Source organism: Homo sapiens, chromosome 2, assembly GCF_000001405.40.
Source record: "Homo sapiens chromosome 2, GRCh38.p14 Primary Assembly".
Classification (NCBI taxonomy): domain Eukaryota; kingdom Metazoa; phylum Chordata; class Mammalia; order Primates; family Hominidae; genus Homo; species Homo sapiens.
The window spans coordinates 172,248,879-173,402,311 of NC_000002.12; the positions used below are offsets into that span (position 1 = coordinate 172,248,879).

Here is a 1,153,433-nt window from a genome sequence, read left to right on the forward strand (position 1 = left end):
TGGGACTCACCCCAATAGCCTCAGCCGGCTCTAGCTTTAGTGGGTGCTGAGATGGTCTGCCCTGAGCAGTGAAAAATGTCAGGGGAGTGAGCAACAACAAAAGCCTGCATCCTTTCTCTCACTCCATCCTGGAGTTGAGAATGACTGCAGAATGAGCAACTATCCAGGATACAGGATATACTTGTCAAAGTGAGAAAGGTACCTACAGGCCATTTGGAATGACTCATGAGATTCCTACCTGATAAAGGAATGTCTCAGCCCTTCCTGGATATGTATTAGGGGATGCTTAACTCTAGAAAACCCTCCTCAAATGCCACAGATGGCAAACTCCAGGCTGTGTGTGTTTTCCAAGTAGGGAAAACCAAGGATATAGAAGGCGAGCTGCATTCTAAAATGATACTGAGACACATGTTTTCAAGTGCAGATTCTGGATTAAAATGGTATTAAATGAAATAAGCAGGAGGCTATTGGCTTGAGGCTGAGTCTGTACTTTGAGTCTTTAATTAACAAACTGCAACCTAGTTTAGTAAGTAAACAAATTGGAAGTCTAATAGGAGCATAACAGTGGAGTCTCAGCCAATCACAAGCAGCCATGCTTTAGCCAATCACAGGAAGCTGATTGATCAGACCATGTCCAAACAAGACAAATGCTGAGATGTAACCAATAAAGCTCTTTCTGTCCTTTACTTCCTGTTCTGTTTATAAATACTGCCCACACTGCAGAGTGAATTTCTCTGAATCTCTTCTAGTTAAGTGCTGCCCAATTCATGAATCATTCTTTGCTTCCAAAAACTGTTAAATTTAATTTATCAAAAGCTTTTCTTTTAAAAATGTCTGTTGGCCGGGCGCAGTGGCTCGTGCCTGTAATCTCAGCAGTTTGGGAGGCTGAGGTGGGCGGATCATGAGGTCAGGAGATCAAGACCATCCTGGCCAACATGGTGAAACCCCGTCTCTACTAAAAATACAAAAAAATTAGCCACATGTGGTGGCACACACCTGTAGTCCCAAATACTCAGGAGGCTGAGGCAGGAGAATTGCTTGAACCTGGGAGGTGGAGGCTGCAGTGAGCTGAGATCATGCCACTGCACTGCAGCCTGGTGACAGAGTGAGACTCTGTCTCAACAACAACAACAACAACAACAACAAAAAGCTGTTGACTCTGGGGAGACTGTTCTTAGAGTGTGGCCACTTGCCTGCTCTTCCTGAAACTCCATGACTGATGATTCTTTTCATGGCCCCTCCTTGGCTGGAAGCTCTGGGCCCCTGATGAGTAACCATAAGTCACATTTCCATAGCAGTTTGTGGTTCTGGAAGCACTTTCTCATATTTACTGGGCAGTGTTAAGTGCAGATAATGGAGATCACTTAAGTAGTTTAAGCAGAAAAGGACTGATATAAGGAATTAGGTACTTACAACATGGCTGGAAGGGCTGGAGGAGGCTTCAGCATGGACCTCCAGGATGATTCCCACAGCTGTGTTCCAGAACTGGCCTGCCATTACAGCATCTGCCTATGCCACAATCAGGAAGCCACTGCCAGAAATGTTGGGTCCAAGAATGCATTACCTTTGTTTTGAGTTGGAGATCAGTGCTGTTGGCTCCATAGCCATGTGACTGTAGCTCTGATCTATACTAGCAGAATGCATACTTCATCCCTGCCCCTCTCCCTTCTCAGCTATCTACATTTCAGCCCTGTTCAAGGATATTTGATTGGTAGAACCCAAACCACCTAGGAGACGTAGTTGCAAGGGAGTATGGAAACTAGGTTTTAGCTTACTAGTCTCTTCGGTACAGGAAGGTACACTAGAAAGTTGGAATAGACATACATTCTGCATCTGCCATCCCATATACCTCATTTAATATTTGCAGAAAATCTAGAGAGTGACAGGAGAGGTGTTAGCCTCATTCAGCACATGAATAAACAGGGGAGTAATGAGGCTAGAAGAGAATGGCAGGGAGACAGAAAGACCCGGACTGTTGCTTTGAGCAAATAATATTCGTGTTGGGGGTTGAAGAGTATTAGGGGTTAAACTAGATGAAGGGCTGAGCAGGAACGATATTCTAGGCAGGAGGAATGCATGCGCGTAAAGGTGCTGAGACTGGAGGGAACATGATACAATCACGGAACTGAAAGACAAAGGGGGCGTGACTGTAGAGGGGGCAAAGTGGCTGCAAAATGAGGCTAGAGAAGCACCAGAGACAGACAGGCAAGCACCAGAGAGAGACAGGCAAGCACCAGAGAGAGAAAGGCAAGCCCCATTAAGAATTTCGTCTTTTTCCTAGAGCAATGGGAAGGCATTCAAAGGTTTATAGATGGGAAAGGTGTGTGGGACTTGATCATGTTTGCACTACAGGGTCACTGGCTGTTCTGTGTCTCCTGACTCCATGCATGTACTCACCATAGTCCACAATTTGACACCAAACGGTCACTCTCCTGTATTACTAAAGTGGTTTCATTTTTGCATCATTCCCACTTCTTTACTCCAAGCAACAGGAGGAAAAAACAACAGCAAGAGGTCTACAAATCTGGGAAGGTATAAATAGGAGTTTTTGCATTTGTATAAATAAAAGCCTCTGAAGGAAACCATTAATTTCCTCTGTAGCTGCTTTGGAATGTTAGTGAGGGCATTTGGTGCGAACTGTTTGAAAATGCTTCTACATATTGTTCTGTGGGTGGAGATCAACGAGGTATGGAAATGAATCAGCAAGCAAGGCCTCTAATGGTGCTTCTGGTCCTGCAAAAATTGACTGGTTGCTGGGCTGCCTCAGCTCCCCACCGTGAGGGACAGGTACTGTTTCAGCTTGGTGGAGTGGCTTCTCTCCTCTTGCCAGTCAGCAACCCAGGGGCTTGGGAACATATGGTTGAGGCCTGTTTCAAAGAGATCAAAAATCAAAAATTTTAAAAACCTCTCAGATGTACAACTGTACTCCAAAAAGGTCGCACCTTTATAAAGGAATCTGCCCCTGAGAGTCTCAGGACTCAGCTTCCTCCTGAAGCTAGCCAACTCTGCTAGCACCTTCTTCACCACGTATGAACACAGTGTATGAACACGGTATCCGGCACAGTTTCACCTAGCTGGAGACCTAGGCTCTGAGTCCTAGCTTCCTAACCAGGCTGTGAGCGCTCTGAAGGAAGGGCTCACTCCATTTATATCTTCATATTCATTAAACACCTAGGTCAGTGGATTCATAGTCTGAGCTCAGAATATTCACTAATCCCGAGACTGTTGGCTTTCTGTGGTCATGGTTGCCATTGGGTGGGGCGTCCATGGACCCCAGGCTAAGCACTTTGCTTAGGCTAAGTTCCCAACAGTGCTGCTCAGCAGTGGACCTCTTTCTGATTCTCTCAAGCCTATACACTGAGGGGTTGTCCACACTGCCTCTGAGAGCAGTGGGCAGGCAAAGGAAGTGTGCTTTGTGAGGTCACCCGTGGGGACAGTGAGTGCAAGCAGCTGCAGTCCTCATGGGCCGCCAGCCTCCCGCTTCCTGCAGAGGCGCCCAGAGCTGGAGCTGGTCTGCGCATGCACTTGGAGGCACGGTATGAACAACCGCAGAAATGCCGGCCAACTACGCCAGTTCCCAGAGCCCAGCGTTCTCCTCTCTCCTCTTTCATTGGTTTCCCAGGAAAGCTGCTGAGGGCGGGAACCCCAGATGCACAGTTTGGCTCATAAGCGGGCTGCCTTTCACAGCCACCACTACCCACCCGGGGAGAGCACTGGATTGTGGCAAACGGGACCTCTTTGTGTGAGCAACCAAGGTGTGTTGGGTTTGGTGCTCCAAGGCAAACTTCTTTGCTCAATTGAAACAGCCCCTGGTCATCTCTGCTTCTCCATCTATAGCCACCCCGTGAGAATAAAAACTCCAGAGAGTCCTTTCTATTTACATTTAGGGAATTCTAAAAGAAAGGTACAAGAAGCCAAAGGATTATCCGTGTTTGTCCTTAGAAAAAGAGGTAACAATGCAATTTTTAAAACCCTAAAAGATTAATGAAATAAAACATTACAGATAGATACAGCAGTCAAATGCAAAGAAACAGAGAATAGTGGTTACCAGGGGCTGGGGGAGAGGGGAATGGAGAGCTATTGTTTAATGAATATGAACTTTGAGTTTGGGAAGATGAAAAATTTCTGAAGAGGGATAGTGGCGATGTTTGCACAGCAGTGTGAATGGACTTAATGTTGCTGAACTATACACTTAAAAACGGTTAAAATAGTAAATTGTATGTTGTGTATATTTTGCCATAATAAAAATTTTTCAGAAACCATTATGAACAGAGCATTGTCTCAATGAGGAGACACTAAGCTTGTTGACTTTTATCTTGGGTGCTCTCTGTGTATGTGTATTTATATTAAAAGTAACCAGTTTCCTGAAAACACAAAACCCATTCCTGGCCAACAGGCTCTTTTCCTGTGCTTTTGTGCATTCTGAAGCTGTCTTCATAATGTGTTGGTCAGGAAGTGGGTGACTCATGGGGCCTTTATGACAGACCCTTGAGTCACACACACACACACACACACATACACACAGACACACGTGAGTCACCCCTACAGGCTTCTAGGACAGGCAGCGATTTAGATGCCAGAGTGATGTGCCTGGGGCATGGCGGGAGGCAGCCTGGCGCCCATTGCCAGGCACATTCCTGGGAGCCTCTCCCATGGTTTAGTAATAAATGGAAGCTGTGGCCACAGCTCCCAACTCCAGGCCCAGCAATAGCTGTTTCTCTGACTTTTAAGGACAACCCAAATGGTGGCAGGAGGGGAGAGCAGTTGGTATTGGAAACGCCCAGTGGCCGCTGGGCTGCTGTGAGTGGCGCCTGTTTTGGCGATGTGAGTGGCGCTGGGTGTAGGCCTCTGAATCTGCCGGTGCGTGGTGGCAAGAGCAGGTCAATCACAGGGTGATCTTACGTCTTCCCGGGGGTCGTGAATCGGGTTGGGAGCCACTCAGTTATATAAACAAATGGAGGACTGATCTAGACCTTAGGAGACCTGGTTTAGACTTTGATCTGCCACTAGCTTGTTTTGTTACCATGGTAAATCACATAAACTCTCTGGCCTTGGGTTCCTTGTCTTTAAAGTGAGGGAGTTGGATTAGATCAGGATTGGCTGGCACACAGCTCCTGTGCCACCCGTCCCTCCAGTTCCTGAGGCAACAATGTTCACTGCCCTCTGAGCCCACATGGCAGCTCCTGGTCCTTCTTAGATGGCCTTCTCTTTCTATTCTGTTAATTGGAGTTAGCATCTGAAATGACACCTATTTGCTATCCTGAAAGCTGATATGCTGGTTCTCAACTTTGCCTATAAATTAGAATCACTGGAGAGCTTTTAGCAAATACAGGTGTCTGAATCCTACCCATATGGATTCTGATTTAATTATTCTGGGATGAGACCCAGGCATTGATAAATTTTAAAAGCTCTCTAGGGGATTCCAGTGTGTAGCCAGGAATGAGGGTCACTGGACGAGATGACCACTACAGGGGCCTAACAGTCAGTCACTTTGTGATCAGCTGTTGGCATGAAGATGACAGGAATGATTGGGCTGGTTGAGCCGAGCTCTGCTGGCAAGAACATTAGGGGATCAGGAGACTTGGTTCTCATTTCTAGTTTGCATTCCTAATTTGCTTGTGATTTTGGGTGAGTTATTTATTCTTTTTAGCTTTAGTTCCCACATGTATAAACTGGGAGTAATAATCTCTTGAGCTTCCTACCTCACCATATTCTTAAGAGGAAGAAAGAAATGTTAATAGATGTATAAGAGAAAAGTGCTACAGAAAGTGCTACGTAAATTATTCCATTTTTATAACCCACATACCCCAAAATACTCTTCTAAAATTTGAAATAAAAAATTTTGAATCCATCCCTTGTGGGGAATTATGAAGATTCAGTGAGGTGGCATATACAACAGTCCCTAGCCTGGTAGGTGTGCAAGCAATGCTTGTTTGAATGAACATTTTGATGGAGGTTACTGAAACACCAAATCACAGAGTTCTGTGTGCCTTCAAAGGAAGAGGAAGCTCATTTCTGTGGCTGTTTTGTTAGAACTGGTCCTTTATTTGAGTTTTCTAAAGTAAAAATTATGCATGTAATGCCTGAAATATTCTCAGTATGAAATATTCCGGCTGGGAACAGTGGCTCATGCCTGTAGTCCCAGCACTTTGGGAGGCTGAGGCAGGCAGATCTCCTGAGCTCAGGAGTTCAAGACCAGCCTGGGCAATATGGCCAAACCCTGTTTCTACAAAAAATTAGCTGGGTGTGATGGTGCACACCTGTAGTCCCAGCTACTCAGGAGGCTGAGGTGGAAAGATTGCTTGAGCTGCCTGGGAGGTGGATATTGCAGTGAGCCACGATTGCACTGCTGTACTGCAGCCTGGGCAACAGAGTGAGACCCTGTCTCCAAAAAAAAAAAAAAAAAAAAATCAAATGATAAATAAAAAGAGCAAAATTTGAAAGCCCTCTTAACCTCCTCCACCCCACCACTCCCCTCTCCAGAAGCAATCACTGATGGTGATTGAATTGTATCTGTTCAAGCTCTATATATTTACAATACACACACACACCCATATTAAATTTTTTTTAAGAAATGGGGTCATATATGTTATTCTGCAATTTGCTTAACAATATGTTTTAGGGCTCTTTCCATGATCTCTGGCAAGTTACTTAACCCTTCACATGCCTTAATCTCCTCATCTGTAAATGGGGATAATAATATAAGATCATTATAAAGATTGTATTAGTTAATATTTGTAAAGTGCTTAAAATAGTGACTACCACTGTTCCATGGTTAAGCTCACAATAACTCTTATAGAAATTTTCTTCCCCTAAATAAATGTCTATTAGATAACAATTTAAAAATAAAAATTTCTGTATTTTCATTTGTGCTGGACTTAGATCTGATTGCAAAAAATACCATCAAGTCGAAATTTGGTAAAGAGGTTGTTTTGAAAGTAGGTAGATAGGTTACTGACCTTTCATATTTCACATAATGAATGATGGACCCAAGAGCATCCCTAGAGACCTTCATTCAACTTCTGCAGCTCGGTTTCTCTGCTGGAAAGTGAGGTATGATATTATCCACTAGGCAAGAGGTGCCAGGGGGAACTGGACTCAAAGTGGTGACCAGCTCACGGTGGGCAGCTGATGACGCCACAAAGCATTGGCCTGCACGGCTGAGGAGCATTAGGTCGTGACCTTGTTTCCAACCTCTCTCCGGGTTTTCTGAGGGAAGGTACAAAAGAGGTGAAAGTGTTGGCATTTTGCCTCTAGGAAGAATTTTGATTAAGGATAAACATATTCCAAGATGCTGTGAAGTTGAAGTCACATGAATGCTAAGTGATTTCTTGGCATCAGAAATCAATCTCTTTCATGTCAGTCCTAAAAAAATAAACACTTTTACCTTCTTTGGTACCAGGAATAGCCAGAGAGGCTTCAGCTATTACAGCAAAAGCTTTTAAAATAATTACTTCTAGAATACGATAATATTAGTGATTAGCTTTGTGTGAAAATTGAAGAGATAAGTAGTTAAATACTAGGAATAATAAATCTTGGAAGTGTCATTGTGTAATAAGTTTGCCCTTTAAAAGTATCACTTTTCAATGATTTTGTTCATAGTGAATCTTTCAGAAAAAAGTCTTCACTGAATCCTTTTTCTATGATTAAGGTGAGTTCTTAAAGTGATCTTTGATTTTCATACATTAGAGTCAGATTCCTTCAAAACAAAATTTTTTTTTAAATGGTAATTGCACTCTCATTTACGTCAGTCCTAAAATAGTGCTTAAATAGTACCTTTCTATGTTCTGGCCACTGTGCATGCACAATCTTATTAACTCTGCAAATAGCCCTATGGAGTGAGTATCACTATTACCACCCCATACTAGAGACGGAGAAACTGAGGCTTAAAGAGGTTAAGAAAGCCAGATCTGCCTATTTGGGAACAAAAATTTCTAACTGGTTGTTCCATAAGCCAGATAATTATGTCAATGAGATAAATTACTGCAAGGGTCTGGATTTGCCACACGTCAGATTAACCCCCTGAATCATCAGTTATGTATAGTAAAAAGTGTGTGTAAAAAAGTGAAGGATAAATGGGGTGGGAGGAATGGAAATCTGGTAGACCTTATAAAATACAACTGTACTGGAAAAGCTGCTTCTCCAAGTGACTTGCTTTTCCCGGGGCACAGATTGGCTCAAAGAGGGTGGAGGCAGCTGGCAGCTTCTCTTGGCAGACCAACAGGGCTGGCTGTGGGGAGGCCCCTGGGAAGAGCAAATCCCTGTCTGCTGGGAATGTTGGTTTTGTAATTAAATTAAGGGTAAGGGAAACTATACTGAAAATTCTGCTTGGTGGCTCAGAATTTGAACTTCACTGCTTCTGTTTGTTGTTGCTGTAGCTAGTATAATAAAAATTCAGAATTTTTCTTTTCTCTCTTTTTTTTTGAGACTGGAGTCTCGCTCTGTCGCCCAGGCTGGAGTGCAGTGGCGCGATCTTGGCTCACTGCAAGCTCTGCCTCCCGGGTTCACGCCATTCTCCTGCCTCAGCCTCCCGAGTAGCAGGGACTACAGGCACCTGCCACCATGCCCAGCTAATTTCTTTTTGTATTTTTAGTGGAGATGGGGTTTCACCATGTTAGCCAGGATGGTCTTGATCTCCTGACCTCGTGATCCGCCCGCCTCGGCCTCCCAAAGTGTCTTTTTTCTTTTTAAGGACAGTTATGAGGTAGAAATTCAAAAAAGTCCATATAAGCTGGGCATGGTGGCTTACGCCTGTGGTCCCAGCACTTTGAGAGGCCAAGGTGGGTGGATCACTTGAGGTCAGGAGTTCGAGACCAGCCTGGCCAACATGGTGAAACCCTGTCACTACTAAAAATACAAAAACTAGCCAGGCATGGTGGTATGTGCCTGCAATCCCAGCTACTCTGGAGGCTGAGGCAAGAGAATCACTTGAACCCAGGAGGTGGAGGTTGCAGTGAGCCGAGATCACGCCACTGCACTCCAGCCTGGGCAACAGAGCGAGACTGCATCTTAGAAAAACAAACAAACAAACAAACAAAAACTAAAGAAGTCTACATTTGCTTTAACTCTCTCCCCCACCTTCCACAATTATACACAAGAGTTAGTTGTAGACATGCTAAAACTTTACCCCTTCAGCATATATCTCCTAAAAGCAAGTCATTTTCCTGTCATCTCTTACAATATAACATTGATGATTGATAGAATGCCGTTATCCAATATATGGCACACATTGAAATTTCCCAGTTGTCCCAATAATGTTTTTTATAGAATTTTAAAACAATTTCTGATCCAGGATCCAATCAAGGTCATGCATTGCAGTTATTTTTAGGTCTCTTTAGCTTCCTTTAATCTGGAACATTTCTTGACATTTTTTTTTCATTCTTGATGTCACTGACGTTTTTGAAGTGTCCAAGTGAGTTGCTTTATAGCATGTCTCTCAATTTGGATTCAACAGACTGTTTTCTTTTTTTGAGACAGAGTCTCGCTCTGTCGCCCAGGCTGGAGTGCAGTGGCGCAATCTCCACTCACTGCAAGCTCCACCCCTCCGGGTTCACGCCATTCTCCTGCCTCAGCCTCCCGAGTAGGTGGGACTACAGGGGCCCACCACCATGCCTGGCTAATTTTTTTGTATTTTTAGTAGAGACGGGGTTTCACTGTGTTAGCCAGAATGGTCTCGATCTCCTGATCTCGTGATCTGCCCACCTCGGCCTCCCAAAGTGCTGGGATTACAGGCGTGAGCCACCGCACCCAGCCTCAACAGACGGTTTTCTAATTTTAAATTCATGAGACTCAGTTGAGACAGTCAAGTGACCTAGCTGGCATTTTTTATATACGTGTTATTTACATGCAAATATAAATGTAGAATGATACACTATAAAATTCATGTAAGTACATGATAAGAACATTTAAATGATTTAAAAAGTACAAAGTAACAAGAGAAGTTCCTTTGTCAATGGTGACAACATTAACAGGTTTTTGTGTTCTATCCTGAAACACATTTATGTATATACCAGCCATATCCCTCTCCATGTTTAACAAAAGGAGGCGGGCAATAAAAGGCACAGACGCTGTGGTCCAGTAAAGGGCCATTCCCAGGGCGGAATGAACCTTGTAGTTTTTCCTGGCTTGATGAGCATCGCATGTGACTGCTTTCCATCCCCGTTGTGAGAAGCCTTCGTGAGCTTGTATTGAGACAGCAACCTTTTGCTGACTAATACCAACCAAGGGCAGTATACTTGATATTACCTAGTCAAATATAACCCTTATGGGGTTGATTGGAGAAAACTGGTGGTCAATTAACTCTGAGAAGCATTTAACGAAGTACAAGATTATAAGCTGAACTCAGGAATGGCAGCCTTTGCTAAAAGTAAGGGTTAGGATGGTTTCCTTTTTTTTTTTTTTTCCAAAAAAACCTCAGGCTCTCTTTAAAAATATGATAAAATTCATGACATAAAATTTACCATCAGAGACATTTAGTACATTCTCAATGGTGTGCAACCATCAGTGTGATCTAGTTCCAAAATATTTTCATCGCCCCAAAAGGAAACCTTGTATCTGTTAGCAGTCACTCTGATTTCTCTCTCCCGTCAGTCCTTGTTAACCAGGAATCTGCTTCTATCTCTATGGATTTGCCAATTTGGCATTTCACAGAATCATACAATATGTGGCCTTCTGTGACTTGAAAACACATAATGTTTTCAAGCTTCATCTATGTTGTTGCGTGTATCAGCACTTCATTCCTTTTCCTGGCTGAATAGTGTGGCTAAATGTGGCATGGATAACCACCTTGTAAAATCCATTCATCAGTCGATGGCCTATTTCTAAATATTGCTGTAAACCTTGGATTGAAGGGAGCCTCCTGCATAGGAGTTTTAAAATCACAAAATCATGAACTGTCAACAGTCTCCTTAGGTCAGCAGTTAAGTATGCCAAAAAATAAATTGTTTAAAAATCATCAGGTCCCTGCTACTAACAGCCGATAGTGCTCTGAAAGGTAAAAGGCAGAAGGACTTGTCCAGAATGTAGAGGCTTTAGGATCTGTGACAATAGTGATCTGTCTTCTTACACCACTAACCTCCTCTGCAGCCCCTCTTGGGTGATAGGCCCTGAGACATCCAAGCTGCTGAAATAATCCCGAGTCTTGAGTCAGATGGAGCAGAATGGTCGCTCCTCACAGGGCAGCTTAGGGAAGGGGCAGCCACAGGCACCTCAGGTGATGCTGGTTCCCTCGTTACTGCAGATATGTGCTTCCCTTTTCTGTGTATCATTAGAAAAAAACCCAGAAAACATCCTCATCTTTGAACAAAAGATTTAAGAATTTCTCTTGTGAATAAGATATTGCTGGCTGCTTACTTCAACCTAGATCTTTACTGTGGTTGTGTGTGTCTAGAATCATCTAGACAGGGATTAGCAAGAAACTCTTTAAGAATTCATGTGCTGGCTAATGATGGAAAATCCCGGGATTTAAAAGGAGCAGGGGAAAAACCGCCTGACTTGCTTTCTAGACAGATGCAAAATCTTCACCTTCCCTAAACGTCTTGAGTCCCATCGTGGGGCAGGGAGTGAAGGAAGGCCAAGCCCTAAGAGCAGGAAGATATGTCAAATTGCTGAGACCTTGGTGGCCCTGAGCATTGTTTAAGAGAAGAAGCCTGACAAAGAATAATCGATTGCCCCCTCTTCCTCCCCAGCTTGTCTCAGCTTTTCCATACTTAGCATTTTAAAGACTTGAACAAGAAAGGAGAGCCTGCAGGGAGCCGAAATCAGTGTAGCTGGCCTTTCATATCCTCAGGTTCTGCATCCCTGGATTCAACTAACCGAGGATTGAAAATATTCGAAAAAGAGAATTGTGTCTGTATTGAACTGTACAGACTTTTTTCCTTGTCATTATTTCCCAAACAATATACTACAACTATTTACAGAGCATTGACATTGTAATAGGTATTATAAGTAATCTAGAGATGATTTAAAGTATACAAGAGGATGTCTGTAGGTTATATGCAAATATTACACCATTTTATAGAGGGAACTTGAGCATCCTTGAATTTTGGTGTCTGAGGTTGCGGGTCCAGGAAACAATCAGACAGTGAGGGAGGACTGTCTAGGCAACAAGAAAAAGGGCATCCTGAAAGGGGGCCTAAGGCCCGCTTTCTGTACTTTTGATGGTGTAAATCTGATGCTCTGGAGAGATTGTTTTTTGTTTCCCCAGCCAACTGTGCCCTCCTCACCCATGTCCTTTTCTCTCTTTTGTCATTTATCCACCCATTCTTTTCTTTTCAAGTCCTTCTCAAAATCCTGACAGTTACATCCCTCCTTGGCTAAGACATTCACTAGCAGGTGGGGCTTTCTTCCTTCTCCATGGACCACAGCTGCCCATGACCAATACATCAAGTTCTGTATCCGTTGTCTTTCCAAAGCCTCTAGGTCAAGGCCAGCTAGTGCAGAAGGAGGAAAATACTTTCTGGTTACCTGTCTTTAGCTTTAAAGGTTCTGGAATATTAAAAACAATCAGCACAGGCTTTTCTACAGCATGTTTTTGAGACCCACTTGAGAATTTGGGTGGGGTTCGAAGAAACCAAATGTCTGGCCTATCCCAGGGGATATTAGTCACCCAAATGATGTTTCAGGATATAAAAACATATTAGACAAGTTCATACATGGGAGTAAGTGTCAGAATGGCCACTCCTTGTTGAAGCTTGAGGTTTTAAAATTCTGATCTACTTTCTCAAAGAGTTTGTTTGTTTTAAAACTAAAAAGGCCAATGGAGAATAATTCTGGGAACTTTTTGAACATAATTTTTTTACTAAGGTGTAATAACAATTGAGAAAAAGGGAAGGGGAGTGCAAGAAAGAGGTAGGCATGTCAAATATAGGTATAGACCCCAAACATCATCTCTGCATTAACTTGTGTACCATCTGCAGTTGGATGGCTGGGTTGGACTCTGGTCTTTGTATGTCAGGAGAGACTGAGAAAAATTTTAGAGAAAGACAAGCCTGGAGCCAAAGGGGCCATGGGGCTTTGGTATATACAAAAGGGGTTGCATTAGTATAATCTCAAGTTCTGAAAAGTTGGGCCGCTTCACAGAGTAAATTGCTGGACTTATTAAAGGCTATGAAGCAAATCAGTTACCCCAAAGGCCCTGGAAAAGTTGACAGGCTCCTAGTCACCAAATTCAGGAAGACTCAAGCAAGAAAGTCCTTGAGTCCTGATGGGACTAGATTCAGCCAATTAGAAAAAAAGTTTCTGTGTATAGAGACTGCTCAAATGTAAACAAAAAGATCCCAAATAATTGTGCAGGTTGGACAAGGAGACATTCTAAAAGAAAAAGTGGCTTTTATTTAAAAAAAAAAAAAAGGAATAAAGCTTATATTCTTCCAAGTCAGCATTGAGAGATGATTCCAGCAGCTAATGTTCCCATTCCTCTGGAGTTGTACCATCCATTATGGAAGCCATTAGCCATACGTAGTTACTGAGCACTCCAAATTGATGTGCATTGCGAGTATAATATACACACTGGATTTCAAAGACTTACCATGAAAAAAAGAATGTAAAATGTCTCATCAATAATTTTTTCATGTGGATTTGTTAAAGTAACATTTTAGAAATATTGGGTTAAAACTATACTAAGATTAATTTCACCCCTTAAGTTATTTTAACATGGCTACTTACATGTAAAACTTACTTATGTGGCTTATGTTATATTCTTATTGAACAGCATTGCTTTAGAGTCCTTTGTTAATAAACACTCATAGTCATGCTTAAGGGGAATGCTTCTCCTTTGTTAACATCAACACAAGCATGTGTAGTATGGGCCTACAGCGTGTCTAGAATGCCTGAAAGTTGATTTACTGAAGGTCAGGGTCATGCCACTAGGGCAGAAACACAGAGGGTCTTGTTGATGAAAGCGATGGATTTTAACCTTTCTGGAGCTGCTTTAATTATGACCCAGCTCCCCTCACTTGCAGGGTTCTAGAAGTAGTAGGTATCTAATAGTAGCATTGGGTTCTATCATTTACAGCACGTAGAACAGAGTCCATAGTAGACACTTTATAAGCACTCACTGTTACACTTTTCTCTGTAAAAATTAAACTCTATATAAATGGGTTTCCCTGACACTAATAGAATTCTCCATGAGTGTTTTTGCCCCAGTTTTTAAATGTAGGGAACAATGGCCCCTACTTTGCCTATCTATAAGCTGTCAGGGCCTGCTATTGACTGGGTCTGGTGCTTGAACCAATGCTGGAATGCAGATGCTCTTTCTAGGGAGTAAGGTTTGGACACAGTCTGTGGTTCCCTATGCCACTCGCTGGGTGGCTAGGATTGATCTTATTTCTGGGGCACCTACTTAAGCATTTGATGTAGTCTCCTTGTCTTACTTCCCTCATGTCCTCTCTGAGACCCTTGTCCTTTTTTGCTCTGGACATCTTGGGTCATGGTGTTCATCATGCTTTGGATCCCCCTTTAGCTGAAATGCCACCCCACCAATCACATGGCCCCTGCTCAATAAATGTGGCCACGTCCAATGGCAATTAATTTAAAATAATACAGAAATTTGGTTTTTAGCCAGCTATTAGCAACTAGGTACTGTGGATCTCAACCGTTCAGCTACTATTAAGATCATCCAGATCAGTGGCTCTGAATGAGAGAGAAACTTTGTAATGACGTGGGTGCATCTTCAAAGGACCCATTCTTAGAAAACCTGGGACCCATTCTTAGAAATCCTGATTTCATGGGTCTGGGATGCTACCTTGGGATCTGTACTTTTAAAAAGATCCCAAAGGCCGGGTGTGGTGCCTCATACATATAATCCCAGCACTTTGGGAATCTAAAGTGGGAGGATTACTTGAGCCCAGGAGTTCAAGACTAGCCTGGGAAACATGATGAAACCGTGTCTCTGCTAAAAATACAAAAAATTAGCTGGGTGTGGTATTGCATCCCTGTAGTCCCAGCTACTCGGGAGGCTGAGGTAGGAGGATCACTTGAGCCTGGGAAGCAAAGGTTGCAGTGAGCTGAGATAGCATCACTGCATACCAGCATGGGTGACAGATGTGACCATATCTCAACAACAACAACAACAACAAAAATCTCCCAATATGACTCAGGTGAATGCACTTGATTAAGAATTACAAGTGAGATAACAATGGGAATACATATTTTCTATCATTTTGGGTGTTTAAAATAATTTTTGGTGTGAAGATTAGATGGCTAATATTTTAGTTCAAACTTCATAGCATAACCATTTGTAGATTTTATAAATTAGCATACTCCCTGGCACATAGCAAGCAATAACTAAAAGATTGCTGAATTGATGACTGTCTTAGTCCATTTGCACTGCTGTAACAAAATGCCTGAGACTGGGCAATTTATAAAGAACAGAAATTTATTTCTCACATTTCTGGAGACTGGGAAGTCCGAGATCAGAACAGCAATGAATTTGGTGTCTGGTGAGGATCTTCTTACTGAGTCCTCCCGTAGTAGAAGAGTGGAAGAGCAAAAAGTGGCCTAAGCTAGTTCCATTCAACCCTTTATAAGGCACTAATCCATTCATGAGCCCTCACTGAAGCGGCATCATTGTCTGGGGTAAATACCTGTGGTTCATCGTCTCGTGCAGAGAAGGTTAACAACATGGACATACACACATGGAGTGAGTTAAAGAGTAGAAAGTTTAATAGGCAGAAGAAAGGAGAGAGGAGACTAGCTTTCTTGTGAAAGAGAGCCGTCTGATAGGGAAACATGGCAGACTGCAGCAGATATTATAGGCAAGGTTGAGATGCAGTGTCTGATTTACGTAGGGCCCACAGATTGGTTCAACCCGGTGTCACGTTTATTTATTATTATTTTTTAAAATTATACTTGAAGTTCTAGGGTACATATGCACAATGTGCAGGTTTGTTACATAGGTATACATGTGCCATGTTGGTTTGCTGCATCCATCAACTCATCATTTACATTAGGTATTTCTCCTAACGCTCTCCCTCCCCCAACCCCCTACTCCCCAACAGGCCCTGGTGTGTGATGTTCCCCTTCCTGTGTCCAAGTGTTCTCGTTGTTCAATTCCCACTTATGAGTGAGAACATGTGGTGTTTGATTTTCTGTTCTTGTGTTAGTTTGCTGAGAATGATGGTTTCCAGCTTCACCCATGTCCCTATAAAGGACATGAACTCATCCTTTTTTATGGCTGCATAGTATTCCATGGTATATATGTGCCACATTTTCTTAATCCAGTCTATCATTGATGGGCATTTGGGTTGGTTCCAAGTCTTTGCTATTGTGAATAGTGCTGCAGTAAACATATATGTGCATGTGTCTTTAGAGTAGCATGATTTATAATCCTTTGGGTATATACCCAGTAATGGGATTGCTGGGTCAGATGGTATTTCTAATTCTAGATCCTTGAGGAATTGCCACACTGTCTTCCACAATGGTTGAAATAATTTACAATCCTAACAGTGTAAAAGTGTTCCTGTTTCTCCACATCCTCTCCAGCATCTGTTGTTTCCTGACTTTTTAATGATCGCCATTCTAACTGGTGTGAGATGGTATCTCATTGTGGTTCTGATTTGCATTTCTCTGATGACCAGTGATGATGGGCATTTTTTCATGTGTCTGTTGGCTGCATAAATGTCTTCTTTTGAGAAGTGTCTGTTCATATCCTTTGCCCACTTTTTGATGGGGTTGTTTGTTTTTTTCTTGTAAATTTGTTTAACTTCTTTGCAGATTCTGCATATTAGCCCTTTGTCAGATGGGTAGATTGCAAAAATTTTCTCCCATTCTCTGGTTGCCTGCTCACTCTGATGCTAGTTTCTTTTGCTGTGCAGAAGCTCTTTAGTTTAATTAAATCCCATTTGTCAATTTTGGCTTTAGTTGCCGTTGCTTTTGGTGTTTTAGTCATGAAGCCTTTGCCCATGCTTATGTCCTGAATGGTATTGCTTAGGTTTTCTTCTAGGGTTTTTATGGTTTTAGGGCTAACATTTAAGTCTTTGATCCATCTTGGATTAATTTTTGTATAAGGTGTAAGGAAGGGATCCAGTTTCAGCTTTCTACATATGGCTAGCCAGTTTTCCTAGCACCATTTATTAAATAGGGAATTCTTTCCCATTGTTGTTTTTGTCAGGTTTGTCAAAGATCAGATGGTTGTAGATGTGTGGTGTTATTTCTGAGGCCTCTGTTCTGTTCCATTGGTCTATATCTCTGTTTTGGTACCAGTACCATGCTGTTTTGGTTACTGTAACCTTGTAGTATAGTTTGAAGTCAGGTAGCGTAACGCCTCCAGCTTTGTTCTTTTTGCTTAGGATTGTCTTGGCAATGCAGGCTCTTTTTTGGTTCCATATGAACTTTAAAGTAGTTTTTTCCAATTTTGTGAAGAAAGTCATTGGTAGCTTGATGGGGATGGCATTGAATCTATAAATTGCCTTGGGAAAGTATGGCCATTTTCACAATATTGATTCTTCCTATCCATGAGCATGGAATGTTCTTCCATTTGTTTGCATCCTCTTTTATTTCGTTGAGCAGTGGTTTGTAGTTCTCTTTGAAGAGGTCCTTCACATCCCTTGTAAGTTGCATTCCTAGGTATTTTATTCTCTTTGTAGCAATTGTGAATGGGAGTTCACTCATGATTTGGCTCTCTGTTTGTCTGTTATTGGTGTATAGGAATGCTTGTGATTTTTGCACATTGATTTTGTATCTTGAGACTTTGCTGAAGTTGCTTATCAGCTTAAGGAGACGTTGGGCTGAGAGGATGGGGTTTTCTAAATATACAATCATGTCATCTGCAAACAGGAACAATTTGGCTACCTCTTTTCCTAATCAAATACCCTTTATTTCTTTCTCTTGCCTGATTGCCCTGGCCAGAACTTCCAACACTATGTTGAATAGGAGTGGTGAGAGAGGGCATCCTTGTCTTGTGCTGGTTTTCAAAGGGAATGCTTCCAGTTTTTGCCCATTCAGTATGATATTGGCTGCGGGTTTATCATAGATAGCTTTTATTATTTTGAAATACGTTCCATCAATACCTAGTTTATTGAGAGTTTTTAGCATGAAGGGCTGTTGAATTTTGTCGAAGGCCTTTTCTGCATCTATTGAGATGATCATGTGTTTTTTGTCATTGGTTCTGTTTATGTGATGGATTATGTTTATTGATTTGTATATGTTGAACCAGCCTTGCATCCCAGGGATGAAGCCAACTTGATCATGGTGGATAAGCTTTTTGATGTGCTGCTGGATTCGGTTTGCCAGTATTTTATTGAGGATTTTTGCATCAATGTTCATCAGGGATATTGGTCTAAAATTCTCTTTTTTTGTTGTGTCTCTGCCAGGCTTTGGTATCAGGATGTTGCTGGCCTCATAAAATGAGTTAGGGAGGATTCCCTCTTTTTCTGTTGATTGGAATAGTTTCAGAAGGAATGGTGCCAGCTCCTCTTTGTACCTCTGGTAGAATTCGGCTGTGAACCCATCTTGTCCTGGACTTTTTTTGGTTGGTAGGCTATTAATTATTGCCTCAATTTCAGAGCCTGTTATTAGTCTATTCAGAGATTCAACTTCTTCCTGGCTTAGTCTTGGGGGGTGTATGTGTCCAGGCATTTATCCATTTCTTCTAGATGTTCTAGTTTATTTGCGTGGAGGTGTTTATAGTATTCTCTGATAGTAGTTTGTATTTCTGTGGGATTGGTGGTGATATCACCTTTATCATTTTTTATTGTGTCTATTTGATTCTTCTCTTTTTTCTCCTTTATTAATCTTGCTAGTGGTCTATCAATTTTGTTGATCTTTTCAAAAAATCAGCTTCTGGATTCATTGATTTTTTTGAAGGGTTTTTTGTGTCTCTATCTCCTTCAGTTCTGCTCTGATCTTAGTTATTTCTTGCCTTCTGCTAGCTTCTGAATGTGTTTGCTCTGGCTTCTCTAGTTCTTTTAATTGAGATGTTAGGGTGTCAATTTTAGATCTTACCTGCTTTCTCTTGTGGGCATTTAGTGCTATAAATTTCCCTCTAACCACTGCTTTAAATGTGTCCCAGAGATTCTGGTATGTTGTGTCTTTGTTCTCATTGGTTTCAAGAAAACGTCTTTATTTCTGCCTTCATTTTATTATGTACCCAGTAGTCATTCAGGAGCAGGTTGTTCAGTTTCCAGGTACTTGTGTGGTTTTGAGTGAGTTTCTTAATCCTGAGTTCTAATTTGATTGCACTGTGGTCTGAGGGACAGTTTGTTGTGATTTCTGTTCCTTTACATTTGCTGAGGAGTGCTTTACTTCCAATTATGTGGTCAGTTTTAGAATAAGTGTGATGTGGTGCTGAGAAGAATGAATATTCTGTTGATTTGGGGTGGAGAGTTCTGTAGATGTCTATTAGGTCCGCTTGGTGCAGAGCTGAGTTCAAGTCCTGGATATTCTTGTTAACCTTGTTTCTCATTGATCTAATATTAACAGTGGGGTGTTAAAGTCTCCCATTATCATTGTGTGGGAGTCTAAGTCTCTTTTTGTAGGTCTCTAAGGACTTGCTTTATGCATCTGGGTGCTCCTGTATTGGGTGCATATATATTTAGGATAGTTAGCTCTTCTTGTTGAATTGATCCCTTTACCATTATGTAATGGCCTTTGTCTCTTTTGATCTTTGTTGGTTTAAAGTCTGTTTTATCAGAGACTAGGATTGCAACCCCTGCTTTTTTTTGCTTTCCATTTGTTTGATAGATCTTCCTGCATTCCTTTATTTTGAGCCTATGTGTATTTCTGCACATGAGATGGGTCTCCTGAGTATAGCACATTGATGGGTCTTGACTCTTTATCCAATTTGCCAGTCTGTGTCTTTTAATGGGGGCATTTAGCCCATTTACATTTAAGGTTAATATTGTTATGTTTGAATTTGATCCTGTCATTATGATGTTAGCTGGTTATTTTGCCCATTAATTAATGCAGTTTCTTAATAGTATTGATGTTCTTTACCATTTGGCATGTTTTTGCAGTGGCTGGTACTGGTTTTTCCCTTCCATGTTTAGTGCTTCCTTCAGGAGCTCTTGTAAGGCAGGCCTGGTGGTGACAAAATCTCTCAGCATTTGCTTGTCTGTAAAGGATTTTATTTCTCCTTCACTTATGAAGCTTAGTTTGGCTGGATATGAAATTCTGGGTTGAAAATTCTTTCCTTTCAGAACGTTGAATATTGGCCCCCACTCTCTTCTGGCTTGTGGGGTTACTGCTGGGAGATCTGCTGTTAGTCTGATGGGCTTCCCTTTTTAGGCAACCTGACCTTTCTGGCTGCCCTTAACATTTTTTCCTTCATCTCAACTTTGGTCAATCTGACAATTATGTGTCTTGGAGTTGCTCTTCTTGAGGAGTGTCTTTGTGGTGTTCTCTGTATTACCTGGATTTGAATGTTGGCCTGCCTTGCTAGGTTGGGGAAGTTCTCCTGGATAATACCCTGAAGAGTGTTTTCCAACTTGATTCCATTCTCCCCATCACTTTCAGGTACACCAATCAAATGTAGATTTGGTATTTTCACATAGTCCCATATTTCTTGGAGGCTTTGTTTATTTCTTTTTACTCTTTTTTTCTCTAATCTTGTCCTCTGACTTTATTTCATTAATTTGATCTTCAATCACTGATATCCTTTCTTCCATTTGATCAAATCAGCTATTGAAGCTTGTGCATGTGTCACGAAGTTCTCGTGCCATAGTTTTCAGCTCCATCAGGTCATTTAAGGTCTTCTTTACACTGTTTATTCTAGTTAGCCATTCATCTAACCTTTTTTGAAGATTTTTAGCTTCCTTGTTATGGGTTAAAATATGCTCCTTTAGCTCGGAGAAGTTTGTTATTACTGACCTCTGAAGCCTATTTCTGTCAACTCGTCATTTTCTGTCCAGCTTTGTTCTGTTGCTGGCGAGGAGCTGCAATCCTTTGGAAGAGAAGAGGCGTTCTGGTTTTTATAATTTTCAGCTTTTCTGCTCTGGCTTCTCCCCATCTTTGTGATTTTATCTACCTTTGGTCTTTGATGATAGTGACCTACAGATGGGGTTTTGGTGTGGCTGTCCTTTTTGTTGGTGTTGATGCTGTTCCTTTCTGTTAGTTTTCCTTCTAACAGTCAGGACTTTCAGCTGCAGGTCTGTTGGAGTTTGCTGGAGGTCCACTCCAGACCCTGTTTGCCTGGGTATCACCAGTGGAGGCTGCAGAATTGCAAATATTGCAGATCAGCAAATATTGCAGAACAGCAAATATTGCTGCCTGATTCTTCCTCTGGAAGCTTCATTCCAGAGGGGCACCCACCTGTATTAGGTGTCTGTCGGCCCCTACTGGGAGGTGTCTCCCAGTTAGGCTACATGGGGGTCAGGGACCCACTTGAGGAGGCAGTCTGTCCATTCTCAGAGCTCAAACACCTGTGCTGGGAGAACCACTGCTCTTTTCAGAGCTGTCAGACAGGGACGTTTAAGTCTGCAGAAGTTGTCTGCTGCCTTTTGTTCAGCTGTGCCCTGCCCACAGAAGTGGAGTCTATAGAGGCTGTAGGCCTTGCTGAGCTGTGGCGGGCTCTGCCGAGTTTGAGCTTCCTGGCCACTTTGTTTACCTACTCAAGCCTCAGCAGTGGTGGATGCCCCTCCCCCCACCAGGCTGCAGCCTCACAGGTTGATCTCAGAGTGCTGCACTAGCAGTGAGCAAGGCTCCGTGGATGTGGGACTTGCCAAGCCAGGCACGGGAGAGAATCTCCTGGTCTGCTGGTTGCTAAGACCATGGGAAAAGCCCAGTATTTGTGGGAGTGTACCAATTTTCCAGGTGTAGTCTGTCACGGCTTCCCTTGACTAGGAAAGGGAAATCCCCCAACCCCTGTGCTTCCCGGGTGAGGTGACGCCCCACACTGCTTCTGCTTGCCCTCCGTGGGCTGCACCCACTGTCCAACCAGTCTCAGTGAGATGAACCAGTTACCTCAGTTGGAAATGCAGAAATCACTCATCTTCTGTGTTGATCATGCTGGGAGCTGCAGACCTGAGCTGCTCCTATTCAGCCATCTGGGAATGTTTATATATGGAGCAGGGAAGGCCGGTCATCCCCACCCTAATCTTATGATGCAAATGGGCTTTCCACTTGGCTGGTGCCACCTTGTCTGCTCCTTACTGTACATGTGGCTGGCAAAGAGAAGTTAGAGCCACCATTTTGATCATGCCTAGTCCCAGATAGCATTTTTCTTCTATTGGCACAACCACGGGCATTCACTTGTGCAAGCTTCCAGTTTCCTTGTTTATGTCTACAGCTCAATTTTACAGGCTGCTCTTTGTTAGAAAAGAAAATGATTTGGGGGCACTTTTCATTAAAAGGAAAACCTTACTGAGGACTTCCTTACCCTCACTATCTGCCTAAATAATTTCTTTTTAACTCCTATATCATGATGACTTAATCACTTCCCAGAAGCCCTTCTCTTAACACCACCAAATGGGGATTACATTTCCACCCAAGAATTTTGGGGCAGATTCAAACAATAGCAATAAATGTGAATATCAAGTACATATTTGTAGAGAAAATATTTTTAAAATGTATTTTATAAAGTGTTTTTCAAGATACCTTTTTAAGATTTATTTTTAATTTTTATAGATTTAGTGAGTATAATGGCAGATTTCTTTTTTTTCTTTTTTCTTTTTTTTTTTTTTTTCCCTGAGACAGAGTCTCGCTCTGTTGCCCAGGCTGGAGTGCAGTGGCGCGATCTTGGCTCACTGCAAACTCCTCCTCCCGGGTTGCAGTGATTCTCCTGCCTCAGCGTCCAGAGTACCTGGGACTACAGGCGTATGCCACCATGCCCAGCAATTTTTGTATTTTTAGTAGAGACGGGGTTTCACCGTGTTAGCCAGGATGATCTCCTGACCTTGTGATCTGCCCGCCTTGGCCTCCCAAAGTGCTGGGATTACAGGCCTGAGCCACCGCACCCAGCTAGATTTCTTACATGTGCAGATTTCTTACATTTCTCCTGCCCTCCTCCTTTTTGGAGTCTCCAGTGTCTATTATTCCACTCATGTGGAATAATAATACATGTGCAGGATGTGTAGGTTTGTTACATAGGTAAACGTGTGCCATGGTGGTTTGTGCACCTATCAACCCATCACCTAGGTATTAAGCACCCTGCATGCATTAGCTGTTTATCCTGATGCTCCCTCTCCCCCAACCCCTGATAGGCCCCAGTATGTGGTGTTTCCCTCCCTGTGTCCATATGTTCTCATTGTTTAGCTCTCACTTATAAGTGAGAATATGAGTATATACCACATTTTTAAAATTCGGTCCTCCATTGGTGGATACTTAGATTGATTCCATATCTTTACTATTGTGAATAGTGCTGTGATAAACATACAAGTGCAGAATCTTTTTGATATAATGATATTTCCCCCTTTGGGTATATACCCAGTATTGGGATTGCTGAATAGAATAGTGGTTCTATTTTTAGTTCTTTGAGAAGTCTCCGTACTGTTTTACATAAAGGTTGTACTAATTTACATTCCCACAAAGAGAGTAAAAGTTCCTATTTCTCTGCATCTTTACCAACATCTGTTGTTTTTTCAACTTCTTAATGATAGTCATTCTGACTGGTGTAATATGGTATCTTATTGTGGTTTTAATTTGCATTTCTCTGATGATTAGCGATGTTGAGCATTTCTTCATGTTTGTTGGCTGCTTATATGCCTTCTTTTGAAAAATGTTCATGTCCTCTGCCCACCTTTTAGTGGTGCTATTTGTTTTTTCTTGTTGAGTTCCTTGTAGATTCTGGATATTAGCCCTTTGTTGGATGCATAGTTTGCAAATATTTTTTCCCATTTTGTAGGTTGTCTGTTTATTCTGCTGATTGCTTCTTTTGCTGTGCGGAAGCTTTTTAATTTAATTAAGTCTCATTTGCCTATTTTTGTTTTTGTTGTGTTTGCTTTTGAGGACTTAGTCATAAATTCTTTGCCTAGAGCCAATGTCCAGAAGAGTTTTTCCTAAGCTTTTGTCTGGGAATTTTAGTTTTGGGCCTTAAATTCTTCTAGAGTTAATTTTTGTCTATGGTGAGAGGTATGGGTCCGGTTTCATTCTTCTGCATATGGCTATCCAATCTTCCTAGCAACATCTGTTGAATAGGGTGTCCTTTTTCCAGTGTATATTTTTGTTGACTTTGTCGAAGATCAGTTGGTTGTAGGTATGTGGCTTTATTTCTGGGTTCTCTGTTCTGTTCCATTGATCTATGTGTCTATTCTTATACCAGTACCATGCTGTTTTGGTTACTATAACCTTGTAATATAATTTGAAATCAGGTAATTTGATGCCTCCAGCTTTACTCCTTTTTCTTAGGATTGCTTAGGAGCTATTTGAGTTCTTTTTTGTTTCCATATGAATATGAGGATTCCTTTTTCTTTCTTTTTTTTTTTTTTTGAGACGGAGTCTCACTCTCTTGCCCAGGCTGGAGTGTAGTGGTGCAATCTCAGCTCACTGCAAGCTCAGCCTCCCGAGTTCATGCCATTCTCCTGCCTCAGCCTCCTGAGTAGCTGGGACTACAGGCGCCCACCACCACGCCCAGCTAATTCTTTTTGTATTTTTAGTAGAGACGGGGTTTCACCATGTTAGCCAGGATGGTCTCAATCTCCTGACCTCGTGATCTGCCTGTCTCGGCCTCCCAAAGTGCTGGGATTACAGGCGTGAGCCACCGCGCCCGGCTGAGGATTCTTTTTTCTAATTCTGTGAAAAATGATGTTGGTAATTTGTTAGGGATTGCATTGAATCTGTAGATTGCTTTGGACAGTATGGTCACTTTAACAATGATTTCAAGATATCTTTAGCTTTAAAAATGTATTAAGCATGATAACTATAGTTAATAATAATGAATTGTATTTTTCAAAATTGCTAAGACAGTAGATTTTAAATGTTCCCACCATAAAAAAATGCTAAGCAGATGAGGTGATGGAGATGCTAATTAGTTTGATTTACTCATTCCATAATGTATACATATATCAAAACATTGCATTGTACCCCATGAATATATATATAATTTGTCAATTAAAAATAAAAATTTAAATATGTATTGAATGTTTCCATCAAATTTCATATGCCTTAAATAAAGGAGAACTGTGCCTCTGAAGAGTCTGGCAGGTGGCCCCTTGGAGGAGGCCAGCTTCAGAGCTGTCTCCTCAAAGAAGACGTGGATGGGGTAGTTCATTTGTTTTTGAACACAGAATGGATACAGCTGTAGGAGGGGCCTTTATCAACAACCAGTCCCACTCTGCAGCAGTTAATTGCCACTTCCTGTCTAGAGAGTGCAGCACAATAGACTGAGCCCATCTGCTGTTTGCATCCCCCATGCCACCCACATGGGCATTAAGGTGGTGGAGGTCTAACAAGAAAGACTGATAGCGAGTCTGCCAGTGGGAGACTGGTCCATGGGTCTCTGTTAGCCCCAGGAATGGTTTCCACAGGTCAGGCTGACCTTCTGTGGCTGCCCTGCAAAGGGCCACACCTGTGCCTGCAAATACAGCTGCTGGCGTCTTCACATGGCTCAGCTCCCTGACCTGTAAACCTCTAACCGGAATGTTCTTTGGTGGTTAGGTCTGATGTTTCTGTTACAGGAAAAGGTTCCCGATCCAGACCCCAAGAGAGGGTTCTTGGATCTTGTGCAAGAGAGAATTCAGGGCGAGTCTGCAGTGCAAAGGGAAAGCAAGTTTATTAAGAAAGTAAAAGAATAAAAGAATGGCTATTCCATAGACATAGCAGCCTCGAGAGCTGCTGGTTGCCCATTTTTATGGTTATTTCTTGATGATATGCTACACAAGGGATGGATTATTCATGCCTCCCCTATTTAGACCACATAGGGCTCCTGACGTTGCTATGGCATTTTTTAAACTGTCATGGCGCTGGTGGGAGTGTAACAGTGAGGCTGCCCAGAGGTCACTCTCGTCACTATTTTGGTTTTGGTGGGTTTTGGCCAGCTCCTTAACTGCAACCTGTTTTATCAGCAAGGTCTTCATGACCTGTACTTTGTGCTGACCTCCTATCTCATCCTGTGACTTAGAATGCCTTAACCACCTGGGAATGCAGCCCAGTAGGTGTCAGCCTCACTTTACCCAGCTCCTATTAAAGATGGAGTTGTTCTGGTTCACATGCCTCTGACATTTCCACAGGCTGCTTTGTGTAGACTTTTAAAGAAAAAACAACCCACAAACCTATCTAAAAACAGTTGAACTGATGCAAGTTCTAAAAATGACTGAAAAATAAGCTTTATGGGGTAGGAGCCCTGTCCAAAGCAGTGCTTTCAGGGGCCATGTGGGAAATCCACACCCACGCAGTTAGCTAGTTGCATCTCTTTACCCACATTAGATGGCGATTTTAATTTGTTTTTAACTTAGCAAGAATTTGTTCAGTGATGATTCACTTTCACCAGCCTCCATGTCAGAGAAGGAAGACAGGTCATGTTCTCAAATTGTCCTTCCTTTTCACTCCTTCATAAAAATCCTGTTGTCCCCTTCCCTTTCTTCCTTGCTCAGCCATGTCCTCGCTCCCTCCCAAGCCTTCAGGAGTCTTTGTATCTGCAGAGAAATGGGGAGCTCAAATTAGTTAGGCAGGTCAAAAGAGGCAGAAAGAGGAACAGGGGTGGGCAGAGTTTCCACAAGTGGCTTTGCACGTCCCTGAGCTGCACCTTGCACCAGCAATCCCCTACCTATGCTTCACTAGCAATGACAGCGGGTCAGTGCAAAATAATCCAGGAACCACAGGCTGCCTGGGGGCTGCTGCTGCCTCTTGCTCAAATGAACATTATTCTCTGCTGGGAGCGGCGAGTCTACAAGCATGGGTGAAAACATCATGTCTCGGATTCAGAATCTGAGAAGGAGCAAGAAAGGAAGTCATCACAGACACAGAAATATCGGGAACCTGAACGAACTTATGTAGTGGACATTGGAGCATTCTTTCTTTTGGTGCTGGCATTCCCAGTGTTAGAAGGGACAGTATTCAGCCAACACATATTTATCAGGTAGTAGCTATGTGTCAGGCTTCTGTGCTAGCTGCTGAGGTGCTGTGAGTGACAGTCCTGCTTTCACAAAGCTCATAGTTGAGAGCAGTAGTCTCCAAACATTAGTCATTTTACATCCCTATAGGAAAAACATTGAGCTGAACTACTCTGTTTTTTATTTATAAATTATGTAATATATTGCTATGTTATGCACATCAAGTAAAATGATTTGTGTACATTACAAAATGAACAGGCAAAATAAATTAATCCAGAGGAGTTACAAATGTATATATCTATATAAGTTTCTAATATTTTCTTCTCACCTTCCAATAACTTATTTTACACAAGTTCTGGGATGCAGGCACCCACTGTAGAGATGACAGATGGTATTAAGAGTGTGATCTAGTGTGAGATTTTCTGGGTTCTGATGTTGGCTCCAGCCCATACTTTTTGTGTGGCCTAGGATTTGTTTCTTAAGTGCTCGGTCTAAGTTTCTCCATGTGTAAAATAGGTTTTATAATAATACTTTCGTTAGGGTTTTAGTGAAGATGGAATGAGGTGATCCATGTAAAGTGCTTAGAAGTCTTCCTGGCATTTGGAAAGAGTGCAATAAATGTTATTATTTTGATTATTACAGTCTCTTCAGAGAGAAAATCACTAACCAACTAAGTATTTAATTTCAACTGTGATGAGTACCAAGCAGGGCTAGTCTAGGATGCCAGGAGGGTGTATTGGGAAGACTTAACCCAGTCAGTTTTGAGCTGTGTTTGGAGTTCAGGAGGGAGCCAGGGTTGGAGCAGGGGCAGAACATTCCCAGCTGAGAAACAGCACCTGCGAAGGCTGAGGCAGGAGAGAACTTAACTCCTTGGGGGAGAAGACGAGGGCCCAGTAAGAGGGGAAGAACACTAACAGGTCCAATAGGAGAAGCAGGCTGGCTGGAGACCATGCAGGTCTTCGTGGGCATTGTATCCATCAAGGATCTGTTACCAAAACCAAAACCCATTTGCAGTCGTTTCAGCAGAAAAAGGAGTTTATTAGAGGATATGAAGATACTTTCAAAATTTCTAGAGGGCCAGAAAGTCAGGCTTGTAGGCCAGCAGGTCAGAACAAGGCTCAAACCAACCACACCCTGGGAGTGAGTCAGAAAGGGTCTCTGCAGCTGCCTCCAAGTCTAGACCCCCTCAGCACAGCTCATGCCATTGTTGCCCCTAGGATCTGGACACACTACTGCCACCCTTTCTAGCAAATGGATTCTGCACAGTTGGCTTGCTCATGGCCTCAATTCCAAATGAAGCTGTTTGTTAGACTATCTGATTGGCAGAGCCTGGGTCACATGGTGAGGTCTAGCTGCAAGGGAATCAGGGAAAGTCAGTTTTCTGGTTTCAGCTGTGGGGAGGTAAGAACCTCTAGGGTGGGAAAGTCCCCAAATATGGGAATGATGTCAAGCATTTTGGGCTTAACTGCTTTCACATCATCACATGGTCTGCTGTGGTCAGGAAGGCTGGAGAGGGGCAGAGAGGGGCAATCATCTTTGTAGAAATAAAAAAGAATAAACAAGCCTCAAATAACCAAACCCCAAACCCAACCATTTGGGAAATTAAGAAATGCTACCTCTTGAAAACTTTGTCCATTTATTTGCAATAAGTCTAACAAACCCTCTCAAGAGGTGGTGCTCAAGGGAGCTGTGCAGTGGGTTTGGATGAATGTGCAACCAACGCTGAACAAACATCCCTATTAAAGGGCGTGTTGTTCCAGGTTACAGTTTCTCTCAAGCTAAGGGCAGATCCTTTCTCTCAAAGACACAAACTGGAAAGCCCTGACTCAGGTGCCCAAATTAGGTTTGTGGGGTGGTGGGTCAAGGATTGGAAGGACCCAACAGGACAGAAGTATGAGATGGAAGCATTTTGGCATATCCAGAGGGAGATGGGTTAAGGAAGCAAGATGAAGGTCGGGCAGAGAAGCTGCTTTCTTAAGAAAAAGCTGACCGGGCACAGTGGCTCATGCCTGTAATCCCAGCACTTTGGGAGGCCGAGGTGGGCGGATCCCCTGAGGTCAAGAGTTTGAGACCAGCCTGACCAACATGGAGAAACCTTGTCTCTACTAAAAATACAAAATTAGTAGGGCGTGGTGGTGTATGCCTGTAATCCCAGCTACTTGGGAGGCTGAGGCAAGAGAATTGCTTGAACCTGGGAGGTGGAGGTTGCGGTGAGCTGAGACTGCGCCATTGCACTCCAGCCTGGGCAACAAGAGCAAAATTCTGTCTCAGGAAAAAAAAAAAAAAAAAAAAAAGAAAAAGCTGCATTTTTTCTTAAAGCAACTCCTAATGAGATCATGATTTTCATTGATACAAGAAGCTGGTTGAGTTGGCAGAGCGTTTTTTTGTATTAATGGAAACAAATTACAGCTTAATTCAGATAATAAATAATGCACTTCTAAACACAAAGCAAAATGTATTAAACAAATGGCTGTGGAATAGAAGGTCAAAATGAAACTGTGGTAAGGTGATTTCTCTGCAGCTCAATATTTTCTGTTTATAGTCTGACTTGGAGCCAAAAATAGGATTCTCATTCAGTTGTATTATTAAAAATAAAACGATCTAGTAAGTTAAAAATGGAAGTCTGATGAATCCTCTAGTATTATGTATATAATATAGGCATGTCAAGAGAGAAAATATTAACTAATTATTTTAATGATTTAATAAAAACCAGAATTTCTTAACTGATTATCTAGCAAGTTAAAAACATTGCACACCACTTAAACGTAACAAACTTTTTCTTATCCACATACCTACACACGCACCACCTGACATCACTTGACTATGTTTTTGGTATCAGCCTCCCTCTGAGACTTGTACTAATTTTATTTCAGTGCTTTTCTTCTACAACGGTGGTTCTTAAACTTTTGGGGAGCTCATAAATCCCTTTAGTATTTGACTGTCTCCCTTAAGAATTGCAGTCTCATCTTACTCCTGCAACAAATTTCAAGCAGTTTCGTGGACCGCCAATTAAACTTCTGCCTTAAACCTCAGCTTTCTCCCCATAAATCATGGCAAAGGGAGACAGGGAGCTCAGGCTGGTGTCGGTGATGACATCTGCAAGGATGGAAAGTCCCCACTGGGACTGCTTGTATGTAGTCCCCTGAAATACTGGATTCAGTGGTGCCAGCTTAATGGCCAGGAGAAGTTTTGTACCAGGAACTAACCGATTAGCGTTTTTTTTTTTTTTTTTTTTTTTTTGAAACAGGGTCTGGTTCTGTCATCCATGCTGGAGTACAGTGTACAGTCTTGGCTCACTGCAGCTTTGGCCCCCTGGGCTCAAGCGATCCTCCCACCTCAGCCTCCCGACTAGCTGGGACTGCAGGCATGCGCCACCAAGCCCAGCTAATTTTTGTATTTTTTGCAGAGACAAGATTTGCCACATTGTCCAGGCTGGTCTCAAATGCCTAAGCTCAAGCGATCTACCCACCTCGGCCTCCCAAAGTGCTGGGATTATAGGCCTGAGCCACTGCACTGGCCTGATTAGTTTTTAATAACTATAGTGTGCTAGGTAGAATGGAGGTGGAAATGGCTACAGCACTGCTGCCTTCTGGTTGCCTGGGACCGTCTGTGTCTGCCCCACCTCCATAACAAAACAGACCCTGCCAGCACCACTACAACGCCTTCCCCCCAGGAATCCTGCGGTGTTAGTGCTTTTGAAATATACATTCTTGTTAAGTTCTTAATGATGAAGAATAGCTTCCTCATTGAGTTTCTACTTCTAAGTATACATATACATTTTGAGAGGAAGGAGCTTTTATGTTTTAACTCAAAGGGTGTCTAATGGCAAAGTCCTCTCTGATTGGTCTGGGCACGGGGGACAGCAATTGGGAGCAGAGTTTGGGGATGGGTCCTTTCTAAAATCCCTAAAACTCCTGAACAGAAGATAGTCATTTAATTGCAAAATTACACATAAGGATGAAAATGAAATACCTTTTTGGAGGATTAACAGGAAATATAAATTTCTGTAAGGAGGTAGTGGAAGTTCTTTTCCAAAGAGGTGTTGTGGTAAGGCTTCAAGGTTTCAGATAAAAAGTCTGGTTCTAATCCTGATTCTGCATTCTACTAATTCAGTGGAGATAGAGGAACTTTAGGGCTCCTCAAAAAGTTCAGGCCTCACTTTGTGGCTTTAAGTTTTGAATATTGCCAATGTAGCCATGGCAGTAATTTTGGGAAAATTTCCAACTTCCTGAGCCCAGTTTCCTCATCTGTAAAATGACACACCTGCCTCCCAGTGTTGTTATGTGGAATTAAGGAAATAATACCTGCTATGTATTTAATCAGGTCTAAGGTTCTTATTTCCACCCATACATTAGAAAGGTCTCTGATATTGGGATGGCATCCAGGGGTCTAGACAACCCCAGTTTTATGGGGCCTGAACTCTATATTATTCAGGGACCTTTATAAAAAAGAGAAAATAATACGTGCAAAATTAGGTAAGAACATGAATATTTGTTTAAATGGGAAAATCACAACAAACCACAAATTTTAAAAAGGTGATATAAATCACAAACAACATAAAATACCATAATATTTGTAAAAATTAACTGCCTGGCCCACTTCTGTTATACTTCTTTGCCCTGCATTTTTGGAGGGGAGTGGGCTGTATGACAATGAATTCGTTATGTCTGTTTTCTATAGAGAGAATAGACAGTTCAGTCTTCCTTCTCAATGGTTGACGAAAATTTATTTTTTACTATCAACAGTAAAATGTGTGTTTTCCAGCTTCACAACTGTTTTTGGTAATGTCATATAAATCTTGAGAGTTTTTTTTGTCAAATTTGGGGAAAACCTCTATGAAGTTTCTTTCCTATATGAACTATGAGATTTGGGAAAATTTTCCACAGACCAAATTCTGGCTCACACACTTCACACCTTGTTTATTTTCTGCTGCCCAGGCCATATGCTGCTGGCGAGTGTGGTGGGATGTATTTATATTGGATACAGCCTGGAGCCCTGCACTGGAGCTTCTTACTGCCAGGAGAGCTAGTGTGGTGGAGGGGAGAAGCGGTGAAGCCATTTCTATCCCAGCATGCCCAGCAGTAAGTTAACTGCACAGACCACATACAAACGTCCCACTGAACCCAGACTAAATGTATCCCCAGCTCAACTTCCCCTTTAATAGGATCCCCAAGTTGCCCATAGCCACTCCAGTGCCACCCACATAAGGGGAAGTGTGACAGAGGGGAAGTCAGAGTGGAAAGAGACAGTGGTCTAATTGATTGCAGTTAAAATATCTTTTGCAAATTTTACAAAAATATATGGCCACGTGAACACACTGCTGGCCCCTCTCCAAGAACATTGGAAGGGCCCATGCAAATGAAGGGCCCTGAGGCTGAAACTCTCTTAGCTTCCCAGTAAATACACCCTGGATGGCATCTTTCAATTAATCGGCAGTAGGTTTGCTTTCCTGCTGGGCGTGTTACAGTTGGTGGCAACTTAGATTTGGTATCATATATGTAAAGCACCCCATATGGTGCCTGGCACACACTGGAGGCTCACTAAGTGTTCCTTCCTCCCTTCCCTTAGTGAAAAATCAGCAAACAGAGCTCCATCCCTGGCAGGGGACTATGTCCTTCAAGTGTGTTATTGAAGAATCAGCCTTGTAGAAGTTGATATTCCATTAGTTTGCCTATAAAATTTTTAAATTGCAGTTTTTGAATTTATGGATCTTAGTTCAAGGTCAATAAAAAGTGATTGATGGGTAACCAGCGTGTGCCCAGGGACAGAAGATGTCCTCCTGTTGCTTTGTCAGTGGTCGATGATAATGTACTCGTTTCCAGCCAACCCCTAAAAAGGCAAACCCATCGCTAAGAAACAGAAGAAAAAAGAACAAAATGGACTACACTGTATTAAAGACACCTGAGTTCTGTAGAGGAGAGTTTTCCCAGAATCAGCCCAACACTGCCCTATCACCTACCTGAAGGGCATGTGCCAGACAGTCTGAGCTCATCAGATTCAGGACATGAGGAAAGTTATCTTGGTTTTCCTTTCTACTCTCCCTTCTTCCCTTCACTCTTTCCTTTCCTCCATCTTGTCCACATTTTCTAGACTGCTTACTGTCACTTTCTGAAACAAGAAAAAGATTCCACTTTTCATTGCTTATTAATGCTAAATGACTACCCATTCCCTCGAAGCTATTAATATATATATAAAGAAGTAGGGCATGGAGTGCTGAAATGCAACTGTGTGTCACTTAACAATGTAGATATGTTCTATGAAGTGCATTGTCAGGCGATTTCTTTGTGCAAACATCATAGAGTGTACTTGCATAGCTCTAGATGGTACTGCCTACTATACACCTGGGCTGTGTGGTATAGCCTATTGCTCCTAGGCTATAAAACTGTACAGCATGTTACTGTACTGAATATACCATAGGCAGTTGTAACACAATGATCAGTATTTGTGTATCTAAACATAGAGAAGGTTATGGTATAAAAGATAAAAAATGATATACTTGTAAGGACACTTACCATAAGTGGAGCTTACAGGACTGGAAGTTGCTCTGGGTGAGTCAGTGAGTAAGTGGTGAGTGATTGTGAGGGCCTGGGACATTACTGTACATTACTGTAGACTTTATAAACACAGCACACTCAGGCTACACTAAATTCATTTTACTTTTTTTGAGACAGTCTCACTCTGTCATTCAGGCTGGAGTGCAGTGGCATGATCTTCGCTCACTGCAACCTCTGCCTCCTGGGTTCAAGTGATTCTCCTGCCTCAGCCTCCCTAGTAGCTGGGCTTACAGTTGCCCACCACCATGCCTGGCTAATTTTTGTATTTTTAGTAGAAATGAGCTTTCACCATGTTGGCCAGGCTGGTCTCAAACTCTTGACCTCAAGTGATCCGCCTGCCTTGGCCTCCCAAAGTGCTGGGATTAGAGGCGTGAGCCACTGTGCCTGGCTTAAATTTATTTTAAAACTCTTCTTTCTTCAATAATAAATTAACCTTAGCTTACTGTAACTTTTTCACTTTATAAGCTTTTTAATGTTTTTAACTTCTTTTGGAATAACACTTAGCTTTAAACACAAAGGCATTATACAGCTATGCAAAAATATTTTCTTTATATCCTTATTCTATACATTTTTTTCATTAAATTTTATTATTATTATTTTTACTTTTAAACTTTTTTGTTAAAAACTAAGACAACTACACACACATTAGCCCGGGCTTAATCATCGGGGTCAGGATCATCAATATGTCATCAGGGGATAGGAATTTTCCAGCTCTATTCTAATCCTATGGCATCACCATCATACATGCAGTCTGTTGTTGCCTGATGTCACTGTGTGGCACATGACTGCAGGGGGTGTGGGAAGCCCATTTCTGAGTCAGTTAGAAGGCATATATATTTTCTTCCTTTGCCGTCACTTTACGTTTGTAATTCTGAGGCTCTCTACACGGTTCACTTGGGACTGTATGTTAAGGCTGCTGTTAACTATAAAACAGGTTAAACTGTATTTCAGAGTAGGCATAATTAATGAGGGTGTTATTTCAGGAACAATGATAGGGATTGTGAATAGTCAAGATTCATTCTAGAATGAGCAAGAAATTTGCTGGAAAAAAGAGGTGTAATGAAAAAGGAAGCTTCTTTCTATTTCTGATGAGGAGCTTGGTATGTCTGTAGTTTGATTTTGTAACAATTGTTTTCCCTGAAGTAATTTGGATGCTGCATTAGTCTGATTATTATGATTTCCTGTTTAGAACCCAGATACCTTCTCGATATGTCCCCAATAGCATATTTCTGGAAATGACTTCAACCAATTACATTAGCTCTCATTCCCTTGGTTTCTATGTGGTTGACCAGACAGGAATCAGGCTGCCTGAGTGTGCAATCCAGATAGCAAGAGGCAGTCGGTAGAGAGAGTGTGAAATTGCCCTGAGATACTGTGTGGTCTGCAGGCGGGTCCAAGTGAAGGAATGTGATGCAGCTGAGGCCTCGGGGGTGGGGCCGGGGGGCATATTTTTGATGTCTGAAATATCTTGACCAACTGGCCTTTCAGGGATAATTTTGATGACCATGTTTCATCTGGTGCCGAGTCTACTTCTGGTGCTTGACTCATGAAGGTATCAGTGATGACAAGGATAATGAAATTTATCTTCAAACCTACTCCCCTTAAATGTAGTAGATGTAAGCACTGGGACAAATCTGAAAAGAGTCTTCAGCATCTCCTTAAGGTTACTACTATTATGGATAATAGTGCTGTATCATTTACAAAACCATAGCCATATTGTGCAGCAGGTATTATTATTCCTGTTTTACAGATGTGTAAACTGAGGCACAGAGAGGTTCAGGGATATACTAATGTTGCCTACCGAGTGAGCAGTGGAGGTGGGATTTGACCCCAGTTGCCTGAATCCAAATCATCCCGTTCCCATCTTCTCCCCTAATGATGTCATGCCCCATGCTGCATCGGTGGAGGGGTTTTATGGGAGAGTGACAGGAGCCTTCAGCTCCTTCTGTGGTACCCCTTGCACTCTGTGAATCCACCAAGGGAGGAGAACACTCCAAGACTGCCCCAAAGGGGTATGTGCCCTCGCCTGCGCAGATGCTGGCTGTCAGAGGACTGAGGAATTTCCCCAGGGGGAGATTTTCCCAACCACTACATTAACCTGTTCAAAGATCCTGTCCAGCTCTGCAAGATTAGCTGAGATCTGAGGCATTTAGCATGGAAAGAACACATTCTTCTAAAGAGTCATTTCAGCCATTCTACCTATGCACATCTGAGTTTAAAAAAGGAGAGAAAGAGGGCAAACCTACTTCAAAGTGGCCTATTTGGCAGTTGACCATTGGAAGGCTAATGATAATGACAAAAACTGAAAACAGGAGGCACTCTCTTATGGTGTCTTGTCCTCTAGATATGCATAAGATATGCAAAGGCACTGTGGAACTCGATGAAACACTCAGCCTGCAAGAGTGCAGTGGGGAACAAAATACTCAGAAAGTAGAGACTGTTTTATTTATGGGATGGGGTCTCACTTTGTTCCCCAGGCTGGAGTGCAGCGGTGCAATCATAGCTCACTGTAGCCTTGAACTCCTGGGCTCAAGTGATTCTCCTACACCAGCCTCCTGAGTAGCTAGGACTACAGTGCATACCACCATGGCCACTAATTTTTTAATAAATATTTTGTAGAGACAGGGTCCTGCTCTATTGTCTAGACTGGCTTCAAACTCCTGGCCTCAAGCGATCCTCCTGCCTCAGCTTGGTTGCTGAGGCAACAGGGGCACGACACTGGTCTTGGCCAACATTTTAAACTTTATTTGGCAAAACCAATTCTTTTGCTACTTCCCTACTGCACTCAGGATGGGGACACAGGAGCTGGGAGAAATTTCACCAAGAAAGAAGTGGTTATGTACAGCACAGACAATAGGCTGGCAGGTTTCATTTCCCCCCAGTCCTATAAAAGAAAGCATGTAACTTGAAACCAGTTTAATGAAGTAACTCCAGGATTCCAGTAGCTGGTTACTCTGGGCCAGAAAGCCTGGAACCACCAAGATTCCTAAGGATGTGGTGGACAGGGGCTGGGCACCCACGAGGCTGCAGCAGCTGTCAGCCATTATCCCTAAAATAATGCTCTTCCAGGCCTGGGAGCACAGAGGCCTTTGAGAAGGTCAGTGAGTGCGGCTGCCAGTCACAGCTTCAGTGGCTTTGCACAGCTGGGCTCCATTCTGGAATCTGGAATCCTCAGTGCAAACTGTCAGGGCTACGTGTCTGTGCTGGGCCTGCTGAGAGGCAAAATGAGTCCTTTGGGATTTGAAATCTAGCAGTTTTGGATTAGGTGAGACTAAGAGTTCTCTGGATTTAGCTGAGTCCAAGGTGCTTATTTGTGGGCAAGAAGTTCTCCCTTCCAGTGAATGAAACCTGTGCAGTGCCCCTATCCTGCTCTTCCACAGGGGCACAAAAGGCTGCTGGCACAACATGCTGTTGGTGTGGGTGAGGTCGGGTAGTTTGGAGTCAGATCAGCCTGGTTTCAAATCCTGCTGTCCCTCCACTTCTGTGATCTCTGCAAATTACTTGTTTTGCACTATTGTTTCTTTCCTTCCTTCCTTTTGATCTCCGCAAATCACTTAACTTTTTTTTGAACTACTGTTTGGTTTAGTTTCCTTCCTTCCTTCCTTGCTCTCTCTCTCTCATTCTCTCGCTCTCGCTCTGTCTCTCTCTCTCTCGTCTCACTCTTCACCCAGGCTGGAGCGCAGTGGCATGATCTTGGTTCACTGCAACCTCCTCCTCCCAGGTTCAAGCGATTCTTATGCCTCAGCTGCCCCTCCAACACAACGGCTGGTTAATTTTTGTATTTCAGTAGAGACGGGGTTTGACCATGTTGGCCAGGCTGGTCTGGAAATCCCAACCTCAAGTGATCTGCCCGCCTCAGCCTCCCAAAGTGCTGGAATTACAGGCGTGAGCGACCGCACCCGGCTGATCAGGTTTATATTCTGTAAATGGGATGCCTTCTAATTATTTCTTGTAAACTGTGGAATGACTGAACTGATCTTAACATTTCAGTTAACCAACGCAACAAGTAATGCAGCTGTGTGATTTTGAGACAAGTTACTTAGCCCCTCTGTGCCTCAGTTTCCTTATCTGTTCATAAAACAAGTATATTAGACTAGAGATTATTTTCATTCCTAAATTTTGTGATGTTATAGGGCTGTTCCTGAGTGAAATTTCACAGAGGAAAGGATGTACCTCTCAATGGCTGCCATAGCTCATATTGTGGCTTTTATGTTTGAAAAGAGACTTTCATTTTGGAAGGTGGGCGTGGTGGTTGTGATGTCCTGCAGTTTGAAGGAACAAGGCTAACAATCAGAGGGCCTGAATTAGGTACTGGCTCCACTATTTAGTGGCCGGAAAACCTTACAGGCAGAATCATTCCCTGGAAATAAAGCTCCCCTGGATACTATCTGTTCTGTATGAGCATCTGTTCCTCTCCCATGAAATGGACATAACTGTCAGTACCTTATCTGTTGACTTCCCAAGGTGGAGTGAGAATCACATTAAATCATTTACTCAGTCAGCTTGCACTATGCAGAAGATTTTTGGCATTTTGGTGGTATAAACCATAGGTGTGCATATAGCTCAAAAGATTCTATGCTGTGATTCTAATGAACTCTCAAACTCTTTAGATCCCAATTTTACACTGGAGCAGTGACCGTGCTTCTTGGCTGATCTCTTGGCTCTCCCTCTCCTCCATGTCCTTCCTCTACCTTCTAAAGGACGAACTGTTCATGGCTTAATAGCAACCACAGTCTACAATTTATATTCCAGAACTTTTCTCGCTTGCTAAGAAATAACTTCCATTGTTTCTATAACAAGGGAAGTAAGCAAATGACTTGAGGGGCACAGAGGTGAGTTCTGAGTTAAGTATAGGCCTGCCAGGAGTTGGCTTTCCATGAGCAAAACCCAAATTTTCATTCAGATAGAGTATTAGCTCAGAAATCAGAACACCTACTGATCCTCAGTAGGCAACATGAATTAGGCATAAATAAATAAATAAATAGGCTGATTTATTGTTCCTTGACAATGTGGTTTAATTTTTAAATCAAAAGGAAATAATGACTATTTCAAACTAAATGTATGGACTCTTCCTGTTTTTTCCCTCTGATATAAAATTCCATAGGTCTTACTCATTCTTTTTTTTTGTTTAATTTAGCATCCAACCTTTATTTTTATTTTTTTGCTTTAGAACCTTTTTTTTCATGTATACTTTAAGTTTTAGGGTACATGTATACAGGTCTTACTCATTCTTATTGGTGATCCAATTTGAAGTACCAATAGATTAAATGATTTTCCTAAACTGGTGAGTGTCTCTCACAAAATCCATCAGAGCTGGGGCCTGATCCCTGGGCTCTGTTCCTAATGACCATCCTACATGTCTCTATAAATAGACCATTATCAAATGGTTTTTACCGAGCTTGGATTGGATGACAATCATGACTCTCAATTTTCCTTCCTTCCCTCTCATCTGATTTTAAATTATCTCTGACAGTCAGGATGTGATAAATCTACTGTGTTCAGAGTTCGGAGTTCTGAACACAATTTTCCAACATAAGGAAGGCTAGAAATACATATTTGAGACAAAACATGGAAATCCTACCAACTGCTGGTGAATTCCCTTTGAGTTTCTCTCTTCCCTTTCAGGAAATGTTCCTTGGGTCTCCTGTCCTTGTTAGCACCAGCTTCTCCGGTCTGGTTCCAAATCATCACCTTGGCAACATCACTTCCCACGGTCCACAAAGCTTTGGACAGCCAGTCTCTATTTTGCCTTTATCGCCTATATGTTGGCCAGTAGGGTAGAGAAGTCCATGACCTTGCTCATCCCAGCTTTGTTTTGTCCAAACTCTTTTGTGCAAAGAGGAAAACCAGGATTTTAAATCATGCACTGGGCTGTGCTGACACGGTGCCCAGCAAAATAAATCACAACCCCTTTATTTTAGAGCAGCTGGAAATGGACACTTTTAATGGACAGGGGAGTCTGGCCAAAACAGGACTGGGATGAGACAGGATCATCATTTTAGAATGCTGATTTTGCAGGGAGAATGTCACTTCTCTGTTTTTATACATCCTGAGTTTTCTTCCCTTATAGGCAGCTGCTGAGCTGAAGGTGTTTCTGCAGCAAGCGTCCCACTCTCATCTGCATGCTGACTACACAGACTGGGCAAAGTCTGTATCTTTCCAGTCTGTGTGCACACAGGCTAATTTGTCATTAGCTCTGCAAAAGTCATGAGAGGAGGTTTAATTTAATAAATTAAAATATAATCCCCAAACACAAGTTTATAACCAACACTTTCATGTGCATTGAGCAAGGCTTTTTCACTTAGTTGTAAAGGGGAAAAGAACTAACACTTACACTGAGGGCCCACTAAGTCTCACAACATTGTGAGACAGGTACTATTTTGTCCCAACACCTAGCTCCTCTGGGCATTGTGCCAAATGGTGGTGGTGACGATGGGTGTTGATACTGGCAAGCAGCAGGAAAGGGGTTTCAGAGACTGCTTGCCACTGAGTCATCCTGGGAGTCATCTCTGGATAAATGGGTATGACCAACAGCACTGTGATGGTCAAGGGTACCAGCATGACACCTGTATAACTCCATCAAATTATGTTGGACTCAATTTTGTGCCTACCTTGAGGGATAATGTTGATTCAATCACTCATATCTTGCAGTTACACTATGATTTTTTTTTTTTTTTTGAGACAGAATCTTGCTCTGTTGCCAGGCTGGAGTGCAGTGGCGCGATCACGGCTCAGTGCAACCTCCACCTCCTGGGTTCAAGGGATTCCCCTGCCTCAGCCTCCCGAGTAGCTGGGACTACAGGCGCACGCCAACATGCCTGGCTAATTTTTTGTGTTTTAGTAGAGATGGGGTTTCACCACGTTGGCCAGGATGGTCTCAATCTCCTGACCTGGTGATCCGCCCACCTCGGCCTCCTAAAGTGCTGAGATTACAGGTGTGAGCCATCACACCCGGCCAACACCATGATTTTTAAAATAAGACCAAGTTTCGATGTCTCTGAGGGTATCAGATGCATCAAAGGGGCTTGGACACTTGAGTATGGATGCACCCATGAAACCTGACTGTCCATTTTGTCTGGCTGATAACAGCTTAGGGGTGGGAGAAAAAAATCATCCTCTGCAGGAAAGATCTACACCCAAGAGGCAGCAAGGTATAGCAGTTATAAGCACAGATTTGGGGTATAGAATTTGGATTCAGATTGAGATTTATCATCCAAATTCTCTTACTTATTTCATGTGTGACATTAGGTGAGTTATTTAACCTCTTGATGCCTCACTTTCTTCAGCTATGAAATGGAGATGATATATATAGTGCTTATCTTCCATAGGAGTTACAAATATTAAATGAATTAATATATATAAAGCATTTAAAGCAGTGCCTGGGCAGCCAGTCTCTATTTTTCCTTTATTGGCTATATGTTAGCCAATAGGGTACAGAAGTCCATGACCCTACTCATTACAGCTTTGTTTTGTCCAAACTCTTATGCAAAGAGGATAACCAGGAGTTTAAATTATGTGCTGGGTTGTGCTGGCATAGTACCCAGCAAAATAAATCACAACTCCTTTATTTTAGAGCAGCTGGAAATGGACACCTTTAATGGACTGGGGAGTCCATTTAGCAATGTCAATATGTATTTGCTATTATTGTTGTTGTGACACTGGTATCAGTTTACTGGGGCTCCCATAACAAAGTACCACAGACTAGGTGGCTTAAATAATATAAATTTGTTTTTGCACAGTTTTGAAGACCAGGCATCCAAGATCAACGTGTCAATAGGGTTGGTTCCTTTAAAGGTCCACAAGAGAAGGATGTGTTCCAGGCCTTTCTCCTTGGCTTGAAGATGACCATCTTTCCCTGTCTTTTCATATCATCTTTCTTCTGCATGCCATCGGTGTCCAAATTTCCTCTTCTTATAAGGACACCAGTCATATTGGATTTGGGCTCACTCTTGAAGACCCTATCTTCAAAAAGGTCACATTTTGAGGTACTAAGGTTTAAGACCCCAATGTATGAATCTTTGGGGGACATAATTCTGCCTGTAATAGTGCCTAAGCAAGGCTTTTGGTGAAACTCACTTTCAGAGTAGATTTTGTTCTTACAGTGTTGCCTGTTTTTTCCTTTTTTGAGTAATCATTGTAAATTTTCTGCCTTTCTCATATTATCTCCTACTTTTAAACTATTTTAAAAAATCTAAATAAGTATCTTGGTCAAAGTTCTATAGATGCTGAGCTGGGTGTGGTTTTGGCATCTGTAGTCCCAGTTACTTGGGAGGCTGAGGTGGGAGGATCTCTTGAGCCCAGGAGTCCAAGAACAGCCTGGGCAACATAGTGAGAGCTTATCTCTTAAAAAGAAAACAAACATTCTATGGATGCTGAATAGAATGGATTCAATGGTATCTTCCCCAAAGGAAAAAATCCATGAAATGGATTTTTTTTTTTTTACCATTCAAATGGTAACCTAATACCTAAATTTAGGAGCAGTGTCATTTTAATACATTTAAACTTTTTTTGTTGGATCCAGCTTTATTATGTTATTATTGATAACAACCATAAGTAATCACTTTTTCAATGGATTTCTTAACTAATTCAGTTAAAAAATGCTATGTCACTCCAGTCACTAAATGTTGGTGGCCTGCATGATTCATTACCTGTGTTTGTGAGCAGGGACTGGTCAGGTCTGGCGAGTACTAGGAGAATTCACTTGGGGTTTGACTGGTCCACAGATTAGCCACTCAGGCTGTGTGTGTTAGGTAAGAGTTTTTGAGTGGCAAATATCAGAAATCAACTTCAGTTAGCTTAAGCAGAAAAAGGACTATATTGGGAGGATACTGGGAAATCTCACTGAATCCCAGGAATCACTAAAGTCCCAGGCCCCCAGGAGGCTGAGGACCAGGGTAGGAGTTTTGGGCGTTTATCGGGTCTCTTCCATTTGTCCCTCCAGCTCCACTCTCTTTCTTTCTCTCCTGCTCGGTGCTCCTATGGACTGTATTGATGGACGTTATGAACTGTAGCAATAGGCTCCTATGCGCTTTGACTTCTGGTTGTGTTTGGGCAGTGATGTATTTTGTCAGGAGATCAGAGGAAGAAAGGGGAGTGAGGCCAACAGTTCATCTCCTACCTTGGCTCCTACCTTGGGTAATGCCTTGGGCTAGTCAAGTCCCTTGGCCAGTAGTCACAGGTTGTCTGCAGATGGCCTTCTGGGCATGACTTTCTCCTTCCAAGCTCTAGTAACCACTCCTGTGTTTTATCCCTTTGGCCCTAGATGTGGTAACAGCTCTGCTTTTCCCACCCCCAGGGTACTGTACTATCCCTTGAGGTTTCTCTACACCTTGACTAGTTCTATGCTGGGCTATGTTGGAGCTTGAAGCAAAAGGAAGTATCAGTGATATGGTTTGGATCAGTGTCCCCACCCAAATCTCATGTTCAATTGTAATCCCAAGTGTTGGAGGTGGGGCCTGGTGGGAGGTGATTTGGTCATGGGGGCGGAGTTCTCATGAATGGGTTAGCACCGTCCCCTCACTGCCGTTCTCATGACAGTGAGTGGGTGAGTTATGAGATCTGGTTGTTTAAAAGTGTATAGCACCTCCCCTCTCTTTTCCTCCTGCACTCGTCCTGTGAAGTGCGTCGCTCTCCCTTCACCTTCCGCCATGACTGAAAGTTCCCTGAGGCCTCCCAAGAAGTTGAACAGAGGCCAGCCTCATGCTTCCTGTACAGCCCACAGAACTGTGAGCCAATTAAACCTCTTTTCTTTATAAATTATCGTCTCAAGTATTTCTTTATAGCAATGTGAGAATAGACAAGTACAATGAGTAATACTAATCCTTTGTTTAAAATGTTAATATTTTGTTCATCATAGATTTTTTTACAGTAATTTTGACTTTAAAAAATTATTACATTGAAATATTATTTATCTTGATTACTAAAATTTTTGGTGTCCCCTTAAAATTTTTTACCTTGCGGCAATTGCACACTCACTTTACTATAGTCCCAGACTGGCACTGCACTTTTGTAAATCATCCCTTTATAAAACCCTCCTGTCCTGTGAGCTATGATCACACCACTGCACTCCAGGCTTGGCAACAAAGCGAGACCTCACCTCTAAAAAAACTAAACAAAAACGCTCCTCTCTGAGCAAGCAATTTGTTTACTGATAGGACTCTGATAGATATAAATGTCTTCTCTCAAAAGCATAGATTGTAAATCATTGGCCCTTAGGCAATATTTTATCAAGAGACATAATTTATTTGGGCTGTACAGTTTTGAAATTTAGTTGATCACTTTTAAAAGTCAGAGACCTTCATATAAAAATCTAGATTTCTGGTTTCTCTTGAAAAAAGAAAAAATCAGACAACATGGCAACACAGATTCCTTTCCTGCATGGCAACAACTGGCAGGAGCTGAGTAGCAGCTTCTTTGGCCTAAGCATGTCTCTCCAAATGGACATAGTCCCCACCACTCCCTATTACCTCCCCACAACACTGAGACTTACTGTTAGTCAACATTTTTTTTTTAATCACAGTGGTGCTGTTTATTATTATTATTATTATTATTATGCCTGGCGTGCTTGCCTAGCTGACTCCTATAGGCTGCTGAGTTTGAGACACTTGCTCTAGTTCTTTGCTGTTATTAGGACTCCACTCCCAACCTCTGCAACTTCCAGCTCAAGTTCTACCTTCCCAGGATGATGAATCAGATTGGCTCAACTTGAGGCAGATATCCATTTCAGCACCAAGCAACAAACCCAGGGGCCAGGATCTTGTGTGAGCACCTGCTAGGGGCCCACCCTTGATAGTGGAGAGTGGGGATTCCAGAAGAGAGGAACTGTATCTGTAGGACATAGGAGAGGGACCTACCACACTGCAGTGCTGGCTCTTGAACCAAAGTGTAAAAGTGTATTTAATCTTGAATTGTTCAGAGTAAATACCAGATAATGTCCCATTCAGCAGATTCTGCAGATTAAATGCTTCCAAGTGCAAAAATGGTAAAAATGAATGCAATTTAAAATGTATTCTTTCTGTAAGCAACATCTGTAAGAAGGGAGTAGGGATGTATTCACAAGCCACAGTCTGGTCCTCGAAAAGTCCATGTAAGACAGATCTATTGTGGTCTAGTTTGAAGCTGATGGTCTAATATGGCTCTTGCACATCTGCCATACCCAGGCTAAAGATGGTCAGTGTGTGGACCCATGAATCTATCTCTTGCCTGGCTCATTGCGGACATTGCTAATATGCTGCAGAACTCCTTACTACTAAGCTTCAGGATCCTTCTCAACACAGTTTTCCAGGCCACCAGTACTGAGCAGGTGGCACATGAAATGAAACCCATTTGCCACCCCTGCCTGAGAGGCTTCTGGGGTGACTTATCATGGAGCTTCCTTGAGCTACTGGAGCCAGCATTTTATTGCATATGTGAAAATTGGGATGGAGACTGTTTTGCTGAGCAGATTAGAAGCAGCTCCCCCTCAAGTCCTCAAGATAACTCCCCCACTGTGATCTTGTTACAAACCCAAGGGGCCTGCTCTAAATCCTTTCCCCTGAGACGCCTCAATCGGACACAGGATGACTTCTTGTTTAGTTCTAAGGCAGGGAAGCGATCTCTTGGGCCAGAGTTGGGAAGGCATGCGAACAACCACAGGCCTCTGGAGTCAGATGGCCCCTAAGGGGACTTTTCAGAGGGTCCAGAAAGCAGTTATTCCTGAGTCCTGAGCAGGGGCCAGCCAAGGAAACACCATCGGCAAAGGCTGTTTTCTTCATTCCCAGTTCCCCAGGCCTCCATCCATGGCAGCGCAGTGGCTGACTGACCTGGCAGGCTTCCAGACACCAATATTGCAAAACTGGTTATAAAGCCAAGCCTGATCTCTTTATGCCTTCCCTCCTCTCGACTCCCTGCTTCCTGATAGTTTAGTAAATAATCAAATTTAGATGGATTTTGTTTGAATGAGGAACCTCAGAATTAAACGTTTGCTCCCCCTTAGGGCTTTCGTGTGGGAAGATGTCCTATTATTTAGGGGTCGCCTCTTGACTTCATCAATTCCCTCTCATGTCAGCTGCTCCATACCCTCTGCTTTGAGAAAGAGCCTGGAACAGACATGAGGAGACCTGAGCTGCCTCTACCAGGCTGGGTGCCCTGTGCAAGCCCCTGGCCTCTCCAGCACTCAGGCATCTCATCTTTAAAATGGAGGGGTGCAGATTGCTGGTAACTAAGTTCCCTTTCAGCTCTCAAGGTTATTCTAAGCTCTGACCCTCTCCATCACTTAAATGTAAGGATGAACAATACTGAGACTTCTTGTGTGCTTGGAAGGGCACTAGGAGTTTTACATACATTCTTTCACTTAGTTCTTACAGAAAAAAAATGAACCAGTTACTTCACGTTATGCCCATGTATCAGGTAGTATTTGGTGCAGCTGCTTACACAGAATGCCCTGAACAATATTAGCTTAGATAAGATAGAAGGGTTTTTTTTTTCTCCCCAACTGGAGGCTTTTTATTTAAAAAGAAAAAAAAAATAGAGTTTTTCTCCTATGTGAAAAACAAAACGTCTGGAGGTGGGCCCGGCCACTGTTGTTTCGGTGGCTCCACAGTGTCATCAAGACGTCTACCTTTCTCCGTCACCATTCTTGGCATGTAACTTCAAGGTTACTTCTTGGTCCAAGATAGCAGCAGTAGCTGCAGTCATCACATCTCTGTTTCAGGTAGCAGAAAGCAGGAAGGGATAGTAAAAGGGTCATCTTCTTTTGCTCGTAGAAATCTCAATACTTCTGCTTACATTTCATTGGTCAGAACTCACATGTTATGTATTCATATCTAGCTGCAAAGAGAGGCTGGGAAATGCAGTCTTATTGTTTCCCAGTCACAATGTAACACAGGTAAATATTTGAGTTCTGTCATAAGACAAAAAATGAGAGTATAGAGAGTATATATTAGAGTAGATACCACCAGTTTCTTCACATTACCTTTGACCAATGAGGAAGCAGGGTACACAGAGTTTAAAAAACTAGCCCTTTACTTTTATTTATTTTTTATTTCAACAGCTTTTGGGGAACAGGTGGTTTTGGGTAACATGGCTAAGTTCTTTAGTGGTGATTTCTGAGATTTTGGTGCACTCATCACCCAAGCAGTGTACACTGTACCCAATATGTAGTCTTTTAATCACTCACTCCCCTCCCCGCACCCTGAGTCCCTGAAGTCCATTGTATCATTCTTTTGCCTTTGCATCCTCATAGCTTAGCTCCCACTTAGAAATGAGAACATATGATATTTGGTTTTCCATTCCTCAGTTACTTCACTTAGAATAATAGTCTCCAGCTCCATCCAGGTTGCAGCAAATGCCATTATTTGGTTCTGTTTTATGGCTGAGTAGTATTCCATGGTGTATGTATACCACATTTTCTTTATCCACTCACTGACAACCAGCCTTTTAGAGATATGCTTGGTGGCTGAGGCAGGTGTGGCCCCGGGCAGCCTGCATCCAGAGCCTGTGCTCTTACATGTTGTGCCATTTGTCCTCCCTGGCGTTCCCTTGCTGCTGCTTTTCCCTTCTTATCAGAAGCTTCATGCAGTCTCCTTGGCTCTAAATTTAGTTCTCCCTCTCTATCAGGAAAGCCTTATTGAGGCTTCATGTTCAACCACCTCCAAAAGGCAGGAAAATTGAGCAGGACTACGAGCCCACAGTGTGACTGACCTTCAGCCAGGGTCCTCCTGTCACCTGCGGAAGGTACAGTACACCTGTGGAGTCTCCTCTGGCCCCCAGGCTCAGTCCTCATTCCAGATATCCTTGGTCCCTCCCCAGTTCCTCATCCCTTAGTTCCCTCCATGGTGTTCCCAAAAACTGCACAGTGCTCTCAATTCTGGTCCTGGCCACATCCTGGAATAAATTGTTGCCTCTCTTCTTGAGGTGTTCTTATTTGAGAAGATGAAGGGATAATTTTTCTGACTAAAATTTTAGGTGGCAGGGTTTCCCCCGCTTTTTGTAAGTTGAGAATGCTTCTCAAATTAAGCCCTTAAAATCACATTACAAAGGACTCCTAGTCAGGTTGGTTTGTCATTAACGCTACTGCCAGGAGCTGTCTCTTCCTGTCAATTCAGTGTGGTCTAAGAGCTAGACACGCAGAATGTGTTAGGGAACTGGCAGCATCTGCATTACCTGGGAGTTACTAGGAATGTAGGATCTCAGCACCCCACACCGGGCTCCCTCCCTCCCACCTCCTCCTGGACCTACTGAACCAGAATCTGCAGTTTAACAGGGTCCCCAGGTGATTTTTATATACATCACAGGCTTGCAAAATACCCAGAAAATCTGGGCGGTTGGATTTCTAATGAGTCATTATGAACTAAAAAAATTCACCTAAGAGTATGCATATTAAATTCATTGTTTGTTTTAGAAGAAACTGAATTGAGAAAAAGAGAGCAAATAAAAATTAGGTACTGAAATTTAAAAATTGCTGTTTATGGTACAGCCTTGGTCCTCATGATCTTTCCAGTGTATTATGCAAATGTCAGCAGTTCATTGACTGATTGATATATTAGGATGCAGAACCAGAAGAGAGTAGATAGAAATTCTCATGCTTACATTTCACCTTAAGATTCCCTTGTAAAATTGCTCAAATCAGTGCACTTAAGTCTCCAAATGGCTTTTGCAAACCAGATAAGCTTGGCATTTGGGGTTCACGTAATTGGCCAGTTTTGCTAGGAGACTTCCAAAAGCACCGTTGTCTAAACAACTATTTTAGTTTAAGGATACAATCTAGATTTAAAAGCCAACATGTGACTCACTTTAAGATTGTTAAAAGCTCAGAGGACAGAGCTGTTGTACTTGCGAACTTGTTATTTTTGTATCCTATCATGGATTTCAGACACCTGAGAGAACAAGAGAGCTATTTATTTCTATGAGCCCAGGCTTAAATTGTGGAGAGCCTCAGAGAATTTCATTTGACACTTTAAAAATACTTCCCCCACCCCAGATCCTTCATGAACTGAGAGGCTCATACGGAGGTTTTATACTTAGGCAGGCAGCAGGATGTAGTGGTTAAAAGCATGGGCTGTAGAATCTGACCATCTGGGTTTAAACCCAACTTTTATCAACTCTGCAAGGTGGGGAAACCGTCTCTAGGGCTGTCGTGATAATTGAGTGAATAAAGATTCACCCAGGTGGTGGCTGCCCTGTCGTAAGCACTGTGTAAGCATTTGCTGTTACTACATCTTCCTACAATACCTAAACGTCTGGCTCCCTCTTTCATTTTGTACATGAGGACATGGAGAAGGAGAGTTTCAAGGTCTGTCTGCTGCCTGGCCTGGCGGGGACCCTTCCTTGCCAGCACCCCCTGTTCTCCCAGGGCAGCTCTGTGCTGAGTCAGCACCCACCCAGCAGCTGTGTGGGAATTCTTTCCCTACCACTCCATTTCACACAAATGTCCTTGGGTCCCCAGGTAGGGCCAATGACAAGAACAGAATCTGAGGTTGATTCAGGTCCTGTTTGAACATTGACATCCCTCCTCCCCCTCTGCTTACCTGGAGCTATTTTCACCTTTTCACCCTGGGCGGGTGGTGTATGGTCTGGGATGTTGCTGGAAACCCAGCTGGTCTGTGACGTCTGAGAGACAAGGACGGCTACCTCAGCTGTCATTAACAGCAGAACACTTCTAATTGACTAGATTCAAAACTACTCCTTCCCCAGGGTTTTGATAATTCCTCCCACCAATTATAGCACTTTACTCAGATTAACTAATTAATCCTCACCATATACCCCAGAGACAAAATTAAAGATAATTCTTTCATAACTGTAAAGCACCTTTTATCTAAGGATTACTAACACTGATGCATTTGTCTCCCATGACAACATCACAAGTTTCAGAGATGACAAGGAAAATCTTCATTACCATTTCAAGAACTGGGAACAAAGAAAAATCCCGTTCCAGGACGCAAAGGAGGAGATGCGGGTAGCTGAACAGAAACTTTTGAAGATTACCATGGGAATACACCTGTGAACTTCCAGGTGGGGCTATGTCTGCATCGGGTCAGTTTTCTTTATGTTGTTTACAATTTCCAGGGATCATGTCCACGATAAAGAACAAGAGCTGGTTCACAGGCTACTGAAACATATGCCTGACTTCCTAAAGAACCTTCTGTTTTCTACTTGCCCACTCGTCTCCATCACGCTGTTGCCCTGTTGTCTCTATTTGCCAAAGTTCTGTTTGTGATCTAGATGAAATGAAGCTGATAGCCAAAAGCTACAGGAAGGAGAGAACCTGAAAAAGACATTATAAACTGAGAATCCTTAAAGAGGAGAGTGGGAGAGGCAGGGTGGAGAATGGGAGAGAGGAAGGGAAAGAAGTCAGTCTGTCAAAGTTCTGGAATCCTCATTTGGGGTAAACGAAGGGAAAAGAGGGGTCTGCGCTCTGTGGCCCAATATTAGGTTTGCTATGATTTCTTTGTAATTCCCTTGGCAGCAGATTAATTTTACTTGACTTGGCAGCATAGGCAACTGCTACTGAGCTGCAGCCAAGGCTGGGAACTATATCATTGTGCATTATACCATGGGTGCTTCATAAAGGGGGATCTCAAAAACACTCAGGGAGGCACAAATGGTCATTTTGGATACACTTCTTTCATTTGGCCAAGCAGTTGCATTTGTTCTAAGATTATTAGTGCAAACAACATGGCTGGGTGCTGGTAGTGATTTGCTGGTTTCTCTTCATGGCTGACAGCTATGACTGGAGCTCAGCACCCTGGACCTTCAGGATCTGGTGCTGGTGAGTTTGCTGCAGCCAACAAGCAGCTTGACAGGAGCTTTCTCCAGGCCTCTTGGGAATAGGAGTGTTAGAAGGAAAAGCTCTTGATCAACTTCAAATTAAAGAAAGAGAAGTGAACAAATAAGTAAAAATAAACTTTACACTTTCTAGGGATTTAAAATGGGATCGTAGGTCCATGATCTCATTTGAGCCTCATGACAAGCAGATGAGGCTGCACAGTGAATGAACGCCTCTTATTTTGCCAGCCCAGTATCCCTTTCTTTTGGATACTGACTTTTCCCCCATTGTGTTCTGGTGGGGCTGCCAGTCACAGGACAGTCCCACCTCTCGGATCCCTTCCCTCCCTGACCCGCAACGTTGGGCATATGGCTCCGGCTAGGCCACTGAATTCTTTTTGCTGGGGATTAGAATCTTAAGGAGAGATGCCCTGGGAGAGAAAGATGTTGGAGTTGTGTGTAGAGAATGTTCAGCTCTTCCTTCCATTCTGTGAGTTATTTTAGTTTCCTTCCAGTAAAATTGCCTGAGTTCATGTGGGCTCCTGTCTACCAAAGAAACCCAAATTATAAACACCCCTTAGTTTCCAATTGCCAGGTGTTAAGCCCAGGTCCTCTTATCCCAAGTCAGTGACTCTTCATGATACTAGGTAAATGCAAAGTCGCATGGGAAATTTAAGGAAGGAAAGAGAGAGAACTGAGAAGTTGAGCAATGCTAGCAGTGAAGCTTTTTTTTTTTTTTTAAAGAAGCCAAACATCTTTCCCAATGGCGTCATGTCAGGATTCATCCCTGGGAATGCAATTCATTTTTAATGGCAGTTGTGTGAGTTGGCATGTACCCAAGTTCGCCCACAGCCGACATGGTCAGGCCAAGCCTCTTTTTAGTTTTATTCTTGTTATGCTTTCGTAGGATGTGTGTTTGCTGGTAGGCTGATTCTTAAGTATATTTACCTACAAGTGTGTCTTTGTGTTTTCTCAACTCTGTTGATTTGGCAAACAATCAAAAGTAGCTGGTGCAGTTCAGATGGAGAGGGAGGGAGGTTGGTGGGTGTGGTTAGCAAAAATTTAGCAGCAGGTAAAATTTTGGCAGGCAGGAGAAATCTTTTCAGGTAGCATATATGCTAAAACATATGACTTTGCTTTTTACTGGTTCATATCAAATAAAATTCCAGATTCTGTGCTTATGAATATACATGAATTCTATGTTAAAGGCACAAGGCTCTCTCTCCCTTTTGAGGCTGTTCTGGTACTTTCTGCAGTGGCATGAAATTAAGTGTGGAAGATCTCTTTTGTGAGAGGGTTCTCTTCTAGGTAAAACTAAGAGGTACCAAACTGCTGAACTATTAGCCTATTTAGATCATTTCCAGCCGAGGACTTACATCCTAAAGGAAGTCAGAGGTAATCTTAAGGCTTTTGGAATTTCTCATACATGATGGTTGAATGATTGAGTGAATGAATAAATGGGATAAAGAGTGAGAGGAAGCCTAAAAGCCTAGAATGCTGGAACTAAAAGGGAACCTGGTGGTCACCCAATACAACCCTGCACTAGTTATTCATAGCTGCATAACAGGTCACTTCAAATTTCAGTAGCTCAAAACAACAATAATCATTTACTATTTCTCTCATGGTTTCTTTGGGTCAGGAGTTCAGAGCAACTTGGCTGGATAGTCCTGTGTCGGGGACTCTTATATGGTTGCAGTCATATGTCAGCTGGGCTGCGGTCATCTGAAGGCTTGACTGGGGCTGGGAGCTCTGATTCCCAGGTGGTTCACTCATATAGCTGACCAGTTGGCATGGGCTGTTGGTGGGAAGTTTCAGCTCCTCTCCATGTGGGCCTCTTCATAGGGCCTCTTCATAGAGCTGCGAGTGTCCTTCAGTGTGGCAGACAGCTTTCCCTTGGGCAAGTGATGCAAGAGAACAAGCCAGAAGCTGCAATGTCTTTTATGACCCAGTGTTGGATGTCACATACCATCACTTAAGCAGCCTTCTATTGTTCAGGCAGCCCTGGTATGATGCGGGAGGGAACTACACAGGGTGCGAACACCAAGCCAGGATCACCAGGACTATCTTGGAGGCTGACTACCACGATCCCTTCTCTTTCTTTTTCTTCCAGTTTTATTGAGGTATAATTAACAAACAAAATTGTGTCTATTTAAGGTGTACAATGTGATGACTTGATAAGTGTATATATTTTGAAATATATATTTTGAAATGATTACTACAGTCAAGTTAGTTAGCACATCTATCATTCACATAGTTATTATTTTTGCGTGCGTGGTGAGAACATTTAAGAGCAACTCTCTTAGCAAATTTCAAGTATACAATACAATATTATTAATTATAGTCACAATGCTGTACATGAGATCCCCAGAACATATTCATCTTATAACTGATAGTTTGTACCTTTTGACCAACATGTCCCCATTCCCCCTACCTTCTATGAGTTCTCCGTGAGTTTGACTCTTTTAGATTATAAATATAAATGAGATCATGCAATATTTGTCTTTCTCTGACTTATTTCACTTAGCATAATGCCTTCCATCTCATCCACGTTGTTACAAATGATAGGATTTCCTTCTTTTTTATGGCAGAATAATGTTTTCATGACATAAGTATATCATGGAACATAATATTTTAAGACAGATAAAAAGGATAAAGAGATAAAATAGACACATATATACTCACCACCCTGTTCAAGAAATAAAAGAGTATCAATTCTGTTGACACCCCCCCACAACACTCCATATACCTGCCCTGATTGCATCTCCCTCTTCCTCCATCCCTTTATCCTTAGGAAAATTCATGTTCTGAATTTTGTGTTTAGGCTGCTATGCATTCTTTTATACTTCCACTACAAGTTTATGTATCTCTAAATATATGTGGTGTTGTTTGGCATATTTTGAAACTTTCTGTATGGCATCATCCTGTATGATTCTTTTGCAACCTACTGTTTTTATTCAGAACTATATCTGTGATATCCATCTATGCTAATCTGTATAGCTCTAATGTGTTTTTTATTTATATTTTTATGTTTCAAAGACAAGGTCTCACTCTGTAGCCCAGGCTGGAGTGCAGCAGTGCAATCATAGCTCACTGAAGCCTCAAACTCCTAAGCTCAAGCAATCCTCCTTCGTCAGCCTCCCAAGTAGCTGGGACTACAAGCTAATTCATTTATTTTAATGACTATACAAGTGGTCCCCAACTTACAGTGGTTTGACTTAGGATATTTTAATTCAGGATGGTATGAAGGCAAAATATACATTCATTATGCTCCTCGACTTACGATGAAGTTACATCTAGTCAAACCCATCACAAATTGAGAATATCGTAAGTTGAAAATGCACTCTTATATTTTCAACCCAGTAATGGGTTTATCAAGATGTAATCCCATCATAAGTTGAGAAGCATCTGTATAGTATTTCATTGTATGAACAAATAATTTGTTTATCCATTCTCCAGCTGATGGACATTCAGGTTGCATATAATTGTTGTTGCAATTACACACAATAATTACTATAAGTGTTCTTTCTTGTAAGCTCTCCTTGTACCCTGGTACAAGAGTTTTTCTAGGGTATAGGTCTAAATGTGGAATGGATGGATCATATGATATGCACAGCTTCAGTTTTACTCAGTCGTGTCAGTTTGTTTTCCAAGATGGTTGCACTCATTTATACAACTACCAGTAGTGATGGAATTCCATTGCTCTTGATTCTAGTAATGTTAAACTAAAAATTTCATGCAAAGCTGATGGATATGAAATGGTATCTATTTATGGTTTTAATTTGCTTTTCCCTATTAATGAGGCTCAGCATTTTTTTCCCTCACATTTGGCCATTTGGGTTTCTTCTTCTGAGCAATTTTTGTTTATATATTTTGCAAATTTTTCTATTACAAATTTTTTTCTTATTCTTTTGAAAGAATTATTCATAGATCCTGGATACTACTTTTTGTCAGTTATATATGTTACCAACATTTTTTCCTGTTTGATGCTTGTCCTTTTTACTTTTTTGTTGTCTTTGTTGAGTAGAATTTTAAAGTTAATGCAATTAAATATATCAGTCTTTTCCTTTAGGGGTTGCTTACTATGGCAGAGACTACTGGTGTCCAGTCAAATTCACCCCTTCTTTCTTTTATAGTAGAGTGAAGCGGACTGTGCCTGTGGAGTACATCTGGAAGTAATGCGTGCAAAGTCTACCTCACTTGTATCAAAGGAAATCTGTTTCTAAATGTCCACTCTTTCTCCCTGCAGTGGCCTGAAATGGCAGCAACCAGAGAGCCTGGGAAACCTCACACTGAGGTGCTCAGAGCTGCCAGCCACCTGGATCTGCCACTACCTGCAACTGCTGGCCCGGAGGCCTTTGCTGAGCTGGGAGGGAGACGTAACTGCCTTTGTTTTTTCAGCTGATGAATTATGGGGTCTTTCAGTTATTGCAGCTTAGCCTACTGAGGTCACAAAGATATTTTCTGTTTTCTTCCAAGAATTTGAAGTTTTGCTTCTTACATTTGGGTCTTTAATCTGCCTGGAGTTGATTCTCATTATGGTCAAAAATTATACTTTTAAAAAATGGATTAACAACTGTTCCAGTACCCAATATTTTTCTTTTTTTCTCCCAGATGAATGAGGCCCATAGAGGTTAAGACACTTTATCAAGATCACACAGCTGGTTAGTGAATTATAGTTTGTATGGAGAGCTGGCATTTATAATATTCTTCCCCAAAGCCTTACAAAGCAGGAATTATCATTAGTATTTGATTTTACATAGAAGAAAACCAGTGCCATACTGACAAGGTAAGCAAGTCATCTCCATGCCCTGGCTCCTCCTGTTGTGCCCTTTTATTGTGTGACCATGCCATGGAGAGATAATTAAACTTAATCAAATCTAGTAAGTATTAAGCACCTCCCATATGCAAAGCTCTGTGATAAGTGCTGCAGGCACCCCAAGGTGAGTAAGGCACAGGGACACAGCCACTGATCCAGGGACTTTACAATCTGGTCAGAAGTAAGGCAGAGTCACTTAGGAGTTTGAGAGAGAAAAAGGAGCTGTGGGGTTTGGGATGTGTGTGTGAGGACACGTTCTGCTCAGGGGATGAGGAAAGTCCTTGTGATATTTGAGAGCCCATCAGGCAGTCTGGGGGAAGAGTTTCCTAGGGGCAAGGAACTGTTTGAACAAAAGCACACAGGCTGGGTTGGGCACAGTACTCCTGGCACTGTAATTACGCGTGTAATCCCAGTACTTTGGGAGGCCGAGGCGGGCGGATCACCTGCGGTCAGGAGTTCAAGACCAGCCTGGCCAACATGGTGAAACCCCGTCTCTACTAAAATACAAAAATTAGCTGGGTGTGGTGGCATCCGCCTGTAGTCCCAGCTACTTGGGAGGCTGAGGCAGGAGAATCACTTGAGCCCGGGAGGTGGAGGTTGCAGTGAACCAAGATCGCACCACTGCACTCCAGCCTGGGTGGCAAAACAAGACTCCATCTCAAAAAAAAGAAAAAAGAAAAAAAGAAAGGCACACAGGCTGGAAAGCCCAAGGCATGCTTAGGGTACAGGCAGGAGTTGAGTTTGATTGGAGTGAGGTTGGGTGAGGGGCTGTGGGAGGTGAAGCTGGACTGGACCCAGTTGCATCTACCATCCAGCTGTTTCTATGAAAGAGCAGTAATGGCGACCAGGCATGTGGGCACCTCAGGTTACAGGGATTGCAGGTAAAAAACTTGGGGGAGTCAGTAAAATCATTTTTGCTTTAATCACCTTTTAAAATGTTAGTACGAAGTCTATATCACTGTATTTGGGTAGGGTTTTTGAACTTTATAGAAACTTATATGAAAAGCAATTCAGGAAGTTGCAAAAGACATTATCATCTTAGGAGTCCTTTCCCAGAGCCACCATCACCTCTTGTGGAGCTGGCATTATATGTGTCCATTCACAGACCTTTAGAGACATGGCTACATCTCAAGCTTAGCATCAGTTCCTTCCAGCAGAATTTCATAGCTCTCTGAATTTCTCCACCATCTTGTGCTTATAAACTTTATAACTTGACTGGTACTCTTCAGAAAAAACCTTATTCATTGTTAGGTCCCCAAAGACTGTGTCCCCTGCCAGGCACAGAGCAGGTGCTCACACACATTTGGGGAATGAGTAGCAGATGTTGGGAGGGACTAAGGAATGAATTCCTCAATGCTGCATGTGGCGACTGCTGTGGAGCAGCTGTGCACAGGACAGGCAAGACAGGATGCCCATGTGACTGCCCTCTGCTGACATGGCAGGAGGCCAGAAAGAATTCCTGAAACTCGTTTGTTTGTTTGTTTGTTTGAGACGGAGTCTCACTTTGTTGCCCAGGCTGGAGTGCAATAGTGTGATCTTGGCTCACTGTAACCTCTGCCTCATGGGTTCAAGCGATTCTCCTGCCTCAGCCTCCTGAATAGCTGGGATTATAGGCGCTCACCACCATGCCCAGCTAATTTTTGTATTTTTAGTAGAGATGGGATTTCACCACGTTGGCCAGGCTGGTCTCGAACTCCTGACCTCAGGTGATTTGCCTGCCTTGGCCTCCCAAAGTGCTGGGATTACACCTGGAGCCACTGCGCCTGGCTGAGTTCCTGAAACTTGGCGTTAATTCAGATCCACACCCAGGTGATGTCACAGAGACTTGGCCTATACAACATAGAGGTTTATTTCTCTTTCACGTTGAAGTCCAAGGCAGTCTGCGGCTTGGCTTGCTAGAGTTGTGAGAGACCTAGGCTTCTTGTACTCTGTGGCTTCACCATCCTGGGGGGTGTCGCCTTACCCACAAACTGCTCCATCACATCCACATTCTAGGCAAAAAGAAGGGGGAGAGGAGGAAGGGAAGGACATGATCCTTGTAGTAAGAGCACATCTTGGAGGTGCACATATCCCTTCTGCTCACACCCTGTTAGCCAGAACCTAGTTGTGTGGTTACGCCTCACTGCAAAGGAAGATGGGAGATGTGTAGTTTTGTTCTGGATGGCCAGTATCAAGTAAATGATCCAAGTTATGGATTATTCCACGGAAAGGGAGAATAGATATCCGTGAACAACTTGCCATTCCTACCACAGGCTGATTTTATCTAATGTAGTTCAGATGCATGTACTCAAGTAGGCAGAGAGGCAGATAGTCTAGTCTGGTTGAATAGAAAGGATTTACTTGAACACATGTTTCAGTATTGGCTAAAAGCCACAGCCTGCAATGCACCAAAAGTAGCATTGTCTTCAAATACAAAGATCAGTAACTGTTCTTATTAGTTTGGTTTGGTCATTACGAATCTTCTAGCACCTCCCAAGAGTAAAGGGAATGGTCAGTTGCATAGGCTGGTGCATCACGACCTTAAGAGCAATAGTGACGTGAAGGAGGAGAAACAGCATTTCAGAACTGTGTAAGTGTATCATTGGACATATTGCTTTTTAAGTGATTGGTCCTCTCGTGACATTTTCTACTTAAGGGGGCACAGCACAACCAGTATTGGTAGTTGTCCACCAACTCTGGTCTCCTCTTCCTCTCGGGTACATGACTAGCTACAATTCCACATGGTGGAATTTCATGCGGCCATTAAAATTTTATGCTGTTGAAGAAAATGTATTGAAGTAGGGAAATGCTCACAATATAACAATAAGTGGAACACAGCAGAATACTCAGGGGCCTGCAGGCCTTCCATGATCTGAGTCTCCCCAGTCCCCAACTCTGACCCCATTTCCGACCACATTGCCCCTTATTCACTCCACTCCAGCCACCCTGGACTCCTGAATGTTTCTCCAACATGTCCAGTCTTTACAGCCCTGGGACTTTGCTCTTGCTCGTCCCCTCTGTCTGCAACAGTGCCCTGAGATACTGCATGGCTGCTCCTTCACTTTCTTCAGTCTCTGTTTGCATCTCACTTTATCAGCAAGATGGTCCCTAACTACTCCATATAAAGATAGTAATCTCGCCTCACCCGACCCGCTGTACCCCATGCTCCAGCCCTTTTACCCTGCCTTATTTTTCTCGATACTCTTTATCGCTGCCTGGCATATGACATACACTCATGTTTATTCATTTATCCTCTATCTTCCCATGAGGATTGCAGCTCCCTGAGGACAGGAACTTTGTTCATTTTTGTATCTGTAACACAAGGTAGGCCATCAATCAATATTGTGAGATAGATGGATAAGATATGTGACTATGATCAACAATAGTATAAGACTTTTGTACAAAAATCTCATTCAAACGAACGAGGAGGTGATATACCAAATGTTAACTGTGGTGGCTCTTGGATGGCTGGATTGTTGATGATTTTGATTTTTTCATTATACTTTTCTATAATTTTGAAACTTTTATGGTAAATATGTTACAATGAGAGAGAAATCAATATGTTGTTATTATTTTAAAATTCCATTATTTACAACAATCACTAATACCTGTGCGGTCAAATGTTCAAAATTGTAGAACAATTTTTTTTTTTTAAGAGAGAGTCTTGCACTGTCACACAGGCTGGAGTACAGTGATGTGATCAGAGCTCACTGCAGCCTCAGACTCCTGGCCTCAAGTGATCCTTCTGTCTTGGCCTCCTGAGTAGCTGGGACTATAGGTGTGCACCACTACATCCTGCTAATTTTTTATTTGTAATTTTTTACAGACAGGATCTCACTATGTTGCCCAGGCTGGTCTTGAATGCCTGGCCTCAACCAATCCTCCCAAAGTGCTGAGATTACAGGCGTGAGCCATCACACCCAGCTGCAATTCTATTTTTTTTTTTAGAAGTTCTCACTTTTTCCATTTGACAAATCTGGTGACTCTTCCACAGAGCTACATTTTATCAGCTACTGCCTCCTGGTATTTCCTTCCTCTGCCTGTTCCACTTCAACAAGCACCTCGAGGCTGCAGAATTTCTTTCTGGGCTCTACATCATTTACAAAAGAGGCTTATTACTCTCTGCATCTAGTGTGTTTGGCCCAGTGCCAGAGAGATCTGCCAAGCCTTCCTTCTCTTCCTCCTCTTCCCCAGCCCAGCCTCTTCCTGGAGTTCCTTCCTGGGACCTGCAGTGCCAAGTGCTGGGGGAGATGAGGGAGTGAGTGGCCTTTCAAGCCCCTCAGGCCTCCAAGGCAGAAGGTGAAGGTTACTTGCGGGGATTAGCTGAAAACAGAGGAGCCTGATTTGGGACAATGCATTAATTCCCTGAAGAGAGTTTATCACAGGAGCTACCTCCAAAAAGTCCCACCTGCATAGGGATCTGCAGCTAGCCCTGAGAGGAAAACATATCCCAGCAGCCATGCGAACTGAAAGAGTCTTTCCTTAAAAGGGAAGTGACTCTTGGCTCAAAACCTTAGGGCTCCCTTTATGGGTCCCCTCACATTTCTTCCTAGTGTGGAATACCCAGCCACACAAGGTGAACGAAGGGTTATCATTCAGAACAGACACTATTGTTTCACTTGCCACAGCACCTCATTTATTTAAAAATAATGATCTAAATACAAAGAGTAGCCATCCTCTTGAAAACCAGACACACATCCATAATGACCAGCGGGTGCACAGGCCTGGGCTTGAAGGAAGGAAATCATCAGAAACAACAGGATAATGCTCCTCCCTCAGGGCATGGGTAGTGGTGAGCATTTTCAAGGTGAGGTGGACGACATTCAATTATTATTTATAGACCCAGTGGGGAGGGCTTTGGGGCTGCTGGGAAGCCTGTGGCAGCCGGGAACAGCACGGGCTTTGTTTGAGCAAAGATACCTATGTCCTGGGTATTGGGATGGAGTACGCGCCCCAGGCCAGCAGCTCCAGTGCACGCCCAGGAGGAGGCTTCCTCTTGCTGGCCTCTTAAACATGGCTTGCAATAGCAATAGTTGTGCCTTCTTAGAATGTGCAGCAGTGTGCTTAGGAATCCTGGGTGTCTCTGAACCATAGCTGCCCAGAAAAGAACTTCAACATGCACCCTTTGTCCTAGGCCAATCTCTACTTCCATTTCAAAATCCACAGACCTCCGAATTGGGTCCCTCCTCTGCAGTCTGAACACAGTGGGTATGTCTTTATTTATCACCCTCCATATTGTATAAGAATGATTGGATCAGGTGTCTGTTTCCCTTACTAGAGAGCAGAGTCCTTAGAAGTAGGCACCTGATGTTAACTCATATTTGTAGATCCTGTGCCTGGCACACATAGGTGCTCAATTAATAGTTCATGAATCGATTTGTGGAGTCTGTCTTTGAAAAGCTCATTTTAAAACATTCCAAATGATGGTGATTCCTTAGAAAAGTTGCTTTCCTTTTTCTTTCCTTTTTTTTTTTGAGACAGAGTCTCACTCTGTCACCAGGCTGGAGTGCAGTGGCGTGATCTTGGCTCACTGCAAGCTCCACCTCCCAGGTTCACGCCATTCTCCTGCCTCAGCCTCCCGAGTAGCTGGGACCACAGGCGCCCACCACGGCGCCCAGCTAATTTTTTGTATTTTTAGTAGAGAGGGGGTTTCACCATGTTAGCCAGGATGGTCTCGATCTCCTGACCTCGTGATCCGCCTGCCTCAGCCTTCCAAAGTGCTGGGATTACAGGCGTGAGCCACTGCGTGCCTGGCTGTTTTCCTTTTTCTTTTGAGACAGTGTGTCACTCTGTTGCCTAAACTGGAGTGCAGTGGCGCAGTCATAGTTCATGGCAGCCTCAACTTTTCGGGCTCAAGTATCCTCCTACCATGCCTGGCTAATTTTTGTATTTTTTGTAGAGACAGGGTTTTGCCACGTTTCCCAGGCTGGTCTCAAACTCCTGAACTCAAGCGATCCACCTGCCTTGGCCTCCCAAAGTGCTGGGATTATAGGCATGAGCCACTGCCTCCAGCCTGGAAAAGTGTTTTATTTAGGGCAACATTCATGGGGCTATTTCTCAGGAACCATATCTACTTCTGAGTCTTTAAATGCTGAAGAGGGAGAGGATCTCTAGGTCATCAGGACCTCAGATGGGGTTTGTTAGTATTATTTGATACAATGATTATCACAATGGAAATTTCTTACGTCTTCAACACTTCACAATTTATTATTTATTTTTACTTATTTATTTGTTTATTTATTTTTGAGATAGAGTCTTGCTCTGTGGCCCAAGCTAGAGTGCCGTAGCCTGATCCTGGCTCACTGCAGCCTTGAACTCCTGGGCTCAAACAGATCCTCCCACCTCAGCCTCCCAAGTATCTGAGGCTATAGGTACACACCACCATGCCCTGCTAATTTTAAATTTTTTTTTTGTAGAAACAGGGTTTCTAAACATACAAAAATTAGCATGTTTCCCATGCTAATTTCAAACTCCTGGGCTCAAGTGATCTCCTGCTTTGGCCTCCCAAGTGCTGGGATTACAGGTATGAACCACCACGCCTGGCCTACTTGACAATTTCAAACCCTTTCAATTTTATTGTCACATATTATCGTGTGTACTTCTTATCTGTATGTCTGGGGAGACATATTTTTAAATCTTATAAAAATCAGATGACCTTGGCAAAATGTGGTGGCTCACAATTTTGGGAGGCCGAAGCTTGAGCCCAGGAGTTCAAGACCAGTCTGGGCACCATAGGGAGAACTCATCTCTATTTAAAAAAAGAAAAAGAAAAACGTGGGTGTGGTGGTATGCTCCTATAGTCCCAGCTGCTCAGGGAGCTGAGGCGAGATGATAGATTGAGCCCAGGACTTTGAGGCTGCAGTGAGCTATGATCGTGCCACTGTACTCTAGCCTGTGCGACAGAGTGAGACCCTGTCTCAAAAAGAAAAAAAAAATAGGCTTTGTGACTTGTCTGAAAGCCATATTTTTAGAATTAAGTACCATGTTGCATGTACTCGACACATTTATTGCATACCGACTATATGCTAGGCACTGTAGAAGGCACTGGAGATACAGAGATGGAAAATTATGATCCTTCTCATATTCAGTGCATCGATACAAAGTGATGAGGACTCTATTAAAGGTGTCATTAACAGCTCTGGGAGCAATAAGCAAGAGGGCTTGATAATGCCTGGAGAGATATGAGGGAGGTGTTAGACCAAGGTGATGGTAATGTGGATGAAGATGGGGATGGTGGTGATCTCATCAGCAATATACAGTGCTTACCAAGTGCCAGGCACTGTTCTGGGTGTTTGCACATATTAACTCACTTGATCCTCACAACCACCCTATGAGATAGGGGCTCTTAATATTTCCATTTTACAGATGAGGAAAAATGAGGCATGCAGAGAGTAGGTAAATTGCTCAAGATTGCACCAGCAAGTGGTAGACATTGTCTACTATTTCTTGAATTTCTGAAACTCAAGAGCAAAACAGCAATGATAATATTGGCAAAGAATGGGGTCATCTGCTGCCACCAAAACCCACTTTCCCTGGCCCCCTTTCTGAGGTGCAGCCCATTTATTTCTTGAGCCAATCCTTGAGTTTGGCAGGGCCCTTCCTGTCCACACGATGAACCTGGTTTGTGGCACTGGCCCCATGTATCCAAACGGTCCACCATGGACAGAGGGTCATGGTTAAGATCTGGGATTTCAAATCAGACAAACATGGGCTGGACTTCTGGTTCTGTCCATTCTCAGCTATATGATCTCTGAGCCTTAGCTTTACCATCTGTAAAATAGAGATAACAGCCATGTCTGTGCCTCTGTGGCCTTTCATGTCAGCAGCTTTTTGCCCACCCCACACCCCTCACACAAGACGAGGCCCTTGAACTAAACAGACACTGAAAGGAAGGCAGCCTGGAGGCCTGTGGAGCTCCCTGGCATGATTGGAGCCATTGTTCTGTCGCTGGGGAGGGCCTTCTGGAAGAGAGGGCAGAGGGCTGCAGCACCTTTGGTAGACATCTGCCTCAGAGATTTCTTCTGCCTTGCTGTTTGGAGACATAAGCTTTTCCTTCAGAGGGTGAAGTAAGTGGAGATGAAAGAAGCTACTTCATGGAAACAACAGTTGTGACTGGCAGGAGGGCTGGCAAGAGGCCTGGAAGTAGGCTCAGCCCAGGGTTGTGTCCCTGGGGTGCACCTCAGAGAACTTGGGCCAACAGCATGCTCTCTGTTTATTCAGGAGTTTCCTCACTGAACCCTCTGAGGAAACAGCTTTGTAAGGAAAGGGAAAACATATGGGTGAGACAAGGTACTCAGTGGCCCAATGGAGCCCAAGTGGCTGCCTACAAATTGGCTCCTACCTTGATACCGAGGGGGAGAGGATCCCTCCGGTTCCTGCCCTGCATGGGCTCAGGGCCAGTTGTATAGTGCCAGGCCCTTGTGAGTGGCTGGCCTATGGCCACTGCCTTCTGGGAGACCTGGTACCTTTAGGGAGGTCCATTTACTCTTCCAGGCCTTTCAGGCCCCTTCAGTCGTTTCTGAGAGGCATTAACTTGCCTGTTTGTAACAGAAATATCCATCTCTTCACTCACTTTGCTCCACCTCTTCTTCATCCTTGGTGGGAAGAGGTTTTAAAAGCATAAAAATATACCAAAATTATGCTGTGAAATGTTATAATATGAGCAGGCGAGACGTTTGTTTTTCTAATGAGGGCTTTACTTGGAAAAAAGAATTGGCTGGGCGTGGTGGCTTACACCTGTAATCCCAGCACTTTGGGAGGCCGAGGTGGGTGGATCGCCTGAGATCAGGAGTTTGAGACCAGCCTGGCCAACGTCGTAAAACCCCGTTTCTACTAAAAATACAAAAATTAGCCGGGCATGATGGAGAGTGCCTGTAATCTCAGCTCAGGAGGCTGAGGCAGGAGAATTGCTTGAACCCCGGAGGCAGAGATTGCAGTGAGCTGAGATCACGCCACTGCACTCCAGCTTGGGTGACAAGGCAAGACTTCGTCTCAAAAAAAAAAAAAAAAAATTTTATGCCACTTTCCCAGAACAAAGGGCAGACTTCAGGGACCTCATGGCTGTGAGGTCTTGGTGATGCTGGTGATGAGGTCGGTAGGCATGAACAAGGCTGAGGGTGAAAGGAGGGAGGGAGACTAAGGAAGCAAGACTTGCTCATATTCAGAGTTTGACCCCATATGGACTGCAGTAAGTCCATCCTTACTGGAAGTCCATACTTAATGGAAATTATTTTACCATCCTCTGGGCACTCAGCTACCTGTGATCAGCTACAGGAAACATTGGGTCCTTTCGGGAATTGGACTGTGGTGTCTAGGGGAGGATGGAACAACACGGTCTCTCTTGATTCAACAGCCCTGGTGTCTCCCACATGTCAGCAGCATGCTTCATGCGAGAAGAGACCAAGGAGCTGAGTGCCTCACGCTCTTGCTGAGGAGACAGTGTCCACAGTAACAGTCGCAGCGATTGAAGGGCGATAGAAGTGAGAGCCTCCCGTGGGGGTGGTCAAGAGAGGCTTTATAGAGAGGCAGGTCTTCCCCTGGCCTCAAAGAATGGCAGGACAGAAATGGAATGGGATGTAGTGCCCGGCCAGGGAGAGGATCTCCAGGGACACAGCTGCCTAGAGCTGGTTTTAAGTGTGGCTGTAGCAAGGTCTCTGAGGGAGAGCTTAACTCTGCCTTGAGATCCTTCTTTCACCATGGACTACTGGCCCTTGATCAATCAGTGCACACGACTGGACCCAGGACTCAAGGCTAAACTGAAGGGCCTGGGCCAGCCCGGGTTTTAGGGCCCAGGAGATTCTCTGGACTCTGGGCTTCTTGGCATCCTGTTATAGAAGCACCATTTATACATTTATATTGAAAAATAAGCGCGACGGAGGGAGATCTGATGCCCTCAACAAAGCTCAGAAAGACTTTTCTGGTTGAAGAAATAAGCATTGCACACACCACAAGTGCAAAGCCTTCTGCCCAGACCCTTTGCTGGAGAGCTGTGCCGAGCAGAGGGCAGGTGGTTGTGGTGCAGGCTGGGCTGCAATTGGCTGGGCTCAGCATGCAGCAGTGTTCCGAGAGTGTGGGTTCTGCTGGTGCCCAGATGGCTTCAGGGTGCCTGATAAACTTCTCTAGCTCTGATTTTCAGGTCTGCAACCCTCTTGCTGCCTCCTTCAAGGGCTTCCACCAGAGGCGACATAACGTGGCCTGGACTGTTCTACTCTGGGCCTCACCTCCCACTCCACCCACCTTGTTTATCTGACCTTCTTCCCACGGGAACATTAAACCTCCCAGAAATATTAATATGTTTGATTTTTTTCTCCTTTGTAGCTATTTAAAAAATGTTCTCCTTTTTGTTTTCTCCTTTAAGAATTTATAGGAAAGAAGGATCTTGGAATGGTTGGTGCAGATAATGAGAAAAGATTGGGAGCTTGTTACAATGTCATGAGATTGGGAAGAAGAAATACTTCTTTCCCTTTGTCATTACAGCCAGTGGAGAAACAGTTTACAGCCATTCCGAGAAATGTGAACAATGTGGAGGGATTTAGGTAGCTCAGTAGCAGGGTGCATCCTATACATACCTTATAAGGTATACTGTAGAAATCTTCACCAGAAGATTTTATAAATAATCAGGAATATCATTTTGAAATGAGAGAAATGTGCCAGTAATGGATATAACACTATTTTAGCTAGGATTTGCTATGATGCCTACAGTGTACATGGCAAAGTTGGTGTCAGAACTGAGAATACTCTGGTCTATAGGATCCAAGGGGAAGAATCCAAAGAGGAAGGATTTTTCACCAGTTGAACAGTGGTCCTTGGGTCCAGTGCTTGATTCTGCTTTAATAAGACCATTATTGCCACATTCTCCTACACTGTGGACTGTTTAGAATTTACAAAGTGTGCTTCTAAGAACACATTTAATGTGTGCTCTGATAACACATTATTCCATTTCTAGGTTTCTTTTTGAGATCTGAGCATGTTTAACTCAATTTCTTTGTGTAGGATCTGTGTTAAGGTCTTTGCATGTTTAGTAGAATTCTATTTCCAACTGCAAAAGTCTTTTTAGCAGAATCTTTTTTTTTTTTTGAGACGGAGTCTTGCTCTGTTGCCCAGGCTGGAGTGCAGTGGCGCGATCTTGGCTCACTGCAATCTCCGCCTCCCAGGTTCACACCATTCTCCTGCCTCAGCCTCCTAAGTAGCTGGGACTACAGGCGCCCGCCACCAAGCCTGGCTAATTTTTTTGTATTTTTAGTAGAGATGGGGTTTCACCATGTTAACCAGGATGGTCTCCATCTCCTGACCTTGTGATCTGCCCACCTCGGCCTCCCAAAGTGCTGGGATTACAGGCTTGAGCCACCGCACCCGGCAGCAGAATCTTTTCTTTGTCGCGAGGAGCCAAGATGGCCGAATAGGAACAGCTCCGGACTACAGCTCCCAGCGTGAGCGACGCAGAAGACGGGTGATTTCTGCATTTCCATCTGAGGTACCGGGTTCATCTCACTAGGGAGTGCCAGACAGTGGGCGCAGGTCAGTGTGTGCACGCACCGTGCGCGAGCCGAAGCAGGGCGAGGCATTGCCTCACCTGGGAAGCGCAAGGGGTCAGGGAGTTCCCTTTCCGAGTCAAAGAAAGGGGTGACGGACGCACCTGGAAAATCGGGTCACTCCCACCCGAATATTGCGCTTTTCAGACCGGCTTAAGAAACGGCGCACCACGAGACTATATCCCGCACCTGGCTCAGAGGGTCCTACGCCCACGGAGTCTCGCTGATTGCTAGCACAGCAGTCTGAGATCAAACTGCAAGGCGGCAGCGAGGCTGGGGGAGGGGCGCCCGCCATTGCCCAGGCTTGCTTAGGTAAACAAAGCAGCCGGGAAGCTCGAACTGGGTGGAGCCCACCACAGCTCAAGGAGGCCTGCCTGCCTCTGTAGGCTCCACCTCTGGGGGCAGGGCACAGACAAACAAAAAGACAGCAGTAACCTCTGCAGACTTAAGTGTCCCTGTCTGACAGCTTTGAAGAGAGCAGTGGTTCTCCCAGCACGCAGCTGGAGATCTGAGAACGGGCAGACTGCCTCCTCAAGTGGGTCCCTGACACCTGACCCCCGAGCAGCCTAACTGGGAGGCACCCCCCAGCAGGGGCACACTGACACCTCACACGGCAGGGTATTCCAACAGACCTGCACCTGAGGGTCCTGTCTGTTAGAAGGAAAACTAACAACCAGAAAGGACATCTACACCGAAAACCCATCTGTACATCACCATCATCAAAGACAAAAAGTAGATAAAACCACAAAGATGGGGAAAAAACAGAACAGAAAAACTGGAAACTCTAAAACGCAGAGCGCCTCTCCTCCTCCAAAGGAACGCAGTTCCTCACCAGCAACAGAACAAAGCTGGATGGAGAATGATTTTGACGAGCTGAGAGAAGAAGGCTTCAGACGATCAAATTACTCTGAGCTACGGGAGGACATTCAAACCAAAGGCAAAGAAGTCGAAAACTTTGAAAAAAATTTAGAAGAATGTATAACTAGAATAACCAATACAGAGAAGTGCTTAAAGGAGTTGATGGAGCTGAAAACCAAGGCTCGAGAACTACGTGAAGAATGCAGAAGCCTCAGGAGCCGATGCGATCAACTGGAAGAAAGGGTATCAGCAATGGAAGATGAAATGAATGAAATGAAGCGAGAAGGGAAGTTTAGAGAAAAAAGAATAAAAAGAAACGAGCAAAGCCTCCAAGAAATATGGGACTATGTGAAAAGACCAAATCTACGTCTGATTGGTGTACCTGAAAGTGATGTGGAGAATGGAACCAAGTTGGAAAACACTCTGCAGGATATTATCCAGGAGAACTTCCCCAATCTAGCAAGGCAGGCCAACGTTCAGATTCAGGAAATACAGAGAACGCCACAAAGATACTCCTCGAGAAGAGCAACTCCAAGACACATAATTGTCAGATTCACCAAAGTTGAAATGAAGGAAAAAATGTTAAGGGCAGCCAGAGAGAAAGGTCGGGTTACCCTCAAAGGAAAGCCCATCAGACTAACAGCGGATCTCTCGGCAGAAACCCTACAAGCCAGAAGAGAGTGGGGGCCAATATTCAACATTCTTAAAGAAAAGAATTTTCAACCCAGAATTTCATATCCAGCCAAACTAAGCTTCATAAGTGAAGGAGAAATAAAATACTTTATAGACAAGCAAATGCTGAGAGATTTTGTCACCACCAGGCCTGCCCTAAAAGAGCTCCTGAAGGAAGCGCTAAACATGGAAAGGAACAACCGGTACCAGCCGCTGCAAAATCATGCCAAAATGTAAAGACCATCGAGACTAGGAAGAAACTGCATCAACTAACGAGCAAAATCACCAGCTAACATCATAATGACAGGATCAAATTCACACATAACAATATTAACTTTAAATATAAATGGACTAAATGCTCCAATTAAAAGACACAGACTGGCAAGTTGGATAAAGAGTCAAGACCCATCAGTGTGCTGTATTCAGGAAACCCATCTCACGTGCAGAGACACACATAGGCTCAAAATAAAAGGATGGAGGAAGATCTACCAAGCCAATGGAAAACAAAAAAAGGCAGGGGTTGCAATCCTAGTCTCTGATAAAACAGACTTTAAACCAACAAAGATCAAAAGAGACAAAGAAGGCCATTACATAATGGTAAAGGGATCAATTCAACAAGAGGAGCTAACTATCCTAAATATTTATGCACCCAATACAGGAGCACCCAGATTCATAAAGCAAGTCCTGAGTGACCAACAAAGAGACTTAGACTCCCACACATTAATAATGGGAGACTTTAACACCCCACTGTCAACATTAGACAGATCAACGAGACAGAAAGTCAACAAGGATACCCAGGAATTGAACTCAGCTCTGCACCAAGCAGACCTAATAGACATCTACAGAACTCTCCACCCCAAATCAACAGAATATACATTTTTTTCAGCACCACACCACACCTATTCCAAAATTGACCACATAGTTGGAAGTAAAGCTCTCCTCAGCAAATGTAAAAGAACAGAAATTATAACAAACTATCTCTCAGACCACAGTGCAATCAAACTAGAACTCAGGATTAAGAATCTCACTCAAAGCCGCTCAACTACATGGAAACTGAACAACCTGCTCCTGAATGACTACTGGGTACATAACGAAATGAAGGCAGAAATAAAGATGTTCTTTGAAACCAACGAGAACAAAGACACCACATACCAGAATCTCTGGGACGCATTCAAAGCAGTGTGTAGAGGGAAATTTATAGCACTAAATGCCTACAAGAGAAAGCAGGAAAGATCCAAAATTGACACCCTAACATCACAATTAAAAGAACTAGAAAAGCAAGAGCAAACACATTCAAAAGCTAGCAGAAGGCAAGAAATAACTAAAATCAGAGCAGAACTGAAGGAAATAGAGACACAAAAAACCCTTCAAAAAATCAATGAATCCAGGAGCTGGTTTTTTGAAAAGATCAACAAAATTGATAGACCGCTAGCAAGACTAATAAAGAAGAAAAGAGAGAAGAATCAAATAGACACAATAAAAAATGATAAAGGGGATATCACCACCGATCCCACAGAAATACAAACTACCATCAGAGAATACTACAAACACCTCTAAGCAAATAAACTAGAAAATCTAGAAGAAATGGATACATTCCTCGACACATACACTCTCCCAAGACTAAACCAGGAAGAAGTTGAATCTCTGAATAGACCAATAACAGGCTCTGAAATTGTGGCAATAATCAATAGTTTACCAACCAAAAAGAGTCCAGGACCAGATGGATTCACAGCCGAATTCTACCAGAGGTACAAGGAGGAACTGGTACCATTCCTTCTGAAACTATTCCAATCAATAGAAAAAGAGGGAATCCTCCCTAACTCATTTTATGAGGCCAGCATCATTCTGATACCAAAGCCGGGCAGAGACACAACCAAAAAAGAGAATTTTAGACCAATATACTTGATGAACATTGATGCAAAAATCCTCAATAAAATACTGGCAAACCGAATCCAGCAGCACATCAAAAAGCTTATCCACCATGATCAAGTGGGCTTCATCCCTGGGATGCAAGGCTGGTTCAATATACGCAAATCAATAAATGTAATCCAGCATATAAACAGAGCCAAAGACAAAAACCACATGATTATCTCAATAGATGCAGAAAAAGCCTTTGACAAAATTCAACAACCCTTCATGCTAAAAACTCTCAATAAATTAGGTATTGATGGGACGTATTTCAAAATAATAAGAGCTATCTATGACAAACCCACAGCCAATATCATACTGAATGGGCAAAAACTGGAAGCATTCCCTTTGAAAACTGGCACAAGACAGGGATGCCCTCTCTCACCGCTCCTATTCAACATAGTGTTGGAAGTTCTGGCCAGGGCAATCAGGCAGGAGAAGGAAATAAAGGGTATTCAATTAGGAAAAGAGGAAGTCAAATTGTCCCTGTTTGCAGACGACATGATTGTTTATCTAGAAAACCCCATTGTCTCAGCCCAAAATCTCCTTAAGCTGATAAGCAACTTCAGCAAAGTCTCAGGATACAAAATCAATGTACAAAAATCACAAGCAGTCTTATACACCAACAACAGACAAACAGAGAGCCAAATCATGAGTGAACTCCCATTCACAATTGCTTCAAAGAGAATAAAATACCTAGGAATCCAACTTACAAGGGATGTGCAGGACCTCTTCAAGGAGAACTACAAACCACTGCTCAAGGAAATAAAAGAGGACACAAACAAATGGAAGAACATTCCATGCTCATGGGTAGGAAGAATCAATATCGTGAAAATGGCCATACTGCCCAAGGTAATTTACAGATTCAATGCCATCCCCATCAAGCTACCAATGACTTTCTTCACAGAATTGGAAAAAACTACTTTAAAGTTCATATGGAACCAAAAAAGAGCCCGCATCGCCAAGTCAATCCTAAGCCAAAAGAACAAAGCTGGAGGCATCACACTACCTGACTTCAAACTATACTACAAGGCTACAGTAACCAAAACAGCATGGTACTGGTACCAAAACAGAGATATAGATCAATGGAACAGAACAGAGCCCTCAGAAATAATGCCGCATATCTACAACTATCTGATCTTTGACAAACCTGAGAAAAACAAGCAATGGGGAAAGGATTCCCTATTTAATAAATGGTGCTGGGAAAACTGGCTAGCCATATGTAGAAAGCTGAAACTGGATCCCTTCCTTACACCTTATACAAAAATCAATTCAAGATGGATTAAAGATTTAAACGTTAGACCTCAAACCATAAAAACCCTAGAAGAAAACCTAGGCATTACCATTCAGGACATAGGCGTGGGCAAGGACTTCATGTCCAAAACACCAAAAGCAATGGCAACAAAAGCCAAAATTGACAAATGGGATCTAATTAAACTCAAGAGCTTCTGCACAGCAAAAGAAACTACCATCAGAGTGAACAGGCAACCTACAACATGGGAGAAAATTTTTGCAACCTACTCATCTGACAAAGGGCTAATATCCAGAATCTACAATTAACTCAAACAAATTTACAAGAAAAAAACAAACAACCCCATCAAAAAGTGGGCGAAGGACATGAACAGACACTTCTCAAAAGAAGACATTTATGCAGCCAAAAAACACATGAAGAAATGCTCATCATCACTGGCCATCAGAGAAATGCAAATCAAAACCACTATGAGATATCATCTCACACCAGTTAGAATGGCAATCATTAAAAAGTCAGGAAACAACAGGTGCTGGAGAGGATGTGGAGAAATAGGAACACTTTTACACTGTTGGTGGGACTGTAAACTAGTTCAACCATTGTGGAAGTCAGTGTGGCGATTCCTCAGGGATCTAGAACTAGAAATACCATTTGACCCAGCCATCCCATTACTGGGTATATACCCAAAGGACTATAAATCATGCTGCTATAAAGACACATGCACACGTATGTTTATTGCGGCACTATTCACAATAGAAAGACTTGGAACCAACCCAAATGTCCAACAATGATAGACTGGATTAAGAAAATGTGGCACATATACACCATGGAATACTATGCAGCCATAAAAAATGATGAGTTCATGTCCTTTGTAGGGACATGGATGAAATTGGAAACCATCATTCTCAGTAAACTATCGCAAGAACAAAAAACCAAACACCGCATATTCTCACTCATAGGTGGGAATTGAACAATGAGATCACATGGACACAGGAAGGGGAATATCACACTCTGGGGACTGTGGTGGGGTCGGGGGAGGGGGGAGGGATAGCATTGGGAGATATACCTAAGGCTAGATGACGAGTTAGTGGGTGCAGCGCACCAGCATGGCACATGTATACATATGTAACTAACCTGCACAATGTGCACATGTACCCTAAAACTTAGAGTATAATAAAAAAAAAAAAATTAAAAAAAAAAAATAATAAAAATAAAAATAAAAAAAAAATAAATAAAAAAAAAATAAAAAAAAATAAAAGAAAAAAAAAGAATCTTTTCTTTGTCTTCCTTTTATTTAAAAAAAATCAAAATGAAGCCTTTTCAGTGCAAAATTTTCAGAAAAATAGCTCTCTTTTCCATTGCAACATTGTGCTGAGAACATGCGTGTCTTGATTCTGCCTCTACTTTTCAACGCATGGCAGCTACCTTAGTTCAGGTTCTTATCGTCTCTTTCATTATTGTAATTACATGGCTACTTTTCTTACCTCCATTCTCATTCCCTTTCCTATCCATCAGCCACACTATTGTTAAATTGAACTTTGAAAGTACAGGTCTAAGAAAGTTGACGACACACAGCCAATGATGTGTAGAAGCAAGCAATCTCATAGATGTTGCGGGAATGAATTAGCGCAGCCTCTTCGAAAGGCAATGTAGTAATGTCTATCAAAGGTACAAGTATGGTCACCCTTTGACTCAAAGTTCCACTTCTAGGAAATTATTTTACAGATATTCTTGTACCTGAAAAGATGTACGTGTAAGGATGTTCATTACAGCATTGTTTATAATGACAAAATATTGGGAACAAGGTAAAGGACCATTGGTAGGAGCTATCCAACTTGGGAGTTGGATAATGGAATTTGTAAAGGCCATCTACTGGTTGCTACCCTAGTATTCATTCCCTCATGCCCCTCCTAAGTGTTGACTGGTGTTGACCCCACTCTTATCTCCGGGGGTGGACACCAACTGGTGGAAGCCACTCACTCAATCCATCATATTTCCCTGGCCACAGTAACTGTTTCATATATAATGACATGTTGTCTAAGTAGAATGAATCAGAATGGATATGAAATAGTTTTAGCCACATGGGTAAATCCTGGAGCTTCTGGGAGGCCTGAAGATGGAGATACTCATGGAAGCATAGCCTGCTGATGTCAAGCTGGGTGGCATGCTGACATTTGGTGAATTCCCTTTTGGTTTTGGTTTTAACTGGTGAGAAGTGAGTTGTCTTTCACAATAAAGACCCTACGTGCTAAAAAAAAAAAAAAAAAAAAAAAAAGCCAAGTGGCCGTGAAAGAAAATTAGGTGGATCTTCTTGTGTTCATGTGAATGATTTCCATGATACTTTATAAAATAAAGGTATTATACTATGAATATAGAATATATTCTCTTTTATATAAATAAAAAGCTGTGAAAATGGGTGAGTGCCTATGCGTACACGTGCATGTGTGTGATGTATATAAATGGCTTCAGCTAGCCTATGTAGTACCTTTGTTTTCTGTTTTGTTTTTTTTTTTTCTTTTCTTTTTTTGAGACAGAGTCTTGCTCACTCTGTCCCCCAGGCTGGAGTGCAGTGGTGCGATCTCGGCTAACTGCAACCTCCACCTCCCGGGTTCAAGCGATTCTCTTGTCTCAGGCTTCCAAGTACCTGGGACTATAGGCACCCATCACCACACCCAGCTTATTTTTGTATTTTTAGTAGAGATGGGGTTTCACCATGTTGGCCAGGCTGGTCTTGAACTTCTGACCTCAGGTGATCCGTCTGCCTCGGCTTCCCAAAATGCTGGGATTACAGGCTTGAGCCACCATGCCCAGCCACGTGTAGTACCTTTGAACAAATTAGGAAAAATGTCCTCTCTGGTATATGTAGCACCATGCCAGTGGCAAGCAAGTGTGCAATGGATTTTAACCTCCTCTAGTCTCCTTGACTGGTGGCCTCATGCAGTATGCAACCTGCACAATAGTATGCTGTGGTCATTTGTGTATAAATATATATGCCTGCCTATGATGCTTCTGGTTGGATATATGTAAAACTAGAAAGAAAGACTGCTTCTAGGAAGGGAAGACAGGGAGCTTGGTAGTAGGAGGTGGAAAGGAGGCTTATCTCCATACCCCATTTGGAGAGTGTTTAATGTTGTTACTATGTTCACAAACTGCTTTTCAAAACTAGTTTATTTAAATAAACAAAAGGAAAGCAAACGAAAAATGACAGGTTTGTTTTGTTTTGTTTTGTTTAAACCACAGGTTTGATCTCAGTTACTCCCTTACTTGAAGAAGGCTTCGATGATTCCTCATGGAGAAATCCCAGATACTTCTGCACATGATTCAGAGGTCCCTTACAACTGGCTTCAGCCTGCCTTCCAAGCCCTGTCTCTCGCCTCTCCCTTCCTTCACACTGTGCTTCAGCGAGGTAGGAATGCTTGTGATTCACCTTCCAGGTCAAGATGATTGGCCCCTCGGCCTTCACATATGCTGTTCCCTCTGCTGTTCCCCATGCTGCCCCCAGGGAGCTGCCCATCACCCGCCAGGACCTTCCTGCCCTGGGTGCACCCATAGTGCTTTGTGCCTTTCTCTTTCTTGCCACTTGCCACATTTTACTGTAGTTATTTGTTTATAATTACAAATATAAACCTGCTACTCTAGGAGTAAGCTCTTTGAGGGACCTGTGTCTCCCTGGACCTACGACAGTCAGTGCTTGTGACACTATGGGAATAGGCGCCTCATAGGTGTTCCATGAATGAATGGAGGTGGCTTCAGATTCCAGCTTTCTTTTTACTAAGCTGCTCTATCCCTTTCAGATTTCTTTTTTTTTTTTTACAGCTGCAAATTTTTATCTATTCTTTGCCTCTCTGCCCAGTAGCAATTAACCAGGTTGTAGCAGATCTAGAGTTTCCAGCTCAGCCCGGATTGTGTTTCCTTGCTCTTAGCAGCTCAGGGGAATCTTTTTTCACTTCACGAAGGATGCATCTGAGATTCAGAGCAGGTTCAGTGACCCTTTTATTAATTCTTTGTCTGCTCCGACACGCACAGTCTGTCATGAAGTATTCATCCAGTTCAGAAAATTGAAAAAGCCAGGGAGAAGAGAAAGAAAAGGGAATCTGTGAAAATAGAGTCAGTCACTTCAGCATCTATCCCACTCAGCAGTCTGCCCCCTTGGTGAGCCTCTTAACCTAGAGACTTGTTCATGAGCTATTCCCTTGGAGCCGTCTTTCCCTTTAAATAATAATCAGGCCCAGTAGAAACCTGCGATGAGTACATGAAATCAGCGAGGCTGAGACTTTCCAGGAAACAGACTCAGGGAGGCAATGGCTCACTCATTCACACAGAGGCAATGACCAGGCTTGCCCAGGGAGGACCGAACCACCCAGGGGCTGACCGTGGCCGGGAGCATCCTAGGTGATCAGGAAGACCTGATGGTGGTTGACTGGCTGATGGATAAGGAAAATGATGAGCCACTAAACCCATTTCTGGAGCAAGGATTGGTAGAGGGTGCTCGCTGTTGAGGTCTGGGGAAGATAAGGTGGCCAAGGAGTCAAACAGCAGGTTCAGGGCTGCTACTAACCTATATAGCGTCTTTGATTAAATCAGAAAAAAAGCAGCCCTCTGGGCTAAAAGGACCCCTAGAGCACAAGGCTTGCAAGTTGGAAGCACCTCTGTCCAAAGAAAGAAGGCTCATCACTCTGGGTAAACACAGCCCCATGTCGCCAGGCACCTAGATCCCGGCTCCCACTTGCCTTTTCAGTTGGTAGCCATTATATAGCACATCAACTGCACAACCATACCTGTGGCCTACAGGGTATCATAGCTCTGGGGGCATTTAGAAAGGAAAGGTGAGAGAAAAGTGAACTGATTATGGGTAGCAGATTATAACTACCATCGTTTAGGGTTGTTTATTTTTAAACTGTGGAACTCCCTATTAGAATCACCTAAGATACTTGACGGGTAAGAACGCATATTCCTGGGACTCACCTCAGACCAACTCGATCAGACTCTTTGAATGGTGAGGTCCAGCAATCTGGATTTTTAACCAGCCCCCTAGGTGCTTCTAGTGCCCACTAAAGCTTAAGAACTGCTGGTGTAGCAACTGTTCCATCAGAAGTCCTTGGGGCTGGGCATGGTGGCTCAGCCTGTAATCCCAGCACTTTGGGAGGCTGAGGCGGGTGGATCACCTGAGGTCAGGAGTTCAAGACCATCCTGGCCAACATGGTGAAACCCCGTCTCTACTAAAAATACAAAAATTAACCAGGCATGGTGGCGGGTGCCTGTAGTCTCAACTACTCAGGAGGCTGAGGCAGGAGAATCAAGGAGGTGGAGGTTGCAGTGAGCTGAGATCGCACCACTGCACTCCAGCCTGGGTGACACAGCAAGACTCCATCTAAAAAAAAAAAAAAAAAAATTCCTTGAGATCTGTCCATCTGGGAATCTAGAACTATCTGACTGGACTGAGAAAAAGCCATCCATCCATTCCCTGAGCTCTGCAGTGTCCGCTCCTCACATGTCCTTGAGGCATTTCCTGGAGGTTGCTTCTCTGGAGTTTGTGGCTGATGTAATTGTTTTTCCTGGCTCTACTGCTTTGCTATTTCTAAGAAACACCTTTAAAAGTAACAGCTTTTGGCCATGCATGGTGGCTCACGCGTGTAATCCCAGCACTTTGGGAGGCCAAGGCGGGCAGATCACGAGGTCAAGAGATTGAGACCATGCTGGCCAACATGGTGAAACCCCGTCTCTACTAAAAATACAAAAATTAGCCGGGTATGGTGGTATGTGCTTGCAATCCTAGCTACTCAGAAGGCTGAGGCAGGAGAATTGCTTGAACCTGGCAGGCAGAGGTTGCAGTGAGCCAACATCACGCCACTGCACTCCAGCCTGGATGACAGAGGGAGACTCTTGTCTCAAAAAAAAAAAAAAAAAAAAAAAGTAACAGCTTTCAGGATAAAAACTCTAGGAATCTTGAAACAGAGAGTAGTACGACTCATAATTCCACACTCACCCTTCCTTCTTTGGCTCCTCTCCTGTCTACTGGTCCTGTGATAGAGAATGTTTCAAGTTGATCCATTTTAAGGAAATTGCCTGGAGATGCTGCATTTTCATTTGGTTTCCAGCCTATATGAAAGTTAAGTTACATTTTGCTGAATTCCAAATGTCCAGTTTGCTTTGCTGAACTGGTTATTTATGCCATTTTGAGTAATGCTTGAAATATGAATGTGGGGCCAGGCTTTCATGCCTATAATTCCAGCACTTTGAGAGGTTGAGGAGGGCAGAGCCCTTGAGCCCAGGAGTTAGAGATCAACCTGGGCAAAAAATGCCATCTCTACAAAAAATACAAAAATTAGCCACATATGGTGGTGCATGCCTGTAATCTCAGCTACTCGGGAGGCTGAGGCCAAGGATTGCTTGAGCCTGGGAGGTGGAGGTTGCATTGAGCTGAGATTGCACCATTGCACTCCAGCCTGGATGACAGAGCAAGACCCTGTTTCTAAAAAATAAAAAATATTTAAAAAATAAAGAAATATGAATGTGATCAGCCCATGCCCAGCCATCTTTCTTTTATTTAGAGAGTTTTGCTGGATCAGTGAAATTTTAGCTGAAACCATAGTGCTTACAGCTTATGTTGCAGGCACCCACTGTTCTGGGCCACAGGTCAGTGCTTATATACCTCCCTCCCTTGGGGGATGAAGTCATTCATAGATGCTGTTCGCATTGTTGCTCTTGTGCCAAGCAAGGTACAAGATACACTAGTGTGAGAGGTTGAGCCCATGCCCTGACTTCAGGAAATTTCATCTCAGCCCTTGTTTTGCAATATGGTAGCCACCAGCCACATGTAACTATGGAGCACTTCTAATATGCTTAGTCCAAATGGAGATGTTCAGTAAAGGTAAAATACACACTGGATAATGAGGACCTAGTAGGGGGAAAAAGCATGTATAATATCTCATGAGCAATTGTTTTATATTACATGTTGAAATAATATTTTGGCTATACTAGATTAAATAAAATATATTATTAAAATTAATTTCAGGCCAGGTATGGTGGCTCACACCTGTAATCCCAGCACTTTGGGAGGCCGAGGTAGGCAGATCACCTGAGGTTGGGAGTTCGAGAGCAGCCTGACCAACATGGAGAAACCCTGTCTCTACTAAAAATACAAAATTAGCCAGGTGTGGTGGCGCATGCCTGTAATCCCAGCTACTCGGGAAGCTGAGGCAGGAGAATCCCTTGAACCAGGCAGGCGGAGGTTGCAGTGAGCCGAGGTCGCGCCATTGCACTCCAGCCTGGGCAACAAGAGCAAACTCCATCTCAAATAATAATAATAATAATAATAATTTCATCTGTTTTTTTCTTCTTTAATGAGACTACCAGAAAATTCAAAATTAATAGATGGCTGGCACTATATTACTATTAGACCATACTTGTCTAGAGGGTGAGAAAGATAAGTCCTTGATGGTCGTGAAGCAGTGTGATTACTGTTGGGACGGGGAAGGAGAGGGTGAGCTAGGAGCAGTTTGAAAGGGCCTTAACTGAGCTTTGGCAGCTAGGGAAAGGCTTCCGGGAGGAGATGATATCTACTTCAGATGATGAGTAGGAGTGAAGTGAAGAATGAGATGGTGAGGAGTGTAGGAGGCAGTGGGGCGCAGTGTGTTTGGGGAGCTTTAAGCAGTTCAGCATGGCTGTAGTGGAGTGTGGGGGAAGTGGGGAGAAATAGGCTGGAGGGGTGGGAGGGGCCAGGCCGTGCAGATGGGGGACTCTGTTTCTTTCTGCTGGGGCAAGCTATGACCTCCTTTTCCTGGAAATGGGATTGGAGTTGTTAGAGATGAATGGATATTTGGTTTCCTTTCCACCTGGCCTGGGCAACCGAGTTGGGGAAGAAATGCTCAGCAGTGCTGAGGGTGGGGAAAAGTGTTTAAATTTTTGCCCCTTTTTCCAAGGGTAGAACTGATGAGTTAGAGCAGTTCTTACCAATGAGATGAATTCTATCTTTATGAAAGTTGGAATCTTTGGAATATTCCAAATATATTAATATTTTGAATATCTTAGGTTAAATAAGATATTAAAATTAATTTCAAATTCAAATTAATTTTAAATTAATTTGATTTCATTAAAATCTGGAATATCCAGATTTTAGCCTATTTTATTGACAGAGGAGGTGTGATTTGCAATAACAATGCTCTTAAAAAGGATTACCATCATCATCATCACCATCATCATCTTCATCATCATCATCCTTTTGAAGCAAAAGAATCCAAAAGGAGTAACAGGGATGACATTTAAGGTTCAGAATTCTATAGGGATGGTACAGCCCGGGTCCTAAAGCAAGGATATTGTACTATTTTATCATCTTGTAGGGTGCAATGCATCCAGAAGATAAAGGCCAAAGATTATACATCAGAGAACCACCAGAATCTTTCTGTTCTTGCAGGGAGCATCTTTACTCACATGGCTATAGTCACCGAAATTCCAACCGAGTAATAAACTAAATGCCTGGGTGTGGGATGTTCAGAAGTTTCACTTCTTTGTGTGGTTTGGCTTTGCTCTTAACACACAGGAAAATTGTTAGCATCTGAGAGTTCACTTGTCTGGAAATGGTTAGTTTTCACATTGCCTTCTTTGCCTTGGGGTTTCTCTGGGGGAAGGTGGGAGGGCAGATTTTGTCCAGAGCAGTTTCCCACAGATGAATGTTCTTTGGCCCTGGAAGGCTCACAGCTGCATTACTTCTACCTAAGAAGAGGAGATTCTCCAAGGAAGGGGAAGTTTTTAGACGATTGTTCATTTATTCTTCCCATTTATTGAGCACTTACTATGTGCCAGGGCCTATACTAGTCACTGAGAATAGACAGATGAGTTAAAGGGGAGCCCTTACTCCACTGAGCTAATAATCAGGTCAGAGAGACTAACATAGAATGAAATAAGTTGGCTATGGTGTGGTTCAATGTTTTAGGAAAGTTATGCACAGCAAGCTCTGCAAACCCAAGGGAGGAAGACATTCAAATTCCATGTGGATGGGGGAGAAAGGGCAGGAGAGTCTTCACCTAGGAGGTAACATTTCAGCTGGGCCCTGAAATGTGAGCAGAAGAAGGTAGACACAGTGGGGAAGGCTACCCGAGGTGGTATGAAAGCACAGGGCTTGCTTGGGGAGTTGTGGGCCTGTGCATAAAGTGTTGAGGGATGAGACTGGACAGATAGGGGCTGGAAGAGCTGGGAAGAACCTGGAACGGCATCCCTATGGATGTGGGCTTCTTCCAGGAGACTTTTCAGTTGGCGGGTGACAAGATCCAGTCTGTTTTTGAAAGGACTCCAGCAGAGCTGAAGCCTAAATGGGAGGGGAAGGAATACTCAACAGTCTGGGGCCAGGTGAGCTGGAAAACCACACCTGTCTGCAGTTCCTTCCTCCTCTCTGGAAAATGTCCAGCAAGTCCCTTGGACCACCAGGCAAAGGTGAGCTTCTTAGAGTGGAATAACCTTCTAGCTCCTTAAACAGGTAGCCTATGGGGCACGTGTCATTGGGATTCACAGACAACTTACCCTTTGTCTGCTGATGACAGACTTTCCCTTTGTCCACACTCCATGGTTAGAAAGAGCCTTAGTCACCAAGTTGGATGGTTCATTGCATCCCACCATCCAGCCCACTGGGGCCAAAGTTGCCTGGCCGGGGCTTGGAGAGCCTGGTCCTTTCCTGGTGCCTGTGTCTTTAGGGCTGGCTGGGAGGCTGGACTGTCTCCACTGATGTGATGCTGGCCTTTATAACAACTGCGAAGTGGCAGAAACCTTCGTGAAACGTGAAGTTTCCGTTGGCCGCCTGCCACTGTTCCCACTGCACACTGACGCTCCACCCGAGGCAGGATGCCCTGCCCTGCGGAGTGGTTGGAAGTGATAAATACATTTGTTTTTGAATTAAAACCTTTCCTGGCATGGGGAGGAAATGCATCTGCAGCTGGCCTCGTCTCACTGCTCCCCAAGCCTCCCCAAGCAGGCTGCCATGCCAGCCTGCTCTCTGTGAGCCTGGCTTTTGCACTGGAGGCCTGGGTAATGATTACATTGGCTTACTGGAGCCCAATACTCCAAGGGCAGGGGCACTAGGATGAAAGGCCGTCGAAACAGCTTATCAACATCAAAGCTACCCTAATCACACCGCTCCAGTTATCAAAGCCCAGCCCAACCCTGCTCCTCATGTCCCTTATTATGGCAATATGCTCTGTTTATTTCCACCCTGTGAGTGGCAGGAAGTCAGATGGTCCCCAGATACCCCTCAGGAGGCTGGACACTTACCCAGCTGGTGAAGCAACATTTATTTCACTCTTCATCTGCTTAGCAAAGTTGAGCAATTGGGTGCCTTTTTAAGAGGTTTCTGTGAACTCCAAACCCCAGATGCAGCCATGATAGTAGGAGTGCCGATGGCAGGAGCAGGTGTGCCCAGGGAGATGGATGGGGTGGGTGAAACTAGGGCAGGCCTTCCCTGGCCGCTCCACAGGGCAACTGGCAGCCTGTATTGTGAGCACTCTTGTATGACACATCCATGGACAGGTGTTTGCTAAGCAACCTACATGTGCCAAGTACTATTGTCCATTTTGTGAGCGAGAAACTATAGTTTTAATTTAAGCTGCATTGTATGGTAATAATGAGGAAATTGTTTGGCTAGCCAATTCTGTTTGGTTGATACATACTGGCTAATTTCTGGGGAGACAGAAATTATGATATTAACAATCATTTGCTCTTTATTGTCCCAGCCTGGTAAGATATGTTATCCTTCGATGAAAAACACAACCCAAAAGTTTACCCTTAGTTGTCTGTTTAGGTATCACTTAAAGAGGGCTGAGGGCCATGGATTTGCTGAATTAACAAACAGTATAATATTGCAGTTAAGATAGTTCGGTCTGGAGACACACCAACTGGGTTCAGATCCTCCCAAAGCTGTGTGACTTTGGGCAAGTCACTCCACTTTCTCGAAGCTTGGTTTCTGCATCTGTAAAAGGGAGATACGAATATGACCAACCTCATTAGGTCATTGTGAGAATTAAAAGAAAGCCCAAGAAAAGGTACTGAATGACTATTCAGTAATATTGTTAAGTGCCTACTCTGTGCTAGGAGTAATAGAGGAGAATATAGTCCCTATCTGCAGGTGTTCCAAGTCTAGTGGGAAAAATAGATATTGACACAGGATGCTAAGCATGGAAATACAGGCATGTACAAAATCCCTTCCAACTTGAGTATCTAACTTCATGGAGAAATTGAGGAGGGATTTGCAGAGAAGGCAACCTTTAGCTAAACATTGAAGGGTGGTTAGGAGTTCACCAGATGCAAAAAGATCTGAAAGAAACTTCTGGACAGTGACAACAGCTTTTACAAAGGCAAAGATGCAGGAAAGAGCATGGCCCAATCTGGGAACTATAGGAACTGATAGAAGAGGAAAAATTTTTAAGGATAAAATTGTGATTTTTCATAGAATTATAAATTGTGTATCAAATATTTTATTTAACTCAATTCATGAGAAAACAAGTAAGATGTTAGAAATAGTTCAAAGAAAAATCCAAAGAACGCTCATATATAGGTGATCAGAAATGCTGAACAGAATTTAAAATAGATGCAAAAGTGGTCCATATCTACAGGGCAATAATTTACTGCATCTTGAGGGATGCATTTACACATTTAAGGCCAAAAATCATTTGCATCACTTTCACTAATTTATAACTTCTAGTAATAAAATATAAAATAGCACGGAACAAGGGAAATTGAAGACAGCCTAGTAGGGAGCATTGGACCGGACACCCAGGAATCTTTTCAATTTCACACTTCAAAGTCTTCCACGATTTTTCCTGACAGAGTGGATTCTTTTTATTGGAGAACCAGAGGGCAGGGTGGGGAGGGGATGAGAGGGAATTGAGGCCTGAACTGTGGGTGGGGACCAAATCACAAGGAGCCTCGCTGGCCATGCTGGGGAGTCTGAGTTTTATTCTGCAGCCCACAGTGTGAAGGATGGATGCGGTGGTGCTGAGGCTGGAAGACTGGGCCCAGGGGAGAAGTGAGGAGGTCCTGAACCAAGGTGGCAAGAATAGAGATGGAGGCATGGGGTTGAACTGGGTATGAAGCAAAGGGGATGTCCAGGGTGTCTTAGGTTTCAGGAGGAGAGGTACATGACCAGGTCATTTGAGGGGGCTCTAAGGAAGAGCTTTTCTTTATGTGCACCCCAAGGGTGATGTTTTCTTGGGAGGCCTTCATTGCATTTGTTAGAAATTTGGGAGAAGGAATTTTCTTATAGGTAGCTTTCCTGGAAAAGAATGTACATCTTGATTTTCTCTCTTGGTTTATCTAAATACTCTGATTTCCAAAATATACCAATTTCTATCCCAAATCCATTTGGATCTCTTGATTCAAATAAAGAGATTGGAATGTTTTCTCTAATTGCCCCTGTAAATACACACACACACACACGCACGCATGCACGCACCCACCGTATCCATTCTCCTCCCTTCTCTGTGACTTCCCCAAATGGTATCAGCTGGTTCCCTTGTCCTCTGTCCTGATTGGGTTTGGTGCCTGGAGAGTGGGATGAGAGACAGGTTAGAGTTGTATTTATTTCGCCAGCCTCTGCCTGCTTTGGTGTGGTGCTGGCACAGCTGTGGCGGTCTCTGACGACAGCTGTTGCTGGGCTTCAGGGCTCAAGTAGGCTCCACAACACCTTCTTTTCCATCTCCTCTCAGGCTTAGGGGTATGTTATGGGTGGAATTATGTCCCACCCAAATTCATATGTTGAAGTCCTAACCCCCAGTACCTCAGAATGTGATCTTATATGGAAACAGGGTCGTTGAAGATGTAGTTAGTTAAGATGAGGTCATTCTGGGGCAGGGTGGGCCCCAGTCTTTCCTTATGAGAAATGTTATGTTCCTGGTCTTTATATGCTTATCTGAGTTGTTTTGTATTGGAATTGTTGTTTACATAAACTTGGGAGTATTATTATAGAGAACAGTTTGCATTTTTTTTAGCCCACAACTACTGTAAATGGCAGCAGGCCAGAGCAAGAGATGGTAGTAGAAAACACACACACAACCCTACTGTTGCTTTCCAGGGTGGCAAAACTCTTGCACGTTAATGCCTACAGTCTGGGTGACTTCCTGGGCAAGCTAGGCCCTCATACTTCCATCTCCATATTGGGACCACATCTGTGTAGGGGCCTTCACCTTAAGCGCCAGGAAAAGCAATATTAGATCTAACTAGACACACTTGTCTGTCTCCAGCCTTAGCGTATTAGAAGGGCTTGTTGTATGCTGTGGAGTGTCGCATTCCAACGGCCACTGCAAGTTGAAGACACAAGTATCTCATTATCCCACAGCCCTTTTCTCTCTCCTTCATGCTAGTGTCTGAACAAAGGTTAGACTGTATTCTTTGGCTGGGTTTCCAGATTTCTCCTCTGACCAGTAGAGAATGAAAAGATCTCTTCTTAGCTTAGTAGTCTCATTTATTTTCTCCACTCAGGAAAAGACACATCACCAGTTAATATCAGAGGTGATAAAGTGACACTTGGGCAAGGTCATACAAATGGCAGATGTCCACACTGTTAATTTTCTCAGAGCTGAAATGCCACCATCTGTTCTTTTAAATGTGTGTGGCACTTCGTATTTAAAAGCCTGTTCAACATATCTCATTCTAGAACTTTCTGTCTACAGAATGTTGTGCCAAACAGGTGGGTCTGTGGTGGTAGGAGAATCCTCACAGCAGTACAATACAGCAGTACAATGAAGTTTACAATAGAAATTTCTTCCATATTTGGACTTAAGCCAGCTTTCCCAGCAGTTTTCAAAATAGTTCTAGTCATAAAAACTCTCTCAGCTATCAGAGTAACATTGATCCTGCCCCTGTTTACCAGGCAGCTTTGCCCTGGCCAAGGCATTCCCTGATATATTAATATAAATGTTATAATAACCAGGCAAATACTTTTTATTTTTACTTTTTATTTTTGGCAGATGATTCTGGCTTTCAATTTTGAAGAGTATAATAACACTCCATTTATTTATGTATATTTATTTTTGATAAATAATAAATTAATAAAAAAATATGTATTTATTTTTGAGACACGATCTCACTCTGTCATCCATACTGGAGTACAGTGGCACAGTCCTAGCTCAGTGCAATCTCAAAGCCCTGGGCTCAAGCAGTCTTCCAGTCTCAGCCTCCCAGAAACTGGGGCTCCAAGTATGTGTCACCATGTCCAGCTAATTTTTAAATTATTTTTTGTAGAGATGGGGTTCTCACCACATTGCCCTGGCTGGTCTTGAATTCCTGGGCTCAAGTGACCCTCCTACCTCAGCCTCCCAAAATGCTGGGATTACAGGCATGTGCCACCATGCCTGACCACAAAACTCTTTTTTATTCTGTGTGTGTGTGTGTGTGTGTGTGTGTGTGTGTGTGTGTGACAAAGTCTTATTCTGTCACCCAGGCTGGAGTGCAGTGGTGCAATCATGGCTCACTGCAGCCTTGAACTCCCGGACTCAAGTGATCCTCTTGCCTCAGCCTCCTGAGTAGCTGGGACCACAGGCGCATGCCATCATGCTGGACTAATTTTTTAACTTTTTGTAGAGATGGAGTTTCACCATGTTGCCCAGGCTGGTCTTGAACTCCTGGCCTCAAGCAATCCTCCTGCCTCAGCTTCCCAAAGATCTAGGATAACTGGCATGACTCACTGCATCTGACGCTAAAATTCCTTTTAAAAGGCAGTTGGTGCTATGTCCATTTGACATTTTGAAGATGGAATGACCAAAGTGTAGAAAACCCTGGTCTTTGAAAATGCAAGTGATTCTTCACTCAGCAAATAGATCCAGTCCCTCACAAACAAAAATTTCAGTGCAATCCAAACAAAAGTCAAATAGAAAAGTCAAAAGCATCCCCCTTTGCCCAGCCCTAACAGATCCCGTGTCCTGAGCACATGGCTCAGTTCTCATGGCTGTGGCTCAGCCACACCGGCCAAACCCAGCACCATTGGGGGTCCCTCCCCAGGCCCCATTTGCATGCCAGGGGAGAGACTGGCTTGTTCTGTGAAGACATTGTCTATTCAGGAGCTGAGGCTGTGCCCCTCTTCTGGTGGCTCCTGGATTTACCTCAGCCCAGTCTCGTGTGCACCAGGGGTGGAGGCAGCAGCAGGCTGCACCAGGCTCTTGCACCTTCTTCACATATTTACACAGTGGACTCATTCCTTGTGGCTGCCATGACAAATCACTACAAACTTGGTGGCTTAAAAACAACTGATGTTTCTTCTGTCACAGTTCTGGAGTCCAGATGTCCGAAATCAAGGTATTGGCAGGGTTGGTTCCTTCTGGAGGCTCTGAGGGAGAAAGCACCCCAGGCCTCTCTCCCAGATTCTGGTGTTTGCTGTCACCCCTTGGCCTTCTTTGGCTTGTAGATGCATCACTCTGATCCCTGCTTCTGCCCTCACACAGCCTTCTCCTCCACATGTATCTACAAATTTCCCTCTTATAAGAATACCGGTCACTGGACTAGAACCCACGCTAATCCAGTGTGATCTCAAATTCTCCTGATCACATGTGAAAGACCCCATTTCCAGACAAGGCATATTCACAGCTACCAGGAGTTAGGCTGTCAACATAACTTGCAAGGGGGACACAGTTACACCCAGTACACACATCACAGCCTTTCTAAACAGCCACAGCATTTTAGAATTGAAGAATAATTTCAAACGTGTCCAAGAGTCAAATCCTGCCTCCCCACCCTCCTGGGTTAGGTGCTGATTACATTCAATCTGTTTCCTTATCAGCAGGGTGTGGAGGACAGTAGTGCCTGCCCTGTGAGTTTATGTGAGGATTAGCTGGGGCAATACACATGAAACAGCGCCTGGCACAGAGCAAGCTGCAATGATGTTACATAATCTTCTAACAGTCTCCAGATAGGTGCAGTCAGCCTCACAGAAACCAGTCGGTGCTCCATAGGATCCTTGACAAGAAAAAAATGACTTTCATGCTGGTCTGGAAAACAGAATTAAGCTTTTGGGATCAAGAATAAGTGCTAGTCGGGACCAGGCACAGTGGCTGATGCCTGTAATCCCAGCACTTTGGGAGGCTGAGGCAGGCAGATCATGAGGTCAGGAGATCGAGACCATCCTGGCTAACACGGTGAAACTCCGTCTCTACTAAAAATACAAGAAAAATTAGCTGGGTGTGGTGGCAGGCGCCTGTAGTCCCAGCTAGCACAAAAGAAGCTGCTGGCTGCCCAACCAGTTTGTACTTTCCTTGTTAACAGGACCCCTGAGTAGTCCAAGATGCCTTTGCTAGCAGGGCTGGCTAGTGACATCCAAGCAGTAGGGATGGGGGCTTCCAAGACCACTCTTTAAAGGAAGCCTATTCATCTGACAGGGCCGTTTTACAACCAACCTACCACCACAATCCAGGGGTGTGTGTGTGTGTGTGTGTGTGAGCTTTCATCTAAACACAGGGCGGGTTGGTTAATCTTTGAAATCCCAATTAGGAGCCTATCTTCCAGGGCATGGTGAATACATTTGCAGGGCTCTGCTTGGAGTCCACTCTCCAGACATGGCTGAAGACCACCACTTGAATCTTCACATGGTCTGTTAATTAGCATAAGAGATTTTCATGGACAAAATGTGGGTTGGCTACAGATATTGTAAAGGTAAAGGCACCTCTCGCCCTGCATTAATGTGGTATTAGAATGAGATGGCCAGCTTAACCCCCTTTGCAGCGGTGTTGTGGAAGGGGCCTTAGTTGTGTTCTGTGCCCCAACAGATAGCAGAGGATTCAGTCACTAATGCCACTGGAATTTGAACTGACTCTGCTGCTGGAGCTTATATGTTTTTGTGCCTGCTTATTCATAAATGTTGGTATGTGTGGCAGAATTCTGAATGAAATCTGCCTTCATTTTCACACACCTCACAGTGAGGTCATTGGGGAGGGGAACTGTGGCTTTTATAGACCTCTAGCTATTGAAGATGGCCATTATCTGCCAAAAATGAACCTGACAGATGTGAATAGCCAAATTGACTTAGGTCAGTTGTCAGCAGCCTGGCCACCATGTTTGGATGGGCAACTGTCCCACAGTTGTGATTACTTAGAGCAGAAGGGGATATTGGTCTAAGCAGTGGCAATGGGTTCCTTCTCCTGCCAGTTTGGAATTCAGGCTGAGAAATAGGAGTCTCAGGCACTACTTACTGCTGAAGTGGAGGGAATGTAAGCCCACGAGTGATGAGGAGGACATGTGGGTGGCCAGGGAAGAAAGATGGTCTGCCGAGAGAAAAAGAGGGAGTGCACATGCAGGCAGGGATAGAGACCACGGGGCCCCACCAAGAGGGAGGGTGTGAGGGGCGGGAGTGAGGCTGCAGGGAGCTCCCGTGGCTCCTGCTGGCTTTCTGGTTCTAGGTTTTCAGCTCCTTGGGATCATCTGACTGGTCTTCCTGCCCTGAGGTTCCAGGATACACTCCTCTATCCTACAATAAATGACTCCCTGTTATTGATTAAGTCAGTTGTGCCCATCTGAACTCATTCAGGTGACCCTAATGAAGGCAGCACTAAGATCAGAGAGCAGAGGTCACTTGGGGCCAGTTTTGTCAGGTTTAAAGAAGTAAAGACTCTGAAGGTACACAACATAGTCAGCATCCAAGGTAGAAAACATGCACACCTATGGCTTGCTTCATGGGAGAATAAATTAGTGGAAATATGTTTACTAAAGAGAGTAGTTTTGATTATGTATTATATTAGAGTACATAGTTAAGTCATCTACTATGTAAGGTCCCAGCTTTCTTTTCTCTTGATGTAATTAGCTATTAGGTTTATGTTAAGCCTTATTGCTGTTTTGTTTTGCTTTTTAAATCCATCAGCATTTAAAGAAAAGAAAAAGCTGGGCTATAATGGAGAGAACACGAAAGATTAGGCTGTGTTGAGAACACCAGATTCTTACTAAACACCTACTCTGGGCAGCCTGGTATAGTGGAAAGCACTAATTCTGAGCTGAGAGGCCCACGTCAAGTTTTGGTTTAGTCTCTTCCTCAGAGTTCTCAGGCAAATAATTTCATCTTGTTTGGGCTTTTCTAGATTGTCTGTAAAACAAAGGGGCTGGAGTAGATATACTTTAAGATCTCCTGTAGCTCCTAAGGGCTATGATGTAGGATGTGCTGGGCATTATGCTATATTCAGTGGCCAACAGAAAAATGGGGACAATCCCAGGCCCTCATGGAGGTCAATGTTCAGCAGGTAAAATATGCATACAACCTTATTTAGTTTACAAAGAGGCAAAACACTACAGGAAAACATTTAACTTCCTCCAATAATTGTTGACTTAAAATACAAACTTAAATACCTTTGAAATTGGATGCTGAGAGGTTGATCATCTAAGTAAAGAAAGATCATCTAAAATAAAGGTAAGGCAAGGGCCCAAGAATACCTCCTCTTCACAGTTAGGGACCTTAGTTTTCCTTCTTTCTGTATTCCTAAAAATAAATAACCAGATAGAACTCTTTTACTTCCCCCCACCCCAAATCACCACATTTAACTTTTCAAATGGGAGAATCAGCCATTTAATGGAAAATCTGAATTTCGCATGGAGGATGAAACATAATAAAGGGAGAATTAAATCACAAGGCACCGAACAAGTATCTTCTGCCCCCTTACAGAGACTAGGCCCCTTTTTTGTAGAATTCATTTGAAAAATGGGGTAATGTGTGCCTACCCCACTTGCTTATTATCATGAACATTATCTTTAACACAATAGGCAATTTAATTCTGTTAATGATAATTTAATAATTTACAAAAAAAAATTTAATGCACAGGAGCCCTCCTTTATCCCCAATTTTTACATGAAGAAATGAGGCCCAGGGAGGTGAATCAGTTAACGTAAGGCCACACATTTGGTGCCTGGCAGATCCAAGGTTAGAACCATCCGCCTATATAAGCCCAGAAAATCCAGTGGACTCCATGGACTACAGGCAAGCAGATTTCTGGAGAGCACGTGTGAAATCTACATAGTGGGACAAAGCTTATGATTAAACATGGCAGACCTAAGCTTCTGCCTTCCAAAACCCCAACTAAAAATTCTAGTAGAGGAATAAAAAGGTACTAGTGCACAAAACCAGATACCAACTAAAAATTCTAGTAGAGGAATAAAAGGGTACCAGTGCACAAAACCAGATACCCTGGAAGAGGAGCTACACAGATTTTGAATTGGCTCCATGGTGTAGACAGATGGAAAGCAGGTGGAGGGGTGGTGATTGGTTTAGTCTTCAGAGGGCATTCCAAGGAGGAGTGTGCCATACCCACCCCTTTTCCTCCCAGCAGAACCTCAGAAAGGTTGAGGTTCTGGGGCACCAAGTGCTGCAGGAGGCAGGAAGGAGTTTGGCAACTGAATGCAGGGGGCTGCTTAGAAGTCTGGAATTAGATCCCTAAGTGTTCTCCCCGACTGGGCAACCACACAATTCCTCTCCCTCCCCTTCCTCTGCCACCTGCTTGCATAAGGCTGGAAGTTTTTCTCTAGAGATGTGGAACCAAAAAGGCTATGAACATAGCCACATTAGCACAGAGGAGGGCAGGAGTGAGGTTTGGAGCTGGTACTGGGGGAAAGTGAAAGTCAGCACTGACAATGATTGAATGGAGATGATGACCCCAGCTAGCCCCTGCCTCTTTCGCAGCCAGGCAGGCATCCTCTCCAGCCAGAGAGCAGGGATTCTGTCTGCCATGGGGGAACTGAGCTGCAGACAGAAGACCGACTAAAGTCCATTTGGGGCCCTACTCTGAAAAGGCTGCCTCAGTATTAGGTTTCTGTCAGTGAAATTCACCAGCTCACAAGCCTGCCCACGTGTCTCAAAGCAAACCCATGAATCAGAGTTTTGGATCTTCGTCTTCAATAAGAATGGGCATGCGAGGGCCACCTGATTCTGGAGGAAAGACTTCAACATAAAAGAGATCAAAATCATTCAAATGGGAAAAAATACTTAGGAGAAACAAACAATGAAAGGGAACAGAAGTAACCTTTATAAACATACAAAAACTTATTTGATATTGGTAGGGAGATAAGAGAGGGTGCTGTACCCGTGAATCCAGAACAGGATGCTTTAATTCAGAAATCATCAAAGGACAAGAAAGAAAGGTCTTAAAAGCCCTAAAAAAAAAAACACACACACACACACACACAACAACAACAACAACAAACTCCCAGAAAAATGAACAAATGAACAAAAAAACATGGACAACAGGGAAGACATGATAAGAAAATGAAAGGATTGGTCCTGGAGGGCTAACATTCACCTAAGAGGAATTCCAGAAAGACAAAATAAAGAAAATGAAAGTGAAAGAATGGGCAAAGAAATATTACCAGAATATTTCCTGTGGATTTGAAAAGATCCATGCCAGCTTATACCACTTTGGAATTTCAGAAACCGTGAATGAAGAGAAGACCGTAAACATTTCCCTAGACGGATAAAACAGGTTCTGTTCAGAGGAACAGAAAGTAGAAGGGCACAGGATTTCTCAGTAGCAACCCTGCACACCAGAAGGCAAAGGAAGTAAAATGATAGTGCACTCCTGTCCTCAGCATTGAGCAATTATCTAATAATGGAAACACAGAGGATAGATTTAACCAAAAATTATAATTTATCTATATCGAGAGAATAGAGGGAGGCAAAATATGGAGGAAAGTGTAAGAAAGAGTCTCCTAGCCTAATGGGAAGCTTATTGATGTCCCTACTGGATAACTCAATAGCAGCACAAGCATTTTATTTAGAAATTTGAAGGAGAATATAAGAAACAGCTGAAAGGGGACAGGTCAGGGGAGGAAAGCAGGAGACTGGCTTTGTCTGTTCCATGATAAGACTTGGACTTTCTAAATCACTTGCATGGACTACATGATAAGATCCCTGTAAGGACTTTGAAGAAAAGATTCCTTTTTTAAATTCCCTGATCTGATTGCTTCGACTTCTTGGAGGACGCAGACTGACCCTCGCTGTCTTACAACCTCTTCATTAATAGGGGATCTGGGTTCCCCTCTCTTGGGGGTATAGGACTTGTCTCTTGGAACAATGAGAAAAATAAGACTCCGCTGGGGCTTTATGCCTACGCTTACACAGGCAGATAAAATACATGAACTTTGTTCATTGTTCTCATGGGGATATTTACAGAGTTCTTTTCCCTCTTGCTGTTTATCTTTTGGCTGGGGTTCTAAGCGGAATGGACTCAGGTGGTGAGTAACGGCTGAATCTCATTGTTCCCCTCCCTTGGTGACACACCCTGAGCCTGTAACCCAGCAGCAGCTTTCGTGCCATGTCTACTGTCCCGTGGAGTAAAGCTAGTCTTGCCTTTGATGTCCTACTGGTTGTAAGGATTTTTTTTCTTTTTTTCTTTCTTTCTTTCTTTTTTTTTTTTTTTTTTTTTGAGACAGAGTCTCGCTCTGTTGCCCAGGCTGGAGTGCAGTGGTGCAATCTCGACTCACTGCAACCTCTGCTTCCTGGGTTCAAGCGATTCTCCTGCCTCAGCCTCCTGAGTAGCTGGGATTACAGGTACACGCCACCAAGCCCAGCTAATTTTTGTATTTTTAGTAGAGATGGGGTTTTACCATGTTGGTCGGGCTGATCTCGAACTCCTGACCTCGTGATCCACCCACCTCTGCCTCCCAGAGTGCTGAGATTACAGGCGTGAGCTAGTGCGCCTGGCTGATTTTTTTTTTCTTGACATTAACATGAACGTGGGTTTGTAAAAATCAATGCGGGACAAATATATTATGAAGAATGAGAGCTTAGGAGTTAAATGTAATGGAAATAAATCCTTGGAAAAGTTGGAGTGAATGAGTGGGGGAAGCTAGGTTAGGCAATGAACTACTGTGGTTCTCTACTGCTGTTTTGTTTTGGTTTGTGTTTTGGATTCTAAGCTATGAGAATCTTCCAATTTAGATTTTAATAGACCTCTTAGAAGTGCTATAGCTCAAGGAAAAGAAGGATATATTCTGCCGATTCTATCTCTTTGGAGTTTGTGTTCTCAAACCTACAAGCAGTGTCTCCTTCCTGTAAATCACAAATTCCTGCAATGCCTCATAAAAGGGTCATCTTCCTTGGACCTTTTATCTGGTGGGAGCTGTGTGCACCACTGAAGGGGAGGAAAGGAGGATGCTGCCAACAGTGATCAGTGACCTTCGGGAGAAGCAGAGGCCACGGACCTCCCAGCAAAGGAGTGGCCCTCTGCCAGGACACAGGGCTCCCTGCCTTCTGCCTCGGCTTCCTTCTCCTCCCCTTGGTGCTTCCTTTCTTTTCCCATTAGGGCTTGAAGTCCATTTTCACCTGATTAAGGGAAGGAGCCCTCACAGACTGCACCTCCCAGGAATGGCCTAGGCTCCACTCCATGAGCTCCCTCCCTCTCCCTCCTCTGCCACCACCTCCTCCTCCTCCTCCTCCTCCTCCTCCTCCTGCTCTTCCTCCTGCTCCTTCTCCTCTTTTTCCTCCTCCTTTTCTCTCTCTCTCTCTCCCCCTCCCTCCCCCTCCTTTTTATAAGATCTAATAAATACATTTTTCAGTTAACTGCTGAATCCTTTAAGGAAAATAGATGTGTACCTCTATAGTTTTGTTGAGACTAGGGGAGATGGGGAATTTATATTTCCTCAACATGTTTTATTTACAATCCTCCTGGTGCTTGAGAAGAAAAACACATGAAGACTGCCCTTGGATAAGATCTGTGCTGAGTTTAATCAAGTGCACTCCAGTCTAGCTCAGCCTTAAACCAGAGTGTGTGGGAGCAGAACTTGCGGTGAAAGCCACATTTGATTAAGAACACTCATTAACATTTGAAAAGCAAATCCGTGTCTCCACTGGGCTTCTACATGTCTGATTTCAAGAAGCTTATCCAGGCCCTGACTTTCTCTTCCAGAAGACCCCTCTCATGACTGTTTCTGCATCTGCCAACAAAATTAATCGCCCTCATCTCTTGCACACTGACAGTCTAGAAGATTCTAGAAGATGCTGGGTTTTTTTTGGTGTTTACCACAAACAAAAGGCCAATGCTTTCAGCAGCTGCCCAGCCAGAGGGGTTTCGGAGTAAGTTTCAACAAATCCAAGTTGAATTACAGGCCACCTTCTCTCTCTGGGGCTGCCCAGTCTTCTTATCAGTAACCTCAGCTTCTGAGGCCAAGTAGGGTATTTTACTTGTCAAAGTAAGTTTGCTTCCTTAAGAAAAAAGGAGAAACAACGCACCACTTTCTTACCTGATGGGAAAATAAATCTTCAGTTTGCAGTTTGGGGAAAATGGTATGGTATTTACATCTTACAGAGTTTTATGTTGCATTTACAGTATTGCTTACAGAATGCAAAAATTTTCTTGTTTCTTACTTAATGCAAAGAAACCAAGGACAAGAGAAGTTCCGTCCCATTCAGTTCATACAATAGTATTTCTTAAACATAACTGGCATCAGGATTACCTGGGATGCCCAGGCATCCTGATTCCATAGGACCCCATTTAGAGAAACACTGACCCTTGTAAGTGTCACAAAATTGGAAACGGCCTTGAAGCTCCTGGGTCCCACCCTTCATTCTACAGAGGGAAGACTAGTCCAGAAACCTGAAGAGGTTCTCCCAGGCTCCTATATCCCACACAACTCCTGCTGCTCACCAGAAGCAGAATCAGGCCCAGATTTTGGTCCTGGGCCCTCTAGGTGTCCTGCCCTGCCCAGCAGCCCTGGCTGTTCTGCAACCTCATTTATTTCCTGCTCTCTTCCTCTCGCCCCTGCCCCACAGTTGCTTCCTCCTCCCTGGTCCCTGTTCTTAGTCTAACCAGAACCCTTAACTTGGGTCTTTCCTTTTCTCTGATCTCCTGGCCCTGCCCATCTTACCATCCTTTCTTATGTTCTACAAATTTGCATGGCATTGAAGTGATGAGAGCCCTCTTTCTTCTACCTGGTGAACTCCTACTCATTCTCAAAACCGAACTCAACTTTTATTTTCTTTACATTTTTTTGAGACACTGTCAAACTCAGTTAATTTGTCCCCTCTCCTAAAATTTTATATGAAAATGGTATTTATCTAGACAGCACTGTATTTAATTAATTTTTGTTTGGCTTCTAGTGGCTTCTCCACTAGAGCATGAGCTCTTTGAAGGCAGGCACCCTACCCTAATAGATCACTCTATCGTTGTATTCCTCCATGACTAGCTATTCTGGTTAAGTATTGTTGTAGGGGGAAGAAAAACTCAAAACTTTAGTGTCCTAAAACAAAAAATATCATTTAATTGGTACATGAATCTACAATGTGGGCAGGGCTCAGCAGGGATGGCTCATCTGTGCTCCATGCAGTGTCAGCTGGGGCAGCTCCAATGGGGCTGAAGTATCTGCTTTCAAAATGTCTTACCCACCTGGCTGGCAAGTTTTTGCAAATTGTCAGTTTCTCTCTGTATGGGTTTCTTCACAGGGCAGCTTGGGCTTCCTCATACGATGGTGTCTGGGTTCTAAAAGTAAGAATCCCTGGAGAAAAGGCCAAATGTCTCAAACCTTTGCAGCACCAGAAAGAGCAGTAGCTCCTGAGGGATTCTAGATTAGATTTCTTGAATTTTCTCTTTTAGATAGTTATTTATTGTTTTCTCAATTGTTTTGGATATATGAAAGTTTTCATACAATTGGGAAAGAAATGGATTCAGAGAATCCCAAGATACATTCCCTTCTTATTCTGAGACACCAGTGTGTAGGCCCTAGGGATGAAAGGAAGACTTACTTTTAACAGTATTCCCTTTTGTACACTTCAGGTTTAGCACCATGTACAAATCATATACAAGTATCTATTTTTTTTATTATACTTTAAGTTCTAGGGTACGTGTGCACAACGTGCAGGTTTGTTATATATGTATACGTGTACCATGTTGGTGTGCTGCACCCGTTAACTTGTCATTTAGCATTAGATATATCTCCTAATGCTATCCCTCCCCCCTCCCCCCACCCCACAACAGGCCCCGGTGTGTGATGTTCTCCTTCCTGTGTCCATGTGTTCTCATTATTCAGTTCCCACCTATGAGTGAGAACATGTGGTGTTTGGTTTTTTTGTCCTTGCGATAGTTTGCTGAGAATGATGGTTTCCAGCTTCATCCATATCCCTACAAAGGACATGAACTGTGGCATAAGTATCTATTTTTTAAGTGTTTAAATTAGAAAATGAAATTTAAATAAAAATTGTACATAATGGGCATGATGGCTGCAACTTTCAAATGTTTCAGAAAGAATAGTAAATGTGTATGAAGATTATGTACCTATGTATACATATACACATACACAGAGAAAGAGAACGAGGCTGGTTGCAGTGGCTCATGACTGTAATCCCAACACTTTGGAATGCTGAAGCAGGTGGATTGCTTGAGCTCAGGAGTTGGAGACCAGCCTGGACAACATGGTGAAATGCCACCTTTACAAAAAGTATAAAAAATTAGCCAAGTGTGGTGGCGCATACCTGTAGTCCCAGCTACTCGGGGGGCTGAGGGCAGAAGGATCACTTGAGCCCAGGAGGTGAAGGCTGCATCGAGCTGAGACTGCACTACTGCACTCCAGCCTGGGTGACAAAGTGAGACCCTGTCTCAAAAAAAAAAAAAAGAAAAGAAAAAGAAATGAGAAAGCAAGTGGGCAAAATGTTAACGGTAGGTGAATCTGGGGAAAGGGTGCACATGTGTAGTTAGTGCTATTATTCTTTGTGCTTGCAAGTTTTCTGTAAGTTTGACATTTTCCAATAAAAAGTTTTCAAAAATCACGATAAAATGAAAGTGGGCCACAGCTGCTGGGCTACCAGCATAATGGCTTGTTTTGGGGAAGGAAGAGTGTTCTGAGCCATTCTCTTTGTTACTTGCTTGATACAAATTTAGGTTTTCATTCACAGACCCTTTTAAAATCATTTCCTGGAGCAAATTCTTTGATGAGTTTAACAATAACAATAATTAGAGAGAAAATCATGGTTAATGCAATAATTATCTCAAAATTGGCAGCATCAAGTTTAGCAGGTGACATCATGAACAGTTCTGTGAACTTTGAATGTGTTGAACTTTGTCTCCTTGGTTTTTAAATGGCAAATTCCTTAAGAGAGGAAAGGAAACTTACATTTACTTAGCATTTCCTAAGACAGGCACTGTGCAAAGGGTTCTAAGTAGATTATCTCATTTATTGCTCTCAAAACCCCATCAGACAGATGTTACCATTCCCGGTTTTACAATTCAGGAAATGGAGACTCATGCAGTGGTTGTCTCAATGCTGATGCTCTTGGCTGCAAGTAAGAAACTTCCATTTGACTAACTCAAACAGCAAGGGTGTTCATTATCTCACATGACACAAGTCTGGGAGCAAGAAGAAAGGATTGAGTACATGCCAGGGATTCTGCTAGCCCCAGCAATATGAAGATGAGTAAGACCTAGCTCCTGCTCATGGGGAACTCACATAGGGATAGAAAGGTAGGCAGATCCACAGTCTGTGGATTTGTTCATAGTTCACCATTAGCTGGTAGTCTATCTTTATTTTAATAGGCACATGTGATTCTTATTAAATGAACACATGGCTTACAGACAGCTATTAAATAAGTCATTGCTTTTTAAGAGAAATATTTATTTGTGCTTCAAACCAATGATGTATTTTTTCATCAAGATTAATAATATTTCTGTATATCTACATATGACTTTATTGGCTTGCATTTTGCATAATCTTACATCATCTTGCTTTTTTGGCCTTATTTGCAAACAGGGCAATTTTCTGGTCGTAAGAATCATGTTCGTGTTAGATCAAAAAAACAGTTTGAGTCATTTTAACACTTTTATTATGAGAAATATTTTTAAAATAAGTATTTCATCTATTTTATTGCAGATAATTCTTTCCTTTGCACAAAAACTGTTATTAGTCTCATGAAAAATAGATGTGTTTAGAACTAGCGCCATGATACATCACTGACATTCTTCAAAAGTTCACATCTGATATCCCATTCAAATTCTTGGTTTTTTTTCTCATAGTTTTCTACAAGCCTCTCTTTATTAGACTCCAGCTTTTGTTGTTTCCTACTTTTTCTTACACTTGTGTTGTAGAAAGCACATTGGATTAGCAACCAGGAGACTTTAATACTAGTTTTAGTTTAGTACAATTTGTTCTGCAGTTTGGCCTCAGCTTAATAAAACAAGACATTTGACCTGGGTCAGAGATGAAAAAAAAATTTTTTTCCTCCCTGCAGCTCTAACTCTGATAGGTAGTAACTGCCTGAATGACTTGTTTGCATTTCCAGGATAAATCCTATTTGGTCATAATGCATTGTCCTTCTTATATGTTATTGGATTCAATTTGCTAAAATTTTGTTCAGAATTCTTGAGTCTTATTTATGAAGAATATGGGTCTGTAGTTTTCTTGCAGTGTCTTTTTCTGGATTCTGTTATTGTACTAATTCTGGCCTCATGCAGTATTGGAAAGTATTCCTTTCTCTTTACTTTTCTGGGAGAGTTTGTGTAGAATTGGTATTGTTTTTTTCTTAAATGTTTGGTAAAATCCCCAAGTGAAGGAATTTGAGTCTGGAGCTTTCTTTGTGGGAAGATTTTAAACTACAAATTCAATTTATTTAACAGGGCTATTTAGGTTATCTGTTTCTTCTTGAGTAAGCTTTTTTAAGTGGGACTAGGGCAGTATTTGGTCTATGGTTAATGTCACCCAGTGCCAAGTGAAGGCCCTTTTGAGTAGTCTACCTGATACCCTGTGAGTTATGAGGTCTGGCTAGTGAGAACAGGCATTGTTCCCAGCCCTAGGTGAGCTCCCTGTACTCCTTATTCCTTAATTATTTCAGGTAATTCTTTCCTACTGTCAGGCAGTTTCTTCTCATTTATATCGAACAAATAGTCAACTGAATATTTAGGGGGATCCTCTGCAGATTTCCAGAGTCCTCTCTGCAGCTCTCTCCTCTCTGGTATTCCACCCTGTGAGCTCTAGCTACCTCGGCCTCCCCAGTTTCCTCTACTCAGAGAGACAGCTGACTCCATCTGGGTTTCTCCTCCTTGCACTGTGGCCTGGAAACTCTCTCAATGCAGTAAGCTGGGAAAATCTTAGGGCTCACCTCATCTGTTATCCCATCTTTCAGGGATCACTGCCTTTCATTGCCTGATGTCCAATGTCTTGAGAACTGTTGTTTCATATATTTTGTCTGATTTTTTCGTTGTTTGGAGTAGAAGAATAAGTTCGGTTTCTGATCCTCCATCTTGGTCTATAATGGATGTCTCCAGATTGGATAATTTTTACAAGTTCATTTAAAATTGTGATTCCAGACCTCCAAAATCACCTTCTTTGGGTGATTTTTAGATAGACTTTGGTTACTTAAATTCTGTTTTTAATTTTGTGTTTGACAGTTTCTTCATTCTAATATCTGCTGTCCTATAGATAGGTTTTGGCATTCTGCTTGCTTCAGAAAAATCCAAAGCACTTCCACCTGTCTCTGTGTGTCCCCTGGCATGGAGGAGGGCAGACATCCACCATGTTCCACAGGTGACCCTTCTGAGGCGAGAGGAGTATGTGATTTGTTCAAGGTAGAATATTTCAGTAGTAGCAGAATTCTAGAAATTGATTAAGGTACTTGACCCTTGGGTCAGAGAACTGAGCCGCCCTCTTTCTGCATAAAGTCACCTTTTGGGTACCCAGGACATTTTAATCTTGTTGGCATTCAGTCTGCAAATAAAGCTGACTCATAAGTATATCCATTAAACACATTTTAAAAAGAATACTTGGAAGTTTCCTATCCTGCTGATGTCTAAAATTTCAAAATCAACTAGTCATTTATTTGGGTAAAGCAATCCTCTTCTAAGCATTTCTTCCATAATCCAGTTGCATCTCAGGGAAATAATGTAAGTTAACATTCTATTTTAATTAACTACTTAGATTTTTTTTTCTCCTACAATAACAGGAACAGGTGAAAACCCTCATGTCAGTAAGCAGGGTATAAAAGGTGGGGAAAAGTGTCCGGAGATGGCTTTACCTGTGAGTCAGCTTTATTTGCACACTGAATGCCAACAAGATTAAAATGTCCTGGGCACTGAAAAGATGACTTTTTGCAGAAAGAGAGTGGCTCAGCTCTCTGACCCAAGGAGTAAATCACCTTAATCAATTTCTGGAATTCTGTTGTTACTGAAATGTTCTACTTGCACAAATCACATACTTCTCTGGCCTCAAAAGGGTCATCTATGAATCAGGGTGGATGTCTGCCATCCTCCGTGCCAGAGGACACACAGAGACAGGTGGAAGTGCTTTGGATTCTTCAGAAGCAAGATGCAGACACAAAATATGTGTAGGATGCATTGTCAGCTTTTTGCTCATGATTGGAACAAGGCTGCAGACTTAATTATCAAGTTTCATCCCTCTGTCAATGGATGAAGAGTCATCTTGGGGACAAGAACAAGATCTCATTTAGTTATCTAGGTATTTTAGATGACACTTGGTTTTTTAAGGAAGGGATGATTTTTGCATTCCTGTGGACTTCTTTCTGAAGTCAAGCTGAAATGAAGTCTCAGAATCCTCATGTCATTTTGTTTTCTAAACAAGTAAAGTGGAGGTCAATGGCTCCAGGGACCTTTGCCGCACAAAAAGAAACACCCGGCCAGGTGCAGGGGCTCACGCCTGTAATCCAAGCACTTTGGGAGACCGAGGCAGGTGGATCATCTGAGGCCAGGAGTTCGAGACCAGCTTGGCCAACATGGTGAAACCCTGTCTTTACTAAAAATACAAAAATTAGCTGGGCGTGGTGGCAGGTGCCTGTAATCCCAGCTACTCAGGAGGCTGAGGCAGGAGAATCGCTTGAACCTGGGTGGCGGAGGTTGCAATGAGCCGAGATGGTGCCATTCTACTCCAGCCTAGGCAACAAGAGTGAAACTCTGTCTTAAAAAATAAATAAATAAAAATAAAACAAATTTTAAAAAACACCCCATATTTGTGCTCCCAAAGTGGTCACTAAACTTTGAAATCCATCTCACAGGGTTTGGTGGGGTGGGAGTGGGGGGGAACTAAAATTCCATATGGAAAGGAGGTGGAAGGTGGTCCATGAGTCTCTGGTTTTAGGTATCCTTCATGGGCAATTATCCTGTCTACTATTGGGGCTTGATGAGGTAAGGTGAAGTCAGGGCAGAAGAAATGGACCCCTGCCTCCAAGAAATAATCTTAGTCATTAAGTTAGCATTTTCACAATCTTTTACCTTTTTTTGACAGAGATCTAGAAGACAAGACCCAGAGGACACAGGGAGCACAATTATTCCATACTGTAAGGCATAATTGAGTCAGACTCACATTGATGTACATCACTTTCGCTGGGGCACTTTTGTAAAACATCAGATTTCCAGCCACTACTCCAAGAGATTCTAATTCAGAAAGGCTGGGAGAGGGCCCTCAGTCTTCATTTTTAACAAAGACCCAGTGTTTCTGATGTCTACCTCACTTTTAGAAAGATTGACATAGGTCTTTTAAGCTACAGTCAGTGACTCTACTGGATGGTCCAAGTGTTTCCTAGGAGAGAAGCTTTTCAGGAAATGGGAGAACTGTAATCATTGAGGCACAAAAGAATAACTGAGGCTGGGCACAGTGGCTCACACCTTTAATCCCAGCACTTTGGGAGGCCAAGGCAGGCAGATCAGGAATTCGAGACCAGCCTGGCCAACGTGGTGAAACCCTGTTTCTACTAAAAATACAAAAATTAGCCAGGCGTGATGGCTCATGCCTGTAATCCCAGCTACTCTAGAGGCTGAGGCATGAAAATCACTCGAACCCTGAAGGCAGAGGTTGCAGTGAGCCGAGATCATGCCACTACACTCTAGCCTGGGCAACAGAGAGAGACTCTGTCTCAAAAAAATAATAATAAAATAAAAAGAATAACTGAAAAGATCCACTGGCAGGCAAACATGGAAGGTGATTCTGTAAAGAGAAGAGGGTGCTGGGACTCTCTGACGACCACAGCTTCCTCTTCTCCTGTGGTCCCTTGTCCTCAAGACTCAGGCGTGGGCCACTCCAGGCTCTGGGTGACACAGACAATGTTAAGATGGTGCAGGTGTCACAGAGAATCAGAATACCCTCTGTCTCAGTAGGAGGACTTGGAACTTGATCACGTTTATCCGCCAAACAAAAACAAGACCTGTGACTGAAGTCACCAGCGGCCAAACTTGTACAGCTGTCCCACAAAGAGAGGTGGCAGCAAGGGCAGCCAGAAAGTCATGGGAGAGCCCTGCCTGTGGATAATGAGCCAGGGTGAGGTCTGAGCTTGGCAACCTTTCTGCTGGGCACTCGTGAAGCCTGTTGGCAAAACCTCGTGTGCTGGAGCTGGGAGCTGGGCCAGGCTGGCCTGTTCTATTAGATTGGGAAACAAAGAAAAATCTAGCCAAGGCTAGAAGGTCTTACTTTGGCCTAGGGTCATTTTTTGGCGACCACACTAGGCCTTGGTTTCATATGGACACGGAGGGAGCTGTATTAGAAGGGAGCTCCCTGAGGGTCCTCCATGCCTTCTTGTTCTGCGATTGAATGAAATAAACAGGACAAAGTCCTTGGTGAACTGGAAGCTGCTCCTTATGTGCATATTTTTGGGTCCCCAACGTGATCTCAGGGCACCTTGCTATTCAATAGGCATCATACACTTCTTTGGACATGTGTTGGGAGGCAATGAGGGCAACCCTCAGAACATGCGGTAGCGTGAGTGGTGCGGTGTGTGAGTCTATGTGTGTCTCTGAATGTGTGTGTGATTGTGTGTGTTTCTAACCTAGTTTTGCTCATGAGGAGCTGCCAACAGGAAGAAGGAAGGATTATTTTGCCACAAGGAGAGCTTGAGTTATACAAAGAAATCCCTTTTTAATGCAGTTGCTGGATTTTGTTTCCAGGAATACAGGGCCTTACCCAGGCTTTGTAGCTCCTGCTCTAGTTCCTGCCACCCCCACCCCTGCTCACACACTCTTGTCACCCAGACAATTGGCCCTTGTCCCCTCAACAATTTTATTCATATGGATCCTCAAACAGGTTCCTTTCTCATGGCTCTTCCATGAAAATCTCTGAACCACACTTGAGACCCTCATCGGCCAGGAAGCCACTCAGGGCCTCTCTGGCTTCTCTTGCAGGCTCTGTTTGTTTCCGCATCATCTGAGGTGCAATGGTAAACTCTTCCCAAAGCAGTCTTGCCTCTTCTAGTGACTATTTGCTCAGGCTGCCGTCTCTTTTGCTTGCTGCTATCAAGAAGGGCCTTTAAAAATACTTTCTCCCAGGAAAGATGTGTCAGGCTGAGCCTGGCATCAGTGGAGTGGCTGTGGACTTTCTGGGGAGATGAGGTAGAGTGAGGAAGGGGAGAGGCGATGCTACTCAGGCCTTGTAAGGACCAGAGAGCAGAGAGGAGCAGAGCCTGAGGCAGAACAAGGGTAATGGATGGGCTTTGCAGGTCTGGGCAAATCAGTTTAATGTTGCTGTGGGTTTGTACTATCATCAGAGGTGTTATGAAGTCCAGCAATTTAAACATACTTGTTTTACGCTATCTTCCATAGCCAGAAATGGCTTATGGATTATTGACTGTTTTTGATTATCTACATCTGTTTTTATATGAACCGGGGCATGTTTATGCTCAGGTCCTCATCAAGACTATTTGGGATGTAACAGCAAATGTACCTGAGCCAGGGGAAGAAGAAAGGGGGAATGTCTCATAGGATACAAGGCTGTGTCACGATGGTAGGAATGTTGCCGAGGCCCCACAGGAGTCCAGAACCAGAAAGGACAGAGCATCCGTGGGCAGGGCAGCCATCTTCTCAGTCTCTGTGGATAGGGACACACGGGGTCTGGTGACTCTGTCTCTTGTTCTATTTGTCCTCCTTTTTCTTCAGAGATATAGATGGCCTACATTGCCTGGGTTTACAGGTGCTCTGAATCACAATTCGATTCTCAGGAGAGAGAATTTGGCTCAGCTTGGTTAGGTGTCCACTCCTGGTCCAACTGTCTCTGACAGAGCGGGGAATAGGTGATGATGTGTAAATATGGCCACTGGATGCCATAGCTGTGGGAGGAGGTAGTTCTCAGAGAAAGCAGGTCACTGTGGGCTGGAGAGATATCCCAGATGTGTCTATTATAGCTGTTCAAAAATACATGTAACCTCTGCATGCCTTTTTCTTTCTCTCTTAATACCCACATTAATAATTTGTTCAGTTGGTTTCTCCTCCATGCTGAAAGTTCCTGGAGGCCAGGGATTTGGTCTGTCCAGTGCTAGAAGCCAGCAGGTTGACTTATACAATGTTCTGCATCTTATGAGAGTTTGCAATAGAGAATATAAGCAGGATATTTAACATCTTTTCAAACTTATGCTTCACCAAGATTAGACACATCTTGTTCTGTTCTAAAATTTAGAATCGGTAGAATTTTAAAAGACTTGTGATTCACACAAGGATGAGACTTGTTCCTAGTCCAAAATTACAATAATATTGTAAGAGGCTTTCTCTGATACTAATCTAGGGGAAAAGGGCAGCTGTTACTAGTAAGAATGTTATGAGTTTCCCCATCTGGTGGCCAGGTTCAAGGACTTCACATAACGACCTGTACCTGGAGAAATTAAGTAATAAAGAAACTAGGAGACATGCTTTTGCGGGAATTGTTGGCAGAGCTGAGACACAAATGAGATCCTCTGCTCAGATCTTGTGCTCTGGCCCCTCGTGGGTATCAGTGCAGACAAGATTGTGTTGTGGGATGTTCCTCATAGACACAATGCCCTCATAGGCAAGAAAATCAACTTTGGGGCTGCTTGCTCTTGCAAACTGTGTGACCTTTCTAATACAATACAACCCCCAGGCAAAGAGAGTTCCATTTTAGAAAAAAGACCAAATTATCGCAGCAAGCAATATTATATCACTAAAGTTGACCAAAGTTATTTGACCTTAAATATTTGTTCCCTGTAACCACTTAAAGGAGCAAGATACTATAGAGGAATGAGTTAAGCTCCATATAGCTGAGAATACACTGATAAAGTTGTTGATGGCTTTTTTTTTTTTTGTCATTGGGTGGTTCTCTTGCAAAAGTTGTTGATGGCTATATATATATATATATATATATATATATATATATATATATATTTTGTCATTGGGTGGTCATCTTGCAGGTTGCTTCTGTCAAAAACCTTTGTGTTAAATTCTAATATTTGAGTTGTAGGCTTGGCTTATTGACCCTGTTCAAGAGAATAAATGCATATCAGTTCCACAGAAGGCAAATTTAGATTCAGACAGCCTTAGGTCAGATCACAGCCCCTGAACATAACTGTGTATAGCAAAAGGCTGATATCAAGCTCTGTGCTGATAAGGCAGGTATCTGTCTTGTCCCTAGCACTACTCCTGCATCTGGAACCCCTAGCACACTAACCCAAGGATATGCTGACATGTCTCACTCACTCCACTATCCAGCTCACCTAAGTGACCTCAGAGGTGTGTGCTGATCCTGGAGATGAGTCGTCGTCCCTGTCCCCCGCCTGTCCTGGAGGCACGCTGGAAAGCCACAAATAGGCCTTCGTAGCAGCAAGAGGCAGCAGAACAGCACCACTGCAATGTTGTCATCACTCTTGGTGTCTCAAGCTCCTTCCATACTCAGCCCCTCTCTTCAGGTTTGGGTCCTTCAAGCTGATTCTCAAGTGTGTCCCCAGTGATAAGAGCCAGAGGTGCTGCTGTCTTCATTGCAGCAATTTTAAGGCAAGTCAAGAGTGATTCAGGTTCTTTCTGTTGATAGAAGGTTGTGAGGAAGAGGTATGGCAGGCACTGTGAGGGGCTGACCTTGAGGGTATCTGGAGTAGGAATGTTGTATACAGCTTGTGTGCTCAGGAGCAGGCAAAGGGAAGATAAACAGAGATGAAGGTGTAGTTGGTCAGGGCACAGTGATCCTCCCTAACGACCTCCATCTCTTTAAACCCTATCATCAGCATCTTGAGGCAGGGAAGGGCTTGAAATGTCATACAGTCCAGTAACCTACCCGATACTGGTATGCTATCTATTCCATACCTGTAGTGGAATACTTCCAGGGGTGGGCAACTCAATAACTTCCATAGCAGTCTGTCTCTGGAGACGATAGCTAGAAAGTGCTACATGTCCAAAAGTAGGGGAATGGTTGAATGTGTAATGTCCATGTGGGATATTATGCAGCTGCTGAAAATAATATCTTCAAGGAATTTGAAAATGATATGTAAAGATACTATAAATGCTAAGTGAGAAAACCAGGAACTAAAACTATTTATAATACATAATTCCACATTTGTGAAAATTTGTGTATGGGTATATGTGCTTATAGAAACATATGTATATTTGCATTAGAAAGACTAAGCCAGGCTGGATGTGGTGGCTCATGCCCGTAATCCCAGCATTTTGGGAGGATGAGGCAGGAGGATCATTTGAGACCAGGAGTTGAAGACCAGCCTGGGCAAAAAAGCAAGACCCCACATTTACAAAAAATTAAAAAATTGGCCAGGCATCATGGCACGTGGCATTGGGAGGCTGAGGTGGGAGGATCACTGGAGCCCAAGAGTCTGAGGCTGCAGTGAGCTTTGGTCATGCCATTGCATTCCAGCCTGGGCAACACAGTGAGATCCTGTCTCAAAAAAAAAAAAAAAAGACTAAGCTAATCTGTGGGTTGAATCACAGGTAACTTTGTTGTGGTAGACACTGTTGGGGGCAACTGAAAAGCCATCTCCTTATCCTTGCTAATCTTCTATTGTATAGGCTGGAAAAGCAGATAGTTTTTTTCTAGCCTCTCTTGCAGCCAGAACTGGCCATATAACCCAGTGTGGCCAATGAAATATACAAGGACATCTGAGAAATTATTTTCTTTTCTTTTTTTCTTTTGAGACAGGATCCCATTGTTGCCCAGGCTGGAGTGCACTGGCCCAATCACAGCTTACTGCAACCTTGAAGTGTTAGACTCAAGTAATCCTTCCACCTTAGCCTCCCCGGTAGCTGGGACTACAGGCGCTCGCCACCACACTTGGTTAATTTTTGTATTGTGTGTAGAGACAAGTTTCTGCCATGTTGCCCAGGCTGGTCTTGAACTCCTGGGCTCAGGTGATCCACCCACCCTGGGCTCCCAAAGGGATAGGATTACAGGCATGAGCTGCTGCTTTGCCTGGCCCAGTTATTTTCTTTTCTGACAAAATGATAGCACCATTAAGGAAAAGGTCCTCTTTGCTACCTTGGCTACCCTCTCGCTGTCACCCTCCTCCCTCACTTTGAGTGCAGACTTGTGCTGTTAGAACTTCAGCAGCCATCTTGTGACCATGAGGCCACAGACAGAAGGATGAGGCCAACACTGAGGATGGTGGAGAAGAAGGTTGGAGAGCCTTAACCACAGGTTACTTCTAGGCTTCTTTTTAAGTGGCAAAAATTTTTCTTTGGTTAAGTCATTATTAATCAGGTTTTCTGTTACTTACAGTTAAATCAATACTAATGGGCACATCGGGTTTCTTCATTATACATTACTCCAATTTCTCCCTGAAGTATCCACTCACTGTCCTGAGTTCACTCCTCAGAGCCAGACATGACAAGCCCAGTCTTTCTCCATGCAGGAGAATTGTAGATGTTTATAGAGAATTCTTGAGTCACTCTGAAGCTTATTGATATGGTTTGGATGTTTGTCCCCTCCAAATCTCATGTTGACATGTGATCCCGAATGTTGGAGGTCATGGTGGAGCCTGGTGGGAGGTATTTGCTTCATGGGGGCGGATCCCTCATGAACAGCTTGGTGTGCCCTCCCAGTGGCAATGCCTTCCCTTCATGTGAGATTTGATTGTTAAAAAGAGTCTGGGATTTCCTCCTCTGTCTTGCTTTCTCCTCACCATGTGACACACCCGTTCCCTGTTTGCCTTTCACCATGATTGTAAGCTTCCTGAGGCCCTCACTCCAGAGGCAGATGCTGGTGCCATCCTTCTTGTACAGTCTGCAAAACTGCGAGCCAAAATAAATCTTCTTTCCTTATAAATTACCTGGTTTCACGTATCCCTTTTTAGCAATGCAAAATGGACTAATACTCTTGTCTTCTCCAGCTAAACAGCACTATTCCTACATTATGCAGTCCGGGGTTGTGTGAATCACGCTAGCCATTTATTCTCTGAATGCACTCTGGTTTGCATCCTTCTAACTGGACGGTAGGCAGACCTGAAGTTGATATTCCAGGGGTCTAACCAGGAAAAATGGAACTGATTACCTATTCCCTCCTTTGCATCTCATTTTTCTATCAGAACAGCTTCAAATTCAGCTTTTCAGGTGCCCTCATCTGAGTTAAACCCCTGACCCATTTTCATGTGTTTTGCATGGACAGTTTGTTTTATTTTGGTTTATTTATTTATTTTTCTCAAGTGCAGGACATTCCCTCATCCTTATTAAGTTTTCTCTTATTAAATTCAGGCTGGCATTCTAGCTTGTTGAGACTTTTGGGGATTGTAATTGGGTGTTTGCTGTTCCTTTCAGCTTCCTGTCCTCCACAAATCTGATAAGCATGCCTCCTCTGTCTTCATTTCAACTCCTTGATAACAAGTGCAACCCAGATGTCAGTTGACGTCACCCTGTCCTTTGAGATTTAAAATAAAATTAACTCGAGCCCCTGTCACACATCCTGTGGGAAGTCGGAGGCCTCCTCCCAAAGATCTTTGCAAAGCTTCAGGGCTTTCATGGCCACTTGTGGTTCCAAGGCCTCCTCCAGCTGGCCTTGGGCTCACACACACCCCACCTCTGGCTGCTCTCCTCTTCAGCCCATGCCAACCAGACTCTTTCCTTGATTTCTTTAAGGAAACTGCTCATATAAGACATGTGGGTGTGTGGTAGACTTCACTCAAGACGTGCAGATACAGGGTGCATTTGGAGTGAAGTCGTGGTTGCACAACATGTACTTACATTCAAGTTATTAGGTATCCTTTTTCTGTCCTGGAAAGCTCCTCAGTAATAACAGCACCAGGACCTTCTCCCTAGCTTCCTTTTTCCAGGTGCTCCTCAAAACTGCCCAGAAACCCAGATCCCAAGTTTTCCCATTAACAGCCCTTGCCCTGGTCAGGGTTTGGGGAGGAGAGCGGGCAATGGGAAACATAAGGGTAGACCCTGGGCAAATTTGTGAAGGAGTGTTTAAGATGCCCCCAGCCTTCCTTTTTAATTCAAGAGTAAATAGTAGATTGCATTTAACCCAACATAATCAAAATGTGAGAAAATATATTCCTGTTGTTTAAGCCAGCCAATCAGTGGTATTTCGTTATGGCAGTCCTAGTAAACTAATGTGACATGTGGTCAACATAAAATATATATATATATGTTAAGGAGTATAATGGGTTGAAATGTGGTCCTTCAAAAGTTGTGTCCATGTCCTAACCCCTGGAACCAGTGAATGTGACCTTATTTGGAAGAAGGGTCTTTGCAGATGTAATTAAATTTAGGATCTCAAGGTGACATCATCCTGGATTATCAGAGTGGGCCCTAAGTCCAATGACAAGTGTCCCTATAAGAGAAGAGGAGGAAATACAGAGACAGAGAGGTAAAGGCCAAGTGCAGACAGAGGCAGAGATGGGAATTATGCAGCCACAAGCCAGGGAATTCCTGGGGGCGTCCAAGAATTAGGAGGCTCTGTTAACATCTTGGTTTCAGACTTCTGGCCTCCAGAACTGGGAGAGAATAAGCTTTTATCATTTTAAATTACCGAATTTGTGGTTGTTGCAGCAGCCCTGGAAAACTAATATGAGGAGGGATTTTGTGTTCTTTGTTCATTCTTTGAAACGTGGTGCATATTTTTTATTTCTAGCACAGCTCAATTCAGAATAGCCGCATTTCATGCCAGTTTATTTGGGAAGTGATCCCAGGCAGTTGGAGTGAGGGAAGGGATGGAGTCATAGGGCAGGAGGCCAAGATGCACGGTCAAGTCTGCGCCAGCACACCCACCCCTCCCTCATGCAGTTCACTTTTATGTCCTTGTGCCCACAATGGCCAGCACCTTTCAGGTACAAGGGGGCTCCTGGGGCTGTCACTCAAGCTGGAGTTCCCTCCCAGGGTGGCAACCGTTTCATCCATGTGAAACTCAGAGCCACCTGTGCAGTCTCCCTCAGGGTGCTGGCTGGTGATCCGAGCTGAGCCCTGTGGCTGGGAGGCTGGGAAGTTTCCCCAACGATGTCCACATCCTGCCCTTCCCAAGATGGAGGATCCGTGTCCACATTCCCACCATTCTTTCCCTCCTGCATTAGTTTTCTAGGGCTGCCGTGACAAAACGCCACAAACTGGGTGGCTTAAACAACAGAAGGTTTTTACCTCACAGTGCTGCAGGCTGGAGGGTGAAGATCAAGGTGCAGGAGCATTGGTTCCTCCCAAGGGCTGTGCAGGAAGGATCTGCTCCACACCTCTCTCCTTCTCCCAGGGCCTCTTCACATTGTCTTCCCTCTATGGGTGTTGATCTCCGTGTCCAAATTCTACCACCACCTTTTTTTTTTTTTTTTTTTTGAGACAGAGTCTCATTCTGTTGCCCAGGCTGGAGTGCAGTGGTGCCATCTCGGCTCACTGCAAACTCTGCCTCCCGGGTTCAAGCGATTCTCCTGCCTCAGCCTCCCGAGTAGCTGGGACTACGGTCGCCCACCATCATGTGTGGCTAATTTTTTGTATTTTTGTTAGAGATGGGGTTTCACTGTGTTAGCCAGGATGGCCTCGCCTCGGTCTCCCAACCTTGTGATCTGCCTGCCTCGGCCTCCCAAAGTGCTGGGATTATAGGTGTGAGCCACTGCGCCCGGAGTAAATTCCCCCTTTTTATAAGGGCACCAGTCATATTGGATTAGGGCTCACTTTAATGACCTCATTGTAATTTGATGACATCTGTAAAGACCCTGTCTCCAAATAAGATCACATTCTAGGGAGCAGGGGTTAGGGCTTCAATATGTCTTTTTGTGGGGAACACAAATTCAACCTATAATACCTCCTTCTGGTTTCACCTCATTATCAGACCCAATGCCCCTGGGCTTTACCTGGAATCTGTGGTCTATTTATTTCTCTAAATCTCTATATTTAGTTTCCTCATTTGTAAAATAGGGGCCATCATATTTATTTTACAGTGTTGTAAGGGTTAAATGTGATAAAATATGAGGCCATGCTATACAATATGAGCTGGTGTTCTTGTTGCTTCCCACCACCACCCCCTGCCCTTCATACACCCTGACTAAGAGGTGGGACAAGGCTAGCTGGTTCCTGGAATCTGTCACCAGCACCGAAGTAGCCAAAACAGACAGTGTGACATAAATCTAAGATAAAATTGGATTTTTCTAAAGGGAATCCACCAAGGAATAAAGTTAGACTACCCAATATGCAAAACTATAGAAACAGATGAGTGTGTAGGATCCCTATAAAGATTTTAACATAGGAAGAATGAGTGCAGGTAGGCTTGGCTGGCATGTGGCTATAAAGTTTGCCCGGGGTTAGCCCATTCCCCTTGCTTCCATCTTGCCTGCCTCACTTCCCTAATCCCCTAGTGTGGGGTCATTGGCTGGTGCTCATGGCCAAGCTCAGTTCTCCAAATCCTGTGGCCTCATGCATAGCCCATCACCAAAGGGACTCAGCTTAGCATGGGTGCCCCAGCTCGCACTGTTCCCACATCCTCCCAGGGACCGGGGCCAGCCCCTCAGAAGTCTCATGGTTCAACTCAAGGGATTTCAACAGTGCCTGCTCTGTTATGCATCCACCTAGGATCTTTTCTTGAGTGGAAGGAGAAAGTAAAATCTTTTTTTTTTGGAGACAGAGTCTCGCCCTGTTGCCAGGCTGGAGTGCAATGGCGTGATCTCGGCTCACTGCAACCTCTGCCTCCTGGGTTCAAGCGATTCTCCTGCCTCAGCCTCCCAAGTAGCTGGGATTATAGGCATGTGCCACCACACCTGGCTAATTTTGTATTTTTAGTAGAGACATTGTTTCCTTCATGTTAGTCAGGCTGGTCTCGAACTCCCAACCTCAGGTGATCTACCTGCCTCAGCCTCCCAAAGTGCTGGGATTACAGGCATGAGCCACCACGCCCGGTCAATTAAGTCTCCATTTTAATCTTGTGTAACTGGGCCCATTCTCCTACCCTCACTAGCAATATGAAAGATTGGAGAGGAGAGGGGAGCACCTGATAAGGCCTTGTATGAGGAGGCGTCTCTGAAAGCCTTGGGTTGCTTTGCTGTCTTCCCTGAGCTGGGGTAGAGTAGAAAGAATTAGATGATGGGGGAATTTACTGCAGTATAAAAGCATAAACCTTTGGCCAACATGAAGATTTTCTTAATCTGATTAGGTGCCTGGCATTCAGAATCATTTAATGCCTATTGTACAAAATGAATAAAAATGTGCTGAACTTCAGCTGCTTAATAGAACAAATAAAATTATAATTTACTAGGCTAATACATCACAAGGAATGGGGCTGTTTCTCTTTGGGGAATCTAGAGACCTGTGATTCAGAGTTCTGAGTCGAAAGACTGATTTGAACACTGAAGAATCCATAACAACAGATAACAAACAGGTCAAAATCCAGCAAAGGGCGTGCTCACCCTTTCCCAAATTCCTCCTCTGTTCTGGTATTTACCATATCTGGAACAACGTCAGAACCCTAGTTCTGATGATATTTTTATAGGATTGACTGGAATGGCAATTACCCTAGAATATTTAACTTTTATTATCCCAGCAATTCCATCTAGAATATATAAAAAGGCAGGAGAAACTGCACTCAACTCCACCTTCCCATTGCTAATTTCCTTCCTTTCTAGTCAGTTAATAGGTCTCAAGAGGCTGTGTTAAGACAGTATGTTCAGAAGCTTTCAATTTTTTAAATTCTGTTTGAACATTTTCTACCCAATCTATAATATCGCTTCTCCAACAGAAAAGCAACAATTATAACATGGCTATGGCTTTTCTTTGAAAAGGAAAAAGAATGGGGTGGGAGCAAGGGTGGGGCAGAGAGGGGCACGTGGGCTTGAAACTAAGTGAAGACATGTGTGGCCAATACAGATTCGCAGAGAGGCAGCTGGGAATATGCTAATATCCCATCTCTCCTGTTCAGTGCCATCTAGCTCCTAGCGATGGGGAAGAGGCGGGAATGCCTGTCATTAATCTGCTGAAAACTACACCTCAAAGATCATCTTGAACTTGATGTTGATTGAGAATTGATATTAATTTTCCCAACTTATCTTTTGGAGAAGGAGCGTGGACAAATGAACTTGAGGCTATCTTTTTTTTTTTTTTTTTTTTGAGACAGAGTCTTGCTCTGTCACCCAGGCTGGAGTGCAATGGCATGATCTCTGCTCACTGCCACCTCCACCTCCCAGGTTCAAGCAATTCTCCTGCCTCAGCCTCCTGAGTAGCTGGGACTACAGGCGCCCACCACCATGCCCGGCTAATTTTTGTATTTTTAGTAGAGGCAGGGTATCACAATGTTGGCCAGGCTGGTCTCGAACTCCTGACCTCAGGTGATCCACCCGCCTCAGCCTCCCAAGGTGCTGGGATTACAGGCCTGAGCCACTGCACCCAGCTGAACCCAAGGATATCAATGGGTTTAAGCTATGGGCACCTGATTCCTGAGCACTGCACAAAGACACTGTCACAAAGACACTTAGGCAAAGACAAGTACTACTTCAACACTATGGATTTCACAACCATGGACAGCCACAGAAACCTGTTGTTTGAATGTTCATTGACTAAATACGTGTTAAGAATCCCCTAGCTGGTCAAACCTATTTGGGCTTTTTCTGCCTTCTTTGCTAAATTCAATATCCAAGGACATTTTCTACCACTCTCCCCCTTGTGTGCTCCAGCCGTAGTAGCATCCTCGCTGTTTCTTGAACACAACTAGGGTGGCTCCCACCCGGGGCTTCTATACTTGACAGTCCATCTATCCAGAAGCTCTCTCTCAGATAGCAATATATGGTTCCATCACCTCCTTAGGTCTTTGTTCAAATGTTATCATCACTGAGAGTTCCATCCTTCCCCAATTCTCTGACACCTCCATTCAGTCTGCTTGATCTTTCACTTATGTATTTATCATCTCTCTCTTTCTCCCCTAAAATGTGAGCTTCCTGAGGAGTCTTGGTTGTTCACTGCTATATCCGTCCTCATCCTAGATTGGTGCCAGGCTTAGGGTAGGCACTAAGTAAGTATTTATGCAATGACTAGATAAATGAATGAATGTCCTCCTGAAGCCGCTTTCCTTGTGAGGAATCACATATCTGCATATCATCTATACATTTTGAGGAAGTTAGCATCTAGGGCAACCATGTCCAACCCTTTGAAGGCAAGGATTTTTTGCTTATTTCTGTGGAGGAAATCACGAAAATTACGCACAGAGTCTTGCTCTGTCACCCAGGCTGGAGTGCAGTGGCACAATCTCAGCTCACTGCAACCTCTGCCTCTGGGGTTCAAGCAATTCTCCTGTTTCAGCCTCCCAAGTACTGGGACTGTAGGCACACGCCACCATGCCCAGCTAATTTTTGTATTTTTAATGGAGATGGGGTTTCACCATGTTGGCCAGACTGGTCTAAAACTCCTGAACTCAGGTAATCTGCCCACCTTGGCCTCCCAAAGTGCTGGGATTACAGGTGTGAGCTACCGCACCCAGCCAATTATTTTATTTATGTATTTATGTATTTATTTATTTATGCATGTCAGCTATTGTTAGTGTTAGCATATTTTATGTGTGGCCCAAGACAATTCTTCTGCTTCCAATGTGGTCCAGGAAAGCCAAAATGTTGGATACCCATGATCTAGGTCCTGTAATGTGCTTTTGTTATTTTCATAACTACGGCAAGCAACGCTTTTTTAAACACATATTTATTTCCAAGTGAAAGTAATAGAAAATAGGAAATTCATTTGATCAGTTAGCAAACTTTCACTGAATATTCACTCACTCTACAATAGATCCTATGGTAGGTCTAGGGATTCAAAAATTAATTAAGACGTAATTGTTGATTTCAAGGAATTTCTGGCGAGGCATGGTGGCTCATGCCTGTAATCCCAGCACTTTGGGAGACTGAGTCAGGAGGATTGTCTGAGCTCAGGAGTTTGAGACCAGCATGGGCAACATAGCAAGACCTCATCTCTACTAAAATAAAAAAATCGCTGGGTGTGGTGGCACATGCCTGTAGTCACAGCTACTTGGGAGGCTGAAGTGGGAGGATCACTTGAGCAGGGGAAGTTGATGATGCAGTGAGCCCTGATTGTGCCACTGCACTTCAGCCTGGGCGACAGCAAGACCCTATCTCAAAAACAAACAAGCATACAAAAAAAAAAAAAAAAAAAAAAAACAAGCAAAAAACTTCTACTAGGAAAAGAAAAACAAACCAAAGAAAGAACAAATAATATGTGCTATAGTGGAAACCATGTTACATTCCTCAGGGTAAAAGGCTAAGCAGCTTTAACAAACAGACCCAACAATTCTGTGGCTTAAAGAAACAATGAATTCATTTATCTTGCCTAACAGTGAGGGTGGGTAGGCAGGATGGCGTACACAGTCATTGAGGAATCCATATTGCTCCCCTTCCACCCAAAGACTTTGTCCTTCTCTGCATGACTGAGGTAGATTAGATTATTGCTCAAAAATAGTTATTTCCTCCCCTAAACCTCTATAAAAGATGTTTTGTGCTCCTCCTCTTGAATTTGGCCTCCACCATGTGACTTGCTTCGGCCAAGGCAAGGTTGGGAGCAAGTGTGGCTCAAGCAGAATTTTGACATGTGCCTGCACAGCTAGGCTCACCCTCTGCCATCCCTGCCATCACAGTAAGAAGTTGCCCTAGGTAGCTGCTGCCCCTTCAGCTTGGGTCTCAAAATGAACACTTGTGGAACAGATCAGAACTCAACCCCAGCAAGAGTCAGGCCCTGCCAGACCCATAGCTTGAAGCAAAGGCACTTAGCCAACTCTCCAAGAGAAGAAATGATTCTTGTTTTAAGCCTGGGTTTTAGGGTGGCTTGTTACCTAGTGCTAGCTCACTGATGCAATGGTGAGCACTGGGTTTCATAATACATCCATGTTCCAGCTCACAGGAAGGGGACAGAGAGCAGAAAAGCAATGCAGTGAGGTGGGAGTGGCACAAATCACATCTGCTCACGTTCCCCACACGGTCACACAGAGCTGCAAGCTGAGAGTGGGGGTGGTGTGGGAAAGTCAGTCTGTGGTAGGGTGGCCATGTATTTAGCTACTTCCCCATTGTTATGGAGAACAGGGAGAATGGATTATTTATTTATTTATTTATTTATTTATTTATTTATTTATTTTCTGAGACAGAGTCTTGCTCTGTTGCCAGGCTGGAGTGTAGTGGTGTGATCTTGGCTCACTGCAACCTCCATGTCCCGGGTTCAAGCAATTCTCCTGCCTCAGCCTCCCGAGTAGCTGGGACTACAGTTGCCCGCCACCACGCCCTGCTAATTTTTGTACTTTTAGTAGAGACGGGGTTTCACCATGTTGGCCAGGATGGTCTCGATCTCTTGACCTCATGATCCACTTGCCTCGGCCTCCCAAAGTGCTGGGATTACAGGCGTGAGCCACGGCGCCCGGCCAGGGAGAATGGATTTTAGGGGCTAGCTAGCAGTACGTGCTACATGCAAACAATGACCGAAATGGAGAGGTGAAAGGGACCATCAGAAGACATTTCTCAGAAAAACAAAATACTTTGGTTGAGGCCTGGGGGTGTGGAAAAGGCAGGGAGAAGCATTCCAGGCAGAAGAAGCAGTGCACACAAATGGGAAAAATACACGGGAAACTATGGCTTGATGAGGGGCGGTAAAGAGATTGATGTGATTGGAGTGGCATCGATGGTGCTGGAAGGAGAGCCGGTGTAAGCAGAGGCCTAGCATGATTAAGACATTTGGGCAGCTGAGAGGGCACATAGTTTGTTTTACTTGACTTTCTATCCTGATAGATCTTTATGATCGTTACATGGTCACAGAAAAAAATAGAACTGAGGCAAAAGTTTTATAATGTGCCAGAGCTGGTTGTGTGCACCTTCTCTGTTCTATCTGACTTGTTTTCTCCTAGGAAATGGGAGGTGGGCATGTGCTTCCACCTGGGTGCCCCCATGTCTTTGACATGGTCCTCACTCCTGCAGCTTCAGGAACCACAATGCACCTTTTCCAGCTTTCTGCATTGCCAATTCAAACTTCCACCTTCCTTTCTCCAAATGCTGTCTGGGAAGCACATACATTTTTCTCCCCACTTCTCTATCTCCTAACTTCCATGCAGAAACTAAACGAAGTCAGAAGATTACCCTAGACCAAGAAATGGAGATTATAATTTTCAACACCTTAATTGTTGAACTGTAGAAATGCTATAATGCAGCCTGGTATGTGGGGTTCATTATGTGGGAATCATGTCCTGGACAGGTGGATGGATGAACTCTCTAGTCCATTATTAGATATTAGCCCTGTCTCTCGATAAGTTCATTATGTTGTGCCTTGTCTGTTTTGGACTCTCTGTTTCTGCTTGCTTCCTTTCTCAGTCTTGGCTAACAGAAGCTGGAGCTCACATTTTATGTGGCTTCCTGGTCTTTATTCCTTTCAAGAGCTCTCCACAGGGCAGGGCTTTATAGAGATATGAAATGTATGTGGTGTCAGCAGAACCCAGTCCCAGATGTCCCAATGCTGGAAGACTTCTATCAGGCAGGTGCTGCGACGCGTCTGCTTCACTTAGGGCCTGATACGTTGCAGATGTCCTAACATTTGCAACCATCAGCATGAAGTCCAGATACTATCACTCAGGATTCCTAAACTCATCTTCTCAACACTTATAAAACTGCCCAATCTTCAGTATGCTAAGCCAGCGGCATTAAGCAAATGGGGAAAATAAAAGCTCCTTTTAAGCACATTATTTTCTACAAGAAAGCTATTTTCCATGTGAATTTTTGGAAAAGTTCCCCCTGACATAATGTGCCTGCAGCTATGCCAGGAAGAGGGAGTCGAGAAGCAGCCCTGCTGTCGGTGCCTTCTATAAGCGTTTTGGAAGAAACTCCTGGAATCTGGCTTTCAGATAACACAATGGGTTGGCTTCTTCTGATGATTCTTGGCGGCACCCGAGGAAGCAGAAGAAAGTGGGTTGCTTCTTGGGGGCTGATGGTGCAGCAGTGGGAACTCTAGTCCTTCCGGTCCTGGAGGTGTCCTAAGGGTCACCCGACAAATCCCTCTGCATAAGGAGGGAGGCAGCCCAAGGTGATTCCTCACCCCTCACTGATCACTCTGTGGCCCCTGAGAGCTGATTGGACTAGGAGAAGACCTGACAAAAGGGCCGCTGATCTATTGGCTGGCCCGTCAACAGAGTTCACCCAATGGGGATAAGGATAGAAACCACCTGGACCAATCAAAGCCCTTTCTCTCAGGATTTGACTGTAGTAAAGCATCCCGTAAAGCAAACAAACCTGAAGGAAAATAGGGACAGAGTGAGTGACTGTATCTCACACTGCTGGAGTCCTGGAGTAGGAACCCATGAACTCCCATCACTGAGCTGACAGAGAAATAACCCGGGGGCCAGAGCTGCATAACATTCTAGTCCAGGGCTCTAGCCAGAAAACAGGAAGGACGGCAAAAGCTCCTACAGCACTTGCTGTGTGCCAGGCACCGTTCTGAGCACTTTACCTATGTGATCTCATTTAATCCTCACAATAATTCTGTGAGGTAGGTGCTTTTTATCATTCTGTCTTTACGAGGAGGAAATTCCAAAGAAACTACCTATAGGCATGCCTCGTTTTACTACCTTTTGCTTTATTGTGCTTCACAGATGCTGTGTTTTTTGCAAATGGACGGTTTGGGCAACTCTTTGTGGAGCAAGTCTATCGGTGCCATTTTCCCAACAACATGGATTCACTTCATGTCTCTGAGTCACATTTTGGTAATTTTCTCAATATTTTGAACTTTTCATTATTATTATATCTATTATGGTGATCTGTGATCATGTCTTTGATGTTACTATGGTAATCGTTTGGGGGTGCCAAGACCTGTGACCATGTAAAATGGCAAACTTAATTGCTGAATGTTGTGTGAGTTTTCTGACTCCTCCATAAATAGGCTGTCCCCCCACCCCCACCCCCCCACCATATCTGTTCCTCTCCTCAGGCCTCCCTATTCCCTAATTAGCAATTAGGCTAATTAATAATCCTACAATGGCCTCTGAGTATCTGAGTGAAAAGAAGAGTCACATATCTCTCATTTTAAATCAAAAGCTAGAAATGATTACGCTTAGTGAGGAAGACATGTCAAAAGCTGAGAAGGCTAAAAGTTAGGCCTCTCACACTAAACAGTTAGCCAAGTTGTGAATGCAAAGGAAAAATTCTTGAGGGAAATTAAAAGGGCTACTTAAGCAAACAAACAAATGATAAGAAAGTGAAACAGGCTTATTGCTGATATGGAGAAAGTTTTTGTGGTCTGGGTAGAAGATCAAACCAGCCATAACATTCCCTTAGGCCGAAGCCTAATAATCCAGTGCAAGGCCCTAACTCTCTTCAATTCTTTGAAAGCTAAGAGAAGTGAGGAAGCTGCAGAAGAAAAGTTAGAAGGTAGCAAAGGGTGATTGACGAGGTTTAAGGAAAGAAGCCATTTCCATAACATAATAGTGCAAAGTGAAGCAGCAAGTGCTGATGTAGAAGCTGCAGCAAGTGATCCAGAAGATCTAGCTAAGATGAAGGTGGCTACACTAAACAATAGACTTTCAATGGCAAAAACTGCAATTACTTTTGTACCAGCCTAATAGAAGAAATTGCCTTTCACTGGAAGAAGATGCCATCTAGGACTTTCGTAGCCAACGAGAAGTCAATGCCTGGTTTCAAAGCTTCAAAAGACAGGCTGACTGTATAGCTAGGAGTTAATGCATCTGGGTACTTTAAGTTGAAGCCAATGCTCATTGCCATTCTGAAAATTTTTGAGCCCTTAAGAATTATGCTAAAACTCCTCTGCCTGTGCTCTACAAATGGAACAACAAAGCCTGATGACAGCACATCTGTTTAAAGCATGGTTAGCTGAATATTTTAAGCCCACTGTTGAGATCTACTGCTCAGAAAGAAAGATTCCTTTCAAAATATTACTGCTCACTGACACTTTACCTAGTCACCCAAGAGCTTAATGGGTATGTACAAGGAGATTAATGTTGTTTTAATGCCTGCTAACACAACATCCATTCCATGGACCGTGGATCAAGGAGTAAATTTGACTTATTACTCAAGAAATACATTTTGTAAGGCTATAGCTGTCATAGACATTTCTCTGATATATCTGGGCAAAGTAAATTAAAAACATTCTGGAGAGGATTTACAGTTCTAGATGCACTTAAGAGCATTCATGATGCATGGAAAGTCAAAATATCAGCATTAATAGGAGTTTGGAAGAAGTTGATTCCAACCCTGATAGATGGCTGAGGGGGGTTCAAGACTTCAGTGGAGAAAATAACTACAGATGTGGTAGAAATAGCAAGAGAATTTGAATTAGAAAGGGACCCTGAAGATGTGATGAAATCGCTGCAATCTCATGATAAAACTTTAACAAATGAAGAGTTGTTTCTTATGGATGAACAAAGAAAGTTGGTTTCTTGATATATAATCTATTCCTGGTGAAAATGCTGTGAATGCATTGTCGAGATGACAACAAAGGATTTAGAATATTACATAAACTTAGTTAACAAAATAGCTCCAGGGTTTGACAGAATTGATTCCAATTTTCAAAGAAGTTCTACTATGGGCAAAATGCTATCAAACACCATTGCATGCTACAGATAAATCTTTCATGGAAGGAAGCGTCAGTCAATGTGGCAAACTTCATTGTTATCTGATTTTAAGAAATTGCCACATCCACCCCAATTTTCAGCAACCACCACTCTGATCAGTCGGCAGCCATCAACATTGAGGTAAGACCCTCCACCAGCAAAAACATTATGATTCACTGAAGGCTCAGATGATTGTTAGCACTTCTTAGCAATAAAGTATTTTAAATTAAAATGTGTACGTTTTTTAGACAAAATGCTATTGCATACTTACTAGACTAGAGTATAATGTAAACAACTTTTTTTTGAGACAGGGTCTCGTTCTCTCACTCAGGCTGGAGTGTGGTGGCGTGATCTTGGTTCACTGCAACCTCTGCTTCCTGGGCTCATGCGATTCTCCTGCCTCAGCCTCCTGAGTAGTTACAACTACAGGTACGTGCCACCAGGCCTGGCTAATTTTTGTATTGTTTTTGTAGAGGCAGGGTTTTGCCATATTGCCCAGGCTGGTCTTGGACTCCTGGGCTCAACCAATCTGACTTACTTTTGTAAAATGCAATAAAATTAATGACCTGGGAAAATAAAATAGGTAAAACAGGTATATAAAGTACATTCCCAATTTTTAAATTATTAGATTCAATAAACATAAAATTACTTATTTGTTATATGTGTGAATTTGTTATATGTGTGAATTTGTTATATATGTATAATGTTATCAAGGTTTCTAAACTGCCACTTTCTGTACTTACCTTGCAGTAGACTGGTAACAAATATGTAAGCACTTGACAGATTTTTCTTGCCTGCTGCACAGAAAAGCCAATTCACTGAGACAGAAGTATTGCAGTAAAGAAAGAATGTAATAAATTCAAAGCTAGCCAGCTGGAAAGTTGGGAGCTTATTACTCAATCAGCCTCCCTGGGAACTCAGAGGCTAGGATTTTTATGAATAATTTGGTAGACAGAGGGCTGGGGAATGGGTTCTGCTCACTGATTGGGGATGAAATTATGAGCGTGGAAAATGGTCCTTGTATGCTGAATTAGCTTCTGGGTGGGAGCCACAGGACCATGGGAAAAATTTAGTTATCAGTCTCAGGTCCAGGTAAAGTCAGTCAGTCACAAAAAAGCAAAAATCTGAAAAACATCTCAAAAGACCAATCTTAGGTTCTACAATAGTGATGTTATCTATAGAGGCAATGGGGGAAGTCACAAATCTTGTGAATTCTGGCCACGTGACTCCTGAGCAGTAAGGGATTATAGAAAAGCAAGCTGGGAAACAATGGTTGGTTATTGTTTAACTATGCCTATATTTTAGCATAATTCAGGCATCTCTCATTAGCCTAATCTTGTGGCCTTTCATTACTCCTACAAAGGTGGTTTCAGTCCCTAAACAAGGAGGAAGTCAGTTTTAGGGAGGGACTATTATCATCCTTTCTTCAAAGTTAAACTATAAACTAAATTCTTCCCATGGCTAGCTTAGCCTATGCCCAGGAATGAACAAGGAGAGCCAGCCCTTGAGGCTAGCAGCAAGATTGAGTCAGCTATGCTGGATTTCTCTCACTGTCATAATCATTGCAAAGGTGGCTTCAAATAGATTTCAAAGACACTTTGGGTAGTATTGTGCTAGATAATATCAACCCTTTCTTTCAGTGTCAGTTAAGATATCACTTCCTCCCAGAGGTCTTCCTGACCACCCTTCCCCACCCCACATCTGAACTAGGTGGTCTCATAGAATCCTGTGTGTCCCCCTATCAGAACACGAATCAAACTGTGTTTGAAATGGGTCTGCCTTGCTGATTTGGGGGTGCTGCCATTGCCTCTAAGTGTGTCAACCTTTTGCAAACATTCAGGGCTCCAAAGTCAGTAGTCATCACAATCCCTTCTGTAAACCAGTTGGCCAAAGGAGGTAAGTCTGTATGTGAAGGAAGAAATGCTGTTTGTCATTAAATTTAAGATGTCTTAATACAAAAATTAGCTGGGCATGGTGGCGGATGCCTGTAATCCCAGCTACTCAGGAGGCTGAGGCAGGAAAATCGCTTGGACCCAGGAAGTGAAGGTTGCAGTGAGCCAAGACTGCACCATTGCACTCCAGCCTGGGCAACAAGAACGAAACTCAGTCTCAAAAAAAAAAAAAAAACCCAAAAAACCAAAAAAATCCCCCATGAATTGTAAAGTGCATCCCTAGTTCAGTAATGTGAAAATAACAATTTTAAGACATGGGTTTGGTGTGGTGGTTCAAGCCTATAATCTGAGCACTTTGGGAGGCCAAGGTGGGAGGATCCTTTGAGCCCAGGAGTTTGAGACCAGCCTGGGCAACATAGGGAGATCCTGCCTCTACAAAAAAATAATGAAAATAGCAACCAAACATAGTGATGTGAACCTATGGTCCCAACTACTTGGGAGGCTCAGTTGGGAGGATTACTTGAGCCTGGGAGTTCGAGGCTGCAGTGATTGTGCCACTGCACTCCAACCTGGGTGACAGAGTATTCCAGAGATGGTACAGTATGTGTGTCTTTGAATTGATAACATGTGGGTGTTAAAATCTCAATCATCTGTCTTTTGAGTAAAGTCTCAATTGTCTGTCGAAAGACGATTTTGTAGAAAAGGATAAAACATAAAGTAAAGTATATTTACATTTAAGATTATAAATACCTCTGCCAAAAGAGAGTATTTGTGGCTTCTTGTAATCCTTTGCAGATATTGTCACTAATCTCTCCTTCATTCCTCCAAATTATGTGTGTACTTGGTATTCTTATTTCCTCATCCCCATCTTATCCCTCAAGTAAGTAAAGCCCTGGATACCTGAGTTAGTTAGTTATCCAAGACTTTGCAGTGAGTGAGTCAGAGAGGAATGAAATTTCTGTTCTCCTTACCCCCAGGTAGCATTGCCTAGAGCCATGCTGGGAAGATCACTCTGTAAGACAAACCAGGAAACCTAATTAACAGGACAGGTCTGGTCCTGACTATACATTATTTTCATCTTCATATGGATGACTGATGAGGGGTGGCTATGACAGAGCTATCTGTATTGTCTGATCTGGGAAACTGTTTCTTTGAAAAGCTCATAAATTGACCTATTAAGACTATTATCTGTGTTCCAGAACTAAATAAAAGCCACAGCTGGAGACTCCAGTAATATGTAAACATGAATCTATATAAATTTGAATGTAAAATTGCCCAGAAATTTCTTGATGGACAAATTTTTATGTATGTTTTGCTTATCTATAACTGATCTCATAGCTTCCCTTGCTTACTGGGTATCATTATATAATAATTAGTGTGTTTATATGTGTTGAAGTATCTGCTAACTAGAATGATTTGGGATTTATCCAGCTTGATCCAAAAACAAATTTGGCCAGAGCTTTGATAATCCCTGCCTTCTAGGGATATCAATATATAAATAGTTCATATTAATATTTAGGAAGACAACAGACAAATGGCTGTTAAGAATGCCAAGACTTCCAGATAGACTAGTGATGCCAGAAATAACGAGTGGAATCTCAGGAGTGCAGAACATTTAGAAAATTATAGGTCTAGAAGATGTGTTATTTTCCTGATAGTAGAAAAACATGTTGCCGTAGAAACAATATTAAAGTGACCATTAGAGTCCCGAGCCTTCCCACAAACACTTGTGTAGCCTACGTTGAAGCTACCCTCTTATCCTGATAGTCCTAACCTGATTTCTGGCTGCTAGGACTCAGGGACTGGGAGGAGGAAGGAGGAGAAAGAAGGCGTTTGCCTTGCACCTTCTTTTCTTCATGTCTTTTTCTTCCTGGACCCCCCTCCAGGCAGCAGTGCTCACGAGCTGCTTTATCTAGACACTACCCAGGCTTGCTCCTTTTCCCCAAGGCCCCCAAGCATCTCAGTGACTTCCCTCCTTTTTGCCCAAATGAAACTCTTATTCCCTCTTGGCAACGGAAAGCAATCAGACTTAATTGATTGGCACCAATTTGTGTTTAACTGATTATTCCCTATATTCATCTATTCTCTAGGTCTGAATTTTAAAAAAATATTTTCCAAACTTTGTCCAATGGGTGGACTATAGGCAGGGAAACAGTAGTGAAAAATATTTAGTGTGTGTAGAAGGAGGATGATATTTAAACACATACTCATAAACACAACAAAGTATATGAGTTATGGTTTTCAGATGTCAAGCAACAGAAACAAATGCTAATTCAAATATAAAAGGCATGAACTTGATGGTTGTGGGGTGACTCACAGAATCAAAAGGAAAGTTGAACAATTAGGACAGACGGGAATCGTGAAGTTTGAGTGGAAGAGGAAGATGTGTTCTAAGCAGAACTGATGAGTGATATCTTACCAAATCAACTCCAACAGTCATTTTATCACTTGGCTAAACATTCAGATACCTGAATAGTCTCGCTTGGGTCAGAGACCTTCTGCTTAGCTGGGACTGGGCAAGGCACCTTGATTGATGGTCCCAACCAAGGGGAGAAGGTGGTTCACTAGGGTAAAACTAGGGTTCCATTCCTAGAAGAGTGGATAGACACTGGTTGGATGGCTCACTCTCTGCTAAGTGCTGTAGGTGCCAATCTCCTTGACCAGCTGTGCCTGGGATGGTGTCCGTGAGTTCAGTCTCCTACTCTCTACTTTTCACAGCTTCTACCCTTTTAGAACCCACAGCTGATCCAAATCAGTTCATACAACAGCTCTTACAAAACAGCAACACCGATAAAGTGCCTGGTTAGCTCGTCCTGCCCCCAGTCCCCACTGTACAGGTCCCTGGAAAGTCTGACTGCTTTGTGGGAGCTAAGGGCAATGGACTGGGTTGGTATCCAGGTTGCACTTTTTATTTTGGTCCTCTGGGCAGTGTTCCAGTTAAAATGAGAAAAACAGGATTAATTCTAGTGACGTTTCATCCCCTCATAGAAGTATGGAGTCCTTCCTTTGTGACTACCATGGATCTGGCCTCTTAGAATGTGGAAAAGCCCTTGCTTTGCCCAAGGTAGCCTTTCTAGCAGGTGGATCTCAGAATTACTGTATTAAAAAAAGTCTAATTAATGACCAACGGAAGGAACAGTGACACAGATTAATATTTAACCTGTTGGAAAGAGTAACTGTGTGTTTGGGGTTTAGTAACAGATCTGCAGCACAGGTTAACTCAGTCTCTGCCTCATCAGCACTCCTTAGGTCGCTCTGTTCCCTAGACCACAGTCTTTCCTTGACTTCATTCCCCACCCCTATTCCTCTATGAGGAACTCAGGAGGAAACATGGAAGCCAAGCCTCAAACTGAGACTCGCTAGCCAAAGGCAGAGCTGAGTTTAAGTTTAATATTTACTCAGCCAGGAAATACTCTAATTAAGCCTTGCTCTTTAAATCTTAAAGCTCCACCCTGGAAGGACAGAAATGAGCTCTCCCAAAGGGTTTCATCCTGGGGATGAGGAATCCTTTTTCCCCTACATCCAAATATTTCTGAGATGGGGTTAGGCAGGTCTTCTTTCCAAGTTCAAAAGGCATAACTAAGATTGTGGGTTGAATTTCCATGGGATACCCAGATGGCTTCCAGAAAAAGAGCTGGCTGTGTAGATCCCTAATTCCAGACAGCCAGAAAGGATTCACTGAATATCTGGAGCAAAAGGAGATTTTCAATGCAGGGAGGCAGTTTAGTATAAATATAGGAGCCGAAGTCAGATGTCCTGGGTCAAATCCTGGTCCCGCCACTATTTTCTGTGTGACCTTTGAGTGTGACTCATATCTCTAAGCCTTAGTTTCCTCATGGGGAAGTTGCAGTAACAGTATCTACCTCATTGGACTCTGGAGAGAATTAAACAAAATAGTCCATGTAAAGTGCTTAGTACATAATAAGTGCTTAAAGAATATCTGCTATAAGTTATTTGACCATTCATTCAAAAAAAATGACTTGTGCCTAAAATGTACCAAATAATGTGTAAGATAATGGTACATATAGAGATATAATGGTATGTATAAAACTCCTTTTTTCTGAAGAAGCTCACAGTTTAGTGGGGAAGCTAACATAGAAGTTATTCTTCTATGTTGTAATAATTGCGACAGAAAAGGTATATAAAAGTACTATTAACGTGCTTATTAGAGGAGAGAGAGTTCCTTCTATGAAGAATTTCAGGAAGGCTTCATGGTGACATTTAAGCTGTGTCTTTAAGAAAGTTTTAGAATTTTTCATGCCCAGAAAAGAGGATCAACTATTCCAGAAAGGAGGAACATCCTAAGCAGAAGCACAGCAATGAGAAAAATCTCAGTGTGTTTGGGAAGCAACAAAAAATTTGGCTGGAGTACCAGGGTGCAAGGTGGGTTTGGTAGGCAGTGGAGTTGGAAAGTCAAGGTTAAGGATGTCATGGGCCATGTTAAGATGTTTAGACTTTATTTTGCATGATCAGTGTTCCATTAAGGAAGATAATTTTACTGTGGCCATTATGGGAGTATTTACATCATGGGTATTGGCAAGCACTACAAACCTGGCCTTTTTATTCCACAGAGTTGGTTGTTAAACATTTACCAGCATACCACTGCATGTGCACACATGCGTGTAAATGTGCACGGACACACACAGACGTACACACACACACACACTGCCCCAGGATAGATTTCTTCAATTTTTAAAATACAGGTGGTGTCACCTTTACCGTATGTCTCAGCACAACATATCAAGGAAAACGCTGTCATGCATTGAAATATTGTAGTATGTGCATCATTCACAATTAGAGTTTCTTACCAAGATATTTATCTGTCTCCCTTTTGCAGTAAATAATGACATTACTAGACATACAGTACTTAGATTTCTCCCCAATCTCCCTTTAAGGAATTCCTTATTGTGAGGGGCCTCACCCAAATAAGAAACCTGTACCTACTTTCTTAGGTGTAGTGTTTTTTCCCTATTTTAAGACCACAGTTAAGAGCACTTCCGGCACAGAACCAGAAGTCTTGCCAATTTCCCAAGTCCTTGAAACAGTAATCACTCAGTAGCCAAGGATAAATTTACATTGGATGACTCTTTTGGCCTTTCTCACTAACAGAAATATATTTATTAATTCAGTGGCGTCACTGTAATATTATTTCCTTGCTTAGTACAATTAGGCCAAGTGTAAGCTTAAAATAGAATCAAATATTGAATACATACTGTTTTAAGGCTGATGTAATATCTTTCTTTTTGCAAGCTCCGATTGAACATGCATATTTAACAGACCAGCCATACGGTGTTGGTGGGGGTGGGGGCAGCCAATGCTTTAGACTTTTAATCTACTTAATGGGAGAAAGGTTAGACATAATTAAATATCTTTAAGCTTGAATCTTTCAGTGCAATAAGTAAATGAATTAAATCTATCCAGGGGATAAAATAGAAACATTTGTCAAGGTAGCAATTTGGAAAGCGTAAGTCTCCTTCTAGTCAAACTTAAAATGTCTTGGCATCTTGGCCAAATGCCTGAAAGATATGTATCAGCCTTAGCATATTCTTAATAATAGCACTCATAAAAAGAGAGCATGAAAAGATGAATTCCCTCTTCTTTGAGCCCCAGGATTTTCCTTTTTATGTTTTTGGTCTCCATATTATCCTATGAACTTGCTGGAAGAATGTTGGAGGTCCCAAAAGCAGCCACACCTTGAGTGGCAAAGGTGAGGCATTCAAACTCGGGCACCCTGAAGAATTTTCTACACCTGATAGATAGCTAAAATGCAGTATGGAGGACAGGCAAACATTGCTTTGAGAAGACTATATTTTCCTATAAGAAGAAAGTGCTTGGTTCCTGAAATGACTAGGTTTCCACTTGGGCAGTAGAGCAGAATTCCAGGAAGGTGCTCGCAAGCATGACATCCTGCTGCCTCAGATACTATCTAGAGCCACTGTCCCGAGATCCTGGTTCCAGCTCAATGTAGAATTCTCAGTGTTGGTGGAAGCTGACATCAGTCACTCCTCTCTGCTACTTTGCCTGAGAAGACTGTGGTCCAAACAGCTGCCTTTGCTAATGTAGCCTTGCATCCTGGCCCTACACTGTTCTGCCCTGCCTGTTGACTAGGAAATAATGCATCTACTTGCTAGCCAATAAAACAAACTAGGTACACAGGATTCCTTGCGGATAATTCCCTAAGATAGTACTATGTCTGCAGAGAGATCTGCACTGCTATGAGCAGTGATCAGAAGGCTAGAGGAAGGGAGGGAGTGATAGGGAAGAAGAGAGGGGGCTCAGTAACCAGGGCCCCACATAAAGGCAAATCACATGGTGTCATGTGAAAGTAGCAAGAATTTCCATTAGCTGCTCTGATGCCTCGCCTCTAATATCCCAGAGGTCCCCTGTAACCTAAAATTTTAATCTTGGCCATTTCTTTGCTTCTCAGAATTAGGAAATGGAGGACAGATGGTGACCAAGAGATCTTTCCCCACCTCCACTGCTTGCTCAAGCTCTTGGTCTCTCTCTCCTTCTCCCTCTCCCACACATGTACAAATGCACATACACATGACAGACCTACACTTGTGTGTGTGTGTGTGTGCGTGTGTGTATATATACACACACGCACACACATATATATATATATTTTTAGACTAAGTCTCGCTCTGTTGCCTAGGCTGGAGTGCAGTGGCGTGATCTTGGCTCACCACAACCTCTGCCTCCTGGGTTCAAGTGATTCTCCTGCCTCAGTCTCCTGAGTAGCTGGGACTACAGGCATGTACCACCATGCCCAACTAATTTTTGTATTTTTAGTAGAGATGGGGTTTCACTATGTTGGCCAGGCTGGTCTCGAACTCCTGACCTCATGATCTGCCTACCTCGTCCTCCCAAAGTGCTGGGATTACAGGCATGAGCCACCGCTCCCAGCTTGTGTATGTATTTGTATAAGTCCTGATATTAGAGTTTGTTTCTGATTATGTTTTGCATTTTAACAGATATTTTTCTGGATCTCTGCTTTAAGAACACTGTATTGTCCTTTCTAATGATGACCTATGTCTGTGATCTTTCATCTCCATGTTTATTTTGAGCCACTGTTTCTTGATGCTAAGTTTTTAACATTTTACATTTTCAATTCTATCAGTGTGCTCTACATAACAGAGCTTGTTTGGGCCAAATACCCATAAAGAGAGTGTTTGCTTAACAATACAGTAGATTCTGTGTTTCCCTATTGACTCACCTCAAGCCCTGGTGCATGGAATATCTTGGCCTCACGAGCTACCTGGTAACCATCAAAATCACCTTATTTGACTGGGGGTATGAGGAGTGGGGGAAGAAGAATATGGTATGTAAGCTGTGATGACCAAGCCAAGGCCTTCCCTGGGCTCAAACTATATAAGAGACAATTGTCCCAGAGGAAATGCAAGGGTATGCATTTACCATGAGGTCCAGAGGATGGAGAGGCAAGTTCCTGAGTGATGCAGGGGAGGGGCAGACAGAACTGCAGTTTGAAGGTGGTTACCCAACACCAGGGGTCTCCAGGTGGTTCCCCAGGTGGAAGCCAAAGGATGGCTGTTCCTTTCACCAGCTGGGGAGCCGAATGGCACTACTTTCTGCCCATTCCTGGATCAAGCGCTCCCTATGGCCAGTCCCCATGATGGCATTGTCTTTGAATCCCTGGACATCCTATTTCTGGAATGTCTGCCCAGTTTCCTATGGCCTTGAGCATTTTCTTCCCTGTGTTGTAGAGAGGTAACTCAACCCAGTCATCTATTGTACTTTTCCAGCATTGTCTGTGAAGTAACAGAGATGAAACTAAGAAATGTGTGTGGCTGACATGGTGCCAGAGGGTCTCCACAGCCATGCATGCCTTTGTCCAGACTAGTGGGCATTGCTAGGCCTGAGATACTCGTGAAGGTCCTTGTATTAGTCCATTCTTATGCTGCTGTAAGGACATAACCTGAGACTGGGTAATTTATAAAGGAAAGAGTTTTAATTGACTCGAAGTTCCACACAGCTGGGGAGGCCTCAGGAAACTTACAATCATGGTTGAAGAGGAAGCAAACATGTCCTTCTTCACAAGGCGGCAGGAGAGAGAAGAATGTGAGCCAAGTGAAGGGGGAAGCCCCTTATAAAACCATCAGACCGGCCAGGCGCGGTGGCTCATGCCTGTAATCCCAGCACTTTGGGAGGCCAAGGCGGGTGGATCACGAGGTCAGGAGATCGAGACAACCCTGGCTAACACAGTGAAACCCCATCTCTACTAAAAAAAAATACAGAAAATTAGCTGGGCGTGGTGGCGGGTGCTTGTATTCCCAGCTACTCGGGAGGCTGAGGCAGGAGAATGCCATGAATGCAGGAGGTGGAGCTTGCAGTGAGCCGAGATCACGCCACTGCACTCCAGCCTGGGCAACAGAGTGAGCCTCCGTCTCAAAAAAAAATAAATAAAACCATCAGATCTCGTGAGAACTTACTCATTATCATGAGAATAGCATGGGGGAAACTGTCACCATGATTCAATTACCTCCCACCAGGTCCCTCCCACCACATGTGGGGATTATGGGAACTACAAGATGAGATTTAAATGGGGACACAGCCAAACCATGTCAGTCCTCATGGATGGGATCCCCAAGAAACAAGCCAGGGATCTGAGCTGCTGAGAATTCAGACACAGGGATGAGCCCCCTCATCCTTGTTTTAACAAGCCCTGAGTTTGTTAAAAGTCTATGAGAAGCTGCTCATTTCCAACTGCAACTTTCACATATCCACTCATCCTTAAAAAAAGAGTAGATGAAACTCAAACTCAAAGAGCTGGGCTCTTTCATGCCAAAAGTTCCCCAAACCTGTGAAACCCTTCCATGCAGCTTTCTCCACTGGCAGGACTTTGCACTTGGAGGTGATGACCCTGAGCTTGCATCATTTGTGATTTCTATTTAAAGGCAAACCCCAGACAGAGAAATATTTGCCATAAATTGTTACAGCAACATGACATATGGCTTTTCTGCCACTAAGGTCACACTGCCATCGGCCTCTCACTTCCTCCTCAATTGCTTGTTCATTCCACAAGGTTTCCTCAATTTCAGCAATTCTTGTGGTGCAGATCTGCCTGCCCAGCCATTTATCACCAGTAATAACAAGGAGAGTTGTGATGTTTTACATCTCTACACAATGATCTGAGTCTTGGAAGGCTTCCCAAACCCCCTTGCCCCTCTGCCTGGCCAGGCAGGGCCTCTTTTCCTTTCTTAGTGTGACATATCAGCAGTTTAGATGCAGGGCTCTCCCGCTGGGTAGGAGCTTGTAGGTCACAGCGACATCCAACAGATTCATTAACATAGCAATCGCAGGAGAGAAAAGAAGCCCAGGCGATTCTGGTGAATGCTGAGCCTTGTTCTAAATTCTCATATAGAATCTCCATAGAACCAGGAAGGAGGGAGAGATCTGAGGCTCTGTTTTGCAAAAGAATTTCGGAGAGCCACCAGCTTGGAAATGAAGCTTATCAGGATGGAAAGAAAGCCACGCATTGCAAAGCCCTCCTGCAAACAAGCTCAGCTCTGGGGAGAAGGATATTAACTAAAATAACAGCACGTGGTAGTCAACAAGTTCCCTAGCTGTGCCTTCACTGAAGCAGGTGAAAGTATTTTAAAATGTTGAATGAAGTGGGGGGAGGGGAACCCAGATAAAGCCAAGAATTCCTTTACTCTCTGCCAGTGGTTCTGTGAATTATTCCGTTGGAATACTGTGCCTTCTCTCCAGCCCTGTGTTTCAGAATCAGGGGACCTTCCTGCAACCTACGGACATTTCCATAGATTTTGATGAACCTACCCTGGTGTCAGGGGTGGGCAGAAGGATGTGTTAATCAAAAACAAACTGAAAAAATGCATCTTTTGAGGAAGCAGGTCTGTGTGCCTTCATCCATCTGCATCTTGCCTGTGAGTGGCCTTCTAGACAGGCACCCATAGCTGGCTGACACAGTGGCCTATGAGTGTTTGCCTGTCAGGGATAACTCTGGGGTAGTCCACAGCCAACAGAAAGCCTCCACACTTAAGGAAGGTCTGAGCAGTGGGCCATCTTGAACTCATAACCACATTTAGGGAACAAAAGCTATGCATAGAGATTTAAGGAATTAAAAACTCAGAAAAAAAGAACAACAATGGGATTGAAATGAGAGGGGACTGCTTTTTGCTACTGTCAAAGGCATGTGAACCAGAGCAGCTCCATCTTGAATAGGAGCTGGGCAAAATGAGGCTGAGACCTACTGGGCTGAATTCCCAGACAGTTAAGACATTCTAAGTCACAGGATAAGACAGGAGGCAGCACAAGATACAGGTCATAAAGACCTTGCTGATAAAACAGGTTGCAGTAAAAAAGCTGGCTAAAACCCACCAAAACCAAGATGGCCACGAGAGTGACCTCTGGTGGTCCTCACTGCTACACTCCCACCATCACCATGACAGTTTACAAATGCCATGGCAACATCAAGAGGTTACCCTATATGGCCTAAAAAGGGGAGGCGTGAATAATCCACCCCTTGTTTAGCATAGCATCAAGAAATAACCATAAAAATAGGCGGCCTGGAGCGGTGGCTCACACCTATAATCCCAGCAGTTTGGGAGGTCGAGAAGGGGGGCGTTGATCATGAGGTCAACAGATCGAGACAATCCTGGCCAGCATGGTGAAACCCCATCTCTACTAAAAATACAAAAATTAGCCAGGTGTGGTGGCAGGTGGCCTGTAGTCCCAGCTACTGGGGAGGCTGAGGCAGGAGAATTGCTTGAACCCAGGAGGCGGAGGTTGCAGTGAGCTGAGATTGCACCACTGCACTCCAGCCTGGGCGACAGAGTGAGACTCCGTCTCAAAACAAAACAAAAATAGGCAACCAGGCTCACGCCTGTAATTCCAGCACTTTGGGAAGCCAAAGCGGGTGGATTGCCTGAGATCAGTAGTTCAAGACCAACCTGACTAACATGGTGAAACCCCATCTGTACCAAGAATACATAAATTAGCCAGGCATGGTGGGACACACCTGTAGTCCCAGCTACTGGGGAGGCTGAGGCAGGAGAATCGCTTCAACCTGGGAGGTGGAGGTTACAGTGAGCCGAGTTGGCACCACTGCACTCAGCCTGCACAACCCAGCGAGACTCCGTCTCAAAAAAAGAGAAAAAAACAGGCAACCAGCAGCCCTTGGGGCTGCTCTGTCTGTGGAGTAGTCATTCTTTTATTTCTTTACTTTCTTAATAAACTTGCTTTCACTTTACAGACTCACCCTGAATTCTTTCTTGCATGAGATCCAAGAACGCTCTCTTGGAGTTGGGATCAGGACCCCTTTCCTGTAATACTACAACTACTTTTTTGGCCACAAATTTCAGAAAACTTATATAACTGTTCTTTGGGTTTTTTTTTAAAACTTTTATTTTAGGTTCAACGGTACATGTGCAGGTTTGTCATATAGGTAAATTCATGTCATAGGAGTTTGTTGTACAGATCATTTTGTCACCCAGATACTAAGCCTAGTACTCAATAGTTATTTTTCTGATCTCTCCCTTTTCCCACCCTCTACCTTCTAGTAGGCCCCAGTGTGTATTGTTCCCCTCTATGTGTCCATGTGTTCTCATCATGTAGCTCCCACTTATAAGTGAGGACATGTGGTATTTGGTTTTCTGTTCCTGCGTTAGTTTGCTAAGGATGATGGCCTCCAGCTCCATCCATGTCCCTGCAAAGGACATGATCTCGTTCTTTTTTATGGCTACACAGTATTCCATGGCATATATGTACTATATTTTCTTTATCCAGTCTACCACTGACGGGCATTTAGGTTGATTCCATCTCTTTGCTATTGTGAATAGTGCCGCAATGAACATACATGTGCCTGTGTCTTTATAATAGAACTTTGTATATTCCTTTGAGTATATACCCAGTAATGGCATTGGGCCAGCCACTTCCTACAAAAAGAGTGTACTTTACAAGTACAATATTTGGAACTTAAAAAAAAAAACTAACAAACCAATGACCTTTTCTTAGTTTGTGACTGCATATAATCAAATACGCTAGTAAGTTGCATTTTTGCTTTCGAAGTCATCCTATTTCTCCCACTTTACGGTTTCTTTTGGTGGTGAGTTATTGTAAGGAAACTTGAATGATAGATGTGACTTGCTCTGTACTGGCTTTCCTTCCTTAGTACCGGCTGCTTCTTTTGATCAAAGAGCAAACCAGGGAGGAGCAGAGGAAGAAGGAGCAAAGGAGGACCAAATAGCTGCCCCTGGTCCCTCCCTCGGAAGCCCCGCCTCACATTAGTCACATCTCTTTACTCAGAAGGAAGAAGAGTTACCATTTGAGAAAATAAAAGAGCTTTTTTTTTTTTTTTTTTTTGAGACGGAGTCTCGCTCTGTCGCCCAGGCTGGAGTGCAGCGGCGCGATCTCCGCTCACTGCAAGCTCCGCCTTCCGGGTTCACGCCATTCTCCTGCCTCAGCCTCCCGAGTAGCTGGGACTACAGGCGCCCGCCACCTCGCCCGCCTAATTTTTTGTATTTTTAGTAGAGACGGGGTTTCACCGTGTTCGCCAGGACGGTCTTGATCTCCTGACCTCGTGATCCGCCCGCCTCGGCCTCCCAAAGTACTGGGATTACAGGCGTGAGCCACCATGCCCGGCCATAAAAGAACTTTTATCTGAGGAATGTGAGTCCTTTTAAATTATCAGGTTCAGAAAGATGTTGAAATGAGACAGCAATTACGTTCCACTACCCACTCTGAGCTATGTATTTATCTCCTGAAACTGCTTATTATTGCCACAAGTAACTATAAATTCACCTAATAGTACCACACCAGACACTAAACCCACACCCTATAGCTTAACAATCTATAGCCAATCAGTAATCAATGTCACTTCTATAAACCATGAGAATTCCTGACAATAGCTTTGTATCAGCCCACTCCCAGTCCCCGCTTTTGCCTTTAAAAATCCACTTGTAATCGTGTGTATATTGAGGGCAATTGAATCTATGCTCCCAAGTTGCAACCCTTAAGTTTGGCTCAAATAAACTGCTTATATTAATTTTGCCTCAGCTCCTTCCCTTTAGGTCGACATGTTTGTTAGTGGCTGAGAGTCGCTGTCTGCTCATGCTATTGATTTAGGTCCCTCTCGTGTCACAGCAAAGGGGGGAGTCGTGGGAGTGGGGAATCGGGGGCTGAGCAGGATGATTTGGTGTTTGAAAATGAACAAGTTGGGCTTTCTCTTGGAAGCACAGCAAGAATGGTACACACACAAGAATGGTACACAAGAATGGTACAGAGGGGTTGGGAAAGGGGAAGGCTCGGGGTCTGCAGCTGCTGAGGGCACAGGCATTCTTGCCACTGGGCCTCCCGAAGGGCCACCAAGCAGGGCTATTGTGTTGTACAACTCCAGGGTCCCCGTTCACCCTGGGGACTGTCCCGCTGGCATACTAGGTCTGTGGGTTCCCATCTGGCAGCCTGAAGGGGGAGAGGTGACAAGGACAGTGAAAGCCCACAACCCCGCCCCCACCCCACCTGCCTCCCTAGCTGGCTTCGACTCAGTCATGCAGCTGGCTGAGTGGCAAGGGCGAAAGTCTCTGAAGGCCGAGATGTGCCCATGTGGGAGGGACCCTCTTCATGGCTTTGCTGCATATTAAACATCTGCCATGTTATTCTATTTCCTGAATAGGGCCGATAACCAAAAGGCTCGTGAATGACGTTTGGAACTTGGCCTTCAAAACTGTACTTCATGCCTTACACATTGCCCCCTAGACATTTCTTTTATACTCTTGGTGATTCTTCATTTGGGCCAAGTCCATTCGTGTGATGACTGAGTTTATAGTGTGGGCTCTGGGGTAAAGGGCTGGTTCATCACACTCTGAGGGCCTGGAGATTCTCTCAGGTTGCCTCGAGTAACAGTAGATGTTGTAAAAACAGACACGGCAGAAAATGGGGATCCCACAAGAGCCCAGGATGGAGGACACCAGCTACCCACAGAAGAGAGAGTAGAGTTCAGGAGTTGGAATGATCTAAGTCTTCTCCAGGGCTTACTTTGTTGCTCCCTCACAGTGACAATTTTGTATCCCCACCATTATGGTGACTGAGCTCTTTTCGTCTTTTCTTGGCTTTTCCCAGCATCCGCCCAGTGCCTTGCATTGTGTTTCATCCCCTGTGCCTTTGCTCTGTGTCGGCGTGTTCAGCTGGCCCTTCACTCAGGGAGAGCCATGGCTTCTGCTTACTCATGGCTTTGGTTCATCTGTGGACTCTCGCTGCTCGTTGCCAATGAATCAGTGCTCTTATATGTTCAAACTCCACAACGACGGGCCTGGTTTAAACACCAACAATCTTCTGGATTTCATGCAAAGACACTCACCAGGGCTGGGCACAGTGCCTCATGCCTATAATCCCAGCACTTTGGGAGGCAGAGGTGGGCAGATCACAAGGTCAGGAGTTTGAGACCAGCCTGGCCAATATGGTGAAACCCCGTCTCTACTAAAAATACAAAAATTAGCCAGGCGTGGTGGCACATGCCTGTAATCCCAGCTACTAGGGAGGCTGAGGCAGGAGAATTGCTTGAACTTGGAAGGCGGAGGTTGTAGTGAGCCGAGATCACGCCACTGCCCTCCAGCCTGGGTGACAGAGTGAGACTCCGTCTCAAAAAAAATTAAATAAAGACACTCACCAGTCTGTACATTGCCTTCCTAGACCTGTCCCTTAGCAGGGGGGTGGGGGGGTCTTTTCCCTAGAAGAAGAGTGTGGGCTTGCAGCACTTGATGGTTCCCTCCAGTATACAAAGAAAAGTGTGAAAAGGGAGAAAATGAAATTTGCTACTATTCCACAAAACCCTGGACGCACCCCTGATGCCGAGGCGTCCTGGAAGCCTGCTCTTACAAAGGCCCCTATTACTCATGTGGCATTTCTACCAACAGAAGATTCTGCAGGTTGTTGGCCTGAAAGCAACGGCCAGCCATTATCTGCCTGCCATTTTGTAAAAAATAATAATAAAACCAAACCTTTGCTCAAGGCTGTGAATACTAAAATTTGCCAGAGAAAGTGGTGGGAGCTGCATTACTTAAATCTTTTCAAAATTGCCTGAATAAAGCACTTCCCTCAGATTTACACAAAAAATAGACTGGCGCTGACCCTGCGGGGCATCTATAAGATGATCTCAGAGGGATTTTTCCTGCATCTGATTTCTGTGAAGGAGAAAGGCTGGAGCTGAACCAATGAAACAAAGAAGTAAGTTCATATCCCCTCTCACCCCAAGCCCTTTAATCTCTAGTTGGGCTCCGATTCCAGATCGTTTCTACCAAAGAAGTTGTAAAAGCATCTACACATAATGTCATCCTAAAATATTGTAAGATCATCCTTTCAATTTTAAAGAGAGAACCATTTCAAATAGCCTTTCGTGCTTCCATTTCTTCTTCCATAATTACTACAAACGTTGTCATGAATGGACTCTGAATAAGTCTCCCAACTCCCTCCGGTGCCTCAAAATGCCCTCCACCTCACAGCAGTCAGAGACTAAGATATTCCCTTGCACAGCTTTTACGGCATGTGTTATTAAGTAAGGGTTGTTTGCTCTTTGAGATCCAAATAATCACATGGCAGCTTCTCAACCAACAGCTAGAATCCCCAAAAGTAACAGCAGAAAGAAATGGGCATCTTTTGCAGGAGGTGTAGCTTTGCTTTCTTTTCTTCTTCTTTCATTAATTCTTTCTTTAGAAAGCAGATAAGGAGGTATTATTTATTGAGAAGGAAGTGTGTGCATTAGCTACCATGGTAACTTATGTTACTATCAGCACTGTCCAGGCCAATTAAAGCCCTTTCATAATGTTCATTTTCTTTCTCTGGCCTGAGAAAGCCACTCAAGTCAGAGACAGATAAGTATCTTACAAGCACGAAGCATCAGGCTTCGTATGTCCCTCTATTGACTTTCCTGGAAATCTTACTGTGCACAATGGAGTTGCATTTTCTTCCAAGTCTCTGGGAGGACCCTAGGCCCTGGACTGTGTCCAGCTCTAGCTCTAGGCAGGGAGAGATCTTCTTATGTAGGGTTCGGTCTTGCCACTATGCTCTTCTGCTGTTGCCTCCCAGTCGCTCTGCAGTTAGATTCTATGGATTTCTTCTTTCCCAGGGCTCTTTGTTTAGGCCCAGGAACCTGCTATTATAATCTCTTTGGTGCTAAAACTGCTTGTCTGCTGAGATCTATCCGTTTATCCATCTACCCTTCCATCTATCCCTTCATTCATCCATCCATCCATCCATTTATTACCTACTACATACCAGGTGTTGTATTTGGGTCAGAGATACTGAGATGGATCGGACATTGTTTCTATCCTCAAGAAACTTACAGTTTAATAGGTGAGGCAGGCAAAAAAGCTGGTGATTTTATATATGAGCATATAAAATTAACATCATATGAAAAGTTTACAGTAAAACATTTTATTTTCACTTCTATGGTGCATACCCCGGGTTCTTCTCCCAAGTAAACTTAAGAAATGAATTGACATTCTCCCAGGGTTATGTGTACATGCATATACCCAAGGTATCTGAGTTGGGGTGGACATACAGTAGATGTCTTCTGGACATGGGGACTCTAATTGAAGTGGTGAGGGTACAGAGTCACTCTAGCAGAGACATTTTGGAGCTATGTCCCAGTTTTGGTGCCCTAGCAAACATGCTTTCATTCTTTCCAACTCCCATCCGCTCACCTGTGGATTAACCCTCCTAGGTTACCAGGATATCCATGATGCCTACCAATCCCTAGTTACCTGCTCATCATGAGACTTACTCTTTTCTTAGCCACGTCTTTGGAGATGATAGAAGGCACCCTAACATTTGCATTCCAGATTCTATGTATGTCACTTCCATTGCTTCTTCGGGAAGGTTTGACTCCATCCTTCACACTTTATCGACTATAATGGGTATTCATCATAATGTAAAATAATGGGCAGGAAGAAAGGCCACATTGGATTAAAAACATGGTTGTCCAACTTGGAGTAATGTAGCTGATGTGCCAGTGGCTTGCAGCCTGGATAAAATACACACTAATAGTGGATTTGTAGTGAATAAAAGTTTGCGTATGTTCTTCTGGTATGCACTGGACAGCCACGCTTATTAATAGTTGGTGGATTTCTGATTACTCAGTGTCCATGCCATACAAATTCAAAACTATATCAGCTAAAAGTGTTGATATAAATAAGTACTTCAATATAAATAAGTACTTCATGGGACAGCTTTGAATAAAGCATGCCTATATTTTATGTATTTTAATATAAGCAAGCATATATATTAGGCCTGGGATTTTAAAAGCATTTTCTGAGCCCCTTTAGCCTTTTCTTAAAGTTTCTCAGGGGTAACTTCCTTGGGTAAACAATGTGGCCAAGTAGGCAGGGCCTTGGTCACCCTCCTCCACTTTGTCAAAGCACCTGCTCTTTTGCGTTGGGTTCTGAGTAAGATTTCTTTTGAAGAAAGTGCTCCATTAATAAGAAAAGTGGTTGAAATGCTATGAAGGTTTTATATTAAATGGTACTGTGGCAGTATGTCTATGGAGACCATGGGGATTCTAGGGGAGGGGCGCCTAATTTAGTCTTGGGGGTGTGGCATGGATTAGCAAAGGCTTTCCATAAAAAGTGATTCCTGGCTGGGCGCAGTGGCTCATACCTGTAATCCCAGCACTTTGGGAGGCCAAGGCAGGAGGATCACCTGAGGTCAGGAGTTCAAGACCAACCTGACCAACATGGAGAAACCCCGTCTCTACTAAAAATACAAAATTAGCCAGGCGTGGTGGCACATGCCTGTAATTCCAGCTACTCGGGAGGCTGAGGCAGGAGAATTGCTTGAACTCGGGAGGCAGAGGTTGCAGTGAGCCGAGATCACGCCATTGCACTCCTGCCTGGGCAACAAGAGCGAGACTCCGTCTCAAAAAAAAAAAAAAAAAAAAAAAAAGGTGATTCCTGAGTGTGTGTAGAACAATTGTGTATCTTTCAGGCAGAGGTAGCAGCATGTGGAAAGCCCCGGAAACAAGGCAAAGAAAATTTAGCTCATTCAGAAAAGTGGCAAGTGGTTCAATATGGCTGGCAGGTTTGGTGAAGAGAAGCCTGAAGAAGCAAGCTGAGGTCAAGCCTACATTCCTGCCCACTCCACTCTGTCAGTTTCACATCCTTCAACCAGTGCTCTGGATCTGAGTGGTGCCTCCCAAACTCTGAACTTCAAACCCAATGCGGGTATCACATGTTTCTCCTGTCCTTTCTGCACTGCTGAACTTTGACCCCAACCACATGACCTAGCCTAAAAGACTGGACATTGGATCCTGACAGCTCACCTGTCCATTTGCTTTCCAGCAGTCTGCATATACTCATCAACTTTCCAGACTCCTGAGCCCTAGCAAGCCTGAGGCCTGATTTGTCTAAAGCAAGTGCTGAACTTCCACCAGAATTGAAAATGCCAAAAGTTTCATCCCCTTGTGTGCCATTGAGCACCACGATGGCTGCCAGCAAGGGAACTTTGGATCTTTACAAAGAGCTCAGTTCAAAGTCTTTAGAGAGCCGTCCTTTCTGGTGGAGAAATCATAAGTCCTATACTGCTTATTATGGTCTCCAAATTGTTGATTGTGACAAAGCAAGTTTTGTGTACAGGAAACAACGGCTTCCCTTCTCCTTTGGAGGATCTAAAAAAAATTGATCTTAGATAACAAGCCATAAATAATTACAGAAACACTCAGCCTTTGCCTTTTTTCTTTTAATCTCATAATGGTACTTTAGTAATAACATCAACACTACTATTTCTCTTCAGTTTTCACAGTGAAATAAAATAGCAAGAAAATGTAAATATTATAAATACTTGGTCCTTAAGACTTTGTGAGAAGACATTGTTATTGATTCATTGCTGGCTCCTAATTTGCTAATTATGCATCACTGAATGCAAATTTTCCCCCCAAGCAGAGAAAAAGACCATTTTACAGGATGTCACAGGGAACAGAAATTTCCCAGGTATAGGAAGTCCTTGGGTTAAAACTGTGTTTTTCAATGTGAACTATAGATTCAATGTTTAGTTTTAAATATCTAAACTTTAAGTTATCTCAAGCCATAAAGAAGTTAAAAGCCAAGCCACTCTCTCTAAACAGAGGTTGGACTTTCTAATCTGTTATTTTTTATGGGACAAAAGGAATGGCTATGCGGTATAAATGTTAAGCTGGCTTACCCTATGTAGCTTTTCTGTGGGAAGTTAGGAATAAAAATATGACCCAACAATGTGAGCAATAAATACTTGCCATGTAGTTAGTGATATTAGACATCCCCTGTTTGGAAATGTTCTGGGAAAAAAAGGAGGAGTCACTTTACTGTGAAGAATAAGACTACCATTAACGTGAGAAATAATTTCCTAGATTTGAAGTGAAAAATGGTTGATTTAATATTTAACATTGGTGTTATATAGATTTTTAATTTTTTGCTTTTTTGTTTTTTGAGATGAAGTCTCACTCTGTAGCCCAGGCTGGAGTGCAGTGGCGTGATCTCAGCTCACCGCAACCTCTGCCTCCCAGGCACAAGCGATTCTCCTGCCTCAGCCTCCAGAGTAGCGGGGATTACAGGTGCACAGCATTGCACTCGGCTAATTTTTTGTATATTTAGTAGAGATGAGGTTTCACCATGTTGGCCAGGCTGGTCTTGAACTCCCAACCTCAGGTAATCCACCCACTTCGGCCTCCCAAAGTGCTAGAATTACAGGCGTGAGCCACCTCGCCCGGCCTGATTTTTAATATTTTATAACCATGGCAATACATGATTATAACTTGGATATTATAATGCTATATAATATGCTGTGACTAAGGAAGCTCATTTTATAAAAATTATCAAGGTGGAAGCTTCATTTAATGCTCTAAAGCAGTTGTGTAATTGTCCCTTTTATTTAATTAAGCTTATTTGCCTCATAGTAGTAGATTTGATAGCATAAACACCATCTCTATGCCTCCCTATGATGCTTTTGTCATTCATTCATAACATCTGTTGAGCACCTACAAAGGACTAAGCCACTCTGTAAAGCAGGAGAAATCTATAAGTAGGCTGTTGTCTTTGCCCTCCAGAAGTAAAAGATAAGTGGAATGGGATGTCTGACGTGCTCTGACGTAAGTGTGAACAGGGTGCAGAGGAAAAACAAGGGGGTGGGGGTTGGGTCTAGATGGACAGGGGCCTGGTGTACAGCCCTACAATGCAAGATTGACACATAAAAGATGAGGAGGTGTCATGAAGAAGGCCCTGCACTGGGAATCAGATGGCTTGAGTTTGGCTCCTTGTCCAGCTGCTTACTAGGTTTAGATTAGGACTCTGGGCAATTCACTTCAACTCCATGAGTTTTCTCAGCTATAAAATGGAAGTAATAATGGCTCCTTGGCCATCTCACAGAATGGCAGTTTTAAGGTTTAAATGAGCTGGTGCATATGAACATCTTTTTAAAAAGATTTAAAAAGCTAAGCTATGATATTTGGTAGGCTAGGTGTATTAAATACTTTTTTGACTTACAATATTTTCACCTTACAATGAGTTTATCAGTTGAAAATGCATTTAATACACCTAACCTATTGCACATTATAGTTTAGGCTAGCCTACCTTAAACATGTTCAGGATACTTACATTAGCCTGTAATTGGGTGAAATCATCTAACACAAAGCCTATGTTAGAATAAAGTATTGAATTCCCGTGTAATTTATTGAACACTGTATATTTTGTTGAAATTGCAATGGTTTTGCACCATCATAAAGTTGAAATATTATAAGTTAAGCCATTACAAGTCAGAGACCATCTATATATATACACGTGCGTACATATATATACATATGTTTACTATATAAGATACATATATATTTATATTGTGGGCACTGGCGTCCTGTCCCAAGCACTGTGGCTCCTTTAGGACTTCATAATGAGAGAGGAAGATGAAGAATTTCGAGGGGACTCAGGAGAGATGGATAAGGAAGTAAAAAAAGAATAAAATGAGAAACCCAAGACACCATGTACAATAAACACAGGAAGGGCTCCAGGTGTTTCCTATCTCTACTACGAACCAAACAAGAAGAAATGGTTTTAAATCCCAGCACAAGAGATTTGGGTCAGGAATAAGGATGTTTTTTTTTTTTTCTCTAAAGAGCTGTTAAAACATTAAGATGGCCGGAAAAAAAAAATGTTCTGGTTTTCTCCTCTGGGAGCCTTTAAAAATAGGGAGAATGGGCAAGGCGCGTTGGCACACGCCTGTAATCCTAGCACTTTGGGAGGCCAAGGCGGGCAGAACACTTGAGGCCAGGAGTTCAAGACCAGACTGGACAACATGGCAAAACCCTGTCTCTACTAAAAATACAAAAATTAGCCGGGTGTGGTAGCGTGTGCCTGTAATCCCAGCTACTCAGGAGGCTGAGGCACAAGAATCACTTGAACCCCAGAGGTGGAGATTTCAGTGAGCCAAGATCACGCCACTGGGCGACAGAGCGAGACCCTGTCTAAAAAAAAAAAAAAAAAAAAGGAAGAATGGTGCTATCTTATGATGGGTCACTGTTCAGTGCTGAGTATATAAAACAGAGGTTAAGGACAAGAAATGCACAGAAAACACTTGGTACAACATTAAATTATTCCTTTGGGGGAGAACTGGAATCCTGAGAATCACATCAGGGCCCCACTCAGCCTTCTGGATGTGGTAGATGGGAAAGATATGCCTTCTCTTCTCTGGACCTCTGTGATTCTTTATTCTTTTGTATAATTTCAGATGTTTTATGTCATCTCTATACAGACTGAGGCCATGAAAGTCATTTGCTGCAGAATGAACTAAACATGCAACTGCTTTCTCTTAAGCATGTGAGCTGATTTCCATTCTTGGTGGGATTCTATTATTCCATCCCATTGCAACGTAGAGCACCGTACAGGCTTAGTGGACACTGGACTAACACAAGCCTATACGTTACAGCCTTTACTTCCATGCAGTCTAGTTCAGGGATTACTGGTATGTGGCTGGCTAGAAACCAGGAACTTTGGGACCTAATGAAAATTCTTAATTTGGCTGTTTTCTGGACTCTGTAAAGTGAATAAAGTGAACTAGAATCTTCAAAGCAGCCAGGTAAAGATGTAGTCCAAAGAGAAGGCAAGGGATAGACTGCATAACCAGCTCAAACATATCTTAAAGACATCATTTGCCCTGTTGGAATTGTTCTGGAATATTTTAGAACTGACACCGTGATTAAACCTGGCTTCCATTCCAACCACAGATGAGAGGCTACAAATGGGCAGAGGCCTACGGTGGGTTTGCCTGTTGTCTCTAGTGCTGCCATTGCTCCTGCCTCTGCCCTTCTTTGGCTGTGAGAGAAAGAATTCAGGGCCAGAGGATGCACCAATGGGTCCTCTCCTTTCCAGTTGTAATATTTGGTTCAGACTCGTTCTTGAAATGGCAATGTTCTTCCTTAAACATATTTCCCATGTGATCACACCATAGCTTGGAGCATGGGATGCTTTTTTCCACCCTCCATGATCAGGGAGTCTGCCTCTGTGTTTGTGTAGCCAGCAGAGAAAATGGCAGAAGTAAGAGGAAGTTTCTGTTGTAACTGTCTATTTTTAGTGGCTCATAAACTTCTCAATATTCCTTGGCCTGAAGCTACACATGCTTGGTCTCAGCCCAAAGGGAAGTTATTTTGGAAAGTTTGAGCAAAATCCTCTCCATTGCTGTTTGGGCTGGGTAAAGGAGACAGAAATAAATGGACTTTTGGAAAAACAGGTCTGTTACTCTGGGGCTGGTGTGGAACTGGCTGCTGGAATCCTACCTGGTGCGCCCTCCCCCAGGCTCCCGTTAGAGGAGGGTGCTGACTGAGGTCCTTTAATCGGCCGTCCTTCTAGCCACAGGAAAATGGCATCGCCACTGCTGCTGAGGCGAGTTCTGATAGCAGCGTGGTCAACAGGCTACACTGTGGCATGAAAGGAGAATGAACTGGATCCAAACTCAGGAAACCTGTGGTCTACACAGACAACTGGCTCTTACTAGTTGTGTGGCCTCAGACAGATCTATTCCCTTTCTCTAGGTTCAGTTGCCTCCTCTATAAAATGAAGTGGTTAGGCCAGTTCTCCAGCAGACACGTTCTAAAGTTCTAATTCTGATATGGAACAAGAGGATAGGAGTAGATTTCATCTTGGGATGAAAATACCCAAACAACTGGGGGGATATTCTCTTCATTCTTTGGAGGCAATGCTGGTCAGAAGCCACTGAGACCAAAAGTCAGGCTCTTCCTGAAGCCCACATGAGGGAGAATTTAAAAATTGAGGCTCTGGGTGGGGGGAGGGGGGAGGGATAGCTTTAGGAGATATACCTAATGCTAAATGATGAGTTAATGGGTGCAGCACACTAGCATGACAAATGTATACATATGTAACTAACCTGCACATTGTGCACATGTACCCTAAAACTTAAAGTATAATAATAATAATAAAAAAAGAAAAGAAAAATAAAAAATAAAAAAATAAAAATTGAGGCTCTCTCGTACAAACGCATAGGATTTCTTGTTTGTGGAGGGTAGAGATGCGGGAGAGAGCTAAACAAAGGCGATGATTTATAGGCGGTAATTCTGTGTCACTTCCCAGAAGTAAAGCTATTTATCCATCCAAGCAGATGAAAATAAAGCTCAATTCTCCTTCTTCCAAAAATGCAAAACCATTTGTTTATTTATTCATCTATTTCTTCTAACAATAATTATTGAGTGCCCACGAATTTTCACCTTTTCCTGTTTGAGTGGGAAAGCAAATGGACAGGGGAAGGGAAAGGTAAGGGAAAAATGGGTTGACACAGAAGATAGAGCTTGGGGTCTAGGGAGTACATTGAACTTGAAAATGGTATCCTCCAGGAAGGACCTAGAGCATCACTAAACTGAGTGGCCAGATGCCCAGATTATATATTTGTACTTCCCACGTGCTTCCAGGTTTCAGAGGCAAATCCCCCGACCCAGCTGACTATCAAGATGCTGGGCAGGATGCCATCACACCTACATCAGCCTTGTCACTTCCTTGCTCTGTCATTCATTCCCAGGGGAAGCTCTGAGTTCCCACATGTCCTCGGCCAGGAAGGTAGGTGTGGACACATCTGTGTGTATCACAGAGCATGGCTGATAAGCACCAGCTGCTGGACCCTATTTGGCCCAGAGAACCACATCCTCTTCCCTATCAGCTACTGCAGCAAAACCACAGACCTCATCCAGAGCCAGGTTTTGAGAAAGAGAAGAAGGAATGGTGTGGGGAGCTTGACTGGGTTTCTTGCCAACCAGGCTAGAATGACCTGGTGTTGGTACTGCTGCTGTCAGAAGCTGTAGAGGAGTGGCAGCATCCTTCTTCTGAGGCTTTAGCATGAAACCAAGAGAAAGGAATACCTCTACCTTCATCAACCTGAGAAAGCGATACCAGAGCATTAGAGTGGTCCTTCTCAGGCCTTCATGTGCATACAAATCACCTAGGGATCTTGTTAGAAGGCAAATGCTCAATCAGCAGGTCTGTGATGGCACCTGGGAGTTTCCATTTTTTAACAAACTTCTAGGCGATGCCCAGAGAGTTGGTCCATAGACCACACTTTGACTAGCAAGGATCTATGATAGTCTCCCCAGCACCCCTCCCCAGGGGTAGGAACACAATCGTGAATCAAGCTGGACCAATGAAAACCTCTCAACATGGGCCAAGGGGTGGGGACATGACCCCTGGAAGGCCAATCAGAGTTGTTTTTAGAGAAAAAATAGGTGGAGGGGTGGGTAGGGGATGGTCAATACAGACCTGAGAAGCAAAGCTCTATCCTCTAGCTGCTAAAGGGTAAGCCAGAGCCACTACTAGTAATGATTCCCATCTCAAGGAGAGAAGATGCAACAGATATGCAAGAAAAGGGGAACAGAGGAACAGAGAGGATCTTGACTGGTTCAATGTCCTGGTTCTAGTTGTCCCTAAGGACAGCTCCACCTTCTTGTGGTTTTCCTCTGTGAGTTTGCAAATTGTCCTTTGTTGCTTAAACCAGTGGTTCTCAACCTGACTGCCATTAGGATCTGATGTCAGGGTCTCTCACCTGGGGAACTGGATTCAATTGGTCTGGGTCTGGGATAGGACTTGGGCATAGGTAGGTTTTAAAGCTCCCCCGGTGATTTGAATGCACTGCCAAGATGGAGACCTGCTGAATTAAGCTCATTCAAGTTGGATATCCATCACAGCGACTGAGAGAGTCTAAAGTGGGTTCTCAGGAACCACTGATCTAGGAGAGCAGTCAGACTCAACAGGAAGGCTGGGACAGACTCCAAGAGCACAGCATCTACAGGGGGCCTGAAGAGAGGGAGGCTGTGGGCAATACTCCAGCTTTCAGTGACCTCTCTGCTCCCTAAACTCTGTGCTGAAAGATGCCCTCTCTGAATCATGTGTAGTGCTCAGTCTTATTTCGGTCTTTGTTTCCAAGGGGTTAGCTCTTGCTTCAGATCCTATGCTCCTTAAGGGCAGGGATGGTATTTGTTGCCTCTTTCCTTTCTTCTAAAGCACCAGCCTCTGTTCATTTACTGGCATTCTCACACAGGGGATAAATGGGCATCTGAGCCTGTGCCATCATTGGCTGGCCTCAGCTTTCCAACCTGTCTTCCCAACTTCCTCCTTGACTGTGAAGAACTCCTAAGGCTGCTGACTGTTTTCAGCATGGGTTTTGGAGGAGGGGAGCGGAGGCGGAGGTGAAGGCAGAGGTTCATCAAGTGCTTGTTTTATAGTTCAGACCCACATCTTAGTTCAGAGTGGATGGAACATGCCAGAAGTGGGAGATAAAGGGGTTTGTGAATTCCTTTGCCACTTAGGTTCAACAACTTGTTCTCTTGAAATAGAAATAGCTGCTAGCATTTTTTTAGTCCAAGTTCAGGCCCTTTTCTCAGAAATGCAGTTGCCTGTGGAAAACTGACACTCCCTAACGAGTCCTTAACAACTGTCAGCCCCAGAGCAATAGTAATGATTCTGCAGGCTTCTTGCTAAATTCCAGCGACGGTTTCTGCCAGGGCCTGGGAACAGATGTGCACTTGGAGCTCTTTGGGTGGTATCCTCTTCCCTTCCCTTGGGAGGACTTGCCCTGGGAGGCTTCCAGGCAGACCTTCCACAGCGGTGTGTGTGAGGAGTCCCAGGGAGTGGGTGTAGAGCTCTTGGGAGCCTCAGGGCACTTCTCCCTGAAATCAAAGAATCTTAAACACAATAGGGTCCTGAGCTGACAGTTAAACAGACATGTGCTTTGCCAAGAAAACACATACACACACCCCTGCACGCTCATTAACATGTAGAAAATCTTCCACAAATGTAAACACTGTCGTTCATTGCATGGATGAAGGCAAGAACATAACATACATAAGACAGCTTCCATCAAAGGTCCTCTAGGAGTCCAGAGCTTAGCTATGGTCTTCTAGAGTATTATGCTACTACCTTGCTGTGTGATTTGGGATAGTTCAGTTAATTTGTCTGGGCCTCAGATTTCTCATGACTAGATATCTGTGGTCCATTCTAGCAACAACATTTTTACAATCTGGCAAATTATTCTTTAACTAAGGTCAATAGTCTTCAAATAATAGATGTGGGAAACTAATTACAATTATTGGAATATTAGGGGACTATTTCCAAGTGACTTGATTCTGCACAGATGTCAATTCTTTTATTTTGTGGAGACTTGGCAGAAACAAAAGGCTAATTGGGAAGAAATTGTAGCCTCCTAGTTGTAGCCTTGGTGTATTAAATAGATCCCCTTTGGCTTAGTGAGATAGATAATTCATTTTTTCTAGCTCATTTGAGAATTTTTGTTGTGCTTTGTTTCTCTCTCCCTCCTTCTTCCCCCAGGCTCAATGACAGCCAGAGGTGACCTGTCCCAGCACACCTGGGAAGGACATGGGAATGGGGTGGGGGGAGTCCAGTCAAGTCAACAGCTGCTTACTGCACATGCTAAAAGGGCACTAGATAAATAGCAAGGGATACCTACCCAGAGAACTGCCCCTCCCAGGCCATTCTGGAGAACTTCCACCTCCCAGAGGTGGAATCCAGCCAGTACTTCCTAGCTGGCTCTGAAATCGGATGCATGGTTTTCAGTTCTCAGTAGGGGGAGTACATTTAATTTCATGTTCAGAGCCCGAGTTAATTTTTATTAGTATAATCAAATTATTGGTTAAGTAAATTTTCTTTCTTATAAGTAAAACTCCAAAGTCTTCTAAGATAACATGAAGTAATCCCATGATGCCCTAAATATGTAGAAGTAATAAAGCTTGTAGGTTCGTTTATCCATCCATAAGTATTTGTTAAATAATAAATGAATTAATAATTAGTTCTTAATTAACAGAATATATATATATTTCCTGTAACTTTCTTTGAACTTCACTATTTTTTAAAAAAATACCTTTAAATGAGAAAACATAAACCGGTGTTGTGTGTGGCACATAAATGTTAGCTATTTTAATTATTTTAGTGTAGATAATGAATGGAATGCTTCCCCATTCAATACAAATCTGAACCCATCCTTCTATAAGGAACCCACTCCCAAGATAACAGCTTTAACCCATTCAAGAGGGAAGAGCCCTCATGACCTAATCACCTCTAAAAGGTCCCACCTCTGGGCTGGGCGCGATGGCTCACGCCTGTAATCCCAAAACTTTAGGAGGCTGAGGCGGGCGGATCACAAGGTCGGGAGATTGAGACCATCCTGGCTAACATGGTGAAACCCCGTCTTTACTAAAAATACAAAAAATTAGCCAGGAGTGGTGGCAGGCGCCTGTAGTCCCAGCTACTCAGAAGGCTGAGGCAGGAGAATTGCTTGAACCTGGGAGGCAGAGGTTGCAGTGAGCCAAGATTGTGCCACTGCACTCCAGCCTGGGCGACAGAGTGAGACTCCATCTCAAAAAAAAAAAAAAAAAAAGGTCCCATCTCTGAATACTGTCACAATGGCAGCTAAATTTCAACAAGAGTGGGAGGAATCAAACATTCAAACCACACAGAAGGGAAATAGGACAGGTGGTGTGCATTTCATTACTGGTGTCTTCAGAAGCCCTGAGGGTATCTGGCTAATTCCATCAGGATTGAGAGGGTTTGATGTTGTTTTTAAGAACCCTGATGAACAAGGTCTCTTTACAGGGCAGGCACTCCCCTCACCATTTACCCAACCCCTCTCCCTACCTCAACAGTGAGGACAGGGCTTCATCACCCACACTAGCTTTCCTCCTTTCCCCAAGCGGGTGGCTGTCCATCTGCAGGGATTAGGCAAACTTTCTGGCTTTACGTTATCCTGGTGTCCCCAAACATGGGCACGAGAGCCACGTCCATTTTAAGGATTGTTTTGCTGTTTATGAACAGGAAGGCAGGTGACAACCCTTATAAGGTGCATAGAGCCGGGTGATGTGGCTGGGGATCAGGGTCCAAATTAGGGTGAGGCAAGTGAGGACAAGGCATGCAATTGCAGGGCTGGATCTGATCATGTCTTTGTTTAACATTTTGATATTTTGTTCATGCTGGAATTTTGCATTAAAATATTCTCTTGCTTTCTGATGTTTTTGGTACCCCCTTATATTTTGATGAAGTCAACAGTGTTTCAATCACCAGCACTGTCAGATTAGATTTAGTTGTTGAATTGGTGTTTTTTTTTAATGGTTTCAGAGCAGATCAAGGCCTTGGTATTTGTATAATACGATGATGCATCATTACTTCTGAGTTGCCACAGATAAATTAACAGTGCCTGGTGCAGGTTAGGAACTCAACAAGTGTAGGTTTCCTTTCTTCCACTCTCAAGGGGAGAAACGTCTCAAAGCTTGAGGGAATCTTCATCAGCTCAATGAATATGTCCAAGTGAAATGTGATAGGTGAGTAGGTCTCTGTGGATCTATTCCCCACTGCAATGGAAGGATTGTTTTTACTTCTGATGTAAGAAAACTGTTTGCCTGCCTGTGGCCTCCTATAGCACTTCATCTCTCCTGGATTACCACCCTTCCTCTGCTGGTGCATCTGCTCCAATGTCTGCCTCCCACAGGACTGTGAGTTTCTCTATGAAGGGATGTTGTCTTACCCTGTTTCTCCCTAGCAGTGCCCAGTCTAGACCTGCTCAATGAACGTTTATGAAGTGAAGGAATCAATTGGGTAGTATTTCTGACATATGCAAAATGTTTTTGGGAGACACCTTATTATGGTGCTTTTTTGCTGGCCTAAACTTTTTGTACCAGTAATTCTTTAACAAATCAGAACCAAATGCATTCTGTGAATGCTATCTAGCTCTCTCTTCCTATATTTCCATTTATGAGTGTTCAGTGTATGTAGGGTCTGGCCATTTAGGAAAGTCAGTTTTGGGCCAGAGTGCCTGTCACTTGAAACCATTATTTTAGTGATTGAAAGTTTTCTTCAATTAATCAGGACCTTTTGGGGTTCAAGTGACAGAATCCAACTCAAATTAGCTTAAGTAAAAGTGGGAATTAGCTCAAATACCAGAAAAGTCCAGGATGGATAGCTGCTCCAGGAGTCGAAATGATGTAATCAAGCTTCACCTCCCACCACTGGTGAAGATGGTTTCAAGCATTCTGGGGCTCACATGCAACCTGCTTAGCAACTCCCACTGAGGAAGAGCTTCTTCACATTAAGTCCACCAGGAAAGTCCTGGGAGAGGACTAAATCATATGCTCACGTGTGAACCCATCACTGGAACTAGAGGTAATGGGCCACCTTGAACAGGCCCAAGTCCTATTCCCACACCTGTGGCAGAGGAGAGGTAAGGGTTAGCTCCAGCTGAACTGTAGGGCCTGAGCCCCTCAAGAGAAAGGAGGTCTCCCTTACAGAAGAATAGGGTGGGTTCTGGGCAGGCAGAAACTACAAATGCCTTACATTTCTTGTTTGTTTTTGGAGACAGGGTCTTGCTCTGTCACCCAGGCTGGAGTGCAGCGGCATGATCTCGGCTCACTGAAACCTCCGCCTCCTGGGTTCCAGTGATTCTTGTACCTCAGCTGGGACTACAGGCACATGCCACCATGCCTGCCTAATATTTTTTATGTTTGGTAGAGACAGGGTTTCACCATGTTAGCCAGGCTGGTCTCGAACTCCTGACCTCAAGTGATCCACCTGCCTCGGCCTCCCAAAGTACTGGGATTACAGGCATGAGCCACTGCGCCCAGCTGCCTCCTACTTTCTTACATCAGACATTGTATTTGTTACATTTGCTTATTTTCCATTTAATTTTCATTTTTGCATTTTGTCTTATTAATGTATGTTCACTTAAGCCACTAAGTAGATTTATAATTAGAGCAGTTTTATAGTTTGACCTTAATCTTTTTTTCTCTGGGGGAAATTTTTTCAGGGCTGTTCTTTTATGTTTCCCTCTGTATTGATCTGCTTTTCTTGATTTGCCAGTCTCTCCCTTTTCATCCTTGGCTCAGTGGTTGATCTTCATTATCCAGGGTGGATCCTGGGCTTCTAGTTATTAACAGCAGTATCACGTGTGTGCTGTGTGCATACAGGCATGCATGGGTGGATGCGTGTGTGTGTGTTGTTTTGAATCTTGACCATCTTCAAATGTCACTTCTAATGACTTGAGTGAGCTGCCTTGTTCCACAAGGCCTGCTTCTGAGAACCCCCAGGTGCATGTGGTCTGGGTGCTCACTGGGGGTGTTTAGGGAAGGAATGCTGATTCTCTGTTCTCACACCACCAAGCATTTGCATTTACTGTTATCTCTCTCTAAAATGCCCTTGCCTGGTCTATTTCTACTTGTCCTTCAAGTGGCTAATCAGGCCTCACTTCCTCCAGGAAGCTCCTGGGCCATCCAGTCTGGGCTGGGAGAGGGTTTTTTCCTAATAAGACAGTGCAGCCATTTATAGAGTCAATTGTTTACTGCTGGAGTCATTTCCGATGGTGAGTTAAAGATCTTGAGTATTACCTATGGTTAGAGCCCCTCCTCTGAGTTCCACTGCATCCCATATATATCCCTATTTGCTCATTATCATGCTGTTTGGCATGCACCTGTTTGTTTATCTTGCTCTCCTAGTAACAGGTGAGCCCCTTGAAAATAGGGACTTTATTCCTAGTATCAGAGCTTAATAAGCCTAGGATAAATGTTTGGGGAGTAACCCACCGCCTCCACTCAGAGCCTCTTACTCTGCTGCAGTCCCTGCTGTTCCCAGCACACATCCATTACTGCATCATTGCTATTTGTTTGTGTGTCTCATTTTCCCCATTGCATTGTAAAGTTCCTTGTGCTAACCAAGTGGTCTTTATTCATTTCTGTTATCTGGCCCATAGTACAATGCCTGGCATATATAGAAGGTGCTAAATCAGTGTAGAAAAAATATTTTTAAACGTATGTCTCTTTAACTACTCAGAGTGGCAGATTATTATATACCTTTTTGTTTGTATCTTCTGGAGTGCTTGGCTTGTTTAATGTGACTTTTGTCAACACTTGGTTTAGATATTCCTTAAACGTCCTCGGGTACCAGACTGTTTAGTTGCACAACTAGACTTCTGTTACTCTTCATATTAGGAGGAGAATAAACTCAGAGACAATGAGCACAATCTGGGCATTTTGTCGGTCCCACAGTCCTATCATATCCTGGGATATGTCTTTATTAGGCACCTTGTGGAGAGTGCCCAAGCCTTTCAGTGAGCTGGGATTCTCAGACCTCAGACGGGTAATACAAGGGAATGGGGCTGGATTTGGGATCCATCAATGAGGGCAGTGGTAGGTCTGCATCAAGTCCACACTTGTAGGTGGAGAATCCAGAAGCGAGAAGAAGCCAGAGGGAGCCCTGAAAGGGGGTACTGGAAAGACTCCCAGAGACAATGGGATGCAGCAAGGGCCTTGTCGCTGCACACTCACGATTGAGTCTATGGGTGGAGAGGGATTGTCTGGGGCCATGAGTGAGCTCTGAAGTAAACAGAAGGAAGCTGGCTCTTGGCTACATGCAGTGGCAAGCCAGGGGGCCACCACAGACACGCCATGTGTGTCAGAGGATATGGATGGAGTAGGCGGAATACCCAAGACAAATGTACCCTGAACTGGTCTCAGCCAGGCTGTCTTTGGGGCCCAGGGTGGAGGCCATGCATGTAGAGACAGGCTGCAAGATAGGGGTTGTTGCTCTCTTCTGTGTTCTGAGCAGCCTGGATTCTGACAACAGTGCTCCTCCTCATCCTAGAAGGAGGCAAAGCCAGCTCAAATAAATCTGATGAATAATGTGTCAGCTGCCATTCAGATAAAAGAGCACAGACCAAGCCTGGCTATCCAGTCAGTAATTCACATTCACTGGGTGGCAGTGGGCTCACAACCTGTGCTGGACAAACTGAGGAAGATCGGGACAAAATGCTAGAGAAGAGAAAATGGGAAAGCTCGCATCTACTTTTTTATAATTGCAAGTGAGTAAGATTTCTGAGTATGGAGAAAACAGACTTGAACCACTTTCCTCTCGGAAGGAGACACTTTCTTTCCCAGCCAGTTTACGTCAGAGTAGAAGATGAGGCTTTGATAAAACAATGTCTTTATTTCCTATGTACATTTCTTTGTTCTGAAAAGAGCACTAATGTGTTTTCATGTTGGGTTCAAAGAAGAGATTGTCCTGGAAAAGTCACAGCTCCTTTGGAAGGGCAACCAGGATGTAAAATCATTTCTACTAAATCTTCACCCCGCCAAGCTGAGAATTGAATTTCCTGAACCAGAGTGAACTCTGTGGCTCAGGTGGTTTTTAATTAAAGCAATTTATATTCAAAGAATGTGCACACTTGCAGGCTCACACAAAATCAATGAAGTCAAGAGGGGAAGCAGAAAAAACTGTAATTGAGAAGCACTTATGTGGCAGGGCAAAAAAATTTTTTTTTAATTTAATTTTTGTTTAAAATATGTGTATACATGGCCTACTATCAGCCAAAATTCAAAATGTATTGCATGCTATTTACTATTTTCCCCCTTTCCAGCTCTACTCCTACAAAATAAGGCTAGGTTTCATCCTAGATTAGGCACTACTACTTATTTTTTCACGTTTTAACAAGTATAGAGTTTGAATGTCTAGAACCCATGGAATAATTTGCTGCCACTTTCTTTCAAGCAACTCAATGGGAATGAGTTATTAATCAGTGTCCCCTGATGCAAGCTCCACCGTTTTGTCATTTTCATGAAGTTTGCTGGCATATAAATATAACCCCCACATTCTTTTATGAAATACATAAATGCAATAAAATAGTTGCTTTGGTTCTTTTCTGGAGGCAGAAGGAGAAAAATGTCAAACTCTCATTGTTCAGTGTTTCTAACAGACCCCTTTTGTATCACCAGTATGACTTTCCAGCACAAAGTTCTGAACTGCAGATAATAGCTTAAAAGGCTATCTGAACCCATTCTGTTATGTAGATGAAAGAAAGCCTTTAAAATTAATCTATGGCATCTCTGAATAAAAAAGAAGGGCACTCATCCAACTCATTTCCTTGGGCCAAAACAGTGAGCAAGCAGACCAAAAATGCCAAGATTCTGCTGCTCCAAAGCCAGAGTCTGACACAGCGCAAGCACAGCAGATTAGCAACCAGATTCTTACTTCTGACCTGTCACTGTTTGGAAATATGCAACAGTGTGCTATTATTCAGTGTTATCACTAAACTAAGAGGCAATGTAAGGCATCTGACTAAATAAAGCATAGCATACTAATTAAGAACTGTTTTGTAACAAAATATTATTTTATGAGATATAAATATTTAATGGAGATAAAATAATCCTTATTTAAAAATTAGACCATCTGTTAGAAGACTGTCTAAACCAGAGGAAGTAACTGAAAAACTATGTTTGTCAAATTGGGATGAACATACTGGGAAATATGCACGACACATCACACTGGAGTATCAATTTTATTAATAAAATAGTGTCCGTAAATTTATTTATATGACAACAAATATGATATTAAGGAATTCAATGCAAACATGACCAAAATGAGGTATTTATTTATTATTTTTAGAATTTTTGATTTGGGGGCACACGTGCAGAATTGTTACATGGATATATTGTTGTGATGCTGACATTTGGGATACAAATGGTCCTGTCGCCCAGGTGGTAGGCGTAATACCCAATAGGTAGTTTTTCAGCCCATTCCCCATTCCCTCCCTGTCTCAACTAGTAGTCCCATGTCTACTGTTCCCATCTTTATGTCTATGTGTAGTCAGTGTTTAGCTCCCACTTGTAAGTGAGAATATGTGGTATTTGATTTTCTGTTCTTGCATTAATTTGCTTAGGATAATGGCCTCCTGTCACATCCATGTTGCTGGAAAGGACATGATTTTACTTTTTTATGGCTGCATAGTATTCCATGGTGTCTATATACCACATTTTCTTTATCCGATCCAGCGCTGATGGGCACTTAGGTTGATTCCGTATCTTGGCTATTGTGAATAGTGCTGTGATGAAGATGCAAATGCACGTGTCTTTTTGATAGAATGCATTATTTTCCTCTGGTTATACCCAGTCATGGGATTGCTGGGTAGAATGGTAGTTCTGTTTTAAGTTCTTTGAGAAACCCCCAAACTGCTTTCAACAGTGGATGAACTAGTTTGCATTCTCATCAACAGTGTATAAGTGTTTCCTTTTCTCTGCAGCATCTGTTATTTTTTGACTTTTTAATACTTGCCATTCTGATGGTATCTCATGGTGGTTTCATTTGCACAAAATAAGAGATTTAAATATTTTTTGAGTTAATAGCATTACTTAAAATGGCATCTGCCATTAATGGTATTCAGATGAAAAAGAATGGAAGCAATTATCAGACCTAATCAGAGGAATCAATTACAAAATAATTATGCAAATCAATGCTGTTCCTGTATGCAAGCAATAAACAGAAATTATAATAAAAATATAGATTCCATTCACAATAAGACACACACACCATAAGATATAGATAGTGCTATGGTCTGAATGTTTGTCCCCCACAAACTCATATGTTGGAACCTAATCCCCAGTGTGATAGTGTTAGAAAGTAGAACCCTGTCTTTACAAAAATAATTTAAGAATTAGCTGTGCATGGTGGTATGTATGTGCCTGTCGTCCTAGGTACTTGGGAGGCTGAGGTGGAAGGACCTGAGCCTGGGAGGTCAAGGCTGCAGCAAGCTGTGACCATACCACTGCACTGCAGCCAAGACAACAGAACGAGACTCTGTCTGAAAAAAAAAAAAGATATATTATTAATAAGTCAGTCCCCCAAATTAAGCTCCAATTTCCAACACATTCCTAATAAAAAAAAAACCAATAGGATTTTGGAGAAAACCTGACAAAAATGTTCTAATACCCTTCTGAAAAAAAATTCATGTAAGGGCGAGGCGCAGTGGTTCATGCCTGCAATCCCAGCACTTTGGGAGGCTGAGGTGGGTGGATCACTTGAGGTCAGGAGTTCAAGACCAGCCTGGCCAACATGGTGAAACCCAGTCTCTACTAAAATTACAAAAATTAGCTGGGTGTGGTGGCGTGCACATTTTAAAAGAAGACTATGAATCATATTAGGAAGATCTACTAGCTTTAAATCTCTGCTGGAAAGTTACTGACAAAATTCTTTTCTAATAGGTAACATTAGAATGAGATTTTCTCTTTAGTAAGAGCACCAAGACCCAGCTAATGCCCTCATTCAGTATTTCTCAGATTTGGTTAGTTTATATACAGCTTTTCATGGAAAAAATTATTAGCCCAAGTGATGACTCAAATTATTTTTTTAAGTAACATTACTTCATTACCATCAAACAAAACTAGTTATATGCTTCTTAGGTTTTTGACCCTTAAACAAGTATAATGGTAAAATACATTTATCAATTAAATATCCATAATTGTAAAAATCAGTGAAATTCAAATGAGGAATATTTTTAAAATGTGATAAATGATATTTTATGGAAACCAAATTGCTGGTGTTGGATTGAATAGGAGGAAGATGTGTTTGGTTGTTTCATGCTTCACTAGCTGGTTGTTGCTTTTGATCTGGAATATGATGAGCCGTTATTTGAGGCTTAATTGTTCCTATCACTGTTATTTTTAGCTCTTATATTTGTTTTTATCCATTGATCGACTATGTTGATTGTCCAATAAATTTAGTGCACTGTCTTGTATACGATGTTGTGTACAGTGTTGCATACGACATTGAAAGTTTAGCACCAGTTCTCTTGGAAACACAAACACAGATAATGAACTCAAGCCAGTATTTAGTTACAAGATGGTCAGCCTGATGGGCCAGAACACTCTGATATGACTTTTCTTAGATCATAATCCAAAGAAAAGCCCCGAATTTAAAAAATTATCTCAGAACTTGTGAATCTCAGTTTGAGAAAACATTACCCCAGCTTACTTCAAGTAGTAATTGATGTAAAAAAAAAATTCCAGGGTAACAGAAGAAATTGGGTAGTATTTTGTGATTATTATAAGTGAGACTTTGTGACATTGATCTATATTTTCAACACCCATCTTTGGCATGGACTGGCTGATCCTCCTTTAGAGATGGGCACTGCTAAGCCTATTCTGCAGATGAATAAATTGAGGCAGAAAACAGCACTCCAGGGGCATAGAGAAAGTTGTGGTGAAATTTAGGTTCGAGGTCAAAGTTGTGCCTAACTGAGAGGGAAAGTGAGGGGCAATGACAAAAATTGCTCAGCCTTGGCTTGCTCTGACACTATTTAAGCTGTACCTTTTTTCTTCCTCTGGCTAACCAGGACAAGGCATCCAGGACCACAATGCAGGGAGCCTCATCAGGCACTTGTGCTAAACAGGCACTCCCTGTACCTGACCCCCTGTGTCCTATTCAGCTACAAGGGATGAAATGGAAACTAATCGCTTTTCTGAGACCATGAGAACAAGCAGTCAGCTTGCAAGATGTTATCCCCTTCTAATTATAGGTCCACAAGCGGTGAATGCTTGCCATGGGAAGCTACTATTCTTTCCCAAATGCAGGTGTCCCTTCTTGAACAGCTGCCAGGAGCTCAGCAGCCTTGGAAGCCCTTCAGATAAATAGCACCTGAGGTTACATTGCCTCAGCTGTGGCATGTAGAGACACAACCCTCGGGTATCTGGGTGTGGACTTGCTTTAGTCATGGGGAGACTAGAGAGACTTGTCCTTCAAATCAGACCAACTTATAACCACCTCCCCAAACATCAGGGGAATAGCACCCTAGCCATAGTTACTATTGTAACCAAAGGAAATAACCAGAGCACCAGACTCTGCCAAGTAGATTCATTATGAGTGGTAAATAAGATAACATTTAGGATTAAATCGAACTTTCCTAGGCTTGAGACTTTTCTGCAACTCCACACAATAGCACTGGAAAATAATTTGGTTTTATAGTTCTTATTAACTATGGTCAAGGCTGGAGTCCTGTTTTTAAATTACCAGATTTGACTTGTTTGCCTGTTTGAGGTAACCTGCCAAAAGTAGTCACAGAAAACCAGGTTGCTTTCATTCTGCACTTACTATTTTTGTTTTTAGGACCCCAAAAGTGAGCTTAATGCATTATTAATAGGAAGTTTGACTTATGATCTTTAAACAGGAGCTTTTAAACATTAGTCAAGGTTTGAAAGCCAAATACTTATAAACATGTTCCTACGGGCATAAAAGGGAGGATGTAAACCAAACTGTTAACAATGATTATCTCAAGGGAGGGGCACTGGACAGGGTGGAAAATGTCACTTTCTGTTTTATACACTTCTATTGTCTAAGTTTCTTTGTTTAATACTGAGCATGTGACTCATACTTTAACTGTTTAAAAACAGTTTTTATTTAGAATAATTTCATTCACATATGAAAAATTAACCTGGATTCACACTGATGTCACAAGCAAGCACAATTCAAGGCATATTAGAATAAGTTGATTTGATCTGATTGACTTTAGGAAGAACTTGTGGAAATAAACCAATGTAATTTAGGGTAGAGCCTCTTCCTACAGCAGGAGGGGTGATTTTTCTCAGTCTCTTCTCAACAAGACCTCTGGTTTGAGAAATGGTGTGAAACCAGGCAGATTGCAAGCCCTTGTATGGAACCTTGGTGGCAGTGACTGGTGATTATTGTGCCCCATTAAGGCAGAAGATCCAGCCTCAGTGGAAGCCATGAAATTGCCTCAGCCTCTGCCAAGTGTTTGTTCTACAACTGCATGATTTGTATGCCACTGCAGAACCCTATGAATCCTAGTGTGTTGCGATGTTGAGAAGAAGAACATGCCACTCTCATTTTAATCTGGTTTTCTGGGGAAAGTACTTGTTAGGATTAGGGAGACTCACAAGCTGGGCCTGGCTCTGCCCCTTACCCTTTATGGGTCTCAGTTTCCTTAACTCTATACATAGGAGAAGACTGAATTTTACACGATCTCTAAGGTCTCTTTTGGCACAAAAATCCTTATGACCTCTGAAGTGGTTCCTAAACCAAGATTTTTGAGTAGTGAGTACCGTATAGTTCCTTTCTTGTCCTTATTGATTGACGGATTGAGACAGGGTCTTGCTCTGTCACCCAGACTGGAGTACAATGGGGTGATCATAGCTCACTGTAACCTTGAACTCCTGCGCTTAAGGGATCCTCCTGCCTCAGCCTCCTGAGTAGCTGGGACTACAGGTGCATGCCACTCTGCTCAGCTAATTTTTTTATTTTTTTAATTTATTTTTGTGGTAGAGTCAGGGTCTCACTAAATTTCCAGGACTGATCTCAAACTCCTGGTCTCAAGCAGTCCTCCTGCCTTAGACTCCCAAAGTACTGGGATTATAAGCATAAGCCACCATGCCCAACCTCGTTGTTTTTTAAAAAGCCCAACTTCAAGTAAACATAGCAACTCGGTCATTGTCATATATGTAGTCATATAGGTCTATGTTGTATGTTATATGTGTATGACATGTCAGTCAAAGAAAAGTCAGCCCAACCTGCTTTATAAGTATGGGAGAGGGAGGACCAAGAGACATGGAGGGCTCAGGGTTTCTCATGAAACAAGTATGTATTTGGGATTAAGATCTTGTACTCCATGCTCCCACATGGAGACAAGTCTGCCTTCAAGTTTCTCTTCATTAGCGCAGCACCTTAGAAATAAGGGCCATGTCACCCATTTTCCTTTAAATTACTCCTAGCTCAGGGGCTGAGTTGGTAGAGGGTGGCACCCTCAGTGATGTTCTTCTGGCCAAGCCATTCCTGCTCTGACGGGGCCACTCTGGAGCCAGCAGGTGGGTTCCTGAAGTAAGCTGATGACTCACTCGGTCTTGACCTGATTCCCTCAGGTATGGAATCTGTCCCAAGGAGGTCTTGTGGAGAGTGGGGAAGGGAAACTGCACATGAAGTGCCCAAACTCCTGGTCACTCTATATGTCAGGCTCAACTTGAGTCACTTGCAAGCATGGATGTGATTTGATGATGAACAGCCTGTTACATACTACATTGTACAAAATAAGAGAGGTCAGAGTGGCCTTCAGACATCATCCTGAAAGTGAACGCTAACTTGAACACCTCCTCTGACAGCCTTCCCTTCTTTGCTTTTTTCTTTCTCCTTGTTTTTTCTAATCTCCAGTTCTTCCTTCTTATCTGACTCATGACTTCCCATGGCACTCATGGATGGATGTCGTGTATTTTCCTATCTGCAGCTCAGATCCAAAGACAAAAAAACCCAACTGAGCCCTATCTGCCAACCATCCAAGACTCCCAGGTGTTTCTAAATTCTTTCCTGGATGTCTATCTCCAGGACTAAGAAGTTCTGGGTCTTCTTTTGCAGGCTGTCAACAGATTCCCCCTCATATTTGACAGAAAAGCTTTGAGCAAAGCTCAGTCTTACTTCTATGAATAAAAGAGATAATTGTGATCAGTGATTAAAACCATATACACACACGTGTGTATACACACGCACACACACGTGTGTATACACACGCACATACACACACGTGGGTATGCACACGCGCACACACACACGTGGGTATGCACACGCATATACACACATACGTGTGTATGCACACGCACATATACACGTGTGTATGCATACACATACATATGTATACACGTATGTGTATACATATATACAGACGTGTATACATATATACAGACATGTGTATACATATATAGACATGTGTATACATATACACAGACATATGTGTATACATATATACACAGACGTGTGTATACACACGTATACACACACGTGTGTATACACACGTGTATGTGTGTATACATATGTATATATGTGGGTGTATGCATATATATACACACATACATATGTATATATATGTGTGTGTATACATATATATATATATTTTGTTTTTTGTATTTTGTTTTTTGAGAGAGAGAGGATCTTGCCCAAGCTGGAGTTTAATGGTATGATCATGGGTCACTGCTGCCTCAACTTCCCAGGCTCAAGCAACCCTCCCACCTCAGCCTCCTGAGTAGCTGGGGCTACAGGAGCATGCCACCACACCCAGTTTGTTTGTTTGTTTGTTTATTATTTATTTTGTAGAGACAGAGTCTTACTATGTTGTCCAGGCTGGTCTTGAACTCCTGAGCTCAGTGATCCTCCTGCCTTGACCTCCCAAAGTGCTGGGATTACCGATGTGAGATACCATGCTCAGCTTCTTCCATATTCTTTGTTTTTGTTTTTGTTTTTTTATAAAGAGACAGAGTCTTGCTCTGTTGCCCCGGCTGGAGTGCAGGGGCATAATCTTGGCTCACTGCAGCCTTGACCTCGCCAGCTCAAGCAATCCTTCCTCCCACCTCAGCCTCCCAAGTAGTTGGGACTACAGGGAAGTGCCACCATGCCCAGCTAATTTTTTTGTTTTTATGTTTTGTAGAGACAAGGTCTCACTGTGTTGCTCAGGCTGGTCTTGAACACCTGGGCTCAAGCAATCCTCACACCTCAGCCAATACTCTTAAAGATAAAAAAGAAATCACCACTAGCTTTCTTCTCTCTAGACCACATAGCACAAACTCCCTGTGGCTTTACTTATAAGTCATACCTTAATAATTTTGATTATTATTGGAACCCTTGTCAGAAGCCGTATGTCTTTTCTTAAAAGGATGACTAAGATGAGATGGTGTGCTATGTAAGATCTGATTTTAAAAGAGCAAAAACAAAACCCCTAGCTCTTTGAAATCCATGATTTATATAATGCATTCATTTTCATATAGGCCAACATTATATTGGTTTTTTAAAACAATGCTTCCACATAGGTAGATTATTCTTAATTTTAGGTCATTTTTCTTTTTCCACATTAATATTTCCTCAACTTATTTTTGGGTGGGAGGATTCTGCCCAAAAGTTAACCATTTTTATTCATCTACTTTTTGCATCAGGTTTTTCTCTTCACAAGGAACAAAGACCCTCTTGAGTTATCTAAGGCCATGGGGCTTGTTGTAAGGGTCCTTGTGGACTACAATGGAACCAAGCACCACCAGAAATCTTGGCAGCTTGGCACAGGGCCACTGTCTGGCCTCTCATGTTCATTCATGTGTGTCTCCTCCCGTTCCCCTATTCTCTTTCATTCCGCATTTCTATCTCATTCATCTCTCTAAAGTGACCACCTTGCTCTGCTCCCTCAAAGCTCCTGTTCTCTGTGGCCTTGGCTTGCACATGCACTTGGCCACAATGATCTCTCTTCTCCTTTCCCCACATCGTAACTTTCCAACTTAAGTTCTGGTTGCCAACTGGGTCATTCTGTCTTCCAAAGCAAATTCCCAAGAGTGAGGATTTGATAGGACCAGCTCATTTTTTTCATTCCAGCCTGTGGAGTGACTGAGGCTCAAGAGTGACCCAGCACGTTGGGTCAGGTGTTCACCTATGTCCCTCTTCATGCTGGGCATGTGAAATTGTCATTCAAAGAACATGCAGCTGGGAGCAACTGATCAGGCATTGTGATTGATAAATATCTGGTACATCTTAAGTGAACCGAATAGTTTTCATAGAACTATTCTCCCCACTTTCTGAGAGGGAATTTTCATTATCTCCCAGAATATTAACAATTCTACTAAATTTATTGTCATATAAAAATTGGGGGCATATATTCTAATGCTTTTTATCCACCTAATAAATACTGATATTAAATAAGATTGATTGTAAAAATGAACCCCATGGGAGTTTCTTCTGAATATCCCAGGTGGATACTGTCCCATTGAACACTGCTACCTTTTGGGTTCAATCCATAAGCCAAAACTGTAACTCATACCAAAATAAAGTCAAAGAGTATACTTTTTCTTGATGGGTAACCTATAGAGTCCCAGGTTCTGGGAAGCGGTTGGGAGTGGGGGTTGCTTGCACAGGCTCTGGAGCCAGCCTGCCTGGGATCAAGTCCTGGCTTCAACACTTCTGAGCTGTATGGTGTGGGGGGGCTTTTGTGACCCCGCTGCTCTTCACTTTTCTTGTATATAAAATGGCACCGCTAAGAGTATTTGTGAGACAGGCTATTGTGAGGATTTAAAGAATTAATCAACCTAAGATGTTTTGAACAGTATCTACTACAAGGTAAATACTCCACAGAATAGTTACATTGTCACAATTAATTCCATAACCTTTTGTTGAATACCAACTATATAGCTTAAGCTAGTTTCAGGCGGAGTTCTGTGAATTTTACAATCACAGTGGTCTTTTTATTAAGCCATTTTTAAAATTTTATTTTTTTAAATTGACAATAATTGTACATATAACAGACATGTTTCAATACATATAATGTATCATGGTATAGGGTAATTGCCATATTCATCATGTCAGACATCACTTCTTTGCTTTGGGAACATTTAATATCCTCTTTCTAGCTGTTTGAATCTATATGTTATTGATTGTAGACATCCTACACTGATACAGAACACCAGCATTTATTCCTCCTATCTAGCTGTAATTTTGTATCCTTTAAAAATCTCTCCCTATGGCTGCCTTCCCCCTACTTTTCCGAGCCTTCAGTCACCTCTGTTCTGCTTTTTACTTCTATGAGATCAACTCTTTTTTAGCTTCCACATATGAGCGAGAACATGCGAAAATACAGATGGATTTCCTAGTCGCTTTCTATCAGTCTATGTGGCCATAATTTTATTATAGAAAGAAATTAGACAAGTTGCTATGCCAAGCTCTTTACAGAATCACATTGGTAATTTTCTGTCATCTTCATATGTATTATTTCATGAATTTCCTATTATGAATATTTCCAACTGCCGGGATCAAATTGAGAACAACTGCTTGATTTTTACTGTCTTCCAGAATATTAGAGACTTAATTTAATTAATTCCAATGAAAGTTTCCTTAAGTCAATATAAAATATTTTACAAAGATCATTCTGTGAATCTTACAGTGATGTTGTTCTTTGCATTTCCCCCACTGCATCACTTCTGGGTGTAGTGACTTGGAGCATAAATATATTGGTATGAGAGTCTATACTGAAATAGACACAGCAGGCCTTCTTGGATCCAAGTTCAATAAAAAATGAAGTTTGGCATTGCTAGTGATCATCCTGAACTAAGCTGCAAAAATTCTGCTCTAAGGTTTTGTCAAACTAAATAGACTTATATTACTAAGTATACATATCAGATTCACTGCCTATGAGAGGCAGACTCTCATAACCTAGTGGTAAACATTTTGATTAGTGAGAAGTGTTTTCACATCTGCTTATTTGAAGCACAAGTGTTTTTCTCCTCCTCACAGAAAAATTAGGATAAGGCAAATATCATCAGCTCCATTCATTTCCACTTGCAGTTTCAGCTAGTATGTAAATACAAGGCTCGGAGGACCAGAAGATGTCTGAAATTAACACAGTATTATAACTGCATTGCCCAATGCTAGGGACTGATGGGAAATTGGCATTCCTAATAGAGCTGTGGTGAATATTCATTTTTCCATCTGGAAACTAAGTATGTGTGAATTTAGGAGATTAAAAACTGGTGTGACTTCAGCAGTATAACTATATAAACTTTATAGTCTTGAGAGTGAAATTCAAATCAAAAATGTGTTTCTGTAAAAGTATTGAATGAGAACTAGAACTGAAACTAATTAAGTCCGTTTGTCAGAAGTAACATAGGGCACAATTACATTTTAAAGAGAACACAGGTGGGGGATCCAAGACCATACTTTGATCACTATTTTAGAGACCATAGGAACTTGGAGAAGTTCTCTGCTCAATTCCTCCACAGGATTCCAATTTCAATAAGAGTTGCCAGGATCTCCTTAGAAATACAGAATATTGGAGAAATGGAAGGAAACAGTAACTGGAAGACAAACGTTATGCCATAAATAAAATCCTGTAGTTAGAGCTTGGAGTGAAAACCTTCTGGGGATCGACAGCTCATTCCTCTCTTAGAATTGCTCTTTAGAAATTAATGGGCTTGGCTTTGTATCTCCAACTGTTCTTCACAAATGAACCAAACTGGGAATCAGTTGGAGTCACTGAAGCTTAACACAACTCCAGCTATTGTTTACATGGCTCCCATGAAACCCCTGTGGCAAACTGATTAGATTTACAGTTCATTCGATAAGCCTGTCTGCTCATGGCACATAAGGCAGTGAACCTTTTCACAAAATGAAACTAGAGCTGGAGAGGGGGGAAAACACAAAATCTTTAATGAAGAGGGAGGCTAAGAGACTTGGGTAGAAGATCTTTTAAGTTTGTAGAAAGCCTCCCTTGTATTGGAGTTCGTAGGCTCCACATTGAATTGACACTTTGGGACTTGCCCTCCTGCCTACCAGAAACTCTACAGTGCCATTTTCAAATTCTTTCTGATCATAGGTATGTTTAACGCCAATAAGAACTAAGGATTGGAAAAGACTCTTTAAAGTAAAGATGAAGTGGGCCAGGGAGCACCGTGTGGATCCATGGAAGTGATCACCAACCACACGATGTCAGACAGAGCTGCTTTTGTTTCTAGCTATCTCCCATCCCCACCCTAAACCAGAGGCTTGGGGGAAGTGTGTAAAACCTATCCCAGTGGCACATGCCTTGGACCTATTATTGAGTGGTTGGGAATTAGTCATGGAGCCATAAAGTCATCACCCCCAAAACTCTTTTTAGTCCCTTTTTAGCCAGTATAACTGATCTCACTTCTCAAAAAGCATGACTCAATCACTTTGTAGACCCTGGCCTAGCACTGCAGACTTGCTCCCACTGTGACAATGGCAGAGGAAGTGGTCAGCTTCTGAATAGAAGCTGACACCCACCATCAGAAGAGTCCCTTGTGGGAATTTTACACCATCCATTGCTTCATCACAGACTGCCCTAAAACTTAGTGGCTTGAAGCAACAACCATTTTATAAATACTTCTTAATTCTGTGAGTCTGTGATTCAGGTAGGGCTTGGCTGGGTGGTTCTTCTGCTCCATTTAGTGTCAGCTGGGGATACTCGGTTATTCAGCTGGTGGGTAGGCAGGTTTGTAGATTCCAAGATAGCTTTACTTCCACAGTCTTGGCCTGGACAGCTAGAAGGATGGGCTCAGTTGGACCTCTCCCTTTCCATGTGGCCTCATATTCACTCCACCATGGAAGCTAGGCTTCTTACATAGTGGCTTAAGGTTCAATAATGAGTTCCCAAGAGTCCTAGGAATAAGACATAAGATTTCTTATATTTCAGTCCTGAAATTCCCAGGTCATCATGTCTGCTAATTTCTATTGGTCAAGAAAGTCACTAAGTCCAGTTCAGATTCAAGGGAAAGGGAAGTAGACCCCACTTCTTAATGAGAGGAGTATCAAAAAAATCTGTAGCCATCTTGAATCTGCCTCAAACACTTTCTTTTGACCTTAGAAAAATAATTCAGTATTCTATATCAAGTCATTTTTCACATATCTTACCCAAAAATGAAAAAGAAAATAGAAAAAAATACTCTTTAGAAAAGAAACCCAAATTAAAAAAAAAAAAGGCATATTCCTTATTCAAAAGATGCCATATTCTCTGCCAGGCTTGGTTTCTCTTAGAACATAGGCTCTAAATTTGGTTTTGTCGGTGCTCTTCTCCCCACCAACATGGCTTTTACTTCTTTTTTTTTTTTTTTTTTTTTTTTTTGAGACAGACTCTCACTCTGTCACCCAGGCTGGAGTGCAGTGGTGCGATCTCGGCTGACTGCAACTTCTACCTCCTGGGTTCAAGCAATTGTCATGCCTCAGCCTCCCAAGTAGCTGGGATTACAGGTGCCTACCACCACGCCTGGCTAATTTTTTGTATTTTTAGTAGAGATGGGGTTTCACCATGTTGGCCAGGCTGGTCTCAAACTCCTGACCTCAAGTGATCCGCCTGCCTCGGCCTCCCAAAGTGCTGGGATTACAGATGTGAGCCACGGCGCCTGGCCCATGGCTTTTAATTCTATCATGAACTCAGTACTTAATAATATTCATTAACACTTGAGAGATCCATTAAATGGAATATATGACTGGGAGTAATAACCTAGCTTTCAAATGGATAACTCTTGGCTGGAAATTTTACTGTCAAGCTTGAATAAATCACAGAGAAAATTGATGTTTAGGTAAAACAACACAGCCCATAAGTATTAAATTCTGGGACTCACACATTGAATGCTTCTTCCCATTCCTTGCATCATGGTCTGCCATCTCATACTATAACCATACTCCTTCACATATCTCCGATGTCTCCAGAATTCTATGTACACTATAGTTGTGGCTTTGAAGGACACCATATCATCCTTGCAGGTGTGAACAGAGGCCATTTCCTTCAGTCTTTTCATTTTCATTGCAATGAAAAGGCACATTCATAGTATTCTTCAAGCTCATAAACCTTAGCCATGTCTGCTATGATACTCAATGCATGCCTTCTCCCAAATATTTTCCTGAGAAGACCTTGCTGGCATTGAGCCTCTTACCATCTGGATATGTACAGTTGGAATAGGGAGAGGGCAGGGTGCAGAGACTGACCCAGTTATTTACCATTGGGTGGGTTGGGCAGTGGAGGGAGAAATGGTTAGAGGAGTCTATCATCTCAACCATTTCCTTTCTAGTTCATGTCACCATGTCTTTGTATGGTGACTAAAGGATGGGACACATTGAAGATGGTAGCTTTATGAGTATCTTGGCACAGTAGACCAAAGAGTGAAACAAATACATTTTCCAATTTATGGAATCTACCCCTCCCAGAACCCTGCTGCTTTGTTCAAGGGGCTTCTCAATTTGCAGTCATCATGGCCCCCTTTCCAATCTACACTTCTCTCCCCATTTTCCCTCCAACCGCCCCAAAGTCCTGCTCTAGGAATTTCCATTCTAGATTATGCAGCTCATCTTAACTTTTTCCTCGATATCTTTGGATTGTAGACAGCATTATAGCACCAGAGACCTTGAGTCCAAAATGGTGCCTTGCTAATCAGCTGACTTGATGCAGTTTTTCATTTCCATGAGAATTACTCATCTGGGTAGACAGCATGTACCCTTTGGATAAAGTACACTATTGGGTATGCTCCATTTTAAGAATGTAACACAAGGATGACACATTTTCTAAAAATAATAACAACAACAAAAAAATCCTTTCAACTTCAAAGAAGCCTTTTGGCATAAAAATGATGATTGGTAAAAACCCTTTGGTAACATACATGATTTTTTGGTAGCTTCTGTACTCTAGGGCCAGTGTTTGGCATCAGGGATAGAAAAATGACCAAGGCATGGTCCCTACTCTGAAGGAACTAAGGATTTAATAGTAGGCATCTATGTAGGCAAATAAATCACAGTGTCCCTCAGTGTGAGATAAGAGAAAGGGATATGCAGACTGTTGACTAGGAAGGGAGAGCTGGGGCAGATGGAAAGAGTGTCTACTTAATGCCCACCTTCCTCTTTGAATTTATCGTAAGTGTAACCAAACCTAGATTCTGCTACTTGCTTCCCAAAAGCCAAAACTTGAGAGGCAAGAGTTGGTGGGAGGAAAAGCAGGTTTATTCGGAGATCCAGTAAACAAAGAAGATGGTGGACTAGCATTCTAAAGTACCATATTAAGACAGTACAAATTTCAGGCTCTTTTTATGTTAAAGACAGAGGGAAGAAGAGAGGTTTGGGATCAAGAGGTGACCAACGACCGCAGACATCTGGACGCCAATGAGGGTCTGAGGAGGTTGGGAACAACTCTGTCCTTGGTCAGGTCACAACACTCCTATAAATCTTTAACAAAACATAGTTAATTGTTTACATACTTTCCCTTTAATCCCAGAGTTCGTTGCAAAAACTACATGATTGTTGTTTTTGCATATTTTCTCAGTGCTCCAAAATTATCCTAGCTTACGTGCAGGCTAAAGGCTCCTTAAACAAAAATGGAGTTTGCTATGTTAGTTCTTTTGCTGTTTCACTGTTACATAAGTGGCTGATGGCTGGAGTATAATCTATAGCTATAAATCCTTTTGATTAACATTTGAAAAGGTTTCAACTTTGGAGTATATTTTCAAAATACACATAACTCTCAAATTATTTTCCCTGCATTGGAATTATTTTAGAAATACAGATGAGAACTGTTTATAAGCACTAAAGACATTGCTAGCTGACTGTAGTCAGCACATAAAGTCTCAGAGAAATAGATGTATTTTGGTTATTTACAGAGTATAAATTAGGAAATTCTAAAAGCCCTCCAAAATCAAAGAGGTGACTGTCTCCCATACTCTTACCTCCTTTTCAACCAATGTGGCATTTACCCAACTGTTTCTGTAACCAACAGCAACCAGGGGTGGGTTGGCTACTTGGGGAAAGTAAACTTCTGGGGCAATGGATTGGAGGCTCTATTTCCTAGTAGGGCCTAAGGCTGAAAAAATTCACTGTGGCTTATTGGATTAAGTGGGGGCACAAATCCCCCTAAGTAGGCTTTCTGTGCTTTGCATCCTTCTGTAAGCAGGATGAACAAGTAGCATGTGTTTATGCCTGAACTTCCCAACCTAACTGACAACGTGTTACTGGTGTAACACGTTTTTTTCCCCACCAGAAAACACATTGGCTGAAGATCACACTTTACAAACTGCTACAGTTCCTTGTTTGGGAAGCAGGAGATTTGGTCTCCATGGAGAATTTCTCTGCCAAGGCTGAAGAAGGGTTCAATGGAGTGGTCTGGGTTATGAAATCAGAAGTCGGGAAATCCCAAATTTTAATTTGGTCAGAGAGACTGACATTCTTTTTAGGAAAAGTCCCTGCTTTAGTGTCTCCAGACATAAAATTAGGACACTGGCTTTTGCTTTGTGGAGATGCACTGACTTTAGGGTTTGAAAAGATTTTTGAACATGAAATGTGATATAAGTATCTGTGAACCCATTTTTCTCCTTTTTCACCAGGGAAAGTTCAGAAATATGTTGTATAATGCAGAAACGTTTGGCCCTTCACTTTTGGGCATGTGATCTGGGACAACAAAGCCATTGCAATAGGGACATTCTTGGCTATTAGGTGGTTCAGATTTCTACGTTCTTTTCCTCCTTTCTTTGTTATTTGTTCTATAGAGTAGTGTGTTCACAGGGCAGAATTTATTGCATTGCTTCAAATGTTTTGTTAATGTGCCATAAGAAGGGACCTGTTAAATATAGTGACTACTTTTCACCTTCCAATGACTTGCTTTCCAGATTCAAAAATGTTGAAGAAATTTTAAAGTTCAAGATTTGATTTCCCTATCAAGTGACATGTCCTCATAACTATCCTGTCAGCTTATTTTAAGTAGTATAAGCTGCTTTAATATTAGCAGCAAGATGTATTCAAGAAGATGAAGCTCCAAACAAAATAATGATAAGTTGGCTGTGATTTTGGATAATTCATAGTGCTAACTTTCTCTTTGGCTGAGCAGGTTGTGATAAGGACGTGTTCAGTAATGTCCCTGTGCTTTTGTCTCTTTATTCTCCCCAGGCCTCCTAGCTAGCTTGTCATCTGAACTGTTTGTCTCTTCTGAAGTTCCGGCGGACGCAGAGTTTAGGACCCACTCTTACTTCTCCAAATCCTGGCAAAAGACAGAAATGGTTCAGACCCAGAGTGAAGCACAAACTTGTTTCTATGCAGACCTTGGCATCAGGAAACTATCATATGACAGAGATTATAGATGGCTCTTTAACAACATGGGTTTGAACCACAGGGGTCCACTTACACATGGATTTTTTTAAAAAAAAAACTCTCAGATTGAAAATACAGTATTTGCGGGATGTGAACCTGGTGAATGTGGAGTACCGACTTTGTCTATATGTGGATTTTCAGGGCTGACTTCAGGATTTGAGTATGCATGGATTTTGGTTATGTGCAGGGGTCCTGGAACCAATCCCTTGTGTATACTGAGGGACGACTATATTTGCCAAGCTATAACGATAAGGAATGGTTTATGCTGACCATTTAAATGACGCAAATATGGGGCACAAGTGACCTCATTTGCATATTGCCTCTCCCTATGTTTAATCTCCATTATTTGAAGTCCTCTCTTGTTTTATTTTCTAGTATACTTTCTTCACCTACATTTTCACAGCTACTATTTTATTTCAGCGTGCATTTAATAGTAGATATTGTACTATATGCTTCACTTATATAATCTCACTTAATCCTTATAACAACCTGATGAGGTAAGAATTCTGGCTATTTTACAGATTAGAAAATTGAGTCCTAGGCCAGGGGAGGTGGCTCATGCCTGTAATCCCAGCACTTTGGGAGGCCAAGGCGGGCAGATCACGAGGTCGGGATTTCGAGACCAGCCTGACAAACATGGTGAAACCCCGTCTCTACTAAAAATACAAAAATTAGCTGGGCATGGTGGCATGTGCCTGTAATCCCAGCTGCTTAGGAGGCTGAGGCAGGAGAATCGCTTGAACCCGGGAGGCAGAGGTTGCAGTGAGCTGAGATTGCACCACTGCACTCCAGCCTGGGCGACAGAGCGAGATTCACTCTAAAAAAAACAAATTGAGTCCTAAAGAAGTTGGGTAACTTGCTCCAGGCCCTCAGCCGGGAAGAAGGTGAGGCTAAGCTGCCTTCCATGAGTGTTTGCCTTAATCTCACCTGATACACTCCACAGATCACTGGCTTAAGTCCTAACTCAAAATCAGCCTTTCCCCCCACCCCACCAACACAGGAGATATTTTTATAGAAAGCAATGAATTTTTTTCTTTAAAGAACTTAATTTTAAAATGTCTACCCCATGTTTGGTCTTTCAAGAGTGCATTGCGTGTGGCATGAGATGTACATAGCTTCATGTTTGTTTCTAATGAAGGTGGGGATGGAAAACCAAATTTGTCAGGTGGGGATTTCACCCCAGCCTTATGACTCAGTTTTAGATTTAACTTGATTCATTTAAGGTTGGAGTTTATTTCTGGCTGGCAAAATATGGCTTCCTGGCTTAGAAAAATTCCCTCAAAACAAACTTGAAAAAAGTTTGCCCACCTAAAATGGCAACGTGAAACACTCTACATTTTAATGAGCTCATTGTAAGTGAATTAGAAACATTCAAATGCAATTTACTTCAAAATAGATCTAGGTGTTAAAATAAGGAACAGCTGGCAGTATGGAGTCTCCTGATCCCAACCAAAGGCAGGTTTGCCCCTATTAAATGGTCTGTGACTTAGAGCGAATAAAATGTCACTTTTTTTTTTAAACACAAAAGCATTAAGTTTCAGTGTCGAAGAGAAAACTCTGAACACTAATATAAAAAGACAAATAAAAAAACAGTATGGGAAAACTCTGTTTCTTTCTCTGGAACAAAAAATCTGCCATTGAATAGTAGAATCCCTAGTCAGAACAGTTTATTAAGTTTAGTTCACGAAACTATATTGTGGTCAATGCATAGCTCATAAAAGCCGTATCTTGAAAGACTGTACACAGGTGGGAGCTCTGGTTTTGATGCAACATTCTAAGTGCTTTAGATAACATCAACTCTACTAATTCTTAAGAGAAAGCAACTACTGAGGGGTAGATGACATGTTGTTATTTCCGGTTTACAGCTGGGAAAACGGAGACATGGAGAGATTAAATGGCCTTGTGGCTAGCGTGGAGCAGAGGCAGGATCCGTAATAAGGAACTTGGGTTCCAGAGACCATGTGCTACCCACTCTCATGGATGGCCTCACATTAAAGGGCTCCAGGAAATATGTAAAACTGTTGGGATAATGTAACCACAGAAAGAGAATAAAGAGATGTTTTCATTAACTAGTTTCTTGAGACGGAGTCTTGCTCTGTTGCCCAGGCTGGAGTGCAGTGGTGCAATCTCGGCTCAATGCAACCTCTGCCTCCCGGGTTCAAGCGATTCTCCTGCCTCAGCATCCTGAGTAGCTGAAATTACGGCACCTCCACCACGCCCGGCTCATTTTTGTATTTTTAGTAGAGATGGGGTTTCGCCAAGTTGGCCAGGCTGGTCTCGAACTCCTGACTTCAGGTGATCTGCCTGCCTCAGCCTCCAGAAGTGCTGGGATTACAGGCATGAGCCACCACGTCCGGCCTAATAACTAGTTTTTATGTTGCATGAAAAAAGCAAATATATTCTCTGCTGTTAGTGATGATGAAGTCAATATAACAGTGAACATGATAACAAAATGATTAAAGTAGGTCTCAGGGAATGGAAAATATATTAGGTATGACATGGATTCTTCAGACTTCTCCATAAATGACCAATATTCTAAAATTATCTTGAAAGCTCTTCTACAGAGGGTGGGATATAGTACAAATAAATAATTTTATTTTGAAAAGTGTACTGGTAAAACATAAGAATTCAAAAGCTCTCACCTGAGCAAATGCCTCTATGCATAGCTTTCACTGCCTTTTAATTAAAAATGTTCAGTTTATAGAAGTTTCTTCTGTGATGTGTTATTTCGTTTTCTAATCGGCCCTTTTTTTTTTTTTTTAGACACGGTTCTGCCAGTTAACTGGATTTGTAGGGCCCTTCTTGCACTGTGCATGTCTTGTTTTCATAGGCATGTGTGCTAGCACACACACACACATGCCCCATGCCCTATATACTCAGCACACCTTTATCACCAAGCTATCTCTCTCCCTTTGGTTCCAGACAAGTATCTTCCTGTCCCAGATTTTGTTTTCCCCATTAAAACTGTGTACTCCCTCCCCAGGTCTTTAATTTTTAGGGCTCTGAATTCTTTTATTCCTTTGGCCCCAGAGATTGATGTGTCCTCAGTGGATCCAGAATGACCTCTAAACCTCCTTTTTGTAAGACACTTTTGTAAAACACCCAACTCTGTTTTACAATGGAAATAACAACTGAGTCACAAAACTTGATTCTTTTTTTTTTTTGAGTCAGAGTCTTGCTCTGTCACCTAGTCTGGAGTGCAGTGGTGCAATCTTGGCTTACTGCAACCTCTGTCTCCCCATTTCAAGTGAGTCTTGAGCCTTGGCCTCCCGAGTAGCTGGGATTAGAGGTGCCCATCATTAGACCCAGCTAATTTTTGTATTTTTAGTAGAGACGGGGTGGTGGGGTTGGGTGGGGGGGAGTCTCACCATTTTGGCCAGGCTGGTCTCGAACCCTTGACCTCAGGTGATCCTCCCACCTCGCCTCCCAAAGTGCCAGGATTATAGGCGTGAGCCACTGTGCCTGGCCAAAACTTGATGGTTATAGTCAGAAGGAGCTGACAATCTTCAAATAAATTATGTCAAGAGTGAGGGTTTGACTCAACTTCAAGTATCTTCGGCATCTATGTTGAGAGTGAGAGTTTGACTCAACTTCAAGTAGGTAGGAGACAGGTGGCAGGTAGGAGCACTGAGCTAATAAGTTTTCCATTTGCGATGGGCACTTGACATATTCCAGAACAAGACTCCCAGCCTTGTTTTTCTTTATCTGAACCTCTTCCCACACAAGCATAATTTGCTTCAGTAGTGCTATACATGTAGTTGTGATATTTAAATTTAATATTATTTAGAATTTCAATTTGAGCACAATCTGTGTTTGGGATAAAGTAAATAACTCTGGCCATTCATACATCATCCACTAAACACATCTTGGGAAGACAGGAATCAATGGTCCACAGAATTACTCTTAGAAGCAAGGGGTGATATTCAGAATAGTTAACAGCTGGTGTGACATGGGGATATCCAAGCAGAGGGAGCCCTTGCTGCATCAGGGCTTAAGGGCTTAAACTTTCATTTGCCAGGTTGTGAGGAAGTTGCTTAGTCCTAGGAAAATGGGCAGGGCAGGGATGGTTGCCTGTGAGGAACTAAGGGCAGCAGCTTTTATCAACCAATTCAGAATATTTCAGTAACCATTACAGCCAAATCACCAGCTCCTGGCTGAGTACACTCTGCAGTGAGGTTCATTATACTATGCCTATAATAGTCTGGACCCCATCTCTCTGGAATAGTACATATTTTACACGAAGGGAAAAGGCTAACTTGCAACTTATTTGCATGAAAAATCACGTTGCAAGTACTTCTTAGTTTACTAGATTGTCTCCAATAGTTTCTCAACCTTATCAAGATATATTTGTTAAAACTGTGTGCTCTCCAAAATCATCTACTGAATTTAAACCACTGCACCCCACTTTGGACTATAATTGACTGGAGTTACTGATTGGAAAGGAAGTGGTACACACCCCTAATATACTGACGGACTTACTCTGACAGCTGCTACCACCTGTGGGGACCCTTGATGATGTTCACGCAGCTTTTCTGAGTGGCACATGCTGTTCTCTTGAATACTCCTTGAGGTGAAGAAGAGGCCACCCCTACCCCTATGCACACACAGCTCCTGCTCTTTCCTGGGGCTGCACCCTGCTTGTATTTCCAATGCAGGGATGTCAGATTCCAAAGAGGGCTCCCCAAGGCATTCCAGAAGGCTTCAGGCCAGCACGTCCCAACCTTTTCATGCCATGGGACCCCTTTGGCAGGCTGCTGAAAACCATGGGGTTCTTCTCAGAATAAGGGTTTTAAATACATAAAAGAAACCACAAGAGGTTACAAAAAAAGCCAATAATATTGAAATGTAGCTAACAAAATGTTTTTAAAAATTTGTGCTAGAGCAATATATATGCTTCATTATTGACATATAATATCTGGCTGATTGTCTAATAACTACTGTTATTTGAGATACTTGCAACAACTGTGATGTGATGTAAAAACCTATGGTTTCTAGTGATTACTAAGTCATAAATACTTATCCTACTGCTACTGTAGTTTGTTGTCTACGTTCATAATGGCAAAACGTGCTAAATGTCAGAGGTTGGTGAAAATTAAGACGTAAATTTTTTCTCATCCAAGTTCACAGTACTCTTGAATTAATTACCTCTCCTCGGGTTAAGAACCCCTGCAGGATAAGGTTGCCCCTAGGGCCAACACCTCACTGGAGCCCCGCCTCATGTCCTGGAGGCAGGAGCCTTCATGCCACCTACACAGAACTCGGAGCTGTCTCTTGGCCCAGCAGTTCTCCCCACAACTAGTTCTGAAAGTCCGGGGCTAGGAAAGAACGGCATCGTCGCCTGAGCTCCTGGCGCCACTTTAAACAACCCATCCTTGACTTGCGTGACTTCTTCCACAAGCTCTCCTGGTCACCTGGGCAAAATCCTAGGTGATCTGGGGACAAGGCGGAACTTCGGTTTTCTGATCTGCAAAAAGAAACACCTACCTCATAGGACTGTTAGGATGAATTGAGGTAATGGCTGGGTTGTGTACATTATACAGCACTATCAAGGTGTGCGCTGTGATCATTTTTGAGGGTTGTTAGGTGTTTGAGGACCCAGAACAGTCTACACAGCTGTAGTCCCCAAGTGTTGGGCACGCCTTAAGCGCTCCATAAACACCTGTAGAAATGAATGAATGACGTATGCATCTGCACGTGGGCCCACATCTGCAAGAACAGGCTGCTCAGGCCATGAGGCCCGGTGCATCACCTGCACTTCTCTTTATAACGGGTAGTAAAGTCTCCCTCGCTCTGTGCTACTCGGCAACCACAATTCTGTCCACAGAGGGCGGCGCAGTGGGGCTGCTTCGCCGCGAGCTCGCCTCCGGGGCTCCCACGTCGTGGCTTCCGGGCAGGTACCGGGCAGCTGGAGACGCCAGAGCCGGCGGGTAAGGTGCGGGCGGTGCGCCGGGCCGCGGGCGCGCAAGGAGGGGCGAGAGGGTGGGGAGGGGCGGGGCCGGCGTCCTCGTCACTTGATAAAACGCCTGCGAGTCTCCAGAGAACAACGGGCTCATTCAGCGGTCGCGAGCTGCCCGCGAGGGGGAGCGGCCGGACGGAGAGCGCGACCCGTCCCGGGGGTGGGGCCGGGCGCAGCGGCGAGAGGAGGCGAAGGTGGCTGCGGTAGCAGCAGCGCGGCAGCCTCGGACCCAGCCCGGAGCGCAGGGCGGCCGCTGCAGGTCCCCGCTCCCCTCCCCGTGCGTCCGCCCATGGCCGCCGCCGGGCAGCTGTGCTTGCTCTACCTGTCGGCGGGGCTCCTGTCCCGGCTCGGCGCAGCCTTCAACTTGGACACTCGGGAGGACAACGTGATCCGGAAATATGGAGACCCCGGGAGCCTCTTCGGCTTCTCGCTGGCCATGCACTGGCAACTGCAGCCCGAGGACAAGCGGCTGTGAGTTCCCAGACCCTTCCCACCCCCACTGGGGCGCCGGCCTGCGCGCGAGTTGAGGCGAGGGCGCGCCCTGTTCCCGCCGGCCCCGGGGAGTAGTTGGCCCGTGGGTCGCGCCCGGGCCGGCCGAGGCGCACCCAGCGCCCAGCGCGCTCGGCTCCCCGCCCTGACCCGCCCCGCGCGGCGCCTCCCTCCATTCAGCTCGGGAAGGAGGAGAACCCGAGGGCTAGGCTGGGCCCCGGGAGAGTTTACTTTTTTTTCTGTTTTAAACAAAGTGCTTTCCGCCGGTTCTTCCCTCCGGGCGTGTTTGCTGGGACCCCGGCAGGTGGCACGCTTTGCTGAGCTTCACGTGTGTGTTTGGGGCTGGGGTGGCGTTCAGGGTCACCGCAGCGCTGCTGTGGGTTTGCAGGGAGCGTAGTTCCAGGATGGTCTAGGCCTTTCCCAAACTCACGGTGCACCCCGTCTCCCCCGCAGACTGGCGCGCCCCGCACAAGTTGGAAAGCCACTTTCCATGTGTCCTGCATGACTTTCTCAGCAAGGCGGGGGCGCTCCTTAGGAGATACTTTTACATGCCTTTGAAAAAAAAAAAAAAAAAGATGGGGGTGGGGGCGGGAATTAACCAAACACCTGTTCGCTGGACTAGATCAGCTGAGAAAACAAGTCTGAGTGATGTGCCCAGCCCCCAAAGTACTCGGCCGCACCCGAGACCCGCTCGGCTCCTGCGTTGGGCGGGCACAGCCAAGGGGTTAAAGCAAAATGTCCGATCTGAGCCTGGACTTTGCAAACAAGGTTTGTAAGGGACAACCCCCCACCGTAGCGGTAAACCTCCCAGGAGAAAGAGGAGACCGGCACTACTGGCCTCTCCTTTTATTTCTTAAACAGTGTTTGGTTCCCACATGATCGGCTATTTAAGCCGGAGAGGGTATTTTGGCGCTTAGTCGCCTTAATCGCTATGGGGTTGCATTCTTCATCTGTGCTACTGAAAAATAGGCTGTAGCAACAAAAGGTCTCCCCTCCCCACCCAGGCCTTGAGTTGAACTAAGGACCTTCCAGGACCAACAGACCGGAGAAAGCAAAGTGCAGCCACAGTGAAGAGATTTTGTGTTTAGGAGAGGCGAATGGGATTTTAGAACTGGAGGAAACCTCTTGATTTCAGCGGTTAACAACTTTGGAATTCGTGAATGTTGCAGCCCCTGAATTTTAGTCAGTTTTTTTTTTTTTCTGATAACACCTGCTAGGTGAAGCACAGAAATTAGCTGGGGGTGGGGAGGCTCTAGGAGGGTGGTCTGAGGCTATATGCCTGGCCAGCTGCTTATACTCTGCTTTCTCTCAGAAATAATTGTTGTTAAGCTGTAAATCTGAAATGAAAGGTTCCTGTTAACTCAGTTAATAGATGACGTTTATTGTCTCGGAATACTTGGTGTGTAGAATTTGAGCTTGTTAGTGCAGAAATGATTGTGGGCCAGCAGAGGGAATTCATTCTCCTGGGCATTCTCTCTCTGCACCAGAGCCCCACTGAAACCGGTGGCTTCCTTGAAATACTTGTTCAAGCAAAAAGTGTGAAGGGAAAGTACTGGGACAAGAAATATCCTGGCAGTGGAGATTTGCGAAACGTGACTTTGCCAGGAATCTGTGTCGTGAAGGTTAGCAGCATGCTTGCTAAAACTTGTTACTGCTGCTGGGCTTCTCTGGTATTAGAGCTGAGGCAACTCCTCCCGAGGTAAGGATAAGCCTGCAATGGGGTCTGATGCCTTCTAGGAAAGCTCTTCTTAGCAGCTGACAGAGGGGAGAGGCCCCGTATAAGGAGACTGTATGTTTCCTAGAGTCCAAAGGCAGTGACCACACTTTAAAGAGGCTGTGGTTTATGTCACGTGCTGCCCACCTCCATGCTTTTGTAAAGCTTTATTCCAGCTTCAGGAATAGCATTGGTCTTCCCAGGAGAACCAGCACACACAGGCCATAGCACAGGTCAGTTGTCAACCTTTGACAGTAAAGAATGTGGGTGTAAATGGCAGAGCCAGTAAGACTGAGAAAACTTCTGGACCAGCTTCCTAAACTCTATGGAAAAACTCAGTGGGGGTCTTTCAGGGACCTGGTGGGAGAGAGACCTAAGCTGAGATTCCTTCTCGGCCTTTTATTAGCAGCTGTTAATTTACTTTGAGCTTTAATTTCTTTATCTGTAAAATGGAGATATTACTGCTTACTGGGGTTATTATGAGGATTAAGAGATAATATGCAAAGTGCTTAATGCCTGTCTGGCATGGGTACTTGCTGACTAAATGGTAGCTGTTAATGATCATTTAAAAAGCAGTAATTGTGTACCTACTGTGTGTCAGGTACCTTACAAGGTGTCTTAAACATTCTGTGATTCTAAGATTGCCTGAGAGTAAAGCCAAAGGTGGTTGTTTTTGGGTAATGATATTTTAAACTCAGTCATATTTATGAAACCCATGTTCAAAGCAACTTAACTTTAATAGGTCTTAATTAGACTTATAACAAAAGTGAGTTTAATGAACAGAGGACTTTGAGGAAGGAGAAGTAAAATATCAGATGCATGGGACGGTCAGATAAAAGCACGATCATAGAAGACCTATCATAAATGTTTGTAGTTCAAATTTTCTATAGTGCCTTTAACTATTCAGTCACATTTTAAACTCCAGTTATGACTTTTGCAGAATAATATTGTGTCAGAGAGCCCCAAAACATGTCGGGTGTTCCTAAAGCTTTGGAGACTATAAAATTGAAGTAGATACCATAAACTTCATCCAGGTTTTCAGGCTGTATATTAAAGAAGTTTCGGACTCCAAAAGATTACTCAATGGTCAGCCAAGTTGGTCCGCCGAGTGACTGAGGTCAGGGTCTGAGCACCTTGGACTCTTTAATTTCTCTTAGGTAGTTAAGATTGAGTCATTCCCAGAGGTGGAAGGTATGTGATGATGACTGTGGGTATATCCAGCCTATGAATCATCACTCTTAGCTCTTCTGGGAAGAGATGGATCTATATATGATCACAGGGAAGAACCTAGAAGAAGGAGATCTATAAGAGATAGTCTCATGAAGTCATTTTGGATTTCTGCCAACCCTCATTTTCTTCTTTATGGGGTCTCTCTCTCTGACCACCACTGTCTTCCAGAAATGCTCCAGGCCCGCGGTCTGTTCTGTTCTGACCCTTACTAGGTTTGTTCTTGACTTTTCTCAGACTTGTCATGTTCCATCTCTTAAAATCATATTTTCTGAACTAGAGATCATCTAGTCCAACTGCCTCTTTTTACAGATGAAGAAACTGAAGCTGAAAGTTCAGCTTGAGCAGAATCTTAACAGAATGTGGATTTGAATCTCTGACCCATGCTCATGCCATTTTTAAATGGAAAAGCCAGAAATGTTCTTCAGACCTAGAGAAATCGGCAAGCATCTGAATTTTGGAAGTGTACTATATTGTGTTGATTTATCAAACTGCTTCCCATATGCATAGGTCAGGGCTATCTATTTAAATATTGGTGCCTGGACTCTTACTATTGACTCTATTCCAGCTGGCCTTGGAACAAGTTCTGGGTCCGTCCTTCTTTGCCTGCCTCCACCCCATTCCCTTCTGAAAAAGCCCAGTGAAGTGTGGCTGTAGCTAGCCAAGAATCAGAGCTGTATTCAGGATGTGTACCTAAGCACTTGCTTCCTTGCATTTATTCACTCGGAGTGCCATGTGGCCCAGGGCCATCTTCCAGGGATTGCTGGGTCACCTTGAATGCTAAGAGTAGAGAAAAAGCCAAAACGGGCAGCGAGACTTACAGGAAGTCTTAGGACTCTGCAAGAAAGCAGAAATAGGCAAGTTTAATTTTAACACAGGCTGGTGTGAGACCAAGTAATGACAGGGTTGGGGAAAAAAAGGGTCAAAGTATTTATATGGTATAAATAATTTGTTGGGGAAGTCAGGATAAATGCTTATATAAAAGGATTCCTTTATTATAAAGAAGTGGTTATTCTGTGTTCTCAGTTATATAGACTCTCTTAGCATAACAATATATTGAGATTTAATTTAAGCTTTCATAACCAAATAGTACCAGAATTATGGCGCATGGTTTCCTGAAGACCTCGGCTCAACATATTACTGTGGACAGTGAGGCCAGTGAATTATTTGGTATTTTCAAGAGGGACAGTGAGACAAAACAGAAAATACTGTTGTAAGCTTAGATGACAGGGTCAATTGTGCCTGAAACACTGATTTAGTGCTGAATCAGCCCATTTTAAGAATATAATCATAGCTTAAGAACCAGTTTAAAATTTCCCCATCCTACACTAAAGCAATGTCTTTAACTCCTTTGGATGTCTGTAGCACATTGTGTCTGACAATTCTGATGTTTTGTGCTAAACTGTGATCCACTATCTTTAGGACATGATCTAATCTCTCCCAACTGGATTGTAGGTTATGTGAGGGCAGGGGTCTTACATTCATTTCTTTGCCTGCTAGCACCTAGCATATGCCTTGCAAATACAATAGAGACTGATATTATACACTCAGTTTAACCTGTGACATCAACTCTTCCTGCTGAGGGTGGAGAGAGGGAGAAATCCCTTTCTTTAACCCTTTGCCCTTCCTTGCTCAGGCCTTGGTGTCTTCTGCCTCTGAGGAAACGGAATCTGTAAGCTTAGCAAAGAAACGCACAAGACGTTAATTCTTGGTTTTTGATTTTTCAAAGGCGGGGGGTTCCAGCTAAGGGATTTTCATGAGTGTTTGTAAATTTCACCTGGCTTTTGCCCTAAAGGCAGACTTTAGAACCTAACCCCAGAAATACAGGCTGACCTACACTGCAGTGGGTACTCGGGACTTGCTGAGGTGGTTGGTTGTTATGAGGCTGGACAGAGAAGGATGACTGTGGAATAGAGATCTTTCTGAAAGCAACTTGACAGGGGTGTGGGGGTCAAATGGAAGTGTGCAGTACACGTGTGAAGTCACTTGTGAATTGATAGCGGCAGGTTTATTTCTTCAAGGATAGTAAGGGAATCTTGGATATATTTAACTCTTTCGGTAGGATGGTGGGAAGGCTGCTTACCTGCTCCGGGGGTGAGCCTAGGAGCCATAGCATGGGATCTGGGGATCTGTGTAGCACCCCCGCTGGCTCCTGGGAGGATGGTAAAGATTACGTACTGCAGCAGTGGGAAGTGGACGTAGTCTCAGCCCCCGGTGCCCATCTTCCCTTTCTGGGCTTGGGTACAACTCTGGAATCAAATAACTTTATATCTGGAAGGAAGCTTAGGGGTTCTGAAACCTGGCTGGTCTTCAGGGTAACTACTTGGGCAACCTTTTATAAAAGTGTGATTCTCAGCCCAGCCTAGATCTGTTACGTCAGTTTCCATAAGTGTGCTCCAAGAAGCTGTTCTTAAAGTCTTCTTCGTTTGAGTCAGACTAGCTTTTCTCCTTTACACAGAAGGCAGAGTGTAATGTAGTGACTAAGAGCAGAGCCTAGAGCCAGGTAGGATCAAACCCTTTTCTGCCATTGACTAGCTATGATTTTGTGCAGGATTCCTAACCTTCCTAGGCCTTCCTGCCTTCAGCTGTGAAGCTAGTATCCTCGCACATTAGAATAGTCCTGGTCCAGAGTGAGCATTTTGTGTTTGTTAAATAGATGAGGAAACCAAGGCTGTAAGAGGTGCAGTGGTGGCGGCATGTCTAGCAAACTTGGTCTTCAATCTGCATCTTCCCTGCTTCCCGGCCTGTGCTGTGTATGTGCTTTCTCCTTTTAGGTTTGGTTTTCATCACGTTTAAAGGTTTGGTTTTCATCACATTCTCCCTTTCTTCCATTCCACTCTCCAGTTGAAAAGTGCATCTCAGAAGAGCCATGCCTTCTACTTAGCAGCCCTTCGTAGCTACTAAGCCATAGATAAATCCCAGTGAGGTCTCAGTGTTCAGAGATGAGTGGACAGATGGGTGCATAGACATGACGGGGCAGTGACTGTGAGCTGGATACCCATGGAGGGTGGGTGGTGCAGTTATAGGTTGGGCTTACTGCTAAGGAATACCACCTGTCTGGTTTCCAGGCCTTCTTAGACCTCTATGACCTTGAAAGCACCCCCACACCTCCATCCCTAGGAGGCTGGATAACTTGCACAACACCCAGGGCAGGTTTGAAAACGATTTATTTTTCTTAGTTTTTTGCTTGGCACTAATGTTTGCTAGGAAGGAGCTTGTGGATTATTGATGACAAAACTGCCTAAGGTTGGAAAGTATGTGGGCAAATATGGAAGTAGTGTTTCCTTCACAGGTTTGTTAAACTGGCATTTAGATTTGCAAACACTGATCTCTTGGAATTAAGTTAAAAGGCTAATTGTTAATTAGCCCTGAACTGGGGCAGGTAGATGGGCCTCTCACCAGTGCAGGTCCCTGTCAACTAATAACAGGGTTTGATAACCACCATCAAATCTGCTATCTGGCTTTTCTGCTTAGATAAACAAGGCAAGACGATCTCAAACCAGCATACCGATTCCGAGGTTGGCATGTTTGTAGAAGACTGTTCTCAGGCCGCAGTGTGGCAGCAGACCCTCCCCAGTTCAGCCCCATGCCAGATTCCAACGTTGGATCCCACTGTCGCTTCATCTCATCCTAAATTGGCAGAAAGACTGTTTAGAAAACTAAGTCTCTAAAACCAATTAAATGGTAAAGAAGACTGTTCTGAATTAGGGGGAATGGGATGAAGTACCACTAAACGCAAGTCACAAAGGGCAAAAACTCATGACATGGAGCCGTGGGTATCTGCTTGCATGTTTATTTGCCAAGCGGCTAGTATATTTTGCATGTCATACAATCTGAAACTTACTTTTTTGAAAAGCCATTTCAGATATAGTATAAGAAAAGCCTTTGAGAGAAACATGCTTTCTAAGCCTGGGAGTACAGAAATAAAAATAAACTTTGCAATAATTTGAAAGGGGCACACTGGTTAGTTGAAGAGTAAGGAAGCACCCAGTAATGCCTCTTTACCCAAGAGCTCTGTTTGCTTTGCTCGGTGATATCAATGTCACTGTGGTTTCTTCATTTTGAAAAGGAAGTTCATTTGTACTGAGGTGGTTTTAAGTGTGTGTGTGTGTGTGTGTGTGTGTGTGTGTATGATGCAAATGATAATAAACATTTCAGACCCAGAGGGCAGAATGTCACTGAACCTAAGCCCTCCTGAGCCAAATAACTCCTTTGTCCTTGCAGAATCAGGAGCCCTTCTCTTCAGGATATGCTGCCATTATGATAAAGCATTGTGATGTAAAGTTAACGAGAGGATCCTTATCCAAGTGAATCACAGCCAAGGGGTGGAATGGTTGGCCTCTGGTAGGGATGCCCCATTCAGCAGCACTGAGAGTTTGGAGTTGTTCTGTTCTCTTTCCTTCTTGCTGAGGGTAGTAAGAAATCCTCCCTAGGCCCCATTCCCCTGATATATCTTGCGGGTGATGGCCTCTTACTGGCAGTGTGATTATGTATGTCCCTTTAGAACAAAGGTATCGAAACAATAAAAGTTGTGAAATGGAAATGTTTACAATTCTACAAGGCTCCAGAGAGATTAGAGATAGGTAGGAAAAAGGCCATTGTTTTCCAATCAAAGGTGCTGAGAACCTGTTGATTGGACCTAAGGAATCCAGCTTTGCCACGACACAAAACCCAAGAGTTTTGTTTCTTTTTTTTTTTTTTTTTTTTTTTTGTTGAGACAGAGTCTCACTCTGTTTGCCCAAGCTGGAGTGTAGCGATGCGATTTCAGCTCACTGCAGCCTTGACCTCCTTGGGCTTAGGCAATCCTCCCACCTCTGCCTCCCCAGTAGCTGGGACTGCAAGTGTGCAGCACCACACCCAGCAATTTTTTTGTGTTTTTAGTAGAGTCAGAATGCTACCATGTTGGCCAGGCTGGTCTCGAACTCCTGGATTCAGGCAATCAGCCTGGCTTGGCCTCCCAAAGTGTTGAGATTACAAGCGTGAGCCACCATGCCCAGCCCCAAGAGTTTTCAAAAAAGGAAGAGTTCAAAGAGGCTCAGAAATGATCAAGTGGACATACAGAGACATAATTTTAGGAAAGGGATATTATTAATATTTGCCAGTGAGTCCTCGTTACTGCTGGTGAGACTAGGCCCAGGTACCGACTTAAGGCGATACTTTGAAAAAGTTGAGAGGTGGCTTAAAGACCTGGGTGATGAATGAAGAAGACCTCCATGACTTTACAAGTGCAAAGAGAGATGGGTCTGGGCACTGCTGGGCCTTTTAGAGGCTCAAGGACAGTGGCCTTGGGGAAGGCTGAAGGAGACACCTATTGAATTAGATGGTGCCAAGGCTGAGGGAGGACTTTCGGGAATCCCAGACTAGAGAAGTGTTTTAATGCCAAGAACATGGGAAACCCATTTCAGATACTGTATCAGATAAGCCAGCTTAGAAAAGCACCTTCTAAGGCTTGCCCTATATTTAGAAAGGGCTGCTACAGAGGTTAACTGAGAAGGGGTTGTAGGAATGTGGAGAGGCGTTGTGAGGATCCTCATTCAGGATGATCTGGGAGGTAAGCTCTGAGAGACAATGATACCTCTCCCCAAGCTTAGCAGCCATGCCAGAAGCCAGCTGAGAAGGTTTTTCAATATCATAGAATATGTAAGCTCTGTAAGCTCATTTATTTCTCTCTGTGTGTGTACATGTTTTAACCCAAAAGAAATAGGGATTTTTGTCTGTATTCGAACATGCAGGGAATGTGGTCTGGACCTGCCAGAGAAACCGTGGCCAGCTTTTTGGGGTTTTCCTATAGAAATTGTTCATTCAACAGATATTCACTGAGTATTTACTATGTATTTGGCACTGTTCTAGTGCTGGGGCTACAGCAGCAAACAAAATAGACAAAATCCCTGCCTATGTTCTGATCGGGGAGACAAACCATAAACAAAAAGGTGTATTATGTTAGATAGTAATAATTAATGCAGAAGTGTTAATGCAAGAGAGGGGAGAATGGTTGATGTGATCTGCAAAAATATAAAGTAGAGAGGGAACAGGGAGTGCAGATGGGGAGGGAAGTGGTCAGCAGTAGGGCTGCCTGGGAAGACTTTGCTGAGAAGGTGAAGCTGCATTCCTGGCAGAGAGAATGGCAAACACAAAGGCCCTGAGGCAGAAGCATGTTCAGGCAAAGCAGTGAGTCTCCTTGGAGGCAGATTGTATAGGGCCTTATGGATCATCGAATGACTGGCTTTTACTCATGAATGAGATGGGGAGCATTTGTAGGTTCTGAGAAGAGTAGGACATGTCCTCACTTGGATTTTAAATGGATTTCTCTGGCCTGCAGCCTTGAGAGTAGACTGTATGAGGACAAAGATAGAAGTAATGATACTGACTAGGAGGCTCCTGTAATAAACAGATAAGAGATGGTGATTTGGACCAATGTGGCAGCAATGAATATAGTAAAAAGTGCTTGGATTCAGGATATGTCTTGAAAGTAGAGTCAACAGGATTTCCTGGGGACTAGGTATCAGTTGGGACAGACAGAGTAGAGAAGAATGTGTCCAAAGTTTTTGACCTGAGCAGCTGGAAGGATGGAGTTGTATTATGGTTTGGGGAGAGATGTGAGAGTAATAGATTTTGGGGGCAGGGCAGGAGTATGGTTTTAGATATGTCAGGTTTGGAGTGTCTAGACAGCCAAGTGAGTTATTTAGGCAGTTGAGTAAGCAGCTGAGTCAATTAAAAAAATTGAATTTAAAAGCCTGAAGTTCAGTTGGAAAGGTTTGATTGGTGATGCAAGTAGAGGAGCCTCTAGGTTGTGTTTAGAATGATGAACTGATGAGGGCACCAAGGACGGGGATGGAGGCCTGAGCCCTATGGTGTTCTTACACATGGAGGTTAGGGAGAGCCCTGGAGACTGACACCCATGGCAGGAGGAGAGGGAGGGAGTGTGTGGTCCTGGAAACCACATGATGGGGTTTCAAAGAGGAAGTGAAAGATCAGTTATATCAAATGACACTTACTGAGATTTGATCGCTAGATTGGCAATGTAGAAGCCACTGGTGACCTTGTGAGAGCACTGATGGGGAGGAGTGGGAGCAATGCCTAATTGGAGTGGGTTTGTGAGAGAACAGGAGAGAAGGAATTGGAGACCATAGGAACTCTTGAGGGGTTTTGCTGTAGAGGGGAGCAGAGCCATGGCAACAACTGTAAGGGGAAATAGTGGGTTTTTGTTTCGTTTTGTTTAAGATGGGAGAAGATTATAGTGAGCTGGTTTGATGAAGATGATTCAGTCAAAAAGGAAAAGTTAATGCAAGAGAGGGGAGAACTGTTGGTGTGACCTCACCAACTGAGTAGGTGAGAGGACGTACCGTGGGGGAGGTGGCCTGATGACTGGAGCAAGGGTAGCTCATCACAGTTATGAGGAAGAAAGGTCGGATGAGGGGCACAGATGCAGGTAGGTGGCTAATTATCCTGGTGGAAGGGCATGGGGTTTTTCCATTGCTTCTAATTTCTCAGTGAATAATAATAAGTCATTAGCCCTAAGTTACTCAGTAGTTGTGTAAAAGTTTGCCTCATTAGGAGTAAGAACTTCACTGAGGCAGATGGATGTGGATTTGAATCCCAGCTCCTTTACATTCTGTTGATTTTGACATTGGACAAATTACTTATCTTCATTGGTCAAATGAAGGTACTAATAGCACCTACCTCAGAGGGTTGTGAACATTAAAGGTGAGGATAAAGCACTTAGCAGAGTGCCCGGCATATCCAATCAACATCAGCCTTTACTGTTAGGGTCCCTTAAAGTAAAATATGAACATAATTCCCTCACACTGGGGAGTTTTTGTAGCTCTCTTATCTTTTCAGTCTGGTGGACAGCAGAGGTTACCCTTTGGGGGCCAGGTCAAAGGTTAAGTTTCCCTATGGAAGACTACAACTGGAGGGCAGTCCACAGGCCGCCATGAAGTATACATTGTTTTGATGAAGACAGGAAGGGGAAATATGGGACTTGGAAGAAGGAAGAGAAGATGGCAGCATGTCAAAACTCTTTGGCAATCTGCAGACCTTTGTGCTATATTTGAGCTACAGAGAACCACGACTTTTTATTTTGAGTTCTTACAAGACTCATTTTAGGTGTGGAGAGAGCTCTTCCCATGTGGGTCTGCAGCTCTAGAATTGGGTAGTGCCTTGGATGGCACAGTCCTGGTGTATCCTGCAGGCTGAGTGGACAGGAGGGCGTTGACTGGGTGTGTGTGATACAGGGTGGAAGCCAGCTCCGAGAACGCAGCAGGAGAGCCAAGGCTGTGCTTCCTGTTCCTGCTGGCCTGGTTGATTTGTCTTTGTAATCCTAGTCAATGCATCCAGCGTCTCAGTGCATATATTGAATAAAAAATGACGAATGGCCTTGTTGAATTGTCAGGAGTGTAGAAAATGAGGCTCAATCAGCACTTTGGGTTCTAAAATACTGTCGTTTTTCAATCTCTTCTTTCAAGATTATTGGTATAGACCTTGAGGGAAATCTGAGTTCAAAAGGAAATAGAATATCTTTGGAATTTTGCAAAAGTGTGAGTCATCAGGACTTGAGCATACATTCCCCTGGTGTGCTGCAAATCAGATATGAAACATCTTCCTGAGGTGGCATGGTGGTGGTATAAAAGCTTCATTATAGTACAGAATGAAGTGTGTACTTATATAAAACACAAGTCTTCGAAGACATTGCAAGCTTTTGGTGGTTGCTTTGCACTGTGCCTCTGTACATGTTCACCTGCCTCTGTCATTCAGTGCTTTTGTGAAAATGGCTGGGAAGCATTGACCAGCTCAACCTTTTCTCTCTAGAAGGAAGACTGAGACCCAGAAAAGTCAAGTGACAGCTAGTCAGTGGTAATGTGGGCCCTGAAACCTAGCTGCCCAGTGCCCAGTCCACCTGATGGTATGCCATACACATCTTCCGTTTGGTGAAATAGCCCATTCTTGGAGTTAAACTTGTGCCACATAAATCTTGCCCTTAATAGAACAGTATCTTGGGTTTTTAAATGTCCCCTACATAGTGGGCTGGGAGAGATAGAAAATACAGCCACTGTCACCCCTTCCCCTGCTTACTAGGGCACTCCAAATGACCATAGCACATTTTTTCAGTGGAGTCTCAGAATTCTTCAGGTCAACATTGGTCAGCCTTCACTGTTGTGTGGGTGTTTGCAAATAAGACAGCACCTGTTTGCCCTCCTGGCCTTGCTAAATCCCGTGCATATGGAAGGCACCCTATAAATGTATGCCTGATGGATATGAGTCCTGTTGGTTTGTGAGCTTCTTAAGAACAAGGCTGACATCTTGTTCAGTTTTGGTTCAAATCTAATACATAGAAATGGATATTCAGTAGGTATTTGTTGAACTCTTTGATTCCCCAAATACACTAAAGGCTTTTAGAGAACAGGAACCAGGGTAAACATTTCTTTAGAATGATCTTTTACATGCTGGTACTTTGAAAAAAAATTGTGGTAAAATATACATAACATAAAATTTATTTTAACCATTTTAAAGTGTATGATTCAGTATTGTTAAGTATATTCACATCATTTCTTGCCCGGAAATGATGTTGTTTCATATTATGAGGCCATAAAGTATTGATAAGCTAAACAAACTTTAACTCAATATATGATTGTGCTGTATCATTTAGTACTATATTCTAATGTGTATTAGTGGCAATGAAATTTAAAGTTTAACATATTTATGGTACAAGTTGAAATTTAGTCTCTTAGCTTATTATGTGTTTTTCCAATCCGGTTAAGGACTGCTATGAGTTGAATTCAGCAGTTGTATACCTGGCACCAACAGCCTTTGAGAAACCAAGTAATTTAAGTTTTTAATTGAGTAACAGAAAATTGCAACTAATAAAATGCCTGGCTATATTAGCTTATTTGTCATTTATATGTTGTTAGTACTCCTTAACTCTTGGTAGCTTTAAGATGAAACCAAGAGTGGTTTCAGTTGCATTCTGTGTTCTGATTGAAGCTGAGGCTTGATTTGTGGCTTGAAGTTTGAAAGGAAGTGCCTGTTTGTTCAGGGAACACCAATTGGACTAACAGCTGTCCTCTGTATTAAGGCCATCTTTAGCTTGTCTTGCAAATACTTTCCTTGTTCACTAATCCCTTCTCCCCACCCTGCTTCCTTTAGACCCATGTTAATCTATTACCTGGGAGCAGCTCTAGATTCTTGAGTTGGTAATGACTAATTTCTCCGTTGCTCTCATCCTGTTGAGTTTAATAGGCTCTCTTTTTTCTTACTGATGTTTTCATGATGAGATTTCTAATAAGTTATTTGGGAGCTATCAGAATAGAAACTAATAAATATTATCTATCTATTAGCTGTCAGAATAAAAGCTTACTGAGGGTCCTGAACTGTGAGGCCACTGAAGGCAGGGGTTTGGGTCTGATTTATCTGTGTTTGCCTAGAGCTTTAACAGAGCCTGACACTTGTAACTCTTAAAAATATGCTTTAAAATAAATCTAAACTCAGGCATGGTGGCTCATGCCAGTGATCCCAGCACTTTGGAAGGCTGAGGTGGGAGGAAGGCCTGAGCCTAGGAACTCAAGGTGAGAGTGAGCTATGATTGTGTCACTGCACTCCAGCCTGGGTAACAGAGTGGAGACGCTGTCTCTTTAAAAAAAAAAAAAAAAAAAAAAAAAAAAAAAAAAAATCAAACCTCAGTGCATAAGACACAGGTGTTTTCATCTGTGAACGAGAGTAGACACATTCTAGTAATACCCAATGTTTTTGTGAATTTCTTTACAATTGAAACTATTTTCCACTTGTAGAAGTTGGGAAGGAACTTGGGGAATGGCCTGGAAAGGTAGACCACCATCCTCATTTCATAGAACAAGAAATGGAGACCTAGGATTTGTCATAGTCCTGCAGCCAGCTACAGACAGAGCTGTGCCTACAATTCCCTTCTTGTCCTGAGTTGTTTCTGCTTCATTTCCCACTAGAACCCCATCCCGCCCTCACCCCTAAGCAGAGGTCCAGCTAGCTAATGTGTCTGTTTTTATAAAATGCCACCAGAAGCTTAAGTACGTCGGTTCGTGTCCCATCAAACTTGTCCAGATCTCTTTCTCATCATAGAGAGGTACCATCCTGAGTTGCTCAGATGATAAACATTTCTCCATTAGAAACTAGGCTCGGATTTGCCTGTGGCCACAAATCCAGAAGCAGCTGTGTGTTCCCCATGTTTCTCACCAACCCCTGCGTCATGTTTCTGAATAAGGAGTCCTGGTTACCGCCACACCCCTCATTCATTGCTTTAGATTAGATGAAAGGCGAGGTGCCTGACTCAGGCCACTGACTCACTCTGCTTGGGTGAACCCAGCTCCTCCCGGTAGGAAGTGATTGCCCCAGGCAGGTTGAGGAGTGCCCACAGCATCCAGGACTAAAGCATTTGGACCCTGCAGCTATTTATAAACAGCACTTTACAGTGCTTTCAGTCTGAATATTGGGACTCCCCTAGAAAGGACAGATTCAGTCCTTTCTGAAAGGAGGATAGACGAAGGGTGAGGAGTTCTTGTTGGATGTATTTTCATAGCTGAAAGGTTCCCCTGAATGCTGTCAGTGCCATGGATGTTCATAGGGAAGGTTAGAGTTCCTGTCTCTGATGTCATTCATTTTATGCTGCAGCTCACTTGACTGTGGGACTCCCTAGGAAAGCTTATCTACCTTTTCAGCTGTTGCACCTCTTTTCTTCCATGTAGTTTGCCCTCTGCCTTACATTCACTCTTCATTGTAATGCCCCAGTTGCCAGCACAGTGCCTGGCGCACAGTAGGTACGTGTTTGTGAGCTTGCTTTACTGATGTGTTGTCATGCCTCTGGAACGGGCTGTAAAAATCAATCTTTGACTCTTTGCCAGCAACTGCCCACATAAAGAGAGCATGTGTGAGCTTGTTTTATGCAATTACAAGGTTTGCTTCATGACTTGTGGGCGCTGATTTTTTTTTTTTAACCTCACTATCTCCATCATTTTCTCTGCAAGATTTTCAGTGACCCTCGTGTCCATGGACTGACCTCCATTTTTAAAATTTCATTTTTAATTTATTTTTGAATAGGTAGTACAGTCACATGGTACAAATATTAAAACTACAAAGATGGAATGAAAGTCAGCCTCCCACCCTTGATCTCTGGGCATCCTATTCTTCCTGGAGGCAACCATTGTTTTACCAGCTTACTGTGAATCTTTCAGAGCTACCTATACATTTACAAGCAAATATGTACATAGATTTTTTTTACCCATTTGCCATGTAGATTCTTTTGCACCTTGCTCTTTTTCTCTTGGTATGTTTTAATGCCTGTTCAATCTTGTAAATAAAGAGCTTCCTTATTATTTTTAATCTCTGCATAATACTCAGTTTCGAGGATGAACTATGATTTATTTAACCAGTCTGGGTATTCAGATAATTTCTAATCCTTCGCCGTTAAAAGCAGTGCTGCAGTGAAGAACTTTATGCTTCCCTCATTTCACCTTAAATGAATTAATTTAAGGTGAATTAATTAATTCCTAGTGCAGAGTGGCCTGGCCGGCGTTGTTGTTTTAATGGTCACGGCTGATTCTGGAGGAGTGGCTGCCCTCATTCCTTTCTATCCTAACCATCTGATAGGACCACAGGCTACGCTATCAGTGGGTTTAGTAGAGTCTTTTCAACAATCGAGTTTCCAGCCTTATGCCCAAGCTGTTGGATCCCTGAAGGCTTCAATGTTTGTGTCCTAGCTGTACTTTATGCTTGTTAAAATGTATGTGTTAAAATTAGAATGGCTTGTTGGAATGTGTAAGATTGCGTATAGTGTTTCATGTTTTATCACTGTGTTGAGTTTACAAAGTTACTTGATGTTATTTCTTTTTTCTTTTTTGAGGCAGGGTCTCACGCTTTCGCCCAGGCTGGAGTACGAGTGGTGCACTCACGGGTTACTGCAGCCTCAACCTCCTGGGCTCAGGTGATCCTCCCGCCTCGGCCTCCCGAGTACCTGGGACTACTGGCATGCACTACCACGCCTGGCTAATCTTTGTATTTTTTGTAAATATGAGGTTTCACCATGTTGTTCAGGCTGGTCTCAAATTCCTGGGCTCAAGTGATCCTCCCACCTTGGCCCCCAAAGTTCTGGGATTACAGGAGTGAGCCACCATGCCTGGCCCATCGTTTCATTTGATCCTTGCAACACCCTATGAGAATATTTAGATAGAACGATTTCACAGATAATCCATAGTGATACTCAGCTAACGGGTGGTACTGCCAAGACTTGAACCCACCATTCTTGTAACTTCCTTGATATCTCTAATTATGGTTTTGGTCTGCCAGTTTGTTATGGAGCAGAAAAGAAGATGTAAGCTTTCTGGAGGTAGTAGCTGCTACAGGCATACACTATATTATCTCAGCAATAGCAAGTCCAAGTAGGACTGATTCAGTATACACAAAGAAGTATTAGTTGCTAAAATATTGAAATAACTTTCATTCTGGTTGGTGCACGTTGAGTATCCCAAATATGAACAACCAAAATCTGAAATGCTCCAAAGCTGGAAACTTTTTGAGTGTTTTTGAGTGCCTGCCAACATGACATGCAAGAGAAACATTCATTGGAGCATTTCGGATTTTGGATTTTTAGATTTGGGATGCTCAGTAAGTATTAATGCAAATATTCCAAAATCCCCGCCCCCCGCCCCCCGCCAAAAAAAACCAAAAACCCAAAACACTTGTAGTCCCAAGCATTTCAGAAAAATGATACTCAACCTGTAAATAGCTTTGCCCCAAACCCCCCTGAGTTTCTTTCTCTACTTCCCTGGCCAGTTTTCACATAGGAACCCCCCTAATCGCCACGTATTTCCCCCCCACAACCCAGCAATAAAGGGGAAATGCCCTCATAAGCGAGGAGCCCCTGGATTGTAGCTCCCGTGCTATGGCCACCATCTGTGCTCGCTAATTGGTTCCCAAGCCATACTGGTCCCTAAATATTCTTAAATCTGTAAGTGCAGGAATGGAGTATTAAACAATGTAAGCGTTTAGGCATATAACTTGATTTCTGTAGGTTTTGTTTGTTTTGTTTTGTTTTGAGAGAGAGTCTTGCTGTCACCCAGGCTGGAGTGCAGTGGCGGGCTCTTGGCTTACTGCAACCTCTGCCTCTCAGGTTCAAGTGATTCTGCTGTCTCAGCCTCCCAAGTAGCTGGGACTACAGGCGCCCACCACCATGCCTGGCTAATTTTTTTGTATTTTTAGTAGAGACAGGGTTTTGCTATGTTGGCCAGGCTGGTTTGAACTTCTGACCTCAAGCGACTGCCCGCCTCAGCCTCCCAAACTGCTGAGATTACAGGCATGAGCCACTGTGCCCGGCTGGTATTTATACTTTGTAAATTGCCTTTGTTGTTCTTAGTATCCTATTTCTAAATCTGTTGTCTTTTTCTTTTCTTTTTTTTTTTTTAACAAAAAAAAAAAAAGGCCGGGCGCGGTGGCTCACGCCTGTAATCCCAGCACTTTGGGAGACCGAGGCGGGCAGATCACGAGGTCAGGAGATCGAGACCATCCTGGCTAACACGGTGAAACCCCGTCTCTACAAAAAATACAAAAAATTAGCCGGGCATGGTGGTGGGCGCCTGTAGTCCCAGCTACTCGGGAAGCTGAGGCAGGAGAATGGCCTGAACCCGGGAGGCGGAGCTTGCAGTGAGCTGAGATTGCGCCACTGCTCTCCAGTCTGGGCGACAGAGTGAGACTCCGTCTTTTTTAAAAAAAAAAAAAAGAAAAAAAAAAGCCTGAAAGACCTCTTTTGGTTTTGCTTTTTGCTTTGTCTTTGTCTTCCCGGCCTCTAAAAATCTGGGTAGCTGGTCTGAGGTGTTGGGACCCAGGACTTGCTCTCTTATTGCTCCACCACTGGAGCCTCAACCTCAAACTCAAGGTGGTGGCACCTACATTCCAGGCAGCTGAAGAAAGGAGCAAAGAACAGAGCCAAAGGCACATGCATGCCATCTTCTAAGGAAAATTATTGGAAGCAGCAGTGTGATGCTTTGTCACACGTCCTATTCAGCAGAACTGAGTTGTGTGGCACATCCAGCTAAAGAGGGAGGTTCAGTTGAGTAGTAGTTATTCAGGGTGGCCTTATGCCCAGCTAAAAAGTCTTTTACTATGGGAAAGAGGAGAACTGATGTTGGGTGACAGCCAGCACTCTCTGGCAGAGCTACTAAGCCTGTTGTTTCATTTATCTCATTTAGAAAATAAACTGTGACCATATTAATTTCCTTTTCAAAGCATTGAAAAATTTGTATTTCCTAAACTATTGGAGTAGTAAAATGGGTATGGTGACCCACCAGGTGTGAGCTCATTAAGTCTATCTTTTCTCTTCTTGTTTTTTATTTAAAATATTTTATTGAAAAATGATGGAATTTAAAGTCGCTTTTTCCTTTGCAGATGAACTATTTGATAACAGGTTTTAAGACATGAATCTTATTTTTTGAGTTAACACTGATAATATTTATGCTTGGTACACTTGAAATAGAAAAACCTGCTTGGTCACAACATGCTAGAATTTAAAATTATTAAAAGTGATGAATTAATGATAAAACTTTATTCCCATAACAGAAATTTACTAAGCATCTACTATGTGCCGAGCACTGTGCAAAGGTCAGGGATGGAAATGGTGAGCTCACAATCCAAGTGTGTACAGTTTCCTAGACTTGGTTTCTTGAAAGGAAAACTCACTAGAGATTGGACTCCAAATCACAAATGTCATTTGGCAACTGATAAGTCGGGTATCTGGTAATTCAGAAGCACAGGAAATGATTAAATGCCACATTTGACAAGATCTGGCAGCTGCCTTGTGAAACTGAAAGAACAGGATTGCCTGGAGACAATTATCAGAACTTGGACTTTCATTTTTCCTTGCTGCAGTAGACAGTGTTTTATTGTGGCTCTTTAAGAGATGTCTTAGTGGTATGAATTGCTTGGTCAGCTGAAAACTTTTCACCTAATTTAATTTTATTTTTAATTTTTTTGAGACAGAGTCTCACTCTGTTGCCCAGGCTGGAGTGCAGTGGCGCAATCTTGGCTTAGTGCAACCTCCACCACCCAGGTCCAAGCGATTCTTGTGCCTTGGCCTCTGAAGTAGCTGGGATTACAGGTGTGCACCACCGTGCCCGGCTAATTTTTGTATTTTTAGTAGAGATGGGGTTTCGCCATGTGGGCCAGGTTGGTCTCAAACTCCTGACCTCAAGTGATCTCCCTGCCTGAGCCTCCCAAAGTGCTGGGATTATAGGTGTGAGGCACCACGCCTAGCCAAATTTTATTTTTATTTTTATTTATTTATTTTTTATTTTGTGAGATGGAGTCTCACTCTGTCGTCCAGACTGGAGTGCAGTGGTGTGATCTCCGCCTCCCAGGTTCAAGCTATTCTCATGCCTCAGCCTCCCAAGTAGCTGGGATTGCAGGCGTCCACCACTATGCCCAGCTAATTTTTGTATTTTTAGTAGAGACGAGGTTTTACCATGTTGACTAGGCTGGCCTCGAACTCCTGATCTCAAGTGATTCGCCCATCTCAGCCTACCAAAGTGCTACGATTACAGGTGTGAGTCACCACACCCAGCCCCAATTTTATTTTAAAATGAGCTAGTTATATATTTATTTCTGTACTTACAAATTTCTGTTGAAGTGGAATTCTTGATCATTTTAAATGCAGGCCAGTTGCTTTTGTGATTTTTATGTTGTTGCTAATGTTATTCTTTTTTCCTTGAGGTTATTGAAATTCTTATGTTGGGAGGTAAGAAGCAAGTGTTGGTGGACCAAGGTCACACCAAAAATAGATCCTAGGGATAGAACCAGAATTCCAGAATTCTTTTCCTGTCTCCTCCTCCATTTTCCTGATCTGACCGCTCTTATTAGCATATTCCCTTTAAATAGTTGAAATTGAGGGTTGTGATTTCACATTTTTTCCCCCGGTACGTGGTAAAGACTTTGAGCTGAAGGAGTTGAAAGTTGTGGATGTTAAAAACACGTTCTGCTTTGGATGTTCCTTTACTGCATGAGCTCCCTTGCTCTTAATGAGACACACCCATAGTAAAGTCCAGACACTCAGTCTGGACTTAACTGAGTCAGGTTAAGAACTAGAACCCTCAGGCGCAAATGTCACATGAGCATCATATTCACTAGAAAATGGGTTTAGTTCTAGCATGCTCTTTCAAGGAGGCAGGAAAGAAGGCATCTTGTGAAATTTTGGGAAGGCCAGGATAAAATTGCTGGTCTTGTGCTCCAGTTAAAGGTAACAGGTATTCTTTGCCTTTAATTTTGCCTTTAGCACAGATCTCAAAGTACTTAATAGACGTTAATTATAACTGACCATGCTCTTGTAATAGATTTTTTTTAATGAGTAAACTGGGGTGTAGTGATGTCATCAAATCAAGCAGAAAGGAGACTCTTGGAGTAGTGGTTTAGAGCAAGATCTGGGAGCCCAGGAGTGCTAGGCACAACTCCTGGTTTGTCACTTACCAGCTGTGTGACCTTGGACAAGTTACTTGTCTTCTCAATTTGTGTCCACATTTGTAAAATGGGTAATGGCAATAGTGTCTCTTATATTATTGTCTCTTATAGTGTCTCATGTTATTAGGCAGAGTACCTAATATGAGAGCATAGGAGATGATAGCTGTTGGGGCATTATTAATAATAGCTTGTTTGCCTCCTTTGAAAGTAGGCTATGTTTGTGATTTCTTAGAAGGTTATTAGAAATCTAGTCTTTTGAATGTGGAGTTGTAGTTTATAGTCAAAAGAGAGCCTCAGCCTTTTAACCAACTTTCTGTGTAAACATGAAAATTCCGGGCTGGATTTGTTCCACTGTGAATTTTAGCTCACACTTGCCCAACTGGATTATCCAGTAAGTATAATTTAAAAATAGGGTTTGGTTTTTCTTCTCCAAACACCCTTAAGGTTACAAAAAAAAGCAGGATCTGCTTCCTGCCCTCAAGGAGTTTATAGCCTAGTAAAGTGAAATTGGGAGAAGTACTTGCCCTTGGAGATGATGAAACTTGAGTTAGGGGTCTTGAAGGCAAAATCGTAGGTAAGGCCTGGAGCTGGAGCTTGGTAATTGACAGTGTTTATGGGGTTGGGGGCAAGGTGGCAGGAAAATGTGAGCACAGGCGTCAAAGTCCTTGTGTGCCTGGGAAGTGAAAGGAGGAGGGGCAGCTCCTGGTGGATGGCCAGGGTGTGGCTAGATGGAGGAGGAGGGCTCCCAATTGTGGTGGGAAGAATGCTGCACAGTGGGAAGGGCACTGGGCTGGAAGCCCTACCCATGTCAGGGAATGTCTGGGCCTCAGATTTTTATTTTCTAGAATGAAGATACTTACCCCCCAATTGCTGAGATATTTGAATAAAAGTATATGTGAAGGATTTTGTAATTATAGAATGTCCTACAAATATGAGTAGTTCGTTTGCTACTTTTTTGGCGAAGAAAAATATTGGGATGCATGAATAATATCTACCTAAGGTACCTAAGGTTGTATTCATCCCATTTATTGAATGCCAAGGATATACCAGCTACTGCTCCAGATGTTGTATTCAGGGAACAGAAGAAGAGTCCCTGTGCCCATGGAGCTAACAGCATTCTAGGGGAGGAAAGATGGGACAGCTGACTTTCACGATCTCAGGTACTGATGAAGATTGTGAAGATTATTACATCAGGTGAATGTAGGGGTGATTTAGAGAAAGCTGGTAGCTAGGCTGTTCAAGGAAGGGCCTCTGTGAGAAAGGGGATGGTTGGCTGGGTGTGGTGGTTCACGCCTATAATCCCAGCACTTTGGGAGGTTGGGAGTTTGAGACCAGCCTGACCAGCATGGAGAAACCCCGTCTCTACTAAAAATACAAAATTAGCCCGGCATGGTGGCACATGCCTGTAATCCAGGCTACCTGGGAGGCTGAGGCGGGAGAATTGCTTGAACCCGGGAGGCAGAGGTTGTAGTGAGCCGAAATCATGCCACTGCACTCCAGCCTGGGCAATGAGAGTGAAACTTCCTCTCCAAAAAAAAAAAAAAAAAAAAAGAGAGAGAAGAGGATGGTGGAGTTAGCCCTGAGGAATGTGAAGGATGCAACCAGCGAAGATCTGAGTCAAGAGTGTTCGGAACCAAAGGAAGCGACTGCGGTTACTCTGAGATGGAAATGAGGCTGCTATGTTCAAAGGACAGAAACGGAGTCAGTGTGGCAGGAGTGCACACCTTAGAGGGTGCAGCTGGAGAGGCAGAGAAAGGGCCACTCACCATGGGCCTTGTAGAATGTGGCAGGAATTCAAATTTCATTCCATTGCCCATCGGAACCCACTGGAGGGCTGTAAGCAGAGGAATGATGTGATATGACCTGAGATGTGCAAAGAACAGCAGTTGCAAAGAACAGATGTGGAGGACGGGCTCGGGTGGAACAAGAGTAGAAGCAAACCAGTTAGAATGATACTATAGTTGTTCAGGTATGATGTGATGGTGACTCAGGCCTTTGTTTTAGGAGTTTGCAGGAGCTCAGAGCAGACAGTGAAAGTGGCCACCTTGAAGCAAAACACAAATGAAAGGGTTGATCACAAACTGGATTAAAGTTGGCAGTGAGAATACTGGAAAGGAACTACTGAGAAGTGGTCAGAGTAAAATGTGGAGGTAGAGCCTGTAGACTTTACTGATGCATTGGACGTGGGATATAAGGGCAAGTGAAGAATCAATGATGACTTCTAGGTTTCTGGCCTGAGCACCTGGGTAGATGGTGTACATTTAGTAAGATAGAGAAGGGGGCCGGGCATGGTGCCTCAAGCCTGTAATCCCAGCACTTTGGGAGGCTGAGGCAGGTGGATCACTTGAAGCCAGGAGTTTGAGACCAGCCTGGCCAACATGGCGGAACCCCATTTCTACTAAATATATATATATTTTGTATGTATGTGTATATATATATAAAATATATATATAATTTATGTATTTATATAATATACAAATATATTTATATATTTATATACAAATATATATTTATATTATATATAAATTATATAAATTTAAATAAATATAAATATATTTATCTTGTATATATAAATATATTTTGTGTGTGTGTATATATATACACACACAAAAATTAGCTGGACGTGGGGGCACATTCCTGTAATTCCAGCTTCTTGGGAGGCTGAGGCATGAGAATCACTTCAACCTGGGAGGCGGAGGGTGCCGTAAGCCAAGATTGCACCACTGCACTCCAGCCTGGGTGACAGAGTGAGACTCTGTCTCAAAAGAAAAAAATTTTTAAATAAAAATAGGGAAGGAGGCCGGGCACGGTGGTGTAATCCCAGCACTTTGGGAGGCCAAGGCCGGTAGATCAGTTGAGGTCAGGAGTTCAAGACAAGACTGGCCAACATGGTGAAACCCTGTCTCTACTAAAAATACAAAAATTAGCCTGGTGTGGTGGTGGGCACCTGTAATCCCAGCTACTCGGGAGGCTGAGGCAGGAGAATCACTTGATCCCAGGAGGCAGAGGTTGCAGTGAGCCAAGATCGCACCACTGCACTTCAGCCTGGGCAACAGAGCGAGACTATCTTAAAAAAAAAAAAAAAAGGGAATGCTTATGGCAAGCCTGGCTGGGGGAGAAGCTGAGTTCTATTTTGAATGTGTTAAATATGAGATGTTAAGTGGAAATGTTTACTAGGCAATTGAATATCTGAGTATGGAGTTAGGAGAGAGGCTGGGGCTGAAAAGAGGTGTTTTGAGAGTTATCAGTGAATGGATGGTGTTTCCAGCCACAGGATGAGAGCGCAGCTAGAGATGAGGAAAAGGTCTAAGAGCTGGTGGAAGAGAGGAGCAACCAGCAAACTTGAGGAGAAACTGGCAAGTATCGACTGACTTGTACATCCATCTACCTTGCTGTCGTGATCGACCCTTATGTTTGTGTTTTGCCTGAAGGTGGCCACTTTCACTGTCTGCTGCGAGCTCCTGCAAACTCCTAATAATCCGAGGGACAGAGGGGAGTGGTGGTGTACTGTTCTAGTATCTACTTTTATGATTCAAAAACCTGTTCTTTTTGAAATCACATGGTACTTAAAGATATTTATATTATCTTCTCTATCGTCTTTTCCTCCCTTCATTTTTACTTTGGTAATTTTACCTATTAAGATTGTGAAGGAACTTGACATTTTAGGGATTTCTTGTAGATGTTGTAATGAAATATGGTTTTGGAATTTGATTTAGAAAGAGGTGGAATGTAGTCCGTTTTCTTTCTCCGGCTTCCCTCAACCTTCCAGTTCTTTATAGGTGGTTCATTGCTTTGACTACCAGAGGCCTTAAATGCAGGTTGCGTAGTTGACCATGCGACCTGTGAGGCTCCCTTTGAACCTTTGTCCCTATTTCTGTAAAATTAGGAGCTCAAATGAGATCAAGGTGGGCTTCCTTGATTTCTTCCAGGGAACAGGGACTGGTGGGAGTCAGTGGCAGCAAGTCTTGTCTAAAGGTGTGAGCAGCAACAAAGCAACACACGAGGCAGGAAAGGACTAGGCTTCATTAATGGAGGTGATGCTTCAGCTGAGATATAGAGGGGATTGGGGGCTGGGCACGTGCTTTTTGGAGAATGGGCAGCATTTGCACAGTGTGGGAGTGCGAACAAAGAGCCTGGTGGACCAGCTCCAGGTGGTGACCCCATCAATAGGAATAGGGTGATTCTCCTGCATTTTCTCATCTATAAGTAGCCATGTGGGGAATCCAAAAACCAGTTACCAACATTCAAAATTGCTAGTGCTGTTAGTTCTGCAAGTATAAAATTAGAAACAAAGTTCAAGCTTCGTCTGCCAAGTTGAAGTTTCCTAAGTGTTCTCTCAAAACCCATATTAATGGACTCATTTTGGCGTTTGTAACCGGGTAAGTTACAGATAAGGGCATCTGCATTAACTGGAGTTGCCTTTTGAAACTCCTCAGCCCTAGCTTTGGTTTCTCAAATGTGGTGTGGGTATTTGGAGTAAACTGCTGTAAGGCTAAGCTGTTAGTAAGCATTTGATTTTGAGAGCCCTCTTTCCTTTGCAGCTCTTATAAATGGATTACTCAGTAGGAATTGCTGGAAATTAGAATCACTGCCTCCTTTAATAAGTCTAGTTAAGGCAGGGAGGTGGGCCCCGTCACAGCATAGGGCAGAGCAGTCACTTAGCAAGGAGCTCAGGAAATGTTTGCTGAATGAAAGAGTGGAGAGTGAAAGGTCGTGTTCTCAACCTGGCAGCTGGCATTTCTACATCACTTTTACTCAGAGATTTGCAGACAAAACTTTTTGTTTAAAACAATGCTATGTTAATTATAATCTAACTGTTACACAATTTTTTTTTTTTTAAATCACAGTACAGGGCTGGGCGCAGTGGCTCATACCTGTAATCCCAGCACTTCCGGAGGCCGAGGCAGGAGGATCGCTTAAGCTCAGGAGTTCGAGACCAGCCTGAGCAACACTGTAGAACCCCGTCTCTACTAAAAATACAAAATATTAGCCAGGTGTGGTGACACACACCTGTAGTCCCAGCTACTTGGGCTGAGGTGGGAGGATTGCTTGAGCCCAGGAGGTGGTTGCAGTGAGCCATGATTACGCACTGCCCTCCAGCCTGGGCAACAGAGCAAAACCCTGTCTCAGAAAGAAAATCACAGTATACATGGAATACAAAGGTTTTTTGTGTTTGTTTTTAAGAACTAGAGCCTTCGAAGGAGCATGTGGCTTACTGGTATTGGGCTGAAGGATGATTGCATGGGGCCCATCTGGATAATCCAAGATACTTTCCTGGGCAGGGGCATTGACAGGGATATTCCCTACTTTCTTCCACCTTTAGAGGATTTACTTTAGAAATGGTTTAAGGTTTCTCAAAGTTTTAAGTCTGCTGTGTTGGAATTATTAATACTGGAGTTTGTCTTTTAATTGTGTAAATTACCTGGCTTGTTCATTACAAATAACCATTGGATGTCCTGTAAGTGCTAGGCACTGAGCTGGATGCTAGGTGATGCAACAGTGACAAGGACAGGTGTGGCCCCTGCCCCCATGGAGCTGACCTTCTGGGGAGGGAGAAGGACAGTGAGCAAATGGTCTCACACACAGTCGTATAATCACTAACTGTGGCCATTGCTGTGCAGGAAAGGCAAATGATAATTATAAGAGATGGGACCTGAACTAGCCTGGAAAGTGGGAAGTTTTTTTTTTGTTTTGTTTTGTTTTTTTTTTTTGAGATGGAGTCTCACTCTTGCCCAGGCTGGAGTGCGGTGGTGCCATCTCGGCTCACTGCAACCTCTGCCTCCTGAGTTCAAGTGATTCTCCTGCCTCAGCCTCCCGAGTAGCTAGGACTACAGGTGCGTGCCACCGTGCCCACCTGATTTTTGTATTTTTAGTAGAGATGGGGTTTCACTATGTTGGCCAGGATGGTCTCAATCTCCTGACCTCGTGATCCACCTGCCTCGGGGAAGGTTTTTAAGCAGAGACATGAAGGGGTGAGTAGGAGGATGCCTGAAGGAGAGAAGAAGAAACTGTGCAAAGGTCCTGAGCCAGGAGAGTGGTGGTGGTTGGAGGGGTGTGAAAGAAGCCCACTGCAGTTCAAAGAGTAGAGAGTGATGGAGAGGGTTAACCCAGAATGTGCCCTTTGGAAATACCTAACCTGAAATACTTTTACCTAAGCCATTGTTAGGATCTGAGTTCTTGGTGTCTGAGCACAACTGAATGTGAATAAGAGGCTGTTTGGATTTCCTGCTGTGGATGGCAGGATGCTATTCACAAAGAAGCCTATGTCCTGACCCTCCAGACCTGCTGCTACATTAGGTTAAATGGCAAAGGGGCATTAGGTTGCAGAAGGAATCAACGTTGCTTATCAACTGATGTTAAAATCAGGGAAGTATCCTGGATTATCCAAATGGGCCCAGTGGTTCTTGTAATGTGGAAGAGGGAGACTTGAAGATGCTCGCCCGCTGGCTTTACAGATGAAAGAAGGAACCATGAGTCAGGGAAAGTTTTCCTGTTGGGCACTAGGCTTAGTACCTGAGTGACGAAATAATCTGTACAGCAAACCCCGGTGACACGAGTTGTGCTGCATAACAAACCTGCATGTGTACCCCCAAACCAAAAATAAAAGTTAAAAAAAAGCTGGAAAGGGCAAGGAAACAGATCCTCCCCTACAACCTTTAGGAAGGAATGCAGCCAAGTGAGACCTGGGTTGGCCTGTGGCCCTAAGGAACTGTGAGATAGTAAGATAAGATGAAGGCTATTATAATAACTGTGTTTTAAGCCACTAAGTTTGCGGCCATTTGTTAAAGCAGCAATAGAAAACATCCTGCCTACCCAACTCAACGTCTCATTGCATAGGTGGGTGTTACCACCAAGTCACTTGGCAGTGACGACCTCTGGTGCCTGCTTTGCTGCTCACAGAGCAGTGGAGAGTGGCTCTTACTAATAATGCCTCCAGGTAAATATTGCTCAGTAAATACTTACTGAGGGCCTGCCACGTGCCAGACCTTGCTCTCAAAGCTTGGGATAACTGCTGGGTGAAAATGGTAAGATGTGTGCCCTCACCAAGTTTCATTCTAGATGCCTCTCAGCCCTGCCCCATGGAGAAGGGCCAGCAAGAGTGTGAATTTCACATCCAGACACCAACCCTGACTGCAGCTGCTGCTAAATAGTTGTGAACAGCAGTGACTTTTCCCTGAAAAAGAAGTCCCTTCCTTATCTTAACTACTTGTAGGAAAACATATATATACTGAAATAGTTTCCTTCCAGGTTATTCTGAAGTGATTCTTTGGGACTGATAAAATGGGACAAACTGAATACAATAATAGTTGCTGAAGCCTAGCTCATTACTGCTGGATAGAACCTGTTGTGAGTACAGAGTTCTCAGATGTCTTTTTAGATCTCCAAATCAGTCACCAAAATAAGGAAAATAGTTTTTTTTATAACTTAAAGTACACACACACCAACATGCATATAGGCTAGAAAGCCTGATATGAGGTGTTAGTCTGGTAGATTGACTTCTTGTTTAAAGGGAGAAGAGTTTACAGAGGCAGAGGCACAGGGTTTGGATAAACGCACAAACAAGCTTTAACGCCTCCTCTGCTTTTCTTCACCAGGTGGGGAAGGCAGGGAAGTGGGGGGACCCTTAACTAAAGAGAGGAGAGTAAAGACTAAGCAGTCGAGGCAGGCCACCAGGTTTGCTGAGGGCAGCCAGGAAGTGGTAGAGGGTGTGGACATTCCCTGTTAATCACTGGCCCTTAGAGAGCAGGCACTTCCCCCTGCAGCCAGAGGAGAGACAGTACTTCTGTCAGTGGATACCTGGAGGGTCAAGCTGCGGGAAAGGAGAGGGACTCTTACAAGGCCAGTGAGCTTTGACCAGATGAGCTTACCCTCAGGTATCCTGATCACGTGGAGACTGGCCATATGGCTTCCCAGACCAAAATAACTCACCTGTGCCTGTGAAACCATACCAGGGCCAGATGCAGCTGCACTGTTGAGATTTGAAGCGTGGTGCTGTTGAATTCAAGCTGCTGCATCAGTCAGGTTTCTTTGCCAGCTTTCTATCCGAGCCTGGGGTGACCATATCATTCATCTTCCAAACTAGGACACGTTTAATGAAAGGGAGTGGAGTGAATGTTCAATCTTTAGACAACAGGTATGATCCAGGACTGTCCTGGGGAAACCTGGACATATGGCCAGCCTAGCTAAGGCTAGAAGCGTTAACCATTCCATTGGATGGTCTGATGACCCAAAATGGCTAAGTACAACATAGCCTGTGTGTGGAAGGGCCTCAGCACCCCCAGGAAGAGAGGGATTGTCCCAGGTGCCCTTGCTAGCATATGTCTGTGCCCATAGCATAGACAGCTCTCTGATGTAGGGGTCTAGAATAGGTGTTTTCTTTATAATCCAAATACAAAGCAATATTTATTTTTACCCCAAAATTATTCTCCTTGTATTTGAACATTACAAAATTGTTCTCTTATGAGAGCTGCCCTTCTGACTACTTTATTTTGGAATGACACAGTCATCTGTTCTAAACACCTTGGCTAATCTAAAAGGACCTCAATCCATTTTAGTTGTGAATGCTGATAGAGGTTAACTTTGGTTTTAAATAAAAATAAATAATTTAAAGAAGGAGGCAGGTCACTGTGGTGGCTCACACCTATAATCCTAACACTTTGGGAGGTTGAGTTGGGGAGATCACTTGAGGTCAGGAGTTCAAGACCAGCCTGGCCAACATGGTGAAACCCCATTTCTACTAAAAATACAAAAATTAGCCAGGCTTGGTGGCGGGCACCTGTAGTGCGAGCTACTGAGGAGGCTGAAGCAGGAGAATCGATTGAACCTTGGGAGGTGGAGGTTGAAGTGAGCCGAGATCACAACACTGCACTTCAGCCTGGGTGACAGAGCGAGATTCTGTCTCCAAAAAAAAAAAAAAAAAAAAGAAGCAAAGAAATTTAGTTCACATTCAATACTCATTCCTCAGGATTTAGCATCGTAATTGCAAGTACTGGATGTTACAAACTTTAAAACATCCTGGAAATGTTCTAGAAAACTGGGTTAGGCATTGCTCTCTGATGAAGTAATATCAAAGAAACATACAGAGTTTGATTAAAATTGCTTGATGAAATACAAATAAAATTATTTTTAAATGAATGTTTAGTATGTGTGATTTTAAATGTTTGTATAAATTTAAACGATCAAATGTCAGTTGACTTTCATCTGCGTTCATAAAGCTTAAATATATATGTTAGCCAAAAAAAAGTTTGGAATGTTTTTCCCCGTTATATTCATTTATTTAGGCATACATAGTATGTGAGGAGTGGTAGTCATGATAAGAGAGACGTTGTGGTAACAGCTGGGGAAAGGCATCCCCCTTCAAACTGGGGGGGAAGCTAGGCTGGGATGAAAATCTGATGCAAGAAATGATTGTATTTTGACTTGTGGTTCCAGATGGCAAACTAGGTATATGGTTTTGCTTCCTGGCTCCTCAAGGCTCCCTAATAGTTTAGAGATTATGAAGAAGCAGAAAGCAGATGGGATCTGGGCTTATGACCTTAGCAGGGGAAGGAGCCAAGTCTAGAGTTCATCATGTGCCCCTCCCCGCCCCCCAACCAAGAGTGATCAGGTAAAGCAGGGACTAGGAGAGAGGAGTGGGTCTGGAAGTGAAGGACCACACAGGGGTCCACAGAGACCAGGTGATTCCATCGTTCCCTACCTCTGTCTGGAGTAGGGGCTGCTGGCACTTAACACCCTGGCTGTGGGGAAAATACCAAACCCATAGCACTTTCTGGGGACAGGCAGATAGGGGAATGTTGACATGTACACGTTTTACAGAGCTTAAATTGATTACAATGCACAAAAATAATGAATTCTTTTTTTTTTTTTTGAGACCATCTTTCTCTATCACTCAGGCTGGAGTGCAGTAGTACAATCTCGGCTCCTGAAACCTCCATCTCCGGGGTGCAGGCAATTCTTATGTCTCAGCCTCCCAGATAGCTGGGATTACAGGTGTGAGCCACCGCACCCGGCCAAGAATGAAGTCTTTATAGAAGTAGATTAGGCCAAGTCATGACACTAGAAATAAAAAAAATGCCTAAAACTAGGGCTTCTAGTGTGAATGCTGGGACCCCAAGAATTAAGCTGTCCTCATTCTGGCATTTGAAGAGTGGTTTGCAGTCTGATAACTAGCTGGCTACCCACTCAGCCTAAAGCGAATCCCTGGAGTCAGCAGCCCCACCCAGGACTCCCTTTCAGAATTCCTGCTCAGGGTGAGAGCGAGCCAGAAATGGACCTTTTTATACAACATCAGAACAAAAGAGAACAGGGATTATCAGGCATGTGATGAGAGCTAGCAGCATAAAAGGCAATGGCCGAAGCAAACCAACAGAAAAACTACAAGAAACAGATAATCCAGGAACACAAAGAACTGTAGGAAAACTTCTAGGCAAAATGCTTAGAATTTTGGGAACATGTTAAACCCACAGAATAAGATTAGGATCTGTTATGTAAAAGGCACAGTCAGAACAAAGAGCTCTTGAAGACTGCAAATGTGACTACTGAAATTAAAAATGTCAGTATAAATACCAGAAAATACAGTTGAAAAATCTCAGAACCACAGAGAAGGAGGGAAAATGAGAGAAAGGGTAGATTAACCCAGGAGGTTCACCACCTGACTAGTTAACAGAGGTTTCAGAAAGAGGACAGAAAACATACAAATGAAACGATCCACACACAATAAAAAGAGTTTCCAGGAAATTCATGTCCTAAGTCTGTGGAGTGAAAGAGGTCCCACATAGGCTCACCATCATGCTGTTGAGAATGCCTTGGGTAAAGTAGAGAACGTGGTGGAGCACGGTGGTTCACGCACTTTGGGAGACTGAGGTAGCTGGGGCCTCAAGGTAGGCGGATCCCTTGAGGCCAGGAGTTCAAGACCAGCCTGGTCAACATGGCAAAACCCCATCTCTAATAAAAGTACAAAAAGTAGCCAGGCGTGATGGCACATGCCTGTAATCCCAGCTACTTGGGTGGCTGAGGCATGAGAAGCACTTGAACCCGGGAGGCAAAGGTTGCAGTAGGTAGAGATCATGCCACTGCACTCCAGCCTGGGCAACAGAGAGAGACTGTCTCAAAAAAAAGAAGTTACCCTTTTGAGAGTCAGACTAACACCAGAATTTCCACTGGCAACACTGGATACTAGAATTAATTACAGCAGTGCCATCAAGGTTCTGAAGAAAATGTTTTTCAACCTGGAGTTTTACACCCAAACTATCAAGAGTGAGAGCAGCATAAAGACATTTTTGTATATGCAGAGTCACACTCAGTTTACCTGTCATATGCTATTAGGACAGTATTTAAGAAAGTAATTCAAACAAGGGGGAACATCAGATCCCAGATCAAATCCAGTTACCCCAGGATAGCCATGAAGGGCTGTTCCAGCATGATCCTGTGTAGCAGGCCCGGCAGAACATCAGGTCTACATTGCTGCAGAAAGGTCCAGGGGCTCTGAGAAGGGAGTGTGAGCCAAGATGAGATCCTGATTTAACGCGGGTATGGCTTGGGAGCTTAGAGAAGATTGAGGCTTGGATAAAGGTGAACAATAGAAGAAAAAAGAAAGGCAATGAGAAAAGCCAAGGAAAGCAAGAGTCATGGTCCAAATGTGAAGTACACAAAGCAATTGATAGAATGTAAGAATAGCAAGTCTGTTTGACCTTAATGCTAGGAACAGTTTCTTTTGAGGCTGAGGGCTTCTGATACTGCTCCCAGACAGAAAAAGGAAAATCAGAATACAGTTTGGTTCAGCACTGAGTAATACTTATTTGGCTATGTAAAAGAATAGATGACTGAATTGTGGTTAAAAGTCAAAATGTAAGTGGTAATAGGTCCTGTAAGTGTAAAGGTGTAGCTGGTAGATAGCAAGACATGGAGAAACTAAGAGGAAAGTTTGGAAGGAAGAATCCAAATGCTCATAGCTTTGTCTCACTAACTAGGGAATCAAGATTTCTGTCAAAAGTTGAAGGGAAAATAGAGGTTTAAATCTTTAAAACTCAGAGTAGCAAATAGAGGAACTAAATCTAGTTATTAAACATAGGATGGGAGGTGGCAGTTTGTTCTTTCCTTTTCATATTATGGGGCCAACAGTTATTGCCTAAAGCTGATAAATCAATACATATATAATAATCCAGAATTATGGAGAAGTAAATCCAGAATGAAAAGTAAGAGGTTTGTCCGGAGTGTGGGGCTTGGGATGAGTTTGGAATCTGTTGCTTTCTACCGTTAAGTCTTTTATTTTTTGATTTCCTATCATTTGTACTTATTACTTTAGCAAAAATTAAATTCTGAGTTTGAAAATGGGTTAAATGTAAAGGTGACACAATTGCCACATAATGCTACTTTCTAACTTTTTAGGTCTTAATTTGGACAAACTAAGCAGGCTGTGTTTTAAATTAAGCAATAATAGTGTTCTTGTTCTAATGGTGCAATATTTCATGTTTCCTCTGACCAGCTTGCATAGCTAGGGGCAGAATCTTTAATCCTTGAGGAAATGAATTATTGCCAAAGACAGTGAAGCAAAGCTGCCATTGTTCTTGGAGTTTTAAAAGTGTCCCAGTGTTTAGAACTTTTGATTTGAAGTATTTATGCAAAAGTATACCAGCTCTCTTTGGGGGAGAACTTGAATATATGAAACGGATGTGGCTTACTTGAAGAATTTTGAAATAACCTTGTGTTCATAGCATGATAGTGAGTCCTGAGTCTCTGTGCCCAGAGCTCTGATTAGACTCCAAAGACCTGAATTTATATCATATTCCCAGTTACTGTTATACTTATATCGTTAGATTTTTACATTCCATTTTAGTATCTCAGTGTTTATTTCTTATCGTTAAAGATGATTTTGTGGTTTTGAGTTTTGCCTTTTAAGTGTGGGTTTCTGATATGCTGAAATCCCAAGGCAGTTTTTATTTCGGTGCAGCTTTAAAATTCAGTGGAGGTCATTGTCCACTGGCCGGTTTTGAAATGATCTTAGTTCACACCCAGATTCTTGCCCTTTGTTTAGTTTTTCTTGCCTTGACCGCATATGGGAATAGACCTCTCAGGCTCTGCTCTGTTAATTTCTATCACCTCCCTACAAAGGCCCTAACTCATATCCCTTGGTCCCTGTGGCTCTGAAGGTCGAGTTGTCACATAGCTCTTTCCTCCTTCAAACGTACTGGGATGGTCAGTAATGAGTGCTGCAGCTGCCCTGGTCCTAGGAGTTGCTGTGAGCATCCTGGTAGTGCCCAGAGAGTACCTGCTTTTCACACTGAACCATCTGGGTGGCCTGGGCCCAGTTTTTGGCATTTAAGGGCCTTGGAGGGAAAGGGAAGAAAGCTGGAATTTGAGCATAAATTGGATTTTGTGTGGGCTGAGGGTCCTCCTAGGTGTAGACTGTCCCTCCTGGACCTGTACCCACTCTGCTAGCTCAGGAGCCAACCATGTCCTGAACAGCTTAGACCAGCACCCAGACCCTAAATGACCTAGATTAGGAAGTAGATAGGTTGTTCTCTGCTGTCATTGTTTGGACACAGCTCTATTTACCTTATTTATTGTTCCTGCTAGGCACAGCCTCAGCTAATGGGCTGTGATCTCCTGCCTTTAAGGCTGGTTCCAGGCGAATTAAGAGCCTTTGCTTGTTTCCCAAACCAGGGAGGGCAGCTTTACCTTGAGGATGAAGGCGCCTCCAGTTGCTGAATGTGGTTGGGGTTACTGTGTTCTCTCATCAAGGTGTAGCTTTACCTTACCTTTCGGTGATGGGTTCTGCCACCTTATCGCGGTGGGTCCCAGGAGACCGGGCGCAACTGGAGCAGGGGCGCCCTCTGCTGCTGGGTGTCAGCTCTTCCTCCCACGGCTGCCCAGGGGATTTGCAAGGGGCGGTGGAACACTCCTGCTTCCTCCATCCCCTGTGGGACCACCTGAGGTGGAGGAAGGACAGTGCCAGGACCATGTGCAGGCTGAGCTCGCCCAGAGGCGGTGCAACAGCTAACGTTATTCTCTGTGGGTACATTTCTCTTGTCGTTTGCAGGTCTCTTTTCGAATCTGTTGTCCTTTTTCCCCAAACCAGCCTGCTGCCCCCATCCTGCCATGTGGTCTGCTGTCATCTGCAGTAGCCGCCGCATGTAAGACACGAGGACCTCTTCTGCAAGAGCTTGGTGTGGGCATTTGTGAAATTTTGTCACCACAGCCCCTGTAACCAGCCAACAAATTCGAGTTAAATGCCTATTCTTTGTCCCACACGTATTAGTTACAGAGAGTGGAGAACAAGTGGCAGATAGAGGCTGAGGGAAGCCAACCCACTCTGAGGGACTGGGCATGTAAATGGGACAACCTCCACAGCTTTTTAAACCACAGGACACCCAAAAGCAGCTGTACCCTGCAGGACACAGCAGGCTACAGAAGCCTGGGGTTCAGAGGGTCTCTGACCCTTCGTCCTTTAGCGCTGCTGACCAGGCTGCTGATCCTCGACCCCTTCTTGTCACCCATTGTGTCCCTCTTCTCCCTTTTCTCTGGCTCCTTCCCTTGCAGCCTTTGCATATGCTGTGTTCCTTACCTGGCCACCTCCAGTCCCGCTGTCATCTCTTAGTGACATCCTCCCTTCCTCTCCAGCAGGTGCTGGTGCCCACAGCACTCTGTACCATCCTCTCATTGCCTCTAGCTCCCTGTGGTTTCATGACCTCATGACCTGTTCACGGATCAGGCTTCCCCAGGCCAGAGATTGAGGAGTGGGGGCAATTCCTTATTCATCCTAGGAGGCTCTTAATCAGCGTTTGTTGAGTGAATAGGTGAACGAATGTGGGAATGGGATAAACAGGAAATAAGCCCTGTGCCTGCCTTAGGTAACTTAGTAGCCACCTTGGGTGTGGGTGAGAAGAGGAAGTGGTTAGGAAGACACACAGTTAAGACAATGGGACTCCTGTGCTGCTTTTTCTAGGCTTCTCTTTGCTGGTGGTTACCTTTACAGGAAATCTCTTACCCAGCCTTCACTCCACCCAACTGCAATAATGCTTTTCTTCCTTCCCCTCTACTTGGCTCTATTATCTTAACTTTTATCAGCATACAGAACAGTTTTGGTTGTGATGTTTTATTTGTGTAAGTTTTGCCCTTTCAACTAGGTTGTAAACTTGAAATCCTGGGTTTTACTTCCTAAGCAGCTTTGTAAAGAAATGGAGACAACATTGCACCAAGATAATTTTTGTCATGGCCACCCACTAGCTGTGAGATCTTGGGGGATGAGTAATTAAGCTCCTCAAGGCCTCTGTTTCTTTATCTGTAAAACTGGAGGACTGGTCTCTCTCAGGGGCTTCCAGTGTGAAAGTCCTGGGGTTCTGGGCCTCTGATCCTGGCACCCCACTTATCCCTTCCAGCACCCTCCACATGACTCCACCTCTGACATCTGCCAAGTACAGTAATTTAACACATTCACCTTATAGTCTAGGCAGTTCACCTCCCAGGTACTTGTTTGTTGGCATTCCTGGGATCGGGGACATCACTGGAATAGGAGTGGAGCAGACCTGTGGGGACCCTTGTGGCCCCGGCCTTGCCTCTGTCCTCTGTCAAGAAGGTTCAGGCACCAAGGACACTGCTCCAGTTCCTAATTTAAAAGTCTGTGTGTCAGTTCTGTACCTTGGTGTGTGCTGTTTTGTTCCTTCAAATGTAGGGTGGGTTTGGAGGTGGGGGCTGACTGTGACTGTCCAGGGATCTGGGAGGAAGGACAGTGCTGGGGCTATGTGTTATCCATGAGCCACCCCTCCTTCTCTGTCTGGGCATCATCTGGCCCCCCTCCCTGCTTTCCAGGTACACTTGCCTCCGGTGGCACCTGCTGCATGATATTGGTTTAAAAAAAATATGTTGAATCCTTTATTGGAATGATTCCTTTATTGGGACCCAACAGGCATGAAGGTAATAGAGACTATTTGGTTTGTATTTTCATTTGTTTTGCTTTTGCTTCTGAGATTTGTGGGTTTCTTGATGGCCAGGAGTGGCTTGTTTTCTGTTGTAAGAATTTGTTGTTTGTACAGGTTCGTGTTCCCAGTCCTTTTCCTCAGCTCCAGCCTTGTTTCCAAAACTCTCAGCTCTTGGTTTATCTCTGTCCAGTCAGGTGTGTGTTCTTTGTCTTTGTTTCTTGTCCTAGTTGTTCCATGAGTCAGCCAGGCCTCAAAGATTGTAAACCTGATGGTGAGTAAAGGTGTTAGCAAAAGAGACCTAGCAACAAGGTCATTGGATCTCTAAAGAGCCTGTCAAGCTGTGAGATGGTGAAATTTTAAGGACTGTGGATTTGGACTGGGGGCCTCCTTATAGGAGATAAAAACACTCGGCTGGGGAGAAGAAGGAATATTACAGTGCCTAGTACATAAGTGGAGCTACACCAGTTGTCCCTGAATCCTTTGTGGGAGACTGATAGGATGAGAGAGGACGAACTCTTGTAATGTGACAAAAGTGCAAGGAAGTAAGAACTGACTTGGAAGAACAAACATCAACTTGTACACCTCAAATATATCTGCTTTTTATTTGTCCATTCTACCCTAATAAAACTGGAGGGAAAAAAAAAAAAGAATTGGAAAGAGGCCAAGGCTGCAAGTGAATAATTCAGTCGAGTTGTATCTTACTTACCATTAGGTTCTCTCAATTAGTATATAAACTGAAAATCTAAGATATAGTCAGAATTACCCTTGAAAACTACCTCAGGAAGGCACAGTGTTAGAAACTGACATATTATTGCTTATTACATTTAGTGTGGCCATTTTTTCCTTCCATTGTCACAAGTATTTGGTTTCTTCTCTTGAGTTTCATATGATATCCCTGGCATCATAGGGGCTTAGAGGTTGTATTCTTTGAAGAGGGTGTCTTTTAAACACCAGATCATACCCAGCAAGAAATGCTGATACTATGAGAGACAGGCCTATTTTCCTCGTTTTGGTATCCCCTCTTTGGCTTCCCCTGTTTAGTTGTGTTTGTGCGTTTTGCATGAACCAGCCATAGGACTCTACATTTGTTCTCACTCACTGCCTAAGCTGTTGAAGAATTAGTGGACTCCTAGACAAAGAATAATCCCACTATCTCCTAGTTCTGACTGATTTAACTGTTAAACGTATATTAAATTCAAATCTCCAAATTGTCTCTGTTTCATCAACAGGTTGCTCGTGGGGGCCCCGCGGGCAGAAGCGCTTCCACTGCAGAGAGCCAACAGAACGGGAGGGCTGTACAGCTGCGACATCACCGCCCGGGGGCCATGCACGCGGATCGAGTTTGATAACGATGGTGCGTTCCTTTCCCTCACTCAGCGTTCACTCCGGCAGCTTGCCTGTACTGTTTCCATGAGGGAGGAGAGTGGGGACAAACATTTATTCTTGTAGAGAGGACTTCTTTTAATTGCATCAGACTTGACTGTTTTTTATTTGCCCTGAAAATATTTACTTACTTTACTTCTGAATCATACTGGGATGCCGCGTGTTTTGCTGCTCCTCCTAACCGTGGTTTCTAAACCGATATGGTGTAGGGATGTTGCCACCTAGTGATGTGTTGAGGTTCTGCAGGAGGTTGTGGAAAAACTCATTTCATAGCAATGAAGAGAATGAATGAGCGTATCTTGTATTCATCAGCCAAAAGTTCTCACATGCTGTTAAAATATTTGGGAGAAAGACAGTTTTAAATATCAGACCCCTTTGGAATGAGAGCTGGCTAACAGAGATAAAGTTTTCCCTCCTGTCTCAGATAGAGACTTGTTTTGTTAAGGGCTCTGGATAGGTAGAAGATACCATGAGGTAGGCATGTTGACATCCAGTGTACCTGGCTTCTTGTAGGTTGAGCAGAGCAATTAGTGTACTGAGAAGCTCTAGCCAAACCTCGTTTGATATGTTCGGTCTAAGTAGATTTGCAGATTCGTGTCTATGTTCTTCTCTTGCTTCTTCATCTTTTAGAAATAACATTTGTTGGCCAGGCGTCGGTGGCTCACACCTGTAATCCTAGCATTTTGGGAGGCCGAGTTGGGTGGATCATTTGAGGTCAGGAGTTCAAGACCAGCCTGGCCAACATGGTGAAACCCCATCTCTACTAAAAATACAAAAATTAGCCAGGCGTGGTGGTGTACGCCTGTAGTCCTAGCTACTTAGGAGGCTGAGGCGTGAGAATTGTTTGAACCTGGGAGGCAGAGGCTGCAGTGAGCCAAAATCGTGCCACTACACTCCAGCCTGGGTGACAGAGCAAGATACCATCTCAAGAAAAGAAATAACATGTGTTCTTTTATTAGAAACTAATATGTGTTAATTTTAAGAAGCTGGTAAAATACACAGACCTATGAAGAATAAAAAAACCCACTGGCAATCTCAGTATCTAGACTTATTTTTTAACATTTTGGCATTTTTCCTTCTGTCTAAAGTTGTTTAATGTTTTTGTAATGATTCAAGATTAAAACCTGTGTCTGTATTGCTACTTATGGAGGAGTGCAAAATTTGGATATAGGTCACACAGTGGGTTTAAATTGATACTGAAATGAGCACCTGGTGGTGTTTGTGGTCCCCGTCTCTCTGACTAACAGTAACTCTCCTGTTTGGCATTGATACATTGTCAGCTACAAGATCCTAAAGTAAATCTGAGTCTTTTTCTTCCATCTCCAGTAAAGAAGAGAACATTTAATGCTGTTAAATAAAAAAATTGGGGAGTATATAGAGAAGTACCCATTTTTTTTGTTAGTTTGGATGGTAGCTGCAGTTTGGAATACTAGATTTTACATTGTTGCCTTAAGAGATGTATTTTGGAGGGCTCCCTTAGTCTTACAGTTTCACTTACCTTCTGCATTCAGGACCCTAGGTATCAAGAGAGGGCAAAGGGTATTGTTGGACAAAATAGGCAACTATATAGAGCTAAGTACTTTATGTTTCAAATGTTTGAAAGATTCCAAAAACCACATCTCTGTTTCCTTGAGATGACAAGTAATTTTTCTGGATTGAGTAACTGAATTTATTGAGTAGCTAGACTCAGAGTCGAGGCCATTTGGAAACAGTTGCTTGTATTTTTGTTCAGTGATGGTTTCTAGCATGTGCAGTCACTTGGAAGGCTAACTATGCTCCTTTCTACAGCTGACCCCACGTCAGAAAGCAAGGAAGATCAGTGGATGGGGGTCACCGTCCAGAGCCAAGGTCCAGGGGGCAAGGTCGTGGTAAGTGTAGAGACACATGTTCATCCTATACTGTTGGACTGCTGGTTATGTGCCAGCACCAGGCTTACAGCAGGGGACAGCAGGGAGCATACATTCTAGCGAACTTACTGCTTTAAAGCAGGAATGGATGTCAAAAAGAAATCAGACTGGGCGTGGTGGCTCATGCCTGTAATCTCAATACTTTGTGAGGCCAAGGCGGGCGGATCACCTGAGGTCAGGGGTTTGAGACCAGCCTGACCAATATGATGAAACCCCATCTCTACTAAAAATACAAAAATTAGCTGGGCGTAGTGGCATGCGCCTGTAATCCCAGCTACTTGGGAGACTGAGACAGGAGAATCGCTTGAACCTGGGAGGTGGAGGTTGCAAGAGCAAAACTCCATCTCAAAAAAAAGAAAAAAAAAGAAGAAGTAATCACGTAATCAAAGCCTTATTTCTCCTGTGATTCCTGATATACTTAGAAGCAATCACACAACCTACTTTTCTTTAGAACTTTCAGATTTAAATAACTTATTAAAGAACCTTTACTAAATATTCCTACAACTCTAGATGGTATTAAAAACAAAACAAAACTAGACATCATTTCTGTCCTTGGAATTTTATAGCTTTATAGATAAGTTAGTAAAAATATGGGCATGGTCTTAGAAAGTAATAACCAGGTAGTTTTAACCTCTTGTTATTTATTCTGAGTTTTTTCAAATAGAAGGGATAGCAAAGAAAAGAGGGTTTGTTAGGTGGATTGGGCTAGATGGTCATGGTAAGGCCTTCCTGGTTGGAATATGATCTTTTTGTCTCCTTCAAAATCTGGTTGCTGTAACGAAATTTATACAGAATTTTGAGAAAAAAAATTTAGTGAACATTGAGTTTTGATATTTAAGGAATGACATTTATGGAAAATTGATTTGATACTGTATTTTTAGGCTGTGTTTACATGGAGGTTAGCCATTCATACCCTGTAGAAATTATAGAGATTATTTCTGTCTCTTCTGGCCTTGTAATTCTCTCTGCCTTTTAAAAGTAGGCATATTTTGGGAAATAATCTCAGAGCTCAGGGTGTAAGTTAGGACTGATTACAAGGAAATAGTGTGGGGAAAAGGAAATGTCTTTGTTTTAGCTGTGTTTGTTTGATCCCTATGAAAACAGGTCCATGATTTCTCTCCTCTAGAACATAATTACCCACTTTCACACTGATGTTCTGAAGGTTTATACAGCCACTAAAAGCCAATTTGAATTAAGAAAATGAAATAAGGTGTTTCTCTTTGTTTATGTGACAGGTAAATTTACAAATAAATTGCCTATGGATACAGATTGTCATTCAATTTTGGATTGGAGGATTATTCTGAGTGAGAATAAGGCACATTCTAGTTTCTATATGTCTTCATAATGGTCTCCTTAGTGCCACTTTGGGGAATATTTGCTGGTCTGGGATCCGGTCCCAAGATGAGGACATGCTTAATCATCCTCTTTAGAATTAACCTCTGTATTGACCATTTTATTCATATGTAATTTTTTAAAAACAAGGTTTATAGACAAGAATGGGCTACTTTCTTCCATCTGCTTGCAGACATGTGCTCACCGATATGAAAAAAGGCAGCATGTTAATACGAAGCAGGAATCCCGAGACATCTTTGGGCGGTGTTATGTCCTGAGTCAGAATCTCAGGATTGAAGACGATATGGATGGGGGAGATTGGAGCTTTTGTGATGGGCGATTGAGAGGCCATGAGAAATTTGGCTCTTGCCAGCAAGGTGTAGCAGCTACTTTTACTAAAGACTTTCATTACATTGTATTTGGAGCCCCGGGTACTTATAACTGGAAAGGTATGACCTTTGTATTTATAGAAATAGAGATTAGTTCCCCTAATTTCTGTAATATGATTTAGTACATTTTGAGCTAAAATGTGTTAGAAGACATTCGTATATTATAAAAGTTGGGTAGGATATTAAAAATCTCTAAATGATATGATTTTTAAAAGCTAATAATAGTGGAATATATGTTTTGGTGTTGACATTCTTTTCCCCTCTACCAGTACTTTACTTTAATTCAGGTAGTTAACTTTTTTTTAGCAGGAATATAATAATTAACATTAGTATTTTTTGCTGTTTTAGATTTGTGCGACTCATGAAGCTGGAAGTGTTAATTTTAAGTTAGTGATCTGAAAACTTAGGAGGATTAAATAATGGTATATACAAATAACAGTGTATTAACATGGACATTAATAACAGAGTATTAATATGGACATTTCTCTCTGTATATGTTATTTTCAAAGGCCATGCTTTGCTAATAATTCAGTAGAGTTAGAAGGGCAGATTACAGACGAATTGGGGAATTTTGAGGTATAATTTCAGATATGTGAGGAAAAGTCGTTTGATTATTGTGATGTGAGTAAATGGAGATGTAGAGAGGTAAAGAAGAAAATGGCCCACATTTTTTGACTGTGTATGTATAGAAAATGCTATATCATAAAAGACAACCTAACTCTCATCCATGATGAAGAGAACTGCATCTGATTTGGAAATAAGCCATTTTTGAGAAATGTATTAATAATAAGTCACATAACACTTTCACTCATCAGGGAAAACTTAGGAAAATGGTCCCTTTTCCATTCAACAATTTGTTTTAATTGTGGTTCTAAATGACTCTTGAACACCTTTCTCTGTGTGCAATCTTCAAGGGTAATTTCCCTTTGCCCCCACCTCCACCCCAACAGAATCTTCATGTACAGTATTTCCCAGGTTATTTTGACCTAACTGAAATAACATGTTGAATTTAGTTTTATTTTAGCATGAATAAATGCTTTATATAGTAAAACAAAACAAAAATATCCACCAATTATGTATATTTTAATTCATGGAAAATATGGTTTACCTGCTTTATAAACCTGACCTAAAATGTCGCCATTTAAAGCCATATAGTGATTTGGGCTTACTATATGAAAACTTATGTTTTAAATTACTAATTGTAAGAATTTTTAAAAGATGAAATCTTGGTTAAAGTGATCTAAAGAAAAGATCAATATGTCTCACTTTTACACTGCAAAAAAAAGACAAATTGAGGCAGGATTACAGAGAATGTAAAATATATATATCAAGTTCATGTCATTTAAAAATTGGTTCTCTGTAGATTTTGTTAACTAAGCAAACCTTCCATTTTTCATCTAGTTTCATGGCATTATAAAGATAGTTCATGAAAATGCATGGGACAGTTTTTAATGACTCAAACAAATTTCTTTCCCATAAAAATTTACACAAATGTATTTTACAACCATAAAAGTCATCTCTGTCCTTCCTTTTTTTCCTCCAAATTTTTTTTCCTGTAACTAGTGATAGCATGGGGGATGTTTATTAGGAACCATTTATTTTCTTTTGTTTCATCTTCATTTTTTTGTTGTTTTTACCATTTCATTCCTTTAGGGATTGTTCGTGTAGAGCAAAAGAATAACACTTTTTTTGACATGAACATCTTTGAAGATGGGCCTTATGAAGTTGGTGGAGAGACTGAGCATGATGAAAGTCTCGTTCCTGTTCCTGCTAACAGTTACTTAGGTAGGAGCAGGCACAGATGGCTGCCTTTGCCCACCTTCTCAGATACCTTGTGTGAAACTCCCTCGCAGGGCCTATGGCCCCTGGACTTCTAGGCTGAGAAGAGGCCAGGTGGGGCCGGGCCACTTTTGCTGGAATTTGATAAGCTTGGTGATCTAGAGGCGTTAAACCGACTGATGCCTGGGATCCTTTCCTTCTGACTGGGGCTCCCTCAAAGGGGGAAGAAACCTCTTATCACCTAAAATCATCCGTCCTCCCTCCTGCTCAGAAGTCTGTCTCTTGAGCTAATGGCAGCCTCCGTAACCTGAAACAGGCCGCTCATGCAGCCATGAAAACATGCATGGGTGTTCACAGTAAGCTGAGATCTTTGTTCAGTGCCTCCTTCCAGAGATACTCTTAAGAACTGCATTTAATAAAGTTACTCTTAAGTGGCAAGTCAAGACCTCCAGGTCCTCCCTCTGTGATTGTGGTTCTCCAAGGATTAGCCCTGCTTCTGGATTGGGACCCCATGTCACAGGGCCCCACAGATGGATAAAAGCTTCCCAGCGGAGGTTGAGCAGGACTGCTAAAACGGCTTTCAGGACACCCAGACTGTGTCTAAGGGCCAATTCTTAACTCCTAAGGCTTGTTTGCATGACTAATGGGTGTCCTAAGTTATTCATGTACATTATGGTAATTACACAAAGGCTTTTAAAAGCTTTAATTCTTGGTATGAGTTGACAAAAAGAATAATTACTGTGCATTTCTTGGAAAAAATGTAAAAAAAAGTCTAAACCCAAATAGTAACCTGTTTAAAAAAAAAAAAAGAAAGTGAAGAAAAGTACCCAGATGTTAGGATATTACTGGAAGAATGGAAAGTAAAAAACGAAAAAACAGGTATAGATACATGAATAATTTCAAGCAATGTGCTAGTAAACACGCACTAATAAGTTGTTCAGGCCGGGCCTGGTGGCTCACGCCTATAATCCCAACACTTCGGGAGGCTGAGGCAGGCGGATTACTTGAGGCCAGGAGTTCAAGACCAGCCTGGCCAATGCAGCAAAACCCCTTCTCTACTAAAAATACAAAAATATTAGCCAGGCGTGGTGGTACACATCTGTAGTCCCAGCTACTCAGGAGCCTGAGGTAGGAGAATCATTTGAGCCTGGGAGGTTGAGGTTGCAGTAAGCTGTGATTGCAGCACTGCCCTCCAGTCTGGGCAACAGAGCAGGACCTTACCTCAGAATGTTTCATTTAGGGATTACTTATGATTAAAATACTTGATTGTAATTGCACTGGCCAAGAAACCAATACTTTGGTCTTTAAGATGGATGGCTGTGGATTTTATAAATTTACTTGCTGTCAGAACATTTGAAAATATGAAGCATTTTTTCTCAAACACATTTGCCACTTTTAGAATGGATTTCCTCAAAAGTGAATGCCTGAGAAAGAAATCAAATTCATATTGTTACATTCGGTTTGTCTGTACTGTGTGGAATCTGTCACTTCAAAAGATCAGAGGGTTTGGGGGAACAAAACGATCTGCTTGAGGTTTTGGAAGCTGGCAATGAGAGCAGCTTGCCGGATGCAGTGGTGGCCTCCTCATCCAGCGAGAACAGCAGTGGCTGTCCTGCCTCTTACCAAGCATAATTACTTTTTCTTCAATTTCTTCCGTCCCGTGCATGCGTACAGGCCTGCTGTTTTTGACCAGCGTTTCCTATACAGATCCTGATCAGTTTGTTTATAAAACACGGCCTCCCCGGGAGCAGCCTGACACATTCCCTGATGTGATGATGAATAGCTACCTAGGTTTGTGACCTCTGCGACGACAAATAAATTGTCTTGGTTGTGGTCATTAAATTTTTTTTTTTGATCCATACAGAGCATAAATCTTTTTATGCCCTATTTTGTTTCCATTGAAGCACACACAAAAAGCATGCCATGGCTGGGGCTCTGTGGCCAGATGGTTGTAAGAGCTGGACTCCATATTGCCCTCTAATCTGGTGGCTCATGTTTTTCAATTCACTTCACAATTTGAGAACTGCAACGGTAGTGGTGAAGCTTTTCATAAGTAAAACCCAATAAAGGGGGTGAGCTTATATTATTCTGCATCTGCCTCACCTTTCTATAGAAACATTTACTTAATTTGAATGGTTTTGATATGGGCACTTCTATTTGCTTTTCACCAGATCTGTTATTTGTAATCTGACATCCTACCTGATGCTTTATAATGGGTGTGTCCTAATGTTTTCTGCCCTCTGAACAAGTATATAACTGATACCAATGACAACTTCCTCACCTCTGTTGTTTATACTAGGTTCTCAAATACCATGTATCATCAGTCATTGTTTTGTCTGCATGTTTGTGTCTGAGAACTAAGTTGGTCCAAAACAATGAAATGCTATCTATGGTGTATTAATGATGTTAGCATTTGTTTTTGTCTGATTACCAAAGAGTTGATGCCTCTTACCAAGCTTAATTACTTTTTCTTCAATTTTATTTTATTCCTGTAAAAATACTGGTCATTAAATTACAGCAGAACCCTGTAACATGCACTCAATTATGCTTCCAGTCAGGTTATATATTCTCTGTGTATATGATGTAACATAACCAAATTATTCCTGGACAATTCAGTATCTAGCTTGATCTCCTTTTACCATAGTTCCAATATTAAAATAGGGTGGAAATTGATTCTTAAGATGTATGAATACTTCAAAATTCAAGTTATACATAGGTGCTTTTAGTTAAAAGTCTTAATATCCATAGAAAGCAGTAAATTAGCTAGCCCCAGGACTTTGTCCTTGTGTCACATCTGAACTCTGTCACTCATATTACGAATGTGATAGCTGGTGGGAGGGTCAAGAGGAGAGAGGGGTGGGAAGCCAGAGGAAGAGGTAATGATGGAGTTACCAATGTCATAGGCCTAAAATATATGGATTGATGTGAGGGGCTCTATATATTTTGTTTTTCTAGGTTTTTCTTTGGACTCAGGGAAAGGTATTGTTTCTAAAGATGAGATCACTTTTGTATCTGGTGCTCCCAGAGCCAATCACAGTGGAGCCGTGGTTTTGCTGAAGAGAGACATGAAGTCTGCACATCTCCTCCCTGAGCACATATTCGATGGAGAAGGTCTGGCCTCTTCATTTGGCTATGATGTGGCGGTGGTGGACCTCAACAAGGATGGGTGAGAAAGCCTCAGGTTATATTATGCTGCAAATCATTTCTGCTTTGACTAGCTTCTATACGACTGGAGAAGAGCCGTCCTTTCAGGTTCATTGACGTAAAGAATATTTTTATTGCCGCATTTTTACCAGCCTATCTTTATCATTTCTATGATGGCAGCAGACAGACATTCATATCCCTCCCCAGCGTATAGGATTATATTTTTGATTTTCAGTTTTTACTTATATGTTGGGATCATGAGTCTATGAGAATTAAAATTTGAAAAAAATTGACTCAGAAAACACTTGCATGATTCTGTTCTGTGGTTTCATATGGGGCTGATGGAGCATCAGCTCCCGTTGAAAACAGGAATTGGTGATAAAGTAAAAAACAGATATGTGGCTGTTGGTGCCAGTTGGGGGGGTTAGAACAGTGAGGTCTTAATGGGAGTCCTGCTGTACTATGGTTCTAACTCGAGAAATTGGCTTTGAGTTCTTACCCTTAGTATTTTTCTTGGGGCGTTTATTATAGGCTACCTTGGTTTTTAAAAAATGTTATAATTGAGTCATAAATTCTGGAGTTGAGGGCCTTTCTATTATATGTCTTTGTATCCTTAGTACCTAGACTGGTGTTGCTGGTATGTTAGCTGTTGGTTCACGGCTCTTTCCCCTCATTATGTTTTTAGGTGGCAAGATATAGTTATTGGAGCCCCACAGTATTTTGATAGAGATGGAGAAGTTGGAGGTGCAGTGTATGTCTACATGAACCAGCAAGGCAGATGGAATAATGTGAAGCCAATTCGTCTTAATGGAACCAAAGATTCTATGTTTGGCATTGCAGTAAAAAATATTGGAGATATTAATCAAGATGGCTACCCAGGTAGATAATAGATTATGAAATGGCTATGATTTATAGATTATTTGATTGTTTAAATAATAGCGCTGCTGGGCACAGTGGCTCACGCCTGTAATCCCAGCACTTTGGGAGGCTGAGGTGGGCGGATCACCTGAGGTCGGGAGTTCGAGACCAGCCTGACCAACATGGAGAAACTAAAAATACAAATTAACTGGGTGTGGTGGCACATGCCTGTAATACCAGCTACTCCCAGCTTTGGAAAGCTGAGGCAGGAGAATTGCTTGAACCCGGGAGGCAGTGGTTGCGGTGAGCCAAGATTGCGCCATTGCACTCCAGCCTGGGCAACAGGAGCGAAACTCCATCTCAAAAAAAACAAAAAAAAACCCCGAAAAAGCCAAACAAATAAATAATAGTGCTTGTGTCATCTTACTTTAAAACATTTTACTAGAGTGTTTCTAAAGCGTTTGTTAAAATGTTAAAATGTGATGTTGTCAACAGATATTGCAGTTGGAGCTCCGTATGATGACTTGGGAAAGGTTTTTATCTATCATGGATCTGCAAATGGAATAAATACCAAACCAACACAGGTAACCAAATAACCGGGATTTCTACAGCTAGAGTCTCAACTTTTTGCCCTATAATAAAATATTTAGGTTTAAGTGACTTTTCACACAAATCTTATTTTATTTACAAGTCCACAATAGTATAAATTTTTTAAAAATGTATTACTAGAAGATACCTTCAAAATAAATATATAAATGTAATGACTTGCTTGTTCTAATTGTAAAATTTCTTAGATAAGTTAGGAATCAAGGTAATCCAAAGCAAATGAATGTTATTCTACCCTGACGGCATTAAGATAAGAGGAAATACGATATATTCTCTTTAGTAGCATACTAAATAGAGATGAAATTGGTCAAACAAAATAAATGACTGTAACTACATGGAGAATGTAGACACCAAAAATTAAAAATGTCTTTTGAGAAAAATAAGACTTGTAGGGAAGGTAGGGAGATTTGGTTTGAAATGGCCTGATTGACTTAATACAATAAACAAGCTCATCAGAAATGGGCTCTTTTCTGCTTTGAGATACTATGTAAATCGGATGACTTTTATGAAATGAAATGTATGAAGTGTTAGATCATATAGAAATTTATGACTTGTATATAATATAATTTACTTATAAGTGAACTCTCAAATTTCAGTTCAAAAGAAACTTGTGTGTCTTTTTCAAAGCATTGTTAAGAAGCTCATGGTGATAACCTAATGTCCATTCGGATGCCCTGTGTATTTCAGGTTCTCAAGGGTATATCACCTTATTTTGGATATTCAATTGCTGGAAACATGGACCTTGATCGAAATTCCTACCCTGATGTTGCTGTTGGTTCCCTCTCAGATTCAGTAACTATTTTCAGGTCTGTTATCTATGATTTTAGTGTTAAGCATGTTCTATAATCAGGTTATACTAAAATGTTGACCTTTTGGACTGAAATTTGTCATACCTATACTTCAAAGGTTTATATGAATTGTGAAGCTATTTCTTTTTCTTTTGAAGTTAGTAAACAATGTAATAACAACCTATTTTCTAAAATCTTTTAAAGTATCTGAGGAAAACATAGATCCAAGTTAGAATTTTTACTTCATATATTTTTAAAACCTTAATTTTGATGATGAAAAAAACAAAACACATATAAAATGTGACAGTACAAAGAACATACAGAAGGAAACCCCCTATAATTCACCATGCATTATTAAACTCCAAGATCTTGATTTCTATTTTATTTTCTGTGATTGGACCATGTATATTTAACAAAATTAAGACCATAATTGTGCATAATTTTGTAACCTGCTTTTGTCTCTTTAGGATACATAGTAGACTTTTCCTATGTCACTGAGTACTTTTCCAAAATGAAGTTAACAACTGTCTGTGAGGCATCTTCTGACAGGTTCAGAGCTTATTTAACCAACTGCCTTGCTCTCACTGGATGGTTACGTTGCTTCGCAATTTTTTTTTTTGCTCCCATGATATAAAAAGCTGTGGAAAACATTCTTACTTTTGTTTATATCCTTGATTATTTCCTTATTATAAATTCCTGGATGTGAAATTGATATATGTGCTTCAAGACTTTTGATTCGGTTTCGCCAAGATGACCTCCCAAAATGGTGCGACATTTCCCATCCGTGGTGTTTGAGTCTCCCTTTAACCAGCGCTTTCATCACTGCTGGAAATCACCATTAAAAATTGGAGGCTTTTTTTGGTTTGTTTTTTAATTTTCAAAAAGTAGCAGATTTATTTTTTTTAAAGTTAATAATATAGAATTATAGAAAATCCAGTACATTATTCCCATCTTCCACAAAACTTGTGTGCATTTCTCTACTTTTAGGGTATCATCAAAAGGCTACACTGTAACTTCTGCTGTCTAATCTGGTTTTTATTTAATCTTGGGCTATCTCTCCTTGTCAATACAATAGATGACTTAACTTTAGTCAGTTAAATGTTTGCCCCTGTCTATGTGTAACTGATATTTTAATATCCTTACTTTCCTGTCCTCATAAGTAGGTTGACTGTCAACCCTGTACACTTGTTCCCTCTTTACTTGCAGATAGTGTGAAAGTAGAATTCAACAACCCTTTGATAAGAAGAGGAGTAACTTCCCCTTATTTTACAAATGAGGAAACTGAGGCCCAGGACTTGGCTTGAGCTTTTAAGGCTGGAGCCTGAGAGGACAGAATGTAGCACCTAAATCTTCCTGACTTGAATCCTGTGCATTTTTTCTACTAAATTGTACTAGCACTTCAGGGTAGTTAGTAAATAAACACCAATTTTAAACATGAGGCAGCCAAACTAATAAGACTTATTTTCTATGTTAAAAGACACAGTTTTCATAATTCATGTATATTTTGCCCTCAAAATTGTGTGTTGTATGTTTAAAAAACAAAATATGTTCTAGGCAGAAATGTCTGTTAAAATTCTACAGTATGTAAAATACTATATCTGTGGCAACTGTGCCTTTTAAATATGCTCTCAAAACTTAAGAATGTATCTAGTTAGTATCTTAGAACCTAGCAGCTGTCTAAATGTAAAATAAAAATAGAATGGTAAACAATAAAGGAAAATGGAAAAACAGGGAATGTGGGCAGTATTTGACCCTTTATTGGACCCTACCTTCACTGTGAATGGACTTGTGCTCTAGCCTACCAACAGATTGATTCCAGAAGTTCGAGCTAGCTGTTTGGGATTTGGAATGCATTTTCTTGTAGAAACACTGTTCTCCAGAATGGCTGGGTTTACCACAAGCCCATCAGAGTCAGCCTAACTGAATCCACGTGGTAATGAAACCCCAGGCCCCATTCTGAGTTCTGGTGGGGAGCAATGGAGGTGGGCCTCCTCACCCACTCATACCCCTCAACCCACCGCATACCTGCATTTCTTGTGCCTGTGGCAGCAGTTGGGCCACAGACCCGTGGAGACCCCTGTGGCTGCTGGGAGCAGGGCAGCCAAAACATACGAAAAGATGTTTTCAGATGGTGAACCAGAGTAGGGCGTGGAATTGGATTCCAGCTTCTCAAGTGTTTGCGGGGTTGCAGTAGGCAGCGCAGAGATGGGAAGAAGTTTAAAAGTTTAAGTTTTTGCTTGCAGAGATATCGTGGGGGTAGAAAAGTTGTCAATCCTGGCAATAGGAAGGCAAAGACTGAAGGTTGTGGGTGGGAGACTCCGAGGGAGGCTGAAGAGAAGGGCAAGTGTTTGTACAATGGAGACTCCCAAGTTCAGGATTGCCTGTATTAATTCACATACTGTAGACACGCTGATCATGAGCATCTCAGGTATTAGGTGTTTGTTGGTGTAATTCTTCCAGAGGGTATGTTGGCAAGACTACTCGTAATTAAAAATGCACATATTCTTTGACTCCAAAATTCTGCTGCTGGGAATTTATCCCACAGATAAACTCAAGTGTGTGCACAGATGATGTTTGTGAAAGCAGAAAGCTCAACAACGTGAATGTCTACCGATTAGGTACTGGTTAAATAAAGGATGTTACACTGATACAGTGTAACGCCATCAGGTGTGAAAAACAGTGAACTAGATCTATGTGTATATACAGGACAAGACCTCTGAAATGGATGAGAAAAAGCCACATACAGAACAATGGCAATTAAGTTCCCATTTAGTTGAAATTATACATATATTTTAATATTTAATTTTAGATAATTTTAACTGACGTGTCTGGAAGAACATACAAGGCTACTTGGGTGTTCGGGTGGGAATGGAGACAAAATATTTACTTTAACCCCCACATGTTGCACATGTACTCATAAGTGTGTACGTTTTTAAACAAATATTGTATAATGAGGCTCTGCATTGTATACATTTATATCTATTAACAGTTATTTTCTTCAGCAATGGGGGAAAACGTCACGTGTATTTTTTTTCCTGTGTTTTTAAGCTGTGCTGGGCAGCTAAGGATGCTCTCTAGTATGTGAATTAGACTCACATTCAAGGTAACAGAGGCTGAGCTTGTTTTTCACTCCTTTTGTCTTCAGATCCCGGCCTGTGATTAATATTCAGAAAACCATCACAGTAACTCCTAACAGAATTGACCTCCGCCAGAAAACAGCGTGTGGGGCGCCTAGTGGGATATGGTGAGCATCCCTCTGTCTTGGTGGGATCCCCCTCAGTTTCCCACCTCCACTTCATGATGACTCTATTGTCCTGAGGAGCCACAGGGAAGATGACAGGAGTGCTGGGCAAAGGGAAGAGGGTCTGTCAAGTGTTTTTATAACATGTTGATCATCAATGGGCATTGGGGGGATTGGAGAGCTAGGGAACATGTTGGGTTTTTTCCACTGCAATAATGGATCTTTTAAGAAATATGTGTTTGATTTTATTCAGCCTCCAGGTTAAATCCTGTTTTGAATATACTGCTAACCCCGCTGGTTATAATCCTTCAATATGTAAGTACCTAGTACCTTTAAAATATGTCTACTTTCTGTCTGCCAGGTTGAAAGTTCTGCATAAATCACAGAAAAATAAAACTGCAGTGGCCAACATGGGTCTGTCAATTCTGGTGTAAAGAATTAAGTGTATGTTTTGTCTCCCTTTTAATCAGGAGGGCACAGCACCGTGAGGGAGGAAAAAAACTCCACTTGGTCGCCATTTGAGTTTTCCAGAGCAGATGGTTTAGGACAGAATGGCTTGGAAAAGTACTTATTTGCTACCACAACCATTTCCTCCATTTCTGTCTTTGAAAAGCAGTGTGGAAAATTGATTTTGTGGTTGTGAGGTGGTGGGTGGTGGCTGGTGGTTGTGAGGTGGTGGGTGGTGGCTGGTGGTTGTGAAAGGGCAACGGCAGGAGCCAGAGCACAGCACAGAGTCACTGCCAGGCTGCCTTCTCTTCCCCACGCCCCTCCCTCCCGGAACACCCGCCCTGTGTTCCCAAGAGCAGGCCCCTAGGGAATTTGCAAGCCGGCCCTGAGAGGTCAGAGACCTGGTCTCTGCTCCTGGTTTCAGCTTTGATACTGACTGACCCACAGGGCAAGTCCCTTAACATATGAGTTTGCTTTCCTGTCCGTTCAGAACAATGCCTAGTAGTCATTAGTGCATACAGTTGTGCTGGAGATCAACTGAGAAGACATGAAAAGCACTTTGTCATTTATTAGATACTGTTCTGCTTCCTTTTTTTGTAATTCAAAGTAAGATTTTTTTAAATTTTTGTGGATACATAGTAGGTGTATATATTTATGGGGCAACACAGGATTTTTGACAAGAATTTTGACACCGTTAATGATACTCTTAACAATAGTGGCCGTCGTAAGCTCTCCTCTGGCATGTTTTAATAGCAGCCACACTTCTTCAGCTGTGAGTCACCTGACCCCTGGCTCCAGAGTCAAGGCCAGGGGCATAGGAATTCCAAGAAAATCTTTTCTGCAAAGAGGAAGTGAAAAGAATGAGGAAATTCTCAACCCGGGTCCGGCCATGGTCCTGGCAGTTTGGGATTCTAGTGTACTGTATCTGCCACCAAGGGACACTTTGTGAAGAACAAGGTCATTCTGTCCTTTCATATGGTTGTCAGCCTTTACGATACTATGAGGTAATGAGTCCTCTGAAGTGTTCTCCCTGTTATCTAAAGTAGTAGTTTTCTTTATTTAAAAAGATGTCCCTTATAATATTCCAGAATATAACCTAATTCAAATAACCTAAAGTTGTTGCTTGAAACAGGAAAAAATAGCCACATAAGGACTAGGGTTTGCAATGGTGAATCCTCTCACACGTCACAGCTCTGTTCTTAGCTGTACTCTAATTCTTCTTTAACTTTATATGAAGTTTTATATAACACTAATGAATGTATCCACTAAGACAACAGAATGAAGATACTGACCTGTGATAAAGTTCAGTGAATTATGAAAAGGGACAGTTTAAATAAATGTACTGTCTTTAATTTTTTTTAAGTCCCCCTTCACCTGATTCTCAGTGTCATAAGCTCAGTTAGCCTTCATCTTTCCAGATTTCGAGCTGTCTGCAGGTGGTTTCTCCGTCTCCCCTTCTGTGGGGTCGTCTCCTGCTGTGTGGTCTCTCCATGGGACCTGCAGACCTTGCACGAAGCATTCTTAGAGTGGATGGATTATGACTTCGTGCACAGGGGGAGCTGTGGCCTTTTGCTTTGCTTTTTGATGCAGCCGGCATTTTGTCGAGTGTAGAAAGCAATTCTTTGTGTGGCTTTTAATGACAAGAAAATGTATACTGTGACTCTTCAGGATCTATCATCCTTTCAGTATCATTTGTGTTATTTTTACCCAAATGCCATACCTTACACTAGCCCACTTGGATAATGGGCCCTTTGCCAGTGTTTGGAATGAATTAGAGAGACAAGGAGAAAACAGTGATTCTTTGACTAGGCAGCCAGAGAAAAAGGGGAAACATTTTTATTCTGTTCTGATGGCCATTTTTTCAAACCACTCTCAGTTTGACTGTAGATGTGAAATATCATCAGAGCACTCCTTGACTTCCCCCAAATTAATCACCTATATAAAATACAGACTTTCTCCTAGCTGTAGCACAGCATTTGATGCCATGTGTATTACTTTTATGTTATGTAGCTACTCCATTAACCAAGTGTTTATGGATGGCCTTTTATGGGTGGAACTTTCCTTTGAAGACATTCAAAGAACATTTGCTTTCATTGCTTTTACTTCCACAGTAAATTCTAAATGAACTAAGACAGAACTTCTACAAAGCTACATAAGTTAATACATCTAAAATCTTCTCCCAGTAGCCAAGAATGTGAGCTTATTGTTTGACTGGGCTATTTTAGCTCAGCAGTCCTCAGATGTGGTGTTCCATACATATAGATATCTATAATTGAGCCGTAATGAGTGTTCTACTTGGCTTGCCCCTCAAGCAGTTAGCAAAGGTGGCCTGCAAAGATTTTAAGATGATGTGGACTGTCTGGAGGGTTAGGGAAGGTTAGAGTGAATTTGGCAGATAAACGGTTTTCCTGCACCCACACCTCCCATACTTTTGCTGTGAGGGGCACTTTTGCTGTGAGGGGCACTCAGCGTGTGAGCCTTTATCTGGTTCATTGTGAAGCTAGCAGGTCACTTATAAATGGATGATGTCAAGGCTGCAGAGGCCTAAAATGGGGGAGCATTCCATTTGGCAGCTGTGACATTTAAGAATTCTCCAGATGGACACAAAAATTACTATTGAAACTGTCAGTGTTTCTAAATTTTGTTCTGAATAGCTCACATTCAGCATAAGAATGTCACATCGTGTGTGTGCGCATGTGTGTGCAAGTGGGGAACCAGTTACTGCCACTTCTGTTCATCTGTTCCATAAATCATATGTCTATCAGGTGTTGTGCTAGTTGCTGGGGACTGTGGTGGGGAATAAGACTGATGTGATCCTTGTCCTCGGCTTTGCCCCACTGTGGGAGACAATCAGGAAATCACAGCGTAGTGGGCTTAAATGTAGAGACTGGAGAGATGGAATACTCTAGGATCGCGAAGAGAGGCCAGGACAGGCTTCCTGGAGGAGGTGAGGTCCAAGCTGAAATCTGAAGGGGAAGGGAGGGCTTAGCCAAGCAGGCCAACACTGCTGGGAGGTGGAAGGGAAAAGAAGGGAAAGACAGCTGGCTGAGGGAAGGAGTGACTCCTGCGGTGGTTAGGAGGCAAGTGAGACCTGGGCATCTAAGACCCTGTAGAAAGCAATCGCCTTTTGTGTTTGTGATAGAGACTCAGAAGCTGGTGCTGCTTCTGTCCCTCTCAGTATGACCCCAAGCCTCCCCAGAAAAGGTCTCTTCCAACTCTAAAGTGAATATTAGAATGTGAGTTATTCATTTTCTGTGTTTTCTGTAGCAGATTTTTGTCCTGGAGATTGCCTTCTCCAGCCCTCTGCACACTTTGGTTTGCTTTCCCTTTTGATGGTTAGTGACTGCTTAATGAATGTAAGTAATTTAAGTATTGGCCCATGAAAAACAAAGTTAGCAGCCACATCTAATGAACCAACAAAGAATGCGTTCTGAAGTAAAAAAATGAGATTCTGATCATCCACATCCTAGCTTCCCTCCAGGTTCCATTAGTGTAGGTTATCAAGAACAGGCTGTGCCTTCTAGCCCAGTGCAAGGTAGGCAGTTTGGTTGTGGGAGCTATATTATGCTGACCGACAGGCCCTCCATCCACTCAAAAATATATAATTTACCTTGTAATTCTTTTTTATCTTTATTATTATTTTTTTGAGAAAGTTTTGCTCTTGTTGCCCAGGCTGGAGTGCAATGGCATGAATTCAGCTCACTGTAACCTCTGCCTCCTGGGTTCAAGCGATTCTCCTGCCTCAGCCTCCCGAGTAGCTGGGATTACAGGCATGCGCCACCAAGCCCAGCTAATTTTTGTATTTTTAGTAGAGACAGGATTTCACCATGTTGGTCAGGCTGGTCTCAAACTCCTGATTTCGGGTGATCCACCCACCTTGGCCTCCCAGAGTGCTGGGATGCCAGGCAGAATTCACTGTGCCCATCCTCTTTTTTATTTGTTAAGGTAAAGGTCTCATCCTACTGTCGAAAGACTTCTCCATCTCTAAAATATATTATTCCTCTGTTTAGACAACTATCCTTTATCAGTGCTTCTTAAAACTTTAATACGTATAAGAATCATCTGGTGATGCTGTTATTAATAAAGCAGATTCTGCTTCCGTAGGTGTGACTGGGCCTGAGGTTCTGCATCCTCACAGGCCCTCAGGAGATGCTGCTGTTCTAGAGATCTTTCCCAGATAGCAAAGGCACGAGGCCACTTGAATAAGCATTGACTGGTTTAAAGGGAGAAAATCAGTTTAGGTGCTCGGGGGAGTGTTGGGTTCCTCTGCTTATCGTTAGTATTCTGTGGGTTCATGAACTTCAGCCAGAAACTGATTCTTAATAACTGCTGCTGCTGAAAGGTTTTAACTTATTCTTGAGCTCCCCCAGGTGGCACAATGAAAATTTAACTTTGAAACATTGTTAACAGCAAAAGGAAGGAAAAGACAGCTTGATTTGAACCATCACAATTGTGCAAATGCATATTACCAGGAAATATGAAGAGAAACAATGGCAATGTTTTCTACAAGGAATTAAAATCTTAAAAGGAGTTCAACATGCTTGTGGCTGGATTGTGCATGAATGCACTTACGTTAATATGATTTTAATTTTATCTAGCAATTGTGGGCACACTTGAAGCTGAAAAAGAAAGAAGAAAATCTGGGCTATCCTCAAGAGTTCAGTTTCGAAACCAAGGTTCTGAGCCCAAATATACTCAAGAACTAACTCTGAAGAGGCAGAAACAGAAAGTGTGCATGGAGGAAACCCTGTGGCTACAGGTGAGGGCTGCAGATGGTCACATCTGTTTTATGAAGAGGACAGAAAAAGGTTATATGGTGATATACAGATTTCTGAAATTTATTCTGGCAACCTCTTAATCAATACAAAATCATTGTTTTGGAATTCCCCAATAGCATGTACACCCCACTTAACTCTGACTGCATGCTTTTCATGCAGGATAATATCAGAGATAAACTGCGTCCCATTCCCATAACTGCCTCAGTGGAGATCCAAGAGCCAAGCTCTCGTAGGCGAGTGAATTCACTTCCAGAAGTTCTTCCAATTCTGAATTCAGATGAACCCAAGACAGCTCATATTGATGTAAGTCTCTCTGACTTTCATTTTGCCAAAGTTTTTTTGCCATTTATGATGCTAAATCAAATGTCTTTGAAGGGAATAGAACTAGTGATTTGCTTTAAAGGCCATTCTTTTGTGTTAATATGTTTTTAATGTACGCAAAGTTAGAGAAGACTTGTTTCCCAAATTAGCAATAAACATAAAAACATGAAATACAATTTGGGGCCAGAGCGTATTTTCCTTCTTCATTTTTGGCCATTATAACCTATCGAGACTATAAATGGTAGAGCTTATATTCTAACACTGTTTCTCCTTTAGCTGTACATAGAAAGAAAAATACATTGTGTTTTACTTACCATTGAGAATACTGAAATGTAGAAAGCAGTGTGTTGCTAGTCAGAACATTAAAATCAAGGAATATCAAAATTCAGCAAAGCAAAAAAGTATTATTAGCATACAGTAGTCATTTAGTGCCTAATATAGCCTAAGTCATCTTTGGAAGAAAAATGTGTATTAGATGGCCTGTGGGATACCTCATATGAGGTGGGGTCTGTTTGCTAGGGGTTTAGGATGGTTAAGGTGCAAGGTTAGCCCGGGCAGCTATGACAGCTTGATTTGGCATTATGTTCTTGCTTTCAAAATCTAATTGATGATGAACGGGTGTGGTGGCTCATGCCTGTAATCCCAGAACTTCGGGAGGCCGAGGCGGGCAGGTCACTTGAGGTTAGGAGTTTGAGACCAGCCTGGCCAACATGGTGAAACCCCGTCTCTAGTGAAAATACAAAAGTTAGCGGGTATGATGGAGCATGCCTATAATCACAGCTACTCAGGAGGCTGAGGCAGGAGAATGCCTTAAACCCGGCAGGTGGAGTTGCAGTGAGCCGAGATGGCACCACTGCACTCCAGCCTGGGCAAAAAGAGTAAGACTCTATCTCCAAAAAAAAAAAAAAAAAAAAACAACTAATTGATGATGAGTGTCTGTCCACTATGGGGCTGCTGGTACTGGTGCCTTACTGAGGCAGCTTTGCAGAAGTGAGTCCTCACTGTCTCAGGAGCTGATGCTTACATCTGCATATTGTCAATCATTTTTGTCACCAAATATAGTTCCTTATATTTCTGTATACTTTTATGTACTTTTATTATTATCATGTTAATATTACTTGTGTACATTCCCAGCTCCATAGCTAGAGATGATTTTCTATTTATCGGTGTGATTATCAAGAACCCATTGGCATGGTGCTAGTATGCTGTTTGCTTACCTGACCTTAAGCTCTCTGTTTCGTCATCTCTACAATGGAGATCATAATAATAGTATCTTTTTAGAGGCCTGTTGTGAGGATTAAATGAGTTAAGATATGTAAATCGAGTATTATAATCGTTGGTATCATCATTATTATTGATACTTCTTATAGTAGCCCTATAAAGTTAGAATGGTGGTATCTCCACGTTACCTATGATGAAACTTGGACTCTGAAAGGTTAAGTGACTTGCTAGCTAAGTAAGGGGTAGAGCTGCGTTTCAAACCCAAATCTGTGTGGCTGCTGGGTCACACTCTTCTATACCACACTGCCTCCATGCCCTGGTCAAAGTGTTCTTCAAACACAATTTTACTAAAGGACAGAATGGAAATTTGATGTGTGGCAAAGTACATTTAAAGCTTGAATTCTGCATTGGTAATTGTCACACAGGGAAATGAACTGTGTGGAATAGCCAGTCACCTACATCGATGCCTTCCTGAGTCCTGAATGGTGTAAATTGACAATAGTTTTCGTTTTCCTACAGGTTCACTTCTTAAAAGAGGGATGTGGAGACGACAATGTATGTAACAGCAACCTTAAACTAGAATATAAATTTTGCACCCGAGAAGGAAATCAAGACAAATTTTCTTATTTACCAATGTAAGAATCGTTGTGTAGCACTAGCAAAAATGATTCTGGCTTCATGGTGGCTTTGTGTTAAGAAAGTTTACTGGAAACGTATTGAGGACTTTGCCTTTTTGTTCTTGTTTTCTTATTTTTAATAGTCAAAAAGGTGTACCAGAACTAGTTCTAAAAGATCAGAAGGATATTGCTTTAGAAATAACAGTGACAAACAGCCCTTCCAACCCAAGGAATCCCACAAAAGATGGCGATGACGCCCATGAGGCTAAACTGATTGCAACGTTTCCAGACACTTTAACCTATTCTGCATATAGAGAACTGAGGGCTTTCCCTGTAAGTATTGTTAGAGACCAGCTGAGAGGGGAAAAAAATCAACACTGTGTGGCAAATGAGTGGATTGTGACCTAGCGTGTGTTTCTTTTACAGGAGAAACAGTTGAGTTGTGTTGCCAACCAGAATGGCTCGCAAGCTGACTGTGAGCTCGGAAATCCTTTTAAAAGAAATTCAAATGTAGGTGATGCCTTCATATACTGTATTTTACTGTTTTAAATACCATTGCAGTGTCTGTATGCATGGCCTGTGTTAACAGCTATTTATGTTTTTTTAGGTCACTTTTTATTTGGTTTTAAGTACAACTGAAGTCACCTTTGACACCCCAGATCTGGATATTAATCTGAAGTTAGAAACGTAAGAGTTACATCAACCTCTCCATTCAGAATTATTTCATGAAAATATGGGCAGTCAATGAATTGGCCCTGATCTACCTCATAAAAGAAGTCTAATTGTAGTGAGAAAACTGACTGGTAAAATACAACCCTATTGTTTCCTTTTCATTTTCAGAACAAGCAATCAAGATAATTTGGCTCCAATTACAGCTAAAGCAAAAGTGGTTATTGAACTGCTTTTATCGGTCTCGGGGTAAGTGTTTGTGTTTAGCATAACAAATCAATGTTTGAAAGAACCATTTACAATCCTCATTAAAACTGGTGTTTTTTAATTTGACAGAGTTGCTAAACCTTCCCAGGTGTATTTTGGAGGTACAGTTGTTGGCGAGCAAGCTATGAAATCTGAAGATGAAGTGGGAAGTTTAATAGAGTATGAATTCAGGGTAAGTTGGAGCAGTTGGTCTTTTCATTATACCAAAAGCTGACATATACTAGGTATGGTCTTGAGTATGTCATTTTAATAAATCAGCAATATTAATAAGCATTGTAAGTAAATCATGAGTTAAAAATTAGTTTGCCAGCTTTTAAAGAACATACTGGCTTATAGTAAAAATTTTATCCTCCAGGATGGAGAACAATTGTCACTGTTCAGAATCCAGTTCAGTTTAGAATGCGTTATGATTTATTCCTTCCTCCTTTATAAGGTCATCTTTCTCACTGCTTGTGGTTGAAAGAATATTAATGTATGCCTACCTTTCACAAGCCCAGTTTTTGTGGTGAATGTAGATTTGGTATATGCCTGTAGGAAAGGCAGTGACTGGCTCTGAACCATTTCAAAGTAGGCAATCACAGTGACTCTCTGTCCTGTTGAATAAACATAAACATAGGGTACAGAGTCTGTTCGTAACTCACACATGGGTTTAGGTCTGTGTGGCTGAAATCACATTCCTGAAGGCATAGTGACCACTGTGGTGAAAGCCTCAAATGGCAAGCATGGGCCCACCTGACTCCGGCAGAATGAAGAGGCTGAATTCTCCTCTGTGTGTCTCTTAGCATTATAGACACAGCTGGGGCAGGTGGTGGTGGTGGTTATGATCTCTATGCAGGTGCAGCTGGAAAAGAAGTCTTTGGGTTCTGGAACAGTCTCGACACCAAGAGGGCTCTTACCTCCTGTGTTTGGCTTCTGCCGCAGGACGTCACTCTGTTCCCAGCTTGGACTCTCAGATTCATGGCTGTCCTAATAATGGTTTTGCAGAATCTCCTCTGGGACAGAGGCAGCTTCATTTTTGCAGTGGATGGGGTTTTCCAGAAGCAGGTTGTTGGTACACTGCCTTGGCCCAGGACTTGTCATTGGCCAAGCAGGGTGGTTACAGGGCAGTTCACAAATTCACACATGATTTTCCCTGGGCGTATGTTGAGAACATGGTATATCTACACTGCTGATTCTGTTGCATACAGCAGTTGTTCCTAGAACGAGTTAGCTATCAGTTGTCCTTTGACCTTTTTGTTTTTATTTACAAAAATCTTTAGGCACAAGTCTTTATTTTGAATGCCCTATCTATAGTCCATTTTTGGAGCCTGTGCTTTTATTATAGGATTACGTTAGATATTTTAGCTTCTTTCTCTTGGTAAAAGGAGCTGCTACTTAAATTTACATTGAGAAGATTAGACTGAGATAATATGTATTATTTTCTAACAGGTAATAAACTTAGGTAAACCTCTTACAAACCTCGGCACAGCAACCTTGAACATTCAGTGGCCAAAAGAAATTAGCAATGGGAAATGGTTGCTTTATTTGGTGAAAGTAGAATCCAAAGGATTGGAAAAGGTAACTTGTGAGCCACAAAAGGAGATAAACTCCCTGAACCTAACGGTATGTCGGTAGATTTATCTAATGTCTCCATAAATGCAAATTAGAGAAACTAACTTGTTAGGGGAAAATCATTACTGTTCTTAGGAAAGTGGCATATTCTGGCAGGTTGACTTTCTCTTTGGTTGTCACAATTTCTCTTTTCTAGTTGGGTAACTGAGGGAGGCTGAGGCATTTTTGCTGGTTAATGACCATTATAGTACATAAGGCAGAGTCATTCAGTGCTTGCTGAGGCAAATGGTATTTTCTGATGTTTCATCATGACCCAGTATGTTACATAATAAGGAGAACTGGGGGATGCTCCTGGGGTAATAGTAGCTGCTGTTATCCAGGGGCCAGCCAGTGTTCACTCCAAGTAGAACCAAACTCATTGGAAAAGATAATGGCATCTCAGCAAGTAACCTTGAAAGCTTTTTATGCTTATTTTTAAAATAGTAATTATTTATTGTGTACTCATTGTGTCTCAGGAACTATGCTAAGCATTTTGTTTTCATTTTCTCATTTCATTCTCTGGATGGTCCTATGAGGGCGTTTCATTATCCTCACCATTTCACAGATGAGGACATTAAGATTCAGAGAGCAAGTAACTCTCTCAGTCACTCAGGCGTTAAGAGACAGATTCCACATACAAGCCCTGCTCTGCCTGATGTCAAAGCCTGTACTGTTAACCCCTCTCTCTATACTGCTCCATGCTTAGATAACTGGCCTATCATTTGTGTTCCAGTTTGATGAAGGTTTGCATGTTTATTTCTTTTATTTTAAATTCTAAGGTGACTGGGTATGATCAGTGATCAGAGTTGGTGGCTTATAGCATGATCTTCTACTCATCAATGTTAAAAATCAAGATAATCGGTTATTACTAATCTTTGCTATAAGGAAAATGCAATTTTAAAAGTTCTTGTATGGCTTAGTTTTCATTGCTCTGCTCTGAATGAGCTATATAATGGGTCTTTTTGCTTCTTTCTCTGTTCTTCAGTGTCACTTATTCCTTCAAGATGTGCTGACTACCATGTTTTAGGAACAGAGCTGGAGGCTAGGGATACAGGAATAAGATTTGATCTCTGATCTCAGTATGCCCACAGTTTGGTGGGGATACAGAGGAACAAAGAAAGCATATTTCTCTTTCTCTGAGTTTTAAGGTCAGAGTGGGAATGAATTACTTAGTCCTATGAGTAAATCAATAAACTTGAATTTAGAGTGATAATACTTGCTGGTTTTACACTTACTTCTGTGCCTTTGGCAGGAGAGAGGCAAATATTGTTGATTATGTGAATCTGGCACTGTTTGGGAGGATATGCTCAAGAGGCTTGTATGGTAATGACAAAGAATTACATAAATTGGAACTATTTTGGATATAATTTTTTTCAGGAGTCTCACAACTCAAGAAAGAAACGGGAAATTACTGAAAAACAGATAGATGATAACAGAAAATTTTCTTTATTTGCTGAAAGAAAATACCAGACTCTTGTAAGTATTTTTCAAGAGCTGTGAATATTTGAGAGGATGAGGGGAAGGATTTCTTCAGAACAATGTCTTTTGATGACCATTCTTCTTTTTCTCTCTAGAACTGTAGCGTGAACGTGAACTGTGTGAACATCAGATGCCCGCTGCGGGGGCTGGACAGCAAGGCGTCTCTTATTTTGCGCTCGAGGTTATGGAACAGCACATTTCTAGAGGTATGACCTTGGCTTGAGGCTGTCCCATGGAAGTAATTTGCCTTTGCCTAGGACACTTTTCACTTCCCTAATGCATTCACTGTCTCCAAACAGGAATATTCCAAACTGAACTACTTGGACATTCTCATGCGAGCCTTCATTGATGTGACTGCTGCTGCCGAAAATATCAGGCTGCCAAATGCAGGCACTCAGGTGAGAGGTTCCCCAGCTTCATTCAGGTTCAGAACATGTCTCTTTTCCCTGTACCCCACACTCATGTCCTGAAGTCATGTGCTTTGGTGCTCATTTCCCTCATAGCCCCATTACGGAGAAAACTGTCTTAAGGTACTGGCACTGCAAGCTGTATTTTAATAGAATCATTGAAAAAAAGAAGTAAATCTAGGGTCATCCAGTTCAGCAGTGCCCATGGTAGGTTTGAGAACTACTGGCTCAATTCAGAGAATGGGTGCACCTCACAGCCCTCTAGAAACCTGTGTCTTCTACCATCTCTAATGCTGCAGCCATTGGTGTAATGCCCCAGTGATGGCCCATCCCTTGGCCAGCTGTAATTATTAAAAAAGATCTCTTCATAGCTGACTCCTGAACTGAACCTTGTAAGTCCCTGGTTATGCCCCTCAAACAAGTCTAAAATAAGTTCTCTCTCTTGGCCATGTAGCAGCCTCTCAAATAATTGAAGGAAATGGTCATGCCTCCTTGGATGTTTCTTATTCTTCTCAGAGCTTATGCACCCAGCTCTTGAGTTATGCGTCACATTGGGCACAGCTGAACTGGCTCCTGGCCTCTCCCTTCCTGGGCAATTTGATTCCCACGTGGACAGAGCAGCTGAGGTGGGGTCTGCTTGGTCCCACTTACCCTGGGGCCTTTACCTCTCAGCATCTCGGCACCACACTTCTGTCAGACCTGCCTAAAATTTGCTTTTTCAAACCATTGCTGAGCAGCATGTTTGAATTTCTAGCAGCTGCTATTTTTGTGTTAGTGTTCTACTGAAACTTCCAGGTGTTTTCATCAGAATTTGTTGTCAAGCTGTGTTTCCAGTATCCTGTCCTTGAGCTATTTGTAAAAATCTAAATGTATGCCTTTAAGTGTATCCTTACATTTTATGTGATTTGCTTTGGGTCCATTGTTTCAGTTTGCAAAGTAATTCTGAATCTTGCTTCATCATTTGCTTTCTCAACTTTCTATCCCTGAAAGTTTTAAAAACTGAGAAGCATGTTCTCTATGTCTTCATCCAGGTAATGACAAATATGTTGAATAGGACTAGGTGTAGAACCTTGTAGTGAACCAATAGTGAGGGGTTCCCTGTGGGAGTCTAGAACCCACAGGGACTTGTATAAAGATCTCGAGGCAGAATGACTGCATGTCATGGTGGGAATAATGAATGGGAATGTTTTGCAAAAGAGACTGGAGAAAGAAATACTGTGAATTACTGTTCTTAAGTTAATCTGCCAGTCTACTTATGGAAATGTTCTGGCTTCAGTCATTTAGCTAGCTGAAAATTCAGGGAGCCTCCCTAATCATTCTGTTTTCTGAAATATAGCAGTCCTTACGATTTATTATCCAAGCAAGAATACATTTTTGTTTTTATTTAGTTTTTTGAGATGGAGTCTTGCTCTGTTACCCAGGCTGGAGTGCAGTGGCGCAAACACAGCTCACTGCAGCCTTGAATGCCTGGGCTCAAGCAATCCTCCTGTCTCACCTCCTGAGTAGCTGGGACCACAGGCATGCCACCACGCCCAGCTAATTTTTCAGTTTTTTTTGTATAGCCAGAGTCTCACCATGTTGCCCAGGCTGGTCTTTAACTCCTGGACTCAAGCAATCCGCCTGCCTCAGCCTCCCAAAATGCTGGGATTATAGGTGTGAGCCACTGCACCCAGCCCCAGGATACATTTGCCTGAGACAAATGCTGTACTGGGCAAGCTGCTGCGATAAGTGGTATCAACCAGCACTGTCCCGGTCTCTCCAGGACATATCAACAGGCATCATAAGGGACTTTCAAATAAACCACACCTTCCCTAAGGATCCTTTCTCTGCATCTATAAAGGCAGCAGGTATAGCTTTCTATAACTGTAAATCAGCAACTCTGAAAATCACTGAGATTTCAGAGCTAGACAGAGAACACTTTAGAGGGAAGGGACTAACATTAATGAAGCCTTAATAAAATGTCTGCAGCTTACTAGATACTTTATACTCTATCATTCAAACTTCAGAAGAATGCCAAGGGTAAACATTGTACTCATTTTACAAACAAGGAAGCAGACTCAGAGAGGGGATATAATTTGAGACCCTCAATTGAAACCTGTAATTGTCTGACTTCAGGGCTTCTGTTCTTTGACTCTGTGGCACTTGGTCCCCTTAAAGTCCCCAAATCTCAAATTGAGATAAGAAAACTGAATCCAAGGAAAGGTATCTCCCCGTCAGGGTCACCCGACCAGCAAGTAGAGCTGAGACCAGACCTTGGGTCTGATGTCTCCTCTTCAAGTGCTGTCTTCTTCTGGAAGATGATGGAACTCTGGGGGCCCTGGTGTCCAGTCTGATGACTGGGTCACAAATGAAAGTGAGGTTCTCTTGGGCATTTTATGTTCTTAGAGCTTGGAGAACTCATGCCTCCCAGTGGGAATTGATGTCTTCACAAATTGGTAGATTTGTGAATGGGTTACTGGTCTCATATCTAGAACCCATGTCTTTTGAAAATTGAGACATTTTCTTAACCTCTAGTCTTCTGACACCTTTTCTGTTTTCTGTGATTTCTGACATACAATAGCTCAGATGTCATATCTGCACATTTCTTGAGTAGTTTGAGCTGTAGTTTTTCTGGGCTTGAAGATCTAAGCTTAATTTGGCTTAAAAAAGCAAAAAAACTTTTTTGTTTCTTTATAACCCCACGAATTTCAAGAGTTTTGTGTTCATCTTTTAATAAAACACAGTTAAACTTTGGGAGGCCAAGGCAGGCGGATTGCTTGAGCCCAGGAGTTAGAGACCAGCCTGGGTAACATAGCAAAACCCCATCTCTACAAAAAAATACAGAAATTAGCCAGGTGGGGTGGCACATGCCTGTATTCCCAGCTACCTGGGAGGCTGAGCTGAGAGGATCACCTCAGCTCAGGAAGTCGAGGCTGCAGTGAGCCAAGAGTGTGCCACTACACTCCAGCCAGGACAACAGAGTGAGGCCCTGTCTCAAAACAAACAATAAAAAACACTTCTAAATTAGGATACTATTATAATGAAGTCAGGGAGAGCAGAAGTCACATGATTGAGCCAGGTAAGCCATGCTATATTTTAGCATCAGTTAAATTAAATCCATCTTGTTAATAAACACCCATGAAAGACACATGTATGCCTTCCCTGTGCTAAATGTTAGAGATGCAAAGTTGGGTAAGATACAGTGTCAACTGTTAAGAATGTCATGCTGTAGGAGACAGAACCAGGAAAACACTGTCAAATTAGCCAGGGAAATTGAGGGGGATTGTTTATTGGTTGTATTTATATTGTCCCCATTTATCCCTAAGGAAGCAAGTAGAGAGTATCCAAGCTTCCTGGCTGTCAAAATTTTTTTTAAAATGACCAAAAAAATGCATAATTCTTCAGGGGAATAAGATTTTCCCTTTTGGCTCTAAATTCAGAGAACAACTTAAAATTCAGAGAACAACTTAAGATACGGATCCTTTTATAAGATGGCCTGTTATATGATAAACACCAAGAGTGGATGATGTCCTTAATAGATAATTTTGTAAAAGATACGAAAATCCCTTCATTGGGTGACTTCCTGTACTGAATGAAGTTCAATGAGAACAGTGGGTGGTACATTACAGGGTAATTTAGAGAAGGTATTTTGGCAGTTGACAAGCTAATGTAGTCTCAGCACTGCTCACTGGTAATCGAATTTAATGCATCAACAGAGCTTATATCCCTCTTCCCCTTATGGGCACATGGTGGATGAGTTTCACAGGTGTGCGTCATCCCCATGGAAATAACTACATTGTAATGAAACCAAAGGTAAGAAATTATTTTTGGAGTTGTAAAGCTCTACAGTAGTTTCTACTCACCTGTTCATCAGTAACAGTTGGTGTGACAAGACAGAACAAGGCTTGGAGCTCTGGGAATCACAGCCCACCCTTTGTCTTCCATCTTTGGTCACCTGGCTCTATGGCCAGCTTCCCCTTGTTCTCAATCCCAGCTGGAGAATGACTGTCATACCAGAAACAAAAACAAAAAAAACAAAAACACCTTCAGTTGACAGTTTAAGCAAACAACCAATAAAGTCTTCCTGACTGGCCTCTCGCCCTCCAGAACCACGGAGCACATCTGCCCTTTAAATGTGTAGCCAACCCAGTCCCTGACTTTGGTTCTCAGTCTTTGATGCCCAGTGAGTTAACAATATGTGGAAGTTCTGGTTTGAATGGTGCCAGGCCTGGGGCTTAGAGCTTCAGCTGGATTCCCATCCACCCTGCCACTCCAGGCTGCAAAATCAAAAATTACTTTGCTCAGTTGTTAACAATATTGGATCCCAACCATTTATGGGGGTGGCTTTCCCCTACTGTCAGCTGTTTTAAAGACACTTGTGCACAGTGTCATTATAATAAAGCTGATTCTCCTTGCCGAAGACCAGTTTCCACTCTCCACTTCCAGATTTACTGGAACTTTTTCTTACAAATGAGGATGGCCCTTCCACATGACCATCTTGCCCTGAGGATACACTGTACACCTTCCTTGTGTTAGATAATAGGGCAACAAAGTTAAACAAGATACAGTTTAGGCTAATTGAAATCATCTATTTGGTTTGTTTCATTGTAGTCAGCTTACCAACCACGTAACTATTCTATTGCTTCACTGGTCTGTCCCTGTTTCTTCTTCCCTTCTTTGTAGATGTCCCTGTGCTGAACGCAGTAATCTCTTCCCTGTCAGGGGAGGGAAGGAGAGGGGAAGTGAGCCACGAGGCCACCTTGGGGCTCAGAGCTTGTAGAAAACCTCATTTAGAGCATAACAGGAAACATGGTGGCTGATAAAGGTGTTTTATGCCTGCCTGTTACCATCAGTATAATTGGCTAAATCTCAAGATGTGATTGCTGTCTATTGAATGTTTAAAGAAAAGCAGTTTTGCTGCTTTTAAGTATTTTTTGTAAGTCAGGTGAGGTTGAGAAACTGTTTCCTAGAAGTGGAAAGGGAAGTACTTTGATGAGAGATTTTTTTAAAGAAAAACACCACCGCATAGAAGTATTGAAGCACAGTGTAGACATAGCAGCATCCAGGGTTCAATATGGACATAGAATATTTGACTGAAAACACTTCTCAGAAGTTAAATGCTCCCCCTGAGTTTTGTTTCCCTTTACTTTACATTCTCTTAACTCAGAAATATCAGAAACTTCAAACCAGTGGATCTCTAATCAGTGTAGTTTACAAAATCATGTTCACAATAATCACCAGGTCTTTAGCATGCTTTGAAAAATAGTTCCTGGTATCACAAAAGTTCATTTGCATTCTAAACCCATGTAACTGAGTTGTTGGAATTGCCAGAAGCAGCTTTTTAGGTTTCTGAGTAAACACCATTTCTATTTAATTGATATTTGCAAACTATCCTATGTTTAGAGTTTAAGCTTCTCAGCAGCAGGAGCAACTTAAGCGCTAAGCTGCCTCTGAGTGGGTCCAGGGTCTAGTTTGTTCATATACCTTTTTGTAGAAGATGGCACCAAGCCATTTCAGGAAATGTTATTGTTTATGAGGGTCTTTAGTGTGATATCCTAAGAAAAAGGTAAAATGGTGTCCATCAGTCATGCAGCCCTATCCCTATTTTTGTATTTCACAACATCTTTAAAGTCTGAATGAGGAATGTTGGCTACTTTTGCCTAAACTGGCCCTTTTCTTTCCATTGCTGAATATTAATTAAAAGAAAGTATAGGCCAGGTGAGGTGGCTCATACTTATGATACCCACACTTTGGGAGGTCAAAGCAGGAGGATCACCTGAAGCCAGCACTTTGTGAACAACATAGACCCTGTCTCAACAAAAAAATTTTTAAAAAAATTAGCTGTGAGTGGTGGCATGCGCCTGTAGTCCCAGCTACTTGGGAGGCAGCTGAGGTGGGAGGATCACTTGAGCCTGGGAGGTTGAGGCTGCAGTGACCCATGGTCACACCACTTGCACTCCAACCTGGGCAACAGAGTGAGACCCTGTCTCCAAAAAAAAAAAAAAAAAAGTATGATTGTTCTCAAAAAGATACCAGGTTAGATAGATAGAACAGACTGGCTGTTAGATCTATTTAACTGGGTATCTTTTTGAGAGCAATTTGTTTAGATACACAGACTGGCTGTATATTGATAATTGCTGGAACAGGATGATGAATACTTAAGGGTTCATTATACAGTTTACTTGTGTTGATAACAAATTTTTTTTAAGATACATTAACAAAGAAGTAACCACTTTGTCAGAATACAACCCAGCATTTTCAAGATTCTGGGGAAAGATCTTCAAGGAATGTCTCTTGAAGCAATATTCTGTTAAGAGAAAGGATCTTGCATCAGAAAGTCATCTCATCCATTCACAGGCTGCATTGTCCAAAATATATTCAAAAGCAGAATTAGAACCATAAACTCCTGGTGTGAACTCTTGCCGCTGTATGTAGTAATGCTGCTTTCTTTTCTGCCCTGTAGGTTCGAGTGACTGTGTTTCCCTCAAAGACTGTAGCTCAGTATTCGGGAGTACCTTGGTGGATCATCCTAGTGGCTATTCTCGCTGGGATCTTGATGCTTGCTTTATTAGTGTTTATACTATGGAAGGTAAGTCATATCTGGCATTTGAATTTCATAACAAACTTTATTTCATGTTTTAAAAAATGGGAATCAGCACTGATAGTACGTTTTCTTTTTCATTGCTTCCTTTTTTCTAACATTATGAAACTCTTTTGACATAGCAAATTTGAGGAAAATTTTACCATGAACACCTGTATATTTACCGAATATTTTGTATTTAAAGTATATTATTTGTACACAATAAGTTTCTTCATTTGTCTCTCACACATAATTTAGCATGTTTAGCAAATAACAAATTTAGATTTTATTACTTTAGCATTTTCTTCACCTAAGATATAAGTCTGGATCTAAGCCAAATTGTTAGGGTGTAGTAATAATCTGAATGTGTATCCCTGCTAATTTCAGTTTCTGTGAAGAATGTTCATAGCAGCCATTGGTGTTGGTTATGCTTACAGCTAGATTTGGAATAGAAGAGTATGACATGAATGAATAACTCTATCTCAAGGGGGTCACTATAGCGTGTATCAAACATAAGGAAGGTCTAGGTTCAATATGATGTTCCTCATTAGAATTTGGCCCTTTGACTGTAAATAAAATGTAATATCTTCCCCTGATTCTACCAGTAAAGAGTCTACATTATGAAAAACTGCGTATGAGATGGATACAAACTCTTATTGCCCAAAGATTACAACCTAAAAATTTTAGATTATTCCCAGTGAGTGATAGAGGCTTACAGTCCCTTATCTGCCATTCCAAAAAGCTCTGAAACCTTGAAGTATATATAATGACTTATTTGGCAATAAAACCTGACGTGATGTGAAGAGAGGCTACTTCGAAGTCTTTATCCTTTATGATTAATTTCACTGCAGAAATACTAACATTTTGATTATAGTAGCATTAGGTATGCAGTGCATTACTCATTTTAAAGGACAAAAATTTTGGATTCTCAAACATGTCCGGTCTGGAGGGTTCTGTATGAACCATCAACCCCCTAGGATCAGACTATCCTTTTCTTTTCATTGGATCCAAAAATATAATACATAAGGGTTCAAGATAGTCTTACTTGCAAATATTGAGCATCTGTTTTTGCTTTATTTTTTTTGACTGACTTTTGCAAATTTGAGATAATTTTCTGATGTCTTCTAGACATGGGATTGAAGCTCATGACAAAACTCCTCCTGGTATGGAGTTTTAGCCAGTTTTACCTCTAATGTTTACCTCGGGCAGTAGGTTCCTCTGGCACACACAGCCAGTCAATATAAAACATTTTTTCAAGGAGATGCCTTGAAGAAAAAAAAATTTTTTTTGAGACTGGGTCTCTCGCTCTGTCACCCAGGCTGGATTGCAGTGGTGTGATCATGGCTCACTGCAGCCTTGACCTCCTGGGCTCAAGCAATCCTCCCACCTCGGCCTCCTGAGTAGCTGGGACTACGTGCCACCACATCTAGCTAGTTTTTAAATTTTTTTTCATAAAGGTGAGGCCTTGCTGTGTTGCCCAGACTGGTCTTCAACTCCTGGGCTCAAGCAATCCTCCTGCCTTGGCCTTCCAAATTGTTGTAATTACAGATGTGAGCCATTGCACCCGGCCTTGAAAATTATTTTGATATCAAAAACTAAAGTTGGGGTTTGATATTTGAGGATGATGTTGTGTTTTCTGGAAGAGGTCATAAGGATGGTCTTTTTCAGAGCATTGGCAGCCTTTAATGAGGGTGAGACAGCAGTGGATTTAAAGTTAGAAACCTAAGCTGTATATAATCTTGGTCAAATCATTCCATCTCCCTGGGGCCTCTGTTTGCCTCGTCTGTTAAATAAGTTGATTGGATTATTAGATGATTTCATTATTTTGGGAGTTTTTGTTTTGTTTTTGTTTTTTTGAAGCTCTGAAGTGTCCAGGCTGTCAAGGGGACTCTAAAATACGACTTATACAACCCCACATGAGAAGCATTTTTATTACTTTATACTTTTATTCAACTGAATTATTTAATATGTTAAAGTCATAGGATTTTAGGGTCAGAACTACAGTTCAATGGCCCTTAAATTGGATTTTGTATATCCATGTAGAGGGCAAAGCTAAACTAGGCAGGATGAAGATCCCTACTTCAACCACAGTAGTTCAGATTGTATCCATTTTAAATATCAGGATTCTGTACAGGATTTTGTTTGCAGGTGAAAAAAAAAAAAGTCCCTTGGGCTGGTCTAAATCACCTTCATTTTGCTAACAAAGATGCTCATGACCAGGGATATTAAGAATGTTGCTGGCTGGGCGCGGTGGCTCCTGCCTGTAATCCCAGCACTTTGGGAGGCTGGTGGATTACAGCACTTTGTGGCAGGTGGATCACGACGTCAGGAGATGGAGACCATCCTGGCTAACACGGTGAAACCCCGCGTCTACTAAATATACAAAAAATTAGCTGGGCATGGTGGCGGGCACCTGTAGTCCCAGCTACTAGGGAGGCTGAGGCAGGAGAATGGTGTGAACCTGGGAGGTGGAGCTTGCAGTGAGCCAAGATCGTGCCACTGCACTCCAGCCTGGGCAACAGAGTGAGACTCTGTCTCAAAAAAAGGAAAGAATGTTGCCAAGTTGGAGGCAGGACCAGGCCTCTTGGCTCCTGGTTTATTCTTCTTCCCACCCTATTTACTAGCACATATTATTGAAAGCTGCCCAACAAAACTCTATACTGATGGAAATGTTCTGGAGCTGCAGCATCCAGTATGGTAGCCATTAGTCATGTGTGGCGGTTAGGCACGTGGAATATGGCTGGTTCACTTGAGGCACAGAGTTTTAAATGTAATTTAAATTAATTTCAATCTGAATAGCCTCACGGAGCCAGCAGCTCCCATATATTGTACAAAGTGAATCTAGGCTTTTACCTTCATGAGTTGCTGGACTAGGAATCAGAGTTTTTCAGGAGATTTTATTTGACCAGGTTAAATTTTATAAAAGACAGTTCCATGGCCTTATGAACTAGATAAAAGTAAATAGGAAAAGTTCTCTATCACTGAACGAAGGAAATTATAGTAGAAAGTGGAATTATACTTTTATACTCATTTAGAGTGACCTAACCTGAGGAGCATTGGGTCCCTACCATTTAAGGGTTTTATGGTGCTCAGAGTTTGGGAAAATGACAGCAATCATTCTTTCATGATGGTGTATTCGAATTTGTATTGTGATTCACCCCACAGATCCAAAGGCCTCAAGTAAATGGCATTTGTTCCATAAAATTTACTGTAAAAGGCAGAAAAATACCCATAGTATATCTATATTTTATTTGGATTTGTGCTTTTATTTAGAGAATTTATTTTCTAACCTTTGTCTCAATAAACTGCCGAAGTCAATCTTTTGCCTCTTTTGGAGTTCATATTCTCCTGCAGGAAGAAACTACCCAAAGCTACAATCAGCAATGTATATACGTTTTCCCTATTAGAATGATTTTTGTCCACAAGATTTCTGTTACAAAGAGAAAAATCAATGAGCTGACTAGTGTCATCCATATAAATATTTGACCAGAGATGTATGGTGAAGGGTGTATTGAATATGACAATGAAACAATGCAGTGGCTGTTCATTGTTGGTTGACTGAAAGTGGTCTGTTTGTAAACAAGCCACTAGTAGAAGGCAGATTAAAATTTGAGATGTTCTGTTGTTTGGCTCTTATACACAAAACTGTAAAATTGACTAAATACCTTGCTTCCTTGTAGTGTGGTTTCTTCAAGAGAAATAAGAAAGATCATTATGATGCCACATATCACAAGGCTGAGATCCATGCTCAGCCATCTGATAAAGAGAGGCTTACTTCTGATGCATAGTATTGATCTACTTCTGTAATTGGTAATTGATCAATGTTTTTTAATTGCTAGCTGTGGGACCCGCTATGGTTGTGGTGGCTAACTTTAAGAACAACAGCTTGCTATGTGTGTCCCATTAACAGATGTTTCCAAATGTCCACACTGGCTTGCCTTGCTTGGATTTGTTTTATTTTATTTCACTTGAAAGCTCAGTTTTTGTTTTTTTTAATGCACAGTCTTTCGTTGCAGGTGAGTTATTTTATGTTCTTGTTAAATATCTACCACAGCAATGAAGAAAATTTGCAATATTTGTACACACAAAAAGAGACTTTTAGCCCTCCATAGTAGCCCAGTTTGCAATGTGTTATTAATTCGGTATGTAGCATTCCACTAGGGAATTCAAAGATGCATAAGAAATCATTCTAGATTTCTTGTCCATTTTGGAATTTTCCACAGATAGAAGCTGTGTCGACCGCCTAATTAACCTGTTGCATGTTGGAAATGTTGTGTTTCTCTTGGTGAGGCTTCCTCACTGTCATCTTTTTGTTCTCTTTGCTATAAAGTGATGGGGAAGGCTTGGAATGCTTTTTACTGTTGCTCAGGAATCGTTTTATGCTAGCTAAGCATGCAACTTCCATTTCCTGCATGTCTCCTACAGGTCAAAGACCATTACAACAAACTGATTATCAGCATGATGGGCTTTTATGGCCAACTTCAGAAGATGATCCCTTACCAAAGTTACCTTCCATCTACAAAATTCTAGTACAAAAAATACCCTGAACAGTTTTTATTGCAATATGTTGTGATGGAGTTTGACCATATTTCATGTATCCAGAGATTTTATCCAACCTTGGATCTCAGTTGATTTTAAATTCAAGTTTCTCTTATTTGGAAATACATGGAAATAGGAATTGCTAGTGATCCCTTTCACCATTTACGTGGGCATGAGAGGACAGAATTACTCCTGTAATCCTTTCCATGGCACTATCACAGTGAATCACAACATTGCCATTCAGCTTTACATATTACCCTTAATTTCCCTCTTTGTTTAAATGGGGTAGACAGCAGTCATATTTTGTAATAGATAGGTACTTTGGCTTTTTTTTCTTTTTTTTTGCACAGAATAATAAATGAATCCATGTAGAAATGACCTGGAACAAAACATCTTGGTCCATTTTGCCTATTGATTTAGTGATAACTATACATATAATTTTATCTTGCTCCATGGCATTTTTATAACATAACATCATTCAACATAAATGTCCTGTTACTATTGACGTCACACAATAAACACATTAACAGTTCTATCAATATCCTCATTCTTCTAAACTGCATTTTAAAGTTGAAAACACCTTTTTTTAAAAAAAGTAAATATATTTCATTTAAAAATTTAATCTCAATTCAAATTTTTTCAGATATATTCTCAGTAAAAATATACTTTGGATCAGATTGACTATTTAAATGAATTTTATATATATATATAAACACACACATTAACAGTTTAAAGGTAAATGTATTTTTGCAAAAGAAGAGAAATTAGGGAGTGCTCTGAAATTCAGTGTAGTGATGCACTTCTGAAGTCCTATGCAGCACATGATTTTTATTGCAGGAAACAGTTACTATGTGATTAATGAAATAGCTTAATTAGAAGCACAATAGCAAATCCAGGCAACATAAATGACCTCCTGGCTAATGAGAGAAGTGATATGTGTACTAGAGCCTCAGAGGAGAGAAAAAGATTATAAAGTTGACCTGTTGGAACACTGGCATATTCAAATAGTAATTTGTAAAATACTTGTGACATGATTTGCATTTTATTAGTGGGAAAGGGGCATGAAATAATCTTTGGTTTATGCCATTTAAAAATTATTCTTAATCTAATCTGATAATCAGATATTTTACATATCATATTGTGATTATTTTTAAATATGGAAGCACTGTTTTCATAAACTCTTAAATTGTTAGTAAAGAGGTAGCCTACATTTGTTATAAAATGTAAAGAGAAGATGAAAATGGACTTTTCTTCCAGTTTTACAGCTGTTCTCTTCCGTTGATCCCCACTGGCTCTTCTTTCATTTCAGCCTCTTGGTTCTTTCTTAAAAGAAAACCATGTCTTTTTCCCCTTAGTCCAGAGGTAGACATAGCTGAACAGAAAGCTTAGACATTCCCATTTAGTGTATTTGCTTCTTTGTGAGATTAATTTGTTTCTCTTTCTCTTTCCCTCTTCTCTAGTGTGGATTCTTTAAACGCTCTAGGTACGATGACAGTGTTCCCCGATACCATGCTGTAAGGATCCGGAAAGAAGAGCGAGAGATCAAAGATGAAAAGTATATTGATAACCTTGAAAAAAAACAGTGGATCACAAAGTGGAACGAAAATGAAAGCTACTCATAGCGGGGGCCTAAAAAAAAAAAGCTTCACAGTACCCAAACTGCTTTTTCCAACTCAGAAATTCAATTTGGATTTAAAAGCCTGCTCAATCCCTGAGGACTGATTTCAGAGTGACTACACACAGTACGAACCTACAGTTTTAACTGTGGATATTGTTACGTAGCCTAAGGCTCCTGTTTTGCACAGCCAAATTTAAAACTGTTGGAATGGATTTTTCTTTAACTGCCGTAATTTAACTTTCTGGGTTGCCTTTATTTTTGGCGTGGCTGACTTACATCATGTGTTGGGGAAGGGCCTGCCCAGTTGCACTCAGGTGACATCCTCCAGATAGTGTAGCTGAGGAGGCACCTACACTCACCTGCACTAACAGAGTGGCCGTCCTAACCTCGGGCCTGCTGCGCAGACGTCCATCACGTTAGCTGTCCCACATCACAAGACTATGCCATTGGGGTAGTTGTGTTTCAACGGAAAGTGCTGTCTTAAACTAAATGTGCAATAGAAGGTGATGTTGCCATCCTACCGTCTTTTCCTGTTTCCTAGCTGTGTGAATACCTGCTCACGTCAAATGCATACAAGTTTCATTCTCCCTTTCACTAAAACACACAGGTGCAACAGACTTGAATGCTAGTTATACTTATTTGTATATGGTATTTATTTTTTCTTTTCTTTACAAACCATTTTGTTATTGACTAACAGGCCAAAGAGTCTCCAGTTTACCCTTCAGGTTGGTTTAATCAATCAGAATTAGAGCATGGGAGGTCATCACTTTGACCTAAATTATTTACTGCAAAAAGAAAATCTTTATAAATGTACCAGAGAGAGTTGTTTTAATAACTTATCTATAAACTATAACCTCTCCTTCATGACAGCCTCCACCCCACAACCCAAAAGGTTTAAGAAATAGAATTATAACTGTAAAGATGTTTATTTCAGGCATTGGATATTTTTTACTTTAGAAGCCTGCATAATGTTTCTGGATTTCATACTGTAACATTCAGGAATTCTTGGAGAAAATGGGTTTATTCACTGAACTCTAGTGCGGTTTACTCACTGCTGCAAATACTGTATATTCAGGACTTGAAAGAAATGGTGAATGCCTATGGTGGATCCAAACTGATCCAGTATAAGACTACTGAATCTGCTACCAAAACAGTTAATCAGTGAGTCGATGTTCTATTTTTTGTTTTGTTTCCTCCCCTATCTGTATTCCCAAAAATTACTTTGGGGCTAATTTAACAAGAACTTTAAATTGTGTTTTAATTGTAAAAATGGCAGGGGGTGGAATTATTACTCTATACATTCAACAGAGACTGAATAGATATGAAAGCTGATTTTTTTTAATTACCATGCTTCACAATGTTAAGTTATATGGGGAGCAACAGCAAACAGGTGCTAATTTGTTTTGGATATAGTATAAGCAGTGTCTGTGTTTTGAAAGAATAGAACACAGTTTGTAGTGCCACTGTTGTTTTGGGGGGGCTTTTTTCTTTTCGGAAATCTTAAACCTTAAGATACTAAGGACGTTGTTTTGGTTGTACTTTGGAATTCTTAGTCACAAAATATATTTTGTTTACAAAAATTTCTGTAAAACAGGTTATAACAGTGTTTAAAGTCTCAGTTTCTTGCTTGGGGAACTTGTGTCCCTAATGTGTTTAGATTGCTAGATTGCTAAGGAGCTGATACTTTGACAGTGTTTTTAGACCTGTGTTACTAAAAAAAAGATGAATGTCCTGAAAAGGGTGTTGGGAGGGTGGTTCAACAAAGAAACAAAGATGTTATGGTGTTTAGATTTATGGTTGTTAAAAATGTCATCTCAAGTCAAGTCACTGGTCTGTTTGCATTTGATACATTTTTGTACTAACTAGCATTGTAAAATTATTTCATGATTAGAAATTACCTGTGGATATTTGTATAAAAGTGTGAAATAAATTTTTTATAAAAGTGTTCATTGTTTCGTAACACAGCATTGTATATGTGAAGCAAACTCTAAAATTATAAATGACAACCTGAATTATCTATTTCATCAAACCAAAGTTCAGTGTTTTTATTTTTGGTGTCTCATGTAATCTCAGATCAGCCAAAGATACTAGTGCCAAAGCAATGGGATTCGGGGTTTTTTTCTGTTTTCGCTCTATGTAGGTGATCCTCAAGTCTTTCATTTTCCTTCTTTATGATTAAAAGAAACCTACAGGTATTTAACAACCTACAAATTGGGAGTTGTCTTTGGACTGAATCCTCCTCTTCACTGCCTGTCCTTGTAAGGATAGGGAATTGCTTAGCAATGATAACCTGGCATTAAAAAAAATTCTGACAGCTAAGCTGCTTCCTTCTTAGAATATGTTTTGGATGTGGGAGCAGGCTAGCTGTGACGTGTGTGGCAGAATCAACTAGTCAGAAAATATTTTCTTCAGCAAAAGAAAGATTTTAGATTTGAGTTTTATGAAACTTCTCTAGCTGGATTATCACAACCTAATACAAGAAAATAAAATATATAAATATATAAATATATATAAATATAAATATATAAATATATATAAATATATATATACATATATACGTATATACACACACACACACACACACACACACACATATATATATATAAAATGCCTAGACAATATAGTGTGCCCTGGCCTGAATAAATGTCTGTCTAATATATTAGGTAATAGCTCTCCACTATACTTGGCATTACATAAAATCTTGGCCTTCTTGGTTCTTTGAAGATCAAACAGGTGTTACCACCCAAAGAAATATGTGATTGATTGGCACTTAATGATTTGGGCCAGTGGCTGTGAACCTTTTTAGCCTCAGTTCACATATCAGATATACCCAGATTAAATCACTACAATAATATGTAATCGTCATAACCTCATAGAGCCTATCAGTAGCTGTGGTTTGACTAGGGCTATGGCATAAATAACACAGACTGTAAGTAAGTCATGGCCCATCCAGTCATAGTGCCTGTGATTCCAACACTTCCCCTCCCTCTCAAAAATTACAGGAACGTCTACCAGCGATTGTGGAATTATTACAGGGTTATCCTTGGATCTATTTGGATTCACAGAGGAATCACTGCAAACATTGATACTTCATTATTGGTTGTAAATTAGTTGCTGCAAATTCAGTGTGTCGTGCATAGTCATGGTTTACGCTTTTCCCTTGTGGCTGAGAATATTCTAGCATGTGGTGTTGATATAGGTGGGGAATGCTTTAAAGATTGTCCAGACTGCCAGCCATGGTGGCTCATGCCTGTAATCCCAGCACTCTGGGAGGCTGAGGATCCTTGAGACCACAAGTTGAGATCAGCTTGGGCAACATGGCAAGACCCAATCTCTACAAAAAATTTAAAAATTAGCCAGGTGTGGTGGTGTGCACCTGTAGTCCTTGCTACTCGGGAGGCTGTGGTGGGAAGATTGCTTGAGCCTAGGAGTTTGAGGCTGCAGTGAGCTATGATCATGCCACTGCACTCTGGCCTGGGCAACAGAGTGAGATCCTGTCTCAAAAATTGTCCAAATCAGGGAAGTAAGGATAAGATCAAGCCTTCTACTCTAAATGAAAACATCTTAATGAGAAACTGGTCTCCAGTACACTATCCCACAAAAGGACAATGTGGGAAGACAAGCCGGGATTGAGAGACTTGTTTTCAAGGAGGGAAAGAGACGCTGTCAGTGGTTGGGTTCCACATAAGTACATCCACAGGGCTGAGAAAACAGAAATGTGGAAGAGTTGTTGGATCAATTTGGGGAGCATAAAGTAAGTGATTAAAAGCAGTTCCTTAAGACCAAAGGACAGGGTCCAACCACTTGGAATGAGGAAAAGGTGAGGGTCAAAGAGGTGAAGAAAATGAACTTCAGAATGATTTCAAGAGTGGCTATTGCATGCTAGTGGGCATCTGTTCTTCCCGTAGTTTCTGATTACGGTTAATAGCAAGTTCTTTTTCTCTCCTGTACCTTAAACAGGTTTTGCCAGCTCCAAAAGGCATCTCATCCAGCTGTTGGAAGGTGGGAGAGCTGTACACTAGGAGCTGAGACCAGGTCTGTGGAGGTGCTACCAATAGACCTCATCTAGGAGGAAAATCATGAGGGGATTCATAGCCAAATCCTCTTGACTCAGGGTAAATGAACTGTAAAACACAAACCAGAGGAAGGAAACTGGTGTGGCCCAGTGCAAGGGTGGACCAGGCACCACAAAGGGCAAAACTAACCAGGTAATAGTTGATGATTACACCAGAGTTGAGGGAGTCAAGTGGTCAAGTGCAATTTTTGTAGCAGTCAGCAAAGCATAAGTGCCTCAATCTTCTCTTGCCCTGGAGGCATCTCTCAGTTATGCTGCCTGTGCTGGGGTCATGGAAACAGTTCCCTGCTAGGAGAGGTCAGATAAATTTCTTACTCTTCAGCCTTCTAAAACGTGCCAAAAATCTCAAGAAATTACAGTGTCAGAATGTGCTACCGTTGTTATCTCAAAGCCTAGCAATTTAAGTTTTCAGTTCACCAACAATCAGTAAGTGGATTTAAGTGAGTGTTCTGTTAAGATCCTGTCATTGTGAGAGGGATGTGATTTAATAATTATTTTCCAGTTGGAAGTAAACAGATGTTTAGGGATGTTAGGCTCTGGGGATATACGTAAGACACTGGCTCTGACCTTTTATAGGAAGCTTATCTGAAACTACAGATGGTATTGACAAGCATAAGTGAATTCACTTTTTATAGGTAGCAGAATTTAAAACCCTAAGATATCAATGATTGACACATAAATTCAATACCTGGCCAGGCGTGGAGGTTCACGCCTGTAATCCCAGGACTTTGGGAGGCCGAGGCAGGCAGATCACATAAGGTCAGGAGTTCGAGACTAGCCTGACTGACATGGTGAAACCCCGTTTCTACTAAATACAAAAAATGAGCCGGGTGTGGTGGTGGCACATGGCTATAATCCCAGCTACTTGGGACGCTGAGGCAGGAGAATCGCTTGAACTGGGAGGCAGAGGTTGCAGTGAGCCAAGACTGCGCCACTGCAGTCCAGCCTGGGCAACAAAAGCAAAACTCTGTCTCAAAAAAAAAAATAAAGTCAATACCTGAACCTTTGTGGGCAGAACTTGCCCCCAGAACAACCCCATTCCCAGAAAATTTAGAGTCATTCTTAAGCAGGTCTACACATTTAAATCACCAAAGAAATACATTTATTAAAATCCCGATGGCTGGACAATCTGCCACACTGACTACATGAGAATCTGAGTGAGACCCAGAAATTAGCGCTGCTTAAAGCTCCCCAGCTGACTCGTAAAGTGCAGCCAGGATTGAGAACTACTTTAGAGATTATTGGATGTTGTGAATATTTATCAAAATAATATGCTCACTGTGTGGAATGCCTCGTTCCTGTTTGTGGTACTTCCACTGCACCAGTAACAGGAGCTGAGAAGCTAGAGGTGCATTTGCTATAGGCAGGGAGGCAGCTGAGCGGTGCATAAGGGCATGTCTCTGGAGCCACGCTGCAGGTGTGAATTAGCTTCTCCTCTTAGAACATAACCTTGGGTGAGTTACGGATATCTCTGTGCCCAGTTTCTTGGCCTGTAAGATAAGTGCTCACTCAGAGGTTCTTTTTTTTTTTTTTTTTTTTTTTTTTTGAGATGGAGTCTGGCTCCATCGAGACGGAGTTTTACTCTTGCTGCCCAGGCTGGAGTGCAATGGCACGATCTTGGCTCAGTGCAACCTCTGCCTTCTGGGTTCAAGCAATTCTCCTGTATCAGCCTCCCAAGCAGCTGGGATTATAGGCGCCCGCCACCATGCATGGCTAATTTTTTGTATTTTTAGTAGAGACGGGGTTTCGCCATGTTGGCCAGGCTGGTGTTGAATTCCTGACCTCAGATGATCCACCCCTGCTTCGGCATGCCAAAGTGCTGGGATTACAGGTGTGAGCCACCATACCCAGCCCAGAGGTTCTTGTAAAGAGAAAATTGGACCATCTGGAAGTGCTTACTAGTTACTTTTATACTTACCCTTGTTTATTATATAGAACCATAAATCTTAAAAAGGGAAGGAAGCATGGAAATCTAGTTCTACTTCCTCGTTTCACAGATGGGGAGACACGGTTTATTTTTATTGTCACGGGAACCTTTTGTCTCCTCATTCTTCAGTGTCTACCAACTTAAGTCTTACTAGTGGGTGTTATAACTACAAAAAAAAAATACGATGAACCTCTTAAAGTCCTTATCAACATAGATCATTCTGAACAACGACAAGAGTGACCTTATTTCTATGTTAAATTCTGTCTCAACCCTTAATACAGTGACCATAATGCAGTCTTCGGTTGGGGTCAGAAAGATGACATGTTAAGATAATCAACAAAGCATCTTGAAATCGCTAGGTATTGAATCTTTGTGTTTTTCTCCCCGCTGACATGGAAGAGTGTGAAAAGAGCAGATTCTCTTTTTGAACCTTTTCTCAGAGTTCTTTACACACCATCGATTTCTTTGGTTTCCTTTAGTGGGAAGGCAAGCCACAGTTTTACTGCTTATTACCTTTACTGCTGTGCAGAAGAGGAAATGCTCACAGAGCTCATCTTGCACCTGAGTTACACCATGTGTGTTAGAACGGAGTTTGTCACTGGAAGAACAAATTTGAAAACTCCTGCCTCCCACATGTCACAATAATGCATGGACTGAAAGACTATGTAAAGGCAAAAAACATACATATACATGCATTCTTCCATAGGAAGATTGGGGGACTGCCTGATGCCAAGGTGTCCTCAAATTGCTGATGGAACTGAAGTTCTGGGGTTCTTACCTGAGGAAGCCACTGGTGGTCAGGAAGTCTCAATTAGAGAAGTTAAGAGCAGTCTTTCTCAAAATTTAACATGCCTAAGACTCACCTGAGGATCTTGTTGATTCAGGTTCTGATTTAAACAGTCTAGGAAACAGCCTGAGAGTCTACATTTCTAACAACCTCCAGGTGTTGCAATACTACTGATCTATGGATTACTCTTTGGGTGTCAAGGGTCTCTAGAGCCAGTCTTTATTCAAGTCCCTATTGTGTCACTTTTTACTGTATGACCTGGGCAAGTTTAAATGCCTGATGCCTTAATTCCTTCACCTGTAAAATGGCATAAGGTATAATGGTATAAGGAATAAGATTATAACCTAGGCTTACACTGTCTTATGTCTTTCTACACAACTTCCAAACCCCTAACATCCTCAAATGTGTGGATAAGGACTGACTGGGGTGCAGTTAAGTCTGTTTATCTAAATATATAGCTTTCACCGTCTTGACAGGATAGCTGACATTTGTTGTAGGCTACTCTTACAGGCCATGCTTTTAAGATTCCTGCCCCGTGAGAAGGAAAATCCCATGACAGTGAATAGCATTACAACGGAATGGGAAACAATGTGCCAGTTCTAGTAGCTGACCCACAGAAGCAGTGACATGTTGATCTGGTTATAAAGACTTATCTAAATCAGTAATGAAACAAACACATTGAACAGGTTCAGGATGACTTAAAGAGAAGCTTTTGCAACTTGACATTTCCTTTCTCAAGCAGCAACTCAGTGTTTCTTTGCCTGTGCCTACCACGAACAACCCAAGTACTCATGCCAGAAAACACACACACATAAATTAATAAAACTCCTAAGCCACTGTGATACATATCTGTGGACTGGCTTGCTCTATTCCATACTTTTTCTAGTTGGAAGGGCTGAGGTGCTAAAAATACCTTCCCAGACTCCCTTGCAGCTAGGGTTGTACATATGAATTTTTTATTTTTATTTATTTATTTAGAGACAGGGTCTCACTCCATAGCCCAGGCTGGAGTGTAGTGGTGCAATCTTGGCTCACTGCAACCTCCACCTCCTGAGTTCAAGTGATTCTCTCACCTCAGCCTCCCAAGTAGCAAGTAGCTGCAATTACAGGCACCCACCACCATGCACAGCTACCTTTATATTTTTAGTAGAGATGGGGGTTTCAGCATGTTGGCCAAACTGGTCTGAAACTCCTGACCTCAAGTGATCTGCCTGCTTCAGCCTCCCAAAGTGCTGGGATTACAAGAGTGAGCCACCGCACACGGCTGAAATAAATTTAATTCTATGACTTGCATACCTGTTCACTTGAGATCTGAAAGATGGACTCATGGTGGCTGTTTCTCCTAGCAAGCATGGCACAGAGCCCCAGGATTCAATGTTGAGTGTCTTCCAGCTTTCTAAGCCATCATCAGAGAAGGATTGTGACCTCTTGATTCCATTTTCTTGACCTTCGATTGCAACTTCAAGTATTTGCCTTCAACCCTATTTTGAAAAATAAAAATGAAATCCTAAGCCCCCCAACCAAATAAATGGACCCCCTCTTTGCCACAGGGACCCCAGAGTAATTTTGAAAACCTGAATTTAAGGGATGCTGCATCTCCCTTTTGGGGTTTTGACACAACAATTGACCAGCATTTCTTCCTAATAAGAGACCACTGACCACAGAGTGGCTCTGGCTAGTGTACATGTGACTCATGAAGGGGCATGAAGCCCCATTGCATATATGCACATTTCTCCTTTTGTAAATATTCATGATTCCTATTGCTGGCCACTCTGTTCAGCATAGACTCCTGTTCCCTTTGCCCCTCCCTCAAAGTATCTGTTTCTAGCTCCTGGCCAGAGGCTATCCTTCCCAGTGTCAGAATGGTCACCCTGCCAGCTGCAAACTTTTATGAAAAATAAAGCTCTCCTTTCCAAATTTATAAACTTTGTAACCAACCAATAGGTTCTCCTTGCCTACTGCCCAGATAGAGCCAATTTATCAAGACAGGGGATTGCAATAGAGAAAGAGTTTAATGCATGCCTCTGGGGATTCAGTCAGGATGGTGGGGAAAATTATAAGACGCAAACCTTCTTGGAAGGCCTGGGGGAGATGCATAAGCTCCAGTAATAAACTTGGCTGAAGGCAGCCTTGTCCCCTTAGTTAAGTAAATTAAAGTAGAAACAAAGGAATGTGCGGAGTTTATCTAACTAGCTTGTTTACTCATGTGGTCCTAAGACTAACCTTTGATTTACTGTGGGTGCTTAACTGATTTCTACTCAGGAGGTCCACAATGTCAACTACCCTCTAGTGGTGTTTACTCACGACCTTTGTCAATTAACCTTTACTGAATAAATGCAAGTCTCACTGACTGATCAAGGCCGCAGTCACAACTGTTTACAGCACTCTGCTTGTAGTCTGTAAGCAGCCTGGACACTCAGCTGGACTGGCAAAGCAGCATATCTGTGTGTCAGTGTACTTTATTCATCCGTTGTTGGGTCAGGGTCTGTGGGACAGACTCCGCAGCTGGTGCCCTGTGTGGGGATCGCTGTGAAGGGAGCGCGACAGACCCCCAGAAATGAAGGTGGAGAGGACTGGCGGTCAAGTCAGTAAAACAGTGAGTCATTGGTGCCTGCTTGGGATTACCAAGTTTGGGGGGGTGGGGGATTGTTCAGGCTGAGATTTCATCATGGGACAATAGTTATCAGTTCAACAAAGACAGTACATAAAAGTGTTGAAACAGTTACTTAAGGCTAGGGGAGCATCAGTTTTGCAGGCTCAATTAAGAGACCCAATGCAAACTGTTGTCTCACTTAATCCATGGTTCCCAGAAGAAGGACCGCTAGATGTAGAGGTCTGGGAACAAGTGGGGAGAAATATTAAACAACGTTATGCACAAGGGCAATGTGTCCCAGTAACAGCTTTTAATGCTATGGGCTTTAATTAGAGCAGCCCTAGTTCCGTTATACACAGAAGAGCCTAAAAAGGGGAAGGAGGAGGAACCGTCACCTATCTTATCGCCTCCTCTTCCCTCAGCCCTGATATTACTGGGCCAAAATAACAAAGAGGAAACAGAAGTTGTGCCTGAGCCACCTCCTCCAATAGATAAGAAAAAAAAAACAAAACAAGAGATACACTACAGCTATGAAACCCTGTCTTAAGCAGGCAGCATTAAAAGGGGAGCTCTTAGCCTGCCCAATAATGCAAAATCAGCAAGGCAATCAGGTACCTAAAGAGTTGTTAAAAAAAAGCATTAGAGGCCAAAGCCAGGCGGCCAAGCGAGCAGTAAGCAGAAGGAGAGACTTGGCAGAGAGGAAGTTCGGGAAACCAAAGCCAGCAAGTGCTCCCAGGAACTCTGTCCACACGGAGGCAGCGGCAACAAACAGCCAGGCCCAGTGCTTGGAAGTTAGCCTGTTAGAGAGAGGCAGGAGGCGCATGTGGGAAAGTCGGCCCAGTGGGCAACAGCCACTGGGCAGCGGGGGTAGGAAGTGGCACAGGCGAAAAGCGGCACAGAAAAAAGCAGCGCTTTTGCAAGCGCAACACAGCTGCCACTCCAGGACCAGTCTGCTTAGCTCTCCAGCTCTGCAGGTGGCCCACGGCAAAATTTCATGTGCTCCTTGTAGACAAGAGACATCCCAAATTATAATTCTATGCTAAGATTTAAGTAAAATTTAATAATTTGAAAAACCTCTTTCTGATAATGGGCACTGTTATCTCTCTCTTACCCCTAACTCTCTCCAAATCCAATTTAAGTAAAACTGTAACCTCTAAAGGGAGAGAAATTACAAACGGCCCATGAGTTAGTTAAGGAGCAGTTAAAGCAAACTTTACTCCCCAGTAGAAAACAAAAACAAAAACAAAACAAAAACAAAAAAACTTCCTGATTACAAGGTTATTCATTTTATGGATAATATTCTCCTAACAGCCCTTGGAGTTCGCCCATTTTCGTCATTCCCAAAAAGTCTGGGAAATGAAGACTTTTGCATGACTTAACATGCTATTAATGCTACTTTACAGCCTATGGGACCCCTTCAACAGGGCCACTCCTCCCCCGTGGTGATTCCTCAAGATTGGCCTATAATCATTATTGACTTAAAAGTTTTTTATACAATTCCTCTAGCAGAACAGGACAGAGAAAAATTTGCGCTTACAATACCAGCTATCAATAATGAAAAGCCAGCTTGTTGATTCCATTGGAAAGTGCTTCCTCAAGGAATGCTAAACAGTCCTACCATGTGTCAATATCATGGAAATCAAGCTTTGGTCCCTAGTACAAAAGAATTTCCTGATTGCAAGATTATTCATTTTATGGATGATATTCTACTAGCAGCCCCAACGGAGCCAATACTTTTAAATTTATATTCTTCTGTCGTAAAGAATACAGAGCTAAGAGGTCTAATGATTGCACGTAAGAAAGTACAAATGTCCTCTCCTTGGAAATATCTTGGGTACATACTAACTTCCTGGTCAGCAAGATCTCAAAAGGTTAAATTAAATACTAGCAATGTATACACCTTAAATGATTATCAGAAATTGGGCGATATTACCTAGCTCCACCCCACTTTGAGGATTCCTACTGATAAACTACAAAATCTGTTTTCTATCTTAAAGGGTAATCCAGCCCTGGATTCTCCCAGATATTTAACCCCTGAAGGAAAAAAGGAAACTGAGGAAATAGAGCATGCCATCTCTCAGAGGCAGCTAGATCGCATTGATCCATGGTATTCAATTCAGTTGTTTATTTTTCCCACCAAACACCCCCCTACAGGGTTAATAGGACAGATGACCCCAGGGCTACGCTTCCTAGAATGGGTTTTTTGCTCACATACTAGGACTAAAACACTATCTCCGTATATTTAGTTAATTACTAAAGTCATCTATTCAGGCCACAAAAGATGCAATCAGTTGCTAGGTTATGACCCTGATGTCATCAGGATTCCTTTAAGCAAAAAGCAATGCGAATCAGTATTGCTCTTATCGATATATCTGCAAATAGTTTTCTCTGATTATACAGGACAAATAGAGCACATGCTTCCTGCTGATAAACTCCTTCATTTCTTACCTCATACGCAGGCAATCTTACCTACAAAAATAGTTCACTCCCCCATACCTAATGCTTTAACACTGTTTACTGATAGGTCTGGTAAACATGGAAAAGCGGCAGTCTGGTGGAGACTACACAATTCAATCACTTGATCTGGGTTTACTAGCAATCAGAGAGCTGCAATTGGGGCTCTGATACTGGCCTTGGAAACTTTTTCCACTCAGCCCACAAGTATTGTAAGTGACTTGGCTTACTCAGTATATTTGCTACAAAATCTTGAAACAGCTTTAATTAACTCCACTCTGGAGCCAGCCTTGTGTGCTTTTTTTTCTCCAACTTCAGCAATTGCTAGATCAACATACACAACCTATTTTTATTACACACATTCGAGCCCACAGCTCTCTGCCTGACTCATTGGCTTATGGCAATGAACAAGCAGATCTTCAGGTTATGACATCACTGCTTGACCAAGCCACCCAATTGCATCAATTTTTCCACCAAAATTAGGGAAACTTATCTAAACAATTTCAACATATACAAAGGCTGGCTAAACAAATTATCCTACAATGCCCAGACTGCCAGCTCACAGGCACATCCCCTCCTTCCACAGGTATTAACCCTAGAGGACTAGAACCTAATCAGTTATGGCAAACAGATGTTACACACATCCCTGAATTTGGAAAACTGAGATATGTACGTGTATCCATTGATACCAACACCCATTTAATTAGTGCACATGCCCTTCTGGGAGAGTCTACTCGATATGTCATTAAACATCGTCTTTTAACTTTTGCATTTATGGGATGGCCCACAAAAATTAAAATGGATAATGGTCCCGCTTATACCAGCTCACAATTTCAACAATTTTGTCACAATGTGGAATATCCAACATTCCACAGGGATCCCATATGACCCCCAAGGACAAGCAATAGAACGTGCCCACTCTTAAAAAATACGCTCAAAAAAAACAGGAAAGAAGGAGTATGGGTAAAAGACCCTGCAACACTATAGGCACAAGCCTTATTTACCCTTAATTTTTTAAATTTAGATGACAAATTTCAATCAGCTGTAGAAAAGCACTTTGCTAAAACCTCTCAAGGCATAAAACCTGCAGTTTGATGGAAAGATGTAAACAGTAATGTATGGTGTGGTCCAAATAAATTATTAACATGGGGAAGAGGGTATGCTTGTGTTCACACCCCCTCAGGTCCTCTTTGGATTCCAGCGTGACGCATCAAACCATACCATGGCATGGCTAGGACCCAACCCAGTACCAGAAATGAAGGAGTTAACCCTACAAGATCCACAGACCCAGAAGATGCGGCTTCCGTGGATGACACAAGCCCCAGATGTTACCTGGGGGATGCTGAAGAAGACAACTCAGGAGGCTGAACAAATCCTGCTCCAGACACAGACAGCATTTACTCCAGATAATTTGTTTCTTGCTATGTTTTCTGTTGTACATTGCAACTCACGTAGGGTATTAATCCCTTTTATGCTCTCACTTTGTTCGCAGCTGGTACCTGCTACACTCTTTTGGGCTCATTATCTTAGACCCACCTTTCTTTTGCCCAGTTACCTTGGCAGACACTCCCTTCCCAGCCTTTAATAACGTGACTGCTTGGCTAGGAGGGATAGATTTACCCCCAGTGGAGTCCCTCAATAATCACACACATTGGACTAAAGTGCCAAATAACACTACATAACACTCCACTATCCTCCCACTGTGTATAAGTTATAAAGGTTCTAACCCTTAATGTGTACCTGCCCAAAAACAAGTATGGCTACATCATGGCAAAGGAAATGCCTTAACATTCTTAGCTGCAGGTAGCCTCAAACCAGGCATTGCAATCAATGCTGCTTTCCCAAACATTCCTTCCTGTGCTAAAGAACAAAGCCAGAAAAGTAATGGATTCCACTTTAGCTGGGATGTCTGTCATGGGAAACAAGCCCATAGACTCCAGTTAGGCAACTATAACATCTTAGACTGAAGTCCCCATGGCCGATTGCAGGGCAGCCTTACTAATGTCTTCGTCCATCACAGCATCAATCACAGTTTCATAGCCATGTTTTGTTTCCCTATATTTTGGGCCAATGTGGGGATAGGATATCCCAGACCCCAAGTAAAGTCCATGCCAACCCAAGGCACCTTATGGTGCCTGGGACATCTCAGCACCTCCCTTAACACCTAACATGGGACATATCATAATTCCCATTGCAACTATACTATAACCTTTATTCATAATCACACGAATCAGTGCCTGATTTGCACTACCCATCCATATATTTTCCTTATGGGAACTAACATTTCCATTATACCCCAAAACTCCACGTTTGTGACCCAGGTGCAGGGATAGGCTTGGTTTGCCTCATATATCACTCACCACAATATATCTAATTTAAAAATCACTAGTGTCATGGTATTAAGGAGACAATCTGAGACATTTCTACCAGTCAATTTGACAGGATTGGCAAGGTTCCTCTGCCCTTGCCACCTTAGAATGTGCTCTGTCCCAGGTCAGACACAAAAGATTCACAGTTACACTTATGGCCTTTATAATCTCAGCCTAGTCATCCTGGCAACTGCTAGCATTGCTGTTGCATCTATTACTGAGTCAATATAAACAGCTAGCTTTGTAGATAATCTGGCCAAAATGTGTCTAATGATCTTCTCTTACAGCAACATATGGATCAAAAGATTCTTGCATGACTGTGAGCCCTTGAGGCTGCCTTAGAGTATGTGGGGGAGTGACAAGATGCACTGGCATTCCAAAAGCAATTAAACTGTGACTGGGGCATAAACATATCTGTGTCACTTCTCTACCTTGGAATCAATCAATACATAGTTGGGATGAGGTAAAACAACACCTCTGGGGAACCTTTCATGACAATTTAACAGCAGACATAAAGCAACTTAAAACTAAAATTTTAGAATCCCTTCACACCATAGATCTACACACCCAACAAACACCCATATAGAAGGGTGTGCAAGATCATCTCTCCTGGTTAGAACCCCACTCCTGGGGGTCACTCTTTGACTGGAAAGAATGTTGCTAATTGTACTCATGATTGTATTATGCTATTTGCTAATTCTAGGATGCAAAGCCAGAATAAGAGCAATGACCACCACACCTGACAAACCTGTTGCTGCATACATGTACACTCTCCAATCAAAAAGACCTGATGCAGAAAACAAAAAAAGAGGAGATGTGGGGGTTCAGTCAGGATGGTGGGGAAAATTATAAGACACAAACCTTGGAAGGCCTGAGGGGTTTGGGTAAGCTCCAGTAATAAACTTGGCTGAAGGCAGCCTTGTCCCCTTAAATTAGAGTAGAAACAAAGCAATATGGAGAGTTATCTAACTAGCTTGTTTACTCATGTGGTCCTAAGACTAATCTTTGATTTACCCTGGGTGCTTAATTGCTTTCTACTCAGGAGGTCCACAATGTCAATTACCCTCTAGTGGTGTTTACTCACGACCTTTGTCAATTAATCTTTACTGAATAAATGCAAGTCTCTCTGACTGATAGAGGCCGCAGTTGCATCTGTTTACAGCACTCTGCTTGGAGTTTGTAAGTGGCCAGTATGCTCAGCTGGACTGGCAAAGCAGCATATCTGTGTGTCAGTGTACTTTATTCATCCGTTGGTGGATCAGTGTCTGAAGGACAGACCCCTGCACATGCCCTGTCAACTAAAGGGGAGATCAGAGTCATTATTCAGATTAGTCTCTCCAAAAATTTGAAGACTTCTGGAGTTTTTAAAGGATAATTTGGTGGGAAGGGGATTAGAGAGTGGAGAGTGCTAATTGGTTGGGTCAGAGATGAAATCATAGTCGGTTGAAGCAGGTTCTTCTTGCTGTCTTCTGTTCCTGGATGGGATCACAGAACTGCTTGAACCAGATTACTGGTCTGCGTGACAACAGCTGGTGCACCAGAATGCGGGGTCTCAAAAATATCTCAAACACCAGTATTAGGTTTTACAACAGTGATGTTATCTCTAGGAGCAACTGGGGAAGTCGGGAATCTTATGGACTCTATGGACTGCGACCTCCAGGTTACATGTAGGTTCTAAGTTATACTGAGGGCTTAAGAAATACCCTGTGAGACGTGGGCCATGAAGTCTGCATCACTGTCACTCTAGATGAAAACCACTGTTCCAAACCAAGGAATTATTTCTTTTATTAAGGCCTTAATGCTTCAGAAGCTCTTTTTGTCCAACAAAGAAAAGCCTCAACCCAAGGTATCCACAAACAAGAGTAGGTATTTCAAGTTACCTGCTATCCTTGACATCATAATAAAATCAATTTGCCAGTTCTCTGTTGTTCCTTCACCCCCGGTCTGAATTCCTGTGTTAAGTGGGGAGGGCTAGTTTTTGGGTTGTTCTGGGTACAGAAGAGACATTTTTCTATAACCTTCTGAATGGTCCTGTTTATATGTGAACCAGAAACATATTTTTGTATCCATTGGAGAGTGGCATCCCTACCACACTGGGTGGAGTCATGAATACATTCAACAATGTCATTCCTAAAATATGCCGGTGCCAGAATTGTTTCTCTCTCATTGTATATCCATCCATCATGAGTCCTCTGATTGGGGTCAAAACCCCAATTGAGTGCTCTTTTTAGGTACTCATCTGAGTATATGGGAGGCTCAGGGCCACAATCTGTTTTAGGTAGCAAAGGTATCAATAGCATTTTGGGGACTTTATCCTTACTATTTTCTTCGTGGCCTCATCTATGCAATATTGTCCTTTGCCACCAAACTATCTGTCTGCCGTTGCCCAAGGCAATGTATTATAGTTACTTCCTGTGGGCTAAAATGGCATTTAATAGGACTAGAGTTTCTCTAGCATGTTTTGTTTGTTTTTAATTATCAGAGGTTAGTAGTCCCATTTTTTTCCAGATGGCCCCTTGAGCATGAAAAACAGAGAAAGCCTATCTAGAGTCTGCGTACATGGCCACTTGTGCTCTGTTACCTAGATGGAGGGTTCCAATGAGGGCTCTGAGCACCGTTTTCAGTGCTAATGTTCTGGAGGGCAATGCTCTGGCTTCTATAGTCTGTCAGTGGGTTACCACCACACACCTGGCTTTCTATTGTCCCTGGCCCATAAAGCTGTTCCTGTCAGTGAACATCTCTAGGTCTGGGCTGTCTATGGTTACGTCTGTCAGGTCTGGCCAGCAGGAATGAACTAATTCAACTGTTTGTAGATAATTGTGCGCAAGTTCAGATGGCATTTGATGAAGGAGGGGGCAGGATTTAGAGTAGAGATGGCCTTCAGCATTACATTTGAGTTGTCTGAAAGGATGACCTGATACCTGCAGAGTCTCCCAGAGGTCAGCCAGTATCCTCCCTTCTGTTCCAGCAAGGGGAGCACACAGTGGGTTGGGTGTACTGTGGTTGGCTGGCCTGATGTAAACTTTTCTGCTTCCTGGAGAAAGTCACAAGTGGCAGCAACAGCCCAAATGCAAGGAGATCATCCTTTTGTAACAATGTCCAATTGCTTTGAGAAACAAGCAATGGGTCTTTTAATATTTCCTAGGTCCTGAGTTAACACTCCTAGGCTTATTCTTGTCTCTCAAGCACAAAGAGATCAAAGTGCTGGGGCAGTCAGCAGTTTTCCTTTGATATCAAGGAAGGTCCTCTATCAGTCTCCAGTCCATTCTAGGGGTTCATTATCTCCTCCCCACAAAGCATTGTATAGAGGCTTTGCAATAAGTCCAAAATTAGAAATCCATATCCAGGAAAATTTGGCCATAACTAAGAAATCTCACAACTGTTGCCAGGTGGTTGGTCTGTCTGCCCTGGTGAAGGTGTCCTGCTGGTCAGGGACCAGGTTCTTCTGCCCTTGGGAGAGCTCGAACCCAAGATACTACTGCAGGCCGACAAATCAGAGCCTTTTTCTTGGATACCTTGTACCCTAGTTCAGCCAGAAAACTTAGATTCAATATAGTGTTTTGGTCAGACAACTCCTGTGTGGTACTGGCAATTAAGATGTCATCAGCATGCTGCAATAGAGTCCCACTCTTTAATTGCAAGTCTGGGAGGTCTTTAGCAAGAATTTCCCCAAAGATGGCAGGGGAGTTTTTAAACCCCTGAGGGAGAACTGTCCAACAATACTTTTACTGTGCTTTAGTATCTAGGTCTTCCCATTTAAAAGCAAACAGTTCTTGTGACTCAGGGCTCAGGGGGATGTAAAATAAGGCATCTTTTAAATCTAAGACTGTGAACCAACTGAGTTCACCATTTGGGGATGTGAGTAAAGTATAGGGATTGGGGGCCACCGAGTAGATATCTTTTACCATTGATTGATAGCCCTCAAGTCCTGAACAAATCTATGTTTCTTAGTCCCAGGCTTCTGAACCAGCAGAATAGGCATGTTACATGAGGACTAGCAAGGCCTAATGAGTCCAAACTGAAGGAAAGCACACAGCAGAGGTTTGATGTCCCTTCTCGCTTGTTGGCTTAACAGGTATTGTTTCAAGCATGGCTACGTTGTTCTTACCTGTACCTTCACTTGTACTGGATGGCTGTTCTGGCCCTTCCTGGTCTCCTATCTGCCCATGCTTCCACAGCAACCTGCAGGGCATAGGCTTGTTCTGGAGGGTACTAAAATATTTACTCATACTGGGCTGAAAGTAACTTTGGCATTTACTTTAGTTATGAGGTCATGTCACAGCAGAGGAATGGGGCATTCAGGCATATATAAGAAGCTGTGCTTCAGGTGGGTTGGCCCAGCTGATATTCTAAGGGTTGAAGGATGGTCTCGTTAAGGTTTCTCCCAAGACCCTGGTCACTTTAACAGTTTCTGAACAGTTTAGACAGCCAGGTATTTATCACCAAGTAACTAGCCTCAGTGTCCACCAAAAAGTCCAAAAGTTGACTTCCCACTGTCATCATGACCTGGGACTCTATGTGGGAATATGGAGGGTGTTGCTTGGGTCAGGAGGAACCCCAGGGCCCCATAATTCCTGGTCCTTATCCTAGGTATCTTTAACCTCAGACCTCTTGGCTATTTCAGGCATCTGGTGAACAGGGAGTGGGTTTTCCTTAACACTGTTCTTTTTACAATGTGGATAGTCTTTCCTCCAGCAGCCTATTAGCTTGCAATAAGTGCACTGCTTGGGACCTACAGTGGGGTGTCACCCTTTGTTGGTCTGGGGCTTAGTAGGGGTCCTACCTGGGATGGAGCATCTGAAGGAGATTCACACTGTGGTCCTGGGGCCTCTCGAGTCAGAGCCACAGCCAGAAGGTTAGCCTGATGTTTCACCTTTCATTGTTCCTTTTAAAAAATTATCTGCACTGGCAAACGCTCTAAAGGCAATCTCCATTAACTGGGACAGGGACATACGCAGAGTCCCACCCATCTTCTCCAACTTTCTCCAAATGCCGGGGGCACTTTGGCTGATAAAGGTCATATTTACCATCTGTCGGTACTTCTAGATCATGTCTGTATACCACCTACCCACTTTAAACACCCATTCCAAGAATTCTGAGGGGCTCTCATTAGGTTTCTGCCTAACTTCCTGAAACTTATTAAGACCTTTCTAGGCTGGACGCAGTGGCTTACACCTGTAATCCCAGCACTTTGGGATGCTGAGGCAGGTGGATCACCTGAGGTCAGGAGTTCAAGACCAGCCTGGCCAACATGGTGAAACCCTGTCTCTACTAAAAATACAAAAAATTAGCCAGGCGAGGTGGTACATGCCTGTAATCCCACTTACTCAGGAGGCTGAGGCAGGAGAATCACCTAAACCCAGGAGGCGGAGGTTGTAGTAAGCTAAGATTGTGCCATTGTACTCCACCCTGGGCAACAGAGCAAGACTGTCTCAAAAAAACAAAACAAAACAAAACAAAAAACCTTTCTGTTTCAGCACTACTTTGCAGAGGCCAGCCAGAATACAGCTGCAGTCTTGGTAAGACTAAACCTTGATAAAGCCTTCTCCATTTATGTTCCACTCCCGGTCTAAGGTGGGTACAGCCACCTGTGCAGCCATTCTTACCAGGTTACCTGGGACCTCGTGCATGAGACCAACCTCTTCTCTGGCCTTCCCTAGGACCATTCTCTGCTCCTCTGAGGTCAATAAAATGCAAAGGAAATTTTGTACATCTGCCCAAGGCGTGACTGGGTTGCAAATATCAAGAAAAAATCTTCCATCCTCCTCAGATTCTCCAAGTACGTGGGTACGTTATTTTTCCAACTAAACTAATTGAAGGTGGAAATGGAGAGTAGACCCAGATAAGCCCCATTGGCTGACCTGTGACAGCATCAATGCTCCCCTATAGGAATCTGCTGAAGAGGGAATTGCCTTCCCTGAGCTAGAGGGGCACTCTGGCCAAATTTGGTTTCCTGTCAGAGGTGTGGGGGTAGACCATTCCTATTGCTCCTGGCTTCTATTCCTGCAAAGGTGGGGAGATCACAGAAGATGGGGAGATCAGGGAAGATGGGGACCCCAGCTCAGGTGCTCATAGAGCAGCCCCAGCCGCCATAGGTAGGAGGAGGAACTGAGGGCTCATTTAACCTAGCAATCAAAATGTCATCATCTTTTTCATGTGACTCAAAAAAACAGGATTTTTTCTACTGCCAGTTAGTTGGGCCACAACCTTACACCTTTACTGCATTGGTTTATTTTGCCTAAGTGCCATGAAACACTGTACATAGGAGGTCCCATCCCATTTCTCTTTCCCTTTACAATACAAATCTAACTCCAAGATTCTGTGGTGACAAACAGAACCCTGACAAGGCCATCATGCATTCTTAATCCCACAGGAAACTATGGCCAAGTTGTGTTACAGAGAAAACAAACTGCTTATGGGTCAGTGGGTAATATCCCCAAAATTTCCACTTCTCGAGGATACATGCCAATGGGCTCTCCACCAGTATAGCAGACATTTGGGTCCCCACACTTCTGTGTTTTTATCACAACTTTGTCTCCAATCTTCAAATAAGAGCCTCCAGTGGTTTGCAGGGACACCCCATCCATCAGATCAAGCCCAAAACAAGTTTTCCATTTTCTTGGCCTGACAGGAAGCCCAATATGCCGGAGGGTGAACTTGATGGCTTTCCCATGGGTCAAAGAAAACAGCACATTAAGAGCAGGTGCAGGCATACAAGACGGATTGAGGTATTTCCCTGTTGCAGGAAGTCTGGGACCCCAAATGGAGGGACCGGCTGAAGCCACAGCAGAAGAACATAAATTGTCAAGATTTCAAGGACATTTATTAGTTCCCCAAATTAATACTTTTATAATTTCTTACGCCTGTCTTTACTGCAATCTCTGAACATAAATTGTGAAGATTTCATGGACATTTATCACTTCCTCAATCAATACTCTTGTAATTTCCTATGCCTGTTTTTACTTTAATCTCTTAATCCCATCATTTTTGTAAACTGAGGATGTATGTTGCCTCAGGACCCTGTGATGATTGCGTTATCTGTACAAATTGTTTGTAAAACATGTGTATTTGAACAATATGAAATCTGGGCACTCTGAAAAGGAACAGGATAACAGCGATTTTCAGGGAACAAGGGAGATAACCATAAGGTCTGACTGCCTGTGGGGCTGGGCAGAACAGAGTCATATTTTTCTTTTTACAGAAAGCAAATAGGAGAAATATCACTGAATTCTTTTCCCAGCAAGGAATAACCCAGGGAAAGGACTGCATTCCCAGGGGAGGTCTACGGACTGCCACTCTGGGAGTGTCTGCCTTATGCAGTTGAAGACAAGGGATGAAATACGCCCTGGTCTCCCGCAGTGCCCTCAGGCTTGCTAGGATTAGGAAATTCCAGCCTGGTGAATTCTAGTCAGACAGGTTGTCAGCTCTCAAACCCTGTTTCCTGTTAAGATGTTTACCAATGACAATGCATGCCCAGTGGGACATGGAACCTTATCAGTAATTCTAATTTCGCCCTGGCCTTGTGATCTTGCTCTGCCTCTCTGCCCTTGTGATCTTTTATTGCCCTTTGAAGCATGTGATCTTTGTGACTTACTCCCTGCTCGTACCCCTCTCCCCTTTTGAAATTCCTAATAAAAACATGCTGGTTTTGCGGCTCACAGGGCATCACGGAACCTGCCAATATGTGATGTCACCCCCGGAGGCCTAGCTGTAAAATTTCTCTCTTTGTACTCTTTCTCTTTATTTCTCAGACCGGCCGATACTTAGGGAAAACAGAAAGGACCTACGTTGAAATATTGGGGGCTGGTTCCCCCACTATAAAACAGCATATTAACAGCAGCTGCAGGCATACAAGAGGGATTGAGGTATTCCCCCAACTGCCACATAGCACCTTATAACCACCCTCCCAAAGTGGATTCTGGAACATGCGTTCCCACTCTTGATCTCACTATGGAAACCTCTTCACTGTCCAACAGTAGCCATAAGAGGGCGGGCGCAACCAAGGTGGGGGCCACAGTCAAAGCAAAGCAGCTACCACCCCACCACCCACACCTATCTACGGACAGGACAGGTTGAAAGAAACTCTCCAAAAATAAATTTTAGATTCCCAGAAAGGCAGAGAATACACACAGAACAGTACACAGACGTTAGTTTCTTTGCCAGGGCCCAAATATTGACCTGGCAAGACTAAAATTTGACCCCATTGGCCCCTATCATCTTTGATCCACTCAAGGTGGGGAGGGATGACCTCTGACCAAGAATTCAATTTGTTAGTATTACAAAGCCGGTCTGATTCCCAGGTAAGAAGGAGATTTAGGGAAAACACTATATCATCTTTGTTTCAAAGCTAAACTATAAATTCCTCCTATAGTTATCTCAGCCTATGCCCAGGAATGAACAAGGGTGGCTTGGAGGTTAAAGGTAAAATGGAGTTGGTTATGTTAGATCCTTTTCACTCTCTTTTGCGTGCATGTGTGTGTGTGTGTGTGTGTGTGTGTGTGTGTGTCCTCTAGCTACATAAATCCTAAACCTGGGTTTGTTTTTTTTTATACTTTTAAGTTCTAGGGTACATGTACAAAATGTGCAGGTTTGTTACATATGTAGACATGCACCATGTTGGTGTGCTGCACCTACTAACTCGTCATTTACATTAGGTATATCTCCTAATGCTTTCCCTCCCCACTCCCCCCACCTCACGACAGGCCCTGGTGTGTGATGTTCCCCTTCCTGTGTCCAAGTGTTCTCATTGTTCAATTCCCACCTATTAGTGAGAATATGTGGTCTTTGGTTTTTTGTCCTTGTGATAGTTTGCTGAGAATGATGGTTTCCAGCTTCATCCATGTCCCTACAAAGGACATGAACTCATCCTTTTTTATGGTCGCATAGTATTCCATGGTGTATATGTGCCACATTTTGTTAATCTAGTCTATCATTGATAGAAATTTGGGTTAGTTCCAAGTCTTTGCTATTGTGAATAGTGCCACAATAAACATACATGTGCCTGTGTCTTTATAGCAGCATGATTTATAATCCTTTGGGTATATGCCCAGTAACGGGATGGCTGGGTCAAATGGTATTTCTAGTTCTAGATCCTTGAGGAATCGCCACACTGTCTTCCACAATGGTTGAACTAGTTTCTAGTCCCACCAACAGTGTAAAACTGTTCTTATTTCTCCACATCCTCTCCAGCACCTGTTGTTTCCTGACTTTTTAATGATCGCCATTCTAACTGGTGTGAGATGGTATCTCACTGTGGTTTTGATTTGCATTTCTCTGATGGCCAGTGATGATGAGCATTTTTTCATGTGTCTTTAGGCTGCATAAATGTCTTCTTTTGAGAAGTGTCTTTTCACATCCTTCGCCCACTTTTTGATGGGGTTGTTTGTTTTCTTGTAAATTTGTTTGAGTTCTTTGTAGATTCTGGATATTAGCCCTTTGTCAGATGAGTAGATTGCAAAAATTTTCTCCCATTCTGTAGGTTGACTGTTCACTCTGATGGTAGTTTCTTTTGCTGTGCAGAAACTCTTTAGTTTAATTAGATCCCATATGTCTATTTTAGCTTTTGTTGCCATTGCTTTTGGTGTTTTAGACATGAAGTCCTTGCCCATGCCTATGTCCTCAATGGTATTGCCTAGGTTTTCTTCTAGGGTTTTTTATGGTTTTAGATCTAACATTTAAGTCTTTAATCCACCTTGAATTAATTTTTGTATAAGGTGTAAGGAAGGGATCCAGTTTCAGCTTTCTACATATGGCTAGCCAGTTTTCCCAGCACCATTTATTAAATAGGGAATCCTTTCCCATTGTTGTTTTTGTCAGGTTTGTCAAAGATCAGATGGTTGTAGATGTGTGTTATTATTTCTGAGGGCTCTGTTCTGTTCCATTGGTCTATATCTCTGTTTTGGTACCAGTACCATGCTGTTTTGGTTACTGCAGCCTTGTAGTATAGTTTGAAGTCAGGTAGCGTGATGCCTCCAGCTTTGTTCTTTTGGCTTAGGATTGTCTTGGCAATGCGGGCTTTTTTTTGGTTCCATATGAACTTTAAAGTAGTTTTTTCCAATTCTGTGAAGAAAGTCATTGGTAGCTTGATGGGGATGATGGCATTGAATCTATAAATTACCTTGGGCAGTATGGCCATTTTCACGATCTTGATTCTTCCTATCCATGAGCATGGAATGTTCTTCCATTTCTTTGTGTCCACTTTTATTTCGTTGAGCAGTGGTTTGTAGTTCTCCTTGAAGAGGTCCTTCACATCCCTTGTAAGTTGGATTCCTAGGTATTTTATTCTCTTTGAAGCAATTGTGAATGGAAGTTCACTCCTGATTTTGCTCTCTGCTTGTCTGTTATTGGTGTATAAGAATGCTTGTGATTTTTGCACATTGATTTTGTATCCTGAGACTTTGCTGAAGTTGTTTATCAGCTTAAGGTTATTTTGGGCTGAGACAATGGGGTTTTCTAAATGTACAATCATGTCATCTGCAAACAGGGACAACTTGACTTCCTCTTTTCCTAATTGAATACCCTTTATTTCTTTCTCCTGCCTGACTGCCCTGGCCAGAACTTCCAACACTATGTTGAATAGGAGTGGTGAGAGAGGGCATCCCTGTCTTGTGCCAGTTTTCAAAGGGAATGCTTCCAGTTTTTGTCCATTCAGTATGATATTGGCTGTGGGTTTGTCATAAATAGCTCTTAATATTTTGAAATATGTCCCATCAATACCTAGTTTATTGAGAGTTTTTAGCATGAAGGGCTGTTGAATTTTCTCAAAGGCCTTTTCTGCATCTATTGAGATGATCATGTGGTTTTTGTCTTTGGTTATGTTTATATGCTGGATTACGCTTATTGATTTGCGTATATTGAACCAGCCTTGCATCCCAGGGATGAAGCCCACTTGATCATGGTGGATAAGCTCTTTGATATGCTGCTGGATTCAGTTTGCCAGTATCTTATTGGGTATTTTTGCATCAATGTTCATCAGGGATATTGGTCTAAAATTCTTTTTTTGTTGTGTCTCTGCCAGGCTTTGGTATCAGGATGATGCTGGCCTCATAAAATGAATCAGGGAGGACTCCCTCTTTTTCTATTGATTGGAATAGTTTCAGAAGGAATGGTACCAGCTCTTCCTCAAACCACTGGTAGAATTCGACTGTGAATCCATCTGGTCCTGGACTTTTTTTGGTTGGTAGGCTATTAATTATTGCCTCAATTTCAGAGCCTGTTATTGGTCTATTCAGGGATTCAACTTCTTCCTGGTTTAGTCTTGGGAGGGTGTATGTGTCCAGGAATTTATCCATTTCTTCTAGATCTTCTAGTTTATTTGCGTAGAGGTGTTTACGGTATTCTCTGATGGTAGTTTGTATTTCTGTGGGATCGGTGGTGATATCCCCTTTATCATTTTTTATTGCATCTATTTGATTCTTCTCTCTTTTCTTCTTTAATCGTCTTGCTAGAGGTCTATCAATTTTGTTGATCTTTTCAAAAAACCAGCTCCTGGATTTATTGATTTTTTGAAGGGTTTTTTGTGTCTCTATCTCCTTCAGTTCTACTCTGATCTTAGTTATTTCTTGCCTTCTGCTAGCTTTTGAATGTGTTTGCTCTTGCTTCTCTAGTTCTTTTAATTATGATGTTAGGGTGTCAATTTAATATCTTTACTCTCTTCTCTTGTGGGCATTTAGTGCTATAAATTTCCCTCTACACACTGCTTTAAATGTGTCCCAGAGATTGTGGTATGTCCCAGAGATTGTGGTATGTGTCTTTGTACTCACTGGTTTCAAAGAACATCTTCATTTCTGCCTCCATTTCGTTATGTACCCAGTAGTCATTCAGGAGCAGGTTGTTCAGTTTACATGTAGTTGAGTGTAAACCTGGGTTTTTGAAGGATAAAAACCTCTGGGCGAGATGCAAGAGCAACGGTCACCCTGAGTTAGGCCTGCTGGACTTCTCTCAGCAATTCCTTCAGGGATCCCCTCCATATATGTAAATATACAACAAAGTAATGACAAAGAGAAGGCTTTCCAAACCACAATTCCAGACCAGATTTCAAACCAGAAGAGCATTTCTTTAAACATGTTCCTTATTCTTCATCCAGCTGGGGAGAGATTGCCACAGACTGAGACTCTTCTTACAATTCCAGGAAGAGCTGGCTAGTCCCTGTGATGGGGACACAGGTAAATCTAGAGAGGTCAGAAGATCAGGAGAACAAAGAAGGTTTTGGCAGCACCTGGAATACTCACCAAACCAGGTTATAAGATGTCTTTGAGGAACTATGTCTCCATTGCAATTAGATCCTTGCACTCTGGGTTGGCAGCAGCCTGCCGGCAGAGACAGCACCAGAGGCAGCCCTTAGTCCAAGAGAACTAAGCAGCCACTTGGATTGGCCTGTGGACCTGAAACTGGTGAGGAACTGCCAAACCATAAACAGATGTCCACAAGAGGTATCCCAGACGATCTCCCAGATTTGTAACTGAACACTGGATTCTCCTTGCCCACTGCCCACATAAAGACAATTTATCAAGACAAGGGAATCGAATAAGGAAAGAGTTTAATGCACACAGAGCTGGCTAAAGGGGAGAATTGTTTTATTACTCAAATCAGTCTCCCCCAAAATTCAGAGATGGAGTGTTTAAAGATAATTTGGTGGATAGGGAGTTAAGGAGTGGGAGGGCTGATTAGATGGGTTAGAGATAAAATCATAGGAGGTTCCAGGTGGGTTCTTGCCATCCTGTTCCTGGGTGGGATCATAGAACTGGGTGAACCAGATTACTGATCTGGTTGGTGCCAGCTGGTGCATCAGAATACAGGGTTTCAAAAATATCTTGAACACTTTTACAAACACTGATGTTATTTCTAGGAGCAACTGTGGAAGTCAGGAATCTTGTGGCCTCTAGCTACATAACTCCTAAACCTAACCTTGTGGCTAATTTGTTAGTCTTACAAAGATGGTCTGGTTCCCAGGCAAGAAGGAGATTTCTGTAGGGAAAGCTCTATTATCATCTTTGTTTCAAAGTTAAACTATAAACTAAATTCCTCCTGTAGTTATCTCAGCCTACGCCCAGGAATGAACAAGGGTGGCTTGGAGGTTAAAGGTAAAATGGAATTGGTTATGTTAGATCCCTTTCACTCTCATAATTTTTTTAATTTGAGACAGAGTCTTACTCTATCACCTAGGCTGGAATGCAGTGGTGTGATCTCAGCTCACTGCAACCTCCGTCTCCTGGGTTCAAGTGATTCTCCTGCCTCAGCCTCCCAAGTAGCTGGGATTACAAGCATGCACCACCAAGCCTGGCTAATTTTTGTATTTTTTTAGAGATAAGGTTTCACCATGTTGAGAAGGCTGGTGCTGAACTCCTGACTTCAAGTGATCTGCCCACCTCAGCCTCCCAAAGTGCTGGGATAACAGGCGTGAGCCACTGCCCACTCTCATTTTTGCAAATGCAGTTTTAACTTAATCATTTTCAGCTGGCAATTTCCAGTGACTGCCTCAGAACTCCCTAGCTGGGTTATTATTTTAGAAATGATTCTCAGTGGTACAGCCTAGAGACCATTTTAGTCTATTTTGTTTACATTTAATCAATCTCCTTAATTAAATCTCTTCATGCCAATAATATCTACAGTGGTTTCTATTTTATGCATCAAACTCTGACCAATATGGCCATCCACCCAAAGAAAATGTTATAAGATCTGGGAAATTGAAAGAGAAAATATGTAGACAAAAGGTAATGTTGCCTTCTTCCAGCTAATTCTGAATTCAAAGTACTTTTACTGCTTTTAAGATCAACTTGATTATTCAAGATATGTCCAATAAGTTCATATCGCAGTGAATTCTGTTTCTTCTTTTTTCTAAATCTCTAAGAAGGGTGAAAATATGCGTGTACATTACTTAACTAAAAAATAATAAATGGGGTCAGGCCGAGTGGCTCATGCCTGTAATCCCAGCACATTGGGAGGCAGGCAGATCATGAGGTCAGGAGTTCAAGACCAGCCTAGCCAATATGGTAAAACCCCCTCTCTACTAAAAGTGCAAAAATTAGCAGGGTGTGGTGGTGCATGCCTGTAGTCCCAGCTAGTCAGGATGCTGAGGCAGCAGAATCACTTGAACCTGGGAGGCAGAGGTTGCAGTAAGTCGAGATCGCACCACTGCACTCCAGCCTGGGCAACAGAGCAGGACTCCATTTCAAAAAATAAATAAATAAATAAATAAATAAATAAATAAATAAATAAATAAATAATAAAAGAGACAGGGTTCAGGACATACCACCTTAAAAACTGACTGTAGGAGAATACAGCACTCTAAATTTACCTTGTTAGCATAAAGATTATTTTGAGCTGATTATTTTGCAAAACAGCAGAAACAAGGGAAGCTCTGAAAACAGAGATGTTACCCTTTTGTAAGAGAATTTATACATCTGTAAAGGAAATCGCCATTTGTAAGGACAGCTTCCTCTCTGCATTCTAAAATCACTTGAAACTAATCAATGAAGAAGGCATTGGCATAAGTCTACACAACAAACCTTGCTCTTGTTTACCAGGATTTTCCTGGCCATTATGTCATAATTGAGTCTCCTCCACACCATTGATTTAATTCAGAAAACCATAGTATTTAAGCCTGAAGTGAAAGTCACCTCTTAGAGATTTACCCATTTCTCTGGATTATCTCCCATGTATATAGGAGATGTATGTGTTAATAAACTTCCGTGTGTTTTACTCTTGTTAATCTGTCTTTTGTTCCTGGAGTCTGGGAACTCCCATCAAAAGAAGCAATCAGGAAATGAGAGGAATAAAAGTAAAGTGTAAAGAATCATTATTCTTCAAGTTTTAAAGAATGTCACATTTCGTGAATTGAAATGTGGTTATTAAATCCCACCAACAAATTCCAGAAAAATTTAAAAATCTTCAGTTAGTAGAAATGTGTAAGTACAATAAAAGAAAGTATTTCCAGTGTGCAGAATATCAAAATTGGTGATGAATGGGTATGGTTTTTATTTGCCTAGCAGCCTGTGATGCAGTGTGTGTGTGTGTGTTTGTGTGTGTGTGTGTGTGTGTGTGTGTGAGCTGCCTCTCTACTTATTCCCAGTTTCCAGGAGTGGAAACATGGTCCAACCCCAGCCAAAGAGAGACTATCCTGGCGCTTTTCAAAACTGACTTGGAAAGAAGTGCTCACTACCAAGGTTTTGCTCAGCTAGGACTACTGAAGCCTGGTGCTACTCTGTCCATCCGTCATTATGAGGAAAGCAGACACCAAGGAAAGCAGAGCTGAAATAAGGAAAGGAAGCAAAGTGAGGGCAGTACACATTCTGGTGCTTTAGGTCCAACATAACTGAAGAATTTCCAGTGACACTGATAGCACAGGAGTCAGATAAATGCCTAGGGAGATGGGGTGGGTTGCGGGGAAACCCCACCATCATGACAAAGACAGTTTAAAGCCTGAAAGCCAAGCCACAAGTCAAACCCACAGACTGGATTGAGAACCTGTCTTCCCACTTGGTGCACTGGCCTCTGATCACCAACCTTCAACTATTTTACATATACTTACCCTTCCCCAATTGGTTTTTTACACAGCCATGCACACCTTTGAGTGATGCCTTTGTTTTGAACTTTTTGCATACTCACAAAACAATCAGCATGCACTCCCCTATTCTGAGCCCATAAAAGCCCCAGACTCAGCCACACTGGGAGAGAAACCACCCAATTTGGGGTGGGGTACCACCCCTGCATCCCCTCTGCACTGAGAGCCATTATGTTGCTCAGTACAATTCTTCTACACCCTCCTCACCCTTCAATTGTCAGAATATCCTCATTCTTCTTCAATGCAGAACAAGAACTCGGGAACCACCAAATGCAGGTATGAGCTATAACACAGCCATATGTGCAAGTCAGGCACAGACTGGGTGCGCTGAGGGGGCAGGTCACCTCCTGCAGCAGGTAGTATGCCCAAACGAGGCCTGGGTGGGGGGGGGGGGGGGTCACCAACAGGAGGTCCCTGCTGGCAAAATGACTGAGAAAAATCCTGCATCATTTTCTGGAAGCTCATCCAGGATCATCAGAAGGGTGAGTAAATGTGGACCTATGATGCTTCTCTTTTTCCCAAGGTTTCTCATCCTCAGACTATCTTCTGAAGGCAGATGAAGCACCAATCCTCTGATTAGCCAATTAAGGGCAAATGGTGCAGCTACAGAGCAATGCTGGGGAGGAACCTGCCACACTCACCCCTGCTCTGTTGCACTCGGGTGTAGGGAATCCTGGCTTTTTTTCCCTTCACAAAGGTCTTGCCATCATCAGGGATCAGAATAAGGTCCTGGGGCAACTGAAGGCATCCAGCCAAGGGCACACCTTGATGTTGCCTGAAGTTCCCAGACCAGCTCCAGTTCCCAACCACCTGTTAGGGTGTCAACCAAGACTTTGCTGTGGCATTTCCCTTCTTTCTTTCATGGATTGTAATGGCTCCTATCTCTTCTTTTATAACATTAAGGGTGCTGTTGCAAACTACAGAGATATTACTGGGTAGGATGGGTACATGGCCCAGTCATAAAAATGTAATTCAGAACAATGTGGTTTCCATCTATTCTTGGAGGCAGCGAGGAGGCAGTGATTAAGAGTTTTTTTTCCCCATTGAAGGAACTCATTTGCATAAGAGCAAGAGGCTTTTTCCTCCAGGTGCCTACCCTTTCCTTGACTTAATCTGTTTTTTTTTTTTGTCGTTGTTTCACCATGTCAGGAGTTAACACAGACCTGCAAATACAGAGAGCTTTCCTATGCGAGAGGTTTTTTTTTCTTTCTTCCTTTTGGGAGGCACCTTACTGGGCCACATCCCCAAATCTTGGGACTCCCTTTCTCTCCCTTGTTAGAGGAGGATGTGGTTCCACAGCTTCACCTTAGCAGTCTGCAGAGAAACAATGGCAGAGAAACAATGGAGGAATGGCCCAGGCTGCCACTGCCAGTCACTGACTGCAGTTTTGCAAGGCCCACATGGGAGTCAATTTAATGAGTCCATGCACCCTCCCGGGGCACTTTGTTATCCCAAACTCAATTCCAACCTTCAGGTTGAAGCCCCAGAAAAGAAAACTAGGTCTTAGATCAGACAACAGCAGAAGTCTAGGGGCACAGCACAGGCAAGTACGACTAATTCCTGCCAATTAGGCACCTCCCCCCAGCTTCATGGAAGGAGGTTATGTGTGTATCCAAGGCATAAATGAGGTCTAGGGGACTCGAAGGTTACCAACAGCAAGAGGACAGGCCAGTGCAGATATTCCTACCCTCTAGGCTTCCCTGCTACATGGGTGAAGGCCATATTGGGACCCATGGGCAGCACCTGTCAAGGTTGGTGAAACGTGGGGCTACAAGGATGGAAGAAAAAAGGGGATGCACTTTTTTTCCTCTCCCACATGTACCCTGGGTACTTGCTGGAAAGAGAAATTAAGGGATGCCTTTTTCCCCTCTTTCCAGATGGGTAAAAACCATTTTCAGTCTGTACTTCTCTCCAGTGCATCCTGAATCATTGGAACTCCTTTGAAAAAAAAAAAAAAAAGCCTTTTTTCTGTTTCCTTGTCTGTCCTCCCTTTGTGGATGGTTAATCGTGTCTCCATACCACAGGAACCTCCCATTCACATGTATCCCCAAACTGGGATAAGTATAATTTCCCGAAACCTTAAACTGTTTGGCCTAAAAATGAACCAGGAAGAAATTACAGTTCTAACCGAAAAATCTCTTGAAGAAGGACAACATCTACAGTATGTAGATAACCTCTCTGTCTGCTTCCCCTTCACAGGACTCCAGATAGGACTCCATAGCTCAGGGGAAGGGAACTCAGAAATCTGACATGCTGGCAGAAGGGTAAAAGTTCTTACCAGTGACACTTCCAGCGTCCCTCTCTCTGTAAAAACAGGATGAATGAATGGTAAAACAAAAAAAGAAAAAGAAAAAGAAAAAAAAATCAATGTTTATATAATCTGTAAAGATTTGATTAATGGAAAAAAAGATTTGTGAGGCTAGTCTTAACCTGTAGCTAATCTGGTATACATTGTGTCTTTCTGTATAGTTCTGTCATAAGGTGGAATACCTTAGAATAAAACCTGGGCTTAGGATCCCATAAGCCTGCTGTTCAAGCAGGCCAGAAAACTGGATAGTTACAAACTTTGCTACAGGTCTCAGAAGAAAAACAAAAACAAAAACAAAACAACACTGGATGAGGTCTCCATCTTGTTTTACATCCCTGGGAGCTTAACCTTGTAACCACATGGAAGTATTTTCTCTTGCTCTCTGCCATTTTACAATGGCATCCCATGTTCAGTCCTGCCTTAGGGAATGAGTACTTTCTGGCTAATATCTGTGTGACTTTTTTTTTTTTCTTTTTGAGACAGAGTCTCACTCTGTCACCCAGGCTGGAGTGCAGTGGCATGATCTCGGCTCACTGCAAGCTCCGCCTCCTGGGTTCACACCATTCTCCTGCCTCAGCCTCCCGAGTAGCTGGGACTACAGGAGTCCACCACCACGCTCGGCTTATTTTTTGTATTTTTAGTACAGATGGGGTTTCACTGTGTTATCCAGGATGGTCTCGATCTCCTCACCTTGTGATCCGCCCGCCTCAGCCTCCCAAAGTGCTAGGATTACAGGCGTAAGCCACCGCGCCTGGCCCTATCTGTGTAACTTTTACATTGACTTATTCTGTTCTCATCCATCCACAACTTCTAGCTTCCTTTTTTAAATCTTCCTTTCTGCCTCTGCCTCTGCCTCTCCCTCTCCGTCTCCCCACGGTCTCCCTCTCCCTCTCTTTCCGCAGTCTCCCTCTGATGCCGAGCCGAAGCTGGACTGTACTGCTGCCATCTCGGCTCACTGCAACCTCCCTGCCTGATTCTCCTGCCTCAGCCTGCCGAGTGCCTGCGATTGAATGGTTTTCATATTTTTTTTGGTGGAGACGGGGTTTTGCTGTGTTGGCCGGGCTGGTCTCCAGCTCCTAACCGTGAGTGATCCGCCAGCCTCGGCCTCCTGAGGTGCCGGGAGTGCAGACGGAGTCTCGTTCACTCAGTGCTCAATGGTGCCCAGGCTGGAGTGCAATGGCGTGATCTCGGCTTGCTACAACCTCCACCTCCCAGCCGCCTGCCTTGGCCTCCCAAAGTGCCGAGATTGCAGCCTCTGCCCGGCTGCCACCCCATCTGGGAAGTGAGGAGCATCTCGGCCTGGCCGCCCATCGTCTGGGATGTGAGGAGACCCTCTGCCTGGCTGCCCAGTCTGGAAAGTGAGGAGCGTCTCTGCCCGGCTGCCATCCCATCTGGGAAGTGAGGAGCGCCTCTTCCTGGCCGCCATCCCATCTGGGAAGTGAGGAGCGTCTCTGCCCGGCGCCCATCGTCTGAGATGTGGGGAGTGCCTCTGCCCCGCCGCCCCGTCTGGGATGTGAGGAGCGCCTCTGCCCGGCCGCGACCCCGTCTGGGAGGTGAGGAGCGTCTCTGCCCGGCCGCCCCATCTGAGAAGTGAGGAGCCCCTCCGCCCGGCAGCCGCCCCGTCTGAGAAGTGAGGAGCCCCCCCGCCCGGCAGCCACCCCGTCTGGGAAGTGAGGAGCGTCTCCACCCGGCAGCCACCCTGTCCGGGAGGGAGGTGGGGGTCAGCCACCGCCAGGCCAGCCGCCCCGTCCGGGAGGGAGGCGTGGGGGTCAGCCCCCCGCCCGGCCAGCCGCCCCATCCGGGAGGGAGGTGGGGGGGTCAGCCACCCGCCCGGCCACCCGCCCCGTCCGGGAGGTGAGGGGCGCCTCTGCCCGGCCGCCCCTACTGGGAAGTGAGGAGCCCCTCTGCCCGGCCAGCCGCCCCGTCCGGGAGGGAGGTGGGGGGGTCAGCCCCCCGCCCGGCCAGCCGCCCCGTCCAGGAGGGAGGTGGGGGGATAAGCCCCCCGCCCGGCCAGCCGCCCCGTCCGGGAGGTGAGGGGCGCCTCTGCCTGGCCGCCCCTACTGGGAAGTGAGGAGCCCCTCTGCCCGGCCAGCTGCCCCGTCTGGGAGGGAGATGGGGGGGTCAGCCCCCCGCCTGGCCAGCTGCCCTGTCCGGGAGGTGAGGGGCGCCTCTGCCCGGCCGCCCCTACTGGGAAGCGAGGAGCCCCTCTGCCCGGCCACCACCCCATCTGGGAGGTGTACCCAACAGCTCATTGAGAACGGGCCAGGATGACAATGGCGGTTTTGTGGAATAGAAAGGGGGGAAAGGTGGGGAAAAGATTGAGAAATCGGATGGTTGCCGTGTCTGTGTAGAAAGAAGTAGACAAGGGAGACTTTTCATTTTGTTCTGTATTAAGAAAAATTCTTCTGCCTTGGGATCCTGTTGATCTGTGACCTTATCCCCAACCCTGTGCTCTCTGAAACAAGTGCTGTGTCCACTCAGGGTTAAATGGATTAAGGGCGGTGCAAGATGTGCTTTGTTAAACAGATGCTTGAAGGCAGCATGCTCCTTAAGAGTCATCACCACTCCCTAATCTCAAGTACCCAGGGACACAAACACTGCGGAAGGCCACAGGGTCCTCTGTCTAGGAAAACCAGAGACCTTTGTTCACTTGTTTATCTGCTGACCTTCCCTCCACTATTGTCCTATGACCCTGCCAAATCCCCCTCTGCGAGAAACACCCAGGAATGATCAATAAAAAAATAAATAAATAAAAAAATAAATAAATAAATCAATAAAAAATAAAAAATAAATAAATAAATAAATCTTCCTTTCTGTGAGCCACATTTAGAGATTCTAGATTTTTAAAAAACTGCTTAACATCTCTTTGAAAATAATTCATAATACTTGTGGTTAAGTCATAACCTTAGTTGAGGTTTGTTAGTTTCACCTGTGAGGTTGCTTTTGGTAAAGTTCAAAAGCCAGAAATATTGGCGGCTTGACCAACTCAAGTAATAAGGGATTTGAAAATATTTTTTAAAAGAGCACCATGGTTAAAAGTCAGCTTATATTAAAAGTGGAGAGGCTGCGTGTGGTGGCTCACGTCTGTAATCCTAGCACTTTGGGAGGCCGAGGCGGGTAGATTGCATGAGCTCAGGAGTTTAAGACCAGCCTGGCCAACATGTCAAAATCCTGTCTCTACTACAAACACAAAAAATTAGCTGGGCATGGTGGCATGCACCTGTAATGTAAGCTACTTGGGAGGCTACCTCTTGAACTCAAGAGGTAGAAGTTGCAGTGAGCTGAGATTGTGCCACTGCATTCCAGCCTGAGCAACAGAGTGAGACTCTGTCTGAAACAAAAAAAAATTGGATATCCTAGCTATAGGTATATTTAAAACACCTTTATGTCTTTTTTTTCTCTTCTTGGATCTTGTTTGGTTGGAAAAAGGTTTTTGTCTTCTCAGTTGACTTAATTTTTTTTTCACTCTTAATGCACACATGAGAAGCCTAAGATAATTTCTGATAGCCTGGGATTCCTTGGGAAAAACAGAGAAGGCACCACAGAACCCATTTTGGGAAAAATGTTTTCCTCAGGGAACTCTAACTAATAATTAAAGTCAGATAGATCCCTCTCAAAATCTGTTTTTGTCTTCAAGCTGTACCTACTTATTAGGCCCTAGAAACGGCATGTTTTCCTACCGGTTTTTTGAAGAGCTCAACCCGAGTCCAGTAACCCAATTAGGAGATTGGCAAGTGAAAAATCTGTCAGGGCCAGGTGGCTGACACCTGTAATCCTGGAACTTTCAGAGGCTGAGGTGGGTGGATCACCTGAGGCCAGGAGTCTGAGACCACCGTGGCCAACACGGTGAAACCCCATCTCTACTAAAAATAGAAAAATTAGCTAGACATGGTGATGGGTGCCTGTAATCTCAGCTACTCAGAAGGCTGAGGCAGGAGAATCACTTGAACTCAGGAGGTGGAGTTTGCAGTGAGCTGAGATCACATCACTGCTCCCCAGCCTGAGCGACACAGCAAGACTGTGTCTCAAAAAAAAAAAAAAATCTTATAACTAGTGGATCTTCTTCTGTCTGTGTAGTTATGCATGTGATATGTATGTGATGTTTATATAAAAAAGAGCTCCAATTAATTGGATTAAGTAAAAATAAGCACTTAGATCAAATATTTTTAAAGAAAAAATAGAAGCTGTAATCCCTTTTAGTTCATGTGACTTTAATCTTTGAGAAATAAAAAAAGTCTTAAAGGTTATATGACAAATGTCTTCAAAATGTAAATATGTGGTCTAAATTATGCAGGTCAAATACTTGGATTACTAAATACTTTAAGGTCAAAAACTGCTTCTTTGGCTTTTGAAAGTTGTTAAGACTTGCCTGCTTTACAGTTTAAGGCCTGGGGACATATGGATTTAACTGTACCCCTAACTATGCTGGAAAGACACCTTACCTGTGCCTAGTACATAATTAAAATAACTAACCAGGTTTTACATTAACACTAAAAATATCTAAGAGTTACCATTATAACATGTAACGGAGGCTACCGAAAATAGATTTACATGGAAGGTGTAAGAGAAAAGTAAAATATGTTTTTAGTAAAAGATTATAAGAAGGCATGGGAATGTAAATTTTTGCCTAGAGGGTTAAAGGATTGTTTTAAATTAAAGGTTTGAACAAGTTGTGGAAGGTCTGTAAAAATTAACTTTGTAAAAGAAATCTTGTGTGTAAATGTATTGACTAAATTCAAGAGTATTATTTGGTTTTTCCACAAATAGAACATGGGAATAAAAGGAAAACAAGGTTTTCTAAAGGCACTGATCTGCTCTTTAACAAAAATGTGTAAAGAGTTATAAAAGGCTTATAAGAGGATGGGCGCAGTGGCTCATGCCTGTAATCCCAGCACTTTGGGAGGCTGAGGTGGTCGGATCGCCCAACCCCATGTCAGGAGTTCGAGACCAGCCTGGCCAACACAGCGAAACCCCATCTCTACTAAAAATACAAAAATTAGCCAAGTATGGTGGTGGGTGCCTGTAATCCCAGCTACTCAAGAGGCTGAGGTAGAAGAACTGCTTGAACCAGGGAGGCGGAGGTTGTAGTGAGCTGAGATCGTGCCACCGCACTCCAGCCTGGGCAACAGATCGAGACTCTGTCTCAAAAAAAAAAAAAAAAAAATGGTTTATAAGAATCTCACCTGACAGATGAACAGGTTAAGATTTGATAGAATTACCTATAAGGTTTTTTGTTGTTGTTTTTGAGGCAGAGTCTCACTCTGTCACTACCCAGGCTGGAGTGTTGTGGTACAATCTCACTGCAACCTCCGCCTACTGGGTTCAAGTGATTCTCCTGTCTCAGATTCCTGAGTAGCTCGGATTACAGGTGGGTACCACCAGGCCCAGTTAATTTTTGCATTTTTAATAGAGACAAGGTCTGTCCATGTTGGCCAGGCTGTTCTCGAACTCCTGGTCTCAAATGATCCCCTGCCTTTGTCTCCCAAAGTGCTGAGATTACAGGTGTGAGGCACCACCCCCAGCCTATAAGGTTTCGTTTTTTAAAAATTAAGGCTGACATTAATAGAAGACTAATGTAAGGGTGGAATTTGGCTTTCTCTCTCTTAAACAAGATTTTCACGTAATATAATTAAAGGATAATGAAAGACTTTTGTTTGTCTTGCAAATAAGCTACTGAAAAAAAAAGGAAGGGAGATACAAGAGACAGACTGTTTGGAAACCTAAGTCTTCCCTCTAAATGAGTAAAGGTTTTTGCTTTTTAAAAAAATTTTTGGGCTGACTCTCTTTTTGGACTCAGCTCGCCTGCACCCAGGTGATTAAAAAGCTTTATTGCTCACACAAAGCCTGTTTGGTGGTCTCTTCACATGGACGTGAGTGAAATTTGGTGCCATGACTCAGATCGGGGGACCTCCCTTGGGAGATCAATCCCCTGTCCTCCTGCTCTTTGTTCTGTGAGAAAGATCCACCTACGACCTCTGGTCCCCAGACCAACTAGCCCAAGGAACATCTCACCAATTTTAAATCCAGTAAGTGGCCTCTTTTTACTCTCTTCTACAACCTCTCTCACTATCCCTCAACCTCTTTCTCCTTTAAATCTTGGCGTCACACTTCAGTCTCTCCCTTCTCTTAATTTCAGTTCCTTTCCTTTTCTGGTAGAGATGAAGGAGACACGTTTTATCCGTGGACCCAAAACTCCGGCGCCAGTCAAGGACTGGGGAAGACAGTCTTCTCTTGGTGTTTAATCACGCGGAGACGCCTGCCTGATTATTCACCTAAGTTTCAGAGGTGTCTGACCATGCAGGGACGCCTGCCTTGGTCCGTCACCCTTAGCAGCAAGTACCGCTTTTCTGGGGGGCAAGAACCCCCCAACCCCTTCTCTCCGTGTCTCTACCCCTTCTCCACTTTTCTGGCGGGCAAGAACCCCCCAACCCCTTCTCCTTCACCCTTAGCAGCAAGTACCACTTTTCTAGGGGGCAAGAACCCCTCAACCCCTTCTCCTTCACTCTTAGTGGCAAGTACTGCTTTTCTAGGGGGCAGGAACCCCCCGACCCCTTCTCTCTGTCTTTACCCCTTCTCTGCTTTTCTGGGGGTCAAGAACCCCCCACCCCTTCTCTCCGTGTCTCTACTCTCTCTTTTCTCTGGGCTTGCCTCCTTCACTATGGGCAAGCTTCCACCCTCCATTCCCCCTTCTTCTCCCTTAGCCTGTGTTCTTAAAAACCTAAAACCTCTTCAACAAACACCTGACCTAAAACCTAAATGCCTTATTTCCTTCTGCAATGCCACTTGACCCAATACAAACTCAACAGTGGTTCCAAATAGCGAGAAAATAGCACTTTCAATTTTTCCATCCTATGAGATCTAAATAATTCTTGCCGTAAAATAGGCAAACGGTCTGAGGTGCCTGACGTCCAGGCATTCTTTTACACGTCGGTCCCTCCCTAGTTTCTGTTCCCAATGCAACTTGTCCCAAATCTTCCTTCTTTCTCTCCCGCCTGTCCCCTTAGTCCCAACCCCAAGCATCGCTGAGTCTTTCTAATATTCCTTTTCTACAGACCCATCTGACCTCTCCCCTCCTCGCCAGGCTGAGCTAGGTCCCAATTCTTCCTCAGCCTCTGCTCCTCCACCCTATTATCCTTTTTATCACCTCCCCTCCTCACACCAGGTCCGGCTCACAGTTTCGTTCTGAGACTAGCCCTCCCCCACCTGCCCAGCAATTTCCTCTTAAAAAGGTGGCTGGAGCTAAAGGCACAATCAAGGTTAATGCTCCTTTTTCTTTATCCCAAATTAGAGAGCATTTAGGCTCTTTTTCAACAGATATAAGAACCCAGCCCAGTTCATGGCTCATTTAGCAGCAACCCTGAGACGCTTTACAGCCCTAGACCCTAAAAGGTCAAAAGGACGTCTTATTCTCAATATACATTTTATTATCCAATCTGCTCCCGACATTAAATAAAACTCCAAAAATTAAATTCCAGCCCTCAAACCCCACAACAGGACTTAATTAACCTCGCCTTCAAGGTGTACAATAATAGAGTAGAGGCAGCCAAGTAGCAACATATTTCTGAGTTGCAATTCCTTGCCTCCACTGTGAGACAAACCCCAGCCACATCTCCACACACAAAAACTTCCAAATGCCTAAACCACAGTGGCCAGGCATTCCTTCAGGCCCGCCTCCCCCAGAAGCTTGCTACAAGTGCCAGAAATCTGGCCACCAGGCCAAGGAATGCCCACAGCCCAGAATTCCTCCTAAGCTGCGTCCAATCTGTGCAGGACCCCACTGAAAATCGGACAGTTCAACTCACCTGGCAGCCACTCGCAGAGCCCCTGGCTCTCTGACTGACTCCTTCCCAGATCTTCTCGGCTTAGTGGCTGAAGACTGACACTGCCCGATCACCTTGGAAGCCCCCTAGACCATCACAGACGCCGAGTTTCAGGTAACTCTCACAGTGAAAGGAGAAATTTGAACTAAGATGGAAAGGCTCATGGCAGGCCCTCAGAACCTAGATCAGGGATGGACCTTTTCTGCTGTCCAGAGTCTCCTGTTGTTGTTCTTCAGATCACCAGACTGGACCCTTTGGATACTGACAGCAGCTCAGCTTGGGCCCAGCACTATTCACAATGGCAAGGACTTGGAACCAACCCAAATGCCCATCAATTATAGACTAGGTAAAGAAAATGTGGCACATATACATCATGGAATACTATGCAGCCATAATAAAGGATGAGTTCATGTCCTTTGCAGGGACATGGATGAAACTGGAAACCATCATTCTCAGCAAAGTAACACAAGAAGAGAAAACCAAACACCGCATGTTCTCACTCATAAGTGGGATTTGAACAATGAGAATACATGGACACAGGGAGGGGAACATCACACACTGAGGCCTGTTGAGGGGTGGAGGGCTTGGGGAGGGATAGCATTAGGAGAAATACCTAATGCAAATGACGAATTGATGGGTGCAGCAAACCAACATGGGACATGTACACGTATGTAACAAACCTGCATGTTGTGCCTATGTACCCCAGAACTTAAAGTATAATAATAAAAAAAGAATGGATCGTATGATTAAAGAAATAAAGATATATAACATTAAAATTTTGAGCCATCATTTTAGGTAAATAAATGATTTATGATAACCTGGAATTCTATTTCATAATATCAAGTGTTCTAAATCTTTAACATATTTGATAGGCTTCCCAAAATCAAACTTCAACTTCAAAATTCTCTTTCCTGACTCCCAACTTTTAGCTGCTACAGAGGGCCCCTGAAGCACCCAAAAGAGAAATAAACAGGATTATCTGACATGTTTAGTTACACAGCATTGTCAAAATAAAAATTATGTTTAACTTCTTCAGGTTATATTTTAGTATATCATATTAAAATATGTTCCAAAATTGTATTGGATTTCTAAAATTCTAATGTTTGAGTATATGCTATCAATCATAATTAGAGTTACTATGTTAAGTTATTATAAACCACAATAATAACCAAATTTCTTTGTTAATCCTGTTTTTGACTGTAACTACCCTGGACATTTTGTTATTCAGAGACAACTGTTGTCTTGTTTTGATCCTTTTCAAAAGATGGTTTATAATCAGCTATAGGACTTTGACACGTGCTCTTAAATAAAGGTTTCTGATAACTTGGGAGATTGTGACATTGGAATAGAGGAAAACAATATAGGATTCATGAAGAGCTGAATTGCAGAATAAGAGTTAACAAAATGGACTGAACTAATAGAAAACTGAAGTAATCCTTTTTAATTTTTTGCTTAAAATGTTGCTGAACCTTTTGTTTTTCAAAGCCAGGAAAACTTTTATTTTCAGCTATTTACAACTTTTAACAATTGAGTAAGGTATACTCCTGCAAACAAAATTTGGAGCATATTTGTTTCTCTCTGCCTGGTTTCTCCAAAATTTGGAAGCTAGATGCAAATATTCTTAACTTATAGCAATATAATGTTCTGCATAAGCGCAATAAGAATCCATTTTCTTTTGCAACAAGATGCAATTGGAGAAACTGGTTCTTTTACCAAGGCTTTTACTAAAAGGGTGTGGTTCCCTCTAGGGAATCAAGCTTGACTTGCAGAGGCAATAAAGCTTGCAAGTTTTCCCTCAGGAAAGCTTGCCTCATGCCTTGTCTACACAATCTCCATACAGGTTTGGTGAGTTAGAAATGTCACTTTCTAACAGGGCTAGGAGCCCCAAGTCATCTTGGGCCCTCAAGAAGAGAGAAATGTACCCAATTCATAGGTATTTAAGAGTACAAACCCATGGCTGGGCTGGGCTTTAAAAAGTGTCAACTGAGCTTCCTTAGAGAACAGGGTTTCATCAGAGCCAATTTTTAAAAGCCTATGTGAAAATAATTATTCTTGCTGCACTTTATGCAAATAATCAGGCCAAGTATGAAACTAAACTCAGTTTTGCAAACAATTCAGTCCTATCATGATTTGTTTTAACAAAAATGAGGACTGGAGAGAGAGCAATTATGTTTCAAAACTTATACACTTGTCATTCTATTCTAGTCTCATTATTAGTAGTTTTTAAGTTTTTGTCTGCATTTTAGACTAACCCTGCTTATTCCTGTGAACTAACCAGTGATCTCTGGCTGCAGTTCAGAAGAGAAAAAAGGGATGGGTAATGTAAAAATCTGAAACAATTTTTAAGTTCTGGGCAATCATTCTGCAAGTCCTGCCAGGTGACAGGAGTAAATAGGGTGTCTATAACCCAGCAGTTTCGTTTTTGGGAAAATAAGACCAAAGGAGCTAACCAAAGCTAAGCCCATGCACTCAAATCTTAGCAGGCATAACCATAGCCCCCAGTTATCTGGGCGTGTCAGCAGCCTCAGGATTTTGGAGCTGCCCTTATCCCCCCTCTTTTGTTTTGTTTTGATACATGTCCTCTTTTTTTCTTTTTTTCAAGATGGAGTCTTGCTTGCTCTGTCACCCAGGCTGGAGTACGATGGCGCAATTTCATCTCACTGCAACCTCCGCCCCCTGGGTTCAAGCAATTCTCCTGCCTCAGCCTCCTAAGTAGCTGGGATTACAGGCACATGCCACCACGCCCAGCTAATTTTTTGTATTTTTAGTAGAGATGGGGTTTCTTTTTTTGTTTGTTTTTGAGATGGAGTCTTGCTCTGTCGCCCAGGCTGGAGTGCAGTGGCGTGATTTTGGCTCACTGCAAGCTCTGCCTCCCAGGTTCACGCCATTCTCCTGCCTCAGCCTCCCGAGTAGCTGGGACTACAGGCACCCACAACCACGCCTGGCTGATTTTTTGTATTTTTAGTAGAGACAGGGTTTCACCATGTCAGCCAGGATGGTCTCGATCTCCTGACCTCGTGATCTGCCTGCCTCGGCCTCCCAAAGTGCTGGGATTACAGGCGTGAGCCACCGCGCCTGGCCAAGACGGGGTTTCACCATGTTGGCCAGGCTGGTCTCAAACGCCTGACCTTATGATCCGCCTGTCTCAGGCTCCCAAAGTGTTTGGATTACAGGCATGAGCCACTGTGCCTGGCCTGACATATGTCTTCTAATATGTCTCTTCTTGACTTCAGGTTATCAAACTCCAAACTGTAATGCAACCGCAGCTTCAGACAATGGCTCCCTTTTACCGGGGACCCTTAAATAGGCCTCTGAGGGAGATCTGACTGCCATCTTCCCAAAACAGCGGCCCCTGTCAGCAGGAAGCAGTTAAGTTCAGTCTTCATTTCTATTCTAATGGCAGTTAGATGTACCTCCTCAGAGAGGGGAATGGATAGCAGCAGGAGGCAGAAAAATGCCTAGGCAGACAGGGACAGGTAACTGGTGAAACCCCACCTCCAAGCCAAAGACAATTTAAAGCCTAAGAACCAAGTTATAAGTCAAATCCATGAACCAGATTAAGAACCTGTCTTCCAGTTTGGCATGCTTTCCTCTGATTTACCCCTACCCTTCACCTACTTTACATACACCTACCCCTTCCCTAATGGGTTTTTTACAGTCATGCCCACCTTTGATTCATGCCTGTGTTTTAATCTTTTTTGCATATTCACAAACCAGCACGTACTCCCCTATTCTGAGCCCATAAAAGCCCTGGACTCAGCCACACTGGGAAAGAAACCGCCCAACTTCAAGTGGGGGACCACCCCCATGTCCTGCCTCTATTGAGAGCTCTTCTCTTGCTCAATACAATTCTTTTCCGCCCTCCTCACCCTTCAATTGTCAGAGTACGCGCATTCTTCTTGGACACAGGACAAGAACTTAGGGACCGCTGTATGTGGGTACGAGCTATAACACAGGGGGGCTGGGGCCCAGCCTGGGTGGGTCGAAGGGCAGGCCACCTCCTAGGGGCAGGTAGTGTGCCCCACCAAAGCCTGGAGGGGGCATCACCAGCCAGAGGTCTCCAGCTGGCAAAGTGACCAAGAAAAATCCTGCATCAACATCAGACAAAATAGTGTCCAGTTATTTAAAGACATTTGAACTGAGTTTTTTGTGCTTGAGTCTGAAAGAGGCCTGGCAAATACAAAGTAAAAATCTGTCAACACAAATGTCAGGCCTCTGAGCCCAAGCTAAGCCATCATATCCCCTGTGACCTGCAAGTACACATCCAGATGGCCGGTTCCTGCCTTAACTGATGACATTCCACCACAAAAGAAGTGAAAATGGCCTGTTCCTGCCTTAACTGATGACATTGTCTTGTGAAATTCCTTCTCCTGGCTCATCCTGGCTCAAAAGCTCCCCCAATGAGTACCCTGTGAACCCCACTCCTGCCAATCAGAGAACAACCCCCCTTTGACTATAATTTTACTTTACCTACCCAAATCTTATAAAATGGCCCCATCCTTATATCCCTTTGCTGACTCTCCTTTCGGACTTAGCCCGCCTGCACCCAGGTGATTAAAAGCTTTATTGCTCACACAAAGCCTGTTTGGTGGTCTCTTCACACAGATGTGAGTGAAAACCATTGCACCTCTGAAAGGATTAACAAAATAAAATAAGTATTTGGTTATTCTGCCCCTCCTTAGTTGGTTTACCCAATGAGCTTCTCCCTTGTAAACCAAAAATAAAATTCGGCTGGGGCAGTGGCTCAGGCCTGTAATCCCACCACTTTGGGAGGCGAGGTGGGCAAATCATCTGAGGTCAGTAGTTCAAGACCAGCCTGACCAACAGGGTGAAACCCCATCTCTACTAAAATTACAAAAATTAGCCAGGTGTGGTGGCACATACTTGTAATCACAGCTACTCGGGAGGCTGAGGTTGGAGAATCACTTCAACCCAAGAGGCGGAGGTTGCAGTGAGCTGAGATCATGCCACTACACGTCAGCCTGGGCAACAGAGTGAGACTCTGTCTCAAAAAATATATATATTCTAAACCCTCCAACCAACTGAATGGACCCCTCCTTTTGGCCAAGAGCATTCCAAAGTTAACCTGAGAAACTAGTTCAGGCCATGATGGGAAGGCGGGGTCAGACATGTCTCATTATTCTGTCCTCCCTTCTGGAATTTAGGTACAGCTGACCAGCATTAACATTAACATAGAGATTTTACATCTGACAAAACAGACTGTTTGTAGCCTAAGATACCAACATGACAAGGAGCAGGTTCTGCAAGAAACTAAAGATTTTATCCCAAAATATATTTCTTGACATATTTTGAAATGGCCCTGCAAAGCTGTCTCTTGTGGGGAAAATCTACATTCTACAGAGAATCCTCTTCCCTTTCCAAGTACTTTCCCTGATTCAGAAGGGAATTAACTAACTCTGGCACCTTTTTAAAGTCTGATAAGAAACAGTTACAAGGTTGGGCACAGTGGCTCACGTCTGTAATCCCAGAACTTTGGGAGGCCGAGGACTCCCAAACTCTGTAAAATATTTGAAGAGATTTATTCCGAGCCAAATATGAGTGACCATGGCCCCGTGACACAGCTCTCAGGAGGTCCTCAGAACATGTGCCCAAGGTGATTGGGGCACAGTTTGGTTTTATACATTTTAGGGAGGCATGAGACATCAATCAAATACATTTAAGAAATACATTGGTTTAGTCCTGAAAGGTAGGACAATTCAAAGTTGGGGCTTCCAGGCTATAGGTAAATTTAAACATTTTCTGATTTACAATTGGTTGAGTTTATCTAAAGACCTGAGATCACAGAAAGGAAATGTTCAGGTTAAGATAAAGGATTGTGGAGACCAAGGTTCTTTTGAAGTTTTATTGTGGCTGCCCTCAGAGACAACAGATGACAAACGTTTCCTATTCAGATCTTTAAAAGGTGCTAGACTTTAAGTTAATCTTTTTAGGATTGGGAGGGCCTGGAAGTAAAAGATCTAGCTATGTTAATAGAGATTCTTTACTGATGCAAATTTTCCCCCACAAAAGACAGATTTGCAGGGCCATTTCAAGATATGGCAAAAAAACATGTTTTGGGATAAAATATTTTGCTTTTCTTCCTTGTCATGTAATGTTATTCCAGAGTCAGGGTGAAAAGTAAGTCTCGATATATAGGGTTAAATAAAACCCATCTGATGAGAATTTATGGTTTGTAGGGCATGACTCCCCAGAACTCTTAGATAGGAATTTGGGCAAGATAAAAAAATCAGAATTTACTCCTCAGTAGCAACACATGACAGATAGCAGGTCCTGAAATAAACTGAAGTGTTTTACTACAAAACATATTTTTTTGACATATTTTGAACTAGCCCTGCAAAGCTATTTCTTCTGGGGAAAATCTATATTCTGTAGAGGATCCCCTTCCCTTTCCAGGTTTTTCCTTTTAAGGTCTGACACCTTTTTAGGTCTGATAAGAGACATTTACTATCTGTTCTCTCTGAAGCCTGCTATGTGGGACCTTTATCTGTGTAATAAGAATCTTGGTCTCCACAACCCCTTGTCTTAATCCAGACACTCCTTTCAATTGATCCTAGGTCTTGAGATAGTAACTTAACTCTTTCAACCAATTGCCAGTCAGAAAATCTTTGACTCTCCCTATAACCTGGAAGCCCCCTCCTGCCACAAGTTTCCCAATCCCCCTATATTACGTCTTAAAGTTGTCCTGCCTTTTCAGACCAAAGCAGTGTACGCTTTACATGTACTGAGTGATGTCTGCCTGCAACTTCTGTTCCCCTAAAACTGTACACAATCAAGCTATGACCCGACCACCTTGGGCACATGTTTTCAGGACCTCTTGGGACTGTGCCTCAGGCCTTGGTCACTCACATTTGGCTCGGAATAAATCTCTTAAAATATTTTACAGAGTTTGAGTCTTTTTTTTAAATCAACAGTTCAAATAAATTTTTAAAACTTTTAATGTGCCCAAATTTATCTTTTAACATTACCAGTCTCAGTTTGTGAAAGTCTAGAGTTCTCCCTGTCCATGTCTGTAAATTCTTGAGGCTCATAGTCTCATTTATAGTACCCCCCACCCCACCACCACTCAGACTCTTTGTGTGCAAAGTCTATCTCCATTGCCACAAACTCTCATAAAAAAAATTCATCCTTTCCTCCAATTTTCACAAAAGCACAACACATAAAAGCTTCAGTATCCAATAATCTCTCTTTTTTTGCAAACTTTACTGAAGGTTTGGGTTATAAGGAGTGCTCACATTGTGAACAGTCTTTGCAATCTTCTGCCTCCTCCCCTTCCCCTTTGCTCTACAAAGTGAATTCCTCTCCTTGCTTCCTGTAAAGCTGTTCTGAGCCTTCCCTACAGATCTCTCCTTCCACTCCATCAGCATTTCAAAGCACTTACTCCAGATAAAAACTATGTTTGTGCTAAATAAATCCTGGTGAATAGGATGCCCTCATATCACTACACAAGTAATTACCTGAATCAAAGTACCCTTTAAAGAAAGAAGGCAAATGTATATGGAGAAAAATTATGCTTCAGTGGAATATTACGTATTGTTTAGAGCACAACTTTTCAGGGTATCTGATTCCAATTCACTGTCTTTGAGCTATTTTACAACTCTGTAAATTGCAGATAAATGGTAACAACGCACATAATTCTTACCTATACATGTGCAAATAAATTCTGTCAGGTAGAAGGGCAACCCTCCCTGATTCCCAAGGAAAGAGCCAGTTTTACAGCCTTTGCAAATTTTTCTGAATTCCTGTTTTTTCACTTCTCCTTTGAACTGGCTATAATATCTTTACTGGTTCCCTCATTTAATTAATGTATTAAATAAAATTTTTGACACATGTTCATTTTATAGCTGCATGAGAGTCATTATTTTACCTTTTTTGAAAATTATCTTTCCAGCATATCAAAAAGGGTTCTAGGGCAGGAAATGATAGCACACTCAAAAGGGAAATTGATTAATTAATTAATGAAGGGACTATTTACAGGAGTGTGGGCAGAATTAAACCTCCAGGGCTGGTGAGCACCCAATCAGCAACAGAGAAAAATTAGTACTATCTCTATGGATACTGGACAAGGGTAGGAAGCTATGGCCACACTTAGAGGAACACAAATTATAGCTTGGAAGAAAAGAAGCAGGGGGAAAAAATATGACTTTTCTTTCCTTTTGTCTTCTGAACCTCATGAAGCCAGAGGGTACTGGGGACAAGGTGACACAGTCTAGCTTGTTTTGTATTGCTTTTTCCATTCCTTTCAGTCACATCAGTCCAACATGGATCACAAATTCTCAGTGAATTTACAGGGGCTGGCTCATGTCTGCTATGTAAAAATTTTTTTATAGAAGCTTACAGTATGATTACACTTTATATCTACATGTGTGTCTTAGTCTGTTAGTGGTGCTGTAACAAAATACAGTCTGGATAATTTATAAATGACAGAAATTAGTTTTCTTACAGTTCTAGAGGCTGTGAAGTTCAAGATCAAGATGCCGGAACTCAGTGTCTCATAAGGGCTTTCTTGCTGTGTCCTCATGTAACCATCCAATAGGTTTTTCTTGCCTGCTGACCAGATAGAGCCAATTTATCAAGACAAAGAGTTTAGTGCATGTGGAGCTGGCTAAACAGAAGATGAGTTTTATTACTACTCAAATTAACCTCCTGAAAATTCAGAGGCTAGGGTTTTTTTATAGTTTGGCAGACAGCAGGCTATAGAATGGGGAATGCTGATTGGTTGGGTCAGGAATAAAATTATAGGGAGTCGAAGCTGTCATCTTATGCTGAGTCAGTTTCTGGAGGGGGCCACAAGACCAGATGAGTCATTTTACTTATCTGTGTGGTTCCAGCTGGTCCACTGGAATTCAGGATTTGAAAAATAACTCAAACACCAATGTTAGGTTTTATAATAGCAATGTTATCTATAGGAGCAATTGTGGAGGTTGGTGATCTTGTGGACTCTGGCTGCATGACTCCTGAGCTATAATTTCTAATCTTCTAGTTAATTTGTTAGTTTACTTATTTTTTGAGACAAGGTCTCGCTCTGTCACACAGGCAGAAATGCAGTGGCAGGATCTTGGCTCACTGCAAACTACACCTCCTGGGCTCAAGTGATGCTCCCCACGAAGCACTACAGGCAAGTGCCACCATGCCCAGCTAATTTTGTTCATTTTTTGTAGAGACAAGGTCTATGTTGCCCAGGCTGGTCTCGAACTCCTGGACTTACACAATCCTCCCATTTTGGCCTCCCAAAGTGCTGGGATTACAGGCATGAGCCATTGTGCCCTGCCTAATCTGTTAGTTTAACAAAGGTGGTCTGGTCCCCAGGAAAGCTGGGGATTTGTTTCATGGAAGAGCTCTTATCATCTTTGTTTCAAAGTTTGTAATCTAAATTCCTCCCAAAGTTAGTTTGGCCTATGCCCAGGAATAAACAAGGGCAGCTTGGAAGTGAGAAGCAAGATGGAGTTGGTTAGGTCAGATCTCTTTCACTGTCAAAATTTTCTCACTGTTATAATTTTTCAAAGGCAGTTTCACTCACATGGTAGAAGAGATGGTAGGAACTGACTCACCCCCTCACGCCCTTTTATAAGGCTCTGCCCTCATGACTTAATTCTCTCCTAAAGGCTCCACCTCTTAATACTATCACATTGATAATTAAGTTTCAACATAGAAATTTTAGGGGACACATTCAGACCATAACAACAGAGAAGTAATACAGCTGTTTACTAAAGTCCTCAAAGGTTCTCTCCAGTTTCTGGACTCTAAGTCTTTGACTAAGAAGCAAAAGTTGACACCATTTAATATGTACTTTTATATGCACATTCTCTGTATATTGGTTGAAGCATGGTGAATATACTTTGGAGAAAGGAAAAAGCACTTTATACAACAGTTGATTCCTTCCTGAGGGAAAAAAATCTTGCTAAAATAGTCTCAAGGTTTCTGCTGGGCCTTTGTACTTTCACGCAAATTAATGTTCAGCTGAGCATCTTGACATGCTCAGGCAGAAAGCAGCAAAATTGCAAACAGGGATTGAGGGAGCTGAATAATGCTGTGCATGATAAAGTGACAAGACTTTGGAGCTCAGGGAATAATCTAGAAGGAAGGAGATTAGAAAGGAGGAGGCAACCTGAGAGGCTGGGGTAGAGCTGTGGAAATGTTTGAGGGACTATTTTAAGAATGTGTAATATTCAACTTAAAATTGTTTTCTTCTTTCCAACTTAGGTCCCGCAGAAGAAGGGTGGGAAGAAGAAGGGGGCCATTCAGCCATCAATGAGGTGGTGACACCATCAACATTCCCAAGCACATCCCATTGAAACGGACTTCAGGAAGTGTGCCCCTCGGGCACTCAGCAAAGATATCTGGAAATTTGCCAAGAAAGAGATGGGCACTCCAGATGCGCATACTGATACCAGGTTTGACAAAGCTGTCTGGCCAAAAGAATAATGTCCCATACGGTATCCACATGTGGTTGTCCAGAAAAACATAATGCGAATGAAGATTCACTGATATGTGAAAGGAAAATATCACGGGCCACAAAATCACTGAGCTAAAGGGAAAATTCAAGCTGGGAACTGCTCAAGGCAAACCTGCCTCCCATTCTATTCAAAGTCATCCCTCTGCTGAGACAGATGCATATCTGATTGCTTCCTTGGGAAAGGCTTATCAGAAACTCCAAAGACTGCAACCATTTGTCTCTCACCTACTTATAACCTGGAAGCCTTCCTCCCTGCTTCAAGTTGTCCCACCTTTCCGGCAGGAACCAATGTACTTCTTGCATATAGATTGAGGTCTCCTGTCTCCCTGTATAAAACCAAGCTGTTCACCCCTTGGGCACGTGTTCTCAGGACTTCCTGAGGCTGTGTCACGGGCACGCGTCCTCAACCTTGTCAAGATAAACTTTATACATTAACTGAGACTTGTCTCAAACTTTCGGAGTTCACAAAACTATGTACCCGTTACACTTTCTAAAACCAACAGTCAGTGTGGGAGAACTGCTGATACTCGAATACATCAAATAGTTATAAAACCGCCAAAAACCGTTTTCTCTCAAACTTTTGGTAAAATGTGCTTCAGGGAAAACGCAGATTGGTGGTTCTGATAAAATCTTAATAATGAAATAATTTTAAAAAGCAATAATGGTAAAAATAAATCCCATTTATTATCTGGTATGTCCCCGGCATTGTGCTAACACAGATAGCTCTACTACCCATGTCACAGCAACTGAAACAGATAATATGCTCCTTTTTCAGGTAAAGAGACGGAGGCTCAGAGAGGTTAAACAGCTCACTCAAAGGCACAGAGCCAGTACATGGCAGTACATCTCTTCTCCCGGGGCCGCCGTCGCGGTGATACTATTTAGGGCCACACGTCCCAGTGTTCAGCTTTCGTATTTACGTACTACTGTTTGGCAAGCGGGGACTCCTGAAGCTCTCTGACCCTGGAAAATGCGTGGCTTGCGTCACAGAGGAGCGTTTCTGGAACGCGCTCGCAGCACGACACCGCGGTGTGTGCAAGCGGAACGCCGCCCTGTCCTTGAGCCTTTTGGCTGAGATTGGGAGGGCAGAGGAAGCAGGAAGGTGGGATTTGTTTCAAAAGGGTGCGGGAAGGGGACGCTCCATACCGCCTCGCCTCTTAGTGTCCCCAGTCCCATCACCCGACGTGTACGGGGACGGCCGACACGCTCACCCCACACCTCGCCGGCTGGGGCGGGATCTGGGCGGCGGCTGCGGCCTGGCGCGCGCTCCGCATCTCCTTCCTCGGGAGGCTGGGCGGGACTCCGGCGAGGGGGCGGGCCCCGCAAGCGCCCGCCCCTTTTCTCTCCCCGCCTCCTTCCCGCTCCGCGTCCCGCCCAGCGGCGCAGGGGGCCGGGCTCCGGCTAGGAGGGTGGGGGCCGCGCCGGTGACAGCCGATCCCCGCCCCTGCTGCCCGCCACGTCCCTCACGTACCACTCGGCAGAGGCGCGGGGAAACCTGGCGTACTGGCTGTGGCTTCTCTAGCGGGACTCGGCATGAGGCTGGCGCGGCTGCTTCGCGGAGCCGCCTTGGCCGGCCCGGGCCCGGGGCTGCGCGCCGCCGGCTTCAGCCGCAGCTTCAGCTCGGACTCGGGCTCCAGCCCGGCGTCCGAGCGCGGCGTTCCGGGCCAGGTGGACTTCTACGCGCGCTTCTCGCCGTCCCCGCTCTCCATGAAGCAGTTCCTGGACTTCGGTGAGTGCGGCCCGGGACCTTGGGCCTTTTTGCGCGGTCCCGGGCGGGGAGCTGCGGCCGCTGCCCCAGGCCGGGTCGGCGCCGGCCAGCTCTCGCCTGAGGCGCACCCCTCCTCCTCAGCGTTTCCGCCCCCAGCGCCTTAGGTGCTTCCTTCCTCCCTCCGAAGTGCCGGCGCTGGCTGGCGGCGTAAATAACGGTGGGCGTGTGGCTTTGACCGTATTGTTGAAAACAAACCAGCTGGGCCGCGGGACGACCTCCCGCCTCCCGGCGCACGTGTGCAGGTGCGCGCTAGGCCAGGCCCCTTCCAAGGAGTCGGACCCGGGTGGGAGGCCGAGCGTGGGCACCCCCGAGAATCGCGTTTGGATTCCGTGCAGTGATGATGAATGCCCAGTTTTGCATATGATGATTGCATAGAATTGGCGTGATAATAGGGAAGGCAGATTATAACTGGCCCAGGGTTTCTTAGAATGTTTTCCTTGCCAGTGGCTTAAAACTGTTGGCACCAACAGCACATTTCATCATCAGCAAGTAAGTCTTGGGCACGTGTTGAGTGCATGAGGACAAGATGCTGTGAAGTTTATTTACCACATTATCTTGGTTTTCTCTAGAAGCTGTTCAACAAATTGCAGAAGGAATTGCATAGTTAGGCATTTTAACTTTTACATCCCACTTCCCATGTGAAGGCGATGAGGGGAAAAGGGAAAACCTTAATGAATTCATAAAATTTGAGTACAAAGGTTATCTTCTGCATTGTGACTTCTGCATTGAACGATACCTGCATGGTTGGCAACTTTGTCTTAAAACTGTGGTTTGTAGTGGCATAATTTTTGGCTCAAAGCCTTAGGTTTTTGTTTTTACTTTAAAATGACCCTAGTTCGAGGAAGGGGCGAATTTGGTGGTATTCATGAGTATGCCATAAAACTTTTACAAGCTGTTTTCCTTTAGTACCTTAATTTCTACTGTTGACAATCTAGTTTTTGCTAACGTTTTCTCTTCTAAAGCAGCAAGAATAGTAAGTTTAAAATGCATTACTGGAATAATAAGACCTTTTAGTTTAATTTTAAATGGAGCTGTTTGCCAAAGGACATTCTACAACGATTCTGCTTAGGGAGTGATATGGGATCCTGATATGGGAGTGTAGAGGGGTCAGGAGACTTTCAGTAACCAGACAATTGAATAGGACCTACTTGAAGATGGTGCAAACAGGCAGTGGTGAATTTTGCTGTTGCTTGAAAGCTTTCCTCTGCACTTACTCTTTTTTCCCGTGTGTGTGTGTGTGTGTGTGTGTGTGTGTGTGTGTATTTTTTTTTAAAAATAGAAATGGGGTCTCACTATGTTGCCCAGGCTGGTCTCAAACTCCTGGGCTCAAGCCATCCTCCCACCTCGGCCTCCCAAAGTGATGATAGGTGTGAGCCACCATGCCCGGACTGCACTTAATCTTTGCTTATGGTAATTAGCATTAGTGGTTCTATATGGAATCAGTGAGTCTTCCTATGCAAACATCAAAATTTTCCTCTTTCTTTTGAGACAGGGTTTTACTCTGTCACCCAGGCTGGAGTGCAGTGGTGCTATCATAGCTCACTGTAACCTCAAATTTCAGCCTGAGCCTCCCAAGCCTAGAACTACCGGCAAGCACCACCACGCCCGGCTATTTTTTATTTTCTGTATATGTGAGGTCTCATTGTGTTGCCCAGGCTGGTCCTGAACCGCTGGGCTCAAACAGTCCTCAAGCCTCGGCCTCGCAAAGTGCTGGGATTATAGGCGTGAACCACTGTGCCTGGCCTCCTGTTTTTAATTTATTTTTTTAAGGCTGGTCAAGTTAAGCAGTGGGAGTGGAGAAGGAACAAAGAAATCTGTAACCGGTTGTGATCAATTAGTTGTAAATACCACTGCATTCGGACCAGCTTAAAGTTTCTGTTTCTTAGACAGGCACTTACTGTTTTTAAACCTAGAGTTAGATAACAGATTTTCTAAATGATAGCAGCAACGGGGTGTACAGGATAGACTTTTCCAGGTTCTGCTGTTAATTTTATAAAGCCTTGCTCAGACATGCTCAGGTTACCTAACTTCTAAAATGGGTGATCACTTTAAGGATGCAAATTAGGGAGACAAGAGTATCGTAATTGCTGTACAGAGCCATTGGAATGTCAGTAATTGGAAGGTCATAACTCTGGAGACTGGGTTATCTCATCCCTCGCCTCCCACAGGCAGGTGTATCTTTGCCTCCTATTCCCTGCCCCATCGTGGTGATTCTATCCCTCTGGCCTTGCCGGATAACTTCCTCTCTATTTCTCTCAGCCTCTTGCCTTCTGTTTCCTTATGGCTTTTACTTACTGCTTTACCCATCATGTTTGGTTTCAGGATCAGTGAATGCTTGTGAAAAGACCTCATTTATGTTTCTGCGGCAAGAGTTGCCTGTCAGACTGGCAAATATAATGAAAGAAATAAGTCTCCTTCCAGATAATCTTCTCAGGACACCATCCGTTCAATTGGTACAAAGCTGGTAAGATTCTCATCTTGTGTTTGCAATTTGATGGAGTTGTGGACTTTATTCAAGGTTACAGCAAATGCTTTTTTTTACTCTTTGGTGGAATCTTTTTTGTTTTGTTTTGTTTTGTTTGAGACGGAGTCTTGCTCTGTCGCCCAGGCTGGAGTGCAGTGGCGCGATCTTGCCTCACTGCAAGCTCCGCCTCCCGGGTTCAGGCGATTCTCCTGCCTCAGCCTCCCGAGTAACTGGGATTACAGGCACGTGCCACCACGCCCAGCTAATTTTTGTATTTTTAGTAGAGACAGGGTTTCACCATGTTGGCCAGGATGATCTCGGTCTCCTGAACTCGTGATCCACCCACCTTGGCCTCCCAAAGTGCTGGGATTACAGACGTGAGCCACCGTGCCCGACCAGAGTCTTAAGGTAGTAGCAGTATTCTTTTTTTGGCTGGGGGCAGGTGGGGGCAATGTATTTGGGCTTGTGCCCTGAATCGTGGACTCCACAACTTCTTGATTTTGAGAAAGCCAGTCAAAACTGCACTGAAATACAGATGCTAAATTTAGGATTTATGTTAGTATATCTTCAAGGATATTATAAGAAAAAATGTCTGCAATTTGTTGATGACTGGGTATTTATGTATATTGCCTTTAATCCCTTCAACAACCTTGCACAGTGGGTATGATTCTCTCCATTTTATTCATTGTTATTATTTTTATTTACTTTTTGTTTTTGAAATGGAATCTTGCTCTGTTGCCCAGGCTGGAGTGCAATGGCATGATCTTGGCTCACTGCAACCTCTGCCTCCTGGGTTCAAGTGATTCTCCTGCCTCAGCCTCCAGAGTAGCTGGGATTACAGGCACCTGCCACCATGCCTGGCTAATTTTTGTATTTTTAGTAGAAATAGAGGTTTCACCATGTTGGCCAGGCTGGTCTCAAGCTCCTGACCTCAGGTGATCCTCCCACCTTGGCTTCCCAAAGTGCTGGGATTACAGGCATGAGCCACCACTCCTGGCCTACTTATTTTTTTGAGACAGGTTCTTACTCTGTCACCCAGGTTGGAGTGCAGTGGTGATCACAGCTCAGCTCACTGCAACCTCCACCTCCCTGGCTCAGGTGATCCTCCCACCTCGGCCTCCTGAGTAGCTGGGACCACAAGTGCATGCCACACCCAGCTAATTTTTGTATTTTTTAGCAGAGATGGGGTTTTTCCATGTTGCCTACGCTGGCCTCAAACTCCGGAGGTCAAGGTATTTGCCCACCTGGGCCTCTCAAAGTGCAGGGATTATGGGCATGAGCCATTGTGTCTAGCCTGTTTATTATTTTTTAAATTAATTTATTTTCTTTTTAGAGACAGGGTCTCCATCACCCAGGCTAGAGTGCAGTAGTGTGATCATGGCTCACTGCAGTCTTGACCTCCTGGGGTCAAGAGATTCTCCTGCTAAGGCAGCTGCCTCCCGAGCAGCTGGGACCACAGCCATGCGCCACCATACCTGACCAATTCTTTTATTTTTTTGTAGAGATGGGGGTCTCACTTTTTTGCCCAGGCAGGTTGTGAACTCCTGGGCTCAAGCAGTCCTCTCACCTTGGCTTCACAAAGTGTTGGTATTACAGACATGAGCCACCGCACCTGGCAGGTTAACTCTGTACAGATGAGGATGCTGAGGCACATAAAGGTTAAATCTTTTGCGTAAGACAGTACCATTGATAGTGGAGTTGGGATTCAAACCCCCATTTGTCCATCTCTGCTATACCGTGCTATAGTCAGAATGATGAAATATATGAAAGGATATATGTATTTTTAATAAACTGTGTTTATTGAAGGGTATCTTTTTATAAATTACAAAAGTTAAAATGTTTATTTTTCTGTTTTAAAACAATTAGAAGTTTTTGGAATTGTGTAGAAAAAGTGTGATCTCTTCCCAAAGATAAGTAGAGATGTTAAGGGTATACACTCATGGAGCCACCTATATACAGCCTTCATTAATGTTACTGATTTAAAAGTGTTGTTCTTTTAAGCACTGTATGCTTCAAACAAATGAGTTGCCCAGAGTTAAGTCTTAAATGGAAAAGGTTTAGCTGCAGGGCATTTCCCAGTTATGATTCATGGAGATTCAAGTTTTCTTTTTGTAAGCATTATAGCGTATGGGAGAAGTTGATCTAATCGCAATTTAAAAAAGCAAAATATGACTGCTATATATATGATAATCAGATGCTATCTAGTCCAAGTATGGAATAGTTATAAGTGTGGATTAAATGGGAAGCATTTGTTTAGTAATTATGATGGGATATAATGGAGAAAATATAATATTCCATGGAAGATTTTTCCTGTTTTTAAAAAATTCTTCATTAGAAGTAGAATATGCTGCTTTTTGAAGCTTATCAGTCATGAGGTCTGATCGGTGCCTGTTGTAGGTACTCAAATATCTCTTGGATGGAGAGCGTAGTTGTTCTTGCCAATTAAGAGGAAATTAAGGGTTAAAGCAAAGCAGCAGCTGCTATCAGAATCCCTTAACTTTGGAATGCAGTAAGACATATTGCTTGTCAGAAACAGCTTTCCAAACCAACAGATGGAATTACAGGTTTTTAAAGCACTTCCATTGCTCCTAGATGCCTGCTAAGTTAGGACAGTTGCAGATAAAGTGCTTACAGCCAAGTGGAGCAGATCCCTTACACTGTCGAAGAAAGTAATTCAGTGGTAGCAAGTTATTTTTAGCTCTGGCCCCGCAGTGCCATTGTACTTGCCTGCAAGACCATCAGAAAATCATTTGGCCTTCTCTATTTTGCTCATTCCTTAACAGATGCTTTGATACTTCGAATTGTTAGATAAATTTAAAATGTACATTTTTATGACTTTTGTGTTTTTTGTTCAGTTTAAAAGAACCATGTAGATTATAGGCTTTCAATAAATACTTGTTAGTTGGACATAAATATGTAAAATTAAGGTTTTAAAGCACAGATATTTAAGATACAGTCTTAGAGCAAGAGAGGCTGTCCTCCTTTTACTGATAATAAGACAAATTAAGTCATTTGCCCAAGATCACATAGTTACTGGTGACAGATCTCAGCATAATCAGTATATATACTGTAATGTACAGTGGTAAATTAAAAAAAAATTAAAAGCCATTTTAGAATGTAGAACTCGGAAAATCTTAAAATTCTTAAATTTGACCTTTGCTTTTAGGAGAAAATGTGCACCTTCTACCATTCATTCCCAGCACTTTGCTTGAATGTGCATGGGTGTAAAAATTATACTTCAACCATAATTTATAGCAGTATTCTAAATTAAAAATTATAAAATGCTAAAAATAGCTTTTGAGCTAATTTTCATGATATTGAACTTTCAGAATATAAAAGAACAAACTTATCCTATTGATCTGCATTTTAGGTATATCCAGAGTCTTCAGGAGCTTCTTGATTTTAAGGACAAAAGTGCTGAGGATGCTAAAGCTATTTATGAGTAAGTTCACTATTTTGACCCTATTCTTAAACCTATTATTAGGTCACTTGGGGGAAATTGGTTAACTTTTAGGTTTCTACTACTTTAGAACATGTGATATATGTGACTGTAGCAGCCCATACAGGCAGGACAAATAACAATCAGCAAATTTGACTAGGCATAAGAAATGCTTCGTGTTCCTCTTTAACAAAAGACAAAGTTCAGGTGTGATGATCAGTGGAAATGTAGGTGTGGCCTCAGTGCCAGTTGGACTGTTCACCTGGAGGGTGCATGCTCCTTCTAATGGACAACCACCTTCAGCCCCAGCTGATCTTTGCCATATGAAAATACTGCCCATATCATCTGATTGTTTTCTGATTTTAAAGGAAAGCTACAAGTCTAGATTTGTAATGTAAAATCTCTCACTTTTGAAAGATTGGTAACTAATTAAAACATTTTTTAAAACACAGAAGGCCTAGAAGAACATGGTTGCAGGTCTCTAGTTTATGCTGTATGGCCTGCAAGATGATGTAAGTAATATGACAATGTTAATAACCCATATACCAGAATTGGTAAACCAAAGTATTTGCCTTATGCAGCTACCTGCTTATTGCAGTGAAGGGTACTGAGAGTGTAATGACCATCTCTTGTCCTCAGTTAGTTACACATGTTTTTTGGACTGTCTTTAAAGTGAACAGTAACACTTCATTTTTTTAAACATGATTTTAATCTGAAAATAACTTCAGCAAGAGTTTACTCCTTGCTTAGGTATTGAGCAGACTTTACATGAATGATGTTTTTTAATCTTTAAAACAATTCATTGAAATAATGCTGTTTGTGCACAAAGAGGGTAAGTAGTTTAAGGTTACATAGTTAGCAAATGGTAGAATCCAAGCAGTCTTACTTTAAAAGTAAACATTATGTTATAGAGCCTTCTGAAAACAGTCATTCAGAGCTGTGGAAAATAAGTAGTCAAGCAGAATAATACAGATTTGTGTTTCTTTGAAGCAGAAAGAAAATAATAAAGGAGTGACTAGAATGATGAGTTGTTTGTTGTTTTTGAAGAGTTTTGTTGTTTGTATTTTAGTTTAACAGTCTTGTTTTGAAGCGCATTACTAACTAGGAATTCCAAAAATGTTTTAAGCAGTGGAAACATCATTGGAATAAGTTAATAGTACTCAGGATGATGACTTTGAATAGGAAAGCACTCATTTGGAAGTGTAAATTCAGATGGGTTATGTTAGAAAATTGGTTTCGTTACTGCATAATTAAGACTTCTTGGGCCGGGCACGGTGGCTCACGCCTGTAATCCCAGCACTTTGGGAGGCCGAGGCGGGCGGATCGTCTGAGGTCGGGAGTTCGAGACCAGCCTGACCAACATGGAGAAACCCTGTCTCTACTAAAAATACAAAATTAGCCAGGCATCATGGTACATGCCTATAATCCCGGCTACTCAGGAAGGCTGAGGCAGTAGAATCACTTGAACTCGGGAGGTGGAGGTTGCAGTGAGCCGAGATTGCGCCATTGCTCTCCAGCCTGGGCAACAAGAGCAAAATTCCATCTCAAAAAAAAAAAAGACTTATTTTCTCTTTTATTTAGTTATTTAACCATGCAGTGTCTTCTAAGTGACAGAGATGGGAAGACTAGATGATTTGAAGATTTGTCTTTTAATATAATTGTTTACTTTTCCTCTCCCATTTTATAAACTCATAGGATGAGTGAAATGAGAATTCTTTTCTGTTTTTCTGTCCTAAGTGTTTCCTTCTCTCTTTGAACCCTAGGGAATAGGTCCAAAACAGGCAGGCTTTATTGGCTCATTCATCTTGATTCCTTGCAGAGCAGAGCAGGTGTTCTCTAGAGGCAAGTGCTTTGTCTCCTCCTATGCAGAATGTCTCTGGAATACCATCCTCTTAGCCAGTGCTCAGATGACCTTAGTTGATAACAGTTAAAACCATTAACATTTTTTGGATTACGTTTTGTGGCAGCCTTACTCTTAGGAAGCCAAGAAAAGAATTAAATCTTGAAAGTTTTATTTTGGAGGTCTGTATACTTTCATAGATTTGGTATATTTTATGATCTGAAATACATTTAAATAAGTATAGGAAAACATGAACCGATTTTCCTTTTATTAAATTGGGGATTTTTTGTCTAGCATAGTTGGTTAAGCTTATATTTTTGTATTAAGTTTACTTGTCAAAATATTTGGCTGTTTTGACAGATGGGTTTGTTTAGCTTTACAGATACTGTGATACGGATCAGAAACCGACACAATGATGTCATTCCCACAATGGCCCAGGGTGTGATTGAATACAAGGAGAGCTTTGGGGTGGATCCTGTCACCAGCCAGAATGTTCAGTACTTTTTGGATCGATTCTACATGAGTCGCATTTCAATTAGAATGTTACTCAATCAGCACTGTAAGTGTCCCTCATGAGTCAAGAGAAGAAGCTAAATGAGATGTGTTGGCATATTTTAAATTTATTTAGGAAAGTTCCATTTAGGTAGGAAATTTAGTTTTACCTTTTGGCTAATTAAGAAAAATAAATAGACTGCCATCAAGAAAGGTGTTTTTATTGAATGTAAAATACTATGTTTATCCTAAAGGAAAATATTTGTTCTGTTTGGTACAATTTAAACAGTATTCAGATTTGGAAAAGAGCATTAGGTGGTTTAGCTTATTTTGTTGGTTTTTTTCCTTTTTGGATAGCTTTATTGTTTGGTGGAAAAGGCAAAGGAAGTCCATCTCATCGAAAACACATTGGAAGCATAAATCCAAACTGCAATGTACTTGAAGTTATTAAAGGTAAATACTGACATTTCTCCTTGCAAAAAAAGATACAAAAATCAAAATTATTGTTATTTCTTACTATTAAAACATCTATTTGTATCATGAGATAAAATGGTAGGCACAAATGCATGGGTTTGAAAATAACCTTATAGTATTATTTGTGCATTATGTATAGGATGACTATTTTATTGATAGAATTATTTGTTAGGCAAAGTTTGGTGATACTATAGAGGATATCTTTTTTGTTTTGTTTTGTTTTGTTTGAGACAGAGTCTCACTCTGTTGCCCAGGCTGGAGTGCAGTGGTGTGATCTCAGCTCACTGCAGCCTCTGCCTCCTGAGTTCAAGCGATTGTCTTGCCTCAGCCTCCCCAGTAGCCGGGATTACAGATGCTCAACACTACGCCTGGCTAATTTTTGTATCTTTAGTGCAGGCAGGGTTTTACCATGTTGGCCAGGCTGGTCTGGAACTCCTGCCTGCCTGCCTGCCTGCCTCGGCCTCCCAAAGAGCTGGGATTACAGGCGTGAGCCACCGAGCCCAGCTGAGGGTATCTTTCACTTAAAAAAGAATTGAAGTCCCTACTGCCCTGTTTCTAATTCTTACACTATGAGCAGTAATTCATAACAATTTGGTTTGAATCATTTCACACTTTTTTCTATTTATACCACTTGTACACATACACAATTGATGTTGGTCTTACATTGTTGTTTTTAGAAAATGGGGTGCTCTATGTTTTTTTCTACAAGTTTACAGACATCTTGCTGTTCAGTACATCTGGATATGCTCCAAGGTTTTGAATGGCTCTATGGAATGTATCAGTATGTGTTAATTAATTCTCCTGTTCATGCACACTTAGGTTGTTTTAATTTTTTTCTGTTACCACCAATACCAGCAGTACTGCTGTGAACATCCTTAAATACACGCTCACTTTTGCTAGTATTTTAGAGGTGAGATTCCTAGAATTAAAAACATTTAAATGCATATAAAATTTTGGTATCTCCAAAAAGGTTTCAAACAATGGATAAGAGTGTTTCCTAACCAACTCTTAAGTTTTGTTACATAGATAGCAATTATTTTCTCCAGCCTGTTATTTTTCTTTTTTACATTGTTGGTGTCTTTTTAGCATATAGACTTTTACATTTTTTTTGTAGTTATATTTGTCATTCATTGTTTATGGCTATTCAGCTTTGTCATGTCACACTTAGACTTTCCCTGGGCCAGGCACAGTGGCTCATGCCTATAATCCCAGCACTTTGGAAGGCTGAAGCGGGTGGATCACCTGAGGTCAGGAGTTCGAGACCAGCCTGGCCAACATGGTGAAACCCCCTCTGTACTGAAAATACAAAAATTAGCTGGGCGTGGTGACCCATGCCTACGTAGTCCCAGCTACTTGGGAGGCTGAGGCAGGAGAATCGCTTGAACCAGGGAGGTGGAGGCTGCAGTGAGCCGAGATAGCGCCACTGCACTCCAGCCTGGTTGATCGAGACTCCGTCTCAAAGGAAAAAAAAAAAGGAAAGGCTTTCCCTGGTTGGGGGCAGTGGTTCATGCCTGTAATCCTAGCACCAAGGCAGGAGGATGGCTTGAGCCTGGGAGTTGGAGACAAACCTGAGCAATATAGGGAGACCATGTCTCTACCAAAAAAAAAAAAAAAAAAAGCAGACTTTCACCAAACTATCAAAGTATATTTTCTTCTGTAGAGAGTTCAAGACTTTGATTTGTCAATACCATTGCCATCTTAATGCGTGAAAGAGAAGTATATTTATTAAATCCTTTTTTGTTTTGTTTTGATTCACACTAGATGGCTATGAAAATGCTAGGCGTCTGTGTGATTTGTATTATATTAACTCTCCCGAACTAGAACTTGAAGAACTAAATGGTAAGCCTGATGTTGTCTTTTTCTCAATAATTAGTGCTTTGATTACTTGATAAGGGATAAGAATTTAAATGTTTTAATGGAAGATGACTTTTTATCAACTTCGTTGGATATGAAGGCTAAAGGATAGTAATCATGTAAAAAATATATCTATAAACATATGTAATTTAGTCAGATTCTTTATGAAAAGATTTGGCTTTTTGTATCACATTTTCTTTATTTTTAATTGATAACTTTGATTCTTTGCTTATTTTTTATTTTCTGTTTAGTCATAGAAAGAAAATGATACCAAGAAAGTTACATTTGACTTTTACATGCACTTCACTAATGTAAGACTTACCCTTTTTCTACTTCCTGAGTTGTAAATAATTTTCTGTTGTTGAGGACATAGACTGGGGTTATAAAAGAGGAAAGAAAGATGCTCATCTATTTGAGAATCTGTTTGTCTCTGATGGTTTTCTTTTTACCCTGATTAGTGCCTTTTGGACAAAAAGGGTTTAGATGCCTTGAAGAGGGATTGATGAGTCTCTTTTTCCTGAAAGCATGGTAGTTTGACAGAAAAAAGCATTTCCTAAGATGACACTTTAAGAAGGTGTGGGAAGAATAAAACAAAATAGGCTTTTACTAAGCTGTATTCTGGACCTTAGAGTGAGAGAGCAGTGAAGTTATGCAATTGAAAATAGCATTGCTTGGTGATTTTCTAAAGCCATATTAACTCTTTTGAGCCATGATGGTAGCATAGCATTTGGTAAATAACAATCACAGTGTACAAGTAAGTGATAGTTTGCAAACCTGAACTGCTGTGAGCAATTTCCAGATGTCCCATTTTTGTTCCCAAGGGGGAGTTTATTCAGAGGAAGGTCTGATTTATTGGTTGAATTAGAATTCTAAGATATCATGAGTCTTAATCATTTGTTCTACTAAATGTCTGTTTTATACACACCCCTATCACCACCCCCAGTGGGGCTCCTATTAAGTGTTTAAATGTAGAATTAATTACTGTCTCGAGAAATTGATGCTAGCTCATATTTTTTATTCAGCTTTATATCCATCGAAATGCCTGAAATAAAACAATATTCCACCCAGGTGAAACATTTTGAAAATGGCTTAAAGAATGTATGGGCTGGGCGCAGTGGCTCACATCTATAATCCCAGCACTTTGGGAGGCCGAGGCGGGTGGCTCACAAGGTCAGGAGTTCGAGACAAGCCTGGCCAATATGGTGAAACCCGTCTCTACTAAAAGAAAAATCAGCCAGGCGTGGTGGTTGGCGCCTGTAATCCCAGCTACTCGGGAGGCTGAGGCAGGAGAATTGCTTGAACCTGGGAAGTGGAGGTTGCAGTGAGCCAAGATCGCGCCACTGCACTCCAGTCTGGGCAACAGAGCAAGACTCCGTCTCAAAAAAAAAAAAAAAAAAAAAAAGAAGAAGAAGAATGTATGCATGCATGTGAATTGGACTGTGGAATTTAAAGATTTTAACACTTCTCTATTTGGAAAGTAAAATTCCTACCCGAAAGTTAAGCGATCTTAAAAAAGACTTTACCATCCTAGAGAAAAATGGGCGCATGGGTTGGTTCGATTGTGATGCAAGATTGTGAGAAGTGACCACAGGACTCTTGTCATCATCAGTTGTAAATATTTGTGGGTATGGGTTCAAACACTAATACATTGAAGAAATGGTGTGGCAGTTCTCCCCCAGGTAATACTGTCCTCCGTAGTTAATGTTTTCTTTTCATCACTACACAGTTTATTCTTAAAAATGCTTTAAGCACATCTCTCTGTACTTTCATATTTTTCTCTTCTGCTCTGTAGCAAAATCACCAGGACAGCCAATACAAGTGGTTTATGTACCATCCCATCTCTATCACATGGTGTTTGAACTTTTCAAGGTTTGTAAAATAGTATTACATAACCTTTACCAGTACTTTTCTGAGGTTAGGAATCTGCTCTGAAAGCCAAATATTCCACTAGGTTCTCCTATTAAGAAGTGCCATTTCACATCAGTATCATATCACATTGCTGGAGATCAGCTTTTTATCAACACAGGGAGACATCTCCATGTAGTGGTGAGCTCAGACTATGGAGTCAGAAAGACCTGGGTTTGAATCCCAATTATGGCTCTTAATATGTGTGTGACCTTGGGCAAGTCACTCAACCTCTCTGAGCCTCAGTTTCCTTTTCTGTAAAACAAGAATACTGTCCAGGATTGTTTATGACTATTGGGAATAACATACTAAGTGTCCAGTACAGTGGCAACGTATTACATATAGGTGCTCAATAGAGTTATCTTTATGTTTTTATAAAACAATATTTAGAAGAGTGATTCTCAACTTGCTACCCTCAAAGGACCAGAATTCTTTTTTTGGTCTGGCTTTTCTTGGGAGGGGGAGGTCATTTATATTGACTTACAGGGTTTCTGCTGTAATCTTTGCTCTTTACAACAAAATTTGAAAACAAATTATGCTACTAATATTGAGAGTATCTTTTTTCCCCGCCAATAATACTTGCTGGTTGACAAGAAAATGGGTGAGGAGTGAGGGGCACAGGTCCTGGTGGGTGAAAATGATTGCCCTCTATCAGAAGCTTGTAGTCTCTCTTCAGTTGTGTTTCATCAGCCAGCAGCAAACTAGAGGAAAGAGGGGGTGGCTTTCAATCTGATAATGTAAAGGAAAAGTGCACTGAAACACAGAAAAACTGACCGAATATCTTAGAACAGCAGCAGAATGTTCTTTCTTCCAAGACAGCAAAAATGTATTTAATACCTTACAAAATCTTTTTTAAAATATTTATTTTATTTTTTGTAGAGTTGAGGTCTCACTCTGTTACCCAGGCTGTCCTTGAACTCCTGGCCTCAAGCAGTCCTGCCCCAGAGTGTTGGGATTACAGGCATAAACCACTGCACCTAGCCCTAAAATCTTTTTATCCAAGTAGTTAAACAAGTAGTGATGGGCACTTCAAGCATTAACACGAATTTTTTCCTTGAAATTCCAGTGGCATAAAGATCTTGTGCCCTATGATTGAGGCACTCCGTATTATATTGTACATAATGTCAGTAATAATGGCTTTCACCTGGAACCTAATCTTAACCTGCCTTTGGTGGAAATGATGGAATCTCCTCCATAAGAGGACTCAATCGCAATTGCTGTGCCAGGGCCACACACTCTTACTTCCAAATTCGGATGCCTTTTTAGTTACATCTAGTTTATATCATTTTCTACTGCAATGCTGAATGTCATGATATTGTTTAAGGCTTCTGATATGTTGGCACTGTGTACCCTATTTCCTTTAGAAATTAGTCAAAGCAGCTTTACAATGACAATACCCTTAATTTCAAACTAGAGATAAAGGGATTCATTGCTCCATCAAATACGACCATCGCTGTTACTACTATATGAAAAAAATTGCTTTCCTTTAAAGAAATTTATGACAGTTTTTTAAATAGTTCTAAAAATATAGCTGAAACTACATTTTCAAAAATGTTTTGCCCATCATTTACTAAAATTATAAAAGTGTTTGAACAGAGTTTTCTGCTTTAATGTAACTAGTTAAAAGTGTTTTGAAGTCTGACTTTGGAAAATAAGCAAAATTTAGTTGGAGTCTTTAGGTCAGAATATCCTTCAAATCCCCCCCAAATTGACTCCATTAAAAAAAAAACTTTAAATGTGGTTATAAGAATTGTGATTCTTTGGCATATTTCCATCAAATTTTAAAACTTCAAATAGTGCATATGTACTTGAAAATTACACTTTCTCTTTTCTAAAAAGCTGTATTTTTAATACAACCCTAATGTATTTCAGAATGCAATGAGAGCCACTATGGAACACCATGCCAACAGAGGTGTTTACCCCCCTATTCAAGTTCATGTCACGCTGGGTAATGAGGATTTGACTGTGAAGGTAAATGTGTTTAATGGTTTGTTTTCTTTTTTTTTTTTTTGTAATTGATGAACAGACATGCAAAGGTAACCATACGCATAATTTCTAAAAGACATAATCTACTCTCAGGGGAAAAGAATCTTGTCTGTAATAGATAATAAGCACATTGCTTCATTGAGCTGGTGGATTATAGTTATCCCTTGAGTCTTTTCTATGCAGGTCCCCCGTCGAGGTGATTCAAGTTAAAATAAATCTTGGAGACAGACAATTTATCATTAATATCTCTTTGATAAGTAAGATCTAAAATATTTGGGTAGTTGCAGTATTATGGAGATAGTATTTTATATATAATTTAAAAAATTTTAAAACAGTGCTTTCTAATCTACTGGTTTCATTTGATTCTCATGACGTAGGTAATTTTATCCTCACTTTTACAGGTGTGGAGACTAAGACACAGTGATTAGCTCAGGATCACACAGGGCAGAAATGCTATGGGACATGATATCCAGTCTTCTGTCCCCAGTGCTAGGCCTTTTCTATTACATTGTTCAGGTGGCCCAGTTTCTTCTTTTACATTTTATTAAAAATTGTTTTCTGTCACCCAGGCTGGAGTGCAGTGGTGTGATCATCACTCACTGTGACCTTGAACTCCTGGGCTCAAGCAATCCTCCTCCCATGGCTTCCAGAGTAACTGGGACTGCAGGCTGCAGGCATGCAAGCCTGGCTAATTAAAAGAATTTTTTGGTGGGTAGAGACTAGGTCTCACTTTGTTGCCCAGGCTGATCTCAAAACACCTGGCCTCAAGTGATCCTCCCACCTTGGCCTCCCAAAGCACTAGTATTACAGGTGTGAGCCACTGTGCATGGCTCCAGTTTAAGAGTATGATAGTGTTTTTCTTTTTTAATAATCATTTAAAAATTTATATTAAAGTAATAAATGCAGAGACTATAAAAATTCAAATGTGTCAGTTCCTGGCCCTTTGTAGGCCTCATTACTCAGAGATTCTTAGTCTTTCTTTACTTTTTTTTTTTTTTTTTTTTTTTTTTGAGATGGAGTCTTGCTCTGTTGCCCCAGGGTGGAATGCGGTAGTGTGATCTCGCCCACTGCAACCTCTGCCTCCTGAGTTCAAGTGATTCACCTGCCTCAGCCTCCCGAGTAGCTGGGATAACAGGCACCCGCCACCACGCCTAGCTAATTTTTTGTATTTTAGTAGAGACAGGGTTTCACCATATTGGCCAGGCTGGTCTCGAACTCGACCTCGTGTTATCCGCCTGCCTCGGCCTCCCGAAGTGCTGGGATTACAGGCATGAGCTACTGCACCTGGCCTAATGTTTACATTTTAAACAGTAAATATTACCTTTCTGTTATAGTAGTTGAGGAGTTAGCTCTCTTTAATAGAGCACCTGCTCCCCTCCCCTCCCCTAGCCCAAGGGCCAGTTTCCCTATACTATTATCCCAATATTTAAGTTTGTATATGAAATTCGAAGCTGAGAATAATCATCCTGCAAAATTTTGAAGGCATCCATTGTTCCTTTTTTAAAAAAGGTACAATTCAGTGGAATTCATAAGGTTATTCAAGTATTGCCGCTGTCTCATTTTAGAACATTTTCATCAGTCCTAAGAAAAAACCCAAGTACTCCGTCAGGCACAGCAGCTCATGCCTGTAATCCCAGCACTTTGGGAGGCCAAGTTGGGCAGATTGCCTGAGGTAAGGCGTTTAAGACCAGCCTGGCCAACATGGTGAAACCCCATCTCTACAAAAAATACAAAAAATTAGCTGGGTGTGGTGGCAGGCGCCTGTAATCCCAGCTATTCAGGAGGCTGAGGCACGAGAATCGCTTGAACCCAGCAGCAGAGGGTGCGGTGAGCCAAGATTGCACCACTGCACTCCAGCCTGGGTGACAGATTGAGACTCCATCTGAAAAAAAGAAAAAAAGGAAAATACGCAGTACCTATGAAGTCACTTCCCGTTTTTCTCTCTTCTAGCCCTTGGCAACCACTGATCTATTTTCTGTTTGTGTATTTCTCTTTCTGGGCATTTTATATAAATTTAATCATGCAGTATGTGGTCTTTTGTTACTGACTTCTTTCACTTAGTATAATGTTATAGTATGCATTTGTACTTCATTCCTTTTTATGACCAAATGATATTCTGTTATATGGATATAACACCTTTGGGTTATCCATTCATCAGTTGATAGACATTTGGTTTGTTTCTATTTTTTGGTTATTATAAATAATATGGCTATGAATGTTTGTGTACAAATTATTGTGTGAACATGTGTTTCAGTTATCTTATGTATATACCTAGGAATTGAATTGCTGAATCATAGGAAACTCTGTTTAACTTGAGAAACTGCCAAACTGTTTTCCAAAGGACCTGCACCATTTTGCATTGTCATCAACAATGTGTGAAGGTTCCTGTTTTACCTCGTCCTTGTCAACAATTGTAGTCTGTCTTTTTTATTATAGACATTATTGTGAGTGTGAAGTGGTATCTCAGTGTGGTTTTTATTTGCATTTGTCTAATGACTATGATGTTGAGCATCTTTTCATTTGCTGATCGGCCATTTGTGTATCTTTGAAGAAATGTAGATTAAGATCCTTTTTTCAGTTTTAAAATTGGCTGTCTTTTATTGTTGAGTTGTAACGGTTCTCTCTCATGTATATGTGTATATATATATAGGGATTCTATGTGTGTGTATATATATACACACACATACATATACATATATACATACATATGTGTATATATACGCATATATACATATATGTGTGTGTATATATATACACCCTATATATATTCTATTTGTGTGTATATATTCTATGTGTGTGTATATATATATACACTCTCTCTAGATATATATATATGTATATAGGGGTTACTAGTCCCTGATGAGATGTATGATTTGCAAGTATATTCTCCCATTCCGTGGGTTCTTTTCACTTTCTTGATAGTATCCTTTGAAGTACAAAGTTGTGTTTTTTTGTTTTTTGCTTTTTTAAATAGAGATGGGGTCTTGCTATGTTGCCCAGGCTGGTCTTGAACTCCTGAACTTAAGCAGTCCTCCCACCTTGGCCTCCCACAGTGCTGGGATTACAGGTGTGAGTCACCACACCCAGCCAAAGTTTTTAGTTTTGAAAATTTTCAATTTTTTTTTCACATTGCATGTGATTTCAGTTTTATGTCTAAGAAACCATTGCCTACTCCAAAGTCTTGACGACTTATGCCTATGTTTCTAAGAGTTTTATAGTTTTAGCTTTTATATTTAGGTCTTCGATCCATTTTGAGTTAAGTTTTGTACATGGTTTGAGGTAGAGGTTCATCTTCATTCTTTTGCATGTGGATATCCAGTTGTCCCAGTACTATTTGTGAAAAACCTATTCTTTCCCCATTCAATTGCCCTGTCACCCTTGTCAAAAATCAATTGCTCATAAATGTATGGGATTTATTTCTGGATTTTCAGTTCTATTTCATTGATGTATATATCTCTCGTTATGCAAGTACTTAATGCCTGTCTCAATGATTGTAGCTTTAAGTTTTGAAATTTGCAAGTGTGAGTCCTACAACTTCTTTTTCAAGATTATTTTGGCTGTTATGGGTTCTTGCATTTCCATGGGTTTTAGGATCAGCTTGTCAATTTCTGCAAAAAAACAATGCCAGCTAGAATTTTGATGGGCATCATTTGGGAAGTGTTGCCATCTTAGAGTTAACAATATTAACTCTTCTAATTCATGAATACAAGATATCTTTACACTTACAACACAGGGCATCTTTATAGGTCTTCTTTGCTTTCTTTCAATAATGTTTTGTGGTTTTTAGTGTACAAGTCTTGGACTTTTAAATTTATTCCTAAGTATTTTATTATTTTTGATGCTATTGTAATGGAATTGTTCTATTAATTCCATTTTTTGGATTGCTTATTGCTAGTGGATAGGAATATAACTGATTTTTTTGTACTGATCTTGTATCCTGCATCCTTGCCAAATGTCTTTATTAGTGCTAGTAAATTTTTGTGGATTACTTAGAATTTTCTATATAAATGATCATGTCTCTGCAAAAAGATGTAAGTGTGGCTAGAACCTCTAGTACAGTGTTGAATAGAAGTGCTGACAGGAGACATCCTTGTCTTTTTTCTGATACTAAGGGGGAGAACTTCTTGTCTTTCACTATTAAGTATGATGTTAGCTCTGATTTTTTTCATAGATACCCTTTATCAGATTGAGGAAATTTGCCTGTATTCTTAGTTTGAGTGTTTTTATCATGAAAGGATGTTCAATTTTGTCAAGTGCTTTTTCTGTGAAGATTGAAATGATTGTGTGGTTTGTTCTTTGTTCTATTAAGTAGTGTATTACATTGCTTTTTCTATATCAAACCAACCTTGCATTCTTGGGATAAGTCTCAATTTTTTTATGGTTTATGTTGTTTTGTTGAGGATTTTTACGTTGATGTTCATAAGGTATGTTTATTGGTCTGTAGTTTCTTGTGATGTGTTTGGTTTTAGTATCAGGATGACACTGGCCTTATAGAATGAGTAGGGAATTTCCCTCTCTTTCTACATTTTGGAAGAGTTTTTGAAGGATTGGTATTAATTCTTTCAGTGTTTGGTAGAACACAGCAGTGAAGACTTCTGGGCCTGAGCTTGTCTTTGTGGAAAGACTTTTGATTACTAGTTCAATCTCTATTTGTTATATATTCATATTTATGGATAGCTATTTATAAATATAAATAATAGGCCAGGCACGGTGGCTTAACGCTTGTAATCTCAGCACTTTGGGAAGCCAAGGCAGGTGGATCACCTGAGGTCAGGAGTTTGAGACTAGCCTGGCCAACATGGCAAAACTCCATCTCTACTAAAAATACAAAAATTAGCCAGGCACGGTGGTGCGTGCCTGTAATCCCAGCTACTCGAGAAGCTGAGGCAGGAGAATCACTTGAATCCGGGAGGCAGAGGTTGCAGTAAGCTAAGATTGTGCCATTGCTTTCTAGCCTGGGTGACAGATCAAGACTCTTTGTCTCAAATAATAATAATTAAATAAATAAATATAAACAATACATTTGATATCTATTTAGATTGTCCATTTCTTCCTGAGCTCCTGAGCTGTGTCTATAGTTTGTGTGTGTTTTTTTGTTTGTTTTTTGAGACAGAGTCTTGCTCTGTCGCCCAGGCTGGAGTGCAGTGGCAGGATCTTGGCTCACTACAAGCTCCGCCTCCCGAGTTCACGCCATTCTCCTGCCTCAGCCTCCCGAGTAGCTAGGACTGCAGGCACCCGCCACCATGCCTGGCTAATTTTTGTATTTTTAGTAGAGATGGGGTTTCACCGTGTTAGCCAGGATGGTTTCGATCTCCTGACCTCGTGATCCACCTGCCTCAGCCTCCCAAAGTTCTGGGATTACAGGCATGAGCCACCACGCCCAGCCTATAGTTTGTGTTTTTATAGGAATTTGTCCATTTCATTTAGGTTATCTAATTATTACACACAATTGTTCATAGTATTCCCTAATAATTCTTTTTATTTTTGTAAGATTGGTAGTGATGTCCCCACTTTCATTCCTGGTTTTATAAATTTGAGTCTTCTTTTTTTTTCTTGGTCAATATAGCTAAATACTTATCAATTTTGTTAATCTTTCTAAAGAACCAATTTTTTATTTCATTGATTTTCTCCATTTTTCTATTCTGTATTTCATTAATTACACTCTAGGCTTTATTATAATTTCCTTCCTTCTGCTTGCTGTGGTGTTATTTTGCTCCTGTTTTTCTAGTTTCTTAAGGTGGAAGTTTTGGTTATTCATTTGAGACATTTTACAACTATAATTTTACTTTAAGCACTGCTTTGTCTATCTTACAAGTTTTTAATGTTTTGTTTTCATTTTCATTCATCTCAAAGTATTTTCTAGTTTCCTTTTGGATTTTTCCCATTGGTTAATAGGATTGTGTTGTTTAATTGCCACATACTTGTGAATTTCCCATGTGTTCTCTTAATCATTTAAATTTCATTCTGTTGTGATTGGAAACATACTTTGTATGATTTCAAGTATACATCTATTGAGATTTGTTTTACAGCCTAACATAGGGTCTGTCTTGGAGAATGTTCCATGTGTACTTGAGAAAAGTGTGCATTCTGATGCTGTTGAATGTTCTACAGATAGCTATTAGGTTTAGTAGGTTTGCAGTGTTGTACAAGCTTGTCTTTCCTTGTTGATCTTGTAATTGTTATATCCATTGTTGAAAGTGGAGTATTGAAGTCATCTCCAATTATTGTTGAATTGTCTATTTCGCCCTTCAGTTCCATCAGTTTTGCTTCATGTATTTTGGAGCTCTGTTGAGTACATATATGTTTTTAATTATTATCTCTTTTTTGTGTATTAACCTTATATCATTAAAAAATGTACTATTTTGTCTCTTATAACAGTTTTTGTTTAAAAGTATATTTTGTTTGAAGTTAGTGTAACCATCCCAACTCTTTTTGTTTCTGTTTTCATAGTGTAACTTTCCAGACTTTTAGTTTAAACCTCTTTGTGCCTTTCAGTCTAAAATGTGTCTCTTTATAGCATACAGTTAGAATTTAAAACCATTCTGCCAATGTCCACCTTTTAATTGGAATGTTCAGATCAATTAAATTTAATATAATTACTATTAATGTAATTAACAGTAATTTTGGTTTATGTTTGCCGTTTTGTCTTCAATATATGTCATATCATTTTTTATTATTTCTCCATTATCACTGTCTTTTGTTAAAATATTTTGTATTATATCATTTTAATTTCGTTCTTGTTTTTGTTACTATATTTCTTTGAGTTTTTTAAGTAATTATCCTGGGGATTACAATTAACACCTTAATTTATAATCTAGTTCAGATTAATACCAATTTGCTTTCAATAGTATACACTGACTTTTCTCCTAAATAGGCCTTTTCCCCTCCCCACCCATCCTTTGTGCTGTTATTGTCATATAACATACATTTTTGTACATTGTGTGCCTGTCTACAGAGATTTATAATTATTGTTCTATTCAATTGTCTTTTAAATCAGATAGGACACAAAAAGAGTTACAAACAAAAAATATACTCATATTTTCCTTTAGATTTACTTTTGTAATAACTTTTACTGGCACTGTTTATTTCTAAACATGGATTCAATGTTTTGTCTAGTATCCTTTTGTTTCAGCCTGAAGGATTCCCTTTGGTATTTCTTGATAGCCCATGTCTGTCAGTGATCATCTCTCTCAGTTTTTGCTTATCTGGAAATGTCTTAATTTCTCCTTCATTTTTGAAGGATAGTTTTGCTGGTTATAGAATTCTTGTTGATAGTCTTTTTCTTTCAGCACTTTGGAATATGTTATCTCACTGCCTTCCAGCCTCCATGGTTTGGATGAGAAATCAGCTGTTACAATCTTATTGAATATTGCACATATGTGATGAGTCATTTCTCTGTTTCTCAGACTGGATAATTTCAATTGACCTGTCTTCACTCTCACTGATTCTTTTCTTTCACATGCTCAAATATGCTGTTGAACCCCTCTAGTGAAATTTTCATTTCGTTTATTTTTCATTTCATTTATTGTACTTCTCAATTCCAGAATTTCAACTTAGTTCTCTTATATAATATCTATCCTGTTTTTTTCACCTTTGCTAAATGTTGATGCATATCATTTTATTGCCCTATATTTTATTGTTGTATCGTTTAAAATTTTCTATTTTGAGACATCCTTATACTTTAGTTCTTTAGTGTTTGTTTACGGAGTGTGAGTTTACTGACTCAGGTATAGTTTATTGACTGATTTTTCCTTGCCTGTGTATGGGCAATACTTTTTTGTTTTTTTCATATCTTGTTATTTTTATAGAAAACTGGACATTTAAAATAATATATTTTGACAGCTCTGCAGATCAGATACTGCTGTCTCCCCAAGGCTGTCTTTGTTGTTGTTTTGTAATTTTTTTTTTTTTTGGAGTTAATTCTTTTAAGTTTGAATTCTTTGTTGTGTGTGGCTTCTGAAGTCTCTGCTCATTTAGCTTAGTGGTCAGCTAATGACTGGACTGAGATTTCCTCAAATACCTGGAATCAGTAAGTTTCCCAGTCTTTGCCAAGGGACTCTGTGTGTGTATAGAAGTGTTCAGGAGAATATCTTCAACACTCAGCCAGGCAGTTAACAACTGTGCCTTAACCTTTAGGTCCTGCTCGCATAGAGCAATTAGAGGTGAGAGCTTAGGGCCTTCTCAGTGTCTTTCCTGAGCATGACCCTGGGCATGAGTATGGCCTTCCAGATTCCCAGGAGATAGCTGAGGTTTTCAAAGCCCCTATGGCTATCTCATTCCCTAGACCTTCCTGTTAAGCTTTTTGGTTAGCCTTATTGTTTGCCCTAGCTGTTGTCCAGTTTCTTCTGCAGCCCTCAAATTAATCAGTTACTTCTAATTGTTTTTGACAGATGTTTCCAGGGATGGGGGTGGGGTGCAAGACTTTTGTACTGGGGAGCTCAGAGTCAGGTCAAATAAATACAGTCTTCCCAGCAGCTACCAGGCTGCTGGTTTCACTCTGATTGCATATTGATTGGAGGGAGGGGGAGCAGATGGGAGCAAGTTAAAATGCTTACTGTTCTTATACGGATTCAGTTGTTTTACTTGAATAAATGTTCCCCAGATTGCTGCATGCCTTTAGTTAATTTCCAGAATTCTGTCAAAGTAGATTCTAAATGATTTTTGCACCCCCCTCCCCCGCTCTTTCTTTTTTTTTTTTTTTTTGGTGCTTTGATAGAGGAGAGACTTTTGCAGGTTCTTTCTCTTCTATTTTTGCTGATGTCACTCCTGCTGTTCTTTTTGAGAAGACAACGTTTATTACAATTCCTCTTCCTTCTTATGTGACCAGTTTTAGGTGTCTACTTTTGTTTAACTAGAGTTTTTAACTTTTTTTTTTTTCTTTTTTTTAAGCTGTGCTCTGAAGTTTCAGTGATGTGACTTGGTGTGGGCCTTTTCTTACTTACTGGGCTGTGGTCTTTGAACTTCCCATTATTTTCTTGATATTTTCCTTTTCACTGTGTGTTTAGTCTCTTTCTGATAGTCATATTAAGAGGATGTTGGGCTTCATGACATCACTCCCTGTTTTTTATCGCTTCAACTTTTTATTCTATTCTGTGAGATTTCCTTGACTTCAGATTCCCAGCCCTTCTATTGAACTTTTATTTCCATTATCTTACAAATTTCCAAGAATCCTTATTTTTAAAATTAATCCCTTTTTAGAATTCTGCTCTAGTTTTATTTTATTGCTCTAAGGATATTATTTTTTTTTAATTAATTTGCCTCTGTACCCTGCATTGTCCGTTTCCTGAGTTTCCTTTTGTCCGTTTCTCTCTCGTTTGTTCATTTTAAAGAGATAGGCACAAAAAAGTCAATAAATGGCGATGCCATCTGTTTGCTGTAAAAACAATATGAATGTATCACTTTTTTTTTTTTTTTTTTAGCTCAGATGCTAATGTGTCTATTTTTTGGTTAGTTGTGTGTCAGCTACTTTCCCGTTAAGGTTTACAGTCAAGAAAAGACCCATTGGTCTTCTGGTTTGGGGCTTAAGTTGTGCTGCAGCATGTTCTTTCTTGTACCTTTTTCTGCTTCTATTAGAAGTGCTTTATTTAGCATTTTGGTCTGCAGCTGCTTTCTATTGCTATTATCCGTCATTGCATAGATCAAGGTTTACTGAGTTCTTAGACTCTCAGAAGAGATTACTTCTGTGCTGGTGGATGGGCTTAACCTCAGGAATCTGTCTTTATGATGTAAAGAAAAATTCATAATGACCCAGCAATCCTACTCCTATGTCTATACCTCAAAGGATTGAGAATATTTAGGCAAAACCTTACACACAAATACTCATAGTGGCACTATTCACAATAGTGTACAGGTAGAAACAACCCAAATATCTATCAGCTAATGAATGGATAAACAAAATGTGGTATGTCCATACAGTGGAATATTATTTGGCCACAAAAGGAATGAAATACTGATAAATGCTACAAACTGGTTGTTGTAACATTGAAGACATTATGCTAAGTGAAAGAAGCCAATCACAAAAGGCCACATATTATATGATATTATTTACATGAAATGTCCAGAATAGGCAAATATATAGGGACAGAAAGTAGATTAGTGGTTGCCTAGGGATATGACCACTAAAGGAGCTAGGGTTTCTTTTGGAGGTGATGAAAAATTCTAAAATTGACAGTGGTAATGGTTGCACATATCGATGAATATATTAAAAACCATTCAATTATATACTTTAAGTGCATTAATTATATGGTATATAAATTATTTTTATCTTTTTTGAGATGGAGTCTCCCTCTGTTGCCCAGGCTGGAGTGCGGTGGCATGATCTCAGCTTGCTGCAAGCTCCGCCTCCCAGGTTCAAGCGATTCTCCTGCCTCAGTCCCTAGTAGCTGGGACTACAGGCGCCTGCTACCACACCTGGCTAATTCTTGTATTTTTAGTAGAGATGGGGTTTCACCTTGTTGGCCAGGCTGGTCTCGAACTGCTGACCTCAAGTGATCCGTCTGCCTCCGCCTCCCAAAGTGCTGGGATTACAGGCATGAGCCACTGCGTCCAGCCTGCTATGTAAATTATATCTGAATAAAGCTGTTTAAAATAAAATAGGCTTGTAAAGGTCTCAAAAAAGAGTGTTCTAGAAGCCTGCTATGTTAATTATATTTGAATAAAGCTGTTTAAAATAAAATAGAAAGGCTTGTAAAGGTCTCAAAAAGACTGTTCTAGAAGTCCTGTCTGTATTAGGCTCTGCCTTCACCTGTTGTTTCTGCTCCTCACATCCAAGGTCACATGAAGGCATCTCCTCTTGCAGCCTCTCTTTACATGTTGAATTCTTGCTTTTTCTTCAGTCGAGCTTTGATCCCCATTACTTACCCTAGACTTTTAGAATCAAGGCTTGGTTTTGTTTCTTCCCCATTTTTTTTAGCTTGTTCAAATTATTGACATTTTTTACCTTTTATCCTCTTGCTAAAAATCCTATACAAAAGTTGTTGTTTCTGTCTTACAGCCCTAGCTGCTCTTTCAATTCTGTGTTTAGTATATAATCTATAAATAACCTATGTGTTATAGCCACATGTCTTTTTTTTGTGTGTGTGTGTTTTTTTATAGATGGAGTGTTATTCTGTTACCCAGGCTGGAATGCAGTGGCAGAATCTCAGCTCACCATGACCTCTCTTTCCCGGGTTCAAGCAATTCTCCTGTCTCAGCCTCCCGAGTAGTGGGGATTACAGGCACGCACCACCATACCTGACTAATTTTTGTATTTTTAGTAGAGACAGAGTTTCACCATGTTGGCCAGGCTGGTCTTGGAACTCCTGACCTCAAGTGATCTGACCACCTCAGACTCCCAAAGTGCTGGGATTACAGGTATGAGCCACAGCGCCTGGCCTACATGTCATTTAAATTAAAACTTAAATGTCTTGGTTCATTTACTGTTGATGATTTTACAGACTTAACAGTGAAAACGCTGTTGGCTAAGAAACTTTAGGAACTCTGGGTGAATACAGGGAATGTCCTGGCTTTAGAGCTGTCATCTAGTCAGTAGTGGTTCATTTCATCTGGGCCTAGAGTTCACATGAATTAACCTAGGGAGCCTAGTGTTACTGGGAATAGGAAGTTAGGGATGGCAGCTCTTGGTTAGATGACATTGACAAGTGGTGCTTTTGTGCACTGAAGAGAAAACTTTAAAAATAATTGGCAAACTTCTCTTCCTTGGCCTTCCTGTTGACATTACTTATCTCATTATCTTAATAAGGTTTCGTGTTAGTTTTCACATCTCTCTTTCAATACATTTGTCATCAAAGGTACCATTCTTCTTGCCTTGAATATATACAGACTAAATATCTGTCTCTCCATTATTCCCTCCCTCCCTTTTCCTGAAGAACTTGGATCCTCCAATAATCTATTACTGCTCTTTTGGAAACTCTTTTGCCTACTTTAAAATCCACTGGCTCCAGTTTATTGTATTGTTGGCTGCAAAGCAAAGTACTACTTTGACTGTAGTTTCTAACTCTATTCCTGTGGCTTAGTTTGCCCTTTACCTCTAGCAACATGATGCTTCTCACATCCTCTCTGTCCTGTCTGCTTATCCCCTCTTATTTTCCCATGCAGCCTGAGGCTGGAAATGACTTCTTATTTTGTACTTGCTAGGTTGTTGTTACAGTCTCCGTGGCCAAAAGGTTAAGGAAAACCAGGAAATATTTACTCAAGTCTACCTTTTTATCTTAGTATCTATTCTAATATGTTCTTTACTCCCTTCATGTATTTATAGAATACACATACTTCCTATTCATGTTAACTAGCAAATGTGCAGCAGAGCATTGAATTAAAGGATGAGTAATTAACAAATTGATGGATTTCTCAAAATACCCAGAGCTCTTTATTCATCTTACTAAAATAAATTACTTTACAGGGCCAAGAGCAATTTCAAGCATAATGCTGCATAAAAGTTTTCTGGTTTTTTTTTTTTTTTTTTTTTTTTTTTTTTTACTGAGCAGAGTCTCGCTCTGTCACCCAGGCTAGAGTGCAGTGGTACAACCTTGGCTCACTGCAACCTCCTCCTGGATTCAAGAGATTCTTGTGCCTCAGCCTCCCGAGTAGCTGAGATTACAGGCGTGCACCATGACGCCTGACTAATTTTTGTATTTTTAGTAGAGACAGGGTTTTGCCATGTTGGCCAGGCTGGTCTCGAACTGCTGACCTCAAGTGATTCGCCGGCCTTGCCTCCCAAAGTGCTGGGTTTATAGGTGTAAGCCACCACACCCAGCCACAAGTTCCTAATAAAGTCCTTGTATACTTTATTATTGATAGTGTAATTACTTAATTTTAGATGTATTCGAGGCACATCTTTCAATGGTATTTCAAGGCAGATTTTTTTAGTTATAAAAATCAAAATATCTACATAATTACCATTATAAAGGTAATATATATATACTGTAACAATTTTTAAATATATAAAAACTCAACTATAAGCCATTCAGCCTATTGACTTTTAATACATATTATTCAGTACTATTTTAATCTATATATACATAAATTAAAAGCAGATTTGTTTGTGTATGACAACTATATTGTTATAGGCAGTAAAATCAATTCAGATTCTGTGACAAAGGAAAATGGCTGTAGTAGATTAGAATATAAGCTGGATAGTAGCTAGGAAAATAAGTCCATGTTAACTTTGAAGGAAAAGAAAAATTGTATGTAAATAAATTACTAAATTTGATTTGCCATACTGTTTGAGTTGAAAAATGATATGAAAATGTAAAGACCTACATGCCTTACGAACATATCAGAAAGTTTTCTGGGGTTCTAGGCTGTAAAATTGCTGGTAGATGGAAATACAAAGTAGTGGTTCTGTCTTTTTCTCCCTGAAAATGAAAATTATACTGTTTTTTTCCTGTTAAAGTAATTGTGAAGAAAATTCAGAAACTGAAAACCCCAAACAAGAAGAGAAAATTACTCATTCTACAGACAATAAAATTAGATATCATTTCAGACCTTTTTATAATAGAATTTTTGCAGAGTATTATAAATGCTTCTTTGTAACTGTTTTTTTTTTGTTTGTTGGTTGGTTTTTTTTGCTGCTTAACTATCTCTTATGCCAGTATATGGAGTTCTATATAATATCTAATTAATGGTTAACAATATTCTATTTTAGAATGTACTTTCTTTTACTTAACTAATCCCCTATTTAGGTTGTTTACTTTTAGGTATTCTGCATAGAGCTGTGATGGATGTTCTCATATATACTTTGCATGCTTTTCTGCTTATTTTCTCAGGATAAATTTCTGGAAGTGACATTGTTGTGTGAAAGGTACATGCTTTTTTTTTTTTTTTTTTTTTTAAATAGAGGCAGGGTTTTATTCTGTCACCCAGGTTGGAGTACAGTGGTGAGATCATAGCTCACTACAGCCTCGAACTCCTGGGCTGAAGTGATCCTCCTGCCTCAGCCTCCCAAGTAGTTGGGGATTACAGGCATGCACTACCACATCTGGGTAATTTTAAAGTTTTTTTTTTTTTTTTTTTTGTACAAACGGAGTCTCACTATACTGCCCAGGCTGGTCTGGAACTGCTGGGCCCAAGTGATCCCCCTGTTATGGCCTCCCAAAGTGTTGGGATTATATGTGTGAGCCACCAGACCCACCCAATATATGCTTTTCTTTTTTTGTTTGTTTTTGTTTTCTTAATTTAGAGACAGTGGCTCCCTCTGTCACTCAGGCTGGAGTACAGTGGTGCCATCATACCTCACTATAGCCTCCACCTCCTGGGCTCAAGTGATACTCCTTCCTCAGCCTCCCAAGTAGCTGGGATCACAGTTGTATGCCACCATGCCCAGCTAATTTTAGAAAATTTTTTGTAGCGATGGGGTCTTACTCTGTTGTGCAGGCTGATCTCAAACTCCTGGCTTCAAGTGATTCTCTTGTCTCAGTCACCCAAAGTGTTGAGATCACAAGCGTGAATCACCATGCCCAGCCTAGTACATGCATTTTTAATTTTTTTTTTTTTTTTTTTTTTTTTTTGAGAAGGAGTCTTGCTCTGTCACCCACGCTGGAGTGCAGTGGTACGATCTTGGCTCACTGTGACCTCCATCTCCTGGGTTCAAGCAATTGTTCTGCCTCAGCCTCCCAAGTAGCTGGGACTACAGGCATGTGCCACCACACCTGGCTAATTGTTATATTTTTAGTAGAGATGGGGTTTCGCTGTGTGGGCCAAACTGGTCTTGAACTCCTGACCTCAAGTGATTCACCCATCTCTGCCTTCCAAAGTGCTGGGATTACAGGTGTGCATGTTTAATTTGCTTCTAGTCACCATGCTGCCCACCAGAAAGGAGTAACAGATTTATAGTTACATACAAGATAGGGTTAACTTGTGCCCAGTTCTGTGCTATAATGCACTGTTAATGAGACTCCCGGAAATATACAAAGCCACAGCAGTATTATGATGGAGTTTATGTATTAGAGTTTCACATATTAGAGGAGTTGGGTTGGGTTCAACAGCGAGGGAAATGCTTATATTGGCAACTTGGATTGTGTTGTATTCATTTTCAAAAGCAGCACTCAGGCTGGGTGCGGTGGCTCATGCCTATAATCCCAGCACTTTGGGAGGCCAAGACAGGCAGATCATGAGGTCAGGAGAACGAGACCATTCTGGCTAACATGGTGAAACCCTGCCTCTACTAAAAAAAATTAGCCGGGCATGGTGGCAGGCGCCTGTAGTCCCAGTTACTCGGGAGGCTGAGGCAGGAGAATGGCATGAACCCGGGAAGCAGAGGTTGCAGTGAGCTGAGGTCGCACCACTGCACTCCAGCCTGGGCGACAAAGCGAGACTCTGTCTCAAAAAAAAAAAAAAAAAGCGCTCTCCCACCAGCAGTTAAACTGTGATGCTATGAGTATGTGTTGATATTTTGCTGTTTTGAGGATTTGGGCATAGAGCACGATCCTTTTCTTACCTTAGATGAGTGACCGAGGAGGTGGCGTTCCTTTGAGGAAAATTGACAGACTTTTCAACTACATGTATTCAACTGCACCAAGACCTCGTGTTGAGACCTCCCGCGCAGTGCCTCTGGTATGTTATCAAGAAATAATGAAGTGTGTTTCTGTGAATTGCCTTCCACATGCTGTAGCTGCCAAATAAGTAAGTTAAGCCGTCATGTAGGGTACTCCACAAGGAAGAAAGAAGCTCTTAGAAATGCACACTTTCCCCTAAATTTAAACAGCCTTCAGAATACTTTTTTTTTTTTCCAACTGAAATGGGCACGAGACAGAGATTTGGAGTTCTTGTTACAAAGTTTGATCGTGATATAGCAGTAGTTTTCCTGTGTAAAACCACATTTTGAAATATGGTTAACCACATTATTTCTAATGTGGGGAATAAATTACTGGTTTTAGTAGTGTTTGGTCAACACTGAATTACTTTTTAGTGTTGACTTTTTTCTCAAGTACTTGTCATTAGAATGATCTCATATCCTAGACTGAAAAATAAGACTAAAATTCTAATCTGTTCAATCACCAACCTGAAGGCTTAAATTATAATTGCTTTGATGGTGTTTTGTTAATCTTAGTTCCACCTATTTTCAGGTTTAATAGGATCAACTTTTGAATTGACTCCATCCTTATCTTTATGTTCTAACTCCCCCACAAAAAGTATGTTGCCAAAATTTTGTCTGTAATTCTAGAAGAACTCTATTCTTCTAGGCTTGGAAACTTCTCTGACATTTCCAGTAGAGTTATGCTGTAACATGATGGGGGTATAGTACAAGATAGATCTATTTTAGACCCCTTCCTAGGAAGTTACTAGGACTTTATTCTGATAGTTTTGTGTCCGGAATTGGTGGGTTTTTGGTCTTGCTGACTTCAAGAATGAAGCTGCGGACCCTCGCAGTGTTACAGTTCTTAAAGATGGTGTATCCAGAGTTACTTCAGATGTTCAGATGTGTCTGGAGTTTCTTCCTCCCGGTGAGTTCCTGGTTTTGCTGGCTTCAGGAGTGAAGCTGCAGACCTTCACGGAGAGTGTTACAGCTCATAAAGGCAGGGCGTCTGGAGTTGTTTGTTCCTCTCAGTGGGTTCGTGGTCTTGCTGGCTTCAGGAGTGAAGCTGCAGACCTTTGTGGTGAGTGTTGCAGCTCATAAAGGTGGCACGTCCAGAGTTGTTTGTTCTTCTGGGTGGGTTCGTGGTCTCGGTGGCTTCAGGAGTGAAGCTGCAGACCTTCGCGGTGAGTGTTACAGCTCATAAAGGTAGTGTGGACCCAAAGAGTGAGCAGCAGCAAGATTTATTGTGAAGAGCAAAAGAACAAAGCTTCTACAGCCTGGAAGGGTACCAGAGTGGCTTGCCGCTGCTGGCTGTGGGGGCCTGCTTTTATTCACTTATCTGGCCCCACCCACATCCTGCTGATTGGTCTATTTTATAGAGAGCTGATTGGTCCATTTTACAGAGAGCTGATTGGTGTGTTTTTACAGAGTGCTGATTGGTGTGTTTACAAACCTTTAGCTAGCTAGACACAGAGTGCTGATTGGTGCATTTACAATCCTTTAGCTAGATACAAAAGTTCTCCAAGTCCCCACCCGATTAGCTAGACGAAGAGCGCCAATTGGTGCATTTACAATCCTTTAGCTAGACACAGAGTGCTGATTGGTATGTTTACGATCCTTTAGCTAGACAGAAAAGTTCTCCAAGTCCCCACCCGACCCAGAAGCCCAGTCCAGCTGGTTTCACCTCTCAGTTTTGCCTGATGCATAGCACAAATGCTATGGCTGCAGCTGTACTATAGTTGAAATGCTTGCTCTAGTAATGTCCTTCTCCAATTCAGATACATGCCCTCCAGGAGTTGGCATCCATATGTCAAGGGGCAGACAGACAATGTCAAATGATAAACATGAGCATCTTTTTACAAGTCTAGTTTTATCCTAAAAAGTAGAGGGATAGAAGGGAGCTGCTGTTTTTGTAGTAAACGAATATTGTAGAATTTTTATGGAGAGCGGCATAGTGAGCTAGTCCAGACTCTGGATCTAAACTCTTTGGTTCTGTTTCTGATACTGCTGCATCTTAGATGTGCAGCCTTGGGAAAATTATTGACCTCTGGATGCCACAGATTCCCCACTTAGAAAAATGGAGTTATTGTGAGAATTAAGTGAGTTGATACATGTAAAAATGCTCTTTATGGTGCCTGGCTCATGGTAAATGCCATGTAAGTGTGTGTTATTTTAGGATGTAAAATGTATGTGAATTTTTAAGAAAATAGGAGGCTTGACCTGGAACAGGCTCCTCCATACATCTACATGCCCTTAACAAGGCTAAGACTGTTACTAATTTCTTGCAGAGCCTCCTTTCTGCTGACATCGCTTTGTAGATGGTCCCAGTCAGCAGGCAGTAGGGTAGCTGGAGAAAGGCCAGCTGATGCCCACAGGAGTGGCTTTCTTGTCTACCTGGTTACGGAGGGCTTCCTCCCTGTGGATACCTTCTTGTGGGTCTTTGCATGGATAGGCTATCTTCACACTGTAAGTCCGGAGAGGAACATCCACACATCTCTGTTCCAGACCTCCTTCTCATCCTTCACTCAGTTTTGTTCTTTCCAAGTCCTTAACAAGCCAGCCACTTGTTTTGCCACTGCCCATGCTGGAAGGGTTTACTTTCACTGCTGTCTTTCAGGCCTGCCCTCCAACCTTGAGAGGGATTGTAGTAGGAAAACGGCAGCTTACTTTCAGATGGTGATAGCACATGGGGTAGATCCACCAGTGGACTAGGCCCATGTTGTTTTTCTTCCCTGTTAACTGGTTATAGGGGAAGCCCTATGAGTCAGCCCATAAGTATGGTCAAGAGAGAGCACGTGGTAAAGTAGGTCAGGTATCATGGGAGCCTGAACCACCTGCTCATACAGTTTTCTTCGGGCCACTTCTAAGACCAGTTAATGTATCGCTCAGAGTCACAACAGGAAAGAGGTAGCTCACTCAAATTATGAAAGAAGGCCTTTTTACAAAGAAACTAATTACATAGGTGTAGGTAAAGATAGCACAGGAACCCAGGGCTAGCAGCAGCAAAGCTATCACCACCTTGGATCATGAGGGATGAGGAGAAGGCAAAGTTAGCAGAACCCAGAGGAAGGGAAAGCTGCAGAGTAGCTGCTTACTCTCCAGGGGCCCGGCCTGCCCAAGGCAACCTCAGGGAAGGAACCAGGGGAGTAAATACCCACCTTGACTTCCTCTGAACTCCTGCTGGGTTTTCCAAGACATGCTGTAAGCAGAGGGCATGGGAATCCAGTGACAATCCAGGTTAGCCTCCCAGGGCAGGGAGGTGTGAAATGGAATAGTTGATTTGTACGGGCAAACAGAGACTCTGGGTAGAAAAGTCAAGTTATAGTTGGTGGAGTTAGGTAAAGCTGGAGCCTGGGTTTGTGAATAGCACTCTGATTCTTGAGTCCATACAAGCTCATAGTTAGCATGCTATATGGAATGTCATCAAACATATGACTTGGTAATAAAAACCATTTTCCCATTTATCCAGATGTTTTGTTTTGTATTAAGGAATTGGTAGGATTTATCCAGATAAAGAGGCTATTCTGGATACTGGGACCAAAATGAACAGACACGGAATGATATGTTTAAGGAACTTAAGAGCAAGAGGTGTAGTTGTGCTGGACTGGAAAGTGGGAGGCAGAGACCTGATCTTACCAGGTCTAGAAAGCTCTTTTTAGAAGCTTAGGTTTTGATTTCTAAGACAGTGGGGTAGGGGTGGTGGGAGTGCTGGTATGTTTTGAAGATTTTTAAGTGGAAAAGTGACCCGTCAGTGAGAATTAAGAAAGTAGATCTATATTAGAGATATCTCCAGGCTCAGAATGTGGCTGGAAATTTATGATATTAAGTCATGAGATATATCTATTAGGCTGCAACAAGCCATTTTCTACTCTTGCTCCTAAAAGAGATAACACATTTTATATGATATTGCCAAGAGCAGTATTGAGATACCATATCCGGAATTGGTTTCTTCTGGTAGGTTCTTGGTCTTGCTGACTTTGAGAATGAAGCTGCGGACCCTCATGGTGAGTGTTACAGTTTTTAAAGATGGTGTGTCTGGAGTTTGTTCCTTCAGATGTTTAGATGTGTCCAGAGTTTCTTTCTTCGGTGGGTTTGTGGTCTTGCTTGACCTCAGGAGTGAAGCCACAGACCTTCGCAGTGAGTGTTACAGCTCTTAAAGGTGGCATGTCTGGAGTTGTTTGTTCCTCCTGGTGGGTTCATGGTCTCGCTGACTTCAGGAGTGAAGCTGCAGACCTTCGTGGTGAGTGTTACGGCTCATAAAGATAGTGCAGACCCAAAGAGTGAGCAGCAGTAAGATTTATTGTGAAGAGTGAAAGAACAAAGTTTCCGCAGTGTGGAAGGGGACCCGAGCGGGTTGCCACTGCTGGCTGGGGTGGCCAGCTTTTATTCCCTTATTTGGCCCCACCCATGTCCTGCTGATTGGTCCATTTTACAGAGTGCTGATTGGTGTGTTTACAAACCTTTAGCTAGACACAGAGTGCTGATTGGTGCATTTACAATCCTTTAGCTAGACAGAAAAGTTCTCCAAGTCCCCACCCGACCCAGAAGCCCAACTGGCTTCACCTCTCCATCCCCCCTCTAAACAGTATACCCCAACTGTTGTTGGGAATTGGGCGATGACCGCTGTAGCTACTTCTTGCTGGATAGGGGCAAAGAAGGGGCCCTGCAGTTGTAGTGTCCTCCAGAGGGGAACTCTTTAGGCCAGTGAAAGGGCCAGCGGGTCAGTCCAGGGGTCCTTGATAGAAGTTGTTAGTTGAGTTCATTTGGGATTCCATTTGTAAGACCATCTATAGCTTGATGGCCTTGATTCTAGAGGAAACAAATTTGACAAGGAGGTTAAAAATACAGGGTCCGAAGGTGAGTAATAGCAAGATGGCTGTCACAGGACCTAGAAAGGGGAGAAGCCATGTTGCCCAACTCCAGAGGTTGGTATAAGAGTTTGAAAGGTGTTGTCTGATTTCGGAAGACTTTTCCTGTAAACGCCGGGCGGCATCTCATACTATCCCTGACTGGTTAGTGTAAAAACAACATTCTTCTCCTAAGAAGGTGCAGAGTCCTCCATTCTCAGCAGTGAGGAGGTTTAGGCCTTGGCGGTTTTGGAGAGTCACTGCTGCCAAAGAGTCTATTTGGGATTGTAGAGTAAGGATAGATTTCGTTATTTCTTGCAAACTGTCTAAGAAATCCTTTGAGAGTGTTTGGTAGTAGGATAATGAAGTAGATAAACTGGCTGTTCCGGTTCCTGTAGCAGTGGCCATTTCTAACTCTGTAAGTAGGGGTATTAGTTGTATGGCCCTGCGCTGATGGACTTGAGCTTTGAGGGGCACTGATAGGGTCTGATTTCCATAAGATTAGAAGTTAAGATAATAAATGTTACACTGTTAACTTTTAGCAAACTTTACTTTTGTTGAAAACCTTGTAAGTTTGGAATTTCAATTATTCCTTGCTATTAATAAGACCTCGTTCAGTCCATATTAACTTAAAATTGGTATAGATGGCTCCTTCCTGATTCTGTAAGTACTTTAAGGTTTGGCTGAGTGCAAACAGCTCGCATATTTGAGCAGACCAATTATTAGGCAATTTTCCTAACTCTGCTTCTACAATAGTTTCCTTATTACTTACTGAGTACCCATTGTGTCTTTTTCCCTTAATCGCCTGGGAGGAAACATCTATTGTCCTGTCCTGAAGGGAGTTCCTCCTGTGTCTGGTCGGACCTTCAGATTTAGATCCCCTGTTAGGAAACCTGCTGGGTTAAGGATTTTTGATAGGAAAGCTACGGGTTGTCAGTGGTCTCAGTGCTTCCGGGCTATGCCCTTGTTTACACTGACAACAAGGTGGTATTGGAGTGTTATAGGGTTACAGAGAAGACCTTCAATTATCAGTTATAGGTTTTAAATTTACCCTGGCTTTTGAAGGAATAGGGTACACTGTTTTTTCTTTACTACTTCTATCTCTCTTTCTCTTTGACTTCTTTGCCTCTCTCTTTCTGACTCCTCTTTGTCTCTTCCTCTCTCTGACTTTTTGTGTCTCTCTTTCTCTCTCTCTCTGACTCCCTCTTTGTCCCTGTCTCTTCCTCTCTCTGTCTCTGACTTTGTCTCTTTCTTTCTTTCTCTCTGACTCCCTCTTTGTCTCTCTCTTCCTCTGTCTCTCTCTCTGACTTTCTGTCTCTTTCTCTCTTTCCTTTCTGCTGGTCTTTCCCTGCCTCTGCCAGCTGCTTATGCTGCTCTTCTCCCCTCTCCTGGAGAAGTCCGCAGACCAAGAACCCACTGGAAGGAACCAATTCCAGACACAATACGACCGAGCAGGCCAGCAAGGAAAAGCAATATGCTTTTTCGAGACCAACCACAAGTCATTTTATAGAAAGAATAAAGAGTTTTAAATGACCAGAGGGAAGTCAGCTGATACAGTACTCAAGTAAACCTCAGCTTAATCATTGTCAATGCTTAAATATTAATTATATTAAATATAATGCATCTCTCAGATGCGGGCTCTGATAGCCCCGTGGTACTCAATGGCATCTATCTTAATTAGAAAAGTATTTCAGTGTGTGTCTTTCTGAATAGAATTTTGTTTTTCTCATCAAACAGGCTGGTTTTGGTTATGGATTGCCCATATCACGTCTTTACGCACAATACTTCCAAGGAGACCTGAAGCTGTATTCCCTAGAGGGTTACGGGACAGATGCAGTTATCTACATTAAGGTAATAGCTGTAGTCTTCTTGATTTAATATTTCTTTTGATGATAAGAACAGATGTCCATACTTAACTGTAATGAAATTTAACTCTACCACATGCTGTTTAAATAGAAAAAAACTATGGTTTTTTGCTGGGGATCTCACCCATTTTGATAGATGATCCCCTAAAACTATGGGGAAAGAGATTTGTATCCTGGAGTGATTAGGACTCTGTCTATTAATAGGAAAAAAATTGGGTTAAAGTAGAGAATCATAAGTTATATATCATACAAGTTTAATTTTAACATAAAACACATGAATGGACATTGATAACGCCAAACTTTTGATGTACTGCCAAGGCTTTTTTTTTGTATATGGGTCTGCAGATTGGAGTGTCACATTGTCTTTTTTGCAAAAGCTGTACTGACAGTGCATCATTTTAGTTTCTTTAAACCAACAAGTGCATACTCTTTTTGGACTTTTATGCAGTCCTTTACAGATACCTCCTGACTGATTTGACAGCAAGTTTTATGTGACTTTCCTTCATGAGTCTTTCCAAAACATTCATCTTAGTTTTCAAGGAAACATTCCCCTTTTTATTCTTTGCTTATGTAATAAATTTTGTAATTATCATGACAGAATTGTACAAACAGATTTGGGAACAAGCACAAGTGACTCTTGGTAAGCATATAGCTTACCTAATGGACACAGAAGCACTTAGTCTGCTTGCCTGGAGTGTTCAATGCATTAAGGAGGGTTCCACACATTTTACATGGTGGAAAAACACTAGGTTCCATCATTCCCCTTCTTCGGCTAACTGGTGGCTGTTTATGCCTGATTTAGTGACTCTAGTTTCTTGTTCTGGCCACTAGATGGCATCTATTTTATAGGAAATGTTGAAGAATTTATATTGGAAAAAATATCTGAAAAGACTAAATTCTTTCTAGATGGTATTTTTTGTTTTTTTAACCATGTCAATTGCGAGGGAAAAGGGCAACATCAATGCAATGTTTTTCTTTTTTTTTTTTTTTTGAGACGGAGTCTTGCTCTGTGTCACGTAAGCTGGAGTGCAATGGCATGATCTCGGCTCACTGCAACCTCCGCCTCCCGGGTTCAAGCTGTTCTCCTGCCTCAGCCTTCCGAATAGCTGGGATTACAGGCGCCTGACTAATTTTGTATTTTTAGTAGAGATGGGGTTTGACCACGCTGGCTAGGCTGATCTCGAACTCCTGACCTCAGGTGATCCGCTTGCCTTGGCCTCCCAAAGTGCTGGGATTACAGGCATGAGCCACCACACCTGGCCTAGTGCAATGTTTTTATGACAAAATGTAACATTTTGATCTAGCCCAGGAGTGTCCAATCTTATGGCTTCCCTGGGCCACAGTGGAAGAACAGCTGTCTTGTGCCACACATAAAATACACTAATGATAGCTGATGAGCTTAAAAAAGATTGCACAAAAAAAAATCTCATAATGTTTTAAGAAAGTTTACAAATGTGTTGAGCTTCATTCAAAGCCATCCTGGGCCGCATGCAGCCTGTGGGCTGTGGATTGGACAAGCTTGATCTAGCCTGTAGATCAAGAAATTCTGGAATATTTAGAGAAATATGGAGGTGAAAGGTTTTTTGTTCTACCTTAGGGAAAATAGAAGATAAGAAGTCTTAGAGAATCATTAAAATTGTCAACATCAAAGACTTTAGCATTATCAGAATGAGATTTTCTTGTTCAGGGTGTTCTGCATCTTAGGAAATGCCTTTGGCCTGGGATGGAAATACTACTGAAAAATCCTAACTTGAAGAAGATAACTAGAAATGTAGTTTATCTCAGGTTCCAGTGACTTATAGGAAGCTGAAATACAATGGAGAATTACTGGTAATAATATATGGAAAACTGAAATCATGCATGATGCAGAAATCTTGTGCACAGTGACTGAAATTGGAGGCCGGAGAAGACACAGATTCAAACCCAGGGCCAATAAATGTTCACGAAAAAGCTAAGATGCCTTAGACATAGATTTCTATTTATTAATAATGTTATAATGAGTTTTTAAATTTTTATGTATTTATAGAGTCAATATCTTGCTTTGTTGCCAGGCCGGAGTGCAGTGGTACAATCATAATTCACTACAGCCTTGAACCCCTGGGCTTCAAGTGATCCTCCTCTCTCAGTCTCCCAAGTAGTTAGGACTACACCCATGTGCCACCATGTCCAGCTGATATTTTTATTTTTTGTAGAGACAGGATCTTGCTATGTTGCCCAGGCTGGTCTCCAACTCCTGAGCTCAAGCAATCTTCCTGTGTAAGCCTCCCAAAGCACTGGGATTATAGGCATAAGCCACCGTGCCTGGCTTGTGATGAGTTTTTTTTAAAGCACAGTGACTATGCTGAAAAAAACACTATTTCTTCTAGTAAATAATTAAAATAGAGTTCATTAAATTTATGTGCATCTATTAAGATACATATATCGATTTGTATGCTTTTACATTTAACCAACTTCTTCAGTTAGCCAACTCTGATCTGGGTCATGTTTTGTGTAAAATTTCAGTCCAGCAGCTTCCAGGATGGCTGGGGAATTACTGTAAGCAACAAACTCAGTCAACCTGCACATCAGTCAGTGCCATAGATTTCATAAATAACACGTTTCAAATATACATACCATTTAAAAGTATATTTAGGTGGTATAAGGATTAATAAGATACTAATAGAATATTATTTAATTTGTCGTAACCTTTTTGCCATTGTCTATTTTCTCAAATAATGAATTCTAAAAAATGCCAGACTTAATAGGTCTTAGGTTTTTCTTTTTCAGGCTCTGTCAACAGACTCAATAGAAAGACTCCCAGTGTATAACAAAGCTGCCTGGAAGCATTACAACACCAACCACGAGGCTGATGACTGGTGCGTCCCCAGCAGAGAACCCAAAGACATGACGACGTTCCGCAGTGCCTAGACACACTTGGGACATCGGAAAATCCAAATGTGGCTTTTGTATTAAATTTGGAAGGTATGGTGTTCAGAACTATATTATACCAAGTACTTTATTTATCGTTTTCACAAAACTATTTGAGTAGAATAAATGGAAACTGAATTCCATTTGTGCCCGTTAAACCTCCTAAAGGATGAAATTGCACCTATTTTACACTTATATTTTCACAGTTAATTGAACATATTTTTAAACAACTGTAGTTTTGGGCAACTTTTCACTTTGTGGTAGACTTCAGAAGTGTGGAAATCTTCGGGTTTCTATAGGAAACTAGTTTTTTTTTTTTAAGAAATACTTTCATTTATGTTTGCTAGAAACATTTTCTAAATGATAGTGATTAGCTGGTTAGCCATCTTCCTGTTATTTGGAGGAGTTCTGCCATCTTTTATTCGGTAGTGACAGCTGTAATATGGTCTTCATGTTTATCAGTGACTTGACTACAAGTAAAGCAGAAAACAGTTGGCCTGTAATCACAGAACCAGCCACCCTTCGGCGTCTACATGCATTGTCTTAGCTCTGAGGTTAATTTACCATTTTTAAATTTTATTGTAAAGAAGTGTAATGACTAGCTCTCTGTGGATCTATGCCAAAATCATGGGCCATCTTTTCTAAGTGTACTTCTGATTAATGCAAGGGGAAATTTTTATACTGAAAACAAACAAACAAACTAGCAGCTACTAAAATAGAGAAGAAATTGAGGGCAAAGTAATATGTCTCCAAAACTGAACTGATTGCTTGTTGAGATTACCTAGAAAGCTTTTGGAAAAAAATAGAGCTTTTCTGCATCCTACTCCAGATACACTGAATCGGAATCCCTAGGGCTAGAGCCTAGAAATCTCACTTTTTAAAATGCTTCCAAGGTAAGTCTGATGCCTACCCTAGGTTGGGAACCACTCTTTCAAAGTAAACAGTGATGACACAGCATTTGCTAAAGTAACATCTGTAGGTTTTGGTTTCCACCTATTTAAAGTCAGATTTATAGACTCGAGGAGACAGAAACTGAATCCCACACCTGGTGCAATTAGAAGCATAATTAGAAGCAGAAGAACAAAATGCCACGTAACCAAAGCATCAGAGCCATCATTGCACGTGTCTTTTTTTCTTTTTTCTTTTTTTTTTTTCAAGACAGGGTCTCGCTCTTTTGCCCAGGATGGAGTACAGTGGCATGGTCAAGGCTCACTGCAGCTTCAATCTTCTGGGCTCAAGTAATCCTTCCACCTCAGCCTCCCATATAGCTGGAACTACAGTTGTGCACTACCACACCCAGCTAATTTTTTGATTTCTTGTGGAGATGAGGTCTCAGTATGTTCCCAGGCTAGTGTTGAACTCCTGAGCTCAAGAAATCCTCCTGCCTGAGTCTCTGAAAGTGCTGGGATTACAGGCGTGAGCCACCACACATGGCCTATTGCACAAGTCTTGACAAACAACATATATTTTCTAAAACTATCCAGATTTCATTATCAGGGAAAAGTTTGCTTAGGTTTATTACAGCAGTCCTTGGCATTTGTATGGTAATTTGTACTTTACAAATACTTTGATATATTATAACTCTATTGGTCTTTGAAACAAAGCGATACAGTGTAGGTGGTATCATTCTCTTTCTCACTCAGTGTGGCCCAGAGTTGCTCAGAATTGGAGCAGAGCCTGAGACGTATCTGCAGATCCTGTCATCAGCTGGCAAGTCCAGGAGACTGTGTCATTTAGAGACTGTGTTGTTAGTTATCCCTCAACATCTTCTAAGGTGGCAGGAAATAATATTGGAAATAACATTTTAAAGTAAAAATTTTAAAGTTTAAAGAAGAGTTTTGCCACTTAAACAGGGGAGCTTTGTCTGGAAAATACACTGAGTTGAAACACTTCATCCTTGGAAGGATTATATAAGATGAACAGTTGTGATAAATGTGTAGATTAGAGGGATGTGAATGGGCAGTTAGTCCAGTGCCCTCATTTAAGAGGCCAAGATCCTGATTCAGAGGAGGCATCCTTTGCCCAGAGCTGCTTAGCTAATCTGACCAAATGTTGGGAAAAATGTCTCACCTAACCCACTATTCCTTAATTATGGATTTTGTGAAAAACAATAGAACATGTTAATGAGTAATTTATATTAGTTCGATGTATTACAATTTTTTAGCTTTAAATTACAGTTTTCTTATAATGTTGAAATGTTTTAGAATCCTTTGAATCTAAGTATTTGTTTCCTAAATGAAACATTTGTACAACATTTGATGTTTTTACTTATGAAATATTCTCCTCCCCCAAGAAAATTTAAACTTTTTCTCTCTATTTAAAAGCTAAGAAATGTTTTAAAGGAAAAATGAAATTATCTTCCTTTAGCTTATTTTTAAGGTAAAACAGCTTTTTACTCTGTTATTGTGGTAATGGACAGAATATTACATACAAAAATATTCTGGGAGAGCTTTTTCCTAGTTGGTTTTAAATCATTGTGCCACCTGAAAGGTTTTTAGATTTTATAGGAGCTAATTTGTCCACCAGCATTAATGTAACACAGTGTAGTTATGAAAATATATTGAAGGACAGGAAGTGGACACGAAGTGATTTTTGTAACCTGAGCAGTTAATGAATGTGCCAACATTTTCTAGGAAGGGACAGCAAGAATATTCTGCTCTGTAGTTAAAATACTGGCTGGCTTTTGATGTCTTCATGCTTAATTGTGATCACTTTCTTGCACTGTGATGTTTTTACGTGAATATGTTGAAGTAGAAGTCTACCATATTATTTTATAAAATGTTTTCTGTATGGCAATAAACTGAAAACATGGATCAACCCTTCTTTTGAAAATAAACTGAGTCAATTTAGCCTTTTAAAAATATAGTCATCTCTTTTAAATAGAATCCTCTTCCACCATCAAGGCTCAACATTTTGTAAGCATCCAAAAAATTGGTAATTAGGGGGCTTGCACTAAATTTCACTATCTTCAGTAGAGAGGAACTGTTTGGAACTTAGATTTCCAATGTGTATATTCTAATGGAGAAAGCAAGAGGTAGAGTTTGTATGTTTGACTTACCTTAGATTTTTATTTTCCATACATACTGCAAATGATTGACTTGTTGCATAAATGAAGATCTTCTGTTGTGTGCTTTTCAAACACTGTAAATAAATTTGAAATTTGAATAACTTTCCACAGTATAACTGTAAAAAAAAAAAAAAAAAGTCTTAATTTAACCAGCATTACCCTCTGCTTGTACCAATTGAATGGCAGAACTACTATAGTCAAAAATAAATTCCTATCCTATTTTTAATTGATGGGATATAGGCAGCACAATTTCCCTTCATTGTTGAAGCCAACAAGTTCCGTAACAGAACTCCAGAGGTAAATAGCTGGGAAAACTGTTAGTTTTAAGGTCCCACTGTTGCTCTGTGAATGACTAATCAGAGGAAGCCAAAAATCAGCCAACTAATTTCAGTTTATGTCTTTAATTGTGATGTAAGTGTGAAGTTTCTACATATGGGTAATCAGGGTTGAGTTAGGTAGTTTGCAAACATGACTTTTGCTGGAGGAACTTTTAATCATGTCTTATTAATTTCTGGTCCCAATAATTAATTTTCTTACAGTCAAACCCAATGCACTTGAAAAATAATATAATTAATACTGTGTGAAGAATTTTTTGCATGTTAAAAAAAGCAAACCACTAGTTTGCTTAGTTCTGGCATTCATAAACTACTGTACCTTCTGTTCTATTGACATGTTTGGAAAAAAGAATTGAACATATGTACCACCCCCCTCTTTCTAGAGTCTCCACAGTTCTTTAGCAATTGCTAACCATAGGTTTTTAATAGCAAAAGACAAGATTGTCAGTTTTTGGTGCAAAACTCTACTCTTTTTGGTTGACTTGGAAAAGCTGTTGTTTATATTGGGAATTGTGACAGCTGTCTTTTACTTTGTTAAATTAGCAATTATTTAGCAAAAATACAGAGTTTCACCCCAGTAAAATAAACTTCCACGTGAGAGTTGTGTTCATTCAAGGGTTATTTTTTGAGAGTGGAAGTACATTTCCTGCATTTGTCACAGATAATATCAGAAATTTTGTTGTTTTGATTAAAATGTTGCCATCTACTTATAAGTTAAAAATGCTGAGAAGGTTTTTTTTGGAAACAGTTTATGAGGCCAGGACATTTTTAAGTTTGACTCAAATATAAAAAGCCACAGTATTCTTGCCATGGTTTTGTACTTAGATGTCTCTCATTATGGAATTCAGAATGTGACAGTTATAGTACTACATGAAAATACTTAATATAGAGTTCTACAGTTACAGTATTGCATGAAAATACAGTATGGTATGAAATTATTTGTCCAAAACTGTACTCCAGAAATGGAGCCCATATGATTATATAACTATAAAATAGGATGGGACAGAGAAAAATATGTCTGTATTACAGCATAAACATATCTGGTTTAATATGAACTATTTCTTTTCATCTCTTTACTCTCAGTATCTCCATAATGGCCAGTATGTAGTAGGCACCTGTAATTGTGAAGCAGCCTCATTGTCTGGGGTAAATACCAAGGTTCTTGGTCTCATGGCCAAGGAGATCGAGGTCGCAGACACACACAGTTTGGAGCAGGAGTTTAATAGGCAAAAGGAAACAGCTCTGTTACAGAGAGGGGTTCCGAGCAGGTTGCCAAGTTGTAGTAAAAATGTCAGGGTTTTTATAAATGGGCTAGTGAGGAGGGGGCTCATGAGGAGGGGATATCTTATCCTCCTAGGGTCCGAGGACGCTTTAGTTGGGACCAGGTGTGCTATCTGTACAGAGCATAGCTTTTTATCAGCTCTTATCCCATTCCTTGACCACATAGGCTCTTAGACTCTTATTCTATGTTGTCTTCGTCCAGCTTATCTGGAAGGGAGAGTTTCTCTGTCTGTTCCCATACATCTTGCAGCTGCAGGCATCCCCCCGGTCTGCTTTTAGCTTCCTTATCTTAGTGCCCCTAAAGGGAAAGGAATGTGCTTATTAAGGGCCACTGTTTTACTGGGGTTAACTGCATGAGGTCAAAAAGAGCTATATTTGAGCTGCTGTTTGTTAAAAGAAAAGTTTTCTGCCGGGGACTCGCTTTACCCTGTCTACCTAAATTCTTTCTGCCTTCTATAACAATTGTATGCTCAGTAAATACATAAGGAATAATGAACTTAATAACATTTTTTTCCATTCTCAAAATGATACTTAAATGACTCAGTACAACAAAGAAACTGAGTAGTAACCAGTGCAAAACTAGCAAAAGGATGAAATACACAAGAAAATGAGAGAATTTAAGAGGAGTAGCAAAACAGCACTGCTAAAGTTACGGGTTTATTTTAAAGTTTAAAATAGAAGTAAACAAGCAAACATACTGATAATGGTTAGGCTTTCTGTCCCCACCGCACAAATCTCATCTTGAATTATAATCTCAACATGTTAAGGGAGAGACCAGATGAAAGTAATTGGATCATGGGGTTGGTTTCTCCCATGCTGTTCTCGTGATAGTTCCCATGAGATCTGATGGTTTTATAAGTATTTGGTAGTTCCTCCTGCATTCATTCTTCCTGCTGCCCTGTGAAGAGGTGCCTTCCACCATGATTGTGAGTTTCTGGAGGCTTCTGCAGCCTTGCGGAACTGTGAGTCAATCCTTTTTATTATAAATTACCCCGTCTCAGGCAGTTCTTTATAGCAGTGTGGGGATGGACTAATACTCGCTGGGTTAGCTGGGGTAGGTAAAGCCACAGCTGTGGCAGCAACCAGCTAGTGGGTGTCCCTTGATGGAGGCTTTGCAGGCTGCAGCAGAAGGGACCCTTCAGATAAACCTCCAGTCAGGAAAGGAAAAGGCCCAAATAAACAGTATTTAGATTTTTTTTTAAAGGACATAACTACCAATAGAGATTTAAAATAATCATAAGAATACCATTAACTTTATGATAAAAATTTTGTAAGTGGAGAAGAAATGGATATATTTCTAGGAAAACAGTAGAAGATCCATCTAAGATTTTGACAATTTAAATCAACCACTAAGGAAGTGGAATCAGTAATCACAAGTCCACCTCGCCAAAAGACAATTTTTGAAAGATGAATGTTACCAAAACATCAAGAAACTGATAATTCCTGTCTTATAGAAACTTTGAAATGAGAGAAAGCTACCCAACCCATTTCAGAAAGTTAGTAAAATCTCAAAGCTACACTTGAGCAAAGACTGTGAAATATTAATAGACCAATCTTGTTTATGAACATAGATGGAAAAATTGCTGATGAAATATTGGCACATTGAATGTAGCAGTGCATAAAATATTGTATCATGAGCAAAAGGAGAATCTTTCCCAGGAACAGGAGGATGTTTTAATAAAAATATGTAATTTACCTCTCTACAGATTAAAGGAGAAAAACTATATGATCACATCAACAGAAACAGGAAATTCAGTTTCTTTGGGGGATAGTTGTAATTAAAAGTGCTTAACTCACTTATATAAGCCATTAGTGGATGTTACAATAAACCTCGTATAGTGTCAGATGTAAGACAGACATACTGGAATTGTCTATGAGGTTGGATCCATGGGCCTGCCATGGAAAATTTGTTGAGTAATACGTCCAAGGCGTCACCATTTGCCAGGCGTTGCAAGTATCACCATTTGCAAGGTGTTAACAAAAAGTTACCTGCCTATGGATTCTCCTTTCTAACTCTGACCTAATATTTTGGAGCATAGAGGAAAGAAACATCTTATGTTTCTGTGTTTGGGTAAACATTAGACTTATAAAAGGGCCTAGGGTTTTTTTGTTTGGTAAACCATTGCCTTTCCTGCTTTGGTGTGGCAAATCTTCCTTTGGAGAAAAAGGTCCCTTTAATCTTAAAACCAACTCTCAGTGACCAACAAAAGCAACAAATAGGAACAACCACCCATTAAGAACCATCAGGTGATGCCTCATTTGCTGTGGTGCACAGCTGAACTTGATTGTTACTCTTGGATCAGGGTTGGCTTGATAAGGACTCACTTAACCAATGGAAAGTAAGGTTAAATCTTTGTAAGCAATGCTCCTGATGCGAATCACCTGGAGATCTTGAGCAAATGCAGACTGGTTCAGCAGATCTGGAGTGGGGCCTGAGATTCTGCATTTCTAACAAGTTTCCTGGTGATATTAATGCTGCTGGTCTGTGAGCCATACTTTGAGTAGCAAAGGACTAAAGGTTGTGAGATAAACTGCTTTTAGCAGCCCAAAGGGCCAGCTGGAAAGACGAGACCAGTTACAGAGCAAATGGCAAGACAGATCTGGTAATCTGATTCTTAGAGTACTTAAAAAAGATAAGAAGGATCTATTCCTGATATACAGGGTACTTGGTGGATGTGTCCATGACCTCGAGATCGAAAACCCATTAGTTAATCTTTGTGACATCTGAATTTTAAGGATCTTACCCAGTGAACATATAACTAGTGGAAATCCTGATAATTGGCTAATGCAAGGAAGTGATACCCATGTGTAATGCTTATCTTTGTATCCATTTCATGGGGAAGGTCATGGAAGACGACAGCAAACTTGAGTGGTTAATGAGAGCTTCACTAATGTTGTCTGCTGCAGGCAATAAGTGAAGTCTCTGGCAGTGGGAAGCATGGACCCAAGACCGAAAGCTCTGGCACTTTATAGCAGTGGTGGGGGGTAGATAGGACTTAGTGTGGCCCCTTAAAGAGCAAGGTCCAAGTGATTTTCTCTGGTGAATGTCGATGTGGATCTAGTCTCCAGGGTTAGATCCAGGCAGGTAACATCAAAGTCAGTTGATAAGACCTCTTATGCCTGTGAATGGAAGGCCCTGATAAAACTTCATTATTAATGTTCTGCATTAATTTAGCGGATGACTATAGTCATTTCACATAATCTAATACATGAATGTCCTGTATGGGTGACTGCTGAGGGTTTAACAAAGGAGAGTCCATTTATATTTGGCTGGTAAGATCGATGCTTCTGTCACTACTGATGGGCAAGGATATTAACATCAATATCTAAAAAAATTCTGAGATTTGGATTGTGATGTGTTAAATTTCTAGACCAATTTGAGGAGAATTTAACAATAGCTTTTCAATTTATGAACATGGCGTATATCTTTTTTGGCGGGGGGTGAGGACAGAGTCTTGCTCTGAGATTACCCAGGCTGGAGTTTAGTAGCATGATCTTGGCTCACTGCAACCTCTGCCTCCTGAGTTGAAGCAATTCTCCTGCCTCAGCCTCCCCAGTAGCTGGGATTACAGGCGAGCGCCATCATGCCTGACTAATTTTCGTATTTTTAGCAGAGACAGGGTGTCGCCACCTCAAGGGATCCACCTGCCTTGGCCTCCCAAAGTGCTGGGATTTATAAGCGTGAGTCACCGTACCTGGCCAGACATAGCATATATCTTCCTTTACATAGATTGCCTTTGATTTCTTTCATTGTTACTTTGTAGTTTTCAGCTTACAGATTCCGCGCATATTTTGTTAGACTTAAATCTAAGTATTTGCTTTTTTTTTAACTTACAAATTTTTTTAAAAAAACGTTTTTCCTCTCCAATGTTCATTGCTAATACATTTCACGTTTGAATCTCCAGTTCAGAAAAATCATGGCCTCTGGAGTTTTACTGAGGACTAGAGATAGCTAAGTAACATAGTTCCACCTTATTCACTTGGTCTTTGATGTGGTGTCCATAATTGAGTAAATGGCAGTATGTCCAATGGCAACACCATGAACTTGACTTTGCCCTCTTGTCTAGCCCTCTCCATTTAGACTTGGAAGGGTCAGCAGTAAAATTTCACTGGCCCAGTCCAGGGCTGCTTGAGTGTTACTGTTTTGTGCCACAATATGATGTGGCCAGACTACTTTTCTAGTTTCGAGATTATTTTGGAGCTTTATATTGGGTATGTTCTTATCCAACTATCATTAGGGGCATTGATCTCTGATGCCCTTTTCTTTCTTATCTTCCAAATGGCAGGCAGTAAATGGCTTATTAAGCAAGTATAAGATTCAAGATCTCAGCCCCAAAGATACATTTGTAGATGCCAGGCTTAACATTCCTGAGGCTCTCAGAGAAAACTTTTCCCTCTATAGACTCCCCATTTTAAGAAGGAGGCACAGGGCTTGGTTGGCCCATTTAGTTAGTGACACACCTATATTACTCTCCTTGGCATCTTACCCCAGCCCATCCATTGGGTTGTGTCAGTCTTTTATTTCTAAGTGAGGATCCAGTCAACAGGAGGCACAAGAGATAGAACCAAATACCATAATGCCTCCTTCTATTCCACTATGAACAGTCAAGGACACTGGAGGCCTCTGGGTGGGACACATAGGCGTTCAAGAGCCTCTGAGCTTAAAGATATGTGAGTGGAGCTAACTAGACTGTCCAGGTTTGGTCTACACTGTAATTTTTTTTTTTTTTTTTTTTTTTTGGAAGCAGAGTCTTGCTCTTTTGCCCAGGCCAGAGTGTAGTGGTGTGATCTCAGCTCAGTGCAGCGTCTGCTTCCTGGGTTCAAGTGATTCTCCTGCCTCAGCCTCCAAGTAGCTGGGACTACAGGTGCCTGCCACCATGCCCAGCTAATTTTTGTATTTTTAGTAGAGACGGGGTTTCACCGTGTTGGCCAGGCTGGTCTCGAACTCCTGAGCTCAAGTGATCCTCCTGCCTTGGCCTCCCAAAGTGTTGGGATAGCAGGCATGAACCACCGTGCTCAGCCTCTCTGTAAATCTTGAGTCGGCACTGAGCTCATGAAAGCTGTGCTGAGTGGGTTTCTTTAGATTTTCATTTTCATGTTTGCCCCATTTATGCTAATATTAATTATTGGAAAATAATTCACCTACTTTGCTTCTCTCTGACCAACATAGGGGCAGGATCTGTGGAAAGACATTTACCACCTGTTTGAAAAGGTCAGCGTGCTGATATTCACTAACTACTACCCCCACAACTCCCCCTCCCCCAAACCTGATAGATGCTATAATTTCTGCAGTCCAATCACTATTCTTCCCAAACTCCATGAGCCAGATTTTATACATACTTTGCGTGACCATAAAACTCTGTACTATTATAGACATAAAACCATTTAATTTCATAGATACCTTCAGTGGTGGCATCACTGGGTCCTCTCTTGGATAGCATAGTCCTATGACCAAATGGGTCAGTCGTTGATCAGGCTTCATGAGAATATGATCGCTGGGAGAAATATACAGCTAATTTAACAACAAATGACTGTCCTAATTCTGGAGACCTGGGAAGTATTGATGAGAGTATAGTGATCATAAGCAGACATTGGGTGCTTTAGCAAAGCCAATTTGCCTGCATCCTCTGGAAGGTAAAGAAGATCTCCTCTCTCTTAGAACTTAATCAAACTCTTGGCATCCACAGAAGGCTAGGAGGATGTAATGAATACTTACCATTTTTGTGGAAGCCCACAACCTTTTGAATGGCCTTTCTATACTTTAGTGAACCTCCATGTTATGAACCTTACTTCCTCAAGTCTCTTTTGCTGCTAGGAGGCAGACAGTAACTTCGGTAATTAGAAACATCTGCACTCAGCAACATGAAGCACAAGTTCTGTGCAGTTGTCCATATGCTGTCATGAGTTTTGCCATATGTATCATCTGGCTTTCAGAGGACCTTTCATGGTTGTCAGGTTAAGTTCCTGATACAGAAGTGGCATCAGTGCTGGTGTTAATGGCTGCAGTAAAGTCAAATTCCTAGATTTTAGTGCTCTGTGGTAGCAGAGAGAATGGTGGTAGTTTATTTTTTCTTTCCTTTTTTTTTTAAAAAAAAAAAAAAACCTTTTTCATGTTGAAGTTCACATGACCTACAACTAACCATTTTAAAGTGTAATTCAGTGTCATTCAGTACATCCACAATGTGCAATCACCACCTCTGTCTAGTTCCAAAACATTTTTATCACCCTAAAAGGAAACCTTGCACCCATTAAACAGTGGTAGTTTCTCTATCATGCCACTTTTGTAGCATGCTTTGGGGTCTTATTCCTGGGATCTTTCTCTACAGTGGTATGATTATATAAGGGTGGAAATATAAAAGAGTAAGCCTTTAGAAACAGTTTGTGTCTAAATTAGCTCTCAGGCATATTGTCTTCAAAGGAATGTTTTAAACCAGCCAAAGACTAACATCAACATGCTTACATTTTGAGTCCAAAATTAAAATCCAAAATAGCCAAGCATGGTGGCTCACGCCTATAATCCCAACTACTCCAGAGGCTGAGGTGTGATAGAATTTCTTGAACCTAGGCGTTCCAGGCTGCAGTGAGCTATGATTGTGCTGCTGCACTCCAGCCTGGGTGACAGAGCGAGGTTGCTTCTAAAACAAAAATTTGAAATAGTAAGTGCTTTGATTTTTTTTAATATAGAATCAAACAATTGTGAAAATATAATTGGCTAAGTTTCATATACAGTTCTTTCTAAAACTCCTTCTGTTCTCTAAGATGTAGTTTGAACCAGCCAAGGATGATGGCTTCAACATGTCTCCAGTTGTTTTGCCACTCCAGGGCCTGACTCAAACCAAAATAAGACTTGCTGTTACCCTGAGACAAGCCAACTGTCATTGCTTTAGCAACCACTACGGCTACAGGTTGTTGCATCATGCCAAGCTCTGTGTTCTTTCTAACTAGTAGAATGGAGTGGGATGGTATCGTGATGGTGAACCCAAAACAATGGTACTAGGAAGGAGGTTGGCCAAACTCAGAGTGGAGGCTGACCCTGTATCTGGTTGTAGCAGAGTCGGTCCTAGGGGAACAGGCTCAGCAGCAGCAAGGATGCAAGGACCAGAAGGCAGCAGGGGAAGGAAAAGGAGCAGGGGATAGGGGAACTTTAGGAGCAGAGTAGTGTTGATAACTGGCATCTGGAACCTACAGTTTCCAGTTCAGAGCAGTACACCATACTCAGTGTATACTTACACTCCAAGACATTTCCTGGGCAGTGATCTAGAAATGATATTTTTAAAAGGAGCTGTGTTTCAGTGTTAGACTGTAGTTATCCAAGCAGTATCAGATAGTGTGCAGTTTTTGTAGTAAAAGGTAAAAATCTGAATAATAAAGTTTATTAATAACAGTTTTAGTTAATACTTGACTGACATTGAGACCCTTGATGCAAAAAGGTAAGTAGAAGAGAAGGCTGTAAACACAAGACCATCATACCCTGTGGGGAATTTACAATCTAAATATAACAAACATATAGAGTGAGATAGGAGAAAAGAAATGGGATGATAATGATATTGCTGTACTAAAGTCTATTTAGGAAATGGAAATATATAGCAAGAGGAGTCAGCTACTTGGGCATTGATCAAAGAAAAATAAACATATAGAAGGAAAGAAAGGTCGTTTTAGTTTATAACATTTTCCTTCCGATTCTAGGTGATTATATAGCTAGTTTACTCTTCCACCCCCAAGATTCTGGGGTATTTTGGCTAATGTTATTTGCAATGTCCATAAACTCAGAAGAAGTTAGTATTAACGGGGATATGAAAGAACCTCCAGTTACTATGCAAGAAATTTTAAATTTCCATCATGTTAAATTGTACAACTGTTTATCATTCACTCTGCTGTAAGTCTATGTGAAACCAAATCCGTGGATTTACCAATGGCCATTTTATCACCTCCAAACTATCTTTTATTTTTTTGAATTGTATCTCTCTCCTTATTCCATTTTCTTCTGTTTGATTAAAATCCTGCATGTTCTCCTGCATCATATGTCACTCATTTTTGTGTGAGCCACCTAGACCCTCTGAGAAAAAATTCAAAGCTACCCACTGTATGATTGTTCATTCACTGAACATGTATTTTTTGAGTGCCTACTGCATACTAAGCATTATGAAAGGCACTGAAATGGAAAAGACTAAGACATCCACCATCCACAGATGGGCTTTTGTAGGTCCTGGAATTGAATTTGTCTTGTCTTTCCCCTGTCATTTAACAGCCACTCAGGACGTTGGTAATTGGATATTTTCATAAACCACATTAAATTGTATAATTCTGAATTTCTATAATGGAAAATCATTATAAAGTCCCAAATCAATGAAGATAAACTTACTACATTATGCAAAATTAAAAATATGCTTGACTTAGAAGCTTTATTTTCTAAGGAGACAGTTAATAATGGACACTTTTGAAATAGCACCCTAAATGCACTTTTAGTTTCCAATCAGCAGATAGCAGCACTTGATTCCAATTCAAAGAGAAAGTTAGGATGGTGTTCTGTGTGAATGCTATCTACGACAAGGACACTCAACTTCCAGAAAATGATTGTTAAGTGGAAATTGGGCACATTCTAATTGGAGATTGTCTGGTTTGTCTTAGAAAGGGGAGCGCTGCTGTACATTGGTCAGGTACATTTAATTAAGGTAAAAAGACAGCTTTTCCTCCTCATCAGTGTAAACAACTGGACTTCTTCCTGTTAAGTATCATATTAAACACAATCTGAAATTTTACTTACTATAAAGAAAATAAGATTTTATGCTTTTTTGATTAACTTTTCTCAGGTGCATTCTAAGTGAAGTGAATTTGATTTATTGCAATCGGAGTATTACTGCTGCAGGCACAAAGCTATCCACTGCACTCAATAAAATAAAGATCACATAGAAGAATTTATTAGAGTCCAAACAACCCAAAGAAGTGGAAGGAAATGCTCTGAGGAAGGAAATGCGGACACTAGTTTCTAAAACGGACATGCGTGTTTCCTTAAGTGTACATCATCATTAGAACGCATGATTATCCTGCTGTTTGTACTTGCAGTATTGTCCCAAAAGTAAACTCAATTATCCATCTGGCAAATGCAGTAGATGGGCCCTATGCTAAACCTGTAATTGTTGACAACTACAGAAAAAGCACTCACTACTTTTTTTGTTTTGTTTTGTTTTTTTTGAGATGGAGTCTCTGTTACCAGGCTGGAGTGCAGTGGTGTGATCTCAGCTCACTGCAACCTCCGCCTCCTAGGTTCAAATGATTCTCGTGCCTCAGCCTCCCGAGTAGCTGGGACTACAAGTGCCTGCCACCACACCTGGCTAATTTTTGTATTTTTAGTAGAGACAGGGTTTCACCATGTTGGTCTGGCTGGTCTCAAACTCGTGACCTCAAGTGATCTGCCTGCCTCAGCCTCCCAAGGTGCTGGGATTACAGGCGTGAGCCTCTGCACCAAGCCAGCATTCACTTTTAATCTGTAATATTCTAGCTGAATTATGTCTTGTCATCTAGTATATCCTTTGCTGTGAATTCTATAATATAGGATTTCAGGTTTATGTCCACTCAACAGTGGCTTTTCTTGGTTTATCTTCTCCAAAATGTATCTACTGCATGAATCATCCCTCTTGTTCTACAGTCACTATTTGAAAAATAGGTATCCAGTATGTTTAGGCACTGCCTGCCCCTACGATGCCTCTCAGAGCTCTGAGCATGGGCACACCGGATCTCTTTGCAGGGCCAGCACCAGCCACCATGGTGGGGGGGCTCCTCCCTGTGCCTAGGTTTTTGAAACACCGCATCTTTTCTTTTGTTCTCCAGTCCTGGGTGGGACTGAAAAATTATTTTCCTGTAGTTATTAATCTTTGGGTTACCTCACAATTACCTTTTGGTTTTTCAGTTTTGTATTATCAGTGTAATCAATTTCCTACATCAAATTATCTCTATTTAATTTTTTTCTTTTTTCTTTAAGATGGAATCTCACTCTCTTGCACAGGCTGGAGTGCAGTGGTGCAGTCTCAGCTCACTGCAACCTCTGCCTCCCAGGTTCAAGCGATTCTCCTGCCTCAGCCTCCCAAGTAGCTGAGATTACAGGCGCCTGTCATCATGCCCGGCTAATTTTTGTATTTTCAGTACAGATGGGGTTTCACCATGTTGGCCAGGCTGGTCTCAAACTCCTGACCTCAGGTGATCCACCCTCCTCGGCCTCCCATAGTGGCTGGGATTACAGGCGTGAGCCACTGCACCCAGCCTCTATTTAAAATTCTTTATTTCTGTTTTCCTAATTTGATTAATACAGCTGTAAAAATAGCAAACGTGTATCTAAAGTGTTATTTCAGTGGCAAAGGAATGTTTTTATTTTGTCGAATTTATATGTGATTTTTAAGTGAAATATTTGTGTGGATCTTGGGGTTTTGGTAGCGTATAAAGCCAATAAAATCAGAGACTTAGGGCTTCAGAAGGGAAAAAATCCTCAACATCACATTCAGCAATGGTTTAGATTCATGAACAAGTTGATAGTCAAATCCTGAGTATAAAATACTTTGCATTCTATCAACTTCTCAAATTACTAGTAAGAACTTCATATTTTGTGTGATTCTCTCATTGACTGTTTTCATCTTTTCCTTAAATAAAACCAGGAGCAAAAACCTCAAAAGTACCAGAAATCAACCAGGATGAAATAATGTGCATAGTCCTTTAACCACTAAATAAATTGAATTTGTAATTTTAAAACTTCAAAAAAGGAATCTCCAGACCCACTAGGTGTCACTGAAGAATTCTATCAAACATTTAAAAAAAATTACCAGTTTCATACATTAAGTATGTAAAAAAAAATTAATGTTGGTTTTACACAGTCTTTTCCGGAAAATAGAACAGGAGGGAAACACTTCCCAACTCATAAGACTAGTTTTACCGTGATGCCAAAACCAAACACAATACAAAAAAGAAAACTACAGATTAATCTTTCTCATGAACTTAGAGGCAAAACTCCCGCCAAAATGTTAAATCCAATAATGTATAACAAGAAGTACGTGTCATGACCAAATGTGATTTATCCCATCTAAGTAAGGATGGTTCAAGATTCAAAAATCAATTAGTGTAATCATAGAAACAGGCTGAAGAAGAGAAATCATATGATAATATCAATTGACATAGAAGAAGCATTTGACAAAATTCACATCTATTCAAAATAGCTAGTGGTCCCCACGTTGGGATCTGATAGTGCTGACTGCCCTCAGGCACCTTTTCCCATCTTTGATACTCCCTGATGTAAGAATAATACTTTTTCATATCTCACCTTGTAAATCAGTGAGTCAGAATTCAAAAGAAATACATGGCTAGAAATGGAATAAATCAAACACATATTTGCCATATCATAATTATCAAAGCCACAATTTTAAAAGTTGTTTTCTCACAGAGAAGAGTATTTCTCTAAATGTATAATGCAGTTGGAAAATTCATAATTACTCCTATGGTACGCACTTTATTGGCCTAAGCTAGTAAAGACCATTTCTCTTCCGAAGATCCACCGTTATACATTAACATTTGAATGAATATTTTCATTATACAGCCAAGATAGCAATTCCCAGATCCAACGCTAATGCACTTCCTGGCTAAAGCTGAAACTCTTAAGAGCAATTAACTAATTCCTGAGTTAATATTGTTTAGACATAAGCCTCTAGAACTAAGTGAGCTAATGTATGTACAATGCTTAGCACATTTCCTGCATATAATACTGAATATATGTTAGTAATTAGTATCACTGTCATAAACTAACAATGTCAAGAGGTTTTTTACATTGATTAGAAGGTTTGTTTTTTTTTTAAACATTTTCAAGCTAAGCATAAATTTCTCAAACACATGGTCGAAGGTGATAGGAACACTGTGTTCTCTTAAGTCCAGTCACCACTCTATCCAAAATTCAATTTTAAAATGTACTAATAGTTTTTCTGTGTATTTAGCCAAATACATGCTGTACATGCATGTCAGTGAAAGAAAATGCTACCAGTAGTGTTTTTTTTTTGAGACGGAGTTTCACTGTTAATTGTCCAGGCTGGAGTGCAATGGCGTGATCTCAGCCCACTGCAACCTCTGCCTCCTGGGTTCAAGCATTTCTCCTTCCTCTAGTAGCTGGGATTACAGAGGCATGCCACCACACCTGGCTAATTTTTGTATTTTTAGTGGAGACGGGGTTTCACCATGTTGGCCAGGCTGGTCTTGAACTCATGACCTCAGGTGATCCGCCCACCTCGGCCTCCCAAAGTGCTGGGATTACGGGCATGAGCCACCGCACCCGGCCCAGCTAGTGTTTTAATTAAAGCCTTTGCTACAGAAAAGTTGTGTCATTTGGGTACTCTGGGAAGCAGATGCTGAGACAGGAATGTAAAAGGTTTATTGGAGGGTAACGAAACAATTTAGAAATGAATTGTGGAGGAAGCAGTACTGGGCATAGAGAACCTCAGACCATGATGCAGAACTGAGTCTTGACTAACAGGAGGAGCTCAGGAGCGAAGACTGCCCATGAGGACACCCACTCAGGGCAGAAATGGCTGGTACCCTGGCCCTGCTCAGTCATTGGCAGGGACTTCCCTAGGGGTGTGGCCTTGCGTTGAAAGCTGAAGCACACAGCCTGAAGGAACTGACAGATGGAGCTTATCAGCTAATTTGCATTCTTTACAGCTAAACTGTACATTCTTTCTTGAGGGGAAATTGAGCAGTACGCTCCATGACTTTAGAAGAAATGCTGGAGAAGACAAATAGTAAAATCCTTATCCTTATTTGACCTTTTTTGCTGCTAATTCCTTTTTTTTTTAAGAGATGGAGTCTCACTGTCACCCAGGCTGGAGTGCAGTGGCACAGTGATGGCTCACTGCAGCGTCAAACACCAGAGCTCAAATAATCCTCCCACCTCAGCCTCCTGAGTATCTGAGATTACAGGTGTACCACCATGCCCACCTTTGACTTTTTAACTTATTCCCTATCAGATAGTCTCCTATCTGGACTATCTGAAGGGTGGTTTTAAAAACATATTTCTGTGGAATACCTACCCACTTAAAAATGTGTAATAATGATGCCAGCAGGGAAGTGTGGCTGGGGCTGCATATTCCATGGAGCCAGGGGGAGCCCTTCTCCTTCTGAGTTGGGACAGGAACTCCCAGTGCTGCTGCAGCCACCCAAACCGCAGCTGTAGACCCTCCTGCTCTACGGAGCAGGCAGGAGCCCCGCCCTCCTGGGCTCCTCAAACTGCAGCTGTGGATCCAAGCTTCCCTGTGTTTTTGAGGGAGCCAGGAACAGGCAGGATCTGCCCTCCTGGGTGCAGCTGCAGCTGCCGCACCCACAGCCGCAGATCTGGGTCTCCTGCTCCAGGAAGCAGGCAGGAGCTGTGGACAAGCAGGAGCCCTGCCCCTTCCAAGTTGATGGGGTGGGAGCTCGCGGGTGCAGCCGTGACCGCCCTCCCAGGTGTAGAACCCGGGAATCTCTGCAGCCTGTGCCCTCAGGGGTCCCAGGAAGGACCCCCCCCCCCAACCCCCATCCCTGCAGGTTCAGGGGTACCTGTTCAGACAGAGTCCTGAATGGAAGGGGCGAGTCCCCAGTAAGTCCCCACCTTCCAGCCAGGGAGGTCCTGAAGACTGGGGACCAGGCTGCCAGTGGCTGCCAGTCCCTCCAACAGGAGTGGGGACTCATGCTCTTCCGTGCTGCTCATGGCTGCCTATGGACCAATCAGCATGTACTTCCTCCTCTCTGAGGTCCGTAAAAGCCCTGGGCTCAGCCAGAGCAGGGCAGAGGATGACGGGATGACCAGCTGCAGAGAGGAGTACTCTACTGATAACTGGAGATGATGGGCGACCACCTTCAGAGAGAAACTGTTAGCAGAGAGGAGCTGCCGTCTGCTGAGAGCTTCAGAGACCTGCAGACATCTGAATGACTTGCCTGCAGAGAGGAGCCACTCTTTTCAGGGCCTTCTCTCAGCTGAGAGCTGAACACCCAATGGGATAATTGCCTACAGAGAGGAGCCACCCACTCCTCTGAGCTGTTCCAACACAATAAAACTCTTTTTCACCCTTCACTTGTCTGCATACCTCATTCTTCCCTGGATGGAGGACAAGAATTCAGGCACCATGGCCATAGAGGTTTCTGGCCAGAAAAATTGACACCCCAGAGATCCTGTAACAATAATCTATTTCTAATTCAGAAACACAAAAAGATTTCATAAAAATTAAGTTAACAGATAACATTTTTCTGAATTTTAAGTTGTATTAATTCTTCATAAATTTGATGCCTCATGACATATCTGTTAAGTATTAGTACACAACAGTGTACTATTGTGTACTAATACTGTTTACACTTTTTCTTGGACATAACTTTGCCTGGTCTGGCTGCAGACCCTGCACGGAGTTTGCTCCTGTGTGGGTGGAGTGGCCGCCTGGATCCCACACTTGTTTACTGACGTGCTCCCTGCCGCAAGGGGTTGAGCACAGCAGGCCGAGTAGACAGGGTGCCCCTGCTGGGAGTCTGGCAAAGGGTCTGAGAGAAATCTTGCATCACTGCCAACGTTGGATTCAATATTTCATGTTTTTCTGAAAAAAATGCTCTACTCTGAAAACAGCAGCACTGTTTGAGTTGTTCAGTCACTAGAACAAAATTTAGAACTTCTCTACTGCCATTAAAATTAAATGATAGAGGCCAGGCATAGTGGTTTATGCCTGTAATCCCAGCACTTTGGGAGGCCGAGGCGGATGGATCACCTGAGGTCAGGAGTTCAAGACCAGCCTGACCAACCTGGAGAAACCCCTTCTCTACTAAAAATACAAAATTAGCCAGGTGTGGTGGTGCGTGCCTGTAATTCCAGCCACTCGGGAGGCTGAGGCAGGAGAATCGCTTGAACCTGGGAGGCAGAGGTTGCAGTGAGCCGAGATTGCACCATTGCACTCCAGCCTGGGCAATAAGAGCGAAACTCTGTCTCAAAAAAAAAAACATTAATTAATAGAAGCAAAATACTGCTTCACCAAGGGTAAGTAATATCTTATGCAAAATCATCTTTACAATAATTCCGTGAACACTTTTTGAAACAAATCAATTATGCAAAAGAATCAGTTATTGGTCAGTTAACTAAATTGGCTATATAATGAGACTTATTAAATTACAAGGTTAGGGAAGTAGAGCTTGTGGTGCCCGGTAAAAAAGAACGTCTTTCTTAAATTAGCAAGTCCATATCCTAAGTCTTACTTTGCTACATGCTACATTTATTCAACAAACATTTAGGGAGTGCCTACAACGGAAGAGGCACTATGGGGACACAGCTACGAACAGGCACTTTATAGAAGAAAGCCAGCCAGCCAAATCTCATGTAAGTAGGTGCTGAACCTGCTTAGTAATCAAGGAAGTACAAATTAAGACCACATTGAGGTTCTATTTTATATCCCTTAGACTAAAGGTCTAACAAAGCCAAATGTGAGAATATGAATCATTGTGAACTCTCATACATTATAATGCATGTGTAAATTTGTAAAATCACTTTCAAAACCAATTTAGCAGTTTTTTTGTAAAGTTATACATTGAAATAACTTGTGACCTAAAACTCTACCCCTAGACGTACATTCTAGGAAAATTTGCACATATTTGGAATGCTAAAAACAACTGGAAATACTCTCAAAACCCAATGATGTGAAATAAGTAAGTTTTGATATATTTATCCAGCGAAATACAGCAGTTAATGAACTATAGCTACACACATGGATGAATCTTAGGAACACAATTTTGAGTGGAAAAGAACTCCCAAGAGACTGATACTGTATGATATTGCCATAAACTAAAAAAACCAACACGAACAAAACAATGCTCAGGCATATGAAAACCTACGTTTTTTGAAAGGTGAGGGGATGATAAGTGCAAAATTCAGGCTAATGGTTGCATGGATGGAATAGGGAAAAGCACATAGGTGAATGAATGGTATTCATTCAAATTGAAGGTTTTGTGAGAAATAGGTTCATAGAGGTTCATATTATGCTACATAATTTACTTATATGTGATGGGTTATTTTTTAATTTAGAAATATTTTTAAATTATTAGGTTAATTTTAAAAGCAATAAAATAATGCTCCCTCTTGAATAGCCTACTTCTGCATCTAAATTGGCTAGTAGTAGGACTGACAGTAGAATGCATATTTTCTTTCAGGGTAGTGTCTTGGAAAGTCAACTTGAAAACAAAAGCAGAACATGGTATACAGTGTACTTTCCCAATAAGATGTTCTTTTTCTGTCTTTGTAATTTATAAAAATAATGATTGGTTATTTTATTTTATTTATTTTTGGACAGAGTCTCACTCTGTCACCCAGGCTGGAGTGCAGTGGCGTGATCTCGGCTCACTGCAACCTCCACCTCCTGGGTTCAAGCGATTCTCCTGCTTCAGCATCCTGGGTGGCTAGGATTACAGGCATCTGCCACCACACATGGCTAATTTTTTTTGTATTTTCAGTAGGGATGGATTTTCACCATGTTGGCCAGGCTGGTTTCAAACTCCTGACCTCAAGTCATCTGCCCACCTTGGCCTCCCAAAGTGCTAAGATTACAGGCATGAGCCACCACGCCTGGCCAGTTATTTTAAAATTCAAATAATACTTAAGAAAATTAAATCGATAAAATTATTAAATAATGTTTTATTAAAGAGATAATTCTTATTAAATGAAATAATTTATATTAAATAAAAAATATTCCCCTCTAGTCTATTTTGTGCTGCTATAACAGAAGATTCAGACTGAGTAATCTATAGAGAATGAAAATTTATTCTCTCTCAGTTCTGGAGGATGAAAGTCCAAGAGCAAGCCACTGGCAGGTTAGGGCCTGGTCTCTCTGCTTCCAAGATGGCACCTAGAACACTGTGTCATCTGAGGGGAGGACCATCATATCCTCATATGGCAGAAGACCGAGACAGCAAACCAACTCCTGCAGGCCATTTTTCTAATGGCATTAACCTATCCATGAGGGCGATCCCTCATGACCTAAACACCTCCCATTAAGCCCCATCTCCCAGTGCTGTTGCATTGGGGATTAAGCTTCCAACACATGAGTTAAGAGGGGAACAAACATTCAAACCATAGCATCCTCTGAACCTCTGAACTTTTTTAATTCCATGCCCCAGATATAATGACTGTGAATATTTTTGTGCATTATTCCTAACATTTTCTATGTATATGCAAACATACATATATTTATACACATTAAACACATAACTTTATTTAAAAAAAACCTGTTTGCTGAAAACTATTCGGCAATAACCTATTCCTTTACTTACAAAACATATTTCATGTTAGAACCCATAAATCACCCTCAACACTTTTAGGGGTTATATAGTTTTCCATTGTAATAGATATGATTTAAACACTCATTTGATCACAGTTATTTAGGTTATTGCAATGTAACAGGACAGTAAATGAGACTCTGTCAGTTTTAGTGGAAGCTTCCAAGTCTGCATATAAAATAAAAGGATCCAACTACCCCTACATTCTATAGTGAGATGGTAGACTATGTAGGTAGGACTTATTATACAAAGGAGGCTTTTGTAAACTGGCTTAGGACCCTGAAGTCATCATTCATCTTAAGATATAAAACATTCAAGTGTATAAGATTGAAAAAGAAAAGTTAAAATTTTAGAATGAGATATTTTGAAAAATGCTAAAGACAAAAACAAGAGATCTTTTTTAGTTTACCCAAAAGTAGATGGCAAGGATACATTGGTCCAATGTTTGGACAATGATGGCAACAAGCAATAAAGATTAAAACATTCCATTCCTACTTTGCTTCACTTTAATAATCATCATCTGGTAGGAAAGAGTAGAAGTAAAATTGCTGTGTGAGAACTGAAGCCAAAGATGAATAAAGAAGAAAAGAATAATAGTGCAAACCATGATTCTCTAAAATAATTTATCTCTGCACCTGGAAAAGTTATGTTTGGAGCAGAATTATGAAATCGTCAAGCTATTGTCTCAGGTGAGCAGATATCTTTGATGAATTCCCTGGCAACAAAATTAAGGAGAGCTGAGAAAATTTGTTTGGGAGAGTTCTTAGAAAATACAGCTGGAAGGAGTTGGGGCAGGTAGGACTGACCAAAGTAAGAAGCTTTCCTACAGTGTGGCTGCAGCTGAGGTCCCAGCTGATCCTTCTGGGAGTTCCAGAGTTGGGGATGGCTCTTCAGAGTTGTCCCACATTGAGGCTAGAGAAGTGGGCCATTTTATTCCTGCATCAGTGAGTACTGGGAAGGGTGTGACTTTGGGTAAAGAAATTATGGTCTGCAGCTAATATCCCCAGCAGCTTGGAGTTAGATGCATCGACCCTATAGAGCAACTCTGGATGAAGTGCTGCAGTATCCGCTGTAAGAAGTAATGCAGGTTTTTCTTCCTAGTACTCATACATTTCTGTTTTAAGTCCTCATCTTTGCATGACTTTCACCACTTGTATGCTACCCTCAGGCTTACAGGAAATCATTCTGCCACCCCCTGCCCTCCACTGCACTGGGGAGAGCAGGGCCTTGTGAGGTTGTCTTGGGCTGCTGGGATACATCATGTGGACATTTGCACTCATTCTGCTCCTGGGCAGGAGAAAACCCTCAAGCCTTGCCTTATTCACCAGGGATGCCCACATTCTCTCCTGTTCTTGGATTTCCAACTGTCTTGAGGATTTCTCCTCTGTCTTCCCATAGTCTGAACAAATTTCCATAGCTCAGTGGACCAGGGGTGGAGCTGAAGGGAAGCAGAGGACCAGGAAAAGCAGACACTGCCCGTAACTCATTTTCCCCCATTAAATTTTTGTGCTTACATTATCTCTAGGCCTAGCTTTTTTTTTTTTAATCTAAAAGCATAAGCTTCAGAAATTTTAGAAGCTCTTTCTTTGGTTTTCTGCGGTAACAGTCTTTCCCTGAGGCAATGAATGCATTGACTAAATGAATAAAAGGCAAAGAGTAAAAAATTCAGAGAAGGATTTCTCAGGTAATATCTCAAAATATTATCTCGCCACAATTACACCCAAGGATATTGACAGGATCTGTGATGAGATCCATGAAAGCTTATAATAGCCTTTGATGGCTCATGAAAAAGGGAAAAGGATCAGATGATCAAAGTCAGGGAAGAGTCTCAGTTTCATTTAAAGAAGGAAGAAAGAGGATGCTGCAAATTACAGATTGGCAATCTTAATGTTTTACATGAAGAACATTCCAGACAAAACTGATCTCAGGCTGGGCAGGTGGCTCACACCTGTAATCCCAGCACTTTGGGAGGCCCAGGTGGGTGGATCATTTGAGGTCAGGAGTTCGAGACCAGCCTGGCCAACATGGCAAAACCCCATCTCTACTAAAAATACAAAAATTAGCCAGGCGGTAGTGGCGTTCACCTGTAATCCTAGCTACTCAGGAGGCTGAGGCAGGAGAATTGCTTGAGCCTGGTAGGCGGAGGTTGTGGTGAGCCAAGATCACATCACTGTACTCCAGTCTGGATGACAGAGTGAGGCCCTGTCTCAAACAAGCAAAGCAAAACTCATTTATTTTTTTGATAGTTTGTCTTGGTCAGACAAAGGCTGTTGAAATAGGTATCTGGACTTCAGCAAATAACTGGACAGTCTCCTAAAATATCATGAATAAGATTTAAGAATGGGAACCAGAAGACAGAAGCACAGGTAGATTTATAATACAGTGAACAACCTTGCCCAAAGAGGACTGAAACATGGCCACAGTAAAGTGATCAAGATAGAGGGGACGGTGGAAACGATGGCATGTGAGGGAAGTTGGACAGAACTGAGGATATGAAGCCTGGAGAAGAAAAGCCTCAGGGAACCTAGGGTAATCTGAAAATGAGACCCGTCATCCTATGCAGGCTCATTCTGTGGGGCTCTGATACGGTTTAGCTCTGTCTCCCCCACTCAAATCTCATGTTGAATTATAATCCGCAGTATTGGAAGTGGGACTTAGTGGGAGGTGACTGGATCATGGGCTGGATTTCTTATGAATAGTGTAACACCATCCCCTTGGTGCTGTCTTCATGATAGTGAGTTCTCGCAAGATCTCGTCATTTAAAAGTGTGTGGCACTCCCCACCTCACACTCTTGTTCTTGCTTTCACCATGTGAAGTGCCTGCTCTCCCTTTGCCTTCCACCATAAGTAAAAGTTTTCTGAGGCCTCCCCAGAAGCAGATGCCACAGTGCTTCCTGTACAGCCTGCAGAACCGTGAGCCAATTACATCTCTTTTATTTAGAAACTACCGAGTCTAGTTACTTCTTTATGGTAATGCAAGAATGGCCTAATACAGGCTCAAAGGAGAAAAAAGAACAAATTTCTGATGATTAGAACATGTCGGCTGGGCACGGTGGCTCACTCCTGTTATCCCAGCACTTTGGGAAGCCAAGGCAGACGGATCACTTGAAGCCAGGGGTTCAAGACCAGCCTGGCCAACATGGCAAAACCCCATCTCTACTAAAAATATAGAAATTCACTGGGCATGCGTGGTGGTTAATACTGACTGTCGATTGGATTGAAGGATGCAAGTATTGATCCTGGGTGTGTCTGTGAGAGGGTGTTGCCAAAGGAGATTAACATTTGAGTCAGTGGGCTGGGAAAGGCAGACCCACACTTAATCTGGGTGAGCACCATCTAATCAGCTGTCAGTGTGGCTAGAATATAAAGCAGGCAGAAAAACGTGAAAAGACTAGATTGGCTTAGCCTCTCAGCCTACATCTTTCTCCTATGCTGGATGCTTCCTGCCCTTGAACATCGGACACCAGATTCTTCAGTTTTGGGACTTGGACTGGCTTTCCTTGCCCCTCAGCTTGCAGATGGCCTGTTGTGGGACCTTGTGATCATGTGAGTTAATACTTAATAAACTCTTCTTTTTTATATATATATTATATATATATGTTTATATATTTATATTATATATGATATATGTTTATATATGATATATGTTTATATATCATATATGTTTATATATCATATGTTTATATATCATATATGTTTATCATATATATGATATATGTTTATGTTTATATATCATATATATGTTTATATATCAAACATGTTATATGTTTATATCTCATATATGTCATATATGTTTATATCTCATATATGTCATATATGTTTATATCTCATATGTATGATATATGTTTATATCTCATATGTATGATATATGTTTATATCTCATATGTATGATACATGTTTATATCTCATATGTATGATATATGTTTATATCTCATATGTATGATATATGTTTATATCTCCTATATGATATATGTTTATATCTCATATATGTGGTATATTTTATATCTCATATGATGTATGTTTATATCTCATGATGCATGTTTATAGCTCATGATGCATGTTCATATCTCGTATATACGTTTATATCTCATATATGTGAGATATGTTTATATCTCATATATTATGTGAGATATGTTTATATCTCATATATTATGTGAGATATGTTTATATCTCATATTATGTGAGATATGTTTATATCATATATTATGTGAGATATGTTTATATCATATATTATGTGAGATGTTTATATCATGAGAGATATGTTTATATCTCATATATTATGTGAGATGTTTATATCTCATATTATGTGAGATATGTTTATATCTCATATATTATGTGAGATATGTTTATATCTCATATATTATGTGAGATATGTTTATATCTCATATATTGTGTGAGATATGTTTATATCATATATTATGTGAGATATGTTTATATCATATATTATGTGAGATATGTTTATATCATGTGAGATATGTTTATATCTCATATATTATGTGAGATGTTTATATCTCATATTATGTGAGATATGTTTATATCTCATATATTATGTGAGATATGTTTATATCATATATTATGTGAGATATGTTTATATCATGTGAGATATGTTTATATCTCATATATTATGTGAGATGTTTATATCTCATATATTATGTGAGATATGTTTATCTCATTATGTGAGATATGTTTATATCTCATGTGAGATATGTTTATATCTCATATATTATGTGAGATATGTTTATATCTCATATATTATGTGAGATATGTTTATATCTCATATTATGTGAGATATGTTTATATCTCATTATGTGAGATGTTTATATCTCATATGTGAGATATGTTTATATATTATGTATATGTTTATATATTATATGTAATATGATATATGTTTATATATTATATGTAATATAATATGATATATGTTTACATATTATATGTAATATAATATAATATATGTTTATATATAGTAGGAGATATATATGTTATAAATATTTAGATAGATAGATAGATCTCCTATTAGTTCTGTCCCTCTAGAGAACCCTGGCTAGTACAGCGTGATGGTGCATGCCTGTAATCCCAGCTACTTGGGAGGCTGAGGCAGGAGAATTGCTTGAACCCAGGAGGTGGAGGTTGCAGTGAGCAGAGATCATGCCACTGCACTCCAGCCTGGGTGACAGAGTGAGACTGTTTAAAAAAAAAAAAGAATTTGTCTCAAAAACAAAATAAAACAATCACATGAAAACCTGGGCTGTTGTGAGGTAATAAGCTTAATAGCAGTGTGATGCCATAGTGGAGATTCATTCATTCCACTAAGTGTACAGAGTGCCTACCCTCCACTCACAGAGAAATAGAGAATGAGGTCAGATGACTTCTGAGAGCTCCCACAGTTCTGAGCAGCTATGATTCCACTCCTAGAAAATGCAAGTGCTAAGCCAAAACCAAGTGAATTGCCACTTTTTGTTTTTTACCAAAATGTTTTATGTTTTACAGAAAAACCAGTGATTCAGAAAGAGGTTTATAAAAGCCTGTGGATGCACTCAGAGTCAATTTTATCGCTCATGACTGGCAATATTAATAGAAGCACTAATAAAAGTTATGATATGTAGTAATAAAACACCTAAGCATGCACTCATAAATCATATTCCCACAGGGTTTGCTAGGGCAGATTGTTTTTCCCTTGTGATTGAAGGCAGAACAAATTTTACACTAAACTTAGCTTTTCTCCAGGAGACCCATAAACCTCAGTACAGGCTAAAGACTGGAGTAAAACCATGTTGTTTCAAAGATAAAACACCAATGAACATACAGATATGAAAAAAAAATGTGACATTCTAGACTTACACAATGGAAATGTTTAGTCATCATACTTCATAGGATAAGAGCAGAGCAGGTTGCTCATTGGGCACTCCTAACTTAAAATTCCATAGGTTGGTTTTCTACCCTTCAGTTCTGCTAAGATCCTAAACCAAAAATTTGATGGGAGATTAAAACTTATATAGCTTTGGTGATGGCTGTTGTTTTTGCAGCTACTTACCCCTGCCTTCTGGTATTAGAGCCTTTCTTTCTCTGTTCCTCTCAGGAACTCCTCCTCCCACATCTGATGGAGCTACCAATCATCAGATCTCCTCTGCCTCTGGGGTGCGTCTCAGGCTGGCCAATCACGTTCTTCATCCACGTGGACTATGACTGGCCCTAGGTGGTTATCTGACCCAAGGAAGTCCAGAATCCTTTTGCAGGGATTATTAGAGATGCTAAGAGAATGGTTGGGGAAAGCTTATCTCCGGAGATGATACACTAGAGCAGGAGTTCCCCAGCCCCTGGGGCCCCATACGGGTACCAGTCTGTGGCCTGTAAGGAACCCGGCTGCACAGCAGGAGATGAGCAGCAGGCAAGTGAGTGTTACTGCCTAAGCTCTGCCTCCTATCAGTTCAGTGGTGACATTAACTTCTCATAGAAGGGTGAACCCCATTGAGAACTGCGCATATGAGGGATCTAGGTTGCATGTTCCTTAGGAAAATCTAATGCCTGATGATCTGAGGTGGAACAGTTTCATCCCCAAACCATCCCCCGAACACCATCCATGGAAAAATTGTCTTCCATGAAACCAGTCCCTGGTGCCAAAAAGGTTGGGAACTGCTACACTAGAGATCATTTGAGTGGAGATGCTGGGGTCCCATCCTTGCCACCATAAGGAGAGAGCTTCCCTGGGGGTAAACCAATGGAGAGGAAGGCAGAGCTGAGAATAAGAAGGAAGGGGCAGGGCCAGACGTGGTGGCTCATGCCCCTAATCCCAGCACTTTGGGAGGCCGAGGTGGGCGGATCACCTGAGGTCAGGAGTTCAAGACCAGCCTGACCAACAGAAACCTTGTCTCTGTTTCAAAATTAGCTGGGCGTGGTGTTGTGCACCTGTAATCCCAGCTACTCGGGAGGGTGAGGCAGGAGAATCACTTGAACCCAGGAGGCAGAGGTTGCAGTGAGCCGAGATCGCACCATTGCACTCCAGCCTGGGCAACAAGAGTGAAACTCCATCTCAAAAAAAAAAAACATGCCAGGGAGCGGGGGTGACAAAAGCCTGATAATGTCTTTTGAATGCTTGAATCCAGGGAGAAAACATGGAGATATGAATGACTGTGTGGAGCAGAACCCACCTTCTCCCAGCTCAGCTTTGGACTGTGAGGTGACAGAAATAAACATTTGTTGTGCTAAGCCACTGAGATTTTGAGTCATAACAGCTGTTAGCATCAATGATTCTGACTAATACAGTAGCCCACCATATGATTGTTCACTAGTATGTCTAAAATTCCAGGGCTGTGATCAACCACTCTCCCCGTCCCCACTCTGACAGTTAATTGACCTGTGAATTTGCCTTTTATGTAAATTCTCTTTCTATCCTTACTGCATTATTGTATTTCAGCCTTTGGTTTCCTGACAGATGTAATTGTCCTGTGTGTCCTTTCTCCAGGCAGAGTGATGTTCCTGGAATGTTCATCTAATCATATCATGCATCTGTTTGTAACTTTCTTTCTTCAACCTTATCTCCTGCTAGTCCCTGCTATACCTCTCTATGCTTGGAACATATTTTTCTTTAGCCCTTGTTTTCCAAGGACTGAATCTGTCTCATCTTTTGGGGGCTCTGTGTAAATATTCCTTTATCCAGTAAGCCTGCCTTGAACATTTAGTCTGATCTAATCCTAATCTGGCGCCTCTGCTATGAGCTCCCATAGTACTTTCTATTTGTTTTAATGGAGCACTTATGACACCTTATTTACATTGCTTGTCTGTTTCCCCTCTCTGGATTTGAGGTATAAAGACTCTTGGGCATTGCATTCCCAGGGCCTCGAACAATGCCTGGCACATAGCAAAAAATATGTAGGTATATTTTATGTATACGTATCTATGTCATATATATCATATGTACATATATGTGCTTAATGACATGAATGAATCAGTGACAAAGAGAAAATAAACATAAACGTCACAAAGATCCTCCTCCCATGCAAGTGTAGTAACTGATGTCTAAAGGTAGTTAGTCTGCAGCAGGTAAAAACATTTCCTAGAAATCTTTCAAAATCTTTCAAAATGCAGTCATGTATTTGATTCTTTCTAACATTTTTTTCTTTCCTTGGCTTGGGAGATTATAATATCTCTGGAAGATAAAAATATCTTTGGCTTGGGGCAAAATAATTTATAGTTAAGAAACTAAGTTTATTTATTTTTCGGATTCTGAGTGTGATTAGTTGCTGAGGCTCATTTATTATCTGAAATGTAAGTAGTTAAAAGTTTTCAATAGCCTAAGTCAGATATGTGCTACTTTTCAATTTGATTTTGCTTTTGAAGGTAGAGTGACATTAGTAATAATGGGGGTGATTAAAAAAAAGGAATTTATATACCTAAAATTTCTGTTGACATACTGGTATTGCCAGCATAGTTATTTCGGAGAAGAGGGAAGCTTTATAAGGAATGAAATGAAATAACTGTTCTTGTCTCTGTAGTTTGGCAATCCATATAGACACAATTTGCATTATTTTAAAGATATAGTTTTGAAATTAATGTGTTGCAGGGCACAGTGGCTCACACCTGTAATCCCAACACTTTGGGAGTCCAAGGCAGGAGGATCACTTGAGCCCAGGGGTTTCAGACCAGCCTGGACAACATGGTGAGACCCTGTCTCTACTAAAAATAAAAAAATTAGCCCAGTGTGGTAGTGCATTCCTGTAGTCCCAGCTTCTCAGTAGGCTGAGGTGGGAGGATTGCTTGAACCTGGCGGTTGAGGCTGCAGTGAGCTATGATCATGCCACTGCACTTAAAAAAAAAAAGAAAAGAAATTAATGTCACACCTTCTTTTGGGATAGATCATTAATTTATTTAAGAAATCAATAAAAAACAAGATAAACTAATTTACAGAGATTGTTGAAATGTCTTATAGAAGGCACAGTAAAATACAACAGTATCCAATCCCTTTCTTTCTCAGCTCTGAACACTTATGAAAGACATACAACATCAATTTCTACAGAAAAGAAAACCCCACACAAATCCATTCTTGCAGAATTCTAAAAGATAGAGAAAAAAAGAGGGGAGAGAATGAGAATCTGAAAAAGCTTCAACACTGCCATAGGAATTTTGTCCCAGGCCCAGCAACATGGTTATGCAAATCATTTCAGATGTAGAGGATTGAATGATGCACACGGCTGAGAACATTGTCTGAAAGAATAGTATCTAAACCTGCATCCAGGGCCACCTGTGGATTGTCACAAGCTCTGATCTTGGCCCATTCACTCTTCAGTTCTCATGGTTTCAATTCAACATTCAGACATTATCTGCAATACAGGTTTCATAAAGCATTATGTTCGTCAGGGAAATACTTCAGTGGAACATAAAATACTCTGTTGTGCCAAAGCAACAGCAGCTGGTAGAGTTTATAGAAATGAGCAGAGCCCAATATGATGAATTATAAGCATGCTTATGTTTAAAGCAAGCACTGACATAAAAGAGACAGCAGAACACAGAACATGCTTCTATTTAGCTCAAAAAATATGCACAGTATCAAGAAAGCCATACATAGTCCTTAAAAGATCTAGGAAATTCACATACTAGACCATATTTTGTTCTCTCTTCCCTTGGACATCAGATGTGAGATGGAGTAAGGACCTCCTTAGAGGCCTGTGGGCCCCCCCGAAGCATGGAAATTAAGGAAAATCTTGAGTTCCTTCAAGTTCCATGCATCTAGTTAGCCTTGAGAAGTAAATAAGCAACTTGATACGCAAGAAGGTAGCCTAAAGCAAGAGCCAAGGAAGCTAGAATCAAGGGATATTTGGTTCCCCTATACAAACCAAAGATAACATTGTAACATATGTCTTCAAATTGTTTTTCAGAAACCGAACCCTCACCAAACAGATCTGCTTGCACATCCACTTGCACGTAGACCTCAGATAAGTGAGATCTGGGACCTGAACTCTGACCACCATCTTTTGTTCTAAATTTCTTCCCGCGGGGCGTGGAGAAAGTCACACCCATGAGCTGGACCTAACATTCTTTTCTGCTGACCCCAAATTATTAAACCTTCTCAAACCAATTGCAAATCAGAAAGTCTTTGAATCTGTCTATGACCTATAAGCCCCTGCTTCAAGATATCCTGCAGTTTAAGGCCAAAACCAATGTGTAACCTTGATTTATGGTTTTGGCCATAAATCATTGATTTATTATTTTGCCTATAGCTTCTGCTTTCCTGAAATTTACCCCTGCTTTACAAACCCTTACCTGCTAGTCATAGGGAAGGTCAAGGTTTAAGCGTTAGCTTAGCTACCTGAGCCTCCTTGCTTGGCGCCCTGCCAATAAAACACTTTCTTCTGTTGCAAACCACCATGTGGATATCTGGTCTCACGGTGCCGGGCTAATAGAACCCATTTCAGTTCTATAACAGGTTTGAGGGTTAAGATAATTCTTTCTTTTCCTTTATGGTGTAAAATCATCACTCCTGTTTGCAGTAGCCTTTTCTCTTTTTCCCCTTGATCCCTGCCCCCCACTTCCCTTTCACCCTCTACTTCATGGTGCAAAATTGTCAGTAGGTACCAGGCAAGAGTAATGTGTTTGATATATGGCCTTGGTTATATAAACATCTTTGAATAATATATAACTATTTCTGGGTGAGTTGATTTTGGAAACCTGTGTTCATAGGATCATACTATCACATCTCACTCTATTTCTTACCCTTCTCACCTAATACTAGATTTCCCAGCCCTCTTCATGTTGTTGTATGTAACTCTGGTTCATTATTTCTGACTGTAACAGAGTATTCCATAGTATACCTCCATCAGATTTAACGTCTCCATTCCCACCCACGATAAACTTACATTGCCTCTAAATCTCTACTGTCTTAATGTTGTGGGCCATGGTGGCTCATGCCTGTAATCCCAGCACTTTGGGAGACTGAGTTGGGAGGACTTCTTGAGCCCAGGAGTTCAAGACCATCCTGGGCAACATAGGGAGACCCAATCCCTACCAAACATAAAAATAAAAAATAAATTAGCCAAGTGTGTTAGTGCATGCCTGTGGTCCCAGCTACTCAGGAGTCTAAGGTGGAAAGATTGCTGGAGCCTTGAGGAGGTTGAGGCTGCAGTGAGCCTTCATCATACCACTGTACCTATAGCCTGGGCAACAGAGCAAGACCCCGGCTCAAAAAAAAAATGTGATGGGCACCTTTCATCTTTGTACATGTGATATGGACAGGAGGCAGGGAAATACTGGGTAGAAGAGGGTGGTCCCCAGCGAGGGCCACACCCTCAAGCCTAGACCCATGGCCCAAAGTGAGAACATGCATTCCTGTTTTCCTGCCCGAATGTTGCCTTTTCCAAAACCATCCTGGCCCTTCCCACCACCCCATCCTGTACCCATGAAAACCCCACAGGCCCCACTGGTGGAGTGGCAGAGCGGCAGAAAAAGGAAGAAGAGAAGAAGTAGCTGGACGTCAGAGAGAAGCAGCTTGACTTCAGAGGGATGGTTTGACAGTGAGATCTCAGAGAAGAGTTCAGCCGGGGAAGACCGAACTCCAGGGGAAGACCATCTTCCCAATCCATCCCCTTTCCAGCCCCCTATCCCGCTGAGAGCCACTGCCACCACTCAATAAAATCCTCCACACTCACCACCCTTCAATTTGTTCGTGTGACCTGATTCTTCCTGGACGCCAAACAAGAGCTTGGGATATAGAGGACTGTCACACTGAGCTATGAAACATTTAGCTGTCTGCAGACAGCAAAGCTAAGAGAACACACTGTAACACTCCCTCTGGGGCATCAGGAGTCACAGGCAACCCCTAGGTGCTGCTGCAGGCCCGCATGGAGTTCTGCTCCTGCCGATTGGCCAGAAGTGCTCATCCTGGCCTCTGTACCCTGTCACCTGCATGCTCCCCGTCCTGTGAAGGTTTGAAAGCTGTGGGCTGAGTAAACGAGCCAACCCTTTGGCTAGTCCTGTGAGGAGGTCAAGGGAAGTATTCGGTTTCACATTCACCTCCTCAACAATCTGTGTGTGAGTTGTTCTAAGGAAGGTGAGAAGGATTGATTGATTATTTGATATATAAATACTTCATTCCAAAATGGCTGCAGAAGCCTACTACTCCCCAACCTTCAGCAGTAAATGAGGGTTGCTCTTCCCCACATCCTTACTAACACTTGGGATCATATGACTTTCCAATTTTAGCAATACTATCTTATGGTTTTAATTTGTATTTTGCTTATTTACTTGTGATTTTGGATCTTTTCCTAAAAACTATGTACTTGGGCTTCCCCTCTGTAAACCTATTTATATTCTTGACCTATTTTTATATTGGACAATCTTGTATTTTTTTCTTATTGATCTGCTAGAGTACTTCAAATTACCCTAGTTCTGCACTGCTCCATATGGTAACCACTAGCCACAGATGGCTATTTAAATTTAAATGAATTAAAACTAAAAATTCAGTTGTTCAGTTGCACTATCCCCATTTCAAGTGCTTGGTAACCCAGTGTGGATAGTGACTACCATATTGGAGAGAACAGACAGAAAACATTTCATCATCACAGAAAGCTCTATCTTCTCCCAAATGATCATCCAATTGTGAGTCTTATCTACCATGTCCTTCACTGAATAATGATCCTTAATATTCATATGGTCATATCCACCTATTTTTTACCCTCTAATGGAATTTTTTTTTTTTTTTGAGACAGGGCCTCATTCTGTCTTTCAGGCTGGAGTACAGTGGTGCGATCTCGGTTCACTGCAACCTCCACCTCCCAGGTTCAAGCAATTCTTGTGCCTCAGCCTCATGAGTAGCTGGGACTACAGGTGCATACCACCATATCTGGCTAATTTTTTATTTTTTGGTAGAGATGGGGTTTTGCCATGTTGGCCAGGCTGATTTTGAACTCCTGACCTCAAGCGATCCTCCCACCTTGGCTTCCCAAAGTGCTGGGTTTATAGGCATGAGCCACTGCGCTCAGCCACCCTCTCATGGAACCTTAAGAAGTCCTTCTCCATCCCCAGGTACTCAAAAAATATTCTTCTACATATTCTATGTTCACTTCATAGCTTTACCTTTCACATTTAGGTCTTTGATCCATTTGGAAGTCATCTTTATATATAGGTTGACAAAGTTTCAGCTTTATTTTTCTATATACAATGAGCCAATTTTCCAAATGCCATCTGTTAAACAATGTACCCCTTTCTTGCTGTTTTGTGGGGCCACCTCTATCAAATAACAAATTACCACATAAACGTGTCTATTTTGAGTTTTCTATTCTTTTCTATTTCATTCCATCCCATCCCATCGTATGTCATTCTATTCCACAATTAGTTTGTTTGGCTTGTGCCAGATGTGTACTGATTGTTGTGTTGTTTACTAGAAGACACAGTCCTCTCTTAAAGCAGATTCTCCTAATTATGATTCAGTATTCATTCTCTTTCATTTTCACTAACAGAACCAACCTTCTCTGCTTGTGCATGTGCACTTAACATCCACCATTGTGGACTGGCCTCCCAGTTTTGTTTGGGACAGCAATATATATACTCAGCCAAAATATTCATTTTCTCAGACCCTTGCAGCAGAGGTTAGCCATGTGGTAAGGTTATAAATAATGAGATGGAGACAAAATTCCCTAGGGTGATTTTTGTTTCCTGAGTAAAAAGATCTCACAGAAAGTCATTCTTCTCTTTTCCCTTTCCTTCTTTTCTTGCCTAGAATGTAGACAATATTCTGAGGTAACATACATGGGGACAAAGGTATATATCCTAAGGATATAAGGACAGGAAAACTCAAAGAACCTCTATGACTGGTAGCATTGTTTAGCTGTCAATATCAACCCAACTGTCTCTTGGCCTGTAGCATGAGTTAAATCATCCCTTTTCTATGCAACTCTTATGTTACGGTTTTCTGATATTTGTATACGAATACTCTTCTGACACAGCCTACCTTTCCCCTTCTTTTCTGAAATTGCTTTACTTGGACTTTAATTTTTCTATATAAACTTTAGAATAAAGTATTCAGGTCTCTTAAAAACCTTCCCTTGAGGCCGGACGTGGTGGCTCACACCTGTAATCCCAGCACTTTGGGAGGCCGAGGCAGGTGGATCGTCTGGGGTAAGGAGTTCAAGACCAGCCTGGCCAACATGGTGAAACCCCGTCTACTAAAAATACAAAAATTAGCTGGGCATGGCAGCCTGTAATCCCAGCTATAGGGAGGCTGAGGCAGGAGAATCACTTGAACCCAGGAGGCGGAGATTGCAGTGAGCTGAGATTGCATCATTGCACTCCACTCCAGCCTGGGTGATAGAGTGAGACTCTGTCTAAAAAAAATTAAAAAAAAAAACCTTCCCTTGGAATTTTGACTGGAATTGCATTAAACTTATAGATTAATATAGGAAAAAGGGAACTCTTTACAATAATAAGTCATCCCAACTGCAAATACAGTGTATTACTCCATTTATTTAGATCTTCCTTCGTGAAAGAATTTTAGTGAGTTTTTTTGGTAAAGATCCAGTGCATGCTTTGTTGGGCTAATTTGTGATGGAAGATCCAGTACAAAATGCTTATTGCATTTTGCCAGTTCTAATATGTACTTTGTTTTGTTTTGCTTTACATTTGAACATGTCTGCAATGTGGATTCATCTTTAGATTAATGACATCTAATAGTCATTGTTGGCAGTTGGCAGTGTTCCCTCCACCTGTCTCCTTTGTGGTACACAAAATAATGATGCATTAGAACATAGATGGTTTTGGCCGGGCACGGTGGCTCACGCCTGTAATCCCAGTACTTTGGGAGGCTGAGGTGGGCAGATCACAAGGTTAGGAGATCAAGACCATCCTGGCCAACATGGTGAAAACCCATGTCTTCTAAAAATAGAAAAATTAGCCGGGTGTGGTGGCGCGCACCTGTAGTCCCAGCTACTCGGGAGGCTGAGGCAGGAGAATTGCTTGAGCCTGGGAGGCCGGAGGTTGCAGTGAGCTGAGATTGCACCACTGCACTCCAGCCTGGGCGACAGAATGAGATTCTGTCTCAAAAAAAAAAAAAGGAACATAGATGGTTTTGATTCAAAGAAATATAGTATACATTTTTATTTAATATTTTTTCCTTTTTAGAGACAAAATCTCACCCTGTTGCCCAGGCTGGAATGCAGTGGAGCAATCATAACTCACTCCAGCCTCACACTCCTGGGCTCAAGCGATCCTCCTGTCTCAGCCTCCCAAGTAGCTGGGACTATAGGCATGCACCACCATGCTTGGCTAATTAAAAAAAATTTTTTTTTTTAGAGATAGGGTCTCACTATGTTGTCCAGGCTGGTCTTAAATTCCTGGTCTCAAGTGATCCTCCTGCCGTGACCTTCCAAAGCACTGGGATTACAAGTGTGAACCAATGAGCCTGGCCCTATTTGATGTTTTGTATTTGTTGATTTTCTTTCTTTTTTTTTTTTTTTTTTTTTTTGGTCCATTTTCTTGACACTTCCAATTGATCAAAATCAAAACTGATCATTTTCTAGAAATGCTTATTAACTTTCCAAATTACTGTATGCACTGCTGATTCTGATAATTTATAGTGCTAAGAGCATTCCTACATTTTTTGTAGATAAAGCCAATCTATTTTTTTGTTTTGCTTGTTTTTTTAATTAAAGTTTTTTGAAAAGTACAATATGTAACAAACTCCCATAAGCCAGCCTTGCAGATGAACAAATATTGACATTTTATATTTGCTTCAATTCAATTCTCTTCTTTTTAATAAAAATATAATAAAGTTTTTATTTTATGTATTAGCTTTATTTTATTTAATAATAAAATTATTATGACCAATGAAAATTTCCTACTTCTCTTTTTCCTTTCTGATATCTCACCTTCCCAGTATTGTTTTATGGATTTTAAAATTTTGCCTGTATGACATCTTTAGTCTATGATTTTTTTTTTTTTTTTTTTTTTTTTTGAGACAGAGCCTTGCTCTCTTGTCCAGACTGGAGTGCAGTGGCACGATCTCGCCTCACTGCAAACTCCACCTCCTGGGTTCAAGCAATTCTCTTGCTTCAGTCTCCCAAGTAGCTGGGATTAGAGGCACACTCCACCAGGCCTGGCTAATTTTTGTATATTTAGTAGAGATGGGGTTTCACTATGTTGGCCAGGCTGGTCTCGAACTCCTGAGAGCTCAGGTCATCTGCCCGCCTCAGCCTCCCAAAGTGCTGGGATTACAGGCGTGAGCCGATGCGCCTGGTCAAGTCTATGATATTTCTGCAATTTTCATTCAGCATTATGTTTTTTAGTTCTTGCCGTGTTAGAAGATATAGATGAAATCTATTTATATTATTATTATTATTATTATTATTTTGGAGACCGAGTCTCGCTCTGTCGCCCAGGCTGGAGTGCAATGGCGCAATCTCAGCTCACTGGAAACTCTGCCTCTCGGGTTCAAGCGATTCCCCTGCCTCAGCCTCCTGAGCAGCTGGGATTACAGGTGCGCACCATCATGCCTAGCTAATTTTTGTATTTTTAGTAGAGACAGGGTTTCACCATGTTGACTAAGCTGGTCTCAAACTCCTGACCTCAAGTGATCTGCCTGCCTTGGCCTTCCAAAGTGCTGGGATGCCAGGCGTGAGCCACCATTTCCAGCCGTAATCTACTTATTTTAACGTCTGGATAGTATTTTATAAATTCCTTTACTGAGAGACTTTTGGATTATTTCCACTCATTTGTTATTACAGTCATTGCTGCAGTGAACTTTGAACATGTTTCCTTTTTCATGTTCAGGTACAAAGAATTCCTCAATCCTACCTTCTAATCTCTTGATTAAGGCAATCTATTCTTAAAATGCAAAAAAAAAAAAAAAAGATAAGGTTTTTTATTTTCAAAAAGAAAATACATAATTTATAAAAACTCTAAGGAAACTTTACCCTTTTTATATGAAGTAACTGCAGTGTATTAGTGCATTATAATGAACAGTCATTGTAATTGCATTTCATGAAGGAACTCTTTTCAGAATGTCAACATTCTTTATTCCATTGAAAACTAATTGTTTAAAATACTCCCTGCTTTTCCCCCTCAAATCAAGCACAACCTAAAATGTAGACTTGCATAACTGTTTCATCAGAAATAGTGAAATCTCACTATATGTGTTTAAGTCTACAATATCACTGCATTGTTCAATATATAAATCTAGTATTTGTCTGAACACTTATACCCTATATATGTTTCTATATACTATAGAAGCAGTAGGATTTACATGACTGCATATTTATTTCACAGTAAAATTTATATAAAAATGTATTTCATTCCTATAATCTTATTCTTACCATGCTTTCTTAGATTCTGTATTTGTCTGGCATCTATTTATCACACGGCCAATTGTATTAACTTTTTTGCGGGGCGGAGGGATGAGACAGAGTCTTGCTCTGTTGCCCAGGCTGGAGCGCAATGGTGCGATCTTGGCTCAGTGTAACCTCCCCCTCCCGGGTTCAAGTGATTCTCCTGCCTCCACCTCCCGAGTAGCTGGCATTACAGGCGCCTGCCACCACACCTGGCTAATTTTTGTATTTCTAATAGAGATGAGTTTTTGCCATGTTAGCCAGACTAGTCTCAAACTGCTGGCCTCAAGTGATTTACCTTCCTTGGCCTCCCAAAGTGCCGGGATTACAGGTGTGAGCCACCGCACCCTGTATTAACTATTTTTCTGTTTTTTGTATTCTTGATGCTCTGGCATTTGGGAGCCTTACAGACCCCGGGAGAGACTGCTGCCCCCCTCCACCCCGGGGCTAATTCCTAAACATAGTGAACAAATGACTTGGGAGTATGCCTTTCATATGCAAGCCAACTGCTCTCTTTAACCTCACACACCAACCCAGTATTTCCTCTTCCCCACATCATTCCAGGGGCTGTCACTGGTCAACCAGGCACCACCCCAATAGCTCAAAGCCCACCAGAATTATTCATACTAGCCAATCTTAAACTGCTTCCCGTACCTTGCCTTGGCTTTCCTGTGGAAACCCAGTAAAAGCTGTGACCTAGGCTCTCCTCTGGCTCCTTTCTGCCTCCTAACCAAAACTGATGTTTCCCTTGCGGCCCCACATGGCGTGGTTTCGCCTCTTCTCTTGGGAAATGTAAGAAATTCTTCTTCCAGTGGCCTTGGCCTCTCCATGTCAGCACACAGTCACCTCCACAAATTAGAATCCTGTGAACACAAATGAGACATATCTACAGAAGGTCTATGTCTTCATCTGTTTTGCTTTGCTATAAAGGAATGCCAGAGGCTGGGCAATTTATAAAGAAAGGGGGTTTATTTGGCTCATGGTTCTTCAGGCTGTACAGGAAGTATGGCACTAGCATCTGCTTCTAGTGAGGGCCTCAGCCTGCTTTCACTCCCGGAGGAAGACAAAGGGAGCCCACATTACATGGTGAGAGAGGGCGGGAGAGAGAGGGGGAGGAAGGTGCCAGGCTCTTTTAAACAATCATATTCTCAAGGTGACTTAAAGAGCAAGAACTCAGCCGGGCGCGATGGCTCATGCCTGTAATTCCAGCATTTTGGGAGGCTGAGGTGGGTGGATCACCTGAGGTCAGGAGTTTGAGACCAGCCTGGTCAACATGGTGAAACCCCCATCTCTACTAAAAATACAAAAATTAGCTGGGCATGGTGGTGGGCACCTGCAATCCCAGCTACTCAGGAGGTTGAGACAGGAGAATCGCTTGAACCTGGGAGGTGGAGGTTGCAGTGAGCTGAGATCACGCCACTGCCCTCCAGCCTGGGCGACAGAGCAAGACTCCATCTCAAAAAAAAAAAAAAAAGCAAGAACTCATTCATTACCATAAGGATGGCACCAAGACATTCATGAGGGATCTACCCGATGGTCCATACATCTCCCACCAGGCCCCACCTCCATCACTGGGGTTCACATTTTAACATGAGGCTTGGAAGGGACAAACATCCAGACGATGTCAGTCTACTACCCTCCTCCCTCCAATGCAAAAAAAATAAAAAAGCGCATAGAAAAAAACTCAAACCGTACCAAAGGGTAAACAGTAAGTCTCCTTCCTACTCCAGAACTTAAGTTCCCCAGAATCCCTGGCTCAGTTTATAATACATAAGCTGTTTATATAACTGTTTATGTTATTGCAGGATTTCAATAACACTTATGAGAAAGAAGAGTCTAGAACGGGTTAATGAATCTGCATTAGAACTGACTCAAGTGATTTCTGTATAAGGCAGCTTTGTAGATAACTTTTAAAAAATGTTTCATGTTTCCAAGTATTCTTTAGTTCCCACTTTGACCTGTTCTGGAGCAGCTCCCTGACGCTGGCAGTTTGGTGCTCTGTTCTGGAACACATTTTCTGTTGAAGGACCCTTCACTGCTCAGTTAGAACATTTCACATGCTCCCCGCTAAACATCCACAGAGGTCACTTATTCTGCCTATTTCTCTTCACTGGATATTCCTTTAATGCCTACCAAACAGCCTCAGTTGGCCCCGTACCTGATACACCTTAACCCATTTAAAATTATTCTTTTATCAAGGATAAATAAATGTTGGGACTTTTTGGTCTACAGAATTCTTTATCATCCTTAGGATATTTAGAAATAGTATAATCAATAATTTTTGTTTTTCTCCCATTTTAATCCACTTTTCTGTAGATTTACATTTAAGTCACCATAATTTAGTTGATTTGATTAAGTAAATACATAACTTAGTACTTTCATTCTGATCTGCTCTCTTCTCTACTTCTACATCAATAGGCTGCATTTATCTTCTTATTTTTTTATTTTATTGAGATGGAGTCTCGCTCTGTCGTCCAGGCTAGAGTGTAGTGGCGCAATCTTGGCTCACTGCAACCTCCACCGCCCAGGTTCAAGCAATTCTCGTGCCTCAGCCTCCCGAGCAGCTGGGACTACAGGCGCACACCACCACGCCCAGCTAATTTTCTTGTATTTTTAGTAGAGATGGCGTTTCACCATGTTGGCCAAGCTGGTCTCAAACTCCTGACCTCAGGTGATCCACCCTCAGCCTCCCAAAGTTCTGGGATTACAGGTGTGAGCCACTGCACCCAGCCTGCATTTATTTTTTTTTAAATGGAGTAGGGAGGAAGCTGATAAAAACCAATATTAAGTTAAATACATAAATTCCTTTATGTTTGGTTGATTTTCATAATTGCTACTTGGATAGAAACAGTCATGCAAGCAACTGGTGATCAACCAACCTGCCCAAGTATGGGCCCAAGAAAGAAACACCATGGACTGCTGCCATGGTCAGAGATGGCACTTTTATTTAAAAAAGTAACTCATGAAGAAAACGACATTTTATTATCATGAATGAAGTGTCTTAGGTGATGCCACTCGTTACTACAAAGCCAAAAATAAACAAGTGAAGAAAACAAATTAAAATGAACCTTTAACTGCCATTTTATCTTCTTGCTGACATACATTTCCAAAGACATAAAATCCTCCTTCCTATGAAGTCAGTGGGAGGAAGAAACTGTTTTTGAAAATTATTAACTGAATTTCCACTGAAATATTAACGTGTAGAAAATATTATTTCTTTGGTGGAATCATATAGGTAAAATCTATATAATGGTCTTTATCCATAAAAGAGCTCATATTCAGTATAATATGTAGCATAAAACTAGGAAATATCTATACTTAAATCTTATTGAGAGGTGAAGCTGGCTGGGCTTCTGGGTCGGGTGGGGACTTGGAGAACTTTTCTGTCTAGCTAAAGGATTGTAAATGCACCAATCAGTGCTCTGTGTCTAGCTAAAGGTTTGTAAACGCACCAATCAATGCTCTGTGTCTAGCTAATTGGGTAGGAGACTTGGAGAACTTTTGTGTCTAGCTAAAGGATTGTAAATGCACCAATCAGCACTCTGTGTCTAGCTAAAGGTTGGGAATTTTAATGATTCCACATATAAATTAAACGTTCTTACATTTGCATTTAAAAATGGCATCACACCATATCAAGATGAAGGTAAAAATGCTGATAATCTATAATTATAACTTGGAATGGCATCAAATAACATGTAAAAACGTCACGACAAGGTGAGAGAGAAACTGCAGAAGAAAAGAAAAAACATTTTAGTACCTTTTTAAAAAAATTTTATTTTTTAAAATAGAGACAAGGTCTCACTATGCCGTGCAGACTGGTCTCAAACTCCTGAGTTCAAGTGATCCTTTCACTTCAGCCTCCCAAAATGTGAGGCCTTTTGCTCCAAAAGCCGGATTACAGGCATGAGCCACCATGCCTAGCCAAGTATCTTTAATGGCAAATTTTTCCTGCTTTTGGAGCAAAAGGGTTCACATTTTCATTTTGCAGTGGCCTTAAACACTATGTAGCCAGCCGTGGAGGGAGCTACACAGTTACAAGAATTCAGGAGCCACCTATATCCTGAATGACCTGTGTGCTCACTCTCCAAAGGGTCTGGCTAATGGAGTCCCTGTTCTTCCTGTGAAGTTTGGGCACTTGATTTTTCTAGGTTCCCATGTGTCTTAGCCATGTGTCTGAGGTCCCCGTTTCCTTATTACTACAAGATGATTTATAATAGACTTCCCTAATTGGAGACAACCAGAGTTCTCTATTCTTTGCGATTAAAAGCACCTAACATAAAACCACAAAATATGCTATGATTTTTGTTCAGTAAATTATGTAGAATTATTTTCATTCCCAAAATAAGTGATGCTAACTTAAATATGCTATATGCTATGGTTTGAATATGGTTGCCCCCACCAAAACTCATTTTGAGGCTTGGTCTGCAGTGTAACAGTTTTGAGAAATGGTGGTATTTTTGAGGGACGTTGGGTCATGAGGGATCCATCTTCATGAAGGGATTAGTGCCATCTTTTGGGCATGGGTTCTCGCTCTCCAAAAACAAACAAACAAACAAAATCAGCAAAATGGGTGAGGGAATCTAATGCTGTCATCACACTTCTGCCCTAAGGGACTCCAACCTTTATGTGGGCTTTAGGGGAGACATGTAAAGAATGAGCACAATCATTGTGGTTTTAGTCTGCGTAGACAGGGCATAGTAATCAACACTGACTGAGTCAGCAGTGACATTTGCCTCAGCAACAGATGACTAGGTGGAAGGTGAAACAAATGTGAGAATATGGACCAAGGAGATAGGACTGGATTATGGAAATCAGTGGACAAACCATAAAGCCGAAGAAATATTCCAAATGGACAATGTGATAGAGGCCATGGACTACTGCCAGGAAATTTTTTTTGTCTTTAAACTTTATCCTGTTTGATTTTCCCCTTGACAAGGGATAGAAGGGTACTTACTGGAGAATGTAAACATTTTAGTACGGTTAAGTTATGGACAGTATCTACTGTGAATAGAAATTGAGACTCACTGGAGAAGATGTCTTATATTTATTCATAAGTGTATATTTAGGTTTGATGTGAGTTTAGACACTACGTCTAACTTTGGGCCCTCCTTCCTGGTCCTGAAAAGCAATACCCAACCAAAACTGCCTGAGAACTCAGCCTGCTCATTGGCAGATGAGGTCAGCAAAGGCAAATGGCTACACAGAACCCTCAGACAAAGACTGAGAGAAAAAAATATATATATGGTTTGATTGATAGATAGCATGTTTACAGACCCAAACAATTGTTTGGAAATGTAATAGCTGGCAGCTGTTTGCTTCCTTGGTTTGTTCAGGGTGTTTTGCTTAAATAACACAGGGATGTGCTTGGAGCATGTGGCCTGCTCACAGCCAACCACAATGAGGCAATAGTCTTTTACAAGGAGAGGTAACCTGCTTTTGTTAGAGGTGATAATATGTTAAAAATAGAAACAGGAAGAGTTTAGATAATGTAGGGACCAAGGGCCCTCTAAAGGTTTGCTGAAAATCACTGACATGAGGCTAATTGATTAATAGGAGAAAGGGCATGCAAATTTATTTCACATGGATACACAGTAGCCTTGAGAATGAAAATCCAAATATACAGGGGAAGCTGTCCCTCCCTCCCTCCTTCCTTCCCTCCCTTCCTTCCTTCCTTCCCTCCCTTCTTTTCTCTTTCTCTGTTTCTCTCTTTCTTTCTGTTTCTTTCTTTCTTTCTTTTTCTTTTCTTTCTTTCTTTCTTTTCTTTTTCTTTCTCTTTCTGTCTCTCTCTTTCTTTCTTTCCTTGTCTCTCTCTCTCTTTCCATCCCTCCCTCCCTCCCTCCCTTCCTTCCTTCCTCTCTCTTTCTCTCTCTTTCTTCTTTCTTCTTTTGAGACAGTCTTGCTCTGTTTCCCAGGCTGTAGTGTAGTGGCATCATAACTCACTGTAGCCTCAACTTCCTGGGCTCAAGCAATCCTCTCACCTTAGCCTCCCAAGTTGCTGGTACTATAGGCACGAATCATCACCACACCTGGCTAATTCTTTTTTCCTTTTTGTGGAGACGGGGTCTTTCTATGTTGCCCAGGCTTAATCCCAAACTCCTGGCCTCAAGTGATCTTCCCACCTCAGCCTCCCAAAGTGCTGGGATTACAGGTGTAAGGTGCCACATCTGGTAACTTGTCCATTTTTTTTTTTTTTTTTTGAGACGGAGTCTTGCACTGTCGCCCAGGCTAGAGTGCAGTGGCACAATCTCGGCTCACTGCAAGCTCTGCCTCCCGGGTTCACACTGTTATCCTGCCTCAGCCTCCCGAGTAGCTGGGACTACAGGCGCCCGCCACCACGCCCGGCTAATTTTTTTGACTTTTTAGTACAGATGGGGTTTCACAATGTTGGCCAGGCTGATCTCAAACTCCTGACCTCAGGTGATCTGCCTGCCTCGGCCTTCTAAAGTGTTGGGATTACAGGCATGAGCGACCACACCCTGTCCCAGATCATTTATTTATGGCCAGTTTTTATACAAAAAGGCGGAGGAAAAATTAGAGTAATATTTTTAGGTTTTATGGCTGGCTTTTGGGAAAACGTATTCTGGTTTCTACAACCTGCCTTGGGGAAGAAGAATTCTAGCTTCTATGGCTGGCCTTGGGAGAGAATGGGACTGAGAGACGGGAGGGCAGAAGAGCAGAGAAAACCTTTGTCCTGAGGCTGCTGGCGAGCCTTTCATTTGGGGTATTATTTTCTAAGCCCCAACAATAACGTCATAATTAACAAATCCAAAAGAAAGTTAGAGATGTTTGAGTTTGAGTGGTTTAGGCCAATTATGAAAGTCAGTATTTTTGGAGATTAGATTTCCACAAAACATACCCCATCGGCACTGCTGTTGGGGAAGAATACAGAGCGGAATGGAGCGTCTATGGTGTTGTTTGTTTGATTGTAGGAAAAAAAGGATATGTTATTAACGTTAAGACTTTTGGAATTTACCAATACCTTGAGACTGCATGTGCTTTTTCTTTTTTGTTGTGCAAATGGCTTACACTGTTGAGTTTAATCTCTTGTGTGGGTACTTGGTGTGAAGATGGAATATCAATTATGTAATTAGGAAGGTGGTGGGGGCACAGTTATAGAGGAAGCTGAGCTGTGAGTATGGTGTAGGAGTGGCTGTGAAAACCCTAAGGCAGAGGTTTTCAAAGTGGTGTCCCCAGACTAACAACATCGGCATCTCCTGGGAACTCGCTAAAATGCAGGATCTGGGACCCCACCCCAGACCTACTGAATCACAAACTCAGCGTGGGACCCAATGGCTCTGTTGCCTTTTAACAAGCCCTCCAGGTGAGTCTGATGTGCTAGGAAGTTTGAGAGCTTTGAGCCAGCGAGAGAATGAGCTGGGCCTAGTGTGTTCATAGAGACTTCCTGACAGGGTGGCCGGTCCCATCCTCAAGTGTGTCCCATGATCTTGGGCTCCCTCCCTCAGGCACTTTGTGCCAAGGTACTGGCTTTCTTCTCCTCTTCGTCTTCCTTCTCCTCCTCCTCCCACTCCTCCTCCTCCTCCTCCTCCTTCTTCTTCTCTTTCTCCTCCTCTTCCTCTTCCTTCTCCTTCTCCTCCTTCTCCTCCTCCTCCTCCCACTCCTCCTCCTTCTCTTCCTTCTTTTTCTCCTCTTTCTCCTACTCCTCCTTCTTCTTCTCTGGTGAGAGTTAGGAAATTTAAGTGTCAAACCTTTTCTCTTAGGACATCATCTGTTTTCATACTCAGTGAACTAAAATAAGATTATCCCAAAATTTGCCTATTCAAGAGGAGCTTTGGAAGGAGGTAGCACTCAGTAACTCTGATTGTACCTAGGAAAGCGCTGGGAGTCTTCCCTTCAATTAAACTGTAGTTCTTTTTGGAATGTCATGTTTGTTATAAGCCATTAGCCAAATGGTGTTACTGCATTAGCTCTCACATTGGTGTTATGGACATTGGGGCTGAAAAGGTGACTGTTAGCTATTGCCATGTAGCTGTCACCTCATAATGGTGGCAGTTTTATAAATATTAGGTTACTACCTCACCTCCTGTCATCCGTTTGTCAAATACTTGAGTCATTCAAACTTAACGCCCACACGTTCAAAGTTGTACTCCAGGAAGAGCATACTCACCATCAGTCCCAAGCCTCGATCTGCAGCAGTGGGGTGTGGCCGTGAGCCCTGTGCTTCCGAGGGCTGTGCTGAGTCCTCTTTTAGCCTCAAGGCATCTCTTCTAGCCCCTGGGCCCTGGAATCTCCTGCCCAAATACCCAGAATGCACATCCAGGCCTAAGCAGGCCTCCTCCTTAGGTCTATCTTCCTGGGGACAGGCCACATCTCCAGTGTGTGCACCCCTAGACTCAAGGGGTGGCCAAGGGGCAGCTGCTTGTTGGGAAGGGGGACCTAGCTTGGATGTATGGGCTGGAATGTCCACATTCATGTGTGAAAGGACAGAGCTGAGGGTGGGGAGAAAATGGGACAGGCCTCTGGTTAAGGGCCAGTTCTCCCTGCCCCACCGTGAGAAACTCTGAGGAGTTCAATAATTCTAAATTCCAGCCTGGCTCCCTAAAGCATTATGAAGAACAGAGTACATTTGATTTAACAGTTTAATAGCTTGATTTATAATTCTAAATATTTAGACAAATGGTATGTGGGCCTCCGTTAGCATTCTTGCCCCCAGGCCCCACAAATGTCAAGGGTGGGCTAGCCACCCACAGTGACTCATGTGTTCCCCCATTATATGAAACTTGAAGCTTCAGTTCCCATTACTGAGTTCTATGAGTGCCATCTTCGGAGAATGGTTAACATCAAAGGGCATGACAGGTGTACAGCAAAGCAGACTTGGAGATGCCCCGAGGGCATGAGGAGGCATCCAGCTCTTCTGGCCACAGCAAACACCTGCTGTAGGTAAGAAAGGAGAGATGACCAGGGACAGGACAGGGAGAGAGACTTTAAAAATGTACCAGAAAAAAACTTCAAGGAATATAACAAGGAGTTGGGCTGCTGCGACATAAAATCAGCCCGCACCTCTGTCTGTAGTGTTTCAGGACTGACTATGATAACATAATAGTTAAATAGTTCAGGCTCTAAAAACATGCCTGGGGCTTAAATCCTGGCTCTGATGGTCATTAGTTGTGTGGCTTGGGCCTTTTTTAAGCCTCCTCTGTGCCTTAGTTTCCTGTGTGTAATATGGGAATGGTAATAGTGCCTACTTTACAGGGTGGTTGTGAGGATTAAATAAAATGAAACACACAGAGTATAGAGTGTCTAGCACATTTCAAGTACTCAATAAATGAGAGTTGTGATTACTATTAGTCCTTGTGGAAAATGTTTGCCTATATGGATAATAAGCACAGTTTAAAGTGAAAAGCAAACTCTTCAATGAATGGGTTAGCTCTGAGCCGCAGGATAAATACAACTTGAACTTGAGAAAGTCTCACAGCCAAAGAAGCAATGGCTTCCTTTTCCAATGTGAAGGACTGCTTTCGAATCATCTGGAAAATGCAAATGAGAATTTTAATAACTTTTCATCTTATTCCATACTTATTACACATAAGGAGTGTGATGTCAGTCAGTATAATACTAGCTTTAGCCTCACAGAGCCCAGGTTTAAATCCTAACTTTGCTGTTTGCTGTATGACCCTAAACAAATTACTTAACTTCTTTATGCCCTTGGTTTTCTTATCTGTAAAATACAGATAATATTACTATGACAGTACTAATACTAATACCCAGTACATAGGCTTGTTGTGAGGATTACATTCGGTGGTGTGCTGGAACTAGCTCATACCATGGGAGACTCAATGGTTAAATTTTCAGGATTTTATAAGCCAATTTTTAAACACTGGGTATCTTGAAATTAGCTGTGATGAGAGTATTTACACTACAGAAATCAGCAAAAAGTACATATCGTGCCCTTTCCCCCAGAAATCCATTTACCAGCACTGCACTGATGACATTGGATAAACATTTAAAAGGCTTAGCAATGTACACAGTACAAAATAGGCTTTTTTTTTTTTTTTTTTTTTTTTTTTTGAGATAGAGTCTCATTCTGTGGCCCAGGCTGGAGTGCAGTGGCACGATCTCGGCTCACTGCAACCTCTGCCTCCCGGGTTCAAGCGGTTCTCCTGGAGCTGTTGGAACTACAGGCGCTTGCCACCACGCCCGGCTAATTTCTGTATTTTTAGTAGAGACAGGGTTTCACCATTTTGGCCAGGCTGGTCTTGAACTCCTGACCTCAAGTGATCCACCTGCCTTGGCCTCCTAAAATGCTGGGATTACAGGTGTAAGCCACTGTGCCTGGCCTAAAACTGTTGCTTTATTGTGCTCTTAATACATGTTTACATCTATTTGAGGCACTGTATAACGCCACTACTGAAAGAGGATGGTTGTGCCTATGGTGCTCCAAGAGAAAAACGACTTAGACTGTGTCTAGAGGACAGGACAAGTAATGTGTTGTCATCATAGCCATAGAGACTGGAGCAGTGGTCACTGCAACCTTCTCCATCTCTGTTAGACTCTTTTATTCATCTTTATTTCCCCTAGATTCAGCACAGTACCTGGCAGAAAGGATGTTTGTTGGATACATGATTGAATAAATCAGTTTGATCATGCAGTAATAAAATAATGTATATGACTGGTCAGATGTCACACCAAAAACCTGATTTTTAAAACATTTCACTGACTGGTTGATTGAGTCAGGCTACTGTGGGTAAACTTAGCCAAAATACTCATTTCTATATTTTCTTCTCTTTATAAACATGTACCTTTAACAATGAAGCAAATAACACCTTTTAAAATACTAAATAAGATAGCATAATTGCACAGTGTGCACTGCCCCAACTGGATTATTATAATTTACTGAAGGGTTTGCTGTGGATAGATAATAATATGCAAAATAGATTAAGACACAACAGAAAAAATGACTTCTTATATATGTCTGTTGAAGAGTGATTCTCATACAAAAGGAGTTTAAATTAGATGACAACTTAATTAACATATTTGCTATTTTTGTTTTGTTTCAATTTTTTGGCATTGTTTCATCTGAGAGAAGGATGCTAGAAATGAAAAAGGAAATGGTGCTCTGTGGTGGAATATTTATATTACTCTTTGCAAACAAAAATCCCCTTTTTTTCTTTCTAATTTGACAGCCTCATAGAGGCACCAAGTAATCTGTTTGGAACTGTTTGGATGATACTCAAGAAAAGGAGAATGTTGAATTATGGGAATCTTTAGATAAACACATCGAAGGCAAAAAAAAAGCGGTCAACTTGATGCAGTTGCTTCAGGTAGAGTTTAGACTGGAGGGATGAATTTTGTTAGCCTGCCTGTGATTTTTAGTAGTTACAATATAGCTCATTTCAGTGCTCCTCAGACTAGCATGCATAAGAATTCCCTGAAGAGCTCATTAAAATGTTGATTCTTAGGCTCTGTCCCCAGAGATTTTTGCTTCAAGTCAGAGAGACCCAAACCTTGCATTTCCTTTTTTTTTTTTTTTTTTTGAGATAGAGTTTTGCTCATGTTACCCAGGCTGGAGTGCAATGGCACGATCTCAGCTCACTATAACCTCTGCCTCCGAGGTTCAAGCAATTCTTCTGCCTCAGCCTCCCAAGTAGCTGGGATTATAGGCATGTGCCACCATGTCTGGCTGATTTTGTATTTTTAGTAGAGACGGGGTTTCACCATGTTGCTCAGGCTGGTCTGAAACTCCTGACCTCAGGTGATCCACCCGCCTTGACCTCCCAAAGTGTTGGGATTACAGGAGTGAACCACCATGCCCAGCCTAACGTGTTCCCAGGTGATGATCATGCTGCTGGTACATGGATCACACTTTGAGTAGCAAAATTTAGAGGCCAATAAGGAGCATACTGCCATAGCCCATGAAGGAGGATGGTGATTTCCAAACATGGACGAGCTTCAGAATCAGCACCTAATGAGTTTTTTGTGTGTTTATTTACAGAATCTAGATATAAGCCCACATCAGACTTGCTAAATCAGAGTCTCGGGAGGGGGCGCAGGGAATATGATGGATCGGATACACTGTGAAGTTGAGGGACCCTTGTGGTGATCACTCTTGGTAAGCCAGCTTCTTGGTCAGGACAGATGGGACTTTGAGGCTACCACACTGAGGAGCATATGCTGAAAAGAGAGAAGCTGTAAAATGCAAGTAAGAAACTGCTCAAAAAATAATGGAGGCATGTCAAAAGGACACAGGAGGCAACTTATGGCCAAAGTAGTGCTAATTCAAGGACTAAAATAAACAATGATAGCATTTCATTATAGCCCTCAGAAAAAAGTTAAGTATCCATGAGTCCAAACTTACATAAATAAATAATTGAATGAATGAGTAAAAAATAAAGGAAGGAAAAGAGACAATTCATCCTTAAGGAATTCCAATTAATAAATGTAAAAGGAATGCAGAAAATGGAAACTCACTATGAAGCAAGCTCTACCGTAATAATTGTTGCAGGCAAGATCCATTGATGGATGCTAAAATTAGTAGGTAAAAATTTGATGAGAAACAGAATAGTTGCAGAGTTTCAAAGTCTTTACCACAAGATATTTGTTAGTTTCTAAGGGAAGGTACTGTAACTTCACAACAAAGAAACGCAGCAGACACTACCTTTACCAAGAATCAAGCTGAATATCACCAATAATAAGACATAAGGAAGGTCACACCACTTTGTAATATTCGTGCCAGAAATGTTTTATTTTGATCTAATCATGAGAAAATGCCAGGCAAACCTAAATTGAGGTACTGAACAGTAACCTTCAGAAGTTTCAAAGTCATGAATGACAAAGAAAAATTTAGAAACTGTCATGGATTGAAGAAGACTAAGAAGAAATGAAAACTGCATGCAACGTGGGAAGCTGACTTGGATTCTGGACCAGAAAAAGGATATTAGTAGGAAACCCGATAAAATTTAAATAAGGTCCACAGTTTAGTTAACAGTATTGTAACAGTGTTAATTTCCAGGTTTTACTAATTGTCCTATGGTTAGATGGTAAGATGTTCACCTTAAGGGAAGGTCAGTGAAAGATATATATTAGTAACTCTTAGTTTTGCATCTTTTCTGTAAGTTTATCTCAAAACAGAAAAATGTTAAATGTTGAATAGAGGAGGGAGGTTCCAAGATGGCCGAATAGGAACAGCTCCAGTCTGCAGCTTCCAGCGTGAGCAATGCAGAAGACGAGTGATTTCTGCATTTCCAACTGAGGTACTGGGTTCATCTCACTGTGGCTTGTCAGACAGAGGGTGCAGCCCACAGAGTAGAGCGGGGCATCGCCTCACCTGGGAAGCACAAGGGGTCAGGGAATTCCCTTTCCTAGCAAAGGGAAGCCATGACAGATGGTACCTGGAAAATCAGGACACTCCCATCCTAATACTGAGCTTTTCCAATGGCCTTAGCAAATGGTGCACCAGGAGATTATATCCCGCGCCTGGCTCGGAGGGTCCCATGCCCATGGAGCCTCTCTCACTGCTAGCACAGCAGTCTGAGATTGAACTACAAGGCCACAGCGAGGCTGGGGGAGGGGCGTCTTCCATTGCTGAGGCTTGAGTAGGTAAACAAAGCTGCCAGGAAGCTCGAACTGGGTGAAGCCCACCGCAGCTTAAGGAGGCCTGCCTGCCTCTGTAGACTCCACCTCTGGGGGCAGGGCATAGCTGAACAAAAGGCAGCAGAAACTTCTACAGACTTAAACATCCCTGTCTGACAGCTTTGAAGAGAGTAGTGGTTCTCCCAGCACGGAGTTTGAGATCTGAGAATGGACAGACTGCCTCCTCAAGTGGGTCCCTGACCCCCAAGTAGCCTAACTGGGAGACACCTCCCAGTAGGGGCTGACTGCCACCTCATACAGCTGGATGCCCCTCTGAGACGAAGCTTCCAGAGGAAGGATCAGGCAGCAACATCTGCCGTTCTGCAATATTTGCTGTTCTGCAGCTTCTGCTGGTGATACCCAGGCAAACAGCACCTGGAGTGGACCTCCAGCAAACTCCAACAGACCTGCAGCTGAGGGTGCTGACTGTTAGAAGGAAAACTAACAGAAAGGACATCCACACCAAAACCCCATCTGTACATCACCATCATCAAAGACCAAAGGTAGATAAAACCAAAAAGATGGGGAGAAACCAGAGCAGAAAAGCTGAAAATTCTAAAAATCAGAGTGCCTCTTCTCCTCCAAAAGAACATAGCTTCTCACCAGCAGTGGAACAAAGCTGGGTGGAGAATGACTTTGACGAGTTGAGAGAAGAAGGCTTCAGATGATCGGTAATAACAAACTTCTCCGAGCTAAAGGAGGATGTTCGAACCCATCACAAAGAAGCTAAAAACCTTGAAAAAAAACTTAGATGAATGGCTAACTAGAATAAAGAGCGTAGAGAAGTCCTTAAATGACCTGATGGAGCTGGAAACCATGGCATGAGAACTACGTGACGCATGCACAAGCTTCAGTAGCCGATTTGATCAAGTGGAAGAAAGGGTATCAGTGATTGAAGATCAAATGAATGAAATGAAGCGAGAACAGAAGTTTAGAGAACACAGAGTAAAAAGAAATGAACAAAGCCTCCAAGAAATATGGGACTATGTGAAAAGACCAAATTTACGTCCGATTGGTGTACCTGAAAGTGATGGGGAGAATGGAACCAAGTTGGAAAACACTCTTCAGGATATTATCCAGGAGAACTTCCACAACCTAGTGAGGCAGGCCAACATTCAAATTTAGGACATACAGAGAACGCCGCAAAGATACTCCTTGAGAAGAGCAACTCCAAGACACATCATTGTCAGATTCACCAAAGTTGAAATGAAGAAAAAAATGTTAAGGGAAGCCAGAGAGAAAGGTCAGGTTACCCACAAAGGGAAGCCCATCAGACTAACAGCGGATCTCTCTGCAGAAACTCTACAAGCCAGAAGAGAGTGGGGGCCAATATTCAACATTCTTAAAGAAAAGAATTTTCAACCCAGAATTTCATATCCAGCCAAATTAAGCTTCATAAGGAGAAATAAAATCCTTTACAGACAAACAAATGCTGAGAGATTTTGTCACCACCAGGCCTGCCTTGCAAGAGCTCCTGAAGGAAGCACTAAATATGGAAAGGAGCAACCGGTACCAGCCACTGCAAAAACATGCCAACTTGTAAAGACCATCAATGCTAGCAAGAAACTGCATCAACTAACGAGCAAAATAACCAGCTAACATCATAATGACAGGATCAAATTCACACATAATGATATTAACCTTAAATGTAAATGGGCTAAATGCTCCAATTAAAAGACACAGACTGGCAAATTGGATAGTCAAAATCCATTAGTGTGCTATATTCAGGAGACCCATCTCACGTGCAGAGACACACATAGGCTCAAAATAAAGGGATGGAGGAAGATCTACCAAGCAAATGGAAAACAAAAAAAAAGCAGGGGTTGCAATCCTAGTCTCTGATAAAACAGACTTTAAACCAACAAAGATCAAAAGGGACAAAGAAGGCTATTACATGATGATAAAGGGATCAATTCAACAAGAAGAGCTAACTATCCTAAATAAATATGCACCCAATACAGGAGCACCCAGATTCATAAAGCAAGTCCTTAGAGACCTACAAAGAGACTTAGACTCCCACACAATAATAATGGGAGACTTTAACACCCCACTGTCAACATTAGACAGATCAATGAGACAGAAAGTTACAAGGATATCCAGGAATTGAATTCAGCTCTGCACCAAGTGGACCTAATAAACATCTACAGAACTCTCCACCCCAAATCAACAGAATATTCATTCTTCTCAGCACCACAGTATTCCAAAACTGACCACATAGTTGGAAGTAAAGCACTCCTCAGCAGATGTAAAAGAACAGAAATTATAACAAACTGTCTCTCAGACCACAGTGCAATCAAACTAGAACTCAGGATTAAGAAACTCACTCAAAACCGCTCAACTACATGGAAACTGAACAACCTGCTCCTGAATGACTACTGGGTACATAACGAAATGAAGGCATAAATAAAGATGTTCTTTGAAACCAATGAGAACAAAGACACAACATATCAGAATCTCTGGGACACATTTAAAGCAGTTTGTAGAGGAAAATTTATAGCACTAAATGCCCACAAGGGAAAGCAGGAAAGATCTAAAATTGACACCCTAACATCAAAATTAAAAGAACTAGAGAAGCAAGAGCAAACACATTCAAAAGCTAGCAGAAGGCAAGAAATAACTAAGATCAGAGCAGAACTGGAGATAGAGACCCAAAAAACCCTTCAAAAAATCAATGAATCCAGGAGCTGGTTTTTTGAAAAGATCAACAAAATTGATTGCTAGCAAGACTAATAAAGAAGAAAAGAGAGAAGAATCAAATAGACGCAATAAAAAATGATAAAGGGGATATCACCGCTGATCCCACAGAAATACAAACTACCATCAGAGAATACTATAAACACCTCTACGCAAATAAACTAGTAAATCTAGAAGCAATGGATAAATTCCTGGACACATACATCCTCCCAAGACTAAACCAGGAAGAAGTTGAATCTCTGAATAGACCAATAACAGGTTCTGAAATTGAGGCAATAATTAATAGCCTACCAACCAAAAAAAGTCCAAGACCAGACGGATTCACAGCCGAATTCTACCAGTGGTATGAGGAAGAGCTGGTACCATTCCTTCTGAAACTATTCCAATCAATAGAAAAAGAGGGAATCCTCCCTAATTCATTTTATGAGGCCAGAAACATCCTGATACCAAAGCCTGGCAGAGACACAACAAAAAAAGAGAATTTTAGACCAATATCCCTGATGAACATCGATGCAAAAATCCTCAGTAAAATACTGGCAAACTGAATCCAGCAGCATATCAAAAAGCTTATCCACCACGACCAAGTTGGCTTCATCCCTGGGATGCAAGGCTGGTTCAGCATACACAAATCAATGAAAGTAATCCATCATATAAACAGAACCAAAGACAAAAACCACATGATTATCTCAATAGATGCAGAAAAGGCCTTTGAGAAAATTCAACAGCCCTTCATGCTAAAAATTCTCAATAAACTAGGAATTGATAGGATGTATCTCAAAATAATAAGAGCTATTTATGACAAACCCACAGCCAATATCATACTGAATGGGCAAAAACTGGAAGCATTCCCTTTGAAAACTGGCACAAGACAGGGATGCCCTCTCTCACCACTCCTGTTCAACATAGTGTTGGAAGTTCTGGCCAGGGCAATCAGGCAGGACAAGGAAATAAAGGGTATTCAATTAGAAAAAGAGGAAGTCAAATTGTCCCTGTTTGCAGATGACATGATTGTACATTTAGAAAACCTCATCGTCTCAACCCAAAATCTCCTTAAGCTGATAAGCAACTTCAGCAAAGTCTCAGGATACAAAATCAATGTGCAAAAATCACAATCATTCCTATACACCAATAACAGACAAACAGAGAGCCAAATCATGAGTGAACTCCTATTCACAATTTGCTTCAAAGAGAATAAAATACCTAGGAATCCCACTTACAAGGGATGTGAAGGACCTCTTCAAGGAGAACTACAAACCACTGCTCAATGAAATAAAAGAGCACACAAACAAATGGAAGGACATTCCATGCTCATGGATAGGAAGAATCAAGATCGTGAAAATGGCCATACTGCCCAAGGTAATTTATAGATTCAATGGCATCCCCATCAAGCTACCAGTGACTTTCTTCACAGAATTGGAAAAAACTACTTTAAAGTTCATATGGAACCAAAAAAGAGCCCACATTGCCAAGACAATCCTAAGCCAAAAGAACAAAACTGGAGGCATCACGCTACCTGACTTCAAACTATACTACAAGGCTATGGTAACCAAAACAGCATGGTACTGGTACCAAAACAGAGATATAGACCAATGGAACAGAACAGAGCCCTCGGAAATAATACCACACATCTACAACCATCTGATCTTTCACAAACCTGACAAAAACAAGGAATAGGGAAAGGATTCCCTATTTAATAAATGGTGCTGTGAAAACTGGCTAGCCATATGTAGAAAGCTGAAACTGGATCCCTTCCTTACATCTAATACAAAAATTAATTCACCAGGCGCAGTGGCTCATGCCTGTAATCCCAGCACTTTGGGAGGCTAAGGTGCGTGGATCACCTGAGGTAAGGAGTTTGAGACCAGCCTGGCCAACATGGTGAAACTCCATCTCTACTAAAAATACAAATGTCAGCCGGGCATGGTCGTGGGCACCTGTAATCCTGGCTACTTGGGCAGCTAAGTAACAAAAATTGCTTGAACCTGGGAAGCGGAGGTTGCAGTAAGCCAAGATCGTGCCACTGCACTCCTGCCTAGGCGACAAGAGCGAGACTCCATCTCAAAAAAAAAAAAAATTAATTCAAGATGGATTAAAGACTTAAATGTTAGACCTAAAACCATAAAAACCCTAGAAGAAAACTTAGGCAATACCATTCAGGACATAGGCATGGGCAAGGACTTCCTGACTAAAACACCAAAAGCAATGGCAATAAAAGCCAAAATTGAGAAATGGGATCTAATTAAACTAAAGAGCTTCTGCACAGCGAAAGAAACTACCATCAGAGTGAACAGGCAACCTACAGAACGGGAGAAAATTTTTACAATCTACCCATCTGACAAAGGGTAATATCCAGAATCACAAAGAACTTAAACAAATTTACAAGAAAAAAACAAACAACCCCATCAAAAAGTGGGCAAAGGATATGAACAGACACCTCTCAAAAGAAAACATTTATGCAGCCAATAGACACATGAAAAAATGCTCATTGCTGGCCATCAGAGAATGCAAATCAAAACCATAATGAGATACCATCTCACACCAGTTAGAATGGCAATCATTAAAAAGTCAGGAAACAACAGGTGCTGGAGAGGGTGTGGAGAAATAGGAATGCTTTTACACTGTTGGTGGGACTGTAAACTAGTTCAACCATTGTGGAAAACAGTGTGGCGATTCCTCAAGGATCTAGAACTAGAAATACCATTTGACCCAGCCATCCCTTTACTGGGCATATACCCAAAGGATTATAAATCTTGCTGCTATAAAGACACATGCACACGTATGTTTATTGCAGCACTATTCACAATAGCAAAGACTTGGAACCAACCCAAATGTCCATCAGTGATAGACTGGATTAAGAAAATGTGGCATGTAGAATACTATGCAGCATTAAAAAAGGATGAGTTCATGTCCTTTGTAGGGACATGGATGAAGCTAGAAACCATCATTCTGAGCAAACTATCGCAAGGACAGAAAACCAAACACTGCATGTTCTCACTCATAGGTGGGAATTGAACAATGAGAACACTTGGACACAGGGTGGGGAACATCACACACCGGGGCCTGTCGTGGGGTGGGGGGCTGGGGGAGGAATAGCATTAGGAGGTATACCTAATGTAAATGACAAGTTAACGAGTGCAGCACACCAACATGGCACATGTATACATATGTAACAAATGTGCGTGTTGTGCACATGTACCCTAGAACTTAAAGTATAATAATAAAAAAAATTTTTTTTAATGTCAGTGCACTCTGCCTCGTGGAAAACCCAGTTGCCTAAGCAAGTCTACGGCCTCCCTACCTGGCTAGGGATAAGCTGTAAGGACGGTTTCACCCGAGAGGTTACCTAATAGCGGGCAGAGAAGACAATACAAGCACGAAAGCCTGTGAGCTGCAGGGGATTGGGATTTTGTCAGTTATACTCAGTACTGCCTTGTCATCCCCTTTCCCCAAGCCACTACCCCATAGATGGACAAAAACAAGCATGGTAGTCTTCAAAGACTCCACAGTCAGAATATCCTGGATTTTGGATGATAAGGGGAACTTCTGTAGCTCCTGACCCACCTTTTGGAGCTCCCCCGCTATCCAGCCTGCAGCCCTGCCCACGTGGTGGCTGGAGTCAGCAGGCTTCTGCAGCCTGGCAAAGCCCTTCTCCCATTTTGTGGTCTGGATGAGGCCCATGGGCTCTGCTTTAAGGTGATCATCTGTCCCGAGGACCAGCTTTAAAACTATTTCTTTAGAGAGCATTTTATTGAATACAAACTCCTTAGGCAGCATTGTTCACATTTCCCAGTGTTGAACAAATCGTGGTTTTTATCACACATTCATCATTCCAGGTCTTGCTGATTCACTTCCAGTGACCCCTTTTAGGAACCTTTTGCTAATCCCACTAATAGAAAGAGCTCATTCCACTCCTTTGGTTATTTCACATTCACATGGCCAGGCTTACATTTTATTTAACTTTCTTTTCACGTAAGAAGGTGAAAAAGTGCTAAGCCATATCTTCTAAGCTCTTGGATCATTTCTTGGTCATTCTGGAAGCAGCATGGTGGTGAAATGGGAGAGTTCCCTGAACCCCTTTGCCTGATGTTTGACAGGGGTGTGGCTTGTCTGTTTGGTCACCATCCCTTCAACCCCTTACGGGATGGGGAGCAGGCAGCTGGACAAGTGCAGGAGCCCAAGTGGGCGTGTGTTACAGTGTGCCCTTTTAGCCTTGCTGTCCACGGATGGCTTGAGTGTTGGCCAGCTCAGTGGACCCTCTGCCTTTCTGTAAGGGCAGAGTGCCAGTGTGACAGCTCTCTGTATCCCAAACTCTTGTCCAGCATCCTGGGAGAAGCGGGTCACACATGTACTTGAATGTAAAGAAGTGACTTTGGCTTGTTTTTGACTCAAATCTAGCATGAAGCTTGGTTTCTTCGAAGACACAAACACTTTAAACATGAGAGATATTCAATAAAGATGAGTCATCTTTCCCTGGATCTTTATAGTTTGTCCTCCATAAACATCACCTTATTTGTATATGAAGCTTTATTATCTGCACTAAATTCACTACAGATTGTTTCCATTTTTCTCTCTTTAAGACCTGAGATTATCCTCAAGTACAATTAGGTAGCTTTATTTTAGAACAGTGGTTTCAGAATCTCTAAGTATTTTTTACACTAAAACGATTTACTGAGCCTCCATATGATAGTGGCGGAATCCCACATTATGAAAATACAGAGCAATAAGCTACTATACATTCAACATTGTTTTTAGCTGTAAACCCTTGTTATCTTATAGGAGCCTGATTGATGTGGTAGTGAGGTGTGGGGTGGGGGACACATTCTACAGTCCTATGATTAAGTCTCAGCTTGTGGTGAGCCCGTGTCCCTGGGCTGTGACCTTTACAAGTGCTTCTCAGGTCTCCCCCATGCTCCTCCCTTAGAGGAGCCTAGAGGATTGGAGTTGAGTATTTTTCTTCCCCAGGTTGATTAGGCTCTGGCAAAACCCAATTAGGTTAGGCCCTGGTAAAATAGTTTCCCTGGAAGGCAAGCTTTTGTTAAAGAAAACAAAGCCTCTAGTATATTGCAAAATAGTTCCCCCATGCGGCTGTATGTGATGGCTCATGCCTGTAATCCCAGCACTTTGGGAGGCTGAGGCAGGAGGATCACTTCTTGAGGCCAGGAGTTCAAGAACAGCCTTATTGGGCAACATGGCAAAATCCTGTCTTTACCAAAAATACAAAAATAGTCTCATAACCTGGCCTCAAAATAATAAATAAATAAAAATTAAAAGATAAAATTTAAAAAAAGTAATTCCCCCACCCACACATGAGGGGAAGTTTTTCTCTGACTTTCACCTGAGAGTTTGATGAGACTCTTGGAGGTAAGACTCAAGACAAGTGTGGGGGCTCTCCTAAGACTGGGTTCACCCAGAGTTTTTAACTCCCAAGCTCATTCACGTTGAGGCTCCAGCAATTTGTCAATTACAGTTTGTGTTCCTACTGGTATTGCCTCCAGTGCTGGCCTTTTATTACTGGGCTTCTGTTCTTGGTAAGTTGTGATTCTCTACATCCTCCTGTCTTGCAAATTTTCTGGGAGGTGGTTTGCCCTGTGACCTCAATTCTCTGATGGATCTAAGAAGAATTGTTTTGTTTTGTTATTTTTATTATTTATTATTATTGTTAAATGGAGATGGGGTCTCACTATGTTGCCTAGGCTGATCTTAAACTCCTGGGCTCAAGTGACCTCCACACCTTAGCCTCCCAAAGTGCTGGAATTACAGGCATGAGCCACCGTGCCTGGTCAGAAGAATTGTTGATTTTTGGTTTGTTCAGCTTATTTCTTGTTGTGAGGATGAGAATGATGACTTCCAAGTTCTTTTCATATTGAACCAGAAACCAGAAGTGTTTCGATACTGCTTTTAAATGATGCTTATATTTTTTAACTTGTGGTTTTTATTATGTGCAGGTTGTATTATTTAATATTAATTTACAGATAAAATCTGATACACTTATGGACTCATAGATTTCTTCCAATTACTGAAGGAGTTAAAAGCATGATACCCCAAAATATCTTGCTCTGGCATATTGACTATTTTAAGTTAAAGGCACTTGAACAATAGCAGGTGCAAGAAGATCACTCTGACCTTTCTTCAGTTTCTTAAAAGCAGGAGATGAAATTCCCATGTGAAAGATGCTCTCCCTATGCCAGAAGGAAAGCATTATTCTTACCTTCAAGGATAAGAAGTTGAGGCTGAAGGAAATCTGTACAGTCTTAGCGCATTCTGAGTTGCTATAAAGGAATGCCTGAAGCTGGGTAATTTATAAGGAAAGAGGTTTATTTGGCTCTTGATTCTGCAGACTGTGCAAGAAACATGATGCCGGCATCTTCTTCTGGTGAGACCCTCAGGCTGCTTCCACTCCTGGTGGAAGGTGAAGGGGAACTGGCATGTGCAGAGATCACATGGGGAGAGAGGAAGCAAGAGAGAAGGGGAAAGTGCCTGGCTCCTTCTAATGATCAGCTCTTGTGGATACTAATCGAGTGAGAACTAACTCACACCACCCCACCACCTCCCAGGGAGGGCATTAATCTATTTATAAGAGACCCATCCCTGTGATGAAAACACCTCCCATTAGGCTCCACCTCCAACACTGGGGACCAAATTTCAACATGAGATTTGGTGAAAACAAACCATGTTTTGGGAAGTCAGGGACCCCGAATGGAGGGACTGGCTGGAGCCACAGCAGAGGAACATAAATTGTGAAGATTTCATGGATATTTATCACTTCCCTGATAATACTCTTATAATAAATTTCTTACGCCTGTCTTACTTTAATCTCTTAATCCTGTTATCTTCGTAAGCTGAGGATGTATATCACCTCAGGATCACTGTGATGATTGTGTTAACTGTACAAATTGATTGTAAAACATGTGTGTTTGAACAATATGAAATCAGTGCACCTTGAAAAAGAACAGAATAACAGCAATTTTTAGGGAACAAGGGAGGACAACCATAAGGTCTCACTGCCTGCAGGGTTGGGCAAAAAGAGCCATATTTTTCTTCTTGCAGAGAGCCTATAAACGGACATGCAAGTAGGAGAGATATCACTAAATTCTTTTCCTAGCAAGGAATATTAAGACCCTAGGAAAAGAATTGCATTCCTGGGGGGAGGTCTATAAATGGCCGCTCTGAGAGTATCTGTCTTATGCAGTCAAGATAAGGACTGAAATATGCCCTGGTCTCCTGCAGTACCCTCAGGCTTATTAGGGTGGGGAAAAAACTGCTCCCTGGTAAATTTGAGGTCAGATTGGTTCTCTGCTCTCAAACCCTGTTTTCTGTTGTTTAAGATGTTTATCAAGACAATATGTGCACAGCTGAACATAGACCCTTATCAGGAGTTTTTGATTTTGCCCTTTGCCTTGTGATCTTTGCTTTGCCCTTTGCCTTGTGATCTTTATTGGCCTCAGAAGCATGTGATCTTTGTTCTCCTTTTTGCCCTATGATGCATGTGATCTCTGTGACCTACTCCCTGTTTGTACACCTCCTCCCCTTTTGAAGTCCTTAATAAAAACCTGCAGGTTTTGTGGCTCAGGTGGGCATCACAGTCCTACCACTATGTGACGTCACCCCTTAGCAGCCCAGCTGTAAAATTCCACTCTTTGTACTCTTTCTCTTTCTCAGACCGCCAACACTTAGACAAAATATCATGTTGAAATACGGGGGGCGGTTTCCCCCGATAAAACCACATCCAAACTATAGCACAAATCTAATTTCACTAACCCTTATCTTCCTGGCTGTTTCACCCAAGTAACTACCCTAGCCCAAGGCCCTTTGCTTTCTCACATATTCATAATTTACTACTCTTTGTTCCATTCAGTATATAAGTGTTCAACCCTAACTGCATCTTTGGGTCTTCATTTTCTTATGAGGGCTCCTGTGCCACATAAAACATGGATTAAATAAATTTGTATGCTTTTCTTCTGTTGATCTGTCTTATGTCAATTTAATTCTCAGCACCCCACAACCGAAAAAATCTCTAAGAGGGTAGAGGTAAAATTTTGCCTCCCCTACATTAACCCACATGCTAGGGGAACCAATGTTTTAAAGTACACTAAAAACTCATAATTTTGAATCAATCGTGAGGAAAGCATCCATTCAGTAAATTCTGAAAAGAGATGACCTCAACATGAATACAATTCTATTAGTTTCAAACAGGGCAATGTAGGGTACTTTAACAGGCTCTCCTGGCTCCAAACGTCTCCTACCCCAAGCCCTGCATGACTGTCTAAAATATATCTGTAATCAATCCCTTTGGAATAAGTTATTGAAGGCTTTTTGTTAAGGAGCAGCACCTTTTCTGGGAAGGGAACACTTTCAAACCACACACGCTTTAGCTGGATTTGACCAGCTGAATCATTAGATTTGGTGAATCTAATGATCTAAGTTGCCATCTAGCAGGAATGTGAGGGAATGAGATGCAGAGGATGTTCTGATGCTGCATGGGGGTTCTGCTAATTGAGGAGTCTGGTAACCAGCTTAGGCAACCAGAGAAAATAGAGAAAGGTGCAGGGTGAGAGCAAGAGAGGGACTGACCCCAGGCCCAGGGTTCCATGGATCAGAGATTCCAGGATTGTTTACTAATGTCTGAACAGATTAAAGGGGATGGTTTGTAATTAACATGTCAGTGTATCGATCTATGTAAAATTGCTTTCTCTCTCTCTCTCTCTTTTTTTTTTTTTTTTTTTTTTTTTTGGAGATGGAGCCTTGCTTTATCACCCAGGCTAGAGGGCAGTGGCATGATCTCGGCTCACTGCAACCTCTGCCTCCTGGGTTCAAGCAATTCTCCTGCCTCAGCCTCCCTAGTAGCTGGGACTGCAGGTGCACTCCACCACACCCTGCTAATTTTTTTGTATTTTAGCAGAGACAGGTTCCACCATGTTGCCCAGGCTGGTCTCGCACTCCTGAGCTCAGGCAATCCACCTGCCTCAGCCTCCCAAAGTGCTAAGATTACAGGTGTGAGCCACAGTGCCTGGCCAAATTGCTTTCCCTTATTTTGCTTGCCTCTGAATGATAATTGTGACCTCCTTAATCATATTGTTCTTTTAATGGGCTAACATCTCCCTTGAAATTTTATTTATGCTGCTTATATGTGACAGCCTCAAGGACACTTCTGCTTGGTGGGGGCAGCCCTGGTCGAAGCAGGTCCTCAACTTCAAATCTGTGGACACTTTGGGTTTCCTGTGGATTCCTGCTCGAGCCTCTCTTTGTCCAGGCACTTTCTTCAGTTCTCTTTTGTTCCATTCCCTGCAGGTGCAGGGTCTCTGCCCTGTTGCTCTAAATAAGCCCAAGCCAGAGTTCCAGCTCTGGACTTACCTGTCTGGCAAGGGAAGAAGGACAAGAATAAATATTCTTTGCTTTCATGAGCTCTGTAGATGGTAGTGATATAAATAAGTTTGATAATGGTATACAAAAAAAGACAAAAATGAGATTCATACTGACGTTGGGGGGTTGGTATGGGTGTGATGATGATGTGACCCTACAAGATGAGGGACCTACAAGGTGAGGAAGTGAAATTGACATTTCATCAGGAATGTTCATTCTGATCAGCAGCTAGGGCTGAGGCTTATGGTTTTCAGTTGAATGTAGCTGTGCTTACAGTAGGCTCTACCCTCTCCCAGTAGACCTCCAGGCAGAGGGGTGCAGGAGTGAGAGCTGACTGTTACAGTTTAGGAATTTTGCAACCTGGTGGTCAAACACAGCCATTATTTAAGCTTAAATTATATGCCATTATTGTATAAATTATATAAAAATTATATATTGAAAACAAAGGTAATAAATACTCAAAAACCATCAATTCTTAATTGTCTTACTACACTTTGCTGCTGTTCTTGAGGTTATTTGGTGCCCGTCTGGGGGAAATACCACATAATCATGTACTGCTACATGTCCTGCCCAACTCCACATTCAGTGACGTCAGCCATGAAATCAGCTGCGGTTGGAGTTTTTACATCATAGAATTACAAATATTGAAAGCCAGGGCTTGATTTATTATTTTTTTGATTGTGTAGATTTAAGAAATGGTTGAACCATGGAATGCTATGTAGTCATAAAAAATGAAATTATGTCCTTTGCAGCAACATGGATGCAGCTGGAGTTCATTATCCTAGGCAAATCAATGCAAGAACAGAAAACCAATACAGCATGTAACTTGTAATTGGGAGCTAGACATGAGTTACACATGGACATAAAGATGGGAACAATAAACAATAGGGACTATGAGAAGGGAGAGAGAGGGAGAGGGGCAGGGGCTGATAAACTACCTATAGGGTACTATGCTCACCACCTGTGTGACGGGATCATTCGTATCTCAAACCTAAGCATCAGGCAACATGCCCATGTAACAAACCTGCGTTTGTACACTCTGAGTCTAAAATAAAAGTTGAAATTATTTTTTACAAAGGTGTGGAAGAAAAATGTTAATGCAGATTATACATGTGTCTGTAGTTGTTACAATGTGAATAGTACAAACACTAAGAGAATATTCTAGTTTTCAAAAACTATTATTTGATTCAGTACAAGGAAGTCATTCACATCATTGGTGAATGAGTGAAGTTCCAACATACATTTTCATTATCTTTCTTTTGCCTTACTCATTAAAGTAAATGAAAACATCAACCAAAACTCATGGTGGAACTACACTCAAAGATACAATTATAAGATATTTACCAGCAAACAGCTGTCAGGAGGCCACAATTCACTCTAAAAATTCAGTTCTGATTAGCCAGCACTGCCCTCTGTGGATGAGAAGAAGCTTTTGTTTATTGTACAAAATCTTAAAAATGTATCGATAAGCAAAAATAAAGTAAAAAGCTCCTGTAATTTCTCCACCAAGAGATAACATGACTCATATGCATATACGTATTTTTAAACAAATATTGAATTATAGCTATAAAGGGAAGACTTTTTAAAATCGTGTGTGTGTGTGTGTGTGTGTGTGTAAAAGAGCATTTGGAGAGCATCTTTCCATGTTATTCAGATTTTTAATTATTCCATAGAAGGCTGTCGTACTGATTATAACTTATTTCACCAGTCCTCAATGATTGAACATTTGGATCATTCCCAATTTGTGGCAATTAAAAATACAACCTTAGGAAAATAAATAAATAAAACAAACAAGTGACAAATAAAAAAGACAACCCTACAAAGCACTTCTTTGCAGCTAAATAATACATCCTTTTTTTTCCTTAGGAGAAATTTCTAGAAAAAAGGTGCATGCATGACTAGGCCTTTTCCCCCTCTTTTCTCCTTTTCTTTCTTCAGGGAATGCCATCCCAGTCCTATACTAAGTCTTTAAAAGACCTCCCCTGATAAACTGGAAGCTCCATGTGGGCAGGGACTGTGTCTGCAAGTTGATCCCTCTAGCTTCAACCTGTGGCCCAGTGCCTGATGTGGGGACATATTCAATGCATATTTGCTGAATGTAAGAAGGAAAGAGGAAGGGTTGGTGTATTAGTTTGCCAGGGTTAACAACACAGTATCACAGACCAGGTGGTTTCAACAGCAGAAATGTATTTCCTCACCATTCTAAAGGCTAGGAGTCTGAGGTCAAAGTATCAACAGGCTGGTTTCTTCCAGGTTTCTGGTTTCTTCTGTCCTGGACTTGTAGATGACCAGTTTCTCCCTCTGTCTTCACATGGTCGTTCCTCTGAGTCTATGTCCTTATCTATTCTTCTTAATCCAATCATATTGGATTAAGGCCCATCCTAATGGCCTCCTCATTTTAACTTAATTGCCCTTGAAGATTCCTTTTCCAAATACAGTCACATTTTGATAGGACTTGAACATATGAATTTTGCAGGGGACCTAATTTAGCCCACACAGTTGTGCAGATTGCCATGTGGGGTTGTGGTAAGTTAGAGCCAAAAAGGATGGATGTCTCTGGAGACCAAAGTAATGAATTTTCTTGAGACAGAGTCTCACTCTGTGACCTAGGGGCTAGAGTGCAGTGTCAAATCACAGCTCACTGCAGCCTCCACCTCCCAGGCTCAAGCGATCCTCCTGTGACAGCCAGGTGGGAGGGGGTCCTGGAGAAACTCCAACCAGCCTGCCCACTGAGGTGGAGCCTTGGAAGTTCACTGCATTTGCAGCAGGGAGGAGCCTGGCCCCTCCGCTTCTTGGGTGGAATCTGGGATTCAAATGCTGGGCAGGAAGCACTCTAGCTGGGACTCTGGCCTAGTGAGAGTCCCTGTTTCCCCCTTTTCTTCCTTTTAACCCAATAAAACCCTGTCTTACTCACCCTTCAAACTGTCTGTGAACCTAAATCTTCGTGGCCATAGGATAGACAAGGACCCCATCTTTAGCTGAACTAAGGAAAAGTTCTGCAACATTCCAACTTCAGCCTCCTAAATAGCTGGGACCACACACAGGGTTATGCCACCATATGTGGCTTTTTTTTTTTTTTAACCTCTCGTAGGAATGAGGTTAGTAAGCTTTTTAAAAGCATTGCCTTGCCAGGCGCGGTGGCTCACACCTGTAATCCCAGCACTTTGGGAGGCTGAGGAGGGCAGATAATCTGAGGTAGGGAGTTCGCGACCAGCCTGGCCAACATGGAGAAACCCTGTCTCTGCTAAAAACACAAAATTAGCCGGGCATGGTGGCACGCACCTGTAATCCCAGCTACTCGGGAGGCTGAGGTGGGAGAATTGCTTGAACCCAGGAGGCAGAGGTTGCAAAGAGCCGAGATCGTGCCATTGCACTCCAACCTGGACAACGAGAGCAAAACTCTGCCTCAAAAAAAAAAAAAAAAAAAAAAAGCATTGCCTTGCTTTATATGTTGGTTTTGAAATGTCTGATGCCAGTCTAATTCTTTTACCTTTGTAAGTTATTTGATCTTTTTTCCTGGAGGCTTGAGAGTTTCATTCATTCATTTTTTCTTTCTTTTTTGAAATCTAATAGTTTTACTAGGTTCTGCCTTGGAGTATGATCCTTCTGGGTAAATTTTTCCCATTACTCAGTGATCTCTAGGAATGTGTAGACATAGGTCTTTTCCCACTCTATAAAGTTATCTTGAATTATAGTTTTAGATATTGGCTCTGTCTCATTGTTCTGTTTTTTCTTCTTCAGGAACTCTGATAACACAGAAATTATTATTATTATTACTGGCCTGTCTTCCATGTCTGCTACTCTTCTTCTGGCCCTTTCTCCTTCTTCACTTATGCCTTTCTTATTCTCCTCATAGTTTGCCTGCTTTTCTTCAGTGCCTCTTACTAACTTTTAATTTGAGTCTATTCTGTTAACTTTTAATTTTAGCCTATTCTTGTTTTATCAGAGGAGAATTTTTCTCAGTTGATATAATCGAAATTCCATTTCCTGGCTTTTGTTATAGCTGCATATGGACTTCATTTTCCATTTGTTAATTTTTATGGTATGAAGATGTTTTCAAACTTTTTGGTTTAATGGCATCATCTTATGTTGGTATTGCAAAGTCCAGGTCTTTGGCAGGATATTTTGGTTTTATTTGATGGGATAGAGAGAGTTGTGAATCCTCTGCTTTTATGTTTCCCTTTTTTCTTGCAGGAACCTAAAATTTCCATCTTTTCTTTTTTAACTCTTCCCACCTAGTGCCAAAGAATGTTTTTTTTTTCTTTTCTTTTTTGTTTCTTTTGTTCTTTCTCAGAACTTTTGGGTTTCAATGATTGCCCCCTTTAAATTGCCCAGACTTCCAAGTTCCTTCCTGAAGTCCATGCTCTGATCTCAGACTAGGGTGGACCTAGACTTTCTAGTGTTAAATCAAACTCAGGATCCTTCACAAGCTTCCCTATTTTGCCTTCCCTGCAGCTCTCTAGGTTTGCTTTTGTTTGCCCTAAGGGCTAGGGTGTGGTGAGGGAATGAGAAATTATGTTCTGAGGACTTATTATTCTCTTTCTATTCATAATTATTTTGAAGTTTGGACATTCTGTCTTTAGGTTATGCTGAAGGTGTGGCTTGCATATAAATTCACTTTTTGTCCTTTGTTTGGATCCATGAAGAGGCAGGTGGCTATGCTGTTGCTGTTGCCTGAGCCTACCCTGAAGCCCCTTAACCTCACTTTTGTTAAAAATTGTAGCAGAAGTGCAATTTGCCTACCAGATTCCTTTTCTCTCTCATTCTTCCTTGATAACAAAACCCCAGTTTGCACAGGAAGAATCAGATATGCAGCGTTGGCATTTTAAAATCTAATTTCTAGGCTCCTGTGACCAAGTAGCACAGTTTGGTCAAACAGACATAAGCAGCAATCGATGGGGTGGGGTTTGTGGAAAAGTCTGAGTGTCTATGGAAATGGTCAGACTGAGCTAGCAAAGCCCTTTGCCCTATTCCTTCCCTCATTTTTCTTCCTGGATCACTCAGACATAACACCTGGAGAAGCAGCAGTTATTTTGTGGCCATAAGCATGAAAGCCAAAAGGTAAGGATGATGGAACAGAAAAATAGTAGGAGCCTGCATATTTGAGGAGCTGGGTCAGCTCTGGATTTCCTCTTCCCAGATTTCTGGTAATATAAGAAATATAAACTTCTTTATTAATTAAGGCCTGATGTTTTAGGTCTCTGTTGAGGGCTGTATATACGATCAATACTTTGATTTACTGAGGCATTTCCTCCTTTGCATTGACAAGATTATCATTTCCACAGCTCAACTTGACTAGGGTCCCACTAACCTACTACACATGCTATTCCTTATGTCTCAGTTGTACGTTAAAAGGCTCAAGATTTACATCAATAGAGGAGTACAGAGAAGACATTCCTGTAGGTATCTTTCTCCAGTAGTCTATACAGATGTTGGAAATAAATTTTCAGTGCCACAAATAAATAGCACTCAAACATAAATTTAATTTTCTCAGCAAGGCAATTTTACTTCTGTAGAAGGGTGTATCTTGTGGATGGAGCAATGGCGAGAGCACACCTGAACAAGGGAGGGGAAGGGGTTCTTATCCCTGACGCAGGTAGCCCCTACTGCTGTGTCGTTCCCCTATTGGCTAGGGTTGGACCACACAGTCTAAGCTAATTCTGATTGGCTATTTTAAAAAGAGCAGGGGTACGAGCTGGAGTGGCAGGGTGACTAGTTTGGTGGGAAGGATGGTTACAGAACAGGTGACTCAGGGTGACTAAGAACAGAGCAGGTGACCAAAGATGACTAAGGTCAGAGTAGGTGACCGGGGTGACTAAGGTCAGAGCAGGTGATAGAGGCTAGAAGGGGGTTATTTACTGAAACTAGGGGCAAGAGACGTAAAGAATGAGGAAGTTTAAAATGAAGAACAAAGAACAAGAGAGCTGAACATACTGATACATTAGTTCTTTGGAGAGGATCTCAGAACTCATTGTACTTAACAATTTACTGGCTAAAACCTTTGAAGAGGAATTTATTATATCCTACGCAGACACAGAAAGTTTTGTTGTGAAGAAAGAAATTTTAATTTTTTAATTTTTTATTTGTATAAATCTAAGGGGTGCAGTTTTGTTACGTGGATATATTATGTAGTAGTGAAGTCTGGGCTTTTCGTGTAACCATCATTCAAATAATGTACATTGTACTCATTAGGTAGTCTCTCATCTCTCACCCACTCTCACCCTTTCACCCTTTCAAGGGAACTAGAAAAAGGAAGACATTTTTAATACTCACATATTCCTAGAAAACAGAAGCAGGACCTCTAGGGAAGTAGGACTGGGGTGGTCAGAAAGCAGAGGGAATGAGAGGGAAATGTGGGAAAGGGCCTTTATTGTGGTTGTCTGCAGAAGGAACAGGCAAGACAGAGTGAGCAGGTTTAGAATGAACTATTTTGAATAATTTCAGCAAGGTCTGGGGCAATGGGGCTGTCCCTAGTTGCCTGGTACCTGGCCCAGGGGTGATTAGGAGAGGGATACAGTTTCACAGAGTATAAGAACCAAATAAAGAAGGTGATTGGTAATGTAGGCTCTGAATTAGTTGGTTTGCATATGAAAGGTGCAAACATTTGCTATCTCTGGAAATTAGCTAACCCTGGGAAGGACAAATCCTCCAGGTCAGCAACTCCCTGGATGTGAAAGCTTCAAATTCAGAAACTAGAAAAGCATGGTTTTCGCAAATATTACTGCAATGACCTCAGTTTCTTGTAAAGACCATCTGATAAAACATTCTTGTCAGATATAAGCTAATTCATAAGGTAATTCTGTATTCTGTAGTGCTCTCTACTAAGTACACATATTACAATTTACATCACCATCACATACTAACACAGCTTCTGGTTTTGGGCTCTCTGCCATGTGGGTCCTCAATAAATAAAGCTTAATGAATGCTATAGAGTCTTTCAATAAGAAACTAAATGCCACCAATGACAGCACAGTTAATCAGTGGCAAAACCGGGAATTGATCTTAGGCTTCTTGCTTCCAAATGCATTGTTATCCAGTAAGATTATGCTTTGCCAGAGCAAAAGTCTATGCAGCTGCTCTTGAGAAAGTCTCAATAATAAACGTTAGGTAATAATTGTCTCACTTCTGGTCTAAAATCAGGAGCCTATTTAAAGGATTGACTCTGGGAAATTTGAGAGAAGCTCCAGGAAGAGTTTTCTCCACTTCTGTTTTCTGGACTTGCAATGTCTCATTGAATTCCTTCCCAAATATGAATCATAGCAAGCCTCAGTGAATCTAGAAATCTGGTAGTCTTGGAGGCATCAGTAATAACTGCAAACCAGCAACAATTAGGAAAATCCCAACACCCTGAGCTGATGGTTTCTTTCTTTCTTTATTTTTTTTTTTTTTTGGCAATGAAACAAAGTTTAAGAGACCCAAAACAACCTTCAAGGTCATATCTTTATTCGTTCCCACTTATATCTCTACTTCCTAGAACAAAAAACCCCCAGTAATGATCTGTGAACCATAAATCTTGTGATTCAGTTCTATGATTATTATTTTTCTCGACCTAAACTGTATATACCCTTTATGATTTAATTTTGAACTCAAGTGGCCTACTCTTGCTGCTTAGCTATGGATAGGAGCTTGGGTATGTGTCTAAAATGTTACTTTAACAATTGTTTGACTCTCTCATCTACTCTCACCTCATAGGAAATTATGGCCTCTTTGGATGGGTGCTCTGTAGCTGCCACCAGTTGTCAACCAGCCATGATGATGACTGTTTTATTGATTGGCCACCAGTCAGGCTATTGTCATTTGTATTTCCAGCAGAAGGAAGAAATGTCATTTTATTTTATATATATTAAATATATATATATTTTCTATATATATGTACACACACATATATGTATGTGTATATATATACATTATATATATATACACACATATGTATGTATATACACACACACACATATATATGTATGTATGTACACACACACACACACACACACATATATATATATAGAGAGAGAGAGAGAGAGAGAGAGAGAGAGAGAAAGAGAGAGAGACGGAGTAAACTCATACAATATTTGTCTCCCTGTGCCTGGCTTACTTAACATAATGTCCCCTAGCTTCATCCATGCTGCTTCAAATGACAGAATTTCCTGATTTTTTTTTTTTTTTTTTTTTTTTTTGAGACGGAGTCTCGCTCTGTCGCCCAGGCTGGAGTGCAGTGGCGCAATCTCGGCTCACTGCAAGCTCCGCCTCCCGGGTTCACGCCATTCTCCTGCCTCAGCCTCCCAAGTAGCTGGGACTACAGGCGTCTGCCACTACGCCCGGCTAACTTTTTGTATTTTTAGTAGAGACGGGGTTTCACCGTGGTCTCGATCTCCTGACCCTGTGATCCGCCCGCCTTGGCCTCCCAAAGTGCTGGGATTACAGGCGTGAGCCACTGCGCCCGGCCACATTTCCTGATTTTTAAAAGCTGAATAGTATTCCATCGTGTATATATAACACATTTACAAAATCTATACACTGATTGTTGGATGCTCAGGTTGTTTTCGTGTCTTAGCTATTGTAAAAAATGCTGCAATAAACATGGGAGTGCAGACATCTCTTCAGCATACTGATTTCAATTCCTTTGACTATATACCCACTAGTGGGCTTGCTGGATCATACGGTGGTTTTATTTTTAGTTTTTTTGAGGAACCTCCATATTGTTGTCCAAAATGGCTGTACTAATTTACAATACCAGTGTATCAGAGCTTCTTTCTCTCCACGTCCTTACCAACACTTGTTTTGGTAATAGCAAATTTAATAGATGTGAAATGATATCTCATTGTGTGTTATTTGCATTTCTCTGATGATTAGAGATGTTGAGCATTTTTTAATTTATCTGTTGGCCATTTGCACGTCTTCTTTCGAGAGACATCTGGTTGAGTCTCTTGCCCATTTTAAAATTGGAGTCTTTGTTTTCTTGTTTTTGAGTAGTTTGAGTTCCTTGTATATTTTGGATATTAACACCTTATCTGATGTATCATTTGCAAATATTTTCTCCATCTGTGGGTTGCCTCTTTGCTCTATTGTTTCTTTTGTTGTGAAGCAGCTTTTTAGTTTTATGCAATCCCATTTGTTGAGTTTTTTTTTATTTCATTGCCAAGGCATAGATTTAAAAAAAAAATTATTTAGAGACAGGGTCTTGCTCTCTCAACCAGGCTACAGTGCAGTGGCACAATCAGACCTCACCGCAGCCTTCACCTCCCGGGCTCAAGTGATTCGCCCACGTTAGCCTTCCGGGCAGCTGGAACTAAAGGCTCATGCCACTGTGCCCAGCTAAAAATTGCTTAAATTTGTAAATTTTACACAGATTTTAAAGAAAAATAACCATGACCTAAAATTTTCATATTCTAGGATCTCCAGTGTTGCTCAAAAGGAACATTTCCATAATTTGAACTACCTGCAAAAATATTGACAATTATAATTTAATTTATGAAATCTAACATACTATACTTGAACTTTCAGCTGAGTGAGAAAATGTTAAGTTTGCTGTCGATGTTTACACATGGAAATTTAGTTTGCTAAATTTATGAAGTTTTAATTAATGTTATCTTAGTAATGTGTGAATATTTGGAGAATGTCAATTGCCTGAAGGTTTATAAATTTGATTTTAGACAAAGTACAAATAGTGAACATTTTTTTCCTCATACAGAATTTCCCTTGGGCATTAAGTAAATACTCAAAGAAATAGGCATTAAAAAAATTAAGGTTTTCTTAAATGTCTTAAACACTAAAAAATAAATGAAATCAATATTGCAATGATTGCAAAACTGATCGGTTCACTTGGTTATAAAAGTATTTGTATGGTGTATTTATTTTTAAATTTTCTTTATTTATATTTCTATTCTTTCTCAGGCTAACCTCTCAAGCTCTTGAAGGTTATAAGAGGGATTGATAGTCCATGATTCAGGTCTTGAGATAAAAGGCACGAACGTCCCTCCCAAGGTGAGTTATTTGAGTCTGTCATCCAATTGGATGAACTTTGTTAATAGTTATACTTCTTACATTGCCTCAGGAGCTACAAAATGCTAACGTGTTGACTTTGATCCATAGAGATGTTTTGATTTTTTATGATGTAGATGTTCCTGCAAAATGACTTATCTTTATAGGAAGGATGATAAAAAATCTAATTCCCTGCCGTGTTTTGGGTGTCTTTTTTTTTTTTTAAAAGCACAACTTAATAGCTTGTCTTTGCAACTGTTATTCTGAGTATCTTTTCTTTATCATATATTGTAGGATAAGTTTATTTTGCAGTTACTTGTTTTGCGTCATCCTAGTCTTTGTTAAATCTAAAGACCTTGAACAAATTTGGTTTTCTTTCTCATCAACCACTAAGACCCGTAAGATTTTGTCACCTTTATATATCACTACTATAAATAATTATGTTATAACTATGAATAATTGATATCTGATAATTATATGAATAAATAATATATATATCATTCAAAGATAAATTTTTTATTCTTTAGGAATTTTCAAGCTAAAATAACCAAAATAGATTGGAATGTATCTGTAAGTTAATGCTTTTTTTTTAAGCTCTTAATATATTTAGGCCTCAGTTGCTCCCTCAGAGGATTATAATACTTCTTCCCTCTATTGGTTTTTTTTTTTTTGGTTGTTGTAAAAATAACTTGAACTATAGGTTGTGAAGTTTCTTTGTAAATTACTGTCTAAATGATTGTATTTGATATAATGACTATTCTTGATATAGCACACACTGATAATGTAATAAACCAATAAATCTGAGCACACGTGAGTCATAAGGGGTAATTACATCTCTTTTTATCTGTGTGTCTATGGTGAAACATGAATGCAGAAGAGAAAGAGAAGAGGCAATGTTTCTGTCTTAGAGTAATAGTTTATCATTGCCCTTAGGATATCCCTAGCAAGTTACAATGAAAGTGAAGACAGGTAACACAGTAAAAAGTGAAATACATTTCAGAGAAGGGAAAACAAGATAAAAATTTGGAGAAAGATGAATTCTCAATAAATATTTATTTCATGAGTGAACAAATTAATTGGATAGGAGAGAGAAAGTCAGCTGCCGTTTTTCTCTTACTATTTATATGGGAAACCTCCAGAAAGATAAGCACCATGAGTTGGTAGAAGTGGGAATCTTGGTAAGGAGAGCGTACTTGACTTTGAAAGAGACAAGAAGTATTCTTGCAATGTTTGTAGGTCTGCAGAGAGGAAGACAAATGTAGATCCTTCCCAGAACTATTGATTTTATATTCTTTATCTCTGAATCAGTTGAGCCTCTCATTTTAGTCATTCTCCTCCCTTTTCAAGCTGTTTAAAGTTTGAAATTAGCATCATACATCAGAACAAACTCTCTTGCTAAGTCATAGCTCTCCTTTATGTGTTCAGTGATTGTATTTTTATCCATGAATCACCAGTTCTCTAGATGACATACCTTCCTTCCTCCACTCCTTGCTAAGTAAATTTGTTTATTTCACCATTTGTTCTCTTCACAGTCTAAATGTTAAGCACATTCCCATAATTATTGAGGATTTGTGATTTTTAAATAATGACCCCAAAAGGCTGCTGAGACCTCCCTATCCAAGCACACCTCGTTTAATTGTGCTTTGCTTTATTACCCTTCACAGATACTGCATTTTTTACAAGTTGAAGATTTGTGGCAACTCTTCATTGAGCAAGTCCATCAGTATCATTTTTCTTTCTTTTTTTTTTTAAAAAACAAGATGCTTTTCTTTGTATTTTTACAATATCATTCAATAAAAAGCAGTAGAAACATAACAGTGTTAATATTAAGTTTACAAAGGAATATTTGAACAAAAAATCTGTACACATTATAATTTACAGCAATTTTATGTGGTAAATCCACTGATTGTTAAAAAGTGTTCTTTATAAGTCGCTCTGCTGCATTAAATCTTGGAGTATTATAGATAAAGAATGCACCTAGCTCTATTTACAAATGTTAGCAGCAGGACATACCCAAGTCATACAGCATCAAAGCATGTTACCAGCAGCAAATCCATATGGGTCTTCAGCAGCCTCAATTCCTGCCTCCTCAGAAGAAATAATTCAACTGAGGGGCATGAGGCAGAAGGAGAGACTGAGGCAAGTTTTAGAGTGGGAGTGAAATTTATTATCAAGCTTTAGCACAAGAATAAAAGGAAGTAAAGTACACTTGGAAGAAGGCCAAGTGGGCAACTGGAGAGATTAAGTGCGCTGTTTGACCTTTGACTTGGGATTTTCTATGTTGGCATACTTCCCGGGTCTTGCATCTCTTCTCAACCTGATTCTTCCCTTGGGGTGTGTTGTCCACATGCACAGTGGCCTGCCAGCACTTGGGAGGTGAGCATGTGCACTGTGTTTATTGGAGTTGTACGCATGTTCAATTGAGGCATTCTTCCCTTACTAGTTGAATGTCCCTTGGAGGTCATATGCCAGTTAAATTCCACCATTTTGTCCCTTAATAAACATGCTTGAGCCCAATCGCCCAACTCCTGGGATCTTATCAGGAAGCTGCTGATCACTAGGCTCAGGTTTTTCTATCTATTGGGAAACTGCCTTTCCCTGGCCCTGGCTATGACTAATTATTATTTTAGAGAGACAGTTAACAACCTCCCTGAGCATCACGTGATGGTCGCCTGACATTCCTGGTGTGTGTGCTGGGGGAGGGCCCTCTCCTGTCCTGCTCATGACTGACTAGCTACCTACTGTAACACAGGTACCAAATGAAGAATGTAAACTTCCATAAAACCCATCAGTTTAACAGCTCAACTTAACATGTTTGTTCAGAGCCCTGTCTGACATATTGATAAAAGGCCAAAAATTAAGTTTCCATAAAGATAGTAAAGGTGTCTGACTCTTGACACTGCTTTGCCAGACACCTGTAAAGAAAGATTACTCTCAATTGGTCCCATGAATTACATGGTTAAATCCAAAACAACCCATCTGACAAGTGGCAACTTAAAATACTTGTGGAAAATCCATTTCAGTATACTTGTCAGTTTACCTTGGAGCATGGTAGGGGATTAAAGCAAAGTTTGCCACAAGCCTGCGTTAAGTTTGAGCTTCCTTGGATTTAGCCCCATTTACAATTTAAAACATACAAAATACACTCACTATACATGAAATTAATGTTCCTTAAGAAAATAAGGCTTGACTAACAATTTATTGTGAGATGATGAACTATCAACAAAGAAGCCCCCAGGTGCAAGTGCGCACACGTGCTTGGCACCTGATCAGCCTTCCACCAGACCTGGGAGGAGCTGTTTCTTTTGGTGGCCGCAGGTGGCGCAGTTAGCTCATGACCCAGAAGTCTCTCAAGGGTTCAGCGAAACTTCAAATCAAATTCGTCCTGCACTCCGCAGTCCACGCGTGTAACTTTGATGGGTGCCAGGGCACGTTTCAAAGTCGTCCTGTGAGCTTGGCTGGGGCTCGGGACTGCTCTCTGCGAATTTGAGGTCAGCCGGGTGGATATCTTGGCAAACCACATCCTCCTTCAGCCGGAGGATCCCAGAAATGCAGAGCCACTTCCAGAGTCTGATTTTCTGGTCCACGACTATGCTTCTTAAATGTACTGGGAGTCTGGGTTGAATGCCAGGTGGCAGCATGTGTCTTGGGACGTCTTTAGTGTGGCACCACAGGCAATTGTGTCCGCCTCCTCCTCAGGACGCTCCCCTCTGCAGAAGTCGTCAGCACTGTGGATGCAGGTTCCTTTCCATCAGAACTTCCCGATGAAGATTTTCTCTCTTCCTAAGTCCTGTGTGAGTTTTCTTTTATTTTGCCAGTTCTTTGTCAAACTCTGGTTCTCATTTCATCTTCCACCGCCCTTGTCCCGTCTGAACGCCTAGAATGGAGCTCAGGGCCTTCGGGAGGGGCGAAGCCCTCGGGCTGCAGGCTGCCGGGCCGGGCCCTGGGCTTCCTGAGCCTCTCCCGGGCTGTGCGCCCGCGTCCAAGGCGCCACCTTGCGGGGACAGCAGGCGGGGACTTCGCGGGCCCAGTTCCATTTTTCCAACAGCATGTGCTCGCTTTGTCACATTTTGGTAATTCTCACAATATTTCACATTTGCCACCATTATTTTATCTGTGTGATGATGATGTGTGATAATGATCTGTGATCAGTGGTCTTTCATGTTACTATAGTAATTGGGGAACCACGAAGCACGCTCATAGCAGATGGCAAACTTGATTGATAAATGTGTGTGCTCAGACAGCTCCACTCACTGGCTGCTTCTTGTCTTCTCTCTCTCACTCTCTCTCTCCTCGGCCTCCCCATTCCCTGAGACAGAACAATATTGAAATTGGGCCAGTTAATAACCCTATAGTGGCCTCTAAGTGTTCAAGTGAAAGGAAGATCTCACCTCTCTCACTTTAATCAAAAGCTAGAACTGATTAAGCTTGCTGAGGAGGGCATGTTGGAAGCCAAGATTGGCCAAAAGCTAGGTCCCTTGCACCAAACAGCCAAATTGTGAATGCAAAAGAAAAATTGCTGAAGGAAACTACAAATGCTACTCTAGTGAGCACTAGAATGATAAGAAAGTGAAGCATCCTTATTGCTGATATGGAGAAGGTTTGAGTGTTCTGGAGAGATTATCAAACCAGCCGTAACATTCCCTTCAGCCAAAGTCTAATCCAGAGCAAGGCCCTAACTCTCTTCAATTCTATCAAGGCTGAGAGAGGTGAGGAAGCTACAGCAGAAAAGTTTGAAGCTACTAGAGGTGGGTCCATGAGGTTTAGGGAAAGAAGCCATCTCTATAACATAAAAGTGCAAGGTGAAGCAGCAGTGCTGAGGGAGAAGCTGCAACAAGCTATCCAGAAGATCCAGTTAAGATCATTGATGAAGGTGGCTACACTAAACAACAAATTTTCAATTTAGAAAAAACAGCCTTCTATTGGAAGAAGATGCCATCTAAAACTTTCAGAATTAGAGAGAAGAAGCCAATGGCTTCAAGGCTCCAAAGGACAGGCTGACTCTCTTGTGAAGGGTTAACACAGCTGGTGACTTTAAGTTGAAGCCAAGGCTCACATATTATTCTGAAAATCCTAGGGCCCTTAAAAATTATGCTAAATCTCTTCTGCTTGTGCTTTATAAGTAAAACAACAATGCTCAGATGACAGCACATCTGTTTATATCATGGTTAACTGAATATTTTAAGCCCACTGTTGAGATCTACTGCTCAGAAAAAAATAGTTCTTTCAAAATATTACTACTGATTGACAGTGCACCTAGTCACTCAAGGGCTCTAAGGGAGATGTACAAGGAGATTAACATGATTTTCATGCCTGCTAACACAACATCCATTCTGCAGTCCATGGATTCAGGAGTAACTTTGACTCTCAAGTCTTATTTGAGAAATACATTTTGTAAGGCTGTAGCTGCTATAGATAGTGATTCCTGTGATATATCTGGGCAAAGTAAATAGAAAACCTTCTGGAAAGGATTCACTATTCTAGGTGCCATTAAGAACGTTAGTGATTCATGGGAGGAGGTCAAAATATCAACATGAACAGGAGTTTGGGTGTTGAGTCCAACCTTCATGGATGACTTTGAGGGATTTAAGACTTCAATAAAGGAGATAACTATAGATGTGATAGAAATAGAAAGGGAATAGAATTAGAAATGAAGCCTGGAGATGTGACTGAATTGCTACAATCTCATGATAAAACTTGAACAGATGGGGAGTTACTTCTTAAGGATAAGCAAAGAAAGTGGTTTCTTGAGATGGACTTTACTCCTGAGGAAGATGCTGTGAACACTGTAGAAATGATAAAAAAGGATTTAGAATATTACATAAAGTTAGTTGATAAAGCAGCAGCAGGTTTTGAGAGGATTGGCTCCAATTTTGAAAGAAGTTATATTGTGGGCCAAATGCTATCAAACAGCATCTCATAATACAGAGAAATCTTTTGTGAAAGGAAGATTGAATCCATGTGGCAAACTTCATTGTTGTCTTGTTTTAAGAATTTGCCATAGCCACCCCATCCTTCAGCAACACCATCCTGATCAGTCAGCAGCCACCAATATTGAGGCAAGACCATCCACCAGCAAAAAGATTACAACTCACTGAAGGCTCAGACAGTTGTCAGCATTTTTTAGCAATAAAATATTTTAAAATTAAGATACGTATAGTGTTTTTTAAATACATAATGCTTCTGCATACTTAACAGACTACAGTATAAAGTAAATATAACTTTTATATGCACTGCGAAACAAAAAAAATTGTGTGACTTCATTGCAGTATTCATTTTATTGAAGTAGTCTGGAATCAAACTCACATATCCCCAAGGCATGCCTATACATTGCTTTTGTTGCAGTGTGATAAATGGTGTCGTTTTTGCAGCAAGTAGCATTTTTGCTTCCTCAGATGGGACCGGAAAGTTCAGAGATTTTTATTAGTTAAGGTAGCAATGTGCCATGCTTCTTTCTTTCTTCATACACTTCCTTTATTTGCTGAAGCCTTTCTTCCAGTAGCTTCCTAGAGTATTTGCAAGGTACATTTTGTATCTATTTTGCCTTTACACTTGATTATTTGATTGGGTTTAGAATCCTGAGAAAAAGTAAATTTTTCCTTAGAATTTGAAGAGAAGTCTCAGGACAACAGCTTTTCAACAAGTCCAGACAGCAACTTGCTCTGGATTGCAGCCAGAGGAAGAGGGCTCCAGGAACAAGGCTGTTAAGGGAAAATAACAATTGGAAGTGTTTGAGCACTTAGGAAAATTATTGCCTAGACATTTCACAGCTCTGTTAAAGCATTTTGGGAAAAATAAAAGTACACAAATAATTAAACATCTTAAAAAGAGGCAGTTGTTAACTTCAGAGAAAACAAAAGTTTATACAAGAATGAAAACATCACAGTGAAGTTATTTGGCTTAGCAGTGAATAATACTTAGATGGTCAAAATAAGGTAAATATTGATTATGGATTTAATCCAAAACTGTATAGCTACATTGGGAGGATGAATAAAAGGGAAATTAGGCCGGGTGCGGTAGCTCACGCCTGTAATCCCAGCACTTTGGGAGGCCAAGGCAGGCGGATCACCTTAGGTCAGGAGTTCGAGACCAGCCTGGCCAACATGGTGAAACCCTGTCTGTACTAAAAATACAAAAATTAGCCGGGCATGGTGGTGGGCGCCTGTAAATCCCAGCTACTCAGGAGGCTGAGTCAGGAGAATCCCTTGAACCCAGAAGACGGAGGTTGCAGTGAGCCAAGATTGCACCACTGCACTCCAGCCTGGGTGACAGAGGGAGACTCCGTCTCAAAAAAAAGAAAGAAAGGGAGTCAGAGGGCTCAACCACAAAGGGAAGTCTATCGATCCTGTAATGAATCACATAGAGACACTTCTGAGAGTGAAGGGACCACTGGCTATAATTATTCTGAGACAACAGGTACAAATTGGAATTGATGGGCAAACTAGATGTATGGTCACCCAAATTACAGGCATATTATTTTAAATGTAGAGGTAAATGCCAGATGAGACAGGTAATTCAGTTGGAAGTGGCAGTCTCTAGGGAGTGGGATTGGTGGTTGGAGAGAGTAAGACAGGAGACTGTTGGCTTTTAACAGTCTATTAGTACTATTTGATTTAAAATAATGCTTATGCATTATATTAAAATAAACTTAAAAGTTGACTTTTTAGAACAGATTAGATTAACATTGCCTAATGCTTTTTGATATAAACCAAAATGTTCCTTTTATAGCAAGAGGCCATATAGAAGGACTCCTGGAATACTTACTTCCTATACTATGTATTTGATTCTTTCCCCAATTTAAGAAAGGTGCCACTGGAGGGACAATAAGTACTAGGTCCTCTTTGTCTCTGAAATAGGGCCTTGGCACAAAGTAGATGCTTATTAGTTATTTGTTAATGAATAAAAGCAACATTCAGTAGCATTTTCAAAGGCAGAAAAACCTTTGAGAAACCAGGTTTATCAGATGATATTTCCAAGTACAGGTGTAATGGCTTACCAGGCTTACCCTGAGTGGAGTTCATCAGAAGGGGGTCCGCAGGCAAAGTGAAGCAGGGAAACCTTTTTTGTTTTTACAAAATATAGCTCTAGAGCTTAGAGTGTATGATGTTGACTCTGTCGCAGAGATTTCTTTAAGACAATGGTACCTAAAGCAATAATAATTGAACATTCAGAAATATAGCCTGTAATGTGTGCCTTTAGGGATAATGGTATGTTTTTTACTGCTGACTTGATGCTCATTAGTTTGAAACTTCCCTAAATTTTTATTCTCAAAGAAAATTTTAAGCCAAGCATGATGACTCATGCCTATAAATCCAATGACTTGGGAGCCTGAGATGGGATGATTGCTTGAAGCTAGGAGTTCAAGACTAGCCTGGGCAACATAGTGAGACCCTGTCTCTAAATTTTTTTTTAAAGATTGGTCAGGTGTGGTGACATGCACTTGTATTCCCAGCTGCTTGGGAAGCTGTGGCAGGAGGATCACTGAAGCCCAGGAGTTTGAGGCTGCAGTGAGCTATGATGCCACTATTGTCATCCAGCCTGGGCAACAGGGCAAGACTCTGTCTCTTAACAACAACAACAACAACAAAAGAATATTTTATTTTTCATTGTTATTTGAGCAACAAGATGAAGTCATGAAGTCTTGAAGAAAGAAAGAACTGGAAGCATTTTCTTTTGGAAAACATTTTTATAGCCTAATGTACTATAGTTTTGAGGAGGGTTTGGATCAGTGATGACCATCATAGGGTGAACAACTTGTTCAGAGTATTTGCAGTAAAATAGGCCCAATAGATTGTGAAATTGTAGCTTATTGTATATTAACATGTATCCTCTAAATTGAAGTTATAATGGAAAAAAATGGGGAGAGAAAGAAAAAAAAAGAATGGAAGCAAAACAGAAACAAGAAAGAAAAGAAGGTAATAACTCAGCAGATCTAGCTATTGGAAACCAGGTCGAACACAGGTTAAATCTCTAACCTTAGGGTTTTGGGTTTTTTTTAGCCTCTTCATTTAGAGCACACCTAAACTTAGGTTTTTTATTTTTTATTTCTTTAAGTAGAATTATCTGTCAAAACAGACACAAGACCCTATTTCAGAGACACAAGAAATACCAAAACCAGTCTTCTTAATTTGAAACCATTTTCCCCTCAATGCTTAAGAGAAAACTTATATCAGGTCCATTTTTCTTAGTAGAGTTATATTGTAAAACTTTTCTTGACCCCCAAGTTCAACCCCTAATATACCAAATTCCAGCCAGGTGCTTCTTCCTTGCATGCTCTGTCACAGTCTTTATCACAATTGCATATTAGTAATTGTTTACTTGCCAGAATTTTTCCTGAATTGCAAGCTCTCGGAAGGGGCCATTCTATTTTGTTCATCATTGAATGCCCTAGGTTCAGTATTTGGGCATAGTGGATGCTCAATCAATATTTACTGAATAAATGAATTGTACTATCCTTTCTTTCTTTCTTTTCTTTTCTTTTTTAAATAGAGACAAGGTCTCACTCTGCTGCCTAGGCTGGAGTGCAGTAGCGTGATCATAGCTCACTGCAGCCTTGAACTCCTGGGCTCAAGTGATCCTCCCACCTCAGCCTTTGGAATAGCTGAGGGTACAGGCATGCACCACCATGCCCACTAATTTTTATTTATTTATTTATTTATTTTTTGTGGTAGAGACGGGGTCTAGCTATGTTGACCAGGCTGGTCTTGAACTCCAGGCTTCAAGCACTTCTCTCCCTCAGCCTCCCAAAGTGCTGGGATTATAGATGTGTGCTATCGTGGCTGGCCCTATTCTTTTTTACTTTATGTCTACAGGAACCTGTCTGGAAACAATGTGCACTCATTGAAAACTTGACTCCAACAATAAATTCTGAATTTGGCAACTGGTCAAAGCTCTCTAGTCCAAAGGGAATAAGACAATGGGTATTGTGACAGCTTACAGGCAACAGAGAGCTTAAGGCAGATCTCAAAAGCAGCTACAGAGGGCCTGGGCCAATTAGACAAAGGAAAAACCTGGGATTGCCATCAGGCTTTGACACTTCTCTTTCTTTTTAGTGACTGTTGGCTCATTCCTTAGCCTATGAAGCAACTCAGGGGAAGTATAAATTATGGCAAGAAACTATACTCCATCTTTCACCTGGCAACAGGCTTAGTACATCTGGCTTATTTCTGAGCTGTTGTGTGCTGCTAGATATTGTGATCTCTCTTGTTTTGGACTGTAATAACTCTGAGAGTTTTTCTTTCTCTTTGGGAACAGTTTGGTAGCAATCATTTAAACTAGGCACTGTATTTAATTTATTGGGAACGAAAGTTGTGCCCACAGAGGAAAGGAGTGAAAAGAAGTTAAGCGATGCTCTGAACCAGGGACAAAATCCGTATTATTACATAATGCCGCCCCAGTCCCAGTGAAGTTGATAATTCTGATCACTAATAGTGGACATGCACATTATGGAGCTTTATTATTTAATTTTGAATTTTGTTTTTGCAGTGGGGATAGACTTGTGCCAGTTAATTAGTGTTCTCTTTTCTAATTCCCTTGTGAGACTTGGCATGCAGCTGAGAGGCAGTCCTTCCTAACCATGAGATAGAAAATGAGTTATCAGCACCTACGTGCATTGAGTACTTCTCTCAGCTTCTGTCATTCATTCATTCAACAAATATTCATTGAGCACCTATTATGGGGCCAGACATTATTCTAAGTGCTGGGGAAACAACAGTATGTAAAGTAGACATGATGTTCTAGTTGCGGAAGATAGACAATACACATAATAAATAAGTAAATTATACATGTTCAGAGGTGATTAATGGTATACAAAAGGAAAATCAGGGTAATGGGCATGAGGAGTGTAAGTGGGCAAGGTGGGGAATTGCAATTTTATCTATTAGTTATTATTATTTTTTATGGAGTCTCAGTCTGTTGCCCAGATTGGAGTGGAGTGGTACGATCTCTGCTCACTGCAACTTCCATCTCCCAGGTTCAAGCGATTCTCAAGCCTCAAACTCCTGATAGATGGGACTACAGGCACCCGCCACCACACCCGGCTAATTTTTGTATTTTTAGTAGAGACAGGATTTCACCATGTTGGCCAGGCTGGTCTTGAACCACTGACCTCCAGTGATCTGTCCACCTCGGCCTTCCAAAGTGCTGGGGATTAAAGGCGTGAGCCACCACGCCCAGCCAGGAATTACAATTTTAAATGAGCAAGTCGATGTAGGCCTTATTGAAAGCTGACATTTGAGCAAAGGCTTGAAAGTGATAAGGAAGTCAATTCTGCCAGTATCTGGAAGAAGAGATTCCAGTCATATAGAGACCCCGAGGTGGGACCATGGCCAGCATGTCTGAGGAACAACAAGGAGGCTGTGTGGCTGTAGTAGAGAGAGCAGGGGGAGAATAGGAGAGGACATCAGCAAAATGATGAAGGCTCAGATGGTACTGGGACATGGAAGCCCCTCTCAGGGTTTTTTCTGAAGGTGAAATGGAGAGCCCTGGAAGTCTGTGGGCAGACGAGTGACCTGATCTGATATGTGTTTCAAAGTCTGGCCACTGCAGTGAGAATGATCCATAGGGAGTGTGGTGGAGATGGCCAGCAGACTGCCAAAATCCACCCTCCTTCCTCCACAGTGGAGAGTTGTCAGTGGAAGCAGCTGGCTAACCAGGGACCACATTTCCTGTCCTCCTCTGCATGCAGGTGTGGTCATGTGACTAGAAGACAGTAGAGTGGCCATTGGCTGAGAAAGGAATGAGTGTGTGGTGGAGAGCTGCTTTGCAGACCTAAACCCAGCCCAGACTGTTACATAAGAAAGGAATAAATTTCTTGTTCTTGAAAATACTGAGATTTGGAGGTACTTTTGTTGTGGAAATCTAGCCTACCCTAACTAAGACAAAGGCCAAGAGTGAAATTCAGAAGATTAATGGGGAGGCTGTTGTAATAGTCTAGGTAAGAAATGGTGGTGGCCTGGAAAAAGGCATTAGCAGTGGAGTAACACAAAATAAAGAGGCTGGACCATGAATATATTTTGAAGGTAGAGCCCATAGACTTTCATGACAAAAAAGGAGAGCTGTTTGACTTTATGGTTTTTGTGCTGATACCTTATAAGGCTGAGGAAGTGAGGTGATGGAACAGGCTTGAAAGGGTCTACTTGGAGTGAGGTTTGGGTTGTGTGCTTTTTAAAAAACGTATAAAGAGGCTGGGCATGGGGGCTCACACCTGTAATCCCAGCACTTTGGGAGGCCGAGGCGGGCGGATCACGAGGTCAGGAGATTGAGACCATTCTGGCGAACACAGTGAAACCCTGTCTCTACTAAAAATACAAAAAAATTAGCCAGGCGTGGTGGCAGGCGCCTATAGTCCCAGCTACTTGGGAGGCTGAGGCAGGAGAATGGCATCAACCCAGGAGGCGGAGCTTGCAGTGAGCTGAGATCGCACCACTGCACTCCAGCCTGGGCGACAGAGCGAAACTCCGTCAAAAAAAAAAAAAAAAACAACTTATAAAGAAATGAGTTTTAATTGGCTAACAGTTCTGCAGGCTGTACAGGAAGCATGGCACTGACATCTGCTCAGCTTCTGGGGAGGCCTCAGGAAGCTTCCAGTCATGGCAGAAGGTGAAGGGGGAGCAGGCATCTCACTTGAGCAGAACAGGTGCAAGAGTGGGGTGTGTTAAATTTGAGATGTTAATTCATCTCCAAGTGAAGATGTTGAATAGATACATGGATATATACATTTGTAGTTTAGGAAGATGTCTTCCCAGGGATGTTAATTTGGAGTGAGTAATGCATGGATTATATTTAAAATCATGGAATTAGATTGGGACTACTGTGGGGATGAGTAAAGTTACAAAATAGGTCAAAAGATTGAGGCCTAGATGACTTCATCTTTAAGAGGTTGGGAAAATAGGGAGAAACCAGCAAAAGTGACTGAATGGGAGCAACCAGTGAGAAAGAATGAAAACCAAGCGAGTGGTGTGCTGGGAAACACTGACCTGTTGTACTTAGATGTTCAGGGCCTGCAGCCCAGAGGAAGACTGGAATGGTTCTTTGCCTTTTAGAAGCAGGAGAAATACATATAAACTAGAGACATTATGATGAGAGCAACCCTGGAGGCATAACAGAGGGCCAGGAAAGAGATTTTTATAGCTGAGAATACCCTGGCAGCAGAAATGGTAAGTTGGGAAATATTTGGATTCTATTTTTTGATAGGGAGGAGAGAAATATATTTTTTGAGCAATGGTGATAATCATTTCTATTTTAGAGAAGGAACTGGGCTGGGTGCAGTGGCTTATGCCTGTAATCCCAGCACTTTGGGAGGCCCAGGCAGGTGGATTGCTTGAGCTCAGGAGTTTGAGACCAGCCTGAGAAACATGGTGAAACTCCGTCTCTACAAAAAATACAAAAAATTAGCCAGGTGTGGTGGTGCATGCCTATGGTCCCAACTACTTAGGGCACTGAGGTGGGAGGATTGCTTAAGCCTGGGAGGTGGAGATTGCAGTGAGCTGAGATTGTGCCACTGCACTCCAGCCTGGGCAACAGAGTGAGACCCCATCTCAAAATAAAATAAAATAAAGTAAGATAAAATAAAGAATAGAAAAGGAACTGGTGACAGGAAGGGGGCTAGATTTTGGGGAGAACATAAAAACTTTGTAGGTATTTACAAGACCAGTAAACCAATCTGGAGATGAGTCAGTCCTCTTAAGTGGCCTTGGGATCAGTGCCCCAGTGACTTTAATCAAGCTGGGATCAAGGGGCTGACTCTGAATATAAACTTTCTCTCCAAACCTGGTCCTTTACTTGTGTCTTCAGTCTCAGCAAGGACATTATTATCTACTCAGTTGCTCATGCCAGAATCTGCTAGTTATTTTTAACACCTTCCTCCCCTTCACCCCATGTCCAGTCATTCACCAATTGCTGACGATTTTGGCCTCCTAAATATCTCTCAAATTTGTCTGCTCCCCTCCACAGCTGATATGGTTTGGCTCCATGTCCCTATCCAAATCTCATCTTGAATTGTAATTCCCACATGTTGAGAGAGGGACCTGTAATCCCACATGTCAAGGGAGGGAGGTGATGGGGCGCTTTCCCTCATGCTGTTCTTGTGATAGTGAATGAGTTCTCATGAGATCTGATGGTTTTATAAGTGTTTGGAAGTTCCTCCCTCACTTCTCTCTCTCCTGCCACATTGTAAAGAAGGCGCTTGCTTCCCCTTCACTTTCTGCCGTGATTGTAAGTTTCCCAAGGCCTCCCCTGCCATGTGGAACTGTGAGTCATTTAAACCCCTTTTCTGCATAAATTACCCAATCTCAGGTATTTCTTTATAGCAGTGTGAAAACAGACTAATACAACAGCTCTACTCACCTAAGCCACTCCAATAGGTTCCTGACTGGCCTCTTCAAAACAGTCCCTGAAGCCCTCCTCTAGTCATAGACCACAATGGAGGCAGTGGGAGCTTTTAAAATAGAAATCTTATCATCTCACTTCCATATTTTCCCTTTCTCCTGGATTAAAATCCTGAGGCTGGCCTTCAAGGCTCTGCATGTTCTGATTTCTACATACTTCACCAGCTGTGCACAAAGAAATATCATTTGCTGAATGAGTGAATAAACCAGTAGACTAAGACACAGCCTCACTTTGGGTAAGTCACATAAATATTCTAAGCCTCATTTTCCTCATTTGTAAAATGAAAATTATTATTTTCCTCACTGGGATTTGCTAAGTTAAACAATAAGATACCACATTAATAAAATGTGAGTGTTTAGCATTGCATACTATAATTGATCATTGCAAATATGCCAAATCAGCACTTAGCACAGAACAGAACCTGATAAATGCACCCGATACATGTTGTATTGTTCATGATAAATCAGCACTTTGGGGTTCTAATGATCTTAGGTGACTTTTTGTTTCTATCAAATTACCTCCAAAATTCCATACCACCTCATTCGATGCTGAACAGACAGCTGCACGTGGCTATTTTCAGCATCGTATTGCTGCTCAAAAAAATCTTCGTTGTCTCCAATGCCTGTGAAATCCAGTTTAAATTCCTGTTTTGCATTCACATTTCCAATTTTGTTCAACATACATCCTATGCTCCTGAGAAATCAACCTCAAACAAAATTTACAGGGTTTCTACAAAATTCCAGGAGCTGTGTTAAGTGCTGGATATTTAAATTTAACCACTGAAGACTTGTATGATGTAGTTTCACCACTGAAGTGCTATTTCATTTAAAGAAACAGAGTCTAAGTAGGCCAAAATATCATAAAAAAGGAATTTCACTCTTTAGTAAAGTCTCTCAAAGGATATCAACAGGAATCGTGGCCCTAGAAACACAGCCCAGCACCTGTGGCAGCCATAGAGATACACTGCTAAGATCTCCCTTTGAGAAGTGAAGCCAGCTGGATTTCCTGGGTCAAGGCGGGGACTTGGAGAACTTTTCTTACAAGAGGTTTGTAAAATGCACCAATCAGTGCTCTGTAAAAATGCACCAATCGGCGCTTTGTAACTAGCTAGAGGTTTGTAAAATGCACCAATCAGTGCTCTGTAAAAACACCAATTAGCGCTCTGTAGCTAGCTGGAGGTTTGTAAAATGGACCAATCAGCACACTGTAAAATGGACCAATCAGTGCTCTGTAAAATGGACCAATCAGCACTCTGTAAAATGGACCAATCAGCAGGACATGGGCGGGGACAAATAAGGGAATAAAAGCTGGCCACCCCAGCCTGCAGCAGCAACCTGCTTGGGCCACTTTTTACGCTGTGGAAGCTTTGTTCTTTTGCTCTTCACAATAAATCTTGCTGCTGCTCACTGTCTGCTGCTCACAATAAATCAGCTGTGCCACCTTTAAGAGCTGTAACATTCACTGCAAAGGTCTGCAGCTTCATTCTTGAAGTCGGTGAGACCAGGAACACACCAGAAAGAACCAACTCCGGACACATCTTGATCTAAATCCATTTATGTGTCTATCTATCTATATATCTACCTATCTGCTATCTATCATGATCCAAATAAGATTACTATTATTAGACAACTAAAATGAACTTAATCACATACCATCTGTCTTTGATATCATCTTTAAAAATCACACCTAATTTTTTAGGAAGAGAATAACATATGCACTACTGTTTTATATAACAATTTTTAGGAATATAAGCACTTTTTGTATGGTTGAGCTCATTCATAAGAAGTATTTAAGCTTGTTTTGAAACAATAATACCCATGTAAACTAACAATATATTATATAGTAATATGTAGAAGTTGTAAAGAGAAACATACAATTTAATGAACTCTATTTCCTGCCTCCTTCCCAAATATATTTTATTTGATTTTAATTGGAATCAGGCCAATTACTAATGAGGTTGAATATCTTTTTATATGTTTATTGTCTATATTGTTTCTTCTCTGTAAAATACTAATTCCTGTCTTTCCTCATTTTCCTATGAAATTATCATTTATTTATTTAAGAAGTTTTTTTTTTTAAAAAAACATATTCTGGATTATACTCCTTTGTTGTTAAATGCATCACAAATCCTTCTCTGAATATGTGTCCTATCTTTTTACATTTTTAGGGCATCCTCCAAGTTTTCCTGGGAATATTAGAAGAGGGAAGTTAGAAGGATGAACTATAGCTCCTGTTTCTGTAATTGGTCTCAGGGTCACACTTCATACTCATCCTCTTTTTCCCCATTATCCATTCTAAATCCCTACCCCCCAACTTCAGCTATCACCTCATCAAGGCATGGTGGATTACATGGTGGTGTTTCCCAAACCTTCATTCCGAGGGGTCTGAGCGCTTGGTTTATCATATCTTTCTCAGGCTGGGGTTGCTATAAATGTCCACAGTTACAGCTGGGCAAGAGAATAGCAGGAGGTGTCCAGGTGGATCATTTGGGTTCACACATATTCCTCTCTGCCTGCATTGTGTAAAATCAGCCTGACCTTCTCTTGCTAATGGGAGTCAATTGCCCCGACAAGATGGGGACTCCTCTTCTTGCCTGCTGCCCACTGAACACAAAGACTTCCAAGTGAGGTGGCAGCAGCCATAGATTGCAGTTCAGTGGAAGCCTTACCAAGTCCCCCTGCACAGGGATCCCCTTTTGGGAGCAAGGACCTCCTACCCTGCAAAGTCCAGAATTGTGGGGACAAGAAGCACATAATCCCACAGTGGGTCAATTAAGAATGATGGCAATTGGGACTACTTTTGCTTTCACCCTTGGTTTCCAGACACATATATTTTTCCTTGAGAGGACACACTGCCATAGAGTTCTCTATTTAAAACATGTAGGACAGGATAGCACCTATCCTTGCAGAGTATGACCTCTGAGCATTCCAGCTAATCCTTCAGTAGGCTGTTGCAGTCTTTTGTGAAGCAGCTCCTTCTGGATTGTGCCAGAAGTATGTGATATGTATGGATGGATGTGTGTGATCCCACTCCCATACCTCCTGCACTGTGTAGTAAGAGCCCTGGTCAGATGCTCTTTGTGTGGGATCCCAGAGCACCAATGTTGAAATCCTTAGCAATTAGGTTAACTACCTTGTGCCAGGGATTATTGTGCCTGATGTTTCCCTCATGACTGTGTTCTCCTTGCCAGCTGGGTGGTGTGTGAACCAGTCCCAAGCCCCATCTTACTGACTGTTGTCTTGGACCACTCTTGGTAGCACTTGTGTTAGTTTGCATCCTCTAAGGAGCAGACCCCAACGTGGGATTTGATATGCAAGAGGCATTCAAAATGCCTATAAAGGATAAAGGAGGAGGGAGCAGGAAGAGGCAGAAGAGTCTTTAGACCATTTGCAGGTCTAATATCTGGGAAAGGAGAGAAGGAAGGAAGATAGGGAGAAAATTAGCCTCAGTGCACTCCCCCTAGCACCTGTACCTAGGCCATTCACTGGCTGAGTGCAACCCAGAGTAAGCTTGACCTCAGTGTGAACACTGTTGAATCCCACATGGCAGCCAGAGGCTGTCAGTCAACTATCTTCCCCACAGCATCTTCTGCTGAAGGTGTGTCCAGAGTTGGTTCCTTCCAGTGGGTTCATGGTCTCGCTGACTTCAAGAACGAAGCCACAGACCTTCATGGTGAGTGTTACAGCTCTTAAAGGTGGCCCGGACCCAAAGAGTGAGCAGCAGCAAGATTTATTTTGAAGAGTGACAGAACAAAGCTTCCACAGCATGGAAAGGGACCCGAGTGTGTTGCCACTGCTGGCTAGAGTGGCCAGCTTTTATTCCTGTATTTGTCCCCACCCATGTCCTGCTGATTGGTCCATTTTACAGAGCGCTGATTGGTCCATTTTACAGAGTGCCGATTGGTCCATTTTACAGTGTGCTGATTGGTCCATTTTACAAACCTCTAGCTAGCTACAGAGCACCGATTGGTGCATTTTTACAGAGCACTGATTGGAGCATTTTACAAACCTCTTGTAAGAAAAGTTCTCCAAGTCCCCTCTTCAAGGAGAACTACAAACCACTGCTCAAGGAAATAAAACAGGACACAAACAAATGGAAGAATATTCCATGCTCATGGATAGGAAGACTCAATATCGTGAAAATGGCCATATTGCCCAAAGTAATTTATAGATTTAATGCCATCCCTATCAAGCTACCAATGACTTTCTTCACAGAATTGGAAAAAACTACTTTAAAGTTCATATGGAAACAAAAAAGACCTTGCAGTGCCAAGACAATCCTAAGCAAAAAGAACAAAGCTGGAGGGATCATGCTACCTGATTTCAAACTACACTACAAGGCCACAGTAACCAAAACAGCATGGTACTGGTACCAAAACAGAGATATAGACCAATGGAACAGAACAGAGGCCTCAGAAAAAATACCACACATCTACAACCCTCTGATCTTTGACAAACCTGACAAAAACAAGAAATGGGCAAAAGATTCTCTACTTCATAAATGGTGCTGGGAAAACTGGCTAGCCATATGTAGAAAGCTGAAACTGGATCCCTTCCTTACAACTTATATAAAAATTAATTCAAGATGGATTAAAGACTTAAATGTTAGACCTAAAACCATAAAAACCCTAGAAGAAAACCTGGACAATACCATTCAGGACATAGGCATGGGCAAGGACTTCATGTCTAAAACACCAAAAGCAATGGCAACAAAAGCCAAAATAGAGAAATGGGGTCTAATTAAACTAAAGAGCTTCTGCACAGCAAAAGAAACTACCTTCAGAGTGAACAGGCAACCTACAGAATGGGAGAAAATTTTTGCAATCTACCCATCTGACAAAGGGCTAATATCCAGAATCTACAAAGAATTCAAACAAATTTACAAGAAAAAAACAAACAACCGCATCAAAAAGTGGGCAAAGGATATGAAAAGACACTTCTCAAAAGAAGACATCTATGCAGCCAACAGACACATGAAAAAATGCTCATCGTCACTGATCACCAGAGAAATGCAAATCAAAACCACAATGAGATACCATCTCACACCAGTTAGAATGGCAATCATCAAAAAGTCAGGAAACAACAGATGCAGGAGAGAATGTAGAGAAATTGGAACACTTTTACACTGTTGGTGGGAGTGTAAATTAGTTCAACCATTGTGGAAGACAGTGTGGCGATTCCTCAGGGATCTAGAACTAGAATTACCACTTGACCCAGCAATCCCATTACTGGGTATATACCCAAAGGGTTATAAATCATGCTACTATAAAGACACATGCACATGTTTGTTTACTGCGGCACTGTTCACAATAGCAAAGACTTGGAACCAACCCAAATGTCCATCAATGATAGACTGGATTAAGAAAATGTGGCACATATACACCATGGAATACTACGCAGCCACGAAAAAGGATGAGTTCATGTCCTTTGCAGGGACATGGATGAAGCTGGAAACCATCATTCTCAGCAAACTGTCACAAGGACAAAAAACCAAACAGTGCATGTTCTCACTCATAGATGGGAATTGAACAATGAGATCACTTGGACACAGGGTGGGGAACATCACACACTGGGGCCTGTTGGGGGGGTGGGGAGCTGGGGGAGGGATAGGAGAAATCCTTAATGTAAATGATGAGTTGATGGGTACAGCAAACCAAGATGGCACATGTATACCTAGGTATCAAACCTGCACGTTGTGCACATGTACCCTAGATCTTAAAGTATAATAATAAAAATAAATAAATAAAAGTTCTCCAAGTCCCCACTCAACCCAGGAAGTCCAGCTGGCTTCACCTCTCAAAAAGACACTGGTGAAGTTACCCTTGGTTTTTCTGTTTATTTTTAAAAGCGACTAGCTTTTAGAGCACTTTTAGGCTCTCAGAAGTATTGAGCAAAAGGTAAAGGGATTTCCAATATGCTTTCTGCCCCCATATATGCATAGCCTTCCCAATTGTCAACATCCCACAGCATAGGGGTACATTCGTTACAATTGATAAGCCTACATTGACACATCAATATCGTCCTGAAGCGATCCTGTTGTAGTTCATAAGCATGATGATTTGGTGTTCACGTGCATGTGTGGGATGTGCCGCCCACAAACCTTGTTAGGACATTGGCACATTACCCATCTGACATGAAGAAATATACATAGCACTCAAAATCCATAATTTACATTAGAGTTCCCGTTGGTTTTGTACATTCTAAGGGCTGGGACAAATGTATAATGGCATGTATTCACCATTATAGAATCATTACAGAGTAGATTCACTGCCCTAAAAATCCTCTGTGCTCTGCCTATTCATCCCTCCCTCTCTCCTAACCCCTGGCAACCACTGATCGTTTTGCTATCTTCATAGTTTTGCCTTTTGCAGAATGTCATATAGTTGGAATCGTACAATATTTAGTCTTTTCAGACTGGTTTCTTTCACTCAGTAAGAGGCATTTGAAGTTCCTCCATGTCCGCTCATGGCTTGATGGCTCATTTCTCTTTAGCACTGAATAATATTCCATTGTCTGGATGTACCACAGTTTATGTATTCATTCATCTACTGAAGGACATCTTGGTTACTTATAAGTTTTGGCAATTATGAACAAAGCTGCTATAAACATCCATGTGTAGTTTTTGTGTGGACATAAGTTTCCAACTCCTTTGGGTAAATACCAAGGAATTGGATAGTATAGTAAGAATATGTTTAGTCTTGTAAGAACCTTGGTGTATTTTTTAAACAGAAAGCTGGATTTCTCCCCTTTGGCCAAGAATCCTACATTGGAGCACTTGAAAAGGCATCAGTGACACTTCATAATCAGCCTGCCCATGCTTGATGGCAACCAATATAGGCATTCAGAATTATGTAACCTTTGGTGCAGTGGAGAGGGATGCGTCCAGGGATAAGTACACAGATTTCCTGGCACTGGAAATATTCTGTGTCTTAACCTGTATGAAGAGAGCATGAAAATTGGCTTTATTATTCTTTATACCATATATAAATTATGTATTTTGGTATTGATGAGGAAATATACCATCAAACTAAAAATTTTTTAAGGCTCAAATACAAGGTACTGGTGGCTCTGGGATTATATAATAGTAGTTTACAACCTTTGTATGTTTGTCATGTATTTTCAAAGTTTAGAACTTTTTGCTGTTCACTTAAACAAGCCACTAAATATGTCTGCAAGAATCACACTCCTTAAGTGTAATAGCCTGTTACTGAACCAAACTGGGTCAATTTGCCCATGCGCCATGGAAGGCCAAACACTGAAGCACCAGGCTTTTGTAGAGAGAAGAGTTTATTACAAGCTGCTGAGCAAAGAGACAGGAGTCTGCCTCAAATCTGTCTCCCCAAGTTGGGGGTTAGGGCAGGTCTTATAGGGAGAGGGTATTGAGGCATGCAGTGATTGGATCTTGCAGTGAGGTGATGCTGGGAGCTGTGATCTGGCTGGATCTTGCCATGAGGTGATGCCAGGGCGTGATCTGATTGGATCATGCCATGTGGTATCTGCATTTAATTTAATTTGGTACCCATATTCCTTGGTCAGAGCACTTAGGGCCACCTATGGTTGCACACTTGGTTCACCTGGGGATAATCAGGTTATGTAACTTGAACCCATGGCAACTGAAAACCAACTCACCATTTTATTACACAAAGTTCAACCAGATTGGGTTGGTTCTGCAGTTACAGCTTCACAGAATTTGCAAAAGCATCCACAGTAATCACTCTGTTTTCCAAGTCACCCTTTAGCACCCACTGGGTGGTGTTTGACAGAGGTGTCTACCTGACCAGATTTATGCTTCAGTCAAATCTGGACCCTCCTGGAGGACCAGCTCACCCCACAGTGAGCCTCTTCCCTTGCACCAAGTTCTGCTCTCACCTCCTGTGCCCGTGGCTAGCTCAGCCCCATCTGACACATCACTGTGGTGATAGGAAAAATACATCTTACACGTGAGTCAGAATGTCCATATGCCCTGGGAAGTGTTGATGGCACACTGGCTGGAAGCCATTGGCTCATAAAATCATGAGTCACTGCAGCAGCTCCGTGCAGAAAAGTCCACAGTGTGGGAGTGGTGAGGAGAATCTGCTTGAGTGGTATTGCCTAAGCTGGAATTCTGGCTTTGCCATTTACTGGGGGGTGACCCTGGGCAAGATACTTGACTATGCTTTTGTTTTCTTCTCTGTAAAGTGGTAATAATGTTAGCATACCTACTTCATAGGGTTGTTGTGAAAATTAAATGATTTGGTATATGTAAAATGCTTAGAAGGTACCTGGTACCTGATGCTATATGAGTGTTTGATTTTTTTTGTTTCTATGGCATTAGAGTAGCTCCATTTAAGTCCAAATGGCAAAACGGATGGGGTCAGAGTTGGGCAGAGGACAAACCTGTTTTTGCTTTTCTATGCCTTGAAGCTGTAATAAAGAATCGGACTCTATTTTGACTGCTGACAGCTCTGGAGCCACACCTCTTCCTCTTCCCCTCTTGCTCCACATCTGAGCAAGCTGAGAAGAAAGCCCATATTCCCCTCACTTGGTGCCCATAGGAAGCTCAATCCACACAGTCCTCTTGTCTTATGCAGGAACCTCTAGCCCAGCCCACTCCCTAACTACAATAAAGGCCAAGGCTGCTCTCCCCTCCTGGCTCTCCCTCAAGATCCATTTTCAGACCTTCTTGGGAGCCTACTGTGCTCTCCCCAGCAAGCCTCATTATGTAAGAAGTAAACCTCCTCATACCCTTTTGCTTCCTGTGTAGTCAGGATATCTGAAAAAACGTTTGGTGTATGTGTGGGGTGTCCCACCTCCGTGTGGCGACCATAGCAGAGAGGCATGGGGCCGGGAGACAGGGAGGGCAGAAAGCTACTCTTTCTCTTTCCTCACCCTTCACCATAGGAAATGAATTCCCAGTCTCCAGAGTAAAGACGTTAGGATCCATAGCATTGAGGGAAGAGAACTGCATTTCATGCTTCCTTTAAGTAAGGCTCTTGCACTGCCCTAATGCAATGTCCATGTGGTTACACAAGAGACTACCCAAGCATTTAAGAGTGTAGCCTTCCTTTTGTTTTTACAGAAGCCATTAGAATTTTATTTCTTCACAGAGCTAAAAAAGAATGGAAAATAGAAAATAAAAGAAATACAGCAGGTCCTCAAATAGCATTCAACATCGTTTCATTATAACATTGATGAGAAAAAAATCAATTCCTGCCAGAACCACTGTCTGTGTGGAGTTTGCACAGACTCTCCCTGTCTGTGTGGGCATTCTCCAGGCATTCAAGTTTCTTCCTACATCTCAAGGATGTGCTAGTTTGGTGAATTGGTGTGTCTAAGTCATTCCAGTCTGAGTGAGTGTGGCTATGAGTGCGCCCTGTGATGGAATGTCATCTTGTCCAGGGTTGATTCCCACCTTGCACCGTGAACTGCAGGGATAGACTCTGGCCACCCTTGGTCCTGAACTGGAATGATTGGGTAAATAATTATCTTACTTGTTTTTATTAATCTTTCTTAAATGTATACATAGCTCTCATTTGTTTCAGTGTTTAATATTAGAAGTGTTTTAGTCTTTATGTAGAAGTTTGGTAGGCCGGGCATGGTGGCTCAGACCTGTAATCCCAGCACTTTGGTAGACCAAGGCGGGTGGATCACTTGAGGTCAGGAGTTCAAGACCAGCCTGGCCAACATGGTGAAACCCCATCCCTACTAAAAAATATAAAAATTAGCCGGGCATTGTGGTGTGCATCTGTAGTCCCAGCTACTTGGGAGGCTGAGGTGGGAGAATCACTTGAACCCAGGAGTCAGAGGCTGCAGTGAGCCTATATGACGCCACTGCACTCCAGTCTGGGTGACAGAGTGAGACCCTGTCTCAAAAAACAAAACAAAAAAAGTTTAGCGATGTTTTTTTGACCAGAAATATGCCATAGGAACTTAACTCTTGTTTATATCAACTAGCCTATGATGAAATTGGTTTTATTATATGTTATTTTGCTTAAAGTCACAGTTTCTAAGAACCCATGGATGCCATACTGTGCTCTATCACACTGTAAGGGAAAGGGAGGGAAGAGAGCGAGACAGAAGACTTAACTCATATGTTGAGGACCTACTCCACACCAGGTCCTGTGTTCTGCCCTCTTGTCATGCACACAACATAGACAACAGTCTATAGGGTAGAGATTACAATTCCCACTTAGCAGAAGGGGAAAAAGAAACTCAAGCAGGCTAAATAAATTACCTGTGGTGGACAGACTCTAAACTCTCCCACATATCCTGCTTTCCAGTGTTCAAACCTTTATGTAAGCCCCTCTCCTTGAGCATGGATGGGATCTGGGACTTGCTCCCAACCAATAGTATATGGCAAAGGTGATAGATGCCACTCCTGGAATTATGTTGCATTATATAAACCTCCATCTTACTAGGAGACTGCTCTAGAGACTCTCCTTGCTGGCTTGATGAATTGCTTATGTTGGGAAAAGACAGGTGGCAAGGAACTGCAGGTGGCCTCTAGGAATGACAGGGGGCTCAGAGGAACTGCAGATAGCCTGGTTGCTGAAGATGTCCTCCAGGCAGCAAAAAGCTAGGGCCCTCAGTCCTACAGCTACAAAGAAATGAATTCTGCCAATAACCTGAGTAAGCTTAGAAGAGGCTGGGTGTGGTGGCTTATGCCTGTAATCCCAGCACTTTGGGAGGCTGAGATGGGTGGATCACCTGAGATCAGAAGTTTGTGACCAGGCTGGCCAACATGGTGAAACCCCGTCTCTACTAAAAATACAAAAATTAGCTGGGTGTGGTGATAGTTGCCTGTAATCCCAGCTACTCAGAGGGCTGAGGCACGAGAATTCCTTGAACACAGGAGCAGAGGTTGCAGTGAGCCAAGATCTCACCATTGCACTCCAGCCTGGGCAACAAGAGCGAAACTCTGTCTCAAAAAAAAAAAAAAAAGAAAAAAAAAAGCTTAGGAGAGCATTCTTCCCCAGTTGAGCCTCCAGATAAGAGCACAGCTTGGCTGGCACCTTGATTACTGACTTGTGAGACCCTAAGCAGAGAACCCAGCTAAGCTATGCCTGAACTCCTCACTCAAAAAAGCAATGAGGTAATAAATTGTTTTGTTTTAGGCCAATAACTCTGTGGCAATATATAGTTCATGCACTACCCAACTCCTGTTTTTAACATCTCCTAATTTTAATTTTTTAGTGAGGTAGAATCCTATATAACAGCCTATAAAGTGTTGATGAAAGGCTATAGAACATCTTTGACAGTGGGCCATTTTGATTTAGCTGCTCTCATAATCTGAGAAGTTGATTGTTGAGGAAAGTGTATAATGATCATAATATGCGTTAGTATGATGACATAGGATCACTGACATATTAGGATTTAATAATATCCTAATTGATAGCTTATTTTCTCTTTATTTATACACTCTGACTCTGTCACATTCTTCCAATTTCTATGGAAAGAGTAAATTTAATTTTATTGCTTTATATTTCTGCATTGCTAAAATTTTTCCAGTTAACATCTTTTATAAGGAATCCTATGAAGTTTCTCAATATCTTCCACAAGACTACTTATTCATGATCTTATAGGATCCTTGTAGTGTATGAAATTATTCTAAAGTGTTACACACCTTTGAATATCAGTAATATATAAAGGAGAGGTAAAAAGTGGTAATATTTGTGCCAATCAACCAACATTCACAAGTTATATACTATATTCTAATTTATTACTCTGCTTCTATCCCAATTAGTTTAAGTTTCCTTAGTAAAAGCACTTACTTATTAATATAAATCCACTTCTGCTTGTAAAACTGGTGAATTTGTAACGGAAGATGTTTGAGAGCATATTTCCCAACTTATCCTTGCAATGACATTACCCCAAATAGAGAGGGCTCCTTTGTGTGAATGCTACCCATTTGCTGCCTTAAGAAAATCTAGTTCTCTCATTTGCCAATTCCAACTGCAAAACCCACTGGGCAAAAATCACTAAGTCAAGAAATAATTCTGTGACCAATTCCCCAAGATCTGTAATTGACCCTGTTTGTACAGTCCCAGAGACATACGACAGGGGATGGCAAATAATAAATGGCACGTTTAATTTTAAATTTGCTGGTAAAGTATCCAGATATGTTCCTGCCATTATTTTCACATGTAAATATCCAGCTTTATCAAGCCTCTGACATTTCAAGAAGTGTATTTCTTATGTGGCTGTTGATTACACCAAGTATACCACTGGCCATATTAATCAGGATGGATGGGGCAACTGCCTTCCTTATCTTTAGAATACACGTGCTGAGCAGTGATGCTCTATGATCCAAGCTGAGCTCAGAATGTCTCCAGTTAAAATACAGTCCTCAGAGATTTTAGAGATGTTAATTAACCCCAATAATTACATGTGGTTCTCCCCAAGATTGAGAATCTTCTTAAAAACAATTATTGTGACATTAATCTTTCAATAAATATGTGTAATATTTCAATTACACGTATTTTCAAATATGTGTAATCCTTGTCTCAGAAGATGGAAGAAACTTCCCCATTCTGAAGATACTGGCCCAGATCAACAGAAGCTGAACTGTGTATCTCATTTATATTATACATTACCACAGCTATAGTTTTAGCAAAAATTGCAGTGTATCCTCACCATATGCTACTTGCCAATGAGGAGAATTTAAAATGGTGTCCATAGGGATTTACCATGGCAACTGTCAGAAGCATCTCACCGGAAAACTAGAAACCCTAGAAAATGATCCAAATGTCAGCATTTGTTTATTCTGAAGTACAATCCCACAATGAGATGGCCACCCATCTTCCTGAAAGAAATCCCAGTCTACTGTGTAATTTTTATGGCAGAGATAAAAGTCATCAGCATCAGCCTAGAGGGCGAGATGAAATACTTCCTAAAACCAGTTTAATTTTGCATTCTGGTTTTGTGTATCTACATGGAGGTATGCATGAATCATCCCCCACTTTGTTCTACCAAATATTTAGAGTTTCTAATTTTCATGCTCTCTAGACTTCTGAGCATTTTCCTGCCCCTTCCTTTCTCTCCACCAAGAATCTCCCTCTTCTCATGCAAGAAAATATAGCATAAGTTTGGGCTGGTTTGTAAGTGTGACTCACTTCACCATGGTATGACTCATCCTGGGTAAGCTGATCATAAAAGAAAAGCACCTTCCTCAGCAACGTCTGGTCTTCCACCCAAACTACTACAGAGCCTCCTACCCCTCAGGAAGAAAGTCCACCTACCTATATTCCCTGTCATGTGTTAACTGCATTCTCTTGAAAATTCCTGTTATATTCTTCTAAGCCTAATGGTTGGAACTTGAGTGTGCACCACAGCTATCTGAAGGGCTTGTTAAAACAGAGGTGACTGGGCTCCACCCCCAGAACTTCTGATTCTGGAGGGCTGTGGGAAGCCTCAGCATTCACATGGGTAACAAATTCCCAGGTGACGCTGAAGCTGGTCTAGGAACCACACTGAGAACTACTGTTTTAGGCAATGGTCCTCAACCTTGACTACACATTAGAACCACGTGAGGAGGTATTAAACAACACGCATGCCCAGGGCCTCCCAAGACCAAGTAAATGAGAATCTCTTGCAGGAGAGTCTCAGGTACTGGTGTTTTTTGTTTCTTAGAAGCTCCTCAGGTGATTTTTATGTGCTGCTAGGATGAGAACCATTACAGTAAGAGAAGCTGATGCCAGAGATGCAAAGGGGGGTGAGATTTAAGGAGAGTGCCTTGACTCAAAATCTCCCCTATACGTTTGGTATTTTATGTGAAGAATGCATGTTTTAATATTTAAGCAGCATTTAAAATATTTCAAAAGCACATTAACATATGTCTCATGTCCCCAGAATCTATTGTTAGTCAAATATTAAAGAATTATTATAGCCATAATAATAGCAAACTTTCATTTCTAGTTGCTACAACTGGGTGGCTAGAAATTTAATTACGCTATTTTTTATGGCAAGATGAATGTGCTATTTTCTATGAGAGAATAAAAATTTGCAGCATTTGAGCACAGCAAAAACATAATAAATGGCATGGAAAACATATTCCTTATCAAGAGAATAATTATCAGGAAACCTCAACTGAGTAAAACTAGAGCTTCTCAGCGAAGCTGAGCTGTAAGTTAGTTTGTGCTTGGAAACAAACTCTTCCGTCCCTGCAAGTAGTCAACTGAATCGTTCATATTTTTTTTGAAGACACCTGATTTTGAGTACAGACCTCATCTGACTTTTTTTTTTTTTTTTTTTACTGTTCAGATTGTAAAAGTTAAAAGTAGTGCACTGGATTGTTATTGCATAAGACCACTCAGTCTCTGTGGGACTCAGGTAATTGCGACCGATTTTCAGACTAGACTTCAGTCTTTTCAGGTTTCTTTTCCTGCTGTCTAGCATAGCACTTGGCACAGAATAGATGCTCCACAAATATTTACCAATTTAAGTGAAAATTATTGCTCTATTTCAGAAGAACTAAATGTGCTTTTTTTCTTTTTCTTTTTCTTTTTTTATTATTATTTTTTTTTTAGTATTTATTATCATCCTTGGGTGTTTCTCGTAGAGGGGGATTTGGCAGGGTCACAGGACAACAGTGGAGGGAAGGTCAGCAGATAAACATGTGAACAAAGGTCTCTGGTTTTCCTAGGCAGAGGGCCCTGCCGCCTTCCGAACTGTTTGTGTCCCTGGGTACCTCAGATTAGAGAGTGGTGATGACTCTTAACAAGCATGCTGCCTTCAAGCATCTGTTTAACAAAGCACATCTTGCACCGCCCTTAATCCATTTAACCCTTAGTGGACACAGCACATGTTTCAGAGAGCACGGGGCTGGGGGCAAGGCCATAGATTAACAGCATCCCAAGGCAGAAGAATTTTTCTTAGTACAGAACAAAATGGAGTCTCCTATGTCTACTTCTTTCCACACAGACACAGTAACAATCCCATCTCTCTTTCTTTTCCCCACACTTCCCCCCTTTCTATTCGACAAAACCGCCATCGTCATCATGGCCCGTTCTCAATGAGCTGTTGGGTACACCTCCCAGACGGGGTGGCGGCCGGGCAGAGGGGCTCCTCACTTCCCAGACGGGGCGGCCGGGCAGAGGCGCCCCCCACCTCCTGGACGGGGTGGCGGCGGGGCAGAGACACTCCTCAGTTCCCAGACGGGGTCGTGGCCAGGCAGAGGCGCTCCCCACATCCCAGACGATGGGCGGCAGGGCAGAGACGCTCCTCACTTCCTAGACAGGATGACGGCCGGGAAGAGGTGCTCCTCACTTCCCAGACTGGGCGGCCAGGCAGAGAGGCTCCTCTCATCCCAGACGATGGGCGGCCGGGCAGAGACGCTCCTCACTTCTTAGACGGGGTGGCGGCCAGGTAGAGGCTACAATCTCGGCACTTTGGGAGGCTAAGGCAGGCGGCTGGGAGGTGGAGGTTGTAGCGGGCAGAGATCACGCCACTGCACTCCAGCCTGGGCAACATTGAGCACTGAGTGAGCGAGACTCCATTTGCAATCCCAGCACCTTGGGAGGCCGAGGCTGGCAGATCACTCGCGGTCAGGAGCTGGAGACCAGCCTGGCCAACACGGCAAAAACCCGTCTCCACCAAAAAATATAAAAACCAGTCAGGCATGGCGGCGCACGCCTGCAATCCCAGGCACTCCGCATGCCGAGGCAGGAGAATCAGGCAGGGAGGTTGCAGTGAGTCCAGATGGCGGCAGTACAGTCCAGCCTCGGCTTGGCATCAGAGGGAGACCGTGCAAAGGGGAGAGGGAGAGGGAGAGGGAGGAGAGGAGGAGAGGAGGGAGAGGAGGGAGAAGAGGGAGAGGGAGAGCTCTTTTTCTTAATTTAATTTTTATTTGTACAAAGTAATAGATGCACATGGTGTTAGAAGTCATGGCTTATGACAACAACAACAACAAAATCGGCCACTTGTTCCATCTTCCTCACCCACCAAATTCTGCTTCCCAGACACAAGCACTATCTGCTCTGTTATTGTTGTTTCTTCTGATATTTCTATCCACATTTGTGTGTCAAAGTCATCACAAAAGGTTGTCTTGATAAAAACAGATACTATGTTTTGATTAAAAACAACAATAAGCTGAGCTTAATGAAAACTTCTCAGACAATGGGCAACTGTCCAAATGAATCAGTCAAATGAATTCCCTGAGTCGCCTGAGTATTTGGGTTTTATAAAGTTTGTTGGAGTGGAGTTAGTCATGGGATGGTTGATGCAGGAGTCAGAGTTAGAATCTGGGCAAGAACTGGTGAAGATTTGTAAGCCCAGGTACCCAGGATAACTTGTTTGGTACATGGGTAAGGCTACTTGTTGGAGCAGTCTGTGGTTTTCTCTTTTCAGAGTCTGTGAGTCCAAAAGAGCTGCTAACTAGTTTATCCTGTTTTTTTTTTTGTTTTGTTTTTTTTTTTTTTTGGAACATGAGGGTTCTATTTCTACTTCTAGTTCTGTTAATTTTGCTTTACATATTTTGAGTCTATCATTAGATACATGCACATTTAGAATAGTTCTATGTTCTTGGTGAACTGAGCTCCTTATTGTTATGAGATGTTCCTTTTTACCTCTAGAAATGCTTATTATTTTAAGAGACAGTTCATTTAGATGTACTTACATATGTCTGTTTTAGCTGAATACACTTTGCCTGAAGGATTCCCTTTAGTATTGCGTTTAGTATATATCTTCTGGTGACAATATTCTTAGTGTTGATTTGTTGACAATGTTACTATTTCTTCTTAATTTTGAAAATATTTTCACTGGATATGTTATCTTCCTCCAAAAAGGATTTACATGTGCTTAAGGTCAAGGACTAGGTTAGGGGCGCTGGTAATACAAGTGAATTTGATTTAAGTGAAGGACTGGGATGACTCAAAGACGACTGGCTTACTTTAATTCACCTCTGTTCCTAGGGTGCATTGCTTGTGGGTTCCAACCTAAAGACAGAGGGATGGCCGGGCGCAGTGGTTCATGCCTGTAATCCCAGCACTTTGGGAGGCCGAAGCGGGCAGATTACCTGAGGTCAGGAATTCAAGACCAGCCTGGCCAAGATGGTGAAACCCTGTCTCTACAAAAATACAAAAAATTAGCGGCGCATGATGGCGGATGCCTGTAATCCCAGCTACTCGGGAGGCTGGGGCAGAAGAATTGCTTGAAACCAGGAGGTGGAGGTTGTAGTGAGCCGAGATCGTGCCATTGCACTCCAGCCTGGGCAACAGAGTGAGACTTTGTTTAAAAAAAAAAAAAAAAGACAGAGGGATTTGCCAGGGCCTCTTTCATTGTTAGACCCTGAACTACAATTGTCTCGCTTACCCCATTAATCTACCAAAAGCTCTGTTCAGCTTCTCTGCCTCCTAACTGCCTTTTTTTTTTTTTTTTTAAATTGGCAGATGCTTCCAAGAGCAAAGCAGCCAAAAATGCTGGGCTCATCTCTCTAGGTTTCCTCCTTCTTTTGGATTTTGGCCCTATAATCTTTCACTGATTTGAATGCAAACAGATTTTTAAAAAAATTGTATTCAGCTTTACTAGCTGCTCTCACTAGGATGGATGGTTGGAATTATCTAGATCACCATGATTGAGGGCAAAACCACTGGTACCCTGCCCATATTCTCTTGGCAATACCTTTTCTGTGTACGCTGATTTTATGGTTTATTCCATCTCATTGTAGACTGTAGTGAGACGAAAAGTGTGTCCCCCCAAAATATCAGTTCCTAATTCCTGGAAACTTTAAATGTTACCTTATAAGGAAAAAAAATATTTTTGCATGTGTGATTAAATCAAGGAGCCTGAGATGGGGAAGACTGTGCCAGATTACTTGGGTGTGACCTGAATGCCATCCCAAGCATCCTTATGAGAGAGAAACAGAGGGAGATTTTGCACACACATGCAGAGGAGAAGGCAATATGAAGACAGAGGCGAAGGTGAGAGTGCTGCAGCCACAAGGCAAGGGAAGCCGGCAACCACTGGGAGTTGAGTTGAAAGAGTCAAGCAACAGATTCTCCTCTAAATCCTTTGAAGGAGTACAATACAGTCGACACCTTGATTTCAGCCCAGTGATACTGATTTTGGACCTCTGGCCCCCAGGACTGTGAGATAATATATTTTTGTGGTTTTAAGCCACCGAGTTTCTAGTAATTTGTTACTGCAGCCACAGAAAACATACCTAGATTGTTTCCATCAAAGCCATTTTTATATCATTTTCCTATCTTATTTAATTAAATACCATAAGACACCTGACAGGTTCAAAGCCTTGAGTCCCTGTCCTTCAGAGACTCACAATCTGCTATCATAAGTAATTCTGACCCAACCCGACAATAATAAGCAGGTGCTAAAATTAAAATAAAAAATCAAAGAAAATATGGGAGAGGGAGAAATTAATTTTAGCCGAGGGAAGCCAGGAAGTCATCTTAGATAGGATGGTATTTAAAGATCTTTTACTGACTTCTAACTCCTCACACTTTGTGTTTTTATGTAAGTTTTCATCACTCTTTCTTTTTCCTTTTTTTCTTTTTCTTTCTTTCTTTCTTTTTTTTTTTTTTTTTTTTTTGATAGAGTCTCGCTCTATCGCCCAGCCAGGCTGGCATGCAGTTGTGCGATCTCAGCTCACCGCAACCTCTGCCTCCCAAGTTCAAGTGATTCTCCTGCCTCATCCTCCTGAGTACCTGGGATTACAGGCACGTGCCACCACACCTGGCTAATTTTTTGTATTTTTAGTAGAGACAGGGTTTCACCATGTTAGCTAGGCTGGTCTCGAACTCCTGACCTCAAGTGATCCACCCGCCTCAGCCTCCCAAAGTGCTGGGATTACACGTGTGAGCCACCGTGCCCGGCCTACTTTTTCTCTTGTAATTGCTTTCATTTCATTTAACAAAGGAATACTGTAAAATAGGGTTTAAGAGCATGTTCTCACGGTTCCACTTCCCCTCTATTTATTCTTACTGTGCTTGACATGGCTTTAGAGAAGGGGACACTCCAACGGCTCCTGGCACGACAGCGATGGTGAGACTTCCCACAGCGAAGTGGTGTCTCCTTCCCACAGGGCTCCCAGGGACTCTGTCTTCTAGTGAAAGAAGGGCAGCTGACAGTATGAAAAGGGGCTGTTTTCAGTCGGGGTTTTGTGACAGTTGGGGTCCATGTGTCAGAATGACTGAGTTGGGGTGAAAGGGATTACTTTCTCATTTCTTCTCAGAATACAGGGCAGCTTAAGGGGTACATTGAGAATCACAGGGAATGCCAAGGTTTACAATCTCTGTAAAGGGAAGTAGTATTTTCAGGAGAGCCCACAAGAGGGCAGTATTAAGGAAGGATCAATTTCGACAGGTTCTACAGAGTGTGAGAGCCAGGGTATACTCTTGAGCCCACATCCAAAGCACCACAGTCTTTAAAAATGCCATGCTCAGCATCACAAAAACCCAGATGCTTATGTGCTTTATTTTAGCACGTACCCACCTGATAAGGTATGGGGAAACAACCAAAAGCCATATATGTGTATAAAATTACAACCCTGTGTAGACAGACGCTCTCCCTCATCTGTCTCCCACTTTGGGAGGCTAAGTGAAGAAATGGTCACATAGAACTGTAGCCAGGATTGAACAAGGAAGTTCTAGAAACTTTTCCCCGTACTCTTGAGGTAAAAAGTTATGGAGTCCCAATATCAACCGAATACAAAGAATTGGAAATCACATCAGTTCTACAAGCTCAAAGAAGAACACAAATGCCAGGATCTGCTTCTAACAAACAGAGAAAACAAAGGCCAGCAAAAAAGGTGGAAAACTTTATAGGACTCAGTAATCAGAAAAGAAAGATTAAAATGTGAATATTTAAATAGGCAGTGAGGAAACTGACCATCTCATATACTGTTGTGAGTTAATGGTTGATACACTTTGAGCGGGCAGATTTATCCATATCTATTAAATTTTGTATAAAATGTACAAAAAAATGTACAAAATTTAATGCAAGTCTAACTGTAGGGATGTATCCTTCAAAAATACCCACAAAAGTATCCAAAGTCCAAGGATTTGCCTTGAAAATTTTGCTAAAACATTTAAGGTCCAACAGTCCCTTTCTTCCTATAGATTGATCTTCTTACAGAATGATTCCTATAGGAATTTCTGAGTGTCCAGCCTTTTGCATCATTAATTCTTGACATTTTAAGTCTACGCAAATCTCTGGTGTTTGCCCAACCCTGGGAATCTTTGAGTGAAACTCTCTCTATTCTGCCCTATCTTATTACTGTCACCTAAGTACAGGTCCTGCCACTGTATGTTTCGCTTTACCATAATCCAGGCTTTCTGAAAGATCTATTACTCAGTTTGACTCAGGCTTGTACTCAGTTGTGATGTGGAGTAAAATTGTCATAAGCCTCTAATACTTAGAGTTAATCTTCACTCAATTTAAATGATGGTTGTATCAGACTGTCAGTTTTAATCATGCTTAATAAGAAATATTGAATGAAAAAACTATTTATACAAGTAACTTTGCAAATGTTAAGGATGGGATTAACCATTACCCTCTGTTTGAAAAGGAAGAATAAAGAATATTTACAAAACAGTTGCTCTATAGTTTAAGTTAAATATACTTATTCTGTATTTTGCCTTTGTAAACTTGAGTTTCTAAATCTGTTTACAGAAAAGGGCACAGAACTTACTTGTAGTATTGAGAATTGTGAGGTTTTCAAATAAATGTTTTACTTTGAGAGGAAGAAGGCTGTAGATTCTCATGCAGTTGTAAGAAATAATACAGAGAGACCCCACTCACCCTTTACCCAGTTTCCCCCAGTGGTAAGATCTATAGTATGTCAGTTATCACAATCAGGATATTAAGGTTGACACAGTCAAGATAAAGAACATTTCTGTCATCACAAAGATCTCTCATGTGGCTTGGTAATATCCACACCCTTGTCCCTCCTTACTACTTAACCTTTTGCAACTGTGAATCTGTCCTCCATTTCTACAATTTTGTTATTTCAAGATGTCCTTTCAATGGAATTGATACAAGGCTACAGTGTAAAACCTTTTAGGATTGCCTTTTTTTTTTTCAGTCAGAGGAATTATTGGTGATTCGTTTCTAGTGTGTTTGTAATTGCTTATTGTAACATTTTTATGATGATTACTTTAAAATCTTTGTCAGACAATTCCAACATCTCTGTCATCCTGATCTTGGTGTTGGTGTCTGTCAATTGTCTTTTTTTTTTTTTTCTTTGAGACAGGGTCTAGCTCTGTTGCCCAGGCCGGAGTGCAGTGGCACAATCTCGGCTCACTGCAGCCTTGACCTTGTCAGGCTCAGGTGATCCTCCCACTTCAGTATGCAGAGTAGCTGGGACCATGGGCATGTGCCACCATGCCTGGCTAATTGGTGTTTGTGTTTTTATAGGAACAGGGTCTCACTATGTTGCCCAGGCTGGTCTCAAACTTCTGGGCTCAAGTGATCTGCCCGCCTCAGCCTCCCAAAGTGCTGGGATTACAGATGTGAGCACCCACGCTGGGCTTCAATTGTCTTTTCTCATCCTTTTGGGGTATTCTGTTTGTGCCTCTGGCACTTATTTGAGCTTTCTGTCTTAGCAGTCTTTTGGTACCTCTTTGACAGGGCAGGTGGGGAGGAAAGCCACTCCATTACTGGCCAGTGAGGGTAACATTCCAGGCTTCCCTCTCAGCTTTCATCCACATCATCCAGGGGGAGGGTCTCCTTGTTCCTGCTGGGTGAGGTGGGAGTTCCAGCTCCCCACTCCGCCTCCACTGACACCACCAGCTAGGAGGGAGTTACTGCTTCCTTTGTGGCCTCCATTGACACCATGGGGGTGGGAGGTGGCGTTGTTTCCACTGGGCACGGGCAGAAGTTCTGACTCTCTGGTAGGCCTCCTCTGATACCCCACCAGCAGGGAAGGGTAGGGAGGCTTTGTTTTTCTGGATGTGAGTCCAAGTCTGGGTTCCCTATGTGGTCTCCACTGCTACCACAGGGTGTGGGGACTTCCTTATCACCTGTCAGGGATGAAAGTCCTGATCTGTACTTGGTCTCCTCAGATTCCACCCTGGGAGCGGGAGGAAGGTTGGGGCACTTTGTCATTACAGCCTGGTGTGGTTGGAAGTCTAGGCTCCCCAGCAGACTTGGGCTGGCATGGGCGGGAGTGGGACCACAGTTTGTCTAGGATGTTTGACTAGGCTAGAGTGGAAATCGTCTGAAAGTTTTCTGATTTGCCAGGGTACCCCTTTCCTAGTCCTCTGGCTAGAGAGCAGAGGTTTGTTGGGCATTTATTGTCTGCACGGGACTCCTTGGTGCTTCCAGGCTGCCAGCTTCGACAGCTCCAGGTCTGGGATATACAAGACTAAAGCAAAACCCGGGAACTCACAGCTGTGTCATTCCCTGGGTCCTGAGGTCCCTGACCAGTCTGTCTTCTTCACTCCACCTTTCAGAATCTTATGTTCGTTTTATATATAATGTTCAAGGTTTTGGGTTATACATAGAGGGAGGAATAGGGAAAAGTATGTCTACTCCATCTTCCCAGAAACAAAAGTCTTGAGAATTGTGTGTTAATAGTTATTTTCTGAAAACCATTGACTTATAACTAGGGACCACACATTTGTTGTAGGGATCTTCATTTGTTAGAAAATAGAAATGTTTGCTTAAAGTTCTAAAGTTTCCACAGAAAAATGGAATTTACAAATCCACATTATACTAACTATGACAATTCTCCAACCAGTATATAAGAACTGTGGAGGAGGGAAGCAGAGTGCTTAGGGAGTGGGGAATACATGGAGGATAAAACCATTTAGAAAAATGACCAGCCAGGCGTGGTGGCTCACACCTGTATCTCAGCAGTTTTAGAGGTCGAGGTGAGTAGATTGCTTGAGTCCAGGAGTTCAAGACCAGCCTGGGAAACATGGTGAAACCCTGTCTCTACAAAAAATTAGCTGGGCATAGTGCACCTGTAGTCCCAGCTATTCGGGAGGATGAGGTGGGAGGATCACCTGAGCCTGGGTGGTAGAGGCTGCAATGAGCAATAATTGTGCCACTGCAGTCCAGCCTGGGCGACAGAGTGAAAAAAAAAAAAGAAAAATTGCCAACAGGATTTAGTGATAGATAATTAAATTAAAACTATGGTTGCTAGTAACTCTAAGGAAAACAAAAACTTGGTTTTTGTTGATATTTAAATTGTCATAATACTATAATTGCTTTAACTGTAGGGGGAGGATAGTAGCAAGAGGAGTGTGCAAGCACATGTGTGGCTTGGTTTAAGAGAGTTAAATCATCAACTATTTTAATAGTTTCTCACGAAATAATGACAAAAAAGATAAATTAAGAAATAGCAGTATACATATATCATTGGGAAATATGGAAATAAATCCTGGGAAAAACAGCCAAAATAATTGATACAGGTTGAGTATTCCTTATCTGAAAGGCTTGGGATCAGAAGTGTTTTGGACTTCAGATTTTTTTGATTTCGAAGTATTTGTACATATATATAATATGAAAAACCCTAGGGATGGGACCCAAGTCTAAACACAAAATTTATTTATGTTTCATATTCACCTTATACATATAGGCTGAAGGTAATTTCATTTTTCCCTTGGGAATGCTGAATAAACTAGTGTTGTCCACCTGTGTTTTGACTGGGACCCATCGCATGAGGTCAGGTATGGAACTTTCCGTCTGTGGCATCATGTTGGTGTTCAGCAAGTTTCAGATTTTGGAACATTTTGCACTTTGGATTTTCAGATTAGGTATGCTCAACCTGTAATTGATAGCTGCAGTCAGAGATGGGACAAAAAGACAGCTGATAAAGAGATTTGTTGTTTCTCTCTCTCTCTCTTTTTTTTGTAGCCATTTAGCACTATGTTTTTAAACCTTTGCAGGTATAATGATGTCATAAAATAAAAATTAATTGGAAAATAGTTAAGGGTATTTAAAAAACAGTAGATGGATAAAACAATACATCTACTACCACCACCACCCTAAGCCATCTTTTCTCCTGGAGTCCTAGCCTCTCGTCTTGTGGGACCATCTCTCCTCACAACTTGCTTTCAGCTATTTCAGCTCCTCTCAGTTCCTCAGCCCCTCACTATTTCAAAAACTCAAACATCTTATTTTTCTTATTCAGAGAAATATATATTCTTGTATTTCATCAAAGTCATCCCTGAGTGCTAAGTGAGTCCACCTACCAAATGACCCATCAATATGTTTTGTTGAAAAAAGAAATGAAGTTAGTTCTGTTAGGGAAAAGGAAAGGCAACGCTCATCCCAAATAAGTTTGCTGTCAGTCTTGAAGCTAATTCTTGCTTAATTTCAGCAAACTTTTCATACATTCTTTGTGAGGGTGGATGTGGAAAATACAGGTAGTCCTTGCTCGAATGGTTACATTGTGTATCAATTTCAGTTACCACCATTCAGTTAAATAACAGCAGTCACCCAACGGCACAATTCAAATTTCAGTTACCATGGCATACTAACTGTGAGAAATTGCATAAAGTGCCAACTTTGCTGCTAGCTCTTAGTTCACAAGTCACTATGTAAATAACGGATATGCATCAATGATCAGCAACTGATCACATCACTTCTTCCAGTCTGTTCCTGATGGGTCACGGTGCATCTGTTATTCAATTCAGTGATGGACAGCAATGGTAGTATGGTCTTCTTATCGCTCAGTGATAAACCCACATGACATTTTACAAAAATGAATAACTGAAAAAGACAGTTTGCCAACAAAGACGAAATTGCAGTAAAGAAAAAAAAAGTGATAATACTGCAAATGAAATTTGAAGTGAACATAATGAAGTTATAGAGGAAATCGCTGACCCTGGGAATGTTGACCCTGCTACCACTGGAGAGATTCTGGGTATGCAGCCAGGGGAACTTAGTGCAGGTGAACTCATGACGTAAGTGACGAAAGTGGCTGTGAGGAAATGGATGAAGGTGTGCCAGAGGAAGCGATGCTGGAAAAAACTTTCACGGTAAAGGCACTCTTAGAGATACTTCACCACATCCAAAATGCAAAGGGTAACATGTTGGAAGCTGATCCAAATTCACAAAGGAGTATGACAATCAGCTGAGACATGTGAAAGATGCTTGTTTCCTACCATGAGTTCTGCAACAAGAAGACTGAAAGCATAATTCAAAGTACTCTTAATATATTTTTCACAAAGAAATAAAACACTTTCATTCCAATGTTTCTTATATTTTAAATTACAATGTGCTAAATAACATGCTAGTTTTAGTATTTTTTCATTTCCTTATACATGTATAAGTTTTAATGTTTTGACATTTCCTTATACATATACAAAGTTTTAATGTTTTGACAACAATTATTAAAGGTCAGGAAAGTTATGAAGATTGCTTTGCATGGTTTAGGCATGCACAGTCCTTTTTATGGTCCTGCACTACTGGGCAAAGCAAGGACTGGCTGTAAAGGAAATTAAGAAATTCATGTTTTCCTTCTTTTCTCTATACCAGCCTGCCCTCTGCTGGAGGTGCCAGAGATCAGTGAAATTGTCAGACTGTCAAGCTACAGACAGGTAGTTCTCAACCTTTTATTCTTTTCAGCTCTACCCCTTTGCTGCCACCCTAGAGGAAGCAAAACATTCCCATGCAAAAGCAAGGATGCTCTAATTCTCAGTCGAGTGAGTCATTATATCCACATTGTGGAGAAGGCTCTCATGCCACTAAACAATTACATCACGTAACTAAATTCTCTCAATGTGATTCTGTGCTCTGAGTGTAACCTGATACAAGCCTATTATTGGAAAGCACATTGGAAGTTATTTAGTCCAACTGGTGGCTATGCCAACTTTCACTGCAAAACTAAAATTTTTCCTAGGTTGTAAATGAGAGCTTAGAGAGCATCCTCTTTAAGCCTAGATTGGAATTTTGACTATGCCAAATTTCCCCTGACATTTTCTTCTCTTATTCCATTCCAGCAATTGTCCTCACTGGCTGGACAATTTACTTCTAGAAATGTTTAGCATTAATAGTGACATAAAGATGTCTCTTGTGACCAACAGAAAGAGCCATAGTGTGTCAGTGTGTTTCCAGAACTTTCAGATCTGCTTCCAAACTATTTTAGTTCAGAGATAGTGCATTAATCTCCTCTTCCACTCTGTCCCTACCTTCCACCCTCACAGTTTACATTTCCAAATAAAGTAACAATTCTTTGCCCAGCAGTTTAGTACAAGCAGTTTAGGTCCGCAGGAAATGCTTAATAAATAATGGTTAAATGTGTGAATAAACTAATATATTTCCATTCCTTAATGGAAGCAACCAAAGTTATCACATGGTAATGAGAATAGGAATTTGGATGCAGGCAAATTGTGCATCTATAAATTTATAGAAGGCTGTCAAGACAGCTCTCTATGGCTGGGTACAGTGGCTTACACCTGTAATCCCAGAACTTTGGGAGGCAGAGGCTGGTGAATCCCTTGAGTCCAGGAACTCGAGACCAGTCTGGGCAACATAGTGAAATGCTGTCTCTACATAAAAATTAAAAAATTAGCCAGGCATGGTGGTGCAGGCCTTTCGTCCCAGCTACTCGGGAGGATAAGGTGAGAGGATCACTTGAGCCCGAAAGGTTGAGGCTGCAGTGAGCTGTAATTGTACCATTGCACTCCAGCCAGGGCAACAGAGTGAGAACCTAGCTCAAAAAAAAAAAAAAAAAAAAAAAAAAAAGAGTTCCCTTTGCTCAAAAGGAGAGGAAGAGATTATAGAACATTTAGGAATATGTTCTTATCTGTCTTATATTTTTGTTGTTGTTAAAAGATGTTACATATATATTAGTTACATATATTTACATATATAATGTACATATATTTACGTTTATTTGCATATAGAGTCATATTAAGACTGTTAAGGTTATAGGTTTAAAAGACTAGGTTAGAAACTATTGTCTTAAACCTCTAAGATTCTGAATTGTCTGTTTTGTTAGAACCCATGGGTTTTCAGTTTCCCCTGTAATAAATTGTAACAAATATAAAAAGAACAAGATAAGTGAGTACTTTTATTTCTAACCTGCAATAGTTCACAAGTAATTTAACATATAATGTGGCTTTTACTATTATTGTTGTCATGGGATCCTTAGGTTGTCACTTCACCAGCCAGGAACCTCTGTGGCTGTCGGCACCTTTGCCCGAGTTTTGCTTGGGCCGCTGGGCTCTTTCTGCTCTCTTGGCCTCGCAGGCTTCACTTGGCTTTCGCTACTGGCTCCGATCCCATGGCTGCCAAGGGCAAGCTAGGCACAGGGCGGTGAGGGGTGTGTGAGCGAGCACGGGGTCCAGCCACTGCACACAGCCAGGCATGCTAGCTGCGGTGGGGTGGGCAGTTCCAGGTGCCGGCATGAGTGCTGGCTTCCTGCTAGGCTGTGGTTGGACCAGGTGTACTGCAAGCGGCTTCCACTGTGGACACCCGGGAATGCAGTGGCACCTGAAGCTTGGAGATACCAGGAACCACAGAGCCCCAAAGAGGGTGTCACAGCCGTGGCTTGGGGAACTCCTAGATCTGGGCTTCCCAAAGAGCTGCAGCTCTTCTCTCCTTGTTGCCCACAATGTGGCAAGCAGGGGTGGAGGGTGTGTTTTGGGCCTGTTTGTGTTACAGCTCTTTCAGTCCCAGCATTCAGCAGGTCCCAAGTTCTTGTCCCACATCCAGGAAGAATGAGGTATGCAGATAACTGCAGGGTGAGCAAGGTGAAGAGGTGCTTTATTGAGCAGCAGTTCAGCTCTCAGGAGACCCAAAGTGAGTAGCTCCTTTCTGCAGGCAGGCTGTCCGAATGTCTCTGTAGCCATCAGCAGAGAGGAGACCTGGTGTGGGTAGCTCCTATCTGCAGGCAGGTCTTTCTGATGTCTCTGCAGTCCTCAGTGGAGAGGAGACCTGGAGTACCTGGAGTGGGTAGCTCCTATCCACAGGCAGGTTGTACAGAGTGTACAGCTCTCACTGGAGAGGAGACTCATGGTGGGTAGCTCCGCTCTGCAGGGAGGTCGTCCTGCCATCTGTCCAAGTCCGGGATTTTATGGGCTTCAGAGAGGAGGACCTATGTGCTGATTGGTCCATGAGCAGCCATGTGTGGGCTTGGAAAAAGTACTGTAAGTTTTCACTCCAGTCCGTGGAACTGGCAGCCTGGTCCCCAGGCTTCAGGTGGGGTTTTATGGGGGACTAGCTCCTTTCTGCCCAGGAGCCTGTCTGCCCCCTGCCACTGTTCATGGTGCCCAGGCTGTTCGAGCTGAGGGATGCCTCCAGGCCCGTGCCGAGCTGCCCACAGTGCCCCCTTGGCCACTCTCTCATGCTTGTTGGTGCCCAAAGTCTGGAGGGGGCCGAGGAGGCAGGGGGCTGGCGTGTCAGCACTGTCCTGAGCATGTGCACACCCAGCCCGGTTGTGACAGCACCTGGGCTTGGTCACAACTTTGCTTTGAAATTGGAGCGGGTGCTGGGAGCAGGGAGAGGCCAGGCAACGCGGGCAGGCACTTCTGTGCCTGTGCGGACAGGGGGACTTCCTGGGCCTCCAGAAGCACAGGGATGCCCAGGTCCTGCAGCTGGGTGGCTGCAGCTGTGTCCGGGAGGGCAAGGTTCCCGCCCCTTCAACTGGGAAGGGGGTGTGGATCCCGTCTGTTCCCGGCTCCCCCGGCTCCATGGAGCGCACAGCCCTGGCTGCAGCTAGTGTCTTTTCAGCAGCCTTTCCAGATAGGCCACTGCTGCCATCACTATTACACAAGTTTTTTCCTCACAAGAGCTGCACAGACACCTCTGGCCACAAGGAAAGTTATCATACCCATTTTATATTTGGAGAAAAGACGACAGATGAAGAAATGGAAATAAATGCCTGATTTTACAGTAGATCTGGGAACAAAACACTGGTACCACTAATTTATTTCACTTCATTAGAGTAGTACTTTTTGTTGCTAGCGTACTCCTTAAAATAGTTTTGAAAAACAATGTGCCTTCTCACACATTTTTATGTTAACATCTGAAATTTTTCTCATAAGTTTAAATAGTAACAAAAGATATAAATATTGACACTTTTTAACAAAAACCTATGACATCACTCTTTTCAACATATACAATATAATCTAAATACCAGAACAGTTTTATATGCTCTATCTTAACTTTAAAAATATATGAACAACCTCTCTTCTAAGATTAGGAAAATTTACATTGTTCCTGTTTTCCCTTGACCTTGTATTTCCATTTAACTTTACCCACAAAATTTTTTCTTTATATTTGAAAGTTTTTTTAGAATTAATTATATTACCATACTTTTCTGTATCAAAAATATGCCTATGTTGAAATTAAAATGTATGTTTTCTTTATTGATAAAGCTGAGTGGTAAAATTTTCTTCTAGATTTTGTTATCACAGTTATTAATATACAATTAAATATAACAAATAAATGTATTATTAAATTTGATAATCAATAAAGATAACAAGTAAAATGTTACTAGAACTATATCTCTTAATGAGATGAATGGAGCTTTTTTCCTTTTTAAATTAGGTTATATGTCAATAGATATGTATTACTTATTGCTAGAATGTGACTGGATACTGTGGTAATTGACAGCAAAAAGCAATTATTGGCCATTTTTATATGTATGGCTTATAGAAGTTGTATTAATGACTATTTATAGTAGAATCCATCATCCAATTTTGTTCAGCTACTATGCCTCTAAATAAGTACACTATAGGATAGAATAAACTGATAAAAACCGATAAGAGCAAACAGAAAATGCACCCAAATGAAAAATGAATATAGATTTTCTATATCTAATTATCTTTATGGAATAGTTATTTACAGAATTTCCCTATGAGTCTGAATAAATGTACAAGAAAATATACAACACTAACTCACTTCTAATATATGTTCTGGATACTTGAAAATGTAATGTTGACCAGCAGGAATAACTGGGGGAATTTGTATTCCTTTTTTCTTGAAATCACTTAGCAGAGACACAAACCAGTGTTTTGATCAAGGCAGCTTCCCTGTAGGCACTGACACCCCAGGCCAAGACCCCATAGCAGGATTCCTGATGGGTGAGAGGTTTGCCTTTACTTTAAGAAGTTGGGTCAAGGTGACTGGGAATGAGGAACTGGGAAGAGATGGAGCACTATGCCTTGCCCAAGTTCTCAGACAGCTCAGATTTAAGCCTATGGAAGTTGAGGCTCTGCAAAGTGAGTCCCTTAAAACCATCCAAGATTACATACCCTTTTGAAAGCTCCCACACAAATTCCAGTTTGAAGACCATAGTGGAGACTTCTGAGGCCCACCACTATGTATTTCAAGTTTACTTAAATTTTTTAGAAAGCCCAGCGACACAAAGCCTGCCTAGGAGGTTCATCAGGCTGTTCTGTGAGAGACTGTTCACAGAAGCTTGAGTTGTTATGTGACAACTGCCCGCCTCATGGGAATGCAACCTCACAGAATGGACAGTGAACAGCCGGTGGGACACAGGCAAAGAACACATGATGGGAGATGAGTGCTCTTCCACCTTTGAGTGAAAGTTTATGTCCATAAGGAAAAAAATGAAAATTGTTACATGTGAACTGCCTCCCAAGAAAGTAGTATAATAAGAATCAAAATGTAATGGAAACATTCAAACAAGGTCATACTCATCTTAATGTTAAATTTTGTTTTAAGATACTTTGAAGGGCTAGAGTTCAAATAAGCATTCTTTTTAGTGATCTAGAAATGAAATAAATAAAACTATCATGCTGTTTTCCTAAGGTATTTAGTAAACATACAGGTCACAATCTGGAGTATCATAATTGTGATTAATAATTCTTAGGGAACCAGAGAACATTTCATTAGATTATAATGATTTTTATCCTCCTTTGAAAAATTGCCACAGATTTATAAAGGATTTATATGTTTTTCAGAAACTTCAATCCATTAGCAAAAATGAACAAAGTTGATGTCCTGCCTTTGAGATTTTGAAAATGTTATCAAGATGGATGTGTAGAAGGCATACTCATTAATAATGTGAAGGCAAAACTATGTCAGAAATAGGGTTTTGATTTTTTTAAGTGTTTACTTGGACTACACATTCACCTTCATATTTCTCAACCTACACCATTTCTATATACTTGGCTAAAATACTTGTTACTGAAATATCTGATTAAGTTGGCCTAATTTTCTTTTTTTTCTTTTTTTGAGACAGTCTTGCTCTGTTGCCCAGGCTGGAGTGCAGTGGCGTAATCTTGACTCACTACCTCCTGGGTTCAAGCGATTCTCCTGCCTCACCTCCCGAATAGCTGGGATTACAGGCACGTGCCACCACACCTGGCTCATTTTTGTATTTGTAGTAGAGATGGAGTTTCACCATGTTGGTCAGGTTGGTCTCAAACTCCTGACCTCAGGGGATCCGCCTGCCTCAGCCTCCCAAAGTGCTGAGATTACAGGGGTGAGCCACTGTGCCAGGCCTAAGTTGGCCTAATTTTCTGGCTTAATAAATAATTTATTTTCTTATTGCTAAAATTAATATATATGTATTTGTTCAAATATTCTGTTTTTCAGATTTACTTCTACCTGTGATATTGCTAAATGGAATTTTATTCACATTCAGCAGTTGAATAAATCTAAAATACAGAGGTAAAAATAGACATTGAAAAACTGTGATTCTGAGCCTCAGATCACTAAAATGATATTTTCATGTTGCTAAGAAACAGTTTCTATTTAATTGGAACAAAACTTCATCAATGTTTTCTGTTTCTCTCAGTTCTGTGAAGTAATCCCTTACAGTCCAATAAAATTAAAACCTGAGTGTGGATTGGAGTACTCGTATTTATTTAGAGATGTAGAGATTCCTACCTGGGGTAAACAGCCTCCAAGATGGCACCCAGTGATCTGCACTTCCTGTTATTCACAGCCTGTGGAGTCCCTCCTACATTGTACCAGGGTTGGCCAATGGAATATGGCAGAAATGATGGTATCTCACATCCAAGACTACATTATCAAAGAACTGCTTACGGCTTTTCTCTCATTGCTCACTCTAGGGGAAACCATGTTGTGAGAGACCCATGTATGGCTGAACTAAACCTGTGTGCATGTGAGTGAAGCAGAGCCTCAAGCTCCAGATGGATCTTGAGATGGCTGCAGCCTGGCTTGACTGAAACCTCATGGATGACCTCGAGCCAGAACAACCGGGCTAAACTGCTTCCAGATTCCTGACCCTCAGAAACAGTGAAATAATAAACGCTTGTTGTTTTAAACTGCTAAATGTTGGGGTAATTGGTTGTGTAATAACAGATAAACTAATAAACTACCTTTAGTTACTACGCTTCCTATTAAACCTGTTACTTAAACTATATCCTTGGCTAAAATACTTGTTACTAAAATACCTGATTAAGTTGGACTAATTTTCTTTTTTTGAGACAGAGTCTTGCTCTGTTGCCCAGGCTGGAGTGCAGTGGCGTAATGTCGGCTCACTGCCTCCTGGGTTCAAGCGATTCTCCTGCCTCACCTCCCGAATAAATTGTTCTTTATTCCAAGCCTATTAGTATTTTGAAGTAGAACATTGCTTTGCCATTAAGGAAATATGCCCTAAATTGGTAGTTCTTGATGGTGGTGTTTCCACTCTCCTCCTACCCAAGGACAACCTAGAGCTATGTGAGGGGCTTTTTTTGGTTGTCAAAATGATTAATGGAGCTCACTGGCCTCTAGTAGGTGGGAGCTAAGGGTGTTAGACATCCGGTAATGTGTAAGACACTTCATTTTAAGATAGCAAAGGAAACATTACAAAACATTTGTTTTATAAAAAGGGTGTTATTCCAATAGAGCTGAGAGCTACCAGATTGAAGAGAGGAATGTCCTGCTTTTCCTGGGGAAGGGTAAATGAAATCTGCTGATCTTTTTTTGAGATGATTCATAATGGAAAAGTAGAAGAAACCAGGAATTTGTCACATGGAATGTAATTTGCTGAAAAATTTGAATATAAGAATGTAAAATTTGTAATCATAAAAATTCCATTTGAAATGGTATTTTCTAAAAAGAGAAATCAGCCTTTAGTTTTAGGTAACAGGTTAGTTTGAGACAGGTAAAATTCCACACTCATGGAAGGAAATAATGAAGCTAGTGAAATGAAGAGATGTTCTCACTGCCCTTTAGCATCCTAAACTGGGGAAATCCAAAATTATGAAAGGAAGGCAAAGTAAAAAACTTCCATAAAAAATGAAACCATATTTTGTTACAATTTTCATTTTCATGTAGATATAAAAATATGCATGTTATTGAAATGATCAGAGATTGATTAGATGTGGCTCACAAAAATTGAGATCTGTAAGATATATTTTAGAAAAAGTTAGTTCTTTTAATATAGCATTCAGAGTAATTTGTCTTTGATGTTAAATACACTTTAAATCAAATGTGATGTAGTATATTGTAGGCTTATAGAATTTGTTTTAGCAAACAGAATATGTTGAGTGAGTTTGTATTTTCTGGAGTGATTCCGTTTGGGGTGATAAGGCAAGGTCTCATGGGGAAGGCCCTAGGAAAGGGTAGGGGATGTTCTGGGCCAAAATACAATAGACCATAAGCATCATCTTCTTGTAAGGCAATATAATAGAGGATTGAAAAAGTCAGGAAGCCAGAGTCCCTGTCTTTATTTATCTTTTTATGTGTTTACTTATTATTTTTGTGAAGTATATGTTTATATATTTTAAAAATCACCTTTCTAAATGTACAGTTCTATGAGTTTGGACAAAAGCATAAAGTTGTACAACTACCACTACATTCAAGATATTGAACAGTTCCATCACCCCCAAAATTGGTTTTTTTTAGTCAAAACCTCTACCCCAGTTCTTAGCAAGCTCTGATCTATTTACTGTCTTTATAATCTGGCCTTTTCTAGAAGGTACTAAAAATTAGATCATTATATAGCTCCTCTAGTCTTTTTCCTCTTATTTAGCATAATACATTAGAGATTTATCCACGTTGCTGCATGTGACAGCAGTTCATGCTTTTACTGCTGAGTAGTACTCCATTGCATAGATGTACTACACTTTATCCATTCACCAGCTGAAAGACAATTGGGTTGTTTCCAGCATTTGGAGGTTATGAATAGTCACTATAAATAGTCGTGTACAGGTTTTTGGTTGAAAATAGGTTTTTATTTCTCTTTGGTAAATGGTTAAGAGAGGATAGCTAGATCATACTGTATGTTTAGCTTTATTAAAAAAAACTTACCAACTATATTCTGAAGTGGCTGTATTATTTCATATTTTCATTAGCAATGTATGATGGTTCCAGTGCTCCACATCCTGGTCATCATGTGGTTCAGCTGGTCTTTTTAAGTTTAAACATTCTGTTAGGTATGTAGTGATGTCTCAGTGGGTTTTTATTTGGTGTCATACATAAGAAATCTTTGTTTATCTTTGTTCCCATCTTGCTTTATTTCCAGTTTCCAATATATGTTTATTTCCAGTTTCCAATATATGTTTATTTCCAATATATGTTTCCAATATATGTTTATTTCCAGTTTCCAATATATGTTTATTTCCAGTTTCCAATATATGTTTTCTTACAGTTTTCATCTCTCTGCTGAAATTCCATATTGGTTCATGCACATTGTCTGCCTTCTCCATTTAGAGCCTTTAACATATTACTAATGGTTATTTCAAATGGCTTGTGTGATAGTTCCAGCATCTGAATCATCTCTGAGTTTTGTTCTGTTGATCACTTCATCTCAGGACAGTGGGTTACTTTACCTATCTTATTGTCTTATTATTTTTGACTGAATACCAGACATTGTTTGCAGGACAGCAGAGGCTGAAACAAACAATATATATGATTGGAAATGAGCATGTCTCTTCTTCTGCTAGGCTATTTGTATAGGGGTTGAGTTTATCTAGTTAGCAGTTGAGCAGGTTTTGTTGCTGCTTGGGTGTCAAAGAGCTTTTCTCTCTCTCTCTCTCTCTCTTTTTTTTTTTTTTTTGAGACAGAGTCTTGCTTTGTCCCCCAGGCTGGTGTGCAGTGGTACAATCTCAGCTCACTGCAACCTCTGCCTCCTGGATTCAAGTGATTCTCATGCCTCAGCCTCCCCGATAGCTGGGATTACAGGCATGCGCCACCAAACTGGGCTAATTTTTGTATTTTTAGTAGAGGCGAGGTTTCACCGTGTTGGCCAGGCTAGTCTTGAATTCCCGACTTCAAGTAATCCGCCCACCTCGGCCTCCCAAAGTTCTGGGTTTACAGGCGTGAGCTACTGCACCTGGCTGAGATTTTCTCAATGTTGCTGCTCTACCCCCAGCTTTCAGCCTTTCCTGTGTTGTAGCACCACAAAAGGGATCTATCTTCCCAAGGAATGGACTGCTATTGCTTGTTACCCAGTATTGCAAGCTCAGTTGTTTTGTTCCTGTGTGATCCTACTTCTCCTTTTCAAGGCAGCCAAACTGCCTTGCATCTTTGGCAAATCTTCTATGGGACTTCCCTGTACCTGCCCAGTAGTAGGAGACTTCTATTAGTAATGGTGTAGGATCCTGAGCCCAGGACTGTTCCTTGCTCTTCCAATAATGACAAGGTTTTGTTTTGTTTTGTTTTGTTTTCTCTTTCTCTAGCTGTAATGGGTTTTCATCTAGTCTTGGAGATATGAAGTTTCTGGTTCTTCCCCCAAGGCTAGAGGCTTTTGTTCCTTGAGAAAGCATCTAAGGAGGGCTTTGTGACTTTCCTTCAGCAACTGCACTCCCCTCCTCCAGGCCTGCACCACCAAGGAAGACTCCCTCTGGTCCCCCACCCTCACCCAGTCTTTCTCATGAGCACCAAATGGAAATCTGTGAAGACGATCTTGTAAGTGTGAACTGCTTCTCTGTCTGTGGCTCCCAGACAAACCTGTACTGTCACACTAGTTCACAGTCAGACTTCTGCAATTTGTTAGAAATTTTAGCAAATCCTTCCTACTTGTTTGATGGCAACCGGCATCTCTTCTTCCTGTGTTCTGCCGAAGGTGAGACAGAGCTTGTACCCTGTATTCTTAGAGACGCCTTGGATTTCAAGCTACCTAGTTGCCCTATGGCCTTAACTATCTGATGGGTTCAAGAAAAATTATGAGTTTGTATTTTATCTGTAGTTTTTCTTATTTCTAGGGTGGAAAAGGTGTTTTTGTTTGCTTTCTACATCCTAGGTAGAAGTAGAACTCCCATTGTATCTTTTTGTTGTTGTTTTGAGACACAGTCTCATTCTGTTGGCCAGGCTGGAGTGCAGTGGCATGATCTCAGCTCACTGCAACCTCCATCTCTCAGGTTCAAGCAATTCTGCCTCACTCTCCCAGGTAGCTGGGATTACAGGCATGTGCCACCAGGCCTGGCTAATTTTTATATTTTTAGCAGAGACGGGGTTTCACCATGTTGGCCAGGCTGGTCTCGAACTCCTGACCTCAGGTAATCTGCCCACCTCAGCCTCCCAAAGTGCTGGGATTATAGGTGTCAGCCACCGTGCCTGGCCCCCATTGTATCTTTAAAGTTATTCTAGAGATTAAAATTTTGCAGATTTTTCCCAGTAATGCATGGAAGGGTTAATAATTTTCACTATCCAAAATTTCATCTTCACATTTGGCTGAGTCATAGACCAGCTAGGAAAAGGCCAGGCAATATTGTGTCTGGCATATTGCTATGTGCACCCAAGTGCTATCATCATTTTCTTGTCCTACAAGAAGGCTTGGAGTTTCCCAGAACAGCCTCTCTTTGTGGGCAGAGGTGGCTGGCTGGCCACCAAACATTTATGCTCTCTTCTATAGTAGAATGCCATTGGGAACAGTTGGCTCTTCCATGAACTACACTTTATAGCTTGCCTTACCGTTAGCTACTGCCATGTAACTGTGTTCTAGCAAATATAAAATTGCAGAATTGATGTGAGCCACTTTCAGGCTTCCCCTGTAAAAGCCACTCACGTGGCATTCCTCCATGCTCCTTCCCTTACCACCAGGTGGATGCAAATGCCCACAGTGATGTGGGAAGTCAGGTGTTTAAGAAGACAGAGCCTCTATTGGTCCTAATCCCTAATGACTGTGCAGAATGGAACTCATACACTCCCATCCCCCAAGCCTGGAGTCAACTTGGATTATTTCATGAGCAAGACATCAACTTTGTGTTCCAGCTCTTAGAGATATTGAGGTCAATTGTCCTGGCAAATGGCCAACCCTAACTAATCTTATCCTTTCCTTCCCTAGTCAAATCACCTGGTCAACCTGCTCTGATATGAGATTTTACCAAGCTTGCCAGTTATCTGTAGGTCATTCACAAGAAACAGACTTCTACAGCCTCACCATTCATGTGTAGATGAAGTCGAGAAGCTAAAAACTAGATGAGATTCAGAAAAATATATTTTCCAAGGGTGATAAAGATTTCATCTGATGTATTGACTCCAAATTATTATTAGTGGCTGCTTGTAGTGCTGTGTTGGGAAATTGTCTGAGGCAGTGTCCAGGCTAATAGAAAAGAACACTGTGATTAATTGGCAATAACTATCATGGCAGGTGAGGTAGGGGTGATGGCATGGGTTCAAAGAACTTCGTCATCCCTGGGACTTAAGCCAAGCTCTTGGATGCATTCAGTAGGCTGTTCCTAGAAATAGTACCCAGATTTGTAAATCTCAAGTAAGAGGCACTTACCATTAAGGCAATATCCTTACCATGGCTGTTACTTATATAAGTTGGTATGATTTATTGGCAGCCTTAATCGGCTAAGTTATAAATGAAATTTAGACATCCCTCTGCCTAGATTCTGCTTGTTTAGTTTAGAAATCAGGTATTTTCAGGACTCAAAATTTCTAGTAAAACATTTTTGAAGGCACACATACTGCTTCCATCTGAGCAGTGGCAAAGCAGATGATTTTAATTGTTGGGATTGTGATCTAGTGTCTTGAAGTCTATTCTGATGAACCGATGAACTCCTTACTAGCTTATAGACTGGTCTGGCAAATAGAAAGAAACAAAGAATAGGAAACAGTCCTGATATAGATAAACTTTTGGTGGTTAAAAAGCAGACAGACCCCTTCTTTCTGCTGTGGGAATTAGAGTTTACTTACAGTGGCTCTCAAGTGCCTGGATTTCTTAAGCTACATGTTCTTAGTTATTATACTATTCTTTTGATGACAAAGGATGAAGTTCAGATACACACACCTAAGTCCAAATCACACTGCATCCAAACAAAATCTTAGCTTAATCTTTTTCACAAACACATTAGAGATTTTTTATTTTCACAGGACATGGGAAAGAGTAATATATTTTGAACACAAAATAAAATGGAGAAGTTAGCCAAGAAGTTCATGTAATTTCTAATCTTGAGGAAACAGACACATCCAAATTGAAGGATATTCTGTAAAATGACTGTTCCAGAGTCTTTTAAAAATGTCAATGTCATGAAAGAATTTTTAAAAATGGTTGAGGGATTGTTTTAGATCAAAAAAAACTAAAGAGGCACAACAACTAAATGCAATGCTCAATCCTCCATTGAGTCCTGGATAACACAAGCCAAAGAGATAGTTTTAAATCTTTTGGAGAAATTTGAATATAAACTTTATATCAGTGTTAAATGTCTTGAGTGTGAAAATCATAGAAGAGTTTCCTTCTACAATTTTAGATAGGTGTTGTAGTACTTAGAGCATGGTATCAAAATGTCTGCACTTACTCTCAAAGGATGAGCATTACACTTAAAGAGATGTGGCAACTGTGGTCACTGTTGGAGAATCTAGATGAAGGCTATACAAGCATTTATTGTTCTGGCCTTACAACTTTCCTGTAGGTTTAAACATTTTCACATTGAAAAGCTGGGAAGAAAAGTTTTTCTACTTGATGGTATATCCTAAGAATTTCCTGTAATATTATATTATATCCTAACCACTCATAATGACTACTTTTAATAACACCATGGTATTCTTTTGAGGGAATATGTATTCTCTTTAATGATTCCACAATTTAGATTCCTAATAAATAATACTTCAATGTGCATCTCTGTATGTATTTTGTAGATTCTAATCTTGGCATAAATTTCCACAGGTAGGTTGCTGGATCAAATGGCCATTTATGGAGAATTTGAAACATTCTGCTGTGATCTATTTTTTTTTAAGCTGGTAAGTGAGATGGCAGGATCTTAATAAAAGTGAGTCATTTCAAACAGTTATATTTCTGTGAGCCTGAATATTTTTAGATTGCTGACACCCCTTTTTCCTCACTCATCTGCCAACCTCCCCAATAGCCGTGGGACCTTGGTTCTGTCTTTGCTGCCATTGATTCCTATAGATGAGATTTTTCAGACTCAGATACTGGGCACCAAGAGGCCAATGAGAGTAGGAGGAAGTTGTTAAGCTTTTCAATATTTCATCAAACAAAATTCATACATTTCTCACACTGAAGCTCACATAAGTGAGTTTAGACATGGAGTCTGGCTCTGGTTCAGCTTTGATAGGTAGGGCTGTAACCTCAGACAGCAGCTCAAATGCAACCTGAGACCCTGAGCCAGAACCACCCCATGAAGCTGCACCCAGGTTCCTGACCTGCAGAGACTGTGTGAGAGAATGAATGTTTGTTGTTTTTAGCTGTCAAGCTTTAGAGTACTTTTTTAATGCGCGATAGATAACCAATACAGATTCTGGAAGTGAGATGTGGCCATAACAAAACATAAAATGTGAATAAAAGACTTGAATACCTACTTCATAAAAGGAGATATGTGAATAATAGGCATATAAAAAGGAGTGCATTAGTCAGCAGAAAAATGCATATTGAAAGCACAATGCAATGCCACTACACACCTACCAGAAAGGCTCCAAGTGTTGGTGAGGATGCAGAATACCTGGAACTCATATATTGCTGACGGGAGTATAAAATGGTGTAAACGAATACAGTTAACCTAAACCTAAGCCAGTTGACCCAGAAAATACACTGCTAGGTTTATACCAAGAGAAATGATTGCATGCAACCAAAATAAGAGGAACACATAAATGTTCCTAGCGGCTTCATTTATTATAGGCCTAAACTGCAAATAACTCAAATATTCAGCAGAAGAATGGATAAATAATTTGTGATATATCCAGGCAATGGAATACTACTCAGCAATAATAATAATTGAAGTATACATACAGCAACCTGGATGAACCTCACAAGCACTATTTTGAGCAAAAGCATGCTATGTAGTTTCATTTATATGCCATTAAGGAACAGGTTAAAACAAATTTATGATGATAAAAGAGAGAGTACTGGTTGCCTCAGGATTGGTAAGTTGTATTGACTGGAAGGTAGCAGGAGTGAACTCTCTGGGGTGATGGAAATGTTCAACATTTGATCTGGATAGTGATCACGTGGTTTTATGTATCTAAAAAATTCACAAAATAGTCACCCATTTTGTTCATTTTACTACTATATAAATTACATGTCAAGAAGATAATGTCGAAAAGATCCAAAGGCCTTTCTGGCCCTAGAGAACATGTCTTTGGCCCCTCCTCTGACTTCTCCTCTGAGCACTCTTCCCCTTATTCACTCCCCAAACACCCTGGTCACCTTCCTGCTCCTCCAACACACCAAGCATACTGCCACCTCGGGGCCTTTGCACTGGCTCCTCCCTTGTCAGCACTCCCTGTCCTCAAATATCCCTGCAGATATCATCCTTCGCTTTATTCAGGTCTACCTATCATTGTCACAGTTCTCTAGAGACAGAGCCCTGGGCAAAGGTTAAGTCTTAGAGGGTTACTTGGGAGGTACAATCCCACACAGCTGGCTGCTCGATATGTTAGTTTCTAGAGCAGCTGTAATAACACACCACACACTGTTGTCACTCAGAACAACAGAAATGTGTTGTGTCACAGTTCTGGATGCTAGAAGTCTGAAGTAAAGGTATGGTGAGGCCATGCTCCCTCTGAAACCTGTAGGGGAGGCTCCTTCCCTGCCTCTTCTAGCCTTGGTGTTTGCAGCTCTCTGTGGCGTTGCCTAGCATTTAGATAAATTGCTCCAATCTCTGCCTCCATTGTCACCTCACCATCTTCCCCTGATGTGTCTCTGTCTTTCTCCTTCTAAGGACAAGAGATTGGATTAGGCCCCTACCCCCTTAATGACTTCATCTTAACTTGATTGCATCAGCAAAGACCCTGTTTCCAAATACTATAAAGCCACATTCACAGTTACTGGGGGTTAGGACTTCGACATATCTTTCTGAGGAACATAGTTCAACCCATAACACTCAGTCGGCGCACAGGCTTGGCCACACACAGCAGGCTGTGTGGAGAAATTGTGCACCAGACGGGGCAGGGGGAAAGGGTGAGGCAGTTCAGCTGCCCAGTATCCTCCAATCTCCTGTTTCCTGTCTCCCACTGGTGCAAAGTCCATTCAGGGGGAATGAAATCCTCTTCCTTTCCGAGTTGCATCATTCAGCCCCATTGGCAGTTGCTCAGGAAACAAGGTCCTGCAGTTTGGCATTTCAGCTGAGTTTGGACGTGGGGAGAGAAGCCAGATATTCTAGGCCTGTGGCTGGTGAGCCTCAGGCGGGAAAACCACAGGGGCCTTTGGTGGCTGCAGGGAGCAAGTGGCCGAGGAAGGAACAGGTGGTGCTGAGACAGGCCCCAGGTTCTGCCCAAATGTCATCTGACCAGAGAGGCCTTCTCTGACTACTTCATACCAGATAGATGCTCCTTCCCTGTCTCTGCATTTCCTTGTTTTGCTTAATCATTCTTCGCATCAATTATTGCCAGTTGACATATTATATATTTATGTGTTTATTTGCAATGTCTCATTTTACTCACTACCACGGTGTTCCCTGCAAGTAGGAAATTTATCTGCTCGTCCTTTGCCCTTTCTTCAGTGCCTATCACAGTGCCTGGCACATTGTAGGTGCTCAGTAAATATTGAGTTTCAATAACTCGAGAAATCAATGGATATAAAGAAATGAAAAAGACTTGGTCTCTGCAGTCTGTTAGGGAGTAGCTGAGTGGGTGGCAGTGGGGTTCTCTTAGGTCCAGACAGGCCTGTCCTAAGCAGGTCAGGCCCCAGGTGCAGCTGCAAGCAGAGCTCCATTTCCAGGGTTTGAATTCTGCAGCTCCCTGAGGTGGCCAGGGGCTGCCAGGATCACAGCTGCAAAGCCTCTGGGTCATCAGGCAGAGGAAAGAGCAGACAGAGGGAACTCTTCTCATCTGGACTTGGAGGGTCGACCTTGCCCAGAGGGGAGGGTATTGCTTCCTGCAGAGCCACGGGTGGGGAGAAAGAATCCTGTCTTCCCAGGTTGACCTCTTCTAAGCTTCCTGAGTTATCTTCTATCTCTAGAACCAAACTAGTACTTTTAGTCCCAAAATGCCAATAAATATATCTTCTTTACTAGCTGTGGCACTATCATATTTTTAAGGTGAAAGTTAGTGTCACCTAAGCGAAAGAGCTCAGCTCCTTATTATTTATTGCCCAGTCAAGATTTAATGTGTCTCACTTTAAATGACAATTCTCCATTTTACTTCCTTCAAGTCAACATGCTCTTGGTTCAATATAATCAATATGATTTTTAGTCACATTCTCTCTTTCCTGTGCTATTTTCTCTGTGGAATTCACTATATAAAGTCATCCATTTATTGAAATATGTAGGAGACCATATTGGATTACTGATGAAAAGGAAATTGTAACAAACACTGGGTGACCATAATTCATTCAAAATTCGTTTGTGGTAATTTTCTCTATTAGTGTGAAAAATGAGTATAACACAGGTAGAGATTTTCCGAGTTGAATAATGTACTCTGTGTCTTTCGTACAATAATAAAAAGCAATGGCAGCTTGTTATTTCACCAAAATAAATATACTCCACCACTAGAAAATAAGCCTAAGACTAAAGCTGTGACATGGTGACATTTTCCTCACTGCAAATTATGTACCAAAGTTAATTACTGCAACTTTACCAACTGAGCTTGAGAAAGTGGCATATGTAACCCTCTCCCTTTGTTTTGGTGAGAAAGTGCAGGCTTCGTTTTGGTGAGGAAGACTGTGGCATAGGTGGAGTGCTGAACCCACTTTGGACCTGAGTGATTTGTGGATTGCTGACTTTCACCATTCTGGCTTTGTGAGGAATTGTCCCTTCTGGGAAGGGGGCGAGGTGGAGCGTTCAAGCTCTTTCCTAGCCTATTGCCTCCCAGGAGGCAGGGAGTTCGTATGTTACGGGAACTAACACTAATAACTACCATTTTCTTTATAGAGGTCAGTATGCTTCTCAACCAGATGCAATTACTTCCAGGACAAAAGATTTTTCTTTTCCCTTAAGACTTGCTTGCATTAATAACTAAGTCACAAATTTTAACTCTGAACGTTTTTTAAATTAAGAGAGTTCATTTTAACTTTGCCTCCTGACTGGATAATTTACCTTTCTGTAAAACGAGGAACTATAACTGCCCTTACCTATGAAGTTACCTGAAGAGCACAGGGAGTACAAAACAGAACTTTACCTTAGTCTTTTACAAAGCTGGAGATTGGAAGATAGTCACTAGACAAGTTCAAACCATTTTTTTTCTTGCGCTTATATTTAGTTGTTTGCCTTAATTCTAGTGCCCTGAAGTTGGATATATCTAAAGTACAGTTAAAACTAAATAGCTAATTCCTTTCTAATTTAATTTACTTTTACATGCCATAATGATAGAAATACAAAACCAAAACAAAAGAAAAACTCTGCTTCTAAAAGTCACAAAGAAATGTAATAATACTGTCGATCCAAAAGAAAGGAACTGAGGCAGAGTTAATATAAGTAGGAGTTTATTTGGGCCGGGAGTTTGAAGATTGCAGCCCAGGAGCATAGATGCATGCTGCCCTGAATAGACCCTCTGATTAGTAGCAGTTACAGGTGGACTTTTATTTATCTTTTTTTTTTCTTTTCCTTTTTTCCTTTTTAAACAGGGTCTCACTTTGTCACCCAGGCTGCAGTGCAGTGGTGCAATCTCAGCTTACTGCAGCCTCAACCTCCCAGGTTCAAGTGATCTTCCCACCTTAGCCCCGCCAAGTAGCTGGGACTATAGGCGAGTGCCACCATGCCTGGCTGATTTTTGTATTTTTTGCAGACATGGGGTTTCGCCATGTTGCCCAGGCTGGTCTTGAACTCCTGGCCTCAAGCGACCCACCTGCCTTGGCCTCCCTAAGTGCTGGGATTACAGGAGTGAGCCACTGCAAAGGGCCTACAGGCAGACTTTTAAAGGTAAGAAAGGAAAACAGTGAGTGGGCTGATACAAAGTTGTTTGTCAGGAATTCTCATTGGTTTACAGACTTAACACTGATTAGTGATTGGCTATGCGTTGGTAAGCTATAGGGTGTGGGTTATAGTGTCTGGTGTGGCATTATTAGGTTAATTTATAGCTACTGTGACAATAGCTAAGCAGTTGCAGGAGATAAATACATAGCTCAGAGTGGGTAATAGGGCACAACTGTGATCTCATTTTAATGCCTCTCTGGGCCTAACAATTCGTAAGGGCTCACAATCCTCAGATGAAAGTTCTTTTCTTTCCTCAATACTTAATTTAGTACTGAAAATATTGAGGTCCTAAATGTGGGTCATTTGTGACTTTTGCTTTAGCAGTAAAGTCTAAAAAAAAGTGTTATCGTAAATAAAATTTTAGCCACTTTCCTGTCTCCCCTTATTATCGCTTTAAGATCTTAATCCAAATATATTCCCCTAAATGGACAAATCACAGTTTTAAAACAAACCACAACCTTTTTATTGTTACCCACAAATTGGGACTCTCCTGATCAGATATTTTTAATTACGCATTTCTTTTTTAGAAAGCTCAGGAGACTGTAAGAGCTGTACTTCCCTAATGAGTATGGTATTCCTCCCAAGTCCCAGGCGAATCACTTTGCGTAGAAAAGGCAATTGTCTTGGTTGAGTAGGAATTAATGTTGAAGGTGTGGAAGGAAGTTGACTTGATTCAGTTTTCACTAGCCCAAGTCACAGATGTTAAATTGCAAGTTTCACGTCAGGCACCAAAATAGAATAGCTATGAAATTCCAAAGTGAGATGCCAAGATGCAAACTTTCAATCAAAATACTAAAGACCAGTTTCATGGGTCTAAAACTTCTCACCTGAAGGGGGAAATAGTGCCTACGAAGGAGAAATTAAAGGAAGATTTTGTGAGGAGTTGTAATGGTTAATTTTATGTGTCACCTTGAGTGGACCAACGGGTCCCCAGATTAAACACTGTTTCTTTGTGTGTTTGTGAGGGTTTTTCTGGATGTGATCAGCATTTCAATCAGTGGACTCAGTAGATTGCCCTCCTCAAGGAGGCAGCATCCCATTAGTTGGGGGGCCTGAACAGAACAAAAAGAGAAATTTGCCCCTTTTTTCCTGCCTTACTGCTAGCATGGGGACATCTCGTCTTCTGCTCTTGGATTGGGATTTTTAGCAGCTTCCTTAGTTTTCAGGCTTTTGGATTCAGACTGAATTACACCGCTTTCTTGGGTTTCCATCTTGCAGATGGCATATGGTAGGACTTCTCAGCTTCCATAATTGTGGGAGCCAATTCCTCATAATAAGTCTCCTTTTATAGATACAGATATAGACATAGTTACAGATATATAATCCATTGGTTCTATTTCTCTGGAGAACCATGACTAAAACAGGAGTATTTTCTTGTTTTAGTCATGGAAAGTCTTGAAAAGTAATATTTCTCATACTATTTTTTCCTCTCCATGTGGGCCACTCAGAGAACCTGTAAGTTGGGAGCATAGGGGATTGTTGTCTGACTCCAGCCCTGGAAACCTACAGATCAGGAGAGAGGGATTGGTGAGCCTCTTTGGCGAGTGAAGAGGCTGCACGGTTGGTAGGATTGGTCTGCACTCTGAGTTTATTAGAGCAAAATAGGTGTTGAGTGTCCCTATGGACCAAATGTGGGACACACAGAAGAGAACGATCCTGGAGCCCCTTTAAATCCTGCTCAAGAAGACAGCTGGGGTGTGGGTGGAAGATAAATTGGGAGTCCTACGGAGGGAGGAAATTTGGAGGGGGACTCAGGAAATCCAGTGACACTTGCTTATGTGGGGGGCCCAGCAGCAGGGGCACCTAAGAAAAAATGAAGGCACCCACAAGATAAAGAGCAGGTTTGACATTAGCCAGGTTTGGAAAAGACAATGCCATCTTACAACTGTCCCAGTAAAGTAAGAACTTTCTTGCCCCTTCTTTTCTCTCTTCCCTTCCCTACTCTGATTCTGGAAGGGTCAAAACCAGCAGCTTTCATGGTGGTCTGGGATGAGGAAGGAAAGGAGAAGCTGACCACGTCTTCTCTCCTAAAGGCTGAGACCTGCCTGTGACCAGCTGTAGGTTGGGGAGGAGGGCAGAGTTCTTTTCTTTGAAATGAAGATTGAAATATGTAGTGATATATTGGTTTGGGCATTCTAATAGAAAGAATCTGGTACTTTCTATTACCTATAAGTGACCAAACAAGCTATATCCAGTGGCAGGGGTAGAATTGCCTTCACTGAGCAAGTTTAAAAGGACAGTGAGATAAAACATTAAAATTGCTTTTATGATTTCACCGAAGGAATACTGCGTCTTCATTGAATTGGTTATATCACCAGCAGGAGTGATAGATGTGTTTTTATAACCTACCTTCCAATGAGGTACCTAAAACATGGTGAATCAGATTTTTCCCCATATACGGATATGAGTGAATGCCCAATCTATGATAGAATTTCCTGGAGAATTTCTATGGGTTTCTCAGGAGACCCATCCCTCATATCCTTTATAGCCAAAACTTGCAATTTATAGATGTCGAAGCCCTTTAGCATAAGTGATCTCGACAGCTTATCACCACCAGGTCCCTGTGAAATGCAGAGAGCACCTAGTATTATTTGCACTATATGGAGAATAATAGCTAAGAGTTATTGAACACTCACTATGTGCTTGGCACTTATGCTAAATATCTTACAAATACCAAATTCATGTATAATACTATTAATTTCTCCACTCTACAGATGATGAAACGGAGTCTTAGGCTAAGTAGTTAATTTAAGGCCAAACATTTAGTAGAAGATATGGCTGCAATTTGAACTTGGCTGCCTGCCTTCAAATTCCTAACTTTGAACCTCTGCTCAGATGAACAAAATGGAAATCAGACATTTTAGCAACTCATTCGAGGATCTACATAGCATTAACAGATATTGGTCTTGTCTCATCCTTGTCTCATGGAGATCTTCAGTAGAGATCTTAGTTCTCTAGTAGAGAAAGAATTCACTAAACTATAGGAAGGAGATTAAACAGATAATACCTTTTCCAAGTGAAAAAACAAGTCTCAAAAGATAGTGTAAGTAAATTATAACTGTACACTAGAATATTTGGTGGCCAGGAAAAAATGTTTAAGGATTTTTTAAGGAAAGTAAAGCATTTTTCCATTCCAATAGAAAAAGTAGCCTATAAACTATTAATGCTTTCAAGTCTGTTTGAATACATGTATCTATACACATACATATATGCACACATATACATACACATAGCTAGTTATATGTATGTGTTTGTGGGTACATGTATGATCATATCACTTCTAATTTTTAATTTTTTTTTAATTTTTGTAGAGATGGGGGGGGTCTCACTATGTTGCCCTGGCTGGTCTTGAACTCCTGGCCTCAAGCAATCCTCCTGCCTTGTCCTCCGAAATTGTTGGGACTACAGATGTGAGCCACTGTGCTTGGCCTTGATTGTATCTTTTCATAATAGAAAAGTTTAGAATTAAATGCACTAAAATATTAACAGTATTACCTCTATGTTATGGAATTATGGGTAATTTTTACTTTTTCTCCTATATTTTTCTCTGTTTCCCCCCAAAAGATCAATCATATTATTTTTCCTCTCCATATAGGTTTATTAATATTTTATTTACTTAACATTTTTATTGAGATAATTTGCATACTGTAAAATTCACTCATTTTAACTATACCATTTGATGATTGTTATTAAATTTATAGAGTTGTGTATCCATCACCACAGTTCAATTTTAGATCATTTCTAGAAGATTTCTCAGGCCCATCTGCAGTCATCCCTTATTCCCACCTCCCAGCCTTAGGCAATCCCTAATCTATTTTCCATCTCTATAGATTCGCTTTTTCTGGAAGTTTCACATAAATAGGATCATACAACATATGCTCTTTTGGGACTGACATATATTGTGTTCTTTTAAAGAGAGGGAAATGAATAAATATTCTTTGGTTCTTTGCCTTTCCCATCCAATCCAAGCAAAAGCCTGTTTTCTTCCTCTTAATACTATAATAACTAATTATCAACAGAGTTTCCTTTACTCCTGTAGTTCTTGACCAGCAATCAAATCCCTTTCAGATCACAAGATAATCTATAGGACAGTAAAGCTATTCCTGATGTTTTAAGGATCTCTGTTTTTTAATTCCTCACACATTTCTCTATTTTTACATTAAAAAACTGATTTATAACTATTTTGTTCTTACCCTCTGGACAGTCATTGTAGACATGCCCTATACTCCCATTCTATTGGCAGAAACAGGGACACCATCACTGATGTGGAAGGGTTTGGAATCAGACAGACCCAAATTCCACTCCGGGGCCCCATCTCCTGTAGCTGGGTTATGGACCCTTCCTGAGTTCAGTGTCTTAGTGAGTATCTTGGAGTTACTTGTACCTACCTCCAGGGCTGGATGAAGACATGAGCATGCTCTGGACAAGCTAGTGATTGTTGGTTCTCCTTCGAAAGGATGTTCTTTAAATAAGTCTTCAACTTCTCTTTAGAGAAGAGGCAGGGCCCCCACACAGCAAAACAAAGGCCTTGCAGTTCATCAGAGCTACACTCCTTAAAATGCACTGTGGACTCCTCGAGGGTCTCACTCTCACTCCCAGCAGCTCATCAGTGTCTTCCTTCCAATCCAATTAACACTCTCCCTGAAAGTACTGATACATATCATTTTCAATATTTCACTACATTTTCAAGGATATTTATTGCTGTTTGTGGAGTAGTGTCTTTCTGGCTCTGCCTCATAGAGTGTTCTGAAGATTAAATGGGATCACACATGTAAGGAGTACTGCACAGGGTCTAACACTCAGTGGATGTTCAATAAATGGCGACTATTATTAGTATCATAACCAAAGCTATGGCAACTCTGAGCCTCTGTGTGATGACAGGTGATGTGCAGCTCCTTTCTCCTCTAGCTCCTTACCTGGAAACCTTCTTTGCAGAAAGGCATTTTCAGAAAGCTTTTGGTGACCTTGAAACATTCTCAGGTGCTCTCTGATGTCTTTATAAATGAAACTTAATATATATAGGAGATACAGTTCCTCCTTCATACCTGTATAGTAAAAAAGCCACAACATAAATACCTTTGGTTAATCTTTCTATAGTATATTATTTTAAATATTAGCATAAACATGATAGAAATTAACAGAATGAAGGTTAACTGGGGGAAAAGCCCTGAGCAGGGAGGGAGGAGTTGCTGTGGGAACACTGTGGCAGGTCTGAAACTAGATCCTGGCTATCCAGCAGAGGGAAATGGCACATATTTGGAGGCTTTTATATCATGGTAATAATTGTTTTATTAGGATCAAAGCATCCCAGAAAGCACTTGCTCTTTCCTTCTCTCCAGTCCCCCTGACTCTCCCCTGAGCAGGGTTGGATAGGAGGTTTGGTGGGGGGAGGAGGCAGGGAACAGTAGAAGAAAGCAATGCTATGTCCCTTTCCCCCATTGTCTGGCCCCAAATGTAGTGCCATAAATATCAAAACAGTGCTTGGTAATAGTCCAAAACATTTAACTTGTCCGCAAATTCCTAAACAACCATTGGCGTGTAATTTGGTTCTTGGCAGAGTGTAACTGAATAACTTGTAGACATGACATTTGTGTGAACATCTACAAGAGACAGGCCGTTATCACCACCCATTCAACACTCCAGCCAGAGGAAGAACAGCAAGGGGGCCAGCCATACAAGTTCACCTGCGCGTCCGGGGTCTCGGTTCTGCTGTGGCCCGGCTACTCCCCATTCTCAACTGTGTTTTCTTCACCATGCAGGTGATGGAAGCCCAGGCAGGCCCAGGGTTCAAGGCCAGTGACTTCAGCCTGTCACCCCCTCAGACCACATCGGGCCCACCGGCCTCCTCCCTCCCTGCCCCTCAGCCCTGCCCGCACTGCCCCCCATTGCGCCCAGCCCTTCCTCACCCCGCAGGAGAAGCTGGCCTCTCATTCCTCACTGAGAGACTCGACGGGCGTCCCCACGCCAAGCCTTCCTCGCCCTCCCCTCCAGCCTTTTCTGAAGGGGAGACAGCAAAGGTGAGCAAGCAACCGCCGGCAAGTTTCGACAGCTGCTGAGGAAGACTCATGGGTTTCTAAGGAAACAGAGAGGCAGCAGCCATTTTAGTAGCATTTGCTGTATGAAAAATATATAGACACTGGCAGCCCTCTCCCCACTCTGCCTTGGCGCCTGCCCTCCCGCCCCGCCTCAGAGGCCCCGGGGTGAGGGTGGGGCCCCAGTCTCCGAGGGACGCAGCGGACACCTGTCGCAGGTGGCCGGCCACCGGGGTCGCCACCCCCAGTGTCCCCCAGCAGCGGGACCGCGGGGTCCCCACCCCGGGGCGGAATCCCCACCCACGGGCGCCGCAGTGCAGCGGCGGGCGGGCGGGCGACTCGGCCCTCCCCGCACCCGCGTCCCGCCCCCCGGGTCCCCTCCCTCTCCCCACCGCCCCAGGCCGCGGGAGCCCGCGGGGAGGGCGGGCCTGTCGCAGCCGCGCTGGTCGCCAGGCGTCCGGGAGGAGCGGGGTCCGCGCGGCGGACGAGGCGGGGGCGGAGGCGCAGGCAGAGCGAGCGCGGGAGGTCGCCGCAGCCAGGGACACCGCGCGCCGCCGCTCAACATGGTCGCTGCGCACGCTGCCCATTCTTCCTCCTCTGCCGAGTGGATCGCCTGCCTGGATAAAAGGTAGCTCGCCGGGGGCCGCAGCCGGGGGCCGAGCTCTGCGGTGCTGCCCGGGCCCTGAGACCGCCGCAGCTCCGCACCTGGGCGCAGCGCGGCCGGGCTGCGGGTGGCCGGGGTCCCCGAGCGGGGGAAGGGGTTGAGGTCCTCGTCCGGGAGACAGGAGGACAAGGATCCCCGCCTCTCGTGGGGTGCCAGCGGCATGAGATTATTACACGTGGTGGAGAAAATGCAGCGCAGTAAGGGGAGAGAGCACCCACCTCTCCAACCCCCTGCCCTGCCGCGACTCCAGGCTCCGCTCCTGGGTGGGGGTTTATTTTCTCTTGGCATCACGGGACAGAAGAATCGATGCATACCCTTTCCGGCTATTCAGACCTTGCGGGGTATGAAGTTTTAAAGAGGGGTGGGGGCACCGGCAGGTGCAGAGTAACATTCTTTTTTTGTTCTTGAAAGCAAAGTGTGAGGGACCCGGTGGAGCTGTCGAATCCCTTGCTGAAATTCACAGCTCTCTGCCCCCGCAGTCGCTCGCTCAAGGTCTGTGTTAGAGAAGGTCATTTGGGAGGCTGCTTTCGTCTTAATACCTGCTTCTCGGGAAAAGATCTTTACGCTAAAAATAATTAAAACCATAAAGCATGTAACTCCCGACGACAGCTCTCTCTAAGGAGGATGTGTGTGTTAACAGTGGATTGCAGTTGTTTCCAGGCTGTGACAGCATAATTTTCTGTTTGTCCAGATTGCAGGTTTAAACGTTACACAGTATGTTAGCAATTATAGCTTATTACCCTGATTAAAAGGTGATGCATCTGAACTTTTAAGAACTGAGCAAGAAATCTTGCAGAGTGAACTGCCTCTGAATTTCGGAGTTTGATGCAGAAGGGCAATGATGCACGTCTTGCAGCTATCTGCATGACATCTCTATTTGCATTTGTGTGAAATATTTTGTGCTCTGCCATATTGAAAAATTTTCAATTAACAGATTCGTAACCAGATCAAACTTGAAAATCTTAAGTGTGACGTGCTTTGCATACTCTATTATAGGCCTTTGTTGAAAAATATTAAGTAATTTGAGAAAAGCTAAATGTAGCTCATTTGAAAAGCTTAATATATCTGAGAAATAATCTTGACTTTCAATTACCACTCAGTAGCAAGATTTTTTGGCAGGTAGTGCCCTATTTATGTCTAAAATGATATGTACTAATATTAAAAGAGTTGCATGCAATAAATAGTAAGAGAATTAAAGTAATAGTTAAATCACACAGGATTATGTAGAAGAACTAAGAGTATTTAAAGTATAGAGGTTGTTAATGTGATAAGTATCTACATTTAATAGTTCAGGAAAAAGGAATTATATGGGATTCAGGATCTTGCACTTAACCTATAAATAGTAGTGCTTCCTTATGAGCAAAATTTTTAGATAATAACATATTTCTATGTGTAGAAATGCATGGCATGGCATTTTTTGAACAGTCGGTAATTCACTGGAAACCCGTTAGTCAATAAGAAGTACTTATGGCAAAATCATAGAGCAATACTAACACAAGTGGGACATATTCGACTCTCTCTTTTCATAATGTGTATCTGCCTAAATGATTTTGCTTGAAATGGATTTTTTAGAGCATGGTGCCCCCATTTAATGCCACCATTCATAATGGGAAAAAAATCTAGGAAAAAAAAAAAAACCCTTCACAGATACTGAGCCTAGCATCAGAAGAGTCAGATGAGTGGATAGATCAATAAGTTAAGGGTTTTAGGCACAGAGCTGTTACCAGTTCTGATATTGGACATGTCACTTTTACTTCCTTGAGTGTCTGAAAAATGAGGATAGGACTATCAGGGATAAGTGGACAAATGGAAGGAGAAAAAAAAGGTGAAATAGTTTGAAAACTGTGAGTGCCATGTAGGCTTTTTGTTTTGTGGTATTAAAAGAACTTTGCATGTTCTGCAGTGTTCATGCCAGAATTAATTCCAATGAGGAACAGTTTAGGGCAGCAATCTCATTGTATGAAGGCCATGGGGGGACTTGTTTTGAAGTTGTGTTTTTACTTAGATTGTTTATTTATTTATTTTTTTTAGGAAAGGAGAAAGGTTGAGAGTGTTTATGGAAGTTGGCTAGGGAAGCCCCCTGAAACACCTGTTTAGTGGAGACACTGCCCTCAATGTTTCTGAGAAATGCTGTCTTGATCCTCTTTTCCAGGCACTGTGAAATGCTATCTTGATCCTCTTTTAAATGCTATCTTGATCTTCTTTTCCAGGCACTGTGCTGGGCACTGGGGATGCAACAAAATATGAGAGTTGCTTGTAGGCTTAGAGGGTAGGGGAGATTGGTGGTGGGACGGCTCTATAAACAGCTAACCACAATGCAATAGTAAGTGCTTTAATGGAGATGTATAAAGTGCTTTGGGAATGCAGATGAGAGAGTTATCGAGATACTTCCATAGGTGTCCTGCCTAGAACTCAGAGGCTGAGAACAATTTTACCAGGCACAGAATAGGGAGGGCATGCCAGGGAGTGGTGTGGCATATGAATATGCTAATTTCTTCCCAACCACAAATTCCTCTTGTGACCAAATCTAGAGTATAGGAATGTATGCTCTATTTTTATAAAATCTTTTTTATTATGGACATTTTCAACCCTGCACAAAAGAGAAAGTACAATGAACCCATGTGGGTTCACTTGGGAATATGATGCTGGGACCTTTCAACTGGGAAAAGGACGTAACTGGGAAACACAGTTCAAATATATGCCTCATTCAAGTGACAACTGTTGTGGATGGTGAAAAAAAGAGAAACCCTGGGACTGGAAATAAAAAGAGAGTTAAAAGAGAAAGTCTGCAGTAGTAAAGAAGTATACAATGAAATTTGAAGTGAAACAAAACACAAGGAAAATAGAGCCTTAAAGTGTTTGTTAGGAATGCCTAGAAAGCTATCATAGACAGGACAATATTTGCAAGTGGGGAAGGGTGTTGCAAGTGTTGTAGATATGTAGATTAGATTAAAGAAACAAAATCTATAGCTTTTTATGTATCAATCATCCACCATCTTGGACTATGGTGGGACTGAGGAGATGAGGGTCTACAAATACTAATCTTAAAACCAGAAAGACAGGACATTGAACATTTGGATGGATAAACCAACATTGAAAAAAGTCTCAGCAGATGTATTGTTAGAGTAAAACAAGCTCACCACTATCTCAGGGATCTTACCATTTTTTTCTGAGGGGATGGCAACTAGGAACAAATTACATAGTTCCCACTATTTGGGACTTAAGATAGGTAAAATGTCCTTTCTTTTTTTTTTTTAAGTGTGCTGACCATTGTTTAAGTTTTTTTGTTTTTGTTTTTGTTTTTTGAGATGGAGTCTCACTCTGTCACCCAGGCTGGAGTGCAACGGTGTGATCTTGACTCACTGCAACCTCCCCCTCCTGGTTTCAAGTAATTCTCGTGTCTCAGCCTCCCGAGTAGCTGGGATTACAGGCACACACCACCATGCCTGCCTAATTTTTGTATTTTTATAGAGACAGGGTTTCACCATGTTGGCCAGGCTGGTCTTGGACTCCTGACCTCAGCTGATCCGCTCGCCTTGGCCTCCCAAAGTGCTGGGAATACAGGTGTGAGCCACCACACCCGGCCCATTGTTTAATTTTAATGAAAATATTTTTCCCGTAAGATTTTAAATTTGCCAACTGTGAACTTCAGATCCACTTATAAGTCCTAGTTCTCAGGGTTGGTAAAGGAGTATTATGAAGGGACAGGGACCATACACATTCATGTAGTATAGCGACTCATTGCTGGCATTCATCATGATGGGACAGGCATTGACAAGCTATGGCCTGTGGGCCAGATCTGACAGCTTGCCCGTATGTCTCGTGGGCTAAGAATGGTTTTCACATTCCTGAATGGTTGGAAATAAATCAAAAGAAGATCAGTATTTTGTGACCCATGAAATTTAGATGAAATTCAAATTTCAGTGTCTATAAACAAAGTTTTATTGGAACATAGCCATGCTCATTTGGTTACATATTGTCTACAGCTGCTTTCCCGCTGCAGTGGCAGAGTTGAGTAGCTGCAATGGAGACTGTGGGCCCACAGAGCCTGAAATATTTACTATGTGGACCTTTACAGAAAAAGTTTGCCATCTTTTGTTATAGATGAAAGAACCTATCTAAGTGATTGACAGTGAAACCACTGGAGATGAAAGAAATCGTTTTCATTTGGAAAGGAGTTCACAGTGTTTGGTTTCTTGTTCTTTAATTAGAAGTATAGGTTGGAGAAAGGTTCTCAGTTGATTGGCTTATTTGAGGAACACTGGCCGTCACAGCCAAAGCAGATGATGAAGTTAACATGGTTATTCAAAAGGTTGTGATCTTTCAAAGGCAGCAGATGAATTTTTTTTAAGTATTCGTGTTTCAGTTTAAAAATACTCCATGGACAGTTTCCATCTGACTTGCCCCCAAATAGATGTTATTTTAGCTATTTTGATTAGGTTGAATTCGAGTGAAAGAAATCAAGAAACAAATTTGTTAAGAACCAAAATGCTTTGTAGCACACATGGTGAGAGAAGATAACTCAGATATCAAAGAAGCATCAGACATGGGTCCACCCTTGAGAAATGCAGAGGATCAAAGAAGCACACAGAGCAGAAAGGGGTCCCTGGAGGAGGCTAGTATCTACTAGCCATGTCCCAAGGGATGACATTACCCCGGTACATCCTCCAGGGCTCAGGCTGGTCTTGCAATCTCAGAATACTGACTTGTTAGCACATCAAAAATTAATGTATCTTTCAGCAACAGATACACAGGTACCAGACTCTCAGAGACTCTAAAAGCCAGAAAGACAGTTTATTAATTTGACAATAAGATCTGTCACATCAGAGAAGTGGACACTCACGTCCTTTGGCTAATGTATTCTTCCTCTAAGTAAGCCATATGGGAAATCCAATTATTCTCAGAAGTCCGTTTTCTGCATTTACAATGAGAAGCCAAGCTGCCAGGAGGTCAGGATGCTTACATCTTCTGGCCTGTACAGGAGTACATCCTCTTCCTAGAGCAACAGAGCCTGGGAATTGGATGATAATGAGAAGGCAGTTCTGGGAATCGTCCAGGACAGCGTGGCTGCCACCTTTTCCAGTCAGATCACCATTACCTGTGCTCTCACAGCACACTTTGGTCCCACTCTGTAATAACATAGCACAAGTCCGATTCCATTGTAATGGCCTGCTTACTTCTCTTTTCACATCACTTGACTTTAGTCCCTATATTTTATTCATCATTTTATCTTCAGCTTCAGTGCAGTGCCCTGACTAGAGAAGGTGCTAATGGGCCCAGGGCAAGATGGCCACAGGCATCCTTCTCCTCAGGGATGGTGGCCTCTGTAACCCAAAAAGGCCCTTGCACTGGGCCCTTTGCTGGGGAAGGGCGTGGGTGACACCATCCACATCTGCCTCTGTTGCTTCTTCTATGTTTTTTGGCTAATGTGAATACTTTTTTAAAAATGACACTGCATAGCTCTAATCTAATCTATTCTTCCTCCTTAAATCCTCACCCACCTTTGAAAAAAAAACTAACATCTTTTTATTGTGGAAAAAATCAAAATATACAAAAAGAAGAAATAGCAGTATGATTCTTAATTCTTTTTGTTTGTGTGTGTGTTTTTAGACAGGGTCACTCTGTCACCCAGGCTGGAAGGCAGTGGTTTGATCACAACTCACTGCATCCTTGACCTCCTGGGTTCAAACGATCCTCCTGCCTCAGCTTCCTGAGTAGCTGGGACCACAGATGTGTATCTCCATGCCTGGCTAATTTTAAAAATTTTTTGTAGAGATGGAGTCTCCCTATGTTGCCCAGGCTGGTCTCAAACTGCTGGGCTGAAGTGATCTTCCCACCTTGGCCTCCCAAAGTGCTGGGACTATAGGCTTAAGCCACTGTGCCCAGCCAGTATGATCTGTGCCACCCCTTCCCTGGCTCCAACATCATCAACTTACAGCCAACCTTGTTTTGTTTATACCTTCACGCGCTCCCCACTCCCCCCAGGATTATTTTCAAGCAAATCCCATGTATTTCATCTGTAAATATTTTAGTATATGTCTCTAAAAGGTAGTGACTTTTTATAAAGAAAACAATACCACACACATTAAACAACTTGACGTTAGTTCTCTAATATAATCAATTATTCAGTCAGTGTTCAAATGTCCCCATTTACCTCATAACTTTCTTTTTTGCAGTTTGTTTGTATCAAGAGCCAAATAAGTTGCATTTAGTTGATATGTCTATAGGTCTGGGTTCTCTCTTTCTCTCTTTTTCTTCCTTGTAATACATTTCTTGAAGAAACTGGGTTGTTGTTGTTTTTTTCAGTCTGAATTTTCATTGTACCTCCATGCAGTTTTTTAAAACATGTTCCTTTGTCCCCTGTATTTCCTGTAAATTAGTATTTGGGTCTAGAGTTTGACTTTTTGGTAAGAATGCATCACAGAAGTGTTATATATTTCCATAATGAGGTATATAATGTCAAGTGATCTCTTTTCATAATGTTAGCAATATATTGTTTTTAAAGTTTAATGCTTGGGAATTATCTATTTGCAATTTATTGGGAGACATTTCACTGTGGCCTCAAATACATGGGAGCACATGACATATATATTTGGAGTAATTTGAGAACAATACAACCTCATATGTAATTAGGGTTAAATTCTGTTGTGCTGATTTTACTTGCTTTAATCTATTAGGAAAGGAAAGTTTAGCCAGACCTGGACTCCCTCAGACTGGGGATACATGTAGGATTGGTGTGCTCAATCCACACCCTTGACCCTGCTGCCTGGTCTCCTGCATGCAGCCTGGGAGCTGGAAAGAGTCTTCAGAGGAAAAGTGGTGCTTAGCAAAGCAAATCCAGCCTCTTTGTCTTAGTTGGAGTTCTCTCAAATGGATTTCTGGCCCCTCCTGTGAGGTGGGACTGGCAGATACCTTTTGTTGGAATTTCCCATGAGCTTAGAAGATTTTATGGCCCTCTCATCGTAGCTGCTTATTGTCCTGCACCACCTCCTCACACCCCATGCAGCTAGTTTTTCTTCAGTCAGAATAAAATCACGTTTGTGCATCCTCAACAGTGGTCAATGAGAGTGGGTTTTTCCTCCAGTACTTTCACGTCACAGATGAGGGAGAGACTGCCCTAGGAGTACTGAGAGACTGAGGAAAGAGAAAGAGGATGGAAAGAACTGGGTGGGGAGGGAGACAGCGAGAGATCCAGCTGAACATCTGACAGAAAACAATCTGGCTGACGAGCGGAGGCGGACAATCCTGGTGTGTTGACTCAGCTGCATCCGTGTGCACCCTCTTGCTTCCCCTGCCCCAGAAGAAACACAAAGTGCTGCCACTACTCTCTTTTCTCTCCATGCCAGCTCTTTCTTGGCGCAACTATCTGTTTCCTTTGCTGTAACTGCTCAGATTCCTTAAACTCTGTATCTGTGGCTTATCTTCTAGACCAGATGTATTTTTGTCTGTTGGATATTCCCACATGAATATCCCATTAATATTTTGTGGGGCAGACATTGTTTTCCTTCACCTACCTCTGCTATAGAGGCTAGAAAAACAACATAGTTATTTTCCCAATCTTCCTTCAGGTGAGGTGTCCATGTGGCACTGTCTGGCCAATGAGACATAGCAGAAGTCTACAGGAGGCTTCCAGGGAAGCTCTTGCTTTACCCGTGTATTTGATTTCCCCTTCCTCTCTTCTTTCTGCCTGGAGTTACTACCCGAGGCCCGGGCCTGTGGCAGCCATCTTGTAATCCCAGGAGCAAGTGCCCAGAGAAACACAGAGCCCCCAGTTCTGACTTTGTCCACCTGCTGAACCCAGATCAGTAGTTACCCACCTTCAGATTTTTGTTTTGTGAAGAAAAAAGCCCTATTTCTCTAAAGCATTCTTTGTTTGGTGTTCTATCATTTGCCATCAAAATGATCTCTAACCTAACAGATTGATACTTGTCTAAAGTTGACCTCATCTTTTTTAGCCCTGCTCCCCATTTGTTTCTCCTTCTTGCTTTACTATTTTATTTATGATGTCATGACTTCCTCATTCTCAGAACTTTGAAGTTATCTGCATTTTCCCTTTCCTATGTCCTTTTCCACATCTAACCAGTCACTAATTGTCTTGACTTTTATTCCACTTTTATTTCAGGGCCTTAGCATCTGGATCTCCCCGTTTTCTGTTTCCAGTCTGGAAAACATGATATAGTCAAATCAGCTTTGTCTTAGGATCAGCCAGACCTGGATTCAAATTCTGTCACCTCTACCCTCTAGCTATGTGATCTTGGCCAAGTTATTAATCTTTTTGAATCTTTGTTTTCACATCTTCAAATGAGATTCCCAGTGCCTACAGTAATGGCTATGTTGAGGTGTGTGAGCTAATGCAAACGTTGCGTGGTCATCTCTAGAGAGAAAATGTAGTGTAGAGGTTAAAAATTTAGGAGTCAGACTGTATAGGCTCAAACCCCAGTTTTAATTTTATTGATGGTGTAATTTTGGGCAAGTTATTTGGTTCTAGTAGTTACTTTATAGATTCATTGGGATTTTCCCTGTAGACAATCTTGAATGTGAATACTGGTAGTTTTACTTATTCTTTCTGATTTTTATGTCTTCTATTATTTATTTTTCTTGCCTTATTGCATTTGCCAGGAATGCCAGGACAAAATTGAATAGAAGGGGTGAGAATGGATGCTCTTGTTTTGGTTATGATCTTATAAAAAATAGTTTGCTATTTTGCCACATTAGTTGTCTTTCATGTAGTTGTTTTTTTTTAGCAAATTCCCTTTTCTGAAATTATTGAGATGATTATATTATTTTTCTGTTTTATTCTGTAAATATAGTGAATTTACATTGTCTGAATTTCAAATGTTAAGCCAACCTTGCCTTCCTAGAATAGATACTACTTTGTCAACATGCATTATACTTTTTATATATTACTTTATTCAACTTACTAATATTTCATTAATGCTACTTTCATGTCAATTCATGAGGGATATTAGCCTATAACTTTCTTTTCTTATTTTAGTATCAGGATTATTCTGGCTTAATCAAGTGAATTAAGAAACATTTCCTTTTTTCCTATTTTTTCCCTCTATTTTTAAATGAACTTATATAAGATCAATGCTATTTATTTTACAAATGTCTTATAGATGTCATCTGGGCCAGGAGTTTTCTATATGAAAAGCTTTTTAATGACAAATTCAAACTGTAATAGAGGACTGTTCAGATTTTCTTTTCATGTCAGTTTTTATAGTTATTTCAAGGAGTTTGTCCATTTCATCTAAGTTATCAAATTTATTGACATAGAGTTGTTCATAGTATTCCTTATAATCCTTTTAATGCCATTAGGATATGTAGTGTTGTTCTGTCCTTTGTATCCCATATTGGTAATTTGTGTCTTTTTTTTTTAATTCATTCTTACTAGGAGCTTCCCAATTTTGTTAATATTTTAAAAGAAACAACTTTTAGTTGATTTACTGTTTTCTTTGAGAAATTTATTGATTTTTGCTCATTTTTTTTTCCTTTTTTCTCCTTACTTTGGGTTTAACTTATTCTTCTTTTTCTGGCTTCTTAAAGTGGAAACTTAGTTGGTTAATTTTAACCTTTCTTCTTTACTAATATAAGCATTTCAGCTTCAATTTCTCATTTTCAACACAAGGAAGCACAGGTATTTTTTTATTCAGTATTTGTAAACTTAAACTATTTCTGCTGGAGAAGAACAATTAATCAAGCTGATACTGGGACCTCTTGACTCCCTCAGCCTCAAGAATATACTTTGCAATGTGGTGAACAATATCCTCAACAACATTCCAACAGTGATTCAGCAGTGAGTTTCACAGGCTCTTTAAATACAGCATAATTCTAAAGAAACATTAAGAAAGGGTAATTCTGCGAGGGGGCCAATATAATATACAGTTTTCAGGTGATCTGATTTAATCCAAGGAAAGATTGTAGTATATTTTAGAAATAGATGGATTGTGTTTCTTACTGAAAATCCACTATAAATATTGTTTTTTCGCATTTGAGCCGTTAACAATGATTATGATTGAGTTGCAATGACTTTGAAGTAATATTTTCCAATAGATACCTGGAATCATTCTATTCTGTGTTGTTGGCTGAATGAAGAGTAATAAGACTTTGGTGTCAGCCAAACTGGGGGAAAATTACATTCTTGTTTGGCTATCATTTGACCTTTATATTCCATTGCTTTATTTCATTTCATGTATAATTTGGTAGCCAAACAAGAATGTGTAACTTAATGGTGTTCCGTCTCTTCTCTGTGAGGATGTGGGGGCACGGGTGTATTCTCAAGGAGGAATATTGGTGCCACTCTAACAAATAGACAAATGGTGGTCAAGAGCCCACAGGTAATGCTACAGAACATAGCCCCTCTAATTGCAACTGTGGAAACCAAGGGACATATGTTAATTGCACTGGAGTAATCTTAAAATGCTTATCCGTGAGTGAAATAATTTTCTAAAAACACTTTTATTGAATAAAATTGATTGTACAATGTAAGCATATCAAAATGGATGACTTGCTGTATAGAAATATTACTTTTTTCTTTTTTTTTTTTGAGACAGAGTCTTACTCTGTCGCCCAGGCTGGAGTGCAGTGGCATGATCTCAGCTCACTGCAAACTCCGCCTCCCGGGTTCAAGCAATTCTCCTGCCCCAGCCTCCCCAGTAGCTGGGATTACAGATGTCTGCCACCATGCCTGGCTAATTTTTGTAATTTTAGTAGAGACAGGGTTTCACCATGTTGGCCAGGCTGATCTTGAACTCCTGACCTCAGGTGATCTGCCCACCTCGGCCTCCCAAAGTGCTGGGATTACAGGCTTGAGCCACTGCGCCTGGCCAGAAATATTACTTATAAATTGGTGAAAAGTTCAAGAAACCCCCCCTTAATTAAATGGAGAAATAATTTTTATAGGCCCTTAGAAAAGACTTAATAGTTGAGATGTTGAAAACAAATAGAAAAGATCTTTGATGAGAAGCAGATATTACTCACAACTTAGTAACTTGATTCTTGGTATTATGTGAAATTTCAATTCTGTTTATACCCTGGATGAAGGCATTAATGTTTTCCCTTGTGTTTGGGGCAGCGTTAGAACAGCCTTATTCTTCTAGTCATTAATTTTTCATCTTCATTGAGGCACAATTGACAAGTAAAAATTGTATAACTTTAAGATGTATGACTTGTTGCTTTGGTGTATGTATACATTGTGAAATAATTGCCACAATCAAGCTAATTAACATATTCATCACCTCATATAGTTACCTAGTATGTGTGTGTGGTGAGAACACTTAAGATCTACTCTCTTAGCAAATTGCAGTTTGAAATACAGTATTGTTAACTATGTTCACATTGTTGTATATTAGATCTCCTGAACGTATTCATCTTTTAATTTTAATTTTAATTTTATTTTTTGAGATAGGATCTCACTCTGTCACCCAGGCTAGAGTGCAGTGGCACAATCATAGCTAAGTGTAGCTTTGAATTCCTGGCTCAAGCGATCCCTCTGCCTTGGCTTCCCAAGTAGCTGGGACTATAGGCACCTACCACCATGCCTGGAAAATTTTTTATTTTTAGTAGAGACATGGTCTTGCTGTGTTGCCCAGGCTGCTCAAACCCCTGGGCTTAAGCAATCCTCCTACCTTGGCCTGCCAAAGTGCTGGGATTACAGGCAGGAGCCACTGTGTCCAGCCCAGAATTTATTTATCTCTCATAACTGAAACTTTGTACCCCTTGACCAATATCTCCCCATTTCCCCTTCCCTTCAGCTCCTGGCAACCATCTTCTACTCTCTGCTTCTAGGAGTTTGAATATTTTAGATTCTATATGTAAGTAAGATCATGCGGTATTTGTATTTCTGTGCCTGGCTTGTTTCACTTAGCGTACTGTCCTTTAGGTTCATCCATGTTGTCACAAATACCAAGGTTTCCTTTATTTTTAAGATGGAATAATATAATAATATTCATTGTGTATATATACACCACATTTTCTTTTTCCATTAATCTGTCAACAGACATTTAGGTTGTTTTCTTTCTTGGTTATTGTGAATAATGCTGCAATAAACAGAGAAATGCAGATATCTCTTCAAGATACTCATTTCATTTCCTTTGAATATGTACCCAGACATGGGCTTGCTGCATCGTAAAGTAGTTCTAATCTTAATTTTGAGGATCCTCCATAAGTTTTCAATAACATACTAATTTACATTCTGTATTAGTCTGTTTTCATGCTGCTGAGAAAGACATACCTGAGATGGGGTAATTTATGAAGAAAAAGAGGTTTAATGGACTCATAGTTCCATGTGTCTGGGGAGGCCTTATAATCATGGCAGAAGGTGAAAGGCATGTCTTACATTAGTGGCAGGCAAGGGAGAGAAAGAACCAAGCAAAAGGGGTTTCCCTTTATAATACCATCAGATCTCATGAGACTTATCCACTACCACAAGAACAGAATTGGGGAAGCTGCCCCCATGATTCAGTTATCTCCCACCGGGTCCCCTCCCACAACACAAGGGAATTATGGGAGCTACAATTCAAGATAGATTTGGGTGGGGACACAGCCAAACCATATCATTCTGCCCCAGCCTCTCCCAAATCTCATGTCCTCACATTTCAAAATCAATCATGCCTTCCCAACTGTTCCCCAGTGTTAACTCATTTCAGCATTAACTGAAAAGTCCACAGTCCAAAGTCTCATCTGAGACAAGGCAAGTCCCTTCTGCCTATGAGGCTGTAAAATCAAAAGCAAGTTAGTTACTTCCTAGATACAATGGGGTTACAGATATTGGGTAAATACTGCCATTCCGAATGGGAGAAATTGGCCAAAACAAAGGAGCCACAGGCTGCATGCAAGTCCAAAATCCAGTGGGGCAGTCAAATCTTAAGACTCCAAATGATCTCTGTTGACTCCACATCTCACATCCAGGTCACGCTGATGCAAGAAGTAGGTCCCCATGGTCTTGGGCAGCCTGGCCCCTGTGGCTTTGCAGGGTACAGCCTCCTTCCCTGCTGCTTTTAGGGGCTGATGTTGAGTGTCTGTGGCTTTTCCAGGCACATAGTGCAAGCTGTTGGTGGATCTACCATTCTGGGGTTTGGAGGACAGTGGTCCTCTTCTCACAGCTCTGCTAGGCAGTGACCCAGTAGCGACTCTGAGTAGGGGCTTCAATCCCACATTTCCCTTCTGCATTGCCCTAGCAGGGGTTCTCCATGAGGGCCCTGCCCCTGCAGCAAGCTTCTGCCTGGACATCCAGTTCCATACATCCCCCAAAATCTAGGAGGAAGTTTCCAAACCTCAGTTCTTGACTTCTGAACACCTGTAGGTTCAACACCATGTGGAAGCTGCCAAGGCTGGAGGCTTGCACCCTCTGAAGCTTTGGCCTAAGCTGTACCTCGGCCCCTTTTAGCCATGGATAGAGCAGCTGGGACAGCTGGGACAAAGGGCACCAAGTCCCTAGGCCGCACACAGCAGGGGGGCCCTGGGCCCAGCCCACGAAACCACTTTTTCCTCCTAGGCCTCCAGGCCATTGATGGGAAGGGCTGCTGCAAAGGTCTCTGACGTGCCCTGGAGACGTTTTTCTCCATTGTCTTGCTGACTAACATTTGGCTCCTCATTACTTATGCAAATTTCTGCAGCCAGCATGAATTTCTCCTCAGAAAATGGGCTTTTCTTTTCTATTGCATCATTGGGCTGTGAATTTCCCGAACTTTTATGCTCTGTTTCCCTTTTAAAACTGAATGTTTTTAATCCCCCCAAGTCATTTCTTGAGTGCTTTGCCACTTTGAAATTTCTTCTGCTAGATACCCTAAATCATCCCCCTCAAATTCAAAGTTCCACAAATCTCTAGGGCATGGGCAAAATGCTGCCAGTTTCTTTGCTAAAACATAGCAAGAGTCACCTTTTCTCCAGTTCCCAAAAAGTTCCTCGCCTCCTTCTGAGACCACATCAGCCTGGATTTCATTGTTTATATCATTATCAACATTTTGGTCAAAGCCATTCAACAAGTCACTAGGGAGTTCCAAACTTTCCCACATTTTCCTGTCTTCTTCTGAGCCCTCCAAACTATTCCAACTTCTGCCTGTTACCCAGTTCCAAAGTCGCTTCCACATTTTCAGCTATCTTTTCAGCAGCACCCCACTCTCCTGGTACCAATTTACTGTATTAGTCTCTGTTTATGCTGCTGATAAAGACATATCCGAGACTGGTTAATTTATAAAGAAAAAAAGGTTTAATGGACTCACAATTCCACGTGGCTGGGGAGGCCTCACAATCATGGCAGAAGGTGAAAGGCACCTCTTATATTGGCGGCAGGCAAGAGAGAGAATTAGAACCAAGCAGAAGCGTTTTTTTCCCTTTATAAAACCATCAGATGTTGTGAGACTTATCCACTACCACAAGAACAGTATGGGGGAAACTGCTCCCATGATTCAATTATCTCCTGCCAGGTCCCGTCCCGCAACACATAGGGATTATGGGAGCTACAATTCAAGATGAGATTTGGGTGAGGACACAGCCAAACCATATCACATTCCCACCAACAGTGCACAGAGGTTCCCTTTTCTCCATGTCCTCAATGACACTTGTTATTTTATGTCTTTCTGGTAATAGCCATTCTAACAGGTGTGACATTGTTTTTCACTGTAGTTTTGATTTGCATTTCTCTGATGATTAGTAATGTTGAGCACCTTTTCATACACCTGTTCACCATTTGTTTGTCTTCTTTGGAAATATGTCTATTCAGGTGTTTTGCCTGTTAAAAAAGTCAGATTACTTGTTTTTTTGGTATCAAATTATATAGGTTCCTTATGTATTTTGAATATTAACCCTTTATCAGATATATCATTTGCAAATATTTTCTCCCATTTTATAGGTTGAATTTTTTATTGTATTGATTGTTTTGCTGTGCAGTCATTAGTTATTTACTGGACCTGTTACAGCAAAAGCTGGGTTCTTGAATTTTACATGTTTTCTTTATCGACTCTTTAAAGAAACTTGGAATATAGAAAAGTTCCATATTCAGTGTCCCTTGCCATTCCTTTTGTCACTCTTCTACCTGCCTCATACTGTCTTCCATCTTCCCCCACCCAAATGTGTTGTAGGAAAAGGATCTGATTGTAGTAATTTACTTTCCTACTGTCATTCACTCATTCATTTAGAGATTTTACTATCTGCTTACCATGTGCCAGTCACTCTTGCTGGGTATACATTAGTGAGAAAAACTGTCAAAGGCCCTGACCTCACGAATTGAAATTCTAGGTGGGAAGACATTCATTCATTCAGTCAGTCTTCAAAAAACGATTTATGGGGTACCTAGTATGTGCCAGATGCTGTTCTAGCTGGTAAGGAATACAGTGGTGATAGAATAGGAGAAGTTAGATGGTAATAAATGCTATGAAGCCAAAGATAAGAGAATATGGAGGTAGAGGAACAGACGGTAAACAAATACAGACAAAACTGCACTACTGTGTCAGGCAGTGATAAGAGCAGTGAAGGAAAATCAAGGAGAGAAAAGGGGAAGAGACTGAGGGGTAGTGTTATTTTAGAGAGGGTGGTCAGAGAGGTCTTTCTGTAGAAGTGATATTTGACCAAAGACCTTGAATGAACTGAGAGGTCACCTAGTTTGAATTTAGATCAGTGTAATCCAGACTTTACTAAATAGGTGGATGAGGTATTTTACAGAACAGAGGTCGGGCTGGTTAGTGCCTGTGGTGCAAACACAGGCTGAATCAATGCGGCACTGCCCTTTTGTTTGGTAACAAGGCCTTTTTTTGGGAAAGTACCCATAGACTACTAACTGCTTTTGTTGATGTAATAGACAAGTAGCTTCACAAAACAATGAAAGGGATAGATGAAGTCCTTTTGGAATTTTGGTTTATCCTTTAAATGTTATTATGACTTAAAGATGTGAAAAATATGTTTCACTTTAGTTTTTTCTGATAATAATTTTCAGGAAAAAGAAAGCTACACCTAGAGAACTGATAAGTACCATTCAGACCAGGAAAGGTACTATCATTTAAATGGTGTTGTAAAGATACTGTTTGTGTGCTTTTGATCATGGATGCTGATGATTACAGCATGGTGGTGTCCTCATTCCCATCCTACCCATGGAATTTTGGTTTTCATATTTAACCAGTTTAGTTTCACTAGTGATGAATTTGTCTGGTACCTCTGTTGGATCAGTGTCTTAGCCAGGCCTTGAAGGCAAATGTGCTAGAGCAGGAAAGTGGTCCTGGATACCTAGAAATTCCAACAATTTCTCATTTGAAGGATTTCTTTGCTGTTATTCCACCATCTGCCTTTTGATAATGCTTTTGTATTGAATTTTTATCATATTTTATTCATAGATGAATTCAGTGATATAGCAGTATGTTTTAAAAGTTTTTCATGTCAAAAACTGAAGGTAACTTGAGAATACTAAGTCTCTGTTGTGATGTTAGGGCACCATATGTACATTAGACTTATGAATATTCCCTGATGGTATTTGAAAGTCTAGGTTGCAGAGTTAGAACTATGTAGTTAGCATCCAGGTTTTACATTCTATTTACCAAAAATAATTTAAAAACCTAGATTAGGTGTCCTTGTTTAATTACGTAAATCATCAGATCATAAATAAGGGAGCCTTCTATTGATACAAAGTGTGCAGCTATAGAACATACCAAGAGAACCATAATGAGGCAGCTTCATCTATAAGGCATAGCCAAATCTGGATGTCCAACTGGTTGAATGTGAATAGAATATAATTTTATTGTGCTCTTTTATCTCCTTGCGCTGTAGCTGTACATTATCAGCTTGTGAATGAACCTTATCTGTTCCTCAATTGAATTTTACATTATCTCTGTTGCTTTGCTTCTTACCTTTTCAGCACTTCACTGGATATTTATCTTAACAACTTTAGAGGTTCATTTTAGAATTCAACATTTAACAGGTCATGGATGTCAAAGCAATTCTAATTTTAAAGAGCCCTTGGTGTTCAGACGATTAATATATTTTTGTCTCTGTGACTGGAAGTTCTAATCCTAAATATCCACAGGAGAAATGAGCAATGAAACTGCTTCTCGGAGGAACTTACAGGAATAAAAAATGGACATTACTTAGCCCTAGTATTGTTTTGAGTTATATGAAATATCATAAAGTGGTTGATTTGCAAAACTGAAATAATTTTAAAATGTATATATGATTAATCACCTTTAGGGAAATAGTGTAGGTATTGATGAGAAGGGAGAGTGAACAATAATAAAATAAAAACAACAAAATGGAATGATTTTTTAAAAACTGGAAAATTATTTAAAAGAAAACTGTTCTTCCATTTTAGTTGAACTAAAACCTTGATTTTCTTTTTTTTTTTTAATTTACCTACAATTGATTTTTATCTGCCTATAAAGAGTTTTGTGGTCAAATTCTGCCACATAAGAATACCTCTACAAATAGAATATATTTGAGTATATTTCTTTTGAATTGGGAAAAGCAACACAGGTATACAATTGATTTTATGTACTGAATTATATTTATTCATATCATTATACAGGAAAGAAACTTCATTGATAGGGCTTTGATTTCATAGGATTGATATTGTAGTGACTGAAAAAATTTAGAAAATAACAAATTAGTAATAAGTGAAATTATAGGGGAAAAGGAAAACTTTTTTTTTTAAAGCTTACTAATGTTTAGATGCTAAACCAGATATCTGAGACAGCACTATGACTCTTCTTAACATGAGTGACATGTGACATAATTGCTACCAACACATCCCTTCCTCTTTCGGTTTGTGAGGGTTGCTGCTAGATTGCATCTGAGATGTCACAGTGTATGTACACACACACACACACACACACACACCCGACACACACCGCACACATATACACACCAGCTTCTTTCTGAGAGAGTTACCAATTAACATGTGTTGACATATCTTTATCCTTCCCAGGAGGAAAGTGGCAGGAGCTTGTGAAAAGTTACAGGCTATGATTTAAACTATGTTGTAATTGGACCAAATAAAATAATTTCTGGCTTATAATTATTAATTTTTTGCTATAAACTCTATCACCAGGAATAACAGGTCTTAACATTTTTAGCATATTTTCCTGCAGTATTTTTTTTGTGTGGGTGTTTTTTAATGTGTTTGAGCTTGAACTTTATGACTTTATACCTTTTAAAATGAACTTTATAGGATGATCATTTCCCAGGTTATTAACAGTTCTTTATAAATATAATTCGTATTGGCTGAAATCATACAGATCATGTGGCTTAAGTTTTTCCTTATTGTTGGACAACTAAGACATTTGAAAATGATTGTTGCTGTTATAAATAATGGAATAATGTTTTATATTAAAAATTTCTTGTGTTTTAGATACCTCCTTAGGATGGAGAGATATCTATAGAACTAAAATTAGTTAATGTAAGTTAAGAGATTTAAGGTTTTTAACATATTTTTAAATTACTTTTCATAAAGACAGTAAGAAGCTATTATTGATATTTTAGAAATAAGGAATTTGAGGTCTGGAAAAGTTAAATTACTCGTCCAGGGTCACATAGCTGCTAAGTGCTAGGGACCACTGGGGAATTGGAACCCCAGTCCTTTTCCACTGTAAGTGTTTCAAGTGTGTTCCTTGGAATATTAGTAGATAGGGCAAGGAAAAAAGGGCTTATGAGAAAAAATTTGGAAATGTCAAGTTAAAGCTTTTTAAAAAAATCCTCAGGCCAGGCACGGTGGCTCATGCCTGTAATCCCAGCACTTTGGGAGGCCGAGGCGGGCGGATCACGAGGTCAGGAGATGGAGACCATCCTGGCTAACACGGTGAAACCCCATCTCTACTAAAAAATACAAAAAATTAGCTGGGCCTGGTGGCAGGCACCTGTAGTCCCAGCTAATCGGGAGGCTGAGGCAGGAGAATGGCATGAACCCAGGATGCAGAGTTTGCAGTGAGCCAAGATCACACCACTGCACTCCAGCCTGGGTGACAGAGTGAGACTCCATCTCAAAAAAAAAATCCTCTTATCTCTGGACATCACCATAAAGACAAAATGATATGTGGCCGTAGAACCCTGAGGAATACTCTGGGATGTGCTTGCTGATGCCGGGCTACATTATGGTGATGAAAGCAGACTTTTGATGAGAAGTTGAGGTTCATATTCTACTGGCCCCATACAGAAACTCTTTAATTCAGGACCCATAAACATCTAACATTAATCCCTTTAGGTAAGATTAAATGACCAAAGAGGAATGGTTTAGTGACATAATTAAAATCTTACTAAATTCAGCCCCTTGAGATTTTAGATAGAAAAGTAACACAAATTGAGCTAATAACAATAATTTAAAAATTATCTTTTAAAAACGGTTTATTTATTTGAGACGAAGTTGCACTCTTGTTGCCCAGGCTGGAGTGCAGTGGTGCAATCTCGGCTCACTGCAACCTCTGCCTCTCAGTTCAAGCGATTCTCCTGCCTCAGCCTCCCAAGTAGCTGGGATTACATGTGTGCACCACCACGCCCAGCTACTATTTTTGTATTTTTAGTAGAGACAGGGTTTCACCGTGTTGGCCAGGTTTGTCTCGAACTCCTGACCTCAGGTGATCTGCCCACCTCGGCCTCCCAAAGTGCTGGGATTACAGGCGTGAGCTACTGCGCCTGGCCTAAAAACTATTTATTTTTAAATACTTATAGAGTCACAGGAAGTTGCAAAAACATGTACAGGGAGGTCCCATGTAATCTTCACCGCCAAGGGTAACTCTTACATAACCATACTACAGTACAATGTCAAAACTAGGAAATTGGCATCAGTAAAGTCCACAGAATTTATTTGGGCTTTACCAATTCTATGTGCATTCAAGTGCACATGTGTGTGTGTAGTTCTATGTAATTTCATCACTTGTAGACTCATGTAACTACCACCATACTCAAGATGCTGAACTGCTCAATCTCTCCAAGACTCCCTCTCGCCAGCACTTTGTAGCCATGCCTACCCATCTCCTGTCAATAAAAACTAGTTTTTTAAAAAAATGAGCAGTGTATATCTTAGGATATGATAGTTCCAACCCTACTTCATATCACTCATTTATTTCTATAGGACTCTGCTCATAACTGATTAAGGTTCAAATATTGTTTCGTAGATAGTATTTACTAGGACAGTAAAGTTAGCCAGTCCAGTTTAGAAAGAATTTTAACACCAAAGAAGGCTGGCCTTAATTCTGAGTTTAGGAGGGACCTTAAGCAAAATGGAAAGGTGCCTGTGTGCTCCAGTGCCGTTTCCCATGGCCCTCTGCTGCCTTACTGCACTGCCTAGCCTTTGCGCATCGCTTTGGATACCTCAAATGCCCTGGGGCTGATAGGATGACAGTCAGCTCCCACTCTTAGCTTTCACATGGCCCTCACCACTGTGGGTGAGCCTCCAGGGTCCATTTTCAACCCACATAATCTGCCATACCTATTCTGCTATACCTGTCATATCCCTAGTTGATTGTGTCTAGTCTCCCTTTTGTGTCTAGACTCCTTGGACAGGAGTCCTCTTGACTTCTTCCTCAGCCCTGTCTTGTACTTCTCTTGTAGGCTAATCTCTTAAATAGAAGAAGTAGGACAGACACCTTGTTTCCCACACCTGGAGGTGGTCACAGGATGGTAGGGCACTGCACCTTGCATCTATTTGTTCAGGACCTTGCAGTCCCAAATTTCCTAACCTTTAATAAAGTAATCTGAGCTAACGTGTTAAAGAGTTTAATGTGCTATCCCTTGCAGAAATGACTGTAGTTCAAATAAAGAATTCCTAGTGAAGTAAAAGCCTTAACTCAAAGGAAATCAGAGTGAAACTCACAGAGTTATATATCTGCCTGATGACTCTTGGAAGTAATATTTTCCAGACGTGTGCCTTCTAACCTAACCCTAATCCTAATGCACCTATCGGGGATGGACCATTTCCCAAGCATTTTGGCCAACTGAGAATTTTCTATACATGGTTTTGAAATTGTAAGAACCTCAATTTACCCAGAGTTCTGAAAACCTGCTGAGATCTTGGAGTTGATTGGAATGTGCTCTGTTTTGGAACACAAGATTAATTTGTGGATTTGCAGCAATAAACAAATGGCTGAAAGCCAAACAGTGTAGCTATTTTCAGTGAGTCTTCAGTAATCCAGCATCATAGAGAAGTTAATTTCATACAAGTTTATCCCAATTAATCCTCTAAACTTGCCATTATTTAGTAACTCTGGTAGAATATTTAATGTGACTGCTTTTCTAAAGCATACTGAGTATCATTTTTCTTTTATTTGATGATTAAGGCTCAGTATATTGAACATAAATTAGCATCCTGTGTACTTCTGTGATTTATGATTTTGAAGTATGTGGATTATCTGTTTTAATACCAGATGCCCCCAGTGCTGTTTTTAAAGTTCTGTTTGCTTTTGTTTTATTTGTCTCTTCCCTACTACTGAGAAGCTGTCACTCCTTGCTTGCCCTTTAGGTTTCCATCCTATCTTCTTCCCTTGCACAAACATAATATATTGCTTTTAATCCTTTGGATTTCGAATCCAGGTAACTAAATTTATTGGAGCTGTATGTATAATACAAGTGCATGTATTTGCCTTCTGGGTATTTCTCCTCTGAATTAAGTGTATGAATGTCAGAGTTTTTGGTATTTGGGGCCTTGATTTTGGTTTCACAAATCCTTTGTAAACTTGCTTGCTACATGATCTCACTCCAGTGATTGTTTTAATAACTGAGATTTCCATATAAATATCCTCTGAATAGTTGAGGCATTACTGTAATGAGATTAATTCTTGCATTTAACAAATATTTATTGAGTGCCAAAGAAACACCTTCTAGGTGCTTAGAGTTTATAATTGAACAAAACAAAAGACTCTTGCTCTCATGGAGCTTACATTCTAACAAAGGAAATAGATAATAAACCATAAACATAATAAATAAATTATATCTTATGTTTGAAGGCAGTATGTATTATGGAAGAAAAAACCCCAAAAAACAAATAGAGCCCAGTAAAAAATCAGGAGTGCCAGTGGGTGAAGACTGTAATATTAAATAGGGTGGGCAGAATAGGGTTCACTGGGAAAGTGATTTGAGCAAAGAGGCAGAGGAGTTTAACCAAGCATATGTTTAGGATAAGAATTCCTGGCAATGGGAACAACCAGTGCAAAGGCTCAGGTGTGGGTGCGTGTGTAGGTTGTTTGAGGGATGGTAAGGATGTTGTGGCCAGGGTGAAGTGAACAAGGGAAAGGGTAGGAGAGGAAGTGAGACAGAGAATGAGGGCAGATCACATAGGAACTTGACAGCTGTTATAAAGATCTTGGGTTTTACTCTGAGTGAAATAGGAGCCATGAAAGTTTTTGAACAGAGGAATGATATAATCTGGCTTACATTTTCAAAAGATCACTATGACTGCAACGTTGAAAAGATGCTGGGGGAAGGGGGACAATGGTGGAAGAAGGGAGAGCTATAAGGAAGCTATTTCAGTAATCTAGGTGAAAGCTGATGGTGGCTTGGATCAGGGGAACAGCAGTGAAGATAATGAGAAGCAGTAGGATACATTTTGGAGGTAGAACCAATAGGACATGCTTATGAATTGAATGTGGAAGTGTATGGGAAAGAAGAGTCAAGGATAATTCTAAGCATTTTGGGCTGGGTCATTTGGAGGACTGTGGGTCATCTGTTATGACGCGGAAGGCTGTAGATAAGAGGGGGAGTTCAATTTTGGACATGTTGAGTTTGAGATACCTATTAGACATTCAATTCTAGATGTTAAGTGTGAAATTGGATATATGCTTCTGGAGTTTGGGAGAGAGGTCTGAGCTGGAGATATACATTTGGGGATCATTAATACATAGATGACACTTAAAGCCATGAGATGGGAGAATACCAAAAAAGTGAGCATTGAAAGAGAGGAGTTCAGAAGGAAAGAGAGTAACTAGCAAAAGAAGCTGCATGGGATTGACCAATGAAGCAGGAAGAAGATAAAGGGAATGTCAACCGTGTTTTGAAAGGCAAGTAAAGATGTTTTCAAATATTCAGACAGATTGTGTCATGTTGACAAAACATCAGGAAGAAGAAAGACCAAAATCTGGGGTTGCATTTGAAGTTTTATTTCTTACAGGTGATATGGCTAGTAGGTCTATTTTTCCAGTGTGGTTGGCAGTTGGGCTGATTGCAGACTCTGTGGCAGGTCTTCAAATGGTATTGTGAAGAAGCTGGCAGTACTAAAAACAAAAATAAAAGATTTTGCATACAAAGTGCAGGGCAAATGCATAGCCTGTGACCTAGGTTAGAGTGAGATCATTCAATGAGAATGCAGGTAAGTGGGAAAGTAAAGGAAGATGAAAAATCAAGGCATGGAGGTGCAGAGGGCAAGGGGGAGGATGACATGGATGCAATTATGAAATTAGGGTGTTATTTCTCCATAACAGATGGGAAAAGAACAGAGAGTCAACATCACTGTGATAAATACTGAACAGCAAGGAAGCAAATGATCACAGCTGAGGCATGCGAGCCGCTGTGAAACTCAGAAGTGATATTATCAATAAAGCCAGAGTTGTCAAGTGATTACCAAATAAACAACATATGGTTCATTGGTTGCCATGTCCCTGGAAACATATCCTCTTAGGAGATGGTATGCCTCTGTAAATGAGTTTCTGGTTTGTGCATACTTGCTTTTGGTACATATGGCAGTTGTGACATTGTAACTACCCAGTTTACCAATAAGCAAAACTGCTGCCAAAAAGACAACTATAGATTTCTCATTCTGGATAAGATGGAGTGGATTCAATTCTTCCTATTCCTCCTACTAAGTACAATTCTAAACCCTGGACGTTATATATAAACAAACAAAGAAAGACTCTAAAAGGCAGAGAGAAAAGGCAGACTGGCTTGGGCCCTCTCTATCTGAAGGACACAGTGGTGAATTCCTTGAATTTTCTCTTTTCCTCATGTATCCCAGGCTGGATATTGACAGCTACCCAGAAACACCAATGGGCACAGACAAAAAAATGCCCCAAGAAAAGCTTACTCTTTGTAGCCATAAAACAAGGAAAATAGAATCCCAGAGAAATAGAAAACTTTCAGATAACTGCTCTACTATGCAAACACCACAGAAGAAACCACAGGCTTACCTCCACCCCCATCAGCAAAGACCAAATGAGGAGCCTAATCATCCATCCTTGGTTGGTTGTGATGAAGCAGCTCTTTACTCCTAGATTTTAAAGGCATCATCATAAAAATACTCCACTGAGCAATTATGAACACAGAGCATATGAAAAAACAGAATGTTTAAGCAAAGAATAGAAAGCCTTAGCAAAGAAATACAAGAAATAAAGAAGAAAGAAGTGGAAATTTTAGAACTGAAAAATACAACAACTGAAATTTAAAAGTGAATGGAGGCTGGGCGTGGTGGCTCACGCCTGTAATCCCAGCACTTTGGGAGGCCGAGGTGGGTGGATCACAAGGTCAGGAGATCGAGACCATCCTGGCTAACATGGTGAAACCCTGTCTCTACTCAAAATACAAAAAATTAGCCAGGCATGGTGGCGGGTGCCTGTAGTCCCAGCTACTTGGGAGGCTGAGGCAGGAGAATGGCATGAACCCGGGAGGCGGAGCTTGCAGTGAGCTGAGATCACGCCACTGCACTCCAGCCTGGGCGACAGAGCGAGACTCCATCTCAAAAAAAAAAAAAAAAGTGAATGGATGGTTTGACAACAGAATGGAGAAGATAGAGGAAAGAAATAGTGAACTTGAAGATCGAACAATATAAGTTACCCAATTTGAACAACAGAGAGAAGATGGACTGAATAAAAAATAACAGTGGTAAGATCTAACATTCATTATCTTTGGAATCCTAGAAGGAGAAAATCCTAAATATGAAAACTTAAAGAAATCCACACCAAGACACATAACCAAACTACTGAAAACTAAACATAAAGAAAACATACTTAAAAGCAGCAAGAGAGAAAGGACACCTTACCTATAGGGGAAAAACAATGAGAATGACAGGGGCTCTTCTCATCAGAATCCATGGAGCCCAGAATGAAGTGGAACATTTTTCTTTCTTTTTTTTTTTTTAATTTTTTTTTCTTTTTTTTTTGTTTTAGACGGAGTTTCACTCTTGTTGCCCAGGCTGGAGTGCAATGGCATGATCTCAGCTCACTGCAACCTCTGCTCCCTGGGTTCAAGCGATTCTCCTGGCTCAGCCTCCTGAGTAGCTGGGATTACAGGTGCCCACCACCACGCCTGGCTAATTTTGTATTTTTAGTACAGACAAGGTTTCTCCATGTTGGTTAGGAAAATGTTTGTTTGAGACGGAGTCTCAACTCCTGACCTCAGGTGATCTGCCCACCTCAGCCTCCCAATGTGCTGGGATTACAGGCGTGAGCCACCGTGCCCGGCCTGAAGTGGAACATTTTTCAAATGTGGGAAAAAAAAGAATTGTCAACCCAGAATTCTATACCCAGTGAAAATATCCTTCAGGAATGAAGGGGGAACCAAGCTGTCTCCAGATGAAGAAAAACTAAGAGGAGTTGTGACTAGTAGTCCTAGCCAAGAAGAATTACTAAAAGAAGTTCCTGAAACAGAAAGGAAATGAGAAAAGAAGGAATCTTGGAATATCAGGGAGAAAGAAGGAACATGGAAAGAGTAAATATATGAAGCACAGGAGAAAGGAGATTGAATTAAAGTTGCATAACTTGCAAAACAGAAATGTACAAGGAGATCAGTGGGTGCTAGAATGGGTAACTCTCAATGCAAGTGCCCTCCTGTTTCCACTATCCTTAAAAAAACATGCTGCTTTCGGCCTGGCATGGTGGCTCATGCCTGTAATCCCAGCACTTTGGGAGGCCGAGGTAGGTGGATCACGAGGTCAGGAGTTCAAGACCAGCCTGGCCAACATGGTAAAACCCGTCCCTAAATTAAAGTACAAAAATTAGCCAAGGGTGGTAACGAGCACCTGTAATCCAAGCTACTCGGGAGGCTGAGGCAGGAGAATTGCTTGAACCCAAGAGGCGGAGGTTGCAGTGAGCCAAGATCGTGCCATGGCACTCCAGCCATGAGTGAGACTCCGTCTCAAACAAACAAACAAACAAAAAACAAACATGCTGCTTTCTTCTATGCACCAGAATTCCATATTTTAAAAGCCCCTCAATAATATTCTTAAATTACCCACTTGGTATACAAGAACGATGTTAGTTGGTGAGCATGTACAGCTCCTTCTGCTTCCTGACTTCTATCCAGCATTCCTCCCTCTCCAGTAATCCAGCCACCCCACATGCAAGATCTCTTCCTGAGATATAGACTGCCCCACCCTGGCCTCCACTGTTTCTTTTGCCAGACTGCGAGGAGAATCACATATTTATCACTGAGATCTATGCTCTTTATGGAGTCCCAAAAGTGGTTGGAAAAAATTTCTTTGATCAAGGGCATCACTTATACTCAGTCTTTATTCTCACTCTGCCTCTTCACCTGATAATTATTAATTTTTTGGAACCCCAAAGGCTGAGCTTGTCTATAAGAGGCCTTCTGTCTGGGATTGGGGCTGCATTTGTCCCCAGTTAGAGGCAGGGGACAGAAGAAGAGGTGGCCAACAGTGGACACACCTGGCTGTTGAGCAACAACTTTTATCTCCCTGGCTTCAGACTTCCTATATCCCAGCCTTGTATTTGGACAATGTTGCTGCCTAACACAAGGTCATAGATAGGAATCACGTGGTGTAACCTGGGGAGTGAACATCTTTGCATTTACATGGACCTGCTATCTTAGCTGATATACACATAGGGAAGTGGCGAGTGGGGCCATTGATAAAACACTGATTGTGGACTTGCAAGGCCTCTGCTCTGAGTGACTGTGGGATACACAATGAGATAATAATAAACCTGTGTGACCATGAAGGCCAGTGTGCTGTTATGAGAATTGAGTGGTGAATGTTAGTGATGCCTTCTAGTTATTAAAGAAGGAAAGGCTTATTTAACTTATTTTTTGAAACTAAGGTCTCCAAGATGAGAGCCTGGTATGATTGAGTGGATGGCACAGTAAATCTTTTTCTAACTTGATGAGCCAGTCTGTTGAAGAAACTCTGGCAGAATATGAAGCTCTCAAATCCCAGAACCTACTTTCCTCTGATGCCTTCCTCAATCTAAGTACACCCTCTTCTTCACCATCATTTTATCATACAGCCACTTTCCTTGTCTTGAGTCATACAGGAATAAGGAAATAACATTCAAAAGAATTTTTATAAAGCCTTTGTGTGTTGCCTATTTGTCATATATTGAACAATGTGCTACATGTGACCCTGATGCCGGGGCTCAGTCCTTAGAAGGGGACAGTCCTTGCCATTATAGAAATTACCTGGAACACGGACACTGAACAGAGGGGTGTTTAATGTAATTTTCATATGTGCTATGAGAAATCAGATCAGACTTTGAGAACATACACAGGGGAGATCAGATCAGATTTCCCCAGAGGAGGTGGCATGAAAGCAATAAACAGGAGTAGGTGAGAGAACATCAGAGGGTCTTATGTACACAGTACCTTTTGATTATCATCTCATTCAGATGATTTATTTCCTGGTTTCAAGAAGCCCCCCATGTAGCCAGGAACATGTACATGAATTGTGAATTAATCATTTCGACTCAGTGATATATGGATTAGGAAAAAATGACCTGCAGATTTCTCTGGCTAGATAGTACAGGCAAACTTTTGAAGGAATTTGTTATAAATAATGTTGACTTTTCCAGTTTAATGCAATGAAAATATTATCTAGTTTGTCCATTTTTGAAATATTTGTATGTTGATGTATGTTACAAAATTGTAAATGTATACATATTCATATTTCCTTTTTTTGGTATTTTCTGATTATGCTAAGAAAGGGACTCTGTATGCAAATCAAAGGAAATACTACTTAACCTATAAAAAGTAATACTATCGGCCAGACACCATGGCTCACACCTGTAATCACAACACTGTGGGAGACCGAGATGGGAGGATCACTCGAACCCAGGAGTTTGGAACCAACTTGGGCAAACACAGGGAGACTCTTGTCTCTACAAAAATAAAAAAAAATTAGCCAAGCATGGTGGTGCATGCCTGTGGTCCCAGCTACTCAGGAGACTGAAGTGGCAGGATCGCTTGAGCTCAGGAGATTGAGGTTGCATTGAACCATGATCACGCACTGCGCTCCAGCCTGGGTGACAAAACGAGACCCTGTCTCAAAAAAAAAAAAAGAAAGAAAGTAGTACTGTCATTTCATGATTCAAGTCTTTCTTGTTCACCATTAAACATGCCTTATCTCCTTACATGATTCTTACACAAAGTAGGTGCCAGGTAAAATTTTATTTGCTGTTTGAATTGACATGGAACTTGCAGAGGTACCATCCCAAAATCCTGGAGTCCTACCATAGGTGAGTGCATTTCCTGCTTTTATTTTGTTTGACTTTTCAATGGAAATGTAGTCGAAGGAGTGTAGGTGAGATGGGCTCGGCAGGATGTGGGTGGAAGATGTGATCTCACTTGTCCCAATAAAAGGGTAGCAGTGAGTCCAGATCCCCTGAGATACAGCTGGGACTCTTCAGTTTGGATGCCCGTGGAGAGAATCTTAATTAAAGAGCATCCATGCCTGAACTCTGGAAGGCAATGACTTGCCCCTTTTGTGGGAACTACTTTGAGAGCCATACCCTTATGACGTGTCTACACAGTATCTAAGGTGCCTGCCTTCTTGGTGATGGAGATTGACAAAAGACTTTTTGTCTGTCCAGAGTGCTTTTCAGTTTTATGGGAGAAGCACTGGGCAATTTGGTCAGCCTTATCAGAGTTGGAGCCAGCACTGAACATGGGCCTGAGAATTTGCCCTGGGAAGGTGAATTTCTATGGGACCATGTATTAGTTTCCTACAACTGCCAAAACAAAGTACCACAAACTGGGTGGCTTAAAGAATAGGAATGTATTGTCTAACAGTTCTGGAGGCTAGAAATCTGAAATGAAGGCGTTGTCAGGACAGTGTTTCTTCTGGAGACTTTAGAGAAGAAGACTTCCTTGCCTCTTCCTAGCCTCTGATGGTTGCTTGGCATTCCCTGGCTTGTAGATGCATCACTCCAATTGCTGCCTCCATCATAACATGGTTGTCTTGCCTCCGTGTCTGTTTCTGTGTGTCCTCTCCTTTTCTCAGAAGGACACTGGTCATATTGGATTTAGGGAGAACCCTAGTTCTATATGACCTCTTCTTAACGAATTACATCTGCAAAGACCCTCTTTCCAAATAAGGTTACATTCTGAGTTCCAGGTGGCATGACTTTGGAGGGTAGGGGTGACACTGTTCAACCCAGTACAGACAATAACAGGAAAACTCAGAAAAGAATCTACCTGTTCCATTTTCCTAAACTATTTTGAAGACCTGTGTCTAATATTCCATGAACCCAACTTCTGCTTCATCTATCCCAAGAGAGAAAGAGCCAGGATGGTCTTTTTACTTGTCCCTAGTGTCTTGCCATCTCTCACACACAGAGGATCCAGATCAACATGGTCCTGGGGATGCTGGTGTCTGAGATCATGACTATGCCTGTGCTGAGTATGTACTGTGGGATGCTGAAGTTTTATGTGTATGTAAGCCTGGATCCAGCCATGGCCAACGATTTCCTCATATTTTCCTATGACCTTAGGAACATCAGATATGGGTACATCCAGCAAAACCAACCAGAGAACATGGAGATACTCATCTCTACCGCTGGTGCTGGGTTCCCCTCTCATCGGTCTGGCTGCCACTGTTGGGAGGTGGAAGTGGGAGGCCCAGCTGAACGGGCTCTGGGTGTGTGCAGAGAATCTGCATATTGCAAAGGGACTTTCCCTGTATCTTTAGACTTTGGGTTCTGGATTGTGGGCTCAGGGGAGGACATGAAGTAGCTGTCACTTCTGAACCCTGGGCTGTTCTCTGTGTGAAGCCCAATTTGCAGAAGGTGGGGTTTTTCCTGGACTGTGGTGTTGAAAGCCATTTTATGTTTCAGTGTCACATGTGAATTAGAGTTCTTGTCCCTTAAAAATGGGCTTATCATACCTAATTAAACAAGATATCTTGCAGATTTATGATATCTTATTTTTTTTTAAGTTCAGTTGAGGCACTGAATTTTTACTTTTATTTATGTATTTATCAAACAGCTTTATTGAGGTAGACCATGATACAATAAAGTACACATATCTAGATTATAAAATTATACATTATAAATTATATAATTTGGGGCCGGGCACGGTGGCTCACACCTGTAATGCTGGCATTTTGGGAGGCCAAGACGGGCACATCCCTTGAGGCCGGGAGTTCGAGACCAGCCTAGCCAATACAGCGAAACCCCGTCTCTACTAAAAATACTAAAATTAGCCGGGCATGCTGGCACGCGCCCATAGTCCCAGCTACTCGGGAGGCTGAGGCATGAGAATTGCTTGAACCCCAGAGGTGGAGGTTGCAGGGAGTCACTGTACTCCAGCCTGGGTGATGGAGTGAGACTCTGTCTCAAAAAAAAAAATTACACAATTTGGTACATTTTGACTTATGTGTACACTTGTGAAGCCATCACCACAATCGAGATAGCACACATACCCATCACCCCTAAGTCCCCTGGGGCCTCGTTATGTTCCCTGCCTCCAGCCCCTCCCGTCGCCTTTCTTCATCAACACCAACAGTGGATGTGCTTTTGTTGCTATAGATTAGCTTGCATTTTCTAGAGTTTATTATAAATGGAATCGTTTAATAGATACTCTTTTCTGTAATTGTTTTGAGATCTATTGATGTTGTTGAATGTATCAACAACTCATAACTTTTCATTTCTGAGTAGTATTCCATTGCGTGCATATACACAATTCATTTATCCAAGACGATTCTGAAACTGTGTGCAAGGAAAGCTACAAGCAATTGCAGCATTTTCTTGTATGGTTTTGTTTTTGATTGTCTCACTTCTAGTCAAGTTGGCTGTTTTCAGCTCAACAAATTCTGAGAACTTTCTTTTAAAATGTGCCTAATTGGCTTTTTGATGTGTTGTAAAAGTCATAGTTTTTTATATACGGTCATAGGTCATCCAAGATACAATAAGGTTTGGGTTGTGAAGATAAACTCTCTATTTTAAATAAACATATAAACAAAGATAAACACTCTATTTTTTTTTTTTTTTTTGAGACGGAGTTTTGCTCTTGTTGCCCAGGCTGGAGTGCAATGGCACGATCTTGGCTCACCACAACCTCTGCCTCCTGGGTTCAGGCGATTCTCCTGCCTCAGCTTCCCGAGTAGCTGGGATTACAGGCATGCGCCACCATGCCCGGCTAGTTTTTGTATTTTTAGTATAGACAGGGTTTCTCCATGTTGGTCAGGCTGGTCTCGAACTCCTGACCTCAAATGATCCACCTGCCTCGGCCTCCCAAAGTGCTGGGATTACAGGCATGAGGCACTGAGCCCGGCCTAAATACTCTGTTTTAAAAAAACATATAAACATATGCATGGACAGTTGAATCTATGAGGAAAATGAGATTGTGCTGAGATTGAACATAGCCCACTAAAGAAAAATAACCTAAAGATGGAAGCCTAGGAAATAATTTTTTCTTTCTGCTTTCTTGGAAAACAAAGACACCAAGTGGTTATATTTCTTTTTTTATTTTCAAAACTTTAGAAATAAGGATCCATATGCTTTTTAGAGCCTACCTTTGTGTGTACCTCCAAATAACTGTCTGTGAAATGGCCCTGCCAGCATCTTCTCTTGAGTTTATTGTGGAAAGCTTAAAAGATGACACTAGGTTCCAGAGTCTATAGTGATTCATGGTTTTTTTGTTTGTTTCTGTTTTTTTGAGACACAGTCTCCCCATGTTGCCCAGGCTGGAGTGCAGTGGCACAATCTCGGCTGACTGCAACCTCAGCCTCCCGAGTAGCTGGGATTACAGGCGCCTGCCACCGTGCCCAGCTCATTTTTTTTATTTTTAGTAGAGACGGGGTTTCGTCATGTTGGCCAGGCTGGTCTCGAACTCCTGACCTCAAGTGATCTGCCCGCCTCAGCCTCCCAGAGTGCTAGGATTACAGGCATGAGCCACCGCGCCTGGCCTGATTCATGTTTTGATGCGTGACTTTTTATTGACTGGGACAAAATGTATACACTGCTTGTGCAGACAGTTCCCAATCTCTACCAGGTGAAATCTTGAGAGTTATTAAAGTCAAGGAGGGAGCTCAAGGCCATTGAGAGGATGTATGGACCAGCAGACAATCATTCATGCAAGAAATGTATTGCCATTTTAAAATGTGAAGAGGAAAAATATATCTACCAAAAAACCTTAATTTTGCTTGGTTTTATGTTATAGGGACATTCAGTACAACAGAAAATGAAGCTATTTATAGTCCTGTGTTTGTAAACAAATATTTGATTTATCACATTTTTGAACAATTCCAATAGGAAGCTGCACTAGTTTATGGGAGCCAGTAGAATTTTTGCAACCAAAAGTAAAAAAAAAAAAAAAGAAAGAAAAAAAAGCTGTGGATTCATCAAGAAATCACACTTCCTGGCGTGAGTACTCAGGCGGAAGAGTGCCAGTTGTAGGTGCCGGTGACATCATTAGCATAATCAGTTCTGCCAAAGACATTCTTCACTGTTTCTGCACCATGGTGCTGATTCTGGGGATTCCCATATAACTCCAAAGTACCAAAGATTACAGTCCCTTATTGCACATTAAAATATCTGTGGCCTACTGGTTTCCATGAAAAGCTCGACATTGGCCAAGATGGAAAACCAAAAGACTGCTGCATATTGTTGTGACAAATTCTTTTAAAAACTCAAGAATGCAAAATCTTTCATCTCAAACTATTTCAGTAAAATTGTTGCTTCAGGTAGATGTTTCCTCTGCATTTCACAGCTCTCCGTGTACTCTCACAGAGAACTGAATACCATCATGAGACGACGAGCATGCCACCCACAGAAGCACCAACATGGTGGTGTGGGGCAAGGACGTGGGATCACCATTTCCCTTTCCTTATGTGTGAATGTGGAGCAAATCATGATATGGTGGAAGGGGGAGAACTAGACCTAGGTTAAGCTGTGAAACTTCAGGGAAGTTGTCTTGGGGTATACGTCTTAAGGAGGTTCTAAATCATTGTTAGGGTAAAAGGAATTTTCCTTCCTTGAAGGTTTGATCTCTGGAATAAACTTGACAGTAGACAGCAGAAAAGGCATACACATTTATTAGTGTGTATGCATGGGAGTCACGAAAAGTATGAAACTCAAAGGAAGGCCAGATGGTTGAAGCTTAGACACCCTCTTCATAGGGGAGAGGCAAGTAGGGGATGTAGACAATTTTAGAGGAAGATTAAAAGATTCTGGGGGAAAGGAATGGGCCTGAAGAACAGACAGTAGCCTGGGACAAAGTCTGTCTGAGCTCTGGGTGTGATATCCACCCCTGTCTTCCTTCCTGGGGTATGCATCAATTTCCCCTGGTTGACAAGATATCTGGGAAAGAGATTCATACAGTTGAATATCTTCTGGAGGATCTGGCCTTTAAGTAGATAGGGGGAGTTCAGGGAAAGCCCTTCCCTGCATTTGCTGCTCCCCAGGTGCTCTCAGTTTGAAGTTCAAAGCAGCATATTTTGGGGTATTGCTTTCTGAACCCCAACAACACCAACAGAAATAAGATATGGAGAAAATTGAGCTTATCTAGGTTCCCAGATAAAATATATGATGTCCAACTGAGTTTGAATTTCAGATAAATGACAAATAATTTTAAAATATAAGTATGTTCCAATTATTACAATGGGACATCTTACATTAAAAAAACTGAAATTCATTTATCTGAAATTCAAATATAAGTGGGTGTCCAATATTTGTATTTGCAAAATCTGGCAACCCTAGGCTTACCAGAACTCTTCACACAAAAATACTGTTTAGGGATGGAGTATCCCTTGAAGGGATCCAAGGGTGGATAAAAAGGTGATCATGATGAACCACATATAGTCTAACACCCTTCTAAAGAGGGTGAGACTAATTAAATGCAGGGTTTTTGCTGATGTATTTGGTGGTGTATGCATGCATACCCACTTTTGTTTGTTGACAGAGTATGCTAAACTGCTTGAGGAAGTATAAGAATACCTGAGAGCTGCCACTGGCTGGTCCTTCTCCTCTGGTCAGCTACTCTGCTAAATAAATATTGAACCAACAGTCAGAGAATGTTTGAAGTGGACCCCGATTATCTGCCTGCCTGGGGCAGTCACACATCTGTGGGTGGCCCTGATCAAAAATATGGTGGTTAAGAGAGCAGTCAAATGCTCTGAGTTCCAGGCTGGGCTACCCCACTGCCTATGGAGATTTAGGGGAAGTTCCCAACACCCCAAGCTCAGTTTCCCCATCAGCAGGGTGATAATATAATACCTACCTTTTAAGGCTATTGTGAGGATTAAATGGGTTCATATATGTAAAGTGAGTACATTGATGGGCCCTAATGAAAACACAATAAATGCCATCTGCTATTTTACTGTTATTTCCCAAAACATAGTGCTTGCTAGGTTGTGATATAGTTGTTTACCTAATATCTTTCTTATTCGAATGTACATACCTTGAGGAGAGGGAGTAAATCCTGTTCACATTGCACCCACAGCATGTATTATGGTGGCATGCAATAGGCACTAGATGAGTGTTAAATGGAAAGAATTGCCATCTATTGTCCCCATGGATTAGGAAATAATCTTCCCTGGTTGGTTCCTGAACAGACACACTTACAGAACTGGTTCTTTAGGCCAGAACTTCCCAACTAATATGCGGTATTGGTATACCTAAGGGACTGATTCTGCAGCCTTTGGATGGCCTGAGCTTCAAAAGGTGGCTTGGGGACATGGATCAGTTTACCCTAGTGTGCCATGCAAATGTAATTTTCTGTGAGTCCATCATGACTTAAAAAAAGGATGGGAGGCACTGTTCTAGGCTGTAATGTAATACTTTCAGTTGTTGCAGAATATAGCTTGGCCCTTGTCTTAGTCTGTTCAGGTTGTTATAACAAAGTACATAGGCTGGTCATTTATAAATAATAAATTATTTAAATAATTTATTTTAATAAATTTTAACATATTTATTGTAAACAATAAATTATTTAAAAAATAAATTTATTGCCCACAGTTCTGGAGGCTGGGAAGTCCAAGCTCAAGGTGCCAGCAGATTTGGTCAGGGCCTGGTCTCTGATTCATAGGTGGTGCCCTCTTGCTGTGGAAGGGGAGAACAAGCCCCCTTGGGCTTCTTTTATAAGAACGGTAGTCCCACTCATGAGGACTCCTCCCAAAGCCCTACCTCCTAATACCATCGCCTTGGGGGTTAGGATTTCAACATATGAATTTGGGGGCGGGGATACAAACACTTGGACCAAAGCAGTACTGTTTTTTTTTTTAAATAAAGCGAGTTTTAGATTTTTAGCTAGCTAGCTTGCTAGAAAAAGATTGAAAAAATATATAGCATATTGAGGTTATTTGAGAGATTGTAATTGTGATTTTTCCCCTAATATTTTCCCCGAAATGCATTTCTGTAATTAGGAAAAGACAAACTCTCGTAAGTGTTATTTTTAAATTCTTTTTATTTTTATTTTTTTGGTATGAGGTAAAGGTCTCACTATATTGCCCAGGCTTGTCACAAACTCCTGGGCACAAGCAGTCCTCCCACCTCGGCTTCCTGAGTAGCTAGTATTACAGATGTACACCACCGTTCCTGGCTTTAAAATTATTTTTAATGTTATATTAGAAATGTTTATGTGCATCTGCAAGTAAGTAAACTCTAAACAATGATATGAAGTGGTTATATTGTGAACAATAAACCAGCCTTCAATGCAGCTAAATAAAAGCCCACATTTGATCTTTAAAGAAAAATGTCTGTTGCTCAAGGAAAAATAAAAAGCTTTCCATCCAGTAGAAAGTAATAACTGTTGGCTGGGCATGGTGGCAACATGTCTATAATCCCAACACTTCGGGAGGCTGAGGCAGGATGATCACTTGATCCCAAAGAGTTTGAGACCAGCTTGGGAAACATGGTGAAACCCTGTCTCTACAAAAAATACGAAAATTAGCTGGGTGTGGTGGCATACGCCTGTAGTCTCAGCTACTCGGGAGGCTGAGGTGGGAGGATCACTTGAGTCCAGGAGATGGACACTGCAGTGAGCCATGATCTGGCCACTGTACTCCAGCCTGGCAACAAAGTAAGACTCTGTCTCAAAGATAATTTTTGAACTCAGAGAATAAAATGAATGTAGTTAAAACAGAATAAAATGTTATTTTATGTTTTTTATATTATTTTATTATTTATATTATTTTATTATTTTATTTAATTATTTTATTGAGATGGAGTCTTGCTCTGTCATCCAGGCTGGAGTGCAGTGGCGCAATCTTGGCTCACTGCAGCCTCTGCCTCCCAGGTTCAAGCAATTCTCCTGCCTCAGCCTCCCGAGTACCTGGGATTACAGGCGCCTGCCACCAGGCCTGGCTAATTTTTGTATTTTCAGTAGAAACGGGGCTTCACCACGTTGGCCAGGCTGGTCTCAAACTCCTGGCCTCAAGTGATCCGCCTGCCTCAGCCTCCCAAAGTGCTGGGATTACAGGCATGAGCCACCGCACCCAGCTAAAACATTATTTTAAAATGAAATGAGTTTGTTTAAGGACCAATGATTCATTAAATCCTCAGTATGTTTGTTGAACGAGTATGTGAATAACCAAGCGTGTGCTTTGGTACCAGGTGCTGTGCGTCAGATGTGGTTGCTGTGCTAAGGCTGCTCACAGTCTGGGGGAAGACAGAAGTTTATTTCCTTATCAAACTTTTGTGCTCTTTATTTACTTGTCCTAGTTATGTTCTAAACCCAGGGTTGCTAACAGTGAATCACAAGCACGTGCTTTCTGAATCTGCTTAGCACACAGGTCTTCCAGGAGATGTCAGTAATCACTCTTTGATCCCTTTCTTTGATTAAAACTCATTAGGTCCACTTCCATGTGAATGACTGGATTATTCTCTTTCATTAACTAATCTTGGCCCACCCAGAAATGCAGTGCCACTTTTTGTACATTTACATTGGTTTTTAAAGATGATTCCTGTTGGCTGGGCATTTTCCTTCTTACACAAGTTCATAAGTATCTGAAAAATCCAGATCTTTTACTGGATAATATGATTTATTATTAATAATAGAAGGAGTTAGTGTTGTAAACAAATAATCATGCCACATGTGTAACAAACTATAATTATGAACACATTTAAAGAGTTTACTATTACAATCAAATACAGCCACAATAAAAATGATCTGGCATCTTTTATGATTTACATATTCGTTCTTGGACAGCACTGTAATTAGGGACAAATGGTTCATATGATGTTCTAATAAATGACTATAATTAGTGCTACTTTCATGCAGTAAAGTCACATTTTTCGTTTTGCTGCTAACATGTACCCTTTCATCATCATCTTCACACACCCACTAGCATTTGCAGATGAGAAAAGACAAAGGTCTGGAATCTTACTCATCCATGGCTCTCTGGAGAAACCTTGTCCTCCTCCCTCTTCTCAGACTTGAGAGCCTCTATCTCCTACTCCAGACTTCCCTCCCCACCCCACACTGCCTCCCTGCCCCACACTGCCCCCCCCGCGGACCATCCTACCCAACAGCCTAAACCTTTTCAATCAGAATTTCATCCTGCTCTGACCCACTGACTTGGAGCTGGAGAAAAAAGGCAACAGAAGCTCTAAAGCCAAAAAACAAAACAAAACAAAACAAAACAAATGTGATCACCTGATATCCTGGGGAAGGAAAGAAACTGATCACATAATCGTCATATAGTGAGTGAGGGGAGGGGGCTGCAAATGGTATGAATTGGCTCTGAATCCCTGGTATCTAGGAGAGGATCTGCAGAGAAGTGGAAGAAGAAGGATTATTTCTAAGTAAGGTGCATACATAATTTATTGTCCAAACCAGAATACTTTCGAGAGTGAATGGGGGCACTATTATTAATTTCACCAGGACTACAGGTATAAGCCATGACCATCTCCAGAAAAAAGACTTACTGTTGCGCTACTTCTAAGTAGACATTGGAGAGAGAAGAGAGTAATGATATTATCACACCTAAATGAGGATGTGGATTCTGCATGTTATTGTGAAAAGCATGACATATGGAGCCCTAAAAGCTCTGTCCTAATTACTTTCCATACCTTTTGCCCCTTTCTTCTTCAGTTCATTCCCTGCTAGAAGACTAATTTTTGAAAATGATGGCTCTGATTTTTTCTGATTTTCTGATTTTTAAATATCTCTGGTGGCCTTCCCATGGTTAGCAGAATAAAGTCTGTGCCTGACTGGCTGGCATTCAAATGCTGCCCCAATTGGGTCCCAATCTTGTTTCTCAGAACCACTAGAACTCCAAACCATTGGAACTACTGGCTGTTCCTGGCCTGTCATTTCCTACCCCCATGCCTTTACTCAAGCTTTATTATTTTGCTGTCTGGAAACATTTTAACCTCTGTTTGTACTTTTGCAATTTCTGTCCATTCTCCATGACCTAGTTAAAATATCAGCTAAAATGGTGTGGAAAGCTGAGCATTGGAAGAAAGGGGCTCTCTATGAAGCCTTCTCTACTCACTCTTATCTCATATAGCTCTGAACTTCTAGGAGTTTTTCTACAGACCTCTGTGTATCTTTTATAGACCCATATGACTGCTTTTATCCTTGCATTGCCATCATGTAGATATATGTCTTAGATCCCCTAATAGATCAGAAGCTGTTTTAGGGCAGATTCAAGGTCTGGTTCTTCCTTGTAATTCTCAAATAACTTTTCATTGTGCTTGTACATGCTAGACATGTACCAGTATTGTTGAATGAAAGAAATTAGAGACTGCAATTCAAAATTCTGATGCTGTTTATCTCTGCTTTGGTGAAGAAAAACTGTGGGATGAAGATGCTTCCTGTTTTGCTTGCTCAGAGACTTGGGACTGGGATAAGTGTGGGCATTCGATTCCTGTTGGTTCTGAGGCGTGGCTTCCTTTCCTTCATAGGAGGGATAGAAAAGATGGACCAGCTTTTGGCATTTAAGAAGCCTGTTATAATCTCCCAGGCCAGAGCTATATCTTTGGCATGGGTGGGTAGTTACAGTATCCTATTGCTAAATGGACCATACATGACTATAACAAGACTCCTTTCTGCAACCAGCTTTGGCCATTTGCTGGCCCTTTGGGAGCCCCGTCTCTAGGTTTCTTATTGCCCAGGTAGTCACAATTCCTGGCAGTTATAATTAAATGCAATCATTCAAACCTTGCCTGAAATTATACATATGGTTAGCTTTCTTTTTATTAAATCAGTATTCTATACACTAGCCTACCTGGCCTGATCTATTAATTCTGATCTCTATGAAAACTGAAATGACTAACACTAAAAAGAAAGACTGTCAAATTGAATCTTCATCCCTAACTAATCATAATCCCTGCCATATGTCCTTGGCACAAATCATGCTGCCTGGGGCTTTTCATTCTATGCAGTGAGGCATATTGGAAATTTGTGATGGTGAGGACTGCTCTTGCCATTTTCCACACTGAAGGGTGTACCGGAAGCTGTTTCCAAAAAGAATGAAATTCAAGGCATCTGGCTTTTTTTGGCATTTGTAGTTTTGGAACTATGAAAATGAGGTATATTAGACTCAGTGGGTATGACAAAAGGTCAAACTTTTGTCTAACAAAAGTTTATAAAAAATTATAGATATTTTTTCTACTAGCTACCTCAGATTTATTTAAGTCTATTCACTCTTTAAGACTGAGGGTTGTTGGGGGGAAAGCCTAAGCACTGTGAAAGGAAAGGGATTTGACTATATCCTAAGGTGCCTTAAATCATCTTCGGTTTACTAATACTCTTTAGCTATAGGACCCTATTACTACTATATAATCTTTAGTTTATAAGTCAGAGCCATGAAGAGTACTTTATTCTAGCCAGAATCCTAAGTGTATTTTGACTTAGCAATAGATCTGGAAGGTTCATATACGTTTTGACTAAGATATTCATATTCTTAGCAGCCAAGTACTTACAGATTTACACTTTGACATGTCATCCTGATTTATTTTTATTTATTGGTTTAATATGTAACTCCTCTTAGAACATAGATTTTTCTAAATCTGGATAGAATCTCAGAAAATTGAGTCCCACATCACTCTATTGGATATGAGAAAGTCAAGGCTCAGGGAGGTTAAGCAACTTGTTCAGGGTGGTAGGCTTGATAGTGGTAGTGCTAAACACAAGACAAATAGTATCACTTCCATCACTTTCTGGTGGTCACAGGGCCAGCCTAGATTAACAAGGAGGGGAAATAAATCCCACCTCTTAATGGAGATGATGACAAAGCATTTGTGGCCATCTTTAATCTACCATACTTAGAATGCTTAAATTTTACTTTATAATATTTTAGACTTTTGGGCGTATTTACTGCCTTTTTAACTGGAAAATTTTCATCCATTATTTCTTTAAATTTTTTTCCCCTCCATTTTGTCTCTCTTCTTCTTCTGGGACTTTCATCATATGTGGATTAAACTCTCAGTATTGTCTCCGAGGCTATTGAGTCTCTAATTGTTATTACTGTTTTTAATCCTTTTCTTTTCTCTGTGCTTTACTTCAGATAATTTCTATTGCCTGCCTTGAGGTTCAGTTATCCTTTTTTTTCTGCAGTGCCCAATCTACTATTAAGTCCATACAGTGAATTTTTTTCATATTTTGTATTTTTAAGTTTTAGAATTTCCATTTGCTTTTTAAAAATATATTTACTTCACTACTGATATTCCCTATCTGTTCATGCATTATGATAATCTTTTCAATCTTTAAACATATTTATTATAGTTGTTTTAAAGTTCTGGTTTGCTATTTCAACATTTCTGTAATCTCTGACTCTGTTTTTACTGATTATTTTTCTGATTATGGGTCACATCTTCCTATTTCTTTGCATCTATAGTAATTTATATTTGTATGCTAGATACTGTGGATGCTATGCTATTGAGAGTCTGGATTGTGTTTCTTTTTTTAAAAAAGATCAGCTTCCATTTTCCTAGGCAGTTAATGTCCTGGCCAATCAGCTTGATTCTGTTTGGCTTATTTTTAAGCTTTATTAGAATAGGTCTAGCTCTTGGGCTACAGTAGCATTTTTGGAGACTCAGCTGAATGTCCAGGGTGATCCAGGCAGCCTCCCTCTCTGCCTGTGTTCCAGAAAGTGTTTCTAGGCAAAATAACAAATAAAAAAGGTATAAACAGTATATTTATTCTTTCAACAATGTTTATTGGGTATCTACTATAATCCAGACATTGTTCTCGGTACTGGAGATACAATAGTTATTTAAAAAAAAAACCCTGCTTTTATGGAGCTTATGTTCTAGTGGAGACAATAATCAAAATAAATCAGCCTGTGTACTCTGACTGGTTAGAAGTGCTGTATCTCTCAGCACTGTGTGACCTCTGGAATGTCCACTCAGATCACACTGTCTAGGACCTATTGTCTGCCACATCTCTCCATGAGTATTGGTCTACACATGTGCAGCTAATAACTTAAGAAGACCCCCCCCATGCTAAACTTTAGATCTCTTTCTATGAACAACTTTCCCTCTGACTCACGTCACTGCACATTCCAGCTACTTCAGCATCCCTGAATTCTGATTGCTGCCTCCCCAGCCCCGTGAGACTGCCATGCTCTGTTTGAGTTCTCCCTCTCTGCCTGTGTTCCAGAAAGTGTTTCCAGGCAAAATATCAAGGCGATTGTGTAGACAGATCTTTTTTGTGTGTTTCCCTTCTTCCTGGGATCACACTACTGTGTATTTATTGTCCAGTGTCTGAAAGCAGTCACTTCCTATATTTTATTCAATTTTATAATTGTTTTCTGTGGGTGAAGGAGGTTAGTTTTCTGCCAGTTACTCCATTACAGCCAGAAGTGGAAGTTCTTTCCCTTTTATAGTGATATAATATAATTTTCTAATAAATAAAAATTTCTTATATTAAAAATCACAATTCTACATAGTGCTTAGGTGACCAGTCTAAAGCATCAGATGTAGATATTATCTTGTTAGTGAAGTAAAGACACCTGTAGGACTTTCTTTGACTGTTGGCTAGTATGCGTGGTTCAATAACAGGTTAGTGAGCTGATGAAATTAGTTCTAGTTTAAAATCCTTGGCTCCTGGGTCAAAGTGATGCCTACCTTGATTTGCTAACTTCTTTGTTCTGTTCTGTCTTGGGTTCTTTCCCGGAAGCCCCAGAATGCCTCTGTTATTTTTGCCTCCTGCATGAGTTCTAGTTCCTTATGGGGACTGAACATCTAAACTTTTATAATCTGATTACTAATCTAGAGACCTGTCTTCTCCAATGTATCTACATACCCACTTTTCTATTTCTGTCTGTTAATTATCAATTAAGCTAAAATTAAGCACCCCCCTCCCCATTTAAATATACTTATATCCAAGTATTGTGGGGCAGGAGAGATTAGTGACCAAAGGAGTGGCCTGATTATCTCTGCACAGGAATAATAAACCTTGTAGTTGCTGGTGTGAAAATGGTTTAGAACCATTTTCAATTTGGGCCTAGTTTAAGGGATTTCTTTGAGTGCATCTCTCTAAAAAGGAATGGTGCCTGTCCTCCTGATTCTGGGATACAGCTTTAGAACTGTATTATTTTCATTTATTATATGGTTTATACCTTCAGAAGAGACTTAGTACATAAATAGTGTAATACCACATTTTTGAATATTTAGGTTTACTTAATCACTTAGGAAAATTAGCATAGGCTCACAGGAGAAAAAGTGAAAGGGATCTCACAGGAAGTCCTGGTGTATAAATAAGCTGTTATTCATTTAAAAAAATCACTACCAATATTCATTAAAAAATGAATAATTGCTTATTTATTTTATTGAGAACACTGGTATTCTGAGGAGTTATTATTACTGTTTTGGTAAGTATGGTAGAGAACATCAAAAATTTTCTTAACAAAAAAGTAATTTAATTTTCTCTGAAGTGCCGTTAACTTTTCATGATTATACATTCTCATGTACAAATAAAAAAGATACAAAAGTATATTTATTTCAGCAATGTTTATTGGGTATCTACTATATTCCCAACATTGTTCTCGGTACTGGAGATACAATTGTTTTTAAAAAAGAATCCCTGCTTTTATGGAGCTTACGTTCTAGTGGAGACAATAGCCAAAATAAATCAATCAATAAATTATTACCATAAATATTATGTTAGAAGCTGTTACGTGCTTGGAATAAAGCAATGCAGGGTAAGGGTGCTGTTGAGAGGACTGTGGTTTTAAATGGGACAGGAGGGTAGACTTCATTAGGAAGGAGAGTTTTGCTCTGCCTTACAGTAGGCAAGGGCATGAGCTGGGCAGATATCTGGGGAAATAGTATCCCTGGCAGAAGGAATAGTTGTTGCAAGGGCTTGAAGGTGGGGCAGAGGCCATCAAGGTGCAGCCAAGACACGAGTGTGTTTGGAGAAGTGGGAGTAAGAGGAGGATAGTAGGAGACGAGGTTCCAAGGGAAATGGGTGACTGAGGTGGGACATGGGGGCCAGGTGATGTGGAAACTTTGGTTTTTACTCTGAGCTAAACAGGGAGCCACTGGAGAGTTTTGAGCAGGACATGCTGTGAACCTGCTTAAATATTAAAAGTATCACTCTGGATCCTCCAAGGATAATAAATAGACTCCAAGAGGGCAAGGGTGGAAGCAGGGATTGCTGCTAGGAGATCAGTGCCATAGTCTGGGGAAGAAATGATGGTGGCTTAGACCAGGGCAGGAAGTCTTGAAGTGGTGAGAAGTGACAACATTCTGGAAATATTTTAATGTAATATTTGCGTGTATATTTCTTCTGGTAAACAGCAAAAATTAAATCTCCCTCTCTTGTATTCTAGTCACTTAGTCACGCCATAGAATAACCACTAATGCCAGTTTTCAATTTTTGGTCCAACTTCTTACATGCATTTATAAATACATGTATATATTCTTCCCTCTGCCACTTTTTTATTAATAAATGACGGCATGTTACACACCTAAACCCTGCTTTTTACTGAATGGTACTCTAGGGAAGGAAAAATTTTCCCTGTACACCTCTGAGTTCTTAACTGGGGCCCCTGTAGCAAAAGATTGATTAACAAGAAAAAAAACAAACAGAAGTTTATTAACATGTATTTCATATACACATGGGAGATACCCAGGGACTGAGTAATTCTTCAACAGGTGGCTTAGAACTCCAGGCTCACTATAGCATCTTTAACAAAGAAGAATACATTTTAGAGAAGGATAATACATTTTAGACGAGACAAAGGAAGAGGACCTTGAGTGTCTAGGGACAGCAAATTGTGGGAAGGCAAATCTATGGGAAACTAATTGTGATAAAGGCTAGTTAGCAAAGTTTGTTATGTAGAGTCCTCTGGTATCTTCTCCAGGCTGATAAAGATCTAAAGTCATTTCCAGTGATTAGCTTTTGTTCTTTCTATTAGAGAGGGAAGGAGAGACACCTTTGTAAATTTATGTCTTCTTTTTAGGCAAATAGCGGGAGGGCAGAGAGCTTTTTTTTGGTTCCGCTTCTCAGTTGCCTTTAGCTCAAAATAACCATATGGCATATTTTGGAGTGGAATATTCTGCTGCTCTTCAATACCTTGGATTGATAGCGCTATCTCATTTTTTCTTTGCATACCATTTCATTGTGTGGTACCATTTCACTGTGTGGATTTATCATTATTTATATCCACATATAAATATATTTTATATTCTAGTGCATACATAATTTTACACATGTGCAAGAATATCTGCAGAAGTCTTATAACTGCAATTATTGTATTAAAATATTGTAATTTTGATATACACCATCAAATTGCCCTCCACTGAATTTATATTTACATCTATTTACTGTGTATCTTTACACATTAAAAACATTTCACTTCTTTCATATTCATAACATCTATTGAAATTGAGGCTATTCATTCATAGGGTACATTCTTCTAACAACCAAAGACATCTTAGGGAAGAAATGAGAAGGCTTGTCACTCAATTGTGCATTGAAACTCAACAGTATTTTAGTACTATTTGAATATAGTATTGTTAAATAAAAGTTATTTAACAATAATTTTTGTTATTGATGGTAAGGCAGACTTTATTCAAAGGAAGTGTCAACTGAAGAATAACAATATTCATAAATTTAGAAAGGAAAATTTTACTTCTCAAAAAGAGTTGTAGCCTGCTAGGTGGCCCTTCTGGCAGGCTGGGAAGTGTAGCCTCCAGCCAGAAGCCAGAAACAGACACTTCAGTCAGAAGAATAAGACAGGGAAGGGCCAGGCATGGTGGCTCACGAGGGCAGGGTGTGGTGACTCACACCTGTAATCCCAGCACTTTGGGAGGCCAAGGAGGGTGGATCATTTGAACCTAGGAGTTTTAATTTTTAGCAGAGATGAGGTCTTGCTTTATTGGCCAGGCTGGTCTCTAACTCCTGGCCTCAAGCGATCTTCCTGCCTTGGCCTCCCAAAGTACTGGAATTACAGGTATGAGCCACCATGCCAACAACAGGACTTCTGATAAACATTCTTAAATTTCCAATGCTGCATTTATGTACAGTCGTCCTGGGGTACCCATGGGAGGATTTGTTCCAGGACCCCGCTTGGATACCAAAATCTGCAGACGCTCGAGACCCTGATATAAAATGGTGTAGTATTTGTGTTACATAACCTACCTACCTACACACACACACAACCTAATACAACACCTAATATATAACCTACACATACCCTCTGTAGATTACTTAATACAATGTAAACAGGATGCAAATAGTTGTTATACAGTGTAGTTTTAAAATTTGTACTATTTTGTATTGTATTGTTTTTTATTTATTTATTCAAAATATTTTCAATTTGTGGTTGGTTGATTCTTCAGACGCAGAACCCACAGATATGGAGGGCCAGCTGTACTCCTCTAAATTCAAGTCCCCGACTTCACACCTTCACCTACTTATTCTGTGGGTTCTTCAAGTTGTCACCAGGGTGGGCACCAGCAGCAGGTACTGGTGAACACCTGGGGAGGTGGCAAGATGCAAGGGGTGTTCCATGAATAGCTGGGATAAGATATACAAATAACTAATAAATAACTCATAAACTCATCATTAACTCATAAACTACTTCTTTCTTAAAGCTAGAGCTTCCTAACCAGCTGATTCAGTTGGAGAAAGTCTTTGTCAAACCTTCCCTGTTAAAAATGTGTTCCATGTGTTGCTAGTCCTGGCTGTGCATGCTGTGCCTTAGGTGGGCTGGGAGGGATAAAAGGCAGAGAATCACTGTTCCAGGTAAAGTTCTTAGTCGCTTCCCCTCCCGCCATGCTCAGTGTGCTTCCTTTTTTCCATGTTCTTTCTCTTCGAAGGGTCTCCCTCTAGTTACCCAGGAATAGAGAGAGCTAAGAGAAGACTGTCAGAAGGACCTGACTCAAGAGAGTCCCCTTCTCTAACTCTTTCAACCCAAAGCCCTCCGTGGGCTCTCCTACTATTTAGGGGCAACAGTGGCAATTTTTTAACAGAGTCATCTCAAATTTGAGTGTAGCACTAAGTACTACGAAATGATTTTTGAGAGCCTTTGCTTACTATGGTGAAAATTACACAGAGGAAAAAAAGCCATCAGTTGAAACCCATCCGGAAAGCATTTTAAAGAAGCCTCGGTTATCTGAGTCATCCCAGAAGTTGTTCTAAATTTTAAGGAGCCAAATGAAATTATTTTTTAACTTAATGCTAGTAGGGCAAGTGTATTTCAGAGGGACAATTATGGTAGACTTCTATTTTATGTGCTGTTTGGGATCCAATAAGCATCCCCGTTTGGCTGGGGTCTGGTGACCTGAGGCTGAGGGTGTGTGGTGGAGAGCCTTTGCCAAGCCTGATGATCCTCTACTGAGGTTAGATGCTCAGGAACAGTCAGAGGTTTTTGAAAAGGGGCTGTTAAAATTGGACAAGGCTGTACTTCGATTTCACATTGCATTTTAATTGTAACAAGACAAATTGCAACACTGTAGATCTGTTCAAAAAATTTTCCTCTCTCTCTTCACTTACAAATGCAGGGCTAAACATTCTTTAGATATTAGCAGGCCTGGTCTGGCCCTCTGCCTAATGATGGGGTTTTTCAACTCTCTGAATAGCCCTGAGCCTCAGATGTGGCATCTTATTCATCCATCGGCCGAGGACAGAGTGAGGACAGAGTGGTCGGGGAGGTGGAAGTATTTGGACCTTTTTATTGCTTTGCTTAAGGGCAAAATTGTGGTCTGCAGTGACCTCCAGTCACAACTTTCTTATCTCATTTGGGATCTTGAGGGAGCAGTTTCCTCTTCATTCTTTCACAGAGACATAAAAGCAAGCGGGTATGACTGCTAAACAAGGAGGCATTATGCCAGGAATTCACAGACTCCACGTGCTCTGCTCCCTAGTGGCGGCTGTGCAGGCCATGTTTCCAAAGGATCACAGGGGTCTTGGTGTGCCCTGTCTGACTGATGATCAATCTCAGCTGTGAGTGAAAAACTGCAATGGTCCCTGGGATCTCAGGCTCCTTCAAAGGGGTTTTTTTCTGAGAGTCACCCTGAATACTGACAAAGTCAAGAGCCTCAGCCGAGAGAGAACTTGGGCAGTTGATTGCCTTGAGGAGGTGCTTGCGTGTGTGTATGTATGTATCTCTGTAGGCATGTTTATGTGGGTATGTATATGGGTATCTGTGTGTGTGTATGTGCTTGTGTGTATGTGTGAGTGTGTGTGTGTGTGTGTGGTGGGAGTGGGTGTGTGAGTAGGAAACTCACAGGGAGAGGAGTTAGGAGAGCAGATCTCTAGGGAGAGGGGCCACAGTGATGCACCAAAGTTTTCGGATGAAATGACCAAACAATGTTGGTGCTGTAGTCATAAAAAAAGAAATGAGAAGAAACTGAGTTTAAGGAGATTTTACAGTAATGCCTTCATGAAGTCTTTTTAGAAATTTCATCTGTACGTGAAGTCTCTTTCTCTCCTGGATTCCCATTCTCTTCTTTCCCATTTCCATTGTGCTACTTACCACATTTCACCTTGATACTTGCTGTAGATGTACGTATCTCTGTATCTCTCTTACCCATTTTTAACTTTGTGTGTGCAGGGACCATGATCTTTATATCACCCGAGTACTTTATTCGCCTGTCATACAGATGATACTCAGTAACGAACTATAGAAATGATTCCTGAGCCTGGAGCGGTGGCTCACGCCTGTAATCCCAGCACTTTGGGAAGCTGAGGCAGGCGGATCATGAGGTCTGGAGATCGAGACCATCTTGGCTAACACATTGAAACCCCATCTCCACTAAAAATACAAAAAATTAGCCGGGCATGGTGGCAGGCCCCTGTAGTCCCAGCTACTCAGGAGGCTGAGGCAGGAGAATGGCTTGAACCCAGGAAGCAGAGCTTGCAGTGCGCCGAGATCGTGCCACTGCACTCCAGCCTGGGCAACAGAGCGAAACTCTTAAAAAAAAAAAAAAAAAGATCCCTGAAAGTATAGTCTTCATACTCAGTAAATACTTGCAGATTGAGTGCATTTTCAACACCTTTCTGAATTTTGTTGACATTGTTGGAAAAACTTGTAATTAGGAAAGAGTAAACATTTCAGTATTCTAAGTGGTTAATAATCATATAATTAAAATAATAACATAAGTGGTAAACATCTTGAGTTTCAAAGACTTTTGCTATATCCATGTCATCACTGACATTATAAATACATGATTTTAGCATACTAATAGTCACCTAACTTCTGTGTCTAAATGTGTGTAAAATGAGATTCTATTTTTTTTTTTTTTGTGACGGAGTTTTGCTCTTGTTGCCCAGGCTGGAGTGCAATGGTGCAACCTCAGCTCACCACAACCTCCACCTCCCGGGTTCAAGTGTTTCTCCTGCCTCAGCCTCCCGAGTAGCTGGGATTACAGGCATGTGCCACCACACCCGGCTAATTTTGTATTTTTAGTAGAGATGGGGTTTTGCCATGTTGGTCAGGCTGGTCTTGAACTCTTGACCTCAGGTGATCTGCCCGCCTTGGCTTCCCAAAATGCTGGGATTACAGGCGTGAGCCACTGTTCCCAGCCAAAATGGAATTCTTAATACCTGTTTTATCTAACAGGGCTGCAATGATCAAAATTTTCAGTAAGTGTCAAGGCCCTTTGAAAAGCTAATAGTGTTATAAAAAGATTGAGATTGTAGAGTACATAGTATTTAAGATCTTAACTGTTGTTATAGAGAAAAAACACAATGCACACCTATCCATAAAACCTCTAAAAGGCATGGAAAAATTTTAGTATATGTTTTTAAGCACTTTACTTATTGCTTTCTTGAGATACTTTTTAAAAAATGTCTTGGTGGCTAATAATGATGATGACGACGGTGGTACTAGAAATACCTTCTGTAGCCTTTTATAATTGATAAAGCTCACATGCATTATCTCAGATTTGACAGTTCTTCACTGGAGGAGATGAGCAGCTCTTTGCAATGCTAAATTACTGTTAAAAAGAGTCAAACTGAACCTTAAAGTCATTCTAATGCATATATATTAAGTGAACATTACACTCAATGTTTTGAAATACATTTACTGATTTTCCAAAGACGTCTGAAAATTTAAAAAACATATTGAGGTAGTTGAGCATTATATACATTCCTATAAGATGACAGTGTTATCATAGTCTGCTAATGTGGTCCATTTCTTGGCCAAGCTTTTTCTTTATAATTATGGGAAGGCACTGGGCAGAGAGCAGTTCTGCCTCCCTCCCCCTTTCTCTCCACTTCTTCTTCCTGCACCCCTCATGTGTGTTGGGTGTTGGAATCTGCTGTCCCAAGAGGTCCCCAGAAGCTGTGGCAGAAGTTGCCACTAAGGGGTCTACTCAGCTGATTGATGAAGGCGGTGGGCACTCTCCACGGTAAAGGGTTTGCAAATATTGACTGTCAGATAGCCAAGCAACGGAAGTCATCGAGGGGACAATGTTTCTTACTGATTTATGGTTATTGTGTGTTCTTTCCCACAAATGCCTTTGTGTTCTTATTTTGTGCTCCACCTAACTCAGGAACTGGCTAATTAGTTCCTAGATAATCCAGAGTTGACTGAATTAAAATTTAAGAGCACAGCAGATGTCCACATTGCATAATGCAGGTGGACAGCACCTGGAATCCAGAACCTTTGCTATTGCCTGGATGCCTGACTTTGATAGTTTCCATATTCAACTACCGTGTGTAGTAAAACAAGGTCCAGCCCTGAACCTTGTTGGTACTCGTATTACAGTCCTTATTATACTATATTCTAATTTTGGTTGATTCCATTTGCCACTAGATTGTGAGCTCCTCGTGGATACTGTTGGCATTTTGCTCATCTTTATACTTCCAGATTAAGGTGCCTAATGTATAGTAGTAAAGCAGTATAGTTTACTGAGTGAATAAATAAAATGAATGAGCATTCATGAAAGGATGTGTTCGGTGAATGGAGAGCCATTTAAAATGTCATAGATTTCATAAATTTCTCTGGTGTCTACGTCTCCTGAAGGAAAAAAGAATGGTTTTAACACTTATTTATAGGCCAGGTGGTAATTAAGAATTGACTCAGAGCTTTGGGAGGCCAAAGTGGGAAGACTGCTTGAGGCCAGAAGTTCGAGACCAGCCTGGGAAATATAGAGAGACCTTATCTCTACAAAAAATTTTCAAAATTAGCTGGATGTGGTGGCATGTACCTGTAGTCCCAGCTTCGTGAGAGTCTGATGCAGGAGGATTGCTTGAGGTTAGGAGTTTGAGGCTTTGGTTCACTATAATCATGCCTGTATATGGCCACTGTCCTCTAGCCCAGACAACATAGCAAGACCGCCATCTCTAAAAAAATAAAATAAACTTAACTTTAAAACCCTATTCCTGGCTGGAAGCAGTGGCCCACATCTGTAATTCTAGCACTTTGGGAGGCCAAGGCGGGTGGATCACCTGAGGTCAGGAGTTCAAGACCAGCCTGGCCAACGTGGTGAAACCCCATCTCTACTAAAAATACAAAAAAATTAGCCAGGTGTGGTGGCAGGCACCTGTAATCCCAGCTACTTGGGAGGCTGAGGCAGGAGAATTGCTTAAACCTGGGAGGTAGAGGTTGCGGTGAGCCAAGATTATGCCCTTGCGCTGCAGCCTGGGGGACAGAGTGAGACTCTGTCTCAAAAAATAAAAATAAAAAAATTTAAAAACCCTATTCCTTTTAAGATTATCAATACATTCTAATAAAATGGTCTTTTTTGATACTGCTAATAGACATTATTACCATTATGATTTATATAGAACTTAAAATAATTTTATGTCAGAAATATTTTTAGTTTTAGCCTTTTGCTAACTTAGATGGGTTGTCCTCTGTCTAACTTGCTGTCAGAAAGTTTTTGATGACTGTTAAATTCATCTTGGAAGAGCTGAGGAACCATGAGAAGAAGAAAAAAACAAAACAGGAATACATAGTGATTCGAGGGTTAATAAGAAATAAGACCCAACTAGTATTTATTGGATGAATGAATAGATAAATGAAGGTGACTGTTTGGGCTGCTAAAACAAAGTGCTTTATTTATTTATTTATTTATTTATTTATTTATTTATTGAGACAGGGCTTCACTTTGTCACCCAGGTTGGAGTGCAGTGGCGTGATCATGGCTCATTGCAGCCTCAACCTCCTGGGCTCAAGCAATCCTCCTGTCTCAACCTCCTGAGTAGCTGAGAACACAGGCATGCACCAAAATGCTTGGCTCATTTTTAAATTTTTTGTAGAAATGTAGTTTTGCCATATTGCCCAGGGTGGTCTTGAACTGCTGGGCTCAAGCAACCCTCCCACCTTGGCCTCCCAAAATGCTGGAATTACAGGTGTGAGCCACCATGCCCTGGCTAACAAAGTACGTTAGACTAGGTGGCTTATAACAACTGGAATTTATTTCTCATAGTTCTAGAGGCTAGGAAGTCCAAGATCAAGATGCTGGTAGATTTGGTGTCTGGTGAGGGCTGCTCTCTAACTCATAGACAGCACCTTTTTCTGTGTCTTCACATGACAGAATGGAGAGCTAGTCTCTGGGGTCTCTTATAATAGCACTAATCCCATTCATGAGGGCTCTGCCCTTACGGTCTAATCACCTCCCAAAGGCTCCACCTCCTAATACCATCACTTTAAGGGTTAGGATTTTAACATATAAATTTCGGGGACTTAGGACACAACATTTAGACCATAGCAGAAGGTCTCTCCAAGAAAAAATTTACATGCATGAAACATGAAATAATAAATAATGGGGTTAGATGCCAAAAAGAGATGTTATCAATTGGATTTCAGAGAAGAGAAAACGTTGTAAGGAAAAGCTCCAAGAAGGGAGTGAAATCTAAGCTGGGCCATAAGGAAATCAGTCAGTGTGAGAAAATAACTTTGTGTTAGTTTTCTGTTGCTGTGTAACAAATTATGATGAACTTAGCTGCTTAAAAAAGCATACATGTATTATCTGTCTGTTTTCATGTGGCAGGAGTCTAGGCACAGCTTGTCTGGATCCTCTGTTCAGAGTATTAAAGGCTGAAATCAAGGTGCTCCTGGCCAAGCGTGGTGGCTCACATGTAATTGCAGCACTTTGGGAGACCGAAGCAGGAGGATTGGTTGAGCCTAGGAGTTCAAGACCACCCTGGGCAACAAGGCGAGACCCTGTCTCTACAAAAAAAATAAAAAATAAAAAAATTAGAAGAGCATGGTGATGCACACCTGTAGTCCCAGCTACTTGGGATGCTGAGGTGGAAGGATCACTTGAACCCAGGGGGTCGAGGCTTCAGTGAGCCATAATCATGCCACTGCAATCCAGCCTGGGTGACAGAGTGAGACCCTATCTAAATAAAATAAAATAAAATAAAATAAATAAATAAATAAGAGGTGCTTCTTTCTGGAGCTCAGTTGACCTCTTTGAAGCTCACATCATTTTTGGCAGAATTCAGTTCTTGCAGTGGTAAGCCTGAGGTCCTTGTTTTCTTGTTGGCTGTCAGTCAGTAACTGCCCACATTTCTTGCCACATGGCCCTCTCAGAGGCCCTCAGGCAACCAGGGCAGCTGTCTTCATCAGTGCCAGCAAAAGAACCTCTCACTCCTTCCATTCTTGTTTAAATATCTCACTTGATTAGGTCAGGCCCAACCAGGAAAACCTCACTTTTGATTAACAAAGTCAACTAATTCTGGGCCATAATTACATCTGCAAAATCTCTTCACCTTTGCCATACAGCATAACATAATCATGAGAGTGATCTCTCTTCACTTTGCCGTATTCTATTGGCTAAAAGCAAATTGGAGCTCCCACCCGGCCTCAAAAGGATTATACAAGGTGTGGGTCATAGGGGGCCACTTTATGATCCTGCGTTCTACAGTGTCTTTGTTTACAAATGATTCTTTTTAAAATTTTTATTTTATTGTGTTAAGAACACTTACTATGAGATCTACCCTCTGAACCAATTTTTAAGTGTAGGATATATTTTTGTTGGGTATAAGTACAGTGTTATACAGCAGATCTCTAGAGCTTATTCATCTTTCTTGACTGAAACTCTAGGTCAGCTGATAATAACTCTTCATTTCCCTTTCACTCCAGTCCCTGGTAGCCACCATTCCACTCTTTTATTCTATGAATTTGACTATTTTAGAAACCTCATAAGTGGAAATATGCGGTATTTGTCTAAGACTGGTTTATTTCGCTTAGCAGAATGTCTTCAAGGTTCATGCATGTTGTCACAGATTGCAGAATGTCCTTCATTTTCAGGGGGTAAATAATACTCCATTGTGTGTATATGTGTATTATTTTCTTTATCCATTTATCTACTGATAGGCATTTAGGTTGTTTCTGTATCTTGGCTACTGTGAATAATGCTGAAATGAACATGGAAGTGTGAATATCTCTTCAAGATCCTGATTTCAATTCTTTCAGATAAATACCCAGAAGTGAGATTGCTGGATGAATGGTAGTTCTATTTTTAACTTTTTGAGGAATCTCTAAACTGATTTTCATAGCAACCACACCATTTTAGATACTGACCAACAGTGTGCAAAGTTTCCAGTTTCCTCACATCCTCACCAACATTTTTTTTTTTATAATAGCCATCTTGATAGATGTAAGGTAATATCTCATTATGGCTTTGATTTGCATTTCCCTGATGATTAGTGACAATGAGCACCTTTTCATATCCGTTGGCCATTTGTATGTCTTCTTTGGAGAAATGTCTATTCAAGTCCTTAGGCTATTTCTTAATTAGATATTAATTTTTTTAAATACCAAGTTGTAGAGGTTGTAAATGATTCTTTTGTTGTTGTTTGAACATGTTTTAAAAATGAAAGTTTTTAAAAAGTCATTTTTTATAAAAGGCCCTGGATATTAGATGCCAGGCTAAAGAAAATCAATTCTCTGTACTTGGAGCTTTTGCTTGGGGACCAGCTGTTCATCGTTATGAAGGGAGAAGAAAGGAGCCTAGAGCGAGCTATAATTAGAGAAACCACATCATCATTTTGATATACTGCAAGAACTTCCTAACTTCCTCTTGGCTGTTGATCTTGACTGTCTCCCATCTGCTAATAGTCACAGTCAAGGTGATCTTTCCAAAATGCATATCCAAGCATGCCACTACCCTGCTTAAAATGCTTCTGCTGATTATTGGACAGAACCCTCCTAGGATAGGACTGCCATGCTGTTCAGATTCATGTCTCAACATGTGCTTTGTGCTTCATATGCCCTTTATCCACGCTCAATGAGAGAGTGGCGTAAGGATTAATGGAGGGATGAATTTGAGAGACATTCACAGGTAAAATCACCGGGATGTGGTGAGGGAGAGTGTCTTGGTCTGTTTTGTGCTGCTATCACAGAATACTGGAGACTGGGTAATTCAAAAAGAACAGAAATTTATTTCTCACAGTTCTGGAGGCTGGGAAGTCCAGTATCAAGGTGCCAGCATCTATCTGGTCAGAGTCTTCTTGTTGTGTCCTCACATGGTGGAAGGTAGAAAGGGGTGGGCCTATTCCTGCAAGCCTTTTTTATAGCAGCATTAATCCACTCATTAATCCACAGATACTGCATGAAGGCAGAGCCCTCATGACCTAAGCACTTTTCCTTAAACTCCACCTCCCAACATTGTTGCACTGGTGATTAAATTTCTGACCCATGAGTTTTGAGGGACCAAATAGCAGAAGGAGTAGGCTCACCTCTATGCTATTTAGACCATAGCAGAGGGTGAGTCTACTCCATGCATGGAAATAAGGGGGGCAGGTGCAGTAGCAGATGTGGGAGAGAAGATAAGTTCAGTTTGAGGTCGCTGTAGAAGATTACATGCAAGGACTTTTTGTATGGTTGGCCCTGTTTCGGGCACTGTAGGATCGATAAAGGAGGTCCCAGACATGAACTCTAGAGAGGTGAGAATATACATTGCATTATGAAATTAGAGATTCACAAAAGGATTATCACTGGTGGTAGTTTCCAGAGATCGAATAGTAAAGGTGTCTGTTAATAGCCAAATGAAATTTTCCCCACTCCATGAAGTACCCAATAAAATTAATGACAGATAGAAGGTTGCTTTTCATTGTTTCTGAGGCTTAAATATTAAACAAGAATGACATCGTTAGGGCCTAATTTGGGGGCACACAAAAATATCAGGAGAAGAGATTTCATTCTTCTCCCAGTTATCTCAAATTAATTTTGTCTTTCCAAGTGTCTTTTGTCATTTAACAATCTGGTTCTGAAGCTTGAAGTTCTTCTGTGCTTGTTTTGGACTGTATAGAAGTACCTACATTTTTCTTCTACTGTTTTCTCGTGAGTGTCAGGCTAAAAATCTTTTTAGCTGCCCTAGTCTACACTCCTAATGTGGGAGATGCTCTGGTGAGAATAAACAAAAAGGCATGCTCTTTCTTTCTTTGTGGAAGATGGATTCTAATCTCTGTTTGTCTCTTTTCCTATGTAGCTAAGTAGAATCTGCCATATCAATGTCCAGTCAGTTTCTAGCTCATCTAGTTCTTATGATTCCTCCCACGGTCACTTGCATGCTGCCATTGCTTTGGGCCTGTGGCTGCTACCAGTGCTTCTGTGGCCGCAACCTGACTCCCTGCTGGCACCAGCACCAGCTCTGCCTCCCGGGAAGTGTGCTTTACTGTCTGGGATCCCCCAGTAGGGGCGCCTCTGCCAGCTGCTGCTGTCCTTGCTGCCCCCCAGACACACCAAGACTGAAAGTTATCTGCACCATTGTCCATACCACCTTATTAACTGCTGAAGTCCTAGTCTCTGTTCCAAAGCCCCTTAACTTTGAGGACATAGTTTCTGGTAAGGAGTTTAGAAAGCCCTTCTGAAGGGGTAATAGGAGGAAGAGGCACTGATACTGATGTGTTGTATTTCCCCAAGTCAAGCCTGCACATCTCTCAGTGCTTTCAGGCATGCTGTCATCTCAGAGACTGGGCACACACACATCAGGATTTCCCTTCCTCTTCCCCAGGAAGCAGAATCCAAACCCTTCTAGTAGGGGTTTGTTGGGAGGCCAGGGAGGTTGTGGGCATATTCTTTGAATCTAGTTTTCTTGGGCCTAAAAGTGTGATGGGGTGAAAATTGAGCAAGATGAAGAGCTTTTAAACTAAGCTCAGGAAAGCCTGTATCTTAGGTCTTCCACTTAGTGACAGATCATCTACTCATGTCCTCTGAAAATGTTCATCTCTCATGATGGAATCTGTCTTCTGACAATGTCCCAAGTCCCTTGAACTCTGGCCTAGCTAGTCTTGACTTCTGTATTAGTCTGGGTAATGCTGGGTGATGCTCTGATAATGTACCTGCCACTTACACAGAATCTTTTGTGGGTTGTACATTCTTCTCCATCTTGTGGCTATGGCATGTAAAACACATGCCTCCTGTCTTAGTTTCCTAGGGCTGCTGGAACAAGATACCACAAACTGAATGGTTTAAAACAACAAACACTTTTTTCTCTCAGGGTTCTGAAGGCTGGAAGTCCAGAATCAAGGTGTGGGAGGCACATGACTTCTCTGAAGGCTCTAGGGAACAATCCTTCTTGTCTCTTTCTAGCTTTTGCAGGTTGCCAGCAATCTTCGGCATTCCTTGCTGGTGGATGCATCACTCCAGTCTCTGTCACCACCTCCAAATGGCTGTTTTCCCGGTGTCTCTCTGTCCAAATTCCCCTCTTTTTTTAAGGGTGCTAGTTATTAGATTAGGGCCAACCATAATCCAGTGTGACCTCATCTTAATTTGATTGCATCTACAAGACCCTATTTCCAAAGAAGATTACATGCACAGGTGCTGAGTATCAGGTCCCTGATGTATCTTTTGAGGAGACACAGTTCAACCCATAACACCCTTCAAAGTTGTTCCTGAAGAAGAGAGGCCCCCGGCTCTTATCAGTCTCACCTCAGAATAAATATATGCTAGTTTTGTTCTCAGTCCAGCCCCAACATAACTACAAAGGAGGCTAGTACATTCATGGGAGCACATGGCTATTTGGTGAACATTACTTGTCTCTGTCACATCCTCATCCAGTTCGTTTCCTCTGATCCCAGAATGCTCTGGGGAATACATGATAGTTTCTATATAATGTGAAATATCCATCAAGAACAGCAGTGGGTTCCTGCAAAGCACATGGAAGGAACAGACTTGGAAAATTGCTCAAAGAAAAGAAAAAAATAGTTTATGTAGTGTGTAAAACTGTCTTATTTTTGTTTGGTTCTTTGATTTATCTTAATCCAGAGGTTATGAAATGGCAGTCAGCAGGTTGCATCTATTCCAGAGATTTTTTTTTATGTGTGTGGCCCACACAGTGTTCAAGAAATATGAACAGACTGGGCATGGTGGCTCATGCCTGTAATCCTAGCACTTTGGGAGGCTGAGGCGGGAGGATTGCTTGAGCCCAGGAGTTTGAGACCAGCCTGGGCAATATGATGAAACCCCGCCAGTACAAAAAATTAGCTGGACGTGGTGGAGTGCACCTGTAATCCCAGCTACTTGGAAGGTTGAAGTGGCAGGATCACTTAAGCCCTGGAGGTCAAGGCTGCAGTGAGCCAAGATTGCATCACTGCACACAGCCTGGGTGACAAAGTGAGCCTATAATCCCAGCACTTTGGGAGGCTGAGGTGGGTGGATCACCTGAGGTCGGGAGTTCAAGACCAGCCTGGCCAACATAGTGAAACCCCATCTCTACTAAAAATACAAAAAATTAGTTGGATGTAGTAGCGGGCGGCTGTATTCGCTTGAACCCAGGAGGCAGAGATTGCAGTGAGCCAAGATCATGCCATTGCACTCCAGCCTGGGCAACAAAAGTGAAACTCCATCTCAAAAAAAAAAAAAAAAAAGAAAAAAGAAAAAAGCAGACAAATGTCCACACACCTAGATTTACCTTGAACAATGGGAAGATTTGACAACATCTGGGCTCACATTTACACAGAAAACTAAGAAGAAGGAAAACAGCCAAATAAGAGCTGCTCCCTGCGGACAGTCCCGTTTGCAGTTCACCCTGATGCCCACCATTCCCTGGAGAATCACCAACACTGAGGCTGTCACTTCTCATTTGTCTTTGTGATTTCAGTGTTGTTTTCTTAGAGATTTTTTTCCCTTATATCTTGCTCTTTCTACCCACTTCCTTTATCTCATTGGCCCCTGCAGGCATTTGTGTTTGTGACTTCATTTTTTAGTAGAATCTGCATTTTCATGTATCTTGTGCTTCTAAGGGATTAAGTATTATACCAGAGTATCACCTTGAACTTAGCACTCTGAGGTTGACTCCTGCTGTAGCATCTGCAATAGTAGTGATTTAAGGCGAATAGTTGGTAAAGCTCCAGAAATGTCTGTATTAGCCCAGAAATACCTATAAGGGGGTGGATAAATATTTGCAATGAAATATTCACAAGTGGGATATTTGGGTAAATTTGAATATAATTAAAATGAGGCCTGTTGATTCACTTTGAGGTAAATCTTTACTGACATAGCTTTTGTGCCTTTTCTCCCTATACAGACCACTGGAGCGATCCAGCGAAGATGTGGATATAATCTTCACTCGACTGAAAGAAGTTAAAGCTTTTGAGAAATTTCACCCAAATCTCCTTCATCAGATTTGCTTATGTGGTTATTATGAGAATCTGGAAAAGGGAATAACATGTAAGAAATGCAACTCTTGTAGTATATTTCCATGTATGGTTTATGCTGATTTGTGGTTACTTTATGGAGATAAATAGCAAATGGAGTATTTATGTGCTAAATATTTGAGCTTCAACCAAAAGTATTAAGGTGACATTTCCCTCTAGTCTGTTTATTCAGTTGCATGTAGGTGTTTCCCTAACTCCTTTGTTCACAGAACGTAAATGGTTCTTCCAAGGCAACCAACTTTCTAGATGGAGCTGGAGGGATGTAATGTTTCACACATTTAGCTATATCTTTAGAAATTCACATAATTGTCTTCTCTAATCCAAGAAATATGTGGCCAATAGGATATTAAGATAAAAGTTCTCTTAACTAGTGCTGATAGTAATGTTTTGAATTAATGCCAGTAATATCATCTATTCCAGGTGTGAATAAGGGGCAGGGAGATAGAGTAACAGTTGGATTTTTTAAAAAGTATTTTTTCATTAAAGAAGTAATAGTTCTTCTGTTGGAACACTTTATGCTGCACTCACAGAAAACTCCCTTTCAACTAATTGGAATATTCAATGACTTATACAAGAAGAAAAAAAAATCAATTACTTATACAGAAGAAGTCCTGAGGTAGAATGACTTCAGGGTTGGTTAGTGAAGTGACTCAGTGAAATTATTAAGGCTTCAGGTCCTTCCTGTATTTTTTGTTTTTGTATGCATTCTGAGGTGTTGGGCTTTGTCCTCAGACTTGTCCCAAATTGTTCTGACAGCTACAGCTGTTGGATGCATTATTTACTGATACAAAAACATCCTGCTGAAGGACTATTTCTTTCTGGGTCTCTGTTTTAGAAGTCTCCCAGCAGCCTTCTTGTATTGACTCATTGGCCAGAAATGCATCACATGCCTAAGTCTAAACCAATCACTTGCAAAAATAATGGGATCACCAGGACTGATTTAGACCAATCATGATTGCCCTAGTGGAGCTAACACCTAGCCCTATAGATGAGGGTGGAAACTTGTCTAAAACCTGGGTTCAGTTAGACAAGAGGGCATGAGTGTTTCTGGGTGGGAAAGCAACAGGGTGAGTCACAACGTTATTGTAGAAAATTTAGAAGGTCAACAAAATAAAAATCACCTACAGTTTCTACCATTAATATTTTGTGGGCCAGGCACAGTGGCTCACGCTTGTAATCCCAGCACTTTGGGAGGCTGAGGTGGGTGGATCAATAGGTCAGGAGATTGAGACCATCCTGGTTAACATGGTGAAACCCTGTCTCTACTAAAAATACAAACAATTAGCCGGGCGTGGTGGCAGGCACCTATAGTCCCAGCTACTCAGGAGGCTGAGGCAGGAGAATTGCTTGAACCCAGGAGGCCGAGGTTGCAGTGAACCGAGATTGCGCCATTGCACTCTGCGCTACTCTAGGCTGGAGTGCAGTGGTGCAATCATGACTCACTACAACCTTGAACTCCTAGGCTCAAGCCATCTGCCCACCTCAACCTCCTGAGTCGCTAGGACTACAGGCATATGCCACCATGTCATCATTAATTATGGTTCCCAGAAGCTTGCTCTTCTCCAATAAGCACTAGCCTTGCCAGGACTCGGTTGTCCCACGAGCCGTCATGTGATTTTTCATTGAGTTACTTGACCTCTGACTTTAAGTGTGAAGAGGATTTTAAAATATCAAGTCACTCCATCTAGTTATTTAGTTAGGATATTTAAAAGGACAGTTAGTTTGCATGAGATTTTTGAACCAGTGTTTTGGAATTACTTTCCCAAACTTGGTCTTAATATGATATGGGAAGTATGGTTCTATCTAAATACCTAAATATTTTCTCTCTGAGAGGGACAAACTTAGAGCAAGATCAGGTTCAAAAATTTCTGATGAGGATCATTTCTAAATGCTTAAAAGCAGTGAATTTATAAAAAGAATAAGAAAATGGACAATGATAATATAGTAGTTAAAATTTTTAAACAAAGCAGATTTTGGTTTTTTAAATCAATCATTGGTCACCTTAAAAGGAGAGGTGCTAGTCTAGAAAACACATTGCTTTTAATATAGTCTTGGGAAATATCAGCCAATTCTTCTTAAATTCAAAGGATCTTATAACATTTAAAGTTATCATCTTTATTACAGCTCTGTAAGTATGATAGAGTTCTCTTTAATAAGGTTCCACTTCACAGAATATTGAATAAATAGGATATAGCTTTGTTGACAGATGAGGTAAAGAAAAACATGTTATGTTCCTGTGGGCAACAGATAGGGGAAGGGTGGTAAGCTCAGTTAGGTCCAAGACATGCTTGGACCAGTGAAAAACTGGCAGATCATATAGTAAAACCAAGTTGTATCTGTTATATTTATATCACAATTTTTTTTTCCCAGTATTTCGCCAGGGTGATATTGGAACAAACTGGTATGCTGTCCTGGCAGGGTCTTTGGATGTTAAAGTATCTGAGACCAGCAGTCACCAGGTAATATGGTCTATTTTTTTGAAAGTAGGATTTATTTTTTTTAAAGACTTATTATCCCTATGTCTTTTATGCCATTAAAATTACATTTTCAAGTCCATTTCCTCTTTCCCACAATAAGGAGTTCAGCACTGTTTGTTGGATTCCTTTATTAAGTTACTCAACAAACACCTATTGAATGTCTTCCCTGATTTGAGTATGGTGCCAGGTGTCAAAACATGAAATGCAAGAACACATTGGGGCTGCTTTCTAGGAGCTTGAGGTCTATTTGGAAATGCAAGCAATTTCAGTGTGACACAAATTGCTGTATAGGGTGAAATGTGAGTGAAGGAGAAGGAGAAGTCTTCCTATGTTTCCTCTTGGATCCTTTCTCCATCTTTGTATCTTGAATTTTCTTTGTCCTAGAAGTGATCCCCTCATCGGCCTTGTAGGAGATCTTGTGATGCAGGGGATGTGTGGCTGTTGCAGTCCCCCTGAAATCTCTATTTCTCTGCCTTGTCTTTTCAAATGTGGAAGGCTAATAATATTATTTTCCCTCTAAAGTACAGCACTGGCTTTATTTTCATTAGTCACCTCTGAGGAGTTTGGCATCCTAGTAGATGAAACTCATTCTTTTTCTGTTCACAAGATTTATGAATATTAAAAAAACGAAAACAAAATTAAAAAAGAAAGAAAGAATATTAAAAAAAGAAAAAATATATAAATATTTAAGTCGAACCCAGGGCCTTCTTTCACATCTGCAGTGACTCTTGCTCTGTCATTAAGACAAGTGGCCAAAATGTACACAACCTCACTGTTTAGAGCCAAGAATCTCGAGTCTGAAAAGTATGACCCATAAAAGGCCACCATCAGGTATCACTATGAAAATGTTCCAAGTCTTATTTCCACATATTCAGGATTCAGAAAAAAACTGAAGGAAGAGAATCAGTTAATTGTGAAATCTGAAAGAATTGTCCAAAAAAATTAAAGAATTATTTAAAGGGACAAATAACCTTCTGCCAAGTGTCATATTTAAGGCAATGTTTTGGAGGCTTTTTCATAGGTAGCACACTTCAAATGTGAGAAACATTTATGACACACCAAATTTGAGGTTTACATTTTTTAGGAACTTGTATGTGTATTGAAGTTGTGGGCAGTCACCATCTTAAAAATGGAGTGGTATCCCAAAAGATTGCTGGTAAGGTGTGCATTTGGAATTTGCGATGTAGTTTCCTGGGTGATACCCATTGTAATGGAGGGTTAAATTCTCAGGCCAGTGTCCAAATCCTGTGTAATCCATAGCATACTCTTTCTGTGCATCAGTGCATGAAAATTCCATTAGACACAGCCTGGAACCTGTGCTTCCCAACTTTGATGGTACTTTTCCTCTTGCTGTCTCTCACAGGGCTGGCTTTCTCTTGGATTTCAGAGACAGTCAAGGTGAGAGGTGGGTTTTGATTCTTGTAAGCGGCCTCAGTTTCGAATGGGAAGGAGAACAGTTAGCATTTCTTGGATATTTGCCATATCCTATATAATCAAGATATTTATCCATATGTGATTTATCCAGTCCTTCTTGGATATTTACTTGGCAGTGTTCCAAGCACTTAACAGGTATTTATTTACTTCTTTAATCCTCAAGTCAACCATGAGGTAGGTCGTATTACTGTTCTCATTTTACAGATGAGAAAACGAAGTCCCCGAGTGGTTAAATAACTTACCTCGAGTATTGTATCTAGAAATTAGAGAAACCAAGATTAAAACCCAAGCAGTCAGGCACCTGAACAGATGCTCTTCACCACTGCTCTCCACCATTTGACTCTTAAGAAACATGAGGCAACATGCAACTTCCCTCTCTCCCTGCCTTTTGTCATCCTTTCAGATTACCCCATGTCCTTCTTTCTGCATATCTCCTACCTGTGGATGCTGTCCTGGTGGGGACTCTCTGGGCTTTTTTGCTCAGAGCTGCTCCTGGTACTTCCTTTCCCCAGGTTTTACCTGCATAGATGTTCCCTGGGGACAGGGCCTACACAGGATCATTCTGCTCAGTTCCTCCTGCAGCTCGAGTGGTTCCTGAATGAGTGATAATGGAGAGAGTGGAGAAGCTGAAAAGAGAAATGTGACAAAAGAGAGGAAAGGGAAGCAAGATGAGAATTAAGGAGGAGAAAAGAAAGAAGAGGAAATCTCGAGAAGGAGAGAGAAGGAGAATCAGAAAAGGAAGAGCAGATGTGCCTAAGGGGATGATACATAACACCAGCTCTTATGTGCTGACACACCAGATGTGAAAGCTGGCCGAGATTTTGATGGTATTAAAATAGTATCTGGCCAGGGGTTTCGGGAATATTGCCCTTAACCAGTTATCTCTCACCATGGCATCCTAGCCATGCTATAATAACCCATAATAGCAGGGTTATTAGCTACAGATTCAACAATTTTAACTAAACTTTTAATTTTAGATTTACCTATAATTTTGACCTCAAAACCAATGCAGAGAACTTACCTAAGCTGGGCTCGGTCTTCTTTTAGTTGTTAGGAATGAGTTAATTTAATACCAAAGCTGGCTTACTGCTTCCTTTATGTATTTCATCCCACAATGTTCAACCAGAGTTTTCTGGATGGATTTGTATCACTAAAATAAAAGGAAGAGAAAGCTCATTGACTCCTACACCCTCTAGCCCTCTAGAGTACAGCCTGAGATAAACAGGGCCCAGCTTTCCAGCCAGTTCTGAAGGTAGGACATGGTCCAGCCACATGGGAGAAAGAAGCTAAGGAGAATGACCAAGATGGCAGAGCCCCCTTCCATGCCAAGATGCTTGCAAGGGAGAAACAAAACTGCCATATCTACCCATGCTGGCCTTGTGATGGGCTCTGGGTCTCTGCCCACTAACAATGTGGTAAATCAGGGGGATTGTTTATCATGACAGAGTAGTGCCCCATACAAGTCAGGGTTCTTCAGAGAAACAGAATCACTAAGAGATAGAGATAGAGAGAGAGAGAGACAGGTTTGTTTTTAGGAACTGGCTCACATGATTGTGGGGGCTGGCAGGTCTGAAGTCTAGAGCTGGCAGGCTGGAGATTCAGGTAAGAGTTATTGGCAGAAGCAGAATTCCTCAAGAAACCTCAAGGGAAACCTATTTGCTCTGAGGCCTTCAAGTGAGTAGACGAGGTACACGCACATCATGGAGGGTAATCAACTTTAAGGTCTACTGATTGTAAAGGTTAATCATATCTAAAAAATATCCTTACAGCAACATCTAGATTAGTATTTAACCAAACTACTGGCCATTATAGTCTAGCCAAGTTGACACATACAATTAACCATAATAGACCCCAATGAGGAGGGAAATGGGGTTGGGTGAAGGCCATGGGTAAGGAGCAAGGAGAGACCTAGAATTCCTACCCCTAGAGACCAGAAAAGATCATTGCTAAGTGCCTTCCTTGTGTGGCTCGTGTGAGGGGTTCCATGGACATTAACTGAATTAATCTTTAGGCATTTGTGTCCTGTTTTACCAAAGGCTTGAAAACAAGGCTCAGTGACATAGGTGCAGCTTTCCCAGGGCCACACAGGTGTACATGGGCAAACTGAGATTTGAATTCAGGTCTGACATCCTCCAAATTGCATGTTCTTCTGCTGGGCGCACTCATGAACAGAGGTGTGAGGAGGATGATAAAAGTGAAGGAGGAAAAGTTACACAGTCTAAAAGAAAACTGAGGAAAGAGAAAAGAGGTGATGGCACAGAGTCAAGTCTTTCAGGGAGGATGGGGCAGAGTTTCTTGCCAGCCTGCTCCTTGCTGCCCTGCATGTCTGCTTTCTCATCTGAGAGCCAGAGGGATGTAGTGACAAATTCCCAAACTTAGCACTAGGTTTCAGACCCTCAGTGGGGTGTGAGCCAGGATGGTGGAAGAAGAGCGGGAGTGGCTGCTGGCAATGGGCGCCTATGACAGGAGGCTATGTGCCCAGTGTGTCACAAGCATTATCCCACCAGCACTCACCACACTGCCCTCCCCTTAGTGCTGTGGTTTGTCTCATTTTAGAGGCTAGATATTCAACAGCTTGCCCAAGGTCATAAAGCTGCTGGGTATCTGGGCCAGTTCTTTGTGATTCTGGGGCTCAATGCTTGCCCATTGTGGTTGTATAGGTGCCAACCAGAAGGACCGGAAGGGGAAGGAAGAGAGGTGGGGAGCTGAGCCAGCCATTAAGGAATAAGGAATGCAGGGAGGAGCTTTCCCCTTGCAGCTTCTCCAACTCCCACCTGGGTGTCTGATGCAGCTCTGAGCCCCACAGCCCTCCCCTCTAAGCCCACTGCCCAGGTGCTGTTGGAGGCAATCCTCCTCCTACCCTCTCTTTGATCTGGCGATGCACAGTGAAAGGGGTGTGGCCCTCCCTCCAAAGGGCATCTGGATTAGAGGGTGGGGTAGATAAGTGTAGGTGATAGGGAGGGAAAGTGAAGTACACTGTGTACAAGATGGAGACAAAATGGTTAGAACTGACGGTGATGGGATGTGGAGGTGTAGAGAGAAAGGGAGGCTCCTGACTTGGGTGAAGAGGTGGACAGTGATGCTACTAATGGAAATGGGAATACATGAGGGAGACCACCTTTCCCAGATTCTGCAATAGTATTTTATGCTATACATTTATTAGGTATGTATATTAGTCCATTTTCATGCTGCTCAGAAAGACATACCTGAGACTGGGCAATTTACAAAAGAAATGAGTTTATTGGACTTATAGTTCCACATGGCTAGAGAGACCTCACAATCATGGCAGAAGGCAAGGATGAGCAAGTCACATCTTACATGGATGGCAGCAGGCAAAGAGAGCTTGTGCAGGGAAAATCCCATCTTTAAAACGGTCAGATCTTGTGAGATTCATTCACTATCAGAGAACAGTACAGGAAAGACCCACCCCCATAATTCAATTACCTTCCACCAGGTTCTTCCTGCAACACATGGGAATTGTGGGAGTTATAATTCAAGGTGAGATTTAGGTGAGGACACAGCCAAACCATATAATTCCATCCCTGGCCACTACCAAATCTCATGTCCTCACATTTCAAAACCAATCATGCCTTCCTAACAGTCTCCCAAAGTCTTAATTCATTTCAGCATCAACTCAAAAGTCCACAGTCCAATGTCTTATCTGAGACAAGGCAAGTCCCTTCTGCCTATGAGCATGTAAAATTAAAAGCAACTTAGTTATTTCCTAGATACAATGGGGGTACAGGCATTGGTTAAATACAGCCATTCCAAATGGGAGAAATTGGCCAAAACAAAGGCTACAGGCCCCATGCAAGTCTGAAATCCAGCAGGGCAGTCAAATCTTAAAGCTCCAAAATGATCTCCTTTGACTCTATGTCTCATATTCAGGTCATGCTGACGCAAGAGGTGGAAGGCGTGTTCCCATCGTCTTGGGCAGCTTGGTCCCTATGGCTTTGCAGAGTATAGCCTCCCTTCTGGTTGCTTTCATGGGCTGGCATTGAGTGTATGCAGCTTTTCCAGGTGCATGGTGCAAGCTATTGGTGGATCTACCATTCTGGTATCTGGAGGATACCAGCTGTTTTCACAGCTCCACTAGGGGTTCCCCAGTAGGGACTCTGTGTGGGGGCTCTGACCCCACATTTCCCTTCCGCACTGCCCTAGCAGACGTTCTCCATGAAAGCCCTGCAGCAAACTTCTGCCTGGACATCCATGCATTTCCATACATCCTCTGAAATCTAGGCAGAGGTTCCCAAACCTCAATTCTTGACTTCTGTACATCTGCAGGCTCAACACCACATGGAAGCTGCCAAGGCTTGGGGCTTGCACCCTCTGAAGCCATGGCCCGAGCTGTACCATGGCCCCTTTTGGTCATGGCTGGAGTGGCTAGGATGCAGGGCACCAAGTTCCTAGGCTGCACATAGCACCAGTACCCTGGGCTTGGCCCATGAAACCATTTTTTCCTCCTAGGCCTCTGGGCCTGTGATGGGAGGGGCCACCATGAAGATCTCTGACATGTCCTAGAGACATTTTCCCCATTGTCTTGGGGAGTACATTTGGCTCCCTGTTACTTATGCAAATTTCTGTAGCTGGCTTGAATTTCTTCTCAGAAAATGGGATTTTATTTTCTATCACATTGTCAGGCTGCAAATTTTCCAAACTTTTATGCTCTGCCTCCCTTATAAAACTGAATGCCTTTAACGGCACCCAAGTCACCTCTTGAATGCTTTGCTGCATAGAAATTTCTTCTGCCAGAAACCCTAAATCATCTCTCTCAAGTTCAAAGTTCCACAAATCTCTAGGGTAGGGATAAAACGCCACCAGTGTCTTTGCTAAAACATAACAAGAGCCACCTTTGCTCCAGTTCCCAACAAGTTCCTCATCTCCATCTGAGACTATCATGAGAACAGTGCAGAAAAGACCTGCCCCCATAATTCAATTTCCTTCCACCAGTTCCTCCCATGACATGTGGGAATTGTGGGAGTTACAATTCAAGATGAGATTTGGGTGGGGACACAGCCAAACTGTATCAGTATGAGTGATTTGATGGAATTTTTTCTGAAAAAAAAAATCAACCTCTTTCTTGCATATGGTGGTAGAAAGATATATCTGTATATAAATTTCAAGAATACATGGGGTGTAACTATTCTATTTGACTCAAATTCATATTGCCTTCCTGTTTCAAGTTAATATTACTTTTTCTCCCTTCTTGTCATTCCCTTATATTTTTTACTGTCTAGGTTAAAAAACACACAGCTTCTTCTGTGTAATTGGTCTAGCAAATTCTTCCTGAATTTTTTGAATACTGGGTTGAGGGTCCTACTTATTTTTCATCAGCAATATACCCAGAGCATGTAGTAGTAACTGTTCATTTACAGAGCATTTCAGGAACTTTCTTTGGTTTGAGCCTACCCTGTTTGGGAAACAGCTATGCTGTTTCTTGCTTAGTGCCTGATGCCTGAGTAGCTGTTCAGGATGACGCAGTGGTGAGCCTGGGAACGGGGAGTACCTGGCCTCCTGAGCCCATCCAGCATTCTGCCTCTGCTCTCCTGTGCTTTAGGCAGTGCGTGCAGTCATTCCCTGGGGAATCTGCAAAGCCTGCAAGGCATCTGCTCCCAAGGGCACCTGCTCACAAGCTCCTCCAGTGTCCGTAGTGGGGTGGAGAGGGGTGATGGGGATCCTTTTTTGCCCCTGGATTGCTGAAGCCTAAAATTATATATTAAAAAAAGTCATGATTCTACATTTCAGAGAAGTATTAACTACAGACATTTCGATGAGTGCTGATGTACACTTCAGGCCCTCTCTTAGGAAGGGAGGATGGAGAAAAAAGCTATCGGGCTGCAGGACTGGAATGGCTCACCTTCCAGTGTCACCCCTGGTCAGCCCACCCACCAGAATGGCCAGAAGTTGGCCATTGTAGGAGGCGTGAGTTGCAGGCTGACTGGGCCTTACCCCATGGGTCTTCTCTGGGCCCAGGAAGCATCAGATAGTGGCATGGATTCCTGCTGAGCAGGGGAACCCACTGCTTTCCCCTCTCACAGTCAGGCCCTTTCCAGGCAGGCCCCAGGACCACATGTTGCTTCTTCTCTTTGTTTTCCTCTCAGTCAAGTTTCCCTAATTCAAGGCTTCAAGAGACTGGAGGGGAGACAATGGTCCCTGGACGGGAGGGACGGTGGACTCTGTCTGCCTCTCGGAGACCCTCCCTTAGGAGCTGGGGCTGCATTGCTTTCATTTCTTTTGTTACTGCCTTGAAAACGTGTTTGTCCTAAGAATTGTAGGAAATGCATAGATTATTCTGCCCCTATTACTTTCAGGAACTTTTAAAGGCTGACAAATCCTTGTAATTATCTTTCTATAAATTATATTTATTTCACTACTCTATAAAATGAAACCTACTGCAACACTCTTACCACTATGCGTAATTATCAGAGGCATCTCTCCCAGCTTCTCAGACACCCTTCCTGCCTTAGCCATTCTTCATCTTAACCCAAGGAAAAGAGCACCAAGAAGGGGACCTGCCCACAGACCACTTCATCCTCCTAAGGTGTCCCAACCTGGCTGACATGTTCACGTAGATTTCCACTGGGAACATCCACTTGGCCTCTATCAAGGATTAATCCTTCCATTTCGCCAATAATATCTGTCCCCACCTTCAGTCTCTTGCCTGAGCCTAACCAGGACACATCCACCTCCAGATCCCCACTGCTGTACTTGTCTGCACAAGATCCTCTCCTGTCTTGGTGCCTGTGTAACTTAAAAGTTACATAGGGCTAAAAGTCAGATATTTTGCCTTCCCACTAGAATGAATAATACTATGGGTGTATTTTTTCTCAGTAATATTTTAATCGATTTAGGGTTAGAGATGAACATTGGGACAAGTTATAAGCAATAAATAACAAGCTTAAAAACAATAAATAGGATTATAAATCTCATTGTATCAGATATTATCCGGCTGTGTGTGTGTGTGTGTGTGTGTGTGTGTGTGTGTGTGTGTGTGTTTACTTCAGAGACAGAGAGAAAGGGAGAGAGAAGGTCCTGTTTTTCTCTGCAGATTTTTTAAGTGAGGGGCTTTTTTGGCATAGTAAGTATCAAAATCCTAGATATATATAAGATTTTAAATTAATCTTTACCTCTCAAAAAGTAAAAAGGCTTTTCCAGTCATAGGAAAGAAGAATTTCAAATGGCTGCTGACAGAATAAAGTTTATATTGCAAGATAGAAAATGGATGGTTTATTAATTCTTTAAAACCTTTACATCTCTATCACAGATGCCTATTGAAAGCATTAGTATTTACCCAATGCAACCCACGGTGGTTAAATTCAGAGCTCCTTTGAAATTCTATTGCCACTTAATTGGCTGTGGGTATGCACAGTTAGCTTACTTGTAAATTGGGGATAATAGCTCTTATCTTAAATGAGCTGATGTATGTAAAGCACTTAGTACAAAGCCTGGGATAGAGGCAGAGGGTCTGTGCTTTTTGAAATTACCATTTCAAGAAAAGTTGGTTGCAATGACTGCAATGCTGTTGTTTTATCACAAGAGGGCAGTGCCAGAATAGAAAACGCAGGAAATGTACTTGGGATTTGAAACAGTAGAAGTTTAACAATGTTGTTCAGCCATTTCATGGATCAGAGAATCCGGGCTACACTTGGCCTTGGTCATCACTTAATTTCATCCCCTCATCTATCACTGTGAAATTATCTGGCACATTTTAGCTCAATTTCAGAAAAAAATCTCATACTAGTTTTCTCCCTAAAGTAAAATAATATGCTTTTATTTGCCTTCTCTTTTTTCCTTCTACAGTAACAAATGTTTTTAAGCATTGCATTTTTGTTTACAAAATTTGAAGAACATGTGTGTTTCGTTGTAATGCGGATCTCTCTACCTTTGTCTGTCTTTCTCTTTGCCTCTCTGATTCTTCTATTCACTCATTTCACTCCGTTATTTTCAAACAGAGAACACTGCCATCATTGGAAACATTTTTTTTCTGAGCACATTTATTGAGCCCATAAAACGTGAAAGGTGCCAAGTCCACAGCAGTTGTTTGTAATCTCCTCCTACTTGTCTATGCTCAGGTCAGGCTATTTGTTAGGAGCTGATTGGGAGTTTATTGAGCATCCTGCATCCTGCATTTAGTTTTTTTGCCGTGTAATTCTTTGTTTGGGTGGTTGGATGCAAAACTGCGTCACAATGCTGGACAGACTGGCTCTCCACTGAAATGAGGCTGGCCTCCCTGATTCAGTTACCAGAATGCTAATGCTAGTCCATTCTCATCAAACCTTCCTGCGGCCGGCTTGCCTGATCTTGTTAAGCTTTATTGAACATGCTGATTCCAGGGATGTGTTCTAAAAGTAACAGACCTTGTCTTTGCTGTTTGTTAGAAAACACATTTGCCTGAGAAGTATTTTGCCCTCTTGATTTGGCAGGAAATGCTTCTGCAGCACATACAATCTAACATCTTGACAAATTAAGAGATTGGGTTCCATTTAATTTTATTACTTAAGATGACTTGGAGCACCCAGTAAATTCCAGCACTAAATTCAAGTTCGTGAAATAATCCCAGGTGCTGTGAAACTTAATGGCAAATATTGCCTGTAGGCCTAAAATAAAACTTATAAAAATATTTGCCTTGTTAGAATTTATGTTCACACCTGTGAATAGCCACTGCAGTCCAGCCTGGGCAACATAGCAAGACCTCATCTCTAAGAAAGAAAAAAATATGTTTCTGTCTCCACACATTTAAAGGAGCAATTATTTTTCCCTTGGTGTTAACTCAGTATATGTCCAAAACAATAAATTTGCCATGAGACAATGAACTCTTCTTGAGCCATGAATATGGAAGTGAGTTAAATGTGCATAATAAGATGATCTGATAGCCCTTGAAATTACAGTACAATTTTTAGAAAATCTAGATGTACTTACCACAGAGAATTCTTATGTCTGTTTAATTGATTGTTAGCTATTTTAAATTCCATCAGAATACCTATAACTTGTGTAAGTTGGATTTCAGCTGATGCTTATAGACATTATTTATTTGCAAGGCACAAGTGCCTTAGCTTGAATACCAGTCTTAGTTATATGACACATAACCATTGGCTTTCTTAACACCATTCCCATTTCCATACTGTTTACTATATTTACAATGAAACAAATAAAACGCCTCATATGAGAATGTCTGCTTTAAGAAAACCCAGTGTACATAACTCAGACGTACAAAGCAGATAAATTAAGAGGTGATTAGTTGCAGTACAAAAGGATTCTTTGATTTACAGCACGGTTTGTCAGAAGGGTTCCTTTGAATACGAGCTCCCCCAGAGAGCTGAAGTGTTTTGCAGATCATTCAATCCACTTGACATCCAGACTAGGGGACAGAAAAACTTGGAATTTAAGTGTTGAAAGCCATCATTAGTTGAAGATTAACAAAATGAATATAGAGATTCTCTATTATTTAAATGATAGAAAAAAACTGCTTTGCTTTTTAGAAATATGGATAACCCATACATGTTTGTGACTAAGTCAGAAATAATAATTTCCATTATTTATGGATCACCTGTTATGTGCCAGAAACTATACAGCACTATAATGGACTCTGTGTATTACTTTATTTTGATTTAATACTGCTAATGATATTACAAGTAAGATTGTGCCCATTTTACAAATGAAGATACTGAGGCTCTGGGGAGCATTTTGCCCAAAGCCCACAGGTCAGTCATTGGCAGAGATAAGTTTTGAATTAAGTCTACCAAGGCCCGTGGCTTTTCCACTCTGCTGCTTCCAGGGGATTTTCCCTGCTGAGCATTGAGTGTTCTGACCATGGGTAGCCTCCACGTGGGAGTCCTTTGCCTGATGCCCTGCCTTCCAGCATGGGCGGCTTCATCGACATCTTTATTAACTTACCTAATGCCAGCTTTTATGAATGAAGTTAACTGGACCCTGCATATCCCACTGAAAACACTGTGCCAAGACAGTGCTCATGACTTAACTTCAGCTGGTGCCTGGCTGGGTAAAGGAAAAGAACCTGGAATCTGGGGGGCATCCATGATGGAGGTGGGAAATATCTCGAGGGCATGTTCAGGCAGCACTGGGCAGGAGGGGCAGAGGAAGCAGGAAGGTGGTGTGACACAGCCCCCAGGTTAGTGTGGGGAGGGGCCAAGGCTGGTCTAACCAGGGGTAGCATGATGAGACTTGGCCTGCTGATGGGAGGGAGTCAAAAGCAGGCCCAGTGGTGGAGATGGGCAGTGGGCAGGCTGCCTAAGAAGTCTGGCCACAGAAGGACTGCCAGAGAGGAACTGGGACCCAGGAAGGGCTGTCAAGACAGGATACTGTCACTTTGAGAAGAATTAGGGTACCCAGCAGGTTATCAAGGCAGAGACTCTGAAAGACAGAAACTCAGTTTCTCCAACCAGGGTCAGAACTCAGTTATTAGAACTGGGACACAGGATCAGAGTGGGAAAAGCAGAAATGCCGATTTTATTTTATTTTTTTAGAGACAGAGTCTTGCTGTGACTCCCAGGCTGGAGTGCAATGGTGGGATCATAGCCTACTGTAACTTTGAGCTCCTGGAATTAAGGGATCCTCCTGCCTCACCCTCTTGAGTAGCTGGGACCATAGGCAAACACCAATATGCCTGGCTAATTTTTAATTTATTTTTTAGAGATGGGGGTCTCACTATGTTGCCCAGGCTGGTCTTAAATTCCTGGCTTCAAGCAAGCCCCTCACCTCCCCTCCACCAAGTGCTGGTATAACAGGAATGAGTGATTCAATTCAATTCTTAATTACCTGTTTGTGATTGTTTAAATTTCCCCTAATGAATAAGAGGATTGCCTGGGATGGATTTGATCCTCTAAGGAGGATCAAGTGGATCTCAATATTGGAATTGGAAGATTAGAAGAGGAGCAATGCCAAATGTTTTATATTTTCCTAGTGATTTTGACTTATTTGGTATTCAATAAATACACAGATTGGCTGACTGAAATAAGAATCAATATAAATTAAATTGGTACCTTAACAGATTTTCCAACTGAACCTTGGCTAAGAGGTACTTATACTTACTAGGACAATCTAAGAAGTATGTGGGTAGATCATTAGACTGACTAGTTTCTGATCTCAGCTCTTCTACTTACTAGCCATCGTCTTGGGCAAGTCACTGAATATCCTTGAGCCTGATTTGCTCAACCTATAAAATAGCAATAGTACTACTGATATTGCTGGATCATGTTAGTAAGAGTGTCTGCAATTTATTAAGCATTTGTTTTGAGTCAGGCACTATGCAAAGCAGTTTAAATACATTATCTCATTCACCTGTTGTGAGGAATAAATGAGGCATCGTCATTGAGACACTTGGCCAGTGTGTGGCCCAGTTCCCACTCACACACATGCAGATCAACATGCATGCTGCTGCACAATGGGACTAAGGATGGGTGGATAATTAAGTAAGGAGGTCTGTGTTTTAGAAGGAGGAGAAGGAGTGATCCAGTGGACTGAGAAATGAGATAGCTGGATCAGATTGGAGGAAAAAGCCAGATGGCGTGTCGGTGATATGCCAGAGGCGATTTTGTGTGTGTGTTCCCATCAGCCCTTGTTATCTAGCAGAATTGATCTCAGGTAACCCAGTATGTTTTCCTAACAGAATGAAGTCTTCCCATGTGTCACCCAAAACATACTGCCCTTACAGTGTGTCTGATGCAAGTGGTAAGTGACACTCTGGCCTCTGTCCTTATTACAGAAGTCTCTTTGGGAATGCTGGTTTGGTCCAGTACCTCCCCAGAGGTCTCAGTGCAATTTAGGACCCACGGCCATCTTGGCTCACCCACCTCCTTGTTTTCGGTTTCCCCAGAAGCAGACCTGGAGAAAAGGATTTGGCTACAAGTGGTTTTTTAGAGATGATCTTGGGAAATATGATAACAGAATGGGAAAATTAGACAAAGAAGGAAGGAAAGCCTATCAAAGTGTTCTAGTAAGAGCATTTCCACTGTAGGCAACTGGACTCACTCCTTCAGGGGGCCTGCTAAGAAACTGTGAAGGGCAAGGAAGCTGGGGTGTTTATCTTCCCACTCTCATGTCCTACCACTGTCATGGCAATGGTTGCCCCTTTAAGGCATTAACTGCCTAGCACTCTGCCCTCAGGCAGAGCAAGGGTGCAGATGCTCGAGGTGGCACACTGCACAGAGCCATCCAGAAAGCTACAGATGACATCAGGGGTGAGTGCAGAATCTGGCAGGGCTCCAGCAGCATCTGCTAAACCACCATCACATATTGAAGTCGGGTTTTTAAATCTTTACTTCCCTTTTGAAAGTTCTCAAAACAAAGTGCAATCTTATCACAAAATAGGACATTCCTTCACTGTTACCATTTCATGTTCCCTGCATAGGTGCTGATTGCTTTCATCAGTCTCTGTGTTACTGTAAACATCTTCTTTCAGATGGCCTCGCTGAATATTAATCTGCAAATGAGCAGAAAATTAATAAAAGTGCTCTTTTGAATAGTCCCTATTAAATAAGTATTGAGGCATGAGCAGTATGTATAAGCGTAAAAGAAACGGTTATGTTACATCCAGAAACAGACACTTTCAGCAGCAGGCGAAGGCAGGCATTAAGCCCATCTACAGGGTTTCAGACTTGGAATCCTGACCCATGGAGATCTGGTTAGATGTTAGTGTGGATATCTAAGAGTGCTTCTTCTACATCCACTCATATTCATCCTGTCCATTCTTAATCTACCTTTCATCATACGTGCTGAGCAACATATATTAGTTCTGCTAAGTGAGAGAACATTTGGATGTCAATTTCTTTATTTGAAAATTACTCTCGCAGCACATTGCAAGGCCCTGCCTGTGATTTAAATGTAAATAAGGGCTAGCACCCATAGACTGTAAAGATAGTGAATAGTCTTCAGGGTGAAAATGTTCTTCTTGGCACCTTCTATTTCTCTGTGCCCAATTATCCCAATGCCCAACCATACCTCCCAAATTCATTCAGATTTCTAAGTATATTTGTCCTAAAAAATACTCTGAATCTGCTGAAAGTTTGAACTTGCAAACCATACTCCTTTCAGGTGAGGTTTTCCAGTCCTACTTTTAAGATCATATCTTGTAATTTGTGACTCCTTGTCCTTAAATTTGAGTGGACGCAGTGTGAAAGAGAAGATCTGGAAAGGACTGATCCCATACTTAATTCTGGTAGAAGAATTGATTCCTGAAACAAGCCCAGGGTGCTTGAGCTGATGACTGCAGCTGGGTACTCACTGGCATGGTTTTCCCCTTACAGAGGTGGTCCTGACACAGAAATACACCAAGGAGTACAGTCGGCAGCACTACCGTGATGAAATTTTGTTGTATGTGATAAAGGCATGAGTCAGGTTGAAATCTCCTGGGAAAATCCAAGAAGAAATCCAATCTTGTGTCTTTATTACAAGAGTTGATTATTGGCGAAAGACAGGCTCACGTGTGTCTCCCAGCCTCTGTATTTCCTTGTGTACTGTTTGGTGACAAACTACTCGTGTCAGGGATGGGAGGTGATAAAGAAGACTGATTAATCCATAAACTGTACAGCTAGCTCAGGAATAACTGAGAGCATCCTAGTTCTTTTGCATTATACTTCGCAAATAACCATATATATGTAAAATATGTGGATGATGTCAGTGGTATTACTTAGGGTCCATTTCAGGTTTTTAAGACATGCTGGAAAGTAAAAATTAGGCAAAAGAATTCTTTCCGAAGGGTTCAGGTGATAGAAAAATGAAATAGGCTAGTGGGAACTTCAGGGAACCTGCTATTCCAGAGAATTGTGAAAGTCTGTGATTTATCATAATCTATCTTGTGTTTTTACTAGCATTTAAAAATTGCTCAGAGAGACCTAACTCATTGACTATTGATATTTCAGTTCTGGGGATATTTTTGAGTGAATTTGTTTGCAGTTGCCTTTCTGCAAAATTTATTAGCAGGCTTTTCTTCACTTCTTCCCTGATCTTTTATTCTTTTCTGAGATATTGATTTTATTTTCCCTAACATAATTTTATATGGTAATATCTGTGCAGAAGCAATTTGCTATGGTTGAAGGAACTGGATTCTTATGGGCATTTGTCTTAGTAATGTGATTACAGAGTCACTAACTTGATCTTAATAACATTTGCCTATTATCGTATATTAGATGCATGAAAGGAAAACTGGGCTTTCTAACTCAGAGGATTACCCTTGTGTGTCTCCCTTAGTTTATAATGCCTTACAAAATTAATGTCCAGGTGATTTTGAGTGGCTATTTGCATTATTTGAAACTAGTTAGGATTAAATCCAAACATTATCACCAGTGTTGCATGCAGAGAGGAAATTACTTTTTTTGGTACACCTTAAGAAACTTTTAAATCATCGATTCATGACATTTTATAAGCTAGTCACACCGTACTTCATCGGATGCTGTTTTTACTCTGTTGTGGCTGCAGGAGGCAGCATGATACAAAAATCTTGTAAACTTATAGTCAGATTTGGTTAGAATCTGGCCACACTGCTTATCAACTGTGTGAACTGGGGCTGTGTAGATCCACCACTCTGACCCTCAGTTTCCTCATCTTGTCAAGACAGACAGTGCCAGTTTCTTATTTAAATATTGTAACTGCACTCTCTAACTTAAAAAAAAAAAACTGAGCTCAGCTTCGATAGATTTCTCCTCTTTTCTGAAAACAGATAGTAGTTGTATAAAAAGGTAAGATTCCTGCTGGCAGCTTTATTCATAATATCCTCAAAGTAGAAACAACCCAAATGTCCACCAGCAGGAGGATGATAAGCAAATTGAAGCACACCCATGTTATGGGAAACTACTCATGAATAAAAGGAAGAATCTTTGGATCCATGCAACAACATGGATGAATCTTACAGACATTATGTTGAGCAAAAAAGAAGCTAGGCACAAACCGGAGAATATCGTCTGACTTCTTTTACATGAAGTTCTAAAACAGGCAAAATTCTTTCATGACGGAAATCAGAACAAGTTATCTGAGTGTCTTGCCTGGAAAGGGGCACGAGGGGACTTTTGGGGTTCATAGAAATGTTCTGTCTTGATCTGGTTGGTAATTACTCCGGTATATATATTTGTCAAGACTTGTTGAACTATGCAATTAAATTGGGTGTTTTGCCTTGTACAAATTATACTGCAGTTAAAGAAAAGAAAACACCTACCCATTAGATGTTTAATTTTCTAATGACTAGTTTTTTGGGATCCTCAGGATGCTGTGACCATCTGTACCCTGGGAATTGGGACGGCCTTTGGAGAGTCCATTCTGGACAACACACCCCGCCATGCAACCATCGTTACCAGGGAGAGCAGTGAACTGCTCCGCATCGAGCAGAAGGACTTCAAGGCACTATGGGAGGTGAGCCCTAAGGCTTCTTTGTCAATTAATGCAGTTTCAGAAAAGAAAGGGAGCTGCCACATGGATAATGGCATTACAGTCAAGCCTTAATGTGTTCTGTTCTGAGCTGGTAGATGGAATTTAATTTTCAAAACTTGTTTTTGAAATGAGTGAGTGAAAAAGCCATTTTGACACAAGACATCCTTTTTTTTGTTTAATTTAGTGCTTGCTCAATTTTCTGTAGTTTGACATACCTTATAATTATTTCTTGAATGACCATAGAGTGTTTTATGTATTTTCTCCCTTCTTTTCCACAGATGTATTCTTAACCAGGGAACAAAATACTTTGACATTTTCTTTTGCATTTTAAAAATCATCATTGACATGTTCCCTGGGAAAGTGGAATGAATGGGGTTAACATCTGCTTCATTTAAGTGCTTTTAAAAATGATGCGCCCTATAATAAGATATGAGAAATGGAGGTACATAAAGATGTCTGGTTACTTGCCAACTTCAAAATGCATAGGTGGCACAGCAGTGAATGGATGCAACTGGTCCTAGTGGCTTTTGCATTTATCAATGCTTACCAGAGCCCCTTAAAGTATTGCACTCATTTACAACAAGTATGAGGAATAAATCATCTTACATGCAGTCATGGCAAATAGAGCACTTATAAAGGCCCAGCTAAGCCTTGCATCTTTTACACTCGTTCTTTTCAGTTCTTTAAGCCTCTGATTTTAACCTGCTCCTTGTCTTTGTCCTTAGCTCAGTATGTCCAAGTGTTAAACCATCAGGCTGCAGGCTTCGCCACTGGTCCCAGTGTGGCTAAGATTTTAAACTTGATCTAAAAAGAATTTTGTGTAATCAAATAGTTTCCTCCAGAGCCAAACAAATGGCAGATGCATTAAGGGAGCCAACCTGCAGGTGAATGAGTGATGCTTTGCCTTAAAAGTCATGCAAAGCCTTGGAAGGCCTTGGTGGTGAAACCTGTTACTTTTATTCTTGGCAGTAGTGAATAAATTGTGAGGTTACTTGTTTGAAATATTTCTCTTAGAAAGTATTAAAGAGCTCCAACCGTTCTGTAAAGTTCAGAGACAAAAGCTAGTTTTAGGAAGGAAAATTGAAAGTAGGTTTGCATGAGGTGTATGTGGAGAGATTTTCTGTCAATTAAAAGGGACCAAGCTTGAGGCAAATAAGCCACTTTTTGGATCTTTCATTTTAAAAGGTAAACTGAAAAGTCTTTTTCAAAAGGGGAGTTTGGAAAACTGGTTTTCAGAACAAAAATGATTTCTAACTGTGATGTGTGTCATTATAACCACTTTTGTCTCTGATGACTTACTCAAATTGCTGAGAGAGGATGGTTTGTGGAAATATTTTAAAGATTTATTTTAATTAGGAGCCCTTAGTGCTGAGAAGGAAGTTTCTAAGTGGTTGCTACCTGTGAACATTAAAACAAACTTATTATTTAAAAAAATTTCAAATAGACAGAAAAATCAAAAAGTATAGTACAATGAACACCCATTCACCCCCACTGAACTCAGAAATTGTTAATGTAGAGCCATACTTGCTTCAGCTTTGTTTGTTTTTTTTGGTGAACTACTTTATCGTAAATGATAGACATATAACATATCACCCTAAATATTCAGCATATATCTCAAAAAACTTAGAATATCCTGTTACATACCCTAATGCCATTATCTCACCTATAAAACAATAATATCCTAATATTATCTAATACCCAGTCTATATTTCAAATGTCCTTAATTGTCTCATAAATACCTTTTATAGCTTTGTTTCAAACCAGGCTCCAATAACGAGCCATGTCTTACATTTGATTGTTATATCTAAGTCTCTCTCTCTCTCTCTCCTCTCTCCCTCTCTCCCCCTTCTCTCTCTTACTTTCCCCCTGCCCCATCATGGCATTGACTTGTTAAAAAGGCCAGGTCAATTTCTCCCAAATTCAAGATTTGTCTGATTGTTTTTTTCATGGTATCTTTTTTTGCACTTCTATCCCAAGGTTTCCTATAAATGGAAATTAGGCTAAAGGTTTGATTAGATCAAGCCAAACATTTTTGGCAAGAAAATGTGAAAAGTGATGCTGAGGATATTGCTCTGTTGATGCTACGTTTGATCCCTTGGTTAGGTTGTATCAGAGTACCTTTTAGGACTGTTTTCCACAGTTCTTTCCCTTAGAGGAAAAATATTTAATAGGGACATTGATATGGAGGGCTGTCCTTGCTATCTAAAACCTTGTCACATGTTTTGCAGTTCAGTGGGTCCAACTCTTCCCCTGTAACCTCAGAGCATGATTTGTGATCTCCCTTGCCAGTGGCATAAGTGTACTGGGGACGACATTCAGAGAGCCATTTGGAATTGACAGGAGTGGATAGTTTTTAGTCTGACCTCTTTTACAGGGTGGGGACTGAAATCTCATAGTGAGTAAGAGATAGTCAGATGTTTCATTATATTTGCCTGTTCATGCAACTAAGTGTAGAGTGTGAATTAGATGCTCAATCAATGTTTTAATTGTCTAAACTGAAAATGCAATAAACCCCATTATCTAGCAATCTGTTAATCAGGACTTCATTAATGGGCACACTTGTGCACATGCAGTACATGATAATCCTAAAAAGTTACACAATTCTAAAGTACCTTCTGAATAAAAAAGATTGAATTCTGTTTATTGTCTATTCATTTATTCATAATATACAGAGTATCTCCTATGTGTTAGGTATATGTATATGTATGTATGTGGATATAGTCAGATGTTCGTATGTTTATACATATATACAAATATATATGCTTCTGCTCTCAGGCTAGGGGCTTCTATTCCGCTCAGAGGAGACAGAAAATAAAAATCATAGAATCTCAGAGCATAATATATCATTAAATAACTTTAGGTGCATGATTTGAATGTTGATGATCTATACATGGCATATATAGCGCTAATCTGCTTGCAAAATATTTGATAACCAGAACGCCTATTCCTTGATATGTCAGATAATAGGTTTAGTAAAATTAATCCATCCTTGTTCTGGTAAAATCCATCTTGTGCTGATATCTGTTAGTAAAATTTAAACCCAAGCTCATACTGTCAGCTGAAGCCTAAGTCAGCTAGATCACCCAAATATCAAAAGGGAAGAACTATACGGGGAACAATTATGTATTCAGGATTCAGGCCAACTCCTGAATCATCACTGAACAGTAAGAGTGCAGAAAGAAGGCATCAGATGGTGGGAATGTAAACTAGTGCAACCACTATGGAAAACAGTGTGGAGATTCCTTAATGAACAAAAATAGAACTACCATTTGATCCAGCAATGCCAACTCTGGGTATCTACCCAGATGAAAATAAGTCATTATACAAAAAAGATACTTGCACATGCATGTTTATAGCAGCACAATTCATGATTGCAAAAATATGGAACCAACTCAAATGCCCATCATTCAATGAGTGGATAAAGAAATTGTGATATATATATATATATATATATCACAATTATATATATATATAATATACATATTACAATTATATATATAATGTATATTATATGAATTATATATATATATATACACACACACCATGGAATACTACTCAGCCATAAAAAGGAACAAAATCATGGCATTCACGGCAATCTGGGTGGAATTGGAGACCATTATCCTAAGTGAAGTAACTCAGGAATAGAAAACCAAACATCATATGTTCTCACTCATACGTGCGAGCTAAGCTATGAGGATGCAAAGGCGTAAGAATGACACAATGGACTTTGGGGACTTGGGGGAAAGGGGAGAGAGGGGTGAAGGATAAAAGACTACCATTGGGTACAGAGTACACTACTCAGGTGATGGATGCACGAAAATCTCAGAAGTCACCACTAAAAAACTTATTCATGTAACCAAATGCCACCCATTCCCCAAAAACCTATTGGAATTTTAAAAAAGAGAAAAAACACTAAAATATATATCATGCAAATATAAAAAGAAAGCAGCAGCAAGGTCAACTGGATAAGGCCTCCACCATCAGGGAGCTAAGGTGCTCAGAGTTCAATGTTCGGTGACAGGTTCCAAATAGTAAAAATTAGAGACCCTGAATCAGAGACCCTGGGTCTAAATTTGCATGTTCATCTCATTTGAGTGTTTACTTTTGAGGAATGTCCTGGTGGGCTCATTTCATGGCAGGCGCTCTTATGTTGGGCTTTGTCTCCTTGTAGGTACTCTTACTGTCACTTACAGGAGCTGCAGGCTAGAACACTCCCATCAGGATTCTGTGTTGCTTCTAAGGGAAAATTATGGTCCCTAATCACTAACAGGTAGCACAGTCAAAAAGTAGTCCTTTAATAGGCTGAGCAAATACTCTATATCTTACACTTGGGACTGTAATGGTAGCACAAAGCTAGGGAATTCCTTTTCTTTTCCAGGTCAACAGCAAGTTTTCTAGGCTTCCTCAGGTATGCCCTCAGAGAACCACACGTAAGGTTTTGAAATCCTATTTAATTCTATCCCCAATACCTCTTGCTTTATATTGTCTATTCTGCTGTAAGTCATATAGGCAACACTCAGAGTATTTTTTAAAAATCATCATCATGAATGTGATTAGAAGCATTTCCTCAATAGTCTCTATAAATATATCAAATAAAATAAATATTCCCTAAGATATAACTGAGGTGGCAGCTTGGCACTTTTTTTTCTTTTGTACCCTACATCTTTCCTAATGAAAATGACCTGGTTTCCTTCTCCTTTTCCCTATTTCAATTTCCAATTTTGGTCAGATCTGAGGGTACTGGGTTGCTCTATCTTAAAGTCAGGTCTTATTTTCTTAGTTTAAATGAATTATGTTAAGTTTGTTCAGAGTTGGTAAATAATGCCTCTCTCCATTTACACCCCTTTAATATTAGAACTTAATAAAAAATATTAACCAGGGTATAAAACATCTCATTTTCCAGTAACATTTCAGGAGGGAGGCAGAGATGGGGAGAGATAAATATTGGAGACAGTATGTTTCTGAATTACATACAGAAGAAAATGAATTTAAAAGTCTTAGAATACCATTTTTAGTTCTTTTTTTTTTTTTTTTTTTTTTGAGACGGAGTCTCGCTCTGTCGCCCAGGCTGGAGTGCAGTGGCGCGATCTCGGCTCACTGCAAGCTCCGCCTCCCGGGTTCACGCCATTCTCCTGCCTCAGCCTCCCAAGTAGCTGGGACTACAGGCGCCCGCCACTACGCCCGGCTAATTTTTTGTATTTTTAGTAGAGACGGGGTTTCACCGTTTTAGCCAGGATGGTCTCGATCTCCTGACCTCGTGATCCGCCCGCCTCGGCCTCCCAAAGTGCTGGGATTACAGGCGTGAACCACCGCGCCCGGCCCATTTTTAGTTCTTGAGACAATTATAATTTACAATTTAAACTCTTTGACACTAGTGGCATTTTCTACCCTCAGTAAGGAAGTTAAATGGCAAAGCAGTTAACTGTAAGTTTGGGAGTTTAAAGCAGTTATTATATTAATAGTTGATCTAAGATTATGGGTATTTTATGATTGATAGTAGCTCTTGGAATAAATAAAAACTGATCTATTATCCAAGTCCATGAATTTCTGCTCAGCACAGATAGTATAAGAGGGTTTCCAATGGCTAGAACAAAACAGTGAAGGTTTTGTTGGGTTTTCTTCTTGACTTTCTGTCTGATGTTGTGTTTGTATGAGGATGATTTCAGGTTTGTGGCATGTTTTGACATCTTTACATGGAATATTTCAAATACATGAAATTGAATGAGGTGATGAGTCCACTGTATTCAGGAAAGTAGATTAGAGAGGTGCTCTTGGTTAAATCCATGAAAGATGCTTCTGAGAGGCCCTTGAACTAGTGGTTACCACCTCTTTACCTGTAGTTCAATTGCATGAACACCATTCTGGAAAAATTTCCCTGTTGCCATGAGCCATGTTTGAGCATATTCAAAATAATAACACATATTTATGAATATGTTCTTAAAAAATTAAAGACAATAATAAAATTACAGAGCCATTAAAAATAAAAGCAATGTTTTCAATTTGTAGTCTGACCTGTGTCACTATAAAAGTGGTTTCTTAGCTGTGATTGTTATCTGGGAGCCTCTTGACATGCTATTGTGATTTTATTCCAACCAGGGCAAAACGTGTCATGGAGAGCCGTTGCTTGGATATAATGATTGGCACATTAGATTCACTGCTCAAATGTGTCTGTGGCCTCAGTAAACATTGTTAACTGACTGAAAATGTATTTCATGCTTTATGAGATACAAAACTGAGTGGTAAAAATAAGAAAGTGCACGTTTCTGTCTTAAGAAAAGAAAGTAATTAGTAAATAGAGATATTAATCAGAATAATGAATGCTGTTGAAGAAATATGTTTATGACTGTCTCTATTCCCTAATTTTCAGAATGTTTATTTTTCTATAAGATTCTACCAGATATGTTGGCGGTTGTGAAACTGGAAAGCTTTTTAGTTACTTCCATTTACTGACTTTTTTTTAGAGTAAATAGGGGAAAATCCCTTTTCCATTAAAATCTTTCAAGCCACAGTGAGAATAAGGATTGTTTGAAGCAACAGCAGCTTAGTCTTTGCTGAGGTGCTTTAAAAACACTGTTAGAATAATATACCTTCCAGAGGCATCTGATCTTGCTCTAATAGGCTTGATGTTTCTATCTGTCTGTAGCTGTCAGAAAAATGAAAGCCAAATACTTAAAAATTAATATCTCAGAACACAGATATCCCAGAAGTTCTCAGGTAAATTGTATGGCTTTATCCACCATACTAACAATTTCAGGTTGTTTCACTTTTGCATTAATGGTAGGCTTTTCAGGTTTATATTTAATGGGCTTGGGTATTGAGTTAGGAATGCCCGGCCCACCTGCAGACAAGGCAGCCCCTTGCCTGCCTGATAATGCACGGGGACCGAGACCCATACCCTCATCAGGAGCAACCAGAGCCTCCAAGCCAAGGGGCCTGCATTCTCCCAAGTCAGGAGCCCGAGCTTACTTTTGGCAACCTTGGAGCTTGTACTGTAGGGTTACTTCTCAGGCCAGAAATTTGCATCAAAGGACTAAGAAAAATATATCCAAAAATAAACATGAAAGCCAAGACTTCATGCCAGGAACTCCAGCCACACACATCCTGTTGGCTGGTTCTCTTGTCTCTCTCCTCACAGTTCTGATTCTTTTAAACCAAGCGGAAGCCTGCTTCGATGACTTGGACTTATGTCTGCACCAGGGTCTCATTCCTGTGTCTTCAAGCTTTTCCATGGAGTGGCAAAATGATTCAAATCCAGAAAGGAAGGGAGTGAAGTTATTAGGAGCTAACTAAAGTTAAAAAAAAAAAAAAAAAAAAAAAAGGAAGTGTTTTCTTATTGCCTTAGACTGCCTGAGCTTTCCTGGAGAACCATCAGCACCAGTTTCCTTTCTGTGGACTGAGAGCCACTCAGTAGTAGACACGAACAGGGAATGAACGGCAATGAAGGTACATTTTGCTGATCAAATAAAGGATAGATGCTCACTGGATGTCTGAGAACTTTGAGAGACCGAAAAAGAAGGACGTATGCTCTACAAGGTCAGAATGAATCTTTTTATTTTTTAGTGAAGGGTGGGAGAGTGGGGAAATACTACATGTTACTGTTTGCATTTTGGAATTATGCTCAAAAACATCTCTGGCTTTTCTAATTATGTTCCACCAGACCCAAATATGTACCATGGCAGGGACATAATTTGATTTCATCTTTGTTTGTGGTGTGTGTGGGGCCAGGGGGTGAGTGGTGGCTCATCTTTCTGCTAGTGAAGCATGTTTATTTAGCCTGATGATCTTAAATATGTTTCTAGAAGATAAATAAAAGTAGTTGTTCATAACTAGGCAGAGTAACATTTATCACAGTGAAATTACATACATGTATTTTTCTAGTGACATATTTGAATGTCACATATTAAAAATGAATTTTGTTCAAGGAAACAGATTGTGGGTGATGGTATTTCACCCTCCAGGCCCCTGGAAGGTATTTTGCCTGTAGCTCTCAGACTCAATGAAGTCCTTGCTGTTTATAGGCATTCTGTTACATTATTGATAACTAAGAGTTCTACCTGCTCCCCAAGCAGTGATTTCAGTGTTTCTCAGAAGATGATCAGGGGTCTGAGCAGATCAAGGCTTGGCTGGCAAATGCCAGGAATGCCCAGATGCTGTATGGTGGGCCTGCCGGTAGGGTACTATAACCAGTAGTTGCTTTCTCTGAGCTGGCGCTACTTTGGGTGTTCATTTCGGGAGTGTAGAGTGAATACTCAGGTCTTTGAGGAGCTGCTGTTAAACTAGTTTCCGAAATGCTTCCCTTGGCCGTGCACTAGCCAGGACTCTGTTGACACCTCACCCCCACTCTCTCCCCTGCACTGTTCTCTTACACTGGGTCTCCTCACCCACTCAGCTAAGCTACTGAGCAGCCTGCCCTTCTCAATAGCTGCTCACCTCAACAGAATTGATGCCACGTTAAACATTTCATCTCTAAGAAGCTTCTGTCACATTCAGCAAACATACTTGTTTCCCACCAGGTGGAGGTGCAAAATGCCCTCTGTCTGCTTTTCTGTGGTTTACAATCTAGTGGAAAAGACAATCATAGACACAAATATGAGACAAACTGAAAAAATACTCTAAGAAAGATCCAGCGTGCTAAAGGACAGGGGCAGAGCAAGAAGAGATCCGTTTCCACCAAGGGCCTCGTTTCATCCAAGGACAAAGAGATCTGCTTCTGAATTCTTATGTGGGTAGCAAGGCTGTTTTTCAGCATCCCTAAAGGATTGGGGACAGTTAACCAAATGATAGCATTTGAGGCAGCCTTGTTCCGAGGGACTGAGTCCACAGAAAAGGGGCTGGGCTTCTTCACTCTGTGGTTGTGTTGTGTGGCACTCTGGGTTCTTCTCCTTTGCTGGGCCCCTGGGCAGGCATGGTGAGAACTCAGCCTGTCATGTGTTGTGATTCCAAATGTCTGGGTTTGTTTTTTGTTGTTCAGCCATCATCTGGAGAAATCCGCTCTGGGGTTTAACGGGTTCCCCCAGGCAAAGGCAGTTCTAGTTGGGAAAGCTTTAAGAACTTGAGACTTTCAGAAGGAACTCGTGGTGAGGACTGGGGGATACTGTTAAGCGCTTTATGTGTAGAAAGCCCTGTGGTCATGGGACTTTCCTGCTCTCGTGGGGCCAAATTCCACTCCTGAGTCGTCTCTGGGCTGCTGTGAGAGGTTAGGGCACAGTTACTGGGGCAGAGGGTCTGACACACAGGATGAAGCAGCAGAAATCCTGTCACTAAGTTCGCTTCTCCAAATTCCTGCAGTCTTGCCCCTGTTTGATCTCACTGACCTCAATGTTTTGAGCTGTCTAGCCCAAACCAATAAATGCAAGACAAATCTTCCAAAGGTTGTTGATGTGGTTGAATGGTCTGGCCTGAGATTCTGGTCTATTCTTGGTTTAACCCAACTTTGCTGGATGACATTTTGCAAAGCTCTCCAGCTTCCTAGGCCACTTATTGTAAAATAGAGATACCTTTACTTAAATCCTGCCTTGCTGACAGGAGTGGTCACAGTTAATGTTGATTGATTCTTATGTGCCTTATGAGTTAAAAAATCTAGTGTCCCCCTCCCTTTTTGGTTTGCAAATTAAAGAAGGGAGAGCCACAAATTCTGTGAATGGAAAGAATAAAATATAGGGCAGTAGTTCATATTGTATCAAAATATATTATTTGGAAGGGAAGAAGAACTTTTTGGTAACTTTCATCATTTGTAGTTGTAGTTCTTAAAACTGGTTTCACGTTAGAAGTATCTGGGAAGCTTTTTAAAAGATTTCCATGCCGGGACTTTTGATAGACTGATGAAGCCAAAATCTCTAGAAGATAGAGCTTCATCAGTAGCTTCTGAAAGCTCCTCAGATGAGTCTCTGGACAGCCAGGGCTGAGAACCCCTTCAGCAGTGGGTTTTGGTAATTCACCATTCCCCTTTGTGCTTACTTCTGCATACACCTGGCTGGTGTCCTTGCCCTGTGCTGAGATGCTATGATTGAATAATGTTTGTTCCTTACAAGTCTGTGTTGAATTTCCTAGTGTAGTTTGTCCTTCTCTTCTATAGACATTCTACTTCCAAGTTAGAGTTTCTAGCAGATTTATGTAATAATGGCAGTCAGTACTTTAGAGTCAGAATCTGTGGGGTTTGTTCAAGGCTGTATGATTTAGAGGTTGCCTATGTGGAATGGTTATTGGAAGAGTGAGAATAAGGTGCAAGATCATCCCCAAATTCCACCATCCCACAAATGCACCTTCTCTTAACAGTCTGAGCAATGGTGTCTTTCACAATTTGTAGCTCCTGGGAAATTTCACTGTATGCCTATGAGAGAATGCGAGTAAAGAAGACAGGTAATAATTTTACTGTTACTGTGAATGAAGTTCTGAATTCTTGGATCCCCTAGGAATCGTGGGAGGCTCTCAACTATCCCCAGACTATACTGTAAGAATTACTTACCTACAATAAATTCCCAGGAAAAGAATCACTAGTTTGAAGAATGTGAAAACTTATGACTCTTGATAAATATGATCACATTTATTTTCAGTAGCTTTTATTCTGCCACCAACAGTATTTGAGCATGCCTATTGCTTCTGGCCTTGGCCATCGTGACCATTATATATACAGATGCTCCTCGACTTATGATGGGGATGCACCTAGATAAACCCATTGTAAGTTGAAAATACCATGTCAGTAATGCATTTAATACACCTAAGCTACTGAACACCATAGCTTAGCCTATCCCACCTTAAATGTGCTCAGAACACTTACATTAGCCTACAGTTGGCCAAATCATCTAACACAAAGCCTATTTTATAATAAAGTGTTGAATATCTCATATAATTCATTGAATACTGTACTAAAAGTGAAAACCAGAATGGTTGTATGGCTACTTGAAGTATAGTTTCTACTGAATGCTTATTGCTTTTGCACCATTGTAAATTTGAACAATTCTAAGTTGACCCATCATAAGTTAGTGACTGGCTCTATGTGTGTCCAATATAACAGGCATTGCTATTGCAATTGTGTTTCTGTGATTACTGGGATGCTTGAGGTTTTATTATCTCTTTTTTTTACTGATTATAAATACCCAATGTAACATATCCTCTTTTGGGACATGTTATTCATATGAGTTAAATACATTGGCATTTATTTACCAATTTATGTGAATGCTTTATATGATTGAGACATTAACCCTCTTAGAATTTCTGCAAATATTTAATCTTGATCTGTTTACTTTTCATGTTTCATAATATTTAAAGTACATACCTTTTAAATTCATTAAATCCACCATAAACCTGGCTATATTCATGATTAAAAAAATTAAAATTAGTTTTATAAAGATATTATCTTACCTTCATTTATAGTGGATTTGGAAAATAACATGATGTAAGTAATAATGTGTTTTACCCAATGGTGTTGGCTGCATGAATTGATTGAAGTTTTAAAAATTTTTTGTCGCTTCTCTCATTTGCTTCAAAAATTTATTAAATATTCTTACAAATCCATATCTTGCCTCTAATTGTTTCCTATAGCCTCTGTGTAAACCTTATTTTATGATCTGTAACAAAATTTTGTGAAGATTTCTTTTCTGGATATTTGCACCATGATCTATGGTCATCCCTTCCACTCCTCTAGCCGTTGGGTGTCTGTGAAGATCCCAGCGATTTGACTGTGGAAGGCTCTGGTCCCTTGCTTTCTTTTGCCTCCATGCCATGCCCTCCCACAAACATGCTTTAAGCTTTGGTCTGAGTGAAACCATCCAGTAGAATTGTGATCTTTTCTGAGGTTAGAGAAGCGAGTTCTCTTTTTTTGTGTGCATCCATATCTGCCTTCTCTTTTCCACTGTCCAATACTGTGTCTACCTCTTTAATAGTTGTGGAGAAAGTACTGAAACTCTTACCAATAAGTTTTAATGAAACAGTTTTTCATTTTTAGGCCTTTGCTATTTGTTATGGGTTTTAGTTTATCTGTTTGGAGGGTGTTTTTTGCCTATGCTTAGCTTTGTTTAAAGTTTATAGAATTGCCAAATGCAAATATTCTAAAAAAGGAAAAAAGCTCTATAATAACTTTCACTATATACAATTCCTATTAAAAGCACATAGAACTTAAAAATGGGATAAGATAGTAAAATGATCAGATATTGTATTTAGTAGAGATACACCTGTTCCCAGGGACATACACCACTTTGTGAACAACACCTTGAAAGGCATTCACTTATTTAAAAAGTTATAAAGCTGGGCTCGGTGACTCATGCCTGTAATCCCAGCACTTTGGGAGGGTGATGCGAGCAGATTTCTTGAGCCTAGGAGTTTGAGATCAGCCTGGACAACATGGTGAAACCCAGTCTCTACAAGAAACACACACAAAAAATGAGCCCAGTGTGGTAGCATGTGCCTGTAGCCATGGGAGGCTGAGGTGGGAGGATCACGTAAGCCCTGGGAGCTTGAGGCTGCAGTGAGCCATGATCATGCCACTGCACTCCAGCCTGGGTGACAGAGCAAGACCCTTTCTCAAAAAAAAAAAGAAAAGTATGAAGTTTTAAAATAGTGTTTTAAATGTTAGTGTTTTAGTTCTCTTAAAACTGTGCTGCTAGTCACACTCTCTCCATCCACATTTTCTTTCCTTCCTCACCAAAAAGTTTCATCATACATAGCAAATTGTACCTTATTAATAAAGTGATCATTACTAAATGAAAATTAATAAATTAAAAGCCTTCGGTGAATTCCTGATAATAACAGTTGCAAGCACATGTATAATACTCTAAACAGCTGAGTCCCGGCTCTGTTAATCCATTTTTAGAGACATTAATATATTTTAGCACAGTTGGGAATCCATCTCCCCTGAATTCCCTTTCTTGTTTTCTGCTTGTTACTCTATATTTCCTTCTCCCTTATCCAAGTCCCTTCTCCAGACCTCACCTAGGTCTGAAACATCTGACTTTACCCTTCAGTATTTCAGGTTCGCTTTCTCTCTGCCTCTCCTTGTCCTAGTTGGCCTCCTGTTATAATCAGTCATATAACCTCTTCCTTTACATTAACCTCTTCCTTTTCAATTCCATCCCACCATTCTCAGTGACCTCCCTTCTCTGTCCTCAAGCCTCAGCAGCATAAGTGAGGCAGTACAGAGCTTAAAGACCATGGACTGGAATTGACCAGGACATAGTGACAGTCCTGGCCTTGCTTCTTGCCAGTTCTGTGTCCTCAGGCAAGGTACATAATATCCCTAAATCTCTTCCCTCATTTGTCAAATGGGGGTCAAAATAACCGTACCATAAATGGTTGCTGAGAGGAAGAAATGATATAATGTAATCAACCCCCTAGCTCTAAGAACAAACCCAGTAGATGTGGGTGGTGATGATGATTGGATGCATAGACAGAGCAGGGGTTCAAATCCCTCACTCCAGGTGCTCAGACATCTAACTCAGCTCTCGCTGCTGCCCAAGGATTAAGGTTCAAACTAGCTGCCCTGGCATGCTCAGCTTTCTAAATCTGCCCTTACATCCTTTTCTAGTTGTAGTGCCTCTATTAATTGATGCACACTTTTTTTTTTAATTAACCTCAGTCATATCTGCAAGCATTAGTCAAGCATTCACTAAATGCCAGTTACGATGCTAGGCACTGGGGTTGCAGAAATGAACAACTTGTGGCCGTCAAGGATCTTGCAACTTAATGGAGATAAATATAAGAAAATAAATATTAAAGTGAGATAAAAGATACAACAGGGGTGCATACAGGAGCTAGAGGTGGAAGGAATAGAGAAAGTAATTGCCAAGGAGAGTGAAAAGGGTTTCCAGACCAAGTCCCTCACTCCATGGGCGTCGCATTCGTAAGGCCGACAGAAATGTGACAGACAGGAAGATGCCACCAGACCCAGGCAAAGTATACAAGTCTTTCTGATGTGACATATCTTCACACAGAGGAGGGGTCATAACAGCCCCTCAGTGTGAGGGACAATCTTCTCTCATCCTCAGGCTCTCCCTGTGGAAGGAGAAGCCCTTTGGAGCCTCCTGGCCTTTCTTGAGGACAGAACAGGGTTTTGACATCCTTCAGCTCCTCCTTGACCCATCTCACAGCTCCTAGCTGTGTGCTTGCTTGCTCTCTTGGTGCAGAAACACATAAGACACCCAGACATGTTAACCAAGAGAACTGAAGGTCAAACTCTTGGTGAAAGTCTTGCTAGGGGTAGCAGACTCCAACTTCAGGCCCACTAACTACTGCTCCTGCCTGGGTCTTCCTGGTCTCTTTGCTGAAGGGGCCCTTTGCCTACAGTCACCTTCCTTCTCTACCTACCCCAAGACCCAGTTCAAATGCTGTCTCCTCCCATGTCTTCAAGACAACGCCTCCCAGTTCAGGCAAATCACATCAGGAGGGAATCATGGCAGCCCGTTCACACATTTGTTACCTCTCAGCAGTTTATTTTTAAAATCAGATCTTTCTGTGAAGGAAAGGCTGCAAGGAGGCTGAGTTTCCTCCTGAGGAGATGACGATCCAGATGATCAAAGAGAAAGTGACTCTAGGAAAGACAGGTTGGTGTTGAACCTGAGATCAGCTCAGGGAACAGGGATCAGGAGCACAACATCTCCAATTGCTGATTTAGGGAAAGTGGAGGCCAGAGTGCTGCGGCCCCTCCAAGAGACCTGGGCTACGAAGGCCTGGGGCTGAGAGGCCCTGGAGCAAGAGGCCGTATGTTGCTTCAAAACTGATCCAGTGGGAACTAGACACACTCAGGAGATCCATTTAGTTTCTCCTGGACTAGAGGCCTGCAGGTCTTTCTCAGTCAGTGCCTCCCACTTTCAGCAGGAGTTCTGCTGATACTGGCGTGGCAAGAGCTCACCTTGGCTGTCAGGCCGGGGTTCTTGAGTAGCAGAAAGCCTAAACACTCCATATCACTCTTTTTCATGTGTGTGTTACCCTGGCACTTGGAGAAGTCTTCTCTGACCTCATGCAGAAGGAAGGTGAGCCCCTGAGCTCATCCATGTGAGGCATCCCCGGTATGAACTGGCTGAGGGCCAGATCTGATTCGAAAACATCGTGGTCACTTGGATTTTACATTTGCAAGGCGGGTCTCTGTATGTGAATAATACGTAAGTAATGATAACAGATGAATTTTAGTGACCACCAACTAAGTGCCAGAAACTATTCTTATCTTTTTATGTAGATTGACTCTTTAGTGGTAAATTATTATCAGCTTAGTCTGAAGAAGATAATTTAAGTATCAAGAATTCAGTGATGGGAGCTTTTGGAATGAAAAGAGCTCTAAGTTTGTTTAGGAAAAATGTAGGATTAGGTCGAATGTGAGCCTTTTGCCTTTTAGTAATATAATAACTCATTTATATATATATATTATATATAATATAATAACTCATTTAGTCCTCTGGCAGGTAGGTCTGCGTTTGGAGGGTCAGCAAAGAGGGATGATTCACAACAGGTGCTTTTTACCTGGGATTCTTGAGCCCTGAGGAGTTCAAGGACCAGCTTTGACATTTTTATATGCGTGTGCATTTTTATATTCCATATATATTCCATATATAATACATATATTAATGGATGCACACATATAAATTATGATTAACATATTATCAGCTTTCATTCTAATTGGATAGGGGTCTGTTATCTACCAAAAGATTAAGAACCATTTTCTGTGGAATTAAAAGAATATAGACCAGATTATGTAGCTTATTTCTTCTTTATGTGGGAGAACATTTATTCCCAGTGTAACATATCTTTGTAGAATTTGTGATGGTGAGAGTGGAAATGGAAAAGTACTTGTCATCAAGCTTTAAGGCTTTGACTCTTTTTGCAGTGAAGAAGAAATTATTAGGGAAAAATGCTAAGTTCCAGAGATCAAAACAGAAATACTTTGCCGAAAGAGTATTTCAAAGCCCATTTCAAAATAAATATTTCTAATTTGTTGATTCATTGCCCTTTTAAATAGCTGACATCATTTGGACATTTTGTACCTAGTTCCAAACTGATTGAGCTACCGCAGGAGTTTTTCACAGATGTGTGGTTTTGTATCCTCAGTTCCATATCTCCCCAAAACTGTCCACATTTAAAAATGCCTGTAAAGCTAACTGGACAACTTCAGATGATGATACTTTCAAAAAGTAGTCATAACACAACCCATCACGCAAAACAAGAATCCTGTTTGTTTGTTTATTTATTCATTTGAGACAGAGTCTCTCTCTGTCACCCAGGCTGTAGTGCAGTGGTGCAATCACGGCTCGCTGTAGTCTTGACCTCCTGGGCTCTAAAGATCCTCCCACCTTAGCCTCCTGTGTAGCCAGGGCTATAGGCACGTGCCACCACACCTGGTTAATTTGTTGTTGTTATTATTTTTATTTTAAAGAAATTATTTAATTTATTGAAACTAGGTAATACATACATGTGGTACAAAATTCCAAAAGTACAACAGGGTATATATTGAAAAGTATGCTTCTCACCCTCCCCTGCCCCAACCACCAGATCTCTTCACCAGAAGCAACCACTGTTATGGGTTTCTCTGTAGAATATTTTATGAAGAATATTCTCTTTAATAGGTTGCTGGGCAAGACTTCCAAAATGTACATTTGACTCCTCTTCTCAACCTCCTGAAAAAGAAAAATCAATTTTTAAAATTACTGAAACTGTCAAGGCATTTTGAGTCAAAATTTTCACACAAATTGACTCTAACATACCTACCAGAGTTTTCATTTACTTGTTCCATTTATTTGATTATTTCACTAAACTCCAACACCTTGAACCCCTATTAGCACCGTCTGATGTTTTAAATCTGAGAATATTTTCACAAAATGTGACTGTTTCAGATAGAAAACTTTTTTTTTTTTTTTTTTTGAGACAGAGTTTTGCTCTTGTTGCCCAATCTGGAGTGCAGTGGCGCAATCTTGGCTCACTGCAACCTTTGCCTCCCGGGTTCAAGCAATTCTCCCGCCTCAGCCTCCTGAGTAGCTGGGATTACAGGTGCCTGCCACCATGCCCGGCTAATTTTTGTATGTTTAGTAGAGATGGAGTTTCACCATGTTGGCCAGGTTGGTCTCGAACCCCTGATCTCAGGTGATCCACCCACCTCAGCTGCCCAAAGTGTTGGAATTACAGGCGTGAGCCACCGTGCCTGGCCCAGATAGAAAACTTTAAGTATGTAAGAATCATTGCAGTATAATCATATTGAATTTTTAGTTATTAAGAACTAATACATTTGTTGGAAATTTGAAGTAATGCATATGGTTAATAATATTAAAAGCAAAAGAGGTTACCTCCTTCAATTTTAATAGAGATGTTAGTCTCTATTAAGACTATGGGATATCAAATTGGTACCATGCTAGTAAATGCCACAAGAGAAATTCTTTTTCTACTAATTTTCGAAGACGTTATCCCTGTAAATTACCTCTACTGATCTACATTTCCTGAGTTGATATGTGTGCACTCATCAAGGCAAGCATCCCTTGTGGGGTAGATGACCTTGCATCCATGTCCTTTGAGAGAATAAATATTTATATTGACAGTGCAGCTGCCATATATTGAGTTCGTAAAATTGGGTTTGGGTGTTTTAATCTGGCATATTATTCTTGCTTAATTTCATTGTGCTGACTATGGTTACAGAGCTATAAATCAGGGACAGTGTTTACCCACAGAAGGAAAGGAGAGCAGGAATAATAGTGTGAAATATTGCCTTTGTTTATTAAAAGTGTTTCTTCATTTGGGCACCTGTTGTCTTTTGGTTGCCGGTTCCCTCTGGATCTTACCAGTTTTTGAATTTTTTTTAGAAATTAATAAACAGATCTATGATCGTCTGAGGTAAGAGGTAGCATAAAGCTCATAAAGTAAAGGAGTGAGTGGGGCAGGTAAAAAGAAACCTATTTTTAATATACAAAAATAGGGCATATGTATACAAAGTTCAAACAGTACAGACAAGGCTAACTACATAATTTGTGGGGCCCAGTGCGAAATAAAAATATGGGATCTCTTGTTCTCCTCAGAGGAAAAAATATTAACTTTTTCTGTGTTCTCTATCTCAACTCCTCATTTTGTTCTTTGCCATTTAATGTTCTAAGTAAAGAAAAACCCACATTTTAAATTATTAGCATAAATTTGTTTATCTGTGGTGCAATACCAGTTTTAAATGCAAATATAAGACCATTTAACTTACATGCAGAATGACCCAAACTACATAATTTGAACTTCCTAGCTCGGACATGTGTATATATTTCATTCTTACTAGGGCAGTGGAAACTTTGCACAAAACTGATTCAACTGTTTTCATTTTGCTTCTTGATGCATGCACATTCTAACCAACACTGACTATCTTCAGCTTACTCACAGTAAGGAAGGACTAAAAGGAAAAAGAAGTATAGGTTGCCCTATCTTTCCTTTACTTTAATGTCATTATTTTCAGACTAATGGTTGGCTAATAGAATTGGCTCTTGGTATCCATGGGTTACACATCCATGGATTCAACTAACCCCAGATTTCAAAAAAATATGCCAGTTGGGCGCGGTGGCTCACGCCTGTGATCCCAGCCAAGGTGGGCGGATCGCCTGAGGTCAGGAGTTCAAGACTAGCCTGGCCAACATGGCGAAACGCTGTCTTTACTAAAAACACAAAAATTAGCTGGGAGTGGTAACACACGCCTGTAATCCCAGCTACTCAGGAGGCTGAGGCAGGAAAATCACTTGAACCTGAGAGGTGGAGGTTGCAATGAGCCGAGATCACGCCATTGCACTCCAGCCTGGGCGACAGAGCGAGACTCCGTCTCAGAAAAAAAAAAAAAATCCAAAAAAGGTATGGCACTGAACATGTACAGAGGTTTGGGTTTTTTTTTTTTTTTTTGTCATTATTCCCTAAACAATATGATATGGTAACTATTTACATAGTATCTGTTTGGGGGAAACTAAGGGGAAGAACGCATTTTATGGATGTTATACAAAACTTAAAATTTGATAAATATTTTCTAGTTACACTCTAGAAAGTCTGAAGCAATTTTCACTCTCCACAACAGTGTAGGAGTATACTTGTTTTTTCAGTTCTTTAACCTGAGTAATTTCAAACTTTGAAAATTTTTATTACTTCGCTTTGTATTTCCCTAATCACGCATCTTTTAAATATTTCTTGGCAGTTGTACTGTTTTTGGTCTGTGAATGGCTGGTTCACATCTTTTGTTCAGTACTCTATTGGGTTGTATCTACAGTTTATGAGATTATAAGAACACTTTGTAAATTAAAGAAACGTGCCCCTTTTGCCATACGCATTAAAATATCTTTTCCAGGGTTTTGTTCCAGATACATTTTGTGACTAGGCGCTTAGGACTGAAGAAGCATTTCCTTTATGAGTTTTTTCCTCAAGACATTTCATTCATTAATTTTTTTCCCTGTAATTTCTTCCTGTGAACTATGCCCCAGTTACACATCCCTAAGGACATACAGTATCACTATTGAAGCAAAACTTTTAAAAAATCATTTTATTGTCTACTGCTTCTCCTGGAAATTATTTTAATTTATCTGTTTGATGTTTTTATCCTTTTTCTACTGGGGAGATGCTACTTCAGGAAGCTAATTCCAAATTAGTTAGTTCTTGGATCTGTTGGCTCCAAGACGCAATTCCCAGCACTTATTCATCCTTATCTATTTGGGGGAAACTCAGAGGAAGAAGGCATTTTGAAATTCTATCACGTGCTGTTTTTCTTGGCTGGATCAATGGCTTAGCCATTGGCTGCATGGTCTCTCTTTCTCTTTACACACCAGATACTTTCAATTGGAGTTTCTAGTAGAGTTGAAGCTAAAGAACACTGAATGCAAAAACAAAGTAATTCCACTTTTGTGCCTCAATCTTATCATCCCAGTGCTCAATGTATTGGCCTTCAGTGGTTCTAGTAAAATGGGATATAATCATGTGTGGAAAATAGCAGAGGCAGCTTCAAAAAACTCAGGGAAGAGAGATTGAAAGGAGTGTCCAAGATGGGGTACATATTATAAAGGCAGAGGAAGAGAACTACTCTTCATAAAACTTGATTTGGAGATAATGCTACAATTGTGGTGACTGGTGCTAGTAAACAGGAAGATAAAGCTACTTTTCTGCATGCTCTGAAACCTCTCTCAACAAGAAATAATCCCATTGTAAATAAATTTGTTTATTTGTTTATAAAATCCCAAGCAACTGCTTTTTTCTTCTTCTTCTTCTTCTAATTGGAACATTTGGGATTTCAGGTTTTCAGATTAGGGGTAAACATTCTGCAAATATTCCAAAATCTGAAAAAATCAGAAATCTGAACCAAACAAATGACTTTTAACCACTTTGAAAAATGAGAACCTCTACAAAAGATTGGGTTTCAATAAAGGGAAATCTCTTTTCTACACACATTCTTTCTCCTTTAAACATCGAAATAGTCTTGAAAGAATTTTTTTATTAAATTCTGTTCTCTTTCTTTGATTTTTTTCTTAGGTGAAATATTACATTTTGTTTTCCTGTGGCATAATGGCAATGTCATCCTTATCAGCTTATGCTCCTATTCCGTACTTCAGTTGACTGGCGCCCTCTGAGGCTTCTGAGCTATGTAGGAGTTTTTGCCCCCCACTAGCTGACACCAGTACGTTACAGAGTTGCTCTAAGTTGCCAGCCGTCCCTTCTCACTGAGATCAAACTGCTCTCTTTCCTCTGCTCCTGGTGCCTTTTCTCTGCTAAAGGTTGGGAAATGATATGCGTCTAAGCAAGAGTAAATAGACCGTGAAGAAGTGAGTTGTGAGTGCTCATAGTGGTGTCACCTAGCAGCTTTGATATGTGAAACAGATGCCACATTCATTTTGGTGTCTTAGAGGACAGATATGCAGTTGCTAATTGTGTTCAGATCAATTAAAGGATGTGTATAAGTGGCTATTGGATTACTGGTGTGTTGTTAGTGATTTAAATCTTTATAAAACATTATTTCTAAACTGTTGACCAAGCTGCAAACATATCCAACAATATGCATGCTCATTAATAAATAGAAGAGACAGTTTCTACAGTGGAAAGCACATGGGCATGGTATCAAAATGAGGTTTTACTGCTTTTTGGCAGTGTGATACTGGACCAGAAGTTTGTACCTCAGTTTTCTCACCTGTAAAGTGAGATAATAAAATATAGCTTGTGTGGTGGTGGCATGCCTAGCACATGAATAAACACTGAGTGAAAGAATTTCATTAAATGATAACAATTTTAGAAATATATAACCTGATATTAAATATGTTTTATGAATATAAATCATTAGAATACGTTCTTGATACTTATGATAATAAAATTATTTATCCTTATTGATACATACCTTAAATATATGATTATGACTTGCTAAAAAATATACAATTTTCAAATAACAACAATCTCTTAACCAGTATACATTTCCAATTCAGAAATCAAATTCTCAGTGGCAAGGGAAGATTGAGATCCAGAAAGAACTAAGACTAGCGAGCATTCCATTCCTCTAAGGCTTCTAAATTAGAATGTGGGTCTAGGGCTGGAAAGAGGGTGAGATTGAGTATCATTCTTCCAATCTCTTTCTGGCTTTTTGTTCCTGACTTTGAATGAGGGTGATAGTTGTAATTACTCCAGACTTTCTGAATAGAAGTGAAAAGTGAGGTAAATCTAACTTGTTGAAATGGAAATATACCTTCCACTCCATAAAAGATGTCACATCTTGGTATAATCTCAGGCTTATTTTTTTAGATGCAAATTAGTGAAAAAACAATAGCTAACAATTTTGGCAGCCAAAATCTTCATGGTAGCTTCCTTTGAATGCCAAAAATCTCTCATGTATGGACACATATGCCTGCATAAATACATGCAAAACACACCCTCTTCTGCCTCCACATGTCTATGGCAATTTCCAGGAGAAATGCCAGAAGAAGCAAATGCCTCAAAGACTCTGTGCTTTGAGGTTAAAGGTGTGATGCCTTTGGCACCACCAGAACTCAACTTCGTTGTAGCTCTGTGGTGTGTGACGTCTCAGTTGTGATATCCTAGAGCAACCTCATAGCCCTGATCTCCCATTCTGTCCATGTGATTAAACACGCTCTGTTTGGGTGTTGCCTGGTAGAATAATAACACTGCTTAGGTAAGAAGGGTATTGTCCTGAGGTGTGGCGTCCTTTTGACTTCCTCCCCCAAATGGAGCACTTCCTGCTTTCCAGCTGAATGATGAGTCATGAGAAGAGACTTGAGGATGTGACACAGGAGACCAGTCAGGCCATAATTATTTGTAAGGCATGTGTAACAAATCTGCTTTCAGCACACATCCCATCCAGGTAAAGCCAGGAAATACAACGAGGGCTGGAAATAGCTCGTGGCTAGCATCCTCAACACTAGTCATTTAGTGCTTTCAACAACCCAAAGTGCCACATCAAAGTACTCATGTTTACCAGAATTCTCATTGCAGATCTGAATTCTGATGATTATTTCTATTTTTGTGATTTCTGGCAATTGAGAAACATTGTTAGAGTTTATTCAGAGTGAGAGATTTGTGAAGTGTTTGATATATGTCTGAGATAGACCTAGGTATGTGCTATAATGGCACATAGAAATGTGGCCAGGAGCACAGTCATGTGAGAAAGCTCCCTGAGGTATGTAAGGAGAATGGCTCATATTGCATTTTAAATTGTGTTCTTACAGAACATGAGCATTACCATTTATTACTGTGTATGTCAAGAACCATGTTGGGTGTGTGTGTGTATACATTTTGCTGAATCCTAACTATGGGCTTTTGAGGCAATTATAAACATAAAAATAGCTATATGACTAATGCTTGCTATGGGCTTGTCATTATGCTAAGTAGCCATCTTATATACATTGTCTTATTTAATCCTCCTAACAACATTGGCCGGTGGGGGTGATTATCCCATTTTATAAGTAAGAAAATGGAGACTTGGAGAGATTAAGGAGCTTGCCCAGGGTTGTATGGCTAGTAAAGTGAAAGAGTTAGGATTTAAACTTGCTCTGTCTGACTTCAAAACTTGTGATTTGTACCACACCATTTTTCTCTCTTACCATCCTATGATCAAGCATTATCAGTGACGAACCAGCCAACCAACAAACCAAACAAACCAATAAACAAGTAAATAAACAAATAAATGCAGTTTCAACCTTCTTTAATGGAGTGTATGTTATAATAGAAAGGTATTCTTTTTCTATTATCTCACTCTGTTGCCCAGGCTGGAGTGCAGTGGGGTAATTGTAGCTCACTGTGGTCTTGAACTCCTGGGTTCAATCCCACCTCAGCCTCCTGATTAGCTGGGACTACAGGTGTGCACCGCCTTGCCTGGCTAAATTTATTTTGGTGGTAATGGGATCTCACTATGTTGCTCAGGCTGGTCTCAAACTCCCATCCTCAAGTGATCCTTCCACCTTAGCCTCCCAAAGTGCTGAGATCACAGGTGTGAGCCACTCTGCCCAGCCAAGAAAAATGCTTATATTCACTTGGAGAACAATAGCTCAAATATGGTGTAGTATTCCATTCTCACCAACACTTAGGAAAAAATGGAAATCTACAACCTTAAGTTAAATCCAACAAACATGAAGTGCCTACTGTGTTGGTCATGCTTCTTATGAGACTCTGGGGTGAACAATCAAGAGATACTTTGGAAAAGAGCACCCTCTTAGAATACCAGAAGAATACCAGAAGGCTGAGGCAAAAGAGTACCAGAAGGCTAAGGCTACTGTTCTCACTTTAGTCTCTCACATTGCTACATATCATTTCCTACAAGAAGTGACCTGTTGGGGGGTCTTCCCTTTGATATCCTAAAAAATGAAACATGTTTATTTCTCTGTGGATATCATGACGTGAAAGAATATCCTCCTCAAAAATATCTTCCCCATTTTAACTTCAGTACACTTCATAGAAAGATCAGAGTCATGGTAATGGGCCATTATACCACCATGATCACACACACCAGAACACACTGGGAAATCCGCCTTTGTTATCCCTGCAATTAGGTTTAGTTCTAAAGTGATTAACTTAGAGAAAATGAAGTAAGATAATATTAAATAAGCCAGCTTTTGGATATTTGATTTATGACTAAAAGGAAAGGATCCAGAAGCAGCTTTGAGGAAATCTCATGCACGGTAGAAAGTTAATATCTCAAATAAATTTAAAGGCTTTCTAAGCATGCTGGTGATTAGTTCAATTGTAGATCTCTTTTATCACCTAGATATGGGTTTTAAAAACTATTGTAGGATCTCTTGGTATGGAGGAGATTCCAGAAAACTTTGTATAAATGTTTTTGGTAAAATTTAAAGATATTGTGTACCCCAAATATTTTCTCTTCTCTAGGAATTTAGTTTACACATGTGAAAATTTATCTGAAGTGTGATCTTACATATACTTGATACACCAAACACAGTCACAGGGGAGGATGGGAGGCAAACTTGCATGAAACGCGTTAGAGAAAACCAAAACCTATTTATTTGAACCATATGTTGTTCTTTACTGCACTTATTTTTTTCTTAAGAAGCACAAATTAATTTAGCTAGTTTCTAAGTTTGGGCAATAAGCAAGTTCTTCTTCCCATGCATCCTTTGATCCCCATCACCAAACAGGGAACAGCTTTCTTCTGGTGTAGGTCTCCATGACCCCTCCCCTAAAAGATCAGCAACACACTCAGGACCTCCATTTATATTTTTACTTTTAATGAAATAAATACATCGTGAATATTAATTATGGTGAGTTAGAAGAAAGTGTTCAGCTTCCTTATAAAGCCAGGTCATTGGCTTTGTTACAGGAAAGGGGTCCTGTAGGAACGGGGGTCCAAGAACGCCAAGAGAGGGTTCTTGGATCTCACACAAGAAAGAATTCAGGGCGAGTCTGCAGTGCAAAGTGAAAACAATGTTATTAAGAAAGTAAAGGAATAAAAGAATGGCTAGTCCGTAGACAGAGCAGCCCTGAGGGCTGCTGTTTGCCCATATTTATGGTTATTTCTTAATGATATACTAAAGAAGGGGTGGATTATTCATGCCTTCCCTTTTTAGGCCATATGGGGTAACTTCCTGACATTGCTATGGCATTTGTATACTGTCATGGCGCTGGTGGGAGTGTAACAGTGAGGATGCCCAGAGGTCAGTCTCTTCATTATTTGGTATTGGTGGGTTTTGGCCAGCTCCTTAACTGCAACCTGTTTTATCAACAAGGCCTTTATGACCTGTATTCTGTGCTGACCTCCTATCTCATCCTATGAGTTAGAATGCCTTAAGCATCTGGGAATGCAGCCCGGTAGGTTTCAGCCTCCTTTTACCCAGTTCCTATTTAAGATGGAGTTGTTCTGGTTTACATACCTCTGACAGCTTTATCATCATCTTAAGCTTTAGGGAGAAGCTACCTTTATTCATTCATAGTATATTTACTGAGTATTTAGTAGTGGCACATCATTACACAAAGGAGATACAAAAAAATTCCTGGGCATTGGGCGTACGGAGGTACTAATTCAAGAGGTAAGTCATATGCATATGAAAGGCAGAGTATCAATATAAAAGTTGCTAACATTAAGAGGAACATGTATGGGTCAAGAAGTGAAATGATCAATATCATATTTTCTGTTCTCTTAAGTGCTAAAAGCCTCTTTCTCTTTAGTACTTTGTCTTGTGTTTCATCTCTAATTCAAAGCTTTTATAAAATCTTACTTCCTCCATTGAAACCTTTGAGCATGTGACGAATTATGGTCAGAGCATCCCTGGGTCCAAATTATTCATTATATGGCTTCTCTTCCATTAAGGATCTGTGTTCGCTAGCTTTTTGTTTGTTTATGGCTCTCTATTCCTGTCAGAGCTGGTTTAGAGGTTCTGAGCCAGAGTGCAGCTACTTCCAAATCTTTAAAGAAACATTTTCCTCCAGGAAGGAAAACTGTTCTCTTAACTGATCATGCAATTCTGGAAGGCGAAGAAGGAGTGAGCCCTGACCCAACAGGACAGATTAGCCAGATCAACCTGGTTATCATAGCAGAGTACTATGTTTCCACTTCAACATCTGCACAACGCCTATTCTACCCATTGGGTGATCAACCACTTGTTCTTTGGTCCTCTGTGCCATTCTCTTAGTTGTTGATACTTTTACTGTCTACTTTACCTGCTAGAGTTATTTGCAGTGTTGGGGCGAGCTACTCAGTAACAGCCAAGTCTTAGGCGACTGCATGAAAAGTTCATCACTGCTGACTGTCACATCGTGAGCACCCAGTTAATATTTATTAAGGTAGTAATTGTTAGCAGTTAGATATGGATTTATTTAAGGTGAATATTATACTTCTTTTGTAGGAAAGAATCCAAAAGCATCAAGTGAAGCTGCCCTCTTCTTCCTTAGCAGGTCCTTTTTCAGGGAAATTGTCTTGGGATGTCTTGTTAGCTCTAGGGGTCTTAGAGATCACTCATTGCCTATGAACTGAAGAGCAGAAACAGGTCCAGAGAGCTTTCAACTGTTTCCCTAAGGCCACCATGCTGGGCATTGGCAGAGCCAGGACCAGCCTTGGTTTTCCTCTTACTGGCCCAGGGCTGACGCCATAGCACTATGTCTGAATGGGGCTTAAAAGCTAATGTGATAAGGGAAAGCCTTGAATTAACAGTGTCCAAAACTATTTTGAGATCCTGATGAAAGTGATAGACCCTCTCCCCAGAAAAATGCATGCTATGGTTTGGATATAGTTTGTTGGGCTCCACAAAGTCTCATGTTGGAATTTGATCTCACTGTTGGAGGTGGGGCCTGTGGAAGGTGTTTGGCTGGTGGGGGCAGATCCCTCATGAATGGCTTTGTGCCACTCCAAGAAGTGAGTGAGTTCTCGCTCTTACTTCCCTCAAGAACTGGTTCTTGAAAAGAGCCTAGCACCTCCTCCTTCCCCCTTTCTTCCTTTCTTGCCAAGTAATCGTTATACATTTCAGCTCCCCTTTATCTTCCGCCATGAGTGAAGGCAGCCCCCTCACTGGAAGCAGATGTTGGTGCCATGCTTCTTGTACAGCCAACAGATCCATGAGCCAAACAAACCTCTTCTTTATAAACTACCCAGCCTCAGGTATTCCTTTATGGCAATACAAACAGATTGAGACAATGCACACACACACTTACAATTTTGGATATAATTTTGGACATGAACTTCATGAAGCTTATCCAATGACAGCTGTCTAGGGTGCATGACCTCCATTTTATGAAGTACTGATACAGATGGAATTTACAAGAAACACTCTGCCTATTTCTAAATACTCCTATATTCTCATTACACTTGAGTAATTACAAGATTATAGAATGTGGATGGTTACTGCCACTTCTCAAAATGGCCGTTTAGGATTTAATTATTAGTGAGGGAACAATTCCCCAAACAGACATCCAAATCTACATGTTGGCTGAATAACACACACACACACACACACACACACTACACACACACTACACACACACTACACACACACACGAACATAAATTTAAAAGCAGTTAAAAGGCAGTTAAAAAACTTGAAAAGTGTGAATTTCCTACAACTACCTTATCTTCCATTGAAAAATTATTTTTATTGTCCCTCATTCTCCTATTATATTTTCTTTTCTAGTAAACACCTGCCATAGTGTGTATCCTTTATTCAGGACCTACTGTGCATTTTACTCGGGAGGCTAGAAAATTATTCATCCAGCAAGTATATATAGACCATCTGTTATGTGTAAGATATTCTGAGAGATGTGGGGAAAGGGTTCTTAAGAAGACACAGCATGGTCTTTTCTCTCAAGGAGATTTTGGTTCAATTTGGAGGGCACAATGATATTAATATGCATTCAATGGCAGGTCTTTATTGAGTGCTATTCAAGCTTCAAGCTAGAAAGAGAGACAAAAATTACTTTGAGGTGAACTTCATGAAGGAGGTGAAGTCTATACTGACTGGGCTTTGACAGGTGGATTGGATTGCAGAAGGCCAAAAAGAAGGGGAAGGTATTTTAGTCTATTCTAGTTATCTATTGTTATATAACAGACAATCCCAAATGTAGTGCCTTGAAACAACAACACCTCTTAATTTTCTCCTGAATTTGCCATTTGGATTGGGTTGGGGGATGAGACAGAGAACAGCTTGCTTCTGTTCCACTGGGCATCACCTGGGGCAACACACAGGAGGCTGGCATCACCCAAAGGATCGCTCCTGGCACATGTGTTGGTTGATGCTGACAGGAGCTGTGGCTGTTGACCAGAGCACCTACATATGGCTGTTCCATGTGACTGCCTGGCTTCCTCCCAGCAAGAGGCTTCATGACAAGAGCCAGTGTCCCAAGAGAACCAGGCAGAAGCTTCTTCAATTTTATGACCTGCCTTGGAAGTCATTCACTGCCACTTTCGTCATAGTCACAAGTGCACCCAGATGCAAGGGGAGGGAACATAGGCCTTGCTTTTAACATCTTCAAGTCACACTGTAGGATGAGCATGTGGGAGGGGAGATACTGTTGTGGCCATTTGGGAAAACATAGTCTGCCCCACAGGCCGTGGAATGATAGGAGTGAGATTGCAGAGGTGGTGCAGTTACAGGTGTCTGGATAATCATGTTGGGTGGAGCTTGGAAAATGGGTGGGAGTCTAAGCTAAGGAATCTGGATTTAGTCCTGCTGACACTGGTGATGCTTTCAAGTTTTTGATGTAATCACAGTGATGATGAACTAGAATGATCTGGTTGGAGTGTGCAGGATCGTTGGAGGTGGTGTCATTAACTGGGAGTTTATTACAGTAGTCTAGATATGCCAAGATAAGGCCTTGCATGGAGTACAAATAGAGACTGGAAAAAAGTGACAGGAAAGAGAGAAATTACCAGGAATAATACGATGTTCAAAATACTTGGATAAGAGGAAAAGGGGAAAATAGGACAGTGATAATGTCACTGTTATGAGCTAAGTAAAAATATAGGCTCTATCCTTAAAGAGATGGGCAGTAGTTTTCCAACAGAATTTGCCGGGGGCAAGTCAAAGCATGCACACTTGGATAATTAGTGTTTCCTGAGCTCCCACAGTGAGTTCTGAACAGATAAAGGACATAATTGATTTAAGTGCATTTACAAAATTAAGATTTTCTTCAAAATGTAATTATATAGTTATTTTATTTTGCCTTTAGAGTAGTCCTTTGGGATATTACTACAAGCCTCACAGTCCCTTACTACCACTTTGAAACCTAAACTGTTTCAAAAGATGAAAAGTTCTTGTGAGCTCTTTTGTCAGCAAAACCTGACCTGAACAGGTATTGAATAGACATAAAGCTGTTTATAGTCTCTATTCATCCCACTTAGTGTGAATATTCATGTATTTCATTGCATACATATTATGTATTTGATTTTGAGATCTAGATCTGAGTCATAATTTCATGGATGAGAATAGCGTTACTTGGAAAATTAAGTAGTTTACCCAAGGCGTACGCTAGGATCTGTTATCTGTAAAGACCAATCTGTAAAGGCCTTCTCAGTGAGCACCAACTCCATCTGAAAAGCTGTACACAGGAATTGTTCACAGAAGTAGATCTGTTTCTGACACCAGTTCTTTTTCTGGTTGGCTATCTTATCTCTGACAGGTGCTGGTATTTTTGCCGTTAAATTGCAAATCCTTTGAAGGCAGAAACAGTGTTATTTGCTTTACATAGAAGCAGTTTACATAAAGAAGAAGCTGAATATTTGATTTGGCATTTGCAATTGACATATAAGTACTCCACATTAGGCTGTATTTTACGGGTTGATCAGTATACACTGCCAGGTAAGTCTGTGTACTCTGTCCGTGTCCAGACTTGGGGACTTGGAACAAGCACAATCTCCCAAGGGCAGAATGGTCATGGCCTCACCCTGTCCTCTCTTGGAAACCTCATCTCGATGTGCTGAGCTGGACCTGTGAGACTTTGGGCAGAGACTTTGGGCAGAGTCCAGGGTTAAGCCTCTTCGGCCTCTGGTGGCTTTCAGGTGCCACTTGGGAGAATGGGCCCTGGAAAGTGAGGCACTCGGGAAATAAAAATGTACTTCCATCTTGGGCTTTTCTCCTGTGCAGGCAGGCTCTGCTTTTCAGGAGAGAAAATGACTTCAGGACCTCTTGCATCCTCTCATTTGCCTCCTTCCTCTCCTCCTTACAGTGAATGGGCTGTATACTCTCAAGCATGAGATTCAATTACTTTTATTGTTAGACTTGGCTGTGATTGTCTTTAATGGTCAGAAAATTATCCAGCAACTAAAAAAACACAATTAAAAAAGTCAGCCACAGTGTGTCCCTGTGATTTTTGGCTGGCAGTAAAGAAGAATTTCCTCAGAGGACTTCTTTGAGACATTTGACATTTTGTACTTGTTCTCCAAATTTTATTTCACAAATGGAAACCTAAGGCCTGTGTTTTTGTTTTTGTTTTTAGTTCATTCAATAGCAGACATATTGTAAGCCACTCAAAAGTGATAGTTTCAGTTTAATGTCATCTACGATGTGGAAAATATTTTATAGCTGATAATCCTAACTTTCAACGTACAACATTGAGCAAATATGTATATGAATGCAAAGCATGTTCAGACCCTGGTTCCTGCCCCTAAATAAATTGGTATCCTTGGGCAACTTACTATATACAAATGGAATCCATCTTCTTATTGGGAAGAAGGAAAGAGAATTTTAGCCCACATTACAGATTTTCTGATGGGAATAGTAATACAAATGGTATTGATGAAAAGAAGTACTCCAGGAAGTGTCACTGACTGTAGTGACCTAGGGCATTTGCAATAGGGATCATGTGGAAGTGATTTCAGGCCAAGCTGGAGGTTCTTTGAGTTATGTGGGGACAGGGAGTCCTTGAGCTTCATGGACCTATAGTATTTCTGCCTGAGCAGCAAGTGTTTCATAATATGCCATGGCTAACCACATTACAGGAGAAGTCATCGCCTCTTATGCTTTCAGGGAGCCAGGAAGCAACGCCTAATGAGATGCCTGACAGTTCAGGGAATGGCCCTGCATGTGTTGTTTTGAATGATGCCAGCCAGTTTCAAGTGGGCAGGATTAAAATGCAAACCAAACCCAGATTTTTTTTTTGTATTTAATTAATGTCTGATGTTTGCCAACCAAGGGGAAGGTGATAGAAGGCAGCAAAAAAATTGCTTAGAGCTGTGCTGTCACCTGGACTAAGACATCCTGACATGATGTAGCTGGGACAGCAGCTGGCCCCTCTGTGGTACTGGGGAATGGAATTGGCAGATGGAAAGGAAATGTGAAAATGTTCCTGAAGCATGGCCTATTTACAAGTAGACTTTTAATAAAAAATTGTGGTTAAGATGCACATAACGTGACATTTACCATTTTAACCATTTTAGATATACAATTCAGTGGCATTAAGTTCATTCGCAATGTGGTGCAACCATCACTACTGTCTAGTTTCAGAAGTTTTTCATCACCCCATTAAGGAAAACTTACACCCATTAGCAGTCACTCCCTATTTCTCACTTCTCCAGTCCCTGCCAATTCATCTGGTTCCTGTCTGTAAGTAGGCTTTTCAGGACAGCACAGTAGCTCAGGGGAATGGAAGACACTGGGGTTGGGAATTAAGAGACGGAGGGTCTTTTCAAATCTAGGCTCCTGTCTTTGTTGTTTTCAACAACATAGCAAACCCTCCTCACCGCAGCAGGAGGACAAACCTGTAGCTTATGACTCCCTTTGCAAATCTTTTTAAACCACCTTATTGAGGTGTACTTTATATATCATAAACTTCATGCATTTCAAATGTAATTCAATGATTTTTAGTATCTTTACCAGATGGTGTAACCACTGTCATAATCTAGTTTTAGAGCAGTTTTATCCTTCCAATCAGATCTCTCATGCCTATTTATAGTTAATCCTGTTCTACCCTCAGTCCCAAGCAACCAGTGGCCTACTTTCAGTCTCTATCAATTAGCCTTTTCTGGACATTTCATAGAAGTGAAATCATATGACATGTCGTCTTGCATCTGGCTCCTTTCCCTGAGCATAAGGTTTTGGGGATTCATCCATGATGGAGCATGTGTCAGGAGTTCTTTTTAAAAATTGCTGAATAGTATTTCATTGACTGGATATACCACATTTTATCTATTCACCTGCAAACATTTTTAAAGGAGTTTCTAGTCTGTGAAGTCTAGGGGGTTGGGTTAATTAGGTGACTTCTAAGATCTTCCCTCTCCCAGATTCTGGCCAAAAAAAAGTCCCAGTGGCAGATCTCAGTTCTTAGATCGTGCATTTACTCAACAGATGTTTGTTGAATAGCCCTCATGGTGAACCACGCTCTGTGCTAGACACTGGGAATATGGTCCTGCATTCTTGAGATTTCCGCTTTACTGTAGGAGACAGAGCACTTCTCACACAAGGCCCGGCCCAGCCCCTATGCTGGTGGGTCACAGGAGCAGACACATTCTGTTGGGACTGATGTTTGGTCACAGGCAGGTTTTTCAGTCTGCTCCCCTGACTATGCCCCTCCACAGATGCTCTGTGCTCCTCCCAGGCACTGCCATTCCATCATGAGTTTCCAGCACGTGTTTTTGGAATTGCCTGTTTGCATGTCTCTCCTCCCTTTGGAATGTGAGCAACCTGAGGATGGAATGGAGCTTAGTACAGTGCCTGGCGTGTAGAAGGTGCCCAGTGGTTGTTTGATGAATTAATGGATGATTGAATACCATTCTGGCAAGAATCAGGAGCAAATATAAGAATTGGGGACATACGGGCCTCTTCTGGTCTCTTCGTTTCTAGGGGCAGTGTTCTTCCTTCTCTAGTTCCAGAGTTAGCGGTTGCAGGGTTGCCTCTTTAGACTGCAGGCACAGGTACAGAAGAGAAAATACAGCAATCTGAAGTTGTCACTGCTTCCTGGAACACAAGCTTGACACAGACTTCTTAACACTGTCACAAATATCTTAATAGTGCTCCTAGGGTCACCCTGAGAGCAGACTATTTAGGGAAACAATATGAAAATGGTCTTGCGTGGCAGGGTGACTGTACCCAGATGCCAGAGATGGTGACAGCATGGCTTCCCCAGCCTGTGCTCAGGCTCCTCCCGTTCCACCCTGCCACCACCTGGCTCATGCTCTCAGCCTCCTCCTTGGCTCCTGCCCTGGGACATCTCACCTGACCAGAAAGCCGGGACTGAAGGGGACAGGACGCATCGTGTGTATTCCTGTGGGACACTGGGCTGAAGGTGGAAGTGGGAAGACCCTGAATGCTGAAGCAGGCAAGGTGTTTCATGTGGAGAAGAAAGCAGGTGGTTCTTTGAGGGCTTTATTGGTGGCCAGTACTGGTGGCTGGAGTCTAATCAGAGTCCCATTACCTTATTGGGACAAAACATGTAAAAGGGCAGGGACGTAGTTTAGTTCCAGGGATTACGTGAAACTTTTAAGAGACTATAATTATTTTTAAGATTATTTATTCTGAAGGTGTAATCTACTTTAATAGGACCATGTGTTAGCCTTGTCATCTTGGGACAACTCTGGTGGTCTTTCTCATGTTTATTTTCATGGTTATTGATTGGGGCCCATGGATGTGGTCCATCATACACAATTATTTCATGAGTGGTGGTCATATCATACTCTGTTGACATTCTACTAGGGATCTCCACATCTCCCAACTCCTTACAGAAGGACTCTTAATCTCTGGGGCGGGCAGTAGCTTTCTGGGTTCCTTTTCATAATGGAAGACAAAGATTGAGAGTCTAGTTGGAAAGAAACTACCTTGGGTTTTAGTTGATTTTGTTATTGATTAGCAATTTTACCACTTAAAATGTACTCATGCTTGAGACACCCCAAATATGTTCTATACATTCTAAACTCACGCGCAGGGCACTTCTCCCTGAGCCAGTGTCCAATGACAGTGCAGTGACACCTGGTTCTAATCTTGTGAATCAAAAGTCAAGGTATACATTCTTCCCCCGCCAGCCCCTTCTTGACGCTTTGCCTGTTAATTCACACTAGATCCCTTCTGTTGAGCTGGTAGTTTCATTTTTAGTATAGAAATTAAGTTTAATTAAAATTTACTTGCCATTTAAAATGATAATTTGTTTGGTTTAGCATCCTTAATTACCTTGAGTAAATTGCCTGTAGAGGCTCACATAATTCGTTTGTTTGTTCAAAGTGTTACTGTGTCATCTGCATATTTTGAAAGATACCACTTTAATGAAACACTGGGGTGGAGTCAGGGCAAATGCTAAGGGGATGGTCTTTGCTAAGGGGGTGGTCTTTCCGCCCTAGTCTGTTTGTTCAGCTGGAAGATTTTTATCATCTTACAGAGTTTTCACAAAAGATCAAAGTTTTACAAAGCTTCAGTGTTAGAAAATCATTAGCAAGGAAGTATCTGGGGGAGGGGTGGGAATATAGCATGTGTGAACAGCCTTCGAGTCCAGCAAGAGGCCTGCCTCTCAGCACCCACTTCAGCTTCTTATAAGGAATGCAGGTACCAAGATATCTTCCTGCAAATTCAAGGGTGTATGTAATTGAATCATATTTCTAATGCATCAGAGGAGCTTACAATAAGTTAGAAGGCTCAATTAGTGAAAAAAAAGGTGATGTTGACTAAAGGAGACCATTTTTATAATTCTGAGTGTATTATAACCATTAATCAGTGTTAATAAATAACCATCTATAGCAGAGGGCTTTAGAAAACTTACATTGATAAATAGATAAGAATAATGGCTGTTCTCTGGGAGCTTTTCTTTTTTTTTTTTTTAGCAGAGAGGTATGAGGGATTTCTTTATGGTCTGGACAAGTTTGCCAGACAACTTGATTCAGTCAGTCTCTGATTTATTGATTTTATGTAATTCCAGAGCTTAATCATTGGTTTACTGCCAAAACCTTAGAAACTGATTTATAGTTCTCACTATAAAAAACAATATGACAGAACATAATAGAACACATTGCATTAGTTTAAATATCTCCAGCTTTCCTATTTCCTATAAACAAAATGCAGAAAACATTCTAATAAGAGCCCTTTATTAGTGTTAGTTACATACTAAAAGCATCTCTGAATGATGTGGCCAGAAGGCAAATCTCAAATAGGGAAAATTCTCTCTTTTTTCTCAGGGATTGTTTGTAGAGAAAGTGTATATCATATGGAATATCAGTAATGAAAGTAAAAGAATAACAGAGCCAGTTTTTTATGTTTGCACTACAATTTGGGGCAGTATGAGAAAGTCAGGAAGATTGCTCTCTTCAGGGCCTTGTTTAGCCTGCATCCTAATTTACTATCTTTGTACACGAAGGCACAGCCACTGGTCCAACATTATTAATAGGACATGCCCTTTTCTGTCCTTTCTCAGTCATAATGGAAAAGACACTATCTTGATGCTTGGGAGACCTGCTTAGACCACTAAGATCTCTTAGTGACTGTGCGCCCTTGGGCAAGTTGCTTCATTTTTCTGGACTCCAGTTTCCTTACCTGAAAATTGCTTGTCTGTAGATGAATTAAACATTATCTAAGGTTATTCTTACTAAAATGCTGTGCTTTCAATGGTGATGGATTGTCCTTGGTCCATGTGCCTCTCTACTGGTCTCCATGGATCCACAGATAGGAGTTGGGGAAACCAGTTCCTGGAGTCATGGTGCAGTCAGAAGGCAAGAGTTAGAAGTAAGCAGACAGGCTCACAGGGGAATCAAGACCTTTGCCCTCTTCGTGCTCTCAGTTTTGATGAGCCTGTGTAGCTAAGGATAGACTGACCCTTTAATTTGACCTGACCCATGTTTTCTTCTATTTCCTACTTGGAGTGGAGGGCGTGGGGATGCTGAGAATCTTAAAGATAAAAGCATCTGGAATATGATCTTGATGTCTAAAATAAAAATTTACCTTTGTTTAAAGGAAACAAAGGAAAAATTCTTTTCATCTTATTTGACTCAGAAAAAAAATCATTACTTTTAAATGTCAATTTTTTTGCTTTAGTTAGGTTTGTAACATTTTTAAATTAAAAAGTAAAAATATCAGGCCAGGCGTGGTGGCTCATGCCTGTAATCCTAGCACTTCGGGAGGCCGAGGTGGGTGGATCACAAGGTCAGGAGATCAAGACCACCCTGGCTAACACGGTGAAACCCCATCTCTACTAAAAATATTAAAAAATTAGCCGGGCATGGTGGCGGGCACCTATAGTCCCAGCTACTTGGCAGGCTGAGGCAGGAGAATGGCATGAACCCGGGAGGCGGAGCTTGCAGTGAGCCAAGATCATGCCACTGCACTCCAGCCTGGGCCACAGAGCGAGACTCTGTCTCAAAAAAAAAAAAATTAACAGATATTATTTAAAATGCAAGTAAATTTTATATAAAGTAAAGAAAAATTTTCTCCACTCCCACTAGCCAGAACTATCTACTATTAACACTTTTGTCTGTGTACTTCCAGACATTTTTCTATGGACACATCAATGTAATTATTATGTACGTACCTCTTTTGTTGCTTTAAAAATTGAATTATTTGGATCTTCTCTCTTTTTTTCCTTATTGGTCTAACTAGCAGTCTATCTATCTTATTAATTCTTTCAAAGAACCAATTTCTGGTTTCAGGGATCTTTTGTATGGTTTTTTGCATCTCATTTTCATTCAGTTCAGCCCTGATTTTGGTTATTTCTTGTCTTATGCTAGCTTTGGGGTTGGTTCACTCTTGCTTTTCTAGTTCCTTAAGGTGTGGTGTTAGGTTGTTAATCTGAGATCTTTCTAACATTTTGTTACGAGTGTTTAGCACTATAAACTTTCCTCTTAACACAGCTTTAGCTGTGTCCTAGAGATTCTGGTATGTTGTATCTTTGTTCTCGATAGTGTCAAAGAATTTCTTGACTTCTGCTTTAATTTCATTGTTTACTCAAAACTCATTCAGAAGCGGGTTAATTTCCATGTAATTTTATGGTTTTGAGTGATCTTCTTGGTATTGATTTCTATTGTTATTGCACTGTGGTCTAAGAGTGTGGTTGGTATGATTTGTTTTTTTGAGTTTGCTAAGCATTGTTTTATGGCCGATTGTGTGGTCAATTTTAGAGTATATGCCACGTGCAGATGAGAAGAATGTAAGTTCTGTTGTTTTGGGGTGGAGAGTTCTGTAGCTGTCCGTTAGGCCTATTTGGTCAAGTATCGAGCGACTATAAAGACACATGCACATGTATGTTCATCGCAGCACTATTCACAATAGCAAAGACATGGAATCAACTTAAATGCCCATCAAAGATAGACTGGAAAAAGAAAATGTGGTACATATACACCATGGAATACTACACAGCCATAAAAAAGAATGAGATAGTGTTCTTTGCAGCAACATGGTTGGAACTGGAGGTCATTATCCTAAGTGAACTAACACAGGAACAGAAAACCAAACACTGCCATGTTCTCACTTATAAGTGGGAGCTAAACAATGAGAACACATGGACACAAAGAAGGGAACAATAGACACCAGGGCCTACTTAAAGGTGGAGGGTAGGAGGGTGGCAAGAAGGTGAAGATTAAAAAAGTACCTGTCGGGTACCATGCTTATTACCTGAGTGATGAAATAATATATACATCAAACTCCCGAGACTTGCAATTTATCTATAGAACAAACTTGTACATGTACCCCTGAAACTAAAATAAAAGTTTTTAAAAATTGAATTATGCTGTAAATACGATTATGCAAACTGACTTTTTACTTCAATGTCTTTCATGGATATTTTGCCATGAATATTTATAGATCACAACAAGTTATGTGCTCATTAAAAATAACTCCTGGATTTGTTTGTGTAACTGTATAGACATATTAGATCATATATGAAAGCAGTAACTCTGCAGACAGTGTCACCACATTGTAGCACATTTCATCTTTCTATTTTAGGAATGTCAGTGAGGACTGGTCATATTCTAGGCATCTAGTGTTACTTTCCCTGAACGTTTTCATAACATGAGCCCCAGGATGAAGATAACCTTCCTTATTCTTTCAGGTTATCTTCCTTAAGGCTTCTTAAGCTAATGAATTGTCAATTTTGATGAATTGTCAATAAGTTGATCCGAAACGTAACCCTTCTCAGATTTTATATTTAGATTTGTTTAACTTTACTTAACTCTTATATAGTGCTTACTTGTATCAGGTAGAGTTTTAAACACATCAAATTTAAACTCATTTAATCCTTCTAACAACTATATGAGGTAGGTATTACTAGTGTTACCCTGTTTCAACTTCCTTGTGATTCTTCTATACAAAAAATCATGTTATGTGCCAATAATGGGAATCTTACTTCTTTCTTTCTAATCTTTATGCCTCTGACTTATTTTTCCTGCCTTATCACACTGGCAAGGACCACCAGCACAGGGGTGAATAGAAGTGGTGATAATGGACATCCTTTCCTTGTCATTGATCTTAGGGGAAAATCATTCAATATTTCATCATTAAATATTATTTTTAACTGTATATTAAAGACATATCTTTTTATTTTTAATTTGATGAGAGTTTTTTTAAAAATCACACATTGATATTAAATGTTGTCAAATGCTGTTTCTGAACATATTAGTAAGAGCCACATGTTTGTTCTCTTTTATTCTAGTGATATGGTGCATTACATGGGTTGATTTTTTAATGTTAAAACAGTGTTACATTCCTGAAATAAACTCTACTTGTTATGTAAAAACTCTATTATGTAAAAAGAATGATTGTCCTTTTTATTGATATATATTGCTAGCTTTGATTTGCTGATATTTGCTGTAATTGTTAAGGATGTTTGTGTCTATGTTCATAGCAATTTTTTTCTTATAGTATTTTTATTAGATTTTGGTATCAGGATTATGCTGGCTTCATAAAATGGTTGGGGATTGTCCCATCCTCCTTCATTTTCTGAAGAAGTCATGTAGGATTGATATTATTTTTTCCATAAATATTTGATAGAATACCATGAAACCATTTGTACTAGAGTTTTCTTTATGAGGATTTTGATAACACATTCAATTGCTTTAATAGATATGGCACTATTAAAGATTTTTAATTTCATCTTGTGTCAATTTTGGTAAATTGTATTCTTGAAGGAATTTGTCTGTTTTATCTAAGCATTCAAATGTATTGACATAGAGTTGTTTATTATAGTTATCATCTTTTCAGTGTATCAGGATTTGCAGATACACTGCAAAGAACCAACTTTTGTTTATTTTTAATGTTTTTGTTGACTTTCTGTTTTCTATTTCATTGATTTCTGACTTAAAAAAATTCCTTCGTTCCTTCTCTTTACTTTGGGTTTAATTTGTTCTTTTTTTTTCTAGCTTCTAAAGATGGAAACTTGGGTCATCGCTTTTATACCTTTCTTCCTTTCTACTATAAACATTTAAAGCTATAAATTTCCTCTAAGCACTGCTTTGTTTTCTACAAATTTTGATATGTTACATTTTCATTATCATTCAGTTCAAAATACTGTGTATTTCCCCTATGATTTCTTCTTTGGCCCATGGGTTCTTTAGAACTGTGTTGTCAGTTTCCAAATATTTTGTTTCCTACATATCTTGTTGGTATTGATTTTTGGTTTAATTAAATTGTGGTCCGAAAACATATTTTTTAGGATTTCAGTCTTTTGAAATTTGTTTAGACTTATTTATAGCACACTAGGGTTTTCGCTCAGTACCTTTTAATAACTTATATTTCACTGTTGAGATTTCTTTATATTTACCAAGGTATTCCTATCTTGGTAAATCTATCATGCACACTTGAAAAGAATGTGCATTCTGCAGCTGTTGGGTGTAGTATTTTTTAAATGTCAATTAGGTCAATGTAGTTGGTAGTGATGTTCAGGTCTTATATGTCCCCACTGATTTTTTCATCTTATTCTAACTATTATTGAGAGAACAGTATTAGAATCTCCAAGTATTTGTCTTTTTCTTCAATAATTTTTTTAATTTTTTGCTTTTTAACATTTTGTTATTAGGCATGTATGCATTTATTATTTTTATTTCTTTTAGGTGAATTACCCTTTTTATCATTATAAAATTCATCTCTTTTGTCTGGTGATACTCTATTGCCTTCAAATCTAATTCATAGGATATTAATATAGTTACTGTGGTTTTCTTATGCTTTCTGTTTTCATGGTGTATATTTTTCCAAGCTTTTATTTTCTAACTATCTGTTTCTTTGTATATAAAAGGTATAAAGAACATATAGATGAATTTTGCTTTTTTTATCCATTCTGACAATTTCTGTTTTTAATTGGAGTGTTTAGTCCATTTACATTTAATGTAGTTATTTATATGATTGGATTTAGGTTTACCATTTTGCTATTTTTGTTGTTGTTGTTGTTCCATATGCTTTTTTATTCCTCTCTCTTCCTTTCTTGCCTTATTTTGGATTAATTAATTTTTTTATAGAATTCTACATTAGTTTGGTTCCCTAGGAAGCAGATACCAAGATTGAGTTATAAGTACAAGAGCTTTATTGGATGCAAGGCCAACAAAAATAGAGAGGTGAAAGAGAGAGTTTGTTACCTGTGAAAGGGGCAGAAGGAATGAGGATGAAAGAGAAAGAGCCTCAGACTGCAGCACAGTTTTGAGAATGTCTCTGCAAGCCCGATGGAGAGTATTAATGCAAAAATTGCTTGTAAACAAGTTTTGCATTGGGCAGAAATGATGGCCCTCCCTACCATGCTTATCATTGACTAACTTTAAAGAACATAGCTTTGATTCACTCACAGTAGATCTAAAAATCACTGCAGTTGGATGCTGTCAGCTAGCTGTACTCTTCACAGCTGATTGGCAAGTTTCTTCTAGAAGGGAGATCCTTCTAGAAGTAGATCTTTTACTTCTAGAAGTAGGCACCTTCATGGCTGCCACAAATTCCATTTTAATTTTTCCATTGGCTTTTCAATTGTATCTCTTTGCATTAATTTTTAATGGTTGCTCTGGGGATTACCACATCTATTAACTTTTCACATTCCACTTAGAATTCATATTGTACTGCTTCATGTCAAATACTGAACCTGGAAATGGTATAATTCCATTTATTGCCCTCCCAATGCTTTATGTTATTGTTGATGATATTATACCTATCTGTGTTATAAACTCCAAAATACAGTGTTAGAATTTTTATTTCAATGGTTGCCTGTAATACAAGTAATATTTTTAAGTAATATTTTTAAAGTATGTGTGTGTCTGTCTGTTTTTCATATTTCCCCACATATTGACATTTCCAGTGATCTTCTTTCCTTCCTATAGATCTGGCTAACCATCTGGTGTCTTTTACCTTCATTCTGGAGAGCTTTCTTCAATGTTTCAAGTAATGCAGGTCTGCTGGAGATTAAGTGTCTTAGGTTTTGTTTTTCTGAAAATGTCTTCATTGGCCTCCAATGTTGAAGAATATTTTTGTTGGATATAGAATTCTAGCTTGACAAATAGAATTCTAGCTTGACAAGTGTTGTTTTCCTGTTGGTATTTTAATGATGTCATTCCATTATCTTCTATTCTCTGTGAATTTTGATGGAAAGTTACTACTAATATAGTTTTCTCCTATACATAGTATGCCATTTTCCCCCTGGTTGCTTTTAAGTTTCTCTCTTTATCTTTGAATTTTAATAGTTTGAATATGATGTGCCTTGGCATGGGTCTTTGTTTTGTTTTGTTTTTTATTAATCTGGTTTGGGGTTTTCTGAGAATCTTGAATTTTTAAGTTTATATCGTTTTTTAACCAAATTTTGGGAAATTTGAGGTATTATTTCTTTAAATATTTTTTCTGTCTATTCTCTGTCTTCTTGTCCTTCTGGAATTCCAGTTATACATATGCTGTTATATCCCATTGATCCCTAAGGCCTTCTTCATTAAAAAGAATTTTCTCTGTTCTTCAGATTGGTTAATTTCTATTGTTCTATCCTTAAGTTCACTGACACATTTTATTATTATTTTTCCAATCTGTTATTGGGTCAATTCAGTGAATTTTTTTCAGATACTGTGTTTTTTAGTTCTAGAATTTTCACTTGTTACTTTTTAATAACTTGTACTTCTCTGCTGAGATTTCTTTTATGTCCTTGAGCACTTAGTTATAATAGCTGCTTTAAAGTCTTTGTTAATTCTAATATCTGAATTATCTCAGAGTTGGTCTCTTTTGGTTGGTTTCTTTTGAGGATGGGTTATTTTTTTGTGTGTCTTTGCATGTGTAGTAATTTTGGAATGTACTCTGGACATTGTGAGTGATATATTATAGAGATTCTGAATACTGTCATATGCCTTTAAAGAGTATTGATTTTCTGTTTTTGTAGGCAGTTAACTTGGCAAAACTCAAATTCCAATTTCATCTTCCCTGAGACAGCAGCAGACATCTCTGTTCAGTTCTTTCTCCTTAACTGAGTGGCTTGGAGTCTGCTTCACATATGTATAGTACTGGGATCAGTCAGAGATTTGGTCAGATCTCATGTAGTCAATCTGGGGCTTTCCCTCTGTGGCTGTCTTCTCTCTAGGATTTCCTCCTTTATTTTCTAGCTGCTATCATTTCCCTGAACTCTGTCCTCTGGTTTCTCAACCAGGAAGACTACAGGCTTTTATCTGACTCTGGCCACACTGTGGAACTGACTGGGCCTTGTCCTTAGATGAAAAGTTATAAAAATTGGGTAATTTATCAAGTGCCATTCTTCTAAGTGTCAGCACCCACCCCCCGCCCGCCTTTATTTCTGCCTGTTCTCAGTCATTCTCCACTGCCTTCAGATAATTTTATTATTGTTTTTAAATATTTTATCCAGGACTTATAATTGTTATCTGTGGGAGAGCTGGCCTGAATTGAATTACTTTTGTGACCAGAAGCAGAACTCTATTATCCCACTTTACAGGTGAATTTAAAATACGCGCGTGTGCGCGCGCACACACACACACACACACACACACACAGAGCGAGTCTTAGTACTTTGCCCAAGGTCATACAGCTGGTAAGTGGCAGAACCATGATTTGAAGACAGGCAAATCCAAGTCTTAGGATTTCTTCCAATGGGAGCTTTTAATGGTGTGAATTTTCAGGACAATGGAAGGAAGTCTACAAAATATTCTGGAACGTATAGGGCCTTATGGTGTCAATTCCTTATGCACCAGACTCATCCCAAGATCTCATTACTCAGTGGATACTTCATATGTCTTTCGGTGTATACATTATTTGAGACGCGAGTTTATATACAAGTTGCATTCAAGGATCATGAGCTCTTGGTTAACTACAAAGTAGATCTTTAGTTATGAAAATCCCTATTTTCAGAGTCCTGTGATCTTGGCTTGGGCCATCTTACATAGAAACTGGTGAAATAGGCCAGGTGTCATGTCCATAATCCCAGCCCTTTGGGAGGCTGAGGTGGGAGGATCACTTGAGCCCAGGAGTTTGAGACCAGCCTGCGAAACATGGCAAAACCCCATGTGTACAAAAAGTACAAAAATTAGCTGGGTGTGGTGGCGTGCCTGCAGTCCCAGATACCTGGGAGACTGAGGTGGCGAAGATCACTTGAGCCCTGGAGAGTCTGAGACTGCAGCGAGCCATGACCTACGGCTGTACTCCAGCCTGACTGACAGAGCAAGACCCTGTCTCAAAAAAAAAAAAAAAAAAAAAAAAAAAAAAAAAAAAAAAAAAAAAAAAAAAAAAAAAGGAAACTGGTGAAGTTTATTATGTGATTCTTTTAGTGACTAAAATAAAGAGAACTTTTAGAGGAAGGTAATATCCACAGTAATGTAATGAACATATATGAGTTATTTGTTGAAAACACTCAGAACCACAGTTATGGATAAATAGTAAACTTTTAAAAATGTAATTTAGCTGATGTGAGTCATGACTTTCAAAGCCTAACAACAAGACCAGGCTTGAGCAATTCTTGTTTTTGAGTTTATGCTCCTTCTTGACTGTTTCCCTTTTTCTCATCTAGCCTAAGTCAGTTTGAATTAACATTTACCAAATTATTAATTTCATCGTATTCCTCTTACCCCTTGATTTTATCTTTATGATGTATTTTCAAAGTCTGGCTTGCTCTTTTTGATTTTGTCATAGTTCATAAGCTGATTTGTAGAGTAGTAAAATCTTGTTCATGTATGTTACTTTCAAACTGAAGGAGAAGGCCTGTGTATGTGCTCCTGGAATTCTCTCAGCATCCCAAACCAGTGCTCGGATACCATACTCCAGTGACCGGCCCATAAAGAGCAGGGACTCAATACTTGATTGATTGATGGTTCTGAATGCCAGCCAGTCAGTTCTGGGAAGGTGGGCTTATCTTCCCAGTGAAATAAAACTGAGTCATTGAAGGCCATGATAAAGATTTGGCTTTCAGCCTAAGAGTAATGGGAAGCTATGCAGAGTTTTAAGCAGCCGAGTGACAAGCCCAGATTTAAATTTTTAAAATAATTTATCTGGATGTTTGTGGAGCAGTTAAGTATAACCAAGTTTTAGAGCACAGAAATCAATATATGTTTTTAAAGTTTACCCAAGTGATATAATCTAAGAAGAACTGATACCCTGAATAGTCTCTAATCAGCCCTCTCAAGTTATTTCTCCTGACTGAAATTTTGAAAAACGCTGAGAAGCATAAAGTTTGAGATTGCCTTTTTCTGTTTTTGGGGGGTGCGGTTGGGGAAGAACCTGAAATGTGAGTATTTAGCATTTCTGATGAGACATTTTATTTTATAATGAAAAATTGAAGAAATGCAGATGTCATTAGGATTAGGGAAATGAATATATAAAGCTATTTAAAATGACAAGTCTGTATTTTATGCCTACATGAAAATGGGTGTGTTAAATTTGTTAATTTTAATAAGCAAAATTTAAAATGCAATAACATGTTTAAAATTATGAAAATGATCATGTATTCCCTTAACAAAATACACAAAAATAGAGATGAAACTTGGTATGCTTTGTTATCCATCAAATTCTGTTGCTTAACAGTGGTTTAAGTCTTGCTGAATAAAATGAGAAAATAAACCTAATATTACTTCAGTAATCATTGTAAATCTGAGTTTAAAAAGCATTGAGGTGCTGCTAAGGCAGCAACATTTTCAAGATATTAAAAACTTTCATATGAAAATGTACTCTGATATATTTCCTCTTCCCAAACATTTGTGGAGGTTGAGAAGATTTTAAACATGTTTTAAAGAAAGGAATTGACAGCTCATGAATTAAATACAGCCTTTAGCTCCTGCTTCAGCTGCTGTTTGTTGATAGCAGGTTGCAACAAGGTTAATAATGATTTGTTTGATGGATCTGCCCAAATTTTTATAGCATTTTATTCTTTGTATGGAACTTGCTAAGTCATAGCTCAATATAGCTCATTAAAATAAACATTTAAGCATGTGTATATAAAACAAATATTGGTGGAAAAAGGAAGAGATTTCTCAGAAAGAGTGCCCTGAAGGTAAAGTGCACCCTGGGCAGTAAGGTGAAGTATCAAGTTGCTCTGTTTTTATAAATAGTGTCGATTCTGAATTCTGGGCTGAAAAACTGGTAAATGACAGCTCTCTCTAGTATTTCCTGAGGCCATCTACTGTTTTCGAGCATAAATCATAAATATACCTTTGAACTAAGACAGTCTTGCTGGACCTATCCTTTTGCGACTCTGACTTCCTGTCTCAATGGAATATTGAAGAGGAGGCTCGGTAGAATAAACAGTGGAATCCTTGTCCGGGAGTGACTGCCTGGCAATTGTTTCATGGAAAACAGGGAGGGGTGGGGGACAACAACCCTGCTCTGTTCACTGGCTCTTTAATTTAGATTACCAATGATAAAGCCGGGGCTACGGCTAAAGAAAGGTAGGATGCATACGCAGAAACATTAGTGCTAATATGCTGCAGAAAAGCCAAGATAAATCAGTCCAGCTCTCATACATCACTAAGGGAGAAGCTGATTGCAACTTGACCATGTTGCCTGAGTAGTCCCATCAGTGAGAAGAGGAGAACATGGATTTAAAAAAAACTAGAATGTACCCCTAGGGCTCCTGCCGTGGTGGACCTGGGAGAAGTGTCTGGTGTAAGTTTCAGCTTGTTTTATCCATGTATTTAGCAGTGTGTTCACATATACAGGGAGCTTGTTTCTCTTCTCTGTGTTTTCATGGAAGCCTCAAGCATGTTTATTTACAGAAGTAGACTTCATTTTGTGTAAATGTAATATCAACCTAATAAAGTTCTTAACAGAGAACAGTTTAACCCAGTGTTTATCCAGGAGAGAAATGTAAAAAAAAGTAATGGTTGTCATAACTGTCTGCAGGAAGCCTGTGCGTGAGTTTTGTTTATTTGGGTTTTTTTTTTTTTTTTGGTTTTGTTTTACGGGGAAGTGAAGGGTTAGAGGAGTAGATCTGAAATGAAAAACTCAGTTATTTGGCAATTGTTTTTTTAAAAAATGTATTTGTCACCCAGCATTTCACTCCTCCTGTGGTCTTTTGTTTTGAAAAACTATGTTTAAATATGTAAAGCCAGCCTGCTAGAAACGCATTATATTTTATGACTGGGATGTTTGTATTGTTTCATATCTGTTATTAGACAAAATAATCATAAAGGGTGTTTTCTATGGACCTTTTTATATTCCAAAATTAAGTACAGATGGTAATTTTCAGCAGTTTTAAAAATTTGTCAATTATTTAATTTAGCATCACTTAAGCATCTGCACAAGGAGAAAGCTGAGATGGTACAGAAACTGAATGAGCATTGATTGCTAGTCTGAATTGCATCTTTAAAGTTTTTGCCTCAAATCTCTGATTTCACAGTTTATTTTTACCAAATTAGATTATCATATTTCATTATCGAGACTATGAATGGGTGGAACTCTCTGAGATATCCTACATTTCCCGTTAGAACAGGGCTTAAAGCGCCTGCTGATTGTTGCTCTGAGGGAAATTCTCATGCCGGCTCACCGAGAAGATTGCTTAAATAATGCATGGGCAAGAGCGAAGCAAGATGGAATTTATGGCCCAGACAGTGTGATCAGGCTTTTGTTCAGAGGAGACACTACTTAAGTGTGAGCATACAGCATACACTGAGGCTCAGGGGAAGGGTGTAACTGAATGAAATTAGTGACCACATGATGCTGTCCACATGTTATTTCAAAACAAGCCTTAAAACAGTCCATTGATCCTATAGTGTGGTTAGAGGGAGGGAAAAGGGGGTATCTTGAAGTGCCAGTTGCAAATAGAATCCCCTGACTGAAAATTCCATGGGGCAGACACAGGAAGTGAATGCTATACCAGGAAGATGGTGTCCCTGGCGAGCCTAGGTGTTTGACTGATGAAATGTAGTATGGCAGTCTTGTTAGGAAAGAATAAACCTTGACCAAACTGCAGGGTTCTATACACTATGTCTTCCATCTTGTCCTAATTAGAGGAATATGTCTGCTGAATCTTAATCTGTTTAATTGTTGATAGAGCAGGCATGTGATTTTCTATAAATACACATGAGCATTCATTTCTGAAATAATGGCTGTTGCCAAATATATTAGACCGACAGGAGTGCTGGACTAGGGAAGCTGTGCTGAATAGTTGAGTTTTGGAGGTAATGGACCAGTTGAGAATCACTGCACAGCTGGGCCAGCAGCTGCACCCAGTGCTCTGTCAAGTTTGGCCTCTAATTTCCTTGAACTTGTCCTTGTTTGCCAAAATGATGCACGTAGCAAGAACTTGCTTTAAATGAGCCCACTGCCAGCAAAAAAGACCCTTTTCAAAGAGTCTTTGTCGAAGTGTGTTGTCAACAGCGGCAATGGCCAAATGAGGTATTGATTAGGCGATGGGAAGTTTGAATAATCACAAAAATAAAAACCAAAGACAAAGTGGTAGAATGAGGTAAGCTGGCAGGAGATCAGAGTACATTAAAAGGCAGCATTCGGTCATCACTGTCCTAACTAAAGGACATATGGAAAAATCCCATAATAATATCCAGCAATAATTATCTTGTAGTTAGGAAAAAATAAATTGGCCCCTGCAGTTTGGAAGGCAGCCCAGTAATCTCAGTGCCTTTTTTCTTAACAGTGTATTGTTCTGATATTCTTTGGGACCGGGTCAGAAGGAAGTGTCAGAGAGAGCATTTTATATTAAGAAGCATCCTATGACTAAATAGTACAATTAGTGGCAAGCTGAGCAGAGACAGCAGCAAGGGCTCACCTTCCATTCTCTGGTCCCAACTTCAGCAAGTGTTTATTTAGCATTTGCTGTGTATCTAGCATGTTCTAGATACATGCTGTAACCAACTAGATTAAAAACTCTTTGAGAGCAGACACTTGGATTTATACGTTTCTCTTATAAATCCCATCTCTTGAAAACTATTGCCCTTGATATGATAACGGCAAGTCTGTCTAGTTCCTTGACTTTAAAGGTATTAAATATTAAATCCTTGTTATGGAGATGCTTAATTTTTCTGTTGCAACACAGATCACCCTCCCTCTTCAGATTTGAGGGCTAGTGACTTGAACACTTGCAAGTTAGGTGGTTTGGGACAAAATACCTAATCTCTTGGGAGAGGAAGTTTCCTCCTTTGTGAAATGAAGAAAGTAACATTCATCATACAGGAATTAAGAGAAGAGATGTACCTGGGTGTTAGGAGGTGCTCTCCTGCCCTCACAGGATATAGTAGTATCATTTACCCCGTGGACTGAGTGTGCAGTGGAGCACAGGGGAGGTGGGGGACTGAGTAGGATGGCAGGAAAGCTGGCTAGAAGGGTGGAACAGTACCTTTGATAAGAATATGACCTGAGACAGGATGGTGCCTGTGGGAATGAGGGGGAAAAGATGAATCTGAAATATATTTCAAAAGGGAACATGACAGAATATGGCAGCAGATTGTATTAAAATAGGGTGACAAAGAAGAAAGAATCATAGTGAGGAGTGAAAAAATGATGGGTTTATGATTATGGCAAAGTCTAATGTGTGTGTGTGTTCTCTAAAAATCAAAAAGCTAGAACAATACAGTATTTCAGGGACTTATAAACTAAGAAAAGTAAGAGAGAAGAGGAAATTGGAGTGCTCTAGTTAACTTATGTAAAGGGAAAGGGAAAAATCAATGATAAACCAATAATATAGAGCTATTGCTGACAATAGAATGAGAATTCAAAGGAATTGCTTAAAATGGCAAATCTATGTTTGGAGTTTTTCCCAGACAAGACCCACAATCATCAAATAATAAGGCTCTTCTGCAATCTTGGAACTTATTTAAGTTTTCCTGAGTTAAAAAATGCCACTGAGGGGATACAAATAGTGTCAGGGTTGGGAAGAAAAAAGAGCACGAGGAATGGAAATTCTCAAAATAGCTCGGTTTTAAAGAGGAAATGGGAGCCAAAAGATGGCTAGTTGACCTTTCAGAACATAACCATTCATTATGATTTGTCAGAAAGTTTGGCAACTGTTATTCCCTAAATAACTTATTGTGATTTTTAAGGAAATTCAAGCAAGAATCAAAATTATACCAAACCCCCAACTGGCAAAAAGGTTGTTTTCCACAAGTTCATTTGCAAGCCCTTTATAGGAGCGATGTTGTAAACATATTTAGGCTCCTTTTCAAAAGTCTACCCAACCCACCCTCGGGTCAAAGTCATGTACAATTGCAATAAAAATTAATAGCAAAACCACTTTTCATGTTAATAATTAAAGCATATATAAGCAATATTAAGCAATGACTATATAAGCAGTAAGCAATAATTAAAGCATAATAGAAGCAATAATCACCAGGATAGAAAATATTTTGAATGCTAGTGTTCAGGGTTAACTACAAGATGATATGTATGGGTTGTGACTCTTTTAAAATTTGTGTCTGCCTTCACTGACTTTGAGACATTGACTTCTTTCATTATGAAAAGTAGGATTTTCCTGTCCTTATTTCAGGCATATCATGGGTTCTACCTTTACCCATATCTGCCATGATTTGGGTTGTTTTCACAAACGAGGATGAGAGAAAAAGGCGGGTAGTGAGAGAGATACCTGAGGTAGCTGGGGCAAAAGTTGAGAGGAAAAACAGCAGGTTTAAAGTATGAGTGAGAAGGAGGTCAAAGGGCAATGAAGGGAGCACTGGACATTGAAGGAGGAACACAAAAAGGTGTGCATTTTGCTCTTGAGGGGAAAGAACATTGGGCTTCATGGCTCCCTGGATCAGCCACCAGGGGGTGCTTCAGCCTCAGAGAAGTTGTCTCTTGAGTCTGGGATTCGGCTCTTGACTGGGTAGACCTGAGGAACCTCCAGTGTACGTCCCCCGATTTAGGTCCCCCTTGTCTTCACTTCCTTCCCTGTTCAGTTTGGATACCATTGCCTATCATTTCAATCACCCTCTTGTCCATATTACTGGTTCTCCCAATCATTCATTCAGTAAGGAGTTATTGGCCGGGCACAGCGGCTCACGCCTGTAATCCCTGCACTTTGGGAGGCTGAGGTGGGTGGATCACTTGAGGCTAGGAGTTCGAGACTAGCCTGGCCAACATGGCAAAACCCTGTCTCTACAAAAAATGCCAAAAATTAGCCAGGCATGGTGGCACGTGACTGTAGTCCCAGCTACTCAGGAAGCTGAGGCCAGAGAATTGCTTGAACCTGGGAGATAGAGGTTGCAGTGAGCCTAGATCATGCCACTGTACTCTAGCCTGGGCCATGGAGTTAGACTCTGTCTCAAAAACAAACAAAACAGAAACAAAATCCAAAAGATTTATGGAGTGACTCCTGTGCTTCGGACATTGTCGTACTGGATACTTGGAAATGAATGAAGCAGGTCTGTGCCTGCCCTTGTCACCTACCAGGTCCAATACCAACCCTTCCTCAGTCCAGTTGTAGGCTTTCTCTTGCCTCCAGCCAGGCTGCTGAGCAGTGCCAGAGAAAACCACACCACTTTCCACATGGCTTCTGTGGCACATCCATCGCCGCCAACCTCACTGGACCCCTCGGCACAACTGAGCCATCCTTACCTATTCTCCTAATGCATTTCTACCCTTCTCCCCAACACCCATTTGAAGATTTCTACTCTCCTCAAATCCTTGACCAAACCACCTCCTTGGTCACTTTTTGCAAACAGCCTCACCTCTTACCATGCAAGATTTCAGCTTCCTGCCAACAAATCAATTACCTGCGTAGTCCAAATAAAACCAACTGCCTTGTGGACAGTTCAACACAGTGAAATCAAGTCTAACTCCAGGAAGCCTTGGAAGGCTAAGGAGGTCTTTACTGAAAGTTTCTTGAGGAGTCAGCCAAGACCAAAAAGGGCACTAGTCTTAAAATATATAGCTAGATTTCCTAAAAATCATCTTTACATGTCTTTCTTCCCAAAGTCTGGCTCCTCCTGGTGGCAGTTCGTTTCTTCTTGCCCTCTGCCCTCTTCCTCTGTTTCTTCACCAGCTGCCACACTCATCTGCCTTGCCTTCTTACCCTGGCCTGCCTTTTCTTATTCCTGCATGGGTAGAGCACACTAGCCTGTCTTGGTGTTGGCCACTCCCCCCACCACCCATTCCTCTTACCTCCATCAGGACGAGTCATAGATGGTTGAATAAGCAGTTTATCCTCCTTCCGAGTGAAGGGAGGGAGGCATTGCAAATACTGGCAATTATATATATGTGTGTGTGTATATATATATTTTTATATGTGTGTATACATATACACATACATATATATAGTCCATTTGTACAAATCCATTTCTAGTCCCTCAGGTTAAGATAGAAGAGGTTTTTCCTCCCGTGACCCCTTCATCTGTGTCCTGGACCCCATTCACTCTCATCCTCTTGGGATGCTTACTTTATGCATAATTTCTTCCATTTCTTATATCTTTCACCTTTTCATCCCCAGTGGATCCTTCTCATCTGAGTGTACATGGGCTTCTACCATTCCAATTTAAAAGAGAACAAGACAAAACAAAACCTTCATCTTCCCCTTGCACCCCTTTATCTACTCTATCTCCCCTTTTATAGCCAATCTTTGTCATGGAATTGTCTATTTGTTGTATCCATTTCTTCCCTTCCCAGACACTCCTCAATCCACGGTGATTAAAATTCTAACCCAGCCACTCCACAGAAAGCTGGCTACCTAAAGTCATCCCCTGCCTGCTTGTTCTGAATGTGAAAGAGAGCCTCAGTCCTTAATTTTTCTATAGCATTTGACATTGTGGATTCCTTTCCCTTCTTGAAATATTATTTTCTTGCAGCTTTTTAGTGCTCTCCTATTCCTTAGTCTCTGTAGGCTTATCTTTCTTTATACACTATTAAAATATAAGTCGTATTCAGGGGCACTCTTCTGACTTTGGGAGAAATGGGGAGATGCCATTCATTGCTGTGGCTTCCGTTAATACATACATACTATTGACTCCCATGCTTAGATCAGGCCTCACTTTGGGAGGCAGGATACAGATCCCTTCTGCTTGGAGAACAGAACTCCAAACTCAACTTGGATTTTAACCCCAAAATGGTGCAGTCTGAGGGTGGGCCTGTTTTTCTGGCCCAAACCAATAATTTGCTGAATTACCCTTCTGTTACAAAAAACCTCTCTCAAACATGTTCTATCACTACCACCACCAATTTTGTTGTATTGATCTCCTTTGGGGCTGAAATACAGACTTTAAAATCTTCTTACATTCTTCGATAGTCTAGTGTTTATAGTGTAAACTTTATAGAATTTGTCCCGCTAATTAAGCCAAAATTTTAGAATGCGAAAGTCTTTTCTATCTCAAAACTGCTCTTTTTTTTTTTTTTTTCTTGAGACAGAGCCTTGCTGTCACCCAGGCTGCCAGGCTGCCAGGCTGGAGTGCAGTGGCGTGATCTTGGCTCACTGCAACCTCTGCTTTTCTTCCTGGGTTTAAGCGATTCTTGTGTCTCAGTCTCCCTAGTAGCTGGGATTGCAGGCGCCCACCACCACACACAGCTAATTCTTTTTATTTTTAATGGAGATGGGGTTTTGCCATGTTGGCCAGGCTGGTCTTGAACTCCTGACCTCAGGTGATCCACCCACCTCGGCCTCCCAAAGTGCTGGGATTACAGGTGTGAGCCACTGTGCCCAGCCAAAAACTGCTTATTAAAAATAAAAAAAACCTTTGACTGTCTGTATTTTGGATAAATAAATCTATTTAGACAAGCAGTTGGCTTCTTTGTTTCCTTCAGTTCTTTTACTGTCCTTGGGGTAACTGAATGATCTCATAGGGTCAATGAGATACAAACTTTTAAATATTTTAACCTACACAGGAATGGAAAAGGGAATTGAGTTGGTGAGAGGAATCATTCAAGAGAAGAGACTCTTGACCCTTGAACATGAAGGTCCAAGAGAATACTCCTTTGCTTATCTGAACAGATTCCTTATCATCTGAAATGTATCTATCTCATGTTGAAACTGGTAATGGTTGGAAGACTCCATCTAATTTTTCAACACTTCATGAGTAAATGGATTTATGATTGAGGGTATGGCTATTTGTTGGGCATTCATAATTAAAATGTGGTGAAAGATAGAACTAAATCCACTGGCCTTGTCCAATTTCATCCTGATTAAATAGGCACAAGCTAATTTCCATCCAGGCCAATCTACATAGGTAAAGGAGTTAATGTTTAAGAAACTATTTTGAACCTTTGAGCCCTAATTACATTTTGGAAAAGTTTCTTGTGACAGAGAAGAAGTCTGATGATTTGGATCAGGAAAATAAATTTTTATATTACCTTTTTAACTTCTTTAAAGCCACTTTTTGTAGAAGAATATGGAATATATTTGAACCTTCCAGAGATGAAGAAAGTAAAACATTTCATAAATTCAAATCATGTCGTAGTTAAATTAATCCAAAATTTAACTGTTAGTCAATGACAGAGAAATGGAAGAAGGTGTGACATGCTTCAGTTGCTGGACTCTTATCATCCAGGCATGCAATTGCATTTTGAACAGATTGGAATCACATGAAGAGATTATTGGACCACCTAACAAAACGAGCATCCCAGTAATCAATCTCAGAAATAATAAAAGCATGAATTAAATGTTTTTGATCAATATTCACCCAACTCATATCCTTAATGATAATACTTAACTGAAAGAAAGACCTTTGCTTCAAGGTTCATTTGAAATTCACAGAGAACTCTAAATTTGTTTTGACATCCTAATGCTTCTGGAAAGTATGAGTCCTGTATTTCATTTTGTAGAATTAGAGCAGACTGCATAACATGCTCTTATATAGCACAGACTGTCTCTACTTTTTCATTCTATGTTTTAATAAGAGAAAATGTAATGGGGAAGGGAGACAGAGGGGAAGGAATCTTTGTATTGGGGAGTGGGAGGAAAGAGCCATGTGTACAGCTCTCTCCTGTGAATGGTGCCTGTGCCCTCTTTAAAGGTATGTCTCTTGCAGATAAATTCAAACAATGGAAGCAGCTATCTGTCTGAACCTGACAGTACTTATTAATTCAGAGGACAGAATCATAGTTCTAGCTTCATCTTAATTAAGTGGGTTTCTACAGTTTTTCTTCTTCTAAAAGGGGAACGTGTGTGTTAGTCCATTTGCATTGCTGTGAAAGAATACCTCAGACTGGGTAATTTGTAAAGATATGAGGTTTATTTGGGCTCACAGTTCTGCGGCCTGTACAGGAAGCATGATGCTGGCATCTGCTCCTGGTGAGGGCCTCAGGAAGCTTGCAATCATGGTGGAAGGTGAAGGGGGAGCAGGCATGTCACTGACGAGAGCTGGAGCAAGAGAGAGAAGACTGGTCTCAAATTCCTGGGCTCAAGCCATCCTCCCGCCTTGGCCTCCCAAAGTGGGCCTGGCATCTTGTAGGTTCTCAATAAGTGTTTGTAGTTTTGGTATCTGGAGCCAACTAGAATTTGATCTGAAAACAAAGTTTACATTAAATAACAAAACTGAATTTCCCCCCATTCTAAGTGAATCTCCAGAATGATTCATTTCCCTATCTGTAAAATATGAAGACTAACCCTTACTTCATGGAGTTATTAGGGGACCTCAATGAGATAACACAGGAAAGTCCTTCATAAACAATCCAGCTCTATTAAAATAGAAGGTTTATCATGGAAAAAACCAAACCAGAGCCCTTGATAAATTCTTAGTTATTGTGTTATTGTTTTGGGTTTTTAAAAAAATTAATATGTGCTTTTTAAGGAATAATTTTGAGCATCTGAAGTTAAAATATTGAAAAATCTCTTTGCTAAAAGTCCTTTCCCTGTGGGTAATTTTATGCTGTATATTAGAAAGCACAGGAAGTCCAACATCTTGCATGGAGTTAATGGTAAATTTTGTGTCTTGAGAACTATAGATGGAAAATTGTTTTCTAATATTTAGATGTTTCACCCATGTAGCTGTGTATGGGATATGGGATGGGGGTGTTTGTCAGCTCAGCCTCTTAGCCATCCACCCTCTCACTGCATTTTGATGATTTTTATTATGCACAACCATACAATATTGCTGATATTTGACTCTACTTTTGACCTACAAAAATGGTGATTTTGTATGTTCAGCCTTAATATAAGTATATTTCTGTTATTGAATGTGTGTTTGTTTATCTGCTCTGTCTCACATACGCATTTGGAGGGCAGGGATTGTATGTCATATCTAAAAGGAAGTCCAGAAATCTGAGCTCAGACAATGTAAAATATAAAATGTAGAGGTAAAGTGTCTTTTTATATGGGCTGCAGATACTATTATTGACATCCTTCATGGAGACAAATGCACTGGAAATCATAGGTGCTTAATAGCTGGGGACATCCTACGGGTGAACTCCACTCCCGGGGAGTGGGCATTTCAAACTAGGAGCAATCCTGACAAACTGGTAACCTGGGTGTGCTGCAGCACCCCTGAGTCATCTCCTCATTCCCGAGTCCCGCTGCCTTCCTATTAACTCACTTCCCTCTGCTGTTACCACTGTGTGGATACTGCTGCTTTCACCTGCAGCTTACCCAATTAGGGGGAGATAGGGTGTCCCTGTTGCACTACTTTTCAAGCCTCTTTTATTGTAACCCATAGTAGGAATACATTTCACATCATGACCCGGTACACTATACTGTATGACGTATATATGCATATGATCAGCCAGTCAATCAATCTATCTAATTCTATTCTGTTCTATTCTATTCTATGATATATATCTTGGTAGGCCAGTTGCCAGTTCTGAGAAGCTATCCATCATGTCTTTTTTGAATAAGGACCCAACTAAACTTGTGGAGACCTTTATGCTTCATGAGAGAGGGAAAAAATGCCAGTTCAATCTTTAAGCTTTTTATCCCTCTTAAGTAGCTGTGGCCTGTGTCAGTTTATGTCAGGATTTGTTTTCCTATTCCTGGTTTTGAGAAGCCACAGCCTTGCAGATAAACCCCAGACTAGACTGGGGCTATGGCTTCAGTAACAAAGTTCTGGAACCCATGGAATTAATTATAGGTGGTAATGGCTTCAGTCACGGTGGGATGTTTCAGTTTGACCATGACTATCACGAGAGATATGCTGCTGTGTGCATGGATATAGCCAGGTGAGATTACTTATCTTTATGCTTGTTTCCTATTTCAAATATGACTTTATAATTTTTTCCTATCTATAAATTGAGATTTAAATTTATTAAAATTCCTATGCAGAGACGTATAACTAAATACAGACTATGGATTTTGCTAGGAGAATCAGTAGCTTGGGAATATTTTGGCTTTGATTAAAACTTTTGAAATGTTGTGAAAAGAGGTATAGCACCTTTAACTCAATTCTAAATTTTTGGTATAAAACTTGTATATTTATTTCTATTAGAATTAAGAAAAATAAACACCACTTGCCTGCCTTAAGTCTCAGATAGTCTGTTTAAATGTGGCTTTTCCAGTGGTCCACTGCTTTTAATTCAGTGACCTATATTTTCTAGGGGAAAAAAAGAGGCAGTTTCTTCTCCTCATAGGGTTGTTCCATCATTATCAAACTAGACTGTATCATATCTGAAATCCTGCTAATCAGGCAGGAACTAGAGGCACGAGGCTTTCTTGTTCAGGTGAATTCAGAATGGATTTAGTGTGTTGCTCAAAGGGAAAACTTTTGAATTAACTTGCCTTAGACTTGCACTGATTTTTGAGGTGTGGAGGCCCTTGGCAGAGTGTTTTGATTGGTATCGGCCTGCTTTCTGCAGTGAGAAAGCTGACTCAAGGGATATGTGACAATCATAGGAGATTTCCTTTCAAGAACTCACAGAAATGGCTTACAGAGCCCAGGGTTAGATGGAGGGTAGTGGAGGGCAAGGCACAAAATCTGGATGATTTATCTCAGCCTCTGACACATTTTATATCGTTGAGTAAATCACTTAACCTCTCTTTGCCAGGGCCTTCAGTTGTAAAATGGAAATAAGGTTCCCATTTCATAGACCTCACTAAAAGGGATATTATCTATTTTGACCCAAAAAAGCAGACTTTTTTTTTTTTTTTTGCACTGAAGGTAATTCTAAAAGAGTTACAACAGTATTTTGAGATGACAGCATTATCGAAATAAGCAAATGACCAGCCAAAGGAAGTATATATTAAATTAGGGTAAGTCCTTCAGATTAAAAAAAAAATGCATTGAGAAGCTGCTATTTTCAAGACACTTTCCAATTCACTTTTACATGGCTGTTTAATCCTCCCAGTAGTTCTGGGTGGCAGTTGGTTATTTTCCTGTTTCTAATTTTATGAATAACATAACTGAGGCTCAGAGAAGTTAACCAACTTGCTTGGAGTCACACAGCAAGGAAGTAGCTGTGCCCAGCTTCAAGTCTGATGTTAGGTCCAGAATCCTTCCCATGATGTATCATCTGCCTTTGATGTGGGATTAAGAGATAATAGCATATCTGAAAACAAACCTACTTTCTGAGAAAACTGGATAAATGAAAGACCTATATTTAGTTTCTAAATCTTACTTCAGTTTCCAAATTTGCTTTATTCTCTGGAGCTGTTTTTCTTTAAGGTATATATTGTATTGTTTCCACTTTGTTGTTTCTATCAAATGCATTTGTTAGTTGTTAATGGTTCTTTACTAGTTCTTTTAGCACTGGTTAACAAAACTCTTCAGAGGCTTATCTGTGACGAACTATTATTCCTTTTTAAGATATATGACTGACTCCTGGTGAATAATCTTTGCAGCATTGTTATGCCTATTTTCATAATTTACAACTTTTAGGATAAGGCATCCTTCAATCCAACTGGGTAGTCTGCTAGTTGCCAAGCCCAGGGTAGTTGTATGTTGTGTTTTTGACATCTCATCTAAGAGGATGAAAAGTTGAACAGTGACGTGGTTTGGCCCTGTGTCCCCACCCAAATCTCATGTTGAATTGTAATCCCTACTTGTTGGGGGAAGGGCCTGGTGGGAGGTGATTGGATCATGGGGGCGGATTTCTCCCTTGCTGTTCTCATGATGGTGAGTGAGTTCTCACGAGATCTGATGGTTTAAAAATATGTGGCACTTCCCCCCTCGCTCCCTCTCTCTCTTTCCTGCTCCACCATGGTAAGACATGCCTGCTTCCCCTTCACCTTTCTCCTTGATTGTAAGTTTCCCAAGGCCTCCTAGCCATGTTTCCTGTACAGTCTATGGAACTGTGAGTCTATTAAACTTATTTTCTTCATAAATTACCCAGTCTCAGATAGTTCTTTATAGCAGTGAGAGAATGGCCTAATACCAGCAGATTCCTGCTTTTCCTTCCAGCTTCACAAGCAGTAGTGGTGTTACAAATCCCCTCTCACTTCAGGCTTTCTATGTCTGTGAAGAGTTCAGACTGACCGGAACCATTTATTGAATACCCCTTACTTGGGTGCATTAGTCAAATGCAATTGATTGTTATAACATGCCACCAGCTTAGGAGAGGGAATCAGACTCCTTAATTGAAGATGCAACTTTGGAGGACAGAGTGTAAATCATTGAATACAAAGTCCAATAATTTTCTCACAGTGAATACAATGTGTCTATAATTGCATTCTCAATACAGCCAGACAAAGCAGAGATGGCTGATATTCAAGACTAGGCATTGGGAGACTCCTAAGAACCTTTCTCAAGATTCATCCAGTTTTACGTCTTGTCTGGAAATGTTCTCATGTTTCTCAGGGAACCTTGTTCAGAGGGATGCTGCTAGGTATAGTATCCATGTACAATTAAGATTACAATAAAATTAAAGTTAATGTATTAGAGAATACTTTGAAAGCCAAGACATTTTAACTGTCATCCATATTATAACCTTGGCATAGTCTTTAGATTGTATATCTTACAAAGGATACAAGAGCAACTCTAGGTCTTTCCTCCTTGGTCCTTCAGCTGCTACCCTCTTTCCTAATTCAACAATAACTCATAATCATTTAGCACAAACTAGAGATATGTACAAATGCAATGATTTAGGTAAAGATTTCCTTGTTGTTGCCGTTGACTTTAAAGAAATGAGTTTATCAGGACATAGGCATGGACAAAAACTTCATGACTAAAACACCAAAAGCAATGGCAACAAAAGCCAAAACTGACAAATGGGTTCTAATTAAACTAAAGAGCTTCTGCACAGCAAAAGGAATATCATCAGAGTGAACCGACAACCTAAGGAATAGGAGAACATTTTTGCAATCTATCCATCTGATAAAGGGCTAATATCCAGAACCTACAAAGAACTCAACCAAATTTACAAGAAGAAAACAAACAACCTAATCAAAAAGTGGGCAAAGGATATGAACAGGCACTTCTCAAAAGAAGACATTTATGCGGCCAACAAACATATGAAAAAAAGCTCATCACCACTGGTCATTAGAGAACTGCAAATAAAAACCACAATGAGATACCGTCTCACACCAGTTAGAATGGCAATCATTAGAAAGTCAGGACACAATAGATGCTGGAGAGGATGTGGAGAAATAGGAACACTTTTACACTGTTGGTGGGAGTATAAATTAGTTCAACCATTGTGGAAGACAGTGTGGTAATTCCTCAAGGATCTAGAACCAGAAATACCATTTGACCCAGCAATCCCATTACTGGGTAGATACCCAAAGGATTATAAATAATTCTATTATAAAGACACGTGCACGTGTATTTTTTTTAAATTATACTTTAAGTTCTAGGATACATGTGCACAATGTGCAGGTTTGTTACATATGTATACATGTGCCATGTTGGTGTGCTGCACCCATTAACTCGTCATTTACATTAGGTATATCTCCTAATGCCATCCCTCCCTGCTCCCCTCACCCCACAACAGGCCCCGGTGTGTAATGTTCCCCTTCCTGTGTCCAAGTGTTCTCATTGTTCAATTCCCGCCTATGAGTGAGAACATGCGATGTTTGGTTTTTTGTCCTTGCGACAGTTTGCTGAGAATGATGGTTTCCAGCTTCATCCATGTCCCTACAAAGGACATGAACTCATCCTTTTTATGGCTATATAGTATTCCATGGTGTATATGTGCCACATTTTCTTAATCCAGTCTATCATTGTTGGACATTTGGGTTGGTTCCAGGTCTTTGCTATTGTGAATAGTGCCGCAATAAACATACATGTGCATGTGTCTTTATAGCAGCATGATTTATAATCCTTCGGGTATATACCCAGTAATGGGATGGCTGGGTCAAATGGTATTTCTAGTTCTAGATCCCTGAGGAATCACCACACTGTCTTCCACAATGGTTGAACAGTTTACAGTCCCACCAACAGTGTAAAAGTGTTCCTATTTCTCCACATCCTCTCCAGCACCTGTTGTTTCCTAACTTTTTAATGATCGCCATTCTAACTGGTGTGAGATGGTATCTCATTGCAGTTTTGATTTGCATTTCTCTGATGGCCAGTGATGATGAGCATTTTTTCATGTGTCTTTTGGCTGCATAAATGTCTTCTTTTGAGAAGTGTCTGTTCACATCCTTTGCCCACTTTTTGATGGGGTTGTTTGTTTTTTTCTTGTAAATTTGTTTGAGTTCTTTGTAGATTCTGGATATTAGCCCTTTGTCAGATGAGTAGATTGCAAAAATTTTCTCCCATTCTGTATGTTGCCTGTTGACCCTGATGGTAGTTTCTTTTGCTGTGCAGAAGCTCTTTAGTTTAATTAGATCCCATTTGTCAATTTTGGCTTTTGTTGCCATCGCTTTTGGTGTTTTAGACATGAAGTCCTTGCCCATGCCTATGTCCTGAATGGTATTGCCTAGGTTTTCTTCTAGGGTTTTTATGGTTTTAGGTCTAACATTTAAGTCTTTAATCCATCTTGAATTAATTTTTGTGTAAGGTGTAAGGAAGGGATCCAGTTTCAGCTTTCTACATATGGCTAGCCAGTTTTCCCAGCACCATTTATTAAATAGGGAATCCTTTCCCTATTGCTTGTTTTTGTCAGGTTTGTCAAAAATCAGATGATTGTAGATGTGTGGTATTATTTCGGAGGGCTCTGTTCTGTTCCATTGTTCTATATCTCTGTTTTGGTACCAGTACCATGCTGTTTTGGTTACTGTAGCCTTGTAGTATAGTTTGAAGTCAGGTAGCATGATGCCTCCAGCTTTGTTCTTTTTGCTTAGGATTGTCTTGGCAATGTGGGCTATTTTTTGTTTTGATATGAACTTTAGTTTTTTCCAACTCAGTGAAGAAAGTCATTGATGTAGCTTGATGGGGATGGCATTGAATCTATAAATTACCTTGGGCAGTATGGCCATTTTCACGATCTTGATTCTTCCTATCCATGAGCATGGAATGTTCTTCCATTTGTTTGTATCCTCTTTATTTTCCTTGAGCAGTGGTTTGTAGTTCTCCTTGAAGAGGTCCTTCACATCCCTTGTAAGCTGGATTCCTAGGTATTTTATTCTCTTTGAAGCAATTGTGAATGGGAGTTCACTCATGATTTGGCTCTCTGCTTGTCTGTTATTGGTGTATAAGAATGCTTGTGATTTTTGCACATTGATTTTGTATCCTGAGACTTTGCTGAAGTTGCTTATTATCAGCTTAAGGAGATTTTGGGCTGAGACGATGGGGTTTTCTAAATATACAATCAAGTCATCTGCAAACAGGGACAATTTGACTTCCTCCTTTCCTAATTGAATACCCTTTCTTTCTTTCTCCTGCCTGATTGCCCTGGCCAGAACTTCTAACACTATGTTGAATAGGAGTGGTGAGAGAGGTCATCCCTGTCTTGTGCCAGTTTTCAAAGGGAATGCTTCCAGTTTTTGCCCATTCAGTATGATATTGGATGTGGGTTTGTCATAAATAGCTCTTATTTTTTTGAGATATGTCCCATCAATACCTAATTTATTGAGAGTTTTTAGCATGAAGGGCTGTTGAATTTTCTCAAAGGCCTTTTCTGCATCTATTGAGATAATCATGTGGTTTTTGTCTTTGGTTCTGTTTATATACTGGATTACATTTATTGATTTGCATGTGTTGAACCAGCCTTGCATCCCAGGGATGAAGCCCACTTGATCATGGTGGATAAGCTTTTTGATGTGCTGCTGGATTCGGTTTGCCAGTATTTTATTGAGGATTTTTGCATCAATGTTCATCAGGGATATTGGTCTAAAATTCTCTTGTTTTGTTGTGTCTCTGCCGGGCTTTGGTATCAGGATGATGCTGGCCTCATAAAATGAGTTAGGGAAGATTCCCTCTTTTTCTATTGATTGGAATAGTTTCAGAAGGAATGGTACCAGCTCCTCCTTGTATGGTAGAATTTGGCTGTGAATCAGTCTGGACCTGGACATTTTTTGGTTGGTAGGCTATTAATTATTGCCTTAATTTCAGAGCCTGTTATTGGTCTATTCAGGGATTCAACTTCTTCCTGGTTTAGTCTTGGGAGGGTGTAGGTGTCGAGGAATTTATCCATTTCTTCTAGATTTTCTAGTTTATTTGCGTAGAGGTGTTTATAGTATTCTCTGATATCCCCTTTATCACTTTTGCAGCACTATTCACAACAGCAAAGACTTGGAACAAACCCAAATGCCCATCAGTGATAGATTGGATAAAGAAAATGGGGCATATATACACCATGGAATACTATGCAGGCATAAAAAAGGATGAGTTCATGTCCTTTGCAGGGACATGGATGAAGCTGGAAATCCATCATTCTCAGCAAACTAACACAGGAACAGAAAACCAAACACCCCACATGTTCTCACTCATAAGTGGGAGTTGAAAAATGAGAACATATGGACACAGGGAGGGGAACATCACACATTGGGTCCTGTCAGAGGGTGGGGGACCAGGGGAGGGATAGCATTAGGAGAAATACCTCATGTAGATGATGGGTTGATGGGTGCAGCAAACCACCATGCATACAAACCACCATGGCACGTGTATACCTATGTAACAAACCGTAAATTTTGCACATGTATCTCAGAACTTAAAGTATAAAAAAAAAAAAAAGAAAAGAAATGAGTTTAAAGTCCAGTTCAAGACCTGGATGATGAGCTGTTCCCTACTGGAACTAAACCTTGCTTTTCTCACTTTGCTGGGCTGCGGCACCAGCTGTAACCCAAGTCCTTCACATGCCCTAGACCGGCCTCTCAGATAAAAGACCCCTTCCTTCTGCCCTTGCTGCCTGTATTCTGGAAAGCACCCAGCCAAGTGCTGGCCTGAAGCTCTTTCTTCATTGCTACCCTGATGCCCCTGGAGTGTGTTATGGGTGAGGGACCTTCTGTCTTCTCCATACCTTTGGAAAGCAGTGACTCTCCTAGCTATTGGAAAGATGGTGCTGTATAATTTTAAACATACTGGAAATCTGCAATATGAATAGATCCTCAGTATGTTTTGTTCTTTCACTCTAAGATGATTGCTAAGAATAGAGGCAAATAAACTCTAAGAAACTTTGTCTGTGACCCCTCCGTGACTCAGCCAGCATTACTAATTTGCTGTGGGAGGCAGGTTTTGAATTTGTTAGAACAAATTACTTAAGTTGTGCTCTTTGCATTAGAATCTGCACTTCAAATGAATTAATTCTACACCCACCTGGTGTGAAAAACAGCGTAAGGTTAGAGAGGTGGTAAAGTGGAACTAGAGATGGGGGAAGTGATGCTGTGGTTATTCTTCCTCCATCATTTCTGTGTAGGTCCTTCTGACCACATTTTCTATTGACAAGGTTACCTCCCCTAATCATTCTCTTCTATCTTTTTCCCACTCACCCAATTGTTGATGGACCCATTCACATTCTAACCTTGTACCTTACCTCAAAATATTCTGATGTCCATGTGAGTTTGTATCCAGAAGGATTCTCTGTGACAGTCTTATTTCTAGGAGAGTCTGTTCATTTCTAGGAAGGACTATAACTACAGCTTGGGGCAGATGGCAGCTGTCCAGATTGCAGTGTGTGATTATTTCTGTAGTTATTCCTGTTAAAAAAACATCCAAGTTTGTTAAAAATTGTCGGGAAGAAGCTCAGGAAAGGGACAGCATATTTCACTGAGAGCCATCAGAACTTTATTCTTTTGGAGAATGAAGGCAGGTAAAGTAGACAGATGGATTTAGAAACAACACCTGGATGAGAAGTCTTATATATTACATTCCCTGCTAAAGTAAAGAACTCAAAATATTTTATCAATTGACAAGGAAAGTCCACTAGCTAGAAAAAATGGGCAACAATGTGTATAGGCGATTCACAAAGAAAGGAATATATTTCTTCTTTTGGTCGATAATTATGTAAATATCACTAGTAGTCATAAAGACGTAAATGGAGACAATTAGATATGCTTTTTCACTCACCAGATTGGCAGTGATGGAAGTAATCAATAAATATGCAGTGATGGGAAAGCTGTGGGGAAACAAGTACTCTTGTACTCTGCAGGTGGGGCTGCAAATATTAGTTACATTTTGCAGTTGACAGGCAGTATTTATCAAAATTTTAAATGCACACACCATTTGGCCAAATACCCCTAAGTCTAGATATCTCTCCTTTGGAAATGCTTGCACATGTTCATAAAGATATTATATAAGGGCCTGTTTTTGGTAGTATTGTTTGCTATAGCCAACTACTGGAAAAACTCTAAATGTCCATCAGTAAAGGACTAGTTAAGTAAATCATAATTCATGCTTAACTTGAAATACTATAAGCTGTTTAAAAAACTGAGAGATCTATATATACTGTTATGGAAATATCTCCAAGACACACTGCTAATGCCCAAGCAGGAAGCTGCAGGGACAATACATATGATTATGATTCCATTCATTTAAAAAATAAACCTAAAGCCATAGCTTTGTATATATACTTAGATATGTACATAAATACACAGATAAAGTCATGTAATACTATATACCAAACCGTTGACAGTGCAGCAAAGAGAGGAATTGGGGTGGAGTGACGAAGCGGGACTTTTAATTTTTTACTCTACGTACTTCTGACCTTTGATATTTTATTACATCTCTATTACAATAAGGATGAATTACTTTGGGAGGCCGAGACGAGCAGATCACTTGAGTCCAGTAGTTTGATACCAGCTTGGGCAACATGGCAAGACCCCGTCTCTACAAAAAAACACAAAAAATTAGCCAGGTATGGTGGTGTGCACCTGTAGTCCAAGCTACTCAGAGGCTGAGGTGGGAGGATCACTTGAACCTAGAAGGTCAAGGCTGCAGTGAGCCGTGATCATACCACTGTACTGCAGCCTGGGTGACAGAGTGTGACCCTGTCTCCAAAAAATGGATTACTTGTATAATTTGTTAAGCGTATATAAAAATAGGAAAGTTGCAACTTAGCTTTCTGGGAAAAGTACTCTGAATTGCCTCCCAAAGAGACTGTTCAGGAAACCAAAGGTGGGTGGTACAACAAAAGCTTTTCCTTTTTATTTTGGTAGTGGTTGGTCCATTTATATAATGGAGCATGACAGGCTTTTTTCTGTACACTTTTCGGGAAGCATACCTGCATAGCCTGCAAATGAGGTGGCCATCACAAACAGCTAGCTGAGACAGCGACTTACCTGCAGACTGAAGGGGTGGGGGAATCACATGCCCACTTGCTGACTGGAACCAAAGAGTCCATCATTAAACATAAAATGTTGCTCAGGTCCCACTGTCTACCTCACTTCCCTGATGCCCCAGAGCTCTGGTGGACTCAGTGCTCCGCGCTCTGGGGAGCTCAGGAAGCCTAGGGCTCACAGCTATCATTAGATTCAATAGAGCTCACGCTCTATAAAATGTGCTTCTCTAGGCTCCTAACCAGCAGGCATAGCATTGCATCTCCCTGACACCTTCCTGAACTTCTATAAGTACACATTGCATAGTAATTCATTGTTTACATGTCAGTCTTCTTCTTTACTCTGTCTTTATTCATTTCTGTATTCCCAGAGCTCAATACAGTGCCTGGTATATAGGAAATGCTCAAGAAATGACTAGAATAAAGGATAAAAAGTCTAGATTTTGAAGAACTGTCTTATAAGTGAACTTTTGAAAACCTGGGCTTTCCTTGGTTGGATATAAGGGAAATGTATAGAAGCACGATAATTAAAAACTGGTACAATTAAAACTTAGCTATATGGCTAGTTGGTTCAATGTTTAGGCTTTGGAGTTAATAGCTTATGTTCAAATCCTGGCATTTCCACTTACTAGCCAGTGACTTGACAAGTTCTTTAACCTGCTTGTGCCTCAGTTTCCTCCTCTGTAAAATGGAGATACCAAAGTCAATCTACCTCACAGGCTGGTTGCTAGGATTCAAGAGATAGTGAACGCAAAGCTTTAACAGTGGGAATGGCACATAGATAAATTCATTTGTTGTTCACTCTTAGTGATTGTTGTCTAGAACCTTCAAGACATGTCATTCTAGTTGGTCAAGTTTTTTGAATACCCCTTTAAAAACTGAGTTTTTCTTATTTAACCAACTTTGTGTATTATCTTTTAAAAATGGCTTCTATTTCCTGAAACAATATAATGAGCATCTCCATTTTAACTCAGGAACATTGTCATAAGCAGTAATTATTGTCCTGTGCACAACACAGAAATACTGCCCACGCTTGTGGAGGTGTGTGGAGGTGTCACACTTCCCAACTACTCTGATTTTTGAGTTCTTCTGCCTTACATTTATTAATGGTCAACTTTCAATTCTTACTAAGCTCCATGGCCAGCTTTTAGTACTTTCTTTGACTGTTTTTCTTTTTTCTAATATACTGTGCTCTTGGGAATCAGACTACCAAGTATGTTATAATTGTGTAGAAATAAGAGTGGCTTGATGAGGCTCTTACTGAGCTCTCTAATGAATAAGGCGAATGCTTTTTATAATTTCCACATTGGTTGAATTCTTTCCTATTTAATGCCAATATTTTATGTATTTAAGACAGACAAAGTTTTAGCATATGCAAAAAAGTTTTATTCTATTTTCTATTCTACAGTTTTAACTTGAATTCAACATAATGCCATGGACTGAGCTAGAAGTTTTAGCACTTCCTCGGATAGAAGGAAGCAGCCTGCACTGTGGGGAAGGACATTAGGTTCAGGTCTTGGATCTGCTAGTTAGTTGCTGTGTGAGCTCAGTTTCATCTTCTCTAACAAGGAAAATAAGATGGGCACTCAGTTGTCAGCAAGGCTTAAATAGTCTGTTAATATCAGTGAAAGTGCTAACATTTTGTTGTTAGAAATGGTATTACTCCAACACGTTTGTAGTTTTTTAAATTGTACTTCTAAGGATCTGTATTGAGAGACTACTTTGGTATGCCTTATCAGAGAATTCATCAGTGGCCTTTAAATGACTCTTTTCATTTTAAACATTTTCTAAAACTGTTGTGAAGCTACTCTCTGAGGGATGATGGAGTAAGGTAGGGGGACAGGCTCTTAAAAATGCCACCCTATGGGGTTTAGTGAGCTGGGAGTTGGAAATCCCTTTTTCTAATAGATTTAACAATAAGCTCTTTTAGACATACAGATGGGAAAGCATTAAAATATATATGTGGTGTGTTCATGTTAACAGGGGACTGTTGATAATTAAGTAAATCCAACATTTTTCTTCTAAACTTATATTAACTTTTTCAAATTAAATTATTTCTGTACTAACCATCTGTCCTTGTGTTCCCAGCATGAAATGCCTTGTGATTAGTTAGTAAACTTTTACTCAATTTGAAATGTATCTGATACCGTTTCCCCGCTTCCATATTTACTTCCTCCTCTCTTTAGACCTCAATGGGTATCTGCCTGAAATGAATTCCTCTTTGCAGTCCTGTGTCCTCTGGGGCCAGCTGACCATGTTGAGACCTTGAGTTTGGATCCAATTTTGTCTTCATTACACACTTAATGGGCCTCACTCAGGGCCTGTTTAACTCTGTTGTTTAATGGAGTACAGGAACTTTAGAGACACCCAGGACTAAAATGCAAGAATCTAAAAGACATGGAAGCTGAATTTAAACCACAAAGAAGTTCAAAATGCACTATGAGAAGCTATCATAGGAGGAGGAGGAGGCTGTGTGTTATGAGGGAAGCATATGGAATTCAGAAACTCAAGGTCTGTGTTTATATCTGGACTTTTACCTGTGTGAGTCACTTAGCATTGTCATTTCATCATTAGCAGGTCATTTCATCTCTGAGACTCAGTTTCTTCATTGATGAAAGTGAGGATAGTGTCTGTTCTAGCTATAATGTAAAGTTGAAAAAAGCTCAAATGAGATAACATGTGAAAGTGCTTTACAGATCATAAGGTGCTAGCAAACATTATCATTATCATCATCATCATCATCACCATTATCACCATCCTAACTGCTGTTAGGAAGACATGCTAGATCCAAGAATTCTGAAGTCCTGGCTACTTGAAGCATCAGACTGTTTTCCTGCTTTTAGTTGCTTCAAGTCCAATTGTTGCATTTACTCATGTTTTGTCATTAAATTTTAAATTTGTTCATTTCCAATTATCCACTGATTTGGAAGCATGGAGTCAGAGTAGGGGAGCAGATGAGCAGGAACATGGTCAGAAGACAGGACTAGGCCAGTTTAAAGCAACGTGTTTAATATGTGTTAAAAAAAAAAAGGAGTGAATTTTACCTTAGGGCTAGACTTTGTCTTAGTCTGTTTTGTGCTGCTGTAACAGAATATATGAGACTGGGTAATTTATAAAGAACAGAGATTTCTCTCTTACAGTTCTAGAGGCTGAGAAGTCCAAGGTGGAAGGGCTTGCGGCTATCGAGGGCCTTCTTGCTGTATCATCTCATGGCAAAAGGCAGAAGAGCAACAGAGCATGCTTGCAAGAGAGGGCAGGAGATCCAACTCACAGCCTCAAGCTCCTTTTACAATCAGGATTAATCCATTCATGAGGTGGAGCCCTCATGACCTAAACACCTCCCATTAGGCCCCACCTCCCAACACTGTTGCATTGGGGATTAAGCCTCCAACTCCAATTGAACTTTGGACATTCAAACCCTAGCATACTTCTGACAAGTGGTCAAAAACATTCATATTGGAGTTTGATGAAGACTCTTGAAGAAAAGACCAATTCATGGTCAAACGTTAATAGAGGAAGGAAAATAGGACCTGACATTTTTAAAAATTCTGCTAGGTAAATACCTGGTGAAGTTTTACCCAGAAGATGTTTTTCTCTCCTAGAAGATGTTTTTAGGAAAGGTGGGTATGGTTGGAAGCCCGCTTCAGTTGGCAGTGTCTGGGAGAGGACTTAAGCCACAGAATCAACTTGTGTGGTCCTTGGGACCACAGAAAGCCCAACCCAAATCTGACTTCAAGCAGTGTGAAGATGAGATGCAAAATATGGTTTGGAAGAAGGCAAGAGCATTGGGTCCTTCCTTACCTTGCATTTAGGTTAGTGAAAAGAACAAACCATATATAAAAGTTATTTTGGAGGAGAGAAGGGGAGAAATTATATCTACGGTCAGTGAAATAATTGGCCTCATGGAGTTGGGACAGCAGCTATGGTATCACACCAATTTTTGTCTTCATTGATTAGGCTTCTTCCGGTAACTAAACTGTTGCCACAGCAATTTTGCTACAACAGTGACCTCTGATGACAGTGTTTAAATTCTACTATACCCCTGCACCTCCACCCCAGGACCAGGGAGCCAACAGTGAACTGTTAAAATGTATGAGGTAGTTCCTTGCTGGGAGGCTTCTCCTACAGCAGTGTTTTCAAGTTGGAAGCCATGAAAATGGTCTGAAATATTTTACCTTCAGATACAAGTCCTTAATCTCATGTTGACCTTGGACTGTAATTTGGATAACCAACAGTTTTATTCCCTATTTACAGCAGGGAGGTAGATTGATTAGGAAACTTGTGTTTGCAGTCAGTAGTGTTCCTACACTGGAGCCTCTATCCCTGTTTGGACTAACATTTGCAACATCAGTACTGAATTTGCCAGAAGATTCAGTTTTGCTTGAAGAAACTTATCTGAGATCACCTCCAGGCTTCTCATACTACTTGTCAGCATAGTGCGTGCTTGAACCAGCTGGAGATTCCAAAGCATTGCCTCATATGTGGGAATTCTGTGCTTGTATTAATGCCACACCTGTTCCATCCCTACCATACCCTCTGAGCATTTTGAGAAGAATGATAGGGCTGTTATTCAGCTGGTCCACACATGTGTGCCCCAAAAGAGTTTTAAAGGTCTGTTCTGAATGATCTGTGCCCATGCTGTTTAAATTGTGAGATATTTTGAACATGGTCCCTGTGATATGGTATTATTTTTTTCCAAAAAAATACATATGCAACATACTTCAGTTTAGCAGAGTTTTGTCTTTGATCATAAAAGGGAGAAATTTAGGAAGTTCTGACAGTGCTTGAAAATCATTTGCATTTGCCTTGATTTATTTACTTTCTGATGAAACATAAAGATTACTTGTAGCAAACGCTATTGTTGCCCCTCTCCGTATACCCTTGGCCTATGCCTGGGTTTGTCAGTAGCCACAGTGGACTGCCCCCTGTCCCCTGAAGGCCTCCCATTTCAAGTATCAGTATATCTCTACTTCATCTGAGGGTTTTCTTCAATGCTGGGGGATATTCACAGCCCAACAAGCCAGCACAGACACTTCAGGGATCTGATGCTCCCTGGTGCGTTTGACCATGAGGGCTGAATGCCCCAGCTTCTGCATCCCTCTGTGGGTCAGCGTTACAGTGTGTTCCACACAGTTCCCCAGTGGGTCCCCAGCAGGACAGAGCCCCAGTTGCCCATGGCGGTATTGGCTTTTCCTTCCCCCTGCCTCACTTTCCTCCTCCCTGCCTCACTTTCCTCCTCCCTTATCTATGCCTCCTGAGATTGCCTCCCAAGACCTGGTCTCTGGGTCTGTCTGGGGAACTTAAGCTAAGACAGAATTGTTCCCTGAACTACTGGTTTAGGTTCCCAGCTGGTCGCCCTGTGTATTAGTCCATTTCATGCTGCTGATAAAGACATACCTGAGACTGGGCAATTTACAAAAGAAGTGTTTTATTGGACTTACAGTTCCACGTGGCTGGGAAGGCCTCATAATCATGGCAGAAGGCAAAAGGCACTTCTTATGTGGCGGCGGCAAGAGAGAAAATGAGAGCCAAATGAAAGGGGTTTCCGCTTACAAAACTATCAGCTCTCATGAGACTTATTCACCACCACGAGAACAGTATGGGAGGAACCGCCCCCATGATTCAATTATCTCTCACTGGGCCCCTTCCACAACACATAGGAATTATGGGAGAACAATTCAAGATGAGATTTAGGTGGGGACACAGAGTCAAACCATATCACCCTGCTTGGCATCTTGCCACCAACACCCTGAATCTGTTAGAAATGCAAATTAACCAAGTGCCAGAACCTTTCATGGTTTCCTCTTGCCTAGGAATGGAGTCCCAGATCCCTAATGCATCTCGGTGCCCTGAGTGCCATGGCTGCTGCTGCACTTCAGTATGTCTGAGACCAGTGCAGCCACTGGGACTTCTCTCCCTTCCTTTCCCTGCAAGCTGCCTTCACGCCTGGCTCTTCTGCACCACCTTTCCTCTGTGGGACTTGTTTATTTGCACTCTTTTGTTTACCAGCTCCTAAGATCTTTGAGGCTTAGTCCAGCCCATCGATCTGGAGTAGCCTATGCTTTTCCTTCCTAGAGCTTGGCGTATTTGCAATGATGTAGCTCATTTGCCATTGCATGTTTAACATCTCTTTCTCTAGACCAGGGATCTGCCAACAACTACAGTTTTATTAGAACACAGGCACATCCATTTATTTACATATTATCTATGGCTGCTTTCATGATATAACCACAGAGTTGAGTATCTGCAAGAGACCACATGGCTCACAAAGTCTAAAATGTTTACCATGTAGACCTTTACAAAAAAGCTTGCAGACTCTTCCCCTAGACTGTGAACTCTGAAAGAAGAGTCTCCTGCTCACTATTAGAAAGAACCCAGCACTCGGCATAGTCCCTGACACAAAGTAGACATAATATAAATATGTCTGACTTGAAACAAAGTTTCCATGAATGCATTTCTTCCCTCTTGATTTGTCCCTTGTCTTGAGAATTTTATGTGTTCTTGGGGCAGTACTGTTCACAGCAAGGAAACATTTCCAGACCTGGAGTGTGTGGTACCCCCTTCTTTTAGCTCTTTATCACACAGAAGTGAGATTCCCACCTCTACTGTCATGTTCACTAGGCAATGCCTTTTTTTTTTTTTTGGCAATGCTCTTTCTAAAGAGATAGAGATTTTACTATTTTTTTTTCTTCCCCATTTGTTTCAGACCAAGTGGGACATGATGCCCTATGCAAAGTGTTTTCCAGACTCTTGCTTGTTTGAAAAGATTCTCACTTCCACTTTTACGTGGGAAAGCATGCCCTAGCTATTTAATTTGAAAAATTGGCCGGGCGCGGTGGCTCTTGCCTGTAATCCCAGCACTTTGGGAGGCCAAGGCGGGTGGATCACCTGAAGTCAGGAGTTTGACACCAACGTGGCCAACATGGTGAAACCCTGTCTCTACTAAAAATACAAAATTAGCTGGGTGTGGTGACACATGCCTGTAATCCCAGCTACTTGGGATGGTGAGGCAGGAGAATCCCTTGAACCTGTGATTCAGAGCTTGCAGTGAGCCGAGATTGCGCCACTGCAGTCCGCAGTCCGGCCTGGGCGACAGAGCGAGACTCCGTCTCAAAAAAAAAAAAAAGAAAAAAAGAAAAAAAAAGAAAAATCAGGGTATAGTGAAGTAAAGAAAGATAATAGCTTTAAATTTAATGATACAGGGTATGAAAATATCCATATTCTATGCTGCTGTTACCATTTTAAGCATACACATTTTATCACCTCACTCATTTACTTAAAAAAAATTTAACATTTTTCTAAGCATCTCTGTAATGCCTATAGGAACTTCTCTAATCTGATTTCCAAGGTGTCCTTATAATCTTATCTCCTGTTATGCTCTAGGGCAGGGGTTGTGAAACTATGGCCTGTGGGCCAAATCCAGACTACTGCCTGGGTTTGTAAATAAACTTTTATTGGAACACAGCCACACTCGTTTATTCATATATCGTTTATGCTTGCTTTAGTGTTACAATGGCAGAGGTGAGTAGCTGCAACCAATACTGTATGGGCTACAAAGCCCAAGATTTACTCACTGGTCCTTGACAGAAAACCTTTGCTGATCGCTGCTGCAGGAAGCCTTCTGTATCTGGCCACTCCTGTCTCTTCTCACAGTTCCTCTGCTTGCCGAACCTTTTCGTGCATCTGAGCCTTCGCACATACTGTTCCCTCTGCCTAAAAGCCACTCTCCCCTTTCCTACTTAGAAACTTCTGCTACAAGCTAGTGAGGCCCTGGTTGGTTTTTTCATCTTCTTTGTGAGACTTCTGAATTCCTCAAAATGTATTTTTTCCTCTTCTAGGCTCCCACAGCACTTTGTCCAGATATATATTAAAGCCCTTATCATTGTTATTAGTATCATAATTCACATTCTTGTGTTTATCTCCTACTAGAGTATGAGCTGTAGAGGATGGGTTCCATATCTTTATTTAATTCTGCATCTTCCGTGCATCCGTCCAGGAGCCTGGAACCAAGTAGATGCTCAAGAAGTCACTGATTAATAACTGGGGGTGTTGAATATTATTAACCAGTGCACAGAAAAGAGTGTGGGGGTAATGAGAAACACATGCAGCAGTTGGAGAAATTATAGAAGGTTTAACTGTAAAGTATTTAGGAATTATTTTTGTTCTACTTTTTCCCTGTTCTTTCACCTCCCAGATGGGGAAAAAATCCGAGGCTGAACAGGAGCCTTGACCAAGAAGACGGGGAACATGATGCCCAGCTCTCCTGTATCTCAGTCTGTTGTCCTTTCCATGTGCGACACCATCAACAGAGGCTTTTCAGTGGGGATGAACTAGGCACAGCATGTTAATTGGAGAGTTATTAGTAAGATTGTTAATACTTCTTTCCACAGTGGAAGAAATGGATTATTTGTTGGTGGACCAACTTCTAATAGTAAGTAGGAAGCAGATTAGAAAAGTTTAGCATTAGCTCTGTCTTTCATTTGTGGACCAATAAGTTGATTTTCTATCTACCTCAAGTTTTCCCTTTGAATAATAAGGATAATTCTCAGCCCCAAATACTGTCTTTACCTTCTATGAAAATATGAATACTTTTAAAAAGCTGCTTTGAATCCATAATGGCCTTTGCAATATCAGCTTGGTGACGTGGCTTGTTATGATCGAATTAATAATTGTCTCCTTTTTCATGAAAGATTGAATTCAATACAGAAAGCAGCATTTTTCAAGAGTTTCTCATATTTATCTGAGTGATGGTGATTTCATGTTGCTAGAGCCAGTTAACTGCTGGATGCTTCATGCTCTCCAATTGCCTAATGGGGAGAATTTGACCTGGCAGAGAGCCCAGTTGTCCATCTTCCTGGGGCTGGTAACCACTTATAGGGTAATAAAGGTGAACTTTAATTGACTTCCTAGACACCTCTTCACCGAGGGAAAGACACAGAGAAGAGGAAAGACAACTGTGAGTGCTGACGAACAATTTCTGAGATTGATAGGCAGTTTAGATCTAATTTTAAATAGTAGGAAAATCATATTTATCATCTCAAAGATCATATTTGAATGAGAACTTACAAACTAGAACCTCCCTTTTAATACTTATGAAATTATGTTTTAAGAGTGTGGCACTCATTTTTTTTTCCTTACTAAAGAGCTGGAAGAGATCACATGACACTGTCGCCTTTCAAGTTAATGGGCTTTTAACATCCTTTTGGCATGTTTTATAAAAAAAGAAAACCACTTTTACTGGATTTTCATTGTTCAGGCTTTGACAATAATACTTATACATAGTAATAATGTCAACAAAGAGTCGTATTTGCTTACAAACAGATTTCAATTGTTGAGAGACCAATTTACGAACGGTTGCTAGAAACATGGGCAGCATTTGCTATCTGTTCATAGAACTACTTTGCATTTAGGATGGTGTCCAAATAACAAATGCCTCTTCTCCCACAGAGGTCATTTCTTCTAGTAATTCCCACTCACAGAACGAGGTTTTACAAGGGGACATGTTTATACGCAAGGACAGGCTTTAATCAAATATATATGTATATATATGTATATATACATATATATGCACCATTCATTCTTTCTCATTCACTGTGAGAATACAGACACACACACACACACGCTACCCACTGCATCACTAATCTGATTTGTTACTTTCAAATGTCAATCAGCAAGGAAAATTTTAAAAATATAGATAGATATTTTGTAAGATTCTAGTCAATGTCAGTATTTAAACTCCTGGACCATATGTGGCTTCTCTTAGCAGATTTTGCAAAGGAAACTTACTCCAGTATGCAAGACTGTGAGTTGCTCTCTATTCCTGGGGTTTTATCTACCAGCGTCTGGGAATGTTTCGTGATGTGCTGGGTTTATTTCTGTAGCCATAGAAGAAAGATGCATGCTTCAATATTTTACAGTTGTCAAGCTCAAATGCCACTTGGGCCAATGCCTGCAGACTGAAGGCAAGACTTGACCAGACATCTTAATAGTAAACAGTGAATTTAGAACATGTAAGGAAGGAAGGTCCAATGTGAACCGAAAATAATTTAGAGGGTTTTTATTTTGGCAGCTGAGGTTCTGACGCCAGATGCCTGATTTTGTCTGAGGAAGACTGATGGTAACATTTGTAGTGGCTCTATTTAAGGAGAGGAAGTTGATGACTGATAAGAGCCGGGGCTTAGAGTCAGGACTTTGATGACTGGCGACAGCCATTTCCACAATTGTCCTTGGGGACTATTGGGTGACCTTTTGTTGCCTCCTCTGCCCTTTTTTTCAGGAGAATAGATTTCTAATTGGGCTACATTACAGGAGACTCAAAGAGTTTTCTTCGCAAGGAAGTTAGGCTTTATGTAAGTGAACTTCTTTTGAAGAGTAATCATTGGTTATTTTGGGAGGTATTATTTCTCCACTTCTGCAAATAAATAAACCAGTGAAGGGGGCTTAGAATCTCATCCATTTAGAACTTCATCCATTAAGACTTCCTCCTCTTGGTGCTAATCAACCAGGTTACGTTTCTCTCCTCTGTCCAATGTGTCTATAGGCTGTAGTTCCTAGCATCTTCAAACCTAGACAGACAGCTTCACATGAATCTGCAAGAAGCAGGGAGGGAACCATTGAGAATACCCCTGCAAACCATTTCTTGCTATTTCCTAGACTGTGAAGGAAAGATCTTGTCAAATAATTTCTATTCTTTCACTGGATACATAATATGTGGGAATTCAGTGCAAAATGAAAACATGGGGACTTTCGTTAAAAAATTATTAACAGATCAGGTGTGGTGGCTCACGCCTGTAATCCTAGCACTTTGGGAGGCCTAGGTGGGCAGATCACTTGAGGCCAGGAGTTCGAGACCAGCCTGGCCAACATGGCGAAACCCCGTCTCTACTAAAAATACAAAAAATTAGCCAGGTGCGATGGCACATACCTGTAGTCCCAGCTACGTGGGAGGCTGAGGCATGAGAATCGCTTGAACCTGGGAGGTGGAGGTTGCAGTGAGCTGAGATCATGCCACTCTACTCCAGTCTGGGCAAGAGAGTGAGACTTTGTCTTTAAGGAAAAAAAAAAGGAATTTCAAGATGGTAACAGCACAGTATTAAACCAAGCGCTGACCCTTCTGAACATGCGGTTCTGTGTGACTGCACAGATCTCACACCCATGAAGACAGCCCTGATTTTATCTTTCTTCCCTTCATGAGTTTCATGGGTGATTCTTACCTGATCTTAACAAACATTACTCTATGATGTCTGTCAGATATTAAGTTTCAGGTATGTGTCCCTGATGTCTTCTGATTTAACTCAATCTCTCAATGTATATTTGTCTCCTTTTCCTTCTCCTTCTCCTTTTAAAAAGACATTTTCTATAGAAGCCAGCTTTAATTTCCTTTATGGCCCTTTTCCTCTGTCATGACATCTGTTTATCTCAAAATTCTGGGCTGGTATTGAGCTAAAAGGTTCATGTTGGAAAAGTGTGACTGATTCTAAGAAACAAAGAGTCAAATTCATTGACAGTGGTTCTGCGTGGTGGGATCAGAGGCAGATGGAAGGGGACATAGATGGGTGCACGTGCAGCATGGAAGGATGGGCGGGTGCCTGACGTCCTTTTCAAATAAACAGTGGAGTACAGAGGGTCAGGTGTAAAAACAGTGACAGAATGGGACTTGGTCTGCCTTTATTCCAATTGACAAAGAAAATTCTGATGACATAAATACAAGAAGCTTTCAAGTATAAATACAAATATACTTGAAAGCTGACTAATGCACATTTGCTGTCATTGGTAGTGGGTTCCCCCAACATATTATATAGGAATTCTTTTCCATTATCAAAGCCCAAGAGAGGGGAAGAAGAGCTGTCTTTGAATGATTGAACATACTCAGGTCAGCAAGTCCCCCTCCTTTTCTCTTTACTGCTTCCTTCACCCATTTTTTATAAAATGACCATGAAGACCAATGGTGGAAGGAAGTCACAGTGAATGAAAATGGATGAATGGCAGTTCTCAGCCCTTTGCCCTGTGAATGGTGGGGTGGCAGTAAGGGGAGAGGGTAGGAGCAGGGCGGATGTGAGGGGTGGAGCAGTCTTAGATATTCCTGAGCATCCACTGGCAGATGCTTGCCCGTTCCCCTGAGAACTCTGTCCCTGAGGTCCAGCTAGGACATCCTCATGCTCCCTATTAAGCACTTTCTTTTCATCGATTAATGGATTGTGTTTTGGAATCAGGTTTTTACTTAGCTGCATAAATATGATGCAAAACCTTAACCATTGACTCCACTGCCCTTTCCTTATCAATAGTTGAATATGTGCCCTGGCCAACCTTCCATTTCAGCTGCCACTGTGACAGACAGTCCCTGTGCACATCAACACCCCTCCCTAGTTATTCCCAGTCTCTCAGCCTTTCTGGCTCAGGACTGTTTCCTAACCCACAACAGCTTGCACAGCCTAAACTCCAGATCGTTGAGAAGTTTTATGGGGGCAGAGGGAGTTAGTGCTTCTGAAGGTTCACCTCAGATAACAGGGGATTGCAGTCTGCAGATATGTGTCCCAGATTCCTGTCCTTTGGAGGCACAATTCTGAAATGCATTCAACAAGGGTCCCCAGTGGGATAGCTAGCTCCTTAACACAGCCTGCTTTCTTTCCTTCCTTCCCTGTCTCACTTGTCCTGACTTTCACTCCTGCTTCCTGGGATTGGTCATCTCCCAAATGAGCCGCATTTAGGCTCTGCTTTCACGTTCTGCTTTCAGAAGAGTTCAGACTAAGAGATGCCCCTAAAGTGAATAGGATACAGTTTTGGCCAGGCTAGCATGCATATATGGCAGACTTCTGCATGCATTGGTCCAACTGTGGCATTCCTTGGGGCAAAGGTCTTTAAACTGATAAGTAAAAGAGAAAATCAAAAAATTAGAGATATTCTTTACATTGAAAAGTTTCCCTTATATTTATGGCATCTCATTATGTATTGATCTATGCAGTAAACATTTCCAAAAGCCCCCTTCTGTCGGGCACCATGCTACAGGCTGGTGCTAGAATGAAAGCATTTAGTCTGTTAAAGAGAAACGATGCTAGAAATCTCCCCAGAGTACAACGAAGATCCCGTGGAAATGGTCAGCTGTGGGTCCACAGCGAGGAGTTGTACAGGATAAGTGGATGAGAGCCAGTGGGACAGAGAGAGGAAACACATTAGATGAGAGGATGCCTGGGCAAAGGCAGGGAGGCACAGACAGCCCCGTCCTGGGAGAGAACTGCAAGCAGCTGGGGCCCAGTTGGAGGCTAACTTAGAATCAGGAGATGAAAGCGGCCACCACATGTCCTGTGTGAAAGTCAGTGAAGAGACAAGGAGCATTGCTGAAACATCATGGGCACAGTAACAACCCCATTCCCCGTAAAGTTTGCACTTTATAAAGCGCATCGACCCCCAGATGGCTGCCCCGAATCATGGGAGTTGAGCACAAGACTTTTGATTCAGGATTCTAGGCTTTCAAAAAATATACTATACTAACTTTATTTTCATGTTTTATGAATTCAATTTTTTGTTTTAGTTAGAGCCTCAGGTGTACAAGATATTAGTCACTATCAAATTTTTTATGAAGCATTTATTCACAGCAAATCTTAACTTTCTTTGTCTTCTTTAGAAGAAAGGGCTCCAGGAATGCCTGCAATTCTTGAAGTAATATAAATCTAAAGCAACTTTACTGAAACTCGATTCATTGAGCCAGAGAAAGGTCCAGACTGCAGTTGATCTCCCATCCTGCCTCAGGCATCTCTGTCTGACCTCCTGCCACTACCAGTGTGCATCTGTTTCCAAATGCACTTCCAGTCTTGGCCACTTTCATTGCATTATTGATGTTTACAATGCCACAGTCTGATCAGTTAGATCCAAGCTAGCAGAAAATTCTGCCCAAATCTTTGGTAAAGATGCTACTGGAAAGCCCCTATTTTAATTCATTTTTCTATACAAAGACTTCTTCGTTCTTGAATTTAAAGATGTAAAGAATCAGAGCAGATGTCTCTGTGTGTGCAGTGCACACATCATGGGTAAGACCAGTCACAGTGTTGAGTTCTGCATAATCCATAGCCTTGTCCCTACAGGCCACTGCACCACCTTCTTCTTTTGCTCTAAGGAGCATGCTCACTGCCTGTTTGGCATGGAGTGGCTGGTAGAGAACCTTAGAGTCTAGTGGTTTCCCTATTCAGATCTCTGCTTAGGACTTTTTCAGTTCATTAACAGCTTCATCATGGACGCTGTCCTGTAGAAACAGTTGTATGCTCTCAATAGTATACCACTGGCCAGAGATTCCCTTTGCGCTATGCAAGATTGCTTTCCTGTGATGGCTTCCAAATTTTAAACTCCCTTTCATTTCTAAAATTGGGACTAAGCTTTATAAAATTCTAACTCTCACTGTTACACTTTTCTTTCTGATTTCCTTCTCTTTTTATTCTTAGGAAAAGGATTTAGTGGGAGAGAGTAGAAGAATTATTTTGTGAAAAATGAAGATTTATTTTGGAAACGAGCATAAGTGACTCTGACCAGAGAAGTAGGAAAAGAATGGAACATTCATTTCAGTCTGAATAGGAAATTTAGACTGACTGCATGAATGAGGATTTAATGAGAATAGAAAGCTGATCTGTGACTTGGTGAAAAGTGGGTGCCAAAGTCTGGCTTTGCTCTGAGGGTGCATTTCAGAGAAACTCAAAGGAATGGTATCAGTGTCTTCCCATCTGTTTTCTTATTCCAGTTTGTACTAACCTTCTAAAAACATTCATACTTAAACATGCACATGCATACTCTATTTTGGCCTTTAACTTGGGCAGTGAACATTGCGTAGTAATTATTGCAGAATTGGACTTGAACTGTCTTGAACTTTCTGCATGTTTGTTGCCCAATTGATACTATGTGCATCGAGCCTCTTCAAAGAATGCCAAGCAGAAGAACTGATTTTTGAATTTTCTTTAGAGAGCTCTCTATAGCTTCTGGTGTGTGAGGGAAGGTGGGGAGCGATTTGTTGTTACTTTCTGGGTCTGTTTTAAGTGCTCCTTTGGCAGCAGCCTGACAGCCACTTCGCTTTCATGTTTTTCATTTATCTTTGTTTTTAATCTTTTAGAGACAACAGCTGGATTCTGCTTTTAGTACTTATCCTTGATTCCGTGTCCTGTTCAGAGCCATTCCGGTGGGTTTGGATTTTTTGAAAGGCATGTGGCATCCTACTTGTCCATAGGATTTAATTAAAAGTTTGGCTTTTTGGAACTTGTCATTGGTAACTGCTGGAAAATAGAGCCAGTGAGTATCTCCAAGGAGTCGTAGACCTTTTTCTACCCTTGCAGGCTCCTCACCTGAGGGCTGAATGCTTTTCCCTCAACTCTGCTTTGGGGAAAGATCATAGACATACACTTTCCCTGAAATAAACTGCATTTGTTGATTTGTCATTTACATGAACAAGCCCCCAAAAAGGCTTATTTCCTTAGTTATTGTTCAAGATTTTCTTTGAATTTAGTTATTGCCAAAATGATTTAATTTTATATACAATATTTTACATAGAAGTAATCTACTTCTAATGTGGTTCTCTGAGACTGCCAATCTCGAATTTTGTGTTGACATAATTTGTCCCAAAAGTATGTGTTCAGGTCACCAAGGGCACTCAGAGATGAGTATCTTATTTTTGTATATGGGGAAAAAGGAATTGGGAGAGGAGGGGTAAAAAGAACACTTTCTCAAAACAAACAGACAGACAAACAAACCAGAATTTGCCCCTAAACCATGCAGAATGATTGGTTTACCTAGATTATGAATTGATAGGATGAGCTATATTATTACAACAATTTAGAAATTAACCCACTTTTGATCTGATTCCTTACATTCCCATTGCCCTGGCATCCTCTTCCATAACAGCTTTATTTGGGAAAATTATAGTGAAAATGGAGGCTTTTCTGTGAAATAAACGAGCAGTGAAAAAGAGAGATCATAAAGACGTTGTCTGAGAAGTCAACATTTTAAACATTTCTTTACAATCTTCCATTCTTATGCCAGATTACATGAACTGCCGAACTTCACACACATTTGAGGAATTTAACATAGAATAAGAAAACGGAAGCTACTGAAACCATCAAGATGTATTAACCTTCCTTTTCAGGTCTTTGATTTGAAATGTCCTTATTGAGATAGGACAGAATAAAATTACCCAGTGAATGAAGCGTTTTAGAATTTACAAGAAGATTTATTTTAATCGGCTTTTTATCCTCTGTTGAGATAAGATAATTTTCAGGATACATCATTATGGCACACTGATTTATAATCTACAGGTTAGAATATAACTGCAAGTTGTGTTTAATTCTCTTACTCACATTTTGTATTAAGCATATTCCTTTGTATACAGAGTTTTTCATAAACAGCTATTTAAAGCTATTTATATAATCAAAATAGTATTTATAGATATTTAGAAAATGATTAATCTTAGGATTGTGACAAAGCAGAAAACCTTATTATGTGGGTTTGCCACCAACACCATCCCACCCCCCCCCAAAAAAATCCAGTTTTGGTTAAGTTCCCTGAATGAGCGTAGTGAAAATTAGTTTCTTTTGGAAGGATCATACTATTGAAAGACTGATTTAAATTAGAAGGGCACATTGGGCTTGGCAGAGGGCATTGTGAAAAAGCAAAGCATAATTTTCCTCCAAACAAAGACAAGCTTGTTGGAGAGCATGCTTTATTGCCTGGAAATTCTATATATATGCAAAGTTGTTCATCAGTTCACTGTTGGGTTTTGTGTGCTTGGTTTCTCCTTTTGTTTGGAAAAATCAAATGCTGAGAAAAGTAAGCATAACTCTGCATGCTATAGGTACTGAGAAATCGACACATGCCAGTTCTCTTGGCATGCAGTGTTCCTGTGCGGTGAGCGGCTTAGGGAGGGATGGTCAGATTTGGGCTCCGTGTGGGTAAAATCAGCATATATGCTTCACCAGAAGCTGCCCAGAATTTCTGGAAAATGGCTTTCCTGCATCTTTTTCTGATCCCTCCCTCTGACAACCAGGAGAATACATGGGGCAAGTTAGGCCCACATCCTGAAGTCCACTCAGTGTTTTCTCTTTTTTTAACAGCTTCATTGAAGTGTAATTCACATTGCATACAATTCACCCATTTATGTTGTATAATTCTGCAGCTTTTTCAGTATGTGTGCAGCCACCACAACCAGTTTTAGACCATTTTTATTATTCCAAAAAGACACCCCACATCCCAGTTAGTACTCTCCTGAGACTCAGATTTGGGTGAATTAATTCAGTGAAATGAAGGTGATCATTCTCTAGGATGCTGGGTTTTTGGGGTTTTTTAAAAATATATATATATAGAGAGAGAGACAGGGTCTCGCTCTGTCACCCGGACCAGAGTGCAGTGGTGTAATCATGGCTTACGGCAGCCTTGACCTCCCAGGCTCAAGCAATCATCCTGCCTCATCCTCCCAAGTAGCTAGGACTACAGGCATATGCCACCATACCTGACTAATTTTTTAATTTTTTTTTGTAGAGACAGAGTCTTGCTTTGTTGCCCAGGCTATTCTCGAACTCCTGGCCTCAAAGGATCCTCTCACCTCAGCCTCCCAAAGTGCTGGGATTACAGGCATGAGCCACCATGCCCAGACTCTAGGATGCTTTTGAATGGGAGTTTTCATCTATTTTATTTTATTTTATTTTATTTTATTTTATTTATTTTATAGAGCAAACATCAGCCAGAGAGTTCTTATCTTTGGAATTGCCTTTTTCACTTCATGTCTTAGCTTCACGGCACAGCAACTACATTTAATACTCATCACATGTACTGTACTTTGTAAAGCACTTTCGCACAAGCTCCAGATGAGATGCCTGGCTGACAGTGGAACAAGGTTAGGGGTAAGAAGTTCCCTGGTGACTGGGCTGGCGGAGGAGAGACTGTGTAATTTCACAACATCACTGGGGTGGGTTGCAGGCTGCAGGCTGAGCACAGCTGTGTGGGGACTCCGGGGTGGCAATAGCAGGAGAGCCAGTGACCAAAGTGGATCCGAGTTAAAAAGAGGGATGTGGGACCAGGTGGATTTCTGTACAGGAGGTTGGGGGATTTAGAAGTCAAACATCCAGATGGAAGATCCTCAAAGCAGAAGCTAAAGCTCTGAAAGGGAGGTAGAGATCATGGTAGATATCCACATGATATGATGTGCAGGCTGGAGGAAGGAGAGGCTGGAGTGGGAACAGAAGAGTTGAGAAGGTAGCTGTTGAATCCTGTTCCCTGTGAAAGAATCCCGCCTGCTCGCTGGATACCCCACCTCCCACTCAGCATTACCAGACCGTCTTCTCTTTACTCCAGTTGAGTAGCTCAGGTGCTTGCTTTTTTGCCCCCCACCATTTTCTCTTAATACCTTTTCTCTGACCCACCTCACTCTGTGGACCCACTGGGACAAGCTCCTCTGGGCAACATCTTCCGTCATTGCAAATCCCTGACACCCATGGGTGAGATGAACAGGCATTGGGCAGGTTGTCTAGCTCCTTGGGATGTGGGCTGGCTGGACCTGCTCACTTGCACCTGGAGGAGGGTATAGAGGACAAACAAGAATGTCCTGGAGGGACAGGTGGGTAGGGAGGTTCAGGAGAGATTCCCCTGGGTCCTGGGTCCAAGTTCAGAGTCCCTCACCTGGTTGCCCTCCCTATGGGCCGCCACACATCTGTCCTGAAAGGTGTCACTTTCAGCTTCTGACACTGTCGTGGAAGGGAGGAGAGTCCTTTTTGTCCAGATTAGCTGTGTGCCACGTGTTTAGGTGAGAAAGTGGCTGGCAATGATGTCTCTCCCTGCAGAACTTCTAAGGAAGTTTTAAAAAGGCACTCCTCCACTCCCTCAGGTTTTCTTTCCTGCAGATTATCTTTGTTTTCCCCCAACTTAAATATACCTCACTGTATTCAATTATGTTGCTTAAAAGCTATGTATATATTGATGTGGGCAAAATGCAGTATTATTTTTAAAACACCAAGCATTTTATTTAAATCTGCAATAAAATCAAGAATATCTGTATGTTACAAATACTGAAAAACACACATTCATGTTTTATACTTTGGGTTTTCATAAGCATGGCACACCTGTATCATACTGTTTAGATTTTGTGTTGGCTGGTAAAAAGGTTGGTTGGTAGAAAGGTCGTTTTTCTTCTTCTAGTACTATAGAGATAATTTATAGGAAAGCCCAGTGTAGCTATTTTCTGATGAGAAAATTGGCATTTGAAGTTGGGTTTCTAGATTGCAGCAGAAATCTGTTTTAGTGCATGACCAAAGATTAATCCGCATAGGAAAGTGTTTGCAGCAGAAATCTGTTTTAGTGTGTGATCAAAGATTAATCTGCATTGGAAAGTGAGACTCTTGGCTTGTGTTAACATTAAAGGTTGGATATACGGTGTCCTTGGGCCTCAGGGAAGTCCGGTGTGGAGAATACAAGGAAGCCAGAATGTGCTTCCCAGAAAACCTAGTTACAGAAGCTATAAGGCTGACCCCTGAGGACAGTGGCCAGTGATCCAAATGACAGTGCCACAGGAGGCCAGCAAATTCAGACTTGACTTATGATGGCATTGAGGCCAGGATGATCCGTTTTTCTGCTGGGTGGCACCTGCAGAAGAGATTTAGCAACAGTGAAAGAACAAAAAATCGGACAGCTGATAGCATCAAGGCTCTGGGTCAGCTGTGAAGGGTGGGCTGCATTTCAGGCTAGAACTAGAGGTATGCAGGATAAGAGGTATCCTGTATGTAGGTATGGCAAGGAGAAGGCAGGCTGTGGACCGCATGTAGGGCCGAGCTCCATCCCAGCAAGGGAACAGACATGCTTATCAAGGAAAAAGGCCAAGCACGTGAGGTGGATTAGGGAACGCTGTGGCTTTGTTGCCCTGAGATGCAGCCCTTCCTTCCACCCTTGGACTCCTCCTCCCCTCATGCCAGATAACTGGACACATGGGCACCCAGGGATAGCTCTAGACCTTCCCTGACAGTGGGGACAGAGTTCCCCACTCCGAAGAGGACTCACTCGAGAGGCAGAGGCAGAATGGAGGACAGCAGAGCCTGGAATTGAGTTGAGGAAGACAGATGGACAGAATAAATGCAGTAAGAGCAACCATTTAAAGCTGCAACTCTGACTCCTTTCCATTTTTGGATAATTTTTAGGTTTTGGTTGCTGTTATTGTTGTTTAGAGACAAGCTCTTGCTCTGTCACCCAGTGTGGAGTGCAGTGGCGTGATCATAGCTTACCCTAACTTCCAACTCCTGGGTTCAAGGGATGCTCCCACCTCAGCTGCCCGAGTAGCTGGGACTACAGGCATGTGCTACCACACTTGGCTAATTTTTTAATTTTTTGTAGAGATGGGTCTTGCCATGTTGTCCAGGTGGGTCTCGAACTCCTGGCCTCAAACAATCCCCCTACCTCAGCCTCCTGAAGTGTTGAGATTACAGGCATGAGCCACTGTGCCTGGCCAATTTTTAGTTTTGATATAATTTTAAATATATCTAGCAAAGTTGCAGGAATAACACAAAGGACTTACCTAGAATTTTTCCCAAATTCTGCCAATTGTTTACATTTTGCCCCATTAGCACCAATCTCCCTTTCTCTCCTATATTTTTCTGATTGATTTAAGACATTGTACTCTTTTGCCCCCAAATACTTGAGCACATGTTTCCTTAGAGCAAGGACATTTTCTTATATAACCATAAGACGGTTGTCAAAATCAGCAAAACTGGTTCCTTTTAACACTAATAATAATACTCAAACACCGTCCATAATGTTTTATGATTTCTGTTCTATTATTTTTAAACTGTCAACGACTAAAGTTTTCATTTAAAATGTAATTAAGGTTCTTTTTTTCTTCCCACAGTGTTGAAAGAGAAAACACATACATTATTTTTTTTTCAAATATATTACATGGGAGCTTTTGCCAAGTTTACAGAAATACAATTGAAAGTGGAGTTACAACATAATGATACCAATTAGATAAAGTCATCAGAGAGATCAAAGGAATTTTCTGAGTGACATGCTTTATATCTGTTTACCTTGGAATTAAGTATTTACAGTGCTATCTCATTTTTGAGAATAAAACCGAAATCATAAGTGGGCCACACATGGGTTTTTTAAAACTAAATTTTCACCAATGAGTATATTTTGGCACTAATTCCGAGAGCACAGACTGGGCACTCTATTCCTCTGTACTTCCTTTTAAAATACAAAATTGATTAGTATCCCTAGATTTTGATGAATTAAATTTAGGTTTTGTTTTTATTGGTATCAAGTGATCATCATGCTTCCCCTGTCCCTTCTCTTAAAGCAAGAAGCTTATTCATAAAGAACATCACAGAGAGATTTGACCATGTACATCATATGATTTTAAATGGCTTCTTTCATCCTATCTCCAAATCACTAACATTATGTTTGTAGGTCTTCATGCATTAGGCTGATTTTTCTTTCAAGCATCTGTTTTTTGAATGAAAATGTGCCCTTTGGCAGAATCAATCTGAGAAACAATGATGAAGTAGAGGAAATGGGAACTAATATTTATTGTGTGCCTGTGTTGTGAGGAGCTTTACTTGAGTTATCTCATTCAGTCCTTCCATCAACCATGAGGGGTGCCATGGTAATTTTCTGCTTTATTATTGTGGAATCTGAACCTCAGAGTGGTTGAGAAATTCAATCAGTGATTCTTTCACTCAACAACTATTCCCTGAGAGCTTCTTCCCATGTCCCAGGCAAGTGTTCTAGGGTCTGGGTATGCACTGAGAGAAAATAGATGCCGTCCTGCCCTCCATTAGTCTGTGGTTAACAGAGGAGAAAAAGCATTGAGCCACTCCACACTCAGATGCGGGGCATAATGACACATTACCTGGGCATGCCAATGACAGAGACATGTTGCTGAGGGAGAGAATAACTGGGGGAGTCATGAGGACTGGGGGTTGGGGAAGGCCACGCTGAGGAGGTTATATTTAAGCTCAGGTGAGGAGAAATTGGCAAGGGCAAGTGGCAGAAGTACATTCCAGGCAGCAGGAGGCTTCAGGAGGAAAACTTCGTGTGTTGAAGGACCTGAAAGAGGGCAGAGTGGCTGGAAAGGAATGAATAGGGGAGGCGAGTGGGGGCTGAGGCTGGAGGGAAGGCAGAGGCCAGGTTGTGTAAGGGCTCACAAGTCTTGTTAACAGCAGTGGAGATTTGTAGAGCTGGGATTGGAGCCCATGTCTGCCTGGATCTTCTTTATTTATTTATTTATTTATTTATTTGAGACAGGGTCTCACTCTCGCCCAGGCTGGAGTGCAACGGCATGACCTCGGCTCACTGCAGCCTCGACCTCTTGAGCTCAAGTGATCCTCCCACCTCAGCCTCCTGAGTAGCTGGGACTACAGGCATGCCCCACTACAGTCAGTTAATTTTTGTATTTTTTGTAGAGACAGGCTTTCACCATGTTGGCCAGGCTGGTCTCGATGCCTGGATCTTTAAGCTTATATCTTCCCAACTCTCTCAGCACTGCCGTCTCTCATGCCCCACCCCTTCAAACATGTGGCACCCTAATATTCTCTTCCACACTATTTTGCAGAATAGCTAAAGCACCACTTTCATTATTGACACCTCCTAGCCTTTATGCTGGGGAAATGTAGGGCCTAATCTGTTATTTGATGATATAAAGTATGGGCCTGGGTGAGACTCATAAGAACATACCCTGCAGAGAAAACAGAGTTGAGATTTTCTAGAGTGGAGAGATGACAGAAAGTAGGATCCACTCAAATGACTCAAGGGTTGCAAAATTCCACCATAAACAGAGACTTCCAAAACCACACAGAGCTGTATTACGGTGATTCCTACTACATATATGCAGTAAGTATATATTGGCTTAGATTGACAAGGATGTTTTCAGGTTGTTCATGGGAACTTGGAGCAGCAATAATAGAAAAAATCATAATGGAGGGGAATGAAGAAAGTCACTGCAAACAACATGTGTGGGCAGAAAAGCTGGCGGAGTTTAGAAGGAATTGAAGTACAAAGTCTCGGCCAGGTGCGGTGGCTCAAGCCTGTAATCTCAACACTGTGGGAGGCCAAGATGGGTGGATCACCTGAGGTCAGGAGATCGAGATCAGCCTGATCAACATGGTGAAACCTCATCTCTACTAAAAATACAAAGATTAGCTGGGCATCGTGGCGGGCACCTGTAGTCCCAGCTACTCAGGAGGCTGAGGCAGGAGAACGGCGTGAACCTGGGAGGAGGAGCTTGCAGTGAGCGGAGATTGCGCCACTGCACTCCAGACTGGGGGACAGAGTGAGACTCCATCTCAAAAAAAAAAAAAAAAAAAAGAAGCCGGGCGTGGTAGCAGTCACCTGTAATCCCAGCTACTCAGAAGGCTGAGGCAGGAGAATCTCTTGAACCTGGGAGGAGGAGGTTGCAGTGAGCTGAGATTGTGCCACTGCATTCCAGCCTGGGCGACAAGAGTGAAACTCCATCTCAAAAAAAAAAAAAAAGTTTCTAAAGATGAAGAATGCCTGAAGCTAAGAAGTAGCATGTTCTGGGCCAGTGAGTGTAGAGAACAGACAGAAGTCACTGTTCTTCTGTAGTTTACATTTTAGTGACCAATGTGCATGGATATGGCAAAAGCTAAGAGACCCTATGGATACTGTATGCCCCCCGGGGGTTACTGGGTAGGATCAGACTTAAGACAGGTGAGTTATATATGAATGCTTCCTGAGAAAATTGGTCAGAAAATAAACTGAGAAATGCAAAGTGCCTCTGCCCCAATGGCTTCACATGTTGAGGGACAAAGCCAGAAGGGATGCCTCTGCAGTGGGAAGCCCAGGTGTCTCTGAGCCGGCAGTCTTCCTGCCCCATAAATCTCCACTCAATCCCCTCTACCTGGCATGCCACCCTTGGAGCAGTGCACTGCAGGGCGAGAAAGCAAAAACAAGATGATGGTAGTTTGCTCAAAAGGGTCAACAGTCATGGGCTATTACTTTCTGTGAAATGATCCTTTATTTTAGGTTTTTAAATGATCAGTGCATCCTAATTCTGTCTGACTAATATGTAGGCACTTTTTTGTAACTTCCATGTTTCCATGATTTCTATTACTGACATTATTGTTAATTTTATAAGAGCTGGGCTTCATGTGAGTTTTAATTCAGAATAATTATAGTAATATTCATCACCCCTTGAAGACTAATATGGTTGAATAAAATGTTGTCAGTCAACTGTTTCTCTGTGAACAAGGAGGCAATGGCTATGTTTTTCACTGTTCTTAGTCCCATTTATATGTTCACTGGACTGTAGTAGATTCAGACTTAGTGTGATGAGAGGTAAGGATTTACTATGCAATAACATTGCTAGAGCAAATTGTTTTACGACTTTCAATTAAGTAGCATTGACCTACTGTGTGTGTCTTGCTCTCAACTTGAGCTTCTGTAAGAGAAGCTTATGGTTGATTAATTACTCAAATATACAAAGTGTGCACTAACTAAAATTACACTCATACCAGTGAGCCCCTGAAATCTCTGAACCTTTTAGTCATATGAAAGGCACAAATGGGTTGAGTGTGCTTCAACAAGAAATCAGGGGCTTTAATATTATTAGCAATAAATAGTTGCAGATCATTTCACCTCTGCTTTTAGGAGTGAAGTGTCTTTAATTTTCTCTACCCGATACACCACTTCCCTCTCTCTTTCCTCCCTCTTTTCCCCATTTCCAGCCCCCTTGAGGTGCCACATCTAGGCCTGTCCTCCCCTTCAGCACCTAATACCTTCCTTGTTTTCCCATCAAAACCATCCTCCAAGCAGCAGGCAGGGCGATCTTTTAAAAACACCCATCTGTTCTTGTCACCTCTCTACTTAGAATGCTTCCTGTCACATGAGGATGATGGTTAAAATTCTTCCCGTGACCTGCAAGGCCTTCCCTGTCCTGGCCCCTGTGTGCTGAGGCCTCACTACCCTCCTGTCTTCCCCAATTCCCCTTGCCCTTATTCTCCACCCTACTGGCCTTCTTTGTCCCTTAACACTCGACCTGCTCCCTTTCTCCTTTCTCGCTTCCCCTATCCCCCAAGCCTCCTCAGCCTCAGATTCAATATCATTTCTCTGACTCCCAAATCTGAATTTGCCCTCTCCTCCCCACCCGAACAGGTTTTCAATGCACCCTATACTTTTTTTCCTTTCCGGCATCTAGCGTCATTGTGCGAATCCAGGTATTTGTACTGTCATGTGTTGGTAGCTGTCCTCACTAGCCTGCAAGGCCTGGGAGGGGTCCACCATAACTCCTCTGTCACCCCCCAGCAGGCATGCAGTCAATATTTGTTGACTGACTAAATGAGTGTGGATTTATTCTGCTGTTGCTGCAGGATTAATCTGACTGCCTTCTATGACTGAGACTTGGCTAAACTATTATTCTTCATAGGTAATAATTCTGCTTTCACTTGAGAGTACTTGAGGCTCCCTACATGTATGGGTCAGAATCTTGAACTGTCACAGGCCAGGAGGAGAGAGCATCTCTAACAGGGGGCTTTGTCCACAACTTTATCTGCTCGCTTGTAGTGTCATCCCAGTTGGGCTTTAGTCAGGGGCTCTTATGTGATTCAGGTTTGGAAAGCATCTTCTACTAGAGCTAAAGTTGTGATTCTTGCACTCCAGACCACTGCTCTCAGCAGGTTGGCCATGAATTAAAAATGGTCATAAATTGACAAGCAGAATTTTGCTTCCACGTAGAAATGTCTATAAAAGGGCCAAAGGATGTAATTAGGTATCACTGAAAGGGCTTCGAACTTATTTGTGCCCCATTATGCGGATGCTCTAGGAATCCAGGAACAAGGAAACAGAATAACTTGCCTTAAGAGGTCAACTCAGTCCAGCCAGTGATCTATTGTGGGAAAGGCAGTGCATGTGGCTTTAAACAGGTAAACAGAAAGCTTCTGCTTGCAGCCTTCCATTTATAACTGCTTTGCTTTTTGCCTTCTTATCTACCATGCATGGGTTTAAGAATTCTGTAGTACTCTGGGATTTTGGAGCCATGTGTTGTGTCCATTTTCATATCATCTAGAGGTTGTGAAAGAACTCTGGGCAAGAAACAGAAAAAAAGGGTCTAAACATTATGTCACTCTTCTAAGCTATTCTACTGTCTAATCATGAGGCTTTCAGAGAAAGTACAGATGACCTGTTCTTTGTCATGACAGTTTATGATCTCAGCTTTAGTATATTGGGAGAACCTAGTGGAACATAATGAATGGGACCTTATGATGAGACACATCCCCACATCCCCAGAACAGTCCTGTGTTATTCTTCCCCAATCCTGGACGCTGCCTCTCCTTATTCTGTCCCTATTCTGAGCACACCCCCACCCCAGGTGTTTGCAGCAATGCCTGTCAATTATCCCTGTGGCTTCCTGTTTTTAATGCTTTTCTGGTGCTGATTATCCCAGCCAAGGGGTTTCAGACATATCCCCAGGGAGCTTCTGATGCTTTCGCTACAGCCTGATGATAGCCCAGGAGGAGGGGGAAAGCAAGGGGACAGTTGTGGGAAGGGGTGTGCCCAAAGCTCAGGCAGCATCTGGGTGGGAATGTGGTAGCCGCTGGGTGCCAGCAGTTGCATGCCACTCTGGCCTGCCTGGTGGAGGCTCCTCCTTGGCAGTGGACAGCAGCTTGGAGAACACCCAGAAAAGGCCTCACAGAGTGCCAGGAAGGCCCTGACCTCCACAGTAGGGAGTCCTGCCTGCCAGGACCCTGTCTTCACTTGTCAGATGGCTCAGCTCAGTTCAAGCTGCCAGCCTTCCTTTCTTCTCTGCATCTTGCTTTGTAAACTGAGTCTCAGAAAGTGACATGCCTCTATAATGTCTCCTCCTTCAGGAGATGCCACCCAACTTTTGTATGCCAGCTCCTGGGCTACCTCTAGGCCATATGGAGACTTCGTGCACATTATAAAAAGGGGCTCCCTGCCCCAGGCAGGAGCAGCCCCAGGCCAGGGCTCAAGGCTTGTTCAGCAGAGCTGGGTTTATCCCCACCACCCCTTCCCCAGTCTGGTGGTTGCTCTGCCAGCCTTCCAGCCAGAATTCCTCAGTGCTCTTGATGGAGACAATTGATTGGCTGTGAGGTAGACCAGGTTTCAACCTTTCTAAGACTGTCATCTTTTGTTTCATATTAGAAAATATTAGTATAGTCTGTATACTAATATTGTATTTGTCAGTATAATAATACATTTGCAACTCAATCTGGGGACAGGCATCTGGCCTCACTGGCCTGAGGACTTCTGTCCCTTCCCATCCCTTCTTTCTGCCTTCCCTCTTCCCTCTATTCTGAGCCACAGGCACTTACTTTGCTCTAAAAACTGGCCAATTGTAATTGACAGGTTAATTTTTTTAAAGGAGTCTCTTAGTAACAAACAGCTCAGAGGGCAGAAAGGCTTTGCTTGTGTTTGTTAGGTTATTTCTGGGCTTTCTCTCTTGTGCTCTTCGTTTCTCCATCACTTTGGAACTTGTTGCTTTCTTGTTGAACTATTTTACCATGTGGGTGAAAAACAGGTGGTACATTATAAAATTATTTAAGAAAGTCTATTATTTAAATTCTTATTTTCCCACAGGTCCATTTAGCAGATGATCAGTAGGTGTGTTGTGGGTCATTGTATGCATATCAACAGCCTCAGTGATGTGAAGCTGTAATGCAGAAAATATTCTTTCTCAAAGCTGGAGACTATCTGGTTGGAAAATATCATCAAATATACTGGGGTTCACTTAATCCTTGGTTTATTGTTACAACTACCATTATTATTATTATTACTACTACTATCCAGAACCATTTACTAAGTGCCTGATATGTGCAGGGAACTGTTATAGATTTTATTTCTCATCCTCACAATGGTCCTGAAAGATGGTGCTGTTATCCCAGTTTCCTTACCCAAGAGACTGAGGTAAGTAACTGACCCACGTTCACACAAGTAGCATGTAGTGGAATCGGAATTAAGACCCCAGTCTTGTGTGATTTAAATGTCTGCACACTTTCCGTAACATCAGAGGTTCTTGGCTTTTTCCACTGAAGCTCCCAAATGCAGAGGAAATCAATACATAATGCCTGGGGTCTATACCCTTTGTAGCTAGAAGTAGCCAGCAGCCAGATCAGAATTTCTTTGAAGTCTCATGCTTTAATCTTTAAAATTTATGCAAATTTAGCTTTCTACTCCATAATATAAAAGTATAAAAATAATCCTTTAAACTACTTGACATAGAATAAAATTTGAGCTCCAGGAAGAGCTCCTGTTTATTCTTCTCACATCCCTTTCTGCTCTGCTGGGTCCCACACTGGGTGTCTGCACACCTCGGTTGTGAAGGTCAGCACTGCACTGTGATGCATCTCAGTTAAATTCTTACTACCAGTTTTTGTTGACAAACCTTTCCGTTAAGGTGAAAACTGTCACTTGGCCAAACCACAACCATAGAAGTCATCTTAACAGAGGGTAGAGTCCCTAACACTTCGTAGACAAATCCTAAATTGGTCTTTGTTGATGCTTCATGTAGATCTTTGAGTGACATCTTGTCTGGCTGGAAGTTTAGAGATGATCTAATCTTGTGGTTTGTAAACTCTTATTTTTTAGGATCCAAAGTCATTTTTCAAATGAAACTATTCTTGGAACTTTAATTTATGAAACAAAAAATAAAGACACTCTAGTGATCATTGGGGCTGAAGGCCATGCTTGTGTGGTGTGCCCTCGGCTGAGGGTACTCCAGGGAGTACAGATTCTACAGAATGGATCTAATTCAAAGCACTCATTTTACTGATGGGGAGACTGAAGCCAGAGAGCTTGAGGGACTTGTCTGCAATGACCCAACTGATTAGCAGTAAGGAGCCAAGCCGGCCAAGTGCTTCTAAGACCCTTGAAAGTCCTTGAGGTTTTCTTGTCATTTGAAGAATTGATTTCCTAACTGCCTTTAGAGGTCCTGGAGGGGTCCTGGAGGGTTTGGACAGGGAGTGTGCATGAGTCCTCCTGATAGGGGCCTCCCACGTGTATTAGCACCATGGCAGGGTGGCCTCAGTGTCAGGAGTGAGACTGGTGCCCTGGGCCTCAGAGACAGAACTCAATCCAGACTGGTGACCTGCTGCACAAGCCACCCACCTCTCGGAAGGGCCTTGTAGAAGCTTCTCTGGACATGAGCAGGATGCTCTGTAACAAAAGCCTGAGCCCTCCCAAGTGTTGCTTGAGGCATGCATCCTCAAGGCCACCACGCAAGAGTTTTGGAGTAACACTAGAGCTCACCATTCCCTTCTCCACCTCAAAGCACTGATTCAGTGTTCTACTCTGTTCTTCACCTGACTATTGATTTATCTCTGCTAACTCTCTATCATTGTAGGACTTGAGCCAAAGACATAGCTCTTTCCCAAGTGCATATAGCAATTTGAAAAACGACTGAGTGAGGTCATTGATGTTGTTAAGGTGTTAGAGTGTGTTGGGATCCAGGGAAAGGGTTTACAGGGGGAAGTGCACCAGGGCCCCAGAGAGGACATTGTCCAAGAGCTCAGCCAGGCCACCACACACCTCCACAGCCGGAGTGTGGAGGGCATGTGGGGGCCACATAAAGACCTGCTGAGTCACCTCGGAACCACTGCTGACCCCAGGTTTAAGCTGACTTGTGCTGACTTATATGTGCGGGCCTTATTGAGCACAGGCTTGGCAATCCCCTTAAGTTTCATTTTGATTTTCAGAGAACTTGAAGTGACTATTAAACTTCTATAAAGATATGAACTGCTTCACAACCTAGCATTACTGATATGGTCATCTCTCTTTTATTTTTTTCAATTCATCAGCTAAACACCAATAAGGCCTACTAGAAGACTGCCCAGTGTCTAACTCCCCAAATCCCTCTACCTCAGGAGGATTTTACAGCGGAAGGGAATTACCCCACCGCTGCATGGGATAATCAAAGAGAGAGGACTGTCTGCTCATGCCACTGTGGGCATGACCCTTGCTGCCAGGTGCCATGCGTGCTCTGTGATTTGGCTGCAGACCAGCCCCATCAGTCCAGCCCCTTGCCAGACAGACACATTGGGTGATTCCATGGCCTCAGTGTTTGCTCAGCAAAGAGCGCTTCAGGCTTGGGCTCCCAAAATTGTACCATTGGCTCTCATCTATTTTAGGCCACATAGACATGGTGCCATCTGGTTTAGCAGTTGTCACCTTGAAAACCTAGAATCCTTATGCCCCAATCCTCTCCAATAACCTCTAGACAGTTTCTCCATTGCACCCCATGAACACAAATAGTGTCTGCACACCACTTTGAGGGCTATAAACTCTACAGCTTCCCTGTTGAATGTGGCTCATTAACTTCCAAGGTGATCTTCCAGCCCTGCTTATTCATTGTAGAAGCCAGATCTTCCAATTGCATATATTTAGTCTCTACTATTCCTTTTATCTATTGTCTAACCAAACACACCAAATGTAGTGTCATGAAGCAACCACCATTCTATTATATGTATGGATTCCCTGAGGAATCTGAAAAGGGCACAAAGGGATGCCTTGCCCGTGCTCCACACTGTCTTGGCCTCAGCTGGGGAGACTTGAATGGCTGGAGTTGATCTGAGCACCTGGGGGCTGGAATCATTTGGAGGCTTCAGAGGCTGGCCTCAGTTGGACTGTGGAGCAGAGCACTTCGGTGTGGTCTCCCCATGCAGCTTAGCTTCTCACAGTGTGGCAGATGGCTGCTGAGAGGCAGCACCCCAGGAGAGAGCATTTCGAGACCAAGTGTTCCTGGAGACCAAGGAGAAGCTGCAAGGCTTCTTCTGACCTAACCTGGGAAGTCACACAGCATCACATCCGCTGCATCCTATTGGTTACAACAGAATCACACAGGTCAGCCCAAGTTCAAAAGGAGGGGAACTAGATGGTCCCTATTGATGAAGGAAAGAGAGCATCACCTTTCAGGAAAGCGTATGGGGTGAGAGATAGTGTTATATTCATCTTTAGAAAAGGCAGGCTGCCTCAGTCCACTGTCTGGCCACGACAGTTCACAACCCCTCCCACATCCGAAATGCACTCTGTCCTTTCTTGAGACTCCCAGAGTTGTTCCTGTTATGGCGTCAACTCAAAGTCCAGGATCCCATCAGCTAAATCAGATCTGGATGTGGATGAGGCACCTTGAATGCTGTTTCTTAGGTACAGTTCCCTGATGATGCTTCTTCTCAATCTCAGACCTATGAATGAAAGAGACAAGTTACGTGTCCCCCACACCCAGCAAACAATGGGTATAGGGGATAGGGAAACTGCAGCAGACATTCTCACTTAACACGGGGGAAAGGTTGGAATATGTGGCACATAAGTTACCAATCTGTAGCAATTCTGAAGTCCAGCTGGGCAAATGGCATCAGGTCCAATTCTAGTTTCCGGGAGTTGTTTTCTGTGGCTCCTGGCTTTTCTGCCTTTTTTGTTTTTTTGGAGACAGAGTCTCACTCCGTCACCTAGTCTGGAGTACAGTGGTGCAACCTCAGCTCACTGTAACCTCCACCTCCCGGGTTCAAGGGATTCTCCTGCCTCAGCCTCCCGAGTAGCTGGAATTATAGGCGTGTACCACCACACCCAGCTAATTTCTGTATTTTTAGTAGAGACGAGGTTTCACCATGTTGGCCAGGCAGGTCTCAAACTCCTGACCTCAAGTGATCTGCCTGCCTCGGCCTCCCAAAATGTTGGGATTACAGACATGAACCACTGTGCTAAGCCTTTTTTTTTTTTTTTTTTTTTTTTTCATAAGAGACAGGATTTTTGCTCTGTCACTCAGGCTAGAGTGCAGTGATCACAGCTCATTGTAGCCTGGAACTCCTGGGCCCATGTGATCCTCCCACCTCAGCCTCCCCAGTAGCCCGGATTACAGGTACACGCCACCAGGCCTGGCTAATATTTTAATTTGTTGTAGAGATGAGGTCTGGCTATGTTGCCCAGGCTGGTTTCGAACTCCTGGCCTCAAGCAATCCTCCCACCTCTGCCTCCCAAAGTGCTGGGATTACAGGTGTGGGCCACCACACCCAGTCTGATTCTGCCTTCTGGGTTTTTAGTTCTACCTTCTGAATCATGTTCTCTTTTCATAAAACATATTCTGTGTTGTAGCTGAGTAGTTCTCAGCCTGCTTCCTGCTCATAGAACTTGAAGGGTCCAAAGGATTCTTTTTATTAGTTACTGTCTCTGTTTCTTACAGTCCAGGATAGTGTAATTTGTTGAAAATCTTAATAGGTTTCTTATGTATCAATTTATCATCCATTTCATTAGACAAAACCATACCCATGTGCATCTTTGCATAAGCCTTTTCCTACTTTGAACCTTTTTGTGGTTACTGTGATATAGCATCCTTAAGATTCTTTTAAAAAGTCTTTTGCGTATCTAAAACAATCTGTGAAGCACCACCTTAAATCTTTCTGAAGTCTTAAAGCAGGGTTTTACAGTTGCACAGTTGGCCTCCTTACTCTGAGGCTTTGTTTTCCTGCCAATGCCCTATATTTGATCTTTGTCATGAGGCCCTTTCTAACTTTGAAAATATTTTATTGAGAGTGGTTAGAAATAGCTTTATTTTTGAACTCTGCAAGTCCTAGACCCTAATTTATATTTACTCTAAATTCTGAATACAAACTAAATGACTCCTTTGTTAGCTCATCTGTGTATGCACCTTAAAATATACAGCTAAGAGAAAGCAGCTGCCACGGGTATTTTTCCTAGAAGCCTCTTTGGCTAGATCCATCAGTTCCTCAGGGGCACTTTTCATTTTCCACATTCCTGCAGGCATCAGTTTTGCTCAACTTTCCACCACTGCAAAACAAGGGTGAGTGTGAGTGTCTTCCATCTTCCATTAATGCCTCCCTCACTCTTTTTTTTTTTTTTTTTTTTGAGATGGAGTGTTTGTCTGTCGCCCAGGATGGAGTGCAGTGGCACAATCTCGGCTCACTGCAACCTCCACCTCCCGGGTTCAAGCAATTCTCCTGCCTCAGCCTCTCAACTATCTGGGATTACAGGCGCCCACCACCATGCCTGGCTCATTTTTGTATTGTTAATAGAGATGGGGTTTCACCATGTTGGCCAAGCTGGTCTTGAACTCCTGACCTCAGGCGATCCACCTGCCTCAGACTCCCAAAGTGCTGGGATTACAGGTATGAGCCACTGCGCCCAGCCCTCACTCTTCTTTAAACTGTCATCAAATCTCCGCCAGCCCCATCAGGCTTCCTCCCAAAATTCATGCCACACATCTTAGGTTTTGTTGTACCACCACCTCACTTTCAGGTATCAAATTCTGCTTCAGTTATCTATTGCTGTGTAACAAACCATGCCAAACTTAACAGCATTTGCCAACCATCACTTCATTATGCTCACAGATTTCTGTGGGTCACAAATTTGAACAGGATGCTGTGGGGAATAACTTGTCTGGAGCCTCATCTGCGAATACTTGAATGACAAAAGTGACTTGAGTGGCTGGAGGTGACTTGGCTAGCTGGGAGCTAGAATTATCTGGAGGCGTCTTCACTCATGTGTTGGCTCCTGGGTTGGAATGACTCCAAGGCTGGAGTCAGCTGGGAGAGTTGACCAGAGCACTCATATATAAGCTCTTATTTTCTCTAACTCCTTCCTTTAAAATTTTTTTTGTTTTGATTGTTTGTATGGTTTTTTGTTTTGTTTGTTTGCTTGATGTCTTACTGGTAGAATCCTTTCTTCCATTTCATTTGAAATCTATTAGAGAGTTTAATAATACATGTAAAATAGAGAAGAACATCAACCGTTCTTGAGTCCCATGGAATAAAAGTCAAAAGTTCTAAAGAATGAATAGTGAAAACTAAGTCTCTCTCCTGCTTGACCCTCAGCCACCCAGATCTCTTTTCCAGAGACAATCCTGGTTACTACTTTCTTGTAGATAGCTACACATTTACAGATCTTTATGTATATTCACACACACAAACATCTTTTATTCCCACAAAATGGTATATACACCATGCTGTAGTTTGCTTTTTAAATTTAAAAGCAATAGATCATTCCATATCTGTATATAAGTAGTGCCGCTTCATTCTTTGTCATGGCGTCATACTATTCCAACAGCATCTATTTATCAAGAAATAACCCATCATCGTCTCAGAAAATAACCCAGTGTCCTCTACTAATGGACATTTGAGTAATTTCCTGTTTTGTTGTTGTTTGGTTTACTATTACATACAAGCACATGTGTTTGCATATGTATTCAGGTATTTCAGGAGACTCTGCATCTGCCCTCTGAGGGAGGTTCCTAGCTCAGTCAAAGGAAATATGCATTTTTTTTTTTTTTTTTTTTTTTTTTTTTTTTGGAGACAGAGTTTCACTCAGTTGCCCAGGTTGGAGTGCAATGGCACGATCTTGGTTCACTGCAACTTCCACCTTCTGGTTCAAGCGATTCTCCCGCCTCACCCTCCCAAGTAACTGGTATTACAAGCCTGAGCCACCACGCCCTGCCGGAAATATGCATTTTAAAATTTGATAGATCTAGTCACTGGCCACTGAATATGGAGGAAGAGAGGGAGGGAGGAAGGGAAGGAGGGAGGGAGGAAAGGAGAGAGGAAGAAAAGAGAAAGAGAGAGAAAGAGAAAGAAAGAAATATAGAAAGAAAGAAAGAGGGAGAAAGAAAAAGAAAAAGAATTACACAGATATTTCCAAATTGCCTGCCTCTGAGGTTGTATCATTTTACACTGCTATAAGCAATATATGAGATAACATGTTTGCTTCATTCTCACCAATAGTGTATTAGCAAACTTTTTGGAACTTTGCCAATTCTGACAGATTAAAAAATTATATTGCGCTGTAGTTTTTATGTGCCTTTCTGTTATGAGTGAGGTTCTGCATCTTTTCATATGGTATTTTCTTTTATGAACTGCTTTTTAAATTTGTGCTTGGAAGATGAAATGCTGCCCAAAGATCAAGCTATATGCAAATAATTTAGAAATCCCAATTTTCTGATACAGGTTTTATTCTAGTTAGCTGTTTTTATCCTAATTAATATAGAGCGTTCTGCAGGGTGCTACATAAGAATGAATCTCCCAGGTTTAGTGAATGTTTATTAAAAAGTGCCCCATCAATTTTAAGGACTGACTTTTAATTTACAAGTATAAATATTTCAACCCTAATTTGGTAATCTTCACTATACTAAAAGCTATTATGCTGGAACCCATGTTGTCTTATTAAATGAATTATTTTTAAATTCAATTCAGCAATGACATGAATGAAACAATTAGAAAGTTTGACCATCAACTGGATATTATGGATATATTACATTTTTTAGCTGTGATAATGGTATTGTGGTTTTATTTTGGGAAAAAGGAGTCTTTATCTTTTAGAAATTCCTGCTGAAATAATTATGGATTAAATGATATGATATCTGACCAGGCATGGTGGCTCAAGCCTGTAATCCCAGCACTTTGGGAGGCCGAGGCGGGTGGATTGCTTTGAGCTCAGAAGTTCGACACCAGCCTAGACAACATGACGAAACTCTGTTTCTCCAAAAAAAAAAATTAGCCAGGCATGGTGGTGTGTGTCTGTGGTCCTGTCCCAGCTACTCTGGAGGCTGAGGCTGGAGAATTGCTTGAACTGGGAAGGCAGAGGTTGCAGTGAGCCGAGATTGCTCGACTGCACTCCAGCCTGGGCAACAGAGTGAGACCCTGTCTCAAAAAAAAAAAAAAAAAGATATCTGAGTTTTGCTTCAAAATAATTCTAGAAGGGGTAAGTGGATAAATGTGTAGATGAAATAGTATTGGTCATGAGTTAATAATTATTGAAGTTGAATGTGGAGTATGTGGTATTCTATTTCTGTATCTGTTGAAATTTTCTAGAAAAATTTAGAGAGTCAACAGATAAGTACTAAGTTTGTATTATGTGCAAGACATAGTTCCCTGTGTTGAAGAAAATGGACATTTCACAAGTGCACAGGACCTTGTTTACTTGTTCTGTACTGTAAGCCCATCCTGAGACACTGTACATAGTAGATGCTCAATATGCACAAGTCCTGGAATCCAGCCCACACACTCCTGCCCACAGGGCTGCTCTAGTTTCTGTTCCCACTAGCAGCGACCCTGATGGTGTGCTCCACAAGACAGCAACAGACCAGGTGCTATGGGGCTTGAAGGAAGATGAAGTCCCATTCATTCAGGGATCAGGAAGGTGCTTCCGTGGAGCTCATGGGGATTGACATTAAGGTGCCTGAGACAAAGAACACCCGTCACATCCAAGACAATATTTCTAAGCAAAGTGAAATGGCCCCTTCAATTTAACAGGAAGTATTTCTTTTAGGAGCCTGTTAGGGAGTTGATAATGGTAATCAGGAGTCACAAAACCTTACAACATAACCAGTCCTCCTCTGCTCTCTCTGGGCCTGTTTTGTTTACAGTCCAGCATAATATGAAGCCCAGAAATGTGCTGCTTAGTGAATGCTGTCTCATGAAGAAGAAGAAGAGTAGATGGTGTCTCATAAGAAAGAAGAGAATCAGAATTAAGAAATGATCTAAGGAAATATCAGGAATGCAGGGTGATATATTGGTCCTGTGGGTATGTCTGAGTGATCACTTAGCTCAGAGGCTGAGGAAATCATGGTTTTAATGTTTGCATGCAGGTGTTGGTATAGTTGCCTCAGAATGAGAAGAAAAAAAGAATTTTTAAAAAGCTAGTTACATCTTGACTAGAAGAAGGCTCTTTTGAGAAAGCATCAATGTCACATTACAAACGCCATTCAAATCTACCAAATGGGCCAGATGGTTGCCCCAATACTGCGTGCTGCCAGCTGCCCATTGCTACAGATGAAGTCTTTTCTGCTGACGTTTGTGCAACCCACAAGCACACTATGGAGTGTTGATTCTTTTGATGCTATTTAACATGTATGTGTCATCGTAATTATAAACCATAAATATACATGACACCATGCAATAAATAAAATTGCCCAGCTTCCATTCTGAAAGGGGAGGAGATTGTATTTATGACCTGAGAAGAGAGGGTGGCTAATATTCATTTTCCATTCTTTATAAATGTCACTCCTCTCTAGTTGGATGCTCTAGATGGCTTTATTCTCACCAAGCCTTATCCCTCCTAAACAGCACAGACTCCTGGGGCTAATACCTTATGCTAAGTGCCAGGTTTTAGAGCAAGCTTGGACCAAAAGTCAGGCAGTTACAATTCAGGGGAATCCAAATAGTTCTAAATTAAGCTAAACTATTTTATTTGACACATAGCAAAAGTTCTTTGGAGGTCACATAAACAGGCAGGTGTACGATGTAAAAGGAAGTAGGTAAATGGAAGCGAATCAGCTTCTTTCAAAAAAGACATTTTTCTCAAGATGCGTTTCTTTTTGCTTTGAAAGAAGCTGATTCAGTGCCATTCACCTATTAAGTAGGCAGCACATTTATTTGTATCTGCATCTATAAAGCTCGAGTGCCTTTTCCCTCTACAAAAAGCTGAGCTTGTGTTTGTGGGGTTGGGGAGGGGTGCAGGGGGTGCTAAATATCCCACACAATTCAGGCAGCCACAGATATATAAATGAACTGGCGGAGATAGAACCCCTGCCCCCGGGCACATTCAGTCTTATTCAGGAAGACCTGTTTAGAACACAACATCTTTATTTCAGACCAGAGACCCCGGAGAACACGTTTCATGGCTCTATAAATACAAGGCTCAGATGCTTCCTGACACCCAGCATTTCTGCTTTTTAACATGTAAATAAATGAATGCTCAAAGCAAGTAAATATCTGTGTGTTGAGTTTACAATCTTGTCTTTCAGAAATATCGACAGTATATGGCAGGACTTCTGGCTCCTCCTTATGGTGTTATGGAAACGGGCTCTAACAATGACAGTAAGTGGAAAATGTGAACATTTTGTATCTAAAAATTTGTCGTGTGGTATGTGTTTTCATGTGACAAAAAATATGTCCTACACCAGCTTGTCAGAGTAAGTCTCCAGACTCTTTTGTGGATAAACAAACCTGCCAGCTCACACTGGAGATATTTTTAAAGAAATGGTTAATATAGTATTAGTCTGTGGTCTTAGCTGATAGAGAGAGGTATGCTCTGGTGCCAGCTGGAACTTTGGCATGCATAGAATACTTTCCCAAAATATCTTCATCTTATAGTGAAATCCAGTGTTCTTTCTGTGCCCTTTTAAAGAAGGGATGCACGAACTGTATTTGTTTCAGTCCCATCTGGATACCTGAGAGCCCCACCTCTTGCTTTTTTTTTTTTTTTTTTTTTTACTCTATTGATGAAGAGGAGAAGTGGGGTGAGTCATTTATTTAATCTTCTAAATCATGGCCTCTTCCAATTCCAGGCCTTTGTGAACTTTAGATGCTCTTACCACACACACACACACACACACACACACACACACACACACAAAGTGACTATGGAAGGTGACAGATAGGTTAATTTGCTTAACTGGAGTAGTCATTTCACTAGGTATATGTATATCAAAACAATGTGTTGTACATATTAAATATTTTTAATTTAAAACATCCAGGCCTTTTATGAGAGACCAGTCTCTGGCTGGTCAGCAAAGAAACGAAGTTTTTCTCTGTGGTATTCTTCTCTAGTGGGTCCCCACTAAACTCAAAGAAACCCGTATGTCCCCTGAGTCTTTTGATCTGTTCATGCATGTCGGAAACATGGTTAGCGTTCGTTACCATTGCATCTGTGAGTCTCCTTATGAAGCTCTTGTGTGTACACATATAACAAGATTCCAGGTCCTGGAGTCTTTGGAGCTATAGTGCTTCAGCCAGCAGACCCAGTGATGCAGCAGGTAGTCCCTGCATCTTCAGAGCCACAGCCAGCCACCCTTCAGATCCTCTTCCTGGATCCTAGAATTCCCACCCTCCCTCGCTGACCAGTCACTCACTGCAAGAGATCTCTCTCCCTGCTTGACCGCAATCCTGAGTGAACATCCTCATTTTCCTCCCCGCATTTCACTATTTCTATGCAGCCTCTGCCCTGTCTCCCCATTTGCCTTCTGCTTTCCTGCAGAGGAGGAGGGTGGGAGGGACAGGTTCATCCTTCCTTTCCTCTCTTGTTCTTGCTTTCTTTCTCTCCTGGCTGAGCCAGGGATGGCTGGCTAATTAAAGCACCTGAGTTGCAATCCCAGCAATGCTGTCTTCTAGCTGACATCTGGCAAGGCACGTAGTCTCTCTGTGCCTTGGTTTCCTCAGAGGGTTGTTGTGAAGATCAAGTGAATCAAAGTATGTTGTTTCAAAGGGTGCCAGGCATGTAAAAAGCTCCCAAATGGCATAGGCTATTTCCTCACCTCCAGTCACTCTTCGACCCCTCAAAGTCTGGATTTTGCCCCATACTTCTTGAATAAACCACTCTAAAGTTACCAGTGACCAACCAATAACCAGACCTGATCATTCCCGTTGCCCACGTCCAGACTCCATTCCGCCTTGGCTCCCGGGGCACCACTGTGTTATCCTGGCTTCCTCCTCTCTCTCTGGCCACTCACATTTTGGTCTCTTCCATAGGTACTTCTTCCCCCGCTTATGGAAGAGTTTAGCCATGGCTTCTTTTCTCTTTCCTTCTCCATACTCACTCTCCCCTCTTCCATGGCATCCTTTCCTGCAACTGATACAAACACTTCCCAAACCAACACCTCTGTTTGATCCTTCCAGGGGCAGCCTAAGTTTCCAGGTGACCTCAGGTTCTTTTTCTACCTGGTTGTCCTGCTGGCCTCTCAAGCTCAAAATGTTGATAAGGGAACACATTCTGATTCCCGCAAAACCAGCCCCTCCTCTGGAGAGGCCGGTTTCTGACAATTCCATTGTTCTCCTCTTGTGCTGGGCTCCAAACCTCAGCCATTTTGGACTCCTCCTTTCTCTCGCCATCACCCCTGCTTGCCCGGGCCCAGCGCCCTTCCTTTGCATGTTCACAGTCTTCCTTTCAGTTCCCTCTGCAGCCACCTGGCCTTGGGCCTCATCTCTTTGGATTTTAGGGCAGAGATGAGTCAACTGGCTGTGAACCTTCACTATCTCACCCTTGGTCTAGTCTAGGCCTGATTTCCCCAAGACATTTTTTACTTTTTATTATGAAAAATTTCAAACATACAGAAAGTGGAGAGAATGATACAGTTAACACCCTTATTTTCATCACTTTCATTTAACTGATGTCAATAGTTTAATACTTCAATATATTTCTTAGTAGTAAATTAATATGCATTTTAATATTATTTTTGACATTTTTTTTCTTCTAATCACAATCACATATACACGTCACTCCAAATATGTCACCAGGCATTTTTGAAAATAAGGACTTTTTCATGTGTAACCAGAGCACCACAATCACACCTAATAGCTGGCATGATTTTCCTTAGTAACATCCGCCACCCAATCCATATTCAAATGTTCCCAACCGAATGTCTTTATTGCTGATTGCTCAAACTGGACTTCAGTCAAGGGCCATGCTATGGTCATCTGGTGTTATGTCTTAAACGTCTTTTAATGTTAGACAGTCTCCTTCCCTCCTTTCTCCTGATCATATCACTCTGCTGCTTGAAACCTTTCAATGATCATCCATTGCCTGCCATGGAAGGTGAAATTCCAAGACTATTAATGTCTTAGCCCAACTGTCAAGTTCCTGTGTGGCCTCAAATCACCTTTTCAGTGTCATTTCTCTACAGATACCCTAATTTCCAGCTACTCATATATGGTGATTTGTGCAACTGTGTATTTATCTTATTGAACCTGCTAGAAAGTAAGCTTCTGTTATATCCCATAACCTCATACAATCAACCCTAGTTCTTTCAGATGGATGATGGATGGGTGGATGGATGAATGGATGATTTGGGATGAGCTTCAGAGTGCTGACCTGAGGCCATCCTTCCTCTTTCTGACAGACCTGGGAAGTGATAGCGAGCCTGTTAATACTCTCTGTTTCAGAGAATAGCTCTTCTCTGCCTCTTTTCTGACTGCGTTTTTATGTCTTGTGTGGTCCCAGGTGTGGATCAAAGCTTCAATTAGGGAATGTTTCCAAAGTCTCTTTCATCCTCACCCCTCCTGCATTCTGTACTACTGCCTACTAGGATGAGCACTCAGGTTTTTTGCTTTTTTGTTTTTGTCTTTGTTTTGTTTTTTTTTTAGTCAGGGTCTCACTCTGTCACCCAGGCTGGAGTGCAGTGACATGATCATTGCTCACTATAGCCTTAACCAAACCTGGTTCAGGCGGTCCTCCCAAGTAGCTACAGGCATGCACCACCATGCCCAGCTAGTTTTTTGTGGAGACAGGCTTCACCATGTCGGCCAGGCTGCTCTCGAGCTCCTGGGCTCAAGAGATCCACCTGCTTCAGCCTCCCAAAGTTCTGGGACTACAGGTGTGAGCCACTGCATCCAGCTAGCACTCAGTTCTTTTAATGCTGATACTGTAAATCCTGTGTAGCTCCTTGTGTAAAAACAAAATGTCCTGTTTACTCAGAATTTGGATTATTGTATTTTTTTGTTGCAAACCACCTCATACTGCTCCACTAGTTTGAAGATAGGTGCAAACCACATGTAAAAATGACCTATGCTTCTGTCTCCTCTGTATAAGGTCACAGAACCTCCCAGTGTGGCCACCCTTACCAGGGGAGAAGCCTGAAGGAGGTAAAAAGGAATAGGACTGCCTGTAGTAGATACTCATGAAATGTTTGTAAATCAATGACAAATGAGCAAATGGATGAGTCATTAGCCTTCTAGCTCGGAACACTGAGATACCCCTGGAAACAGCCTCTGCTGTGCTCAGACTTGGCTTGGAGATAGCAGGAATTTGCTTTGCTCACAATGGAAGTTGTTTTCCAATGTCTTTCATGTGCTACTTGCCCCAGCTTCAAATCACTAGAGCCGAGTGGAGTGGTTTGCAAAGTAAAATCACAGCATGTGAAACTTAGGAGTTAATGTGCCTTTCCAAAATTCCGAGTGTTCTGGTGCCTAAATCAGTGGAATTAGTTGTTTTCATGGTGAGAATGAATCAGTGATGGGTATTTACCTCTGTGAAAGTAAACCATATGGTAGACGCAAAATAAGCCTGGGTTTTGGTGTCTGGGCACATGGCCCTGCTCCTGATTCATTGATTTATTTAAGCAGCATTATATAAGTTTTTATATTTCTAAGCAGCATTATGTAAGTTTTCACGGAAATGCAAATTGAAAACACTGAAATTTTACTTGGTTTGGTTCAGCAAAATTTCAATTCCACTTTACCGGTTGATTATACAATTCATGGCCTCTCTCTGTCTCTTTTTCCTCCTTTAGGGATTCCTGACAAGGAGAACGTGAGTAGCTACTCTCTCTGCCTATCTTCTAAAAATTGTTATAAGGTAAAAAATAATCATGGTAACCCTACCAACAAAGAGAGCTCTTGACCCACATTCAACAGAGCAATAAATATTTTTCTAATCTCATTCTGGCATCTTTGGCAAGTCACTTTGAAATAGAAAGGGGAGAAGGTTGATTGCTCTGACATGGTCGTCACGTGTCCCTGATTTTAACCAGTCTGAAGAAAGGTTATTCTAGGGGCAAATGCTACAATTGCTAAGTGTTTTCTTTTTCTGATGATGCATACATGGCAGTCAAACAAATCATTAGCCTAATAGCATATAGAAAACTAGTTGTTTTTCCTTAGCAGGAATACAAACTATGAAATTCAGGGTCAGTTGATGAATTTGTCTAATTATATACAAGTGCACTAGTGTTAACATTTCTCTTTGGAAACTGAAAATGATTAATTGCTATAATTGTTTCTGTAAAACTGTATTCTTTCTGTAAAAGAGTAGAAGGTTTAGGACAAAGATTTCACCAAGAAATAGCAAGCATTCCAAGAGTGGTCATGGTTTAGTGGCATACCTTTGCATGCAAATAATAATAGTATTCATTCTATTAACTAACATCTAAATTTAGACAACAACATGGAAGGGTTAACGATAGGAGTATGCAGTGATTGATTGGGAGCAGTGCTTGGTTGGCTTTCAGATGTGTCACCTTATAATTGTGTCCTTTGATTGCTGTATCCAAGTGGCAACGTTACAGGATTGTCACCTTTGCCTTTCTCTGCTTTCGGTCCCATGTCTGTGGGAAGATATACTCTCTGAATTCAATTTAGATTATTTCCATATCCGTTCTCAGATATCAGTCTCTGGCTTGCTTTAGCTCTTCCTCTTTTCATAGTATTAGTTTTAAAAGGACTGGTTGGGAATTCTAGCCCACTGCTATAGGACTACAAACTTGGGAGGTGGGGGTTGATTTTGGTTTTTGTTTTTTTGTGATGGAGTCTCACTCTGCCACCCAGGCTGGAGTGCAGTGGTGCAATCTCAGCTCACTGCAACCTCTGCCTCCCGGATTCAAGTGATTCTCCTGCCTCAGCCTGCCGAATAGCTGGGATTACAGGCATGCACCACCACACCCAGCCAATTTTTTATTTTTAGTAGAGATGGGGTTTTACCATGTTGGCCAGGCTGGTCTCGAACTCCTGACCTCAAGTGATCCATCAGCCTGGGCCTCCCAAAGTGCTGGGATTACAGGCATGAGCCACCACACCTGGCCAGACTTGGGTTTAAGACCTAGCAGTGTCACTTCAAATGTTACACCAAAATTTACTTCGCTTGGTCTGGCAAAGGTTTCAGTTCCTAGCTGTGTGGTCTTGCCCAAGCTACTTGATTTGTCTAAACATCCTCATCTCTTCTTTAAAATGTGGATGTTACCTTAAAAGGAAATTATGAATATTGAATGAGATAATCTGTGGAGAAAGCACAGACAAGTAGAGTAGGTAGGCTCAGTAAACATTGGGGCTATTAATGTGGTTAGTATTTTCTCAAGTCTTGTATCATTTTCTAGCTACTCTTCACCTCTGAAAAATGTCCTACCCTTTAATAAATTAACTGTCCTTTTGCCTTTTATGGCTGCCCCTTCTTCAGTGAACCTTGCTATTGATATTTAAAAAACTTTAAAAAAAATCTTTGTATGTTGAGTCAAGCTCTAGAAAATCAGGCTCATAAAGATTCTAAAGGAACAAACTGATCTTGCCACCATTTTGGACATGGATGTCCCAAATTATCCATCCTACAACAAATAATACACAAATCATTTGCCAAATAAAGAAGACAGAAAGGCCTTGTCCTTCCTCATCAACAGACTATCAGTGATGTGGGGAGCTCACACAGAATGTCCAAGCCCTGGGAGGGCTGAAATGTTCTAGGCTCCAAAAGGAAGTGGTCGCTCTTGGGCACCCAGTGACCTTTAGGTGGGATCCCCCTGCAGTGGAACAACAGGCACAGGGCTCTAAGCAGAGGGCTAACAGCTGTCATCATGTAGCTCACTTTGTGACAAAATAGGAATTTAAAGTTTGCAGAACAATGAGCTCGTCAGATACAATGAACTGTTAGCATGTTGTTCTGAAAGATCTGGGGAACTGGCCAGGCCATCTCCCTAATACTAGTAGTAGTATATATTTATTTGTATTTGTCTAGGCTATTGTAGGTCAGATTCTATAGCAAACAGAGAACCACACTTTAATTCTCTATTAGCAAATAGAGTAGATGTATCATCACCATGTGTTATTAGGAAAGCTCTCCAATGCCATCAGTCAAAGTACAGCAAATGAAATGAAAGACATTCGTGAGCAAAGTTGAAGCGCTAGAAAGATAAAAAGAAGCTTAAGAGCCTTAAAGTGGTGTTAATTGAAAATGTTTATTTCGTAGGAGACAAGTTGTATTATGATGATTTCTTTTATCCTTCAGCTTCTTTAACTACATGCTGGGCAATATTATATTCCCCTTATGTTTCAAAATAACAATAATATGCCTGTGGACTGAAATAAAAACATTTAGACTATTGTTTCAGTGTCCAAACAGATTATTTGTAGAAAAAAAAAATTCTCCTTCCCAGCTTCTCATCATTTTGTTAATCACCATGTTTAACTGTTTTGTTTTTGTTTTTGTTTTTGAGACAGAGTCTCATTCTGTTGCCCAGGCTGGAGTGCAGTGGCATGATCTTGGCTCACTGCAAGCTCCGCAGTGGCATGATCTCAGCTCACTGCAAGCTCCGCCTCCCGGCTCACGCCATTCTCCTGCCTCAGCCTCCTGAGTAGCTGGGACTACAGGCACCCACCACCATGCCTGGCTAATTTTTTCTATTTTTAGTAGAGACAGGGTTTCATGATGTTAGCCAGGATGGTCTTGATCTCCTGACCTCATGATCCGCCCGCCTCGGCCTTCCAAAGTGATGAGATTACGGGTGTGAGCCACCACACCCAGCCACCATGTTTAACTTTTAATAAAATATGCACACATCAACAAGTGCTGTTTGTGGCTGCCTTGCCAGCTACATTTTATTCTCAGACTCAGGCTTACCTTGCACAAAAATAAATTCCTTTTCATATATTGCACCTTTGTAGGAATAAATGGATGGGCAGCTACTTGCTGGATTATTTTGTCTACTATTTATTATAATTGATGGAGACATCATTTAATGTGAGATAATACAGGATGCTGGAACCTACAAAATATCAAGAAAAATGTTAGAAAAACAACCACGCAGCCAGGACACATAGTGAGACTCTGTCTGTACACACACACACACACACACACACACACACGCTGAATGTGGTGGTGCACACCTGTAGTCCCAGGAAGATCAGTTGAGCCTGGGAAGTTGAGGCTACAGTGAGCCATAATTGTATCACTAGACAATCTATCCTGGGCAACCGAGTGAGAAGAAAGAGAAAGAGAGAAAGAGAGAAAGGAAGAAAGAAAGAAAGAGAGAGAGAGAGAGAGAGAAAGAAAGAAAGAGAGAGAGAAAGAAAGAAAGGAAAGAAGGAAGGAAGGAAGGGAAGGAAAGAAAAGAGAGAGAAGGAGAAAGAAAAGAAAGGAAAGAAAGAAGAAAGAGAGAAAGAAAGAGTAAAAAAGAAAGAGGAGGGAGGGAAGGAAGGAGGGGGAGGGGGAGGGGGGACAGAGGGAGGGAAGGGAGGAAGGAAGGAAGGGAAAGAAAGGACGGAGGGAGGGAGGGAGGGACGGAGGGAGGGAGGGAGGGAGGGAGGGAGGGAAGTCAGGCAGGCAGACAGGAAGGAAAGAAGGAAAGAAGGAAGGAAGCAAAACCTTGGAGCCAATAAAGCAAGTTGATTATTTTGATAGGGTTGTGATTGTTAAAGGAATTCTCTTTGATCTATTAAAGTTGTATTTGTTTCTGTCTTTTATATGTGCTATACCTGACTGACTATGTTTAACACTGAAGTTAAAAATCACAATGATAAGAAAGCTTGAATGTTGAATGCTGAATGTTACAGTTGCCCTTTGGAATAATGACCCTGTCTTTAATTTTTGGCTACTTATGCAGATTGTGTTGCTTATTGTGCTCCATACTTCTGAAAGGGCAACTGCTATGGGGTTTCCTAGTTTTAGAAGGTAATACTTTACTTTAGTGTGGAAGGAGCTGGAGAAGTAGACTCACGGAGATATTACAACATAATCTCATTTCCTAATTTATAAACATCTTGTTTCCCAGAGGATCATCTGGGGTCCTCATTTTTTGTGAGTTTTTTGTTTGTTTATTTGTTTGTTTGTTTGTTTTTCAAGATGGAGTCTCGCTCTGTCACCAGGCTGGAGTGCAGTGGTGCAATCTCAGCTCACTGCAACCTCTGCTTCCTGGGTTCAAGTGACTCTCCTGCCTTAGCCTTCTGAGTAGCTGGGACTACAGGCGCGTGCCACCATACCCAGCTAATTTTTGTATTTTTAGTAGAGACAAGGTTTCACCATGTTGGTCAGGATGGTCTCGATCTCTTGACCTTGTGATCTGCCCGACTCAGCCTCTCAAAGTGCTGGGATTACAAGTGTGAGCTACCGCGCCCAGCCCGAGGTCCTCATTTTTTAGGCAGTTATAGTATTGATAGTATGATTAATAAGCTTTTTGCTAAATACTGAAGAATGCTTTCTCGCTATAAATCACCATCAATGTGGAGCTCAAAGTTGTTTCCCAAGTGCTAGAAGAATTCCTGCTAGTAATTAGTAATGACCCAGCCTGGAGATCATCTCAAACCACTTGGCAAGTCTCATCTTAAGGAGATTACTTAAAGCAGGAGTTTCTCAAACTTTAAAAACTATGGGTCATTTATATGAAGAATAAGTTTTAGAAATTATTATAAAGATGTAAGGTTTCAAATGGCAACTAGTAAGGAAATAAGTTTCACAGTTTGTGGAAATTCTCATTAAGGGAAGGGCAGTAGAATAATAAGAACCTTTTGACTGTGAGGGTCAAAAGGTTAGGAATTTGGGGAATTTTTAGGGAATACAATAACATTTATTTAACTTTATTGTTGCTCTTTTTTAAGGTTAGAGAGAACAAATTAGAATATTTTCCACCTATTATATGACAACATTTTATCACTACAGACTGGCTAAGACAATGAAATTCTGGGCCAGATAAAGAAATAAGAAATTATGTATCCTCATACAAACTTAAAACATTAAAAATTCAGATAATTGATGGCTCATGCCAGTAATCCTAACTACTTGAGAGGCTGAGGCAAAAGGATTGCTTAAGCCCAGGAGTTGAGGCTACAGTGAGCCAGGATCGTACCACTGCACTCCAGCCTGGGTGACAGAGTGAGACCTTGTCTCTAAAAAAAAAAGAAAAAAACCAACAATCAGAGATAATTCCATAAGGCTGTATAAACCCTTTCAACTCCACCTTTCGAGGACCAACTGAATTCAAACTGTTTTCTGTGGAACACAGTTTTTAAAACCCTGCTTTACATGATTGATCCAGGCTGAACCTATGAAGACACCTTGGCCAGTGTCACCGATGTTCCCCTAGCAGTTGTGTCCCTCTGCTCTAGGGTACCAGTGGCCTCACTAGTGCCATTACCGTTCTGAAACTCACGTGTAACTGGCCAGGGTACAAAACTTTAATAGGAGAGTGAAACCACAAAATGCTGAAGCTTTGAAAATCTTGAGCCATCTTGTCCTGATTTTGAAGGACACATTGCTTATCACCCAAATGAAGATTAGATTAGCAGTGCTGCTGGCCCAATCCTGTGAGCTGTGTAGTGTGTAAATACTCCTTTCATTAGCTGGCCTATTAGAAAGCGTAACCCCCGAGCCAGGACTTATTTTGCCCCACCTTCTAGAAAATACCGTGACTTCATGTTGAAGGTGCCAAGAACAACTTCAGCTCTCCAGTCTCTGAGGAAATGTTTGTTTTTGTACTTGTGAGTTATGCATTTTATGGGGCAGACTGTCGTTGCTGAATTTCTTTCTGCTTTTTATTCCATCTGTTCCTCAACTCTTACAAAAGCTAGCCATACCATCTCTCTCTCTAGCTTCTGAAGTGGTAAGCTAATTGCATTTTTAGGAATGACGTGTAGTTGTCATCCATCTAAATGGTAAATAGGAAATGTAGGTAATACTCTAGAACTCTGATCCTTCTGTTGTCAGTTATGCCGTGTGTTGGTTGCTTTTGAATGTCCTGGACATTGTTCCTAGGACCTGCTTGCCGTGAGTTTGTTGGTGAAAGGAGATGTATTGGGGTGATGATTCATTGCTATATTTTAGAATTATTTTTGTAATACTGTGAATTACATTTGGTGATTGTTTTAATATTCTATGTTTGGTTTCTTTGCAATTTTTAAAATCTCTCTTATGAAATAGAACTTTTTAATGCTGCCGCCATGCTGACGATTTTCTAGGGTTGCAGCTGAGATATACTGCACGGCCCTGCTTTGAATATGCTCCCTCCATCTTCAGTCATCAGAATTTGATTTGGCAAGCTATCCCAGATAACCTGTGTAATGTTCGATAGTTTAATAATAATAATAAAAGAAATGAGTTTCTCTTTGGCCAACAGCTTCTTCTTGCTCTCACTTAAAACATTTCACAGCCTTGAGATGCAGCTCAGAATTGTTCCACTGTCAGCAGGGAGGGAGGAGTGTGATGTCATGTTATTAGTAATGTACACAGCTGCTGCTTCCAAGCTGTGGGAGAGTATATTGCTGTCTTCAGAGATATTTTCTCCTGTACTGAAGGCAATTATCGTCATCACCAGTTACTTTGGGCTGCTAGCATGTTATCTCAATTAACTGTGAGAATAAAATAGATAGTATCCCTTATGTTTGATGTGTTTGAATTTTTATTGTTTTGAGAAACTGAGAACAAATTATTTGCAAAATATGTCTTATGGTTAGCAGAAAAAATTATAGTGTTCTCAGATTGGATAAACTAATCTAGTGTTGACATGTCATTTAGGGTTTAGATTCTCTTCTACCAACAATTCTGTGTCAGGCAGGTTCCCTAAGTCCACAGATATTAAATATTCCGTAGTCACCCTCTTTACCTTTAGATGACATTACATTGAAGACAGATGACAGATAAATGCACATATATATACATATACACATAATATATATAGACACATACATATGTATTTGTACATGTATAAATATGTATATAGCAATTTCAATTCTTTAAAATTTTCAGAAAAGAAAATGGTCAAATCACCTTTACTAATATGGTCCAGAATTGTTCAGAATTCCTATTGCCAGTTTTTATAAATGTCTAAATCCTTTTTAGTTTAATTTAGTTTTCTTTTCTATTTCCCTTCAGCCAAAGAATGACTCAGAAACACCCCTGGAATATACCACTGCTTGCTTGAAAATCTTCAATTTAATGAACATTTATTGATCAATCTCAGGCCGTCATATAGGACTATGAAAATATGGCACTGCAGCCTAGACAGAAGCACACGTGAACAAATAAGAACAGTGAAGTATTGTGGGTGCTCATGTCATCAGGGTAGTGTGGCCTCAGGACAGGGATTTAGGAGCTCTTAGGGTTTCAGTTAAACTCCCAGCTCTGCCAATTTCTAACATGGGAACATGAACAAGTTACTTAACTGCCTTACTCATTTGTTTCCTCATCTACAGAAGGAGAATAATAGTAGCATCTTGCCCAGGGAGGTGTTCAAGAGTATTAATGAGATAATGTATGCCAAGGACTTAGCCAGTGCTGGCCTCTAGTATCTGCTTTGTGGAGACACATAGTGGGGCTGTGAAGTTCTTGTTAAGAAGAAGGGAAAGGGTTCAAAGTAGCCCCACAGAGGAGGCAATGTCTGGGTGGGTGCTACCCAGGGGGAAGGAAAACAATATGCCAGGCTGATAGCATTGCATGAACACAGGAAAAGAGTACCCGAATTTTCTCTTCTGAATTATTTTGGGCACTCTTCTTTCTAAGGATCCCTTTCAAAGTTATAAAAACCTGGCTTCCAAGCCATAGGCATTCCAGTGTCCCAACAAGACACCTTCCTCACCCCTCCTCAAAGAGCTTGATCTATTTTGAGTCTGGAGGGGGAATTAGCTTGAGTTTCCCCCTATTTTACTTCTCAAAATCATGCCTTCTTTTTTAAAATACAGAACTAGCTTGAGTTTGGAGGCTATTGTTCACTCTGACCTCCAGCTCCTTTTCCGTTATAATTACCCAATCAATACTCCCTCATTTCTGTTGTTCTCTTTGTTTGCCCCCCTCTTTTGAATGAATTACTTTGCAAAGCTTTCTATTGAATTTTGCCCTCTTTTTCCTTTTCTGTTTGTCAAGGTCATTTTAAATTTCAAACTAGCTCTCCTAACTGCCAGCCACCCCCACTCAATTGGGTATCATTGTTAAATTTGATAAGAATGTTTTTGATTTGATTCCATATTCAAGGCATTAATAAGCATGTTAAATTTAGCAGCATTCAGCCCAGTACCTAAGCCTGTGGGATTCAATTTGTTTGTGCTAATTTATTTGCATACATGATTTATGATCACCCCATCCAGACATAAAAGAAACTTGGGAAAACATACCATGAAAATTCTGGGTAAAACAAGGGCTAAGTCATTGAATTCACTTCTGTCATGCTTTTCACTCAATTGTAGTTTGAGGGAAAAGGAAGACAATAATTTTCTTTCTGTCTCCAAAGACATTAGTATGACGGGGTTCAATACTCATTCATTGTTACAATCCATGTCCCTAGAAGCGCATGTTTGCCAGTTCCCATCCCTGACACTTAATAGCCAGTGACACTGAACAAGTCACTCATTTCCAGGAGCTTCAGTTTCCTCACTGGTATAATGGTGATCTGACTTACCACAATAAAAGGATTAGTAAGATCAAGCCAGGCCGGGGTGGGGGGGGGGGGCGCTGGGGGGCGGGGGGACTGAACAGGTGGGAGGGGATTCCAAAACTCGACAACGATCTCAAATAGAAAACATTCTATTCAGTTTACATGGAGCGTAATTCTAGATAAGATCACATCCTGTTTCTATAGCCTCAGTCCCAGGATATTTTTCTAGCTTGCGGGGAGCTCTCTGAGGCAGGCCTGTGGGTTCTGGTGTAAGTGGAGATTGGGCCTGGAAAGCCTTAGAGAGGTGCTCTTGCTTCCTGTTGGCACTTGGTTCAATTCTCAGTTCTGGGAAGACTTCAGGACAACAAATGGAAAGTCATTCATCTTACCGTCCTTATAAACTTGGCTCAGACAGGAGAATCAGAAATTCCCAAGTCACACCAAGTGCTCCTCTGGTGCTGTAATTTGATAGCCCAATCCCAAACAAAGTGAGGAAGCCACACCCAAACCTTCCTCCAAAGTTAACCACAAAGATGAACCGGAATAGACAGTGAGAGCAGGAACACAAAGATAAGCTGGAGAAGGCAGCTGGCTTGTTTGGGGCACATCGGAGAGTCATGGATGTTATCACAGCAGCCCACCCAGGACCTGCTAGTTTTAGGTTATGTGAGATTTTTTAAATCTTACGTTTAACCAATTCTCCTTTTATAAGTGTCAAAGCATTGCAGTGTACAGCTGCCTAGTAAAAGGATTTGTAACATAGATGCGTAAATGGTTCTGTCATTCAATAATATAGTCTCTTAAATAACTGAAACAGGTAATGCTTCCCTTTCCCCTTCCCGCCACTCCTCACACCCCTTGACTCCCATGCGCCCCCCACCCCCACCCCCATGCGCCCACCCCCAGCTTTATATTTTGTGTGTGTTTTCTTCCTTTTTCTCAATTTGGTGTTTGGCATATTCAGAAAAACACGTGGGCTCCCTCTGGTGGTCATTCCGGTGTTCATGCATGTCTAACCTTCAAGTTTTAGTTACATGGCACAAGATATTTGGATGAAAAGTGGAAATATTCGTAGTAAATGTTATTTTCGTTTGTAAGATTCCTAGTACTTGGAAACCACCAAAATAACCAGCTCATTCACTCATTCATCCATTCATATGTGCACATATATAGTCTTCCATTCTCACATATTGTTGATATTTGACTTTGCTAAATGCAGCATGGTCTGGTCTGCAAGTCCATACAGAACAATTGAGTTCCAGTCCTGTAAGTTAAACAAATTTTCTCAAGGAATGGGGCTGTTAATCAGCGAGTTTTTATGGAATGCATACAGTGTATTAGACCAGGCATTGTGAAAAATAATTTGTTGCTCACCACTTAAAAAAATATATGAACAAGCTTTTTAATAGTTACAATGTTATATTATTTCCTTTTGTTGTTTAAGTCATATTCCCATTTTATTTCCTCTGTAGAAATTTATTCTACTGTAACATATTGTTTTCCAGGCCAGACGACTTTGTCATCCAGATTCAGCTATAATAACAAAGACTCAAACACAACAGCATCTTAAATAGATTTTTTTTTACTCATGTTAACTGTCCAAATATGAGCTGCCCAGGGTTAGTATGGCAGCTTCACGTTGTAACGTATGTTTGTGGTTGAAAGTCTCTTATGGATCACCCTCATACTGAACATGTATCAAAAATATGTACTTACATTTAAATATTCGTGTTTTAAAATCTCTTGTGACCATGGGTCTTTGTTACAACTTTTCTTCTAGATTGGGTTATGACAATAAGTAGATATATATGATCATCAAAACAAAATAAATATTTTATAAATTTCTGTACAAAAATATTAAACATTAAAGTAAATTACTATTAGAAATGCATCACTGGGTGACTTTGGCAAGTGTTTTAAAAAATGAATTATTTTAAAAAGTCAATTCATGCACCTTTAGGAAATAGCAGTTTCATTCTTCTTCTTGGTTTTTATGTATGCAAGCACTGGGAAAACTCATTCACAAAAACAGGAAGCTGGGGATGGAAGTAGTTTTAAGTAACAGTGTTACTAAATTCTTTGAATCCTAGGAAACTCATGTGTACTTCATGGAAAGCTAGAGATGATGGTGGAGTTGCAGTGGAGGGGTGGAAAGTGTTGCATTCTAGATGGATTTTGGAAATAGAGTCCATAGGATTTTCTGATGGATTAAATACGAGGTAAGAGAGAAGGTACTCAAGGGTGACTTCAAGGGTTTTGGCTTGAACACGTGGAAGGATGCAACTGCCATCAACCGAGGGAGGGAAGGATGAGAGTAGAGTGAGTTTGGAGACCTGGTTTCAAGGTCACTGTACTGGGCAGTATCCAAGAATGAAGTGTAATTAGATTTTGCACCGTACCTGGGTGCAGTCAATAGCTAATAATGATAAACATTAGACTAGAGAGTGATAATGAGATAGATGATAGGGATTTGCACTGAGTAGGACATGCCCGGGGCATGAATGAAATTAAAATGTGTCTGAAAGAAATGAAATAGTGAGACATAAATCAGCAAGAATTTTATCAGGTTTGTTTTGGCCCCTATTATATGTTATATATTTAAGATCATTTATGTTTATAAGTTAACTCTGTATATGCTTTCAGGTTTCACCTTTTAAATTAATAAAAGGTTGATTTATGTAATATTTCAAGTAAAAACAGCTAAGTGAACCAGGCTAACAAAGCATTATTTAATAGACATCCTCAGGGACCTAATTTAATGAATAGGTAGAGGGATGTTATTTGTAACTTAGTTCACAAATTATTTCTATATCAATAGGTGACTTTAAATGGCTATGGCCTGCTTGAAACAATTTATTCTCTTAATTAGTTTAATCATTCTTTTTACAGTTTCTTACACTACTAAATGGGTTAATAATCCCCTTTTTCCTCGAGTAAATTAATTTTTCTAGCCTAGTCACAAATTTCTAATTAATAAAGTTTGAAGGAGTGAGGTAATTTTGTAATAGTAGAAAAAATAACTATATTTTATTTAATCCTTTTTTTTTTTTTTTTTTTTGCGTCAGTGTCTTGCTCTGTCACCCAGGCTGGAGTGCGATGGCGCAATCTCGGCTCACTGCAACCTCCACCTCCCAGGTTCAAGCAATTCCCCTGCCTCAGCCTCCCAAGTAGCTGGGATTACAGGCACCTACCACCATGCCCGGCTAATTTTTGTATTTTTTAGTAGAGACTGGGTTTCACCATGTTGGTCAGGCTGGTCTCGAACTCCTGACCTCAGGCGATCCACCTGCCTCAGCCTCCCAAAGTGCTGGGATTACAGGTGTGAGCCACCACGCCCAGCCCTATTTAATCCTTTTTATATTAACTAACATTTATTAAGTTTCTACTGTGTGCCATGTAGGCTCTGGAGATACAAAGTCCAAAAAGTCCAATGCAATGAATTATTGATTTCAAAGAGCAAACCACCTAATGGGGGAGAGAGTTAGGTAAACAGATAATTATTTCAGAATGTGGTACTGAGAGAGATTGGAGTTAAGTACCAAAATACCAAAATACACACTCTAAGAGCCTTGTCACCTGAACCGGAAGGATTTCTGAGACAACAGTGTTTCATTTCATCTGTTATGGTTGCAGTAAAAAAAAAAAAAAAGTTTCAGTATTCACCCCCTACCCCAACATTCTCCCTCTTCACAAGGCTACAGAATTATTAGGTTACTATATAACTCCAGACTTCTAAGTTACAGGTGGCAGAAACCTGGATCAAGCCACCTCGAAAGCAAACAAGAGGCCGGGGGTGGTAGCTCTCACCTGCAATCCCAGCACTTTGGGAGGCCAAGGTGGGAGGATCACTTGAGCCTAGGAGTTCAAGACCATCCTGGGCAACGTGGTGAGGCCCTGTCACTACAAAAAATACAAAAATTAACCAGGTATGGTGGCACGCACCTGTAGTCCCAGCTACTTAGGGGACTGTGGTGGTAGGATGGCTTGAGCCTGAAGGGCAGAGGCTGCAGTGAGCCAAGATGGTACCATAACACTCCAGCCTGGGTGACAGAGCCAGACCCTGTCTCAAAAAAACCAAACAAGAGAGGAAATTGGGGGCTCACAGTGGAGCCGGCCTTGGGCTGATGGGAGCCGAGGGCTCTACCTCTTATTGCTTCTTCCCCAGCCTAGAAACATGGCAACCAACAACTCCTGGTTCCTCCCCAGCAGCCACAATGAGGGAGCATAGGGGAAGGACTCTGGCTGGCCTATGGTGGGTCACATGGCTCCCCTATCCCCACTCTGAGCCAGTGTAGGTGGGATACACAGCTCTGTTGATGGGGAGGTCTGTGCCCAGAAGGAGGAGGAATGATGGGAAATGAGAGCTGTTCATTGCTTCTCGCCAGTGATGTGCATTCCGCTGACTGCCAAAAAAAAACTGCCCCCTTCGATTGATGTACTCAAATAACATCATAATACAATCAATATCTCATTTCAGGCTAGTCTTCATGCCTTGTTTATGAAGAAGTTGGACAGATGCACTTATGAAAATAATGTTGACATCACATTTTGCAGTAGCTGTGATTGCAGTGAGCATTGTGCTTTAGAAAGTCCATGCATTCCATTCAGTCAGAATCAAATTTTCTTTTGCACCGTCTTCTTAACATATATGATGTGGAGATTAACAAGGTTTGATCTTAAGTCTTTTGAGCTACTTAGATGTGGATGCTCCAACAGTACATGACATAAGCAATCTCATTTTTCCTAGAATATTACAGGAATTCTTCCTTTTTAATCTACATTTTTAAGTCTTTAAAGTCTGTGAGCCAAATTTACATTCAGATAAGTCATTGATATTTATACTTTGTGCCTAAAAGGAGGTGTTTCTGCCAAGAGTCTAAAATGAAGTCTAGCAAGATGGTGGATTTTAAAAAATAATGGTTATCTCTTTCTGATCATAAATATAATACTTATGTTGAATATTTGGAAAAATAAGTGTTTTTAAAAATCTTCCTCATGCCTGTAATCCTAGCACTTTGGGAGGCCGAGGTGGGTGGGTTGCCTGAGCTCAGGAGTTCAAGACCAGCCTGGGCAACACAGTGAAATCTGTCTCTACTAAAGTACAAAAAATTAGCCGGGCATGGCGTGTGTGCCTGTAGTCCCAGCTACTCTGAAGGCTGAGGCAGAAGAATCACTTGAACCCGGGAGGCAGAGGTTGTAGTGAGCTGAGATTGAGCCACTGTACTCCAGCCTGGACAATAAGTGAGACTCTATCCCCTGCCCAAAAAAACTTCTGTAAATGCTACCTCCCAGAGCTCTGTGTGTTTATATAGTTAACATATAGGAAAATGTATACAAATAGAAACAAAATTTAGTTTACACTGTATATATAGTTTCATATTCTTCCTTTTTCAATTAAATTTTTTTAAGGATTTTTAAAATTAGTTAATATTGTCTCAACCGTAATGTAGAATGAATTTCCTCTGCAATACATTTTTATTGTTTTTTTTTTGCAATAATTTTTTTTAAATAGCTATTTGTACCTTGTCAAAGTTACTTTTCATACCATCCCTGTCCCATTACTGGAATTATTTTTTGTTATATTGCTGTTGCTCTTCCTTCGTTCCTGATGTTCCTAGTTTTCCTCTGGTATCATTTCTCTTCTGCCTGAAGAACTTTTTAAAGAAATTCTTTTAAAGCAGTTGTGATGGCTACGAATTCTAAATTTTTTCTCATCTGAGAGAATCTTTAATTTGTCTTTATATATAAGAGTATTTTCTTAATGAACAAATATTGATTCATTATCACCAACTAAAGTCCATAGTTTAAGGCTGGATGTGGTAGCTCACACTTGTAATCCCAGCACTTTGGGAGGCCAAGGTAGGAGGATCACTTGAGACCAAGAGTTCAAGACCAGACTGGGCAACACAGTGAGACTCCTCTCTCTGCAAAAAAAAAAAAAAAAAAAAAAAGTCTTTTTTAATTAGTCAGGCATGGTGGTACCTGCTTGCAGTCCTACCTACTTGGGAGACTAAGGTAGGAGGATCACTCGAGCCCAGGAATTTGAGGCTGCTGTGAGTTATGATTATGCCACTGTACTCCAGCCTGGGCAGCAGAGCAAGACCCTGTCTCTTAAAGAAAAAAAAAAGTCTGTAGTTTATTTAGATTTCCCTCATTTTTACCTAACATCATTTTTCTATTCGAAAATTCTATCCAGGACACCACCTCACATTCAGTCGCCATGTCTCCTTAGGCTCCTTTTGGCTATCCATTTCTCAGACTTTCCTTGTTTTGGATGACTGACAGTTTTAAGGGATATAGGTCGGGTATTTGGTAGAATGTCCCTCTATTGGGATTTGTCTAATGTTTTTCTCAATATTAGACTGGGGCTAGGGGTTTGGGGAAGACCGTATTTTCATCACATCATATCAAGAATATATACTATTAGTATGACTTATCACTGTTGATGTTGACCTTGATCATCTGGCTGAGGTAGTGTCTGCAAGTTTCTCCACTGTAAAGTCAGTCTCCCACAACTCCTGCCCCGCTTTCCATACTGAACTCTTTGGAAGGAAGTCATCGTGCACACAGCCCACACTTAAGGAGCAAGGAGCTAGGCTCCAGCTTCTTGATAGCAGAATAGCTACATTGTTTGGAATTCCTCTGTGAGGGGGATTTGTCTCCTTTCCCATGTTGATTGGTTTATTCTGTCATTTTTTTTATATCACTATGCACTCATGGATATTTATTTTATACTTTGGGTTATAATCCAATACTACCATATTAATTTTATTGCTCAAATTGTTCCAGCTTTGGCCACTGGGAGCTCTTTCCCTTGGCTCCTGTATTCCTTTGACACACTCCCATCACTATGCTTTGTTTTATTTTGTTTTATGGAGCACTGCCTTACCTGTGGCACAACTAGTTGCATATATATTCTCGGCTCTAGTCCCAGAGTCAGCCATTTTGCCAAGGATTCTTGGTTCCTTTGATGAAAGAATGGTGTTAGCAAGATCTTGGCGCTAGGCGTGCTGTTGCTACTAGGATATCTTAAGCCCTGTCATCTGAGATAGCAAGGAAATACATGTGTGCATCCTAACCTGTGCATATACACATATCTGTAAGTACACACACACACACACACACACACACACACAGACAACCATCTGTATCTATGTTTGGCTAAGCATGACTTCATACTGATTTCTCCAACTCTAATCCATTACCACATGGATCGTTCTAGTCCTTTCTCCTTGCCTCTTTGTAACCTCCCACTCCCAACAGTGAGAAATTTGGCTTGTACCATCTGCCACCTATTTATTTAACTGTCTAATTCGCATATACATTTACAGTGGTTTAAACTGTTTGCCTGGGCCCCCATGGGAAACAAATGTTATCAAGTAGAATAGAGCACTGTGTGCAGTGTCCTTGCCTTCAGTCTCTCACGCTCCACTCATTTCTTAAGTCAGCACCTTCCTCACCTGCCTCTGCTCTGCCACTCCCTTCGTTGAAGTTATTTCATACATTTATTATACAGTCAAATTATTTTGTCACAGTATGCATTCCATCCTGGGATACCCTAACCTTCTAAATGATTTTTAGAATTTGCATATATTAAGTTTTACTCCTTGTGCTGTAAAGTTATATGAGTTTTGACAGATGTCTAGTGCCATGTATGCACCATTACAGTACAGTATCATACAGAATAGTTTTACTGCCCTAAGCAATTCCCTGTGCTTTACCTATTTAATCTTCTTCCGTGTCTGAAGCCATAGAAACCACAATTTGTTTACTCTCGATAAAGTTTTGCCTTTTCCAACCTGTCATATAAATGACATCATGCGGCATGTAGCCTTTCACTTAGCAATATGCACTTAAGATTCAATGTCCTTGCATTGCTTGATAGTTTATTTCCTTTATCACTGGATAGTGTTCCATTATATAAATGTACTACGGTTTATTTATTTATTCTTCTCTTGAAGGACATCTTGGCTGCTTTCATTTTTTGGCAATTATGAGTAAAACTGTTATGAATATTTGTGGGCAGATTTTGTGTGAACATAAGTTTTCGAATCAGTTGGGTAATTCTTAGGAGCACAATTGCTAGATTGTGTGGTAACACTATATTTAGCTTTGTAAGAAACTGCCAAACTGTCTTCCAAAGTGGTTGTACCATTTTGTTTTCCCACTAGCAGTGAATGAGAGTTCCTTTGTTCTGCATCCTTGCCAGCTTGGTATTGTCAGTTTTTTAAAGCCATTCTAATAGATATGTAGTGGTATCTCATTCTTGTTTTTAATTTCCATTTCCCTAATGACAGATGATATTGAGTATCTTTTCATATGCTGTTTGCCATCTGTCTTCTTTGTTGAGGTGTCTTTTGCCCATTTAAAAAATTTGGTTCTTTTCTTATTGTTTGGAGAATTCTTTGCATATTTTAGATACAAGTCCTTTATCAGATATGAGTTTTGCAGTCCAGTCTGTGGTTTTGCTTTTCATCTTAACAGTGTCCTTAGTAGAGAAGAAGTTTTTAATTTCAGTCTAGTCCAACATTCATTTTTTTTCTTTCATGGATTATGCTTTTGTTGTTGTATCTAACTTATCACCAAACTAAATGTCATTTAGATTTTCCCCTGTATTTTCTTCTAGAAATTTTATAGTTTTGTGTTTTACATTTAGGTTTATAATCATTTCTGAGGTACAGATGTGTGTATAAGGCATAAGGTCTGTGTGTAGATTCATTTTTTTTAGCATATGGGCCATCCAGTTTTTCCAGCTCCATTTCTTGAAAAGACTGTCTTCTCTCCATTGAATTGTCTTTGTTCCTTTGTAAAAGATCAGTTGACTATGTTTATGTGGGTCTATTTTTGGACTTCACATTCTGTTCCATTCATCTACATGTCTGTTCATTCACCAATATTTCACTGTCTTAATTGCTAGCTTTATTATAATTCTCAGACTTTCCTAGTTTTTGGTAACTATGACAGTTTTAAGAGATACTGGTCAGGCATTTTGTAGAATGTCCCTCACTTAGAATTTGTCTAATGTTTTTCTCAAGATTAGACTAGGATTATGGGTTTTGGGGAGAAGACCACCGAGTTCTACTGTTTTCATCACATCATATCAAGAATTCCTACTATGAGAATATATATTATTATTGAAATTAGGTAGCATGAGTTCTCCACTTTTTTCTTCTGTGTTGTGTTGACTATTTGATATAGTTTGGATGTTTGTCCTTGCCCAAATCTCATGTTGAATTGTAATCCCAATGCTGGAGGTGAGGTCTGGTAGGAGGTGATTGGATCATGGGGGCAGATTCTTCATGGGTTGGTGCTGTCTTGGTGATAGTGAGTTCTCATGAGATCAGGTCATTTAAAAGTGTGGCACCTCCCCACAACTCTCTGTCCCTTGTTCCTGCTTTTTCCATGTGAAGTGCCTGCTCCCACTTCACCTTCCACCATGAGTAAAAGCTCCCTGAGGCCTCCCCATAAGTAGATGCCGTTATGTTTCCTGTACAGCCTTCAGAACCATGAGCCAATTCAACCTCTTTTCTTGTAAATTACCCAGTATCAGGTATTTCTTTATAGCAATGCAAGAACAGCCTAATACACTATTCTGTCTAGGTCCTCTACCTTTCCAGTAATTGCAGAATCAGTTTGTCTATATATCTACAGAATAGATTCCTGGGATTTCGATTGGGATTCATTGGATCTATAGATCAAGCTGAGAAGAACTGACGTCTTAACAGTATTGAGTCTGATAATTTATGAACATGGAATATGTCTCTATTTAGATGTTCACTGATTTTCTTCATCAGTATTTTGTAGTTGTCTCTATATATGCCCTGTACATGTTTTGTTAGATTAATACAAAGTACTTTATTTTGGAAGGATGATGTTCTAAGAGGTATTTTATTATTTCAAATTCCAGTTGTTCATTGCTGATATGTGGAAAAACAATTGGTATTTTGTACATGACCTTGTATCCTATGACCTTATACTTACATATTAGTTCCAGGAGTTCTTTGGAATTTTCTACGTAGACAATCATGTCATCTGCAAGTAAAGACAGATTGATTTCTTCCTCCCAATCTGTGTGCTTTTTCTTTATTTCTCTTGTCTCGTTGCACAAGGTAGGACTTCCGGTATGATAGTCAATAGGAATGGTGAGAAAGAATACCCTTGCTATTAGGTTTTTAATGTAATAATTTTTACCTTATTTCTTAAGTCTTCCATGAAGCATTATTTGTAATGGTGGCAAAATAGTCCTTAATTCTGGTGCAGCGTCATTTATTTTAACCATTTGTATAATGTATATTTTGATTGTTTCTAATTTGACTATTCTTTAGTTTTATTATTTTCACGATAAAGATGAAAAATATTCACTTCACGAAGTTATTGTGAAAAATAAATAGCATAATCCATGGAAAGTTCTTATTGCCACGTCTGACAAAAAGTAAGCACTTGATAAAATGCTTTTTTTCTTATCATTATTAAGGCTTTTGAAAAATCAGTGATTAGGGGAGTTAGGGTAGAACCTGTGTTTATGGGCAGAGATTTCTCTTTACACTTTCTGAGGAAACTGTATTACGGCAGTACATCGTAGGAGTAAACCAGCAAGGAGACTGCAAGCTGACTGCTTGAGCTCAATGCTGGCCCTGCCACTTCTTAGCTATGTGGGCTTGAGCAAGTTACTTAAACTAAGACTCAGATTCATCATCTGAAAAATGGGTTGATAATAATAGAATCTACTTCCTCACTTTGTCCTGAGGATTAAATAAGAACACGCATATAAAGTTCACACAGCACAGTACCTGAAACATAGTATGCTCTCAACAAGTATTTTTTTATTATAAACAAGATAAAATTGATTCCCCTCATTTACATCTCTGGTCATATATTCTTTTAATGGTGCTTTGCAGTTTTCAGAGAGTTTAACTGACAAATAATAATTACAGATATTTACGGAGTATGATGTGATATTTTGATGTATGTATACAATGTGGAATGATTAAATCAAGCTAATTAACATATCCTTTTTTGATGAGACATTTGAAATTTACTCTCTTAGCAATCTTGAAATATACAATAGGTTGGTGCAAAAGTAATTGCAGTTTTTGCCTTTAAAAGTAATAACAAAAACTGCAATTACTTTTGCACCACAATTACCTAATATTAACTGGAGTCACCATGTTCTGCAATAGATCTCAAAAACTTCTGGTAATATATTTTTAAATTGTCTTAGCTCAAATTCAGAACCACCATCTGCTTTCTTCCTCTCTAAGATTAAAGGACCATGTTCATATTTTGCTAAAGGAGACAGCATTTTGCTGCTCCCCTTTTCCTAACGGATGTCCACCTTTAATGAGCCTTTATTGTTTCAACAACTCCATTTAGCCACGCTATATGCCAGGTGCCTCAACACTGGAGTACCAGGGGAATCAGACAAACATGGTACTCCTGCTTAGATCTTAGAGTCTGGTAAAAAAAAAAAAAAAAAAAAAAATTCAGTAACCAAGTAATTATAACTGTAATGTGTGTTACCAAAGGGAAGTGCAGAATGCTCTGTCACAGCATGGTCCAGCAAAAATAGGATGCAAGATACATGTGTAATTTAAAATTTTCTAGTTGCTACATTTTTAAAGAGTAAACAGAGGTGAAATTAATTTTAATAACGTATTTTTATTTAACCTAACACATCCAAAATGTTCTCATTTCAACATATAACCAATATATTAATAAAACATGTTACTGACATATTTTGCATGCTGCTTCTTGTTCTCCATCTTCATACTTGGGCATGTGTTTGCATGCTTACATCTCACTTCAGACTCACTGTGTTTCAAGGGCTCAGTGGTCACATCTGGCTGGCGGCCACTGCACTGGACATTGCAGCTTCAGAAGTGTGTATTAGAGGGCTTGGGAAGAACTGTCTGAGGAAGGTACATTTTGGTGTGGCTTGAAGGTTGGGGAAGTCAGGAAAAGGGAGGGGAACACACGTTTTAGGCAGAGGGAACAGATGGGGCAAAACCTCCAAAACAAAAGCGTTTGGCATATTTGAGAAGCTAAAAAGGAAGAAGGGAGCCACTGAGGCTGGAGAGGCAGGCAGAGGTGATGTTCTGAAGAGACTTTGAAGCAGTGGTAAGGAGTTTGGATTTGTTCCTAGAAGAATGGGGAGGCACTGTGTATAACTAGAAAAATGACATGATCAGAATGGCTCTTTTTAGAGAATTGCCTTTACTTTAAGGGGAAGGTAAGCAAGGACTCTTTCCTCAGAGGGCAGCAGACAGTAGTGCAAGTGGTTAACCAGAGAGTTCCTATCCCAGAGCTGCCAGTTTCCTCATCTGTGAAATGGGAGTAATGGGAGCTCATCAAAGGGTTGTTGTTAGTATTCAATAAGATAACTGATGTGACTCACTTGGCACACAGCATTTGATAAATGTTTGTTCTTACCCTTGCCTGAGCCTGGAATAGTCTCTTATAGGAGAAATCCACAAACCTTCCTTTGTCTTCAGAACATACTTCAAATCTTGGGCATCCCTGCCTCTGGATTCCTGTGCTGAAGCACCCTAAACAAATGAGATAAGAATGGAATGGCTTTACTCCTACCCCACAACCCAAAATCAGACAAGAAAACCCTTTCGCTGTCTTGCCTTTCACCCGCTGTTTTTGCTTGCATATGCGTTTGCTTTCATAACCTGAGAACAGTTGTTGCATGAACCACATCCTCTCAGAGTTTTCTCTGTTCTATATCTTCATAAAGGTTCCCACATGCTTCTTCTTTAAAAATATGGTAAGATCACTGAGGTTAACCTCCTAATGATAATTAGGGAGAAATAGTTCTCCAAATGGCTACTTGAGTAAGAAGAAGCAATGACATTACCAGATAATAATAGATCAATTATTTATGGGATTTGCAAACAGTCAGTCACCTAAGGCATTTTACTTATGAAATTTTAAAATAAAAACACTTAATACATAGATATTAAATCACATGGAACAGGTTTTCCTCACTTCTAGCCAAACACACGGGAACATCTTAGGCTGCCTTCTGCTCCGTCCTTCCTTCTGTTCTTGGTAAATGCACCCTTGGTAAATGCAGGCTGCCAGTCTGCATCCTGGGAGGAGCCTCACTGTAGAAAAAAAGAAGGAAACTGACAGGTCTCAATAATCCCTTTAGGTTTATGCGATAAGACAGTCATGTATTGAAAGTTCTGTCTTTGTTTGGAAGAGATTTGCTTTAAAATGCAGCCCACCATTTTGAAAGTCCTAAGGGGCAGAAAGCAGAGATTTGTAGTGTTTCCATGTTAGGTAGAGATAGAGGCAAGAAAACAGGTAAGCAGTGGAGTCCTCTTATTATCTTGGGCAAGTGCCCAGGGTGAGCCTGTGTCCTAGCACAGCGAGTCATGACTGACTACCTTCCCACACTTCGGCTGTTTCTGTTTCATGGCTGCAAAACCCAACACTTCCAGAATCTGGAGCCTCACATAAGGGAAGCAGATGGGATTGAGATACTTGGAGATTTCTCTCAAAACAGGCTGATCTTAGAGTGATTAACCCCAGTCTGACTGAAAGCTTTAATCAAGGGGCTGTTGTAGCTGTGTCATCTTCAGCTGAACATTTCCCCTTTCTCGAAGAGATACTGTGAAAATCTGTCCTGAGGGTGAGCTACAATCCTCGTCGTACTTCCAAAAAAAATTATGTCCACAGTTTAAGTTCCTAGTCAATAAAAGAACACAAGAACATTTGATTCCTTCTCATTGTACTTGCAGATGTTGCAAGTATGTCTAAACCTTTCAAGTTACTTTGAATAAAAAAACTGTGACCTCCAGGTAGAAATGCCAGGTTTCTAAAGTATGCGTGAGCCTCCATCAGCTCATTATTGTGGGTTTTTTTTTCTTCTTATACACATTCTTGGAAATTAGAAAAATACAGAAAGGGGAAGGGAGGAAAATATGAGTGAAATCAAATTTTAGAACTTAATATATCATGCTACTTATTTCTTTGGCCTTTTAGAATACTGTTGGCATATCTAATTGAAACCATCATCTGTACTAGGGCAACTTGATGATAAAAGAAAACAAAACTATGTTTAGGGAACCTGGTTTATGAACCTGATCTGAAATGAACTTGATATTTTATGTAGTATGCTACTTTTCTGATTTGCTTCCATATTTTATATGGTATGCTTTTAGGACTTTGATCATGTTTGTTTTGATGAGCCTTGCAAAGGCTTAAAAGGTTTCTTGAAAACATCAATAGGTTTTTGCTATTCCAGGAATTTTGCCAAACCTAGATCAAATATACTACTGCCCTCAGGTTTCTGAGTCCTTAAAGGTTATCAGAATTATTTGTTTGTATATTCTTGTCCTGTATTTGTACTAAAATTATGTTTATTGTAGCTTTTGCCTACTAGATTGTTTGAGGTAGAAAAAAGTCTTTTACAATTTTCAATCAATACAGATAAATACGCTCACATGCAGAGGACTATACAAAAGTCAATCGAGTGCATTATTTTTAATTCAAAGTGTAGGACAAAGACCTTTTTTTCATGGTAATTATTTTACCTTTCCCAACTGGGAGTTACTATGCTATTAAAATAATGGCCTAAGGCAGTTTACATAGCATGCATTTAAATATTAAGAGAATCTATTTGTGTTTTTCTGTTGGACATTTTTGTCTTAATTGATCTATTTCTTCCACATTAATATGTATTAGTCTTAATAAAGACACTGGCTATGTTCAAGTGGCCAAAGATAGACCACTTTTCTAAGAGTTTATTCAGAAGAAATATCTCATCCAAAGTTACCTTCAATGCAAGCTTCACAATTTGACAATGTGCATTTGGAACCATAATCCCTGGCCTGGGTTTTCTACTTCAGGGAATTGATTCTGAGAAGATAATTCCAAATATGAGTGGGTAAGGGGAACTTTTGGCCTAAGTTTATAGCATATTAATACTACTAGCAAATCATTAAAAACTTAAAGGCACATTGACAAAAAAAATGTTAAATTATGCTGTATACATTTAAAGGAATTTTGATGGTTACAAAGAGTTTATAGCAACATGTAAAATTGCTTATGATTTAGCATTATGTAAAAAGGAAAGATACAAAATTTTATATAAAGTATGATTACACTTCAGTTAAAAATAAAACAAAACCCACACTTAGAAACAGGGGCTGAATATTAATATTCCAAAATATTAACACAATTATCTTTGACTGGTTGGTTTTGGAAGATTAAACTTTTTTATACTTTCCAATAAGCATGCATTATATGTAATGGAAAAATAGGAAAAGGTAGAAACCTATACCTGAGTATATGCCTTTACTACAATTGATAATCTGATTCTCTGTATCTATTCTTAACAATGGTGAATTTTTATCATCACATATACTGTCTTCCTACACTTTCTCTCACCTCCTCCCAACTCCAGCTGTAGGCTACAGCCAGACTAGGGGACTCACAATGCCTTAAACTCCCGTCTGTGTGACTTTGGCTCCAGCCTGCAATTCCATCTGCTCTCTCACTATCAAGCCCTGTTCATCCTAAAGACCCTGTTCAAATCCCACCTCCTCTGGGAAGATTCCTTGAACCACCCTGGACAACTGTTGCTCTTCCCTTCTTCCCCCAACACAAACCTTCTGACTCTATAAAATACTTGTGTATATGTAAAACGGTTCCACCGGATGTGCCTTTCATCATTTTGGGCCAGCCAACAGAGGAGGCATGGGCATCCCTCTGACCTTGAGAAGCCCCACCTGCTGATTTATCAGTGCTGACACTGACAGGTGACAAGTGGGTAACGACTACCTATAAAACTGTATGCATTTTTCTGACTGTTCATTACCTTAACTTAAAAAGTCAACTGTAGAGATTCTGCAACATGTATCATTAAATGTGCTTCACTTATTCTGAATTTAATACATTGCCTAAACGTATTTGTGAAAATTTCTGAGACTTGACATTCAGCTTGTACCTCCAGAAGCCTCTGGTTGTCTATTGACAACTGTGTGTTGTTAAGACTCAAATCATTGGGCTTCCTAAGGGTTAAATCTAGGAAGAATGTGATCATGTTATATTTGCAATGAAATATGTGAATAAATAGGATACATTAATATTTTATTCCATGATCTGCTAGGAAAATATATGCTTTGGCAGGTACAGCTAGTATTTAAATAAAATAGCTGTAAAACATTTAATAACATATGGACTTCAATACTTTTTTTGTTTTGATTTTTCCTGTGTTTACATACTTTTGAGGGTGTTGGTGGTGTTTTACGTAGTAGTAGATAGTTGACATTTGCAATCAGTATTCTTAGACATTTCCAGAATCGCTGAAGGAATGAATATTACTAAAAATGCTGCATGCTCTGCTAGGCTCACTGTCTAGCCAGGTAACCTCCTGCTGAAGACTCCCCTCTGTGGAGGTCGGTGGTGGTAACATTTTTTTTCTGGGTGTCTTTCATGCATACAAGCATATATGCATTCTCTTTTTTCCTTCGAGTCATTCCTAAAGGAAAATTGCTGCATGTTGGGCTGTAGATCAGGATTACATATGAGTAAGTGCTACTCAAATGTTTTTATAAACTTCAAAATTCCAAGGTTTCCTTTACTTTTTTGTATGACTCATCTGTATAAGAGAGGGTTGGTAAGTACTTTCTTAAATTTTTTTTGATAAGAAGTTCTAAATCAAGCTTTTTCTTCTGAGTTTTCATTAAAGAATATATATACATAGAATATACATGTAAAAAAAAGTGCACACATCATTTAGGTCAGTACATTTTCACAAATGCAGTCATATAAACAGCATTTAGATCAAGAAACAGAATGTCACCACCACCCCAGAAGCCTACCTCATGTTTCCTTCTAGCCACTCCCCACTATCCTGCCTTCCAAGGGTATAGTAATCTGTTTTTATGCTTTATATCAGTGAAATCATCTGGTGTATACCTTTTGTATCCAGCTTCTCTCATTCAGCATTCGGTTTGTGAGATTTATCCACATTGTTGCATGCAGGTGTGAATTGTTTTCTCTCATTCCATTATGGGACTACATGATGTATTGTTCATTCTGTTGGTGGTGGGCTATGGTGAATAGCACTGCTCTGAACATTTTAGTATATGTCTTTTAGTGAATGTATGTACAATATTTTTGTTGGGCTTTTATGTGGCAGTAGATTTCTGAGGTGTTAGGAATGTGCTTGTTCAGGTTTATGTTCTATATATGGACTTCCAGAAGTCCATTTACCTCTGAAATTATAAGCACAATTTTAGATATATGTATGTGCATACCATAACTTCTAGGTAATTCTTAGAAGTGTCCCAAAAACAGTCAGAAATACTTATCAAAACAACGAAGCCTCAAAACTGGTTTTGTGTCTATCTAGGGAAAAATAAGAGGAAGTCAAGATGGTGGAGAAGTATGTTTTCAGGATCCAAGACAGTCTGTTTTCTAGAACTTCCTTGATCTAAAGGAAATATAAAGGTGTCCACTTGAAATTAATGTGTTTTCCCATGGAATACTATGCAGCCATAAAAAAGAATGAGATCCTGTCTTTTGCAGGAACATGGTTGGAGCTGGAGGCCATCATCCTTAGCAAACTAATGCAGGAACAGAAAACCAAATACTGCATGCTCTCACTTTAAGTGGAAGCTAAATGATGAGAATACATGGACCCACAGAGAGGCACAACACACACTGGGGCCTATTGTAGGGTAGAGGGTAGGAGGAGGGAGACGATCAGGAACAATAACTAATGGGTACTGGGCTTAATACTTGGGTGATTAAATCCTCTGTACAACAAACTCCCATGACACAAGTTTACCTATATAACAAACCTGCATATGTACCCCTGAACTTAAAAGTTTTTAAAAAGAAAGAAATTAATATATCTTCTGTCCAACCTAAAATACCTTAGTGCAGATTTGAACTGAAGGGAAATGTTATTCCTAGGCAGGAAAAAGCAAAAGTAAAATAGTTCACAAATTAATTTCCAACATCCAGTAAACTTAGCCTTTTCATATCTAACCATGAAGAGCAAAACTGGAATTTCAGAAATGAAAAGAGGAAAAATTCTTTTCATGCCACTTCCAGCTAAAAACTCCTCAGAGATTTCTCTACATATTAATCAAATAAATATTTAATGAACAATCTGTATGCACAAAGCACCGCAGGGATTCTGAGATAACAAAGACACAATTTTTTAAGGACTTCATGTAGTACTTGGAGAAACAGATATATCAATAACTGTGGTATAAGCAATGAAATATTTACTGTAATGGAGATTCAGGAAATGCAGAAAGGTCCTGAGGGTGCACTCAGGATATGACTGGTGTCTGGCGGAAATATATCCCATAGATCCCTCAAAATCAAGAAAATCAGGAATACCCTAACCCGATCAATAATCTCCCTTTCAGTTGTTTCATCTGATGCATTGATTATGAATCTTCAAAGACCAAGGATGAGAAAAGTCACCTGTAGTGTGCTATATTTTTTAAAGCAGTTTCTATAGCTTCTCAGATTGTTTCAGTAGGTGTGTCTCTAATTGAGCCAATCTCATTTTTAAACATCTTGTAACCCAAACCTAGGATTATAATTAACTTAGTATCATTTACCAGAATAGTGTCCTTTGAACTCTGACAAATCAGATGAGCACAACAGATGACATTCTCAAATGTCCATGAAATAAACTGATGTTTGCACAGGTATTTTTATTCAAACTAGAATTACATAACATGGTAAATCATTATATGTTATTATTTATAGGGTGTTATTGTAAGTTTGTTACTGTGACATAGTTTTAAGGATGTATCTACTGTATGCCCAATGGGCTTGAGAAAATACTTCCAAAGTTTTGAGAAATGGAAACTTGCCTTTCTATCAGGGTATCTGAGATAGCTGTAATCTTGTTAGATGTTATACACTGTAAATATGCATGCTTGTAATATTTATAAATTTGTTCTCTATACTTAGGTTTTAACATCCCAGGTTAGTAGACATTTCTTCTGCTTTTCTGGTGGGGAGAGAATGCTAACTTTGATTGGGATTTTTCAAACTTTAGAAATCTGGCCTTCCTGAACACAATTAAAGCCCAAGCTTGTGACCCAAACTCTGCCATCCTTTACAGAATCCAATTCCTTGATGAGGGCGGTAGGGGAGGGGCTGGGTTTCTGGGGTCCAATGTGTGCACTTTGGGAGTCTCAGTGGTACCCAGTGGCGGGGGCCGTGGGGCTTGGCCAAGGTGACCCTGTTCTGCCTCAAGTAGTTAGAATAAGGATAAGGATTGATCCATTCAGCAAATACTGAAATCACGCTATTGAGATTTAAATTCACATGTAAACATTTTCCAATACTAATTTCATAAATTATTATTAAATTTCATAAAAATGGAGTGTGTTTTTTTCCTGATTCTCTTAGGAGGGTAATGTAAGGATTATGTTGTGTTTTTATGTATTCTTGTGTTTTTATCTATTCTTATGAAATGTTTATATAATGAATTTGGTTGAGATAGTTTATTTGTAATTTAGAAAGTTTGAAGTGTGTTATTTGTGAATATTAAGTATATTACTCAAATACTCCTAAAGGCCAAATGCATTTTCTTTAATAAATTATAAGTATTTGATTTTCCTGTAAGGTACTTGAGTATTCCAAAAATAAGGACAATTGTGATTGCACAATAATTCCTTTAACTGGAAAACATATTGGCTTATTTAGATAACATAAATGTTGTTAGAATGATGACCTTATGATTATATTGACTAGATCCAATCTTTAGAAATGCTCACATGTTAGTAAGGATTATGAAGTTATGGATCCATAGGGTTCTACTGATACTCATCCAATTCTTTGATGCTCAAAGTGTGGTTCCCACACCAGCAGCATCAACATCACTTGGCAGAAATGAAGAATCTTAGGTAACATCTCAGACCAACATAACCAAAATCTGCATTTTAATGAGATCCCCATGGGCTTCATGCAGTCATTAAAATTTGCAAAGCACTGATTTTGTGCATCATTTTATCAGACACAAAACCCAGTCCGTTTAAAAAAACAAAGGACTAGGAAGAGGGGAATTACTTAGTATTCCTCTCTGTCAGTAAGTTTCTACTCAATTGCAACTCATTGAATCTGATTCTTCACACCACAGTGCAGTGGAAACACCCAATCAGTTTGCTCCCAACATCCCTTCATATACCTGAACACATAAGTTACTCTCAGTTTTCTCTTTGGGCACCTACAATGAAGTCAGCTAGAATAAATGAATCAATGAAGAAATTCTTCCATTCATTCAATAAATCCTTGAGTAGTTCTGTATGCCAAGAGCTGGGGTAGAACAGTGAGCAAAACAAGGTTCTTGTCTTCATGCAGCTAACATTTCAGTACAGTAAACAGGTAAGAAACGAACATGAATATCCAGTGTGATAAATGCTATAGCGAGAGGGGTAAAGAGTGCCAGATATGGGGCAGGGATACGATATCCTATAGAATGGACAGAGCAGGCCTCTCCAAGAAGGTGTGTTTGAGCAGAGACCTGAAAGAAGTGAGGGTGTGAGCCATGGGGCTGTCTGGGAAGAGTGCATCCAGGCAAAAGGAAGAGAGGGTGTGGCCTGAGCAGAGGGCTAGAGAGCAGAGATAAGATCAGAGGTTGCAAGGAGCCAGACAGTTACACTGTAAACTATAGAGTTTGGCTTTCACTGGGAGTGGGAAGAGAAGCCATTGGAGGATTTGGGGCAACATGATCTGATCTATGTTTTTATAGGATCATGCGGCTATGGGGTTGATGATGTTGGGGCAGGGATGGCAGGGGATGGAAGCATACACACCTTCTAGGACAGGATCATGATCTCTAGACAAGGGATAACCAAGGCTTGGATAAGGCACAAGTGGCTATGGAGCACTTGAAATGTAGCTAATGAAATTTAGGAACAGAATTTAAAATTTTTAATTTAAATGAAAATTCCTGCCAGGCATGGTAATTTACACAATCATAGCTCACTGCAACCTCAAACTACTGGGCTCAAGTGATCCTCCTGCTTCAGTCTCTCAAGTAGCTAGGACTGCAGGCATGTGCCACCACACCAGGCTATTTTTTTTTAAATTAGAGATTATAAAGGGAAATGTCATAGTGTTCCAGCCCTTTTGTAATAAGTGCCAGTCCATGAAAGTTGTAAGAATTGAACCATGTCTTCAAAATCTTAACATTTGTTTTATTTCCAAAAAGCACTCAACACACTATTCCCAGGTTTGGACTTTGTTGTCAGAATTTCTCGTATTGGAAACAAGGGTGAATGATGAGGCCAAGGCTTAGATTTGTAAAAGGAGGAGGGAACAGTGGTTGAAGACTCTTTTTCAGAGTTTATGTTTCCATAGAAGTCACAGTTGTAAGGGGAGACACACCGTAATGGGCAGTGGCTTCTGTGGAATATTATGGTTGGCTTGTGTACATCTCTTAGCTTCTACTACTCAAATGCAGATTTCATAGTAATATGTTGGTATTGCCATTATAAGAAAATCTAGGCTCGATCAAGCCAATTTGTAAGGAAAAAATGAACTACTTTGTAAGATCTAAAAGAGAACCATTCTTACTGGTAAGAACAGGGACCTCTCTAAAGTTACCATTTTATTTTTTGCCTCTAAATATCTGACTTAGAAGTGTCTAACAGATATAGATATACCTCCTAGAAAGCAAACACTCAGAAGATCCTGTATGTTAAAAGAAAGATTACTATCTAATTGAAGCTGCCTCTCTCCACTAGAAGAATTCAGAAACAATCTTACATTGTAAGTTAGGGTTTGACAGAATCATTCTAAAAACATGCCATCTTGCAGCACTGTGTTAGGGTATGTTGCGGAGAAACTTGAACCATTTGCTAGCACCTGCTAAGAGCAGTACTCCAGAACAGTTGACAGGGGGGGTCCAGGCAGCCTGTTTCCTGGAAGCGCTTCCTTCGTCCGGTTTTACAGACTCACCATGCAGTCTTCTGTATTCTTCAGTCTCTTCTTACTGTCAGATACAAATAGTCAGACTGCAGCCTGAGACCACACTGTAGTCTTCAGTGCCCCTGATTTATGAGCCACTTAAAAAATATATATATAATAGCTATCTATTATAGATATTTTACATTTATATAATATACAATCTTTTATATCTATTATATATTATATCTATTATTTATTTTATATGTAATAGTTCTCTCTATATAATTCTATATATATAATAGTTCTCTATATATATCTCTATATATAGATATCTCATGATCTCTATATATGTATAGAGAGAATTATATATAAATATGTTATATAATAAATATAAAAAATAACTGTTATATATTTATATATGTAATATATAGTCTCAGTTATTTGTTATAATATATGTAAAACCAACCAAATAACTCTCTAGAGAGAGACAGACAGAGAGAGAGTATATTTCAACTCAGTGAAATATACACATGAAATAATCCCCTTCCCCCACTGACCACTATTAACTGTGTTCTCTCTGGTACTTAGCAACCATAAAAACACCTCAGTCTTAATCCATAAATGTTTTGTCACTTTGGGCCCTTAAAATGTTATTTCAGCTATTAAAGATTAGTCATGTACATGTTTTAAATGTTCAGCTCTTGTTGGAGCTGAATCCCTGAGGAGCCTGGACTGGTGGTCCCAGCATTCGGTGGGGTGGGGGTGTGAGGGTGAGATCTGTGTCTCCCATCCCACCTGTCTTTACTTGCACTTCTCTGCTACTAGTGTATGAGGGAGAGAGAAAGAAGACATTTATTCTTTTGACTGGTCAAGACAAATTTTTCCCTTCAGGAGACGACTGGTGGGCTAGAGTGGCTACAGTCAGAGAACCTTACCCCATGAGATAAGACACTCCTAAAGTCTTTTCCCTAGAGAGTCTGCCTTTATTATGGTGAATGCTCTGGGTGTATTTCACAATGATGATGCTTTCCTTCTCCTTGCCAGAGCCACAAGGAGACCCTTTTTTGGCTCTTCATGAGGAGCTGAAGTAGGTAAAACTGGTGGGGTTGAAGTAGGTAAAACTCACATAGTGTGGGTGCCCAGCTGAAAACGCCCCATCCCCAGGAGTTTCTCACTGTCAAGCTAATCTGCATTCAGCCTCCAGCAATTAATCAGAACTACCATCTAAGTATTCTTACCAGTTTGTGGTTTCCAGGTGAGCGAATCTCTCAATCAGGACTCTGGATTTTCCTGTCTCTCCAGATTTCTGGGTGGCAGTTTGCTTTGCAACCTCAATTCTCTGAGGAGCCCAAGAGCACTCATTATTTTCACTTTTTTCTTGGCCATAAGCGACAACTTTCAAGCTCTTTACAAGAGAAAAGCTGAAACTGGAAATCTCTAAGCCAATTTTGAACTTAGGGGAAAAGACTTGGGGAGGAAAAAGAAGCCTTCAAATGGAAGCCGAAGAAGTCTCTAGATGATTTTTCCATTATTTCACAAATGGAAAAACTTACAGAGTTAATTCAGAGTAGTGAAATCTGCCTATGAGTCTGACTTAGTCCTTATTTTAATTTCATCTGGGCGGCCCCAAAGAGTGATGACATTGATGATAACTATTACAAGAATGAGACATACATTTCAAAGATCTTAGTTATATTATTCCAAAATGCCAAAGCAAGGGAATATAGCTCCTAAAAGTATATCATTTTCACTAAAAAACTGAATACTGCTCTCTACCTCCTAGAAATGTCCTCAGCTGAAATAAGAAAAGGGGGATTTGAAATCCAAAATGTTGCAGCATTTATTAGATTCATATTATCTTGTAATTGTTTAACCCGTAGAAGTTTGGCTTTTTCAACAAGACCAAGAGCCCATTTTGGCCAGGTACCTTATCAGAGTCTCCTTCTTTAGCCTCGCACACTGCTCTGCACACAACAGACCTTCATTAAATCCTTGAATCAGATTGGATGTGGACTTGCCTGGCTTTTTACCGCACTGGTTTGGCAGGAGTTGTGTCCCAATCTTGCTTGTCATTCTTGTCTCTTGGTTTAAAATGCTGTGCTTTGCAAAAGGCTTCTTTGAGCAAGCACTTGAGGAAAAAGAATTACCCCCTTTCAAAAGGGTCTGAATATGGTCTTTCGTGAGGCCTATTACAGTGCCTTATACCTCATTATAATCTACTGGGGAGTTATTGTGCATCTTGTAATGGAGGCTAAATTCATATTTTTCATTCACCTGATTAGTATTTATGTATTGGCTCTGGTGCCAAAAGGAATATTTTCCGTCTCTGTTTCTCCTTTTCAGTAGTAATATGAACATAATACAAGGCAGTAGAAAGAGCATCCCCTTTCCAGAAACAAACAAAAATCAATTACAGTCAGTCCTGAGGGAAGTCTTTCGTGGAGAAAGCCAAGAAAAGCAGAAAGAAAGCTGAATGCCTCTGCCTTTATCTGTCCCCCCTGCCTCGCGGTTTTAGGATCACATTGTCACAGCCCCATTTGGATTCTTTCATGCTCAGGTAGGGAGGAAGAATTTTTATCAACACATGATTGATGTGTCAAAATCTAGAAAATTTCATTGGAGAGGGGTCCATGCCTTTCGGGGCTCATTTGTGATACGTGTTTTCTGGCTATAGGGCCAAACATGGGGCTCTAGGAAGCAAACCGAGCAGGCCAAATGCAGCCCCTACTCTGTGCCGTCCCGCTGTCCTCCTGCCTAGCCTAGCGCTCAGCAGGAAGAGTATCCGGGAGGATATGGTGTAGGGAGCGAGTGAGAGGGCTGGGTGGCAGCTGTGGCAGCCCTGCCCAGCCCTGTGGCCACTGCGACATCTTCTGTATGGGTCCTGGGGCTGCTGCTCTCGGATCAACTCTTTGCCCTTTGGTTCTGCCTTTGGGCTGGTTTTCTTTCTTTGACTCTCACGGATACTGCAGTGCTGCTTCTTTCCCTCTTCCATTTAACCTAATCATTTATAAAATGAAATTCTTTTCCATGTTTCTCTGACTTCTGGCTGGAGAGAGATCGGATGCGGGAAGCTCTTGCCTCCCTCTCAGCAGTGGCCCCGAGGCATCTCTAGTAGTGGCCATACCTCTAGGGTTCTGGGACACCCTCCAGGGTTCCAGCTCCCAGCAGGACACCTGGCTCAGGCCCTGGTCATGCTTCCTTCTCCCTCTGTCCCTTTGCTTGAGGGCCTCCTGCTTTGCCAATATTGGGACTACCTCTCACAGTGATCTATTTGGCTTCTGAAATTTTCCTCCCCTGGTGCAACACTTCCCGCATTAAATTCCCTTGTGGTAAATACAATGAATGGTTTCCATCTCCTGGCTGCACTGGACTGCTACTCCTCTCCCTGGTATATTTGTCTTAGCCCTGATAGGACAGTTCCTCAATGCTAAATGTTGTTTTATTGTTACAAAGTTTCTTTTTCTTTTTTTTTTTTTTTGAGATGGAATCTCACTCTGTCGCCCAGGCTGGAGTGCAGTGGCACGATCTCAGCTCACTGCAACCTCCGCCTCCCGGGTTCACGCCATTCTCCTGCCTCAGCCTCCCAAGTAGCTGGGACTACAGGTGCCCGCCACCACGCCCGGCTAATTTTTTTGTATTTTTAGTAGAGACGGGGTTTCACCGTGTTACCCAGGTTGGTCTCGATCTCCTGACCTCGTGATCTGCCCGCCTCAGCCTCCCAAAGTGCCGGGATTACAGGCGTGAGCCACTGCGCCTGGCCCACAAAGTTGCTTTTTAAAAAGTTAATTCAGACCAAGCATGATGCAGGGTGCTCATATGTAATCTCAGTAGGTCACTGTGAATATTTATTGCTGGAAATTCATCAGATCAAGTCTGATACCTGATGACCTAGAAGAGCTTGGATGCAATTTTCTCAATAACTTGAATCAAACAGAACACAGACTCTTCCAAAGGGTGGGCCAAGATGTCTCTAGAAGAAAACTGCAGGTGGATGGGGTCATTGTACCTGCAGTGGAGACACTGGAGTGAAATAGACCTGGAGTCTACTCTAAGCAATTCCAGTTATTGGCTGTGTGAGCACAGGCAAGTCCCTAGGTGTCTCTGGTCTTAGCTGTCTCCATAAACAATGGGAGTCAGAATATAGCAAGGAGATACATGTAAAGGAGCATGTGTGCACAGCATGTATAAACCTGCCTCTAGAGCTGGCTTGCTTTCTTTGTTTCTCACAAATGTCACCATGCTTTTGTCTTTCCTTCTCCTGTTTAACCTAAGAATTCTTAAAATGACATTCTTTCTCTTATTTTTCTACAGTGCAGCTAAGGTAAAATTCTCAAAAGAAACTTTACTTGAAAACCAAGGGAAACCAAAAAGGAAGTAAATAATCTGACACAAAGGCAATAAAGTTACACTTGTAATGCAGGGGTCTCTGAACAGGCATTGGCCAGTGACTATTTCCAGGGATGTGGCCTGCCTGTCAGGCTTGCCCTGTCTCAGAGCATTTGGCTTCTAAGTACCAACATAGTTCTGAGGATGTGGTATATTGCCTAACTGAATACAGTGTCCCTTTCAAAGACAAATTCCTATTCCCTCAAAATAAAACCTTCCCTGCTTTCCCCTGCATGTGTTCCTTGGAGATTTTATTTAAATAAAGGGACCATCCCCTCCTCAAGGCATCCTTCATTCATCATGTTGCCCCTAAACCTAAAATCTTTGAGCCGGAGAAGGATCTGAGGATTCTGCCTTTCAACAGATGAAATACCCTCTTGGTCCTGGAACTGGTACTAGGATTACTAGCTAAAAGACAACCTTGTGTACATTTACCTCTTTAGAAGTTGCAAATCAAAGAAAAAGTTCTGGTTGAAGCTTGATACTTCTTTGCTTTAGTAACACTTTCTTTTCAGGGTTCCAAGGAACCAGAAAGGGAGCTGTCCAACAAAATAAAGTAGCCTAGAGACCACTTGTTAGCATTTTGTTAAAATATAGCCATTGCTTTAGAAACAAATTAAAACATGCAATCTTCAAATAATGTTTCATTGCACCTACCAAAGAATAAACACTTATCACCAGTCCAGAAGCATGGGCATCTTCTTGACCTTGGTTCTGGCAGCCTCTCAAAGATCACTGCAAAGGAAAGTAGGTTTTTCATTGGAAAGAAAAGTTGAGCTCAGAAACAAATCCCATACCCATCTACTCTAGACCACACCTATCTGTACCTCTTTACTCTAAGACAAGAAGAAGAAATGGATTTCTACTATTATTTTCAAGAAACCAGAGGTCTTTACAATTTGATACAGTCAGGTGCAGTCCTAGACTGTAAACCAACCTGTGTAATGAAAAGAGGTGAGAGGCTTAAGAACCTGGGAACTCACAACTTAGAAATATGTAGCGTGTTTTAACTGCACGTTTTCAGGGTCCCAGTGTATGATGGTCTCACGTGTTTGAACACTTCTCTGGGTGATATACTATCAAAGAATTCTTGTCTTCTTTGAGGTGTTAGGTGCAAGTACAGGGACTCTGTGAGCTCATAGTCTCTCTCCATCAGTACGTCTGCCATAACAGAGCATGGACTATTTCAGGGCAAAATCAGTCCCTGTTTAAAGCAACTGTTGAATTGGACTAGAGTGATACTTCTTGATCTGTGCTGGTAAACAGTATGCTGTTAAAATACTATAATATTGCTTGACATCTGTGCTACAGTGATTTCAAGAGGGGAAAAAAGTCTGCTAGATGCCAGCGAGGTGATGAAAATGTTTAAATAAGTTAGTTCAGTGAGATTTCAGCCATTCTAAATACATCTGTATCTTATCTATGCTGTTATCTTAAAGTTTAGTATTCTTTTCTCTTTTTCCTTAATTCTATTATAAATCAAAAGCATCAACCCACTTGAAACTTATTGTTAATTTAAAAAGGTATATATTTATGCATGTATGTTTGTATTTAGCTACATACAATATTATATATTGGCCTTTATTTACCTCATTTTTTATTAGGACTAGAGGGAAAACTTATCAATTTATTTTCACTGTAATGGCTTCTATTTGCAAACAGTAGGGTTTTTAGTACAAAGCGTAATAATCTCTACATCAGTTTTCCATGACTGCTATAACAAATTACCACAAATGCAGTGGTTAAAAAACACCTTAATAACCTAACAGTGCTATTGTTTAGAAGTCTGAAATGGGTCTCACTGGGCTCACAATAAGGCGTCAGCAGGGCTGCGTTCATCTGGAAGTTCTAGGGGAAATCTCTTTTGTTTGTTTTTCTCCTTTTCCATCTTCTGGAGGCTGCTCTCATTCCTTGGCCTTTGGCCTCTTTAATCTTCAAAGCCAGTTCTGACTTCTCTGCTTCCCTCTTCCATATTTTAAGCCCCCTTGTGATTACCTTTGGCCCAGCTAGAAACACCAGGATGATCTCCTTGGTTTGATGCTTAACTTAATCATATTTTTGGAGTCCCTTTTGCCGTGTAACCTGACATGTTTGAAGGTTCTAGGGATGAGGACATAAACTTTTTTTTTAATCAGGGGGAGTATTATTCTGCCTACCACAATCTCATAAGAAATAAATCTCCCATCTTTTCTTACCTTCTGGAAGTGGCATAAATGGCATTGTATTGGTGCTTCTGTCACTCCCCTTGACTGGATACATTTTTCTCCACCGTTTGGAATATCATTACCAGATTATTTCAGAGCAAGAAAACGAAGGGGTTTCTGTAAGACTAGAGGGCTTAATGTGTAGCTGTGTGGAAGTAATTTTTCTGGGATTACATTCAATACCTCCATCTGAAGAATGTTGTTAATAGGCCAGGTGCTGTGGCTCATGCCTATAATCCCAGCACTTTGGGAGGCCAAGGCAGGAGGGTCCCTTGAGGCCAGGAGTGCGAGACCAGCCTGGGCAACATATCGAGACCTCATCTCTACAGACAAAAATTAACCGGGTATGGTGGTGCAAGCCTGTAGTCCTAGGTGCTTGGGAAGCTGAGGTGGGAGAATCTCTTGAGCCTGGGAGTTCAAGGCTTTGAAGCTGCAGTGAGCTAGGATCACACCACTGCACTCCAGCCTGGGCAACAGAGCAAGACCCCATCTATTTAAAAACTAGAATGTAGATAATCATATGCACTTTCTCTAGAGCCTAGAGCTGATCTGACAGTCACAGAATCCTGAACTCTGTACACTTTCTTCTACTTAGTAGAAGAAAGAGAAGTGTACTAACTGCCTCAGTGGGCTCTAGGAGCTTGAGTGCATAGAACCGCCAAGAAGTCGCATTTAAAAATTAAAACTTTATTTCTAAAAATACAAATTGCAGAAAAAGAATCTTAACTACACAAGAGAGAGACGAAATAGCTCATTTCCATCCCATATCAATACTTTCTTCCCACCCCTGGAGACAGGTCATTTTAATCTCCATTTATGTTTATCTTGTTTTGCTTTTTCCTCTGCTCTGATGTTTGTTAGGCTCTGAATAGATATTTATTTCCTCTTCTCATGAAGCCTACAAACATCTAATCATTCCTATCTATTTGGTTTTTTCATTTGTAATAATTTATATTTAAATGTTGGCAAATTGAATGGTCTAATTTTGCCCTTTGAATGCCTATGCATTCAAGTTCTTTAGGCAGAATTTATCTCTTATTTTTTTAAATTATATTTTGAGTTTTATAAAAAATGGATGTTTCTTATTATCCCCCAACCCATAATTTTCTTCAGTGAACTTTTTGTTTAATTTTCTTTTGCTTTAACATTTTATTTTTCAGACACCTCTCATTGAACCTCACGTTCCTCTTCGTCCTGCTAACACCATTACCAAGGTAATGGGATGTAGGTGGGTTGATGAGCCATTGAGCTAGCTTCTTAAGTACCTCTGGAGGTGGTCCATATGTCAGGGGATCACATCAGGAAGCCTCTGATACATTTTCTAGAGACAGGAAATATTCAGTGTTTCAGTTCTCAACATAAACCAGTGACATATCACACAAGTGAACAAAGTAAAGCACTGAGTGAGTTATGTTTTCCAAGCCAGAGTCAGATTGGAAAGTGGTTTCAGGATTTGTTTGGTTTGTTTTCCTTCTATAAACACTTCTTTCTCCTCCCCTCCTTCCACCTGATTACAATCCAGGTCCCTTCAGAGAAGATCCTCAGAGCTGGAAAAATTTTACGAAATGCCATTCTCTCTCGAGCACCTCACATGATAAGAGATAGAAAATACCACCTAAAGACATACAGGTATGTGTGCTAATTCTAAAGGCTGTGCCCCGCTCATATTCATGTTTAGTGAAAATGGAACAAAAATGCTTCTCCCTGTTTTCCATGTGGGCGCAGCCCATTTTGTAATGCCTTCAGGTTCTGGAAGGTTAGGCTTGTCTTACATCTCAGCTTAACTGCAGTTGTTTAATTATCCTTAATATTCCTAGCACCTCCTAAACTAAGTTGCTTGGATATTGGTTTAGTTGTGATGAACAAAGAGAAGAAAATTTTTGTAATTTCTTTTTGCTAGTGACTTTTAGGAAGCCTACTAGATTTAGATCACATTCAACCAACATTGACTGCACACTTATTTATACTCAAAGACCTGTACCAGGTCCCTTTTGATATATTAGCTCATTTCATTCACATAACACTGCTAGACATGTAGACCATTTTTCAGATAACAAAACTGAGGCTTGGAGAAATTAGTTTTGCTTGTCCAAATCACAAGTCTAGTGAGTGGCAGGGCCAGGATTTAAACCAAGGTTGGTTGATTTCCAGATTCAGTGATCATTTCATTCAGTCAGTCATTGATTTATTCACAAGTTTAGCACTTACTGTGTGCCAGGCACTATTGTGTTTCAAGCTCTAAGAATACAGCAGTGAACAAAATATGCAAAGTCCTTTACAGAGCTTGTTTTCTAATGTAGGATTCCATCGTAGCATGCATACAGTAGGATACACAACTCTGTATCACATATATATTCATATAGAATATGGATTCCTAATTATAGTTGTCACTGGAGTTAAGAAATGACAGAGATAAAGGCAGAGATTTCATGGTTAGCTGAACCTTCTGGGATGACTGAACCATGGTGGGCCAGTTAAGAACTCGAGTCTAATCCCTAACTTTTGATTTTCAGAATTCAGCAACTTTTGATCAATTCAGCAAGTGTTGAGGAACTAGAATTGCCAATATGTGGCACACAGACCTTCACTCTGTCTTCCCAAACCCAGGGCTCAGACATGACTGCCCTCTTTCAGCAATCAGTGAGACTCTCTTTCCCATTTAGCCTAGACATGACCTCAGAACCCATCAGCATTGGCATGAGTCAAAACCCATTTGATTCACAGGAACCAAATTCATAAGACACACTGAAAAACTAGAATACAAATTTCAAAGTTACCATGAAGGATGCATGTCTTCTACCAACTATGATAGAATCTACAAAGGTTCTGGTTCAGGAATTTGAGCATAAATAAGTGCTCAATAAATGTTAGTTGAATGTGATCTAGATCTAGTATCTACAGGGTTCACCTTAAAGCAAACCTACTCAAGGACAGAGATAGAAAAATATATTGCAAATTCTTCCTCTTCTGATTATTTTTTCTATACTCCATGCAAACTAATACTCTTCTGCTTGCATTTGGCATGAATATGTTAGAAGACCAAAATTGACAGTGTATTACATTTAGATTGGCCTCTTGTTGACCGAATTTTGGAAATGAGATGAGACTTGAGAAAGTGCCTTAGTGTCATCAGTAGCATATTCCACTTAAGACACATTCCATCTCTTAGGACAGATTGATTACTTAGCCCTTTTTATGTTGATATTAACTAACTACTATTTTGGATGTTTACATTTGTAAGTCCTGTTCTCCAACACCAGAAGTTGATTCCTTTTCTAGTCTGTCGACCTGTATTAGTCTGTTTTCACACTGCTATAAAGAACTATCTGAGACTGGGTAATTTTTGAAGAAAAATGGTTTCATTGACTCACAGTTCCACAGGCTTAACAGGAAGCATGACTAAGAGGCCTCAGGAAACCTACAATCATGGCAGAGGGCAAAGGGGAAGCAGGCACATCATACCATGGCAGAGCAGGAGAGATAGAGAAGGGGGTGGTGCCACACACTATTAAATGATCAGATCTCATGAGAACTCACTCACTATCACAAGAAAAGCAAAAGGGGAAAATTTGCCCCCGTGATCCAATCACCTCCCACCAGGCCCTTCCCCTGAAACATGGAAATTACAATTTGAGATGAGATTTGTGGGGGACACAAAGCCAAACCATATCAGGCCCCCTACATACTGCTATAATTTTGAGAAAAGTAAAGGTTAAAATAAATAAATCAATGTGTCATATGTCTTCAGAGAGAGTTCAACCTTTTAAATTCATTCAGGGGATCTCAAAGATCTCATATGGTTAAAGGAACTTTTTCTTTTCAAAATTGTATTACTTTTTTCCATAATTTAAGATGTGATTGTGCTTTGCCAAGTATTGACTTGCATTAGGGAAAATTTATTAAAATATGTCATGTTTGATGATAGATAATGGAAACTAGAAGTTAGAAACCATAATCTCTTTTGTGCTCCATTGTACTAAGATTTTAAACCCCTGAAATATAGGTGTTATGTCTGTTCCATGCCCTGTGACACAAATTAATGACCTATTGGGAATAACCACAGGACTCAACTGGAAGCCAGAAGCATGATTTCTTTTTTCTGCAGGACAGTCTGAGTTCCTTGTCCCAGATCTTATACTTTCCAGTTCCATCCTCTCTCTCCCTCCTGCTTCTCACTCCATTATATTATTGCCACAGTATTCGGGGGCTGAAGCCTCTCCTGGTGCAGCATAACCCCCCAAAATAACTATACTAGCGGTCTGCTGTCAATTCTAAATCGTCTAGGGATCATTAATGGAAAGGATACCTGTGATTCCATCAGCTGCAAGTAGCACAACTGTGTGTCTTTGTTCAGTATTCTGACTGCAAGATTCTTAAACCCTTTGTAAGGACTCATCAGACGCTCTGGGATCATCTCGAGTCTGTGTACTCTTTTTTTGTAAAGGTAATCACTGAATTAAAAGCCAAATGAAATTGATTTTATGTATTTTTACATGATTTTTACGATTAATCAATTCTCAAATTAGGAAAGAAATATAATGGAAGGTCTTATGTTTGGTTCAGAATGATTTATAAGTAGGTGACTGTGCCCACTGAAGCTCTAATGTGCGGGTATAGACTGTAATAAGGGCAGTCCTGGAAATATAATGGCCTTCTCAGTACACCCTCCCTGTGAAATATTCTGAAGTCAGGGTCAACCCCAAATCAAGGAATCCCACAATTCCTCTGATAGATTTCAGAGGTCTAAGATTAAAATTATTACAACTGGAAAAGGCTTTAGAGGCCATCATTTGCTCCTCCTATTTTTTTTTTTTTTTTTTTTTTTACGGCAAAGAAAGTGAGAACCAGAGAGTTGAAACCATGTGGCCAAAGTCACATAGCTAAGTAGCAGACCTAGTTCTGTATCTCATGTCTCCCGCCACTTCAAGATTGTTCCCAAAGTGGCACAGAACCATGAGTCTCCTCCAATTTCAACTAGAGAGGAGCTCCTTAGCCCGTGCCCCAGAGGTGGTGCTGTGCTTAGTATGAGAAGGGAGGCCACCAGTGATTCAGTCCCAGCTGCAGGCAGCCAGCTGCTCTGTGACTCCCTGCCTTGTTCCATCATCCCTTGGGATTGAGCCATCACTAGGACTTCAAGATTCTATTTCCTCTCTTGAACCATCATGTTGTGGATACCTGCCCCCTTCTCTCACCCCATGGGGAATTTCTGTATTCCCAAATATGTGAGTGTATATACTTATGCATTTCCTAACTAATGTATGCAGTTTGCTTATCCAGACCAACTCACCACAGAAGGGCATCTTGGGGACTAATGTGTGAATATACAGGAAGCCAGAAAGCATGTGGAGCTCTTCAGATGACAGGCTCTGGAGAAGTGCTAATGCTCATTACACAGAACTTTTTCAAAGAGATTTGCATTGCTAATTGCTTGTTTCTCCCAACACCCCTCCAAGGAAGATCAGTAGTATTACTTGAAAATATAAAGTGCTATATAATTTTGCACTTATACGGTGCCTTTCATAGCACCTCTGAGTGCCTCATAAACATTAACTCATTCGGCACGAGACTCAGGTGGAGAGAGTCAGTATGTATTTTGCTTTGCCTCCATCTTGCACTGAGATTTTCTGGGACCGGCTCACTAGGACAGTTTCTGTTCCTCTGATTAGCTTGCCAGACAATCTCCCCCTCTAGCGGCCCCCTGGTCTCCCCTGGTGCTACAAGTTGTAATGCTTTCATTTAACCAGCCTTGCTTTAAAGTTCTCTCATGAGCTGAGTGGCTTTTTTGGCTTGTATTAGCATTTGAGAACCTGAAGCTACCGCGTGTGGTGCTTTGTTTGCCATGAGACCTCTTCTGGTAGGAGATCATTAAGCCCTTTGGTAGGTTTTCCTCTCAAAAGCCATCTCCCATCCTCTATCTGAAAAGGGGTGACTTCCCCACCCTTTCTGTCTCACCTCTCCTTAGACAATGCTGTGTGGGAACTGAACTGGTGGACTGGATGATGCAGCAGACACCATGTGTTCACTCCCGGACTCAAGCTGTTGGCATGTGGCAAGTCCTGTTAGAAGATGGTGTTCTCAACCACGGTAAGATGAGCCCCAGTCCCTGGAAACCTCTCAAGAAATGCTAAGTGCATTTCCCTGGGTAAGTAGTTGCTGAACTCTTGAATGGGCAAGAAAGAATTACGATCCCTTTAGGGACCTGCAGAGCTAGCATCTTCATTTAGCAATACAAATGCAGCAAGTAGATGCTATTGATTGCTATGTTCCACCATTGTACCTTCCTAACTTGGGAGAATGTATGAAAGGAAAATGAAATTGCAGCCCGAGTGCATCAGTTCCAATTATGTTTATTAGTTTGCATTCACGGTTCATTGATAGCGTGATTATACTCTGAGCAGTGCATAGCAATCCTGATGCAGGGGCAGAATGAAGAGCAGTGAAGTGTGTGGCTGGGCTGATGACATGAAAGTAAGTAATGAATTCGGAAGCTGCCTTTTAATTGTGCCGCTGTCTGGGAGAGCCAATTTGTATACCCACAGGATGACCATATTTAAAATCAAGAATGTGCTCTGCAATTGTGGCTCTTGATAACTGCAGGGGCTGTAATTGAACAGAGTAGCTCTTCAGGACTGGTGTGTAACTCTGGCCAAACTCTTATGCCATTTGTTTAAGACACTTCCAAACAGACAAAATATTAAAAACATTCATTTCATTTACCAACACCTGGGAATCTAGTAATGGTTTTGCCAGCGTTTCTCATACTTTAATGTGCATACATGTCACCTGGGACTCTTGTTAAAGTGCAGATTCTGATGTAGCTCGTCTGGAATGGACTTAGAGTCTGTATTTCCAACAAGTTCCCAGATGCTGCTGCTGCTGCTCCTCCAGGAATCGCCCTTTGAGCAGCAAGGGATCTACTGCTTGTCTTTACCTTTTGAGAGTATTGATGCTCCATCCTGAAAAGGGGCTCAAGGCTGTAAGACATGTACATGAGGGATTCTGAGCCACGTTCATTGTCTTTGTCCTACCGAGATTTAAATCCTGTTTAAAGGAACAAGAGGAAAAAACTTTAAGACATCAGATTTGGAAGAAAATTACCACAAAATCCTTCTAGCAGTATATGATCTAGAAACCTGGTCTGGTCAGCTTTGTTCAAACAACTAATTTTATACTAACATTTTTTTCCAGAGTGCAGACAGTACAGTTGATAAACAGTACATATAGAAAGAATAACATAAATTCTGATCCTGACAAGGCAGATTGTTTTCAAAGCCTGTACTTTCCAAAGCTGTGACAGAACATGACCTGGCAGTTGGTTCCTTTCCTGTTTGGGACACAGGTCCCACATCCTAGAAAATATCAGGAAGACGATTTCTGCAGGTCAAAGTGTTCATCTGAGAAATGCTGGCAGGTCCTCAAAGGGAGTCCCACAGAGGCCGAGGAGATGGGTGGGTCAGAGAGGGCTGTGGTGTGCATGACTGCAGCCCCGAGGTCATGTCTTCCAGCTGCACAGTCTGGGCAGGGCAGAGTGAGAAGGGCGAGGAGGCTCCCGGCTTTGCTGCCACTTGGCCCTCCTGCCTGACACTCTGCATTTGTTTCTAGTAAACGGAGCTGTGAGGCCGAGGTGCTGCAGCTGACACGTGCTTCCATGTTTCCCATAGTGGACCAGGAGCACCATTTCCAAGACAAATATTTATTCTATCGATTTCTGGATGATGAGCACGAGGATGCCCCTTTGCCTACTGAGGAGGAGAAGAAGGAGTGTGATGAGGAGCTCCAGGACACCATGCTGCTGCTGTCACAGATGGGCCCCGACGCCCACATGAGGATGATCCTTCGCAAACCGTGAGTGAGAGCTCGTGGCTCACCCCTCCAGGTCCCAAGGCCGCCTAGTGCATAGACATACCATGAGGAGAGACACAAGGCTGCTCTCAAAAGCCCTGGCCATCCCCCATGGAACAAAAGGGAGCAGCTGAAGGGTGCCACAGCAGTGCTTGTCTCTGTTATTTTAATTTTTGTGTTTGATCCAGATGGCTCCATTTTCCATTTGCATGAGTTAAAGCTGTAGAGGTTGTCAGTAGTTGGCTCCGGCTGTCAAAACTGAGTCCCCATATTAAATGACCTTTGGTCAATGACAAACAGAAACTGCTCTGTTTCTATGCCAGCCTGTGGCAGCACCTTTCTCCCTAATGCAACAGGACAGAGGTCATCAGGACCATAGCCTTCATGCCTAGGCCTGCATTCATTTGTTCCTTCACTCATTCAGCACATGCTCTTACCCACCTCTGAGGCTTCTGTTCTTCAGCTTAAAGCTCATTCTTCTGAGCACACCACAACTGCATTACCCCTGTCAAGGCCCCCATTGAGCCACTGAGGCAGTCTCTCCCTTCTGTCTCAGCTGAACCCACCTTACCTTCAGGAGCAGGCCACCACCTGCAATTGTGGACTCTGAAATGTTTAATCAGATCCACTCAGAAAGAATGTATTATTAAGCCCCCGTTTGATGCAGGGCACTCCACAAATTGCTATGGGGCATATAAAGAAGCATACATGTGGTCCTGATCCTCAGGGAAACCTTTTCAGTTAGCGGTGACTTGGCCCTTGCATCCGAAACCACCACACAGGCTTGTGTTTTTTGGCTGGAAATGAAGACGCCCTCTGCCCCACAGCCAGCGTCGGCCAGCTGTGGATGTCAGCTCTGAGTCATGTTTGGCCGACCTTGGTGTATTAGTCTTGTATTAGACAAGGGCATTACATGTTACATGTCCTGGATGTCTGCTGGGTGCTTTCCAAGAGTGAAGTGTCCCTCAGGCCAGCCTCCCCAGAGGCTGCCCCTCAGACCAACCCACAGTAGCCTCTCTGAAGGCACTTTAATTTCCCTTCCCCAGGATTCTTTGACTTGCCCTTACTCAGGGTTGTCCCCTTTGTCAAAACTTTCTCATGGGTCTGACTCTCCCACACCATGTGTTTCAAAGGCCTCCCCTCATCCCAGCAGATACCATCATCCTTAACTCTAGAACCACACTCTTCAGCTCTGTAAGCCTCAAAACCCTTTCTTCACATAAAAAGATGAACAGGAAAATCCAAAACATCAAACAAAGCTAGAGCTTCACTGACATAAGCAGGAGTGGGGTCCAAGAAACCTGCCCAGCCAATGTATGCTTTCTCTGCCCTGAAGGATCATAGGAGAGCATGGCTGAGGGGGCACAAGAGAATCCCTGGGGCCTGGGGAACTCAGATGAACACCACCATTTTAAGCCATGTTTTCTTTCTTGTCCCCTCTTGTCCCACTGTCCCTCCTGCATATTTCCTCATCATTTCCTGGGTCCATCCCCTTTTTGCTGTCCTCCTTGCTGCCACCTGCATCCAAGCCAACATATGCAGTGGTTCTGAATCAAGGTGGGACAGCCCCCTAAGGGCTGTTGTCAAAGCACAGGAGGGGGCCCACTGCTAGCACTCACTGGGCAGTGGCTAGGACCAAGGGCTGCCAAACACACTGCAGTACCTAGGAACCCAACACAATAAAGAGCTGTCCTGAGAACAATGCCCGTGTGGAGAAATATTGCAGTCAACCATGAGTTTCTTAAAGGCAAAGACAGATCTCATTTTACTACATTTGTTCATTTATTGAGTACCTACATTGTTCTAGATACTATGTTAGGTGCTAAGGCATTAAGGTAAACATTGAACAAGAAGGCTTCTCCTCCTTGGAGTTTTCTGTCTAGGGCAGAGGATTAAGCAACTACTTATGCAAGCAATCATTTAATCACAGCTGCATTACATGCTATGGAGGAAGATGTAGTGTGTGTTGGCACAGCCTAATGTGGAGGAGGGTTTAACCTGGTGTGGAACTTAGTAAGGCCGTATCCCTAGCTCTGTGCATTACACCACATAAGCCATCAGTAAACCTTTGCTGAGTGAGTGAATGAATGAATGAATGAATGGAAGTGTGAATACACAGTCCCAGCTAATGTTCCCTCAGCTCTTACTTGCTTCAAGGGAGGCAAAAATGCCATCTGATTCACAAATGTTTTTGAAATGGCTCCTGCCCTTGGGGAGTTTATAATTCAGTGGGAGAGGAATCCCCAAATTAGATTAAGATCCAACAATCATCAATTGAGTGCCTGCTGTATGCTAGGAACATTCATGCTAATTGTTTGATTTAGCCTTCTCAAGAGACATGAGAGCTTGTTTTCATGAGTCACCTTGGGAGAAATGGGAGTCGCTGCTTGTGCTTCCTTTTATTGTCCATACACCATTGAATCGCATGATCCCTGGCAGCCCAGATTCTTCACAGAATATTACATTCCAAAACTGACACTCTTCCATTATATCGCTAGTTGTTAAAGTACAGGTTTTACAAATATTCCAAGATACATGATTTCAGGTGGCCTTGGGATTTTCCCATCTTCTTAGGTTTTTCGAAACTTTGCAAACGTTGGAATTGGGCTGGCACTTCTGGAACTCTTCAGTTTTCTTTCTGCTGAAATAACAGCTCCCGAGAGATGGGAAAGTGAAAAATAAGGAATCTAATTTTGGGAGACAGATATTCCAACTCTACATGTACATACACACACACACCCTTTTTTTTTTTTTTTGATCTGCTAATAATCTTTGGAGCTACTACTTTATTTAAGTGGAAAGAAAACAAGCTTAGTTGATCAAGAATTGCCAGTATCACTACTGTCCTTGAAGGGACCAACCAAGCACTTCACTCCTGGAAACTGAGGGCATGTTCAGAGGTCCTGGAAATGTTGACTTTCTACTGCCGAAAGTGCTAAGTCATTAAGAAATGTGGAGGCATGAGATGCATTGGCTTCATACTGACCAGGGCAGGACCCCCAACTTTTAAACTCAGCACGGCTGCATTTTATAATAGTCACCACTGCCAGAGAGGTTGCAGAACTCTGATAATTACTGGGAAAGAAATAACACAATATTCTTTGATGAGAAGATTACTTTGAGAATTTGATTGTATAATGAAGATGTTGCTTTGAAAGGTACTTCCTATTGTTCTGAATCTGAGACTTGCTAGCAAAAAAAAAAAGTGTCACTTGTTTTGACAGGCTACTTAGAAAAATTCTCTGTTTATTACATTAACTGCAGCATTTTAACTGTCAAACTATGAAAGAATGTTCTGTAGTTTAAAAAACAGAATAGAGCTTCAGGGGAAATTTTTTGGCACACTCTTGTTGCTATTGGTATTGAAAAAAAACACATACATTCTGCATGTGAAATTAGCTTTTTATGTGGTGGCAGACAGAGTGACTCACAATGCCCGTCCTGGTTTCGCAGGTGCAGACCTGGATGGCATTTGGGGGCAAGTGCTACAGAACGATGACAGTTTGACGGTGCTGTTGTTGTAGCTCTGAGACAGGGCCATCAAACACTGAATGAGCTCTCCAAGCTTATTGTTTTGATTTTGCTTTGTTTATAAATCTAAAAACAAGAGGTTGCCCTATAGCAAGTAGATATAATGGGTACTCTTACCAGTAGAAATGTGCATTTTGGCTTTCTTTGAGCAGGTACTTTGGTTAGAGAAATATGAGTAAAAGGATCTGGAGTGACTAGGTAAACAGAGTATTGTAAACTTGAGGCCAACTGTGGATAAAAAAGAGGCTTCAAGGAGACAGGACGCTCTGCTGTACAAGCCTTCCAACCACTCCTTCCAAGTAAAGTGAGACATAGGTTCCAATGTTCAGGATGGTCTATCAGAGACCAGCCTAAAGTTGGGAGGACAGTTAAGTAGACACTGTTTCCCAAATCAAAATTTAGGTCTGCAGTTCTGAAAATGCCTAACAGTAGAAGCCTAAGTAAGTTGAGAAAGAGAAAAGTCATTTGGGCCCGAGCAGAGAGAAATATATGTATATATAAGAGAATTGTTAGAAGTTGGGGAATCTTCCAACTGGGTCAGAAACACACAAACTTGAGTTCGTTTATTTTATGTGATAAATTAATATTTCAGTTGCCCTTGGGATTTTTCCCATCTCCCTAGGTTTTTTGAAACTTTTTAAACATTGGAATTGGGCTGGCAGTTTCTTCTTTTGACTCTTTCTGCTGGAATAAGAGCTCTGAGAGATGGGAAAGTGAAAAGTAAGGAATCTAATTTTAGGAGACAGACAGTCCAACTCTACATGCACGTACACACATACCCCATTTTTTTTTTGATCTGCTAATAATCTTTGGAGTTACTATTTAATTTTACTTAAACGGAAAGAAAACAAGCTTCGTTGGTCAAGAATTGCCAGTATCATTGTTGTCTTGAAGAGACCATCTGAACACACCTTGCTCCTGAAAACTGAGAGCATGTTCAAAGGTCCTGGAAATGGTTTTTTTGTTTGTTTTCTTATTGCCCATACTCTGCTAAGGCATTAAGAAATATGGAAACGTGAGATATATTGGCTTCATATCAAACATATGCTATAGGGCGTAAAGTTGAAAGGCAACAATTTAAGATGGATTAAATGACATAAAGGCAAAATACTGTGGGCGGGGGTGGGGAGGGTATTGTTTATCCCTTAATTGGCTGCCCTAATGCAAGGCTGTCCTGCAGAGGCTGGGTGGAGACTACCCTGCTGCTGTTCGATTCCACACACTTGCTCTAGAGGGCGCGTGAGAGCCTGTGTATTGTGTCTTAATTAGCAGTGCCTGTTTTAATAGGATCTTTATTTGTCTAAACTCTTTTCCAGGGTGTGGAATTTAAAATCCTGGTAATTATAGAGGGATTTGTTTCTTCGGGGGATTCCAGATTAGCAAGCCTAAAATTGGTGGTGGTTAGGGTTTTGATTTCTGCTGGGATGTGTCAAGAGAATGTCCACAGTTACGAAGTTCATCTCAAATGTTAATCAGATGAGAAGAAAAGCACGACCGAAAGAACCTAGGCTTCTGAAGTAAGACAGTCACGGCGAATCCTTCCTTCACTGCATGGTGACCTTCACCTTGGTCTTTACTGGAAAGATTTTGGCGTCACAAGTGAAAGCTTGTAGAATTTACCTGAATAAATGATTGCATTAAGTAGGTCATTTCTCTGCCTCTCCCCATGAAAGCAATTTATTCTTATTCCTCATATCCACATGGCCTGAAACCAGCCATTGGATTGCTACCTTTATGATTAAGATTCAGGAGAGGGGAGGATGAACTTAGCTGCTCATCTACAGTTTAGAGTTTATTATAAGATTGCCTCAAGGTTTTAATGACTTTTTATTGCTAAAGTCGATCTCTTTATTGGAGAAAATTTGGAAACCACTGACAAGAGTTAAAAAAGAAGAAAAAATACCTGCAATCACATGTCTCAGTTAATTACTGTTAACATTTTGGTGCCTATCCCTTTAGTTATTTTTTAATTCCTAACTTTTTACACTTAATAACATATCACAGCATTCTCTCTTAAAGTTAAATATCCTTTAAGGATGGAGCTTTTAAATAGGTGTGTTCTCTGAATGTTCTTTAATGCATTCAGTTTGTGATCGTTGGATGTTTAGGTTGTTTTTCAAGCCCCTTTTTTTTTCTTTTTTTTTTTTTTTCTTTTTTTGAGACAGGGTCCCACTCTGTCACCCAGGCTGGAGTGCAGTGGGGTGATCTCAGTTCACTGCAATCTCCACCTCCTGAGCTCAAGTGGTGCTCCCACCTCAGCCTCCCGAGTAGCTGGAACTACAGGCGCATGCCACCATGCTCAGCTAATTTTTTAGTTTTTTATAGAGACAAGGTCTCATTATATTGCCTAGGCTGGTCTTGAACTCCCAGACTCAAGCGATCCTCCCACCTCAGCCTCCCAAAGTATTGGGATTATAGGCATGAGCCACTGGGCCGAGCACCTTTCTTCTTAAGAGCAGCAAAAAAATAATATTTTAATACTCTTCTTCCCAGAACAAAGGAAGAGCTCCTAGCCAGATAGGGGCACAGGTGGGGCAGAAAGATGCTGGGAAAGTTCCCGCAGGGAACTGTAAACTGTTTCACACCAAGGGAGTGACCGGACAGGAGCACTAGGAGATGCAGCTGGAGAGTTAGGCTGACGTCAGTGGGGGCATCTGCCATGCCCTCTGTGTACGTTGGGTATTATTTTATAGTCATTTGGGGCACCACTGAAGAGTTTTAGAGAGAGGTGTGGTGTGATCAGATTTGTAGTAGGTTGGTTTCTCTGCTATCTCCAGAGAATAGACTGGAGGGGCCAACTAAAGACAGAAAGCCAGATACTGAGTTTTATGAGATTATGTTTGTTATAGTTTGAAATGACAGCCTTTGAGATACGTGCATTTGACCCAAGAGTCTTGTAAATGAAGTGAAAATACTACTGAGCACAAGAGCTCTGGGTTCTATTCTTACCAGTTTATCATTATATCATCTAACATCTTCAGATTACAAGTCTCTTAAGGTATAAAAGGAATTCAATAATACCTGCTTGCCCTCTCCCTACTTCACAATAGATTGGAAATGAAAACACAAGTGCCAACTGAATTTAACTATAGCCACCATTTATCGAGCATCTGTGTGCTAGACACTGTGCTAAACAATTACTTAATTCAATTCCTTCAACAAAACTCTGAGGTAGTTATTTAACATTACTCCCATTTTATGGACAAGGAGACAGAGGCTTAGGCTGAGTCACTTGCCTATGGTTATCCACAAAACACTAGACTCAGGATTCAACTCAGATCTGCCTGACTCTTGAGCCTGTGCTCTTTACTGTGCACTACCATAACCTGCCATCGTCCAAAGGGGCTTCAGAATGGACTCATGGGTTTATGCTTTGAGCATTGGAAAGGAAAGGTGTCAGGGAAATCCAATTTAAAATAATTCTTACAAGGCTGGGTGTGGTGGTTCATACCTATAGTACTAACACTTTGGGAGGCTGAGGCACCCAGATCACTTGAACCCAGGAGTTCAAGACCAGCCCGGGCAACATGGCGAAAACCCATCTCTACAAAAAATACAAAAATCAGCCAGGCGTAATGGTGCATGCCTGTAATCCCAGCTATCAGGAGGCTGAGGTGGGAGAATCACCTGAGCTTAGAAAGTGGAGGCTGCAGTGAGCCGTGATCATCTCACTGCTCTCCAGCCTGGGCAACAGAGTGAGACTCCATCTCAAAAAAATAAAATTATTATTACAGACTAATCTAATTTCATTAAATTATTACCATATAGACCAGAATGGAGTTCACCATCTACTGTGGAAAAAAAGTCCTCTAGTATGGCAGATTCCCAGGCGTGCTGCTAATCCATAATGGGTTAAAATGATGATGAAGATTATTCTTTCCTGAGGGAGTTACATGCTTCTGGAACCTATAATTCTTTTATTTTTGTCTTATGTCCTGAGTTTTACTATGTATTGTCAGGAGCAGAATCCAACGGGCCATATGGGTCTAAAGTTTTACAATCCATTGTCAAACTGATTGCACAGAAATGAAGTGCTTTATAGTTTTAATTGCCATATGATTAGGGTTGCCAGGTTAAATACAGGATGCCCGGTTAAATTGGAATTTCAGATGAATAACAAACAATGTTCTGATATAAGTATATTTCATGCAATATTTTTATTTGCCAAATCCGGCACCCAACTTATAATTAATCTGCCTCTCTTCACAGCTCTTTTGAAGACTTGCTGGAAAATTTAGTCTAAAGATCACATAAAAAACACTGAAAACCCACAGCTCTGGAAAGAGTCAATTTACTCCACAGCAACCCTCTAGCCAGAACCACAAACAAAACTTAATCACTAATATTTGAATACCACTGTATAGTTTATATAGTGGTCTCACATCCGTCCCCTCTTTGAACCACTAAAAAGCTCTGTGAATTAAGTATGGCTCATGATAATCCACTATGTCCTGACAAAGAAATTGAGCTTAATCAATACCAAGTGCCTTTCTCAACATCACACAGCAGTATACGTGGCTGAACCAGGAACTGATCCAAATCTTACTCCAAGTCCAATTTTATTTCTTCTTTTTTTCTTTCATTGACAATATTATTTCCTCTCTCCTAGGTTGCCTCAAGTGTGTCCTCACTAGTGAATTTACTGAATAAGCAGTGAAATAACCACAAAATATGGATAATCTATGTCCCTGATTAATTAAGAATTGACATTTTGCAAGGAAGAAGTAACAATGCATTCATGTAGCACCTTCTCAAAAAACATTTGCATTTTCCATCTCATATGTATATTTCATCCTCAAAGGCAAGCAGTTATACTATCTGACTCCATCCAAATTTATTTGTTCTTCTCAACTTGTTGCTTAGGTGTTTTAAAGGAAAATATTTGTACTTGTACCTTTTAAAAGATTTAATGTTAAACTCTTGAGTGTCCTTGTAGTAAACACTTTTGCTGGAAGAATGCTGGGCATATACAGTTTCTAAATGTGATCAAACCACATTGTCCTAAAAACACTTAGCACTCAGAAGCCATGAATTATGGAACCCTTATCCCATGTCCTGACAGGGATGACTTCATTTCTCACAAGTATTCATAAAGCTTTTGCCCTTTATTGCAGTTATAGACTGTATTCATTTCTAACTTCACAAAGCAGAAAAGGATCCCTGTGTACACAAGCTCTGCTATTAGGACTAGAAAGGGAACTTAAAACGTCCTTTTTGGGGTTAAAGATAAGGTGAGGGGGTGGTGGCATGGCAGGGAGCTGAGCAGTCGGAGCTGGGTAGGACACTTTAAATGTGCAGTCACCAGGTTCCTGGAATGTCTCTGACACTTAAGAAGCAGGGGTCCTGAGAGGTGAGGCAAAGAAAAAACATGCTTTGCTGGTTTTGCTAGACAAGGAAGTGCAAAACTGCACTAAACTTTCCTTTAAGGGAAGTGGAAGAAGCGAGATCTTAAGATCTTAACAGTGTGGGAAAATGGTCCAAGTTTGAGAAAGGACTTAAAAGTTAGAGAATCAGGTGGATTGAGATGAAGCGTTGCATCAAAAATAAAGCATCCCCCACCCCACACACACAAAAAAATAGAGCATTTATTTTAGAAACCTCGAAGCTTGACCATGGCTTATGTAGATATTTATAATGTTGATTTCTCCGGGTGTTTTCCCCTTGTACCAAGGTCTGCTAGGTGACAGGTCTAAAGGACTGGAATATTTGCTTTCTTACCTGCATATTTTACTATGGGCCATGCCAATGTGCTGCTTGATGGCTGGATGAATCCCTCATTTTATCCATGTTCCAATAACTGAGAAGCTCTGTCTCTGACCTTGATAAATTCCTTGATAAAACTGTATTTACCAGTAGCTTCCAATATCACCTGAGCCCTCCCATCCTTTAATGTATAAACTGCTTCCCTATCCATCCCCATTTATTATCTTGTCTGTAACTAGACATTGCTGCCAGAATGCATCCCCTGCAGAAACTAGGCCTTTCCACAGCGGGATCCGACAAATCCACATCAATGTGGCACCACGCAGATTTGTAAAGAAGCAGGGATGCCTAATATCTCTCCCTGTGTCATCTGGAGAAGGACAAGTAAAGACCAGGTACATTCACCGGCTGCCACTCAGAGCAGCCAGAGAGTCAATTCACTTCCCCAGCCTTGTAGGTTACTCTTATGAAGGTGCATGGGAGTTCTCTCCTCCTGCTCGGGCACAGTGTTCCCTTTACTCTTGAAAGCCAGATTGCCTTCAGTCCTTGGGACCCTTTCATTACTGTTTGAACAGTCTGGGGGCTGATTTACAGGATCTCTTCTCCATTTTTTTTCCCCTGTCACCCCCGTAAAGACCAAAGCAGGAAAGGTGCTTAATGCCACTGTTTGCCAAGAGAAACCTGCTTTTAAAATGCGACTTTGTTCAGTGATTGTGGTGGGGAACGCTCAGTTTTAGATGTGATCAGGTGCTCTTTGAGGGGTGGGGTGGATTGGGGGAGAACCTTTGTCTGATGTGAGAGTAGAGAGGTGAGCCTTTTCTGAGACACTAGATGGCACAGCAGCTCCGAGCCAGCAGCCTCCGAGAGGCTGGGCTGGTTTCTGTTACTGCTGCCACGAACACTGAGCCCCCACTAGGGTGGGAGGGGGCTCCATTTTGATGCACTTTGGTGGGCACAGGTTGACCAGACTGACTTTTGCTCCACCTGGCCTCCTCCCTGGGACTCACCTCAACTTTCAATCCTAATGACATGTTGAGGCCCCTGAGGGACAGTGTCCTAGCTCACAGCAAATCTCTCATGAGTGCTTTTGTTGCTTTGCTAGCTGTGTATATACTCATTTTTTAAAGTAAGTCTCTTCACACCTGGCAGTCCTGACTTCTCTCACATCATTAAAACATTGGCTGTAAACAGGACCAAAAAGTTCTTTGCTGCCTGGGTGGATTGCCAAATGATAGTTGCTTGCTGTGTGATTGTTGTGACCACCTCAGACCACAGGGTTGGGGTTTTGTTCTTGCTGTGCTTCTCTTTTTTTCTTTGCAGCTTGAATGTTGTTTAGGATTCAGAAACTAAACTGTTTTTAGGCTTTGTTCCCTTTAGTCCCGAACAGCTGTTGTGGACCTCTCTGAGGCATCCAGGAGTCCCCATGGAAGCCTCTCTTTCTCTGCGTGGGTTGTTGATGAATGAAAGACCAGGAGGTAAAGCAGGCTGCCCACGTGGGCTTCTGTGCAGATGTAGTGGTCACACCCCCCCCAGAGCTTCCCCTGGAAATGCTGGGGGCTGTCCCTGCAAGGAGGCAGTTTTCTTGGCAGGCTTTGCTTTGGTAGAGGTACCTGGGGAGCAGGCAGGCTCACACCATCCCCTTTCCTCTCACTAGTTGCCAAAATAGCAAGGATTTCCTGGGAACAGAGCCCTTCCCTGCTCTTCCTGGGAGAGCTGCCTTCTTCTCCTACTGTGTCACCTGGAAGAGCCTGGGGTTTTCACACCCTCTGTTCTGCTTCTCCCAGGCTCCAGTGCTCACCCTCAGTCCTCCTGGGGCGTCTGTCTTAGAGAGCAGGTCTCAAGGTCTTGCCTGGCAGTAAATCTGCCCCTGTCCACTACTGAGTGTGACAGGCGTGGAAAGGTAGGGGCCTGACCAAGTGGTGGGGCCTTTTGATCAACCCCTCTAACACCGCCCTCTCCTGCCCTCTGGGCTGATTGACGCAGAGCTGTCTTATCAGTGATGCTGTCTTACTCCTGTGATGGTTTTCTTCTGTGAGGGTTGAGCTGCGGCTGCTTCCATTCTTGTTTCTCAGACATTCTTTTCTCGTCTGCTCTCTATTATCCAGGAATTCCTAAAACTTTCTGGTCTGCTGATAGTTCATCGTTTGTGGTGGTGGTGTTGCTCATTTGTTTTCCAATGTCATTTTGCATGTTAAAATATCTTTTCTGCCAAACCTTTAGCATGGCAGACAAAAATCTGGCTAAAATGAAGAGATTAGCAAGGTGCTGCTTGTTGGTCCTGAATGGACTTCCATTTAAACTCCCGCTGATCTCAACATAGGTACTGAGTATCTTTAGCTGGTCTAAGATGGGAATTTATTTTTCACAAACAGTTGAGTAAATCTGTAATCCTAAGAAAAATAGACCTTTTCTATCATTTTACAGAATTTGGAGTAAGAGGTGAGGCCCATCATTTTCACATCTCCTCCCTCTATTAATAATTAACTATTTGCCATGAAATAAATGTGTCCTGTACCAAAAGTGAGTTGTGCCGTGGATGCCTTGCCTTGCTTAACCTCAGTGGGAAGGACAACAGAGAATAAGGACACATCTCCCTCAGGACGCAAAAGAACTGCTCCATAGCACCACTGCCATCTCCCTTGGGCAGACCCTAAATTCAGCATGAATCATGAGAACTCGTGTGTTCACTCATACGATGAGCCATATTAAACACCCACCCTGATAACAATACCACCCTACATTTGTACTATATTTTCAGTATATACAAAGCTTCATGTATATTACCTGATTTGACCTTTGTAACAATCCCATGTATTATTCTCATTTTACAGATGCAGAAACAAGTCATTAGATCAGTTGAGCAACTAGGAAGTTCATGATTTAGATCTCAAATTCAGTTTCTGCTTCCAATCTAGTGCCTTTGCACTACCAGATACTGCTTCTCTTGAGAAGAACAGTCTAGATTTATGGATATTTAAGCAAATAACATTCGTGACAGTATGTTGTAATTACCATAGCAGTAAGACCATGTGCCACGGAGGAATAAATGTTAGAGAGTGGCCTTGCATGGTGTCTGATGCCTGTAATCCCAGCATTTTGGGAGGCTAAGGCGGGTGGAGCACCTGAGGTCAGAAGTTAAGAGACCAGCCTGGCCAATATGGTGAAAACCCGTCTCTACCAAAAAATACAAAAATTAGCCAGACGTGGTGGCATGTGGCTGTAATCCCAGCTACTCAGGAGGCTGAGGCAGGAGAATCCTTAAACTCGGGGGGCAGAGCTTGCAGTGAGCCAAGATCACACTACTGCACTCCAGCCTGGGCAAGAAAGGTCAGAGAGCCAGTTTCACTTAGGAAAGATGACATTGAGCTGGGCTTGAGGCAGAACAAAAGTATTTTAAGCAAAGAGAAGAGCATGCAAAAAGTCCTGCAGGCATGAAAAAGCTTAGTGTGTTCGAGGAATGGAGAGATGCCTGGGATAGCTGGAGAGAGAGTGTAGCTATCAGGGAAGATGTGAAGAGAGGGGAGATAGATGAGTCTAGAGAAGGAAGTTAAGATCTGGTTTCCAGGAGCGTTGTGTGATGAAGAGGGAGCACTTCTAGATAGATTAAGCTGGTGGTCCTTGTGAGTTATCTAGGAAGAGATGGCCAGGAAGCCCTTGGAACTCAGGAAAGAGGGCTGTTTGGAGAACAAGATTTAGGTCTTGTCATTATCTAGATGGAAGTTGAGGGTTTTTCCCAGGGAGAGAAGGTAGAACAAAGCCTTGGGGGCTGAACACAATACAAGGGATGGACAAAAGAACAACAAACCAAAAAGACATTGAGGAGAAATGTTCAATAAAGCAGGAAGGGAGCCAAGGGGGAGGAGCATGGGGAGAGGAGAGAGCTTCAGGCATGCTTAGTGGTGGAGGGCAGCAGTTAAAGTGAACATGGTTCAAAAGGAGCTGGAATTCTGCCATCTTTACCTCTCTTCTTCTACAGTTTGTGCAGGTCCTAAGACTAGCTGTTACGGCTCAAAGGTCAGCCTTGAACCATGATGTCAAATTTTTAGTATATGGTATTTAGGGTCTGACAGTTCTTCATCCTGTTTCAAATCTCAGATGCAATATTATTAATATGTTGAGATTTGTAGATCCAACAAGCATCATTATGTATGTGTGTGCAGAAGCGGGGTCTCACTCTGTTGCCCAGGCTGGTCTCAAACTGACCTGAAGTGATCCTCCTGCCTCGGTCCCCCAAAGTGCTGGGACTACAGGTGTGTTCCAGCACACCCAGGCAGGATAGCATTTTTAAAAAAGAAATCCATAAAAGTTGAGTAATACAGATCTCATATTTATATTATATAAACACTTTTCCTAACCTCATAGAGATCTGCTCCCAAAATTACAACTTTGAATATGTCCAGATTTTAGAGCGGAATTCTAAGCCTTTCTTTTCCCAGCTGAGCTTTTCTCCTCTCACCGTAACAGCCCACCCCATGGAGGTGAGAATGAGACTTGGTGACTGCTTTCTCTTTTAGCCAAGCTTCTAGGAGGGTTCCCTGTTATTTGCTGCTGATGTCAAGTAGCAAGAACAGCAGGGCTGCTCCTTGTGCTGAAGATCCATAATCCTATTACGCCTACCTTGAGACTTTCGCATTAGCTGCCTCTATAGTAGTAGATGGATGAAGGTGACTCGATTGACTTTTAAATCCCCAAGAGTCCCAGTTTCAAAATCCCCATGTCCAAGTCAAGTAGTAGATGAGGGCTCTGGCCGAGAAGGCCTGGCTCCTTTAGAGCCCCTGTGGCCACAGCTTTTCTTCAGCATCTTTATGGGTCCCATACTTTCTGGGTTCCACCATAAGCACGAGATTGGTGTGCATTTGTGTCCCTCAGTGGTGACCTTTAGCAGGAGGTGAACCTGGCTAGCATCTCCCGGGTCGTGGATTTAGTATCTGTCTTTATACAGTCAGGATTAGGAAGATAGCCCCTGTTGATTCCAGAAGAGAACGTTATAATATTCTTTTGTTCACGTTAAAACTGTCCTTGGGAAGGTACTGTGCAAAGTATGCAGAGTTTTCTTCCTCCAATTAGACTCCACTAAATCTGTCATCTTCCCCGTGTTAGAATATGGTTGCAAAGTTATTTAATCCAATTAACTATTTTAGAATATTCATAATTCAGTTTTGATTACTAAGAGTACTTATCTAATAATCAGCTAAGTTTCAGATGTACTCTAGCAGACCAAATGTCATAGTTTATTTGTAAGTTTGTTTAACTGCTTCTGCAAAGGTCTGAGTTTTGAATATCACTTTGCTGGGTTTTTTTCACTTACACAAATAAATATGTAGACACCTTTATGGTTGCTGCTTCTGTTAGCTCTCACATCTCTCTCAGAAAGATATTGTCCCCAGTTTTCATATGAGACTAAGACTTTGATGTCACATGGCTGGTGAGTGGTTGCACTGATTTTAAACTTGATTTTCAGACGCTAAATCTAGCGCTGTGTTTAGTACACCAATACTCCTCAAATTTCTTTGACCAGGGAACACCTTATAAATGATAATGTCATGATGGTACATCATCAGTAGCTCATCAAGGGTTTAATGTTTAATTAGTAATAATTACAGTAATATTGGATAATACCATAAATTGTTAAAATTTTAGGACAAAATGCACAAAATGGATGGTTATGTAATAGATAATATTCATAACTGCAGCAATTAGCTGAGAGTAAATGCCGCCTAGCCATCAATATATACATTGTCTCTCAGTTGACTCCCTAGAACTCTCAGGATTAATAACCCATTAGTTTGTTTTCAAGTTTCAAAAACATATTAGTTAGGATTCTTTATTTTGCAGAAAGCAACAAAAAATTCAAGTTGCTGACCAGTTGTATCTCCTACCATTAATATAAACACTATGAATGATTTCAAAATAATTATAGATACGAAAAGTGATTAGGAATCTATTCAGTCTTCCAGTGCCAAAAATGTCCACAACACCCCCATACCCTACACATGTCCTACATAATTCTAATAATTCAAGAAGAAGAAGGAAGTGGTTTCAACTTTCACAGATTATATACTGAGTCCTTGAAGGCATGTTATTGGATACTAGTTTTATAATAAATTTTAGAATAAAAATGCTTTACATAAACTGATTAATATCTGGTGGGCAGTGGTGGTTTTTGTAACAAGAGTTTGGGAATGTGGAATATACCTCCCTTCTTGCCTTCTCTTACTAATCGCAGATGCTACCATTTGCCTTCTCTTCATCTCATGCCCTTATCTCCTCAGGGCTAGAAAAGAAAATGTTGAGTCTGCATACATCCTATATTTGAGTCCTTCGGAAAAAATACATTTTATAACCCCAAATAATAGTGACAGTGGCATTATTATTCTGCTAGGCTAAGATAGTACACAGGATCTCAAGGAATTTAGATCAGTTGTCAAGTTGATTATACCAATTGTTTCTAGTGGTGTTAAAAGACAAGTTTTGCCATTACTGATTAAGGTGGTAATGAAAAGCAGTTTTTTAGCTCAATCATCTACAAAGTGAGAGATGAGTTGGCCAACTACCATGTGAGTGGAGATGCTCTTCCCTCTGAGATCAGAAGAGAAGGGATCCTGTGGACTTTGGCTTTCTCCCATATCCTTTCATCAAGGAACACATTTATTTCAAAAATCCCTTTAGGCATTATACTGGTGCAACCTCTCCCTCCGCCAATATCTTCTTGTGCAGAAGAAATCCCTGAGCATGTTACTGATGCCTGGATCCGTTTCCATGTTTGAGGCCCTAGTGATGCCCTTTTTCCATATTCCTTTTTTTTTTTTTATCTTTGTAGACCTGGCCAGAGGACTGTGGATGACCTAGAGATTATCTATGAGGAGCTTCTTCATATTAAAGCCTTATCCCATCTTTCTACCACAGTAAGTTGTCTCTTAGTTTAGCATGGTTGGAGCACTTTGCAATAAATGCACTGTTAGGACAGAGGAGAGTATTACGGTGTTGTGGGGGGAAAGAATGTCTGATTTTCACCTCATAAATCACCTCTACTCTCTTACGAGATGCTGAGGAAGTTATACCCAAGAACAATCACTGAAAGGAATCAAATTTTGTCCTATTATTGGTAGTTGCCCATGTGCCCTAAACCCCAGAGCAGCCCCATGTGAGTAGGGTTGGAACATGGGCTTCATCCCTGTGAATATGAATTTTGGAACCTGCACACTCAGATAAGAGAGCCAGGCCTGGGAGGGACTCTGAATCCTGCCATGGTATGCTGCCAGAGGGTGGAAAGAGGGAAACCTAGATGACCTGTCTTGGCTTATGGGGCCAACTCCACCAGGGTTTGCTGCCTTCTTGAGAATGGAAGCAGAAAGTTCAAGAGAGCATCAGCTCAGATGTATTAGTGAAAATAACACCACCCACTAATAAAAAATGACCCAGTGGCTGTATCTGATTCTGAACTTTTACCTGATTAGAGTATTTAGGAGACAGAAATTTTTTGCCACTGAATAGGGATAGGAACACCTCCTCCCTTAAGAATATGATTTTTAGGAAACACACATGTCCTACACACTAATAAGTTAAGAAGAATGAAGTGGTTTCAACTTTCACAGAGTATATACTGAGGTCCCTAAGAAATATCTAGATGCCTAGTTTGTTTTCATTCCTAGCTCACTAAAAGTGGTGTTCTGCTACCTCACAGTAGCAGTACCTGCCAGTCCCTGCTGTTGGGGATAAGTTCAGGTCTCTGTTGAGAGCAGCGAGGCATTTGCCATAGCTCCAAGCAAGAGGGCTTCAAGTCCCCTCTCCCCTTCAACCTAGACAAACCTCCTTCACATATCTCCCACCTCTGGCACCACTGAGGGTCTTGAGACTTGCTCACCTATGTGGACTACCCAGGGAAGTGGTCCAGCCCAGCCTCCCACCTACCTACCACTGCCCTTGCCATCCTTACTCTCCACAGGGCATAGATGTAGTGCCTGGGAGCCTCACCTGGGAAGCCCTCATATATACAGGGCAGAAAGCTGAGGCTCCATGAGCTAGTGATGTAGAGGGAAGTAAGGAAGGACCCCTTTCCCTGCCTGTGCTCCAGGGACCCAGCATGTCCCGATCCGACTTCCCTGGTCTCAGTGGAATTGAGAGGATTGTGGGTAGTCTCGTCTTCTACCTCAAACCCCAGGTACCCAGGCATAGAAAAATCTCAAGTTACTGGGTTCTTAGGAAGATAGAGCCATGATTTGGGACCGTAATTTGGAATTTTTTTTTAAATGTGAATTTTAGCTAGCTAGGAATAATTTGGAATTTTAACTAAGAATATAAATGTGTTCGTTCATTTAGGCTTCATTATTCAGCTTCAAGACATAGAATTTTCCAACATGTTTGCCATGATGCATTATATGTAATGCAAGCAAGAGTCACTAGTAACAACAGAATCATGTGATGTTGCACATGGTCTCCCCTTCTCACCCACAGCCAAAGACAGGCAGGCAAGTGGGCTAGTTAATGCAGGTGGGACCATGTTTGAAACAGTCTCTAAGGAGGTTGCCTGGTATGAATTAGCTATAAGCTATTCTATAAAAAGAGCTACAAGCTTTAAAAGCCTAGCAGCAAATCGAGTAGAAGTGATTTTAGATGAGAGCAGCAGCAAGAGAGGTGAGAGATGACTGCATGGGAAGCCCCGGGACAGTTTGCATTGTGCCCCCAGAAAGAGTACAACCCTTTTCCACCCAGACCTGGAAATGTGGCCTTTGCATGTTTCTTCTGTTTTTCTTCTAGGTGAAACGAGAGTTAGCAGGTGTTCTCATTTTTGAGTCTCACGCCAAAGGAGGGACTGTGTGTAAGTGAAAAGCTGTACTGGAACCTTGCGCCTGGCCAGCACCCTTGCAAGCACATGCCACGGGAAGCCAGGCTGCTAACGCCTCACTTCTTGGCCCCGGGTCTGGCTTGGTGACTTGGCAGGGTGTCCTGTGGTACTTTCGTTTTTCTGGACCTGTGATTATTTCCAGCACATGTCAATTATTCTGAAGTATCGTGGTTTTCTAGTACCAGCAAGTGTTGTGGGTGCCAGCCTGAGTCTCACTGGCTCCCTACCCTCCTGACTCACCACAGTGTTTAAAGAGGGTGGGATGAAGTCACTGCCCTTCAGGAAGGGCCTGAGGCAGTACCTTTTCCCAGTGACCTCATTTCGTTCATAGCTTTAGAAGAACTAATCGATCTCTTGAGGTTGTTAGTTAGAATGATATTTAAACCATCCTACTTTATTTTTCTTCTCTCACTTCCACTTTAAGCTCCAAGCTGGAGAGAATTTCTTTGCTTCAAATACATATGCAGTGTTAATCTATAGTATCTCACCAAAATCCAAGTTGCAGTTTAGTTCTGTGATCATATTTGGAAGCAAGAAAAGGAAATTTGATGTGAATAGATGTGAACAATATTATATAAGCTGGCATTCCTTACTACTCCTACAAAAATCTGGCTGGAACAAACAGGGTTAGTGATCTACTAAGGTCAGGAAATGCCTCTCCAATCTCTCTTGCAGAATCACAGGACACAGCAGCATGCTAATGTGTTCTCAGAAGTTCTGCAATAAGGAGAAATGATCACCACGTTTAAACCGATACTTCCTGAGCCTAATGACACATAGAACACTTTTTGCATGGACACCTGTTAACTCTTTAGAGACAGTTTGGAAAATCTTGCTCTTTCTTCAGGCTACATTGTATGAGTCAAATAAGCAGGAAACATTAATTGTAAATGTGGTTTTTTTACTTTCAGTCATCAAAAATGATATTTCTGACATTGATATCTATTTTAGTAAGAATGTAACTTCTTCAAATGTTCAAGGCTTACTTTAATATTTTTATCTTAATGGTTGCTAATGACTTATTCTTTTTTATTTTCTTTTATTCTTTTCATTCAAACTTGCTAATTGTTTTCATTTTATTATGAAATAGTTAAATATTTTAAACAAAAAATAGAGTATATTACAATTACCTTCTTAATCTTTGTCAGATAATAACATGCCATTTTTTTCATATTTTCTTTTTTTTTTTTTGAGACGGAGTCTTGCTCTATCACCCAGGCTGGAGTGCAGTGGCACAACCTTGGCTCACTGCAACCTTCACCTCCCAGGTTCAAGCAATTCTCCTGCCTCAGCCTCCCAAGTAGTTGGGATTACAGGCGTGTGCCACCACGCCCAGCTAATTTTTTTTTTGTATTTTTAGTAGAGGCAGGGTTTCACCTAGTTGGCAGGCTGGTCTCAAACTCCTGAGTTCAAGTGATCTGCCCGCCGTGGCCTCCCAAAGTGTTGGATTACAGGAGTGAGCCACTGCACTCAGCCTTTTTTCATATTTTCTAAAGAATTAAATTATACACGCTGGGTGCAGTGGCTCATGTCTGTAATCCCAACATTTTGGGTGGCCGAGGCAGGTGGATTCCTTGAGTCCAGGAGTTCGAGATCAGCCTGGGGAACATGGCGAAACCCTGTCTGTAAAAATTAGCAAGGTGGATTGGTGCATACCTACAGTCCCAGCTACTCAGGAGGCTGAGGTGGAAGGATCTCTTAGGCCCAGGAGGTCAAGGCTGCAGTGAGCCGTGATCACGCCACTGCACTCCAGCCTAGGTGACAGAGTGAGACCCTGTCTCAAAAAATAAAAAATAAAAAATAAATTATACAACTACACTTGAAGACCCTTTGTACCCTCATTTATCCCATTTTCATCTTTCCTACCCCAAGGTAACTCCTACCCTGAATGTAGTGGTGATCATTCTAACTCACTTTTTTAAAAATACAGTCAGTCCTCTACATCTATGTGTTCCACGTTTACGAATTCAACCCACTGAAGATCAAAAATATTCCAAAAAAAAGAAAGTGGATGGTTGTGTCTCTACTGAACATGTACAGACTTTTTTCTTGTTATTATTCCTTAAATAATACAGTATAACAACTATTTACATAGGATTTACATTGTATTAGCTATTATAAGTAATCTGGAAATGACTTAAAGTATACAAGAAGCTGTGTGTAGACTATATGCAAATACACCACTTTATATCAGGGGCTTGAGCATCTGTGGATTTTGATATCCTTGGGAGGTCCTGGCACCAATTCCCCATGGATACGAAGGGACAAGTGTGTGTAGGTATGTATCTGTAAACAATATATAGTGCTGATTTGCATGTTTTTAAACGTCACATTACTTGTCAGATTACATTTTAGAGCCATTTTTCTATGGGATAAGTTTTAATGAATTGTGGAAGAAATGTGTATGGCTTTAAGAAACAGATTGCTGATAAATTGATATCTACTAAAAACCTATGTTTTAGGGCATAGCAAGGAATGCAGTGTTTCTCTTTCTTTTGTATTCTATAGAAAAGGAGATAATGTGCCACCTGAACAAGTTAATATTTGCCAGTGATGTTTCTCGAATTTTACGTATGCATATTTTCTGGGGACTTAAAGTGATGATTTGATAAGCTGTAATTTATATTGATGTGCTTCTATTCTTATCATAAGTCTTTTCATCTTTTTGTGTCTAGTGTTTAACCAGGGGGAAGAAGGTACCTCCTGGTACATTATTCTAAAAGGATCAGTGAATGTAGTCATTTACGGCAAGGTATATATATCTTTTTCTTTTTGAAACTTTATTACGCTCCACTTACTAGTGTGGCTCTAAGTATTAGCAATGTAGTGCCACAATTAAATTTGCAACAACATTGCTCCTAGATGTAGAAAAGACATTATTGTATCTTTAATCATAAGTTACCTCAGTTATTATACTTAAAGTTGTATTGTACTTTCTGGGGTTTGTCTCCTGATGGATTATAGTGTGTACATTTAAGTTAAGCCACAGACCGTATTACTCAGTGAAAGCAAAGTGAACATCATAATGTAATTATGTAATCCCCTTTGGCATCGCTAGGTACAGCCCATTTATCTACAATGTTTTAGGGGCTTGGGGGTCTTGTGGCAGGAGGTGGTGGGTGTTTGCTCTATTTCAGGGATCTTCTTCATCTGTGTGCTCTACTCTATCCAGGGTGTGGTCTGCACCCTGCATGAAGGAGATGACTTCGGCAAGTTAGCACTAGTGAATGATGCCCCACGAGCTGCCTCTATCGTCTTACGAGAAGATAACTGCCATTTCTTAAGAGTAGACAAGGAGGATTTCAACCGGATCCTAAGGGTGAGTCCAAAGCAAAGTGTGGCTGAGAGACAGCCCATTTTTTTCTTTAACTAAATAAGCAAAGCTTTGAGCATAGTCTTAATTGAGTAGTCCTGTGATGAATGAGTGCTCTAGGCACAAAGGGCCTTTGTTACAAACCGGTTATATTTAATGTGTTGGTATGCATTCTGGGATCCAGAGGTTGTATTCCAGTAAAGCTGCAAATGCAGGATGCTATGCTGGACCCAGTCCCTCTATGCATCCCTGCACTGGTCCATGAGAATTGACGATAAATAGGAATTGCCTTGGCAAAATGTCAGTCTGAGAAGTTTCTCTCTGACATCCTGGGCATCCTTCTTTTTGTCCTTCCCATCCCACTCTCCAACACAGTGGCAGCCCCCTCTGCCCCTTGTCTTTCTCTTTCCTAGACCTTCCTAGTTTCCACCTCCTTCTCCTCCCAAATCTGAGCCTGTCTCATATCATCATACATTCCCTTGATTTATTGAGTGATTACATTTTACTGAGAATTAACATCTATCATGGTTACTCCAACCAAGTATTTTCATTTTCAAGGGCTTTATCTCAAATTGTTACAAACTAAAGGAATTTCTGACATTGGCAGGCAGGTGAATAACTGGGGTGGTAGAGGGAACTATGCAATTGCACTTAAAAGTTGGCTCTGCAGATGAGCCTACTCTAAGCATATTAAGGAATTTGTGAGTGTGGGTGATGTTTAGAAAAAAATGGTCTCTGGTCTCTCCCCAGCATGCGGTCCCTTGTCCCTGGGAGGGATGACTCTGCTTTGGCTGCTTGAGGCCTGATCATGGACTTTTAGGGATGGTGACGATGTCCCACCACCCGTGGCTTCTCAGGTGGCCTGTGGTCCTTCCCGCCCTAGCTTGAGTTCACTCAGGAGGCTGTTCTTTCTAGGGTCACACTGCCCCTCTTTCTTTCACTGCTGACCCACAGAGCAGGGTCCCTTCTGTCCCTCTTGCAGCCTTAGCATCCCTATCCCCTCCTGAAGTCCTAAATGTAGCTTTTGTGCTTTGGGGTATATTCCCGTTACTTAATGATGATTTACAATGTCATGCTCCTGCCCTTGTGTCTGGACATCAATCCCTACATGGCCTTAAGCATTTGCCTTTGGTGGCAAAATTTCTGACAACTAAGTTTGTCTTAGGAATGCATGGTCTTAATGCAAAAAAAAAAAAGAAAAGAAAAAAAAAGGCTAAAATGTATACCCTTGAATGATATATTAAAAAAATACCAGATGGAATTTGAGTTGGTTCTTATCTGACCTCTTTTTAAATGAGGGCCAAATGTTGAGGAAAAGCATGTTAAAATTTTTAAACTAACTATTTACAATGATATTGAAATTTAAAGGTAAACTGTACTAACTCCTTCAAGTTTACACACAAGGAGTTTACATTCAGCCAAAACATTCTTTGAACGAATCAGATTAGGACCATTATCATTGATGTAATTTATAAAATCACTTAAAATAACCAAAAATAGTTTTTAACACATTTCAAACAGATTTTTCTTAAAAACAAAACAAAACAAAACAAAGCAGTCTTTTGATTAAAGAGAAAAGGTGCCCCACTCCTAAGGAAACTAAATACACTTAGGAGAAAAAGAACTTTGCTGAAGCTGCTTGCTATTTACCACATATTTTTATAACTAATAAATGCCTTTGCTCCCCACCTTCCTGCTCTACTTCCTTCTCCCAAAGGTTTCTCAGAGCATAACCACACTATGCTTTATTCTGCTGTTTTTCTGAAGCTAGGGTAAAAGCAGTCTTAAAAACACATGCTTCAAACCTCATCTGGTCCTCTCTCTGACCGTTCCAGCCCTTGACTTTGAAAATGACTTAATTTGTAGACGCAACAATTAGCATGACAAGCACCAAATGAGTTTCTGAAGCATTTGAAAATTTTTTCATTGTCTGAGTAAGCGGCAGCATCTGTATGTGGTGTAATTTGTATTTGCAGGACGTGGAGGCGAATACAGTCAGACTTAAAGAACATGACCAAGATGTCTTGGTGCTGGAGAAGGTCCCAGCAGGGAACAGAGCTTCTAATCAAGGAAACTCACAGCCTCAGCAAAAGTATGTTTGCATCCAACACTGTAATTGCCAGACTATGATTAACCTTTTCACATGGTATCATCATTTCTACAATAGCATGTTCTCCTTTTTTGTGGAAGATGGCAGTGTATGTGACTTTTTTCCTCTCTATTGACTAATCACACATCTTGTGGAGTATAATGTATCCATTTCTGGCACAGCATTGAGCCGGGTGCTGCCTAGAGTAATTCGGGAGAGAATATTCCTTTACTCTAAAAACCACTCTTTGTATACAGTGTTCAACTGTAATAGCTGTGGAACAGAAGGCGTGTGAGAGAACAATGGGAATAGCAATGCCAGGCAGCTCAAAGGATATGAAGGCCCCTGGGTGATGAGAACTTTTGGTATTTGAATTTCGTATGCAGGATTTCGCGTGAAGTGTTTTCCTCTTGTTATCAGAATGAGCGTCTTTGATGGAAACCCAGACTTCCAATATAAAACAGTCTATTGATTTCAGCCCAGAAGCATCCATTTGGCCTCATTCATACTTTCCTGCTAATGTCAAAAGGCCATTAGCTTCACATTTCTCAGATGTCCTGTTTAACTTGAGTCTTTTTCAGCATACCGATGTTCAGTTCCAGCTTTTGCTGCAACTTACTACATAAGACTGCATCAAATGTACCAACATTTGAGTGGTAAGACAGAATAGAAAATGTGGCTCTAAGAAATTACAGAAAATTGCAGAATCTAGTTTTTAAAATGGAGATTAATTTTCAATCTTAGTGTAATAAAAACACCAATTCTGTAGCTAAAGAAATGTTGCCCAATAATATGTTGAAGGAGAATGCATCTCAAGTAATTTTCCTTTGTTTGCCAAATAAGCAAGATGTTTCCTTTATCAAGGCATTCACCATAAATGATTAATTTTTATTGTTTAGACTAAAAGTCTAAGGCCCAGACATTTTCATTTGGGTGAATCAACATATTTGCAAAGAGGGCAGGAAAAAAGATAATATTATTAAATAGCCATAGTATATTTTGCAGATTTTATAGGATTCTTATCATATTACAACACCTTTTAAAAGATGGAGAAATTTATGCTCAGAGCCACAAGTTACTTGCCCAAGGTCTCAAAGCTTGTAATGGCAGAGCTTGGATTCAAGTCCAGCTTGACCAGTTTTCACATGCCTATCCCCCTTCCACCTGACAGCTTACTATAACAAAATATAGTAGATAAGACTACATACTCAACACTGTTTAGTAAATATTGCAAACCACTCCATATCGAAAGAACTGACATCAAAAGGACTATGTAAAAAAACTACCTGTCACTTACAAAACTATAAAATTACCATAGAAATTTCCTTATTATTTATTGTTTTCTACTGTCTGTTCTTGAAATTGTTCTTGCCCAAATGTTTTTAACAGTTTTCCTTCCAGTCCACTAAGGAGGATAAGAATGAAAACATTTTTTTAATGTGAAGGTTGGGACTGCTTCTAGTGATTTTCTTTGGTTCCCTTAAATACCTGGTGTTTTATCTGTATTTTAAACTAATGCTTCAGATGTCTGGGGAAAATTATGCTTACTGAAAAGGCAAGCCTTGAGAATTCTCCTTAACCTAGAAACATCTGATCAAGAGGTTCCCTGGAGGTCCCCTTGCTTGACTTCTTCATGTCATTGGGGAATGATCAAAAGCATTTGCCTGTTACAATGGCTTTCATTCAGGGTGTTCTCCAAATATAGGTTTCTTATGAAATCAAACTAAAAGGAATGGAAAAGAAGAGACCGTATGTTTTATTATTTTAGGCCTGATCTGATTTTCTATTATATCTCCTTATTTGTGTCCTGTATTCCAATCCAAATTTCTTCCGCAATTCAAAAACTTATGCATGTTCACAATGAGCCATTTAAGAAATATCAGTGAGTACAAATTAATGTACCACACATAATCATTTCCCTGAAGAATGAAAAGCTGCTCTCTCAAGGGGTCATTTTCCATGTTGAGCTTTCCCAAATGAGACCAGAGTTGAAGGGGAGGGGGGCATGTAGATAAATATGGGGCTGATATTCCGGACTTCAAAAATGTGGCATCAACCATGTGTATGGATGGACTTAAAATTTAGGAAGCTGTAGGGCCTCTCCTCAGAAATTATCCTTTTTGAGCTCAAAAAGGGTCACCATGTTGGTGCTGCTAATAATGTTATTTTTCTGGTTCATTTTTTTCCCTGAAAAATCCAGAATAGTTTATGTGCACATTTTTAACTTTCAAAACCTCCTGACTCTACCTAAGCATCTCAACTCTGAGTGTGATATTAAAAATGTCAATAATAAGACAATATTTGCCATGAAGGATAAATTCCATGGAGCCCTTAGTCGTTTACTGTTTCGCATGTCTTTCTGCTGTGTGGTTATGCGGGTTTAGTAAGAAAGAATTTGAAATGCATATTCCTGTTTTCGTTACTGTGTTGCTTTTATCTTAGACTGTTTTCTCATTGCTCAACTCCATCCTGTGTGCAGGAAGACAGTCTCTTTCAGGTCCCCTTCTCCACACCCTTCTCTATTCTAGGAACAGATTGTAGTGTCCTCATTTGCAGAAAAATATTTTATGTCAGAGGTTTAAAACTTCATAGCTTATATAATGTAACCAATTGGAGTTTGCTTTTAACTTGGACTAGAGTCGCTCTTTCATGAAATAAACTGAAAAGGGTCATGCTGTGTGGTCTTCAAGTGGTCCTGACCTCATTTTAAACAGAGGCCAAGCAGTAGGTGCCTGGCAGTGGACAGTGGGAAACAAAGCCGTCACGTGATGTTTCAGCCAAACCCAGAACCCCAAGAACCCAGAGGGCTGTGTCTGGCCAGAAGTTCCTGGCCCCTCCATCTTGGAGTCCCCCACCCTAAGGGAATGTTAGCACCTAATAGCCTTCTGTGGAGCTGTGAAGAGAAGCTGGGGTAAGGTGGCCACAGCAACTGTACCACGAGAGGAAGTCTTTGGTAGCAAAAGAAAGATCCTGGGGGTCTCCGACTGGCCAGGTGGGCAGAGCTTAGAGAGGCCACTTTCTAGAGAGGTGATCAGGCATCTGGCTTGCCTCTCAGATCTCTATTACTTTTGACCAGCCATAATGCCCTAGCTAAAGGATGTCCAAACAAAGAATACCAGAATGTGAAGCCAACCTTCTAGTAGAATTAAACTTTTGACAAGGGGACACATTTTACAAACTGATGTATGAGTCACACGGCTAGCTATAGAGCTTGCAACTTCCCAGCAGCCTGGTGCCACGCGAAGTAACAGACTGGTTTTCCCCCCATTCAGTTTTCATGTTATGGAATGTACATATACTCCTATTGAAATAAAACTCGTTTTCAGAAACAAACTGAACAAGCCCTCTTTAGAGGAAGGTTGTTAATTACATGGAGAATTTCCTGTTCTGAAAAAGCTCCAGGTAGCTAGACCTGGTCTCCATGTGGAGCGTCTTGCTGTACAAGCAGAAAAGTGCCATGAAACTCATGCTTGTTCTCTGAAGCCAGACACACCTGGCTCATGTCAGAGGTCTCCCATTTACTAACTCTGTGACCTGAGGCATGATGCCTCCCCGTCCTGAGCGGTCTCTCCATCTGCAGAATGAAGATAATATTTAACTAGCAGGAGTAAACAGGACGACCTTATTCAGTGCCCACCTAGCTGTCTAGGGCATAGTAAACATTCGACAGATGTTGCTCTCTCTAACCCCGTTTCCTGATTAATGTGGCCAACGCTACTCTTCTTCCAGCTCATCTGGTGAGTGCTATCAAAGAATCATATATTTCAGGAATTACTGAATTAATTGAGCAATATTCTCTATTTCAATATCGAAAGTCATTTATAAATATGCCCTCTTCTTTCCTCAAATATGCATTGCCCACAAGAGGAAAAACCATTGTCTTCTACCTTATCTCTTTTGAGAAAGGGGTCAGACTTTTGAGATGAAAGTAGACTATTTTTTTTTTCTATTCCCCTTCTCTCCTCCTCTAGGCTCCAAAGCCAGGTTTCCTCAAAGACTTAACTGTTTAGCTTCCTTTTGGTCTTGTGCGCGCACTATAGTTTTAGCTAACAGCTGCCTTCCAGATAGACTGCATTGGCCACCTCATTCAATACCAGAGGTGCTCCCCTCACCATTTTCACATGCACATATGTTAAAATGTCTGCACATCACTCCCTCAGGCCATGGGTTAAGATCCTGAGATTTAACAATATGTTAAGAGTTACTCTTGGGATCTCAACACACCTCAAAAGTCTCAAACAGGCAAGGAAACCAGAGCTGAATTCTCACTGCTTTCTGAACATTAGACAATTTTATTTTCATTGTTGTTTTTACTTGCCTGTTTGTGTGTGTGTGTGTGTGTGTGTGTGTGTGTGTGTGTGTGTGTGTTTGTATTTTGAGATGGAGTCTTGCTGTCACCCAGGCAGGAGTGCAGTGGTGTGATCTCCGCTCACTGCAGCCTCCGCCTCCCGGGTTCAAGCAATTCTCCTGCCTCAGCCTCCTAACTAGCTGGGACTACAGGCATGTGCCACCACGCCCAGCTAATTTTTTGTATTTTAGTAGAGACGGGGCTTCACCGTGTTGCCCAGGCTGGTTGCGAACTTCTGAGCTCAGGCAATCCGCCCGCCTCGGCCTCCCAAAGTGCTAGGATTACAGACGTGAGCCACTGCGCCTGGCCCCTACTTGCCTGTTATTTTTAAGTGAAATTCCAAGCAGAAAAGCAAAGCCTGAGTTTTGGAAGAGAAGCACTCAGATCATCTGAATGTATTTTGTCTACAGCTCCCACATAGTAGTGTTTTGTCACTGTCTTGAGTATGATTTTGAAACAGTTCACATGCAACTTAAAAAATAAATCCTCCTGTGTTAATTGAAGAACACCATGGAAAGATCTTCTGAAATAATGTCTAATATAACCCCCAGTAATTTATATCTGGCATTGAAATAAATTATAAGGATTTTCTACTGCTGATTTATTTCCCATTCATGATCTACTGGGGTTTGTTTGTTTGCTCATCAGTGTTATGGGGTTTTGTTTGCTTTCTCTCGTTTTATTATTAGCTGAATTTCCAAAGCACATACCAGTGTACAGTTGGGAAAGACAGAGCATTCCAGAAATAGGCGGGGGAATCCAGTGTGGGAAGAAGTTTTGCTATGAGTAACCCATATATGGATAACCTAGCTTACTCTCACTTCCCCTCACCAGCTCCCCCTGCCTGACCTGAACTGCCCTGGGTTTTACATGTTCCTTTTTATTCTCCTTTGGAAAAAAGACTGAAGTTTCTCAGTTCCCAGCCTGCTAAAGCTGCTCTTCAAGAAGTTTACCTTATTTCCATATAGGGAAAAAAGAACAGTGTTTGTAGTAACGACTTCACTTTGTGGGTTTTCTGTTTGTTTGTTTTGTCTTCTTGTGTGACTTTGACAAAGTGTGTGGTCTCTCTTACCATGAAAGGTATATGGTTCCCTGGGATCTCAAATTAAAAAAAAAAAAAACTTAGATAAGTAAAAGTTTTTTTAATGATTTGCCCACTTTTGAAAAATTAATGGCATTTTTGTTTCTTATCCAGGTATACTGTGATGTCAGGAACACCTGAAAAAATTTTAGAGCATTTTCTAGAAACAATACGCCTTGAGGCAACTTTAAATGAAGCAACAGGTATACACATAGAACCGTTTGCATGTCCATTAAATCCATGCATAGCATTGTTTAAAAGTCCTGAATTCATTTGCAGTGTGTATAGCGAAAGCAGTTTGGGAAGGGGATTCTGTGTATTGATATTTGAAAAGCATCTCTGTGTGACCTGACTGGGAACAGTCCTTCTGACTGTCGTCTTCCCTCCCCAATCCTGACTGTTCTCTAGAAATGACTCAGCCTCATTTCTACATACTATGCCTCATCTTCCCTAGGCATCTCTCTCTTAAGTTATTCAAATCCCACCTTCTATAGGCATCTATTGGGTTTATCATACATCCTACCTATTCCCACGAAGGATTTGAAGCTGCCTACATAAAAGGTACAGCCTTGCTCCAGTTGGGAGTAAGATACTTCTCTCTGCAGTTGTTGTAGAGTCCAGCTGCTCTAGAATATAACTAAATGCCACCATTCGTTTGCTAGGGCTGCCCTAATGAACTACCACCAACTGGGTAGCTCAAGCAACAAAATTATATTGTCTTACAGTTCTAGAGGCTAGAAATCCTAGCTGAAGGTGATATTTGGGTTGGTTCCTTTTGAAGGCTGTGAAGGAGAATCTGTTCCATGCCTCTCTCCTAGCCTCCTGTGGTTTGCAGGCTATCTTTGGCATCCTTTGGCTTGTAGATGCATCATCCGGATCTCTGCCCTCATGTTCACACAGCATTCTCCCTGTGACTCTTCACATAGCCTTCCCTCTGTGCCTGTCTGTCTCTGGGTCCAAGGTTACCCCTTTTTATAAGGATGGCAGTCATATTGGATTAAGGCCCTCATTAAGGACCTCACCTTAACTTGACCACATCTGCAAAGACCCTATTTCCAAAGACGATTATATTCTGAGATACTGGAGGTTAGTTCTTCAACATATCTTTTTGGGGGGATACAATTCAACACATAACATCTGCTTACAGTGAGTCAGTCTTGTTACCTAAGACACAGAAATTCTAGGGTGAATAAAACAAATCTCACCAGTGAACTAAGTGTTCAGAGTTATAAAATTGTGTTCCACTTTGGTTACCATCTTGTATATGACTTTGCAACAGCCCACACGCAACGTGTTTTTTTTTTAATCCTATGCTACTGCCTGTCTCTCAGAATAATGTTGTGGGTTAATATTTTAAGCACATTGAGCTCCATAGAAGAGCCTTTCTCACTAAAAGAAGTTCAGAGATTTATCTCAAAAACTTAGTTCAAAATCCATTTCCATAATTGACCTTTGCTATATATTCAAGTTGAAGATATCATTATTATTATTATATACCTCCTAAAGGTATTTTACCACTGAATTCTTATTTTATCTTCTCATTCCAGTTTCTCATTTTATACATAGATTACCTGAGGTTTTTTATGTAGCAAATTAATTAGGGTATAGTAGATATAATCGTCAGGATCACTGGCTCCAGGCCAATTATTCTCAGGTCAATATTTGTTGAGTATCTTGTTGGGCAGACACTAAGCTAGATGCTTTGGACTAGGCAATGTGAACAAGGAATCATTCTCCTGCCTTCAGGAAGCTTATAATCTGTTAGAAGACATAAAGGAATGTGCACATAACTTGAATATAAGGCAGAATGTGGTTAGTGCTTCAGGGACACTGACTAGGTGAGGGATCTAGAAAAGTATCATGGAAAATATAGAGTGGCCCTGAAGGAGGCTGGTAACCAGTAATTAGAGATAGGGACAAAGCCATCCATACTAAGGGATAATATTAGCACTGACCTAGAAATAGACAGGGAAGAGTGAGTGGTCGGATTTTTACTGGACTATTGTATACGTAAGTTGGAAAACGAAGGAAAGGTTTAAGAATTGGGGTATAGATCTTAGAGAGTCTTAAATGTAAAGCCGGCTGGGTGCAGTGGCTCATGCCTGTAATCCCAGCACTTTGGGGGCCAAGGCGGGAGGATCACTGGAGCCCAGGAGTTTGAGGCTACAGTGAGCTATGATCATGCCACTGCACTCCAGCTTGCACAACAACAACAAAAAGGTAGAGCCAAGCACTGGGAAGTGGTTGAAGATGTCTGAGCAAGAAGAACATGATAAGAACTATGCTGGAGAAAAGTTACTCCATATTTAGTATAGAGAAACTGTTGAAGAACCGGTTATGTGAGGATAGCTACCAAGAGCCATATGTAACCTCAAATAAACCAAATTTCCAGGACCATGGGTCAGGAAAAAATGCAGCTGATTTTTTCCCTCTGATTAACTGTTTGCCCAGAATGTGTGATTGCATAATGCAAGAATCAGCATCTTACCTAAGGTATATATTGACTCAAAAAAATATATATTCTGGTACATTAGAGACTGTGGCATCTAAGGAATGAGCTATAAGATCTTTACCACCCATGAAGGGCAAGTATAGCCTTCCTTTCAAGTCACCTCTAAAAGAGATGGAGATTGGATTATTGCTGCTGCTTCTGCTTCTTTTGTTTAGTTTTGTTTTTTTAATTACTGTTCCTTGCAGAGCAGGGCTAACCCATGGGCAGTGTGCCAAGAGTAGCCTGATTATTTCTTCTTCATCAAAAAAATTAAAGCCTAGAAATCAGTGTATTCTAAGGCTGGCGTGTGGGATGTGATTCTTGACCCTTCCATTTTTGATGGTAGAGACTAGGCTAACATCATAATTTAATATTGAACTTCATTTCCTGCAGTTTTTCCTGATATTTTTTTCCTACAAGTAATGTTTATGCCTTGGAGATAAAGAACAAACCAGTATCTTTCTCATAAATCAGAAATACAAATGTGCCTCCCTCCTGTCCTGGACACTAAATAATCCTAGGGTAGGTCCACGAAATTTGTGGATATACCAGAGTAGGAGACCTTTGGCAGTTATAGATTTACAGTACAGTAAGAAAGGTCAGAGTTACCGTGAAAGTTGTTTACATCATAAAAATGCACACTGCTGAATTTGACATTACACTCTCTTAATTTACCAAAAATCTGTTTTCTACCTGAGACCTATTAGTTCTTATATTTTTACTTTTAAAACCAGCATTAGTCATGGAGTGACTTGGTAAATCATCTTCTAGTAGGAAGTGATGTTTTAAATTAGTTCTTAAGCAAATTTTAACCTATAAATTAGATTTCCAGTGTTCATGTTTTTGATGAACTTACATTGGCAAAGTCTGAATCAGTGACTAAATGTTTAACCATGATTCTCATTTAAATATAAGTGATGAGTGTAATCCCAAGCTGTCATCACTCAGTGTCACCAGTCACCTTCAGTCTCATTATACTGAGAAGCAGAGAAGGTGCCAGACAGAAGAGTTGCTACATGTGAGGAGAGAGCCGGAAAGCCACACTGAAATGTGAGCTGAGTGGTTGGCCATGTTAACTGACTCCCTCCCCAGCCTTGGAGCACCCAAGTCAAGTCTCTGCTTTAGCAAACTTTAAACTACTGGATATTACAGCCTCCTGGGTGCATATAAGCAAGTATTACCTACTCTGTTCTCAAGAATATATAAAACATATCAAGATGGTGCTAGATGTTAAGCTCAGGCAAGCCAAAATCCTTTGGTACATTAAAAAAAATATTTTCTTGCAGCCTCTGTCTGACACCTTCTCTGCTTCTTCTCTGGCTCAGTATAACGGGACTGAAGACCTGGTGACATTGAGTTGTGACAGCTTGGTATTACACTCATCAGTTATATTTAAATGACTATGTATAATGGTTAAACCTTTAGTAACTGACTCAGACTTCACCAATAAAATTTCATTAAAAACATGGACAACATTTGGCAATCTAATTTATAGCATTAAAATGTACGTATTTCTCACCATTTTCCATTTAAGATGAGCGTCACAATCTCAGACAGTGTATTTCATGTTTTCCCGGGAAATGTCATGGCATCTTGGGTTCCAAGTTCTGATGGGCATAGTCCTGAGGTTTTTAGGTTTGCCTTCATGAGCTTTCCCATCTGGCTAGCCAGGGCATGTTGTCTGCAATGAAGAACCAGCATCAAATTCAATGATGAAGTAAATGAAGCTTATTTGGGGGACCTGCCTTACTTCCCTTGCCAACCCCCTGCTTCCTTACCTACAAAATAGTTTCACATATAGGACAGTCACCATTTGAATCCACCAGCTTCTGTTTTGTTAGCCTTTGTTTTGCTCTAGTTGCTGCTCACAGCCTTAATCTTGTTTTCTTTCTTTCTTTTCTTTCTTTCTTTTTTTTTTTTTTTTGCTGCTTCTTTCTCCCCTCACCAATTCTCTGCTCTTACCACGTCCTGATTCTGTAATTCTATTGTCCTCCTACCTTTCATTGCTTCTTTTGGAAATAGGAGGTGAAAAAGACATAAAAGAGAAAGGATTTTGAAAAAACAAATACGGTATAGACAAAGAAACGACCATGTCTTCGTTCTGCATGTATGGTACTGCCCACATGTGACCCTTTAAGTACACAGATTTTAAAATCTTTGGTGGCTAAGGTACCCAGTGCCGTTTGTACAAGGCTGTCTCTCTTTAAAATATTATACTTTTTGTCCATTGTCATAAGAAACTGATTTTCATCTCAATCTCTGTCAACACCATTATTTATATGAAGTGCTTCCATGTAAAGTAAACTCATGCCCCAAACCAATGTGTTAGAACCAATGACTAAGAACAAGTGAATGGATACTCTTGCTTTCCTAAAGATTTCCACAAGAACCTAATTTCCTTTTCTGTTTTTTTCCCCTTCCAGATTCTGTTTTAAATGACTTTATTATGATGCACTGTGTTTTTATGCCAAATACCCAGCTTTGCCCGGCACTGGTGGCCCAATATCCTTTTATTGTGATTGTAAGTCCCTATTCCCTCGAAGACAACCCCCCCTATCGAGGGCCATTCTTATCTCATCTTCTGCAGGTAAGTCATGGCCCAGGCAGAGTTGTGCATTCCACCCTCATCACACTGAAATGTGTTTTCCCACATTTCCCACAGTTTTCCCCTGTACAGACTCTAGCTCTGCCTGGCAGAGGTCTGCTGTGCCATGTTTAAGGATTTCCTCCTTGTTACCTGTATTGGGCCATTCTTTCATTGCTATAAAGAAATACCCGAGGCTGGGTAATTTATAAGAAAAGAGGTTTAATTGACTGGCAGTTCTGCTAGGAAGTATCGTGCCAGCCTCTGTTTCTGGGGAGGACTTGGGGAAGTTACAATTGTGGCTGAAGGTGAAGGGGGAGCAGGAGCGAGGTGGGGGAGGTGGCAAACACTTTTAAACGACCAGATCTCATGAGAATTCACTATCTCAAGGACAGCACCAAGACACGAGGGGTCCACCCCCATGAACCAAACACCTCCCACCAGGCCCACCTCCAGCATTGAGGATTACATTTCAACATGAGATATGGGCAGGGACAAACATCCAAACTGTACCATTATCTGTGCAGAGAAGTGTGAACCAGCTTACCACAGGAAGGTGATGCTGGCAAAAAAAAAAAAAAAAAAAAAATCCATTGCCTGGGAGGCAGGCTAGAAAGGGTTATGGAGAAGAACCTGGGAGTATTAGCAGGAATGGTTCCCTAACCTCAGAGACAGACTGTTCCCTGGCAGGGTGGACTGTGGTCGGCTTGTGTTCCTCCTCCGAGCTATGGTATTAAATTGCTAAGCTGCTGAGATAAATACAAGTTATCACTGTAGGATAACTTTCTTTTCCCATTCATCCTCGTCTATCCTCTCCTCTAGATACCAAAATTTCTTTCTTTGTTACTACTTTTTATTATCATCTTACTGACTTAAAGACCCAAAATTTGAAACTCCAGTGACAATTCCTCTCTATAGCTTGAAGGCCAAGTTTATTTGGGACAGCTTTTCAACAGTGTTTGGAATGGCCCAGTTGATGCTGGTATGTAGCACAGAGCAAACATTCTCAGAAAATGGGAGTGGAATAAAAGAAGTGGGTATTATTAATAAGCTTCACACTCAATTTTGGGAGCATGTGAAAGTATATTCTAAGATTTTGTTTTATTTTTAGAACAACAAAAATTTAGACCCCAAATCACTTTGGCCCTTTTGAGCAGTTAAATATATTGAAGGAGAATGACTCTTTTATTCTTTCTTTTTTTTTTTTTTTAGGAATTCAGTGAATGTTGGCATGTTTTCCTCATTCAAGATTATAATTACCCTACCTGATTCTCATTTTCTTGTTCACTCATAATTCTCTTTGAAGTAAACAATGTATGAGGACAGGAGATTTGAGTTGAAGGTGCAACTCAGAGGCAGCTTCAAGAGGGAGATTTGTGTGTTTATTTGCCTGGAAACTGTTTTACCGAGTAATGATGGCTTAATGAGACTTACATACATTATATATTTTTTCTGGCACATACTCAATTTTTCTCGAGTAAAATGAACAAATTCAGGATGTCTGTGCTCTTTTAACTCCATACGCACTAATCATTATAGACCTTTGAGATTTGCTGGAAGGAAAAATAAAATCCACCATTGAGTTTAGACTTGGTTTTTTTTAGCAGATAAGCCTAAGGCAAACAAAACTCAAGGGCGAGTCAGCGAGTTCAGCGGGCCAAGGCCCGGCATCTTTACAAGTCCAAGCCCCAAACACTGCGCTTGTCTTTTTTTTTTTCAGATTCTAACTTCTTCGTGTATTAGCTTGTTCCCCTTCAAGGGTTGACTGAGAACATTCAAATCACTAACTTCTCTTTTTAAAATAGCGCTCTGGAGAGAAGGTCCGTTCCATGCCCAGGTAGGGAGGAGGGGGAAAAATGATACTGGCGGGCAGGGAGAGGGGAAGGCAAGAAAGCAAACAGGCGTGGAAGAGCTGTGACGTCAAATCTGACTTCTTTTGTCTGTAGACGGGGGAATCCAGGGTGACTGGGTATAATCTGTATTATCTAGGTCCCTCAGACCACCTGGCTCATATCTGGCCCTGTGGGAACTTAGATTCTCTTCACTGTTCTATTTTGAATCAGCTCTGTCTGTGTCAGGTGCATGCTAAGAGCATTGACCAATATTATACCACTCTATCCTGGCAGGATTCTATTGGGTTAGTATTAGCTTTGTGTTACAAATCAGGGTCCTGAAGTTACCCCCAGCCCCCACAAAAAAACAAAAAAGGAGTGGCTTGCCCAGGGCAAATAGCTGAGTTCTCCAGATGATTCCAAACCTGGAGTTTGCCTTTTTTTTTTCTCTCTCTCTCTTCACAACTTATTTATTTGAAAGCTTGTTTAAATTTTAATGATTCTGTAACCTTTAATTAGAGTTTAAGAACATTTCAAGACACTATATTGCATCATAAACTGCTTAACAGAACACCTGCAAGCAACAGGGATGTATAATGCAAACTTGAACAAGTGGTTTAACCCCTATGTTTTTAACGTGGGATATTAGGGATAGTAAAATACTTAACTATGTTTCATTAGTCAGTTGCTTTAGTGGAGTATTTTTAAAGTGCTTAACATCTGGAACTTTTCATAGCAGCCCTATGAAGAAGTCAGTATTTTTACTGCTATTTTTCTAAATCAATAAACTAGAATAATGAAAACTTATGAATTGCTCAGAGAAAGGTAATTACTAGCAGAGAAAAGATTTGAGCCCTGAGCTACTGACACGTATTTCTGTTCTTAATCCACATTGTGTGTCTCTTCCAGTTTTGCTTTTACCATGGAGAAAGATAGTAGAACTCTGCTGAACATTAATATATCAGGCCTTTTATGTGCTAATGAGAGAGACTCTCTATTCATTAGACACAGTTTGGACATGATTTGACCCGATGAATACAAGTACTTTATAATGAGTTTGAAAATCATATTTGTTCAATTTCTATACTTTTCATCTCCAGGTTCTTTAATCCTTTTTTAAATCTGCATTTAAAATTGAGTTCAATTTTCCTTTAGTCTTCAAAAGAAAATTAAAACCACCTGTATATAACCCTATAACCTCTCAGGTGTACTATTGCTAACCATTTTGTGTATATCCTTCCAGTCTTTTTTTCTATACATATAGATATATGTTTTTAAATGTAAGAATGAGATCATACTGTAAATAATTTTGTATACCTTTTAATTAAGCAATATTTTGTGACTATCTTTTTATGTCATTATTTTTCTATGCCATTTTTCTAAATATAGATAGTTGTCATCCTTAAAAATAAAACATTCTCATTACAAAAAATTTTAATTACCACAAAAGGAGAAGAGAGCAAAGTTCACCTGGCATCTCACCACCATTAATAAATTTGTTTTTAAAATTTTAGAATTTATATATACATTTTTATGTTCATAAGATTTTATATAAATTAAATAATGTTACATGTGCTTTTTGGTAATATGCTGTTTTTCACTTGGTGGTATATTGTGAATATCTTTCCAAACTAATATATATATAGATAAAACTGCATCATCTTTTTTTTCTTCTAGATGTTTCCATAAACATTTACTGACTACTGGAAATGTGTCACATAGAGTACTGGGCAACAAGGGGGCAAAGATATGTGAGAAAGACACATTATCATTTTTAATGACTATTATATTAATAGATATGTCATAATTATTTTCTCAGCCTCTACCTATTGGATATTTAGATTATTTCCACGGTTTTTTTCTTTTTTTTTTGCTATAACAAACACAATGGAGTGAATCAGCATCCTTCCAGCTAAATCTTTGCTCATGTATATGAAAATGTACACACTTTAAATTCCTAAAAATAGGCAAAGAATATGTAGTATGTTAATGCTTCTGATGTGTATTCCCAAATTACTCTCCTATTGTCTCAATTTAGTGCTTTGTGATTAAACTCTGCCATATTCTTGTTTGTACAACTCCAGGCTGGCCTTCAGTTTAGTAAGTGATCACAACGAAGTCAATACTATTTTGAATTTTAATAACTCTCTTTGATTCAGAGTATTTTCACATTATTTACTTTATCTTTCCAACACCAGTTCTCCAAATGTAAAGCAAAAAAGTCTGGTATATTATTTTTGTTGTTGTTGTTGTTGTTTTGTGTTTTTTTTTTTTTTTTTTTTTGAGACAGAGTCTTGCTCTGTCACCAGGCTGGAGTGTAGTATCGCAATCTTGGCTCACTGCAACCTCCGCCTCCTGGGTTCAAGCAATTCTCCTGCCTCAGCCTCCCGAGTAGCTGGAACTACAGGCACGCACCACCACACCCAGCTAATTTTTTTATTTTTAGTAGAGATGGAGTTTCACCATGTTGGCCAGGATGGCCTCGACCTCTTGACCTCGTGATCTGCCTGCCTTGGCCTCCCAAAGTGCTGGGATTACAGGCATGAGCCACCATGCCTGGTATTTATTTCATTTCACATATAGGAGAAATCAAGGTACAGGGAGGTCTAATAACTGCCCGAGATCCTGCATATACTGGTAGACATTTGGAGGAAGTCCGTGTAGCACTGATGTAATGGACATTGTGGTTGATTTGCCAACATTCATGCCTTATTACTCGGTATTCTAGCCACTCGTAGTAATTAGCCTCACTTGCCAAAGACTGGTTCTGCAACGCCAGACTCTAGCTAGACTGGGCCAATGGAATTCAAAGAGAGGCTTCCTGGGCTTTTGGGTGAAAACCTTTTTAACATTTAGGAGAAAAAAACAGGAAGCCTATAACTCCAATTGCCAGCAGCAGCTATCTTACAACCATGATGGGAATGAACCCCAAGATAAAGCTGAAATGAGGAGACAGGAAAAACAGGGGTCTGTGATAACATCATTAGCATTTGACTGGTCCTGAAGCTTACTCTGCCAATAGATTATCTTTTTATGTCAATGAATGTAGGTGTTTGTTGTTTAGGACAGATTCTTACTGCAGCTAAAAGAATCTTAAGTATGAATGGCTGATATTTAAACTTACAGAAATTTTAAAAAGCAATAATTTTGGACAGTTTTTTTTGTTAGTATACTAATTTTCTTTAGCTTAGTATTCAACACAAATTTTGTGCTTTTGGCCTGGAAATAATGAGTTTAGTTTCTTGAATTAAGAAGAAAAAAATATAGAACATGGATTTGCCACTAAGTTTTAGCTAAATCCACCTTTTCTGTGTTTCATCCCTGTATAGAAGCAAACACAACAGCTTCCCTCACTGAAAAATTAGGGTCCCTGTCATAAAAATCTTTGTGAAATTGATCTGGAGATGTTCTCTTTATAAGTTGACTTGGGTTTTATAAGTGGAACATTTATCAAAATCTGCTTTTCTTTTTGATGAAAGATTCACATAATAGCAGCAGGTTCATATTCTTTAAATGAAGCCAAGTTTTTAGGAACATTTTTTAGATTTCTAAGAAAAACTTTCAACTTAAATTTTGTTGAAACCAGATTTTGTCATCATAGTCCCCATCTGATTCTGAAAAGTGTTTGATCCATATGTCACCGTCAGAGGAATTTGCTTCTGCAGATATGCAATTTGAGTTTGTTTCCATGAGGAAGACTTTGTTTGGTGATGTTATGAACATGATATGCTTTTTGGGAAAAAAATGACTGTCATCAGATATGCTAAAAAATATTTCATATACATGTTCTCGGCCTCATATCAACACTATGTACTCTTTTAGTCTTGTTTTTCACAATAGGGAAAGTGAGCTTGAGCAGCTAGGTAATTGGCCCCTAGCTACCTAGCTAGTAAATGTTAGAACAAGATTTGAACCCAAGCAGTGTATTGCATTAGGGCACGTCCTAACTGCTGTGCTATGAGTACAAGCCCTTGGCTTGAGACTTAAAAGGAGAATAGCCAGGAACTAGAGACTTCTAAAAACACAGAGGATTCTGAAAATCAGTGGGAAAAATATTCTGAGCAAGAAAATGGGAGATATGTAAAGAAATTGATGGTACAGAAGGCGCTCCTATGAGCTCAAAGTTAGTAGGTACACACAAACAAAGGAGCAGCCTGTGTGGATAGGAGTAACATCACAGACTTAAACCCAGAAATGCCAGGTCTTATGAAAAATTCCACAACAGTCCATTGAAAATATTTTAAATGACTTCCAGAGAAGAATCAGTAATAACATTGGTGGCTAAGATTTACTGAATACTTAATATGTTTCAGATACATGTTTTACCTGTATTATCTCATTTCATCCTTGACAGCAATCTTATGAAGTTTACTGATGAGGAAACCAAGGCTCTAAATGGTCAATTAACTTACCAAAGATCATACAGTTTTTATATAAGTAGGGAAGCCAGGATGGGACCTAAGTAGTGTAATTTCAGAACTTGCATTTTATGAACATGCCATATGAAGGAAGAAATAGACGCAGTGGTCAGAATGTCAGGCTGCTCCACAAAGACAAGAAGCCCAGATTATAGTAAAAAAAAGCAAAAGCTCTGAAGTAAAAAGACCTGTGTTTAAGACCTGTGTCCTATAAGCTATATTACTCAGCAATTATGCTTAACCTCTCCAAGCCCCTTCTGTAAAATAGGGGTAATTATATGATACGGTCTGGCTCTATGTCCCCACCCAAATCTCATCTCGAATTGTAATCTGAATTTTAATCCCCATGTGTTGGGGGCAGAACTGTGTGGGAGGTGATTAGATCGGGTGTGGCCCCCCCATGCTGTTCTCGTGATAGTGAGTGAGTTCTCATGAGATCTGATGGTTTTATAAGGGGCATTTCCCACCTTCACTTGGCACTTCTCCTTCTTGGTGCCATGTGAAGGACATGATGGTTCCCCTTCCACCATGATTGTAAGTTTCCTGAGGCCTCCCCAGCCCTGTGGAACTCTTTCCTTTATAAATTATCCTAGAGTTGAGCAGTTCTTTACAGCAGTGTGAGAATGGACTAATACATTATACTTGCCCTACCCACTTTACCAGGTTGTTGTGAAAATCAAATGAGGTTATGTGTGTGAACATACGTTATAAACCTTAAAGTCCCATATATATGTTGCTGTTATTATTATACCATCAGGAGAGGAATATGGCATGTTATAAAGAATATACAAAAGCTTTGTCTTGTCAGTGGGCAGATGACCCCCAAAGTTTGTTTTCAGCTGCAAGCAGAGATCTTGTATGCAAAGCAGGGTTTTAAAAAACAACAACATTGAAGAGTATCAGTTTGAATGTTGTTAAGTGTTTTATAAATAGCTGCATAATTAGCATGTACTTACTGCAAAAAGTATACATAATATTTTATTCCCTGTTGTAGGCTGTAATGAATCTGCTGCCTCTACATCCTGGGAGGTTTTCACTTACTTTCCCCATGATAATTTTAATACATGGAACCATTATTAGCTGAATTAAGAATAAGTAAATGAGCAGTTAAAAAAAAGTACAGAAAAATTACAGGTGCCTGTGGTGAGTAAGATAATAACTAGGTAAAAATATATGAAATAATTACAGTGTTTGAACGGCAGAGCCGGCATGAGGAAAATGACTCAATGGAATATTAAGCCTGATGTTGGCAGGGTAGAAAAACTGTAGCCTACACTGTGGCCTTCACCTCTTCTGATTCTCAGCCCTAAAGCCTCACTGCAAACAGATCCAATCTGCTCTCAGTCACATGTACACAATGCTGAAGGAGGTGGTTCAGTTCCGAGAAGATTTAGTCACTCTGAAAGTTTGTCATCCTGTAGATTAAATACCCAATAACTGAAAGATTCTATTTAAAAGATGTACCAGATGTTTTACAATTAAATTCTTTATGAATTTATTTAGAATGTACCTCTGATCTGTATTTGACATCTTGACAAGATGGGATTCCGGGTAACTTAATTAAAGGCTCTTAAATAGCTGTGATATTTTTAAAGGTTTTTTGTTTTTTTAGAAAAGTGCATTAGATACAGCATTCCAAACAGTGCAAATAAATTATCTGTAATCAGTTGATTAAAAAATATTGAAGGCTTTTGTGTGCCCAGTCTTTAGCTAGAAAGTGCAGGAATTAACAGTGAGTTTACGACCTCGTTCCTTCTGTTAAGGATTTTGATTTAATGCTTCCAGATGGTGAGAAATACTTTATTACAGTTTAAGTATTCCTAATCTGAAAATCCAAAATCCAAAATGCTCCAAAATTCGAAGTTTTTTTAGCTCTCATACCAGTAGGTATAATGCAAACATTCCAAAATCCAAAAAAAAAATCTGAAATCCAAAACCACTTCTGGTCCCAAGCCTTTGGGAAAAGAGATACTCAACTGTGTAAGCAAAACTTCAAGTTGGAATTTGAATGATCAGATTTAACAGTGTCTGCTCAGTCGCAGTGAGCCCCTGCTTTCCTAATTGACAGGTATTAAACTATAGCAGATGGGATCTCGTTCAGGTATTAACGATTTCTGTGCCTCTCTATCAGATTATGAAGGCTGTAATAGTTAACTCTTGATTTTCTGCATGTGCTTTGTTATCAGGATTTGGGGGATCAATTTCTACATCTCAGATGGATTTTCCTATTTCCCAACAAACTTTGAAGTCATCTGACTCTGCTGTATAATCTATGTTTGCATAAAGAAAGTAATGTTAACATCAGACAAAACACAACAACATAGGTAAAAAGAGTACTGGGGAGGAAAATAAGAGAACTGAGTTCTAGTTCCAAGAATTCCTTTGATAAATTTGGAAAAATCACTTAAACTCATTCTGCCTCAGTTTTCTTACCTCTAAGGTGATGGAGTTGAAGGAAATGTAATCAAAGGGCTCTTGAAACAGAGATCCTGTGATTCCATGACTTACCTGAAATCAACTCAAATGTGTCAGTGATAAGTTTGGCCACTTAAATTATATGGCCTTTCCTTAATGGTGTTTAAAATACTAATTCAGTAAGTAATTTTAGATTGCCTTACAGACTTTTAAAAAACTAGAACTTTATGAGATATAGGAACCATGTTGTCTTTCTGCATCTCTTTCCCTATGAGTTCAGGCAGCCATATTGCTTCTTTCCTGGACCCAACTGTCATATCATGAGTCATGGCCTTATTCAATAAAAGCACTTCTTGATCATGCATTATTCCAATTTTAGCCAGAGACGGCTTCTTCAACCTTCCTGATGTGTCTGAATTTATGAACATGCTGTATTTGAAATGTTACTCTTTTTAGATTGCACTTTTGACATCATATTGAGACAAGGGAACTAGTAGGATATTCTTTATTCCTTGGCTGCTACCTGAAGGGAATATAGTTTTTCCCCCTTCCTACCTTTTTTGTAGGAGTTAAATAAAAGCTAAAAATTACAAACTTTCTAAAAGCCTGGGGAGATTGTTATGGGAATGAATAGAAACATCAGCATCTGATCTGTAACCATTTCAGGTATAATCAATTGTATACAAAGTTCTCTCTGTGTTTCTTAAGAACCTGATTCAACAGACATTTCAGAAGGGGAACCCTATGTGTTGCCTCTGGAGGAGCAGAATCCTTTAGCAATGCCTGGATTCAGCTATAAAAGAAGTATCACCCCCACCCTCACTTTAGTAAATAAACATCCATGAGGGGACAAATGAGACTTTGTGAAATAAGTCAGCGCTTCCTTTTATTTTCCCAGGGGTAAAAATACTGAACTTTCGTGAGAAAAGGGAGAAAGCCTTTCCCAGTCCCTCCGGATTTGGTCAATTCTATCTCCCTAGAGGCTGTGGGGTTCTTCATCAAAGACAAGGGGTGCTCAGCCCTGGTGACTAAACATGCTGAATCAGCTGCGGGAACCTTGGAACTTCAGCGCGCGCGCGCACACACACACACACACACACACACACACACACACACACGGAATCTCTTTCCCATTAGGCTTTTTGCTTTCCAGATGCATTTATTCTTAATAATTTCATGAACCCAAGCACTAAGGTCTAGTTGCTATAGCTGCTGGTTAGGATAGTGGGGGTGGGAATAGTGGAAAGAGCCCTGTCTGAATTTGCAAGCCCTGCCATTTATTCACTCAACAACCTTGGCCAGATCTCTTCTCTCTGAATCTCCTTTTCCCCACCGGTAAATATTTCCTCCTCAGGTTTGTAGAAAGCATCATTTGATAGCATAAGAATATTGACTTATTTTATGAATTGTAAAGCTCTATACACATGTTATCATAACAAGTAGGAAAGAATCTTTCCTCTCTCTCTCTCTCCCCCCACTCCTCCTTTCTCTCTTACACATGTGAATACCTCCTTTCCAACATGTTGTCCAATGTAATATTTCAGATGAATAGGACTGTGCCCATTGTATCACCAGAACCTAGCATGGTGCTTTACTCAAAGTAGTCGGTTAATTAATAATTAGTGAATCAATTGGATCAATTTGAATAGTTTCTTTGCCTAAGTACTTGTAAAGCATTTTGATGTATTTTCTCTGAAAAGCATATTAATTCATTTGAAAATATATTTATTTCTTAAAAACCACATTAGCAGACTCCGTCTCAAAAAAAAAAAAACCACATTAGCACCTTAATTGTCCTATCTTGGGGTTATTTTTCTAAATTGAGGCTAAGTGTTCACCACTCTATTACTACCAGCTCAGTAAAAGCTTCCCTTTCCTCTCTATGCTGTTTCCATCTTTGAGTGATTCAAAATATGCTCATGTTGCATGTGTAGTGAAATATTTTTAAGATTGTAGTTTATAGAGTAACTTAGGGCACAGTGTGACATTCTTTTAAATTGGCATGATCTGAGAGAGAATTAAATTTGCTCATTTTTCACAGTACAAGGCCATCAGAAAGGTTGTCTTTCACAGGCACTATCACTTAGACTTAGAAGAGGGACTAGAGGGAAGAAGCCTAGCCTCAGGTACCCGGTGAGGAACACGCATGGTCCATAGTGGCATCAGGATATTTGGGACAGCAGTCTAGGGAGCGAGCCCAGCCTAATGGGAGCTTTGACACATACCGTACTCAGAATTCAGAATCTCCACTGACTCTTACATTTATAGGGGTTGGCATTCCTCAGCCCACACCCCTACTCCCCACCTTGGCCATTCTTACTTTCTCCATTTGGCTCCTATGCCATGGAAATGAAAAAGATAGCACCTGCCAAAGCCTGATGTCATCCAAGTTTCTGCACAAACACAAGATACCATAAAACTAAACCAAAGAAAGCACAGTGGCAACGTAGCATTGTATTTTCATTATGTTAGTTTGTGGCACCTATCTGATTCTCCTTCGGTTCACCTTGCCTTAGCGTTATTAAATGCGGTAGCTGAAAGAGAATTTGGAAATGATTTCTTCTCACCTCCTCATTTCATGGAGAGTAAATGGAAGTCTACAGTGGCTAAGTGACTTACACAATATCACATAGCTAAATGGTGGCAGCTAGAGGACTTGAACCCAGATCCTCCCACTCTCGGGTGAACCAGTACATATTTTTCAATCAGTCAAGACTTTCCTATTTGGTACCTACCATGCATCTGACTATGCTCCTACGTGCCATTAAAAAATGGTCATAAAATATAATGTCCAGCATTGCAACTCTTTGGAAAGAAAAACTCAGTTATAAATGCATGCAAGCAAGAGACCAAAGAGTTAATCAGAAAAGAAATAATTTTCACATAAAGCGATCTTTCTTCCTTTCTTCATTGTGAGCTGAGAGAGGATTGTAGCAATACAGGTTGAGCAATTTTCTTTTTTATGAATCTCGTGCTCAATTTATGAAAGCCATTTTGCAACCCATTTACATGCAGTAAACCTTTGCCTTAAAGTTCTGTCATTTACCTTGATCATGATTATTTATAGTCCTTTTAGACAAGGCTCTTTACTGGTTTAGCTCTCAAGCACAGCACTGTCACAAGCCAGTTTTCTACGTCTTTCAAGGCAGGGTAGGAAGCTAAGACAGGGCCAGTCTTGTAGCTCGCTGTGAGGAATGGGGGCTTTGGGTAATGGGAAGAACACTAGTTGGCATCAGGAGTCTTGCATTCGCAACCTCTGCACTCTCACTCTGTAATCCTGGCCATTTATGCTTCTTTAGTTTCAGTTTGTTCACTTATAGAAATGGAGCGACACTTTCATCACAAGGCTATAAAGTGGAGTTGAAGTGAAGTACTTTGTGTGCAAGTTATATTGTAAATAGTGAAGAGTAAGTTGTTTTATGAACTAATTATCTATAATATGAACTATAAATCATTGAAAAAGGAATGGTGTGTCTAACCTAAAATATTTCTTGATTACCTGTGATGTTGTGCCTCCTGTAGAGCATACAAGAATGGACCAGGGACCTTTACTCTTGGCACATAGGAGACTCTCAATCAGTACTTGTTGCATTAATGAATAAATACAGTTTCTGGGTGAAAGTCAGTATCCTAGGCGTAGTGTAGAATACAGGACAAATGACCATCATCCCAAGCCTCAAGGTGCTTACAATTAAGATGGTAGCCATAAATGTGCAAAGAGCCAGTAAGGTAAGTCATGGTTCTACACAAGAGAAGAAGATATGGTGTAAAAATGTGTCTGAGGCCCTCACCAGAGAATTGGTACAGCAGGAGCCTTTCCTCTTCCTACCTCTGGGTGAGTTTATCTACCTCCAGCCTCTCTTGCCCACCCATGCACTCTTTGTATCAGCCATGGTCCCAGCAGGACTAGATGCCCTGCTGGGCATTCAGTTTTACTGAAATGCATGTAACAAAGGGGATTACAGAGATTCGGGCAGAATTTTGGAAACCAACAACGGGTGGAAATGCACCCAGAGAGAAGCAATGGCAAGAAACATTACCACCCAGAGTAGCAAAGGGCAAGGCAGATCCTGGCAGAGAATGACAGCTAGAGCTAGACACAAGAATCCTTGTCCACACCAAGTCCAGGAGGAGTCTGTGAAAGTCTAATCCCTTGGGCAACTATCAGGCCAGAGTCAGCAGGAGTAAACAAGGAATTGCATGCATTCGGCACAGACACTTTCTGTGGGGTTTTTCATGAGGGCCTAGGGGAGGAATTCTATCCATCTAAAAGCCTGGCTTTCTGAAGCTGGGATCTGTCACTCTTTACCTTTGAAAGTAGCATGTGAAATGAGTGTGAAATGGCTCAATTTCTTCCTTGACTCCTCGGCACCTACCACGCACAGCCTTCACAAGGTACAGAACAGGAGAAAATGGATTATGCCCTCAACAATAAGAGGCGAGTCATCCGCCTGGTTCTACAGTGGGCTGCCATGTATGGAGACCTCCTGCAAGAGGATGACGTGTCTATGGCCTTCCTGGAGGTAGGCAGGGGTCATCTCTTCCAAGAATATACTGTTGTCCTGCAATACAGGGACCTACTTATAGGCTCAGCAGCTTCCCTGGAGAGACCGTAATTGCAAATGCTAGACTTTGTGAACACATTCATTCATCAGAAAGGAACTACAGAAAAAGTAAGGAAAAAATTTACCCATTATTCTGCCATTCTGACTCCCTAATGGGTAGCATTTTCATGTATTTTCATCTAGTCTCTTTTTCTTTGTATGTTTTATCTTGTAGTCACGTAGCACCCATCATTCTGCAGGCTGCTTTTTCCATTTATTTGATATAAGGATTTTTCTGTCAGTACAGTCCTTATAATAAAAATTTATTTACATCTCCTGAAGTAATCAAAAAAATATCTAATGACCATTGAGTAGCCATGTCACAGATATATTTATGTGTTCCCTTATTGTTGAGTGTTCACATCATTTCCAGTTTTCACCTTCCTAGAATAGTAGTACGGTAAAAAGTCTTGTGCAAGTGATTCTGTCCTTGATTACCTTCCTAGAAATGGGATTACTAGATCAAATGGTAGATATTTTTGAGTGGAGTGGAGCAGATCATTTATTTAGGAATTGCTAGAACTGGAAATGGTAGGCTGTGAAAGTGGTTCATAAACACTGTTGAAAGCTGCACTTCCCCGTTCCTTCCCGTAGCTCTAGCCCCAAATTACAGCACTGATTCTGACATTTAAGCTCAATTAGTCGCTCTCCCCTCCAAAATTTGGATGAAGACCTGACTTCTGTTCAGGCAAAAGGCAATGTTACTTCCGTTTCAAACTTTTTCAGTCTGTGTTCTAAAATTATAAATTATCCAAAAGAAACATACACCGTCTCTCCTTTCTATTCATATCATTTCACAGCCAGAGGTGCGAGGCAGTGAGGAAAGATGGACCGAGAGCATCCCTCCAAGCTGAGGAATGAAGTATTTTGAAAATGCGAGGAATGGCGGTAGCTTGGGGTCATACATTGACTCATGGCCTCTACCCGCTGAGTACAGGACCATTTTGTAGATGAACTAAAGTGGTGGTGTAGCTGGCACTGCCATGGTTCTCACCTTCTGCTGCAGAGCAGGCACACCTACAGCTGCAGGGTCAGGACAGTTCCCAGAAGGGCATCAGAGAGTCCTGAGTTGGTGGCACAAACTCATCATAAATTCGCTACAGTGCTGAAGACCATGCTGCATCTTACCACCAACCATGACCCAGAATGAGTGACACCTAGTCAATAAACAATACATACCAAAATAATGTGAAAACGAACATTAAAATTCCCCTGAGAAAAATGAACTAAAAAAAGCACTCTTTTGTGGACTCCAAAATGACCCATTTCAAAACATTGGCTTTCATATAAATATCATATAAACAGTTCACCTGCAATTTACTTTGAATTGAATTTTTATTGTTGTAAAATAGATATCTAATATAAATTTTCCCATTGTAACCATTTTTAGGTGTATAGTTCAGTGGCATTCATTTCATTTCTGATATCCGTGCAGTCATTGATTGCCACTATTTCCAAAATTTTTTCTCATGGCCAATTTTGAACTTAGACATAGTGTAACATTTTCTTCTTTGTTCTTCCTCCAGTCCATGAAGCCATGGTCTGGAGATGCTGGTGAAGCAGATGACATAGGGACACATCTTTATTGCTCTTGACAGAATCATGTGCCTTTTGCAGTTCTTGTTAAAAGCCTGTGACTTTTGCCAATTACAGGAGTTTTATGTATCTGTATCAGATGATGCCCGGATGATTGCTGCCCTCAAGGAGCAACTGCCAGAGTTGGAGAAGATTGTCAAGCAAATGTAAGGAAGGGCTTGACTGTGGGGGTGTGCTTTCATCAAGTAAATCTCAAAAAGTCCTTTGCCCACAAGAAAGGTTAAAGCTGGTCTTTCCATAGCCATGCCCCGCTTGATTTGATTTAAGCAGACTGGGCTGAGGGCATAGGTGGTGCAGTAAGGCCAGAGGAACAGAAGGACTGAGATTCTGTTCATTCTGTGCTAGAGGGCTGCCAAAAGATAGCCTGGGAAAGAAAAGATCCTCCTGGGTGGAGTCCAACTCAATAAACCTGGGTCCCTTAGGTTCAAGGCAGTGAATCTGGCAATAAAATGGCCAGCGGCATTTAAAGAAAGTTTGAGGGCAACTACTTATATGGAAAATTCACTAACTGCTGCCAAAGCTGTTGGTGGTGAATATTTGTGTCCTCTCAATGAACCAGAAGGTTTTCACATGCTATTACTTGAACTATAGATTAAATGCAGTATCAGAGAGTGAGTGTGCTGCTAGATAGACTTTGAAAGCTAGAAATCCTGGCTTTGAACATCGGTTCTGCCAGGAATCTGCCTGTGACAAGAGCTGATATCTTTGCTGTCTACCCTTCTGCTTTGATCTATTACTATTAAAATGAGGAAGCTCATATTGTCTCCTGAAAGGATTCTGTGATTGTGATTTCATTTTCTAACATAAGATTAGTTATATACAAATAAGGCAATTTAATAGTAGCAATGGTATTAAATAATGTGCTTTCTCTACTTCTCGTAGCTCAGAAGATGCAAAGGCACCACAAAAGAAGGTAGGTGGCATGAACTTGCATTCTCTGTCTGTGTCCTGTAGAATTACAATTCCCCAGAAATATTATATTGCAGTATACATAAAAGTGATTTCTTTTTTGTAGACGTGAAATATATTGTCTTCATTTCTTGACTCTGCTTGCTTCTCAGATGTGTCTTCTCTGAGATGCTAGCATGCATTGGTCACTGTCCCTTATGGCACTTGCTGTGGTTGTTTTTACAGCACAAGGTTCTTTTGCAACAGTTCAATACGGGCGATGAGAGAGCCCAGAAGCGCCAGCCTATCCGCGGCTCTGATGAAGGTGAGAACCCTCTTCCAACTAACTCGTAGTTGTATAGATTATTTAGTCAGGATAATGGTAAGCATCACCTTGGACCCACAGAATAGCTTCTTTTGAAGATGCCCTGTTGCCCTCCAGATGGTTTGCTTGGAGGTGCCCTTTGGTGGCCCGATTATTTATGTCCTTAAACTCTTGTGCCTGAAGCCGAGATGCCTGTCTACCTTTCCCTGATTTGGCCTCTCCCTGCTTAACCCCTTTCCTTGGAGGAAATGAAGATGATCTCAGGGCCTGGTTGTCAGGATTGCCCACCCCTGGGAAAAGCTGGTGGGAAGGTAGCTGGCGCCTAGTGGGTGCCAAGGAGACAATGGATCACCAGCATCCTGCCCAGGGACAATGCTCTGGCCCTGAGCCCAGCCCTGAGCAGGGAGGCTTTACATCAGGAAGATCAAGATGCTGGCTTTTGTTTGGTTATTTAAGATTCTCCAAAGAATCACAACCAAAAATAGTCACAATAATAATGATAAAAATTTCATTTAAAGCTATAAATAAATCTTGTCATTTAGGACTGCCTCTAAACCCAGGAATTATAATATAATAATGGGAATTGCTCCCAGGATTTTTGTGTTCAGAGTTGAGCCTCTGGGTGCCATATCCAGATCTGCTGATCTAAGTCTGCTGAGCTAAATAGCATCCGAGCTTACATGGCCTGGCCCCAAAGCACACAAGCCACTGAAGCAAGTGAGCAGGAGTGTCAGCACGTGCTCATGGCCCAGGCGGAAGCCCTCCTGTGTGCAGAGAGGTGAATGGTGTCTCCCCACTGCCACACAGGGTAGCAGTGATCTGTGAATTGCCTACAGTATAGCACTTCAGACCCTGAACATCAGCCTGAAGATACTCTCAATTTTTTCCCATGACCTCTTTGTGGGGTTTTCACCAATATCTCTTGTTCTTTTAATTGGACTTGGCAACCATATGTGCACCTATTCTTAGACCAATGCTAAGGTAAGCAGTTTAGAAGGGGCAGGAATAGGGGTAAATGAGTATGAATAAATACAGTAACAAAAATGGCAAAATGATGCAAATTGGAGAGGATGCCTAAACATTTTTCATAACTATAGTTTTATTGAAAACTCTTAAGAGTGATTTACTACCTTGTTACTGCCTTTGGATAGTTCTGTTTAAGGTCTATTGCATGGACCACACCTACACAACCATTCGGGTGCCAGTGGCCACTTCGGTGAAGGAAGTCATCAGTGCAGTTGCCGACAAGCTGGGCTCCGGGGAGGGCCTGATCATAGTCAAGATGAGTTCCGGAGGAGGTAACAGTCTTAATTCATATTTTAGGCTCTGCAAAATGGGACATTCCATCCAAGCAGAAACTATGTAAGGAGTTAGCGTGGTCATGTGAGGCTCACCCAGAGGATGAACTGGTGCTTATGTATGCTTCCACTAATAACAGAAACAGTATGGGTAGAGGTGGGTTGGGTTTCTAATGTCCCCTATCTGGTAGGTACCCACTCTAAATCAGAAAGGTGACTGGAACTGAGGACTGTCGTGTAGATGTTGGCCTGGAGTTCTTTCAATTTAAACTCTATTCAAAAAAGTTTTAGGCCTTGGAGCCCTGAAAAATATGGGCCCCAAGAGGAAATCTAGCTGGACAAGCTCAAGGCCATGGGTTTCTACAAGTCCAAAGTTGGAAGTGGTCAGAAGCTAGTTCTTTGAAGCTGATGATGGTTTTTCTCCTTACTCAGTAGAGAGGCTAGGAGCCTGGCTCAAATGAAATGAGGAATATTTTTCCTCCACGGGATTACAGTTCCTTTCACTGTCCTTGATTACATGGTGCATTTTTGAAATGTCATTTATTCGTTCATCACATATTTACTGGCCACAGTGTGGCTACGAAGGAAAGAATGAGTTAGACACAGCTCACGTCCCCAGGTTGTTCCCAGGCCAGGGAGGAGGTAGACGGTAAGTTAAAACAATTACAGTTCATGCTGGCAAGAGTTTTAGGAATGACCACATATTGTAGTGAGAGACTAGAGGAAGCAACAGTGAGGTTCATTTCTCCAGTCATGATTTGACAGCCATTTGGCGGAATCCTTCAGGAACAGGTGAGCCATTTCTGTCATGTTTTAAGGTGAATGATTCCACTGATGGAGGATTTTTAAATGCATGTTGGATTTTAAGATCTCCCTTCCATTTCTGCTCCAGTTGCACAAGGCCCAGGATGTCTGCCCTCCCTGACCCCTTGTCACCTTCCCATAGATATCCCAGGTCTCACCCTCACTTTCTTTCAGTCTTTACCCAAATGTCAGTGTCTCACTGAAGCTCCCTCCTTCATTTGCTTCATTCCCTTTCTAAAATGTTAACTTCTTCCCCTTACACAAGCTTCCTAGACCCCACCCCTGTGATATTTTTTTCTCCTTGCCTTCTCACTCTGTAATCTATTTCTTTTCTTTATTGTTGGCATCTCCCACTATGATGTAATGCTTTTTGGAGTGGGATTTTTTTTCTGTATTGTTCCCTTCTGTCTCCCCAGTGCCTGGAGCAGTTTCTGGCATGCAGTAAATACAAAATAAATGTTTATTAAATGAACTAATTTTTTAATTTTTTTGACATGTTCTCATCTGAAGAACTAATTTTTTTAATGTGGGAGGAGGCTTAATCTAGTTAATGCTATTGCCCTGCAAATTAGGGAATAAGTGAAAAAACAATAGTAAATTTTGCATCTAAAATCATGTGAGGTCTCAGAAACCTCCAAAGTTTTTAAAAAGTGATCTTTCTATGTCCAAAGTCCTGGGTGTGATTACCATCTGGAAACATAACTTGTGAGATAAATAGCCAAGTGCGGGTTTTATGTGCTCAGTAATTATGGTTGCAGCACAAAACTGGGTGAATTGACCCTCTGGCATCTCTATTCCTTTTTGTGGCCATTTCTGAAGGCATCCTGAGTGGCGCAGGGCTGCATGAATGCCGTCTTTTTTATTCCGTGGATCCCTTCAGTACTCTATTTTATGCAGTCACTCTGCGTGTTCCGGTAATTCACCAAGCTGGCAATTTGTTGGTGTGATTAGGGCAGTGCAGCAAATCTCAGATGTATTTAATAGGCAATCTCATGCTTTTTATGTTCACAGAAAAGGTGGTGCTCAAACCTAATGATGTTTCAGTATTTACGACGCTCACCATTAATGGACGCCTGTTTGCTTGCCCGCGAGAGCAATTCGATTCACTGGTAGGTGTGGATGGCCTGCTCAGAGCAGCATTGCAATCAGAAAAACTTGTCTGGAGCCTAATTTTGCAGTCACACTGAACCCAGTGGCTAAAAAATCTTGAATGGTACTTAGCTTTTTCTTTTTCTGCAGTCTATTAGGTAAGCCTCAGGTGTTCATTTGAGATGCTCAGGGCTTTTGATTTTCTTTTGTGAAAATTAGCCAAGTAGCACCACTATTAGGGCATAATTCAGCTTTCAGAACTCTTTGTTGTAATTCGCCTCATTGGTATGTCCCCAGTTTAAATATTAAGAATCTGAATACTTACACCAGGATGGAAATAATTTTTCTAAAGCAAGATATCACTATTTATCAGGCTCCTTTGCATTATGGCAAAGCCACCATCTGATCTAAGAGAAATGCTGTTCCCCAAAAGCACTTTCTCTACCTTATGCAGAAAATGGCAAAGTCCAGACCCTTCCCTAAGTCTCCAAAAACACTTGTTACCCAGCATACAGACAGATCTTTCTGTGAAGAAAAGACTAATAGGACCACACTAATAACTGAGTAGCCTGCTCTCTTTTAAGTCGGTGGTAGCATCCATTTCTATTTCTCCTACCAGAATTTGGTATGTAGGTGAGTAGCTAGTAACATATCTTAGAAAGCCTAGAGGGCCAATTCAGAGGGTAGAGAAACTGGTTTCTTCAGTCTTTGGATACACGGGGTTTCTCCTTTAAGAAAGGCACAAGACCGAGCGTGGTGGCGGGCGCCTGTAGTCCCAGCTACTCAGGAGGCTGAGGCAGGAGAATGGCGTGAACCCGGGAGGCGGAGCTTGCAGTGAGCCAAGATGGCGCCACTGCACTCCAGCCTGGGCAACAGAGCGAGACTCTGCCTCAAAAACAAAGAAAAGAAAAGAAAGGCACAAGACAAGAGCTAGAGGTAAACTGCATCCAATTTTAGGGAGAGAGTTTACATAAGGGATGCATGAGTAGGTTTCAAGTTTGATCAGATCAGCTCTTATAGATATCAAGATTCTCTTCCTTGGACTTTTTAGAGGTTGTTTCAGGCTCATCATAATCCTGATTTTTTGTTTTAGAGAGTACCATTTTGTGCACTCCAGTGAGGATAGGTGGATTTTTACCATATTTTGAATTCACTTGGAGAGGAACTTAGCAAATGTGGCATTAGTTTTCCTGCTAATCCCTCATCCATCAGAGCCCATAAGCACGCTCACCTTTCCTCAATCACCAGCCTTATAAGATCTGAGTCTGCCTCCCGCCTTTCCGTATATTTTTTTAGTCATCTACATTCATTGCTTTCTAAATAAATATTTCTCAATACTGAAGGATTGGGGAAAAAAATGTCATAAATGAGTCGTGCTGCCCTCTCCTGGAAAGGAAAGCCATAAAAAGCCAGTTCAGCGCAGCCCCATTAAAGGTGCTATGTGACATGTTACTGCACGGGTGCTGGGGACTCTCTTGCCAGAGGGTTCTTGGCCGCAGTGCCAAATGACATGGCGCAGACACAGGGAGTGCAGACTGTCTTCAGCTCCCTGTGGGGCAGATACTAACTTTCTAAACCTCTGTTTGTTGGCACACAGTCCTGCAGCCTTCCAAGTTCTTAGTCCTTGCTCGTCCTCTGTTTTAAGGCCTCTGTCGTTGGAAGGAATGTCCTCTGCATTGAGTACCCTGGGCATGAACTTCTTCCCTATCAGCGCTCTGCCATTCATTGTGCTGTGAGTGGCCAAACCTTACCTGCCTCACATAACTGTGGACAATGAGCTCCTTCTCTGGCTTTCTAAAGATTCCCTTTGAGGACAGCCCATCGAGGAGGAGTCGCACAGAGGATGACCCTGCAGTAGAGAATGTTGGCCACACTCTCTGATCCATCCACACATGCTTCTGCAGGGTCTGCTCTGTGCTTGGGGCTGTGCTGGCTTCTGTGAGACACTAAACCAAGTGCCCCAGAGCCTCTGTCCTTACCGCAGTTACGCTAAAGCCAGAGAGATGAGACTAACACAAGCAGCCTGGAATAGAACAAGTCTTAGTGTTCAATGTTAGCCTTAAATTGTGTGGTCTATAATAGAATCAGTAGAGTGCTGGCAAGTTAGCCTAGTGGTTAAGGGTTCAGATTCTGAAACTTTACTCTTCACATTTTATTTAAGTATAAATATCAGTACAGAGCAAATTCCTATAAAACTCCATTGTAGTATAATGTGATTCTACTTTTGTCCATTCACTGGTTCCTCAGACTTTTATTTAGTACCTACCACATCATCGCAGGCATTGTAGATGGTTCTGGCTCTAAAATGGTCTTGAAGACAAAACCATCATGGTCCTTGTACCTCAGTGAGCAAACAGTGTAGTGAGGCACCCCCGCATGTGACCAGTGAGAATGCAGTGCAGCAAGGGCCATAGCAGAGCTAGACACAGAGGGTGTGGGCACACGAGGAAAGGAAGATGCTCCGGGTAGCTTACCTTCACCATCTCTTTGTCACTGACAATCCACACATCCCTTTTATGTCTTAGTCTCCTCATCTGGAAAATGGGAGGATAACAATGCTACTCTCCCAATTACCCCTCTCCAGCCTTAGCAAAGAAATCATGGCTCAAAAACCGTGGGGAGAAAATGCATGGGAGTTCTGTGTCTGTGGGTAAGCAGCTTTCAGATCTGTCTGTGCGATGCAGGCTCCACATAAGCTCTGCTGTGCCTTATCTGTAGGACATTTCCACAGGGCTATGTACAAGAAAATGGCCCAAGGAGGCGCTTCCTCTGGGGTCCAGGGTGAGCATTTATATTCCCCACTTCTAAGGGAGAAGCACCTTTTGCTGCTCACATTGCCTCTTCCGTGGCTCATGGAAGGGGTCAACCTGCCCTACGCCGGGAGAGAGACTTGGTGAGCCCTGCCCACTGAAAGAAAAGTTGAGACTCAACAGAGCTTTCCGTTACTCTCAAAAGGGTTGCAGGAGTGATAGACCAGCATCCACGACTAAAAGAACTTTGCATATTTCTTAATATTAGACTCTTCCCTGTGTTGTTAGGTAAACTTGTCCCCCTTATGTAAAGTTATAAAGCCTCAAGGAAAAGAAGGAGCAAGGTGTACTGGGTATCTCCAATCCTGAGGAGAGAGCAAACAGCAGGAATAACGTAGGAGGGGCAGCTCCGCAGAGCAGCAGAAGGGCTGTGTTCACAGCAGCTGCAAGAGGGAAGGAAGAACGTGCAAGGCCAGTTTGATCCTCTGAGAGGCAGTCGTAAACCCTAAAATGTATAAGCTTCCCCAACTTTTTTTACCTAGGACCTACCCTGGTTGAAATCATTCTCCTCATTTGTTTCCATATGCTACTTGCCCATCAGCTTCGGTTCAGTTCCCTAAGATTTAAAACTTTGGAATCACTTTTCTTCCCTGTCCTCTGTCCCCTGTGTAGAGTAAATTGGGAGCAACAGTATTTCGCTCCTACATCCAGGTGTTGTACTGATCACACTTTTCTGTGTATTTGCATTGCTACAGCACTTCTTTTTTTTATTATTTTTTTTTTTTTTTTTGAGACGGAGTCTCGCTCTGTCGCCCAGGCTGGAGTGCAGTGGCGGGATCTCGGCTCACTGCAAGCTCCGCCTCCCGGGTTCACGCCATTCTCCTGCCTCAGCCTCCCAAGTAGCTGGGACTACAGGCGCCCGCCACTACGCCCGGCTAATTTTTTGTATTTTTAGTAGAGACGGGGTTTCACCGTTTTAGCCAGGATGGTCTCGATCTCCTGACCTCGTGATCCGCCCGCCTCGGCCTCCCAAAGTGCTGGGATTACAGGCGTGAGCCACCGCGCCCGGCCTGCTGCAGCACTTCTAGAAAGTGAACTGATTTGGGGGAGGGGACCTCTTTTGTGCCAGGCACTGTATTTACATGATTCACTGAAATCACTCCTATCCAGTTCTCTTAACAAGCCTAGGTATAGGTATCATGACCCCAATTTACCAGAGCTGGAAACAGACACTCAAGAGATTAGGGAATCAATCCAAGTCTACACAGTTAGAGTAGGGTTTATATTCAGAGTCACTTGCTCTCTAAAGCTGACACTAACCTGGTCTATTATCTAGTCTATTACAAAACACAAACTCCTAATCTGGTACACGAAGATGTGCTACTAACTGTTCACACTGTCCATGGGGACCCCCTGTGCTCTCTGCTCCTGCCAAGCAAGTTTCATGACAGCTTCCCCATCTTCATGCTCTTGTTGCCATCCTTCCACCCCAAGGGACCATCCTGGATGCTCAGGGAAAACCTTGCTATTCTCACCTGCCCAAGCTTGTCTGCTTCATCTTTTAAAGCCCAGCTTCTTCAAGATCCTGTTCAGACCACACATTCATTCCAAATACCCAATAACTTCCCAAAAATTCATTCATGTTCCCCTCCTGTTTATCTCTGTACCTGGGTGTCACATGTGTTGTTGCTTCTGTCCCTTTATACCTGCAAATAAGGACCAGCAGCAGATGCTGCCTCTGTGGAGTGCTGTATGGGCCAGACAGGGTTGATTCCCTTCAACTGTAACCTTGCTTGGTCCTCTCTTAGACTGTAAACTTCCAAATGCAAGCACCGTCTACCTGCAGAACATGTAATTTCTCTAGTGCCCAGAATGCAGTGGGAGTTTGTAGAATACAGTGATGATGATGAAAATGATGATGGAACTTGTATAATATTAGGACTTCTGACATGGATAGTATCTAAATATAGTTAGCATCATTTTGTTTTTATTTTTTATTTTATTTTATTTTTTTGGAGATGGAGTCTCATTCTGTCGCCCAGGCTGGGGTGCAGTGGCACGATCTCGGCTCACTGCAACCTCTGCCTCCTGGGTTTAAGCGATTCTCCTGCCTCAGCCTCCCGAGTAGCTGGCACTACAGGTACATGCCACTACGCCCAGCTAATTTTTGTATTTTCAGTAGAGACAGGGTTTCGCCATGTTGGCCAGGCTTGTCTTGAACTACTGACCTCAGGTGATCCACCCGCCTTGGCCTCCCAGAGTGCTGGGATTACAGGCGTGAGCCACTGTGCCAGCCACTTTTGTGACTTTTGGAACTTTGTAATGTGTGTGTTGCCTATTTATATATAAATCTATTGCATTATACGTGTGCTTCCTATATATGCATATCATTCATCTCACTAAGTAAAAACACTTTAGATCATTTCTCATAAAATAAAACTGAGATAAGCAAGTCAGATGGAAACTTTTAGTGAGGGGTCTTCCAGAAAGTAGCAGACGTTGGCTTTCTAATGTCTAGCCCAAAACACCATAACCATGCGAATAACATCCTCAGCTCAACATCTGCCCAAGAGTAGAGGGATCAGACATCATGTGTAACCTCAGTTCACAGAGCTTTCCATTCCCTCATGACCCCAGGCAGTGTGTCCCAAGAGATGGAGAGGCAGCAGTGTTACCATGGCCACCGGCAGCAGGAAGTAGCACTGTGGATGAACGTCCCAAACTGCCATGCCGTTACCTGCTTTACAGCAGCTTCAGTGAGAAATAGGAGAAAAAAGGTCTCCCAGGACTTCTTCCATTTTTACCAGGGAAAAGAAGAGTTTCCAGGGACCTCCCAGGCCTGAGTGTGAGAGAAGAGAACCTCTGCAGGTCACTCTTCACTGAATCTTATTTGCCGCGGTTCACATTTTTCAGTCAGTGGAATTGATGGTAATGATGATTGGTGACTTACAGACGACACTAAAGCAACTAGCGTTGCGAGCAGAGGCATCTCTCCTCAGAGTTTCCAGATATTCCTGAAAGCGTCCATCTCCAGAATCCTTTCCCCTCAGAAACTCCTGAAAGCTTTTAGTGCTAAATACTTGTCTGTGTTGAGTTTCTGATATGTTTTTGCATTATTATTCATAGACTCCCTTACCAGAACAGGAAGGCCCAACTGTTGGAACAGTGGGAACTTTTGAACTGATGAGCTCCAAAGATTTAGCATACCAGATGACAATTTATGATTGGGAACTCTTCAACTGCGTGCATGAGGTAAGATGCAGGATCAGATGTGTTAGTAGCTGAGATAGCAAGGATAAAGGCTGCTGGCATTGCTTAGTTTGTAAGTGCTAATATGTGCTACAATATGGAAACCACATGACCATTTTTTTGCATACTGAGCTTATAAATAAAGCATGCTATAAAGCCTTTGAGTATTAAAGAAAAATCTTTACAGTATGCCGTGTCTTCCTGTGTATATTAAGCCAGTAAAACCTAGTTTATATTTATATATTTAACAAACCTCATGGAAGCCCTTCAAGTCTGATTGACTTCACATTTGCTGACCAGTAAAACACTGTCTTGACAAATAGAGAAACCTGCTGGTGTTTTGATTTAAAAAAAAATAAGCAAAATTGTTTTCCTTTATTTTCTAGCTGGAGCTAATCTATCACACATTTGGAAGGCATAATTTTAAAAAGACCACAGCAAACTTGGATTTGTTCCTGAGGAGATTTAATGAAATTCAGTTTTGGGTCGTCACTGAGATCTGCCTTTGTTCTCAGCTCAGCAAGCGTGTTCAGCTATTAAAAAAATTTATTAAGATAGCAGCCCAGTAAGTATATTTAGCTTGGAAAGAGAAAAAAAAATGTTGAGCTGTGTTTTCATTTTGTTTTCTTAGACTACACCTTAAAAAGAAAAGCAGGATCTAGGAACTGCTAGAGGGCCAAACACAGGGTCTTAGGAATAACCAAACTCTTGTAATGGATCTCTCCTATATTTTGTAGCATTTAACATCAATAGATAAATTAACTTCTTTACAGCACTGATGCTGGAGTCGAAGTTGTGACCTCTCTTTGCTCTTTGCTTTCTACTCAGACGGTTTTGCCTCCTTTAGTTTAAAATTCCTTCCGTAAACCAAGTTCCCTTATACTTCGAAAGTTCAGTTGAAAAGATCTTGAAGTCAATGTCCAGCATGACACATTCTCACCAGTAGAGGGCAGTGCAGCATGCATGTACAGCAGCACATCCAGCCCAGACAGAATTAAATCGGTAAAATGCATGCGAGCTAACCTGGTACATGAAAATCATCACTACAAACATCAGAAAAAGAAGCATCTATCTTATAAATATTCTATTAAACAGCACTTCATGGGAAACAATTTTTTTACTACAGGGGCCAGTTAGAGTTCTCCCTGACATGAATTTAATCTTCTCCTGCTATTTAGATATGCCTGACAACCTCCTGTTTACTTCCATGTTTTTGGTATCACCACAGTGCTAAAAATAAAATGCTAAATGTGGCCTATGGCTGTGAGACTTCTTTCCTTTCTAAATGCAGGGAGCTCTAGCACACAGGAAGGCTGAGAGCACAAGTGACCCCAGCTAGACAATTTTCTTGACCCAAAATCAAACATGGAGTTTGATTTCCTGGGCTAAACAAAGAAGTAAAGGCTGCTTGACATTTTATAGATATCAGTTTGCCAGATGCCTGGAATTATTTGCCAACAACTTGAGGGTTCAATAGAATACCAAATCCCTTGGATTCAAAAGCTGCTATCTGTTAATATGGCAAAGCTGGCTATTTTAAGAAAGGCTTGGTAAAATGGTGCCTGTGAATTTCTGGTTCAGAGTATAGCCACTTCCCTGGTAGTCTGCACAGCCTTATGGCAAGGGACAAATGCCTTCACATATTTGGAATGAGCTGATTATGGAAACTATGACAAGATGTGCTTTCCCGTTAGAAGAAGCACACTCTCTCTCTTCACCTTAGCCTGGCAGTGCCCAATGCAACAAGAAGAGAGAGGCAATCTGCACACAAATGTGGGAAGCCAGAAAATCTTTTGGGGCCTGATCCTGTTATTTTACAGAGGCAACATGGGAGAGCCTTTCAGAACACCCAGGACTTTTTTTTATATATATATATTTTTGCTTTTCTTATCCCTCTCCCTTCTGTTTAGGTGAATGAGTAGGTGGACTTGGCCTTCAGTATAAATTAGTTTATGTTATTTAACCATTATTAAGCCCTGTGCTACATTTGCCGTCCTGTAGAGAAGCTATTTACACAGCCCAGCTGAAGAAGACTGTAGACTTTTTAAATCCGAGATCTACAAGAATGAGGTTGAAACCTCGTGACAGTAGCATCTGTTTTACTTTATATTTTTAGAGAACTTCAACATATTTGTTTTAAGCTCTTTGCCTGCCCAGAACTGTGTGAAGTTGGTGGAAGCAGATGTTCTTATTCCTCTGTTTACATTCGTGGAGGCATAGAGAAATTTCATGACTTACATAGGGTAATAAAGTTAGCTGATAACAAGGCAGTGACTAGAAAGGCAGGTCTACAGCCCTGCATTTGTTCTTTCAAGATCACATAAAGGACAGAGGCAAACACATAGATGCGATTGTATACCTGCCTTTAGCCCCAGGTGTCTTCTAAATAACCTTCAGCTCCTGAACTCAGACCCATTGTCCCAGCACACCAAAGGCCTCACTTGCTTTCTCACCAGTGGGACCATACACACTAGCTTCTCTGAAATATGTTCTCCATCTCCACACAGACAATTTAAGAATTACTCTTTGCTACCTTTGCAATGGGTAGCAAATGCAACAATTTAGTCTTTTTCAAAAATGTTAATCCAAACAGGATTTCATTATGATATGGTCAATTTCGATAACCATATTGATTCAGGATGAAGGATTTATGCGTATTGCAAAATGAATTCTTTCCCTTTTCAGGGACCTGGTATGAAGAAGTTTGGGGTTTCTCTTTCTAAAAAATGGTTAAACCAAGTACCTGTGTTAAACATCACCATTCTAATAAGAATTTCTGTTTTTTTCCACATGTCTCATTCCCAAACATATATTCATAAAAGCTAATAATGGCGTAAGTACAGATTCAAAATGATCAGCTTCATTGATGTCAGTAAAACACAGAGAAGGTTATTTCTTGGTCAGTTGTTTAGGTTACTTCTCAGCTTTAAAATTCCTTGAGATTGAGTGCCCAGCCTATAGAGATCACACCTTATAAGTTGATATTTTTCAACAAACAAGTAGCATTTGCATGGCAGGTAGAAGCCATGGTGGCTGCAGCTGTGAGACTCCCTTAGTGCCCTCTCAAGCTGCCAGAGGAGGATATCCACCTTCAGGCTAAAGGTCTAGAAATCTCCAAGGGCACTTCACTTTTTTTCTTACCCCATGAGATATTTCCCTCTCGGTCCAACAAGGCTTTTAGCAAGTTTGGGATTATAATAACAACCCCTAAGGTAGGTGTCTTTAAGTTCCTTCTCAGATCCCAAACCTCAATGGCTAACGTCTTCAACTTTCTAAAAACACAGTGAGAAATCAAACAGCAGAACATGGTCACCCAAGTGGAACTTTTACAGTACATTAAATCTATCATTGCCTGTTCTCATAAATGAGCCCTGACAAATATTAATGACTATCAGAAAATAGAACTCTAATTTTTTTTATCTCACACAGAAGTAACATTTTACTCAAACACGCATCTCCTGTGTTTCAGCTGTAAGGAGTATAAAAATCTGAATTCCTTTTTTGCCATCGTCATGGGACTAAGTAACGTTGCTGTGAGCCGCTTGGCACTAACGTGGGAGGTAAGCTTCAGCTAGGATCCAGCTGTGACTTTTGCCTTAGGAATAAAAACACAGGCTCACCAGTGAGCTTTTTAATAGAAATATCACTCACACTAGTATAACAATGGGAAAGGTGGGACACTTGGAGGGAGGTGACCTGTCTCCTTTTTCCAGTTGCCTCAGAGGGAGAATTTTTAAAAGATATTGTCCTTTTGTGTATGGAGAGTGGGGGAGATGAGGAGATGTCTACTTCTTGATATATGCAATGTAAATAAAAATAAGTCCAGTTCCTAAGTATAACATGAAGGACCCACATTGCTGGGAATGACTTCATAAGTTTGCTCATAGATTGTATTGTTTTCTGAAATGTCTGCTTGTTGCTTTTGCCATAAATCTTATCTTTAATTGAAAGAGGACAGAAGATCCATTTTTATCCAAGTACTCATTTTGCTTCTGGAAGGAAGAGCCAGGAAGCCAACTGTTTGCAGCAGTTGAGTACTAAGTGTCGCCTCACCACCTGGCAGACTTCTCTCCACGGAGAGGAACAACAGTTGGCTAATATTCAGTTTGGGGCAAAAGTGAGGCAGGTGTGTTGTGAGTCTCTGTAGCAAATATAATGAATGGTTTGTCGAGAGTTGGGTATTCAAGCTAGAAAACATCTTCATTTATTATTAGCTTTGTACTCAAAATGTGCTTGACCTCTTACACGTGGCATATAGTTGAAGAAATACTAATCTCTAATAGAACATACATACAGAAATAGACTCATGCTAAAAATAAAAAATTGTGTGTAAGTGGGACACAGAAAGAGGGCAAGGAGTATGTATTAGAGACCCAACTTGCAATGGTGCTTAAAGGCAGCTGTTTGCATCTCTAAATGCTTTTCTGAAATTATTTTCTTCCCCATGTCCTTCTTGCAATGATTTTCTTTTTCCGTCCCTCCTAAATGTTTCCATTGTTTGTAGGGCAGGTCCTCACAAGTCCTTCTGTCTTGGGTTTCTCTTAAAATTCCAGGCAGATGCAGCACACAGCAGCTCATCCCCTGAATATAGGAATGAGGGAATTGGTGAGGCCTGCGTGCCATGCAGCTATATCATCTTCCAGCTAGTAAAAGGACGGAGCTCGTGCTGCCAAGAGATCTAAGCACAAAGCCATAATGCAACTCCCTCGTCTTATAGTCCAAGGCTCTTGGGATTGCTGGAGACCTAGGGTCCTCCTGCAAAGAGTCTGCCTTCCCCAGTCAGCTACCAGCTTCTAATCCCCCTGCCACAGAGTCCAAATTAGTTGGTTGGGGACATTTTAAAAAACCATAAAGCCTCAAAGGGTCCAAGGAGGCCAGGTGTGGGTACCACAGATCAGCCAGACAATAAGAACAGAGCATGTGGGAAACACTCTCTGAACCCTCTTTCCCAGTCTAAATAAAAAAGTAGGAGGCTGCTGAAGAGGGTGCAGGCAGCAAAAGGAGATAGCTAACTGGCCAGTCCTTTGGTTTCACTAGGGATGGGAGTTCTGTGAGTCTATGAGCTTCTGTTTTCAGCACTGAATGTTGCTGAAAAGAGGAAATTATCCTTTCATCATTTATAAGCCTTTGTTTTTTAAGGTGAAGTATAATTATATAATTCTGTATGGGAGATTTCATTCCTAAGCACCTTTGATTCTAGTTTATGTACCTGCACTTGCCGAGAAAACCTCCCAAAAGCCTCCCATGCAACTCCATTGAGCACCACAGTGACCACAAGAGCAGTGTGAGAAATGCTGCCTGGCCTCATGGAACTAGGGGACACGTGTGGAACAGCCACGGAATAAAATAGAAAGGAAAGCCAGAGCACACAATAAAGGGAAGGGTTCAAAACTGAGGGGGAAGATCAAGCTGAGATGAAGCAAATGAGAATTACCTGGAGCACACACACTCTCTCAGCCTCAGCACTGGTGACATCTGGAGCAGAACAGTTCTTGGTCGTGGAGACGTCTTCTCTGTTGCAGGACAATTAGGAGCATCCCTGGCCTCTCCCCACCAGATGCTGGAAGCACCTCTTACCATGCCCCACCCCGGCTGTGACAACAAAAAAATGTCTGCACACATTACCAAATGCCTCCTGGATTGGCAGGATGGCCCTATTGAAAACACTGCTCTAGAAGCATGGGGGGGTGGATAAATAATAGTATTAAGAATGAAAGAAACATTTTTTATTACCCTGTGCCCTACTGTCTTTGACCTAAAAGAAAGCTAAGTAAAGAAAGAGAACAGATGACAGAGGTCTTGCCAAAAACATAATCCACTCTTATTTTTTTAAATGGACTAAATTCAGTAAGTCAATGTTTTTGCATAACTTGGTGATCTGGATACTCTGTGTGGGGTGAGATCCTGGCATCCCTTGATGCCCATCCCAGCTTTCAGCCCTTTGAATAGTCTCCCCTAAGTGAGGGCATCAAGTCTTCCTGAACCCTAACTTGAAATGCCAGAAAAATGAGTTTGGAGGATATACAGGGACTAGTTTTTAGAAACAAAATCGGGGTTTTACAGATGTTTAAATGGGAATATGACAAACTGAGATAGGAAAGAGAAAGAGCCAAGAAGAGCCATTCTGTGGATTGCAGAGGCCCAATTGGTGAATCAACTGTTGAAGGTAGGCTTCACTGTTCAAAGCCTCCTCCCAGATGACCCAGGAGTCTCTGAGACCCAGGGGTTGGTTGATGAGTTCCTAGTCCTGGGATGGGAAACGTATCACACAGCTCTATCTTGGCTTAGCCCTGTCAGGAGAGAGAAGTGAAAGGTTCAGCTTTACTGAAGACTCAGGAACTAAGCAAAGTAGGAACCAATAAATTGAAAGATGATTCAGTATTGATCTATTGGTGTAGATATGTGGGTGCAGTAAGTGGTGTTGAATCATTTGCCGAAATAAAAACATGAGAAATCAGTAAATTGATAGAACTATCCAATTTTGTATTATAGGAAGGCATGTGGGAGAAATAAATGCTCATGTAGAAAAGCATGGCGCATGTGAGAGACGAGACAGCAGGAAAGGAGGCAGGGGATGTGAATTACAGGCTCTAATGAGAAGCAGCTGTGTGACTCTGGGCCAGTCATTGAAACTGTGAGACTTAATTTTTTCCATCTGTAAAACACAGGCTCAATCTATTCAAATGAATATTTAGGGAGTACTATGTACCCAGTACTTTTTTAGGCACTGAGAAAAATATCAGTAAACAAAACAAATAAAAATTCTTATTCTCATGTAGTTTACCTTATAAGGGAGGAGGAGGGTTGAAAGAGATAGTTTCATAAGCTCTTTTATTGCTAATATTCTGTAATCTAAATTCCTGATTGTGGGAATCAGAGAGTTTTAAAAAGTGTGGGGGGAGGTATATTCAGACTCTTCTAGTCTAGGGAATGCAGTCCTCTTTATAGATCGTCTAGTTCAGAAAACATTATAAAAGCAGTAACACCAAAGCATTCATAGTTACTTTTGGTTCAGTTAGGTTAAAGACGTTTAAAAGGCAAGTTCTCTATATTCTGGAAGATTATTCTCAAATGGCAAGACAGATTACAGTCTGGCCTGTCTCAGAGATGTTTGATTAAGAGCCAATGGATATATATTTCCCCTAGAAATGGTAACCCATGATACATATCTAGATATTGAATCTGACATATGCGTGTGGCATTTTCATTTCATTAACAGAAACTGCCAAGCAAGTTCAAGAAGTTCTATGCGGAGTTTGAAAGTTTAATGGTAAGTGACAGTGGCTTCTTTATTCTGTTCACTGTCTACATTAATCCAATTTCTGATTAGCTGAATTGAAGTTCTCATTTTGGAAATTTTATCTGTCCTTATATGACTTTAAGAAGTTTATGATCCCTTTTAGTGCTGCTAAAACAAGCATGTCTGACTAATGAATGGCACCCTCAGGAACTAACTTAAAGAGGACTTATGTCCCACATAAGGTCAATTTGTATAACTAAGAAAAGCAGTGTAATAGCGTCCTCTCCATCCAGCTCAGGTTGGCTATGGGTTGGAAGCTGCATTTTCCTTGGCTTGCCAAGATTATTTTTCCCCGTTGGCTGGAGGTGTTAGACAGAAAAGGAGTGAGTTGGGCTCGCCGGGAGTGATGGGCAGGTTTCAGAGGGCAAATCGGGACAGGGATCGGCTGTGCAGGGCAGAGAGTGAGTGAGCCAGACACCCAGGAAGAAGACGGGGCTTCAGGAAAAGGGGAATCTTGCAGTAGAGGTTTCATTTTTGCTTTCATAGGAAATATCTCCCCTTGGCCCCTGTATGCAAATCTCTTTTTCAAACAAGAAGGGGAAAAGAAAACTCCAAATTTTTTATGCCATAAGTGAAGTTATTTTAAAACACAAATCAGGCCAGGCGCAGTGGTTCATACCTGTAATCCCAGCACTTTGGGAGGCCAGGAAAGGTGGATTACTTGAGGTCAGGAATTCGAGACCAGCCTGGCCAACATGACGAAACCCCATCTCTACAAAAAATACAAAAATTAGCCAGATGTGGTGGCCTACACCTGTGGTCCCAGCTACTCAGGAGGCGGAGATGGGAAGATCGCTTGAGCCAGGAGGTGGCGGCTACAGTGAGTAGTGACTGGGCCACTGCACTCCAGCCTGGGTGACAGAGTGCGACCCCGTCTCAACACACACACACACACACACACACACACACACACACAAATACAAATCAATTTGTTTAACTAAGTCTACCTTTCTTTTGTAGCTATATTTGATTCAGAAATACAGTTGAGCCTTGAATAACTCAGGGGTTGGGGCACTAACACCTCCACCCCCATGCAGTAGAAATATTGAGTATAACTTTTTATTATTATTATTATTTTGAGTCTGGGTCTCACTCTGTCACCAAGGCTGGAGTGCAGTGGTGCAATCATGACTCATTGCAGCCTTGACCTCTTGGGCTCAAGCAATCCCCCGACCTCAGCCTTCCAAATAGCCTCCCAAATAATTTTTTATTTTTTAAAAAACAGGGGTCTCGGCCAGGCACGGTGGCTCACACCTATAATCCCAGCACTTTGGGAGGCCGAGGCGGGCAGATCACGAGGTCAGGAGATCAAGACCATTCTGGCTAACATGGTGAAACCCCGTCTCTACTAAAAAAATACAAAAAAATTAGCCAGGCCTGGTGGCAAGCACCTGTAGTCCCAGCTACTCGGGAGGCTGAGGCAGGAGAATGGCGTGAACTCGGGAGGCAGAGCTTGCAGTGAGCGGAGATCGCGCCACTGCACTCCAGCCTGGGTGACAGAGTGAGACTCTGTCTCCAAAAAAAAAAAAAAAAAGGGATCTCACTTGGGGTCTCACTATTTTACCCAAGCTGGTCATGAACTCCTAGGCTCAAGCGATACTCCTGCCTTGGCCTCCAAAAGTGCTGGGATTATAGGCATGAGCCAATCATGCCCAGCCCAAGCATAACTTTTGACTTTCCCCAAATTTAACCACTAATAGCCTACTGTTGACTAGAGGCCTTACTGATAACATAAAGTCAACTAACACATATTTTGTATGTTATATGTATTATTATGTACTATATTCTTACAATAATGTAAGTTAGAGAAAAAATGATAAGACAATTATAAGGAAGAGAAAATGTACTGACTGTTCATTAAAGGGAAGTGTATCATCATAAAGGTCTTCATCCTTGTCCTCTTCTTGTTGAGTAGGCTCAGGAGGAGGAGAAGGGGTTGTTGGTCTTACAGTGTCAGGGATGGCAGAGGCAGAAGAAAAGCCATGTATAAGTGACCCACACAATTCAAACCTGTGTTGTTCAAAGGTCAACTGTACCTGATTGTGGGGTGAAAGGCAGGTGTATTAGGAGGTAACAAAGGGTGGTGTATCTGTCACCAGTCATTACCATCATCTCTTTTTCTCTCCTAAGGACCCTTCAAGGAACCACAGGGCCTACAGGCTGACAGTAGCTAAGCTGGAACCTCCTCTCATCCCCTTCATGCCTTTGCTCATTAAAGGTAATCCTAATAAGATGCACAGGCCAAGCAGGTGATGAGTATTTGGGGAGGGAAATGAACAATACCTTGATAAGATTGATTACTTAGGGAAGAATGATCGATCCCATCCTTCTGCCTTCTTTGTCATCTCCTCTCAGTCCTGACTGTTCAGAAAGGGTCAGAAAGATGACTGGAGGAGCAGAGATCCATGATTTGGAAAACTTGTTAGTGAAACAGAAGATTAGTTTAAAAATTTTACTACTCTCAGGTGAAGTGATTTAAAAAGTTAAACACCTAGCATTAAAGGAACTATTAACAGCTTTTTTCAACTGTAGTGTTATGCAAATCTGCCAGCATAATCTAATGGTGCTATTGTGCTTTCTTAGTATGACATATTTCCATTAGTGATTAGAATGTGGCTTTTATTTCTTTACAGATATGACATTTACTCATGAGGGGAACAAGACGTTCATTGACAATCTAGTAAACTTTGAAAAAATGGTATGTGCAGTATTATAACCTTAACCACAATGTGTTTTTAAAATAAAATTTGCATTTTTTCTAATAAAGGAAATAATTTCCATATATGCTGCCCTGCTAAAAAGGTAGTTACACATAAAGGAGTTTTGAAATATTTGGTTCAAATTGGCTACCTATTCTATTCTGTCAGTTCTCTTTTGTGAAATTGAATAGTATTTGTGTGGTGGTTCACAGCAGCAGCTGGCTTTTATGCCGTGTGTTTCTTCCTTGGCAGCCTGTTGCTGAAATGCACAAATGTTCCTGAGTGACTTCCATGTTGTTGTTTTGCTATAACGTTTGTGGAGCTAGACTGCCCCAGGATGCCTTTGAAAGGTTTATCTGCCAAGCCTGACTTCAGTGCCCGTAGGTAAAAGGCAATTCTACGCCTTTATTATAGAGGACTAATCTAAATGTGTACTGCTTACCCCAATAAAGTTCGCTCAAGTTCAGAGAAGGAACATGAAAACCTTTATAATAAAAAGTTTTTAATCTTGTTTTTAACATTTTTATATATTTACTTATTGTTGGAGACAGGGTCTCTCATTGTCACCCTGGCTAAAGTGCAGTGTTGTGATCATAGCCTCACTATAGCCTCAAACTCCTGGGCTCAAGCGCTCTTCCTGCCTCAGCCTCCCTAGGTGCTGGGATTACAGGCATCAGCCACTGCGCCTGGCCTAGAAAATTTTTTTCACAACAGATGTGGAACTGGCACATATTCAGTATTTTCTAGCCACCCTCCTCCTAGTCCTTACTCCTAGCGGGGGGGAAAGCAAGGTTATCTGGCTTAAGTTACTTTGCAGTTTATTTTCTTATCTTCTGTGAAACAATAAAGCAGAGCATGCCAAAACCTTTCTTTAGCTGCATAGTGCATGCTGATGGAATGATCATTGTCTTCTGAATCCTTTGGCTGCAACCTGGTGGATGGAGTGTTGGAGTGCTTAATATCTCTGTGGGTGAGCATTTGCCCGGTCATGAATTGCAGTGTGAATGTGGCGCCGTGAGAAAAGCCGGGGACCTGGAGTCTGGGAGACATGAGGTTCAGTACACAGTTTCATCACTTTATACTTGTCCCTTAACTTCTCTGTGAGTCGGTTTCCCCAACAGAAAATGGGAATCATGCCCAGCCCATCTATCTCTGGATTATGTAAGCCATAAAGTGCTATAGACTTCTTATCAGAAAACTGTTATTCTAGTTGTTTCTTGAAATCAAGCTGGCACGTGTGACTCCAGGAGAATCTGAAACACCCTGCAGTCAGCCTGTAAGGATCTGCAGCATTCAGCCCGGGGAATGCGCTTATTGCAAAGCCCAGTCTGGTCAAGTGCAGCTATTGCTGGGCACTATGTCTTAAGCTTCTTAGGAAGTAACACGAGTACACACTCCTCAAAGACTCTTTGTACTAGATGGCAAGTATGTCCTCAGCAGTCTTCCTTCCCACCCCTCACACCAAAGGCAGGGTATGAACATCTTACTCCTGTGTCAATTTAATAATTGTTTGATCAAAGTAGACAACATTCTTTGCTAACTTATTAGTATGGATAATTAAACAATTCCTCTGACTTCCCAGAAAGAAAACCTGTTTTCCAGAAATGAAAGATTTGGCAAATGCGTAAAGAAACTTCTGGATTACTTATGCAGAAATGCAAACTGAGGATTGGCTAAGCCACCCATTTAATTATAAAATATACATGTGCACAGAGATGTAGAAGTCAGGGTTTCCTAAAGAGTTTACTGAGCTTTAGAAGTTTTGATGGCTATCATTCTCAGCAAACAGAGGAACAGAAAACCAAACACCACATGTTCTCACTCATAAGTGGGAGTTGAACAATGAGAACACATGGACACAGGGAGGGGAACATCACACACCAGGGCCTGTCGGAGGTTGGGGAGCAAGGGGAGGGAGAGCATTAGGACAAATACCTAGTGCATGCAGGGCTTAAAACCTAGACGGGTTGATAGGTGCAGCAAACCAGAATGGCACATGTATACCTACGTAACAAACCTGCACATTCTGCACATGTATCCTGGAACATAAAATAAAATAAAATAAAATAAATTTTTAAAAATAAGTTTTGATGGCCAAAGTTAACTAAATTGAACAAATAAGAACAGCAAGGTATGCAAAGCCAGCCATCTGTTGGGGTAGATAAAAGTTGTTTCATCTGAGTTTTGAGATCTTGGTGTCCCATCCGTAACCTGCAAGGAAAAGTCAAGGTCACATTCAGTGGATACTAGGAGAGTGCCATTCCTCTCCCCATTTCTGCACTTCATACCCAGAGCAGTGGATTCCTCCATGCCTAGCACTAAGGAAAGAGATCCTTCCCATCTTGCTCTCACAGAGTCCACTTTTGCTGAAAAGCAATGAATAGCTACGATAGCCAGCAGTTCAGCTTCATTAATGGAAACCTAAATTAATGATGGCATAAGCAAGATCAGCTTATTTCTTTCTCACTTAAAAGTTCAAGCAGGCCAGGTGTGGTGGCTCACGCCTGTAATCCCAGCACTTTGGGAGGCCGAGGCGGGTGGATCACGAGGTCAGGAGATCGAGACCATCCTGACGAACACAGTGAAACCCCGTCTCTACTAAAAATACAAAAAAAAAAAAAATTAGCCGGGTGTGGTGGCGGGCACCTGTAGTCCCAGCTACTCGGGAAGCTGAGGCAGGAGAATGGCATGAACCCAGGGGGCGGAGCTTACAGTGAGCCGAGATTGCACCACTGCGCTCCAGCCTGGGAGACAGCGAGACTCTGTCTCAAAAAAAAAAAAAAAGTTCAAGCAGGTATGGTAGACCTGCTACAGGATGCGATCAGGGCCCCAGGCTTCTCTCTTGCCAGTTTTACATCCACTTGGTTCAAGATGGCAACCTCCACCTCCACACTCCAACCACAGGGAAAGGGAAAGGAGAAGGTGAAGGCATGCTTCATCCCTTTTAAAGATAGGGAAGAAGTTACACTCACCACTTGCCTCATATTTTGTTGCTCAGAAACCTAGTCCCATGAAAGGAAGGCTAAAACATGAAGCCCTTATTTGAAGTATTCATATATCCCACTGAAAGTTAAGGGGTTTTATTCATATGAAAGAGAAGGGAAGAAAGGATATCAAAAGAGTACTGTAAGTTCTCTGTTCCAGCCACATGATACATTTTATCTCATGTGAGAAATTCTACCATAAGAAAGTTTGATTTTAGAATTGGCCCTCCAGCTGGGTGTGGTGGCTCATGTCTGTAATCCCAGCACTTTGGGAGGCTGAGGTGGGCAGATCGCCTGAGGTCAGGAGTTCAAGGCCAGCCTGGCCAACATGGTGAAACTCCATCTCTCTAAAAATACAAAAATTAGCCAGGTTGATGGCGGGCACCAGTAATCCCAGCTACTTGGGAGGCTGAGGTAGGAGAATCGCTTGAACCTGGGAGGCAGAGATTGCAGTGAGCCGAGATCACACCACTGCACTCCAGCCTGGATGACAAGAGCAAGACTCCATCTCAAAAAAAAAAAAAAAGAATTGTCCTTCCACAAGTTAGATGTTACCAGAAAATGAAATGAAATTTCAAAATGATTTGATTATGTTTTCTAAGCAAGGTGCATGTTGCCAGGTTTCCAAAATTTTCTCCCCATAAACTAACCCACCCCTACCCCCATATCACCACCACTACCATCAGTGGCTGCTGTTGTTACTGTGGGTCTTGGGAAAGGCTACATTTTCCTTTTCAGGTTGATGTCAATGCCACTTCCCAGTCATCCATCGTCAAGGCCCAGGTGCTGAGCAGAGCTGGCAGCCTCTGTGGGGCTGGTGGGCTGGGTCCCCAGAAGGAGCCCCTGCCAGGGGCCGAGGTCACCAGGGTAGCCAGGAATACAGATACCTTTTCTTGGTGGCAGCATTGTAGAGTCACAGCAAACCACCATGCCAACTCTAAGTGTTTTTATTTTGTACATCTTCATTCAAAACATTTCTCTGAAATAGAACCAATCTCCTACATCTTCACCCTTGAGGTATGAAATAAGGATTAGAGAATTTGTTGCTTATTGGTTTTCAGGATTTATGGGTATGAACAAAAGAGAATTCACACCCTAATCCTGATGCCAAAAAAAGCAGACATTCTTTTATTTGGGGGGAACATAAAGGAATATTCAAAAAAATGTTTGAATAAAGTCCTTCCTAGTTCTATGGCATACATGAATATTTATAACATTTAGGAGGTAGACTAGCATGGATTAGAGGATAATATGCTGGCCACCTGCCACTATCCCAGGCTGCATAAAGCATGCTGATAAGAGATTGGTTCTATTTCAGACATACCCATATTTAGGTATATTTATTTATAAATATGATTTTTAAGGTAGTCATTTTATTTGGAATGAGAAGCATAGGGCAAACTTTTATACTTCTGTAAACATTACAGAAGCTAATTCATTAAGGAAGAGAAATGTTTTGAATCCTTTTATTTTTGTATCACTAAGCATGTCATTACATAATTAGCAACAATATGTTTTCTATCACCAATAATATTATTATAAGATTCATGGAGAGAGCACTTCACTTGTTACCTCAATCTATGGAAAAAAAGAATCTCTAAGTAAAAATCTACGTGTTCAAGTCCACCCTATTCCCAGAGCTCTCCAACACAAAAGAAATCTATGGGAGTACTTTGAGAGTTTACATCTTTGTATAGATTTCCCAGGCCAGGCTAAATGCAGATTTCCAAACGGTATGCTTCAAAACAACATAATGTGTGGAGTGTCCAGGCAAAAGAATTTACTAAGAAATATAAACATCTAGAAAGTAACCCTGGGCCTTTAGATTACCTGCAGTTGGGAAGAGAAAACATAAACACATGAAATATTAAAAATCCACATAAGATATAAAAACTAGGTCACAATAGTAATAAAAGATGTCAGAAAGCAAAATGCAGGAAAGAAAACTTCATGCAGTTTTATCAATGGAAAATAAAACCACATTATATGCAGTGACATAATATCAGAAGATCTAGACTAGCCCTAAGCACCTGTCCAGCCTCATCTGACACTTTGTCTTCTCTGTATCCAGTCCAAGTTGGTGAGACTGACCTGCCTTCTTCTCCTTTTGGCCTCAGGGTTTTTTGTACTAGCTGTTACCTTTGCCTGAAATTGTCTTCCCCCAGTTGTCTGCTGTCTGGTTCCTCGTCAGTCAGGCCTCAGCTCACAGGTCCCCTCCTCCAAAATAGTCTTCCCTAACCACCCTTGTGGGAAGGGAAGAAGATCACACATCTTCCCTGATCTCCCCTCCTCCCTGTGGTGCTAACTGTGCCTGACCTCCGTGTAACACCGTTCTGCGACACCCAGCACTCTCCAACACAACCTTGCCTTGATAGGGGTTTCACAGCCTGGGATTATCTTCCTGCCTCTTCAATGTCTTCCCTACCAGAATGTAAGTGCCCTGGCCCAGGTATCTGTTTTGTTCACTGATATTTCTCCAGCACCATAAAAATATCTGACGCATTATTTCCCCAGCACCCATAAAAATGTCTGGCACATCGTAAGTATGCAAGAAGTACTTGTTGAATAAAATGTAATGTTTCAGTGTTGGGCTTAGTGCACGAAAGCATTTTTCAAATATTTTATGTAATAAATCCAAAAGTGTCTTCTATTTTATTAGAAAATTGGATGAATCAACTGGGCACAGTGGCTCACGCCTGTAATCCCAGCACTTTGGGAGACTGAGGCGGGTGGATCATGGGGTCAGGAGTTCAAGACCAGCCTGGTAAAACCCCATCTCTACTAAAAATACAAAAATTAGCCAGGCATGGTGGCGGGCGCCTGTAATCCCAGCTATTCAGGAGGCTGAGGCAGGAGAATTGCTTGAACCCAGGTGGCAGAGGTTGCAGTGAGCCGAGATCGTGCCACTGCACTCCAACCTGGGCAATAGAGTAAGACTCCAAATCAAAAAAAAAAAGGGAAAGAAAATTGGATTAACCAAAATGTCCCAAAGCATTTTGCATAACTGAGACATTATAAAAGATGACTTTCCCTTAGCCTCTGTTCCTAACCAGACATTATTCTGTCCCCCCTCCTCCCTGTGGTGCTGTGTCTGTCCTCCAGTGTCCCTCCCTGAGTACATAGAGGTATACATGCTCTACACGTGCCTGGAAAGGCACCTGAACTGTCTTCTCCCATGGTCATCATATATACCACATACCGTAAGCATCATGCATGTGTTACACATGCGTATCTGCATGTCATACACCTCTTGGATACTAAAGATCTGTAGGGAGACCGGACTCAGGGCTCCTCCTCAATGATGCACACAGTGAAGGCTAGTTCAGCTTCAATTCCCTTTTATCTCTGGTCCTCACTGTGCCTGGCCATTTGGTTGCTATCACAGGCACAATCTTTGTTAGGTGAGACACTGTGTATTTCTGGATCTTGTGAAAAAAAAAATTCTTGTCCCAAATATGTGGAGGTCTGAGTGAAATAATCAAATGGTGTAAATGTGGTTTTACACATGCTAAGCAAGGAGTAATTAACAAAGGTCCTATATTTGATAGGCATAGGTCTGGAGACAGAATCAAATCGGTAGAGGCAGAAATGTAAGAAAAAGCAATCTGGCAAACATTAAGAGCAAGGATGGTACAGATCTTAAGGGGCAACAGAAGGAAGATCAAAACTGTTGAGGGCAGGCATTTAGAAGAGGCCTGACGGTGAGGAGCCGCTTCCTGAGGGATCTGAGCAGAGGCAGAATAATAGGCTAAGAGGAAGGCTATTGTGGCCGCTGTCTGGGAGCGGGAGGTCCTAGAGTGGTACCAATGAGGTGGCGTGGCCTGGAGGGCCTGCCGGTCAGAACTTGAAGAATGAAGTCTTCTCTTCCGCAGTGGGAGAGCAAAGGGGGAACTTGGACTAGGGCACAAGAGTCAGTGCAAGCTGGCTAGGAAGGTGGGGGCAGCCACAAAGTCCTGGTAGGCTATGTCATGTCTTTATAGGAGTGAAAGTGGAACTTGGCTGGCCTGCTCCTGAGGGGAGGACACCACAGAAGGGTGACGCCTGCCAAGAGCCAGGCCGCAAAGGCCCAGTCTGAGAACAAGGTACCTCTGACACCTCAGCGGACTCAAGGGAAATTCCCTGCATCAGAGCTTGAGGGAAATTTGTGTTTGGGATGCCGGCCTCAGAGCCTCTGGCTTGTGCCAGGCCGAGGTGCAGACAGTGGTCACCCCTTCCTCTGGATGCTGTCTTTGTACTGGTCACTCTGATGCAGGCTGACCCCTAAATTGGGGCTCAGCTGGAGAGAGTTCTTGGCTTTCCTAAGGAAGGAATTTAAGAGCGAGCTGACAATGAAAGACAGCAAGTTCATGAGAGGAACAGTATACAGGAAAACAAGTGCTCTGTAGACCGAGCAGCGCTGTCTTATAGGCAGGGTAGCACAGAGTAGCACTCACAGAGTGCTGGCCGGCTCTATTTATACCTACTCTAGTTACATGCTAACTAAGGAGCGGGTTTTTCACAAACTTTCTGGAAAAGGGGCCAGGAGTTCCTGGAACCATCTAAGGTAGCTTCCCGGTCATTGCCGTGGCATTTGTAAACTGTCATGGCGCCGGGGGGCGGGAGGGGGGGTGAGTATTGTCTTATGCAAATGCATTATAATTCCTAGTCCTAGCTGGTTTGGGCTGGTTTCTTTGCTACATCAGCAGGGTGGTGACCAAGGCTGGGAAAACAAATCCTGCTGATCTTCTACCTCCACTCTGCAACGCAGGCCCCAGGAAGGACATCTACTTCTGTGCCCCTCTGTTTTCAGCTCTAAAGAAAAATAGACGCGTGACATAGTCACAGAGTTCTTCACTCACCACATCATTTTTCCTTTCTGCACTTCCCTCCTCGAGTGCATGTCCTGAGGGGAATTCATCAGCTTTCAGTTGGGCCCATCTCTAAGCCCTGTAGGCCACGAACTGTAGGAACATATTCATTTTTGCACATAAGCTCCGAAGACCTGTACTTAGGATTAGTCCCAAGAAACATCAGTTTAAGCGTGGCGACAGGGGGGTTCAATTTGTTCCCCTACACGGATCCGGAGCGCCTTCTAAAGGAGGCGCTCTAATGTGGGGCATGTTTGCCCCACATTTACTCCTGAATTACCAGTTGCTGTCTTAATGAGCTATTTGCTCAAGGGAATGTGTCATAAACCTCAGGCTGGCTACTGGGGAAAAAAAGATGAGAATCTGTGCTTTGGAGTAATCAGACACTCCCCCACTCCGGCCTGGCGTTATAGAAAGTTGCCTGGCCAGCTCCAGGCAGGCCAACCTGCTCTGGCAGGACCATGAAGCGTAGGGTGTAATTTTTGGTTTCACCCCTGCTGCAGCAGTTGGATAATGAACCCTATATCTCTTTAACCTTTGTTTCTGCCAGGCTAGACTGCGAGCACCAATGAATAAACAGCTGTCTACCGTCAAAAATAACATAGGCTGAAGTTTGTGGAAAGATAGACTCTAACTAGATGGTTTTAGTTTTTAAAATCCTCCACTCTGGTCCAAGAAATCAACTGTACGTGCACAGAGCAGAAAGCTGCATCCACAGCAGCTCAGCAAAGGAGGCTGAGAGGTTTAATTCATGAATACTTCAACAGATGTCAGTGGCATGACTTCTTTTTAACTGTAGGCCCAGTATAGCATCATCTAGATCAAGGAAAGAAGAAAGATCATAATTTCTCTGCACTTTACAATTTGTTTAGTCTAGGGCACCATACTAGAGACGGTTTGGAAGAGAACCAAAACTGTCTTATGAAGAATTGTTGAAGAAATTGAGAATATTTAGGCTGAACAAGAAAAGATCTGGGGGTGTGAAGATATCCATAACAGTTATATCCAAGTATTTGAAGACTTGTCCTGTTAAAAAGAAATTAAACATGTTTGCTGTTGGGTCATTGCCGTGGCATTTGTAAACTGTCATGGTGCCCGTGGGAGTCTTATGCAAATGCATTATGAGCTCCAAGGATAAATGAGCGAAAAGTAAAAGGAGAAAGACTTTAACTCAAAATGATAAGTTTTAATAATCAGAGATGTCTAACAATGAAACAGGCTATTTTTGGAGGTAATGAGTTACTCATTGCTGGATGCATTCAAACAGTGGGAGAGCCACTGTTTATAGGCAGGCTGTAGAAAAAGCATTATGCACTCTGGAGATGGTTCAAGGAGGTGACTCCTGAAGTCTCTTTCAGCAACTCAGGAGAGTGCCTTGTAGTTGGGTGTAGTTGTCAGTAACTGCTTAATATTACATGTGTTAATGGGTGCAAAAGGAGGTGAAGTTAAAATATTAAGTTAACCCTTCTTTGGCCTTGTGAAAGCATTTGTAACTATGCATTGACCGGGAATGCTAGTTAGATTCACACATCATCACTGTGGGTTCACACCATTAAACATTATTGTCCGGACCTCACAAAGGAAAAGAATGGACCTCGCTGTGAAGCCAGATTTGGATTTCGAAGTTAAACTGAAGTTATCTTTGAGAACAATTAAAAAGGATACGTCAAAATTAAAACCATTGTTAAAATTAATCAAAGATTTAGAAAGGTAGAATGAACTTCAGGGCTGGAAATTACTGATTTAAACAATTGTTCTCACATTTTAAACTACATGAGCTAAAAATTATGAAGTCTCAGAGTATAGCTTTAAAGAGTAGCATAAAACCAAAGTCAGAATGAAATGTTTTAGCTTTCAAAACTAAAAAGCAGAACAATTACTCCCTACAAAATGGTATAGGAAGAGGTTTCTGACCCCTGCTAATTGTTTTATTATTCTTCAGAGGGGCATACTGGCAGCATTTCCCAGGGTTTTCGGTAATTACACTCCATTCAATATCTGAAGAATTACAATAATTCTACATGGAATATACTTGTGCCCTTCAGATGCAAAGCCTTTAGAGAAGTGAAAAAACAACTTAAAAGTAAATTAGCAGGGAAGTTATCATAGTTACTATTTATTTCACGGCTCCATATATCAAGGGCTAATTATACATTGTACGTTACATTTTCTGGGAGGGATTTGTGATATGTTTCTCATGCTGATCAACAGATGGATGTGTCAGTTTTCACGATCTTTGATGAAGTGAAGTTCTAACTTTTCCAATTGCCTCTTTGTGTGCGAAATTATCCAATGCAGGTACATGTCACTTCAGGCTTGCTAGAGTCCTCAAAGCAGTAGTATTCAGTGAGGTATTATGATGCTTGCAGATAATATATTTGTAAGGCCTTGACTCATCTATGATTTTTTTTTACACTATGTAAGCTTTCTCAAAGTCATTTTCTTATACTTTGGCAAGCCAAGGGTCCGTGAGAGAAGAAAGGGTTGACTAGAATTACATAGCTGCTCAGAGATCGGGGAGTCTCTTTCCCTGGGTGGAGCCTTATCAATTTTCTGCTAGTGTTGTAATTAATCTATTATCTCCACAGGACCCCCTTTAGAGCCTGAGCAGTAAAGTGTCCTGAAACATACATAGTGACCAGGAGTGCCAGCTATTGTTCAAATACCGTGACATTCTGGCTAAGAAATGGAGCGTAGGTCTCATCAGTGTTTTTCCCCAGGGGATAGGAGTCTCTGTTTCTGTCCATTTTCTTTTCTCTTTTCTTTTGTTTTTAATTGAGCTCAGCACAAAAGATTCCCTTTTAAGTCTTTATTGCAACCAAAACTTTACAAAGAAGTTAAGATGATCACTTAGTGACCAAATTTTAAAAGGTCAAATCAATTATAATCTGTCCATTTGGTTGAATACATGCTTTTTAAAAAATGTTTTAAAATGCAAATGGCATGGAAAATAGTCACAATGCAATGTGAAAAATTTCAAATCAAAATAAAATATGTATGTACTATATGAATTCAAATCTTTTAAAAACATGTTTTTATATATTTTTAAATATAAGAAGGCTATATGCCGAAATATTAACAAGATTACTCTGTGAAGTAATATTCTAAGTGATTTTTACTTTGCTCTTAACATTTTCTGTATTTTCTGAATTTCTTTTTTTTTTTTTCTTGAGACGGAGTCTCACTCTGTCGCCCAGGCTGGAGTGCAGTGGCGCGATCTCGGCTCACTGCAAGCTCCACCTCCCAGGTTCACGCCATTCTCCTGCCTCAGCCTCCCAAGTAGCTGGGACTACAGGCGCCTGCCACCACGCCCGGCTAATTTTTTGTATTTTTAGTAGAGAGGGGGTTTCACCGTGTTAGCCAGGATGGTCTCGATCTCCTGACCTCGTGATCCACCCGCCTCGGCCTCCCAAAGTGCTGGGATTACAGGCGTGAGCCACTGCACCTGGCCTGTTTTCTGAATTTCTAAGATGTGTATATGTTAGTGTTATAATCAGAAAGGAGGAAGAAGGGAGGGAAGGAGGGAATCAAATCATCAGGATTAACATTAAAATGCAAACTTTTGCTGGAAGATTAGAGAGGTCAGTAATACAGAGTGTGTAGCAAAAATGTGAAGGTAGAATATTTTGACTTGCTGTTCAGCCAATAAAATCTCATACCTCATTAGTGAGTCTTATTTACTGTGAGGAACTTGATAAGCTAACCCTTCTCCACATCTAGGATAGTTACAGATTCTCTTACAAATTCATGGCAACCTCAAGAAAGGATGGTGAAAAAGCACTAATGTACAGTCTCAGGCATGATAGATGTTTTTTACATCATGGGGAATATGCCAACAATTATGAGAGTTATGCCATTAATATTCCTTACCTGAAAATGCCTTGTATGTATGTGGGTACCCCTTTGAAATAATTAAACAAGTTATACATCAGCTAGTTGCCTTCAGATAGTCAACATCTCAGAACATGTCACTTCTCATGGTACCAAGTATTGCAGAAATGGTTTGTTTTCCTTTTTGGATTGTACTCTACGCTTACTTGAATTTCTATCTTTCTTTTTTCTATATTCCTTTTAGCGCATGATTGCAAATACGGCCAGAACAGTGAGATACTACAGGAGCCAACCCTTCAGTAAGTTAAGTGCTGCCACCTCTTACAATGTAGATGTTGGTGATTAAGGTCTTCTTAATGAGGCCATTGAGACACCCTTGGAGCCTGGGAAATATCTGACTGTGTCAGAGACACTTTGGACCATGAATTCCATGAGATAGGGGCCTTGAGTTTAAAGATTTTTTTTGCTGTTTTAAACTAGAACATATTTACATTGTTGTGAAACTAGAAAATCACCATAGGAATATTATTTTGTGAATGAATTTAAAGAGATTTAATTTGCTCTATCCAGTGCAGCTGGAGACAACTAAAGTACGACTGCCAACAAATCCTGCCTCAAACCAACTCTCTTTATGACTCATTGCTCCATGTTGAGAAACTCACATCAGCCCTTGATGACTCAGTTCAGTCAATTATAAACCAGGAAAGATAATATTTATTGTCTTTCAGGGTGTTGCAAGAATGCATTAATGTTTATAGCACATTCGTAAAAGGTCCAAAAACAGGATTTCATATTATATTTCTAGTATTCCCACATGAATTTGAGGTGCTCTTTTAAAATCTGAACATCTATCACAAGAACTGGTATAATACTTTAATATAAAAAAATTACTAATAATAAATAACAATTTTAGTCTGTTGGGAGTTAAGTTGCATCATAGCACCAGATGGTCATACTAGACCAGTGCTACTGTTTCTTCTGGGCTGGGACTTTGGTGGTGGGGGTGGAGCTTTGGCTCCCTCAATCTGGTCTGGAAATGAGAAGGTGAACACTAAAGGTTTTTGCTAAGCTCATTGTATGACTCACTTGAAGAAATTTATCTCATTAACTCAATATGATACTATGACATAGACATGAATCTGAGGCTACCAGTACCGTCTCCTCCAATAAACCGAGTGCTAAGAGACTATGATGTTCTTGTTTTATTAGTCAGAGTTGTTTGTTCTTCCTAGAGCAGGACTGGCTCATGGCCAGATTTGCTAACATGGGACACCAGAACTACTAAATGTTCATTTTTTAATGAATAGGGAGGAAAAATATAAGAAAAATGACATTGATTTGGGGAGCAACTGATTCAAATGACTGTGCCTTCTCTGACTTCCAAAATGTGAATAGTCTTGCAATATCATCAACTATTCTTATGTGGATTCAGCCAGAATTAAAGTGTCTCATGTGTTTTCATCTATTAATTTACGTTGTGTTTAAAGATGTGATCATAAAGCAGTTGTACAAGTGGAAACAAGAATAGATAAGTGACACCAGTTACAACCGGAGTTTATAATCCCAAATCCAGCAGCGGGGATAAAAGGGGACCCTGAAATTATATGCCAAATCGTGTGTGCCTGAGGGGGTTTATAGCCTTAAGAAGGTTTTCAGTGAGGCTCAAGAACCATAAAATAATATGCTTTGTTTTATGAGCTTCTTTGGAAGTAAATCTTGCATTCTTCTATGTCACCTCCTAGAGAAGCCAAGGGGAAAATGTATTTAAAAAGAAAAAACTCCACTGCATTTGTTGAAGTTATCAGTAACTGCTGGTAAACAACAGCTGCTCAGCTCTGAAGTCAACAATCTATAGATAAAGCTATAGGAATAGATTCACAAACACTGTGGGAATGTGTACAATGTAATTACAGTATATTGTACGTGTAGAGTACACTGCCAGTGAGAAGCAGAGGAAATTAAACACAATGTGCTCTGCAGTTCGCTGTGGTATTATTTCTATGTGATAATTATACTGATGAGTTTCTTCTCACAGGGGGCAGGGGCATGTATGTCTTCTCTCTGCTTTTCTGCCTTCAGACCTGCAACACTCCCCTTCACCCCTTGTGCAGATGGCATTCTAATTGTCTTTGGGAGTGCTGTGTGGATCTAGCAGGAGCAACCAGACTGCAGAAGGCAGTGTACTGTGGTGGAAACCCCGGTCAGGAGCCAGGGTCTGGCTCTGCCACTCCGGGTGTCCCCTTAGACCAGAGGCCCTACCCAGTGATGCTTGAAATGGAGGTGGCCCACAGAGGTGTTGGGTCTAAAGAGAGCATTTTTTTCCCTTTTATTTTGAAATAATGTCACCATTTTAAAATTGGGAGAATTCACGAAGAAGAAATCCAGATTTCCCATTTCTTAACAAAAAAAAAAAAAAAAAAGGAAGATCTGGCAACTCTAGGCACAGATTCCCCGTGGCAGCAACATGCAGAAGCCAGGTCATCACTTCCAGAGGGACCTGTGTTTCCAGTTCACCACCTTCTGGTCTGGCTTTCCTTATTCATGTATGTTCCCTGCGAGGGCTGAGTGCATTGGCTCATCATTCAGCCCTGATCTTCATTAAATTGGTTAACCTCAGTTGCTCACATGCTTGGGATGTGCATCAGAATAGAATGGTAGCTGAGTTTTCAGAGCAGATAGCATTAAAGAATCAAACGTCTAGCAGAAGTCATAACTTCAGCCTGTGAGTTGGGTTTTTTCTGAATATGGACAGTCTCTAAGAACATACAGTCGGTATAGTAATGCTGTATACTGTGTGCAAGTAAAGAGGGGAGTCAGGACTCTGTAGTCTCACTGGCTTGCTTCAGTTTGGCCCAGATGTTAAGCGCTTTTGTGAGGGGCTAATAAAAACTGTCTTTTGACATTAGTCTTCATCTGGATCAAAGGAGGCAGAGACACAGAGTGTGAGACACAGAGACCTCTGGAAAGGGAAACAATTTTAATCTATACCCAGGGGCTATCAGACACATGCTTCCCTTTTAATTTGGTGCCATTTTTTTTTTACAACGTGCAATTCAAAGGAGAATGATCAAAAGAGGTGATTCCAGGGAAGAAAAGAAAATTGGAGGGTAGGAAGGAGGAGATGGAACAACCAAGTGGAAACGTTTCAATGATTGTGGTGTGTTGAAAGGTCTTGAGGGAACCCAGGAACCTATGATAAATGTAATAAATAATTGGAGAAGTAAGATTGTATCTTATATACATATATTACACAATGCCAATTCTGCCCTTTCCTCTTTCAACAGATCCTGATGCAGCTCAAGCTAATAAGAACCATCAGGATGTCCGGAGTTATGTACGGCAATTAAATGTGATTGACAACCAGAGAACTTTATCACAGATGTCACACAGATTAGAGCCTCGTCGACCATAGACATTTCAAATGCCCAAAGCAACAGTTTGTCTCCAGTCCACAATCTTTCAAAAATGCCATTTATGCTACTACTGACTGTATTGCCACTAGAGAATTCTACAAAACAAGCAAAAACACATCCTGAGACACCTCAGGGCTGCATTCAGCTTACCAGCTACCTAGCAAGAGAAGGAATTATTTGACATGCCTAAAGCTTACACACTCTAGCTTAGGAATCCCCAGTTTGTGGCTACCCTGTTTCATTTCCACTTGTGCCATCTTCTTTGCTGAAGTGTTGAATAAGGCCCACGTGAAGAGTTTGGTAGAAATAGCCTTGTCAAGAGAACTAGCAAGCCCCTGACATTTTTTTCTAAGAGTGTTTATGGGATGAGATGTGCTACAAATGGGATAGATTTGGATAAAATTTTAACTCAACATCTTGATTTGGAGCCTGGGGTTTCGGGAAGGTGTTGAGGAATCTATAGAAGTCCAAATTATAGGTTGTATTCTTCCATCTTCATTGTCTTACCTCTGAAGGAATAGAACCTGACCACATTATTATGAAACATTATGGCTGTTTATGTAATTTAGGGAGGACTGGTCTGTAATTTCTGAATGTATATAGAATAATATTTATGTTTACAATGTAACTTTTCAAAATTTACAAATCAGGATTATATACATAAGAATTCCACTAAGAAATGCCAAGATTCTTAAATTTGCCAGCGTTAAAGTAGAAAATAACATTTCAGAAGAGCACAATATGCATAAAACATTTTTCAAAATTGAAATATTTTCCTGGGCATTAAAAACCTTTACTATTGGCTACAAATTTATTGTACCTGATGAAAACATATTTTCTGGACTTAAATGTTATTACAAATATCTTAATTTTCAGTAATTGTTTTGCACTTTCAAAGATTGTAAATAGTTCATTCAATCAATGGTATGGAGTTATTTATTTGCTACATAATAGATACTGTGCCAAATAATTACTTTTTATTTATTTTATTTAGTACGTAATTTTGAAGTACATTTTTTCCTGTTTTCACAATTAGACTACATTTAATGTGTAGGAATTGTATGTATGTATATCTTCTGTAAATAACATCTAGTATCTTCACTAAATATAATTGTCGACAAGAAATGGTTGTGTTCATCTCAATTCCTATAATATGAAAGGGGTAACCATTTGGTATGGTGGGGTGTTGGATCTTTTAATGACACAAAATACACATATTATAAAATTCATTCTTTTAAAGTGCAGAATCCAGTGATTTTTAGTATATTTACAAAGTTGTATAGATAACCATCATCACTATCTAACTTCAGAACATTCTCCTCATCCCTAAAAGAAACTCTGAACTCATTAGCAGTCACTTCTTCTTCTCCTCTCCCTCCAACCTCTGGCAACCACGAATCTGCTTTCTTTGTCTTCAGATTTACTCTGGATGTTTCATATGAGTGGAATCATACAGTATGAGGCCTTTTGCGTCTGGTTTCTTTCACTTAGCATAATGTTTTCAAGGTTGACCATATTATAGCTTGTACCAGTACTTCATTTATTTTTATGGCCATGTAATATTCCATTCTATAAATAGACTACATTTTGTTTATCCATTTATCAGTTGACAGACATTTGTCTGTTGTGTTCACTTTTCGGCAATTAGGAGCATTGCTGCTCTGAAGGGGCACTGGATTTTAGAGCTCCCTTGTGTGGGGCCTCATGCCATTTCTCAGTGATTTAAGTACTTAGCAAATATTTGATGAAGAGATATCCAAAATTCTTTAAATTCCAGACATGCCTCTATTTTTTTTAATAAGTCAGCATTTTCCAGAGTGTGTTCCAGCCTATTCTAGTCTCACAAGTTCACATATTGTCCCTCCAAAAACAAACACACACATACAAAGCCAAAAACAAAACCAAGATTCTATCTTCAAATAAATGTGGGGACCACTGCATAATATACCCCATTCATAGAAATGATTCCCAGTATTCACTCACACTGAAGGCTCTGAGAAGTCCTATTGTAATCCCTTTTAACATCCCACAATTAAAGTCCACTTTCAGAAATGCCAAAGCAGGCAAATGCCTCTCTGTGTTCATTCATATAAAATTTCAGGGTCCCCAGAACCAGAGGCGGTGTTTTCTGCGGTATTACACCTGCCTCTGGAGGCAAGTGCAGTGTCTGGGATTTACTAGACAATAAAAGAAGGTCACTGAATAAATTTTCTTGAAATCATTATCGTTCAGTATTTCACTATCTGATAGACCTCAATGTCAGCTGCAAAGGTTCCACTTTTATATATTTTCCTTTAGATATCCTTTATAGTTTCTTTTCTAGATAATTTACAAAGATGATGAACGAAGCTGGGAGCCCGTTCCTGGGGCATCCTTGCTCTTGTTTTGCTTGTCTTTATTCCTACTTTACTGAAAGCTAGCATTCTATATACAGCAGCACTTCTCCCCAATTCCATGGTGAATGCCAACTTACGATCTTATTTTAATATAGTTTCAACATTATTCAAAATTAATACATATTCCCCATGTATGTTCCCCTTGTTCTTCCACATGAGAATAACTTACTGTACTTAATAAAGATAAGACATTTTTAAGTATTTCTAGCTTCTTTGAAAATGCATCAAACTCCATTCTTGAAGGTAGCAGTGGTAAAATAATAGAATTCGCACTCTAAAAATGTAGAGTAGTAGCCAAGCAACCCTTCCTGAGGCAGGAGATGCAGTTAATACTTTAAAACTTGCAAACAAGCCAAAAGAAAATGAGATGCCTACAGGGTCACAAGAAGGATAATGAGGTTTGCTGGAAGATGTGAAAAAGAAGAATGTTTTTACCAAAAGCGCCTGTAGAAAATTATACATTTGAGTGTTTAACATACCTATTTAGCAAGGTCACTGGCATAGTTTATGGGAGCTAAGCTCTTCCGGCAATTTTTGAATACCATGCAGGTTAAATATACTCCTCCTGAATTCAGTGGCATTTCCTCTGAAGGTATGAATGCAGATCAATGACTACCAGTGTGAGAAAATTAAACAGAGTGTCATTTTAGTTTCAAATTGTGCTCCGAATAATAATAAAAAAAGCCTGGAATATGCAGTGTGGTAAAATGAACCCCTACCTCGAATAGCTTTCCTTTTACTGTCAATCTAGAATGCATTACATCTCTTGCTTTAGAGTAATCTTAATCTGTCCTACATTGAAAATTGTGGTATTAGATGAACAGTTACCTTATCCCTTACTTCTAAACTGGAAAAAAGCCTTTAACTTAGGTATTGTTAGTCACTTTTCTATTCATTCATTCATTCATTTTCATTCATAGAAAATAATGACTGAAGTGCTTACTGAGTGCCCTCTGTGGACACAGAATTCAATGGTGAGGACAACTAGAGAAGGTCCCTGTTCAGGTAACCAAAAAATGATGTGAACAAATAAATAGAAAAATGCTTCCTGCTGGGCGCAGTGGCTCACGCCTGTAATCCCAGCACTTTGGGAGGCCGAGGCGAGTGGATCATGAGGTCAAGAGATCAAGACCATTCAAGAGATGTGGTGAAACCCCGTCTCTACCAGAAATACAAAAATTAGCTGGGCATGGTGGTGCACGCCTGTAGTCCCAGCTACTTGGGAGGCTGAGGCAGGAGAATCACTTGAACCTGGGAGGTGGAGGTTGCAGTGAGCCGAGGTCACGCCATTGCACTCCAGCCTGGCAACAGAGTGAGACTCTGTCTCAAAAAAAAAAAAAAAAAAAAAAGAATGCTTCCAAGGAAGGATATGGTGTTGCAAGAGCATGTAATAAGGGAATTTAACCTGATCGGAGGCAAGGAAGTGTTCCCTGTGAAAGTGACAGTTGAGCTGAGCTCTGAAGGATGTGAGTGCTGGCTAAGACAGAGGAGGAGAATGTGTTCTAAGCAGAAAGTAACATTGGCAATAAGGGACAGCAAGCTCACTGTGGCTAATGGAGATCGAAGGAGACAGCATTTCCAGATGTGCTGGAGAGCTAAGAAGGGCTCAGAGCATGTAAGGCCTATGCAGACCTTTGAGTAGGAAGTCATTGAAGAGCTTGAGGCAGGGCGTTGCATTTCCAATGGTGAGCCCTTGAACGGCAGGGCCACTGCTTTCTGTGTACCACACTGCCCAGGACACTTGGTAAGGGCCATCCCTAATTCCTTAGTTACTTTATTATGAAGGCTTAAAGGTAGAGCAGAGGGAGCTGTGGAGAATGCAAGCATTCAAAAGCAGTAGTGGACCCAGACACCCATACAGACAAACATCATCCCTTCTCCTGACTAAGTCCACACTGGGCCACTTTTTAATTTTTTATTGTGGTAAAAGATATACAACATACAATTTACCACTTAAAGCCTTTTTGAGCAAATAATTCAGTGGCATTTAGTACATTCACCTTGTCGTACAGCCGTTGCTGCTATCTATCTCCAAAACTTTTTCAACATTCCAAACTGAAATTCTGTGCCCATCAAACATTAACTCCCCATTTTTCCTTTCCTCCAGCCCTTGGTAACCACTATTCTTTTATCTCTATGAATTTGCCTTTTTTGGGACTTCATATAGGTGGAATCATACAATATTTGTCCTTTGTGTCTGGGTTGTTTCACTCAGCTTAATGTTTTCAAGGTTCATCCAAATTGTAGCATGTACCAGAATTTCCTTCCTTTTTAAGGCTGAATAGAATTCCATTTTATGTCGATTCTACATTTTGTTTGTCCATTCACCTGTTCAAGTCCCAACTTCTCAATACTTTGGGGTATATACTAAGAAGTAGGATTGCTGAATCGTATAGCAATTCCGTTTAATTTTTTTAGGAACTGCCATACTGTCTTCTACAGTGGCTGTACCATTTAATGGGCTACATTGGACATAGCTCGTAATTACCTGCATCATCTCCGAAGCTGCCAATGTATGGCACAGCTGTTGAGAGAAGGAGTGGGCAGGGGACCCAGGGCTCAGTGTGTGGGTATCCAAGCAAGGAGCAGGGAGGCTTCATTTGCCAGTGTCCCATCTGTCAAGCCAGGGCAGCTCATGAGACAATCACAGCCCCAGAACCTCTGTCCATCCTTGCTGCCCTGTGGGTTGATGCACCACACTCCTGCTGCCTGTGGTCTTACACTGCAGGATGGGAGGAGTGAAGGGAATGTTTCTAACCCCCAGAGAATAAGGGCGTGGGAATGGGAAATGTGGTCGCTTTGCTCGGGCTCCTTTGCATGTGCTTTTCAGGCAGCTAGGGAAGGTCAAGGATGCTGCTACAGGAAGCCAGGATCTTTGTTCCTGGGACAATTCAACCTTGGAAGGATTGGGGCCAAAGCCCTGCTCTAAAGGGAAGTAAACACAAGGCACTATGGGCTCATGGGCTCTGACATTTCCCTCCAGATTTGAGGAAGAAAGAGAGCCTAGAGCCAGGGCATGTGAGAGCCGCCTGATTCCATCCCAGTCTTCTTCCTGCATCCTCCTCTGGGAGGGTTCTGACTCTTCCTAGCCAGAGAAAACTCAGGAAGAGTGGAATTCTACAATAGGAGGACCAGTACAAGAGAAACATGAGAGCAAAAGTTGGTGTAAACCTCTTCAGAACAGGTTTTTGCAGCACCTGAGACAAAAAGAGGACTGGAAAAGCTGCATCAGGTCTCCATCTATTTCCTTAGCCAGAGACAGGTGGCAAAAGTCTCCAGGTGATAACATCAAGGACCTGTCAGGAATGGAGGAGAATCGACGATTTCAGGAAGGAGTCCTGACACTTTAGGACAGAGGGACAGACTGATGATTCAGTCTCCCCAGCAGGGAGAAGCGCTTGAGGTAAGGAGACACAGAAGCTCTTGGGGAACGTGTTCTGCACTAGCCAAGCTGTGGTAACTTTAGAAGAATAAAGAAAGAGGTTGTTCAGTGATATCAGTGAGTTTATCAATTGCTGTGTGTATTCGGGTTATCCAGAGAAATAGAACCAATAGAATGAGCTTTAAGGGAGATTATAAAGGATTGGCTTACATGATTATGCAGACTGGCAAGTCCAAAATGCACCATGTGGACTGGCAGCCTGGAGACCCAGGAAAGCTGATGGTGCAGTTCCAGTTTGAAGGCCGGCAAGTGGAGACCCAGGAAGGCTGGTGGTGCAGATAAAGTCCAAAGGCAGAGTCTGCTGGAGCATTTTCTCTTGCTGATGGAGGCCAGTCATTTTGTTCTATTCAGGTGCCTTTAATGGATTAGATGAGACCCGTCTGCATTATGGAGAGCAGTCTGCTTTAGCCACAGCTCACCAATTTAAATGTTAATCTCATCTAAAAACACCCTCCAACTTGACAAAATTAGCCATCACACTGTATAATAAACCACTCCAAATTTTAGTGACTTAAAACCACAAGCTTTCAATCAACAACCATGAACCATGAGTTGATGGGTTAACTGGACAGTTCTGCCATCTGAGCCAGACTTAGCAGATCAGGGCTGGACTCAGGCATGCATTTGTGGTCAGCTGGTCTAGGATGGCCTCAGAAGGAATGACTTGTCTCTGTTCCATATAGTCTCTCACTCTCCAACCAGCTATCCTGGGTTTCATCACTTGTTGGCTGGGAAGTGTTCCCAGGAAGCAAGAGGACAAGCAAGAGCTCTGGAGGCCCAGGTCAGAACTGGTGCTCCAAGAAGACACTATGACTTCTGCAGCACTTTGCTGACCAAAGTGGTCAAGAGGATAGCCAAGAGTCAAAGAGTGGAGAAACAATTCTCTTTCTTGATGTCTGGCACAACCAAGTCATATCATCAAAGTTGTGAATATAAGGAGGGGAAAGCTGTTGCCATTTTCACAAACCATCTACTAGAGTGAGGGTAGCACATAAGGGGAGTGGCTGGAAGGTCCACTGTTCTTGTTTAGGGAGAGCTTTTCAGGCGTGGTGCAGCCAGCTGTTGAAAGTGCTTCTCCAGGGTGACTCTATTAGCTCTTGGGGAAGCAGCAGGACCAGCAGAAAGATAACCAGCTTGAAGATCAGGTAGACCTGGGTTTGACTCAATCAGGGCCACCTCCAGTATAGACAGCAACTTTGTGTGTATTAGGCAAGAGTCAACCCTTCTCTCCATTGGTACTGCCTCACAGAGAGCTCCTCCTCAACCAGGCTTCCTGTTGTGTGTGCCGTGGCCTACACTGTTGTAATGTGATAGCCCTCAGCTGTGAACTTTGGTATTTTATCTCTTTGAGCTTCATTTTCTACATCTGGCAATGGGAATGACAACGCCTGCCTCACAAAAGCTGGGGGGAGTCCTAAATGAGTGAAGGTGTAGAAAGTGTCTGGCATACTGAGTGCTTGGTGCTCAAGAAATATTAGTGCCTTTCCTGCCTCTCTGCTATAATGAGAGGCCACAGAAAGAGGTGCTTTAGAACATTGAAGGATGCCTGAGAGTTCAGCCAAACCAATTATGAAAGGATGAAAAAGGAGAGAAAGTTATATGGTGGCTTTAAGTCATTGAAATTGATTTGGGCTAGAGGGGCAGTTTACGAGTTCTGTCAGATGCCTGTCCTTTGTATTCCAAACTTGGGTTACACCAGTTTTGCAAAGTTTTTGCTGCAATAATTGTACCAAGATACCACATTTTTATATAGGCACAACTGAAAAGTTATTTGCAGCGGAATAGAAAACATTTCAAATTACTGAATAAAAGAAAGGAGAAGTGAAAATAGAATAAAAGACTCATGCTCCTTAACAACAGATAAAATGTTCATATATGAAAGAGTAGACTAGAAACTAAGCCAAAATATAACACAAGTCATACAGACATAGGTCATGCCAGAAATTAGATTTTAGCCTAACCTGGGTGTTCATTTACATGCTCAGTCTATCTCGCCTAGAAACAATTATGCATTGTTACGAGATGCCTCCTAAGAAAGTAGCTCTTCATTAGCAGTCCTAATCTTCCCCCACCTAATACTCAGAAGCCATTATAAAAATCCATTTATATTTCTGGCTTCAGAAATTAAATTGTAGGTATAAGCCAAAGTGTACATTAAATTAGGGATTATTGCTTGTGGCACTCTATGTGAGCCAGGTGATGCTGGGCCATTTTAATTAAGAATTTGTTTCCAATAACAACACAAGCAAATGAATAACATTAAATCAACACTGAAACAGTCGTGGGTGGAGGGGATTATGGGAATAACTGTGATACTCAGTTGTATTATAGGCTTATTGTGCAGAGTTCATTTATACATTAGAAAAAAACATCTTTGCAGCAACTGAAGAAAGTCTGTAGCACGGGGCATGGAAATCTTTTGAGCACGATGAGATGGTTGCTAGGAGAAAAATAGAGGAAGTCCTGTACTTGTTTTTTAAATTAGAAGAAAAGCAAGGTCACTAAGGAACACAGATTTTTAGTACAAAGTTTTCTGAATGTGGACTTTGGAAGAGAATTTTCTGGGCTATTTACTGGTTCAGTAATCAATGCTTTTTGTCTGCCAGTTCTTCTGGCATTTATTGAACACCCACTATGTGCCAGTTACATACAGAAAGCATTTTATTCTAAATACCTAAGAAATGAATAGTTTCACTATTTGCTGATGAGGAAACACTGAGAGAAATGAAATATCTTGCCCGAGGTCACACACTTAGATTATGAAAGAGGTTGGGATCTCAAACCAAGTACATCTGATTCCAAGGCATATGTTGTTAGCTATGAGGCTCGCTGTCTGCCTAGCTTCTCGTCCCCAAGAGGACTGCTTATTCAGGCTTTTGAAGCTGCAAAATAAAAATAACAGATAGGAGTTCAAGAACCAAAGCATGAGATTAATTTTGCCAAAATATAGTAAGTGAGGTTTTTAGGAAAGTGATTTGGAGTATTTTTTTCTAAACTTTTATCTTTAAAATAAAAGTGTGTATGTATGTATATGAATCCCTTCATAAATATCCCACAAATCATATGCCATATATCAGTTATGGGAAGACTTTACTCAGGAAATAACATTTCTTTGTATTCACCATAAGAGATTCACTCATATACAAGAAGTGGCTTCAGTTGTATTTGAAATGGTTTATCTCTTAAAATACGTATGATTGGCCCATATGTGTTTTCATATTATTCTCTGTAGTTTATTTCATTAGAAATTGACTCCACTGAAATCAAAGCGTTCTTGAACTCCGTGTATTTACTGAATATTATGAAGAAAACAGAGGCAAGGGGGTTTCATTATAGAACCCAAGAGTATTTCATTTTAACAAGTCCTCATTGGATATATCTTGTCTGGAGCTCTTTCTCCTCTGCTGCCAGTCACATGGTCTCCTTTTTCTATTCCCAATTCTCTCCACCCTCTTTAGTTTGCAGATCATTCTTGGGGACCCTAAGTCATGTTTTCTTTTTTATGCAGACCACTTTAATCTTCTCATAGCTTCTGACTCCAAACTTGAAAATCTCTACTTGGGCTAAGGATGAAGATATTGTTTGTACTGAGCAAACAGAAGACTCTCCTGTTACCAAGATCCCTTATCTTTAGAATGGTACTATCAAAGAAAAAAAACAGGAATAACAAAAACTGTTATGATATAAAATAGGTTAAATAGTCTTATTTAAAACCAAAACTGGGCCTGGTGCAGTGGCTGGTGCCTGTAATCCCAGCACTTTGGGAGGCTGAGGAGGAAAGGTTACTTAAGACCAGGACTTTGAGACCAGCCTGGGCAACATAGGGAGACCCTATCTCTACAAAAAATTAAAAAATTAGCTGGCCTGGTGGCAAGCACCTATAGTCCTAGCTATTTGGGAGGTTGAAGTGGGAAGATTGCTTGAGCCCAGGAGTTTGAAGTTACAGCGAGCTATGACCTTGCCACTGCACTCTAGCCTGGGTGACAGAGTGAGACCCTGCCTGAAAAAAACAAACAAAATAAAAATAAGTATATATAAAAATAAAACCAAACTGGCAAAAGCTCCTTCTACCTCCTCAGGATGAATGTCATAATTCACATCAGGAGCAGTAAATATGTTTCCTTTTTAGGTTGGTGCAAAAGGAATTGTGGGTTTTGCCTTTGGAAGTAATGGCAAAACCCGCAATTACTTTTGCACCAACCTAATGCATTTCAGAGCCTGGTAGGAGAGAAAAAGAAAGGAAGACCGAAACTTCAAAGCCTCCTCTAGCTGTGCTGTATCCAAGCACACTTAGCAGAGGATCCATTCATGGAAATGGGAGCCTAATAAGTCACTGCCATTCCACCTGGAGACAAATTCACAGCATACACGTTAACATTACCCTTCCTTTCTCTTCATATCCTGTAAGTTGTGATAAGCTTAGGGGATAGTATTTTTTCCCAGCTACTTAAAAAAAAAATCCTTAGAGGCTGCATATATATATATATATATATATATGTGTGTGTGTGTGTGTGTGTGTGTGTGTGTGTGTGTGTGTAATTTATTTATTTTATTTTATTTTATTTTTTCTTTGAGACAGAGTTTTGCTCTTGTTGTCCAGGCTGGAGTGCAATGGCGCGATCTCAGCTCACCACAATCTCCGCCTCCCAGGTTCAAGCGATTCTCCTGCCTCAGCCTCCAGAGTAGCTGGGATTGCAGGTGTGCGCCACCAGGCCCAGCTAATTTTTATATATATATATGTAGAGACGGGGTTTCACCATGTTTCCCAGGCTGGTTTCGAACTCCTGACCTCAACTGATCCACCTGTCTCGGCTTCCCAAAATGTTGGGATTACAGGCATGAGCCACCACGCCCGGCCTGATTTTTATCTTCTTGATAACCAATCATTTCTTTAAACGCCTCTTGAGCATTGGCAAAAATTTGCATTTAAATACTCAGCAAGATACTCTTCCTGCCACTTTAAAAAATCACCTCCAATAGGCCGGTGCGTTGGCTCACGCCTGTAATCCCAGCACTTTCGGAGGCCGAGGCGGGCGGATCATGAGGTCAGGAGATCAAGACCATCCTGGCTAACACGGTGAAACCCCGTCTCTACTAAAAATACAAAAAATTAGCCGGGCGTGGGGGCGGGCGCCTGTAGTCCCAACTACTTGGGAGGCTGAGGCAGGAGAATGGTGTGAACCCAGGAGGCGGAGCTTGCAGTGAGCCGAGATGGCGCCATTGCACTCCAGCCTGGGCGACAGAGAAAGACTCTGTCTCAAAAAAAAAAAAAAAAAAAACACCTCCAATATAATCTCTCACATTTTTTCATTAGCCATATGGGTTATAACTTCACGAAATAAGACAGAAAAACTCCAAGGCATGCTGGCACTGACTCAACCACACAGGCTGAGCCAATTATGAATACATTACCCTACAATAAGCCTGCTGGTCAACTTGTCCCATCATGTACTAAAGATTCTCATTGAGTTTTCCTATTCAGGAAAGCACCCTATGGCTGAAAAATCTACTTCACAATAGTGGAGATAATCCATGCCAGCTAACTAAAATAAGCAACATAATTCTTCATTCTTACATGTAAACAATAACAATCACCAGAGATCTCTGAGAAAACTAGTACCATAAACATAAAAAAACAAAAATAAAGAGAAAAACTAACTCTGGAAAAAACAAATAATTCAGGTAATTGAATAGCAACAACAACAATAATAATAACAGCAAATATTCAGCATACGAAATGCAACTAATAATAACAATAATAATAGCTAGAATTACTGAACACCCAACTCTGGGCCAGGTCCTGTTTTTAAGTGCTGTTCATATGTAGACTTATTTAATCCAGACGAAAACCTGAGTACTATCCTCATTTTACAGATGAAGAAACTGAGGCTCAGAGAGGCTAATTAAAATCCCCAAAGTTACAGAGCTCATAAGCCGCAGACCCAGGCCTCTATCCAGCTCTATGTGAGTCCTATCATTTCAGATAGAACCATGTTCTTTTTTTTTTTTTTTTGAGACAGAGTTTTGCTCTTGTTGCCCAGGCTGGAGTGCAACGGCGCGATCTCGGCTCACAGCAACCTCCACCTCCCAGGTTCAAGCAATTCTCCTGCCTCAGCCTCCTGAGTAGCTGGGATTACAGGCATGCGCCACCACGCCTGGCTAATTTTTTTGTTTGTTTTTAGTAGAGACGGGGTTTCTCCATGTTGGTCAGGCTGGTCTCGAACTCCTGACCTCAGGTGATCCGCCCACCTTGGCCTCCCAAAGTGCTAGGATTACAGGCGTGAGCCACCGCGCCCGGCGATAGATCCATGTTCTTAGTCCCTATGCTACATCGTCTTCAGAGCCCTAATCTTTGAGTTTTAGACACTTGAAAGTCCTAATTAGCATTTATCCCAAGGGATTCATCAAGCTATCAAGTTCTCTTCTACTAAGACTACTGAAGGTCCACCCTGATTTGTCTATGAGTCTGGGGAAGGATGACAGCTTGAATTTGGTCTCCATCTATATACACATTTACAGATAAGGCGAGTGAGGAGATGAGGGGCCCAGGGCTTTAAGAATACCTATGAACTTTGTTCTGTAACAAGATGTCGACCTTGAAACTTGTAGTGTCCAGGTCCATCAGGATCTGAATCATCTAAAGATATGTCTAAGGCAACTTCCTCCAGAGACTGGAAATGTTGCTCATGGCTATTAAGATGTGTGATCTGACACACTGAAACTTCTTGGAGGGGTTTATGTAACTAATTTGCATAGTAAAATAATCCAGATAAACTGGTTGTCGAGACAGATGGAGGCTGGCTAAGCGAGGCTGAATTTTGATTACTCAACTGAAATAATTCAGTACAATTTTGTATATCTGACTTATAATTATTTTGAAATGTTTTCCACAGTGGGCTGGGAAGGTTTGCTCTATGTTAACAAAGTGAAAAACTTAGGCAATTATCCAGTTATTTCAACACTTTTATTTTTTCCCTGACATCTGCTAGTAAAAAGAATTTTGATTAAAATACTTAAATAGTTGAGGCAAAAATGTGTTTATATGCATGTGCGTGTGTGTGTGTGTGTGTGTGTGTGTGAAGGGTTTACAGTTACATGAACACACTAGATAAATAGCCCTGCTCTCCACTTCTTTCTGATAGAACATTCTTTCCATTAAAGTACTCCTGTATTAGTCAGCTTGGGGTGCCATAACCAAATACTACCTACCTACCACTTCCTACCATGTACCTACCTGTGTTCAATTTTCTCTCTCCACTAGGAAAACAACAATGGCAAGAACTTTATCATTATCATAGACTAAGGCTATTTCTAAAGAAAAAGTTGAAAGTGGGGAGAATTATCATAAAACATGACTGGTAATGAAAAGAGTGTTATGTGTCAGGAGGATGAATTAGTGAGACTAGCTTCTAGTCAAGTGTCTTTCTTGAGAATCAACTCTCATGGAACCTCCAAAATGTATATAAGATGAATTACCCTGAATGGAAAATTAAGCTAATAAATAACAAAATTAATGTTTTCAACAAAAGTTCCACTCTTTAAGACTTCAAAAACAATTTTTAAAAGTGAAAAAGAGATTGGGCGCAGTGGCCTGTAATCCCAGCACTTTGGAAGGTGGAGGCAGGTGGAGCACTTGAGGCCAGGAGTTTGAGACCTGCATGGCCAACATGGCAAAACCCTGTCTCTGCTAAAAATGCAAAAATTAGCCGGGTGTAGTGATGCATGCCTATAATCCCAGCTACTCAGGAGGCTAAGGAACGAGAATCACTTGAACCCAGGAGGCAGAGGTTGCAGTGAGCTGAGATGGTGCCACTGCACTCCAGCCTGGATGGCCGACTGAGATCCTGTCTCAAACAAACAAACAAACAACAACAACAACGAAAAGTGAAAAAGAGTTTTCCATAGCAAAACAAATTTTAGTTTTATTGTGTGTCATCTTTTCTTAACTCAAAGCTCTACTGTGGAATTATTTAACAATGTTGGATGTAAAATTGTATGCTGTATAGTTAGGAACATTCTAAACTACAGACATTTTGTTACTCAATTCCTTGATTCAGAACTCAATTGCATTGACAGCCAAATATGAAAGGAGAGCATGTCTTTTCACATTTACCAAAAAAAGGGACATTTACCAAAAGTTCAACATGGAAAATCATCTGGAAATCCAGCTTGTATTTCTCGGTGAAAACTATATATATTTGCCTTTACTATGTTTCAATAAAAATAATGCCTTTTATTTGCTTTTAAAACTTATGAAATACTTTTACATAAATTACCTCATTTGAACTTGACAACAACACTTTGAGATGGATCGGAAAGCTATAAGGGACAATTCACAGCAGGGGAAGCTGAGTTTGAGAGGTTAAATTCATTTCTCAAGATGGAAAAGAAAAGATCACCATGGGGTCATATCCAGAGAACACTAGAGAAAAAAAGGAAGAAAGATTGAAAGAAAAGAAAATATTTCCTGGAAATATTACATAGAAATGTGAAGACTAATCTCACACATAATTATTTGGAACTGTTATATGCGAACATAAGAATCGCAACAAGTGGCATGTGGGAAGGCTCATCCTATTGAGAATGTAAACTGGCACTACAGAAGTTTTGATAAGGAGGAGGGTGTGTGACCCAGGCAAAAAAAGGCTTAATAAACCTCATTCTCTGATTTGAAGGTGACATGTCTAATTCTATTGTAAAAGCAATGTCACCCCAGAGTCTGTAGAAGTCAGGGAGTCAGTGAGCAGATGTATTTAAATATGTATATCCAAGCCAGGCTCAGTGGCTCACGCCTGTAATCCCAACACTTTGGGAGGCTGAGGCAGGAGCATTGCTTGAACCCAGGAGTTCGAGACCAGCCGGGGCAACATGGCAAGACCCCGTCCCTATAAATAATTTAAGAATTAGCTGGGTGTGGTGGTGCATGCCTGTGGTCCTAGCTATTCAGATGGCTGCAGCAGGAGGATCACTTGAACCCAGAAGGTCAAGGCTATAGTGAGTGGTGTTTGTGCCTGTGCCACTGCACTCCAGCCTAGGCAACAGAGCAAGTCCCTGACTCAAAAAATAATTATATATATATATATATATATATATATATATATATATATATATATATAATGCATGCACACACATCCCTATTTTATATATGTAAATATATAAAATATCAAATATATTTTATATAAGTATATAAAACATATATCAATTGTATGTATTACCTTTACTTGTTTATAAAAAAGATCTAGAATCTATTTCTTTTTAGAACATTGATACTATGCATAGGAAAATAAAATGTTATGGTTATAAAATAAATTTTTTAATGTACGGCATTTCTTAAATCAGTGGAAGAATATCCACTGAGGAAAAAAGTCTTAATTTCCTTTGATAAATAGCTGTGGATTAGAGTACTACAACAATAGTTCCAACTCTGCTATTGCTGTGCACTTGAAGCCAAGATGATGACTGTATTGAAAGAGAGGGATGAGAAAATCAATAGATTATGGCTTCAATGGAGCTCACAACAGTGCTGATTAGAGAACACAAATGGATTGCATAACAGTAAAATAACTATAAACTGGGTATGGATTTAAGCCTATGTTAAGACCATTCTTAACTGCATTGTGTCTTTAGAAAACATGCATTGAAATTATAACAGCAAATTAAATCTATTCGACCGCAAAATTTAATACATAAGAAATAGCATTTATTAATGATCTGGAAGAAGGAGTAAATAGCATGTTAATGAAATTTGCAGATGCTGCTAAATTGGAAGGTGTTACAAACAACAACGCAGACAGGGGCTTAATACAATTGGACCTTGAAAAGTTAAGGAAGAACCAACAGTGACAAAAAAAAGAAACGAAAAAAGAAAGAAGGTTGAATTTATAAAAATAGCAGTTAGAGAAATTTCAACACGAGAAAGAATAATACAAAAGAAGTGTGGCCAGAAAAGTGACTTTGAAATTTGACCAGGATTTTCTGATTATAACAAGTTGTTAAATCCACATCTGGGAGGTCCTAGCCCAGATCCTGGGAAGCAGTAGTCATTCCCTTACTTCCCACTCTTCCTCCAGGCAGTCCAGAGGAAGTATGTTGCTTAGTTGTAGACTTTTGGTAGCAAGAGAAATGAAGAAAACACAGATCAGGCATATCAGTTAAAAATGCATATAGAAAAGAAAGGGATTACTATGGGAGGCAGATGATTATGTATTAGTATCATCTAATCAGGTATATAATGAAAAAGACCATGAGAAATCTACAGATATCTGAAAATTTTATATAAAAGATGGTTATGTCACTTGAATATTTATGAGTGATGATTAAATGGATCTAATAATTACCTTATGAAATATAATTATTGCTTTTCCAGAAATCAACAGATAGAAGAGTTCTCCTGCCCTATTGCACATGCCTAAATTAAAGAAATTGGTGGTATAGCTGAATGACGTATGGGGTTATAGTTGGGTTTCTCAGAATTTCCAGAAGTTTGGGTCTGAGAATTTGGTTTATCCAGGAAAACAGCAAGATGTGTCTAGGGGAAGCTCTGAGGACTGTAAGAAAGTAGAAACGTATCTGTAATGTTTACCAGCTCACCTGTGATATAGCCACCTGGGGATGAAAGTTCATCCCTGCTTATTGGATCTTTTAAAGTAGAAGCCTCAATTTTAGAAACTTGACTAGGTTTATAAAACTTTATTTTTATGTAGTTATATTATGTATGCTTTTCTTTAGATTTCAGTAATGTTTTTTTGAATACAGGCTGCCACCCCGGCACTTGGGATGGAAGCAGTGTATTCTTGGTTGCCAGGTGTGACAATGAGCATGAGAACTGGTGTAGGCAGGTTCCAAGGTGTAGGGGAAGATGTTGGGAGGGGACAATGGTGGAAGAATTGGAGCTGGGCCCATGCACGGACTTTTTCCACCTGGGTATTCTCCTTCTTGAACACTTGTGTAGTGTTTGAGGATTTGTATATAGGAAGATATTCTTTATAGAGATCTGAGACTATTCTTGAACCATTAATTATGATAAAGTAGTGAGAAAACATGCACTTAAAACCTTAAACCTCTTGTATCATCTTATCTAAACGGGTATCAGCCCTTTGCTTCTATGCTATTTAGTTAGTAAATTTTGTTTTAATAAGTTAGACCAAAAACTAAAATCTTTCAGAAAAACATTACTTGATGGCATGTGCTAAGACATGGAATACATGCAATTGCCTCTGATGTGTACAAAGGTCTTACGATACATATTATAAAATATGCCACTTTTTTTCCAATTTTTAGCAACGGCTGGCCCCTTTGAGAAATAATTGTAGAGACTGACCAGGTGCTTCTTATAGCCCATTTCTTTATCAAAAACATCTAAAAGTATATTTCCCTTGAAACACAGTACAATAAAAACAATATGGGCTATAGACTCAGATAGATCAAGGCGTATCTATATCCTGACTTTACCACATATTAGCTATGTGATATTCAGCAAATTACTTAGCATCTCTGAGTCTGCAGTTCTTCTTTTATAGATTAAATAAATAATTAAGTGATGTATTTGCATAACTTCTGATAAAATGCTTAACACAGAATCAGTGTTCATGTGGCGTTAGTTTCCATACTTCTCTACAAATAAACTCCCTGACATAGTTAAAAGTAGTTTCTTGAATCATAATTCAATTAGGAATTCACTTTCTTTTATTCGGTTTTTCATTAAATAAATATTTACTGAGTGATTGCAAGCAATGTTTATGTCAGTTGTGGTGGGTTTGCACAGAAATAATAATATATGTGGATCTTCCCTTTAAAGATCATGAAGAAAAGGAACAACAGCATGTAAATAATCATAATATGGGGCAAAACCCAAAAGATAAACAAAAGTATTCTAAGATTCCAAGGGGGAAATGATTACTTCTTTTTTTTGAGACAGGGTCTTGCTCTGTCACTCAGGCTGGAGTGCAGTGGCTTGATCATGGCTCATTGTAGCCTCAACCACATGGGTTCAAGCGATCCTCCCACCTCAGCCACCCAAGTAGTTGGTACTACAGGTACCTGCCACCATGCCTGGCTAATTTTTAAATTTTTTTTGTGGAGGCGAGATCTCAGTATGCCACCCAGGCTCCTGAGCTCAAGTGCTCCTCCTGCCTTGGCCTCCCAAGATTACTCCTTAACAGAGGATTGGAAAAGGCTTTCGAGAAAGGGAACATTTTACCTGGGCCTTGAAGACAGCAGAGGTGCTAGAAGAAAGTAATTAGAAGGAAAGCATGGAAATTGGAAAATGAATGGTTCTATTTGTCATGAGGCCCATGATGATGGAAGATGTTTGGGTTGGATAATGGAGGATTTGGGGTTTTAACTTTGGGTTACTAATGGAGGATTCTGAATGCACCCTAAAGAGCTTGGACTAACATGTTAGGCAGTAAGGCATCAATAGAGGTTTTAAGCAAAGGTTTTTGGGTTTTGATAGGATTCTTCTACCTAATTTATTAGCTATTCCTTCTAAATTCATGTTAGTCCTTAATTAGATATGCAAGCTTCCTGGGTCTTCATCCAAGTTGTTGAAATGTTCAACAGGGCAGAATAAAGAAGACAGTCCAGCAACATACCATTAGAAACCCTTCTCCACCAGAGCACTGATCCATTCATTAGCACTTGTGGCTCAGTTTTCATTCTAATAGAAATTCACTGTATTGTGTTGTCATCAGTTAAAATTTCCTTCTGATTTCTAAAGCCATCCTGAGAAACTTTGTCAAATGTTTCACTGAAATCAGATCCACACTGACCTCCTCTGATACCAGTAGCAAAAACTAGACATATCTTGATTTCAGTGAACCCATGCTGGGATTCAGTGAATCCCAGTGTTCATATTCAAAGTCGTTACCAGCCCTTCACTTAATAATACCACTTCATAATAAGTAACTCCAGGATTCTGTCAGAAAATTACATCAATTGTTACATCTTTGGGAAGAGGTATATGAGTTTCTTGCAATAAAGTAGAGTTAAGAGTGAGTAGAAAGAATAGCAAGACTCGGCCAGGTGCAATGGCTCACGCCTGTAATCCCAGCACTTTGAGAGGCTGAGGCGGGTGGATCATGAGGTAAGGAGTTTGAGACCAGCCTGACTAACATGGTGAAACCTCGTCTCTACTAAAATTACAAAAATTAGCCAGGCGTGGTGGCTTGCACTTGTGATCCCCACTACTCAGGAGGCTGAGGCAGGAGAATCGCTTGAACCCAGGAGGCGGAGGTTGCAGTGAGCCAAGATCATGCCACTGCACTTCAGCCTGGGTGACAGAGTGAGACTCTGTCTCAAAAAAAAAGAATAGAAGGCTCAATGCTGAATGGATGTGACAAACTCAGTTATGATTCAGTCAAAGTTTAGATATAGCATTTTAAAGAAAAGTAGCATGGCAAACAATAGTAAAGAATGAGCAGTGACTAGGACTCAAGACTCAGATATGTAGGACTTTATCATCCCACATGACCATCAGGTAGTATGGTCCCGAGGAGGGGACAGTTGTTTAAGGACAGGGCTGGCACCACATCCCAGATTTTCTGCCATTTAGCAAAGTGCTCTCTTCCCTGCTTGATGCAGCTGCCCTGTTACGCTGCGTCTTGAAGCAGAGAACAAGGCAACCAACTCCCTTCAGACTCTAAAATATCAGTTCTCAAAATGCAGCCTGGGGACCCTTTGGGGGGTTTGCAAGGTCAGAACTCTTCATAAAAATATTGACACTCTCTCATGAGTGTACAGTGGAATTTCCCAGAGGATATATGTAGTATGATATTGGAATAGATTAAATTCAGAAGCAGATATTAGAATCCAACTTTTGTCTACTAAGCTAAACGTTAAAGAGATTTGCAAAAATGTAAAACAATGGTATTCTTTCAGTTTTTAAAAATCTGGGGCAATGGTTATTTTTCACTAAAATGTTATTTATGTTAACATAGATAGGCTTATTGGCTTATTATTTTTAAATGGATTAATTTCTAATTTTTTTTTTTTTTGAGACGGAGTCTTGCCCTGTAGCCCAGGCTGGCGTGCAGTGGCACCATCTCAGTTCATTGCAACCTCTGCCTCCCAAGTCCTGCTTCAAGCAATTCTCCTGCTTCAGCCTCCCGAGTAGCTGGGATTACAGGCACCTGCCACCAGGCCCAGCTAATTTTTGTATTTTTAGTAGAGACGGGGTTTCACCATGTTGGCCAGGCTGGTCTCGAACTCCTGACCTTGTGATCAACCTGCCTCAGCCTCCCAAAGTGCTGAGATTACAGCCGTGAGCCGCCGTGCCCAGCTTTAATTTCTAATATAATAAATTTGATAGATATGACTCACTTAAAAGCTATTTGGCATCCTCAATGACTTTTTTAGAGTGTAACGGAGTCCTGAGACCAAAAAGTTTGAGAACTGCTTGATTTGAAAAAACAAGCCTAAAGTCTACCTTTTGCTCCCTGAGGGAAGGCAAGTTGCCCAACTTTTCCAAGACTTTTTCTGGCCCCATAGCATGGGATGATGACTTAAAACTACCTGCTAGGGTTATTGTGAAGACTAAATGGGAAGACGTCTGTGTAAAACTCTTAATTCAGTGCATGGCGTATGACTGTTCAGTAAATATTAACCATCTATTATTATTATTGCTTCTGCTATTACTGTTACCACTACTATGAGGGCTATTACTCCCTGCTGGTGATGTCTTTACTCAGATACATGAAGAACTTATTCTTTGAACTTGCTAAATGCTCTCAGGCCATTGCACTTGTTTCCTTTGCCTGGAATATCTTTCCCTCCTTTTTGTCCAGCAAATCCTCTTCATTTCTTCTTGTATTAACTTCGAGCTTCTTTGATTTAGAAGCCTTCATTGACCTCTCAAAACTATGCTAGGTACCCTGCTGTAAGCCCCAATCTTTGCCCCTTTAAGAGCATACCATAGTGTAATTGCTCGTGTCTTTGCTGGCTCTTCCATTGCACTCCGAAAACTCTGTGAGAGAGGGGACCATGCTTGTTCACTGCTATAATCATAAAGCTCTGCACAGTGCCTGGCAGTCAGTAAATGCCTGTTGAATACATTTTGTAAAAGTCTTCAATATGTCTTCTTGCCACACCGCTCCTTTCATGTCCCAGGGTGCCTAAATAAGCTCGATATCCTGCATATTCCTGTAAATCTCTTTGATCCTCAAGTTAGATGTAAACACTAAACTCAAACAATGATCTGGGCTTCATTTATGATTTTAAGGCAATGGTTAAATGACTTAAAGGATGTTTGATTATATACCTTAATTTCCCAGGGATTCAGAGTTGTACAGGAGGTAAAGCCTTGGTCTTTGCATAAAAGTTGGGTAATTCTTAGCTATGATCCAGGCATAGACTATTCACAAGTTAAGATGGAAAACTAAGACGGCTAGAGAAAATGCCCCTGGGTGCCAGCTTGTGCCATAACTCTTACCACTATAAGAGGAGGGGAGGATAAAGACTGCTTTCTTCCTTTTAAGTTGCCATTCCTTCTGCCATTCGTAGAATTTATGTCTGCACTTTTCTCATCCACTGATAGCTAGTGGCAGTTTCAGAATATCTATTTGAAGAGGGGCTTAGAAGAAACAGTCCCATTGAATAGGGGGATAGGAAAGTTTTTCCTTAAGCTATATTTATATTTTTCAACTTAGATTGCATGTTTATTTTGGAGAATGTTCTTGGATATAAGAGGGTGCTAAGGACTTCCAAGCCACCTCACTGCTAAGAGTACATCTATTTTTAGTGTGGAAACATTTGAAGTAAAGGAATAGGCAGGTTTGATAAGAGAAGTTTGACTAGGTCTCTTTTGTTATTGCTTTTCACACGGGTAAACCTAAACTCTGCCTGGTGAGCATTAACCAATTCAAAAAAGATTTGAAAGTTCAAAAAAGCAGTCGGTGTTGAGAATACATACTAGACCATATTTATTAGGTCTGGGGCCTAAAAAGATCAGTATAATCAATAGGAAACAGGCAGCTTGACAAAAGAAAAACCAAACTTGAGGCAATCAGTTTATCATACAATCATTATATATTTATTTCAGCTATGGACAATACATATGCAGATACCACACAATATAAGATGTGACCTCAAAGGGCTTGCAACCTATTTGGGAAGACAAGAAAATGTCTACTAGATTATCATTTAAGCATGTTTCTGAAACTAATCTTTAGTGTTCATTGTTCCTGCTGGTTATTCTCTTGGCCTAATTATGTGAGGAAAACAGAATGAAGGCAAAGGGATGGGAAGCAAGGGCAATGTGGCTAAAAATATTGATGCTCTTAAGCCATGTGTTCCAAATTTAAAGCAATACATTCATGGTTTTAAAGCTGGAACCTGCAACTAACTTCTAATTAGTCCCTCTTATTTTACAGAGGAGGAAACTGTGGCCTATCCTGCAAAGCACTCTAGCTGATAACTGGTAGCTCTAAGACCAGAAGTCAGGTTCTCTGACTCTCAGTCTAGGGTCCTTTCCAAAACAAACAAGTGCCTCTGAAGGTAAGGTAAAATGACTGGAGTCTTCCTATGCCTGGGGTCTATGCTAAAGAGCCTTAGTTTTTCCTTGAATGGATAGGATGGAATTATTTGAATTATTTTATTAGACCTGCATTATACATTTTTTTAGCATGGCAATTTTCATCAATTCTAATTTCTCAGTTACCAAAATAAAATTTATTAATGCTAAAATCTCCAGTCCTTATCAAAGGGCAAATTAATCAGACTAATAAATTGTTTTTTAACCTCTACTCATTCATCCCTCAACTTTCATATCTTTAACCTATTGAATGACTTACAAATTTTCTATTTCACTCTTGACCTCTTTCCTGAATTTCAGTTTCATATTTCAGTTGCTGCATCTCTACCTGTTTTTACTCCTATGACCTCAAACTCAACATGAAGCCAGCTTCCCTTTCACGTATTCCTATTTTTGTCAATGACACCATCATTCTTCCAGTCATCCAGGTCTGAGATCTTGGCATCATCTCTCTTCTTCTTCTCTTCTAAATCTTGTGGGTTACCAATTTCTGTGGCCTCTTGCTGAAACGTTTAATATTTCTCTCAATTCCATTTCTTCTTTTTTTTTTTTTTTTTTTTTTTTTTTTTTTTTTGAGACAGAGTCTCACTTTCATCCAGGCTGGAGTGCAGTGGCGCGACTGTGGTTCACTTTAGCCTCGACTTCCCCAGCTCAAGCGATTCTCCCACCTCAGCCTCCCGAGTAGCTGGGACTATAGATGTATGCCACCACATCAGGCTAATTTTCTGATTTTTTTGGAGATGAGGTCTCACTGTGTTACCCAGCCAGGTCTCAAGCAATCCTCTCAGCTTGGCCTCCCAAAGTGCTGGGATTACAGGTACCATGCCCAGCCCATTTCTTCTTTTTAATTCCATTTCCTACATCCTAACTCAGGTCCTCATGATCCCACAACCGGGTGGTGACAATATCTACTACTCATCCTGGTTCCATCCTAGCAACCCAACCTACAACTACTGTGGACTACTCTCTCAAAATTACCATTTAAACAGAATCACAAACCCCCATTTCACCCCTTTGATTCTAATTTTTCACAGCTCCCAGTGTCCATGGATAATAAAATTCAAATTCAAAATCCTGAATAATGTTGCCCATGCCCTTGCAACCTCCTCTCACTTTTCCTTCACAGAACCATCCTCCCCAATCAGAAATTTCTTTTCTTCCCAACGCCCACCTCCACCTTTGGCTTAGGCCTGTAACGGACTCTGGCTCCTCTTCTGAATTCTGCTCTGTTAAAATTAGCAACTAGAGCAGCAGACCACGGCCCCTCCTCAAAATTCCAGAGGTACCTACTGATCTTTCTAGAGAGGCAGCCTTCAGACCTATGTTCCCAGAAATCTCTACGTTTGTGCCTTTCCCAACTAGAGAATTAACTCTTGCGGGGCACAAAACAGCCTCTATTTCTTTGCGTCCCCAGCGCCTGTTTGTTGAAGACTGAGTTGAAGGAGTAGCAGGTGGTGTTAATTTGTCAAAAAGATGAGTTAAGGTGCTGGGGGCGAGGGGGAACACCCCCACGGCCCTCCCCCCACAGCAAGGCAGGTGTGTCTGGGGGCCTCGGCGGGTGCCGGGGCGCGGGGCGGATGGTGCCCCCCGGGCGCAGGCCAGGGAGGCCCGAGCGCCTTCCCCACGCCCCGCTCGCCCGCGCGTGTGAGGGGAGGGCGGCCCAGCCGTTTCGCGCCGGGAGGTAGGTGGTGCTGTTGCCGTGACTGTCTTCCTCATTGGCGCCGTGCAGAGAGGCGGAATGTTCAACTCCTAACTGCAGCGGAAACGTGGGAGCCGCGCGGGCCGCTGTCGTCCCAACCCCCGCCGCCCTCGTCGCGCGCGGGGCCTCCGCGCCCCCGGCTGCTGCTCACGCCCCGCCCGGGAGCCAGGTAGGGGTCAGGCTGGAGCCCGCGGAGGGCGGGGAGGGAGGGGGCGAGGCCCGCCGCGCTCGCGAGTCGTCCCTGCGTCTCGGGGCCGAGGCTCCGCCGGAGCCCGGGAGTCTAGGCGGCCTCGGGAGGCTCCTCGGGGCTCCCCTCCCCGACCCAGGGCCCGCCCGGCGGCGGCGGCCGGAGCGAGCGGGCGGGCGAGCGAGCGAGCGTTCGCGGCGCCCGGGAAGTCCTCGCGGGACCTTGGCCGCGGCGCCGCCAAGTGCGGTTCGGGAGAGTTCGGGCCGGTCCCATGGAGAAGTTGGCGCCTGGAGGCGCGGGCGCAGGCCGGAGCGGCCCCGGCTTTCGCGGTCCCGGGCGTGCGGCACGGGCAGGGGCTCCGCGAGCAGCAGAGCCGGCCAAGCAGCGGGTGACTGGGGCACTGTCGGGAGGCGAACCGCGAGGCCCCCAAATCAGGGTAGGGTGCAGGCCACTTCCCAGCACTCGCTGTGCGTGCGAGGAGGGACGACGAACTTCTGCTTTTCTAAGAACTCGACCGCGAGCGGTGTTGCTTCCCATCCATTTTCCTTCATTCTGTTTTCCTCACACAATTAGGCCATGCGAATAACCAGCAGGAACAATGAACACTAAAGATTAGTTTTAAAAACATGCGTAAATGTATCCAGAGCCACCGCTCCCCGCCCTTCCTGCCCCGGGCTTGGGCAGCATGAAGCGCCCGCCCTCTCGGGCTTCCCCCTTTCCTCCCACCGGAGCCGGGGATGTCTCCTTTGGCGACCCTCAGGCAGCGGCTTTTTGTGGGCTCCCAGACCTGCACCAGGCCCAGAAGTGCTTACCCAGGCCGTCGCCTCGTCTGGCCTCGCTTGCCCATGACAGCTTTCAGAAAACTTTAATTCAGGACTGGCTAGATGACATCCGATTGCCTAAAAAATTTTTTTAAAAAGTTATCTCTGTTAGATCGCTGAAAATGTTATGTTTCTGATGCGCTTTGAGATCGCGCATAAGTACTGTTTATGGGGAACTTAATTACTATTTTTGTTAGTTTCTGTAATAATGAAAGCAACACAATTTAGGGGCCCATTCCAAGTATGGTACAGTAAGCAGCTCTCGATACTGGTGTGTGAGAATCGTCTTACAGAGTGAATTTGAGGATGTTTGACTTAAGATTGTTGAAAACTGTACTCCTTCTTTAACCCCGAAGCTGTTTTGGAAGAGCCTTCTTGCTTCCTCGACCTTCGTTGAAATGAACAGCTAGGATTTAGTGGATCCAAACCTCCAAACACGTTTAAAGACAAAAATAAACAAGTGATTCAAGGCTAGTTAATGTCCTCTTTGTAGTAGGCCTATCTCCACAGTGAAATTTCACTTGTTTTTCAATTTTCCAAAAAAAAAAAAAAAAAAAAGTGATGGCTGCATTTTAATTATGGTTATGGTCATTTGTAGAGTCTTTGTTTTAAATTCCTGCTACTATAGTGAGAGATTTAGGAGATTGTAAATGAATACGAATTTAGTTTGGGAAAACAGAATTAAGATAAAGAAAAATGGTCTTTTGGACCACTGCACTGTTTATTTTAATCTATCACAATTTAATTCCTACTATAACTTTTTGAGATTATTTGGGGAGTTTTTTAACTACAAAATATTGTTTAAATAAAAAAATTTAGTGATAATAATTCCAGAGTAAATGACCATGATGCAATTGCAAGGACTTTCTCCGTTGTCTAAAAAAGCAAATAGATGATTGATCCGTTTTTCTTAATCTTTTAGGGAATATATAAGGACACAGTAAAGAGAGAAAAAAAAATCCAAATATTAAACACTCGGACTTGGATCTAAAAATGGATGGTCAAAGATCTTGGGAACTAAGGGGCCTTCTTGCCAAATAAGGAAACTTGGCAAGTTGCACTGTGTATTTTAACTTAGCACAAGAGTGAGTGTTATTGGCAATATATTGGCTCAGAGCCTATCTGGAATGAGCAGTGAAACTGACTTTGATAGGGCTACAAAATTATAAATAGGTTTGTGGGGGCGTGGAGTGAATAATCGAATCATCAGAGAAAACACTGAAAACTTTTCATGAAAATAAGTCAGATGTAAGGTGAAGCTATTAGTGTGGAGTGACAGAGCAAAATGGACAGTTTATTTTAGAAAGTGGTAGATTCAGAAGAGAGGAGAGAATCAGTGGTTTTTTTGTTTTTGTTTTGTTTTTGTTTTTGTTTAAACTGGAAAAAGATGTTTGTGGGGATATAATACTTCTTGGAATAAGATAGCCCTATGTCTGTATCCTGAGATGTTGGAAATAAAAATGAATTTAGATCACTTGTTTTCCATTTTATTCTACCCAGGACAGATTGACAGGGTGAGTATCTTGTCTATCTAAATGTAGTAGGAACAGTTAAGGCACCTTTTGGTCTTACTGCAAGGAAGATTTAGGCTAGTTTTTTGGTAGCTATTAACTTTGCCCCACTAGACACAAATAAGCAGAGTTCCAGCTGTGACCAGAAAATTGTACCTGGTAAGGGAAGAGGACTATGAATGCTAGAGCTTAGATTGATTCGACTGATACATGGGTGCTTTTATGTCAGACCCTCCTACGGATGCTGAAGCATCGTCCTAATAGCTGTTAAGTAATCCCAGCACAGTAGAAGAATCTGTGAGAACAAAGCAGCCCCACATTTGACACCCTAACCCCAGTGTCTTCAATTGTAATAGGAAATTAAAGCCTCAAATTGAACTTTAGGTGGATGGTGAGCAATCCAGTAATTACTGTAATAAGAAAATAGTTTAAATAGGGTAAACAAAAGGCAAATTAGAAGGAGGAGGCAGAATGTTATTAACAAAAAGACATGATATGGTAGAAAACAATGATATGACTTTGGAGTCAGGCCTGAATTTGACACAAGTTGTGTCACCTGTAAGGTAGTTGGCTTGAGCTACTTTCATACCCCTGATCCTCAGTTTTCTCACTCATGTAAGTTAGGAACAGTAGTACCTGCTTCCTAAGGATAAGTACAGTCATGTGTCCATTAATGATGGGGATACGTTCTGAGAGAACTGTGTTGTTACGTGATGTTGTAGTTGTGTAAATACCACAGCGTGCACCTACACAAACCTAGATGCTATAGCCTACTACACACCTAGGCTGTGTGAGATAGTCCGTTGCTCCTAGGCTACAGACCTATGTAGCATGCTGCTATACTGAATAGGCAGTTGTAACACAGTAATAAGTATTTCTATCGAAAAATAGAAAAGGCACAGTAAAAATACAGTATAAAATATACAGTATCAAAGATAAAAAATGGTACACCCGTATAGGGCATTTACCATGAATGGAGGTTGCAGGACTGGAAGTTGTTTGGGGCAAGTCAGTGAGTGAGTGGTGAGGGAATGTGAAGGCCCAGGACATCACTGTACACTACTGTAGACTTTATAAACACTGTACACTTAGGCTCTACTAGATTTATTTAAACATTTTTCTTCAATAATAAATTAACCTTAGCTTGCTGTAACTTTCTTGTTTTATAAACTTTAAACTTTTTTTTAACTTTTTGAGTCTTTTGAAATAACACTTAGCTTAAAACACAAACACATTGTACAGCTATACAAAAATTCTTTATATCCTTATTCTGTAAGATTTTTTTTCTATTTTTAAATTTAAAAAAAAATTTGTTTTGCTTCTTAAACTTTGTTAAAAACTAAGACAGAAACACACACATCAGCCTAGCCCCACATGGGGTTAGGATCGTCAATATCACTGTTTTCTACCTCCACATCTTGGCTCACTGGAAGGTCTTCAGGGGCAGTAATGTATATGGAGCTGCCATCTCCCCATCTCCAGTGATAACAATGCCTTCTTCTGGACACCTCCTGAAGGACCTGCCTCAGTTAATTTTCTTTTTTTTTTTTTTAAGTGGAAAGAGTATGCTCTAAAATGAGGATAAAAAGTATAGTAAATACATAAATGAGTAACACAGTCATTATCCTTATCAAGCATTGTGCACTGTACATAATTGTATGTGCCGTACCTTTATACAGCTGGCAGCATAATAAGTTTGTTTACACCAGCATCACCACAAACACATGAGTAATGCATTGTGCTATGATGTTAGGAAACTGTGCCATCACTCAGCAATAGGAATTTTTCAGCTTTATTACAATCTTATGGGATCGCTGTTATATATGCAGTCCATTGTTGACTAAAGCATAGTTATGTGGTGCATGACTTTATGAGAAAGCACATAGAAATGCTTGTAACAGTGCCTGAAATTTCAGCCACTGTATCAATGTGGTAAAGAAGGATGTTTTACTACATCTCTCAAGTTATACGCAGAGCTGCTTGCCCACTGTCCTAGTCTGTTTTCTGCTGCTAGAGCAGTCTGTCACAGCCTGGGTAATTTACAAGGAACAAGGGTAATTTATTTGGCTCATGGTTCTGGAGCCTGGGAAGTCCAGGTACATGGCTCTGGCATCTGGCGAGAATCACCCATTGTGGAAGGGTGGAAGGCGAAAGCAAGCCATGAAAGACAAAGAGAAAAAGTGAACTCCTGAGATAATTAACCTACTCCCAGGATAACAGTGAGAATCCATTTATGACCTAATCACCTCTTAAAGGTTCTGCTTCCCAGTACTGTTACATTAGCGATTAAGTAATTAAGTTTCAACATGAATTTTGGTGGGAGCATTCCTACCATAGCACTCAGCTCTTCCAGCTAAGGCTTGCCTTTGGTACCCTGTCCTGTTCCCAAGTTATACTTATGTAGTGGGTATGTAGGTTTTCATAACTACTCTCCTGCTTTGAGTATAAGTGTTTCTAAAGTGTGCTTTAGAACCACTTGGAACCATTTTTATAGCTAATTTTGAGCAAGGCCCCAATACCCTTCTTTCTGGACTCATCTCCAGGCTTCCATTTAAGAAAACCAAAAAGAAAAGGAAAGAATTGCTGTCTGCACGTCATGTAATAAATCTTTACTTATTAAACTTTTCTACCAAAGTACTCTATTGTGGGGATAAATGAATGTTTTCCTTCAAGAATTTGTCCGTATAGCCACAGATACCCCAATGCAAGCAAGTACTTGCTTTAAAATTTTATATTTAATCTTAAAAATTTATGTGGATTTTGCATTCTCTTCTGTCCTACACTGTTTTACTTAAATTGAACAAATCGATACAGACACATATTTTAAAAAAGACAAATTTTTTTTTTTTTTTTTTTTAGAAACAGAGTCTTGCTATGTTGTCCAGGCTGGCCTTGAACTCCTGTGCTCTAGCAATCCTCCCACCTGAACTTTCCCTGTAGCTGGGGCTGAGGGTATGTGCTACCTTGCCTGGCTTATTCCCCATAGTGTTAAAGTGAAATTGATGCTGTAGGACAGCTGTTTATTCATATCACCTTCTGCACAGTACTGTGTAATACCACGTATGGGAATAAGCACACGAGGAACATGGGATTGGTCCTAATAAAGAGTCCTGCACCATTAAGCTCTGCAGCCCAATACTGCATGGGGTAGTGCAATTCCATTTTGCTGATAAAAGAATAGGGGTAGATCATCATCCAAAGAGTTTTGATGTTAGGTGGTTATACGATGGCTTTCAAGACAAAGAGATCTCTTTGCTTTGGGAATTGGGGGGAAGGAAGAGGAAAGTTTTAGGATAGAAACCTGGAATGTGGCTCTTAGCTTCTCACCCAGTTTGGGAGGAGAAATTGAAGAAGATGGCCAAATCGTTTCCTTTATTTCCATCACTGATGTGGTTCACTGTGCTTCTCCATGATGTTTGGTGTCGGGTTCATGACTGCTTCCCTCAGAAAAGGAGGGAGACCGTCTATACTTTATAGTAGATTAGTCATCAACTCAACAGGGTTGGAGTGGGTCTTAAAGTGGTTTCATTCTGCCCTCTTAGCTGATGCAAGAGTCTCCCACTCCCACTCTACACCGCATATCCCATTGAACGCTCTTGGTGATGGGTCACTCACTACTAAAGAGGGTGGCAGATTTTCTTGTTGGCCAACTCTAAACCAGGAATCCTTTGTTTTTTTTTTGGAGACAGGGTCTCACTTTGTGCAGTGGCATAATCATAGCTTATGGCAACCTTGAACTCTTGGGCCCAAGCTATCCTCCCACCTCAGTCTCTTGAGTAGCAGGGACTACAGGCATGAACCACCACACCTGGCTAATTTTTATTTATTCATTTTTTGTACAGATGGGATCTCACTATGCTGCCCAAGTTGGTCTTAAATGCCTGACCTCAAGCGATACTCCCACTTTGGCCTCCCAAAGAACCAGAAATTCTTTCTGTAACTTTCATCCACAGATAGCCTTGCCTCTTGATCATCAAAACATAATATAAGGTCTTAGTCTTCCCTAGTTTTACCATCCCCATTCCTTTCACCCTTCATCTTACATTGAGGTTACCATGTTTTAACTCTTGCATTCACCCTTCTCAGGGAGTATTCATTCCAGGCACTCAGTCCAAAGTTGTACCTGTCTGTCAGCAGCCAGGATGGTCTGATACTTTCTATTTGACAGAAAACGATTTGGGGTACAAACAAGGGCTGAGTAGCAGCAAGACCTAGGGTGGGGGCAGGATAGGTGGGAGGTAGCGAACTGAAGTGAGCCTTGTTTACTCATAGGCTACGGCTTTCTCCTCATCCCCAGTCCTGACACCTGTGAATTCCTCTTCTGGCCAAGCCCTAGAAATCTCCCCTCTCCGTGCACCCTCACTTTATTCAACTCTGGCCCCATTCTCTTCCTCATGCTGCAAGAAGCTCCCAGCTACTCAACACAACAAGCCCACGCAGCGGCCTATGCCGTGGCCGTAGGTTGTATCCACTTCATGTTTCCTTGTTGGGCTTCTGTTTGAGCACAGACATGTTTCCACGCAGCATTTCTGTGGCGTTAAGTGCTCCCACCAACTACATTCCTGTGCCTCCCATCTTTTACTTCTGGTAACAATACTTTTGGTAAGGAAGTGTGTTGTGGAAGTTGACTTTTATTAAATTACTTTAATTATTTCAATAAGAATGCCTCACTACTAAATTACTTTAATATTTCAATAAGAATGTTTAGCTTATTTTTATTCTTACCATTGCTCTAACTAGAGAGTTACATTACTTTTATATGGTAAAGATAGAGGAAGGGGGAAAATATGAAACAATGGCTATTCTGTTTTTTGGATTCTTATTTAAAGTTGGGTTCTCTCAGATATCTATGCCTGAAGTCCTATTTACTGAACCCAACCTACTCTGTATAAGATACACTATTTTTCTAGGAGCAGCCTTGGAGGAAGAAAGGAAATATCTGGTAGATACAGTACAAGTTGGTTCTGTTCCTATACCTAGTCTTGCAACTTTTATTTTTTTATTTTTTATTTTTTTTTTTTGAGACAGAGTCTCACTGTCACCCAGGCTGGAGTGCAGTGGCGTAATCATAGCTCACTGCAGCCTCGACCTCCTGGGCTCAAGCGATCCTCCTGCCTCAGCCTTGCAGAGTGCTGGGATTACAGGTGTGAGCCACTGTACCCAGCCAGCTTTTATCTTTTTTAGTGATTAAAAAAAAATAGTAGAACAGCAGTCCTGTTGAGGAATAGAATCTTTGAATCTTTGACCTTGGTGTTACGGACAAATACACTGAACCAGAGCTTTCCTCATTTTTTTGAAGATAAGACTCAGGGGAAAAAAATTGCAGAACAGTGATTCCAAGTGGTGTTCTTTTTATACACATGATGACAAAGCACATATTATTAATTTATTCACTGATCTATGTTAAAGAGGCTGAAATAATACTAGCATAAATATCAAGGCAGCAAGTTTGGCAAAATAATTTGCTGAATATTGAAAGCTCTTTTCAAAAAGTATCTTTTTTGTCACATCCAGGTCATGATAAAACGTGTAAGTTTTTCTTCCTATATTGTATAAAAAGTAAACTGGCAACCTTACTTTTTGAAGAAGGGGGAAAGGAAAGTATGAATTAGGGACAGGAAAAGAGGAAGGCTCTAAATTCAGAAATATAGGCCCATATAAAACCACAAGATAGAAACATCCAGAGAAAGTTCAAAGACCTTTTTTCTAGTAAAGTTAATCCTTTCATAAAGTAGGTTTTTATTTTTACTTTTAGAAATGAGATCTCCCTATGTTGCCCCAGCTGAGCTCAAGTGATCCTCCAACCTCTGCTTCCCAAAATGCTGGGATTGCAGGTGTGAGCCACTGTGCCCGGCCAAAGTAGATTTAATTTTTTTTAAAAAATCATCACTTGCAGGTATTGGATAATCAGGTTAAGTTTTCTTGGGTTAGACGTGCAATTGACTGTGCAGCAGATAATGTCTGAAAGAAGACCGTGGTCACTGGGGAAGGAGGGGATGCTCCAGCACCCTACCAAAGTGAGTGCTATCATTGAATAAATAGATCTTAGCAATGCTAATGTCCAAAAAGTGCAAAAAAAAAAAAAGAAAAGTATTGTGTTTTAGCAATTTAAATACATTATGAAAAAAGCTTAAAAGAAATTATAATTACTTACTAATAAGATCTTTCAGAAATGACAAAAACCAAAAACGGCAGTTAAACAGAGGAATGAGAAAGAATTAGAAAATAGGCAAAGAGAGGGAAAGGATTCAGGGATCAATAGCACCTTTATTTGTTAATAATTGCTCTACAAAACTAAGAGATATAATATAAAACAATTCTGAAAATGGGGAGAGGAAAGCTATTGAGAGCATACCTGACCATAAAAACTGAAGGAATAGATGGCTAAATATGATATCAAGGGTTATTAAAATAATGAGAAAACCATAATTTCCATTAATTGCATGTATACCATATACTAGGCACTGTGCTCACGTATGCACTTTCACAGCACTGGTATTATTGCCAGTGAGAACAGTGAGGTCAGAGAGACACAGTGCCTTGCCCAAGTAGCTAATAACAGATCTGCTCATAGATCTCTCTAGTAGGGGTCTTTACCCTGAATCATGCTACTTCCCTGTTGAAATATCTCTTATTTGGAAGTGAGATGTATCAATGAAGTCAAATACTATGCAAACTTGATAACTTTGGGGCTATCAGTTTTGTGACATTGAATGGAAAAGATTTGAAATTTTTTATTTATGCATCTGGAAATGCCACAGTCTGAGAAAAAGTGATTTGTTAAAGTTACCGAGAGGTGGAGGGAGAGTTCAAACTCCTATCAATCTAATTCTAAAACCTTGCTTTTTAACATTAGAACTGTAGTGGGGTCATTTTTGTTTTTAATTTGGGGCAAAAGTAACAGTGAAAAGGTAAATGACTTATTTGAGGTCAACATGGATCTGAAAAATCAAGAAGCAAAATAGAAGGTCTGTGAATAGAGAAACTTAAGTCTATTTTTTTGGACTAGAAGATTGAAAACTTTAAAAAGTAAAATAATTCTTTAAGATTTCCTACCTTCTTATGTTTCCACTTTTCATAATTAGGTGATGCTGCTATATATGCTTTCAGCAATTTGGTTAATAGTTAAATGTTTTTGAATTTTAATTTAAGGAAAACTTTAAATTAAAAATTTTTTGACATTCTACTCAAGTAGTGAAATGATTGGATTCAACCACCAAATTATTGATTTTCAACATTTACAGAGTTGTGATGCCTTATTTTACTTTGATTTTTGTGACATTTCTGCTCTAACTTACCCTTCAGTATTGTATGGTAGATACTTAACATTTAAAACAGCTTTGAGAGTTTATAAAACAACAGTTAGAATCCTACAAAACTAAAACTGAGCATTGTTGCGTGGAGCAAAATTGCCTTTTTTGTGTAAAAGCAATTTTTTTTTTTTTTTTTTTTTTTTTTTTTGAGATAGAGCCTTGCTCTGTTGTCCAGGCTGGAGTGCAGTGGTGCGATCTTGGCTCACAGTAACCTCTGCCTCTACGGTTCGAGCAATTCTCCTGCCTCAACCTCCCAGGTAGCTGTGATTACAGATGCACGCCACCATGCCTGGCTAATTTTTGCATTTTTAGTAGAGATGGGGTTTTGCCATGTTGACCAGGCTGGTCTCGAACTCCTGACCTCAAGTGATCCACCCATCTCGGCTTCCCAAAGTGCTGGGACTATAGGCGTGAGCCACCGTGCCTGGCCAAAACAATTCTTTTAATGCAGTGAGATGAAAACGTTGGATTTGATTTGATATACCATGTAAATAAATTTATATAGATGACTTTTTATTAAATTCTGGTATATTCATTAAGTGGAGAATACATTTGAAAAATTAGAACATAATTTAATCAAGTAGCAGTCTTCCCCAACACGCTTTAAATATAAATAACTAGCACTCAGATTTTTCATTCTTCTCGTCATAAATTGATCCCCTTAGAAAAATGATTCTTAAAGGAGAGAAAACTCAAGGGGAAAAAATATATATATGGTTTAACTTTCATGTATATGGGAGTGGAAATCTCAACCAAGTTTTTCAGCTACATCCATGATGCTTTGCCAAGCTCACTGGAGTTAAACCTGTACTCACATACCCTAGATTACTAGTTTATTCGGTATTCAGATGGAACTTAATTTTTTATGGTTTCAATAAAACATTCAAGTAATTGGATAGTTCCATTCACAACTAGCCAGTTCCCAAAATGGCATGGTGTATCACAAAATAGCAGTGATTCTGTGAAGAACCTGGCTAGTTGCCTCCTGTCAAGTGGTGAAATCCTGGAGAAGTGTGCTTCTCAAAGGTCAGCCTTTTTCTGGCACCCTTAGGTCAGTGTCAGTTGTGACTGATCCTGTCTCAGTTCATCCACATTCCCTGGGCTTGTTCTGCAGCATAAGGCTTACATGAATTCATACTGATCTCATCCTGCTTCAGACCTCTGCCTTTGTTTTGGAAAGGATTTCTCTACTCCTCCTTCTTCCCTGACCCTGGGATTCAGAGGGACCCAGTACTGAAAGTCCCAAATACACTCTCCGAAGAAGCCTAGGCAGCAGTTTCCAAATCAGGATTTGCTTCAGAACCCTCCGGGGCACTTGTAAAAATTACACACCTTAAGTTTTACATGACTTGGTTGAAACCTTTCCAGCTACAAAAGGTATAATGGAAGAATAACCAGAAGCTATTTACTCACTTATTCAACAAATGCTTTTTTAATGGAAAAGCTGCCTAACTGTGTACTTGGCTGTGTAGTAGGTGCTGAGGATCCAGATGTAAACAGAACTGAGTTTTGACTTTAGGGAATTTATAGTCTGGTGGGAATTAAGTGGGAAAGATAAATGGGTAAAGAAAGGTGCTGTGGCACATGAGAGGGAGAATTCAGCTGTGCTCAGGAGACTCAAAGAGGTGGTCAGGGATAGGAGTTTGCTGTGCAGAGAAAAGTATTTGAAGCAGAGACACTAGCCTGTGTAGAAATGTGGAGATGTGAGAGGTCAGTGTATATTGGGAAGTGCAGGCAGTTCCTCGTGTGTGTATGGGAAATGAGATGACATGAAGTCAAAGTGGCTATAAGTGGTAAATGAATAACACAAGAAACTTTCTTGGAATTAGAATACATGAGTTACAGATAGAAAGAGTTCACTGAGTGTCCTACCAATGAATGAAAAAGACTCATTCCTAAACATATCCTATTAAAATTCAGGATTCCTGGGATCAATAGAGGATCCTAAAAGCTTTCAGAGAGGAAAAAATAATATAAAAATGGTTAATAATCAGTAACATCAGACTGCTCAGTAGCCACATTAGAAACTAGGAGAAAATGAAGTAATACTTTCAAAATTATATGGAAAATCATTTCCTACCTAGAATTGTATGCCCAACCAGGCTACCAATCAAGACATTTTAAGATATACAGATTCTCAAAAAATTCTATTCTGTGTGTTCTATTCAGGTAACTAATGGGAGATATGTGTGTCATCAAAACAAGGGAGTAAACCAAGAAAGGGAAGATGCGAAATCCAAAGACAAGGTTCTCACAGAGGAAAAAGGTGAAGGAAATTCTTAGGATGGTAGCCAACAGGAGTCCCAGTCCAAGTCAGGCCTAGAGAGCAACCATTCCAGCCAGACTGAATCAGGATGAAGGGCCTAGAAGGAGTGTCTCTAAAAACAATAGAACCAAAGAGTGAAAAAAAAGAGAAATTACTTGTTTTAATTTTATTGAGAGGAGTTTTGCAGCTCGTGGGAGAGATTAATGGGGGGAATGTGTTAGGAGTGTAAAAAGCTAAGCAAACAACAACAAAAAAGCAAAAACAGGGCAACTGATAACTCTAAGAGAATCCAAACGTTATCCAAGAAAGGAAATGTAATTATTGAATCCTACATGGCACTGCTGGGAATAATGTTTACTTTGTTGGATTACTGTAAACACTGACTATTGACTTAACCAAATGTTACAGTACGGTTGGAAGCTGGGAGGTTTGGGCAAGTATGCCATGCTTGCATGCATGGAGGTAGAGGGTGATATATGAGAACTAAATTCTTGTCTTCCACAGAAGTTAATAGATAATATCTAAAATGGAAAATCAAGAAATAGTAATATAAGCACATTCTTTAGAAATACAGAGTTCAGTGCCAGAAGAAAATGCTAAAGGAGTTGAAATTAGTTGCGTCTAGAGAGTGGGAATTGGGTATGGGGAATGGGGAGACAGGAAACTTCTATTTTTTATGATAAGCTTTGTAGTTCAATTTCATTTTAATGCTTTTATAAAAATAATTAACAAAAATGTAAACCTAGTGTCTGTAATGCTGAGGGAACCTTGCAAATGGTGTTTGACATTTGGTTGAACAAACTTTTTAGCTTGCATACTCTATATACCTACCCTTGGCAACATTCCTGAATTTTATACAAATTTTGTTCTTTTCCATGTTTAACTAAATAGGAATTACAAAAAAGTTGGTAACATAAACTGTTGATTCACATATGTTTATAGACTATATTTGGATACTATGATCTTTCCCTCACTCATATTTTTATGTGGAGTGTATCTTCTAAACTTTAGAGGATGAACAAATAACCCTTCCTCTTTCTCGCCTTCTCCCCAAAGTAGAGCAGCGTTTGACTTCATGTGAGAAATCAGCATTCTTCAGTGACCTGATTTTCCTGAAATGGGATGGCTAGCCAGCTGCATGCTAAGATCTTTGAGCTGCCTGTGCACTTCACTCAGCAGAGCCCCAGGCTTTTTATGGAGAAATGTTGCCAGTTTATATGGATACAAACCAACCCCTTCTACCTTTTTATTTAAAAAAAAAAAACTCACAGAAGAATGGAAAGAGTAGTAAAATGTCCAGATACCTGTCACCTAGATGTGCCAGTTCTTAACGTTTTGGCACACTTGCTTTCTCTCTCCCTCTCTCTATTCCTATGTACTTTTTTGGATGTGTGTGTCGGGGGACAGGGATGAGGACTGAACCATTTTAAAGTAAATTATAGACATCATACTTTAAAATGGCTACATGCATTTCCCAAGCAATACATCCAAGGACATCCATCTATAAAGCAAAAATACCATTATTTGCCATGGATAAAATAATATCATCTAATTTATAGTTAATATTTAGATTTCTCTAATATCCCAATAATATTTTCTATAGATTTTTTTATCCAGAATCCAGTGATCATAAATTATATGTAGTCATCGTGTTTCCCTTTTTTTTTTTGAGATGGAGTCTCGCTCTGTTGCCCAGGCTGGAGTGCAGTGGCACTATCTCAGCTCACTGCAACCTCCACCTCCTGGGTTCAGGGAATTCTCATGTCTCAGCCTCCCAAGAGCTGGAATTACAGGTGTCTGCCACCACACCTGGCTAATTTTTGTATGCTTAGGGTTTTGTCATGTTGGCCAGGCTGGTCTCGAACTCCTGACCTCAAGAGATCCACCTGCCTCGGCCTCCCAAAGTACTGGGATTACAGGCGTGAGCCACCACATCCAGCCTAGTCATTGTGTTTAAGTTTTCCTTATGCTAGAAGTTTTTCTGCAAAAAACAAACAAAAAAAAACTTTCATGACATTCATAATTACAAGGAGCCTAGGCCAGATGTTTTGTAGAATGTCCTAGAAATATAGATTTGTCCCTCTTAAGGTTTTGGTTTATACTTTTTGCAAGAATAGTATAAACCACATAAAATAGTACACATGGGATAAAATAGTACACAAACTTTTTTATCCACTAATTTTAAGCATTTTATGTAGGTTCAAAATTTTAACCCAATTTTAGTCCAGTTTTTGTGTTTGTAAGTCTCACTAATCTATGGTTTGGCATACAGTGTTAACAATGGCCACTTACCTGGAGAATAGTAAAACTCCTTAGACTGTAGGAAAGATCACTAGAATAATCTCTGGGAGGGGTAATACGTTTCTTTGGAAACAAGCATAATATTTTTTAACGTCCTTGGCAGTATTCTTTCGATGACTTAATATATTGTAATCAAGGGCAAATTTTTTCTACTCTTTAAGTTTTGTTACAGTATACAGTCCAGAGAGCCACTTCTGGCAAACAGTCCAGCTTTTCTGTCATCCCTAACCTGAAAGTTTGTTTTTGGAGTCAACGTTTATTGTGTGTTCAGTTTGCAGCCGTTTGGCTGTCTGTGTACCAGGATGCTCGGTGGCTTAGGTTGTGTATATTTTGTGTGAAGTGAGTGCAGCGTGGAGAGGTGGCATGCCTCAGATGCCAGGGGAGCTATGCAAGCTTGCTGTGGAAAGCATGCTTCCCGTCTGTCAGGGCTTCCTGAGAGGAGACCTGGTGACACAGTAGCCTTTCGGCAGAGCTCCTTGGGATGAGTAGGAAGTGCTGCTGCAGGTTTTGTCTGGGGGATATCTGAGCCATTTCTCTGTGGGCAGCTGTGTTTCAAAGTCTGGGCAGGTTGTTGTTGAATTTTGCGTGGGCTGCCAGGGTGAGTGTTTTCGAATTGTTTATAATCTTGCTTTTCTTCTTCCTAAGTCACCGTGACTTTCTGGAAGTTTCACAGGACTCGTTCATGATATATTATCTAAAGTAGGATTCAGAGGATTTAGCCTAATATATTTGTAATTCAGCTTTTCTTTTTCTTTCTTTCTGCAGATTTTGTGGAAGTATAATACTTTGTCATTATGAGATGTCGTCTCTCGGTGCCTCCTTTGTGCAAATTAAATTTGATGACTTGCAGTTTTTTGAAAACTGCGGTGGAGGAAGTTTTGGGAGTGTTTATCGAGCCAAATGGATATCACAGGACAAGGAGGTGGCTGTAAAGAAGCTCCTCAAAATAGAGAAAGAGGTAAGGTCTTTTCCAGCTGACAGAAACAGTCACGATACCATTTATGTAAGCTTTTTCAACCTCGAGTTAGAGGGTCACAGGGCTGCAAGAGACCTAGCAAGGCCTTTGGGACTGATCCACGAGGCCGTTTCCCAATTTCCATTCTGGGAGCCCCATAAATAGAAATTATTGCAGCGTGTGCTTTAGGGTTGAGTTCTACTAGGGGTCAGCTGAAGTAAGAGGATTTCTTTCCAGGGCATGAAAGACCAAATGTTCTCTGAGCTCTCCTGGAGGCAGAGGTGAGATTTTAGACCTTCCCAGGGTTCAAGCTTTTCTCTTCCCTGGGCAGCCAAGAGGGGTCGGTAAAGAGTAATGTGTGAAGTTTTTATACCCTTTCCATTTTCTCTGCTTGAACTTCTGGTCATCAGCAGTTGTCTTTTAAAAGATAAGACACTGTTTTTTTTAACTGAAATATGCAGTACCTGTTTCTTGGATTTCACCTCTACTTAAGGCTAACAGTGATGGTCTTTGTATTATATAGAATTAATAGGTGCCAGACAGAGAGCTGTCCTCCTAGTAAAATCAGAAAAGGGTCTTGGCTTTCAGAGCCTGGGATTTGTGCTGGTCCTAGTTGAGCTCAGAGTTCTTAGAACTGTCATCCTTCTCAGGAATGAGATATAACATGGTTGTCACATTCAGTTTGGTACCATGAGAATAAAAGTAATTACAGAGCTGACCTGCAGGGACTCAGCAGCATTGATAACTTCAGCAGCGACCCTCTGGAGCTGGTTTTGGTCATTTCTATTTACGCCCTGTTTTGGCAAATTATTGTTCAATATCTTTTTAAAGTGAACTTTCCCATAAATATCCTTTAATCTCCCTGAATGATTTCATTTTTTTCATTAACTGCTGCCAGTGAACCATAGCAATTGATTAGAGAAGGAAACCCAAATGGTAGCACTTTGTGAGTTTCCTCCCAGCGGTGCTGTGTAATTGTGTGATCACCAGCTGTGTTTCCAATTGTTGAAGCCAGGTTAGAAGGACTGAGAGATCTCTGCCTTGGGGAATCTATAGGTTTTTGGAAGACATTAAGAAAGGAGAGCTTTTAAAGCCCATCCGTACACAAAACAGAAAGGTACTGGGTATGAGAAAGTCACTTTCCCTTTCCCCCATTTCTCAATCAATAAAAATTTTTAATGGTAGCCAAGTAATAAATCCATGTCTTACCTTGGACTGAACCTAGCCCTTTTAGCTGATCAATTCTTTAAGTCCTTTATAGGAAGCATTATTGTCCCCATTTTATGGATTGGGAAATAGAGCTTTGCGAAATGTATTAAGCTGCCCCAGGAGGGGCAAATGAAATCCAGGAGGCTAGAACCCCTGTTCTTTAGTTTTTGACTCTGAAACCTCTAATTGACCAGGTACGAAGAGAAAACTAAACCTGCTCCATCCATTTATAGTCAGTTATTTATATATATGCTAATATTTTAGCTTTAGATTGTACAACTTTAGTAAAAGGAACATGTTCTTATATGATTGTTCGATGTGAAAAAGATTTTATGAGACATGAAACAGATTTTGATAGGAAAATATTAATTGTAACCCGTTCACTCCACTCCCCCCTCCCCAAGGATACCTACATAATACCTTTTCTTCTATTCTTGGGAGAGCCAGGAAAATGACATAGGAAAGTGCAGGAGTGAAAGCAGGAATTGGAAACTGCCAAATCCTGCTTTCGTGCAGGTATTTAACATGAATGTAGGTAATTCAGAAATTGAGTTGATTCCAGTAAACTGTAAGAGCATAACTCATAAACCTGTAGGTAGGAAAAACAAAACCTCCACTTTTGCTTTGGGGCTTAGTCAGTGATTATGAGTGATAAAGAGACACAGTAAATTATGGCAAAGAACCCCTATTTGTACTGGAATAACATGAGTTTAAGACATAAAAAGTTATGGCGAGGAGTTGACAGTTACTAGCAAGGAAATATACATTTCTTATGTAAATAATTGTTATGCTTTATGAAATGTGTGTTGGCTTCTGGCTAGGTGTTTTCTAAGTGATAAGATAAAGGTAATAAGCCCTGGATTTTTTCCAAATTTATAGATCCAGTTCCATGTCACTTGGTTGTTTTTTGCCAATGAGTTTTAGAAGCAATGGAACACTTAATAAAATGTTCGCAGCTCATTTCATGTGACTCTTTAAGAATGACTTAATATTAGACTAAATATATGTTCTATAAACTTAGCAAAATGTAGAGAAAATATATACCAAACTCTAACTTTGTTTATGTGAGAGGAGAAAGGAAGACTATTTACTTTCACTTTATTTGCAGACCTCTAGTGTAGTGAGTATGTACTACTTTTCTCTGTTTTAGTGGGTATACTACTACTTTATTTAAAAACAAAAAAGAAAGACTGTATTTACTTAAAATCTCTGTAGTTCTTTAAAACTTTATTTAAAAAAATTTTTATATACCCAAAGGACTATAAATCATGCTGCTATAAAGACACATGCACACGTATGTTTATTGCAGCATTATTCACAATAGCAGAGACTTGGAACCAACCCAAATGTCCAACAATGATAGACTGGATTAAGAAAATGTGGCACATATACACCATGGAATACTATGCAGCCATAAAAATGATGAGTTCATGTCCTTTGTAGGGACAAGGATGAAATTGGAAATCATCATTCTCAGTAAACTATCGCAAGAACAAAAAACCAAACACCACATATTCTCACTCATATGTGGGAATTGAACAATGAGATCACATGGACACAGGAAGGGGAACATCACACTCTGGGGACTGTTGTGGGGTGGGGGGAGGGGGGAGGGATAGCACTGGGAGATATACCTAATGCTAGATGACGAGTTAGTGGGTGCAGCACACCAGCATGGCACGTGTATACATATGTAACTAACCTGCACAATGTGCACATGTACCCTAAAACTTAAAGTATAATAAAAAAAAATTTTTTTAAACCTAGAGAACAATTAAAAGAATACTACTATGAACTCTAGTACGTTTTATTCTTCCCCTACACTCACCATTTAGTAACATTTTACATTTGCTTTTTCTCTATATGTTATTGATTTATATGTATTCATATATATTGTATGATTTTTGCTGAACGATGAGAGTACATTACAGATGCCATGTACCTTTATCCCTAAATACTTCAGCATCTCCCAAAACACAACCACAGTACAATTAACAAATTCAAAAAATGTAACAATGATAACAATAATGTTACTTGTTATACAGTCTATATTCACATTTTGCCAACTTTTGCAATGCGAGCTTTTGATGGCAATTTTTCCAACCCAGGATCCAATCCAGGATCGTATATTGCATATAATCGACATGTCTGTTTAGCCCGGCTTAATCTGGAACAGTTTCTCTGCCTTTCTCTGTCTTTTAAGACGTAGACATTTTGGAAAAGTATAGGATAAGTGTTTTGTATAATGTCCCTCATTTGGGGTTTATGTGATTTCCTCCCCAGCCCCCAGCCTAGTCAGAGTTTATGTAGTTTTGGCAGGAAAACTACATAGGTTGTGTGTCCTTGGTGTGTCTTAATGGGTGTCTTGTGATGTTGGTTAGTCTCATTATTGATGATGTTAGTTTTGAATGCTTAGTTAAGAGGGGTTTACCCAATTTCTCCACAGTACAAGAAAATACCTATTTTTCCTTTGTAATTAATAATTAAGCTATTGGTAGATACTTTGAAGCTAAGTAAATATCTTTCCTCAGCAAACATTTACTAATGTTTTTAGCATCTATTGATGATTCTTGTTTGGATCAAATAGTACTATAACAGTTTACTGTGCAGAAAGTAAAAAGTTCTAGCATAAGTGAGTTTGCCCTTATTTTTTCCTTTCTTCCTTTAGTCAACCATTCATTCATGTATTTATTGTTTGATCGTATACTTAAAGACTTTTTGGAATTCAGAATGTTATAATCCATTAGTGTTATTCATTTTCATGCTTAAACTATCCCAAATTTAGCAAGTAAGAGCTCTTTCCAGCTGGCTCTTGTGTCCTTTTGGTATGTCGCTGTCATTTTTTTATGATTTTCTTACTTCAGGCACAAAAAGATGTACTAGGCTCATCTAGTTCCTGTCTCATTCCTGGAGTCAGCCATGTTTTTGAGAAGCCCTGAGTCAATATACCTGATTTTGGAGTATATTATTTAGGAACCAAGATTTGGGTACTAGGATTGTTTACTTTAGACTTTTTTAAAAAGAACATTGTCTTTTTGACAGAAATTATGGTTACAGAGAAATTTTATTCATGAAAGCATTTTATTTGAAATGTAAACTCATGGCTCTGGTTAGCTACATCTGTGATACACTGCTATTAGGAATGTAAATTGGTAAACCTTTCTGGAGAAGAGTTTAGCAAAATGTATCAAGAATCTTAAAATGTTTACTTCTTTGGGCCAGGAATCTTGCTCTGGGACTTAATAATCAGAGATGTGCAGAAAGATGGATATAATTATAGGATTCTTCTCAGATGTATAACAAGGAAGAATTGGAAATTACAAATTACGTTGCAGCTATATAATTGATTTCTCTTCCATTTGGAAGAACATTTAGAAAGCAAGGAAAATGCTCATTGTATAGTGCTAAGTGGTGAAAGGAAGTTACAAAACATTATATACAATATGATCCCAGGTATAGGTTTTGTGTCTGTATGGTGCTTTTATTTTTCTTATACTGTACCTTGTTTTTCATATTTTCCTATGATGATTTTACATTTCTTTTCCCCGCAACATTTTATTGTGAAAAATTTCAAACATAAAGAAAAGGTGAAAAGGTTTTGTAGTAAATATTTGCATACCTACCATCTAGTGCCTATCATTAATATAAATACTTGCGTTATAAGATGTGTATGCAGCTATCTACCCTTCCATTCATTAATTCATTTTGATACATTTCAAATAAGTTGCAGGCATCAGTGTGCTTCTCCTTAAACACTTCATCCTGTATATTGTTCCTAGAATTCAGTATGTGTTTGCAGTTTTGTTTTCTTCTGGGATAAAATTTACCTCAAGTTTTGAGAAATGTAAATACCACATGACCCACACATTTACTTTTATAATCAGAAAAATTCAATTTAAAAAAGTGTAGCTGTGGCAATGTATGTCACTCTCTTTTTTTCTTTTTTCCTTTTTTTTTTTTTGACACAGAGTCTCGCTCTTTTGCCCAGGCTGGAGCGCAGTGGTGCAATCTCCGTTCACTGCAACCTTTGCCTCCCGAGTTCAAGCGATTCTCCTGCCTCAGCCTCCTGAGTAGCTGGGACTACAGGCATGTGCCACCACGCCTGGGTAATTTTTTGTAGTTTAGTAGAAACGGGGTTTCACCGTGTTAGCCAGGATGGTCTCGATCTCCTGACCTCGTGCTCCACCCACCTCGGCCTCCCAAAGTGCTGGGATTACAGGCGTGAGCCACTGCACCCGGCCAATCTAGTGAATTGAGTTTTGTAAACCTCCTTAGCATATCACACAACACTAATTTTCCACTCTCAATATGTGGCTGTAGAGTGTTTAATGTTTACTTTCATATCGCTTTTCCATAGTAGTGCAAGACCTCAGTTTAGCTTGTTTACATTATTTGCAGATTTACTTACAGTGTACTATTTATTTCTGTTTTAAATAGTGTTTGCAATAGGAGAAAATCATATGATCTTAAGCATATACACCAAAGGTAAGAAAGGAAGCCACTATTGTATCTTTTTGATGAATTCCAGATGAGCTGGGATCAAATTGAACTGCTTAGGCAGAAATTTAAGAGACAAGTAGAAGTGGTGCAGAAAGACATTGTGACTGCAATGTCCTATTTACAGCTACTGCCCAGAGGAGAACACTCCCAACATGACAAAGAGTTCATCAGCTTGAATGTTAACTTTTGAAAACAATTAATTGGCCTAGTGCAGTGGCTCACGCCTGTAATCCCAACAATTTGGGAGGCCGAGGCGGGCGGATCACGAGGTCAAGAGATCGAAACCCCGTCTCTACTAAAAATACAAAAATTAGCCAAGCATGGTGGCGGGCGCCTGTAGTTCCAGCTACTCGGGAGGCTGAGGCAGGAGAATTGCTTGAACCCGGGAGGCAGAGGTTGTAGTGAGCCAAGATGGTGCCAGTGCACTCCAGCCTGGGCTACAGAGTGAGACTCTGTCTCAAAATCAATACAAAAACAAAAACAAAACACAATTAATCACAGCAACTTATTTGTACTCTTGTGTATATTTGATAATAAATTGAACAAGATATGTCTGTACATAGTATTTTTTTTTCTGTCTGGAAGAGATGGGAACCTGACAGCCTTTATGTTAACTTGAAATCTGTTGATACTCAATTGAATCAAAAGGAAGCAGAATCCTTAAGAGGTAATATATAAGGCCTTTTCTTCATCTGTCTTGGCTTTTGTAAGACACCACTACCCTTATTTTAAAAGAAAAAGCATCCTACCAAATTTCACTGCTTTAGAAATGTCGGAAGCCAGATAAATTCAAGTTTCAAATTTATTCCACGTTATAAATATTTATAGATAAGGAGAGAAGATCAACATGTCAAACTGGTTATAATAACAGGAACTATCAATAATTTTTATATAAAGGGGAAAATACCTGTGTGAAATAGGAAATATAATCTTGAAATTGACAGAGAACCAAGAGCAAAAAATAAAAAGCTTTTATTATACTCAGTTAATCAATATGATATCGTTTAGTGATTTATGGAAGGCTAGTTAAATGTTATCACTTTATTAGCTCATGGGAGGGAGACCCTTCTTCTTTTCTATGCAGTTCTGTTGCTAACTTTTTATTAATAAATTCTTTAAATTTGTTTTAATTGTAAGTGCTATTTTAAATATTTCCCCCTGACCCAAACACGTTAAAGAAGAATAATGCCACATTTACTTTCTTTGTAAATCCTCTCAATATTTAAGTATATCGATGGGACCAATACAAATAAAAATTAATTATCTTAGATATTTGACAATCGCTATTGAGTTCTGGCATAGTTTCTATAATAACTCGTCCAAAGCGGTGCTCAAGAGTGGCCACTGGTATTTTTAAGCATGGAGAGAGCTTTGTTAACTATACCAGAGCTAACATTTTAATTTGGTACAAGTTGAGTATCCCTAATCTGAAAATCTGAAATTCAAAAAGCTCCAAAATCACAAACTTTTTGAGTGCTGATGTGACAACACAAGTGGAAAATATCACACCTGACCTCATGTAACAGGTCGCAGTCTAAACTTTGTTTCATGCCCAGCATTATTTAAAGTATTGTATAAAATTGCCTCCAGGTATAAGATACAGATGAAACATAAATTGATTTCATGTTTAGCCTTGGGTCCCATCCCCAAGATATCTCATTGTATATATGCAAATATTCCAAAATCTGATAAAATCCAAATACTTCTGGTCCCAGCCATTTTGGAAAAGATACTCAACCCGTACTTTCAAATGTACTCTTTTATGGCTGAAGAATATTGGTTATAGCATCTCCACATGCCTAGTCTCTTCCCCTTCACTCAGGAGTCCCTTTGTGAGTTATTAAATAATCTCATATAAAATTTTTCTCTCCCCAGTTAGAATTTGTTCATTCTGGATTTTATCCTTTTAGGTCAGTGGTTCTCTCAAAGTGTGGTCCCTGGACCAGCAGCATTAAGCATCACCTGAGAATTTGTTAGAAATACAAATTCTTGGGCCTCACCCCACACCAAATGAGTCAGAAACTGGGAGGTAGCGCCCAGCAATCTGTGTTTTAACCAGCTTTCTAGTTGTTTCTGATGTCCCCTAGAGTTTGAGAACCACTACTTTTATTGTACCTAGCCAATCATATGCTAAATACAGACAGTATAACTTCAGTTTGGAATTTTGGGTACCTTGTCAAAAAGTGGCGGAGAGGTTTTTGCTCTTAGAGGCCTTTAGGCTCTTAACTTCACCCATTGTAGATGACCACCTATGCACATAATAAACTGAAGGCTGACTTAGGAATGGCAAATGTACATGAAACCTCAGGCCAATACTTTCAAATTCCAGCCCCTTCTCATAGTGGTGCTAATCTGACTTTCCGGCCTTTTTTTTTTCTTCCTTCCTTCCTTCCTTCTGTTGTTTTTGTTTGTTTGTTTTGTGTTTTGTGTTTTGTTTTGTTTTTTTTTTTTGAGACAGGGTCTCCCTCTGTCCCCCAGGCTGGAATATAGCGAGCTCACTCTAGCCTCGAACTCCTGGGCTCAAGCCATCCTCCCAGCTCAGTCTCCCAAGTGGCTGAGATTAACAGGTGCAAGCCCTCTCACTCAGCTGTTTTATTTTGTCTTTTTTTATTTTCTGACAGGATCTCTCCACTCCTGTCCAACTGTTCTTCTGCATTACTTTTTTAATTTTTGTAACCTTGTTCACATTCTTTCCTTCACTTGTAATACCTTTGTCTTCCCTGTCTGGGCAGATCCTACCCATTCTTCAGCTGTAATTATTTCCTTCTCTGTGAAGCATTCTCAGTCATACAAGCGTATTTTCTCTTTCTCTTCTGAATTTATACCACATAATACCCATAGTACTAATTTGACCGATGGTTAAAACTGCCTGTGACTCTGCATTCCAGTGAGAAATTGCCACCTAAGTTTTCATGTGAACATGCTATGTCTTCTCATCTGAAAAGCAGGGCTAATGATAGTACCCACATCATAAGAGTTGTTGAGAGGATTGAATGAGATCATATATGTGAAATGTATGTAGAAGAGTGCTTGACTCATAGGAAGACTTGGATAACTGTTAACGATCACTCGCATCTTCACAACTGTACCCCACAGTCAGAACAGCAGCTAGATGTCATCTTTTGTGAAAATGTTAATTAGCTGATATCTAGGCCTCATGCTGAGAAGGGATCAGATGCCACATATACAGTTAGCAGCAAAGGCAGCCTGGCAAGGCTCAGGGTGAATACAGTGGGCAAGCACATGTGTGGTGCATTTGATGTCCTGTTGTGAACTTTCTGAGAGCAGGACTGTCTTTGTAGCTGATGCTGTCACTAGACATCATCACTCTACCAAGTACTGCTACCACTGTGAGCCTGAATTTGGTGAAGGGCTTTACACCATTGCCCTCTTCTTCTTCACAGTCACTTTATAAGATTATAATCTGCATTTGATGGAAACTAAGGCTCAGGGAAGTTAAGCAGCCTGCCTAATATAAACAGCATCGTTCACTTGGGTCTTCCTTGCCAGCCTCACAACACCTGCCATTGTGCTTTGCTCCCAGTGAACATTGAAGTATTTGTTCCTTGATACCTGGTATTGTGTCGCAGTGGACATACCTCTCATTTTTGTTCATCTAGGAAATGTATCTTGTATTGACATACCTACATTTTCTTCATTTACTCTGCTTTGAGCTGTGAAGAGGGTAGAACTCGTGTCTTTACCATGTCACTGTAAGTACAGTAACACACTTGCATTCACCTACATAGTAACAAACTCTTAGGTATTGCCCTTTCTGTAGGGTTCCTGATGTCTGGTTTTTATAAATGCCCTTGCTTTTGTGCCTTTTAGACTGGCATGCCATTTCTGCTTAAGGAATTTTAAACGTGTCACTGTGCAGTGCTTTAACATTGTGCTACGTATATAAATCATCATTTTGAATTGGAGAGTAAGCAATTTAAAATAATGGATCATTTTATTTGATAATGAACATAGTCATCATCCGGAAGTATATGTTGAATAGCCATCCATCACTCTGCTCTTTTCTACCAGACATTTCTGTTACTGGGAGCTTGTAATCTAAGACACTCCAAGGTGAACTGCTATAAAGGTGTTAGAGGAAATTGGACACATGTTGAGCAAATAAATGTATTAAAATGAGTAACATGTATTACTGATATGTCTGAAGATAACTCAAACCTTAGGAGAGAGGTCACTGAGGAAGAGCCACCAGAAAGGCTTCTCCTAGGACCTAGAGGAATTTGGAAAATTACCTGAATTATAAATAATGTTCCTACCATGTTATGTGAAATGTAGTTACATTAAGACAAACACCACTGATTTTTTTTAGATGATTAGTGTGACCATAAAAATGTTTTATTTGCAAGCCAAAGCCCCTAATCCTTCTTATGTTTGCTACTTAGTCTTTAAAATTTTTAAAAATCCTTTCAAAGCTTTGTTAGATAATATATTTACCTGTACATGGAGGTTAATTTCAGTTTGCCTTATGAGAAACATTGCAACTGTTATTTCACCTTTTCATTAAAGTATTATTGATCTCAGCATATTGAGCAATAAACATTTCAGTTAGTTAATATTTGTTCTACAGCCATGCTGGAAATATTATGCTGAAGTAAAACCAATTAACGTATTTCAGTAAAAATGTTACAGCCTGAGTAGCTGATGTTATACAAAGCTAGGCTCTTGCTATTAGAAGAAAAATAGTATACAGCATGAATTCAATTCCTGAGAAACTCAAAGCCTAATATAGAGAATTGAGAAATTGAAAAATTGGAGGAGAGAAAAAGCAGCCCGTAAGTATTTCAGATAGTTTCAAAATTGATATGACTGGCTCTTAGTCTTCAAAAATAGAATTATCTCACTTGAATATTTAAAAAGTACCTAGAATTTTCTTCTCTGTTCTGTAGTGAAGATGGGAAGTCACTGACATGAAATTACCCAAGAATAGAGGCCATGTTATCAATTTTTTTTCACTGATGCTTGACTCATACTCCCGGTTAGGACATCCAGTTTCTGTTTGAACACTGCCATTGATGACATATGAGATGCAGTCTGCTCTAGTTTGGAACAGCTTCTTAGAAAGTCCTTTATAATGTAACTTCCAGCCATTGTTCCTGGTCCCTGCCTCCGGGGCCATATACAACAAATCTTACCTTCTTCCATGTATCAGCTTCTAGAGGATGGCATCTGTACCTTATTGATCTTTGTACTTTCTGGACTCTACACAGTACCTGGTCCACAATAAGCAGTCAATAATGGATAGGATATAAATGAAAAGAATAATAAACATAATGATCACATCTCAACTTTCTCTTCTTTGTAAGATTTACAGAAAGGTTTCACTGTTAATGAATCTTCAGAAAAGAATACAGCTTGCCATTCCTACCCTACTTTATAGCCTTTTCTTCTCCATGTTTGGCTGATTTTTTGAGTTCTTAATAAATTACTTTGTCTTTGAATGAAGGGTTCTGTTCTATAGCAGCTAGAAAGGATGTTTTCCTGGCCGTGGTTCTTATCTGGTTTGTTTTTGAACATATTTCCCAAAAAGGAATCCAAGATGCTTTTTCTTAGCCCTGCTAATATCAGATGTTCACTGATTCATGACCTGAGAAAAATTAAGGTGTCCTAAATGAAATGAGACTGCCAGAATTTTAATGACTTGAAAATATGACTCTTATCCCTGATACTGTTCTTCAAGAAAATAATGCTTGGCAGAATTAGGTGCATTAGAGAAGCAGCACTGGTAAGTATGAAAATGTTTGTTAAAGAGGGAGGAGACTGTATGGCAGCTCTGCTTTCCAGAGATTGTATTCAGCAAGTAATGTACAAAATCAGCTGATCTCACGACATTTTAAAAACATGCCAAGCAGTGCTTCCATTAGTCGGAAACTGAATTGCTTCCATTATTGGAACATAGAATCTACCTTAAGAAACATATACTCATAGGTGGGCAGATCACCTGAGGTCAGGAGTTCGAGACCAGCCTGGCCAAAACCCTGTCTCTACTAAAAATACAAAAATTAGCTGGTGCCTGTAATCCCAGATACTCGGGAGGCTGAGGGAGGAGAATCGCTTGAACCCAGGAATTAGAGGTTGCAGTGAGCCGAGATCGCACCATTGCAATCTAGCCTGGGCCGCAAGAGCAAAACTCCATCTCAAAAAGAAAAAAAAGAAAAGAAAAAAAGAAATATATACTCATTTTTATTTTAATCACTTGGTGGCTATTTTAAAATATAATACAAAGTTTAGTGAGCATCCGCTGCTGAACAAATCTTTAAAGTTGTGAAAGCGAGGGACTTTTTCTCCCTAAAACCTCAGGATGTCTTCTTAACTACACAGTAAAGCCTAGGCCTCTAAGTGTGGCTTGCATTCTTCTATGGGAAAAACCTTATGTGCAAAGAAGCCTAGGGATTGTAGTAAGGCCAGGACACCTCTCTCAGATCAGTGAGGCTCTGTGGGAAATCCTGATTCTGGATATACTGACCTCAAGTGTTGACCAGACCAAGAGCAGATTTTAGGAAGAGATCAAATTAATTAATATTAAATGGACTTGGGAGTATGAAGTGTTAAAAAGTTTATACTCTGGCCTTGTTTCAAAAAGGATTTAAGATTATTAGCAGATAAAGTAAGCATGTTTTGAAGTTCCAGGAAGGCCCTCTGTATCTCTGAAATCTCTCTCACCTAAATGTAAGGTGAGGAAATAGAAAAAAATTAACATTTCTTTAGTTTCTGTTATTTACAGCTACTATTCTAAGCACTTCGCATAGATTCTCTATTCAAGCCTACTGCTAACACTTCCAGTTTTATCTTGTAACTTTATTCTTTAAGGTTGTTTCCCATAATAGAACTGCAGATACCACTGAAAGAGGTAACTCTACATGTGAATAATACCTTGAAGTACAAAACATACCTGATTTGTTTCCTGAGCACATATTTTTCTAGGTGGGGAGGTGCATACTTGACACTAGGAAACTGTGACCTGAACAGATTCTGAGGTAACTTTCTTTTCTGTAATTCAGCCATCCAACAAATATTGAGTATTTATTACATGCTAGGTACTATTCTAGATACTGGAACTACACTGGTAAATAAAAGATACAAGGATTCATGTTTTTTAGAGTTTACCTTCAAATGTGGGGAATAAGAAAATAAATGGTATGTCAACACATTAGAAAATATAAGACCTATACCTGCCAGGGCTAGGGGCTGAATTTAGTGATTCATTTCCAAAGATTCAAGTATAGAAAAGGAATAGTTAGTAACTTTACAGTGGGCTAACCTGACAGATGCCTCCTTAACCAAGTGATGAGGGCTAACAACACTAGTAATTAGTCAGGTTGATAACGTGTATCCCACATATGATTTGGTGAGCAAAGCATTTTACCCCTGAGGTTTTCTTCCCCTAAAACCATAACCCCAGTCTAGTCATGAGGAAAATATCAGGCAAACCAAAGCTGATGGACAGTCTACAAAATACCTGGCCCCAGTGCTCCTCAAGACTTTGAGGTTTTGGGAAACAAGGAAAGACTGAGAAACTGTCACAGACCACAAGAGATAAGGAAATGTGATGAATATACACAGTGTGGTATCCTGAATTGGATTCTAGAACAGAAAAAAAAAGATGTTGGTGGAAAAAATAGTGAAATGTCAATAAAGCCTGGAGTTTAGTTCATAGTCATGTATCAATGTTGGCTTCTTAGCTTTGACAAATATACCCTGGTGATGCAGCATGTTAACATGGGGGGAAAACAGGGCAAGAAGAACTATCTGTACCATCTTTGCAACCTTTCTGTGAACCTAGAATTATTCCAGAATAAAAAGTTTATTTTAATTAATATAAGGGGAAAATAGGGCAGAGTAAGGGAGATCAGGAGTGCCAGAGGAGCTAGGGTTCAAATTTCAATGAGTTGGTCAGGGTAGGCCTCACTAAGAAGGTGACACTGAGTAAAAACTTGAAGGAATTAAGGGAGGGAACCAAGCATGGGGGATAAAACATTCCAGATACAGGCCCATGGCAGGTGGGAGCATGCCTGTTGTATTGGAGAAATAGCAAGGGGGCCATCGTAGCTGGAGTGGAGTGTGTGAGGGAGGAGAAACAAGAGGTTGGGCCAGAGAGGCAATGAGGCCAAGTGGTCTTGGACCTTGTAGGCAATTATAAGAGCCTCCGACCTAAATTGGAAGGAAATGGTGAGCAGTTGAATGCTTTTGAATAGTGACGTGAAATGGTTTGACTTACATTTTCACATGACCACTCTGGAGACTGTTGAAAAGAGATTACATGGGACAGAGACAGGGGACCAGTTATGGCTCTATTACAGTAATCTCAGTGAGAGATGCTTGTGTCTGGGGCTAGGAAGGTTGCAGTGGAGGCAGTGAGAAGTGGTTGAATTTGGGGTAGAGTTAACCAGATTTGCTCACTGATTGGCCATGGGCTGTGAAAATAATCAAGGACGTCTCAGAGGTTTTGCACTGAGGAGATGGAAAGATGTGCGTGGGCGCAAGGGAAATCAAGAGAGGAGCAGGTTTGTGAGCAGGTCGAGTTCTTTTTTGATACAAACAATGAACAATTAGAATCTGCCACCTAAATACCATTTACAATGCAATAAAAATATGAAATACTTGGAAGCAACCTAAATGTCCATCAACAGATGAACAGATAAACAATATTTATTATTCAACCTTAAGAAGGAATACAATTCTGATCCATGCTACAATATTGATGAATCTTGAAAACGTATGCTAAGTAAAAATAGGCCTAACACAAAAGGACCAATATTGTACAATTCCACTTATATGAGGTACCTAGAATAGGCAATATTCAGAGACAAAAAGTAGAATAGAGATTACCAGGGGCTGGGAGAGAGAGAGTGGGGAATTATTGTTTGATAGGTATAGAATTTTTGTTTGGGATGATGGAAAAATTCTGGTAATGAATAATGATGAGAGTTGCACAACAGTGTGAGTGTAATTAACGCCCCTGAATTATGCACTTAAAATGGTTTAATTGGTAAGTTTTATGTTATGTACTATAATTTTTAAAACAAAGTTCTATTTATAGAAAAATGAAATGCTGAAGGATAAATTTAACAAAAGTCTGTGTAAGATCTTTACACTGAAAACTGTAAGACATTGCTGTGAGAAATTAGTGAATACATTTAAAAAAGAAATATATCCTACATTTATGGGTCAGAATATTTTTATTCAGATGTCAGTTCCCCCAAAATTGATTTGAAGATTTAATATAATCCCAAATCATAACACACCCAGTTTTTTAAATTTTTTGTAGAAATTGATAAGTAGATTGTAAAGCATATGGCAGTGAAGAGGACCTGGAGTAATGAAAAATGAAAACTAACAGTAATGATGGAGAACTTGTACTACAAACTTATTTGATGGCTTACCATAAAGCTACAGTAGTCAAGATAGTGTGGTATTTGTGTGTAGATAGACTAGTGGAACCGAACAGAGAGTCCAGAATTAGGCTCACATATATTTGGTCAGTAGATTTTTGACAAAGATGCCAAGGCAGTTAAGTGAGGAAAAGGGTAACCTTTTCTAGAATTGGTGCTGGAATGATTAATGTCTATATTGAAAAAATTGAGAACCACTGAACTAGGGAAATGTAGTATGGTTGCTGAGAAGCAATCAGGTTATGTGTTTTCTTCAGCCATATTCAGCTCAACAGTTGCAAGGGTGGAGTAAACAGAGAATTGGATTTCTTCAGGGTTGTGGTTTTCCTGAGTACATTGAAGGAAAAGTAGAACCATGATGCTGAGGATGGTTGCAGGGGAAGGATTCTGTGATTTGGCCTGGAATTTAGGCTAAGTAAGGAGGGAAGACTTCAGGGAAGGGTGTGACACTCATAAGGTATAGGAACAGGTAATGATAGGTCAAGGGATTACTGGAGTTCAGGTGCTGGAGGCAGGAAGCTGGAAATACAGGAATTGGTGGTCAGCAAGTAGGGGGCCTGGATTTTAGATTGTAGAGAGGTGCAGTTATGGGTAATTCCTAAGTCATGACCAAAGGAATTTGTGACTGCGGCAGGGTGAAGGACTAGACTGTTGCAGGGGAAGAGTTCAAAGACTTGAAAGAACAGGTGTCTGAGGGTCTTGTAAGTGCATGAAAATTCCCACATCCAGACAGGAATAGTAATCGGACAAAGTGACAGTGAGCTGGGGCTAAAATCATTAAGAAACAGGGGAGTGAACTAGGGATTGGTACATGATGGCAACAATGAAGGCTCATGAATGATGCAATCTCATGACAGAAGATTCAGCTTTTGGGAGGTGGTAGGAAAGAGTACTGTCTGGAGGTGGTAATGAGGGGCTCCCCACCAAGCTCTGCAGAGCAAGGGCCAAGAGACAGAACAGCAGCTATTGCGAGGGCTGCCGGGGAGGGCCAGGCTCTGGACAGAGGAGGCAAGGGAAGGTTTAGAGAAGAGGTTCAGGATAGAGGGGCTTTGTGCAAGGGTTTCAGGAGTTGAGAAGATATGGGAGGAGGATCCAGCTAGAATACATGCGGTCCTGTAGGAATTGGCATGAGAGGTGAGGGGGCAGCCGGAGCCGGTTGTCTTGTGCTGACCTGCACAGGGATAAGGGCACCCAGAGCCTAGTCCTGGAGTATTCAGGACTCGCCTATTTACATGTTTTAAAATAAAATATATGTTTTAAATAACATCTTCTGCCTTGCGCTGCAAATGGAGGCATTTAATTCCTAGGAAGCAATATGGCTTCGTGTTTAAGAGCCTGGGCTTTAGCGTCAGACAGGTGTAGATTCAGATGCTTTCTCCACTACTTATTAGATTTATGGGAAAGTGACTGCACCAAGCCTTAGTTTCCTTTTTTATAAAATGCAGATAATAATAGAGTCCACTTCATAAGGCTATTGTGAGGACCACATGAGGTAATCTGGGTAAGTACAGTGCCTGGCTCCTACTCAGCTCTCAGTGCGTGTTACCTGTGGCGGTTAGGGCTATGATTTCAGCAGCAGACAGTCGGAACATATTCGAGATTTCTCCTCTCCCCTGTGGCTTGTTAGCACTATTTCAGCATAACTTGCTTTTTTAAGACTTATAGATAACTAGCTATTTACATCATCCTAGAGTATAATGTTTCCCAAACTTAAAAAATCTTTGTTCTCTATGGTGGTTTCTCATCCTTTTTAAAAAAATTTTCTCACCAGACAACAATATTTTGTCATTTACTTACTATATTTTGTGTTATAAACTGGGATTTTTATTTTTTTTTTTATTTTTTTTTGAGATGGAGTTTTGCTGTTGTTGCCCAGGCTGCAGTGCAATGGCGTGATCTCACCGCAACTTCTGCCTCCCAGGTTCAAGCGATTCTCCTGCCTCAGCCTCCGGAGCAGCCGGGATTACAGGCATGTGTCACCATGCCTGGCTAATTTTGTATTTTTAGTAGAGATGGGTTTCTCCATGTTGGTCAGGCTGGTCTCGAACTCCTGACCTCAGGTGATCCGCCCGCCTCGGCCTCCCAAAGTGCTGGGATTATAGGCGTGAGCCACCGCGCCCGGCATAAACTGGGATTTTTAAAAATCTCTTTTTAATTACACATGTCCTGTCCCCTTCCTTGTCCTCTGGAAATTGAGATCTCTCACTTAGGAATCATTGTTATATCAGCTCATTATGATTGCATCATAGAATAATTTGGAGGTATTGTTCCATGTATAAGATTGGTAGAAATGAGAAGGACTGAAACACTTATAGCTGGTGAGGGAATGGAATGATGGGCATAACACTTTCTTGGTGGAAGTCTAAAATGGTAAGCCTTCCAGAAGACAGTTTGAAAGATTGACAGAAGTTTTAAAATGAAATGCCTTCGACCTATCATCCTCACTTTTAGGAATTTGTTGTAAGCAAAAATTGGAAAAGTGCATGTGCATATGTATTAAGAGTTGTGTATGGCAATGCAAATCAGCAACAGTGAGCACATTCTATTTTTATAATCAGAACAAAACAACAAAACTAACCAAAGGCATGGAATCTTACTTGTGGGACAGAGACAGTAAAAAATCTTTATAATTGGTCTGTTTTGTACAGATTGGCAGTTCACCCCTCTGTTGAGTTTTCAATCATGCAAAGTACCTTGAAAGTACACTCATATGCTTTTGATATTTTCTGCTTCAACTCTCCTAGAATGTCATTGATGGCCCAGAATTTTAATCTCCTTACTTCTCTTTTTTCTTTCTCCGAATTTATTTGCTATCATGAAGCTCAGCAGATACGTGATATAAAGTAAACATTAATTCTACTTCAGAGTTTCTCCAGGTTGTAATTGGTAGCTGAAGAAATACTGCAGACATTTTAAGTTAAATGTAACTTGAATTTATCTGGGCACTAGGCACCTTCCTTTAGTATTCTGTAAGAATACAAATAAAACTTTTGGTTACTAAGCAATAATGCTTTAGGGTTTTGCCTTTGTTTATAGCTCTCTCCACATCTGGTGATTATAAAGGGGAGAAATCTGTATATGCTCTGTAGGTGAAAACCAGTACTTGTCACCAGTACATGAAACCAATGCTTGGGTGGTATTTGAAATATGTCTTTCCGTTTATTATGGTGGTTTTTTTTTTTCTGTTTGTTTTAGTAAACCCATAAAGGCTCTGGAATGTCTACCCACAGATATTTGTCAAGTTGAGTAAGAAGAAATCTTCCTTTTTAAGAACTGTGTATAAAGAAAGAAGTATTTCACACCTGTTTATCTTAGCAGGGTCTGCAGAGAGAGGGAGATAGATTCCCCATTAACTCTCATTCAGAGGAGAGTTTAGAAAAGAGAGTGTATGGTGACCTTCTCTGCTCTCTGGAAGGGCACTGGCGCCAGGTAGAAGGGCCCGCTATTTGTGTCTACAAACAAAAAGTCTTCCTAAATTTCTCACTTTTCTTGTTGAGCCCGTTTGTAGAATTCTTTCAATTCACATAGCTGAATTGTCTACAATCATAAAATGCTAATATGATACGTTTCCAGAAACATATTTTAAGGCTTGTAATTTTTTAAAAAATGAAAACCATCTTTCAGTTTGGGTTCCCATTTGATGCAGTTGCAGATGAGAAATGTCTTTCTCATCCTTCCTAGTAGATTAGGCAACCTAGTTGGGGGATGGGACGTGATGTATTTGTCTCCCCCAAAGGAATGTTTAATGATCCTCCTCCTTTTAAGATATTATTAAGTCAAGTTAGTAATAAGTAGGAAATAAGTAAAATTATCTTTTTAACTTTAAACAGAAACAGTTATTTTAATACAACTTGATATATATAAATAATAAAATATATATAATATATGTTATACATATATATATATATATATATATATATATATATATATATATATTTTTTTTTTTTTTTTTTTTTTTTTTTTTTGAGACAGGATCTTGCTTTGTCACCCAGGCTGGAGTGCAGTGGTGTGATCATGGCTCACTGCAGCCCTGACCTCCTGGGCTCAGATGTTCCTTCCACCTTAGCTTCCTGAGTAGCTGGGACTATAGGCACATGCCACCATGCCTGGCTAATTAAAAAAAATTTTTTTCCATAAGTTATTGGGGTACAGGTGGTATTTGGTTACATGAGCAAGTTCTTTAGTGGTGATTTGTGAGATTTGGGTGCCTCATTACCAGAGCAGTATACACTGCACCATATTTGTAGTCTTCTATCCCTTGCCCCGCCCCTACTCTTTCCCCCAAATCCCCAAAGCCCATTGCATCATTCTTATGCATTTGCGTCCTCATAGCTTAGCTCCCACATATCAGTGAGAATATATGATGTTTGGTTTTCCATTCCTGAGTTACTTCACTTAGAATAATAATCTCCTCCAATCTCATCCAGATCACTGCAAATGCTGTTAATTCATTGCTTTTTATGGCTGTGTAGTATTCCATCATATATATAGACCACAGTTTCTTTATCCACTCGTTGATTGATGGGCATTTGGGTTGGTTCCATGATTTTGCAATTGTTTTTGACCCAATGCTGCTATAAACATGCGTGTGTAAGTATCTTTTTCAAATAATGACTTCTTTTCCTTTGGGTAGATTCCCAGTAGTGGGATTGCTGGATCAAATGGTAGTTCTACTTTTAGTTCTTTAAGGAATCTCCACACTGTCTTCCATAGCGGCTGTACTAGTTTACATTCCTACCAGCAGTGTGGAAGTGTTCCCTGTTCACCACATCCATGCCAGCATCTATTGTTTTTTGATTTTTTTGATTATGGCCATTCTTGCAGGAGTGAGGTGATATCACACTGTGGTTTTGATTTGCATTTCCCTGATCATTAGTGATGTTGAGCATGTTTTCATATGGTTGTTGGCCATTTGCATATCTTCTTTTGAGAATTGTCTATTCATGTCCTTAGCCCACTTTTTATGGGATTGTTTTTTTCTTATTGATGTGAGTTTGTTGTAGATTCTGGATATTAGTCCTTTGTGAGATGTATAGATTGTGAAGATTTTCTCCCACTCTGGGGGTTGTCTGTTTACTCTGCTGACTGTTCCTTTTGCTGTGCAAAAGCTCTTTAGTTTAATTAAGTCCCAACTATTCATCTTTGTTTTTATTGCATTTGCTTTTGGGTTCTTGGTCATGAAATCCTTGCCTAAGCCAATGTCTAGAAGGGTTTTTCCAATGTTACCTTCTAGAATTTTTATAGTTTCAGGTCTTAGGTTTAAGTCCTTAATCCATGTTCAGTTGATTTTTATATAAGGTGAGAGATGAGGATCCAGTTTCATTCTCCTACATGTGGCTAGCCAATTATCCCAGCACCATTTGTTGAAAAGGGTGTCCTTTCCCCACTTTATGTTTTTGTTTGCTTTGTTGACGATCAGTTGGCTGTAAGTATTTGGATTTATTTCTGGGTCCTCTATTCTGTTCCATTGGTCTATGTGCCTATTTTTGGACCAGTGTCATGCTGTTTTGGTGACTATGGCTTTATTGTATAGTTTGAAATCAGGTAGTGTGATGCCTCCAGATTTATTCTTTTTGCTTAGCTATGCATGCTCTTTTTTGGTTTCATGTGAATTTTAGAATTGTTTTTTCTAATTCTGTGAAGAATGATGGTTGTATTTTGATGGGGATTGCATTGAATTTGTAGATTGCTTTTGGCATTATGGTCATTTTCACAATATTGATTCTACCCATCCGTGAGCATGGGATGTGTTTCCATTTGTTCGTGTCATCTATGATTTCTTTCGGCAGTGATTTGTAGTTTTCCTTATAGAGGGCTTTTGACTCCTTCGTTAGGTATATTCCTAAGTATTTTATTTGCAGCTATTGTAAAAGGGGTTGAGTTCTTGATTTGATTCTCTGCTTGGTCACTGTTGGTGTATAGAAGAGCTACTGATTTGTGTATATTAATCTTGTATTTGGAAACTTTGCTGAATCTTTTGTCAGTTCTAGGAGCTTTCTGGAGGAGTCCTTAGGGTTTTCAAGGTAAACAATCATATCATCAGCAAACAGTGACAGTTTGACTTCCTCTTCACTGATTTGGATGCCCTTTATTTCTTTCTCTTGTCTGATTGATCCGGCTAGGACTTACAGCACTATTTTGAAGAGGAGTGGCAAGAGTGGGCATTCTTGTCTTGTTCCAGTTCTCAGAGAGAATGCTTTCAACTTTTCCCCATTCAAAATTATGTTGGCTGTGGTTTTGTCATAGATGGCTTTTTATTACATTACATACAAGTATGTCCCTTATATGCTGATTTTTGCTGAGAGTTTTAATCATAAAGCGATGCTGGATTTTGTTGAATGCTTTTTCTGCATCTATTGAAACGACCATGTCACTTTTTTCTTTAATTCTGTTTATGTGGTGTATCACATTTATTGACTTGTGTATGTTAAACCATTCCTGTATCCCTGTTATGAAATCCACTTGATCATGGTAGATTATCTTTTTGATATGTTGTTGGATTTTTTTTTAGCAAGTATTTCGTTAAGGATTTTAGCATCTATGTTCATCAAGGATATCAGTCTGTAGTTTTCTTTTTTGGTTATATTCTTTCCTGGTTTTGGTATTAGGGTGATGCTGGCTTCATAGAATGAATTAGGGAGGGTTCCTTCTTTCTCTGTCTTGTGGAATAGTGGTCAAAAGGATTGGTACCAATTCTTTGAATGTCTGCTAGAATTCTGCTGTGAATCCGTCTGGTCCTGGACTTTTTTTTGTTGATGATTTTTAAATTACCATTTCAATCTCTCTGCTAGTTATTGGTCTGTTCAGGGTATCTAAGCTAGGAGGGTTGTATTTTTCCAGGAATTTATCTATCTCTTTCTAGTTTACGTGAGTAAAGGTGTTCATAGTAGCCTTGAATGATCTTTTGTATTTAAATGATGTCAGTTGTAATAGCTCCTGTTTTGTTTCTTAGTGGGGTTATTTGGATTTTTTTCTCTTCTTTGCTTGGTTAATCTTGCCAATGGTCTATCAATTTTATTTATCTTTTCAAAGGACCAGCTTTTTGGTTCATTTATCTTTTGTATTTTTTTTTGTTTCAATTTCATTTGGTTCTGCTCTGATCTTGGTTATTTCCTTTCTTCTGCTAGGTTTGGGTTTGGTTTGTTCTTGCTTCTCTAGTTCATTGAGGTGTGACCTTAGAATGTCAGTTTGTGCTCGTTCAGTCTTTGATGTAGGCATTTAGGGCTATGAACTTTCCTCTTAGCACTGCCTTTGCTGTATCCTAAAGGTTTTGGTAGGTTGTGTCATCATTGTCATTCAGTTTGAAAAATTTTTAAATTGCCATCTTGATTTCATTTTTGACCCAGTGCTTATTCAGGAGCAGCTTATTTAATTTCCATGTATTTGCATGGTTTTGAAGGTCCTTTTTGGAGTTGATTTCTAGTTTTATTCCACTGTGGTCTGAGAGAGTGCTTGATATAATTTCAGTTTTAGTTTATTGAGGTTGGTTTTATGGCCTATCATATGGTCTATCTTGGAGAAAGTTCCATACACTGTTGAATAAAATGTGTATTTTGGGGCTGTTGGATGAAATATTCCGTATATATCTGTTAATTCCATTTGTTCTGAGGTATAGTGTAAATCCATTGTCTCTTTGTTGACTTTCTGTCTTGATGACCTGTCTAGTGCTGTCGGTGGAGTATTGAAGTCCCCCACTATTATTGTGTTGCTGTCTGTCTCATTTCTTAGGTCTATTAGTATTTGTTTTATAAATTTGGGTGCTCCAGTGTTAGGTGCATATATGTTTAGAATTGTGATATTTTCCTATTGGACAAGGCCTTTTACCATTATCTAATGTCCCTCTTTGTCTCTTTTAACTGCTGTTGCTTTAAAGTTTGTTTTGTCTGATATTAGAATAGCTACCCCTGCTTGCTTTTGGTGTCCATTTACATGAAATGTCTTTTTCCACGCCTTTACTTTATGTGAGTACTTATGGGCTAGGTGAGTCTCCTGAAGACAGCAGATGGTTGGTTGGTGAGTTCTTATCCATTCTGCAGTTCTGTGTCTTTTAAGTGGAGCATTTAGGCCATTTACATTCATTCAATGTTAGTATTGAAGTGTGAGGTACTATTGCGTTAATCATGCCCTTTGTTGCCTGTGTACTTTGGTTTTTTTGTTTTTGCTTTTTAATTTGTATTTTTGTTTTATAGGTCCTGTGTGATTTATGCTTTAAAGAGGTTCTGTCTTGATGCGTTTCTAGGATTTGTTTCGAGATTTACAGCTCCTTTTAGCAGTTCTTGTAGTGGTGGCTTGGTAATGGCAAATTCTCTCAGAATTTGTTTGTCTGAAAAAGATGTATCTTTCCTTCATACATGTGCTTAGCTTCACTCGATACAAAATTCTTGGCTGATAATTGTTTTGTTTAAGGAGGCCGAAGATAGGGCCCCAATCTCTTCTTCTAGCTTGTAGGGTTTCTGCTGAGAAATCTGCTGTTAATCTGATAGGTATTCCTTTATAGGTTACCTAGTGCTTCTGTCTGACAGTTCTTAAGATTCTTTCCTTCGTCTTAACTTTGGATAACCTGATGACAGAGCACCTAGGCGAAGATCTTTTTGCAGTGAATTTCCCAGATGTTCTTTGTGCTTCTTGTATTTGAATGTCTAGGTCTCTAGCAAGGCAAAGGAAGTTTTCCTCGATTATTCCCCCAAATATGTTTTCCAAGCTTTTAGAATTCTCTTCTTCCTCAGGAACACCAATTATTCTAAGGTTTGGTCATTCAGCATAATCCCAGACTTCTTAGAGGGTTTGTTCATATTTTCTTATTCTTTTTTCTTTGTCTTTGTTGGATTGGGTTAATTGGAAGACCTTGTCTTCGAGCTCTGAATTTTTATCTTCTACTTGTTTGATTCTATTGCTGAGAGTTTCCAGAGCATTTCAAATTTCTAAAAGTGTGTCCAAAATTTCCTGATTTTTTAATTGTTTTTTCTTTAAGTTATCTATTTTCTTGAATATTTCTCCCTTCACTTCTTGTATCATAGTTTGGACTTCCTTGCATTGGGTATCGCCTTTCTCTGGTCCTTCCCTGATTAGCTATTTAATAACTAACGTCCTTAATTCTTTTTCAGGTAAATAAGGGATTTCTTTTTGGTTTGGTTGTATTGCTGGTGGCTAGTGTGATTTTTTTGGGGGGTGTTGAAGAGCCTTGTTTTCTTATATTACCAGAGTTGGGTTTCTGGTTCCTTCTCATTTGGGTAGGCTCTGTCAGAGGGAAGGTCTAGGGCTGAAGGCTGTTGTTTAGATTATTTTGTCCCATGAGGTGTTCTCTTGATGTAGTACTCTCCCCCTTTTCCTATGGATGTGGCTTCCTGTGAGCCAAACTGCAGTGATTGTTGTCCGTCTTCTGGGTCTAGCCACTCAGCAAGTCTACCAGGCTCCAGGCTGGTACTGGGGGTTGTCTGCACAGAGTCCTGTGATGTGAACCGCCTATAGGTCTCTCAGCTGTGGATCCCAGCACCTGTTCTGGTGGAGGTGGCGGGGGATGCAGTGGACTCTGTGAGGGTTCTTAGCTTTGGTCCGTGCTTTGCTTCTTATTAGTATTAATTTTGGCCCAGTTCTGCAGGCTTAACCAGAAACATGGCTGGGAGGTGTCAAGAAACTTGCAATCATGGCAGAAAGGCGAAGGGGAAGCAAGCATGTCTTACCAGGGCAGAGCAGGAAAGAGTCTAATTAAAAAAAAAAAAAAATTGTAGAGAAAGGGTTTTGCCATGTTTCCCAGGCCAGTCTCACTAACTCCTGAGCTCAAGCAATCCTCCCATCTCAGCCTCCCAAAGAGCTGGGATTACAGGTGTGAGACATTGTGCCTGGCCTATTATATATTTTGAATTGACAAGTAAAATGGTATATATTCATGCTGTACAACATGATGTTTGGAATGGCTGAATCAAGCTATTTAACGTATGCTTTATCCCACATACTTACGATAGATCTGTTGGTGAGAACACTTAAAATATACTCTCTTAGCAATTTTCAAGTATACAATATATTGTTACAAACTGTATCACCACAATGTGCAATAGATCTCTTGAACTTATTCCTCCTAACCAAAATCTCATGTCCTTTGGCCAGCATCTCCCTGCATTCCCTAAAGCTGATTTTATACAACTTCTAAATCAAAATGAGTATGTTATCTTTGACTGAATCAGTTCATTAGCCACAGAAACATTAGTTTCATTTTTTCATTTGCTGCCACCCCTCATCACTGACTTTGTTTTTCCCCAAGACTACTTAAATTGCTTTGGCCGCAGGCTCATTTCTTCATCTGGCAAACAATCCCACCTTGCGTGTCTTTATCACCTGCCTTGGTTACCATCTGCATCCTGCTTCTAACCATCATCAAGTGAATTTGCTATCCACCCTAATAACCTCTGAGCCAACTGCAGACTTCTTTCTACCATGACCTCCTTGATTACCTTCAGCTACACTTCCCTTCAGCTACTTATTGGTAGAAGCTTAGAACCTTCAAAATGGCATGCCTGCGCTTCCCTTCTTTGCCTATAATCTATCTCACCCAGTCTCTGAACAGTAAATATTGTGAATTCATTGTGAACATTTAAAAATCGTATGATTTTACATAAATCCAGATTCCTAGCTCCTTTGAAAAAGAAGCAAACTGGATCATTGTTCTTGAATGGTGGCAGCAATGGGGATTTCATTGATGGGGACTTCATTGGTGAAGGCAAGGCTTATTTGGAGGTATCAGTTCTAAAAGAGTTAGGAAAGAGAATCAGTTCTGTTTTATCATTTTATGTCATGTAGTGTATAATTTTAATTAGCATTTAACAATGCAATCAATTAAATAAAAAAGAATTGGTATTTTTAAATTTTATCCATAAAGCAAATCTGAAAGAATGAGGAGTGTTTAAGGTGAGTCTCTTAAGAATGCCTGAAGAGTTTCTTTTTTGAAGCAGGGATATGTAGTTTTAAACTTCCTCATTTATTTATTATTATTTTTGAGACACCATCTCACTCTGTTGCCCAGGCTGGAGTGCAGTGGCACAATCACGGCTCAATGTAGCCTCAACCTCCTGGGTTCATGAGATCTGGCTACCTCAGCCTCCTGAATAGCTGGGACCACAAATGTGCACCATCACGCCTGGCTAATTTTACTTATTTTTTATTTGTAAGGAGTCTCCTTATGTTGCCCAGGCTGGTCTCGAACTCCTGGGCTCGACTGATCTTCCTGCCTTGACCTCCCAAATTGTTGGGATTACAGGCACAAGCCACCACGCCTGGCCTATTTTTTTTTCTAATAAAATTATATTGAATTTTATTTTTAATTGCACGAAAAGAATCAATTAGTAATTTTCATGATTACACAGTATAGAATAGAACAAATGTGAGGATACTCTGAAGGAGTACTCATCTAGAAAATGCATCTGAATAAGGCAAGCATAAAAATCATTTTTGGCTACAGAAATTTTTGTTAATCACTTCTGGCACTTAGCACAGAGACACTCTCCTTTTTCCTCTTAAGTTATATATAGGCCTTCCCTGTGTCAGATGATGTCATTCACTCATGATGAATTCATGATGTCATTCTTTCCTGCCTATCATTCATCAAAGTTAGGATGATGGGAAGGGGGTGATAGATGCTTGAGGGGGATGGCAAAAGGAAAGATGTGAGTACAGTGTCTAAATCTCTGGTATGGCAGGAGACTTACCCCCAAGGGGTTTTCTGTTCTTTATACAGTTGTAATTAGAAAATTCTGGACCTGAAAGCATACTACCTGAGCCAGCTGTTATTGCTTCCATCATTTTACAAAAAGAGAAATTCAGCCATTTGGTAGACCTTAAGATTAATTACGTTTCATCTCTTTTCTCTTTGTAATTCCATTTTCCTCCAATCACGTTAGGTTATTTTCTTAGTTTGTTGTATTGTTTATATTTAAGAAGATAAAAATCCTACTGTAAATAGATGTGTCAGAAAGAATGAGATGTGAATTTAGTCACTAACATTAATGGATCTAGTTCAGGGAGCAAGACCTAACCCACGGAGTTTATGGACCTGAATTAATTTTTTGAAATTATTTCTAGATTTTTGTCTTTGTTATAAGTTTGTGGTAGGGGAACAATTTAGAAAGGCAGCAGGTAAAAACTGTAACATATAAATATTCTATGTTTTGGTTTTTTGAGGGGGGTGACTGTGCATCTAATTTTGATGCCTGAGAACATGAGCACTTGGAGCTACAAGCCTGTGTGTAGATACACAAGCACACCCACACATTCTCCAGCTTTGGTGTTCACAAGGCCTTGTTCTGAGTACCATGATCTTACGGCATAAAGTAAAGCATGGATTAGAGAATGTATTTGGCAAGGAGATTTCCTGAATTCTTTGAAGGTGACAGATTCCTTAATGGCCAGATTTAACTTGGAAGTTAGTAATAATCATGATAGGTAACCATCATTTTTTGTATTTACATCATCTTATATGTTGAACTTGATTTATAACTGTCTTCTTTCACTCGAGAAATTACAACTTTATCCTGTCATTTTCTTAAAATGTTATCAAATTAATGGTTCTAGAAGTAGCTATAATTAAGTTTTAGAAGTGTACAGTTTGTCAATTGTATATTCTCTCAAATGGATAATACCATGATATAGTAGATGCTTCAGTATGAAAACAGTAGATTGTATCAATCAGAGTCAGAAACCACACCAGTAATTTGAATAGGGAAACTTCAGTATTAAAATTATTAACTAGTAAAAGATAGTTAACTTTTAAAAGACTCTAAAGAATATAGGACTAGCAAACATAGGGAACAGCTGCTACCTCTAGCACTGAGGGAGAGCACTTAAGGGAGGAACAGACTTGGAGGAGGGCCCCACTCAGGCTGGAAATTAGCCCTTATTGGAGAAGGTGTGTTTGCAGCCGACTGGGTGGTGTCACAGGCTGGAACTGGTTTACAAGAAGCCATCTGCTGGGGGTCCAGTGACGATCTCGAGTGTGTCATGGGGCAGAGCTGGTGTGCAGGAAGCCACCTGCTGGGGTGCTGGGAGGCTAAAGCTGGCCCACAAGAGTCTTCTGGCTGGTGGCCAGTGGAACCCACTTGAGGGTCAGTACCACTGGGCTTTGTACATGCTGCTGGCCATCATGGCCACTGGAGGAAGGAAAAGCATATAGGAAACAGGTCTCTTCCTCCACTAGGCCTTTGCAGTGGTCCCTCCAGTGCACTGTATTGACACAGGTTAACATTGTGCCAGCTGGCAGAGGAAAAGTATTTACAGGGCCTAGCTCCAGTATCACGAGGCAGCACAAAACACGATGGATTTGGTGGTGCTGAGAGGCAATAAATTGTTAACTGGCACAGTTCATCTCTTTGGCTACTCAGCTTCTACATACACCATCTACACACACTTGAACTTCCATGTAATAATGAAACAGTTCTATTTTTTCACCTATGATGAAGGTCAGCTGCCCTTTGTACAAGTGAAGAAGTTCTCACCCTTTCCCCCAAATGAGATGCAGTCCCAACAGTCACTGTGTCCATTGCCTGCTTTATTAATTTCTTCTCAGATTTCATTACAGTACACTGAATATTCTGTTACCTAAAGACTAAATCATAAAGTTAGCCTCTAACAATTTGTATATAAAATAACAAGGGGAAGAAGGAGAGATCAGAGAGAAATAATTAATATACACAAGTATCTACACATATACACAAAGAACAAGCAAAGCCCCCTCCCTCCCTGCCTTCCTGCCTTCTCTCCTCTTTCTTTCTTTTTTAAAAGAAAATGGTTTCAATGTAATACAATTATCTTTTAAAAAAAGAACAAAGGGAAAATCCCCAAAGCTGCTATAGTCCACATTTCTGTAACTAGTCATGATCTCTGACTTCCTTCTCCACGTGTCATTCTATATATATTTTTTTCACTTAGCCAAAACCTTAGCTGGCTGGTCGGCTTTACCTGATGGGGTGACCTGAACTTTCATTCCTGAAGGTTCTGAGTCCTCAGCAGTCCTGCCTTTTATTGATTGTCATATTGTTTCATGAACCTCTATTCTTGGGCATAGGAGCACTAGGAGTCACCCCATGAACCCCCTGGGTTTCAGACATAGACCTCCTTGCCCCCATTGTTTAGCAACAACCCAATATTCCCTTGGTAATTGGGATTAATCACTCCAGTCAGTAGAGTATCCTCTTTTTCTGCTTGTTGGTTCAGAACCTAGAATAGCCAGTGGCAGTCTCGTATCCCAATTAAATGGAATAATTATTATGTCCCCACATGCAATAAGGTGAAAGCATTCCATCCTTGGGGACTAAGATCTCCAAACTAACAGAGCTCAGGGGTACTGTGGTGGGGATCATTAATTCTGTGAGTTATTAGGTATAACAGTGATAGGAGTCACTCTCACTTCTTTTTTTTTTTTTTTTTTTTTTTTGAGATGGAGTCTCTCTCTGTTGCCTAGGCTGGAGTGCAGTGGCATGATCTCGGCTCACTGCAACCTCCGCTTCCCGGGTTCAAGCAATTCCCCTGCCTCAGCCTCCTGAGTAGCTGGGACTACAGGTGCGTGCCACCATGGCCGGCTAAATTTTTTTGTATTTTAGTAGAGACATGTTTCACCGTGTTGGCCAGGATGGTCTCGATCTCCTGACCTCGTGATCCACCCGCCTCAGCCTCCCAAAGTGCTGGGATTACAGGCGTGAGCCACTGCACCCAGCCAGGAGTCACTCTCACTTCTATTCCTTGATTACCAAATCCATGTATTCTGTTACAGGGTTGCCAGTGGTCCGTGATTCAAGGCATATTCTTACTTCATCCTGTAAATCAGAAATGCTTTCAGGGTGTTGTCTCTCATTTGATGCCATAACTGAATTTTCCAGTGAGTCATTACACATTTCTATTAGGTGAGCTGCTTCTGATTGGAGGGATATGGGGTGAGACTACTCAATTCCATGCTTATGAGCCCATTGCTTCATTCCCTTGCTGTGAAGTGGTTTCCTTTGTCGGAAGCAAAGCAGTATGGAAAACTGTAATGGTGAATAAGGCATTCCGTGAGGCAACTGATGAAGATATTGTCGGAAACATTACAGGCAGGGAAAGCAAATTCTTTTTGTTTTTGAGACGGACTCTTGCTCTGTCGCCCAGGCTGGAGTGCAGCAGGCAATCTCGGCTCACTGTAAGCTCTGCCTCCCGGGTTCACGCCATTCTCCTGCCTCAGCCTCCCAAGTAGCTGGGACTACAGGCGCCCGCCACCACGCCCGGCTAATTTTTTTGTATTTTTAGTAGAGACGGGGTTTCACCGTGTTAGCCAGGATGGTCTCAATCTCCTGACCTCGTGATCCGCCCGCCTTGGCCTCCCAAAGTGCTGGGATTACAGTCGTGAGCCACCGCGCCCGGCTGGAGAACAAATTCTTATCTAGGATACGTGTCTATTCCATTCAGCATGGATGCCCCCCCGCCGCCCACCCGCCACCATCACCTCCTGGGAATGGGGGACTGTCAGGGGCTCAGTGTCTATCTCCATGTTGGTAGATTAGATACTCAGCAGTAGCAACAGACAGTTCAGCCTTGATAAGGGGAAGTCCATGTTACTAAGCCCACATTTAGTCTCCATCCTTGCCATCATGGCCACTTTGTTCATGGCCCCATTGAGTAAGCCTTGGGGTGGCTGGGAAGGAGGCTGAATGACATCCGCAGAGCATATAATTGTATTCATTTGATTATTGAGGTCTGTGCCCAATGTGAGAGGTCTGTCACATCCTCTTCCTTCAAATTCTTTGTCACCAATCTTACAATCTTCTTCTATTCAAGTCCCTGATCATTCAAATAAACTATAAGCAATCACCCGTGAATTAATGTAAACTCTTATTTCTGGCCATTTCTGATTACAGACAAAGCGAATCACCAAATATATTGTCAAAGTTTTTCCCTCTGGGAGGATTTTCCTTAAAAGCTGTTCTTTGGGGGTCACCCCTAACTGGGGATGTAAGCTGTGGACGTAGACTTTCATTCAGCTGGTACCAATGTATCATGCAGAACCCTTTATAAATTGAGCTCGTGTTTTTTCTTTCTTAGTCAACTTGTGGGGAAACTTGGTGTTGATTCAGAGCTAGTGTTTAGTATTCCCTGAAATATCTGAGTATGTTCTTTCCCCCTGTGCACTGTCCATCTAGTAATGGCAGCAGGCCTCTTTGGTGAAGGCTTGGAGGAGGATTTATGGTATATGCCTGTGGCAGCACTGCAGGGTTATTTTTGAAGGAAACCTGGCCTTCCCTTCAAAGGGTTATGGGACAATACACTGTTCTAGGCCTAGAACTGGGTGTGATTCTGTGACTCTCCATTGTGGTGACGTAATGGCCACTGGACCTACGTTTTGTTGTTGTTGTTGTTATATAGATTATACAGTATTGTAGTAAACTGCATACTGATTTCATTCCTAGGGACTGCAGGATAAATTAGCTACCACCAGAGATTCCTGTGGGCCAAAGCATTTTGATTAATATGTCCCTGATCCCTTTGATAGTAAATGCACCGATCTTGTCTTTGGCACTCAGTGCTGCTACTTTTTCTGCTCTTCCTGTATCCCACCATCTCCAAAGAAACCAGGAAGCTCATCTCAGTCGTGACATCTCCTGCGGTCTTACTGGTCTACAAAGGAAAATAACTACAGAGTTTTTCAGAGATGCAGCGCTCCCCTCACTTAGGTATTTTTCAATGTCTTAGTGCAAGGAGTGTCTCTGGTCCTTTTCAGGAGATGTAGTTGAGGTGGTTGGGTATGTAGTTCACACATGATAAATCCACTACATTCCTATCTCCTTAAACCTTTGGATTCCATCCTCCATATCATGCCAGGGAAGTTCTGGCATTTCAACCTCATTACAAGTTTCAGTCAACCAACCAAGTAAGCTCTCAGAGACTTCTGGCTTCATGAGCTAACACATTCACATTCAGTCCAAAAACTCTAGTTAGGTGCATCTATATCCATGAAAGCAGCCTGATGTGCTGTATATTTCCCAGCATTCTTTATCTAACACCATGGGTACCTACCCCCACACATATTCCCAGGGTTCTGCCACTATATATTAACAAGGGTCTTGCAGGTTTTTGAGTCTGTAAGCCATTTCCTTCTGGGTGATGCTGTGTACTGTGAAGCATGTTGAGATTTAGGAACTGAGTGGTTATGAGAGATCTTGAGGAGAATGAGCATCCCCTTATAAAGACATCTACTCCAGGTGAGGCTACTCAGCAAAAGTTTTCCAGAAAAAGAAAGCTAGTCTCTTGAGACATAAGAGGGCAAGCAACTTCCATGGTCAAGGGAACCTCAGAGTTTCTTTGGGGCTTGAAATTGTTTGTTTCATCTTGAATTCAACCAGATGTTCCCCTTTCCAGGTTTCAGGTCCCATTCTTTTTTAATCAGTACCCTAACTTTCACATGAGAGACTGTGGTTGTAAATTCAACTGATGTTGTAATTCAGCAACACACCCAGTACATTTTTTTTTTTATTTCTGGAAATAGTAGCTCTATGACTACAGGAAATAAAATATTTTTTTAGAGCTAGTGTGGAAGCTCTCTGGTTCTTAGACTTGGGCTGGGGGTTAAAAACACCTCAACTTATTTTCTTTTGGTAGATGCTTCATTGCACTCAAAAGAATTCATTGTACCCTACAATCTTTATATTCATCATTACTGCCATAGCAGTCAAGGACAGCAGCCTCTTTGACTCCCAGACCTTGTTTCTGTTGGCACTTCATTGCAGTTAATCACAGGTGATAGCTTAGTTAATTTTGATGGGACTTTATGCCATGGATTACCAGCATCCCATATCCCATTGACAAGGATTGGTGCTGTCCTCCAGTCAAAGCTCATGACCATACTAATCCCAAAGTTCTATTAATATTTTTGAGGGTCTGTAACCAGGAACCACACTTGGTACCAACTCTGTATTAGAGTTCATTTAGGAAAATTAGTATAGAGAACTGTTGCCTAGTAAAAGGTGGTTGACTACTGAATGGGGTAAAAGAGACTCTAAAGTATATGGGGATAGCAAAGGCAGAGAACAGCTACTAGCTCCAGGCCTGATGAAGTGCATCCAAGGAAGGAGCAGATTGGAAGAGGGCCTGCTCCCCGGGCTGTGACTGAGACCTCATTGGAAAGGCTGCAGCTGCAAATGGATGATGGGGCGGTGGGGGTTGGTTGGGGTTCCATGGGTGGGAGCTGGTTCACAAGAAGCCACCTACTAGGGTGCTGGTGAGGCTTGATGTAGTGCCGCAGGTTGGAATTGTTCCATGAAAAGTTCTGGGTTGCCTGTGGCCAGAGCTGGTGAGCAGGAAACTGCCCATTAGGGTGTGACATGCCAGAACTTGTTCACAGGAATCCAGCTGCTGGGGTGTCCAGGAAACTTGCTGAAGGGTGAGCTCAACTGGATCTCCTGCACTCTGCTGGCAGCCAGACTGTCAAGAGGAAGAAAAAGCAGCAACAAACAAGAAAGATGCTCCTTCCTCTGCTACGACCCTTCCATGCCTCTATTAAGAAAGCTTAAAGTTGCAACAACTGGTTGGGCATGGTGGCTCACACTTGTAATTCCAGCACTTTGGGAGTCTGAGGCAGGAGGATCACTTGATCCCAGGAGTTCCAGGCTATAGTGAGCTATGATTGCACCATTGCACTCCAGCCTGGGGGACAGTGAGACCCTGTCTCTAAAGAAAATAAAGAAAAGGAAAATAAAAATTTTACCAACTGACAAAAGAGAGATGTTTTTACAGGGTCCAGCTCAAGTACCACATAGGAGGGTAAGGTGTGGATGTGGAACTGAGAGGCAGTTAATCCACAACTTGCACATTTTATAGAGTACTAGTCATTCTGAGAAGGAATGGGTATACCATTTTGTCTTCCCTATTTTAAGGAAGATAGGTATGTTGAATCCACCATTAAATATATCCCTTATAGAATCTCTTATCTTCTAAAAGAAAGCACTTTAACTATGTAATATGTTCTTGTGTACGTATTTCAGTCTTCAGAGCATTACTGTATATCAGTGAATCCTGGACTACACCTAAAGAATGTATATTGTTTTACAGCTTTTTAGCTTGGTGAGCAGGCTCATCACAGCAAAATAAGGATCTCAGATTATCCTTAGAGCAACCTTACTTACTTGTGTTTTTCTGCTTAGCAGTCTCCACCTCACAGTTTGAAAATAGGAAGTGAAGTTAAATGTTAGATGTGTTTTTTTTTTAAATAAAACTTTACTTTATTGAATGTACTAGCATTTCTTGTCAAACACTAAAAATGTCAGTACCCTGGGGATTGGAAGGGAAGATAAATTTTATTCCTGAGAAGAGTTTTCTCAGTAGGCTTTCTTTTCTTTATTTCCTTTTATTTATTTATTTATTTCTGAGATGGAGTCTTGCTCTGTCGCCCAGGCTGGAGTGCAGTGGCGCGATCTCAGCTCACTGCAAGCTCCGCCTCCTGGGTTCATGCCATTCTCCTGCCTCAGTCTCCTGAGTAGCTGGGACTAAAGATGCCTGCCACCACGCCCGGCTAATTTTTTGTATTTTTAGTAGAGATGGGGTTTCACTGTGTTAGCCAGGATGGTCTCGATCTCCTGACCTCATGATCCACCTGCCTCGGCCTCCCAAAGTGCTGGGATTACAGGTGTGAACCACTGCGCCTGGCCCCTTTTAATTTTTTAATTGTATGATATATACTCTTCCATTCTGTTTTGCAGTAATCTGTACATTATAAGTGAGCAGAAAAATTATACCACTAGAATGATTAAAAACAAATGCTTTCAAGCAATATAATTAAATTTCTTTATGGGACTATAACATGTTTAATCCAAAGGATGAGGCATTGTCTCTAAATATATATATTTTTAAAATACTTTGTGTAATGTTTTTGCCTGTGGCACTTATATAGGATTTATATAAATTAGAGTATTTTAGAGTTTCATATTATATAGTTGCGGCAGAGAAAAGAATGTCTGACGTTGGGCAAGAAAGAGATGATTCTATGGTATTCTAGTGGTGATATTGGGGTAAGGGTGGTTTCAAGGTAACAAAGTAACGATGAATTTTTCTTTTTTCTTTTTCTTTCTTTTTGTTTTTGTTTTTGAGACAGAGTCTCACTCTGTCACCCAGGCTGGAATGCAGTGGTGTAATCTCTGCTAACTGCAACCTCCACCTCCCAGGTTCAAGCGATTCTCATGCCTCAGCCTCCCAAGTAGCTGGGACTACAGGCATGCACCATCACACCTAGCTAATTTTCATATTTTTAGTAGAGATGGGGTTTCACCATGTTGGCCAGGCTGGTCTCAAACTCCTGACCTCAGGTGATCCACCCACCTCGGCCTCCCAAAGTGCTGGGATTACAGGCGTGAGCCACCGTGCCCAGCTGATGAATGTTTCTTTACAAAGAGAATATGCATTTCTTATTTTTATTAGCAGTCTAGAGGGAAGGGGAGTGAGAACTGCTTGGACTGCAGAATGCTCTTACAGACTATTCTAGGCAATAAAGCTTGCTTCGAAAAGCAAGCCAGACATTCTGTAGGCAGCATCCACACGTTTAACTCTGACATTGATTTCTGCAACATCAAGAAGGTGTGTGTTCCCTGGATTTTAGAAATTGAAATACAGCCTGTGAATGTTCTTAACTTCTGTGCTGGCCATGTGGTTTTAGAATGGACATTTAAGTTCCCCACCAAACCACAATCCCATCTGAGTTGGTATTGTGGTTTTCTTCAAACATACAACAGGAAGTAGGGACTAGCATTATGACCATTCAATAACATTAGGATTCTGATCACAAAATAAATACAACAAGGAAGAAGAAAGCAAATTTCCATTGAAGGAGACCACCCAGTGACCATTTCTAATTACAGTGAATCTAAGAAAGAATGAAAAGATGGATGTGTAGATACTGACTGCAAAGTCTGCAGAAGTTGGTTCCCATTGGCCCACTCCATTTCCTCTTCATTTAAGAATTCTGTGAATATTTAAATAATGTAATTAAGGATTTACTGCTCTGCCCTTCTCTTAAGACTTACTCTGCTATTCATAATGAAGGAAAGATAGAAGAAAAATAACTTTATAAATAATTTATTCAGAAACAGAAATTTTGCTTTTTGAAGATTCTGTTAAAAAGTCGATCTTTAGAATTAGCAGTATCTTTCAAATTTAAGATCCCAGCTTACAACAAGCACGTTTTCATTTTGAAGAGTTTTTGGCAGAGAAAAAAGATATGGGAAACAACTGGTATAAGATAGGAGAAAAAGTTAAAATATATTACATTTACAGTAAATAAACCGAACCTTTCTTCTTTCTTGGAGAAGCCTTTTAAAAAATTGCCTAATTCTCAAGTGAGATGGGTGTGGGAATTGGAAATAAGGTACTAACTCCAAAAATGCATATGTTGGTTGGGAATACATCAGTAAAATTTATCCTATGTTAGGACAAAAAAAAAAAAAGTAAGACATAAAGGCTGCCCCATAATTCATGCATATCAACCAATAATAAGAATACCTGCAATCCCTTATTGAACTCTTCCCATTTGTCAGGCATTGGGCTGAGTGCCCTGTGTGCATAGGTAACACCCCAGTGGGTTAGGAATTATTGCCAGGACGCAGGTGAAGAGATGGAGAGAAGTGAACATACATGCCCAAAGTCATATAGTTAGTAAGTGATAGAATCTAGACCTTCGTACCTGCCATGCACACACACATTATTTCAACTGTCCCTCTGTCAAATGAACCATACCTATTTTTTTCTCATATCTCATACCAGTTGAAGCCTTTCCACACCGAGTACAATTTCATGTTGATGCAAAAGATTATGAAAATTCTTGAAATGATTTCAATAATTTATTTTCCTCTGACACAAGGTTCATCTCACACTCCTCCTCCTTCATGCCTTCTCCAGTATTTCCAATGATAGTTTTCTAATTGCAGTTTCCAAGAAATGACATTGATTTGAGTTTATGCATCTGTAAAAGATCCAATCACAGCAGCATATGGAAAACATTATAGTTGACTTATTTATTTATTTATTTATTTATTTATTTATTTATTTCAGATAGAGTCTCGCTCTGTTGCTCAGGCTGGAGTTCAGTGGCATGATGTCGGCTCACTGCAGCCTCTGCCTCCTGGTTTCAAGTGATTCTCGTGCCTCAGCCTCCTGAGTAGCTGGGACTACAGGCGCGCACCACCAGCCCAGCTAATTTTTGTATTTTTAGTAGAGAGGAGGTTTTGCCATGTTGGCCAGGCTGGTCTCAAACTTCTGACCTCAAGTGATCCACTCGCCTCAGGCCCCCAAAGTGCTGGGATTACAGGTTTGAGCCACTGAGTCCAGCCTAAATTGACTTTAATGAAAAGTTTCCATGCTGTTCTTTGCATTAATTCTCCTTTAGCTGTTTGGAGACTTTGCTTAATCTCATGATTTTAGTACATTGTTGAGCTGATTCTTTCCTGAAAGTGCAAAATAATCACTTCCTGTTCAAACTAGATTCCCTTTAAATTACATTAAATAAGAACCTGTTTTTCCTGTGGTAATTTTAAAATTTAAAAATTTCAACTATTTTATATGAAATATGCTCCTTCAAGGAACCAAAAACATTCTTCAGATCAATTTTAGAAATCTTTTCTTTTTTTTTTTTTTTTTTTGAGGCAGAGTTTTACTCTTGTTGCCCAGGCTAGAGTGCAATGGCGCAATCTCGGCTCACTGCAGCCTCTGCCTCCTGGGTTCAAGCGATTGTCCTGCCTCAGCCTCCCGAGTAGCTGAGATTACAGGTGCCCGCCACCATGGCCTAGCTGATTTATTTTTTTATTTTTAGTAGAGACAAGGTTTCACCATGTTGGCCAGGATGGTCTCAATCTCGTGACCTCGTGATCTGCCCTCCTCGGCTTCCCAAAGTGCTGGTGAGCCACCGCGCCCAGCCAATTTTAGAAATCTTAAACATTTAAATCAAAGTTGTAGAAATATGTAACACTATATGAATACTTACTAACAGTTTTTTGGAGTATTTACTATGCTAAGCTCTTGCATGCATTATTTCATTTCATTCTTACCACAATCCTGTGAGGTAAGCACTATCATAGCTCATCAAATCTAAGATGCCTTTGGTTTAAAATATTATGCACCACTAAGAAAAAATGCTGCCAATGGAAACTGTAAGATGCCACCAATTGTAATACAGCCCCAGTGTCAGTGATACCAAAAGAAACATGCATCTTACAATCCATGAATACAACAGCATTATCACTGTTTTACATCTGAAGAAACTGAGACATAGAGAATTCAATAATTGCCAGAGATCATGCAGCAAATAGGAGCAGAGCTGGGATCTGAGTCCTGGTCTGACTAGATAGGTCTTGTGTTTGTAACTGTTGCATTTGTGCTTTCATAAGTGCTTTCATTAAGCGATATGGAGGTATTTAGAAATGAAACTTTACCAGATGTTTTATCTATACTTGACCTATTAAAATCAAGTTGGAATTGCCTTTTCTAAAATTACGCATAATCAGAAATTATAATTGAAGCTCACTTAAGTGGAGTCAAGAACTTGGGGCCAAACATACTATTACAAAAATAGAAAAAGGACATGAAGAGACATTTCACAAAAGGGTAGAGTATTTACTGTTGATAAAGATAAAAATGAATGCAGATACTCACTATTAGTAAGGACTTGGGAAATCAATACTCTCTAAATTTGTTTAAGGAACCTCTAAAATTGAGGCAACATAAGTTGATATATTTCCAAAGTGCAGAATTGCATTATGCGTCAAAATGTGCTTACTTTTGACCTCGGCATTTCACAACTCAGAATATATCCTAAGGTTATGGTCAAACAAGTGCATCTGATGAATGTGCAGAGATGTTCACTTAAGTGTTTTTATTATCATGAAACATTTGAAACAACCTAAATTTTCAACAGTAAAAAACTGGGCAAATAAATGTTGGTATTTTCATTCAATGAAAATTAAGCTAGTATGGAAAACAATTGTCTAGACCCATATTTACTGACATGGAAAAATGTCCATTTTTTTAAATAAAGCACCTTATAGACAATATAGATTTGCTTAATGAAGAACTGCCCTGAGATAATATCCATTAATGTTTATTATTCTCAAAAATCAGAAACAAAAAGGGTAATGAGAATATGTCAGTATTTTTATGCTATCAAGGAGACAGGGATACTCATATTTTTATCCTGGACTCTGGAATTAGTTGCTTCCCTCTCTGATGTCTTCATCTGTAAAATGAGAGTTAAAAAATAGAAAGATTGAAATCTTTCCAGTTTTAGATTTTAAATGCACGTTCACTAAAGTGCAGAATTAAATATGATATGAGAATGTGTTGGATCCTGTCCAAAGTATGCTGGTTAACAGAGAACCAACATGCTAGGGTGTGATCAGTCTGGGACGGTGCTGAGCACTGAGCTGTGAAAGTGTTCTATATGGAACAGACTTTGCGATTCTGTTCTCAGGACACTGTCTAGTAGATAAAATGAGACCAGCAGTGAGACAGTGGGAATTCTTGCTGATGATTGTTTTATGCCATGTAAGTGCAAAACAACAACTTTAACTGCACCAGGATTCAGAATGTGACAAGGTTTTAGGATCTATCAAAATTCTACTGAAACATGTGGCTATGACTAAAACAAATAAGATGCTTCTAAGAACAGATTGTGACTTGTCTATCAGCCCCTTTGAAAACAATGTGCATGCTATTTATTAGGGATTGTAATTACCTCATGGAGTAATGGCATTTGCACAGTTTTTGTCTGCCTCGATAAAAACCCTTGGCTGTGTCTGCTAACTTGGTGAAAAATCGCAGCAACAGAGGCAGCCCAAGGATCTTAAATCATCCTGTGCATACTCTCATTTTGTTTTTCTGCTGTGGCTTTTACCCACTAGAGGGGATAGTGCATTGTCTCCAGGGAATTAGAGACTGTCATATATGCCTTATAGAATACAAAGGAGCTTAAGTAATATACACACATATAAAGTTACATGTACAGTAATTGACATTAGGTGCTCCATTAAACAATGAAATGCCACAGTGTACCAGTTCTTCAGGACATGTTGCCATGGATACCCAGTGTGATGGAGATAGGGAAAGAGTTGCTTAGGAATTCAACGATTTCATTTTGAGGTGGAGTGAAAAATAAACTGCCCAGAGATAGGAACCATGAAACCAGTCATATATACAAGTAGTTGTTTTTGAAATTGTCAAATGAAAACATGTTTGAAAATGAGTACCAATTAATAACAGTTATTTTATATTGTCTGTAAGCCAAAGGGCTAGGCAGGGTTCTTTATTTCAGCTAGGAAATTATGTGGTATATTAGATATTTGCAGAAGAAAGTATTTTAATCAAAGCTGAATAAAATTCAGAAAATCATGTGTAGAAATATAGAAAGATGGCAGTGGAATGGTAGGAGGCAAGTTCTCTAAGGGTCTGCTCAGGTGCACTCAGTGTTGTGAACCTCAGGTTGCCTTGGGGTTGATGACAAAGCAAAGATTTCAGAAAGGAGCAAGTTTTAAGAATAAATGTGATGTGATAGAAGCAGAGGCAAGGTTGGCAGCTAACTGGTTTGGTGTGATTTCATGGTTTGCAACCAGGACTGAGTGTCTGATTCTTTGATTTTCTAGAGACATTCCTAATTTCATCCCTAACTCTCCCCAGATAAATTCTCATCTCTTATCAAAAACAAGGTCCCTGGAATGGAAAGTCAGGGAACTCCCTGAGGAAATGAGTGTTTAGCTGTATTCTCAGTCATGTAGGTTTTGTTGATCATAGATATTTTTGAATTGATGCTTTCTTGTCCCCATCTCTCCTTCCCTTAATTCAAGTCATACTTATCACTCCTTTCAGCCTCTGGTTATTCCCCCTTTCTGATTCATCTGTCATATGGACCTCAAATTTAAAAAGAAGAAAAAACAGATCAGATCATGTCATTTCTGCACAAAAATGGAGAAACTTTTGTTGGTTCTCCATTACCTATAGAAAACTTCTAATCCTTAATATGGCATTTAGTCCCTTTACAAAAGTCACCCTCAACAAAGCTTTCGTCTTCTCCTCCGGCTGACTCCCCACCCCTTGCACCCCATGTAGGCTGTGTATCAGCTTTAAGAGAGGGAAGAATCCTCTCCGAATGAGCAGTGTGCTTTTTCGGACTCCAGCTGAAATGCATTTCTACCCCTTCCCTGCCCCTCAGGCGCTTCTTGTCATTAAAACACCCTTCCTTCAAAGCCCTAGCCCCTCCTTGCCTCCACCCAGGAGAGTTAAAGTTTTTCTCTGTTTTCCACCTCTGCCAAGCATTTGTCTTCAGTTGCTTTTTGTAAGCTTTTCCCCTCCCCTGTCAGATATGTAGTGTGGTGTTAAAGGGATGGGTTCAGTATAGTGTAGTGACTAGGAGTGCAGGCTCAGAAGTGGTTGTTGAATTTGAATCCATCTCAGCTGTACCACTTGTTAGCTTTGTGACCCAGGGCCCATTACACAACCACTAAATCTCTTTCTTCATCTGCAAAATGAAGTTAACCTTGGTAGCTTGTTAAGGGAATTAAAAGAGAACACACAAGAAGTGTTTAGCACAGTGCCTAGCACATAGTATTAAATAAATGTTAGAAATGTATCCTGAGCGTTTCTCTTTTCCACTTCCATGCCCTCAACAGTACTTTACATACAGTAGGTACTCAAAAGTATTTATTGATTTAAAAATGTGGCTCACTCCTACACAGTCCTTCAATGTTTCTCTACTTAAGTTGGTGATAGAGATATATAAAATTTAGGGAGTCATCTTTCTAAATAGTTTCCTAAATTTTACATATTTTAAAATGGGAAGTATGGTGAAGAATGTGTATTTTTATTTAATTCCAAAATTTTAGAAGATAGTTTAGTAGCAAAGCAATGTAAACATCTGAGTCCTTTACCTAAAGAAGCTTGTATCAGTGTTTTTATCCATGGTGATAAAAAGTGTATAAGATCTGAAAGCAGATTGGGTAACACGTAGAGACGATGCACAGTTTGGAAACTACAGTTTCCAAATTAACACTAAGTTCTTGGAAGAAGCTTTCTCACAATAACTGTAACTGAAAGGACCCAGTGAAATGAGAGTAGATGCCAGAGTTTGATTTAGAGAGTGAGAGTCATTCAGGGACTGTGGCATCTGTCATACATTAGAATTTTAAATACAACCATAAATTAAGAGATAGTTGAGAGCATACCTTCAGAGAGTTAAAGAGCATACCTTCAGAGAATATGAAGGTATGCTGTATAACATTATAGTATGTTTAAGTTGAACAGGAACTCACAAGACCAACCTTTCTAATTTTGGCTGTGCTTCAAAATGACGTGGTGGGCTTGTTAAAACACACATAGCCCACAACAAGGACTCTGATTCAGTAGTTCCAGGGTAGATCCGAGGCTCCTGTGTGTGTGTGCATTTTAAATTTTTTTCTTTTAAACATTCATGCGGGCGGATCACGAGGTCAGGAGATTGAGACCATCCTGGCTAACATGGTGAAACCCCATCTCTACTAAAAAAAAAAAATCCAAAAAATTAGCCGGGCATGGTGGTGGGCACCTGTAGTCCCAGCTACTTGGGAGGCTGAGGCAGAAGAATGGCGGGAACCCGGGAGGCGGAGCTTGCAGTGAGCCGAGATCACACCACTGCCCTCCAGCCTGGGTGACAGAGCGATATTCCATCTCAAAAAACAAAAAACAAAAAACAAAAACATTCATGCCTGATGTAGCAGGTCAGTGGACTGGGGTTTGAGAACCACTGATTGACCCTAACCAGAGATTCTCAGTATGGGATTATTTTCTACATCATCTGGTAATCTGCATATTTTAAATACCTCTGGTGGTAGGAATCTTATATTAAGACACCCTCCTTGTTTTCAATAGCTATCTTTTTTTTTTTTTTTGAGACAGAATCTCGCTCTGTCCTCCAGACTGGAGTGCCGTGGCGTGATTTTGGCTTACTGGCTTACTGCAACCTCCAACTCCCAGGTTCAAGCAGTTCTCCAGCTCACCCTCTCTAGTAGCTAGAACCACAGGCGCATGCCACCACTCCTGGCTAAATTGTGTGTGTGTGTGTGTGTCTCTATACATATATATATATATATATATATATATATATATATATTTTTTTTTTTTTTTTTTTGCAGAGACGGGGTTTCGCCATGTTGGCCAGGCTGATCTTAAACTCCTGACCTCAAGTAATCCGCCCGTTTTGTCCTCCTCCCAAAGTGCTGGGATTACAGGCGTGAGCCACTGCCCCCAGCCCATTACTGCTGACTTAGTTGGTCTTAGTTAGAGGTTGCTTTACTTTAACGCTGCCCATTGGTTTTAGTACTGTCCTCTGGAGCTACATACATTGGAACTGATACTTCCTCCATGTGGCAGCCTTCAGATATTTCCAGGCAGCTATGATGCTCTTTTTACTTTTATTTTATTTAGGCTACAGAGCCCTTTCCATCCTTATTATGCTTAATATATGCCAGAACTGTGCTGGAAGTTGGAGACCCACAGGGATCTTACAGTCAAACTGGGAGAAAGAAACTTGTGAATATCTTCAGAACAGAGGAAGTGGTTTAAAGTGTGGATTCGGGCGTCAGACCCATGTTGAAATCCCTAGCTCAGCCACGTGACTAGCTTAGTCCTCAGGCAAGTTCTTTAACATATTTGTGCCTTAGTCTCCTCATTTCTAAAGTGAGGATAACAGGACCTGCCTCAGGACAATGCTTGGCATATAGTAAGTGTTCGATACATTTTGGCTACAAAATATACTAGGGGTTATAATTCTGATAGAAGCAAAGAGGATGTATTACTAATTGGATGGCAAAGTTTATCTGGTCCTGAAATAAAAATATTGAAAAAAAGTTTCCGTATACAAATTAGGCGATTTGTAAACACTTTTACAAGTACATAAAGAGCATTTAATTCTTGTAGAGTTAAATAATTTTATTCAATGTCCTATTCAATACTTCCATTAATAATTTAGGTAGCATCTGATTCACTCTGAGTTCCTGTAACAGTCGGAAGAGTAATTGACATGTTAAAAGGTGCAATAAGAATAAGAACCTGAAAAGATTTCAACAGATTAGAGCAGTGGGTTAACAGACGGAAATGAAAGTCCTGCATGGAGACTCTGGAAAGCTAAGGATTGATAGAGGATGAGGAAGATGTGGCTTAACAGAAGGACATTTTATATTTGGGGCTTATTATGAGTTAAAATGTGATATATTTGCCAGAAAAGTTAATGTGATTTTCAAACTGTGATGGGAAGATTTTAGAATCCTGAATGAAGGAGATCATACCCTATTCTTCTGTGTTTAAAGTTTTAGATCTTTTCCTCCTTTGCTGTTTGGGAAATCAGCCAGCCTCTCTGGGACTAGGTTTCTGCACTTATAAAATGGGGATAATTTCTGCCCAGTTATATTTCTCTGAATTGTAAATGTCAAATATAATGAATGCAGGAGATATCATTATCACTCTAGACAATTTTATCACATTTTTTCATATGCTTCAAAACCCTTTTCCTTGATATGAGTGACAACTTAGTATCACCAGTTTTTATTAACCATGTATAATTTTAATTAACTGAATTTAAATTAACTAAAATCTTAGGGATTGTAGCATATAGATTATTAGACTTGCTTTAAACACTCAGTAGAAATGTGAGCATCTAAGTGGTTGGTAAATAGTGAATTATTTTTCACTGCTTTTTAGTTTAGATATTCATTGACAAACCTGTGTGCTACACTGACCAAGGTGTTGTAGAATAAGTTGTACTGAATACCTTAACAACATCAATGCTAAAATTAGCTGTAACAAAAGCAGCATGTGCCACCTTGTTGAATAGCCTGTGTTCCACTTTTAGGGAAAAAGGATACCCCAGGAATATAGGGAAAGAATAGAGTGGCAGTTTCTTTTTACAGCATTTGCTGATGGCACGGAGGAATGTGATTTTTGGGGTGTGGGGCTCCTTTTTCCTGTTCGTTCATGTTTCTTTCCCTCTTTTTGACTTAGTCACTGTCATAACAGAAAATGCATAATATGGAGATCAAGAGCCTGCAGATTACAACTCTAATTATGTTTTAAACCCAAACATGAAAATTAGAATTCTTTTACACACAATCTGACAGTTTTCCATCAGCTTTAAATTGGCATTTTGGATTGTGTTCTCTGCAGTGCCTGAAGAGCCTCGACAGAGAAGGAAAGAAGCAGAGGGTGAGAAAGAAAGGAAGATTCTAAATGACAATCTTTTGAATAGTGCAAGTTCAATCCCTAAAACAAAAAGCAAGATCTTTTTTCCCCTAAATAATGTGCTCTCCGGCTTCACCTCTCATCCTGAGGAACATGAAAGAGAACGTAAAAGAGGTGACCCAAATCACAGAGTGCCTTTGATAGGAGAAATTCAGCTGTTTTGAACACTCACAATCAAAGGAAGTGGTTTCCCTAATTACATGAACTATGTGAAATCTCTCAGAATAGCTCTTCCACCCCAGGATTCCTTGCACTTTAGAAGTTTGCATAAAAGCTCACATAGAGAATCAGATGCAAAGTGTTTGATTCAGATTTTATTAGGCAGAAGAGTGCCCACATCCATCCTGCAGTTTGCCAGCTGCTTAGGTTAGGACCACTATACCTGGTTTTGATGTGGTTGTCTTTCAAACCTGCAACATTAAGATCTTTGTTCTATCCTTTTCTTGCAAGAAGCACCACTTTTTAGGGAGAGTAGCGATGAAAATTTTTGGAAGATTGGTCTTCTCAATTTCTCTCCTGACCTAAAAAGGATTGATGGCTGTGTTTGTGAACTTTACGTGGGAAAACATGCTTTCCTGTGTGTTTGTAGCTGGCGAGTGTTAAAGCGTTAGATTTGATTAAGCTCTTTAATCTGTTTAAAAATGGTTAAATGTCACAATGACTTACCTTAAAATTTATATATGCAAAATTCCCCATTTACTGTCAGGATCTAGACTAGGAATCTGCCAAAACACCTGGACTAAAGAATAATAGTGATTATGGCTTATTAGATCTTTTGTGCCTTGGTAGTCACCTTGTTACTGAGAGATACGGTGTAGTGTAGATGTGTACAGAAGAGAATTATAAATACCCTATGTTCTCTGTTTGGGAAGGCAAGTATAAGTATGAATGCAGAAGACAGAAGCATCCATTTTAATTTAAATGTCAGCTTGAGAAGATTTTTTTTTTTCTGGTTGAGTAATTTTAAAGTAAGAGAAATTGTCTAGTATGTAATTACATATGAGTAAGAAGTGTGCATGTTTTATTTTGTCTCTTTTCTCTCCCTCTCTTTTTTTCCTTTTTCCTGTGAATAGGTATGTTGCTCTTATTGTAGTTTATAAAATATTCTTTTGAGAATCTGTGTGTCCCAAAAAAGAAAAGGGAATCTATGAGCAGAAATGGAAGGAAATTTTATTTTTACAGTTTTTAAAGTACTGGCTTTAATTGTAACCCACATAAAATTTCCTAATACTAGTGCTGTTGACACGTGGGCATCAACATTTAAGTAACAGAAAGTAAAAGTGATCCTCAACCATACAAGCCACAAAAATCTACTTGAACAATTACCTAGCAATTTCTTTCTACTTTAACCATCCTCATTTATTCCAGGTAAGTAGCTTATTTGAAAAGACACGTAGATTAATAAATATTTGTGATTTTTTGTTCTTTTTTGAGACAGGATCTTGCTGTGTCGCCTAGACTGGAGTGTGCAGTGGCGTGATCTCGGCTCACTGCAACCTCCGCCTCACAGGTTCAAGCAATTCTCCTGCCTCAGCTTCCCAAGTAGCTGGGACTACAGGCGCCCGCCACCCAACCCAGCTAATTTTTTTTGTATTTTCAGTAGAGACGGGGTTTCATTATGTTAGCCAAAGTGATCTTGAATTCCTGACCTCGTGTTTCGCCCGCCTCGGCCTCCCAAAGTGCTGGGATTATAGGCGTGAGCTACCGTGCCTGGCAAATACTTGTGATTTTAAAGGGATGTTTAAAATCTGAAAGTGTCCATGATTATGAAATATGCACTTTTTCTATTTTGTGTGTTTTGAACTCCTAATTATGGATGTGTTAAGGTTTGGATATTTTGTACACAGTCATAGCATTGTAATATGGGGAAGATTTGAAAGATGATGAAGGATTGACACTGTAGTGTAGGTTTTTTGCTTAACAGGTGGGTTTTCACATAATTGTGAAAAGTTCTGTTCTCTTAGAAATCGAATACAATACACAAACTGAAATTTTAATAGCTATTTTAGTCCAACAGCCCCAAGCCCTCATTTTAACAATCAGTAATTTGAAGTTCAGATAGGTGATGTTCAGTAGCAACAGATTCAGTCCAAGGGCCCAGGTCTTTGGTTTGCTGGTTTGGAGCTCTTACACCCTGTTAGGTTCCCTCTGTGTCTGTTGCTTTTTAAATGATACTCAACTGCCTACTGGATGCTTGTGACAAGAGAGAAGGTTTGATATTCCTGAATGATAGCCACTTATTTGATAACACTTTAACATTAGCACCAAAAGGTCATTTTGTTTTCCTTCTTCATCTGGTACTTCTATCAGCTAGGGCCATAGTACCACATGAATTGCTGTTCTAGATCAAGATTGTAGCTAAGTCATTTCAGACACTGCGAATTCTGTATCTGTTTTTAAAAGTCCACAGGCTGTCTGGAAGTGGGTTCAATCATACTCACCATTCAGAAGTTCTGCTTAATGGCTGGCTTAAGTAACTTTTGTTAACGTTTGAACTTGGTATCCTCAAATGATAGTATATAATATTACTCAGTGCTTTGCCATTTGTAAAGCACTGTTACTTACATTATTTCCTTGCAAATGATGAAGCAAGTGTGTATGATTCCCAGAAGCACACTGGAGAAGTACAGTGCTTAATCTGAGGTTTTTCTGGCTTTGGACCCAGTGTGTGCTCTACTCATAATAGAATCTCAGCTTTGGAAAGGACTTTAATTGACCATATTTCCGATGCCTTAATGTCCTCCGAAACATTACTGCCACAAATGGGCATTTACCTCCTGTTTGAATTCTGATTGCTTATGAAGGAGAACTCAGTAGCCTCCTGGGCCAGTCCCTTTTATCTTTGGGAAACTGACTATTAGAAAGTTCTTCTCTGAGTTATTCTGAGTCTATACCATATGCTGTCTAACAGTGCTTGTTTGGACCAAGGATAAAAGGATCAATGTAATGCTGTAATATGATTTTAAAAACAACATTAAAATTATACTCTTCAGAAAACTCTTACAAAATGACATTTATTAGGTGCCTACTTTCCCCCTGATTGTTATCTTACTTATAAGTAAAATAACTTCATTTATTTTAGCTTTTTAGTTTTCTGTGAATTTTTAAGTTCTTTTTCTTGCTTGGTGGAATCTCTTCCAAAAATAAAAAATGACCAGTGCTTACTTAAGTAAAGGAACCAATATGGATATAGTTAGTAAACGAAAAGTAGATTCCTAAATATTTTATTTTACACACTCAGTATCATGTTTCTTTTTAAAGTTTCTATTCATAGCCATTTGTTTACTGTGACCCTGCTATACTTACACCCACATATTTCCATGTTATATTTACTTCCTAGATTTTAAATTTTTATGTTAAAAAAGTAATACATGTTCAGTGTAAAACAAGAAATTTCAGCAGTATGCAAAGTAAAAAAGCAGTTTTCCTTCCCTGCAATCCTATACTTAATTTTATTTATTTATTTATTTATTTATTAGATGGAGTTTCACTCTTGTTGCCCAGGCAGGAGTGCAATGGCGCAATCTCAGCTCACTGCAACCTCCGCCTCCCGGGTTCAAGCGATTCCCCTGCCTCAGCCTCCCGAGTAGCTGGAATTACAGGCGCGTGCCACCATGCCTAGCTAATTTTTGTATTTTTAGTAGAGATGGGATTTTGCCATGTTGGCCAGGCTGGTCTCAAACTCATGACCTCGTGATCCACCCACCTCAGCCTCCCAAAGTGCTGGGATTACAGGCATGAGCCACCACGCCCAGCCACAATCCTATACTTTAAAATCATTAGTTTGTGAGTAACTTTCCAGATTTTTTTTTTGAGATGGAGTTTCACTCTTGTTGTCCAGGCTGGTATGCAGGGGCACAATCTCAGCTCACCGCAACCTCTCTGCCTCCTGAATTCAAGTGATTCTTCTGCCTCAGCCTCCCAAGTAGCTGGGATTAGAGGCATGCACCACCACACCCGGCTAATTTTGAATTTTTAGTAGAGATGGGGTTTCTCTATTTTGGTCAGGTTGTTCTCGAACTCCCAACCTCAGGTGATCCACCCGCTTTGGCCTCCCAAAGTGCTGGGATTACAGGTGTGAGCCACTGCATCCAGCCCAGATGTATTTTTTTCTCTGTATTTATAACTATCGCTAATACTATTCCCCCCATAAAAATGGATCATGTGAAGAGGGTGGCATGAGGGAACCTTGTGATGAAATTTTCCTGTATCTTGACTGTGGTAGGAATCACTTGAATGTACGTGTATGACAAAATTATGCGGAACTAAACATATACACACACACACACGAGTGCATATAAAACTGGTGAAATCTGAATAAAGTTGGTGGATTGTGTAAATGTCGATTTCTATTGGGAGAAACTGGTTGAAAAATATATAGGTTCTCTCTGTATTATTTCTTATAATTGCATGTGTATCTATAATTATCTCAAAGTAAAAACTTAAAAAAACTAGATTATGATATTTTATATGTATATATATCATAAAAACGTGTCCCAATGTGTAAGTTGTAAATCACCTCGCAACTTACTTTTTGAACTTAGTATACTGAGGCACTTTTTTATGTGACTACACGTAGAGCTACCACATTCCTTTTAATAACTTTTTTATTTTGTATTTAAATAATATTTGTTTACTTCACATTTACTTTTTATACTAAATTCTCGTGTAGTATTATTAGAAAAACTAGACATGTGAAGTAAAACATATTAGACATGTGAAGTTGTAATTAGCAGACAAAAGACTACAAAGCAGCTTTTATAAACATGTTCAAGAACTTAAAGGAAACCATGGTTAGAATGAGAGAGCAGAATCAGTAATTCAGCAGGAAGATGGAAACTAAAAATTCTAGAACTGTAAAACTACAGTCTCTTTAAATGTAAATTGTACTGATGGGGCTTAACAGCAGATTGAGGAAGGCAAAAGAAAAGGTCAGTATATGTGAAGACAGATTAATATAATTTATCAAATCTCAAGACCAAACAAAAAAAATTTTAAAAATTGAGCAGTTACACATGAGACAATGTCAATCTAATATACATTAATGGAATCACAGAAAGAAAGGAGAGAGAGAGAGGGGATGGATAGAAAAATATGTGAAGAAATGATGACTTCAAGTGCCCCAACTTTGATGAAAACCATACACTTACAGTTCCAGCAAGCTCAGAAAACCCCAAGCAGGATAAATTAAAAATGAAAACCAGAAACACCACACTCAGTCACATCATAGTTAAACTGCTAAAAATCATTGATGAAAAGAGAAATGTCAAAAACAGCCAGAAAAAAAAGACACATTACATAAAGGAAGCAATACCAGTTACTTCTCACTAGAAACAATGGAGGCCAAATGACAGTGGAATGACCTGTAATATGCCAAAAGAAAAAAGATAACTGCCATTTTAGAGATCAATACCCACTTAAAATAGTCTTCAAAACTGAAGATGAAATAGACATTTTTAGATAAATGAAAGCTGAGATAATTTATTGCCAGCAGATTTAGTTATGGTTAATATTAGGGTAAATACAAATGATCATTTTAAAAATTCTTTTAATTTCTTCAAAAGACAACAGCTAAAAGGAAAGTTGCAGTGTTATATTATGGGTTGTATAATGTATGTACGTTAAAATATATAACACATGGCTGGGCGTAGTGGCTCACGCCTATATCCCAGCACTTTGGGAGGCCGAGGCGGGTGGATCATGAGGTCAGGAGATCGAGACCATCCTGGCTAACATGGTAAAACCCTGACTCTACTAAAAATACCAAAAATAAGCCCGGCGTGGTGGTGGGTGCCTGTAGTCCCACCTACCCAAGAAGCTGAGGCAGGAGAATGGCATGAACCCAGGAGGTGGAGGTTGCAGTGAGCTGAGATCGTGCCACTGCACTCCAGCCTGGGCAACAGAGCGAGACTCCGTCTCAAAAAAAAAAAAAAAGTAGTATATATATATCACAATGACACAAAGGATGGGGAAGTGAGCAAGCATCTTACATTTTATGTGTAGCACAAAATTAAATCTAAGTAGACTGTGGCAAAAATATATGTTGAATTCTTAGAGCAACCACTACCTACCCCCACAAAAAAACAAAACAAAAGAGGTATAGCTAAAAAGCCAATGAATGAATGAAAATGATATACTAAGAAAAAAATTGTTAAAACAAAGACAGGAAAGGAAAAACAGGGGAACAAAAAACAAATAGAACGAATTTTTAAAAACCAAGATAGTAAACTTAAGCCCAGTAATATACATAATTACATTAAGTATAAATGAATTAAGCACCCCAATTAAATGGCAGAGATTGCTAGGCTGGATGAAAAAGCAAGATCCAGCCAGGCACAGTGGCTCACACCTCTAATCCCAGCAATTTGGGAGGCCAGGGCAGGAGGATCACTTGAGCCCAGGAGTTCAAGGCTGCAGTGAGCTGTGATCACACCATCGCACTCCAGCCTGGACAGCAGAGCTAGAACCTGTCTCAAAAAGAAACAAACAAAAAACAAAAAAATAAAACAAGACCCAACTATATGCTATCTACAAGAGGTGTATTTTAAATATAAGACACAGATCTGTTGAAAGTAAAAACATGAAATGGGAAAAGAGGGGTATGCAAATAGAAAGCATAATAAAGGTGTAGTGGCTCTATTAATATCAGACACAGTATGGACTTCAGGAACCAAAAGTATTACTAAAGATAAAATGATTTAATAATGATGATTTAAAAAGTCAGTTTCTTAAAAGATATAACAATCATAAATGAATATTTATCCTAATAACAGAGCTTCAAAATACATGAAGCAAAACTGATAGAACTAGAAAAAGAAATAGACAAATTCACAATTACATTTGTAAATTTTAAATATCCCCCCCTAAGCAACTGAGACATTATACTTAACAACTACAAAATATACATTATCTTCAGGTGCACATGGAGTGTTCTCCAGGATAGATCATAAAATAAGTTTTTATAATTTTCAGTCTTTTAAAGGGATCTGCCAAAAAACCTACACCTAACATTTTAACTCAACGGGGAAATATTGAATGTTTTTCTCCCTAAGATTAGGAGTAAGACAAGGATATCTGCTCTCATGATTTCTGTTCACTGTTCTGTAGAGATCCTGGTCAGTGCAGTAAGACAAGAGAAAGAAACAAAAGGCATTAAGATTGGAGAGGAAGAAGTAAAACTGTCTTTATTTGCAGATTAAATGATTGTTTACATAAAAAATTTTTTAAAAATCTACAAAACAAATACTAGGACTGATCAATTTATTTAACAAAGTTACAGGAAACAAGTTTATTATATTTCTATATACTAGCAGCAAAGATTTTAAAGACAATGTAAAAAAAAATTATTTACATTAGCATTAAACACAAAAAATACATTGAAATAAATTCATCAAAAGACATACAAAACCTCTATGCTGGAAACTACAAGACATTTCTGAGAGAAACTTTAAAAGACCTAAATTATAGGCATGTATAATCATGCCTATAATCCCACCACTTAGGGAGGCCAAGGCAGGCAGATCACACGAGCCCGGGTATTCAAGACCAGCCTGTGCAACATGGTGAAACCCTGTCTCTACAAAAAAAATAAAAATAAAGAAAGGAAAAGAAAATAAAAGAAAGAAAGAAGGCCGGGTGTGGTGGCTCACGCCTGTAATCCCAGCACTTTGGGAGGCCAAGGTGGGCAGATCACAAGGTCACGAGATCAAGACCATCCAGGCTAACACAGTGAAACCCCATCTCTACTAAAAATACAAAAAATTAGCCGGGCGTGGTGGTGGGCACCTGTAGTCCCAGCTACTTGGGAGGCTGAGGCAGGAGAATGGTGTGAACCTGGGAGGCGGAGCTTGCAGTGAGCCGAGGTCACGCCACTGCACTCCAGCCTGGGCAACAGAGGGAGACTCCGTCTCAAAAAAAAAAAAAAAAAAAAAAAGAAAAGAAAGAAAGAAGAGAAGAGAAAAGAAAAAAAAGAGAAAAGAAAAGAAATACAAAAAGTAGCTGGGAGTGGGGGGGCATGCACCTGTAATCACAGCTACTGGGGAGGCTGAGGTGGGAAGATTCATTGAGCCTGGGAGTTCAAAGCTACAGTGAGCCATGATCTCGCCACTGCACTCTGGCTTGGGTGACAGAGCAAGACCCTATCTCAAACAAAAAAGACCTAAATAAGTGGAGAGACATGCGTTTTCCATAAGTCCAGTTGTAAGACTCAGTATTAAAATGTTACTTTCCTCCAAAAATTGATTTGTAGAAAAATCAAATTGGAGGATTCACATTACCTGATTTCAAGACTTAATCCAAAGCTCTGGTAATTAAAACAGTATAGTATTGGTATAAAGACAAAAATATAGATGCAACAGAATTTCATATTTAGACCCAGACATATTATAATCCATTGAGTTTTAACAAACATGCCAATGTAATTAAATGCAGAAAAGAAAAATCTTTTTAATAAATAGTGCTGGAGGAGTAGGATATGCATATGAAAAAAAGGGAACCTTGACTTCTTTATACCAAATGCAAAAATTAATTCAAGATCCAGGGTAAACCTAAATGTAAAAGCGAAAACTATAGTACTTCTATAAGAAAGCAAAGGTAATCTCTTGTGACCTTTGATAGCCAGATATTCCTTAGACAAACCATAACAGGTACTAAAAATAAAATTCCAGCCTGGGTGACAGAGCAAGACTCCGTCTCAAAAAAAAAGAAAAAAAAATTGGTAACTAGAGCTTCATCAAATCCAAACTCTGTGCTTACATAAAGAAATTGTTTGAAAAACAAAGATGCAATCTACTGACTGGGAGAGCATGTTTATAATGAGATATATCTGTCAAAGCACTTGCTTTCAGAATATTTAAAGAACTCCTGCAAGTCAATATTAAAAAGATAACGATTTTCAAAAATAGGTAGAGGATTAGAATAGTCATCTCACAAAAAGTTATATGAATAATCAATAAGCATGTGTGAAAGTGTTCAATGACAGTGGTTAAGGATATCAAATGAAAACCACAGTGAGACCCATTTCACCCAGACTAGAAAGGCTAAAATTTAAAAAACCCAAAACACCCAGTGTTGGTGAGAATGTGAGTCAGCACATTCTCATATGTTTTTGGGGGGAGTGTGAAATGGTATCACCTCTTTGGGATGCTCTTTGCTGTTTCTTCAAAAATTAAACACCTACCCTATGAGTCATCAATTCAACTTATAGGTGTTTACCCAATAGAATGAAAACATATATCCAAAAAAGACTAGTATAAGAATATTTGTAGCAGCTGTTTATAATAGCCAACAATTGAGAACAACTCAAATATTAACAGGAAAATAGATAAAGACTGTTGATAAAATGGAATACTAATTAGCAATAAAAAGAATGAACTACTGATATATATATATATCTCAAAAACAAAATGTTGAGCAAAAAAGACTACATCATGATTCCACTCACGTGAAGTTCAATAAAAGGCAAAATTATCTCTGATGGTGAAAGCAGAACAGAGCCCATGAGGGTTGGGTACTGAAGGGTAGACACATGGAAAGATGGAAACATTCTGTATCTTGATTAAGGTCATACATAGGTGCATATATTTTCAAGACTCTACCTTATTCACTTAAGGTCTGTGTATTTTATTATACATAAATTTTACCTCAGTTAGAAGAAACAAAAAAGTTTCAGGTTTTTGTTGTTTTTTTTTTTAAGGCAAAGGAACAAGCCAGTCAAGTCTGTTGCCTTTTAGAGGGATTCTCCAGAAGCGCCAATCAATAACCAAATGTGTGTGTTTGTATACATGCATACATGCACATATACAGTGTACATGCACACTATTTTATTCATATATGTAATACTGAAGGTGAATTGAAGTGTAATTCATATACCTTGTAATTCATCCATGTAACATGTACAATTAAGTGTTTTATAATATATTCACGGTTATGAAATCATCACCACAATCACTTTTAGAATATTTTTATCACCTCCAAAAGAAATCCATATTCATCAAGCATCATTTCCCAGTTCTCCTCAAGTCCCCAACCCAAGACACCCACTCGTCTACTTTCTGTCTCCAGAGATCTGCCTATTCTGGACATTTCATATAAATAGAATTTAAAACCATGTGGTCTTTGTATACAAGATTTTTGTGGACGTGTATTCTCAATTCTCTTGAGTATATATACCTAAGAGTAGAAGTGATGAGTCACATGGTAACTCTTTAATTCTTTAAGTAACTGTCAGAGGGTTTTCCACAGCAGCTGTTACATTTTACACTCCTCCCAGAAGGGTATGTGGGTTCTAACTTCTCTACACCCTTGCCAACACTTGTTATTCTCTGTCTTTTTAATTATAACCATCCTAGTGGGTGTGAAGTGGTTTCTAGTTCTGGTTTTGATTTGCATTTCCCTAATGAATAATGACGGTCAGCATCTTTCCTTATACTTAGTGGCCATTTGTAGATATCTTCTTTGGATACTTATTTGAATTCTTGGCCTATTTTTAATTCAATTATTTATCTTTTTGTTATTGAGTTGTAAGAATTTGTATATATTCCACATACTAGTCCCTTATCAGGTGTGTGATTTATGAATATTTATTGCCCTATTCTGTGGGTTGTCTTTTCACTTTCTTGATAATATCTATTGAAGTACTAACGTTCTTCATTTTGGGGGCATTCAGTTTAACTTTCGTTGCTTGTGCTTTTGTTGTCATATCTAAGAGGGCTTTGCCTAAGGTCATGAAGATTTACTTCTAAATTTCTTTTAAGAGTTTTATAGTTTTAGCTCATACATTCATGTGTGTGATTCATTTTTTGTCTGTTTTGAGGAAGGGATCTAACTTTATTTTTTTGTATGTAGATAATAACTTCTTACATCTTATTAGCCAGGATATGTCATATGGCCACATTTAGCTTCAAGTGGGGTTGGGAAATGAAATTTTGGGGGTGCATATTGCTATTCTAAACAAAATAGAATGCAACCAGCAGCATCTGCCACAGTGTATACTGTTTTTAATTTTGACTCAAAATAGTATACCAACAAACTCCAGCCTTTTTTTTCTTTTTTTGAGACGGAGTCTCACTCTGTTGCCAGGCTGGAGTGCAGTGGCACGATCTCGGCTCACTGCAACCTCCGCCTCCCGGGTTCAAGTGATTCTCCTGCCTCGGCCTCCTGAGTAGCTGGGACTACAGGCGCCTGCCACCACGCCCGGCTAATTTTTGTATTTTTAGTAGAGACAGGGTTTCACCATGTTGGCCAGGATGGTCTTGATTTCTTGATCTCGTGATCCACCCACCTCAGCCTCCCAAAGTGCTGGGATTACAGGCATGAGCCACCGTGCCCGGCCACTCCAGCCTTTTTAAAATATGAATTTGGCCAAGAAGCATTGTCTGTAACTGGCCCCAAAAAGGATTTTTAAAAAAGTTGTCTGATTTTGTTTGTTAATATGCTTATATCCTGACCTCTCTGAAAATCTGACTTTGACCGAGAAGCATTATCCATAAGTGGCCTCACAGAAAGACTCAAAAATAAATTTTCTGGATTTTTGTTAGTATGGTTTTTCTGAAGTTAATCCTACAAGATGGAAGGAATACACTGTTTCTTATGCCTCTACCCAACTCTCTGCCCCTTTATCCTCCCCTGTCCCCCCTCACACCAGTTCTCGTCTGTCTTTGTTGGCTAACATTACATAATTTTAATGGGTTTAACAAACATACCCTTAAGTGGACATGTTTTTGGCCTCTGTACTGAAATCTCTTAGTATTCTCCCTTGCTCTTGGGTTAGAAAACCTTCTTGTTACCACTTTCTGGTAAAATTTTATGCTATGAGAGGTAGGCTGTTTCATGGCTTTCAGTCTAGGTTAAGTGCCAGAACATGTTCTTTATTTTACTATTCGAAAGGGACTTGGAATTTATTCCACTATCTCCTGATATCCTTAGGATGAGTGGTGTGAGTAGAATGGGTCCTGGTCATGCTTTATAGAATTGGCCCTTGAGCAGACCTTCATAAACACCTTGCTAAATCTAGGACAGCAGGAAAGACAAGAAAGGGGCAGAGTTAACCAGCTGGTCCACTGAGGGATAAAGAAAAGCATCCCTTCCCTGCCTCCTTCCACCCCAGGTCGCTCCAACCTCCTGACGATGCCTGGAAGCGGTGTGCAGATTGTTTAACAGGAAATGTGTGGGTATTTGTTATTTTGCTGATCTCTATGGAATGTCCCTTACTGAATTTCATGGTTTGCCAAATTTGGCAGAGTTCTTCACTTCTTTGACTGTATAGCTCTGAGGTGTGAGATTGATGTTCGATGATGAAGGGAAACCTAAGTGGGTCCTGAGGTTCCATTAATACCTCTGCCTTCACTCTGCCTCTTCTTCTGTTTCCTGCTCTCCCAGATTGAGCCAGGTGTTTACAAAAATCTGGTCAAGGGCTGATTCTATAAAGCTGACTTCCTACACTGAAAATAAAATCTGTGGTCATAGAAGGAATTTTGAACCCCAGACATCTGTTGTAGACGTATAGAATTGATCACAATGTAGGATAGGTAGAAATATTTATAATGATAGTGCTGAAATCAATATTTGGAGCTTAATATGTGACAGGCAGTTTTCCTGGTGCTTTACATGGATGTACTCATTTAATGCATAAGAATAGTAAAGTGTATTCTCATGGTACTTTTCACTGTACAAAGTGTTCTTGTATTTATTTGATTCTTATAAAAACCCTGTGAATATGAGACCAGAGTAGACTAAAGAGACATGACAACTAAATGCAGTGTGGCACCTTGGGTTGGATCCTGAAATGCAGAGAGGACATTAGTGGAGAAAATGGTGAAATCCAAAGTCTGGAGCTTAGTTAATAGTAATGTACTATATATAGTAACATAAGATGTTAACAATGGGTGAGGGGTATATGGGAACACTCCTATATTTTTCTCTGAATCTAAAATTACTCCAAAATAAAAAAGTTTATTTTTTTTTAAAAAAAACCCTTATGATCTAGTCAATGCAAGTCTCATTATCCTCATTCCCCAGATTTGTACTGTTTGGAAAGGCTGAGAACCTTGCTCAATAGCACAGGGGGGAGGTGGTAAAAGACCAGGACCTAAACTGGAGTCCTTGCATTCTTACCTGAGTGCTGAGTACTGAGGAGTACTGCCTTAGGAAGAATGCACTGCTTTCTGCCTACGTCATCTCCGCGCATCCTCCCCACAGCCTTTCGAGGGTTGAGAGGTGATACTTTCATTTTACAGTTAAGAGATCATTGCCATTCATTCTCACTACTGGACAAATAACTCAAAAATATGTTTCCTGTTGACTTCAAGTGACTATTGACTTCCATATTTGAATGGAGAATACAGTACATATTTTGGGGCCCATTTGATTAAACCAGTCCAACTGTTGAAATCTCATTTAGGGAGTGTATAGAGATGATATGATGAATGATGGCTAATGCCCAAAGGCAGTAGTTTTGAAAAAGAATAGTAGTGTAGTGGTGTCTTCTGTGATCTCTGACACAGAAATCTGTGAATGGACAGAAAATAGAAACACAAGAATTGCCCCCATCAAATTCAGATTTGTTCTGCAAATGTGGTGATTGTGAGTCTAAAGATGGTACGCCAGATTCCATATCCTGTAAGTGGAAAAGAGAAGTGATGTTCAATTTCTGTCAACATGGCAATTTATTTTTTAAAATAGCAGGGTGACTTAAGAGATTTATTTGGAAGCTTGCAGAACAAGGCTTACTAACAGCTTGTGGTCATCTCAGTATATCTTGGTCTTTGGATTTAGATTCTTTTGCCAGTTGTGGCCTGACCTGACTATGCAGGATGACATGTGTTCTAACACTTTTCCAACGCTCTATTCTCTAGATTCTCTTTGATTTGTGGTCAGTGTCCTACACAGGGTTGTTTCAGCCTCTTCTCTCATAAAAGAGAGAGTGCTATTGCTGTCAGTCTGTGGATCTGTTTTCCAGCAATTGATTGTTCAGGCTGATGTTCTGTGTATCCGAGTTCAGTTCTGCATATCCTTAAAAAAATTTTTTTTCTTTGAGACAAAGTCTTGTCCTGTCACCCAGGCTGGAGTGCAATGGGTGATCTCGGCTCACTGCAACCTCTGCCTCCCGGGTTCGAGCAATTCTCCTGCTTCAGCCTCCTGGGTAGCTGGGATTACAGGCACACACCACCATACCTGGCTAATTTTCATATCTTTAGCAGAGACGGGGTTTCACCGTGTTGGTCAGGCTGGTCTTGAACTCGACCTTGTGATCCGCCCGCCTTGACCTCCCAAAGTGCTGAGATTACAGGCGTGAGCCACCACACCCGGCCAAAAAAAATTGTTTTAATGTAGGTACAATTTCTAGCAGCTAACATTTATTGAGGAAAACCATGCGCCTAGCATGTACTTTACATGGGAGTTTGGTCCTTGTAACTGTGTTAAGTGGATACTGGTTTTATTTTACATATAAAGAACACACTTAATTGAGAGACCTGGAAGACCACACAGCTCATACATGATAGAGCTGAAATTTAGCTCCAGGGTTTTCAGACTCCAAGGCAACTAGGCTACAGTTTAGCTTGCCACAGAACCACTCACTTGTTATTAGACAATAACAAGTGTTGGCAAGGGTGTAGAGAAGTTAGAACCCACAAACCCTTCTGAGGGGAATGTAAAATGAAACAGCTGTTGTGGAAAACCCTCTGACAGTTACTCAGAGAATCCTGGCTACATATTAGACTCACCTTGGAAGCTGGGAAGCTTCTAAGAAGCACCCATGCCTGAGCCCCACCCTATACCAGTTAAATTAGATTTAAGTCAGAATGTTAGACTTGAAGAGACTAGATCATTCCATCTGTCCCTTTTACTTCCACATTTTGACATTTTATCAATAGATAAGCTGACGCCCCAAGTCACACAGTCATTCAGTATCAGAAGCCAGCCTAGAATGCAGGTGTCTTGATTGTGATCTTAAAGTTGCTTCCATACTCAGATCAACTACTACTAAATATGTTAGAACATTTACTGTATACAAAGGCCTAGGCATATGTCTAGTAATAGGTGTTTATTTATATGTAACATTATCGAAATGTGCAGGCATGTACATCTATGTGATTTTGAGAATTTATATTCCTATGTCATGATTGAATTCATAGGCTTTGCAGCCAGATTGCCTCGTTTGAATTTTGGCTTCACTGCTTCTCAGCTATATAACCAAGTTACTTAACCTCTCTGTTCCTTACTTTCTTAGTGACACACTGGAATAACAGTATTTCTGCTATGGACTAAATGAGTTAATGTATGTAAAGTGATGAGCCAGTGTTGAGACACAGGAAATGCTCCATAGGTGTCAGCTATTGTAATGTATGAGTCAGATTGTACTCAGCTTACAACTTCTGAAACTCCACAGTTATTACATTCATTCATTGCAAAAGAATTATAATAAACTATGTGGTCTGCCTCATCTGTCTCAAATTTTATATACCTTTCTATAGGCTCTTAACAGGGTCTATACTCTCATGCTTCATAGCCCATGATTTTTTATCTCCTGGAAAACATGTTGATGTTCTAATTTATTTTCTTCATCTCTGGGCTCACTGTTGGACCACTACATCTCAGCTCAGTTCAGCAATGACCTTCTGTGTATTTTGTTAATAAATGTCTCAGGCTGCCAGAATGTTGCTCTGATGTAGATTGGTATATTGCATCAGTCATCACCAGGTTTATATTTGTTTACATGCAGAACGATTCTTGTCTCTTGAAGGTCATATTTAGCTGATAAGCAGTATTCAGAAAATCTCGGATTATTTTGTCTGGGACTTTTAGTGATGATTATAGGCTGTTACATGGGAAGAGTTCTACCTGGAGAACTCAGAATACAGATTGAAGCCTGTTGTCTCTGATCTCCCCTAGGTTCTAAGCTTTGTTGCATGAAATGTATTTGTTACACAAACACTGCTTCAGTCAACAGGCATGGAAGAATGGACCAGTTACAGTGTTGTTAATTACCACTTATCGAATGCTCTTAAAGGAGCCCTTTTAAAAAAACCTTTCTGCTCAAAGATAGTAAGGTGTTAAGTAGAGTGACAGTCAGATTAAGGACACCCCGCTGAATCTTCAAGCAAAGAGAAAAACTAGAATTTGGGGTGAGACGGTATTTAGAAATAAGGAGATAAAAATCTGAGCTGAAATAGATACAGCAAGCAAGATCAAGACTTGCACCACAAGTTACGTAGGTCAACTCTAGTAATTTGACATAGTAGAAGTAGAATAGGCTATTTTGAAAAATAGTTTCCTACTTTAGGAGATTTGAGGCTCCCAAGAATATAGTGAAGGCACACTCTAGGGAATGCTGGTAGCTGCCCAAACAGGTCCCTGTTGAAGTGGCTTCTGATTTATGCATTTGGAAATTTAATCTTAAGAGTTCAGAGTTGAATGGACTCTCAGGGATGCTAAATCACATATAATTTGATTGAGACTAAATAATTAAACCATATTGCTAATCTCTAAGTTTTCTATTTTTAGATAAGGTGTATGGGAAACAAACTTATAAAAGATTGCTTTATGAATGTGAATTCAGAGCAAGAGCAGTTAGTAATAGGATTTGAATATGTTCTGATACCACATTCAGCTGATAATCGATTTACCTACCCTTCAACAGGAGGCCCACCTTACTGGAGAAGTTGTTACGCCTCCCATTTTCACCCCTCCCCTGTTAGGGCTTATCATCTCTTTAACTTTTCTCTAAGTCTTTGTAACTGACTGTCCGTGACTACCTCTGAATACTCACACAATTTTATTAAATATGTTAAAACTTTCTATCAAGTTATTCTCCATCCTCATGGCCTGAAAGGGTCTTTCACTTTAGGATGACTTGACATGTCTCTGCTGACACCCATTTAGTAGGTTGATCATTTCCAAATTTCCAACAATGCATCACTGTTTCCCTGGTGTTCATCTGTCACTGGAAGTGTTCAGTCAGTAGGATGCCTGTTTCTTAGAATATTACTAAGAGGGTTACTTCATTAGACAACTGGAGCAGATGACCTTTAAGTTCTAACTTATGGGAAAGTAGTGATTCTTTTACCTCTGTAGGCCTTGCTGATCCTGGAAGATTTCTTTGAAGTAAACCTAAGAATTAGTCATTTCACGGTATCTGCAGAAGATTTGTCCTAGGATTTCCTAGATACCAAAATCTGTGGATGCCTAAGTCCTTTGTATAAAATGATGTAGTATTTGCACAGAACCTACATGTATCCTCCTGTATAAATCATCTCTAATTACTCATACTACATATTACAATGTAAATGCTCTGTAAGTAATTCTTATCACATATTTTTACTTGTATTATTTTTTATTGTTGTATTGTTATTTTTAAATTTTTTCCAATATTTTAGGTCTGTAGTCGGTTGAATCCACGGATATGGAGCCCGCAGATACAGAGAGTCGACTGTTTGTTTTCTTGCTTTTTAGGAGTCACTCCCACCGAAATTTGACATAAATATCAGCTTGGCATATGTTAGCAGTCACACTGCTGTGTGTTAGCAATTCCATTACCTGCCTGTTACCCTATCACTACACCACATTCTAGCCAAACTAAAGTGCTGCCGTTTCTCAGGCATGCACCCCGTCCCAGCTATGAACCCAAATGGAATCCATTCTCTTTTTTTTGAGATGGGATCTTTTTCTGTTGCCCAGGCTGAAGTGCAGTGGCATGATCTCGGCTCACTGCAACCTCTGCCTCCCAGGTTCAAGCAATTCTCTTGCCTCAGCCTCCCGAGTAGTTTGGACTATAGGCGTGTGCCACCATACCTGGCTAATTTTTGTATTTTTAGTAGAGATGGGGTTTCACTCTGTTGGCCAGGCTGGTCTTGAACTCCTGACCTCAGGTGATCCACCTGCCTCAGCCTCCCAAAGTGCTGGTATTATAGGCATGAGCCACCGTGCCCAGCCTAATCCATTCTTCATGGTCTAGTTGACACTGTCCATTACCTCCCAACTTCCCTAATTTTAATACAGATCCTTCACGTGTTTTGTACTTCTGATGGTTGTTATGTGGCATCTTGTTAATAGGTACTTTTATTTTTCCCATAATAGTGGGTAAGCCCTTGATAGCAGGAGTTTATTTCTTTTTATTTGACTTCCAGCACTCTGATGCACTCTGCCATCCTTGTTTTAATTCGTATCAATATATAAAATAATGTAGATACTAAGGACAATATCAGAATGTTAAGGAGAGGCATGGTTACATTTAATGTTAAAACTCAGACTATAACCTATATAGGATACTTGAAAGAAAAGATCAGAATTCCAAGTTACTTAGGGAAACTTTAGCATTACTATAGAAATCCAACCAAATATAATGGGATTAGGGTGCCAATAGAAAGTGAGGAAATGGAACGTGGTGTAAAGTATTATTTCAAGAAGTTTTGGTGTTCAGGAAAGTAGTTTGAGAAGGAGGGAAGGGTCAAGAAAAGTTATTTTTTGGAGAGATGAAAAACATTTTCTTAGGCCTAGAGGATGGAACTAGAAAGAGATGGAATATTTCAGAAAGAATATTGATGGAGAGCGATATCCTGAGAGAAGAGGGGGAGGTAAAATCTGGGGAAGGGGAGGGGTACATTTTTCTCTGAGACAGAAAGAAAGGCGTAGGTGTAAGGTAGGAGTGCTGAGTTCTACCAGTTTCCCTAATGTGAGAGTATTCATAGTTTCCCTAATGTGAGAGTATTCATAGTAATCTATTGAGGATGAAAAAGCAAGAGTACTAGAAGACATGAGAAGAGCTGAGGTGTGTTGTAGCTTACTCATGAAAATTATCTTGTATATTTCTTGATATTATTGTCCGTCTTTTCCAGCTAGATAGTAGGCTCCATGAGGAAAAAGGTTTTGCTGTCTTGTTCACCACTGTCCTTAGCGCCAAAAAATAGTGCCTGGCACATCATATATACTTCATAAATATTTGTTGGGTGAATGTTGAATGGAGAGTGAAAGAGGAAACTAACTGGAGATACTCAAAATGATTGCTTTCATCCTTTAGCTTTCAATAAATGTACAGATCATAACTACACCATGTTAACTGTTTCAGTACAGATCTGTCAGAAAAGCTTATCTGAAAGTACTGAGGGGCATAGAAAGGTAATTATTGGATTTTTTTCCATACTTAGAGATTGGTAGCATGGGGACTGGAACTTTAGGGTTTTGGCAAGTATGTTTTGGGATTATTTGACCAAGGAGTGCAAAATGTTGTTGTGGTACCCTAGCGACTCTTCCATTAAACGGAACCTTGATCTCTGATAGCTTGATAGATATGGCATTAATTATTAGCTGCTTACACAGTAATATTCTCCTCATCTTCCTTAGGATTCCTGTATTGTTAGATGTGCCACTATACCCAGCTTAAAACTACATTTCCCAGCCCTTCCTGAAAATAGAACTCATTTATGAGATATAGGCAGAACTTTCTAGATGAGATTGCTGAGAAAGCTCTCTAAAAGAAGCTGACCTAAGAGGACACCCTGGTGTACTTTCCTTCTTGCTGCCTGGAATGTAAATTTAACGGTTTGGAACTTCAGGGGTTACACTGGGACCACCACACAACCTCGAGGATGTAAGCCAGTGCTAAGGATGGTAGAATAATGAATTGTTGAGCTGCCATATTGGGATTCTTTCAGCCTTCGTGTTTTGAGACATTTTATTATTTCAAGACTGATTTGTTATAAAACTCTATCTTGTTTAAAGCACTGTTATTTTGGATCTCTGTTTCTTTTAGTAGAACCCCATTTATTAGAAAGGAATTGAGGGACTAGAAGCCTCAACCTGGTCAACCGAAGAGCTGATTTCATGGGAGTAAGCATAAGAGATTGAGGTCAGAGAAGGGTTTCTAAGTGAGGTGGCTGGGTAATGAAAGGGTCTAAGACAGCAGTCCCCAACCTTTTTGGCATCAGGGACTGGTTTTGTGGAAGACAGTTTTTCCACAGATAGGGCGGTGGTGGGGGATGGTTTCAGGATAAAACTGTTTCACCTCAGATCATCAGGCATTAGATTCTCATAAAGACCGTGCAACCTAGATCCCTTGAATGTGCAGTTTACAATAGGGTTTGTGCTCCTCTGAGAATCTAATGCTGCCTCTGATCTGACAGGAGGCGGAGCTCAGGCGGGAATGCTCGCTCGCCAGCTGCTCACCTCCTGCTGTGCGACCTGGTTCCTAACAGACCACTGTTGGTACCATTACCTAAGAGATGGTCATAAGGAGCTAAAGTAGAATGCTGGTGAAAGTTCCTGGCGTAGACAAAGTCAAGGAAATAGTATTTGTATGTACAGATGGGAAACCAAGAGGTAACCCTTTGATTAGGCCAGTGTTTCTTTGAGTTTTGGTTTCAGGGGCCATCAAGGATCTGTGAATCTATGGACACCTGGAATCTTCTTTTAAAGACTGCAATTTGAGATACACTATAAAATACAGTCAACCCTTGAACAATGCAGGGGTTAGGGGCACCAACCCCTGTGCAGGTGAAAATATGGGTGTCCCTTTTGACTCCTTTGTTAGCGAAAGGAAAGATGGTGGCTGGAGTGATGGTTATTAAGTATGAGACAGTTCATTCAAATGGAGGCGATCTGTTCATCAAGCCATTAGGGGAGAAGTGATCTTTTGCCTTTAAGAGTGGAGTTGCCTTAAAGTGGGATTGTAGTTGAGGACTAGAAAGAAAAAGACTGAAAGACTTCAAATCCCTTCCATTCTTAATATTCTATGATTCCAGATTATCTTTACTATGTATTAGTTAGGGTTTGGTACCTTTTTTTTTTTTTTGCAATTAATAAAACTAAAACTATCTGCCAGCTATCACCCATATGCCTTTAGTTACTGTTTGTGCTGACAGAACCCCAAAACAGTAAAATCATTAATGTAGCTGAAGAATCCAAGTGTTCAAGACACTGTCTAATTGGAGTCTAAAAGATGTTAAAGGACTTTCAGACTCTTTTAAAATTAAATTTGCTAAATTCTTTTAAATGATTTTGTAGATTTCCATAATAAATATGGCAAACATTTCTCTTATGGGATGTAAATAATCAAACTCTGTTTCACTGGAGAGTAATATTATAAAGCACTTAGCTAATCAGATTGTGAGAGTTGCTCAAAATTTCTAACCATGTAATTTTTGCATAGAGAGAGTGCCTCCTGCTGTGCAATTAACTGGTTTTATTAGCTATAAAATTGGTTGATGCTGGTTGGCCTGATGGCCTAGTGCCTGTAGGGAGTTAGATCTTGGTTCTTGACCTGATTCTGCACAGTTGAGTGTCAGGAAGACTTGGAAATCTTATAGTGGGGACAGCAGCTCAGGCCCTAAGAGGAAGCTGATGAGTTGTTTCTCACGCTTCTGTGACTAAAGGGAGCTTTGGAACTTTCTAGACCAGTTAATTTTTCCTTGTTCGTTTTATTCTGTATTCAAATTAGGTTTGTGAAGTGGAGTGGTATGGTTTACTGATGATAAGCAGGGCTTTGAGATCATACTACTTGTACTAAAAACCTGGCTTTGCCATTTCTTGTACCCTCGGGCAAGTTTTAAAGTTTCTCCTTGCCTAGGTTTCTTCCCCTGTGAAAGGGTGATTAATAGTAAGCCCTAACTCATGTTTGCTGTGAGAATGTAAGGGTTCAATCTACAGGAAGTTTTTGGCCTAGCTCACAGTAGGTACTCAATACATGTTAGCTAGTATTATAGAGTCTGCAAGTTGAAATCTCTTTGAGCAGGGGAAAGCTTTAATAAAAAATGTTTAGAAGGACCTATGATTTTACTGGACTTTTTTTAAAGGGAGAAAGGGGGAGGAGAATATATAAAAAGAGGCAGAGGCAGGTGACCTGGCATCAGACTTTATTACATTTACTAGGCAAGTAAGCTTGAGAAAATCAAATCAAAGACCCAATTTTCTCAACACTTAAATACAATACAATATCTCATTTTTGAGAGTCAAGTAAGATAAATGCTTTGGAAATGTCAAAGTGCTATATTTAGGTAAAAACATAAGTAAACAAGGACAGTCGAATATAATAACTACATGAGGCTAATTAAAACAAGCAAAATATGTAAATGGAATCCATTGATGGAAGACATAGGAATTTACTCATAAGCTTGACTTGCTTCTGAATGATCATTGATTATAAAGGAAGGAGAAAGATGTCAGAGAAAGGACTTAGCATTGGTGGAGCAACCTGGCATTTGCTGGGCACTGGAGTAGGATTACTGTCTGCCTTTTACAGATGAGAAAACTGAGTCTCAGGTTAAATAACTTCCTCAAAGTCACCTCACTGGTAAGTGGCAGAGCCAACGTTGTAATGAAGCCTATGTGACTCCAGAGGCTGTCCTAATACAACATGGTTAATTACCTCCAATCCATTTGTCACATATTTATTGAGCACCTACTCTGTGTGCTGTTAATAATACATTAATTTTTTCACAAAAATGGATAGAAATGTAAAGCATGAAGGGATCTGAATGACAATTTTGTGCAATCAAGTCATTTTGTAGGAAGGAAAAAAGGCCCAGAGTGACCAGGTCGCTTTAGGGCCATCCATTTTGGAACAGAATTAAATTTTTACTCACCTAGTCCAATGTTTGATTAAGTTATATTGCTATTCAATTTCGTAGATGCCTAATCCTTCATTAGTTCCAATTTGAAGCCTTGTTTGGGGATTTTCTTTGGGGATAATTTCCGTATGATTGCTTCGACCAAGTTGCATAAGTTGTTTGACAGAAAGCCGACTGAATTCTTGTCTGTGTTTTTGTCACCCAAACTGAGTACGGGTTGTTTCAATGTATTTTACTCTTTCTTTCTTTCCTTTCCTTCCTTTCCTTTTCTTTTCTTTCCTTCCTTCCTTCTTTTTTTTTTTTCCTGGATCTTTGTTGCCCAGGCTGGAGTGCAGTGGCACGGTCTCAGCTCACTGCAGCCTGGACCTCCTAGGTGCAAGTGATCCTCCCACCTCAGTCTCCTGAGTAGCTGGGACTACAGGCACATGCCACTACGCCTGGCTAATTTCTGCATTTTTTGTAGAGATAGGGTCTCACTATGTTGCCCAGACTGGTCTTGAACTCCTGAGCTCAAGTTATCTGCCTGCCTTGGCCTCCCAAAGTGCTGGGACTGCAGAGGTGAGCCACCACACCTGGCCTTACTTTTTCATGTTATCAGTGACATTCTGGTGTGAACACCAAGAATGTAAAATCTCTTTGCCTTTTTGTGATTTGGAAATAGCTCTTGAATCCCTGGTCTTAAATCTTCACTCTGTTTCATCCAGTTTTTGCCACCCTCCTATCCTGCCAGGTGAGTCTGCCCTTAGTTGGGTATGTACTTAACTAGAGAGCAGCTCTAGATCCCTGGAGGGAAGCCCAGGCTCCTCCCAAGTGACTGCACACAGTGAGTCGGCTGCATCACACCAGGAATACCATTGAGCAATAGGAGACTTCCCAGCACTGGTGACTCCATCTCAGTTGCTTAAGAAGAGTGGGGAAATGACTGGTGTATTTTTTTTTTCATAGCATTTGTAACTGTTTTTCTTCCAAAGAAAAGTCTTCATGATGTCAAACATCATTCAGAATATAGGATGTATTCTATTATGGGTTTGAATTCAGTTCATTTATCCTTCTTTATTGCCCTGAATACTAAAGAGCATCATTTGAAAAAGAACCTATGGAATTGTGAAGTTTGCTGCTTTTTATGTGACTGTGACTGAATGGGTCTTGTTAAGCCCAAAGTGACTCAAAGGGCATGACCTGTGTATAACTCTCTGGTGATTATATACAGGATTGAAAATCCTCCAAGCCTGCTTTTAAAGTTGTAGCACAGCAGTTTTAGACATAGAAAGGCTGGTTTTCCATCTTGTCATACAGGTAAGAATGAAGTTTTTTATTTTTATTTAAAAAAAGCCCTGGTTATGATACTCTTGGGGTAAAAATGCACTGAATTAAGCAGCATTTTGTTTTGTTTTTGACTCAGTCAAGATCCTGGGATCATGAACCTTTTATACTTTTGATAACTGAGATTGAAAACTCTCCTTCGTTTTCTTTATAATCAGAGCCTGAAACAATTAGCAGGCAAGGGAAGTTCTCCCTACATCTTTCCTGAAAGATCTAGCTGTTTTGACGTTATAGATTTGTAAATACTGTTTTAGGAGTTTCTAAATCAATAATTTCTCCTTGCGTTCACATTCTGCTGCCAAGTACAATAGTTCTGGACTCTGTAGTGATAAAGATAAGAGGTATGCTGCACTGAGGAGACCCTGGTTCTTTTGTTGTGGATATTTATGATACTGGCCCTGGCCTAGGAATGGAGCTTGTGTGCAATGTGGCCCCACTACTGAGTACCAGGGGTCCATCTGTCAGCACACAGCAAAGAAGCACCTACCGTAGCTTTCAGGTCGAATAATGGGTATTGAATGTGGACTTGGCAAAAGGCTGGCTCATCTGTAGAGGTGACTTTGGAAATACATGGCAAAATGTATTGGGTAGAAAATTGGAAATAGAGGGTTTAAGGTTAAGTAAGCCTTTCATCCTTGCTTAATCCTAAAACCCTACATTTAAGTACACGGCAAAGAAAACGTACAATGCAAAGGCAAGGGCATGCTTGAAGAATGCAAAGCAGCAAAGGATTCTCAAGAAATTGTGCTCATGTAATTGCCTTGGGCAACAGTGCCTACAAAGAGGCAAAGTGCAGCTGTCCAAATCCTCATTCTTGAAGTTTAAATCCACAGTGAACTAGTGAACATAACTCTGAACTGTGCTTCCTACTGCAATTATATAATTGATTGACTGTTACTCTTATGAAATGTACCCTAAGTAACCCTTAAGCATGTAAAAGAGCAGAATGAATACTGAAGCAAATTCATACCTCCCGGCATTTTACTCTTCTCACTGTACGGTTCAGGGTTAACATTTGCTAACATAGGCTCTCCATAATTATTTAAACACACTGAATATCATTATCATCAAATACTGTTCATTCATCCTTTAAATGTTAGTGCTTCCTATATATAGGGTATCTGACTTTTCTCACTCATGTGGTATTATACTAGATATTTTATAAGAGGAGCAAAGTAGGAAAGGCTCTTCTAAAGGGTAGCAGACCATAGGAGCAGACACAAGAAGGGAGAGGAGCATTATGTAATAAAATGCTGAACCACATGCATACCGAGTAGGTTGAAGTCCATCTAGAGCCCACGTGATTTCCAGTATCCACATCTTTAGTCTCATAGCTTCTCAGAACCTATGGCCTTCTGTAAGAGTAACCTGAATGAACGCTGGTTTGTTCCAGAGCCGTATCGGGAGAAAATCACAGGTCAGTGGTTAACTAAATGAGTTTTTATATGCCTACCGTAGTCCTGGGAAGGTAAGGAAAGAGCTTCACTTTTTCCTGACCCAATCCTAGGGAGAATCTTTCCATGCAAATAAATATTTTAAATTTCGTAGTCATATGTTCTTATATATATTACATATAACATGCCTGTACTGCTTTTTCTGATTATAAAAATTACATAGACTTATTGTAAAGAATTTGGGAAACAAAAAAAATTACGATCCCTATTCTTTCTGCCACTTAGAAATAGATGACCACAATAATGTTTTCTTTCTTCCTTGCCTTTTTTCTATACACATAATTTTTATTTTTCAAAAATGTAGGATCATCTCCTATATTCTTGAACTTTGGGGGAATATAGTGACCCTGGATCATATTGGCATTTTGGAGATGCAGTTTTTGGAGAGAGCCTTGGACCTTGGATGTAGAGTGCAGTGAAGAGATGGCTTCAGCTGAGTGACTGGATGAACCACTCTTCTTTCTCTTACTGCCACACTCTGATGAAATGATAGACTCCTACAATTGTTGAGGACCGGCTGGGCATGGTGGCTCACACCTGTAATCCCAGCACTTTTGGAGGCTGAGGCGGGCGGCTCACCTGAGGTCAGGAGTTTGAGACCAGCCTGGCCAGCATGGTGAAACCTCATCTGTACTAAAAATACAAAAATTAGCCAGGTGTGGTGGTAGGCGCCTGTAATCCCAGCTACTCAGGAGGCTGAGGCAGGAGAATCGCTTGAACCCAGGAGGCGGAGGTTGCAGTGAGTCAAGATTGCGCCATTGCACTCCAGCCTGGGCGACAAGAATGAAACTCCGTCTCCAAAAAAAAAAAAAAAAAAATTGGTGAGGACCTTAGAGATCAGGGTCCGTGGAGTAGTTATATGCTTAAATACCACACACACTAGAGGACTTGAAGGAGTAATTGACATTCATGGGCAAAAGAAGTGTACCTTGTGTCAGTGCCACATCACATGCAGAAGCATGGACCCCGCTGAGACACAATCTTGCTGCTAGGTGGAGGGAAGTAGCTGTTGACAATCAGAGAGAAAAGCCTGTTCTGAGTATAAGATGTAAGTGGAACCTGCCAGCCTTATGATGTGGGGCTTCATAAACGATTGCTTTCATTCTATACCCATCAACAGGTTGTTGTTGGTATCTTTGCTTTCTTTCACAAAAATAAGTGAACTCAATTTTATTTTTACAATATTTATCACAAATACATATAGAGTACATAAATGGAATACAAAAGGTGTAAAACAAGCTTTTTAACTTTTAGGTTTAGGGGTACGTGTGCAGGTTTGTAACATGGGTAAATTGTGTGTCATGGGCAGTTAGTTGTACAGATTATTTTATCACCCAGGTAATAAGCATAGTACCCTATAGGTAGTTTTTCAATCCTCACCCTCCTCCCACCCTCCACCTTCAAGTAGATCCCTGTGTCTATTGTTTCCTACTTTGTGTCCATGTGTACTTAGTGTTTAGCTCCTACTTTTAAGTGAGAATATGTTGTATCTGGTTTTCTGTTCCTGCCTTTGCTCACTTAGGATAATGGCCTCCAGCTCCATCCATGTTTCTGCAAAGGACATAATCTTGTTCTTTTTTATGGCTGCATAATATTCCTAGCTCCATCCATGTTACTGCAAATGACACAATCTTGTTCTTTTTTATGGCTGCATGGTATTCCTAGCTCCATCCATGTTTCTGCAAAGGACATGATCTTGTTCTTTTTTATGGCTGCATAGTATTCCATGGTATGTATGTACCACATTTTCTTTATCCAGTCTACCTTTGATGGGCATTTAGGTTGATTCCATGTCTTTGCTATTGTGAATAGTGCTGGGACGAACATGTGTCTTTATGGTAGAATGATTTATATTCCCTTGGGTTTCCCCCATTATATTCCATTACCCAGTAATGGAATGTAAGTATGGAATATAAGTAATAGAATTGCTGGATTGAATGCTAGTTCTGTTTTAAGTTCTTTGAGAAATCTCCAAACTGCCTTTCATAATGGCTAAACTAATTTACATTCCCACCAGCAGTGTATGAGCATTCCCTTTTCTGTACAACTTTACCAGCATCTGTTATTTCTTGACTTTTTTTTTTTTTTCTGAGACGGAGTCTAGCTCTGTCGCGAGGCTGGAGTGCAGTGGTGCAATCTCGGCTCACTGCAACCTCCGCCTCCCAGGTTTAAACGATTCTCCTGCCTCAGCCTCTGGAGTAGCTGGGATTACAGGTGTGTGCCACCATGCCCAGCTAATTGTTGTATTTTTAGCAGAAACAGGTTTTCACCATGTTGGCCAGGCTGGTCTCCAACTCCTGCCCTTGTGATCTGCCCGCCTCGGCCTCCCAAAGTGCTGGGATTTTTTAATAATAGCCATTCTAACTGGTGTGAGATGGTATCTCATTGTGGTTTTGATTTCCATTTCTCTAATGATTAGAGATGTTGGGCATTTTTCCATATGCTTGTTGGCCGCATGTATGTCTTCTTTTGAAAAGTGTCTATGCATGTTCTTTGCCTACTTTTTAATGGGGTTGTTTTTTGCTTGTAAACTTTTTTAAGTTCCTTATAGATTCTGGACATTAGACCTGTGTGAGATGCATAGTTTGCAAATATTTTCTCCCATTCTGTAGACTGTTTACTCTGTTGACAGTTTCTTTTGCTGTGCACAAGCTCTTCAGTTTAATTAGTCCCATTTGTCGATGTTTGCAAAACAAGCTTTAAAGACACAGAATCTTTTAAGGAGTCTATGGCAGCTCTCCAAAATTAAATAAACAAAATAAAATTTGGGATTAGGTTGAAAAAAAGTTTTGAATTGAAGGAAAAGAGTCCTTCTGAAGATGGAGATATTTTTTAACTGTTGGAAATACTTCAAAGGAAGATAATTAAAACTATGATATTTAACTTCTTTTAATATCTCTGAATCAGTCGTTTGGAACCTGTGTGTTAGTCGATGTCTGGAAACATGGCAAACTGAGCTAATGGCTCGTTTTCCCCTGTAAACTTATAGAAATGCCGATAAAACAAACAACAAAATACTCACGACCTCCCAGGTTAATCAACAAACTAAAACTTCTGTAATTTTTCTGATAAAGGAAAGAGGAAAGGAGAAAGGAACTGGCCCCAGCTGGAAACAATAAGAGCAGGCAAACAATAATCTGTAGAGACATTTTGGTACCCTAATAGGACATGACTATTAGACATTTTTATGAATAGACCTTGATTCCTCCGTTTATATCTCAGATTGGGGCCCTTTATTTTATGGAGAATCTTAGAGCCTGAGTTAAAATTGGCACTTTGGGAGGCCAAGGCAGGTGGATCATCTGAGATCAGGAGTTCGAGACCAGCCTGGCCAACATGGTGAAACCCTGTCTCTACTGAAAAAAAAAAAATACAAAAATTAGCTGGGTGTAGTGGTGCGTGCCTGTAATTCCAGGTACTCAGGAGGCTGAGGCAGGAGAATTGCTTGAACCTGGGATGCAGATGTTGCAGTGAGTGGAGATTGCACCACTGTACTCCAGCCTGGGCGACAGAGTGAGACTCTGTCTAAAAATGTATATATATTGTTGCAGTCTGTCCCAGTCTTTTCTTAGATCCTCCAAGTCCTAGTTTGGAAAATTACATGTTTATCTTATGGATACTTAGACCGTAGTTTGTATAACTTTAAGATGACTATTGAATACATAGACTCTGATCACTCATCTCTGCAAAAATTTAGAATACCATTTTTTAAACTTTTGTATTGTGGTAAAATATGCATAGCATAAAATTTGCTATTTCAGCGTAATTAAGTGTATAATTCAGTGGATTTATTTGTTTATTTAGACAGGGTCTCACTCTGTTGCCCAGGCTGGAATGCAGTGGCACAGTCACAACTCACTGCAGCTTTGACCTCCTGGGCTCAAGCCATCCTACTGCCTCAGCCTCCTGAGTAGCTGGGACCACAGGCATGTGCCAGAACACCTGGCTAATTTTTTATTTTTAGTAGAGACAAGGTCTCACTATGTTGCCCAAGCTGATCTCAAACTCCTGAGTTCAAGTGCTTCTCTTCTCCTGCCTCAGCCTCCCAAAATGCTAGGATTACAGGCATGAGTCCCCGTGCCTGGCCAGTGGCATTTATTATAGTCACAGTGTTGTGCACCCATCACCACTGTCTGTTTACAAAAATTTTCATCACCCCAAACAGAAACGCTGTACCCATTAAGCAATAACTCCTCATTTTCTCCTCCCATCAGCCCCTGGTTACAACCTCTAATCTGCTTTCTTTATTGCTGAATGTGTCTGTTCAAGATAGTTCATATAAGTAGAATCATACAGTATCTGCCCTTTTGTGCCTGGCATATTTTACTTAGCGTAATATTTTCAAGGCCCATTCATGATGCAGTGCATATCCAAACTTAATTCCTATTTACAGCAGAAATAATGTTTCATTGTTTTTATATATAGCCTCACATTTTATCTGTCAGTTGATAAACACTTTGGTTGTTTTTACCTTTTGTTTATTGTGAATAATGCTGCTTTGGACATTGGGTCCAAGTATCTGTTTGACTCCCTAGAAAAGCATTTTGCACACTGAGAAATGTGTAGATCTTTTATATAGAAAATTTTAGTCTTCCAGATTTCACATGTTGACTGAAATTATTTCTGTGTAACTTAAATATACATAAACATAAAACTAAGAATTAACTCCTTATAACTCTCATATACAGGTAAATTCAAAACCAATTTTTCAATTAAACAAAAATAAAATCAATACAGTTTAAATTAACGATTGTTATCCAATTATATTTACTGAAAATAAATGGCTTATGTTGGTTTTAATAGTGTAAAAAGATATACTTTTGTATGATGGACCATTATTTTAGCTTTCATCATTTTCATGTTTTCCTTTTAACAGTGAACACGTTTTTAAACCACTAATCCATTATTTTGATGCGCAGCTCATTTGCTAGATTATCCCAGAATATAAATCTGGAAAACAAAGGAAAAACAGCAATTCAGTGACAAATTATTTACTACACATTTATTGCAACAGTTTTTCTGTTTTTTTTTTTTTTTTTTTTGAGACGGAGTCTCGCTCTTTCGCCCAGGCTGGACTGCAGTGGCGCTATCTTGGCTCACTGCAAGCTCCGCCTCCCGGGTTCACGCCATTCTCCTGCCTCAACCTCCCGAGTAGCTGGGACTACAGGCGCCCGCTACCACGCCCGGCTAATTTTTTTTTGTATTTTTAGTAGAGACGGGGTTTCACCATATTAGCCAGGATGGTCTCGACCTCCTGACCTCGTGATCCACCCGCCTCGGCCTCCCAAAGTGCTGGGATTACAGGCGTGAGCCACTGCGCCCGGCCAACAGTTTTTTTTTTAATGAGCTCTTGCAAGCAGGTGCCTATAAAGGCAAAATCCAGAGAGTATATCTGCTTGCTGTCAGAGGGTGATTGCAACAACACAGGTTTTAATAATTTGGTTAACCTCACACTTGTTTTTATTGGAGCTTATTTGAATTGCTGACATCATGATGTCATTTGACCTTCATTTATTACAAACATATCACTTACTTATTCAGTCTGCCTCTGTTTACTGTTGGCCCATTTCCATGAAATCAGTACAGCACTCTAAAATAACATGTTGTTTTTATTATGTTAAATCAGATTCTTAGTTTATTATATAAGAACCTAAAATCTTATTTCATGAAAATGTCATTTACTTGGAAATAAAACTGCAAATTTTTTTGCAAAAAATATGAGCACAACAAGGGGATAGAGGATAATGATTGTTATTTTGACATTAGCATTTGCCAGCCTAACAGCTGTTAGACATGCTTACCGGCACCTGAAATGATCAATCCTATCTCCTCAAGATATCACTTGGCAATATCTTAAATATAAACATGGAAACTAGCTGGCACACTGAAAATCCCATCATGCTGCATTGTAAAGTGGTCATCCAAGGACTCAGAATATACTTGTATTTATTCTTTATTGATAGAAAAATCTTTAATGATCACAAAATTCAGGTGCCCCAAAGAATATTCCGAAGGATAACACTGCCTCAGTTTGACAAATACTGGTTCAAACATTAACTCTATTGCTTTACTCACATTGAACTTTAATGCTTTATTCACAAACAGTTGGTCCTACCACTTAAAATGGGGGCTTTGTGATTTCCAAACTGCACATACATTCTATTTTTACAAAAAACTTTATTTATTATTTCTAATAATAATAAATAAACTTTATTTCTAATAATAATAAATAAACTTTATTATTATTTATTATTATAGTAAGAAGTAGGGTTGCCATGTGGATGAATAGTTGTGTTGCACAAATAATACATCTTCTTCCTAGTTGAGAAACTAAACTATGAGAAGAAGGTTGCTTGATGAACACAGACCCCTCTATACACACGAGGCACTCAATAAGTATTAAGGAATTGTTTGATTAAGCAGCGATAGCCCCCTTTGACACATGTATTACTATAAGAAAACACTGTCAAATCAAGCTTGATAAGCGTCTCATGCAATCAATGATATTCTTTATCTCAATTTCATATTGACCCTATGCCGACCCTCAAACTTGTTTTCCACCTAGTTACACCACCTTCAAAACCAGTTTCGCAGCTGTTTTTAATGAAATCCCAACTCTTATCCTATGAAAAAAACTGATTAGCAAATAACACTAATTCATAGTGTACACATTCCCAAAGGGGAGTCCCTTTCTGACCAAAGTGTCTCCATTTTCATTAACTGCTGACATTCTTCTTGATGATCCTCTTTCTGGGGTGGGGACTTATAAATCTCCAGTCTACTTACTGCCAGTAATATGCCTTTCATTGAAAAATACTGAATATTTTCTATATTTAACTTACGTGATTTTATACCTCATATTTATAATTCTTGATTAGCCATATTTTATCTCCATAAAAGTCATAAAATATTGATGAATATAAGATTTATGTAGAGATCATCTTTCTATTGACATTAGCAGATATATATTATAGTATCTGGTTTTTTTGTTTTAAAAATTAAGTTTAATAAATACAACTTATTTTTACCATGTCACTCTTCAGTACCACTTTCTAATATTTAACACGTTTCAAAATGTATAAATACGGCCTCCTATCGAATCACCACTGAAGGTCAAGAATCTACCTTTATATGTTTATAGTACCTTGCATACAGAAGGAGAACAATAATATATTTTGCATAAATGATTAGATAAATAAGTGGGTATTACCTGAATACCCACTTATTATTGACTCATCTAACCAACAGAAGTTCAGTCTGGCTGTAGCCTCTCAGAACAGACATTTTGCAAAATATATATATTGGACTATTAGGAAGAGGACCTTCACTGTAAATAAATGGGGTATCTCTTCAGTCATTCTCCTCCATTATCAGTCAGGTGGGCTTGCTAGCAAGCGCCTCTTTTATCGCTTCTTCAACCCCATTTTCTTTTTAAATTTTCAGAAAGCTTCAGTAGAAATGTTTCAACTTTCAAGAAAGACAGCTTTAGCAGAATCACATATTTGTTGGGCACATATATACCTTTGTAAATGTACATAGAAGAAAACTAAGGCCGGGCATGGTAGCTCACACCTGTAATCCCAGCACTTTCGGAGGCCAAGGTGGGAGGATTGCTTGAGCCCAAGAGTTCGAGATCAGCCTGGACAACATAGACCCCATCTCTTAAAAAAAAAAAAAATTAATTAGCTGAGTGTAGTGGTGTGTGCCTGTAGTCCCAGCTACTTGGGAGGCTGAGGCAGGAGAATTACTTGAGCCCAGGAGGCCAAGGCTGCAGTGAGCCAAGATCACACCACTGTACTCTAGCCTGGACAACACAGCAAGACCCTAACTCAAAAAAAAATGAGTAGGAAGCCTGTTTTATTTGACTATTATAAATGTGAAATGTTATGCAACTTTGCATTTTATTTTTTGTACAGGCAGAAATACTCAGTGTCCTCAGTCACAGAAACATCATCCAGTTTTATGGAGTAATTCTTGAACCTCCCAACTATGGCATTGTCACAGGTAAGAATTCAGTGTTTGACTTCTTTCTTTTTCCAATTACCTAGCTTTAGATTCCTTAATATGCTAAAATGCTTAATATTAGGCTCAGTTATGAATTGTGTGTTACTGTCAGATGTCACTTTTGTTGCTATAAAGCATTAATAAAACTGATTATATCAATATAATTAAGAATAGTGTTTCCACTTCTACCCATGTTTAATTGTGCTAATTATATCTGCGTAAATGCTATTTAAATGCACTCGCAGCTGCAATACCAATATTTCAAGGTGCCGTTTAACTAAAATTTCATTTAATTAGCTGAAATGAAACATGTTTTTTGTAACTCTGTGACCTTTTATAAATTAAGATTTCTTGAGCTATTCATGTTGTAATTCTTTGCAAGGCATTTTAATCCCATTAGAGCATTCTTTCTTCAAGGTCTCTGACATAAGAACAATATTTTTCAGGTTTGGTCAACTAAGTTGGTAATGACCTTGATCTAAATTATCACATAATTTGGAGCAGCAGTTTATAACTGACAGAAATACGCTTTCTAAAAAGCAGCACATAGAAAGTTTTGCCACATGAAAATACAGAAAGACACATATCTTCAATACTTTATGCTCATATTTGTATAATCCACTGAATAGCTTGTAGGTCTATAATCGGTTTTACAACAAATAACTTTGATCTTTATCTTGGCAAATCTTTGATTAAAACAAAGTCAAACAAGAAAACCTTTAAGTATTAGCCACATGTTCTCGGTAGAGGTGAGAACCTGGATTGTCTTTATAGAAAATAACAACAAAACACCCTCAATAAAAAGGATTGTATTAAGTACTTTCTATAAATTATCTCATCTAATACTTAGAGTAATCCTATGAGATCGATAAAATAATTCCTATTTTACTAGTAAGAAACTACATCTCTAACTTAAGCAACTTTTCCATGGTCACCTAGCTAGTGGTAGAACCAAAGCGGTATAAATTTCTCAGGCTGATTCTCCACAGAAGCTCCTCTTCTATGCAAGCTAGGTTCTGGAAGGCTGTGAGCTGACTGGTTCTTAAACTCAGAGAGACATGGTTACTGTTATACCATCTTCTGGCGGCAGGTAGTTTAACATGCTTTTACTCTTAGTAGCATTTTAACCTAAGTTATTAAGTGGAGGGACTTTTATCCCCAATTCACTGTCTTTAGATTTGTGACTGAAATGGGGCATGTAGCAACTTTTATCTTGAGTCTATATTTCTTATAAATGTGAATACCCAAGAATGGGTTATATTGTTGGTTGAGGGGGAACCATACCTCACATTTTAAGTCAGATTTCTGATTTAAAGTTAAACCTTTCTCTGACCCATATACCATGTGGCTCCTTTTTTCCGTGTCCATTGTATCTACTTCTTTTTACTAGTTATATTTACTTTTTAAATCTGAATCCAGTGTTCTGATCCTCGTTTGTGGCTGATGTTATTCCTCCCTAAGAAAGTGTGACACTCCCAAGAGACTAGAAACTCTGTTTCTTATTATATACTCTTGATGTTTAATGCTTTTTGAAAATATTTTTGGCCAACTAATGAGCTATTCATGAAGTTTTCTAGTTTCTTGAGGTGAGGGTGAAGGATAGAAAAGGGAACTTGAGTGGTGATATGAAATTCTTTCTCCAAGAGTTTACTCTCAGTAGGAAGATATCAAACATTCTTAGCCAGCATATTTCCCCTAGGTCATCTCATCTGAAAGAGGGAGAAAGAATCCAGGAAGTTTTCTTCCATTCAGTATTTGTATCAGACTAGTCAATCCTTTATTTCATTCATCCCTTTAGCATTCTCTACTCATACTTGCACCTACCCAAATTCTTCAGTTAAATTGATTAGTTTTTTATGGATCTATATCTCTTTCCCTGTAGAGCCAGTAAGTAAGCAACTGGCTTTACATTGTTTAGTTAACATTAAACCTAAAGAATTAAAACAACACAAGTTTCAGATTATGAGGCAGTAGTAGATTGTATATTTATAGCTCTCTTATTGACCTATGAGATTGATTATTAAAGAGACCTGTTAGGTGAGTTTTAATGTTTTGAATGTATTGATTTGATATGATTATCTTTGTTCCTAGAGATGTTAGTTTTAATTAACTAAGTGCTTGTTTATGTGAGCCTTTCAGCCTACCTTGTACAGCTATGCTCTGTGCATGGGTAGTAGAAAATATGACAACTGAGTCCAGTTTGGGAGTGAAGAAATCACATGGATTAGTGATGACGACACTTACTCTGCCACTGGAAATGAGCACAAATAAGTCTTAGTATGAGGCAGTTAAGAGAGAAACAAAGATAGGTGGGAAAACTGACCTTGATCACCCAGCCCCAGCCAGATACCCCTCTGTGAACCTTATCATATTTATCAAATAGTGGAGGCTCTGAAGGAGGAAGCTTGGATGGCTTGAATCCATTCAATTTGAGGTAGTTTTTTTTTTTTTAATAGAAAAGGTTGTTGCAGCAGGCAGCTGTTGTCATTCATGCTGAGAACTTGAAAGAATGATTTATTAGAGTGGTGGAATGGAATGAGCAATGGAATGGGAATTGTGAGATGTGAGATCTTGTCTTGATTCTGCCAGAGCTTCATAGATGGGTCACTGATGATCTCTCTCTGTCTCAGTTTTCTCATGTGAATGAAGGGACTACAATACATGATCTCTGGGTGTGTATGTGTGTGTATACTTGTGCATGTGTGTTTGCTGAAACTTTTTTATCACAGACATATAAAACCTGCTTATCAGGGGAGCCAGGGAAGAGACTAAGAGGTAGCTGCCAATTTATTTCCCTTGGAAGGGAAATGAACATCTTTCTCCCAGATCTACAAAGAAATGGGGTGACAAGAAACTCAGAGTCCAAAGCCGAAAGAAAAGATACAATAATGGATCATCTTTTCTTTTCTTTTCTTTTTTTTTTTTGAGACGGAGTCTTGCTGTGTCGCCAGGCTGAGTGCAGTGGTGCAACCTAGGCTCACTGCAACCTCCACCTCCTGAGTTCAAGCAATTCTCTTGCCTCAGCCTCCTGAATAGCTGGGACTACAGGCGTGCGCCACCATGCCCAGCTAATTTTTGTATTTTTAGTAGAGACGGGGTTTCACCATGTTGGGCAGGATAGTCTCTTGACCTCATGATCCGCCTGCCTCAGCCTCCCAAAGGGCTGGGATTACAGGTGTGAGCCACCGCGCCCAGCCTGGATCATCTTTTCTTTGATCTTTGGAAACCTCTTCATTCTGTACTACTCCCATTCTTTTATTTCTGTGTGTGTGTGTGTGTGTGTGTGTGTGTGTGTGTGTGTGTGTCTGTGTAAAACATAAATATGTGAGGGCAGGGGGAGCTCCTGGGAGATGAAGGAAGGAGTTGCTGGATACCAGACCATGTAGCTCTTTTGTAGCAAGCCAGATTGGAGAGGAACCCACACCCAAAGTATCTGGTAATCTAAGAGTAAAGAAAGGGTGGCAGACTGGGTTCCAGGGTTCTGGTGAGAAGTGATTTAGGATCCCAGATGCCTGGAAATTGCTTTGTTCTCAGGGGCTGATCTCTTAAGTTACCTGTTCTGCGTTAGCCTCTATTACTCGTCTAAGAGAGGAGACTAGTTCTGCATGATTTCTCAGCAGGCCCAAATTCTCATTAAACCCAGCCAAGGAAAACATACTAATTTTTAAGTGCCCAATCTCATTTCCCTTAACTTGATCTTGATTTATTTTAAGCACAGATACATCTAATTTGCATGTTTTGATATTGTGCTAGTCTTTTTTTATTAGTCAATTAGAGACAAGTGTCACATTTTGTTATAACACATTTCAGACATTTGCGTAAATTTATTCTATTAGTTATAATTTAAATGAAGCTTGGTCTTGGTGACATTTTATTACAAAGAGATTTCGTGGTAATGGTATTTGTTTCAACAATTCAACAATACTGATACTATGTTTACATTTTTCAAAGCCAGCTATTATCACCGTAAAACTCAAAGGGAAGAATCATCTTATAAATGAAAAGGAAATTTTTGCTTAATGTGGTTCTTAATGACTTCAAAAAAAATGAAACAAATACTTTATACTAAAATCCAGTAAACTACTTTCTACAGAGAAGTGGTTTGAAAAGCATGTAACTATATGTGTATATAGTGAGTCCACAATTTCCAATGGGAAAACCAAAAGGATGAAAGAATTAAATGCTTATTTAAAATAGTTAATATGTTAGTTTAGCTATCCACGTACCTAAAGATGACATTTTATATGAAATAAAGGTAATAATATTGCCTTTCTTGCAACTTCAAAGTCATGAAACTATTTTATTTAATCATGTATCTTTTTTATTATACTTTAAATTCTGGGATACATGTGCAGAACGTGCAGGTTTGTTACATAGGTATACATGTGCCATGGTGGTTTGTTGCACCCATCAACCTGTCATCTACATTAGGTATTTTTCCTAATGCTCTCCCTCCCCTAGCATTAAATAAACGCCCCCGACAGGCCCTGGTGTGTGATGTTCCCCTCCCTGTGTCCATGTGTTCTCATTGTTCAACTCGCACTTATGAGTGAGAACATGTGGTGTTTGGTTTTCTGTTCCTGTGTTAGTTTGCTGAGAATGATGGTTTCAGTTTCATCCATGTCCCTGCAAAGGACATGAACTCATCCTTTTTTATGGCTGCATAGTATTCCATGTTGTATATGTGCCACATTTTCTTTATCCAGTCTATCATTGATGGGCATTTGGGTTGGTTCCAAGTCATTGTTATTGTGAATAGTGCCACAATAAACATATGTGTGTGTGTGTCTTTATAGTAGAATGATTTATAATCCTTTGGGTATATACCCAGTAATGGGATTGCTGGGTCAAATGGTATTCCATGTCTTCATCATCATTAGAATGACTTTTTAAAGTTAACATGGTTTTCGGAGTACAATGTCTTCACTGTAGTGTAAGATGTTTGAAATATCATGCTTTGGGGAAATCTCTGTATTATACTATCTCTGGATATTTATCTCAAGCTACAAGTACCCAATGGCATAACATTAGGATTGTTGAATATTTTAGTCCCATATGCTATATTTGTAGTCATAACTGACAGCTTTTCAAAGTGATCTTTAGAAGACTTGTTTTCAGTGACATCCCGCAGTTGGAATTGAGAGTTCATAGTTCCAGGAATAATTGCTCTGTGTTAAATTTTGTTGCCCCTCCCTACTTCCCTCCCTCTCTTTTGTCTTATTCATATAGGTGACCTTTATAAGCTTTGAAAAACTAGCTTTGATTGAGGTCATCTCAGACTTATATATTTTTCCCCAAACAGTATTTTGTTGTTCAAATAAATTAATGGAGAGAGCATCTTAAAATATGAGGGATTTTAGAAGTATCTGAATATAAGTTGACTCATTCTTTTCTTAGGTATAGTTTTACAGGACTGCAGTTGCCATCTTTATAATATCCACATGACTGTTCCAAGTGTAAACATATTTATCTTAAGAACTGTGTCATGCCTAAGAGCCATTCGTAGGTTGCCGCTTGTCTGTAAACTGGCCTACTTGTCCTTATGAATAATGAGGGCTGACTAAACTTGATTGAAACGTGAGGAACTTTGTGTTTGTAAAAGTTAGCAGTGTTTCTTATTTCAAGGGTTTTATGGCATTCTCTTGCTTATTCTATTAAACCTTTTATTCTTTAAACCTTACAGTGGGCCATATGTATGAAGTTTATAAAGTATTAATGATCTTCTTAACCAAAACAAGAAAAAAATTCCAAAGAGTTCCCAGTTCTCTACTGTTTTATCATCTCAAAAGTTTAAATAAGATGTTCTGCTGCCATTGTTGTTTTTACTGTTTACTATATTAGCACTTTCTCTGATGTGCTTTGGAGGTTGATTGATGAATTTCTTAGGCGTTTTGCTGGAATTAATTTATGGGTGTTTGACTAGATGGTGAAGAGTAGACTGAGAGAATCTTCAAGTGACCATGTCATTGTTTTCTTGCTGTCTTGTCTTGGTGATTAAGATGCAATTCTTTTTAAAACCAAATGGCACTGGTTATCATGTTTCCCAAATCAGAAATCTATTTTAGTTAATATTTTAAAGAAATATGAAGCCACAGCAAAAACCAGTATTATTTTTACTACAGAGTGTTAATGGATGTAAAGAGGTTAGCGAGATATAGTGTTTAATTAATGATGTTTATTTTCACTATATTTAATGAATAATCTTTTTATCTCCTTTAAAGAAAAATAATGTTTATTGGTTAAAGGTAAGAAATAATAGTTAAGACACCAATTTAATTTCAAGATCTTTGACTGTATTATGCATTGTACAATGGATTTCACTTTTCATGAAATGCCTCAGTTTTCCTACTTTTATTTTTGTTTTTTATTACCATTCAACTTATGGTTTTTCTACCTTTAAAATAAAGATAATGATGAATAAAAATAAAAACATAACATTGTATAAAGCAATACGTTTTTGTTCACTTTTGTTAACTTTAAAATGTATGTAGATATATTAATATATCACAACAATAGCATAAAGGATAAGGGAGGGAATGGAGTTATATTGGAGAAAATCTTCTATATTTTATTGTAATTAGATTAGTATTAAACTGAGGTAGACTGTGCTAAATTAAGATACATTTTATGATCCCTTGAACTACTGCTAAGAAAGTCATTCGATAAATATAATAAAAATCAATCAAGGATTTAAATGATAGATTAAAATTTTTTATTGCAAAAGAGGACAATAAAGGCGGAACAGGAGACTAAGAAGGACAGGGGACATGAAGAAAACATGGCAAATTTAAACCCAGCTGTATCAATAATCACATTATATGTAGATGTTCTAAACACTTCAATCAAAAGGCAGAGATTGTCAGATCAGATTAAAAAATAACCAGATCCAATTATGTACTCTCTACAAGAGACATATCGTAGATTCAAAGATACAAATAGGTTAAAAGTAAGAAGATAGAAAAAGATATGCCATGCAGACAGTAAGCACCAGAGAGCTGGAGTAACTATATTAAATTTCAGACAAAATACAGCAAAGATAAGAAATATTACTTGAGATAAATAGAACCATTTCAAAATGATAAAAGGATCAAGACATCAGAAAGACATAGCAATTGGAAATGTATACACACCTAAAACAGGTCTCAAAGTATGTGAAGCAAAACTAACTGAATTAAAAGGAGAAATAGGCAATTCACCAGTAACTGATTTCAGTATTCCACTCTCAATAATTGATAGAACAGCTAGACAGAAAATAAAATGGGATATAGAAGACTTGAAGAACACTCTCAGCCAACTCTACCTAACTCACATGTAAAGAATACATATTTTTTCAAGTACACATGGAACATTCTCCAGAATACGTCATAAGGGAGGCCATAAAATAAATCTCAGTTCATCTAAGAGGACTGATACCATACAATGTGTTTTCTAATCACAATGCAATTAAAATTGAAATTAACAACAAAAGGAAATCTGGAAAATTCCCAAATTTTGGAAATTAGGCAACACACAGCTAAATACCTACTGGGTCAAAGAAGAAATCACAATAGATTTTTTTTTTTTTTTTTTTGAGATGAAGTCTCATTCTGTCACCCAGGCTGGAGTGTAGTGGCGCCATCATCTCGGCTCACTGCAACCTCCACCTCCCAGGTTCAAGCGATTCTCCTGCCTCGGCCTCCCGAGTAGCCACCATGCCCGGCTAATTTTTTGTATTTTTAGTAAAGATGGGGTTTCACCATGTTGGCCAGGCTGGTTTGGAACTCCTGACCTCAGGTGATCCACCTGCCTCAGCCTCCCAAAGTGTTGGGATTACAGGCGTGAGCCACCACACCCGTCCAGAAATCAAAGTAGATTTTAAAATATTTTGGAGTGAAAGAAAATGAAAATGTAACATATCAAAATTATAGAATATTAAAATTATAGAATGCAGATAAGGCAGTATTTAGAAGGAAATGTATAGCTTTCAACACCTATATCAAAAAGAAGAAAATCTGAAGTGGATAACCTGAGCCTCAACCTGAAGAAACTACAGAAAGAAGGACCAATTAAAACCAAAGTGAGTCAATGAAAGGAAATAATAAAGATTAGAACAGAGCTCAATAAAACAGAAAACAGAAAAGCAATAGCAAAAATCAGTTTATTAGATTTGTTAATCTTTCCAAAGACTAAAGGATTTATTAATCTAAAGACTAGACTAAAAGTTTAGTCTTTGAAAAGATTAATAAATTTGACAAGCCTTTAACTAGATTGATCAAGAAAAAAGAGAAGATAAAGATTAGCAAAATCAGGAATGAAAGAAAGAGCAGTGCTATGGCTCCTGCAGAAGTTTATAAGGATTATAAAGAAATGTTATGACAGTCTTTATGCCAATAAATTAGATAATTTAGATGCAGTGAACAATTGTCTTAAAAAGATACAAATTATCAAAACAGAAGATCTGAATAGACCTATAATTTAAAAATTGAATTAGGCTGGGCGCAGTGGCTCCAGCCTGTAATCTTAGCACTTGCGGAGGCCAAGGCAGGCAGATCACTTGAGGCCAGGAGTTCGAGACCAGCCTGGCCATCATAGCGAAACCCCATCTCTACTAAAAATACAAAAATTAGCCAGGCATGGTGGCACACCCCTATAGTCCCAGCTACTCAGGAGGCTGAGGCATGAGAATTGCTTGAACCCAGGAGGCGGAGGTTGCTGTGAGCTAAGATCATGCAACTGCACTCCAGCCTGGGCAAAAGAGCAAGACTGTTTCAAAAAATAATAATAATTGAATTAGTAATTTTAAATATTTCCATAAAGAAAATCCCAGGCCAAGATGATTTCACTGGTGAATTCTATAAAATGTTTATAGAAGAGATAACATCAATTCTTCCCATACTCTTTCAGAAAATAGATGCCAATATTCTATATGAACAAGCAGTATTATTCTGATACCAAAGTCATACAGAGACATAAGAAAGCGACAGACCAATATTCTTCATGAATATAGATGTAAAAATTCTTAATCATATTAGCATACTGAATCCAGCCACCCATAAAGAAGATTATAAATTCCAATTAGAATTTATCCCAGAAATGGAAGGTTGGCTTAACATCTGAAATCAGTCAATGTAAGGTACCATAATAAACAATAAAATCATAGAAGATAAAAACCCTATATGATCATTTCAAGATTCAGAAAAAGCATTTGACAGACAACACTCACTGACAATAAGAAATATCGGCCAGGCACAGTGGCTCACACCTGTAATCCCAGCACTTTGGGAGGCCGAGGTGGGCGGATCACAAGGTCAGGAGATTGAGACCATCCTGGCTGACACAGTGAAACCCCGTCTCTACTAAAAACACAAAAAATTAGCTGGGCATGGTGGCAGGTGCCTATAGTCCCAGCTTCTCAGGAGGCTGAGGCAGGAGAATGGTGTGAACCTGGAGGCGGAGCTTGCAGTGAGTCGAGTTTGCACCACTGCACTCCAGCCTGGGTGACAGAGTGAGACTCCATCTCAAAAAAAAAAAAAAAGTTTAAAAAAAGAAATCTCAACAGACTAGGAATAAAAGGGAATTTTTCCAACCTGATAAAGAGCATCTACAAAAACCCACAGCTAATATCTTATTCCACGGTGAAAAGCTGAATGTTTTCTCCCCAAGACTGGGAACAAGGCAAAGAAGTTCTACTCTGACATCTATTCAACATTGTACTGAAGGTTTTAGCCAGTGTGATCAGGCAAGAAAAAGAAGTAATAGGCATCCAGATTGGAAAGGAAGAAATAAAACTATCTTATCTGACAACCTATAGGTAGAAAATCCTAAGGAATGCGCACACACACACACACACACACACACACACACACACAAAAGCTACTAAAACTAACAAACATGTTTAGAAGGGTCACAGGATGCAAGATCAGCATTTAAAAATCTATTGTATTTCTATATACTGAGAGTGAACAACCTAAAAATTAAATTAAGAAAGAATTCCATTTACAGTAGCATCAAAAAGAATAAAATAGTTGGGTATAAATTTAACAAAATAAGTATAAGACTTGTACAATGAAAAGTACAAAAATTGCTGAGAAAATTAAAGATCTAAACAAATAGACATTTACATATTTATGGTTTAGAAGATTCAGTGTTGTCAAGAGGGCAGTTCTCCCCAAAATGATCTATAAATTCCACACAATTCCTATCCAAATCCCAGCAGACTTTTTTTTAGAAATTAACAAGCCAATCCTAAAATTTACGTGGTAATGCAAAAGACCTAGAAATAGCCAAACCAATTTTGAGAAAGAACTAACTTTGAGGACTTAGACTGCCTCATTTCAAAACTTATAAATCTGTAGTAATCAACATAATACAATATTGGCACAATATCTACAGGGATATAGACCAAAGGAACACAATTAAAATTCTAGGGAAAAAGCCTCACATTGATTGGCAATGGATTTTCAACAAAGATGCCAAGACAGCCTTTGATTGCTGAGACAATTAGAAATTGATATGCCAGGGCCGGGTGTGGTGGCTCACACCTGTAATTCCAGCACTGTAGAAGGCTGAGGTGAGAGGATCGCTTGAGCCCAGGAGTTCAAGACCAGCCTGAGCAACATGACAAAATCCCATCTGTACAAAAAATACAAATAAAAATTAGCCAGCGTGGTGATGTGCACCTGTAGTCCCAGCTACTAGAAAGGCTGAGGTGGGAGGATTGCTTAAACCCAGGAGGTTGAGGCTGCAGGGAGCCAAGAGTGTGCCACTGCACTCAAGCCTGGGCAACAGAGTGAGACCTTGTCTCAAAAATAAATCCATATGCCAAAAAAAAAAATTAGAGCCACACCTCAGACCATACATAAAAATGAAATGAACTCAAAATGGATCATAAGCCTAAGTATAAGGGTTAAACTATAAACTCTCAAAAGAAAAATAGAAAATCTTCATGCTTTGGGGTTAAGCAAAGAGTTCTTAGAAATGATACCAAAAGCACAGCCATAATAGAAAAATTGAGAAATTGGAATTTATAAAAATTAACAATTTCTGCTCTTTGAAACATGATCTTAAGAGAATGAAAAGACAAATGACAAACTGGGAAAAAATATTTGCAAATCATATATATGACAAAGGACTTGTATCTAGAACTAAAAAAAATTATTAGAACTCAATAAAACAACCCAGTGTAAAAGTGGACAAAAGATTTGAATAGATATTTTGCTTAAGAATATATAAAAGGGGCTAATAGGCACATAAAAAGATGCCCAACTTTGTTAGTCACTAGGGAAATGCAAATTAAAAGCACTGTGAGATACCACTAGTGTTATACCCGCTACAATGGCCATAATCAAAAAAACAGACAATACTGCTGGGCACAGTCACATGCACCTGTAATCCCAGCTACTTGTGAGGCAGAGGATGGCAGGGAAGGACTGTTTGACAACAGGAGTTTGAAGTTTGAGACTAGCCAAGGCACCATAGCAAGACCCCTTTCTCAGAAAAAAAAAAAGACAATATCAAATGTTGGTGAGGATGTGGAGAAACTGAAACCCTCATACGTTGCTGGCAGGAATATAAAATGGTAGAGCCTCTTTGGAAAACAGATTGATAGTTTCTTTAAAAGTTAGACATAAACTTACCATATGGACCTGCAATATCAGTCCCTGAAATCTACCCAAGAAAAATTAACATATTTACACACATAGACATGTACACAAATGTTCATAGGAGCATTATTCGTAATAGCCAAAAACTGGGAACAATCCAAATATCTATCAACTGGGGACTGAATAAACCAAATGTAGTATATCCATACAACAGAATAGTATTCGGCAATAAAACAGAATTGAAGTCTTCTTATATGCTTACCACTTGAGTGAACTTTGAAAACATTATGCGGCCAGGCGCAGTGGCTCAAGCCTGTAATCCCAGCACTTTGGGAGGCTGAGACAGGTGGGATTGCTTGAGCTCAGGAGTTTGAGATTACCCTAAGCAACACAGCAAGACCTCATCTCTACCAAAAAAAAAAAAAAAAAAATCAGCCTCAGCATGGTGGTATGTGCCTGTAGTCCCAGCTACTTGGGAGGCTGAGGTGGGAGGATTGCTTGAGCCTGGGAGGTGGAGGCCACAGTGAGCCGAGATCAAGGCTGCAGTAAGCTGTGATCACACCACTGCACTCCAACCTGGGCAAAAGAACGAGACCCTGACTCCAGAAAGAAACAAAGAAATAAAGACATTATGCTAAGGGAATGATGTCAGACACAAGGAACAATTTGTATGATTCTGTTTATATGAACTATCCAGAAAAGGCACACTGGTAGAGAGAAAAAGCAGATTGTAGGGCTGGTGTGAGAGTGATGATTAACTGCAAACTGGCACAAGAGAACTATTTGTAGTGATGGAAAGGTTCTAAGACTGGATTGTGGTGGTGGTTGCCCAACTTTATGAACTTACTAAAAATCATCCAATAATATACTTATTGCAGGTGAGTTTGTGGTATGTAATTTATACTTCATTTTTAAAGGATTTTTCTCACTTTTTTGACCTTCTGTGCTTAAATTTTGAGAGCTCTTCTAAGTCCTTATGTGACAACAATTGATTTGTTTACACTGTCATTAAGCTGTCTGATTTATGCATTTAATATCTATCTCATAAGAATAACAACTTTTAAAGAAATACCTATTTATATACATACCTTTGTTTCAAATTTATTCTTCCAACACCTCTTTGGGTTTCTCAGTTCCAGCTAAATGGCTTTTGATTCTCAACTGAAGTTTACTATTCATTGTAAGTTACTGTCTTTTGTTTGACAGATATTTTTCTGGATGACATTAACTTTTAGAAACCACACCATGGAACAATTTTTTATATATTTTTGATGTCTTTTGTTAAATTCTTTAATGTATTTTCTCAATGAAAATATAAAGTCTTATTTCTGAAATGTATCTTGATTTTAATTATATGCTTATCTTTCCTTTTAAAATAGAATATGCTTCTCTGGGATCACTCTATGATTACATTAACAGTAACAGAAGTGAGGAGATGGATATGGATCACATTATGACCTGGGCCACTGATGTAGCCAAAGGTAATAATATTTGGTATATTCTTATAGAATTAGTGGGGTGCATTTTCCCCTCCTGAAATGGGGACTTAACATCAGAAAATGTTTTATTCTGTCTTTAGATGTTCTTTTTCCAGACCAAAAGTAGTAAGAATTCCACAGCTGATGGTACAGATAATATTTTAGGTCATTGCCTTTCCACTCCTGAATTCCTTTTATCTTCCTCTTAAGACTCTACTTTATTTCTATCCACGAAATCTAGTTGTAGCTTCAGGGCAGACATGTTTGTCATGTTTTGTGATATTATAATTGACTAGCTTGCTTGACACATTAAATGGAAAAATCATAGTTCTGTTGTTCTGAAAGTCTCTACTTAGACTCAGTATCCAGAAAACATGATTTATTGTAGGATTAGTTCTACTCATTTTGTATACATAATATGCTAAAAATAGAAACCACTTGCAAAAAAAATTTTTATTTGTCCTGCCATGTAAAAGCAATTCAGATTTTATTTTACATTTAATGTAAACTTACTTAGGCATCGCTGTTGGAATTAAATATTTTTAATACACCAAACCCCTAAACAAAGTGCCCAGTCTTTTTTCTCATACATTCTTGCATAGATGAATGCTTTCTAAAGCAATTCAAACTTCATTTATTTTTATCTTTTTTTTTTCCATTTTCCTAACTGAACATTTCTGGGCTTTATTTATAACTGTCAGAGTTGCTTTGGAAACAACTTCATCTAAATAATGAACACCGATAGTTATATTTGTATTCTAGCAACCCCTACAAAGTGTGTCTGAATTTTCCTGGGGCAATTAACTCCTCTACATTTTACTACTCCATTCTCTACAAGCATCTCTTTACAAAGCAAATATAATGTGATTTAGCACTCAGTAAGGGGAGCAACTCATACGTTGATTTCACTGTGTGACTTCCAAAAGTAGCAGTCTTTCCTTTGGGGAATTGTCTATTTTAAGTTTCATCAACACCTACCAAATTCTTCAAATAGGGAAAGTGAAAAAAAATTTTTTTTGAGTTTCATGCTAGATGCTGCTGCTGAATGATGCCTCATTACATTATAAAAATAATAAGCTCTGTGTTTAGGGTGGTGTACCTGAGACTTTATGTTAATTTGCTTAATTGTGTATTGATGCATCGGGCATCTCAAATCATGCTTAAACTTTCATATTCTTAAAGATATTTTCATGTAATATCATAGTGACTTCTCTGTATGTCAGTAGAACACAAGGACCAGCTCTCTGTAAGCAAGGTGATGTGCCTTTATTGGAGGCTGCCTGAGCATTGTGGAAATACCCTTAAATAATGTAAATGCATATATAGGTAGTACTTAACTTACAGCACATCACCTTACACACGTTTGCATTTAGGGTGCTCAGCCAGTTACACCCATGTTATTACTTTATTGGCACTTAGAATAGATAGACAGCAAACAAAACAGCTAACATCAGTCACTCTGCTTCCTGCTGTGCTCTACTTAAGCATCCCTGATTCCCAGCCTGGGAAACTCTTCTCCCTGCACCCCCTTAACCACATGCCACATCATCCCGACTGAGGGATAAGTCTCTTGGCTCCACATCAGCTGAGTCATTCTTGGTGTTTTCTCAAGAGTGCTAGTGCTCTGCATCAGAAGGGCAAGGAAGAGAAGGAATCGAATTAGGTAGCAAACTGGGCCTGGTGCAGTGGCTCATGCCTATAATCCCAGCACTTTGGGAGTCCCAGGCGGGTGGATCACTTGAGGCCAGGAATTTGAGATCAGCCTGGCCAACAAGGCGAAACCCTGTCTCTACTAAAAATACAAAAAATTAGCTGGGCGTGGTGGTGCACTACTCGCCTATAGTCCCAGCTCCTTGGGAGGCTGAGGCAAGAGAATCGCTCAAACCCCAGAGGTTTGCAGTGAGCCAACATCAAGCCACTGCACTCCAGCCAGAGTGAGACTCAGTCTAGAAAAAAAAAAAAAATTAGGTAGCAAACTGGTACCAGAGTTAAAAATAAGGAAGGAGAGGCCAGGCACGGTGGCTCACGCCTATAATCCTAGCACTTTGGGAAGCCGAGGAAGGTGGATCACCTGAGGCCAGGAGTTCAAAACCAGCCTGACCAACATGGAGAAACCCTGTTTCTACTAAAAATACAAATTTAGCCAGGCGTGGTGGCGCATGCCTGTAATCCCAGCTACTCAGGAGGCTAAGGCAGGAGAATCACTTGAACCTGGGAGGCGGAGGTTGCGGTGAGCCAAGATTGGGCCATTGCACTCCAGCCTGGGCGACCGAGTGAGACTCTGTCTCAAAAAAATAAAAAAAGGGAAGGAGAGAATGGGATTGGACCCACTGATGGTGTCCAAAACTGCAGATTAATAAAATCCCTTTTGCCTGTCTGGCTAATGTGTTTGACCTCAGGTGAGAAGAGTGAGGCAGAGAAGAGGCTTGTATGTTTATGGACGCAAGTAATACTTAACATTTAAAAATCCTTTAAGATGGCCCATTAAAAAAAAAAAATCAAGGCTTTAGGAATGACTTCAGCTTTCTCTGATAAGCTGGGTGTAGAACTTAAGAATTTAAGAGATTAAGTAGGAAGCCTTGATTTTTGTTGATTCTGTTTCAAATTCAGCTATGTACCTTTCAGTTTAACCTATGATTGAATCCACTGGAGCAATGATATGTTGAGAAATCAGAGAATGAATATTTTAAGCAAAGGTTGATTCATGCATTTTAAAATAGGCATTGCTCAGCATCATTGCTGTTGAGACAATATCTTCTCACAAAAAAGATTCTCTTCTTTCTAGATGTGAGGATAATGGAGGGTGGACCAGCAAGTATATCTGAAATTGCTGCAAGCTAATCAGCAATGCTTAAAAGGAACAATTAAAGCAGATAAACTCCAATCCAGTTTCAAAATGGTCACCACTCATTCCAGTTCTCCCCAAAAGTCTCCTCAGTTACACCTGCCAATTCTTTTTTTAAGGAAACCCTGAATGTACACCTGATGAAAGTATTTTTCAGCCTTCTTAATTGTTTGCAATAAATATAAGGCAGAATTATAGATGGATCTACAAAAACATTAAATAGAATTTTATGTGTGTGTGATGACTATTGTTTATATGAAATATTATTTAAATGTATACTATGCATCGTACACTAATACTTTATGGTACTTTTTTCTTATAATCTTCCATGAGGAAGGAAAGTGCCTATATTTAAAGCTTTTGTATTTGAGTCTTGTTTTTTGAAATCCTTACTTGTCAGCAAGTGTAGAAACTATCTCTACCAGTAATAGTAATTATACAGATTCTACCTGAAAAATTATTCAGGAATTTGATTCTAAAGCAAGAGAGAGGTAACTATGAAATCCAGTCATATAGATTATTAAATGCTACCCAAGTTGTAACTATTGAATTTTTGCAGTTTGAGGGATGTAGAACTTCTTATCAGAAGAGAAATTTCCTTTATCCCAGTTACATCTTATTTAAGATCACATAATTACTAATACTTGTGTTAACTTGACTCTTCAGTGATATCATTCAGTGATATCATTAAAAGGCAAGAGTTTAAATTTTCTTTGTCCTTTCATGATTCTTCAATATATCATAATTAAAATAGAAGAATAAAGATTTAAAAATTAACCTCTCTATATGCTTTAAAAAGCCTAAGCCTCTTATTAAATTATTTTCAATGCATTGTTCATTTTAAAAAGAAGCCTATTTGATTTGGAGGTGAGGGGGAGGCTATTTCTGCCATTAGTTAGAAAAAACAACTTGAGAAATAAAGAGGATATATTTTAGTAGAAAATCATCCTTTTTTTATTCTAAAGGGGTAGACAATACGTAAATACAGAAAGAGTCAAAAACTACTAAGGTGGTAACCATAAAATGTGTCTTTAAAGTATAATTTTATATTCAAAATAATAAAGCTCTATAAATATGATGGAAAGAATTTTGGAGTATGTTGAAATACAGATTATCTCAAAGATTTATCCTTGTAAAAGGAATGAAATACTTTGTAACTACTGTATACTTTTTTATCTGAAGATCATAAAATTATTTACCAACCGTAACTAATCAGTCCTCCCAGTTCTCCCCACCACTACCCCACATCCACTCCCAGGTCTTGTTGGAATGGGTACTGAGAAAAAGCCAAGCTGCAGCCAGGTAACCATAGACATCCAGAACTTCGGTAACTGGACATCAGAATCTGCAGTTGGGTACCTGCAGACAACCAGATGAAAACCACAAATTTTACTCAGAACTTTGGCAGATTTAGAAGGTAGTTGGTAGCGGAATACCTTAGTCGTGGAGCCCTCCTTTCAGTGGTTACTGTGCTATTTTCATGCAGACTGCAGAAAATTAAGGTGTCCTTATTAGGTATTGTAAGAAGCTAGATTTACCCACAGTCAAATTCCAACCTCTAAGAGATTAAAGCTTATAAATTTGACTTCACATATACATGTTACTAATGTAGACATATTCTGTTTTCATTTTATCAGTCATGGAAGAATAAGACATGTGAATTAGTTTCTGCTCTTGAGTTCTTTGAAAAACTATGAAAGGTAATACTGATGTAATGTTGAAAAATATTAATAGGCCTTTATTTCTTCTTGTGTGAAAAGGAATGCATTATTTACATATGGAGGCTCCTGTCAAGGTGATTCACAGAGACCTCAAGTCAAGAAACGGTAATGTAGTTATGTTTTTATTTTACCTATTTTATTACAAATTACATACACTTGCATGTAGAAATGAGCATCATTCTTTTACATATCTTTTGTAACCTACTATTGGACTCACTGCTGATACCATGGAAGCCTTTCTACTGTCAATAAATAACAAAAATCTCAATATTATTTAAAGAAGCTGCATAGTATTTCACTGTATAAATATAGCCCAGAATGTGGACATTTGAATTGTTTACATTTTTTCTCTGATAAGAAATGTTGGGCTTAATATTTCAGCCAAATTTTTCAAGACATCCCTAATTATTTCCCTAGAATCATTTTCTAAAAGAGATACTGCTGTGTCAAAGTATGCAGTCATATATTTTTAGTCTTCTATTTTTAGGTGGCTTTGTGCACTATCAATTTTGAATTTTGTTCTTGTTGCATCTGAATTGCGTGGTGTGAATTGTTGATGCCAGTCATGCCTGTATTACCTGGAGTAGTGCCCAGAAATGAGCCACATGATTGGAAGTTTGGAAAGTAAAGGCTCTCTTTTTCTTCTTTCTCTTCTTCTGTACTTTCTAAAGCTTATTTATGGCCCTGTATCTTATAATTTGGAGGGTGAGCATTTTAAAATAACTTGCAGGATTAGACATTACCTTCAAGTAGGAGTGGTAACAGAATGCTTCTTCTGTTACATCACTTCAGAGTTATCTGAGAAAGGCAGTAGCATTATAGCACTAGCTAAAGTAAACATCAGAGTTTGCCACTTTTCTGAATACCCTCCAATCAATTAATTATTTACATGCTTTCTAAATGCTCCTTCTCAGTAAGGAGGAAGCGAACTATCTATTTTTAGGAGATCTTTAATTAAAACGAGTATATGCTAATAGTGTGATCCTTAGAATGGGTGGTGATGACAAGTAGTGGAAGAGAACCAGGGAATGAATCGATCAGGTACCCTTGCACGTGCCTCAGGACTGTGAGGTTTGTGTGTGTGAGTGTGTGTGTGTTTAGCAGGGGGTGAAGGGATGGGGGCGGGGAGGGAAGTTATCAGCACCTGCCACTTATCAGTAGTCCAGGTTGGACCACCAATTTAACCCTGTCTGATTGTCCTTTCCTCTTCTAGGTTATCATGTATTCTTTGGTTCTTCTTAGACTTAAGCTTCCTGGAACTAAGCACTTTTGATATATGGTCAGCTAACAGGAAGTCATTAGGAAATAATCTAGGCTGTAGTAGAAAAGATCAGAGTTTTATGAATTTGTAAATTTTCAGTTCATGCTCAGAATTTCAATTTAACTATGTTATTTGACTTCAGTATATCTTAAATCTTCTACAAAAGAGGAATGATTAACTAAATTATGGATTTTTCCCTGCTATCATTATGAAGACTATATAACAATGGAGAGTGTCCCCATTTTAAAAAGTTACAGTTATATGTATTATAGTTACTAAATAGGAACACACATACACTGATATTGAAAGAATATAGACCTAACTTATAGCAATTCTTTTTCCCTTGGAAAGGTAACCAGAGTTTCACTTTCTATGTTATGTATTTTTATAATGGCAGTTTTTCTAGTGAGCACTTGTTAATCTTATAATGAGAAAGCTGAATATAAAATTAATAATATTTACATTTCTATTTGTAAAAGTTTGTAGCTTATTACTTATAGTACCAGGTTTACCCTGAGGCTATTTTCAAATATTAGATCATACAAAGATCATTTTCCCTCCTTGGTAAAATCATCAGTAACTAGTAAGTATTGATCATCTATCATGTTCAAGGCACTGCACGGTTTACAAAAGAAACATCTGAAACAGTTCTTCAGAACTTTATCCTTGGACTCATCTCCTCTTATGCTCTGAGTCTTGCACTCCCATAAAAGCCCTATTTACATATTAACACTCAAAAACAGATCTCAACTTCAAAACTATTTTTCTATCTGCTGATTAGACACATCCACATAGATATTTTTTAAGACACTAAAATATATTATGTCCAAATTAATCTTTTCATTTTCTCCCTAACCCCGAAAAATCATCCCTGCATTTCTTTTACTGAGTGGCAATACTGTTTGCCCAAGCCAGAAATGAGATAAATAGTAGTTACAGTTTAAAGCCAGAGCTCCTATTCTAACCATTAATCTGTATTGCTTCTTTATCTGATTTTATCCTTGAGTTCGCTTCCTTCTCCCCCAATATCCAGCCATTCATTAAGCCTAGGTGATCCTACATCCTAAATATTTTTTGACTCGGTCAACTTTTCTCCTGTCCTTTGCCACTGCCTTAGTACAGATGTCCTCATCTGTCTCCTGGACCACAAAACCTTGAGTGCCAAGTGATGCCCTTGCCTCCAGGTCTATTCTTCTCTGACATAGTCTCCCCTCTGCACCTTTGCTCATTTCATCCCTCCACATAAAATTGTTCATTGGCTTTCTCTTTCTCTTCTTGACCTGGCACCTACCTTCCAAAATTGCCATACATTTTTTGTCTGCTCCTGAGTTTTTGCATAGGCTCTCTCTTCTGCCTAGGAAACTACTTTCCTCCCTCAGCTCTCCTCTTCCTGGTTAACTCCTGTGTTTTTCAGGTTTTAGCATAAGCATCATTTCTTACAGGAAACTTCATCTGACCGCCCTCGACACAGATATCATTGTTCTTTGGCTCTATAGTATTGTTTCTCTCATCATGGAATCTATCCCAGTTTGTTGTAGATGTTTATTTAATTGTCTCTCTGATAAGAATATAAACCCCCTGAGAGCAAAGACAGTGGCAGACTTGCTTACAGTCCTGTTCCACAGCATTATACATGGCGTTACCCACAGTAGCCTCAGCAAATATTTATTAAATGAATGAATGTATGAACAAGTGAATGAATGAATATTCTCTCCACCTTTAACAAAAATCACTCAGTTGGGAGGAAACCATATATATAATATGAAGTAGTAAAGCTAATGACTACCTCAGTATCACATTGGCAGTACATGGGCAGAACCCAGGTAAAAATTTGGTTCTCCTAACTACTACTAATTTGTGCCTTTCTTACTGGACAGTACTGCATTTGGATAAAACAAGTGTCTCAGAAGCCTTTTTAATCAGTACCTAATGGAATTAAGTTTTTGTTTTAATGTCAGCCCCCTTTTGCAAAATCCTCAATGCTGTAAATACATTGATTTCACCTTTCATAATCCCATATTGAAGACAGAAATAGAAGTTTATGGTTTTTTTCAGTAGAAGACAGCTCAAACAAATTAGATGATTGTCATAATTTATCCTTTTTTCTTTTTTTAGTTGTTATAGCTGCTGATGGAGTATTGAAGGTAGGACTATTTCTTTTACTTAAAAAAATTGTTAATTTCAGATGTAGATTTTTGTAACTGATAATCCCTTAATTAGCCAATAAGTAGAAAGTTGACACTGATTCCTGTTTTCTCAGATCTGTGACTTTGGTGCCTCTCGGTTCCATAACCATACAACACACATGTCCTTGGTTGGAACTTTCCCATGGATGGCTCCAGAAGTTATCCAGAGTCTCCCTGTGTCAGAAACTTGTGACACATATTCCTATGGTGTGGTGAGTTCATTTCTCATTTCTTGTTTACTAAGGGAAATACAAAAAGCAAACACTCAAAAGAAGAGAGATACAGTTTAACATGGTTTTATTTTTATTTGAGACTGTACTGCTGGTGGAATGCCTAAAGCAGCACCATTGGAGAACGCTTCCTAGTTGCCAAAATGTTTAATCATTTTTAATCATCGGAGTTATTTTGTCCTGTGTTGAGAAGAAACCAACACCACTTCCAAGAAACAAATTAAATGGAATCCGAGATAGTGTTGGGCTCCGCTTTGCCTGTGAGAATGATTTTTTGCAGGGTGGTAATGTGACTGTGGACTCTCTCTGTAATTTCAATGGAAATGTGGATCATTTGGAACAGGACTTCATTGTAATGGATTGCTTAAACAGTATAAAATCACCAATAGATCTGCCAAGCGAGTTAATTACCAGGAAACTTTTGAGTCTCAACTATTAAACTGATTCATCGGTTTCTAAAAGTCCAAAAGAAAATGTACTTAGCACTTACCAGATGACCTTGTCCATGTCTGCTGCCAGTCTTAGAGTAGCAGTGACTATCTGAAGCGTGACTCTAAGGCATTACATAAGAATCACAGCAGAGCCACATAGAGAATAGACTAATGAGGGGGTGGAGTGCTCAAGGAAGAGACCACAGGAATGAATCCGTTAAGGAGCAGAAGCTCCTGGAGGAGGAATTTGGAGATGGGCCATTTCCTGAGGAATAGGTTATACCTGCATTATCAGAGAGAAGGAAGTGGAGTGGGAGAGTTCTTTGCTGGAGGAAGGAATTCATTTGTTGCCTTTTGTTGAGGATAAACTTTTCCCTAAAATGTTACGTATTCTTTAAAAAGTCCAAAATAGTTTTGGAATTCCCTGTCTTTACATCTCATACTGCCCTGCTATTTATACTATTATACTGCCCTGCTGTTTATACTATTACTTCCTAAAAGGGCATTTTCATAGTAATGGGTAAAGAAGCAGCCTGTTTTAGGTCCAAATCAGCCTGTCTCTTCGTCCTGAACTTCTGTGTTTTCTTACTGCAGGTGGTAGCCAATGACACAAGAGGAGATTCACGTTGTCAGACCTGTTTTGTTTTGTTTTGTTTTCTTTATTCGGTCTCTAGGTATTTAATGCTGGCTTCACAGGTTTTGGACTTGTTTCAGTGACTAGCTTTTTGTAAATCATAACACATCCTATGTATACCAAATTAATAAAGATTAATTTTGTTAGCTATTGAAAAAATCATTTCAAGAATGAAATATGTTTTTGACCGAAGGCTAGAATTTTAAAGGTCAGAAGGCAAGAGTAACATCAGGCTTAATACCTGATATCCAAAAAAAGAAAAAAAATCAATACCTGATATCCCTTGATTCTGGTTTCTTAAGAATGAAGACTATAAGCTATTACAGTGATCAAATATTTCTCATAAGTTTCAGAGGAGACTAGCTTATAAAACTGGTCTCCTATGTCAAATGTTACTACATTCTAACCATCATACATTCATCTGTGGGATATTCTGAAAATGGGGTATTTGTAGCAATTTAAGACTCTTTGTAAGATTGTTTTCTCTTGTGAAAGTGCATTCCTTCATTTATAACCAAACGTTTATTTACTGAGGCACACACCACCTGAGAGTAATTTAAATTTTTCTTAGCCTGCTTGTTGGGAACGGCCTCTCGTTTTGTCCTGTTGAAATAGGAACAAGCAAACTTTTTCTAGAAAGGACCAGATAATATATATTTTTGGCTTTGAGGGCCACTTACAGTCTCTGTTGCATAGTCTTCATAGATGCCATAGTTGGCTTTTTGTTTCTTACAACCCATCAAACATGAAAAAGCCACTCTGTATTCTGCAGCAGGCCATCGTTGCGGGCACCTCCCTGGAACAAGAGGGCTTGGGAAGATGAGCAGCGTGGTTTAGGAACGTGGCTTGACCGTTCAGAGTGGCTCACCAGGAGCCCACTGCTCCCACTCCTTTAATGTGCATGTGTATATAAATGTATATAAACATGTTTGTTGGTGTTAGGTATATATGTATGTTGGTTATAGTTATTGTAGACTGTTACAGCTTTTAAATTGTTTGTCACATTTATATGAACTAGAAGACTTTTGAGGTTCATTTTTGCACTTATGAGTCCACACACATACAGTGCTTTTACTTTTAAAATTCTCCCCAAGTGTTTGAATTTCCTTATCTCAAAAATTTTTGACCTTAAGACACAACTATACATACATTGAACTTTTAGCCTCAACATTATTTCATATATGAAAACAAACTTTATGCTGCCTTCTTTCAAAGCCTTACAGTTGCCAGGGCTTTGGTGTGAAATGCCCCCCTCTGCTTTTCCTGAGATGAAGTACAATCTTAGTACCAGTAGCCAAGCACAAATTCCTTTTCACACATAAACTATAAAAGATGTTAAGAGTGACTTCTGTTTGGAGAGCTTAGGATTTTTTTCCTGTATCATTTTAAAATCTCTTCATACATTCCACATTGACCCCATTTCTTAAACATAGTTTGAGTCAACCTTTCTGGAGCTGCACATTTTCAGTGTTTTTTATTAAAAATCTTTTCACTTAAGAAACTATGCACCACATTTCAGTAGAAGGGCTTGAACACGTCTCTTTGTGGATTAGCTTTTCTCTCTACTTGTGTGCTGACCCTACCTTTGCTTAGTTTGGTTTGGTTTTGGAGGGATTTAACAAATGCTTAACAAACCATCCTATGGAGTAATTTCACTTACTGAAACAAACTCGACCACCAGCCACTGAGCATTTCCAGTGTTGCTCTGTATTTACACACTGGATGTTGCTCTGCAGAACCTGTCCACCCCATCATGTGATGTGGAATATCAATTCTGCATTCATGCTAGAGCCTTCCCTTACCTGGTGGAAACAGAAATGCCATTTCAGTGAGTGAGTCTATTTTAAAACAGCTTCTGCTGTGTGAGTCTTGAAGACAGAGGTTTGCTTGGAATGCTGGTTTGCCTCACAGAATGTTGTGTCAGCAGAATTCCATTCAGAAAAGTGTACAGATGCTAATTTAATTATAAACAAGAACTCAGGACTGTATAGGTTGATGCAAAAGTAATTGAAGTTTTGCCATTTAAAAGTAATGGCAAAAACTGCAATTACTTTTGCACCAACCTAATATTTAATTCTGACCTCTTCTCATTCTGTTTGTTCTAAATAAACACCATTAATGAGAGAAAAAATACGAGGTATGCTTTCCAGCGACTTTTTATTTAAACAACCACAGGTATTTTTTTAATGAAGAAAGCATTATGTGTTCAAAGTAGATGTTATAGAAAAGAGCAGGTGAGGATAGTTGTTAAGGTTGGGACCATGTTAGTTTTAGAAGTTTGTGGTCCATAAACTTGGAAAATGATACCTATTTTAATTCAAAATGTGGTTATTTTGAATTTTTTATGTCTTTTCAAAAATAGGTGAGTAGCCAAGACTCCTTTGTCAGTAGGAGCATTTATTTGCATTAAATATCCCATTGTTCATTGGGAGTCTGTTCTGTTCATTGAAACCCCCTCTACACACAGCAGTCACATACAGATGAATAAGACCATTAAAAAAAAGGTTTTTTTTTTAAAATCCACCCAAAAAACTGCAATATATTTTTGCTTTTTGTTTTTCTAATTTTTTAGACTGCTGTAAGAATTTAGCCCCTACTACTCCCAAAACCACCAGCCCTCCCCAGGTTGATAAACCTTTGTTGCTTCTTAACAAATGGCAAGACTCACTAACCTTGTACTGCCTTAAAATAAATGTGCTGTGAATGCCAGAAGTGGATTTTATGATCCTTGCTCTTAAGCTGGTAAACTTTGCTAGGGAGGCAATTGTTTCCCTCCATTTTATGAGAAATGAGATTTTTCTACCCTCTTATGAGAACTCTTGGAGGACTGAACCTGGAAGAGTGTTTAGTATGTTATCCACAAAAAAAGAAAAGCAAAAATCACTGAAAGAATAAGCCTTCTGAGAACACAAGGCCTAGCCTCTCTTTAAAAAAAAAAAAAAAAAAAAAGCTATTCTAATGACAATGCAGAAAGGATTACCTTCTTAGAAGCTTCTCAGCCAAAACCAGCCTTGAAAACATAGTGGCTTAAGAGACAGCATGGCTGCCTGGCTTGTCTGTGAGCACTGTTCCAGAACAAGCTGGGCTCAGGTAATGGCTTTCTATTGTTTGGAAAAGAAAGGGCAGAAAAAGTACGTAGTCTTTTCCAAGTTTCTATTCTGTAAACTGAAAACATAAATTTTCCTTGTGAGCACAGTTTAAATGTGAGGACGTCTCAATATAAAATGAGTCGGAAAATATTTTTAAGGTGAAAGATCACAATAATATTTGGCCTGAATCCTCATAACTGGTATTTTTAGGCATCATTTAATATATTTTTAGACCTCCAAGTGACTTCCTCAGTAAAGTTACTTTTGTATGCCAAATGTTATTTTTGTTTAGTGTGGAAAAAAAAAGCTGATGTCCTATCTTATACCACCTGCTTTTTGATACATCCCCAAATCCAGGGAATTAATAAAAGGAAATCATGAGATGTGCTGATACTGGAATTAAACTAAAGACCTCATTTGGGCTTCAGGACATAGCAGCTAATGACCCCACCTCAGACACTTTTACATCCATCAAGTAACTCCCTCAGCTGTAGTAGCTCTTCAGAGACACAGAGGGAGTCAAATGGAATTGGCTTATTTTTTTCTTTATTTTTCACGGTTAGAGCTCTCAGAGAAATATAACTTAAATTTTATTAGATTTTGGACATTTTCCAGCAGAATATTTTGGAATCAAGAATGACGTAAATGTTTTTCTGGTGTTGTCCCCCCAAACTCTTGGATTTGCAATTTACTTCACAAAATTCAGTCTGTGCATGTGTGCACACATGTACACGGCGTGTTTATCATACCTGCAGGCCAAACTCAGAAGAGGCACTGCTCATCTGTGCGTTTGGGGGTCTGGAGCGTTTGATTTATTGGAGGCTAACTCCCTGTTCCCATTCTCCTTAGGAATGCCACATCCATTAATTTACTTGCCCTTCGTATCTTTTCCCCTCCCCAGCCCTAGCCCCCTGTGGAGTGGTAATTGCAGCCAAATGAGGGGCTCCATTTCCTGCTCAGCCCTCTTGCTGCCCAGCCTCCCTCCCTGTGTAGGTCAGGGTGATTGCATACCTGTTCTGTCACCCTTCCTTTACGTGTGGTGTTCACTAGAATTGTCCCCTTGTGGGATGCCCCTTACCTTTTCCTAATCACTTGTGTGACTCAAATAGAATTATTCAGTAGCTCCTCTAAAGGAGTACCTTACACACTTGATTAAAAGCCCAAAGAGGCTTCAGTGAATTTTTTTTCTCCTGCTTGAGCAGCATCTGCCAATTTCCCTGATTTTCCTGCTAATTATCTTCGTATTAGCCAGAATTCATTTACTGTGTTATGGTTGAAATGAGACTGAGCACTGGCTGAGGAAATAGTGGATATGGAGTGAAAGGTTTCTATGATTTGCTTGACTAGAGAGTATGTGTGCTCCATCTACGTTCCTATTAGAAATGAGCTTTTGTTTTTAAAACAAGGGAAATCTGAGTCGAAGCCACTGGTTCTCTTCCTGCTTCTCCCAGGGCGCCATACCTAAGACAGGGCCTGTCGCATTCTCTCAAGTACTGTCACTTTCCCTTCACTCACATTAAAAGGAGTCAAGAGCCTGACCTTTGGGGTGAGCCAGCAGGTTCATAGTCTGGCTCTGTCACTGGATAACTGACTGTCTTTGGGCAAGTTTTTTTTTTTTAACTTTTTAAATAGTTACCTCACCTATAAAATAAGGGTAAGATGTATCCAGTAGGATTGCTATTAATCATGGTAATATATGAAAAGGGCATCTGGAATATAATAAGTACTCAATAAGCGGTGGTGGTTTTTATTATTAGGACTATTACTGATAAAACTAGAATTGTTTTTGCACTTTACAGAGTATTGGTAGACTCACATTTTTGAACTCCATTTGTATAAACAGGGAAAAGTAACATAGTATACAAATCTCCATTACTCAGTGTTTCAAGAGAACCCAAAATCAGCAGTATTCCTAGCATCAATTTGCTTTCTTTGGGCATTCCACTCAGATTTAATAATCATACTGATCTCAAGAACTGCACAAAGATGAACACACACATAAGCTCACTTTCACATAGTCAGCTTATATGTATAGAAAGTGTTTATTACATCTTAGAGTATGGTATAATAGATTATATTGTAGGTAGATGAAAATAGATCCCTTAGACCGACTCATTTTGCGGGAGATTTCTCCAAAATCTAAAATGTAACTTGTAAAATCTAAATATTACAATTTTGCAAGTATCTACCATTGTGGGGTAGGTAGGTTAGCCAGTGATTTGGATTTGGGGCTCAGTTATTTTTGATGAGACCATTATTGAACCTTTTAAAATATTGTTGAATTCCCAGTTATTATTTCCTAGACAAATGTATCAGAAATTGAAGGTAGAACGAGTTTTAACTAACAAAATATACAATCTAATTTGTGAGAACATAAAAATTCTGATAATTTATGAGATGACATTAAATCAGTCAGGCCCATTGGTTTCATAAAATTTTAAGTCTGGCTCTAGATGTCCTAATTTCTAAACCAGGTTTTTTCTTTATAAAAAAGAACGTAAAAAGTATTTAATATATAGAAGAAGTTGTGTGCTTAATTGTTTTGCCCAAGTTTCTACAGTTGGGGTTGGTTGTGTCTGGTAATTAGATACAATTACATGTTAGATAAGGTCTCAGTAATATGTACCAAAAAATATAAAGTACAAAAATAAAAATTCCATTTTCTTTTTGTTCCAGGTTCTCTGGGAGATGCTAACAAGGGAGGTCCCCTTTAAAGGTTTGGAAGGATTACAAGTAGCTTGGCTTGTAGTGGAAAAAAACGAGGTAAGACTACGTTTCTCCATTCAGGTACATAGATCAGAAAACAGTATTGGGGTTTTGCAAAAGACTTTTTCATCTTCTTCAAATTGAAAGTAAGTTCACGCTTATGGAAAGATTAGCAGTAGGAGCTAACACAAAGGGTCAAAGTGATGTTATTCCTCATGAATGGACCCTTTACATCTAATTGTTGCAGCTTCACGTCGTGATGCTGTAGATCAAAAATTGTACAAGTACTGTACTAGTTTCTCAGTCTCAATTGTAAAACCTAGGGGTTTGTTCTTAGTGATGAAAGAAGCCATTGCGTCCAAGGTAGGGGAACAGTTTAACTCCATCTCCTGCGTTTAGGACATCTTTTTTACTGGCCGGGAGTTGATATATCTGTAAGAGACCTTCAGCTACTTCAACTTACCTCTCCCAGCAGGAGTCACTATAGTACAAGAAACTGTCGCTTAGATGAGAATTTCAAAAATAAAAGAAGAAAAAATAGTTTCAAAAAAGGGAAAAATTACAGTTTTGCCACCTACGTTGAACACTACATTGAAGATGAGCTCCTCACTGGAATTGGCGAGGCAGTGGCATAACTGTTCGCTTCTTCATGCAGAGCCTTTCCATTTCAAAAGAACTTCAGTGGCGTAAACACCGTTTGTGCTGTGTCCCCAGCCTCGCTTCTCTTCTTCCCACAAATTGAGGCTTTCAGTTAGTTGGACCTATGAGCCTACATCAGAGAACATGGTACATTCATATCAAAGAGAGCAACTACATTTTGAAAGGTTTAAAATTGTGACTGAAACGCACAGCCATGGAAATTCTCAGCATAAGGATGAAGCATCCAATATCAAGGTATTATGAGAACTTAGATCATGTAATGGAAGCAAGCAGTTGTCTTTGCAATGCAAAACTACTTTATTTCACAAAACTTCTTCATTTCCAAATCTTATCTGTGCTCTCCACAAAGGGTAAGACTGCAACCTTAGAATAAAATAATTTGCAAAAAGGTGAATATATAAAAATATTCCCTTTTAATGCTCTAAAAGAATTAGATTCATCTGCTTCCCAGGTGAATGCAGGAACAAACTAGATTAATCAAAAAGCTGCTATTGACTAGGAGAAACCAAGTTTCCATCTTTTAGATCACATAATCCAGAGTTACCATATAATTTTTCCTCCTGATTCATTGGGAGTGGATGAAATGTTGATGATAGCTGAAACTGATGGGAAAGAGCTGCCAATTTAAGAAATGAAAAGGAGTTATATGCAAGAATGTGCCTTACTCATTGTTTCACAGGAGCTGTTCTGTTTTAATTAAAAGTGATAGTAATTCCTCATGTGCTATTAAATAAGATCTTACACACAGGATGACTGATATTGTCGTCATATGAGGAAACACTTGTTTCTGTTGTATTTCTTTTGCCAGTAAGATGATTAGAGATCTTGTTCTGGGTTTACAAATGAAAGCAAAGAAAATTACTGACCTTGTGTAGACTCTGGAACCAAAACATTCAGTGTAATCTTTTCCCTCTGCACTATTCCAAGATAAACTAGGAGAAAGGTTGTTTTTTTTTTTTTTTCATTTTGTTTTGTTTTTGTTTTTTTAGCTAACTGGACCCTCCAAATATGTATAAGACAGAATAATTAATATTTTTAAATAATATCTAAAGGGTGGCAGAATAGATATAAATTTAAAGCACTTTTTAAAACATTGGAGTATCCGTGAAGGATTTTTAAAGCTGAAGAAAAAAATGAATTTAGAAGCTGCCTGGATAGTTGACTTGAGGATTGGAATCACCCATGAATAACCTTCAGAACCTCTTCAACATTATACATGCAGAAGCAGTCTTTTTTCTCCCCAGAGATCCCAGAAAGTAGAGTTTACTATTTTATTCATGATATGTTCTGATGATCAGCTAATAACTGATGAAGACTACTCAAATACTTCCCACACTGTATTCATTAAATATAATAGTTAGTTGAAAAAAGCCTACATGGTGAAATACATTTTCTCAACTTTCTAATGAACTTCAGTAAAATTGGGTATTACAAGGATATTTATCTGCTATTCTCATTCTGTACAATATTTATTTGTCAAAAATATGGAAATTAAGTTTCAATGTAAGTTTCAACATCATCATTTAAGAAGGTATCTTCATTTCACCTCACAAATGGAGGTATCCATTTCCAAAATAAATTCTGTTGACATAGCATAAAGATAATTCACAAGGGTTTATTTCATTTCATAACAAAATTGAGGCTTTGACTTAAACATAATTTACAAAATCCCTTCAACTTCTAATTCTTTTACTGTATTTTTACTATTGAATATTTTGGGTTATGGGTTGAAAAGAGAAAGTCGTATTTTTAACAGGCCTCATTTAAATAAAGAAAGACATGTTCAAGTGTTCAGGAAGACATTTTAAATGTTATCTAGTCATCTATAATATCTATATCCAAGTATTAGAGTTGTCTTTTTTTTAACTTTTTATTTTGAAATAATTATAGATTCACAGGAGTTTGCAAAAATATTACAAAGAATCAAAAAATTAGCTGGGTGTGGTTGTGCATACCTGTAGTCCCATCTACTGGGGAGACTGAGGTAGGAGGATCCCTTGAGTCCGGGAGGTCAAGGCTGCCACCATTATCATACCACTGCACTCCAGCCTGGGTGACAGAGTGACACCCTGACTCAAAAAAGTTTTTTTATTTTTAGTAGAAATGGGGTTTCACCATATTGGCCAGGCTGGTCTTGAACTCCTGACCTCAAGTGATCCACCTGCCTCGGCCTCCCAAAGTGCTGGGATTACAGGCATGAGCCAACGTGCCCGGCCAAAAAAGTTTTTTAAATTAACAAAAACTAAAGAAATTTGTGTACTCTTCACCCAGCTTCCCTCACTGGTGAAATCTTACATGTCTGTAGTATACTGTCAAGACCAGGCAATTGAGATTGGCGCATTACTCTTACCCAGACAATAGACCTTATTCATTTTCACCATTTAAGATTACTTTTTGCATCTATAGAAAAATCAATACTTTCTAAAAATTATATCTGAAGATCTTTGCTTCTAATCCCTTAATAATAAAATAAGATGTTTAAACAGTCATATTTCTAATATTAAATCCTATTAAAACTAGATTCATAAAGCACTGCTAAACTTTACAAAGTAAACAATGAACCTTTATAGAAGGCATGAAATTAAGAGGGCATTACTCATAAATTTTTTAAATGGAACAGATGGATATATTTGCTTTTGTCATTTCCATGGTACTCAATCAGTGATCATTCAGAATGTTCTGGTAGCATAATTTCTATTTTTATAAATACTTAAATTCTTACATATGTGTTTGTTCTAAATAACAAAACTATTTGACTAACAGAAATCTTCATAAGACTTAATCCACTGTTCTTGACTATACTTTAGAAAAAGATAAAAACTTGACTTAAAAAAAATTTTACATCTTATGTAGAAAATGGTGCAAAAATGAATATGCTCTTTTAAAAATGTCATGCCTAATTTAGTGATTGGGAAATATTTTAATTTGAAACTTTTATTTAAAAATATTTGTTTTAAGTAGTATTGCAAACCTGGTGCTAAGATCTGGTTATTTCAGAATGTTTTCATGTATTAGGAATGCCCACAGTTATGTAATCAGGACTTAAATAATTTGAATTCTATTTTAAAGTACTTTTTAACGCACCAAAATAATCCATTGCATAAAGTGTCTGAGTCTAGATTTAACTGATATTTGGCCATGTCAGATTATTTAAAATAATTGTGTTTCCTTGTGTAATGACTTCGATGTGGTATCTAAACAGTTTTTCAGTAAGAAAAGATCACAGAAATGATCATCCTCCATATTCAGCCAGCTCACATTCAGTTCTCAGGAAAATGTTGAGACACAGTTGTACTGAAAAATGTTACCCTTGACGAAAACTCATTATTTTTAGTTACAGAGTACATTCAAGTGCATAATTGCAATTATAGTCTACTTTTATTAATTCCCAGCCCCCAACCATTTTATATTTAAAAAAGTAAACACCTGAATTTTTTTTTAACCTTCATCAAAAGGTCTGCAGTTTACAGTAAAATAATAGTACAGTTTAATACATCTTGTCCTATTCTGTGAAATCACAAGACTAGAAGTTTGAAAGTGCTTAGCACGGCCTTTAGTTTGGAGAGAGTTGTTTTGTTTTTCAACTTTGTTTTGATTTTAGGATTATCTGTAATTCAGAATACAGGTTGTCAGTTTTCTTGTCAAGGCAACTATGTTTCTAGCTTCTCATAGCCTCCCCCAAATCCAGCCAAGTTCAGTTTTAAGTTTTTTATTTGCAAAACTTCTTTGGCAAACAGAACTGTGGAATAAGTCTTAATACTTATTACAGCAGTTCTCAACTCCATCACACCCAATGCTCATTTTATAACAACTATGTTAACAACCCCTTACACTCCCTTGAGGTGAAATTCAAAGGTAACACAACTACCTACACACATTATATTGTAAGTTAACATAATGCTCTAACTGTAATATAAAAGAGAAATAAATGAAAGATGTTTTCCAGTGTACAAATGCTCAAGCATGACCACACCAGAGGAGATTTTGGAACAGTTTTAGGGGATAAATAGAACTCAGCAGCTACAAATGCACCCGGATGGAGTTGGGTTGTATTAACGACTCCAGTACTGGGAGTAGCACTGTTGTTGTTATGTCAGAAATCATGATAAAGTTATGAATCATGCAAGAATCAATAAGCCTTTGATTTATTTTATTTGGTAGATGCATTCTGCAGAGTTCAGTGTATCTTAAAACTGTTCAAAAGAATACTTTGTGTTTATTTGTAAGTTAGAGTTAGATTCTAGGCCCAGAAAATTATAAACTTCATTGTTTGCTTGTTTTACTTACATGAATGTAAATGGGGCATTTGAAATTTTGTGGGATACAGGGGAGTTCCTGGTTATGCAGGATAGTATGGTATATTGAATTGTCTAGCATTCCTGACCTGTTATACTTAAAAGTCGGTTGCAACCCACCAGTCTCTAAAACAAACACAAAATGCTTCTGTGGAATAGAGGCACCACAAGTTCTATGAGAAGCACCACTGTAGGATGTTAGAACAGGACCATCCTCACATTATAATTTTTGTTGTATCGGGTCCTTAAAGTATATGGGTTTGACCAAAACAAAGCCGTAATCAGTCATACGTTCAGAATGTCTTATTTACCACTGAGAAATGTAGAGTTTTTAAAATTATCTCTGTGATCTGTGCTCAGATGTTTTCAGAGTTGTATACCTACTGCCAAAGCTAAACTGGTTTCTAGTTACCTGGCCTATTTACATATATCGCAAGTTGCCTATAAACATACAGTGACATATGGTTTTATATTTAATATTTAAGTTCCGACTTGCCCCCTCCTACTGTAGTTCTGTTTAGATATTTTATGTTTTGTTGCATTAGTTGTACTGAACCTGACTTCTCCGTTCACTACAGTTCCCTTTCAAGAAAAAGTATGAGTCTTTAGAGATTACAGATCTAAACATAAATTGTCACTTGTCACATATTAATCAATGGAAGCTTTAAATTTCATGCCTTATGTTCTTAAAATAACTCTATTATGACCCTTCAGATACGGTGTTTGCTGACATTAATGAATAAATCCCTGTTTTATTTTGTTTTGTTTCCCTCTGTCTATTGTAGAGATTAACCATTCCAAGCAGTTGCCCCAGAAGTTTTGCTGAACTGTTACATCAGTGTTGGGAAGCTGATGCCAAGGTATACATATGTATTTTTGTTATTGTTTAGAATTCTGAAATTTCTCTTGTTTGGCTTTCAGTTTTTAAAACTTAGGGTAATAAAATTCATTACAAAGCAAAGCTGGATTGATGCTCCTATGAGCCCCAGATTGACTGTTAAGGTTTTCTGTTGACATTCTGCTTAATCTTGATCTCTAGAGACTCATTATTAACTCATTCTCATAGCACGCTTTGACATTCTGAATTCAGTATAAATAATTTTATTATTTTGTTTTTAATTTTTAGTAATAACTATTGCACCTATATGCTATTGAGATGGCTAAGACACAGTACTTAGAATATGCCAGGCACTGTTCCAAACACTTTATGTATGTTAACTCATTTATTCCTCAGAATATCTCTATGAAATAGATGCCTCAATTATCCTCATTTAACAGATGAAGAACCAAGACATACAGAGGTTACATCATGAGCTCAAGGCCACACAGCTAGTAGGTAGTAGGGCTGGACATGAACTAGGTCTGGCACAGTCCCTGCTCTTAACCACTGCACTATTTTGCTTTTCTAGCCAAAGAGCAGACAAAAGTAGCGCTTCTAGAGCATCTTGATATGTACTGCCTGTCCAGCTTCAGTGATGTTTTTGAGCTCCACAATAGAGTTGGAGAAATTCCAAAGCTTAGGCTTTCATGTGGTTATCACATTTGAGCATGAATGGCCCATATCCTTTCCCTGCAAAGATCATTTTAAAAGACTCTCGCATACATATGGAAATGTTTACAGATGAAATGATAGGCTAGTCTTGGATTTGCTTCAAAACAAAGTGAAGGGAAATGGATGATGGTATAGATTAAAATGGATTGGCCATGATAATTTTTGAAGCTGAGTGATAATATATAGAGGTTCATTATATTGTTATCTCTACTTTTGTATATTTTGGAATTTTCCATAATGAGTTAAAAAATAAAAAATAGGCTGGGCGCGGTGGCTCACGCCTGTAATCCCAGCACTTTGGGAGGCAGAGGCAGGCGGATCATGAGGTCAGGAGATCGAGACCATCCTGGCTAACACAGTGAAACCCCACCTCTACTAAAAATACAAAAAATTAGCCGGGCGTGGTGGCGGGCACCTGTAGTCCCAGCTACTTGGGAGGCTGAGGCAGGAGAATGGCATGAACCCGGGAGGCGGAGCTTGCAGTGAGCCAAGATTGCGCCACTGCACTCCAGCCTGGGTGACAGAGCGAGACTCTGTCTCAAAAAAAAAAAAAAAAAAAATAAATAAATAAAATAAAACATATTCTCACAGATTAAAGATTAGAATAAGAGAGCAGTTACACTCAAGAAAGGAACAAAAGTTTTATAGTTTAAATTTGTCCAGTTTTTTGTGGAAATAGAGGTATTAAAACTGATCTTTTAAACAGAGACTAAAAAGAAAGACTAAAGAATCAAATTTCTTACTGAATGTAAACCCTGTTCCAATCTGACCCCCAAGAAGAATGGCCATAAAATATACTCTGTTCTTCTACAATATGTTTCTTTAATGGGAATAACTAACTCAGAAGCAATTGGTGAGAATGGAGACTGGGGACTATGTTAGTATAACACAGAATTCATGTTGATGGTTCATAATGTTTCCCAACACATTGTTCTGCACTGAGCACAAAGTGTAATAATGCAGCCAACAAGGCAGCAAGGGACCAGTGCCATGAAGCCTGTTCACTCCACGTGCTCCTTCTTGGCTTGGCTTGGCTTAACTTGGAAGAATTTGTTGCTGGTTCTCCCAGCAACAAACTGTGCTGCGTACATGTTGCAAAATCTTTGCTTTCACTCCTGGTCTTTAGACTTCCCTTACCCTTTTTTTTAAGTAGAGTCCTAGATATTCCTAGTATTATTTTTACTAAAGAATAATCTTTTTAAACTGTGTTAGTATTTTATTTAGGATTGTTGTTCTTTTTATTAGTATTTGATGACACAGTTGCATGGTTTTTGAATGGTCTGCCCTGCTCCTTTTTAGTACATGATTTTGTAGAATGGGGATTTTTAAGCATTAAGAGAAATGCCTACACTTTGCAACTAGTTCAGTAGAAACTATAAGCACGTATTTTCAAGCTTGCTTTAAAACATTTATTTTATACTGTTAAAATGGTATCATACTACCCCTTCCCTACCCTTCTTACTAGTTATATGTCCATTGTGATGTAGAAGTCATTTTGGACATATGTTTCTCTCTGATACATAAATAGAAATTTTGCCTGAAATTATTTGCATTGAATTTGATTATTGCAGCTAGATCTCTATAATTGTGATTAGATTTCAGTATGCAAAGCAAATTTTGAGTTTCTTAATTGAGCACTCAGTACCACATTAATTAAAATTCTAAGAATGTACATTTATGGTACATCCACCTTACACAACAAGAACATTAGGCCCAGTCTTGAAGCTGTGCAGCTGGCATGTCTTTAAATGTAGTAAGCTAACCCTTCTTTAGGACCAAAGAAATCTTGCATTCCAGCCACATGAAGTATAAAGGAAGTTTAAGATTGATTTTTATTTTCTAAATTCATGTCATTTTATTCTGATTAAACAGTGACATGTCCCCTGTATTTGATTTGGTTATATACCTGGCCACGGCCCACATTTCCAACTCTCTCACTGCTGATCTCCTCTAGACACACCTTACATACTTTCATTCCCAAACAAGTTCTCTTCCTTCTTTACTTTCTCCTCTGAATACTTCATCATCAAGTCTTCCTTGGTTATTCTATTTATCCCACCCCAGGCTTAGCACTTTTCCTAAACCACAGTCTGGGCCTTACCTGGTACAGCTGTATTTTTAAAGACATATTTTCTTCCTAGATGGACGGCAAGCTTTATAAGGGTGTAGAGGTAATTGTTACATGTATTTGCCTATTGCACATTACATCAATTTGGAAAGTGGATGCCAAATTTGTTGTTGCCTGAAGTAGCCAGACCACAGTAAATTTCCTGAGTGGTACATCCATTTTCTGGCTAGAAATACGTAGCAATTCAACCAGAAGTTAGTGCCAGTCCTATGCACATATGTAGAGCAATAAAGTACTTTCTTTTTTTTTTTTTTTAAGTCCTTAAATTTTTAGAGTATTAACAAACATCTAGATTAAAATATTCAGCCCACCTATAGAACTGCTGTTCTTTTGCAATGAGGGTCGGGGGCGGGGTGGTGATGTATGCAAGAGAAAGCTGATATTAGGTAAATGTCAAGTCCTTCTAGTGGCTTACAACAGGTGCTCAAAATATTTTATTGAAGAGAAGGAGAAAAAAAGGAAAGGTGGGTATTGGTTCAGGTCCTAAAATGACATTTCTAAATAGGGAAAAAAATAAGTTGGTCTCGTGCAGTGGCTCACGTCTGTAATCCTAGCACTTTGGGAGGCCAAGACAGGCAGATTGCCTGAGCTCAGGAGTTGGACACCAGCCAGGCAACACAGTGAAACCCCGTCTCTACTAAAATACAAAAGATTAGCTGGGCGTGGTGGCGCGTTCCTGTAGTCCCAGCTACTTGGGAGTCTGAGGCAGGAGAATCACTTGAACCTGGGAGGCAGAGGTTGCACTGAGCCGAGATTGCACCACTGCACTCCTGCCTGGGCAATGGAGCAAGACGCCGTCTCCACAAATAATAATAGTAAGTTGAAGTCATAAGTTCAATAGGAAGTAGTATCTTACCCTTATGTGATAAAAGATGTTGAACAGTTTATGAACAGAGCCCTTGGTTCTGTAACTTGCTTCCTGTGTGATGCTGGGCACTTCCTACTCTTCTGAGACTTGTGGTCCTTACCTATAAAATGAAGATAACAAATAGAGAAATAATGTATGTAGATGCTTCACAAATGGTCCCAGTTTTTTTTTTTTTTTTGAATAAGCAAATCCTATGTGATGCCTAAAAGGAACCTAATCCGCTTCAGAGGAATTTATATAAGATCCTAGACAAAGTGTTGTATTCTGTAACCAGAATACTCATAGAATATTATTACCACAAAAATCTACATTGTTATCACCTCTTAAATGTTCACTTTGATAACCTCTATCCAAGAGTAGGTTCTGACTATAAAATTAAATTTTTTCTAGGGATGCTGGTCATCCAATTACAGAAGAGTTTCACCTTATTTTAAGAATGATTAAATGTAGGGAAATTATTCTTTAAAAATTCATTAGCTCTTCCTGCTGCTTTTCCTTGCAAAATGAAAATCCTTTATTATATAATTAGTTCTTATGCAAATGATTAAAACATTTTTCAGGCCAGGCACAGTGGCTCATGCCTGTAATCCCATCACTTTAGGAGGCTGAGGCAGGAAGATCACTTGGGACAAGGAGTTTGAGACCAGCTTGGGCAAGATGGCGAGACCCCTCTGTATAAAAAACTAAAAAATTAGCTGGCCATGGTGGCAAACACCTTTAGTCCCCGCTACTTGGGAGGCTGAGGCAGGAAAATTGGTGAGCCCAGGTGGTCGAGGCTGCAGTGAGCTATGATCACACCACTGCATTCCAGCCTGGGCAACAGAGCAAGACTCTGTCTTAAAAAAAAAAAAAAATCATTTTAAAACCTGATACATGCTGGGAGAAATTAAGAGGAGGACAAAGTTAAAGAAGATAAATAGAACATTTTTCAAGCTTCCTACTTAGGGCATTTTCCTCTTTGCTTATTAGAAGGCTTAATATATATCAGTAACATTTATCTATGTGTGCCCTCTTCAAGGAAAGACACAGGCACACACATGCACACAAGTGCCCTTGAAAGAGAATAATAATGGCAGAACTCATTATATATCCTAGGTTTTTATATTTCTGAGAAATGGAAAAATTGCTTTTCTTAGTAATGTAGGAAGCACTTAAATCCTGAGAGCAAGCCACCTCAACATTGTTTCTTCTTGTTTTTGTGCTCTTAAATTAAAATGCATGTTTTAATTGCTGCAACTATAATTTGTTCAGTAATGGCGTAATTACGAGGCATGATGAAGAGAGAATGTGCATCATCCTTTTTATTATCTTTCTCTTTTTGTTTTAACCTTTTGTCTCAACCTTGGCTAGAGTCTAAAGAGATAGACTAGAATAGTTACTGCCAGCTCAAGAAACACACTTAACCACTGCTCATTTCTAGTGAACAGTACCTTACAGTGTCTTAGCACTAAAGCTAATTATAACAGAAAATAAATATTGAGAACAGTGAAGTTATGATGGCTTTAAAATTGGGGTTTTTTCTTGTTTTTACTTTACTTTTAGGTTCAGGGGCACATGGCCACGTTTGTTATATAGGTAGATTGTGTGTCATGGAGGTTTGGAGTACAGATTATTTCCTCACCCAGATAATCAGCATAGTACCTGAATTTTTTTTTCTGACAAACCAATTTGGAAAATTTTATTAGTTCCAATAGATTGATAGGTAGATTTCCCCCCAACGCTTTATCATAAAAATGTTCAAACATAAAAGTGGAAAGAATTTTACAGTGAACACTAACATCCCACCACACACAGTCTACTGTTAACTTTTTACTGGCTTTATCACGGAGATTTTTAAAGGACTTCACTGTTTCCTTTTAGGAGTTCTTAAAAGAGAGAATTAGTTTTCTCCCTTCCTGGACAAAAAACATGAATTATCCCAACCTTAGGCCACACGATAGAAAACAGCATCTGAATCTCTCCTTGTGAATAGTTCACCGAAAATAAAGAATAGAGCTCCCTAAACCTGAGTGATCTGATGATTGTAAAATAACTACATCAGGACATTGTATCATGTTTTATTTTGTTATGGTGGGTTGAGTTTATTACTATGCTTGTAGTATCTACGTTTTCTCTTAAATATCTCCTTTCTTAAGTCCCAGCGAATGATTACTTATTTTCTCTTCTTCAGAAACGGCCATCATTCAAGCAAATCATTTCAATCCTGGAGTCCATGTCAAATGACACGAGCCTTCCTGACAAGTGTAACTCATTCCTACACAACAAGGCGGAGTGGAGGTGGGTAGCCCCGACAGCAGGCCACAGCGTCTGGCTTTCAAAGACCATCACTCGTCTCAATGAAGAAGTGAACCAGAGATCTGAATGACAGTCCTGATTTCTGACCATAGCTTAGGGAAAAAGAAAAGGTTTTTTTTATGATTTTGGAACTCTTATAAGTCCTGCATTTCATAAGCAAGAAATAGTGTTTCTCCAAGCTTGTTGCCTTGTGTAAGTATTTGAAAAGAATATTGAGGCCGGTCGCGGTGGCTCACGCCTGTAATCCCAGCTCTTTGGGAGGCCAAGGCAGGCAGATCACCTGAGGTCAGGAGTTTGAGACCACCTTGACCAACATGGAGAAACCCTGTCTCTACTAAAAATACAAAAAATTAGCCAGGTGTGGTGGCACATGCCTGTAATCCCAGCTACTCAGGAGGCTGAGGCAGGAGAATCACTTGAACCTGGAGGCAGAGGTTGCAGTGAGCCGAGATCATGCCATTGCACTCCAGCCTGAGCAACAAGAGTGAAAAACTCCATCTCAAAAAAAAAAAAATTGAAATCCTGTCTTCTGAGACAAAAGATGGTTACCAGACATTTCTCTGTGTTTACTTTGTTAGGAAGCTTTGTCCTCTGTTGTGTAAGAAACAAGAATACTGTTTACCTTGAAATTCGCTGAGCACTGTGTCTGCTAGTGAAGGGGGATAGGGAGACATCAAAAATACTCTTAAAAGAAAACTTGATATCATAAATCCTATTAAAGCTTGTTAAATAAATTTAGTAATGAGAAAATTGTATTGCATGAGTGGAAGAGTAAACCCAGGATGAAACATTTGAGCCAGGTCACATGATGCATGACTATAAATAGCATGTTTGGAAGCTGACATTATTCCCCCCCTGACTCAGCGGAGATTTAGGTAACTTCATCTCTGCTCCCGATAGCCGTGGGCAGTAACATGACGCCTTACGCCATCTGCTGATGCCAAATGAATACTGCATGCACTTTGAAAATTACTGCGTTGTTTACTCCTGTTACTAGATACTTCTTTGGGCTTTCTGTTTGTTGTTTTACAATAACCTTATTTATTTTTATTCCTTTGAAATATCTTATCTAGGGCTAGTGAGGTAAATGAATTTTTATTTAGGGATACAAAAATTATACAGTGAGCTCAAGTCTAGGTATAAGGGACTTTTTTCTGGGCTGAGATAATTAACAAAACAGAACATTTAAGTAATATTTGTTTTTTGCAGTAAGAGATCAGTATACATGTCATCAGATCATTCTCCTTTAAAATCCATATATGAGTTCCCATTACTCTTAAGACAAAGACCAGAATACTTGGCACAGTGGCTCATGCCTGTAATCCCAGCACTTCAGGAGGCCAAGGCTGGTGGATTACTTGAGCCCAGGAGTTCAAGCCCAGCCTGGTGACAGAGCAAGAATCATTCTCAAGAAATGAAAAGGACCAGAATACTTAAGAAGACTCACCAGACCCTCATTACTGTGGCCTCACCAGTGTCAGCTTAAGAAGATCATTCTCCCCTTAATTTCTGGCTTTCAGTCCCTCAACAGATGCGTATTTCTCCCCTTTTCAGGATCTTTACAAGCAGTTTCCTCTCTTTGAAGCTTATCCCATTTCAGCTGTGTACCACGCCTGCCGTCACACCCCACCTTAACTCCTGTTCATCATTCACATGGCAGTTGAATAACACGTCTGCAGGGAAACACTTCCTGACCCCAGGCCAGATCAGGTTCCACTTTATGTGCTCTGAGAGCATCTCCTTCATAGGCTTTGCTGCTATTGGAATTAAGAAGTAATTCGGGCCAGGCACAGTGGCTCACGCCTGTAATCCCAGCACTTTGGGAGGCCAAGTCAGGTGGATCAACGTCAGGAGATCGAGACCATACTGGCTAACACGGTGAAACCCCATCTCTACTAAAAATACAAAAAATTAGCCAGGCATGGTGGCGGGTGCCTGTAGTCCCAGCTACTTGGGAGGCTGAGGCAGGAGAATGGCGTGAACCCGGGAGGCAGAGGTTGCAGTGAGCTGAGATCGCGCCACTGCACTCCAGCCTGGGCGACACAGCAAGACTCCGTCTCAAAAAAAAAGAAGTAATTCGGCAGTTAGTTGTTTAATGTGTGTCTCACGGGCTGAAATATAAGAGAGGCAGACAATCACGTTTGTTCATCACTCACAGCATCAAAATGTGCCTTGAACACAGCATTTGCTCCGTAAATATTTGGGGAAGCAAGAGAGAAAATTACCATGGTGGTAATAATATAAAAAGAGATTGTGATATTATACAAGAGAATATAAATATGTATGTTTGCCATGACAAAAGTACTTCTTATGTTCATTCATTCATTATCCATTCATTGAACTTCTGCTGGTGTGAGAACGACTGTTGCCATTCGGGTACTGGGCTGTAGCGATGAGCACAAGAGTCCCAGGGCATGTGGAGCTCTCCAGCCCGAGTGTCCAATGTTAAACTATTAAATATATTCAAAACTATCGCATTTCTATTTTGACAAGTATTATGACAGAGAAATATACTAGATGTCTGAGAGCATATGGCCATGAAATCTGATCTAGTCCAAGGACATAGTAAAAGGATTTTGGAGAAAATGCTATTTGATCTATTACCGAAGGGATTAGTAAGATTTTAATACCAAGATAGGGAGTCTTTTAAAGTATGTCAACAAGGCCAGGCGTGGTAGCTCACACCTGTAATCCCAACACTTTGGGAGGCCGAAGTGAAAGACTGCTTGAGCCCAGAAGTTCAAGACTAGCCTGAGCAACGTAGACCTCATCTCTACTCACAATTTAAAAATTAGCTGGGCATTGTGACTCTAACCTGTGGTCCCAGTTACTCAACTCGGGAGGCTGAGGTGGGAGGATCACTTGAGCTGGGGAGGTCAAAGCTGCATTGAGCCGAGATCTGGCCACGACACTCCAGCCTGGGCTACAGAGTGAGATCCTATTCAAAAAAAAAAAAAAAAAAAGAAAAGAAATGAGAAGGCTGTGCAAAAATGTAGGGACACTTATTCAGCAAAACATCACTGAAAAGGGTAAACCAGAAATGGTATAAAGTGCAATAAACAGAGAATTAAAATAAATTTAAAATGATGGTATCTCCATATACAGAATATGATCATTCCTAAAATCACAGATCTGATAAATGATTTCAAAGTAGACCCTACAGTCTAGTTTGTTTAGAATGTTTCTATTTTTTATAAAATAAATATATATTATTGTGTATATGTACACAGAGAAAAGTATCAAAAAGTCAGTGTTATCACTGGGTAATGGGATTATAGAGAGTGTTTTTTATTTGTATATCTTTATTCCCTACTTCTTCCACATTAAACATGGACTAGTTGGATGATAAATTCAATTTTTAAAATGCTTGAAGATGAAAGTGAGGGAAATAAAATTGATGATTGAGAACGGGGGGGAAAAGGAGATACAAGACAGTGAAGTATTTTAGTAAAAGGCGTACAGTTGCCTAAGGGGCCTCCTCATCTTTCAGGAACTGTTAATCCTGTTCTGAGAGCTGGAGAGAGAATATATATCTTGACCTGAACCAGTAAACCACAGTTTGAGAAGCAGTAGAGCTGTTTTCACTGAAGCAGGCAATTGGTTAAAAACAGGACTGTAATAGTAATTTTAATAATAAACACAGTTGTCACTTATTAGGTTCTTACCAGATGCCTGTACTTCATTTAGATTTTCTTTTTTAATCCCCATAGCAACCCTAAATTATATCACAGATGCAAAGGTAAATTGAGTAACTTGCTCAAAATCATACAGAACTGAGAACAGAACCCAGTACAGAATACAGTAACAGAACCCAGGTGGTCTGGTAGCACAGGCCTGCCCTTGCACCCATGCTGTACAGTGCGGTTACTAGACTTGTGGCCGTTGTTGTGCTGTCTTCTCATTAGCATGCAATATTCACTTGACTGAATTCCTTTTTAGCTAAGAGAAATATTACAGGGCATGATCATTTTAGGTTATTAAGGTGTCTAACTCAATATGTAAACTGCTGAAAAGAATTATATGTTTTTATCAGATAATCTCAACATTTCAAAAGACAACACATTCAGACTACTCCCCTTTCCCCCCAACTTTTATCTAGTGTCTGAAACCACATGACTAGTGTCCAAAGAGTGTTTTAGTAAATTAGAGTCACCGTGATCACAGTGCAGCCTGATTCCAATCCTGCTGTGGTGTTTCTGGCAAATGATTATTTTCTGGCAGAGCTTCCTCTACATACAGACCAGATGCAACTTGTATTTTTAGAAAACTGAATGGTTATTCTGAAATTCTTTTTAAAACTACATTATTAAAAACCACATAAACTGTGTTCTTTCCTTTGACCTAATAAATGATAGGAACAAAATCTAGTGTCAGACTTTTCCTCAGTCATCAGATCTTCAGCTTATTTCTCCTCCCATTGACTTACTAGCAATAATGGCAATGAGCATTAAGAACAGAAAATGTGTCATCCTGTTGGTCCTGTTTTGGATTTTCATTAACCATGTGACTGTAGACCTGTGGCAACCTGCACTGAATGAGCCATGCAGTGTTGTGATGAGCGTTCCGATCTGTGTCTCTTGGCAAAACACTTGGTTGGTTGTGTTTCCCGTGGTGACCAAAGTACTCTCACCATGACGTGCGTTCTTAAAAAACCAGAGATCAAAAATGTAACCTTTGCAATTGCACAAATCATGTAATATATAACACATTTAATAAACAGATTATACATTTATCATGTAATATATATTCTATATCACTCTTTTTACAAATTGACCTTTTATTTCAAAGTAAGTTTCTATCTGAGGAAAGAAGATAATTACGGTTCATTGCCTGTTTTTGGCATATGGAAAATTGATACTAGTTGACATTGACCTTGATTGGATTTGGCTTACAAGAAGACCATAATTTTCATCAACTAAGACATTTAAACTATATTTTTAGAACAAGAAGTTTATATAAATATATCAACAAATGCATTTGATGCACAACAATGCACCAAAAAAACCAAGGGAGCAGCTGTTTTTTTTGTCATCTCCAGGTTGGGGTTACATCTCTAATGGCATATAACCTCACACACGATTTGACTCTGCAGTGTTGGGAGTGCTGTTGGAAAGCTGAGCCTGAGAGACAGATTGAGGAAGGAGATTTACTTGGTGTTTGTTTCTGTGTCACAGCTTTCCGTCCATTTAACTCTTGATCTGTTTTCTGGAAGTGCTCAAAATCGCAGTAGGCTCTCAAAGCTGGAACTTGAGATGCATCTTTGGCTTAAATTACAAGTGAAATAGAATGTAGTGGCCATTTACCCTGGTCTAAAAGAACATCAGTCAATCTGTCTCACTGGCAGGGGTGTGGGGACTGGGTCGGCAGAAGCGCTGTGTAGATGCTGTCCCCAGGCCTCTGCCATCGCACACTGAGGGCACCCAGCTCCACCACCTCCTTGCTGCCTTCTGACCGCCTCACTGACTGAAGATGGCTCACTCTTTTCTTTTTTTGTGACAAAAATTTACCCTAAGGTTTTTCACGTTTTTTTCCCCTCAGTCCTCCATTGAAAAATAAAAACTTTGTTTACGTGCATAGGCATAATATTTTTGTCAGAAATATCAGGGATAAAATTTGGATTTTATGGTACAGTCATAATTCTGAAAAATTGCTGATTCACTGCCTTCTTTAGGGACAGTAATGGGACTTATAGCCTTTTATGATTTTTCAGATGGCACCAGTAAAAGGCACAGGGTGTTGATATTTGTGGGCAGTGCAGCAGAAGCTACTTACACCTGATTGCTGCCTCCCTTGCTCTGAGGTGCATTTCAGACGAGTAGCGAAGTGAAATGTTGAGCCAAATCCAGACCCACCTCCATACCTGTTCAGAGTTGGATTTTGCCAGTGAATGCCTGAACTTTTTGTTTTCATTCACTTAGTTATTATCTGTAAGAGCATTGGAATGTTCCAGTAAGAGTAAACTGTTCACTTACTCTTATTCTCCCTAGAAAGAAAAAGGCAGACTTTGGTTACATATATTCATTAACTTAGATGTGGGGGCTTCTACCTTCCATAGTCAACGTCTCAATCATGATTATGCCATCACAACACAGGATTGCCTCAGTGGCACCTGGAAGCAGTAGCTGGCAGCACCCAGCAGCTATTCTGCAATAGTCACCCAGTTCCCATCTTCTTCTGCATCCTTCTCTCCAGTGCCTTCTCTAGCCTTGACTTCCCTCTCCCCTCTCCCTCATTCTCTCAGTATTGTGGCTTACTTAAAGGCTTTTCAGAAACTCAAGGGAAAGAGCTTCCAGTTTTCAAAACATAGATTTAGACTTAAACATTGCAACAGCCCTAAAGGAGAAAAACATTTGTGCTGAGCCATGGTACCAGTTCCACTTTCTGTGAAGAACAGATTTCTGTAACATGGCACATGGTTCCAAGTGGTGAGGTTGGTTGGCCTATAGGCACAAAGGGGATAACTTCCTTTAAAAATTATTAGAATTAAAAGGAACCTTAGAGTTCATCTGGCCCAGGGTTTTCTACACTTGCTTGATTGTAAAAATTACTCGGGTCTTTTATAAAATAATGAAAATTCCAGGGTCCCACCCAGGCCTACTGACTCATGAGCTCTAAGGAAGGGTCCTAGAAATCCATGTTTTGCTGGGTTCTGGTGTGTTTTTTTTTTAAAAAACAAGTTGCCTATGTAAGTCTAAGGATCAGGCAGGTAGGAGAACCCTAATGTACTATAACCACCACCCCTTACAACCAAGGAAACTGAGACAGGTTAGTCAATTGATTGCTTGGGTTACTCAGCCAATGTGTAGCCTAAAGTGTCATCTCAACCACTTACTGATGGTGTGTTGTTGACCACCTAACCTGAATATCATTTTCCCACCTATACTATGAGATTAATACCTGTTTCTTGGGACTGTTAATGGGAATAAGATGAGATCATATATAACATCACTTATGAACTGTAAAAAGCTAGATAAATGTAAGCATTTACTAAATGGCTGTACCAGGACACCAGCTCCATAGGTTATGCTGCACCCCAGTGGCCCTTCAACACTTTGTTGAAATATTTTGAGCTTATTTTTCCAAGCTAGAAACTACCCTTGATATTTAAGGACATGAAAGATTCCTTCTCCTCCGGCAGTTACCTGGTTGATTTTAAAGCACCAGCATGTGTCTTTTACTTTGATTAGCATTCTGATGGACCCACTAAGCGCTTGATGTCTCTTAAGTAAAGTTGAGACTTACACCAGCTATCCCCGTGCAGGTGCGAAATTGAGGCAACTCTTGAGAGGCTAAAGAAACTAGAGCGTGATCTCAGCTTTAAGGAGCAGGAGCTTAAAGAACGAGAAAGACGTTTAAAGATGTGGGAGCAAAAGCTGACAGAGCAGTCCAACACCCCGGTGAGTACCCTCCCCCTTCGCCGTCTTTCCACATGCGGCTCTAGGCTGCGCAGCTGAGCATGGCAGCATGGCACCTCTTCCCCTGCCTCCCGCCGCCCCCTCCTCATTTCCTGCCTCGCGCCCGTGTATTAAAGGGCCCGCGTGTGGACTCAAGCAGCGTTCATACCTAATTTCAATTAATAAAATGCCAGAGATTTAAAAGAAAAGCTTATCCTATTTCTGGCTCCTTCCTTAAGAACTGTTATTCTGTCAGTGTGTTTATATATTAGAATTACAATAATAAAATCCGATGTATTTTCACACCATCTGCTCAGTCTCAGAACATGCACCTCGGTGCTGATTAACTCCTTCTAGTCACTCAGTCATTAATAACTGTAACTCCAGCAGCTCACTGACTAACAGAGTCTTTGATGTGTCAGAACTTAACCATGTTTTCCTTCTAAAATGGAGCTAACCATGATGACATGCAAATGAGAAGCATTAATATTTCGTACTCAATTTAGTGTTATGATCATGGGCAGCAAAATATTGGAAAAAGATTCTCTCTGGACAAGCTTTCAGTATTTATTACACCTAGGCAGTATCTTGTTTTCTCCCAAGTCTTGTATTTAGAGGAATATAAAAATTATTTTTAAGCATTTCACTGGTTATACACTAACCTTGAGCTTACATGCTGATATATTATTCAAGTCTAATCAAATTTTAGCATTCTTTCCTATTTTAAATGGCATAACATTTTCAGGAATTAAGTATAAATTTATAATTGTTTTTTTTCCCAGGGTTTTTAATGGGCAATATTTGTTCACTTAAAATTACCCAAGTAATGGTAGATTAAAAGTAAACATATATTTTAAATTCATTTTTGATAGTTGCTATGGTGATGCCAAAAAATACTGAAATGCCGCTCGTTTTGTGATCTTCAAAAAGCTTTCCTATCTTTAAAAGTCTTAATCTTCATTAAGCAGCCAGTGCCCAATTGCAAAGTATTTTCCAGTGTCTAAAGAATAAAATAGTTTGTCTCCTTCCCAACTTGTGTGGAGAAGCAACCTGATATCCAAAAAAGGAAAATACCATGAAGCTAAATGTTTATTATCAGATTCAACTTGGAAAAAAAGGACTTTGGTTCTCCAGGGAATTCCAAAATGAATTGAATTGCTATCCCTAACACTATCATGGAACATTTTAAAAGTGCCACATTTTATCTGTGAATTTAACTTGGCTTGTGAGAAAGACGATGAGGGAAGTTTCCTGTTCTGGCTGAGTGGCAGCAGGCAGCCTCTGAAAGCCTCACTCTAGGGATCTGCACAGGAGCAGTGCTTCTCCCAGAGCTCATGAGGGACAGGAGCAAAAATGTGACCTCGTCCCTAGAGCACAGCTTCTGAAGTCTGCGAGGTTTTGTTTTGCTTTAAAATGCATTGAAATCTAAAGCTGTAAAGCATTGCATGGCTTGACTCTTTCTAAATGTAGTATTGTAAGAAAAAACTTTACCCATTCATATATGCTTCAGAACCTTTCTTTAGTTTATTGGCATCAGTTTTGCTAAGAAATGGGCTGCCTTGCACACATTATTGCTCTTAGTAACATAGTTGCGTAATAAATAATAAAGTGCTCTACAATAAGGCTCTGTGTGCTCGGTAGGTTGCCTGCTTGAGTTTTTAACCCCACAAAACTTTCTGTGAAGGAACTGCTCTGAGGGCTACCGTCTAACAATGGACAGCCTGCAGCACAATCTCAATGAGATTTTCTTCTTTTTTCCTTATGGGAGATAAGTTTTCTTTCTTTACAGTACTTGCTTTTAATGTGTCTTCTGCTTAGAGCTGGTATTTCTGAAGGAAAGAAAGTTTATGTTCAGATATTTTGTAAGTAGGTATTTTCTTTTGTCCTCACATCAGTTTCTGTTTAGCTTTAACTGAGATTTCTTAGAGAAAGATGAAATAAACATTTTAAAAAGGAAGTGGCTGGAGGTTTAGCTTTCCTGTAGGTGGCCTCATCTTAATTATGTAAGTTTAACATTTATGTAACTTCATAAAAAATTGTATCATTGAATTAATTTCAAGGGCACTATTTTCTTTCCTAAAACTAAAACATTAGTTAAGGATATTTGGGGAGATTAATCCTTTATGCATAAATATGGATGTTTATTTTCTAATTATAGTTGAAGCTTGATGTAAACTTTTTATTTATTTTAAGAATATAGGCTTATCTGAGACACATTTATAGAGATCTTTAGAGTCAAACCTCATGTGAGGAAGGACCCTCAAAATAATGCAATGAGCCACAAAGAGTTCCTGAGACTATCTAACAATTGAAAACGAATTTCAGAAGCTGAGAAGTTTGACTGCAAGGGAAATAACATCCTGTTTCCAATGTTTAAAGATCTAAAGTAATTGTTTTCTTCCATATAATGGATACCTTTGAGTTGAATTATATGAAATTAAAGTTATTGAACTAACAACTCCAGGAGGGTTTTTCCCAAAAGAACAAGCTACTTTTCAAAAACTCAGCTCCAACTTCACTTTAAAAATTAGGAAATTGAGGCCAGGCGCAGTGGCTCACACCTGTAAACCCAGCACTTTGGGAGGCTGAGGGGGGTGGATCACGAGGTCAGGCGTTCAAGACCAGCCTGGACAGCATAGTGAAACCCCATCTCTACTAAAAATACAAAAAATTAGCTGGGCGTGGTGGCGGGCGCCTGTAATCCCAGCTATTTGGGAGGCTGAGGCAGGAGAATCGCTTGAACCTGGAAGGCAGAGGTTGCAGTGAGCTGAGATAGTGCCACTGCACTCCAGCCTGGGCAACAGTGCTAGACTCTGTCTCAAAAAAAAAAAGGAAACTGATCCTGAATATTAGGTACCAGAATATAGAGGTCATCCCAGTATATTATTTGTACATTATTTATCATAAATGTATCCATATTGAAACTATGCCAAAAACATAAGCCTTGATTTGCTTGTTTCTCAAAAGAAGAGGCAGTAACATTTTTCATGTGCTAACAGTTTTACCCCTGAAATAGATATGCCCAAACATTTATGGGAATAAGTTGGCTGTTCAAAATAATTACGTAAAGTAGAAGATAATGTCTGTGACCACTGTGAGTGGTGACATCTTAGAAAAAAGTTCGGTTGAAAGAAGAAAACTTGAATATTAGAGCGTATTAGAACAATCTAAATTAACACTATTTTCCTTTCTTCCCAGTTTTCATGTGTTTACATACTTACGTCTAACTTAAATGTGAGACAGAATCTAGAATTTGTTCACAAGTGAATTATTTAATAATTTGAATAAATAGTATTACATCAGTTCTGGCTACAATAAATAAATAAGTGGAAGCAAGTGAATTCTAGACTAATTTTTAGTGTATATTCAGAGTACTAATCCAGATAAAAAGGGAGTTAATAACCCACATTTCCCTAGAACTGTATAGACTGCTGAACTGTTTTTTGTGCTTCCTCTAAGCTTTTCTTTTGGGTACAAAGTTTCTTAATTTTTCATTTGAGATTTAATCTCTGCTTAATTTATTTTTTTAAAAATATAATGGTCAACTAAATGTTTCCTTATGAAAGTGAAATTGGGAAAAGTCAAGATAAATCCTAGAAACTATTTTGTTTTAAGCAAAATGAGGGCTTAAAACTTGCAACTTCTTTTCCATTTGAAATTTGGCTTGCTGTGGTGCTTTGCAAACTTTTGGTTGTGATTTATCCTGTCATTCATAAATTATGGCAAATATGCTGGAGCCAAATCTGCCATTAAATAAATTCTCACATAATTCCCTACATTCATTTATTTCACTAATCATTTACCTCCTGTGTAGTGCCAACTAATTTTGTGGTATCTATTTTCCTGATTTAAATTGGTCCTAATTTCTCTTTTTACTTCTGTCCTTTCTTCCCTTTTGATAGCTTCTCTTGCCTCTTGCTGCAAGAATGTCTGAGGAGTCTTACTTTGAATCTAAAACAGAGGAGTCAAACAGTGCAGAGATGTCATGTCAGATCACAGCAACAAGTAACGGGGAGGGCCATGGCATGAACCCAAGTCTGCAGGCCATGATGCTGATGGGCTTTGGGGATATCTTCTCAATGAACAAAGCAGGAGCTGTGATGCATTCTGGGATGCAGATAAACATGCAAGCCAAGCAGAATTCTTCCAAAACCACATCTAAGAGAAGGGGGAAGAAAGTCAACATGGCTCTGGGGTTCAGTGATTTTGACTTGTCAGAAGGTGACGATGATGATGATGATGACGGTGAGGAGGAGGATAATGACATGGATAATAGTGAATGAAAGCAGAAAGCAAAGTAATAAAATCACAAATGTTTGGAAAACACAAAAGTAACTTGTTTATCTCAGTCTGTACAAAAACAGTAAGGAGGCAGAAAGCCAAGCACTGCATTTTTAGGCCAATCACATTTACATGACCGTAATTTCTTATCAATTCTACTTTTATTTTTGCTTACAGAAAAACGGGGGGAGAATTAAGCCAAAGAAGTATATTTATGAATCAGCAAATGTGGTGCCTGATTATAGAAATTTGTGATCCTATATACAATATAGGACTTTTAAAGTTGTGACATTCTGGCTTTTTCTTTTAATGAATACTTTTTAGTTTGTATTTGACTTTATTTCCTTTATTCAAATCATTTTTAAAAACTTACATTTTGAACAAACACTCTTAACTCCTAATTGTTCTTTGACACGTAGTAATTCTGTGACATACTTTTTTTTTCTTATAGCAATACACTGTAATATCAGAAATGGTTGGCCTGAGCAACCTAGTAAGACCTCGTCTCTACTAATAATTAAAAAACTAGCTGGCATGGTAGCACACACCTGTAGTCCCAGATACTTGGGAGGCCAAGGCAGGAGGATTGCTTGAGACCTAGCAATCAGTCAGGGCTGCAGTGAGCCATGATGGCACCACTGCACTCTAGCCTGGGCAAGAGAACAAGATCCTGTCTCAAAAAACAAAAAAAAGAAAGAATTGATAGTACAAAATCCAACAACAATACTGAGATGATCTAAGAAGGTTATAACAAAATGCTCTTCAGAAATACCTAAGTGCTGAGAATTTTTAGTACTAAAGAGCACAGCTGCTCAAAGTAAAGCCTGAGCAGTGTTCTCAGTAATGTATTTGAAGGAAAAATACCCTGATTTGAAACCAACAGCAGATGTTGCAAACTTTCATACCACTGCTGGCCATGGAAGCCTCTTAACAACACACTGTCATTTAAGGCTGTGCTTGTGCTTTATACAAAGAGAAAGAGGTGGTCTTAAGGGGATGCTTCCAGGGGGGTGAGTTCATGCCTCTCCTGTATTTTCCAGCAAGTGGGGTATGTGTGGTGGTTTGTTTTTTAGAGGGGCATAATAATCCAGGATTCTAAGCATATGCTCAGCTATTTTAAAGAGGAAATTAAATATTATAAAAGAAATAGTAAAGATAAGTTATCCTCACTTAGGCAAAAGCACAGGTCCTTTCCATATCAAGTTTAGCCTACCAGGGTTGTTTTTTGTTTTAACCCTGCTTAATAATGTTGGTGTTTTAGAAGTAGATACAGGCACTGCTCTGAAAACCTGGCTAGCCAAGGATATTCTCAGAATGTTATCACCTGTTTGTCAAAGCTTGTTTAAATTATAAAACACTTTTAATTATATATATGAGGCAAAAGAACTAAGACTTTTTTCAAACTAAATTAGAAAGGAGTGTCATTATTTGACTGTTAAACCAAAATATTTTTGGTGGGTCTTTTTATGGAAGTTTAAAGAAAGGACATCATCATAGATATGATCTAACAGTATTTCTAACTATATTTGATCATTAAAAGCCTCTTGGAATTTGAAGCGTGACGTGTTTCTAATGCCCCTTGAGAGGTGAAAAATACCACATAATGATCAGTATGCTGTGCCAGCTTCATTTGGGGAGAAATAACTAGTAGAAAGTTCTGGGTGTGAGGTGTACAGCAGTCTAGGTGGCATAGTGATGAAGAAAGGGATCAGAGTCTGACTGTCACTCAGAATCCTGGGCTCAGTTGCTTGACAACCTTGGGAAAATTGTTTTATCTTTGTGCGTCTGTTTGCTGATCTTCAGCGTGGGAATAATAACAGTACCTACTTGAAAGGATCATTGTGCGGATTAAAAGAAATAATATATGTAAAGCACTTTAACACAGCACCAGGCCCACGGAAAGTGGCTAATGTTAGCTACTATGAATGGTGCCAGTGAAGACACTGAAAAATAAGTGATTTCAGTAACCTTCTGGAAAGCTATCAGTTTCAAATAATATTTTCTCTGTAGTATGAGATGAAATTAAAAGTGGATAGCTTTCAGGAAAGATAAAGAGAACATGCTTAGAATGTAAGCTAAACAGATTTTTTCTGTTGCTCTTTGAAAACTATGAGCCCTGGCCAGCTTAACCTGGTCTGAGGTGAGACTAAACACAAAAACAGTAGATAAATCTCTCCCTAAAAGATGGATTCCCCCACATACCCATGCTACTAGTTTCTCTGTCTATTCACACATATGTACAAATACATGAACACAGCCTGTCTGTGCTCAGACATAGAGAAGTACTACCTGACTTGAGTCAATGCACCCAAGAAGAAAAGCTTGGAGTAGAGCAGAAGGGAGGGCTTGGGACTCCTGTCTTTCCAGCATGCCCTGGGGTGCAGTGGTCAGCCACCTGAAGAGAGAGCCAATAGCATGGGGTTTACAAGGCAAAGATAGTCATTCATTCAACACATATTCATAGAGCTCCTTCTCTGTGCCAGACACTGTTCTGGAAGATAGCTAGATGAAAATCTTTGCACTCACAGAGCTTACATGCCAGTGAGTGAAGATCGATGATAAATAAAGCAAATGCATCATATGTTCACATTTGATAAGTATATGCCAAAAAATGAAGCCGGGAAGGAGGACAAGGCCCATGGGTGGGTGTTGAGGTTTTTAAAGTGTGGTCAGGAAAGGCCCCACTGATAAGGTAACATTTGAGCAAGTCTGAAAAAGGCAAGGGGATCTTTGGGGCTAACTTCGGGATCCCTGCACTTTATGTAAGAATGTAAACCTGGAGTCTCATTTAAGAATGATCAGCAATACGTTTAGAACATATGAACTGAATGAAATGGACATTTTTTCTTAATTTATGTATAAATCCATATGATTATACATAAAGTTCTGATGCATTAATAAAAGCAGCCAAATAGGGCCAAAGAGAAAAATAACAGGACTCTGTACTGGACCTAACTTTATCATTAATTAGGTAATATTTTCCTCATTTCTTTACTGCTGCCATTTTCCTCACCAGTATTCCAGAGATGGTCATAGCTCATTACTCTACCACCAAGAACCTAAAAGGAATTAGAATACAGCAGAATTGGCCTCAGTGAAGAGCTTAAAATTGTTCTCCTCGTAGAACTGGACTATTGATCATTACCACGTGACGTTGGCTCTATTACTTTCTGTTCCCAATGTCCTTCTAGTGGTTTGAAAATGTTAAAACATCCCTAAAATCTAAATCATATAATCAGAATTCTATAGTGTCCCACTCTATCTGTAAAGATCATTTGGAAGACTTTAGACTCTATTAATTTTAAAAGGAATATTTATTAGCCATATGCAGAATTTCTAATGATGATATTGTACAGCTTCTAATTCACTTTTCAGATCAGTGTTTGAAATGGCAATTATCAGTGTTGGATTTAGTTCCAACTACTTGATTTACAAAAATGTACATTTAGAGGTTAAAAGAAACAGTGAGAAATGTAAACATTCAAAATGATAATTGAATCTCTCAGTTGTGGGAATAATTATCAGAGACATGCAACTGAAAATGTCTCACCTTTCATCTTTTTTTCTTAATTCATAAAGTTATCTTGTAGAATTTGATGAGACCCTCCCTAGTCATTCTCAACTGGGGCGGTGCTGTCACCGAATGGTGTTTGAGAGTGTTGGGGCTAGGGCACATTTTTGGTTGTCACAGCAACTGGGGTGGCATTTGCTGCCCAGTGCCAGGAATAGTAACATTATGAATGCCAGGGACAGTGTGCTCAGTAAAGTCTTCCATCCAAAAGGGGCAGGGCACGGTGGCTCACGCCTGTAATCCCAGCACTTTGGGAGGCCAAGGTGGGCGGATCACCTGATGTCAGGGGTTCGAGACCAGCCTGGCCAACATGGTGAAACCCTGTTGCTACTAAAAATACAAAAATTGGCTGGGTGTGGTGTCACATGCCAGTAACCCCAGCTACTAGGGAGGCTGAGGCAGGAGAATCACTTGAACCCGGGAGGCAGAGGTTGCAGTGAGCTGAGATTGCACCACTACACTCCAGCCTGGATGACAGAGTGAGACTTCATCTCAAAAAAAAAAAAAAACAAAAAAAAACAACCCGGTAGCATTGTCCCTTCCCCACTGACAAACTTATCAAATCCAGAAGCTTTAGAGTTTCGTCTCTAATTATTTTTCTCCTGAACAAAATTACCCAAGTCAAAACAAAATGTATTTTTAGAATTACGGCAGCATACGACCTGAATTTTGTGAGTTTCGTGGCTTTATCTTAAATCACCATTTCCCTAAAAATGGTTTCTTTCTCCTTAGAAATGCTGGTGGCAACTTGATGAAACAGCCAAATGCACCAGGGCAGGTCACTTTCCCATTACACTGATTCCACAATTAAAAAAAAAAAAGAAAAAAAACTCATTGAGATAGCTACAGTTCTATAGGTTAATTTAAAGCCTCCTTTTTCTACTCATTTTTGAAAGCAAAATTACATTTTACTATTTTACATAACCAGTGAAAAGACGTTGAAAGCCTACAGCTCACTGTTTTTGGTGCTCTGGAAATGTTGAGGGTGGGTTTTTAACCAGTGATTTTTAACGTGCAGTGAATTTGTTAGACTTTTAAACACCAGCTAAGGTAGTCAAACTTGATCCCCATTAAAAATCAAGGAATTAGGGGTCGGGGGAGGGTTTAGGAGTGATCCAGAATGACCTCCCAGAATTACTGTGCGTACAACTTTATTTTTCAGAGTTTTCATTGGAATGGTAAGAGTTTTATGAAAGACAGTTTTAAAACTTATTCTGAGTTAAATATTAATACTTTAAAAAATTATTGTACTAGACTTATTGCAGCCTTTTGAAAGTAGCAGAGTTTCATCATACCACATATATAACAGAGCATAAATTTTCTATAATCAGGCACCTTTTGCTGCTTTTGAGTAAGACTGTTTTCCTGTTTAAGTGTTAAGCATCGCCAGACATAAAAATCTATTCTCTCCTCTCGATTGTAGCATAGCCTGACAGCTCTAGATACAGCATTTCTATGATGAAAAATGAGTATCCATCAGGAAATCTAGAAGACTAGCCGTGTTTTCTCAGACTCCACCTTTGTTTGCACTCTGTTGCCTGTGAGGAGCTTTCTGGCATGTGATTATTTACTTCAAAACTAGAGTTCCAAGCACCTACATTAATTATTTTATATTGTGTGCAGAATAGTATATCTTTTAATGTCAGATATGATACACTGCACATATTGCTTTTGCACTCTTAAAATTTTTGTACTAAATAATAGAAAATATTTATATTCTTTGAGTGTGAGCTTTGAATAGATGGCATTATCACTTTATTGTTTTTTTAACAAAAACTTTTTCTCAATTATTCTATTGCAATGTTATTCTGAGCAAGTCCTATGCCAAATATCTTGTATAATGTTTGTATGGAAGATTAAATTTTACTCTTGTGTGGTAAGACTATTTCAGTTACTGATTTTATAGTTGGAATTTGATATTCCAGCACAAAGTCCACAGTGTATTCAGAAATCCAAGTTGGTGTCATACATTTCATTTTGATGTGAACTTTTCTTTGCTTTCCTTTGTTCTAAGACTCCATTTTGCAATAAACGTTTTGACAGTAAATCCCTTTGTTACGTGTTGCTGTGTATATAAGATCCCTGTTAGATTGGATTCCCAACATCCTTTGAAGGAATCGTTGTCACACGCATGCAAACAAGTGTTAGCTTTTCTCTCCTAAAGTCAGTGGGAGTGTAAATAATAAATTTGTAAAGTGATGGGACAGTCATGGGGTGGATTTTTTTTTTATTCCCTAAAGAAAGAAAGGCTTAGAACTCATCCTACAGCAGATACACTGATATGTTAACAAGGTACAGAAAACATAAAGGAAATGGTAAGCCACTCTGTGGCTGGAGATCATTAACTCTTATCCCCCGTCTTGCCAAATTCAAGCTGTCATGAAGCAGTGCCTGGCTCCAGCCTTCCTCTCACTGATCTTTGCTAGCATTGTGCAAAGAATCCTGCTGGAGTGAGCGTCCAGCTGAAGCCAGTGCCTTTCCCTAGGCATCGTATTGGAGAACCATCCTCAGTGTGCAACCAACCCCCTCTCCTTTCAACATTAAAACCAAAGATTCTGGTTGTGATTAGTTATTTCATTTACAACTTCTATTCTATTCAAAAAAATACTTCTTTCTCAATTTTGTTTAGTACAACATTTAGGAATTTTATAAAAATAACACTACACATCCCCTCCCCCCAACCCAGTTTCTATAAAGGTGAGCCTTGATGCAGGAAAATATTTCTGTAACTCAGACTGTTGTTTCTTGAACGAACCAAAAAAGTTTCGTATTTCACATTTGCTTCTGTGATGGGAGAAGGGAATGGCATGATTCTGCAGCTGTGTCCAGCTGCCCTGTGAAGAGACAAAATTGTCACCTATTTTTCTTTGATCCAGTTCAGCTTTAGATTCTGTTCCTCAAATCTTTCTCCTTTCCCCATTATTAAAGCAAGTGAATGTGTGTGATGACTCCTACCCACCTCAAGTGTTTCCGAGGAGGCAAGGGCAACCCTGGAGGGAAGGGAAGCACATGCAGGTAGCAGAGTATACGCAGAACAGGATCGATTTCAGTGTGTACTTTATGTCCTGACAACTTGTCTATAAATACTCAAACCTAAACATTCATATCCATTTCAGCTAGTGGGTTTTTCCGCTTGCCTTCCCACCCTGTCTGCCTCATTTACCCTTTTTCCTCCAACATGAACTCACTGCCTTCCATTCCCATCCTTCCCTCCTGTCCCTCCCTCTCCCGCCATGCCAGGTTTTGCCTTGTTGCTTCTCTTTACCCGGAATCACCTCTCTTCTTGCCCTGAAGGACCCAGCTCAAGCCGTGCTGCCCTCCATTCTCCCATCTTATTTTATGAATCCCTTTGTGAATACATCTGTCTATGGTATACCCATAGACATTGAACTCTATACCAGAGAACTTAGCATTCCAGTAAATGCACCCTTTAATTTTATTCATTCTTTAAAATGACTCAACAAAAATTTACCAGATACCGTATGCCAGGCACTATGTTAGGCATTAAGTAAACCGAGATTCAGGTGACCTTGGAATCCCCCAGGTATAATTTATAACTGTATTAGTCCCAGTTAAATTGAAAGCTCCTTGAAGGCAGGGGCTGTGCCTTTCCTAGCAGAATTTTGAGCATGTGGGTACAAAATACCTGTAAGTTAGAAAGGTTAACTCACCTACCCTATGATTTTTATACTAACAGTAAAAGCAACCAAACTCAACTTTTTTTTGAAACTCACTCACAAGAAAATATTTGTAACAGAAGATGAGTGACAATTTGCCATATTATCTCATAAGCAATTCATTTTTGGGGGGCAAGTTAGGCTAGTTAAAGCTAATAGCTGTACCAAACTCTAATTTGACTTATAGGACACACAGACTTCTAAAAATTATGTAAGCATTTATTATTTAGATGGCCATGGGGCATATATTGAAGACAGTAAGTAGTTCTTTGGCTCTGAAAATGGTGCAGGCTGAAGTCCTCTGGAGGCATCTTCATTTGTACTTGTGAACCTCACAGGGAGGTATTTTAATCTGTTTTAGTTAGAGCAACTCTGCAGCCTGGGTTTCTTAGGACCGTACCAATTTCCCATGTCCTTCTTCATCCGTGAGTGCTAACATTTGGTTTTTAAAATATTGTGCAAATGAGATCTTTCAACACTTAGAAATTCCCCCTTGAGAACAGGCATAATACATGATCTGGTTACTAAGTGGTTGCTTTGGAATTTTCATTAATAATCCAACAGTCCTCATGTTGGCTGAGACTCTGAGGAAGACTCTAGGTCTCTGAGAAAATGTCAGAAATTGCTTGACTGCTGAGGCTTGATTGTGGGATGTAAAAACCAGGTACCAACAAAGGAATATGATACAGCTCCCAAAGTACATGAATTGTTACTGAGAGATTGGTGAACATTACTGGAGCACTGAGAACTGCCTCTTAAGGTCAGGAAAACTGTTTTCCATTCAACCCAACCTGCAGGAGGAACCAAGCCAGAGCAGCAGCTGAGAGCTGAAAGAGTGAGACAAGAGGATGAACCAAAAAGACAATGATAATATTACTTTTTTTTTTCATTTCATGCATATTTCCCATGCAGCTGCTGCCTTCCTTTGAGATTGGTGCATGGACGGAAGACGATGTGGTAAGCTCTTTGTATTCATGCCTTATTTGACTTGAGCAGGTATTTCATAAATTTTTCCCTAAGTTTTTAGGGGAAGAGATTGGGCCTTAGGAAAGTCTAACTAGGAGAGGTTGACAAATTCTTTTCTCACTCTGTCTCCCAGGCTGGAGTGCAGTGGTGCGATCTCAGCTCACTGCAACCTCCACCTCCTGAGGTTCAAGCGATTCTCCTGCCTCAGCCTCCTGAGTAGCTAAGACTATAGGTTCCCACCAGCATGCCTGGCTAATTTTTGTATTTTTAGTAGAGATGGCGTTTCACCATGTTGGCCAGGCTGGTCTCGAACTCCTGACCTCAAGTGACGTGCCCGCCTCAGCCTCCCAAAGTGCTGGGATTATAGGTGTGAGCCACTGTGCCTGGCCTTTTTTTCTGTTTTTAATGCAATAATGATTGAAAATAAAGCCTCAAGAGTAAAGCAAGTATCTCTGCAAATCTTCTAAGTGGGTTCTACCTTCCTAAATTACTCTGAAACTATTCCAGAATACAATAACAAATACCCATGAGGAAATTAAAGTGGCAGCTCGGGAAAACAAATGAACATACTTGAAAAAAAAGTGATATTAAATCTTTTTACAAGAACAGGGATGGCCTCGAGCCATGGTAGAGGAGGATCTGGTCAAGGCAGTGCTGGGCTGGTACACCGCTGAACCGGCTTTCCTTCCACCTCAGGCCTGTTTGAAAGTGAGGCATCATATTTGCCAGCCTTATTCTGGCCTCCCAAGTGGGAATAGACACAAGCACGCCCAGACATTCTCTGTAGCTTTAGCCAGAGAAGCCCTATGTTTTTGAGAGGCTGCACTCAGACTGTTGAAGTCCAAAAGAAGTCCTGCACTCTGCATTCTTGATAGAAACCCTGAGAAACAATCCAACTTAGTCTGTTACATCACCATATCTATTTTTTTAGTGACAAAACAGGTATGAAAATTCCTGATGTGAAAACTCAGAGACTAGGTTGGGCACGGTGGCCTGTAATCCCAGCACTTTGGGAGGCTGAGGCAGGAGGATCACTTGAGGTCAGGAGTTCGAGACCAGCCTGGCCAACATGGTGAAACCCCATCTCTACTAAAAATACAAAAATCAGCCAGGTGTGGTGGCACATGCCTATAATCCCAGCTACTTGGGAGACTGAGGCAAGAGAATCGCTTGAATATGGAAGGTGGAGGTTGCAGTGAGCTGAGATCACACCACTGTATTCCAGCCTGGGCAACAGAGCAAGGCTTCATCTCAAAAAAAAAATTTTTTTTAAGTTCTATAAAACTCAGGGACTTATGCTATCCAGGTCTATTTAACAAGCTCAGGGTATCACTAAATGAAAATGAAAAAAACAAAAGATGTAATGCCAGCCTTAGTGGGTTTGGGCTCCAGCCCAGGGAACAGACCAGGTGCCACAAAGTGCAGACTAGCTACTGGAAACTCCTCAAAAGATCTGTTTACCTAGCTCAACCTGGTTTTGGGCCCAGGCATTTCCCTCTCTGCCCTTTGTATTCTTTTGAAGTGCACCTGCTTTCAACATTAGCTAACCTCTTTGGCTTCCGTAGGGTAAGGAAACTTGGCACCAGTTGCCACTATTTCTTCCCATTCACTGAGCCCCAGTGAGTCTCACTTTCCTGCCAGCCTTGCTTAACAAGGAAAGAGGACTCAGGGTCTCCTTTATTCACAAGCCTGGATATCATCTCTTTATCCCTAGCTGCAGAGTTTCCCCTGTCATTTGAAAAGAAATTTTTGAAAAATCACTGAGTTCTAACAGCTATTTTTAGTCTTTGCTCTGAGGCTGAGTGGCTTCCAGGCCACTTAAATAAAATTCCAGAGTTGAGGGCTCCCCAGAGAATCACAGGGACTGAGTCTGGCCTCCCATCCTTCTCTCCTCACCAAGGTACTGTGAGAGGCCACCAGTAAACCCAGACCCTGTGATATACAGGGACTAAGGGTCACTGGGTCCAATCTCCTCATTCTACATAGGAAGCTCCACACTTTGACTTGGCTGGGGCCACGTGGCTACTTCATGACCTGGCCTAGAACAAAAGATTCCTTCTGTCTGTTGCTCTGTCCACTGCTGTGTGGTCCCTGGAACTCATACAATTCCTGAGTAAACTGGTGCCCCTCAGCAATCCAGGGGACCACTGGCACATAAATGGAAAAATCACTATAAGTAAGAACCCTCTTGAAAGGATTTAAAAATATCTCCCAAAGAAGGAGGAAAACCAAGGGGCTTTTAACTGTCCAAGACCCCCGAAGAGAGGGATATCTCCCATTTGAAAGCTTGAGGTTTTAAAACTACAAAGAGAAAGTCTTCTATTTTACCTTTGTGGTTGAGCCAGGAATTAAAGTTATTTTGATCTATTGAAAACTCTATGTTTACTGTGAAGACTGGCCACTGACCATGTGTGAATCTTCAAAACCGTATGTGTCCTCTCTTTCACAGTATTGTTGGGTTCAGCAGCTCGTCAGAAAAGGCAAGTGGAATAAGTTACCTTCTTCAATCATGGAGTTAACTTTGTTTTGGATGTGATTTCATCTAATTTTATTCTGCTTTCTAATCACTTCCTTCAGGTGACTCTTCAGCAGAGATGAGTGTATATGCAAGCTTGTTTAAAGAAAACAACATTACAGGGAAGCGGCTGCTGCTGCTGGAGGAAGAAGACCTGAAAGACATGGGCATTGTCTCCAAGGGGCATATCATTCACTTCAAGGTACCTGAGAAAGGGACAACATTCCATCAGCAAACCCTTTTTTTGTTTGTTTGGTTTTTTTTGAGGCAGAGTCTTGCTCTGTTGCCCAGGCTGGAGTGCAAAGGCACAATCTTGGCTCGTTGCACCCTCCGCCTCCTGGGTTCAAGTGATTCTCCTGCCTCAGCCTCCCAAGTAGCTGGGATTACAGAAGCGTGCCACCACACCCAGCTAATTTTTGTATTTTTAGTAGAGATGGGGCTTCACCATGTTTTCCAGGCTGGTCTCCAACTCCTGACCTCAAATGATCCACCTGCCTCAGCCTCCCAAAGTGCTGGGATTACAGGCGTGAGCCACCAGGCCTGGCCTCCATCAACAAATCTTTATTGAGCACCTACTATGCAGCAGATCACGTGTTAGGGGCTGCAGATGGAAACAGTGCTATGCTGGTCATTACTGTGCTGAAATGCTTACACAAGTTGATAATCAGCAGCTGCCCCCAGGCACCCCTATTCCTTCCTCATAATCCAAACAGCAAAAAGGTGCATACATGGTATAGTAGGACTCACAGGGAGATAACCTGAATATCACCCCCCTGCCCTCAGGAAGTCTCTAATCTGGTGGAGAAAACAGATACTGCCTATGCGATAATGGTAAATGACGGCTGTAAGAAATACCACAAAGGCAGTGTGGTGCCTGGAAAACAGCCATCCACCCAGAATAGCAGGAGGTGACTCAGTTTAATTCTAGAGAGGACAAAAATCCATCAGGAATCCCTAAGGACCCCAGAATTTCTGCATGGCCAAAGGGAAACCTAAGCCAATGCAGTAACCTAAAGGCATTTGTAATTTTTGTCATTATGACCTGGAACAGACACCACCATGTATGTGTTTTAATCCCCACTTACTCAGGAAGTTCTAACATTTCCCCCAAAACTTAACTGTTAAGTAGTTTCAAAGCTAAACCTCTGTGTTCATTGTGGTGGTCGTGGTCATGGTTGTTTTTTGTTTGTTTTTGTTTTTTCAATTTAGCAACTTAAACTGAGTAAGAATTGCTGGCATCTGTGTGGTCATTGTGACTAATCTTGTTTCAAGAGAGATCTTAGAATAAAATCAGGTTTGCTCCCCAAACCCACCCCCCATTCCAGTGTGGGTAGATGGACGAGTGTGTATAGGTTAGAAAGAAGAGAAACAGAATAAAGGAGAAAATTCAGAAAAGGCAGCCTCCTGTCCAAATCCACACCTTCACAAAGGCTCTACCAACACGCCAGCTAGTCCCTACCTCAGAGCTACCCACAGTGACCTTTCTAGAGAAATCTCCATTAAGGCCCAAAGAGAGCCCATTCATTTCATTCTGTGGACCCTAGGTCCAGGAAGAAACATCCTTACGGACTCTCAGCACCCTTTGCGTAACAGTAACAGCTTGGCACTCACCCACCAGAGACCACTTCCACAACAGAAAGAGGACCTTGCTGTCTTCTCCCTCTTAGAAGAAGGGCAGGAGAACTCATGCATAGCGTATTTCCCAAAGGCTGGCAAAGAATGTAATCCCAGCCTCTGGGTGTGGGCAAGTCCATCCTAAAAGCTATGCTGGCTTAGGTGGGCCACAGTAGGAAAAAGTATTTTCTGCAGTACAGAGATGTTTCAGAGCTCCAAAAAAGAAATTTTGTAAATCTTGTCCTATTTGGCAGATGCCAAATAAGATGCTCCCACCTCCCCTTCCCACCTGCCATCTTTGAAAAGGCCCAGTATTCCTTAAGGATCAGTTCGGAGGAAGGGTGGTGAGCTGGGATATCTCACCAGAAGCCCTCAGTGATTTACATCTTTCCAAGGGTGGCCCTGGATAACCTAAGTACCCCTTTCATGCTGAGCGGTATCATTTAGGCAAGCGAAGTCCAGACTTACTATTTATTGTTCAAAAAATTCAGTGAATGTCTACTAATTGTGAGACTGGGCCTATGAAGATTCAAAGAAACCTGTGGTTAAGGAATTTACATCTCAGAGAAAAGATTAAACGTGCACACAGCATCCCCTTGGCAACTGGGAGGAAAGGACCAATTCATTACCCGGACTTGGGAGAGGCCATGGTGGGAGATGGAGAGGGTAAACTTCACAGAGTGGGTGGCCCTTGAGCCGGATCTTGGAGGAATGACAGATTTTGGAATGTAGACCAGGAAAGGAAAGAACATTAATCTAGACAGAGAGAACAAAGAGTTAAGAGAAATGGAAGAGAATGTGGAGGAACAGAAAAGAGGAGTCCCGACCTACGTAGCATAAGCAGCTCCGTCTGCAGAACACGGGTGATGAGTAGAACGCATGGCACCTGAAGTGGAAGGAAGGTGGGGCCGGATCCTGGACAGCTTACAACTTCAGGCTGGGGGGAAAGAGCTGGAATTTGACCAGCTGTTGGGAGTATTGAGAATTGACAGGTTTACACTTTGCTTCTGGAAGTTTTAAAATGTATTAAAAAGGCAAGGCTGGGTTTTGAAAAAACAGGAGGGTATAAATGTGGAGAATAATAAGCACTGCAGTGTAGCAAAAACGCGAATGGAGAGAAGGGGAAGATGTCACAGGTAAGAGGGCTGTTCTCAGGCTCAAGAAGGAAAGCACAATGAAGTATTGATTGTTGTGGACGGACTGGCTGGGGCCGCTGTCGCAGGCAGTAAAAGAATTTACCAAGACAGTCGTAGGTAAAGAAAGGCAGATTTATTAGAGAAAGTGTGAAGATGTGTTGCAAGGGTGCAATGGGCAGCACAGCAGAGAAGGGGCTGTCTGCCAAGAGGCAGGGGCTTGAGGGAAGTTTTATGGGATCATACTGGAGGGGCTACGTCCAGATAGGGTGTGCAGACGAGGTCATGCTTCTGGAGTTACTTGCAGAATGAGGTATTTGGGAACAGGTTGTTGTGATTGTCTGTGATTAGCCGTCTCTCAGAACAACTGTTATCCCCCACCTGGGACCCCCTCCTCGTTGTTGCTTACTTATTAGGACTCCACACTGATATGTGTGGCAGCATAGATGAGCCTTGAACATGATGCTAAATGAAAGAAGCCAGACACAAAGGTCACATATTGTATGAGACATCCTGAATAGGCGAATCCATAGAGACAGAAAGCAATCAGTGATTGCCAGCTGCTAGGGGGAGGAGGCAAGGGTTCTTGACTGCCTAATGGGAGTAGAGCCCCCTTTGGGGGTGATGAAAATGTTTTGGAACTAGATAGAGGTACTGGTTGCACAACATCGTGAATGTGCTAAATGCCATTCAATTGCCCACTTTAAAATGGTTAATTTTGTGGTATGTGAATTTCACCTCATTAAAAAATAATAATAAAGCAAAGGAAAGCACAGGCACCTCTACACCCTGCCCAAGAGTAGTCTTCTTCCAGCTAGGAAGCTTTCTGTCTTTGGCAGAAAGGATGTGTGTGGCCAGGAAAGTGAAGAGGAAGACAGGAATATCTGTCCACAAAGTAGGAAATGAGGAGAGAATGCTGTTACAAAAGTCAAACGTTGGAAAAGCTTTAAGATAGAATCGGTGGTCGAAAGGGTCTAAGGGCCAGGCACTGTGGCTCAAGCCTGTAATCCCAGCACTTTGGGAGGTCAAGGTGGGCAACTCACTTGAAACCAGGAGTTCAAGACCAGACTGGGCAACATGGCGAAACCTTGCCTCTGCAAAAAATGCAAAAATTAGCCAGGCATGTGGTGCACACCTGTGGTGGTCCCAGCTACCTGGGAGGTTGAGGTGGGAGGATCGCTTGAGCCCAGGAGGTTGAGGCTGCCATGAACTATGATTGCACCACTGCACTACAGCCTGGGCAATAGAGTGAGACCCTGTCTAAAAAAAAAAAAAAAAAAAAAAAAAGGCAGGGACAGGGGACAGGGGTCTAAGCTTGCAGAGAAGCCAAGGAATATGCAGAGAGAAAAAGCCCTGTTGGAAGCAGCCACTTAAAAGTAAAAAAAAAATTATTTGACCCACTAGAGTGGAGTCAGTGTAATGTTCTCTTTTTATGACCTCTGCAGAGGGTCTGCCCAGAGCTCCAAATGAAGGAGTAGCCTGCATCTGTTGGGGGACCTAACACTGCCCTCAAACTCCTGAGTGAGTCTGCACTCAGTCATTCTAAAGACAGTCATTCACAGAGGGGCAGTCTCCAAAGTGTGGAATGCGGACCCCTCCCCCTTACTGCCAAGGCTGGGGCTGTATGTAAGAATGGCTACCCAGTGGGGGCTCAGCCAACAGGTGACCACTAAACTCAGCCAGAGCATGGGGATTTCCAACAAGTTTATATGAGAGGGAAAGATAAAGGGAAAGGGTCATGTGCACTTACTCTAGGAGGGCCCTGCATAGACTCTCAATTAAGATAAGTAATGCTCCAAGCTGGGCCTTTGGGGATGAGTAGCTCCACGCTGGAGGAGTCCTCCTGGTCCTTGTCAGAAGTGTTTCTCACACACAGCCTGATGGTAAGAATGCATCCTTCCTTTATTCTTTGTGCTTTCACTGAGGAAGGCACAATTGTTGTGTACTTTCTCCAAGAGTCTCTCAGTCCTTAAATGGTAGGTGATCAAACTGGACAGTGGAGCAGTATATCCACCTTTTTTTTTTTTTTTTTTTTTTTTTGAGCTGGAGTCTCACTGTGCCGCTCAGGCTGAAGTGCAATGGTGCGATCTTGGCTCACTGCAACCTCCGCCTCCCGGATTCAAGCGATTCTCCTGCCTCAGCCTCCTGAGTAGCTGGAATTATAGGCGCAGGCTACACCACACCTGGCTAATTTTTGTATTTTTAGTAGAGACAGGGCTTCACCATGTTGGTCAGGCTGGTCTCGAACTTCTGACCTCATGATCCGCCCACCTCAGCATCCCAAAGTGCTGAGATTACAGATGTGAGCCACCGCACGCGGCCCCCACCCATTCTTTTCCTTTGTGTTTGTCCCTCCCTTTAAGCCTGACCATGGCTCCCTTCTTCTCTGAGCCTGCAAGCCCTCGTGTGGAGGAGTAGAGTGTAAGAAGTAGGACTGAACACCCAATAAGTGTTCATTACATTGTCAGCTGTCAACAGTTTTTATTTTGCTTTAAAATAAAATGCATCTAATTTTCTCAGGTTGGTACTTTTTTACTCTCTCTGCAATCAGTTCTTAGAAAATCTGAACTGTGCCTGCTGAGTATCCAAAAAATCATCATTTAAATTGTCTTCCTTTCCTTTCAGATTTGTGTTTCATTGGCAGAGGGGATGTTGGACACATATCCAAAGAAATGTTCTTATAATGCAATCAACCTTTTAGTGAGATTCTAGCCTTCCTGAAAGTCTGGTGTTATGTGCTGTGCTGCTTTGCTCACTGTTATTCAGAGTGGCACCTGCATTCTGTACAACAGAACATCCACTTCTCAGTACTATACTCTGGCGGCGTTTGAAAAATTGTTTTATTTATTGCTTAGTCTGAGGTTCAACATCTTTAAAATGTCTTCTTTCTTGGCCTCATCCCTGTAATCCCAGCACTTTGAGAGGCCAAGGCAGGAGGCCAGGATTTCAAGACCAGCCTGGGCCACAAAGACCCCATCTCTACAAAAAATAAAATAAATTAGCTGGGTGTGGTGGTGTGTGCCTGAGTCCCAGCCACCTGGGAGGCTGAGATGGAAGAATCTCTTGAGCTCAGGAGTTCAAGGCTGTGGAGAGTTATGATAGCATTACTGCACTCCAGCCTGCACGACAGAATGAGACCTGGTCTCCAAAATAAAAAATTTTTAAAAATTTCTGGTCCTTTAAATAATTACAAACCACCTACACTGCTTTGGACAATGAGATTTATTCTAAATAGACGTTGGATATAAATGCCCCCAAGATATTTTATGAACTAGGTAAATAAGGAATGTTTTTGTTTGTACCCAATGATTTTAGTCTTCTCTTGGTATTACTGGATCATTAATAAAGTCATATGATTTTTTTTACAGTCAGCCATTGAGAAATTAACCCATGATTACATAAATTTGTTTCACTTCCCACCACTAATTAAGGTAAGTAAGGTTTTTCTTACCGACACTAATGCTACCTTTATTGACACATGCACCTGCTGCATCCACACCTAAATTTGCCAATGTCAGTAATGGTTGTTTGAAGTGAAATTTCATCATATCTGTCTAACAAAAGGCCCTTTGAAGCAAGGGAAGTGTATAAATTGAACACCCTTGTTCCCCACAAGTTGAAATATTAACAATTTGTTCATGATAAGAACAACACACCTTACTTTAGTGGCTAGGAGTTGTAAGTGCCAACATTATCGGTGAGGTCCTGTGGCCTCCCACCTGGCCCTGGATACTTTTCAACATGTAAGTCACTGAGAGAATTCATACCCTGGAGCGCTCGATCGTCAACTTTCATAGGGGATGGGAGGTTTACTGTTTGAATAACATATTAGTATACTTAACATTTTGAATCTAGTTTAAAGGAATATGGCATACTTTGTTTAAAATCAGCAAATACTTGCAATTCATACACAGAACTTTACTTATTCACTAACAGCTATAGTTTTTCATCTCTAAGCCCTCAAAGACTCGTTTTGTTCCTCTGCTTCATCCTCCATCCACATTTGCATCCTCCATCCACTGCGTAATCCGTCTTTGGGAATAGCTTGTAAATGCCCTGGGTATTGTGAACCTCTGAAGTTGAAATCTCACAATGCATCTCTAGGTGCTAAGTGCATTTCTAGGGTAAAATTGCACAATGCAAGATGCACTGTGATAAATGTAAGACAGTGACATTCAATTTGAACTGCATGAAATAAATCATTTGGCAAAGTCCTGAAAGGCATAATATGTCATTTCTGTTGGTTGATGTAATTAGAATTTGTAGCTTAATCCAAAATAACCAAAAGTTAATAGATTAGAATAGAAAAAAAAAAAAAACTAGTGCCAAGATATCATCTTCTTTACATGAGAAGTAAAAACAACATCTAGAATAATTGGTGCTTGGTTTCCTGTTTTAGGACTCAGGAGGTGAACCTGAAGAAAATGAGGAAAAAATAGTGAACCTGGAACTGGTTTTTGGTTTTCACTTGAAACCAGGAACTGGCCCACAGGTAAATCACATTTTAAATCCTTTGGATAAATCTCAATCGAACTACTCTTTTTTCTCTTCTGTAACTCCATGGTTTTATACACCCCCTACCAGCTGGTAACTGGATTTTGAGTAAATTTATAGACTTTATAAAATAGAATTTAGCTGAAAGGCTGCCAGCTGCCTCTGTAATCCAGTCTAGGAATCTTACTTTCTCAGTCAGCTGAAGACGCCCATGTGAGGCCACCCAAACATCAGGGTAACTCACAGTAAAGTATGGACAGGGAAGGGGGGCCGTGGATACCAGACTGTGTATACCACTCATGTCACAGCTTCCTGCTGATTCATAAGAGAAAGCAGCTTTATAATACCAAGAATAAAAACTAAGAATGAAACTGTAGGCCATGTGGAGACCCAAATTATCAGCTCTAAATAGGGTGGCAGGGCATTTGAGCAACACTTCTTCAATAAGCCTCTCAGTTTATGTCATTTTGAAAGTCTGCAAAAATTATTTGGCCTAGGTAGCCTGTGAATTAGAATTATAGTAGGTTTGTGTTACTTTTGATTACTATAAATAGCTAATGATAATAATGATAACTTCTGTTAACTGACCACTTATTGTGTACCAGGCATACAGTACTGAAGTGTGAAAACTACTTTCCCCCATTTTGCAAATGAGGAAACTGAGGCTCAGACAGGTTAAATAACTTGCCCAAGGGTTACATGGCTAGCAAATAGCAGAATAAAGATTTGAATGCAGGTTGCTCTGGTCTCAGAACCGAAGTTCTTAACTACTCATAATGTGGAAGCCTTCCCTTGAGGGAAGCCAAGGGACCTTATAAATACACCTTACAAGCTGTGTAAGCCTACCGATTGCTCTGGTAGGCTCAGCTGGCCCTGGCCTTTCCTCAGTGAAACCATGCTTGCTCCAGGCCATTCCTGGGAACCAGTGCCTGGGAATGACTGGAAATTGTTGTGAGGGGTTGAGTTTTTCCTGGGCCTTCCAAAGATGCTCTTTCTAATAATCCAGTTAAAAATGGGCAAAAGATCTGCATAGGGATTTCTCAAAAGAAGACATACAAATGGCCAACAGGTATATGGAAAATGGCTCAGCGTCACTAATTATCAGGGAAATGCAAATCAAAACCACAATGAGATATCATCTCACCCCACTTAGAATGGCTTATATCCAAAAGACAGGCAATAATGAATGCTGGTGAGGATGTGGAGAAAGGAGAACCTTCGTACACTGTTGGTGGGAATGTAAATGATCCAGCAATCCCACTCTAGGTATATAACCAAAAGAATGGAAATCAATATATTGAAGAGATATCTGTACTCCTATGTTTATTGCAGCACTGCGCACAAAATCCAACATTTGGAAGCAAACCTAAGTGCCCATCAACAGATGAATAGATAAAGAAAACATGGTACATATACACAATGGCATACCGTTCCCAAACAGAATGAAATCTTGTCATTTGCAACAATATGGATGGAACCGGAGGATATTATGTTAAGTGAAATAAGCCAGTCGCAGAAAGACGGAAGCTAAAAATTAAAACACTTGAACTCATGGAGATAGTAGAATGATGATTACCAGAGGCTTGGAAGCATAGCAGGGGAGGGCAAGAGGATGCTGGGATGGTTAATGGGTGAAAACATAGACAGAATGAATAAGATCTATTATTTGATAGCACAACAGGGTGACTACAGTCAACAATAATTATATGTTTTTAAATAATTAAAAGAGTGGAACTGGGATGTCCGTAACACAAAGAAATGAGGTAATGGATGCCCTCAGTTATCCTAATGTGATTATTACATATTATATGCTTGTATCAAAGCATCACAAAGACTGGGCGCAGTGAATCACACCTGTAGTCCCAGCACTTTGGGAGGCTGAGGCTGGGGGATCGCTTGAGCCTAGGAGTTCGAGACCAGCCTGGGCAACACGGTGGAATCCCATTGCTACAAAAAATACAAAAAGTAGCTGGGTGTAGTCGTGTAAGCCTGTAGTCCTAGCTACTTGGAAAGGCTAAAGTGGGAAGGATCACTTGAGCTCAGGAGGTCAAGCCTGCAGTGAGCCAAAACTGTGCCACTGCACTCTAGCCTGGGCAACAGAGTAAGACATCATCTCAAAAAAAATAAAAAATCACATGTACCCCCAAAATACATACACCTAGTGTATACCCAAAAACATTAAATTTTTTTTTAAAGATGCCCTTTCTAGACATCTATGCAAGAATGTGTCTTGCCTGCACCACTGCAGTTATTTCTTTACCTGCTGAATGAAAATCTTTACCTCCCTTGTTTCGGCCACAGACTTTGGTTGAGTGAGAGCTGCTCTGGATACAGGTTTCTTACATAAGAATAGTTTTCTCTCTGTGAATGGATCACTGTCTATTCATTCCTGTTGTTAGAAGGAGCTACAGAAAGGGGACAGGAAAGTAAGTTCTTCTGTCTCCAACAATATCAGAAGCACTTCTAACCCTGAGATTCTGCAGCTGTGGCCACCCCTAAGTTCATCTGATGGTAAACAAATTGCACATTTCAATTGCCTTTTCTGGTTTTCTTGATTCCATGACATTGAATTTATGAGTTATCTTTAAGCTTTGTTATGGCTTGTAGGTGGTAAAAGAAGAGAGAAAAAATTTCCTTGGAAAAGATTTGTGAACAGAGATCTCAACCAAGAAAAAAAAATTTTTTTTTTTTTTTGAGACGGAGTTTTGCTCTTGTTGCCCAGGATGGAGTACAATGGCGCGATCTCGGCTCACTGCAACCTCCGACTCCCTGGTTCAAGTGATTCTCCTGCCTCAGAAGTACCTGGGATTACAGTCGCGTGCCAACACACCCAGCTAATTTTGTATTTTTAGTAGAGACAGGGTTTCTCCATGTTGGCCAGGCTGGTCTCGAACTCCCGACCTCAGGTGATCCGCCCACCTCGGCCTCCCAAAGTGCGGGATTACAGGCGTGAGCAACTGCGCCTGGCCAAGAAAATATTTTCAATTAAAAAAGAAATAATTTATTAATAATGGAAAACTGAAAAATCTATTTTTTAGTAAAAATAAGGAGCTATGGATAATATTTGAAACTGAATACAATGGTCTGTTTTTGGTAATAATGATGTAGACTTCTTGAGTCATAGATTATCTACAAGCCCTAAAGTTGCTGCAGGTTTTGATCCTCTGCTGTTCCTTGGTCACCCATCCAGAGTAATCTTTCTTTTTTTTTTTTTTTTTTTTTTTTTAAGACAGAGTCTCCTTCTGTTGCCCAGGCTGGAGTGCAGTGGTGCAATCTCGGCTCACTGCAACCTCCGCCTCCCAGGTTCAAGCAATTCTCCTGCCTCAGCCTCCTGAGTAGCTGGGATTATAGGGGCACACCACCACACCCGGCTAATTTTTGTATTTTCAGTACAGACAGGGTTTCACCATGTTGGTCAGGCTGGTCTCGAGCTCCTGACCTCGTGATCCACCCGGCTCGACCTCCCAAAGTGCTGGGATTACAGGCGTGAGCCACCGCGCCCAGCCCAGAGTAATAATTTTATCTATTCATTTGGCAGGCATTTACTGAGGACCTACTTTGTGCCTGGCTCTAAGGTAGATGCTAGATTTTGATACAAAATCAAAAAGTACAATCCCAGCCTTTACAGAACCTACAGCTTATCATAAGCAATAGACAAAATCCACAAAACGCTATGGTACATACAGAATGATGAGTTTTTACAAAGCCATTTACATGGTTCCACGGGAGTTCACTGGATGAGGATCTACAACAGATGGGAAAGGGGTGAGGGAGGGTCCTTGAAGTCTTCTTGGTAGAAGTGTTGCTTAAGCTAAAATGTTAAAGCCACTAAGAATGACTAGGTAAGGAGAGGACATTGAAGGCAGACGAAACCATGTGTGCAAAAGCTCAAAAGCATGAAGCCAGGAAAACACAGGGAGCTCTTTCTTGGAATAATTTTGAGGGGACTTCACGACTCAACTCAAGCATCCTCCCTCTAGAAAGACTTACCTTGGAACAGGGGGATGCCAAAGGGAGTGCCCAGAAAGGGGGCTGGCGACCAGAAAAAGCACTGTCTTATGTGCTAAGCCAAGGAGTTTTAAGGATTTTAAGAAGAGAGCAGATAGGATCAGATTTATGTTTTTTTGTTTGTTTTTTGAGACGGAATCTCGCTCTTTCGCCCAGGCCAGAGTGCAGTGGCGCTATCTCGGCTCACTGCAAGCTCCGCCTCCCGGGTTCACGCCATTTTCCTGCCTCAGCCTCCCGAATAGCTGGGACTACAACTACAGGCTCCCGCCACCACGCCCGGCTAATTTTTGGTATTTTTAGTAGAGACGGGGTTTCACCGTGTTAGTAGCCAGGATGGTCTCGATCTCCTGATCTCGTGATCCGCCCGCCTCGGCCTCCCAAAGTGCTGGGATTACAGGCGTGAGTCACTGCGCCCGGCCCAGATTTACGTTTTTAACAGATCTTTCAGAAGCACAGAGAAGGATGAATTGGAAAGGGGCCGCCAGGCTAGAGTGAGAAAGATCTGTGAGTGGGCAGCGCAGACAACCAGGTGAAAAATGTCAAAGCGCTGAGCCTGTGACAGTGCCATGGGTCCCAGGACACACTGAAACGGAATTAGATTGTGTCACTAGCTGGAGACGCAGCAAGTGGGAGGGAGGGGCCAGGAGGGTGCTGAGGTTTCTAGTGTGGGCAACTAGAGAGATGATGTTATAAAGTGGTGGATCAAAAGTGAAATATACAATGTGAATATCATGCTAAGGTGCTAAAAGTATAAAGAAGTGACTGGAATGGGTGAGGTTCATCAGGAAAAGCTTTTTTGGAACCATGAGTATTTTATTGGGGCTTGAAGAGGTTGGTGGGCAGTTGCAGAATAATTTCCTGAATATAATGCTTAAAGCTTTTGCTTAGATAATACATTTCTAAAGAGCTCAGGTATTCAATAAATGTCATCTCCTTTATCCCGTTAGCATTTGGGTGAGATGCATAACTCATAGTATCATCGTTGCTGATTCAGAAAGAGATAACAAGAGAAAGTGTATGACTTGCCTGGGATGAGGCAAGGACAGAGCTAAGACCAGAAATTACATCTTTATTATTGTCTTTGTAGTAAATATGTGCTAGATCTCACACCTGACCCACAACATTTAAGCCATCTGTAAACCTATATAAAACAGTCCTAGAATAAATTACTATCCTGTTCTGAATTATACCAGCTATGCCAGCCTATGTCTTAGCATTATGAAATATTTTCTGATTAATGTGCTTTGAATTGAAATTTCAGTTCCCCACACGAAAACCTTGTTGCCTTGGGCCTTAAAGATAGAACCCAAGAAAAAAAGGCTTCCTCCACATCCCAATTAACCAAGTTCTCAGAAACCCTCTTCATGGGAAAGGTGAAGCCTTTAAGTCCACCCCCACCTCCATGACCGGAATAAGCTTTCCAAGAGAAAATTGGAGCTTTGCAAGTTCTCTCCAACCTAGGAGTTTGCATAGCAGAGGCATTTGCTGGATTTCACCTTTTCTTTTACAAGTAAAATGAAAAATGTGTTGTAATGGCAGCCATTGAGAATAAGGTATGACAGTGACTTTATCATGAAAATAGTAGCTACATTTTCCCTTTGCATTTGAGAAGGACCACCCACTAACTACCCCTTAAAATTATGTCATTTCCACAACTTGAAGCCTACTAAGAGCAAGCCAGGAAAATATTACCTTATACACAAATAGGTAAAGGAAAAACCCTGTCCACCTTTGTCCTAAGAATTCAGATCAAGTTATTTTTCTTAGCTTCATTTTACAAGCAGATGGATGATGGCACAAAGCGAGGTTGATCTGCAGAACCCTGGAAGGTGATCTGTGTTTGAGTGCCTGCCCTGCTATCATAATCAGGAGTGGCTGCAGGGCCATCTTGCCCATGCGCTTAGTCTTCACAGCCACATCCCTCCAAAGAGCCAGGACCTGACCAGGCTCCAGCCCCATTGATGCTTACAAGAATTCTCCCACAAGTGAAATGTGCTTTTTCTGAAACAACCTAGCAGGGAAAACATCATGATTAGACCAAAGGCTTCACTGGCAATTTAAATTAATAAGCGAAACAGGTTTTACCCCCATTTACTTGACCTGCTCCTAAGTAGTAAAGTTAATTATTAATTTAAATGACATAGGCCAGACACAGTGGCTCATGCCTGTAATCCCAGCACTTTGGGAGGCCAAGACGGGCAGATCACTTGAGGTTAGGAGTTCGAGGCCAGCCTGGCCAACATGGTGAAACCCCATCTCTACTAAAAGTATAAAAATTAGCTGGGTGTGGTGGCCTGCGCCTGTAGTCCCAGCTACTTGGGAGGCTGGGGCAGAAGAATCGCTTAAACCCAGGAGGCAAGGTTGCAGTGAGCCAGGATCGCACCACTGCACTCCAGCCTGGGCAACAGAGCAAGACTCATCTCAAATAATAATAGTAATTTAGATGACATCATATGTGGAGACAACCTGGAAGTTACGACAATCAAACTGGCAGAAATTGTGTCTTTCTCTGCTTGAATGTTTCCCATGCTAGGGATAATTATTATTCCTTCGTACTTCTGGTGAGCACTTTGCAAAGGGCATATTTGTGTAATTGTTTCAACTCAACATGACAGGGAACATTATCTCTGTATCATCCTCTTCATGAGGAAACTGAGGCACAGAGGTGAAACTCCTCACCAGAGGCTCCAACCTAGTAAGGGGCAAATTCAGTCTAAAGGTCTAACTACTGTGTCACACTGCCTCATTTTGGAAGATACCATTGTCCTCCAAAATAAGGATATTGGTAATGAAAAGGCATTTGGGGGTCAGTTAATTCTACCTTACCACTATTTTTGTTTTTGCAATCAAAGTGCCCTGTGTTTTACAATCTAAGGCCTTTGACTTGGCACAAAAGGAAAGCGGCTTCCAGAATCTCAGGCGACTTCATGCGCTCCCCAGGGTGGCAACCACCCCTTTTTATTAAAATATTCGGCTGCCTAGATTTTATTATTATATCTCTTATCAGCTCACCACGCAGGAATATTGATTCTCAAATTGCCAAGAGATAAACTATCAAATCACCCAGCAGTTTTCTCACCAAGATCTTTTTGAGACTTCGTGTGTCATAAAAATTCAAAAGCAGAATTAGGAAGGAACTCTTTGGGGAGTCGTCCATTCCTTACAAATGCTCAACCGCCACAGACTTTGTTCCTTGCATCCTTATTTCCTCCTCTCCCCAATAAGGCAAAGGAAACCTGATTGAAGCTGGGTTCCCATGGGTCTAAACTGATAACCTGACATAGATAAGAGACTGAGGTTAGGGGAAAAGTAACGGAAACAGCACGCTGCCCCTCCCAACTCTCCGAACACGCCGGCTACCTATGAGTGGGTCCTTAAATAAAGACCAGGCTTCCAGACTGGAGCCACTCCTTCCCAGATGACCATCACTTCCAATTTCCTATTTCAAAGGGGCAAGAAAAGTAGGAAGAGTAAATGAGAGGAACCTTTGGAAGAGGTAGAAGCAGAATTACTGATGCCCACAAAGTGGAAGCTTATCAATAGAGGACTTTCCTGCCCAGCCAACTCCCTCTCCTGCCTTCCACCCTTGCCATTGTTAACACCTGGCCTCTTCTCCCACTCCGCAGTGGAAGAAATTCAATCAATAGTTCTGCTTTTCCAGCCATGTCATCTATAGGTTAAAAATTCGGCTTTTTACAAATGCTTCCCACTTGTATTGTGCTTTTAAGTCCTTATTACATTGCTTATAAAATGTTGCTTTTAATAAACTTAGTTGAATCTCCAGGCCCTTTCTCAGAGCACTATAAATATCAAAAACTGTCAAATAGGGCTTTTTTTTTTCCCTATTGTGCAATCTTTATAAATGGATAGATAAACATGAATAAAATAACAGGGCACAAAGAAAAGGATTTTGTAAGTATAAAGCCAACACTTTTTGGAAATTTCAGAAGAGCAGAAAGCAGCACTTTACTTTGATGTATCTTGCGTTTATTAAAAATTAAGTGAAGGGAAGTTTATTTCCATGATCAACTATTTTTTGAGAGAAAAACATACATGTATGCACACATGAATTTGTGTCCCTAAGTATCTAAGATGAATAAGTTCTAGAGATCTACTGTACAGCATAGTATCTACAATTAACAGCAGGTTGTTATATACTTAAAATTTGCAAATTTGATCTCATGTTAAGCATTCTTATAAAAATAATAACTAATAAATAAGAGGGCAGGAGGAAACTTTTGGAAGTGATAGATAAATGTTTATGGCATAGGTTGTGGTGATGGTCTCATAGGTGCATACATTACCTACCTGTTCTTGAGTTCTCATGCAACAGAAATTAACATGAGGGTGAGAAAGTTTCCCAGACACGGCTTTACTGGGGCCTATGCTCAAGTCCAAGGGAGACAGCATGGGAGCAAGAGTTCTCTGACTGGCTCTCTGAGGGCAGGTCTTGCAGTGTTTTAAGAAGGGTGACATGAATAAGCATGAGGTAAGCGAAAGTCATTACATGTGCAGGACAGAGCACAGGGTGTGCAGGCGAAGTGAGAAATCATGTTAATACATGCATCGCATGATCAAAAAATGGCAGATAAGCTCCTGGGGCGGGGATTTTAGTAGTATAATGAGGCAAGAGGTTAGGATGGGTCATTTTCTTGGTTTTGTGTGCATGCGGGTGACAGGGTTAACTCCCTTGAGATTGATGGTGGAATGCTGCTTCTCAGTTTCGTCACACATTTTACAAGTTCTCACGGTCAGTGAGGATGTATGGAAAAAAATATACTAGTTGGGAGGGTAGGGTTGAGCCCCGTCCCTACCCTGTCTTATATATGTATCTCCAAACTCATCAGGTTATATACATTAAATAGGTAGAGCTTTTCATATATCAGTCATATCTCAATAAAGTGGTTTTTTAAAAATGAGAAAGAAACACAAGTTTTAATTGAGCAAAGAAGCAAATGCAGTTCAGAATTTTACAACTGCATAAGTCACTGCTGATTTCTAATTACAGAGTGTGGCAATGTACTTTGTCAAATGGGTTGGACAGCCACCTATAGAGCTAGAGAGCTAGAGCAGAACTAGGCGAGGTGCTCAGTGCATACCTGCTGAATGGATTGACAGTCCTGCATACAAGCTAGCATGCCAGGAAGTGTCTAACAATGGGAGAAAGCCCTGGTTTGTAGCATGTGTAGATCTCCATGGTGTGAAAAATTCCCACTATGGCCGATTTCAAGTTACCAATCTGGCATCACTGGATTTGAAGTTGGGAATGGCTGTAAGCAATCAGCTCATGAGAGCTGGCTCCAGCACACTATTGGGTCTCTCTTAGTCTTCTTAATCAAGATTACGAATTCCTTTTAAAATAGTGATGTACATGATAAAACATAGGCTCAAATAAATTACAAGCACATTATTGCTGGTTACCAACTATAATAATAAGTGTCTTTAACTCAAAGAGAGCTCCAGTCTCCTAATGAATCCATTGTCAGTTGGCTTAGGTCTCTGGATCACCATTGTCTCATTTTGTCATATTGTCTCATACTGACCATAATGCATAAATCAAAAATTGGGATTCAATTTTGTAAAAAGTAAGAATATAGTTTGGAAACAGAAAAACAAAATGTAAGTTTGTGACTGTCTTTAAAAAACGTGGAAACAGTCATAGTTGTGACTCCTTGATGACAGGCACAGTTGTCTATAGGAGAGAGATCTTTGCTTTTAGAAGAAAGTTTTCAAAAGCTTCTGAGGATCACTGCAAGTTCTGCAGCTAGAGACCTCAGTACTCACAGTGGCTTCTGTTTTCTAAACCAAAAATTAGGTGTTGAGAATAATCAGCTATAAAAGAGACAGACTATTTGAAGTAAAATTAAAAAGCACTATGTTGGAAAATCAAGGATGTAGGACAACCGTATCAATCCTGGACATTAGGATTTGAATCGATAATAGCTCAACTGGTAAACAATGCCTACTAACTAGGTTAGTGTTTCTTTGAAAATCATATTTCTTCGAGTCACCCCTAAAGTCATGGGGTGGGAGGAGAAGAACCTAGGAGGTAGAACAGCTGTTTTTATATTTTGAGGATCCTGGATAAAACTTTATTTGCAGTAGATGTCCCAGTATTTAAAAATGTTAAAGCAGTGCTTAGGCAAGCGAGATCAACTTCTATATTCGTTAAGAAACCCACTCTGACATAGAATAGATTCTTAATTATTCAGAAATCAATAGCAAGACTTACTATTATTTTTTTCCATCATGAAGACCTAGTACTTTCCAATTTCAAATACAGTTAAGGGGAAAAAAGCCCTTTCCAAACATGTCAACTAACATCTGAACCATTTTAGACAGTCAAGTGTGTAATGCATCATATGAAAGTATGTCTCACTTGATTTGTTTCACTTTATTTTAACATCATCCTTAAAGCCCCTTTTTCATACATAACTCAAATAACAACCCCCCAAAAGGCAATATAACAACCTTATCTCCACCGGTGTCTACTTGGCACCAGTCTGCCCTGACCTTAGACACAAGCCATTGTTAAGGGTATAACGCATTTACATATTTTGCAATAAAACATCAGTTATTTGCATTACTGTGTCAAGTTTTATTTGATTCTTTCACCTAAAAATGACTCATTTTCCTTTCTTGTATTTTAAAAACCAACTACTCTAAGCTTGTTTGAGAATAATCAAAAATTGCCCATTTAGCTAGAAGTCATTTTCTTTTCAAAAGGCAAATGTTATTTAATCTTTCAGCTGTTCATTGTGCCATCATAAATACTTTCTTTTCAGCACAGTTGTGGGGACTGAAATGAGCCCACTAATTGCCTCCCATTTCGACTGACATGTGGTGGTTTAGTGGAAAGAGAACACAGCAGGGAGAAGGAAATAGGAGGCTGAGAAAATGAGAGCTAATTATTTTCACTGCCTCATGTCAGGCTCTGTGTCAGCCTTGTTTTTACAAACTGGAAGGTTTAGCACTAAATAAAACAAACTGGCGTCATGTTTTTATATACTGGCAGTGTCATGGAAGCAGCTGCACATCTCAAAGACAATATAATGCCTGCGTTCGCATGGACACCATCTGACAGACACTGTGAGCCACGGCTAATGAGGATATCACAGTGGTGCCAAGTGAAAGGTGCTGAATTATGTATGATTCTTCATCAGTACAGCAATAGTCCTGTACATCATTATGAGACATTGTTTTGCTGAAGAGATTAAAACATTCTTAGTTCCAGACCCTGCAACCTATACGCGCTGAAAGAGGTTATTAATGGAATTTTTAGGGAGAGTTTCTTGTGGATTTCTTTTTGGTTAAAAAAAAACAAATCTCATGGGACAAAGCCATGGTGGGTCATGACACTGTATAGATAAAGAAGAGAAGCAAATTAACCATACTTGTATTATCTTTTTTTAAAGGCAGCATAATAAAATATAGTGTAGCAGGGTTATACTTAATGATAAATAACCCAGGTGCTATCACGGGATGTTCCACTCTCCTGCCTTTAAAACTGCAGGTTTCAGCAGCTGAGCTAGATAATAGCAACGCATATAAAGGAGCCTTCAGAGGCCTAAATTGTCAACATCTTACTACTTTTAATACCAGCATGAACAAAATTTTTATCGTATTCTTATTTCATCTTGCATTACTTCATAGATGCCACAACAGTCAGTTGTGACTCTTGTGGCTCTTCCAGTCTTCCCTTGAATCTTAAAAAGTTTATTCTGACCTCTGTATTTTATATTTTAAATTGCTTCCTCAAGACAGGCCTTTTTTGCTGAAACCCTGAGCATTCTTGGTTGATTTTACTTTTTCTCCATTCATGGTTTTGGGGAGTGGTGGTGGATTTTGAAAATTAACCTCTCAGCTTAGATTTGGCATGCGTGGACTTGAATTCTTATCCTACAAAGCCAAATGACCTGGCTACAAATCTCCCCATTTTCTGAGCCTCAGTCTCCTCATCTGTAAAATGGGGGCAGTGCTCTCTATAACAGGGTAAGGCTGCGAGGATTAATTAACATAGATAAATCTCAAAAACAACATACAAGTACCTGCTGTAAAATTCTAATTTTGTGATATTCCAGAACAGTCAAATTTCATCTATGGTGATAGAAGCTGGAACAGTGTCCTGGTTACGCAGGCAGCTTGTTTGGGAATAGGCACGAGGGAAGGTTCTGGGGTACCGTAAATACCTTGCTTATTCTGGTGGTTACACAGATATATACTATTGTCAAAATGTACTGAACTGTACAATTAAAAATCTGTGCATTTTATTATATGCAAATTATACCTCAATAAGAAAATACACTTAAAATTGTTTAAATGTCTGTAACATCAGGTAAAGGTGATCTATAAAAGCCTGAAAGGCTAATTTTGGGAGTCTGTTTCTTTCTGAAATATCCTGAATGATCTTGGTCTTGATTGTTTAATGGTTTTATGTATAATGTTGATACATGCAATTAAATTTTGATAGGGAAAAATAGAGAGAGAGAGAGAGATTGAGATTATTGTCTGTGAATTGCCCAGAACTTTAAACTCTAGTTTTTTGTGCTACCTTTTAATCTCTTTTCCTCTTTGGAACATTTACCTCTATCTTATTTCTTTTTATTCCCTCACCTCTTCCCCCATTTTCTTCATTCCCTTTTTTCTTCCTTGTGGGAGATCACTTGTCTGTGATGTTTGGCATCACTTGTACTAGCTTGGAACTCTAAAAAAATTTAAACAGCTTGCAGAGAGTGTAATAGTGATTTCTCACAAAGAGATACTTAATTTAGCATCAACTGAGTGTCGTTTAGGATTTTATCTTCACAGTGTAAGAGTTTCTGTTTTAGTTGGCCAGTAGTCTTAATTCAGAAAATTTTTTCACTTGGTGATCCTGAAGCAGTTCAGATAGAATGCTTTCTCATCCTCCATTAGCCACACACGTGCTCCTAAAATTACCCAGGTATTTCAGCAGATAAACATGCATATTCTGGGCACCCACCAGAATTGTTGTATTTTTCATTCATGTCAAACACACACATTCCCCTCGCCCCAACAAAATTCCATTTGTTTCCTGTAGATTTGCATTGAGAGGCAGATTTTCTAGCTAGTGGAAAGTTCCGGGTAACTACTTTTTGCTACTCGAAATCCTAGCAAAAGCACTTCCCAGTGCCCACCTCCGCTCCTGGGCTAGTTCCCTTTTCCTGCTGAAGAGTAATTAGCACTCCCTGCAAATGCCCGTCAAGCACTTGTGCCCCACCACTTGCTACCTGTGTGACCTCAGTCAAATTACCTCATCTCTCTGTGCTTTGGTTTCCTCATCCAAGATAATGCTCTCTGGCTGCCAATCATACACAATACCTCCAGGCATCTGGTGCTGCTTCTTAGTAGTGCTGAATCAGGATATGTGGAAGCAGGGAAGGTCAGAATTGGTGTTATATGATCCATCTATGTAAGAAGATACGAATTTATTCCTTCTTTGCTTCATTTCATGAAACTGGCCATTGTTATGTTGCTGCTTGGCTGCATCTTCTCTTTTTCATCTCTGATCACTCCCTGGTACCCAAATGATTCACAGCCCCCTGCACGCCCAGACTCCTGCCCAAGTGAGACGCGCTGACCCAGCCTGCCCACTCCAGCAGGGTCCCTCCTCTAGCCCACTCTTCACACCTTCCTGCCCATCAAAGCTACCTTGTTCTCGGTCCCATTCCCTTTTATGGCTGCCAGATGACAAACCAGCTAATTGGAGCTGTGTTGGTGACCATATTGGTAATAATGATAATTATTCCTTTTTGAGCTCCTAATTCGGTTCTGGCACAATGCTGGGAACTGCATTTACATTATCTTAATCTTCACATGACACCACAATCCACTTCTGAGTAAAGAATGCTGAGGTTCAGAAAGGTTACATAAGTTGGCTATGGTTGGGAGGAAAAGGGACAAAACTGGAATTCAGGCCCAGGTAATCAAACTTTAAACTTGTGATCTTGCCCCACCTTGCCCCACAATGTCCCACTAGTAATGACTTAATGTATGGTTTTTTTCCATACTGTTTCCATTTTAATAGGAATCATCAACACCTTAATAAGAGGAGTGAATAACAGGAGCATTTCAGACTACCAGGGTGAGATGGTTTTGAAAAAGGAGTACTTTGCAGTTCCCATAGGACCTCAGAATAGAGAGATGTTTGCTTTTGAGAGTTGTTCACAGACATTCAAAGTGACCCTTGAATATTTCTAATTCAAAAGTCAGTGCCCACATTTCTATCACTCACCTCAAGCTAAAATCAGTAGTTTACCTGGGCCAGGTGCAGTTGCTCATGCCTATAATCCCAGCAATTTGTGAGGCTGAGGCAGGAGGACCACTTGAGCCCAGGAGTTCCAGACCAGCCTGGACAACATAGTGAGACTTCATCTCTACAAAGAATAAAGGCGAAATTAGCCGGGCATGGTGACACACGCCTGTGGTCCCAGCTACCTGGGAGGCTGATGTGGGAAGATCGCTTGAGCCCTGGAAATTGATGCTGCAGTGAGCTGAGATTGCACCACTGCCCTCCAGCCCGGGTGACAGAGTAAGAACCTGTGTCAGAAAAAAAAAAAAAAAATCTTACCCTGGTCAAAGTGAATGGTTTTAAAATCAGAGTCCACTAGGCCAGGCAAAGTGGCTCACGCCTGTAATCCCAGCACTTTGGGAGGCTGAGGCAGGCGGATCATGAGGTTAGGAGATCGAGACCATCCTGGCTAACATGGTGAAACCCCATCTCTCCTAAAAATACAAAAAAAAAACACAAAAAATTAGCTGGGCGTGGTGGCGGGCGCCTGTAGTCCCAGCTACTCTGAATCTGAAGGCTGAGGCAGGAGAATGGTGTGAACCTAGGGGGTGGAGCTTGCAGTGAGCCAAGATTGTGCCACTGCACTCCAGCCTGGGCAACAGAGTGAGACTTCGTCTCAAAAAAAAAAAAAAAAAAAAAATCAGAGTCCACTGTGCCCATTACCTGGTCCCTGCCACAGCCAAGGTACTGAAAAGGTTGCAGATATGTAAGTAAAATCCTATATTAGGCTCATAAACTTGTGGAATTGTTATTTTTAGTGATATTATTGATGACTTAATTCATTTTATTTGTAATGATAGCCTTTTCCGGGGTTGATCAGTTAAGTACTGGTTTCATGGCATCTCAATGTCTGCAGTGTGTCCAGTCCAATTCAATAACCATTTGAATCCCAGAGTTGTGGACAATCCTCACTGACAATTTATGACTCACAAGATGGCAAAAACATTAAGGATACCTTAGGCTAATTTGAAACTGAGCAGAATATAAGGAATTCCATTACTTTATTTGTGGATTACTTTTGTTAACTAGGCAACGATGACATCATAGATGCCCTGAAGCTACCTGGAGTTAGGTCAGGCCATTGTCAAATTAACTTAATGATTTACATGGGCACTGCATGTTGCAGCATATTCTCTTTCTCTCTTACCCAGCTTTGTAACAAGCAGAACCTACTTTTTAGTGAAATGAATGATGCCCTCCTTGTCTTATGACTTCCTTGATTATAGTTTTATTCCTTCTGTAGCTACCTTCTTTTATGGTTCAGGTAAAAGCCTTTCTTTAGTAGAAGGGAAAAAGAGAATTTAAAAATAAAAGGTCTCTAACCCTATTATTTGTATCAGTGTTTCTCCAAAAGTTGGACTTTGGGGAGCAGGGAAGCAGTTGCTGCAGGGAGGATGATGGCCACTAGCTTTCTTGGTTGTATCAACGAAATCTCTGGTCCTTCTTCCGCCTGCCTGTTGTCCATGGCTGGACCCATTTATGGAGCTCAACAAAATCATCCAGCAGGTTCACCTGCCACCTCTCCCGCTTGTCTGTCCCCATTAGTATCTCCTCCAGCTTTGGAGTCACACAGCCTTGTGCTGATGTCAACCACGTATTGGTCATGAAACCCTAGGAAAGTTCTTTAATCTTTCTGAGCCTCATTTTTCTCATTCGTCTAAAGGGAAAATAGTCCTGACTTTCAGGGTTCTGATGGATATCCAATAAAACAGCATGGTGTAAGTGCCCAGCAACATGCCTAGAGCATAGTAAGCACTCCACAAATTTGAGTTCTCCTCCTGTCAGCCGCTTCTTCACACAGAGCCGTTCTGACGGTGTGCAGAGGAGGGTCTGATTTCTAGCTTGAAGTCATGGGAGAGCTCCCTGGTTAGGAGATGAGAGTGAAGCAGGGGAAGTTCAGGCGTTTTCACACAGTTCAAGGTCTTTTGACTGTGCTTTTGACTAACTTAATTCCCAAACTTGACAGGCAAAAGAAACTGAACTAAGTAAACTCATCTCTTCTAAGGCTTTTTATCCCAGCTGCTGCCTTGAGGAGGTTCTTGCTATTTCAGAGAAGAGCAATCATGACACCAAACAGTCATTATCCTGCCCACTTACCTCAGGACCCACATTGCCTGGGTGGCAGTGGCTCCAAAACAAAGAAATACTGAGAGATTTGTCAATTCTGAGAAACTAATTTGACTTATGTTAGCCAAGAACCAGGTTTTCATTTTATTGAACGGACCTTTTCCTTCACTAATCGGCTTTCCGTCTTGTGAATGTGGCTGGCCAAAGAGGGCCAGACATGGGCCCTGCTTGGCTTGCGATTCATCTAGAGGCTTTCCGAAAACATCAGGCACCCCCAGCTTCCTGTTGAAGCCGACAGGCTTTCAACAGCCTCTTTGTGGATGCCTTTCCATATGAATTATGTCTGAGCTTGCTCTAGGAAACATTCCAGGTCCACTCTTATTTATGAGGGCATTTTCAGCATGTGAGGTGCTTGGTACATTAGCCTTAATCCTCAGGATTCTTCATTCTTCAAAAAACACAGAGCCAGGAGCAGTGGCTCATGCCTCTATCCCAGCTACTTGGGAGGCTGAGGTGGGAGGACTGCTTGAGGCCAAGCGTTCAAGACCATCTTGGGCAACATAGCGAGACACTAACTCTAAAAAAGAAATTTAAAAAAATAGATAGATAGATAGATAGATAGATAGATAGATAGATAGATAGATAGATAGACAGACAGACAGACAGATAGAGAGAATGTGCATTTATGGTCCAGGGGTCAAATTTGGTACAAAGACATGAGTTTATTTTCCTTTGTTTATCCCCAAACGTTTTTATTATTAAATTATTTATACAGCAAAGTTGAAAGAATTTTACAGTGAACCCTCCTAGCCCCCATTCAACCACTAACATTTTACTATACTTGGCTTATCACATATACTTGGCTTATCCATCTACCCCTCCCTCTAGCCATCCATCAATCTTTATTTTTTGATACATTTTAAATTAATTTGCAGACATCAGTATACTTCCTCCTAAATATTTCAGTGTGCTAGAATAAGAAATGCAGTTCAGGTGCAGTGGCTTACACCTGTAATCCCAGCACTTTGGGAGGCTGAAGTGGGAGGATCACTTGAGCCCAGGAATTTGAGACCAGCTTGAGCAACAACACAGTGAAACCCTAGCTCTACAAAAAATTAAAAATAAGAAAATATTAGCTGAGCATGATGGCACGTGCTTGTGGTCCCAGCTACTTAGGAGCCTGAGGTGGGAGAATCGCTGGAGCTTGGGAGGTCAAGACTGCAGTGAGCAGAGATCATGCTACCATACTCCAGCCTGGGTGACAGAGCAAGACCCTGTCTCAAAAAAATTGTTTTAATAATCACTATAAAATTAATTAAAAAGAGAAATACACAGATTTAATATATATATTCACTAAGTTTTGACCAATGCATGCACCTATGTAACCCAAACCTCTATCAATAGAGCACTGCTACCCCCAGAAAGTTTCCTCATACCCCTTGTAAGTCCCCATCTGCTGAAGCAAGCACCCTTCTGAATTTTTCTACCATTAATTAGTTTTGTCTGTTCTAGAATATCACATAAATGGAATCATTAGGTTGTTCTTTTTTTCTGTGTGGTTCTTTCACTCACTATAATGTTTTTGAGATTGATCCAAATTGTTGCATGCATCAATAATGTCTTCCTTTGTATTGCTAAGTAGTATTCCATTCTATGCATATATCACAGTTTATCCATTCTCATTTTGATGGACACTTGGCTAGTTTCAAGTTTCCTAGTCAACATGATAAAGCTGCTAAGAACACATCTAGACAAGTCTTTTTTCTTTTCTCTTGGGTAAATACCTAGGAGTAGAATTTCTGGGTCATAGAATAGGCATATATTTGGTTTTATAATAAATTACCAAAATTTTTCTGAAGCAATTGTACCATTTACATTCCCACCAACAATGTATTAATATTAATATGAGAGTTCCAGTAACTCTAAATCTTAGCCAACATTTGATGTTATCAGTCTTAGCCATTCTGATGGGTGTATAGTGGTACCTCATTGTGGATTTAATTTGCATTTTCCTGGTAACGAATGGTGTAAAGCACTTTTTCATTATATGGTGATTTTATTAAAAATTTAATTAACATACTATCGTTTAAAAATCTAGAGTTTTACATAAGGATCCTAATTCTCAGCTGTTCATGAAATATTAAAGGACCTAGCAAAACTGGGCTCATATTTCCACATGGGAACAATCAACAGAAGCCACGAAGTAGCTGTGCCTTTAGGGGAACTGTTCTTTGGTTTCCCAGAGTCCCTCACCCACCCCATAACTCCCTAGTTGTCCGTTATCATACATCATCACATTTGCACTGTTGTTTTCTTTCGTATTAAGAGGAAAGTGAGAGTTTCTTGAACCCACATCATTATCAATCTAGGAAAATTAAAGGTGGATCAAGAGGGCCTTATGTTTCAAGAAAGGTAGAAAACCCACATTTCTTTGTGGCAATGAGAAAATGTTCCTACAATGTTTAATATGTAAATTAAATGGGTCTATTTTAAAAGGTTGCCACTTAAAGCTTTATAAGGAAACTGCCTGGTTTTACTCCTTTTTATTATCTGCCTAGTCCCTTCAGGATTTTGAGTTTGTAACTCCTATAATAGAACACTTAACACTGATACATTATGTCTCAAGGCTGCACTAACTGGGGCTTATTTAGATATACATAGGAATCTAATTTCATGTCCTTTTATTGAAAAAGGAAAAAAAAAAAAGCCACTCCAATAATACTTCATTTAGAATATTTTATGTGTTAGGAAATATTGAGACTAAAAAAAAAATTGTTTCACTTTCTCAAATTCTGTAATTTTGTTTTTAATTCCAGGATTGTAAGTGGAAAATGTATATGGAGATGGATGGGGATGAAATTGCAATAACCTACATAAAAGATGTGACATTCAACACTAACCTACCTGATGCGGAGATTTTAAAGATGACAAAGGTAGGGTTCTATTTACGGCTTAAAAGCTCTTTTGAATTCACAGATATCAAACAAAGACATTAAAATACCCCAGCAGTGTGCTTTTGTGCTTGTCCATGCTCACATCAGCTCAGCCTCGAGCTGGCTGTTGAAAGGCACATTTTATTTAGCAGACTGAGATCATAATAGGTTTTTGTTAAAATTCTACTTATGCTGTGTGAACTAAAAAGCACTGCAAAAAGGTATCGTTTAATTTTTTTTTAATTTTTTTGTCTATTATTTCTTTATGCTTACTCTGCCATTTATTAAAGGAGGGAAAATGTGAACGATGAAAATATTTACTTCAAATTTTGACTATTTAAACTTTGGAAAACTTTTCCCGGAGAATGACTTTCTTGGTTGAGGTCAATTTCCTGAAGGACTGAGATGAGGTTAATTATGAGGCACACAGTGAAGTCTTAATGGCTTCCTTAAGTTCACACCTATGAATTCCTGGAGTGGCCAGAGAACATGTTACTACTCCAGGGTCAATGGTGGAAGCATGTTGATGGAAGCATGCTGATGAAAACAAGAAAGACTTGTGGAAATGCTTAGCTTGCTCCTCAAAATGGAAAAAAATTCAATTCTGTCCCAATCATACTGGAACAATACATATGAGACTTCAATTGTAGAAGGTCAACAACTTCAGGTAAATAACCATGAAGTCAACAGGATAGTCACCATAACCTCACATAATCCATTAACTGTAATACACTATTCACCAGGTCTTTGGTTTCAGTGAAGAAAGTGGGGCGTGTAGCAAAGGACCCAGATACAAACACAAATAGGGAACTAAAATGGTTCTTCAAAGACATGCATTAGAGTGCACATCAGAGTGCTAAACCACCAAGTCCTTTTAATTTGCAAGTGGACATCAAGCAGATTGATTTGATATTCATTGTTGGATTCCACTGTGCATCTAGGAGTTATTTCCATGGCATTATTTATCTGTAAGGGTTGTCACTTGGTTTTACCTTTTTCTTATTTTGTCAGGACACAGTATGTTGTCTTGAAGACTGGAAAGATATTTCCTTTCTTCCCCACCCATACCACGGAGTTGTAAAACTGAATATAAGTGTTTCTGCTATCATGCCATACATACAAAATCACACAGCAACATTAACAGGCTTATAAGAAAACTAGAACTGGGACAGACCAATCGAAAGTTATAGAATTTTTAAACATCAACCGAAACAATAATAATCCTAATTTAAAACAAACAAACGACAGCAACAACAAAAAACTAGCCCAGGCTGGGTGCAGTGGCTCACACCTGTAATCCCTGCCCTTTGGGAGGCTGAGGTGAGCAGATCACTTGAGGCCAGGAGTTGGAGACCAGCCTAGACAACATGGTGAAACCCCATCTCTACGAAAAATACAAAAAATGAGCCAGGTGTGGTGGCGTGCTCCTGTAATCCCAGCTACTTGAGAGGCTCAGCCTTGAGAATCACTTGAACCCAGGAGGAAGAGGTTGCAGTGAGCCAAGATCGCACCACTGCACTCCAGCCTGGGCGACAGAGTGAGACTCAGTCTCAAAGAAAACCTAGCCCAGCTAAATCTCTATCACATTTTCTTTGAACCCAGCTCACAGCCAGTCATTCCTTTGCAGCCTTAAACCTGAAGTGAAAGGGGGATGGCAGGAGAGTACAGCTTATTTCTGAGGCTGTTTTTATCATAATTAAAATAGGATCAAAGCTACAGGCTTCCTCACTAATCCTTTGTTTTAATATAGTGGGAAAACATAACCATGGTTTCTTCATGTGTATGTGCAGCTTTGCTGGATAGTGTGATGTCATGGAAAGCAGAGCGATTGTTGAAGCCACTAAACCAGCCACGGCTTTACTCAAGGAAAGCACTTCTGGGTCTTCTCATATTGCTATGGATTTCTCTTAATTGTTGGGAAGTTTTCCAACTGATGCTTCAAACTTTAGCAAGAATTAATGACCTAATGATAGGATTGAGTGATAGCAAATGTTATATCGGAAAAGAAGATTGTGGGAGGCCATGACTAGCTGTTTACAAATATACAAAAGGATGTCTTATGAAAAGCAAAACTTCAAACATTAGCATGTTGTGAGTGATCACATGAGAACCAACAAGGCTTTCATGATAATCTGATATTATGCCCCTATTTGCTAATTGTGTATGGCACAACCGGCCTCAAAGAAACATACTATAGTAGAGCAGACTGTGTTATGGTACTACACCATCCTAACTTTTGTTTTTCAGCCACCATTTGTAATGGAGAAGTGGATTGTAGGAATAGCAAAAAGTCAGACTGTGGAGTGCACTGTCACATATGAGGTAAGCTCTGGGGGCAAGAGGCTGGTGGCCTCACCATCAGTTAATGAATATAAATTTATCTGTTATCTCAGAGCATATAATTTATTGGGAGATATACCCAGAGCATATAATTTATTGGGAGTAAACCAACCAACATGAACATAGGAAGATCAATATAATTTCTCTCACAACGTGTTGGGAAGAAAAGAGAACAGGATAAACTTACCCAGATAGCGACTGAGGTAGTACTTCAGTCATTCATTAGTTATGGATTGAACACCTTCTGTATACCATGTAAGATGTTTGGTATTGGGGATACTAATAGTTAATACTAATTTTTTTTAAATCAACAAGATCTTCATGGCTGGTAGGACATACACCTTACAAGGTACGTAGACCCGGTGGGAGTGGGTGGAAGGCAACAGTTATAGTACAGTCTTGGCACACCTGGAAATATTAGTGTGCACCCACCATCAAAGGGACATGCATTTCATTCATTCATCAATTCATTCATTCAAGAAACATTTATTAAGGATCTACCATGAACCAGGCACTATTAGAGGTGCTTACACCAGTTTGATCACACTAACTTCATGTAAATCAATACTGAAAAATATCGTCCAGGCGCAGTGGCTCACACCTGTAATCTCAGTACTTTGGGAGGCTGAGGTGGGCAGATCACTTGAGCCCAAGAGTTTGAGACCAGCCTGGGCAGCATTATGAAACCCTATCTCTACAAAAAATACAAAAAGTAGCCAGGTGTGGTGGCACATGACTATGGTCCCAGCTACTCGGGAGGTTGAAGTCGGGGGATTGCTTGAGCCCAGGAGGTTGAGGCTGCAGTGAGCCGAGATCACACCACTGCACTCCAGCCTGGGTGAGACAGTGAGACCCCTGTCTCCAGAAAAAAAAAAAAATACTGAAAGATATTATTATCCTCATTTTGCAGATAGGAAGAATAGGCTCAGAGAGATGAAAGGAAGTCTTGAGGTGTGAGGTCCTCACTGACAGAATTGTTGAAGTCAATTCCATGTTTTCTGACTATAAAAAACACTTTCTGCGCTTCCCTGGCTACCCTGTTAGCTCCCAGTGGCTGCAGTAAGATGAAGTCCACCTCAAAGAGGACTCTGTGAGTGTGGCATTTTGATGGTTTCCTGGGCTGCCAGGATTTGGCTTTTCAATATTAGAAATACAAACCCTGGGCCAGGCACGGTGGCTCAAGCCTGTAACCCCAGCACTTTGGGAGGCCAAGGCGGGTGGATCACCTGAGGTCAGGAGTTCGAGACTAGCCTGGCCAACATGGTAAAACGTCATCTCTACTAATAATACAAAAATTAGCTGGGCATGGTGGTGCATGCCTGTAATCCCAGCTACTCAGGAGGCTGAGGCAGGAGAATCGCTTGAACCCTGGATGCAGAAGTTGTGGTGAGCTGAGATTGCGCCATTGCACTCCAGCCCAGGAGACAAGAGCAAAACTGTCTCAAAAAAGAAAAAAAAAAAGAAAAGCAAAGCAATACAAACTCTGGCCAGTCCACTTATCCAGGCTGGAAGCCAAAAAGTTTTACAGCAGTTATTTATCCTCACCTGCTGGGGTGCACAGGTTGTCAGGGATGAGGCATCTGAGAAGTTATATTACTTGTCAAAGCATTGCTTGCAAGGTGCAAAACCCAAACAAAAGAGGCTGGTTGGTCTTGAGGAACTTGGAAACTAGACTACTCTACAGCCTGTTAACTGGTCCTCACTACCCAGGAAAAGCCCTCTTGTTAGTAATCGGACAATTAGAACAACCAGATTCTACCTCTGCCTGCCTTAGACAGTTTTGGAGACAGCACACCCAGTTCTCTTTTTCTTCTTCTCTCTCCCTCCTCCTCCTTTTTCAGACCCCATGATGATATGCCACTTTTGTCTGGGTTTTTCACTTCAGAGTTTTTTAAAACAGATTTCCCTAACCATATTGAATCCTGGAGACTCTTTAATTGACACTGATTGGTGACAGCTAGTGAGGAGGGAGATTTCAGAACAAGAAAGTAATGTGTCTTGACCTAGTGTCCTCTCCTTTTCCTGGTCCCCATTTCTTACTTCTTGATCCTGTCTCACTTTTGCATCTGAGACCCTTTCCCCTCCGTGCAGGTAATTCACCCCACCACCTTCACTCAGTTTCCTTGATGATCCAAATTCAGTCTTAGGCAAACATGGTGGTCAGATTTTCATTTATTCAACAAAATAGCTGTCATCAAGTACTATAAATAGAAGATGTAATTTTTTATTTCTTATTAAACAAAGAGGTAAGTTGAGATTTGTCAAATATAATAAATTCTGGGAAAAGACAACCATATTTTTTAGCTACTATAGTTTACTAAGAAATTTATGTTATAATCCATTAAGGAATAAGTGCTATAACCCACTAAGAAATAAAGTGGTTAAAATTTTTCTTTTCATTGAATTAGCATATTTGGGCCAACTGTTCAGAATATTTTCCTAGTGCATTATGATAGTGTTCTAAGAGGTGAAACTGAAGTGATATAATAACCTGGATGACTTTCTTTCCCATTTTATATATGTGTGTCTATTTGGTCATATGTTTCTATTTGTCTTTTTTTTGTCTTTTTCGTTTGTTTGTTTTACCAGAGTGATGTTAGAACTCCAAAAAGCACTAAACATGTCCATTCGATTCAGTGGAGTAGAACAAAACCTCAGGATGAAGTGAAAGCAGTCCAACTTGCCATTCAGACATTATTCACCAATTCAGATGGCAACCCTGGAAGCAGGTCCGACTCAAGTAAGTTAGTGTTCCCGTATTAGATGTGTGCTAGATTCCAGAAACTTAATTATGACATTTCCAGATGATCTAAAGACTCAGAGGATACCACCTCAATCAGTTAAGATCTATCTTTGAGCTTCGAGTAGCAGAAAACCCAGTTGCAACTGGCTTACTCCAATAATTCCCCAAGTGTGGCCCCAGGACCAGGAGCATCGGGATCACCTGTGAACTTGCTAGAAATCCAGATGCTCAGGCCCAAACCCAGACTTACTGAATCAGAACTCTGGGGATAGGAGCTGCAGTCTGCATTTTAAGGAGCCTTCCCAGTGATTAAGAACAACTCTAAAGTCCTTAAGCCACTGATTTAAACTGTAATAAAATTTATTATCTTCCATAACAAGAAGCCCAGAGGTAGGGCAGGCTCCAGGTGCAGTAAGATAAGCTGGCTCAACCATATTCAGAGAGTGGAATGAACCTTCCCTTCTTTCTGCCCTGCCATGCTCAATAGGCTGCCTTTGCCCTCGGCTCCTCTCCTGTTTACAGTCATCACACAAAGATATCACAACGCCCAGAGGAAATAACGGGTTAGGTCCCTACCTGTTCTTATATATAGGAGTAAGGAAAACTTTTCTAGAAACCCCCAACAGACTACCCGTCAGCAATTCTGCTTTGGCCAGAATGGAGCAACCTGTCCGTTCCTAAACATAGCATGAGCACATCTGACTTAAACTAATTAAAGTCGATCCCTGGAGCCAGAATGCAGTCAACTCTCCCGATCACGTGGCTACATGGAGGGGGATGGAGACTGAGCAAAATCAGGGTTCTATTGGAAGGCAAAATTCCAGAGAAGTCAAGGCGAGGAAAGAAGGCATTGTGATTCTGTATGCTACTGCTCATGTGACGTATGTAAAGTAGTCAAAGTCACAGAAACAGGAAGTAGAAGACAGTTAACAAGTGGCGGTCAGGGGGCAGGGGAGAAGGGAGGGGAAATGGAGAAAGAGGAAGGTAGAGATTAGTGGGTATAGAGTTTCAGTGTTGCAAGATGAAACAGTTACAGAGATCCGCGCAACAATGTGAATATACTAACACTACTGAACTAGAGGCTTAAAAATGGCTAAGATGGAAAATGTGGTTTTTACCACAATAAAATACACACATACACACAACAACAACAACAGAAGAAGGCATTGTGATGGACTGAAGCCTGGGAGGAGTCTCTGGAATTGTCTGGACAAGTCACTCACTTCAGAGCTCGGGGTCACCTGTGCCCAGGCAGTGAGGAGACAGAGACATGTGCATGCTCTGATACTCTCCACGCGCACTATCTGCGTGAGCAGGGGGTGGAGTAGCTGAGGAAGCTGAGGCTGGGAGGACCACCCAGGAACTCTAGAACATGGGTAACGTTGTTCAGGCTCGGGGGAAAACAGAAAAGATCTCAGGTGTGAGGAACTTGCTTATTCACTGAAATATAGCTTACTAAATGGTTCTTGTTAATTCACCATTTTCTTTTATCTTAACTTCTTCCTATCTGCCAATGCAGCTTCATTTTTTTATGCTGAAAATACTTCTTATTCCCGAGCCTCAGGATCTCTCCTGTGGACACGTGAACGGTCTTTCTTCCAAACAATCTCTAGCTGTCTCAACCTTCGGAACCTCATTTCTCTTATCTGCATTTAGGGTCCTTGAGGTTTTAAAAATGCAGGTGGCAAAACAAACCTTTTGTTTACTAAACATGCCCCTGCCACCTGAACATACTTTCTAGAAGTAACAACACAACTATGTAGGAAGAAGATGGGATTTAGATGCAGAAGGACTTGGTATTATTGACTGAGTGATCTTGGGCAAGTCATTTGACCTCTCAAGCTTCCTCATTTATAGAATAAAACTATTAGTGTTTACCTAAGAAGATTACTGAGAGGATTAAATGAGATAGTGTAAGTAAAGCCCATGGAACAATGCCAAGCACATAGCATATATTGAATAAGTGTAAATGTCCTTATTTTTTAAAGTATTTGTAATAAAAGAAACGTCCTTATACATAGCCTAGAATTTCTATGAATGGTAAAGCTTAGAGCATCCCAAACAGCCCTGAATTATCCTAAGACAGGCGTATGAATTAGACATGCAGCTTTAGTGTGGCTTAAAAGATGCTCATTTCCATTTCTCCCGCAGGTGCTGATTGCCAGTGGTTAGATACTCTGAGGATGCGGCAGATTGCATCCAACACTTCTTTACAGCGTTCCCAGAGCAATCCTATTCTGGGGTCACCGTTCTTCTCACACTTTGATGGCCAGGATTCCTACGCTGCTGCTGTGAGACGGCCCCAGGTGCCCATTAAGTATCAACAGATTACACCTGTGAACCAGTCCAGAAGCTCGTCTCCTACTCAGTATGGACTGACCAAAAACTTCTCTTCCCTACATCTCAACTCTAGGGACAGTGGCTTTTCCAGTGGCAATACTGACACCTCTTCAGAGAGGGGTCGATACTCAGACAGAAGCAGGAACAAATATGGACGTGGTAGTATATCACTCAATTCTTCTCCTAGAGGAAGATACAGTGGAAAGAGTCAGCATTCCACTCCTTCAAGAGGAAGATACCCTGGAAAGTTCTACAGGGTTTCTCAGTCAGCACTCAATCCTCACCAGTCGCCTGACTTCAAGAGAAGCCCCAGGGACCTCCACCAACCCAACACCATACCAGGGATGCCTTTGCACCCTGAGACTGACTCAAGAGCCAGTGAAGAGGACAGCAAAGTCAGCGAAGGGGGCTGGACAAAAGTGGAATACCGGAAAAAGCCCCACAGGCCATCTCCCGCCAAAACCAATAAAGAGAGAGCCAGAGGGGACCACCGTGGATGGAGAAACTTTTGATGAATTGAACTACATAGCTTTTCTAAGCAGGTTAAAAAAAAAAAAAAAAAGAAATGTAATGGTTTTTGATAATATGATCCCTTCAGATTGAATTAACGAAAAGACAACACTTCCAGTTTTTGGATTGGGAAATACCTTCTAATTGAGACTATAGCCAAACCAGGGCCAAAATTATGGATATTGGTCACCCAGTGATCATAACTAGGCTTGAAAATCACTACACATATTTTCTGCCTTGAGTGAACATTTTTAGAGGAAAGGTTATGCCATCTTTTTACCCTAACCACTGATATTCTGGTTAGCAGGGCCAGGACAAGGGGAAGGAAAATGAGGTCAACAAAAAAATCAAATTTTTAGGAAAAGATAAGATGAATGTTACTGATTTTTCCTTTTGGCTGAGGCTGCAATATGGCCTGGCAAGGCACTGTTACTGATCTTGTCTTTAACATTTTGATATTTTGTTCATCATAATTTTTGCATTTATTTTTTTAAATATTGCATTAAAATATCATTTAGCTTGATTATCGAGTTTTTTGGTTTGAGGTTTTTTGTTGCTTCTTTTTTCTTTTCTTTCTTTCCCCCTCTTTTTTTTGGATGTCCCCTTAAATTTTGTGCCCAAGGCAGGTACCTCACTCATCTCATCCTTGGCTCAGCCCTGCTGGTTAGTATTTAGTATTTATTTTAGTAAGATATTTGTGTCTGTATGATGGTCAGAGTTGAACTGATCTGGCTTGTCATTTTTCAGTAATAAAAAAAGTTACTGAATTTAATGTTGAATATGATGCATATCTCATTCATTACGATTTATCAGAAACCAAAGATTTAAATTGCCTAGATTTGTGGTTCTTTCTCTTCCTAAGTTCCCAGCGACTGCTTTCAAATACTATTTTCTAAATTTCACCAAAGGAGCAAAGAGGATAAAACAACACTCCATAAAGGCCTCTTGGGATGTCAGAAATCTAAAATCTAAAAGAAAACAGACACAGAGCAAGACAATAACATCACAAGCTAAAAGCCAGAGAAATTTAAAATTACCAACATCCTTGTTGGAGTAAGACAGTAAATATCAGCCTTGCAGCAAGACAGCTCTGAGCAGCTGTGGGCAAAGAGGTAAACCAGTGGGGGTGCAAGGAGACTGTCTGCAGCTTAGGGCAGAAATGGTGGGATCCAACTTGTGAAATGCTTCATGTTTTACAAACCAAAAAGTCAGGTAGCAACAAACTTATTGTATGTCAAATCAATAAATGTTACTTTCAATATTCTGAGATTCTGTTCAGCATTCACTAACCCTGTTTAGCATTCACTAAGCCCTACATAGGATTCTCAGTGCTCTGTAGAAATCCAGAGGACACTCTTCTAATTCTGTGGGTTTGAATTCTTTTTTAAAAGAAGCTGGTCATCAGAGTACATGCATTTGTTCTCAGGGTAGCTCCCCTGCTGTGTGTGATACATTACTTGAGGCCTGGTGGGGAAAACTGTATTTCGGTAGCATTAAAGTCAACGTGGGTGGGGCATGGTGGCTCACGCCTGTAATCCCAACACTTTGGGAGACTGAGGCAGGAGGATTGCTTGAGCCCAGGAGTTCAAGGCCAGCCTGGGTCACCAGCCTATCTGGGTCAGATAGGGAGACACCATCTCTACAAAAAAATACAAAAATTAGTTGAGCATGGTGGCATTTGCTTGTAGTCCCAGCCACTCAGGAGACTGAGGCAGGAAGATCACTTGAGCCTGGCAGGTCAAGGCTGTAGTGAGACGTGACTGCACTGCAGTCTGGGCAACAGACCAAGACCCTGTCTCAATCAATCAATCAATCAATCAATACTAAAGTCAAAATTATAGGAAATGACCTTTATTTACAAGGGAAGTTGTCATCACCTAAACATTGATTCAACAACTTGATTTTATAAAGTTTTACTGGGTGCCAGATGTATTTACAAGCAAAAGCAATGGGAATGGTGTAGTCAGTTAGTGAGGGCCTCTTTTCCATCATGTGTAACCAACTTCTAAGGTTTTCAGCTCCACCATGATTCTTTCTCATGAAGCTATCAAGCACAGCCTGTTTTCAATTATTTTTGCTTTTTGTCCTTCATTTAAAGTAGACTAATGCAAAATATGCTATCTTAATATCATGCTGTTTCTAAATAAGCAATAAAATATTTTCTGTGATCGGAATTTTTGGATAAATAGATGAACAGTCTTGACCGAGTCACTCTGAAAGGAACACAAAGTATGGCCTTCATTGTGAAACAAAATTTGCATTCTGGGGAATTGCTGAAGAGTCTAGTTTAAAAGGCACTATGCAGATCGTTGCTAGTTTCATGCCACTTTCTTCCATCTTGCTTTCTTCGGTTATGGGGTAGGGAATCCAAGCTGGTAATAAAATAACTCAATGATCTCAGCCCTATTTAGTGCAGTCAGTGACTGCAAAGAGGTTATTCCACCAGCCCACAAAACTGACCACTTTGTAATATCTCATGGAAAAATACTTGTCAGCATCAATGCTCCCAGACAAAATCAGAGTAAGAACATCTGCAGTCTGCTTCTTGACTGTAAAGAAATAATAAGTTGGATGTTCTATTTTTTTCTTTTCCTAATGATGCTTATTCACCAAAAGTCACTTGCCAGGTTGAAAGATCAATGTAAGTCAAGAGCAAAGCAGGGATTAACAGGATTTTTTTTTCCCCATAAAAATAAATTAGTAGCCAACAATGAGAAACTATTAGTTGCAAGGAGTGAGGTGGTTAAGACCAAAAAAAAGAAGAAGAAAATAAAAAGGAAAGGGATATTATTCTAGGATTAGGAGAAAAAAATTACAGTAGAACCAAATCGAAAGAGTATATCTTGGACAGGGAACCTCTAAATGTGGAGATTTTCCCTAAATAGGCTTCAGAGCTAGTTTGGAAGTGCCAAGTCTACACTGGTTGCTACCATCGAGGCAGTCTTTAGTCCAGGCAAGGCCCAGACAAAGCAGGATGTTTAGCTCTTTGCACAGTCACCACATTAGCAATACCATGGACCTAGGCTGAATAACTGGATAATCCCAAATCTGTCTAGGAGAACTGGAGATTTTTTTTTTAATCAAGGACTACTTCTGAAAGAAATACAATTAGCAATTGTTTTCAGCCAATTTATAATGAATATTGCTCATAAAAATAAAAAGTATAATATTTAAAACTATTTACAGTAAAATTCAGAACAGTAAAATCTGACCTGGGAAAATTAGGTAAGAAACAGTAACTATAAACGAAAACTCACAGTGGCAGAAGCTATAATTGGTAACGAGCAGTATGAATAACAACAAAAAATTGATATGCAAATCTTCATTGTAAAATTAAAATTGAAAATAATCGATTCCATGGGAAAAAAATCAGTACAATAAAAAATCTGGCCAGGTGCAGTGGCTCACACCTGTTATCCCAGCACGTTGGGAGGCTGAGGCAGGAGGATCCCATAAGCCCAGGAGTTTGAAACATGGGCAACATAATAAGACCCTGTGTCTACAAAATATACAAAAATTAGCGAGGTGTGCTGGCACATGTCTGTAGTCCCAGCTACTGGGGAGGCTGAGATGGGAGGAGCTCTTAAGCCCAGGAGGCTAAGGCTGCAGTGAGCCAAGATCATGCCACTGCACTCCAGCCTGGGTGACAGAGTGGGAACTTGCCTGAAAAAAATAATACACAAATGGGAAACAGCATTATGTTGGATAGGAAACCAATCAGGAAATTAAATTGACATGACATTCATTCCATGAAATGCTTTCTTGACAAAAACATTTCTCAATATTTATATAATTCCGATCAAAATGTTTCATGTATAAGTAAAGTCAAAATGTCTCCAGGATCAAAACAGTAGGGTCAGAATCTCCAATAGTTCAAAATGGCAGGGTCAAAACATCCTGGATACACCTCAAGGCATTCTGACTTAACTGCAACTTTTCCAATTCAGTTGTACCAAAATATTTTATATTTGATAAGCTTTTTAAGTACCTTCTCTACAATTTATCCTTTTACTTCAACAAGTTGGTACAGATGTGGTATGCTTCTACAACTCTGGTTCTCAGAAACTACTCAATTTTAAGATGTCATGATGTAGCTGTGCCACCTTGTTCAGGATGTAACCTCCCTGAAATTTTAAATTATAGAGACTGCACTTAGGAGGTGTATCAACTCTCTTGCCATCATTGGATCTGAGAAACTACAGTGAAGCTGGGGTGCCCTGGGGAAATTAGAGCGAAAGACCTGGACTCAGCTTCTTACTATTTGCTGTTATTGGAACCGGCTTATGAGATTGCTAAAGTGGAAAAAGTGCCAAATGGAGGGTCAAAACTGTCAAGGCTTTAGTGTACCAGCTGACCAAATAATGCATGACCGAACCAACAGAGTTACAGAATGAAAAAGATTTATAACCTCATAGTTCATTCAACACTAAAATCAAGATTCAGTTTCTATAACCAATGTCCCATTACTCAAATCTACCAGAGAAACTCCTTGCCTACCACCACCCTGATGAAACTTACTCAGCTTTCAGGGTCCTGCTGAAGTCCTGCCTCCCTGGAGACCTCCCCCACAGCTCCAGCCACTTCTCCATTCTGCTCCTCTCCAAGGCCCTTTATCACACACTCTCTTGCACCGTTACTTCACCCTGACAAACCCACTCCCTTGCAGGTGCTCTGTGAGTACAGTGCAGTGCTGCCCAAGAACTTGACAATAAGGGAAATAAGACTAAGCTCTGAGAATTAATTGATGAAATGGCTACAATACCTCCCAGGCATGGAAACGTGCTGCAGGTACCAAGCAATCCAAAGAGAGCATGGGTCTTTCAGAGGCTGTGGTGAGTTGGAACAGCCAAAGCTGGTCGTCAATGGAAGCCTAGAAGAACGCAATCCACAAAGGAAAAGGTTAGCCATACTGGGCAAGCAAGACTTTCATGCAGGGCACGACCTGCCCAATCTCAGGTAGTGGCCCTGTAAACTAGATACTATTGTCCAGCATAATCCCTCCCAAAGTGATGTGAGAATCCATTCAGCCTGAGAAATATGTACCTGGTGTCGAGATGGTGCTATAATCCCGCTCCTCTGAACCTCTTCTGCGTCACCCCCACAGTGAAGCAACCACACATCACACTGCAGCCACACTGAATTAGCTGCCAAACCCTCCTTTGTCTTCAAAACTTTGTACTCCTTCTCTCCCCCTACCCCCGATCCAGCTGCCCCTGTATTGTCTGCTTAAGTCACCTTTCAGCTCTCTGCTGAGACATTACCACCTCCAGGAAACCTTTCCAGATCCCCGTGTCTGAGTTAGGCCCGCCCTTGTGACTCACATAGCAACTTTTGGTTACTCAATCATATTTATCCCCCTCTATTGTAATAAATCTCCCAAGATTTGCTCCTCTGTATGCCTCACTGGACTATCGGCTTCATGAAAGCAGGATTGTGCCTATCTTGATCCCCTGTGTATCTCCAATACATAGTTGATAATCTTTCTCCAATACATAGTTGATACTCTATTTGTTGAATGGATTAATTGATTAACTTATTAATCAGGCTAACACACATCAAATCATCTAAATTCTTGTTCTAATTTCTTGTTCATTAAGTGACCTTAACAGAAGTCTCCAATCCAGCTAGGAGTTAGGTCTAATGTTGAAATAATTACCATTCTAATTTTATACATCACTCTCCTGTGAGCTTTGCTAATGTGAGTTGGCCCCTAAGTACAACTCTGAGACATTGATTAAGATTTGGAGTGTATTACTGAGAGCAGATTCTGGGTATGCCATAGACCCCAAGGGAAAGGCCAGTCTATTTTTCCTAAGAAGCCCCTTGTATCATAGTGAACTGTGCTAATTTTCCATTTTGAATTTTGACACCTAGCATAGCACTATAAATGCAAGTTCTCAATAAACACCTGTCATAGGAATAAAAAAGAATAGAAATACTATGTATGTTCACAAATAGTCGTGTGTGACTCTACTTATAGATAAAATATTTTGATCTGAATTATATAAATATTGAGAGATGTTTTTGTCAAGAAAGCATTTCATGGAATGAATGTCATTATGTCAATTTAATTTCCCGATTAGTGTGAAATTCGCACATAGATATGTGTGAAATTCACACACAGTCGTGTGAATGTCCTTTTGGACATTCATACAATCTCACTATTTGGCTTTCCTTTTCAGAGGCCCAAAGTTCTGTCTTTTTAATGAATATGAATTGTTCCTGATCCTAGTGCCCTCTACAGTCCTGCTGTGACTGCTTCTAAAAGTACACAAAGCTTTACTGAAAGTCTGACCCTGGCAGTTTTCCTTTCCTTTCTCTTACCCAAAGACACCAGCACCCTCATTAGTTGCCAGATGATGCCTCTTCTGGCTGAGACTGGAGGACGCTTTGTGTTGGTGCGGGGACAATTCAAGATTTGTCAGCTGGTAGTGGCTGATTATCAAGATGTCCAAACTGGCTCCTTTGCTATGTGTAAGCAATTTAATTTTGTGCCTAATTTTAATCTGCAGTGTACTGTATGTCTGCATCTGCTGTGTTAAAGCATTCATTAGCATTTAAAGGGGGAGCTGATGGTATTGATCACTCTTATTAAAAGTAAAAACAATAATGTGGCAGTAACTGATGAGCATTCTCTTCAACCACTGAAGTCACAGCCAAAGTTTATGTACTCAAAACACTGGCAGAAACAGAAAATGAGATGTTAAAGCAAGAATACAAGGGGCATCTGTTATAGGCATTTATAGTTGACTACCACCCACCCAACCCCCAGCTTCCCAGATTATAAGCTTCTTGAAGGTAGGAAACTTTATTACTGAATTTCTATCACTTGGCTCAGAGTAAGTTTTCAATACATTTTCGGATGAATGACTAAATTAAAGAAGGAAGGTGAGGCCGGGGCAGTGGCTCACGCTTGTAATCCCAGCACTTTGGGACGCTGAGGCAGGTGGATCACCTGAGATCAGAAGTTCGAGACCAGCCTGGCCAACATGGTAAAACCCTGTCTCTACTAAACATACAAAAATTAGTCAGTCATGGTGGTGGGTGCCCATAATCCCAGCTACTCTGGAGGCTGAGGCAGGAAAATCACTTGAACCAGGGAGGCAGAGGTGGCAGTGAGCCGAAATCGCATCATTGCACTTCAGCCTGGGCAACAAGAGCAAAACTCCATCTCAAAAAATAAATAAATAAATAAATAAATAAAAAGAAGGTGAAAAAACCAATGCATGGTATATAAACACTCAACAAGAACAACTATATTTTTCTTACAGACAGCATAATAGCTATGTAATACTATGTAACAAATCACCCCAGAACTTAGTGGTTTAAAATAAGAACAAGCATTTACTATCTCACAGAGTTCTTGTGGGTCAGGAATTCAGGAGTGGCTTAGCTGGCTGGTTCTGGGTTGGGTTTCTAATGAAGTGTCAATCAAGACATTGACTGGAGCCACATTCATCTGAAGGCTTGACTGGGGCTGGAGAATCTGCTTTCAAGATGGTCCTCCCAAGAGTGTGCTGGTGTTCTTAGGAGGCATCAGCTCCTCCCCATGTGGACCTTTCCACATCTTTAAGGATCCTCATGACATGATGGCTGGATTCTCGCAGAAAGAGTGATCAGGAAGATAAGGTGCAAGTTACAATATCTCTCATGACCTAGCCTCAGAAGTCACACCCAGCCATTTCTGTAAGATCCTAGTGTATAGACAGCTATACACAGGTCAGCCTACTCAATGTGGGAGGACTGCACAAGGGTACAAACACCAGGAAGTGAGAATTATTGAGGGCAGGGGCTGTCATCTCATAGGCTTGCAACCACAGGTACCAGTTAAATCTCTGGCCTCCCCATTGTAATTTGGTGTCTTCTTTTCTAAGCTTTGCTGTTTCTGCTTGTTTCACGTTTTCCCAGTCTAAAATCTGGACCTAAGCATAGTTCAACTGAGTGTTAGAGCAGGAAGGCATCTTGAAGACCATTTACAGAAGTTCAATGTGCTCATTTTGCAGATAAAGAAACCAAAGCCTGCAGGGTTCTGAAGCACCTGCCCCATCACTCAGCCAGCTATGGGCAAAGGCAGAGCTCAAGGCTACCCAGCTCTGGCTCTTCTCTGTTCTCATTGAAGCTTATGCCTTGTGAAATGTTTAATCTCCAGTAAAAACAGTGTTCATGAGGTCCATCAGCTGTAAGTTAATGCTTTTGTTATGGTACAGTTGAATTTTCTTGGGTCTCCATAAACAGCGGAAGAGTCTTCATGAATTAGTAGATGAGTAAATGCTTCTAAAAGCAAGACATGAAGGCAATTACATTTCTTCTTTCCTTCACCAGGCCTGTGTTGGTTTCCTCCAGATTTCATGGTGCTATACAGAGATTATGTGTTTTATGGAATAAATATTTCTAACAAAGTCGTCTTTAAAATAAGTTTTAATGCTCAATTCAGTCAAGCAAACATTAGCTGACACCCACTGGGTGTTAGGTATCAGCCTTGCATTCTCTCTGGTTTCCACTGTTAATTCAGGAACAAGTCTCAGAGGTAAGGAGAATTATTTCCCTATTGACCTAATTGGAAACTTGGAAAGAAAGAAATTGAAACATAAAATGGCAAAAGAAAAAGCATTTATTTTGTGGAACAGGAATAATTTGTTCCCCACTCCTTTGCCGTTCTTTGGTTCCTTCTGCATTCCTCTCCACTCTCCACTCCCCCTTCCCCTGTTTGCACTTCATCCTTGCCTGAGGGACCTGAGGCTCTGAACCTGAAGTTCTTGGGACTTAGCCTACTCTGTTATTCTTTGTCTTTGTCTTAAAAATGTCTAACAATCACTAGCTCCTGCATTTAATATAACACACTCAATGATGACCTTTCCTTAAATTTGAGCCATTTTAGCAAATCACTATCTTATTTTATCAAAGGCTCAAAATAAGTTTACCAAAAATAAGAGCTCTATTAATCCAACACTAGATGGTTGTTATGAACTGGATGTTTGTCCTCCCACAAATTCCAATGCTAAAACCCTAATCTCCAATGTGACAGTATTTGAAGATGGGGCCTGTATTGGTCCATTCTCACACTGCTATAAAGCACTACCTGAGACTGGGTAATTATAAAGGAAAGAGGTTTAATTGGCTCAGAGTTCTGCAAGCTTAACAGGAAGCATGGCTAGGAAGTCTCAGGAAACTTACAATCATGGTGGAAGGCAACAGGGAAGCAGGCACCTTCTTCACAAAGCAGCAGGAGGGAATGTAAGCAAGAACGAGGAAGTGCCACACTTCAAAACCATCAGCTCTCTTGAGAACTCACTCTCATGAGAACAGCATGGGAGAAACCATCCCCACGATCCAATCACCTCTCACCCAGTCCCTCCCCTGACATGTGGGGATAACAATTCCAGATGAGATTTGGGTGGGGACACCAAGCCAAACCATATCAGGGGCTTTTGGAGTAATCAGCTTACGAGGGTGGAGCCCTCATGATGGAATTAGTATCCCATAAGGAGAGTCATGAGAGATGAGAGCTTCGTTCCTCTCCCCTACTCTCCTCTCCCCTTCCCTCCTCTCCTCTCCTACATGAGGATACAGCAAGAAGATGGCAGCCTGCAACCCAGAAGAGGGCCCTAACCAGAACCCAACCATGCCTGATCTGACTTTCCAGCCTCCAGAACTGTGAGAAATAAATTTGTGTTGAGACAAGACACCCAGTCTATGGTAATTTGTTAAAACAGCTCAAACTGACTAAGACATTCGGCAATTTTCAGAAGTCCCATTCTTCTTTACCAATACAGATGAAGTTCCAAGGAAACTCAAAAGGAAATCAACAATATCTGCTTGGTTATGTTGGTTTTTTGAGACAGGGTTTCAGTCTGTCACCCAGGCTGAGTGCAGTGGAGCAATCAGAATTGACTACAGCCTTGACCTCCCAGATTCCAGCGATCCCCCCTCCTCAGCCTCCTGTGGAGCTGAGACTACAGGTACACACCACTACACCTGGCTAATTTTTTTTTATTTTTTGTAGAGATGAGAGGTTGCCCAGGCTGGGGTCTCAAACTCCTGGATGCAAGTGATCCTTCCACCTTGGCCTCCCAAAGTGCTGGAATTACAGGCGTGAGCTGCCACACCCAGCTTCACCTGCTTGTTTTAATGAGGTTTCTCTATAAGAAACAGTCTCATTCTATCTAGTTCAAACACAATTGAATTTTCTGTAGCGTAGTATAAAACATATAATGGAAAGAATGATTATGATTAGAGTTAACATTTATTGAGTATTCATTATGTATGTGCCAAGCCTGGCTCTAAAACCTTTCCTCATTTAATCTTCACACCAACCCAATGAGGTAGAGTCTATTATCATCCCCATTTTACAGTTGAGGAAACTGAGACATAGAGAAATTAGCTATTTGCCCAAGGCAGTCCAAGAAATGGAACTGTAATAGGGTAGAACCCCATAAAGACTGGAGCTGGAGATGGTTCAGAATGTGAGGTGGCTCTAGCGGCAGATCCTTGCCCTTGTGCTCTGCCATTAATGTGATTCCACTACCCCCACAGGGCTGCTGCTTTCCATGCCACCACCATCTGATCTTCATTGCTCTCCCTCCTTCAGCTTGCAGCCACAGCCTTCCCATCCTTGCTGCTAGTTCCTGAACTTTTAGCTGCAGCTCCCACCTTTAACCAGTAAAACCTTCAAGCCTTCCATATTTCTTGTTTCAAAGTGCCAAGAGAGTCTATTTGGCCCAGCTCATATTTTTTAAACAGACCACAGAGGTTGCGGGTTGCTCAGCAGACCCTATGTTGGGTAGGTGTCCATTCCTGGTCTTGTCAGCTGTGGCCCATAAAGAGAAGAGTACGAGAATAGCAAATGATATAAAGCATGGCTATTTAGGCTACAAGGGCCTGCAGGTGCAATAATTTCTCTTAGAACAGAGTAAAGGCGTAACCTTTTCAGCACATTGTTATTCTCTAGTGATTAATTTACACAGTTTGCTACAAGGGCATATTTCGACAAATTTGCTGAATTTAATGTCTATTTTTATGTGGCACTTATAAGAACTGTACCAGGAAAATTACGCAGATAAAAATCTCTGCTTTTTAAGAAAGATCGGATCAGATAATTTTATATACCAAAGTGTAATCAATTTAAACCAGTATTAAACTGAGTACCTACTATGTGTAAGTTATCATCGAGGACAGACTTTTTTTTTTTTCCATACAGGATCTCACTCTGTCACCCAGGCTGGAGTGCAGTGGTGCCATAATGGCTCACTGCAGCCTCAACCTCCCAAACTCAAGCTATCCTCCCACCTCAGTCTCCCCCGTAGTTAGGACTATAAGCACTCACCACTAAACCTGGCTAATTTTTGTGTTTTTTTGTAGAGACAGGGTTTTGCCATGTTGCCCAGGCTGGTCTTGAACTCCTGGGCTCAAGTAATCCACCTGCCTTGGCCTCCCAAAGTGCTGGGATTACAGGCATGAGCCACCGTGCCTGGCCAACAGAATTATTATTATTATAATTATTATTTTATTTATTTTTATTTTTTGAGATGGAGTCTTGCTCTGTCATCCAGGCTGGAGTGCTGCAGCACAATCTTGACTCACTGCAGCCTCCACCTCCCGGGTTTCAGCAACTGTCCTGCTTCAGCCTCCCAAGTAGCCGGGATTACAGGCGTGTGCCACCATGCCTGGCTAAGACTCTTTTTAAGAGTAAGAATTAGGCCAGGGACGGTAGCTCATACCTGTAATCCCAGCACTTTGGCAGGCCAAGGCGGGTGGATTGCTTGAGGCCAGGAGTTCGAGACCAGCCTGGCCAACGTGGCAAAACTGCATCTCTACTAAAAATACAAAATTAGCCATGCATGGTGGCACGTGCCTGAAATACCAGCTTCTTGGGAGGCTGAGGTATGAGAATTGCTTGAACCCAGGAGGCAGAGATTGCAGTCAGTCAAGATCATGCTCTGCACTGCAGCCTGGATAACAAAGCAAGACTCTGTCTCAAAGGAAAAAAAAAAAAAAAAAAAGAATAAGAAATACAGTTTGTAGAATTTTAGGGATCACTTAGTTCAGTGTTCCTTAAACTGAGATCAGACGTGTTCTAAAGGTCACACATTCTGTAAGAAATGTTTTAAAGTTTTGTGTTCGTATTTCCAGAACAATCTAAAAAATTAGTATGAATGTATTCTGGAGTATCCATGTGGCCACCTCAAAACTATACACTGCCATGCAAATTATTAAGTGAGTCTGGGTTTTTCTTAATGCCAAATAGTATTAATATTACTCTTGGTGGGCTAAAAATACAAGGGGAAATTTTAAACACACATGAAATGCATTTATGCCAAAGCTCACTGCATGTAGTAGTTTGGTTTCCCAGTAATTGGAACACAGAAAAACGATGACAGAATTGAGTAGGTGAAGACACTGTATTCATGATGGGAACAACAATTTTGCTCTAAAAAACATCCCCTTTCATATCCAATTAATGCTATTAAGTTTGATTTTGTTTATATTCAGTTTGTAAGTCTGTGAGAGATGTATATAGTTGAATGACAACTCTCAGGAAAGAGGTTTCTGCTTTTTGGAGTGGTGGTTTTCTTTTAAGTAACATCATAACCAAAGTAATTGAGTAATCCTAGGAGAATCTCATAATTCTTTCCCTTTAAAAGGATGTCATACATTACTCAAGTTTGAGAAATGCTGATTTAAGTCAACCCTACTGAGTTTTAGATGGTAGCCACAGGGCCTAAAATAAGCTACAATTAAATCATAGTTACAATTACTACTACTACTGAAAATGGGAGAGAAGAAAAAAAACAAGAAAAAGACATCAGAAAGTGACCAGTAAGATGATCAAGATAGGCATGGTAAACAACCCTGTAAACTAATACTTAAGACAGGGACTGTAACTTTTTCATCCCGAGTGCCCAGAATGTTAGATCCTCTGTTAAGTGGTAGTAAACTCAAGTGCCCAAGACCACGCAAGGTGGAGACAGAGCCAGAACTGGAGTTTTAGACCTGTATTCTCTCAACTCCACTCCTAGAGCCTTTAAACACCTGCCTGCCCGGATTACCTAACTGTCATCACTTTCTCATTTCTTTTTCCTGCCTTTTTTCTTTCCTCAGTTCTCAGTAGTAATAATAAATTTAACTATACTTTATAGCTAACTCTGTGCCAAGTGCTTTAAAAACATGTTCTTGTGCCATGTTTAATTAGACTCCGCAAATCCTGGATTGTCTTTACTTTTGTTTTCTTTGCAATTTTGTTTTTCCCATGTCTTCGTCTTGAAGTTTCTTGAGCTAGGCGGCTTTTCAAGCTGAATGGCTGCCGGTGTTCCTGAAGGGTGTGCACTTTCAACCTGAATTAGGCCATTGTGCCTATTATTGGGATCATGAATTAATGATACTTGTCAGTCATTATCTTGAGAGCTTTTTGTTGTCCTTAAAGACAGTTCATTTTGCTTGCTATTGTGACTGTGACAATTTGGTTCTCAGTAAAAGACAGTTTACATGCGAGTGGAAACCTTTGTGTTTTGTAGTGTTCTGCTATGAGTTATGTTTTCCTCAGCCAAGTTCCCTGAAAGAAAACACCCTTCCTGTTCTCCCCTCAATCCATTATTTCTACCATGACAGGTTTCTCAAGCAAACAGGAAAACCATCAAATGTAACAAACCTTTTTCTTTATGTAGCGCTTCACAGCCGAGCACAGAGGCTGGCCCCCATAACAGGCAACATTACCACCTTAGTTAAACACCGTTATCTCTGTTCTACAGAGGTGAAAAGATTTCCCTGGTGGTATTAGAAAAATCTAGAGTGCTGTCCAAATTTTAATGCAGAAGAACCAAAGTTTAGTCTTTTATCCAGATCATTGTGGTCCCATGTACATCAACCTTGCAAGACTGATTCCATTTATAGCTATAGAAAGATAAAAATGAGCATTCTATTCAACCTGCAGGGCCGTAATCAGACTGTGCTAGGTCTTGCTGCTACAAAAAGACAGCACTTGGCTTCCCTGAGTGGGAAATTAGCATGAACTCCATTAGTTTGTGTTTTATAAAGACACGAACATTTCCCCTAATACATATCTTAAAAGAGAATTTCTCAAAAGATAGCTATTCTCCCCAGCCTTGCTACCAATCACTCTGTTATAGCGGGATGGATATCTCAAGTTTTATTAACAAATTATTTTACTAAATAAAGCCTAGATAAAAGATACACTCGTTCTGAGCTCCCTAAAAAGTTAGTGTTCTATCAGTGCTGGAAAGAGCGACTGACTAAACATTGATTCTAGTTTTTTGTTTGGTTTGGTTTTGAGACCGAGTCTCGCTCTGTTGCCCACGCTGGAGTACAGTGGCGTGATCTCAGCTCACTGCAACCTTCACCTCCCTGGTTCAAGCGATTCTCATCCCTCAGCCTTCCGAGTAGTTGGGACTACAGGGGCCTGCCACCATGCCTGGCTAATTTTTGTATTTTTAGTAGAATCGGGGTTTTGCCATGTTGGCCACGCTGGTCTGTAACTCCTGACCTCAAATGAGCCACCCACCTTGGCCTTCCAAAGCGCTGGGATTACAGGTGTGAACCACCGCGTCCAACCTGATTCCAATTTAAAAACAAATGATTAAGAACAAAGACAACAAAGAAAAGCAATCATAACCAGCACACACACTCTTCTTAAAATTGCCATTCCTGAGTTTGCTGCAGCATGTGGAAACCAAAACATTACCATTAATAGACAAGGAAAGGAAAATAATCCCAATCCTTTCTGCACTTCCAGAGTTTGACCTTTAACAGAGTCAGAGCTGGGTTGAAGGTAAGGAGAAGCCAACATTAGCTCAGCTGGTTGTCAGACCCACCACTGAAAAGTACTGGCTCCTTTACCATAGTGAATAGCTTCTCTGACAAAATTAGGGTCTTTGGCAGGGGTGGGGGTCACTATTTTATTTTTATTTTTATTTACTTACTTATTTTTGAGACAGGGTTTCACTCTGTCACCCAGGCTGGAGTGCAATGATGCATTTGTGTCCGGAATTGGTGGGTTCTTGGTCTCTGCGACTTCATGAAGCCGCGGACCCTCCAGGTGTTACAGTTCTTAAAGGCGGCGTGTTTGGAGTTTGTTCCTTCTGATGTTCGGCAGCGTCTTCCTCCTGGCGGGCTGGTGGTCTCGCTGGCTCAGAAATGAACCTGCAGACCTTCTCCGTGAGTGTTACAGCTCACAAAAGCAGTGCGGACCCAAAGAGTGAGCAGCAGCAAGATTTACTGCAAAGAGTAAAAAACAAAACCTCCACAGCGCGGAAGCAGACCCGACCAAGTTGCCACTGATGGCTGAGGGAGGGCAGCCTGCTTTTATTCCCTCATCTGGCCCCACCCACGTCCTGCTGATTGGTCCATTTTACAGAGGGCTGACTGGTCTGTTTTACAGAAAGCTGATTGGTCCGTTTTGACAGGGTGCTGTTTGGTGCGTTTACAGTCCCTGAGCTAGACACAAAAGTTCTCCAAATCCACCCTAGATTAGCTAGACACAGAGCACTGATTGGTGCATTTACAAACCTTGAGCTAGACACAGGGTGCTGATTGGTGTGTTTACAAACATTGAGCTAGACACAGAGTGCTGATTGGTGTATTTACAATACCTTAGCTAGATATAAAGATTGTCCAAGTCCCCACCAGATTAGATAGATATAGAGTGCTGATTGGTGCATCCACAAACCTTGAGCTAGATACAGAGTGCTGATTGGTGCATCCACAATCCCTTAGCTAGACATAAAGGTTCTCCAAATCCCTACTAGACTCAGGAGTCCAGCTGGCTTCACCTAGTGGATCTCGCACAGGGGCCACAGGTGGAGCTGCCCACAGTCCGGCCCGTGCACCCGCACTCCACAGCCCTTGGGCAGTCGATGGGACCAGGGGCTGTGGAGCAGGGGGCAGTGCTCGTCTGGGAGGCTCGGGCCGCGTAGGAGCCCACGGCAGCAGGGAGGCTCAGGCATGGTGGGCTGCAGGTCCCGAGCCCTGCCCCGCGCGGAGGCAGCTGAGGCCCGACAAGAATTCCAGCGCAGCCCCGGCGGGCTGGCACTACTGGGGGACCTGGCACACCCTCCGCAGCTGCTGGCCCGGGTGCTAAGCCCCTCACTGCCCGGGGCCGGCAGCGCGGCCGACTGCTCCGAGTGCGGGGCCCACTGAGCCCACGCCCACCCAGAACTCACGCTGGCCCGCAAGTGCCAGCCGCAGCCCCAGTTCCCACCCACGCCTCTCCCTCCACACCTCCCCGCAAGCTCAGAGAGCCGGCTTCGGCCTTGGCCAGCCCAGAGAGGGGCTCCCACAGTGCAGTGGTGGGCTGAAGGGCCCCTCAAGTGCAGCCAGAGTGGGCGCCAAGGCCCAGGAGGCACCGCAAGCGAGGGGTGCAAGGGCTGCCAGCACACTGCCACCTCTCGCCTTCACAGCTCACTGCAGCCTCAGCCTCCCGGGCTCAAGCCTCAGCCTCCCGGGCTCAAGCCTCAACCTCCTGAGCTCAAGCAATCCTGTCACCTCAGCCTGCCAAGTAGCTGGAGCTACAGGCAGGCACCACTACGCTCAGTTAATTTTTGTATTTTTTATAGAGACACGGTTTCACCATGTTGCCCAGGCTTGTCGCAAATTCCTGAGCTCAAGCAATCTGCCCGCTTTGGCCTGCCAAAATGCTGGGATTACAGGCATAAGCCGCCATGCCAAGCTTTTTTTTTTTTTTAAGTTTGTTCTGGTGATATTTTATCTTCTCCTTACCTGAGGAAGAAGAATGCTCAGTAATTATTTCACTATGCTTACTAATTGTTTCACTAATAATTCACTTAGTAATTATTTTAGATTTGCTCCAAAATAAAAGTAAGATAAGTATCTTTAAAAGAATAAAGTGTATCTATGTAAAGTGCTCCATTCACCTGGCTCTTGTCATCATAACATAGCTGTTATTATGGTATTTGCTGTTGTTGTTGCTAGTATATTATTATATCTTAAAATTCAAAATAAAATGGTCAGGCCTGAGACAGAAATAGTAAGGCTCTAAACCAGCTTTCACTAGCAAAATAAGCATTTTTGCTTTGCTCTTTTTGTTAATCATCTTTGTTTAAACCATTCTCCCCAACCCTTTTCTTTGTTTTGTTTTTAAATTGCCTTATGCGGAGCTTGCAGTGAGCTGAGATCATGCCACTGCACTCCACCCTGGGTGACAGAGCTGGACTCCATCTCAAAAAAAAAAAAAATTGCCTTATGGGTAATAACTGTGTTTGTAGTGGATCAATATTAAAATTCCTTAAAATATTATAATCTAGTAAGCTTACTCCCAAAATAAATATACCTATTGTCTTCAGGCTTTGGCTACTGTAAAAGGATTGTATGTCAGGGACTTAGTTGTACAAGTTTACATGTTCCTAAACATTAAACACTATGGTGACTTAGTAAATTGAATAAAATTCTGTAAATTTTTAATGGATCCCCAAGATTCCAATCTGATATTATTACATTATTACTTTTTAGTCAAGTTAAAAAAAAAAAAAGTGTGTGTGTGAGTGTGAAAACAAAAGTCTGGAAGGATACACAATAGAATATTAATTTTGTTTATCTCTGGGTGGTGAGAGAGCAGCTGTGTATTTTTTCTTGTTTTGCCTATTTGTCTAATATGTCAAAAATGAGCATGAATTGCTTGTCTTTTTTCAGTTAAAAAATGTATTTCTGGCTGGATGTGGTGGCTCACACCTGTAATCCCAACACTTTCGGAGGCTGAGACAGGAGGATCACTTTAGGCCAAGAATTCCAGACCAGCCTAGGCAATGTAATGAGACCCTATCTCTACAAAAAAATAAAAATAAAAAAATAAAAAAATTAACTATATTTCTGTTAATATTATAATCTAATATATTTAGATAAACCTTCGAAAGAGAGCTTTCTACCTCCTTGGCCCAGTGGATTCTTTTGGTATCTCCCTACCCTCTGAAGGAATCACAACAGTTATCCATGAGAGTCTTTGTTGTCAGCACCCCTAATTCTAGCCAGGCATTTTCAAGGGGGTATCCAATAAGCCCTAGCACAAATCTGTACCACTGCTAGTAAAAAAACCCTCTGAGTTTTTGTTCTATCAGATGTGAGCTGACAATTTCATCTTTGAGATTAAGGCAACCCTACATTTTAACACATCACTTAGGAGCTGTATGGAGTAGGACATACTTTCCCAATCTATGAAATGGGGACAAGGATATTTACTTCACAGGAGAGTTATGAGTGTTAGGGACAATGAGTGTAAAACTCTGAACAAAGTGTCTCGCAAGTGTGAGCTTTCAACCCACAGAAGCCACTCTAATAATTCTTTTCTGTGGGTCAAACAGCAAGAGGTTCTTGCCCATTCCCCCACCTGAGACGTTAAGTGTTAACATCTCAAAAAAAGGGCCGGGTATGGTGGCTCATGCCTGTAATCCCAACACTTTGGGAGGTTGAGGTGGGAGGATTCCTTGAGCCCAGGAGTTTGAGACCAGCCTGGGCAACATAGTGAGACTTTATCCCAACAAAAAAGAAAAAAAGAAAAAACACAGGAAGGCAGACTTTCCTTTCACACAGCCTTGCCCGAGAAAAGGAACAGCCTGCACTCATTTGCTGTTGAAATGATTAAGATGTCTGTATTGGCCAAGCGTGGTGGCTATACCTGTAATCCCAGCACTTTAGGAGACCAAGGCAGTTCAGTGGGCTGAGGCAGGAGAATCGCTTGAACCTGGGAGGTGGAGGTTGCAGTGAGCCAAGATCACGCCATTGCACTCCAGCCTGGGCAACAAGACAAAACTCTGTTTCAAAAAAAAAAAAAAAAAATGTGTGTATCTCTTAAGACAATACCCTTTCAATTTTAAATAACTAAAACCTGTATTTAGTTCAGCTGCTTATAGTCATTTAGCAGCTGATTAAACGACTACCAAATCATAAATATTACTGCTAATTCCTGAATAATTTAGCTTCTGTCCTGCTTACACTTCTAATTTATAAACCACCCATATTCTTAAAGACCTTTTCCCTCTCTAAATAATTAAGTCAATAAAATACTCCTTGGGCAGTGTTCATTTTGAGACTCTTCAAGACACCTGCTTTTCTTCTTTTTTTTTTTTTTTTTTTTGTTTACAATTGTCTTCTAAGTCCATATCTAAAACTCTTTGGGCTAGAGCCCAAGGTCTCTCAAATCAGCCTGCTCCAACTCACCACTTTAACACTACTATGTTTCGGTTTCCTCAACAGTATAAGATAATAATAGTACCTATCCTATCTCATGAGGTAAATTTCTTAGACCAGTGAAAGCTCATCATACAGTAAGTGGCTATTATTATTATTATAAAAGTGAAATATACTCCACTTAACATTTGCAACTCCATCAGTCCATCAGAATGGCAAACTGCCTACATGAGTGATTCTGTTTCATGATACCCATTGTTAGAAAATCACTACGTATGCATGCCAATGTCATAGGCAAGAGAACAGGCCATACATAGACGATCTCTAAGGTGATTTCTGCATGACCGTCGTTACTGGAAGTTGAGTGGCAGAACATTATTCTGTCTCATAGAGAAACTTGGTTTGGGGGTTTCCCATAAACTAGAGTAGTAACTAGTTGATTCCATACCCAATCGAGTTTCAGTCCTCTCAGATGTGTTTGAATGCAGAGTCCCTTATTATTTTTTAATCTTGGGTTTCTTCTTCTTTATTCCAGCCACCCCCAGTAGATGTCCCCACGTATAGGGAAGTACTTGAAGAAGACTAACAGAAGCCATCTCTGCAGGGGACACATCAAAATGATTCCCTGTCCATTAGCTAGAAACTTGCTGAGCTGATTGAACCCCACAAAGTTTTCAGATCATTGTTCCTCCCCTTCCTCCTGTGTGCAGTCACTCAAAACAAGGACCTCTGTGTGCACTGGCATTCAGTGACAGTTTTGTTATCAGGTTCAAGCAGTACTGCTGAGGATCAAAACTTTACCTTAATTTAAGCTCATGTTTTCCACAAACCCAACTCCAAAGTATCCTGGTAACATGCTTCAAAGATACTCCATCGAATTTTTACTTTCACAGCAATATGCCTTATGACCTAATTACCATTATTATTCTGATCCAAAATAAGACAAATTGCTTTATTTGGTAATAGAGAGGGAAAAAAATCTGAGCTAGAAAGACCTCCTGACATGTCATAGCAATAAATTGAAAGAAAATAGCCATGCTCCCCTGAAGAAGATAGAGATCAGCAGAAATCTTTTGTAATGGGCAATATACGATGTGGAAGAATTCTCTTTAACTTTTTTTTTTTTTTTTTTTTTTTTTGAGACGGAGTCTTGCTCTGTCGCCCAGGCTGGAGTGCAGTGGCGGGATCTCAGCTCACTGCAAGCTCCGCCTCCCGGGTTCACCCCATTCTCCTGCCTCAGCCTCCCAAGTAGCTGGGACTACAGGCGCCCGCCACTACGCCCGGCTAATTTTTTGTATTTTTAGTAGAGACGGGGTTTCACCGTTTTAGCCGGGATGGTCTCTATCTCCTGACCTCGTGATCCGCCCGCCTCGGCCTCCCAAAGTGCTGGGATTACAGGCGTGAGCCACCGCGCCCGGCCCTCTTTAACTTTTTATCCATTTTGTTTGTTTGTTTTGGAGACAGAGTCTTGCTCTGTTGCCCAGGCTGGAGTGCAGTGGTGCAGTCTCAGCTCACTGCAACCTCAAATTCCTGGGCTCAAGTGATCCTCTCCACTCAGCATCCCGAGTAGCTGGGACTACAGGCATACGTCACCATGCCCAGCTAATTTTTAAATTTTGTAGAGATGGGGTCTCCTTATGTTGCCCAAGCTGCTCTCAGGCTCCCAGCCTTAAGTGATCTCCCCACCTCAGTCTCCCAAAGTGCTGGGATTACAGGCATGAGCTCTAATTTTTTATTATAATAAACTTCTAGAGCTCCAAGAATCACACCCTTGCTTGTGACAGGTTGGAGGTTATGTAGAAGGAGTTTTATATGTCTAAAGTTAATAACAGTCTGCAGAGATTATATTTAACTATGTGTAAACATCTTGTGTGGAAAAACAGAATAGGCCTGATGTTAGACCCAGCTGGAAAGGACCAGAATGTTCTAACTGAAAACTGCAGGAACAGCCAAATGTCCATCTGCCTCTTCTTTAGGAGTTTACCAGCGTAGGCAACACCACCCGAATGACTTTCTGGGCTTTTCTGAGTATTCAGGCTCACAAAGAGTTTGTTGTTTTTTTTTTTTTTCTCAAAAATTCTGTTAAACTCATGGTCCAACGTTTATATCCTAACATTTTATTTTAATACAGAATACGTAATCAAGCGTTAAAATAGTTGGCTTCTGTAGATTGGTCTTTTCTCACTACACAGTATCTCTCTCTTCAGCAGAGTCATTGATAATATCCTTTGAATATCCAATAACGCCACAAAAATCATAGGTACTAACAGACTCAATGTTTGTGGCACCCCCAAAACTCATATGTTGAAATCCTAACCTCCAATGTGATGGTGTTAGGAGGTGGGGCCTTTGGGAACTAATTAGGTCATAAGGGTGGCTACCTCATGAATGGGATTGGTGCCAGGCCTGTAATCCCAGCACTTAGGGAGGCTAAGGCGAGCGGATTGCCTGAGCTCGGGAGTTTGAGACCAGCCTGGGCAACACAGTGAAATCTCGTCCCTACTAAAATACAAAAAATTAGCGGGGTGTGGTGGCATGCGCCTGTAATCCCAGCTACTTGGGAGGCTGAGGCAGGAGAATTGCTTGAACCCAGGAGGCGGAGGTTGCAGTGAGCCAAGATCATACCACTGCATTCCAGCCTGGGCAACAGAGCGAGACTCCATCTCCAAAAAAAAAAAAAAAAAAAAAAAAAAAAAGGAACCCCAGAGGGCTCTCTTGCCCTGTTTCTTCCATGAGAGGATATAATACTGAAGAGGGTACTCACCAGAACCCAACCATGCTGGCACCTGACCTTGGACTTCCAGCCTCCCAGATTCCGAGAAAGAAGTTTCTGTTGTTTATAGGCCACTGACTAAGACAGGCACAGAGCCCCTGACGCTATCGACATGACTGAAGTGATGATGATTCAGGATAAAACCATGAATGCCACACTCAGTTCAGCCCACTCTTTTCTCACTACCACATATCAAAATGCAAACAAAACATGTGCTTAATCATGTAAAATACATTTAAGCATTTTGATACATTGATTGCATTATTCTAGGATGTTAGAGAGATTTCTTAGCCAGGTGACCTGGTTTCCATTCCTAGCTCTGAAAATTATCTGTGTGACCTTGGGCAGATGTCTTACCCTCTCTGTGTTACAGTTATTAGTCTATTTAGTCATTTAACAAATCTTTCATTATGGTTTCATTTGCAAAGAGTATGGTGCTAGAAATGGATACAGAAGTGATCAAGATTTCCCTACATCTGTCTTCCAACTCTTCTATTGCAGTTTTCATTTCCACAATTTTATTTTTTATTTTGAAAAGCTTTTCTTTTGTTGTTTTCTGAATAGTCCTTCTTTAATATTCTTGTTTAATATAATCTTATCTCTGAGCATACGGAGGCAGTCTTTTTTTTTTTTTTTTTTTTTTTTTTGAGACAGGTTCTTGCTCTGTTGCCAATCTGGAGTGCAGTGGCAGATCACTGCAACCTCCGCCTCCCGGGTTCAAGTGATTTTCCTGCCTCAGCCTCCCAAGTAGCTGGGACTACAGGCGTGAGCCACCAAACCCAGCTAATTTTTGTATTTTTAGTAGAGATGGGGTTTCACCATGTTTGCCAGATGGTCTCGATCTATTGACCTTGTGATCTGCCCACCTCGGCCTCCCAAAGTGCTGGGATTATAGGTGTGAACCACTGTGCCTGGCCCTTTTTTTTTTTTTAAATACAGATGGGGTCTCGCCATGTGGTCCAGGCTGGTCTCGAGCTCCTGGGCTCAAGCAATCCTCCTGCCTCAGTATCCTAAGAAGTGCTGAAATTACAGGCATACGCCACGACGCCCAGCTGCAGTCTCTTTTCTTTTTTGAATATTTTTTTGAGATTGAGTTTTGCTCTTGTTGCCCAGGCTGGAGTGCAATGGTGCCATCTCAGCTCACTGCAACCTCTGCCTCCTGGGTTCAAGCAATTCTCCTGCCTCAGCCTCCTGAATAGCTGGGATTACAGATGCCTACCACCACGCCTGGCTAATTTTTGTATTTTTAGTAGAGACTGGGTTTCACCATGTTGGCCAGGCTGGTCTCCAACTCCTGACATCAGGTATCCACCCCCTTCAGCCTCCCAAAATGCTGGGATTACAGGCGTGAGCCATTGAGCCCTGCCTTTTTTTTTTTCCCCCCTCTGGAGTCTCTGTTTTCTCCAAGTTGCTTTTTCTCCATTTTTTTGTGGGTTTTTTTTCTGTTTTTGTTTTTTATATTCCATGCAATCCTCCAATGTCATCTTTTAGACTGAGGAAGAGAAGCTGATGGAAGCTCATAACATATGAATGTGGCTTATCAATTTTTATCTCACCACAGAGCAGTGGCTTTCAAAACGTTTTGATCAAGTCAACAGTAAGAAATGTATTTTACATGATAACCCTGGGTATGTGAATGTGTGTGCGTGCATCTTAGAAAAGGTTCACCATACTTTTTTCACAATACTTCAATACTTCCCTTTATTATTGTGATATAATCTGATACTTTTTTCCTATTGTATGGACACAATATACTAAATTTATTTCATGACTCAGTAATGTGTGGTCACCTCCAGAGAGAGGGCCTGTTTTCCTGAGGAATCGCAGATCAGATCTCTCTGTTGGAATTATCAGAGAAGTACCCAAAAGATACTTTTCCCTTTTTCCTGCCTGGAAAATACTTGCCTGGTGGCTAGAAGTCTGAAAGCCAAACTGGGTAGAAGCTGGAGCTTTGATATTTGAAAAGTGAACTGTCATTAATCACCTCTTTTCAAGTTCAAGTCCCTCACTTCAGAGACCCTTATCTTATCTTGTAAAGATGACAGACCTCTAGTCTTGTGATTGAGGGGCAGCCACTCAGCAGCTGCAGAGCAGGAGGGACTTGGGGCTCCACCTCCTCCTTAAAACTAATTTCAGGGCCAGGCGCGGAGGCTCTCACCTGTAATCCCAGCACTTTGGGAGGGGAGGCGGGAGGATCACGAGGTCATGAGATCGAGACCATCCTGACTAACATGGTGAAACCCCGTCTCTACTAAAAATACAAAAAATTAGGCAGGTGTGGTGGCTGGCGCCTGTAGTCCCAGCTACTTGGGAGGCTGAGGCAGGAGAATGGTGTGTACCCGGGAGACAGAGCTTGCAGTGAGCCAAGATTGCGCCACTGCACTTCGGCCGGAGAGACAGACAGAGACTCCATCTCAGAAAAAAAAAAAAAAAAAAAATACTAATTTCAGGCCAAACATGGTGGTTCACACCTGTAACCCTAGCACATTAGAAGGCCAAGGCAGGCAGATCACTTGAGTGCAGGAGTTCAAGACAAGTTTTACAGTTTCACCAATGCACCACAACGTAGTAGTCTCTCGTTGTGAGGTATCACTCGAGTTTTTTCTCTCATGACCAAGAAATTTAAGAAGCGTGGTCACAAAGGATGAGGTTGGAGTGAACGTTTAATAAGCAAAAAAAGAAAGCTCTCTGCCATGGAGGGGGGTCCAGAAGAGGATAGCCATTTTAACAGTTGAATGTAAAGGCTTTTATAAGAAACTGATGAGGCCTTGGCATCTCATTTGCATAAGGCACAAACTTCTGCTAGCTCCACCCTATCCTCCTAGTGCGCATGTAGGTCCTTAGCTTGAGTCACTCCATATTGCTTTGTTCCCCTTACCGTGCATGTGTCAGGGGACAGAATTTTCCATTGCAGGCGTGTCCAGGCAAGTCACCTGTGTAGGCTTTCTTATCTGTGTGGCTGTGGGCATATCTTAGGCAAGCCCTCCTATGCAGGTTCCCTTATCTGTGCTTGCAGGTTGTTCTTCTGTTTGAAATAATTCAACTGAGGACCCAGCTAACTGCCTGCCTAATCAGTTTCTTCCTTTCTACTCTTTCATTTCCCCCCCCCCCGCCTCAGGAGTGGAGACCCTAAGTGCTGTTAGGGAGATGGGGCGATGAGCCTTGCGGCTACTTGCTGCTACAGAGTAGCTTTGTGTGGGGAACAGCAGCTACGATTCCTCCTAGGGCTGGTCTGAGAGTCCTTGGAAGAAAGGCGTGTCCATGTGTGATTTCATTTGCATTACCATTTGGAGCTTGATAGCCTTTAGGTAAGAAGAAACAATTTAGGTTATTACAGGACATGTATTAAAATGAAACAAGTGGGGGCGAGGTAAGAACAGCTTAAAAATCCCAAGGCTGCCAACACGCCCAGATAAGTAGTGGCTATAGTTATGCTTCTAAGATTTAGGTGAATGGGGCTCGGCTTTGGTTAACTTCCTTAGTTTTATTTTCCCAAACAAAGAAATCTCTGAGTAATGGACACCCTATTTACTCCCATCACCATGCAGGATTTGCACGATAATTAACCAGAACTAAAATATCGATCCAGATTTTTACATTAACCATCCCTTTTTGTTTCTTCTGAGATGCTGGTTGGTTTACATGAATAAGCAGGCTTAGTCTAAAATGTAGGCAAGAACTTCAAAGCAACTAATGAAATTAGAATTTAATGACAAACATGTAAGAAGTTTTGAAACATAATTTTTCTCTTTCCAGTCCTCATTTTTGTTAAAAACAAATCATGATAGAAACTTTACTTTTATACTTGGTCTGATTATTTACATAAGGTGCAATAAGAATAATTATTTTTACATAGGCTTTTTAAATTGGCTTTGATGAGGCTTGTGGAACTTCAGACAGGACCTTTTAACACCAAGCCTAGCCATGCGTTTGTACCCTCAAATACCTATGAGTTAGGTGAATTCTTCTCTTCTTAAGGTCCCAAGAATATGGGGTTCCTGGGCCTGTTAGACAGTGACATTCTTTACTCACCACAGGTTAGGAACCCTGTACAGGGACTGTATAGACAAGGTATGAAGCCAGTTTCCCCAAGGGGCTTTTATTGGCTCTGTACGCCAAGCTTGATTCCTCAAAGGGAAGCATATCCTTCCAGTCAAAGCCTTAGTAAAACAACTAGTTTCTGCAATTGTGTCCTGTTGTAAAAGAAAATAGATCGTTATTGCACAGAGGCAAACAACTATACTGCCATAAGTTAAGAATACTCCCAGCTTCCAAATTCTGGAGAAGCCAGGCAGAAAGAAGCAAGCATGCTCCAAATTTTGTTTACAGGAGTATGCCTTATGTAATTACGAAAGGCTGTAAATAGCTTAAGATAAGTTTCCTTGATTCTGAAAAAAAAAACAAGGATCAGCAACATTTTGAGCAAAAACTTTAAAAAGCCCGTTTTTTTAACTGTTGTTTTGCTCGATATTCATGAACATTTCAGCTCTTCATGGGTCCTGAGCACTTTTCCTTTATTCCAATGTCATAATCTACAAACTGATTAGAAACTTGCATTTGAGGGCACCTGTCAAAGTCCTATAGCTGATTATGAACCAATCTTTGAAGAGGATTAAAGTAAGATAACAATTATCTGTGAATGATGAAATGTCCAGGGTAGTTACAGTCAAGAACACAATTGACAAAGAAATTTGGTTATTTCTGTGGTTTACAATAACTTAACATAAAAATCTTAATTATGATTGATGGTATACACTCAGACATTAGAATTTTTGAAATCCTGTACAATTTTTGAGTGTATATTAATATTATTCACTAAAATATAACCTGAAGAAGATTAAACATCATTTTGGAAACCCCACATACCTAAACATGTTAGATAACCCTGCTTACCTCTCTTCTGGATGCTTCAGGGGCCCTCTGTAGCATCCAAAAGCTAGGCGTCAGGAAAGACAATTCTGAAACTGAAATTCAAAATTGACAAAATTCCCAAAACTGATTTTGAGAAGCCTCTTAAATAGGTTAGAGATTTAAAACACTTGATGTTATGAAATAGAATTCCAGATTACTATAAGTTATTTATTTGCCAAAATAATGACTCAAAAATTTTAAAAGGCAAAAACGTTTCACTAGCCTTTACTATTACATGAAAATCCTGTTCAAAGCCAAATTTCACCCTTGCATTAGTTTATTAATGTTAACCCCATTTTTTAAATGAAAACTTACAGACAAGTTCATCTAATCTTAATCAGTTTAACCATGAGGTGAGACTCTTATAAACTTTTTATAACCCTTTACAAACTTTGCTAAAGAGCAGATTATCTTCTTTTTTTTTTTCTGAGATGGAGTCTTGCTCTGTCACCCAGGCTGGAGTGCAGTGGCGAGATCTCAGCTCACTGCAAGCTCCACCTTCCGGGTTCACACCGCTCTCCTGCCTCAGCCTCCCGAGTAGCTGGGACTACAGGGGCCCACCACCTCGCCTGGTTAATTTTTTGTGTTTTTAGTAGAGATAGGGTTTCACCAGGTTAGCCAGGATGATCTCGAACTCCTGATCTCGTGATCCACCCGCCTCAGCCTCCCAAAATGCTGGGATTACAGGCGTGAGCCACTGCACCCAGCCCAGAGCAGATTAGCTTCTTAAAAAAACCTTGGCCTGGCATGGTGGCTCAGGCCTGTAACCCCAGCACTTTAGGAGGCCAAGTCAGGTGGATCATGAGGTCAAGAGATCAAGACCATCCTGGCCAACATGGTGAAACCCTGTCTCTACTAAAAATACAAAAAAAATAGCTGAGCATGGTGGCGGGCGCCTGTAGTCCTAGCTACTCAGGAGGCTGAGGCAAGAGAATCGCTTGAACCTGGGAGGCAGAGGTTCCAGTGTGCCAAGATTGTGCCACTGCACTCCAGCCTGGGCAAAAGAGTGAGACTCCATCTCAAAAAGAAAAAAGAAGGCTGGGCACAGTGGCTCACACCTGTAATCCCAGCACTTTCGGAGGCCGAGGCAGGTGGATCACGAGGTCAGGAGATTGAGACCATCCTGGCTAACATGGTGAAACCCTGTCTCTACTAAAAATACAAAAAATTAGCCAGGCCTGGTGGCGGCCGCCTATAGTCCCAGCTACTTGGGAGGCTGAGGCAGGAGAATGGCGTGAACCAGGAGGCGGATCTTGCAGTGAGCCGAAATCGCGCCACTGCACTCCAGCCTGGGTGACAAAGCGAGACTCCGTCTCAAAAAAAAAAAAAAAAGAAAAAAGAAAAGAAAAAAAGAAAACCTTGTTGGGCTTTTATTTCAATGCTTAATTTACACAAAAATTTAATAATACCCTTTTAACTTTAGCTGATGTCCACATAGAATTTCTACAGTATCTCCACAACTTGTTTAAACCTTCAGCTTTATATTATCTGATTCAAAACAATCCCTTAACCCTAGGCAAATATATATTTCCATGCCTTCTTATAATCTTTTACTAAAAACACATTTTACTATTTTTACACATCTTGCATGTAAATCTATTTTCAGTAGTCTCAATTACACGTTATAATGGTAACTCTTAGCAATTTTAAATTTTAATGTGAAACCTGGTAAATTATTTTAGTGATGTACTAGGCACAGATAGAATCTGAACCTAGTATCTGACTTGCATAATTTAGACCATCTATTTACATTTTGAACACATTTGTATTTTGCCAATAATCCTTAAGACTGTTTTTGTTTCTCAAAGATTAAAGTTCTGTGAACCAAGAAGCATTACAGCTTTTACTTTTTATTTAAAAAAAAATTTGAACTAAGCACTTATTTTTCTTTAAGCCAATTAATTACAGCTCTTTTTGTAGACATCACATGCAACACATATATAACTACACCAAAAAACACAAGCAGATCTAGTAGTTATAAGATATTCATTTGCCAATTTTTAAATTGGATTATCGGCCTCCAGGTGGCCCCCTTTAAGAGCAGGGCTAGGAAAACATGCAGTTTTTAGGGCCTAATAAACAGGCATAGCTGGAGGACAGAAACAGATTTTGAGAGGGATCTATTTGCCTCTAATTCCTGGGGCTCCAGGAGGAAAACAAAGGTTTCTCCCAAAATGGAATCTATGGCACCTTTTCTGTTTTTCCCAAGGAGTCCCAGGCCACCAGAAGTTATCTTGGGGCCTCTGAGGTGTGCATTAAGAGTGGTAAGAAGCTGGTTGCAGTGGCTCATGCCTGTAATACCAGCACCTTGGGAGGCCGAGGTGGGCAGATCACCTGAGGTCAGGGGTTCAAGACCAGCCTGGCCAACATGGTAAAACCTCATCTCTACTAAAAATACAAAAATCAGCTGGGTGTGGTGGTGAGTGCCTGTAATCCCAGCTACTCAGGAGGCTGAGGCAGGAGAATTGCTTGAACCAGGGAAGCGGAGGTTGCAGTGAGCTGAGATCATGCTACTGCACTGCAGCCTAGGTGACAGAGTGAGACTGTATCTCAAAAGACAAACAAACAAAACAAACAAACAAACAAAAAAAAACAGTGGCAAGACAAAATGGAGAAAAAGAATTCAGGTGACTGAAAAAAACCCTTTTCCAGAAAAACAAGATCCAAGAAGAGAAAAACAAAGGCCTTTTAAATATACGTGTAACTTAGATATCCACTTTTAATTAAACTGAGCACGCTTTAAGAAAATCCTTTTAAATCCCTTGTTATCCAACTTTAGCCACACCAAGTGGTTAGTATTTCTGGCTTTTGAGCTTTACCAGAAGTAACCTCACAGGTGAAAACCACAAGCCTCAATAAAGATTATGATTTAACCACAAGTGTATGAGGTGTTTTCAAAGTGGGGTAAGCAGTTCTTACAAAATATAGAACCTTTAAAGATAACTCAGGGAAATGAAGATTTAAGAAAAAAGGTAAATGTTGTTCATAGAGGAGAAGAGAATCAGGAAATGGCAAAAGTCACACAGATATTAACCCAAAAGTGCTCATTCCTCAAGTCAGGATTGAACTCAGGCCACCATTGTAAAATAGCAGAGGCCAAAACAAAGTACCACCACATCGCAAGGTCACGGTCCCAAGGACATAAAACAAGATGGAGGCCTGCAGCAAAATTTGTTACTGACCAACTTACCAGGCTGGCTGGAACAGCAGGCTTATGGAGTCCCAGGCCTGCATTCCATTTCAAGGTATCCCTCTCTCTGCCTTTTTCTTGTGTTTCCTCTCCTTTTCCTGGGCCTCCTCTTGGTCCCTATTATAAAAGACCAAGGTGGGTACTCTTAGGAGGTTTTCTGTGGTGCTATGTGATCCGATAGCCTGTTTCTGCAGCTTCCTTCTGATACCAGGGGCCACCTGAGTAAATCTGTCTTTCAAGATTTGCTGTCCCTCAATTGAATTAGGAGATAGGTGTGTTTTACCAAGGCTTCTCTCAGCCTTTCTAAAAATGCTGAGGGATTTTCATCTAGCTTTTGATCTATCATAGATAGCTTAGAGTAGTTGAGGGGTTTGGCTCTGGTCCTCTGTAAGCCCTCTAATATACGCATCTGAAAGTGTTTTCTTTTCCACTCATCTATGGGATCACTAGTGTTCCAATTAGAGGTTTCAAGGGGCACTGCCTCTCTTCCTACTGAGAATGGGGATTTTGCGTCTTTCTCACTCTCTTTCCCCTTTTGACTGGCTTTCTTTCTTGAATGGCTAGAGGAAATATGTTATTCATCTCCAAATTTCTCTGCTACCTGTAGGGCTGCGTGTTTCTCAGCAGCAGTTAGAGTTTGATTTAAGAGTAACATAACGTCCTTCCAGGAGAGTTTAAATAGTTGGGTTAAATAGTTGGAAGATCTCTATATATGAGTTAGGGCTTGCCCAAAGCGAACTTCAGGATCTGAGGTTACACCAGGTTACATCCAGGCTATGCTCAAGGGGAGTGCAGGCTTGAAGATGGGTTGTTGCCCATCTAGAAAAGAGAGAAGGAACTTCTCCAAGAAAACACCAAATGGCAGATGATGCTGGTGCAGGAGTAGGGGGCCGGAGGCCCCGGGGGCCTAGGATGGGGAACCGTGGTGGCTTCCACAGAGGCTTTGGTAGTGGCATCCGGCACCAGGGTTGTGGCTGTGGACAGGGCCAGGGCCAAGGCCGTGGAGTTCGTGGAGGCAAGGCCGAGTATAAGGAGTGGATGACCGTCACCAAGCTGGGCCACCTGGTCAAGGACATCAAGATCAAGTCCCTGGAGGAGATCTATCTCTTCTCCCTGCCCATCAAGGAATCTGAGATCATTTGACTTTTTCAAAACCTCGTCCTCTCTCAAGGACGAGGTTTTGAAAATTATGCTGGTGCAGAAGCAGACCCATACCAGCCAGTGTACCAGGTTCAAGGCATTTGTTGCCACTGGGGACTACAATGGCCACATCAGTCTGGGTATTAAGTGCTCCAAGGAGGTGGCCACTGCCATCTGTGGGGCTATCATCCTGGCCAAGCTCTCCATTGTCCCTGCGTGCAGAGGCTACTGGGGGAACAAAATCAGCAAGCCCCACACCATCCCTTGCAAGGTGGCAGGCTGCTGTGGCTCTGTGCTGGTGTGCCTCATTTCTGTGCCCAGGGGCACTGGCATTGTCTTGGCCCCTGTGCCCAAGAAGCTACTCATGATGACTGGTATCAATGACTGCTACACCTCAGCCAGGGGCTGCACTGCCACCCTGGGCAACTTTGCCAAGGCCACCTTTGATGCCATCTCTAAGACCTACAGCTACCTGACCCCCGACCCTGGAAGGAGACTGTATTAACCAAGTCTCCCTATCAGGAATTCACTGACCACTCCATCAAGACCCACACCAGAGTCTCCATGCAGAGGACTCAGGCTCCAGCTATGGCTACAACATAGGGTTTTTATACAAGAAAAATAAAGTGAATTGAGCCTGAAAGAAAAAAAGAAAAGAGGGGAGGAGAAGGTGTCCGTTAGTCTTCCTCCTCCTTTCAGAGTGACCCAGAGTGGAGAGAAAGATAGAAAGAGTGCCCCACTTCTCCTCTTTCATCCCATCTCCTCAGGGTCCCAGCAACCATCATAGATGCCACCCATGGATGCAAGCATAACCTTCGCCCATGGATCTAGAGGAGCTAGTCGGCAAGAGTAGTCATGTTTACCTGTATGAGGCCCTAGCTCTCCACCCTGCTGGTTTCCCAGACCCACATGACCCATAAGGCTCCCAGGGTACCCCAGGGGCCCAGAAGAGATTGCACAATAGTTGAATTTGGGCAAGACCCTTTAATGGAGGGAGTGTCTTAACTCTATCCATACATTCTGTTACTACTGCCCGGGCAAAGTTATGAATTCCTAGAGAATGGGACCAATTGACTTCTAAACATAAGATCCGTTTCTCACTTAGATGCCAATGTAGCTGAATGCACAACAGATGTCTCAAAATAATGTAAGAATTGAATGGCTGTCCTCCCTCTGATAGGGATAGCACTGAGGCAAAAATCTGTCTTGCCAGGATGGCTTCCTCCCAGCTGCTGAAAGGGGAGATTTTCTGCTTACAAATAGGGCATGGGGCCTGATCACTGAGAGAGGGACGTAAGAGGGAAAGGAATCAGGGAACTAGAGGTTCTGGAAGGACTGACAAGGCTCCCCATGGAGAAGATTCCCACCCCACTAGGTAGCACTGGAGTGCTTAAAATGTCAGGAAAAAACTCTGATTCCAAATTCTTTCCAAGCAGATGTTAGAAAGAGAAGTTGGGGCTTAATAGGATGTCCCCACAACATGCCTACTAGCAGGAAAAAATTAACTTGTCATAGAGGAACTGCTTAAATTCACTGGGGAATGCTGAGCTCTTACATGAGGAAAAAAAAAATGGAGCAGAGGGTATTCACTCGGGGTGAAATATCCGCACATACAGTGCCAGGAACGCCTATCACTGGGGGACAAGAAGGCCCTTACTAGGTGAAAGTTTAGACTGAAATCTTGAAATCCCCCCATCTCAAGGAAATCACAGAAGCAGCAATTTTTTAAAATTTACATTCTTGGTTACCAAGGCACCTGCTAACTGTACCCAACAAGATTACCTCCCAGGCTGTAAAAAATCCTTCAACGTAGTACATAAAGAAGGGATAGGAGATATGATAGCTGTGAAAAGAGAAGAAATAAATTCAATAGAAAAGTCTGGAAGTCCTGATGCCGACGCCCTGATGGGCTGTTGGGGGCCAGAGGTAGTCCAGGGGCCAGAGCTTGTCCAGGGACCTATATAGCCTTGGCCAGATGCCTTCAGTTGCCCCAGGACCTCCTTCCAAAGGAAACTGGATTGGAACAGAGCCAACATTCCCACCATGTGAGGGCGATAGGGGATTGAGAAAGTCCTCTCCAGCAAGCCTGTCCCCTGAGTCTTGTAAGGATGGCAGCCACTCTAGAAGCTTTTAACTGGCTGAAGGGCGCAGTGTTTTGTTTAATTAAAAAAACTGAGGGCAAGAAGCCCCCAAACAAAAATGAAGAATCGGAGGTCCCTCCTACTCAACTTTCCAATGTTTCCTTTCCCTGCCAATGCACTAAAATGTTACAGTTTTGCCAATGCACCACAATGTTACTGTTTTGCCAATGCACTGCAATGTAGCAGTTTCTCATTGCCGGGTATCACCTGCATTTCTTTGTTTCACAACCAGGAAAATTAAGGAGCCTGGACACAAACGGTGAAGTTGGAGCGAAAGTTTAATAAGTGAAAGAAGAAAGCTCTCTGCTGTGGAGAGGGAGCCTGGAAGAGGGTTGCCATTTTTACAGTTAAATGCAAAGGCTTTTATAAGAAACTGAAGAGGACTAGGTGTCTCATTTGCATAAGATGCAAATTTATGCTAGCTCCACCCCATCCTCCTAGTGTGCATGGGGGCTCTTACCTTGAGCTATTCCATATTGCTTTGTTCCCCTTACTGTGCATGAGTCAGGGGATGGAATTTTCCATTGCAGGCATGGCTGGGAAAGTCACCTGCGTAGCCTTTCTTATCTGTTCAGCTGTGGGCATGTCTTAGGCAAGCCCCTCTATGCAAGTTCCCTTATCTGTACCTGCAGGCTGTTCTTTTGTTTAAAGAATTCAACTGAGGACCCACCCTAACTGCCTGACCAGTTTCTTCCTTTCTACTCTCTCACTAGCCTGAACAATGTGGTGAAGTTCCCTCTCTATAAAATATACAATATTTTATGCATAAATATGGTGGCATGCATCTCAGGAGGCTGAGATGGGAGGATTGCTTGAGCCCCGGAGGCAGAGGCTGCAATGAGCCAAGATCGCACCACTGCACTCCAGCCTGGGCGACAGAGCATGACCCTGTCTCAAAAAAAACAAACCTAATTTCAAACATTCCTTCTCTTTGTAACTCACCTGTGCCACTACTCGGAAAGATACACAATGTTGTGAATTCCTGCAGGGGGGATTCTGCTCTGTTAGTGAATGTTTCCTCACTGCTGGCTAGGGAATTCATCTGAAGTTGCTTGCCATTCCACCATCTTCCAGCTCCTAAAATGCTGGTGTTATTGTGTCCGGAATTTAGTCCTTCTGGTGGGTTCTTGGTCTTGCTGACTTCAGGGATGAAGCCGTGGACCTTCATGGTGAGTGTTACAGCTCTTAAAGATGGTTTGTCTGTAATTTGTTCCTTCAGATGTTCGGATGTGTCCGGAGTTTCTTCCTTCCAGTAGGTTCGTGGTCTCGCTGACTTCAGGAGTGAAGCTGCAGACCTTCGCAGTGAGTGTTACAGCTCTTAAAGGTGGTGTGTCTGGAGTTATTTGTTCCTTCTGGTGGGTTTGTGATCTCGCTGACTTGAGGAATGAAGCCACGGACCCTCACGGTGAGTGTTACAGCTGATAAAGGCAGTGTGGACCCAAAGAGTGAGCAGCAGCAAGATTTATTGTGAAGAGCAAAAGAACAAAGCTCCCACAGCGTGGAAGGGGACCCGAGTGGGTTGCCGCTGCTGGCTGTAGTGGCCAGCTTTTATTCCCTTATTTGGCTCTGCCCACATCCTGCTGATTGGTCCATTTTACAGAGTGCTGATTGGTCCATTTTACAGAGTGATTGGTGCTGATTGGTGAGTTTACAATCCTTTAGCTAGACACAGAGCGCTGAGTGGTGCATTTACAATCCTTTAACTGGACACAGAGTGCTGATTGGTGCATTTTTACAGAGTGCTGATTGGTGCATTTACAATCCTTTAGCTAGACAGAAAAGTTCTCCAAGTCCCCACTCATCCCAGAAAGTCCAGCTGGCTTCACCTCTCATTATTGTCTCCTCTCCTACCCTCATCACTCTTGTGCTTTTCTACTTTAGAAACAAATAGGCTGGATGCAGTGGTTCCTGCCTGTAATCCCAGTACTCTGGGAGGCCGAGGCTGGAGAATCACTTGAGGCCTGGAGTTTGATACCAGCCTGTAAAACATAGCAACACCCCTATGGCTATCAAAAATTAAGAAATTAAAAAATAACAAGGGAAACTCCTGTTACTGTGGTTTTAGAGGGGTTTGAGATGGAACATAGCTAACTACTGGTATTAAAACCAACATTTTAAACCAGCCTCTTTTTTTGAGATGGAGTCTCATTCTGTCACCAGGCTGAAGTGCAGTGGTGCAATCTCGGCTCACTGCAACCTCCACCTCCCAGGTTCAAGTGATTCTCCTGCCTCAGCCTCCCGAGTAACTGGGACTACAGGCATGTGCCACCACACCCAGCTAATTTTTGTATTTTTGGTAGAGACGAGGTTTCACCATGTTGGCCAGGATAGTCTCGATCTCTTGACCTTGTGATCCACCTGCCTTGGCCTCCCAAAGTTCTGGGATTACAAGTGTGAGCCACTGTGCCCGGCCTTAAAGCAGCCTTTATGTACAATTTTATATTTCCTTTAAAAATTTTTTATTTAGTATTGTAGTATAATCATTTCCCTGTGTGATTAAAAATGTAATGTTGACCAAAAGAGTCAAACTCTGTAAAATATTTGAAGAGATTTATTCTAAGCCAAATATGAGTGACCATGGCCCATAACACAGCCCCCAGGAGGTCCTGAGAACATGTGCCTAAGGTCAGTGTACAGCTTGGTTTTATACATTTTAGGGAGGCATGAGGCATCAATCAAATACATTTAAGAAATACATTGGTTTGGTTCAGAAAGGTGGGACAATTCAAAGCAGGGTGGAGGGCTTCCAGGTTATAGGTAAATTTAAACATTTTCTGATTGACAATTGAGTTTGTCTCAAGACCTGGAATCAATAGAAAGGAATGTCTGGGTTGTGATAAGATGTGGAGGCTGGGCACGGTGGCTCACGCCTGTAATCCCAGCATTTTGGGAAGCCAAGGCAGGCAGATCACCCAAGGTCAGGAGTTCGAGATCAGGCTGGCCAACATGGTGAAACTCCGTCTCTACTAAAAGTACAAAAATTAGCCAGGCGTGGTGGTGCATGCCTGTAATCCCAGCTACTTGGGAGGCTGAGGCAGGAGAATTGCTTGAACCCAGGAGGCAGAGGTTGCAGTGAGCCGAGATTGCACCACTGCACTCCAGCCTGGGCAACAGAGTGAGACTCTGTCTCAAAAAAAAAAAAAAAAAAAAAAAGGCCAGGTGCGGTGGCTCATGCCTGTAATCCCAGCACTTTGGGAGGCTGAGGCAGGCAGATCACAAGGTCAGGATATCGAGACCATACTGGCTAACACAGTGAAACCCCGTCTCTACTAAAAATACAAAAAATTAGCTGGGTGTGGTCGCGGGCGCCTGCAGTCCCAGCTACTCGGGAGGCAGAGGCAGGAGAATGGCGTGAACCCGGGAGGCGGAGCTGGCAGTGAGCCGAGATCACACCACTGCACTCTAGCCTGGGCAACAGAGCAAGACTCCATCTCAAAAAAAAAAAAAAAAAAAACAGTTGTGGAGACCAAAGTTTTATCATGCAGATGAAGCTTTTAGCTAGCAAGCTTCAGAGAATAGGTTGCAAAGTGTTTCTTTTCAGACTTAAAGTCTGTGTTGAGTTTAATGCTGGAGAGGTATAATGAAGCATGTTTGATCCCCTACTTCACATCATAGCCTGAAACAGTCTCTCAGGTTACATTTCAAGATCCCTGGTTGAGGAGGAAGTCCATTCAGATGGTTGGGGGGCCTTCAAATTTTATTTTTGGTTTACACTAATAACATCATTTCAGTTGCTACTTATAGTCCACTGTCCTTTTTTTCTTTTGAAGGGGAACAGGGTCTGGCTTGTTGCCCAGGCGGAGTACAGTGGTATGATCATAGCTCACTGCATCCTTAAACTCCTGAGCTCAAGCCATCCTCCCGCCCTGGCCTCCCAAGTAGCTGGGACTACAGGTGCATGCCCAGCCATCATTGTCCTTTCTTAATAATTTCATGGACATTGGGCTTCTTTCCAGTTTTTCCCAGTTATAAATAATACTGTAATAAACATCTTTGTGTAAGTAGAAAACTGTGTCCTCATTTTAGGTTATGTGAACCCTGAATATCTGAGACAGGTCTCAGTTAATTTAGAAAGTTTATTTTGCCAAGGTTGAGGAGGTGCACCTGTGACACAGCCTCAGGAGGACCTGATTTTCATGTGCGTCCGTGTGAAGAGACCACCAAACAGGCTTTGTGTGAGCAATAAAGCTGTTTATTTCACCTGGGTGCAGGCAGGCTGAGTCCGAAAAGAGAGTCAGCAAAGGGAGATAGGGTTGGGGCCGTTTTATAGGATTTGGGTAGGTAAAGGAAAAAGGGGGGTTGTTCTCTGGCGGGCAGGAGTGGGGGTCACAAGGTGCTCAGTAGGGGAGCTTTTTGAGCCAGGATGAGCCAGGAAAAAGAATTTCACAAGACAATGTCATCAGTTAAGGCAGGAACAGGCCATTTTCACTTCTTTTGTGGTGGAATGTCATCAGTTAAGGCAGGAACCAGCCATCTGGATGTGTACGTGCAGGTCACAGGGGATATGAAGGCTTAGCTTGGGCTCAGAGGCCTGACACTGATGACATGTGCCCACTGTGGTCAGGCCACAGCTTGGTTTTATACATTTTAGGGAGACACGAGACATCATTCAATATGTGTAAGAAGTACATTGGTTCTCTCCAGAAAGGTAGGACAACTTGAAGCAGGGAGGGAGGCTTCCAGGTCACAGGTAGGTGAGAGAAAAATGGTTGCATTCTTTTGAGTTTCTGATTAGCCTTTCCAAAGAAGGCAATCAGATATGTATCTATCTCAGTGAGCAGAGGGAAGACTTTGAATAGAATGGGAGGCAGGTTTGCTCTAAGCAGTTCCCACCTTGACTTTTTCCCTTTACCTTAGTGGTTCTGGGGCCCCAAGATTTATTTTCCTTTCAGTTATTTCTTTCGGATAAATTTTCCAGAAGGGGAAATATTATGTGAAACAGGGGAGAAAATGAAGACAGACGAAAGAAGAACAAGGAAGTCCTCAGAGGAGGAGGTCTACACCAGTCTCAAACAGCTGCCCCAGCATCACCTGGAGGGCTTCTTAGAACAGTCTGCAGGTCCATCCCCAGAGGAAGTCTGGGGTGAGTCCAATGATAATTTACATTATTAACAAATTCCAAAACCTTTGCTGAAGCTATTGTTCCCGGAACCAGGCATGGGAACAGGTTGGAGTTAAGAATACATGAAACTGCAGAGGTGTTCGTAGGTGGAACCTCGGTGGGAAATTGTACCTTTATTTCCTATCAGAGTAGGAGGTGGGATCCCTGGCCAAAAGAGAAGCAGGAGGGGGCAAATACATGATGAAAGGAGTGAATGGTTTGGATAAGCCTCAGCAGGATTTAAGGAAGGAACTGGTACACAAAAATTATGAGAACCCATTGTTTTGGACTAGGCTTCTGCACTAGGCCTCAACAGACCAGACCACACCAAAATGGAGTCACTCATGCTAAATGTCACATAATCAGACTGAAACCAAGGTAGCAGGTAGATTCGAAAACGGTTTTTTACCCTGGAAACAGGACATTCCAGCCTACCTGAATCAGCATATTCAGGAGGTCCTCTTTGCCTTAATCTTTACAAAAAAGTAACCAGAAGTTAACCAATCAGCTTTTTTTTTTTAATTGTTCTGTTTCCTTCCTTGTTCCCACCTTACAAAACTGGCTGTTCTGCCATTGCCCAGTGGGAGCTCTCATTCTGTTTTATAGAATGGAACCTGCCTTGATTCATGAATCACAAATAAAAGCCAATTAGATCTTTAACTAAACTTGCTGTAATTTTGTCTTTGGACAGAACTGATCTGAAATCCTATAAAGCGCTGAATAGAAGAATTGAGAATCCAGCCTAAATTAGACATCATAAATTGAGTGTAATATTAGCCTTCATTGTCATGTAATTTTTTTCCAACAGCTCTCAGCTGCCAGAGAAGGCCTGGGTAGAGGTTGTGGGGGAATGGCACAGCAGCACAGAGAGTAAAGGGCTAGTAGTTGGAGAGAGGTAGGTTTTCTTTAACTGTAAAGCAGCCCTCGAGGAAGTGAGGCAGAGGGCCAGGAGTTTGACGTTGAGTGGTGTCATTAGAGTTGACCATTAGGCAAATGGAGCTGTTCTCAGGTGTGACAGGAATTTGGCCATCTTTAGAATCTTTAGAATCACATTAAGGAAGTCTGAAGGCAAGCTGTTGGATGGGTCATTTGCACGGGCTCTAAAATTCTTGAGGATAATGACAAATCCCTGGTAATCTGCTGGTTGATGAATGAGATCAATGCAAAGGGATGTGGAATTGAAGGCAGAGGCAGTGGGAGCTTCAGAAGGCTTTTGCCTGAAAATGAGAGACTGATGAACTGAACTGAGCCATAAAGCAATAGGAGAATTCATGACCTGTCTTCTCATTCATGGTGGGTGAGGTGTGGGGAGCTGAAGGGTGTCACCTAGAGACCCTGGAGTTCCCCAGGCCATCTCGATTAGGGGCTGGGCCTTACAAAGATACAGGTGATGAAAGCTGCAGTGAAGGCCATTTTGCTAGAGGCCTGGAGGATAACAAGAGTTCTTGCAGGAAAGCCTAAAGTCTGCAGAATTGTTATGGTACATAAGAAACCTAAATGGTTCTCAGTGAGGATGAAGGCTCACCAGGACAAGGCAAATGCACATTTGTGACCATAAGTAATTCCTATCGAGCAGAAGCTGCTAGGTGGCTACTGTGCTCTTCCACCTTCCAGGATCACAACCACTCTCAGTGCCCCATGCAGCCACCTCAGGTCAGAGTTTGTGCTCAGAATCAACACTCCATCATTCTTGTGCTAGGCATCGGAATACTCAGTCCCTGTTTTCAAGAGTCTTAGTGACTGGAGCCAGAACAGTCTAGGAGACAAAACACTCTTTAAGGGAGCTTGGGAAAGCATCCCCTAAGTCTAAAAAGAGTGATTTAAAAATGCTCAGGCTTTTGAGTGCTCTCACCACAAAGAAATGTGAATGCATGAGGTGATAGATAAGCTAAATACCCTGATTTGATCATTAGACAACAGATATATGTGTCAAAACTTCAAATGTTACCCCACGAATAAGTACAATTACAATTTTTTTTTTGAGACAAGATCTGGCTCTGTCGCCCAGGCTGGAGTGCAGCGGCACGATCTTGGCTCCCTGCAACCTCCACCTCCCGGGTTCAAGCAATTCTCATGCGTCAGCCTCCCGAGAGCTGGGACTATAGGCGTGCGCCACCACGCCCGGCTAACTTTTTATTTTTAGTAGAGATGGAGCTTCGCTACGTTGGCCAGGCTGCAATCTGTCAATTAAAAAAAAAAGCCGTCTCAGAACACGTTTCTTTTTTGAAGCAAAAGCTGTTTGAGATAGGCATTTCCTTGGAAGGAAGTTGTCAAAATGCAAATCACCCACTCAAGACAAAAGTACCTATTGTTTCTCTTTGGCTGCTGTTTCTAGCCTACTTTGTGTGAAGAGGAGTTAGCCAGGGGCTGAGTGTGTGGCAGCCAAGCAAATAAGCCACACCCCTGTCACAAGTCCTGTGAGGGGAGACTGATTTGGGTAATAATAACACTGTGATCTTCCACACAGCCAGCTCTGCATGAATTACTCTTTCTCTATTGCAATTTCCATGTCTTGAGAAATTGGCTCTGTCCAGGCAGCAGGAAGGTGGACCCACTGGGTGGTTACAGAAGTACCAAGACAAAAGAAAAGGACTTGGAGTTTCCAGGGGTGACAAATTGCGAGAAGGCAAATACATGGGGGAAACTGGTGGGGCAAGGTTTGTTTCTGCAGATCCATTTTAGCATCAACTCTTTGTGGTCTTCATGGCCATAAAACTGAATAATATTAAACAAGACAACAATTGTCTGTGAGTGACACAATGTCTTAAAACCTCCCTGGGAGAGGGGATTTATGGAAATCCTCATTTTTCAGAAGTGTCTGCTTTTGGTCAGATAAGTAAAGGTCCAAAAGGCTTCTTTCAGCCTCCGTAACTGATATGGACAGGAGGCAGGGAAATACTGGGTAGAAGAGGGCAGTTCCCCAGCAAAGGCCCCACCCTCAAGCCTGGAAACCCATGGCCCTAAATGGGAACAGACATTCCTCTTTTCAGTTCAAAGGTTGCCTTTTCCAAGACCACTATGGCTCACTACGCCCCTATCCTGTGCTTATATAAATCCCAAGCTCCACAAGCAGGTACAGAAGACCAGAAGAGTGGCAGAGCAGCGTAGCAGAGAAGAGAAGAAGAGAAAGAGCATCTGAATGTCAAGAGGAGTTTGGCTGGGGACAGTTGGAGAAGAGATTGGTGGGGGGACAGCTGAACTCCAGGGGAAGATCATCTTCCCACTCCATTCTCTTTCCAGATCCCCATCCATCCCACTGAAAGCCACCTCCATCACTCAGTAAAATCCTTGCATTCACCATCCTTCAAGTCCGAGTGACCTGATTTTTCCTGGACACTGGACAAGGCCCCAGATACCAAGGTGGCAGGATGTAAAAGGCTGTCACTCTGACTCTCCATTGAGCTGGTTTAACAGTCATCTGTGGATAGTAACTGCTAAAAAAGCATTAATTGTAACATAGCTCTAGACGCTACCATGGGGCCGGAGCCCAAAAGTGCTTGCCCTGGCTCCTGCACCTGCCTGTCTGCATGCCCCCCATCCTGTAAGGGGTTTGAGTGTGTGTGGCAGCCAAGCAAATAAGCCACACCCCTGTCACAAGTCCTGTGAGGGGATCAGGGTAAGGGAGGATACCACCCCTCATATTGTCTTATGCCCAATTTCTGCCTCCAAAGAAAGAAAAAGTAAAAACTAAAAGGCAGAAATGAAATCCACAAGCAGACAGCCCGGCGCCACACCCTGGGCCTGGTAGTTAAGATTGACCCCTGACCTAATCGGTTATGTTAACTATAGATTCCAGACATTGTATAGAAAAGCTCTGTGAAAATCCCTATCCTGTTTTGTTCCGATCTACTTACCGGTGCATGCAGCCCCCAGTCACGTACCCCCTGCTTGCTCAATCGATCACGACCCTCTCACCCACACCCCCTTAGAGTTGTGAGACCTTAAAAGGGGCAGGAATTGCTCACTCGGGGAGCTCGGTTCTTGAGACAGGAGTCTTGCCGATGCCCCCGGCCGAATAAACCCCTTCCTTCTTTAACTCGGTGTCTGAGGAGTTTTATTTGTGGCTCGTCCTGCTACAAGGGAACTCTCCCATTTTGTAACCGCCCAGTGGGTTCACCTTGCCTGCTGCCTAGACAGAGCTGATTTCTCAAGACAGGGGAATTGCGATAGAGAAAGAGTAATTCATGCAGAGCTGGCTGTTCAGGAGACCAGAGTTTTATTATTACTCAAATCAGACTCCCCAGTATTTGGGGATCAGAAGTTTTTTCTTTTTTTCTTTTTTGACAGACTCTTGCTCTGTCACCCAGGCTAGAGTGCAGTGGCACAATCCTGGCTTACTGCAACCTTCACCTCCTGGGTTCAAGCAATTCTCCTGCTTGAACCTCAGCCTCCTGAGTAGCTGGGATTACAGGCATGCGTCAGCACTCCCAGCTGATTTTTTTGTATTTTTAGTAGAGAGGAGATTTCACCATGTTGGTCAGGCTGGTCTTGAACTCCTGACCTCAAGTGATCTGCCCGCCTCAGCCTCCCAAAGTGTTGGGATTACAGTCACGAGCCACTGCGCCCGGCTGGGGATCAGAGTTTTAAGGACAATTTGGTGGGTGTGTGTGTGTGGGCTGGGGTGCGGGGGTGGGTGGGGGGAGCAGACAGTGAGCCAGGAGTGCTGATTGATTAGGTAGGTAGGAGATAAGATCATAGGGAATTGAAGCTGTCCTCTTGTGCTGAGTCAGTTCCTGGGTGGGGGCCACACGATCAGATGAGCCAGTTCATTGATCTGGGTGGTCCCAGCTGACCCATCAAGTACAGGGTCTGCAAAATATCTCAAGGACTGATCTTAAAAGCAGTTTAGGGAGGATTGGAATCTTGTAGCCTCCAGCTGCATGACTCCTAAACCATAATTTCTATTCTTGCAGCTAATTTGTTAGTCCTACAAAGGCAGTCTAGTCCCCGGGCAAGAAAGAGGTTTGTTTTGGGAAAGGGCTTTTATTGTCTTTGTTTTAAACCATAAACTAATTTATTCTCTTATTATTGATTCAGCTTATACCCAGGAATGAACAAGGACAGCTTGGAGGTTAGAAGCCAGATGAGTTGGTTAGGTCAGATCTCTTTCATTGCCTCAGCTACAATTTTGCAATGGCGGTTTCATATCTGTTGATTCTCATTTGTTTCCAGCTCAAAACAATCTTTATGTCAAAGTCACACATTTGGGAGTAGCATTTTTCGATCCCCTACATCTACCCTACATGGGTTGCTCGGGAAATGTGACCCATTCCATAGCCAGCCTTGGGAAAGCAAAAAAAGAAATTGAAGCAATAGAGGATTATGGATGGTAGAATTTTAAGAAGAAAAGAAAAGCAGGCTGAGTCACTGGCAAGAACAAAGAAATAAAGACTAATAAATGGCCTGGGCTGAAAATCATGAGTTTGTATTCAATATTTGATGAAAAGTCATTGAGGAATTGCAAACAGGGGAACTATACAGTCACATGTGTGTAATCAAGGCCAGGGAGAGGTTGGGTTGGGTGGGTGGGTTGTGGTGGTGGGAGTGAGACAAGAGGCAGGGAGATGATTTAGCTTCTTAGTCCATCTCCTTTGTTCTTTGTCCATCTTTGTTTCTCTCTCCGTCTCTAAGAGCCTTGAGAGGCCTAGTCCAGAAGTTTATTTTTCCTCCCAGAATGTGTGAGATTGTGTGGATTAATTTCTCCTTTTTATAGCTGTCAAAAACGAGAGTAACAAACCCAGCATTTTTTTTTTTTTTTTTTTTTTTTTACTAAATCAAAAGATCACTTAGTAGGTTTTAACGAAAAGGAGATTGTTACAAATAGTACAACCAGGAAACTCTCAGTTGGCTGTCTTGGCATCCCCTGGTATTCCTTAACTGAACTCATTCAACATTTAGGATATACAGGCCACCACACAAAGATGACAGCTATGAATTAGACAGACAGGGTCTTTGCTTTTCTGGAGTTTACATTCTAGGTAGGGGTGTGTGTGTGTGTGTGTCTCTCTCTCTCTCTCTCTCTGTGTTGGGTACTGTAGGCGAAATGTTATAAACATATAACTATAAAAATTTCAGATTCTGAAAGGAACTGTGGTGAAAATAAATAGAAACGCAGAGTGTCTCAGTCCGTTTTGGTTTTGTTTGGATTTTTTCAGAGACAGGGTCTCACTACATTGCCCAGGCCGGTCTTGAACTCCTGGGCTCAAGTGATCCTCTCAGCTTGGCCTCCCAAAGGGCTGGGATTAAAGGCATGAGCCACCACACCTGGCCCACTTTGTTTTGTTATAACAGAATACCTGAGACTGGGTAATTTATAATGAACATAAATTTATTTGGCTCACAGTCCTGGAAGCTGGGAAGTCCAAGATCAAGGAGCCGTATCCGCTGGGAGCATTCTTGTTGCATAACACGGTAAAAGGCATCACAGAGTAAGAGAGAGCAAGAGAGAGCAAGAGATAAAAGGAGACCAAACTCATCCTTTTATCCAGAGCCCACTCCCACAGTAAATAACCCACTCCTGCAATATCACCATTAATCCATGTGTGAGGGCAGAGCTCTCATGACCTAATCACTTCTTAAAGGTCCCACCTCTCAACACTACTGCATTGGGGATTAAGTTTCCAACACATGAACTTTGGAGAACACATTCAAACAGTAGCACTGAGGTAGAATATAATAGGATTTAGGGGAGACCACTCTGAAAATAATATAGGACCTAAGGGAGGTAACATTTAAACTTAGAAAGACTTAATGCTAAGAAAGAATCAGAGCACAAAGATCATTTCACGCAGACAGAATAGCACGCACAAAGGCCTCAAGGTAGTTTTGAGATGTTCCTGTGCCGACCACATTAATCAGGTGGCGCACTGGTATGAGATGGGGGAGGTGGGCAGAGGCCAGATCACGTAGTACCTGGGGCACTGGAAACCTGATAAAGGACTTTTTGAACAGGAACGCGACACAAACCAAGTTACTTTTCTAAAAATCTGCTCTGGCTTATGAAGTCACTGGAGCACTCAGAGTGATAATGGTGGTTTACACTAGAATGATAGTAGCAGAGAAAAGAAGTAGATGGATTTGCCATATTCATAGTCCTTCCTCATCCTCAGGGGATACATTCCAAGTTCCTCAGTGGATACCTGCAAATGCAGATAATATCAAACTCTATATATGCTTTTTTTAAAGACATGACTATAATAAAGTTTAATTATAAACTAGGCATAGTAAGTGATTAACAAGATTAACAAACAATAAAATAGAACTATTATAGTAATATGCCGGCACCACTACTCTTGCACTTTGGAGCCATTATTAAGTAAAGAAGAGTTACTTGAACACAAGCACTACAATACGTCCAGTTGACCTGATGATTGATCTGATAACTGAGATGGCTACTAAGTGGCTCACAGGTGGGTAGCATACATAGCAAAATATATATGCATCCAGGGATGATTCATGTGCTGGGTGGGATGGAGTGAGACAGCACAAGACTTTCTTATGCTACTCAGAATGGCACACGATTTAGACGATTCTCACTCACTGTCCCTTCAGTCCAAGGGACCAGGGCTCAGGAGCCATGACCTGGTGTCTCCTGCCCACCCTGGTCCCAGGTAAATGTGAATGGAAACAGGTATGAGAGCCTGTCCTCCTTTTTGGTTCCCCCCAGCCCCACCCCAGGCCTCACGATGGTGCTACCTGAAAAAGCCTTCCTCCCCACCCCCCACTAGCCTGGTCAGTGGTCAGTGAATTGGAAGAGGATCTGATGGGAGTGTAAATGTGAGACAACAATGTCTTGATTGTACCTGTTTGTAGTTTAGCTTTGTATTTAAACAAACAAGCAAGGAAATAAACTTGAAAATTATTTGTCATCATAAAAATGAAACAAAAATTAAAATATTTATTGCCAGGCCAAAAAAAACGTATAAACTGTTTCTTTCTGGAATTTTCTATTTAATATTTTCAAATTGAGGTTAACTGTGGGTAACTAAGACTGTGGAAAGCAAAACTGAGGATAAGGAGGAACTACTGTATCTTAGAAGCAGAATCAACAGTATTTGGTGACAGATTAGATGTGAAACATAAGAAACAGAGAGAAATTGGCCGGGCGCGGTGGCTCACACCTGTAATCTCAGCATTTTGGCAGGCCGAGGCAGGTGGATCACGAGGTCAGGAAATCAAGACCATCCTGGCTAACACGGTGAAACCCCGTCTTTACTAAAAATACAAAACATTAGCCAGGGGTGGGGCAGCTGTAGCCCCACCTACTCGGGAGGCTGAGGCAGGAGAATGGTGTGAACCTGGGAGGCAGAGCTTGCAGTAATCCAAGATCGCGCCACCGCACTCCAGCCTGGGCGACAGAGTGAGACTCCATCTCAAAAAAAAAAAAAAAAAAAAAAAAGCAGAGAGAAATTAAGAATAATGCTTAGGTTTTTGGTTTAAGCAACTGGGTAAATGATAATGCCATTTATTGCAGTGGAAAAGATTTGGAGACAAGTAGATGTAAGGAGGGAATCAACAGTCCCATTATTGATATGTTACATTCAAAGTGACATCAAGTTGCTTATTAAACATATGAATTTGGCATTCAGAGGAAAAGTCTTGGCTGGAGACATGTAATGGTAGTAATAGGCTGGGCACGGTGGCTCACGCCTGTAATCCCAGCACTTTGGGAGGCCGAGGTGGGCAGATCACCTGAGGTCAGGAGTTCGAGACCAGCCTGGCCAACATGGTGAACTCCCGTCTCTACTAAAAACACAAAAATTAGCCAGATGTGGTGGCAGGCGCCTGTAATCCCAGCTACTTGGGAGGCTGAGGCAGGAGAATGGCTTGAACCCGGGGGGTGGAGGTTGCAGTGAGCTGAGATCGTGCCATTCGCCATTGCACTCCAGCCTGGGAGAAAAGAGCGAGACTTCGTCTCAAAAAAAAATGATAATTATTATTATTATAGTAATGGCACTAATAGCACACAGTGGCATCACTGCCTTTGGTTCAGACAGTCTGTCCTCAAAAACAGTTAAAGTCACATCTTTGCTAATTCAAGAATGTCATCCCTCGTGCCATCTTTCACTTAATCCCCATATTCTGTAGGCAATCACTATTCTGATTTTTATCACCATTGTTTCATTTTGCCTTTTCTAATGTACTGTTTTTCTTTCTTTTCTTTTCTTTTTTTTTTTTTTTTTGAGACAGAGTCTCACTCTGTCTCCCAGGCTGGAGTGCAATGGCACAATCTTGGCTCACTGCAACCTCCACCTCCCTGGTTCAAGTGATTCTCCTTGACTTACAGGCACCCACCACCACACCCAGCTAATTTTTGTATTTTTAGTAGAGATGGGGTTTCACCATGTTGGCCAGGCTCGTCTCAAACTCCTGACCTCAGGTTATCCTCCCACCTCAGCCTCCCAAAGTGCTGGGATTACAGGCATGAACCACCGCACCAGGCGCTCTAATGTACTTTTATCATCATTCAGTACAAAATATTTTTCCCCTTATAATTTATGACTCATGGATTATTTAATTGTGTGCTGTTTAATTTCCAAATATTTGAGACTTTTCTAGATATCTTAATAGTATTGATTTCTAACTTAATTCCCTGTGGTTAAGAAATATGCACAATTAGAATTTCTTTTGAAATTTATTAAGATTTATTTCTGACCTAACACATGGTATGGTATATCTAGATGAATGTTCCATTTGCACTTGAAAATAATGTATATTTTGCTATTCTATAGTTACTGGGTGAAATGTGTTATAAATATCAATTGAGTAATTAAAGTTTCTTGATTGTGATTTTCAAATTCTTCAAATTCTGTTTGTTTGTTTACTTTTTTTTTGAGACAGGGTCTCACTCTCTTGCCCAGGCTGGAGTGCAGTGGCGTGATCATGGCTCAGTGCAGCCTTGAATTCTGGGTTCATATAATCCTCCTACCTCAGCCTCCCAAGCAGCTGCAACTATAGGTGTGCACCACTACACTTGGCTAATTTTAAAATTTTTTGTAGAGACAGGGCTTCTCTATATTGCCATTTAGGACTGAAAGATCTTCCTGGTGACTTAACCCTTTTATCATTATAAAATGTGTCTGTTTGTTTCTGATAATACTTTCTGGTTTTGAAGCTTAATTTGTCTGGCATTAATATAGCCTCTCTTACTTTTTTATACTTACTGTCTACCTGGTATATCTTTCCTTATCCTTTTATTTTCAACCTATGCCTTTCCATTTAAAGTGGGCCTCTTTTAGACAGCACACAGTGGGTCTTCCTTTTTTTCTGAGATAGAGTCTCACTCTGTCACCCAGGCTGGAGCGCAGTGGTACGATCTCAGCTCACTGTGACCTCCACCTCCCGGGTTCAAGCAATTCTCCTGACTCAGCCTCCTGAGTAGCTGGGACTACAGGCACACACCACCACATCTGGCTAATTTTTGTATTTTTAGTAGAGACGGGGTTTTACCATGTTGACCAGGCTGGTCTCAAACTCCTGACCTCAGGTGATCCACGCCGCCTTGGCCGCTGAAAGTGCTGGGATTACAGGCGTGAGCCACTGTGCCTGGCCTGGGTCTTCCTTTTTGATTCAGTCTATAGTCACAGCCTTTTAATTGATGTGTTTAATACATTTACATCTGATATAATTATCAGTATGTTGAATTAAATTCTACTATTTTGTTCTTTGTTTTCCAATTGTCTCAAATATTTTTTGTTCCTTTGTTTCTCCTTCCCATCCTTATTTTTGGTAAGTCAAATATTTTTAGTACTCAATCTTAGTTGCTTGATTGGCTTTTTAACTATACCTCTTGTATTATTTTCATACTTGCTTTAGGGATTACAATATGGATTCTTAATTTATTAGTACATTCTGAGTTAATATTGTACCACTTCACATAAAATTGAGAACCTGGTAATAGTATAATTTTGTTTACTTTCCTCATTATTTTTGTTATTGTTGTCATATATACTTTTTATAGGTTTTATATTATGTTAAAATCCCATAATACAATATTATTTGCTTTCAGCAATCAGTTGCTTTCTAAAAGAAATTAAGAAAGAAAAAAAGTCAGGGTATGGTGGCTCATGCCTATAATCCCAGCACTTCGGTAGGCTGAGAAAAGAGGATCACTTGAGGCCAGTAGTTTGAGACCAGCCTGGGCAACACAGCCAGACCCTGTCTCTACAAAATAAAAAAAAATTAGCCAGGCCTGGTGGTGTGTGCCAGAAGTCCCAGCTATTTGGGAGGCAGAGGCAGGAGAATCACTTGATCTAAGAAGTTCAAGGCTACAGTGAGCTATAATGGCACCACTGTACTCCAGCCTGGGTGACAGAGTGAGACTTTGTCTCTAAAGAAAGAAAGAATGAAAGAAAAAAGTTAGCCCTTTCTATTTATCTGCACATTTATCATTTCTTATACTCTTTCTTCGCTCAGTAGATCCAAATTTCATATAATGTCATTTCTTTCAGCCAAACTCTTTATTTTTTTGTACTATATGTCTACTGTTGATGAGTTTTATCACCCTGATATTTCAAAACGTCTTACCTTATGCCCCATTTTTGATGATACCTTCACTCCATATTGAGTTTTTGCCAGAGATTTTTTCCCCTAGCGTTTTTAAAGATGTTGTTTCATCACCTCTGGCCTCCGTTGCTTCAGATGAGAAGCTGGCAGTCCTTCTTAATGTTGTTCCCCTGTATGTAATGTGTTTTTCTTTCCCTCTGGCTGCTTTCAAGAAATTCTTTTTCTCAGCTGGGTGCAGTGGCTCACACCTGTAATCTCAGCACTTTGGGAGGCTGAGGCGGGCAGATCACCTGAGATCAGGAGTTTGAGACTAGCCTGGCCAACATGGTGAAACCCCGTCGCTACTAAAAATACAAAAATTAGCTGGGCATGGTGGTGTGCACCTGAAATCCCAGCTACTCGGGAGGCTGAGGCAGGAGAATTGCTTGACTCCAGGAGACGGAGGTTGCAGTGAGCTGAGATTGAGCCACTGCACTCCAGCCTGAGCGACAGAGCAAGACTCTGTCTCAAAAAAAAAAAAAAAGAAAGAAAGAAAGAAAGAAAGAAATTCTTTTTCTCTTTGATTTCAGTAGTTTGACTATACTGTGATTAAGTGTCTTTTTCTTTGTATTTATTCTGCTTGGGTTTGCTGAGCTTTGTATATCTGTAAAGTGATATTTCTCACTAAATTTGGCAAAATTTCAGCCATTACAATTGTCCCTTCTTCTTTGCAGTCCCACTTTCCACAGTTTCAGCTACCTGCAGTCAACTAAGATTGGAAATATTAAATGGGAAATTTCAGAAATAAACAATATAAGTTTTAGATTGCATGCTATTCTCAGAGGCATGATGAAATTTTGCACCATCTCACTCCATTCTGCCTGAGAAATGAATTATCCTTTTGTCCAGCATATCCACGCTATATATATTACCTACTACTAGCTGTCTTGGTTATCAGATCTGTTATCATGATATTGCAGTGCTTATATTCAAGTAGTCCTTATTTGACTTAATAATGAGCCTAAAGTACAAGAGTAATGTGTTTAATTTATACATTCAACTTTATCATAGGTATTTATGTATAGGAAAAAGAGTGTATATATAGCATTAAGTACTGTCTTAGTTCATTTTCTGCTGCTATCACAGAATACCACAGACTGGGTAATTTATAAGGAACAGAAGTTTATTTGGCTCATGGTTCTGGAGGCTGGAAAGTCCAAGAGCATGGCACTGGCATCTGACAAAGTCATTCCAAGGTGGAAGGCATCACATGGTGAGCAAGCGAGAGAGAAAATCAGGCCAAACTTCTTCTTTCTATCAGGATCCCACTCCCACTCCTGCACTATTTATTTATGAGAGCAGAGCTCTCACAACCTAATTACTTCCTTAATGACCCACCTCTCAAGACTGCTGCACAGGGGATTAAGGTTCTAACATATGAACTTTGGAAAACATATTCAAACCATAGCAGGTACTATTCATGGTTTTAGGTACTACTGGGGGTCTTGGAACATATCCTCCAAGGATAAGGAGGAAGACTATTTTATTTATTCAAATTCTTTTCTGACTCATTTGTTCTCTGAGTTTTTTCTCCTTGGATGTCAATTACATGTATTTTAGTCTGTTTGATATTGTCTCATATGTCACTGAGTATTTGTTTTATTTTTAAAATTGATTTTTCTCTTTTCCTCAGATTGGATAATTTATACTGATCTGTCTTAAAGTTCTGACTCCTTCTTTGTGTTGATGAAAAGAGTCAAACTGTAAAATATTTGAAGAGATTTATTCTGAGCCAAATACAAGTGACCATGGCCTGTGACAGCACCCTCAGGAGGTCCTGAGAACATGTGCCCAAAGTGGTCGGGGTGCAGCTTGGTTTTATACATTTTAGAGAGGCATGAGACATCAATCAAATACATTTAAGAAATACATTGGTTTGGTCCAGAAAGGCGAGACAACTCAAAGCAGGGGGTCTTCCAGGCTACAGGTGAATTTAAACGTTTTCTGGTTGACAATTGGTTGTGTTTGTCTAAAGACCTGGGATTGATAGAAAGGGAATGTTCAGGTTAGGATAAAGATTGTAAAGATGAAAGTTCTTTTAAAGTCTTATAGTGGCTGCCTTTAGGGACAATAGATGACAAATGTTTCCTATTCAGATCTTAGTTAATCTCTTTAGGATTGGGAGGGTCTGAAAGAAAAAGATCTAACTACGTTAATAGAGATTCATTACAGGTGCAAATTTTCCCCCATGCAGAACAGCTTTGCAGGGCCATTTCAAAATATGGCAAAGAAACATGTTTTGGGGTAAAATATTTGGATTTTATTCCTCATCTCATAATAATTATTAATTTTTTTGAGAAGGAGTCTTACTCTGTTGCCCAGGCTGGAGTGCAGTGGTGCGATCTTGGCTCCCTGTGCAACCTCTGCCTCCTAGGTTCAAACAATTCTCCTGCCTCAGCCTCCCAAGTAGCTGGGACTACAGGCATGTGCCACCAGGCACAGCAATTTTAGTATTTTTAGTAGAGATGGGGTTTCGCCATGTTGGCCAGGCTGGTCTCAAACTCCTGACCTCAGGTGATCCACCCGCTTCGGCCTCCCAAAGTGCTGGGATTACAGGTGTGAGCCACTGCACCTGGCCACCTTGTCTCGTAATATTATGCTGGAGTCAGGTTGGAAAATAAATCATGATCTGTAGGGTTAAATAAAGCCCATCTGATGAGAATTTATGGTTTGTAGGGCATGACTCTCCTGACCCCTTAGACAGGAATTTGGGCAAAATAAAAATCAGAGTTTAGTCCTCATTTGACTATATGAAATCTCTTTGTCAGCTCACCCTGTACATTGTTTATTACAGCAATTGTACCTTTTATTTTAGAATTTCCAATTTATTTTTTCTTATAGTTTTCATTTCTCTGTTGATACTCCCCATCTGTCTACTCACTATGACTATCTTTTAAGTTCTTGAAACTACATATAATAGCTACTTTAAAATCCTTGTCTACCAATTACATCTGAGTCATCTTAGGGTATATTTTTATGTCACAATTTTTTTTCTTGAGTCTGGGTCAAATTTTCCTGTTTTTCCACATGTCTAGTAATTTCATATTTATAATGGACATCCTGGATGATACTTTGTAGAGACTCTGATTTCTGTTAGATTTCTCTGAAGAGTGTTGATATTTGTTCTGCAGACAATTAGGTTCCTGGCAGATCACCTTAACCTTGTGAAGTCTTGATTTTATGATTTTTCAGTGTGAGCCTATTCAAAGACCAAGGTGTTTACTGAGTCTCTTAACTATGCAGCGCTCAAACTCCTTCTCTCCTGCAGTAGATAGTAGCTGACATATCTGCTCAGTTCTCTCATCCTTTCAACTATTGCTTTCCAGTGGGCCCCTTGAAATAATTTCTGCACATGCACAGGTTGGGGGGTCAGCCAACTAGTTGACAGGAGTTTATATGCAGATTTGGGGACTCCCTCTTTCATGGCTTTTTTCTCAGATTTCACTTTAGATTTCTAGCCACTCTTGCAGCTCTGAAATCCCAGTCTTTGACACCTCCAGCAAATAAGACTGCATATTTCTACTTGAGTTCTAACTGCCCCATGCTGTAAAAATATAGGAAAATATGGATAAATGTAGATCCCATCAAATTAGTATGGTTCCCCTTATTTAACTTTGAAATCCCTTCTAATTTCTGCCTGCTTTTGGTCCCTCTCCAGTGTCTTAAAATAGTTGGTCACATTTTGTCCAGGATTTATCATCGTTTTCTGTGGGAGAGTTATCGTAGTACTAGCTACTCTGATGTTATCAACACCAGAACCCTCAGTTCTCTCTCTCTTTTTATAATGAGACAATAACAGTATATTTTAATTGGGATTTCATATTAAAATAGCATTATACTAGAACAATACAATAATAGTTTCAGATTTTAAAACAATTACAATTCTCCATTTCACCCTATATGCTACAGTAAACTTTTGGAAAGAACTTGTTTTATGTTCGTTTTCTCTCTCTCTCTCTCTCTCTCTCTCTCTCTCTCTCTCTCTCTCTCTCTCTCCCCCTCTCCCTCCCTCTCGGTAGATTGTATTTAATAAAATAAAATCTTAGGCCGGGTACGGTGGCTCAGGCCTGTAATCCCAGCACTTTGGGAGGCCGAGGGAGGTGGATCACGAGGTCAGGAGATCGAGACCATCCTGGCTAACATGGTGAAATCCTGTCTCTACTAAAAATACAAAAAGTTAGCTGGGCCTGGTGGCAGGCACCTGTGGTCCCAGATACTCAGGAGGCTGAGGCAGGAGAATGGCATGAACCCAGGAGGTGGAGCTTGCAGTGAGCCAAGATCGCGCCACTGCACTGCAGCCTGGATGACAGAGTGAGACTCCATCTCAAATAAAATAAAATAAAATAAAATCTTGATATATTTCATTTAATTCTCTTGTTGAATAACCTTTATAAAATGACTTTTAAATTTTTTATGTAGAATAAACATCAATCTAAAGTCAATTGATTGTTTAAATTTTGCCAGCAGTTGTTAGTTTAACCTTATTAGCCTGCAATGGTTATATACCTTATTCAAAATGTAAAAGGAAATATCAAACTTATCTGAAAGCACAATAAATATAGTTAATTCCACTTAGAGAAAATTAGATTTTGTACATTGTCAGACAAACAAAAAAATCAAACTTATTCAGAAGAATTTCTACCAAATATAAGCACCTTTTACTGCATTTTGCAGAATTTTATAAGTGCCACTGTTTTGATTATTTTAATTTACTTCCTATCATTGCAAATATGATATTCTCTATTCAAAGCATAATCAAAGGGAACATGGAGGTGAAGACAGAGCATAACTCACGGAATAGATTTTTTTTTTTTAACTATCCAATTCTAGTCATGCCTCCATTCTCTTTAATAGTATATTAGAATTTTTTTCTGTTGATACTTGAGTGTAACTTTGGACCATGCTCACTTTTCTCTTCTCCCTCTCTTCTTTTTTATGTTGTCAGTTTTCATTTAATCCTGTAAAAATCTTTCCAATTGTATCAAGGAGAAAGGCTCAGTCTGATATTAATGTTATTTAACATCGGATAGTTTTTGTTTTATCTACGACAGAACAGGTGTCAGACTTTGGAAGACAACAACATCTAATTAGAACCTAATTATGTTTTATATTACATTTATTTCTCTATAATTTTATTGATGCTAATTGCACTGCTTTTCTCATTGCAGCTATGATTTTCAATTACACACAAGTAAAAAATGTGAGTCAACTTAAAGAAAACTAATAAATAATAGTACAAGGATTGTACACTTATGGCAAAACATGAGACAACAGTGCTGGAATGACTGAAGTTAGGAAAATAGTGCTCAGTAACATACCTCCTCTGACCATGAGACGGTGGTGAATGGCAATCTAGAGTCAGGAAGAAAAGACAGGATAAGAAATACAGATTTGAGAATTCAAAAGCTTAACACCTTCAGTCCAGTGCCATTGTTAGAATCAGGTTTTACAACTTTAATGTGAAAGGTTGTTGAGAATACAGCCATTCTAAGAGGTTCTATCTTTGGTCCCCTGAGATGTTTTTATCCTTATAGGTTGTTAAATTTTGTAAGATTCACTATAACATGCTCAATTCCACTTCTGATTTATGTTTTATATTTGATTTTTTGCTTTCTATTTCTAACCATTGTGAAGATAGCTTTAAAATAGCTCTGTAAGTTCATTTGTTTGAATGTCTCTGATGAAAACTTCTTCAATTTCAGAAATCTCTATTGTTACCTTTCTTTTTTTTTTTTAATCATTGATCTTGATCCTGAAGAGACTTATAAAATTTTCTTTTAAGTCATCTGACTCTAGTCCTGGATCAGGTCAATATCACCTGAAAACTAACACTTCTGTTATCCAAAGAATATAAAGAAAATAAACCCCCAGGGAGAAAGCACTGGCTAAAGATTAGAAGAAGGGGACATCAGGATGATAATCCAATTTAATCAGCTATCTTTTTTCCAAACTGTCTGCTACCAATCCTTTCTACCCTGGCCTTTCAAGGGCTGATATGACAACCTGGTGCTAATACTTATTTATATATTGAAGGCACAGTTTTATTTTCTTAAGCAACTAGGTTTTTGTCAGTTTACTATGGAGTAACTTGCTCTTTGATCTATTTTGAAGGATGTGACCAAATAAAAAATTCCCAATAATTATGTAAAGGGCTTGGCATCATGGACACATGTCCAACTGCATTTTTTTTTTTTTTTTTGGCTGGTGGTACACTAAAGTTGAATTACAGCTAAGACACTGACTTTGAAACACTTAAATAACAAATACTTTTGATGAGAAGTCAGTGGTCATTTGTATTGTAATTTGCTGTTTATAATGTATTGATTTTTAAAAATTGTTTTTAAGATTTTTCTCTCATCCTTGCTTTTTAGAAAATTTACAAAGACACTACAGATGTGGTTTACTTGGTATTTGTTCTGCTTGGGGTTCAATGAGCTTCTTGAATCTACAAACTTGAAAGTTTTTCAGCTGTTATTTCCACAAATGTTTTTTCTTTTTTCTTTTCTTTTCTTTTTTTTTTTTTTTGTTTTTTTTTTTGAGACGGAGAGTCTTGCTCTGTCGCCCAGGCTGGAGTGCAGTGGCTCGATCTCGGCTCACTGCAAGCTCCATCTCCTGGGTTCACGCCATTCTCCTGCCTCAGCCTCCCGTGTAGCTGGGACTACAGGCGCCCACCACCACACCCAGCTACTTTTTTGTATTTTTGGTAGAGACATGGTTTCACCGTGTTAGCCAGAATGGTCTCGATTTCCTGACCTTGTGATCCACCCGCCTCGGCCTCCCAAAGTGCTAGGATTACAGGCGTGAGCCACCGTGCCCAGCCCACAAATGTTTTTTCTATTCCATTCCTTCCTCCCAGGACTCTAATTAGTCATATGTTAGAAATGTTTATATTGCCCCTTAGGTCACTAAGCCCCATTTCTATTGTCTTTCTTTTCCCACTTCCCAATCTTTTTTCTCTCTGTTCTTGAAATTTGATAATTTCTAATGATCTGTCTTTATGTTCACTTATTCTTATAACCTCTCTAGTCTTCTATTAAGACCATCCATTAAATATTTTGTTTTGGTTCTTCATTTTTTAGCTCTAGAATTTCCTTCTCCTTCCCCTTCCCCTTCCCCTTCCTTTCCTTCTTTCATAGAAGTGATCTTTCCTCCTTCACCTCCCAAAGTGCTGGGCTGGGATTATAGGCATGAGCCACCATGCCTAGCCTCAGCTCTAGAATTTCTGTTTGATTTTTAAAAATACTTGTGATTTCTGTGTTGATATGTCCTATTTGTTTATTAATTATAGGATATTGTCCTTTATGCTCTTGAACATAGTTTTAATAGCCATCTTAAAAATCTTTGCTAACTCAGTATAGGTGAAATCTTCTGGTCAGCCTGCAATGATTGCTTATGAGTTACAATTTCTTTTTCTTCCTAAGTCTAGTAATTTTTGATTTTATTCATGACATTGTAAATTATACATTGTAGAGATTTCAGATTCTGTTCTATTCTATCAAATAGTCTTGATTGTTTTAACAGGAAGTTAATTAGTCCTGCCTCAGACTCTAAACTCAAACTTCCTTCCAGTTGGCAGCAGCTGAAATCTTTGTTTAGCTCCTTTATCCATGGCTGAACTCTTTGGATATGTTCTGTATATGTGGCTTAGAGATCAGCCAGAGATTTGAGCAGAGTTTATGTGCAGAATTCTTTTCTTTCTTTTTTTCCAAATGTACCCACTTTTTAATGGGTGCCTGTATGCCCAGCACCTTGGCTGTAAGCCAGAACTGCCAGGGCTCTGTCCACCCTCACAAAGCTGTGATCTGTGATTCTGGCTCCAACACACCCTAAACCCAGACCCAGATCTTTACTCTCCTGAGGCCATACATGCAGCTAGAGACACCAGACCCATCAGAAGAGACTGGCTGCCCAAAACACAGCAAACAGCAAAAGTATGCTTTCAAAGGGGAAGGCATTGCAAAAAAAAAAAAAAAAAAAAAAAAAAAAAAAAAAAAAAAAGAGGCCTTAAGAGAAAAACCATTATGAAGGGAGGAATAAAACCAAAGTGTCACATATGCTTAAAGTATTAAGTAAAAATATTGCATTTTTTAAAATTTAGAGTAAAAACATCAAGATTCTTTGACAAGATTCTTTGAGCCATGATGTCTCCCTGCTTGGCCTGTAATACTGTGACTGTGGCGGAGGGGTGAGCAGCCACTGTGCCCACTCACCTTGCTGTCCAGCTGAAATGTAAAAGGTGGCACCCTATGCCCCTGGGGCTTCTCACTCTCTCCAGGGGAGCCACTGTTATGTGCAGAATTCTTACATGCAGGGTTTTTTGCAGAATTGGAGGCCACTCCTCTGTCACTGTCTCCTTTCTGAGGTTTTTCCCTCAGTTTCCAGTTGCAGTGGCCACTTTGAACTCTGTCAATCTGTTTCTTCAAGCCAGTAAGACTGCAAATTTCTTTTCTTTCTTTTTTTTTTTAGATGAAGTCTTGCTCTTGTCCCCCAGGCTGCAGTGCAATGGTGTGATCTTGGCTCACTGCAACCTCTGCCTCCCAGGTTCAAGCAATTCTCCTGCCTCAGCCTCCCGAGTAGCTGGGATTACAGGTGCCTGCCACCACCCCCAGCTATTTTTTTTTTTTTTTTTTTGAGACGGAGTTTGGCTCTTGTTGCCCAGGCTGGAGAGCAATGCCACAATCTTGGCTCACTGCAACCTCTGCCTCCAGTGTTCAAGCGACTCTCTTGCCTCAGCCTCCCGAGTAGCTGGGATTATGGGCGCGCACCACCACACCCAGCTAATTTTTTGTATTTTTAGTAGAGATGGGGTTTCACCATGGCCAGGCTGGTCTCGAACTCCTGACCTCAGGTGATCTGCCCGCCTCAGCCTCCCAAAGTGCTGGGATTACGGCGTGAGCCACTACGCCCGGCCAAGACTGCAAATTTCAATTGAAGTTTTAGCCAATCTGTCTGGTATGGACTAAGGACTGCCTTCAAGTGAAAAGCCATTCCCTTCTTCCAACTACAGCCTTCTCTGCAGTTCCCACCTACTTTTAGTCACTTTCAAGTGCCTTCAGGTAATTGTTTTTTAGATCTTGTCCAGGAGTGTGGCCCCACAGGAGTTACTACACCATTTCTGAAGCAGAATCTCACAAGTTTTTTTCCTTCTTATGATATTGATTTAATTTGTCTTTGCAAAAATAAAATTGGGCTGTTTTATGGGCAGAATCTTTACTTTAGGCTTTAATAGACAACTGTTCAGTGTTTTTATGCTTAGCCTTAATTTTAAATTAAACTTTTTATATTGAGGAAATTATAGATTTATGTGTAATTGTAACAAGTAATAGAGGTCCCATGTACCCTTTACCCAGTTTTCCCCAGTGGTAACATTTTGCAAAACTATTCACAACCAGGATATTGACATTGATACAGTGAAGACAAAGAATATTTCCATCACCACAAGGATGTGTCATGTTGCCTTTTTATAACCATGTCCACTTTCCTGCTGCCTCTATGCCTTCCTTAACTCCTGGCAACCACTAGTCTCATCTCAATTTCTATAATATTTCCATTTCAAGAATATTATAGGGTCAGGCATGGTGGCCTACACCTGTAATCCGAGCACTTTGGGAGTCTGAGGTGGGAGGATTGTTGACACCAGAAGTTCAAGACCAGCCCAGGCAACATAGTGAGACCCTATCTCTACAAAAAATATAAAATTAACCAGGCATGGTGGTGCACATCTGTAGTCTCAGTTACTTGGGGGTTGAGGCAGGAAGACTGCTTGAGCCCAGGAGGTCAAGGCTGAAGTGAACCATGATCACACCACCACACTCCAGCCTGGGCGATAGAATGACACCCTGTCTGAAAATAACAACAGCAAAAAGAATGTTACATAAATGAAATGATACAGCACGTAACCTTTTGGAATTGGTTTTTTTTCACTCAATATAATTCTCGTAATGCATTATTGTATGTATCAGTAGTTTGTTCCTTTTCATTTCTGAGTAGTATTCCAAGGTATGGATGTATCATGGTTTGTTTAACCATTCATCTATTGAGAGATATTTGAGGGCATTTTTTCCTTCAATTTTTGACTATTAGGAATAAAGCTGCTATGAAAACTCATGTACAGGTTTTTGTGTGAACACAAGTTTGCAATTCTCTGTTTTTCTCTTGGTTTTTCTCTTAAGGCCATTTTCTTTTCTTTTTTTTTTTTTTTGCAATGGCTTCCCCTTTGAAAGCATACTTTTGCTGTTTGCTGTTTTTTGGGCAGCCAGTCTCTTCTAATGGGTCTGGTGAGATTTATTGCAGGGAAATCTCTGTGACTAAGTCATATGGTAGTGTCATGCTTTGTTTCTTAGGAAACTGTTAAAATGTTTTCCAGAGTAGCTGTCTCATTTTCTATGCCTATCAGCAATGTATAAGTGATCCAGTTTCTCTACATCCTCACCAGCATTTGGCAGTGTTGCTATTTTTAATTTTAACCGTTATGATAGGTGTGTAGTGATATCTCATTGTGGTTTTAATGTACATTTCCCTAATAGCTAATGATACCAAAGATCTTTTCATGTGCTTACTTACTATCTGTACATCTTGTTTTTTGTGGAGTGTCTCTTCATGTGTTGCACTTGTTCTGATTGGATTGTTTACTTTTTTTTTTTTTTTTTGAGACAAGGTCTCACTCTGTTGCCCACGCTGGACTACAGTGGCATGATCTCAGCTCACTGCAACATCTGCCTCCCAGGCTCAAGCAATCCTCTTACCTTGAAGCAGAAGATGCAAGAAGAAAAAAAACAAACTTTCTTCCTTTCCTGTGGTATGAACAGTTTCCCCCTTGAATCCCTCCCCACCCCGTGCAATTGTATCCTGCACTGCAAGTTTTGAGCAAGCTTGAGAAAGCTTAGACTGTAGCCATCTGGGTGCCATAGGGAAGGACACGAGATAAGATTATGCGGGCATCTTCAGCAAGCCTAGATAACAGCCACCTGGCCCGCATAGCAAGAATCACATGAAAGCCTGAGTTATGAGCCTGTTGCTGTTTAATAAACTGCCTTTATTCTGCTTCTATAAACCTGCTTTCGCACCACTGCATTTTGCACCACTGATGCATGTATAAAAGTCAAGCCAAGTCTTTGTTTGGGGCTCAGCCTTTTGGATGCAAATCTGCTGTGCCAGTGCACCTAAATAGAATCCTCCTGTTCCACCCATTGGTTTCTTCAGTTCCTTGGTTCCTGCAACAACCTCAGCCTTCTGAGTAGCTGCGACTACAGGCACAGTCCACCATACCCGGATAATTTTTATATTTTTTGTAGAGATGGGGTTTCACCATATTGCCCAGGCTGGTCTCGAACTCCTGAGCTTAAGTGAGCTACCTCTCTAGGCCTCTGAAAGTGCTGAGATTATAGGCATGAGCCACCATGCCCAGATGGATTGTTTACTTTGTCACTGTTGAGTTTTGAGAGCTCTTTATACTTTCTAGATACTAGCCCTTTCTCTGATATGCAACTTGCAAATACTTTCTTGCAAACTGTAGCTTGTCTTTTCAAACTTATAACAGGATCTTTAGCAGTGTGTAATGGTTTTAATTTTGATGAAGTCAAATTTATCAATTTTTCTTTTATGAATTATGATTTAATGTCAAGTCTAAGAACTCTCTACCTAGCTTAGGTCCTGAAGATTTTCTCCTATGTTTATTTCTAAAAGTTTTATAGTTTTACATTTTACAGTCAAATTCATAATCCATTTGGAGGTCATTTTTGTATAAAGTATGAAAAGTGGGTTGAGGTTCATTTTTTTTTTTTTTTTGCCTATGGATGCACAATTCTCCAGCACTGCTTGTTGAAAAGGCTATCTTTCCTTTATTGAATTGCTTTTGCAGCTTTGTCAAATATCAGTTAGGTATATTTGTGGTGGTCTATTTTGGGGTTCTCAACAGAAATTCCACTGATGTATGTGTCTATCCCTTCACCATACCACACTCTGATTCTGATTACTATAGCTATATGGTAAGTTTTAAAATTGGATAGACCAATTTCTCTCCATTTATTCTTTTTGTTTGTTTGTTTTTGAGACAGAGTCTTGCTGTTTCTCTCAGGCTGGAGTACAGTGGCTGTGATCTCGGTTTACTGCAACCTCTACCTCCCAGGTTCCAGCGATTCACCTGACTCAGCCTCCAAACAAGCTGGGATTACAGACATGCCACCACATCTGGCTAATTTTCTGTGTTTTTAGTAGAGATGGGGTTTTACCATTTTGGCCAGGCTGGTCTTGAATTCCTGTCCTCAAGTGACCCACTCGCCTCAGCTTCCCAAAGTGCTGGGCTTATAGGCTTGAGCCACCAGGCCCAGCCCCATTTATTCTTTTTAAAAATTGTTTTAGCTACTCTACTTTCCTTCCTTCCCTCCCTCCCTTCCTTCCTTCCTTCCTTCCCTCCCTCCCTTCCTTCCTTCTTTCCTTCCCTCCCTCCCTCCTTCCTTCCTTTTTTTTTTTGTTTTGATACAGAGTCTCCTTCTGTCACCCAGGCTGGAGTACAGTGGTGTGATCTCAGCTCACTGCAACCTCTGCCTCCCAGGTTCAAGCGATTCTCCTGCCTCAGTCTCCTGAGTAGCTGGGACTACAGGCGTGTGCCAGCACGCCAGGCTAATTTTGTATTTTTAGTAGAGGCAGGGTTTCACTATGTTGCCCAGGCTGGTCTTGGCACCTGACCTCATGTGATCTACCTGACTTGGCCTCCCAAAGTGCTGGGATTACCAGCTTAAGCAACCGCACCTCGCCTGCTTTTTATTTTCTATACCTTCAAAAACTTTGCTGGTATTTGGCTAGGAATTGTATTAAACTGTATATCAATTTGAGAACTGATATCTTTAGTGTATCAGATCTCTAACTCAATAACACAGTATTTCATTTGTTTATATATTTTTAAATTTCTCTCAACAACATTGTGTGGTTTTCAACATGTAAGTCCTGTACACATTTTGTTAGATTTACACCTATTTCTTTTTTATTGGTACTATTGTGAATGATAATGTATTTTTATTTATTTATTTTTAGGAGTCAGGGTCTCATTCTTTCGCCCAAGCTGGAGAGAGATGGTGTGATTATAGCTCACTGCAGCCTTGAACTCAGGTGATCCTGCCACCTCAGCCTCCCAGTGTGCTGGGATTACAGGCATGAGCCACCACACTGGCCAGTAATGTATTTTTCATTTCAATGTCCATGTGCTCATTGTTAATATATAGAAATACAATTGATTTTTTATATTAACTTGTTTCCTGCAATCTTGCCATAAATATTCATTCTAGAAAGGTTTTGGGGTTTTTTTGTAGATTTCTTGAGACTTTATACATAAATAATCATGTCATCTGCAAATAGAAACAATTTTATTTCTCCCTTTTTGAACTGTATGGCTTTTATTTCTTTTTCTTGCCTTATTGCACTGGCTAGACTTCCAGTACTGTATTAAATAGAAGTAATTAGAATGAAGAATGGACAACCTTGCCTTTTCCCAACTGTACAGAGTAGGATTCAGTCTTTTACCATTAGGTGAAGTGCTAGCTGTGGGTTTTCTGTAGATGGTCTTTATCAAGTTAGAAAGTTTCCCTCTTTGAATATTGGTCTGTAGTTTGCTGGGTTTTGTATTGTCTTTTTCTGCTTTTGGCATTATAGTAATACTTATCAAATAAGTTGGGAGGTGTCTCTTCCTTTTCTATTTTCTGGAAGTGATTGTATAGAATTGGTGTTAATTCTTCTTTAATTTTTTGGTAGAATTTCTCTAAACTATCCAGGCCTGGTTATGACTTTTGGGGAAAATTTTAAAATTACATCTTCAATTTTATTAATAGTTATAGAACTATTCAAACTATTGATTTCGTGTTTGGTGAGCTGTGGCAATTTGTGTTTTTTGATAAATTGGTCCACTTTATCTAAGTTGCCAAATTTTTGTCTGGCAGGTTTGTTAATAGTATTTCCTTATTTTCCTTGTGTTGTCTGCAGAGTCTGTAGTAATATCCCCTGCTTCACTCATGATATTGGCCATTGTGTATTCTCTTTTTTCTTTGTCAGTCTAAAAAGAGATTTGTCAATTTTATTGATCTTTTTGAAGACCCAGCTCTTCCTTTCATTGATTTCCTTTATTGGTTTCCTGTTTTAAATTTCATTGATCTATACTTGAATCATTGTTCTTTTCTTCTGGATATTTTTGGTTTTGTTTGCCCTTATTTCTCAGAGTTCTTGAGTTGGCAGCTTTTATTACTGATTTGATACTTATCCTCTTTCCTAATATATGCATTTAGGTTATTAATTTCCCTATCAACAGGGAGTGTCTGGCACATTTTAATATGTTGTATTTTTATTTTCATTAAGTATTGTGTATTTTCTAATTTCCCTTGGTACTTCCTTTTTAAGGATTATTTAGAAGTGTGTTGTTTAGTTTCCAAGTGTTGGAAGATTTTCCTCTTAGTTTTACGTTATTCATTTTTAGTTTGATTTCATCATGGTAAGAGAACACATTCTGTGTGATGTACATTCTTTTAAATGTCTTAGGGATTGTTGCTCTGACCTACGATATGATGTATCTGCTTATGTTTGCTGAGCACTTGAAAAGAGAGTGTATAATGTTGTTATTCAGTGAGGTATTCTATAAAAGTTACTTAGCTCTTATTGGTTGATGATGTTGAGTTCTTCCATATCTTTGTTTTCTGTCTACTTGTATTATTACTTGTTGAGAGGAGTGTTGAAGTCTCCAGCTATAATTACGGATGTATTTGTTTCTCCTTTAAGTTCTATCAGTTTTTGTTTCTCACATTTTGCAGCTCTATTCTTAGCCATATACATATTTAAGATTATCATATTTTGCCGGGCATGGTGGCTCACATGGGTAATCTCAGCAATTTGGGAGGCCAAGGCAGGTGAATCACTTGAGCTCAGGAGTTCAAGACCAGCATGGGCAATATGGCAAAACCCTGTTTCTACACAAAATACAAAAATTAGCTGGGCATGGTGGCACATGCCTGTGCTCCCAGCTACTTGGGAGGCTGAGGTGGGAAGATCACTTGAGCATGGAAGGTGGATGTTGTAGTGAGTTGACATCATGCCACTGAACTCTAGCCTGGGCGACAGAGTGAGACCTTGTCTAAACAAAAAAGGTTACTGTGTTTTATTGGTAGAGTGACTGATTTGCCATTATAAAATGTCCCTCTCCCTCTTTGTTAATTTTCTCTACTCTGAGTTCTGCTTTATCTGATACTGATATAGCACTCTTACTTTTTAAAATTAATGCTTGTATAATATCTCTTTCATCCAACATTATTATATATGAAATACATTTCTTATAGATGGCATATAGTTGGGTCATATTTTTTTAAAATCCACTCTGCAATCTCTGTCCTTTAGTTGGTATATTTAGACCATTTATATTAATGTAATTCTTAATATGCTAATGATTTAGTGTGGCCAGGTGCAGTGGCTCACACCTGTAATCCCAGCACTTTGGGAGGCTGAGGCAGGAGGATTGCTTGAGCCTAGGAGTTCCAGACCAGCCTGGGCAACATAGTGAGACCCCATCTCTACAAAAAATAAAAAATTAGCTGGATATGGGGGTGCACACCTGTGGTCCAGCTATGTTGGAGGCTGAGGTGGAAGGATTGCTTGAGCCCAGGAAGTTGAGGCTGCAGTGAGCTGCGATCGCACCACTGCACTCCAGTCTGGGCAACACAGAGAGAGAGATGCTGTCTCAAAAAAATTAATTAATTAATTAAAAATAAAGGATTAGGTCTGCCATTTAACACTTGATCTAGCCAAACGGCTGAGAAACAATGTGTCTGCCATTTTATTATTTCATTTTCTGTTTTTCTCTTTTCTTTTTGTTCATTTCTCTATTTATGTGCCTTCCTGTGGGTTGCTTGAACATTTTTTAGAATTCCATTTTGATTTGTCTAATGTGTTTTTGAATGTAGCTCTTTGTGTAGCTTTTTAAGTGTTTGCTTTAGATATTACATTATGAATACATAACTTATCACAGTCTACTAGTGTTTTCATTTTAGTAGTTCAAGTACAGTATAAAACCTTAAATCTTTACATCCCTTTGCCCTCCCCTGCTTATAATTGTCTTAAGTATATCCTTTGCATACATTTGGAACTACATCAGCCATTGTAAATTTTGCTTCAATCATCAAACATAATTTACAAAACTTAAGAGAAGAAAAGGCATTATTTATCCATACTTTTCCTTAATATGTTATTTCTTCCTTCCTGATTTCTCAAACTTTCCTCTTTTGTCATTTCCCTTCTGTTTAGAGAACTTTTTTTAGCCATTCTTTGAGAATAGGTCTGTTAACCACAAATTTTTCTAGTTTTTTTTTTTTTTTTTCTAATCAGAGAATGTTTTGGTTTCTTCTTTATTTCTGAAAGATATAGTTTTGCTGGGTATAAAGTTCTGAGTTGACAGTTGTATTAGTCCATTTTCACACTGCTGATAAAGATATACCTGACACTGGACAATTTACAAAATAATGAGGTTTAATTGGACTTACAGTTCCACGTGGCTGAGGAAGCCTCACAATCATGGCAGAAGGCAAGAAGGAGCAAGTCACGTCTTACATGGATGGCAGCAGGCAAAGAGAGAAAGCTTGTGCAGGGGAATTCCTCTTTTTAAAACCATCTGGTGTTGTGAGACTTATTCACTATCATGAGAACAGCACGGGAAAGATTTGCCCCCATGATTCAATTACCTCCCATCAGGTCCCTCCCACAACATGTGGGAATTCAAGATGATATGGTTTGGCTGTGTCCCCACCCAAACCATATCAATAGTTTTCTTTTTTAGCACTGAAAAAATATTGTGCCTGTTCCTTCTGATCTCCATGCTTTCTGAAAAGAAGTACACTATCATTTTAATTGTTTCCCTTATTGATAAGGTATTATTTTACTCTGGCTGCTTTCAAGATTTTTCTTTGTCTTTAGTTTAATTATTATATATCTTGGTATGGTTTGTTTGTTTGTTTTTTACAGACAGAGTCTCTTTATGTTGCCCAGGCTGGTCTCAAACTCCTGGGATCAAGTGATTTTCCTGCCTCAGTCTCCAAAAGTGATGGGATTATGAGCATGAGCCACCATCCCTGATCCTTGGTATGTTTTTTTGAGTTTATCCTTTTTGGGGTTTGTTAAGCTTTTTAAAAAACATATTTAATTTTTTTTTTTTTTTTTTTTTTTTGAGACGGAGTCTCGCTCTGTCGCCCAGGCTGGACTGCGGACTGCAGTGGCGCAATCTCGGCTCACTGCAAGCTCCGCTTCCCGGGTTCAACGCCATTCTCCTGCCTCAGCCTCCCCAGTAGCTGGGACTACAGGCACCCGCCACCGCGCCCGGCTAATTTTTTGTATTTTTAGTAGAGACGGGGTTTCACCTTGTTAGCCAGGATGGTCTCGATCTCCTGACCTCATGATCCACCCGTCTCGGCCTCCCAAAGTGCTGGGATTACAGGCGTGAGCCACCGCGCCCGGCCATATTTAATTTTTTAAGTTTAATCTTGTCTTACCTTATTTTATTTTTTTAGAGACAGAGTCTCACATTTTGCCCAGGCTGGAATGCAATGGTACAATCATAGTTCACTATAGCCTCAAACTCCTGGGCTTAAGTGATCCTTCTGCCTCAGTTTCCCAAGTAACTGGGACTACAAGCATGTGCCATCATGCCGTTTTTTGATTTTTTGAGACTGGGCCTCACTATGTTGCCCAGGCTGGTCTTGAACTCCTGGCCTCAAGTGCTCCTCCTGCCTTGGCCTCCCAAAGCACTGGAATTACAGGCATGGGCCAAGATGCCCAGCCATGCCCGGCTTCTTAAATCTATTAATTTATGTCCCTTGACACATTTGAAAAGTTTTTAGCCATTATTTTGTTGAGTACTTTCTCAATTATCTTTTGCTTCTGCTTATAGGATTCTAATTATACTAATATTAGATACTTTATTATAACCCACAGGTCCCTGTTTGACTTTCTTTCTTTCTTTTTTTTAGGCTATGTTCTCTCTGCTATTCAGGTTAATTTCTATTGCGTTATCTTCAAGTTCACTCCTTTCTGCTGTTAATTTCAGTTACTGTATTTTTAAACTTTAAGATTTCAGTTTGGGTCATCATCCTCCTGCTCCTTCTCCTTCTCCTTCTTCTTCTTCTTCCTCTTCTTCGAGATGAGGTCTTTCTCTCTTGTCTAGGCTGGAGTGCAGTGGCATTATAGCTCACCACAGCCTCAACTGTCCAGGCTGAAGCAATCCTCCCACCTCAGCCTCCCCAGTAGCTGGGACCATAGGCATGCACTACTATACCTAGCTAATTTTTTAATTGTTTGTAGAGACAAGGTCTTTCTATGTTGCCCAAACTGGTCTTGAACTCCTGGGCTCAAGCAGTCCTCCCACCTTGGCCTGCTCCAGTGCTGGGATTACAGGCATGAGCCACTGCACCTGGCCAACTGTTTTGTTTTTTGAGAGGGGGTCTCACTATGTTGCCCAGGCTGGTCTTGAACTCCTGGGCTCAAGCAGTTCTCCTACCTCAGCCTCCCAAGTAGCTGGGACTTCAGGTGCATGCCACCATGTCCGGCTGAAACACTTTTTATCATGGCTGCTTTAAAATTTTGTGAAATAATGCTAATATCTCTCTCATTTTGGTGTTGGCACATATTGATTGTCTTTTTTCACTGGTTTGAGGTTGCTATGGACCAAACTGTGTTCCCAACAAATTTATATGTTGAAGTCCTAAGCCCCAGTGTGATAATGCTTGGGAGATGGGGACCTTGGGGGGTCATAAGTGTGGAATTCTTATTATGGGACTGGCACTCGTAAAAGAAGAGACATTAGACAGCTTGCTTCCTCTCTCCCTCTCTCCACCCTTGTGCACCAAAGAAAGGCCATGTGAGGACACAGCAATCCAAGGAGAAGACCCTCATTAGACACTGACCTGCTGGCACCCTGATCTTGGACTTCCAGTCTCCAGAATTGTGAGAAATAAATTCCTGTTATTTAACCTACCCAGTCTATGGTATTTTGTTATGGCAGCCTAAGCTAAGACAGAGATCTTTCTAGTTTTTGGCATGATGAGTACTTTTCCACTGGAACCTAGACATTTTGTATTGTGTTCTGAGACTCTGGATTTTATCTAAACTTTTTGTTTTAGTTGGCTTTTTCTGACACTACTCTGGTAGGGGAGATATGTGTGATGATGCTGCCTCTTTATGACTGGTAGAGGTACAAGTCCATGTTCTCTACTTGGCCACCATTGAGACCTGAGGGGAGCAGGCTCCTTCTGCCTCAGTTCCCCATGTGGTCTCCACTGACACCTTGGTGGGAGTGACCTAATTACTGCTAGACAGTGGTCAAAGTTCTGACTCTTCACTAGACCCTCTGATACCACCCTGGCAGGAATGGCAAAGGGTGCCTCATTAGTGTTGGAAGGGGCTGGAAGTCCAGGCTCCCCATATGGTCTCCACTGACACCATGGGGAGGGGAAGGTCCCTGTTACTGGCCAGCAGAGATGAAGCTCTCAGCTCTCTGCTTGTCCCTCTCTGACACCAGCCCTTTGGGATTGTGTGTTGGGATACCTTGTTATGCTATCTGCTGAGTGGAAGTTTAGGCTTCTTGACTTTTGCTAATGGGGGTAGGGATGGGGCCACAGTTGTTTTCTATGGTGTTTGGATGGAGTAGAGTGGGTATCGTCTAAAATTCTTGTCTTATTTGGCTACATCTTTCTTGGTCTTTTGGCTGGAGAGAATAGACTTTTTTTGGGGCTCTTTTGTTCTGGAATCACTGACAATATGGGTTGCTGGCTTCCTCCACTTCAAGTCTGGGATCGTGAGGCAAAAAGGAAATCAAAGGAAATCCCCCGTGTGTGGGTTCTCAGGTTCCACTGTACCTTGTTGGTCTGCTTTCTTCTTTCTATCTTTTGGAGTCTCCTTATGTTTGTATCTAGGTATATATAGTGTCCAGGGTTTTTAGTCGTAATTAGTAGGAGAAATAGGGAAAAAATATGTCTGTTCTATCTTCTCAGAAGTGGAAGTCCCCACAAATACTTTTTTTGTACAAGTACTTTTTTAAAAAAATAAATAACTGCCTGATTTTTCAAGACTTAACTCAAATTTTACCTTTGATAGTTTCTTCCTAATCAAAATGTCAGACAAACATTAATTTTAGTTTAGATCTTTCAGTTCCAAGGGTAATGTGGGGTCCCACCAAAGTCTGAGTTGACGTTTGCTTACCCTAGGCTGTAGGATTAGGTGATTGAATTGGTTCAGACTCAATTATAAGCAATAGAAACCCACTCAAGCTGGCTTAAACAGAAAAGGGGAATTCATTACAAGATAGAAGCCAGGGGCAGGATGGTAGAAATAAGTTTAAAGACTGAAGGGGCTCTGTCAGAAGACAGGTTATAAGGAGGGAAAAACATGGTGGCAAAGAAAAATAATCAACGTTTATGAAAATGGTCATCAGACAATAAGGCCTAGAATAAAGAAGAGTTCAGACAAAAGTCCCAGGTGATCCTGTCTGTACATTTACAAGGTACTGCAGGTAAAACTTCGTAGAGCTGAATTCTCTGGTTTTGGTTTCCTAGCTTTGAAATGGATGAGTAAATAGCCATAGAAATCATCTCTGAATCCATGGAAGCTATTGAAGATGAAACTATAGATTTTTTAATCTCTAGGCAAAATTTAATATTCTGGTCTTAGTAGCTGATCAACACCACATGGCTCTAGATTTGCTGACTATCCAATAAGGATGCTTAAAGATTACTTTTGATCAAAAGGGGGAATGTTTAGGAGAATTATGCAAAACTTAGAAATAAAGCAACGATATGATTCTATGACATTTTTTTTGATTGTGTGAATTTTTAGTGTCATGCCAAAGCTTTGACTTAAGCGTCACCTAACTCTCTAGGGAAATGGACTTTGTTTACAGAATTGATTAGAAGCTAGACATTCTATAATTGTGTAAAATGGATAAGATGTGATAACTTTCTTTTCTGTTAATAGAGAAGATAATTCTGAAAAAGATGGTTTCATGTTCCTGTGGGACATTAACCAGTTGTGTACAAAACTTAGCAAACTATAAGAATTATGTTTCCAAATTTCTGAAAATTATATTTGACATCAAGAGACAGAAACACACAGTGGTGTATAGGCCAGTCATGTTATGGGTGGAAAAGCAGGTGAAGATCCATGAAATCCTGGAGCTGCTACAAATCCAAACCCCATTCCCCACATGGCCCAGACCTGTTACAGCCTAATATTTGATTCTGGGTTTGCATGAGTCTCTTTGTTGTTCCCCATGTATCTTTTACTCGAGTTATCTTGGGTAGATCTCTGTTTTATCTGAAACCTGAACTGTCTCCTAGTCAACACCAGTTTGTGATCCTAGGTAAGATTTTTTTTTTTTTTTGAAGAGTTCACTCTTCAAAACATTACTTCTTCAATAATGTAATGTTTTAATGGGTACACAGTGCTTTCACTTGGCATCAATTATGAGTTGTTTTCTGAACAATTCAGTGTTATACCAGCTGGGATGCCTACTTATCTCTCCATTCCTTTGGGGTGACTCTGCCAACAGGGGACATGTTCCATTCTATTCCAGTTTGTGTTGCTATACATATCCGTACAGCAATACAGAAAGTGGTTTCACTAGCTCATACAGCGTTACCGTGTTTGTCATGAAAATCAGGTGTATGCTTCTGGTGGCTCTGCCTTGCTGTTGTTCGCTGGGTGCTTCAAACTTGGAGATGACTTAGTGCCTTTTTGAGCAAGGGAAACATTGTGAAGGTGAAGCTAGAACTGTGGAAATGCAGCTGCTGCTTTGGTGCAAATTTGCATCAGGTCCCTCGGGAAGGTTTCTAAGTCCACTAGATCAGGAACGTTCACTGGTCAAATGGCAGGATTTCAGCTTTTTTTCTTATTATTTTATCTTCTGGGAGTCCCCAAAGTTAACTGTGGGAAGAGTTAATCGAATTGTTTGTAAAGGTTTTCCCCATGCTTCAGACATAAAACATGCAGAATATTGTGGGCTGATACTTTCTCTAGCAATCCTTCTGGAATTGCATGGGCCCAACCCATAGAGTTCATTAAACAAAAGAAACACTGACGGAAACCTGAAAGTGTATTACTCTCCTTTGTCTTTCCTTAGGCTTTTAGAAAAACAGTGGCACCACACCACACCCAGGACCTGGAATAGGTGGAATGGCAGCCCCTCAAAATATATGTCCATGTCTTAATGCCGAGCCGCTGTGAATGTGGCCTTATTTGGAGAAGGGGTTTTTGCAGATTAATTAAATTAAGGACCCTGAGATGAGATCATCCTGTATTACCAAGGTGGGCCCCAAATCCAATGACAGATGTCCTTATAAGAGACACAGGAGGAGAAGACACAGACACAGAGGAGAAGGCCCTGTGAATACAGAGGCAGAAACTGGAGTACGCAGCCACCATTCAAGGCATTTGGTCAGCCACAGAAGCTGGAAAAGGAAGTGGAATCTCTCCTAGAGCCTGTGGAGGGAGCACAGCCTTGCCAACACCTCGACTTCAGATTTCTGTTTTCCAGAACTCTGAGAGAATAAATTGCTGTTGTTTAAGCCACTAAGTTGACAGGAATTTGCTATGGCAGCCCTAGGAAACTCACATAACACCACAGCCAGGCTTCCAGTCTCTCACCTGAAAAAGAGAGGTCCAAACACAAACAGCGTGGCAGGGAATGCTAGAGATGCCCTCATAACACTGGTGACAAACTAGACGAGATCTTTCAAACCCTCACTCTGAAAGACAACTAGAATAGCTAGGCCTTACCAATTTCCAACTAGGATTCATGACTGATGGAATCAGGTTTTACAGTTCCTAATTTTTCCAAGTTTTGAGTAGTTTTTTTTTTTTTTTGAGACGGAGTCTCGCTCTGTCGCCCAGGCTGGAGTGCTGTGGCGCGATCTCGGCTCACTGCAAGCTCCGCCTCCCGGGTTCCCGCCATTCTCCTGCCTCAGCCCCCTGGGGTAGCTGGGACTACAGGTGCCGGGCTAATTTTTTTGTATTTTTTTTTTTTAGTGGAGACGGGGTTTCACTGTGTTAGCCAGGATGGTCTCGATCTCCTGACCTCGTGATCCGCGCACCTCGACCTCCCAAAGTGTTGGGATTACAGGCGTGAGCCACCGCGCCCAGCCTTGAGTAGTTCTTAATGCTTCCCTAAGCAGCCCAGCCTCCTCGCTGGCCATTGTGTCTTTTCTGCTTCCTCATAAAGCCTCATAAAGCCTGCTCACAGCAGGCTTTGGTCTGCGGTAAAACCAGGGCATGGTTTTACCTTTAATCTTACCATTGACCAGCATTATCTCTTAGTATTAGAAGAGATTAATGAAGCCAAGAGAAGGAAAATGACTGGCTTAGTTCACGTCATGCATGTGTGTTTCTGAATCAGCAGTCCCTATGTCATCAGGCGTCCAATCTTTGGTGACTGGAAGTAGGGGAGCAGTATCACATGGTGTCAAACGCAGTGCTTAAGCTGCCAGGGATGGGTATTCAGATGCTGTCCCGCTCGGGACAAAGGTAAAGAATGTAGACTTCACCTGAGCTAGAAAAGTAGCTCTGCCACTTATCACATGTTTTATGAACTTCGGCAAATTAATCTCTCTGTGTCTCAATGTACTTATTCCTAAGTAATAATCCAAGGCTACCTCACAAATTGGCATTAGGATAAAATGAGTACATCTCTGGAATGAATGCAGTGCTCAATATATTTTAGCTATTATTATCAAGTCTGATAAACACATATGTTTTCTCATTCTACAGTTCCAAAGTAGCCCTAGGCCAATATAATTCAAATATACTTTTCTAATTATAAGCTCTCATGCCTGTTCCAAAAGAAAAAAGCTCCTAGGCTGGGTGTGGTCACTCATGCTTGTAATCCCAGCACTTTGGGAGGCTGAGGTGGGCAGATCACTTGAGGTTGGGAGTTCGAGACCAGCCTGGGCAACATGGCAAAACTTAGTCTCTAGTAAAAATACAAAAAAAAATTAACCGGGCATGGTGGCACATGCCTGTAGTCCCAGCTACTTGAGAAGCTGAGGCAGGAGAATCGCTTGAACTTGGGAGGCAGAGGTTGCTGTGAGCCGAGATTATGCCACTGTGCTCCAGCCTGGGCGACAGAGTGAAACTGTGTCTCAAAAAAAAAAAAAAAGAAAGAAAGAAAGAAAGAAAGAAAAAAGTCTCCTAAAATCATAGCCTCCTAAAATCATAGCCAGCTACTGTATCTAGAGATGATATCATGGGGCAATATTAAAGTATGCTTTTCAGTCTCAGAGTACATAACCTCTTGACAACGTCCATTATATCTCAAGTTCTGCTCCAATTCCTTCTTGCCACATAACCTATGGACTAAATGGTACTTATATCAACATTGCTGATATATTATTTAAATATTTATTATTTAAATATATATTGAAGTATATTAATTAAAGAGTAAAGTAGTTGGGTGTGGTGGCTGACACCTGTAATCCCAGCACTTTGGGAGGCTGAGGCAGGTGGATCACCTGAGGTCAGGAGTTCGAGACCAGCCTGACCAACATGGTGAAACCCAGTCTCTACTAAAAATACAAAAATTAGCTGGGCGTGGTGGTGGACGCCTGTAATCCCAGCTACTCGGGAGGCTGAGGCAGGAGAATTGCTTGAACCCGGGAGGTGGAGGTTGCAGTGAGCCAAGATTGTGCCATTGCATTCCAGAGTGGGAGACAGACTGAGACTCCATCTCAAAAAAAAAAAAAAGAGTAAAGTATATCAAGTATCCATTAAATGAATGAGGAAATTTAAAAAATAAATTACTAGGCGGGGCGCAGTGGCTCACGTCTGTAATCCCAGCACTTTGGGAGGCCGAGAAGGGTGGATCTTGAGGTCAGGAAATCGAGACCATCCTGGCTAACACGGTGAAACCCCGTCTCTACTAAAAATACAAAAAATTAGCCGGGCGTGGTGGTGGGCGCCTGTAGTCCCAGCTATTCCAGAGGCTGAGGCAGGAGAATCACTTGAACCTGGGAGGCCGAGGTTGTGGTGAGCCAAGATTGTGGCATTGCCCTCCAGCCTGAGCAACGAGAGCGAAACTCCATCTCAAAAAAAAAATAATAAAATAAATAAATAAATTTCTAAGAATTAAAGTATTGTAGGGATGAGCTCAGCTCACTATGAGTCTTGCCCCTAGAAAACTAGATCCTGTTTTCTCCTGCCTTAAGTGATTTTATGTTAGCAAAGCACTGGGCACAGAGTGAATAGTACAGACAGAGTAAATCCACTAACATGGGGTCTTTCTTATACTTTATCACCCTAGTAATTATATCATTCCAATTGAAGACCAATGTTGTACTTTTACTTCTAACTTTGATTTGATTATTGGAATCATATACATGGTTTTCAATTTTTCACACATTTTTAAAAATATATCTCCAAACTCATGTGGCATTAGGAATGTAGTTCATTGGCTTGTTTCGCGAGGACATGAGTGAGATTCTCTTTCTTTTATGACACCACTCTAAATCTCTGTTAATTGTGCCATTTTGTACTTTTCTCCCACTGCTTATATTCTTGTTCCCTCTGACTTTCTTAGTATCTCTTATGACCAGTTTCATGCTCTCCCCTCCCTTTAATTCCATCCAAAGAATGTTAATTTAGGCCCTCATCATTTCTTGTCTAGATTGCTGGAATTGCTTTCTAACTGTTTTCCCAGCATCCAGCCTTGCCCTCTTACAGGACAGTCTTCCCTGGCTGCCAAAGTTATTTTTCTAAAATGCAAATTGTATTATATTGTTTCTTTGCTCATAACCCTATTGCCTTCAGGATGAAACCCAAATTCCTTAAGCCTTTCAAATTCTAGCTCAAGAGGCGCCTGTGATGTCCTTGCTTGCCATTAAATTGTCCCTGTGACACCTGTTAGTGCCTCTTTTCTGCTCCACTGCCTGGTGGTCCTCATGGGCAAAGTGCCTTGCTGTTATTACTCATGTCACCTCATCACGCCCTCCGTCATCAATGAGAGTCTGTTTGATGACACTTGTAATTGCAGTTTCTAGTCTTCATGAGATAGAAAAAGCCTTCTCCCCATTTTTACAATTGTTTCATTTAATCCCCAAGGGAGCAGTCCATTCTTAGTTACAACCCCAGGAGGGACAAGTTCCACCCAGCCCATTGCGAGACCATTTGAGTAGATCATTGTGTGCCACTTCAAAACCTTTCCGGCCAGGCACGGTGGCTCATGCCTGTAATCCCAGCACTTTGGGAGGCCAAGGCTGGTGGATCACCTGAGGTCAGGAGTTCGAGACCAATCTGGCCAACATGGCGAAGCCCTGTTTCTACTAAAAATACAAAAATTTAGCTGGATGTGGTGGCAGGCACCTGTAATCACAGCTACTTGGGAGTCTGAGGCAGGAGAATCGCTTGAACCCAGGAGGCAGAGGTTGCAGTGAGCTGAGATCATGCCACTGTAATCCCAGCTACTTGGGAGGCTGAGGCAGGAGAATTGCTTGAACCTGGGGGGCGGAGGTTGCAGTGAGCTGAGATCTCGCCACTGCACTCCAGCCTGGGTGACAGAGTGGGACTCCGTATGAAACAAACAAACAAACAAACAAACAAACAAACAAACCCTCTTTCTTTGGGCCAGATATTCCTAGGTGTTCCAGGAGGAACCTAACTCAGCCTGAGTATCCTATAGCTTGTTTCCCTCATGCTAGGTGACACCCACCAAGGGACAGGGATGCTAGTTCTCCCAGGGCCGGATCTCTGTGCATGTGGGCTAGTTGACAATTCTGAATGTTTTCATCACATTTCTTCCTGATGGCCCAAGAAGTGAATACATCTTTGTGGGTATAGAGATTATGTGTCATAATAGTGAAACATTTTTATCATTATTTTAAAAAATTGCAATCTTGGCCAGGTGCAGTGGCTCACACCTGTAACCCCAGCACTTTGGGAGGCCGAGGTGGGCAGATCACGAGATCAAGAGATCGGGACCATCCTGGCTAACACGGTGAAACCCCATCTCTACTAAAAATACAAAAAATTAGCTAGGTGTGGTGGCACATGCCTGTAGTATCAGCTACTCAGGAGGCTGAGGCAGGAGAGTAACTTGAACCCAGGAGGCAGAGGTTGCAGTGAGCCAACATCGCGCCACTGCACTCCAGTCTGGGTGACAGAGCAAGACTCTGTCTCAAAAAAAAAAAAAAATTGCAATCTTTACACACTATTAAAACAAAAAGGAGATGTGAACTATGATTTCTTTATACCTTATTAATAATTCTATCATATTTCCAACAGTAATCTCTTCTCCTCTCTGGAAAGCTGGGAGTGGCTGGCATGAGAATGTGGTTCTCCTCTTTGTTCTCAACACCTTTAACCTGACCCCATGAAACCTCATGGAATCTGCAAGGTGTGGTGGCTCATGCCTGGGATGACATGCTTGTAGTTCTTGCTACTCGGGAGGCACATGCTTGTAGTCCTTCCTACTCGGGAGGCTGAGGCAGGAGAATCACTTCAACCCAGGAGGTGGAGGTTGCAGTGAGCCAAGATTGCACCAGTGCACTCTAGCCTGGGTGACAGAGCTAGAACCTGTCTTAAGAAAAAAAAAAAAAAAAAGGCCAGGCATGGTGGCTCACACCTGTAATCCTAGCACTTTGGGACGCTGAGACGGGTGGATCACCTGAGGTCAGGAGTTCAAGACAAGCCTGGCCAACATGATGAAACCCCGTCTCTACTAAAAATACAAAAAATTAGCTGGGCATGGTGGCAGGTGCCTGTAATCCCAGCTACTTGGAAGGCTGAGGCAGGAGAATCGCTTGAACCTGGGAGGCGGAGGTTGCAGAGAGCCGAGATTGCACCACTGCACTCCAGCCTGGGCAACAAGAGCAAAACTCCGTCTCAAAAAAAAAAAAAAAAAGAAAAAGAAAAAGAAAAAAAAAGAAACCTCATGGAATCAAGATTTCTGGTAGGCTTTTATTTAAAAAACATGTGATAAAACATACAAAACAGAACAGACTGGGCATGGTGGCTCACGCCTGTAATCCCAGCGCTTTCGGAGGCTGAGGTGGGTGGATCACTTGAGGTTAGGAGTTTGAGACAAGCCTGACCAACGCAGTGAAACCCGTCTCTACTGAAAAAGCAAAAATTAGCAGGGTGTGGTTATGCGAGCCTATAATCCCAGCTACTCGGGAGGTTGAGGCAGGAGAATCGCTTGAACCCAGGAGGCGGAGGTTGCAGTGAGCAGAGATCCCACCATTGCATTCCAGCCTGGGCAACAGAGTGAGACTCCATCTCAAAAAAAACCCCAAAAAACAAAAAACAATAAAAACCCCTCACAGAACATATAACTTACCATTTTAACCATTCTTATTAAACACTTCTTTTTACTTTTTAATTTTTTAATTTTTATGGGTACCTAGTAGATGTTAACCATTCTAAAGTATACAATTCAGACCAGGCATGGTGGCTCACGCCTGTAATCCCAGCACTTTGGGAGGCCGAGGTGGGTGGATCAGGTCAGGAGTTTGAGACTAGCCTGACCGACATGGTGAAACCCTGTCTCTATTAAAAATACAAAAATTAGTCAGGTGTGGTGGTGCGCACCTGTAATCCCAGCTACTTGGGAGGCTGAAGTGGGAGAATTGCTTGAACCTGGGAGGTGGAGGTTGCAGTGAGCTGAGATTGCGCCACTGCACTCCAGCCTGGGCGAGAGAGCAAGACTCCATCTTGAGAAAAAAAAAATTAAATTAAATTAAAGTGTACAATTCAGTGACATTAAGTATATTCAGTGCTGTGCAAACATATCACCATTTCCAGAACTTTTTCAACATCTCAAACAGAAACTTTGTATCCATTAAGCAATAATTTCCCATTCACTTTCCACCCAGTCCCAGGTAACAGGTATTCTACTTTCTGTTTCTATGATTTTTTTTTTTTTTTTTTTTTTTTTTGAGACTGTCTTGCTCTGTCGCCTGGGCTGGAGTGCAGTGGTGTGATCTCAGCTCACTACAATCTCCACTTCCTGGGTTCAAGCAGTTCTCATGCCTCAGCCTCTGGAGCAGCTGGAACTATAGGCATGCACCACCATGCCCAGCTAATTTTTTCATATTTTTAGTAGGGACAGAGTTTCACCATGTTGGCCAGGCTGGTCTCAAACTCCTGATGTTAGATACAGCTAGGTTCCTCTTCAAACAGTTTGCCAAGTTCCCCCATTCTTTATTCTCTAAATTCCAAGTACCCCCCCACCCCGGCTTTTGCTGGGCATTAACCTGTCTAAATATGCCTAGATATGATAAGCCCCAGTCCACATTCCTTTCCTTATGTGGGAATAGGTTAGCTTTTTAGTCCCCCAGAAGTGACTGCTTCCTCCTCTCCCTCTCTCCTCTATTACGCGCCTACCTTATCTAAGAAAGTTTGAATATTTCACCAATCAGGACTAGTTTAGACTGTGCAGTCCAACCCCAGCCAATGGGGGAAAGACACAGAGGTAGAATCTGCATTACGAATAAAAATCCCTACTCTACTTTGTTCTGTGTGCTCTTGTGATCGTGACTGACACAGGCAGCACCCTTCTGCCAAAGTAAATTTGCCTTGCTGAGAAATCCTTTGTCTCAGTGCTGGTTCTTCTTCGCGGCAACTGACCTCAAGTAATCCACCCACCTCAGCCTCCCAGGCTGAGTGCCAGGATTACAGGTGTGAGCCACTGTGCCTGGCCTGTTTCTATGAATTTGCCTATTCCAAGTACCTCATATGAGTGAAATAAGGCAATATTTATCCTTTTGTGCTTGGCTTATTTCACTCAGCATAATATTTTTAAGTTTTATCCATGTTCAAAGGATCGAAATTTTATTTTATTATTTTATTTTATTTTTTTTAGACAGGGTCTCGCTCTGTCTCCAAGGTTGGACTTGGAGTGTAGTGGTGCTATCTCAGCTCATTGCAACCTCTGCCTTCTGGGTTTAAGTGGTTCTCTTGCCTCAGCCTCCTGAGTAGCTGGGATTACAGATGCCTGCCACCACGCCCAGCTAATTTTTTGTATTTTTAGTAGAGATGGGGTTTCACCATGTTGGCCAGGCTGGTCTGGAACTCTTGACCTCAGGTGATCCGCCCACCTCAGCCTCCCAAAGTGTTGGGATTACAGGCGTGAGCCACTGGGCCTGGCCCTGTGTTTAACTTTTGAGGCCTGCTGGGGGACTAATTTTGAATTCTAGGTTGATAGGACAATGTGCAGATTAGCCTCTTCCCTGGGACCCCCTACCAATATCTTGCATTGGTTTACTTCAGAAATTAAACCACCTACAAATGAGCCCTAAGTCTCCATTTAGTTAATAAAGTTCTTCTCTCTGCAGCAATTCTCTTTCCAAAGAGTTGCTTGAAAGGAACAGATCTGAAGAAGACATAAATGATTTATATAATTCACAACTAGGACAATTTAGAATAAGTTGCCTAAGTGATGAACAAAGACATTTAACACCTTTTATGGGTGTTTCCAGAGAAAAAAATGATCAAATTAAAAACAATGAAAAATTCTTACATAAAAACAGACAAAAACTTTGCCAAATGGAAAAAAGAAATTATGGAAAGGTGAACAAGTGACAGGGAAACTGTGGATGGTAAGAAGTAAGCTGAGTTAGGTTTTGGCTGTAATTCAGCTTCCATAGTGTTGGAACTGACTGATTCAGTAATCAAAGCTTGACTTTCCCTTGTGCAAAGTGTTTAATGATGTTTTAACACTAGCAGTTAATATATTTCACAATAGACAATGTTCATCCACGGAAAAACAAATATTTCTTCTTGCCAAAAAAAGGTCAGATTTGCACTCATTTTTCCATATTCCTTTTTCTAATCAGGTGTCAGATGTCAGCAAACTGATCTACTTAAAACAGTGTTGACATACAATGCAAAACAAACATACCAATATGGCTTGGAGAGCCAGCATTTGTGAACCAAACAGCCAGGGTGATAATGGGCTGGGCCCTCCAACAGAGCAGCTTTTGACAATTGAAGCCTAACGTTAGGCCTTTTAGCTATATTGCCTTTATGCATCCTGAAAGCAGGCACTGGAGACGTAAATCTGTAATTAGGGGTTATTTAAAACAGAGATTTGTGACCTGACAGACTGCAAACTGTCTATATCCACAAACACAGTGAAATTGCTCCAGCCCTTTGTCTCCAGGGGTATCTGGTCTATTGAAGGTCTCTGGTTTACAGGGGCGCTTGGGTTCATGTTATACCGCCTGAGAGATGGGTGCATGGGACCGAGAGCAGCACATGAAACATTAGCATTGTTTCTAAATCTCATCTAAAAATGATACATGCTATTAGCGGTTGCATTCTTTGTCCGAAAACCAGTCATTCTGAGTTGAAGTTTAACTTACCTCATTATGTAAGTGCTCTGAACCTCACAGTCAAGTTTCAAACTTAATAATAGGAAATGGAATTCTTTGTGCAAGGTGAATAAAAGGTATAGAGAAACACAGAATTCTTAGGGTTTGTAGTAGCCCAGGGAATTCAAAGCTCTTTAACAAGAGATTGATATTTTAGAATATTTTGAAGATTTAAAATTCCAGGGCTGGGGATGGTGGCTCATGCTTGTAATCCCAGCACTTTGAGGGGCCAGGGCAGGCGGATTGCTTGAGCCCAGGAGTTCGAGACCAGTCTGAGCAACATGACGAAACCCCCATCTCTACAAAAAATAGAAAAATTAGCCAGATGTGGTGGCCTACATCTGTGGCCCCAGCTACTTGGGAGGCTGATGTAGGTGGATTGCTGGAGCGCAGGAAGTTGAGGCTGCAGTGAGCCATGGCTTGAGCACTGCACTCCAGCCTGAGTGAGAGTGAGACCCTGTCTCAAAAAAGAAAAAATGTAAAAATAAAATAAAATTCCACCTACAACCACTTTAGTTGGAAAAATAGCTAATGCATGCAGGACTTAATACTTAGGTGATGGGTTGCTAGGTGCAGCAAACCACCCATGGCACAGATTTTCCTGTGTAACAAACCTGCACATCACATCCTGCACATTTACCCTGGAACTTAAAAAATAATTAAATTAAATTATACAAATAATACTTATAAATATAATAAGTATTTACTGAGTACCTGTTGTATTAACAGCCCTCATATCAAGTAGTGTCTGTGTAAGTATGTACTTATAAAATGTCATTTCCTTTTACCTTTTGCTGTGGCCTGTGCCATCATCTTTCCCTGGACACTGATTTTCCATGCTTATTCATTTTGTGTCTTTCATTTAAAATGAAAATATTTACCAGTGTGTGATTAATACAGTGACTTAAAACCTTTATGAGGCATCTAAAATTGCATGACAAACTTGCATTCCTATTTATAGGACCCTGTAAAGGAACTGTATATTTAACACAATAAATATATTGATATTGATTGTCAGAACAAACTCTCCAAAACTTAAATATTTTAAAATTATTAAATGTTTCAGATTAAAAAAAAAAAAGAAAAAAAAAAGCACAGAAAGTAAACATGTAAAAGACACCCATGTACTAATCACTGGCATTTGTCACATTTAACAATTTGCCATATTTGCTTCCCATGGTTTTTATTTTTCAAGAAAGCATTGTTAAAGCACTGACCTTAGACAAATTAAATTTAGCAGTTTAATGGAGCAAAGAATGTTTGCAAATCGGGGATCCCCTGAACCAGAGTAGGTTCAGAGAGGCTCCAGAGCAGCTGCATGGTGGAAAAAGATTTATGGACAGAAAAAGTGAGGTACAGAAAACAGAAGTGAATTACACCAACAGCTGGATTGGTTACAGCTCAGGGTTTGCCTTATTTGAACACAGCTTGAACAGTTGGTCACCCTTGACTGGCCAAAACATGGTGGTTGGTACAAGAGTAAGTTAGTCTGTTTATATACCCAGTTGGGTTACAGTTCATTGTGTATGGAGAAGCTTTAGGCTGAACTTAAAATATGTAAGGAGGCGGCTTTAGGCTAAACTTAATTTAACAGCATTAATGATAGCTGGGTGCAGTTATGTACACCCATAGTCCCAGCTATGTGGGAGGCTGAAGTGGGAGGATCACTTGAGGCCAGAAGTTGGAGGCTGTAATGTGCTATGATCACACCACTGCACTCCAGCCTGGGCAACATAGCAAGACCCAGCCTTTTTTTAAAAAAAAAAAAAGAAAAAGAAAAGAAGAAAGCATTAATAATAGAATCAAAGGACCCACCCTTGCCTCTTTCCTCCATCTTTTCCACCTTAAGTTAATTTCTGTGCTATTCTGCTTGTCTAGGTTTTTATACTCTCCCAACTTAGGTATGTTTTGTGTTTCTAAAATTTGCATAAAGGGTACACTTTACAGACACTTTTACTATTTGCTTTTTCATTGAACACTGTTAAGATTTCTCTACAATGATGCCAGTAAGCTATGCCATTAATTTGAACTACTGTTCAGATTCCATTGTACAAATACACCACTGTTCATGTATCCATTTCCCTTCTGAGGGGCATGTTGACTGCAGTATTTTACTATGATACATAATGCTAATATGAATGAACCATCCATCCCTCAAGTCCAGTTAGCTCTAACTTTTATAATAATCATATATCTTAAATCTGACTTCATCTGACCCCACAACTATCCCAGTCCAAGCCATCATTTGCTTCTCCAGGAGCCCATAGGTCTCCCAGCTTTCACTCTTGGCTCTCCTTCAGTTTACGACCCACACAGTTCATGGGGTCGGATTGGGTCTTTCTTTTTCTCAGAATCCTTCAATGACTTCCCATCATATCTGGAATAAATCCAAAGTTCTTCCCATGGCCAAGAAGGTCCCACATGATCTGGGCTCTCTCCCTCTTTGCCTGGCTTTCTGTAGTGTGCCTTGCTGTGCACTGCCTTACAGCCTTTGGGCCAGCTGTGTACTGTGCCTGAAACCAGCACTTTCCTCTTCTTCCTGTAGCTTCCTTCCTGACTTTGTTCATGTTCCTCCTCAGGTGTCACCTTCTCAGAGAAGCCTTTTCTGTTTCTCTTATTTAAATTTGTACCTCTTTCATTTTCTCTCCCCTTGTCCTGTCTTTAGCTTTCACCTTGCTTTTATTTTTCTTCACGGAAGTTAGCACACCTGAAACTATTTTTTTGTTGTTGTTTACTTCTGCTCTCCTACTAGAATGTAAACTCCTGGAATCACAAATTTCTCAATAGTATGTAGAATGATGAATCCGTTTCAGAAGGTTTTCAATGGACTCTGTTCAGATCCATCAGAGGAATCACTATCTATGGCAGCTACAGACTTATGAAATGTATTTCTTTTTTTTTTTTTTTTTTTGAGACGGAGTCTCACTCTGTTGCCCAGGCTGCAGTGCAGTGGTGCAATCTTGGCTTGCTGCGAGCTCTGCCTTCTGGGTTCACGCCATTCTCCTGCCTCAGCCTCCCGAGTAGCTGGGACTACAGGCGCCCACCACCACACCCTGCTAATTTTTTGTATTTTTAGTGGAGACAAGGTTTCACCATATTAGCCAGGATGCCCATGTCCTCAGGCATTATTTACTTGCTCCATCTCCTGACCTCATGATCTGCCCATCTCAGCCTACCAAAGTGTTGGGATTACAGGCATGAGCCACCGTGCCCAGCCATGAAATGTATTTCTTAAATAATAAGACTTTAAAGTCAAAATTACTCCCTGGTCCACGGACTGCAGAATGGATGCTGTGTTACCAGGCATGAAAACATTCATCAATCTCCATTAGAGCTCTTGGGTGAATAGGGGCACTGTCAATGAGCAGTAATATTTTGAAAAGAATCTTTTCTTCCGAGCAGGTCTCAAGAGTGGGCTTAAAATATTCAGCAAACTACGCTGTAAACAGATGTGCTCTCATTCAGGCTTTGTTGTTCTGTTTATAGAACACAGGCAGAATAGGTGTCGCATAATTCTTAAGGAATTAAGAACGTGGAATGGTAAATGATCAATGGCTTCAATTTAAGGTTACCAGCTGCATTCATCCCTAACAAGAGAGTCAGGCTGTCCTTTGAAGCTTTAAAGCCAGACATTGACTTCTCTCTAGCTATAAAAGTCCTGGATGGCATCTTCTTCCAACAGAAAGCTGTTTTGTTTACTTTGAATATCTTTTGTTTAGTGTAGCCACCTTCATTAATTAGCTTAGCTAGGTTTTCTGAATAATTTGCTACTTCACCTTGTACTTTCATGTAATAGAGATGGCTTTTTCTCTTAAACCTTGTGAATCTTAAACCTTGTGAATTGACCTCTGCTAGCTTTCAACTTTTCTTCTGCAGTTTCCTCATCTCTCTCAGCCTTCACAGAGTTTGAAGAGAGTTAGGGCTTTACTGTAGATTAGGTTTTAGCTTAAGGGAATGTTGTGGCTGGTTTGATCTTCTCTCCAGACCACTTAAATTTTCTCCCTATCAGCAATAAGCCTGTTTTGCTTTCTTATCGTTCGTGTGTTCTTTGGAGTAGCACTTTTAATTTCCTTCAGGAACTTTTCCTTTGCATTCACAACTTGGTTGTTTGGCACAAGACGTCTAGCTTTCTTCTTATCTCGGCTTTCAACATGCCTTCCTCACTAAGTGTAATCATTTCTAGCTTTTGATTTAAAGTGAGAGATATGTGACTCTTCTTTTCATTTCAATACTCAGAGACCATTGTGGAGTTATTAACTGGCCTAATTTCAATATTGTTCTATCTCAGTGAATAGGGGGGCATGAGGATAGAGAGACAGGATGGTTGGTCAGTGGAGCAATCAGAACACATACAACATTTATTGATGAAGTCTGCCATCTTATATGGGTACAATTTGTGACTCTCCAAAATTATTACAACAGTAATAGCAAAGATCAGATTGCAGATCACCATTATGGATATAAAAATAATGAAAAAGGTGAAATATTGCAAGAATTACCAAAACGTTACACAGAGACACTAAATGAACATGCGCTTTTGGAAAAATGGCACTGATAAGCTTGCTATACTTAGGGTTGCCACAAACCTTTAATTTTAAGCATAGTGCAATAAAATGAGGTACGCCTCTATTCCCAAATTGCTCTGCAAAGTTAAAAATTTACACTACTAACATCATTGTGGGAGTTTCTCATATTCTTAACAATATCTGGTCTTATCAGGCGCTTTAAATTTTGCCAGTCTGAGTGAAATTGTATCTCCTGTGTCAGAGGCATTTGAACTACAGCAACTCCATCTTGAATAGGAGCTGGGCAAAATAAGCCTTGAGACCTGCTGGGCTGCATTCCCAGGAGGTTAAGGCATTCTATGTTACAGGAAGAGGTAGGAGGTCAGCACACGACACAGGTCATAAAGACCTTGCTGATAAAACAGGCTGCAGTAAAGAAGCCAGCCAAAACCAAGATGGCGAGGAGAGTGACCTCTGGTTGTCTTCACTGCTACACTCCCACCAGCGCCATGACAGTTTACAAATGCCATGGCAACATCAGGAAGCTACCCTATATGGCCTAAAAAGGGGAGCCATGAATAATCCACCCCTTGTTTAGCATACAATCAAGAAATAACCATAAAAATGGGCAACCAGCAGCCCTCGGGCTGCTCTATCTACGGTGTAGCCATTCTTTTATTCCTTTACTTTCTTAATAAACTTGCTTTTTCACTTTACGGACTTGCCCTGAATTCTTTCTTGTGCAAGATCCAAGAACCCTCTCTTGGGGTCTAGATCGGGACCCCTTTCCAGTGACACTTGTTTTAATTTGCATTTTCCTGATTACTAAAAAGACGAATAGACCAGAGATCTTATCCTTAAAAAACACATACACCAAATTATTTTCTTGTGCTCCCAGGAAGACTAAAAATTTCCCTATCAGAACCTTTCACAGGCAAAGTGACTTAATCTTCCCCTGCTTCATGGATCTAGTAATTCCAAATTTTCATATATTTAGCTTTAGTGGCACAAAATTATATTCCCAAATGTTTATTCATTCAACAAATACTTACTGAGGGCCCTGTAATTCCGTAATTTCACCACCCACCGATAGCCTCTCCTCCTGGCACTCACCTTCTAGACCTTGAGCTCTTTGTCCCTTGCACAGTGGCAGAGTGATTACTGGGTAGGTATATTTAAGAAAGGCTGGAAGACTCCTTCCAATCCATTGTCCTCGGGCATTATTTACTTGCTCACAGTTTTTGTATTCAGTACACCAAGAGAGGAACACAGTATGTCCATGCACTCTCTTACTGCAAAGGAATTAATTATTCCCCAGAGAAAAGTTTTGAAATGAGGGGGAAATGCGAATGTTTTCATTTCAAGCGCTTGTTTTAAATGTTAAGAGTATAATTAGTGTCTTCTAAAGAAACTAAATTTACTTTTTCTTGTAGAAGCAAGTTTTGCTCTTCACGCACACAAAAAGCCTCGCTTTATTTCATTTTTTCGTTGTAATGCCAAGTTTGGTTAAAAGGGCAATGAAAAGTTTTCTCGTTCGCACTGACTCAGGGTAGTTCTCAATTCTGAAGACAGAGAAGATCATCAAGCCACAATTGTTCAATCTTTAGTTTCAATCCCCAACAGATAATCGTTAAAGGTTAACTATACTATAGACGTCTTCATCAAGCTGCTGCGGCTTTTCTTCTACTTTGAAAACCACAAGTAAACAAGTCGGCTTCCTGTGCTTTTTGGAAAGAAAGATCAGGATTTAACTCATTTTATTGCTTCAGATAATGGTGTGGTTCCCAGATAAGAGGTGCTACATCCAGGGGCGGTGAACTCGATTATGAAGGGTGGAGTTCGTGCTGGATTCTATGATTTTTTAAATCTTGTAAACCGCACGCAGCAATGAAAGTGCTAAACGCCATGGTGCGTGACCCGCGCCACCCTCACGCTGCTCTCCTTTACCCCCCAGACTCCACTTTTCCTCCGCCACCACGAAAATTCTTGCAAATCAGACAGCTAACCCCGGGGCAATACGAACCATTTTCGCGCCACTCGCTCAGGACCGCGCAGCTGCACAAGGAGAGTGGTCCCCGTAGCCCCTAAAGCCCCCCTTTCTCAAAGGGGATTTTAGGAGTGCCCAAGGCTATCCTTTGAGGTCAGAATATATAGGGGGGTCGTGTTTTTTCCAGGGGGCCACCTAGTCTTGCGCCATGTCTGGCCGTTACCACAGCTTGCAGGACCTGTGTCCCAACGCGGGAAAGACAGCCCGAGCCCCGCCCCTCCGGGCCCGGGTCGGCGCGCCCAGCCTGCCAGCCGCGCTGCTGCTGCTCCTCCTGCTGTGGGACCGCTGACCGCGCGGCTGCTCCGCTCTCCCCGCTCCAAGCGCCGATCTGGGCACCCGCCACCAGCATGGACGCTCGCCGCGTGCCGGTGAGGGCTGGGCGGGCGAACCCGAGGGGCGGGCGCGGTGGGTGCTGGACGCAGGCGGGCGCGGGCCGACCCTCTCCAACTCCGCAGCCTAGCGCTGCCTTAACTGGTGGCCTGCCTAGGCGTTGCCCGCTTGGGCAAGCCCCTGATTTTGTGCACCTGGGATAACTGAGGGCCATGGGGACGTTCCTGCGTGGCGTGCGCACCCGAAGTGCGGGCGGCGTGGAGACTTGAGTCGTTTGCAGGATGGCTAGCAGCGCTGGAAAGCCCTAGGCACGTGCGTCCGCCAAAGGCCGGACAGCGGCCGGGAGCGCTGGCCGGTCCCGATTTTGCCTGCCAGGCAGAGCCAGCCTGCCTGCCCCCTGGGAGGTTGTCCCGCAGCGGCCCAGCCCTTTCCCGCACACAACTCGGAGCCAGTGCGTGGCTCGCCGCGTCTATACCCGCGCTCAGTGGGTGGCCCTTGGGCGCGCACCCCGCCCGGCAAGAGACGCGTCCGCTTCTAACCGCTGAGGGCCAGCGCGTCTGAGGTTTAAGGTCTTGCGAACCGGTCTCCTAGAACTTGGGCTGCGCACGCAGTGTGAAGCGACCGTAGTCCCGGGCGGTGGTTAAGTGCATTTAAAGGGCTTGGTGGGTCAAAGCGTTCGCCGACCATTTGCTCGTTTCCTACTTCCTCCACCCCAACCCCCAACCCCCCACCCCCCACCCCCCAGCCTTACTCTTAGCTGCAGGACGTTGCTCTGAGTGGAACGTTACTTTTTGCTCTAACGGAAGCCAGAACGTAGGGTCGGGCTCCTGGAGAGGGTAGAAGAGTGGGGGTTGGGTGAAACGGAAGACAATGACATGTTTAAAATAAATATCAGGGGTTAGGGACCCTCGCGGGGGTGGGTGCGATGGGGCGTGGTTTCAGAGCTGAGTCGCCGCCCCGGTGGAGCTGGGCATTGGCTTTCCGGATGAAGAAAACCATGTGTAGCTGGTCTTGGAACCTGACATGCCTGAGTTCAAATCTGAGCCACCATGGGACTTGAGTAATCCATTTCGCTTTCCTGAGCCTCAGTTTCCTCATTGGCTAAGTGAGAATAACGATAGCACCTTTGTTGCAAAGAATTAAACCTGACGTGAAAGTGTACTTAACATAGTGCCTGGCACGAAAAACGCCTACTATAAATGGTATTAGTTATTACTTACCTGCCAAAGAAGTTCATCTCCGTCTTGACTATTTGCCTTGCTGCTTTTTTGTGGCTTTTCCTCCAAAGATACGTTTGCCTGGTAAATAACTCTTGGCTTGTGCTGACTTGTTAAAGCTCAGCCTGTATTTCTCGGACAGCTTCCAATAGAATGCCGCCTTTGAGGCTGTCTGGGGCCTCTGACTGCTTGCAGGTAGATTGATGAGTAAAGGGTGGTAATTCCTGCAGTAATGCGATGAACACTGCTGCTTAAGAAGATGGCAGACTTGAGTTCTCCTTCCTGCCCCTGTGATCTTGCAGTCTATTACACCTTCCTGGGGCCTTGAATATCCTCATCTGGAAAATGGGATCTGAGATCCTTTTCAGCTCCCAACATTCATTGTGTCCCAGGCTGGAGTGCAGTGGCACAGTCACGGCTCACTGCAGCCTACCGGGCTCAAGCAGTCTTCCCACCTCAGCCTCCCAAGTAACTGGGATTACATGTACGCACCGCCACATCCGGCTGATTTTTGTGTTTTTAGTAGAGACGGGGTTTCACCATATTCCCCACGCTGGTCTCGAACTCGTGGGCTCAAGTGATCCTCCCACCTTGGCTTCCCAAAGCGCTGAGATTACAGGTGTGAGCCACCCCCCTACACATACACCTAACCTTTATATTTAGTAGCTCTACCTTTTACACGTTGTCCTGCCTTGTTAAGAGGGCAAAAGACAAAAACTTCCTAAGATGATTGAACGGAGTTTACTTAGGGGTATAGGGATGTTGGGAGTGCCATCATCATGAAAATAACTTTATCTGCAAGAGACTGAAATGCGTAATGTTAGGCCAAGAAGGAGGGCAAGAATGTTCTGGTCACCTGACATCTTACATCTTAGCATATTTTGTAGAATCTATACCAGAGCTTGCCCTTTCAAAGTTTTCAGTGTAAGGAATCACTTCTGCTATTCCATGGCCCCATTTAAGGAATAAAAACACAGGACCTAATGCAACACTTAGGAAATCTCGTTAAATATTAAGAAATGACAAACCACTATCCTTTTTTTATACAAGATAGATGCCAATTACATTTTCTGAGAGCAGTGCCAGGCTGTTCAGTATTTATGAATGAATGAAGCATTTCTATGTAAGTAATTTGCACTTTATAAAAGGACTTTTAAAAACTTAAGTCTTGTATAGCAAAGGGACAGCAACAAGAACTGAATGACAGCCTCAAGTAATAGAGTGCTAAAATGGAATCCGGTATCCCACCTGCATTTGGAGTGCTATTTGATCTTTAACTTGGCTCCTTGTACCATTTGTTGAAGCGTTTGATGTATTTGCTTTGTAAGGACTTCTGTGGAAATCACGATAGCCCTCTTGATTGGAAAGGGGCCTGCTTGGAAGCCTGCCATCTTGAAGTAGAGGTCCTGCCCAGTTTTTGTAGTTTGTGAAATTAGCATCACAGTACATAGCCCAAAGCTTACATAAAAATACCTCATTAGCTTGATTTTGGCTGAGGGAGAAAAATCTTTCTCCCCTTTTGTACTTTTGAAATTTCCTTTTAGAAGTACAGTTTAATTTTTTTAAAAAAACAGGTTGGATTTTAGGAGTTTAGCATTAAAATCTCCTGTGGGGCTCAGTATAATGCTAAGAGCTAAAGATTAGGGGCTCATAAAGGTGGGTTGAGAGGTAGCTCTACAGATGTTTGAATAAATTGATAAATGTCTTTACAATTTTCCTGCAAAGGGATCCCTTCTTAGAATTTGACCTGGTTTTGGCCGGGCGCGGTGGCTCACGCCTGTAATCCCAGCACTTTGGGAGGCCGAGGCAGGCAGATCACGAGGTCAGGAGATTGAGACCATTCTGGCTAACACGGTGAAACCCCGTCTCTACTAAAAATACAAAAAATTAACCGGGCGTGGTGGCGGGCGCCTGTAATCCCAGCTACTCTGGAGGCTGAGGCAGGAGAATGGCGTGAATCCATGAGGCGGAGCTTGCAGTGAGCCGAGATCGCGCCACTGCACTCCAGCCTGGGCGACACAGCGAGACTCCGTCTCAAAAAAAAAAAAAAAAAGAATTTGACCTGGTTTTAAAGATTTTTGGGTCCAGATACAGTAGCTAATGCCTGTAATCCAAGCCCTTTGGGAGGCTCCGGTGGGAGGATCACTTGAGCCCAGGAGTTTGAGACCAACCTGGGCAACATAGCAAGACCCCATCTCTAAAAAGAAATAAAATAAGTTAGCTGGGCATGGTGGCACATGCATGTAGTCCTGTCTACTCAGGAGGCTGAGGCAGGAGGCTTGCTTGAGCTCAGGAGTTCCAGGTTGTAGTAAGCTATGATCTCAGCACTGCACTTTAGCCTGGAAGACAGAGCGAGATCCTGCTTCTTACAAAAAAAAGAAAGAAAAAATTTTTTGTAGCAGTTAACAAACTTCCTTTTCTATGTAGGGTATGATAAATGGACATATCTACTCTGTGCTGTTTGAACCTACTAAACTAAAAAAAAATGATGTCTTTAGTTAAATAAAGTAAGCATCACGCTTAATAGGATTGCTATTTCCATTTGCAGCAGAAAGATCTCAGAGTAAAGAAGAACTTAAAGAAATTCAGATATGTGAAGTTGATTTCCATGGAAACCTCGTCATCCTCTGATGACAGTTGTGACAGCTTTGCTTCTGATAATTTTGCAAACACGGTAAGTGCTGCCTGAGAATAAACAGAATTGAGTCTGCAGTGCTCAAAATGCCCCAGATGCTTTGTGCGTGATTAAAACTGCTTGCTTTTTGCCTACATTTCTATACAGCCGTTATGAAAATACAGTATGCACTATAATTTCATTTCACTTTTTGCTGTGGTTCTAGGTAGTAATTGTTGGAGGTAGATTAGCTACTTATTCTATCCTTTTGAAATGTCGCCTAACCTAACATGCATGATGATTTGCCATAACAACTCAGAAATCATTTGTAAACCTCTGAACCATTTTTCTTTGTAACAAAAGCTGTTCTCTTGTAGTGCACTTGTAAATGTGATTTGCTCTCTGCACGGTTTATGGAAAATTGGTTCTTGAAAAAGAAAAAAAATGCACAACCGCATTTATTTATTTATTTTACAGAAACCTAAATTCAGGTCAGATATCAGTGAAGAACTGGCAAATGTTTTTTATGAGGACTCTGATAATGAATCTTTCTGCGGCTTTTCAGAAAGTGAGGTGCAAGATGTATTAGACCATTGTGGATTTTTACAGAAACCAAGGCCAGATGTCACTAACGAACTGGCCGGTATTTTTCATGCCGACTCTGACGATGAATCATTTTGCGGTTTCTCAGAGAGTGAGATACAAGATGGAATGGTGAGTTCGAGAATTTCACCAGTTTCAAGAAGTAAGATACATTTAGAGGCATGACATATTTTTAGAAATTTTTTTCTTGTGATTTTGATTTTAGTCATGCCAGCAGACTTTGTTGACCTTTTAAAAATTTTTAGTGTTTTCTTCATGTCTTAAAGCAGTGTTTACTAATGTAGTCGGACTTACAAATCATGAACATTTTGTAGGCTCTGAAAATTTGGAAACTGGTAAGATAAAATTGGCCAATCTCCAGATTTTCGTTTCCACAAAAATCCAGCCTAATCAGGAAGCACACTAGTTCTAAATATTATCTACATTTGCATTTAAGTTCAAGTGCCCAGCCTAGTGCCTGTCATAGAGCAGACCTTTGATAAATGTTGGTCTCATAGTAGATCTGTGGCTGCATCTTGAAAACCTGTGATAACTTACGTGCAGGAGCTCCATTGCAGATAATGACATTGAGGGCCCTTCCTGCTGCTACTTTTGCTCCTTGGTTGGCTTTTCCTATGCACGCTACCTTCCTTTAACTGCCGCTGCCACTGTTGTGCTGTGCCTCGGTCCCACTCTTCTGAGCATACTGCTTAATTCTGCACACATTTTCCTGTTCCAAAGACTTTCTTGACAAAGGAAGCAGTGCATTCACTGATAATCAAGTGCATGCTCTTCAACTCACTGGTCTGACATGGATCCACTGCCTGAGGTTCATGGTTTGAGTAACATTGATAGAAGTGGCAGTGCCTGGCCAAGGAGTGTTTTGGTCCAAATCAGTGCATACTGGAGTTTGTTGCAGGGGGTCCAGTCTGCAGATCTGGATGCGACACAAACATTGTCAATAGCCTGAATAATTTCTGGGCAGTGTTTCAGTTCTTTGAAGATACTGTCATGATTAATAAAATGCCAATTCATTATAATTGTTAGGAACTCATGAAAGGTTTTTGTTGTTTTGTACTCTCTCAATCCATGGACACTAAAAGTACAAAAAGCTGTTTGTGGGCATGTAAGACTTTTGAGACAGGGTCTTGCACTGTCAACCAGGCTGGAGTGCACTGGTGTGATCATGGCTCACTGCAGCCTCCACCTCCTGGGCTTAAGCGATTCTCCCTCAGCCTACCCAGTAGCTGAGACTACAGGCGTGTACCACCATGCCTGGGAACTTTTAAAAATTTTTTATAGAGATGTGGGCTCACTTTGTTGCTCAGGCTGGTCTCGAACTCCTAGGCCCAAGCAATCCTCCCGTCTCGGCCTCCAAAAGTGCTGGGATTACAGCCAAGAGCCACCTTGCTGGCCTTGATAAATATTTTAATGTTAAAACTGAGTCTTTATGGGTGAAATTCTGGGATTTATGGGTGATTTTTTTCTTCTCTCTCTCTTTTTTTTTAACCTGCAACCATTACCATAGTCAATTTTGGAATAACTTTATGACCCCAAAAAATGACTCTGTACCCATTAACAGTCACTCCCTATTCTTTCCCAACACCCCCAGCTCCTGGCAACCATCAGTCTGCTTTCTGTCGTCATAGATTAGCCCGTTGTGGATATTTCATAAAAATTGAATCATGATATGTGGTCTTTTGTGACTGGCTTCTTTCACTTAGGATAATGATGTCAAGGTTTATTTATGTTGTGGCATGTGTTAGTTCTTCATTTTATTGCAGAATATTCTGTTGTGTGAATCAGCCACATTTGATTTACCCATTCATCAGTTGATGGATAAGTGGGTTGTTTGCACTTTTTTGGCTATTATGAATAATGCTACTGTGAACATTCATGTACAAGTTTTTGTGTAGTTTTTGTGTATACTCTTAGGTATATACATAGGAATAGAATTGTGGGTCATGTAGTAACTGTTTAACCTTTTGAGAAATAGACAAAGTGGCTACACCAGTTTACATTCCTACCAGCAGTGTGTGAGGGTTACAGTTTCTCCAAATTTTTGCTAATACTTTTTTTTATTTTCCTTTTGCTTTTTTTTTTTTTTTTTGAGACAGAGTCTCACTCTGTCACCCAGGCTGGCGTACAGTGGCATAATTTTGGCTCACCACAACCTCCGCCTCCTGGGTTCAAGCGATTCTTGTGTCTCAGCATCTGAGTAGCTGGGACTACAGGCATGTGCCACCACACCTGGCTAATTTTTTATATTTTTAGTAGAGACGGGGTTTTGCCATCTTGGCCAGACTGGTCTCGAACTCCTGACCTCAGGTGATCTGCCCATCTCAGCCTCCCAAAGAGCTGGGATTACAGATGTGAGCCACCATACCCAGCCTTCTTTTGCTTTTTAGCTCTACTATGAAGTGGTGTCTCACTATGTTTTGTGTTTTTTTTTATTTTTATTTTTCGGAGACGGAGTCTTGCTCTGTAGCCCAGGCTGGAGTGCAGTGGTGTGGTCTCAGTGATCTCTGCTCACTGCAACCTCCGCTTCCTGGGTTCAAGCGATTCTCTTGCCTCAGCCTCCCAAGTAGCTGGGATTACAGGCGTGTGCCACTGTGCCTGGCTAATTTTTGTATTTTTAGTAGAAACGGGATTTCACCATGTTGGCCAGACTGGTGTCAAACTCCTGACGTCAGGTGATCCGCCTGCCCCGGCCTTCCAAAGTGCTGGGATTATAGGCATGAGCTACCGCACCCAGCCTTGCATTGTGATTTTGATTTACATTACCCTATGGCTAATTTGGATAAATTTTTAATGATGAAAACCTATATTACTTTTGGAATCTGGAAATATTTTCATTTTGAACTTCTAAAAGTAGATTAGAGAAGTACCTAGAGAAGTCAAATGTATAGACAGAAAATAGGATGATGGTTGCCAGGGGCGGAGGGAAAGAGGGAATGAGGAATTACTGTTTAATGGGTATGGATGGAGTTTTAGTTGGAGAAGATGAAAACATTCTGGAGATGGATGGTGGTGATGGCTGCACAACAATGTGCATGTATTTAATGCCATTGACTTGTATACTTAGAAATGGTTAAAATGATAAATCTTATGTATATTATATTATATATTTTTTAAAGTAGAGAATTGAGATCTGTTAATATAATTTAATATTGCCATAAACATTGAAGCCATATTTATAGGGGAACACATTTTTTTCCCTTTTTTTTTTTTTCAAGACAGGGTCTGGCTCTGTAACCCAGCCCTGGCATACAGTGGCACGAACACGGCTCACTGAGCCTCTGCCCCCTGGGCTCAAGCCATCCACCCACCTCAGCCTTCCAAGTAGCTGGGACCACAGGCATGCGCCACCATGCCCAGCTAATTTTTGTATTTTTTTTTGCAGAGACGGGGTTTCACCATGTTGCCCAGGCTGGTCTCGAACTCCTAGGCTCAAGTGATTCACCCGCCTCAGCCTCCCAAAGTGCTGGGATTACAGATGTGAGCCACTGCACCCAGCCAGGAGAACACATTTGTTCTTGTCAGAATTCTTTTAAAATACATAAAGATCTGTTTCTAAAGAAATGAAAAGCAGGTGGTAGGAATTTTAACATTTTAAAAAAAGGCTCAGAACCACAGGCCTAGGGACTATGAAAATAGCTTATAACAGTGTGGTCCAGATGGGCTACATGGAATTAAACTGCACTCTGTTGATGTACTCTTTGTGGTTCCTGATTTTGTTACCCAGAGGTATCAATGTTCAGTTAAAATTCATTTCATACAAGTGTCTCATTGAAAAGGGACTTTGTAGTTATACTGATGCAGCTTGTCTGCTGATCAAGTCCTAATGACTCAATTGTTGTGATTAGAGGCTGCAGTCAGTTCGGGAAGGCTGTAGGACCCGCAGCCAGTGCAGGCACTCTGGACCTCTCAGGGTGGCGATGAAGTTTCCAGCGCGGAGTACCAGGGGAGCAACCAACAAAAAAGCAGAGTCCCGCCAGCCCTCAGAGAATTCTGTGACTGATTCCAACTCCGATTCAGAAGATGAAAGTGGAATGAATTTTTTGGAGAAAAGGGCTTTAAATATAAAGCAAAACAAAGCAATGGTAGGTATCTGACTTTGTGTTAGAATTAATTTTTCCTCTCTAAGCGACTCATTACTTAAATCTGTTCCATCACGCAAAAGTTATTTTTTTCTGTTACATGAATAAAAAGTTATTTTTGTTTACCTGTGAAGTCTTCAATGTGTGCCTCAAAATGTGTTTCTTTCCCTGAACTACTTTTTTTAAATCTGTTAAAGGCCTGGTTAAGTGTATAGGGGAAATCAGAAACTCTGAATGTGTCAGCTTACTATCAAATATAAAACCATGAGATGTACTTGAGTATTTTCCAGAAGTTAGTTGCTCATTTTCGACAGTTATTCTAAGCCAATGATATCAGTTTAATTTCCTCCCTTTTTAGCTTGCAAAACTCATGTCTGAATTAGAAAGCTTCCCTGGCTCGTTCCGTGGAAGACATCCCCTCCCAGGCTCCGACTCAGTAAGTACCAGTTCTTGTTTATATACAGTAGTGTTTTGGGCACACCTAAGGTCGATCTGTGTTGTATTTAAAAATCTAATTTCTTTATTTGTGTGGCCTTCTAGACAAACGAAGGGGACCTAGAGGAAACCCCCTGACAGATCTCTGGATGATCCTCCTTGAATCCTGGGCAGTTTGGTCTCTCCTTGCTGTGCTCCTGTGGCACTAAACTCCTTTTGATTGGTTCTTTCTTTCCTTCCCAGCTAGACTAAGCCCCTCATGGGCAGGTAATGAAGATTGAAAACTTTTTTCTGTTCTCCAGTGTGAGCACATTCCTCCTACATGGTAGATGTGCAATAGATGTTTTTAAAATTGGAGAATGAAAATAAAAGAAGAAAATCACAATTTCTTATCAAGTTGTAGCTTGGTATCATACACAATTGCATTCTGAGGAATTAAGGTGGTACAACTTAGGGAGATTTGGTGTGTCTGCTGTGATAGAAAAGATTTCTTTTTCCTGGCTTTCCCTGAGGAAAGGAAAGATGGAAAGAGGGAAGCCATACAGATATCCCTCTATTTTGCAGTGTAGAAACTGAATGTGTTTCTACAGGGTCAAGAGACATCAGAGAAAATTTTTTTTTTTAGAACAGAAGATCATTTCTTACATCTTCATTAAGTAAAAGAATAAATAGCTCATCTCTCAAGTTGAAAGAAACTGGGCTTGGTATTACAAAAGCAAAATTAAGATGGCCATATAGGTTTTAGGCTCATTTTGCCATGCATTATGCAAAGGACAAAGAAAAAGAAAAAATAGAGCTCTCTTTACTTAAAACATCCTTAAGGAGAAGCTATGAATTCCCCAAAGTACTACTTCTCTTTATTATGGAATAAATGGATTCCCTTATACGTGCTTTGTTTAGCAATCAAGGAGACCGCGAAGGCGTACATTCCCGGGTGTTGCTTCCAGGAGAAACCCTGAACGGAGAGCTCGTCCTCTTACCAGGTCAAGGTCCCGGATCCTCGGGTCCCTTGACGCTCTACCCATGGAGGAGGAGGAGGAAGAGGATAAGTACATGTTGGTGAGAAAGAGGAAGACCGTGGATGGCTACATGAATGTGAGTTCTCCGCATTGGTACTTGCTCTTCTGATTCTCATCTTCGGTAGGCCTGGCATCATACACAGCACAGGTACACGCACATCCTTAACACCAGGCGATCCATAGTAAATGTTTTCCTCTAACCATTCAGAACTGTAAACGTCACATAAGCTTACTTGGTAATTTTATTAGCAGGCGAGAATTGGGTTTTCTTCATCTCTTCTTAATTGTAGGCATCGTTTCCAAAATGTCCAGTTAGGCTACAGTAAGCGTATGGCCTGTTCCCCTACCATAAGCTCTAGGAGAGATTTCCAGGTTGAAGTTTGTGTGAAGAAATTACAAGTCAAGTATCTGAGATTCAAAGCTGGGGAGAGCCAGTTTTGAATCTCTGTGTTTCATATTTGAATCTGTTTTTTCAGTTTTGAATCTCTTTCAGTTTTTCAGTTTTGAAGTTCTGTGTTTTGTATTCCTTGTAATGCAGGAAGATGACCTGCCCAGAAGCCGTCGCTCCAGATCATCCGTGACCCTTCCGCATATAATTCGCCCAGTGGAAGAAATTACAGAGGAGGAGTTGGAGAACGTCTGCAGCAATTCTCGAGAGAAGATATATAACCGTTCACTGGTGAGAGCCTCTAAATTACACCTGAGAATGTAAACATCTGTGAGAGGAAGAGAGCTTCTGTCCCTAAGCGTTGCCCAGGTTCTAAAGGGCCTAGCATGTGAAATCTGTACCTATATGTTTTTTTCACACAAGGAAGGAAAAGTTTTACAGTATCCCTGGGATTTAGCCCTCTTTCACAGTGGAATTATCTGCTTAGTAAGTCTGTAGTCATGGTAAATCTTTTCTCCTAATTTAGAAATCAATTCATTCAACATATATTTACTGCATATCTATTATGTGTGTATACATAGCTAGGTGCTGGAGTGTGGTGGTACACCAAAGATAAAAGTGGATTTGGGTAGGTTATTTTTTAATAAGACCTTTTCTTAAAGGGAAAGCGGTTTTACCACACCAGGCTAATTTTTATATTTTTAGTGGAGATGGGGTTTTGCCATATTGCCCAGGCTGGTCTTGAACTCCTTGGCTCAAGCGATCCACTCTCCTCAGTCTCCCGGAATGCTGGGGTTACAGGTGTGAGCCACTGCACCTGGTTGAGTTATTTTTCATACCCTGGCATATACATGTGTATGTAGAGATTCATAGACAAAATGTAAGCCTATACTACGAAGAGGGACATTCTGTAAATATGCCATTTCCTCTGTTGAAAAACAGTGGTTTTTTTTGTTTTTTTTCTTAATGGCTTATTTGTAGGGCTCTACTTGTCATCAATGCCGTCAGAAGACTATTGATACCAAAACAAACTGCAGAAACCCAGACTGCTGGGGCGTTCGAGGCCAGTTCTGTGGCCCCTGCCTTCGAAACCGTTATGGTGAAGAGGTCAGGGATGCTCTGCTGGATCCGGTAGGTGCCTGCCAGGGGTTGGTCCTGTGGGCTTGAAGGTCAGCCACAAACTGTGATGAGGCCAGAAAAAGGCATTGGTGAAGGGGTGGAGCCCTTTCTGTTATGGGGTGCTCTTCTTTTTTTTTAAGATGGAGTCTCATTCTGTCGCCAGGCTGCAGTGCAGTGGCGCGATCTCAGCTCACTGCAACCTCCTCCTCCTGGGTTCAAGCGATTCTCCTGCCTCAGCCTCCCAAGTAGCTGGGACTACAGGCACGCGCCACCACACCTAGCTAATTTTTGTATTTTTAGTAGAGACGGGGTTTCACCACATTGGCCAGGATGGTGTGGTGGTACAAGATCTCTTGACCTCGTGATCCACCCGCCTCGGCCTCCTGAAGTGCTGGGATTACAGGTGTGAGCCACCACGCCCGGCCCAGGGTGCTCTTAATTCAGAACACAAATGAATTCAGAGGGATGGTGCTGCATAGGCATGAGCCGCTTCTACGATACTCGGGTCTGAACTGTCCCTGGGAAGTTGCTGCTCCATTTATCCCTGGTAGCTGCTTGTAACTTCCACTCCTGGAAGGAAGCATTAGGCATTAGGAAACATTAGGCATGACTAATGCCTATTAATCATATAAATTTTTAACCATAAAGAAGGGGTTAAATGTAATGTAGATAAGTTGGTGGGGGAGGTAAGGTTTAACTTAATTGTGCCGTTTGACAATCCTCCTTCAGAACTGGCATTGCCCGCCTTGTCGAGGAATCTGCAACTGCAGTTTCTGCCGGCAGCGAGATGGACGGTGTGCGACTGGGGTCCTTGTGTATTTAGCCAAATATCATGGCTTTGGGAATGTGCATGCCTACTTGAAAAGGTAGTGGGTGTTTTTTTTTCCCTTCCACATCTGAATTTTATATTCATTTATGTCTTAATGAGAAGATGATAGATGTCAGAAGAGTGGTTATCTCTGGCGGGGTGGAGACTGACTGGAACGGGGCACACTGGAAGGGATGGGAACATTTTCTGTCTTCACTTAGGTGGTGGTAACCCGGGTGGGTGGGTGTGTATGAAAAAGTCAGGTAATATACTTGAAGATGCGCACACTTGACCATAGTGATGTTATAACTCAATAAAAATGGTTTTAAAAATGAATTAGGCTTTCAAAAGAGAATTCTTTGGTTGAAAACTATGTCCTGACACATTTCCTTTTGTTTTTCACAGCCTGAAACAGGAATTTGAAATGCAAGCATAATATCTGGAAAATTTGCTGCCTGCCTTCTACTTCTCAAATCTTTCTTGTAAAAGTTTCCAATTTTTTCACTGAAACCTGAGTTAAAAATCTTGATGATCAGCCTGTTTCATAAGAAACTCCAATCAAGTTAATCTTAGCAGACATGTGTTTCTGGAGCATCACAGAAGGTATATTGCTAGTTACACTTTGCCCTCCTGCAGTTTCTTCTCTGCTCCCAACCCCCATCTCACAGCATCCCCCTCTATTTCCAATGCTCCTCTCCAACCGCTTAGTTTCTGAATTTCTTTTAAATTACAGTTTTATGAAAGCATATTTTATTTACTTGGTGTTGAAATAGCCCTCATAAAACCTAAGCACTTGGAAACACAATAATAGTATTAACTAACTAGATCTATTGAATTTCAGAGAAGAGCCTTCTAACTTGTTTACACAAAAACGAGTATGATTTAGCATTCATACTAGTTGAAATTTTTAATAGAATCAAGGCACAAAAGTCTTAAAACCATGTGGAAAAATTAGGTAATTATTGCAGATTGATGTCTCTCAATCCCATGTATTGCGCTTATGTTACAAGTTGTTGTCACAGTTGAGACTTAATTTCTCCTAATTTCTTCTGCCCGAAGGGTAAGTGGTGCGTCCAGCTTACACAATCATAATTCAAAGGTTGGTGGGCAATGTAATACTTAATTAAAATAATGATGGAAGAGCTATCTGGAGATTATGAGTAAGCTGATTTGAATTTTCAGTATAAAACTTTAGTATAATTGTAGTTTGCAAAGTTTATTTCAGTTCACATGTAAGGTATTGCAAATAAATTCTTGGACAATTTTGTATGGAAACTTGATATTAAAAACTAGTCTGTGGTTCTTTGCAGTTTCTTGTAAATTTATAAACCAGGCACAAGGTTCAAGTTTAGATTTTAAGCACTTTTATAACAATGATAAGTGCCTTTTTGGAGATGTAACTTTTAGCAGTTTGTTAACCTGACATCTCTGCCAGTCTAGTTTCTGGGCAGGTTTCCTGTGTCAGTATTCCCCCTCCTCTTTGCATTAATCAAGGTATTTGGTAGAGGTGGAATCTAAGTGTTTGTATGTCCAATTTACTTGCATATGTAAACCATTGCTGTGCCATTCAATGTTTGATGCATAATTGGACCTTGAATCGATAAGTGTAAATACAGCTTTTGATCTGTAATGCTTTTATACAAAAGTTTATTTTAATAATAAAATGTTTGTTCTAACTTGTCTGCTTTTTTAAAAATAATCTTACTGTACTTAATTCTAATTTTTTCCTCATATTTAAATAAAAGGCCATTTCCACCTTTTCTAAAAAAGTCTCCCTTTTGACTGAAGTTTCTGAAGTTCTAAGGTCAGCTTGTTTGAAAGGACCTCACTAGGTGACAGGACTAATACCTGTGATCAGAAAACGGGCGGAGACAACCACAGTGCCTGATAGAAAACAATATGTGCCCATGAAGTTTTGTAGTGTTTTCTTTTCCTTTATGATGTGCTTTGCAATACCTGGCTTACTTTTATCAACCATTCAAACATATATTAAATGCATGCTGTGCCTTGAGGCTTGTTCCAGGACTGTGAGAATCAACAAAAAAGGCATGGTCTAAAAGCTCTCATAGCCCAATTCTTTTTTTATTTTTTGTAGAGACAGGTCTTGCTATGTTGCTCAGGCTGGTTTCAAACTCCTGGGCTCAAGGGATCCTCCTGCCTTGGCCTCCCAAAGTCACAGGCAAGAGCCACCACCACACCGGCTGTCCAATTCTTTAGACCAGGGATTGGCAAACTACAGCCTGTGGGCTACATGCTGCTGCAGAGTTTATTCGTATGGCATATGAACTAAGTATTTTTTTTTCCATTTGGAAAGGGTTGTTAAATAAGCAGAGACAATATGGTTCACAAAACCTAAGATATTTACAACCTGGCACTTTACAGAAAAAGTTTACTGTGTCTGCTCTAGAGTTATTTGAGAAGCCATGTTTACCCCATGCTCATCTGGGGAGAAGAACAAGCTAAGTGAAATTGTACAACTGGTATTCTGTGTAGATCCAAAAGAAATCAGTAACTTTGTTTTTGTAAACTTTTTGGATCTTAACCCAAATTATAATCCAACCTTATTGGATATGTAATTGGGAAGCTTAAATGTTTAGAGTTCATATAAATTGATGCTTATTTGGAAAAGTTCAGGTGATACCATGTTTTAATAGGAAGTAGAACTAATGGTGGTTTTCATTAAAAATTAACTGTAACAGTTGATTTGGATGCCTTATCCTTAAAGGATTTACAATCTAATGGGGGAACTAAGATGAAAACCCAAAAATAATGTTCTCAGCAGGAATGAAGGGAAAAAAACAAATTGGCATTTTCCCATCACCAGACATTTTAAAACATGGGTGAGCTCCTGGGTTTTGTGATGATCCCATTTTATAATAAGGAGCCTTAGGTCAGTTGCTCAGCCTCAGCCTTGACTGTGGGAGCCCACGGGGCCCACTGCAGAGCTCCACAGGCCATCCTGAGTGGAGAGAACTCCGGTTTTCACAGCTAGCTGCAAAAAATGGTGTTAGGGTGGCTGTGCCCCAGGAACTGCTTTCATATTTGTTTCTTCAACCTGAGGTAGAGTTTTCTGAGGTAGAGATGGTATTTACGTTTTGATTCTTACTTAGGAGTTAAGAAATGACATACGAACTAAAAAGGCTTTCACAATGAAGGGCAAAGGCTGCAGTTAGAGGGTTTTGCTGGAAGGTTTTGTTTTTGTTTCATTTTGCTTTTAGAAGAAAGTGAGAGGGGACTTCTGATTGCCCCAGGAAGGAAATGAGGTCACTGGGAGAATGGAACTAGAGGTCTCAGTGCTTTAGGAGAAGATGGGAGTATGGGGACAGTATTAGGTACTCAGTCCTGAGGGGAATAGGAGGTTTTATGTTAATGCTAACCTCACATCCATTAGATGTCTGAAAGAATGGGGAAGTAAATCCAGATAAGTTGAGAAAAATGCCCAGTATCACACAGCTCCAAAGAGGCAAAGCTAGGCCAAACACCAGAGAGAGGACTTTATTCTTTTTTTCCCTCTTTAAGCTGACTTTGCCTTAGGAGTCAAAGAAGAGCGGGTTGTTGATAAGGTTCTGGCAGGGAGAACAAGGGCATCTTGGGTGCTGGGTACAGCCTGGCTGATGTGGCTTACTGTAGAAACCCTGCTGAACAGGGAGGCTGGCAGGGCTGGAAGGGGTCTGAGCGTTTGTGTGGATCAGGGGGTTGCACTGGGGGCGAAGATGGGTGGAGAGCAGGTTCAGAAGGAATGAGGCAGTGGGACAGTAGGAAACCAGGGCTTTGGATGATCCTACATGGATGTTAGAAACCCCCGAGGTTTTAACTGAAGGGCATGGGAATCCTGTGGGTGGAGAGGACTCCTTAGATAACTACAAGGTTGGGGAAGGAGGAGGAAAAGCAGGGGGCAAGAAAACTTTCTAGGAGCCGTTGCTGTGAGACAACGGAAGAGGGACTAGAGCTTGGGGTGGCAATAAAGAGCCAGCAATCTGACTGGGACTGTAAGGGATGGACTCCTGGTTGCAGAGGAACTGGCACATTCCAGAGAAAGTCCTTTATCTGTTATAACATCCAGGTGATGTAAGCATTTGAGGGAAGGAGCAAGGAACAAAAGAGATACCACTCAAAGCTGAAAGCCATGAACATTTTGTTTTTTTCTAATCTGTATTTTGTTTTGTATGGTAGCACTTACACTACATATGCAACTATTAGCATTAAAATTTGGCCCCAGTGTGGTCTTTGGTAGCTTCTTTTGTTTTCTGGTAAGATCCAATGTTACAGGCTCACTCTTACACATTCTCTACCCTAAGCCTGGAGTCAGCCATTTCTCCCAAGTGCTTTGCTTTCAAAACATTTCTTTTATATCTATCTATTAATTGTTAGTATATTTGTGTATATATACATGTATACACATGCATACATATACATATTGGTATTTATATGTAAAAATAATGTGGCTATGTATACATATGGCTTCAGAATTATAATATGTATATAGTATAATACATATAATATAGAATATAAAATTGTATATTTAAATTATATAATATAGTTATATATTAAAATATATAATATCAAATTAATATGTAATATAAAATTATAATTACATAATAATTATATAGTAACACAGAATTATAGTACATATAATATGGCTTCAGTATAATTAGGCTGGGCGCGGTTGGCTCATACCTATAATCCCAGCACTTTGGGAAGCTGAGGCGGGAGGATTGCTTGAGCCCAGGAGTTCAAAACCATCCTGGGCAACATAGTGAGACCCTGTCTCTACAAAAAATAAAAAATTAGGCCTTGTTAGCCTCCTATTGCCTTTCAGATAAATGGTAGCATACTACTTACTACATACTCTTTTTACCCTGCCTTTTTCACTTAACTATATATATGGGAGATAAACATAATTTTATTATACAAAGAATTCTGGCCGGGAGCAGTGGCTCATGCCTGTAATCCCAGCACTTTGAGAGGCCGAGGGGGGTGGATCACCTGAGGTCATGAGTTTGAGACCAGCCTGGCCAACATGGTGAAACCCCATCTCTACTAAAAATACAAAAATTAGCCAGGCCTGGTGGCACACCTGTAATCTCAGCTACTTGGGAGGCTGAGGCTCAAGGATTGCTTGAACCTGGGAGGTGGAGGCTGCAGTGAGCCAAGATCGTGCCATTGCACTCCATCCTCAGCAAGAGAGCGAGACTCTGACTCAAAAGAAAAAAAAAAGAATTCTGAAGTTATAATCAGTACTCACAAGTACGAACATGGAATTAAGCTTTAGAGTTTCAGAGGAAAAAAAATATTGTAGATAATTGTTTTCTGTTCTAGTCAAATGCCCAAGGACAGACTATTCTGTGGGCTTATGCTAGGAAAGTCAAATTTCAGCCGGGCTCAGTGGCTCACACCTGTAATCCCAGCACTTTGGGAGGCCAAGGTGGGCGAATCACTTGAGGTCAGGAGTTTGGGACCAGCCTGGCCAAAATGGTGAAACCCAACCCAGTCTCTACTAAAAATACAAAAATTAGACAGGTGTGGTGGTGTGTACCTGTAATCCCAGCTACTCGGGAGGCTGAGGCAGGAGAAGCAGGAGAATCATTTGAACCTGGGAGGCGGAAGTTGCCATGAGCAGAGATTGTGCCACTGCTCTCCAGCCTGGGCAACAGCCAGACTCAGTCTCAAAAAAAAAAAAAAAAAAAAAAGTAAAATTTCCTCTCCTCACACACTTAGTAGGCAAGCCATATCAACAGGAACCAGTATTTCAGTTTTATTTTTATTTGGTTTTCCATACTTTAATAGACTAATCCTTAAGTTTGTCTTCTAAATTGAATAGCTATAAATGTTTTTCACTGCTTAATGACCATCCACTGTGTTTTTTTGAGATGGAGTCTCGCTTTGTCCCAGGCTGGAGTACAGTGGCACAATCTCGGCTCACTGCAACCTCCGCCTCCCAGGTTCAAGTGATTCTCCTGCCTCAGCCTCCCGAGTAGCTGGGATTACAGGCGCCCGCCACCACACCCGGCTAATTTTTGTATTTTTAGTAGACACAGGTTTTCGCCCCATGTTGGCCAGGCTGGTCTTGAACTCCTGACCTCAGGTGATCCACCTGCCCTCAGCTTCCCAAAGTGCTGGGATTACAGCCGTGAGCCACTATGCATGGCCTGTTTTTTTTTTTTTTTTTTTTTTAAACTGGTAATCACCACTGGCACTTGCCTGAATTTCCAAGATGTGACCATTTCGAGTACCCTAGTGCTTAAGGAGGAAAAATATGTAAATAAAATTCCTTTATGCAAATGCTTTCTGCAACTCTCATTGCCAGCCAAATTCTTGTAAATCATGATAAACAGATGCTACTGAACTAAATGAGTAAGTAAAATTATGGAGATAGATTCTATTTATCTTATTTTTCAGTGTTGGGGAGGGAGAAAAGGATATTAACTAAATTTTTTCTGTGCATGATGATTAGGGCAGACACCAAGAACTCTATTAATTGATTTTAGCAAGGCAGGATTTGGGACTCAGCTAGAGAGCTGCCCCTGGTAAGGGAAAAGTTCTATTGCAACTTTGCTTGACCAGAGAACTGGGTTTGGAAATAATTCAATATCAAGCTTGCTAGGTTCTGCCTATTGTTCAGCTTTTTGTTGCTTTTTTTCCGCCAACGTTTAAAAAAATTGTAGTAAAATTCACATAACATAAAATTTACCACTTTAACCCTTTCAAAGTATACAACTAGGTGGCTTCCAGTACATTCACAATGTTGTGCAACCATCATCACTATGTAACACTAGAACATTTTCATCACTCCCAGAAGAAACCTCGTACCCATTAAAAAGTCACTCCTTTTTTTCCTCTCTCCAACCCATGAGAACCTATTGCTTTCTGTCTCTGGATTTGCTTATATGCTGGACATTTGGAAACATACAATATGTTGCTTTTTGTATCTGGCTTTTTTGTTTTTCTAAACAGACAGGGTCTTACTGTGTCACTCAGGGTTGAGTGCAGCAGTGTGTGATCACAGCTCACTGCATCCTGGAACTCCTGGACTTAAGCAATCATGTCACCTCAGCCTCCCAGGTAGCTGGGAATTACAAGCATGAGCTACGACACCAAGCAGGGTCCTTTCACTTACTAATTCATTCATGTTAGGCCGGGTGCAGTGGCTCATGCCTGTACTCCCAGCACTTTGGGAGGCCGAGGCAGGTGGATCACTTGAGTCAGGAGTTTCAGACCAGCCTGGTCAACATGGTGAAACCCCATCTCTACTAAAAATATAAAAATTAACCAGGCATGGTGGCAGGTGCCTGTAATCCCAGCTACTTGGGAGGCTGAGGCATGAGAATCGCTGGAACTCGGGAGGCAGAGGTTCTAACGAGCCTAGACTGCACCATGGCACTCCAGCCTGGGTGACAAGAGCGAGACTCCGTGTTAAAAAAAAAATTAATAAATAAGATTCATCCATGTTGTATGTATCATCATTTTATTCCTCTTCATGCCCAAATATTCCATTGTATGGATATACCACAATTTATCCATATATCAGTTGGTGGACATTTTGGTTGTTTTCACCTTTTGGCTAGTGTGAATAGTGCGGCTATGAACATTTCACTTACACATTTTAGTTTGAACACCTAATTTCAGTACTCTTTGGTATATACCTAGGAGTGGAATCACTGAATCATATGGTAATTGTATGTTTAACTTTCTGAGGAGCTACCAAACTTTTTCTTAGTGGCTGCACCATTTTACATTTCCACTAGTAATGTGTGAGGGCTCCAGTTTCTCCACGTCCTTGCCAACACTTGTTATTTTCTGGTTTGTGTGTTTGTTTTATAGACATCCTAGTAGGCATGAAATGGTATCTCATTGTGATTTTGGATTCCATTCCTTAATGACAGATGATGTAGAGCATACTTTTATGTACTTGTTGGCCATTAGATTATCTTTGGAAAAAAGTCTACTTCAGCCCTTTGCCCATTTTATTTATTTGTTTATTTAAGAGACAGGGTCTTGCTCTGTCACCCAGGCTGGAGTACAGTGGCATGAGCATAGCTGACTGCAGCCTCAAACTCTTGGGCTCAAGCGATCCTCCCACTTGGCCTCCCAAAGCACTGGGATTACAGGCGTGAGCTACTGTGTTCAGACCCTTTGCCCATTTTAAATTGGGTTCTTTTCTTTTTGTTTTGAGTTTAAGAGTTAATATATTCTGGATATTAGATCTTTAGCAGATATGTGATTTGCAATTATTTTCTCCCATTTCTGTGGATTTTCCACTTTTATTTTTAACAGCTTTATAGAGATATAATTCACATACCATACAAACATTTGAAATGCTCCATTAAAGAATGCAATCAATGGTTTTTAGCATATCCACAGATATGTACAACCATCACTACTGTCAACTTTAGAACATTTTCAGCACCTCAGGAAGAAACCCTGTATCCTTTAGCTATTATCCCTACCTCTCATCCCTGCTTCCCCTAGGTCTAAGCAACCACCGACCTGTTAATACTTTCTGTCTGTATAGCTTCCCCTATTTCGGACTTTCATATGAATAGAATCATAAAGTATGTGGACTTTTGTGGCTGACCTCTTTCATGTGGCACATAGTGTTTTCAATGTTATCCATCTTATAGCGTGTATGAGTACTTCATTTCTTTTTATGGCCAAATAATATTCCGTTGTGTGGGAATATCACATTGTCATTTGCCCACTGATGAGCATTTGGGTTGCTTCTACTTTTTGGGGATTATGAATAATGCTGATATAAACATGTCCAAGTTTCTGTATGCACATATATTTTCATTTCGCTTAAGTATATATCCAGGAGTAGAATTGCTGGGTCATATGGTAACTGTTTTTAATTGTTTGAGGAACTGCCAGACTGTCTTTTCACTGGCTTGATTGTGTTCTCTGATGCACAAAAATTTTAATGAAGTCCAATTTATCTTTTTTTTTTTTTTTTTGCTGCTTGTTCTTTTGGTATTATATCTAAGAATCCACTGCCAAATCCAATGTCATGAAGATTTACCCCTATCTTTTCTTCTAAGAGTTTTATAGTTTTAACTCTTACATTTAGGTCTACAATCCATTTCGAGTTAACTTTTGTATGCAGTGTGAGCTAGGGATCTACCTTCATTCTTTTGCATATGAATATTGAATATCCCAGCACCATTTGTTGAAAAGACTATTCTTTCCCCCATTGAATGCTCTTGGCACCCTTGTTGAAAATCAGTTGACCACCAATATATGAGTGTATCACTGGACTCCCAATTCTATTCCATTCATCTTTATGTTCTTATGCCAGTCCCACACTGTGTTGATTACAAAACTAGTTTTTTTGTTTGTTTGAGACAGAGTCTTGCTCTGTGGCCAGGCTGGAGTGCAGTGGCGCGATCTCGGCTTACTGCAACCCCTGCCTCCCGGGTTCGAGCGATTCTCCTGCCTCAGCCTTCCAAGTAGCTGGGACTATAGGTGCGTGCCGCCATGCCCAGCTAATTTTGTATTTTTAGCAGAGACAGGGTTTCATCATGTTGGCCAGGATGGTCTTGATCTCTTGACCTCGTAATCTGCCTGCCTCGGCCTCCCGAAGTGCTGGGATTACACGCGTGAGCCACCGCGCCTGGCCACAAAACTGTAGTTTTATAGGTAAGTTGTGAAATTGGGAAATGTGATCCCTCTAACTTTGTTCTTTTTCAATATTGTTTTGGCTATTTGGGGTCCTTTGCAACTTGATGTGAATTAAACTATCACTTGTCCATTTCTGCAAACATGGAAGTTGGAATTTTGATTGGGATTATACTGAATCATAGTTCAACTTGGGGGAATATTGTCATTTTAACAATATTAAATTTTCCAATCTGTGAACATGAGATGTCTTTCCATTTATTTAGGGCTTCTTTAATTTCTTTCAACAATGCTTTAGTTTCCTTTGTCCATATCCCTGGTTAAATTTATTCCTAAGTATTTTATTCTTTTTGATACTATTGTAGCTGAAATTGTTTTCTTTTTTCTTTTAAAATTTTATTTAGAAATAAATGTTGTGTAGAGGCAGGGTCTCGCTATGTTGCCCAGGCTGCTGTCGATCTCTTGGTCTCCAACAGTCCACCTATTTTGGCCTCCCAAAGTGCTGGGATTAAAGGCAGGAACCACTACACACCCAGCCTGGAATTTTTTTTTTTTTCCTGAGAAAGGAGTCTCACTCTGTGGCCCAGGCTGGAGTGCAGCAGCATGATCTTGGCTCACAGCAACCTCCACCTCCTGGGTTCAAGCAATTCTCCTGCCTCAGCCTCCCCGTGTAGCTGGGACTACAGGCACGTACCACCATGCCCAACTAATTTTTTTTGTATTTTTGGTAGAGAGGGGCTTTCACCATGTTGGCCAGGCTGGTCTCGAACTCCTGACCTCAGGCCATCCACTTGCCTTGGCCTCTCAAAGTGCTGGGATTACAGACGTGAGCCACTGTGTCCAGCCAAATTGTTATCTTAATTTCATTCTCAGATCATTCATTGCTTGTAAATAGAAACACAACTCATTTTTGTATATCGATGTTACTGTTATTTTTAAGGGAACTGCTTTCCCATCGGTGCATTCTTGAGGACTTTTGCTAATTCTCTGAGTTTATCAGTCACTCTCTGATCCTCACTCAGTCTTTCTAAATGCTGAAGGATGTTACAACCCTACTTAGTCCCACCCCATCTTGATATGAGGATTCAACACTACCTTATTAACAAGAAGTTCCCACTTTTTTTTTTTTTTGAAATGGAGTCTCTCTCTGTCGCCCAGGCTGGAGTGCAATGGCACGATCTCGGCTCACTGCAAGCTCCGCCTCCAGGATTCACGCCATTCTCCTGCCTCAGCCTCCTGAGTAGCTGGGACTACAGGCGCCCGCTACCACGCCCGGTTAATTTTTTGTATTTTTAGTAGAGATGGGGTTTCACCATGTTAGCCAGGATAGTTTCGATCTCCTGACCTTGTGATCCGTCTGCCTCAGCCTCCCAAAGTGCTGGGATTACAGGATACAGGTGTGAGCCACTGCACCCGGCCAGTTCCCACTTTTAAATTAACCATAGATAGCACTTCATTTGAAGATGTTAAAATGTCAGGGCAGACATAAAGAGGGATATGGGAAATAAGCCTATGTTTATTATATTTTAAATTATTATTAATAATATTATTTTGCTCAATATCTTTTGATGGTTATAAAAGTATATTTTGCACTTTGGGAGGCTGAGGCAAGAGGATTGCTTGAGACCAGGAGTTCAGGAGCAGCCTGGGCAACATAGCAAGACCCCATCTCTACAAAAAATTTAAAAATTAGCCAGGTGTGGTGGTGCATGCCTTATAATTTCAGCTACTCAAGAGGCTGAGGCAGGATCCCTTGAGCCAAGGAATTTGAGGTTACAGTGAGTTGATGGCACCACTGCACTCCAGCCTGGGTGACAGAGTGAGACTCTGTCTCAAAAACAAAAATTATCTTTTAATTACTTATTATAGAAAATTGGAATGTCATAATTAAAATCACCCATAATCCTTCCACTTACAAGTAACTGCAGTTAAGAATTGGGTTATTCGTGGGTACTGAACCTGAGTATTATTAAGATTATATGGCCGGGCACAGTGGCCCACACTTCTAATCCCAGTACTTTGGGAGGCTGAGGCAGGCAGATCACTTGAAGTCAGGAGTTCAAGACCAGCCTGGCCAACACGACAAAACGCTGTCTCTACTAAATATACAAAAATTAGCCAGGCTTGGTGGGGCATGCCTGTAATCCCAACTACTTGGAAGCTGAGGCACGAGAATTGCTTGAACCCGGGAGGCGGAGGCTGCAGTGAGTTGAGATAGCGCCACTGCACTCCAGCCTGGGCAACAGAACGGGACTCTGTCTCAAAGAAAAAAAAAGATTATATGCTACATATAACTTTTATCCCTCCACCCTTTGTTTCACATCTAAATTATGTGATAATAACTTACTTTTAGGAAACATCAATTTAAATGCATTATTAGAAGTAATAGTAATTTCTTTATTCGGACAGCTACTTGTGGCATGTCTTTCATGGATTATTTTTCTTTTTTAAAATTAAAGTAATAACATGGACTTGGTATCTTCGTCCATTGTCTGTTGCTTACAATACCTGAAACTGGGTAATTTATAAAGAAAAGGAATTTATTTCTTATAGTTATGGAGGCTGAGAAGTCCAAGTTCGAGGGCCCATATCTGGTGACGATCTTCTTGCTGGGGGGCACTCTGCGCAGAGTCCCAAGGTGGCACAGAGTGTCATGTGGAGAGGAGGCTGAGCTTGCTAGCTCAGGTCTCTCTTCCTCCCCTTGTAAAGCCACTGACCCACTCCCATGATAAACCATTAACCCGTTACTTCACTTACACATTAATCAATGAATAGATTAATTCATTATTGAGGGCAGAACCCTCATAACCTCATCACTTCTTAAAGATCCCAACTCTCAACACTGCCACATTGGGGATTAAGTTTCAACATGAGTTTTGGAGGGAACAAACATTTAAATCATAATATTTGGCTAAAACAATCAAATAGCTCTGAAGGATTTACAATAAAAAGCAACAGCTCCTTTCTCCACCTCTCCAGAACCCCAGCCCTATTTTCCAGGGAGCAACCACTTTTAACTTCAGTTTTTATAACTTTTGAGGAATAACCTGCATATCTCAACTAGTAATTCTTTCCTGATATTTCTTGATGTGTAAACTTTGATTTACTCACTGACTTCCTGACCTCTTTTCCTCACTTCTGCTACTAACCCTGGTAACTCTCCTTTTATTTTTGCATAATCAAGGCTGATAATATTTACCTTTTGATCTAAAAATGTCTCCTGAACCTTGTCTATAGGATCGTTCAAAAGGTTGAGAAAAAATAAACAATGTACATTAATAAGATGATATAGCATCCTTTACTACAGTTGTGAGTGATATGTTTGGGTTTTTTTTTCTTTTTAGAGAGGGTCTCACTCTGTCGCCGAGGCTGGAGTGCAGTGGTGTGATCTTGCCTCACTGCAACCTCTGCCTCCCGGGTTCAGGTGATTCTCTCACCTCTGCCTCCCAAGTAGCTGGGACTACAGGTGCATGCCACGACACCTGACTAATTTTTGTATTTTTTGTTAGAAACGAGGTTTTGCCATGTTGGCCAGGCTTGTCTCAAACGTCTGACCTCAAGTTATCCTCCTGCCTTGGCCTCCCAAAGTGCTGGAATTACGGGCCTGAGGCACCGTGCCTGGTGTGATACATTATTATTACATTGCCTTCCTTTCAGTTCTTGATGACAACCTGTGGCCAGCCTCTCAAAGGAGAATATTCTCAGTGCCACCATCAATTGGATTGTCTGTTCTTATACTCCAGTGATTATTTAAAATTATCCCACATTTTATTTTCTTAACTTTCTTATAGACATGTCAAATTTTCTCCTAGGTTTTTAGATTGCCTTTATTCTTGAAAGGAAAATGAAATACACACTTTATCACATATTTAATCTTTCTTCTTTTTTATTCTACTTATTGCTTGGATCCCTCTTCATTCTTCTCTTGAAGCCACTAAATTACTCCCCTGTTTTGCTACAAAGCTGTCTTCCTAAGAAGAGCAAGTTCCATCATTTCTTGCAACCCACATTTTTCCCTCCCTTAGTTTCCATTCTGATTGTACCGGGGTACATCCTCAGGCAATTAAATCGGCCAGGTTAAGAGGTAAGTCATTGCACACGTTGAAAATTATTGTGTTCAAACTTAGTTATTAGTTTGATTGGAAAGAGAATACGAAGTCAAATTTCTCTTCGGATTTTTGTAGTTTTGTTCCCTCACAGAGGTCTTTGCTGGTGATAATCTTTTTTTTTTTTTTTTTTTTTTTTTTTTTTTTTTTAAACAAGTGACCTGTATTTTTCTCAAAGTCTTTTGGGGATCTCTCTATTTTTCTTTTTATTTTTTGAGACAGTCTCACTCCATCACCCAGGCTGGAGTGCAGTGATGTGATCTTGGCTCACTGCAACCTCTGCCTCCAGGGTTTAAGCAATTCTTGTGCCTCAGCCTCCCGAGTGGCTGGGATTACCACCACAGTGCATGCCACCACCCCAGCTAATTTTTGTATTTTTAGGAGAGATGGGGTTTCACCATGTTGGCCAGGCTGGTCTCCAACTCCTAACCTCAGGTGATCTACCTGCCTCGGCCTTGCAAACTGCTGGGATTACAGGCGTGACCTACCATGCCTGGGCAGGATCTCTCCATTCTTTTTTTTTTTTTTTTAAATTATACTTCATCAAAATTATAATCTTTTGCTTCATGAAAGACCCCATTAAGAGGATGAAAAGAAAAGCTATAGACTGGGAAAAAATATTCGCAAACCACGTATCTAGACATATCTGGAATATACATTTTTTTAATTTTCAAAATTTAACAGTAAAAAAGAAAAAAAAAAATCCAGTTAGAAAACAGATAAAAGACATGAACAGACATATCACCCAAGAGCATGTTTTACATTGAACATCAAAAGATGTCCAACATCATTAGTCATCAGGGAAATGCAAATCAAAGCCACAGTAAGCTATCACTACACACCTACAATAATGGCTAAAATAAAAAATAGTGACAACATCTAATGCTGGCAAGGATATGGAGAAATTAAATTATTCATGTATTGCTGGTGGGAATGTAAAATGGAACAAACATTCTGGACAATAGTTTGGCAGATTCTTATAAAACCAAATATGCAATTACTACTGTACAATTATACTCTTGGGCATTTATCCCACAAAAGTGAAAACGCGTGTTGACACAAAAATGGGCACATACATATTTACAGCAATTTTTTTCCTAATAGCCAAAAAAATACCCCACTGCGCTTCAATAAGTGAATGTTTAAATAAACTGTGATACATCAATACCATCATGGAATATTATTAAGCAATAAAATGGAACGAACTATTGATACATGCAACAGCTTGGATGACTCCAAGGAATTATGCTAAGTGAAAAAAGCCCATTTTCAAAGGTTACATACAGTATAATTTCATTTACGTAATGGTCTTGAAATAAACAAATTATAGAAATGGAGAAGAGATTGGTAGTTACCAAGTGTTAGGGATAGCAGAAATGGCAGAGGGTCATGGGAATGGATGTAGCTATAAAATGGCAAAACAGAATTTTTGTGATGATGGATTGTTCTAGGTCTTGACTGTAGTGGTAGATACACACACCTACACGTATTACCAAAATAGAACAAAGTACACACATACTTACACAAAAATGAGTACAAATGAAATGGGAAATCTGAATACGATCTGTAGGCCATACGAAAGTCCATTCTTTTTTATTTTTATTTTTTTTGATACAGGGTCTCAAAAAAACTACTTTGTTTTTCTTTTTTTCTGATTACAAAGTTAATCTGTGTTTATTGTAGAAAATGTGGGAAATGCTTGAAAGCATAAAGAAGAAAATAAAGGTAACTCTAATCTTGCTGCCTGAGATAATAAACATTTTTAACATTTTAACATATTCTGTTTTCTGTGTCTGGGTATATATACATTTTTTTGCTTAACAAAAATGGGCCAGGTGTGGTGGCTCACGCCTGTAATCCCAGCGCTTTGGGAGGCTGACGAGGGCTAAGGCGAGATGATCACTTGAGGCCAGGAGTCTGAGACCAACCTGAGCAGCATAGCAAGACCCTGTCTCTACAAAAATAAAAGATACTAGCTAGGTGTGGTGGCACACACCTGTAGTCCTAGCTACTTGGGAGGCTGAGGTGGGAGGATTGCCTGAGCCCAGGAGTTCAAGGTTGCAGTGACCTGTTTGCCATTGCACTCCAACCTGGATGACAGAGCAAGACCTTTCTAAAAAAAAAAAAAAAATGGTGAGGGAAGGGGGCATATTGGAGACACTGTTTTGCAACTTGCTTTTTTCAAATTAGTTTTTTGCCCTGAACATTATCTTTTCTTCTTTTTTATACAAGAAGATACTCCTGAGAATGCTGAAGCATCAAACGACTGAATTAATGGTGACTGGGGAGTACCAGGTTCTTATTCTTGGGTGACTGGTGGGAAGGCACTGAGGCAAAGGGAGCCCTCGGGAGGTGGTGGAGGTAAGTTTTAAGCAAGGGGGCACTGTACTGGGTCTGTCTGGAGAGGGTGAGTATGAGAGAGGAAGGGGATGGAAGTGGATGCTAGGATTCTAGGCAGGTGGGAGCAGCTTCAGGGTACTCTGAGGCTTGTGATCATCCCTCAAGGCCTGGCCAGAATAAGCATGCTTATGCCAGATAGGAAGAGTAAGTAGAATTTTCTGAGCACTTACTAGGTGCCAGGCACTGTGCTCTAGATTTGCCATTTTAATCCTTTCAACAACCAAGTTTACATTATTCCATTTTAAGGATGAGAATATGCAAGTTCAAAGAGGTTAAGAAAAATGTCCACATAGGGCCAGGTGTGATGTCTCAGGCCTGTAATCCCAGCACTTTGGGAGGCCAAGGTGGGCAGATCACCTGAGATCAGGAGTTTGAGATCGGCCTAGCCAACAGGGTGAAACCCCATCTCTACTAAAAATATAAAAAATTAGCTGGGCGTAGTGGCACGTGCCTGTAATCCCAGCTACTCTGGAGGCCAAGGCAGGATAATCATTTGAACCCAGGAAGCGGAGGTTGCAGTGAGCCAAGATTGCACCACTGCACTGCAGCCTGGGCGACAGAGAGAGACTCCATCTCAAAAAAAAAAAAAGAAAAATGTCCGAGTATGGCAGATTGCATTTTCCCAAAAATGGCCACAACAGTATCACTGGTCCCACCTGCTTTCCCCCTTGCTGTGGGCTTGCTTTTCTGAACGCCGTCATTCCCCTTGCTATGGCATCCATTTCCTCTCACTCAACCTGGGCAAGCCTTTGTGACTTCCTCGAAGACTAGAATATGGTGGAAATGTCACGGCGTGACTTGCAAGACTGGATTTAAAAAGGCCGAACATGTCTTTCTGTGAAGAACCTGACCGCCATGTTGTGAGGAAGCCCAGGCTCTGAACAAAGGCCACATGCAGGTATTCTGGCTAATAGCTCCAACTAGGGCCCCAAGCCAGCCCCTGGCATCGATCATCAGACATGTGAGAAAATATGCCTTCAGAAGATTTTAGACTCAGCTGTTGAGGCACCTTCATCCTTCCAGTCTTCCAGCTGAGGCCTCGGATGTTGTAGAACAGAGACAGATTGTCCCTATTACGTCCTGTCCAAATTCCTGACCCATAGAATCCACGAGAATGAAAAAGGGTTGCTTTATGCCACTAAGTTTTGAGGTAATTTGATACGCAGCAATAGGTAACCAGTATAACAGGTGCACACAGACCCAGAATGTGAAGCTCCACCTCCAGCATCTCGGCTGTAGCCACTGGCTTCTCCCATCCCGTCTGTGAAGACCACAGTGTTAGTTTGCCAGGGCTGCTATAACAAAGTGCCACAGATTAGGTGGCGGAAACAACTGGAATTTATTTTCTCACAGTCTGGGGTGTACAAGTTTGAGATCAAGATGTTGGTAGGGTGGCTTTCTTCTGAGGCCTTCCTTCTTGGCTTGTCGATGGTGTCTTGTGTCCTTCATGTCGTCTCTCAGTACCTGTGTCCTAATCTTTTGTATAAGGACATCTGTCCTATTGGATTAGATCCCACCCATATGGTCTCATTTTACCTTAATTGCCTCTCTAAAGGCCCTGTCTCCAAATACATTCTGACGTACAAGGGATTAGAAATCAATGTATGAGTTTTGGGAGGACACAACTGAGTCCATAGCAGCTATGCCTAGGGCATTTTGGAGGTCTGAAGGGGCTGGAGGTCTGGCTCCTCCTATCCCATCTAGCTGGCCTCTGGCTTCATCCGTTACCTTCTAGAGCAGGGGTTTTAGACCTTGGCTCCACATTAGAATCATCCGGTGAGCTCCAAAAAGAACAGTTATAACCTAGCCCTGCCCCAGATTAATTAAATCAGAATCTCTGAGGCAGGGCCTGGGTATCAGCAGGTTTTAAAAGTTCCTTCATGATTCTAACATGCAGCCAGGGTTGAGGCCCACAGCTCTAGGGGTGAAAGAGGTGACAAGAGCGGCGAGCCAGGGAATGACGGTGCCCCGTTGTAGCAAGCACACTGCTGCTGTGGCTAGAGGGAGAGAAACCAAAATCAGAAGCATCCTGACACGTTTCACATGCCTCTTCCTTCACAGTATGAAGAGGTTGGGGCATTACGAAGAATGAAAAACAGGCCGGGCGTGGTGGCTCACGCCTGTAATCCCAGCACTTTGGGAAGTTGAGGAGGGTGGATCACCTGAGGTCAGGAGTTTGAGACCAACTTGACCAACATGGTGAAACCCCATCTCTACTAAAAATACAAAAATAGCCAGATGTGGTGGCGCGTGCCTGTAATCCCAGTGACTTGGGAGGCTGAGGCAGGAGAATCGCTTGAAACTGGGAGGTAGAGGTTGCAATGAGTCGAGATTGTGCCACTGCACTCCAGCCTGGGTGACAGAGCAAGACTCCATCTCAAAATAAATAAATAAATAAATAAATAAATAAATAAAAACAGAAGAGGTAGGGAAATACCCATCCCACCAGTTAAAATGAGAAATTCTATTACATAAAATAAGAAACAAAACCAAAAAAAGGAAAAGCAGGAAAGCACAAGATACCTAGTGGAAGTGAAGAAACAGATGCATAAGTAGGGGCTGATATGAGTCTCCTCTGTGATAGCCTGGTTTTCGTGTTTTACTTTAGAAATTTCCAACTGAGCTTATGGACTTGATTTTATAAAATGCAAAAATCAACTGTCAGCTTTATTGTTCAGCCTGGGAACTCACCACCCAGCAGTCAGAAATCACAGGCTCAGAATGGGAAGCCGGGGCAGCACCAGCCCGTCCTTAACCGGCTTCATCCTTGGCCGCACGCACTCAGCAGACCCTGACTCTGCTCAGATCTTTCCTTCCTTTCCACTCCCAACCCTCCCCATGGGCTGCTTCTGGGGCTAGATGCTGCTTGTGAATTGCCACGGGGGATGTTGCCTATTCCCGAAGTCATTTATATTGGTATTACTACCGTAAATTCTTTATGAAATAAAAATCAATAGTCACCGACATCCTGAGTAGTGAGGAAAATAATTGTTTATGGCACTCAGCTTAAGCTGTTCTGGTAATCACGTTGAAAAATACAATATTTATTCATTAGATCAAATTTAATGAGGCCTCCTGGCAGTAATTATAAAAATTACTGTAGCAGTAAATTACTAATGAGTTGTGATGTGCTTCCTACCTGTGAAGAAGGACTGGGGGTTGAAAAAGCCTGCTACCCAGATGAGGAGGCGAGGGAGGGAGCCCTGCGGCCCGCGCTGCTCTCTCACCCAAGCAGGGAAGGATCAGTGTACCCAGACCACAAAAGCAAACAAGAAAAAAAGACTTGAGGACACACAACCAGGGGGATTCCTGCAGCCGTCGGAGCAGGATCAAGATTACAGCATTCTTTTCCCCAAAGGTGAGCATCGTCTCAGCGACTTGGTGTTGCTGGCGTGCTGGGGTCACAGAGGATCACTCATCTGACGCCTGGGAAGGACAGGGCTTCTTATTAAGGCTGGGAAATGATTCCAGGCACACGCCGCCCTTCAAGTCTGAGGCCTTGACTCCGACCGCCGAGGTGCAGGTTCTGCTCAGCTCTTTCAAAACCAGCCGCAGAGCATGGCGCCTGCTCTAATGCAAGCACAGTTGATGGTTTTTACAAGCTCCTGGGGGTTTCTTCCTGCTCTGAAGGATCAGAACTGGCTAGAATTTTGCTCTTTTATTTATAGCAGGGAGCTAAGTTTTTTTTTTTTTTTTTTTTGGACGCAAGTAATTAATTTTGATTGAGGAGCTATATATAAAAAAGCCAGAAAATCTGATCTGAGGGCAGGCACAGTTTTTAGAGTTAGCAGAGTTAAATGGAAACATTAAATCTTAGGGAAGTATGGCTGGATACGGCATTGTTGTGCAGTTTTCTGGATTAATATGGACGGTAAATAGCAGCCTTACCACATAGCAGGGCTATGTCAATTCATCACCGGTAGTCTTTGTTCCCTAGACATAGAGCCATGGCCTGCTGATGAGGGACTAGCTAAACCAGGTTACAGCCTCCCACCCCATGGGCAGCTGGAATCTGGGAACCAGCCGAAACACCCTCTGAAGCCTCAGCATAGCCCTTCCCTGAAAAGTGTCTCTCAATAGTGGGCAGGCTGTCGTCTGGAGTGACAGCTGTCTATTCAGGTAGTGGCTGCTATTGTCTTCACACTTGTAACACCAAGAGGATTTTTGTTTAATTTTAAGAATTCTGACAGCATCTCAGAATGTCGTACTCCAAGTGGGTCCAACCCCTCCTCTCATGGGGAGGGCACAATGACATTAGAGTGTACATTTTTTTCTTTAAATTGCAGATGCCTTAAAATGAGATTGTCAGGTTTGTTGGCTTGTCAGACTAAAGTATCAAGATTGTCACAGTGTATTATATCACTATAATATGATCATTGTACACGAAACTAATGAATAATATTGTACTTAGTGGTGGGATGGAGTCACATTAACATTAAAAACGGTGAGCAGCCTTGCATTTTACCCAGGAGAATCTGGGAGGGATGACTCTACACTGTGGGGTGTCAGGCCAGAATTTCATCACCCAGGGGAGGTCAGGAAGCCCTCTTTGGACAGAGAGGTAAGGAGGTGGCCAGCTGAGTGCTGTGTTGGGAACAGCAGAGCAGAAGGGAGGCTGGGGGCTCCTCAGGGAGGCTGATTGAAGTGTTTGCACCCTAATAGGTGCACAGAAAATGGTTTTTAAAGGAAGGCATAAATGTCAATTGCGAGTTTTCTTCACAATTAGAATCACATGCAGCTAAACTAGAAGCAGTTTGATGAGGATGCAGTGGAAGCTGCAGTGTCTGCCTTGCTTACGCCCTCATTGACCATTAATTAATTCATTCATTCATGCATTTATTAGATGTCAATAAGCCCTACTACGTGCCAGGCACTGTGCCAGGCCCTATGTCTGTGTAGCAGGCCCAGCCTTGCCTTTGTAAGGCAGGAAAGGCAGCATTGCAGACACTGAACAAGGACATGTACAAAACAATACCGTGAGTCCCTACGGCATAAGTGCTCTGAAGGAAAGCAGAAGAGGGGAGGCTAACTTATTTTGAGGGAGTGATACTGAAGTGAGATCTCAAAGAGTGAGAGGGAGTTAGGATGGGAAAGAGCATTTGAAGCAATGGAAGCAGAGGCTTAGAGCCCCTGTGAACTGAAGGAAGGTCAGAGGGTCTGGAAGGAAGCAGGAGCACCACAGTCACTATGTGGGGAATGTGGCCGCTGGGGTCAGACAGGCCTGAGTTTGAGTTTGGGCCAGTTTACCTCTCTGAGTTGTCAGGGACTAAATAATATCATCGGTCAAGCCCTCAGCACAGGCCCTGGCCCATAGTAGAAATCCCATACATGAAAACAATCATCATGGTTACAGGGAGGCAGGCTGGGGAGCTTATTGCATGTGGCAGTTTGAAGACACCCAAGTGCTTGTTCTATGGTACATGGGCTTTGGGGGGATACAGCAGGCGAAGGCACAGGTATGTCAAGGCATGGCACTGCCATGTTACCTGAGTTAGGATGCAGAAGAAAACAGGAGAGTGAGTACTTACATTGACTCAGGATAACAATATCCCACTGTAAACATTCATTTACTTTGTCAGCATCAAGCAATGTGTCTTCCTACTGTAGATTAGATTGCACGTGACAGTTAGAGAAGTGCCTCCGGGGTTTGCTCCATTCACAAACTGTACAACCATACTCAGAAGCCAGGAATTCAATACAAATTCTTTTTTGAGTGCCTGCAAGGTGGTAAATTTGAAGTCTGTATTTTTTTCAAGGCAGACTGCTCTTGTGCCTATTACAGAAAGTCTATTTCCTAAAATGGATAGGATTTATAGGCTTTGTCTTTTCCAAAAGATGCAAGTACATTCCTCTCACTAATGTTACTGCAAATTGCACTCGTATTTGAAGGAGGAAAGTCTTCCGCAAGAACAGCAACTTAAACATTTGTACTCAGAGCCCTCGCAGAAGTCAAATACTTAGGTGTTTGGAGTCTGTGGAGTCAGCTCTGCGTGACCCGTGACCTCTATTTCTCCACACTCAAGAGCAGCATGGTAAGATGCAGTTTGGGAGTTTCCTCATCTCTCCTACCTCAGCAGCATAGCAAAGGCTGGTTGAGATTCATTTTTCATGGGTGGGTTGTGAACATATTGATAAAGGATTAACCTGGGCCTGGTATTCCATGAAAACGATTGAGTGAAAACACATATTTTATTCCACTTGTCTTCATCTATCTCTTCCCCTAGTTATTCTGGATGTGAGTCATTGTCATTGGGAGTGGAGGGTACATCATTGGTATTCCTGCTAGGTATGACACAGCTTTTTCCCACTATACTTCCAGAAGATCACAAGCTCTTATTTTCTGAGAATTTTCATCCGGAGGCAAAGCATTCACCGGTGGGTTGACTGAGCTTTGTAACCAAAATGGCTGAACAAATGAGATGTGGGAATTCTAAACTGGCTTATCACTTCAAAATGCATAAGCCAGGGAGTGCTGGGGAGGGGAGAAGAGGGAAGAAGCAGGAAGAGAGCAGACACAGGGTGGAGACTCACCAGTCCTGCCAGGTGGGGCTTTGTCTGGTCCGGACTGTCTCTGGTACGAGAGGGCACATGCACATTCTCACGCAGCTCCACTCTCCCTGGCCTTCAAGCCTGCTGCCCCCGAGCTCCTTTTACAGTGCCAGGTCTGAGTGTGGCTGAAAGAGCCATCTGCAGAGCCTGCTCCATGCACATGGTCAGCTCTTTGTGGAAGCTGCTTACTGGGGGGACTTTAGAACTCAGCCTTTTTGTCCCACGGACCGCATACTTCTGTGGGTTTTTTCCCCCTAAATTGAACCACTCCTGTCCCTAATTGTGTCACTCCTGCTGTCACCTCTAGCCATCAGAGCCAGTGGCATGGTTCTGATTGTGTTGCAATGTGTCCTTGAAGCATTCTTTTTGTTTGTGTTCAATGGCTCTCCTTCAGCTCACAACACAGTGGTGGCAATGGTTTCCTAGGGTCACCCATTCTCCTCTGAGGACCAGCCCAGAAAAGCTCAGTCGTAATGAACGGGGCTTCAGACGGATGGACACACACATGGGCTTGAGAGCCCTCCTGGCTTTGGCCACTCTAACAAGATTTTGTCATTTGTGGCTTTTGCACATTGGAAAAACTTTCATCTCTGAGTTTCTATGGGCTATAAATACTTGGTAGGTTAAAAAGGAATCATTCAGAACATGAAATAAACATAACCTGGCACGTACACAGCAACACACCTCAACGGAGCCCTTCAACTTCTAGGCCAGAGCTGCAGGAATCGGAGCCGGGGCTTCCTTCATCCCGTCTCGCATTCACTTCCCTCCCGGGCTGGGCACTGCTCTGGTTTCTGACCTCTTTTGGTTGGATATTTTCCTAATGAGGCAGGAGGATGAGGTCTCCATGTTCCTTACGCCTTTTAACCACAGAGTGAAAACTGTTGATTTTGTTGGCATTGGGGAAAATGTTTAGAATGTATGGAAAACATGTTATGGATATTATATATCTACCATAAACCAAGAAAAGAGTCTGGCAGAGGGAAATTCTATGTTGATTAGGAAAAGTCACCACGATCCTGGTCTTTATGGCTTTATTTTTTTTCTAAACAATTGCTTTATTCTTTTTTTCAGAATATAAAAGAAAGGCTAAGAAAAAGAAAAACCAATCATGTCTTTCAAAGATAGCATTCTTAACATCTTGGTCCTGTGCTTTTTTAAAAAAAAAAAATTGAGGTAAATGTACATAAAGAAAGATGCATAAATCATAAGTGAACATCTCAACATTTAAAAAATCCTAAAAATTATGTATACCCATGTCACCACCCCCTAGATCAAAACATTTCGTGTACTCTAGCAAACTCTGTTGTGTCTGTTCTTAGAAATATCCACTCAGAAGTCTCTCCCCCATGGCTGGCCATGGTGGCTTATGCCCATAATCCTAGCACTTTGGGAGGCTGAGGTGAGAGGATCACTTGAGCTTAGGAGTGCGAGACCAGCCTGGGAAACATGGTGAAATGTTGTTTCTACCAAAAATACAAAAATTAGCCAGATGTGGTGGCACATGCCTGTCATCCCAGGTACTCAGGAGGCTGAGGTGCAGGGATGGCTGGAGCCTGGGAGGTCGAGGCTGCAGTGAGCTGAAATTGTGCCACTGCACTCCAGCCTGGGCAACACAGCGAGACCCTGTTTCAAACAAACAAACAAGCAAACAAACAAAAAAGCAAAAACAACAAGAACAACAAAAGAAGTCTCTCCCCTAGAGGGAATCACCTTCTGATTTCAGGCTTATCCTTTTGTCACCGGTTGAGGGTGGCCGGGTTCTTGGCATCTTGAACAAAGAATTGAACAAAACACACAAAGCAAGGAAGGAATGAAGAGGTTTACTGAAAATGAAAGTACACTCCACAGTGTGTGGAGTGGACCCAAGCATAGGGGCTCAAGGGCCCCGTTACAGAATTTTGGGGAATTTAAATACCCTCTAGAGGATTCCATTGGCTACTTGGGGTACACCCTATGTAAATGAGGAGGATGAAGTAAAGTTACAAAGTTGTTTATTGTGGAGAGGATATTTGCTGTCGTAGCTGAAGGGTGAATCAGCCTTATGTTCCCTGCCTCCAGACCCTGTTTTCATGCCATATATATATATATATATATATATATATATAGCTATATATAGTATTTGCATACATTGTTCTTTCTATATTTAACTTTTATACTTTATTTTATGTATATCACACATTTTAACAAAAATGTATCAAACTACTCATACGGTATTACAATCTGATCCTCTCACTTTAAATAAATTTTTATTATATAATATTTATGAAATAAAATTTGGTACAGTATTACTACATAATATAATAAAATGTCACATTTATGTGATATATAAATATATAAATTATATAATTATCACTTTATATATTATCTTTCTGTCAATAAATATAAAACGAAACCATCACTTTGAATGACTGCATCCTATTGTTGAGTATGGCATAATTTGTAAACTACTTTCCTGCTAATGAACATTTTAGCATTGTTCCTTTGTGATTATATTTTTAAATTGCCATTAGGGTGACATCTATGAATGGATTTATTCCAAAGGCTTTGTAATCCTATTTTACTGTTATTAACTGTGAGTATTAATGCTTCTACATTTTATATTGTCCATCTCTTTTTGTTCCATTTCTTTCCCTAGCATATATTCATCTTGTGGCTCGTGCTAAAGGACAGTGTGTGAATGTGTGTGTGCCTGTGCACACGCATGCACGCATGCATGCCTGTGTACATACATTCTATGTTGTTATTGTTATTCTAGTGGTCCCAATACAGCCCAGCCTTGGAGCAGGAGATGTAAAGTATGTTTGCATCCACACAGCATGTCATATAGCTTTAAAAGTCATTAAAGAAATTCTCACCAGATTTCATTTCTAGTTGTTGGAGAATTTCTTCCACAGACCATTCAATTCTTTCAATTTATAGGGGGAAAAAATATCTCTGGCTCCAGTCCTCTGAGTGAAGTTGTTGTAATGTCACCCCTTCCACTTGAGTGGAAAGCACGCCCATGAATGCACACACGAATTTCCTTCCACTCTAATCCATGAATATCACTGCCCTTGTTTCCCAGCCCCAGCCCCTAGGGTTTTTGTGTGATACGCCACGCTTTCTATCAGGAGTTAGATTCTCTGTCACAAAACTCCAGTGCTGTGGGTTGGCACGTTTGCTGAATTTTCAAATCAGGGGTTTATTTTCCTGGTCAGTTATTTAATTTATTTTTTAAAGACATCTTTTATTTTCAGTCAAAAAGACAAGTAAAAATAATTCTCAGAGATATGTGTTTAAAGTGAAACGGGTTTTTATTAGGATGTTTGTTTACATCGACTCTACAGAATTCTTTTTAATCTAGAAGCCCCAGGGATTATTATTTCTTTGTCATGGGATCCCTAGATCTTTGTGGGAGGCCTAGAAGCACCAGTTTCTCTTCCATTTAAACAAATTCTATTCAATTCACTTGCATTGGCAGAGCACACCAAAATCTTAATTTTCTCAGCCATGGAGAGTGAAGTCAGCTTGGGAGCTTTTTAAATGTGGATTTTGTTCTTTTTTTTCATCCTAACACATGCCCAGAAAAAGAAAATACACCCTCTTCTCTAAAGCAATGAAAGTGCATAAAGTTTTTCTCCTAAAACCCTTCCTGGCCAGGAGATTATGTGTGAGTGAACCTAAGTATATCTTTCCTATTGGCTTAAAAGAAAAACCCAAGCAAATAAACACTTGTTTTTAAAAATTCAAATCTAAAAAGTGAAAATAAAATTTTCTCTCTCACAGTCTCATTACCCCAGGGATAGTGATTAATAATTGGCATTTGTATCATGCTTTTGAAATAAAAGGTGGGTTGCATTGTCCATAGTGTAATGCAAAAGGCCATTTTCACTCCCTGTTAGACACTTCTCTGTGGCAGAACACAAAGATCCACCTCATTCTTGAGTAGCAGCCAAGGATTCCATAGTTTGGCTCTCTATAATTTATTAACCATTTTCTATCGGATATCTGGCTTTCTACAGATTTTTCCATTAAAAACCTAGATATTGAATCTAATTTTGTCTGAGATCCAGTTGTAATTCTAGCCAGAGATCTTACTTAGAGAGATCTTGGAGACAATCATAATTGTTGGTTGATGATGGCTTTTACCCATTTCTATTCCCAGAAAAGAAGGAAGGCGGCAATCCACAGCCAGTGCATGGCCTGCCTAACATACACAAACGTCCATATAAAACCTCTTTCCTTTTTGCACCCCAGCCTCTTCCAACCTCTTTCCCTACAGGATCTCCTTCTTCTTTCAGATGGAAAGGAAAAGGTTCCAAGAACAATTTGGGGGCCTGGACTTGGCTGATTTACCCAAACTTGTTTGGAGAAATGACTTCATTGTATGTTTCTGGCTCTATATTCCTGGTTTTCTCCTACAGGTTCTCTGGCTTGCTCTGCATCTGGGAAGTGAGGACTGTTGTCTATAGGAAGATTTCCAGTGGCTGGAAGCTTATGGCTGATGATGTAACTCAGCACCAAGTTCACACCAAATCCAGCATTCCTAATTCTAACAAGGTGCTCTTGATCCAAACTTAGGGCATTTGAGGCTCTACGTTCTTTCTCCCCTTCCTTTGTCAGCAAAAACAAGAGTAGGTCAGTAAACTGAAAACAGCGCAGAGAGGACAGCTTTCAGACTTGCTTAGTCAAAGAGCAGAGCTGCGTGTGTTGTGTTTGCACTGTCAGCCCACAAAAAAACAGAGAAGATTTAGGGAGAAAGGAAGGCTATTTACTGGAACAAAATACACGACAGTTCACATTACATATTTTCTTGATGGACACAAAGTGACATCCATACTGATTGACTGTCGGCATGTGCCTCTCCACGGAGCCAGGTTCTGTGTGATGGATAAGCCAGTCTCTGGCAAGTGTCAGGAAGATTATCAAAAGAAAGAGCTGTCTGTAGTTGTTCCCTTTCTGAGGAGATTGACAACTCACCCTAACAAAGGGAAACATTAGTGTGCTATTTGCGTCTCCCAAAGAGACTGTGATAAGATGATGTGATAAATGGTGGGGTGGGGGTGGGAGGGAGGTTGCCATAAAAACACATAAGGTAGCTAAATCGTGAAGTGCAAAGAAAACCTCGGCTCCCACAATTGATGAGGCTTGTTTATTTTAAAAAGGTGAGCTCTTCTGAACAACAAAATTGCCTGCAGCATAAGCACTGGTTGGAGAACAGCAGAAGTTCTCCAACCAGTGTTGCCAACAGCTTCAAGGGAAATCTTAAGTACTCCATGTCCTACCCTTTCCTCTAGTTGCTTTAACACGACCACCGAGAGCATGCGAAAGAAGACACGCCGTGATGTGGAGCAAACCTTAGGTACATCTTTCTCCTCCATGAAATTCAGAGTGGGCTCTGGGTCTGGCATAGCCCCAAGAACAGGGGTTTGTATATGAAATTCACAGAGGGAGTTTATTATGATTCAGAAACAAACAGGGTGAACTTGAGTGTATCCAAATAGGAAATTGTCCGCCAGAGAGGATTTACCCACAACTGCAGCCACTGTCACCCCTCATTAATTGCAGGGATGGCACCAATTTCCAGTGTTTTCAGGTCATCTTGGCAGGCTTGCTTCCCAAGCTAATATATGTGGAAGTCGATGTGCGGTGAACAGGTTGGACTTGGAGATGAAAAGTACTTTGACGGATTGCTAAAGTTCACTGGCACCTTCAAGGATGTTAAAAGAAAAACTTCAGCCGAATTACGAAGTTTAATTGAGCAACGAACGATTTGTGAATCAGGCAGCCCCCAGAATCACAGGAGATTCAGAGAGACTCCAGGGATGCCTCGTGGTCAGAACAAATTTATAGACAAAAAACGGGAAGTGACATACAGAAATCGGAGGTGAGCTAAAGAGACAGCTGGACTGGTTACAGGTTGGGGTTTGCCTTATTTGAACACAGTTTGAACACTCAGCGGTGTGTGACTGGTTGAAGTATGTCTGCTGGGATTGGCTAAGACTTAGCGATTGTTACTGGTGCAGACTCCTAAATTAGGTTTTCAATCTCATCTACCTATTAAGTTAGGTTGCAGTTCATCCACAAGGGCTCAAATATAGAAGTACGGAGTCCTTCTCAGGCCACATTTAGTTTGCTTTAACAGGGAGCACCTACTTTTTTCCTGCCTGACCCTGCATTTTCACAGCATTCCCAGCCCCCGAGTGCTACCGGGAAGTCTCTGGCTCATGGCAAACCAGACCCTGTCTAGCAGGCAGGGACGTCTCCTTTGGCCTGAGTTGTACTGAAAAGCCAGGCACTGGCAGGGATGGAAAAGAAAGACTCTTCTGAGCTTTGTGTGCTGTCAGCCATAAGAGCATTGACTAGTTGGCGAGTATCACATTCTGTCCACATGTTGGTGTCGGTAGAAAACATGGTCAATATAAAAAACCAGTAATAACACCGGGAAGCCTTTCTAATTTATCAGTGTTTCTTCCTACTCTGTGGATACTGGCCTCTACTATTACATTCTTTTCATGACCTATTTTTCTATATTTTTTCAATGTCATACTTTCTCCTGAGACTTAAAGCCGTTTGAATCTTGGAGTGGTTATCCTTTAATCCCTGTGTGGTTTGCATTTTCTCTTTTCTTTTCTTTTCTTTTTTCTTTTCTTGAGTTTTGCTCTTGTTGCCCAGGCTGGAGTGCAATGGAGTGATCTCAGCTCACAGCAACCTCCGCCTCTTGGGTTCAAGCGATTCTCCTGCCTCAGCCTCCCGAGTAGCTGCGATTATAGGCATACACCACCATGTCTGGCTAATTTTGTATTTTTAGTAGAGATGGGATTTTGCCATGTTGGCCGGGTTGGTCTTGAACTCCTGACCTCAGGTGATCTGCTCGCCTCAGCCTCCCAAAGTGCTGGGATTACAGGCATGAGCCACCGCGCCTGGTCTGTTTGCATTGCATTTAAAGCTGTTCCCTTAAGGACGACTGGATGGGAGGCTGAGGTGACTCTTTCACTCACTCCCAATTGATGATGGGAGGGCTACAAGAAACAGGAAGACAAATTCCACTAGTGTGTCTTTGTTGATCAGTGGGAATGACATGATCAGGTTATGCCACTCACCAACTTGGTGCTTTCCAAGACATTGGGAAGCCCTCACCTGGCCTATGGAGGAGGCCAGATATAGGGGTGTTTCCCTCCACATTTAGGTGGCCTCCAGGAGAGAAACTGGCTCCTTCTCCCTGGGGCCAATATTTATCTTCTGAAGGCTTCTCGGATCCATGGATTCCCTAGAGAACGTACGTCATGCTGTTTCCTCTCAATTGATCTTCTTTCAATTCATGCCTGTAGACAACCACGATTTTTGGATAAAATCCAACTCTTTTTTTACCCTAGAGAGTGTCTGGATTACATTACAGGTTATGGGGCCCTCTAACCCCTAGGATTATTGAGGCAAACCAAAAAATGTTTAAGAAAGCCTAGATCTAAAGTGGCCTGTATTTATTATTTATTATTTTCAGACTTGGTAAACAGAAAGTGAGATCCAAAGTGATTTAGAAACAAGTATAGTTGAGGGGAATGGCAAAGTGAGCAGTCAGTCAAAGAAGAAAAGTTTTGCAAGGAGTGGAGAGAAAATGGGTGGCAGGCAATCAAGCTAGACAGAGGAATCAGGGACATTGGAAGGAAAGAAGAGGGAGAATGTATGTGTGTGTGTGGAGGGGGGCGAGGGTGGGAGTGGGGAGAGTGAGAACAAACAATAAGAAGGCCAAGGAGAGAAATCATATTACTTGAGCAAAAACCGGAAACAATAGCATCAAAACAAACAAAACCCAGAGAACAGAGTCCTTCCCAAATTTTCCAGGGTTAGCAGCATCCACCAGGTGATCTGACAGTGACACCAGGTGGCTGATGACACCACGTAGAGGCCTTACCTTAAATCATTTTACCCTAAAAAGCCAAGCTTTGTTTTATAAACCCATCCTTAATGGAAACGGAATGGAAAGAAACCTGGAGATTCTGTATTCCAACTCCTTTACTTTACATTTGAGGACACCAGGTCCTCAAGTTATCAAAACTGACCCACCAACCGAACAAACAAAAAATACAGTCCAAGCGTGCAGACACAGCACTTCATTTTAACCAACTCTGTGACTCTAGCTTTTGTTACTTTTAATCTTTAAAAATAAAATATATCTTAGAGTTAGTTGCCTTCTGGTCAATAACAGGCAACGAATATTAAAACACAAATTGTGACCATTGTATTTGACCAATTCAGATGCACAAGGATATTATGATATAAACTTAATTATGGAGAAAATAATCACAAACACATGTGTAGTACCTTTTGACTTAAACTGATTATTGAAGAGAAAGCATAATTTGACTAGTATTGCCTTTCTTCCATATTTTTAAATGGTTAACAAAAATTACTGCAAACCATTTGCCATTCTAGGAGTAATATCAGATACAGAACATATGTTTTTGTCAGTTTTTAAAGAATATCATGCAGTAAGAGACAGCAGAGGAATTCTAAATGTTTTTAGTGTTTTATATGGTAAAGTGGAATGCAGGGGGTCTATTTTCCCTGGTTAAATCTTAATATGGTTTCATCTAAATTATACATCAAAGGAAGCATTTGGATTATATATAAAAAAATCCACCCTCAATATAAGAATGTGAATCAGCTGGGCACGGTGGCTCATGCCTGTAATCCCAGCACTTTGGGAGGCCAAGGCAGGCGGATCACCTGAGGTCAGGAGTTCGAGACCAGCCCGGCCAACGTGGTGAAACCCCGTCTCTGCTAAAAATTCAAAAATTAGCCAGGCATGGTGGCATGCACCTGTAATCCCAGCTACTCGGGAGACTGAGGCAGCAGAATCGCTTGAACCCGGGAGGCAGAGGCTCCAGTGAGCTGAGATCGTGCCCCTGCACTCCAGCCTGGGCGACAGAGCAAGGCTCTGTCTCAAAAAAAAATAAATAAATAAATAAATAAATAAAATAAAATAAGAAAAAAAAGAATGTGAATCAGCAAATATTAGGTGTGAGGAACATTACAATGGACCTTTATAAAGCAATTTGGCTTTTGGAAAGTAACAACAAACATTCTTGTAGGGAAGAAAATGAAGAAATAAAAATATTTGGGGATAGTTACACCTTATAATGATACATTGAGAACTGGTTCTTTACCTTAAACAAAATTTCTTATATGGCTAACTCTTATAAATTATCAAAAATGAAGGAAAAAATCTTTACAAGGAGTGGCTTAAGTATTTTGACTTGTTTTCTTGGCTAATTTTATTTTTATTTTAAAGCTCTAAAGCCATTTCCTGCTTTGCTTTGGTCAAATTAAAGGGAAAAGAAAAATCAAACAAGAAAATAGAGATGTTGAGTGAAGTTGATGACCATACAGAATAACATATGTGCTTTGTCACTTGTGAACAATTTTCCATCTCTGCACACTTACGAACCCTCTGAGCACCTCCGTGTATTTACTGCTGGCCATGTGGTGATGTCTTCTTGCCAGTGATATAGAACAAGCGGTCCAGGGTAGAGAACAAGCTGCCCCTGTCCTTGGCAGGAATTCAGTCTGTACCTTAGGGTACAGGGCACGCAGGGCCAGGCCCTCCTGAGGCAGTATTTCATCCCTGCCCCAAGGTCAGCTCTGGAAATCTGGGATAGAGAACACCACAAAACAGAGTGGGGAGCAGAAGAACCAGTAGCCTGTCTAGCTCTCCTAACAAAACCCTAGTTATTTTCATCATTGCTCCCAGTAGATGCCCTGATCAGATGCACAAACCAATGATTATGTTGGTAAAGACCCAACATTTCTAATGTGTCTGTGCCTGCGTAGATTCATTTAGACGAATCCATATTATTAAAACAACTTGCACAGAACACGATCACAGATCCTTCATTGACAAACAAGCGAACTGGGCTGCTGATGAGTCTCTGAACTGTCTTTTAGCTGAATTGTTGTTAAATACAAACATGGTCCTTTTTTTTCTAAAGGGGCGCATGTTAAACAATTTAATATTTTAGAAAAATACTTTCCCTTATTTAAATGAAAATAAGTAATGTAGTTTGCAAAGTAAAAGGCAGGGTTTCATCTTTTAGACAAAAAAAAAAATTAAAAGAGAGAGAGAAAGACATGTATTGTCTATTTAACAATCAAAACACTACAATAAAATAAAATAAAATCGTGGTATCATAATAATGAGTTCTCTTTCAAATGGTTTGCTCTGAACTAAATTGTGCTCTTTATGTAATAGAATGACAAATTGTTTAATTCAGTATCAAATATTCATGAGCTGTAAATGTGCTGCATCACCAGAACGGGTGCAAAATCATAAACAAATACTGTAGCATGCACAGAAATGGAAGCTAACAGAAGTGGACGTCTGCACAGATTTTCAACATTGTTGTGGCTTTGCGTCTATGAGAGAGAGAGGGGAGAGAAAGAGAACACCTCCTTCTCCAGCTATCTCCAAATGCTGCCGTGGGAGAATAAAAGGGTGAGAAAGGAACCTGGATGTGGATTCGCATAGCTCCGATTCTCCTGCAGATCAGAAGGCTAAAAGCAAATCAGAGATTAGACCACAATATGACGGAAATTCCTAGACATTTCAAAATGGTGCAGGGCAGTATTTATTTATTAGAAAAGAGTATGCATGTGAACTCTTTTTTTTTTAAAGGTTAGAATGGCTAATTATTCTGAGTATGAATTTTAAAGTGAAGCGTCTTCGATCATTCAGGGAGAAATACATGAGAAACCCTCATTTGCATCATCTACATGGTCATTTGTTTGCCCTTTGCATGGCAGGGCTTCAGAGGAAAATCCAGCTCCAGGCTGCAAGGCTCCGAGAGTCTTCTTAGACCTCTCTGGAACAAATGTATTCACTTAGAATTAGGTTTCTTCTTTTAGCTTCAGCCAAACGCCCTCAGTGCCACACAGGTTTCCCTCTCCTCCCTTTCTCCTTCCCCTCCCCTCCTCTTCTCTCCTTTCTCCAGTATTTATCCTCATAGAAGTGGAAGGACTGGCGTTTAGAAGGAGAGAGGAATATGTCAGTCCTTCAAGGACAACGTACAGGTTCCCTTTGCCCTACAGGGGGCAGACCCTATCATTTCCTAGCTGACACATTTGGCCTCACGGGCTCTCTTCTGGAACCCTTGAGTTCAGAAAGGGTTGAACACTGCCCATTTCCTGCTGCAGTCCCTTCCAGGAGTTCTGTTCCCATGCCTGTAAGCAGTCATTTGGAGTTGCCTAAGAAATCTTTAAGAACTTCACAATATTGAAATCAACTCTTTCAAATGGCATGAAGAATTTTTTGGTTATTAACTCCACCATCTCCCGTTAGCTAAGCTCATTTGTTTTCCCTTGAGAGAAGAGCTCTTCTAGCATCTAATCATACCTAATCTTTCTGCAAAGTTGTTTTCCTAAAAAATTGTGTAAATCAAGTTTTTGTAAATCTAGTCATATGTTTTATGCATCAGGGGAACTTGGAATGTAAAGGAATCTCATGGTGTATGCATACTTCTGTAAAATGAAGATTTGCTCCCTTATTTATTCATTTTTGTAAATCTGAATAATTATTTACTGAGTTGAAGGAGGTATGCCTTTATTTAGGCTTTTGCATTTGGTATCTTTCCATTTTTTATTTTCAAGGTGCCCCAAAATGGCCACACATTCCACCTTTGGAGGAGGAAAACACAGCCAACATGCTCCCTAATTCTAAGTCATAAAGAGCCTCGAAATTCTGTGCCAGTAGTTCATAAGGAGTCCTCGTTTGATCTAGAAAACCAGCAGAAAACCTTGCCGCTGTCCCACAGGAGAGATACACATTTCACACTGACTGGGTTCTACTCCTTCCTTCTTTCCCTTCTTCTTCTCCTTTAGCAAATGAAAAGATGCACAGTACTTGCGATTTCAAATAGAATGGTGTCTGTTAAAGCTTTACCTAGGAGGAATTCCCCAAATCAAGGGACATGGAATTACTCAGCCACAGGAATTCTGGAGAATCCGGTCTCTGAAGATGAAGCTAGAAATGAGCAAAGGTTTACTGTTCGTTGTTTTCCTCGGCAGACAGCGCAGGGTCCTTATGGCATGGAAAGGCTGAGCTGTTGGAGCAGAGTGAAACCTGATTCCCAACATCTGTGCTCTAGACCCCACTCCGAAGGGGGACTTTCTGGAGGTATTTTTCTACTCTCCGTCCCCTGGGTCCCAATTAAGGGAAACACTTTTTTTAGACATGTTATTATCCCATGATAGAAAAGCAGGACTCACTGTTCCTCCTTCCCTCCTTCCCTCCTTTCTTCCTTCCCTCCCTCCCTCCCTCCCTCTCTCCCTCCCTTCCTCACTTTTTCCTTTCTTCCTTTCCCCCATCTAGATGAGCAATGCAAAAGGTCTGGTATTTGAGAAATGTAATTATATTAGTGATAAACTTCATGGTTTAATTT

The 1,153,433-nt window shown here is 41.0% G+C and overlaps 5 protein-coding genes, 7 long non-coding RNA genes, 1 other non-coding gene and 3 pseudogenes across 123 annotated transcripts, besides 60 other annotated features; 8 read left to right on the forward strand and 8 right to left on the reverse strand.

The window, feature by feature from the left end:
• Nucleotides 1-1,547: 1,547 nt before the first annotated feature.
• On the forward strand, nt 1,548-121,295 carry LOC107985960 (uncharacterized). Of its 6 annotated transcripts, XR_001739773.3 has the most exons (6): nt 1,548-3,755; nt 31,859-32,002; nt 49,319-49,465; nt 74,472-74,637; nt 118,893-119,003; nt 121,198-121,295. It is a non-coding gene; the product is annotated as an uncharacterized LOC107985960 (long non-coding RNA). The 6 variants fall into 6 exon arrangements; XR_001739775.3 differs by lacking the exon at nt 31,859-32,002 and having other exon boundaries at nt 121,198-121,236; XR_001739776.2 differs by lacking the exons at nt 1,548-3,755; nt 31,859-32,002 and adding an exon at nt 47,072-47,188 and having other exon boundaries at nt 121,198-121,236.
• Nucleotides 4,013-5,212: an enhancer, noted in NCBI's record as "P300/CBP strongly-dependent group 1 enhancer chr2:173117619-173118818 (GRCh37/hg19 assembly coordinates)". NCBI's record gives its function as "activates an origin of replication core promoter dependent on BRD2, BRD4, P300/CBP, MED14 and CDK7 cofactors, with strong dependence on P300/CBP, by STARR-seq in HCT116 cells {active_cell/tissue: HCT116}" and the evidence as "EXISTENCE:reporter gene assay evidence [ECO:0000049][PMID:35650434]".
• Nucleotides 21,069-21,642: an enhancer, noted in NCBI's record as "H3K27ac-H3K4me1 hESC enhancer chr2:173134675-173135248 (GRCh37/hg19 assembly coordinates)". NCBI's record gives its function as "activates a minimal SCP1, AML or CMV promoter by ChIP-STARR-seq in naive H9 embryonic stem cells {active_cell/tissue: H9 hESC(naive)}" and the evidence as "EXISTENCE:reporter gene assay evidence [ECO:0000049][PMID:30033119]".
• Nucleotides 66,004-66,648: an enhancer, noted in NCBI's record as "NANOG-H3K27ac-H3K4me1 hESC enhancer chr2:173179610-173180254 (GRCh37/hg19 assembly coordinates)". NCBI's record gives its function as "activates a minimal SCP1, AML or CMV promoter by ChIP-STARR-seq in naive H9 embryonic stem cells {active_cell/tissue: H9 hESC(naive)}" and the evidence as "EXISTENCE:reporter gene assay evidence [ECO:0000049][PMID:30033119]".
• Nucleotides 66,649-67,292: an enhancer, noted in NCBI's record as "NANOG-H3K27ac-H3K4me1 hESC enhancer chr2:173180255-173180898 (GRCh37/hg19 assembly coordinates)". NCBI's record gives its function as "activates a minimal SCP1, AML or CMV promoter by ChIP-STARR-seq in naive H9 embryonic stem cells {active_cell/tissue: H9 hESC(naive)}" and the evidence as "EXISTENCE:reporter gene assay evidence [ECO:0000049][PMID:30033119]".
• LOC105373742 (uncharacterized) lies at nt 74,382-81,704 on the reverse strand. Of its 2 annotated transcripts, XR_923581.3 has the most exons (4): nt 81,492-81,700; nt 80,748-80,972; nt 77,218-77,330; nt 74,382-75,258 (listed from the first exon to the last, which is right to left on the reverse strand). It is a non-coding gene; the product is annotated as an uncharacterized LOC105373742 (long non-coding RNA). The 2 variants fall into 2 exon arrangements; XR_923583.3 differs by lacking the exon at nt 80,748-80,972 and having other exon boundaries at nt 81,492-81,704.
• Nucleotides 127,703-127,997: a silencer, noted in NCBI's record as "tiled region #14975; HepG2 Repressive non-DNase unmatched - State 23:Low". NCBI's record gives its function as "represses a minimal TATA promoter and a strong SV40 promoter by Sharpr-MPRA in HepG2 cells {active_cell/tissue: HepG2}" and the evidence as "EXISTENCE:reporter gene assay evidence [ECO:0000049][PMID:27701403]".
• Nucleotides 131,661-132,170: an enhancer, noted in NCBI's record as "OCT4-NANOG-H3K27ac hESC enhancer chr2:173245267-173245776 (GRCh37/hg19 assembly coordinates)". NCBI's record gives its function as "activates a minimal SCP1, AML or CMV promoter by ChIP-STARR-seq in primed H9 embryonic stem cells {active_cell/tissue: H9 hESC(primed)}" and the evidence as "EXISTENCE:reporter gene assay evidence [ECO:0000049][PMID:30033119]".
• Nucleotides 132,171-132,682: an enhancer, noted in NCBI's record as "OCT4-NANOG-H3K27ac hESC enhancer chr2:173245777-173246288 (GRCh37/hg19 assembly coordinates)". NCBI's record gives its function as "activates a minimal SCP1, AML or CMV promoter by ChIP-STARR-seq in primed H9 embryonic stem cells {active_cell/tissue: H9 hESC(primed)}" and the evidence as "EXISTENCE:reporter gene assay evidence [ECO:0000049][PMID:30033119]".
• Nucleotides 132,803-132,972: an enhancer, noted in NCBI's record as "experimental_55951 CRE fragment used in MPRA reporter constructs". NCBI's record gives its function as "activates a minimal promoter by MPRAs in K562 erythroleukemia cells, with activity observed for the introgressed 2:173246494 variant allele {active_cell/tissue: K562}" and the evidence as "EXISTENCE:reporter gene assay evidence [ECO:0000049][PMID:34662402]".
• Nucleotides 166,782-167,283: an enhancer, noted in NCBI's record as "NANOG hESC enhancer chr2:173280388-173280889 (GRCh37/hg19 assembly coordinates)". NCBI's record gives its function as "activates a minimal SCP1, AML or CMV promoter by ChIP-STARR-seq in naive H9 embryonic stem cells {active_cell/tissue: H9 hESC(naive)}" and the evidence as "EXISTENCE:reporter gene assay evidence [ECO:0000049][PMID:30033119]".
• ITGA6 (integrin subunit alpha 6) lies at nt 178,458-257,581 on the forward strand. 10 transcript variants are annotated; one of them, NM_001316306.2, is made up of 26 exons: nt 178,458-178,592; nt 216,661-216,785; nt 218,603-218,682; nt 220,247-220,502; nt 223,896-224,012; nt 225,177-225,387; nt 226,051-226,244; nt 226,719-226,807; nt 227,517-227,635; nt 230,763-230,861; nt 231,112-231,173; nt 235,904-236,064; nt 236,243-236,386; nt 238,145-238,260; nt 238,386-238,575; nt 238,669-238,752; nt 238,850-238,929; nt 239,083-239,160; nt 239,248-239,350; nt 240,607-240,780; nt 242,146-242,244; nt 242,343-242,453; nt 242,547-242,645; nt 249,097-249,222; nt 252,894-253,023; nt 255,213-257,581. In NM_001316306.2, the coding sequence occupies exons 3-25, from the start codon at nt 218,638-218,640 to the stop codon at nt 252,999-253,001; spliced, it is 2,865 nt and encodes a 954-aa protein (NP_001303235.1). In that variant the 5' UTR covers nt 178,458-178,592; nt 216,661-216,785; nt 218,603-218,637; the 3' UTR covers nt 253,002-253,023; nt 255,213-257,581. The 10 variants fall into 10 exon arrangements, with proteins under 10 accessions (NP_001303235.1, XP_016859494.1, XP_016859495.1 ...); NM_001394928.1 differs by lacking the exons at nt 178,458-178,592; nt 252,894-253,023 and adding exons at nt 178,708-179,092; nt 222,096-222,227; NM_000210.4 differs by lacking the exons at nt 178,458-178,592; nt 223,896-224,012 and adding exons at nt 178,708-179,092; nt 222,096-222,227.
• Nucleotides 178,656-178,735: a silencer, noted in NCBI's record as "silent region_12110". NCBI's record gives its function as "represses an Ori minimal core promoter by ATAC-STARR-seq in GM12878 lymphoblastoid cells {active_cell/tissue: GM12878}" and the evidence as "EXISTENCE:reporter gene assay evidence [ECO:0000049][PMID:35858748]".
• Nucleotides 179,520-180,020: an enhancer, noted in NCBI's record as "H3K27ac hESC enhancer chr2:173293126-173293626 (GRCh37/hg19 assembly coordinates)". NCBI's record gives its function as "activates a minimal SCP1, AML or CMV promoter by ChIP-STARR-seq in naive H9 embryonic stem cells {active_cell/tissue: H9 hESC(naive)}" and the evidence as "EXISTENCE:reporter gene assay evidence [ECO:0000049][PMID:30033119]".
• Nucleotides 181,445-182,644: an enhancer, noted in NCBI's record as "BRD4-independent group 4 enhancer chr2:173295051-173296250 (GRCh37/hg19 assembly coordinates)". NCBI's record gives its function as "activates an origin of replication core promoter dependent on BRD2, P300/CBP, MED14 and CDK7 cofactors, and independent of BRD4, by STARR-seq in HCT116 cells {active_cell/tissue: HCT116}" and the evidence as "EXISTENCE:reporter gene assay evidence [ECO:0000049][PMID:35650434]".
• Nucleotides 185,904-186,404: an enhancer, noted in NCBI's record as "OCT4-NANOG-H3K27ac hESC enhancer chr2:173299510-173300010 (GRCh37/hg19 assembly coordinates)". NCBI's record gives its function as "activates a minimal SCP1, AML or CMV promoter by ChIP-STARR-seq in primed H9 embryonic stem cells {active_cell/tissue: H9 hESC(primed)}" and the evidence as "EXISTENCE:reporter gene assay evidence [ECO:0000049][PMID:30033119]".
• Nucleotides 204,488-204,657: an enhancer, noted in NCBI's record as "experimental_56002 CRE fragment used in MPRA reporter constructs". NCBI's record gives its function as "activates a minimal promoter by MPRAs in K562 erythroleukemia cells, with activity observed for both the introgressed and non-introgressed 2:173318179 variant alleles {active_cell/tissue: K562}" and the evidence as "EXISTENCE:reporter gene assay evidence [ECO:0000049][PMID:34662402]".
• Nucleotides 204,488-205,258: a biological region, named in NCBI's record as "H3K27ac hESC enhancer GRCh37_chr2:173318135-173318864".
• Nucleotides 204,529-205,258: an enhancer, noted in NCBI's record as "H3K27ac hESC enhancer chr2:173318135-173318864 (GRCh37/hg19 assembly coordinates)". NCBI's record gives its function as "activates a minimal SCP1, AML or CMV promoter by ChIP-STARR-seq in naive H9 embryonic stem cells {active_cell/tissue: H9 hESC(naive)}" and the evidence as "EXISTENCE:reporter gene assay evidence [ECO:0000049][PMID:30033119]".
• Nucleotides 215,384-217,144, reverse strand: ITGA6-AS1 (ITGA6 and PDK1 antisense RNA 1). Its single transcript, NR_157573.1, has 2 exons — nt 216,946-217,144; nt 215,384-215,696 (listed from the first exon to the last, which is right to left on the reverse strand). It is a non-coding gene; the product is annotated as an ITGA6 and PDK1 antisense RNA 1 (long non-coding RNA).
• On the reverse strand, nt 215,388-307,586 carry PDK1-AS1 (PDK1 and ITGA6 antisense RNA 1). 23 transcript variants are annotated; one of them, NR_199656.1, is made up of 5 exons: nt 307,211-307,586; nt 263,456-263,640; nt 246,497-246,638; nt 216,946-217,143; nt 215,388-216,833 (listed from the first exon to the last, which is right to left on the reverse strand). It is a non-coding gene; the product is annotated as a PDK1 and ITGA6 antisense RNA 1 (long non-coding RNA). The 23 variants fall into 23 exon arrangements; NR_199665.1 differs by lacking the exons at nt 215,388-216,833; nt 216,946-217,143 and adding exons at nt 242,192-242,793; nt 247,254-247,348; NR_199670.1 differs by lacking the exons at nt 215,388-216,833; nt 216,946-217,143 and adding exons at nt 242,192-244,274; nt 247,254-247,348 and having other exon boundaries at nt 245,639-246,638.
• Nucleotides 217,385-217,554: an enhancer, noted in NCBI's record as "experimental_56026 CRE fragment used in MPRA reporter constructs". NCBI's record gives its function as "activates a minimal promoter by MPRAs in K562 erythroleukemia cells, with activity observed for both the introgressed and non-introgressed 2:173331076 variant alleles {active_cell/tissue: K562}" and the evidence as "EXISTENCE:reporter gene assay evidence [ECO:0000049][PMID:34662402]".
• Nucleotides 253,269-253,438: an enhancer, noted in NCBI's record as "experimental_56072 CRE fragment used in MPRA reporter constructs". NCBI's record gives its function as "activates a minimal promoter by MPRAs in K562 erythroleukemia cells, with activity observed for both the introgressed and non-introgressed 2:173366960 variant alleles {active_cell/tissue: K562}" and the evidence as "EXISTENCE:reporter gene assay evidence [ECO:0000049][PMID:34662402]".
• Nucleotides 283,923-284,217: a silencer, noted in NCBI's record as "tiled region #994; HepG2 Repressive non-DNase unmatched - State 22:ReprW". NCBI's record gives its function as "represses a minimal TATA promoter and a strong SV40 promoter by Sharpr-MPRA in HepG2 cells {active_cell/tissue: HepG2}" and the evidence as "EXISTENCE:reporter gene assay evidence [ECO:0000049][PMID:27701403]".
• Nucleotides 286,072-286,572: an enhancer, noted in NCBI's record as "H3K27ac hESC enhancer chr2:173399678-173400178 (GRCh37/hg19 assembly coordinates)". NCBI's record gives its function as "activates a minimal SCP1, AML or CMV promoter by ChIP-STARR-seq in primed H9 embryonic stem cells {active_cell/tissue: H9 hESC(primed)}" and the evidence as "EXISTENCE:reporter gene assay evidence [ECO:0000049][PMID:30033119]".
• Nucleotides 299,953-300,695: an enhancer, noted in NCBI's record as "NANOG-H3K27ac hESC enhancer chr2:173413559-173414301 (GRCh37/hg19 assembly coordinates)". NCBI's record gives its function as "activates a minimal SCP1, AML or CMV promoter by ChIP-STARR-seq in naive H9 embryonic stem cells {active_cell/tissue: H9 hESC(naive)}" and the evidence as "EXISTENCE:reporter gene assay evidence [ECO:0000049][PMID:30033119]".
• Nucleotides 300,696-301,437: an enhancer, noted in NCBI's record as "NANOG-H3K27ac hESC enhancer chr2:173414302-173415043 (GRCh37/hg19 assembly coordinates)". NCBI's record gives its function as "activates a minimal SCP1, AML or CMV promoter by ChIP-STARR-seq in naive H9 embryonic stem cells {active_cell/tissue: H9 hESC(naive)}" and the evidence as "EXISTENCE:reporter gene assay evidence [ECO:0000049][PMID:30033119]".
• Nucleotides 303,943-304,237: an enhancer, noted in NCBI's record as "tiled region #4236; K562 Activating DNase matched - State 5:Enh". NCBI's record gives its function as "activates a minimal TATA promoter and a strong SV40 promoter by Sharpr-MPRA in K562 cells {active_cell/tissue: K562}" and the evidence as "EXISTENCE:reporter gene assay evidence [ECO:0000049][PMID:27701403]".
• Nucleotides 303,943-304,237: a silencer, noted in NCBI's record as "tiled region #4236; HepG2 Repressive non-DNase unmatched - State 23:Low". NCBI's record gives its function as "weakly represses a minimal TATA promoter and a strong SV40 promoter by Sharpr-MPRA in HepG2 cells {active_cell/tissue: HepG2}" and the evidence as "EXISTENCE:reporter gene assay evidence [ECO:0000049][PMID:27701403]".
• PDK1 (pyruvate dehydrogenase kinase 1) lies at nt 306,495-475,434 on the forward strand. 36 transcript variants are annotated; one of them, XR_001738771.2, is made up of 17 exons: nt 307,212-307,468; nt 309,830-309,971; nt 313,342-313,413; nt 313,863-313,922; nt 315,625-315,809; nt 316,100-316,195; nt 317,978-318,055; nt 319,863-319,939; nt 321,848-321,946; nt 337,400-337,510; nt 344,057-344,170; nt 346,951-347,145; nt 372,546-372,624; nt 375,158-375,274; nt 376,182-376,255; nt 377,639-377,734; nt 378,951-379,150. XR_001738771.2 is itself a non-coding variant. In XM_011511343.3 (12 exons), exons 2-12 carry the CDS (start codon nt 309,862-309,864, stop codon nt 347,089-347,091), a joined length of 1,143 nt encoding a protein of 380 aa, XP_011509645.1. In that variant the 5' UTR covers nt 306,495-306,841; nt 309,830-309,861; the 3' UTR covers nt 347,092-359,791. The 36 variants fall into 36 exon arrangements, 12 of the variants coding, with proteins under 12 accessions (XP_011509645.1, XP_011509647.1, NP_001265478.1 ...); XR_007076391.1 differs by lacking the exon at nt 377,639-377,734; XR_007076392.1 differs by lacking the exon at nt 372,546-372,624.
• Nucleotides 306,554-306,703: an enhancer, noted in NCBI's record as "active region_16763". NCBI's record gives its function as "activates an Ori minimal core promoter by ATAC-STARR-seq in GM12878 lymphoblastoid cells {active_cell/tissue: GM12878}" and the evidence as "EXISTENCE:reporter gene assay evidence [ECO:0000049][PMID:35858748]".
• Nucleotides 306,884-307,613: a silencer, noted in NCBI's record as "silent region_12111". NCBI's record gives its function as "represses an Ori minimal core promoter by ATAC-STARR-seq in GM12878 lymphoblastoid cells {active_cell/tissue: GM12878}" and the evidence as "EXISTENCE:reporter gene assay evidence [ECO:0000049][PMID:35858748]".
• Nucleotides 343,060-343,267: a silencer, noted in NCBI's record as "fragment chr2:173456666-173456873 (GRCh37/hg19 assembly coordinates)". NCBI's record gives its function as "represses an EF-1alpha promoter that drives an FKBP-Casp9 reporter gene in an ReSE screen in K562 erythroleukemia cells {active_cell/tissue: K562}" and the evidence as "EXISTENCE:reporter gene assay evidence [ECO:0000049][PMID:32094911]".
• Nucleotides 380,195-380,364: an enhancer, noted in NCBI's record as "experimental_56189 CRE fragment used in MPRA reporter constructs". NCBI's record gives its function as "activates a minimal promoter by MPRAs in K562 erythroleukemia cells, with activity observed for both the introgressed and non-introgressed 2:173493886 or rs1531149 variant alleles {active_cell/tissue: K562}" and the evidence as "EXISTENCE:reporter gene assay evidence [ECO:0000049][PMID:34662402]".
• Nucleotide 380,280: a transcriptional cis regulatory region, noted in NCBI's record as "Neanderthal adaptively introgressed variant 2:173493886 (GRCh37/hg19 assembly coordinates) or rs1531149 in the experimental_56189 CRE". NCBI's record gives its function as "modulates activity of the experimental_56189 enhancer by MPRAs in K562 erythroleukemia cells {active_cell/tissue: K562}" and the evidence as "EXISTENCE:reporter gene assay evidence [ECO:0000049][PMID:34662402]".
• Nucleotides 406,721-406,890: an enhancer, noted in NCBI's record as "experimental_56221 CRE fragment used in MPRA reporter constructs". NCBI's record gives its function as "activates a minimal promoter by MPRAs in K562 erythroleukemia cells, with activity observed for both the introgressed and non-introgressed 2:173520412 variant alleles {active_cell/tissue: K562}" and the evidence as "EXISTENCE:reporter gene assay evidence [ECO:0000049][PMID:34662402]".
• Nucleotides 419,631-419,800: an enhancer, noted in NCBI's record as "experimental_56231 CRE fragment used in MPRA reporter constructs". NCBI's record gives its function as "activates a minimal promoter by MPRAs in K562 erythroleukemia cells, with activity observed for both the introgressed and non-introgressed 2:173533322 or rs16860789 variant alleles {active_cell/tissue: K562}" and the evidence as "EXISTENCE:reporter gene assay evidence [ECO:0000049][PMID:34662402]".
• Nucleotide 419,716: a transcriptional cis regulatory region, noted in NCBI's record as "Neanderthal adaptively introgressed variant 2:173533322 (GRCh37/hg19 assembly coordinates) or rs16860789 in the experimental_56231 CRE". NCBI's record gives its function as "modulates activity of the experimental_56231 enhancer by MPRAs in K562 erythroleukemia cells {active_cell/tissue: K562}" and the evidence as "EXISTENCE:reporter gene assay evidence [ECO:0000049][PMID:34662402]".
• Nucleotides 424,203-424,497: a silencer, noted in NCBI's record as "tiled region #7042; K562 Repressive non-DNase unmatched - State 23:Low". NCBI's record gives its function as "represses a minimal TATA promoter and a strong SV40 promoter by Sharpr-MPRA in K562 cells {active_cell/tissue: K562}" and the evidence as "EXISTENCE:reporter gene assay evidence [ECO:0000049][PMID:27701403]".
• Nucleotides 442,421-442,524, forward strand: LOC124906146 (small nucleolar RNA U13). Its single transcript, XR_007088735.1, has one exon. It is a non-coding gene; the product is annotated as a small nucleolar RNA U13 (small nucleolar RNA).
• Nucleotides 444,426-444,595: an enhancer, noted in NCBI's record as "experimental_56260 CRE fragment used in MPRA reporter constructs". NCBI's record gives its function as "activates a minimal promoter by MPRAs in K562 erythroleukemia cells, with activity observed for both the introgressed and non-introgressed 2:173558117 variant alleles {active_cell/tissue: K562}" and the evidence as "EXISTENCE:reporter gene assay evidence [ECO:0000049][PMID:34662402]".
• Nucleotides 450,947-451,116: an enhancer, noted in NCBI's record as "experimental_56279 CRE fragment used in MPRA reporter constructs". NCBI's record gives its function as "activates a minimal promoter by MPRAs in K562 erythroleukemia cells, with activity observed for both the introgressed and non-introgressed 2:173564638 variant alleles {active_cell/tissue: K562}" and the evidence as "EXISTENCE:reporter gene assay evidence [ECO:0000049][PMID:34662402]".
• Nucleotides 455,972-456,141: an enhancer, noted in NCBI's record as "experimental_56293 CRE fragment used in MPRA reporter constructs". NCBI's record gives its function as "activates a minimal promoter by MPRAs in K562 erythroleukemia cells, with activity observed for the introgressed 2:173569663 variant allele {active_cell/tissue: K562}" and the evidence as "EXISTENCE:reporter gene assay evidence [ECO:0000049][PMID:34662402]".
• Nucleotides 464,201-464,758: an enhancer, noted in NCBI's record as "H3K4me1 hESC enhancer chr2:173577807-173578364 (GRCh37/hg19 assembly coordinates)". NCBI's record gives its function as "activates a minimal SCP1, AML or CMV promoter by ChIP-STARR-seq in naive H9 embryonic stem cells {active_cell/tissue: H9 hESC(naive)}" and the evidence as "EXISTENCE:reporter gene assay evidence [ECO:0000049][PMID:30033119]".
• RAPGEF4-AS1 (RAPGEF4 antisense RNA 1) lies at nt 474,311-487,328 on the reverse strand. The gene is made up of 4 exons (NR_026995.1): nt 487,248-487,328; nt 486,417-486,583; nt 485,427-485,555; nt 474,311-478,555 (listed from the first exon to the last, which is right to left on the reverse strand). It is a non-coding gene; the product is annotated as an RAPGEF4 antisense RNA 1 (long non-coding RNA).
• Nucleotides 477,160-477,660: an enhancer, noted in NCBI's record as "H3K27ac hESC enhancer chr2:173590766-173591266 (GRCh37/hg19 assembly coordinates)". NCBI's record gives its function as "activates a minimal SCP1, AML or CMV promoter by ChIP-STARR-seq in primed H9 embryonic stem cells {active_cell/tissue: H9 hESC(primed)}" and the evidence as "EXISTENCE:reporter gene assay evidence [ECO:0000049][PMID:30033119]".
• Nucleotides 477,661-478,161: an enhancer, noted in NCBI's record as "H3K27ac hESC enhancer chr2:173591267-173591767 (GRCh37/hg19 assembly coordinates)". NCBI's record gives its function as "activates a minimal SCP1, AML or CMV promoter by ChIP-STARR-seq in primed H9 embryonic stem cells {active_cell/tissue: H9 hESC(primed)}" and the evidence as "EXISTENCE:reporter gene assay evidence [ECO:0000049][PMID:30033119]".
• On the forward strand, nt 486,440-804,015 carry RAPGEF4 (Rap guanine nucleotide exchange factor 4). 30 transcript variants are annotated; one of them, NR_164739.1, is made up of 32 exons: nt 486,967-487,170; nt 546,147-546,289; nt 548,647-548,735; nt 565,401-565,547; nt 668,924-668,996; nt 673,403-673,422; nt 711,882-711,935; nt 712,244-712,350; nt 716,684-716,805; nt 718,383-718,566; nt 734,618-734,702; nt 736,555-736,615; nt 739,318-739,394; nt 739,815-739,961; nt 741,932-742,047; nt 747,588-747,676; nt 752,388-752,466; nt 765,586-765,736; nt 767,471-767,559; nt 768,296-768,326; nt 768,548-768,626; nt 769,778-769,924; nt 771,740-771,837; nt 777,694-777,819; nt 778,203-778,381; nt 781,286-781,376; nt 785,036-785,086; nt 787,247-787,334; nt 787,750-787,814; nt 788,068-788,199; nt 799,722-799,776; nt 802,762-804,015. NR_164739.1 is itself a non-coding variant. In XM_047443030.1 (31 exons), exons 5-31 carry the CDS (start codon nt 668,939-668,941, stop codon nt 802,887-802,889), a joined length of 2,577 nt encoding a protein of 858 aa, XP_047298986.1. In that variant the 5' UTR covers nt 486,440-486,527; nt 546,147-546,289; nt 548,647-548,735; nt 565,401-565,547; nt 668,924-668,938; the 3' UTR covers nt 802,890-804,015. The 30 variants fall into 30 exon arrangements, 27 of the variants coding, with proteins under 27 accessions (XP_047298986.1, XP_006712268.1, NP_001362793.1 ...); XM_047443030.1 differs by lacking the exons at nt 486,967-487,170; nt 788,068-788,199 and adding an exon at nt 486,440-486,527; NR_164740.1 differs by lacking the exon at nt 711,882-711,935.
• Nucleotides 493,920-495,119: an enhancer, noted in NCBI's record as "CDK7 strongly-dependent group 2 enhancer chr2:173607526-173608725 (GRCh37/hg19 assembly coordinates)". NCBI's record gives its function as "activates an origin of replication core promoter dependent on BRD2, BRD4, P300/CBP, MED14 and CDK7 cofactors, with strong dependence on CDK7, by STARR-seq in HCT116 cells {active_cell/tissue: HCT116}" and the evidence as "EXISTENCE:reporter gene assay evidence [ECO:0000049][PMID:35650434]".
• Nucleotides 554,486-554,676: a silencer, noted in NCBI's record as "fragment chr2:173668092-173668282 (GRCh37/hg19 assembly coordinates)". NCBI's record gives its function as "represses an EF-1alpha promoter that drives an FKBP-Casp9 reporter gene in an ReSE screen in HepG2 liver carcinoma cells {active_cell/tissue: HepG2}" and the evidence as "EXISTENCE:reporter gene assay evidence [ECO:0000049][PMID:32094911]".
• Nucleotides 644,885-645,505, reverse strand: ALDH7A1P2 (aldehyde dehydrogenase 7 family member A1 pseudogene 2; annotated as a pseudogene).
• Nucleotides 657,297-657,802: an enhancer, noted in NCBI's record as "H3K4me1 hESC enhancer chr2:173770903-173771408 (GRCh37/hg19 assembly coordinates)". NCBI's record gives its function as "activates a minimal SCP1, AML or CMV promoter by ChIP-STARR-seq in naive H9 embryonic stem cells {active_cell/tissue: H9 hESC(naive)}" and the evidence as "EXISTENCE:reporter gene assay evidence [ECO:0000049][PMID:30033119]".
• Nucleotides 657,803-658,306: an enhancer, noted in NCBI's record as "H3K4me1 hESC enhancer chr2:173771409-173771912 (GRCh37/hg19 assembly coordinates)". NCBI's record gives its function as "activates a minimal SCP1, AML or CMV promoter by ChIP-STARR-seq in naive H9 embryonic stem cells {active_cell/tissue: H9 hESC(naive)}" and the evidence as "EXISTENCE:reporter gene assay evidence [ECO:0000049][PMID:30033119]".
• Nucleotides 826,639-1,019,137, forward strand: MAP3K20 (mitogen-activated protein kinase kinase kinase 20). 8 transcript variants are annotated; one of them, XM_047444746.1, is made up of 20 exons: nt 826,639-826,792; nt 842,120-842,312; nt 920,927-921,014; nt 933,976-934,077; nt 938,680-938,745; nt 942,017-942,045; nt 942,162-942,299; nt 949,148-949,234; nt 954,918-954,992; nt 960,851-960,957; nt 968,237-968,372; nt 980,811-980,855; nt 983,314-983,344; nt 983,442-983,581; nt 989,495-989,557; nt 990,526-990,618; nt 1,009,821-1,009,937; nt 1,012,185-1,012,259; nt 1,014,867-1,015,017; nt 1,017,172-1,019,137. In XM_047444746.1, the coding sequence occupies exons 2-20, from the start codon at nt 842,154-842,156 to the stop codon at nt 1,017,870-1,017,872; spliced, it is 2,403 nt and encodes an 800-aa protein (XP_047300702.1). In that variant the 5' UTR covers nt 826,639-826,792; nt 842,120-842,153; the 3' UTR covers nt 1,017,873-1,019,137. The 8 variants fall into 8 exon arrangements, with proteins under 8 accessions (XP_047300702.1, XP_016859813.1, NP_057737.2 ...); NM_016653.3 differs by lacking the exon at nt 826,639-826,792 and adding an exon at nt 826,968-827,124; XM_047444747.1 differs by lacking the exon at nt 826,639-826,792 and adding an exon at nt 827,193-827,578.
• Nucleotides 826,663-826,712: a silencer, noted in NCBI's record as "silent region_12112". NCBI's record gives its function as "represses an Ori minimal core promoter by ATAC-STARR-seq in GM12878 lymphoblastoid cells {active_cell/tissue: GM12878}" and the evidence as "EXISTENCE:reporter gene assay evidence [ECO:0000049][PMID:35858748]".
• Nucleotides 826,793-827,532: a silencer, noted in NCBI's record as "silent region_12113". NCBI's record gives its function as "represses an Ori minimal core promoter by ATAC-STARR-seq in GM12878 lymphoblastoid cells {active_cell/tissue: GM12878}" and the evidence as "EXISTENCE:reporter gene assay evidence [ECO:0000049][PMID:35858748]".
• Nucleotides 848,601-848,770: an enhancer, noted in NCBI's record as "experimental_56377 CRE fragment used in MPRA reporter constructs". NCBI's record gives its function as "activates a minimal promoter by MPRAs in K562 erythroleukemia cells, with activity observed for both the introgressed and non-introgressed 2:173962292 variant alleles {active_cell/tissue: K562}" and the evidence as "EXISTENCE:reporter gene assay evidence [ECO:0000049][PMID:34662402]".
• Nucleotides 890,316-890,485: an enhancer, noted in NCBI's record as "experimental_56397 CRE fragment used in MPRA reporter constructs". NCBI's record gives its function as "activates a minimal promoter by MPRAs in K562 erythroleukemia cells, with activity observed for the introgressed 2:174004007 variant allele {active_cell/tissue: K562}" and the evidence as "EXISTENCE:reporter gene assay evidence [ECO:0000049][PMID:34662402]".
• Nucleotides 942,677-943,258: an enhancer, noted in NCBI's record as "OCT4-NANOG hESC enhancer chr2:174056283-174056864 (GRCh37/hg19 assembly coordinates)". NCBI's record gives its function as "activates a minimal SCP1, AML or CMV promoter by ChIP-STARR-seq in naive H9 embryonic stem cells {active_cell/tissue: H9 hESC(naive)}" and the evidence as "EXISTENCE:reporter gene assay evidence [ECO:0000049][PMID:30033119]".
• MAP3K20-AS1 (MAP3K20 antisense RNA 1) lies at nt 948,834-1,033,158 on the reverse strand. Its single transcript, NR_033882.1, has 8 exons — nt 1,032,804-1,033,158; nt 1,022,633-1,022,740; nt 966,748-966,958; nt 965,402-965,618; nt 963,791-963,913; nt 960,769-961,067; nt 958,669-958,780; nt 948,834-949,946 (listed from the first exon to the last, which is right to left on the reverse strand). It is a non-coding gene; the product is annotated as an MAP3K20 antisense RNA 1 (long non-coding RNA).
• Nucleotides 973,244-973,343: an enhancer, noted in NCBI's record as "active region_16764". NCBI's record gives its function as "activates an Ori minimal core promoter by ATAC-STARR-seq in GM12878 lymphoblastoid cells {active_cell/tissue: GM12878}" and the evidence as "EXISTENCE:reporter gene assay evidence [ECO:0000049][PMID:35858748]".
• Nucleotides 1,000,765-1,002,327: an enhancer, noted in NCBI's record as "VISTA enhancer hs242". NCBI's record gives its function as "enhancer in: neural tube[6/8] | midbrain (mesencephalon)[6/8] | forebrain[6/8]" and the evidence as "EXISTENCE:transgenic organism evidence [ECO:0001131][PMID:17130149]".
• Nucleotides 1,015,594-1,016,101: an enhancer, noted in NCBI's record as "NANOG hESC enhancer chr2:174129200-174129707 (GRCh37/hg19 assembly coordinates)". NCBI's record gives its function as "activates a minimal SCP1, AML or CMV promoter by ChIP-STARR-seq in naive H9 embryonic stem cells {active_cell/tissue: H9 hESC(naive)}" and the evidence as "EXISTENCE:reporter gene assay evidence [ECO:0000049][PMID:30033119]".
• Nucleotides 1,037,265-1,037,424: an enhancer, noted in NCBI's record as "active region_16765". NCBI's record gives its function as "activates an Ori minimal core promoter by ATAC-STARR-seq in GM12878 lymphoblastoid cells {active_cell/tissue: GM12878}" and the evidence as "EXISTENCE:reporter gene assay evidence [ECO:0000049][PMID:35858748]".
• On the reverse strand, nt 1,042,438-1,048,006 carry LOC105373743 (uncharacterized). Its single transcript, XR_923585.4, has 4 exons — nt 1,047,894-1,048,006; nt 1,044,686-1,044,756; nt 1,043,825-1,043,985; nt 1,042,438-1,043,094 (listed from the first exon to the last, which is right to left on the reverse strand). It is a non-coding gene; the product is annotated as an uncharacterized LOC105373743 (long non-coding RNA).
• On the forward strand, nt 1,048,732-1,049,673 carry RPS2P18 (ribosomal protein S2 pseudogene 18; annotated as a pseudogene).
• Nucleotides 1,051,059-1,052,258: an enhancer, noted in NCBI's record as "MED14-independent group 3 enhancer chr2:174164665-174165864 (GRCh37/hg19 assembly coordinates)". NCBI's record gives its function as "activates an origin of replication core promoter dependent on BRD2, BRD4, P300/CBP and CDK7 cofactors, and independent of MED14, by STARR-seq in HCT116 cells {active_cell/tissue: HCT116}" and the evidence as "EXISTENCE:reporter gene assay evidence [ECO:0000049][PMID:35650434]".
• Nucleotides 1,051,059-1,052,814: a biological region, named in NCBI's record as "MED14-independent group 3 enhancer GRCh37_chr2:174164665-174165864".
• Nucleotides 1,052,185-1,052,814: an enhancer, noted in NCBI's record as "H3K27ac hESC enhancer chr2:174165791-174166420 (GRCh37/hg19 assembly coordinates)". NCBI's record gives its function as "activates a minimal SCP1, AML or CMV promoter by ChIP-STARR-seq in primed H9 embryonic stem cells {active_cell/tissue: H9 hESC(primed)}" and the evidence as "EXISTENCE:reporter gene assay evidence [ECO:0000049][PMID:30033119]".
• Nucleotides 1,089,344-1,089,583, reverse strand: LOC100289479 (cytochrome c oxidase subunit 7B pseudogene; annotated as a pseudogene).
• Nucleotides 1,105,038-1,105,993: an enhancer, noted in NCBI's record as "NANOG-H3K27ac hESC enhancer chr2:174218644-174219599 (GRCh37/hg19 assembly coordinates)". NCBI's record gives its function as "activates a minimal SCP1, AML or CMV promoter by ChIP-STARR-seq in primed H9 embryonic stem cells {active_cell/tissue: H9 hESC(primed)}" and the evidence as "EXISTENCE:reporter gene assay evidence [ECO:0000049][PMID:30033119]".
• Nucleotides 1,105,038-1,106,205: a biological region, named in NCBI's record as "NANOG-H3K27ac hESC enhancer GRCh37_chr2:174218644-174219599".
• Nucleotides 1,105,296-1,105,385: an enhancer, noted in NCBI's record as "active region_16766". NCBI's record gives its function as "activates an Ori minimal core promoter by ATAC-STARR-seq in GM12878 lymphoblastoid cells {active_cell/tissue: GM12878}" and the evidence as "EXISTENCE:reporter gene assay evidence [ECO:0000049][PMID:35858748]".
• Nucleotides 1,105,936-1,106,205: a silencer, noted in NCBI's record as "silent region_12114". NCBI's record gives its function as "represses an Ori minimal core promoter by ATAC-STARR-seq in GM12878 lymphoblastoid cells {active_cell/tissue: GM12878}" and the evidence as "EXISTENCE:reporter gene assay evidence [ECO:0000049][PMID:35858748]".
• CDCA7 (cell division cycle associated 7) lies at nt 1,105,994-1,120,119 on the forward strand. Of its 3 annotated transcripts, NM_031942.5 has the most exons (10): nt 1,105,994-1,106,106; nt 1,109,834-1,109,959; nt 1,110,377-1,110,613; nt 1,114,348-1,114,584; nt 1,114,940-1,115,017; nt 1,115,917-1,116,111; nt 1,116,574-1,116,714; nt 1,117,405-1,117,554; nt 1,118,272-1,118,408; nt 1,118,756-1,120,119. In NM_031942.5, the coding sequence occupies exons 1-10, from the start codon at nt 1,106,086-1,106,088 to the stop codon at nt 1,118,784-1,118,786; spliced, it is 1,353 nt and encodes a 450-aa protein (NP_114148.3). In that variant the 5' UTR covers nt 1,105,994-1,106,085; the 3' UTR covers nt 1,118,787-1,120,119. The 3 variants fall into 3 exon arrangements, with proteins under 3 accessions (NP_114148.3, NP_665809.1, XP_047301913.1); NM_145810.3 differs by lacking the exon at nt 1,110,377-1,110,613; XM_047445957.1 differs by lacking the exons at nt 1,115,917-1,116,111; nt 1,116,574-1,116,714; nt 1,117,405-1,117,554; nt 1,118,272-1,118,408; nt 1,118,756-1,120,119 and adding an exon at nt 1,115,122-1,115,401.
• Nucleotides 1,121,471-1,121,570: an enhancer, noted in NCBI's record as "active region_16767". NCBI's record gives its function as "activates an Ori minimal core promoter by ATAC-STARR-seq in GM12878 lymphoblastoid cells {active_cell/tissue: GM12878}" and the evidence as "EXISTENCE:reporter gene assay evidence [ECO:0000049][PMID:35858748]".

What these genes read in the sequence shown, in the direction of transcription:
- MAP3K20 (XM_047444746.1), top strand. Translation starts at nt 842,154, where the DNA reads ATGTCGTCTCTCGGTGCCTCCTTTGTGCAAATTAAATTTGATGACTTG. An exon ending in GGCCACTGATGTAGCCAAAG is followed by an intron (nt 934,078 to 938,679) that starts GTAATAATATTT and finishes TTGTGTGAAAAG; the next exon opens with GAATGCATTATTTACATATG. An exon ending in AGACCTCAAGTCAAGAAACG is followed by an intron (nt 938,746 to 942,016) that starts GTAATGTAGTTA and finishes TTCTTTTTTTAG; the next exon opens with TTGTTATAGCTGCTGATGGA.
- CDCA7 (NM_031942.5), top strand. Translation starts at nt 1,106,086, where the DNA reads ATGGACGCTCGCCGCGTGCCG. An exon ending in TAAAGCAAAACAAAGCAATG is followed by an intron (nt 1,114,585 to 1,114,939) that starts GTAGGTATCTGA and finishes CTCCCTTTTTAG; the next exon opens with CTTGCAAAACTCATGTCTGA. An exon ending in AGATATATAACCGTTCACTG is followed by an intron (nt 1,116,715 to 1,117,404) that starts GTGAGAGCCTCT and finishes GCTTATTTGTAG; the next exon opens with GGCTCTACTTGTCATCAATG.
- PDK1 (NM_001278549.2), top strand. Translation starts at nt 307,273, where the DNA reads ATGAGGCTGGCGCGGCTGCTTCGCGGAGCCGCCTTGGCCGGCCCGGGC. An exon ending in GATGCTAAAGCTATTTATGA is followed by an intron (nt 313,414 to 313,862) that starts GTAAGTTCACTA and finishes TTTAAAACACAG; the next exon opens with AAGGCCTAGAAGAACATGGT. An exon ending in ATGCAGTTATCTACATTAAG is followed by an intron (nt 344,171 to 346,950) that starts GTAATAGCTGTA and finishes TTTCTTTTTCAG; the next exon opens with GCTCTGTCAACAGACTCAAT.
- RAPGEF4 (NM_007023.4), top strand. Translation starts at nt 487,106, where the DNA reads ATGGTCGCTGCGCACGCTGCCCATTCTTCCTCCTCTGCCGAGTGGATC. An exon ending in CTGAGACCAGCAGTCACCAG is followed by an intron (nt 548,736 to 565,400) that starts GTAATATGGTCT and finishes TGGGATCCTCAG; the next exon opens with GATGCTGTGACCATCTGTAC. An exon ending in CATGCCTTTGCTCATTAAAG is followed by an intron (nt 787,335 to 787,749) that starts GTAATCCTAATA and finishes ATTTCTTTACAG; the next exon opens with ATATGACATTTACTCATGAG.
- ITGA6 (NM_001394928.1), top strand. Translation starts at nt 178,911, where the DNA reads ATGGCCGCCGCCGGGCAGCTGTGCTTGCTCTACCTGTCGGCGGGGCTC. An exon ending in AAATTTTCTTATTTACCAAT is followed by an intron (nt 238,261 to 238,385) that starts GTAAGAATCGTT and finishes TATTTTTAATAG; the next exon opens with TCAAAAAGGTGTACCAGAAC. An exon ending in TAAACTCCCTGAACCTAACG is followed by an intron (nt 240,781 to 242,145) that starts GTATGTCGGTAG and finishes AATTTTTTTCAG; the next exon opens with GAGTCTCACAACTCAAGAAA.